The sequence below is a fragment of the Malaya genurostris genome, chromosome 3 (assembly GCF_030247185.1).
Source record: "Malaya genurostris strain Urasoe2022 chromosome 3, Malgen_1.1, whole genome shotgun sequence".
Taxonomy (NCBI): Eukaryota; Metazoa; Arthropoda; class Insecta; order Diptera; family Culicidae; genus Malaya; species Malaya genurostris.
In genome coordinates this window covers 187798292-188759299 of record NC_080572.1, presented here as the reverse complement: position 1 = coordinate 188759299, position 961008 = coordinate 187798292, and the positions used below count along the sequence as shown (strand labels likewise).

The following is a 961008-nucleotide window of genomic DNA, read 5'->3' as shown; positions in this document are numbered from 1 at the left end:
ACTACATCTTCTACTGACTTTCTTACTCGTTTACTAATTTACTCATGAAATTACTGATTAGTTTAATCTCCCAATTTATTTTCTCCCACACTAGCTTACTTATTCGTTTACTTATCAACTAATTTACTTACTAACTCATTTGTTCACTTAGGGCATATTCAGTAGTGTTCTAGTTCTAGATGCATAATTTATGTCAGTTACTAAATTTTAATCTGAATTTTATAACAAGAAAAATTGGCAGCCCCAGCTGTGTTTTTCTCGTATTTCAAATATACAAAAAATAAAACGGCATGGTAGACCAGTTTTAAATTTGACAGAAGAGCTGGTCGAATTAAATAAAACTAGAACGGCTTGATGGGGAATGTTTGTTCCAGTTTCTGCTCTTTTACAGATCTTCCATATAGAACATCTAGCTGTTGAATTTGCTCTTAAAGTTTTACATACTTACTCATTCACCCACGTACAAATTTACTGACGTACAAATGATTATCATACTCACTTACCGAATGATTTACTTACTTAGTAGTTTATTTATTCACTTATATATTTACTTAACAATTTACAGACTTACACATTTGCTTACTTATCCACTAGCTTACACGTTCCTTTATCTACTTTCTCATTTGATTATTTTCCCATCTACTTACCCACTTACTTACTCATCTACTTACTAACTCATAAACTCGTTTACTCAATGACTTACTTACTCACTCACCTACTTCTTTACTTACTCACATCTGGGGTAGGCGGTTCAAAGTCTAGAGCGCTTACAAGTCAGTTATCACATGTTCAAGCCTTGATAAGGATTTAGTATAGATATAACCCAAAAATGGTCAATTGCATAGCGTGTTGAAACAGAATGGTCCAATTCCTCGAAAGGATTGTAATACTTTGGTTAGCTCATTAACCTACTTACTCATTCACTCATTTACTTACATATTTACTGATTTACTCATTTAGTTAGTTGATTATTTTCCTTCCTACCGTTTTACTTACTTAATTTTTTACTTAATTTTTTTTTACTTTATTTACTATGTTATGCATCGCTAAGCAAAGCCTTGGTATTACATTCCTGTAGTGGAATTTGACCTTCTGTTTCAACAGACTTCGTAGCGGATTCGGAGTGTACATAACCATTGCATGGCTGGTGCTACGATCCTACTGACACTACGAATCCTTCCAGATCGGATCTCGAACAAGTTATTCATATCAAATAGTTAATTGCTTATTCAATAACTAACTCATTTACTAGCTCACTTACTTACCTACTTGCTCGCACGTTCACTTTTGTACTAATTTACTTAATATCTCATTTATTCTCATACTCATTTACTAAATGTTTACTCATTTACACATTTACTAATTTACTTTATTACTCATCTACGTTATTACTCATTTGTTTTCTAATTAACTCATCTACTTTCTTACTAATTTAAATTCCAACGCTTTTACTCTTTTATTATTTTATTGTCTTATTCATTTACTGCTTTTTTTATTTACCTTAATACAAATTTACCATTTTGCTTACAGGTTGGTTTCTTTTTTACTTATTTATTTTCTTGCTCTTTCATCTGCGTTTATTCTCCTAATCGTTTAGTTTCATGCTTATTTACATTTTTATTTACTCAATGTTCTGTGCTTTAAATTTCTTACTCATTTGCATTCTTACTCGTTCATTTTCATTCTCAAACATTTATTGCTTTTATACTTTCTACTCGTTCATTGTCCCTCACTTTTTCACTCGTTTTCTGACTTTAACGTATACTTTCTTGCCTTTAAATATTGTTATTCAATCACTACCGTTTTCATTACTCTTCTTATGTAATTACTTGCTTACTCATCTACTTTCTAACCTTTTTTCTTGTGAATTCATTTGAATAAACTTCTGTACTAATTCTCTGTCTTACTCATTCATTTTCTCACTCCAAATTTTTTCAAATACATTAAGGCATTCCTACTCACTTACTTTTTTCGCATTTACTCGTTACCATTACTCACTTACTTACTCTTTTCATTAATTTAGTTAGTTGCTTACTTGCTTATTACAAAAAAATTGAATCATCAAGAGAAAATTAATGTTTCTGTACTCACGGTACAGCTTTCTGGTGCGGGATTTGGCCACCGTAGTATTTTTAAAGACTGTCCCAGAAAGTAAGGACGCAACCAAAAACCGCTGCCATTTCGCAATGGTTCAGAATCTGTCAATTTTTATGGCTGCGTCCTGTTGTTTACACTCTTCTCCTACCACTTGTGCAGTTGTTTATTCGTTTTCATAAGTTTGTTTCGAAATGCGTAGACTTTTAGGAGAACAACGTCGAAAAATTGTGTACAAATGGTGCACAGAACGCGGACTGTTACTGAGAAACATAACAAAAATGGAAGGAGTAAGTGAAAAAGCCGTGCGAAATGCAATCAGGAAGTTCGGTGAGGATAACACCTTTGAGGATAAACCGAAAACGGGTCGAAAAAAAGGTCCTGCTAACCCTCAGTTGGATAAACGTATACTAAAGGCGATCGAGCAAAAGAAGGAAGTTTCAGTTCGGGATGTGGCCAAAAAAGTGGGCACTTCGAAGTCAAATGTTCTTCGTGCTAAAGAACGTTTGAATCTTCGAACCCTATAAGAAGCAGAAACAACCGAAACGTAGTCCGAAACAAGAAGCATCGATCAGGCCGAGGGTTCGAAAGCTGTACAATACGATTCTTGCTGGAAATTTGAACTGCATAATCATGGAGGACGAAACGTACGTGAAACTCGATTACAAATCCTTGCCGGGACCACAATATTATACGCTGCGAGAAGGGCAAGTGTTAAACCAGTCCGAGACATCGATTGAAGTCGAAAAATTTGGTAAGAAAGCTATGGTCTGGCAAGCAATTTGTAGCTGCGGTAAGATTTCGAAACCCTTCATCACCACTGCTTCAATGAACAGCGAAATATACATCAAGGAATGTTTACAAAAACGACTTCCACCCATGATTCGAAGCCACAAGGATCCTGTTGTCTTCTGGCCAGATCTTGCTTCTTGCACTACTCGAAATCAACGGTAGAATGGTATACTACCAACAATGTCACATTCGTCCCAAAAGACATGAATCCACCAAATTGCCCACAACTTCGACCAAGCCGAACTCATTCAACAGTGCGAAAAAGATTGGAAAAAAGTGTCAAAACTTGTCGCCAAGAAGTCTGTACGGAATTTAATGAGGAACGTTCGCAAGAAGGTGCGCCAGCTAGTCTACAATGGCTAAGTAGCAAATGTTGAGAATAATATTCTGTTGTTGTAGTCTAATATTATCAGTATATCGAATAAAATTTGTATATCTAACACTTGTGAATTATTTACAGAGGAATCAAATTGCGTTCATACTTTCTGGGACAGTCTTTATTGAATCGATTATACACCTTCCTCACCTTGAAGACATGAAATCCTGCTCGCTTCGTTGTCTACCAGACGGAATAATTATCGTTTTTGGCCACGTCCAGAATCGAAAGGATCGGGATTGCATTCCTTCGCTTTGCTACTTTAGTGTGTGGAATATTATTGTGATACGTCGGCTTACGCATTGTTTTCGTGTATTTTGATTTACTTGTGAAATCAACAAAAAAAACCCATAATTTGATACGCTTCACAATTAGTTTCCCTAGCAGAATGAATGAGGTTTCTCATCAACTCTTTTGGATGTGCAATACGTCTATAAGTATTATGGGAAAGGACCGTTTTCGCAATACTGTGACATCGGTAGATGCAGGAAATCAACAAATTATTCACAAAGACTTCACAGACGATTGAAATCTGAAAATTTGAACGAATTTTAAAACTTTGGTTGATTCCGTCCCGAAAACTCCACTTACTCTACCGACACAATTTTCAATCAAATCTGCAAAAAGAAAAAGAAACAGAGACAATGAGAGATGAACCGTTACAGCCATCCAAATTCGTACGCGGAACAGGTACTTTTGATTCGTCGGCATCAGGCTCTACCGTTCTGTATTTCTTCAACAAATTTATGCGATTTATTTCAATTTTTCGAAAGCATTTGATAAAGTGCCTCATAAACTACAGCAATTTGGGTTTCTCCCATGGCTAACCAGATGGTTACAACCATATATCTCTGGGCGTGCCACATTCGTCAGAATTGATAAGACTCACTCAAATCTACTCGAAATGCCAACCGGTGTTCCTCAAAGAAGTCACCCGGAACCGCTAATATTTGTTTTGTTTATCAACTACTTCTGCACTCGCATAGAATCTGGAAAACTACTTTATGCTGATGATCTAAAAATCTACCGCTCCATTACTTCTAGTTTCAATTTTTCAGTGTTTCAAGAAGACATAATTAGTATTGAGCAATGGTGTTCATTTGATGGTATGAAGAGCAAATGTAAAATGATAAGCTTCAGGAGATCGCATGTTCTGCGTTGTTTTGAAATAAATCTTTAGAAGCCAAATCGTTGAAATTCCATTCGTGATTTAGTTGTATTATTTGACGGAAAACTCACCATTTTAGATCATATACCCGCACTAACGGGAAGGACATTTGCAATGCCGGGTTTTATAAAACGTAATAGTGCTGAGTTCAACGATTGGTGCTCTGGAAACCAATATTCAATGTGCCATTGCTTGAATACGCCACTAAATGCTTGAAAAAGTGGTCGAAAATTTGACGATTGTGAACATAGGCGTGGCGGCCATATTCCGAAATCATATTGAAATGTTAAATGCCAAAAACATTGACCATATCATAATTTGGCATGTGTTTTATTTAAATTTCGAATCAGTAAGCTCCTAAAAAAACCCTTTATAAGGAATCGTCCTTTTTTCCGATACCAAACAAAATAACCCGGTGGATAGATGCTGTAGAAAATTTAACGAAACTATCTTTTTGATTTTCATTTCACTAAATCTAGTTATAAGTTGTGCAATGCATGCCGAAGATTGAAGAAGTAAATAGCAAAATAAGATTCTTCTTTTCCAATTTCATTGTTTTCCGGCATTGGATATGTTAAGATGTACAAGCTTCGCTAGAGCAAAAAAGCACTGCATAGTCAGGTCAACTGGTAACCCAAATAATTGTTATGGTTGAAAATATGGGATTCACGAATGAGACCACAGAACAAACTCTCTAAATACAGTACAAAGTGCAAACGTCATCATGATACAAATTGTGTTTTATATCACATTATTATTTTGCCATGCAATCTTCCCGCCTGTCATCTCGAGTGGTTCTCCCGACAACGATACGTGCAATAAAAATACAATCTTGCAACTGCATGATGCAACGGGCCGTGTGAAATAAACAAATTGAATGCATCTCCTTCTTCTCTTTGATATGCATGGGAATCCTTAGAGCACAAACACATCCAGTCGGTCACTGCTTACGAGGGACGATTTTCCCAAGCTCGAAACAACCTAAAGTGCAGAATACTATTAATTCTATCATATTGACATATAGCAAAGTGGAATTCTAACACCAAAAATGTCATACTTTTCGAGTATATAAAACAAATTAATGTTAAAACAACGTATCTTGCTCAACTTCAGTCTGCCTCCTACTTGCGGAGAATTTCTTTTTTTTTCGCTTTGCTCAGCATATTCGCCAACGATGCAGAACTACGGTCAGATAGACAACGTACTCCCACCGACCCAGTCCTGGAACCGTACGTTCTTCACTGTTGACGCGTGATAGTTTTATTGCATCCCGGGCAGGGATGACACACAAAGAAATATTATCTATTCATTTGATCGGTCCGAGCACGGAAAGGACGCAAGCAAAACTTGTACACACTCGTAGAGAAAAGAATGGATCAGATGCAACTACGGTGGTGGTCAAGCTGAAATAACAGAAAGCCATTTAAATAGAAACTGACTTCTATTTTACTTCCCCCCAACCCCTCGTGCCGAAGTGAGAGGGGTAGTTCCAGTTCGCAGGGTACCCGAGTACAGTCTAACATCATAATGGGAACAAATTGAAATCTGATTATGATAGCAACATCAGATTGAAATCCTAATATGATATCGACTCATCAAATTTTCAATTAATATCACATTATGTTATCATTTTGCTGTTAAAAAACAAAAGTTTTGTGAACCTCAAAAAATGAAAATATTAAAATCAACAACTTAGTGAATCCATTGAAATTGAGCAAATTTCAAATGGCAACACAAAAATACAAAGTTAAATTTCAATGGAAGAATTATTCCTTCAATCCTATGTTGCCTATTAGAAAAATGCTTTGACATCCTGCCGAGATCCTGCAGTTGACCGCAACCATAACCGCGAAGAAACGATTTTTTCAACATTTTTTCAATTTTTACGCAAATAATGCTCCTTCTTTTTAACCACGAGAATATTGGTGTCAAACCACACGGCTGGGAGGCATTAGATAAATTGGCGATCATTGGTACCACGTTTATCTGAAGCAGGTCAATCTGAATAGTGGCTTTGGCATTCCCATCTCGCTGATCGTCTGCCGTAGAAGGAGCTTATTTCAGAATTTGATATGATAAATATATTTGACGTCATCGATTTCCTTCTAGATACGTTAAGTTTTCGGTCCTGTAACAATTTTTGCGTTCAGTTTAAAGAAATGTTTCGACATTTGTAGTCATATGACGTCGCGAAGTCCAATTCCAACGCTCTTTGACCATTATTTTCAGTGCATCCAGAAATCGGGGACCTGGATGGCAAAAATAATCTACTCGCCAAGCTCGTTCTGAAAATACCCATAACTTTTTATCCAACAGTATGAAAAAATCCATTGTTTACGAAGTTCGAACAACGAACATTGAATGTCCCAGATTTCAGAACCTAGAGCTAATTCTTACTAAAACTTTAGTGGCTTAGAGGAGTCACCAAGAAAATATATGTTTAATTTGTATATTCCTAAGTAGTCCACAAACTGTGTCGAAGACACTCTTCAAAACAATTCTCATTCCTAGTTAAAAATGCTTATAACTTCACATACTCACTAACGCTAGATACTATGAGAAGTATTTTATCAATCATCTAATAGATCTTGGAACTTTAATACACTTTTCCAAAGAAACTGTCTAAGTAAATCTTCATAATTTTGAGTCACAGGACTAATTCTGCATAAAATGATTGTAAATTATAAGTCTACACAAGAACTAAAAATTTACTTTAATCATTATGGTTCTATCTGTGATCAGAAGCTAGATAGGGGAAAGTGTTATAAAGCGTCGCTGCTGGCCAAAACGCCCCTCTTCCTTTTTTAAGTATTCGAGACTTTTCAAAACAAAAGTTTTATCTCTAATGTTATCTTTTCGTAAGACCTTTCTGGTATGCAAGTTTGCTGGAAAATATGAAAAAACTGAAAATATCATTAGGTAGCTTATCGATGTAAGGTTTTGCTTCGACTAAACAAGCATTTTAATCGTGTAAAACGTCTAATGATCGGTTGCAACTTAGTAGTTAACTTTCAGCAGTGCTAATGTCTCTATTTACAGTATAAATATCTAGAGAAACATTTCTTTGATATACGAATTTTCTCATAACAATCACTCTATGGACATTATACCCCACCTTCGATTCAACCGTATGCTTCGAGTTAAAATATTGTTTTAAAGATTTATAACGGTTATTAAAACAAAAAGTAGCGATGGGAGGATGAGAAATGTTGGTTTCCAATTGTAATTAATTGATTATACAATTGATTTCTGATGCAAAGAATATCTTCTTTATCTGCTTTTCTTCTATACCGACATTTCAAGGGGCATATTGCATCATTGTTGTGGGGCATACCACTGATTTGTTATGAGGCATATTATACGGTTGCTGGGGCATTATGCCAACTACAAGCGAAAAAATTGAGAATGTGGTCGTTTTGGAAAATGTGTTTGTATCAATTAATTCTCATCACTTCTTCCAAAATCATGGAAAATTATGTTCCTCAGACGTATTGCAATGAAATACATACATTCTCGATGAAATTATATCAGTACATTTAGAAATATATCAATGTTTTCTTAAGGGGGCCATATTATAACACTTTACCCTAATCGTTCATTGTCCCAAATAGTCGAAAAAACAAATGATCCGGGATACCTTATTGTCGGATTCCTAATTCACGTTCCCTGTGTTGTAGAAGACGTCACTGCAAAACGTTCGGTCTTCAGAGCCTCTAAATTCGTATTTCAAAGTGATTACATGTACGAGTTGTGTGTGATCAAATAGATAACTCAATTTAATGTTATAATGTTTGAATGCTACAGCTTTGGATATGAGAAGCACAAAGAGAACATTTTTATACTGAGCTCAAATAGCCACACTGCTATTCACTGTGGATGCGGGATGGAAGCGACGCAACGAGTGTGCATTGACATAAACTACCTGCATACAACTTTGTGAAATAACACTGCTTATCATATAACCGAACATTTTCCATCTCCTTATAGCTAACACTTACAGTCCAAAGCAATCGCAAAAAGTTCGCATTCCGAATCACTTAAGTTCGAAACCGGATTCTCTCCGCGGTAGTGTGGACATTGCATATATCTTTTTTTCTTGCTTGTGACTAATATGGAGACTGCATAAAATCTTTTTTCTTGCTTGCGAGTAATATCGCCTAAATGTATACTATCCCGGACCTGTTTTGGCTGTTCTATTTTTAGCTTATGCTCGTGACGTGTCATTTCGAGAAAATCTACTACATTTTTTTTTTTTTATTCAAGAATATAATGTTTAAGGCACACTGCTTAAGCTCTAAGATGCCAAGGGCTTTTACTAATTTTAATTTACGACTAACTTAAAACTAGGGTTGTATCATTGAGTAATGTCATATTTGGGTCGCAATGGTTGACTTTGGCAGATCCAGCCTTCAGCTGGTGATCGGCAGTGGCCGGTGAATTGAATATTTCATGAGAGTCTTCCATATGGCGTTGGTGAATGTTCATGTTGGCCGCATTCTTCGGTCCGTGTGGGTCCGCGGGAAACACCCCCAGGTTACGAATACCCGGCGGGTGGCCCGCATGCTGTTGGTAAGTTTCCGTGGGCGATGATGGTGTTGTTACAGAAAAAAATGAGAAAAAAAAATAGCGAAGTAAATATTGCGGAAAACGGAGTAAAAAGGGGATATGGGAATGAATTGACTAAAACGACAGAGATCTAATTAGTTGACATCGAGATGGTGAAGAGACGGGGAGGGGGGAAGCGAAAAGGTTAGTGACAGCACAAAGATCTTGTTAGTTCCGATGAAGATGGTGGACAGATGAGGAATCGGGATAATCGGCGGAAGTTAGTGTCGAACCTGCAGGTGAAGATTATTCTTAGCCACAGTTGAAACAACGTCGATAAATAGGAGGAACTTTCTAAGCCAGATGTAACAGATTACACTTGTATATAAATGTGTTTGAGAAACTCGTATATCAGAAGCATATATGAGCTATCCCGACTCGCCAACACATCCCGAACCGGAACTTCAGGCGGTCTACCTCGGGCCCTGAGGGATTCCAGTAGCTTCGACCTGGCGTCGCGATACTCTACGCACGACCACACGACATGCTCGATGTCCTGATAACCGTCGCCACAGGTGCAGAGCCCGTTCTCCACGATCCCGATACGCCGGAGATGTGCGTTGAATGTATAGTGATTTGACATGAGCCGAGACATAACGCGAATGAAATCACGACTCACGTTCATCCCCTTGAACCACGGTTTCGTTGATACCTTAGGAATAATGGAGTGTAGCCATCGTCCCAGTTCGTCATTCGTCCATGAAGTTTGCCAACTTTCGAGAGTTTTCTGACGAGAAATACTGAAAAATTCATTGAAGCAGATTGGTCTTTCATAAATATCACCTTCTAATGCGCCCACCTTAGCCAATGAGTCTGCCTTTTCATTTCCCGGAATGGAACAATGCGAAGGGACCCAGACTAACGATATTGAATAAGACCGTTCAGATAAAGTTCTCAAGTGTTCCCGTATTTTCCCCAGAAAATAAGGGGGGTACTTTCCTGGCTTCATTGCCCGGAGAGCTTCTATTGAGCTTAGACTGTCCGTGACAATGAAGTAATGGTCTTTGGGCGAGGTTTCAATGATCTCGAGGGTGTACTGAATAGCAGCTAATTCTGCGACGTAAACTGAAGCCGGATCACTGAGTTTGTACGAAGCGGTGATGTTTTGATTGAAGATACCGAAGCCTGTGGACTCGTTGATGTTTGATCCGTCAGTGTAAAACACCTTTTCACAGTTGACTGTTCTAAATTTATTATAAAAAATATTTGGGGCCACTTGAGGGCGCACGTGATCCGGAATTCCACGAATCTCTTCTCTCATGGAAGTATCGAAAAACACAGTAGAATCAGAAGTATCCAAGAAATGAGCACGGTTGGAAACAAACGAAGAAGGATTAATATTCTGAGCCATGTAATCAAAATACAAGGACATAAAACGGGTTTGAGAATTGAGCTCAACTAACCTTTCGAGATTTTCAATCACCAGAGGATTCAAAATGTCGCATCGAATGAGTAAACGATATGAGAGATCCCAGAACCGGTTTTTCAATGGAAGAACGCCCGCCAGCACTTCGAGGCTCATCGTATGAGTCGATTGCATGCAACCCAAGGCAATACGCAAACAACGATACTGAATTCTTTCCAGCTTGATGAAATGAGTGTTCGCCGCGGATCGGAAGCAAAAGCATCCGTATTCCATCACGGACAATATCGTTGTTTGGTACAGCCTGATCAGGTCTCCTGGATGGGCACCCCACCACGATCCGGTTATTGTACGAAGAAAGTTGATTCTTTGTTGGCATTTTCGTTTCATATACCTAATGTGACATCCCCATGTGCCTTTGGAGTCGAACCAGACCCCGAGATATTTAAATGTGAAGACCTGAGCTATGTTTTCACCCCCTAGTTGAAGCTGTAGTTGTGCTGGTTCTCGCTTCCTTGAAAATACAACCAGCTCAGTTTTCTCCGTAGAGAACTCGATACCCATTTGAAGAGCCCATGTGGATAAGTTGGCAAGAGTATCTTGTAACGGCCCTTGCCACAAACTGTGTCGAAGACACTCTTCAAAACAATTCTCATTCCTAGTTAAAAATGCTTATAACTTCACATACTCACTAACGCTAGATACTATGAGAAGTATTTTATCAATCATCTAATAGATCTTGGAACTTTAATACACTTTTCCAAAGAAACTGTCTAAGTAAATCTTCATAATTTTGAGTCACAGGACTAATTCTGCATAAAATGATTGTAAATTATAAGTCTACACAAGAACTAAAAATTTACTTTAATCATTATGGTTCTATCTGTGATCAGAAGCTAGATAGGGGAAAGTGTTATAAAGCGTCGCTGCTGGCCAAAACGCCCCTCTTCCTTTTTTAAGTATTCGAGACTTTTCAAAACAAAAGTTTTATCTCTAATGTTATCTTTTCGTAAGACCTTTCTGGTATGCAAGTTTGCTGGAAAATATGAAAAAACTGAAAATATCATTAGGTAGCTTATCGATGTAAGGTTTTGCTTCGACTAAACAAGCATTTTAATCGTGTAAAACGTCTAATGATCAGTTGCAACTTAGTAGTTAACTTTCAGCAGTGCTAATGTCTCTATTTACAGTATAAATATCTAGAGAAACATTTCTTTGATATACGAATTTTCTCATAACAATCACTCTATGGACATTATACCCCACCTTCGATTCAACCGTATGCTTCGAGTTAAAATATTGTTTTAAAGATTTATAACGGTTATTAAAACAAAAAGTAGCGATGGGAGGATGAGAAATGTTGGTTTCCAATTGTAATTAATTGATTACACAATTGATTTCTGATGCAAAGAATATCTTCTTTATCTGCTTTTCTTCTATACCGACATTTCAAGGGGCATATTGCATCATTGTTGTGGGGCATACCACTGATTTGTTATGAGGCATATTATACGGTTGCTGGGGCATTATGCCAACTACAAGCGAAAAAATTGAATGAAAAATATCTTTTTTTCTTGCTTGTGACTAATATGGAGACTGCATAAAATCTTTTTTCTTGCTTGCGAGTAATATCGCCTAAATGTATACTATCCCGGACCTGTTTTGGCTGTTCTATTTTTAGCTTATGCTCGTGACGTGTCATTTCGAGAAAATCTACTACATTTTTTTTTTTTTATTCAAGAATATAATGTTTAAGGCACACTGCTTAAGCTCTAAGATGCCAAGGGCTTTTACTAATTTTAATTTACGACTAACTTAAAACTAGGGTTGTATCATTGAGTAATGTCATATTTGGGTCGCAATGGTTGACTTTGGCAGATCCAGCCTTCAGCTGGTGATCGGCAGTGGCCGGTGAATTGAATATTTCATGAGAGTCTTCCATATGGCGTTGGTGAATGTTCATGTTGGCCGCATTCTTCGGTCCGTGTGGGTCCGCGGGAAACACCCCCAGATTACGAATACCCGGCGGGTGGCCCGCATGCTGTTGGTAAGTTTCCGTGGGCGATGATGGTGTTGTTACAGAAAAAAATGAGAAAAAAAAATAGCGAAGTAAATATTGCGGAAAACGGAGTAAAAAGGGGATATGGGAATGAATTGACTAAAACGACAGAGATCTAATTAGTTGACATCGAGATGGTGAAGAGACGGGGAGGGGGGAAGCGAAAAGGTTAGTGACAGCACAAAGATCTTGTTAGTTCCGATGAAGATGGTGGACAGATGAGGAATCGGGATAATCGGCGGAAGTTAGTGTCGAACCTGCAGGTGAAGATTATTCTTAGCCACAGTTGAAACAACGTCGATAAATAGGAGGAACTTTCTAAGCCAGATGTAACAGATTACACTTGTATATAAATGTGTTTGAGAAACTCGTATATCAGAAGCATATATGAGCTATCCCGACTCGCCAACACATCCCGAACCGGAACTTCAGGCGGTCTACCTCGGGCCCTGAGGGATTCCAGTAGCTTCGACCTGGCGTCGCGATACTCTACGCACGACCACACGACATGCTCGATGTCCTGATAACCGTCGCCACAGGTGCAGAGCCCGTTCTCCACGATCCCGATACGCCGGAGATGTGCGTTGAATGTATAGTGATTTGACATGAGCCGAGACATAACGCGAATGAAATCACGACTCACGTTCATCCCCTTGAACCACGGTTTCGTTGATACCTTAGGAATAATGGAGTGTAGCCATCGTCCCAGTTCGTCATTCGTCCATGAAGTTTGCCAACTTTCGAGAGTTTTCTGACGAGAAATACTGAAAAATTCATTGAAGCAGATTGGTCTTTCATAAATATCACCTTCTAATGCGCCCACCTTAGCCAATGAGTCTGCCTTTTCATTTCCCGGAATGGAACAATGCGAAGGGACCCAGACTAACGATATTGAATAAGACCGTTCAGATAAAGTTCTCAAGTGTTCCCGTATTTTCCCCAGAAAATAAGGGGGGTACTTTCCTGGCTTCATTGCCCGGAGAGCTTCTATTGAGCTTAGACTGTCCGTGACAATGAAGTAATGGTCTTTGGGCGAGGTTTCAATGATCTCGAGGGTGTACTGAATAGCAGCTAATTCTGCGACGTAAACTGAAGCCGGATCACTGAGTTTGTACGAAGCGGTGATGTTTTGATTGAAGATACCGAAGCCTGTGGACTCGTTGATGTTTGATCCGTCAGTGTAAAACACCTTTTCACAGTTGACTGTTCTAAATTTATTATAAAAAATATTTGGGGCCACTTGAGGGCGCACGTGATCCGGAATTCCACGAATCTCTTCTCTCATGGAAGTATCGAAAAACACAGTAGAATCAGAAGTATCCAAGAAATGAGCACGGTTGGAAACAAACGAAGAAGGATTAATATTCTGAGCCATGTAATCAAAATACAAGGACATAAAACGGGTTTGAGAATTGAGCTCAACTAACCTTTCGAGATTTTCAATCACCAGAGGATTCAAAATGTCGCATCGAATGAGTAAACGATATGAGAGATCCCAGAACCGGTTTTTCAATGGAAGAACGCCCGCCAGCACTTCGAGGCTCATCGTATGAGTCGATTGCATGCAACCCAAGGCAATACGCAAACAACGATACTGAATTCTTTCCAGCTTGATGAAATGAGTGTTCGCCGCGGATCGGAAGCAAAAGCATCCGTATTCCATCACGGACAATATCGTTGTTTGGTACAGCCTGATCAGGTCTCCTGGATGGGCACCCCACCACGATCCGGTTATTGTACGAAGAAAGTTGATTCTTTGTTGGCATTTTCGTTTCATATACCTAATGTGACATCCCCATGTGCCTTTGGAGTCGAACCAGACCCCGATATATTTAAATGTGAAGACCTGAGCTATGTTTTCACCCCCTAGTTGAAGCTGTAGTTGTGCTGGTTCTCGCTTCCTTGAAAATACAACCAGCTCAGTTTTCTCCGTAGAGAACTCGATACCCATTTGAAGAGCCCATGTGGATAAGTTGGCAAGAGTATCTTGTAACGGCCCTTGCAGATCGCCAGCTTTGGGTCCTATAATAGACACAACGCTGTCATCGGCAAGTTGTCTTAGCGTGCAAGATGTGTTGATACATTTATCGATGTCGTTTACGTAAAAATTGTATAAAAGGGGGCTTAAGCATGAGCCCTGAGGAAGACCCATGTAACTGAATCGTATTGTCGACAAATCACCATGCGCGAAATACATATGTTTCTCAGACAATAGATTATGTAAAAAGTTGTTCAAAACTGGCGAAAGACCATGCTGATGCAGCTTCTCAGATAGGATGTTTATGGAAACTGAGTCAAAAGCCCCCTTGATGTCTAGGAAAACTGACGCCATTTGTTCCTTACGAGCAAATGCCATTTGAATTTCGGTTGAGAGCAACGCCAAACAATCGTTCGTTCCTTTGCCTCTGCGGAAACCAAATTGTGTATCTGAAAGTAAGCCATTAGTTTCGACCCAATTGTCTAGACGGAAGAGAATCATTTTTTCGAACAATTTCCGGATACAGGAAAGCATAGCAATCGGCCGATACGAATTGTGATCGGTGGCTGATTTTCCTGGTTTTTGAATGGCGATCACTTTCACTTGTCTCCAGTCATGTGGAACAATGTTGCCCTCAAGGAACTTATTGAATAAACTCAACAAGCGCCTTTTGGCGGGGTCAGGCAGATTTTTCAACAAGTTGAATTTTATTCTGTCTAATCCCGGGGCTTTATTGTTACATGACAAGAGTGCAAGTGAGAGCTCTACCATCGAAAACGGTGTTTCGTTTGTGTTTGGTGTCGCGGCGCGGGTGATCTTCTGTTCCGGTACAGAGTCTGGGCATACTTTTTTAGCGAAATCGAATATCCAGCGGTTGGAATACTCCTCGCTTTCATTCGTGGTGTTATGATTGCGCATTCGTCGGGCTGTGTTCCAAAGAGTGCTCATAGATGTTTCTTTCGTTAAGCCGTCTATAAACCGACGCCAGTAACCGCGTTTCTTGGCTCTAATCAAGTTCTTAGTTTTAACGTCTAACGCCGCGTAATTCCGGTAATTATCAGGTGTTCCATTTTTTCTGAATATTTTATACGCGGAGGCTCTCTCCGCGTTTAAATTTGTGCACTCTTTGTCCCACCACGGGTTGGGAGGACGGATGTTAGTTTTCGCGCCGGGTACACGTTTCGTCTGAGCTTGAGTCGCGGTGTCGAGAATCAAGCCAGCCAAAAACGTGTACTCTTCCTCCGGAGGAAGTTGTTGAGTTCTTTCAAGTTTCTCAGATATCGAGGTCGCATAGCTATTCCAATCAATATTTCGTGTGAGGTCGTACGAAACATTGATTGTCTTCGATGGTTTTGAGCCGCTGGTGATTGATATTACGATCGGTAGGTGATCGCTACCGTGGGGATCAGGAATTACCTCCCACGTGCAATCCAACCGTAGCGATGTCGAGCAAAGGGATAAATCCAGCGCACTTGGTCTTGCTGGTGGTGCAGGAATCCGTGTCATTTCTCCCGTATTCAATATTGTCATATTGAAGTTATCGCAGATATCATGGATCATAGCTGATCTGTTATCATCGTGAAGACAGCCCCATCCCGTACCGTGTGAGTTAAAGTCTCCCAAAACCAACGTCGGTGCGGGAAGGAGCTCAATGATATCACTGAGTCGCCGATGCCCAACCGAGGCTCTTGGGGGAATGTAGATGGAAGCAATACAAAGGTCCTTACCTTTGATTGTAACATGACATGCGACAACTTCAATACCTGGTATCGAGGGGAGGTTAATTCGATAAAAAGAATAGCACTTTTTGATCCCTAAAAGTACTCCTCCGTAGGGATCATCTCGATCCAGGCGAATAATGTTAAAATCGTGGGAGTTTAAGGGTATTTCAGAAGTTAACCAAGTTTCGCACAATGCAAATGCGTCACATTTCAGATTATTTACTAGAAATTTAAATGAATCTATTTTTGGGATAATACTTCTACAATTCCACTGTAAAACAGTGATTAGATCCGTGACCTCGGTGGATGATTTAGCCATCGAAAGATACAATCGCTGAAAGAAGGGGCCAATTTGCAGTCAACTGCTTCAAATATGTTTTTACTGTAGGCATGAAAGCAATTAAAATGCTTCTAAGAGGGTCTGAAATATTGAAAGTTGTAAAAATCCAGTCCACAACATCAGAAAACTTGATAAGTCCAGCACCTAGTTGGTTCTCTGGTGGATTTTTAGGGACGCTTGGGGATTTTGTAGTCCCTGGAAGTGGTGGGAATTCCATCTCGGAATTGAGTTTTCCGAGACCAGGAGCTTTTTGCTTCGGTGATTTTTCCCGATTCCCGTTAGCTGTAACTTTTCGAAGCCCTTCGGAAGACACCTTCGAACCCTTACTAGGTAGCTTATGAGAAGATTTATTCATTCTTTTCCTACAGCTATGAGGGACCGCTGAAGATGGACCTTCCAAAGGGTCGTCAGAATCGCTCTCGTCAGTCGACAAGCAGGCATATGGATTCGTTGTCTGTTTAGGAGGGGTGGCACTTTTAAGCATCTCTGCGAAGGAACGCTTGGAGTGCTCCTTTAGGGAACGCTTCATTCGATCACCTCGCAGTTTGTAAGCGGGACAATCAGAGAGGTCATGTGGACCCTCCTTACAGTAGAGACACTTTTCAGCATCCTTACCGCAAGAGCCGTCCGCATGAGCTTCCCCACAGTTAGCACAACGTGGCTTATTGCTGCAATGGGTAGCTGTATGCCCCAGTTGTTTGCAATTGGTACAATTCATTATCCGGGGTACAAATAAACGAACAGGCAAACGAACCCGGTCCAAGAGGATGTAGTTGGGCAAAGCAGTGCCGGCGAAGGTCACACGATAAGAGTCTGATTGGGGATAAGACTTTGTTCCATCCCCTGCGATCGATACTGAATGCAATCGCTTGCAATCCAGTATCTTGACATTCTTAAGTGAGGGGTCTTTAAAACAACCCGCCCCGTACTTAAGAATATCCTCGCAAGTCAAACTCGCATCGGTGACCACACCGTCGATTTCTACTTCGCGAGCGGGCACGTAGACGCGGTACTCCTGCGTAAAGGGATCCTTTTGAACAAGCTCATTAGCCTGTTTAGAGCTGGTAAACAGGACCCTGAGCTTGTCTGGCCGTATTCTATCAATACTTTTTATAGTATTATATCGCGAAAACAGGTCTCGCGATATTTTTAAAATATTTAAATTTTTTTCTCTTGATTTGGTCCGGAAATAGACCGCGTAAGGCCCGGCCGGTAGTGCGAGCCCATCAGGATAGCTCTTTATGCGGGACATTTTACAGACAAGGGAAGTCTCCATTTGAACATCGGGAGCGGGGGGGCCAGGACTTAAATTAGACATGTCGCGGAACTACTTCCGCGCAGAAACAAGTAATTCGGGGGGAAATATAATGGTCAAAAACGAATAATCGAAGTAACGGTACTTAACTTAAGATCCAACGGGGGACACCAAGCTGGTCTTCGTCGGTCGGCGTATCGCCGCTTTGATGATGTGCAAAAAACCTCCGAGAGGAAAAAGCACACTTATTTATAATCCTCACACAATGGCCGCTTGTTTATAATCCGCACACTTGGCCTTGATCGCCGAAACAATAACCGGCTAACGGTACCGTTTCGATCCACCGCTCACAATAAGGCACTGTTCTATTATATAATGCGAAAAAAACCTCTCAGAGGAAAAAGCACTATTGTCTATCACACAATATCGTTTCGATCGTCCGACCACTTTATCACACACACACAACTGGTTTTCAATGCTTTCGCAGTAAATCCAAATCACGTCCGTTCGCTCGGAAGGTTGAAACGGCAATGAAAATCTACTACATATTAAGTTTTCAATGTGTGACGCATTTGCTTTCGATTTTGATCTTTTAACTGTTAAAACGACCAAAACGATAGCAAATTAAGTAATCGATATATACGAAGAGCACAACATCAAAATGAGTTTTCTTTTTGATCTCACACTCTACTCGGGTGGCGTGCACAGTACCAAACAGCACAAACGGAATGCTATCTCATGAAATAGTGCCGACCAGGTTCAGCATTCTGTTCCCATCCCTCCATTCCACGTTGACTGTTTAGTGCGATACATTTTTAATGAGATTCTCCAGTTCAAGAAAACTGACACACCTTCACATTCCACACGCTTTCCTTTTTTTTTACACCGAAGCCTCTTCTCTTGTCGGTGCATACTTAGAACACTCTAAACAAAAATAAAAGAACTCGAAAGTGGTTGCGGCGATGTGGAACGATGAGTTCGTTATGACGCTTCACACACAGCCTGCTTTGCCACAGGCTGTTTCCAACGGAGACGCTTCTGTTTGGCTGTTTTGATTGGCCAAACCGGCACCGGTCAATTTATTACCTATGATATTAGTTTAATATGCCGGCATGAAAATACTTGCCGAGCCAACAATAAATTGGATTAGGAAGCAACCCCATTTGTTATGTGATTTATTACACGATGTTAGTAGCATCCTTTTCTTGCGGAACCGGCGTATCTCGGATCCAGCATCGCAGCATAGCATAGCCATTGTCTAGTTAGACCGTAGAGTGCGATACAAACTGATTCAAAAAAATAGTCATTAAATACTTCAGAATACGGCTTGAAACCGGCACACGTACATAGAAGAACATATTGCAATTACACAAATTTTATGATGCTGTCCAACGGAAATAGAACATATGTTGCTGCTCGCCTCTGATGGACATCTAGCAGCAGAGAAAGAACTCATTCATTGAATTTTTCCTCTTTCAAGTTGTTTAAACTTTTTAATGGTACACATAAAACACAGCCGAACGCTTGCTTCTTTGAAGAGTTTAGTTTTTTTTTCTTCTTAAACTTGGAGTAATTTACCAGTTTTACTTCCAACACATGCAAGTTTTTGCCAGAATCTAAAATTTGATTGAAAAACTTTTAACCGTTAGTTATTTGATCCCATTACATAGTTTCACATTCGGTCGCTTCCGTATCCAATGAACTTACTGCTCAATATGAGGTTATAAACAGAACTTTCGGAATTCCAGCAAAGTCGAACATTCACCTGATATGTGATATTAGGTACATCAAGCGGAACACTTTATATGTGAAACAGTTGCGAACATTTCCTACAACGCTTGAAAACACAACCGGTCAATCATCGTTGGTGCTACAGTTTTTTTTGTGACAAACCCCACACACACACCGATTTAATCTTGTTTCCTGTTCATTATATAATGGAAAGCTACTTTGGAATGAATACTATTTCAACTAAAACTGAACATTTCTACAGCATGAAAGTGATCATTATCGATTGAAAACAGGATACATATAGGACTTTTCGATAGTTCTCCCACTTAACAGAAGGACAACGACTCAATGAATTATCCACAAAATCTATGATTTTGGCAGGCACAATGACTGATATTCGGTCTATGAAAACGATGCCGCCAATTGAAATCATCAGCAGCACACTTCCATAAAGTACATAAGCATTCAATCGTTATAAATGAAACTCGGGCCAGCCGCCTACCAAGAGTGGACAATTAGGTTTCCATACAAAAGCAATGTATGCAACTCTGAACGGCCAACGCAGTGTCCTGTTGAATACCTTTCAACTCAACTCAGGTGGGCCAATTAAAGAGGAAGTATTTGTTTCTGAACGAAATATGTGAAAAAAAAAAACCTTTTTATGTATTTTCATTTCGATTATAATTTATTTTGGATCATGGAGATATGTTAACACATGGATCAATAAGTCCCGAGACTAACAATGGAAACAACATTTTTTTTGCAAAATTTTTCTTATTCATCAACATAATCACCTTTTAGGGTGATACAATGGTTCCAAAGTTTTTCCAATTTTTCAATACCATGTTTATAAAAATATTTATCTTTCGCTTCAAAAAAAGCTTCAGTTTCAGCGATGACCTCCTCATTTGAGCCAAATCTTTTTCCCTGGAGCATTTTTTTAATATCAGCAAAGAGCCAGTAGTCACTGGGGGCTAAATCTGGCGTGTATGGGGGGTGGGGAAGCAGATCAAAGCCCAATTCGTTCAATTTCGCCATCATCGACTCGTTGCTGTTTTTGTTCCATCGAAAGCAATCGCGGCCCACTTGGAAAAAACCTTTTTCATGTTCAATTTTTCATGAAGGATAGTAAATACACTTCCATATGATATCTGTGTCATCTCAGCAATCTCACGGAGCTTCACTTTACGATCTTTCATTATAAGTTTTGTCACTTCACTCACATTTTCCGGTGTAACGGCTTCCACAGGTCTACCCGAGCGTTCCGCGTCATTTGTGTCGGTACGACCACGTTTAAACTCGGCGAACCACCGACAAATCGTTGCTTTTGATGGAAAAGAGTCCGGATAACATTTTTCAATCCATTGTTTCTCTTGCACGGTGTTTTTATCCATTCAAAAACAATGTTTTATCAAAACACGAAACTCGGGTTTTTTCATTTTTTAAACAAACTACAAAACGACTTTACTCCAACCTCGATAACTCAGCTGTTTCTGGTCGGATCGACTTAAAATTTTGACCCGTTTCAAGCAAAGGTTAGTACTTTAGAAAGACGTGGTTACTGGTTTACTACGAGCGCCATCTCTGCTATAGCCTCGGGACTTATTGATCCATGTGTTACAACTTCACTTTTTGAAAATGATAGTGCGTAAATGGCCACCTTTGGCCTTGAGTACAAAATGTGCCCTTTTTCGGCGTTTTGTCATCGTTTTGGCGAATGTATCAGTCGATATGATGACGAATCCACGTCGTATGCTGTCTTTGAGTTGAGCTATGGTTCTTGGCTTATCAGTGTTTACGTTGGATTTCTAATATTCTGGTGGCGTCCAATCGCGTGATATTGGGTACCGAGATTCGATATGACTCGTCCGGGAAATAATGGTCGTAACAAATCGATTGTTAGTCGAGCTGTATGGCATGTTGCACCGTCTTGTTGTATCCAGTAGCCATTCAAACCATCTTCACGCATCACAAAATCATTCTTCAGGGCTCGATAACAATCGCCATTAACAGTTTTCGTTGCTGCATCATCGTCTTGGAAAAAATATCAATCAATCACCCTATCCGCACAAGCACCACACCAAACGGTAACTTTTTGATCGTATAGAGGCTGTTCCTCACACAGTTCGAAAAATGGATCTTATAAGATGCTCATAAATGGAGCGTCATATTTCACACAAATTAATATTCAACAACACGTAAAATTGTGTGATTGGAAAATTACATGGCTTGAAATCGAATGAAATAGAAAACAAAATATCGATAGCAACAGCGCGACTTGAAGAACCGAGAAACATTAGATAACAAAGCACTCCAGTTAATCGACTGAGCCACAGAAGCACATATCTGCTTAAAGAATAATTGATACATATAAATCCACGAAGCGGCACTTGGTATCCGTGCAAATAACACTTGAAGCCTGTGTATTTTTTAAGAAAATGGAATATTGTGTCATTTGGTAGTTATGAATTGTATCGTAGAGTAGACGTAAAACTTACACCAGCGTGTATCACTCTAGTAAAATGCCATCACTGCCCTGAATATGGGTGCACCATCACATGCTCAATTGTCTCGAAGATGGCTGAACCAATTTTAACAATCTAAGGCTGATTTATAAACTATTATTGGAGCATTTATCAAATTTGCAGATCAACCAGAGTACCAGAGTACTCCAGTACCAAAGATATAATCGTAAAAGTTACGTAACCGACAAAGCACAGTTTTTATCTATACACCCAATATTCTCAGAGAATACTGAACCGACTTCGATAGACTTAAGTTTATTTGGAAGCTAGAATACGGACACAGTTCAATGTCGAATGAATTATAGAGAGCACTTCCGGTTGTGGATATATAATTGTATAAGTGACGTAACCAACAAAACACAGCCATCATATTTCTGTCTCAAGTTCAAATAAAATTAACAAAAGTTTCTTTCTTATCTTTTGTTTCGATTAAAAAGCTTTTAAACTTGAGATCAATCGCTTCTTCGGACCAGAAAAACTTTCTGACCCTATGTGCGGGGTTGGGAATCGAACCTTGCCGAGCTGTGTGAAAAATATCGACTACATCCAACCCGCACTCAAGTTTCTTTCCTTCCCTTCTCCTTCGATTAAGTCATCTTGGTCACTTTCCTCGTTGCAGAACGCATGGCATGAACTGCATCTCGCTGACTTTTTTGTCATATTAAGTTTCCACTTGTCGATGGCCCAACATCTTTTTTTTTGCACGGAACTTTAGCGTGTTGAGGAGTTGTGGGTGTTCGTTTGCTTGCGTATCATTAGAACATTGTTCGCGGCGTGTATCATTAGAACACTGGTACGATGCCAAAACTGACCAAAACAAAACGGAATTTTAGTAAAGTTAACCGTCGTTTTTTCAGACATTCCTGGTCGCGTGACTAACTAAGAATAACACTTTTTTTCGCCAAAAATAGAATTTTTTCCTCATAAAAATTGATTTTATTTCCTTCAAAAGCAATATGATCATTCAAACGCATCTCTAACTTATCGATACCGTGCCTTGAATTAGACTTCACATTCAGCAATTGGTTCTTTATTTGAGTTGATTTTTTTACCGGCGAGCATTATTCTGAGATCAGCGAACAGCCAGTAGTCACTGAGAACCAGATCTGGACTATACCGAGGAGGAAAAAAAAAGTAAAAGTGTAATATATTCATTTTAACCATCATTGCCATGGACTTGTGGATCGGTACATTGTCTAGGTGAAACAATGTACCGACATATCTCTATAGAATGGTAATAGAATTGCTGCAAAAACCGACTTTCTAACTGAGCATCGGAGACCCATAATATCAATGGACTAAGCACGATGAGATCAGAAAATGTCTGCGTGTGTCTTTCAACGAATTTTTTTCACGCTTCATTTTCTCATATATGCCTGAGCCGAGTTCACAAAACTTAGGTTCGTTTGAAAGCTACTATTGAATCATTAATTATGTTCGAATATAAAATGGTTGTGATTTCTGGCTCTGAAGATATAATGGTATTTATAACGTTTCCGGCATACCGGTATAAGTGACGTAACCGACAAAACGCGTTGTTTTATTACTGTTCGATTTTCTCGTGATAACTGAACCGATTTCAACAAAGTTAGGATCCTTTGGAAACTACTATTGGTTCATTGAACATGTTTGACAAGTTATACCGTTTTTGATTGAAAAACACTGGTGGCGTGGACTACATTGGTTTTGCACTTTCGAACAGAAATGCAACATTCTGACAGTGTGCCATTGACATTTCTGCTCGAAAGGTCAAAACCAGAGCAATCAACGCCATCAGTGTTTTTCAATGAAAAACGCCATTACGGTTCTGGTGATACAATGGCATAAGTGACGTAACCGTCAAAACTCATTACCACTCAACTTTCCTGCATATGGATGAACAGATTTCATTAATTTTAGGCTCGTTCCGGATTTAAAATTTCGGAGATATTATCGTACAAGTAATCGTAATCGAAAAAGCAATTTTTATTCTTTGCCCACAATTATTTCAGAAAGTAACCAATGAACAAGTTCAAATGTATTATTACTGATGCGCTTGGTCCGAGAAATGTGTCGATGAAACTGAAATCCACGATGCAGATTAGGAATAGATTTTTTCTTCGACATATGTTTCCACTTGGTTTTTGCATTCATACGATCGAACAACCCTATGAAGTATTCCCTATTTATTATTTTTCCTTTCTCAAGCCAGTCGATGAAGATTACACCATGTGCATCCCAAAATACTGAAGCCAGAACCTTCCCAGCTGATCGTTGTGCCTTTGAACGCTTCCGGTGTGGTCCACCTGGAGCACTCTACTTAAATGGTGATCGTTTTGATTTCGGAGTAGAATGATGGATCCATGTTTCATCCATTGTCACATATCGACGCAAAAAATCTGATTTATTTCTTGCACACTGCTCTGAATCACCAACACGTTGTTCAATGATTTGTGCTTTAGTCTTTGTTAAGACGTAGAGCCATCTTAGTCTAAGATTAGTTTTAAATATGATCAGTATCAAACGGGGAAAACAGATTGGAAAATTGATATGCGTGTGCTAAAATGTAATGAGATGAGAACATGAAAATGTTACCGCAGAGACGCTATCAGCTATCTTACACAATTGCAATTTTTTGTGAAGTTTTTCTTTTTGAATAACCTCAATTGGACGACCAGAACTTTTTTTTTCTCCTTCATTGGGTATGATGTTTGAGTTCAGCAAACCAGTAACAAATGGACTTTTTCGATTGAGTTCGAAAAGCACTTGCTGAACTTGCACACAGTTCTCCTCAAGAAATAATGTAATTCATAAACATGTCGCATCTGAACTATTTTTCTTTTTGATACTTGTAAAAAAATTTGCTGTTAGAACGTTTTACGAGACCAGATTAATATCATTACTAGCTTTATGTTATAAAATTGTTGAAGATGAATAATCGGGAAAACACGAAATACACAGTTCGTGGTCGCATCTCATCCGACACTGTCGAAAATTGCTTACGGTCGAGACGATAGAAACAAAGACAATACAGTGTAGTGAACAATAGAGTGTACGAAATGGGCAAATACGATTTAACAAAGCCTGAAACTTGGCCTACAAGACCAAATTCAATTTGTATTGATTTCAAGCGCTGCAAAGTTAGACCAGCAGCAACCGAAATTGAAATCTTGCTTAAGGAACGAATCTAAACGTTAATGATGTAAGTAAGATTCAATTCAACAGGGGGTCTAGCTGTGTGTACATTATGTTCAAACGTGAAAAAGATGCAATTGCATTTGCTTCGGTTAATAACGGGGTGCACAGTGTTGATCATGATAATGTTAAATATAAAATCCCTGTGTAGTTGGTGGACAATGCCATAGAAGTACGCGTGCATGACCTTCCCCCGCAGACCAGCGATCAGTTTGTTCGGGAAAGTATGGCGCAGTACGGTGAAGTTCTTTCCATCGAAAGGGAAGTATGGCGGATTTTTTTTCCGGGTATTCGGAATGGCGTGCGAGTGGTACGTATGCAACTACGTAAAGCAATTCCATCTTACATCATTTGTGATCAAGACGGGGTACATCCGTGTAAATCGCTGATTACGTATGAAAATCAACTGGTTACATGTCAGTTTTGTAAAAAAAACCAGCAAACTACGGCTAACCTTGCACTGAAACTGCGAAAAGGACATCTTCAAACAAGAACAAGCGCCCAACAACGGAAATTAGTGAGCGCAGTACTCCTGTTGCACCATCAAACCAACCAACAACTGCAATTAATGCACAACAAGGCGCGTCTACAGCAACTAAAAAAGAAACCGAAGACTGCGAATTACAATGAAAACGAAGAAAAAACGGAAACCAACAACTATACCATCGATGCGGCAATGGAGGACGAGACGAGCCACCAACAAAGTGCCCCTCAATCATCGCAAGATAAAAATGAAAGCTCCTCTCCCCCTAGAAAAAGGGTGACAACGAGATCCAACGGTAAAAAAATGTTTTATCTAATAAAAACATGGCTCAATCGGCCACGTAAAGCTTGTACGCGAATTGGCCTGAATGAAAAATTTTTTATAAAAAAAACACACTAAATTGTTTTGAATTCATGGCATTGAAAATGACAAAAGTAGCTTCACTTGTATGGCTGTCATTTTTTTCTGACTAATCATAATATTATGAAATTTCACGCATAGTTTTGAAAGTTGGTACTTCATAAACGTCATGTGGATTTGTAAATGAGAGCGCCATCTGTGTGTCAGACATATGACTTATTGAGTGATGTTCTATGAATATCCTGTTTGATGTTTCCGGTTGAGATAAAAATGACGTCACAGAAATAGATGACTTAACATATGAGAGATATCCGGTCTTGACGACTTGTTTTCCACACAGAATAACATCGATTTCTTTCCGGAACACAGTACAGTATCCACCTAGTGAATGAGATTGTTCTAATCTCATTTCACTACAGTAGACACCAGCACCAATAGCGACCCGTTCGTAAAACAAACTATATGTTAATCAAGTTGTCGATCCAAAAACCACTACTGACGGAATCTCACGGCTAATGAAATTCTATAATAATTCTTTTCAGTTCGCCACGTTCATACCATTTATTAAATTGAAACAATTCCAAATCTCACTAATATATTGACATGAACACGCTCAGCAAACAAAAGGCTGCGTCCCATCTCGATTTACAACAACATTCATCAACCGGTCAACAAATCCGAACTCTGAATCGAAACTTCTTCCAGTACATTACTTATTCAACCGCCATCCCGTTACATACTTTATGGCCGGGCGTCCTGCTTAAATGCAGTTTGTTGACTGTTATTTATTCTACCTTCTATCTACGACAGTAAAATAAGAAATATGCGAAAAATTCTTCCCTCTTTCGAGCAAAAGGGAGAAAAACTATGGCACTGATAGAAGCACGGAACAAACACCGACATTTTAAACAAACTTTAACTACCGTCCTAGAGTCGCCTTTATGGGGGACGGCAGAAACAGCAGCAGCATCCCGATGTCGCTCACCCAGACAAGCAGTTTAGATTCGATCCCTAGCCGCCGCAACACTCAGCACACAGAAGTCGGCTCCGGCTGGATTCGGGATTTGGGGCTCCGCTGATATGCGGTACCATACCATATAGCAAAGCAGTACTCTAAGTGGGTGGCCGTTTCCTGCTTCTGTTCTGTTGCAATGAAGTGCGCTGGAAAGACATGGAAAACTGAACAAACATCATCTCGTATTCAATTCCTGCCATAGCAATACACGGAGCAGCAGAAGCGGTACTAAAACCAACCGAACATTGTGCTTCCAGGCTACAAATATTTGTGCTACTTGACAATCTTCAATCCGTTCAGCCGTATCGCCCACCACCACCACCACCACCACCCGCGGCCGAGTCGAAACCCATTCCGAGACGAGAGTTCGTTTCCTTCCTGTATTTGCGTTAGCTTTCGATCTCGATTGGTAGTATCTTCCGGTTCAGTGCACTCTTCTTGGGACTCGGCGGTCGTCCAGATGCATTTCTGTCAAACTAAGACGAAGGTGTAGTTGCCAAATTGTACCGGTACGTGTTTGTCCAATCCTGCTCCCACGGTTGTTCTGTTTGGGTTGACATTTGAAATCATTTATGGACCGAACACAATTTGACAACACTGGCAACACTCTGACGAGAAGAGTTTGTCGTTTCGAATATCCGAAACCAATTTCTCATTTGTGTGCCGGGGCGGAGACGGAAAACGGATTTTCTTTTTTTTTCTCTTTCTCTCTGCACGCTATGGAAACGGAAGCGATGAGTCTTCTCGATTCCGCTTTGAAGTTGTAATAATGAAGGTTTTTGCACTCCTTCACGTTCAAATTACAACAGTAATTTGGCTGGCATCCTCATTATGCCGTCATTACTACCTCTGCCGCGAGTGGTGTTCACATGAGCGACAGACGAGAACTGACGGATTGATCTGCGTCGATCGATTAAGAGAACGGGTAACCTTTCATCTTCCCCTTGAATTTCTCGAATAGGCGTTACGTGAAACCACTTTCGGTTCTGGGAACGTTTTGGTTGTTTTTTTAGCTAAATCGAATCACTAATCTTATAACAAGGAACTCAATCATAAAAGTTACTGAACCGAATTTAGGGCACAAAGAAGTCGGTATTTCCAAAATTAAGATTATGGCCGACAATGGAATTTTCTGCTTCATTGCTCAAATGACTATCGATCCATTCCCTATCTTTCCAGATTAGACCACACGCAAAAGTCGTATGAGCAAAGGCATTTAAAAAGTGTTTTTTTTTTCAGAACACTAATGTCGTTTTCGTTTTTAAATTGCACTACACCGGTGTAGCGAAAGCTGCACTGAAACCGTCCGTTTTTGCCAATTGCACTACACCAGTGCTACACTTTTTCTGCCCCGATACCACTGGTGTAGCACTCATCAAAAGTTTGGTGTAGCTCTGTGCAATGGAATCGTTCATTGTAGTCAATGGTTACTGTTTATGTTTTCGTCATTTTTGTTCGTTTATTCATGCCTCAGTGTAGCACTGCACCGGTGTAGTGCAAATCAAAAACGAAAACGCCATAAGAAGTGATTTTTTTATAGCCTGCTATGTTTTTGTTGTTTGTGCTGAATTTATATAAGTATTTTATAGTGTTTAAGTATTTTCTTTGACTCTTGAGTGTACAGCATTTTGTTATGGGTGTTAAAGAGTTTTAGTATCAAAAATATTCCTCGAATTGAAACGCATGAAATTCATTGTACAAATGTGATGTGCTAATTAAAAAAATTATAATTTAAGTGTAGATTATGTTGATTTTATTCAAACATTTCCGTGCCACCAAAATAAATACTCCATTTCATCAGTACACTGTAATAATAACTAAAAACTAAATGTGACAGAATTTCCAAATTTGTTTTGAACTTAGTTTTCGCTTGCCCCTTTCATATGGTTAGCTTGGGCGACTGTATGGATTAATGGTTTTATCGAACGTTTTTTTGTGATCCAATGAATCTCGGATCAAATCAAAGTCATTACCTGCCAAGTCTTAGCAAAGGTATTAGTTGAATTTGCGAAAAGCACCTAATTTTCAGGGAAACCCGAAACTTTTTAATCAAAATATTCAAAAAAAATTTTTCATTTTTCTTCTCACGAGTATTGTTTCGGCTTCTTCTAAACTAGCAAAGCGATACTCTGCAAGTGGGTGTTCCATCAATTGAAAAAGGTAATAGTCGAACAGGGCCAGGTCTGGAGAGTATGGCCGGTGCGATTAAGTCGATTGACCCCAACTAGCGAAAGACTTTTTGTCGTGAATACGACTTACTTTACTATGACGTGCCTTTTCAAAATTTACCCTCTGAGAGTGTGATAAGTTTTGGATCGAGAATATCTCTTGTTGTGTCTAACGAATCAACATAATTTTTGCTACATGTCATCGGAAATATGATCACAATTTTATGATAAAATATTCAGTTGTGTGACATAATCTCAAGTAATTCAAAATGAAATTTTCTGAAATGTTCTTTATAAAGGATCTATATAATCTACCTAGCAATAGAATCGAAATTTTTCAACTTAAGCGTGTATAGAAAAAGCATTGAAGTATTTCAATAGTACACTATTGAAAAATCTGTCTCATTTGACCCCTGTCAACACCAGCCAATCAGAACGCGTTCTGAAGAAGAGAACAAGGTATCTGCTGCTGTACAACAGATCATTCGAGAAAATGTTCCGAACAGTGTTTAATATCGTAGTGAGTTCCACAATTTGGTCCTTCTGAAACGCAGGAATGAATTTCGTACAGCATCCGGATAGTTTCTTTCAATAAAATGCAAATCCGAAATGAAATAATCGAAATTAAAATACTATATGCTGCTATTTTCATAGCCGTTAGGACCGCCCATTAGTGAAAAGGCTACAAACGAAATCACGTAAAAAGAAACCTCTTAACAAATATTGGATCAGTTTGGATTATGTCGCCACTGCGAGCAGATGTATTTTGTGTCGTTTGCACAGCTAGTTTCGCTTTCGGCAAGAGCGATTACGTCACAGCTGCCAGTCATTTGCATTGGTGAAAAAACAACGGTGGAGAGCATTACACGAAATCAGCCGTTCTAATGGCTCTGATAGTTTTCTAAAGAACTATTAGGATTTGTTGTTCGCAAATCGAAGGTAAATATCCTCAGTTTAGTGCAAATCTAGAACAGTTTGGTTTGATTTGTGCACTTTTCGCTGTTTGAAATTCACAGTAATCGAGATCAAGTGAAACCTTCTTTGTTTTTGCGAAAAATGTGGAAAAGGGGAATGCTTGCCTAATTCATACAATTGATCAACTAATTGGTATTCGGAAGTGTTAAGGAACATTTCCGATGTTTTCGTATTCACGACATCCAGTTATGTCTCTGACATTACCCACCCGACTTTTTGCTTCAGACTCTAACAATAAATCCACTTTCCGTTCTCTGTGACAATTTGATGTAGAAAAAAAATTATCTTGAACCGATAAAGCAACATTTCACTTTCCATTAGGTTTTCTTCAATTTTCTCATAGCTTTAAAATGGTTCCGAATTGCTCTTCAGGTCACATTCAGTATCTTGTGATTGTAATTAAAACTTGTAATTTCTCGTCTTTGCAATCAACTCAATCTCTTCTTTTGAGTTTAAATAATTTCTCACATACTTCAATCACTGGATCTTGTAGACTCAATGAACTTCGGTTGCTTTTGTTATATGCGATTTATTTGGAACGAAACGGACGGTTCTTTGTTGAATGGTCGTGCTGGTGCTGGTGTCTACTGTCGTGAAATGAGGCTAGAGCAGTCTCATTCACTTGGTACTGAACTGTGTTCCAAGCAGAAATCTACGGGATTCTGTGTGGAATACAATCGGCAATTCAGCAGAGAATCTTTGATAAACGAATTTATTTTTGTTTCGACAGTCAGGTAGCCTTGAAAGCATTCAGTTCGAATCTACCACATGGCTACTATTCAACGTGCTGAGTATTATTCGTGTGATTTGTGTGAATATGATTATGGTATTTCATATCATCTGATATGTAACTGTCCCGCATTGATGCAACTACGTATCCAGGTTTTTGGTTCTCCATACATGGTTGAGTCTATATATACGGAGCTAAGATTAAAGGATATTCTATCGTTTCTCACCCAATGTGGTAAGGAGCTATGGTCAGAAGGGTTCATCGTTCTTCCTGGAGTGAATGAATCCTTTCTGTATTGACCTTAAAAAGGTTTTAGCAGGTTGATATCCTTTATGGGGTGCCGAATTTACTTCTGCTCGTACATACTGCGAATCGTTCTGCATTCTAACGGGAAAGCTACGGCAAGGCACAAATCTCCAAATAACTAGGGAAACGTGCCACTTGAGCCAATTAGTTCTGATTCCTGATAAATGCGATTTACATAGAACGAAACTCAACATGTTCCCCTATGATGCCATTATTTTGACGGAATGTGACTTGTGAACTTTTAAAAATTAATGTGACCCAGCAAACTTTTATTAATTTCTATGGTGCTGTCTAGCTCTTTAAAACTAATCTAGGATTTTTTGAAACACCTTTATCGTAGCGAAAATACACGAGCAATTATTTCTTTAATAGTAAAGAGTAAAGAGTAAAGAGTAAAGAGTAAAGAGTAAAGAGTAAAGAGTAAAGAGTAAAGAGTAAAGAGTAAAGAGTAAAGAGTAAAGAGTAAAGAGTAAAGAGTAAAGAGTAAAGAGTAAAGAGTAAAGAGTAAAGAGTAAAGAGTAAAGAGTAAAGAGTAAAGAGTAAAGAGTAAAGAGTAAAGAGTAAAGAGTAAAGAGTAAAGAGTAAAGAGTAAAGAGTAAAGAGTAAAGAGTAAAGAGTAAAGAGTAAAGAGTAAAGAGTAAAGAGTAAAGAGTAAAGAGTAAAGAGTAAAGAGTAAAGAGTAAAGAGTAAAGAGTAAAGAGTAAAGAGTAAAGAGTAAAGAGTAAAGAGTAAAGAGTAAAGAGTAAAGAGTAAAGAGTAAAGAGTAAAGAGTAAAGAGTAAAGAGTAAAGAGTAAAGAGTAAAGAGTAAAGAGTAAAGAGTAAAGAGTAAAGAGTAAAGAGTAAAGAGTAAAGAGTAAAGAGTAAAGAGTAAAGAGTAAAGAGTAAAGAGTAAAGAGTAAAGAGTAAAGAGTAAAGAGTAAAGAGTAAAGAGTAAAGAGTAAAGAGTAAAGAGTAAAGAGTAAAGAGTAAAGAGTAAAGAGTAAAGAGTAAAGAGTAAAGAGTAAAGAGTAAAGAGTAAAGAGTAAAGAGTAAAGAGTAAAGAGTAAAGAGTAAAGAGTAAAGAGTAAAGAGTAAAGAGTAAAGAGTAAAGAGTAAAGAGTAAAGAGTAAAGAGTAAAGAGTAAAGAGTAAAGAGTAAAGAGTAAAGAGTAAAGAGTAAAGAGTAAAGAGTAAAGAGTAAAGAGTAAAGAGTAAAGAGTAAAGAGTAAAGAGTAAAGAGTAAAGAGTAAAGAGTAAAGAGTAAAGAGTAAAGAGTAAAGAGTAAAGAGTAAAGAGTAAAGAGTAAAGAGTAAAGAGTAAAGAGTAAAGAGTAAAGAGTAAAGAGTAAAGAGTAAAGAGTAAAGAGTAAAGAGTAAAGAGTAAAGAGTAAAGAGTAAAGAGTAAAGAGTAAAGAGTAAAGAGTAAAGAGTAAAGAGTAAAGAGTAAAGAGTAAAGAGTAAAGAGTAAAGAGTAAAGAGTAAAGAGTAAAGAGTAAAGAGTAAAGAGTAAAGAGTAAAGAGTAAAGAGTAAAGAGTAAAGAGTAAAGAGTAAAGAGTAAAGAGTAAAGAGTAAAGAGTAAAGAGTAAAGAGTAAAGAGTAAAGAGTAAAGAGTAAAGAGTAAAGAGTAAAGAGTAAAGAGTAAAGAGTAAAGAGTAAAGAGTAAAGAGTAAAGAGTAAAGAGTAAAGAGTAAAGAGTAAAGAGTAAAGAGTAAAGAGTAAAGAGTAAAGAGTAAAGAGTAAAGAGTAAAGAGTAAAGAGAAAATTATTATTTTGAAATACCATAGGAGCAATAGGAATTGTCCACTAAATTAAATGTGACTAATAGGGATATTATTTTTCATCTTCCGATTTTATCAATGTTCAGCCCACGCTAAGCTTGTACTACAAATATTCAACCGAATTGACAACTTTGTGACACTACACAGTAGACATTATCTGACGACGCAGCCCTTTAAAATAACGTTACGCGGGCACCATTGCGTACAAAGCATAATAGGTTCAAAACCGCATGTTAGCATGCGCTCAATGTTCTGTGATTTTGGGATCAAATTCGGCCATATCTTGACATTCTGGCTCCCATCGGGAAGGTATATTCACCTTTTATCCGTAGACAAACCCTTTTTTAAGAATTGTAAAACGATATGTTTGCAAGACATGAACAATTGATTTGAAGAAGCGACAGGGTTTGGTATGTTAAACAATAATGTTTCGACCTCATTCAAGCTTCAAAACCTGCATCTGTTTATATAGCAGAGTTAGCAGCAGTTCATTATAGCTTGAATGTAATCGTCACATTATCTCCAAACCATTATTTCCTCTTCGCAGATAGTCTGAGTGCAATTGAAGCCATTCGCTCAAACATGACTGGCAAGAATGAGCCGTTTTTCTTGAGCAAAATAAAACAGTGCCTGAACAATAATTATCTAATCACTATAGTCTGGGTCCCGGCTCATTGCTCCATTCCAGGCAAAGAAAAAGCCAATAGTTTAGCCAAACGTGGTGCTATTGACGGAGAAATTTATGAGAGACCGATTGCTTTCAACGAATTCTATAGCGCGCCTCGCCAAAGAACACTCGCCAGCTGGCAATAAAGATGATCTGGGTCGGTGGATGCACTCAATTATTCCTAAAATATCGACAAAAGCATGGTTCAGGGGGCTGGATGTGAGTAGGTATTTCATTCGTATGATGTCCAGACTCATGTCCAATCACTACACGTTAGACGCACATCTCCTTCGAATTGGGCTCTCCGAGACTGATCATTGTGCCAGTGGCGAAGGTTATCGGGATATTGATCATGTCGTTTGGACATGCGTGGAGTATCGTGATGTCAGATCTCAACTAATAAATTCTTTGCGTATTCAAGGTAGACTATCCAATGTCCCAGTTCGAGACATTCTTGCTTGTCGTGACCTTCCATACATGAAATTTCTTTATCATTTCATAAAGAAAATTGGAGTTTCAATTTAATAAAGGACCCTTTTAAGACTTAGTTCTGATTCCAGCTGCGACCATGAGTTCAACCAATAGCTAAATTAGAATTGAAATTATGTAATGATACAAACAAACTCGAAATACTTTATGAAATTATCAACAAAGTGTCTGAAAATAACAGCTTATTTTATAGTTCATAGAAGTTAATCGTTTGGTTCAAATAATATTTCCCAGTAGATTTCATAATAAATGGCGAATTACTTAAGATCAGGCCCGTACCCAGGATTTCGTTTCGGGAGGGGCCCAAGGTAAAAGAATAATGTTACTGAAGACTGCTTATGTACCTAATTCTCGGTGTGCCTTTTACGGGTGTTTTTAACAGACACTTTAAACTTTTCCACTGGATCTGTTATTATATTACATTTCTTTACGTTTACTGTCATGTTATTTCTGCAACACATACCTTAGACCTTGTAAATAATTATATATCTGTTCTTGATTTCGGGAGGGGCCCGGGCCCCTCGGGCCCCCCCTCTGGGTACGTGACTGCTTAAGATGATATTTAAGTAATAAGAGGAATATGTTTTAATAAATTTAAATCGCTGTGACTATTTTTCAATTATATTAGGATAAGAATTTTATGTAAAAGTGATGCTACGACGAGGAAAAACTTATGTAAACTGCCTTAAGAAATAAACGTATTTATGGAAAAAATGAACAATTGATTTCGCGAAACTTTATTATGTAAATTATTGATCTTTTAGACTTTACGGATGCTCTTAAAAATATCTTTTAAATTAGTCACACAAATTGTGAGTTCCATCGCATTAGAAATGTAAGGATCTTTCCAGTAATTTAAATGAGAAAAAAATACAAAACAATATGTTTGCTGCTTTGATACATGAGTATCAGTTTAAACACAAAGTTTGATCTTCCAGAATCAAATTCATTTAGTGTTTGTACTTTAGATAATCAACCACTGATTTTCCGGACTGCGACAGTCTTCTGTTTATGCAATTGATTTATTCGTTTAACAAACACTCAATCTAATATAACTAAGGTACGTTTCTAATTTTGTTGAGAGCACTGCTCGAACTACAATCTCACCGCTAGCTGATTGCAAAACGAACAACAACGTACCACCTAAAACGCATACCGAACCCAATCACATTTAGCTACGTGAAAGATAACTGAAAAAAAACTAGGTCGCAAGTTCCGGAAAACCAGTGACTAGAATTCCAACGAGCAAATCAAAAGTACACTTCTGATATCAGCAGCGTGGAGCGCTCGGAGTTGCGGAATCGGACATGTTTCACGGCAAACGCCTGCCTGCTCTTGCAGATCCGGAAACATCCCGGAACGGACCCCGGTAGCTGGCGGACGGAAACGAACACGAGATTCTGTCGTCATCAGATAGGAGCAGAAAGTATTTCCGTAAGAGAAAGTATTTCTAATTGCCACTAAGAGCAATGAATATTCACGACTCGCGCAGAAATAAAACAGTTTGAAGCTGGTATACAAAAGCGAGATGCGGCGGAGTGTTTGTATTTTTTGTGAACACTGAAAATGATAAAACCAGAATGCTGAACAGTGAAATCCCATTTTTTTTTGTTGAGAACAAACAGTACGACCGTATGATTCAAGTAGACATTAGTTCTAAACGAGTAAATAAAATAATTTTATAACTTGTATGCCTCCACGAGTTCAACCGTTTTCCGAGAGTCAATTGTATAAAAGTATACAACATTCGACGACTTTTGTTCTTTATCTTTTGCGCCCGCAAATATTATCACGCAATCAACTGCAAATGAGATCTAGGTCACAAAAACACTAGTGATCCCTAGAAACACTTAACACCAAACTGTGCACCTCTAGTAGAAAAATTGAAACCGTGAAGTTATGAAATCATTAAAAGGAGTACCGTTTTCGTATACGAGGATGAGAAGAAAATCCCCGATTATAGCCACAAGCAATCCACCTTTCTTTCGATTCCGGTAGTTATTCTGGTCCGGTAGAATCAATCGTTTTACGAGCGTCACGTGATAAAACATTCCTCGAAGCCGAAGCCAACAGTTTTTTTTGTATGCCCAGTACCGAGTGCCACCATCCAAAGGGAGGAGGGCTGCCATCGAAGTGCAGCAAAGTGGGTGCAATCGAGTGTGCAGCGTTATATTGTCATATGAAAGATTATTGCTGATTCGTGACAAATCAATGAGTGCTGGTTGCGATAACATGTGATGGCAATGTTCGTGTCCCTACCGTCGTCATGGGAGATGAATTCGATGCCAGGTATCGATTTTTCGCAAAAAAAACATGTATGCCAGCTACCAACCTGTTTTGCCATGAATTCGCAACTCTGTTTATGCTACGTTTAGTGGGGAAAACTCCTTCCGGCGCCATCTCCACCACTGGCACTGGAACTGATTTTAGATTTCATTAGCGTCGTTCAACCAGCAGCCTAGAGGGCTCTGGCTCTTCTGAAATCCTATTCATTTCGTTGAAGTAGTTCCTATTGTACAAATAACACCGATTTTCTCTGTTGTTATTCACTTGCAGATATCCGACGATGACCGCATGAGCTTGACGACGGCCGTGTCAGATGAGGACGACGGGGAAAGTGTGATGGCTTCACCGTACAAAGCGAAAGCAACTGGCACTGCCGCAGCGTCATTCAACTGTACCGGAGCGGTTCGGAAAGCAGGGTAAGTTCTCTCTTCATTACACCGCACGATGTTCGTCCAACGTTGCTGGCTATTATCATATACGGCATCAGTTTCATTTGCAATGTTGCGGTCTCGAGGCTAGCTCCGAATTTAGGTCGATTGAAGATACACAGTAGATCACCATCGCACGAAGTGTGGTTTTTAGATGATGTAATTTAATTAGTAATTTAGTTCTACGAAGATATTCAATTCGTTGTTGCTCAAAAATAACTCGCATGCTGATGGGAGATTGATTGTGTTTATTTTAAAATATAAACACTCGTTGGGTTTGATGATAAATTTACCCATAATATACACGGAAGTCTTTGACGTGAATACGTCTCACTTTACTATAGGGCGCCTTTTTAAAATCTACCCTTTGAGATAGTGATAAGTTTTTGATCGTGAATATCTCTTGTTGTATCTATCAGGAATCAGAACAAATTGGCTCAAATGGCACGTTCCCCGTTGTTGTATCTAACGTATCATCATAATATTTGCTACATGCCATCGGAAATATGACAGCATTCAATAATAATATTTCCAGTTGTATGCCATAACCACAAATATTTCAAAATTAAAATTTTCTGAAATATATGGTATCAGCGAGTAACAATGAGCAAATCTCATGACACTTTTTTGTCTTTTTCGTACTTGGGACGACGGGTTTGAGGAGGTAAGCGACATTTCATTTCTGCCTCATCTACTGGGTAGGTACAAAAGGTTAACAATTGATATACAGTGAGGTCATGGTATTTAGTTCTGTATGTGATATGTATGACTTTAGAACTAAATACCATGCGTCTCCATCTGATGATAATTTGATGGAGACGCAAGGTTTTTCGATTGATTTATTTTGTAAAAGTCTGATATTATACCCATCTACACTTTTTTTAAATCTGAGAAAATAGAATTTAAAAAACCTGTTTTAATTCTGGAATATATGACCACTATTTCCGGTACTTCCGGAACCGGAGACCGGGAACCAGGATAGCCGAAATCGGTTTGTTTAGTTGCCTACTGATAATGGCTATCGATTTGTGCAGTTTTGAAATCAGTTTAGAAAATTTTGAAGTTTTTTGTTTCGCCGGTTTAAGTGACGGTGTACAATATTGAACACACTTTACCCTATAAATCCGAAACCAGAAATCGGATCCGGATAAAATTGAGGAATTCCGTATAGGACCGTAAGACCTTTCATTTGAATCATTCACACACACACACACACACACACACACACACACACACACACACACACACACACACACATGGTATATGACACTTGGCACTGACACATTTCAAGTGTTTTAACCTTTCTATATGAGGAAGGCAAAAATTTGAAAAATTTTTAGCATGTTTTTTCACATGATATACGTTTTGAAAAATACTAACAAAATCAGAAAGGTTTCCCATAATTTCTAAAATATTCCTGATTTTGCTCAATTCATTTTGCTAAAAAGATTTTTAAGAATTGTAAATAAAATGAAAATCAGAAGAACCACCCTAAATTCACAAATAGGGCAGTTGGAATTTATAACAGTTATATCGATTTTTTATGTTTGGTGGCAGTTTTTATATGCAAACCCGGCTACACTTTTTTTAAGTCAACTCCCTGACACTTAGAAAGCTTTCGACATGTTTGACATGCTGTTTTCACATTCGATAATAATTCGTACTAGTTGATTGATTGTGTGAAATTCGTAAACTTTCAATGCGTCACTCGCATAATTGTAACGTTTTAGCCATTTAAAGGATTTCTAAATCTAAGTTGGGAGTTAATAGTATTTTGATTTTAACAATTTACTTGACAAATGCGTCTCGAAAATACACATTGTATAGCGATTTGAAAGAATATCCACAAACTGAATTTAAGAATTGAACAATATAAATAATTGATATTCACTCGCCAAGCGTGGACAAAAAGTATGTACGATTTCATCAAAAATTCATGAGAAATGGTAAAATATTATTCACTTCTATGCTGATGTGGTAAGCACTTCACACACTGGATATTTTTAGTGAACATCTCACAAGCCAGTTGTAATTTCATATAAAAACATCTCGCTTGAATACTATTCAGTTCTTTTAGAAAATGATACATAGCTGGAATAAGCTAGGTGAAGTATTGTGATCATGCCAAACCTGTGAAAAAGAATGAACAGTTTCGCCATATGCGAGATAATACGAGCATTTTGGTTAAAAATTGAATGCCTAATTGACCCGTCTTAAACAACATGTACAAATGTGTCTCCCTCTCTGTCGTCAGTTAAAAATATTCGTGGTTAATAAGCTTATACAGTTAGTGTATGTTTCACTAAGTTTAAGAAAAAAACGGATAAAATTATTCGTCACGGTTTCGAAGGAATTCTCGAATTTTTCCTGTAACACGGCTCATTAGGCGGTGCACACCTTCTTCATCCATCGTTTTAGATATCTTATTCCACCAGGTCGTCATCTGATTGATGTCTTTGACAACCATTCCCTTTGCCTTGAGTCTCCTCTTCATGATTGCCCAGTATTTCTCAATAGGGCGGAACTGGGGGCTGTTGGGTGGGTTAAGGTTTTTCGGAACAAACTGGACCCCTTTCTCTGCATACCATTCTTGAACGACTTTGCTATAATGACAGCTTGCCAAATCTGGCCAAAACATTACGGGATGGTCGTGAGATCGAATGAACGGCAAAATTCGTTTTTGGAGACACTCTTTTTGGTATAGTTCCGATGTCATTGTCTAATTTGTAACGAAAACGTTCGTTAAATTTTCTTGCAAGTTTGTCGGCAAAAACAAATGTAAAATTTGGCAGTAACATCCCCACGAGCCGTTGCCAAGTAAAATTTTTGACCTAAGATTTGCCCGAAGTCAGCCTTGACATAGGTTTCATCGTCCACCAGAAGACACCCGTCGAACTTGGTCAGCACCTGGTCATATAGTTTCCAAGCACGAATTTTGACCATACTATTCTGTTTTATGGTCCGATTTGGCTGTTTGCTAGCTCGATACAACTTGATTCCTTCCCGGAGTCGATTTCTCCTCACGGTACTATGGGCAGCACCGAATTTGCTGGCCAAACCACGGCCCGACAGATTAGGATTCCTCTTAATCGTCTTCAAAATCTTACCACGCATTCTCCGGTCGACAGTTCCACTCCGACGATTGGCTTGAGGCTTCCAAATCGTCGTCAATGTTTCCTTATGCCGTTTGATAACGCGCCATACGGCATTTCTATACAATTTCAGCTGTTTAGCTAGCCTAGATGCAGACCCCAATGGATTTTCCAAATAACGGTGTCCAATTTTTTCCCTTCTTTCGGCTTCCATGTTGATTGTTTACAAAGTACAGTCGATTGGCGGAATGTAAAAATCATACGTGAAGCTGACAAAATTCCCGACACGTGGGCGCCAAGAACTTCCAAATCCGTCCACCAGGAGCGCCACAATATGAGCAAAAGTTTGTTCCAATTCTAAATGAAGCAAGCTTTAGCATTTTGATACTTTATTCATTGTAGCCTGCGTAGTTGACTCGTTTAGTTCAGACCAGTATTCAGATCCAAAACTCAGTTCTAGGGATCGGTTTTGGAATTCAGTTCGTCGTCCAAAATCCAATGTAAGAATGGGTACCAGAATTCTGGAACTGAAACCGAATTTCTGAACTTGATACCAAACCGGGATTTTGGAACCGAATGCTGGATCTGATAAAAAAAACTGAAATTAAGGTTCAGACCAGAATTCAATTCCAAAATATCTGACCTGAATTAAAATTTAGAATAGAGTTTCAGGATTCATATTCGGAACTCTGAACCAAAACTCAGATCGTAAATTTCCAATTGTATTTCCAGAATTCAGTTCGAAACTGCATTTTAGAGGCCAGATTTCAGAGTTCTAGACAAAACGGCAAATCTGGAACTTCGTTCCAAAATTCAAACAGTTCTAGAATTGTAGCTGAACACAATTTCTTAGCTGAATTTTGAATTCGAATCACGGATGCGGATCACAATCTCGGTCCAGAGTTCAGTGCTAGGATTCATATTCAGAGTTCAGTGCCGATCCAAAATCATAGTCTTGAATTCAGTTTCAGCTTCAGTTATCAGTTTAACAATCGTTCTTCCAAATTGAAATTGCTTTTTTAGGCCGTGCAATCCACTTCCCACACATTCGATCAGCTAGATCATACTCACCATACATTTTCACCAAAATACAATGACTTTCGGCGGCTGTTCTCTTCATATTGAAATAATGAAGAAGACCTCCTCGCAAAAACACTGCATTAATCACAAAATTCGACATTTTCATAGTAATAAAAAGCAATGGTGTTCACGCTTTAGCTAAGTGAAACATACTAATTCTGAAACTGTATAACAGTAGGCTTCCAATGCACATTTGAAAATATAAATCACTGGAATAAAAATCAAGTTACGAAAATATTATTGTGTAAAAAAGATTATGTTTCATATCCAGAGTTTCAAATGGGCCACTAGTAGTTGATTTTGTAGCATTTTTCTGTCATTTTTTAAAATCTATTTGCCACTCTACGCATTTCTTCACCTTAGAAGTTTTTCTCTATTGTTCGTAAGGTCGAAGGTTTCAAATTAGGTTAATAAATTTAAAATATAGAATGAAAGAATTTGAGCAATTTCGATCGAACAAAACAGCTTTAGTCTAAAATAGGTTGTAGTCATTCACGAATTCCTGACCCCTGGTCATGTGTGCCGGTTTGTGCTAAAGTGCACATGACTATTTTTAACTGTTTTACGTTTCGCATTAGCAGATTATGTTGAACTACTAATGCTACTTCGCGGATCATAATAATACGCTTTGAACCGAAGTTCAATGTCTATCCTCTACACTGTAGCACTCGCTAATGCACTGATGAGCTGACTGCGAAACGTAAAAAGTGGGTGGTTAATGTCACAAACATAACTGGACAACGTGAATACAAATAAAATTGACATACTTCTATTCATACTTCCAAATATAGATAATCGTTCGTATTGATTGTTAACAACAATGTTATTTTTTTGTGTACTTACGAACTTTGTAGAGGATAATATCGCGTCATCCTTTGGAAATATTTTAATGGTTCTAAAAAGAACTAATTCATGGAATTTATCCGATGATTACAACTGTTCAGTACTTTTTGCCATCTCCTATTTATCTACATCAGAAAGAAAGGAACTGAATTCAGTTCCAAAATCTAGTTCAGGAATTCATGTTCCGAATTCTGTTCCAGGCATAAAATCCTGAACTGAATTTAGGAATGAAGTTATGAAACTGAATTCATTAATTAAATTCTAGTTCAGTTCTCTGAAGTTGAAATCCTAAATCATTGTTCTTGATTCGAATTTCGAACATAAATTAAGGAACCAATGGACAACAAACAACCAGAAGTAGAAGAAGAGTGCAAAAATGACTCGGGATATGACAGAAATGAAACGAAATGGCCTCCCTGAGTAGCCAACAGTACTACATGGAATGGAAAGTCTCGGGCCTCTTACAGAAAAGACTCACAGAAAAGACGCGAATAGTTTCAAACCGTGTATATTTTTGTTAAGAACAAGCCTCTAGATGGCTAAATACCAAATTTCATGATTATCTATTCACAAGTGTTTGAATATCAGTTGATCGTGTCAGACGAGTTCTATGAAATTAAATGATTTGCGGTACGGATTGGTCCACCATCCCCCGTATCCTCCAGACCTGGCCCCCAGTGACAATTATCTATTTCTCCAGGACAAGAAATTTTCGTCGGATTCTGAGGTCATTGCAGAAACGGAAGCCTATTTTGAAGGCCATGACAAATTCTTTATTTTGTAAACGGCATCAAAATGTTGGAGGACCGATGGATCAAGGGTATCGTTCTAGATGGAGATCTACATTTCTATCGAATAATAATAAATGAAATTGAAATTTATGGCCGTTAGCTGTCAGCATATCCCTTCTCATTAATTTTACTTTTGTTGCCGAAGCTCCCAGAGTTCATCATCAATTGAATAACCGTACGTAGTCACTTGAAGTTTTGCTAGCTCAGCTTGTAGTGCCAAGTAGTCTACCTATTTCATTGTCTTCACTGTGGGTAGTGAGCAGGTGCGAATGAATAGGCATAAACATCAACTGGATAACCAAACTCTCTGCGACCATAATGATAAATAGAGGGAGGTGAAGGACAGGATGATGCCCATTCGGTGCGACAGCGAAGGATGTGTGTTAGAATGTGAAGTTTACTGCAGTAGAGAGATCGTCAGTGTGTGCACACATACGATTTCAATTGAGTTGAATGAAGATTAACAGCACTGATGATGAGCAGTACACGAAGAAAAGTTCAAGATTTCATTATATCCAAATCGGTACAACTTTTTTCTTTAAAGCACAACGAATGATCTTTATTTCTAGTACTCAACATTGTTATTTCATAAATATGATTCCTATATGAATCGTTTTTATTGCGTCCAGATATAAAATGACTCTTTCTTTGGAAAATTTTAAATTTACCATATCCCAGCGAATCCTGAACTATCATTCCTGCTCTTTTACTTACAGATTCCTCTCGGTCAAGAAATGGCTACTACGCAAGAAGCACCAGATCGAGCTGGCCCGCAAGCGTGGTTGGAAGGGCTACTGGGTCTGTCTGAAAGGTACCACCTTGTTGTTCTATCCGTGCGATTCGCGCGAAGGCCGCTCGGTCGAGGCAGCCCCCAAGCACCTGATTATCGTGGACGGTGCAATCATGCAGCCGATACCGGAACATCCGAAGCGGGACTACATCTTCTGTCTGAGCACGGCCTTCGGCGATGCCGGCCTTCGGCGATGCGTACCTGTTCCAGGCGCCCTGTCAGGTCGAGCTGGAGAACTGGGTCAACAGTATACATAGTGCCTGTGCTGCAGCGTTTGCAAGACATCGTGGTAAGACTGGTACACTACACTTATTACAAGAGGAGATTTTCCGTTTAGAAAAAGCAATAGAATCGGTAAGTCGGTAATGAACCATAGATACCAACGATGTTGATTAAGCGTAACCAATCTACAATTGCTAGGATCACAAACTGAAACATATGGCCGATCTACAGCAAAGCGTCGTCACCGATACGGACACCCGACACCAGATCCAACAACAGATTCTACAATGGGAGGAGAATCTGGAACGACTTCATTGTGAGCAGTTCCGTCTGCGGTGCTACATGGCCTCGCTTCAGAACGGAGAGCTTCCAAATCCTAAGGTTAGTTAGTAAACAATCTTTGCGGTCAACATCAACTACACCGTATCCTTCCACACTCCATACAGTCTCTTCTAACGCACGTGTCACGCCCCACGAAGAACACTCTGAATAAACTGGGCGTCTTCACGGTATCTTCGTTCCACGCGTTTATCTGCGCTCGGTCTCCCTCCCTGTTGAACAATTTACTGGCCGGACGTGGAGCTACCAAACGGCGTCCACCGATCCTGTCCCGTTCGAACAGTGGCTCTAGCCGACGATCGATGCAGATGAGCACCCGTGACGAGACGGAGAAATCCTACAAGGTTGCCCTGCCGGAGAACACCTTCGGCACGGTATATCTGCGGGACGGAATGTCCGTGGAGGAGTTCCTTGCAAGCGCCTGCCAACGCAAGAATCTTAACCCGATGGAACACTTTGTGCGGGTTAAAAAACGTCGCGATATGGAAGATCACAACTACTTTGTTCCTCATCGAAATGATCTGATCGAAACATATGTAAGTTCGAGCGCTTTGTCGGTACAATCCATTGATCATCCAATGTTAATATGGTCGTTTTTTCATTTTTTGGTTCTATTCTACAGCTACACACTCATGAAATGGTTGAAGTTTGCGCTAAAATTTTGTACCAAGTAGAATTACAACGAACAACACTGGAGCAGATGTGGGGCTTTTCGGTTGAAGCTGAACTGATCGAAAACGCGGACCGACAGGACGAACTCTGCTGCTACGTAAGCCGCGTAGAGGACAAGAGCTTGGCTATGCAGAATGGTAAGCAAACAAATTCCTAACCTAGCCGTGCGGTTAATTCAAATTTTTACGAACTACCATAGGAGTTATCAAAGGCGATGAAATAATTGTGATAAACGGCGCTATCGTCTCCGACCTGGACATGATGTACTTGGAGAGTGTTCTCCAGGAAGAACAAGCCTTATGCATGATGATGAGGTTCGTTGGGCATTGATCACCGAAATTTGTTTATCTAGTAAGGAAATTTTCATTCTCACCCGATCAGATCATCACGTACTGAACCACCAGATCTAGTTGGAATACTGCGTTCTACAGATGACATTATTGAGTCGCTGGTATGTCCTCCTCCGCCTTCCGATCCACCGGTCATTAGTGAGGAAATGATTTCGGGATTGATTGTTCCTGCACCTGGCTGGCGTAAGTTCAACCGTTTATAGATTATTTTAAAATGATCTTCTTCTCTCTCCAAGTAACTCTTTGATCTAACTGGAGAGCTACTATCTCCTAGAAAGCTCTTGGCTGTTTGCAATTTTGAAATACCTCACACGTTTATCACCCCCATCGTTGCCTGTTCTTCTGCAAATGAAGGACGTTCGTGTTTTTCAGGTAAGGAAGTATACTCCCCGGAGATCGAAAGCTCTCCCGCTCCGTCGGCTAACGATCCGCACATGGACCGCTCGAAGCAATCGTCGCGTACCAGCAGCTTCGAGATCGAAAATCTGCTCAAATCGGCCGAACAGGTAACCGGATTCTGCCGTTCGCCGCAGGAAACTCGCAAATCTAGCCCTACGGGATCGGTTGCTTCTTCGGTGTCGAACGCCATGCTAACACCCTCACGACAGCTAAGCGATGCCGAAAAACTTCGGAAGGTCATTCTCGAGCTTGTTGATACCGAGAAGGCCTACGTTAAGGTGAGCACTGGAAAATGTTGTTCTTGTATATCAATTCATATCATACATTTACCTAATAGCATCTGAACAATTTGTTGGAGTACTATTTGGAACCACTGAAGCGTGAAACATTCCTATCGAATGCAGAGATAACGGCTCTGTTCGGCAACATCCAGGAGATTGTCACATTCCAACGGCAATTCCTGAACAACTTGGAGGAAGCTCTTGATCTCGAACCGGACTTCCACCAATTGGAGCATCCTAGTCAATTTAAGGTAAATGGTTAAAATGATAAACGATTTCAACCGGACTACAACGTCTCACATATCTAGAACGTACTATTCGCAATCGGATCGGCCTTCCTGTACTACGTGAACCACTTCAAGCTGTATTCTTCCTTCTGTGCCAGTCATAGTAAAGCTCAAAAGGTGCTACATCCAAGTAAGACAACACACCAATCGTTACGCCTGTGTTACGATTCTAATGAATCTCTTTTCTCAGACGAAGGCAATCAGGCACTGCAGGAATTCCTGGTTGCCCGAAACCCGAAGCAACAGCACAGCAGTACCTTGGAGTCGTTCCTCATCAAACCGATTCAACGCATCCTCAAGTATCCGCTGTTGCTCCAGCAGTTACGCAATCTGACCGATCCGAATGCGGCCGAACATCTGCATCTCGTCGAAGCACTCAAGGGCATGGAAAAGGTAGCGGAACACATCAACGAAATGCAACGAATCCACGAGGAATACGGTGCCATCTTCGATCATCTGTTCCGCCAGCATCAGAAGGCCTGTAAACAACCGATTGATCTCAGTCCTGGTAGGTTTGAATAATTCTTAGTATTATCGATGAAGTTCGTACTATAACTAGACTGTTCTGAATTGTTCTGTTCCCGCTCAAACGATGTAGGTGATTTGCTATACTACGGAGGCGTTGAATGGTTGAACATCTCCGACTTTTTGGGCAAGATAAAGAAAGGCCTTGAGCTGCACGCTATGTGTTTCGTATTTAAGTCTGCTGTTGTGTTTCTGTGCAAGGAACGATTACGCCAAAAGAAGAAGCTAATGGTAAACTGAAATTGAGTTCACCTCCCGGGATTGTGTTTGCAGTCGATTTTTTTTTCATTTCCATTTCTCAGGGTGTTTCGAGTAAAAATGCCACCAACGAGGTGGAAATAATTCGCTACCAGGTTCTGATTCCGGTGACCGAGGTACAAGTGCGCGCTTCATCCGCCAAGGACATGGACTCCCATTTCCTCTGGGAACTGATTCATCTTAGATCGCAATTACAACGAAGATCGGAAAAAGTTTACGTGTTATCAAACAGGTAAGTTGTTTACCTACGAATCCTGGATCGAAGCAAAAAAGAAACCCATCAACCCTCCGTTCTTTAATGGATTCCCTGATGGATTACAGTTTGATTTTTTTCTCATGTCCGATGGGGAAACGATTTAAAAGAAATCTATTAATTTAAATCGGATTACTGTGAGCGATTATAGCAGAACGGCTTGGCACGGATGCCATTGACTCTATAACGGAACAGAAAACGTAAAGGGGGGAAACCTGATCGTTTCAGTTCGAAAGTAGTTTTGATTGTGTGCAAAATCGCCTACGGCGAAAAATATTTTTCTAGTGTTACTAATTCCACACCCCACAAGAATCGCAGCATCAGATGATTATTTATATAGAGGAAAAGTTGTACATTGTTTTCCGGAAACCATCACCTAACTGTCATGGAAGTAAACACTTGCCAATTTAAAAATAACTGATGCCAATGTGCAGCCTGTATTAAAACTGACTATTGAAGAAGTGAAACGAGGCTTTTGATATTTTAACGAAGTGCACATGACCAACAAAATCTAGATATAAACGGATTTGAAAAAAGGCTCAAACATTTCAGATTTAATTGCAGTATCTATAACATAATCTGATAAATTTGATTAATATTCAGAGGAACAAAGTGTGTTCAATACCATACATCAGAAACCAAGATGTGCTCTCATAATTCACAAGTGATCAATGGCTTATAAATCGGTTGAAAATGAATCTATTTATAAACACAATCATCTGACGAACGAGAAAGAAACAACCTGCTATAAAGGTCAAATAAATAAGCACCATGTAAACATTGAAACATTAAAGCATTAAAACATTAAAACATTAAAACATTAAAACATTAAAACATTAAAACATTAAAACATTAAAACATTAAAACATTAAAACATTAAAACATTAAAACATTAAAACATTAAAACATTAAAACATTAAAACATTAAAACATTAAAACATTAAAACATTAAAACATTAAAACATTAAAACATTAAAACATTAAAACATTAAAACATTAAAACATTAAAACATTAAAACATTAAAACATTAAAACATTAAAACATTAAAACATTAAAACATTAAAACATTAAAACATTAAAACATTAAAACATTAAAACATTAAAACATTAAAACATTAAAACATTAAAACATTAAAACATTAAAACATTAAAACATTAAAACATTAAAACATTAAAACATTAAAACATTAAAACATTAAAACATTAAAACATTAAAACATTAAAACATTAAAACATTAAAACATTAAAACATTAAAACATTAAAACATTAAAACATTAAAACATTAAAACATTAAAACATTAAAACATTAAAACATTAAAACATTAAAACATTAAAACATTAAAACATTAAAACATTAAAACATTAAAACATTAAAACATTAAAACATTAAAACATTAAAACATTAAAACATTAAAACATTAAAACATTAAAACATTAAAACATTAAAACATTAAAACATTAAAACATTAAAACATTAAAACATTAAAACATTAAAACATTAAAACATTAAAACATTAAAACATTAAAACATTAAAACATTAAAACATTAAAACATTAAAACATTAAAACATTAAAACATTAAAACATTAAAACATTAAAACATTAAAACATTAAAACATTAAAACATTAAAACATTAAAACATTAAAACATTAAAACATTAAAACATTAAAACATTAAAACATTAAAACATTAAAACATTAAAACATTAAAACATTAAAACATTAAAACATTAAAACATTAAAACATTAAAACATTAAAACATTAAAACATTAAAACATTAAAACATTAAAACATTAAACCATTAAAACATTAAAACATTAAAACATTAAAACATTAAAACATTAAAACATTAAAACATTAAAACATTAAAACATTAAAACATTAAAACATTAAAACATTAAAACATTAAAACATTAAAACATTAAAACATTAAAACATTAAAACATTAAAACATTAAAACATTAAAACATTAAAACATTAAAACATTAAAACATTAAAACATTAAAATGCTAGAATACTAAAATACTACAATACTAAAATACTAAAATACTAAAATACTAAAATACTAAAATACTAAAATACTAAAATACTAAAATACTAAAATACTAAAATACTAAAATACTAAAATACTAAAATACTAAAATACTAAAATACTAAAATACTAAAATACTAAAATACTAAAATACTAAAATACTAAAATACTAAAATACTAAAATAACAAAACACTAAAATACTAAAATACTAAAATACTAAAATACTAAAATACTAAAATACTAAAATACTAAAATACTAAAATACTAAAATACTAAAATACTAAAATACTAAAATACTAAAATACTAAAATACTAAAATACTAAAATACTAAAATACTAAAATACTAAAATACTAAAATACTAAAATACTAAAATACTAAAATACTAAAATACTAAAATACTAAAATACTAAAATACTAAAATACTAAAATACTAAAATACTAAAATACTAAAATACTAAAATACTAAAATACTAAAATACTAAAATACTAAAATACTAAAATACTAAAATACTAAAATACTAAAATACTAAAATACTAAAATACTAAAATACTAAAATACTAAAATACTAAAATACTAAAATACTAAAATACTAAAATACTAAAATACTAAAATACTAAAATACTAAAATATTAAAATACTAAAATACTAAAATACTAAAATACTAAAATACTAAAATACTAAAATACTAAAATACTAAAATACTAAAATACTAAAATACTAAAATACTAAAATACTAAAATACTAAAATACTAAAATACTAAAATACTAAAATACTAAAATACTAAAATACTAAAATACTAAAATACTAAAATACTAAAATACTAAAATACTAAAATACTAAAATACTAAAATACTAAAATACTAAAATACTAAAATACTAAAATACTAAAATACTAAAATACTAAAATACTAAAATACTAAAATACTAAAATACTAAAATACTAAAATACTAAAATACTAAAATACTAAAATACTAAAATACTAAAATACTAAAATACTAAAATACTAAAATACTAAAATACTAAAATACTAAAATACTAAAATACTAAAATACTAAAATACTAAAATATTAAAATACTAAAATACTAAAATACTACAATACTAAAATACTAAAATACTAAAATACTAAAATACTAAAATACTAAAATACTAAAATACTAAAATACTAAAATACTAAAATACTAAAATACTAAAATACTAAAATACTAAAATACTAAAATACTAAAATACTAAAATACTAAAATACTAAAATACTAAAATACTAAAATACTAAAATACTAAAATACTAAAATACTAAAATGCTAAAATACTAAAATACTAAAATACTAAAATACTAAAATACTAAAATACTAAAATACTAAAATACTAAAATACTAAAATACTAAAATACTAAAATACTAAAATACTAAAATACTAAAATACTAAAATACTGAAATACTAAAATACTAAAATACTAAAATACTAAAATACTAAAATACTAAAATACTAAAATACTAAAATACTAAAATACTAAAATACTAAAATACTAAAATACTAAAATACTAAAATACTAAAATACTAAAATACTAAAATACTAAAATACTAAAATACTAAAATACTAAAATACTAAAATACTAAAATACTAAAATACTAAAATACTAAAATACTAAAATACTAAAATACTAAAATACTAAAATACTAAAATACTAAAATACTAAAATACTAAAATACTAAAATACTAAAATACTAAAATTTTGTCAACATTGAAATTAAACCATGAAAGTATTGTTCTGATACGATCTTCAACACTAGGCTTAATAAGACGTTTACAAAACCATCTCGATTGCAACACGTTATTTAAAAGCGATGGATAGTTTTCGTAGTTTTTCAAAAAAAGCAAACTTTGGCTGAGTCCCGTCATATTAATGCTCAATGAATCGAATTTCTGCTTCCATTTTAGCACTGGAGAATTCCGTAATGCATTCCTGAAAACAATCCGACAAATTATACGCGAGAGCGTCCGCAACATGTCGATCCCATCGTTGAAGAGCATGGGCGGTAGCATGAGCTCCGTGACCGGCATTGGCAGTTCGTCTGGAAATTCGCAAACTCTCGAGCGTCCCAAGCAGCAGGTTAGTGTCCCGTGAAAAAAGGTTGCATCTAAACAAATCAGGATACTGAACTTCCATTTCCTCCTTCCTCAGCCGGTGATTATGCAAGGCTCGCAAACACTGGGCAAGCCGAAAAAGTCCAAGATGAACCAACGACATTCGTCTGGTAATATAGACTACGACAACACGACCTCCGGCAGTCAGGAAGCCGACGATCCTCCCGTCCCGCAATACAGCGGTCAATTCCGTATGCGCAGTAAAACTGTCGGGGATGTTGGAGGTAAATATATTTTGGAAACAAACTAAATTATAAATTTCATCGATATTTTTTTCATAGAACAAGTAGCCGCCTGCCGAAGAAATCTCAGTGAACGCGAACCGGAAAAAGCCGATCCAGGAACGAAGTCTGAAGGTGAAGATGACTCTCAACATGGTTCAGTAAAACCTAAATCGTCTCTGGGCAAAACACCCAACCATCTTACTCTGAGGTGAGTATCTAACAGGAGAAATTCTTGCTCTAGTAATCAGTGTCATCTTGTTGCACACACACAGTACTACGTCAACATTGTCCGTCGGTAGCAACGGTAGTCAAGCCCGCCTAATTCAATCGTCGCATCCGCCAGCCACGTACCATCCGGTGCTAATGAAGGATCTAGGTAAGCGAATTTCTCCTAGTAGTGAAAAAAACGTCCTAGAAATATTCGACTCAAAGGTCCATGAGCCGAAACAGACCGACACCGATAGCGCGATGGATAAACATTTGAAAAATCTTAACTTAGACAGCCTTATCGAGACCGATATAGTACAGTACATGGAAGATCTGAGGGAAAAGCACCTCGAAAGTGAACAGGAAAAACAACAGACAACGACTTCGACATTGACCACTACAATGACGAACTCGACTTCTGTCTCACATCACACAGTTACCACAATTTACTCGCAATCACAGTCTAACGGATCCTGCTCATCCGTTTCCGTCGAGTTCGCCGGAGAAATTAGAGACGGTAGTGATTCCCCCGGAGCGGATTCCAAGCAGTCATCCCCGGAGGAGCTACCATCGCCTCCTCCTCCGGAACCTAGCTCTACTTCGAAACAAGAAGCTGTAGCAATCGATCCTCGGAACACGTTAAGCACTTCTTCGGCAAACTCATCACCCGAAACAACAACCAGTCCTAATATTGAGAAAGCTAAATCTCCGAAACGGGGGAAATCCGTCGAACGTGAAAAAAGTCCTATTAAAATAATCAAAATAAAATCACCTAGAAACAGCATAGACATCGAACGAAACGTTAGAATTGAGAAGAGTCCAGATCGGGCTAGACGATCCTCTAGTCCAAATCCGAATAAAAAAGCTGGCGAAAGTATCCTGAAGAAAAAAGCTATTGCGAATGGAGGCGTTGTCAGTGGGATTCTGAAGCGCCCCAGTAGTCCCAGTATTGGTAAACCATCTGAGAGTTCGGACAGTAACGCATCCAAAACTGATCCGAACCTTTCCTCGGATTACGAACAATACCACGCATCTAACCGTTGCTTTTTGTCCCTGTCTAGCGAGTATCTGGGAGTTGAAAAGGACTACCCTCATATTTATCAAAATGTCAAGGAAGAAAAGCATCGGCGAGCCAAACGTAGTGCCTCGGTTGGCAGTACGGAACGCAAGAGACCATCTGAAGGATACGACGCATATGGCTACTCTCCCAATACCAGCTTCGAAACGTCTTCCATAGAGAGTAGAAAACGGTACAGCCTTTCCTCAGAACGAAGCAAGAGCATCAGCCGTAGCAACTCCCCAGCAAACATGTACAGTCGTGATCCGTCTCCGAATCGATACTACGCACGTGGACTATCCCCTCAAACTTCCCTAACCCGTGGTCTTTCTCTTTCGCCACAATCTTCATTCAAAGGAGTCTCTCCTCAAAGTTCCTTCAGTCGTGGGCCTTCCCCACAACGCAACTACAGTCGAGGCACATCACCACAGGGCACTAATTACAGTCGGGGAACTTCTCCACAACGAAACTACAGTCGCGGTCCATCACCTCAGCGGGGCTATTACAGAACGCAATCCCCCCAACAGTACTACGCTCGCGGTCTTTCTCCTCAAGAAAGCTACAGTAGGGGTCCCTCTCCTCAGCGATACGCCCGTGGTTTATCTCCTCAACAGCGCAGCAGTAGATATTACTCTCCTCCAAGGCACAGTCGAGACAGAGTTTCACCTCAACGTTTCTATAGTCGAATTCCTTCTCCCGAGAGACAATACCAACGAGGACCGATTCCAACTCCAAGAAGCTACAGTCGTAGCTCTTCGCCTCAACGAATGTATCGACTGACCTCGTCACACTCGGTTGACAGTTCTAGTTTTCTAGATCACAACCGAAATCCGAACCTTCACTATGCTCGTATTGACCATGAACAACAGCACCTACAGCATCAGAAGGCTCAACCTCCGCCTGTAGAGTCACAACATCAACCGATCTATGCTTCTTGTATGGAGTGTATCATGCAAGACATGAAACCTCCATAACAAAAAGCCCGTGCACGACAAAGTCGTGCGCGGAAGAAATCTTCGAATCGGGCCAAGTTGTACCACCAAGCAAGTTTCGACAAGCAAAGCTCATTCGATCACGATGAAATTCATGTCTAGACTAGAATCTCGGTACTATTCTGTGTTGTTCTTGGTTACATCAGTTCCGATTGTCTCCGATGCGTTTTCTTTCGAGTTTATACGAAAAGCAATATTCAGGTGACTGCGTGCTCTCCGCAAACGTACACACGACTGGTTGATTCAACTTTGTTTTTCAAATTGATCGTTGTTAAATGCGTTTCGATTCGTTTATAATCAAACCTAGCTTTTTTCACAGTCGACGTTGAGCAGAAATAAACGGATAACCAAACCCAAAACACTAACAACTCAAAAACCATACAGACTAACCATTTCAAAACAATCGATAGATGTCATAGCAGGAAGATGTTTAACAATTCTACAAATAGTTACCTACAAGAACAGTAAAGTAATAGGTGGTTAAAACACAGTTCAATAATCAAAAATAAATAGATCATGTAAGGATAAATCAAAACCAAACGGCCAACTACAGATGAAAATAGCAGGCTTAGTAGCAACAAAATCAAAAGTAAGCTTAATCTAAAACACTACTGTTGGTGCTGGACCAAGCAGGTGGAAACCGGTGGGGTGGTTGCTAATTTTCGTCATATTTAATTACCATTGAATCAAAGCCTTACGAAAAACACTTCACTATATTTTGCTTACCCATACCAGCAAGCCATGAGCTTTGCTCCATCTGTTTCTACTTCATTGGTACAGAACCGGTAGTTCGTTGTGTAGTTCTAAATCGAACTAGAGAAAATCCATCAGCAGTGTTACACTGGTGTTACAGTTTTGAACTGATTTTCGCAGCTATGGTCCAGATTATTATATTTATTTAACAAATCTATACTTAACCCTATTCCGGAAGAACTTTGTCACACTTCTCACGATTACAAGGAATCCTCGTAATTAGACCATATTTGAGTTATGCTGAACTTTTTAAGTTCATCTAAATTGAACAATTAGGTTTTGAACGAAAATGACATAACCTCACGAAATGAGCTAGCTGAACATTGTTTGACAGTTATCAGCTAGGTTTGTAAACATGTTCATTCCGTGTCATTCCATTGTGTTCATTAGGTTTTGCACGAACATAACATAACCTCACAAAAATGAACAAAATGAATCAATTTTGACAGCTATCAGTGGTTTGTTTATGTGTTCATTGCCTTCATTCTAATTTGAATGCGTGTTAATAGATATGTAAACAAACCACTGATAGCTGTCCAAAGATTTGATTCATCGACAGTTCATTTGTGTCGTCATCGTGCAATACCTAATTGATAGCAATCAAGCACGAACTTCATTTATCACCAGTTCAATCGTGATGCCATTATCTCGGTACGCCACTGCGAAAACGATGTTGAGAAAATCAGTTCAAATCTGTGTATTCGTTAATCAAACAATCTATAATCAAATTATGATAACATTTTCAGTTGTTCAGTTGAATATTGGTAGTTGCAAACTCACCGTTATTGATATTTATCCAAAGAGGACATTCGAACCAGAATTAAATATACCTCAATTGAGACAACCGCCCACATTGTCTCCCAAGCGGTCTACCGAATTCTTACTCGATTGTTCGTATTTGATTACTCGGTTAGCAATAACATTATGAATGTCATTGAATTTTCTCTCTTGTTACACTTAAGTTAGAGGAATGGTTTCTTAAAAATTTCACCAGTTTGTGTTGGAATTTGAGGAAGAACTGACCATTAACTAGTTCTATCTATCCGAAGAACTAAGATTCAGATTACCAATTTTATATATCTAAAGTTTCCTAATGAGATGAAATAAAAAATCAGCACGTACCCAACCAGTCCCACGTTCTCGCAACAACGGACTGAGTAATGAATTATTACTCTAATGCTCGTTTTTGAGTGCTCGATTAACCCGATTAGGCTTTCTGACAGCTCACTTACAACCACAAATGCAAATGAGATTGATTTGTTTTTATCAGGAAAGTATTGGCCAGCCATTTTTCACTAGGGTCGCCGGTCATTTTTCACCGGGCATAGAAACCACAATTGGCACAATGACGCTTAAATGAAATGTAGAGGCGCTGCTTGTTTGGCGATGATACTTTCAGCAAGATAACGGTTTCGTATGAAAACGGGCAAATCCTTTCGAAAAATCATAGTAGAAGTGGAAGAAAAAGTTTTTACTCTGAAGTGGTCATGTTGATTTTAATTTATTGTGCGAAAACTAACGTTTATTTAGAATACTGTGTCGGAAAATAACCATCGATCTGTCAAAAATAACCATACTTGTGAGCAGGGTTATTTTTGACAACATCAAAATAACCGCTCGAGTGTCAGATTTCAACCAAAAGTAAAAATTAACCGCGTAATGGTTCACAGCTTTAATATAAAAGTCAGGCGACTTACGCTATGGAAGAATCCAATCAGAGTGATCACCACGAGATAGCGTTATGGGGATTCTTTCGACATATCCCATGTATTTAGCATAGTTTTTAAACAAGTTTTTCAATTTACTTGAGTTTGAACGAATGCAGATGGAAAAACCTTACAAATATGAGTAAAAAATGATTATCAAACATAAGATTTAAAATTATCCTATTGAACAATCCAATCAGCGTGGTCACCCCGAGATAGCGTTATGGTGATTGTTTTGACATATCCCATGTATTTAGAAAAATTTTTGACGAATTTTTCAATTTACTTGAGTTTAAAAGAATGCAGATTGCAAAACCTTACAAATATGGGTAAGAAAAACGATTATTCACGTGTTGTCATCAAACATATGATTTCAAATTGTCCGATACTCTTGACAATCTTGGATGAAATTTGAAATTTTCAGTTCACATACAGATTTGATTTCGATTATAAAACATGAGTAAATAGACTAATTATAAAACTTTGGATAATAATTTATCAATTAATCTCAGAATCCAACCCAAAAAAAACAAAGAATATCCCAAATATGAAAACAGTACCCAACCTCACTTCTTCGAATTTTGTATTTCATGTTACGATATCTCCATAAATATCAATCAAACATACCACGGAAAGTTACTGAATCATTAATGATCGATTTTTTAACCAAATTTTCACACGTTTTTATATGTTACTATTCGATTCATAAGAAATAAAACCCTGCATTTTGTTCGATTCTTCAAGCAAAATCTTAAAATTATCACCATCGCTTAGTTCAAAGCTCGCCACTCGGGCAGCGCAGCGATCGCAAAAGAGTTGGTTGGATTCTTCAATACACTTGAAAACCTCGGATGAAATTTAAAATTTTTAGTTCACATACAGATTTGATTTAGATGATAAAACATGAGTAAATAGACAAGTAAAACAACTTTTGATCGTAATTTATCAATTGATCTCAAACTCCAACCATAAAAACAAAGAATTTCCCAGATATGAAAACAGTACCCAACCTCACTTCTTCGAATTTGATATTTCATCTTACGATTTCTCCATAAATATCAATCAAACATACCACGGAAAGTTACTGAATCATTATTGATCGATTGTTTTACCAAATTTTCACACGCTTTTTTTTGTTAGTATTCGAGTCATAAGAAAAAAAACCTGGCATTTTTTTTTTAATCTTCAAGCAAAATCTGAAAACTAACACCATCGCTTAGTTCAAAGCTCACCAGTTGAGCAGCGCAGCGATCGCAAAAGAGTTGGTTGGATTCGGGAGTTTCTCTTTGTTTACTTTCTATTTAGATTCCCTCTCAGCAGGCCGTTCAATTTTGTTGATTTTTGAGCACTTGTTGAACGATATATTGCACGAAATATTCGTTCAATTTGCTGGAACGGTTTGTTGTTGTTTTTTCTCTTGTAAAAATAGTGTGAAAATTAAGTGTTACCGTTCCATAGAAAGAAAATTTGTTGTTATTCTACGTGAAGAAGAAGTATTGTGCAGGTATGTATTGTTAGTTTAAACAAATAAGTTGAAAAAACTTCAGAAATTCTGCAGTAAAACTAGTCCAACGGGGCTCCAACTCCTCATGTTAAAAATGGCTCAACAATGGACCTCTGTCTGCCGGGTTTGTTGAACGAAAAAAATGGCATTCGGTTCAACGGTCTGTTTCAAAATCGGCAAACGAAGGTCCCGTGTTGGCCTCCCGTTGAACGATTGATTGGACTTTCATTGGACCAATGATCCAACGTATTGGACCAATGAAGGACCACCGTTGAACGTTTTTTTCTAAGTGGGTTATTACGGTCCACTCGGTAATCCCTCTCTCTAATTCTTTACATACTGAACCCATCGAATTTCGATCTGTAGTTAAGAAATTGTTGGAAAATACAGGAATAAGTCGTAATAACTGAAAGAGTAAATAAACAAAGAGAATCGGTCAGTTGCACTTGGGACCTTTTCTAATGTTCATCGAGAAGTGTGAACACAGATTGAGAATTGTGATGTCGATAATGTAAATGATGTAAAATCGATAGATTAGTCGAGCAATCGATTGATAGCCAAGATAATCGACTAATTGAAACTAATATTCTATTTTTGAACTAATCGAATAATTTAAAAAATTCAATTGAAATAATCGAATAATTAACTGAATAATCGATTAATAACCAAGATAATAGATTAAAATTTAATCGAATAGTTTTAAAATTATATTCGATCATTGAATAATCGAGTTACTCGAAAAATCCGACATCCCTACAATGTAAAATTGAGAAAAGACCTTTATTAGTCACTGGTCGACTGTGGTTTCTAAATAGCTGTCCGGTTCTGGATGCTATAGTAACCGAACAATATCCTTCGCTTGCTACACATAACTGTTCATTCAGTTAGTGGGCGGATCCAGTCAAATCCATATTTGGCCAAATTGTTACCGAAAAATTTATATTCCTTTTACATAAATCAATTGAACGCAATTTTCATTGTTACCTTCTGTACTAATTCGAAGGATGAAAGTTTCAAAATAAAGTTTGCAACTACGATAAGCTATGAACCAATGACACAGGCTTTATTTAAAACAAAATCATACACTCATAGAACAGTAATAATAAACATAACATCTAACATAACGAAAACAAATAACCAACAAACACAAAGTCAACATATATTAATGTCTTATATGAACATTTTAGATGTAGCAGATAGACAGATAGTCAATGAAATATACATTCAACAGAAAATACAAACCAGTACTCAGAAAATAGACAGTATACAACATTTATACAGATCGAAAAATATACTCCCAAAATCCGAAAAATAAAATAAAGCTAATTCCCGTATAATCATGCTAAGTAATTAAAACCAAAACATACAAGCAAAATTAACAAACGATACAGGTGAGTTTATCCTAGAATTGTACGTTAACCCAAGTACTCAGATAGTTACTTACAACACAGAGGACACGGTCCGAAAGTCCAGACTTACTACCTACTGTTACTTGTACTTACCTTACTAATAGCTCTGCACTGTTACCACTAAATACAACTAACTGGTGAGACACATAATTTTTCGTTTGCACCGAGTTTACAACCGGACGCCGCCCGGAGAAACTAACAAACCGACAACCCGACCCAACCCGGACTGAGTAACTTTTTCATAACCTTCCGAACACTAACTACTAAGCTACGAAACTGTACCATATGTTGAGTTTTCGGTCGTCCGAAGTGCGAAAGAGAGAAGAGAAAATATATATAATACAAAATAAAAAACAATATTTTATATAAAAGTTGTGATTTTGTGCCAATTATCTTGTAAGCAACGTACTTATATTACTAGTATATTATTACCGATTTTAACTTTAAAAAAAAACAACTGATTATAGATAAAAATTGAATTTATTAAGCAGAAGGAAATCGATATCATAAGCAAAAGTTCGTTGTTTATACCATATTAAGATTTAGAAAAATTGAACAGATAATTCAAACTTCAGCTATAAACAATCCTTGATTTGGTGATATTAGTAAAGAGATCAAAGTGTTATTTTTAACGATGGATGCCGTTTAGCAGAAAAAACGTAATTTTTCTACTCTCTTACACAGAAGTTATATTTAATAAAAAATACAGAACTAAAATCGATGAAGAGAGAACGTAACGCTAGCAGAACTAATCTTTGAGCTATTTTTTTTCAAAGAAATTCTTCCATTTTTAAAAGAAAAGCGGGTAAAAAAAATTAAAATGATAACGCAAGAATGTACACCTTTTTGAACTTAGTCGTGATTTTTTCATACTTTTCTACTTGGTAATCGATCCTATTGTACTGCACACTGTATACCATTTCCGAATAATTCGTGTAGAATAAATGATGAATTTAACCTTAAATAGTAAATTAATGTATGGTAACGGTATGGTATTGGTACAACTTCTTTTCGAACGTTCTGTTATACAAAACTTACCGTCAACTGCTTTCCATCATTTCAAAACAAATGAACCATTATTTGCTCTCTTTCCAACTAATATCACTTAAAGCGATAAGCGTTCCAGTCGAAACCTCGAAGTGGGCTTACCCGGTAAAGCGAAAAGTGTCGAATGGTTAACACACCTTTTTTGGTTTAGTTTTCCGATATATATAGAGTACGTAGCCATCCGTATGAAAACAAACAAAACCAGTTTTGGTTGCTCCTGCCCCCCCCCCTTTACTCTGCTTGACAAAATTTTACCCTCTCGCACAGTATTCTAACCATACATTTTCCGGTTTGTCTGTTTTTGGTTTAGTGTGTATTTTTTTGCCTTTAGTAATCGTGTTTTGAATTCCGATTTCGATGTAGATTTACTAAATTTGGTAACTTTGTATCTGTTTTATTGAATTCTTTTGTTTTGTAGTTGTGTGAAAACGTGCTTTTTTACAAAACTGAAATAAATCATGTTAACTGTAAGAAAAATATCCTGAAAAATTGCATGCAGCTACGAGTGCAGCAAGTCGTTCTGTACAGTAATGAAGTGTTGATATTTTCCAAGGCGTATTGTCTGTAATAAGATTTAGGTAAACATTCACTATTGTGAATCGAGAGTTCGATATTGCGATAGCATACTAACCACCACTTAGAATTAACAGTAAGTTCCCAAGTTTTTAACACATACAACCTAACCCAAGTGCCCTTGTCTAAGATCAAATTTTCGAGCATTTTGAATAATTTTCATTCGATACATGCAAACATGTTTCTAACTGGAACTATTTCTTTTTATTTGTTTTGCAAAGTGGTCATTTCTTCATCAATAATTGTTTTTTTTTACTTGATATTTTGGTAATTGTTATCTACCAAAAGGTAAAATTTAACTTGAATGACGGCATATTTCAGAACTTAACAGATATGGTCAATAACAGTAATTTGTTTTTTTTTTGTGACTGTAAAAATAAGAAAACACATACTTGCTCTTTTTTTTGCGTGGCGTGTCATCGACAAATCACGCTAAAAAAAAATATATGAACGCTAAATTCTCGGTTAATTTTTCAAAAGGGGGCAAGTGACAGTTTCTCTTAAATCACTCTCTCTTTCGATTATTGTGATGTGATTAAAAAGATTTTCTTTGATATCACTATTCTGTTTGAAAGTCTAAAGTTTCGGGTATCATTTCATGCAAAGAGTTGAGTGATAAACGTGGAAACCGCTTGGTAATTAATAGAAGAGAAAGTAAAAAAAGAGAAACTGTCACTTGCTTATACGCTCTTTTAAAAAATTAACCGAGAATTGTGAAATCAAGAGATCCGGAAAAATACACTCTTACCAGCCGCTACCTAGTTTTGGGTCAAAACCTACCCAAAATCAACTAAAGTGCATCTTAGATGCATTTTAGGTAACGAGTGATGACTTCAAAATTTAGATAAATGTACCCAAAGTGTTATGCCATTGCAAAGCACGCTACCGATTTTTTAAAGGAAGAATTGTGATATTCTCTTTGCTGGACATGTCTATCAATCTAGCCAATTCTGCCGGCTCCCTGAATTTTTCACAAGCGACTTTGGTTCAGTATTCGTGTTTAGCTTCCATTTGCTAACCGCCTAGACGTGGCAGCCCTCAGGGGCGGAGTAGACAGAATTCCCCCCAAACGCCTCGCAGTGTCTGACAGAAATTGCTTGGGTACAGCCGTTTCTATTTCATACTGTTTATATTGTCATTCATGTTTTAGGATGAATAAAACAAAACCTACATGCTGGGAATACGTTTGTTACAGTTTCAGTTCTGTTGTCGATCTCTTATATAAAATTTCCAACAGCTGACTTGCTCTCAGGGCATGTTCAGGAATGTTCCAGTTCTAGATGCATAAATTATGTCAGTTTTAAAATTTGAATCTGAAAATTATAACAAGAAAAACTGGCTGCCCAAGCATCGTGTTTCAAAATTACAAAAAAAAAAAACGACAGTGTATACCAGTTTTAAATTTGACTGTAGAGGTGTTCGAATAAATAAAACTAGAACGGCTGGATGGGGATACGTTTGTTTCAGTTTTAGTTCTGTTATACCGATCACCCATATAAAACTTCCAGCTGCTGAAGTTTTAGATGCTTTTATGACAGTTTCTGTTGTCATAAAAATGAGTCTGAAAATTACGACAACAAAAATCGGCAATTCCGGAAGCACTTTACTCGTATTTCAAATATTGAAAAAAAAAAATAACAATAGTTTTAGAGCGAACTCAGCAGTTGGATGTTTTATATGAGCGATCTATAAGAGGAAATTCAGCCGCTAGTAGTTTTATATGGAAGATCTATAATAGAACTGAAACTGGAACAAATGTATCCCCAGTCAGCCATACTAGTTTTATTTATTCGAACAGTTCTTCTGTCAAATTTAAAACTGGCATACGATGCCGTTCCATTTTTTCTATATTTGAAACACGAGTAAAAACCTGCTGCCAGTTTTTCTTGTTATAAAATCCAGATTTAAATTCAAAAACTGACATAAATTAGGGCATGTTCAGGAGTGTTCTATTCCAGATGCATAATTTATGGCAGTTTTCAAGTGTTTTATCTTTGTTGCAAATATCGAAAAAAATAGAACGACAGCGTATGCCAGTTTTAAATTTGACAGTAGAACTGTTTGAATAAATAAATATCAAATGGCTTGCTGGGGATACGTTTGTTTCAGTTATATTATAGACCACCCATATGAATCTTGCAGCTGCTGAATTTGCTCTTATGCATCTAGGACTAGAACACTACTTAAAATGCCCTAATAGAACTAAAACTGAAACAATCGTATCCCCACCCACTTAGAAAAAAACGTTCAACGGTGGTCCTTCATTGGTCCAATACGTTGGATCATTGGTCCAATGAAAGTCCAATCAATCGTTCAACGGGAGGCCAACACGGGACCTTCGTTTGCCGATTTTGAAACAGACCGTTGAACCGAAATTGAAAAAACTTCAGAAATTCTGCAGTAAAACTAGTCCAACGGGGCTCCAACTCCTCATGTTAAAAATGGCTCAACAATGGACCTCTGTCTGCCGGGTTTGTTGAACGAAAAAAATGGCATTCGGTTCAACGGTCTGTTTCAAAATCGGCAAACGAAGGTCCCGTGTTGGCCTCCCGTTGAACGATTGATTGGACTTTCATTGGACCAATGATCCAACGTATTGGACCAATGAAGGACCACCGTTGAACGTTTTTTTCTAAGTGGGTAGTTTTACTGCAGAATTTCTGAAGTTTTTCAACTTATTTGTTTAAACTAACAATACATACCTGCACAATACTTCTACTTCACGTAGAATAACAACAAATTTTCTTTCTATGGAAAGGTAACGCTTAATTTTCGCACTATTTTTGCAAGAGAAAAAACAACAAACCGTTCCAGCAAATTGAACGAATATTTCGTGCAAAATATCGTTCAACAAACGCTCAAAAATCAACAAAATTGAACGGCCTGCTGAGAGGACAGTTAGCCGCTCGAGTTTTATTTATTCCAACAGTTCTACTGTCAATACGAATGAAACGCTGCTGGGGCTGCCAGTTTCTTTTGTTATTACTTCCGGATTTAAATTTTGAATGACATAAATTAGGCATCTAGAACTAGAACACTCCTGAACATACCCTTACAGTTGACCCTATAACTGTTCGAATAAATGAAACACAACCGACTTGTTGGGAATACCCTTGTTTCAGTTTCAGTTTCAGTTCTGTAGAATTCTGAGCTCTTCAGAAATTTTAACTTGCAACATGTTAGTCAAAGTATCGAATCGAAAAAAAGAAAAAAATAGTAAAAAAATTATTCACAATAATTCAATAAGCCGTGCTGATTTCTAGCGGAAAATCTCAAGTCACAAAACAAAATGCTCGAAAATTTCAAAGAAACTCCATATTTTTTAATTGGGTCATTAAACTTTAGTTTTCTTTATGCTAAATTTCAGTTGGTAAAATAGGTGCTATCTGACACATAATTAAACAAAATATATGTATTACCATCAAGGTACAAGTGTTACCTAAAAGTAACGGAAAAAGTATCAGTTAAAACCTGTTTTTAACCAAAAAATTAAGAATTAATCAGTGGCGTTGCAATTAGCAAGCTACGTGATTTATGTATGGAGTCTAGGAAACACTTTTTGTAGAATTTAATGACCCAACTGTCATCGTATTGTTATGTTTTGAACCGAAAAATCCCTGATAGCCTTTAGAGAATATACCGGATAATGGGTATTCGTAGCATAGTCTTTCGAAAAAAAATAAAGAAAATTTAGTAGATAGATTGCTCGTAGTTTTTAAACTTAACCATGTAGTGTTCGTTATTATTTCTAGTATTATTCGAAATCCTCTTCAGGAAATTTTATCGTTACTTTTGAGTTCTTAGTAGAACGTGTGTTTAACCGTTTGATCAACTTAAAAAAAAATGGAATAATGAGGTTATAAAGGCGCATCGTACTTGAGCGACTAGAATGTAGATGCCAATTGTTATGCATTCGAAACACGAAATCTAATCTTACAAGAACTTTGATCTTTTTGAGCAATATCGATTGGAAATACTTATTGGCAACTGATATTAAATCGGCAATCAATATTAAGATAAGCACAATTTCATAATTTTCATTTTTAACCTAACACTAAGTTTATTTATTGACTCAAAATGGTTTTCTTCTTATACCCATGAATTCAAACTACAGTACCTTATCTTCGCACCAGCAATTATTATTTTCAAGCAATCGATACATTGATTGTTTTACTGTTTTGTTTTCCGACTATTGGTGTTTTGGCTCGTTTTGTTCTATTCTTAGTGTCACGACATTTTTTTTGTTGACCTTTTTACGTTACCATTCACCCATCCAATTGGACTTTTCCACAGAGCAAATTGATTAAATCTGGCCATTTTTACTTTTTCTTGTTTAATTATAGGATCCCCGGTGTGGAAGCCTAGAGACATGATTAGTTTAGGTGATGCCCAGTCTTCTTCGACAGCACGTAGAGATGATTCTAGCAAGTAAACAGATTAAAAACGAACATTAATATGGTTCAATCATAAACCAAACCTACTAAGTAGGCAGAGAAAAGATTCCATAACGTGCCAAAACGCCGACACAAACTGGCATCACTGTGCAAAATTAACGGAAAATCGTGGCATGCCACAAATGGAAATGGAAGCACTTTTTTCTGACTACCGAGTGGAATTTGCTAGCTAAAATATCCGGCGGAGTTGTGTAGGGTTGCAAAAATCTTTCGTTAGTTTATGTTCTTGAGCATTTTACCGCAAACCAAGCTGACGGCGACAAAGTGAGAACGTAATGAATGATAATTGTTATGTGAAAAAATGTTCGCATCCAATGACTGAACGCGACAAGGCAAAGCAAAGGGTGTACAGCACTCATCCTTAGTAGGAAAATAACCCAAATTATCTAGTAAAGTGAATTTTTATGAGAAAAAGAGCAAAACTTAGTGATAATTTCTTATTAAAAGACGTAGTTAAGTCTGTGCAAGTTTATAATTATTATCAAAATAACACAGAAAATAAAAGAATATAAGTAATATCCACACTGACCCACTACACACAATGACAAAAAATCGTAGTACCATTGGGGAAAAATGAATGTCATGTTAGAAAATGAAGTTTCAAAGCAGACAGACTAAAAACAGTTATTTATTTTACTATGTATTTCAGATACTTTTAAATCTCGAAAAGTAAAAGAAGTACTTGCAGCTATATTAGCAGTAACAAAACTTTTACCGCTAATATTGAAAGCAATCGGTAGACAAGACCTAACATGATACTATTTGATTGTGAATTCCTATACTTTTAAGTTCGATAGTCTGTGAAATTGTTAGCAAAAATGAAAGTTTGAAAATACCATATTCAACACACAAGAAAGGGAATTGAATTTTATACGTCATAAAATATTTGATTGGTCGCATTCAAGCCCATTAGACACGTTTAACCATCTCCTAAAGATGTCGCAGCCATTTGTGTTGAACTAAATGGTAAACGAAAAAGTTATTTCTGTTGTCATCCTTGTTCTAGTGGATGTGGCGTACAGAAAATTCGATAATCACTATCAAATAATGTAGTTAATTAATGATTCTTCCTATATTGGTTCACGGATTTTTCTATATATCTAGTGATTTTAGATACAATGAGAGTAAAACAATAAACGCAAATTACAAATAAAAACCAACACGTATATCTTGAACGAAAATGAGCTAGAGTTCTCTCTGACAGAAGGCTAAAATTTCAAAATCTTGTTTGAAATTTTTAACCACATCTCCTCTCTATTGATGAAATCGTACTACTTTTCAATCGCAAGAAATTTATGGGGGACAGCACTTGGCTAAGAAATAAACAAGTAAACACGAAACTTAAAATTAACCATTTAGGCAAAAATCCTGCAGAAAACCAGTCGTACTATATAGTAAGACACGTATGTTTCCTTTTATATTAAAAAGCAAACAACAGACAACTGCACGCGTTCTTTCCTTCACAGAAGTATTTATAAATCATATACATACAAAACAAACATTATTGAAATTTAATGAAGCAGAAACTGAAGATCGATCAAATTTTAAAAAGAACAATGCATAGCGTACCAAACCGAAATATGCATCAGTAACAGATCCTTTCATTCTACTTAGCTTCATTTAGTTTACTAAACATCTCTTCCGAATTGCATCACAAAATACATAGTCTTTTATTTTCAATACTTTCGATACTGCCAAAATGTCAGTATAAGATAAATATATGGGAATTCACAAATATCAACTTAAAACTGAGTTTACCGTATTTGAGTTATTCTTAGGTGAAGAAAGCTACTAGGAAAAATCCAGTTATGTTAAGGCAGAACGAGATTTTTTTTTCGATTCGATATATGTGAAGGATCATCTCTCCTTTGCCAATAGTAGAATAATCACACGATTTCCAAAACATTATGAACGGACGCGAAGATTGTCGAGCAGTGATTGCATTAGGAATACACTTAACAAAATTCTTATAAGAAAACAAAGAAAAACAAATTACCGCAAAAAAATTGTTACTCAATCAATAATCTATGGTTATCATACACAGAAAAAAATTTATAAACAACCCGAGGTAACTACAGTTTAGTGGATCTTTATATGAAGAAACCCAAACGAAAAAGCAAAATAGGAATCTTCATTCAATCACCAAAATTCTTCTTTTCCACAAATAAAAACATGAAAGAAAAAAAAAGACACAAACACCTAAACAGATGAATGGGTAAAAAAAAACTAACTGATACAAAAACTATTACACTACCTAACACAATTAACCACACTACTTGATAGAACACTAATGATGCAAAATCAACAACCAGAACACAGCAAAAAAAATTCGACACCCTCTCTTGGTTAAATTAACCGTTAAAAGTTTGTACACTTACGGAAGTGGAAAAGAAAGAAGAAATTGTGCCAATTAATTGAGGAGAGCAGAAACAAACAACCGCATATGGGATGACGTTTAGCATGAAGGAATAGCATTAAAAATATACGCAGAAAGTGTGACCGTTCGATTGTTAGTAATCCAATATCGCAGTAAGCGGAGAAAAACATCGACGAAGAGAAACGTGTTGTGTTGTTAGATACCATATTCAATGTAAAACTACCCTTACGTTATGGGTTGACGATATGAGATAGTAAAATCATAACCGTGGTAACATCAGTTCTGTAGCAGTGAAGCGGGCGGAAAATGAATCGAAACATGCTGACGCTTGGTGCAATGTAACGCAGTTGAAAATGAAGGTGAAGCAGAATAGACACGATACTGATGATGAAGATGATAATGATGCGAGAAACTGATTCTTGTTTATTTGTTTTGTAACTTTTTGAGATGTCTAAGTATTCAATAAATAAAAATAATTATACACAAACACTAAACGATTTTTTTATCTTCCTATGCTAGAGTGTTCAAAACGAACACAATGGATGCAATCAATGGAGCAACATTGTGTATTACAACTTATGTTATTTGCAATATATTTGTCTCCTTCCCATAGAAAGGCCATACCATCACATGTGAAAATCGACTTTTCAACCGGGACTTGAAGGTATGATCTGCATATTTTATTTGACACAGTTCGTTGAGACAGCAAAATGCCTGCCTGTATACGTGTGTCTGTCTGTGTTTTTGTGGATATGTGCGTTTGTATGTGTATATGCGTGGAAAATATGTTCCAGGATATCTGCACTGATTTTCACAAATTTAAATTCAAATAAGAAGTGTTATGGTCTCATCACATGTTATTGAGTTTTATATGGATCCGGCTCCGGTTTCGTGTTTACAAGATTATGAGCGTTGAAAATTTTAAACAGTTATATAAAAGAAAACGTAGAACTTGTACATTTTCTCTTTCAAACGTTCGACTTTCAAACAAGAAAAACTTTATAATCACGTCACAACAATCGAAAGAGAAAGTCAACAAAGAGAAACTTTAACTTGCTCTTACGTCCTTTTGAAAAATCAACCGAGAATTCTCATTTTCATCAATTTATTGTCGTTGCAGCACTAATCTGCAATTCGCTGGACAGCCGCAACGACGTTGCCGAGCGACGTCAGTAAAGTTGTCATTGCTTTTTTTGACGTTTTGGTTTTAGAAAAATATAAGAACATGTGTTTTCCATTCACTTGAAATAATATTAAAAAGTTAAATAAATTTAGTGTCACACTTGATATTCCAAATGGGCAATGTAATCATTCATGTTGTACAAAAACAACATGCACTACCAAACACTGTGTATCATGCTCTTTACGCGCATTACTATTTAGAAACGGCTAAAAATTATGTTGCTACAATGTATGGCAAGAATTTATCTACAATATACGTACGGATTCGAAAATTTGAAAATGAAGGTGCCTACCAAAGAAAAAGTACGGGTGTGTAATGTCAGAGACATAACTGGATGTCGTGGATACGAATAAAACTGACACGATTTCTTTATATTTTGGAATTCGAATTCATAGCTGATCGATTGTGTGAATTGTGAAACTTTTGACGTCGATTATCTCATTTCGGATTTGCATATTTCATTGGAAGAATCTATCAAGAAGCTGTACTGGATTCATTTCTACCTTTTAGAAGGACCAAATTGTGGAATTCTCTACGATATTTAGCACAGTTTGGAACATTTTTCTCGAACGATTTTCGCACAGCAAAAAGTGCACGAAGCAAATCAAATTATTTTGGGTTTTCACTAAACTGATGATTTTTACCTTCGATTTGCAAAGAAGTAATCTTAATAGTTCTTTAGATAATATTTAGAGCCATTAGAAAGGCTGATTTTATATAATGTTGTCCACTTTTCGTTTTTTGTTTTCTTTCTCTCCAATGCAAACGACCAGAAGCTCTGTTATATGATGCAAACGCTCTTGTTTGAGTGGAAACTAGCTTTGCGGACGAACCGCAACACATCCGCTCGCAGTGCCAAATGATGCGAAACTGGTTTAATGCGTCTTCTCGCCTTGACGACCGGAAGGCAAATGAGAACTACGACCTGAGCATTTGAGGTTTTTAACCACGTAGAAAGTGCGCTCTCCGATGCCGATGTTTGAATGCGTCTTCTCGCCCCGACGTCTGCTTCCATCCAACGCACAAGATGAAATGATCGATTTTCGACCACACTCTTCTATAACGTTCAGTTGAAGATATGTGCCTGACTACCTCAAAATCGTCGTCCTTGCGCGAAAATCCCAAGCGAAAGTAAAGAGTTCTCCGCGTTGTTTTCAAATTTTGAGAAAACTTAATTTTTGAGTTGTTTGTGGTTATCTCACACTGTTCAAAATATTATCCTAAATTCCTGATCATATTTTTGATGAAATAGTGAAAGAATTATGTTGCTGCCATTAATACAAGACGAGATACTCACGATTAAGTTCTGCCCATTCTTACATATGGTCAATTTTGAAAAGGCCCCATAGTAAAGTAAAGTCTTGGCCTTACATTCTTTATGTGGAATTTGGCCTTTCTGTTTCAACACACTTCGCAGCCGATTCTTAGCGTACAGAATCATTGCATGGCTAGTACTATGGCTTCCTACTGACACTAAGAGTCCTTCCAGGTCGGGGCTCGAACATACGACAACTGGTTTGTAAGACCAGCGTCCTATGCATTGAACCGCCAACCCGGGGTAAAGTAAGTCGTATTCACGATAAAAAGCGGACACAGGTTTTTAATAAATTTCAAGTGGAAATGAGATTAGGGCTAATGCAATTGCAATTGATTCTTCATGAAGCTGAATTATCTTGGAAGACGATTGAAAGAAGGGCAATTCAAATACGGGAAAAAGAGATAGTGAAATTTATGCGAGAGCTTCTGGCGATTCCGTAGAACATTTATAACTTGGAGTTCTTAGATGAATCGTTGGGTTCGTACTTGATACCGCTGGAGTTTCTGGAGAAGATGTAATCTACGTAGATGACACTGTAACTATCTGGCTCCGCTGACTCTCATTCGCTTTTCGTACGTCGTGGCGAGCAAAAACATACTATCTGCGTACCTCATTTGGATTCTGGAACTGAATTCAGAACTTGAATTCTGGTGCACCTGAGCTCTAAACTTAATTTAAGGATTAGGATTTAGTTCCAGAATACAGGCTGAAAAGTTAAACTAAAACTCTATAATGTAATCCTAATTCTAGAATCTGGAACTAGATGTTAGGAACTGAATTCTAAATCTGGATTCTGTAACAAAAGTTTTAGATCTGAACTCCGAACCTGAATTTTGAAACAGACTTCTGAACCAAATTTAAACCCTGAATTCAGTTTTAGAATTTATTTTCTGTATTCAGAACCTGCATGCAAGAATTGAATGCGGAACGTAAGTTCTAGAACAAGTTCGGAAAACAAGTAAAAAGTTCAGTTCTAGAATTAAATTCGGAACCTGGAGTATGGAAATAACTTCTAGAATTCTAGAACTAAATTCATGAACTGCACTCTTGATCTGTATTCCGGACCTGAGTTACGCAACTCAATTTGGAGCCAGTCTCCGGTTCCCAATTTAGTTCTTGAGCTAAATTCCAGTTCCTGAAGGTCCAGAATCCAGGTCTGGTGTAGATGAACAAATGATGGTAAAAAGTACTCAACAGTTCCAAACATCGAATAGATTTCACCAACCGGTTCTTTGAAATATTTCCAAAGGATGTTGCGAAATTTTCTTCAACTCAGTATGTAAATCTAAAAACAAAACACTATAACATTGTTTGTTGTATTGTTTTACTCTCATTTGCTCAGCGTTATTTGTGTGATAGAATATGTTTGTCGTCAATAAGTCATACTAGAGTGTAGATGCGTCCCGGTTTGGCGGTTCAATGGTCTTTACAAGCCAGTTGTCGTATCTTCGAGCCCCGACCTAGAAGGATTCACAGTGTTTCGTACTAGCCATGCAATGATTTTGTACGATAAGAATCGGTTGCGAAGTCTGTTGAAACCGAAAGTCAAATTCCACAAACGAATGTGGAAGCATGTTAGCATTATTCGTATTCACATCCTCTCTGACATTACCCACCCGCCTCTTTTTTCTTTCTTTACTTTCTATTGACACAGATCAAGTCGACGTTTTTTTTCTTCATGAAACAACATACTGTAATAAAATTAGCATAATGACATTATCTGCAAAGCACATAAACTATAACCTCATGTAGAACTCACAAAATTCATGGAAATTCCATTGGCCTCAGAAAATAAATGTTAAGACTGCAAACTCTTAATGAAACTCACATTCACATATTCACATGAATATTTTCCACCCTACTTTTCACGTAGGTTTTAATGGACTGGCATTTAAAAGCTGTTCAGTGCATAATCCAGTAAGAGTTACATGTTTCATAGGTAAAATGTAATGTACTGTTCATATCACATTTACCTATCAGTTCATATCATATTTAGATACCAGAGAATTAATATTTAATACTGGTTGAAGTCTAAAGGAATATATTTCAGATTTTTATATAAATCTATAAAAGAAAAATACTATGAAAAAAAATTATTTCAGAAAATTAGCATGGAATTGCAATGGCTGAAAATAAAAAGCAACTGATAACGTCGTGGGATCTCGAATCGACAATCCGCCAGAACTCGTTTTTGTTGTCACTGCCATCCAACCGAAATCGAAGTCGAGATCCGAGAACTCCCACAGTTACATGAGTCCAGTGTCTCTAGTTTCCTACCGATTTTGAACCCGTGTTTCGGTGGACCAACGGCCTGTTTGAAGCATTCGGCAGGAGCACACTTCCGGGCTCACGCAGGCACTGGGTCCAGTCGAACAAATGGAAACTTTTATACTGGAATGGTCCGGTCGATGTAGTAAAAAATTGTAATTAAATAACATTTCTCGCAAATATTTACACTACTTACACTTTGTAGGGCACTGTTCGCCATTTTCAAAATCGAGTTTTTCACACCGGAAATTCACGTAGATTGTGTGACGGTTGGTCAATTCACGTAAACCTTAGGGCATATTCAGTAGTGTTCTAGTTCTAGATGCATAATTCATGCCAGTTACAAAATTTAAATCTGAATTTTATAACAAGAAAAACTGGCAGCCCCAGCAGTGTTTTACTCATGTTTCAAATATACAAGAAATAGAACGGCATCGTAGACCAGTTTTAAATTTGAAACTAGAACGGCTTGCTGGGGATACGTTTGTTCCAGTTTCTGCTCTATTATAGATCTTCCATATAGAACTTCTAGCTGCTGAATTTGCTCTTATGTGATGATGCACCCTATGCATTTTAGGGGGTGTCCGTATAACATTCATTTTCGTCACGTAAAATATTCAATTTGACATTTGAAACCATTTTACGTGATTTTTTCAAATAAATCGAACGTAGATTTTTATTTGAGTGTATGTACCCTTAAATGAATCATGATTTAAATTACGCATAAACGAATACCATAAACTAACTATCGACTAGATATCGTTAAACGTCCAAGAATATGGTTTGGATTATACACGAAATAGTTTATTACGATAGTCAAATGGTACATTTACTTGCGGGATCTGAACACACTTACACTTTAAGAACTCACTGTTCATCATTTTCAAAGAGGAATTTTTCACACTGGAAATTCACGTAGATTGCTTGACGTTTGATTAAATCACATATCCATTTCAAGGAATGTTCGTATAGACACGTAAAAAATTCAATTTGACGTTTGAAACTATTTTACGTGATTGTTTAAGTAACTCTAGCGTGAATATTTGTTTAAGTGTAAATTTTATATTCATTTAAATTGTATCACGACAGACTAAATCAAGTGTTTCCATACACCATCATAATACATTAATTTATGCTTGAAAATGATGCGTTAGACACACGTAGAACTGTTCAATAACAAATCTATCATATCTGACCAAAAAAAAATTTACTAAGTTTGGAGAAAATGTACATGTAAGGAATTACATTAATTCCTTTATGTAATCTAGAAAGAAATCGTCAGTATTTTTATTCCTATGAAAAAGCACATCAAAGGAATAGTTCACTTCACAAGATTTGGCTGTTTCAATCTTTCTCAGTGTATGATTTTGACATCATTCTTATTTTCAATAATCTACCACAAGGGTAAAGAAGCCTAATTGGGTAAAAACATCAATGATGATGAAATTTTTCGATACCGTGCATGATTATTATTTACATCAAGCTTCCATCAATCAGCTGTGATCTGGTCCCATCTGTCTTCGTTCTGATAGTGGTTTTTGTGAATATTACGCGATATATTTGGAATACTGTTTGATGTGTGTTATGATCAAATTCCGAGTCATGACCGAACAATAAGTCACAAGCATTAGCAGTACAATGTTTGATATAGTTGTATTTTTGAAAAACTTTATTTACAATATGCTGGCGATATTTTCATTCGGTCGCAAAAAACTGTCCAACACGCTTAGTATCTATGTCAAAACCAACACCGGAAATACTTTGAGCGTGGATTTGGAACCACATATGGATATCAAAGATGTCAAAGAGATCGTTGCCCCACAACTGGGCTTAACACCGGGTGATTTAAAAATTATTTTCGCCGGAAAGGAACTATCGGATACGATTACTATTAGCGTGAGTATTTTTGCAGGACGACCAGTTGCATCATAGAATCTATTGTTAGAAATATTTTCAGGAGTGTGATCTAGGACAACAATCGATTATTCATGCCGTCAAGGCTAGACCTAATCCGAAGAAAACAAACGACAACAAAATACTACTGAACAGCGCTATATCAGAGGAAAACCCGGATGAAACTATTTCTACAAAACCACTATGTGAAACGATGACCGACCTGCAGCTGACGGAGCCTAACGACCAGGAGAAAATCTCTAGAAATAACAGAAGAAAAGCACATTTTTTTGTGTTTTGCTCTCAATGCGAAAAGATTTGTACCGGTAAACTGAGAGTGCGCTGTGGAATCTGTAAAAGTGGTGCTTTCACTGTTCATAGAGATCCGGCCTGTTGGGACGATGTGCTGAAGAAGAAACGAATTACTGGACACTGCGAAAACTACGATGTTCCCTGTGTGGTAAACACGTTTTTTATAAGTGTTAATCGATTACAGACCCCTGAGCGTTATTTTATAGGAAAACGAACTTGGTGATCCTCCCTTCACGGAGTTTTACTTTAAATGTTCCGAGCACTCCTCCGGTGGTGAAAAGGATTTTGCTGCTCCGCTTAATCTAATAAAAACTAATCACAAAGATGTGCCCTGCATCGCATGCACTGATATCAGGTGAGTTATTGGATTGGGCTCTGAATAGGCTGCTCAATAACTATTGCTATTATTAAAATCGGTTTTAGTGACACAGTACTGGTCTTTCCGTGTGAATCTGGTCACGTCGCATGTTTGGATTGTTTCCGACAGTATTGTGTTACACGCTTACTGGAACGGCAATTCCTAGAACATCCAACCGGCGGATATACTCTTCAATGCCCTGTGGGCTGTGAAAGTTCCTATATCGAAGATGTTCATCACTTCAAGTTACTGTCGAAGGAACAGGTGCGAAGCATTGAAATTCCTTAACGAAAAGCATCTCAAAAATTAAATTTTATTTTGCAGTATGACAGATATCAGAGATTTGCCACTGAAGAATACGTACTTCGACATGGTGGTGTTTTATGTCCCCAACCGGGCTGTGGAATGGGTCTTTTGATAGATCCAGAATGCAAGCGGGTGCAATGCGTAAATGGTTGTGGTGTGAGTAATACTGGAATCTTGCTTCTAGTCGTAAATAAAACATGTGATTGCAGTTCGTGTTCTGCCGAGACTGTCTGCAAGGCTATCATATTGGAGATTGTTTGGAAACACCGCAGCCAAACTCAGAAGCCATCCAGGGATATACAATAGACCCTTTGCGGGCATCTGAGGCACGATGGGATGAAGCATCGAAAATTGCCATAAAAGTTACGACCAAACCGTGTCCACAATGCCGTACCGCGACGGAGCGAGATGGGGGTTGCATGCATATGGTTTGCACACGATCCGGCTGTGGATACGAGTGGTGCTGGGTTTGTCAAACCGCTTGGACCAGAGATTGCATGTCGGCGCACTGGTTTGGTTGAGTATAACAATTCAGTAGTACTTACCCTGCCCAGATGAAGTTTCCTTACAGTATGAGATAATTAAAAATAACTAAATTATACAGTTGTTACATTATATTTTGTGAATAGATTATATTTTGTTATTATTTAACCTTTTGTTTTGAATAATTGGTGATAATAGCTAGGATTAATGATTATTAATGTTGTATCCGGAAACTCCCGGAATGAAACTTCGGATTGAATACTTCTAGCTGTTACTTTATTGGAAGTCAATCAAAGAATGAATGAATAAAATGAGATTCATGTCAGCTGTTATATGATCGTTGGTTGCTATGATCCAACATTTCCCCCTTCAAGGTTTCATCATCCAGTAGGGCTTGAACCGGGCTGGAAGTTGAATCATTCGTCGACCTCTCTCTAGGATTGGTGTTGATGATTGTACAGGTACGGATTCTTCATTTCCCACAACTTCATCTTCTGAAGAATCATTTGTCAGGCTAGCTTCATTGGACTCATCCAACACGGGTTCTTCTAACAACTGGGGGTCTGGGTTGTCAACAGGAACATTGAGAGCTTTTGGAGCCGTTAATCCGAAACCATCGAAAAATACTGAAAGCGGTGTTGGGTTACCTACTGTACTAGGTTCAGGAACTCGAGCGTTGAGTTGGTTTGCATGTGACCGTATCAGGCGATGTTGATCCTCCAGGAAGACATTGTAGTTCACGGTTCCGATTTTCTCGATCACAGTTGCTGGTTGCCACTGCCATGAATTCGCTCGATGTACCTTTACGTAGACGGTATCTCCGTGCTGAAATGCCCTTTTGACTGCGCCGTGCTTTTTGTTGAATGAGTTGTTCTGATTCTTTCTGTTTCTGAATGTGGAGTCAGTGGAACGTTCAGTCGGTTTGAGCAATGACGATATGGTACGTATTGGTCTGCCGAACATCAATTCAGCGGGAGCTTTGCCGTTCAAGTCACTGGTTGGAGTAGAGCGGTAAACATTCAAGAAGGTGTACAGTGCTTCTTCGAGTGATTCTCCTCCCGTGCGCATTTTTCGAAGGCTTCTCTTCAAAGTATCGACGAATCTTTCGGCTAAACCGTTGGATTGCGGATGGTACGGAGCGATACGAATATGACGTATTCCTTGAGCTGTACAAAAATCTTGAAATTCGTGGCTGGAAAATTGAGTTCCATTGTCGGACACTATTACTTCTGGATTGCCGAATGTTGCAAAAGTTTGAATCAGTAGTTTGATGGTGGTTTTTGTTGTCGTGGATTTTGTTGGATGTATTTCAGGCCACTTAGAGAAGGGATCTACTATTATTAGAAAATAGACACCATCTACGGGACCTGCGTAATCGATATGTATTCTGGACCAGGGTTTGGCAGGAATCGGCCACGACTCTAATGTCGTCTTTGTAGGAGTCTTGGCTGCTAATAAACATGGCGTGCAGTGTTTGACGAAGTCTTCAATGTCATTGTCGATACCGGGCCAAAAAACAAAGCTTCTAGCTATTGCCTTCATGCGTACCATTCCGGAATGACCTCGATGAAACTGTTGCAGAATCCTTCGTCGGAACATCTCAGGAACTATGACTCTGTCGCCAAACATTACACAACCGTCAACTAGGCTGAGCGATTCTCGTCTGTTGTAATATGGTTGAGCAGCAGTGGAAAGATTCTTGGAGCAGGAAGGCCATCCGTCACGAATGTGCTTGATAACAGTTTGAAGTGTGACATTTGTTGATGTTGCTTTCTGCAATGCTGCAAATGAAACCGGAACCTTTTCTGTAGCATCGGAAAGAATACTGGATAAGTCTTCCTCTAGAGTGAGTGCTGCGATGACATATTCTTCTTCTGGTTGGTTGGTTCGGTTAATCAGCCTGGACAAGATATCTGCGCAACCAAAATCGCTCGTGGATACATGTTGAATCTCAAAATCGTAATTTAGCATCGTAAGTGCCCAACGTTGCAGTCTGTTTGCCGTGTGCATTGGTATGCCTTTCTTGGAACCGAAAATAGACAGTAGCGGCTTGTGGTCAGTCAGCAATGTGAAATGACGTCCTAGCAAAAACTTGTGGAACTTTGTTACTGCATAGACTAACGCGAGTGCTTCTTTTTCAGGTTGCCCATAGTTCCTCTCTGCGGGGGCGAGCGTTCTTGAAGCATGTTGAACGGCCTTCATTTTTCCATCGGAAAACTGATGAAAAATTACTGCACCGATTCCAGTATTTGATGCGTCTGCTGCTACGATGATGGGTAGCTTAGGATCGTAGTGAGTTAGCAGCAAATTTGACTGAAGTGCTGTCTTGAATTGATTAAAAGCGCGTTGACACTCTGGAGTCCATTGCCACTTTGTTTCCTTCTTCAGCAGCTGGTCCATTGGATGACGTAACTCGTGCATGTTGCGAACGAATCTTGCATAGAAGTTGACCGCTCCTAGGTATGACCGTAATTCGGGAACGTTTGTCGGGGCAGGAAGTTCAGCAATGCTCTTCAACTTCTCGGGATTAGGACGAATGCCTTCTTTATCTACGATGTGTCCCAAATAGGCAAGTTGTGTTTGAAAGAGATGGCACTTCTCAGCTTTGACGTGGAAACCATACTCCTTCAGTCGCTGGAACAGTAAATTGAGTGATACTAGATGCGACTTCATGTCCTTTGAGAATACGATAACATCGTCGATGAAAGAGCGGACACCAGGAATATCTGAAATCATTCCATCCACCAAACGCTGGAAAGCTCCTGGAGCGGACTTTACTCCTGGAGCAAGGCGATTAAATTGATACAGATCACGATGCGTGTTGATGGTGAGTAACTTCTTGGAACTATCATCAACTTCGAGTTGTAGATACGCATCGGACAGATCAATGATGCTGAACACTGTGCTACCATTGAGTTGAGCAAAAATTTCGTCAGGAGTTGGAAGCGGATAGTGGTTTGCCTCCAATGCTTCGTTAAGTCCCGTCGAGTAGTCCGCACAAATGCGAACCCGTCCGTTTGGCTTGCGTACTGCCACAATAGGAGCAGCCCATTCGGAAAAGTCGACTGGCTGTATTATACCAGAAGTTTCCAACCGTGTTAGTTCGGCGTCCACCAATGAAATGGTATTAAAGGGAACCGGTCGCTTGGGACAGAAAATCGGTTTGGAATTTGGTTTCAAAAAGAGCTTTACCTTCGTTTTCCTGCAATGTCCCAAGGAATCGTTGAACACTTCTGCGTGCTGCGTTTTGAATTTACAAATTCGCTGCTCTACCGATTCTGTTTTTACTTGATTGCAGACCGAATCGATGGGAACTGACCACAACTTGAAAAGTTCGATCCAATCGATACCAAGGATATTGAGATTGATAGACGTTGTGACGAAACATCTTCATTTTCTTGTGTTACCGTTGATGGTGACGTCGCAATGAAACTCACCAAACAAATGAAGCGGCTTTCCCGATGCGTTCATGGCTTGAATCGTTGGTTTCTTGATAGAAGGTTTACCTAGCGAGTTCCAGGTTCGCTTAGATATCACTGTGATGTCGCTTGCTGTGTCTAACTGCAGCTTGACTTCCACGCCGTTAATGATGGTAGTCACGTACTTTCGCTTGCTTGAGTGTTGAGCGATGTGGTTCACAATAAAGATTCTTCGGGATTTGGCTTTACCAGATTTTCTTGGTCTGTTCGGTAACTTCTTCTCTTCACCAGAAGAAACTGATTTCATCTTGGAAAAACAATTACAGTATCCTTCCTTGTGACCACTGCGGTTGCACTGTTTGCATTGGTGGTTCGAGAAAGGACAATCTCGAACGAAGTGCATTTGGCCGCATTGCCAACAAGGTTTGCGAGGTGTTTTACCTTCCGATTTTGAAGACTGCTGCTGATGAGTATTTCCCTTCTCCTGGACAGCGTGCACAGTTGGTTTCGAGCATGATTGACGCTCGATCATGGATGTGTCCGCCTTGAGATTGTCGAGCCGTTGATAGTCGTCGATCAGATTTTGGAGTGTAACGGGAGCTTCTGCTGTTTCAGACTCAATGCGAGAAAGTAACCTGGCTCGTATGTCTGTGTAGCAGTGCGCTTTAAGGCCACAGACAAAAACCAAGCACTTGAACTGGTCAATTTTCATGTTCTTGAAATCGAAATCTTCGCATGCACGGTTTACCTTTCCGCCGTAACTGATAATGTCTTCGACTTCTGATTTCATCAACTGCAGACACTGGTAGCGCTTGTTGAAGACAGACGTTTGCGATCCGAAAATCTTCTTGATGATTTCGACGGTGTCAGTAAAGTTGATATCTTTGGGAAGCTTTGGCAGAATGTAGTTGGTATACCGTGTATGTGATGGTGTATCCAACTTCCTCAGCAGCAAACGAACTTTTGCGGCATCTTCCAGATTCTTGGCGTCCGAATCGAAAAGGTCCGCGTATCGGCTGTACCATTTTTCGAAAGTAACTCCATTTTCTGGATCGAAAGAAAATTCGCTGATGTTGGTTGCTAAGGCCTCAAGTGTTTGCTCTGCGTTGTTAGGCGTTGGAGTGGGTTGTGCTAACTTCTGCAGGAGAGTCGCCATCTGGAGAATTGCTTCTTCGAGGTCCGCCATTGCTTCAGGTTTTTAATCCTCGTCGCCAATTGTTGTATCCGGAAACTCCCGGAATGAAACTTCGGATTGAATACTTCTAGCTGTTACTTTATTGGAAGTCAATCAAAGAATGAATGAATAAAATGAGATTCATGTCAGCTGTTATATGATCGTTGGTTGCTATGATCCAACAATTAATATTGGTAAACTATTTCGATTATGGCAGAGCTACATAAAAAGAACATTCTGAGTCATCTTTCGAAAATCTTCAACTTCTAGTTGCATCATCTCACTTGATGCCGACACTGGATTACTTGCGAAAAAATCCCTGTGTTGCACCGTCGAGTCGCCAAATTACGAATGAAAATTCTTGAATTGATGTTGAGTATAACCTTGAGCTTTCTGCATTAGTTTATTCAGTAAGGACTTATGTAGAACCCAAAAAGAGAGAAGAGAATTGATTTTTTCTTTGAAGCTTAAAAAAAAGTGTATGTGCGTATGGCTTTATGTAACGTTTTTTTGCACTAACTTTTCTCGAAGATGGGGGAACCGATTTTCATAAAATTAGATTCAAATGAAAGGTCTTGTGGTCCCATACAAAATTCCTGAGTTTCATTTGGAACTGACTTCCGATTCTGGAGTTACACGGTAAAATGCACAAAAAAATGAAAATATGTGTTCTAACTTTTCTCATAGATGGAGGGACCGATTTTCACACATTTAGGTTCAAATGAAAGGTTCTGTGGTCCCATTCGGAATTCCTGAATTTCATCCGAATCCGACTTCCGGATTTGGAAATTTAGGGTAAAGTGTGTTAAAAATTTTATACCATCACTGAAAAGGGCGAAAAACCGTTTTTTCTAAATCGACCTCAAATCTTCTCCAATTGATAGTTTTTATCAGTAGACGGTCAAACAATCCGATTTCGGTTATTCTTTCAAGAATCGCAGAGAATTATTTTGAAGAACACCACAGTATTATATATGATGGTATGATTGATATGAGAAAGGCATCGTTACACCACTAGGTGGATTAAAACATGTTTTTTTTCATTTACTTCATTCCAGTTCTGAACAGAGTCTCAAAATAGTTTCACGGGAGTATCTCTTTTTATATAAGTTTATGTTGATAGACGTAGGTTTCCAAAAATTTTCCTTGTAACGACTTCAAAAATTTCCAAAGATTGTAAAAATGTATTCAAAAGAGATATGAAATACAACATTCGAGTCAGTTACGAACCTGATTCTTACATTGGATTTTATCTTAGTTTCGTGAGAAGTGTTTGTTTGAGGAAACTACCCTGAGTCGGTTTTTTAGTTTTTTCAAACGAAAACGACATTTAAATAGGTATAGGGATGCCTTTTTCATATATCTTATTTTTGCATAATGATTACTAAAGTATTCTTATAAAAATTTTTTTTTTGAATCTTGAATAAGAACAATAAATTTTGTTTCAGTATACCCTAGCATAACCTTTTCAATTTATAAAAAGTTTTGAGCCAAGTTCAGAGGAATTCTTCGTTTTCTTTTTCATTTTCCCTCTACATGACAGAAAAATTTTATACACACTTCTCTTTGTTGTTCCGGAACCGGGAATCGCATTTGAACACTAGTCAATAGTAGCCTTCGAGACCGTAGAACCTCTCGTTTGAGTCTGTGAAAATCAACTCAGCCGTCTCAGAGAAAATGAAGAGAGTTCCGTTCTTGAGTTTTTTTCCACTATTTTCGGACTTCCGGGACCGCGAACTAGCTGAAATCGATTCGTTTGACTAACTAACACAAGGTTCAAATTGAAATAATCTTGAGTCAAATTTAGTAGAATTTTCCATTGTTTTGTATCGCTCTATAAAATGGGTTGCAATTTCAGACACACCTAACCCAATAATTCCGAAACCGGAACTCGGATCTTGTCAAAATTATGCACTTACTTATGGGAACATAATACCTTTCATTGGACCATCGGTCCAGCCGATTCTAAGAAGGTGGAGTGATGTCCGGTTTGGAGTGCACGATCACTAATTTCCTTCAAATCAGTGTATTTAGTCATAAACTAAGTCATAAACCTGTTCAGTTGAAGAATTATATGGCTAGTTGAAAGTATTTTGCTCGATTTTTCAGTGTAATGTAAAAAACAAGCTCTTGAAAATGAATTTTCTATACCTATCAGCCTGTATTTCCGGAACCGGAGGTCGTATCAGGATGACATTTGGTAGTATTATATGTGGTTGTAAGACCTTTCATTTGAACTTGAGCTCGTGAAAATATGATGAGCGGTTTTTGAGATCGTTACTCCGGAACCAGAAGTCGGATCCATATGAAATCCTATAGCAGGCTATGGGATTATAAGAATTTGAAGAAAATCGGTTGAGCGGCTCTATCGGAAGTTCGATTCATGTAAATTTCAATAGCAGCCTTTGGGACCAAGGGACTTTCATTTGAATCTGTAGCATCCTGTTCCTGCATCCTGTTTCAAACAATGAAAATTTTATGTTCCGATTTCAGCATATTAGAAAATGTCATGTTGATCATTTCCAAATGGTTTCATTCATTGCGTAAATTTTTAAATGTCACTAGAAGGACAAACATCAAACATTAAGGAGTGTATCGAAAATAAGCTATCCACAATTTTTTTTTTCAAATTATGATAAAAAACGATATTTAAACTAAAAATTGTTCCTTTATTGTACGAGGCTAAACTTGAGTATAAAGAAAACCGGATGATTTAAGTTATTACTTCACGAGTTTTCGAACTTTTGATCGAACGCTCTTCATCAAGTTCCGGACAAGTGTTGCATCGCATTTTTTGGACGCTTGAGCCCGAATTTTTTGAACTCCTGCATGTTCCCAGCTGCCTAACCAGTCTTCTTGAAGACCCTCTACACGATTGCCCAGTAACATTCGATGGGTCGAAGCTGTGGCCAATTTGGTGGATTGATATTCTATATTGATAATTGAAAGTGGTTTTGGCATAGTGAGCCGACGCTAAATCCGGCCAAAACAGTGGAGGTTTACTATGCTTCTTACATAAAGGCAGCAATCTCTTCTGGAGACACTCAGATCGATAGATTTCTGCATTTATAGTTCCCGTAGTATAAAAAATGGTTGACTTCAAACCACAGGAACATATTGCTTGCCATACCAGTACCTTTCGACCGAATTTCTCCACTTGAATCGACCTGTCCGCATCGCTCACATCCTCCCCAACGACGACAGTAAAGTATTGTGGGCCTGGAAGGGTTTTAGAGTCCTCCTTTACATAAGTCTCATCGTCCATCAAAACGCATGCATCTGGACACTGCAAAAGACGTGAATACAACTTCCGGGCAATTGTTGCTGCTCGCTTCTTCTGTTCTACACTTTGTTTCGAGATTTTCTGCTTCTTGTAGGTCTTCAGGTGATTTCGCCTCTTGATACGCTAGATCAATCCGACACTCGTTCCTGCTTTTTTTTGCCAAATCACGAATTGACATTGATTTGTTCTTCTTGATTAGAGATACCATTTTCTGGTCCAGTTACGGGTTGGAAGAACCGGATTTTCTGCATCTTCCTGGTAGTTCATCCAAAGAATAATGTTCCCCAAACTTATTAATTATGTTTTCAACACTGGCATGATGAAATCCAAACCGCTTCGCCAATTTTCGCATAGTGATACCCTTCTCACTTAGCCATGTGTCAAGAACTTTAATTTCCACTTCCTTTTCAATACGCGTCATTTTAAAAACGCAGAATTTCAACCGCATAAACAAGTAAAGAATCAAAAGCTGACAGCCAAACGCACAGCATGCTGCGATCTGAGCATAAAAAACCATCACAAATACATACGTACAACACAAATGTATGTGGATAGCTTATTTTCGATACACTCCTTATTACACGAAACAAAAGAAAACAAATTTTCTGGCATTTTCAGACCAACAGTTTTTGTAACAGATCCAGACATTCTACAAAACTATTAAAATTGAAGGTTCCCTATAGCAGCCTGTGTAAAATTCAATCGTCATCCTAAAAAAAGTTTTTAGTAATAAAACTTAGATGGCGCGTTAGGTAAAATTAGTTAAATCGCCAATACGATTAAATAGCGCCTCTGATCTCATTTCGCATGCAAATTCCAAAATGTCGTCTGTATCACTAATCAGATAAAATATTTTTGGGAGCTATGTTAGCATCAACTGAAAATAAATAGTACGATTTACAAATTCTTTGAAGGGGAAAAAACTTTTAAATTTAATTAAATTTAATTAAGTTATATACTTCGAAACAAAGTTTTGAAATATGCATTCCCAAGTTGACATATGCATTATATCACTGTACTTTTACAACTCTATTTTGACATTGATAATGTATGATTAATTTAATGTAATTTGTATTAAATTTCCATTCAAAATGTAACTGAGAATTATCTTACAACAACCTTCCGCCATGCTATATATCGACATTCAATTCTATATTTTGAAGCAACGAAACTTTAATAATAACAGTGCAAGGAAGTTGAATAGCTGCATTAAATCAATGGCTTCCCGTAAAAAAATAAACCATTGATTTTACAGCATAAACAATTGATTCGCAATTAGATATATGGGTTACAATACATTTTATTGTATCTTGAAAAGATTATTTTCATTTCCAACGATTCAATGTATTGTTCCTACGATTCTACAATTGAATTTATTGTACACGTGATGTTTTAAGCAATATGGAAACTGTACATTTTATTGTTTTCCAAGAAAACATGTATGAGAAAACTTCATGATTTGAATTGTTACGATACTTAACAACCTATACATTCTATTGTAAAAAGCATTTCCACAATTGATTGAATAGTGTATAACAATACATTAAAATATTTTTCAATGGTCAAAGCAAAATTGTGGCAGGTTTTGTAACAGCAAATCATATTGTTTTTCAACAATATTTTTTATTCGGGTTGGTATTGATAAATAGCGGAGTAGTTCTATGATTTAAAGCTAGTCTAAGTTTACCTTTATTTAACAATATGTGTCGGTAATACAGAAGTAAAATAGATTACCGAGGGAAATTTGCTTTTACTTACATCGAAAAATTAAAAAACAACACTGTTAACATTGTGCAGCGTTATCCATTGGTAACTGTGAAAACTGCCTAAGAAAATCATCCAGCACAGCGTGATTAATCGTGATCTACGCTCATACCTACCTCTCCGAAGGACTGCTTAGTGAAGAATGGCCGAAGAGCGCGCCGCTCGTGTAGCTGTGTTAGGAAACGCGCGAAAGCGAGGCGTTGCCAACATTACGTGGCAGTGCTACCAACATTGCATTATAGTATTGAAATACTTGAGGGATATGACTGTCAGTAAATAAGCACATACCTCACATTCTCCTTCTTCTCTATAAAAATGAGAAAAAGAAAAAAAAATAGAGATCCAAATTTGCAGAGAAAAAACTTTTCTACTCAATTTTGGGTAACTTATTTACCACTTAACACCTCTCTCAATTCATTGACTTTCTAAGAATAGTTTCATCAGCCGCATCTCTCATCGTTTCCATTGACTTTATGGTAAACAGAGATGCCAGATCTGCAGATTTGTCCGTAAAGCTGCAGATTTCGTGCATAGTGCTGCAGATATTTTCTGTTGTGCAGACTTTTGAAAATCGAGTTTTTTACAGACTTTCGTTAAAATTACCAGATTTTGAAAATGTCGCGACCTTTTTTCCCGCCAAGTCAGTTTAGCATATCATACTTTATAGAAATTTTGTTTCGGATGTACAGACTTTTGCAATCCAATCTGAGATTTTTGAAATTTTTACCTGGCATCTCTGATGGTAAACAAACATTCTGACTGTTCATTCAATTACACGCTCGTTCAATGTTACTCTAAAGTGAGTACAATTTCACTCACTTTCGTTAAAAGTGGAACTACTCTATAGTGAGCAAAGCTTGTTTACTCACTTTTGAGTAAATATGGTATTTGTCAAATTCTGAGTAACATTTACTCAGTGCTACAAATGGTAAAATTAGCTCGAGTGAGTAAATATTACTCAATATCAAGCGAATTGAATAAGGGATTCGAATAAGGAATTCTTTGCTGACTTACTTCCAACGAATGAAGGAAGCCGTTACCTGTTCATCGGTCATTGGAAAGGATCCGTCTGCCTTCCTCCGTTCCACCTCCGACAGAGGGAGAAGTTCCGCCTCCGACAAAGGGAAAAGTTCAGTGCACGTAGATTTTCACACAACGTTTTCAAAGCTCTGTGAGTAAAACTTGTTGTCAATTTAGAAACTGAGTCGAAGTTACTCATTCTTCTAAATCAATATTACTCACTTTTGACTTTTGAACCAAATAAGCAAAAGTGAGTACAAATGACTCACTTGAGAGTAACATTGAATGAGCGTGTACGACATTCGACATCCCCAATAAGCGAGTTATGTTAATTAAGTCCGAATTGGAGATGTTACAGAGGTAAGTATGCATTGGTGGTATAATTAAATTTTTATATATTTTAGTTTAGTTTATTTTGGATTCAACACAAGAACGCGAGATCATCAAACATGCATCGATGGATCGTGCTTATTAATTTGTCTAACGTAGTTCTTCAAGTGTACTGGAGCTCTTGTCTCTCTATGTGGACGATTTGCCGTAGCTTCCTCTGAAGGCTTCTCGTTAGTCCCTGACGTTTGGTTTCTCCATTGGTAAACCTTTTTAGTCTGCGAGACATGACGACGAACATAACGACCGGAATCGTCACATAAAAGAAGACTTCCATCATTTTCCTGAATCACCGTGTACCGTTTTTTGTCGAATCTGGTTTCGCCTTTCGCCTTCGATTGTCGTTCTAAGATGACAACATCTCCTGGACAAACTTTGCACGAGCTTGCTCCACGACGAGCATCTTCTCGAGCTTTGGAATAAGTTTTAGCGTCAGCATCTCTAGCTTCCAACAACTGCTCATCGATTTCAGCCTTGCCACGGTTCAGAAGTGGCAAACCTCGCCGAATTTTTCTACCGTACATTACTTCTTCTGGGGACATCTTTGTAACTGAGTGAGCCGCTGCATTGTGTGCCATAACGGCTGCTTGCAGTTCGTCATTGTAATTTTTATTTGAAGATGATGCAGTGCACATAGCCTTGTTAATTATTTTCATAAAATTCTCCACTAGCCCATTTTGCTGAGGAAAGAATGGAGTAGAAAACACTGCCCGTATTCCTCTTTCATTGCAGTAATTTCTATAGTCTTCGCTGTTGAATGGTGGTCCGTTGTCCGACTTTATAACCTCAGGATACCCTTCTCTGATGAATACTTCATCAAGAATTTTCCTCGTATTTTCGAAGCTGGTCGATTTAACAGGTTTAGCAATCACGTATCTTGACCTATAATCAATTATTACTAATACTAATATGCCTCCAAACATTGAATAAGGACCATTGAAATCAATTGCTATTGTCTCCCAAACCGGTTTTGGGACAAGTATGCGACGCATTGGAATTGTTTTTTCTGGTCTACCATTCACGGCGCATGTCTCACATGATTTGACCCATTTTTCGGCGTCGATGGTCATTCCGGGCCACCATACACGTTCTCGCAGAATGCTTTTCAGTTTCGCAGACATGGGGTGACCAACATGTGCAACTTCTAGGGTCTTCTGACGGAGTGCATCTGGAATCACTGCACATCCTAGCTTTGTTAATACCCCATTTTTAAGAAGTAGATCAGAGGACACGGCTTTGTACCTGTTTAAGTGTTTGGGCCAATTTCCCGAGTCTAGAGCCTTTAACACTTGCTGAAGCGTTTCGTCTCGTTCAGTAATTTTTCTGACTTCATCCTCAGTTATAAATCCAACTGTGTTAGCTTCTATATGACCAATTTCCCATGGACTCGATTCTTCATCAAAGGGTTCGTCATTGCCTTGGTACAATCGTGATGGTGGATCCGCTATGTTGTCCGTCCCTTTGATATACTCTATAGTGTAGCTGTATGGGCTAAGTCTTAGCGCCCATCCATCTGCTCTAGTTAGTGCTCTTTTAGACGATTCCCGTGAACGGTTGAAAATGAATGATACTCCTTTTGCATCAGTACGTAAGGTGAAATGGCGACCCAGCAGGAAATACGAAAAGTGCTCCACTGCCCAAACTGCAGCAAGAGCCTCTCGTTGATTTTGAGCGTACTTTCTTTCCGTCTCAGTAAGGGCTTTCGAGGCAAAACTAATTATCCGATGATTCTTTCTGGCATCTTCTTGTACTAGTATCGCACCTAACGCATTAGGAGAAGCATCTGTGAATAAAATCGTATTTCCTTGTTCTGAGAAATAACCCTGTGCTACTGTGCAGTGTATTATTTTTTGCTTCAGTTCATTGAAGGCTTTTTCTTGCTGTTCACCCCAGCTCCACGTTTTTGAACTCACGACGGACCAAAGTGGATTTGATACAGAAGCAAAATTTTGTATATATGGACTGACAAAAGAAGCCAGACCAAGAAAGCTTCGCAATTCTGATGAAGTACTAGGGCGCCTGAATTTTTCAACTGCTTTAATTTTCGATTCCTCAATGTGGAATCCACTCTCATCCAATTTGTGTCCAAGAAAGGTGATTTCAGTTTTGTCATATTCGCATTTAGTAGTATTTAGGGACAAATTATTGTCCTGAAGGATTTTTAGTGTTACCGTGACAATTTTGTGCAACTCTTCCAAGGTCTTTGCAAACAGTAGAATATCATCAATATAGATAATTTTATTCTCCACTACTTCTAATATTCGAGTCATTTCACGTTGAAATATTTCCGGAGCGCAGTTAACCCCGAACATAAGCCGCGCGAATCTGAACATGCCATTTTCAGACAAGAATGTTGTCAAATCTCGTGACTCGTCGCACAGTTCCAAGTGATAGTAGGCACTTTTAAGGTCTAGTTTTGTGAAGAAACGTGCTCCATGTAATTTTATCTTCATCTCATCTAAAGTTGGTAAACGGAAGTACTCCCTCTTGATTGCCCTGTTTGGTGCTCTCATGTTAACAACTAATCGAAAGTCGTCCTTTCCCTTTGATACTGCCGATAAACCGCTTATCCATTCCGGAGCTGTCGTTACCCTTTCAATTATGCCACTTGCTTCCATTTCCATCAAGCGTTGCCTTGCACCACCGCGGTATGCAGCAGGTATATTATAGTATGCGTTCCTTACAGGTGGGATAGTTCTGTCTACACTAAACTTGATCTTCACTCCAGGCATTTTTGGAAATATTGTTTGCTTATCCATTTCACAATTATTCACAAGTGGGCCAACATACAATAACTTTAAGTCACTTGCTGTTGATCTACCCAGAAGGGAACGCTTCCCTTGATTTACTACTAAAAAATCTGCTAATACCGTGTTCGGCGATCGAACCAATCCTATGTTGGCTTTGAAAGCGAAATCTACTTGCATCGGTTCACAAGATGCATAAGCTCGTAACGTTCTACTGTGATCAATTTTTGCTGGTTCAAGACTAGCTAATCCTGATTCATACTCTTTTTTTTAGGTTTTGCCAATCGTTTTTTTTTTTTTTTGTTTCAATTATAGAGGCTTTAACATCTTAGGTCATTCGCCTCTTCGGACCAGAAAATTTTTCTAACCCTATGTGCGGGGTTGGGAATCGAACCCAGGCGGGCTGCGTGAAAGGTATCGACTATCCCATCACGCTATACCCGTCCCCCTTTGCCAATCGTTGCCTCCGATAACATTAGCATCTGCCCCCGTATCAATGAGAAACCTGATTGGTGTAGACGAACCTAGACGACAATCAACCAAAACATCTTCGAGAGAAAGTAAATTAAGCTGTAGAAAGGAAAGAGAAGAAAAAAAAGACAAACTATCTTCAGTGGAACAGGGGAACTATATTTTCAAGGTCAATGTATTTGAGTCAAGTTTTCTTTACCTCCTCTTCTTTGCTTTCAGATTTTAAATCCTGTGGTATGTCGGAATCTTGAACCATATGAATCCGTTTGGTTTTGCATACGACAGCGAAATGACCAAATTTACCGCACGTATTGCACATCATTTTAAGTGCCGGACAAGGGCGATTCCTATGCATCCATTTATTACATCTTGAGCACCGTTCCTGACGATTATAAGCTTGACCTTCAGTTGGGCGAAAATTCTTGCTACGAGACCCTCCAAATCCATCTCTGGCTTCACGTTTATAAGAGGTTTTGACTCCTCGACCTCGCACTTGATTAATAGTTTCATCATCTATTCTCAGTGTCTGTGTTAACTCTCCTTGGTAAGCTTCATCACGTGTCGCAGCTTGCACTATATAGTTGGTTTCGTGACCAAACGTTCGGGCAATCTTAGCCAATTCGCGATTTGACATTCCCTTCAAAAACTGAGCACGAACGAAACGCTGTTGGTCTTCTGCGCTGTAACGACACATACGTACCTTCTCCATGAGCCTAGCATGGAAGTTCATTGCGGATTCTCCTATACTTTGCTGCATGCGTGAGAATGCTTCGTGTTCTGCAGCGGTATCAGTCATGGACCGCAAATGAATTTCAATATTATTGACAAACGTGGTGTAACAATTACTCTCGTATAAGTTGGGTCGAAGCTTTGCCGCTCGTACGATGCCCTGTAACTGCTCACCCATTGATAAGAATAATAGCTGTGTCCGCTGGGCTGGATCTGTGGCGTTCGATAAAGAAGCAGCTATCTCGAAATTTTCTATATATTTCATCCACTCTTCCCACATTTTATTAGCTGGCACGTTTTTTGCAAATGGTTTAATTTGGTCCCATCTGATACTTGAAATGTTTCCTGAGGACGATGGCATTGCACGAAAATTGCTCCAACTTTCTTCGGCATCATTGCGTCCGATATTGGGTTCTTCTTGACTCTTGTTCCTCGATGATAATTCCGCAATTACTTTCTGCATATCCGCGAGTTGTTGTTTCAGCATGTAGTTTTCCCGACTTTGGTCGGTTGCATCGAGTTGGTAGTGCTCGTACGGATCTGTTTCGCCTTCTGAAGTGACGGTTGGGGCTCGAACGTATCTTCCAACATCTTTTTGATTCAATGCATCTATTTCGCGATCTGAAGAGTCGGAATTATCTTCGTTAATTTGACGGATGAGAACGTATTTTCCCTCAGATGCCATTTTGAATACAACCAACGATGATTACTTGCTGTAAAGTATAAAAGTAAACATCACTTATGACAATATCAATGCTTGACTGTCCACAGCCATTTTGTTATATGGATTTAATTACGCACATAGATTTTCACAATTTTCCCAAGGTGGTTTCCATTACACACCTTGACACATTAAACGGTTTTTTTAACATAAACCATGATAGGTTTTCTTTACCCATCTTTCCGAGGGTTTTCATTACCCTTAAATTATGTGGCTGTTTCAGCCCGCCATATTGTTTGGTGGTTTTCATTACACACCAGTGGTTTTAATAACACTTTTTCAAGGTGGTTTCCATTACACACCTTTGCACATTTGACGATTTCTAGAAAAGTTAATCTTGATAGGTTTTCTTTACCAATCTTTCGAGGGTTTTCATTACCCTTACATTATATAGCTATTCCAGTACGTCTTTTTGATGATTTTGTCTAAATCTCTGTATACTCCTGGCAGGATCGCCACTGTGAAAACTGCCTAAGAAAATCATCCAGCACAGCGTGATTAATCGTGATCTACGCTCATACCTACCTCTCCGAAGGACTGCTTAGTGAAGAATGGCCGAAGAGCGCGCCGCTCGTGTAGCTGTGTTAGGAAACGCGCGAAAGCGAGGCGTTGCCAACATTACGTGGCAGTGCTACCAACATTGCATTATAGTATTGAAATACTTGAGGGATATGACTGTCAGTAAATAAGCACATACCTCACAGTAACATATATAAATGTTATGTGAAATTGTGAAAAGACTATAATGCTAAGGTGCTAATTACGAAACCAGAGAGCCACGGTTTATGGGTTCAAATTCAAATAAAAATAAAAATAATACGCCATAAAAACATGAATAGTGATCTTCATTTATTTATGTTGAATATAATCTACAGTTGAAATTGTTACCATTGATAAAGTAGATATTTGCATTGTAGCTACTTTAATAATGTGCAATTTCTGCTTCACCTGTCAGATCCTATAAGAGAGTCTAATAATCGCCCTTTTCAGCTTTATAATAGCAATGTAAAAACATGTGTAACTTCGCTACATTTAATCAATTCCTTTACGCGAATGTTTAAAGCTGAAATAATGTAAAGTTACATTGCCGTTTCAACCTTCCGAGCGAACAGACGTGCTTTTGTTAACTGCGAAACGCTGAAAACCAGTGCCGTGTGTGATAAAGCGATCGGACAATCGACATTGTACCGTTATTGTATAATAGACAATGGTGCTCGTTCCGCTGAGAGGTTTTCATACATAATACAATAGTGCAGTGTATAGACTTTGAATAGTGAACATTTGGAGTAGTGTCGTGACCCGGTGCTGTGTGCTTTTTTTCCTCTTAGAGGTTTTTTGCACACAGATACAACAACAATTCAACCAACGCGTGGCCCCGGCGGCCGAGTTTTGTAGCACACCGATTAGCCAAGGCCAGGCATTGGTGGCTATTCATTATTAAGCTAAGTATCATTCTCTTTCCCTTTTTTTTCTGTCCTTGAAATTATCTGGTGGTATCCCAGATTTCTAACCCGTGCGGATACAATTCCGTGCCATGACAAACCCTGTGAAACAAAACCCTGACCCACCAGATGATAAAATGGAGACAACTGTCGATAGCAAAACTCGCATTAAGAGCTATCCCGACGGACTTGCACTCCCGGCCGGACCGTACACGGTTTATTTCCGGCCCAAATTAAATGGAAAAAAATTAAATTGTCTCCATATATCGCGAGAGCTGACGAAGCGATACTCTACTATCAAGAGTATTGACAAAGTACGCCCGGACAAGCTTAGGGTCTCGTTAACCAGCTCAAAACAGGCTAACGAGATCGTTCAGGGTGAGCTTTTTACGCGGGAATACCGTGTGTACATCCCAGCTCGTGAAGTCGAAATTGACGGCGTTGTCACCGATGCCAGTTTGACTTGCGATGACGTTCTTAAGTACGGGATGGGTTGCTTTAAAAACCCCCTACTTAAGAACGTAAAGATACTGGATTGCAAGCGATTGCATTCAGTGTCGATCGCGGGGGATGGTACCAAATCATACCCCCAATCAGACTCGTATCGGGTGACATTCGCTGGCTCGGCTTTACCTAACTACGTCCTCCTGGACCGAGTTCGCCTCCCTGTTCGTCTCTATGTTCCACGTATCATGAACTGCACCAACTGCAAGCAACTGGGACACACAGCGTCCCATTGCAGCAATAAGCCCCGTTGTGCTAATTGTGGGGAGGCTCCTGCGGTAAGGGTACTGCAAAGTGTCTTTACTGTAAGGAGGGTTCGCATGACCTGATGGCATGTCCCGCGTACAAAGTGCGCAAGGATGGTTTGAAACGTTCCCTGAAGGAACACTCCAAGCGTTCCTTTGCTGACATGCTCAAGAGTGCCACCCCCCCTAAGCAATCAACGAACATCTATACCTGCTTGTCAACTGACGAGAGCGAGTTTGACGACCCATTAGAAGGTACATCTTCAGCGGCCCCTCATAGTTATAGGAAAAGAGTAAACAAATCCTCTCCTAAGCTCCCTAGTAAGGGTACGAAGTTGTCTTCTGTTGGGCCTCCAACATTTATGTTTAGAAGTAGTGGAGACAAAGCTCCGAAGCAAACAGTTCCTGGTCTCGGAAAACTCAATTCTGAGAAGGAATTCCCACCACTTCCCGGGACACCAAAATCCCCAAGTGCCTCTGAAAACCCAACAGAGAACCAGCTGGGTGCTGGGCTCATAAAATTCTCTGATGTTGTGGACTGGATTTTTAACACCTTCAATATTTCTGATCCTCTTAAAAGCCTGTTTATGGCTTTGATACCTACAGTTAGAACTTTTTTGAAGCAGTTGACTGCAAAATGGCCCCTTCTTTCAGCGATCGTATCCTTCGATGGCTAACTCATCCACCGAGGTCACGGATTCAATCACTGTTTTACAGTGGAATTGTAGAAGTATCATCCCAAAAATAGATTCTTTTAAAATTCTTGTGAATAATCTGAAATGTGACGCATTTGCATTGTGCGAAACTTGGCTAACTTCTGATGTTTCCCTGAACTTCCACGATTTTAACATTATTCGCCTGGATCGAGACGATCCCTACGGAGGAGTACTTTTGGGGATCAAAAAGTGCTATTCCTTCTATCGAATTAACCTCCCATCGATACCAGGTATTGAAGTTGTCGCATGTCATGTCACAATGAAAGGCAAGGACCTTTGCATTGCTTCCATCTACATTCCCCCTAGAGCCTCAGTTGGGTACCACTGGCTCAGCAGTATCATGCAACTTCTTCCCGCACCGACGTTAGTTTTAGGAGACTTTAACTCTCACGGTGCGGGATGGGGTTGTCTTCATGATGACAACAGAACAACCGCGATCTATGATCTTTGCGATAACTTCAATATGACTATTTTGAATACCGGAGAAATGACACGGATTCCCGCACCACCAGCAAGACCAAGCGCGCTGGATTTATCCTTATGCTCGACCTCGCTACGGTTGGATTGCACGTGGAAGGTGATCCCCGATCCCCACGGTAGCGACCATCTACCTATCGTAATTTCAATCACCTACGGATTAAGACCATCGGAGACAATCAATGTTTCGTATGACCTCACACGAAATATTGATTGGAAATACTACGCAAATTCGATATCTGAGAAACTAGAATCAACACAAGAACTTCCTCCGGAGGAAGAGTACACGTTGTTGGCTGGCTTGATTCTCGACACCGCGACTCAAGCTCAGACGAAACGTGTACCTGGCGCGAAAACCAACATCCGTCCTCCTAACCTGGGGTGGGACAAAGAGTGCTCATCACTCAACGCGGAAAGATCTTTAGCGTTCAAAAAGTTCAGAAAAAATGGAACACCCGATAATTATCGGAATTACGCGGCGTTAGACAAGCAAATGAAGAACTTAGTCAAAGCAAAGAAACTTGGTTATTGGCGACGGTTTGTTGAAGGATTATCAAAAGAAACATCGATGAGCACTCTTTGGAACACAGCCCGACGAATGCGCAACCAAAACGCCACGAATGAAAGCGAGGAATATTCCAACCGCTGGATATTCGATTTCGCTAAAAAAGTATGCCCAGACTCTGTTCCGGAACAGAAGACCACCCGCGCCGCGACATCAAATACAAACGAAACACCGTTTTCGATGGTAGAGTTCTCACTCGCACTCTTGTCGTGTAACAATAAAGCCCCGGGGCTAGACAGAATTAAATTCAACTTGTTGAAAAATCTCCCTGACCCTGCGAAAAGGCGCTTGTTGAATTTATTTAACAAGTTTCTTACGGGTAATATTGTCCCACACGACTGGAGACAAGTGCGAGTGATCGCCATCCAAAAACCAGCCTCCGATCACAATTCGTATCGGCCGATTGCTATGCTTTCCTGCATCCGGAAATTGATCGAAAAAATGATTCTCTTTCGTCTTGACAATTGGGTGGAGACTAATGGCTTGCTTTCAGATACACAATTTGGTTTCCGCAGGGGCAAAGGAACGAACGATTGTCTTGCGTTGCTCTCAACAGAAATTCAAATGGCATTTGCTCGTAAAGAACAAATGGCGTCAGTTTTCCTCGACATCAAGGGGGCCTTTGACTCAGTTTCCATAAACATCCTATCTGAGAAGTTGCATCAGCATGGTCTTTCACCAGTTTTGAACAACTTTTTATATAATCTATTGTCCGAGAAACACATGTATTTCGCGCATGGTGATTTGTCGACAATACGATTCAGTTACATGGGGCTCATGTTTAAGCCCCCTTTTATACAATTTTTACGTAAGCAATATTGATGAATGTATCAACACATCTTGCACGCTAAGACAACTTGCCGACGACAGCGTTGTGTCTATTATAGGACCCAAAGCTGCCGATCTCCAAGGACCATTACAAGATACCCTCGACAACTTGTCGACATGGGCTCTTCAAATGGGTATCGAGTTCTCTACGGAGAAAACTGAGCTAGTTGTATTTTCAAGGAAGCGAGAACCAGCACAATTACAGCTTCAACTAGGGGGTGAAACCATAGCTCAGGTCTTCACATTTAAATATCTCGGGGTCTGGTTCGACTCCAAAGGCACCTGGGGATGTCACATTAGATATCTGAAACAAAAATGCCAACGGAGAATCAACTTTCTTCGTACGATAACCGGATCGTGGTGGGGTGCCCATCCAGGAGACCTGATCAGGATGTACCAAACAACGATATTGTCCGTTATGGAATATGGATGCTTTTGCTTCCGATCCGCGGCGAACACTCATTTCATCAAGCTGGAAAGAATCCAGTATCGTTGCTTGCGTATTTCCTTAGGTTGCATGCAGTCAACTCATACGATGAGTCTCGAAGTGTTGGCGGGCGTCTTACCGTTGAAAAACCGATTCTGGGATCTCTCATATCGATTGCTAATCCGATGCGAAATCTTGAATCCGAAGGTGATTGAAAACTTCGAAAGGCTTGTCGAGCTCAATTCTCAGACCCGTTTTATGTCCTTGTATTTTGATTACATGGCTCAGAATATTAACCCTTCTTCGTTTGTGCCCAACCGTGTCCTATTCTTGGATACTTCTGATTCCACTGTATTTTTCGACACATCCATGAGAGAAGAGATTCGTGGAATTCCGGATCACGTACGCCCTCAAGTGGCCCCCAATATTTTTTATAACAAATTCAGAACAGTCAACTGTGAAAAGATATTCTACACTGACGGATCATACATCAACGAGTCCACAGGCTTCGGCATCTTCAATCAAAACATCACCGCTTCTTACAAACTCAGTGATCCAGCTTCAGTTTACGTCGCAGAACTAGCTGCCATTCAGTACACTCTTGAGATCATTGAAACCTTGCCCAAAGATCATTACTTCATTGTCACGGACAGTCTAAGTTCAATAGAAGCTCTCCGGGCAATGAAGCCAGGAAAGTATCCCCCCTATTTTCTGGGGAAAATATGGGAACACTTGAGAGCTTTATCTGGACGGTCTTATTTAATATCCTTAGTCTGGGTCCCATCGCATTGTTCCATTCCAGGCAATGAACAGGCAGACTCATTGGCTAAAGTGGGCGCATTAGAAGGTGATATTCATGAAAGACCAATTTGCTTCAATGAATTTTTCAGAATCTCTCGTCAGAAAACTCTCGAAAGTTGGCAAACTTCATGGAGCAATGACGAACTGGGACGATGGCTACACTCCATTATCCCTAAGGTATCGACGAAACCTTGGTTCAGGGGGATGAACGTGAGTCGCGATTTCATTCGTGTTATGTCGCGGCTCATGTCAAATCACTACACCTTCAACGCACATCTCCGGCGTATTGGGCTCGCGGAGAGCGGTCTCTGCACCTGTGGCGACGGTTATCAGGACATCGAGCATGTCGTGTGGTCGTGCGTAGAGTATCGCGACGTCAGGTCGGAGCTACTGGAATCCCTTAGGGCCCGAGGTAGACCGTCCAATGTTCCGGTTCGGGATGTGTTGGCGAGTCGGGATAGTTTATATATGCTTCTCATATACCAGTACCTTAAACACATTAATATACAAGTGTAATCCGTAGTTTCCTCTCTCTTGTCGAGGCTAAAAATAATCTTCACCTACAGGTTCGAGACTAACATTCGCCCGATTCTCCAAATCCCTCGCCTGTCCACCATCTCTGTATAAAATAACAAGATCTTTTTGTTGTCACTAACTTCTTCGTTCCCCCTTTCTCCGTTTCTCCACCATCTCGATGTCAACTAATTAGATCTTTATCGTTTTTGGTCATTCGTTCTCATACCCCCTTTTTCATCCCGTTTTCCACAAAATTACTTCTCTATACTTCTTTCATTCTCTTAGGCAAAGGCATCGCCCACGGGAAAACTGCTTCAATCGATGAACAACATGCGGGCCACCCGCTGGGTCTCTGTGACCTGGGGGTGTTTCCCGCGGACCCATTGAAACGTATAATCGTCATCTGGAAGAAACTAATGCCATATTTAATCCACCGACCATTGCCGATCGCCAGCTGCAGACTGAATCTGCAGAATCGACCATTGCGACCGGAATTCGCCACTACCCTAATGATAATACCCTAGTTTTAAGTTAGTTTTAATTTAAAATAAGAAAATGCCCTTGGCATCTAAGAGCTTAAGCAGTGTGCCTTCAAATATGTTACTATTGAATAAAAAAAAAAAATGTAAAGTTACAATGCGTCGTGGTTACTTGGGTTACCATGAAAAAGTTTGGATCCGTTTGGATAAAATATGTTTAAAGTTTCATAAGTATCTAATAAGAATAACAGATTGGAAAAATGACATGCGAATGCAACTATGTAATGAGAACCGCGAAAATGTTAACACAGAGACAGGACTCGAACCCGTAGCTAGCTTCTATCCCGGGAATTTGTTTTATCAAATCAACTACCCTACATAAGAAAACACAGAAGAGACAGCCTAATTGAGTAGAAGAATCGAGCCTTCTTCGCTTTACTCGTAATATAGTTGCATTCGCATGTAGATATTCCAATATGTTTTCCTTAATCGATACAGATCAAACTTAAAACTAACTCAAGACGGAACAACGTCTTAACAAGACTAAAAAACAAATCATTAAAAAAAACCAAATGATTTATCTTTCTCTACAGAAAGATAATAGAATTGCTGGAAGATAATAAAATTGCTGGTACTTTTGATCTGAGCTCCAGAGGTGTTTGAGAGTGTACCTTTCAAAGATTTTTTTCGCATGATTTTCTCAAAGATGGCAGAACCAATTTTAACAAGCTTAGGCTAGCTTGAAAGCTACTCTTGGGATGTGATTCAAGTTTGAAGATCAACCCTCCTACCCCCCGCTGACCTAGAAGGATTATGGAGTGTTGAATAATATTAAATTTATGTCACGTAAGTAAATTTTAGTTCTTATTTGAAAGAATTGTCCCAAAATGTATATGATTTCAGTCCAGTCTATAATCAATAATATTTCTGTTTTGTCAACTTCTTATAAATCTTCTGGTATAGTACAGACACAGACACGGGTAGTAATTTTATTTCACATCTCATTTATTGTACCGCTCCGTTTAGCTGTGCAATCCGGATTATGGAAGTAATGCGAATAAAAAGTCATCATATTGTAGAAACGGAGAAATTTTATTGCTCGATTCACGTTTAGCTCTAAATTAAAAGCACGCAGTCACACTTCGTTCGATTCAAACTTGTAAGGCGATTAATTTTAGTCGAAATTTTTTCAATATCGGGCTACAAAATAAAAATCCCGACAACTCTAGTTCTAACACGTTTGTTGATGCTGATCCTCATCCTCATAAATGTAAATAATCGGTGTATTTTCCACCTTCAGTATGTCCTTTTCTAACTCTTTCAGATTTTTTTCAAGTTTAGCTTTCCGTATCATTTTCGGTACCGTATCGATCAGCAACGGGAGACTTTGGTATTCTTGCTGAAGAATTTCCCAATTTGACTTCAAACCCTAAAAATCAACGAATTCATTATTCTGCCTCTTGAAAATTGAAAAAACTTGCTCCAACCTTCAACAGCTCCAACCGTTCATCTGCTGGAACAGCTACACAGGTCGGAGTTTTATCGACCAATTTCTCATATATGCGCTGTTTCTCGGTTTCCAGATCTTTCTTTCGACGTTGAAGGTACTTTGGAACCTTACCGTATTTTGGTTGACACTTGTATACTGGCATTAGGCCGGATTTTTCCAGATCGTGAAAGTCCCCTTTTCGCGTATCGGCGTAGCGTGGCCTTACCTTTTTTGGACTTGAGGTGACCACTTTCTTAATGTTTTCGACCTTGAAATCGACATTTTTCATTACCTGCTGGTTGGTTGCCGCCAGCTCGTCCTTTTTCGGTACCGGAGGTTTATGGCTGGCGCACAGGCGAACCGGTGCCGACTTGGTGGCCCGAAAACGCACACCACAGTTTTTCTTAAGAAACTCATTCGGTTTTTGTAGGGGAATTTTGGCGAAGCCCATCGTCCGGTGAGCGTCTTTGCAGGATTTCGTTTCCCGGCGAACCTGGTGCTCGAAGCGCGAATGATACAAGGGTGGTTTTGGCGGCCGTTCCGGTGGTTTCTTCTCAACGTTGTAAATGTTCTCGTTGTGGTAGTAGATTTTCACTATGGACATGGTTCTGAACGGATTTTATAAGTTCTAAAAAAATATTTTTAGTGAGCAGATCAAATCTCTGCCCTAGAAAATGAGTGGAATTTTGGTTCCTTCTATAAACAAAGGGATGACGTAGCAAACCATAGCAACCGATAGCCACAAAAACAATCGTATTATGGCAACGGTTTTGGACATTCGTATTTGTTGAGATTTGAGAACGCCTGCGCAATTTTATGATTAGATGTTTCTCGTTGGTGAGTTCACCTAAATATCGATTGCATTTTGTCTTGAGTACCCGAAAGTATCCTGAAATATGTAGCCCCTCGACTTGCTCAGTGGGTGTTGGGAGGGAACAAATATGTTGTGGTATGCTAGATACAGAGATGCCAGGTAAAAATTTCAAATGTCTGCAGACAGGGTCTGTAAATCTGAAAAAAAATCTGCAGTCAGCAAGTATGGCTTGCTGGCAGCAATTTCTCTATAAAGTATGACATGCAAAACTGACTTGGCGAGCAAAACAAAAAAAAAAAGGTCGCGGAAATTTCAAATTTTTCTGTAAATATAGATGAAAGTCAGCGAGAATTTCAAAAGTCTGTAAAAATCTGCGAGAATTTCAAAAGTCTGCAAAAGTCTGCACAACAAAAAATGTCTGCAGCACTATACCCCAAATCTGCAGATTTACAGACAAATCTGCAGACCTGGCATCTCTGGCTAGATAGGTATCTGTATCTCATGCTACACGTATACTCACCAGAGAACTCATTCTACAGCCGGAACGGGTGAAAATCGATCCATCAACTGACAGTTTATCCGGGGGGAGAATTATTGCCAAGCTATGTTTCATACACCGAGAGAAATGCTCAAAGACTTTACTGATCGATCCGTTTCTTCGTAACCATCTAATGACGAGGCCTGAAACTCATTTGTGTGTACGATAGGCGGAAAATAAATGTGTGGAATTACTAAAAGGACTCGTTATTGTATAGATATATGTTACATAGTTACATAGGATACATTTTACAATTTTATTATAATTATTATTATAGCTTAGTTTAGTGACGTCACATGCTTATACTTGCTGTTAACAGCTTCCATGATGGTGGCACCGAGTACTCGGAGAGATGAATGGTGATTACGGCTATCGAAGGTATCATTAGAGCAAACTGGAACTAATGGTTGTAAACTGTACGGCAACTGGCATAGGCCTTCATAACGGCCAGGTCTGTAATAAACGGCTTCTTTCTGACGGTGGTAATTGATAAAACTTCTGATGACCGGTGGAGGTTTGGTTCTTCTACGGTCTTCGTAATGTGGACATAGCCGTCGTATGATATGGCCCACTCCGATTTCAAAATGGCGGTGTTAATTCCTAAAGGGCTCACGGACGCCGCCTGAGCGTTAACAAAGGCGACCTGAAGGAAAACGACCCGAAACGTATTTCGGTCCCAAACAGAAAAAGGTCCTTTGACAGACCTGTCCAACGGAATTAGTATCCGTGCCGCCAGTCTTATACTTATCACAAATTACAAAACCTTGCATACAATTACCTTTCTCTTACAATTGCTTTCACACACTTTTCGCGTATTTCTTCTCTTTTTCCTGCTCAAATCTACTGGCTTTGCTTGTACTTCAAATACTTCTACTGTACTCCTACTGCTATAACCTATAACGAGACGCAACTTTAATAACTACACACGTTTCACCCTAAACTGGAATATTACTTCTAACGACACGACGCGCACTTCCACTTCGTTAGATGGTTGAGCACCGAAAGAGAGCGATCAAGAGCTTCGTCGAGCTATTTGTACAATCAACATTATGATCCTAAGTATTGTGACATAAATGAGGTTGGCAGCCCTTCTCCCGATGGTGTTGACAGTTGACGATATGTTGCGCGACATTCAAACAGCTGTGAACGGTCTCCCTCAGCAGATACATGCGAGCATTTCAGTGTGAGTGACCCCTCCGTCCCAGACATATAATGACCGACGTGGAGGGATATCACTCACTCATTTGATACAATACCCAGGGTAGTACTAAGATGGGATAATAATCATTGAACAAGCCGTTACTCATTTAATTGTCGGCAGAGCCGATTACATTATTTTGTAACCAACGGTTACAATGCCCCCTCATTACCCTTCAAAATGGAAACTTTTCATTTTGAGGTGGCGACATATTTTATTTACCGATTACGAAAAGATAGTCTGATAATTAATTTATTTTTCCATTAAATCATTTCAGTCTAAGGTTTCTTTTGTCTTTTTTCTAAAATATTCCTGTTTCACTCTTCACTCACGGAAGAGGAACAGAACTCATTATACAAACACAGCTATCGTGTTGAGAACTGTCAACTATAGTATATCAACCTGGATGTTTACTTTCGACACGAGCTAAATCTAAATCAGTATTCATTGTATCTTTTGCCAGAATTTTTCCGCGGTATTTAACTCAGAACGATTCGCGAAGTTCATTTACCGGTTTTTCTGTCACTCGACGTTTTGGTGCTAATCCTCTGAAAGGAAATATTCTCTCAAAAAAAAACAATATAACTCATCTAGCAAATAAGTAAGTCGAGTAAACCTAGTGATCGATCGATGCTGTTGATGTTATTTTCGATTACAGAAGAATGGATCGGTACAAATGAAGACAAACTTGAGAAAAGGTCCTAAGTGCAAATGACAGTTTCTCTTTGTTTACTTTCTCTTTCGAGTATAACGGTCCAATCAGCAATCTTTCCATCTAACACTTCACATAGGATTATAGCAAAAACCATCAACTTTCGATATGCACTGTAGAATTTGTTGGAAATTACTGGAATTTGCCGTAATAAATGAAAGAGAACGTAAACCAAGAGAAACTGTCACTTGCACTTGGGACCTTTTCTAATGTTCATCGAGAAATACCTTGATGTCCGGACTCATCAATTGCTTGGCAGTATTATTCAAAACTATCGTTTTGAAGACTCTTTATTTCAACATTCGGGTTTTAGATCTGCGGTGGAAAAGATTCCTATGGACTTTCCAGAATCATCGGCCAACTCATATGAGCTGGTTCCTACTCGGGCGAGAATGTAACATGGGACGTATAGTGCATCCAGTTTTGCATTATATGCATCAACAGCGGAAGACTGGCGGAAATTTCTTCTGAAAACGCGCTGACCGACGGTGTAAATTGGTGCAACGGATTTCGATCTAAGGTGGTAGTTGGCAACATTTTTATCGTGTGCTTTCTTTAAATTTTTAATTACTATGGAATAAATAGTTTTATCAATTTCCCTTTTCCTTTCCAATCTTTCCTCTTCTAACATATCCCGCTCGTCCCTATCCATTCTATGCTCTTCTCCTTTCCCGATTATTTCGTGGCCAAAAAGAATCCGGTACGGCGAAAAACCTGTCGAGGTATGCGGGGTGTTGTTAAGGCAATACTCGATTTCCGAAACCCTGGTGTCCCACAGTGTTTGATCTTGCTTGACATATGAACGTATGCATGCATTTATTGTGCGATTCAAGCGTTCGACGGGGTTTGCTTGACTGTGGTGACGGGGATTGGTCCAATGCTGTACACCATATTTACTCAGAAGGGATTTAAATTCTTTCGAAAGAAATGTCGTAGCATTGTCTGAGATAATGAATTCTGGAACCGAATATCTTCGAAACCAGGCTTCCTCTAAAATTTTTGTTACCTGTGGAGCGGAGATACGCTTGAAAGGTACCATGAGACTCCACTTCGAAAATAGGTCCATAATTACAAAGAGATGTGCGTGCCCGTTTTTACTGCGGGGGAGGGATTGTATAAAATCCACCGCAATGATTTGAAATGGTTTCGTCGTGAGTCTAGGCTTGCCAGGCTCGGGAATTTGGGAACGATTTGCGGGTTTGTTTTGTTTACATACTGAACACCTGCGAACATAATCACGAATATCCTCAGCCATCTTCGGCCAGAAATATTTTTTTCTTATTTTGGCTAATGTTTTCTCGCTTCCGAGATGCAGGCTATCATCATGTTCTTCAACTAGAATTCTTTCACGTAACGACTCCGGTATGCAAGTCTTCCAGGTAAATCGATAATCTAGAAGATCTCCTGGGGTTGAAACGAGTTTCTTTAGGGTACCATTTTCAATCTTGAAATCTCTATATTTTTCTGATTCGTTTTTAACTTTTTTCAGCATGTTGGCGTACCACCCTTGAACAACATCGACTTCTTCTACGGACCGGGATAAGGCATCGGCAACGTAGTTATCTTTACCTTTGCGGTGTATTATTATCATATCATGCCGCTGAAGATCAATACTCCATCGACACAAACGTGACGATGTTCGCCAACTACTGCGCATGATATAGGTCAAGGCTGAGGCATCCGTATAGACAGTAAACCTGATCCCTTCAATGTAACACCGGAATTTTTCAATTGACTTAAGAACGGCTAAGCCTTCTTTTTCAGTCGCACAATATCTCTGTTGAGTGGTCGTCAACTTCTGTGAAAAATAAGCTATTGGTTTTTCAATTTCTTCGTGCGTTTGCGTAAGGATACCCGCTATTGCGGTATCACTAGCATCGCAATGAATCGCGAATGGTTTAGAGAAATCCGGATTTGTGAGAATCGGAGCACGAATTAGAAGCTCTTTGATTTTTACAAATGCATTCTCTGCGTTATCATTCCAGTGTACCGCTTTGGGTTTGTTTCTTAGAAGCTCTGTAAGGGAGTGTGTAACTTCACTATAGTTAGTCAAAAACCTTCTATAGTAGTTACACATTCCCAAGAATCTTCTAAGAGCCCTAAGTGAAGCCGGTCGTTCATAATTTACGATAGCAGTAACTCTATCCGGATTTGGTCTCAGACCGCCCTGACCTAATATATATCCAAGGTAAGGTACTTCTGGAACGCAAAAGCGTGATTTATTCAAATTGATGGACAAATTTGCTGCTCGTAGCCGCGATGCAACTTCGGTAAGTAGGGTCAGGTGCTCCTCAAACGTCTCGCTTACGATGATAATATCATCTAAGTAAACGAAAACGTTTGGTTCCGGCTCACCCCCGCCCAAGACTCGGTCCATCAGTCTCGAAAGTGTGGCTGGACTGTTAACCAAGCCGAATGGCATTCTAGTGAACTGGAACAGTCCTCGGCCCAACACGGAGAATGCCGTATATTTTCTTGATCTAGGGTGCAGAGGGATTTGAAGAAAAGCTTTTGAAAGATCGATCGTGGATATAAACTCGGCTGATCCAAGTCGGCTCAATATACGGTCTGCGTGCGGGAGAGGATAGGAGTCCCTGACGGTGCGTTCATTTAATTTTCGTGCATCTAAACAAAGACGTACAGTTCCGTCTGGCTTATCTACAGGTACTAAGCGTAACGCCCAATCGCTGTATGATTTTTCAATGATGTTTGCCTTTAACATTTCATTTAACTCGGCATTTATTTGCTCTTGCCTTTTGGGTGAAGTTGGAAAGGGATTAATACGAGCTGGTGGTAGCTTTTTTGCCTCCTCTGAAAGTTCGATTCTGTGACTTATACAGTCGGTTGTATCCAGTACGCCGTCGCTGGCTACTTTGAACTTTAATTTAATATGTTCTAATTGGTATCTTTGATTTTTATCTAATTTATCTTGTGATAAACTGGTACTTTTACTATCGTCAGGGTCTTCCCCGCATGCTTCTAGATTCTCTACAGTAGCTTGATCTATCAGTGGTCGGATATTGAAAGCATTCCAAAAATTCATGCCCAAAAGGAACTACAAGAGTTTCAATAATTTTCATTTCATTGTTGAAAATAACAGGCAGATTCACTGAACCCGTTACTTTTAATTCTTCCCCACTAGCAGATTTCAAGCAAACTTCTGAAGGAAATATATTTAATTTACATTTTCTAATTAGTTCTAACGATCCGATCCCCAAAATACTCAAATGAGACCCACTGTCTAGTAGGCCCACCAACGAATTTCCGAATACTGAAATTTCAACAAAGGGTCTACAGTCATTTTCTAAGTTTAATATTGCTTCATTAAATTCATATTGCGAAGAGTAGACATAATCGGTAGGTGATACTTGTGCATATCCCAAGAATTGAAGTGTTGAAATTTGTTCACACGTTGAGAGGGGCTTTGCGAACGCTAGACTTGTCGGCCCTCGGGGACAGTCTTTGACGCGTTTTTTTCACAGAATGGACAGGTTATTGTGTCCACGTTGTGAAAACCGCATTTTTGGCAGTACTTATGTTTCGGTCTATTGCACTCACGAGCATGATGCCCTTTTAAGCGACAATTAAAGCAAATTCCATCTTTAGGAGGTTCATAGTTTTCCAGTAGAATGGTGAGTCCCTTCTGTGGATCCTGAGCCTGATATTTCTCACCGGTTTTACGTATATTTTGCTTGTCTTCGTCGGACGCAGTATTTCGAGATTTTGAACTATAGAAATTTCGCGATTTGTATTGATCATTATTCGATTTGAACTTTGGTTTCGCGCCGGTTTCTAGTTCGTTGACCTGAACGTTTTTACCCCGGTTGTTGAGTTCGTTTGCGGGCGTTTGGTACTTATACCAATACGTTGCATCTAAGCGTCTACCGAATTTCTTAAGATCCGCTAAATTGTCTATTTCCGACGACACCACGTGACCTTTGTAATCCGCGCGCATGTTTCGAAAAACGATCTCAAATTTTTTTCGCTCCGTCATCGGTTTAGTGAGCGAGTTAAATATTTTTTGCATTTCAAGAAAATAATCTTGAAATCTTTCACGCGGACCTTGTTTTCTAGAAATCGCGCGTATCTCGCTTGTATGGTCATGGTCCGGACTTAAAAATTCGCGTTTTAACTCTTCTTTCAACTCTTCCCAAGAAGTGAAATCCTCGTTTTCAAATCCCGACATATACCACGTTTTCGCGGAACCGCTAAATAGATGAATTGCTGACCGAAACAATTCTCTATTCGACATTTTTTCCGATTTCGCGAAGAACTCTACTTCTTTGAGGAATTTCATCAAAGATTGCCCGTTATCTGACCCGTCGTATCTAAGTTTCCAATCCGAAACTGGTCTGCGTTTTTCGTGTTGACGTTCTCGGATTCTCTCTTTCGACCCGCGACGCGATTTCTTTGACGAACCACTGGATTCCGAACCAGAAGACTCGCTTGAGCTTTTCGACTCACGAGGGTGCCGTTTTGATTTGGAGGATGATCGTTTTTTTGGTTTCCTAACTCTGTTTTTATTTAGACCTACAGGATCACTCATGGACTCTTTTTTACTGGGTGAATTATCAATCGAACTGAATTGAAGCATTTTCTTTGCCCACATTTGCATTTGAGGAGGTCCGAAAATCCAAGGAAATGCACCTGATTGCATAAAAAAAGGATGTAAATTATTCTGTAATGTTGCGTTGGGAGGATTTTCTATCGATTGCAAAGTTCGTTTCAAGTGTTTACCCGGCGTAACAAATGCGTTATCATCTTCTTGGCTAGATGACGATTTGTCCGCGTTGTTAGAATTCAAATTTTCGAGTGATAAATTCATCAATGATTGGTTAATTTGATTGACTATCTCTTGTTGAACTACCGGCGAAAAACACGAATAATATTGGTTGTATGTACCGCGAATGCATGACACAAGCATATCGATATCGGTAAGATCTCCGTCATCTTCCGTATTTTCTGTAAGTCGTTTTACGCGCGCAAATAAATGAACTAATCTCGTTTTTAAACATTCGCGTAATCCCTCATATTTCTTCTTGCCTGATAGGAAATCTTTAATTTCCTTCAGTTTTATATCTAACGTTTTAATTTCCGCGTCGACGTCAATATTCAAACGGAGAAAATCTAAATCCGCGTTATTATCTTCTCTTTCTGTTTTAACACAATCTCTCAACCGTCTTGTAAGGGCTGCTCGTGTTTCTGTTTTTGTATATTCCATACCCCGAATTGCGAGCTCATGTTCAATCTCGTCTCTTTCTAAATGATGAATTAATAAATTTTTATAGAGTAATTCGAATTCAACATCCATTTTGAAATCAAATTTTAATTTCTATTCCGGGAAAAAAACAAATACTTCGTTTGGAGGACGAAGTTGAATCTATTCAGAGTACTGAATTGTACCTTCCCCTTACGGGGTAGAGAAAAAATTTAAATGTAAATTTGTGAGTTTTTGAGGTTGGGCGCCAATTTGTAGCCCCTCGACTTGCTCAGTGGGTGTTGGGAGGGAACAAATATGTCGTGGTATGCTAGATAGGTATCTGTATCTCATGCTACACGTATACTCACCAGAGAACTCATTCTACAGCCGGAACGGGTGAAAATCGATCCATCAACTGACAGTTTATCCGGGGGGAGAATTATTGCCAAGCTATGTTTCATACACCGAGAGAAATGCTCAAAGACTTTACTGATCGATCCGTTTCTTCGTAACCATCTAATGACGAGGCCTGAAACTCATTTGTGTGTACGATAGGCGGAAAATAAATGTGTGGAATTACTAAAAGGACTCGTTATTGTATAGATATATGTTACAACAATGGATAGGATACATTTTACAATTTTATTATAATTATTATTATAGCTTAGTTTAGTGACGTCACATGCTTATACTTGCTGTTAACAGCTTCCATGATGGTGGCACCGAGTACTCGGAGAGATGAATGGTGATTACGGCTATCGAAGGTATCATTAGAGCAAACTGGAACTAATGGTTGTAAACTGTACGGCAACTGGCATAGGCCTTCATAACGGCCAGGTCTGTAATAAACGGCTTCTTTCTGACGGTGGTAATTGATAAAACTTCTGATGACCGGTGGAGATTTGGTTCTTCTACGGTCTTCGTAATGTGGACATAGCCGTCGTATGATATGGCCCACTCCGATTTCAAAATGGCGGTGTTAATTCCTAAAGGGCTCACGGACGCCGCCTGAGCGTTAACAATGGCGACCTGAAGGAAAACGACCCGAAACGTATTTCGGTCCCAAACAGAAAAAGGTCCTTTGACAGACCTGTCCAACGGAATTAGTATCCGTGCCGCCAGTCTTATACTTATCACAAATTACAAAACCTTGCATACAATTACCTTTCTCTTACAATTGCTTTCACACACTTTTCGCGTATTTCTTCTCTTTTTCCTGCTCAAATCTACTGGCTTTGCTTGTACTTCAAATACTTCTACTGTACTCCTACTGCTATAACCTATAACGAGACGCAACTTTAATAACTACACACGTTTCACCCTAAACTGGAATATTACTTCTAACGACACGACGCGCACTTCCACTTCGTTAGATGGTTGAGCACCGAAAGAGAGCGATCAAGAGCTTCGTCGAGCTATTTGTACAATCAACATTATGATCCTAAGTATTGTGACATAAATGAGGTTGGCAGCCCTTCTCCCGATGGTGTTGACAGTTGACGATATGTTGCGCGACATTCAAACAGCTGTGAACGGTCTCCCTCAGCAGATACATGCGAGCATTTCAGTGTGAGTGACCCCTCCGTCCCAGACATATAATGACCGACGTGGAGGGATATCACTCACTCATTTGATACAATACCCAGGGTAGTACTAAGGATGGGATAATAATCATTGAACAAGCCGTTACTCATTTAATTGTCGGCAGAGCCGATTACATTATTTTGTAACCAACGGTTACAAATAGTAAACTCTATTTTTATTGATGATAATAATTTTACTAGCAAAGTTTTGCAGTTTGAAGACGAAGAATAAGTACATTTCCACAAGTCCAGTTTTATCGAGAAGATATTTTTTTTGTTTCCTATTTCATATCTATTTATATCTATTTTTTGATCCGATAAAACTAATTGATGTAGTCGCCATTAAAAACAATTGAAATATTTATTCAGTTTTACCTCTCTCGTACGAGAAAAAAAGGAAGCCGGAAGAGCCGAGTGTCATATACCATTCGACTCAGCTTGTTCTGTTGACCAGACTATCTCTCTGCCTTCCATCGGTTGCAATTATTTTCACTGGATGATCTGTAAAATTACGGGAAATAACCTTTTCTATTACTGACATGATCTGTAAACTTTGGAATTTTTCCCATTTTTTTCCAATTAAGTAAAAGTTTAACAAATTTTCAGTGAATCAACCGATGATAATGAAAATTTTCAGTATCTTGAGAACCGTATTTGTCAAATTGATTTATTTTCGGTGTGAACTAAGTCTCGCTTCGAGAAAGCCATACATAAAATGCTCAATTCGTTATAGTTCCTATAATTTCCTGATGGTAAGCATGTTTTACAGTGCATATATTTTTAATGCAGCCTACACATTTAAATTTCAATGCTGAATCTCGGCGAAATAATTACCGAGATTTGCACAGCCGAGGGTAACCGTCTCGGCAAAATGTATAATTACTGAGAATTTCGGCAATCCTGAACTGTCAATTATTGCCAAACTTGTCAGCAGCAAATTTGCTGTTAGTTCGGCAAAGGCGATCGGGATCGAATCATGGATTACCCAGTCATCAGTAATCGAGTGTATAAAGGATTTGGCTTTATTATTGCACGGAAAACTTATCACGAAAGCCTAATCCCGAAAAGAAATATCACAGCTAAAACATTTGTTTCTAATGCTTGCCCTACTCGGAAAAACAAATATTCAAAAGTATATATAAAAACAACATTTTGATTCCACTTAGCTTTTCACGTAATACTGAAATCTCTTTCATTCGCCAAATTCGTAAATATTTATCAGCTCCATGAGAAATGGCGACGTCCGGTGCTGTACAACAATTCTTAAGCTCGGTAGAGAAAAGTGCCGATACAGATCGGCAACACACAATTTTCCTGATTGCTCAGTAATCAATATTATGTTTTCCGAGATTCGTTTAGTATAGATTTACTGATATTTCGGCAAAGTACATCTTTTTGCCGAGGTTTAGCAAAATTTTCTGCTGAGCTAAGCGGTGATTAACAATTATCCCGAGGTCAACAAATGCGTTTGCCGAAATTTTGTAATATGTGTTAGCTTTTGCCGAAATTCGACCAGACATCTATCATTTACGTTTTACATTTTCGCTTGGAACTACGCAGTTATTTTCTGACAAAATATTTCGGAGAAAACTCCCGGTGGCCATTAAATAAAAAATGTAATTTGTCCAAAAGGAAGACGGGTGAATCTACGATCTATTCAGTAATGTAACTACAAATTATTGTTGATTATATATAAAAAGCTTCCATCCTTTCTTTCACACTGAAAATAATTTGCACGCTATCGTTATGTAAGATACGCTCAGAGACAGGACTCGAACCTGCGTTTTTATGCAGATCCTACTTTCTTTGTCGGAAAGTCATTATAAGTTATGTCGAAGAACTCCAACGATGTGTCAATGTGTTTTTTGTATGTTTATACTAAAATAAAATGAAATCTTGATCCTCAATTGAATGTTTACAATTAAAAAAAACGTATTCTTTGTTTAATTTCAATTGCTGAAAACTCAACAATTATTTTCCGGAAATTCAGCGAAAAAAAGTGTGTAGTAATTAACAATAAATCAAACCCTGTCAGCTTGGAGCGAAATCAATCTTCAGTTCAGCAACGCCATCGCACGGCATCACATTCAACAATTGTATGGGTGTGCAGTGCTGCTATTTTGGCGCGCACGAATTTGACATTTCTCTCCCCTACTGCTGTGTACTAGATTCGATGCGGACTCGCCTGAGGGCACCATGCTCGCAAAAATGAATGTTGCTAATGATTTGTTCGGGAAATGTGAGAGCTGGCTATCTTGTTAATATGGTGTCTTTGCAATAAATTACCTTCACTCAAAATAATAATCATATTATAGTTACGTGAAAAGTTATGTGAATATTTTCCACCCTACTTTTCACGTAGGTTTTAATGGACTGGCATTTAAAAGCTGTTTAATGCATAATCCAGTAAAAGTTACGTGTTCCATAGGTAAAATGTAATGTACTGTTCATATCACATTTATCTATCAGTTCATATCAAATTTAGATACCAGAAATTACTATTTTATATATTGGTTGCAGTCAAAAGGAAGATTTCAGATTTTGATATATATATATATCTGTGAAATGAAAAATGCCATGAAATATAAAACATTTATTTCATAAAATTGTCATATAATTCCAATGGCTTAAAAAGCAACTAATAACGTCGTGGTATCTCAAATCGACAAGCCTCCAGAAATCGTTTTTGTTGTCACTGCCATCCAACCGAAGCTGAAGTCGAGATCCAAGAACTCCCACAACACTATCGATGCAGGTTGAAGTCGCATTACATGGTTCCAGTGTCTCTAGCTTCATACCGACGGCCTGTTTGAAGCATTCGGCAGGAGCGGGTAAACTTCCGGACTCACGCAGGCACTCGGTCCAGTTGATGGAGTAAAAAATTTCAATTAAATAACTTTTCTCGCAAATATTTACACTACTTACACCACAGACTAACAGACATGACAGTATGAGTAAATTCTTATAAAAATAATTTTTCGTGATGCACTAGTTCCACCTATATTGTACTGCGCGAACTATTTACTATCGGTACACCCCTTGTGTTACGCAAAAGTCTTTTTACTAGTTGGTTTCCCCTCGTTTGTCAACACCGATCAGCTGATTGCAGGGATGGCTGATTTCATCAAAATTTTTGAAAATGAATCGTCACAATAAGTTTTTGGATCACGTTTATATTTAACTTTTCCGCGATGTTGGAAGGTAACCATTTATTTGACTCAACGTTGTTCATCTAGACTATTTTTTATTGTGTTGGTAGTTTTCACCCGAAATGAAGTGGCGGCAGACCAGAAGCAAGTAAATATTGTAACAAAACGGGTTCGATTTTGTATTGCGTTGGAGGATGAGAAGTAGGCATAATTCTGTATATAGTTTTGGCAATATGTATTAAATTTGTATCCTGCATGAAATTCGCATGGACGTATACAAATCAATACATTACAGGTAATTCTGCATGCATGACAACTCTGTTGGTAAATGAAAAAATAAACACAGTATAGATGACAGACAGGATGTTTTTGATAGGGTAACGTGGCGCCATCATGACACATGTGAGTACTGTCATAAATAAAGGAATTTTCGAAATGACCGTTAAAATGATTGAAGAATCTAATTTGAGTGTCCTGTCTGTTAGTCTGTGCTTACACTTCGAGGGCCACTGCTCGCCATTTTCAAAATCGAGTTTTTCACACTGAAAATTCACGTAGATTGTTTGACGTTTGGACAATTCACGTAAATCTTATGTGATGACTCTATTCATTTTAGGGGATGTTCATATAACATTCATTTTCGTCACGTAAAATATTCAATTTGACATTTGAAACCATTCTACGTGATTTTTCAAGTGATTCGAACGTGAATTTTTATTTGAGTGTTGTAAGACGAAAAGTGGTGAAATGATGCTTGTCTCATACTACTCACATTTTAAAACATATCGATAGAGGATGCTTCCAAAAATATTTATTCGAAACTTGAATAAAAACTAGAAAGTTTATTTGGGAATAAACTAACATATTCTTTTCAATTTGTAAACAGTTACCCGCATAACGTTTTGGCTACCTGTGCAGCCATGGCCACCAGGCGGCTACCAAAATTGATTCAGTGACTGTTGTCAAATCCAACGGTTTCTCTGGAGCGGTCATTTGAGATTGCTGAATAGCCAGAAGTCACACGGAGCTAAATAAGTCGAATACGGTGGTTGTGGAACGATATTGGTAGAATTGACGAAAAAATCACGAAGAATCAATGCCAAAATAATAAAATATTTTTAAGCATCGTTTAGAACAATCTGATATAAATCACAAAAGTGCAGAGCAATAATTGCAAAACACAAACTGATTGTACTAAAGCTGATTAAATTCGTTAAGACTGTGACTAGCAAGTATATATTTCCAATCAGGTCACAACCGCGTCCATCCAAATTGTTACAGTAATAAGAAGCCATTTGACAGAACCAGAAAACTAAAAATTTACATTCACGCTGGTAAACAGTGGATACTGTCAACTTGTACCCCAGTCGGCTTGATCCCAATTTGTATCAAAAACTATTCAAGGGAGTTTGATTGATTCAAAAGGACTGTGTGAGATTGCTTGAGATTGGTTCGGAATAAAATGAGTTTTAAACTAAAGATCAAAGTTGTTTACCCAATTGTCGCTCAATAAATTTGTCGCTCAGCTAACGGGCATGTAAAATTCAGTTTTCAATGTATTTAACAAATTCAACTCTAATTCTGATTTCAAATAGCTTATAATAATTCATACAGGCAAAACTAAATGCAACGGGGATTTAAACTAATGTTTAATTATATTTAGAAAAACGAATTACATGGACTGTAAATATTGTAAATTTGCTTTAAACCTGTTAATACTACATGTCTTTTCTTTCATACATATTTCGAACTCATAGAATAGAATTAAAAATACTTATTTTATTAACATACTGATTACTCAACTGTTTGTGATCTTTGGAATCAATTTGCCATAAAGAAATTAAAATATCCATGCTATCGATTTAATTTCATATGTTCGTCAAATTGAACCAAAGTGTGCTGTAATTGCTTCTAATAAGCCCAATAAAATATATGCAAACTATCCGCCAATCATGCGTTATCAGCAAACTCGAGCATCAATCGTACCATAAACTGATAAGACAGGGAAAATTAGATTAGATGGAAAATACATTAGCGTGGAAAACCATACCACTAATTAATCACTTCTATTTTATCGGCGACAAACAGCGGAAGTAATGAGAACCCCGGTAGCTAAAGTTAATCTGAAGAAACGCTGCGGTGTATCAGCTGGCAGTGCGATTAACAAACGGATCAAAGCGAACCAACGCGAACGGAACCGAATGCATGGTCTAAACGATGCACTGGACCGGCTGCGATGCTGTGTTCCTCTACCCCAGCAGTTCACCGTTACTAGATGTAACCACACGACACCGCAGAGATTGTCGAAAATCGAAACTTTACGATTGGCAAAGAACTACATTTTTGCTTTGGCAGAAAGTTTGCGTCTGAACCGACGCCTGACCTACGATGAACTGTTGCATATTTTATCCTATCAGTTAAGCCAAAATACGTGCAATTTGCTTAGAAATCGACTTCAGGTGGATGATGAACTAAGAGCAGAGCTGGTGGAACCATACTACGGAAGAAATTTATGTTGCTGTCCGTGCTCTACAATCTATAAACCAATACCAGTGCGGAAATTCGACTGTTTGATGAGCGGAACCGGATTGTCCAGTGAGGCTTTTATGCTACAAGACGGTGGTGAAGAAGACTGCTGTGCGTGTGCTGGCAAAGAAATCAAGTTTTATTAGTGTTGAACTATTATACCCATATTTTCAATGCAGTTATATTTGTAACCATACTTGAAAATTCAAACAGTTTCTGAATCATATAATAAATAACATTAAACCACAGACAACAGATATACAGGCTCACATATGAATTGTGTGTAAAATTTGCTCAATCAGCGTGGCGAACACTTACAGATGTCACCACGATCGACACGGCGATTTGGGTGCCACTTCCACATGAGCCACAATTTTAGGTGCAACATTCACTTCACGCTAGATTTTTGTTTTCCTGTTGAGTGCAATGATAAGTTTATTTTTGTTTTATTCTGATCGAATTCTCGTGTAATTTATGCTACATGGGAATAAAGTTGTCTTTATCACTTAGTGAAATCGTGTGATAAGTGTTAAAATTGTTTCAGCTGGGAAATTTATATAGCAGGCAGGGGGATTTTGTTATCGTTCCAGAGTGTAGTGGAACGTTTTGAAAGATCGCAACGAACAGTCGAGTAGGTGGCAGTAGTGTTTCCAACGTATAGCAAATTTGAAATTTACACAGGATTTTGAGGAATTTGTTCGAGCCTGCATATCTGTTACCTGTGATTAAACAGACTTTTAGACGATCATATCTTACTAAATCGTGTACATCCTCGTCTTTTATAATCTAGTTACCAATCCAATATCAATATTAAAAAGTATACATGAGATTCTATAACCTCGCCTTAGCAAAGCAAGGTCTTGGTATAACATACATTCCTTTTGTGAAATTTGACCTTCTGTTTCAAAAGACATCGAAACCGGTTCTTAAGCGTACAGAACCGGTGCATGGCCAGAGCTACGATCCTACTGACACTAAGAATCCTTCCGGGTCAGGGCTCGAGAACATACGACAATCGGTTTGTAAGTCCAGCGCCCTACGTATTGAACAGCCAACCCGGGGCGAGCGACTTGAGCCTGTCATCGGATAAACAAGAACTCAGATTAGTGTTGGCCCCATTCTCGTTATCTAATACTTCGCTAACAACCTAACGATCACCTAACGTTCGTTAGTAAGAATTATTACGTTCACAGACTAACAGTCAGGACACTCAAATTAGATTCTTCAATCATTTTAACGGTCATTTCGAATATTCCTTTAGTTGGGACAGTATACGCATATGTCATGATGTCGCCACGTTACCCTATCAAATACATCCTGTCTGTCATCTAGACTGTGTTTATTTTTTTCATTTACCAACAGAGTTGCTATTCATACAGAATTACCTGTAATGTATTGATTTGTATACGTCCATGCGAATTTCATGCAGGATACAGATTTAATACATATTGCCAAAACTATATACATAATTGTGCCTACTTCTCATCCTCCAACGCAATACAAAATCGAACCCGGTTTGTTACAATATTTACTTGCTTCTGGTCTGCCGCCACTTAAATTCGGGTGAAAACTACCAACACAATAAAAAATAATCTAGATGAGCAACGTTGAGTCAAATAAATGGTTACCTTCCAACATCGCGAAAAAGTTAAATATATTATCAAAGCAATCCAATAATTTATTGTGACGATTCAATATGAATATTCGAAATGACCGTTGAAATGATTGAAGAATCTAATTTGAGTGTCCTGTTTGTTAGTCTGTGGTATATCTACTACATTTTAGAATTATTCGCATGATTTTATTTTGCAGTCGCTGTAACCTCAAGATTTGTGTGTTATTAGCAAGAAACAGAATGGATGGGTAAAAGTCAATGTGTGGTGAAATGAATGTTTTATACAAAAGAATCTTACTATGGATCGATAGGTCATTTCTCAAACGACACAATATACCGTACTATTTGGCAATCTTCTTGATGACGTTATTAATATTAGAATTAAATGTCAACTTTCCATCAATTATGACTCCAAGATACTTCATTTCTCTAACGCGATCAATAGATTCATCATCAATTTTCACATTGGCGTCATAACCGGTGCTAACAGAAGAAATAACCATATAGTTTTCGCGATATTTAGTTTCAGTTGCTTGAATTTCAACCATCGAACCAGCGAACTTAGATCCTCTTTTAAATGCGCAACAGCTTCATTGAAATCTTTATCAGTAATGAACAGAACAGTATCATCAGCAAACAAATTTATATCACAGAAACGTAAGACTCGCTTTATATCATTAATATACATAATAAATAGAATAGGACCTAACACACTTCCCTGAGGCACACCAAGTGAATTACCGAGCGAACTAGACACTACATCGTTAAAAACAGTTTTTTGAGATCTACCACATAAATAGTTTTCAAGCCATTCATGTGCCATTCCCCCGATGCCAAAACGACGCAATGTCTGCAACAATAAAGGTCTACAAATTGTTTCAAAGGCTCTCTTCAGATCCAAGAACACAGCAAAAATACTCTCTTTGGCTTCGATTTTCTCCTTCCATTTTGCCAATACTAGGTTCAAAGCGGTTTCACAAGAGTGACCTTATGATATCCCGATTGTTCCGGTATTAGCAAACTGTTAGAGTTCAAATAGTTAATCAGCTGATCTTTAAAAAGTTCCAGAATTTTTTCCAGTGTATGCAACATGTTAATGATACGGTACTCCTCGGCTTTATCCGTTCCAGTAACCTTGGGGATAGGAACCACCAGAGATTCTTTCCACACTTTTGGCACGTGTCCCGTGTACAACGATTCATTTACCAAATCCAGTAGATCGTGTCCGATTTAATTATCCTGTATCACTTTTGAGTTTACATTGTCAATACCAGTCGATTTTCCCAAATTAAAACAAATATTTTTCAATTGTTCAAAAGTTGAAATCCATCAAGTCTACAATAGTTATTCATCGGCTGTGCTATTTCAACAGGTTTACCTACCGATTCAATACTTTGATTGATCTGTTGAACACTATGAAATAACTGTTTAACTTTTCTGATATGATTTGTCTGTATGTTCTTCTATACCGTTAAAAGTTATACTTTTCAATGCACTATGTTTAGGCTTGATAAGCTGTTTGAGAATTTTCCATAACTCTCTGCTGTTTTGTTGATTTTGATCGATCTTCCTCTTTATGTATTCATATCTAGTATTTTCAGGGTCCGTGAATAAATATTTCGTGCTTGTGTATATCAACTCCAGTGACTATCATTGTTAGTTCTCCAGAACTTCTTGTACTGTTTATCCCTCTCCCGTTTTAACCGTAAGAGGTTTATTGAGTATCAACTTTTTGAGCTGTTCTAACCAACGTACTTTCCGTTATTAAGTTGTTCTAAGGAATCTTGATGTAATATGAAAGTATTAGTAATATGTGAGAGGCATGATAACACCACTAGGTGGATTCAAACAAGATTTTTCCATGCTGCCCTGTCTCACCCTAATGAACAGTCGATTCCCATTTAACTGACCAATGAGAGTTTTGCTTGTTTACAGAGGAATGAGGTTTATAGTTTTTCCAAGCCATTCGTAGAATACAGCCCCAATCATTTCACGCAAGTTTCTCAACATTCTACACGGATTTCAAGACGAAAAGCATTTCGTTCTATACTCATTCTGTATTTTATTCGCCTATATTATTCAGCAGTAAGTGACAGATTGTTTATGTGCTAAAAAATATCGCGCTCGCCTCATCGTCACGCGAACAGATGTGTGGATTAATACAACTGTTTTCAACGATTTCAAAATATAAATTCGTTTGTCCCGAATTGCAAACGTATGAGATGCTGCATTTCTGCATAAGAGTTATGAGTTTTGTTCTGTGCGGACCAGTCAGTTCGCTTTCGGATAAATTACAGTTCGTTGCCGCGTCAGCACCGGGAGAGATCGGTCGCGTTGTAGTCCCCGTGGAAGCCGTCGGTTTACATGTAGATAAAGTTGAACCTGTTCGGAAACGAACGGCACAGGATTAGGGAGTGGTGTCGAACAAGAAAACGTAACGAAAATCTTACCGACACAACGCCTGCGGAAGCGATGATATGATCGGTCCGTATCCTTGAGAGTTATCGTATAGCTCGAACAGTGGGGCCGCTACTAGCTTGTAGTTCTTTGGTACGGCAAAAAGGGCTGTGGAAATCGGAAGGGCAACGTGAGTTAGTCAGTGTGAGCATGATCAAGGTTTCAAACAAAAGAACCTTACAGCTAAAGGATTTTTTCTCTTCGGTATTGTTTTCTGTTTATTTTGGTTTTGATTACATCGTAACTATTTGGTATAACATTGATCTGTGGTTTACACGTACCAGCAAATAGCTGTCGTTGCGGGACATGATTATGATGTATATCGTCATATCGATAGAAGTATATTTTACATAAAGTCCAACCAAGTGTTCGTGATACATTACAAGGTCCTCCTAATAGATATAACAACTAACAAGTTCGAGTAGTGATATGCTTAAAATTTCACCTAAATACCTTCACGATAATTGCGTTTAATACACAATGAAATTTAGTTGATAACTGAGTAAAGCTATCTTATTCGATACAAAATTATGGGAACAGTAATAACATTGTTTCGGGTCTAAGCTGAACATGCTCGGGTACATAAAATTTTACTGCTAGTCGCAGTTTGCTCAAACTGATCGATTAGAGAGAGAGAAAAAAAAACTGTCTTATGAACCAAAGCAACTGCTTTAATAATTATTTAAGATGGAAACATAGATGGAAATGTTTTCGATATTAAACCTGAACTGTGTTAAAATTGTTCATTTGTTTTGAAATAACATAACGCATGTGGAGGTTAACATTAAACAATTACTATGGGAAGCAGTTTAACAAATGTCTTGTTTTGAGAACCGACGATAATAACGGCAGAAAAACAAATTTGTACGCTCTGAAACAATTCTAAACAATCTTGTAAAACGTCTAGTGCAACTCAACCCACTGGGAAAAATATAAATCCTCTATAATATACCTCTCGCTAGAAATGTTTCTTGCTATCAACAAAGTTAATAATATTTTACAACAAGAAACGGAGTAACAATTAACAGAAAGAAACCATTCTTCAGTTTTCGGTTTAAAACTATCCTCTTACTTAGTTGTATAACAGTTTCCCAACCATTTGTCAAGTGCAAATTCCAACTGTTATAATCGAAAGCGCTAACTCTACTGACATCGCAATGTGTCTTCGCTAAACAACAGGAGAACCGTTGACTTGGTAACGGCTCTTCGGGTGTAGGAAACTGTCACACAACCAGCCTATCTAAATGCAAAAGTATACACACAAACACACGCGCTGCTGGCTTTGTGGGAAGAAAGTTTAATTTTACAAAAGTAGAATTTATTCTCAACATTACCCTTCTCGTGCAGCTGTACCAAAAACAGGCGCTTGTGTTCCTTCGGTTTCGTGATGTGCGGCGGAATGTACGGATACTGCGGTGGCTCGAAGTTCGGCCGCCACCAGTTGCCAATCGTGTCCTCGACGATCCAGTCCTGCTTGACGCCATCCTGCCGGCCTAGAGTCTATTCGATACATACATAACACACACATAATACGTAATGCGAAATTGGTGAAGATTGTAACAAATTGGTCGCGTTGTGTGCGGTTCCGGTTTTTGTGCAGACACATTGTTTCAAGTTTTTTGATTTTTTTTTGTTTTCGAAAATGCATCACGCGGGAAGTTACAATATTTATTGCATTTTGTTTTTTGCAGAAATATAAACGATAGGATAAAATAGAAAACGAAAACATTAACAAACTTACATACAATCAATATTCCAATAGAAAACATCTTTTCGCTGCAAATTAAGTGACGGAATTGTTAACAATTTCAGAACAGTTTAGCTAGGGTGTTCACTTTCGGCTAAATATAATTCCTTTCTAGCAAACTGGATTATACAGTAATTGGGTCTACAGAAAACATTTTTCAATGCTTTTACAATCCTCTGTATAATCAATTCGGTTTTTTGATTACTTAAACATAGTTTACAATTTTCTCGCAATGTTACAAAACATATTGCAAATTACAGGTGTTCATTTAATCGATCAATAGTCAATACAATCTTCCCTTAGATTAAATACTTTCTGAAGCTACGGGAGAAAGGAAAGTAAAACCCCGGTTCACCGGTTATCACCTACCTCCGTGAGTAATCGTTTTAAGCCTTCAACTTCATCCTCGCCGGCACTCAATTCGCCACCGGGCAGTTTGAAGAATGTGGTACCAAGTTGCAGGAGAAGCACGTGTGGAAGACCATGTTCGTGAACCTGTCGCGCGTTTTGGAGGAATAATTAGCAACAATGTCCAAACATCGCGAAAAACTTCGAATTACAAACCAGCAAAACTCCTTCTACTGAGCGGCGCATTCCGATTTTGTCGAATTCATCTCGCATTCTTTGAAACCGTGCCGGAACAGATGGATCCTTTTCGAAGAGTGGCTCCTTGGTTCCGAATGTGTAATTCGTCAGCGGATAACTGTAAATGGGTAATTTAACAATTATTGTTAACGGATCACTGTTTATCTCGCGACACGAAACGAAGCTTACAGATTGATAGTCCGATTTAAAGTCATTGATTGATTGGCCTGATGTTTGCTGATGTCGTTCATTGTTCCTTGGCTTGTTCGCCTTGGCCAACCGGAGCCAGTCTTATTTATGGATTGGGCTGCCATCTTAATTTTTCTACTCGCCTAATAATGCGGCTTCCTGGTAAAAAACTGTTTTGAACCTTTCGAATCGTGAAATAAATCAACCCTTTCCACGATGTTTTATACCTGCAAGTAAAACTTTACTTTCGTTTCCGTTCGCAATTGTTTTCAACCGATAAAAACGCGAAAATATAAGATGCTTCAACACTTTTGCCAATACGGCTTGGATTTTTATTGTTCTCGACTGAAAAAGGTGTTAGTGTTTGACACACAGCTATGCTGTCGATAAAGAAGAAATCCTGAAGCCGAAAACATGCACGGCTAAAATTTAACACCTAATCCAACGTACACTGAAAATAACTTGCACGCTAGCATCATGTGCAGAGCATTTGAACTTTCACTACTAGGCTTTTTGATCGCTCACTTACAACCACAAATGCAAACGAGATTGGTTTGTTTTCATCAGGAAACGCATGCCTTAAACACGATTTAGTCAATCTTTCAACTTCGGTCGACGTAAAGATTAATTTATTTATTTTATTAAATCGAATATTGCACACGTACCCGACGTTAATATGTTCCGTGAACTTGACGTAGTGTCCCTTCATATGAATTGCTTACAATTAATATTGTTGCTCCGTGACCGTTCCATGCCTGTGATAGTCGCCTGATGCTACGTGTGAATCGCTCTCACATATTGTTTTGCTTTCATCAGGGAACGTTTTGGCCTCCCATTCTTCACTAGGACCGCCGTTCATTTTTCATCGGGCGTAGAAACCTCAATTATGCATGCAGGAAAAAATTGGAAGCGATTTCTCTCTCGCCTGATTATGTTGATCCAGCGAAGTTAACTGTGCATCAATGGTATGTAGACTGTCATGCGATATATTAATCACTCATAATTGTACGAAAATTCATTCCCTTGTAACGTTCAGCGTCAAACCCCTTCATTCCTAAACATACATTATCAACTTAAAGCCCATACAGAAAGTGATGTTCCATCGTTATGTGCTTCGATAGTGGAGGCAAGATAATGTATTCATTTATATTGAAGCACGTGGTTCATAAACAAGACAACAAAATATGTATAAAGTAACATGATTCTAGCACTTGATGTACAGGAAATGGCAGTTCAACTGACGGCGCTCGGCAACGTCGCTGCGCTGAACTGTCCAGCGAATTGCAGATTATTACTGCAGCGACAATACTTGAGCGACAACACATGAAATTCATGAAAATATGCAATCAACTCCTAAAATTAGTATAAAAACTGTTGATGTTTAGTGAAAATCATGCTACGTTCATCTGAAATGCACATCAAAACGATAAGATACATCGTTACCTCTAAATTCTATATAAATTTCATATGACTGTCACATTTTTCCACATGGATTTCAATTGAAACACAGTTGACCGAATCACATTGAATGACAAGTTTTAATTAGAATACTTAGGAGACGCGTTGTCTGAAAGACAAATTAGTCTAAATGGCTCATGTCATTTGTATGTATAATACATTACGAATTTTCATAAGAACGGTCATACGTTGGTACAAATTAGAACCACATAAAACAGACATCCAAGTAGAGATTTCAATTTGTGTAAGAAATTTTACAGTTGTCTTAAAAAGCAATCACCATGTAGCAACTCTTCTGTAGAGGCGCTTCGAGCAGCTCAAGCATCCCTTATGGGCTCTTTAGCGGCCCTTACACGAGAATTATTTTATTTTAATGATGACTAAGTAATGATGTATTTTAATTTTGATAGAAAACTCGTCATTACTGCACCATACACGTTCATTAAAATGATATTATTTTTTAGTAAAGAAATTTTTAATGACTCGTGTAAGGGCCGCTTTTCATACAATAGTAATTCATGCGTTCAAAGTCGTACGCAACGGTGATTTTTAACGGATTTTTACTTGTATGCTTTACACGACTTTTTTGAAAAATTTTGTACTAGCTTGAATGTCTGTTCTCTGTGTTAGAACGTTCGACTAAAGAAGTGCTGGTAACACCACCCAACACTTTCACTACAAATAAAGCTTGAGAAAAAGTTCTTTTCAATTGCGAAGGTGCGAAGTATAGTAAACACTAACGATCTTAATAGTCATTTTTAACTAAACTGAGTGGGAAGACATGGGTATTTAATAAATATCTATTAACGCAGCGACAGAATTGAAGAAGGAGAATCCATAGAGATGAATACGAATCAAATCAGAATAGGTATTACTATGTGTCATGCTGAAACAGCTAATTTTATCGGCGTAAATCATAATACTGCTAGAGCTATACCACTCAAAGTAGTATAAAATACTATACTACTCGATATGATGAAAAGTTGAAGAGATTAGTAAATCCGACTAGTTCTTCAACTCTACGCAATTCTCGATGATATCAATGACAATATATCATACACCACAACTGAGCGAAGGAGACGTTGTCGTGTAATTTTCGACAGGGATTGAAGATCTGAAGACTGATTCATCACTTTATGGAACGACAGTCACTGCTCCCGTGACTTTTGTTAACGTTCAAAATTCAAATTAGCTCTCATAATCGTTTTCTTACAGACAACCTGTTCCATTTTTCAAAAATTTTCTTAAACAAAATGACAATTGCAAACAAATTGCGAGAACCGCGTAAATAAAAACCGTATGAATTTCGGAATCCATATAAAAATAGTTGTGTTTTAAAAAGCCGTGCAAAGAAAAACCGTGTAAAATAAGACCTTAGTGTATACCCAATTGACCACAACACATTATATACCTACATTAACTCCACCTTATATCAATTCAGTGTGATTCTCTTTAAATGCCATAAAACTTTAAGAATTATTATAATGTTAATATAAAGTGGAAATGGGAGATTACACGACTAATAAAAGAGTATCTGTGTATAACTTATTAGTTGTGAGAAAATATGTGATACGAATTTTAAATAAATTGAACAGCACATATTTTTCCTTTCATTACAATTGTGAAGGATGTTTTCGGATCGAACCTTTAACTTTGTACATTTTTTCAGTATATACTCATTTTCTGGATGACGCTAACATAAATTTGTAGTCTGGTTGAACTTCTGGCTAGTTTCTAAAATAGATGTTTAAACTGACGAAACCAAACCACTGCATTTCATCTATTCGTCTCTAAACAAGAGCGGGTCTTTTCATTCATACGAACGATGTTCGAATACACATACCGTTCGAAACTAAAATGATATACATTTTATCGTATCACATACGGATAATCACAAAAATTCGAATTCTTCATTGTCTGGCACTTGTTTGAGGAAGCTTTCGAATTCATTCAAGTGACAACGAGAATCGTTAATTCGTATTCATTCAAAAGTATGTGTTCGTGTTCGTGTGTGTGTGTGTGTGCGTGTGTGTGATTAATTTTAAATATAATCGCAATTTTTTTTGTTTTGTGTTGAAAAATTGTAACTTGAAAAAAATCTCGCAACTACTTACACTCTAAGGACCCACCATTTTCAAAATCGAAGTTTTCTCACCGGAAATTATTTGATGTTTGGTCAATTCACGTAAACCTTGTGATGATTTTATTCATTTTAGGGGATCTTCGCATAACATTTATTTGCGTCTCGTAAAATATTCAATTTGACATTTTACGTGAAGTTTCAAGTAAACCGAACGTGAATTTTTATTTGAGTGTATAGGTATATGAAGCTGAATAATTTCATCTACAGGGTAATCATCAGTCTTCTTTACCGGCATGAAAACAACATTAGCTTCAATATGTCTGTAACTAATGTTAATAACAAAGTGAGAGTAATCTGGACATATTATTTTAATCAGTTAATGCCATTATCCAAGAATATGTCTAGACCATGTGCTATCCAGCGGCAGGCAAGTACACGCAGTAACATAAAATCACAGACTAGATTTGCTTTCCTCTTACATTCAGATCGAAAATTCGAATGACACGATATCAAATCTTCGGGAACGAATTCGTAAAATGGAACGACAGTTAGACGACCCAGAAATACCGGAAGAACGCCGGGAAACGGTGAGATTAGAAATAAGCGAAATCAAAAAATTACTGCAAACAAACGAAGAAATGCTATATCAATTGCACAAGGAAAATTCAAAATCATACGCAATCGCGGCTTGTTTATTTTTTGTGTGCTTCCTAGTTTATGGAATCTACGTACTTCTGAATGGCGTATAAATTTCTTTCATATAATGTACAAAATAAACAATTTTTTTTATACCACCTGGTTTATAGTTCATATTTATTCCGGATCCAAGTAATGCGACAGCAAAATTCCAATCCGCCTGTTCGTGAAATATTTAAGCCTAGAGTTGAGAAAATGAAATGTAGCAACGCCCAATCGTGCAGAAGATACACAAGTATTTCGCCCATTTAACGTCTTCCACGACCTCGAGGACCACCACGTCCTCCTCGGGGACCGCCACCACGTCCACCTCCTGAAAAATAAAAAAAAAACCTATAGATTGTTTTTATAAGAAAAATCCAAAAACTAGCCTCGAGTTCCTCTGCCTCGTCCACGCTGTCCGCCACGGTTCGCTTCTCGTTTCTTAGCCCTGGTCTTGGGGGCATCGTCAATCAATAGAGTCTCTAGTGGCAAACTGTCTGGCAGAATATAGTAGCGAATATTGTTTCCTCTAATACTGAGTGAATCAAGCTGAACTGGATCGCGATTTTTTATTGTCATTTTGACTGCCTTGAGATGAGTGTTCATCGCCACATCAACACCGGTAATCGTTCCGTGAACCTGGGTACCATTTTTCAGCTCGATTGTTACCGTCTCGTGACTTAATTTCATAAGAAATCTAAAAGGTGAAAAGTGGAACCGGTAAACGATCGACCAAGCCTTTGGTTTTGAGGTTAGAAGCTAATTCTGAAGCGTCTTTTATTCTATATTCCAAAAACAAATAATCTGGTTATCACATTACCTTACTAATTTCATTGTGACGGGATAGATCACTCAGAACAAACTGATAGCAATTCTTTTTTTGAGAAATAAAGACAATATGCAAGCAAATATATTACTTTTCTTGATGAAACCTTTGCTTACTCCGCTATATACAAACACAGTTTTCCTGAAGCGTTTGACGAACGTCGCATTTTGACATTTGCTGTTACACCGATATTAATCACACCGGTTGTTCATTGGAACTTATCAACACTGAGAAAAAGGCAATTTAGATATTCAAAGGACTCGGACTCACGATGTAGAATTAGCACTGCCCGCATTGGCTTGGCTGCCAGCGGGCACAACATGGCTGGCAGCCATTCTGGTGTTCGGATGCCTCGCCGTTACCAGACATACACCTTAAACGATACAACCGTATCCACCAGGATTTCTGAGGTAGACGTGACTACCAGCCGTTTGTCATACCGATGTAAGTCTGACATTTTCAGCAAAGGTGAAAAGATGAAAACGCTCGGCTAACTAAGATACAGGCGACTATGTTTTGCCAAATTGGATTTGACAGCCGTCACTGAAACAATTTTGGTAGCCGTCTGGTGCCCATGGCTGCCCAGGTTAGGTCGTGCGGGTGGTGGTGAGATAGGGCAGTTCTGGCTGTGTTAGTAATTTTCTTACGAAATTAAATATGGTGCCCGAATTCACGCAAGTAAACATCGGTAGGAAATGTGGCTCAAAATTCTATTTCAGAGCTAATATCGGGTATGTAGTTTAATTTCTCCAAGTTATCAGGTATTCATTCTCGGTTCCAGCAACTGGACGTGTTTCGACGGATGATCCTGAAACGCTCGATTCTTCTCAATATCTTTTTGTTTTTTTTTCAAAAATCAATTAACAACTAAACTCACACATAGAAAAATATCGCAACCTGTCCATTTACCATCGCGACTCGGATACATAAACCAAGTACACGGAAAGGACTTGGCCTAGTTTAAAACAACCTGGCAGCCTGGCGAACACTCGCCGATGTCGCTGCATTTGCCAGTATTTTGAGTGCTGTATTCCCATCACGTCAATATGTTGTATTAATGTAGTTTAAAATCACAAGTTAGTTTTTGTTGATTAACTCACTTGTGATTTAAACGACATGGGAATAACAGAAGCAGAAATAATTGAGATTCGCTAGGTTGTAATTTGATAAAAACATTTTTATTTTCGACGGTATCGCATATTCCTGTGGAAATTACGACGTGTGTATGTTATTTGTGGCATAATCAATAGAACGCATTTTTTAAAGTCGCTTGTATATTACAGACATAACCTAAAAATCCAGTTCATTATCGATATTCCATTCTGATATAACAAATCAATTCATTTTCTATAACCTGGTAATTTCAAAAAGTTATGCAATAATATTGTGTCTATTTAATTGCTGAATGTGTAGTACGATCGATGCAAGAATTTTTGTAAGAGTTGAACCGACGACACGACCTGCCACTCGCTGTTAAAACTGTATCGTAAATTTATCTACCCCTCAGTAACTCGTAATGTCAAAATGAAATCCTTAGAAATATATTTGCAACTGGCAACCCAGGTTGATAAACTGTTGTTTTTAGAAAACGGTCACCATATCCTTGGTTACGTTTGTTGTTCAACTGAAAAATGTAAATAGAACAAAACCAACCAATATGTAATAAGTATTTCACAACGGTTCCAACGATTTTTTAAAGGCTTCAAAATTATGTGCAATTGCTGATCATTTTTATTATGAATTAAGACGTATTTATTTATTTAGGTTTTGCCCCCAGATGTTGCTGAGATTGTCGCTGACTCTAATACAAATGCTGGAGAATCTAAGTGAGTGATAAACCAGTGAACGGCCTTTAAGATAGAAAAATCAACACAAGGAGATTCGTACCACTGGCAAATTTTGATCAAGTAATGAAAAATGCGGATCGATTGAACAGAAAATGTATATAAAAAAATGTTGATGCCTTCCGAAATCAGCCATTGAGATCACAAAACCCGAAATTAATAAATTTGATATTAAAATCTCGTACGAGAAAAATAAGAGGAAAAACAAAAACGATTAAGGCGACTTAGGTAAACTTCACTATGATAGATTCTTAGTGAAGAAGTATTGTTGATATAATAAGGTCTTTCTTAAGTCATATATATATTTCTGCAAATTAATATCATACTCCTTCTTGTATTCGTATAATAACTTCACAACGGTATAGAAGTTTCGCGAGTCATACTCCGTATTTTAATACATTTACATTCAGAGCATTCAGGAACAGGATGTCAAGCGAAATATCCTATCGATGGCGATTGCTGCAATTATTATTTTTTCATTGATATAGAAATGAAACGGGCATTGTACCGCGGTCACTCGAACCATGGTAGGATCGGAATTTACCTTATGGACAGATAAAATTTTGGTTGATCTACTGGCCATATTCCTGGGCTGTTCTACCACACTTTTCTCATTTCTCACCAGGAAACAATTAGTCGGTAACTTTGTCAAGTTTTCGAATAGATTGGTAGTAAAGATTGCAATCATATTTTATGTAGAGTTCCATAGTCAAACCTGCCATACAAACAGCTAGGTTTCGTACCAATTCCTGGATAATAAAATTTGAAAGCTTACCAAATTAAAGAACTCCGAAACATATGTTGTTACTCACCATAAAATATGCTAGATGCAGAGAATTATAAGTCTATAATCCTTTAAACTCCCCAGAAGTAATCTAGAGATAGACAAACTATCTCAATTTGTTTGTTTATTTATATCTCTATGGTACCTCGGTAACTATTTAGTAGCAACCAAAACAGTGTTGCTTAGGAATTTTATTTTTATCATTAACAAGGGGTCGCTATATTTGTGGTAACTGACGGTAAATCGCTCACGGACACTTTTTATTCCGATTTTACTTTGGAGTGCCTGGTCGTGTCGTCGGTTGAACCATTGTTTTGCAATGCATCTGCTTGAGATTTCTCAATTGATTCTTTATGCTTTTATGTAACTATTAACATCGTTTTTGTGGATATATAAGAAAATTTCACAACTCATTATTTTTGAAGTTCATACGAACGTTTGTAAAACATATATGCTTTCGTTTAACTTAAGGTGCTGCATGTTTAATTTCTCTGGAGCGTATATAAGATCAACTGAGCGACATGAAAAAATTGTTGCTATTACTTTGAATAAAAATTTCCCAAAAAATGCTTTATGAGTGATTCATCTCCAATCAATTTTAAGAAAATAGTTCATGAGAACAACTGTTTTCTGAAGATCTTGATTTGATTTGAAAAGTTATCAATCGATAAATTATCAATTGTTGAATTAAATATCGAGAAGCACTAGACGCATTGATTTTGGTGATTGTAAATCGTAGAAGTATTCAATATCAAACGCAGTATTTTTCCTGGTTTAGAGATATTTATACATCTTTTCAACATATCTCACAATACTCAAAAAGAAAACAAAAATTTCAGAGTAGTAAATCGAAATCGCTGGGTTAACAATCAAATTATTATTTGTGAGCATTTCTAGTAACAGTTTGCTGCAAAAAAATGCTAGTTCACGAGCTAAAGAGTATGAAATCAAACTTTGAATACCGCCTTATTTAAAATCAATACTATTGATTCTTGTGTATAAAAATGCTTTAATGTTCCAAACAAAATTATTTTTGAAAAGCATATTTTATAACTAATAGTACTGTTGTTGTACCGTTGAATTCCACTATGTTATATCACGTCATTACACTCTCACAAAGTTACTATTTTCACAGTCACTATTTTTCCGAAAGTGTATCAAACGTTATAATACAGATACGTATTTCGGAATGCTATTTGCATCCTTCTTCAGTGTATCGGTTTTATAAGTTTATTGAAAGAATGCTGCAATGAAGTTCCTTTTATACAAACTTAAGTAGGTAGAAACGTAAGTAGGTAAACCACAAAATGAAAGGTAAAAACAGGTAACAGAAAACTGGAAGAGTTAAGTGTTTTCTATGTTTGTTTTTATCTTGGATATGGGTAGTAACTGGAAAAGCCAAGAAGATCTATTCCCTTAGTCTCGGTTTAATAAAGAGATGGAGTTATTTTTGAAAATTTCTAAACTTTCTGCTGAATCTAATTTCCATGGATTGGAAATTTGTCTTAAGATTTTTATGTCATTAGTAGAGAGTTCATGATCTTCAAAAAAGGCATGTTCTGCTACTTTTGACTTGAAGTGATGTGGTAGTCCCTTTTCCAATTCTTTGGATGCTTTCGCTATTTCTGAGATATGTTCCTTGAAACGAATGTCCAGTGTTCTCTTTGTTTGTCCGATGTATATTTGATCGCAATGAGGACACGAGATTTTGTATACCCCAGACTTTTTCAAATTCTCTGTAGGATCTTTTGTAGAACCTAGTAGAGTTTTCAATTGGTAGTTCAAATTCTCAGAAATAGCGAAAGCATCCAAAGAATTGGAAAAGGGACTACCACATCACTTCAAGTCAAAAGTAGCAGAACATGCCTTTTTTGAAGATCATGAACTCTCTACTAATGACATAAAAATCTTAAGACAAATTTCCAATCCATGGAAATTAGATTCAGCAGAAAGTTTAGAAATTTTCAAAAATAACTCCATCTCTTTATTAAACCGAGACCAAGGGAATAGATCTTCTTGGCTTTTCCAGTTACTACCAATATCCAAGATAAAAACAAACATAGAAAACACTTAACTCTTCCAGTTTTCTGTTACCTGTTTTTACCTTTCATTTTGTGGTTTACCTACTTACGTTTCTACCTACTTAAGTTTGTATAAAAGGAACTTCATTGCAGCATTCTTTCAATAAACTTATAAAACCGATACACTGTAGAAGGATGCAAATAGCATTCCGAAATACGTATCTGTATTATAACGTTTGATACACTTTCGGAAAAATAGTGACTGTGAAAATAGTGACTTTGTGAGAGTGTAATGACGTGATATAACATAGTGGAATTCAACGGTACAACAACAGTACTATTAGTGACAACATTCTACTAACAGCTCAAACAGAAATTTAGTGACAATGGTTACCAAGCCAAGTGAGCCTAATAGGTTTATTAAGTTAAGAAAGAAAATTGTGGGAATATCGAGAGACATTGCATTTTTGAAAAAATGCAGTAGATTTGGATTAACTCCCACATGCTGCAAGGTAAAGGGTGGGAGATCTTTTTCTAAAAATATTCAAAATAAAATTCAACACGAAATTCTGAAAGAGAAAACTAAAAAATTGTTTAGCATTCTGAACGTGAAAACTTTGGAATGTTATAATCTTCATTTAAAATTAGCGAAACAATATCCCCAAGGTTTCGAAATTTTCCTAAGCAAAGTTAAATTTGCAGAACACTGCGAATCTGAGCGAAAACGAATTCTCCTTCACAAGAAATTCGAAAATTTACGTTTCAAAAATTCCGCACGCCGCCCCCCAAAACCTCCAATACAGTTTTCAGAAGACTTCCTAATCAATCGGTCATCTCAGAATTTTACCAACGAACAAACAAAACTTCTCAATCTTGGTTTAAATTATGCAATTTCTTCTAAAGTAAATCTCGAACAAGTTATTATAGACGTAGAAACAGGCCTAAATAACTGTAATCTTTCTTTTTCTCAAATTAATGATGCCAGAACTATTGTAGCTGATATCATTAAAAATACCTCACTGAAAAATCAACAAAATATGGGTGATAAAGAAATAGTGAAACAATTGCGGGAAAAGCCTGTATTTTATGTTAAGGCTGATAAGGGAAACAAAGTGGTAATTATGGACAAAGAAGATTATGATAATCTGATAATTAAAAAAATCAATGACGGCCCTTATAGGAAACAAAGAGCCGACCCCCTTCCAGATATTATTAAAAAAGTAGATAAAACTCTTCATGAATGCAACCCAAACTTCGATATCAATCTCAGTAGTCTCAAAGTTTCTAACCCTTCTTTATCCAAAATAAAAGGACTACCAAAGGTTCATAAACCTGGTAACGAAAAAAGGGAAATCATTTCTTCAGTAGGGGCCCCAACTCAAAAAATATCCAAATGGCTAGTAAAAGAATTCCAATCTATGCCAAAAAAATTCTTCAGTAAATCAGTTCCTAACACACAGACATTCGTTACTCAACTTCAGAATTCAGGCGATATCAAAGATGACGAAATGATGGTATCTTTCGATGTAACCGCCTTATTCCCAAGTGTCCCAGTGAAGGACTCAATCAATCTGTTGGAAGATTGGTTACTTCAACAAAATAGTAGTAGTTTATGGAAATGCAAAGTACGGTCTTATCTTACTCTAACCCGGCTTTGTATGGATGTAAATTATTTCAAATTCAGAGGGGAATTTTATAAACAATTACAAGGGGCACCAATGGGCAATCCACTCTCCCCGTTTTTATGGGATTTATTCATGGCAAACCTTGAAGAACTTCTAAATAAGCAGGGATTATTACCTAATCGCTGGTGGCGATACGTAGATGATATATTTTGCATCATCAAACGCAACGATTTATCGAACTTTTTAGAAATAATTAATAATTTACATAAAAATATTAAATTCACCTATGAGGAAGAGAAAGACAACAGTTTACCTTTCTTGGATATTCTTATTGTCCGGGAGGCAAAATCCTTAACTTTCGAAATATATAGGAAGCCAACCAATACGGACCGTGTCATACCAAATACTTCTAATCATCCCCATCAACACAAAATGGCAGCATTCCACCATATGATTCACAGAATGCTATCCTTGCCCCTTAGAAAAGATGCTGCGATAAAAGAGAAAAACTTTATTTTCGAAATTGGAAAGTTCAATGGATATCCAGAGCATACAATTCAAACCATCTTCGATAAAAAATTAAGACTGTTGAAAAAACAATCACTTACAACTTTGACCCCCCCTTCTGAAAATTTTAAAAGAATATCAGTGGACTTCAATCAAAACATTTCACACCCACTGAAATCAAAACTAAGAAAATTTGGTTTAGATTTAGTGTTCAGCAGTATGAACTACCAATTGAAAACTCTACTAGGTTCTACAAACGAGAATTTGAAAAAGTCTGGGGTATACAAAATCTCGTGTCCTCATTGCGATAAAATATACATCGGACAAACAAAGAGAACACTGGACATTCGTTTCAAGGAACATATCTCAGAAATAGCGAAAGCATCCAAAGAATTGGAAAAGGGACTACCACATCACTTCAAGTCAAAAGTAGCAGAACATGCCTTTTTTGAAGATCATGAACTCTCTACTAATGACATAAAAATCTTAAGACAAATTTATTGATGGAAATTCGGTCAGTAGCATCTACGAAAACTATGGTGTAGCAAAAGTTTTTAGGAATTTAGTATCCACTGGAATGATTACAATACTATGACAATTACTTACTACATGCAGAGAAACGCAGCTTGATTTAAAAAAAGCAAAACAGTCAGTAGATTTTGAATATAATTTTCTGTTAATTTCAAGCTAAAATATGATTGTTTTGAACCAACTTTTGCCTTCTACGCCAACAATTATATCTGTTTGATTTGAAGCAAAATTCTGATCCTGACTAACGAAAAAATAATTTGTTTCGGCTGATTTTATGGTTGAAATAAATCAACCATTTATTACATGTCAACAAAAGTTGAGTTGATGTTATTGGCAACGTATTTGTTGATTTAATCATGTTTTACATTTATATCAAGAAAAAATTGATTCATTTTATCTCTGATCTCATTTGTGTAATGATACAGCTAAGTTTATTGAATAAAAAACCGTATAATTTTTTTTAAACCAGAAAATTTTTCACTTCCGTGTATAATTGAAACGCGTTTTTTTTTTTCTGGAGGTAAATTTATGTGCTTCATTTGTTTTCTTTGGGCTTTCCAACAATTCAAGTGTATGTATGGATGATTCAAAATATTACTAAACCTGCATAGCATTGAATAACACAGGTTTTTACAAAAAATATTTGACGCAGAATCTCTATCTTGACCGGACTGATGGAGTACCGAATCATTTCGACAGTCCCACGACAAAAGGGCCTAACTGCAAATGAGAGCCTCTCTTTGTTTATTTTCTCTTTTGATTATTACGGAGCCATTACTGCCATTTTTTTTTAAAGTTTCCAATATAAATCGAAAGCTTGTAGTTTTAACTTGAAAATTTTGCGAAGAGTAAGACGTCACAAATTAAATCAATCCGGAAAATCGTGAAGGAAAAAGTAAACAAAGAGAAACTGTCATTTGCAGTTAGGCCCTTTTGTCGTAGGACTGTCGATTTGATACAATAAACATTAACATATCATGAGCTTGATTGTGGCATGTGAAAAAATCGATCGTTCCACGAAAAAAGGTCCAGTTGCTGTAGAAAGTGTTTAACTATTTAAAAATGAATAGAGATTGAAAAAAATTAGTTTAAAATATAACCTTGAATATTAGCTTGAAAGAAAACTTTTTTTAAGAATAATGACAAAAAAATGTATGATTTGAACAAACAAAAGCGTATGTTGGAATACTAATCATTTTAGGTTTACATCTTATAATTTATTTCAACTGCCAAGTTTATAAATTCAAAGCTCGATAATATTACCTTTATATTTTAGTTTTTTAAACTGATTTTGTAAGTTAAATAAACTATGAAATTGTTTATCAAGAGATTGACAGGAACGCACAAGTCGAACATTTATTGAAACAAACTAATCCTCTGAGAAAAATCAATTATCAAGTTTTGTAGTTTGAAGCAACAACTATATTAAACCAAATTTTCTTTTGTCACTATTTTAATAAAATAAATGGTGAAACCAAAATTTAGGTAATTTTGCAATATTTTTCTCCACGTGTATCCCTAGGATTTCTCATATCGTTTTCTATTGAAAAAACTGAAACTGACCCAAAGTAGCAGCGCTGCCAACTATACCGATTTCTCGGTATGGGTTTATACCGATTTCTCGGTATAGGTTTATACCGATTTTTGAACTCGATACAGGAATACAGATATGCTCTCTCAAAATACCGATATTTCAATTTTCATACAGATAAATATCGATTTTCAGTTTATGTGTTGGATTCCATCGAGCGACCTTTTTTTTGGTCGCAAAATCAGTTTCCGCACTAAATCGATGTTTGATTTTTCGAGAAAGATATTGTACAGATAGATTTTTCCGCCAAATACAGATTTTTGAAAAAAAAACAGTTGACAGCAATGCAAATTAGTTTCATCAAGCAAACACTTTTCACGAAACTGAGTTGGGTTCACACTTAGCAACGGAGATGTGAGCAAACCCGATATCAGAATCAGGTTCGAAACTGACTCGATTCTCAGTTCAATGACGTTGAAACCTAGGTTCGACATTAATAAGCGATTAGGTTTATCGTCACAGCTAATCTCTATGTTTTTGACAATGCAGTAGAACTGTTTACATTCTCGTGAGGCAGTTTTGTTCAACAGTAGGCATAATAAGTTAGTCAGTTTGTGAGGTCAGAATAAAAAACCTTGTTCCGTATGTTTATTGCAAAAAAAAACATTACATAGCAGTCAGTCTTGATAATTGTAATTATTATCGAAAACAGCAACCCACTTGTACTCGGCGGGCAGATTTCCCCCCAGACGGTTGGCTATGTCTGCCAGCCAAAAGTCTGGCAACAATGCAACAATCGTTTCCGGCAGAGAATATCGCCTAGCGGTTATTAACGGTTCTGTTTCTGCCAGATGCTTGCCATACAAGATTGTCAGAGCCGTTTTGAATCGGTGCTACATATTTAGCGTCTTGGTTTCATTTTTTCATTAAAAAGTACATATGAAAGGCAATAAATTATTGCCCTTCATACATACTAATTATGAAAATGTTATTGCCAATAACAGTGCTTTCTCACTACCAAACATACACATATTTCAATCTCACTTAACTCGTCTCAAGTTTCGTTTTTTGTATGTACATGTGGGATTGACAAACATCAAATGAAGTCGAATAAAAAAAAGAAAAAAGAAGGAAGAGAGAATATAAACAAGACACATACGGCGAGATAATGACGCAATTTCGCCTGAACAATTTTAACAGCAGCCGGAATGCAGCCAGTCTTCTGACGGTTGCCAGAATTCCTCACAAGCAGGAATCTGCATTTTTATTACATTGTTAAACTCATGCACTTAACATAAAATAAAGCACGTTAACCCATCGTGTATTTTCTATAAAATTTTATGCGTAAAAACTTGGAATCGTGCGAATTTTTTAAGTCTCGCCAGGAAAAAAACAAACTTTCTACAATACTTGCTATGTCTCCTAAATGTTTTATTCAAATACTTTCTCTTTGTTTACTTTCTCTTTCACTTATTACGGGATACTCCTGTATTTTCCAACAAATTATTAAGAGCAGATCGAAAGTTGATAGTTTCATTCATTATTCTATATAAAGTGTTAGAGAGAGGGATTACCAATAGGACCGTAATAATCGAATGAGAAAGTAAATAAAGAGTGTTTGTCATATTCTATTGTATTGTCTAGTCTAGTGTCATTTGATTGTAAATTACTTTTACATTAGAAAAAATAGTTGCAGAAATTATCAATACAAAAATGGGAGATTCGAAACTAAAATGGCATACATTTTAGCGTATCGCATACGGCTAATCACATAAATTTTAGTTATTTCTTCATGGCTTAGCATTTATTGGAAAATGTTTAAATATTTTGTGGCAAACGAGTCGTTTTCGAATTCATTCGAGTGAAAACAAGAATGATTTATTTGTATTCGTTCGAAAATGTGCGTTCGTCGAATGGTCAATACGGACGTAAACAAGAATGAGGATAAATGTCTACCGGGTTTTATACTATTTTTCGTCTTACCAACATATCTGAACCGCTTTTTCAACCATACCTTTAGTGTCTGTCAACGAACGGAACCTTGGCCATGTTTTTGAAGTGTTTGGTGAATGAGAAAATGAAACAGAAATATAACAATAATTATCGTTCGCGCGTGTTCGTTCTATACCTTGTTATGACGGTGTAGGAGGAAAACACACCGCATGTCACGGGTTATATCTTTCCCAATAAGAACGAACGGGATAGCGAGTACCCTGAGAAATCTAGCAGACAGGCGAGACCGAAAAAAGGCAAAAGGAAAAATAACTTTTCAGCAGCTCGTTCTCGTTGTCGTCGTCGTCGTGGTCGCGTTTTCCACACATAGCCGTGCGTGTTCTTTGGCAGGGTTCCGATTTTTCTTCTCTGCCTACAACAAACTGCTCTAATCCTGTTCGAGTTGTGTGCAAAGCAGACCGTATTCTAATAAGAAAGTAGATTGAAAACAATTCGGTCTTGGACTACGGTGCCCATATCAGCCACAGCGTAGAACAATATTTTTGTCCCTATTGGTTACCAGTGTCGTGTGTACTTGACTTTGCATACTGCACGCTTGTGGTGATTCGGTCGCGATTACTAGTGACACTTTCCCTAGATTCGTCAAATTCGGTCATGTCCTTTGGCTGGTGGCTCGGAGCTCTCCCGTAGGATCAAAGTGAAAAGTTGCATTGAAAGTCACCGATTTCGGTCCAAGTGTCAGTAAATGTTACTAAGAATAAAAAGAAAGCATTAAAATATTGCTGGAAGAAAAAATTTACTTGCACCGTAGAGACAGGTTCCAATCGGATTCTCGGTGTTTTATCAGCTTTGAAGTGAGGTGTTTCGTGTGTGAAAAAAGGTGAAAGCAGACGCAAAAACGAGTTCCAATTGGATCTCGCCTACTAGCTGGCATATAGAATATTGTGATTAATTGGGTGAGAATACAGTGCAGAATGTAAGCAGCTGGATTCAAGACAAATACGGCTGGGCTTCGTCGGAGGGCTGCTGACTGGGCCAAAAAAAATCTTTCTTTCGTCGGAAGGGATTACCGAATATCATAAGTTTTTTTTTTTATAAACCGTATCGAGAGAAGAAGCATTCATTTAAGGAAGTCGATGTTTAAATTTGTAATTTTTAGCACGGATGATATGCCTTCGGAATTCAGCAAAAAAAACTGCAAAAAACGAGTGAGCGAGAGAGTGTGCTGCTGGATGCCCCGAGATTGCTGCTGTTGCTGTTGGTGCGGTATTCCGGCGAGAAGTGCTGCCAGCGACATTTTCAATTGTGAATTGTTTACTACTTTGTTCAGCTATTTGAATTGTTTACTGTGAAACAATTCGAGATATTCTCTCCAAATTAAGCGTAAATTAGAGTTTCGAGAACGCACTGTTGGGTGAATGCTATATAAAGCAAAAATATTGATCATAATTAGTCTGTCTGAACTTATCCATCTCAGCACACATTATCAATATTCCAACAAAAGGTCAAGCGTTTGTAGTACTTAGAAACGAAATTTCTTCTCAAATTTTGCTTACAATTTATTGTAAATTTTATTCAAATCATCTATATGAAAATGGGACGGGTATAGCGTGTTGTGTTCAATTCCCAAGCACTCACAAAAGCACAAGAAAGCTTTTCGGAACAGAGACGCAAATCAAATTAAATCTCTAAAATGAAAAAAAGTGTGACATTGCCAAAGCTTTCGAAAGTTATTGATTTGATTATTTGAATTGGATGTATATTTACTAAATTACCATTTTTTCGTAAGCTGTAAAGCGAAAATCGGAAAATTGATCAGAATTGAAAATAGTGAAACATGTGCTTAATGTGCAAATGCTCGAGCATAACGTTTAATCCACACTTCCTTATAATACCAAGCTTTTATGGCTGATGTTAATATTCAAAACATATCGAATACGTCAACCAAGTACATTGAATCTATTCTTCTTATTTTATATTTGGTGTGTATCGAACGAAATTGTATCAATGACCCTAATATATGTGCTTTCATTCATAGGATTAGCTGTCACTTGCCTAAAGTGTACGGTATCTCACTTTTAATTACCGGTCCGCCAAGTTTGCGACCTAGAACGGTAATAAATCGTGGTTGCGTTATAGTTTTATTAGTCTGCAAAATCAAAAATTGTGTTTAACAATCAAGGTTTCAGATTTTCAGAGCTAATTTAAACAACTTGGCACAGGTTCGCTGAGAAGCATTGATAGCAAACTTTGAAATTGTAGTCTTTTGCCACACACGTGCATTGAATTCGATCAAGCGTATTGCATTTTTTTAAAGTCTTATCCATGTTGCCTTTGCTGCGCATTGATGAAGTGTTAGTGTTTTGAAAACACTTTTTCAACTAACTATACTTTGTGCATCTTCAAAACATTTTAGTGTCAAGTGCTCTGTCAGAAAATGAGCTTTTTTTAGTTGTTTGATCATTGTGCAGTAGTACTTATCCAGTCCAACGAGTTTGTTTATGCTCTTAAGTTATAACTCCTTATTGTTGAATTGTAAAGTTGAAGAAAGTTTCACAATATTTTGACTTTTTATTCATCTTGCTAATTATTGATGAGTTCAGCATTGCTCTTGACTGATTGAAAAAAGAGCAAAAGTTCGAAAGCAAATTAAGTTTTGAGATTTGTTCCGAAAGCGAAAGCTCGAAAGCATTTGGCTTGAAACAAAACAAAAAATTGCATGAAAATTTTTGTTCAGCAAAAATCTTGATCTAAGTGATACAAAATAAAGGGCTATCATTCCACTTGATTTTCTTAGTTTCGCCCTTCATGTTCCATGCCAATCAACAAAGCGATATTGAAGAATTACTTAGTAAAAAGGACGAAATAATACATTTTTCGTAGCTTCAGATGTTGTCCGTATATTTAACCACTGGAAATAGGAAATGCGACGATCAAATTGCGCTCTGATTTGAATTAATAGCGGCCCTTACACCAGTCAAAGCAAAGCAAAGTCTTGGCATTACATTCCTTTCGTGGAATTTGGCCTCTCTGTTTCAACAGACTTCGCAGTCGATTCTTAGTGTACAGACACTAAGAATCCTTCCAGCAGGCATGGCAAAAACACGGATCCGTTCTGCACGGTACTCACCTTCACTCGTGAGCACACCACCAGGCGTATTGAATGCTACGCTTCGTGCCCGTGTTGAAAAACAAACACCGAACGCAGTAGAAAAAGCACCCGTAGCGGTGGTCGTGTAATTGCCAAACACCGGTGCTTGGATTTTCGGGCAGCACTGAAGTCGAGTGTTCCTGACTTCGGCAAACACCGAAACCGAGTGTTTCCGATTTTGCCATATACGTTGCTTGTACTATAAGCGTCTATAGCGCCACGGTATGATGAAAAATGCGTTTGAATGATTAATTCTTTTTGCATCAATACGCGTCTGATTGAATTCAATTGATTGACAATATAATCAACGCATGGTTGCTCTTCGGTGCCTTCGCGAAATTGAAAACACTCGGCTCCGGTGTTTAACGAAACTGGAAACACGCGGTCTCGGTGTATGCCGAAGCTTGAAACACCAGTGCTGAAAATAAAACAGCGCCACGAGCACCGTGGCTTCGGATATTGCGTTTCGTGTTTCTCTTTGTGCTCTGGTACGCAATGGCATTCTCGATACACGCGGTGGCGGTGGTTATATGAAGCACGCAGTGTTTGGACATGCCTGCCTTCCAGGTCGGGGCTCGTATATACGACAACTGGCTTGTAAGTTCAGCGTCCTATGCATTGAACCGCCAACCCCGAACACCACCCTTACACCAGTCAATACCATGTTAATACAATTACTATTGACAATAGTTTTCATCGTGTAGGAGAAACTTCACCGGATATTGTCAAAATATCAAAACTTTTCATGTCACATTGCCAATCTAATGTTTCGTCAATACAGCAACACGAAACCAATCGGTAAGGAAACAATATTTCGCATAGAAAATAAAACAAACGTTTGGAGCATCTAATTTTTTAACTGGTGCTTGAACACATTGAGAGAGGAGTTAAATGCCCATTTTGTACAGTTTACGCGAGGTAATTTTATACGCCTTTACGCGAGGCAATATTATAGTCAATATTCAGTATTATCGATTCTTCATCAATACATCAATTCCACTTTAATAAACATATTCAAAATTTAGAGGTTTTTGGTTTGTGCAAAAAGTTCAATTTTTAGGTCGATTTCTGTATGTTTCGCCTTTGGTTCATCATTCATTTTCCATTACACTATCAAAAGAATTGTAAAAAATATCAAATCGTGTAAGAATCGCCATCAATCAATCCGAGAAGAGCTCCAGGAGGGGAATTAAAAGGTTATTATTTTTATGGTACATTTTTGGCAACACTGTTTCTGACAGATCACGCGTGAATCGTGTCTTGTGTCAATGTCAAACTTGTTCAGTTTGGTCTATAATTCAATCATGAATCGTCGTTTGGTCTATAATTTAATCGTGAATAGGCGCTGGCAAGCTTGGAGAAAGATTCACTTTTTTATCGAAAAATTGTGTTCAGCGATGAAGCTCATTTGTGGTTGAATGAATACGTCAACTAGCAAAATTGTCGCATTTGGAGTAAAGACCAGAAGCATTGCAAGAGCTACAAATGCATTTCAAAAAATTTACTGTTGCGTGTGGATTATATGCCGATTTTTTTCGCCTAAAATGGAAGAATTGTACATGCCTGACATGTGCTTTCAACAAGACGGTGCCACATACCACACAGCACGCGAAACAATTGCCAACTTGAGAGCCGCCTTCGGTGAACAGTTTATCTCACGTTTTGGGCTCGTCAATTGTCTACCTAGGTCGTGTGATTTAATGCCTTCGGATTATTTTTGTAGGGCCATGTCGAAGCTCATGTCTACAAGGATAAACCAGCAACGATTGACGCACTAAAAGCCAATAATGAAACAATAATTCGTGAGATACCGGCCGATATGTTGGAGAGAGTGTGCTAAAATTAAACCTTGCGCATGGGCCATCTAAAGCGGAGACGCGGCCAATATTGGCATGAAATCATCTTCAAAGATTAAATTTTTCATTTTTTTGTGTATTTTGTAAATCAAATATACATAATATGTGCTTTTAACTCTTCTCTCAATATTTTCAAGTACCAGTTGCAATATTAAATGCTCTTAACATTGGTATTTTTTTAATTCGAAATATAGGTAATATGGCCATTGGATTGATGTATTGAAGGTCACTGGGTATCGCTCTTGTTTTGTTGATTGGTTCAGTGGGAATCGAAGACAGTGGAAAAATTTACAATCGTTATAAAATTTAACTAACAATTCATGGATTCATCAAATATCGATCGGCAAATGTACGATTATTTCTAAATCTGAATTGAATCCAAATTTATTTTCCTTTCTTTGTTGTATAGACCAAATTGGTTTACTTGGCGTGAAAGTTTTCCTCATAAGGCGTCTAGAATAATTGCCACGATCTAATTTTGTGTTGTTGGATAACGGCTCCAGTAGTCATCTCCAGTATACGACAACTATTAGAGAAAGATCTGCTGTCTCTGTTCGATAGATTGACGAAAAGGATAAAATGAAACTAGGTGCATTCGCTTCGAGGTTTCACGTCGCTATAACAATTTTCGAATGATTTTTTTTTGCGATATTTTTAAAGTCGAAGCAAAGATAATGTATCCGATTGTTTCGATATTGCGACTGTAGTCCTATTTTATGAAGTTTTCCGTAACTCATTTTTGACTAATCGTTTTAGAATACTTTGACATCTCAGTATCGAATGGTCTTCGGCATGAAATAATAGGTCCAAATTAAAAACGACAGGAAAAATTATTACTTTTGTTCTTTTCCAAGTATATTTTGACAGTCGACTTTAAAATTCAAGAGTTTTAGTAATAATTGAATTTACTTTAAATCGTCCAATCGCAAAATACCTCGACGCATCTGGCAGCACGGCCAAAGATCGACCACCGAAAGAAGTATGCGCACGAAAGAGACGGCCAATAAACACTGCTGGAGCTCGGTGTGGGTTGCGACAACCGACTGAAGAATCAAACGCGCTTCGGGTCGACCCGTAGTAAATCATTCTACCTCCGCTGGACCCACCGAACCGCAGCAGCCACTTGCACCGCGTGACAAGACGGCAGCAACCTTTACCTTCCCGTTCGCCCCGTAACATTCGACCGTCACATCACCCCCGTGATGCATATGTGGGTACTCGCCAAAATATCAGAATGTCACAGCACCAGCACAAAAAACTAAGGGACACCGCCGCGGTAGCAACAGCAGCAGCAAAAGCGGTGTAATGCTGGCTCAGTTCTATAATTATCAAAAAATTCGTGTTTTCTTCGGCGTTGATGCCTTTTTCCTGTTTGCCGGTTTCCCTGAATTCGGCTGAATGGTGCTGAACAGTGACGACCCTTTTTCGAAATTTTCGCGTGACCGCCGTTTTGCTATCATTTGCCGCAAGCATGGTAAGCATGGGCGGGATCATGTGAGACAAGTGCAGTAATAAAAAAAAGAAGATGCACGCGGAACTCGGGGCACAGCAGGCCCCCCTAGGAAATCCTAAAATTACCGAGAACAGAAATGGTAGAGACTTTCTTCCTCGCAATCTGGGGGATAAATGGTTGCCTTTCGGCGGCGTATTTCCCTGTTAGTAGGTCACGGCAAATGGGTAATGAACTCGCGAAAGATGGCAGGCTGGCTTTGAGCGTGGATGCGTTGCGGGGGAGGGTTTCATTATTGTCCATGGAAGAAGGATCTTGAAGATAAATTGTCGCTGCTGGCGAAGGGATTCTTTCGTTGAGCCGCTTGCAGACTATTAAGAAAATGTTTTTTTTTTCCTAATCTTTCCTAGTGTGGTAAAAAATCAATTTCAATAACTGAGCTAATTGGAAAGAAAAGCACGTGACAGAGAATGCTAAATAGACAGCTCTTTGCGTCACCTGTATCGGTTTTCGGATTCCAACAGTCAAGGGTGAGAAGGATGCTTTGGAACGCTGTAAGACGATGTTAATGTCGACCACAAATCAAAACAAGTACCATGTACACGTTTTTCAATTTCTCCCCACTCGCACTTTCCTGCTTTAGATCACAGACACACACACACACACACAGTAACCAGACCGGCATCGATTAGGCATTGATCCGCTTCTAAAAGTGGCAAATTTACACTTGGTACACTTCAAAGCCGAAGCAAGAGCTTCCACCAATTTCCTTGCTGACGACCAGCGTGTTTCCCGGATTCGCATCCCATCGCATAATCGCATATAATCATCTGCTCGATGGTGTCGATTGGCGAACTGCCAGGACCAGTCAGTACACAGTATCAGCTAAATCTTTCCCTTTCTCTCTCTCTCTGCGTTACAAAAATACCCATCCACCGTCAAAACACCGTCCACGATTTCCAATCCTCAACCACTCGCCTGGTGTTGGTGTTGCTTCGCTCGCCAGAGGATTATAAATTGAACATACCATTGGGCGAATAGGAAGCGAACGGGAGATGGAAATCGGTTAAAAATTGTCGCATTTTCTTTCTACAACATCTCCGTTTTCCGGCCGTCTCCGGTCGTCATTCTCTCCGTGTTATTTTTCCCCGCTTACTCTAATCTGTTCTAAATGTAAATCACATTGACTTTGCTGCTGCTGCCAAGTGTGACAAGAGCCGCCAACGGTACTGGCTAACCGGCAGCGAGCGACAAATCTTCGCTTACAGACACCAAAATGGGCAGGATGCTGAATGCACCAATTAAAATTCCTGCCGACGATGTTTGGTTGGAGCGGGGGATTTTTCCTTAATTTCCATTGATTTTGCCATTGTCGACTGATTTCTGCGTCTAAGAATCTTGAGAATAATGAACTCGTGTTTTAATTGGATTCAACGGAGAAGAAGAAGAAGAAGAAGAAGAAGAAGTACGCAATCGTACTCTCTCCAGTGTGTTAGTGTGCCAAAGTATGTCATGAAAAAAAAATCACCTGGTTTAGGCTAGTTGTTAGTTAGGATAAGCAAAGCTTAAGGACAACCGAAAATCCAAGCGCCGCCGCCTCGACAGCTGCTCCTCTTCCAACGAACAGCCCTGCAACAGTCAACGATGGCCCTGCATTATTCACGTTCCGGTAGTTTTCGCGCGCTTCTCCTCCGCCTCCTCCTCCTCCGTGTGTGTGCGCCCTTGGCCGTTTGACAATGAAAACAGCGGTAACCTTACGCCTGACAGGACAGCCCAGCACAAACGACAAAGGTGAGTAAACGACATAAACCAATTGATGAAGAGTAGAGAAAATCCCCATTTTCATGGTTATTGAACATTGCGGACTTGTTTCGTGCGTTTTCCATGTTTTCATTTCTTTTTCAGCCGGGGGTTCGCGCAGAATTACTGGGCGGGAGGGCTGGTGCAGGTCAAAGCTTATTCCGTTCATCGCGACCAGAGATGCCAGGTAAAAGTTTTAAATATCTGTAGACAGGGTTGCAAAAGTCTGTATATCCGAAAAAAAATCTGCAGCTAGCAAGTATGTCTTTATTTCTGTAGAAAGTATGATACGCTAAACTGACTTGGCGACCAAAAAAAAAGGTCACGGTAATTTCAAAAGTCTGTAAATGTTGACGAAAGTCTGCGAAAAACTAGATTGTCAAAAGTCTGCTGCACTATGTACGAAAACTGCAGATTTACAGACAAATCTGCAGATCTGGCATCTCTGGTCGCGACTGGCGGCAGTGCGCCCAATATTTGTGGAATTTTTTGTGTGATTGAAAGCTCGATCCGAAATTTTGACGTTGGATGACGTCGAAATTGTCAAAGTGTAACGTTATTATTTTACTCTCAATTTATTTTTTCTGTCAATTTTGTGTAATTGCGTTATTCATACACATACACATACCAAATTTAGTATCATTTGATGTTTGACTGCGATGTAATTTCCAACTGTATTCTGTATCAGGGGCAAAAACTGATTTCGACTCGGAATAGTTTATGACGCCAGGTTCCGAATCAAATTTTAATGAATTCAGAATTCCTGATCGAAAGTGTGAAGTACCTCTGTACATCATCCAGCTCGGTTTACAATTATTGATGGCCCTTTCCAGGGTCATACAACTTCATAAAGAATATTTTGGATTTTACTTAAATTGGCTCGTCGCAGTTACATTGTGACAATTGTGAACTTAAAGGGTAATATTGTCGTTAGTGTTGAACTGCAACATTATTTCAACAGTTTTCACTGCGGTCTTATTTCAACAGTCTTCACTTCACACGAACCTGAATTGGATGACCCTCCGTCGCTGTATTTACATCGTGTCCTATGTAAAGCTTGCTTCAGATAGAACTGGAACAAAGATAATTGCCTGTATTCTAATTATTTATTATTGAATTCAAGATATTTTTTATACAAATGTAGCGTTTTCTTCATACTTTTAAGAAAAAATACGGATAAAATTATTCGTCACGGTTTCGAAGGAATTCTCGAATTTTTCCAGTAACACGGCTCATTAGGCGGCGCACACCTTCTTCGTCCATCGTTTTAGCTATCTTATTCCACCAGGTCGTCATCTGATTGATGTCTTTGACAACCTTTCCCTTTGCCTTGAGTCTTCTCTTCATGATTGCCCAGTATTTCTCAATAGGGGCAGTTGGGTGGGTTAAGGTTTTCCGGAACAAACTGGACCCCTTTCTCTGCATACCATTCTTGAACGACTTTGTTGTAATGACAGCTTGCCAAATCTGGCCAAAACATTACGGGATGGTCGTGGAACGGCAAAATTCGTTTTGGGGGACACTCTTTTTGGTATAGTTCCGATGTCATTGTCTTATTTGTAACGAAAACTTTCGTTTTTTTGCCACAGCTGCAAATGCCATGCCAAATCAAAAATTTTCTTGCGAATTTGTCGGCAAAAACAAATTTAAATTTGGCTAGAACATCCCTCCGAGCCGTTGCCAAGGAAAATTTTTGACCTGGGATTTCTGGGCAATTTCAGCTGTTTAGCTAGTCTAGATGCAGACCACAATGGATTTTCCAAATAATTGTGTACAATTTTTTCCCTTCTTTCGGCGTCCATCGATTCGCGGAATGTCAAAAATCATACGTGAAGCTGACAAAATACCCGACACGTGGGCGCCAAGAACTTCCAAATCCGTCCACCAGGAGCGCCACAATATGGGCAAAAGTTTGTTCCAATTCTAAATGAAGCAAGCTTTAGATGTCAGTGCTGAAAAGTCCCGGGCTTAAGGTTATCTCCATCAAGAGCAACGCAAACATTCCAGCGCCGCTCTAACATTTCAATACCAGTTTTGTAGAACGATTTTTATTTTGCCTCAAAATAGGCCTCAGTTTCAGCTATAACCTGTTCATTCGTGCGAAATTTCTTACCGGCGGGCTGTTTTTCCGGTCTGCGAACTGCCAATAGTCGCTGGGAGCCAAATCTTTCGAATACGGTGGATGTGGGAGCAATCCGAAGTTCAATTCATGTAGTTTTGCCATTGTTTTGATTGACTTGTGACACGGTGCGTTGTCTTGATGAAACAATTTGTTTTCTTTGCCATATGCGGTTGCAATTTCAGCTCCAATAACGCTATATAATATTCACTGTTAATAGTATTTCATTTCTCAAGATAGTCGATAAATATTACACCAGGCACATCCCAAAATACTGATTGTTGTGCTTTCGGGTGCTTTGGACGAGGTTCTCCAGTTACTGTCCGCTCAGATGACGATCGTTTTGATTCCGGAGTGATGTGATGAATCCATGTTTCATCCATTGTCACATATCGACGCAAAAATTCCGGTTTGTTTCGTTTAAACATGGCCAAAAACTGCTCAGAATCATCAACAGGCTCTCGTTTTTGGTCAACAGCAGGACCCACTTTGAACAAAGCTTTCTCATAGTCAAATGCTAGATAGCAAAATATAGAGTAGAAAAGAAAGAAGTTTAAAATAGGCCCGTGGTCGATGTATGTGTTTCTGTTGAAATTGTTTCCGTAGATATAGGACTGTAAAGTGAAATCCGTGGCAACCAAATACAGCGAAGCATGCTTGGTTTCGTCTAGTCAATTGGACTTTCTCTTCATGGCTCGAGTCCCGTCATTGCGATAACATTTTCGCGGTTTTGATTACATAATGGCATTCACATGTTAATTTTTTAATCGGGCAATTTCAGCTTTTCTCCGTTAGATACTGATCGTATTTAGGATTCAAAAAAGTACGGGTGTGTAATGTCAGAGACATAACTGGATGTCGTGAATACGAATGAAAACTGACCCGATTTCTTTATACTTTCGAATTCGAATTGATAGCTGATCGATTGTGTGAATTGTGAAACTTTTGACGTCGATTATCTCATTTCGGATTTGCATATTTCGTTGAAAGAATCTATCAAGACACAAGATTCATTTCTACCTTTTAGAAGCACCAAATTGTGGAATTCTCTACGATATTTAGCACAGTTCGGAACATTTTTCTCGAACGATTTTCGCACAGCGAAAGGTGCACGTAGCTAATCCAATTATTTTGGATTTTTACTAAACTGTTGATTTTTACCTTCGATTTGCAAAGAAGTAATCTTAATAGTTCTTTAGAGAACATTTAGAGCCATAAGAACGGTTGATTTTATATAATGTTGTCCACTTTTCGTTTTTCGTTTTCTTTCTCTCCAATGCAAACGACCAGAAGCTCTGTTGCATGATGCAATCGCTCTTATTTGAGTTGGAACTAGCTTTGCGTACAAACCGCAACACATCCGCTCGCAGTGCCAAATTATGCGAAACTGGTTTAATGCGTCTTTTTGCCTTGACTACCGAAAGGCAAATGAAATGAGTGCACTCTCCGATGCCGCTGGTTGAATGCGTCTTCTCGCACCGACGTCTGCTTCCATCTAACGCACAAGAAGAAATGATCGATTTTCGACTACGGTTCCTTTTTTATAACGCTCAGTGGAAGATATGTGCCTGACTACCTCAAAATCGTCGTCCTTGCGCGAAAAACCCCAGCGAAAGTAAAGAGTTTTTCGCGTTGTTTTTGAAATTTCGAGAAAATTTAATTTTTGAGTTGTTTGTGGTTATCTCACACTGTTCAAAATATTATCCTAAATTCTGGATCATATTTTTGATGAAATAGTGAAAGAATTATGTTACTGCCATTAATACAAGTCGAGATATTTACGATTAATTTCTACCCGTTCTTCCATATGGCTAATTTTGAAAAGGTGCCCCATAGTAAAGAAAGTCGTATTCACGACAAAAGGTTCAAAATATTTATGTAAGACAAAAACAACCGCGGATAAAAAGACCACGCTGAAAATGCCCGCTAAAGCAGGGTTGAATAATGTCATGTTGACCGATGCATTTTTTTCACTCAATTTTCTCAGAGGCGGCTGAATCGTTTTCCGCGAGCTTCTGTAAAAGCTACTCTTGTACTTTGAATCAAATTCGAAAATAAATTGACTGTCGCTTCCGGTTCCGGAGAAAAAATGGCATATGTGACGTAACTTACAAAATGTTTTTTTTCCGATTTCTACAAACTTAGACTCTTAGACAAAAATAATCTTGGGTTGTGGATCGAGTTCGAAAATCAAATGGCTGTCATTCCTAGTTCAGGAGACAAAATGATTTTCACGTACTTAGACCCGTTTGGAAGCTAATTTTGAGATGTGAATTACGTTCGAAGATCAACACTGTTCGAATAAATCCTGTGATTTTATATCTTATAAGAGCGTCGCGTTTCACACAGATTTTTATTCAAGAACATCTGAAACATGTTCTTCAGGGCGACTTGAACCAAGAAACATTAGATTACGAAGCACATCGGTTAATCGACTGAACCACAGAAGCATATGTCTGTTTAATGAACAATTGATACATGAAAACCCATACAGCGGCACTTGGTAGCCAAGAGCAAATTACAACTCGAAGCGCGCAAAATTCTGTGCGATAATTGTTTGTAGAATTACGTCACCTGTAAAATTTATATGTTTTTTTTTCTATGAACTGACCGTCACTTTTGGTTTCAGAGATATAATGATATAAGTGACGCAACCGACAAAACACAATTGGTTTCCCTCCGCTCAATTTCCTGAGAGATGGCTCATCCGATTTCAACAACCCTAGTCTCGTTGGAAAGCTACTTTTGGATCATGGATCAAGTTCGATGCTCAAATTCCGGTTTCGAAGGTATTTCTTTCCGCACAATTTTTTCTCAGAAAACGACCCATCATCAAGTTCAAACTGATACTTTCGGTTTTGAGAATGTTGTTCGAATGACAAGATCAATCCACTAGGTAAATTAAGATGAGTTTTTTCATCAATTCATTTATTTGTTTGTATAATGATGCTTTCACACGAAACAAAATTGCGATGAACATTTGAATTTCTCCAAATGATTCATTTGAAGTAATTGTCGATAAAGAAGATCTGCATAAATGGCTTTAAGTTGTTTTAATTGTAACTTCTTGCTTGAAAAGACACTAATCGCATGATTTCGATTTCGGGATGCTCGGAAGAGTTCGTTGAACCCTGTGGACCCGAAGTATGTTGTACCTCCAATTTGGGAGCAACGGGGTAAAAAATACATAAAAAATGAAGAAAAAGTCCACTCGATTATCTCAGAGACCGCTCAATCTAAAGGTTAAAGGTCGTATAGTCCCATAGGTTCCTGTAGAATTTCACCTAGATCCGAGTTCCGGTACCGGACTTACGTGCTGATAAGTATAAAGATTTCATTTTCTGCAGCGTATTTTTACACACGAAAAAATCAAGCCAAATACATTCAAATAGCCGTATGATTATTCAATTAGGCAGGTATGGTTAGTTGATTTTGTGTATAGCGGATCATTGTTCCTGGTTCCGTAACCGGAAATCACGGCCAGACGGATTTTCGCAAACTCAGATTCAATTGCAAAGTATTATGTTTTCATTAGGTGATGCAGAGTTCCGGTTCCGCAAATACAGGGTAGTGTGTATGAAATTGCAATGAAATAAAAATTCTTCCAAATTTGGTTGAAAACTGTTTCAATTTATAGGTTATGCTAGATGCTGGTCAAACCAATCAATTTCCGCTAAACCGATTTCTAGCTCCCGGTTCCGTAAGTACCGGAAATGGTGGTCGAAAACTCAAAACCGGAACTCACTTCATTTTCTCAGATACAGCTGAGTCGATTTTCACAAGCTTAGACTCAAATAAAAGGGTCAACGTCTATAAAAATATAAGTTTTTTAAGAATCCCTCAGTAATATTAATGCAAACATTAGTTACATGAGAAAGGCATTGTAACACCGCTAGGTGGATTAAAAGAGATTAACAGTACTTCAATTGTAAGATGCTTTCACAAGAAACAACATTACTTTCTACTTCAGTATTGGTGTCATTTCACCACACGATGACCATGAGGAATTTTTTCTAAACGTCTCTTATGGAGCTATTGTCGGTAAAGAAGATTCAAATGAATGCCTTTAAATTGTTTCAATTGCAAAAGCGATTTCCGAAAAACACCATTTTTAATCTTGATGACATTTTGTCCCAAGAAAGTTTATTATGTTCCCTGCCAACTTTTAAATAAGTTTTTTTAACAAAATCTTATTCTTGTCCAAACTTAATTTTTTTATCGAAACTGAAAACAAGTCGAAAGTCATAATGATGTACTTTTATCGCAAGTACTTTTATCCGTTCAATTTTCTCGGAGATGTCTTGGCAGGTTTCAACAATCTTACAATCGTTCGGATGCAAATTACACTATTGTTTCTATCCGCATGATAACTCTCTTGGATAACTCACCGATTCAGGCTCGTTGGAAAGTTATAATATGGTCACTGGCCTCTTATTTTTCCGGAGAAATAATCGTAGAAGTTACGTAACCGACATAGCGCTTTTTTCTCTATTCGCACGATTTTCTCGATGATGGCGCAAACGGTTTCGATAATCATGTGTAAATAAATCGTGTTTGACACTTCCGGATTATAGTGTGTAGCAAAATGTAGAGTTTAGGGGGGTCGTCTAGTGTGACGGTCGTTTTCTAATGATATTTCGGTGAATTATTTGTTTCCAAATGTATTGAATCAAAGTAATAACTACTTCGTTTCTTTTTTGAATACATTTAAATAAGCTTTGTTTAAAAAAGTGGTCCTGTCTTCCTAAAGTGGTCGTCGGGAATATATCGAATATTTCAGATAGTTTACTACGATAATTGGATCCTTTCTATCGACCAGTAGAAAATCTCACAAATCCTGGAGAAATCACCTTTAAATCTAGTTTCATCGCTTCCCACCCTTTAAACCGACCGAAGAGCGATTAAATCAAGCGGAGAAAAGACTCGGGCCGACGCAATCCTCTTCGGTTAGGTCGTTTATCGTTGGGCAGCACGACATTCATTATAACATCGTCCTAACAGGGTTGATTTGTGCAATACTTGCACTGTTTTGCTGTTGGTTCTCCACGGTGGCATGCAGCCGCAACGATGCAGTTCCTGTAGCTTCTATAGCCTATAGGTATTTTCTAATTCCCAGCAAAGCTGATTATGTCCAGTAGAGTTAGTGTTTTTAATCGTTTTGTTGTGTGATTGAGCAAGAGGATTGGTTGTTTGAACCTTTTTCCAACCCGTTTTGGCCGTTTGAACGTTCTAACCGGTGGATATTTAACTTGGATATCAGATTTGGTTTTTGTTTCGAATTTGTTCTTTTCTGTTATTTTAAATTCGAGAACATTTAATGGAACATACGTTATCCGCAAGTTTTATATTGATGGTTAATTATAGGACGTTATTATTATTATTTTATACGGTACTTCTTATCCTTAAACTAGCTAAAACTAAGAAACGTACTTATCCTTAGACCGAAATCTGATAATTAGAATAATTTCACACAACGAAAACGCTTGAAACATTCGGGTCTTGTTATAGGATCAATTGTTTTGGATTATAACATTTTCCTGAGCCTAGATTTGTAATGAAAAGGCTGGTTGTAGACCGAGTTGTTCACAGGAAATTTAGGTAATAATGATAAAATGGTTATAGAACGTATATTCTGATCAAAAAACGTTGATTCCTCTGGGAGACACTGTTTTGCCGTTGTGTGCTGTCTGTGAACTGTCGAGTGTCGTTAGCAGTTACAAAACAAACTGCTAATGCACTAATTAGACGAAGACGAAACGTAAAACCCCATTACGTAAAAGTAGTTTCTCTTGTTTCTGTTGAGAGAAAATTCAAATAAATATTAGTTTATTTAATACATTTTGTATTTTCCATTAATGTCTTTAAGATTGCAAAATTCACCTCCGAATGTCCCAAAATCGTGCTACAAGTTTCCAGCCATCGTGAAAGGTTAACACCAGTTTTCGCTCACTTAAATTATCTAAGCACTAAGACACAAAAAATCTCAAATGTCTTTACCGGGTGAACGATAGAAAAGAAAACAGATCGATGGTGTAAGGCTTTTGGATGGTTTGTTGCAATCGTGGGTTGCGAATAAAAGTACTTCTGTGCTTTTGTACTTTTGTACTTTTGTACTTTTGTACTTTTGTACTTTTGTACTTTTGTACTTTTGTACTTTTGTACTTTTGTACTTTTGTACTTTTGTACTTTTGTACTTTTGTACTTTTGTACTTTTGTACTTTTGTACTTTTGTACTTTTGTACTTTTGTACTTTTGTACTTTTGTACTTTTGTACTTTTGTACTTTTGTACTTTTGTACTTTTGTACTTTTGTACTTTTGTACTTTTGTACTTTTGTACTTTTGTACTTTTGTACTTTTGTACTTTTGTACTTTTGTACTTTTGTACTTTTGTACTTTTGTACTTTTGTACTTTTGTACTTTTGTACTTTTGTACTTTTGTACTTTTGTACTTTTGTACTTTTGTACTTTTGTACTTTTGTACTTTTGTACTTTTGTACTTTTGTACTTTTGTACTTTTGTACTTTTGTACTTTTGTACTTTTGTACTTTTGTACTTTTGTACTTTTGTACTTTTGTACTTTTGTACTTTTGTACTTTTGTACTTTTGTACTTTTGTACTTTTGTATTTTTGTACTTTTGTACTTTTGTACTTTTGTACTTTTGTACTTTTGTACTTTTGTACTTTTGTACTTTTGTACTTTTGTACTTTTGTACTTTTGTACTTTTGTACTTTTGTACTTTTGTTCTTTTGTACTTTTGTACTTTTGTACTTTTGTACTTTTGTACTTTTGTACTTTTGTACTTTTGTACTTTTGTACTTTTGTACTTTTGTACTTTTGTACTTTTATACTTTGTTGTGATACGAGCATCTGGAACTTTCCCACGAGGCGCCAAAAATTCATTCCCAAGGACATTTTCTTAAGACTCAGGAAAGGATCATTTGTTTTAAAACGACATACTATTTCAGTAAACACAAAGTTAAGCTTTAGCCATTATAGCATACGTTACTTTATGTACTTTGTAGTTTATATTTTGTACTTTCTACTTTTTTCTTCCTTTTTCTTTTACTTTCTACTTTCTATTATCTACTTTCAACATTCTAATTAATACTTGCTACTTACTATTTACTTTTATTACTTATTTTACTTACTTTTGTTTTCTTCTTTCTCTTTTTTAATTTCTTCATTCTTCTATATTTTATCTTTTTTCTTCTTTTTACTTTCTACTTCCTAGTTTTTCCCTCTTCTTTATTTTTTCTGCCTTCTGTTTTTTACTTTCTACTTCATACTTTATACATTCTACTTTTTACTCTACTTTCTACTTTCTACATTCTTCTTTCTACTTTCTACTCCCTACTTTATACTTTATATTTTCTACTTTCTAATTTCTGCTTCCTACTTTTTACTTTCTTCTTTCTACTTTCTATTTTCTACTGTCTACCTTTAACTCTGCATTTTACTTTCTACTTTCTATTTCGTACTTTCTACTTTCTAGTTTCTTCTTTTCATTTTCTGCTCTCTACTTTCTGCTTTCTTTTTTCTACTTTCTAATTTCTGCTTCCTACTTTTCACTTTTTTTTCATTTTCTTTTTTCTATCTATCTCTTTTTTTTCTATAATTTTACTGTTTTCTACATTTTACTTGCTACTTTCTAGTTTTTTACTCGTCTTTATTTTTTCTGCTCTCTATTTTTTTACTTTCTACTTCATACTTTCTACTTTCTGCTTTCTACTTTCTACTTTCTTTTTTCCTCCTTCTTCTTTCTTCTTTTTTCTTTCTTCTTTCTTCTTTCTACTTTCTACTTTCTACTCTCTACTTTGTACTTTCTAATTTCTGCTTCCTACTTTTTACTTTCTGCTTTCTACTTTCTTTTTTCTACTGTCTACCTTCAACTCTACATTGTAATTTCTGCGTTCTACTTCTTACTTTTTTTTTCTGCTATCTACTTATTGCTTTCTACTATCTTTTTTCTACTTCTTTTTAGTTTCTGTTTTCTACTGTCTACCCTCAACTCTTATTCTTTCTTTTATCTTTTTTCTTTCTTTTATAATTTTTCTGTTTTTGACTTTTCTCTTGCTACTTTATAGTTTTTTCCACGTCTTTATTTTTTCTAGTTTCTATTTTTTACTTTCTACTTCATACTCTATACTTTCTACATTCTTCTGTTTACTTTCTACTTTCTACTCTCTACTTTATACTTTGTACTTTCTAATTTCTGCTTCCTACCTTTTACATTCTTCTTTCTACTTTCTATTTTCTACTGTCTACCTTGAATTCTGCATTTACTTTCTACTTTCTAATTCATACTTTCTGCTTTCTAGTTTCTTCCTCTCCTTTCGTTTTTCTGCTTTAAACTTTCTTTTTTCTACTTCCTGCTTTCTATGTTTCACTTTCTTTTTTTTATTTTCTTTTTTCTAACTCTTTATCTCTATTCTTTCTCTAATAATTTTTCTGTTTTCTACTTTTTACTTGCTACTTTCTAGTTTTTTCCTCGTCTTAATTTTTTCTGCTATTTATTTTTTTACTTTCTACTCCATACTTTCTACTTCCTACTTCCTACTTTCTGCTTTCTACTTTCTACTTTCTATTTCCTACATTCTTCTTTTTTCTTTCTACTTTCTACTCTCTACTTTGTGCTTTGTACTTTCTACTTTCTAATTTCTGCTTCCTTTTTTTTACTTTCTGCTTTCTACTTTCTTTTTTCTACTGTCTACCTTCAACTCTACATTTTAATTTCTGCTTCTTACTTTCTTTCTTTTTTCTGCTATGTACTTTTTGGTTTCTACTATCTTTTTTCTACTTTCTTTTATCTGCTTTCTACTTTCAACTTTCTCATTTCTACTTTTACTTTCTATTTCTACTTTCTAATTTCTATTTTCTACTTTCTATTTCTGCATTCTACTTTCTACTTTTTAATTTCAAATTTCCACTTCCTACTTTTTACTTTCTACTTTCCAATTTTTACTTTCTACCTTCTATTCTCTACATTTTACTTTCTACTCCTTTTTTCTACTTTCCAGTTTCTTCTTTCTTTTTCTGCTTTCTATTTTCTTCTTTCTACATTATAGTTTCTTTTTTCTTCTTTCTATCTTCTACTTTCTACTTTCTTCTTTCTACTTTCTACTTTTTAGTTTCTACTTTCTACTTCCTACTTTCTATTTTCGACTTGTCTCTTTCTACTTTTTGCTTTCCACTTTCTACTTTTTACTTTCTAGTATCTACTCTCTACTTTCTACTTTCTACTTTCTTCTTTCTACTTTCTACTTTCTGTTTTGTACTTTCTATTTTCTACTTTAATTTTTGTGCTTTCTACTTTTTACTTTTTTTTTCTACTTCCTACTTTCTAATTTCTGCTTCATACTTTCTACTTTCTACTTTCTGAATTCTACTTTCTAATTTGTTCTTTTTTCCGCTTTCTGCTGTCTACTTTCTACTTTCTTCTTTCTACTTTCTACCTTCTACTTTCTACTTTCTACTTTTTACTTTCTACTTTCTACTTTCTACTTTCCACTTTCTGCTTTCTACTTTCTACTTTCTACTTTCTTCTTTCTACTTTCTACTTTCTACTTTCTACTTTCTACTTTCTACTTTCTACTTTCTACTTTCTACTTTCTACTTTCTACTTTCTACTTTCTACTTTCTACTTTCTACTTTCTACTTTCTACTTTCTACTTTCTACTTTCTACTTTCTACTTTCTACTTCCTACTTTCTACTTTCTGCTTTCTACTTTCTACTTTCTACTTCTACTTTCTACTTTCTACTGTCTATTTTCTACCTTCTACTTTCTACTTTCTGCTTTCTACTTTCTACTTTCTACTTTCTACTTTCTACTTTCTACTTTCTACTTTCTACTTTCTACTTTCTACTTTCTACTTCTACTTTCTACTTTCTACCTTCTACTTTCTACTTTCTACCTTCTACTTTCTGCTTTCTACTTTCTACTTTCTACTTTCTACTTCTACTTCCTACTTTCTACCTTCTACTTTCTACTTTCTACCTTCTACTTTCTACTTTCTACTTTCTACTTTCTACTTTCTACTTTCTACTTTCTACTCTCTACTTTCTACTTTCTACTTTCTACTTTCTACTTTCTACTTTCTACTTTCTACTTTCTTCTTTCTGCTTTCTATTTTCTACTTTCTACTTTCTACTTTCTTCTTTCTACTCTATACTTTCTATGTTCTACTGTGTACTTTGTATCTATGGATGGAGACATCGACTGGGCGTTTTTCTGTCTTATTATTTATTTTCCAAAAAGTTTCAAATGTTCTTCGTTAGTTGAAGTAGGTGTTGCTTGTCCATTGATTGCTAGTGATGATTTCGTTGATGGGAGTGTTCTTACTGTTTCCATGTTCTGTCTCAGAAGGACGGGGGATATTTGATACCAGTAAAATAGTACCTTGATGTTCTGCTGGTCCAGTTCCACAGAAGGACTTTCCGTAGTAAACGGCTTTCTGGCACAATTGACATGTAGCCAGCTGATTGTCATAGATGACCAGAGATTTGTATGGGAGTCTTGTGCCCTGACCGAAGAACATATTAGAAGGCATTCCTAGGAAAATTTTGCACTCAGAGCAAAATAAGATTTGCTGCCCTCTGCGTTGGTTCACTATACTATAAGAATGATTTACTCTCTAGTCAAGGAGATGGTAATGAACTAAAGTTTTTACTATCTACCGGAAAAGTTATCCTACATCAAGTCACAGTGCATCCCAACTGGCTTCCAACTAAATAATGTCTCACTCGGCCGGAGAAAAGACTCGGTAATCTCATTCCGTCGCGTTTCGACCATATGTTTTTTTTTGTGTTGCCATATTGTCGTTACTCATAATCACAATTTCGAAGGCAACATAATAAAGTAAGCGCCGTCATAACTTTATTTGCTGCCACCGACGGCCAGACTGAGGAAACCGGTTCCGAAAGAAAGCAAAAAAGAAAAAAACAACAACAACAGCCATTAACCCCAGGCCCGGCTTGTCCATTAGCGTCAGGCGGGTCTCCGGCAGTTGGCCGAAAGACGCCTTGTTGCGAGCATAACTATGTTAGTTGTTGTCCTTCGCTTCATTACGGCCCGTAGCATTTTGCCATTTTACGAAATGCGTGTAGGCTGGGTGAACCGAAGAAAGGATAATGTCAACCAACTAGTCATTTGATATATGGATTTGTGAAGAAGGGTCGGTAGTCAAACCGGGCGCTATGTCTTTGGTTTTCCAGTAAATCACTTTGTTTGCCGAGGAAATATATTGTTCGTGTGAAAGCGCGTGGGCGGTTCCTTAAGCTACGTGTAAGCAGGGCTCGTCTTCAAATTGTTGTTCGAAGTAGGTACCATGCGCTTCCATGCGGCAACAGATTAATGTACTTGCCTGGTCGTTAGTTTGGATTTTCCTGTTCCTGATCGTGAATAATTTTTGTTTTACTGTTCCATGCCCATAAAATCATAACGAATGTGATTATTTCTCTTCAGCTCAAGGGGATCAGTTTTGGTTATTTTTCTAGATTGTTTAGAATAGTCAGTTATGTTCTGACGGATGTTGCGAACCTCAGAATGCTTTATCATTTAAACTTAGAAAGTGTCATGAGAAAAATAACAAACAGATCATAAACTGTAACCGAAGAAATAAATCCCATAGACAGCCCGTGTTCAATTTTCTCGAAATCAATAATTTTAGTCTGAAAGTTGATGTTACTCCTGTCGATCCTGCCTTCGCATATACACAACCCCTCGAAGGCAGAAGCGAAATTGCGTGCACGTTATCGCAAGTTGAAACTATTCTTTATGCTGCAGAACTTTCACATGTTTTTGTTCAGTTACTTCTGAGTGATAAATTGCTTCCGTGGGTGTCTAAGCTTCTACCGGTTTTTACTGTACTTCTACTGTACGTTTCGTATAGCAGATATTTTTTTTCAAACAGAACACTTTACTAGAGAAAAAATTGAACACATGCAATCTATCAATGTGAGTTAGATCTATGCACCTCCCATCGCTCCCATTGAGAAAGGTGGTAATTGAATGATTTTGTACCGGTAGCTCGCGTATTTCTGCATCACGTAGGGCTTCGCCGACTGTACTGAGCCACCCCCTCAGGTGCTTTGCAAGGAATGCGAAGTCTGCTGGGGTCTGCTAGTCCTGAATTTTTTCTATTCATAATCATTCGCAGTGCTCGACAAAAAATCGGCCTTTGTGTTGATGGGTTTCAATCAGTTTGACGATGTAAATTTGAGACAGTGATGGGGTTTCGATTTACAGCAACAGATTTAGGTGGTGTGCAATCGTCAAAGCGTGAATCGTTTTGTATGATTGCACGGACCAACTCAACGAAATTGTTATTATTTCCCTCTTCGATTGCTAAATTTAGAAAGCACGTTATTTTTGTTGAAATGTTTTACACCGTTGAAACTGAACCCCTTACATCACGTGGACCTCTCGAGACTACTTTCTACTGAGTACCGCCAGTGGAAACTGTGTCCAACCGATCGTATCTGGTTTTCTTGTTTTCATCGTACTATATTCTGACGGAATATTTCGATTTTTCCGCCAGATAGTAATCGCGAGTTACGCTCGTAACTGTAGCTTATTGATGCAATTTTCGGCGCAAAATGAAAGCAGGCAAATGAAATTGGTAGAAAGCGGAAATTGAAGGGCAGATGAACGGAAATGGTAGACGAGGAAAAATCATCTCTCACTTCGACCGGGTCGATTTCCGGAGAGGCAATATGCATAGCCGTTTGGATTTAAAGTGAGTCTGGAATTCGGGTTGACCTTTTTTGATCAACTTTATATTAACTATCACTGTCCTGCAGTGGAATTGTCGAAGCATCATGCCAAAACTTGATTCATTTAAAATTTTGCTGCAGAGTAAAAAATGTGATGTATTTGCTTTGCGGAAACATGGCTTACTTCAAACATAGCATTAAATTCTAATGATTTTAACATTATACGTCTCGATAGAGACTCTCCGTATGGTGGAGTGCTTTTAGGAATTAAGAAATGTTATTCCTTTTATAGATTAAACATTCCTTCGACTTCTAGTATAGGTGTTGTTGTTTGTCAAATAAACATTAAAGGAAAGGACATTCGCATTGCTTCGGTATATATTCCTCCAAGAGCTCAAGTTGGACAACGACAGCTTAATGAAATGGTCGAAGCCCTCCCTGCTTGATACTGGGAGATTTTAATTCGCACAGAATTATGTGGGGTTCCATTTACAATGATAACAGATCTTCCTTAACATATAATATTTGCGACAATTTCAACATGACAGTATTGAATATGGGTAGCTTGACACGGATTCCAAGACCTCCTGCACGTCCAAGTGCATTAGATTTTTCTCTTTGCTCGACTTCAATTCGACTAGATTGCACCTGGAAAGTATTTCCTGATTTACACGGTAGCGATTATTTACCAATCATCATCTCTATTAGCAGTAACAAATGCATTGATAATTCAGTTTATATTCCATAGGATTTGACAAAAAATGGTGACTGGATTAAATACCAAAGTAATATGTCAAGTGTCTAAAATTCAATGGAAGAGCTCTCCCCACTTGAAGAATATGACTTCCTCGTTTGTTCGATTCTGGAGGCCGCAGAACAAGCCCAAACTAAACTATTTCTGGGTCCATCGTCTAACAGAAGGCCTCCAAACCCTTGGTGGGACAAAGAGTGCTCAGATGCTAAACACGCCAAACAAAATGTTTTCAAGACGTTTTCAAAACGAGGAGGAGAAATTCCTCAGAATTTTGAAAAAAATCTTGACTTTAGAAACCTTACACTTGGTTACTTCGGGCCAAGAAATGCAGCTATTGAAGGCATTTTGTCGAAGGTTTGTCGAAGTCGAAGAGAAACCTCAATGAGCACTCTTTGGAATACGGCCAGACGAATGAGGAATCGTAACGTAGGAAATGAGAGTGAGGAATACTCGAACCGATGGATATTTGATTTTGCGAGGAAAGTTTGTCCAGATTCTGTTCCTACGTATAGCATTATTAGGGAGTCTTTTCCAAATGATGAATCCATTGATAGTTCCTTTTCAATGATGGAATTTCCCATAGCACTCATGTCTTGTAACAATAACGCTCCTGGGTTGGACAGAATTAAATTCAACTTGGTGAAGAATCTTCCCGACCTTGAAAAAAGACGTTGGTTGGAATTGTTTAACAATTTTCTTGAGCAAAATATTGTCCCACCTGACTGGAGGCAAGTGAAAGTTATCGCCATTCAAGAGCCGGGGAAACCAGCTTCCAATCACAACTCATATACTGCCCATACTTGCATATCAGTCCCATATGGAAAATCGGCATGTCGAGAAAAAGACGATCAAAATTTTATATCCGAATTTTTTGATTTATTGTACTACCTAATGCTAAATCATGGTATTATTACATGAAATATCGGTAATACACCTTTGCTATTCCAATATTGCAACAAATGAAATTGTTGAAATTTGCACTGAATGGGACTGATATGCTGGTACTTTTCATATGGGACAGACATGAATTGATATTTTTTTCACATTTTACTGAACAAACCCTCAACTTTTATTGCAATTTCTGAGAGTATATTGAGGATAGATTTCATTCCTCAAGCTAACTCAAAATTGGCGAAAATCGATATGGGACAGATATGCGAGTATGGGCAGTATAGACCCATTGCAATGTTGTTCTGCATCAGAAAATTGTTCGAAAATTTTTTTCTTCGACGTCTCGACACGGTTTGTTTCCAGATACTCAGTTTGCCTTCCATATAAATAAAGGGATGAATTGCCTTGCATTTCTTTCGTCTGACATCTGAATTGCCTTCGCTCAAAAACGACAAATGGCATCTGTATTTTTTGACATTAAAGGAGCATTTGATTCAGTTTCCATTGATGTTCTTTCTGACAAGCTCCACTAACATGGACTTCCAGCGGTTATAAATAATTATTTGTCAGAGAAATGCATGTATTTTCCACATGGCGATTTGGCAACAATCAGAATTAGCTACATGGGTCTCCCGTAAAGGCTCATGCCTAAGTCCGGCTCTGTATAATTTCTATGTAAACGACATTGACAGCTGTCTAGTAACCCCATGTACACTAAGACAATTGGTAGATGATGGCGTGGTTTCAGTTACTGGACTCAAAGCTATTGATCTTCAAAAACCATTGCAAGATACCTTAGATAACTTGTCCGTTTGGGCTGTTCATCTGGGTATCGAATTCTCTGCGGAGAAAACAGAGCTGGTCGTCTCTTCAAGAAAGCATGATCCCGCGCAGCTTCAGCTACATATGATGGAAAGAATGATCCAGCAGGTTTTGACTTCCAAATACCTCAGAGTGTGGTTTGATTCCAAATGCACGTTGGGAGGACACATTAGGTATCTGCACGGAACGACCGAAATTAGCTCTGCGCCTAATTCGTATTACTGTTTTTGAATTAGTTTATTTTAACAACAAAATTTCCAAAATAACTATAAAATTAGTTAAAATTTAGAATTTACTGTGCTGAAAAAAACTCTTATTTTTAGAGAATGTGTTTAGTTGACGAATATTCTGGACACAAACCAGCAATAATTCAATCCAACACGAAATTCTCATTGACAACTAATTTCGTTATTAAAATCAGAAACTTTGATTCTATTTATCTATCACCGTCATTACTGAAGGACAGCAGTGCCAAAGCAAAACAATCCATTAAAAAGCTAAAAGGGACAGTCTTGTTGAAACTGCTCGCAAATTGTTTAGTTGTTTTTCGAATGTGTTACGATATATCCCTATATAAATTTCTAAACCGATATGTAAAAATGACGTAAACTGTTAGTGGAAAGTGTATTTATTCAGAATTTGTGCGCAGTTGAAGCGGTTGTGGGTAATAATGTTTTTACGCGAAACAGTGAAGTGAGTTTCGAATGTTGCACTCTAATTGTACACGTCAAATGATGTTTTTTTGTATCTTCTCATTCCGGGCTACGTCTTCCGGTGTACTACTTGTATTCGGTTTTTGTTTTCCGAGTGCTCAAAGTTTTCAGTGAGAGAGTCGATTTCGCGAAGTCGAATGAAGAAAACAGCGACTTAGAAGTAAAATTTTCAAAAAGAAGTTTATGTTTCGCTTATGTCTTTTTCTCCAATACAACATCGTATTTATACCTGCAAATATAGAAAATATAACCGCGACTGAAATTTTTTTCGGTAGTAGTGTGCCATCTAGTGGCTAGTAGTCAATACGGTGTTAACGAGCGCCATATAGCTGCTAATTGCAGAAACCAATTCAACCATTTATGTTGGTTGAAAACAACATTTTATTTCTGTAATTCAACTAAAAAATTAGTTGAATGGAAATGAAGCGTGCCTTAGCTAAGAAATGACAGCACGTTTAATTGGTGAATTCAACTAAAAAAAATAGCCATTTCAACAAATATTTTATTATTATTAAGAGAATTAGAATTAAAAAATCTAAATTAGCAAAAGTAAGATTTTTTTAGTTGTCTCAAAAAATAACTAACTAAAATCAGAAAATCAACTAATTTTTTCGCCAAAATGCTAATTTCGGTCTTTCCGTGGAACAAAATGCCAACAAAGAGTAAATTTTCTTCGAACAATAACAGGATCTTGGTGGGGTGCTCATCCGGAAGATCTAATAAATTGTATCATACAACGATACTTCTAATGATGAAATATGGATGCGTTTGCTTTCGTTCCGCTGCAAACTCTCATATTATCAAACTTGAGCGAATTCGGTATCGTTATTTGCGAATTGCTTTAGGCTGCATGCATTCGACACATACAACCATGCAGCGCGAAGTGTGTGGAATCCCGGAATACCTACGCTCCATGAAAATCCCAAAAATATTTACAAGTAAGTTCAGGCATATTGACTCTGAGAAAATATTTTACACGGACGGATCACGAATTGAAGAGGCTACTGGGTTTGGTATATTCAACAGGCTTCAAGAACCTGCATTTGTTTATATAACAGAGTTAGCAGTAGTTCATTATATTTCGAGTTTGATCGTCACATTATCTCCACACCATTATTTTCTCTTCACAGATAGTCTGGGTGCAATTGAAGCCATTCCCTCAAACGCTGCTGCCAAAAAAGAACCGTTTTTCTTGGGCCAAATGAAACAATACCTCATTGCTCCATTCCAGGCAATGAAAGAGCCGATATTTTAGCCAAACGTGGTGCTATTGAGGGTGAAATTTATGAGAGACCGATTGCTTTCAACGAATTCTATAGCGCGTCCCGCCAAAGAACACTTGCCAGCTCAACTAAAGCTTCTTGGGAAAAAGATGATCTGGGTCGGTGGATGCGCTCAATTATTCCTAAAATATCGACCAAGACATGGTTCAGGGGACTGGATGTGAGTAGGGACTTCAATCGTGTGTTGTCCAGACTCATGTCCAATCACTACACGTTAGATGCCCATCATCTTCGAATTGGACTTTCCGAGACTAATCATTGTGCTTGTGGCGAAGGTTATCGCGATATTGATCATGTCGTTTCGACATGCGTGGAGTATCGTGTAGTTCAGGGTGATATGCACCAAAAATGTGAAAATAATGCATTAAAAATGTGAAAATAATGTCACTCACTTTTCTCAGATGGCTGAACCGATTTTCACAAACATAGATTCAAATGAAAGGTCTCATAGTCCCATACAAAGTTCCTAAATATCATTAGGGATTCGAACCCCCTTCCCGCCGACACTCAAGACTTTATTAGGGGAGACAGGGGCTAGATCAAACACCTATTTTAATCGGACAGCTTAAACATTTTATAAACCTGCAATTATTTCGATTCATGAATCGACTTTGTAAATGCGCTTAGAGATGACGCGATAGAGATGTCTTGGGTATAAACCCAGTTTTAATGGATGTTGTTTATTTTCAATTTCCAAAAAGTGTCCGATTTAGCCCCGGTCTCCCCTATATTATGAAAACCACTCCGAATTTTTTTTCTGAGTACGTGCCTGTTTTACACCCTCATGCCATTCTAATCAGTTCGTTGAAATCCATTTGCTGTGTGCGACAAATAATTTCACTCAATTTCCTTGGAGATGGCTTGAACGATTTCTAAAAAAAAAATTCATATTGAAAGTCCCATGCTCCCATACAAGATGTCTGAATTTCGTTTGATTCCGACTTCTGGTTCCGGAACAATTGGATGATATGCGTAAGGAAATTAAAATAATGTCACTCAATTTTGTCGTAGATGACTAAACCGATTGCCTCCAGCTTAGATTCAAACAGAAAGTCTTAAGATGCCATAAAAGATTCTTTTTTTTTTATTCAGATCCGACTTCCGGTTCTGGAGATACAGAGTAAATACTTATATTAACCCCACCGTTGGACAAAAATTTCTATTTCTTCGGTCTGACTGATGGGTCAAGCCAGACCTCTATACATGTCCGTGTATTTTTAAACATTTTGGTGTAAATTAGCGGTGTATTCAATTTCATTTCTTACAAAGCAGGAATATATTTTCTGCATAGATAGCCAATAAAAAGCTGCATGGAATCTCAAATCGGTAGATAAATTGATAATATGTTAAATTAAGGATTAGAACGAAATAGTTCTGGTTGAATCCAGCAGTAAAATTCATTCCAAAATATGTCTACAATTTTTTCAACTATATTTAACTACAATTTTTATTGGACATAATTTTTATTTTTAAAACAATTTAAAAACTAACAGCACCGAATGTATCATCAAAATATCGACGAGAATAATTGCCTTCCGTGTGAATAGCGTACAAAGCAGAAAAAAGGCCACCTTGCAATCCAATCCAATCTTATTGGTATTTATTGCAAATCGGTTCAAAGCTTATCCTGGTTGCGTGAAATTGCTTTGTTTAAATATTAGTACTACTGTTCCCTGTCTTGAAAAAAGGCGGGGCTAACGCGATAAAAAATATAACAACAAAAGTTTCTGGATTTACTGCGAATATTTGAAGCAAGTGTCGTATTTTGTTTTTTAGAATCGATGTGTTATCGGTTCAGAAAAAATATATCTGATTTAATGTTCAAGGTTCGGAATCGCGACGGAAAATCACATCTCTCCACGAGCATTCTCTTCAATGTTACTGTATGTAGCTTAAATTACAAAACTCTTACATAAACTAGCAATCTTCGATGACCTTTCACTGTATCGTACAGGAAATGAGATTGTCGTCAGCCTTTGCATTTTACACTTAGTTAATGAATCTTGGACATGAAAATAGGGCTTACATGCGAAAAAAAAAAAGAAATGGAAAAATGAACGCCAAACTGGCCTTAGATTCAATCTAGAAGCTGTTGGTGAATAAAGGCGTTTCTGGATTTCCATCGCGAGACTAAAAATGGTGTAATTTTCTAAATTATTACGACCATTAATTTCTAGGCATATACTTACTGTTGGCAACCGAGACACCATCTCGAAGCCTTACCCCATCGGTAAGCGAACTTTTGCTGGCACAGTAGCAGCTATGTATTTTGATTGATTTTTGACATTTATTACCATATGATGAATGGTGCTCAAGATGGCAGTATTGCGCGAAAAATGTACGCCTTTCAAAAATTTAAACTGACTGGAACAACTTTGGAACGAATACAAAAAATGATGATGAAAACTGAACACTTTGATATTGAGGAAGCGTTTAAATTTTCAAGACAATGATCTTATTAACGTCCAATCGGGCTTTCGCCTACGACTCTCGAGTACACAGCAGTTCAATAGTTTAACAGCCGTGAAGCGGATGATTGAATTTGAAAATCTTCTTAACAGGTAAAATGTCAACTATTGCGTAATTGACGTTGATGACAGACGGTATTGATGTCGCTTGAATGACAACGGACAAATCAATTCTTCTCGTTGCTATCCTAACTGCATGTTTCCGAAGCAATTTAGAATGGAAGTACGACAATTGGGATCAAATTCTTGTCCGACTCTCCTGCCCGACGAGACGAGTTGTTGTTTGCAGGCAGGCACGGCCCGGTAAAAACATATCGACATTTCGTTATCGACTTCAATACACTAGTTACAATCGTCAGTAGACGCAAACTCGTAATCAAATTTCTAGTCAAACCACAAAATGGAACTGGGTGGGGGGCAGAAGATGCGACAAGTTGATAACAGCCTCGGTCGGCTCAACGTGTTTTGCTATTTCGGCAAAGCATCCGTGTCGGGAAAATTCAATGAACGGACTGTTCTCCGGTGTGTTTACGATTCGGCTTGTGGTTAAATTTGGGAATGAAATTTAGTTTTCGGATTGAACTAGGAATGAATGTTTTGCGAAGAGGGTGAAAGTGGCGGCCTGAAAACATTGCAAGTTCTGATTGAATTTTGCACCCACCTGACTCTGTTTTAACCACCAGGTGGGTCAACTCGTAAGCAGTTATGGAAAATTGGTTCGATTCTCAATAATTAGAGAAGATTTTTATTGTCGGTGAAAAATAGTTCTATCATGAACAGAATTGTTCTGAGACGCTGAACACTGGAAATATAACAAAAAGATTGATTTACAGGTACGAAAAAAATATCAAACTGATGCTAGCACTTCTTTGTCATCTGGGCTATGATACTTATGATTCATACAAACTAATTAACTGAGACTGAGCTTAGACAAGTGATAGATTGATCTCAAAAAATTAAAAAAATTAATTAAAAAATGATCATTAGTTTAAGAATGTGTCATCTATAATTCATCTTAGTCGAACACTGAGGACAAACTTTGTTATAAGGCTTGTTCACGACAAAATGAACAAAGTTGCTGTTAAGAGTGTTTTTTATTTATTTGATTGTATATGATTAGTCATATTAAAGACTGTCCCAAAAATTTTGGCGCAACCAAAAACCGCTGCCATTTCTCTTCTCTAATCACTGTGCATTTTCTCTTCTCTAACCACTTGTGCAATTGTCAACGTCAAAAAATTGTGTACAAATGGTGCACAGAACGCGGACTGTCACTGAGAAAGATAGCAAAAATGGAAGGAGTAAGTGAAAAAGCCGTGCGAAATGCAATCAGGAATTTGGGGAGGATACCAGCTTTCAGGATAAACCGAAAACGGGTCGAAAAAAAGTCCTGCTAACCCTCAGTTGAATAAACGTATACTGAAGGCGTTCGAGCAAAAGAAGGAGGTTTCAATTCGGGATGTGGCCAAAAAGTGGGCACTTCGAAGTCAAATGTTCTTCGTGCTAAAGAACGTTTGAATCTTCGAACCTATAAGAAGCAGAAACAACCAAAACGTAGTCCGAAACAAGAAGCATCGATCAGGCCGAGGGTTCGAAAGCTGGAAATTTGAACTGCATAATCATGGACGACGAAACCTACGTGAAACTCGATTACAAATCCTTGCCGGGACCACAGTAAACGGTGCAAGTGTTAAAACAGTCCGAGACATCGATTGAAGTCGAAAAATTTGGTAAGAAAGCTATGGTCTGGCAAGCAATTTGTAGCTGCGGTAAGATTTCGAAACCCTTCATTACCACTGCTTCAATGAACAGCGAAATATACATCAAGGAATGTTTTCAAAAACGACTTCTACTCATGATTCGAAGCCACAAGGATCCTGTTGTCTTCTGGCCAGATCTTGCTTCTTGTCACTACTCGAAATCAACGGTAGAATGGTATACTACCAAAAATGTCACTTTCGTCCCAAAAGACATGAATCCACCAAATTGCCCACAACCTCGACCAAGGCACATCTTAGGAAACATGTATCGGCAGCCGAAACCATTCAACAGTTCGAAAAAGATTAAAAAAAGTATCAAAACTTGTCGTCAAGAAGTCTGTACGGAATTTAATGAGAAACGTTCGCAAGAAGGCGCGCCAGCTAGTCTACAATGGCTAAGTAGCAAATGTTGAGAATAATATTCTGTTGTTGTAGTCTAATATTATCAGTATATCGAATAAAATTTGAATATCTAATACTTGTGAATTATTTACAGCAAAATCAAAGTGCATCTATACTTTCTGGGACAGTCTTTAAAACTAATTACAATTACTTAATTAGACTGCATGAAGAAACTACGAACTTTTGAATGGATTTGTCTCTTTTGGTACAACATGAACACCACTCACCTCATACCATTCTAAAACATCTTTGGCGTAGTGACACGATGCCAAATCAGACCAGAATTGCGAGGGAGTGCCATGGTATATTTTCTTGTTTACCGTTCCGGTAGAGAATGAACCTTTCGGTTTGTTCGACCACAGCTGCATATTGCCGGCTAAACCAAATATTTGTTGGCCTTTTTCTTCGTCCTGAAATGCTCTCCTACGCCGTTCCATTGCCCAGCAGTATGAAAAGATCGTATAGTAGTATAAAGTTTCATCGTCGCGCTCGGGTTTTAGCCGTCAAATTCTTTTTATCATTTCGGTTCGGTACAGTTTTCAGCTTGAACGACTTCATATCTTGCCGGTGTTTGGAAGTATTCACGAAAGTTGGAGACATTTTTATTTCGCTAGCCACACTACGTACCGAAAGATCTTCTCTCTTCTGCAATATTTGCTTCAGCTTCGCGTTCCACTGGTGATTCCTGAGATCCGTTTTTGTTCTGCTCCCAGCCTCCATAGCTGTTGTCAATCGTATATCGAACGATTTAAGAACGTTATAGACAGGGCTTGCAGGAAAACCAAGCTTTTTTGCAGGTTTGCTTACTGACAAATTCGGATTTTTTTGCGACCGCTCTCAATTGTTTTACACACTTGATCTTCTTTCGACGCCATCTTGTAGTATCACCAAACATTGATTCTACACAATGTACACACATACGTTTATCAGTCTGCGGAATATTTCACGCGTTGATGAACTATTCCCATGATTATACGTATTTAAGGCTGTACTGATTTTGTATTGCAGTAACTGGTATGATGATCGTTTTGGTTTCTGTAGAACATATTTTACTGTGATAATTAAAATTTGATCGAATAAATTGTTTTGTTGTTATTTTCTTTGAATCAGTTATAACAAAAAAAGTAATGGCCCAGCACACAAGCCAGTTCTCATACAGCCCGTGTGCTGTGCGTTTTCAAAAACAAGCACTCGAAGTTTGAAGCACACGTTCGTGTGCCGTGTGGCTACTAGATCGAGAGTCGTATGCTTCGGAGAACCAGCTCGCGATTCAACTGGTGTGCTGGTTCATGTTCTGGAATGGGGAGCTAGCTCATGAGCTGACTCATGTGCTGGCTCATGTGCTGACTTGATTGTCCGTTCATTTTTTTTATTTTTTTTATAATATAATATAATTTTTAAGCACGTAGTGTCCGCTCTTGTATTGTTTCTTGTCAGTAGGTGGACTACGCAAATAGCACACGATCATGAGTCTGGTTTGAAAAGCACAGCACACAAGCGCCTATTAAGCCACACTGTGCTGAGCTCGGACATCACTGATAAAAAAAACCCTTTTCTATTGGGCAATTGTGTGGCAAAACTTTGTTTTCAATTGTACTCTGGTATGAATGTCTCTAAGACTATAGAAAATTATCAAAATACATTAAATACTACTATTGCCTCTAACGCGAAGTCTGCTTAGCGAACTATGTTTATCCGCGTGATGGCATAAGTAGTTCAACATAAACTGCTAATGCACTGATGAGCTGAATGCGAAACTTAAATAATTAAAATTAGTCATGTGCACTTTAGCACAAACCGGAACCCAAGAGGTTCCAAACCTCCAAATGACTTTTCTCTAATATTAAATCAAAAATGCCTGAAATTGTTTTAATAATTGTGCAAGTATTTGGAGTACAAACTAATTCGGTCTGTTGTTTTAAGGGTCAAAAATGTGCTTATTTCAAAATAAAAAGAATTTTAAGATTAAGCAAAGTATCGTCCATCGCTAGTTACTACTTTTTCCCACTTCTCAAACAATTTTTATTTTCCATCCCGAAATAATGTCTCGTCTTTTGAGGTGATCCAAGTTTGAAGCCAATTTTCGATTTCTGCAAAAGAAGTTAACCGATGACCTGCCAGATCGTGCTGCAGCCGTCGGAACAACCAGTAATCAGAAGGAGCAAAGTTAGGAAAATATGACGGTTGTAGCAAAATGTCCCACTTGAATGTTTCCAAATATTTTTCCACGACTTTTGCGACATGAGGCCGAGCGTTGTCATGCAGGAGAATAACTCTATCATATCGATACTCAGTGCTTGAGCGAAAAATAGGTATAGAGCGAGAAGACGAGTGTTTGATGAATAGAGAAGATGTTTGGATGTATGGTACCGGTCATGAGACGGCTAGGATATAGACCATATTCGATGTACGCTTTATCATGCCTAGTCGTGTTTTAGAGCTGTGTCTATCACAAGGATTAGGGTGGCGAAATGGTAGCCCGTATGTATGGAATGCATAAGAACGCAGGTTCGAGTCCTGTCACTGAGTGTATCTTTTTCCAAAAAATCATATTGTTGCTTGTATTCCGCCCGTTCTTCTCGTAATGCACGGCTCAAACGCATCAATTGCAGCCTATACCGATCGCCCGTTATAGTATCGTCCGGTTGTAGCAGTTCATAAAACACAACACCCTTTTGGTCCCACTGGAGAAACATAACATGACTTTCGAACCATGAATATTCGGCTTTGGTGTTGATGTTGAGGTAGATGACAACAATTGACCGGGCATAGCGTAGTATTTTTTCTTCTTGGGGTTATCATAGAATATTCATTTTTCATCCCCAGTAACAATTCGATGTAAAAAATCCTTTCTTTGTTGCCTTTGAATCAGCTGTTCGCAAGTGAAAAATCGCCTTTCAATGTGTCACGGTTTTAGTTCCTAAGGCACCAACCTACCTTGCTTTGGAATCATTCCTATGGATTTTAATCGTACAGAAACTGCTTGTTGAGTCACTTCCAATGATTCTGTAAGCTCCTCCTGCGTTTGACTCAGATCTTCAGCGATTAAAGTCTCCAACTGTTTGTCTTCGAATTGTTTTGGTTGTCCAGAGTGAGGCCTGTCTTCAACGCAGAAATCTCCATTCTTGAAACGTCGAAATCATTCCCTTCATGATTTATCAGTTGGAGCATTATTACCATGAACATCCACAACCATTTGATGCGCTTCAGCTACACTTTTCTTCCTATTAAAACTAAACAATTAAACCCGCAAATGCTACTTAGTTGAATCAAAATCACTCATATTCAACACAGTGAAAAACATGGGTTTTACTGAAAATTCGAAGCAATATGAACTGAACATTAATGACAAATGTCTAATCTCTTGAAACTATCGACATCAGCTGTTACTGTTCAATATTCATAACAGCCAGAGCCATCTTTTAAAAACGGATCGAACTAATTTGTATTCCCAATATTTAAATGTTTGCTAATTGCTGATGACAACACAACGAATTGATGTAACACGTTTTGATACTCTTCATGCTTAACACTTTTATTGATATCTCTACTCATGTGCTTTTCCGTAAATCCTCAGCCCAAACCAAATTCTGAGAACGAGAAAATACGTTCGCGTAACGAATCGCAGGTAGTAAGATAACGGGAAAAGAAAACGGGTGATGAATTTTCACTTCTTTGTTAGACAGCTTAACGCAGCAGCTTATGGGATAATCTGTCTTCGGTGCCACATTCGTCTTACTGTCGAATTACTGTTCGCAACCATACTGCCGTGAGATGGTTGTCCAATTTATGTCTTGGACTAACTGACGTGGAGAATGCCTCCCATGAAACGCCAATGCAAACTGTGACTGGAGACCATTCGCGATATGGCTGCATGTTTACGTAAAGACTGTACCAATTGCGTACTGCTGATCGAGAACTGCCTCCCAGGAAAGATCATTGAACATGAAATGCGGACTTACTTCACTATGTAGAGAAAATAAGCTTTTCAAAAACAATATCATATGCAATGTATCCAGCGACCAAAGTCAATCGCCATTCGATTTTAGGCGCTACCAAGTTCGACCTACAATCAATGAAATTGACATTGCGCGAAAAAGCAATAGCTTCTTAATGAAAAAAAGAAACTGCTAGAAATCCAATTGAACAAAACTAATATAGTGCAATCTACCTAAGGTTCCTTTCCCATCCTACCTTAACGGAGAATCGAGCAAGAGAAATGAGGAAAAAGGCTGTTTATTTTAAGTATTTTACATCAATATTTAAAAAGCAAGAAATTGAGTTTTCAAAGGAATTTGTTGATGGGGGTCTGAGGCCTAAGTTAATTTTAGTAAAGGGGTCCATGGCCCAAACTAGTTTGGGAAGCCCTGGTCTATATGAATCCGACGAGCATTGAAAGAAAAACGGCCAACATGCAAGACTTACTACGAATCTGTAATGTATCATCACGGTAACACTTGGCGACGACTTAAAACTTTTTTGGATCGTTTTTGTCTAACCGGCTTTCATAATCTAGACTTGGTGCTCTTTGTTTCATTCTTTCCAAGATCTCTCAAAATCAAAGGAAAGGAGTGTTTTTTAGTTTACTTCCGTAAGCTTCCACTGGAAAGTTTGAAAAGTTTTGTACCCATATTTCTTATAGCCTTTCTCTTGAATAAACTATAATAGTATATAACTTTAACTATAAAACCCGACTTTTGGACCTTTCATTTGAATCTAAGTTTGTGAAAATCGGTCACGTCATCACTGAGAAAATCGATTGACATTATTTGTCACATACACACACAGACATTTGCTCAGTTCGTCAAGCTGAGTCGAATGGTATATGACATTCGGCTCTACGGGCTTCGGTTCAAAAGTGATTGCATAGCTTTTCTTCTTATTTGGATCCGACTGCTGGTTCAGGAATTATGGGGTAAAATGTGCAAAAAATTGTGAAAATAAGTGCAAATTTAAATTCAAATAAAAGGTCTTGTGGTAACATACAAAATTCCTGAATATTATTTTGATCCGACTTTCGGTTCCGGAGTTATGCTTCTTACTTACTGTTCTTACTTTTCTCATAGATGGCGCGACCGGTTTTTACAAACTTAAGATCAAATGAAAGGTCCTGTGGTTCCATACGTAATTCCTGAATTTCATCCGGATACGGAAATATAGGTTAAAGTGTGTTAAAAATTTTATACCATCACTGAAAAGGGCGAAAAACCGTTAAAAGTTTTCTAAATCGACCTCAAATCTTCTCCAATTGATAGTTTTTATCAGTGGACGGTCTAACAAACCGATTCGGATGCGGTTATTTTTTTAAGAATCGAAGAAAATAATTTTGAAGAATACCACAGTATTATATACGATAGTATGATTGATATGAGAAAGGTATCATTACAACACTAGGTGGATTGAAACAGGTAGCGACGGGAACAGATTTCAACTAAAAAAATGGTTGATTTTCCATTGCGATTATTGTTTTGCTTCCAGCTGGCATTTGACAGCATTCAAAACAACACATTTTCAAGTATTTGAATATATGCAAATTAAAAACCATACTGGTTGAATTGAAAAGAAATTAGTTGAATTAACTATCGCAAAAATCAAAAACTGATATATCGCCATATTATGATCGGAGGGTTCTCCGTGTGTATTCCAAAATGAATCTCAGTCACTTCTCTCAGCGATGATTTGACCAATTTCCACAAACTTAGATTCAAATGAATGGTCTTACGGTCCCATACGGAATTCCTGGATTTTATTTGGATCCGACGTCCGGTTCCGGAGTTATAAGATAATGTGTGTTAAATATTGAATACCGTCACTGAACCCGGCGAAACAATAACCGTAAAAAAATTTCTAAACTGGACTCAAAACCGATATTCCCAATCTTAGGGTCAAATGAAAGGTCCTACCAAAAATTATTGAATATTATCAAATATAACAAAAATTTGAATCGTCGTTTAGAGTTCGATGGCAAAATCGTATAAAATCTTCAAAATTTGAATAAAAACTACTAGAGTTTGTTTCACTCATTGCGAGATCGTTCTATTGTTCACTACACAATACTGTACTTGATTTCTTCTGTCCCGAACGTGAGCGGTTTTGGCTTATCCACTGACTTGGTTGAGATGTACGAGCGAACTGATTCTATGCCAAATGATTTATGCTAAAATAAACTTTATTCCAAATGACCATATGCCAAATACTGCTTATACCAAATGCCTCTATTTCAAATGACCTTTATGCCTAGCGATCGTATGCCTGATGACCGGCTAAGTATTGAAATTTATTTGTGCATAAAAACGTAGCAAAATATTCGAAATTGAGTCCAAAACAGTTCCAATTTGTATGTTTTGTTAGTGGATGGCAACACAAACCGATTTCGGTTATGCCAATTTCTGGTTCGCGGTTCCGAGAGTACCGGGAGTGAAATTTAAAAATGGAGCTTGCATCGATTTTTCATATAAAAGGTAAAAAAAAGAAAAAATCATTACACCACCAGGTGGATTAAAACAAATTTTCTTCTAAACCGTTTTTGGAAGAAAATAAAAGTTCCCTTTCACGACCATAAGATGTCCAGGACGAAATATGTCAGTACAACACAATATTTTAGCTATTGTGGGTGTAAAGTAAGAGAATATCACCAGAAAAAAAACATAGCAGGGGGTGCATAAGTTTTTCATGGGAAATATTTTTCCATATGATGATCAGAAATACATAAACGTCGAGTTCGGTTTATTTTATTGTAATTTAATTTATTGCTTTAATTGCTTTAATTATCAATATACCAAAATAAAGTGGACGTTGCACATAACACATTTATTATGTGTCCTATTTTCTATACGTTGTTTTGCACAAACTTTTTTAGTTAAAAAAAACGTGCTTAATCCACCTAGCAGTGAGATGATACCTTTTTTTATCAATCCGCATGTGTTTTTTGCATGAATTGCGGTGTTTCAGTTTTCATGACATTATTCTAATGTCCGTCGTTTTAAGTGGCAATTGAGATTTTAATCACTCATTACTCTGTAATGTCGAAACTGAAAATCGGATCGAATTTGAATTCAAAAATGTAACAATCGATTAAACATTTCATGATATGACGAAGTAATTCTCAATTCACAGTTTAGGGTAATTTAAGGTACTTTTAGAGCCGGTATTCAGGAACCAGCATAACCCAAACCGATTCGTATGGCCATATGACGAATAAATTGCAATAGTTTTGAGTCTAACTTTATAGCTTTTTGGGATTGTTATCTTCTATATCGCTTGGAATTTTAAAAATTCGTCATCCCAGAATTACATAATCGGAAGTCAGAATTGGATATAATTGGAATTATTTTAATTTGAACTTTTGTTTCTGAAATTCGATTTGGCTTTTTCTGAGAAAACGATTGAGCTTTGAGAAACGATTCGATACTGGAGCCGGAATTAAAAATTCGGTGTAGCCGAGGTCAGACAAATTCACCTGAGTAGCTGTATAGTTTACATTTGTTTCAAAATGTTTGTAAATCAATGTAGACATCTTTGAGGAATCGTAGTGCGAATTTAATTTGTGGGTGCCTTCCGAAACGAAAACTGAATACAACTAAAAATAAAATAAGTTTATTTGGTTATTCACTATCCAAATCTGCTAACCCGATAAACCTGAATAATTTATGTGAAATAGACATTTTTATACTAATCACTAAACCGGAATTTGGATCTGACTGAAAAACAAGATGTTTCATAGAATCTTAAAACTTTTCATTTGAATCTTAGATCGGTTCAGCCATCTACGAGAAAAATGAGTTACACAGTTTTAATTTCGTTTCACATATCATCCTGTAGTTCCAGAACCAGAGATCGGAACCAAACATAATTCAGGAACCTTGTTTGGGAGTATACCACTTCTCATATGAATCCGAGTTTGTAGAAAATGGTTGAGTCATCTCCGAAAAAACTTGAGTGAAATTATTTGTCACACACGCATTTGCTGATCTCGACGAACTGATTCGAATGGTATATGGCTGTTATGTTATCTTCCAGCATTTATTGCTGTAAGTAGTTTAAATCAATATAATTACGGAATTGCTTTCAACTCGAAAATTCTGCCATCATCTGGCTTACATTTGGCATGTTCGAACGATTATGTTGCCAAAAACGAACCGTGCTTAAATCGGTCCGAGGCAAAATATCATGCTGTACACAGTCTTTTGGGTACTTAGAAACAAATGTATGTACGCGTACAACGATAAGGTGACAGACATGTTTTGTGACAGACGATTTGTCGGTGGTTCGCCGAGTTTAAACGTGGTCGTACCGACGCAAATGACGCGGAACGCTCAGGTAGACCTGTGGAAGCCGTTGCACCGGAAAATGTGAGTGAAGTGACAAAAATTATAATGAAAGATCGTAAAGTGAAGCTCTGTGAGATTGCTGAGATGACACAGATATCATATGGAAGTGTATTTACTATCCTTCATGAAAAATTGAGCATGAAAAAGGTTTTTTCCAAGTGGGTGCCGCGATTGCTTTCGATGAAACAAAAACACCCTGCCACAAGTCGATGAAAACAATGGCGAAATTGAACGAATTGGGCTTTGATTTGCTTCCCCACCCCCATACTCGCCAGATTTAGCCCCCAGTGACTACTGGCTCTTTGCTGATCTTAAAAAAATGCTCCAGGGAAAAAAATTTGGCTCAAATGAGGAGTTCATCGCTGAAACTTATTTTGAAGCGAAAGATAATTTTTTTTATAAACATGGTATTGAAAAATTGGAAAAACGTTGGAACCATTTTATCACCCTAAAAGGTGATTATGTTGATGAATAAAAAATAATTTTGCAAAAAAAGTGTTGTTTTCATTGTTAGTCTCGGGACTTATTGATCCATGTGTTATGAAAGACTCTTAGAACTAATTTTCGGAATACTAGCACTATTTTGTATGCAACGAAGCTGATTTCTACCAAAAAGGTGATGAATCACCAAAATTTGTTTGTAAATCATGCCGACTTTGCAAAATCCGCAAAAAATTCAAGTTGTTCAGTAATAATTCCTTTTTTACCCGCATATTCACAATAAAAATAAGAGCTCATAAACTTTTAACATCGAGCCTCAAAATGGTAAATAAATCTAAGATATTCTTAGTATGTAACCAATGAAAACGGCATGGCACACACATATTTCAAAAAAATGCTTTCAACGAAACAGTTTATTCATTACTAAATTTTTATAAAAAGGATTATGTTTATCATAAAGCTGATTTTAAAACCTTCTTGAATTTGAAATCATTCCGAAATAGATTTGACATAGGTTTGATGCTTCATTTTGTTTCATAATGCTTATGAAAAATTGTCTACTAGGCTGGAATATAATCTCATAATGGTTTTATTTGCATTTTGGGGAGTTTAAAGTTGTGACTACACAATTAGTTTATCGATGTATTGGATATTTATCGTGTTCTAAATCCATTTCAACAATAAATTTACTTGTTATTGAATAGAAAACAATAATTCAATAGTGCTGTATTTAAAAACTTCACCAAATTAATGATCATTTCCTGGTTTCACTGCTTTTTGAAAATAAGCTGCAACGTTGATAAAGTGTATAAGCTTTATACTGCTGGTTAAAATTTTTCGTAGATTTTTTTCAAAATAAAACAAAGGTTGTTTATTATTTGATACTCAGAAGAAGGAAATATTGTTTCGTGAGTTCACCATCGCTCGTCAATGGCGCTGGTAGCAGTAAACAGTGATGTGATTTTGCACAGTACAACGATAAATGACCGTAGTACGGATATCACCGTTGTATCATGATGCTCGCGTGATACCACCGTGATTTAGGGTGACAGACATGTGATTTCACGGTGTACAGTGATACCGATATCACATGTCTGTCATAAGCATAACAGTATAAAAATCGTGTTTTACGTTGCTCCCAAGCATTTCTTTGCCATATAGCGCTCAAAACTCCTACTGCTGGAATAGGGGAAAAAGTCACTTACACAAAAATTTCGATATATCCGTTAAAAATGGACGGATTTTAACAATCTATGGCTCGTTGGATAGCTATTACCGTGCGGAATCTAAGTCTGAAAACATATTCTGTTTTCAAGGTCAATTGTGACAGATACTGTCAAAAAACTGAAAATTTTGACAAAAAACTTCGTATAACTCAAAAAGTAAACATTCGATCTCAAAACCATTCAATAGCGTTCAGGGTGACGGGGAGACCTTTCATTTGCGACTAGTTTGATGAAAATCGGTGCAGCCATCTTTGAGATCTCGACCTCTTATTTGAAAACACACATACAGCTACACACACATACACACATACATACACACACGGACATTTGCTCAATTCGTCGAGCTGAATCGATTGGTATATGACATTCGGCCCTCCGGGCCTCGGAAAATTTTTCTAAAGTTTGAGCGAATTCTATACCTATTTTTTATATTAATAAAAAAAGGTAAAAAATGACAGTTCTTTCTTTTTTAATCGTTCAGAAACACATTTGTCACCTTGGAAATAAGTTTTTTATATCATTCAGTGAAAAAACACATCGATTTAATAATAATTGAAAAATCGATAACGATTTTCATAGAAGCAGGGCTCCCCATGAACGTTAAGGGGTTGAATTGCACTATCTTCAGAGAATCAGCGGCTCGTGCTATTTGAGCCTTTCTGTTCTTATGGCTGGGTATCGAACCCAGTTAAACTGCGTTTAAGCTGATCTCATTTACGCTAAGCTAGGTTTTCATAGCACGAAATCAGTAAAGGCAATGCGATTCGGCTCAAATGGAAAAAATTGATTACCTATGTACGTGTGTTCTACGTCCGCCTAGCAATTTATATTGAACTGCTAAGTGACGCGACAGTTCAATATAAACTGTCATGCACAAGTGAGTTGAAGACGAAACATAAAGTATAAAATGAAATGGTTATGTGCCATAAGCACCACCAAATAAAAAGACTATTCAATAACAAATGCTAAATATAATGTCGAAAAACTTTTTTTCTTTGTTTTCAAGGTCAATCTTTCTTTACCATTTAGTGTATAATACAAGTCAAAACTGTGCAACATCTGCTCCCATAGTCTGATAACAGTTTTTTTGCGATAACGCCCAAGTAGCAGCAACGTTGAGTCGATGTTAATTTACCCATTCCATCATAGATGCATAATTATTCACGGCACGGTTATTGATGAACGACACGCTCTTCCTTATGATTTCTATCAACGAAGGAACCAAACGGATTGTAACAGTCCGGGAGTAAGGTCGTATAAAATAATCAATTCTTAATTACACCTCCAGTGAAACCTGAACCGTGGTACGATTATCAAACTGGTCACGGCAGGATCACGTATTTAGGTTGACGAATTTTGAAAGTTCGTTCCGTTTTTTATAATGATGCTGGTTAGTCAGTTGAATTTTTTTTTTCACCTCAAGATACGACTTAGACGACCAGGTACTACTAGCAATCGAAGTACCAAACTATGCCATAGTGTGGAAGCGAAAATAAACGCATCACGCAGAAAACAGGAAGCTCCTAGGAACGGTGAGAGGGGCTGTTCACAGAATAATTTTGTGGGTTCTCTCCAGGGGATGGGTGAATTTAGCACATTGCTAGGGCGAGCTATTTAGCCAGGTATGTGCTGTAACATTCTACGAATAGTTTGGTAATGCCGGTGGAACAGGTGGCGTTAGTCCTAATTGTTGCGTCGTGACGACTACTTGTAGTAGCTTTTTCGGTGAACGATAAGGTACATAATGTCTTCAGATTCTGGGACCCACACCCAAACCGTTGCTGGTGTAGTTATTGTTTATTCACCTGACTGTTGAATTCGAACACTTTGGCACCATAGTGGTACTGATTAAAGTAGCTCGACCAAACCAGGAAAATTTGTTTTAATGGTATTAGGTTTGTTGACCTAGTCACGTAATTGTTTTGCACGTGGCCGAGTCGGAATGGAAGGTCAAGTTTCGTGTGCTTCTTGTCGCGAATTGCTAGCTAAATTCGAGTCTCTGCCCCACACTCTCATCCGGTTCGGTGTGGGGAGCTGGGAAGGAGCTATAAAACTATGTAACTCGTTCGTTCCGGCAACGAAGCCAACCTAACCAACCAACTCTCTTAAAAGTTCCACTTTCCGGGCACGCCACCGGGTAATCAATCACCGTGTAGAAACTCGACAAAGCACCATTAAAGTGTGCTTTTACTTGGAATTTTAAGGGGTTCCAATTTCACCTCTCCAACGGTGGAGCGGGGTGTGGAGCCAGGTTGAACAAAAAATAGGAACCATTGTGTGCTTCGTGCGGTAAGAGGCGGTCCTGGCTATACCGAAGCTTTAAGATTTGTTCTGATTAATTTTAATTTAGGGTCGTTAGGTAAAACTTTTTTACAGCTCGAAACTGGTACACTTGTGCTTTATTTTCTACGTGAGCTTGAATGTTGCTCGGATTGCCTGTTCCCTTTTCGTACGTAGGAACCCTTTTTATGCCCGCCGGCAGCTTCAGACGGTCGTATGTATTAATAAAAAATACCAACCACACGAAGCTTGGTAGGCTGCATGCAGAGTATTTTTTTTTCTCGTTGTGTTTCCCTGCACGTGCATTTCAAAGTTGACCGGATGAGCGCGTTCATAACTCCGAAAATAGAGGAGATCGTTTCAGCTATCTTTGACTAGAAAAAATATAAGCTTCTCTACGGACAGTAATTTTCGAAGTCAGCATTCAGGGATAAACGAAATCAAAGAAACTTTTTCTACTAATGGTCGTCAAGGCTGATTTGTTTTTCACTGTTTCGCACTCCGCAACCTGTAGCTTGGGACGATATATTTTATTTTGGTCACAGAATCCGTTTTTACAAAAAATTTTTACCCAAAAATTACAAAAAAAAAGTTAAAAAGGTACATCCTAAATTAAAATATATATTTTTTAAAACAACACAAAATGAGGCTTTATAAGGTTATAATTTGTGAGAAGATAAGAATTTTTTTTTGAGATTCCCTCTCCATACAAAAAGCGGCGGGACAGACCCAGAGAGTAGTAAAACCTTTCTCTTGTCATTTAAACAGTATCATTGTAACATACTTTTTTCCTATAAGATAATTTCTGATATGTATTTGGGCTGAGTTTTGGCACATACACAGCGGGTTTTAGCACTTACGTTGCATGTCCGCAAAAACACATATGAACTTGATTCTGAAAAATATGCAGACAAGAAAAAAAAACGCGTTTCGTCGGTAACGTCACTTATACCATCATATCTCCGAAAACGAAGCCTACAATTGCGAAGATCGGTTCAGTCATTTGCGAGAAGATTGAGCGGAGAGAAAAAATGAGTTTTTTCAGTTACGTCACTTATACCAGAATATCTCTGAAACCGAAAGTGACAGTGAATTGATCTTCGAACTTGATTCACGATCCAATAGTAGCTTTTGAACGATGCTAAGATTAGCAAAAACGGTTCAGCTATCTGCGAGAAAATTAAGCATAGAGAAAAATATGGTGAGAGATGCTCTGAAAAAATACACGCACACGCATAAACATTTTCCTATCGACGAGAGTTTGACGACTGAGTCGAAAGGTGGTCCGGAACTCCGTTAAAAAGTCAATCTTCCAGTAATTTTATTACCTTTCGATAGCGAGAGGCAAAACGAATTTCGTGAACACTGGGGTCTCTATTTACGCTGTTTTTTTTATGCGGTTTCTTTTTACGCGGATTTCCAAAGTTACGCGGTTTTTTACGCGGATTTCCAAAGTTACGCGTTTTTTTTTCGGTATCAAAAAACATTTTCGATTTTAGAAGTCTCAAAATTTTTCTATGTACCAATAGCGAGAGGCAAAACGAATTTCGTGTACACTGGGGTCTCTTTTTACGCGGTTTTTGATGCGGTTTCGTTTTACGCGGATTTCCGAAGTTACGCGGTTTTTTGTCGGTATCAAAAAACATTTTCGATTTTGGAAGTCTCAAATTTTTTCTATGTCCCAAAGTCGATATTCACAATTAAAAATTTTTTTGAGATTACACCAGATGTGGAAGTTCCATGCATTTCTAAGATATTTGGCATCAAAATTTATCCGTGGTACGTATCCGCCGACGTAAAAAGAGACCTCAGTGTATTGACAAAGCATTGCTTTTCGAAATTATTGCTCACAATTGAACACTAGCAACAACGTATTAGGATCCAGAGATAAACGTAGTTGGCACTGCTTAGTCGCAATGAATAGGTATGTGACAGTTGACGTCGGTATGTAACACTAGATGAAACATGGATCCTCCATTTTATTCCGGAGTTGAATCGACAGTTAGCTGAGTGGCATGCAGCAGTGGAAAGCCGTCCGAGGCAGCTGTTGGGCTTCGATCTGCTTCCTCCACATTCTTCAGATCTAGCCCTCCAGTGACTACTGGATCTTTGCTGATCTCAAAAACGATGATACAGAGCAAAAGAATTGACTGGAATGAGCAAGGTATCGTTGAAACTGAAGCCTATTTTGAGAAATCATTCTTCAAGCATGACATCGAATAGTTTGAAAAGCGCTGAAACGAACGTACGATTGTAGCACTTGAATGTAGTGACCCGCATGTTGGTCATCGACTGGAGCTGTCTTCCGTGGGCAGTGATGGTGATGTTACGAAAGAGAATGAAAGAGAAGTAAATATTATGGAAAACGTGGTAAAAAGGGGGTTGTGGGAACAAGATGTCTAAAAACGACAGAGATCTAATTAGTTGCATCGAGATGGTGAAAAGACGGGGGAAGGGGGAACAAGAAAGTTAGTGACAAAAAAGATCTTGTTAGTTCCAATGAAGATGGTACAAGAAATTTTGTTTTCCTAGTTAGTCCTGTGACTTTTTAAACGATATGTTATTTTCAGTAGTGAAATCAAGTGTTTCAATAAAATACTTTATTTTGAAACACTCCAGATTTTCGATTTAATATGATCCCAAGAATTTCGATTTAATATGATATTAGCATGGCATAGCATTAGACTTTTTTATCTTATAAGATGCACATAAACGGAGTGTCATATTCCACACAAACTTATATTCAAGAGCATGTAAAATTGTGTGATTTGAATATTACATGACTTGAAATTGAGTGAAATAAAAAAACACAAAAGATCGATGCAACAGCACGACTTAAACCGGGAAACATTAGATTACAAAGCACGCCGTTAATCGACTGAGCCACAGAAGCACTTACTTGCTTAGGGAATAATTGGTACATATAAATATTGCAAATTACACTCGGAATCAGTAAAATTCTGTGCGAATTGAATATTGCGTCACCTGACAAGTTAAGTATTATTATTATTATTAATATCATTTATTTTACCCCGGCTTTAACCTTTTGGTCGTTCACCGGGGACAGCTTAAGTAGTTATGAATTGTATCGTTCGTAGAGTTATGTTACCTGTCTCTGTGTAGTTATTTGCGGTAAGGTATTTAAAGTTGTAATCATGTATACTCCATTTTCTTTATTTTATTGCACAGAAACAGGAAAATTACTTTTATATCATCTGTAGACTGAGTTTGAGAATAAGCAAAACAAAACGTTTTCGTACGGTATGTTAGTAAAGGCACTTCGGTGCAAAGCAAAAAAGTGTTTTGCAAATAGCATTAACCTTACGTCTGCTTAACAGTTTATGTTAGAGTTCTATTTTTTCTATAAATAGGTTTATTTCATAGGCTATATACATAAGTATTTTTTTCCGTGGCGAAATCCATAATACATAGTTCTTCAAACCAAATACATTTCGAATATCATATTAGTATGTTGTTTCATTAGTTAATCTAAACACTGTTTTCATCAAGTGATTTGCTATTATAAATTACATTAAATAAAATACATTTATTTTGTACATGATCATATAACTATTTAGGTTTGTTTGTATCAGTTCATCACTTTTATTCATTTAATATAACTGGCTATTGGTTGAACTCATGGAAGAGAAAGGGGTCTAACATAAAATAAAATTTAAATTGGAACTCAAATGGATATGTAATGAATGATGAAGTTTAATGTAAGAAAGGTCACGACAAGCAAGAATGTCGCGAACTGGGACATTGGATAGTCTACCTTGGGTACGCAAGAAATTTCTTAATTGAGATCTGAAATCACGACACTCCATGCATGTCCAAACGACATGACCAATATCGCGATAACCTTCGCCACATGCACAAAGATTAGTCCAATTCAAAGGAGATGTGCATCTAACGTGTAGTGACTGGACATGAGTCTGGACATCACACGAATGAAACCCCTACTCACATCCAGTCCCCTGAACCATGCCTTTGTTGATGTTTTAGGAATAATTGAGTGCATCCACCGACCCAGATCATCTTTATCCCAAGAAGCTTGCCAGCTGGCAAGTGTTTTTTTGGCGAGACGCGCTAGAGAATTCGTTGAAAGCAATCGGTCTCTCATAAATTTCACCCTCAATAGCACCTCGTTTGGTTAAAATATCGGCTCTTTCATTGCCTGGAATATATAAATGAGCCGGGACCCAAACTATTGTGATTTGATAATTATTATTCAATATGTCGTCCAGACACTGTTTTATTTCGTCCAAGAAAAACGGTTCATTTTTGCCAGCAGCGCTTGAGCGAATGGTTTCAATTGCAATGTTAGACTTCTAGGTGGCATAACAGTTTAACATAAACAGTTATGCACGACTCTTGAGTCTAAGACGAAACGTAAAGAAAAGTAAGAAAAACAAGTTAATAATAAATGGTGGACATATTGAGTATCGTCCAGAAGATGGTTTAAGAAAAGCCATGTTCCCATTCACACGATATTGTCCGAAGTTGAACTCTGATTCATCCAAGTGATATAGTGATTCGTGTCGATTGGTTCTACTACATGGAATGAAAAGTCCCGGGTCTCTCATATTTTTGTTGAGAACAAGCCTCTAGATAGCCCAATACCAAATTTTATTACCATCTATCCACTAGTGTTGAATATTTGAATAATAGCTAATCGTGTCAGACGAGTTTTCATCAAGCTATGGAAAAAGACACCTGCATATTCATGCATAAAAGCAACGGTGAAATTGAATGATTTGCAGTACGGATTGGTCCACCATCCCCCGTTTTCTCCAGACCTGACCCCCAGTTGCTATTATCTATTTCCAAACCTTAAAAGGTTTCTCCAGAGAAAGAAACTTTCGTCGAATGCTGAGGTCCTGTTTTAAAGGCCTTGACAAATGTTTTTTATTCAATGGGCATCAAAATGTTGCAGGACCGATGAGTCAAGTATATCGCTCTAGATGAACAAATTTGATTTTTTCTTTGTTAGCCCCGGGACTTCTCATTTCATGTAGTATATCTTCAAAAGCATACGAAGTTCGTCCTTGAAATTTGGCAATTAATAATATATCTATCGATTGAAGTAATAAATAAAAAATCGAGAGCATCTCTTAATACAGATAGAAATATTATTGTCCTTTCTATTTCTATCTATAAACGTGATTCGAACGCGAACTTATTTCTTTCTTCTGCGGTTACAGCTTTTTTGCCAGATCAGAAAGTTTTTGCTGAGACAATAAAGTTGAGCTATAATAGAAGTTTGATCTGGAAGAAGATGTAATACAATCTAACTTTTTGTATGCAACATTAGTGTTAATGTCTTTCACTATGTAAGCTAACATTCTTATAAAAAATTGTAATGCAATCCTTAAGTATGCTACCAGATTCTATTTCAGTTTTCCCATTCGATTGTTTATTAACACGATAGGTACGATAAATTATAACCTATATGTTATGGTTATTGTAATAGCAGTATTTCGAGAGGACATCTCGGCTTTGATTTTTTCAGAAAATGGTACCCCCAACTACAGGTTTCAGCACGGATGTGAATCGCCGTGTGAGATAATTTATTCCCGGAAACGTTTCATGCAAATTTAGATTTTTTTTCTTCTTGAAATTGCATAGTTGTATTTATACCAACTAAAATGAGCCAAATAAGTGTTCATGCTCATGCGAATACAATTTGAATCAGTTGTGGAATTACCAGACTTAACCCAGGTTTACCAGAATCTGTCGATTCTCTATGCAATTCTGTAATTTATTCCTAGCAGTAGCGGAGTAGCAACCAGAGTCATAGGTTTTCAACCGAAAAACCAACGCAATTTGTCGATATATATTTCTAATCCTACACACAACACAAAAATGATGAAAATATCATTCATCAGTTTGTTTTTGGTCTATTTCCTCATTGAGTACTGATTGAAATTAAATTAAATTTTTCTTTGACCGGTAGAATCCTTAATCGACATTTGCATTTCTATAATGGTTCACTCGGAATGGGCAGTTTATGAATAATAAATTGACAATTTGGAATAAATAAAATTACCAGTTGTAAATAATTCCATTTCTTATTCCGGCTTTAGTCAAACTGATGTAACTTTTATATTCGACTGGGGTGCAAACTATTTATTTGATGTTTTACTAATGCAAATCGTTTTCTCTTTGATTATTTCCAGGTCAGTACGCTCGAACATCGAACACTGATATCTCCACGTTAACAAGCAAGTATTTAATAACTACAATTATTGAATTAAATTTCAACTGTAGAACCGATTATGGCGCTATGCCTAGTTTGCCGACCATCAATTGTACATCAATAATCATTCAATTAATTCTTCCCGCAGCATCGGAATATGTAATTACTGGCAGTGTTTTCCCTTCAACCGCATCGGGAAGGGATTTCGTTGCATTTATATAGCATAATTTGCAACACTAATTGGAACCTTCGGACAGTAATGGGGCGGGGAAGCGTTGGTGCTGACGGCCAACGTACACTTGAATTCGTCAATTTGCTTGTGCAGTGTTTCATCGTGTTTCTACTTGTTCTTACAAAAGCGCCGTGCATCTGATGTTTCATAAATTCACCGGCATGATAACGGTTGCAATTAGTTTCTTGCAGTTTGTTCCACACTTTCTGGGACGTGATCTATTTTTAGGTGCAGTCTTTTCTTTCCACTGAAGATGCAGATGATAAGTTTTCCTCCGCAGTGTGGGGTTAAAATCACATCTAGGGTTTTTAGTTGTTGATTAGTTTAATGGCGAAAATTATGTTAATGGATGTATTTTGGTATTTCGAACATTTAGATGTGTAGAATGCTAGTGTGATATAGAAATGACCAAAGTTGTAGCAATTTTCGATAAATTATCCTTTTTCAATTTGTTTCTTCCTGGAATTTAGTTTCATATTCAAATTGATCTTCGAATCAAAGATGGAGGTTATAACATAGGAACAACTCACGGGATGCAGGAATCAAACAGACGATAGCTCAATCGGTTCGAGTGGCGCTTTCTAGCGAACATTTTCTGAGATTTGGAACTATTTAGTTCCGACCACACCATATACAAAAATTATCTTTTTGTTTCATGTAAAAAACGCTGTGCGAAAACTGTATTTCTTAGGCTAACATTAATCTTTAAGCTACCATTGACTTAAACTTGATCCCACCTGAAAAGTAATTTTCCGGAAGATCTGCAAATGCTCCTTTCTGTTGTCGATGAGCTTCAGATGCGAGCCAATTTTTCTGTTTAAAAGCCTCTTTTTCACGTTTAGGTAAGTATATTAGCCCTGGAGAGTTTTTTCCCTACTTAGCGGTTCAAATAGAATGCACAGATGAATAGAAGACGAAATGCGAAGAAATCGAAACGAAATGTGTACTTTATGTACAAACCAAAAACTCCAAAATGTTCAAACTTTAGAGAGCCAAATTGAGCGAAGAAAGTGGATGGAGAAGCAAATGGAACTCTAAATAGTTGAGTTTTGAATACCTTGTAAAGTAATTTTCAGCTAGAGCGATTAGTAGTATTTCCAACTACACCTTTTAGTTACCATTTAATTATAGTATTCTACGGTCAAGTCCCGTTGCACGTCTGTGTGCGTATGTATGTATGTATGTATGTAACAAAAATATTCACTCCATTTTCTTAGTTGAGCCGATTTTTACAAATTTAGATTCAAATGAAAGGTCTCTTGGTCCCAAGGCCTGCTATTGAATTTCATGCGGATCGAATTTCCGGTTCTTAAGTAACAGGGTAAAATGCACGGAAAAATGAAAAAAAAAGTTCACTCGATTTTCTAAGAGACCGCTTTACAGACTTTCTTCGACTTACATTCGAATGAGAGGCCCTAAATTCCCATCGCTTGCTATTAAATTTCATCCGCATCCGACTTTCTGTTCCAGTCGATTCAAGTGGTGAAATTCGGTCGAAAGGTACTGGTATGGCAAGCAATATGTTCCTGTGGTTTGAAGTCAACCATTTTTTACACTACCGGAACTATAAATGCAGAAATCTATCGATCTGAGTGTCTCCAGAAGAGATTGCTGCCTTTATATAAGAAGCATAGTACACCTCCACTGTTCTGGCCGGATTTAGCGTCGTCTCACTATGCCAAAACCGCTCTCAATTAGCTTGCCCATCGAACGTTACTGGGCAATCGTGAAAAGGGTCTTCAAGAAGACTGGTAAGGCAGCTGGGAACATGCGGGAGTTCAAAAAATTTGGGCTCAAGCGCCCAAAAAATGCGATGCAACGCTTGTCCGGAACTTGATGAAGAGCGTTCTATCAAACGTGCGAAAATTCGTGAAGGAATAAATTAAATTTCATCCGATTTCCATTATGCTAAAGTTCAACCTCGTACAATAAAGGATAAATTTTTAGTTTGAATAAAATGTCGTTTTTTATCATAAGTTGAAAGAAAAATTTGTGGATAGCTTATTTTCGATACACTCCTTAGGCAAGTCTTGTTAGTTGATGACCAAATACATTAATTTTTGGTATATCGGCATAGAATTTTGCCTAATTCCGGCTTCCGATTCCGAAAATACAGGGTGAAATGTGTTCGAAATTGTAACCCGTCATGGAGATCAATAATGCAAACATCAGATTTTTTTTCTAAACTTGGTTCATAACTATATCAATTCATAGATATGTTAGGTGCTGGCCTAAAGAACCATTTTTAGTTATACTACTATACTATACTAGCTATTAGTTCTCGGTTCCGGAAGTACCGGAAATAATGGTCAACATCTCACTACAGTAACTTTCTTCATTTTCTCAGTGAGTCAATTTAAACTCAAATGAAAGGTCTTCTAGTCCTGCAGATTGCTTTTGACTTTTGCTTGGTTCCGACTTCCGGTTCCAGAACAACAGAGTGACGTGTGTCTAAAATTACAAACCGCCACTACAAACGCGATGCAAAAACAAAAACGAATTATTCCACTAAACTTGGCTCAAAACTGTTTACAGATTGAAAATGTTATGTAAATTTATGCCCAAACAAACTGTTTTGTTCTTATCTTAAGTGTTTTGAAAAATCCATTTGTAATATTTATGAAAACAAGAGCTCTATGAGCAAAGTATCATTACACCACTAGGTGGATTTTAACAAGGTTTTTAACAATAAAGCGATTTACAATAACCTAACCTAACCTTAAATAACTCTGAAAATTCGCATACAAAGAGACTTGAGTGTATTTAAAGATTTCCTAAAAACATATTAAAGTTACTATATATTTTTTCTGAAGTCTTTAAACACACTCAAGTCTCTTTTAATGCGAATTTTCAAAGTTATGAGTTGTTTTTTATTCGAATTTCCAAAGTTATGCTGTTCTTAACGCGAAATTTCAACGTTTAGCAGTTTTTACCTTTTTTTTATAAATATAAAAAATAGGTATAGAATTCGCTCAAACTTTCGAAAAATTTTCCGAGGCCCGGAGGGCCGAATGTCATATACCAATCGATTCAGCTCGACGAACTGAGCAAATGTCTGTGTGTGTGTGTGTATGTGTGTGTGTCTGTATGTGTGTTGTCAACTAAGAGGTCGAGATCTCAGAGATGGCTGGACCGATTTTGATCAAACTAGTCGCAAATGAAAGGTCTCCCCGTCACCCAGAACGCTATTGAATGGTTTTGAGATCGGATGTTTACTTTTTGAGTTATACGAAGTTTTATGTCAAAATTTTCAGTTTTTTTACAGTACCTCTCACAATTGACATTGAAAACAGAATATATTTTTAGACTTAGATTCCGCACGGTAATACCTATCCAACAAGCCGTAGATTGTTAAAATCCGTTCATTTTCAACGGAGATATCGAAATTCTTGTGTAAGCGACTTTTCCCCCTATTCCAGCAGTAGAAGTTTTGAGCGCTGTCTGGCAAAGTAATACTTGGAAGCAACATAAAACACGATTTATTATACTGTTACATACATATGTTTCTAAATACCCAAAAGACTGTGTAGAGCATGATATTTTGCCTCGGACCGATTTTAGCACGGTTCGTTTTTGGCAACATAATCGTTCGAATATGCCATATGTAAATCAAATGATGGCAGAATTTTCGAGTTGAAAGCAATTCCATAATTATATTGATTTAAACTACTTACAGCAATAAATGCTGGAAGAACATAACAGCCATATACCATTCGAATCAGTTCGTCGAGATCAGCAAATGCGTGTGTGACAAATAATTTCATTCCATTTTTTTCGGAGATGACTCAACCGTTTTCTACAAACTCAGATTCATATAAAAAGTCGTATACTCCCTAACAATGTTGCTGAATTATGTTTGGCTCCGACCTCTGATTCCGGAACTACAGGATGATATGTGAAACGAAATTAAAACTGTGTAGCTCATTTTTCTCGTATATAGCTGAACCGATCTAAGATTCAAATGAAATCTAAGAATCATCTTAGATTCAAATGAAAAGTTTTAAGATTCTATAAAACATCTTGTTTTTTAGAGTCAGATCCAACTTCCGGTTTCGGAGATACAGGGTGATTAGTATAAAATTGTCTATTTCACATAAATTAATCAGGTTTATCGGGTTAGCAGATTTGGATAGTCGATGACCAAATAAACTTATTTCATTTTTGGTTGTATTGGCACTTAAAAAATTACTTATAATTACGATTCCTCAAAGATGTCTACATTGATTTTCAAACATTATGAAACAAATGTAAACTATACAGCTACTCAGGTGAATTTGTCTGACTTCGGCTACACCGAATTTCGAAATCCGGTTCCAGTTTCGAATCGTTTCTCAAAGCTCAATCGTTTTCTCAAAAAAAGCCAAATCGAATTTCAGCGGTATAGAAGATGACTATTAAAGTTGGACTCAAAAATATTGCAATTTATTCGTCATATACGAATCGGTTTGGGTTATGCTGGTTCCTGAATACCGGCTCTGGAAGTACCTTAAATTACCTTAAACTCTCAAGTGGAACTTACTTCGACATATCATGGAATGTTTAATCGATTGTTACACTTTTAGAATCAAATTCGATCCGATTTGCAGTTTCGACATTACAGAGTAATGAGTGATTAAAATCTCAAAATGCCAATTAAAACGACGGACATTAGAATAATGTCATGAAAACTGAAACACCCAAGAATATTCATGCAAAAAACACATGCGGATTGATAAAAAAAGGTATCATCTCACTGCTAGGTGGATTAATCACGTTTTTTTTAAAGAAAACTTGCAATGTTATGCGGTTTTTAATTTAAAAGTTTTTCGATTTTTTATGCGGTTTTTCAAAGTTACGCAATTTTATGCTCTTTTTTATGCAGTGCGTATTCCCCGCATCAAAAAGACTTGAATGTATTTGGAAAGATTGCTACGATCAAAAGTTGGTTAACTTCAACTAGACGTATTTTTTTATCTTGCGATAAAAAAATCGCACACATTCTAGCTTCACATCTTCAATTTTGCATGTGCTCCACTGATGTAGACATTGCATCGAATCAAGAGAAACAACTAGTCAAAATTTTGCTCGCATATCTTGAAAATTCACTCTAATCGCACGTTAACTTTGGAAAATTGTTGATACAACAATTGTCACCAACGAAATAAAAGTATTTGAAGAACATTTGTCGACGGCCAGGTTTACTGGATCGAGGGAAAATCGAATGCCGCAAGCTGAAAAAATGTTCGAAAGAGTGACCAACTAAGTCAAGCGAAACTTCAACTTCTTCATCCGAAACATTGTAAACAAGCTGGTGGTGCCGTCTACAATCCAGTTGCATCCAGCTTCAAAACGAGGTGGACTGTTGACTTACAACAGGGTGGTGACCAGTGTTGGGGATAAATCAAGATTTAGAAAATCGCGAAAAAATTTGAAATTTTTCACAAGTGATTTTCAAACAAAAAACCTGTTTAAATCGACCTAGTGGTTTAATGATGCCTTTCTAATATCAATCACACTATCATATATAATACTGTGGTATTCTTTAAAATGATTTTCTTCGATTCTTGAAAAAATAACCGAAATCGGTTTGCTTGACTGTCTATGGATAAAAACTATCAATTGGAGAATATTTGAGGTCGATTTTACCACATAATTCCAGAACCGCAGGTCAGATCAAAATGAAATTCTGGAATTTAGTATGGGACCTAAAGAGCTTTCATTTGAATATAAGTTTCTGAAAATCGGTTCAGCCATATCCGAAAAAAGTTGGTGCACTTATTTTCACAATTTTTTGCACATTGTACCCCATAATTCCGGAACCGCAAGTCGGATTCAAATAATATTCAAGAATTTTGTATGGGACCACAAGACCTTTCATTTGAATCTAAATTTGTGAAAATCGGTTCAGCCATCTCCGAGAAAAGTTAGTGCAAAAAACGTTACATACACACATACACACAGACATTTTGCGTACTCGACGAACTGAGTCGAATGGTATATGACACTCGGCCCTCCGGGCCTCCGTTTAAAAGTCGATTTTCACAGTAATTGCATAACCTTTCTATATGAGAAAGGTAAAAAAAATCATCGATCAGAAAACTTACTGCAGAAAAATTCAGTCCTGATGTATTTCAACGCGATTCTCACTGAAACTGATTTCACATGGCAAAAAATCAGTTGTGGAATGATACGCGAACAGAAGATGAATTTTCATAGCCGCTATATTTCAACCCTTTGCAGAATACATGACGAATAAAGTGGTAGAGTAATATCATCAATAGAAGCAGCAAATGCTTTGGTTAATAATAGTTATAATGATAATCCAAACATTAATCAAAAACCAATCACAAAGCATGTTATGCAACTAATTAAAAAATAAGCTAGCCAAACAGCCAACTTAGCTTCAATATCATACGTCGAAGTAACAGGAGCGCAGGCTATCGCTACGCCAATTCAAACGCTGCGGATGCTGTATGTTTGAGACATGTACAATGCTGCACTCCTGTTATAAATCAAATTCATGCTAAATTGGTTTTTTTGGGTAAATATGTGGTGTAGTCAACCAGCAGAAATTAAAACAGTCTTTCGTCATGTTTCGTGTTGTTCAAATAGACACGCATCGAAAATATCGCAGTCGCATTATTTCTCAATTTCAATTTAGTTGAAAACTTATTCAATTTTATTTTATTGATGAAATAATAATAATTAAATCTTGCACGAATCACTTCGGTATCGAAGCGTGGTGGAAATTCAGCCTCGAAATATCATCGGAGACTCTTCTCCCTTTCGATTATCTCTTGAGTGATATTTCTGTGAGTGAAAATTCGTCATCAAGTTTCGCTGGCACAAAAACGTTCAGAGTTTTGTGCATGCTTGTTTCATAAATGAAAATCTCGGAAGTGATTTTTTCTGTCACTGAGCTCTTTTAGAAAATCTCTTGAACTTATTTTTGACACGAGTGATAATGAAATGAATTTACTCTGATCATGATTTTCCCAACACTGGTGGTGACTACAAATCGTGCGAAATCGAGCAGAGAATGATCACGGCAGCCGTACATGCGGTCGAAGTGTAATTGCGTGGTACATGCTGATGAAAACTATTTAAAGAAAAAATTTAAACAGCTTCCTAAACATGAATCTCGTAGTACAAAACAATATTCCAATTGCGGCCGAAATTTCTGAACACATTAAACTTTCCAAGCACGTCAAGAAATATCGTGTGTGGCCGGCCTTCTGTACTTGTGGGTTAAGTGACAATTACATCGCAATCGGGATCAACAGCCATCAGTGTATAAACTGAGATGCCAGGAAAACTGTTTATTGCCATTCCTCAGGCGACACAATTGTTCTATTTTTGGTTGAATTTAGCACCGTGTCACTACGGAAAAAAGGCAATGAAGGCGTGAGCGACAGTTGTTAGCGAGATACAGTGTCCAAGGTGATTGTGCGAAACTTGATGGAAGGAATCAAGCAAAAGGTCCGGTGATACGTACTCTCTTAAGAGTAAGCTGAATATTTTTTTTTGATTACTTATGAATGGAACTTGAAAATGATACATGATTTGATTTCATAAAACAATTATTCAAATCTTTACACACATTCTTGTTTATTCAGATTTTTTTAGTGTAGATCACTTTATTTTCGAACAGTCTACTACCGCGATACTATTTTGAAGGATTATTTGCTAGGTCGGCCGTCCAATATTCCGTTCACTTTACAAATGTAAAAAAAATGAAACTGTTTTATATTAAAACATTCGAATAATACCGAAAGGCTCTCACCATGAACTTAAACCAACTTAAACTGTTCGTAAAATCGCGTGTAATACAGATTGAGCTCGAAATTTTTGAGCACTGTTTTTAATTCATCACATGACGATCAAAAGCTTAGTACAACATGAAACAACGAACTGCCTGCGATTAGGCTAAAGCAAAAATCACGGCTAACTGCCGCAAATACCTACCGGCGTAGCATCCTTCAATTCCTGTTTCGTCCAATGCGAATATAATACAGTCGCAATCGCAAATGTTTGCTCATGCTACGGAACTACGCCTCCAAAGTGCTACCGGGTGAGAAAAATTAATTATTCATGGAATACTTTTTTTTTTGTTATCTTGCTTTCATTCCATCGCATGCCGGCATTTCTTTGTTTCAGCGGTAGTGGCAGTGTAGTCGTAGTAGTCCTAAGATTGCTGCCAGGTTAGCGTCAGTCTCTGTCCACAGGGATTGTTAGAAAGCAAACAACGGAGTGAACTTGCTTAAAGTACTGGTAACAGTTTCTAATGTTGAAAAGGCGTTACGGTTTGGTTCCGCTGTGTTTGATTAGGCTTGATAATGCACTACGGGGTCGTTAATGCCCTTGCGGATGCTATTGACAAAACAAGTAAACTACCAAGCCCGTCAAGTCAGTTTGTTTAACATGTTTAACATGTTTAACGTGACAATCGGTTTTAATTTTCTGATTCGAAAAAGGTGCTTTAAATGTAGAAGGGATCGAGATGAATTCGTCTGCATTTTGGAATTTTTCTCAACAGAACGGTGATGATTCTCGAATAACAACGTATGTCACGCGCAATTGCCTGTCATAAGGAATAAAACTCCTATCATCATTTTAACAGATCTATAACAATAGTCTTTTAAATTGATGTTTTTTTCGTAGAGCTAATTTTCGACACAAATTCATATTGATTCGGGTAGTTCACGGAAGCGTACATCAAAGTCTATTCGTAAACATGCCTGGCAACGACAGTGACAGTACTCGTATTTACTTTCAAAAATGCTTAAGTGTGTCGAAATCCGTTGAGTCATCTCCGAGAAAATCGAGCGAATTGTGAAAATTTGCGATTTGTTGGTAACGTCACTTCTAGGTTCATATCTTCTGAACCGGAAGGGTCAGTCGTTGGCAATTGAAACTACATTCTTTTTCGAACGAGCCTAAACTTGTTCGAATCGATTCAGTCATCTCTAAGAAATTGAGAAAAAAGTGCGGTTTGTCGGTTATGTCACTTCTACGGTTTTACATCCGGAAGTGTCAGTCATTTGATTTTCTATTTGATCTTCGAGCTCGATAACCCAATAGCAGATTTCAAACAAGCCTAAAGGTGCAGAAATCGGTTCATATATCTCTGAGAAAATTAGCGTATAGAAAAAAGTCCTCTTAGCCACTTATTCCGTTACAAAATCCAGGTTCAGAATCCAGTTCTGAAATTTATTTTCAGAATTTGGGAACTTGATTCTGGCCTTGGATTTTGGACGAAGATCTTATTTTTAGATCCGGATTTTTGAAATGAAATAGAAAATTTGGTTCTTGATCTAGAAACTGATTTTTCGAACCGAGCTCTAGAATTGTATTTTTGACCTGAATTCTGGTCTAAAATGAACGAGTCATCTACGCAGGCTAGAGTCAATGAAGCATCAAATTTTTACCTTTTTACTTATCAAACAGAAAAATTTTCATTCAAGTTAATATCGAAAATCCGGTTTGAAGTTTATTTTGAAAACTATTTCCGGTACTTTTAAAACTGGGATCCGGTTACCGATACAGCCGAAGTTGATTCGTATAATCAGCAACCTACAAATAAGAGCAACTTTGAACCCTATTTCGATTTTGTACGTTGCTTGCATCGCTGCTCTTAATGACAGTGTGAAGTTTGGGAGAATCATCACCCAGTACCTCCTAGAACCTAAATTAGAATTCGGATAAAGTTCAGCAATTTTGTTTTCGACAACAAGACCATTCATTTGAATCTGGGTGTGTGGAAAACGGTCAACTTTCGATATCGTGGTGAGTTCTTATTTTTTGAGATTTCGACCACTTTTTTCGGTACACCCGGGACAAGAATCCGAAGACCGGCATAACCGAATTCAGCTTATTTGGTCGGTAACTAACATGACAGGCAAATTGGAACAGTTTTGATGTTTTTTACGCCTTCGCTCAAGATGAAGTTTCGAATTCATTTTGATCACTAACACATGGACTCAAAAATCCGAAAACCTTTGGTTTGCTGACTTCAAACGTGGTCGTAGAGACACCGATGATGCAGAACGCAGTGGACGTCCAAATGAGGCGGTAACATTAGAAAACATTTAAAAAATCCGCAAAATCGTTTTGAATGATCGAAAAGTGAAGTTGCGTTAGTTAGCTGCCATCGTGAAGATATCAAAAGAACGTGTTGGCTTTATATTGCATGAGCATTCTACTATGAGAAAGCTCTGTTCAAAGTGGGTGCCGCCTTTGCTTACTGTTGACCAAAAACGAGAACCTGTTGATGATTCTGAGCAGTGTTTGGCCATGCTTAAACGTAACAAACCGGAGTTTTTGCGTCAATACATGACAATGGATGAAACATGGATTCACCACTTCACTTCGGAATCAAAACGATCGTCATCTGAGTGACCCTCGTTCAAAGCGCCCGATATCACAACAATCGACTGGAAAGGTTATGGCCTCGGTATTTTGGGATATACTTGGTGTAACATTTATCGACTATTTTGAGAAAGGAAATACCACTATAGTGAATATTGTATAGCATTATTGGAGCGTTTGAAGTCCAACATTGCAAAGAAACGACCGCTTATGGCAAAGAAAAAAATTTGTTACATCAAGACAACGCACAGTGTCACAAGTCAATCTAAACAATGGCAAAACTACATAAACGGAACTTCCAATTGTTCCCACATCCACCGTATTCTCCAGATTTGGCTCCCAGCGACTACTGGCGGTTCGCAGACCTAAAAAAATGCTCGCCGGTAAGAAATTTCGCACGAATGAAGAGGTTATCGCTGAAACTGAGACCTATTTTGAGGTAAAAGATAAATCTTACTACACAAGTGCTCTTGATGGAGATTACGTTGATGAATAAAGGTAACATTAAACCAAAAAAAACGTGTTATCTTTGCTAGGCCCGGGACGTTTCAGCCCATGGGTTGGCTTAGCCAATTTGCATACACTTAGATTAAAATGAAAGGTGTTCTGGTTGCATATAAAGTTGCTGAATTTGATCCGGAACCAGGAGAATAAGTCTTCAAAATTTCACTCTGTCATTAAGGTAATCGAAACAGTTGAAGAAGAATTGTTTCGTTCAAAGGAAAATGAGATGAAGTTTTATGCCACGGTTCCTTTACGTAATATTGAACCGGATCACAAAGGGGACTTCAGACGTGAGCCGGAATTCTAACATCAAGCTATTTTATGATCGCATGGATACAAATCATGAGCAATAAGTCTTCTCATATGAAAATTTATCAAGGTAAAAAAATGTGTTACTTGGGGAATGTATTTCATTCAAAAACTCCAAAACGATAAACGAAGTTAAACATATAATAAGCGTAGGTGAAAAGCAATATACATCTAAAACTTCACTCGAGTTTTCATTCGAACCGTTGAACGCTTTAGAGTAGATCCTCGTGCGCAAACTTGACACTTAAACATATGTTCAAACTTAAGCTCAAGCACTTGTGTACAGTTTCTGTGCAAAGCAAAGCCTTGGTATTACATTCCTGTAGTGGAATTTGACCTTCTGTTTCAACAGACTTCTCAGCCGATTCAATATGTACAGAACCATTGCATGGCTGGTGCTACGATTCTACTGACACTACGAATACTTCCAGGTCGGGGCTCGAACATACGACAACTGGTTTATAAGACCAGTGCCCTATGCATTGAACCGCCAACCCGGGGCACAGTTTCTGTGCACGATGTTCAAATTTGTAGCAAACCTGGGTACAAATCCGTGTACAAGTCTAAAATGAACTCGCGCACGTAAAATTGTACTCAAGTTCAACGCGGTGCACGTTTTGTTGAAGACTACGATTGAGTCTTCTTCGAGAAAATTGATTGTATAAAAAGTGCGTTTGTCAGTTCAAAAATCAAATTTGAAATTTCAAAATTGAGCGGATAGGCAGGCGTGTTCCAAAGTTGTCGATCAGAGTCGAATAGTATGTAACACTACGGTCCTCCGAGACACCGATAAAAAAGCAAAGTACATGTTTGAGCAAGCTGATTTTCCACGAATGATAATTCATACTAGCAATTATATGTATTTCCTTGCTGCGTAATCCGAAAGCCACAGAAATAAATCAACCCTATATTTTGCATAATTTTCTGAGTCGAAAAGTCCTTCGACATTTTTTACGAAACTTAAAATCAAACAATAAATATATTACTTGAAATTTCCGATATCGAAAAAAAAAGGTTTGATGTCAAAAGTCTCAGAATTGCATGAAACGTCGAGATTTAGTGTCATCTCGAAAACATTTTTGTTAAATTGACTTTCTGGGACTTAGTGCTGTGGTGTTTTTTCAAAATCGTTAATTTTCAAACCTTAACCGCCGGGCAGCACCCCGTACCCATGTCCGATTTTGCTCAAATTTTGCATGAGTACTTTTTTCGAGATGCTTAAACTTTTGAGTACTAGCGGTTTACGAAACTTGAGGTGATCCCAAAATATTGACACCCTTATATATACAAGAGTTATGTCACTTATACCATCATATCTCCGGAAACATAAGTCGCAGTCATTTGATCTTCGAACTTGATCAATGGCCTAACAATAGCTTTCAAACGGGCCTAGACTTGTTAAAATCGGTTCAGCCATATTCAAGAAACTTGCGCGGTAAAAAAACAACACGTTTTGTCTGTTACGTCACTTATACCATTATATCTCCGGAACCAGAATTCACAGCCATTTGATCTTCGAACTTGATCAATGGCCCGACAGTAGCTCTCTGAGAAAATTGAGCGGTAAAAATATCTTCGAAAAGAGCACTCACACACGCACACACACAGACATTTTCCGATCTCGTCAAACTGAGTCGAATGGTATATAACACTATGGGTCTCCGAGGCTCCGTTCAAAAGTCGGTTTTTCCAGGAATTCTAATACCTTTCTATAAGGAAAGGCAAAAATTGAACAAGTGTTTTTATCTCAAATATTTAGTTCGAAATTTTAGTAGAAAGTATTCTTAATTACACTTGTTTTTAGTCACCTATTAACTCTACTATTAACTTAATTTTGAGTTCTGTGCAAAATGGCAAAAAATGATCAATTTCGGAAAAATGTAGAAAAGAAAAAAAAATTCGTTCGGGTTTGGTTCGTGGCTTTCAGATCACCATAAAAATAAGGGGCGGGTATAGTGTGATGGGTAAGTCGATGTCATTCGCGCAGCCCTCCTGAGTTCGATTCCCAATCTCGCACATAGGGTCGGAAAGTTTTTCTGGCCCGAAGAGGCGAATGACCTTAAGGTTAAAACCTCTATAATCGAAACAAAAAAAAAACATAAAAATAAAGCTGGTCAATTATCTGAACCATCCTGTATATTGAGTAAAAATATATCTTGAACACGCTGTATTGTGAAACAAAACTATCAACTGTAATCTTGGATTAGGATCATTTCGCCGAATGTTCGTTTACCGGACGCCATTTCGTCGAAAGGGTCATTTCGCCGAATTCTGCGTTATTAGAATTGATTTGAAATAAAGACAAATGAAAACTGATAATGCTTACTTCCGTTTTGTTAAACTGCAATCAACAATAATCCAGAAAGACTTGAATGATTTTTTTATTTTATTATTTATTTATTTTCATTTCATAATCTTCAGAACGGGAATCCCTTGAAAACTTGATTAGAGTATCCACCAGGCAAATGTTTGCAGTATTTACCGATAACTGAGTTCAAATGAAGAAAAAAACGAATGCTTTGCTCTTTTTGCTCGTGTGCTGTCAGACCGCGCAGCCGCTCGTTCGGACCTAACTGATGTAAAGAAACCTACTTGTGAATAGACCGGGAAAATGAGGCGGTTACAGGTTTATATGCAAGAGGCCGCCGTTTCCGACGGCTTTCGGTGAAATGATCTCTTCGGTGAAAGAACTTTCGGCGAAATGACCCATTCGATATGATTTGTATTTGGTGGGACCAGCTCGGTGTGATTTACTACGAGCTCTTAAAACCGGGTGAAACCAACACAGGAGATCGCTACCGAACGCAACTGATGCGCCTTAGTCGCGCGCTAAAAGAAAAGCAGCCACAATATCAAGAGCGACATGACAAAGTCATCCTCCAACACGACAATGCTCGGCCTCACGTCGCAAAAGTGGTCAAAAAGTACCTGGAAACGCGGAATTCTTGCCCCACCCGCCGTATTCCCCAGATGTCGCCCCTTTTGACTTCCACCTATTCCGTTCGATGGCACACGGCCTGGCAGATCAACATTTTCAATCCTTCGAAGAGTTCGAAAAATGGACTGCTTCATGGATAGCGTCAAAAGAGGACTTCTTTTTTCGAGCCGGGATCCGAAAATTGCCGGAAACCATATCGTTTTTGAGAATCTTCCTTGTTTTCCGGAGCATATCTTCAATATCGCCCATAATTTTTCTATTGGGGAAAGTTATCACAAGTTTGCAGGTTTTCAACAGGAACAACATTTTTGGCCTCGTACTACTCCATCATCGGTTTCGCGTCATGGCACGATGCTAGATCCCACCAAAACAGACTTTCACCTTCGTGGGACTAGAGGAAATGGAAGCAGGCGCTTCTGGATGCATTTTTATTTTTATATTTGAGCAATGATAATGATGGTGCCGATCATTTTGTACCGTTTCCTGAGTTCGCCGCACCTACAGATTTCTTGCAGGTTCAAGTACTTGAAAATAATTATTTTTATTAAACAGCAAAGATAAAAGTGCAAAGAGCCGAAACACTTGTATTGTAAAGCATTGATGTAACACACAAATATAAGATTAATAAACAGATATTTATGAAAAAAAAATAAAACATAAACGATATAAAAAAAATAAACGATATATGAAAAAAAACAAGTACTTTCTGGTGAATTTCTCGACCTTCTTCGACCGACGATGTATTTCGGGTGCACCAACTAACCGTGGTGCAGCTTCTTAGCAATTAGTTTGGTTGTAAATGAAGTAATCCCTTCCCTACCTTGCATTCACAGGATTGCATTTCTACGCTTTTGTTCCGCTGCCAGCTTGCTGCTGAGTCTTTTTGAACAATTTTATCACTCGGGACAAAGTCGAATTGTCGATTCTCAACTGATTCGCGCCCCGCTTCCTAACCCTAGATTTATCGAGTCATTTCTTGCTTAAAAACGTGTTTAATCCACCTAGCAGTGAGATGATACCTATTTTCATCAATCCGCATGTGTTTTTTGCATGAATATTCTTCGGTGTTTAAGTTTTCATGACATTATTTTAATGACCCTCGTTTTAAGCGACAATTTGAGATTTTAATCACTCATTACTCTGTAATGTCGAAACTGCAAATCGGATCGAATTTGAATCTAGAAGTGTGATAATCGATTAAACATGCCATGATATGTAAGTTCCACTCTAGAGTTTACGGTAATTTAAGGTACTTCCAGAGCCGGTATTCAGGAACCAGCATAACCCAAACCGATTCGTATGGCCATATGACGAATAAATTACAACAGTTTTGAGTTCAACTTTGAAGCTTTTCGGGATTGTCATCTTCTATATCGGTTTGAATTTTAAAAATTCATCATCATGTAATTCGAGAACCGGAAGTCATAATTGGATAAAATAATTAATTTTTGTATATAAGTTTGTTTTAATTAAAATTTTTGTTTCTGAAATTTGATTAGGCTTTTTTTGAGAAAACGATTGAGCTTTGAGAAACGATTTTATACTGGAACCGGAATTCTAAAAGCGGTATGGCCGAAGTCAGATAAATTCACCTGAGTAGCTGTACACTTTACATTTGCTTCAAAACATTTGAAAATCAGTTAAGACATCTTTGAGAGATCATAGCACGAATTAAATTTTTAGGTGCCTTCTGATCGACAACTGAATACCACTAAAACTGAAAAAAGTTAATTTTTTTATCGACTATCCAAATCTGCTAACCCAATAAACCTGATTAAATTATGTGGAATAGACATTTTTATACAATCCCCGAAACCGGAAGTTGGATCTGACTGAAAAGCAAGATGTTTTATAGAACTTTGAAACTTTTCATTTGAATCTTAGATGATTCTTAGATTTCATTTGCATCTTAGATCGGTTCAGCCATCTTCAAGAAAAATGAGTTACACAATTTTGATTTCGTTTCACATATCATCCTGTAGTTCCGAAACCAGAGGTCGGAACCAAACATAATGCAGGAACTTTGTTTGGGAGCATACGACTTTTCGTATGAATCTGAATTTGTAGAAAAGAAATTTTCCGAGAAAATTAATTGAAGTTATTTGTCACACACGCATTTGCTGATCTCGACGAACTGATTCGAATGGTATATGGATGTTGTGTTGTTCCAGCATTTATTGCTGTAAGTAGTTTAAAACAAAATAATTAAAAAAAATTCTGCCATCATCTGGTTTATATATGTCATATTCGAACGATTATGTTGCCAAAAACGAGCCGTGCCAAAATCGGTCCGAGGCTAAATGTCATGAAAAAGAATGCTGTACACAATCCTTTTGGTTCTTAGAAACAATTGTATGTAACAGTATAAAAAATCGTGTTTTCCGTTGCTCCCAAGCATTTCTTTGTCATACAGCGCTCAAAACTCCTACTGCTGGAATAGGGGGAAAAGTCGCTTACAGAAAAATTTCGATATCTCCGTTAAAAATGGACGGATTTTAACAATCTATGGCTTGTTGGATAGGTATTACCGTGCGGAATCTAAGTCTGAGAACATATTCTGTTTTCAAGGTCAATTGTGACAGATACTGTCAAAAAACTGAAAATTTTGACATAAAACTTTGTATAACTCAAAAAGTAAACATCCGATCTCAAAACCATTCAATAGCGTTTTGGGTGACGGGGAGACCTTTCATTTGCGACTAGTTTGATGAAAATCGGTCCAGCCATCTCTGAGATCTCGACCTCTTAGTTGACAACACACATACGGACACACACACATACACACACACACACAGACATTTGCTCAGTTCGTCGAGCTGAATCGATTGGTATATGTCATTCGGCCCTCCGGGCCTCGGAAAAATTTTCGAAAGTTTGAGCGAATTCTATACCTATTTTTTATATATATAAAAATAGGTAAAACCGTCTCGATAACCACTAGACAGAATATTACGAAATTTAGAACATGTAAACATCGCTCTCTAAGCTAGTTTTACTCAAAATTTCCTCAATTTTTACTCAAGCAATGAAAGCGCTGCATTTTTCTCGAGTCTTCCTTACCTTATTCATGATTTTAGAATTCAAAATCATCACTTTGACCTAGCTGTATCGTGTCTCCAAGTTGACTCAGTATTTAGTCATGCCACAAAGCAAACGATATGCTAACGTCTAACAGAATTGTTATTCAATTAGCCTTTGCAGTGATAGCTATTAGCACGAAAATGCAATCAAAACGTCTAATTAATGCAATTCTGCTGCTCGATGACCGACTAAGATTATCTGGATGCAATACGTTTTCCCCGATGAGAGATGCACGTCCTGCTGATCCCAATTTTGGCCTCATTCCAACTAGTTTACATCGAAACATGACTTCGTTTGACAATCGCAGAATTTTGCTGCATAATACAGACATTCAGATTCGTTTAAATAACCGGTCTACCGATTCAAGTCGTCATTAGCGGTCACTTGCACCGATTCAAAAACACGATCCGTCACCCTACTGTTATTAGTTGTTAGTACTACTACGTATCTAATCATCATAAATTTTTACTGCTTGTCAGTTTCTCCCATCGGTTGTAGTTATCTGGTTAAGGGGTTTAGTTCGCACTGTTATTTGGTTCACATCATTCATCCGTCTGGTGAATCATTCACCTAGCAGTATTTTTGCCCTTGTCAAGCAATAAACTCGAACGATTGTCGAACCTCACTGGATCAATTTATCATCTCGATTGACCTTCACTTGAACTCTAGGTGAAGTCGATACTAGATCTCCTAGATGAGAATGTCATGAAGTTGGCATATAACATTCTCCTAGTAGTACGAATTTAGGTACGGTAAAGATTGTTTCCCAAGCCTACGACAACGATTCGTGCTGGAGCCTGAAAAGGGCAGCGGTACATGCACTTCTATGCGGTACGATTCAGTTTCTAGCGAACTCACTTTCGATGACTCCGATGGAGGTCGCCTTTGCCGATTATTATCTAATAGCAATAAGCAACACGCGTAAACGACGATCAATTTCAGTGGAATTCTAAAATAGATTCTACCCTACCTGTGCGGGTCGGGTCGGATGTTTGTTGGTATGCTGGAAAAAGTTCAATCTGTGGGAAAGGTAGCAAACAAAACAAAAAAAAAACGCACGTAGTTTAACTTCAGTCAGTTCTGTTTCGTTTCATCAGGTGCTCGTTACCTGTTTCGTTATTGTTTGTAGTTTTTTCTTCGGGCCGGACCTAAATTACCGACTATCGATTCAATTCTCTTGTAGAAAAAAAAAAGTGTGACTCGTGGGGTGGTGTTAATTATCCGAACGTTTTTCATTTCGGAAAATGCCCGTTGTTTATTCCGGTGTTGATTGGATCTATGGCTAAACATTGACCGACCATCAACAGACGAGTCAGAGTTTTTTTCAGCGGATTCAGATTTTGATTTTTGATACGATTCTCCGTGCCTCTATGTTTGAACGGGTTTCCGAACCATCGTTACGATTATTTGTAGTGTTGTTGGGCAGTTCGGATATTCTGCATTTTCATCCGCGAGCAGTAGGTCTTCTTCATGAGTTGTGATTGTAAACAGGTTTGTTAAATTTTTGTTGAATATATCTCGTATGTTCATGGCTACAAAATTAATCGCAGAGAAAATAATAGTGAACATTTGAAAAAGCTGTTTTTAATTTTTCAATGTCATTGCAATTATCATACTGTTGTGTTGTTGTTTTAATCTATTTAGAGCATCGACATGTAAATTGAAATTCCGTGCGTATTTTGTTTTGCACCGGTATTTCAAATGTCGGTTAAAAATAACAATACTCCTAATCCTGTATTTCCGGAAGTGAGTTGAAGTGCAAATGAAATTCATTCGGAATCGATCATAAAAGCCTTCATTCAATTTTTGGTTTGCGAATATCGGTTTGACAATCTCTGAGAAATCGACCGGAATCACATGTTGGAGTTTTTTTTCTACTACTCTTCTGGTGCATCCGGAACCGGTACAATCGAAGTGAGTTTTCATGGCCTTCAATTGCAATACCAACGAATTGAAAAAGTGTTGATTTTTGCAGATTTAGTACTAATGTAGGTTTGAAGCTTACATCACTTATCCGGAACCGGTAGTCGGGCCCAGATAATATTCCATCGTGGCCGATGCATCCGTAAAACCGTTCATTTGAATTTTTGTGTTGGGAAACATGATCAAGACATATCTGAAAAAGTGATACAGGTTTCTTTTTGGAGTTTTGAACATTATTTCCGGAACTTTAGGAACTGGTAACCGGTATAGCCAAACAAGGTTTGTATGGACATCAATTAGCCGGACTTTCAAATTCGAGTAGTTTCCGTCGGCCGTCACTATAAATGACGGTCCCCGAAAACCCAGAACTGGAAATCAGACCCAGATCAAATTTAGAAGGAAATTATACGACTATTGGTTTCTACAATGAAGTTCAGCTTTGTGAAGATGGTTTCAATCTTATGAGTTTTAAATAGACCCGAGATTCATTTTGTGAGTTTTTACCTTTTTACCTTTTTTACCTATTTTTATATATATAAAAAATAGGTATAGAATTCGCTCAAACTTTCGAAAATTTTTCCGAGGCCCGGAGGGCCGAATGACATATACCAATCGATTCAGCTCGACGAACTGAGCAAATGTCTGTGTGTGTGTGTGTGTGTATGTGTGTGTCCGTATGTGTGTTGTCAACTAAGAGGTCGAGATCTCAGAGATGGCTGGACCGATTTTCATCAAACTAGTCGCAAATGAAAGGTCTCCCCGTCACCCAAAACGCTATTGAATGGTTTTGAGATCGGATGTTTACTTTTTGAGTTATACAAAGTTTTATGTCAAAATTTTCAGTTTTTTGACAGTATCTGTCACAATTGACCTTGAAAACAGAATATGTTTTCAGACTTAGATTCCGCACGGTAATACCTATCCAACAAGCCATAGATTGTTAAAATCCGTCCATTTTTAACGGAGATATCGAAATTTTTCTGTAAGCGACTTTTCCCCCTATTCCAGCAGTAGAAGTTTTGAGCGCTGTATGACAAAGAAATGCTTGGGAGCAACGGAAAACACGATTTTTTATACTGTTACATACAATTGTTTCTAAGAACCAAAAGGATTGTGTACAGCATTCTTTTTCATGACATTTAGCCTCGGACCGATTTTGGCACGGCTCGTTTTTGGCAACATAATCGTTCGAATATGACATATATAAACCAGATGATGGCAGAATTTTTTTTAATTATTTTGTTTTAAACTACTTACAGCAATAAATGCTGGAACAACACAACATCCATATACCATTCGAATCAGTTCGTCGAGATCAGCAAATGCGTGTGTGACAAATAACTTCAATTAATTTTCTCGGAAAATTTCTTTTCTACAAATTCAGATTCATACGAAAAGTCGTATGCTCCCAAACAAAGTTCCTGCATTATGTTTGGTTCCGACCTCTGGTTTCGGAACTACAGGATGATATGTGAAACGAAATCAAAATTGTGTAACTCATTTTTCTTGAAGATGGCTGAACCGATCTAAGATGCAAATGAAATCTAAGAATCATCTAAGATTCAAATGAAAAGTTTCAAAGTTCTATAAAACATCTTGCTTTTCAGTCAGATCCAACTTCCGGTTTCGGGGATTGTATAAAAATGTCTATTCCACATAATTTAATCAGGTTTATCGGGTTAGCAGATTTGGATAGTCGATAAAAAAATTAACTTTTTTCAGTTTTAGTGGTATTCAGTTGTCGATCAGAAGGCACCTAAAAATTTAATTCGTGCTATGATCTCTCAAAGATGTCTTAACTGATTTTCAAATGTTTTGAAACAAATGTAAAGTGTACAGCTACTCAGGTGAATTTATCTGACTTCGGCCATACCGATTTTAGAATTCCGGTTCCAGTATAAAATCGTTTCTCAAAGCTCAATCGTTTTCTCAAAAAAAGCCTAATCAAATTTCAGAAACAAAAATTTTAATTAAAACAAACTTATATACAAAAATTAATTATTTTATCCAATTATGACTTCCGGTTCTCGAATTACATGATGATGAATTTTTAAAATTCAAACCGATATAGAAGATGACAATCCCGAAAAGCTTCAAAGTTGAACTCAAAACTGTTGTAATTTATTCGTCATATGGCCATACGAATCGGTTTGGGTTATGCTGGTTCCTGAATACCGGCTCTGGAAGTACCTTAAATTACCGTAAACTCTAGAGTGGAACTTACATATCATGGCATGTTTAATCGATTATCACACTTCTAGATTCAAATTCGATCCGATTTGCAGTTTCGACATTACAGAGTAATGAGTGATTAAAATCTCAAATTGTCGCTTAAAACGAGGGTCATTAAAATAATGTCATGAAAACTTAAACACCGAAGAATATTCATGCAAAAAACACATGCGGATTGATAAAAATAGGTATCATCTCACTGCTAGGTGGATTAAACACGTTTTTATATATATAAAAAATAGGTATAGAATTCGCTCAAACTTTCGAAAAATTTTCCGAGGCCCGGAGAGCCGAATGACATATACCAATCGATTCAGTTCGACGAACTGAGCAAATGTCTGTGTGTGTGTGTGTATGTGTGTGTGTCTGTATGTGTGTTGTCAACTAAGAGGTCGAGATCTCAGAGATGGCTGGACCGATTTTGATCAAACTAGTCGCAAATGAAAGGTCTCCCCGTCACCCAAAACGCTATTGAATGGTTTTGAGATCGGATGTTTACTTTTTGAGTTATTCGAAGTTTTATGTCAAAATTTTCACAATTGACCTTGAAAACAGAATATGTTTTTAGACTTAGATTCCGCACGATAATACCTATTCAACAAGCCATAGATTGTTAAAATCCGTCCATTTTTAACGGAGATATCGAAATTTTTGTGTAAACGACTTTTCCCCCTATTCCAGCAGTAGGAGTTTTGAGCGCTGTATGACAAAGCAGTGCTTGGGAGCAACGGAAAACATGATTTTCTATTCTGTTACATACAATTGTTTCTAAGTACCAAAAAGACTGTGTACAGCATCCTTTTCCATGACAATTTGCCTCGGACCGATTTTAGCATGGCTCGTTTTTGGCAACATAATCGTTCGAATATGACATATATAAACCAGATGATGGCAGATTTTTTTTTAATTATATTGTTTTAAACTACTTACAGCAATAAATGCTGGAAGAACATAACATCCATATACCATTCGAATCAGTTCGTCGAGATCAGCAAATGCGTGTGTGACAAATAATTTCACTCAATTTTCTCTGAAAATTTCTTTTCTACAAATTCAGATTCATACGAAAAATGCTCCCAAACAAAGTTCCTGAATTATGTTTGGTTCCGACCTCTGGTTCCGGAACTACAGGATGATATATGAAACGAAATCAAAATGGTGTAACTCATTCTTCTCGTAGATGGCTGAACCGATCTAAGATTCAAATGAAATCTAAGAATCATCTAAGATGCAAATGAAAAGTTTCAAGATTCTTCAAAACATCTTGCTCTTCAGTCAGATCCAACTTCCGGTTTTCGGGATACAGGGTGATTAGTATAAAAATGTTTATTCCACATAAATTAATCAGGTTTATCGGGTTAGCAGATTTGGATAGTCGATAAAAAAAATTAACTTTTTTCAGTTTTAGTGGTATTCAGTTGTCGATTCAGAAGGCACCTAAAAATTTAATTCATGCTATGATTTCTCAAAGATGTCTTCACTGATTTTCAAATATTTTGAAACAAATGTAAACTATACAGCTATTCAGGTGAATTTATCTGACTTCGGCCATACCGATTTTAGAATTCCGGTTCCAGTATAAAATCGTTTCTCAAAGCTCAATCGTTTTCTCAAAAAAGCCAAATCGAATTTCAGAAACAAAAGTTCAAATGAAAATAAATCCAATTTTATCCAATTCTGACTTCCGATTCTGGAATTGTAGGATGATGAATTTTTAAAATTCAAAGCGATATAGAAGATGACAATCCCGAAAAGCTTTAAAGTTGGACTCAAAAATATTGCAACTTATTTGTCATATGGCCAAACGAATCGGTTTGGGTTATGCTGGTTCCTGAATACCGGCTCTGGAAGTACCTTAAATTACCGTAAACTCTAAAGTGGAACTTACATATCATGGCATGTTCAATCGATTATCACACTTCTAGATTTAAATTCGATTGTATTTGCAGTTTCGACATTACAGAGTAATGAGTGATTACAATCTCAAATTGTCGCTTAAAACGACGGTCATTAAAATAATGTAATGAAAACTTAAACACCGAAGAATATTCATGCAAAAAACACATGCGAATTGATAAAAAAAGGTATCATCTCACTGCTAGGTGGATTAATCACGTTTTTATATTTATAAAAAATAGGTATAAAATTCGCTCGAACATTCGAAAAATTTTCCGAGGCCGAATGTCATATACCAGTCGATTCAGCTGTGTGTGTGTGTGTGTGTGTGTGTGTGTGTGTGTGTGTGTGTGTGTGTGTGTGTGTGTGTGTGTGTGTGTGTGTGTGTGTGTGTGTGTGTGTGTGTGTGTGTGTGTGTGTGTGTGTGTGTGTGTGTGTGTGTGTGTGTGTGTGTGTGTGTGTGTGTGTGTGTGTGTGTGTGTGTGTGTGTGTGTGTGTGTGTGTGTGTGTGTGTGTGTGTGTGTGTGTGTGTGTGTGTGTGTGTGTGTGTGTGTGTGTGTGTGTGTGTGTGTGTGTGTGTGTGTGTGTGTGTGTGTGTGTGTGTGTGTGTGTGTGTGTGTGTGTGTGTGTGTGTGTGTGTGTGTGTGTGTGTGTGTGTGTGTGTGTGTGTGTGTGTGTGTGTGTGTGTGTGTGTGTGTGTGTGTGTGTGTGTGTGTGTGTCTGTGTGTTGTCAAGAGGTCGAGATCTCAGAGATGGCTGGGCCGATTTTGATCAAACTAGTCGCAAATGAACGGTCTTCCCATCACCCAGAACGCTGTTAAATGGTTTCGAGATTGGATGTTTACTTTTTGAGTTATACAAAGTTTTATGACAAAATTTTCAGTTTTTTGATAGTATCTGTCACATTTGACCTTGAAAATAGAATATGTTTTCAGACTTAGATTCCGCACGGTAATAGCCATCCAGCAAGCCATAGATTGTTAAAATCCGTCCATTTTTAACGGAGATATCGAAATTTTTGTGTAAGCGACTTTTCCCCCTATTCCAGTAGTAGAAGTTTTGAGCGCTGTATGGCAAATAAATGCTAACACGATTTTTATACTGTTACATACAATTGTTTCTAAGTACCAAAAAGACTGTGTGCAGCATCCTTTTTCATGACATTTTACCTCGGACCGATTTTAGCACGGTTCGTTTTTGGCAACATAATCGTTCGAATATGACATATATAAATCAGATGATGGCATCATTTTCGAGTTGGAAGCAATTTCATAATTATATTGTTTTAAACTACTTAGAGCAATAAATGCTGGATGAACATAACACCCATATATCGAATCAGTTCGTCGAGATCAGCTAATGCGTGTGTGATAATAATTTCAAAATAAATAATTTCACTCATTTTTTTTCGGAGATGACTCAACATATCCATATGAAAAGTAGTATGCTTCCAAACAAGGTCCCTGAATTATGTTTGGTTCCAACCTCTGGTTCCGAAACTACAGGATGATATGTGAAACGAAATTAAAATTGTGTAACTAATTTTTCTTGTAGAACCGATCTAAGATTCAAATGAAATCTAAGAATCATCTAAGATTTAAATGAAAAGTTTTAATATTCTATGAAACATCTTGCTTTTCAGTCAGATCCAACTTCCGGTTTCGGGAATACAGGGTAATTAGTATAAAAATGTCTATTTCACATAAATTAATCAGGTTTATCGGGTTAGCAGATTTGGATAGTCGATAACCAAATAAACTTATTTCAGTTTTAGTGGTATTCAGTTTTTGATTAGGAAGGCACCCAAAAATTTAATTCGTACTACGATTTCTCAAAGATGTTTACACTGATTTTTAAACATTTTGAAACAAATGTAAACTATACAGCTACTCATGTGAATTTATCTGACTTTGGCTACACCGATTTTCGAATTCCGGTTTCAGTATCGAATCGTTTCTCAAAGTTCAATCGTTTTCTCAAAAAAGCCAAATCGAATTTCAGAAACAAAAATTAAATATTGAATAAACTTATGGTCCCATACAAAATTAATGAGTTTTATCAAATTCTGACTTCCGATTCTGGAATTACAGGATGATGAATTTTTAAAATTCAAACCGATATGGAAGATGACAATCCCGAAAAGCTTGAAAGTTGGACTCAAAACTATTGCAATTCATTCGTCAAGTCAATTCATGGCCATACGAATCGGTTGTTGTTCGATTGATGGTGTTCGAGTGGTATCTTGCCAGCAATACGGCTGTCTATTAAAAAGCAGAATATAATGAAGTAAATAACGGGTGTACAACTTTGCTTCCGCCGTTTTCCGATAGGTGGCTGTACCGGCTGAGGCTGGTTAAAATACGTAGATGATAATGCCTTTAAAGTGAGTGTGTACAGTGCCTAACGAATTGTCATCGCCGTTTCAGTTACAGTTGTTCTTGTTTTCGTATTATTCACGCTCTAAAATGTCTGTTTATGTGCCCAATTCTCGCCATTTGCGGGAAGATTTACTTTTCTGTTACAATTCGAAAAAAATGCAACTGAAGCGCATCGAATGCTTTCAGAAACTTACGGTGATGCTGCTCTGAGTAAAAGAACGTGTCGGGAGTGGTTTCAACGTTTTAAAAATGGTGATTTCGATGTCGAAGACAAACATGATGGTGGAAGAGAAAAAACCTTCAAAGATGAATAACAATTTACTACGATCGCTTAAAACCGGGTGAAACCACCACAGGAAATCACTACCGAACGCAACTGATGCGCCTCAGCCGTGCGCTAAAAGAAAAGCGGCCACAGTATCATGAGCGACATGGCAAAGTCATCCTCCAACACGACAATGCTCGGCCTCACGTCGCAAAAATGGTCAAAAAGTATCTGGAAACGCTGAAATGGGAAGTCTTGCCCCACCCGCCGTATTTCCCAGATGTCGCCCCTTCTGACTTCCACCTATTCCGTTCGATGGCACACGACCTGGCAGATCAACATTTTCAATCCTTCGAAGAGTTGGAAAAATGGATTGCTTCATGGATAGCGTCAAAGGAGGACTCCGTTTGTCAAGCCGGGATCCGAAAACTGCCGGAAAGATGGGACAATACTTTGAATAATACATCTGTAAGCACTTTTTCGCAATAAAGCTTTAAAATTTGAAAAAAAAAAACGGCGGAAGCAAAGTTGTACACCTAATATATGAATTGATAGCAAACCTCCCGACAGCCGGCTGTTCGGAGTTTAACGATTTTCGGAAGAAATTTCGTATTTCAGGTCGAAGCACATATTAATACAAAACGCAATAAAATTGCAACATATTCTCGGTAGCCGGCTGCCCAGTGTAATAAACATATGATAATACTATTCTAAAATTTACTAACAAACAGCCACTTCCGGTGATGCTTGTGGAGATGCAGAAGATTCCTCGGTTTCTAGTATGATAGTAACATGCTGTGAACTATCAATCCTTCCTTCTCAAGTAGATCTGCATTCGAACGCGGTCGGCGTCGGTATTGATCAGCATGCAGGGATCAATGCAGTTAACACAATGTCTTCTGTTCAAGAGTCATTGAATTGCCTTTCTTTATACGAGTCTGAAAAAAAATTTTTTTTTTGTTCAACTGCTTTGATTGATTTGTTTCCTAGATATAACAACACAAGTTTGATTCTTCTAAAGATTTTCAATAAGACGATTTTGCAAACGATATTTTGAAAAAAAAATGAAAGGAAAAATCAATTGGCGGTGTTTGTAAGAACTCGGCATAGAGTTTCTTTTTAAGAGTTTTGAATCACACCTGGTTTTTCATGCAGTTCGTACAAGTGTTTAAATTCTGAAACACAAAATCAAAATTGGAGCAATGAGCGCAAGTAACCACGTTGTTTTAGGCGTTATCGTTTTTCAAAAACATAATATTTCAATTGTTAATGATTCAGAAATTCGTCTCACTTTTCACTGTTTTCGAATATACATCATTTGAAACATTAGTTGAAATTGGGTAAAAAATACCTTTCCATTTACTACATATTTCAAAGTTTTATATTTTAAACCATAACACCTGAATTTATGTTGAAAAAATTACCATCGTAGCAGAAAAACACTTGAAGTTATACCCAATAACGCCAAGTTTATTACGCTTAAATTTTAACGAAATGGATTTTCGGAAATTACCACAACATGAAAATATACTATTTTCCCTAAATCATGACTCATTTTACTTATCTCGAAAATCGGAATTTTGCCCGTGTAGAATAAATAAAAACACTTTGATGAACGAAAAGAGAAACTCCTGCAATTGTATTGTGGCCCTTTACGCCATCGAAGTAGGATCCCAGGGGATCTACTCTTGGTTACATATTTTTTTTCCGTCGGATTCCACACGGCCTCTAGACTGTTTCCTGTCCGAAGAAAGATCTCAATTTCGTATGAAAATTCGTATGCTCCTAAACAAGGTTCCTGAATTATGTTTGGATCCGACTTCTGGTTCCGGAACTACAGGATGATATGTGAAACGAAATTAAAATTGTGTAACTTATTTTCCTCGTAGATGGCTGAACCGATCTAAGATTCAAATGATATCTAAGAATCATCTAAGATTTGCTGATTTGAATAGTCGACAACCAAATAAACTTATTTCAGTTTTAGTGGTATTCAGTTTTCGATTCGGAAGGCACCCAACAATTTAACTCGTACTACGATTTCTCAAAGATGTCTATACTGATTTTTAAACATATTGAAACAAATGTAAACTAATCAGGTGAATTTGTCTGACTTCGGCTACACCGATTTTCGAATTCCGGCTCCAGTATCGAATCGTTTCTCAAAGCTCAATCGTTTTCTCAAATAAAGCCAAATCGAATTTCAGAAAAAATTCAAATTAAAATAAACTTATAGTCCCAAACAAAATTAATTAATTTTATTCAATGCTGACTTCCGATTCTGGAATTACAGGAGGATGAATTTTTAAAATTCAAACCGATATAGAAGATGATAATCCCGAAAAGCTTGAAAGTTGGACTCAAAACTATTGCAATTTATTCGTCAAGTCAATTCATGGCCATACGAATCGGTTTGGTTTATGCTGGTTCCTGAATACCGGCTCTGAAAGTACCTTCAATTACCGTAAATTCTAAAGTGGAACTCACTTCGACATATCATGAAAAGTTTAATCGATTGTAACCTTTTTAGATAGAGTAATGAGTGATTAAAATGTCAAATTGCAGCCTAAAACGACGGTCATTAAAATAATGTCATGAAAACCGAAGAATATTCATGAAAAAAACACATGCGGATTGATAAAAAAGGTATCATCTCACTGATAGGTGGATTAAGCACGTTTTATGCATAATTTTCACAATTTTGGTGCATATCACCCTGTAACTCCGGAACCGGAAGTCCGATTCAAATGAAATTTAGGAATTTTGAAATCGGTTGAGCCATTCCCGAGAAAAGTGAGTCACAATATTTGTCACACACGCAGACATTTGCTTAGCTCGTCGAGCTGATTCGAATGGTATATGATAATCCGGCCCTCCGGCCTCGGTTCAAAAGTCGGTTTTTGCAGTGATTGTATAGCCTTTCTATATGAGAACGGTAAAAAGATTGTTTGAAAATCAATCGTGTAAACCACTTTTTTTTGTACAACTATTTTTTGGAATATGAGTTAAAATTAAATTATTAAGATTTAAATTGGGTGTTCAGCCACAAGTGGTGACTTTTCAGCCCTATTATATACATGATTTGGTTATTACCATGAGGACATCATTTGCTTCCGCAATTCTGAGATTTTCGTGTAGGGAAAATTCTAAACCTACTTGTATTGTGTAATGGGGAAAAGGAACTTACATGCTAACTTACTAACTAATACAGAGAGCGAATCTATTCAATTGAAGATTGCATCGATTTTTGTCGGAATTTGCTTATAATATTATGTGACATTAAATCTAAGGGTTCTATATTTGTGAGTCTGTGTAACTCATTTGTACTAAACTAGGGAGGACGCTTCAAAATCATTTTCAAAATTTTATTCTGAATCATTTGAAGCGTTTTCTTCCTGGTGGAACAACAACTTGACCAAATTGGTACTGCATAAAGTATGACTGGTCTGAACATTTGTTCATTAATTAACCATTTGTTTTTTAGACAGAGCTTAGAATTTCTGTTTATAAGAGGATATAAACATTTATTATATTTATTACATTTTGCCTGGATTCCTTCTATGTGATCCTTGAAAGTGAGTTTTGTGAAAAACCACTTTGATGAACTGGTTGCACTGCATATATGAACACATAGACCAATGACATACGTACCAAATAAAATGTACGTAATACACAAATTACCAACACAAGTTAACTTGGTTTAATCTTGATGCTTAAGGTCCTGTTTCCGGAGGTAGGGTGCTTTGTGTAAAAATGTCAGTTTCAAGAATATATTTTTTTCAAAAGCTACCTCTTTATATTTGCTAGTTTACTTCTTTAGTCTTGCGGACGATGAGAGTCTGTAACCAAATAAACCATTGATAATCTCATAAAAGGTCTGCTGATTTTTTTTCAAGTCCGACTACCGGTACATTTTTTATCCAAAATACAAATTTTCATAGAGAATCGTAAATAAACTTGTAGGTCATATTAGTGTATGGTTGAATGAACCGAAGTCACTATGCCGATATACATCTTTTGGTTGCAATTAAATGTAATGAAATGTAGCTCACTTCACTTTCTCACATATGATCGAATAGATTTTCACTAACTTAAATCAATGTAAAGGGTGATTTTTTAAGAGCTTGAGAACTTTTTTAAACAATAAAACGCATAAATTTGCAAAATCTCATCGGTTCTTTATTTTAAACGTTAGATTGGTACATGACATTTACTTTTTGAAGATAATTTCATTTAAATGTTGACCGCGGCTGCGTCTTAGGTGGTCCATTCGGAAAGTCCAATTTTGGGCAACTTTTTCGAGCATTTCGGCCGGAATAGCCCGAATTTCTTCGGAAATGTTGTCTTCCAAAGCTGGAATAGTTACTGGCTTATTTCTGTAGACTTTAGACTTGACGTAGCCCCACAAAAAATAGTCTAAAGGCGTCAAATCGCATGATCTTGGTGGCCAACTTACCGGTCCATTTCTTGAGATGAATTGTTCTCCGAAGTTTTCCCTCAAAATGGCCATAGAATCGCGAGCTGTGTGGCATGTAGCGCCATCTTGTTGAAACCACATGTCAACCAAGTTCAGTTCTTCCATTTTTGGCAACAAAAAGTTTGTTAGCATCGAACGATAGCGATCGCCATTCACTGTAACGTTGCGTCCAACAGCATCTTTGAAAAAATACGGTCCAATGATTCCACCAGCGTACAAACCACACCAAACAGTGCATTTTTCGGGATGCATGGGCAGTTCTTGAACGGCTTCTGGTTGCTCTTCACTCCAAATGCGGCAATTTTGCTTATTTACGTAGCCATTCAACCAGAAATGAGCCTCATCGCTGAACAAAATTTGTCGATAAAAAAGCGGATTTCCCGAATGGACCACCTAAGACGCAGCCGCGGTCAACATTTAAATGAAATTATCTTCAAAAAGTAAATGTCATGTACCAATCTAACGTTTAAAATAAAGAACCGATGAGATTTTGCAAATTTTATGCGTTTTATTGTTTAAAAAAGTTCTCAAGCTCTTAAAAAATCACCCTTTAGTAGTATTATGCAACAGAAATCTTCGAAACTATTTCCTAAACTTTTTTAAATTGTTGTATTCCGGGGAATTTCTGCTGTAATATGCAGGAGAAAATGAAAATGAGAAAGGCATTATTACACCACTAGGTAAATTAAAACAGGTTTTTGCTTTAGATTTAGAATTTTACAACTATTAAAGCGACTTTCGACTGTGTCGGATGAGAAGCTTAGAAATGCTTGTCGTATCTTGAAGACAGATAGTCACATGTTCAATAAATCATTCCCTGATCTATGATTTTCGTAGCGATTCAATGTAACCAAATTCGTTCCTCGGATACCATGATGCGAACAAATGAACTTATTCTGATTAGGTCCTGTCATGCAACGTAACATCTTGTCTCCAATTAACTCAACGCTTGTTCGTCACTTACAAACTTACTCAAGTCATACCTCACTTCTCGGTTAAAAAAAATCAAAATTCTACGCCTCATTTCAATTTGATTTAAAGTTCAGTCGTCCTACGCCAGGTCTGCTATATTAGCAACCATTATGACAGGAGCGCAAATATCACGATCCCTATACGGCCGCTTAATTAAAGATGACCCTTCTGTCGGTAATGCATCGACCGACAGCCAACATGACATCCTCAAACCCTCAGCTCAGCCCGTTCCCTGATGCCACCAGCTGTACAGTCGACTAATCAAAGCGTCCGGTTTTATAGTTGCTTACCGATCTACGTATGAAATAACGAGTATCGACACTGACGTAACATATAGATATTTACTGTTTGGGATTGGGATCTGTTTCTGCTAGCTGGATTCCCGTCATGCACGTTGATTGAACTCCACGTCGCACCGACGCTGTTCGACAGCGTTCGAATACCGATTGCCTGTCACGAAACAATAGCCAATAACTAACTTATAATTATCGGATCGATTATCATTTTGACTGATTTCAATGCGTTACTGCTGCTCCGAGCCAGGTTGAACGGGATAAGTGAGGAGGTGCAGTAATTTATATCCGTTTAACTAATGCTTTGCTATCACGACGGGGACGAGGTTTGTTGATAGGGTTTACCAAACTGGGTACGGTATCGCCAGAAAGGACAAATTATGAAGTCATCTTTCAAACCGTTCTAGCCTGTCACGGTTGGACGGTTGAAAAGAGCGCAACAATTGGTTGTGACAGTATGTTCGTTCACTCCTGCCAAGGATATGACATGCGATACCGTTTCCAGTCATGCAGTGTCGGACTGAAGCTGGTGCCAAAAATTATGTTCAGCACGAACACATTTTTAGGATAAACATCCTGTATCCCGAACGCCCGAACAGTCACAACACTGTTTGCGTGCTAACGGCACATCCGTTGGGGAATCGTAAATTTGCACAGTTCTTGACATGACGATTTGCTCTCAAATTGAATTTATCATCGTTTGTAATTGTATATCCAGCTTGTTTTCGAGTGGTCACGACATACTGGTTGGGTGCTAATCTAATTAGCGACTGTGGTCATGATTTATGCGTCATTGATTGTCGTTAAGGGACTGTTCGTGAGGTTCAACGGCTAACTTTTCATATGATTGATTCAACCATACTTTAATAGCAGATGATGAAGAAACGAAAAAAGAAGAAACTCATTAAGGACGAGTTACAAGGTCGTCGTCGGGGTTGGGTTCGCATATTCTGAACCGTTTTGAAAAGGAGCTCTTTGAGTTTTAATTACTGTCGGTTATACTTGATCTTAAAAACTTCAAACTTCGAATGGCGATGTATAGAATGTACTCTATCCATATTTTGTTATTAGTAGTCTTAAATTCTCCAGTTTGAATATTTCGGACAAGCACGAACGGAGTTATGCTTTAAACGTTGCTAGTATAACGGTTATCAACTAGCATGGCATTCTGATTCCATGAATTCGGGGGGGAGCCTGAATAGCAGTTAAACTTATATCACTTTCATACAATTTCACTTCATTAAAGTGTCATAAATTAATAGAAATCGTCAGAAACTTTAAAAAAACTTTGTGCTCGGGATCATTTACAAATAGCTCAAAAACTCAATTAAATTGTTTCCTCTGAGAGCAACAGAATGTTGACTACTCGCTGATATCGTAGTTGCGCTAAATACCGCGATCAGTATTAGTCATTAGTAGCTACAGCCGAGTGTACGGCAATTAGTAGCGAAAATGGAATTTATCGTCATAAATTGGTTGCAGTTATGAATGTACTTTGCACGTCAGTCATGTAAATAGACAGAAAAAATAAAACCTGCTTTATTACATTGTTTCGTTAGTTACACTCGTCGGGGCTCTCGGATTCGTTGACAAAGAATAAGTTGAGAAAGATATTTCGTTCATACAAAATTGTTTATTACTTGGAAGTTATCCAAAATATAGTATGCTTTCAGTTTAAGTTGAACCGCGAGGTGGCATAAACAGCTTGACTACTCTGCGTCGCGCAATCTGAGCTAACGTTCCCACGCATCAAAGACCACCCTTATCGAAACACTTAAAAAACCTTCAGAACTATACCCGCTCATCGAAATTAAACAGACAACCTAAAGCGCTGACACTTTTCAAACATCCATGTAAGCATGTATAACTTACTACTTGTAAACAACCTTTTTGACATCATAAAATAAATACGGACATGAAGCAGATCAACCAAACACGCTATTTTTTTTTTTGTAAAATATTGTTTCAATTTGAACTGCTCTGCACTGATGAGTCAAAGACGAAACGTAAAAAATAAGAAAAACGGTTATGTACCCTAGCACAAAATTTGGCTAACCCCTAAATGACCATACCTGCATCGGCCAGAAATAGTCGAAAACACGTTTTCGTTCGGCACGTCAGAAAAGACATTGCACTTCGTTACAAAACAAAAAGTGTTCTGTAAGTAGCAGAAACTTTACGTCTGCTTAGCGGTTCAAATTAAACTGCCGAGTTTAGCACAAAGCAGTTCAATTTGAACTGCTCTGCACTGATGAGTCAAAGACGAAACGTAAAAAATAATAAAAACGGTTATGTGCCCTAGCACAAAATTTGGCTAACATATAAAAAATACTTCATGAAATCTAATTGTGTGAATGTTTGATGTAACTTGTCCATATTTTAGTGTAGGTGCATCGCTTCAAATTCTAGTAGTGAAAAAGAGGATTGCTTGTACAATTCACACAATCGATCAACTAACTGATATTCGGAAGCGTGTCAAATTTATTCGTATTCACGACATCCAGTTATGTTTCTGACATTACCCTCCGGTACTTTTTTACATTATAACAACTCCAACGGCCGGTTGTCTTGATTCTAATTTTATCTACAATCTTGATTTTATCTACAATCAAGGATGGTTTTTATCGTATCAAAGAACGTTCACTAGCAACTCTTCGCACGATTGAATCAGTGGCATCAAAGAGAGACGGATATCAACGCAACAACAAAAACCCGGCATGGCTCATACAACATAGAATAGACACCAGTGCGAGAGCAACAACGGTCGCTCATTCTCGTTTCGCGATCCGATTCTATACAGGCAGTTGATTGCGATAGAATCATTTTACTATTGCCGCTTATTCTAACTATGTGCATATAACCTTTGTATAAGTTGTGTCTATGAAAATATCTGTGGACGCTCCACACAAGGGTTTTGAAATATGGCAACCTAGTATGAGAATCATCAAGTTGAATCATCGATTCGATTTTCTGCGATAATTGTTCTTGCGATTCTCTCTTGGGAAATTCCACACAGCAACGATCATTATCAGACTGTAATTATTTTTAACGGCCATGAAATACTCAGAGTATGAAGTAGACCGAAAAAATGTAGCAAAATTCTCTCGCGGTTCATGCATGGAGAGACTCGAGTTCTTGTAGCATTTTCTATCGAATTGAAAATGTTGTATACAATATAGATAGCAATATAGCAGCTTCTGTCAAATTTTCGCCAATCACCAACACTGTCTACAATAACTGTTTCTTTACGACTGTAAGTAAAACCAATGCCAAGCGAGAACTGTTTCTACCTACAATTTATAGCAAATCTCATTTGGCATTGGTTGATTTACAGAGAGACTAAGTTCAGAAAATTGGGGCTCGAGGAATCTCACCAGCGTAATTCCCTACTTGTATCAGAGTTCCTCGATGGTGGATTTATATTTTACCCTATTGATAATTTTTTTTTTTTATTCAAGAATATAATGTTTAAGGCACACTGCTTAAGCTCTAAGATGCCAAGGGCTTTTACTAATTTTAATTTACGACTAACTTAAAACTAGGGTTGTATCATTGAGTAATGTCATATTTGGGTCGCAATGGTTGACTTTGGCAGATCCAGCCTTCAGCTGGTGATCGGCAGTGGCCGGTGAATTGAATATTTCATGAGAGTCTTCCATATGGCGTTGGTGAATGTTCATGTTGGCCGCATTCTTCGGTCCGTGTGGGTCCGCGGGAAACACCCCCAGGTTACGAATACCCGGCGGGTGGCCCGCATGCTGTTGGTAAGTTTCCGTGGGCGATGATGGTGTTGTTACAGAAGAAAATGAGAAAAAAAAAATAGCGAAGTAAATATTGCGGAAAACGGAGTAAAAGGGGATATGGGAATGAATTGACTAAAACGACAGAGATCTAATTAGTTGACATCGAGATGGTGAAGAGACGGGGAGGGGGGAAGCGAAAAGGTTAGTGACAGCACAAAGATCTTGTTAGTTCCGATGAAGATGGTGGACAGATGAGGAATCGGGATAATCGGCGGAAGTTAGTGTCGAACCTGCAGGTGAAGATTATTCTTAGCCACAGTTGAAACAACGTCGATAAATAGGAGGAACTTTCTAAGCCAGATGTAACAGATTACACTTGTATATTAATGTGTTTGAGAAACTCGTATATCAGAAGCATATATGAGCTATCCCGACTCGCCAACACATCACGAACCGGAACTTCAGGCGGTCTACCTCGGGCCCTGAGGGATTCCAGTAGCTTCGACCTGGCGTCGCGATACTCTACGCACGACCACACGACATGCTCGATGTCCTGATAACCGTCGCCACAGGTGCAGAGCCCGTTCTCCACGATCCCGATACGCCGGAGATGTGCGTTGAATGTATAGTGATTTGACATGAGCCGTGACATAACGCGAATGAAATCACGACTCACGTTCATCCCCTTGAACCACGGTTTCGTTGATACCTTAGGAATAATGGAGTGTAGCCATCGTCCCAGTTCGTCATTCGTCCATGAAGTTTGCCAACTTTCGAGAGTTTTCTGACGAGAAATACTGAAAAATTCATTGAAGCAGATTGGTCTTTCATAAATATCACCTTCTAATGCGCCCACCTTAGCCAATGAGTCTGCCTTTTCATTTCCCGGAATGGAACAATGCGAAGGGACCCAGACTAACGATATTGAATAAGACCGTTCAGATAAAGTTCTCAAGTGTTCCCGTATTTTCCCCAGAAAATAAGGGGGGTACTTTCCTGGCTTCATTGCCCGGAGAGCTTCTATTGAGCTTAGACTGTCCGTGACAATGAAGTAATGGTCTTTGGGCGAGGTTTCAATGATCTCGAGGGTGTACTGAATAGCAGCTAATTCTGCGACGTAAACTGAAGCCGGATCACTGAGTTTGTACGAAGCGGTGATGTTTTGATTGAAGATACCGAAGCCTGTGGACTCGTTGATGTTTGATCCGTCAGTGTAAAACACCTTTTCACAGTTGACTGTTCTAAATTTATTATAAAAAATATTTGGGGCCACTTGAGGGCGCACGTGATCCGGAATTCCACGAATCTCTTCTCTCATGGAAGTATCGAAAAACACAGTAGAATCAGAAGTATCCAAGAAATGAGCACGGTTGGAAACAAACGAAGAAGGATTAATATTCTGAGCCATGTAATCAAAATACAAGGACATAAAACGGGTTTGAGAATTGAGCTCAACTAACCTTTCGAAATTTTCAATCACCAGAGGATTCAAAATGTCGCATCGAATGAGTAAACGATATGAGAGATCCCAGAACCGGTTTTTCAATGGGAGAACGCCCGCCAGCACTTCGAGGCTCATCGTATGAGTCGATTGCATGCAACCCAAGGCAATACGCAAACAACGATACTGAATTCTTTCCAGCTTGATGAAATGAGTGTTCGCCGCGGATCGGAAGCAAAAGCATCCGTATTCCATCACGGACAATATCGTTGTTTGGTACAGCCTGATCAGGTCTCCTGGATGGGCACCCCACCACGATCCGGTTATTGTACGAAGAAAGTTGATTCTTTGTTGGCATTTTCGTTTCATATACCTAATGTGACATCCCCATGTGCCTTTGGAGTCGAACCAGACCCCGAGATATTTAAATGTGAAGACCTGAGCTATGTTTTCACCCCCTAGTTGAAGCTGTAGTTGTGCTGGTTCTCGCTTCCTTGAAAATACAACCAGCTCAGTTTTCTCCGTAGAGAACTCGATACCCATTTGAAGAGCCCATGTGGATAAGTTGGCAAGAGTATCTTGTAACGGCCCTTGCAGATCGCCAGCTTTGGGTCCTATAATAGACACAACGCTGTCATCGGCAAGTTGTCTTAGCGTGCAAGATGTGTTGATACATTTATCGATGTCGTTTACGTAAAAATTGTATAAAAGGGGGCTTAAGCATGAGCCCTGAGGAAGACCCATGTAACTGAATCGTATTGTCGACAAATCACCATGCGCGAAATACATATGTTTCTCAGACAATAGATTATGTAAAAAGTTGTTCAAAACTGGCGAAAGACCATGCTGATGCAGCTTCTCAGATAGGATGTTTATGGAAACTGAGTCAAAAGCCCCCTTGATGTCTAGGAAAACTGACGCCATTTGTTCCTTACGAGCAAATGCCATTTGAATTTCGGTTGAGAGCAACGCCAAACAATCGTTCGTTCCTTTGCCTCTGCGGAAACCAAATTGTGTATCTGAAAGTAAGCCATTAGTTTCGACCCAATTGTCTAGACGGAAGAGAATCATTTTTTCGAACAATTTCCGGATACAGGAAAGCATAGCAATCGGCCGATACGAATTGTGATCGGTGGCTGATTTTCCTGGTTTTTGAATGGCGATCACTTTCACTTGTCTCCAGTCATGTGGAACAATGTTGCCCTCAAGGAACTTATTGAATAAACTCAACAAGCGCTTTTTGGCGGGGTCAGGGTCAGATTTTTCAACAAGTTGAATTTTATTCTGTCTAATCCCGGGGCTTTATTGTTACATGACAAGAGTGCAAGTGAGAGCTCTACCATCGAAAACGGTGTTTCGTTTGTGTTTGGTGTCGCGGCGCGGATGATCTTCTGTTCCGGTACAGAGTCTGGGCATACTTTTTTAGCGAAATCGAATATCCAGCGGTTGGAATATTCCTCGCTTTCATTCGTGGTGTTATGATTGCGCATTCGTCGGGCTGTGTTCCAAAGAGTGCTCATAGATGTTTCTTTCGTTAAGCCGTCTATAAACCGACGCCAGTAACCGCGTTTCTTGGCTCTAATCAAGTTCTTAGTTTTAACGTCTAACGCCGCGTAATTCCGGTAATTATCAGGTGTTCCATTTTTTCTGAATATTTTATACGCGGAGGCTCTCTCCGCGTTTAAATTTGTGCACTCTTTGTCTCACCACGGGTTGGGAGGACGGATGTTAGTTTTCGCGCCGGGTACACGTTTCGTCTGAGCTTGAGTCGCGGTGTCGAGAATCAAGCCAGCCAAAAACGTGTACTCTTCCTCCGGAGGAAGTTGTTGAGTTCTTTCAAGTTTCTCAGATATCGAGGTCGAATAGCTATTCCAATCAATATTTCGTGTGAGGTCGTACGAAACATTGATTGGCTTCGATGGTTTTGAGCCGCTGGTGATTGATATTACGATCGGTAGGTGATCGCTACCGTGGGGATCAGGAATTACCTCCCACGTGCAATCCAACCGTAGCGATGTCGAGCAAAGGGATAAATCCAGCGCACTTGGTCTTGCTGGTGGTGCAGGAATCCGTGTCATTTCTCCCGTATTCAATATTGTCATATTGAAGTTATCGCAGATATCATGGATCATAGCTGATCTGTTATCATCGTGAAGACAGCCCCATCCCGTACCGTGTGAGTTAAAGTCTCCCAAAACCAACGTCGGTGCGGGAAGGAGCTCAATGATATCACTGAGTCGCCGATGCCCAACCGAGGCTCTTGGGGGAATGTAGATGGAAGCAATGCAAAGGTCCTTACCTTTGATTGTAACATGACATGCGACAACTTCAATACCTGGTATCGAGGGGAGGTTAATTCGATAAAAAGAATAGCACTTTTTGATCCCTAAAAGTACTCCTCCGTAGGGATCATCTCGATCCAGGCGAATAATGTTAAAATCGTGGGAGTTTAAGGGTATTTCAGAAGTTAACCAAGTTTCGCACAATGCAAATGCGTCACATTTCAGATTATTTACTTGAAATTTAAATGAATCTATTTTTGGGATAATACTTCTACAATTCCACTGTAAAACAGTGATTAGATCCGTGACCTTGGTGGATGATTTAGCCATCGAAAGATACAATCGCTGAAAGAAGGGGCCAATTTGCAGTCAACTGCTTCAAATATGTTTTTACTGTAGGCATGAAAGCAATTAAAATGCTTCTAAGAGGGTCTGAAATATTGAAAGTTGTAAAAATCCAGTCCACAACATCAGAAAACTTGATAAGTCCAGCACCTAGTTGGTTCTCTGGTGGATTTTTAGGGACGCTTGGGGATTTTGTAGTCCCTGGAAGTGGTGGGAATTCCATCTCGGAATTGAGTTTTCCGAGACCAGGAGCTTTTTGCTTCGGTGATTTTTCCCGATTCCCGTTAGCTGTAACTTTTCGAAGCCTTTCGGAAGACACCTTCGAACCCTTACTAGGTAGCTTATGAGAAGATTTATTCATTCTTTTCCTACAGCTATGAGGGACCGCTGAAGATGGACCTTCCAAAGGGTCGTCAGAATCGCTCTCGTCAGTCGACAAGCAGGCATATGGATTCGTTGTCTGTTTAGGAGGGGTGGCACTTTTAAGCATCTCTGCGAAGGAACGCTTGGAGTGCTCCTTTAGGGAACGCTTCATTCGATCACCTCGCAGTTTGTAAGCGGGACAATCAGAGAGGTCATGTGGACCCTCCTTACAGTAGAGACACTTTTCAGCATCCTTACCGCAAGAGCCGTCCGCATGAGCTTCCCCACAGTTAGCACAACGTGGCTTATTGCTGCAATGGGTAGCTGTATGCCCCAGTTGTTTGCAATTGGTACAATTCATTTTCCGGGGTACAAATAAACGAACAGGCAAACGAACCCGGTCCAAGAGGATGTAGTTGGGCAAAGCAGTGCCGGCGAAGGTCACACGATAAGAGTCTGATTGGGGATAAGACTTTGTTCCATCCCCGGCGATCGATACTGAATGCAATCGCTTGCAATCCAGTATCTTGACATTCTTAAGTGAGGGGTCTTTAAAACAACCCGCCCCGTACTTAAGAATATCCTCGCAAGTCAAACTCGCATCGGTGACCACACCGTCGATTTCTACTTCGCGAGCGGGCACGTAGACGCGGTACTCCTGCGTAAAGGGATCCTTTTGAACAAGCTCATTAGCCTGTTTAGAGCTGGTAAACAGGACCCTGAGCTTGTCTGGCCGTATTCTATCAATACTTTTTATAGTATTATATCGCGAAAACAGGTCTCGCGATATTTTTAAAATATTTAAATTTTTTTCTCTTGATTTGGTCCGGAAATAGACCGCGTAAGGCCCGGCCGGTAGTGCGAGCCCATCAGGATAGCTCTTTATGCGGGACATAATATAATGGTCAAAAACGAATAATCGAAGTAACGGTACTTAACTTAAGATCCAACGGGGGACACCAAGCTGGTCCTCTTCGGTCGGCGTATCGCCGCTTTGATGATGTGCAAAAAACCTCCGAGAGGAAAAAGCACACTTATTTATAATCCTCACACAATGGCCGCTTGTTTATAATCCGCACACTTGGCCTTGATCGCCGAAACAATAACCGGCTAACGGTACCGTTTCGATCCACCGCTCACAATAAGGCACTGTTCTATTATATAATGCGAAAAAACCTCTCAGAGGAAAAAGCACTATTGTCTATCACACAATATCGTTTCGATCGTCCGACCACTTTATCACACACACAACTGGTTTTCAATGCTTTCGCAGTAAATCCAAATCACGTCCGTTCGCTCGGAAGGTTGAAACGGCAATGATTTTTGATATTGATAATTGGAAGAACGTAGGTTCGAATCTTACTCGAGCAATGTTCCTAAAGTGGTACTTTTGTAGAGTAAACTTTGTGTCTGTTTAGTGGTTGAAATTGAACTTCATGTTTGAATTCAATTAAGAGAGTGTTTTGGCACCTCTTGAGTTAACAGTTTGAGCAAAGTGCACATGTTTGGGATTTCGCTTTGGGAAGTCAAGCTACGTTTTATACCTAACCTCTCTTCTCCTATTCTTGCTTATTCTCTAGTTTACATATTCATATGGCGGTAGGGGAAGTAACAGTACATAAGCGTTAGCCAATCACGTTGCTCGCGAGACCATGTTTGATGACGCGAGAATCAGAAATGAATATTTTTACGTGCGTTTAATTTGTTCTAAAGAGCGAGTGAGTTTGAACTGCTCTGCACTGATGAGTCAAAGACAAAACGTAAAAATAAAGTAGGTATAGCGTTTACAACCGATTATAATCTTCCAATGAAGAAAACATTAACTCGTTGGGTTAATCAATGATACAATAGGCCTGTGATATGAAAAATATATGAAGCTCACAAAGCCTGTGAGCGAACCACGACACATCCGCTCGTAGTGCCGATTGATGCCAAACTTAATCAATTTAGCCTAAGAGATTTCTTTTTACATGATTTCGTTTGTAGCTTTTTCACAAATGGGCGGTTCCACCGACCACACAAATAGTCTTCTATAGAATTTTGATGTCGATTATTTCATTTCGGATTTGCATATTGCATTGAAAGAAACTATCAGGATGCTGTATGGGATTCATTCCTGCCTTTCCGAAGGACCAAATTGTGGAAGTCTCTACGATATTAAGCACTGTTCGGAACATTTTTCTCGAACGATTTGTTGTACAGCAGCAGATATTTTATTCTCTTCCTCAGAACGCGTTCTGATTGGCTGGTGCTGACATGGATCAAATCAAACAGGTTTTTCAATAGTGTACTATTGAAATACTTCAATGTTGTTGCTATACACGTTCCAGTTGAAAAATTTAGAATCGAGTGGTAGCTAGATTATATAAATACTTCTGTAGATCATTAAGCTACTAGCTTCCAAAATACGAGAAAGGCAAACATGTGTCACGTGTTTTCCTCTTAGATATTCGTTGATAGCAAACATTTAAGAAAAATTTAATTTTGAATTATTTGAGATTATTCCCTGCAACTGAAAATTTTATGTTGATTCGTTAGATACAAGAAATATTCACGATAAAAAATACATATTAATCTGTATATGTGGCAACTCTGTTTCGCATGGCATATTTATAAACGACACCCACACTAGTGTAAAGATGTGTTCTACATCAATACTTTCATTTTCGCATTGCTGTTCGTAATTGAATGTGTTAGTGACGGTGCAAACTATTTCAACTTCCATTTTGATTAATCCTTTGGTAGGAAATATCGAAAGTTCAATTAACTCTTAATGATAATCTGTGGCACTAAAAAGTGCCTTGAATTGTCACAATCAACATGATCTGCATTTAGATCTGAGATGGTTCTTGGGGTGTATACTGATGGCTTCAGCTGGCAGGCTTCTGGTGTGGTTTCGTTTACGGCGTGGTGTTTATATGGATGCACTTGTACAGAAGCAGATATCTCGCGTTCTCATTGGTCGGTTCTATCATGGGTCGAACTAGACAGGGTTTTCAATAGTATACTTGAGCTTGAGCGACCACCCCTGGTTGCCACTCCGTTACTGATCGGGATTAGCTGAAATTGTACAGGGAGTTTCTAGATGATCCATCCTGGGACTGGTAAATCATCCTTCAATGTACATCTTCTGGTAATCCCAGAATTCATTGATCAGTACCGGCGCCGGCCAGGCCCGAACGTAGTTCGTCTAAGGAATGCGGAGGGATGTTAGTCCAACACTTGTTGTTACTAGAGGCCGTATATACTACTGCGCACTCTACAAGTGTCACGGGAGAAGGACATTTGTTAGTAAAAATTTCAGTATTGGTATTATTCGCGCGCGACTCAATATGTTTCGGTTTCAAGATGCTCGGATGCACCACTAAACTCACTGACTTTCCGAGAGAACGTCTCAACCATCCTATATTGAAGTCCCGGGAAGTCTTGATTCACAGCTCTTATTTGAGGAAACTGAAGAAAAATTTGCAATACTATCGCGTAAAGAATAAAAACTTAGCTATTTTTTATAAATGGAATTACGTGTTACAAAATAAACGAGTGAATGGATTTAGACAAAATAGTTGATTCACTGCATTGACATATTCTAATCAGTTGTTATAAAATCATTATTTATTATTCTTTATTATTTCCGCTTTATTATTTTAATTACTTATTAAAATGATTAATTGGTTATATTGGTTGATCTGGACAGCCGGCTACCGAGAAAAATCTTAATTTATTGTTTGAAATATTAATATCAAGTGCAGTGCGGTAAAATTTCATTTTCAATCGAATAAAATAAGATGAAAATGAAATTTATGGCCGCTGACAGTCAGCATATCCCTACTAATTCATTTGACTTTTGCTGCCATATTCAAGTGAAGCTCCCAGAATTCATCGTCAGTTGAATAATCGTATCCAGTCATTTGAAGTTTTGCTTCCTCAGTTTCGAGTGCCAAGTAGTCTACCTGCTTCAATGCCTTCGCTCTTGGTAGTAAGCAAATTCGAACGAATAGAATTATAAATGGAATAAAGTGTTAAAAATGATAACTGAAGGAGGAAACAATTAATTTATGTGTATTCTGTGATTGATATTTCAGCTATCTGGTTTGTCTTTCATCTATTTTCTTGAACCAATTCGAATGTTTACATGAACCTCATTTGAAGGCCGCCCTCACACTATTGAAAGAGATATTTTGTCATTTCAAGAGATCAACTGACGGTGGTTAAACTGAGCCTCGATTGAAGAGAAACGAGTGATGAATTGAATGCTGCCCGTTCGGGCCGTCAGCAAACATTGTGTGTGTCAGAGAGTGAAGTTTACTGCATTAGAGAGATCGTCAATGTGTTCCACATTCAGTTTCAATTGAATTGAATGAAGTTTTACAGCACTGATCAAGTGTTTTTTTACTATGTATTCAATAAATCGATATATGTTATCTCTGTTATTAATTTTGTAATATCAACGGATTTGCGCAATAGTTTTAGATTATTTATTTTTTTATCATTCAATTTATATTCCTGACAGACAATCAATAACATGGAAGAAGAAAACATTCCAAATAAAACTTTTTTCGAAGTTAGACGGAAATTGACAGGTTGAATGAAGAGATAATTTAGTAAAATAGAGTAATCAGAAGTGAAACTTTGAAAATATCTGATAACTGAAAGGAAAAAGAAACTCCTGCAATTGTCGCCTTTTACGACATGGAAGCAGGAACCCAGTGGATCTATTCTTGGTTCATTTTTTTCCGCCGGATTCCACACGGCATCTAGGCTGGTACTGTCCGGAGAGAGATAATAGGTACTATCAATCTCCTAGGGGACCCCAGCCCCTTAGACAGGGTTTTCAATAGTATACTATTGAAAAACTTCAATGTTGTTGCAATGCACGTTTAAATTGAAATAATTCGATTCTATTGGTAGTTAGATTACATAAATCCTTCCACAGATCATTGAACTATGAGCTTTCGAAATACGAGAAAGGCAAACGCGCCTTATGAATTATCCTCTTTGATACTCGTTTATACCGAACATTTTAGAAAAGTTTAATTTTGAATTATTTGAGATTATGTAATATAACTCAAAATTTTATAAAATTGTGATCATATTTCCAATGGCATGTCGCAAAAATTATGTTGATTCTTTAGATACAACAAGAGATATTCACGATCAAAAACTTATCACTCTCTCAGAGGGTAAATTTTGAAAAGACGCCCCATCGCAAAATAAGTCGTTTTAAGTCACGACAAAACAAATGGAAATGTATCTCGATGTGAAAAAGGTACAAGGTATTCAGTTGAATAAAGTCATCAGTGCATTATACATACAGTTCTTTGTCTGGTACAAAGCAGACACAATTTGGGTATTAAAACATCATTTTTCAATCCCATTCTAAGATTGGTCACATGGAAATATTGCCAACAACGCAGTAAACTTCGTGCGACATCTCATAAAAGGACATATGAAATCCTGAAATTATTCTACATCTGTTTCAAGTAAAGTCATTGTTCATTCCGATAAACAGCCTGAGTTGTAGCATCACAGAATTGTAGCCAATATTAACAGCAATAAGAGCATATCCATGCTTGAATGCGCGAACGACCATCAACATCTAGCTGCATCTAGAGTAGTTGTGTTTTATTCAACCCACAGAAATTGGAACAGCAGAACAAACTGATTGAGATTGATTATCGACACCATCTGGGAGCAGGATTCTCCAGAATAGATCGCCGTTACCCCTATGCCACATTACCACAATAATTGAAATTATACTAGTTTTAAGTAAATAGTTATTAAGCAGTGTGCCTTTAGAGAAATTTTATATTATTAAATAAAAAAAAGTTATAATAAAAAAATCCCTGTTCATTTTGAAATATTTCTTTACACTTCGAGATTTACGTAAAAAATGACGTTATGTTATACATCAACTATTTATTCAATGAAATTTTTACTGGGCCGCATTGGTTAGAGTACTTTGTATTACGATAATTTAAGTCTTAACGCGATCGCTGATCGCAATATAATACAAATGTTATCCAAACTATCGTTTGTATTGCTTCCAAACAAATTCTGAACTGAAAACGCGGGTAGAAGCGCGTTTGTTGTTCATTAACACTCATCATTTGTATTGACATGTCGTCTCATTGGATTTGTCATTGCATTTTGGAAACCCTCGGATGACCGACAACATGCACTGAATGCGTAAATGTAATATATGCCCGTCATAACACATTAACCGTTTGCTGATTGCTGATCACAATCGCGCTTCAATAGCTATTGCGACCTACCAGCAGTGCCATGTTGGACGGCGCCAGGGACCTTCGTTTGGGGGAAACGTCGGCTACCGCCAGTGCGGTAAGTGTAATAACTGAATAAGTCATAGTGTCAAGCACGGTTCTCGACGTGCGTCATCACACTGCAGCAATGTTTCGGTTCCAAATCCGAACTTGAAGCGGCGCCGGTTATGCGTTCAATTATTTACGCAAATGGCACCCGGTGTCATCACGTACGCCATGGTGCAATAGCACAAAAGCGATTGTCTAGTGCAGTTCGCAACAGCATCGGGCTATGCAGACGTGAGTCCTGGTTGAGATAGGATGCTATCTGGCACTGTGGAAATGCATAGGTGGAAAACAAAAAGATGGCAACGAGTTCTCGTCTTGGCACGCAGCGAACCTACGTTTTGTATTATTTACTCACAGCTGTTTTTTATGTGGTCAGAAAATGTAAAAGATCATGTCTTGATTAAAGTATACAAATATTTTCATTGATCTTCGTATTCTAAGTTGTTTCAGCTTTTTCGTTCTTGTTTAATTGGCAGCTGTCAGTTCGTATAAGTCCGATTATGTATTCTCTAGTCTACTAGTCTGATTATATTATTTTTGTTATTCATTTTAGTTTTATGCAAGTTTTTTTTTGAACCACCCAATCTATGTTTATTAAAAACAACCTCAGTTAAAATAAATAAATTCACATTCGTTTGAATCGTGAAATGTTATCCAAACCATATACTGTGAATGATATTAAAATGCATTACCGGAATCCAGAGTGAACTCTTCATTGAACAAAGCGGAAGAAAAACATGCAACGAAGACACTGAACGGCGTTTATTGCCATTCATAAACTGTATCCTTTTTTGAATGAACTTGAAAAATCGGAATGGTCTACTTCAAGTGCATGCTGTTTTTGCGACGGCACTCTGCTGTCGTCGTTGCGTCGGGAAGCTTGACAGCAAAGTGGTCGCATAACCGTGGCACCTCTTGTGCATTTTGTCAAGTGTATTGCTGCTGCATCGTTTATGTTTCGCCGAGGTTTGCCGCATGGGAGCGCGACTGAATCCACTTGACTTCCAGGCGTCGGGTAGTCGGCATACAAACCATCTCGTTTGACGCCATTGAAATGGAAATTTGCGCAGGGTGTCCCAGAGCTTCTGAGCACTGGTGAATTGTTTTATAAAGATGAATTTAGATTTCTAATGAATTACGCCGTTTCAACAAGCCTGCAGATTCAATAAAGTAATATAAATAAGCTCTAGAGTGCGTCTCGTATTTACAGAAATGATGATAACTTGATATCGTATTAATCGTCAATCTTCTCTAACACAGAAAAAGTATTCACTTGCTGAAAGATAAATCGTAAAATGAAATACGTGTTTTGGAGAGTTATCATTTTCGTGGACTATATCACCCGAATTTTGCACACCTAGTATTTCGTATGCATGATAAATGTAGTTCTCTTTTTAATGTGTATTTCCGAAAAATCGGATAGCTTGTTTTAACACTCGTTAAACTTATTTATGTACGGTAGCGGCTCCAGTAACCATCTCAGTTCCAATAGTCATCTCATATACAAAAACTATTAGGTAGAGTAAAATTTGCTGTCTCCGCTCGATAGGTGAGATGAAAATAGGTTCATTCGCTTTGACTTTTTGGCGTCGCTATAACAGCAGTATTGAACCTTTTTCGAACATTCCGATTCGCGACACTAAAAAATATTAAAGCTACGAAAACTGTGAATTTACCGCCCAAAATTAAACGCCGTCAACTGATCGAAGCGCCATCTGCATATCATTGTCAGTGTTATCAAATTTATATGCAATGTGTGAAAATCTACAAGTTAATCGTGTTATAAAAGCTAAAAATCTAAAACCATTTGGTATTTTATTATTTTGATTAGGGAGTAGATATTGCTAGTATTACAGTTGTCTATTGAAAGAAAAAACAATGCACCATGAATTAAATGTATGTATTGATAGAAATCTCACAACAGCCGGCTGTCCAGAGTTTTGCGAGTTTCTGAGAGAATCTCGTATTTTAGTAGGAAGAACATATTAATACAAAACACGATAACATTCCAACGTATTCTCGGTTGCCGGCTACCCAGAGCAATATTTTTATTATCGTTTTTTTATACCCGGCTTTAACCTAGTTGCGGTCGTTCGCCGGCTATCCAGAGCAATTAACACATGAGTAACTAGTAGCAACTATGTCGTATGGAGTAGCAACACACGGGCGGTCTCCAATGCTTATGCTGGACTTTCGAAGCTACGCAAAAAACCGCGTAGCTCCAATGCTTATGCGTTTTTTCAAAGTTATGTGGTTTTGTCTTAGAAATGTACGAAACGTCAAGGTCCCAAAATTTTGTTTAAGTCAACTCTCTGACACCAAATTTTCGGTTTTTTATAAAAAAAAATTATTGAGATTACTCCAGATTCCGACGTTTTATGCCTTCCTAAGACATTTGCAATAATTTTTTTTCATATTCTGAAGTCAAAAATCCGATTTTTTTAGAACAAATTTTTGTTGAGATCACACCAGATCTCGATGTTTCTTGAATTTTTGAAGACATTTGGCAACAACAATTTTTTTCTATAGTTTTTACGCGGATTTCCAAAGATACCAATATCGGTTTATGTTATGCATAAGCAATTTAGTTCTCATAACAAGAAAACTGAATCTTAGTTTACAATATGTACATGTACATGTACATAAATGGAACATCGTACAATGTACATAAATGGAACATCGCAGTTGACGTACATCTACATTCAAACATATTTAAAATTTTACGGTTTTGAAAATTACAAGATATGTGAATAAATTAATTTAAAAAAACGAGCTTAATACACCTACCAGTGAGATAACTTTTTTTAGAAATCAGCATTTGTTTTTCGCGTGAAAATTCTTCGTTTTGTGTAGTTTAAAATTTTGGAACTGCAAGACGATTTGAAGATAGAAATTGGTTTAAACCTTGAAATTATTCCTTTCAATCTAAACGTGTGACAATCGATTAAACATTCCATGAGATGTAGAAGAGAGTTCCTCTTTAAAGTTATTGTCATTTTTAGGGTACCTCTAGAAGCGGTATTCAGAGACCGGCATAACCAAACATAGTTCGTATGTCCATGAATTAATATGACGAATAAATTGAAATAGTTTTGAGCCCAACTTTGAACATTTTTTGGTATCGTCATCTTCTATGACGGTTTGAATCTATGGCTTGTTGGACAGCTATCTTGCGGAATCTATGTCTGAAAACATATTCTGTTTGTGGCAGATATTGTCAAAAAACCTTGACTTAAAACTTCGTATAACTCAACCTTTCATTTGCTACTACACTGAGGTCTTTTTTTATGCGGTCTTTTATATGCGGTTTTTTATGCGACTTTTTTATGCGAATTTTCAGAGTTATGCGGTTTTTTTATGCGAAGTTTTAGAGTTATGCGATTTTTTTATGCGAATTCTCAGAGTTATGCGGTTTCCTTTCTGTGGTTTTTTTATGCGAAATTTCAGAGTTATGCGGTTTTGTATGCAAATTTTCAGAGTTATGCGGTTTTTTATGCCGTACGTAAACTCGCATAAAAAAAGACTTCAGTGTAGTTTGATCAAAATCGGTCCAGCCATCTCTGAGATCCCGACCTCTTTGTTGACAACACACATACAGACACACACACACGGACATTTGTTCAGTTCGTCGAGCTGAACCGATTGGTATACGATACTTAGCCCTCTTAAGTTTGAGCAAATTTTATACCTATTTTTTATATTTATAAAAAAAGGTAAACAAACAACAAAAACATCTGCATGTCACGGGGACTTGAATCAGATGCCTGTCCGTCAATCAACTAGGTCGTAAAAATACTTCTGTTTGCCAGAAAATTGTACAAGTAAACTTATATAACGCGGCACGTGATAGCTGGGTGCAAATTACAGTCGTAGCCCGTAAATTTCATTCAAATGCATTTTTTCTGACATAAAATAATCACGAATGGAATATTCTCCCATATACCTTAGATTGAAAGAAAATCATGTCATTTGATGAGTCAGGTCACATGTGGAATTCATATTTTCTTTCTGTGTTCCTATAGAATTGCGGTATTTGTGAATAGGATAATTTCAAACTAGCTTTTATAATGCTTGTTTTCAAAAACTGCCGTTCTCAATAATCATTATGAAAACTTCTAATAAATTCTTAAAATCATTTTCTCTTTATTTCAGGTGAGTTGCAATAATTTTGACAAATCTATTGAAGCGGTAAGTAATATTTTAGTCTATATGATTTTCATTTAATTGATTGAAGTTATTTGGAAATTTGTGCCTTGCCGTAGCTTCTCATCAATTTCCCGATGGGAAGGGAAGGATAAAAGGAACATTGAAGGGAATTGGAAAGTGGGTGAGGTTTGAAAACAACACAAAACAAAAGGAAAAAAATCGTTCTGCATCCCCGGAAGAATGTTGAACGATCTGCAGGTGCCAAAATGCACGGTTAATAAAACCTCCAACCTCCGAGAGGATTTATAGATTCTACAAAAGCCATTCTGTATTCCCGGAAGAATGCAGAACTATTCGCAGTATGTACGAGCAGAAGTAAATTCGGCACTCAATGAAGGATGCCAAACAATCTGCTAAAACCTATTTAAGGTTAATGCGAGAAGAATTCATTCTCTCCAGGAAGAACGATGAACCCTTCTAACTATAGCTCCTTGCCACATTGGGTGAGAAACGAGAGAATATCCTTTAATGTTTAGCTCCGCATTAACAGACTCAACCGTGTATGGAGAACCAAAAACCCGGATACGAAGCTGCGTCAATGCGGGACAGTTACATATCAGATGATATGAAGTACCATAATCGCATTTACACAAATCACACGAATAATACTCAGCACGTTGAATAGTATGTGATAATTGAGTTTGCAATGTCCAGTCAGAGCTCTGACCAGAATACTTAAATGATACTTGAAGAAATGCAGTAGACACTTTGACATTTTTAGATTTAAATCTGGTAGAAATGCTTTTGTCTGAGCGCAAGTTTGCAAGCTGCGCCAGTAGCTGGCATGTTTGGATGCAGCCCAAGAACGAATTTTGTGCTTTATCCAACTAGTTGAAAGTGGTAAAGCTGGTTCAGGACCAACGAAATCATTCGTTGCACCAGCTCTAGCCAACTCATCAGCCCATTCATTTCCAGTAATACCAGAATGGCCGGGTACCCATAAGAAGTAAACAGCATTTGAAATGCTGAGGTCTTCAATTTGAGTTCGACATGCGATCACTAGATTCGACCGTGAGTCATTCGAACTGAGTGCTTTCAAGGCTGCCTGATTGTCGGGACAAAAATAAATTCGTTTACCAGTGATTCTCTGCTGAAGTGCCGATTGTGTTCCACACAGAATCGCGTAGATTTCTGCTTGGAACACAGTACAGTATCTACCAAGTGAATGAGACTGATCTAGTCTCATTTCACGATAGTAGACACCAGCACTCTTCAAAACATATTTGCAATGTTCATACCCTTTCTGCAGTAATACTGGGAAAACTCCATCCTTTCCAGGAAACTTGTATGAAGCATAACTATCAACTGCCCGTCTGACCGATTCAATCGTCACAGCGCTTCGAGCAAGGGTCCAAGAATCGTAACTACCAGAAAAAGTCTCAGAAAACAGCTGTCGGTGATGGCTCCATACATCCTGGAAAGTGAGTGTTAAAAAATAATGAAGAACATCATCTTCATCAGACAAGTACTCACCATCTGAAGTTCTTAAGAAACCGACATTAAAGTCTTTCGATTTCGAAAGTAACTTATTTAATCTGCTAGTCTCGTTGAGACTAGAGACATTTGTGCAAACGCTTTTCCAACCACTTCGCTCAGACGATCGAAGAGCATTTTTGTAAGCCCTTCGAGTCGACACAAATGCCTCCGACTCATCTCTTCTGCATAGTTTCCTTAGTCTAGTAAGTTCAGCATTCCACCAAGGAGTTCCTCTAGTAGCTCGCACAATCCGATCCGAAGTGGACAAGCCTCTCCATATGCTGCAACTATGAGTGAATTTGTCTCGTCGATAACATTTTTCAAATCAATTGAGAAGAGGAGAGTTGGCATCAGTGGTAGTACGGTGCGGTGTCTAAGTGTTGCTTACAAAAAAGTCTAATTTCAATGTGTTGTATGATACGTATAGTAAAAATTTGGTTGAAACAGTTATTTTGAGTAATAATACAGGTATGTCAAGTGTGTTAGTAGTTAGAGTGCTATTTACTGAATGATGTTGATTCGCAAAACTAAAAAATGATCAAGCGGCGGAGACTGAGAATTTACCGCCCCAAAATTCAACGATATTAACCGATCGAAGCGCCGTCTGCATATCACTGTCGGTGGCATCCAATTCTTATGGAATGTGTGAAAATCTACAAGTCATTCTTGTTATTCAAGCAGAGAATCTAAAATTGGTATGCAGCAAACCCATTCGCTAGTGTTTATTTTATTTTATTTTTTCAGTAGTCATGTTTCATCTCGCGTTGTTAACAGAAATGCGAATAGGAGAAAAAGGATACTGGTGAGATCGTTGCTTAGAGATATTTTATATTTTTCTGCCTTATTATGTTTCTTCTGGGTGTCGAAAATCAGATTTTGTTGAGATCATATTGTTTACCAAAACATTTTCGGTTCTGTTTTCCTCCCTACTAACACATCTCCTATCCCGTGATGCTCGTGGATATACAGCGATACCCGCGGTCTATAGAAACAACGAGTATCGGACCTTTGGTCGTGGTCGGCGTCGTTATGGATCATTTAATGAAAAGTTAGGAGTGAGTGGGTATGTACAGTGAAAATGATTTGCTTCTCCCAAGCTTAATTTTTTTCTCATTTGGTAAATCACAATATGTAACTACGGGCGATCTACTTCAGCTCAGCTCTCGACAACATTTTCCAAATCAATTGGGGTTTCAATTGTTGGTTGGTACCCGTAAAACCTGGTCACCAAGTTTTCTTCATAGAGGTCCCAGTTTGTTGATTTGGGGATACGATATGTGACAATTTAAATTTAACGTTTAAATGATCAAAAAAAGATGTAACACTCATGATCAGATAACGAAGGTTCGAGCTAATAAGCGATTTCCTGCATTGATTATGTGCAGGTTTGTTCTGCTCACAAATTTCATCCTATCAGAGCCTCTTAAATTTATATCTGTGCTGTCCCAAATGATATGGTGAGCATTCATGTCACTGCCAGTAAATCACTTTTGCTGCAGTATGATACAACCTTATTGAAGTCATCGCTTGGCGAAGGTTGGTTATGCGATAAATATGCCGAACAATAGCCATATTTCCTGTCTATGCCATACCAATTGTCATACCAACTGTGACAGCACAAATATCCCGAGTTGTGAGCTCCGATATGAGAGAAATATCGAGAGCACTATTTGCAAGTATGTATGCTCGAGGCATTTCACGTGGATTAATCATACCGTTCTTGTTGCAGACAACGAAAACTGAGTTTAACAACTTTCCAACGTAGATGTTTATCTTTTAGAAATAGAGTTCTTGAACCAAAGCTATAGAAGCTTTGCCTTCTTGCAGAAGGCTGGATTGATTCATAGTTACTGTACGTTTATGCTAGAGATTGATTTGTGCTACTCTAACCATTATCAATTAAAGTAATAAACACAGTAAGGGCAAAACCCAAGATATTCCGTTCACGACTGCATTGTTTAACCTCCTGTAGCCATTCAGTCATCGGCACGGAAATACACTTTGAATTAGGAGTTCCTATTTTTGTGGCCTTTTACGAAATGGAACAGGAAACCAGTGGATCAATTCTTGGTAGAAAATAATTCCGCCGGGTGCCACACGGCTTACCTGTTTAGTGGACTTATACAACCAGTACAGGTGGACCGTAGCGTTATTCTTAGCCAGTTGGGAAGCCGCGACACACACTACACGACTATCTAGGCTGCTCAGTAGGTAGTGAAAAATAATACACCTTCCACTCAAACAGACATCATTTTTGTGACAAACTGATGATGATCCTAATGGATTAATCTCACCTACGTCGTTCCACCGGTTTCTCTACTACTGTTATTACCATCGTTTAGTTTCAAACAAAACTCTGAATGGTTATCAGAACATGTGCAGGAGTTTTTTAAATATAGAAAAAAAAAAGAATAGCAGCGTGTACTAGTTCGTTCGAATTAATAGAACTTAAACCGCTTTGTTGATTTTGTTTCAGTTTCCAACCTAAAGACTGTCCCAGAAAGTATGGACGCACTTTGATTTCGCTGTAAATAATTCACAAGTGTTAGATATTCAAATTTTATTCGATATACTGATAATATTAGACTACAACAACAGAATATTATTCTCAACGTTTGCTACGTAGCCATTGTAGACTAGCTGGCGCACCTTCATGCGAACGTTCTTTTTTTTTTATATCGTTTATTTATACCCGGCTTTAACCTAATTTTGGTCGTTCGCCGGGTTACACCGAACGTTCCTCATTAAATTCCGTACAGACTTCTTGGGGACAAGTTTTGACACTTTTTTCCAATCTTATTCAAACTGTTGGATGGTTTCGGCAGCCGATACATGTTTCCTAAGATGTGCCTTCGTTAATGCCCAAAATTCTTCAATTGGTCGGAGTTGTGTGCAATTTTGTGGATTCATGTCTTTTGGGACGAAAGTGACATTTTTGTTAGTATACCATTCTACCGTTGATTTCGAGTAGTGGCAAGAAGCAAGATCTGGCCAGAAGACAACAGGCTCCTTGTGGCTTCGAATCATGGGTAGAAGTCGTTTTTGTAAACATTGCTTGATGTATATTTCGCTGTTCATTGAAGCAGTGATGATGAGTGTCTCGGACTGTTTTAACACTTGCTCTTCTCGCACCGTATAATGTTGTGGTCCCGGCAAGGATTTGTAATCGAGTTTCACGTAGGTTTCGTCATCCATGATTATGCAGTTCAAATTTCCAGCAAGAATCGTATTGTACAACTTTCGAACCCTCGGCCTGATCGATGCTTCTTGTTTCGGACTACGTTTTGGTTGTTTCTGCTTCTTATTGGTTCGAAGATTCAAACGTTCTTTAGCACAAAGAACATTTGACTTGGAAGTGCACACTTTTTTGGCCACATCCCGAACCGAAACCTCCTTCTTTTGCTCGAACGCCTCCAGTATACATTTATCCAACTGAGGGTTAGCAGGACCTTTTTTTCGACCCGTTTTCGGTTTATCCTCAAAGGTGTTACCCTCTCCGAACTTCCTGATTGCATTTCGCACGGCTTTTTCACTTACTCCTTCCATTTTCGCTATCTTTCTCAGTGACAGTCCGCGTTCTGTGCACTATTTGTACACAATTTTTCGACGTTATTCTGCTGAAAGTCCACGCATTTCGAAACAAACTAATGAAAACGAATAAACAACTGCACAAGTGGTTAGAGAAGAGTGTAAACAACAGGACGCAGCCATAAAAATTGACAGATTCTGAACCATTGCGAAATGGCAGCGGTTTTTATTTGTGTCCATACTTTCTGGGACAGTCTTTATTATCCATCTTCCATCTAAAGTTCCGAGTTGCTGAATATTCCCCTAAGATTACCCATTTGTACTTTCTATTAACTCTTCTGAAGAAACTTCAAAAACTACCAAAATACGTATCTGTATCCGTTTCGTGTTTTGTTAATGCTTTATCTAATGTTTACTACAAGGCTTTTTGTTCAATATTTTTACCGCATTTCAGTCCCGCATATGAAAATCGACATGTCGAGTAAAAGACAATTCAAAGTCATTTCATTTACAAAAAAAAAATAATTGATTCTGTTGGACCTAGTATTTTGAACAATGCAATGACATTTGCAATGAAAGAAACTGATAAACGAGTACTTCTCGTCTGAGACAGACAGGAGAAGACCTTTTCATATTATACTAAATAAGACCATAATTATTTATTATTATGGCAATTCCTGACGGTATATATATTACTTCATTAATACGTTTATTTCTTAGGGCAATATAAATTACTTTTTCTTCGCCTTAGCATCCACCAAATTCCTGACGGTATGGTAAAAATGAATTTGATCCGTTAATTTAATCCAGCAAGAGCATAATGTCAAACAATTGCGAGTGTCTATACCGAAATGGTACGTTTATTAGTATATGAAACATGATCGTCTTTTACTCAATTGCCATTTTTGGCATCATCGAATCGAACGTTCTAATCGCGTCTAGGTAAAGCAAGCCCAATCCTTCTCAAAAGGCATCGGGATATGCGAACATGCAAATATGTTCATGTGTGTGTATATGTTGGTAGTCAAATGTTAACAAGTTGGCTGATGTCATGTTTGCGGAATGAGAAGTCGCCAAAGATTCGCTCGTACATTTTGATACCCGTAATGTATTTCTGTGCAGCTGATTCTTAGACTACAGAATACGTCAATTATTAACATCTTCGAATTTGTTCGATTAATTTAGCTTTGTTTGTACAATTGGACTCTGATTGGTTAAAACTGGCTAATTGATGCAATTGGGAGAGTATTATTTGAAATTATTTCACCTCGTGACGCCCATTTAGGTGTCGTAGGTTGAGGAAAATATAGAACTGATTGTTTTCATTCGAAAACCTAATAACAGTCGACACAGATAATAAAGTGAAACACAAAGTAAACTGCTGACGATCATTCCAGCAGAAACCTACTGTTTTGATGCGAACAGCGAAACTTAATTGAATAATGGATTTGATTGAATAATGGATTATAATGAATTTCGAATGCAGAGGAGCAATACTTTTGAAATAAATCATTGGAAAAGCTCACCGTAATGATACGATCGGAGAGTTAACACAGTTTATTTTGCCTACGGTGGGTGAGACTTCGTTGCACAGAATTTTTATTTAACTCAAAATTTTTCCTAACCTATAAATATGGGATTATTATCTGCCTTTCTGTCCGTTCATTTTTCATTATGAAGAATCCCTACTGTAAAAAGTTAAATAAATGCAACGGCAAAGTGTACAATACAAATGGCGAACAGCAGACACCATGAGCCAACGATATAATTGACAATAATGGAGTTTCATGAATGCAGTTTCAAAACGCTACTGGAAACAGATTACTTCTGATGAGTTATTAATTTTCGACTCGGATGATACTGGCGGTGACAAATGCATTTTTCGGTATGCTGAAATATACAAATGTACAAAGCCACAGCACTTCGCTTAACTCATTTCATTGCCATAAAATGCATATATATTATAGCGCTAAGCCACGAAGGCAAATCCGCTGTCTCATTACGATTCTTGGCATGAAATCAGTCACAATTATTGTTACGACAAAACAAGAAACGTTTCATTTTTGTTTCGGTGGTTTCTCAAAATACATTCAGTCGACACAGATAATAAAGTGAAACACAAAGTAAACTGCTGACGATCATTCCAGCAGAAACCTACTGTTTTGATGCGAACAGCGAAACTTAATTGAATAATGGATTTGATTGATTTGCGGTTGCAATGCGGCAGACGGACAGTTTGTTGGTTGATTACTACTTCAAATAAATATTGCAATCTTTCGACTAGGGCATAGTATCGTTGAAATAGATGAATTATGGAAATTTCTGCATATGATTATCATGAACAATCAAAAACTTATGAATTTTTGTATTGTTGAGTTTTCTTTTGCATATAGTAAGCTCTGATCTAATCATGATCGTTTTTATGATTTTCTATTGTTATTATTAGCAATTCCGTCTTACTAATCTGTATATCAATTACCTTACTCTGATCTGTGAAGCAATGCCGGAAGGTTAAGGAATTGTGACAGTATGTGTTTTCTTCATATTAAATTGAAACTTCAATTGTCTTTATGAAATGATAGAGAAGTTTCATGTAAGAAAGGTCACGACAAGCAAGAATGTCTCGAACTGGGACATTGAATGGTCTACCTTGGGTACGCAAAGAATTTATTAGTTGAGATCTGACATCACGATACTCCACGCATGTCCAAACGACATGATCAATATCGCAATAGCCTTCGCCACAAGCGCAATGATTAGTCTCGGAAAGTCCAATCCGAAAGAGATGTGCATCTAACGTGTAGTGATTGGACCTGAGTCTGGACATCACACGAATGAAATTTCTACTCACATCCAGTTTTTCCTGAACCATGCCTTTGTCGATATTTTAGAATAAATTGAGTGCATCCGTCGACCCAGATCATCTCTATCCAAGAAGCTTGCCAGCTGGCAAGTGTTCTTTGGCGAGACGCGCTATAGATTTCGTTGAAAGCAATCGGTTTCTCATAATTTTCACCTTCAATAGCACCACGTTTGGCTAATATATCAACTCTTTCATTGCTTGGAATGTAACAATAAGCCTGGACCCAAACTATTGTGATTTGATAATTATTATTCAATATGACATTTGGGCACTATTTTATTTTGCCAGAGAAAAACGGTTCATTTTTGCCAGCAGCGTTCAATGGCTTCAATTTGCATTCAGACTATCTGTGAAGAGAAAATAATGGTTTGGAGATAATGTGACGTTTCCCCTTAAACTGTAATGAACTGCTGCTAACTCTGCTATATAAACAGATGCAGGTTCTTGAAGCATAAATGAAGCCGAAACAGTATTGTTGAATATTCCAAACCCAGTAGCCTCTTCAATTCGTGATCCGTCCGTGTAAAATATTTTCTCAGAGTCAATATGCCTGAAATTACTTGTAAATATTTTTGGGATTTCTATAGAGCGTAGGTGTTTCGCGTTTCCACGCACTTCGCGCTGCATGGATGTGTCGAAAAATAAAGTTGAGTCAGGAACATTTAGGAGGCTGACACGGATAGGAATATATCTTGAAAGGTTGATTTCCTGTGACATATGGTTAAAATATGCTGTCATAAATCTTGTTTAAGATTGAAGCTTGACTAGTTTTTCGAAGTTACTAATAACCAGGGGATTTAGTACCTCACATCTAATTAGCAGTCTCGATGAAAGCTCCCAAAAGCGATCTTTCAATGGAAGAACTCCCGCTAGAACTTCAAGACTCATTGTATGCGTCGAATGCATGCAGCCTAAAGCAATTCGCAAATAACGATACTGAATTCGCTCAAGTTTGATAATATGAGAGTTTGCAGCGGAACGAAAGCAAACGCATCCATATTTTATCATAAAAAGTATCGTTGTCTGATACAATTTATTAGATCTTCCGGATGAGCACCCCACCAAGATCCTGTTATTGTTCGAAGAAAATTTACTCTTTGTTGGCATTTTGTTACCAGATACCTAATGTGTCCTCCCCACGTGCATTTGGAATCAAACCACACCCCGAGGTATTTGAAAGTCAAAACCTGTTGGATCATTCTTCCCATCATATGAAGCTGAAGTTGCGCGGGATCATGCTTTCTTGAAAAGACGACCAGCTCTGTTTTCTCCGCAGAGAATTCGATACCCAGATGAACAGCAGAAACGGACAATTTATCTAAGGTGTCTTGCAATGGTTTTTGCAGATCAATAGCTTTGGGTGCAGTAACTGAAACCACAGTATCATCTGCCAATTGTCTTAGTGTACATGGGGTTACTAGACAGCTGTCAATGTCGTTTAGATAGAAATTATACAGGAGCGAACTGAGGCATGACCCTTGCGGGAGATCCATGTAGCGAATTCTGATTATTGCCAAATCGGCATGTGAAAAATACATGCTCTTCTCTGACAAAAGGTTGTGCAAATAATTATTTATAATCGCTGGAAGTCCATGTTGGTGGAGCTTGTCTGAAAGAACATCAATGGAACCTGAATCAAATGCTCCTTTAATGTCTAAAAATACATAGGCCATTTGTTGTTTTTGAGCGAAGGCAATTTGGATGTCAGACGAAAGTAATACAAGGCAATCATTCGTCCCTTTATTTCTACGGAAGCCAAACTGAGTATCTGACAACAAACCGTTCGTCGAAGAAATTTTTTTTCGAACATTGAAATGGGTCTATATGAGTTGTGATTGGAAGCTGGTTTCCCCGGCTTTTGAATGGCGATAACTTTCACTTGCCTCCAGTCAGGTGGAACAATATTTTGCTCAAGAAACTTGTTGAACAATTCCAACAAACGTCTTTTTGCGAGGTCGGGCAGATTTTTCACCAAGTTGAATTTAATTCTGTCTAACCCTGGAGCGTTATTGTTACAAAACATGAGTGCTATGGAAAATTCCATCATTGAAAAGGGCCTATCAATGGAACCATTATTTGAAGAAGACTCCCTAATAATGCTATGCGTAGGAACAGAATCTGGACAAACTTTCCTCGCAAAATCAAATATCCATCGGTTCGAGTATTCCTCACTCTCATTTCCTACGTTACGATTCCTCATTCGTATGGCCGTATTCCTAAGAGTGCTCTTTGAGGTTTCTCTTGACAAACCTTCGACAAAATGTCTTCAATAGCTGCATTTCTTGGCCCGAAGTATGTTCTTGTACTTGATATCTAAATTCAAGAATTTTTCAAAGTTCTGAGGAGTTCCTCCTCCTCGTTTTAAAAACGTCTTGAAAGCATTTTGTTTCGCGTGTTTAGCCTCTGAGCACTCTTTGTCTCACCAGGGGTTAGGAGTCTTTCTGTTAGTCGTTGGTCCAGAAAAGCGTTTAGTTTGGGATTGTTCTGCGGCCTCCAGAATCTCTTCCATTGAATTCAAGACACTTGAAAAATTACTTATGTATTTAATCCAGTCAATTTTTTTTGTCAAGTCATATGGAATATTAACTGAATTAGCAATACATTTGTTACTGCTAATTGAGATGATGATTGGTAAATGATGGCTACAGTGTAAATCAGGAAATACTTTCCAGGTGCAATCTAATCGATTTGAAGTCGAGCAAAGAGATAAATCTAATGCACTTGGACATGCAGGAGGTCTTGGAATACGTGTCATGGTACCCAAATTCAGTCACGTTGAAATTGTCGCAAATATTATATATTAAGGATGATCTGTTATCATTGTTAACGGAACCCCACATAATTCCGTGCGAATTGAAATATCCCAGAATCAATCGTGGAGCAGGGAGGGCTTCAACCATTTCATTAAGCTGTCGCTGTCCAACTTGAGCTCTTGGAGGAATATATACCGAAGCAATGCAAATGTTCTTTCCTGTAATGTTTATTTGACAAGCAACCACTTCTATGCTAGAAGTCGAAGGAATATTTAATCTAAGAAAGGAATAGCTTTTTTTAATTCCTAAAAGCACTCCACCATACGGAGAGTCTTTATCGAGATGTATAATGTTAAAGTCATTAGAATTTAAAGCTATGTTTGAAGTAAGCCATGTTTCACTCGAAGCAAATACATCTCATTTTTGACTAGGCAATAAAACTTTAAATGAATTTAAAGTTTTGGCATGATGCTTCGGCAATTCCACTGCATGACAGTGATTGAATTGTTGACCTTGGACCGTTTATAATTGTATTCTATCTCAACGATCTTAAATTTTCGATCAAGGGTATGAAACTATCGTTCACCGATGATTGTGAAATATTTCATATAATCAAATCTGCAGCTGACTCAGAGTTCCTACAAGAACAGTTGGATAATTTAACTAATTGGTGTAACATCAATAAAAAGATTTTGAAAGCCACAAAATGCTCTGTCATCTCTTTTAGTCGCAAAAAGTCTTGTATTTAAGTTCGACTATAATATTTCACAAACTGTGCTCGAATACGTGTCGACTGTTAAGGGCCTGGGTGTTCTTCTGGATTCTAAGTTAAATTTTAAGGAGCACATAGAGTTTACTTTCTCCAAAGCCTCTAAACTATTAGGATTTATTTTCCGCGTTACTAAAAAAAAATCTCTGATGTTGTTCTTATTGCTTGCAAGCTCTGTAGTTCGTTCAACTCTCGAATATGCTGCTGTTTGTTACCAAAATGATATCCAATGTATTGAAGCGACTCAACGTAAATTTTTTCGATTCGCTCTCCGACGTATTCCATGGAGATATCCTTTAAACTTACAGAGTTGCCATGACCGCTGCAAACTGATCGGTCTCAATTTATTATTTGTCCGTCGCGATGTTTCTAAGGCTAGTTTTGCAGACTAGCAGACCTTCTTCAGGCGCGTATCGATTGCTCTGAGCTATTGCAGCTATTGATTCCCTATGTTAGAACTAGTTATGGATATAACGAGCCCATTGCAAGCATGTACCGCATATTTACCAAATGTTTTAATTCTTCCGACATTCTTTTATCACGTAATGTTATTAAGAAATCGTACCTCAAGTTATTGTCTCATTAGATTTACTATTAGACTAACTCCAGTGGACTTTACCCTGCTCCAAATAAAAGAATAAAAGATGAGGAGGAAAAGAAAGTCATTCAGAGTAAAATCCGACAACAGGAGAGTCTCAGGAAACGGAAGCTTAAAAGGAGGCAATTAATAATTGAAACTGAAATTAAAAAGAGTAAATCAGATCATACTGATGTGATCTACCTTAAAAATTTTTATACCGAAAAGAAAAAGCTTACCAAGCAAGAAGATGTTGAAGCAAAAAAAAATTGATTTTGAAATTTTTCGTAACAACCCTGAATGTGTCTAACCAAAGGTATTCCTCAGATGCGACTAACTCCAGTGAATGGGTTGTTTTAGCGGTACTATTTTACCCCAAATCATCTTCCTAAATATTTTTCAAATAAAAACTTACGGCCGTGTATTCTATTTGCTTATTTGCCCACCTAAGTTAGTTTCTGTCAAACTTGCTCTCCAACAGGCATAAAACATCATCTTTTGCATCATCAGATTACAATCATCCAAATGACACATTTTCTTATACTCAATTCGATATTATTGATACTTATTAAACTAAAATTATATTAAAACTGATTAGACTAATACTAACTTATTCTAATTGGACAGCAATCCGAGGAATAGTTTCTTAATAACATGTCGTGATAGATGGAAGTTAAAAGTACTGAAACAGTGATTGAACACGATTGAAAACATTGATTCAATTAGTTCTAGCGCGGGGAATCCGAAGAAAGGAATAGGTGCGAAGATTACGACGATGAGAATCTAGTTGTAACAACTGTAAGAGTTCAGAGCAATCGATTCGTGACTGAAGAAGATCTGCTACAAAAACTGCCTTTTAAACATCGCGGCGGACAGATAATAAGTCGTGAGATCAATCAGTTTACATCTGGCACCCAGATCTTTTACCGACGATCTACGTTCGAGAATAGTTTGAGGAGACTGTTTACGACTAAAAGAAATGACGGAACATTTAGAGACATTCAAACCCATTATGTTGATATAACATCAATTTGTCAACCTATTCAATTATGATTCCTGTGAGAACTCTGAATCAGTTGTTGGTTTAAAAATATGAAAAAGTTTGAAGTCATCAACAAAAGATAATTTCATGCACTGGATCGAAAAATTTGAATCGTTGAGATAAAGTAAAAATGTAAACGGTCCAAGATGACTTCCTTGAGGAACTCCAGAGGTAATGCGGAAAGGTGTATAACTTTTTGAACAATTCCAACAAACGTCTTTTTACGAGGTCGGGCAGATAGTCTCCTATTTTCATTATCGTTTCGCGGTCAGATAGATATAGTTCAAATCAATTCAAAAATGAGCCGCTGTATCTCAGCTTACTCAATTTAGAAGCTGTTATGTTATTTTTAAGGCTTTTTTACGTCATAGTACGCTGTGGTCTTTTTTTATGCGGTTTTTTTATGCGACTTTTTTATGCGAATTTTCAGAGTTATGCGTTTTTTTATGCAAAGTTTCAGAGTTATGCGGTTTTTTTTCATGCGAATTTTCAGAGTTATGCGATTTTTTCTGCGTTTTTTTATGCGAAGTTTCAAAGTTATGCGGTTTTTTGTGCGAATTTTCAGAGTTATGCGTTTTTTTTATGCAGTACATGAACTCGCATAAAAAAGATTTCAGTGTAATAAATTTTAGTCGTCTGCAATCAGCCTCCTTTCGGAATGTGCCGGAATGTTTATCTGAAGATTCGAATAATGAAAAGAGTTGGGGTTAAGAGGTCTAGTGCTGTCATACCTACTGTATGTACTTGGATCACAGCATCACGTAATATGGACTAATATTGATAGGTGGTTTTTGACCCGTTTCAGTAGTTTATAAAAAATTCAAGTTAAATATTAAGGATTGTACTCGAAAAAAAGTCGGATAGTTTTTCAACTCTCAGGGAATAAATAAACGCATATTACTGCTGCTACCACACATCAGCTAAGATCATTATGAAGATGTATAAAGCTGTCGTGTACCCCAAACAACAAAGACTAAAACACAAATCGTTGACATAAAGACTGTCCCAGAAAGTATGGACGCACTTTGATTTCGCTGTAAATAATTCACAAGTGTTAGATATTCATATTTTATTCGATATACTGATAATATTAGACTACAACAACAGAATATTATTCTCAACATTTACTACTTAGCCATTGTAGACTAGCTGGCGCACCTTCTTGCGAACGTTCCTCATTAAATTCCGTACAGACTTCTTGGCGACAAGTTTTGACACTTTTTTCCAATCTTTTTCGAACTGTTGAATGGTTTCGGATGTTTCCTAAGATGTGGCTTCGTTTTTGTGATAAAAAATTTCGAAATCTTACAGCAGCTACAAATTGCTTGCCAGACCATAGTTTTCTTACCAAATTTTTCGACTTCAATCGATGTCTCGGACTGGTTTAACACTTGACCTTCTCGCACCGTATAATGTTGTGGTCCCGGCAAGGATTTGTAATTGAGTTTCACGTAGGTTTCGTCGTCCATGATTATGCAGTTCAAATTTTCAGCAAGAATCGTATTGTACAGCTTTCGAACCCTCGGCCTAATCGATGCTTCTTGTTTCGGACTACGTTTTGGTTGTTTCTGCTTCTAATAGGTTCGAAGATTCAAACGTTCTTTAGCACGAAGAACATTTGACTTCAAAGTGCCCACTTTTTTGGCCACATCCCGAACGGAAACCTCCTTCTTTTGCTCGAACGCCTCCAGTATACGTTTATCCAACTGAGGATTATCAGGACCTTTTTTTCGACCCGTTTTCGGTTTATCCGCAAAGGTGTTATCATAACCGAACTTCCTGATTGCATTTCGCACGGCTTTTTCACTTACTCCTTCCATTTTTGCTATCTTTCTCAGTGACAGTCCGCGTTCTGTGCACCATTTGCACACAATTTTTCGACGTTGTTCTTCTGAAAGTTCACGCATTTCGGAACAAACTAATGAAAACGAATAAACGACTGCACAAATGGTTAGAGAAGTGTGTAAACAACAGGACGCAGCCATAAAAATTGACAGACTCTGAACCATTGCGAAATAGCAGCGGTTTTTGGTTGGGTTCATAATTCTGGGATAGTCTTTATTAGCTATGTTTTTGCGAAGTTGGGTTATTCAATCTCTTCACCTAAGGAAATTGCTCGCTCCTTATACTGAATACTACCCATCAAATTCTGTGCAGCACTTGCATCATTTTTCTTACACATTTTTATTCACTTTTTTTTCAAAATCTTTTCGTTTTTAAAGACCTACCCTGATTTCCGACGCTTTTCCATCATAATCATCCAGATTTTCCGTATTGGGCAAAGTTCTGGCGAGTTTGGTAGATTGGTGAACGTTGACTTCGTACCACTACATCGTCGGTTTCGTGTAATGGGACAATGCAAGTTCCGGCTGAAACAGAGTTTCACTTTCAGTGTGGGACCGGAGAAAGGGCAATGGATGCTTCTGGAGGGATTCTTATTTAGAAATTTGGTCGTTGATGTTGTCGGTCGTTATTTACGGCTTGCTGAGTTTGCTGCATCCACAGATCTGTGGCAGGCGATCTTGTACTGAGTACTTCTTGGCAAATTATTTGAGTTTCTTCTTTCGATACTTCTTTGGAACATCCAGAGAGGAGAAAAATTCATTGCCAGGGATTCTGTTGGTGTTTTTTTGTTGAAGAACTTCTTGCTTAGAAGACATCTCGATAATCACTTCACGGATTCAAGTTGTAAAAATTACACTCTAAATTATTGTTGCATTTTTTTTCGAATACAGTCATTATAACAAAAGAAAAAATGGGGCAAAAACTGTACAACGAGTTTAAAACTAACAGTTCGGCTGAAAAGTTCGTATCGTTTAATAGAAACACACATTTTTTTTGCCAAAATTCGTTTTTATTATTCAACCTAATTGCCATCAGAGGCGATACAGCGATTATAGCGATCTTCCAACTTTTCGATACCATTTTTGTAGTACGATTTGTCCTTTGCCTCAAAATAGGCCTCAGTTTCAGCGATTACCTCTTCATTGCTTCTAAATTTTTTACCAGCGAGCATTCTCTTGAGGTCTGAGAGCAGGAAAAAGTCACTAGGGCCCAAATCTGGAGAATACGGTGGATGAGGGAGCAATTCGAAGCCCAATTCGTTCAATTTCAGCATGGTTTTCATCGACTTGTGACACGGTGCATTGTCTTGATGAAACAAAACTTTTTTCTTCTTCAAATGAGGCCGTTTTTTTTTTTTAATTTCGTCCTTCAAACGCTCTAATAAAGCTATATAATAGTTACTGTTGATGCTTTTTCCCTTTTCAAGATAGTCGATGAAAATTATACCATGCGAATCCCAAAATACAGACACCATAACCTTACCGGCCGATTGTTGAGTCTTTCCACGCTTTGGGTTCGGTTCATCGCGTGCAGTCCATTCAGCTGACTGCGATTGGACTCCGGAGTGAAGTGATGGAGCCATGTTTCGTCCATTGTTATATATCGACGAACAAATTGGTTTTATTTCGATATAACAGCTCCAAACACTGCTCAGAATCATCAATTCGTTGTTGTTTTTGATCGATTGTGAGCTCACGCGGCACCCATTTTGCACAAAGCTTTCTCATATCCAAATATTCGTGAATAATATGTCGAACACGTTCCTTTGATATCTTTAGGGTGTCAGCTATCTCGATCAACTTCACTTTACGGTCATTGAAAATCATTTTGTGGATTTTTTTCACGTTTTCATCGGTAACAGCCTCTTTTGGACGTCCACTGCGTTCATCGTCTTCGGTGCTCATATGACCAGTACGAAATTTTGCAAACCACTTACGAATTGTTGCTTCGCCCGGTGCAGAGACTGGATAACACTCATCAAGCCATTTTTTGGTATCGGCGGCACTTATTTTCATCAAAAAGTAGTGTTTCATCAACACACGAAATTCCTTTTTTTCCATTTTTTTCACAATAACAAAAGTAGCTTCACTCAAAATGCAATATCTCACAAACTAATAATCAGACAGCTGTCAAATTTATACACGTATCTTTTGAAGGTTGGTACTAACTGAAAATGGTATGGATTCAATTCTAGTGGCGCCCTCTCATAGAAACGATACGAACTTTTCAGCCGATCTGTTATTGGCGATCGAATTGTTTTACGTTTCGCCTTCCGCTCATCAGTTCATGAGCAAATCTCTAAATGATTTTATGTAATCAATTTGCTTTTGTTCAGGAAGCTCATCAACATTTGAAGTCTCTTTGCAAATTTCCATTCATTGCTCAAAACGATCTTGTTCGATTTTTTAAATTATTTCTGCTGTTACCGAATACGATAATCTGCGGCCTTTTGCATGAATGAAATGTGTTACAAAGTTTGAACAAAAGTTCTCATTTTGTAACTATGCCACATCAGAATAATATTCGCCGTCTAACAAAATTTTCATAACACTGTTAGTCGGAATTCTTTCGGAAGCGGATAGCTACCTTCGTTCCATCTCCTCAATGCATGATAATCTAATTCGCGCAGATCGTTGCGTCAATCTTCCACCCAGAGAGGCAAACACATTTTGCTGCACATTTCATCAGCGATAAAATCCAAACAATTATTTCCCTTTAGCTTGGCATATCCTTTGGCTTGGCGCTGGTCCGGCGCGGTCGATAAGGTGATTGCGGAAAACGGTCCAATTTTGCACTAGTCGCTGACTGACATGGTTTCCCATGCCCTTCGGGCAGTGGTACGAATCTGGTTTCGTTCCGAGATTTGTGGTTGCTGTCTAGCAGAAATAGCAGCAGCAGCAGCAAGCCATTGCAGCATCGGAAAACTTTCCAAGTAAGTGCGAATCGTGCCAAGAGCATCGTATCCTGTTATCACTTTCGCTGTGTGAAAGTTGCCGGAATCCTTTAAACACTCACACACACACACACACACACATCCAATCCAATGGGTTCTTATACTGCCATTGGCGGCACCTGGGGAATGCTGATTGGACTAGTTTTAATATTCGGATAGGATCGACCTACGGCTTTGTAGGCTTGTGTGTATCACGGAAAGCCGTGGAATCGAAGTTTTTTTCTCGTGTATTAAAACATCAATGACTTGGACGGTTACTGATAGTAGAAAATCCTCATACGGAAGCTGTAGTGAGGCATTACCGGAAATCCACAAAGAGCGCAAGGATTTTTACCAATGGTACAGATAAACATCCGCTTTGATTCGATTTGTTTGTTTGCCTTGAACCACTATTGTCCCTTACGAACTTATAGAGTTCTCTGCGAATGGTTAGCATTCCGTTTAATTTATTTCCATGTTCATCAGCCAGGGTCTTCCTGTGGGACGACTCTCTACGGTTTGGTTTGAGAATTTAAATTAACTCAAACCGCCAATAGGAAAACTACTGACGTGACTGGATTTTCCAACGGCAGCATATGCAATGATGATTTCGCTTGGATTTTATGGCATACCTTAGCATACTGTATTAGCATAGTTATAGTTTACGGTTGGCTTTGGCTTCGTCTTTCGTTTATTTCAATTCACGTTCTTCATTTTGATTACCTTACCATCCCCATCACGGAAGAAGTTAGAGAGTGTTAGAAACACTCGTTGAACACGTGGTTAATTTACATAACTAATACTAAAATGGCGATGGTGAAGGAGTTTTCTTTTAACAAAATATACTGTCGGATTGTTCTTCGAATAGTAGTAGCGTTCGTAGCATTGAAATTGTTAACATTTATTCAAAATGCTTGAATTTATTTCTTTACTCTGCAGATACACAATCTAGAATGAATGATTTATTAGAAAAGAAATAGTTACAACCTATAGTCCTACTGGTTTTTTCCATGAAGCACATATAATTCCGACAATATTTATCCAACTTTTTTTCGTTTTCCTTCGTTGTTTTGCTTCTCAAGAAAATGTTTTTAGAAAAAACAAACAAAAGGGTTTTTAATTAAGTTACATAATATGTATAAAAATGTAAGTGTGCATCAGAACAAACTGTTGATGGTCTCAACACAACATACGCAGGTATCCTACACACAGTAATAATAGCAAACATACGACGAAATATAGCTACTGTAGCACACACCAACAATATCAATTTCGTTGGCAATCTGAAATTGTACCCACAGCAAATTCATACCCACACGGAACCACCCCCGATCCCATTTCAACCAGAATATTAGTTGATTTTCTGAATTCGATTGGTTAAAATTTGGTACAACTAATCGATTGTTGTTTTAGCTAAACTGTCATTTTTGTTTTTCGATTAGCAGAAACGATGGTTGAAACAACTAATTTAACTGTTTGAAAAAAAAAATGCTGTCAATTAGTGAGGACACATACTTTAGTTGAAATAACTGGTGTTGTTATTGCAACAAAATTCTGTTAGTTGAAAAATAAATCGGTTTTATTTGTTTTAGACATTGCAAATACTTCAATCAACTCGAACAATGTTATTGATTTGCGAAAATTTTAGTCAATTTCTATGAGCTTGGGTGCATCAACCGTGGGAATTGTAATTTTGCGACGGCAATTCAAACGCGCCATTCAATCGCAGCGCGTTCTGTGTGTTTGAAACCCTTCGCTCCTGTTACATTCATAAATTAAATTCATGTCAAAAAGCGTTTTATTGCTAATGCATGAACATCATCATCGGTATCAAACAGCTGGAAGTAAAACAGTTTGCTGGAAGTAAATCAATGATCGAATTTAAAGCATAAAATTTTTACGCATACCTGAAAGATTACGAGATGATCATTCATTAACATTTTTTAATTTGTCACCAAATCTGTTTCATCTTAAACAAGTTTAACTTTATCACAACACCGCTGTTTGACACGAATGCCACAAAGATGGTAAAGTGTCATTAATATTAAAAAAAAACAACACCACTGTTAGATAAACACTTGTTATCATAAATTTCTCAAATCAAATGAACACAATTTCACCAAACGCTTTAACCATCGATGTTGTTTTCAATGACATTTTGAAGCGACGCGAACAGATTTCAACTAAAACAGTTGTGGATTTTGCATTGCAATTATTGTTTTGCTTTCAACTGTCTCCGGCATTTGACAGCATTCAAAACAACATATTTTTCAACTACTTTAGTATATGCAAATCAAAAACCATATTGGTTGAATCAAAAAGAAATTAGTTAAATCAACTATCGCAAAAATCAAAAACTGCGACATCGCAATTTTAAGATCGAAGGGTTCTCCGTGCACCATTTGCAAATACCAGTTAGCAGTGCGTGCAGATAAATGAGTATTTTAGAAAATTTAATGCCGCTGATACAAAATCCGTTCCATTATTTTGACAAATCTGACTACAATCAACTTCTTACCGTTTGCAGTGAGTTCCCATAATGCATTTTTTTATTGTAAAAACGTGTCTTCTCTTACAACTACATCTTGAATAAATTTTACCTCCGAAGTTTTCCCTTGGAAAAAGGCCAAAACGTCGGGCAAATCTAAAAACAAATCGTCTACCTCACTTTTTAGTCTGAGAAAAGCTGTTCATTGCAATATAACGGTTGAACCTATTTTCACAAACTTAGGCTCAAAAAAAAAGGTCTTATGGTCACATATGTAGCTGTAAATTTGCATCCGGATCCGATTTTCGGTTCCAAAGTTCCAAATGGTAAAGTGTGTTAAAAATTCGAATTCGTCTTTTCGAGAGACGATGGTAGGGATAAAATTCTTCTAAATTTGGCTCGATACAATTTCAACTTGTAGGTTACGCTCGTTTGCTGGGTACAGGAAACTTCAGCTATTTCGGTTCCCATATCCCAGTTTCGAAAGTATCGGGAATAGTGGTCAAAACTCGAAAACGGAACTCACTTTATTTTCTCAGAGATGACGAAACCGATTTGCACAAATTTGGGCTCAAATGAAATGTCTTATGCGGTTCCAAAGGTTGCTATTGAATTTCATCCGGCTCCGACTTTTATTTCCAGAGCAACAGAATGAAGTGTGTTAAAAATTGGAATTCGTCTTTTAGAGCAACAATGCAAAAACGGAAAATTTTACTAAATTTGCCTTTAAACTGTTTACAAATTAAAAACTAACTAACTAACATTATCTGGTTTCTTCCTATCCTATCCTATCTTCAAGTTTCAATTGAAACAACCCCTTTTTTTGGAAGAATCTTCTACGAAAATATGAGTAATATGAGAAAGGTATCATTATACCTTTGGATTAAAACAGATTTTTTCATTTCATGATTGGTATTGCTTAATAATCCAATTAATTGTTCTGAACGATGAAAAAATGTTGGTTTTTTCTTATTGAGCAATTCCAGAAATAAACAACAGAAAAGATGGCAATCTCAAGATAGATCCGAAGTAATAACTTTGGTTTTAGTGATCTTTGTCCAAGAATTAATCGTTCTTGAGATATTTAGTCATGAAACTCGTAGAACTGTAGGTACTACGAGTTTGTTAAGTTTTAACAAGTTTTGAGTAATTGTAGAGGAAGTAACCCTTTTCAAGTATATTTACATCAAACATTATTCAAATATTTCTGATTTTCAATTCTTTGAAACACAAAGAATCGAAGTAAGGAGAGTTTGAACAAAAACGTGTTAATGAATAATTTATAATTTAGCAATCGAAACCGTTTTGTCCCCTAGGTAGAAAAATCTTTAAGTTTTTTACATCATCGTCTTAAGTAGCTTAGTTTGAAACTCAAACACTATGTAATTAAGGAACCGGAGGTAAGATCGAAATACAAAATTGAAAATTTCATTTTTTCTATGACATTTTTTCCATCACTTTTGGTCATATTCTATGAAATAGAATGATTTTAGAAAGATGGCAGAACTCAGAATATATTTATAGTTAGAGCGATTCTAACTGCTTACATCAATAATTGCTAGAAGAACAGAGTTTCTTACATTCAATTCTGTATTCATACAAATTTTGTTGCACGCTTTATACCTTTCTTAGATAAAAAAATATGCTATCACTTTGTGAACCGATTTTTAAACCGAGGGCCGAGTGCCATATATAATTTTTCCCATCTTAGATGCAAAGTTTTAAGATCCCATACAAAGTTTCAGATTTTTAATCAGATCCGATTTGTGGATGCAGGGTGATATGTGTTAAAAAATAAAAATATAAAATAATATTAACAGACGTACTTTGTGATCCAATGATTCTCGGTTCAAGTCTCGCGGCGTTCGCAATCAGTATTCATTTTTTTATTTCAATGAATTTCATGTCATGGAATTTAAGACACAATATTGAATGTACTTCGAAGTGTGCACGTGTATGGAAAATGGTTAAGCATTTTGAAACCCGAGTCCGGAAATCGCTGTAGCCAAAGACAGTAAAAATTAACAGTCACCAAAAGAGTTATAACACCTTTTGCTGGGTTCTAAATTTCTGTGTAGCCTTGAGAATCTTGAGAATCGGAGATTGTTCGAATTTAAAGCTCTATATTCACTATTTTTGGAACTGCTGGGACCGAAAATCGAGTATCGGTGTAGCTGAAATAAGTTTAGTTGGTCATAGACTATCAAGGTTTGCAAACCAGAAAAATTCGATATTGACCTTTTTACACCAATCATCTAATATATCCGTGTAGCGGAGATTCAGAGTCTGATTTAAAATCAGGAGCATCTTATGAGGTCTTAAGATTTGAATCTGAGATGGTAGAAATATTAGAGAAAAGTGAGTTACTCTATTTTTATTTGTTAATACATCACCCATATAGGATCTGATTAACAACTTTGTATAGAAACTTAAGGCATTTCGCTTGAATTTAAGATGGGGAAAATTCTTTACGGCACTCGGCCATTGGTTCAAAAGTCCAACAACGCCGTAAACGAGCTGTGCGCAAAGCGAAACGTTGAAAAATGTCATGAAAAAGGCGTTGTACTTAGTTTTTTAAGTGCTTCAAAATTATTTATTTAACTTATTTCGTATCATCGATACAATACAAGAATTCGGCGTAAGGAGTGTATCGAAAAGTAGTTAGCAACATTGATTATTGAATAAAAAAGAGAAAAAAAATCATATTTTGACATCAGTTTTCGATATATTGTCGAAAAATTACATTTTTATGCATTTCACTGATTATATTGAAGAAAATCCTAGTTTCTGTGAAACGCTTGCACTTTGAATTCTGCACAGTTACTTTTGTGACTTTCCTGGTGGCAGCTGTTCAGTTTTTTGTGAACTCCTGCATGTTTTGGGACACTGTACCTTCCTTCCGAAAGTGCCGCTTGACAATTGCCAATACCTTTCAATTGGCCGAAGATCCGGGCAGTTCGGTGGGTTGATGTCCTTTTCCACGAATTGTACATTATTTTTTGACAACCACAGTAGAACGGAGTTGGCGTAGTGGGCTGAAGCCAAATCCGGCCAGAAGAGAGGAGGAGCCTTATGCTTTCTGTACAGTGGCAGCATTCTCTTCTTCAAACATTATTCCTCGTACACCTTGGCGTTAATTGTGCCCTTCGTGAAGAAAATCGACGACCGCAAACCACAGGTACAAATTGCTTGCCAGAGCAACACCTTCTGCCCAAACTTTTCCATCGCCACCGCGGTGTCGGCGTCGTCCAGGTCCTGGTACACCGATTTCGTATAATATTGCGGTCCGGGCAGCGCTCGAGAGTCTTCCTTGGCGTAGGTTTCGTCGTCGATCAGGATGCATTAATTCGACTCATCATTGAAACGATAAACCGTACCGAAACCAATCGATTGCGCAGCTGTTATTGACAAGTAAACAAACATGTCACCGTAAAACACGCTGCAGTAAATTAAACCATTTCAGAGTAATAACTGTTTGAATGTTGCTAACTACTTATCGATACACTCCTTACCACAGTATTACATACGACAGTATGATTGATATGGGAAAGGCATCATTACACCACTAGGTGGATTAAAACTTTTTTTTTATTTTCCAATAATAAAACATTTCAAGAATATTTTGTCAAATTTTCAAGCCTATCGGAGCAAAACTCTGGAAGTTATGGACCTTTTTACCCTTGCTTATCTCATACTGCGAAGAAATAAGAGCTCGGTGCACAGGTCCAAGAGTTATACCTGCGACTTACTTGAAAATTTTACAAAACATTCTTAAAATGTTTTTTTTTTATAACCAAATACAAAAGAAAAATATGATTTTACGAAAGTGTTAGACCCTGCGCGCCCCCTAGAAGAATTAATTGTTTCCATTGATTTTATAGACAATAATCTTTGAACGCGTTTCTCTCGAAAGCGGGTTTTGGAAGTCCATGTCCATCATCATTCGAAAACTACTTCACCAATTTTTTACAAATTCGTTCACTTTTTACATGTAAATTAATATACCCCAATATTCTCTTTTTTGTTGTTTTTTACTTGGGAAAGGTCTTACCGCTACAAAAAGATTTTTCCATGAAATTTACCCATTTTGAATATTATTTACCAATTTTGATTATTTAGGAAGTTTGCGCTTAAACCGTTTTTACATTTGACACATAACCGTTTTTACGATTCTTCACGTCTACTTAGCGGTTCAAATTGAACTGTTTAAGTCTGATAGAAAAAAAATCAAACAGAAACGTTGGGGTCTAGAAAAACATCGACTGTAATTATGCTGCTTTGATTTGTTAACTTCTGATAAGTCTGCGCTGAGATACAGTGGATACCGCAAATCATGATTTTTAAGAAGCGTCCTCAAAAATATTTCTTCAGTGATTTATTTCTCAATAATTTTTCACGAAAAAATCACAAAATGTTGTTCGAATGATGCTTTGTATTAGGCGCAACATTTGAATTTATTTCGTTGAACGAAAGTTCTAACAAAAACTCATAAAAATGATATATTTTTTCATCCATAAGACCTAAACCGTTCGCCCCTTAGTTTAATGTTTTTGAATAATTTTCTAATTCTCGAAAAAGCAATTTTTTCGGTTTGGAAATGTATAAGTCCTTCAGAGTTTATAGAATTAACAGTTACCTAGTTACGATGCACAATGGGAAAAAATCTATGAAAACCCGCAAAGAATTCTGTAACTCATGAATTAATTGAGATAGGTCAACAAACTAAAGCGTTTCTTATGTAAAAATATCCAAGGAATTCAATGTAATGGTTTGGGGTTTCCTATAACATTCGCTCTGTAACTTGAAAAGAAGTCGAGTGCGGTATTCTGGAATAGCCTACTTTCATGTAAAAAAGTCTGGAGAATCGATTAGAAGAACCCACACTGGCCGCACGAACTTCTTGCAAGTTTGTTAAATCTAGCTTATCTTATGTAAAAAAATTCTGTGGAATCGTATGCCAGAACCTACACTGGCCGCACGAAACGTTCTGGTGACTATTTTACCCCAATTCCTATATTTCATGATATCTTATTGTAAATCGTCCTTAAATCTCGGTAAACCTTTTTGGAAGTTTACTAAATCTAGCTTATCTTATGTAAAAAAGTCTGTACAATGGAATGGAAGAACCTACCCTGGCCGCACAAAACATTTTGATGACTATTTTACCCCATTTCCTCCATTTTATGGTATCTTATTGTAAATCGGTCTTAAATCATGGTAAAACTTATTGGAAGTTTACTAAATCTAGCTTATCTTATGTAAAAAGGTCTGTAGAATCGAATGTCAGAACTTATACTGGCCGCACGAAACGTTCTGGTGACTATTTTACCCCATTTCTTCATTTCATGATAGCTTATTGAAAATCGTCGTTAAATCTCGGTAAAACTTATTGGAAGTTTACTAAATCCAGCTTATCTTATGTAAAAAAGTTTGTAGAACCGAATGGAAGACCCTACACTGGCCGCTCGATACGTTTTGATGGCTATTTTACCGAGATTTAAGGACGATTTACAATAAGATATCATGAAATTAAGAAAGTTAAGGGTCTTCCATTCGATTCTACAGACTGTTTTACATAAGATAAGCTAGATTTAGTAAACTTCCAATAAGTTTTACCGAGATTTAAGAACAATTTACAATAAAATATCATGAAATGGAGGAATTGGAGTAAAATAGTCACCTGAACGTTTCGTGCGGCCAGTGTAGGTTCTTCCATTCGATTCCCCAGACTTTTTTACATAATATAAGATAGTTTTCGTTTGCTTTCAACGTGGTTCGCTTAAGACTTAAGGATGATTTAGATGAAAATTTCACACATTGGAGGAATGGGGGTAAAATAGCCAGCAAAACGTTTCGTGCGGCCAGTATAAGTTCTGGCATTCGATTCTACAGACTTTTTTACATACGATAAGCTAGATTCAGTAAACTTCCAATAAGTTTTACCGAGATTTAAGGACGATTTACAATTAGTTATCATTTAATGGAAGAAATGGGGTAAAATAGCCACCAAAACGTTTCGTGCGGCCAGTGTAGGTTCTTCCATTCGATTCTCCAGACATTTCTATATAAAATCAAGCTATTTCAGTAGATTGCTCTCGATTTCTTTTCAAGTTACAGAACAAATGCTACAGAAAACCCTAACACTGCTGGGCTCTTGGGGTAAAACGAGCAGGATGGCGATTCGTGGGGCCATTAAAAACCATTTCATTGAATTTCTTGGATTTTTAAAAAAATAAGAAACACTCTTGTTTGTTGCCTTTTTCCATGGTTCCCGATTTCTTTGCGGGTTTCCTGGTTTTTTTTCCCACTGTGCGACGCTTTGATGAAACTTGGTGGACGACCGTAAACAGGTTAAAGCCGTTTATACTGATGTGAAAAAAGATTTGAAGAAGGTGGATGCAAAATTGTATTCTACTCTCTGGAGCCATATTAACCCTTCCATTTGTGCAAAAATAAATGGTTTGCCATATGTTATTGAAGGCGCATGTAAAGTTTTTTTTTCCAAACTAGAGTCTGATAACTTGTTGTTCATTTTTGTCTTTGCTCTATTCTTTTTATCAAATTCCAAAAATATGCAAAAACTCTAGCTTAATGTGGTATATTATTTATAAAACAGGTTTCAAATATAATGTAAAAGGAATAATGATTTAATTGTTCGAAGCAGTTTGGTGCAATGTGTCGAATATCTCCGGTGTTTTTGGCCGCCGAGCAAAGCAAAGTCTTGGTATTACACACCTTTGTGTGAGAACTTCACTATTCTGTTTCGACAGACTTGGCCACGCAGCCGTCTAGTGTCGTACGGAACCAGTTGCATGACTATTTACGTCAAAAATCCTACCAGGTCGGGGCTCGAACATATGACAACTTGCTCCGGGTTATTTTTTTCATGCAACACCTTCAAAAATCAACTTCGAACAACCACGCGACCCCATTATTTCAAACATGCATTTTCCAATCATCATCGCCGTTACTTTTCCGGTGAGCCCGAAAGCTTTTTCCGTTAGCTTTCCAACGCGAAACTTTGAAAAGGCCTTTGTTGCCTCCCCTGCGCCCAGAATTATTTGGCGTTTTCCACGCTTTTGTTCGATTGGACCAAGCTGCTTCTGTTGCTGCCCGAAAGCACATGTCGTATTGCGCATTCTCCACCTCGTATCATATCCTCTCTCTTTATCCTCCTATCTATCTCATATTCTCTCTCATGCTAGATGGAATTTCAGAGCTTTGGGGCTAATGTTTTGCTGTATTCGGGCACGCACAGCACACCTACACAAACGGGAGCTTTGCAGGACTACCGAATCGGGCTGAGTAGAGCAGCTTCCGTTTTTTCTCCGTTGTGTGACGTTTTGCTTTCAGCAAGCAGGTTGATACGGTTTGTGCTCCCGGTTTTGACGCAAGTTGTGGTAGTTTTGATAAGTTGATTAACGACGTGCATTAGCTATCAGAAGCTGGTGAATATCGGTGAAGTCAGAAAGTACGCGTAGAACGCCGAAGGATCGTTTCCTACTGGGCGGAAATTCTTTGTGTTTCAGTGCATCAATAGTGGTACAAAAATCGACAAGGTTCGTTTTTAATGAGTGTGTGTGTGTGTGGATGTGGATGTGAGCGTATTTGTTGGTTGTCCAGATCCCAAGCTAGGGTGAAACAAGTACGAGCATATGAATAACGGAGTGAACTTTCCGAGTAAGCTTGCACAGTTCGCTGCTCGCTCTTTTCACTCTCCCTCTCTCTCCAACCTTCTCTACGGGGCGGCGGTATCAATGGCAGGTTGTTGCGATAGCACCGCGTATCGAGGGACAGGACAGTGGCGAGCTGCGTGTTCCGATGCTGATATGTAGCGTAAGGGTCACCAAACGTACAAACACGGTGAACACGCGGGAACTTCGTTGACTCTCCAGCAGGCGCAAAAGTGAAGTTCACTCTCGCTCTTTCGCATCTCGCATCTCCAGCTGCTATTATCAGAGCAACAAACGGGTAGGCCTGGCTGCCTGATTGAATTGAATGTTCTTTATTTTTAGTTGTTGAGTTGAATTCGTATCGTTCGGTACCGGTCGTTCCGCCAAAGCCAGTATGGTGATAGTGTGAAAGATTCCTACAGTAGGTATTCTGTACTTGACAGTGAAAAAATTAAACCCTCCCCCCAATCTCAGCTCAGAAACGTGTTATCTATCGCATGCGGTGTTTGTTTTTCGTCCTGAATGGACGGAATCACTACGGGAGTGACCCAAAGCGTTTGCGATAGTCGTTTATTTACCTTCGTGCCCGGAAAGTGTGTGGTGACGGTCAGCGTCGCGAAAAGGCAATCCGGACAGCGTTCGGTGGATGGAAAACTAGCAGCTAGCCTGTTCGCCCACGGTTGGTTTTGCGGGGGGAGGGGGTGTCGCGAGAGTGCATAAATCCTGCTGCTGCCGGGTGAATGTATTACATTATCTCACCTGTAGCAGCTAGAAGATTTTTTTTATGTGTTTGAGTGTGTATGTGCTGCTGCTGATCCATATCAACTCGCGAGTGACGTAGCTATGCCCTAGGCAGTGAAGTTCGTATTTTTTTCTTCTGTTGAGTCGATACTCTGCCAATAAAATCAGTACACTTTCAGTGAGTTGTTGTGGGTGGAATAACGAAAGCAGTGGTGATTTCTCAGCACAAGAAACACGCAACCTCGGCGCCACGACGGATTCATTGATTAATCGGGAAACGAAAAAAATAAGTGCTGAATTCGAGTTCCATGCCTTGTACCACCAATCCAGACATTGAGTCGAGGAATCGATAGCGGTGACATCGTGCACCGCTCAGCGGAAGGTCGCCCTGAACCTGGCATGAACGCCAAAAACAGCCGATGAGTGATGATCAATCATGAATAGGGAAACTTATGGGAGGATAACGTTATATTTATGATTATTGTTTAATCGATGAGATCACGGAACTGCTAGCGAGCGGTGCACTGTGTTGAACTCTGTATGCGTGATAGTAAATTATGAACCGCTGGAGAGCGTTTCAAAGGCGAAAGATAATTGAACACGCTAGGATTGCCGCTTTGTGGATCTTGAACGAAGTGTAAAATTGGAATTTGAAAAAGAATGGACCGGTTTGGCGTTGTGGAAAAAAAATGACTTAGAAGCAATTGATGTTCCGATTCTATCTCGGTTATATCATAAAATATCTTCAAAGATTCGTGGTTTTTTAATCTCTATGTTAGATTATTTTAACAGTTCATCGAAATAATTACAGTCAGACCACGTTGAAACTTCAAACATGTCTTACTTCCGTAAATCAGGGTGGCAAGTCACCGGGAAAATCGAGAAAAAGTCGGGAATTTCGTTTCACCGGGAAAAACCGGGAAAAAGTCGAAAATTTTAGTGCAAATCCGGGAAAAAATTTATTAGCCCTAATCTTAGTAAAGATTTCCAGCATTGATTTTGAGGGATCGAATTACGAACCATTTTGCATCCCCATAAAGTGTTGAGTAGAGGGTGGTACTGGAAAACCCACACGCGAAGACGGAACAACGTCCCGACAGGCTGGGGTAATAAAGAAAAATTTGCCACTATCAATTCCCAAAGGGGTATCAATGATTTTCTTGATTGAACAAATGAAAAGATGAAAGCCATACTCCATTTTGTGTTTGAGTGATAAGTTCAGTAAAAGTTTTGAAACATTGTATTGTCCCACACAGGTTTTATGGTACACAATCCATTGGAGATGGAGCCAACATCCCATGTTTCGATCGACAATTTTTGTAAGGGTTTGGCAGCAATTTTTAATGGATCAGAAAGCATCAAAGCTTTCTTGGTTGTTATCAACAACAGCACATCGAACGGATGCTTTTGCTGAATTTCTATTAAATTTCGGAATAAGTTTGCGACATATGATTGCAAAAGAAATGTCAGGTAACATGTTTAATAAAATTATGAAGAATTCTTAGGAGCCTTCATGTTTTTGAGTGGGTTAATTATTGTCCTAATTTCATCACATTTTTTGTCTCAGTAAAGACTGTCCCAGAAAGTATGGACGCACTTTGATTTCGCTGTAAATAATTCACAATTGTTAGATATTTAAATTTTATTCGATATACTGATAATATTAGACTACAACAACAAAGTATCATTCTCAACATTTGCTGCTTAGCCATTGTAGACTAGCTGGCGCACCTTCTTGCGAACGTTCCTCATTGAATTCCGTACAGACTTCTTGGCGACAAGTTTTGACACTTTTTCCAATCTTTTTCGAGCTGTTGAATGGTTTCGGCTGCCGAGACAGATTTCCTAAGATGTACCTTCGGTAATGCCCAAAATTCCTCAATTGGTCGAAGTTGTGGGAAATTTGGTGGATTCATGTCTTTTAGGACGAAAGTGACATTTTTGGTAGCATACCATAATTTCGAGTAGTGGCAAGAAGCAAGATCTTGCCAGAAAACAACAGGATCCTTGTGGCTTCGAATCATGGGTAAAAGTCGTTTTTGTAAACATTCCTTGATGTGTATTTCGATTTAAATTGACGCAATGTGTTCATTGGAGCAGTGGTGATGAAGAGTTTCGAAATTTTACCGCTGCTACAGATTGCTTGCCAGACCATAGCTTTCTTACCAAATTTTTCGACTTCAATCGATGTATCGGACTGGTGTAGTACTTGCCCTTCTCGCACCGTATAATATTGTGGTCCCGGCAAGGATTTGTAATCGAGTTTCACGTAGGTTTCGTCGTCCATGATTATGCAGTTCAAATTTCCAGCAAAAATCGTATTGTACAGCTTTCGAACCCTCGGCCTGATCGATGCTTCTTGTTTCGGACTACGTTTTGGTTGCTTCTGCTTCTTATAGGTTCGAAGATTCAAACGTTCTTTAGCACGAAGAACATTTGACTTTGAAGTGCCCACTTTTTTGGACACATCCCGAACTGAAACCTTCTTCTTTTGCTCGAACGCCTCCAGTATACGTTTATCCAACTGAGGATTATCAGGACCGTTTTTTCGACCCGTTTTCGGTTTATCCGCAAAGGTGTTATCCAAACCGAACTTCCTGATTGTATTTCGTACGGTTTTTTCACTTACTCCTTCCATTTTTGCTATCTTTCTCAGTGACAGTCCGCGTTCTGTGCACCATTTGTACACAGTTTTTCGACGTTATTCTGCTGAAAGTTCACGCATTTCGGAACAAACTAATGAAAACGCACAAGTGGTTAGAGAAGAGTGTAAACAACAGGACGCAGCCATAAAAATTGACAGATTCTGAACCATCGCGAAATGGCAGCGGTTTTTGGTTGCGTTCATACTTTCTGGGACAGCCTTTACGCAGTAAATATATTTTTAAGCAAGTTCTACAATTTACCAGAAATCGACATTTCAATTATTAACGATAGCTTTTTTATTCCTTGAAAAACGTCTACACCAAAGGCCGAAACGTCAGACAGTAAACATTCGTTTATATTATAAGCCTGAGACAGCCGCGTTTCCTGTTTCCGTTGTTTTTTGGCTTATTATTTCAACAGGACGGTGTCACGTGCAGTGCGGAAAAACTTGATTTCAATGGAATATTATCAGATGAAAATGAAATTTATGGCTAAATATATTTTTAGGCAAGTTCTACAATTTACCAGAAATCGTCATTTCAATTATTAACGATAGCCTTTTTATTCCTTGAAAAACGTCTACACCAAAGGCCGAAACGTTAGACAGTAAACATTCGTTTCTATTATAAACCTGAGACAGCCGCGTTTTCTGTTTTCGCATTTCTGATAAAATTTCGGACAATTAAAATAAGTACAACTCCGTTTCGACTCAAATTGGCGAAAAGCTGCCCGTAAAACGGAATATGTTTGGGGACCTTTATCGAGTTGACACGGTCAACGGAGAAAGATATCGTTCAATGATAGTTGTCAGACTTTGTTTTTGTTCAAAATTGATAAATTGCACTCGGTTGACTTATCATTCCAACAGAACGGTGTCACGTGCAGTGCGGAAAAACTTGATTTCAATCGAATATTATCAGTTGAAAATGAAATTTATGGCCGTTGACTGTCAGCGTATCCCTTTTCATTCATTTTACTTCTGTTACCGAAACTCTCAGAATTCATCTTCAATCGAACAACCGTACCTAGTCACTTGAAGTTTGGCCTTGCTCAGTTTGTAGTGCCAAGTAGTCTACCTGTTTCATTGTCTTCCTTGTATTCACTGTGGGTAGTGAGCAAGTGTGAATGAATAGGCATAAACAACAACTCGATAACACAGAACTCCCTCCGACCGTAATGATAAAAAGAGTGTAGTGGTTCTCATTCGAGTTTTCAATTATCACCAGCAATCGATAATTTCGACTGTTTGAAATGTATTGAGATGTGTTATCATTTATCGTGACTGGTTTACCTTTTATCCATTATCTTGAACCAATTCGAATGTATACATGAACCTCACTGCAACCTTATGCGAAGCCGCATGCTGCAGTAAAGTCAAGTGGTCTTCAGAAAAGTTTATTGTGGGAATTTTTTGAACGATTGAATTTCGAGTATAGTCAAGTGGTCTTCATAAAAGTTTATTGTAGGGATTAATTTAACGATTGAACTTCGATATTGCTTTTGTGTTGTATTTGGAGGCACTTTCTATATGATCTTAAAATTTTCGTGTTGTACATTACAACTGTACGATGGTTTTCGATCTATTTGTCTTTCCATCGGTCTATTTCTCGTTGAAACTGATGGGAATTTTCTTTTGCGTCCCTGATCAACGTTTCGAAGGTGTATTTTGTCATCTTAATGAAAACTACATATGAATTTTCATGCATGAATTGTTAAAAAAAATCACAAAACATAATGCTTTTACCATTTGTACCTGTTTTCAGATAAAATATCTATTTAGGGGTTTTGGCACCGCATCTCGTGCTAAGTGTACATAACTATTTTCTAGTTCTATGCTTCGCCTTCGGTTTTTTTATTTTAATTTTTCAGAATCAAACTAATAAAATTTCACTTGTTACAATTATAACAAAAAGGATTGTTCTGGTTCTTTTCCAATATCTGGAATTTCTGTGCTAATTATGCCAACATTTATATTATGGAAGAAATGCTAACATGTTTTCTGGTTACATGTTTTCCCAAGAATCATTCGCCAATGCCCAATGCCTTGAATAACCCCAATTTATCGGCTTACAGTGAACCGTCTTCTATTTCGTCTAAGAACCGGCATAGCGATTCGGCGTTATTGTTAACCAATGATATTTAAACAGAGTAAATGTAACGTCTGCTTAGTGCTTCACATTGAATTGCTAAGTTTGCTTATGGGGTTCATTTTGAACTGCTCTGCACTGACGAGTTTAAGACGAAACGTAACAAGAAGATAGAAGAATAGTTGTTCTGTAATCTGAATAACATGTGCTTGATAAGACTGCATAGTTTACCAAAAACTGGCATTTTCATAATCTCATTTCTAAATGCTGTGAACCTTTTCGCGAATTATTTTTTTGGTTAAAAGCTGACAGTCGAGTAATTATTCAATCCATTGTCGCACGAGATGGTCGAGAGCAGGGTTATTTTTTGTCAGATCGATAGTTATTTTCCGATACCAAAAAAATATATATATATATTTATATATCTTGCAAAAAATGTAAGTTTCAGATTTCTATTAGAATTATCCCAATATCAAGTTTGAATTTATTTTCGAGCATAGTAAGTGTTCAACGTTGTTCTTCTTTCGTTCCTTTATATCAGTTATTGGTTATCATGTTATTTTCAGTGCAAATCTAACTCAATAGAAAATAATTATCGAAATGTCAAATTTCAACCAAAAGTTCGCAGCTCAAATATCTCAAAAAAGAGTACGCTCAGTACCTAAATTGTCTATGCGTGTATCGGAGTTGGTTAAACGGATTTTCATGAACTTCAAATGAAAGGTCTTGTAACCTCATACAAAGTTTCTGAATTTTTTTCGAATCCGACTTTCGGTTCCGGAATTACAGGGTGGTATGGGCAAAAAAATATAAATAAGTGCACTAACTTTCCTTCAGAGAAAGCAGAACCGATTCTCACAAATTTTGATGCAAAAGAAAGATATAATTGCTCCATACAAAGTTCCTGAATTTTGCTTAGATTAAATTTCTGTTTGAAATTAAACTTATAAAACCGATACACTGAAGAAGGATATAAATAACATTCCGAAATACGTATCTGTGTTATAACGTTTGATACACTTTTGTGAAAATAGTGACGGTGAAAATAGTGACTTTGTGAGAGTGTAATGACGTGACATAGTGGAATTAAACGGTACGTCAACAGTACTATTAGTTTTATTCAGATCCGACTTCCGGTTCCGGGATTACAGGGTGATTAGTTAAAAAAATTCTTCAAAGGTAATATTTCAAATTACATCCTCAATTTTCTCAGAGATGGCGTGACCGATTTTACCAATCTTACATTCAAATGAAAGGTCTCATAGTTCCAAACTATACTATCAAATTTCATCAGGACCTGACTTTCGGTTCCGGAATTATAGGATAAAATGTGTTAAAACTTTGATATCGTCACTTAAAGCGGCGAAAAAAAACTAAATCTATTTCTAATTTGGCCTCAAAATTACTCCACTTGGTAGCTATTATCAGTGTACATCCTAACAAGTCGATTTCGGCTATCCTGGCTCCAGTTTTCCAATTCCTGAAACACCGAAAATAGTGGTTTCCGAATAATACTTACCCGTCCATCTCTAGTACATAACTCAAAGTGCAATTTTTTGGCGGCCGATTGTTTCACCTGTAGATCACAGTTTTTCAAACAGTTTCTAACTATATTTGAGGGTGCTGAACACGAATGTAATGGTACTATTTATGTATTTGTACGCATATTGTATGTGTTTGTTGCCATCATTGCCGGAAAAGTGGCGTGGGATAAATTGGTAACAAAATGGTGAGGTAAATTGGTACACACTCATGGATACTATCGTTGAGATAATGAGAATATTACGAATATAAGAGATTTTAGTCATTTAACTTATGGAAAAATTCTAAAATCACACACTTAAAAAATATCCTGTGATTTTACATCTTAATAGATGCACATAAATGAAGCGTCGCAGCTCACGCAAATTTACGTGGAAGAACATTTAATATTGTGTCTAAAACTCCATGACATGAAATTCATTGAAATAAAAAAAAAATAGAATACTGATAGCAACCGCCGCGACTTGAACCAAGAATCATTGGATCGCAAATACGTCTGTTAATCGACTGAGCCACAGAAGCATGCATCTGCATGGCTGGTAAAAGGTGCATTTAAATTCATACAATCGCACCTGCTAGCAGAACGCAAGTTACAGTTGAAACCAGTAAAATGCAAGCTCATCTAACATATTAAGTCATTACAAATAAAATTTTTCGTCATTTGACAAATTAAGTCTTTATGAATTACATCGTATGACGGATTAAGTCACCTGTAAAATTCAAATTTTTTTGGAGTGCACTAAAAATAATTTTTTTACATATCTTGCACAAAAATTATCTGTGATTTATTAAAAGATGGCTTTTTGGTCAAGTGTTTCTTTACAAAATATTTATTTTGCCTTAGAAGCCGACGCACAGTGGTTCGAATCAATAAAAACGTGGACATAAATCAGTAGCTGCCAAACCGTTCTTTTAATGCATATAGTTGCTTTTAGGAATTTTTTTACAAAAAATATAACCATTTTTTTTCTAAAGAGATAGAATTTTTTTTCTTCTACAAAGTTTTAGATTTATTGAAAATAATTTACTTTGTCAAATATACCAAAAGTCTAGGTCGCACCGTTTCGGATATACAAAGCGTTTTCATGGCAACCCCTCAGTTTTTTTTATTGATAACTTGTTTCGAGTTACTTTTTATGCATACTTTGTTTGGAATAATTGAAGGAAATAAAAAATCCCATATTTTTGTTGAGGGTAGTGCATAGGTTTGGTAGTGGGTAGGTCCTGGCAAAGTTATATATCATTTTACCTTTTTTTACTTATAATAAAACCTTACACCGAAGCGAAATATGCAACTTTATGCAGCTGATTTTCACAAAATTTATAGGAAAAGCTCAATACTATTAAAAAATCTAAGTGGAACTCGATGGAACTTTTTTTAGGCCTTTTAAAAGTTAGTTTTAGTTATTGAACTTTGACAACCCCCTTAAAACTAGTTTTCTAATCATAACTTGTTTCAAGTGAGTTTTTTGTACATACTTTATTTGGAATAATTGTAGAAAATATAAAATCCCATAATTTTGAAGAAGTTAATGTATAGGTTTATACTTTTCTGAAAAATTTATACATAATTTTACCTTTTTTACCTAGGAAATCACAGATTTTTGAAAATGGTCACAGACTTACTCAGATTCTGAAATTGATTTTTGAAATTGATCACAGTTTAGCACCAAAAATTATAGAGCGGTAGGAAATAGCGAGACTTTTTTTTTGCTTACCAAAATGATTCCAATATTATGGAAACGGGGAAAGGTGCACAGATTTTGCCCAGACAGGTTTTTAGTTTGATCACAGATTTTTGAAAAAATGATCTGGCATCCCTGCTGGTAAGGTGGAAACAAGCTACGAGCTGAACGGATCTTCGGCTCTTGAAGAGCGAGTTATAAATGAGAAGAAATGTGTGCATGAGCTTTTGTTCGTTCATGCAAATGTGCATCTATCCTTCTTTAACAGATTGAATGAGCCACTGTCAATAACAAATCTTACCTCCTCTCACTCAGTAGGCTAAGGTACATTGTCGGTTCGGAGCTGCTCACCGGTATGAGCTGCATCGCACATCCCTGAGTGAGCGTCGCACGATCAACATATCGTCTTAAAAAACGTGTTGCTGCGCGATAACTCAATTTATTTACACGTTTAAAAATGAAATTTATTTGTAAAGGTTTGTGCTTTTACAATACTTTTTTTTTTTTTTCCAAATAAAATTTTTATTAGGCTCATTTGCTTTAGCTTAACGTGGCCGATTGTCTTGTTGTTAGGGAGAGAGAAAGGGATGCCGTATTACGGGGCGGCATACTCCCCAGTTAGTAAGGGGACATAGGGAGGGTGGGACCTACACAGTATTGAATTGAAATTTGAATACATCATTGGTTTGTGGCATACATCTTTTAGACACATTTTGAGTTCGATGAATCTTCATGTTTTTCAGCTTGTAGCAATGAAGAGATTATTCTGGATTGGGATGCTTCGTTGGTGTGTTCTGACCAGGCTTCCCAAATGTACCGCCGCGCGACATTATTATTGAGGATGTCATGCTACTCTTTCCATGACAGCCTTGTGATAGGTTTCATCACGACAGCCCTTAGACAAATAGTTCTGTACAGCCAACGTTGCCGTCATTCACTTCGTTCGACAGTTCATTCCATCGTAAGACATTTTGTCATGGTCCACGACAGCCGAAGAAGCATGAAGTTCTCGCTGTTGCGACAGTAAGCTTCGGGTATCAGTCACTGCGTTGTTTCTGTCGAGAGCAAAATATTACTCTCCCTTGACCAGGTCTGCGACAGTAACCGGTGCGGTTCAAATTTGTTGCTCTTGGTTTGCTATGAAGATTCGAGGCAAGCATGTGGGTTTTAGTTTTGCCTTTGGTGATTGCTTTGCGCAGCGGTTGATCATTGCGCATAGCAATCACCGTTGGTAGGGCATTGATAACAATATAATTGATAATTAATAATATACGAAACTCCTAATACGAAACGGATTGAAGAACGGACTTTGGTTTTAATGAAAGTTAATTTTTATATTTTGGTCGATCTTCTATGAATTGATAGATCGATTAATTAAAGAGCAATGTTTTTTAATAGCTGAGTCAGTTCGGCGTGCTCCTTTCAGGCAGTTTGCGGTCGGTTTGTGGGCTGTAACATTCATAGTGTATGCGCGTACTGATGTGCGTGGAGCATTATTTTCATCCTCTTTATCTCTTCCTTCAGGATAGTAAAGGCGCAATCGTTCCTTATATAAGAGTGTAAAAGCCAATTGAATCAGATTTTAGATTTATATGTTAACGGTAAATAAATGTTCGTAGCGAAAGATATGTTCAAATCAAAGATTCCGTATTCGATACTCGTTAGCGTTAGCTTTGCAGTCGACTTGTAAGTCTACGGGATTTTTGCATGGCCAGTGCTGCAATACTACGGACACTAAGAATTCTTTCAAGTCAGGAATGAAACATACAAAACCTGGCTCGTTAAGTTCGTTATACGTTGAACCACCAATCGAATAAAAACCTTGAGTGAAAAATTTGGAGTCGGAATTTGCAAGGCAAAAATCATCCAGAAACATCTTATTTTCAGGTACCGTACAACAAAGCTTTGAATGCAAAAACTGAATGAAAAATTCCGGTTCTTCAAAAAAATATGTTTCCAAGCGTGGAATGCAGCATGGTTGCCCGTAACAGATTCGAATGTTTATTTTGTTTTATTTAGAAAAAAAGTTTTAATTCCCCAAGTTATGTAATAATGTCTTTCTTGAGTAATGTGGTCTCAAGCTTTCCATACATATCAAGTTCTCTTCTATATATGAATAGTATGGTGTTTCTATTACCCTGGAATATATTCCAAAAAAAAATCGGATATAGTACGGTTACTTATATGATATAGGGTTGTGCTGATAATCTGCTGAATCATTTTCTTCCTGTTATGCATAGAATTATCTTATTTCCAGAAACAGCATATTAACTATTACATTATTTTGGTCATAGCTACCAGAAGTTCGCGACTTTTACACACGTTGAAACTGTCACTTTACATTGTAAAATTTAAAACTCGGTTAAAGCGTATCTTTCATCAAGTAGAAGCTTGTGTCAGTATATTTTGAAATCTTTAACTTAATGTCGTTGTTTACCACAAAACTTGCTATAAAAGTAACTGAGGCCCAAATTTATATCTACAGTTAAAAGGACAATTTCATGTAAACTTCTAGAAGTATCTCAATCATTTCCTTTATGTGCTTTTACGCTCAATCCAATTTTGGAAATGTAGATGTTGCAATCACGAGCCGCACGCAGAAGAAGATGCGGTGCATTGAAATTTCAAACTGCACATCCAGTTTATATGCGCTCGCTACAATTCTCGTACACATTTTTCGTTTTCTGTTTGAGTCGACTCTCACGCCCTCACGGAAAAGGAAAGTTATTCGTGAATAGCAAAGCGAACTATTGAATTTAATTCGGATCCGACTTCCGCAGTTAAAAGTCTAATAATGTCGAAAATTTTCTAAAATCTAATTGCCTTAGTAGCTTGTGTCTGCATTTAAAAAAATCAAACGTTTGGAACTATAAATATTGTAACTAAATAGTCAAACTTTCTGAGAGCCGAGTTCTTTGCACATATTTAACAGTTTTCTTTCTAAAAAGAAATTATGTTCTGAAAAATGTAGGTGTAAATCCCCGGTGAACAATTAAGTTTGAAACCGGGAATAAATAAAAGATATAATGAAAATAATAATAATAATAATAATAATAATAATAATAATAATAATAATAATAATAATAATAATAATAATAATAATAATAATAATAATAATAATAATGATGATAATAATAATAATATTGTAGCAGTCATTTCCGACCCTAAGAAACTCATTGTTTTAGTTATCCTAGGAGAAACAGAATTTAAGAGCTGTATATGACACGAATTTGTCTTTCATTTATTTAAAATTCAAAAATTAAATTTTTAAATTCCCAGTTTTGGTACTGATCATCCCTTAATTTCGAAACAAGAAGTCGAATATGGATGAAACTAAATGGAAGGCTTTTAATTAAATGATTTGCGATGATTAAATGATTTGCGATGAAAATTTCTTCTTAACTTTTCTTCACATAAACAACCATCTGTTGAACTACTTTTTATCTGCGAGCTCCCCCAATCAACTTCATGGTTGCGGACCCTGTATTTGTGTAGATGGTACTAAAAGATCTACCACCTCAACGAAAAAGAGCTCAATTACAAGGTCCGGGGAGTACTTAGAAACTTGCAATGAGAGCAAAGGGAAAGTCAATTTAAGCCGCAATGAAGCTATATTAATAGGCACTGAATTCCATAAAAAAACTTATAAACTTATTTTTCTAGTTTTGTGATATTTATGAAAACAAAAGAGGTTTATTGAAGATCTGTTCTCAAAGGTAGTAACAAATTAAGAACTCAACGTTTTTTATATTCTCATTCCTTCAACTGCTGGCAAAACCTATGTGAATGTTAAATGAACAACTAAATTTAAGCTATTTTAAATAAATTTAAGCTATTAGTTGATTGATTCCTATGTGGAAAAGAACAATTGAGAATACTAAATTTGTAACAAAGTTTGGGGTAAACCAAAAAATTTGATGCTTTTGGGAAAAATAATGGTTTCATTATATTTTTCTTTTTAAAACACTTTTAGCGAAAATCTGAAAGCACATGTTCACATATAAACATAAAAGTTGCCCATTCAATTTTATGGTCGAAAACTATTCAAAGTGCACCAAACATCTTATTTGGGTTCAGAGTATCATATTCTATAGTTTCAACGAAATCGGTGAGGCACGGGTACCAAAGTGTGCCGACTATTGGTGGAGTAACGTTAAATACACTACATAATTAATTAGTTGTGAAAAGTAGCTACGATTCGATCCAAAAATCAAACGTCATTATTCAGAATAAGGGTGCATAAGACATTTTCGGAGTATTGTTAATGAATGGAAGTGTATCTGTTTCTTTAGGAATAAGAAGGAAGCAGTAAGGATCAATACTTTAGAAATTCATATATACATATGAGCCGTTACACAAAACTCAGTGTTTATCTTTTAATATTCGTTAGTTATTAAAATTCATTGCCTTCGCCGACAGTATATATAAATCTAAAACAATTTCTTTATTTCACAATGGTATTGTAATGAAACGTTACTAAAGTTTCCTGCAAAGGTAATCCCAACAACGCAATCGTATGTACTAGTACCATTTCATTGAGGCAGCCGAAATAGTGCGAGCGCACTATGACCCACGGCTCGTCTCCAGAAACAGCCGGTTCATTGCTTCAAGAGACATTGATGAGACAGCCGGCTTGCGACAGCCCTTCGTAACAGTAATGCCCTTAAAATCAAAGGATGTCTTCGATTTTCAAAGGCTGTCTCCGTAACATTTTATGCGAATGAGCGAACAGAAAGAAACAGGATACAAACAGCCCGTTCGGTTTGACTACTCTCCGGATAGAATACTCTCATCAATCTGGCGAGTACAAACTGTCTCAGTGACAGCATTCATTTAGGCATGCGAGCGCTGTTGCCATTACAGTTCGGCGTATGCTTCACACATATTGTAGACTGGGCTTTCGACTTTGCGCTCCGACAGTTCATGCTATCTCGTGGCGGATGTCATTGAAAAGCAGTACTGCTGGGAAGCCTGGTTCTGACGTTGATGTGACGTTTTTGGGTAGCTTCCAGCAACTCAGTCAGTTCAAGGCAGGTGCATGCTCCGAAGCATCGTTTACACAGGCCATACTTCCAGCAACGTAAAGAAGAGTGCGGTAGAGCTGTAGACGAGAAAGAGATAGGGAGAGCACTAAATTTGAGCATTGATAGTTTTCAAGAAGTTATAGATGAGAGTCATATAAGGAAGATTTCGAGTTGCCAAGACGTCGCGGACTGGTACGAAGGGTGGTATACCTCGGGCCCGAAGGGAACCTATGAGTTGGGACCTGGCATCACAATACTCGACACATGTCCAAACAACATGTTCGATGTCATGATAACCCTCACCGCAAACGCAGACACCACTCTCAGCGAGCCCCACACGACGGAGATGCGCGCTGAACATATAATGATTAGACATGAGCCTTGACATTACACGAATAAAGTCTCGGCTCACGTCTAACCCCCGGAACCAAGCTTTCGTCGATACCTGTGGGATTATTGAGTGTAACCATCGTCCCAGAGTTCCACTATTCCATGTATTCTGCCAGCTAGCTAGAGTTTTCTGACGACAGCAACTGAAAAATTCATTGAAGCAGATTGGTCTTTCATAGATATCACCTTCTAGTGCGCCCACCTTGGCTAACGAGTCCGCCCTCTCATTGCCCCGTATGGAACAATGTGAGGGGACCCAAACCAAGGTAATCTGGTATGATTTTGCAGATAAAGCACTCAATTGTTCCCGTATTTTCCCCAGGAAATACGGTGAGTGCTTTCCAGGCTTCACTGAACGGAGAGCCTCAATGGAACTGAGACTGTCCGATACAATGAAGTAGTGATCTGTGGGCAGAGTGTCAATGATCTCAAGGGTATACTGAATTGCAGCTAGTTCTGCGACGTAAACTGAAGCTGGATCACTGAGTTTATAGGAAGCGGTGAAATTTACATTGAATATACCGAAGCCAGTGGACCCGTCTAGATATGATCCGTCAGTGTAAAACATTTTATTACAGTCGACTTCTTTAAATTTATTATTAAAAATTTTTGGGATCTCTTGAGGGCGTACAGGATCCGGGATTCCACGAATTTCTTCTTTCATGGATGTGTCGAAAAACACAGTAGAATTAGAAGTATCCACAAAATGAACACGATTGGGAACAAACGAAGAAGGATTTATATTCTGAGCCATGTAGTCAAAATACAAGGACATAAAACGGGTTTGTGAATTAAGCTCGACGAGCTTTTCAAAGTTTTCTATCACCATCGGATTCAAAATGTCGCATCGGATTAGCAGTCGATATGAGAGATCCCAGAACCTGTTTTTCAACGGTAAGACGCCCGCCAGCACTTCAAGACTCATCGTATGGGTTGATTGCATGCAACCCAAGGCAATACGTAAACAACGATACTGAATTCTTTCTAGTTTAATGAAATGAATATTCGTAGCGGAGCGGAAACAGAAACATCCATATTCCATTACTGACAATATCGTCGTTTTGTACAACCTGATCAGGTCTCCTGGGTGAGAGCCCCACCAAGTTCCGGTTATTGTACGAAGGAAATTGATTCTCTGTAGGCATTTTCGTTTCAAATACCTAATGTGACATCCCCAGGTACCTTTGGAATCGAACCAGACCCCGAGATATTTAAATGTGAAAACCTGAGCTATGGTTTCACCCCCTAGTTGAAGCTGTAATTGCGCAGGTTCTCGCTTCCTTGAAAATACAACCAGCTCAGTTTTCTCCGTAGAGAACTCGATACCCATTTGAAAAGCCCATGTCGACAAGTTGTCGAGGGTATCTTGCAATGGTCCTTGGAGATCGGCAGCTTTGGGTCCTATAATAGACACAACACTGTCGTCGGCAAGTTGTCTTAGCGTGCATAATGTGTTGATACATTCATCAATGTTATTTACGTAAAAGTTGTATAAAAGGGGGCTTAAGCATGAGCCCTGAGGAAGACCCATGTAACTGAATCGCTTTGTCGTCAAATCACCATGCTCAAAATGCATGTGTTTCTCGGACAATAGATTATATAAAAAGTTGTTCAAAACTGGTGAAAGACCATGCTGATGCAACTTCTCAGATAGAACGTTAATGGAAACTGAATCGAATGCCCCCTTGATGTCGAGGAAAACTGATGCCATTTGTTCTTTACGAGCATATGCCATTTGAATTTCTGTTGAGAGCAACGCTAGACAATCGTTCGTTCCTTTGCCCCTGCGGAACCCAAATTGTGCACCTGAAAGCAATCCATTTGTTTCGACCCAATTGTCTAGACGGAAGAGAATCATTTTCTCCAACAATTTCCGAATACAGGAAAGCATAGCAATCGGCCGATACGAATTGTGATCGGAGGCTGGTTTTCCAGGTTTTTGAATAGTAATAACTCTCACTTCTCTCCATTCGTGTGGGACAATATTACCCTCGAGGAGCTTGTTGAATAAATTCAACAAGCGCCTTTTGGCAGAGTCGGGCAGATTTTTCAACAAGTTGAATTTAATTCTGTCTAACCCCGGGGCTCTATTGTTACACGACAAGAGCGCAAGTGAGAACTCTACCATCGAAAACGGTGTTTCGTTTGTATTCAATGTCGCGACGCGGGATATCTTCCGTTCCGGAACAGAATCAGGACATACTTTCTTAGCGAAATCAAATATCCAGCGGTTAGAATATTCCTCGCTTTCGTTCGCGTGATTTCGATTGCGCATGCGACGGGCCGTATTCCAAAGAGTGCTCATTGCTGTTTCTCTCGTTAATCCGTCAACAAACCTTCGCCAGTAACCGCGTTTCTTAGCTTTAATCAGACTTTTCATTTGAAATTCTAACGCCGCGTATTTCCGATAATTATCTGGAGTTCCGTTCCTTCTAAACGAGATGAAGGCTGAAGCTTTTTTCGTTTTCAGCTCTGAGCACTCTTTGTCCCACCATGGGTTGGGAGAACGCATACTAGTTTGCGCGCTAGGTACTCGTTTCGTCTGAGCTTGAATTGCGGTGTCAAGAATCAAGCCAGCCAAAAATGTATACTCTTCCTCCGGAGGAAGCTCCTGTGATGTTTCTAGTTTCTCAGATATCGAGCTCGCGTAACGTTTCCAATCAATGTTTCGTGTGAAATCGTACGAAACATTGATTGTTTCCGATGGTCTTCCACGGTTGGTGATAGAAACTATGATCGGCAAGTGATCGCTACCGTGAGGATCACAGATTACCTTCCACTTGCAATCTAACTGTAGCGAAGTCGAGCAAAGGGATAAATCCAGCGCACTTGGTTGTGCTGGCGGTCTAGGGTTCCGTGTCATTTCTCCCGTGTTTAGAATTGTCAAATTGAAGTTGTCACACAGATCTTGGATTAACGAAGAACGATTATCATCATATAAGCAGCCCCATCCTGTACCATGCGAGTTAAAGTCCCCTAAAACCAGCCGCGGTGAAGGAAGAAGTTCTATGATGTCTGCAAGCCGACGATGCCCTATCGAGACTCTGGGAGGAATGTAGATAGAAGCTATACATAGATCTTTGCCTTTAATATTAATTTGGCAAGCAACAACTTCAATTCCCGGTGTCGAGGGGAGGTTAATACGATAAAATGAATAGCACTTTTTAATCCCTAAAAGTACCCCTCCATAAGAGTCTTCTCGGTCCAGGCGGATTATGTTAAAATTATGGAAGTCGAGGTTGATGTTAGAAGTAAGCCAAGTTTCACTCAAGGAGAATACATCGCAATTATGAGTATGTATTAAGTGTTTGAAAGAATCAAGTTTTGGGATGATACTTCTGCAATTCCACTGAAGCACAATGATCATATCTTCGATTCTCAGTGGTAAATTATCCATCAAAAGATACGATCGCTGCAAGGAGGGGCCATTGTTCAGTCAACTGTTTTAAAAATGTCCTTACTGTTGGCAGTAGAGCAGTTAGGAAGCTTTTCAGAGGATCAGTAATATTGAAGGCTGTTAATATCCAGTCCACGATATCAAAAAATTTCAATAATCCAGCGTTTGTTGGATTTTCTGGTTGTGCTTTGGGGTCATTCGGGTTTTTTGATGCCCCAGGAAGTGCTGGGTACTCCTTATCATCCCTAAGTTTTTTGAATCCAGGAGGTGTTTGCTTCGGTTTTGAGTCAGTACTTTTTGTTTCCGTTTGGTTCTTTTGTGACGAAGAGGACAGTCTGAGGCCTTTACGAGGAAGCTTGGGAGAAGCCAGATTTTGTCTTTTCCTGCTTCCTTCAACCTGTGTGTAGGAAGGTCCTTCGCCTGGGTCGTCAGAGGTATCCTCTTCAACTGGCAAGATTGCAAACGGGTTCTCAGGGGTCGATGGAGTGGTTCTTTTTAAGATTTCCGCATAAGAACGTTTGGAACGTTCTTTCACGGATCGCTTCAATTTCTCCGCACGCTGTATGTACGTAGGGCACACCGAAAGATCATGAGGATTCTCCCCGCAGTAGCAACACTTTTCCACTGCTCTTCTGCAGAGATCGTCCTCATGGGCCTCTCCGCATTTGCCGCATCGCAGTTTGTTGCAACAATAGGTTGCCGTATGACCTAGCTGTTTGCAGCTTGTACAATGCATTACCCGCGGTACATACAGCCGAACAGGTAGACGAACTCCACTCACTACCAAATAATTTGGAAGTGCAGATCCGGCAAAAGTCACGCGAAATGAGTCCGATTGGTAAAATTTACCATCTATCGATTTGGAGTGCAATTGCTTGCACTCCAAAATTTTCACTGGTTGAAGGTCGGGGTTTTTGAAACGGCCTACCCCGTCCTTCATCAGATCTTCGATTGTCAGACTTTCGTCACGGACCACACCGTCGATCTCCACCACATGAGACGGGACGTACACGCGGTACTCCTTCGTGAACAACTCGCTGGTAGCAATCCCGTTTGCTTGCTTCAGGTCGGACACAACAACGCGTAACTTGTTTGGCGAAACCTTATCTATTGTTTTTATTGCCGAGTAATGTTTTTCCAGGTCCCGAGCAATATTTAAAACTCTGAGAGACTTTAATTTGGGCCGGAAGTATACCACCCACGGACCCCCCGAGCCATCGTCTTGGTAAACTTTTTGGCGAGCAGGCAATATCTTAGAGGGAGATGGAGGCATCGGAGAGGGAGATGGCATCGGAGAGGGAGATGGTATCGAAGGGGGAGATGGTATCGGAGGGGTAGATGGCATCTCGGAAGCAAACTCAGCCTCTAAATGTTCTTCGTTCATTCGTTCAGCTTCGCCCTCCTCCGAGACACCCCCACTGTCATCAATATTCATATTTAAAGTGCGGGAGTAAAGAAGTCTCCCGCACTTGAAATGAGAAAGAAAGAAATAAAATGAAAAGAAAATATATGAATAGTAAAAGTTGAAAGAAAAAGTTTGAGAAAATACTTAACAGTATGTCACGGTAAGCTGTTAGGTGAGTTGCTCCTTCACTCCTTCGTTGTGCTTCAGCGTGACCTTGACTCAGGATTTGGCTGCTGCGATGCGGGTAGCAAACAATAGAAATAACTGCTGCCCGAGGATAGCACAATAGCGTCTACTGTCGATACCGATACAAAACCGGTGCACAGACAGAACTCACTTGCGGGGATGCTACTTTTTATCACTTTTATTTAATGCCTATACTACAGCCTCTGCTGTGATAGGCACCTTCGTCTTACCGATGTCGATTGTTAAAAAAACGCGTGTGCTCACTTTGAACATTCGGTTACGAATGATTTACAATACTTTTTCATATTTTGTTTGGAAAACATTTTTCCATTTTTTTAATATGTGTTGAACTTTTGATAATTTGTCGGATTTTCAATATTTAAAACTAACTTTGAAAAGGCCTAAAAAATTGCATCGAGTTCCACTTAGATTTTTTCTAATATTGTTAATTGTCAAAAAGTAAACAAAATAATAATCACAACAATTTGCTTAAGCTGCGCGTGCAAGCATGAGCTTGTTTATGCGTGTTTACGCGCATTTTGTAGTAGATACTTAGGTAATAGAGGTAGATTCTACGTTTATCTACCAAAAAAAATGTTTTTAAAATAAAGTGAATATATCTCAAAAAATATTTTTTTACATTATTTATATCTTCAGCAAAAATACTTCAAATTTTTTTTCTTCAAAATGAGATAGAAATAAAATTTTTTTTTGTAAAAAAAAAAATATTTTTTTTCGGAAGTGGTACTACCCCCTTAACAAAAATTAAGGTGCCACTTTCAAAAGAAGCGTAATATAATCTTCTTCGAAGACGCGTTACCTCTTAAAAATCAGTGAAAGTCAGTACAGACTTTAGACCATTTTTTTCCAGTTTTGGACCACTATGCGACGTTTCGAAAGGATATCCCTTCATATTCAGGGCAAAAACGACAACAAATAATTTTCGTCTAGTGGATCGACGAAAAATATTTGTTGTCGTTTTTGCCCTGAAGATAAGGGGATATTGCTTCGAAACGTCTTCACAATATTATCCGTGAATACATACAAAAAAGGACCCCATAGAAAATTGCAATGGATTTCACCATTGAGGCACCAAAGTTGTTCTGGAAAGTAGCAGACTTAATTTTCCACCCACTTACAACTTTACCCCACGGTGGGGTAAAATAGTATAAAATTGCATTTCGGGAAGAGGCCATAACATGATTGTATCGAGATATAATCCCAAAATATTATTAACAATTCTAGAGAAGAGATGAAGTATAATTATATGTATGTGTGTGACAGTGCATACAAAAAATTAAACTCTGAAAATTGACCTACGTTCTGAACGTTGATGATTCCTAGAACAAATAAGGATTTATTTTATTGTTTTGTTCAGTTATCTCATTCTACTGTAAATTTTGTTATATTATTGCTAAATATTTTGCTATGGATATTCATGTTTTACATCCGGTGAAAGAATTACTTCTATCAAAAAAATAAAAATCAATAACAAGTCTTGAAAGGAACAATCATAAAACGGTCATAGATTGTTAGTTGGAAGCGATTATATGCGATCTTGAATGTCATCTTAAATTAATGCCATTGGGTAACGAAACTCGAACGCTGGAACCAAAAAATTCAAAGCATAATTTTTCATTTTGAATTTTTTCCGAGGTCGTGTCAATCAAATTCCATGACCTGTTATTGAAGCCCGTATTTATCCAGCCCTCGATAGAAATCGTGTGCCCAAATCTTCCGTTCGAAGCACCATCCAATTTTGGCTCGGTTCATGCAATTAGCAGCGAACGAAATTGCGTTGCCACATTTCCCCGCATTCGGTCTCGTCCCAGCCGTAATTAAATCAAACCATCCGACAGGCATTAATCACATTCAGAAGTGAAAAAAAACAAACCCATCTTGATTAGTAACGGGTTCGCAACCGGTTCACTGAATGCAGATGCCCTCTTCCCGGTGCCCTCTCGCCCTGTGGATGGGTCGTTTGTCGTTTTCGGGAGGGGGAAATTCATCTGCTGGGCTAGGGCCAGGGGCCGGATGTAGTACAACTGCAATAAACAACTCTGGGCTCTCTGCACACGAATAAACAATTCCGGGTGAAACAATTTCCAATTTAGCCTGCACCGTTCGGCTGCTCTTGACAGTGTCGGATGGAATCCTGGCGGATCCCTGGCATCTGGAGTACGTTTGTATTCGGTACACAAAGTGCCAAACCGTTTGCTAGATAAAATACACAACCTTGTTTTGTTTGAGTTCCTTGGGGTATAACTTGTGCTAGCGCTTTTGGTATTCAGCGCCAATCGGGATCTGAAATCGGGTTTGAGAATAGCGAAACAAATTTTGCACTCTAACAGCCTGTAGCCTTTAGGTGTCGAAAACTTTCGAACATAGGTCTGGTGTTTTCCGTTTTTAATTGGTGTGAAGATACCTCCGAAATATCTAATGGTTACACTCGGTACATTGTTCATATACTCGTTAGTCGTTCGGAATGAAAGGGCTTTTCCTTCTTCGAAAATTCCATTTCAGGACGATTTCTAAATCGACTGAAACGAACGAACGGCTCTGCCAAAAACTCGAACAATGACATTCACACTCCATGACCATTCAATGTTCGTTCGTTCTCAAGTGCTCCCGTAAAAACTCCGACTGCCTGACTTCGGTTCGCCCCGAGTTCCGTCCGATGAGAATCCTCTTGCGCAAACATGGGGGTAAACTCGTACGTATATGGTTTTACGATCAGTAAAATGATAGATTTGACCAAGCATCATTGCTTATTGAAGGTTTTTTTTCCTCTCGTTTGTAGGAGTGAATGATATGGAGATTTCCCAAAATAGAACTGTAAAATAGCTTTTATCCGCCCACAGCTCGTTCTCAAAAAGCAAAGCATTAAAACCTCCAACGAGCTCCGACGAATTTGTTTATTGCTAGGTCTTGCCTTTCTTTTTTTTCTCGTTCAGCCATTCAAGTGCGATGACGACGACGGTAGAGTCCCTCGGGCGGATAAACCGAACTACTGATAACCATCAACCGAAATAAAGAGCATATTTTCCAGCGATTGGGATCTTCTTGTGTGCGGGTCTGTTTTGCAACTGTCCGTTGGTGGGTCGGGAGGCTGACGGGGGAGGGAGGAGTACCGGGCACACCATCCAACATCTCTAGCACATCTCGCTCACGCCGAAGCTCGACACGACTTTGCTTGCATGTTCGCATCTCGTTGTCTGGAGAATTGTTCTCGTTTACGGTTCACTCGTAACCACCGATGCCGAGCATGGAAATCGGTGCCGTGTTCAGTGCATTCGGAAGGAGATGCGAAAATATGCTACTCGACCTACTCAGTTACCTACTGAACCGGCGATAGTTTGCCGGTTGACTCAGTCCCTGGTAAGGAATGTGATTTTTTTTTCTGTTAGAGTACTGGGTATCATCACTGGTATGAGCTATACGTGATCGTATTCTTGTGTACGGTTATTTTTTTGTTGTTGCTTTGTTGGAACCAAGATTTAATTTAGAAATTCACTACTGTGTGGATTCCTGAATGATATATTAAAATATTTGGTAGTAAACATGCCTTGATGTACCGCTCTTATGACAGATATTTCCATCTTGCATGATTTCGTACGCTATGGAATGATGTACAGATTTGGAGGATATGAAATATGCACCGGAGGAACGGAAATGTATAACTCCACTAGGAAGAGATAACAAACTACGGTCGAATTGAAATTCTTAAACCTTTCTTTTTGGCATAGTATTCCGATTTATTTACCGCTAATATACTAATACACACTTTTGTGAGACAGACAAGACCCCCAGACAAGATTGCCAGTGAATAATGCGGGATTATTTAAATGAAAATACACGTTGTTTGTATGTAATTGGTTTCCAAATACTTTATTCGAAGCAGTTTCCTTCGAAAGCTATGCATATTTTTGTCTTTACCCAAATTCACGAATCCAAGTCGAAAAACCTATTCATCTTTTGAAACGATTCAATCGTGAAGTCATTTAACCACAACTTCATCTCTAATAAAGTGGTTAGCAAGTGCGTGAGTCATGATAGTCGGAAGGGGCCAAGTCTGGGATGTGTGCCGGGTTCGTTCCGAAGCGATTAGGTTGATGTCGATGGTTGACCAGGGTTGACCCATATTTTTTTTCGGAATTCTCATAATAAATTCTGTAGAAAACGAAATTTCGCTCATTGTTTCTCGCTTTCTTAAACTATTATATAACCCGTCTTCCCTTCTGAATTTTATCCATGAAGTGTAACCGATCAGAAGTGGCTAGGCGACTAACGTTTCTTTTTGCCTTTCTCATCTATAAAGGCTATACAATCACTGTTGAAACCGACTTTTGAATCGAGGCCCGGAGGGCCGAATGTCATATACCATTCTACTCAGCTCGAAGAACTGAGCACATGTCTCCGTGTGTGCGTATGTGTGTATTTATGTAACAAAACTATGCACTCACTTTTCTCAGATATGGCTGAACTGATTTTCACAAAATAAGATTCAAATGAAAGGTCTCATGGTCCCATAGCCGGCCATTGAATTTCATCCCGATCCGACCTCCGGTTCCGGAGATATAGGATGATACGTAAAAAATGGAAATAATATGCACTCACTTTTTTCATAGATGGCTGAACCGATTTTCACAAACTAAGATTCAAATAAAAGGTCTTATGATCTTATAGTCCGCTATTGAATTTCATTTGGATCCGACTTCCGGTTCTGGAGTTACATGGTAATATTTGAAAATTACAGAAAAAGTGCGCACTCAATTTTCTCTGAAACGGGTCAACTGATTTTCACAAAATTAAGATTCAAATGAAAGGTCTTATAGTTTCCTACAAATATGTAAAATATTTCATTCGGACCCGACGTCCGGTTCCGGAACTAAAGCGTGATAAGTGGAAAATTACTAATTTCATTAGTATTTTTCCACGAACGATGGTGAAAAACAGGTACAAATCTCATGAAATTCTTCTAGTTTGTAGAGCTTGTGTGTTTGTGGGCATAAAAACTTAATTCGGCACTACTGGTTCCCCCTTTTCCAGTTCTGGAAGCACCGAAAGTGGTGGGGAGAAACTCTAAAAATAGAATGTTCTTTGATTTATCTGCGATGCTTGAACCGATTTTCACGAATCTTGATTTGAATTAAAGCTCATATTATCGTTAAAGCTATTGTGAAATTTCATCCGGATCCGACCTCCTGTTCCGCAGGGCGGTGTGTGTCAAAGGTTTCAAATCGCCATATAAAATGACAATATGTACAATACCGGTACGTGGTGGTACGATGGAAGAAGAAAACACAAAACGAACGAATGCTTTGTTATATTTCGTATACGCTATAAAGAAAACAAAACGGTTACGGATGTCTGCTACCAGTGTGTGATATTGGTAAAAAAATATCCTGCGGTTGATAAAAACTTTGGCTATTTTATAAGTGCGACCGAGAGAATAAAAGAGTTTAAAGCCGGATTAAAATAAATGATATTTAAAAAATAAATGTCAATTAAATGAAGTTTCTTAGAAAAACTACGCAATTTTCACAGGCGGTCAATAATAATAATAATAATTCTACTGCTTGTTTTATGTTGCTGATTCATGCTGTTTAACTTGACTTACATATCCAGAAGTAAGAGAAACGCAGGTTCGTTCGTTTAATTGGTTTTATCGAAATAGAGCATGAGATAGTAAGTCTAGGTTTGACTAGGTTCGAAACTGTTTCAATTTTGAGGTCATATTTGTTGCTGACAAACAAACCAACTTCGGCTATTCCGGTCATCTGACTCCGGTTTCGGAAAAAATAGAAATAGTGATCCAAAACTGCAAAAAGATTATCACAAACTTATAGGTTCAAAGCAAAAGTCTTACAGTTTCATACGGAATTCCTAAATTTGTTGTGGATACTCCTTCCGGTTCCGGAACTACAGAGTAAACAGGATTTGTAGAGTTTGCTAGATTAAGTCCGAACAAACTTTGCAATGACCAGTTGTTTTTGCGAATTCCTCAGTAATATTTACGATGTTATGCAGTGGCGTATCGAGAAAATTTGGCGTCCGGGGTAAAATAAGATTGGCCGCCCCATCGTTGGTTTAGTGAGCAAAAAAATGTTGAACTCCATCTCCGGAAAGATGACTTGGACGAGCAAGAAAAAAGTCCGTGTCCATTGTCATTCGAAAACTACCACATCACTTTGGGGAGGTTTTACAGTTACAAAATTGTGGATTTTTATGTGAAAAATCTTAGTTTTGACTTTAAACAACCACAAAAAATTAAAAAAATCAAACAAAAATGTTGGGGTTGAGAAAAACATCTACTGAAAGTATTCTGCTTTGATTTGTTCATTTTGATCAGTGGACACCGCAAATCATGATTTCTAAATAGCGTCCTCGGAATTACTTCTTTACCGCCTTATTTCTCTATATTTTTCCACGAAGAAATTACTAAACGTTGTTCGAATGATGCATTTGGTTATGCAAAACATTTGAATTTATTTTCTGAAACGATAGCTTCAAAAAAAAAATCGCAAAAGTAGTGTTATTTTTCATCCGTTAGACCCTACCCCCCCTTAAGATAGTCGATGAAGATTACGTCATGTGCATCCCAAAATAATGAAGCTATAACCTAACCGGCTAACTTGTGTGCCTTTGATGCCGTTTCGGAAGTGGTTCGCCGTTTGCAGTCCACTCAGATGATGATCGATGAGTGAAGCGATACATCCATGTTTCATCCATTGTCACATATCGACGCAAAAAATCAGATTTATTGCTTGTTAACATGGCCAAACATTGCTCTGCATTATCAACACATTATTGTTTTTGATCGACTGTGAGTAAACGTGGCACCCACTTTGGCAAGAGTTTTCTCATGTTCGAATTCTCATGCACAATTGTAAACACGTTGCCTTCTGGTAACTTCACCAATTTGTGAATTTTTTTAATGTTTGCTGGAGTCACCATCTCGTTTGGACGACCAGAACATTCAGTATCATCGGTGTCTGTGAGACCATGTTAAAATTCAGCAAACCAATAACAAATGGTTCGATGGAGATCAGAGTCCGGATAACACTTTTGAAGCTATTGCTGATCTTATATAGTTTTTTTTTCATCAAGTAACAATGAAAATTTAAAAAAAAAACGAAATAGTTCTGAATCCATTGTTTTGAAAATGACTAAACTAGTTTCAATTGAAAGGCTAAAAGGAATTATTTGAGGATGAAATGAAAAGTGCTAATTAATGGGTAATGCAAAGAATTTTACAGGCAGTTTTTGTTTTAAAACAAGTTGACTAAAAGACGTCAATTTAAAACCACTTTAAAGGACTTAGAACTGGTACACTGATGAAGGTTGCAAACACCGAACTACTAGTATCTGTGTCTGTTGCTATTTCTTGACATTAGCTGCGAAATAGTGAAGGTTTTCTAGTGGAGTTAAGTGGAATTATTTCATTTAAAAACATTGTATACAAAATCGTCAATCTGCGGTAGATGATGCTACAAGAACTCGCTGCCTCTCAATGCATGAACCGTGAGAGAATTTTGCTACATTTCTTCGCTCCACCTCATACTCTGAGTATTCACGACCTTTACCAAAATAGATACAGTTTTGCAATGATCGGCGCTGTGTGGAATGTACCAAGAGAGAATCGCAAGTTGACAATTATCGCAGAAAATCGGATCGATGATTCGACTTGATGATTCTTATACTAGGTTACACTATTTCAAAACCCTTGTGTGGACACAACTTATACAAAGGTTATATGCACATAGTTAGAATAAGCGGCAATAGTAAAATAATTCCATCGCAATTATCCACTGCCCGTATAGAATCGGATTGCATAGCGAGAATGAGCGACCGTTTGTTGCTTCAGAGCGGACCCCACAGCAGCGTGCTAATCCGTGATGTTCAGACGGGTCAATGAGAGAAATTCGCTCTCGCATTGGTGTCCATTTTATGTTAAAAGAACCATGCCGGTTTTTTGTTGCTGAGATGATATCCGTCTCTCTTTGATGGCACTGATCGAATCGTGTGAAGAGTTGCTAGTTGCTTCTTTTAAGCGTTACAAGCCATTCTAGATTTATTATAATTATCGCATTTCGAAGGAGTTATTACATACGAACCAACTCGCACCCTCTCATTCTGCTACTAACGCAGATGGCAATAGGGCGCAATAGTCTACGTCGTTCTCTTGATAAAATGTCGTCATAGACACACGGAGAGACATGAGATAGGAATTTGTGAGCAACTAGTTATTTCACCTTTTGACGACCACTTTTTTCTGATTTATCAAAATGTCATGAAATTTCACGTATTCCACAAAAGGGGTGTATTACCAAGACTAGTTCCCTGTACCTAAATCGTTCTAGCATCGCTAAAGGTGACATCGACTAAGTATGAAAAAATGAAGGAAGAAGTTCTTGTAACCCAAAACAAAACATGATGTTTTTTCACTTTTTTTATCAATATCGAAAAAGATACAGACTGAAAAAAGATTGATTGGATAGTCGATATTAGTTTAATTAAACTGGAATAAAATAGTCGATTTGAGAGAAATGCGACAAAAACTAGTTCATATATATTTTTTGTGCTGTTAGTATGTAGAATTTGATATTAAAACGTTGATATAATTAGAATCGAACACAGTTCAAAAGTGGCTTTCTTCCTATGTTGATACCAATGCGGAACACAAACACACAAAAACTCATTATCCTGTTTCTTCCGTCTGCTTGGTGGTTTCAAGCATAACCTAACTTCTTTGTTCTCGATTTAATAATTATAATGTTTCGCAATTCATTCAACAGTGGAAATACACCGTAGGATTATGCCGTGAGTGAGTCTTTGCACAACCGAGAAACAACTTATTCGGGGCTTCGTACAATTCCCAGTAGAGAGAGGTTAGTTTGGCATACCGGGAACCACTCAAAAGTCTACCGGTTTTAGGACCGCTATTTTAGAGAGCACTTTGAAGTTGTCCATTCGTAGCCAGCGAGATCCGCTTTGCCATATTGCATTATTTAACAATTATACTCCGACTATGCGATTCGTCACTAACGCTAGCCGCCAGTTGGCTACTGTTTTATGAAAATCCTTGTAGCGCATGGTACCGGGAAGCACTCAAAACTATTTCACTTTTGCGGTGTGACGACGAGTAGAACAATTGCACTGTTAGCGAAGCTATTCGACCGAATGAAACCCCTGACAAGTGCAGTCTCTTGCCGTTTGGTTCCATTGCCAATACATACGAGAGCACATACGGATCCCGTATAGTAGGAAATAATAAACCACTAGCAAAGTATGTATTGTTTCTTGTCATTTCAACTAAAAGACATGGTTCTATAATCGTGATTTGATGTCATGATTTTAGGATTCTTTATTAATTGAACTTGATGTTACCACTCAAACTTCTCTGATGTTGCCTTATATTTTGGACACAGTTCTATTACTGTAAAATATATTCCCAACTTAGGGAGATACTACCAACAGAATAATTTCGTTACTTTAATAGAATTTAAAAGACTACTCGACTCGAAATCTAATGAGATAGACTGATGAAGCTGTATACTTTTTAATTCTTGACTCTTTTGTAAGCAAAGTGATTTTAATTTTCTATTTAAATGATGTACGTTGATTCCTGTTGCAGTAAAGGTTTTGTGTTTTGGTGCATTGTGATTTAGCTTAGAGCTTAGAATATAAATTGATTTCAAATAAATCGATCTCTGCTCGGGTTATCACCAACAGATCATTTTAGAAGTACTATCATGGCACTGGAAATATGTCAATCGAACCATTTTTTTCAAGCTCTATCCGAGCCAAATGGTGCCCCGTACAAAGCTACCGATTTGGAATACGATTTAAGCACGAGCGATTCGGAATGAAATGTAAACGAGCACGCACCGTTGAAAGTGCATTCTGCACTAGGCAACTGGGATTTATGAAAGGAAAATATTGCTCATCGATTTTGAACTAATGAAAGTTCATTGGAAATACTGCATCGATTCACTTGTCTGGTCCCTGGGGTTTCGTTAGTCGTATTTGCACGTCGTGTTTGAAATATTTTTTTTTATTTTATTCCAGAGCTGTGCATCCTCAGAATCAATAGTAGATGTATGAAACAACCATCAGCGCTTTGTACATATAGGATTAAAAACTTCTTGACGAATTAAAAAAAAGTTGTATCGTTAAACTTGTATATTGAATAGGTTGAGCTTATATTTGAATATGATAAAAACTTTTTAGCTGAACTACAGCTTCGAAAATTTCGTTCTAATCATCTGTGTCGTAAATTTTACGACAATTAGAGTTTTTACCAACATAAATTACGTCCTGCGAAAAACTATGGTTGATTAACCTCTCATGCACTCTTTCGATTGAGTCAATTTAACAAAAATGAAACCAAGTGAAAACCTGTGCTCATGTTACTGCTGTATAAGCAATTCATCTTAAATAGGTAATAATAATACTTTTGAAGCAGCATAATGAAACATGCCTTATGTTGGGGTTTTTTGTTGTTGTGATTTTTAATTTAATTATTTGTAATCATAACCGATTAACTCGGTTGTGTTTTGAAAACGTAGTAAGTTTTCGGTAGTGCGGTAGTGTTTTCTTTTTTTGTACCAGCACGTACCGATGCGTACCGGTTTTGCATCGTTCTTTTGTATGACGGTATGAAATTGCACAGCATCTTTTAAAATAATGAGAGCTTTAATTTGATTCAAGATTTGTGAAAATCGTTTCATCCGTTGCTGAGAAATCGAATCGAGTTCCGTTTTTGGGAGTTTTTATTCATCATTAACGGTGCTTTCGGAACCGGAAACCGGGGAATAGTAGTCCCAAAGTGGTTTTATGTATCCACCAACTCACTAGATCTGTTAACTAGAATTTTTTAGAACCGGAAATTTTTTCACCTATCTCGCTGTAATGCCGGTGCCGAAAGCCGGATCCACTTTTCGTGGACTTTTTCAAAGAATTTCGAAACTTTTTATTTACATCTTAGTTTGTGAAAATAGGTTTAGCAATTTCCGAAAATTGCTAAACCAGCAACGATTGATGCATTGGAAACCTATATTCAACGTTTCATCGCTGAAATACGCCCTCAAATGCTTGAAAACGTGGTCGATAATTGGACCTCCAGAATGACCTTTGTGGAAAATAGTCGTTGCGGTCATATGCCCGAAATCATATTTAAATATTAAATGCCAAGAAATTATCTAGCAAATAGAAAATAAAGTAGGTCATTTCATAATTTGGCATGTGTTTTATTTAAATTTCAAATTAGCAAGCTCTTAAAAGAAACAACTTTTACAAGGTCTTAGATTCAGCATAGATAGAGTAGAAGTTTTTCTAGACCCCAACGTTTCTTCTTGATTTTTTTTAATTTTTTTGAATTGTTGGTGGTTGTTCAAAGTGAAAACTACGATTTTTCACGAAAAAAAATCGCCATTTTGTAGCTGTAAAACCTCCCCAAAGTAACAAACAAGGAAAAGGAAAACGTTGGGGTCTGGTTTTTATATGTAGAAAGTGTGTGCAAAATTTGAAAAAAATGGGTTCAATTGTTTTTGAATGACGATGTACACGGACTTTCAAAACCTGCTTTCGAGAAAAACGCGTTCAAAGTTTTTTGTCTATAAAATCAATGGAAATGATTTATTACTCAAGGGAGCCCGTAGGGTCTAACATTTTCACAAAATCATATTTTTTCTTTTGTATTCTTTTATAATGAAACATTTCAAGAATGTTTTGTCAATTTTTTAAGTCGATCGAAGCAGAAATCTTGGACCTGTGTGCCGAGCTCTTATCTCTTCGCAGTATGAGATAAGCAAAGATAAAGGCCATAACTTGCCGAGTTTTTCTCCGATGGGCATGAAAATTTCACAGAAGATTCTTGAAATGTTTTATTATGAGAAAATACAAAGAAAATAATAAATGATTTTTCAAAAGTGTTAGACTCTACCCCCTTAAGTGACTTATGTTTAAAATTCAACCTTCGGAAATTCCAGGAAAGTTGAAAATGATGAAAGTAGGAAATTTCTGTCCCCCGGTTTAGTGATCGCAGTTCCAAAGTTGTTTTGTGCCGAAGCGCAATGTCTAAACTGACGTGTCAAACGAGAACATTTTTTTGTAAGATTTGGTAGGCTGTTACTACACCGAGGAATGCTATAGTGGTACCGCCGCAACAGATGTGGATTAATTAAACTAAAATAAGATACTTCATCTTTATTTTGACCTAATTAAAGTTGCGTGTAATTTTATTTCTAATACCCATCTCGTTTGATGTGTCCGGATTCGAATTTGACCAGATTTTAGATTTTATGAAACCGATTCTTACAAATTTGGATTCAAATTAAAGGTATAATAATCCTATATAAAGCTCCTGAATTTTATTTCGATCCGACTTCTAGTTCTTGAACTACAGGTGATTGGTATAAAAATTACTTCCTCACTTTGCTCAGAAATGACGTGGCCGAGGTTCAAATAAAAAGTCTCATGGTTCCATTCAAAACATCCAAATTTCATCCGGATCCAACTTACGGTTCTTGAATTATAGGGTAATGTGTGTTAAAAATTTGACACCCTCACTGAAAGCGGCGGAACATTAAAAGCAAAAATAAAAACCAGAACTGGCTTCTAAGCTACTCCAATTTGTATCCGGTATCAATGGACAACCAAACAAACCGATTCCGGCTTTTATGGTTTCCGATTTCGGAAGCACCGGAAATAGTGGTCATATATTCCTAAATGGATCTAACTCACTTTTCTGAGAGGTGGCTTGACCGATTTTCACAAACTTAGGTTTAAATGAAAAGTCCCATATGAAATTCCTGAATTTCATCCAGATCTGACATCCGGTTCCGGAATTACAGGGTGAAGATTGTTCAAATATTTATACCGTCACTAAAATCGGCGAAGTAAAAACATAAAAATAATTTCTAAACTTGCCTCAAAACTTTTCCAGTCGGTAGTCATTGTCAGTAGACGGCCAAACAAATGTATTTCGGCTTTTCTGGCTGCCGATTTCGAATAACGCCCGGAGATCGTAAGGACTACCCTAGAAAGTATGGACGCATTTTTATTTCGCTGTAAATAATTCATAAGTGTTAGAAATTCAAATTTTATTCGATATACTGATAATATTAGACTACAACAACAGAAGATTATTCTCAACATTTGCTACTTAGCCATTGTAGACTAGCTGGCGCACCTTCTTGCGAACGTTCCTCATTAAATTCCGTACAGACTGCTTGGCGACAAGTTTTGACACATTTTTTCCAATCTTTTTCGAAGTGTTGAATGGTTTCGGCTGCCGAGACATGTTTCCTAAGATGTGCCTTCGTTTATGCCCAAAATTCCTCAATTGGTCGAAGTTGTGGGCAATTTGGTGGATTCATGTCTTTTGGGACGAAAGTGACATTTTTGGTAGTATACCATTCTACCGTTGATTTCGAGTAGTGGCAAGAAGCAAGATCTGGCCAGAAAACAACAGGATCCTTGTAGTTTCGAATCATGGGTAGAAATCGTTTTTGTAAACATTCCTTGATGTATATTTCGCTGTTCAGTGAAGCAGTGGTGATGAAGGGTTTCGAAATCTTACCGCAGCTACAAATTGCTTGCCAGACCATAACTTTCCTACCAAATTTTTCGACTTCAATCGATGTCTCGGACTGGTTTAACACTTGCCCTTCTCACACTGTATAATATTGTGGTCACGGGAAGGATTTGTAATCGAGTTTCACGAAGGTTTCGTCGTCCATGATTATGCAGTTCAAATTTCCAGCAAAAATCGTATTGTACAGCTTTCGAACCCTCGGCCTAATCGATGCTTCTTGTTTCGGACTACGTTTTGGTTGTTTCTGCTTCTTATAGGTTCAAACGTTCTTTAGCCCGAAGAACATTTGACTTCGAAGTGCCCACTTTTTTAGCCACATCCCGAACTGAAACCTCCTTCTTTTGCTCGAACGCCTTCAGTATACGTTTATCCAATTGAGGGTTCGCAGGACCTTTTTTTCGACTCGTTTTCGGTTTATCCTCAAAGGTGTTATCCTCACCGAACTTCCTGATTGCATTTCGCACGGCTTTTTCTCTTACTCCTTCCATTTTTGCTATCTTTCTCAGTGACAATCCGCGTTCTGTGCACCATTTGTTAACAATTTTTCGACGTTGTTCTGCTGAATGTTCACGCATTTCGAAACAAGCTAATGAAAACGAATAAACAACTGCACAAGTGGTTAGAAAAGAGTGTAACTAACAGGACGCAGCCATAAAAATTGACAGATTCTGAACCATTGAGAAATGGCAGCGGTTTTTGGTTGCGTCCATACTTTCTGGGACAGTTTTTAGCCTCGAAACTGGATCCCAGTCATTTTTCTCGAACCGACTTCAAAGTACCTGCAACAGTAGAATTCATTTCGTTTTCTCAGAAATTCTCAGCCTAACCGATCTGAGAACTGTTTCATTCTGTAGGTTATACTAGCTTATGCACAATTTTTTTTCTGATTTTCAATAATCAAAGAAATTACATTGGAGAATACCACTCATTTATATATGAGAATATGAGAGATAACAGAAAGGCATCATTACACCACTAGGTGGATTAAAACAGGGTTCTCTTAGCTAATCTACTTCTAATCACCCAAAAATTTTCTATTCACTTTTTTAGCCACATCCCGAACTGAAACCTCCTTCTTTTGCTCGAACGCCTTCAGTATACGTTTATCCAATTGAGGGTTCGCAGGACCTTTTTTTCGACTCGTTTTCGGTTTATCCTCAAAGGTGTTATCCTCACCGAACTTCCTGATTGCATTTCGCACGTCTTTTTCTCTTACTCCTTTCATTTTTGCTATCTTTCTCAGTGACAATCCGCGTTCTGTGCACCATTTGTTAACAATTTTTCGACGTTGTTCTGCTGAATGTTCACGCATTTCGAAACAAGCTAATGAAAACGAATAAACAACTGCACAAGTGGTTAGAGAAGAGTGTAACTAACAGGACGCAGCCATAAAAATTGACAGATTCTGAACCATTGAGAAATGGCAGCGGTTTTTGGTTGCGTCCGTACTTTCTGGGACAGTTTTTAGCCTCGAAACTGGATTCCAGTCATTTTTCTCGAACCGACTTCAAAGTACCTGCAACAGTAGAATTCATTTCGTTTTCTCAGAAATTCTCAGCCTAACCGATCTGAGAACTGTTTCATTCTGTAGGTTATACTAGCTTATGCACAATTTTTTTTTCTGATTTTCAATAATCAAAGAAATTACATTGGAGAATACCACTCATTTATATATGAGAATATGAGAGATAACAGAAAGGCATCATTACACCACTAGGTGGATTAAAACAGGGTTCTCTTAGCTAATCTACTTCTAATCACCCAAAAATTTTCTATTCGTCGAAGTTCTTTCGACTAAAAAAATAACATCGTTGGCTTTGTACCACTCCATCACTGTTTTGTTTTTGTAATGGCACGATGCCAAACCCGACCAAAATAGATTGTCACCTTCGTTGGACCGGTGCAAGGTAAGCAGGTTCTTCTGGACGATTACATTTCGACGACTCCATCACTTGAAGTTCGATCCACTTGTTCCGTTTGTTGAAAGAACCAGACGAAAGAATTGAACTTCTTGGCAACGTCCCAAATCGAATGGTTTAGAATATGATAAAAGTATGTAGTCTCACACCAGCCTTGCGTTAACGAGGTCCACCAGTGGAACTGATCTGGATTTGGACTTCGCCCATAATATTTTGTCGGAGCACTCCTTGCTTGGAAATTATCTCTATAAACACTTGACAGCTTGTGACGAAATCGTTCACATGTAAATACTAGACTCTAAACTAGTTTAACCCAAAAATTTTATTTTACCCATACAATAGAAAATTTTACACAATGGCAGCACGATGCAATCGATTTGTTTTGCTGCTAAAGTAACGTGTCAGAGATGCAACATCTTCGTTCGACAGCTCTCGACTTCTACTCAGTGTAGATTTGTTCTTGAAATGGAGTCAAATAGTTTCTTTAAAAGTCAGTCAGGGTCAGTGCAGCAAATTCCGCGGTAGATTTTTTAGCTCATTTTAGTGTTATTTCAAGTTAGTAAAACTTCAATACTTGTACCAACTTGGTACACGTTAATAAACCGTGAAATACATTCGTGTAAATACCAAGCAGCAGTAATAAACAAAAACAATAAACTATTCATAGTTATTATTACTATTCGCTTGTGTTCGTATTCCACTGTGCCTTCCCATCATAGTTGTGTGATAAAGTAACGATGATACCTAACATTGCGTCGTCAAACGAAACTCTAAGCGAAACTCTTCTTTGCGATTTTATTCTACAAATTACTTGAGCTGCTCGGGGCATTATTTGAGAAAAATTGATATTGAATTTTGATTAGAAAAAATGTATTCCTTGATGTGCTTTACCGAAAAAAAATGAACATTTAATTTTGTTTGTGGTTGAAAGCATACCAAGAACAAGAGCCTCGGAGAGATTTATTTCGAATATTCGGAACGTAGAAAAGATGAATACAAATGGCCGGTCATTTATGTGTATATTCATTTACAAAACGCTTTTGTAGTTTTATTCCCAAACCGCAAAATATGTCCGTTCCAGTTATGCGGGTGGCGGGAAACCAGTACTTGCTTCTACCTACGGGAAAACGAACCGAAAGGAAGAATTCGCAGCAGCCATACTGTTGCACAAAACAGAAAACGTGTTGATAGACGGTTCCGGAATAGAGACAATCAGTGAGGATGTGTGTGTGTTTCCGAAAGTGGTTGTCATGTTTTGAATTAATCGGAAATAGATGATGACTTGGACTAGTTTGTGGCTAGTACAATGCCATTTCGATGAAAGACATTTACATTCACAGTCCAGCTGGATTGCATGGGTGACTTCTGTGTACTTGTACAGGTTTTTAGCATAAACTATTGCTGCAATGGGTTGAATGTTGAGTAAGATGCAGTGAGCTAAATGTTTTAATAAATTATCGTCAAACGTACTACTTGAGGAATGACAGATCAGTTTTCAGTTATATTCGGCTCCAATATTCAGAATCATGTTTACTCGATTTATCTAACCAAACACATATACATTGGGGGAACTGATGATGGTCGTTTAAAATTTAAAAGGTTATCACGAGCCATATCATAGTCGTGTATATGTTTCGGCCAACCGGACGAAATATATTTAATCCCTGAGCTCAGTTCCTCTTAGAATCCCGAATAACGTCGAATGAGTTTAGCGCCGTACCGATGGAATATCTATCTAATGAAATTCTGAAAACATGGAACCTGCGACCTTTTCAAGATTGAAAACAAATAAACCGAACGGTCGACCTTGTCTGCTTTATCCCCCCCCCCCCTCCATAACAATTCATCCCACTTGGCAGTTTTGTTAGCGAAGATTTGACTTTCACGACCTCTGCTTCGCAGCCTCAACTTGGCTGCGTTATCGATCATGATTCAAGACATATTTATGAATCCCCAAATCTCCCGGAGTTTTCCATCTCGCGATACCAAATGCCTCTAACGGTACTGCGCCCGTCTTATCCCTTATCAACACAAAAGCGAAAACTTCGTCCCGTTGCTGCGATGATGAGACAGGTACCTACCTACGTGGAACATTTTCCCATCCGACGGGAACACAAAGGGAAAGAGCTTCTTTTTAGCAGTAAGCCGGGCTGCCAGGCATCCCAGTCGTTGTGGGAGTTAGTTGGATGGGAAAAAAGAAGAAGAAAAAAAACACTCGCAAATTCCCTCGGGCGGTCCTTTAACAAACGGCGAAATACACACAACCAGCCACGGCCGAACTGCTTTCGCCGCTTGCTTATACCGATCGCGTTACTGCAACGATGTGAGAACGATGGTGCCGGAATCGTCTGAAGAGGAGGAGGGGTAGCGCATCAGAATGAAATGACTTTTCTCGACGCCCCTACCCCCGCTGACGCTTCCGCCGTACTTTGGCCCGTAGTAAGTTTTATCAACCAGGGCTTTTCTACACCTGACTGAAGGCAGTGTGGCACCTGGGCGACATGGAAAATAAATTTCCCGGCACCAACCAAAGCTGGCAGCAGGACTGTGTCGTGTGATGTATGCAAATGGGCGCTGGTATGCTGCGGCTGGTATGTGTGCACGGCAGTGTATGTTCGTAACATGTGCTTCGTAAAATCCTTCAATCTAGAATGGAATTTTTTCGGGCTGCCCGAGGCTTAGAATGAGTATCTCGTCGTCTTTTCATCGGGATTTGATGTTCCTTGCCGGTAAATAGAATGTCTTTTGAAGGTTCTCTTCAGCTGACCTACAAATGTGAACATATGTGGGTATTGGGAACGGCGAACGAAGGACAGCCGGGACCAAAATTGCTCACATCCTACTGATTGATGTTTCGATTTTTGAATATTAGCATTAGCTTTTTCAAAAGTAGACTTCAGGAGTTTCATCGTTTGATTCATTGAATTTCAATTCAAAACACATTTTCCCCGGTAGTGTTCAAAGGTTGGCAAGATTTTCCGAAATGGAACTTTTTGCAACCGTCGTAATTATCAAATGCACTACTTCCTTACAAAGTTCAAACAAGGTTAGATTTTTTTTCTGTGTGCTTGGTCAAACCTGTCTCATTCCTGGCTATAGAGTTGCATAAAAACATAGGTTGGCATGGCGCCATTTCGTCGAGCCCTCTAATTGATGTGAAAGGAAGCACATCGTAGGATGCTAGTTATGTTTCTGTATCGATGTTCTGTAGTCGTTCTTGCAATTTCGTTTTAGATTGTTTTTCCAAAATAACACATAATGTGTAATGGGGTTTGGATCAATAGTGCATATAAGAAAGCTGGTTAGGAAAACCAGCCCTGCAATTGTCCTGCGCAATAACAATCGGTAGCAAAGCCTGCTCAAACAGATCTCGTTTTCGCCCGACCAACCTGAAAGCAGAGTCGCCAGATCATTTTCCCAAAAATCTGTATTTGACTATAAATAAGTATAAATACCTGGATCTGACCCAGAGTAGTTTCATCAAACGAACAATTTTCACGAAACTGTGTTCTGGCGTCGCTTTAAGTAACGGGGATGTGATGAAGTCCAATTTAACAAATAGTTTCGGATCTGACTCGAACTTCAGTTCAATAGCGTTGAAGCTAGATTCGAAACTGGTTTCGAACAGTAGTTAGGGTGGAAACCGGGTTAGATTTCGCGTCAGGTGAAAGCGACAAGTATTTTCCAACGAAATGTAGTTTGCCATATAATTTCAAACTGCTGCAGATTTTATTTTCTTTTCGATTATATAGCTGTTAGCTTTCATCAATCAGAAAAAATTTTTAACCCTAAGTGCGGTATAGAAAATTGAACCTAGTGAGGTCCTTGGGGCAGTTTGATATAAATCAATCTATGCTGGCGTGACTTTGTTGCCTTTGGCACCTGCTTATCTGTGATCAATTCATATTAAGGTCAAACTCTTTAAGGAGTTTCGTTATTTGCTTTGTTTTGCGAAATTTCTGGAGAGTACGAATGTGGTAACGGGTGCTTGAATTCTGTCGTTAGATTTAATTTTGCCATGAATAGTAATCCCATGTTTTTTTTTATTCAATATTACAATATATTTTCAGGCAGCTCTAAGATGCCAAGGTTATTTTCTAATCTTAATTAACGACTAACTTAAAACTAGAATAGTATCATTAGAATATGTGATCTTAGCTTCTCGAAAATCGAGCGTTCAGCTGGCGATCGGCAGTGGTCGATGTATTCAATATTGCACGAGTCTTCCAGATGGCGTTGGTTAAGTAATCCCATGTTGATGTGCTGAGAAAAACACTAACGGCCCTTTTCAGGGCCATTATGGTTTGAAAAATTCGAATTGCCTGGTTTTACGTTTGACTTCTACTATCAAATTTGCACTGCCTCGCTGTTCTCATCCCTCCCCGCCTGCTTGCCTGGAACTGCTTCTCACTGACAACTGCTTTTCTCGACTTCTTGGAGTCCTGCTTGACGATGACCTACTGTTTGAAACTCTAGCGTGCTTTTGAGCACCATCTGTACATTGTTTACGGCATACTACGCCTTGATATTTTTTTTTGCTGTAGTGGCAAGATGCCAAATCCCATCACAAAAGAACGGGAAAATGTTGCTACCTTAGGAAGGGACACAGGCGATTTTGTAGGTACTTCCGCACGCAGTGCTGGGAAAATCATAATCAAAAAATCTGTTTTAATCCACCTAGTGGTGTAATGTGCCTTTTTCCGAAACCGGATTCAGATGTCCGGAATAGCCAAAGTTAGTTCGTTTGCCAGCAACAAATATGACCTAAAAATTGGAACAGTTTTAAACCTAGTTAAACCTAGACTTAGTATCTCATGCTCTATTTCGATTAAATCAATTAAACGATATCTGCGTTTCTGTAACTTCTGCATATGTAAGTCAAGCTAAACAGCATGAATCAGCAGCATAAAACATGTAGTCGAATGATTACTTTTACTATTATTATTATTTTTATTTATTTTTTTTTTTTTTTATTTTTTTTTTTTTTAAATAACTATTTATTGGAATATGAGTTAAAATTAAATTATTAAGATTTAAATTGGGTGTTCAGCCACAAGTGGTGACTTTTCAGCCCTGTTATATATATATATATATATATATATATATATATATATATATATATATATATATATATATATATATATATATATATATATATATATATATATATATATATATATATATATATATATATATATATGATTTGGTTATTACCATGAAGACATCATTTGCTTCCGCAATTCTGAGATTTTTGTGTAGGGAAAATTCTAAACCTACTTGTATTGTGTAATGGGGAAAAGGAACTTATATACTAACTTACTAACTAATACAGAGAGCGAATCGATTCAATTGAAGATTGCATCGATTTTTGTCGGAATTTGCTTATAATATTATGTGACATTACATCTAATGGTTCTATATTTGTGAGTCTGTGTAACTCATTTGTACTAAACCAGGGAGGACGCTTCAGAATCATTTTCAGAATTTTATTCTGAATCCTTTGAAGCGTTTTCTTCCTGGTGGAACAACAGCTTGACCAAATTGGTACCGCATAAAGCATGGCTGGTCTGAAAATTTGTTTATAAATTAACAATTTGTTTTTTAGACAGAGCTTAGAATTTCTGTTTATAAGAGGATATAAACATTTAATATATTTATTACACTTTGCCTGGATTCCTTCAATGTGATCCTTGAAAGTGAGTTTGCACTATTATTATTGATTGTTGATTGATCACTACACCACCGGTACGGTATTACTGCACTACCGGATGTGAAAATTTCATATTTTATCAAATAAATTTGAATTCATTGACATTCGTGTATTATTTCGATAGTACTGATCATAAAATAGCTATAATTTTCATCAACCGCAGCACCGTCTTTTACTAATATTACTCACTAGTAGCAGACATCCGTAACCGTTTCGATTTATTCATAGCGTGTACGAAATAGAACAAAGCATGCATCGTTTGTGTTGTGTTTTCTTCTTCTTTCGGTGTTGTACATATTGTCACTCTATATGGCGATTTGAAAACTTTGACACTCATTGCCCTGTAACTGCGGAACCGGCAGTCAGATCTGGATGAATTTTTACAGTAGCTTTAAAAATAATATGAACTTTAATTCAAATCAAAATTTGTGAAAATCGGTTCAAGCATCACAGATAAATCGAAGTGAGTTCTATTTTTTAAGTTTTTCTGCACCTCTTTTGGTGCTTCCGGAACAGGAAAAGGGGGGACCAGTAGGACCTAATTAAGCTTTTATACCCACAAACACACAAGCTCTGCAAACTAGAAGAATTTATCAGACAGTTTTATGGGATTTGTACCTGTTTTTGACTATCGTTTGTGAAAAATACTGATGAAATCGGTAATTTTCCACTTATCACGCTTTAGTTCCGGAATCTGAAGTCGGATTCGAATTAAATGTTCTAGAAATTTTTAGGAAACTATAAGACCTTTCATTTGAATCTTAGTTTGATAAAAATCGGTTGAGCTGTTTCAAAGAAAATTGGATGCACACTTTTTCTCTAATTTTCGCAAATTACCATGTAACTCCGGAACCGGAAGTCAGATCCAAAAGAAAAACCTTTTATTTGAGCTAAGCTTGTGAAAATCGGTTCAGCTATCTCCGAGAAAAGAGAGTGCATAATTTTGTTACATACATACACACACACACACATACAAACATTTGCTCAGTTTGTCGAGCTGAGTCGAATGGTACATGACATTCAGCCCTCCGGGCCTCGGTTAAAAAGTCGGTTTTCACAGTGATTGCATAGCCTTTCTATATGAGAAAGGCAAAAGCTCATTTCGGTATCACTTGTGAAAAAATCAGTTCAACGTAGTTTTCTAAAAAAAACTTAGTGACTGAAAAAATCACTTCCGATATTTTCATCCATGAAACAAGCATCCACAAAACTCAGAATCTCTAAGTTGACAAGTAATTTTTTGTGTCAGCAAAACTTGATAACGAATTTTCACTCACAGAATTATCTTTAAAGAGATAATCTAAAAGTAGAAGAGCCTATGGCAATATTCCGAGACTGAGTTTCCACCACGCCTCAGTTCGACACCGAAGTGATTCGTGCAAGATTTAATTATTATATTTTCTTCAATTACAAAAATTTCTGCTGAATAAATTCGCGACTGAATCGCAACTGAGAAATAATGACTGCAATATATCCAATGCACGTAGGATGGTAAATATGAACAACAACATTTTTTCCAAATAGTGAAGGTTGACGGTAGGCTGTTTTAATTCCAATTGGCTGATTACACAGCATTACTTAGATTAAACACAATAAAACGCTATTTAGCATGAATTTGAATTATAGAAGTAACCGGAGTGCAACATTGTGCATGTTTCAAACACACAACAGGGGCAGTGTTTAAATTGATATAGCGATAACCTGCGCTCCTGTTACTTTTGAGTACAATATTCATGTTCAATTGGGTTATACTTTTAATCAGTTGCATAACATGCTTTGTAAATGGTTTTTAATAATGCTTTTACTATCATTATAACTACTATTACTCACAGCACTTTTATTTATGATATTACTCTTCCACCACGGTTTTGCCGAATAAATTACGAATACATCATTACTATTGATTCAACTATCAACCATTCTACGCGCACTGAACATTTATAGTTTTTTTTCATCGGCGAGTTCATTTATCATGTATTCTGCAAAGGGTTGAGATATAACGACTATGAAAACTTATTTCCCGAAAATCTTCTGTTCGAAAACCATATCAGTTATATTCAATTTGCGATTTTTTTTTCCTTAAATATAATAGACGAGATTGTTCGCTAGTGAACTTTTCACAACTGATTTTTTGCCATGTGAAATCAGTTTCAGTGAGAATCGTGTTTGCAAAAAATCTGTACTCAACTTTTCTAAGTGAGATTTTATTGTCTGAAAATCACTTCTGTCGTCTGCCAGTCGCGAATTTCGATTTTTTTTTCTCAACACTGTCACTGTCATAAGCTTAAATCTGTGACACCTATCTTCTCCGTTTTGCCATTTGATATTCCAGGCCAAAAAGCTGCTTAAAGTCTGTCTTGATGGAGTTTTCACCGTCCTGTGCCACGTCGATAAAACTTCAACCGGTTATCGTTCCGATTTGGAATCACAACCTTCTTGTAAGTCGACAGTCTGGCTTGCTTCCAAGCCTCGGACAACGAGGTTGGATTACCGGCAACTGGTCAAGCGGTTTGTCGTCTACATGACTTTAGGGTCCAGTTTTCCTGGCTATAGTTAACAGTTATAGAAACCCTTTTTTTAACAGGTTGTTCAAATTTGACTCCCATGTCCAACTTTGCATTTTCTTAGCAGTTTTAATGGAACTGTGTGGTGGACGTGGAAGCTCAACAATTTGAATTGCCAAAACACTAATGAGCCTAATCGTGAAGAAAACAAGATCAACTATGTGGATTTTTGTACAAAACAAATAAAAAATCTTAGTTGCTTACATTCAATAATCCTATCGAACAATTTTGTGTTCGAGTAGTTTGAATTTTCACGATGCACGAGCAAAATTTTTACGCATTTCCTTTCTTACGGTATCCAAGTAAGTAATTTTTTCAACTGAAAGGTGAATATCAAAATCAAACTGTAGACATGCTGCTACACACACATACACATATCATTTAAATTATGCAGGTTTTTGAATGCATTACGGAAAAAATGCGTCATGTTGATGTAAATAAACTTTTGGTGTTATCTTCACTGTTCGTTCACGAATTAAGTACACTGAGGTCTTTTTTCACGCGTATCAAGATAGAAATCCGCCCAAAATAACGCGTTACTTGTTTGATGCCAAATGAGAAAAAAATTTGAAAAAAAAATCGACTTAGAACTTTTTTTTTGGTGCCAATTGTCTTTGAAAAGCATGAAACGTCGAGATATGGTGCAATAAAAAAAAATTGTGAAATAATCAACTTTGGGACTTTAGATGTTTCCAAAATCGAAAATTATTAATCCCCGTAAAAAATCGAGTAATAGAACCGCATAAAAACGTGTAAAAAATACCTCATTTTAACATATTCTAGTTTATATTTATCATAAATTTTCCTAATTCGGATGAAAATCTCTATACGCTCAGTGCGTAATCCATTCATTAGTGTATTGCAACTCAAATTCAATTGGGTAGAACCGCCTAGAAAAAAAAAGCTTTTTATATTTTTGTTGAAGTTTGGATAGTTTGGTTCTATTTGACCATTAAAATGATTTTCCGACATCTGTTTTCTAAATATTATTGTCTATCACAGATAGTACATTGAACTTAAACTTATTGTTCATAAAAATTACGAAAATTTTTTTTTCAAAATTCTTCAATACAATTTTTGAAAGTTGTTGATTTCTTCGAATGTTCTAGACGTTTATCTTTGAACAATTTGGGAATAAATATCATAATACAATAAAACATCATAGAATCAGCTGAAAAGTCAGTAATAATTTTGTAACTTATGAAAACTAAAATATGTCAACGTGCATTGGAAAATTCCATGAGCATATAGAACCAAATTATCAACACTTGAACAAAATATATAAATAGCAATTTTTTTTTCTGGGCGATTTTACGAATTTTGCCTCAATCACTATTTCTGGCTAACGTCAAACTAGCTGATTTCCTTTGATAATTTTGTCCATAGTTTCTTCAAAAGCCAGCACGTCGGCCCATACCTTATATGTTTTATTAGGGCTGGCTTTCATGATGGCTAGATTATTCATTAATCAGTTAAGTCCCGAAGAGCTCCACTGGTTGACATATGTTGATACTAAAATAATATTCTTGGTTCTGTTTCGTAGTCGTAGTGCGAGATCCGCCCTAAAAATGTTCCACCTTCGCGAGACAACATGATCCTAGGGTGCTTTCGACAGTTCATTATATTCGTATTAATACACGCTTGTCTTATTTTGCCGCAACTACAGGTGACCTGCTAAACCAAACATTCTTATTTGTCGAATTTGTTCAGCTTCTTCCGTCGGTACGTTTTATCATGCTTTGCACGAACCTAATGGAAACATTCGGCTTCATCTTACTGGCCAGTTGGTCATCATTTAGGGGTTATCCTATGTTTGTGCTTAGGGCACATAACCGTTTTTACTTTTCTTTACGTTTCGTCTTAGACTCGTCAGTGCAGAGCAGTTCAAATTGAACTGCTTATTGCAAACTTAAACAGTTCAACTTGAACCGCTAAGCAGACGTAAAGTTAATGCTATTTGCAAAACACTTATATACTTGGTACCGAAGTACCACGTCTTTCCTGACGTGCCGAACGAAAACGTTGTTTTCGGCTTATTCTGGCCGATGCAGGTATGGTCATTTAGGGGTTATCCTATGTTTGTGCTTAGGGCACATAACCGTTTTTACTTTTCTTTACGTTTCGTCTTAGACTCGTCAGTGCAGAGCAGTTCAAATTGAACTGCTTATTGCAAACTTAAACAGTTCAACTTGAACCGCTAAGCAGACGTAAAGTTAATGCTATTTGCAAAACACTTATATACTTGGTACCGAAGTACCACGTCTTTCCTGACGTGCCGAACGAAAACGTTGTTTTCGGCTTATTCTGGCCGATGCAGGTATGGTCATTTAGGGGTTATCCTATGTTTGTGCTTAGGGCACATAACCGTTTTTACTTTTCTTTACGTTTCGTCTTAGACTCGTCAGTGCAGAGCAGTTCAAATTGAACTGCTTATTGCAAACTTAAACAGTTCAACTTGAACCGCTAAGCAGACGTAAAGTTAATGCTATTTGCAAAACACTTATATACTTGGTACCGAAGTACCACGTCTTTCCTGACGTGCCGAACGAAAACGTTGTTTTCGGCTTATTCTGGCCGATGCAGGTATGGTCATTTAGGGGTTATCCTATGTTTGTGCTTAGGGCACATAACCGTTTTTACTTTTCTTTACGTTTCGTCTTAGACTCGTCAGTGCAGAGCAGTTCAAATTGAACTGCTTATTGCAAACTTAAACAGTTCAACTTGAACCGCTAAGCAGACGTAAAGTTAATGCTATTTGCAAAACACTTATATACTTGGTACCGAAGTACCACGTCTTTCCTGACGTGCCGAACGAAAACGTTGTTTTCGGCTTATTCTGGCCGATGCAGGTATGGTCATTTAGGGGTTATCCTATGTTTGTGCTTAGGGCACATAACCGTTTTTACTTTTCTTTATGTTTCGTCTTAGACTCGTCAGTGCAGAGCAGTTCAAATTGAACTGCTTATTGCAAACTTAAACAGTTCAACTTGAACCGCTTAGCAGACGTAAAGTTAATGCTATTTGCAAAACACTTATATACTTGGTACCGAAGTACCACGTCTTTCCTGACGTGCCGAACGAAAACGTTGTTTTCGGCTTATTCTGGCCGATGCAGGTATGGTCATTTAGGGGTTATCCTATGTTTGTGCTTAGGGCACATAACCGTTTTTACTTTTCTTTACGTTTCGTCTTAGACTCGTCAGTGCAGAGCAGTTCAAATTGAACTGCTTATTGCAAACTTAAACAGTTCAACTTGAACCGCTAAGCAGACGTAAAGTTAATGCTATTTGCAAAACACTTATATACTTGGTACCGAATTACCACGTCTTTCCTGACGTGCCGAACGAAAACGTTGTTTTCGGCTTATTCTGGCCGATGCAGGTATGGTCATTTAGGGGTTATCCTATGTTTGTGCTTAGGGCACATAACCGTTTTTACTTTTCTTTACGTTTCGTCTTAGACTCGTCAGTGCAGAGCAGTTCAAATTGAACTGCTTATTGCAAACTTAAACAGTTCAACTTGAACCGCTAAGCAGACGTAAAGTTAATGCTATTTGCAAAACACTTATATACTTGGTACCGAAGTACCACGTCTTTCCTGACGTGCCGAACGAAAACGTTGTTTTCGGCTTATTCTGGCCGATGCAGGTATGGTCATTTAGGGGTTATCCTATGTTTGTGCTTAGGGCACATAACCGTTTTTACTTTTCTTTACGTTTCGTCTTAGACTCGTCAGTGCAGAGCAGTTCAAATTGAACTGCTTATTGCAAACTTAAACAGTTCAACTTGAACCGCTAAGCAGACGTAAAGTTAATGCTATTTGCAAAACACTTATATACTTGGTACCGAATTACCACGTCTTTCCTGACGTGCCGAACGAAAACGTTGTTTTCGGCTTATTCTGGCCGATGCAGGTATGGTCATTTAGGGGTTATCCTATGTTTGTGCTTAGGGCACATAACCGTTTTTACTTTTCTTTACGTTTCGTCTTAGACTCGTCAGTGCAGAGCAGTTCAAATTGAACTGCTTATTGCAAACTTAAACAGTTCAACTTGAACCGCTAAGCAGACGTAAAGTTAATGCTATTTGCAAAACACTTATATACTTGGTACCGAAGTACCACGTCTTTCCTGACGTGCCGAACGAAAACGTTGTTTTCGGCTTATTCTGGCCGATGCAGGTATGGTCATTTAGGGGTTATCCTATGTTTGTGCTTAGGGCACATAACCGTTTTTACTTTTCTTTACGTTTCGTCTTAGACTCGTCAGTGCAGAGCAGTTCAAATTGAACTGCTTATTGCAAACTTAAACAGTTCAACTTGAACCGCTAAGCAGACGTAAAGTTAATGCTATTTGCAAAACACTTATATACTTGGTACCGAAGTACCACGTCTTTCCTGACGTGCCGAACGAAAACGTTGTTTTCGGCTTATTCTGGCCGATGCAGGTATGGTCATTTAGGGGTTATCCTATGTTTGTGCTTAGGGCACATAACCGTTTTTACTTTTCTTTACGTTTCGTCTTAGACTCGTCAGTGCAGAGCAGTTCAAATTGAACTGCTTATTGCAAACTTAAACAGTTCAACTTGAACCGCTAAGCAGACGTAAAGTTAATGCTATTTGCAAAACACTTATATACTTGGTACCGAAGTACCACGTCTTTCCTGACGTGCCGAACGAAAACGTTGTTTTCGGCTTATTCTGGCCGATGCAGGTATGGTCATTTAGGGGTTATCCTATGTTTGTGCTTAGGGCACATAACCGTTTTTACTTTTCTTTACGTTTCGTCTTAGACTCGTCAGTGCAGAGCAGTTCAAATTGAACTGCTTATTGCAAACTTAAACAGTTCAACTTGAACCGCTAAGCAGACGTAAAGTTAATGCTATTTGCAAAACACTTATATACTTGGTACCGAATTACCACGTCTTTCCTGACGTGCCGAACGAAAACGTTGTTTTCGGCTTATTCTGGCCGATGCAGGTATGGTCATTTAGGGGTTATCCTATGTTTGTGCTTAGGGCACATAACCGTTTTTACTTTTCTTTACGTTTCGTCTTAGACTCGTCAGTGCAGAGCAGTTCAAATTGAACTGCTTATTGCAAACTTAAACAGTTCAACTTGAACCGCTAAGCAGACGTAAAGTTAATGCTATTTGCAAAACACTTATATACTTGGTACCGAAGTACCACGTCTTTCCTGACGTGCCGAACGAAAACGTTGTTTTCGGCTTATTCTGGCCGATGCAGGTATGGTCATTTAGGGGTTATCCTATGTTTGTGCTTAGGGCACATAACCGTTTTTACTTTTCTTTACGTTTCGTCTTAGACTCGTCAGTGCAGAGCAGTTCAAATTGAACTGCTTATTGCAAACTTAAACAGTTCAACTTGAACCGCTAAGCAGACGTAAAGTTAATGCTATTTGCAAAACACTTATATACTTGGTACCGAATTACCACGTCTTTCCTGACGTGCCGAACGAAAACGTTGTTTTCGGCTTATTCTGGCCGATGCAGGTATGGTCATTTAGGGGTTATCCTATGTTTGTGCTTAGGGCACATAACCGTTTTTACTTTTCTTTACGTTTCGTCTTAGACTCGTCAGTGCAGAGCAGTTCAAATTGAACTGCTTATTGCAAACTTAAACAGTTCAACTTGAACCGCTAAGCAGACGTAAAGTTAATGCTATTTGCAAAACACTTATATACTTGGTACCGAAGTACCACGTCTTTCCTGACGTGCCGAACGAAAACGTTGTTTTCGGCTTATTCTGGCCGATGCAGGTATGGTCATTTAGGGGTTATCCTATGTTTGTGCTTAGGGCACATAACCGTTTTTACTTTTCTTTACGTTTCGTCTTAGACTCGTCAGTGCAGAGCAGTTCAAATTGAACTGCTTATTGCAAACTTAAACAGTTCAACTTGAACCGCTAAGCAGACGTAAAGTTAATGCTATTTGCAAAACACTTATATACTTGGTACCGAAGTACCACGTCTTCGTTCGGCACGTCAGGAAAGACGTGGTACTTCGGTACAAAGTATATAAGTGTTTTGCAAATAGCATTAACTTTACGTCTGCTTAGCGGTTCAAGTTGAACTGTTTAAGTTTGCAATAAGCAGTTCAATTTGAACTGCTCTGCACTGACGAGTCTAAGACGAAACGTAAAGAAAAGTAAAAACGGTTATGTACCCTAAGCACAAACATAGGATAACCCCTAAATGACCATACCTGCATCGGCCAGAATAAGCCGAAAACAACGTTTTCGTTCGGCACGTCAGGAAAGACGTGGTACTTCGGTACAAAGTATATAAGTGTTTTGCAAATAGCATTAACTTTACGTCTGCTTAGCGGTTCAAGTTGAACTGTTTAAGTTTGCAATAAGCAGTTCAATTTGAACTGCTCTGCACTGACGAGTCTAAGACGAAACGTAAAGAAAAGTAAAAACGGTTATGTGCCCTAAGCACAAACATAGGATAACCCCTAAATGACCATACCTGCATCGGCCAGAATAAGCCGAAAACAACGTTTTCGTTCGGCACGTCAGGAAAGACGTGGTACTTCGGTACCAAGTATATAAGTGTTTTGCAAATAGCATTAACTTTACGTCTGCTTAGCGGTTCAAGTTGAACTGTTTAAGTTTGCAATAAGCAGTTCAATTTGAACTGCTCTGCACTGACGAGTCTAAGACGAAACGTAAAGAAAAGTAAAAACGGTTATGTGCCCTAAGCACAAACATAGGATAACCCCTAAATGACCATACCTGCATCGGCCAGAATAAGCCGAAAACAACGTTTTCGTTCGGCACGTCAGGAAAGACGTGGTACTTCGGTACCAAGTATATAAGTGTTTTGCAAATAGCATTAACTTTACGTCTGCTTAGCGGTTCAAGTTGAACTGTTTAAGTTTGCAATAAGCAGTTCAATTTGAACTGCTCTGCACTGACGAGTCTAAGACGAAACGTAAAGAAAAGTAAAAACAGTTGGTCATGTTTGGAACACTAAGAAAGTTCTGCTTTTAGCATTGGTGTCATTTCGACATCGTTTTTTTTCTGGGCGATTTTAGGACTTCCGACTCCGCGCTATGGATGGTATTTCATACAGATATTTTTTTTTTAGTTCACACAGTAAAGCGTGTTTTTATCTGGCCTCTTTTGAGATGTGGGTTTCCCACATCTTCAGGATAGCCAAATGGCAGAGCTGTTCTACAGGTTGGATTAAGCCCAGCATGTAAGGAATACAAAATTAACTATTGCTTTCGCGAATTCATTCATTTATCGTTGCCAATTACTCTCAAAATTGCTGCAATATAACGTTAGTAATGAACGAATACACGCATGGAAAAACGTCTATCAGGGAAAATTTTGTGCATCAGCATAATTTATCCTATGGTGCTCTTTTCGTTGTAAAAGATGTTATCCGCTGAAATGTTACAGAATTAGTTGTCCAATCACTAGAACCTAGCAATGTGAAAGCATTCATCGTTTGGCGGAAATTCCGGCTATTTTCCGCACTATTAGCATGACCGTATATCCCGATGGGAAGAGCCACCTCAATTTGTTTTCCTATGCTAGATCTCGATGATTTGCAAACATCCTGGTCCAGTTTCCTCAAAGCCCCCTTCCCCTGTCTGAGAGATTATTGCAGATGGCACACAGTAGCAATCCGGAGCACACGTTTCGTTCATCGACAATATGTTCGACTACAATAACAACCCCAACCGATGCCAAAAGCAATTACATTGATATGTGATATAGGATTCGTGTTGGTATCATCTTTCGACCGGTCAGTTAATCCCTATTTCATTGATCACAACCCTGCCCCGACCTGGTCGTTAACCGGATGGATTTCCTGACCAAGATTGGATTGGTGATAAGCTACGGTGCCATTACTGAAATTTCAGCTTTTGTCTGCGGACTTGGACCGGGGCCATAAATATTGAATGATAAACAATAACACCAACAACATCCGAAGAAATCAGGATGCGATTTTCAGATCGCAACGCGTTCCTCTGCTTACACAAGCCATCTTTGCTTGGGTCGAAGATGCTGGAACTTCAACATTTTGGGTTTTTATTTGACATCTAATACACATGCGAGATCGGTAAAGGATATAAGGATTATGAGGGACGGGTTATCATTGGCCGGAATATAGTCTGACTGCAGTTTCATCGAAATATTGTTCGTTTTGTTGTAGATACAATACAAGTGTTCCAGTAGCAGCAAATTCCGATGACCGGAAGTGGAAAGGTGGAAAATTAATCAATCAAGTGATTGGATCAACAGTACCTGAGGACTGCACGAAAGCGGATAGCAACAATAGAACGTATACAGGCTTACTCTAATGTAGCAAGCAAAGTGTTCGATAGTGCAAAGCAGGTGAAAACGCTAAAAAATAAGAAAATTTAGTAGTGGTTGGAGGAAAAGTGCTCAAACCGGGTTCTGTGATCAAAAGGGGAATATCCTGATAACGTCGAGGACTGCTAGTGTAGACAGTTTGTGTCACCGTCGGGCTGTGCCTGTTGAAGCTAAGTCGTGTGGAAGAAAACCCACGACCGAGTAGTGTGTGTGTGCGCGCCCCGTCGTAGTTGGTGCATTAGAGTTGTCACTGGCAAACAGGGGGAGCCGAAGTCTCCAACGAAAAAAAATAACAGGTTTGAAGAGGAAGATAAGTAGCAGCTGGCAGCAACTTTTGCAGTTTCGTTCCAAGAGACAAGCGACAGACGCTTTTAATTTACGGTAAATATAGCTTCAATTGTGCTTTTGATGTTATAGTTTTTTCGAAGTTTTGATTCGATCCCGGGCTGAAATCGGGTGAATTGAATTTTCTTATCGATTGTTTTAAGTTTCGCCATTAAAAGTTTTCTGTTTTTGATGCGAGTGAACGTAATTGCTGTGAATAATGCATTCGAATTGCGATCAAAATGATGTTTGCACGAAGTTTGAAGATTAAGCCAGTCAATATTATTACACGGATAGTTAGGAAAAAAGTGCTTAACAACTTTGTTTCAGGAAACTTGTATTACAAGAGCAATTGTTCGAATTCTTTTTATTTGCTTGGGCAATGTTTGCTCAGAAAATGCATTATTCTAGCTCAGAATTGTTATGTTTCTAGTAGCTTTTTTAACAAGGTTTGAAAAAATCGTTTTTTTAAGGTTTCGAACAAAAAATTTGATGCTAAAAGTCTTAGAATTGCATGAAACGTCGAGAATTAGTGTGATCTAGAAACATTTTTTTTTAAATCGACTTTCTGGGATTTATAAGTCTAAGGAAGTCCCAGAAAGTAGATATTTAAAAAAAATTTGTTTTCGAGATAACATTAAATCTTGATGTTTTCCAATTTTATTACCATCAGCATAAAAAAATGCTTTTAAACGATCCTAAAAAAATCGGTTCAGCCATCTTTGAGAAAACTGAGCGGTAAAAATATCTTCGAAAAGTTCACACACACACACACACACACACACACACACACACACACACACACACACACACACACACACACACACACATACACACACAAACACGCGCGCACACTCACACGCACACACACATACATTTTCCGATCTCGTTGAACTGAGTCGAATATTATAGAATACTATGGCTCCGTTCGAAAGTCGGTTTTTTCAGCAATTCTAATACTTTTTCTTATGAAATATCAATTTTCTCGATTTAGTTCCTCATACATCTCGAAAACGACTGCATTTAGGAAGTAGCTTCCTATGAGCTTTTTTATTGAATGCAGCTTAGAGTATAACATTGCTCATTTACATTTATACCTGATGAAAAAAACATCGTTTTTCGAAAATTGTTAAATTGTTAAAAAGTGTTTCTTCGGGAAATTTTTTGATTTATCATCTCTCCAACTTTCATTAATTTTATTGTAACTTGACGTTTTTTGTGATATAAAAATATAAAAAAACCTTCCGATAAAATAATTGGAAATTTTGAAAAATAGATTTTATTTGCGATCTCTCGAAAAATAAGATTATTTTCAGTGTATATTTTTTTAGAAAGTTCAATTGATTACCTACAACTACTTTGCAGACATATTCTTTGTAGAAGCTATAGATTTCTAGTTATAATTATTTCAAAATAATGTGGCTTTAAACACATACGCGCCATTTTCAAAAATTAGTCTTGAGTGAAAAAAAAAATCTCTGGATCAGTGAGAATTATTTTATTTGCTATAACTAACCCACATGCAAAGTTTCCTGCTAATCGAAAGGGGTCGTGCAGCCAGCCATATTTTTGTTGAAGATCGATGTACATTTTCCTTCCAAATGTATACAACCATTTAACCTTTTTGCTTTTCTCATATAGAAAGGCTATGCAATCGCCCGGAGAGCCGAATGTCATATACCATTCGACCCGGCTCGACGAACTGAACAAATGTCTGTCTGTATGTGTGTGTGCGCGTGTGTGTATGTATGAGAGAGAGAGTGTATGTGTGTGTTTGTATGTGTGTGTATGTGTGTTTGTGTGAGAGAGAGAGTGTGTGTGTGTGTTTGTGTGAGATAGTGTGTGTGTGAGAGTGTGTGTGGGTGTTTGTGTGTGTGGGTGTTTGTGTGTGTATGTGTGTATGTATGTAACAAAAATCTGCACGCACTTTTTCAGGGATGGCTCTACCGATTTTCACAAAATGAGATTCAAATGAAAAGTCTTATAGTTTTCTAAAAAAATTTAAAACATTTTATCCAGATCCTACTAAAGCGTGATAAGTGGAAAATTACCAGTTTCATTAGTATTTTTTCACAAACGATGATCAAAACCAGATACAAATCCCATAAAACTGACTGGTAAATTCTTCTAGTTTGCAGAGCTTGCTAGCTTGTGGGCATAAAAGCTTAATTCGGCACTACTGGTCCCCCCTATTCCTGTTCCGGAAGCACAGAAAGAGGTGCAGAAAAACTTATAAAATAGAACTCACTTCGATTTCTCTGTGATGCTTGAACCGATTTTCACAAATTTTGATTTGAATTAAAGCTCATATTATCTTTAAAGCTACTGTGAAATTTCATCCGGATCCGACTTTCTGTTCCGCAGTTACAGTGCGATGAGTGTCAAAGTTTTCAGGTCGCCATATAGAATGACAATATGTACCACACCGAAAGAAGAAGAAAACGCAAAACAAACGATGCGTGCTTTGTTCTATTTCGTACACGCTATGAAGAAATCGAAACGGATGCGGATGCCTGCTACCAGTGTGTAATATTGGTAAAAGACGGTGCTGCGGTTGATAAAAATTATAGCTATTTTATGATCAGTACGACCGAGAGAATAAACGGAAGTCAATGAATTCAAATTTATTTGAAAAAAATATGAAATTTTCACATCCGGTAGTGCAGTAATGTGGTGTAATGATGTCAATAATTATAATAATAAAAATAATAATGTTTTATGCTGCTGATTCATGCTGTTTAGCTTGACTTACATATGCAGAAGTAACAGAAACGCAGGTTCACTTTGTTTGTTAGATTCCGTCTAATTGGTTTAATCGAAATAAAGCATGAGATAGTAAGTTTAGGTTTAGCCAAAGCCTTGGTATTACATTCCTGTAGTGAAATTTGGTCTTCTGTTTCAACAGACTTCGCAGCCGATTCAGAGTGTACAGAACCATTGCATGGCTGGTGCTATGATCCTACGGACACTACGAATCCTTCCAGGTCGAGGCTCGAACATACGACAACTGGTTTGTTAGACCAGTGCCCTACGCATTGAACCGCCAACCCGGGACAAAGTCTAGGTTTAACAAGGTTCAAAACTATTCCGATTTGTAGGTCATATTTGTTGCCGGCAAACAAACCAACTTCGACTATTCCGGTCATCTGAATCCGATTTCGGAAGAATTGGAAATGGTGATTAAAAACTGCAAAAGGGTCTAACTCACTTTCCTTCAAGATGGCCAAATGGGGAAAGTCTTATAGTTTCATACGGAATTCCTAAATTTGTTGTGGATTCTCCCTCCGGTCCAGGAACTACAGAGTAAACAGGATTTGTAGAGTTCGCTAGATTAAGTCCGAACAAACTTTCCTATTCCTATTCAATGACCAGTTGTTTTTTGCGAATTTCTCAGTAATATTTACGATGATTGCTTCCACCGTTTTTTTTCTAAAATTTAAAGCTTTATTGCGAAAAAGTTCTTACAGGTGTATTATTCAAAGTATTGTCCGTCGCTAGCGACAACTTTCTCCCATCTTTCCGAAAATTTTCGGATCCCGGCTCGACAAAAGGAGTCCTTTTTTGACGCTATCCATTTTTCCAACTCTTCGAAGGATTGAAAATGTTGATTTGCCAGGCCGTGTGCCATCGAACGGAATAGGTGGAAGTCAGAAGGGGCGACATCTGGGGAATACGGCGGGTGGGGCAAGACTTCCCATTTCAGCGTTTCCAGGTACTTTTTGACCACAGAGACGAACCAGCCACTGGCTGAAAGTCTCTTTAATAAAAAAAAACTAACTAACTACTTTTTGACCACTTTTGCGACGTGAGGCCGAGCATTGTCGTGTTGGAGGATGACTTTGCCATGTCGCTCTTGATACTGTGGCTGCTTTTCTTTTAGTGCGCGACTAAGGCGCATCAGTTGCGTTCAGTAGCGATCTCCTGTGTTGGTTTCACCCGGTTTTAAGAGCTCGTAGTAAACTTCATCTTCGAAGGTTTTTTCTCTTCCACCATCATGTTTGTCTTCGACATCGGAATCATCATTTATAAAACGTTGAAACCACTCCCGACGGATTCTTTTACTCAGAGCAGCATCACCGTAAGTTTCTGAAAGCATTCGATGCGCTTCAGTTGCATTTTTTTCAAATTGCAACAGAAAAATAAAACTTCCCGCAAATGGCGAGAATTGGGCACATAAACAGACATTTTCGAGCGTGAATAATACGAAAACAAGAACAACTGTCACTGAAACGGCGATGACAATTCGTTAGGAACTGTAAACACTCACTTTAAAGGCATTATCATCTTTGTATTTTAACCAGCCTCAGCCAGTACAGCCACCTATCGGAAAACGGCGGAAGCAAAGTTGTACACCTGATAATATGAGAAAGGCATCATTACACCACTAGGTGGATTAAAACAGGTTTTTACTCTAACTTTGAATACTTATAGAAGGCAGAGTCGCAGGTCAAAATGCAAGTTCGAATACTTTTTTAAAAGTTCCACTCAAGTTGTATAAAGTAACGAAGCATGTAGCATGACTTTTTGATGCTGTGTCAATGGTACATCCAAACGTTATGTGTGTTTTGAATTATTTACTTATTTAAATAAAACTATTTGTGCCAATGAACTTTTTATCTTTAACTCAAATATATATTAAATACTGTTTATCCATAGAAATTTTTTGGTGGCTTTTGTGGGAAGATGCGTGAACTATGAGTGAAATCGTAATTTGATTGATTCCTCAGAAAAATATTCAGTACTAACTTTTGTCTCATTATTCGATCGAGTATGCAATGAACTGCTAGTTATTATGTCATATAGCTGGAATTATAGTTTGTTTGTGACACTGCGGTTAACAACTCTCAAGGATTATTGAGTGTTTTTTAAGGAAAAGTTTCGTGTCACACTAGCCGGAATGTCTGCTAATGACGCTATTTGAGGAATAATAACATTTGAATTTCCTGCCAGCAGAAATCCAATTGAATCGAAATAAATTTTCGAGAGATTTGCTATTTTGCTGTTCAAAGACGTACCATTTGATTTTACCATTTTAGTTGAAAAAAGTCCAAAAAAAGGATCCCTCAAAAAATGTCATTCATATTTAATATCTTAATAGTTAATTTTATATTTTAATATTTGTAAACTTAACACCTGAGTTTATGAAGTAAAAATTATCATCGTGGCAGCAGTTTTTCAAGCTGGTAATAAATGCTGAATACAGAAAATTGCAAACAAAATATTTCACTTCTTACCTTTTTATAAATATGAAAAATAGATATAGAATTGCTCAAACTTTTGAAAATTTTTCCGAGGCCCGTAGAGTCGAGTGTCATATACCAATCGATTCAGCTCGACGTACTGAGCAAATGTCCGTGTGTGTATGTGTATGTGTCGAGACTTCAGAGATGACTGGACCGATTTTGATCATACTAGTCGCAAATGAGAGGTCTTCCCGTCACCGTGAACACCATTCGATGATTTTGAGATCGGATGTTTACTTTTTGAGTTATACGAAGTTTTCTGTCAAAATTTTCTGTTTTTTGACAATATCTGTCACAATTAACCTTGAAGCAGAATATGTTTTGGACTTAGATTTCGCACGGTAATAACTATCCAACAAGCCATAAAATTTAAAAATACGTCTATTTTTAACGGAGATATCGATACTTTTGTGTTAGCAACTTTTCGCCTTATTCCAGTAGTAGGAGTTTTACGCGCTTGATGATAAAGCGATGTTTCGGAGCAAAGTGAAATACGATTTCCAATACTGTTTTATGTAATTGTTTCTTAGTACCTAAAGGACTGTGCACAGCACCCTTTTTTATGACGTATCGATTTTAGCACGGTTCGTTTTTGGCAACATACCCGTTTGAACATGACATATGTATTAGAAGGATGGCAGTATTTTCAAATTAGATTTCATATTTATATAGATTTATACTGCTTGCAATAATAATTGCTGGAAGAACACAACTTCTTACACCCTTATACCATTCGAAGAAGTTCGTCGAAATAAGTAAATTTGTGTGAGAAAAATAATTTTACTATTTTGCTCGCAGATAGCTTAACTGCTCTGTACAAACTTAGACTCATATGAACAGTCCTATGCTCCCATATATGGTTTCTGAATTTCATTTGGATTCGACTTCTAGTTCCAGAAATACAGGATGTTATATGTGATGGAATTAAAGTAATGTCACTCATTTTGCTCGTAGATGGCTAAACCGATTTCGTCCATCCAATATTCAAATGACAGGTCTTAGGGTCCCATAAAAACTGCTTGTTTTTTTTTAAACAGATCCGACTTCCGGTTCAGGAGATACAGGGTGATAAGTGTAAAAATTTCACATAAATTTATCGGGTTTATCGGATTTTAGTTTAACGGGTATTCAATTTTCGATCCCGGAAGGTGACCAAAAATGTTATGTGAAACGCACTACAATTTCTCTAAGATGGGCACACTGATTTTCAAAAATGTCGAATCTAATGAAATGGTTAACAATCCATTAGGCGAATGTAACTGACTTCGGCTTCATCGATTTCCGAATTCCGATTGTATCGGGAATAGAGAAGCTAAAAGAAAGTCAAAACATCCAAAGAGTACTCCAAAACAAACGAAAAACATATAATATTCTTTGTCCCAGAATCAACTTCTGTGCAACAATTTAATATTTTAAATTATAGAATGATAGTACTCAAGGAAGAGCAAGGATGTGAATATATAGAACGGAATGGTGAGACGTGACAAAAGGGTCATTTAAGCAAGCAGAAATCTTCTAGCAACTGAACTTTTACCTTCTACCAGAGCCCGATTCCTCTTGTAGAAGGTAAAATTTGAGTTGCTAGAAGATTTCTGCTTGCTTAAATGACCCTCTGTCACGTCTCACCTTTCCGTTCTATATATTCACATCCTTGGGTACTATCATTCTACAATTTTCATTTCATGTTTATGCAAAACGTGCTCTGGTTAGGTGAATATCGCAATAAGAAAAAAAAATAAAAATCGAACGTTAGGAATCTCATTGTTTTTTTTTCAATCTACGCTCGAAATGAAGGAACGAAAACCCTCGTTTACAGGAGATAATAGGCTTTCCCTCAAGTTAATGGGCTTTCGGTGAAACAGTTTTCGATCAAATGATTCACTCCCATCATTAGCGACTACCTTAGAAATGAGTTCGATGTATATTCCATTGGTCATATTGTTTAGTTGAATCTCTCGCACTTTCCTTAGATCAAGGTGCAATAATTACTTTCAAGTTAAACTTCTATTTTATCTACTGAAGGTCGAATTCTGCAACGCTTGAAGTCAATAATGATTGACCTTAGTGCCGGAGTTCTGGCAACGGTGGCTTTTGTTTGCCAGGTACTATATTGTTTATCGTTTCTGTCATCAAGATCGTAAGTGGTTTATGATATGTAACGAGACATGAAAGCGAACGGGCTTGTGAGTCCTGCCTGAGTTGCTTCAGTTCGCAGTTGGTGTATTATATCAATCGGAGAAATATCTAACCTAATTAATCACTAAAAATGATTGCAGCAGTATTATCAACTCATTAGTTATCGAAACTATTTAATAATTGAGCATCGTCGTCAGGTGAAGGGGGTTTTGTTAAATTGGTATTCCGAATAGCAGGCAAAGGCTTTTGCTTTATTCTATTTGCCCGACCAATTCAGTCCTTAATTGGGTTACGTCACGCTAAGTGTACTGGCTCGACAGAGTTGTCTTTGGATTTTTTTTCCATCATCTCAATATCGGCAAGCTAGCTGAGTACGGTACACGAACTTCATTACTCGAAGCTGTGATGGGCTTTCACTAGGAGCAGCAGCTTGTTCAGGAAAATTTGTGGAAACGAAAATAAGACGTAAAAACTGTTTACCACTTAGCTAAAGTGCCCAAAAATGAATCTTTTACTGAATCTCTTTTCATCTAGCGTCAGGTTGGAAATTGAAATAGAATAATTTATTTTGGATAAGCATTCAGAAAGCCGTTAACGAAAACCTACTGCATAGAAATAATTTTAACTCGTTTAAACCATTCATTCAAACTGCTCATAGTACATGTCACGGTACTTTCTATTTGGATTACTGTTTCTCTTACCCAGTTTACCATTCACAAAAATGCGGCCGGAAATTTTCCACCGTCGTCACCATTTTCCGTCAAGCGCCGCTAGCTCTGAAGAGGAGAAAAAAACACCGTAATTTGAACCTGTCCTTGACTGACGATCAAGCCGGGCCATCAGTACTAAGTTCACTTTTCATCCCCGTAAGGTCCTTAAAACCATGACGCTTTCCGGTGCAGTATTCAGCACCTTTGCTCTAGCGTTCCAGCTGATGCCGAGGCTGCACTGGGATTATCACGCCTTTTTCATTCGCTGCGCGCTGCTTGGTTTCAAGCTGCTACTTTGCAAGTGGATCACACTAGAAAGTGTTCTCCCCTAATGACTTCCTATTAAAGGCGGTGACAATAATGCTCCTCGCGTTGCTCCTTTCTCTCTCTACATCTATCTTTCTCGCTCTGGTGTGGTTTACGGTTTCACGTGAAGTACTGCTGCAATCGTCTGAATTTAGTTGCGTTTCCGGCTTACGCTGCTAGAATTGTTTTATAACAGAGGGGAACTTCAATTTCTTCTAGCAGAGGAACTGTGGCAATTAAAAATAAAATACTCATAAAATGCTCTCGAGATGTATGATTAAACGGACAATACATTGTATTGTAAACTGTGCCGTCGTTGAAGCCAGTAGAGCTCAACATTATTCACTCATAATAAAACAACTGTTCAGAAATATGTTCTTTCTAGATCTTCGTTTCATCCTACTTATTTGAGAGGAATTGAAACGATTGATCTAAATTTTGGAAGTGGTATAACATAAGTTCGTCGAGTTGAGCAATGTGTGTCAAACAATCCCATTAGCTTTTCTCGGTGATAACTTCATCGATGTTCATATATTGAGGTTCAAATTAGAAGTCTTATGGTCCTATATGGCGTCCTGAATTTCATCCGGATCCGGAATTACCAGGTGAAAAGTGTTTGATACCGTCACTTAAAGCGACGAAGCCAAAAAATTACAAAATTTCAAAACTAATCTGAAAACTATTCCAATCGGTAGTCATCGTCAACAGCAGTGCAGTAAAACTTCATTCAATTCAATTGATACATACTGATGATCACTCTACTGCAGTGAATTTCACACTGTAACACACAGCCTTCGCTGACGTTCCGAACGGGCAACATTCGGCTTTTCATTCGTTTATCTATCAATCGAAGCTCAGTTTAATCACCGTCAATTGATCTCTTGAAATAGCAAAATCTCTCTTTCAATTGAATGAGAGAGCGCCCTTCTAATGAGGCTCGTGAAAACATTCGAATTGGTTCAAAATAATATATGGAATGTATACCAGTAATGACAGCTGAAATATCAATTACAGAATAAGCTTAAATGAAATGTTTCCTCTTTCAGTTTTCATTTTTAATACTTTGGAACGCATCTCAATACTTTTCTAACAGTCGAAAATTATTGATTCCAACTTGCTGGTGATAATCGAAAACTCAAATAAGAACCGCCATCCTCTATATATTATTCTGGATGGATAGAATTCTGGTTATCGAGTTGATGTTCATGCCTTTTCATTCGAACTTGCTCACCACCAACAGCGAAGACAATGAAGCAGGTACACTACTTTGCACTTGAAACTGAGCAAACAAAACTTCATATGACTAGGTACGATTATTCAATTGACAATTGACGGTGAATGATCACAAATTTCATTTTCATCTAATATTCGATTGAATGTGGAATTGGTCAAGCAAACCAATTCCAGCTATACTGGTTTCCGATAGCGGACACATCGGAAACAGTTGTCACATACTCCAAAAAGGATCTCACCTCATTTGTTCAGAGATAGGTGATTCGATTTTTTCAATCTTAAGCTCAAATAAAAGGTCTTCTGGTCCCAGAGGTTTCGATTGTATTCTATCCGGATCCGACTTCCGGTTCCGGTGTTACAAGGTTAAATTTGCAGCTTATGATAGTTGCTGACCACATGAACTGACTTAGCCAAACCGGATTCTCTGTTCCGGGGTATCGAGAATTATGGTTTAAAAATCCAAAACGGAACTCACTTTATTTGCTTAGAGACGGCTAACCGATTTGTGCCTAATTATTTCACATAAAACCTAATTTAATGGGTAAATATTCTTTTTTCAAAAATGGGTACACCCAAACCTCCGTTTACAACACTCTTTTTACGAACCAAATCCTAAATAACGTAAACTTCTTCTGCGAAAAGGATATCCAGCTCATTTATATGGAAACTATTACAATATGGGTATTTTCAGAATGGGTTTAAGAAGTATATTTCGAAAAATGATGTTTGAGGTATTTTGGAAATCTAAGATGGCGACTTCCGGTTTATTAATATTATATAAGAATCCTTACAATATGGGTATTTTTGGAACGGGTGTGATGAGTAAATGTCGGAATACGATGTTTGAGGTGGTTCTAAAATCCAAGACGGCAACTTCCGGTTCATTTATAATTCTTGAATGTCATTTCAATATGGGTATTATCGGAACGGATTTGGAGAGTAGATGTCAGAAAACGATGTTTGAGGTGGCTCTGAATTCCAAGATGGCGATTTCCGGTTTTTTTTATGTTCCTCAAAACCCTTACAATAGAGGTATTTCCGGATCGGATTTGATAATTAGATACCGGAAAATGCTGTTTCAGTGCGTTTTTCAAAAATCAATATTGCGAGTTTTGTTATATACCTTGACCTTGAAGACCATTACGACATGATTATATGCCATTTGAACAGTAGATGCTTTCCAGCGGTTTTTGCCATCAGCTTTTTACTCTAGATTGAGACCACCAGTTCTTCGATATTGTTTAAATAATGCACTTTATGAATACTTTCGAAAAAAACATAATAAGTAGACGTCTAAAAGCTTGTTCGTGGAGAAACGGGTATAGCGTGATGGGTAAGCCGATGCCTTTCACGCTGCCCACCTGGGTTCGATTCCCAACCCCCGCACATAGGGTCAGAAAACTTTTCTAACCCGAAAAGCAGAATGACCACAATGTTAAAACCTCTATTATCAAAACAAAAAAAAGCTTGTTCGAGTGCCTTGCATTATAATATTATATTGTTACAGTCGTATTGTATGATTTCGATATTTTATTGAAGAATTCAAAGTCTTAATCTAATATTTAAAAACGACCTCGAACATAAATCTTTTTCTTCAAGCCAATGTGTGTCAAATGTTGTTAAATTATTTTTATTTTCAGTGTTACACAAATCTAAGTTTTTTTTATGTACGTTATAAAAGCTAAAAAAGTATTGTTACTCTCATCACCACATATTCGTTATCGGTTCCAGATTTTCAGCATCTACTCAATAAACCCGTTCCGAAAATACCCATATCGTAAGGGTTTTTAAGGAATACTAATGAACCGGAAGTCACCAAGCGGCTGAGGTCTACTAGGAGATTGATAGTACCTTTTTGCTCTCTCCGGACAGTACCAGCCTAGCTGCCGTGTGGAATCCGGCGGAAAAAAATGAACCAAGAATAGATCCACTGGGTTCCTGCTTCCATGTCGTAAAAGGCGATAATTGCAAGAGTTTCTTTTTCCTTTCAGTTATCCGATATTTTCATGTTTCATGCCTGATTACTCTATTTTACTAAATTATCTCTTCATTCAACTTATCGATTTATTTGGAATGTTTTCTTCTTCCATGTTATTGATTGTCTTTCAGGATTATAAACTGAATGATAAAAATCAACTATTGCGCAAATCCGTTGATATTACAAAGTTAATAACAGAGATAACATATATCGGTATATTGAATACATAGTAAGTTTCTATACTTTGCTTCATTTAATATTAATATTCAAAAAAAAAATATTTTTCTCGATAACCGGCTGCCCAGATCAACCAATATAACCAATTAATAATTTTAATAGATAATTAAAATAATAAAGCGGGAATAATAAAGAATCAAGACGCGCGTGGAATCTGTTGACCTTTAATTGATGATTAAAAAAATGATTTTATAACAACTGTTTAGAATATGTCAATGAAATGAAACAACTATTTTGTCTGAATCCTATTCACTCGTTTATTTTGTATCACGTAATTTCATTTATAAAAAATAGGGAAGTTTTAATTCTTTACGCGATAGTATTGCAAATTTTTTTTCAGTTTCCTAGAAAAAGAGCTGTGAATCAAGACTTCCCGGGACTTCAATATAGGATATTGTTGAAACGTTCACTCGGAAAGTCAGTGAGTTTAGTGGTGCACCCGAGCATCTTGAAACCGGAACATACTGAGTCGCGCACGAATAATACTTGGACTTGGATAAATTTCTGCAAATCATTTATAAGACTATTTAGTTACAGACTGTCATGTCTTCAAACTAGAGAAATTCACTAGCTAACATAAAGAGGAAGCTTATGGAAAAATATTCTTGAAATTTACATTTTTACACTAAACACTCTACCTCCGGAACGAGGGGTTTGATCTGAATGAACATTGGGATATTTTTATGGCATCTTAAGATCTTTAAGTTGAATCTCAGATGGTGAAAATTGGTTCAGCCATCACCGAGAAAAGTGAGTGACAATATTTTCACTTTTTTGTGCATATCACCCTGTAATTCTGGAACCGGAATTTCTTCGAAAACGCAAACTGCTTCCAATTGCGAAATGAAGAGATGGTGGAACAAAGTGTCCAAAATATGATGGGAAGAAATTCATCAGAACCATTCGCATTTGATGATATTTCATGTAAACCAAACCGGAATAACTCATATCAGTTTTTTCTTTAAAATGAAATAATGGTCTCAATTTGAGTACTAAACATTGAAATTTCATTAATATAATTCCGAGATAAATCGTGTTTTGGTGTTCAGATATTCAAGCTTTACGATAAAAATATATCGGCGATGACGGAACGTTTGCCGTTATGCTAGATTATGTTTTACTTTTGTTTCAATTATAGAGGTCATTCGTCTCTCGGGTCAGACCCTATGTGCGGAATTGGGAATCGAACCCAGGTGGGCTACATGAAAGGCATCGACTTGATCACGATCACGCTATACCCATGCCCAATAATTGAGTTAAACCAGTTGAATAAAGAGTTGAGGAATCAAACAAATCCAATATAACTTGTTCAAGTATTTCTGTTCACAATCGAAAATGGTGTTCAGCTCAGTCCTATGGGTAACAATCACAAGCAGTATAAGCGCAGACTAGATAAAGCTTTGGGAACTGTAGATATAATTTTCTTTACTGAAACAGAGAGCATAATTAAAATGAATCGTCCCAAGGCAACGATTCAAAAAGTTGAGAAAGCCACCGTACAAAATCGGAAGAAGTCTTGAAGTGATTAATTATCGGTACAGTTAAATCTAGCAAAACATTGAAAACCAAGAATAATTAATAGCTGTTTCGTAGCAACGGAGCAGCACTGTAGCATTTCAAAGTATATCGTCCATGAATCCTGTCTACTATAACAAGTCAAATTTCGGTAGTGGAACGCAAGAACTTAGCTACGACAGCGAATAATGAATTGAGTTATAGTCTGAGTGAAATGAAGTGATATTTTGCCATCAGAACGCTGAATTGAAGTGATTCGTTTCAGTACGATACCAACTACTCGTTATTTATTATTTCATAGCAGACAGAATTGTAAGACAGAATTGAATGGAGATAATATTCGAGATCTTTCTGGTGGCTAGCATATTATGAAAGACTAGTGTGCGCTACTTTTCCTAACAGTATTTCAATTTGAAGTTGATGTAAAACATCAAACAGATTTTGCAGTTGCATTGGAAGTGTAAACGTCCCTACCGGACGTGAAGGCCAGTATAGAAGCGATATGTCACACATTATTCGGTCAGACGATATGGAGATGGAGAACGAGGAACATTGTTCCGATAAAAAAAATCAGGCTTCCACGCATTCAAACCGATTCAGGATAAGACGGTTTCCCGGAATTTCCCGAAATATTTAATTTATATTTGTGTGTATATTTAAAATTCTAAAGCAAAGCCTTGGTATTACATTTCGCTTGTGGAATTCGACCTTTTGTTTCAACAGACTTTGCAACCGATTCATAGCGTACAGAACCATACTGATACTAAGAATATTTTCAGGTTGGAGTTCGAACATACGACAGCTGGCTTTTAAGACCTGCGCCCAATGCATTGAACGGCAACCAGTCTTGAAAAATACCTGGATGTTTTTGAAGTGATATGTTTTGCATCCATTACAACATAACGATACTTCGTGATTTATAACTTAGTTAAACTTACGTTAGAGTATTTTAATGCTTAAATCAACAGTTGATGTTGCGGGAATTCGGTATCATCCATTTTCTTGATTACTTTGTAAATTGAAAGATCATCAGCAAATGAAAGCCTTTGTCCTATCAGAGTAAAATCAACGTCATTAAAGTACAGTGGTCCTATATGCCTTCCTCGTGGGATACCTCGATCACCAATTTTGACGGCAAGACGTCGATCGTTTAGATTTGGCTGAATCTGGAACTGAATTTAGAACGTTTGATCAAAAATCACACTTGTCCAAATTTGCAATAGCTATAGCGTGATTATGATACGGATATGTTTTAACTTCAAATGATCTCAACACAACTTGAAAACCTGTTTAAAATTTGAAACCTATTGAAAATAGAAAAATAAAACATGTTGAATATTTACTTAACCCTTTCGTTTCACAGTAAGATAATGTTTATATTGTTGAATCTATTGGTACAAAAGAAGAGAAGGTTTTATGCCTGTTGGAGAAGGAGAAATAGAATCCTCAGCTTCACTCTCTTGCTCCTAAATAAATAAATAAATCTCTGAATGTTAATTTGGAAATTGTATTAAATTTTCAATTCGGATCATGTAATTGTTATTTTTCGTATGCTTGCTCATGAAAGATATACTTGATTTTTTTTTTCATAAATACGTTTATTTCATAGGCAATATACATAAGTTTTTCTTCGCCGTGGCATCCACAGTACATAGTAGTTTAAACCTAATACATTTCGAATATCATATTAGTATGTTGGTACTCATTAGTTAATCTAAACACTGTTTTTATCAAGCGAGTTGCTATTTTAAATTACATTAAATAAAATACATTTATTTTGTACATGATCTTATAACTATTTCAGGTTTGTTTGTATCAGTTCACCACTTATATTCAATATCCTATAGTTGGCTATTGGTTGAACTCATGGAAGAGAAAACAGTCTAACATAAAATAAAATTTAAATTGGAACTCCAATGGATTTAATGAAATGATAAAGAAGTTTCATGTATGGAAGGTCACGACAAGCAAGAATGTCGCGAACTGGGACATTGGATAGTCTACCTTGGGTACGCAAGGAATTTATTAGTTGAGATCTGACATCACGAAACTCCACGCATGTCCAAACACAATGATTAGTCTCGGAAAGTCCGCAAGCACAATGATTAGTCTCGGAAAGTCCAATTCGAAGGAGATGTGCATCTAACGTGTAGTGATTGGACATGAGTCTGGACATCACACGAATGAAATCTCTACTCACATCCAGTCCCCTGAACCATGCCTTTGTCGATATTTTAGGAATAATTGAGTGCATCCACCGACCCAGATGATCTTTATCCCAAGAAGTTTGCCAGCTGGCAAGTGTTCTTTGGCGAGACGCGCTATAGAATTCGTTGAAAGCAATCGGTCTCTCATAAATCTCACCCTCAATAGCACCACGTTTGGCTAAACTATCGGCTCTTTCATTGCCTGGAATGGAGCAATGAGCCGGAACCCAAACTATTGTGATTTGATAATTATTATTCAATATGACGTTCAGGCACTGTTTTATTTTGCCCAAGGAAAACAGTTCATTTTGGCAAGCAGCGTTTGAGCGAATAGCTTCAATTGCACTCAGACTATCTGTGAAAAGAAAATAATGGTTTGGAGATAATGTGACGATTACACTCAAACTATAATGAACTGCTGCTAACGCTGCTATATAAACAGATGCAGGTTCTTGAAGCTTAAATGAGACCGAAACATTATTGTTGAATATACCAAACCCAGTAGCCGCTTCAATTCGTGATCCGTCCGTGTAAAATATTTTCTCAGAGTCAATATGCCTGAACTTACTTGTAAATATTTTTGGGATTTCCATCGAGCGTAGGTGTTCCGGGATTCCACGCACTTCGCGCTGCATGGATGTGTCGAAAAATAAAGTTGAGTCAGGGACATTTAGGAGGCTGACACGGATAGGAATATATCTTGAAGGGTTGATTTCCTGTGACATATGGTTAAAATATACTGTCATGAATCTTGTTTGAGATTGAAGCTCAACTAGCCTTTCGAAGTTATTAATAACCAGGGGATTCAGTACCTCACATCTTATTAGCAGTCGCGATGAAAGCTCCCAAAAATGATTTTTCAATGGAAGAACTCCCGCCAGAACTTCAAGACTCATTGTATGTGTCGAATGCATGCAGCCTAGCCAGCCTTTTGATTGTGAAGTGAAGTCAGATCAAAGTTTTATATTGTTCTTGATAAAACGAAGCATTTTTTTGATGGTTAAATCTCAAATAACTTTCTCATGAATTTCAAAACTAACTACTATAAAATTGTTTCCAAAGTGTTATCATGAGCTACCCTTCGCTAAAAATTCTGTATCATCAATTAAGGTCAATATTTCGAATGTAAATGATTTAGTGATAAATTTTCCCTATTTTTGGCTGGTTTTCTTTGGAAGTAGATGGACTGTAACATTTTTAGTATTAGTCATACGAATGTCTTTTATCTAATCTAAATCTTTTTTGTCTTTTATCTAATAAAGGTTACAGCCGGGTATCCGATCAGGAATCCCTTATCAAAATTATATTAAAATTGTTGCTCATTTTGGTATTTATACCAATAAAGACAAATAATTTGGATCAATCATTCCGCTCAGCTATCGATAACGAATTTGAATCAAATTTAGATAGGATTTATGTTATTTATAATATCAATATTTGATACAGTTTTGTTAATCACATCTGATCAGGTAAGCATGTGACATCTTCCACCAAAGGGAATTCCTATCGTTATACCACATTCGAAAGGGTTTGGCCTGCAGACAATTTTCCCAAAATTTCAACTCTTTACCTACCATCAGTGCGGTAAAATTTCATTTTCAATCGAATGATATCAAATGAAAATGAAATTTATGACCACTGACCGTCAGCATATCGATACAAATTCATATGACTTTTGCTGCCATTTTCAAGTGAAGCTCCCAGAATTCATTGTCAGTTGAATAATCACACCTAGTCATTTGAAGTTTTGCTTGCTCGGTTTCAAGTTCCAGGGAGTTTAATTGCTACATTGCCTGTTGGTGGTGAGCAAGTTCGAATGAATGGAATTACAGGGTGGCAAGTGACCGGGAAAATCGGGAAAACCGGGAAAAACTCGGAAATTTCGTTTCGCCGGGAAAAACCGGGAAAAAGTCGGGAATTTTAGTGCAAATCCGGGAAAAAAATTACTAGCCCTAATCTTAGTAAATCATAATTTTCCTGTTAAACAAATGAAAAGTTGAAGGTAATACTCCATTTTGCGTTTAAGTGAGAAGTTTTGAAATATCGTATTGTCCCACACAGGTTTTATGGTACACAATTCATTGGAGATGGGCCCAACATCCCATGTTTCGTTCTACAATTGTAAGGGTTTGGCAGCAATTTCTAATGGATCTTAGTTGTTATCAACAACAGCACATCGAACGGATGCTTTTGCTGGATTTCGTTTAAATTTCAGAATAAGTTTACAAAATATGATTGCAAAAGAAATATCAGGTAACATGTTTAATAAAATTATGAAAAAATCTTTGGAGCCTTCATGTTTTTGAGTGGGTTGATGATTGTCATAATTTCATCATAATTTGTCTCAGTAATGTCATCTTGAGACAATCCTTGTGTTGTAATCTTGGTATTGATTTCAATAGGATTGACAAAATTTAAAAAGCTGTCGACTTTGACCTTGTTCACCGTTTGCAATGAGTATTTGATTTCCTTATTTGAGAGCTGAAATTGGTTTCTGAGAGTTTGTGAAAAACTTTAGAAAGGTTTAGAAAATGGTTTGATTTGTAATTTATATTAAACATCATTACCTATGGATTTCATAGTAGGATTCACAAGAATGCGGGTGTTGATGTCGACGAAGAATCAAACTTAGATCATCTCTCACTAGAGGCATGGATTGTTGTTGTTTTCCCAGAGCGACAAGAGTCCATTTCAAGAATTTTAGAAGGATTTTGTTCTGTTTCACCAAAATTCAATTTTGAAAGGATATCGTATATGTTGTTAGATAGAATCGGAAGGAGAATTGTTCCTTGTCTACTTTTAACCTCAGGTATACTTTTTTTAAACTATACTAGGCTAATATAGTATTCGAACACAGAGATGGGAAATCCGTTTACGAACACTACAACGAGTTATTTCTCCTCGAAGATTGAGTGAATTTGAGTTCTTTATTTAAGAATGATAGTTCTCTATAAAGAAATAAAAAAATCGAATTCTTTGGAGATGTTAGTTGCGTTTTTCGGAATGTTTGCTGGTTTGAGTAATCTGCTAGAAGTTACTCTCATATTATTTTCGAAGAAACATACAAAGTTTCAGAAGAACGAAACCAAAAATTCAATAGAACTAATTCTTTCTGTAGAACTGTTAGGTTTTGAGCGATTCTTTGTAATGAACGGTTTTGCCCATCTTTAGAATACACTCCTAGTTTGAATCCTAAAAGTCTTAAGAACTGCTGAGTTTGCAGAAAGCCTTAACAAGGCTTATTTATTGACAGTCTTACAAAAGAGCTAGTACATACGAATAACATTAGTAGCAAAGTAACAGACAAAATACGCTGGTCTTACAAGCCAGTTGTCGTATGTTCGAACCCCGACCTGGAAGGATTCTTAGCGTCAGTAGGATCCATAGTACTAGCCATGCAATGATTCTGTACGCTATATGAATCGGCTGCGAAGTCTGTTGAGACAGAAAGGCCAAATTCCACAAAAGGAATGTAATGCCAAGACTTTGCTTTGCTTAACAGACAAAAAGAGAGATGGAATACATTGAGTTGGGTGGTACTGTTGGTTCTAAAGATGAATATTTGGACAAATTGTGGACGAGGTTATTAAACGTCGTTCCAAGGATTAATTAAATCTTAAATCTTCTATTAAGCAAATCCTCATACTTAAACAATAACGTTTTGAAAGTCTTGTGGTTTCGTTGATAATGCTTTATTGAATGCTGGGAGCGTAATTAACAAAACAGCACTCAAAATCATATAATCGATACAAGGAGGCTGTCGAACCGAAGAAACAGTTTCTGATCAAGATTAAAGCTTATATTTTCACTCTACAGATCTCAATCTGTTCACCCTTTTCACAACCGGAAGTCGGATCCGGATTTAATTCGTATGGGACCACAAGAAAATCGGGTGAGCCATCTCTGAGAAAATTGATCGCTCAAAAACGTTACATAGATACATATATACACAATTTCTGATCTTTTCGAATGGTATATGACACTCAGCCCTCCGGGCCTTGGTTCCAAGATCGGTTTTCGCAGTGATTGCATAACTTATCTATATGAGAAAGCCAAGAACGATTTCTTCCCATTGTTATGTGTACTTGGCATAATGAATATTTCCTATTTCTAAATCGAGATACCCAAAAAATACTTAGAAAGGGATTTTTTCTTTGTCGTTCACTTTTTAAAAAGCACTTTTATTACACACTCACTATATTGCCACAGCAACAGCTATATTGAGAAAGAGGTAGAGCGCGTGTACTCTACCGTTTTATGCATCATTTCTGCTGTTTATGCTGTTTTATGCATATTATTACAAAAAGATATAGCCTGGCTGCTATTGGTGCAGAGCGCTCAGAGTATGGTAAACAAACATTCGAGCATTTCAAATTGAATAAAATCTTAATTGCCTTATCGTAGTGATGATATTCTGATCGATAATTTGTGGGGAAGTGCGGTAAAGGGTACTGACTAACCAAGAAGTTTGTAATATCCAATTTTTTGTTAGCCATATTTCTTCATTGGTTTGGTTTTTGCAGAATGATGCTGGCCACAGTTTCATGACGTCATAGCAGGAAGCTGGTGCTAAGCGTGGCGTGATGCGCTGTGTTTTCGCGCTAACCTGACTATTTTCCCTGATTGGCCTATCTGAGCTTTACGGTTTCCCTGACGCTTTATTTCTCAACTCTCGTTGTTCTTTTGAATATGGGATGTCTAGAAATATTCGAAAAAAATACTGAACATAGGCAATTTGAGCCTGTTCTAAAAACCGGGAATTTTTTGTCTCGCGCACCGGGAAAACCGGGAAAAAACCGGGAAATTGAAATCGGCAATTCACTTGCCACCCTGGAATTATGAATGGAGCAACGTATTAAAAATGAAAACTGAAAAAGGAAACTTTTAATTTATGTATATTCTGTAATTGATATTTCAGCTATCTGGTTTGTCTTTCATCTTTATCATCAATTCGAATGTTTACATAAACCTCTTTGAAGGCCGCTCCCACACTATTGAAAGAGATATTTTGTTACTTCAAGAGATCATCAACTGACGTTTACTTCAAGAGATCAACTGAGTTTTGATTTGAAGAGAATCGATTGAAGAACTGAATGCTGCCCGTTCGGTACGTCAGCGAACGTTGTGTGTATCAGAGTGTGAAGTTTACTGCATAGAGAGATCGTCAGTGTGTTTCACATTCAGTTTCAATTGAAACTTCATTCATCACTGCACTGCCTACCATATTGATGGAGCTGGAGCGGTTCTATTGGTTTTTAATTCATTTGATTTTTGAAGCAACCGCTCCAACGGAGAATTTGAAAAAAATCAGTTATGTTTTAGGCATTACCGGGAAGATTTCCATTTCTGTCTTTCTCATATAGAAAGGCTAAATCACCGTGAAAACCGACTTTTGAACCGAGTCCCGGAGGGCCGAATGTCATATACCATTCGACGAACTGAGCAAATTTCTGTGTGTGTGACAAATAATGTCACTCGATTTTCTCAGAGATGGCTGAACCGATTTTCACGAACTCAGATTCAAATGAGAGGTCTTATGATCCCATAGATCGCTTGTGAATTTTATTCCGATCCGACTTTCGGTTCCGGAATTACATGGTGATATGCACTAAAAAAATTAAAATAAATGTCTCTCACTTTTCTCAGAGATGGCTTGATCGATTTCCACAAACTCAGATACAAACGGAAGGTCGCATAGATCGCTATTGAATTTTATCTTTATTCGACTTCCGGTTCCGGAATTACTAGGCAATAAGTGAAAATCTATGAGAAAATGCGCATTTAATTTTCTCGGAAATTTCTTAACCGATTTTTACAAACTAGAATGCAAACGAAAGGTCTTGAAATTCCTCAAAATGTCCTCTAAAAGTGAATCCAGATCCGACTTCCGGTTCCGGTATTACAGTGAGCTTATTAAAAAAATTGAATTTCGTGAGGATTTTTTCACAAGCGATGACGAATCGAGGTGCAAATTTGGATAAAATTTATTGGTAAATTCATCTTGTTGGCAGACCTTGTTAGTTGGTGGATATATAAATCTACTTTGGGACTACTAGTGCCCGGTTTCCACTTCCGAACGCACCGGTAATAGTGATGAGAAGCTTTAAAAATGGATCACTTCGATTTCTTAGCAACGGTTAAACCGATTTTCACAAATCATGATTCAAATTAATATTCTCATTGTCTTAAAAGATACTGTGTAATTTCATCCAGACCCGATTTTCGGTTCCGAAATTATAGGGCAATGAGTATCAAAACTTTCAAACTGTCATACAAAATGATGCAAAATCGGCACGCATCGGTACGTGCTGGTACGGAAGAAGAAGAAAACGCACCCGCGTAGCACACAGCGTGCTTTGTTCAATTTTGTATAGCGTGCAGGGTTGCCACATTTAAATCTTTATAAACTTTACATAACTGTTTACCAATTAAAAAGGTGATGGTAGATAATACCGAAGAACGTTTTTGATTTTATTCAAATTTCAAAAAAAGAAACTTGATAGAATCCTCTAGTGATGTTTTTGAAAATATAAATAATATGAGAAAGACATCATTACACCACTACGTGGATTGAAAAAAGTTTTTATTCTTGCATTGAAAAATTTGAATCATAGTTTTACAAACTATGAATTGAAAAATTGCATTTAAAAATTTGAATCATAGGTTTGGTACCACTCTGGATTTTTAGTAATAACACATGAGCTGAAAAGTCCTGCGCTTAACAAAGAGAACGTGATTTTTTGGTTCAAAATTAACTTTCTTCATCAAAGTAATCTCCATCAAGAGCAACGCAACGACCAGCGCTGCTCTTACATTTCAATTGTACTTTTGTAGAACGATTCATCTTTTGTTTCAGCGATAACCTTTTCGTTCGTGCAAAATTTCTTACCGGCGAGCATTTTTATTCAAGTCTGCGAACAGCTAGTAGTCGCTGGGAGCCAAATCAAGCGAATACGGTGAATGTGGGAGCAATTCGAAGTTCAATTATTGTAGTTTTGCCATTGTTTTGATTGACTTGTAGCACTGTCTTGATGAAATTTTTTTTCTTTGGCCTTCAATCGCTATATAACATTCACTGTTAATGGTATTTCCTTTCTCAAGATAGTCGATAAATATTACATCCCGCACATCCCAAAATACCGATGGCATAACCCGCCATATCCAGCCAATTGTTGTGCTTTCGGTCGCTTTGGACGAGGTTCACCAGTTGCTGTCCACTCAGATGACGATCGTTTTGATTCCGAAGTGAAGTGATAAATCCATGTTTCATACGTTGTCACATATCGTACGTTTAAACATGGACAAACACTGCTCAGAATCATCAACACGTTTTCGGTTTTGGTCAACAGTGAACAAATGCGCCACCCACCTTGAACAGAGCTTCCTCATAGTCAAATGCTTATGTAATATAAAGCCAACACGTTTTTTTGATATCTTTACGATGCCAGCTAACTCACACAACTTCAATTTTCGATAATTCAAATCGATTTTGTGGATTTTGTTTTATGTTTTATGGTGTAATCGCCTCATTTGGATGCCCACTGCGTTCTGCATCATCATACAATAAAACTAGCGCCATATTTGTGTTAGGCCCGGGACTTTTCAGCCCATGTATTAAATAAATATTAAAAGCTTCGGTTTCAATTTTTTTTAAATGTGTCAACATTAAAAAATAAGTTTAAACCGAAATGCTAGATTTTTTTCTAAACAAAAAATCACAATCAACACTGCGTGAAAAATTGAAGCTCTATTAGAAGGAAACGCATGGTGCTAAGTTCTAGTACTTATGCACCATGAGATTCCTTTTAGTAGAGCTGTAATGGAGACACATGGTTATTGTTTTAGGGAAATACTCCAATATTGGGGTTTTCCACATTTAAAAAAAAATATCCAGATCCAATCCAGATATTTTACTCGAATCTGAAAAATTTTATTACCTCAAATCCAGTAAATATATTTATTTCTGCCTTTCTCTGCAGGTAGGACATAGAATTGCTCGTTAACCCGACTTTTGATTGGAGCATTCGAGAACCTTAGTGTTTCAGTCTGTTACACTGTTAGCGGGGTTACTGTTGTGAGAAAGTGAAAAGATTTAACACGAAAATACTTTTGAACATAGTTTTATTTCATCAAAAACTTGCATGCAAATACATTAATAGCAAGTGCGATCCTCTTCAGCGTTAATAATGGCTTGACTCCTTCGAGGCATACTTCGAGTGAGATTTTACGCGTAGTCTTCCGAAAACGACCTGCAAATTTGTGAATTCGGCGGTTTCAAATTGTGTGGTCGGTTTTTCCCAAGCTTCATCTTCATTTAAGACCAAACGTTCTCAATAGAATTGGCATCGGGCGACTTTGAGAGCCAATCCAAGGTCACGACACCATTTTGCTCTTTTGCCCATTAAAGACGTTTTTGGACATGTTTTTCACTCAACATCGGTTTTTGCAAAGTACTTCGGAATTTCTAATTATCTGCGATCAAATGTCTGCGAACAGTTCCGAACAATATATTTAAATCTTTTTTGGTCAATTTTGAAGCACCTTCGCGTTAAGTTAATGTCGGATCCTTCAAAAACAGCTCCCAAATAACTTTTTCGTCTTTTTACCTTTTCTGACAATACATCGACAGAGCCGCGATTTGGAAAGTCGTCGGCATTTTTCACCTCTTTAAAATGATTCACCCACTTACTCACAAACTGTTTCGACTTTTGCATGTATTTCGTCGCGGCAGCTTGGGTCATTTTGGGACCTTTCGGGTGCGAGCACAAAAAAAACTTCTTCGAAGCGCGTAGCGTACGCGGTACTCATTTTGGAACAATGCTCAAATCGAATTGTAAACAATTACTCAGCTGATTTATTCTCGCATTGCGTCAAGGACAGTACTGTTCTCTGTGTTAAACAAAAAAAATATCACACCATTCCACTTTACCGATCGCGAGTAATCGTGACCACGCTCTTATGTAACAGACTGTATATACTATTCGACTCAGCTCAACGAGATTGGAAAATGTATGTGCACTTTTCAAGGATTTTTCTATCCGCAAAATTTTCTCGGAATTGTCCAAACCGATTTCAACAAGCTGAGGTTCATCTGAAGGCTACTATTGAGTGGCGAATCAAGTTCGCAGGTCAGGAGGCTGTCACTTCCAGTTCCGGAGATATGCTGGTATAAGTTACATAACTGACAAAACGATTTTTTTTTCTCCACTCAATTTTCCTGGAAAAAGTTGATCCGATTTCAAAAAGCTTTTCTAGGTTTATTTGGAAGGTTCTATTAATTCATTTGTTAAATTTATCAGATCAAATGACTGTCATTTCCAGAGATATACCGATATGAGTGACACAACTAATAAAATGCTTTTTTTTCTCTCCACTCATTTTTCTTGGAGACGAATGAACCGATTTCCACAAGCTTAAGCCTGTTTGAAGAAGCATGAGGGAGACATCATAAAATCACTAGGTGGATTATGAAGTGGTTTTTCATTCTTTCCAAATGCTATTGCGAAATTTTTAAGTCTGAAGGATACAACTGGTTCACTAATCGCGTTTTCATCCATTAGTTTGTAGTACCAATTGTCATCAGTAATGTCATCTCTTTTAGCTTTTATTATTTTCCTAAATGTTGATGTTGATATTGAAAGGTTACTAGCTACATGGTTAGTTCAAATCCTTTCCGAAAACCACATAAGAGAGAAACCGTTTTCTTTAAGCACGCACAAACACAACGTTTGTCAAGCTGTAGGGATAATTTCCAGTACTATTGTCATTTTATAAAACGTCTCCAATTGTATCATTTATCAGCACTCAAATAACAATCATTTGTTCCGTTATGTCATTATGGCACCGGTATGACACTCGGTCCCTGGCGCGCTTGATGCGTGAAAGTATCACTTTTACGCCTCATCTAACACGTTGTAATATTTAATGAACTTGTCTGTTTTCACGTGTTTCGTGTTGAGTTGATGACAGCTCTGTACGTGGAACGAACGTCAGTCGTAGTTAACTGCTGATAGTGACTCTTAATTTAAGGCGTCATCATAGAATATATTTCACCCATAGTTCTTTAATTTCGGAAGGAAGGAACTGAACGGTGCCCATATGAAAAGGGCTTCGAGTGATGTCCTAGGAAACTAGGTAGTCGCTTTCAGCGAATTCCTCTCATCAAGCTGCTTTCCTTTGGAATTGTTTTCTTTTTGTTCCACTCAGATGATGCGGCAAAAAACGAGAGAAAACAAACTCCAGTCGAGAATGACTCGTTGCTTGCGCTATTTTTGAACAAGTGCCTCATTTAAAATTAATTATCCTCTGCTTATCTAGTGAGGTGCAGCCTTTTCGGGCTGACGGAAGTTTGAAACAATGGCAACCACCGAACAGCCGAACCGAAACCGAATGGTTTTGTAATATTATGAACCAATAAGCGGTATTTCGGGTTCGTCGGAAGGACGGTGGCGCCTCGAGTGTGTTAGGCTCGGTTGTGTCACTGCGACCAAACTGTTTGCTTATGCAAATGCTGTCTGTTCTGCGCTACTGAGTACACCACCCAGTCACCGAGGTTATGAACCTGCTCGACTGTTGCGAGGAATTATTGGGCTACCACTTTCCCTTGTGAAGCGTGCTCGTGTTGTTTGTGGAATAGTGTACTACAATATTTTTTTTTGCTCTAGAGGATGTAACACTTGGACAGGTAGGAAGCAGAGGTGCTGTTTTTTTTTTATTCTAGCCCGTGTAAGGCTGTAAGTTTCTGCGGAAGGAAATGACTTTATTGTCATGTTGTGTTGTGTCTTTAGTGTTGGCTTCTGTTACAAAATTTACAGTGACTGATAAAGTTTAGTTTTATGACATTGTTTCGCCAACTTACAGTTTTCTTTTCCTTTATCTACTTACAGGTATGTTCCAGTCAGCTCACCATTATAAGCTGTATTAAGTTTGGGCGAACTTTTTATTTATCCGTTCCTTTTAGCCAGTGGAAAAGGTAACTCTTTATTCTTTTGTGATTATTTTCGGTTGACATGAGTCAGGTCTGTATAGAACATGTATGTGTTTTTGATCGTTAAACTAGGTTCGTTGTGTTCGAATCAGCTCTTACCCTTGGAATAATACTTTATTCCAGACCATACCGTTCTAGTCAATCTAATAACAACATCATGCTCACAATTTGATGATAAAGGATTGGAACACAATAAAATAGGATAAATTTTATTACCAATAATAAACCACTGTCGTATTTTGGTGTAGTTCAAGTACACTGGACTCTTGTCTTGTGATGCGAACGACATAAAAATAAGTGCATGACTGCGTCGGCGGCGTACGAGGAACCGAACCTTATTTAGAGCATCAAAAGTCTGTACTGCCTTTCAGTGATGTTCATGAACTTAGATGTCTTAAGAGACACTTACATAACCGGGTTATGTTGCGCTTCTGTTGGAAGAGACACTTTAATTTTTATTATAAAGTTAGTAACATTTTGCATACAAAGTCTTTCGAGTTTCAATTTATTTTCTATTGGAAAAAAGTACGGGTGTGTAATGTCAGAGACATAACTGGATGTCGTCGATACGAATAAAACTGACACCATTTCTTTATACTTTCGAATTCGAATTGATAGTTGATCGATTGTGTGGATTGTGAAACTTTCCCCCTTTTCACTACGAGAATTCTAAACGATTTTTGACGTCGATTATCTCATTTCGGATTTGCACATTTCATTGAAAGAAAATGTTGCATGATGCAATCGCTCTTGTTTGAGTTATGCGTACAAACCGCAAAACATCCGCTCGCAGTGCCAAAGGATGCCAAACTGAATCAATTTTTCTCAAGAGGTTTCTTTTTACGTGATTTCGTTTGTAGCTTTTTCACAAATGGGCGGTTCCAACGGCCACACCTATAGGCACTTATAGAATTTTGACGTCGATTATTTCATTTCGGATTTGCATATTTCATTGAAAGAAACTATCAAGATGTTGTACAGGATGCATTTCTGCCATTTAGAAGAACCAAATTGTGGAATTCTTTACGATATTTAGCACAGCTCGGAACATTTTTCTCGAACGATTTTCGCACAGCAAAAAGTGCACGAAGCAAATCAAATTATTTTGGGTTTTCACTAAACTGATGATTTTTTCCTTCGATTTGCAAAGAAGTAATCTTAATAGTTCTTTAGATAACATTTAGAGCCATTAGAACGGCTGATTTTATATAATGTTGTCCACTTTTCGTTCTTCGTTTTTATTTCTCTCCAATGCAAACGACCAGAAGCTCTGTTGCATGATGCAATCGCTCTTGTTTGAGTTGAAACTAGCTTTGCGTACAAACCATCCGCTCGCAGGGCCAAATGATGCGAAACTGGTTTAATGTGTCTTCTCGCCTTGATGACCGGGAGGCAAATGAGAACTACGACCTGAGCGTTTGAGGTTTTCTACCCACGCAGAAGGTGCGCTCTCCGATGCCGCTGTTTGAATGCGTCTTCTTGCCCCGACGTCTGCCTTTATCCAACGCACAATGAGAAATGATCTATTTTCGTCCACGATTCCCCTTTTATAACGTTCAGTTGAAGATATATGCCTGACTACCTCGAAATCGTCGTCCTTGCGCGAAAAAACCCAAGCGAAAGTTTTCCGCGTTGTTTTCAAATTGGGAGAAAACTTTATTTTTGAGTTGTTTGTGGTTATCTCACACTGTACAAAACATTGTCCTAAATTCCTGATCATATTTTTGATGAAACAGTGAAAGAATTAGGTTGCTGCCATTAATACAAGTCGAGATATTCTCATATATGGACTATCCCGACTCACCAACTCATCCCGAACCGGAACCTCAGGCGGTCTACCTCGGGCCCTAAGGGATTCCAGTAGCTTCGACCTGGCGTCACGATACTCTACGCACGACCACACGACATGCTCGATGTCTTGATAACCGTCGCCACAGGTGCAGAGACCGCTCTCCGCGAGCCCAACACGCCGGAGATGTGCGTTGAAAGTGTAGTGATTTGACATTAGCCGCGACATAACACGAACGAAATCGCGACTCACGTTCATCCCCCTGAACCAAGGTTTCGTCGATACCCTAGGGATAATGGAGTGTAGCCATCGTCCCAGTTCGCCATTGGTCCGTGAAGCTTGCCAACTTTCGAGAGTTTTCTGACGAGAAATACTGAAAATTGAAGCAGATTGGTCTTTCATAAATGTCACCTAATGCGCCCACTTTAGCCAGCGAGTCAGCCTTTTCATTGCCCGGAATGGAACAATGCGAAGGGACCCAGACTAACGATATTAAATAAGACCGTTCAGATAAAGTTCTCAAATGTTCCCGTATTTTCCTCAGGAAATATGGGGGATACTTTCCTGGCTTCATTGCCCGGAGAGCTTCTATTGAGCTTACACTGTCCGTGACAATGAAGTAATGGTCTTTGGGCAAGGTTTCAATGATCTCGAGGGTGTACTGAATAGCAGCTAATTCTGCGACGTAAACTGAAGCCGGATCACTGAGTTTGTAAGAAGCGGTGAATGTTTTGATTGAAGATGCCGAAGCCTGTGGACTCGTTGATGTTTGATCCGTCAGTGTAAAACACCTTTTCACAGTTGACTGTTCTAAATTTATTATAAAAAATATTTGGGGTCACTTAAGGGTACACGTGATCCGGAATTCCACGAATTTCTTTTCTCATGGATGTGTCGAAAAACACAGTAGAATCAGAAGTATCCAAGAAATGAGCACGGTTGGAAACAAACGAAGAAGGATTAATATTCTGAGCCATGTAATCAAAATACAAGGACATAAAACGGGTCTGAGAATTGAGCTCGACAAACCTTTCGAAGTTTTCAATCACCATCGGATTCAAGATATCACATCGGATTAGCAATCGATATGAGAGATCCCAAAATCGATTTTTCAACGGTAAGACGCCCGCGAGCACTTCGAGACTCATCGTGTGAGTCGACTGCATGCAACCTAAGGCAATACGCAAACAACGATACTGAACTCTTTCCAGTTTAATGAAATGGGTGTTCGCGGCGGATCGGAAGCAGAAGCATTCATATTCCATTACGGACAATATCGTTGTTTGGTACAGCCTGATCAGGTCTCCTGGGTGGGCACCCCACCAAGTTCCGGTTATTGTACGAAGAAAATTGATTCTCGGCTGGCATTTTTGTTTCAGATACCTAATGTGACATCCCCAGGTGCCTTTGGAGTCGAACCAGACCCCGAGATATTTAAATGTGAAGACCTGAGCTATGGTTTCACCCCCTAGTTGAAGCTGTAGTTGTGCTGGTTCTCGTTTCCTTGAAAATACAACCAGCTCAGTTTTCTCCGTAGAGAACTCGATACCCATTTGAAGAGCCCATGTCGACAAGTTGTTGAGGGTATCTTGCAGTGGTCCTTGGAGATCGACAGCTTTGGGTCCTATAATAGACACAACGCTGTCGTCGGCAAGTTGTCTTAGCGTGCAAGATGTGTTGATACATTCATCAATGTTGTTTACGTAAAAGTGTATAAAAGGGGGCTTAAGCATGAGCCCTGAGGAAGACCCATGTAACTGAATCGTATTGTCGACAAATCACCATGTGCGAATTACATGTATTTCTCGGACAACAGATTATACAAAAAGTTATTCATAATTGGTGAAAGACCATGCTGATGCAACTTCTCGGATAAGATGTTTATGGAAACTGAATCAAAAGCCCCCTTGATGTCTAGGAGAACTGACGCCATTTGTTGTTTACGAGCAAATGCCATTTGAATTACGGTTGAGAGCAACGCAAGACAATCGTTCGTTCCTTTGCCCCTGCGGAAGCCGAATTGTGTATCTGAAAGTAAGCCATTAGTCTCGACCCAATTGTCTAGACGAAACAGAATCATTTTTTCGAGCAATTTCCGGATACAGGAAAGTATAGCAATCGGCCGATACGAATTGTGATCGGAAGCTGGTTTCCCTGGTGTTTGAATGCCAATAACTCTTACTTGTCTCCAGTCGTGTGGGACAATATTATTCTCAAGAAGCTTATTAAATAAATTCAATAAACGTCTTTTGGCTGAGTCAGGCAGTTTTTTCAACAAGTTGAATTTGATTTTGTCTAATCCCGGAGCTTTATTGTTACACGATAAGAGCGCAAGTGAGAACTCTACCATCGAAAACGGTGTTTCGTTTGTATTTGACGTCACGGCGCGGGAGATCCTCTGGTCCGGAGCAGAGTCTGGGCATATTTTTTTAGCGAAATCGAATATCCAACGGTTAGAATATTCCTCGCTTTCGTTTGTGGAATGCGCAACAAGCGCATTCATCGGGCTGTGTTCCAAAGAGTGCTCATTGATGTTTCTCTCGATAATCCGTCTACGAATCGACGCCAATATCCACTTTTCTTCGCCTTAATCAAGCTTTTCATTTTAGCGTCTAATGCCGCGTAGTTTCTAAAATTATCAGGTGTTCCGTTTTTCCTAAACTCGACAAATGATGAAGTTCTCTTCGCGTTTAATTCTGAGCACTCTTTGTCCCACCACGGGTTTTGGGGACGGATGTTAGTTTTCGCGCCGGGTACACGTTTCGTCTGAGCTTGAGTCGCGGTGTCGAGAATCAAGCCAGCCAAAAACGTGTACTCTTCCTCCGGAGGAAGTTCTTGTGTTGTTTTTAGTTTCTCAGATATCAAATTTGCGTAGCATTTCCAATCAATATTTCATGTGAGGTCATACGAAACATTGATTGTCTCCGATGGTCTTAATCCGTAGGCGATTGAAATCACGATAGGTAGATGATCGCTACCGTGGAGATCAGGGATCACCTTCCACGTGCAGTCCAACCGTAGCGATGTCGAGCAAAGGGATAAATCCAGCGCACTTCATCTTGCTGGTGGTTCGTGTCATTTCTCCCGTATTCAAGATTGTCATATTGAAGTTGTCGCAGATATCATGGATCATAGCTGATCTATTATCGTCGTGAAGACAGCCCCATCCCGTACCGTGTGAGTTAAAGTCTCCTAAAACCAACGTCGGTGCGGGAAGGAACTCAATGATATCACTGAGCCGCTGATACCCAACCGAGGCTCTTGGAGGAATGTAGATGGAAGCAATGCAAAGGTCCTTGCCTTTGATTGTAACATGACATGCGACAACTTCAATACCTGGTATCGAGGGGAGGTTAATGCGATAGAAAGAATAGCACTTTTTGATCCCCAATAGTACTCCTCCATAGGGATCATCTCGATCCAGACGAATAATGTTAAAATCGTGGAAGTTTAAGGGTATTTCAGAAGTTAGCCAAGTTTCGCACAATGCAAATGCGTCACATTTCAGATTATTTACTAGAAATTTGAAAGGATCTATTTCTGGGATGATACTTCTACAATTCCACTGTATAACAGTGATTGTATCCGTGACCTCGGTGGGTGACTTAGCCATCGAAGGATACAATCGCTGAAAGAAGGGGCCATTTTGCAGTCAACTGCTTCAAGAATGTTTTAACTGTAGGAAAAAAGCCGTTATCAGGCTTTTAAGAGGTTCAGAAATATTGAAAGTAGACATGATCCAGTCTACAATATCAGAGAATTTAACAAACCCAGTACCTGGTAAATTCTCTGACTGATCTTTAGGGACTTTCGGAGGTTTTGAAGTCCCAGGAAGTGATGGAAATTCTTGCTCGGAATTTAATTTTCCAAGGCCTGGAGCATTTTTCTCTGGTTTTTTGTCATCACTATCAGTTGTTGTAATTTTTCGAGACCCATCAGAGGACATCTTCGAACCCTTACTAGGGAGCTTTTGAGAAGATTTATTTCCTCTCTTTCTGATTGATGAGCTATGAGGGACAGCCGAAGATGTACCTTCGAGGGGGTCATCATATTCGCTCTCGTCAGTTGACAGGTAAGCGTAAGGATTTTCGCTAGGTGGCGTAGCACATTTCAACATTTCCACAAATGAGCGTTTGGAATGTTGCTTGAGTGAACGCTCCATTTTATACTTACGCAATTTGTACACGGGACAATTAGAGAGGTCATGCGGCCCCTCCTTACAGTAGAGACACTTTTCATTGTTTCCACTGCAAGAGTTATCCGCATGACTCCCTCCCCACTTTATACACCTGGATTTTTTGCAACAATGGAATGCTGTATGTCCCAATTGTTTGCAATTGGTGCAATTCATGACCCGCGGCACAAAAAGACGAACCGGTAAACGGACTCGGTCCAGGAGGACGTAATTAGGCAAAGCCGAGCCAGCGAAAGTCACCCGATACGAGTCTGATGGGATATAGGACTTAGTCCCATCCTCAGCGGTCGATACTGAACGCAATTGCTTGCAGTCCAGTATCTTAACGTTATTGAGTAGGGGGTTTTTAAAACCGCCTGCCACATGCTTAAGAACGTCCTCGCAAGTCAGACTCGGATCGGTGATCACGCCGTCTATCTCGACTTCGCGAGCTGGTACGTATACGCGATACTCCCGCGTGAAGAGCTCACATTGAACGATATCGTTAGCCTGTTTTGCACTGGCTAACAAGACCCTAAGCTTGTGCGGGCGTACTTTTTCAATTTTTTGTACAGTATTGTATCGCGAGGACAGGTCTTTTGAAAGTCTTAGAGGGTTCCATTTTTTACCATTGGCTTTGGTCCGGATGTAAACCGGTGTGTGTGTGTGTGTGTGTGTGTGTGTGTGTGTGTGTGTGTGTGTGTGTGTGTGTGTGTGTGTGTGTGTGTGTGTGTGTGTCTGTGTGTGTATGTGTGTATGTGTGCTTCAGGGTCAATTAAACATTTTCAGCAGGTCTTGCTTTTCAATGTCCGCTTTTTGCTTCGCCATTAATCTATTAATCTATCACATCACTTGAGGCAGAAGGTTCAAAGTGTACGAGCTTTGGAAGAAATGCATTCTTCAAGTAACGCATTTTCGAATCATGATTAATTTTCATGGGAGAAGAGTTATTGCTCATGATTTCATGATAAGTAAAAATGGTCGTCAAATGGTGAGATAACTAAGTCCTCACAAGTCCCTATCTCATGCCTCCCCGAGCGTCTATGATGACATTTGATCAATAGAACGGCGTCGACTGGGTGCTATCGCCTTCTGCGTTAGTAGCAGAATGAGAGGGTGCGAAATGGCTTGTAGGTTGAAGCCCATCCTAAAGTGCAGTGTTTATCATAGTATATTACAACATATAATTCTGTTGTTTATTACATCATGTATTATTATTATTATTATTATTATTATTGTTATTATTATTATTATTATTATTATTATTATTATTAGAAGAGCGTAACTTACACTGCGACATTAACTGTTATATTGTATCATAGCATATAATTTCACATATTATCGGCTTACACTATTTTATGTTATTATATACTATGTTGTATGGTATTATACTGCATTGCATTATATCATATTATATGGTATTATATTATAATATATTATATTATATTGTATTCTATTATATTATGTTATATTGTATTGCATTATGTTGTATTATATTATATTATATTATATTATATTATATTATATTATATTATATTATATTATATTATATTATATTATATTATATTATATTATATTATATTATAGGGTTTATTATGAGTAGTACTACGTACCTCTGCGCAAAATATAAATTTGTTTTCCTTATAAGTTATCATTTTTAAAGTAAATTTTAACTAAAGATCAAGGTCATCACAAGGTGAGCTTGGTCCTCACTGGTTCCTGTTGTGTTTTATTCATTCTATTATTTATTATATAATTCATTGTACTGTTGTTTTTTTTATTATTTTCATTATTATATTTATTGTTAGTATTATTAATTTGTCATCAATAATAATAACACATATTATTTTTATAGATGTGGATATTATTATTCTTATTAGAAGAGAAATATTCTACTTCCTGCAGTACTGCGAAGATAGAAGAGCATAACTGACACTCTACAGTAACTGTTATTTTATATATTGATTTATAATATATTATATTGTATGACATTGTATTATATTATATTAAATTAAAATATATTTTACTATATTATGTTATATTATATTATTTTGTAGTATATAAGTATTATTATTATTATTATTATTATTATTATTAGTATTATTATTATTATTATTATTATTATTAATGTTATTATTATTATTATTATTATTATTATTATTATTATTATTATTATTATTATTATTAGTATTATTATTATTATTATTATTATTATTATTATTATTATTATTATTATTATTATTATTATTATTATTATTATTATTATTATTATTATTTTTATTACTATTATTATTATTATTACTATTGTTACCATTATTATAATCTTTATCATTATCAGCTACATTTTCATTTCCATACTAAACATTTCACTTTACACATATATTATTAAATTGTATCATATTATATTACGTCATATTTTGTGGTATTATATTATATTACATTGTACTGTATTATACTATATTATGGTACAATGTTTGGTATTGTTTTATATAGTATTGTAATGCATTTTTTAATACACAATTATAAGTGTATTATATTGCATTGTGATGTATTACATTTTTATATTTTATGCATAATAATATTTTATTATATTCAGTGTCGTATAGTGACCAAACTATATTATAATATATTATGGTATATTTTACTATATTATGTCACATAACATTATGATACTATTATATTCATCATAAAATATTATAGTAGACTATAATACACTGTACCATACGATTTTGCACCGTTTTATACTATATTGTGTTTTATTGTATTATACTGCCGGAAATTATATTAAAGTGTATTATGTTACATTATATAATACTATGCTCAAGTACATTGTAAGGGAAGAGGGATGGGAGTGCATCAGGGTATCTTACAAGTGAATGACTGGATGAAGGAGTGAAATGTCAACCCGATTCACAGGGGAAAGCTGTGTGTTTTCCCCAGAAGGTCTGAAATGAGTAAGACGCACCCTTCTAACAAACAAACCATCAGGCAGGTTTAAGCTGGTACAGCGAATTCTTTTATTATATGGCCGGATGTTATTGCTGGAAGGCGCCGGGTCCTCAAAGTCCATTTTGGCCTTCTTAACAGCAGTAATATGAAAGTTATCTGATAATCAAATTCGGATCTACTGTAAGTCTACCTGCATCCACTGGTAATGCCTTGAACTGATGGTGGCTTCACACATACATACATACATGTGTGTGTGTGTGTGTGTGTGTGTGTGAGTGTGTGTGTGTGTATGTATGTAACAAAAATATGCACTCACTTTTCTCAGAGATGGCTGAACCGATTTTCACAAACAAAGATTCAAATGAAAGGTGTCATAGCCCCATAGCCTGCTATTGAATTTCATTCCGATCCGACTTCCGGTTCCGGAGATATAGGATGATATGTACCAAAAAAGTAAAAAAAAATATGAACTCACTTTTTTCAGAGATGGCTGAACCGTTTTTCACAAACTAAGATTCAAATAAAAGGTATTATAGTCCCATAGCTTGCTATTGAATTTCATTTGAATGTGACTTCCGGTTCCGGAGTTATATGGTAATATGTGAAAATTTGAGAAAAAGTTTACACTCAATTATCTCTGGAACGACTCAACCGATTTTTGCAAGCTAAGATACAAATGAAAGGTCTTATAATATCCTAAAAAATTGTGGAACATTTTATCAGGATCCGACTTCCGGTTTCGGAACAAAAGCGTGAGATAAGTGGAAAATTACCAATTTTATTAGTATTTTTCCACAAACGATGGTTAAAACTGGTACAAATCCCATAAAACTGTCTGATAAATTCTTCTAGTTGGCAGAGCTTGTTAGTTTGTGGGCATGAAAAGTTAATTCGGCACTACTGGTCCCCTCTTTTTCTGTTCCGAGAGCACCGAAAGTAGAAGAAAAACTCCTAAAACTAAATTCACTTCGATTTCTCTGCGATGCTTGAACCGATTTTCACAAATCTTGATTTGAATTAAAGTTCATACTGTCTTTAAACCTAGTGAGAAATTTCATCCGGATCGGACTTCCGGTTCCGCAGTTGCAGGGCGATGAGTGTAAAAATTTTCAAATCGCCATATATGTAGAGTGACAATATGTACAACACAGAAAGAAGAAGAAAACACAAAACGAACAAGGCGTGCTTTGTTCTATTTCGTACACGTTGTGTAGTGATGTCAATAATAATAATAATAATGATAATAATAATAATAATAATAATAATAATAATAATAATAATAATAATAATAATAATAATAATAATAATAATAATAATAAAAATAATAATAATAATAATGATAATAATAATAATAATAATAATAATAATAGTAATAATAATAATAATAATAATAATAATAATAATAATAATAATAATAATCCTATTACATGTTTTATGCTGCTTAGCTTGACTTACATATGCAGAAGTAACAAAAACGCAGGTTCGTTTCGTTTGTTAGATTTCGTTTAATTGGTTTAATCGAAATAGAGCATGAGATAGTAAGTATAGGTTTAACTACGTTCAAAACTGTTTCAATTTGTAGGTCATATTTGTTGGTAGTAAACGAACCAACTTCGGCTATTCCGTTTATCTGAATCTGGTTTCGGAAGTATTGGAAATAGTGATCAAAAACTGCAAAAAGAATCTCACTTACTTTTCTTGAAGATGGCCAAATCGATTTTCACAAACTTATAGGTTCAAAAGAAAAGTCTTACAGTTTCATACGGAATTCCTTAATTTGTTGTGGATACTACTTTCGGTTCCGGAACTACAGAGTAAACAGGTTTTATAGAGTTATTAAGATTAGATCCGAACAAATTATCCTATTTCTATTCAATAAACAGTTGATTTTGCGAATTTCGCGGTTATATTTACGATGTAATGAGTAATGTGAGAAAGGCATCATTGCACCACTAGGTTTTTTCTAAGAGTTATTGTAAAATTTAATGTTTCGTCACTTTTTGAACAAAATCATACAATTCTTCAATAAATAAACATATTTGAATGAAACTTTCACATATCATAGAAAATACAATACAATTAAACTTATCGTATAAAAGTCAAACTTTTTTCTCATGATTATTTAATACAATTTTTGATTAACTTATTTTTTATGTTTTGGACATTAAAACATCTGGATAAAATATCATAATACAATAAAACATCGTAAAATCTAAATCCGATGGAAATTTTGTAGGCCAGCAATTATTTTGAAAGTTATAAGATATACTCTTCGTCGCAACCATTTTTAAGATTTCACGGTGTTTTATTGTATGTTTTTCCCGATTTTTTAAAGATCCTGAATTTCCTGCCCAAGCAGCAGTTTCCTAACGGGCCTAAAATTGCTTCCATTTCCGAGAATTTTGAGCGATTACAAACCCACACAGACATTTCTCCATATCGTTGAACTGAGTCAAATGGTACATCAAAATAGGGATCTACGCTCTGATAAAAATCCAATTTTCCCTGCAACATAGATCCTTCATTAAGAGAAAGGCAAAACGGGAGAATCGATTTTATATACCAAATGCACTCATGAGGAATTAGGAACAAAAAATGGTACGGAAGTAATCAAATTAAAGTAAGGAAAGATGAATGAAAAAATCGAATTTGGCTTTTCCTGAGCAAATTTCGTTCGAAACTTTCTTCAGTCCGTTATTGCAGACCAAATGTGTGCGCTTATCCGGTTTTCCCTCTGATCACACAGTAGAAAATATTTGATAGCCTATGAATCGAAACCAAAAGGTCGAGAGCTTCAATCATACAAAATTCGTATCGCGACTCAGACAAAATATTCAGATTGATTGAATTTTTCCTAGTCTAAATCGATGAGCGAAAGAACTCGACACCGAAAAGCACACACCACCGAACCAACGCCGGTACCGGCATAGAGAAATCAACATCGCATGACAGCTGCTAGAGCCCTACTCGGTCACTTAGCGATTCAATTTGAATATTACACCTTCACTGGCAGAGGTCAACCACCAGCGGCCAACACTGCTCGGCCTTTTGGTTCGATTGCCGATCGGACGAACATTTCGTATTCAGCTCACGCGGTTGGGTAACTGCGGGAGGTGTCGTCGTGACGTAGAATAGAATAGGTGGTCCAGCGTGTTCAAATAATAAAGGTCTAGGTGAAACGGACAATCACTTTCCAATTCCATTGGTCACCGGCTGTCGACAGCAATGGAACGTGCCTTCGTTTGTGAATTTGTTGTTCAATTCAGTCGATTGGTAGTCGGAAGGAACTCACGCACTATCGCGTAATGTTTCTTTGCTCGACGGTGCGGCATCTCCTTGTGTGTCGTCGTCATTGAACCTTAGAAGTCGTAATAGTTTATTTGGTTTCCTTTGGTAAATGGTGCGATTTTTTTGACTAAAAATAAAAAAACGGACACCGGCGATCGTACGCACGCACGCACGCAACCTCATGCTTCGGGGATAGGTACGTTTCTTGGCACCGGTCATAATTACACGTGAGCTCGGTTCGTTTTGCATATTCGCTCGGTCGCTTCGTTGCCTGCCGTGTGCCGGTGCCGCATGGTCTTTTATCAGCACAAATTATTAGCTTATAAACAATAGCCCACCCCGATCAGATAGGGGAAAAGCTAATTTGAGCAGCTTGTTTATTTTCCCCGGATGCATTGAAGCGGGTGAGGGCAAAGAACTGACTAGCTGGTGAAAAAAATATCGATCCTCGCTCGTCGCTGCTGGTTGCTTGCCGTACTTTCGGAATTGATTTCGTTTACCCGTTGTTCACTTGTGTGGTTTTGAGTTATAGTTTTTACGTTTTGTTTGTGGTTTCGGTCGCGGCGAGATAAGGCATGTGTTTACGGGTAAACTAATATTTATTTTTATTAGAAATCTGAACTGTTTTGCTTGGATACATCATTTGGCATTAGCACACTACTAAGGGATTCGATCTAGTCTTACGTTCGGAAATGTAGAAGCAAATACCTGGTACCACATTCCGATACGGAAATTGGCCTTTTTCTCCTTCAATGCTTGTTCACTCTCTCGACTAGTATTACGATCCAACTGGTTCTAAGAATTTTTTCTAGTTAGAATTCAATCACTCGACGACTCTTTTACCTTCTGACACATCATGTCATGGAATATATGTATGTAAAGCAAAGCCAACATTTTCCCATGGGCTACTGAGCGACTGTCAAAAATATCAACACTCACCAGATTCCAGAGCTTTATTTTTACCGTTGTCGATAGACACTATTCGATTGCTTCCGTTTGATAAAATAAAACTGTTAAAGTCAGTTTCTATCTAGCAGCACCATTCAATGGTTAGGTTTTGGGAATCTTCTGTGGAATTGACAAGAAAAAATCGGATTCGAACAGGTGTGACATAGTGACGGTGACGGTTACAGTAAACTGAACTTTTCTCGTCTTCTGGAAGAGTGTGTGACCATCTCGTATAGGATGCCAGGGTTGTCAGCAAAACATATCGGCTTATCACCCACGACCGAAAAGCTTTCATCCGAATTGTAATTTACATTCAGCTAGGTGCTTCTCTGTGGGGCGAATACATCGACTTACATTCTCACGTTTGATTGGTTTTTTGTGCTTACAATGAAGTGCTTGTTCGGCTTTTTGTTGTGGATGCTGTGGAAGCATATTCAGATTGCAATCTCAGTAAATTGGAAATCCCGATGTACACAACCACCCAGCCGGGGTGAGGTCTTCATTTGGTTTTGTACGACAAAAAATGTTAAAATTCAAATTTACATAACCACATACCAACCCACTACATCCGGGTTTTGCCAGGTGACAAATGGAACGAGAATGCTAAAGGGTGATTTTTTAAGAGCTTGAGAACTTTTTTAAACAATAAAACGCATAAAATTTGCAAAATCTCATCGGTTCTTTATTTTAAACGTTAGATTGGTACATGACATTTACTTTTTGAAGATAATTTCATTTAAATGTTGACCGCGGCTGCGTCTTAGGTGGTCCATTCGGAAAATCCGCTTTTTTATCGACAAATTTTGTTCAGCGATGAGGCTCATTTCTGGTTGAATGGCTACGTAAATAAGCAAAATTGCCGCATTTGGAGTGAAGAGCAACCCGAAGCCGTTCAAGAACTGCCCATGCATCCCGAAAAATGCACTGTTTGGTGTGGTTTGTACGCTGGTGGAATCATTGGACCGTATTTTTTCAAAGATGCTGTTGGACGCAACGTTACAGTGAATGGCGATCGCTATCGTTCGATGCTAACAAACTTTTTGTTGCCAAAAATGGAAGAACTGAACTTGGTTGACATGTGGTTTCAACAAGATGGCGCTACATGCCACACAGCTCGCGATTCTATGGCCATTTTGAGGGAAAACTTCGGAGAACAATTCATCTCAAGAAATGGACCGGTAAGTTGGCCACCAAGATCATGCGATTTGACGCCTTTAGACTATTTTTTGTGGGGCTACGTCAAGTCTAAAGTCTACAGAAATAAGCCAGTAACTATTCCAGCTTTGGAAGACAACATTTCCGAAGAAATTCGGGCTATTCCGGCCGAAATGCTCGAAAAAGTTGCCCAAAATTGGACTTTCCGAATGGACCACCTAAGACGCAGCCGCGGTCAACATTTAAATGAAATTATCTTCAAAAAGTAAATGTCATGCACCAATCTAACGTTTAAAATAAAGAACCGATGAGATTTTGCAAATTTTATGCGTTTTATTGTTTAAAAAAGTTCTCAAGCTCTTAAAAAATCACCCTTTAGAATAACTACCACGGTTTGCCGTTAGAGTGTTTCATGTTCATGAAAAAAAAAAACGAAATGAAAGAACATTTTTCTAGTGTGCAGAAGATGTATATCGAGCTGTTGAGAAAATGTGCCTACCTGTTTCTTGTTAAAGGGAACAAAGGTGCTCATGAAAGGCGGAACACTAAATGCTTTTATGTAAAGGATCGTAAGCCCGTACCATTTGTTATTTTAACATTGGTCGATGTAGTCACATTTTTCATGCACTCACTGCAAATTCCGAATGTTCTTTTGCAACAGTTGCACGCAGTCATGGAGAACACGAGCTCAGTACGCAAATGAAGTTTTGTGTGTGAAATAGAGATTTACTGAATAGAGTTGGTCTTCCCGTCAACCAAAACACTATTGAATGGTTTTAAGATCGAATGCTTACTGCTTTCATTATTGGAAGTTTAATGGCAGAATTTTTAGCTTTTGACAATATCTGTCATAGTTGACCTTGAAAACTAAATATATTCCAAAGTTAGTTATCTCATATTGGGAGTACAAATAAATTCGGGCCGTTTTTTGAGGTAAAAATCGCATTTATTTTAAATTAAAAACCTTTTTTAATCCACCTAGTGGTGTAATGATGCCTTCCTAATTTTTATTTTCAGAAATTTTTACAACAGTAATTCCCCGAAATACTATTATTTAAAATAGTTCAAAAAATTGTTTTGAAAATTTCTGTTGCATAATACTACTACATTGATACACTACATTTGAATTTAGTGAAAATCTGTTCAATCATAAGTGAGAAAGTGAAGTGACCTCCATTTTATCATATTTGATTATTATTACCGGTACTTCGGAACCGAAAGCTGGATATCCAAATGAAATTCCGGAACTTTGTATGGGACCATAAGATCTCTTATATGAATCTAAGTTTATGAAAATTGGTTCAGCCATCTCCGAGAAAAGAGAGTGACATTATATTCACATTTTTAATGCACAATTTCCATTTTTTTGGTGCATATCACCATATCAAGTTGGATATATATGAAATTCCGGAACTAAGTTTGAAACCATGAGACATTTAATTTGAATCTAAGTTTGTAAAACTCGGTCCAACCATCTTCGAGGAAATTAAGTGATATTAATTTCACATTTTTGGTTCATATCATCCTGTAATTCTGGAACCAGAATTCGGATCTAAATGATAGTCAGGAACTTTGTATGGGGCCATGCGACCATTTTTTTTTAAATGATATTTTATTCAGCTTTACGTGGCCGATTTAGCTGAGTTTTAACATATTTTTTTTTTGTATTGGATCTCGTTGTTACCCTTTTTCTAGGGGGAGAGGAACTTCCATTTTCCTCCTGCGAGGATTGAGGGGCAGTTTGTACGCGATTCGTCTCGTCATTCACTGTTGTTGGTGACTGTCACAAGTGTACTGGGGTTGCTTGGGGTTGGTGTGAAGGAAGCACCGTTGTTCTTTGGTGTAGTTGTCTCCTTGTCCAGTTTATCGCATGGCTTACCGCAGTGAACAGCTTTTTGGCAATATTGACATGTGGCCATCTGATTGTCATAGGTAACAAGTGATTTGCACGGGATTCTTGTATCCTGACCGAATGTCACATAAGAAGGTATAGGCCTTTTCAAGCGCATGCGTAACAAACGTACGCCATTTAGAATACCGGGGTAAAAATTTTTCCACTTTTCTTTTTCGCTAGAGAGAATCTCTCCGTATTGGGACATAGTTTTGCGAATAAAAGGGTCGATGACGCTTGAGGGAAGATCATGCACACGCACTTCTATAGCACTATCTTCCATATATACTGGAATGTTGTACTTGATACAGGGTGGCAAGTGACCGGGAAAATCGGGAAAACCGGAAAAAAGTCGGGAATTTGATTTCACCGGGAAAAACCAGGAAAAATTCGGGAATTTCAGTGAAAAACCGGGAAAAATATTACTAGCTCACCTATGAGTAACAGTTGTTAGCATAATGATTTTTTTTTTCAACAATCGAAGAGTAAGAGACAATACCCAATTTTGCATTCGAGTGAAATGTTCAGTACAAGTGTTCAAATAACTTATTGTCCATTGAAAATTGGGCCAACACCCTATAGCTTTTATTTCTGTGAGATGTCAAAACGACTCGCAAAATTGGAAGAGTTGAAACTGGTTTCTGAGAACCAGTATAGAATCTTAGAAAGATTCAGAACATTAATTGATTTGTTCAGTGAATCTATGTTTAATTGTTATTCCATAGTAGGATCACAAGAACGTTGATATTGATGTAGATGAAGGTGAATTGAATTTAGTTTGAGCTTTTGGAACTTCAATAAAGTAATGATTTAAATTATATACGGCTATATCTTTATTTACCAAAACAATTTCAGGATTTACATTCGATAGTATTCTAGTCGATTAGTTCTAAACTGGTAGAATATATAACTAATTGATCTAATCATTGCTTAATTTGAAACCCTGAATGTTATTGATTGATCTGCTAGAATCAGATCAATTGTAGGAAGATTTCTCATAGAAGATAAATTAGTTAAGCTATTGGAAATAAAACTGGTTTAAAACCAGCGGAGAGTTCATCATGAAGAACTCGTACTTTCTGGTTACTCTACGAGCGTTTAGAATCCTATTAGGATTAGATCGATATATTGTGCATTTTAAAAGTTCTCATTTGATTAATTTGCCCATCAACGCATTGAAATCGTAAACATTGTTTATTGACTAACAGATATATTAGAAAAAAATGGTGTTTTAAAAGAACAAGTCAACAATTTGGCGAAATCTTAGATATACATCCATCTAATGATTTTAAATTCAATTCTATTACATGAAAATTTTAAATTTTTGGACTGACATGACTTTGTTAATAATTGATTTTATGGTATTCATCACAATCATAGCATGATAATTCATCTGAGGGTATCGTTCATTGAACAGATGTGCTTGCAAGCGACATAATTTAAACAGTGTATGTCCATATAACAATTTATTGTACCATGGCCGAAGCCAGTGACGATATTATGTTAGATTCGCTGTGCCATGATCAGTGTTTGTGATTGCCGATAATTTGGCAGAAAGCGTCTCGATATTTTTCTACATTCTATACAAAATTTTCAATCTGGTAGAAGATGCTAAAAGAACTCGCTGTTTCTCGATGCATGAACCGTGAGAGAATTTTTCTACATTTCTTCGCTCCACTTCATACTCTGAGTATTTCACAGTCCTTAACAAAATATATACAGTCCGGCAATGATCCAAGAGAGAATCGCAAGTTGATAATTATCGCAGATAATTCGACTTGATGATTCTCATACTAGGTTACAATATACAATATTTCAAAACCCTGGTCTGGAGCATTCACAGACATTTTCATAGACACCACAAAGGTTAATTGCACATAGTTAGAATAAGCGGCAATAGTACAATGATTCTATCGCAACTATCCACTCCCGTATAGAATCGGATCGCAAAACGAGAATAAGCGACCGTTTGTTATTTCAGAGAGAATGCCCACAACAGCGTGCTAACCCGTGATGCTCAGGCAGCTCATCGAGAGAAATTCGCTCTCGCACTGGTGTCTATTCTATGTTATATGAACCATGACGGTGTTTTGTTGCTAAGATGATATCCGTCTCTCTTTGATGGCCATGATTGAATATTGTGAAGAGTTGGTAGAGAGCGTCCCGGGTTGGCGGTTCAATGCATAGAGCGCTGGTCTCACAAACCAGTTGTCGTATGTTCAAGCCCCGACCTGGAAGGATTCATAGTGTCAGTAGAATCGTACCACCAGCCATGCACTGGTTCTGTACACTCTGAATTGGCTGCGAAGTCTGTTGAAACAGAAGGTCAAATTCCACTACAGGAATGCAATACCAAGGCTTTGCTTTGGTAGAGAGCGTTCTTTGGTACGATAAAAGCCATCCTTGGCCATTATGCCGTTTATAATTTTCCCGCCGATCTGAGATTTCCACTTTTACTTCCGGAAGGAGCGAAGAAAGCTCTGTACAAAATGATTTGAAGTTGCAAGCATAGATTGTTGTTTTTTTTTCTAGTGGCAAGCTTCCGTTTTTAGGATTGTTATTCCTTATTGATTTATTTTCAATCATGTGTATACCGAAAAAATAATAAAAACAGTCATGTGCACTCGGAAGAAATCGGTTACGTGTAACCAAAAGCCCTGAATGACTTGGAAAAGGCTTTATGCTTTTCTTATACGCACATGTTATAATTAATATTGTTTTATTTATTCATCGAAATGTCTGGAAAGTAATTGAATCCTCAATTAGCGGGCCTATTATAACGATTCCTTTTGGACATGGGATAGCTGTTTAAAGTTTAAATTAAAAATTAAAAGAAAAACTAAACAGGGGCGATTTGAGCCTATTCCAAAAACCGGGAATTTTTATCTCAAAAAACCGGGAAAACCGGGAAAAGACCGGGAAATTGAAATCGGCAATTCACTTGCCACCCTGTTGATATTTTCATGCTCCACATACTGCACATTATTAATGCTAGCTAATTGAATTGCATCCAACTCTTTATAGAACTGGATGTAAACGACATTATTGGTCTTATTTCATTGAAGTACATGCACACGTTTAATATCAAGATGCATTTGCTCCTTAAGCAAACCTTCAAGTTCTCGTATCGAAGGTCGAATTTTGCACTGCCTGAAGTCAACAATAATTGTATTCTTTCGTGTCGGCGGTAGCTTTTGTTCGTTTGGTTCACTCATTTCGAGGTCGTTCTATTGTTCACTAAACAATACTGTACTTGGTTTCTTCTGTCCCGAACGTAAGCGGTTTTGTTTTATCGACTGACTTGTATAAGATGAGAAGCGAACTGACCATACGACCTCTGAGAAAATTATGTGACATTATTTTTACATGTTTCATGAATTATTTTCACATTTTTGGTGCATATCACCCTGTAATTCCGGAACCGGAAGTCGGATCCGAATAAAATTCAGGAATTTTTTATAGGGCCATAAGATCTTTCATTTGAATCTAAGTTTGTGAAAATAGGTTTAGCCATCTCCGAGAAAAGTGAGTGACAATATTTGTTACACACACACATACACACACACACACACACACACAGACATTTGGTCAGCTCATCGAACTTAGTCGAATGGTATATGCTAATCGGCCCTCCGGGCCTCGGTCCAAAAGTCGGTTTTTGCAGTGATTGTATAGCCTTTCTATATGAGAAAGGTAAAAAGGATTCAAAGATTAATCAAAGTATCGTTCATCGCTAGTTATTAGTTTTTCCCACCTCTCAGGCAATTGTCGAGTTTCATCTTGGAAAAATGTCAAGTCTTTTGAGGTGAACCAAGCCAATTTTCGATATCCGCGAAAGAAGTAAACCGATGACCTGCTAGATCGTGCTGCATTCCTCAGAACAACCAGTAAACAGAAGGAGCAATGTCAGGAGAATACGGCGGGTGCGGTAAAATGTCCCACTTGAACGTTTCTAAATGTTTTTTCACGCCTTTAGCGACATGAGACCGAGCGTTGCCATGCAGGAGAATAACTTTATCATGTCTTAGCCTGTATTCCGACCGTTCTTCTCGTAATGCACGGTTCTAACGCATCAATTGCTGCCCATACCGATCACCCGTCATAGTTGCGCCTGGTTGTAGCAGCTCATATCCCCTCCAGCTGCACAACATGACTTTCGAACTATGAATATTCGGCTTTGGTGGTAATGTTGAAGTCGATGGCAACAATTGACCGAGCATAGCGTAGAATTTTTTCTTCTTGGTGTTATCATAGAATATCCATTTTTGATGTGGAACACCTCTTCATTTTCTATATAGTACTGCAAATCAGAAACTCAAGAAAAACTACACGTAGAAATGTGGTCAGGTTTTAAACACTTACAGCTCAGTCTATTTTGTATCAACTATTAATATTATTACATCATTTGATAGGAAATATTTCTACCTTTCGATTTGAATGTATCAAGCCACGTATTTTCAATTATATTTGATTGAAATTTTGATTAGTAGCAAAGTAGCAAAGTCTTGGCATTACATATTCCTGTGGTGGAATTTGGCCTTTCTTTTTCAACAGACTTCGCAGCCGATTCTTAGAGTACAGAATCATTGCATGGCTAGTACTATGGATCCTACTGACACTAAGAATCCTTGCAGGTCGGGGCTCGAACAGAAGACAGCTGGCTTGTAAGACCAGCGTCCTATGCATGCTATGCTATGATATGATTAGTAGCAAGCAGTGTCCTATTTGGCTGCTAAAAATCTTTGGCATACCGCATTTCCCTGCCATAGACGACGGTTTTGAAGGAGTAAGCGATGTATCAAAGAGAGAGCATCGCTCTGATTGGTCAATCGATGCAAAAGCGAAGCTGTTGGAAGCACGCGAATCTATAAATAGAAGCGAAATTAAAGCTAACGTTTCAGTCCTACTCGTAGCATGCTAGAGGTAGGTTGTTGCTAGAGTGCAAGACAAAAACATGTCATAAAACGATTTGAAGCTTTAAGGGCTGAGACCAGTTGTTAGCGTGAAACCGTGTTGCTCGCTGTGCGTATTATATTTCTCTCCATGCTCTCTCGTAAATGTGTAAAATGACTCTCGATGTGGCCGGGTGGCCAAGAAAGTTTTGATATTTTCGGTTATAAGTTTGACTACATCACATGAAATCCAATAAAGCTACCGCTTGTTTAGCAGCCTTGCTGAGCTGATTTTATTTCTCTCTCATGTTTCGTTACGTTACCAGGATACAAGAGCAGAAAAAAATTGTGCCGCCATAGAAATGGACTTACCATTACAAAAATAACATTCACTTAATTTTTATCGCGAAAACATATATGTTTTTATGCACTAATCGCATCCAAACTAAATTATCTAGTCATAGTCAGGATAGATTTTTGATCCATGCTTTTGAAGGAGAGATATTCAATGAACAAGTTGAAAGTTTCCGTTTTCAGCTATGCAATTCTTCCTTCAGAAAAAAGACTTTCCCGACCGCTAAAGTCAAACAATCATTCTTAAATTTTCACAGAATAATCTAAACTAATTTTCTAAGAGATTGTCAGTTGGGTTTTTTGATACTCGTCACCGTTTCTGAGAAAATCAGATTTGAAGCGTGAAAATAGACCTTTAAAACGTCCTAAAACACACTGGCCTCAGCCCTTAATTGGTATGCTCTGATCGTGTGTCATGCAAGCTCGGAATTCCATGTTAAGTCGTTTCCCCATGAGAAATTGACAACTACCCCTGGATAAATTTTGAGTGCTTGAGATTAATTTCTAATTTATATTAGATAAACTCGATTGATAATGAGAAATAATTTATCGCTTCAACCGAAATCGCAGAATGGTAGAGAAACTTAACGCTAAAAAAAACTGCTTGCATAAAAAACTTGAACACAAGCTTGGCGAAGAGAAGCTTAATTATCGAAATCGCCAGTATGTACAAAGATATAATTGCATACATTTGGGATAATGGTGCAATTTCGTCGGTTATAAAACAAATGCAAATCAAGACAAATCTCGATGAACATTAGAAAAGGTCCCAAGTGCAAGTGACAGTTTCTCTTGGTTTACTTTCTCTTTCAATTATTACGGCAAATTCCAGTAATTTCCAACAAATTCTACAGTGCATATCGAAAGTTGGTTTTTGCTATAATCCTATGTGAAGTGTTAGATGGAAAAATTGCTGATTGGACCGTAATACTCGAAAGAGAAAGTAAACAAAGAGAAACTGTCATTTGCACTTAAAACCTTTTCTAGTGTTTGTCTTCAAATGATGTGTTGGTGTTGGTTCGGATTGATTGAACTTTTTTTATTGTAGACCATTAGAAATTTTGGTTGCCTTGTTCCACATCAATGGCTCGAACAGCCCCATGGGGCTGATCCTTGTAGTTTTCATACTCAGTAATAATTCGGTGTGAAAAATACTTTCTTTGTTACCTTTCAATCAGCTTTTTCACAAGTGCAGAATCGCCTTTGAATATCTCTCGGCTCCCAATTGCCTTACTTTTGAATCATTCCGATGAATTTTAATCGTACAGAAACTGCTTATTGAGACATTTCCAACAATCCTGCAAGCTCCTCTTGCATTTAACTCGGATCTTCATCGAGTAATGCCTCCAACTGTTTGTCCTCGAATTTTTGTTGTTGTCCAGAGCGAAGCCTGTCGTTGAAATCTGTATTCTTGAAATGTCGAAGCCTTTCTCTACATGATTTACCAGTTGAAGCATTATTACCATAAACATTCACAAACATTTAATGCGCTTTAGTTAACACATAATTGCTCATAATAAACACAGAGAAAAAAGGTTTTTTAAAAAAACCTCAAAGCAATATGAATTGAGTATTCATGACGATGGCTAACCTCTTGAAACTATCGACATCAGCTGTTATTGTTCAATATTCATAACAGTCAGAGCCATCTTATGAAAACGGACCGGACTAATTTGTATTACAAATACTAATACCTATTCAACATGCCATAGATTTAAATTTGATCATTACCAAATGAAATCAGATTATCAGATTGGAAAAATGACATGTGACATGTGCAACTAAGTGATGGAAACCACGAGAATATTACCACAGAGACGGGACTCGAACCCGGGGCTAGCTTCTAACCGGGGTGATTGTTTTGTCAATTACACTACTCTGAAGAGAGAGCCTAATTGAGTAGAAGAACCGAGTATGCTTCGCTTTGTTTGGTTGCAACAGCATTCAATTATTGTCCTATCTCTATGGAAACACATCCAATAGAAATACAACACACACCGCGTTACAAGTCTTTCACTTCACAATATAAATACAACACACACAGCGTTACTTATTTCTTCACTTTCTGCTTTGCCGCCAGACACTGATTTAAGATTTTGATTTTGTCTCTTTTGCTGCCCATGGGATACAAATTGATTGGCAAAAAAAAATCTCTGGTTGGGAGCTAGCTACGGGTTCGAGTCCCGTCTCTGCGGTAACAATGATTGGTGGATTATGTGAGCAGTCGTATTAGTACATTATATTAACAATCATTGTTTAACCAGATTTCCAAAAAGTTATATAAAATTTACGAATATGATAACGTTACCGATTATTTTTGTTTAAAATATGTAAGACAAAATGCGTATAAATGTCTGACTTAGCTTGACTGTTTGCTATTCCTTAGTATAAATTATTTCTTCCAGAATATTTCGTCAAAATACATGATTTCATTCTAGGGTTTATTTTGCTGAGTCAGTAGGTTCAGAGAATCACACAAAACTTAAACTGGTAGGAGAAGGTTTTACGCAATTTAGCATTTTTTGTTGTATCATTTTTCTATCTTCGTCATAACACTTTGCGAACCGCGTAAATTAAAAACTGTCCCAGAATGTATGGACGCACTTTGATTTCGCTGTAAATAATTCACAAGTGTTAGATATTCAAATTGTGTTCGATATACTGATAATGTTAGACTACAACAACAGAATATTATTCTCAACATTTGCTACTTAGCCATTGTAGACTAGCTAGCGCACCTTCTTGTGAACGTTCTTCATTAAATTCCGACTTCTTGGCGACAAGTTTTGACACTTTTTCCAATCTTATTCGAACTGTTGAATGGTTTCGGCTGCCGAGACATGTTTCCTAAGATGTGCCATCATTAATGCCCGAAATTCCTCAATAGGTCAAAGTTGTGGGCAATTTGGTGGATTCATGTCTTTTGGGACGAAAGTGCCATTTTTGGTAGTATACCATTCTACCGTTGATTTCGAGTAGTGGCAAGAAGCAAGATCGGCCCAGAAGACAACAGGATCCTTGTGGCTTCGAATCATGGGTAGAAGTCGTTTTTGTAAACATTCCTTGATGTATATTTCGCTGTTCATTGAACACCACTGCTTAGGTTTCGAAATCTTACCGCAGCTACAAATTGCTTGCCAGACCATGGCTTTCCTACCAAATTTTCCTTTTTTTTAATTTGGGGGTTTGGAACTTCTTGGGTTTCGGTTTGAGCTACTTTTTATGAAGCTCCAGCATAATTTCGGAATCGACTACAACCGCGTCATTCAACGTCTCTTGGGTGGTGAACCCTAATATGAAAATTTCCGAAACGAATGTGAAAGGTAAGTCAAAGAAAATAATGTTTGGGATTGTTATGAAATCCATGATGGCGACTTCTGGGACTTTATTAATATTCCTCAAACCCCCTTACAATACGGATATTTTCGGAACGGTTTTCATGAATAGATGCTAGAAAACAATGTTTCAGCTAGTTCTAGAATCCAAGATGACGACTTCCGGTTTATTGAAATTCCTTAATAATCTTTACAATATGGGTATATTTGGAACTGATTGAATGAAAAGATGCTGGAAAATGATATTCGAGGGGGTTATTAAACCCAAGATTACGACTTCCGGTCTATTAATATTCCTTGAAAACTCTTAAAATATGGATATACTGCTTTGATAAGAAGATGCCGAAAAACGATGTTTGAGGAGGTTTTGAAATCCAAGATGGCAACTTTTGGTTTATTGAAATTCTTTAAAAACCATAACAATATGGGTATTTTCGGAATGGATTTGATGAACGGATGCCAGAAAACGATGTTCGAAATGGTTCTGAAGCCTTAGATCGCAACTTGAGGAATTTGTGTATTCCTTAAAACCAGGGTTTTCGGGAAATTTCCGCTCATTAACTCATTAATCGAACGATGGGGACGGCATATCTTATTTTTCGGTACGCCGCTATTTGAGATGGTTCTGAAATTCAAATTAGTGACATCCGGTTAGATAATATTTCCTTGAAACAAATATCGTTTTCAAACGACCTACACATTAAATCCGTTCCGAAAATACTCATATTGTAAAGGTTTTAAACGAATAACGAAAGTTTGGATGTACACAGATTTTGGAAACTGGCTGCAGAATTAATTAGTTAAGGGCGTAATAGATGATTGTGTGAGTTACAATTAGTGTATGAGGTGAGAGATAACATTATTAACAGCAGAAAAGATGGATTCTGGATGATTCGACTTTTCTGATTTGAATAAAACTTTGCATACATCTTCAGTATGACAAAATACTTGTTTTGCACGGAAAGAGACAAATTTGACGGATTTGTATCAAGAGTGAATTTATATTTGATGGAAATTTTCATTAAATCGTTGTAATTCTGACACTGTTATTGGTAGAAAAAAATGGGTCGAAAAGAAGTGGTAGGAAATCGATTGGGCGCTCTAGTAAATTTATTTTTAAAGTGCTCAGTCAATTTCCTACATCTGCTTTTTGGACATTATTGCATACGGAAATCTATTTGCCTCTTTTGAAAGTTAGTCTTTAGTTAAAATGGGATCAGGAACATTTCGCCGAAACCCATTTCGCGTAATGACATTTCGTCGATTCCTGCAATTGTCTTAATATTATAATTGGAATTGATTTAAAATAAACATAAATGAACGATAATACGTTAACGCCCGTTTTGTTGACCTATAATTGTACTTCTTGAATAAAGATTGATTCTTGTACTCTTGAGATTGATTCATGAACCTCAGAACGAAGTTCCCAAGGAAACTTGTTGACTATTAGCTACTAATCATCAAAACAATCGCATAGGTGTATCTACCAAGCAAATGTATGTGATATTTTCCGTTTACGGAATTTTCGACGTAAAAAAGGTTTACGTTATTTGGAATTTTCGACGTAAAAAAAGTTTTCCTTATGTATATGTATTGTTAAATATGTATAATATATTGGATAGTTATGGAACGAAAATTATGAGTATTTACAGGAAAAGGATGTTCTAAGCAGCATCAATTTCCAAGATGGCGACTTCCGGTTTATTGATATTCCTTGAAAACTCTTACAATATGGGTATTTTCGGAACGGGTTTGATGAGTAGATGTCGGAAAATGATGTTTGAGGTGGTTCTGAATTCCAAGATGGCGACTTCCGGTTTATCAATATTCCTTGAAAACCCTTACAATATGGGTATTTTCGGAACGGGATTGATGAGTAGATGTCGGAAAGCGATGTTTTAGGTGGTTCTGAATTCCAAGATGGCGACTTCCGGTTTATTAATATTCCTTGAAAACCTTTACAATATGGGTATTTTCGGAACGGGATTGATGAGTAGATGTCGGTAAGTGATGTTTGAGGTGGTTCTGAATTCCAAGATGGCGACTTCCGGTTTATTGATATTCCTTGAAAACCCTAACAATATGAGTATTTTCGGAACGGGATTGATGAGTAGATGTCGGAAAATGATGTTTGAGGTGGTTCTGAATTCCAAAATGGCGACTTCCGGTTTATCAATATTCCTTGAAAACCCTTACAATATGGGTATTTTTGGAACGGGATTGATGAGTAGATGTCGGAAAATGATGTTTGAGGTGGTTCTGAATTCCAAAATGGCGACTTCCGGTTTATCAATATTCCTTGAAAACCCTTACAATATGGGTATTTTCGGAACGGGATTGATGAGTAGATGTCGGTAAGTGATGTTTGAGGTGGTTCTGAATTCCAAGATGGCGACTTCCGGTTTATTGATATTCCTTGAAAACCCTAACAATATGAGTATTTTCGGAACGGGATTGATGAGTAGATGTCGGAAAATGATGTTTGAGGTGGTTCTGAATTCCAAAATGGCGACTTCCGGTTTATCAATATTCCTTGAAAACCCTTACAATATGGGTATTTTTGGAACGGGATTGATGAGTAGATGTCGGAAAACGATGTTTGAGGTGGTTCTAAATTCCAAGATGGTGACTTCCGGTTTATTGGTATTCCTTGAAAACCCTTACAATATGGGTATTTTTACGGATTTTATAGTGTTGAGTCATGTAAATTCCATTATGTTTGAATTTCTCTATAGAAAGAATATAGATTTGAATGAAAATAAAACTTTGTTCAAAGCTCAGAGACACTTATCGTTATATATAATTCAACTCAGCTCGATGAATGATGAACTAAGACATTTTAGTTTTATTTTTAAATAACCATTTTATTTTTAAATTTTCCATCCAAAAGCATTCAGTATATGTTTGAAACGTCGACGACCGTATTAAAGAGTATACACAATAATCAAATTAATTTTGGCATAAACTCATTGAGGATGATTTTCGGACCTACCTTCCTGTACAAATTTTGGCTATATCAAAGGTTTACTATCACCTCCTTTCGGGTGTAACACCTATTACCAGTCACCATGTGTTACATATATAGATAGTGGAAGGTATCAATGGAGGACTATGACTTAAACAATGAAAACCTTAGTTACTCAATAAATAGAGAATTAAAATAAATAATATTTGCAAAATATAGTCAATATAATTTTACATTACATAAAACATTGGATGGATTACAATAAATTTTTTATTCATCAAGTGTGAAAGTACTGGAGTACAGAGCGAAACACTTGGACTCACAGTATATCATGTGATTTTTAGAGGCACAACATAGTTTGTTATAAGCGACTCTTCCCATTTCGAAAATATTAATACAATATAGGATACGATCAGCAATCCCCTAGTATTCAAACATTATTTTCTACGCAATATGCACTAAACCAGCTCCGAAAATACCCATATTGTAAGCGGATTCAAGGAATATCAATAAACCGGAAGTCGCCGTCTTGGAAATCAGAACCACCTTAAACATCATTTTCCGACATCTACTCATCAAACCCGTTCCGAAAATACTCATATTGTAAAGGTTTTCAAGGAATATCAATAAACCGGAAGTCGTCATCTTGGAATTCAGAACCACCTCAAACATCGTTTTTCGACATCTTCTCATCAAACCCGTTCCTAAAATACCCATATTGTACTAATTTCCATGGAATATAAATGAGCCGGAAATGATTTTCATTATATGCGAAAACCCCTTTTTACGAAGTATTTTCAACGTAAAAAAAGATTACGTTATTTGGGATTTTTGTCGTAAAAAGAGTTACGTAAAAAGAGGTAACGTACAAAAAGTTTACGTAAACGAAGGTTTGGGTGTAATATGATGTATTCGAAATTTTCCTTTCGGCGAAATGACCCTTTCGGCGAAAGAACTTCCGGCGAAATGACCTATTCGGCTTTCGACTTTCGGCGAAATTGCATTCGATGAAACGACTTTCGGCGAAATGACTCGGTCCCTTAAAATGGTCTCTCCATCCTTCGAAAGCAAATGGTTTGTCGTATTGAAGATGCAAAGTTTCGTCTAACTATGAGTGTGTGAAATCTGATGAACTACTACACTTTTCTGGAATTGATTGGGTCATTCAAATGCTTTTGGAATGATTTTGCAATTCTGGTTAAACTTTGATTTTTCAGATAAAGAATCATTCTCGAGGGGCTTCCTGTTATTTTTTTGTGTTCAAATTCTAAATCGACCGCGCTTGGCACCGTCATTAATTAGCAGATAAACGAAAGCATGACCATATGTGTCCTGTGACACCGTAAATTTTTCTACCCTCTTGCTTCTCGGACAAATAATGATTACAATCAACCCGTAGACCAGTACGTGTCGTCTTTACAATAAGTTTCTTAATTTTGCTTCACCTGCAAAGTTCCCAATACGAACTAAACTTTTGTCCGTGCACAGTAAAATAAGCACTATTTGTCTTTTATTCGAAAGTTGCTAGACTTTTTGTATCCTGCAACTAGTTTCGTTTGTTCGTAGTATTAGTGGATCTGTCGACAATCGAGGAATTAAATAAATCAGTCGTGTCAGCACGAGGAAAAATAGAGAAAGAAAAATGTTTTCCGGAGGTATTGTTTATCCAGCTGAAAACCCCATTCATTTACAACGTTTATAACGATAATTGAAAATGGCAACGGCGTCTATTACCAGTGTGTCACCTTTCATCGAGTTAATCATAGGTCTAGCCCATTAATTACCCAATTGCCTGTGTAAATTTAACTAGCTGAGATTGATTGTTGGTCCTTGATTGAGAGACGCAAATTGAAATTACACATTTCTGATAGCAGCCAATCATACAGAAAAAAGTGCACGTCACCGCAAACGCAAAATTTGCCCTGTCTAATTGAATTGGATCGATTTTTCCGATCCACAAAAAAATCTGTTCCAAAAAAAGAAATAGAAAAATTTCCGGCATTCACAATTACCGTTTTATTCCGACAGCATCTGCCACCCACGCATTGTGTTGGAATCGTTAAAAAAAACAGTACGTTCACCATACGAAAAATTCCTGCCCTTCCTGAACCACAAACAAATATTACCATCGTTCACCAGGGATTCAAGTTCGCTGCTCTTGTTGTAATAAAAAGCCCAAGTACATTTCCGTTCTGTTCGTTATTAGAGTGATATTCAATGCACGTGGCAAAGACTCGTTTGCAAGAACTTCAACATCGGGGAAAAAAATACTGGCTAGCCATAAAAACACTTGGTGAATGGCAATCACAGTGACGGAAGTGGTGGTGCTGCTGCTGCTGCTGGTACGAGAACTCTGGATGGCGATGAAAGGCGACTGTCTGGCTCGCCGAACCTTATTGCGGTAATATTTGTGCACATCGTAAAATTTCAAGCTTCACTTCACAGTAGAAGACAAAAAACCGAATTTCCATAAAATGTAGCTCAGCACCACCACCACCACCGCCGTCTGTGATTGTAGCGTCGTTCGAGTACCGACGGCTTGCGCCAGGCCAAAAATATACCGACGCGGTACTTGCGCGCGGCGCCCATCCGAAGACGAAGTGAGTACGCTCCTGGTCCCGAAGTTCGAAGAAAGGATCCGCGTCGGTCGGTACGTGAGATGCATCGTGAAAGTTGCGGTTGGCTGAATCATCTTTTGGCTGGGACCCATCTTCGCCAAAAGTTCGCCGACTTAATGTTTTATTATGGCACACGCTTCGAAGACGGGGTCGCTCTCTCTCTCTCTCTCTCTCTCTCTCTCGCTCTTGAGGAACCGAAAATATTGGTTCGACTAGGGAAAGCTACTTTTCTATTTTATTGGTCATGTGAAGAAAGAGGTGATGTGCCATTTGAAGATAACGAAAAATGGTGGTTTGATTTGCGAAGGGAATTCTATACCTCCCGCGGGCTACATCATAAACTCGAACCGACAATGGCGCAAAGATAAGAAGTTTGGTCCCATCGACGGTGCTGTTCTAGCAGGAACTTGGTAAACTGGATTTCAATCTAACCGACGGTTTGTTTGCACAGTTCTGTTGGCTGAGTAGCACTTGTTTTACTTTTCAAGTTGGTTGAAGGAGTTCGTATTGATTTTAATTTTGTTTGTTTATTTTTTGCAATAATGCAGTTTCAGCTAATTTCGAATGCTTTATTACAAACAGGGTGAAGACTGTACTCGAATGAAATAAGACACTTTCATTCGTTTGGGACTGAAATTTCTCCTGAAACTACACTCCAAAAAAATTTGAATTTTACAAGTGACTTAATCCCTCATACGATGTAATTCTTAGAGACTTAATTTGTCAAATGACGGAAAATTTTATTTGGAATGACTTAATGTTAAATGAGCTTGAATTTTACTGGTTTCGACTGTAACTTGCGTTCTGCTAGCAGGTGTGACTGTATGAATTTAAATGCACCTTTTACCACCCAAGCAGATGCATGCTTCTGTGGCTCAGTCGATTAACAGACGTACTAGCGATCCGATGATTCTCGGTTCAAGTCGCGGCTGTTGCTATCAGTATTCTTTTTTAATTTCAATGAATTTCATGTTATGGAGTTTTAGACACAATATTGAATGTTCTTCCACGTAAATTTGCGTGAACTGCGACGCTCCATTTATGTGCACCTAATAAGATGTAAAATCACAGGTTTTTTTTAAAGTGTGTAACTGTCAGTGCAATGTTTACCATTTTCATCACAATCGATGAAGTGGTTCTGGTTATATTGCCAAAACGACCAGAATAGATGCTCAAAATTTTTTTGACATAGGACTACATCTTTGTTTTCTATAAAGAATGGTAAATTCAAAATAAGGAAAATTAAACCGCACCAATAGTGGACAGGATTTAGACGTCTTCAGCTCGACTAATTTTAAACAGATTTTTGATCATTTACGTTTTGGTACCTCATGAGTACCGGTTTAGTGCTAAAGTGCACATAAGACGCACAACAATTACAAACAGTTATGGACCGGCTACTCAGCTACCAATGGAAATTGTTCTTCAATGTCAACTTCTCTTTCTGAGCAGCCTAAATAGCGGTGTAGTGTCGGCAGCGGTTCTCAACTGGCAGAGAATAAAACTACGGTCCACCTGCCCCAATGCACAGTGGTTTGAATCGACAAAAACGTGAACTTAATTCTCTAGCTGCTAAACCGTTGATCCGATATACAAAGTTCCTTTGGAGAACTCATTCACAAAAATATACCTCGCGATTTGATCACAATAAAAAATGTGCAAAGCCTACTACGATAAAAGTTCTTTTTTTTTGCTTTTTGACCATTTTCTTAGCAAAAACATTTACTAAAACGACTATTTGTGGTTTATTAAAAAGAGCTTTGTAGGTGGTTGGTTTGTAGCTTTGGTGCAATGGTGTAATGATTGAATATAATTTGATATCTTACACCATTACCAGTACACCCAAAAACATAGGTTAAATTTAAGTCTTCTGAGATTAATTTTTATGTGTAGCCTGCTTGAAAGGCTGAATCCTTTTTGTAAAATCGTGTCATTCTACGAAATACGTTCTTTAAGCCATACACTGAAAAAAATAATGAAATTCACACGATCTCTGAATAAATAGCACTATGAAATGAACATCAGTTGAATAAAAAATTCGATTCAAAACCATCTTCGATGTAAAACTAAGATGGAATACGTTAATTTCAATAAATATGACCGTTTATTCATATTGACGATTGGTTTTACTTTTAAAGTATATTGAAAAATGAAGCACAGTGAAGTAACTTTATACTAAATTTCCTGCTCCAAATATGCACTGTTGGTGTTGGTGAGAGCAGCGCTGAGTATTATTTTTAAGATCACAAAAGAGTTAGTTACTCGGTACTCGCTGAGAGTAAGTCATACTAGTAAGCTACAGTGAAAAGTTTTCTCTTTCGTCTGGTGTTAAAACTAATGCTCTATTTTTTATACTTCGACTGCAATTTCTTGCAAAAGTTGTTGCCTAAAGGTAACTTATCGATCGATATCACAAAAAACGCGTGAAATGAAGATAAACAATTTTATTAATGTACGTTTTTCCTAAGAAAATGGTCAAAAAAGCACTCTATATTTTGGAAATAATTACGAAAAAAGTTATGCACAAAAAATTGATTTTAAGTGGTTTCAAACGAAAATGCTTCATATAACAGAAACTATATGCGTTAGACCTTTAGCTTCTTCGGCAAAGTTTTTTCTCGTTAGAAGCTCTAAAACTTTGTAGAAGACATCGTTTCTCTATCTGTAAAAGGAAAAAAGTTGTTGAAATGAACTTTTATCGTAGTAGGCTTTGCACATTTTTTATTGTGATCAAATCACGAGGTATGTTTTTGTGAATGAGTTCTCCAAAGGAACTATGTAGATTGGATCAACGGTTTAGCAGCTAGAGAATTAAGTTCATGTTTTTGTCGATTCAAACCACTGTGCAATGGTATAAGTCCACCAAAAAGGTAAGCCATGTAGCATCCGGCAGTATTATTTCAACCAAGAATTGATCCACTGGTTTCCTGCCCATGTCGTAAAAGGCCACTAAAACGGGAGCTCGCAAGTCAAAGTGTATTTCCGTGCCGATGACTGAATGACTGTAGGAGCCTGAAAAGGCAGTCGTAAATGGAACGTTTGTGGGTTTTGCCTCGCGGAGCTCAAAACTCCGTGTCACAGCTAGACTGACTAATTGAAGGCATAGACAGAGAATATTTTTCCATTTTCCGGCATATTTGCCATGTAACCGGTCTTCGCCGAGCGATGGCTTCATATTCTTCATATTATATGAATTCCAGTAGAGATAAAGCTATCAAGAGCAAGTTCATTTCTATTTATTTGCTCTCATACAATAGTTAGTTATTTATAGTGGCGTCTCGTGACAAAATTTACGGGTTGTGCACTGCATCTATGGTATGGTATCAGACAGCAATTTGTTTTCAACTGCCATAAGCATAAGCCACTGAAGCCTCTTCTGAATTTGTGCATACATGTTCTCACAGATCCTATTTCACCAGTTGTGCAGTGCACGAGGTGCACATGAGGACGAGACGCCACTGTGCAATGCAAAAAGTTTTTGGTAAGGCTTGTTGAGATGGCTACGTAATTCACTCAAGTATCTGAGTTTCAAATGCTGGATGATGTAACTATTGCATTTTCATCCTACGATGACAGTACCTAATAAGATGGATGATCACCCTCCGTTGAAAACTCGGATGCTGGAAATTGTCAGTGACGATTTGGTTAGAGCTGGTACCACGAATGAATGATCCAGCTTTGTCACTGTCAACTAGTTGGATAAAGTACAGCATTCGTTCTAGGGTTGCTTCCAAACATGCCAGCTACTGATATAGCTAGGAAATTTGTACTCAGACAACAGCATTTTACCAGATTTGAATCTGCAGGATTCTGGTCAGAGCTCTGACTGGACATTGCAAACTCAACCATCGCATGGCTACTATTCAGCGTAAGCAAAGCCTTGGTATCACATTCCTGTAGTGGAATTTGACCTTCTGTTTCAACAGATTTCGCAGCCGATTCAGAGTGTACCGAACCAGTGCATGGCTGGTGCTACGATTCTACTGACACTACGAATCCTTCCAGGTCGGGGCTCGAACATACGACAACTGGTTTGTAAGACCAGTGCCCTATGCATTGAACCGCCAACCCGGGACGTGATACTTCCGCGTGCTGAGTATTATTTTTGTGATTTGTGTATGTTCGATTGTGTACTTAATAGCATCTAATATGTAACTGTCCCGCATTGACGCCAGTGATTATCCGGGTTTTTGGTTCTTCATGCATGGTTAAGTCTGTGTATGCGGAGCTAAAATTAAAGGATATTCTATCGTTTCTCACTCAATATGGTAAGGAGCTGTAGTCAGAGAGGTTCATCGTTTTTTCTGTGGTGAATGAATCCCTGCTGCTTCTACCCTAAAAAGTTTTAGCAGATTGTTTGACATACCTTATGTCGCTTTTGTAAAATCTCGAAATCCTCTCGTGGGTTCGAGATATTATTAAATGTGCATTTTGGTACTTGCAGATCGTTCAGCATCCTTTCGTAGATGCAGAACGATTTATTTCTTTTTGTTTAGAGCTGTTTTCTCACCTCACCAACCTCACATTTCCCTTCCATGTTTCTTTAATCGTTTCGTTCCCAACAGAGAAATGATGAGAAAACACGGCAACGCACAAATCTCCAAATAACTAGGGGAACGTGCCACTTGAGCCAATTAGTTCTGATTCCTGATACGGGTACCTTAGCACAAACCGGTACCCAGGAGGTAAATGACTGAGACGTCAGGATAGATGCAAAATTAGTGAGATGCAAATAGTTGGTATGTTGATCCACAAGGTGGCATTAGCAGTCCTATATTATCTGTTAATACACTGATAAGTCGGAGGCGAAACGTCAAATAATTAAAAAAATTGATATCCTACTGCTTGAAAATATATCTACGCATCGATTTGAGTTTTTAAAACTACAGTAGCGCTCAAAAGTCTTTTGTAGGTGGTATTTATCAACAAAGGAGTGCATCAAAGTCTATCGACAAAATATGTTAAAACAAACCTGAATAAACAATCTTTAGTGAAAACATCGTGAGACAAATGATAAGGCTTGGAAAAGATAAACATTTAAACGGCTTAAAACAGGTGGGTCATAAGTTTTATGTAGTTTTTTTCAAGTTGTCACTTGTTCTTGCTGAACGACAACAGCGTTGTTTACAATTCAGGTTAATCGTACTGTAATACCGGTACCGGAAGTCGGATCTGGATCAACTTGCCGGGGACTTTCTGAAGAATTTCAAGACATTTTATTTGCTCCTTAGGTCGAGAAAATCGGCTAAGAAATTTCCGAGAAAATTGAGTGCGCTATTTTCACAAATTTTTCACATATTTCCTTGTAATTCCGGAACCAGAAGTCGGATTCAAATGAAACTCAGGAAAATTGTGTGAGGCCATAAGACCTTTCATTTGAATCTAAGTTTGTGAAAATCGGTTCTGTAATCTCTGAGAAAATTGAGTGACATTATTTGTCACATACATACACACACAGACAATTTGTGATCTCGACGAACTGAGTTGGTTTTTACAGAGATTGCGGATCTCAACATTCCATGCATTTCTAAGACAAAACAAGAAAATCGACAACGCGTAACTTTGAAAACCTTTATAAAATAAACCCCGTAAAAAAAGACCTCAGTGTATTTACAGCTTTGCAAAATAAATGGTTCACAATTCCTAAAAAATGGCTTGAAATAATCTTCTCATCAAAGCCGAAAAGGTGTGCTGCAGTTATTAAATCAAAAGGCTACACTACAAAGTATTGATGTTTTATTAATTTTACTTTTTGATGATAATATTCAAACCGTGTCTCTGATTTTTGTTAGTAGCAATTTCACCTATGAACTTTAATTTAGAAAGATAATAAGATTACATGAAAATGTAAATAAGGACATTTGTACTGTTATCGGCCTTCTAATATAGTAGATGACCATATAATCTAACCATGAGTGATAAAACTTTGTATATTAAGGTTCTCATATACTTTATACCTTCCCCGAAAGGTAAGAAAACGAGTTAGGGCGACATTTCCCAGAAAATGCACAAAATGAAGCACCTAAAAAAGACTTTTGAGCGCCACTGTGTATCTTTCTATAACTAGTGGTACAAGCTTCAATTGATAACGAACAATGTCTAATTTTCCCTGTTTTTAAGCCTGTATCGTGGTTTCCTTCAGACAGAGGTGACTATAAGTTCATTTTCCATATCACATTGCATAGATGCGCTACTATTTAAGGGTTCATATACAAAATTGAGACGAAAAAGTGAGCTGTGCTTACTAATTTTTTAGGGGTTTTGTGGAAATTTTATTTGAATAATCATAAGACAATTCGTTAGTAGTACTATCGAAGAAAGCGTTGAGTTAAAAAAATACAAATATTGTAATATTTATGGACTCTCTTCACAGCGTGATTTTTTCACAGAGGCTTGCGTTGAACGCTCTTCAAGGCGAAACCCTACACAGAAATCAAACAAGTACGATTGATCTGGAAGCAAACTGTATTTTTAGCTACTTGAATGGTTGAGTTTTCCAAAAAAAATCCTATAAAAAAGTTATTTGTTGCATTCTTCGCAAGGCGCCTCGCCAATTCACCAGCGGCGGAAAAACGCAAACTGTCAATTAGCAAGAGGAAATGGTGAATAAGAAGGTGGCAGAATATTGCACAATATCTTTCTAATTGATTGCTCTTTATTATCCAGATGAATTGTAATGGGTCAGGATCATTTCGCCGGAAGCCATTTCGTCGAAAGGGCCATTTTGCCGATTGGAATTTCGCCGAAAGGGTGATTACGGCGAATGCTGCAATTGTCCTTATATCGTAATTGGAATTGATTTAAAACGAAGATAAATGGATCCAGCTGAAGCGAAGAAGTCAAGCTTTCAGTAGACCGGGCAAACCGGGCGGACAGGTTTGTATGCGACAGACCGTCGTTTCCGACTGCTGGCGTCGCCTCAGCGGTTTTATGCCGCCAAGCCATCTTGGCTTCGGTTATGTGGTTGCGCCACATGATAATTGATGGGGCGGAGACATAAAAACAAAGAAAATAATATGAGGTATTTAAAATTACCCTTTCGACGAAATGAGCCATTCGGCGATATGACCCTTTCGGCAAAAAAAACGTAAACTTTTGTTTACCTATCTGCTTCGCAAAAAGAAAAAAAAAATGAAAATATGTGCTGTGACAACAATCGAATGTTGTATTTCGTTATCTGATTTGACGAATAGCTACTGGTAAACAATGTTTTTACTCGATTCAGAATCCAAGATGGCGACATCCGGTTTATCGATATTCCTACCATTACACTATCTGTATTTGATGAACAAATTTAATGAATACATGCCGAAAAACGATGTTTGACTCGTTCCTAAACCTAAGGTGACGGTCTTCGGTTTATTGATTTTTCTTGGAAACCCTCGCAATATTCTCGGAACGGATTGCATGACTAGATGCAGAAAATTTCAATAAAGCGGAAGTTGCCATCATAAATTTCAGAACCACTTCAGACTTTGTTTTCCGGCATCTAAGCATCAAATTCGTTCCGAAAATAGATGAAGTGTCGGCTTTCGGCATTTATGCATCGAACCTGTTCCGAAAATACTCTTGCAACATGGTTATTCTCGTAACGGATTTGATGACAAGGAATATCAATAAACCGGAAGTGGCCATCTTGGATTTTGAAATGATCCCAAATGTTCCGAAATTTCTATATGATTGGGGTTTACCGCATTCATTACACAAAGCATTTTTTGGGAAGTAAATACCAAATAAAGTAATCGTTTTTTACGAAATTGATTCCAAATTTTTTTCTGACAAACTAAATCGATTTACGAACCCCCGCTTAAGGTGAAATGTAGTGGATTGCACGCGTTGCGTTTTTGATCAATTATTTTCGAAAAACCAAAAACAATTGAATTTATCACTACTAAGTTTTCTGAGAACTTTTAAATTGTGCTTTGCGGAGCCGTAATGCATTCGGCGCTATTGTTACAAGCCAGTTGTCATATGTTCGAGCCCCGACCTGGAAGGATTCATAGTGTCAGTAGAATCGTAGTACTAGCCATGCAATGATTCTGTACGCTGAGAATCGGCTGTGAAGTCTTGAATAAGAAAAGCCAAATTCCACAAAACGAATGCAATGCCAAGATTTTGCTTTGAGCCGTAATTGGTTTTGTGAAATGTATAACCGAAATTTGAAGAAGTTTACATAAACTTTACAGAATTTTCTGTATTGCTTCCGCGTTACTCTTTCACATTGTGGTGGTGTGAGCAATGTTCGGTTGGTTCGGTAGCTTTATTTTGTGAGGAAAATTTTTTTTGATATTTAATTTTTAATAATAATGAAACGAAATTATGCAACATTGGGTTTTGTGATAAAATAGCAACGAGTTGAATACAATGAAATGGGTAGTATAAGAAATCGTACATTTTTTAAGTAAATATAGTCTATAATGCTAGTAATGGAGTTGAGCTCCATAGCTATTTGGCAATATTGACATGTGGTCATCTGATTGTCATAGGTAACAAGTGATTTGCACATGATTCTTGTATCCTGACCGAAAGTCACATAAGAAGGTATAGGCCTCTTCAAGCGCATGCGTTACAAACGTACGCCATTTGGAATACCAGGGAAAAAGTTCTTCCACTTTTATTTTTCAATAGAGAGAATCTCTGCGTATTGGGACATAGTTTTGCGAATATAAGGATCGATAACGCTTGAGGGAAGTTCATGCACACGCACTTCTATAGCACTATCATCCATATATACTATATATTGTCTTTTGTGATTTGAATTTCATCCAACTCTTTATAAAACTGGATGTAAACGACATTATTTGTCTTATTTCATTGAAGTAAATGTACACGTTTACTGTCAAGATGCATTTGCTCCTTAAGCAAACCTTCAAGTTCTCGTATCGAACGCCGAATTTTGCACTGCCTGAAGTCAACAATAATTGTGTTCTTTCGTACCGGCGGTAGCTTTTGTTTGTTTGGTTCACTCATTTCGAGATCGTTCTATTGTTCACTACACAATACTGTATCCATCTCGTACATAAGCGGTTTTGTGTTATCGACTGAAATGGATGATATGTGAAAGTGAACTGGTTGGCTTCTTTTGTCAAAGCCTCTGGTGTAGATTATGCACTAGTCTTAGTAGCTGAATAAAATGGATTATTGTACGTTGCCAGCGACTTACAAAAATAATGTCCATCGTTATTCAGTACGACATATGAAGGAATGGGTTTGGTGGAGTGCTGCGTTCTCCGTTCCTTATAACGGAGAAAAAATCTTTCTGGGGAAGTTGAGGAAGGAAATTTCTCTCTGATCTTTTTTTTGCGAGTACAACATTCGAAGAAAGGCCATGCGCGCACACCACAAACAATAACGAAATTTTTTCAGCATCGTGCTCCAGTTTGAATTGTATAATAATTCACAAACGTCCACAAATTGATTCACATCGAGATCCTAATGTGCAAATCATTATCGTTTGTGAGACAATGGTTTCGTTTATTGCTCCGAAAACTATTCTGAAACATGAAAACTAACTGATAAATCCTTTCAAATCAGTGTTGAAGGATAAAGTAATCCCGTTTAGTGACATCGTGCACTTCAATACAATGATTCTAATCAGGACTACTTAATTAGTTTCGATTTCGCTTGTCACTCATTGTGACAAATCATCCATTATATTAGAAAAAAACGTTTCGAATGAATAAAGATTTTTGTGACTACGAATCCATTCCCAACAACAGTCAATTCTACGGGGCAGTAACAGCGGGAGGTTTTGTTTTCAGTTTACTGATGGCACCGATTCAGTCGTCTGTATTGATTGAAATAAATTGAGTTTTTATCAAGCACTTTGAATCGGGTGTTATAACATTGGATGAGTACTTTTACAATGGCTATTGATTTCGTACGTTTGGAGCGTGTTCAGTATTTGTCACGTGTATGAGCATACAGCACTGATAGCAGAAATGTTGCAATGCTATTGAAATTTTTCGGTGAAGTCCAAAACTGCAACCAACCAATGGATGCCTCGGTGGCGTCGAAATGTCTGCAGCCCTTTCAGTATCAGAAGCATACGCGCTGCGAGAGTAAAATTTTTATAGTGTCTTAATCCTCTTGATCCAACAAACTCGGAAAAGATGAAAGGAAATACATTCATTTTACTATTTGTTTACCAAACGGCCGTCCTACTTCCAGTTTGCGTCTACTCGATGAAGTGTTTGTGTGAAAGGCCGTCAATATTTGCCAACGGGTGGGATACGGATTCCTATCCGTTGCCTTTCCGTTGGTGGATCGATTGTGCGGGCTTCGGTGCTCTCGAGATCTCGAGTTGGGTCCAGTAAACGAATGCGAAATTATAAATAAATTGTTTCATTGACTCCTCACATATGTGCTAGTTAAGGTGGAACATTTGGTTAGTCCAACCCACGGCCCACCGGTGATACTCAGCAAACTTCAGCAAAGCTCTCCACAATCCCAACCGGATATCGATCGAACTTCGAGTGTATGTGGAGATAGCTGGGCTGAGCTGAGTTGAGTCGAGATTGGATAATGCCTGGCAGGTAAAAGCAGAACCCTCAACGACTCTTCGGGGGATTATAGATAAAGAGAGTGTGCGGTTGGGTAGTTCACGTGAATACAGAAAACTTTTCCCTTAAATGGACTCATCAGTGAAGCCGGTGGAAAAAGCTACGTAATGTGAGTTGTTCGGCAGAGAGGTTTCCAGCAATGAATAGCACGATGTTTCCCAATTGGAAAGTTGGCTCAGTGTGAATATTTTTTTGATATCATTTCTGGCTTGAGCAAAAAATTAAACACTGTTTTTGATGTGTGCTGCTCTCTGTAAAATGGGACGGTTATTCCAGTATTGAAAGCTTCATACCAGAAATAATAAATGTTGTATTCCGCATTCAAGCTGGTTGTGTATGAGGCTTTGGAAAAGAAGCCGAAAATATAGAAGGTTAGTTTTTTAGCACAATTACATTTTGCCTTGTAATTTAACACCCAAACGCTCGGGTAGGGATTTTCAACGAATTTATTTTTTCAAAAAATCATAACTCTTGATACCGTTGATCAATTTCGATGCGTCCAGTGTCAAAAAAAAACCAGATTTTCTTCTAGTCCATGCTGACTCATACGGAACCGCAGCGATCCAAAAACACCGGAGTTATTCCAGATCGCGTTGGGGTATGTCTGTTCTGCCGTTAGAAGTTTTTGATACATATTTCATATAAGTATGGGATTAATACGGAAATTGTATAAAATGTGAAGGACTTACTAGAATGTCCAATTCCGGTAAATCCGGATGGTGGTCCCATAGAATTGTGCCCATAGAATTTGACATGGCATTTCATCTCAGGACTTCTCAAGTTGTTGGAAGGCTTTCAAAACTAATTTGGGAACTCCAGTTTAGTATTTGTTAGCTGATCTGCAGATTTTCGAGATTTTGATGTAAATTCAAAGTTCTTTCCACTTAGAGCTGTTTGATCAACTACTTTTAGCCACCTTCATAACGTACTTTTAACGGCAGAACAGACATACCCCAACCCGAAAGAATTTGTGAAAGATTTGTCCCGGTCCGGTAGGGAGCCAATCTGGTCAGAACTTCGAAGCAACATCGGGATGATTCATCGGATCAAAGCTTTCGGAACTCATTGAAAACGTGCAGAAAAATGAAGGTTCCGGAAAAGGAAAGATTCCCGAGCACTGCTCGGACCGTAGCGTTATACGGAATGGATAGATCAGGACCTGGACAACGTTGACACCACGGTGGCAATGAAAAAGTTTGGTCAGAAGGTTTTGGTCTGGCAAGCGGTTTGTATTTCTGGTTTGCGGTCGTCAATATTTTACTTATGAATATAAAAAAACCTGTTTTAATCCACCCAGTGGTGTAATGATGCCTTTCTCATATTACTCATAACATAAAAAATATTACTGTGGAATTCGCTAAAACAACTGTTCATTCAATAGAAATAGGAAAGTTTGTTCGGACCTAATCTAACAAACTCTATAAATCCTGTTTACCATGTAGTTCCGAAACCGAAAGTAGTATCCACAACAAATTTAGGAATTCCGTATGAAACTGTAAGTCTTTTCCTTTGAACCTATAAGTATGTGAAATTCGATTTGGCCATCTTGAAGGAGAGTGAGTGAGATCCTTTTGAAGTTTTTAATCACCATTACTAATTCTTCCGAAACCGGTTTTAAGATGACCGGTATAGCCAAAGTTGATTTGTTTGCCAGCAATTAATATGATCTTAAAAATGGAAAAGTTCTGAACCTAGTTTAACCTTGACTTACTATCTCATGCTCTATTTCGATTAAACGAATTAAACGAACCTAAAACGAACAGAACCTGCGTTTCTGTTACTTCTGCATATGTAAGTCAAGCTAAACAGCATGAATCAGCAGCATAAAACATGTAGTAGGATTATTATTTTGACTATTATTATTTGAATCACTTCATCACCGGCACCGCATTACTGCACTACCGGATGTAACAATTTCATATTTTTCAAAATAAATTTGAATTTATTGACATTCGTTTATTCTTTCGGTCGTACTGATCATAAAACAGCTATAATTTTTATCAACAGCAGCACCGTCTTTTACCAATATTACACAATAATAGCAATAATAAATCAAAGTGAGTTCTTTTTTTTATGTTTTTCTGCACCACTTTAGGTGCTTCTGGAACAGGAAAGGGGGGGACCAGTAGTGCCTATAAGCTTTTATGCCCACAAACTAGAAGAATTTATCAAACAGTTTTATGGGATTTGTATCTGTTTTTGATCATCGTTTGTGAAAAAATACTAATGAAACAGGTAATTTTCACTTATCACACTTTAGTTCCGAACCGGAAGTCGGATCTGGATAAAATGTTCTCGAAATTTTAAGGAAACTATGAGACCTTTCATTTGAATCTAAGTTTGTGAAAATCGGTTGAGCTGTTTCAGATAAAATTGAATGCACACTTTTTCTCTAATTTTCACATATTACCAAGTAGCTCCGGAACCGGAAGTTAGATCCAAATGAAATTCAATAGCAGGCTATGGGGCCGTAAGAACATATATGAATCTTAGTTTGTGAAATTCGGTTCAGCCATCTCTGAAAAAAAATGAGTGCATATTTTTATATTTCTTTGGTGCATATCATCCTATATCTCCGGAACCAGAAGTCGGATCGGGATGAAATTTAATAGCAGGCTATGGGACCATGAGACCTTTCACTTGAAAATCGGTTCAGCCATCTCCGAGAAAAGTGAGTGCACACACACAGAGACATTTGCTTAGTTCGTAAGCTGAGTTGAATGGTATATGACATTCGGCCCTCCGGGCCTCGGTTAAAAAGTCGGTTTTCACAGTGATTGCATAGCCTTTCTATATGAGAAAGGTAAAAAAGGGTAGAATTCGCTCAATTTTCCGAGACCCGCTGAGCTAAGTCTCATTTACCAATCGATTCAGCTCGACGAACTGAGTGATGACTGGACCGATTTTGATCGGACTAGTAGTAAATGAAAGGTTTCATCGTCAGCCTGAACGCTGTTTAATGTTTTTGAGATCGGATTTTTGTGTGACGATTTTCCTGTCCATCTGAGATTCAAATGAATGGTCTTAAGATGCCAGAAAAACTGTGTTTTTTAATTAGATCCGAGTTCCTGTTCAGGAGGTACAGGGTGATTAGTGTAAGAATGTCAATTTCACATAAATTTATCGAGAAAAACTTAACAGTAGTAGTGAACGCCAAATCACAAGCGTAACTGTGCAGTATTTAATGAGTATTGTCAAAATCAAAGTGCAAGCGTTCCTAGTGAAGATTTACATTCATATGAATGAAAGGGAACAAAAAGTTTATTCTGAATAAATCGAAAACGATATTCAAAATGTTTTTCTTCACTCTTTAATTCGAAACTCGGTGTTGCTAATTAATTTTTGATACAGCCTTCAGTACTAAACCCTACTACTGTTTTATTTCTTCATTCTTTGCTTTTCTAAAGATATTAAACAAACTCTAAAATTTGTGGAAAATACACTCTAGTCTCTTTTAGGACGGTTTTTTTTCTATACGGACTTATTTTTGAGAATTTTTAAAGTTATGCGATTTTTTATGAGAATTTATAAATCTATGTGGGGTATTAATACGATTATTTGGATTTTTTTTGCGAATTTACAAAGTTGATGCTTGTCACCTAGGAGAATCAAGTTATTATTGTTATTGTTATTCATAATTTATTGTTATTATTATTATTATTATAATTATTATTATTATTAATAATAATAATATTATTATTATTATTATTATTATTATTATTACTTGGAAAAGAAGGAAGAAGAAGAAAAGAAGGAAAACGATGATAACGCAAGAGTATAGATAAGTATGTAAAAAAATACATCAAGTACCCAACAGGTAAACCCATTTAAAAGATTATTATTATTGTTATTACTATTACCATGATTACATTATTACATTACTATTACTATTATTACCACTACATTCCATACAGACCATTACAAGAACCACATACCACAATTTACATTATCACAAAACCAGATCTACGACCATTGTCATTACAAAAACAACAACTGAACTATTAAACACAACCACACATTATAAAGACAATTTTATACAATTTATTTGAATCAGCACAAAAAACAGTGACCAAGTGGGCACCATAGCCTAGGAACGTCTGTGTGTTGATTTAAAATAGAAGCTCATAGAAGCAAATCTTATCAAAAGTCCAGTGTAGAACCGAAGCAAAGACCTGCTGCCACTGTGACTACTTACAAAAAAATATTATTATTATTATTATTATTATTATTATTATTATTATTATTATTATTATTATTATTATTATTATTATTATTATTATTATTATTATTATTATTATTATTATTATTATTATTATTATTATTATTATCAATTATTTTTCGCATATTCCATTTTCGCTATTTCATTTACCCTTAAACGAAACTGAGTACACCTTTACCTCATTACGAACGAAAATGATTAGATCAGTATCGATTGAGGATTGAAAACAATTTCGAAAATTGTGAAAAACTATCATTGGATGCATTGCTCAGGTTAGGATTACTTAGGATGTCGTCTACAAGCATGAACTTTTTTCAATACTTTTTCAAAAGGAAAAAATATGTTCTTATTATCTATGGCTTTAGGAGTGTTTTAAGTTTCCTGTGTTATAATTTTTTTTAAATATCATTACAAACATGAGCTTTGTGTTGTATACCATTCGGCTTAGTTAGATAAGTTCGGAAAATACTTACGTATACGTATGTATGTGTACCTTAGGGTGCCAATATTTGGCGTCCGGCACCCAGTGGTGCCGCCCAGCGATCAAAGTTTAACTAATTTCGTTCTTGAAAAATCATCCTAGATTTCTGGATATTTTTTTAGATCTCGATGTTCAGGCAATTCTAATACAGTTTGCATTTTTTTTTATTCAATAATATAATATAATATTGAGGCACACTGCTTAAGCTCTAAGATGCCAAGGGTATTTACTAATCTTAATTATCGTCTAACTTAAAACTAGAGTAGTATCATTATGTAATATAGTATCTGGCGATCGGTAGTGGCCGGTGAATTGAATTTAGGATGAGATGATTCCAGATGGCGATGGTAATTTTCTATGTTGGCCGCATTCTTCGGTCCGTGAGGGTCCGCGGGAAACACCCCCAGGCTACGAAGGCCCGGCGGGTGGCCCGCATGCTGGTCATTGACTGGAGCGGTCTTCCGGTGATGGTGATGTTACGGAAGAGAATGAAAAAAAGAAGTAAATATTGTGGGAAACGGGGTAAAAAAGGGGTGTGGGAACAAAATGTTTGAAAACGACAGAGATCTAATTAGTTGCCATCGAGATGGTGAAAAAACAGGGAAAGGGGAACGAAAAAGTTAGTGACAAAAAAAAAAGATCTTGTTAATTCCAATGAAGATGGTGAACAGGGACGGGGATCGAGAGAATCGGGCGGATGTTAGTGTCGAACCTGTAGGTGGAGATTATATTTTCTGAGCGAGGAATAACACATTACACTTGTATATCAATGTGTTTAAGGTACTGGTCTAAATTTATTATAAAAAATATTTGGGGCCACTTGAGGGCGCACGTGATCCGGAATTCCACGAATTTCTTCTCTCATGGATGTGTCGAAAAACACAGTAGAATCAGAAGTATCCAAGAAATGAGCACGGTTGGAAACAAACGAAGAAGGATTAATATTCTGAGCCATGTAATCAAAATACAAGGACATAAAACGGGTTTGAGAGTTAAGCTCAACTAACCTTTCGAAGTTTTCAATCACCTGAGGATTCAAAATGTCGCATCGAATGAGCAAACGATATGAGAGATCCCAGAACCGGTTTTTCAGTGGAAGAACGCCCGCCAGCACTTCGAGGCTCATCGTATGAGTCGATTGCATGCAACCCAAGGCAATACGCAAACAACGATACTGAATTCTTTCCAGCTTGATGAAATGAGTGTTCGCCACTGATCGGAAGCAGAAACATCCGTATTCCATCACGGACAATATCGTTGTTTGATACAACCTGATCAGGTCTTCGGGTGGGCACCCCACCATGATCCGGTTATTGTACGAAGAAAGTTGATTCTCTGCTGGCATTTTTGTTTCAGATACCTAATGTGACATCCCCAGGTGCCTTTGGAGTCGAACCAGACCCCGAGATATTTAAATGTGAAGGCCTGAGCTATGGTTTCACCCCCTAGTTGAAGCTGTAATTGTGCTGGTTCTCGCTTCCTCGAAAATACAATCAGCTCAGTTTTCTCCGTAGAGAACTCGATACCCATTTGAAGAGCCCATGATGATAAGTTGTCGAGAGTATCTTGTAATGGTCCTTGGAGATCGGCAGCTTTGGGTCCTATAATAGACACAACGCTGTCGTCGGCAAGTTGTCTTAGCGTGCAAGATGTGTTGATACATTCATCGATATTACTTACGTAAAAATTGTATAAAAGGGGGCTTAAGCATGAGCCCTGAGGAAGACCCATGTAGCTGAATCGTATTGTCGACAAATCACCATGCGCAAAGTACATGTGTTTCTCAGACAATAGATTATGTAAAAAGTTGTTCAAAACTGGCGAAAGACCATGCTGATGCAACTTCTCAGATAGGATGTTTATGGAAACTGAGTCAAAGGCCCCCTTGATGTCGAGGAAAACTGACGCCATTTGTTCTTTACGAGCAAATGCCATTTGAATTTCTGTTGAGAGCAACGCAAGACAATCGTTCGTTCCTTTGCCCCTGCGGAAACCAAATTGTGTATCTGAAAGCAAACCATTAGTTTCGACCCAAATGTCTAGACGAAACAGAATCATTTTTTCGAACAATTTCCGGATACAGGAAAGCATAGCAATCGGCCGATACGAATTGTGATCGGAGGCTGGTTTCCCTGGTTTTCGAATGTCGATAACTCTGACTTGTCTCCAGTCGTGTGGGACAATATTACCCGTGAGGAACTTGTTTAATAAATTCAGCAAGCGCCTTTTGGCGGGGTCAGGCAGATTTTTCAACAAGTTGAATTTTATTCTGTCTAGTCCCGGGGCTTTATTGTTACATGACAAAAGTGCAAGTGAAAGCTCTACCATCGAAAACGGTGATTCGTTTGTATTTGGTGTCGCGGCGCGGGTGATCTTCTGTTCCGGAACAGAGTCTGGGCATACTTTTTTAGCGAAATCGAATATCCAGCGGTTGGAGTATTCCTCGCTTTCATTCGTGGTGTTATGATTGCGCATTCGTCGGGCTGTGTTCCAAAGAGTGCTCATAGATGTTTCTTTCGTTAAGCCGTCTATAAACCGACGCCAGTAACCGGGTTTCTTGGCTCTAATCAAGTTCTTAGTTTTAACGTCTAACGCCGCGTAATTCCGGTAATTATCAGGTGTTCCATTTTTTCTGAATTTTTTATACGCGGAGGCTCTCTCCGCGTTTAAATTTGTGCACTCTTTGTCCCACCACGGGTTGGGAGGACGGATGTTAGTTTTTGCGCCGGGTACACGTTTCGTCTGAGCTTGAATCGCAGTATCGAGAATCAAGCCAGCCAAAAACGTGTACTCTTCCTCCGGAGGAAGTTGTTGAGTTCTTTCAAGTTTCTCAGATATCGAGGTCGCATAGCTATTCCAATCAATATTTCTTGTGAGGTCATACGGAACATTGATTGTCTTCGACGGTTTTAAGCCGCTGGTGATTGATATTACGATCGGTAGATGATCGCTACCGTGGGGATCAGGAATTACCTCCCACGTGCAATCCAACCGTAGCGATGTCGAGCAAATGGATAAATCCAGCGCACTTGGTCTTGCTGGTGGTGCAGGAATCCGTGTCATTTCTCCCGTATTCAAGATTGTCATATTGAAGTTTTTTGTTTTATTTATTTTTTTATTTTGTTTTTTTATTTTGTTAAATTTCGTCCATCTGACCAACATGGTCTTAATGGAACTGTCTAATTCTAAAAACGAACAAATAACAAGAATAAATACATAGTGGTTAAGTAATAAAATAAAATTACGGACGGACTGATAGTAAACGCCGACGGAAGCTATTAGAAGTGCGATTGAAGTCGAAGTGCTCGGAGACCTCGTTGAAGTGACGAATTGAAGCAGCTAGAGAGCTATTTGCAGCGTAGTTCGTGAACTGTGGGGTCTCAAACAGTAGAGTTCTCGGTCGAAGTGAGCGGGCAGGAGCATATAGGTTGATTCGAGCCAGCAAGTCTGGCACATCGTACTCAGCAAGCAAGATTTTGGCAACAAAGGTAGCATTTGATGCATTCCTTCTATCAGTTAGGGTGTCGAGACCCAGCAAACGACAGCGGTCGGCGTACGGTGGCAGGTTACGTGGGTCACTCCATGGCAGGTATCGCAGTGCATACCTGACGAATCTGCGCTGCACAGCTTCGAAACGTGCACTCCACACTTCCTGATAGGGACTCCAGACAACAGAAGCAAATTCAAGCAACGAGCGAACCAAGGAACAATACAAGGCCTTGAAACATAGCGGATCACGGAACTCACTCGATATCTTGAACATGAATCCAAGTTGACGATTCGCTTTGTCGATCGTAGTTGAGAAGTGCCGAACGTATGTAAGCCTTTCATCCAAGACGACACCAAGGTCCTTGACGTGGTCGATACGTTGAAGCGGGGTCCCAGCGATGTTATAATCAAACGGAACTGCAGTCCTGGTCCTTCGAAAGCTAATTACAGAACATTTGGCGACACACAAGACCATCATATTACGTTCGCACCAGTCGTTGAAGATGCACAGGAGGTTCTGCAGTTCTCGGCAATCAGCTTGGTTACGAACTACGTGATAAATTTTGACATCATCAGCGAAAAACAATTTTCCTCCACGCTGTAGGACAAAAGCTGCATCATTGACGAATAGTGAGAAGAGTAATGGACCCAGTGTGCTGCCCTGCGGAACTCCTGAACAGTTGGAAAAGCAGTCAGAAGAACTATTTCCAATGCAGACAGATAATTCTCGTTGCACCAGGTATGATCTTAGCCAATCGCAGAATCCAGACGAGCATCCCATTTTTTCAAGTTTAGCTAGCAGAATGTCATGGTTGACTTTGTCGAATGCAGCTTTTAGATCCGTGTAGATCACATCCACTTGCAGTTTGTTGCATATTTGCTCCATGCAGAACGATGTAAAGCTAATGAGATTAGTCTCAACAGAGCGACCCGGAAAGAATCCATGCTGGTAGGGACTAATGTATTGCTTGCAAGATGCAAAGAGTTTTTCGTAAATCAGCGTCTCAAACACCTTGGATTCCACTCCCAGCGAGGTAATGCCACGGTAGTTCACTATATTGCATTTATCCCCTTTCTTAAACACGGGGAACATCGTAGAGCGTTTCCATTCCGATGGAAATTTGTGCAGACGAAGCGACAAGTTGAATAATGCAGAAAGCGGAGCAGCTAAAATGTCGGAGCATTTTTTCAGAACAGCTGAGGGAATTATACTCGGGCCGGGTGAATATGACGACTTGATTTTGCTTATAGCCGTGATAACCATTTGGACATCCACTGCAAACACGTCCATGTCGATGACATTAGCAGGTACATCACGGACTGCTCTGCCTATCTCAGCTTGCGTTGGTGAGTCGTTCGAGAAAACACTCGAGAAGTGTTTCGCAAAAAGACTGCACTTATCAGCAGGGGACACAGCAATGTCATTGTCGAGATGCAGCCTTGACGGGAGACCATTTTCTTTCCTCTTTGTATTGACGAACGACCAGAATCCCTTCGGGTTGCGGCACAGATTCTGTTGAGTGCGATTGACATACCGCTTGTAAAGGAACTTATTGTAGCTGCGATAGTTGTTGCTGGCAACTGAGAAGTTCTGTTTGGTAAGGGGGGATCGTCGGCTACAGAATGCACGAAGAGATTTAGCACGTGCACGCTTCAGTTTCCGCAGAGTGGCGTTTGTCCATGGTGGCTTCCTCGGAGGTTGGGACCTCGGTACAGAGGCAGAGATACAATCTAGGAGAAGGCAATTGAAGCGTGCGACGGCTGAATCGATGTCGGTGTAGTTCAACTCTGCGTTCCAATCGATACGATTTAAGGAACGACGCAGCAGAGCAAGGTCGGTCTTACGAAAATTTAGCCTATCAGCGCCCGAAGTTTCGTCGTAGTGTTGCACAATATCATTTGAGATAGATATATCAAGAGCGGGATGAAAGTTGTCAAGAGCGACGACAACATCAGCAGCTTCATTAACGGCACAATCTAGAAGCGAGTTCGCGCTTGCAAACACCAAGTCCAAAAAGTGAGATTGAAAGTTGGAAACATGGCTTATCTGGCTCAGACCAAGAAAGGCAGCTCCATCGACAAGCAAGCGGCTGGCAGGAGTAGTTGTCGATGCTATCGGATCGGGAAACGCATATCCATGACGAGTGGGTGACCAAACAAGCCCCGGCTGATTAAAATCCCCAAGCATTAAGAGCACATCAGATGGATCAGCTATCGTTGCAGCATATTTAGCAGCATCCAGGTGAAGCTGCATGGTACTGCAGTCATGTCGTCGTTCAGGTGGAATGTACACAGCTCCGACAAATACGTTTCGAGAGAGAAGTTTAATCTTAACCCATATCGTTTCGATCGAAGTGAACCGATCGTCCATGATCAAACCGGAGTACAACGTGTTAGACACCGCGATTAACACTCCTCCGCCACGTGTTCGAATGCTATTAGCTATGCTGCGGTCGCATCTGTAGACGTTGAAACGGTCACCAAATAGTTGAACAGAATTGATTTGCTCGTCCAACCACGTCTCTGAGAACACATAAACATCATAATCGCTATCCAGTGCAGCCAGGTAGACATCGTCCAGTTTTGTCCTCAGTCCCCGAGTATTTTGATAATAAACACGGAGACCGCGTGCGGAGGCAGAGTGAGTTGTACCAATTCGACAAGTTGGGCTGGAAATCGGAAAAGCGTGGGCTTGATGTACAGAAAAAATGCTAGGGTACTCGCCTGAGGGTGGCGGCTGGAGGTCTCTTTCACCGCTCCCGATCGCAGTACCGAGACGGCTCTGATGGCTGGAATCGAGGTCGTCAAGTGCTGATGATGAAGAAATTCTGGTAGGAGACAGAACCGGGTTGGGTGGCTTAGAGACCTCCAACAGGCTTCGTGTCGTGCGTCTCGGTGTCAAGTCCATCGGTGGATGAGAGTTTACTCCATTGGTGAGCCCAGCATCTCTGGAGTTACCAACGGTTGTAACAAGGTTTCGATTCGTGGGACCTTCAGAGCTCTTGGCTTCCAAAAATCCTCCGTGTTTCTCCGATCATCGAATTCTCGGAAGAAGATACCGTTCGGCCAAATGGATGGATCCAAGGCATTGTCCTTAAGTTCACGATCCACTCCGACCTTGAAGGACACGAAGGCCAACGAGGAAAGATCGGCATCTTTTTTGACCAGCTTCTTGACAACAGGATCCGAGCCGGTGACACACTCCTTAACCATAGCAGCGACGTCCTCCTCGGTCACATGTGGAGCAATTCGGGAAAGGTACAGCCAGAATTTGTCCACTGGCTTCGGTACGGTATCCACCGCTTTGACAGCGTCACTGACTTTGCATGTTCCACTTAGTAAAGCTGACGTAGGCCTTCCACTAGGAGTAGCCTTGTAGCCAGTATCGCGTGGACGTTTACCAGTGAGCCGATTTGACGCTGACTTTGCAGCCGAAGAAGTGTTGAACTGGTCAGACAACGCCTGTAATGCACAATTAGTCTTGTCCAGCTCAAGTTTAAACTCCTTCAGACAGTCGTTGACACAATCCGAGACCGTGGAAACAAGATTCACCGTGGTTAAAGATGAATTCCGTGATTTCAGTTGGTCCAGTGTTGAAATGCAGTCGTTGCAGATCCACAAAAGGTTTGGCGACTGGTTGTTGACAAAATCGAGGTTCGATCTGGTCCATCCGATGCATTTAGTTGTCGCAAATATCATGGATCATAGCTGATCTGTTATCGTCGTGAAGGCAGCCCCATCCCATACCGTGTGAGTTAAAGTCTCCTACAGTTGGCATTAAAAGAAACTCAATATCAGAGATTCCATGTGCCTTCATGATGATTTTTCAAGATCGAAAATTTTCGAACTTTGTCCTCCGGGCGGCACCACTTACCCATATCCGATTTAGCTCAAATTTTGCATAGGGACTTTTTTTTACTTTTTTAAACTGACCCTAGTGTACTTTTTTATGCTTTTTCTATCCGCTAGATTTTTCGAAGTTGGCTGACCGGTTTCAGTAATCTTAGGCTCATTTTAAAGTTATGTTTAGGTCATTGATCAAGTTCGTAGGTGAAGATGGACACTTTCGGTTTCCGAGATATAATCGTATAAGTGACGCATTCGATAGTGCCCTTTTTTTCTATCCGTTTACTTTCAACAGGGATTTTTTAGTGATAAATAAATAATTTTTAGACACGTTGAAGTGCTTCAGTTCCATATTTTCTAAAATCTGAACGACAACACGACTACTAAAAAATAACATTCAACCCTTGCATCTCAATAACAGTCGTATTAGTGGGAAATGTATGATGTTTAAACTACTAGAACTATGCACCATGCGTTTCCTTCCAATAGAAATTTAATGGAAACGCATGGTTGATTGTTATTTTTTGTTACAAAAATTAAATATTGTGGTCGTCGCGTTTTAAATGTTTTGTTTTCGAATCATGAGTAAAAGTCAAGAGTAGGAAAAGTGCATACATTATCAAACCGAAACATGCTCAGTAAAAGCATTGCTGGCCAGCCGCCATAAAAATTGATGACAAGGGACGCGGATGAATTGAGCACACCATCACCTTTACAACGACTTGAGTCGAATAGATCTCTCTATCCGTATCTCTCAATCGCTCAATATTTTTTTAAACGTATTTGCAGTAGTGTCAACAACTGTTCCAATGTTTACGACTCGAAATATAATTTAACGATTGTTTCATAGTCACTTGTCAGATTAGCCTTAGGATCAGTACTTGTTTGTACTCGTTAATGTATTTTCTTTCAACCTCCACTCCGTCTTTCTACCATCTCCATTGGAAACTAACTTGATTCGCTTGCCGAAATTAACCCGGTCGTTCCTTCCTCTTTTTTTTCTGTCTTCCACCATCCTCGCTTACAAGGTGTCTTGCTCCTTACGCAAGAGCACTGCTACTGCCCTTTTATGCTTGGTGTCATCAGCTAGTTGTAAGGTTATAGATCTAGTTTTAATTGTTAGTGTTAAGTCTCAAATGCATCTGTTGGATCATTGTAATCTGTTGAAACAAATGATGAGGAGATTTTATGCCTGCTGGAGGGAGAGTTTGCCAAATTTTATTTCCATCGGGCTTTTTCCTGCTACTAAATAAATAAAAAATTAAACAAATAATAATGTATTAAATATCGTATCAAAATTATATGGCATAGTTTTTCGTATAGTACATAGTTTGAAAAAATCTTGTTATTTTACATCTTAGAAGATGCACATAAATGGAACGTTTACTCAAATTCAGATTCAATAACTTGTTCAATTGTGAGATTTAAAAACTGCATGGCGTGTAATCCGCTGAAATAAAATACGAAAAATCACCAGCAACTGCAATTTTAACCTAGAATTAATGATGATCACAAAGTTCGTCCGTTAACCGATTGAACCACAGAAGCACATATCTACATGACAGATAATTTTTTTTGTTGCTTTCGGTGTTGTATGACATAAGTCCGCGCTAGCCCATCTCGCCGGTATGACAGATAATTATCAAATGTTCACTTGACGGTTCAACTTGAACTGTTAAGCTAGCAGTATCATTTCAATTCGAAATGCTTTAGAATCGAAGAGGAAACACTAAGCAAATGAATTTTTTTAAAAAGCTACAAAGATTTCAATCCAAGCTTCTGCGGTATTGAACTCGCAATCGATCGCTCCAATATTCAATTTAAAATACTTTTGTTTAAGTGTAAAATTTTTTTAATTCACAAATATTTTTTTTAGAATCTAGTTCTGATTCTCCAAACTCTATGTTTGACTTGACTTTAGTGATGAGATTGCCGTGGAACCGTTTCGATACTAGCAGGTACTTCAACTGAAAATGGAAATCAACTCAGGAACTGAACTGAACAACTTTACATAATTTAGTTGTTGTGGGTAATCTGTTATTTATATTTCCTGCATGCTACCGATTTGATAGTGGCAGACCGAACTACAATCCTACGTAGCAAATTTACCAAATAACCCTAACTACAGTCAATTGTCGTGGCTGACTTCCATTAGGTATGCCGGTAAAAAAAAAACAGCAAAACTTTTTCGTTCATCCGCCGGCCACAGATAGATTGTAGGCGGTCTAGAGGTGAGTGTCGTTTTCTGCTGATGGTCCCATCCGTTATCCTTCCCAACAGCATGATTTAGGATGACAACGGCTTGGGAAAAGTTTTACGCAACGGTCTCCCATCAGCCTTTCTTTCGAGAACCGACGCCGTTCAACCTTTCTGCAGTGTAGTGCGGCCGACTAAAATATGTAAAGCTGACAACAATTTAATGTCAGGCTCAGTGGTTTGCCGCGAGCGGAATTCCGAGATGATATTTAAAGGTTAACGATGTCAGGCAGGACCCCTTCTAGCGACGGTGTACCATTCCACCGCATCGTGTTACAACTCTCCCGGGGCAGGGGAGGGAACGCTCCGGTGTGTTTATGTGTTTTTGTTGTGAACGAAAGTTCAAATTCGCTTGTTTTATTTTTTGAAAACTTTTCGCATTTAGGACCTCTCCAGAAGCGTTGAAGCATAAAGTACGGGAGTGATGCGAATGTTGTATAGGATGGGGCAAGGTTTGTTCTTTCGAGTGAAAAATATGTTACTTCTCGCTGTGAAAGAGTGTACCAGCATGTGTATATCAGGTTTCAAATATTTTAGTTTGAAAATGTGAGAACCGTTTCATTCTTTCCGGTAACAATATTATTTTAATCGTTTTGGACCTGACTGATGAAGTTCAAAAATTGTTACAAACGTAATAATTCACACCAAGCCATTAGCAGTTGGGCTGAAAATGAAACCTAATAGCTTGGGGGAATTAAAAATTACATTTGTAGGTCACACAAATTAAATAAAAATTTCATTTAGCATCACTACAATCTCTAGGTCCTTTCCGAAAGATTCACGTTATTTTGGGCATGGTGGAAAAATTTATAATCACATCTAATAAGCGAGTGATTGCGGGTAAAACGTACAACGGAACACTTAGGAAAGTGTATGTGTCACCTATCCAAAGTCCCACTGTCAGGCATTTCAGAAAAATACGTTCTGTTCCCACATGTAAATAAGTTTACCCCTCGGACTCGGGTAGGTGTTAGTTCAATCGAATTCCTATGACCTATTTTGTGTATAGAGCAAATCATGTTCTGGGATCATCATTCAATGGATTCAAACAATACAGAGAGATTTTCAGTATCATATATTAACAACGATTTCAGGTCCTAGCGATCTTCCAGTTTGTATTCAGTGTCCTGAATTTAATCAAACGTATCCAAGCCGGGCGGTCTACACAATCAGATAAATAGAAATTCTGGATATAGTATCTATCGGCCAGAAATAGTCGAAAAAACGTTTTCGTTCGGCACGTCAGAAAAGACATTGCACTTCGTTGCAAAACAAAAAGTGTTCTGTAAGTAGCAGAAACTTTACCTCTGCTAAGCGGTTCAAATTGAACTGCCGAGTTTAGCACTAAGCAGTTCAATTTGAACTGCTCTGCACTGATGAGTCAAAGACGAAACGTAAAAATAATAAAAACGGATATAGTATGTTATTGCAAACTTACGACACCCACCAGATACCATTCTGTTGACCAAATGAACGGACTAACTGGAAACGAGGACTTTTTCTTAAATTTGTTTTTTTTTTGTATATATGATTTCGCTTAAATTGCTATGCATTAACATTCTCTATGTCCGAAAAAGGTAATTTTCCGTTTGCCATTTTAACTCTACACAGTAAAAGTACCTGAAAATTACATATAACAGAATTAGTATGCTAACATATCATTTCATATCAATATTAAGTTTGTTTGCGAGGGTACTCTCAAAACAATATAATTTTACAAATTAGAAGAAAAAGATTTGCTCAAAATGACCTTTCTTCTGGATTTGTACACCACATTAACCCTCCTCCTGATTCGAGCAAAGACTATAGCAGGATAAGCAAGTGAAATCTGCCCCCAAAGGAAATTCATATTGTTATACCACATTCGAGAGGTCATACACTGGAAACAATTTTCTCAAAGTTTCAACCCTTTAACTGCCATATTGACGGAGCTAGGGTGGTTCTATTGATTTTTATTTTATTTGAATTTTGAAGAAACCGCTCCTCCGAAAAATTTGAAAAAATCAGGTATATTTAAGGCATTATGGGGAAGATTTACAATTTTTTCAAAATTTTTGAAGATGCATTTCTTCCATTAAAAAAATACTTGAAAATTTTGAAACATATTTTTTTCCTCTTCCAATTTTTGCACCACCCTGGATTTTTTAGTGATAAATAAAAACAATTTGGACCTGTTAAAGCGGTATGTTTTCATATTTTTGAAAAATGTGGACGACCACAATATTTGATTTTTTCTAAAAAATAAATAACAGTCGACCATGCGTCCCCATCAAGTTCTGTTACAAGGAAACGCATGGTGCTTTGTTCTAGTAGTCTATGCAACTCAAGCGCAGGGCTTAAAAATCGAAGTGCTGTTGTTTCAACTCGATATGCATTTAGTGAAATGTACAGAGCTGACAAAAAGGAAACCGCGTTGTACGAGACCACCCACTGCAAAGCGATTTAACCATTTCATGAAACACTATCGAATTATCGAAATATATACAGTCACTTTTGAAACAGTAACGAATATTTCATTCTTTCTTTCATTATTCTTTCATTACACCATCAGCAACACGTGAAAAACTGACACCCGCTCTAGTTCTTGACTGCCGTAACCGAATTTCATATGTGTGATACTCGCGACGTTCATATATTACTACCATTTATATATGAACCACATAGCAGTAAGTTCTCGCTTTGTAGCATTCTAGGTTGTACCCGAAGTATGATCGTGTATGTATTATGCAAAGGTTGAAACTCATTTCCTCCTTTTCGTTACTTCGATTTTTAAGCCCTGCGCTTGAGTTGCATAAACTACTAGAACAAAGTACCATGCGTTTCCTTGTAACAGAACTTGATGGGGACGCATGGTCGACTATTATTTATTATAAAAATATGAAGACATACTGCTTTAACAGGTCCAAAAATTTTTTATTCATCACTAAAAAATCCAGGGTGGTGCAAAAATTGGAAGAGGGAAAAAATATATTTCAAAATTTTCAAGTATTTTTCAATGGAAGAAGTACCCTCGCTCCGTCAATATGGCAGTTAAAGGGTTGAAACTTTGAGAAAATTGTTTCCAGACTATTTTTTTTTGTAATGAAATTTCTTTTCTGGCCTTTTTGCGTAAAAGCTTTACGTGGCCGATTGGCTTACATTTTGGTTACTTAAAATTTTTTTTTGCTATTAGATCTCGTTGTCACCCTTTTTCTAGGAGGAGATGAGTTTCCATTTCCATCCAACGAGGATCGGGGGTCACTTCGTCCACGGCTTATCTCATCATCCATTGCTTCATCGTCTTGGGCTCATTGAGAGTTGCTGTAGATGCGCCTTGTTTCCAGACTATGATCTTTCGAATATGGTATAACAATATGAATTTCCTTTGAGGGGCAGATTTCACATGCTTATCCTGCTATAGCCGTTGCAAATGTTGGTAAATTGTTTTAGCTCCGATATTTTTCTATTCGCACTAACTAAATTTGAACCAAAATGTAAGCTTTATATCAAGGTTTAAAATGAAATATTTTGAAAAATATTGAAGAGACATGTTTTTATAAATTTTAGTTTTTCGGTTGGTTTTCGAAGTTTTGTAAAATGATTAAAAATTTTTCCCAGTGTATGTTTTTAAAAAATGCCTAATTGATTTCCTACACTATCTACTTGGACACAATTTTTGTACAATTTACAGTTTTCGAGATATCACGATTTGTAGAAAGTGCATGCAAAAATACATACGTCCTTTTCAAAAATCAGTCTAGAGTTGAATCGGTCTCTCCATCGGTCTGCGAAACAAATGGTTTGCCGTTCTTAACATGTGTACCAAGTTTCGATTAAACTGAAAAAAGGGAAACGGGTTAAAGTGAGCAAAAAATAAAATGAAAAATCACTCACTTTTTAAATTATGGATGAAAAAATTAAATATGTGCCCAAAAGGTGTATCTTCATGACAGAGAAAAATGTTTATGAAAAAGTTTAACCCGAAAGAGTACATAAATTCTGAAAGCAAAACTCGGTCAACCAGCCCTGGTCTCCCCTATTCTACAATAGACTGAGATATAACGGGTACGAAAATTCATTTCCCAAAAATCTTCTGTTCGAGAACCATATCAAATATATTTAATGTGCGAACTTTTTTCTTAAACACATCGAAACCTCCATTTACGAACTAAACGAGGGTTCGTAAAAAGAGGTAGTTCGTAAAAAAACTTTTGTGTAATGAATGTGGAAACCGCGCATCATGTGGCTATTTTCGAAACGGATGTGAAGAGTAAGTGCAAGAAAATGATGTTTGGGCTCGTTTCAAAATCCAATATGGCGGCTTCCGGTTTATTGAGATTGCCTAAAACCCCTAACAATATGGGTATCTTCGGAACGGAATTGATGAGTAGATGTCGGATAACGACTGATAATGGATTTATTCCGTGTACAATTGTATGTATGTATGTGTATGTATGTGTGAAGCCACCATCAGTTCAAGGCATTACCAGTGTATGCGGGTAGACTTACAGTAGATTCGAATTTGATTATCAGATAACTTTCATATAATTGCTGTTAAGAAGGCCAAAATGTGTTTTGAGGACCCGGGGCCTTCCAGCAAAAACATCCGGCCGTATAATAAAGAATTTCGCTGTACCAGCTTAAACCCGCCTGATGGTTTGTTTGTTAGAAGGGTGCGTCTTTCTTATTGCAGACCTTTAGGGAGAAACACAAAGCTTACCCCGCGTGACTCAGGTTGGCAATCCACTCCATCATCCAGTCATTCACTTGTAAGATACCCTGATGCACAACCTGCCCCTCTCCGTTGTCGATATACTTGAGCATAATACAATATAATACAATATTAAGTAATATAATACAATATAATAAATCTTAATATAGAAAAATATAATACAATACAACACAATATAACATAATATAATATAATTACAGAGAACAGACATCCAAGCTAGTACAAACTTCTTTGAAAAGCTGTGTAAAGCATACAAGTGAAAATCCGTTTAAAATCACCGTTGCACACGACTTTACACGTATGAATGTCTGTTGGATATCTTTTCTCTGTGATATAACATAATATAAAATAATATAGCACAATATAATATACCATTACACAATATATTCTAACAATATACTATAACATAATGTAATATAATATAATATAATATAATATAATATAATATAATATAATATAATATAATATAATATAATATAATGTAATATAATATAATATAATATAATATATATTATAATATAATATAATACAATATAATATGCTATGATACAATGTATAACAGTTGATGTCGCAGTGTAAGTTATGCTCTTCTCTCGTCGCAGTACTGCCGAAAATTTAATATTTCATTTTATATAATAATAATAATAATAATAATAATAATAATAATAACAATAATAATAATAATAATAATAATAATATTAATAATAATAACAATAATAATGATTATAATAATAATAACAACAATATATAATACAATGTAATATAATTCAATTCAATATATAACAAATAATGCAACAAACAACAGAACCACATGTTGCAATATACTATGATAAATATTGCACTTTAGGATGTGCTTCAAACTACAAGCCTTTTCGCACCCTCTCATTCTGCTACTAACGCAGAAGGCGATAGCACCCAGTCGACGCCGTTCTATTGACCAAATGTCATCACATAGACGCTCGGGGAGGCATGAGATAGGAACTTGTGAGGACTTAGTTATCTCACCATTTGACGACCTGGATTTATTCCGTGTACAATTGTCGATAAACTAATATGACCTGCAACATTTTTTTACGATGTTCTATGACGTTTTGAATTTTGAAAAAAAATGCACCGGCAGTCGGACTTTGATAAAATTCAGCAAATCATTTATGGGACTACCAATGGTTCATTTGGTTACAGACTGTCATGGTTGGTGAACTAGGGAAATTCATAAGCCAATATGAAGAAGTACATAAAAAAATCTTTGAAATTGATATTTTTACATTTAGTACCCTATCTTCGGAACCAAGGGTTTCATGCAAATGAAAATTAGGATATTCTTATGGCGTTCCAGATGAATCCATGATTGTGAAAATCGGTTCAGTCATCTCCGAGAAAAAGGACATTATTTTCACAGTTTGGATTTTATCCGTATATATTATTCGTCGATATAACATTCGGTGACATGACCTTTTCGGTGAGATGGGATTCGATGGAATGCCACTTTCGGAGAAATAGCTTTCGCAAAACCACTTACGGTGAAATTACCCTGACGCGTTTTCTTGCCATTTTTAATTTAGAAAGGTATATGCTATCAGGTGAAAAATCAACTAGTGAAATTAGTCCGAAAGACCAAGTGTCATATACCATTCGACTCAGCTCGTCGAGCTAAACAATGTCTGTGTCAAATAATCTCACTAGGTTTGCTCGGAGATGGCTGAACCGATTTTCACAAACTTAGATTCAAATGCAGGGTCTTGTGGTCTCTTACGGAATTGCTGAATTTCTTCCGGATCCGACTTCCGGTTTCGGAATTACTTTGTACCGTCTTTTAAAGGGATGTACCTCCTGACATGTTAAAATTTTTTTAAGATGGCCCCAAAATTAGTGCAATCGATAGCCATTATCAATAAACAACTAAAAAACGGATTTCGACTATCCTGCTTTCCGGTTTCCGATTCCGGAAGCACCGGAAACAGTGGTCATATATTCAAAAATAGGTCTCACTTATTTTTCTTAGCGATAACTTGGCCGATTTTCATAAACTTAGATTTAAATGAAAGGTATTGCGGTGCCATACAGAATTACTTAATTTTATACGGAACCGACTGCCGGTTCCGGAATTATAGGGTAAAGTGTAATTGTACCGTCACTTAAAAATTTTATACCGCCACTTAAAGCGGGGAAACAAAAAACGTAAAAATAATTCTAAATTGGACTCAAAAACTACCAAACAAATCTAAGTTGGACTCAAAAACGAATTCCGGTTATCCTGGTCTCGGTTTCCGGAAGCACCGGAATAGTAGTCATTGGTTATACTGTACGTTATACTAGTTGATGCACAAACAATCTCTTAGGTTTCTATCAAGAATCGATAATTATTTGGAAGAATACCTCAGTGTATATGAGAATATGATTGATATGAGAAAGGCATCATTATCATTGGATTAAAACGAGCTTTTTGAGCATTGTCACATAGCACATAGAACCAAAATTTCCTGAAAGAGTAGCCAAATTTAATCTATAATGCTGTGATATTTATTTCGTGGCTCCCAAGCGATCGAAAATAGCAGGTTATGACACAACATTTGATGCTTCAATGAATTGTTTTCGTCTTGAAGTATTATCTTCGTTCCAAACTGCCTGCAATTCGGTTTCTTAATTTTTTTCTCCGGTATTACACTCAAATTTATGTTCAAGAAAATGTAAAATGCATTTTTGTGATTGCCGAAAATTTGACAGAATCTTCTGTATTGCTATTTATATTGTATACAACATTTTCAATCTGGTAGAAGATGCTACAAGAACTCGAGTTTCTCAATGCATGAATTTTGTTACATTTCTCCGCTCCACTTCATACTCTGAGTATTTCACGCCCTTAAAAAAATTAACAGTCTGATAATGATCGTTGCTGTGTGGAATTTCCCAAGAGAGAATTGCAAGTTGACAATTATCGCAGAAAATCGAATCGATGATTCAATTTGATGATTCTCATACTAGGTTGCCATATTTCAAAACCCTTGTGTGGAGCATTCACAGACATTTTCATAGACACAACTTATACAAAGGTTATATGCACATAGTTAGAATAAGCGGCAATAGTAAAATGATTCTATCGCAATTGTCAACTACCTGTATAGAATCGGATCGCGAAACGAGAATAAGCGACCGTTTGTTGCTTCAGAGAGGATCCCCACAGCAGCGTGCTAACCTTCAATTCTCAGAAATGTCATCGAGAGAAATTCGCTCTCGCGCACTGGTGTCTATTCTATGTTAAATGAGCCACGCCGGGTTTTTGTTGTTGCGATGATATCCGTCTTTCTTTGATGGTACTGATTCAATCGTGTGAAGAGTTACCAGTGAGCGTTCTTTGATACGATAAAAGCCATCCTTGGTAAAATGTGTGATTTTAAAATTACATGGCTTGAAATCGACAGCAAAACAACGCGACTTGAACCAAGAACCATCAGATCACAAAGCACGTCAGTTAACGGACTGAATCGCAGAAGCTCATATATGCTTGATGGACAATTGATACATATAAATTCAGACAGCGGCGCTTGGTAGTCTAGTTCAAATTGTATTCGGAGCCTGTAAAAGAGCCGATTTAAATTTGGAATCACTGAAATCCTCGGCTCGACGTTTCGGAATTGTTTGCCGAGTGAAACGTAGAGTGAGTAAAATCAAACTAAGAGATTGGATGTGTCAAAAAAACCAATCTCACCTGCTCTCGAATCTATTCCCTATCCAAATCCAAATATCAATGGGGACGAATTCAGACAGACGCTTTCACGCAGCCTAATGTAGTACGCTAAGTTTTTCTGACCCGAAACAAAACGAAAAAATAACAAACAAGGAGCCAGAAAAGTTTCCAACAACTCTACAACCCTTCTAAAATAGGATAAGAGCTCTCAAAATTCATGGATACCAGATCAGTACCCAAATGCAAGCACATCCCATTTTCCAAAGACACATTCGCTCGGTTGCTTGTCGTTTCTCTGTGTCCACAAAACGAAACATTACCAACCATGACAAGTCTGACTCGAATCGAAAATGAGGAAAAATTTCCATAAATCAGTTATTTGTTACCTCAACTCCGGAGCTATTCAATCGATTGCAATGAAAAACTTCCCAAGGAGATGTCGGGTAAAAGTTGGGCAAGCCCAAAGATGAAACTTTGCGCATTGATTTCCATTCTCGGATACAGCTTACTTCTTGCTGTCTTGTGCAGGAATACGAAAAACTTTAACTACATTGGGAGGCACAATCGCATGCAAAATGAATGCAGCTGCCGATTACCCGATCCGCCATTGCCGTCGTCGTCGTCGTCGTCCTTCTTCCATCCACAGTGACGGGTTTGATGATGGAGAGATAGAGAGAGAGGATTACAAAAAGTTTTGCCTGTCGCTCCGGGGAAAATTTCCTATCTGCCGGTGGCTGCTCCCACAGCGATTGTTGAGAAACTGTTGAACTTGCACTCGTTCAGTTGTCGAACTGCAAATTGAATTTACCCTCACGAGCGACCTGTGGAAGATCACCACGCCCGCAAGCATCCATCCTCTCGAAGGATGGGCAAACTTTTGATGTATTCGATTGAATCCGTTATGTAGAGTGCATTCTTTCGCTACAGCCAAGCTACGCTTGGTAGTCAAGGGGGTGGGGGACTTATTTGCAAATTTTTTTTAATCTTCTGAACATTATTCATTTTTGTGTTGCTCCGGTGATAGAAGTGACAGTGACAGCTGGTAGGAATTATTTTCCATGGCTTTGTGTTTTTCTTTGCGGTTTGAACTTTCATAAAGCGATGGAACAATTGTTGTTAACGCAATACCTTTAGTAATGCTCTTATTTTTCATCTGTTTATTTGAATGTTGCTAAATCGAGACAATTCATATTAGTATTCAAAATTCTTCTACCATCACCATGTACTTTCTTGTTCCATTTCAGGCATTTAGTTCACATTCACACTGTCTGTTCCATTCGGCACTGCATCCGCTGCTGTCGACACTGCTCATAGCTAGCACACACTCGCACGCACGTACGCACCCACACAAACACATCCACGCTTCCGTTTCCCGCACCAGAGCGTTTCCGTTCGTTCGTTCGTTCGTGTTGCAAACACATTTCGTATGGCACTCAATCTCGGTTCCGGCAAATTAAGTCATCAACGATGGGTGCTTTTGATTGTTCTAGTTGCGGTGCCGGGGCTGACCCGCGGGGATAAGATTCTGGAGCAATTTATGAGTGCTCGGGACGATGATATGTTGCTTTGTGTTAAGGTGATGGAAACTCTTCTTCTGGTTTTGACTTACTATTGACATTCGTGCTTGTTGAGTTGTTAGCTCGCTTGGCTTGTTTTGAAATGAAAAAAAAAATGTACCGCATGCCCGCTCAATTCCCGTTACTGCGATGAAGAGTGAAAGTTCTCACGCAAAAAGTTCCTTTCTCAGTTATACAGAAGCCGTCAAAGATGAACTGATTATTTGAACCTAACGTCAATGGAATCCGAATCGGAAGATTCTAGAAGCATATGCATGCCAAATAACATTTTTCATCACCCTCTTATTCATAGCTCCCAAACATAGACGGACACTGTGGGTCACCCAACGCGCGAAAAATATCACTCCGAGTTCACGTTCCGAGGCTCACAGTTTCGTACATACCCGGCGGGGCGAACTGGTCCCATTATCAAGTTCCAATATTTGTCAAACACCAAAAGTAGGCGAAGAAGAAAATTGATCCAATTCCCAAGGCAACCGACCGAATGCCTGTCGCGTCTTCGGATGGAAGGACACCAGACAGCGCGCGCGAGAGATAGAGGAAGATAGCGAAAGTACTCGCCGAGAAGATGATGATTTGCTTTCGTTTCACGTGTTTGGCTCTGCCATTACACAGTCATCGCATTTCCGGCGCCTCCGTTTCTTGGTCGACAAAATGAAAAGGCCAAAAATCAAACAGCAGTTAAGTGTGCTTGCAGAAACGATATATCTTCGTTTCCGGGAAAATGTTATGAGCTCGGATCGCTGGGCTGGAATTAATAAACCTTTCGTTTCCTTCCGTTGAACCTCTTACATTCGTTCCAATTTTGGTTTAAATATGTCCCATTGCAAGAAACGTGGATCCTTAGGAGGCGATAGGCGATATACGATGGCATGTTGCTTTGAATTTATTTGCATCTTGTTAAACTTTTATCTGATCAATCCTCAGGTATATTTTTGGATATCAATTTAAATAATGTTTTTCGTTTTTTTTTCTCATTTTCTAGGACATGGGCTGTTTAGGTAGTAAGGATCGCCTCTCCAAAGAGGATATGGATTTCCTCAAATCACACACCCGGTACGATGAATCCACCATCAAAGAGTGGTACAAAGGGTTCAAGGTAAGTGTACTATCCAAGGAAACCTTTTCTATTTTGGACATGCTGACTGCTATGTGTGAATCAGAATTCTACTTGTTTTTAGAATTCATTAATGTCGTTTTCGCTTCGGAGGCCTGAAACTGATCCGGGGTAGTTTCATCAAACAAACAATCTTCACACAGTTGAGTTGGGTTCGCGCTTAGCAACGGGGCTGTGTTCAAACTCGAGATCAGAATCAGGTTCGAAACTGACTCGACATTCAGTTCAATGGTGTTGAAACTAGGCTTGAAACTGGTTTCAAACAAACCAGCCAGGACGAAGTTAGCGTCATTTCCGATGAGGCTTTGTCTGTGTCAATCTGAATGCAATTAGGTGATTCGTTCGCATTAAAAGTTAATTTTCTTAAATTCTGCAATGAAGCATTTTAACTATTTCGTTATAATACTAACGTAATAGTGACAGACAGATACTAGTATTTAGAATATTATTATTGTACTCATCCTCAGTGTTATCGGGTGTAAAACTTTGCTTCCGCCGCTTTATTGCGAAAAAGTGCTTACTGATGTATTATTCAAAGTATTGTCCGTCGCGACAACTTTTTCCTATCTTTCCCGCAATTTTCGGATCCCGGCTCGAAAAAAGGAGTCCTCTTTTGACGCTATCCATAAAGCAATCTATTATTCCTACTCTTCGAAGGATAGAAAATGTTGATCGAACGGAATAGGTGGAAGTTAGAAGGGGCGACATCTGGGGAATACGGCGGTTCGGGCAAGACTTCTCATTTCAACGTTTCCATGTACTTTTTGACCACTTTTGCGACGTGACACCGAGCATTGTCGTGTTGGAGGATGACTTTGTCATGTCACTCTTGATACTGTGGCTGCTTTTCTTTTAGCGCGCGATTAAGGCGAATCAATTGCGTTCGGTAGCGATCTCCTGTGATGGTTTCACCCGGTTTTAAGAGCTCGTACTAAATCACACCGAGCTGATCCCACCCAATACAAATCATAACCTTGGCGCCATGAATATTCGGTTTTGCCTTCGACGAAGTAGCATGCCCGGGCTTTGCCCATGATTTTCTGCGTTAAGGATTATCGTATCGAACTCACTTTTCATCACCGGTTACGATTCGATGTAAAAACCCCTTACGATTTTGTCTTTGAAGTAGTTGCTCCCATACAAATAGACGGCGCTCGATGTCCCTCGGTTTCAACTCGTACGGCACCCAATTTCCTTCTTTCTGAATCATGCTCAGGGCCTTGAGACGTTTTGAAATGGCTTATTGACTCACTCCCAACGATTCGGCAAGCTCTTCTTGGGTTTGGCACGAATCTTCATCAAGTAATGCTTCTAGTTGTTCATCTTTGAAGGTTTTTTCTCTTCCACCACCATGTTTGTCTTCGACATCGAAATCACCATTTTAAAAAGTTGAAACCTCTCCCGACACGTTCTTTTACTCAGAGCAGCATTACCATAGGTTCCTGAGAGCATTCGATGCGCTTCAGCTGCATTTTTTTTCGAATTGTAACAGAAAAGTAATACTTCCCGCAAATGGCGAGAATTGGGCACATAAACAGACATTTTCGAGCGTGAATAATACGAAAACAAAAACAACTGTCACTGAAACTCACTTTAAAGGCATTATCATCTATGTATTTTGACCAGCCTCAGCCGGTACAGCCACCTATCGGAAAACGACGGAAGCAAAGTTGTACACCTTATAGAAGGCTGTTTTTCGGAAATACTAGTATCTGTCTGTCACTATTACGTTAGTATTATAACGAAACAGTTAAGTTTTTTTGCAACGACTGAGTGGAAACATATGTTGGTGAAGTCAAATGAATGAAAAACTAACAGAAAAGATGATTTATTGTAAAACAGATACCCTCAGAGACAGGACTCGAACCTACGTTCTTATGCATTCCGTGCATACGCGCTACCATTTCGCCGCTCTGAACTTTGTTATTTGACACTCTAACACGCAGTCAGACATAGTAGAACGTACATCAAACATGGTCTACATCCTGGCCGTCACCCGTCCGATACCATACATCCAAACATTTTTTCTGTCTATCAAACATTAGTCTTCTCGCTTTATACCTATTCTTCCGCTCAAACACTGAGAAGGAGAGTGTATTTATAATCGCTTGTCACCTTCACTGGTGCCAGTCTCTGGCTGGACATAAAACTGGGACTCAATCGGATACATGATACAGGAGTTACCGATAATTCACCGCTTTGCTCCGCATTCTCCTTAAGGACTGCTCATACTTGCATATCTGTCCCATATGGAACGTCGGCATGTCGAGAAAAAGACGATCAAAATTTTATTTCCCATTTTTTTTTATTTACTGTCTCCTAATTCCAAATCATGCTGATTACATGGAATACCGGTATTACACCATTGCTATTCCAATATTACAACAAATGAAATTATTGAAATTTGCACTGAATGGGACTGATATGCGGGTACTTTGCATATGGGACAGACATGAGTTGATATTTTTTTCACATCCCATTGAACAAACCCTCAACTTTGATTGCAATTTCTGAGAGTATATTGAGGATAGATTTCATTCCTCAAGCGAAATCAAAATTGGCAAAAATCGATATGGGACTGATATGCGAGTATGGGCAGTATAACCTTTTCGTCTTTTTATGCTTTAGTGCAATAAACTTTATCGGTTGTCAGTCACAACACATAAACCCGGCGACAACCAAAATTAGGTTAAAGCCGGGTATAAATAAACGATATAAAAAAATACAAAAAATAAACAAATTTAAAAACAATACCTAAATCATGATTTTTTGCTGGTATCTTTTTGACAGTACTGTTTTTGACAGATCACGCGTGAGTCGTGTCTTGTGTCATTGTCAAACTTGTTCAGTTTGGTGTATAATTCAATCATTTATCGTCGTTTAGTCTATAATTTAATCATGAATGAGCGCTGGCAAAGTTTGAGAAAGATCCACTTTTTTATCGAAAAATTATGTTCAGCGCCGTGCTCATTTCTGGTTGAATGGATACGTCATAAAGCAAAATTGTCGCATCTGGAGTGACGACCAGCCAGAAGCTATTAATGCATCCTAAAAAGTCACTGTTTGTTGTGGATTATGTGCCGGTGGCATTATTCGTGAAATACCAGCCGATATGTTGAAGAGAGTGTGCCAAAATGGGACTTTGCGCATGTAAAGCGGAGTCGTGGTCAGCATATAGAGGATACCGGGGCTAGTTGGCTGAACGGCCGTTTGGCAGAGCAGCTTTTCTGAAAACACAGAAAGAAAGTATGAAACTTACACGACATGTAAACCAATAGTACTATTAAACAGACGTCAGTTGAAACGAAAATCTGATTTAAAACCATGATTGATGTAAAATTACATTGAAATGCATTTACTTTTTCATTAAACAAGGCTATATATTTACAAATCGCTTAGTTTTGTAATGTAACTTTCCATTCAATTACCTGCTCCAAATATGTGCATGAAAATAAATGTAAATTCACAAAATATTTTTATCTGTGAAGGCTATTGTTCCCAGTGGCGACTTCTATAATGATTTTGGTGGAACACTAGGTCACCCATGTATCGACGTAATTTTAGGTGTTTCTGTGTGTCGTTTGTGCAGGAGCACGTTTTTTTCTTTCTTCGGCACTGGTGAGAAAATTTCTGTTTTTGTAAAGTAATACGTGTAACGTGGATCAATTTATATTTGAATTACAAAAACATGGTACCATTGGGAAGGGTATTCAAAACTTTACAAAATGGCATATTGGTTTTCAGTATAACCTTACTTTTATTTTTGTTAATCGTGATTGTTCTCGAAAACATTCATTGGGGCAGGTAAATAAATTAAAATTTTTGACAAATAGAAATAAGAGAATCATTAAAAGTTGGAAATTGTCGATAGAAAATATGATTCCATTATTGTATGCATCAAATGCCATCAAACCTTCTAGCATTTAGAGTTCCTGACAGGATTTCTCGCAGATTGGCCCATCCCCGAACAAAACTCGTCCATTAGTATAGAATCTGTTGCAGATGTAAGCCATCCTGAAACTAACAAACCTTTCCCCAAGGCTGATTCGGAGGAGCGTCAAGGTCGTGGATCCCGAAGTAATCCAAAATTTTAACAATTCTCTAATGAAAGCAGTAATGGAGGAGTAAAAAATGAAACTAAGCCTAAGTGCAAACGCTGGTGGAGGAAAAGGTAGAAAGGAAACTGAAAAAGTTCACTAATGCGGTCGAGACTAATTCCAGAACAGGTAAAAAGACTCCAAAACCAAAAAGAGGAGTTTTTTCACGTACTTACATAATAAAAATGATGCACACAGACTGTTTTAACTAATGAAAACGTTCATTCGTACAATTGATGTGTTTCACATATTTTTTAAAACTCGGCCAACCTACCCCGGCTCTGGGGTTGGTCGGCCGATTTTTTTCTCCGCATTTGATTCTTAATAACTATATTCCTGATTTTCATACAGGAATGAAAAAAATCACACATATGCTCAAAAGAGGTATCTTCATGACAGAGCAAAGCGTTTATCAAAATGTCTAACCAGAAAGCGTACAGAAATTTCGAAAGCGAAACTCGGCCAACTAGCCCCGGTCTCCCCTACATGAAATCATCTTCAAACATTAAATTATATTGATCCTTTTTTTTTTTTAATAGAATAGATAATAAAATTCCATCAATTTCCTCAAATTTGTTGCTAATTTTTTTGGAAATCAAATCCTATATCCCTTTAGTTTGAGAAAATTGATTTTCCGAACATAATTTCACAGTATACACTTTCCCAATATAGTCTCAATAGTTACCTAAAACTAAAGTAAGGCTACGGTTAAAATGGTAAACTTATGATGCAAATTGTACTTTTAGTTTACGATGAATACTTATGCAAAATATCAGCCAAATCGAAAAATTCAGAACTTAATCGACAATCGATTTCATATGGAATTGCCCTAAAATAGAAATAAATAAAAAACTCTTCTTAAAAGAAAAAGTAATTTTACACCTAGTTGTGTGAAAATTACTTTCTCTTGTTATTCAAATATTCACATTGAAACACATATTCGACAACATTCTCGAAACCAAATATATCAGCAATAAAATATGTGAACTTCATAATTGGTTGTTTTCTGGAAAAAGGTGCGACTAGAAAAAAACGCGTTTTATCGGTTACGTCACTTATACCAATATATCTCCGGTGCCATAAGTAACAGACACTTGATCATGATTCACAACCCAATAGTAGCTTTCAATTGATCCTAAGTTTGTTACAATGGGTCCAGACATCTCCGAGAAAATTGTGCTAACACAAAAATTGTTCGATGTCGTTGAGCTGATTCGAATGGTACATAACATTAGGAGTCTCCTAGGCTCCGACCAAAAGTCGGTTTCTCCAGCATTTCTATTTCCTTTCTGTTAAGAAAGGCAACAATATATCGAAATTTCTATGCCTACTTAGTTTCAAGTTTTTTGTTTTTTATCGGGCATTGCATTGATCGGATTTGGGTTTGATAATTTGCATTCCCAACGACACTTACTGTCCAGTCGATATGTGCTTAAGTTGCTCAATCGATAAGAATGCGTACTTTGTAGCATGTGATCTGGGGAGTCTTGATTTAAGATCCATTCGCTACTAATGATGAATTCCTTTTTGCCTTTCTCATATAGATAGGTTAGGTTATCACTGTGAAAACCGACTACTATTCGACTCAGCTCGTCGAGTACGCAAAATGTCTATATGTGTCTGTAAGTATGTATAACACTTTTTTACACTCACTATGCTCGGAGATGGCTTAACCGATTTACATGAACTTGGATTCAAATGAAAGGTCTTGTAATCCCATACAAAGTTTCTGAATTTTATTCGAATCTGACTTCTGGTTTCGGAATTAAAGGGATATGCACAAAAACAATAACACGACCTTTTCCCAGCGACGGCTGAGCCGATTCTCACAAACTAAGGCTCAAATGAAAGATATAATTGTCTCATAGAAAGTTCCTGAATTTTTTTTCAAGCTGACTTCCAGTTCCGGAATTACAAGGTAATATGTGTAAATTTATGATGAAAATGCGTACTCAATTTTCTCGGAAATTTCTTAATGGATTTTCGGAAACTAAACTGTGGATAAAAGATCTTAAAATTCTTTTGAAAGTCCCCGAAAAGTCGATTCGGTTTCGACTTCCGGTTCTGGTATTACAGCGCAGTAAGCGAAAAATATTTAATTTCATGAGTATTTTTTCACAATTGATGGCGAAACGAGATGCAAATTTTTATAAAACTGACTCGTAAATTCTTCTAGTTGGCAGATTGTGCTACTTTGGGACTACTAGTTCCCGCTTCCGGAAGCACCGATAATAGTGGAGAATAGCTCCAAAAACGGAACTCTCCTCGATTGCTTAGCAACAGATAAACCGGTTCTCACAAATTTTGATTCAAATTAAATCTCTCATTGTTTTGAAAGATACTGTGCATTTTCATCCAGATTCGACGTCTGATTTCGAAATTGTATGGCGAGGAGTATCAAAACTTTCAAACCGTCATACAAAATGACGATGCAAAACGGCTACGTGCTGGTACGGAAGAAGTAAACACCACCGCCTTTGCGAGCGTAGCACATAGCGTGCTTTATTCAATTCCGTACAGCGTGTACGAGAGAACGAAAAGAAACTTGTAACGTTTTTTTAGTTTCGATTATAGAGGTGTTAACCTTAAGGCCAGGAAATCTCTCTCACCCCATTTGTGTGGTTGGGGAATCGAACCCAGGTGGGTTGTGTGAAAGGTATCGACTTACCCATTATGCTATACCCGTCTCTATGGCATCTTGCAACGTTTTCAAAACACAATCAAATTCAATCAATGGAAAGAGAGCATGAAAGGTGAATCAACCAGCATTAATTCAAATAAAGTATTTGTCTTTATAATTAACATTTGAATTGAATAGATTTTTCGCTGAATTTATTATGAAGACTGTCCCAGAAAGTATGGACGCACTTTGATTTCGCTGTAAATAATTCACAAGTGTTAGATATTCAAATTTTGTTCGATATACTGATAATATCAAACTACAACAACAGAATATTATTCTCAACATTTGCTACTTAGCCATTGTAGAGTAGCTGGCGCACTTTCTTGCGAACGTTCCTCACTAAATTCCGTACAGACTTCTTGGCGACAAGTTTTGACACTTTTTTCTAACGTTGATTTCGAGTAGTGGCAAGAAGTAAGATCTGGTTAGAAGACAACAGGATCCTTGTGACTTCGAATCATGGATAGAAGTCGTTTTTGTAAACATTCCTTGATGTATATTTCGCTTTTCATTACTGCTTCAATGAAAAGCGAAATATACATCAAGGAATGTTTACAAAAACGACTTCTACCCATGACTCGAAGCCACAAGGATCCTGTTGTCTTCTAACCAGATCTTACTTCTTGCCACTACTCGAAGGGTTTTGAGATCTTACCGCAGCTACAAATTGCTTGCCAGACCATAGCTTTCTTACCAAATTTTCCAACTTCAATCGATGTCTCGGACTGGTTTAACACTTGCCCTTCTCGCAACCGTATAATATTGTGGTCCCGGCAAGGATTTGTAATCGAGTTTCACGTAGGATTCGTCGTCCATGATTATGCAGTTCAAATTTCCAGCAAGAATCGTATTGTACAGCTTTCGAACCCTCGGCCTGATCGATGCTTCTTGTTTCGGACTACGTTTTGGTTGTTTCTGCTTCTTATAGGTTCGAAGATTCAAACGTTCTTTAGCACGAAGAACATTTGACTTCGAAGTGCCCACTTTTTTGGCCACATCCCGAACTGAAAAGTCCTTCTTTTGCTCGAACGCCTTCAGTATACGTTTATCCAACTGAGGGCTAGCAGGACCTCTTTTTCGACACGTTTCCGGTTTATCCTCAAAGGTTTTATCCTCACCGAACTTCCTGATTGCATTTCGCACGGCTTTTTCACTTACTCCTTCCATATTTGCTATCTTTCTCAGTGACAGTTCGCGTTCTGTGCACCATTTGTACACAATTTTTCTACGTTGTTCTGCTGAAAGTTCACGCATTTCGAAACAAACTAATGAAAACGAATAAACAACTGCACAAGTGGTTAGAGAAGAGTGTAAACAACAGGACGCAGCCTTAAAAATTGACAAATTTCTGAACCATTGCGAAATGGCAGCGGTTTTTGGTTGCGTCCATATATTCTGGGACAGTCTTTATTTGTTTATTTGTTTATTTGGAGTAGGGAAAAGCCCACTGGAGCTGAGCATCACCAAATTTTAGCTCTCTCTCCAGTAGGCATAAAACCTCTCATCTTTTGTACCAACAGATTACAATTATCCAAAAAGATATGTTGTTCAACATTTCTTATCATCATAAAATAGTAATACTCACAGATAAGTACGAAATTTTTAAAGCAGATAATATAACTTTTGGAACTTGTAGGCCTGGCTAGTGAATGGTCGCAAAAATTTTTTACGACCGTGACGGTCTCCGAGTTCCATCTCTGGAAATAAATTGTCAAAAACTTCATCGGAACTTGCTTCTTCGGTGTTGTGTATTTCTTCTGTTGTTCGATATTTGAAATGATATAGTGATTGGTAAATAAAACATATAATAAAACTGATTTTCTACACCTAATTTTTAAAATTTGCTTTTGATAAAATTTTCGCATTTGAGTTGCAGTTTTGCTGAGGTTCTTATGTCTCCGATGCAGAAAAAAATTTATGGGTAGAAAGGTAAAACTAAAACCCCGGACAACAATAATATTCGATAGCGTAGTTCCTTACATTGGATATAGAAATCAATTTTACTACAGCTATTTTCGGACACAAACTGAGTTTGAAAATGTTGTGTTCGTAAGTCATAGCCATTCTTTTTTTAAGCAAGTTTAAATTCTGAGCAAATTATTCTGAAATAGTACCGAACAAACACAGTAGTGAAATAAAACAGCTAAATTCAAAACTCTGCTAAACGTTCGGACAATACACAGCCAGCAGTTCCCAGCAGTGCTGTTTGGACAGCGACCGCAGTCCGAACCGATGTGCTACTGGGAAATCAGAAAACAAAATGAATAACATGTCCTAATTCACCTGTTGACAGTCGCCGCACAATCTGCCCGGCGGCACACAGCTCTCTGTCTTCTGCGTCCTGCATTTCCTCGGCTCAGCTTCACTTTCTCCCATTATTCACTACCCCGAAGGATTTGTGTGGGATATCGATTTACCCACCGCGGGAGGTTAACCTTAAGGTAGTATCGCCTTCCGAACCGTTCCTTTGTGGTCCTGTTGCTCTGTCGTTGACAAGTTTTCACTAGTTCTGTGTTACGACCTGGGGTGTTGGTAGGCCGATGATTGAAAAGATATTTGTGCCAACTGCTGGCAACAACGGATCGAGTTTCTCCGGTGTCCTTAGCCTTTCGGCTTTCGTCGGCCTCCCTCCGGTCGAGCTAATTGACGTTCGATGAAGCAATATTGTAATCCGATTAAAAGGGTAATGGGTGCCTAAATTAGATATTTCGCACTGGAATTGGCCGTTTGTCGTTGCCGATGAGCTCCGAGACCGAAGAGAGGACAGAGAGCGACAGCGATGACGATGTTTGATAAGTAAATTGATATTGATCAAACTGTGCTTTTGAGACAGATTGGCAGGTTTGCTGACAGAGGGTTGTAGAGTATGAATAGAGTCATTATTGAGTATTTTAATAAATTAATCAACAGTTTAGATTTTTTGCGGCCTTGGGATCAACCATGGGCTTGCAAAAATCGTGATACGACTAAAATCTTCATATCTCTGTATCTTATCTTGTTCGCTGTACGAATAAGCATACCATGTAATCGGTTAGTCCTGAAATTGGGTGGTCCCGGGCATTGTAAAAATTTCTTCGAAAACTTATTCCTCGACACGGTAAGCAATCTGCGAAAAATCACGTCTCGTAATTTGTTTCATTTCGAAACAACTCGATCATTTTAATGATAGTACAAACTTGTGCTGACTGGTCTGGGTGACCTTTTCCGTTGGCTGTTATTAGTCCAATTTGAAGTATGCTTGCTCCGGTCCGGTTCTTCCTTAGACTGAGAAATAAAATTGAAACCCCGTTTACGCGCAGAGGCCGATTTGTGCTGAGGGTCGGTACGAATATTTGTTCGGTCAAAGGGACGGAAGAGGGAATGTTTGGAGTATCCAGTAAACATTTCATTGCTAATCACGAACAAACTTTTCTTTAGAATAAAGTGGCACAGGCACGATATAATACGTCGTGATCCACTGACATATGTTATGCTAGTAGCAACAAGAAACCAGTCCGTAATTGCTTTAATATGTACTTAGCCTTGTTATTTGATTGAACCAACACATTCTGGAAACATTTTGTATTTTGAAATCATATTAGATTGATATGAACAAAGTTATATTTCTTTTATCCTAACTTGTTAAATTAAAGTTTAACTCATTTGAACAATCATACGAAATTTGCATTACACAACAATTAACTTTTGAATTTTTATTAATGTGAGATTATGAGTAATATCTAAAGCTTGTGGAAACAATTAGCAGCATGGTGAAAGTACTGAATTGATAATCAAATTCGTGTCTCGAGTTTGCATTAATTTAGCATGGATGACAGTTTTGAGGTAGCTAGAAACATTTCAATTATGCTTCGATTTATTTACTGGTATAAAAGATCAAAATTCATTGCACAGTTTGCTTTAATAACTCGTCCAAGACAGTCACAAAATAAAACGGTTGACAGCCGGAACGACAGTAACAAAGAACAGTATAGTGTGTGAACGATGCACCGATCTCGAGATGAGTAAACCTAACGAACAAAGGATACCAACGGCAACAGAAGAAAACATCCACTTCGAACGAGCTCGTTTTCAACCTTCCGGTACTAGAAATTTAAATTTGGATGAACGAGTAAATGCACTCTCCGATCTAAACAAGGTTTGTTTGCTTCAACTGAATAAAACGTATAGTGTCATCTACATTCGATTCTATAAAAAGTGCGACGCTACCGAATCGGCTAAATACAAAAACAAAATGTACTATGCAGAATAGGGAAACGTTAAGTTAAGGCTTGCAAATTGTAGCAACAAACATGAGCAACCTCAGTGCTATTCACACACATTCGTACGTCGACCAAAATTTACAGAGAAACCAAAACAAAGCGTTTGTTTATGACGACTATACTTCATAAAATTAGCATTTGATAAATGGTTCTCATATTGAAGATGCCCATGAGAAAACCAGACTCATAACTTTTAGTTCTGATAAATATTAATTTCGAAAACATTGTTTCTTGGAGTTTCTAGTTTATATACACAGTAAAAACTCACTACAAACAAATTAATTGTTTCGAAAATGGGCTCCAATACAAAAAATTATGATTTTCGATGTTTGAAATATTTAAAAAAATGTGATCTTTTTAAAAATGAAATTTGGTCTTGGAGTGCGTATTTTAGTTTCAAATATGATTTCCATAATCTTACATTTAAAAAACCATCGTAATCATTGACTGTATGGCCTTGCTTCGCTTCTGCTACCACGCAGTTGGTTATCTCTATCTTTCCTAAACTCATTGAAGAGCCTAAATACATCCAGGAGAAAACATCCCGGTCGAAAAAAAAAGTTCACAGAAAAAAATTATAATTTAACTGGTGACATAATTCTGAAAACGATACAATTTATAACTACTCAACTTCTCAAATGACGCAATATTCCATTCGTACAGAAATTTGCTGGTTTCGAGTGTAATTTGCACTCGGCTAGCAAGTGAGATTGTATGAATTTATATGCACGATTTACCAGCCAAACAGGTATGTGCTTCTGTGGCTCAGTCGACTAACTGGTGTGCTTTGTGATCTAATGTTTTTCGGTTCAAGTCGCGTTGTTGCCGTCGATGGTTTGATTTTCATTCCATTCCTATTAAAGCCATGTAATTTTCAAATCACACAATTTTACATGTTCTTGAATATAAACTTGTGTGAAATATGACGCTCCATTTATGTGCATCTGATAAGATGTAAAATCACAAGAATTTTTCGAACTGTGTTTCATTATTTTTATTGAAGAAAGTATAAAAAATTATCATAAATGGAATTTAAGTGTAATTTTAGCTCATCATCTACGACCATTATCAGACTACATATGAATTTTTCAAAAAATCTGTCACTACGGTTTGGCTGGCGATAAACTGGACAATTAGTCATTGACATCCAGGGACAACGGTACTTTTTTCTACACTGGCCTGAAGCAACTCCTGCACTTCTGAGACTGAGTTCAACATTGTTCCCTCCTGAGAATGCCTCTCCCTCGAAGAAAATGATTCTGCTTCAAAAAAAAATTCCTTGTATAAGCACCAGGGTTTACAAGCCAGTTGTTGTATGTTCGAGTCCCGATCTGGAAGAATTTCCAATATCAGTAATAAGTATGGTAAAATTTTACTAAAGGAATGTAATACCAAGACTATGCTTTTTGACAATTTTCATAATCATTTGAGGATTTTGGAACTCCGTGGGTATTAGTTTGTGCAAAAGTGCACATGACATTTCGTTTCTTCCGGCACGTCAAAATAGACATTCCATTTCGATGTAAATATAAGTGTGTTGCAAATAGCAATAATTTACGTTAGCTTAGCGAATTATGTTGATCTGTGAGGTGGCATTAGCAGTACAACTTAATCTGCTAATGTACTGACGAGTGGAAGACGAAGCGTAGTTTGCTTTTAGCATATAATTGGTTTGTTTCTTAATTTTGGAAAATTTTTGTCGAAGTCATTTTAAATAGGTAATATTTGTTCAAAAGACCTGTTTTAATCCACCTAGTGGTGTAATAATGCCTTTCTCATATCAATCATACTATCATGTATAGTACTGTGGTATTCTTCAAAATAATTTTCTTCGATTCTTGAAAGAATAACCGAAATCGGTTTGTTTGACCGTGTACTCATAGAACCTATCAATTGGAGAAGATTTGAGGTCGATTTAGAAATTTTTCTATGGTTTTCCGCCGTTTTCAGTGATGGTATAAAATTTGTAACACATTTAACTCTATATTTCCGGATCCGAAAGTCGGATCCGGATGAAATTCGTGAATTCCGTATGGGACCGCAGGACCTTTCATTTGAACCTAAGTTCGTGAAAATCGGTCGCGCCATCTATGAGAAAAGTTAGAAATCATGTTTTCAATTTTTTGCGCATTTTAGCCCATAACTCCGGAACTGAAAATCAGATCTAAATGAAATTTAGGATTTTAGTATGGGACCTAAAGAGCTTTCATTTGCATCTAAGTTTATGAAAATCGGTTCTGCCATCTCCGAAAGAAGTTGGTGCACTTATTTTCAAATTTTTTTTCACATCTCACTCTATAATTCCGGAACCGGAAGTCGGATAAACAGGAATTTTGTATGGTACCACAAGACCTTTTGTTTGAATCTTAGTTTGTGGAAAATGGTTCAGCCATCTCCGAGAAAAGTTAGTGCAAAAAAAAACGTAACATACACACATACGCACATACACGCACACACACGCACACACACACACACACACACACACACACACACACACACACACACACACACACATACACAGTAAAAATGTAAAAATTTCCAAAGCCACCTAAGCTCTTGAACATCATTGCAAGCCAGTACAGATTTTTGACTATTTTACGTTTCTATATAGAATTACTATTGAAGGGGTAGAGTAACGTCAAATTATTCGATCTACGTAAATTTGAGTGGATTAAGCTGGAGTAGGTTTTTAGTTCCGGTCAAATGTGCGACGGGTGACTAAGATTTTCAAAATGCATCTCCGATTCCAATTCCGATTCAATAATCCATGAGTGCCAGAAACTGTAAAATCTTTCTCAAAGAGAATTCATATTGTTATACCACATTTTGAAGAGCTTGAACTGGTGACAATTGTTCCAAAATTCCAACCCTTCTTCATGTTGTCGGAGCAAGGGCGGTTCTTTTGAGATTTATTTCATTTGAATTTTAAAGTAACCGCTCCACCGAAAATTTTGAAAAAAAAATCAGGAATGTTTTGAGGTTTATAATTTTTTCATATTTTCTAGACGTATTCCTTGCATTAGAAAAAAACTTGAAAGTTTTGAAATTTCAGTTCGTATCGCTCTTCATTTATTAGTCTAAAATAAATAATTGTTTATGGCAACTTTATGCTGTGTTGTTGCTTGTTCAAATGCTTCAGTTTCATTTATTTTTAAAATTTTAGATGGAGCTGTTGCTTTACAAATCAAATAAAATGAAAATCAATAGAACTATCCTAGCTCCGTCAATATGGCAGTTAATTTTCTTTAGGGCAGATTTCACATGCTTGAATGGCGTGAAATTTGTGAGAACCAGTTGAAAAGTCTTTAATATCAGAACCATATTTCGGGTATGTGTTTATTATTTCACATATTTTTTATTGCAATTTTCCGCACTGAAGTGCAGAAAGTGAAGCGGCTTTTAAAAAATCGTACACTTTGAATGTTCGATCAAATTAATAATCAGAAAGGACATTTAATTCACCGAAGCATTCGTTAGAGTTTACAGAGTTTACAGAACTGCTAGGTATATTTTTGAAAGATTGACAAAAATATTATTACCAAACGCTTTGTAATCAATTCAATTTTCGAACTGATGAACGAGCGGTAAGCTGTTGAAAAATTCCATGAATATTTGCCGAATTATGTTTAATTTACCAAGTAAGTAAAAGTTTTGCTACTATTCGTCATTCTTTAATTTAGAGTGGTAAATACATATTTCATTCAGAAATGTCTTTCTTTCTTTTTTCTGGGACAGGGAAAAGCCCACTGGAGATAAGTTATTGTCATTCTATCACCATGGCTCCAGTAGGCATAAAACCTCCTCATCTTTTGTACCAACAGATTACAGAATATCCAATCGATACATTTCATGTTATTGAGTGTTATAACGATATGACTAACAATAAACGTTTAAAGAGATTTTCGAGAAAACGATTTCTTGATAGTATCACGAGTTAGAGGAAAGTCGAACTGATTTGAACAGCGACCCTAAGCCATAGATTCCCATCCTAAGAGCCGATTTAAACTTGTGTTTTACATTTGAAATTCGATTTCTAACTTCTGTCTTATCTTATTTCAATATTTTTTATACCTCAGAGAGTTGGTAATTTTCAAAGTTATCGGGTTCAGAAATTTTACTTATTTCTTTTATGGCGATTTTTTTATTTGATAATCTGCAAACTTTTTTTACCTTTCCCCTAAACCCTTCCTTGAACAATTTCGCTTTTACCATTGAAAAATATTTTAATGTATTGTTATACACTATTCAATTAATTGTGAACATTCTTTTTACAATAGAATGTATAGTTTTTTTTTTTTTATTCAATAGTATAATATAATATTAAGGCACACTGCTTAAGCTTTAAGATGCCAAGGGTATTTACTAATCTTAATTATCGTCTAACTTAAAACTAGAGTAGTATCATTATGTAATATAGTATCTGGCGATCGGTAGTGGCCGGTGAATTGAATTTAGGATGAGATGATTCCAGATGGCGATGGTAATTTTCTATGTTGGCCGCATTCTTCGGTCCGTGAGGGTCCGCGGGAAACACCCCCAGGCTACGAAGGCCCGGCGGGTGGCCCGCATGCTGGTCATTGACTGGAGCGGTCTTCCGGTGATGGTGATGTTACGGAAGAGAATGAAAAAAAGAAGTAAATATTGTGGGAAACGGGGTAAAAAAGGGGTGTGGGAACAAAATGTTTGAAAACGACGGAGATCTAATTAGTTGCCATCGAGATGGTGAAAAAACAGGGAAAGGGGAACGAAAAAGTTAGTGACAAAAAAAAGATCTTGTTAATTCCAATGAAGATGGTGAACAGGGACGGGGATCGAGAGAATCGGGCGGATGTTAGTGTCGAACCTGTAGGTGGAGATTATATTTTCTGAGCGAGGAATAACACATTACACTTGTATGTCAATGTGTTTAAGGTACTGGTATATGAGAAGCATATATGAACTATCCCGACTCGCCAACACATCCCGAACCGGCACCTCAGGCGGTCTACCTCGGGCCCTGAGGGATTCCAGTAGCTTCGACCTGGCGTCACGATACTCTACGCACGACCACACGACATGCTCGATGTCCTGATAACCGTCGCCACAGGTGCAGAGCCCGTTCTCCACGATCCCGATACGCCGGAGATGTGCGTTGAATGTATAGTGATTTGACATGAGCCGTGACATAACGCGAATGAAATCACGACTCATGTTCATCCCCTTGAACCAAGGTTTCGTCGATACCTTAGGGATAATGGAGTGTAGCCATCGTCCCAGTTCGTCATTCGTCCATGAAGTTTGCCAACTTTCGAGAGTTTTCTGACGAGAAATACTGAAAAATTCATTGAAGCAGATTGGTCTTTCATAAATATCACCTTCCAATGCGCCCACTTTAGCCAATAAGTCTGCCTTTTCATTGCCCGGAATGGAACAATGCGAAGGGACCCAGACTAACGATATTAAATAAGACCGTTCAGATAAAGTTCTCAAATGTTCCCGTATTTTCCCCAGGAAATATGGGGGATACTTTCCTGGCTTCATTGCTTGGAGAGCTTCTATTGAGCTTAGACTGTCCGTGACAATGAAGTAATGGTCTTTGGGCAAGGTTTCAATGATCTCGAGGGTGTACTGAATAGCAGCTAATTCTGCGACGTAAACTGAAGCCGGATCACTGAGTTTGTAAGAAGCGGTGATGTTTTGATTGAAGATGCCGAAGCCTGTGGACTCGTTGATGTTTGATCCGTCAGTGTAGAACACCTTTTCACAGTTGACTGTTCTAAATTTATTATAAAAAATATTTGGGACCACTTGAGGGCGCACGTGATCCGGAATTCCACGAATTTCTTCTCTCATGGATGTGTCGAAAAACACAGTAGAATCAGAAGTATCCAAGAAATGAGCACGGTTGGAAACAAACGAAGAAGGATTAATATTCTGAGCCATGTAATAAAAATACAAGGACATAAAACGGGTTTGAGAGTTAAGCTCAACTAACCTTTCGAAGTTTTCAATCACTAGAGGATTCAAAATGTCGCATCGAATGAGCAAACGATATGAGAGATCCCAGAACCGGTTTTTCAGTGGAAGAACGCCCGCCAGCACTTCGAGGCTCATCGTATGAGTCGATTGCATGCAACCCAAGGCAATACGCAAACAACGATACTGAATTCTTTCCAGCTTGATGAAATGAGTGTTCGCCACTGATCGGAAGCAGAAGCATCCGTATTCCATCACGGACAATATCGTTGTTTGATACAACCTGATCAGGTCTCCTGGGTGGGCACCCCACCATGATCCGGTTATTGTACGAAGAAAGTTGATTCTCTGCTGGCATTTTTGTTTCAGATACCTAATGTGACATCCCCAGGTGCCTTTGGAGTCGAACCAGACCCCGAGATATTTAAATGTGAAGGCCTGAGCTATGGTTTCACCCCCTAGTTGAAGCTGTAATTGTGCTGGTTCTCGCTTCCTCGAAAATACAACCAGCTCAGTTTTCTCCGTAGAGAACTCGATACCCATTTGAAGAGCCCATGATGATAAGTTGTCGAGAGTATCTTGTAATGATCCTTGGAGATCGGCAGCTTTGGGTCCTATAATAGACACAACGCTGTCGTCGGCAAGTTGTCTTAGCGTGCAAGATGTGTTGATACATTCATCGATATTACTTACGTAAAAATTGTATAAAAGGGGGCTTAAGAGAATGTATAGTTTGTTAAATATCGTAGCAATTCAACTCATAAAATGTTCTCATACATGTTTTCTTGGAAAACAATCAAATGTACAGTTTGCATATTGTTTGAAACACTACATGTACAATAAATTGTTGTTGTTGAATCGTAGAAACAATATATTGAATCGTTGGAAATGAACAAAAATCTCGTCAAGATACAATAAAATGTATCGTAAGCCATAGATCTAGTTGTGAATCAATTGTTTTTGCTGTAAAATCAATGGTTTATTTTATTCTTTTTCGTTTTTAAACATCGTTGGTCGGTTTTGCCCTTATACGATTAGGTATCCGAAAACAGATCCACGACATGATATTGGCTATTGTACAGACAAATGACAGAAAAATTCCTTTTGTGATGATTTAATGTTAGATTATAATGAGTTTAAAAAAAATTATGCGCACCAGTGTGCTTATGCGACTCAGTCGATTAACGGACGAACTTTGTGATCCATTGATTCTCGGTTCAAGTCGTCGCAATCAATTTTTTCATATTTAATTGAATTTCATTCCTTGAAATTTTCAAATCACACAATATTACAGCTTTTTATATGTAAAGTTGGGTGAACTGCTACTCTCCACTTTACGTGCACCTTAAAAGATGTAGAATCACAAATGTTTTTGAAATTGTTTACGTGTCTAATATTGTAGCAATCGGCTTTATAATTTCCTGGAAAGCTGTAGTGTGTTGAAAAAGTTAATTGGTCGGTTACGCCACTCATGACATCACACTTCTGGAACCCGAAGTGATTGCCATTTGATCTTCTAACTTGAACAATGGTCCAATAGTAGCTACCAAACAAGTCTAAGATCGGCCCCGTCATCTCAGAGAAAATTGAGCGGGTAGGAAAACAGTGCAGTTTGTCAGTTACGTCACTTTTATCATTATATCTCCAGAATCGGAAGTGTTAGTCGTTTGTTTTCCAATCATTGATTATTGACCCAATAGTAGCAATAAGTCTAAGGTTGCTGAAATCCTGTCTGCCATCACCAAGAAATTTGAGTGGTTAGAAAAAATGCGGTTTGGTGGTTGAGTTAAATATACCATTACGTCTCCGGAACCGAAAGTGTGGGCAATTTGATCTTTAAACTTGATCAATTCCCTAGTAATAAACTGATTAAGCTTATATTTGCTGTCTCCGAGAAAACTGTAACGGATAGAAAATTTCGGTTTGTCGGTTACGCCACTTTTAACATAGCATCTTTTATCTCTGCAACCGGTCATTTGATCTTCGAACATGATCAATGATCTAGTAGTATCTGTCAAACGAGTGAAATGTTGTACAAATCGAATCAGGCATCTCCGAGAAAATTTAGTGGGTAAAAAAATTGAAGTTTGTCAGTTACGTCACTTATGCTAATATTTCAATATTTCACTATACTACGTTATTGAAAATGGGTTTTATTGAACACACCCACAACTTTTATAGTAATTTCGGAAAGGATAGACTTAATCCATCAAAACAACTCAAAAATAGCGAAAATCCATATGAGACTGATTTGCGAGTATAGGCAGTATACTATTATAACGGAGAAAATTGGCTCCTATGTGAGTTTCCCAGAAACTCTAGATGTTTTCTATTGACATTTTTTCTGATTGAAATGATTAAATAGCAGGTGTACAACTTTGCTTCCGCTGTTTTTTTTTCTCAAAATTAAAAACTTTATTGTGAAAAAGTGCTTACAGATGTATTATTCAAAGTATTGTCCGTCGATAGCGACAACTTTCTCCCATCTTTCCGGCAATTTTCGGATCCCGGCTCGAAAAAAGCAGTCCTCTTTTGACGCTATCCATGAAGCAATCCATTGTTCCAACTCTTCGAAGAATTGAAAATGTTGATCTGCCAGGTCGTGTGCCATCGAACGGAACAGGTGGAAATCAGAAAGGGCGACATCTGGGGAATACTGGGCTGGGGCAAGACTTTCCATTTCAGCGTTTCCAGGTACTTTTTGACCACTTTTTCGACGTGAGGCCGAGCATTGTCGTGTTGGAGGATGACTTTGTCATGTCGCTCTTGATACTGTGGCCGCTTTTCTTTTAGCGCGCGACTAAGGTGCATCAGTTGCGTTCAGTAGCGATCTCCTGTGATGGTTTCACCCGGTTTTAAGAGCTCGTAGTTCATCTTTGAAGGTTTTTTCTCTTCCACCACCATGTTTGTCTTCGACATCGAAATCACCATTTTAAAAACGTTGAAACCACTCCCGACACGTTCTTTTACTCAGAGCAGCATCACCGTAAGTTTCTGAAAGCATTCGATGCGCTTCAGTTGCATTTTTTTCGAATTGTAACAGAAAAGTAAATCTTCCCGCAAATGGCGAGAATTGGGCACATAAACAGACATTTTAGAGCGTGAATAATACGAAAACAAGAACAACTGTAACTGAAACGGCGATGACAATTCGTTAGGCACTGTACACACTCACTTTAAAGGCATTATCATCTATGTATTTTGACCAGCCTCAGCCGGTACAGCCACCTATCGGAAAACGGCGACTTCATATTAAATACGAATATTCGTCAAAGTCACTTTTTCCAATGCTATCTAGAACTTTGTAGGAGATATTTGTATGTTTCAGACTACTAAGAGAACCTTAAAAAACTTTTTGTTGCTATCGAAACCCATATTAGGTTTACTTCTACGTTTCGGAGTTAATGTTGAAACACGGTTCCACAGAATCCACTAAGCAGACGTAAGGTTATTACTATTCGCACCACACTTATCATTTGTACTGAAATGCAATGTCTTCCCTGACGTGCCGGAAGAACGAAACCAATTGACGGCTTTCTGGTCGCCGAAAGATAGAGGCCATTTAGGGATTTTGGTACCTGGTGATTATTTGCTTAATTTTACGTCTCGTCTTGGACTTTTCAGTGCATTAGCAGTTTATGTTGAAACACTGCCGTCAATTGGTTTTGTTTGTTGTGCTTGTTCTATGAATAATGGGATATTATAACATTTATGCTTACTTTCAAGGTAATCTTTGACTATTTCAAATATTTTTTCCTGTTGTTTAGTTATGCAATTGTGTGGTGATTCATCTCGGTAGTACGTAGTAAAGGCTGGCAATATCTCATGCGCGAAATCGCTCTAAATAACTGTGATAATATTTCAATTCGAGTAAAATTCAACATTTTATGAACATTACTTGAGGCGCACAATTTTCGTGATATTTGTTTCCGAACAGTACGAATCTCAGCGGGCTCCAGTCTCATTAGTCATTGGAAAGCACCGAGTTTTTTTTCCTCCACTTTTTACACCGTACAAGTAGGTATTTTCTTGCTTTGTTCCTCTTGTTTGTGAACAAAATCAACACACCAGACACAACGGATTGTTTAATAATTCATTCCCTTTTTTTGGAAACTCGCCAAAAAAACTTGCTTCCGAAGCGACCAGCAAAGCAATCATTTGCTTAGGACAGAAAGAGTAAACCCAAAGAATCCCGCATTCGCTGTTTTATTTGCCGACACGAAATCCCACCTGAATCCCTGGACGTCGGCAACCGAACATCGACCAGTTTCGATAAGACAACAAAGGACCCCCACAGAGGACCGAGGCCTTACCGTGGAACGCGTTTCATCATTTTGCTCGTAATCGATTTTCCATCCTTCCGTAATGTAAATATGGGAATACATTAATATCGAATCACCCTGACTAGGAAAGTGACTGCTGTTTACAGCCGAGCATGATACCAGGGACGGAAGATTAACCGGTTCTAGCTCTCGGTAAGGATCTTATTCCGTTTCGGTAAACTGTGGAATAATGCGTAGCAGTGGTGGTTCAACGGTTGAAGATTACCCGAACAGGATGTTGTAAAAATCTTTACAATGTTTGAATACTATTTCTTACGAACGTTGGTTGGCGTAATAAATTTGTCACTGATTTCTGCTCGGGTATGTTTCTCAGAAGTGAAGGAGGCGGATTTCGCGGCGGGTGGTGTGTTGTGACCCGGTAGGGATCTTTATTGTCATCAGCACACATCAGTCGGTTGCAAGATTCTTGCGACGGAATTCTTATCCTTTGTGTACGTACAATGGCAATCGTGAATTATACTGTTACTTCTAACAACTCATACCATAACCGTTTTGTAAACCTAATCCAAGGGCACTAACAAAAGAGGAGAGAAGGATAAGTTCACTGAATAATTATTTTAGCGATGTGCGGAATGTGTAAAACAATATTTACTGGATAAATATTAGACAAATGATTTCATTTTTTCCGTAAACCGTGCTTAAATGCGAATTGAATTGAGCTCCTTTTTTCTATTTTAAATTGAAGAACCTCTACTTGGGGTTAGTATTGACTAACATTCAATGTCTCTGAAGTGAAGCAGTTGATGAAGAAATATGTGTTTACAATATTTTCAATGTATTTCAATAATTCGAAATCCTTAGAAGAAGATAATAGAGTATAATAAATACGTCATTGAAATACGGAAGGAAAATTAGATTACCGAGGTGGCTACCTTGTGGAATTTCAGAGATGGCTAAGAGCTCTGGGATTTATCATCATCTAATTTATACTCTAGTTGTCGACAGCAGGTAAACGATTGAATCCAACGTAGAATACTGGAACCGAAGTGCAGGCTTTCTAACTTGATGATTACGCTAACGTAATAAAACCATCAATCCGAGAAGAATGCGTCCGTTGAAGAAAAGTTTTACAAGGCTTGTGCTATAGAATTCAGTTGAAGTTGACCGCCCATAATTGCACTTCGTGATAGTCCTAGTAAGTGAAAATGCAAACAAAAATTATGCTCTGTAGTCATTATCACTGTGCATACCCATTCAATCAAAACCTTTCATTTAATGGTCAATAACGATGCCGGCCACGGCCAGAAGCTGTGCTGCTGAGGAAGGAAAAGAAATTTTAGTCCGACACTCGTTGTTTCTGGAGACCGCGGGTACCACTGCATCTGCACAAATATCACAGGATAGGTAATGTATTTTGAGCGATTGGACAAGATTTGGGATATGTCTTGGTAAACAATGCGATCTCAACATAAAGTACGAAGCACGAAATAAACTTCCGAAATTCTATTCTTTACGTTTCGTCTTCGATTCGTCAGTACAGAGCAGTTCAAATTGAACTGCTTAGTGCAAGGTTAAACGGCTCAATTTGAACCGCTAAGCAGACTTACGTAAAGTTAACGTGAGGTAAAGGCGACTAAACTGGAAAAGCAAAGCCTTGGTATTACATTCCTGTAGTGGAATTTGACCTTCTATTTCAACAGACTTCGCAGCCGATTTAGAGTGTACAGAACCATTGTATGGCTGGTGCTACGACTCTACTGACACTACGAATCCTTCCAGGTCGGGGCTCGAACATACGACAACTGGATTGCAATGTTTTGTCAGTTTTTTAAAGGTATTTTTAAAACTAATTCAAATAAGTCAACAAAACACGCTTCCAATTTTAATATTGTCTATATTGTCTTTATTGTCTTCGATTAGAGTTAACCTTTCGCACAGACTTTGGCTGTATAACTTAACACTAATGGTAACTTAATAATATTTTTGATTTAAACATGTCTTTGCTAATATTAAAATCAAACAGATGATACACGCTGTTGAAACGATGGCAACAAACATCCATTGGATTATTCTGACCATACTGTGTGCGATGAAATGAGCGTCTAAGAAAATCCGTTCTTCGCAATGATCTTCCTGGAACGTTAAAGTGAATTCTTTCGAGTAGCACGGGGCAATCGATGTTATCAGTCAGTAGATCAAAAACGAAGATCCTTTGTAGATGTACTCGTCTATTTTGCAGAGTCGGTAGGTTCATGAGAGCACAGCGATTCTCGTAACGTGGCAATTGAAGATGATTCTGCCAAGGTAGTCGTCGAAGAGCAAATCGGATGAAACACTTTTGGACCCTTTCGATCCGGTCGATGTGAACATTATGATGCGGAGCCCAAATTATAACTCCATATTCCAAAATACTTCGTACTAAGGCGATGTAAATTGTTTTTAGACAATACACATCGTTGAAATCTTGCGTGTTGCGTTTAATGAGTCCCAAAACTGCAAAGGCTTTCGCAGTAACAAAGGCAAACTGTTCGATGAAGCGGAGCTTGCGATCGAGAATGATGCCTAAGTCTTTAACAGATGAAACTCGCCTAATTGTAGCCGCCATTATGGAGTAATCGAATAAAATCGGTGAATGTGCTCGTGAGAAGGTTATTGAATTACATTTCTTGATGTTCACTGTCATGCCGTTTCTATCACACCAGCCTAAAACCCTCTTAATGTCCATTTGTAGAGCACAGCAATCTAAAAGACTTGTGATGATGCGATAGAGTTTGAGATCATCAGCATACATAATTCTGAATGACGACAATACACAGCAAAGATCGTTAACGAATAGAACGAAGAGGAGTGGGCCGAGATGACTCCCTTGTGGAACACCCGATGTAACATTGAAGGATTCAGAGAGTACGGTTCCGACTCGTACGGTAGCACTTCGATCAGTGAGATACGACATAAACCAATTAGTTATCCAATCAGGAAATCCGTTTCGTCTCAATTTTTCCACTGCGAGCTGATGAGGAACACGATCGAAAGCTTTTGAAAAATCAAAGTAAATCGCGTCGACTTGTTGCCGTTTTTCAAGTTTGTCGATCAATATTGAAACGTAGCTCATTAGGTTTGTAGTAGTAGACCGCTTTCTGACAAACCCGTGCTGATCAGTGGATATGATATGTTTTACTGAGGGGTAAATAAGATCTAACAGCATACGCTCGAATACTTTAGGTAAGCAGCTCAGAATTGAGATGCCTCTGTAGTTTGTGACGTCGTGTACGTTGCCGGTTTTGTGAACTGGAACTATCAAAGCTTTTTTCCACTTCGCTGGGAAATATTGTTCAGCAAGAGAGCGGTTGAAAAGCAGAGATACAGGTAAAGCCAAAGCAGAAGAGCACTCCATCACGAAAGACGGTGGTAGCCCGTCCGATCCTGGCCCTTTGGATCCATCGACTTGTCGTAGATTATTGTGTACTTCGCGTTCAAAGCCGTAGCAGGTAAGTTCAGTAAATACATCGGTAGACTACTCAGGTACGATTCTGACAAAGGCGGTGAGTTATTACTTAGCACACTTTGAAAGAATGACGAGAATAGGTTAGCAGAACCTGGAACTGTCGATGAAGATTGGTCGCGATAGTGGACATTAACTGGAATTCCACGGGAGGACGTTTTAGTCCGCAAATAAGACCAAAATTGCTTCGGGTCGTCCTTCAAATAGGTCTCCATCCGAGAAACGTACAACCGAAAACACGATGCGTTCAATGATTCAAATTGCAGTTCCAAACTCCGTACGAGTAGTTTATCGTCTGCATTTTTTGTCCGAAAAAATCGTTTGCGAGCCTTCCTAAGGCGATTCCGCAGATTGCGCAGTTCTTCATTCCACCAAGGTCGTCTGTTGTTAAAATTTCGCTTGCGCCTTCTTCGAGGAACGAAATGTTGAAAAATCGAATCTAATTCACAATAAAACTTTTCTGTTGCTTCATCCAAATTGCCCTGCGTGAGTAATTCAACCCAATTTACACGTGAAATTTGATCATTTAATTCTTGATAATTGCATTGATTGAAATCGAAGAACATGTCCGCATCGTCATTCGAAGGCAACGAGTGTGAAACTTCAAATTTTAAAACGAAAGGGTAGTGATGGTGGTCGAGCTTCATCAGAGGCGAGGGTGGTGCGAATATTTCGCAATCATTGGCATAACTAACGAATGCTAAATCGAGTAGGTTTCCATATTGGTTCGTCAAGAAGTTTATTTGTTGTAAACCAGAGGCAATCATGGTTTCAACTAATAGAAGTTCATGTTCTGATGACGCATTGTTTGGCAGTAGACACCCTATATCCTCATCCAGGTTCCAGCGTAATAACGGTAGATTGTAGTCGCCTAAAACTACAATCCTACCACGATCACCAAATTTATTGTAAAGCTCATTCACACAAAAGGCATGTTGCTCATATAGAGAAAGATCGGAGCTCGGCGGTAAATAGATAACACAAATAACGAAAGAAGTGCTATCGCATGCGACACGGACTGCTATCTGCTCAAGACGGTCCGCTGCATGAACGTAAACAGTATTGCTCTGGATAACTTTTTTGATTCCAATCAAGACACCGCCACCACGGAGATACTGGCTATTCTGAATGTTACGATCACACCGATATATATTATACTGGTCGGTAAGCTCTGCGTCGAGTATGTTGTCATTAAGCCAGGTTTCTGTGAGCACTACCACGTCGTAATCAGAGGCAGAAAGGGACGAAAAAAGTGCGTTGGTTTTCGTGCGTAAACCACGGACGTTTTGGTAATAAATTGTTATTGATCGGTTCGAGTGACGATTAGGTTTGGTTAAAGTTGAGTTATTGGATATCGATGCAGAATGTACGGTGGAATTTGAGCAAACAATGGGTGACGTTGTAGGGATAAGAGTAGACTTGACACCTGCCGTTACATTATTGATATTGAGCTTGTTGTGATTGAAATTGAAATGTCGGTCGTGGTTGGAAATTAAATTCCCGAAAAATGATTCCTTTTTGCCATGTAGACTGCAATAATGAAATAGATTTAAACTGCAGACCAACTCCGACTTTGAAAGACACAAAGGATAGTTCATCAAGATTTTTACCTTTAGGAACTAACTTGTGTACTTCAACAGTCTCATCAGTATTCAGGTTATGCTGTACTAATTCCCGTATATTCTCATCGGTGGCTTTAGGGTCGAAGCCGGACAAGTATAGCCAAAATATATCTTCAGTTGACTTACGTGATGCTAATGGGAGCAAAGCGTTAGGATCGACATCTTTCGTGCCTTCTGATAAATTCGAAGTTGAATTATCTGCATCATCATCTGTCCGGGGGCGTTTACGGGAATGTTTTGATGTTTCACCTTTACTACCGGACTCCTGAAGTGCGGCTGGAATATGCTGTAGAATTTTGTTTATTTTCTGACTGTTTCGCTCCATTTCTTGTCTTAGTTCCAGCAGCGCTCTGTTATACTCCTCACTTATGGCGGTTATCGCATTGTTTGTTGATGAGATTGTTTGCCGAAAAGTAGCATTTGCCATCATTTTTGTACAGGCGTTGCACATCCAAAAAAGATTCGAACAATTTGCAATTAGATCGCGGGTCTCGCAGGATTGATTCACGCACTTGTGATGGAATGACGATCTACAAAATCCGCTGCAAACAATTTCTTCGGCTTTGTTCAGCTCACAAGCACAGGCACAACAAACTGAGACGGAATCCATTGTTTGATTGCAAATGGATATTAAGTTTCAGATACTTCTCCGGATCAAAGTTACAGACGCTAGAAACGGGTGTACTCCAATTATACCGAATGAAGCAGGAATCGTTGTATAGTATAAAATCGTTGAAAGTAGTAAAACGGGTATGAAAATACAGAAAAACACTGATTAAAAATCGAGAACGTTACAAAAGCAACAAGACAAAAGCAACAAGACCTCACACACACGCTTCCAATTTTCCCTTAAATTTTTACTTATATTATGACCTTTCAGGAACCGCATAAGATACATTTTTATCGATCTGGCATTTAATGAATATTGATATTTGAAGCTTGACTAGTTTTTGATGAAAAAACAATCATAACTTTTTACTCATATGAAAAAGCTTGGTTGAGCAAAATTATGCGCAATGATTAGTTCAATAACTCTTCTGAAGACAACTTCTCCGTAAAACGTTTCACAAAAAAGTTAGAACAAAAATAGTGATTTTTCCGGAGCCACTTTAGTTTTACTCGGGAAAATTTATGTAACTCGATCAAATGAAGAGCTAAAAGAGTTGCTTTTTTCAACAAAGTTGTTCAAAATAAAATTTCCTACAACTTTATTGTACAACAAAATCATTTTTGAGTTCAATTAAGAAAGTTAAATTTCAAATTTCAATTTAAATGAGGACCACCCTAGTAATTGTTTTATCAAAAGGAGCGCCATTTGATTACAAACAACTTTTGTGAAGACACCAACTACAAAAAACTAATATTTAATAGTGAAAATATTTTTGTCACGCTAATTACCCGTTTCGGATCATAGTGCACTGCGAAAATTGACTTTTGAACCGAGTGTCGTATACCATTCGACTCATTTCTGTGTGTGCATATAGAAATTCCATGAGAAACTGATATACGATATCTCAGAATTTCGTAATATTTGGCAGAATCGTTCTCCATCGAAAAATATTAGACCCGTATTTATTTGTTTTGTCATTAAGGGTGCCCATTTCCTTGTTAGGGTGGATAAAAAAATCGATTATTTTCGATTTTCGTCAGAAAAATGCATTTTTTTTAAATCATAACTTTTGAATTACTCGGCCGATTCTGTTAATTGTTCGATATGTTGTCAATAAATGCCTATAGTTTCAAGGAAAAGTATGCGAATATTGTAAAATTGAAAGTATGTTTTTTTGTTTTTGAGTTATAATTTATTGAAAATTTCAAGTTTTTGTAGTTTCCGTGTTTTTTAGATTTTCTTTAAAAAAGATGTTATTGGCAAATTTATAACTTTTGAACCAGTCGATCGCTCCCAATAATTTTTCTATATTTTAAGTAACATTTCAAGGCTTTTGAAGAAAAATATAAAATGACGTAGTGCCCATCGGTCCACCTACCATGAAAACCCATAAAAGTGGACACAAATAACGTTCTAAAGCACAAAACTCCAATTTTGTAATATTCACATATTTTTTCCCAAAAACTGCTGATATTTCTTGACAAAATAGCCACAAATTAGCAAAATCGGTCGATTAGTTCAAAAGTTATAAATTAATCAACAATATCTTTCCTAATGAAAATTGAAAAAAAAAACACGGAAACTACGAAAATATGAAATTTAAAAAAAATATAACTAAATAACAAAAAAAAACATACATCGCCAATTTTTAGTTATTGTTATGTAAAAAAAAATTCTGAAAAAATACAAAATGACATAGTGCCCACTGGTCGCAAACCATGAAAACCGTTAAAAAGTTGTACAATTGACTTTTTCAAACACAAAACTTCAACTCTACAATATTCGCATATTTTTCCAAAAATCTATAAACATGTTTTGACAACGTATCCAAAAATTAATGAAATCGACCGAGTGACAGAAACCACGGAAATTTGAAAGTGGTGATTCAAAAGTTCAAAAAGATTTGTAAATAAATGTATTTTTGAAGAAAAACGTGAAATAATCGTTTTTTTATTCATCCTAACAAGGGAATGGCCACCCTAATGACACAATAAAAAACTTGTTTTAATCCACCTAGTGGTGTAATGATGCCTTTCTCATATTACTCATAACATCAAACATATTACTGTGGAATTCGCAAAAACAACTGTTCATTGAATAGAAATAGAAAACTTTATTCGGACTTAATCTAACAAACTCTACAAATCCTGTTTACCCTGTAGTTCCGGAATCGATCCACCGTATTCCGTATTCCGAATTCCGAATTCCGTATGAAACTGTAAGACATCTTGAAGGAAAGTGAGTGAGACCCTTTTGCAGTTTTTAATCACCATTTCCAATTCTCCCGAAACCGGATTCTGATGTCCGGTATATCCGAAGTTGGTTTGTTTGCCAGCAACAAATATGACTTGGAGCAGTTTTGAACCTAGTTAAACCTAGACTTACTATCTCATGCTCTATTTCGATTAAATCAATTAAACGAAATCTAACAAACGAAGCAAACCTGCGTTTCTGTTACTTCTGCATATGTACTGCTCATACTCGCATATCAGTCCCATATTGATTTTCGCCAATTTTGAGTTAGCTAGAGAAATGGAATCTATCCTCAATATACTATCAGAAATTGCAATAAAAGTTGAGGGTTTGTTCAGTAAAATGTGAAAAAAATGTCAACTCATGTCTGTCACATATGCAAAGTACCCGCATGTCAGTCCCATTAAGTGTAAATTTTAATAATTTCTTTTGTTGGAATATTGGAATAGCAAAGGTGTATTACCGATATTTCATGTAATAAAACCATGATTTTGCATTAGGTAACATAGAACAATAAATCAAAAAATTCGGATATGAAATTTTGATCGTCATTTTCTCGACATGCCGATTTTCCATATGAGACAGTAAATCATGTATGTGCAGTGTAGGTCAAGCTAAACAGCATGAATCAGCAGCATAAAACATGTGGTAGGATTATTACTTTTATTATTATTATTGACATCATTACACCACCGGCACGGTATTACTGCACTACCGGATGTGAAAATTTCATATTTTTACCTTTTTTTATATGTATAAAAAATAGGTATAGAATTCGCTCAAACTTTAGAAAAAATTTTCGAGGCCCGGAGGGCCGAATGTCATATACCAATCGATTCAGCTCGACGAACTGAACAAATGTCCGTGTGTGTATGTGTGTGTGTGTGTGTCTGTATGTGTGTTGTCAACTAAGAGGTCGAGATCTCAGAGATGGCTTGACCGATTTTGATCAAACTAGTCGCAAATGAAAGGTCTCCCCGTCACCCAGAACGCTATTGAATGGTTTTGAGATAGGATATTTACTGTTTGAGTTATACGAATTTTTATGTCAAAATTTTTAGTTTTTTAACAGTATCTGTCACACTTGACCTTGAAAACAGAATATGTTTCTATACTTAGATTTCACACGGTAATAGCTGTCCAACAAGCCATAGATTGTTAAAATCCGTCCATTTTCAACGGAGATATCGACATTTTTGTGTAAGCGGCTTTTCCCCCGATTCCAGCAGTAGGAATTTTGAGCGTTGTATGAAAAAGCAATGCTTGGGAGCAACGTGAAACACGATTTTTTATACTGTAACATACAATTGTTTCTAAGTGCCAAAAAGACTGTGTACAGCATCCTTTTTCATGACAATTTGCCTCGGACCGATTTTAGCACGGTTCGTTTTTGGCAACATAATCGTTCGAATATGACATATGAAAACCAGATGATATCAGCATTTTCGAGTTGAAAGTAATTCCATAATTATATTGATTTAAACTACTTACAGCAATAAATGCTGGAAGAACATAACTTCCATATACCATACGACTCAGTTCGTCGAGATCAGCAAATGCGTGTGTGACAAATAATTTCACTCAATTTTCTCGGAGATGGCTAAACCGTTTTCTACAAACTCAAATTCATATGAAAAGTAGTATACTCCCAAACAAGTTTCCTGAGTTACGGATCCGACTTCTGATTGCGGAACCACAGGATGATATGTGAAACGAAATTGAAATATTCATTTTTCTTCGAGATGGCTGAACCGATCTAAGATTGAAATGAAATCTAAGAAAACATCTTACTTTTTAGTCAGATCCGACTTCTGGTTTAGGAGATACAGGGTGATTAGTATAAAAATGTCCATTTCACATAAATTAATCAGGTTTATCGGGTTTGAAGATTTGGATAGTCGATTACCAAATAAATTTATTTCAGTTTAAGCGGTATTCGTTTTTGGATTCGGAATGTACCCCCAAATTTTAATTCGCACTACAATTTCTCAAAGATGTCCACAGACTTCTCAGGTAAATTTAGCTGATTTCGGCTACACCGATTTTGAAGTTCCGGTTCCAGTATCGAATCGTTTCTCAAAACTCAATCATTTTCTCAAAAAGGCCAAATCGAACTTCAAAAACAAAAATTCAAATTAAAGGACTTAAGGTCCCATACAAAATTGGTGAATTTTATCCGATTCTGGAATTACAGATGATGAGTTTTCAAAATTCATACCGATATAGAAGATGTAAATTGTTTGGCGTATTAATTTATGGCCATTTGAATCATTTTGGGTTATGCTAGTTCCTGAATACCGGCTCTGGAAGTACCATAAATAATGACGAAAAACTCTAAAGTGGAACTTACTTCGACATTTCATGGAATGTTCAATCGATTGTCACACGTTAAGATTGAAATTCGATACGATTAGCAGTTTCGACATTACAGGGTAATGAGTGATTAAAATCTCAATTCGCCGTTTGAAACGACGACAATTAAAATAATGTCATGAGAACTAAAACACCGAAGAATATTCATGCAAAACACATACGGATTGATAAAAAAAGGTATCATCTAGGTGCTATTAAGCCCGTTTTTTCAAATAAATTTGAATTCATTGACACTCTTTTATTTTTTCGGTCATACTGATCATAAATTTTTTATCAACCATAGCACTATAGGTTTTTTACCAATATTATATATTACATTGTAGTACATATGAAAACTGTAACTGCGGAACCGGAAGTCGGATCCGCATGAAATTTCATAGTAGCTTTAAAGATAATATGAGCTTTAATTCAAATCAAGATATATGAAAATCGGTTCAAGTATCGCAAAGAAATCGTAGTGAGTTCTATTTTTTAAGTTTTTCTGCACGACTTTCGGTGCTACCGGAACAGGAGGAGAGACCAGTAGTTCCGAATTAAGCTTTTATGCTCACAAACTAAAAAGCTCGGCAATGTAACGTCGTAACTTTCTCTCGTTTGCGTTCTTCGATTGCTTTCGACTATAAAATCTCATCTCTGACCATCGAACGAGTTTCCGTTATAAAGGATCTCGGCGTTTATTTGGATAGCAAATTGAGATTTTCGGAGCACGTTGCACTAACCGCCTCTAAGGCTTTCTCGATACTGGGTTTTATTCGTCGAAATACACACGCCTTCGAAGATGTGTACTGTCTAAAAACTCTGTATTGTTCAGTCGTCCGCAGCATCTTAGAATATGCCGCACCAGTATGGTCACCGTATCACAGCGTACATATCAAGAGAATTGAAAGAGTGCAAAGGTGTTTTATACGCTACGCTTTACGTCTGTTACCTTGGACCGATCCAGTTCATCTTCCTTCCTACGAAGATCGTTGTCGACTTATCCAACTGCCAACACTGGAAAGCAGAAGAAAAACCTTGCAGCGTCTTCTAATTTTCGACATATTAGGCAAAACCATTGACTGCGCAGAACTGCTGGAGAAATTACAATTTCATGCTCCACTGAGACGAACCCGTCGTACGGAACTCTTTCGATTTACAACTCACCGTACCCAATATGGACAAAACAACCCACTGGATGTTTGTTGCCGTTTATTCAATGATGTTTATGACAATTTTGATTTTATTGTGTCTAAAAATGTGTTTAGATTAAGAATTAGTACGTAAGAGTCTGTGCGATGTAACTTATCGAAGACCATATATAAATATAATAGTTGCAAATTAGAAGAGTTTATCAGACAGTTTTATGGGATTTGTACCTGTTTTTTAACCATCGTTTATGAAAGAATACTAATGAAATTGGTAATTTTTCACTTATCACGCTTTAGTTCCGGAAACGGAAGTCGAATCTTTATAAAATGTTCCAGAAATTTTTAGGAAACTATAAGACCTTTCATATGAATCTTAGTTTGTGAAAATCGGTTGAGCTGTTTCAGAGGAAATTGAATTGACGCTTCTAATTTTCACATATTACCATGTAATTCCGGAACCGGAAGTCAGATCCAAATGAAATTCAATAGCAGGCTATAGGACCAGAAGACCTTTTTTTTTGAATCTTAGTTTGTGAAAATCGGTTTGACCATTTCTGAAAAAAGTGAGTGCATATTTTTTCCATTTTTTGGTGCATATCATCCTATATCCCCGGAACCGGGAGTCGGACTCTCACTCACACACACACACACTCACACACACTCACACACACACACACACACACACACACACACACACACACACACACACACACACACACACACACACACACACACACACACACACACACACACACACACACACACACACACACTTGCTCAGTTCGTCGAGCTGAGTCGAAAGGTGTATGATATTCGGCCCTCCGGGCCTCGGTTAAAAAGTCGTTTTTCACAGTGATTGCATAGCCTTTTTATATGAGAAAGGCAAAAATACGGGTCTAATATTTTTGGATGGAGAACAATTCTTCCAAATATTACCAAATTCTGAGAGATCGTATATCAGTTTCTCCTGGAATTGCGGTATATGAGTATGTAACATTTTTGTGCACACATCTTTCTCGGAAATGGCTGAATCGATTTCCACAAACTTAGATTCAAATAAATATTAAAATTCCTGAATTTCATGTTGATCCGACTTTCGGTCCCGAAATTACAGGGTGATTTCAACTTATTTGCTTACTTTTCTCAGAGATGGGTTGACAGAGTTTCACAAACTTAGGTTTAACTGAAAGGTCTCATGGTCCCATACCCAATTTCTAAATTTCGGTTCCGAAATTACCGAGTAAACATGGTCGACCCTTAGGTTCATTTGCTTCGAGGTTTTCGCGTCGCTATAACAGTAGTATTGAACAATTTTGGAACTATTTTTCTGCGGTATAGCATCTGGGAGTCGACGCAAAGATATTGTATCCGATTTTATCACAATTGGTTGATTGAATGTATAGTATTCGGTAAAATAATATGGCGACATTACAAATGTGATAACTGTTGGTACAAAAGCACAATATAAAATTAAAATTTGTTCGCCATTTGAAGAAGTAACCCTCGTAAGTAGCGCCGAGGTATGGTACGCCATTAAAATCTCACCTGGTAGTGTAATAATGTCATTTAAATAGCTACAATAAAACATTTGTAAGATTCGATCCCCGGCCATTAATATTGCGAGCCTATAAAAATAAACTAGTAGTATTTCGAAATCGATTCTTCTATCTCCGAGAAATTTTGTTGCATTGAAAACCACTGGGATTTGTCGGTTACGTCACATATAACATTACATCTCACGAAACGGACATGTTCGCCATAAACCTTTCAAATTGTGTTGACATTGTTAGCTCTCAAAAACACCTAAATCGATAGAAATTTGTTGAGTCATCTTAGAGAAAATTCAGCCGATGAAAACTGTGCGGTTGGTCGTTTACGTCACTTATACCATCATATGTCCAGAACCCGACGTGACAGCCTTATGATCTTAGAACTTTGATCCACAATTCAACAGAAGCTTTCAAATGACCCTAGACTTGTAGAAAACGACTCAGTCATCTCTGGGAAAATTTAACGGTAAATAAACAATGCATTTTGCGATTACTCACAACAACCATGAAAGATGCGAACGGAGAACCAATCGATCCGCAACCATTGTTGAACGCTAGAATTGCAACGAGATCTAGCGAAATTATTTAAAACTCTTGAGAGTGAACTAAGAACAATGTAATTATACCATACCAGGCGTAATAATTGTGAAGCCAATAAAATAAGCGAAATTCCGTCAACAAAAGTCATTATTCGTAATGGAATTTTACTTCGTTCTCATTGGAATGATTTCTGGCGATTCCGTGAAGTGACATAAAACCCCCGCAGTGAAATTCAACCGACAACTGGTTTAGCCAACTTTGTCTTGAAACCAGTAGAGACGATGGATGAAAAGTTTGCTTCACCAAGCTTTGCTAACACTGTTAGAGCAATCACAAAATGATTGGCACTTGTTACATTTTCATTTAGTTCCACTCCTCCCAAAAGAATGGCGTTTCGCAACTGAATGCTTTTACGTTCGGAGACGGCATACCTTCGTGATGAATTATTCTAGCTTTTTGTCGCATTTCCACGGACGAAAAGCACTCGGAAAAAATGCGAAGCTGTGAGATGTCCGCAGCAGAAAAATTCGTTATTCACCTCAATTCTCCTCAATGGCGGATTACTACCTCGGCACACCATATCTTGATGGTACGAGACGATATATACGAGCGTTGGTTCACCAGTTCCAAGCTCACCGATGCTTGCTGCTAGGCTCGACTCTTGCACATGGCGAAGATATGGACCTCAGACTATAACTTGATTTACGAGTTCAATTATGTACTATCTCTATCGGGGAAAGATTATTTATGGATCGGTAAGTACCTCGATACCAGGAATTAATTATACACTCTATACCCCGGGAGTGATATCCTCCTTCTATATGTGCAATGCACCGAAGGATGGCATCGTCATCAACGCCGTCGTCATCATCATCGCCCATGCTGCGAACTTTTCGAAAGTAATCAAGGCAAAGTGGAATCGGCAGCAGACAACTGCTCTGTTTCGGTAGAGCGGCTGGAAGCCCGGATGTCACCTAGATGTGCACTAATGTGTTTAATTACGAATGTTGTGGTGACACAGATGCTGACGCTTTACCGAGTTGGCACGCAGCAGGTGCTCGCGGGCGTCAACAGTAGGAACCCGAAACCCACAATGCATAACTCACCACTGGTTGCTAACGCTAGTAAAGTGTTATTAGATAAGTTGCACCGTGGCAAGGCAGTTGCATGAATTGTTGATTCTGTAATTTATTTTGTCCTAGCGAATTGGAATTCGATTTCGTATTTTACTGTTTGAACAATAGTGTAAATAAGAGCCATCTACTCTGAACAAACTGTCACAAACCGTACTCGTTGGTTAAAAATTTATTAAAATATCTAGTTTTCATGACGGCACAATTTCAAAATAATTGATTATTGGAACTGTTGTTTGTTTCCGGCTTTACCAGGATAGCTGCGATTTGTTCCAGTCTATCCACACACAAGCTTCACAGTCTAAAATAATTCCAAAACGCTTTCATGTCTGATTGACAATTAACTATTGTAAACATCAGCGGAAACGTGATCACATTTTTCACTTTACTTAGTAAGCTGTGAGTAATCTTTTGTATGATAAGTGCAGCTGATTATTGGGAAATGTTAACAAAACGTTATGTTTTACTTTAAACAATTAATTTATTATACATGTTATAGATGAAAAAAAACGTCCTCGGTCTGACAAAGGAAAAACCTGTTTTAAACCACCTTGTGGTGTAATGATGTCTTTCTCAATGACATCTCATTAGAAATCTATGCAAGTTCCAGAGGAATTTTTGACATTCTATTTCCAGAGCCTGGACTCGGAGACCGCCACAGTCGTAAAAAGTTTTTTCGGCCATCAAATAGCCAGGCCTACCAGTTCAAATATTTATAAGATCTGCTTTGAAAATTTCGTTCTTCTCTGTGTCGTAAATTTCATGGCGACTAAACATTTCGACCAACATATAATACGATCAGCGAAAAAACTATTCCATTCGAATTTTGTTTATAGAGACAAAGACTGTTTGAATTGAAGCTGGTAGATTCACCTTACATGCACTCTTTCGATTGAGTCAATTGAACGAAAATGAAACCAAACGAAAATCTGTGCTCCTGTTACTACTGTATAAAAGATTCACGGTAAATTGGTAGTAAGGGAGTAAGGGATAATTTGAATAAAATAAAAAACTTTTTTTTTGTATTTTTTTACGGAGCTTAAGGAAATTTATTCAAACTTTTTTTACATTATAAAGCATCGTTTAAAGAATATTTAGTGAATTTCCGTATATTAATGTTGAAAAATAAGGCGGTAGCAGAGCATTCCCCAAAACCTCTTTCGAGAATCACCTACTCGGCGTAGAATTATCTGGAATCAAACATGTTCTTGAATTCACTTGAAGTACGAATTATTTTTCCCCTCTCCGTCGTTATCAAATTATTATTTTGATTTTTCAACAGTTCGTGGCATATTTAAGCAAAAACGCAATCTTACGCTAAATTTTCCGCCAATCTTGAGGTTAAAAAGGTGTTCAGGATCGTTCAGTTTCTTTGATGTTAAAGATTCTGAATTCTTTAACTGGAATTCAGGAACCGATTTTTTTTATCTGAATACTAGAATAGAATTCTCAAAAAAAGAAACCAAATTTCAATGCTAGATTCGGGAATTGAATTCTGAACTTGAACTCGATAACTGAATTCTGAATAATTAAACTCATCACTGAACCTGTGTTGTGGAACTGAATTCGAGATTAGGATTCTTTTCCGGCTCTGAATTCTGAACCTGAATCCTAGCACTGAACTCTGGACTTGGATTCTGATCCACAGCTAAATTTTAGTTACAGAATTTTTTTCAAACTTGGTTCCAGAGTTCAGCTCAGAAAATCCAGAACTTTGTTCAAAGATCTTCCGAATGTAGTTCCTAAGTTCAGTTAATTTTCTAGAATTGTAGAACTGAACTTTAGAACCAAATTTTAGTAGAATAATATTTTAACACCATTCAATACTACTATAGGTACATAGTAGAAATGAATGGTGTTAATATATTATTCCAGTGAAATTATTCTACTACACGCTTAAGTGACAAACTAGACTTGCATTCTGGTCTAGAACTCTCAACCTGGACTCTGGAATGCAGTGTAGAGCTCAATTAATGAAATACAACTTAATTTTGGATCTGAGTTCTGTTCCTGGATTTCGGTCTGAAGATCCAGATTTCTGAACCTGAATTCTGAAACTATTTTCTGAATCTTAAATCCGGCCAGGAGTTTCTGAACTGAGTTCTGATCTGAACCACTATTCCAAAATTCAGTTTCAAAAGTCAGATCCAAAGTCCAGGTCTCGAATCAATCCTGACCTTATACCCAGATTTCGGTTCCAAAATCCCGGTTTAGAATCAAGTTCTTAAATTCGGTTTCAGTTCCAAAATTATGGTACTTCATTCTGGCTTTGGATTCTGGGCGAGGAACCAAATTTTAAATCTGGGTTCTGGGAATGAAAAAATTATCAGATATTGAATTTTGAAACTGAATTTCAGAACTAAACCCTAGAAATGGATTCTGATCTGGACTGAACGAGTCAACTGCGTAGGCAAGAATAAATGAAGCATCAATTAGTAGGGTTGATTTTGTATAATGTTCCCCATTATGCTGCAATGCAAACGACCAGCAGCTGGATGACGCAATCGCAATGATGCACTTGCTTTACTTCCTGCTCGTGTATTTGACTTTGTATTTGTAGATTAGAATAAACGAAATATATCTAGTGCTAACCTTTTTTTATATTATTTATTTTACCAGTTAACCTTTTAAACCTACCCAGGTACGAGAAAGGCGTCATTCTTTCATAATCGTTGATACCAAACATTTTAGAAAACTTTAATTTTGGATTATTTATGATTATGTCATTCAACTCAAAATGTTATCATTAATTACTGATCATATTCCCGATAGCGTGTAGCAAAAATTATGTTGATACGTTAGATACAACAAGAGATATTCACGATCAAAAACTTTTTACTCTCTCAGAGGGTAAATTTTGAAAAGGCGCCCCATAGTACAGTATGTCGTATTCACGACAAAACTACCATAATATGAAAATGGAAAAATTTCAAAAACGTAGGAGGGAGGCATTTTATACCAAGAAAGTATGTTCCAAGTATGAAAAGAATCGGTTCAATAGATTTTGCAGGATCGTGTTCACGGACTTCGAAAAATTGGTTTTCAGAAAAACGCGTTTGATTTTTTTTCTCAAAAAGTGAGCAAAAAATATTTTCTGTAATTTACACTGAATATTTTTACAATATTTTTGAAATGTTAAACTACAAGAAAATGTAAAAAAACGAACTTCCGAATCTGTTTATACCCTTACCCCACCCCCTCGTTTTAAAGCAGTATAATGAAATATGCTCTGTGATTGGATTTTTATATTTGTTATTAGCATTATTGTATGTAATCATGTGTAATCACAGCCGATGAATTCGGTTGTATTTGAAAACGTTGTAAATTTTCGTTTTTTTTTCCATCTCCTGTATACGCTTTACGAAATTGAACAAAGCACGTAGAGATCTTCGTTCGCAAAGGCGGTGGTGTTTTCTACTTCCGTACCAGCACGTACCGATGCGTACCGGTTTTGCATCGTCATTTTGTAAGTTTTGACACTCATCGACTTGTTGGACTCTGGATAAAATCACACAGTATCTTTTGAAACAGTGAGAGCTCTAATTTAAATCAAGATTTGTGAAAATCGGTTTGTCCGTTGCTGAGAAATCGATGGAAGCTCCGTTTTCGGAATTTTTCTTCACTATTATCAGTGCTCTCGGAACCGGAAATCGGGGACCGAAGCGTCCCGAAGTAGATTTTTATATTCACCAACTAACAAGATCTGCCAACTAGAAGAGTTTACCAGTCAGTTTTGCACCTTGTTTCGCCGTCACTTGTGGAAAGAATACTCATGAAATTGAATGAATTTTTCATGATTCGTGCAGTTATATCGCAACCGGAAGTCTGATTTCAGAGAAAATTGACTTCGCATTTTCTTATAAATTTGCACATATTACCCTGTAATTCCGGAGCCAGAAGTCGGATTAGAATAAAATTTAGGAACTGCTTATGGGATTACAAGACCTTTCATTTGAATTCAAATCAATGAAGAGCCATCTACGAGAAAAGTTAGTATAAAAAGTGTTACAGACAGTTTCTTTATGAAAAAGGCTTTCTTTATGAAAAAGTCAAAACACTTTTTCCCCTTTTTACACATTACAAATAGGTGTACACTTTTCCGTTAAAAACACTGAATTGTGGAAGCAAGTCATGTTCTAATGGCAACAAGATTAAATCTTAACAATTTAAATTTAATTTATGTTGCAATAAAATGTACATAAAAACGCATTTTTCGATCAATACAATTGTTCTTACATTGCTGCTCCAATTTTATACAAATATGTCTCTTTAGTCTCAAAAAACGATTTTCAATCTGAAAACTGGAAAAAGTCGCTGGGTGCTAAATCCGGTGAATATGATGGGACGGGTAGAAATTTGAATTTCAATTCATAGAATCTACGCATTGTAACGATAAGTTGTCACAAGATCAACTGTTAGAAAATGCGGGATCCACTTAGCATCCACTTTTTTCAATTTCCAGTTCTCATGCAAAATTATGAATACACTTGCTTTGGATATCGTAGGGATTTGGCTATTTCTTGAAGTTGCAAGATTTTCGATATTTCATTACGTCGGAATGAACTTTTGAACTATCTCATTTGGACAACCAGAGCGTGGTACATAATCGAAGTTTTCACTAACACGTTCAAATTATATATATTATGAGTATTTTTAATTGGCTAATATGAGGTAGTCACATTTGTGCATGTTGTTTAAGACGGTCAGTTTAGTCATTCAATTTGGTTTCATGAAAGTCTACGTTTGTCTACGAGGGAGGAAGGGGGATTTAGTGCAATGTTTACGTAGTCTCATTTTTTATTCACAAAATACGGAAATCTGTCAACCAAGCCAGAATTATGTTTCATTCAGTCAGATTCAAAATAAAGAAACTATACCATTGCTGAAGTGGGAATTTCGAACAAATTTCTCTTTTCTATCGTTCATCCGGTAAAGACGTTCGAGAATCATTGAATCTCATTGCCGCTTGTGTATTTGTAATAACTGAGAATTGATAACACCTCCCGGTGGACAATTCAAAGTTGAAGATATAATTAAACTAACTTTCAACAGAAATGGTACATTCCTGCGCTTACTTTGGAGTAGTTAGCAGTTTGTCGTTATGCAGTTTGTCGTTGTGGAAAATAACCCTGCTCCAGAGCATGATTATTTTTGACAGTTCTATAATTATTTTCCTACAATGTAAAACAATCTTGCAAAATAATCATAAGTTTAGATCCTGAGTAAAATTTACTCCCTTGTAATTTTTTTTTATTCTTACAGTAAAAGAAAGTACTCCAATATGAAATTTAATTACATTGTCAAACGAAGTAAGTTCTTACCTTCTCAGATACCACTTGTTATCGTTTCATTTTCAGTGCAAAATAAATCCAAATAACTTTCCATTCGTCGAACTTTGAACTGGACCGTAGTTTTACTAAACATTACTTTTCGGTGAAAAATTATTCGATAGTTATTATGTTAGTATACAAAAGTCTAGGAGAGAGGAAGAGAGGGTTCAATAGTTCCAAATTTCGGTCTACGGGGTTTATGAACGGTCCCGATGTAAGTTATTTAAATTAATAAAATACATCAATTCCTAACCTAAATTTCCAAATCCTAGATTGAACGGTTTATTGTTTATCAAATTTTCAATTTTTGAATGAATTTGATAGCTGTACCGTATTATGCAATTGAAGAATTGAAAGTTTTTCACACCATTCACACAATCAACTAGTAAGTGCGATTATCAATACTTGGATGTGTGAAAAAAAGCATATCAGTTTTATTCGCATTCACCTCATCCAGTTGAATCACTAGAATGGTAATGTGCAATAATCTCTAAAATTACACACTAGAAAATAATTCATTTCAAACGACACTCGCACTCAGGCCCGTACCCAGGATTTCGTTTTGGGAGGGGCCCTCAGATAAAAAAAATTATGTTGCTGAAGATTACTTATGTACCTAACTCTCAGTGTGCCTTTTACCGTCGTTTTTAACAGACACTTTTAACTTTTCCACTGTAACTGTCATTATGGAGTAATCAAATAAGATTTGTGACTGTGCACGAGAGAAGATTATTGTATTACATTTCTTTACGTTTTCGTAACACCTGTAACTTTCTGTAACGCTTCGAAACGACTGTAACTTGCAAACGACTATAATTTCCAAAAGTTACAAGCGTTACTATGCTTTACTTTTTAGTAAGTTTTAACCGTTATGAAACGTTACGCTTATTAAACTTATTCAATTTACATAAAAGTAACGCATGTAACGCTTCGTAACGTCTATAACTTACAAAAAAGTAACGCATGGAACACTTCATAAAGACTGTAACCAACTAAAAAGTAACCCAAGTAACGTTTATGACTTACAAAATGTTACGCATGTAACGCGCCTATAACTTACAAAAAAAGTAATGCATGTAACTATTCGTAACGCTTATAACTTACAAAAAAGTAACACATGCAATGTTTCGTAACGCCTATATCTTACATAAAAGTTACGCATGTAACGCTTCGTAACGTTTATAACATACAAAAAAATAACCCATGTAACGCTTATGACTTACAAAATGTTACGCATGTAACGCTTTGTGACACCTATAACTTACAAAAAACTAATGCATGTAACTCTTCGTAACGCCTATACCTTGCATAAAAGTAACGCATGTAACGCTTCGTAAAGTCTATAACCAACTAAAAAGTAACGCATACAACACTTCGTAACACTTTTGACTTACAAAATGTTACGCATATAACGCTTCGTAACGCCTATAGCTTATAAAAAAAATATTGCACGTATTGCATGTAACGCTTAAAACTTACAAAAAAGTAACGCATGCAACGATTCGTAAAGTCTATAACCAACTAAAAAGTAACGCATGCAACACTTCGTAACGCCTATAACTTACATAAAAGTAACGCATGTAACGCTTCGTAATGCCTATACACTGAAGTCTTTTTTTATGCGAGTTTACGAACCGCATTAAAAAAACCGCATAACTCTGAAAATTCGCATAAAAAAACCGCATAACTTTGAAACTTCGCATAAAAAAAACCGTATAACTCTGAAACTTCACTTAAAAAACCACATAACTCTGAAAATTTGCATTAAAAAAAATGCATAACTTTGAAACTTCGCCTAACAAAACCGTATAACTCTGGAACTTCGCATAAAAAACCGCAGAAAGGAAACCGCATAACTCTGAAACTTCGCCTAAAAAAACCGTATAACTCTGAAAATTCGCATAAAAAAGTCGCATAAAAAAGACCGCATAAAAAAGACCTTAGTGTAACTTGTATAAAAATAACGCATGTAACGCTTCGTAATACCTACAATTTACAAAAAAGAACGGCAAGTGACGCTTCGTAACGCCTATATCTTACAAGAAAGTAACGTATGCAACGCTTCGTAACCCAAGTAACAATTAGAATACCTTATGGTTTTGATTATAATTTATAGGAGTTTTGTAATTGATTGTTCAGTCACTACTTGTTTTATAACAACTATAATAAGTGTCGCTTTTGACTAGTAATATAATAGTTTTTAAAGCTTCTATAAAACCTTTTACCTAGACTAACAACTGGACTAAAAATAAATCAATTTGTACTAGAATAAAACTGTCACAAAAACCGTATTTATTTCAAGGCGATTAGTTATAATTCTTATTTTTATCCATACATTCACGATAAAAATAAAAGCGCATGAAGTTTTTACGTTCGAAAAAAAACCTCAAACTTGTAAATAAAATCTAATATATTCTTACTGGTTGCATTCAAAGCAGACATGACACACATATAGTCAAGAAAAATATTATCAAAACGACAGTTTATTCAAAGCGGAATTCATTCCATCCAAATAAATTTAATGTTGATCGTAAAGCTGGTTTCAAAATTTTCTTGAATTTGAAGTTTTAACGCAGCTTTATGCTGATTCTTCAGTTTGCTTTAAAAACCTTATGAAGAATGGTCCACTTGGCAGGAACATGCTCTTATAGAGGTTTTCAGTAGGCTTTCGTGGAGTTTAAAGTTTTAATGCAAGATTTATTATGTAGCATTGCAGATAGCTACAAGTATTTATTAATATTAAAAATGTTACTTGGGAATGCCTATAACTTACATAAAAGTAACGCATGCAAAGCTTCGTAAAGTCTGTATCCAACTAAAAAGTAACATACAAAAAAGTAACGCATGTAACGCTTCGTAACGCCTATAATTTACAAAAAAGTAACGCTTCGTAACGCCTATAATTTACAAGAAGTAAAACATGCAACCTTTCGTAATGCCTATAATTCACAAAAAAGTAAAGCATGCAAAGCTTCGTAAAGTCTGTAACCAACTAAAAAGTAACGTATTTTACGTTTCGTAACGTCTACAACTTACAAAAAAGTAACATATGCAACGCTTTGTAACACCTATAACTCACAAAAAAGTAAAGCATGTAACACTTCGTATTTCTATAACCTTAAAACAAGTAACGCTTCGTAACACATATAACTAACAAAGAAGCGACGTATATAACACTTCGTAACACCTATAACTTCCTTAAAATTAACGCATCGTAATTCGTTCACCGCTAGATTTGAACCCTTAGGGCATATTCAGTAGTGTTCTAGTTCTAGGTGCATAATTTATGTCAGTTACAAAATTTGAATCTAGATTTTATAACAGGAAAACTGGCAAAAAATAGAACACCATCGTAGACCAGTTTTAAATTTGACAGAAGAACTGGTCGAATAAATTGTTCCAGTTTCTGTTCTTTTATAGATCTTCCATATAGAACTCCTAGCTGCTGAATTTGTTCTTATAATGGTTTTTAACAAACTACTATTTTATGTATTATTATTATTATTATCATTCATTTTAACCAGGTTTCATCCTTCATTTTATGTGATTTTGACTTTGTTCTGCTTCGTAGGACCTACCGCTGCGTGCTTTATCGGCAGTGGAGTTTTTACCACCACGTAACTTTCAAAACCTCCATCGCACGGTGTAATCTACAGGACAAAAAGTCCCTTTAATATTTTTCAATCATTTTTTTCCTTTTTTGTTTCTGATTTCGGGTCTTCCCTCTGGGTAGGTGACTGATCGCACTACAGATTTCGAAATTACCCTCGAAATAGACCTAAAGCGGATATATAATTGGTTAGTAAATAAATCATAAGCTCTAGTGACATGTTATGACCGTACTATTCCGAGATTTTTCCAAAAAAAATGCTAGCAATAGTGCTCTCAAAAATTCGGGTTATTTCTGCTGTGCAAAAAATCCGAAACTGAACTCCATTGAATGGTGCCAGCTAAAGAATCCATGCATCCCGTAACCGAATCTATTCATTCAAATTGATTCCATTTCCACCATTCATTGCTTTCAACAAAAGAAAAAAAATAAACCGGCATACGGTACTACAGAGTAGACAACTGCAAAGCCAAGGCGATGATAATCATAAACGCTTCGTCCAAGTGCCAACCGGTCATGGTCCATTATCCCGAAGTGGGTTCGTTGTATCACACCATCCGAAAACCTCACTCGGTACTGCAATGACGTTTCAATGGAACGGGTTTGGCCGGGTCGAATCGTTGGTGAACGGAAGACAATTACATTTCGAAATGTGGACTGACTACTGCCTGAATGAACTTCACAAAAAATGCACTTCGTTGTGATTGCCGAACGAGGTCATCTCCAGCTTCATCACCATCACCATTTTGTGTCACCATCAGTGCCATCACCACCATCAGCATCAGCATCTTCATCATCATCATCATCGTCATCCTCACAAAGTTTACGTTTTTATGAGGTTGTTAAGCGGCATGTCCACCGAGATAGTGGCTTGGAACAACAGAAACATGCCGGAAATGTACAATCATACAGAAAAAAAAACACACACACACACACACACACACACACACACACACACACACACACTCGCTTTACATGGTTGTCGTCCTCTGCTGGGAGCAGCGGAACTGGTTGACAGCAGCATACATTTTCGACACGTTCGGTAGGGATGAACAGCGAAGCGAACTATGAGCGGCGGGCTGTGGTTTGTTCGGTGGTTGTTGGGGTTTGAGTCACCTGCCGGAAAATCACCGAGAAAACAACAAATATTCCACACAAACACACACACACACCCACACGTGAAACTAGTCTCGAGCCTGATACGGGAATGGTTTTTTTTATTAGTGAAAATTTATTTGCGAATAAAATTTTCCCTTTCAGTCGAGACACGACTGGAAAAGTTATGACGTACATCTATTATTTATGTGATAACATTATTTTAAACCAGCTGCTCCATACATCAGGTATGCGTTCGAGGTTGGACCGAGTTCGGTGTAAATTTGTGCACTTTGAGACCAAACTTTATCAGCTCACTAACAGGTTGTACGGTGGCGTTGGAGTTGCTACACTTAAGCGTGGTTGTTGTTGCCAGTTACGAGGACGGCACGGAGGACCATCAGTCGGACCTGATGAGTCCGAATTGTATCGTGCAACCTGGCCGGATAACATGGGACATAGTTCAACTTTGCTGAATCGAGTTGTTCAAACTGCGCAGTAAGCTTTTGTTGCCTTCGTCAGCCGAGAACAGTTTCGGAGAGTTGTTGCATGCCAATTTACATAATTCACCTCGACATAAAACAGTTCAGTTAACAAACGGTCGTTCGGGAATCCGAAGTAGTATTGCGCTTTCTGGCGTACCAAAACATTTCTGCTGCCCGGTAACGACTGGCAACTGTCGAATAAAACTGAAAAGCTGTTGTTGAACGTTGAACGTACGTTAATCGTTTTATGGCTCCGCTCGGGTGAGTTCTGTGCTGTAGTAAACGAGATTTGGCTCGAGAAGCTGGTCTGTATGTGAATTTGTTGGAAAGTTCTCCATATGATGGTTATCCCGGTATAAATATTTTAGTTTGATAAACGTTCTGGGCGTGAAACGATTTAAAACTTTCAAGAAATGTAAGCAGATGACAAAACAAAAAACCTCTCCTTTATACACCTAGTGGTGAGCTAGTGCCTTTCGCTTGTCATATTTACACAGTCTTATTGAAACATATTTTTTTAATACAATAACTTCTAACACGAATTTGGGCTAATTTTTGACACAAATTCATTCAGATTAATGCGGGTCGTTCACATGAGCGGGATATAGCACTTTCGTTTTGCTAACATTCTCGAAACCAAAAGTGTCAGTTTGAACATGATCATTACTCAAGTAGCAATCTGAAACTAGTTTTGATACCACTAAGTCAACGTTATATTGCAACAATAGCAAAAAACGTCCCTATTCTTTACGTTTCGTTTTCGACTCGTCTGTGCAGTTCAAATTGAACTGATTGCTGCAAAAACTTCAACAGTCAATTTGAACTGCTGTGCACTGACGAGTCGAAGACGAAACGTACAGAATAGTGAAATGGGTTATGTACCCAAAGTTCCAAAACGGCTTTTAGCCAAACCCCAAAATAAGCAAGACCAATAAGCATGAACTTAGCGAGGCACCTCTTGCCGATGATTACGCATATAGGTGAATAATTTGTTGCTAATTAGTTACGGTAATTTTGAATTCTTTGCTCAATTTTTTAAAAGTTTTTTTTTGAGTACTTCGTTAAGTTCATATGAAGTTAGCGAAGCCCCCCTTGCAAATATGCTTCAAACAAAACGAAGCCCAGTGAATAATTTGTTGCTGATTAATTACGGTAATTTTGAATTTGTTGTTAAATTTTTTTAAAGTTTTTTTGAGTACTTCGCTAAGTTCATATGAAGTTAGCGAAGCCCCCATTCCAAATATGTTTCAAAATAAATCAAGGCTCAATGAATTATTCTTTTGCTTATTAGTTACGGCAATTTTGAATTTGTTGCTCAATCTTTAATTTATTTTTTTGAATACTTCGCTAAGTTTATATGAAGTTAGCGAAACCCCCCTTTCAAATATGCTTCAAAACAAATCAAAGCCAAGTAAATAAAAAAATATGAGTAACAAATCACTTTTACAAGCTTAGGCATGTTAGAAAACTGGCAGTCACTTCCGGTTCCGGAAATGAAATGGCACAGGGAACGACCGAATTTAGCTCTGCACCTAATTCGTATTACTGTTTTTGAATTAGTTAATTTTAACAACAAAACTTCCAAAATAACTATGAAATTAGTTAAAATTGATAATTTATTTTGCTGAAAAAAAAACTTATTTTTAGAGAATGTGTTTAGTTAGCGAAAATTCTGGACCAGCAATATGTCAATCCAACACAAAATTATCATTGACAAATAATTTTGTTTTCACCATCTATGACCATCATTGCTGAAGGACAGCACAAAGAAAACAAAAACTGGTTTTTAACAAGTTTATTAGCCAAAAACTCATGAGAAGGATCAAAGAAAAACAATCCGTTAAAAAGCTAAAAAGGACAGTCTTGTTGAAACTGCTTTCAAATTGTTTTGATGTTTTTCGCATGTGTTTCGATATATCCATATACACTGAAGTCTTTTTTTAAGCGAATTTACGTACCGCATAAAAAAAACCGCATAACTCTGAAACTTCGCATAAAAAAAAACGCATAACTCTGAAACTTCGCATAAAAAAAGACCGCAGAAGGGTAAACCGCATAACTCTGAGAATTTGCATAAATAAACCGCATACTCTGAAACTTCGCATAAAAAAACCGAATACCTCTGAAAATTCGCATAAAAAAGTCGCATAAAAAAAGACCGCATAAAAAAAGACCTCAGTGTATATATATTTCTAAATCGATATGTAAAAATGACGTAAACTCTTAGTGGAAAGTGTGTTCATAATTTGTGCGCATTTGAAGCGATTGTGCGTAATAATGTTTTTACGCGGAACAGTGAAGTGAGTTTCGAATGTTGCTTTCTCTAATTGTTGTTTCTCTTCTTTCTCTTCTTTCTGTTGCCTCTCTAATTCAACTATAAAATTAGTTGAATGGATATGAAGTGTGCCTTAGCTAAGAAATGACAGCGCGTGAATTCAACAAAAAAATAGCCATTTCAACAAATATTTAATTATTATTAGAGGAATGGAAATTAAAAAATCTAAATTAGCAAAAGTAAGATTTTTTTAGTTGTCTCAAAAAATAACTAACTAAAATCAAAAAATCAACTAATTTTATCGTCAAAATGCTGATTTCGAAGTCTTTCCGTGATAGAAGATAGGTAACCGGTAAAAGCATTTTTTCTGCTAAAGCTTCTCGAAAATAGCTGAACCGAGCTGATTTCTGCAAGCATAAGTTCGTCTGAAAGCTACTATTGGTTCTGAAAGCTACTACTAGTTCGAAAATCAATTAGCTGTCACTTTCGGTTCCGGAGATATTAAGGCATGAGTGACGTAACCGACAAAACACATTTATTTCCCCTCTGTTCCATTTTCTCCGAGATGGTTTAACCGATTATAACGAACTTAGGCTTGTTTACAAGCTACTATTGGGTTGCGAATCAAGTTTGAGGATCAATTGGTTGTCACTTTCGGTTCCGAAGATATAATGGTATTAGTGACATACCCGTCAAAACTCATCCATACTTTTTTTGCAGAAAGTAATTAACTGTCAAATTCAAATGTAATATCACGAGAATATTGTCGAACATAGGACGTAAGCGTTGAGTTACACGTTGACACGTGAAAGGCATTATCACACCACTTAGTGGATTGAGTAGAGGTTTTCTTTAAACGGTTCTAGTATTAATTTTCGTTACGTTACGATACGGTTCTGGTATTAATTTTCGTTACGTAAATATTCGGATAGTATTTTATTGTAATGCATTATAAAATTTAAGTTTTTTGAATTACATGAAACTTAAAAAAAACACTGTTTCTGTAACAAAATAAAGGAAAAACTGAAATATATGAATTTTTTTTTCAATTATAGAGGTTTTAATCCTAAGATCATTCGCCTCTTTGGGCCAGAAAAGCTTTTTGACCTTATGTACCCGCCCACAAATTTATTTAATAAATTGTTTCGGCACTTTCTAAATTGATTGCACTTAAACCGTCTCACGTTTTTTCTTTGTGTAAAATATATCATAATCAGCAAAATCAATGCTTCCTCAAACATATTTCGTCGTTGGTTTTGTTTTGTAGGCGACACAATGAAAAATCACTATTTTGGCTGAGTTTGGCTCTCTTCAGCTATTCTGACGTTTCATACATTTCTAAGACATTTGGCATCAAAAACAAATGCTTTAGCGCTACGCGGATTTTCGAAGTTACGCGGTCTCAAAGTACCTTAGTCCCAATGTCGTAATTTTTCAATTTTTTTAAAAGTACACAATATCTCGATGTTTCATGCATTTCTAAGACATTTGGTATACAATTTTTTTTTAGTTTTACGGTTCGTTACGCGGATTTTCGAAGTTACGAAGTTTTTTATGCGGATTTCGGAAGTTAGCGTTTTTTTAACGCGGATCGACGAAGAAAGCGGTTTTTTCTGATCGGTTTTTTTGCGGGTATATACGTATTCCTCGCGTAAAAAACACCTCAGTGTACTTACAATCTTAGAAAAACATTTTGGTACAACTAATTGATTGCTTTTTTAAGTAATCTGTCATTTTTCATTTATCGTGCTGGCAGTTTAGCTATGACACCCAGCAAAGACACGCACCACAAACGTACAGAGGGGTCTCGTATAACGCGGTACACCGGGGGCGTGAAAAGCGAATCCGCGATAAACGGGACCCAGAGCATATGGGATTCCGACTGATTGGGGCTGTGAACGATTATTTCGCTTCGGTGGACAGATAGAGCTATACAATCTTCGGCAAACTTGTTGTAGATACTTAGACCAACAATTTAGTGTAGTTTGACCGACAATTTGTTGAGAACTGCTCCGCCAGTGGCGCTTTCAAAAGAGCATGAAATAATTCATATGTTCACAATAGAAAAACAGTTTGAACATGAAATATCGCGAATATTTCACTTTCGGTGGTGTCGGTGTTTTTGGAAAGAATGCTCCGGAGGTCAAAACAGATCAAATGGTGTAAACAGTAATTAAAATTTCTGGCTGACTCTAGTGTTCAATTCAGCGTTCGAAATTCCTGCAACTCAAAATCATGTTGACTTATTAAGATGGTTTCTTCGAGAAGATGTTTTAAGGTTCCAATACCTATTGAATGATTGATGAAACAGTTCTTACTGGATTTACAATGTGATCTTCTCTAACTGAATACCATACTTGTTTATGAGAGTGATCTTATCGAATATGTTGATGAAGGAGAGGAAAGATTTTAAACTGTTTTTCTAGAAAGCGTTAGTAAGTTACTAAAGTATTAAGATGAATAAGCTATCGACATCTGAAATCTAAGGAACTTGATAGAGTGAAAACTCGAATTTTATACTAATTGTTTTGATTATTTATACAATTATATATAATGTTAAATACATAAAATGTGACATATATTGCTCATATAATTTCATTTTATTTTTTATTTGAATTAAACCTTTTTATTGAACAGGAGAAAGCCCAATGGAGCTAAAATTTCATTGTCACACTCTTCATCAGGCAGTAAATCACTAAATTCAGTTTTTGTAACAAGTGCGGATAACCAATTTGAGATTGTAACAATTTGTAGAATTTTTTTATGCATACAAAACCATTCTATTAAGACCGCACCAATTGAAGGAAAATCGAACTGTTTCTGCGGGAATTTGGTATTACCCCGATCTTTGAATGGATTAATTAATTTAAAATCATTGGCTAAGTTTTAGGAATTGTTGTGGAAGGTTGAATTTATTTAAATAACAAATAGTATCAAAAATAGTCGAAAATGAGGATATTATTCAAATTATTAATCGTAAAGTAAGTTATATTTGTGGTTAGTTTTGTTCACTCTGATCGTTGTTCCATTCAATCAATAAGTTCTTTAGTTGTGTATTAGATTGTCTAAGATGTGTTGCATTTGTTCTCGTCGTTCGATGTTGATATCCAAAGAACAAAAGTTCTCCAATTCGTTGAGTAGCAAAATTTTTGAGTTGATTTCTTCAGCGCTTGATTGTGGAATAATAATATCGTCTATATCATCTATATCTGAATCAACATCAGTGACAATTTCTTCTGCCGTAATCAATTTATCAGCGATGATGTCATCAATTTCCTCACGAGAAAGATTGAACATCCATCTTTTCACCGAAATCCCTAATTTCAGAAATTATTCTTTCGTTCTTAATATCTGTTAATATTTGTGTACCAGGCTAAAAAAAAAAGATGGAAGTAGTTTTTCCAGCAATTTTTCAAAGTTGATGACTTAATTTGAACTAAAACTGATTGAATGCAATCAAAGCAATTCCGATGTTGCGATTCAAGCGAAATTGGTCTAACTCGGGAATGAAACAGTTTTGCATCCAATCTTGGAAAATTTCTCGAGTCATGCAGCTTTTTGCCTTTCTCATATAGAAAGGTTATGCAATCACTGTGAAAACCGACTTTTGAAACGAGGCCCGGAGGGCCGAGTGTCATATACCATTCGACTCAGTTCGTCGAGTACGCAAAATGTCTGTGTGTGTGTGTATGTGTGTGTGTATGTGCGTATGTGTGTATGTAACGTTTTTTTGCATTAACTTTTCTCGGAGAAGGCTGAACCGATTTTCACAAACTTAGATTCAAATGAAAGGTCTTGTGATCCCATAAAAAATTCCTGAATATTATTTGGATCCGACTTCCGGTTCCGGAATTATGGGGTAAAATGTGCAAAAAATTGTGAAAATAAGTGCACTAACTTTTCTCAGAGATGGCGCGACCGATTTTCACAAACTTAGATTCAAATGAAAGGTCCTGTGGTCCCATGCGTAATTCCTTAATTTCATGCGAATCTGACTTCCGGATCCGGAATGATGGGGTAAAATGTGCAAAAAGTTGTGAAAATAAGTACACTATTTTTTCCTCAGAGATGGCTGAACCGATTTTCACAAACTTAGGTTCAAATGAAATGTCTTGAGGTGCCATAAAAAATTCCTGATAATTATTTGGATCCGACTTCCGGTTCGGAAGTTATGGGGTAAAATGTGCAAAAAAAAAAGAAAATATGTGTTCTAATTTTTCTCATAGATGGCGCGACCGATTTTCACAAACTTAGATTCAAATTAAAGGTCCTGTGGTCCCATGCGTAATTCCGTAATTCATGCGGATCCGACTTCCGGATCCGGAAATATAGGGTGAAGTGTGTTAAAAATTGTATACCATCACTGAAAATGGGGAAAAATCTTTAAAAAAATTCTAAATCGACCTCAAATCTTTTCCAATTGATTGTTTTTATCAGTAGACGGTCAAACAAACCGATTTCGGTTATTCTTTCAAGAATCGCAGAGAATTTTTTTGAAGAATACCACAGTATTATATATGATAGTATGATTGATATGAGAAAGGCATCATTACACCACTAGGTGGATTAAAACAGGTTTTTTATTGCTCCGTTACTGGGAGATTCGAACGCTGCATTTTTTTAAAGCACGTGTATTAGCTACATTATTAACACTCCAAATACCAGGCCTGAAAAAAAAATTCGAACGATAACTCCGAGCTGTCATAGCTCAGCTGTTTTTCAACGAATCTCAATAAATTTTACACCCTCGAATTTTGTGAAGTATTCAAAAACTTTGTAGCAGACGATTGGTAAAGAGAAACCAATGAAAATTTGATTTTTCCTATTCCAGGTTTTTTTTTCACGCGCCCAAAATGCCCTATCTGCTTAATTTCTACTGGATGATCAGAAAGTTAGCTACAACGTATTTATAAGAATCAATTATATATTCACGACTCTAACACAACCAAATGAAACGAAAGAAAGAATCTATGATCGTTCTCTCTGTTGCACTGTAATTGTTTTTATATCCTAGCTCTCAACGCGTCTCAACTAGTATATGGTAGTATGTATGCGAGAAAGTAATTCTGCAGAAATACACTAACACAATTACGATAGCGTCGCGTAGGATGTATGCTTAGTAGATTTGTTAGAGAATCGCATAACACAAAATCATTTCATGACGGTGGGAAGCACATGAGTTCGCATTATTTTGCGAATAACAGCTATTTTGGCAAACCAAAGAATTCAGAAAACTATATAGAAACCGCATATTACGAAACTTGAGAAATCCCATAAAAGAAATCATATTTCTTATCAAGTTCGTCCGCGACCAGATAGCTATTAATTCCTTCACAAGCATTGTAGAAGAAATCTATACCGTCAACAAGTATAAATCACGAAACAAACAAATATGATTTTCCCAAAAAATAGCTTTCTAAGTCATCATGATCGCAATAGCGCAGCCTTTTTTTATCGAATACTGAACTACTGTTCACCAACTGAGAAACATTTTTACAACTGTTCACACTATTTAATCTGTTTTTATCTCCTCTACTTTTTTTCCGAAAACACCGCCAATCTATATCATCAGGTTTTAGAGATATCACATAATAAATTTTATATTATAAGATTGTGATCACACTAGCGCTGTTCTGTGGGAAAGTTCTGTGGGAAAGTACTAATATAGTTTTCATAATGTAAACTATAACATTGCCAACAACTTTCCAACAAACAAAACCGCTCTTTATCTTTTAGTTTTTTTATAAGAACATAACTCTGATAATTGATATTTGTATTCAAGCACATCTGATAGAGTAAGTCCGAGTTAATACTTTTGCTGTTTGACAAACTCCCGAATTCCCGCATTCTTCAAAATACTATAATTTGCGAGTTACTTGAAGCTCAAATCGTTTTGTTTGTATTAATCGAATGATTTATATCATGCATTTTTCAAAGCTCCCCTAGCGGGGCAGTTCTCAACTAATTGTCTGTCAAACTACACTAAATTATTGGTCTAAGTATCTACAACAAGTTTGCCGGAGATTGTGTGGCTCTATCTGTCGAACGAAGCGAGATAACCGTTCACAGCCCCAATCAGTCGAAATCCCATATGTTCTGGGTCCCGTTTATCGCGGTTATCCGGCAATAACGAATCCGGCAACAACGAATACCGGCAAAACCGAATCCGCGTTGTACGAGACCCCACTGTATAATGAAACTTTACAGTCGAGCAATGACATACACCCTAAGCGGAAAATGAAATTCAATTATTCAGTTATTTGAACTTAGGACGCCTATTGCCATAAATATTTTTTACTGTTAGTCCCTTCGGGGCCAGCTAATCGTTCACCGCTTGAACAACGAAATTTTGCTTAAGTTGCTGCGTATAGCTTTTACACTAAACTCACAGATGATATAGAAATGCAACAAAAGATTAAAATTCCCAAGAGGGGAATTCACCAGCAAAACGTTCATATGGCATTAAAACAATTTTACTCCACGTGCAGAATGGCTCACAGGAAAAGCTTTTTTGAATCTGTTTTCAAGAATGTTGCTGATAAGCTTATATGTTACAGATGAACTTCCAAGAAAATACAAATAGTACCACTTCACTTAGGCAGCAAATTTTTAAGCGTTAAGCGTTTTTAATTACATTGACATGAACTGTCCGAAAATACATTACTCACAGATGAAATTAAAACATTTATACTGTAGGAATATTTATTTAATACATGGAAAACTTGTTTTACAATTACTTTTTATATTGTTCTAAATACTTTCACTTACATCGAACGGCCACTACGTAACTTGCACACGGAACGACCGAAATTAGCTCTGCACCTAAAGCAAATTTGCATGTTCAAAGCATCTTGAAATTAGCCTTCAGATAAAAGTATTGTTTATTTTCGAAATTTGCACTTGTGTTTTTTTTTTGTTGCTGCGTGCTGTGAATTTTGCTTTAGTTGCCATCCAAAACTAACGAGACAAAATTCAACACAATACAATACACCATGTTTTAATGCAGCAATGTTTGAAGTGTGCTCAAAAAAAATTTCGTCCGATAACTTCCGAATTCTGTTTCCAAAGACTATAAGCTAACATTTTCACTGCGAAGAAGAAGAAGAAGAAGAAGAAGAAGAAGTCAGTCCAACCGACTGCGCAACCTATATCAATTTGTTTATCCAATTCGAACAGTTTTCTTTACTCTCCGGGGTATGTTTTCTCACTACAAACATAACATGGTTGCTCTAGTGCAGAGGCTGCTTGACCTTGTGATTGTAAGACATTTGCATTTGCTCATAATTTTCCTTAAGCAAACCAATACGAAAGGTTTTGTTGTACTATGCTAGCTGAATGATGCATGTCGTCAACCCGTAAGAGTACGATAAGATGACGATGAGATGGTAAACATTTCGAACCTCATGACAAACGGGGTGTTTCAGTGCCATAATGTGATTAGATGTGTTTACCATTGAAAATGGTTCTGTTGTGGGGAAAATAGCAGTTGAGCTAATTTATGGACATTTTGCATCCGAGTGAATGCGATTACTAAAGCGTTGGTCTAGCTTTAAACAATACTGAACGAAAAAGTCGAATTATTTCAAAAATTTGATATCCTCTCGAACTACATAGGATTTCTTATGATTTTTCTTATTATTGGGGTATGTTACATATTTGCTGTTTAAGTAAGTCACAAATCGTAATAATCATATTAGTCTCATCCATAGTGCATTTGCTAAAGATGATGACGTTTCCGGAAAGCTAAACGACGAAGAAACATTTTCCGTTTTCGTACTCAATTTATAATACCGTGCCTTTTCTCCTTTCTCCTCTTACAGCAAGATTGTCCAAACGGGAAACTGACGCCGGCGAAATTCGTAGATATGTACAAAATGTTCTTCCCATCGGGCAACGCCGAAGAATTCTGCGATCACGTTTTCCGGACGTTCGATATGGACAAAAATGGCTACATTGATTTCAAGGTAAGTACTTCCGGCCGATCTGTTTGGTGGAAATTTAGGTAGACACGAAGAAAAATGACACTGCAAATCAGTATCCAAGTGAAAAAAATCGTTGTCTATTTGTACTGGATTTTACACTCAGTACCTTTCCGGTTAACGAAAGCGTTAGACGAGATGGAAAATAGTACGATTCTAAGTTTCCCATTGCTGTTTTCATGTTCATTCTCATTACTTCGCATTTTATAAAGGCTTATCTTTCTTAGATAAAGATGATTTAGCAAGCTTCCATTCCAGAAAAGATAATGTTGCTCACTGCCAACGTTGAAATACTCACATTTAGTCAAAGAACGGTACTCTGTAGCTGGCAAGCCATTAATGTTTGACTTGGGACTACATTTTTGTTTTTTCTTATATAGAGGTATAAATTCAAAATATGAAAATACGGAATAAACCGTGATCTGGTTTTGACCACCTTCTGTTCAGTTAGCTTTGAACAGTTTTTTGACATCATTATACTTACTGTTAGTAAAAAAATCTACGCTTGGATTTAATTATTTCAGATAATTCCTAGTCGACAAACAATGTATGATTTTCCCTGTTCTCCTAGCCTTTCCTTAACAGAGATCCTAATTTCGTATTCATAAAAAAGTATAAAAAAGGTTAGAGAAATGTGATCATCATAGTGAATCTTCGAAAAAAATTGTTCTACGAACATGCAAAATATTCCCCAAGAAGTAATTAGTTTATTAGGGTTCGATTAAGAGGCTGAGAGCACATAACCGTTTTGAGTTTTTTTCTTTACGTTTCGTTTTTGACTTGTCAGTGCAAAGCAGTTCTAATTGAAAAATCGAAGAAGAAACGAAACTATGATCTACAAGTAAGTAAATCTAGCTTTTAGTACGATCAGTATCTAACGGGGAAAACAGATTGGAAAATTGACATGTGAAAACTGCGAAAATGTTATCGTAGAGATGGAACTCGAACCCGTAACCTAGCTTCTAACCGGAGAACTTGTTTTACCAATTAAACCACCTATAAAAAGAAAGTCCAATTGACTAGGCGAAACCAAGCATACTTCATTGTAATTGGTCACCACGGCATTAACTTTACAGTCCGGAAACAAATTTAACAGAGACAGATTTTTTCCATTCTACTGAGCCGCCGACACTGATGCGAGATTTTGTTTTCGTCTATTTTTGCTATCTGCGGAAGTACACGACAAATTTATCCATCTTCATAATGATCTCAACTGATGTGTGGTAGCAGCAGTGACGATTGTGATCTCGAACACAATATATTGAAGGTCAAACCTTCGATTGACTTTCTGCGATTGGTATTCTAGTCGGCTTAGACAGCTCTAGACGGCTTAACAAAGACTGAAACACAATTCGTTGAAAGTCAATCGAAGGTTTGATCATCTTCAATATAGTGTGTTAGAGATCACAATCGTCACTGCTGCTACCACACATCAGTTGAGATCATTATGAAGATGTATAGTGCTGGTTTTGATCCCGATAGGTAGCGAAATAGATAAAAACAAAATCTCAAATCAGTGTCGGCGGCAAGGTAGAAAGGGGAAAAATAGACTTGTGATCAGTGTGTGTGTGTACTATTGAATTTGTTTCCATAGATACAGAACTACAAGATGACCAAGCACAGCGAAGTTCTCCTGATTAATTGGGTTATTTCTTCGTGTGTTTTCAAATGCATGGTAGTTTAATTGGCAAAACAATTTCCCCGGTAACATTTTCGCGGTTTTCATTACATAATTGCATCTACATGTCAATTTTACAATCTACTGTTAGATACTGATCATATTGAAAACTAGCTCAAGACTCTACGTCTTAACAAAGACTGAAACACAAATCTTTGAAAGTAAATCTTATTATTATAATTTACAAGCAAGTAAATCTTATTTCGTAGAAAGCATTGTGATAATCTAATATATTGTCAGAACTTTTCACATTAGCAGTATCTTCTATAAATGTTATTTTTAATTTCTTTTCAAAAAAAAAAAGAAATCATACACGGATAAAAATCTATAGCCGGAACCATGATTCAAAATCATGAAATCATGAATCATGTCTATCATGAATATAAAGTTATGATTTCATGATCAAAACGATTGATATCATGAACAATAACACATCTTCCATAGACATTTTCATGATATCAATTATTATGCTCATGAAATTTCATGAGAAGATATGGTACATGATTTCATGATTACTAAATCATGGTACCGACAATAGATTTTTACCAGTGTTGCCCTCTGATTTTGGTAGGTAACGAAAATGTAGGTTTTGTTTTGACATGATGCAATTTCTGTGTGTTCACCGAAGTGAATAGATGCTTATATCAACTGTAATCATCGAGTTTGACAATCGACAAAGAAGTTATTTCTGATCTGTTTTTAAAGTGCTATTTTTTCAAGTAAATCGATTGTAAATGGTGACTATAATGCATAAGCGTTCGGTATTTTTGTTACATCTCTCAAAAAATTAGTCATAAAAGTTTTCTTGTTCGTCAAAGCAGTGTGCTGTTTTCGGATAAAAGATGCGTATTTTAATTATCTTTTCAAATGTGTATATAACACAATTGATTTGAAACTAGTTATTTATTAAGAAAGGAAACAGGAACTTGTCATTTTCGTTGGCAAAATAAAAATCGTGTTGCAAGCCCACTGCACTGAATCACTGAAAATATTTTCAGTTAATAAAGCTTGCTTCAGATAGAATTGGAACAAAGGCAATTGCCTGTATTTCAGTTATTTATTATTGAATTCAAGATATTTTTTTATACAAATGTAGCGTTTTCTTCATACTTTTAAGAAAAAATACGGATAAAATTATTCGTCACGGTTTCGAAGGAATTCTCGATTTTTTCCTGTAACACGGCTCATTAGGCGGCGCACACTTTCTTCGTCCATCGTTTTAGCTATATTATTCCACCAGGTTGTCATCTGATTGATGTCTTTGACAACCTTTCCCTTTGCCTTGAGTCTCCTCTTCATGATTGCCTAGTATTTCTCAATAGAGCAGAACTGGGGGCAGTTGGGTGGGTTAAGGTTTTTCAGAACAAACTGGACCCCTTTCTCTACTTCGCTGAAAGACTTTGCTGTAATGTCAGCTTGCCAAATCTGGCCAAAACATTAGCGAATGGTCGTGGGATCGAATGAACTGCAAAATTCGTTTTTGGAGACACTCTTTTTGGTATAGTTCCGATGTCATTGTCTTAATTGTAACGAAAACTTTCGTTTTTTTGCCACAGCTGCAAATGCCCTGACAAATCATAAATTTTCTTGTAAATTTGTCGGCAAAAACAAATTTAAATTTGGCTGGAACATCTCCCCGAGCCGTTGCCAAGTAAAATTTTTGACCTGGGATTTTCCCGAAGTCAGTCTTGACATAGGTTTCATCGTCCATCAGAAGACACCCGTCGAACTTGGTCAGCATCTGGTCATATAGTTTCCGAGCACGAATTTTGACCACACTATTCTGTTTTATGGTCCGATTTGGCTGTTTGCTAGCTCGATACGACTTGATTCCTTCCTGGAGTCGTGTTCTTCTCACGGTACTATGGGCAGCACCGAATTTTCTGGACAAATCACGGTCCGACAGATTAGGATTCGTCTTAATCGTCTTCAAAATCTTACCACGCAGTTTCCGGTCGACAGTTCCACTCCGACGATTGGCTTGAGGCTTCCGAATCGTCGTCAATGTTTCCTTATACCGTTTGATAACGCGCCGTACGGTATTTCTGGGTAATTTCAGCTGTTCAGCTAGTCTAGATGCAGACCACAATGGATTTTCCAAATAACTGTGCACATTTTTTCCCTTCTTTCGGCTTCCATGTTGATTGTTTACAAAGTACAGTCGATTTGCGGAATGTCAAAAATCATACGTGAAGCTGACAAAATTCCCGACACGTGGGCGACAAGAACTTCCAAATCCGTCCACCAAGATCGCCACAATTTGAGCAAAAGTTTGTTCCAATTCTAAATGAAGCAAGCTTTATATATCTCGGTTTTCCATGATATGTGCTTTGTGTAAGGATTTTGTTCAACTTAAGCACTAAAAGTTTTCGCGCATTATTTGGAAGTGAATAATTATTTAGCAGTACACTCGAGTCTCTTTTTATACGGTGTTTTATACGTTATTATGCGAATTTTCCAAGTCATGCGGTTTTCTTTTGCGAATTTGTTTCGTTTTCGCAATGCACGAAACGTTGAGATTTAGTGTTGTCTCAAATCAAATTTTTAAGTGTATTCACTGGGACTGTGGAAACTTTTTTTCGTTAATATTTTAAAGAACGCTTTTAGGAATACCTTAGATCTCGAAGTCTCATACTTTTCTAGAACATATGGCATCTTAAATTTGGATGTGGAAATTTTTAAGTTTTGTTTTTAAGAAACACGAACGATGTTTCATGAATTTTTTAAGCATCAGACAAAAAAATTTCCTTAGTTTTACGTTTTTGCGAATTTTAAAAGTTGTGCGGTCTTTTTCATATACATAGAAAGGCTTTGCAATCACTGTTAAAACCGACAGGAGGGCCATGTGTCGTATAGCATTCGACTCAGTTCGTCGAGGTCACAAAAATGTCAGTTGCATACTTAATGCAAAAATGTCAGTTTCAAGATTTTTTTTTTCACATGTTACCAATTTCTTAAATTGACTAGTAAATTTCTCTAGTTTGCAGCTCATAGTCATAGAGAACCATAGAAAAATTTGTAGGTAATATTAGTTTATGGTTGAATGAACCGATTGTCACTATGCCGATATCCAGTTTTCGGTTCCAGAAGTACCGAGTAGTAGTAATCAAATGTGATAAAATTGAGCTCGCTTCACTTTCTCACATATGATTGAAGCGATTTTCACTAACTTATATTGAAATGTGCTATATCAATGTAGTACATACAACAGGAATCTTCGAAACTCTTTTCTAAACTTTTTTAAACTGTCGTATTTTTATGATCATTTAGGGGTAAGCCTAATTTTGTGCTTAGGGCACATAACCGTTTTGAATTTTGTTTACGTTTCGTCTTGGACTCATCAGTGCATAGCAGTTCAAATTGAACTGCTTAATGAAAAATCGGCAGTTCAATTTGAACCGCTAAGCAGACGTTTCAGTTTCTGCTATTTGCAGAACACTTTTAATGTGGAACACATTTTTGTTTTCTATATAGCGGTGCAAACTAGAAACTCAAGAAAAATACACGTAGAAATGTGGTCAGGTTTTGAACAATTACAGCTCAGTCAATTTTGTATCAATTATTAATATTTTGGTTCTATTTTGGCTGCAAAAAACCTCCAGCATACAGGATTTCCCTGCCATAGTCGACGGTTTTGAAGGAGTAAGCGATATATCAAAGGGAAAGCAGCGCTCTGATTGGTCAATCGAAGCAAAAGCAAAGCTGTTGGAAGCATGCGAATCTACAAATAGAAGAGAAATTATAGCTAACGTTTCAGTGCTACGCGTAGCTTGCCAGAGGTAGGTTGTTGCTACACAGCAAGACAATAAGTGCCATAAACGATTTGAAGCTTTTATTGGTATGCTCTGATCTTGTGTCATGCAAGATTGGATGAAATCCCATGTTATGCCGTTTCGCCTGAGAAATGGACAACTACCCCAGGGTAAATTTTGAGTGCATAAGACTAATATCTAATTTATATAAGATGAATTCGGTTGATAATGATAAATATTTTATCGCTTCAACCGAAATCGCAAAATGGTAGCAATGGTAGAGAAACGCTATAAAAATAACTTGAACCTTGAACACAAGCTTGGTGAAGAGAAGCTTAAATATCGATATCCGTATCGCAAGCATGTACAAACATTTAAATGTATACATTTGGGCTATTGATGTAATTTCGTCGGCTACGAAACAAATACAAATCACGATAAATAGAGTCTATATTCTGGGTTCGCGTGTTGATTCCTAATATAGGATCTATGGAAAAAATATTACTTCCGCAAATTCCGGAAATTTTTTTCCAAAAGCAAATTATTCTTCAAAGTACTTGTGATTTTGTGAGCTGTTTTTGTTCGATTAGTTTCAAAATTTGAGATATAAATCTGCCAAACTTGAAAGAAATATTTCGTTTACCTAATAATACTTCACGAAATACTCGTTGTTTAAAGAAACAAATGAATGAAAGCGCTGATTTTTCGAATAAGTCTACGAAAGAAGACGAAATTTGAGAGTTTCGATTTACATGGTTTTTGAGAAGAACGCCGTTTCAGTGGTATTTTCAATTTACTGATTCATGTGCTCAATATTTTGGATACAAGGGTTTCGAAAGATGACGAAAACAAATTTCTTCTGCATCCGCCACGAGATATCGTAATTCGATATGGATAATATTTAACTGTGTTCAGGATTATTTGTGCTATTGTTATGAACCAGAGCCAGTTTGTGGGACTCTCTTTAACACAATAAATTAGGCCCAACATAAGCATTAGCATTGGAGGTCTCCCGTGTGTTGCTACTTCGCAATCGATCGGGATTAATTTAGGTGGCAAAATCTTCTGTTGAAGCAACGCGCCTGGGAATAAAACGTAATTTCGCATTGTGCAAACTGCATTGATCCTTTCATGCAGTTCAATACCGACACCGGCTACTTCCGAATGCAGATCCACTTGAGCAGGGAAGGATTGTTTGTTCGATGCTTGTTGCTAGTAGAAACCGAGGTCTCCTTTGCATTCCCTCATGCATCACAGCAAGAGATAATTATGCTAGTGAATGTTCCAATCAGGCCCGTACCCAGGATTTCATTTCGGGAGGGGCTCAAAGGTTGAATTCTTACTGGTGATGGAAAGTGGGGTCTATTACGATGATTCATCATCGACGGTTGTACAGAATATTCAGCGCCTGAAGGTTATGCTCTGTATATGGTGGAACCAGCTGAGTATGATATATTATGAACTACTGCAATCGAGCGAAAGAATCACGACGCAGTTTGAGCTGTGCATTGCAAGCAAATCAGCCGTAATACATCGTTAAAACAACAAAGTAATTTTGCTCGTCCACATGTTGCACAGTTGTTAAAAACATATTTAGAAAAGCTCAAACGGGAAGTTCTACCTCACCCGCCGTATAGCCAAGATATTGCTCCTTTCGATTACTGTTTGCTCCGGTTGATGCAGCATGGCCCGATCAACCAGCAATTCTCGAATTGCGCTAATCTGGTCAAATTTTTCATGAAGGGTTTCCGGCGAGTTGCCCGAAAGATGGAAAACGTAATGGTCGACAATACTTTGAATATTGTTTTCGTAAACATTTTCCGTCAATAAAGTTTCAAAATTCTAAAAACTGATATGAACTTATTTACACTCCTAATAAAAGGTGTTTTGTCGAGAATACGACAGAGCTCAGTTCCAGTTTCAAGAAATCAGTTCAATGTTGAATCAATTGCAGGACGTACGCAGTGCCAGCTTCCCTTAAAAAATGTTGATTGCGTCATCCTACTGCTGGTCATTGGAGCAAAATGGTTCGAAATGTTATTTAAAGAACTATTAGAATAACTTTCAACTTTGTTGAAATATACAAATCGGAAGTAAATATAAACAGTTTAGTGAAGGTTTACAGTCTAATAGATTCTAATATGAAAATTTTCGCGTTTTTTCTCGGCTCTTTTTTAATAGGATTTTGTATATACTGGCTTGAATGCGTTTTGTTGACTACAGAGTGTGCTAGTGGTGTCAGATATTTTTCTTCACTGGAAGATTATGATCGGTGGTAAACGCTATACTTACGCCAACCATATCAGTATCGCATCCACGAACAACAGGTCAGTCTAGGAATAGATGACAGAAGTCAGCGGCATCCAACGGAATTCGGATCCAACTCGTCATTCTCCAACACCAACCCCTTCTTAAAAGGTTCTTTTCAGAAGCACCATTATTTTATCATAAAGAACAATACAAATTATTTCGTAATATTCAATAGTGTGTCAGAATGTTTGATGTAACTAATCCGTACTTTAGTGTAGGTGCATCGTTTCAAATTCTAGTAGTGAAAGAAAGCAGAAGCTTGAACAATTAACACAATCGAACTGATATTCGGAAGTGTGAAGTACACAGCAAAAAAATAATTGTAACAATCTCGATGTGATTATCTATCGATGTGAGAAAAAAATAGACGTACTTATCATCAAATGCAATTATTTTCTGTTTTCAAGAAATATTGAAGATAAATCACACGTTATTACATTGAAGCAACGTATTGAGTAGATTACATCAGCTTGACTGAATACTTGAACGATTCTGATAGGCAATTATACATCTTTTCGTGTGATATTACAACCTTTAGAACGATACCATCACATTTGTGATATTACATCAAAATTGTTGCACATCACTACTCACTACTGATGTGCAGCGATTACGATATACTATCACAACAATCTTGGTGTCGTTCTAAAGGTTGTAATATCACACGAAAAGATGCATAATTTCTTATCAAAATCATTTAAATATTCAGTCAAGTTGTAGTAATCTACTCAATACGTTGGTTCGATGTAATAACGTGTGATTTATCTGCAATATTTCTTGAAAATGAAAAATTATTGCATTTGATGGTCAGTACGTCAAATATTTTCTCAAATCGATTGATAATCACATCGAGATTGTTACAATTCCTTTTTTGCTGTGTAAGCGTGTCAGTTTTATTCGAATTCCCGTCGTCCAGTTATGTCTCTGACATTACCCACCCGCTTTTTCTAGGAGGTTTGTTTCTTCAATAGGAATTACTCTATTACCTGAAAGTTGTTTTGACAGACGTCTCTACTCAGTAGAGTTTAGCAAATCATCATGAATAGGCTGACTCCAGAACAACGCTTCTAAATCGTGGAAATTTATTTTCAAAATCAGTGCTCAATTAAAACTGTTTATAGGCAAAATATTGAATCAAGATATGGATGTGGACGAAATGTGATTTCAACAGAATGGTGCCACCTGTCATACTGCGGCCGAAACAATCGACTTGAAACATTATTTCGAGTAATAGACCGGTGAGTTGGCCTCCGCATTCGTGTGATTTGACGCCACTCGATTATTTTTTTGTTGGGATACGTGAAGTCATTGGTTTATGTGGATAAACCAGCAAAGATTGATGCTTTGGAAACCAATATTCAACGTGTCATTGCTGAAATACGCCCTCAAATACTTAAAAAGGTTGACGAAAATTGTATCCCTGGAATAACATTTGTGAAAAGTAGTCGTGGTGGTCATATGAAGAGATGCCAGTTCTGCAAATTTGTCTGTAAATCTGCAGATTTCGCACATAGTGCTGCAGACATTTTTTGTTTGTGCAGACATTTGCAGACTTGTGAAAATCGAGTTTTTCGCAGACTTTCGTCCAAATTTACAGACTTTTGAAATTGTCGCGACCTTTTTACCTTTTTTTATATATATAAAAAATAGGTATAGAATTCGCTCAAACTTTCGAAAATTTTTCCGAGGCCCGGAGGGCCGAATGACATATACCAATCGATTCAGCTCGACGAACTGAGCAAATGTCTGTGTGTGTGTGTGTATGTGTGTGTGTCTGTATGTGTGTTGTCAACTAAGAGGTCGAGATCTCAGAGATGGCTGGGCCGATTTTGATCAAACTAGTTGCAAATGAAAGGTCTCCCCGTCACCCAAAACGCTATTGAATAGTTTTGAGATCGGATGTTTACTTTTTAAGTTATACGAAGTTTTATGTCAAAATTTTCAGTTTTTTGACAGTATCTGTAACAATTGACCTTGAAAACAGAATATGTTTTCAGACTTAGATTCCGCACGATAATACCTATCCAATAAGCCATAGATTGTTAATATCCGTCCATTTTTAACGGCGATATCGAAATTTTTGTGTAAACGACTTTTCCCCCTATTCCAGCAGAAGGAGTTCTGAGCGCTGTATGACAAAGCAATGCTTGGGAGCAACGGAAAACACGATATTTTATTCTGTTACATACAATTGTTTCTAAGTACCAAAAAGACTGTGTACAGCATCCTTTTCCATGACATTTAGCCTCGGACCGATTTTAGCACGGCTCGTTTTTGGCAACATAATCGTTCGAATATGACATATAAATATAAACCAGATGATGGCAGATTTTTTTTTAATTATATTGTTTTAAACTACTTACAGCAATAAATGCTGGAAGAACATAACATCCATATACCATTCGAATCAGTTCGTCGAGATCAGCAAATGCGTGTGTGACAAATAATTTCACTCAATTTTCTCGGAAAATTTCTTTTCTACAAATTCAGATTCATACGAAAAGTCGTATGCTCCCAAACAAAGTTCCTGAATTATGTTTGGTTCCGACCTCTGGTTCAGGAACTACAGGATGATATATAAAACGAAATCAAAATTGTGTAACTCATTCTACTCGTAGATGGCTGAACCGATCTAAGATTCAAATGAAATCTAAGAATCATCTAAGATTCAAATGAAAAGTTTCAAGATTTTATAAAACATTTGCTCTTCAGCCAGATCCAACATCCGGTTTCGGGGATACAGGGTGATTGGTATAAAAATGTCTATTCCACATAAATTAATCAGGTTTATCGGGTTAGCAGATTTGGATAGCCGATAAAAAAAATTAACTTTTTGTCGATTCAGAAGGCACCTAAAAATTTAATTCGTGCTATGATTTCTCAAAGATGTCTTCACTGATTTTCACATCTTTTGAAACAAATGTAAACTATACAGCTGCTCAGGTGAATTTATCTGACTTCGGCCATACCGATTTTAGAATTCCAGTTCCTGTATAAAATCGATTCTCAAAGCTCAATCGTTTTCTCAAAAAAAGCCTAATCAAATATCAGAAACAAAAATTCAAATTAAAATAAACTTATATACAAAATTAATTAATTTTATCCAATTATGACTTCCGGTTCTCGAATTACATGATGATGAATTTTTAAAATTCAAACCGATATAGAAGATAGGATTGAGCTTCAAAGTTGGACTCAAAACTGTTGTAATTTATTCGTCATATGGCCATACGAATCGGTTTGGGTTATGCTGGTTCCTGAATACCGGCTCTGGAAGTACCTTAAATTACCGTAAACTCTAAAGTGGAACTTACATATCATGGCATCTTTAATCGATAATCACACTTCTAGATTTAAATTCGATCCGATTTGCAGTTTCGACATTACAGAGTAATGAGTGATTAAAATCTCAAATTGTCGCTTAAAACGACGGTCATTAAAATAATGTCATGAAAACTTAAACACCGAAGAATATTCATGCAAAAAACACATGCAGATTGGTAAAAAAAGGTATCATCTCACTGCTAGGTGGATTAAACACGTTTTTTTTGCTCGTAAATACTTTGTAGAGAAATTGCTGCCACCAAGACATATTTGCTGGCTGAAGATTTTTTTTCAGATTTTCAGATTTTTGGAACCCTGTCTGCAGATATTTGAAATTTTTACCTGGCATCTCTGGTCATATGCCCGAAATCATGTGCAATCACGTGTTTGTATACTATTTGTTAATTTGTGTGTTCTATCACTTTTGTTCCCAAGTGACAATAAAAAAACAAACACAATATAAATCTCACATAGCCCAGTAGAGAAGTTCAAGGGAAAATTAGAATTACGGCGAACTTGAGGTTGAACCCCGTTGACCGTGCGTAGTTTGAACATGTACGAAGTATTGTTCAATCGGGTTGCCTTCCAAGTTGTGTTTCACCACATCCACAGTAGTTTAATTGGCAGGATGATTCTCTGATCGTAAGCGGTATGCAGACTTGAGTTTTGTCTTTGGGTATTTTTTTTCGCAAGTTTTCAGTCATTTCTAAGCTACGCCAGATAGTTCAGTTAGTTACTAAATGTGAACCTGAAATCGGGTGTAAAAAGAAATACTCGATTTTCTACTACACAAGCATGTCGTTTTCTCAAGTAAGCTTGACAATCACCGACAGAACCCGTCCGTGAAAGCTGAAAATAATGTGTCACTCCGTGTTAGTGTAACACCTGCTACACTAGAAGAGCTGGAACAAGATTTAGTTGGCTGTTCATATATTCGTTCCAAAGTGATAACATGTTTTCCCAGTGAAAGCACAGAATCTAACCAACTGAATCGCAAACCTTATATGTAGCGGGTTTCCGTTGGCTCACCAGCATTGTCGGTGCTTTGCCGTCAGCTCTTTTTCATCCCGAGCTCAGGGATGTTCAGCCGAAAAATAAAAAAAAAACAACAAACAACAACTCTTTCCAAAAACAATCCGTCTGGCACGAGCACATTTGTTGTGCCATGATTTCTTTTCCATCGGTCCTACTGACAGAAGGTTTGGGTCCAGGCTCCATTCATTGCTCAACCTGCCATCGCAAATATTCGACGAAGTATGAATCTTCTCCAGGTGTGTTTTCTTACCCAGCAGCGTATGGAACGCATCGTGACCTTTGCAAAATAACATTCCCCTCGGATTCAACGATGAGCGAAAGCCGAGGAACAGTTGTGTTTTCGTTTGTACGGTTCCATTATTTGAGGCGGTATATAAAACGATATTGCTTCGCGAATAAACGTGTATTATTTCATTATTCTTTGTGTACATTCCACTCACACACCTAGAGAAAAGTGTAATCCCAACCGGTTGCACACGTGGGTGTATATTTTCTGATGGAACAGTTACCTTTTTCAATTCCCTACAGGTTTCATTGAACCATCAGGCACTTAACCGCGAACGTAATGTGCTGCGATTTTGTCGTGATAGGATGAGATTGAAATCAGGAGGCGTACGAAATACGTTTTAATGCTTGAATTGATGTTTTATAATGAACTCATTGTTTGTATGCGAAAGGTAGAAATCAATTTCAATACAAATCAAAATGTAAAATTAAATTGATATATCGTTTTGAAAATTGCCATGGTTTCTATAGTCATCCCACATGAGTAATCGATATCCTCGATCTCTTATGCTCAGGAGTAAAGATAGAAACTGTGAAAATGGCTCTCTTATACAATTGTCAGTCAGTGTATTGCTAGGCAATAACTTTTGGAGTCTTGGCAAATGACACTGGAGTGATTACTGGAATAGTTGAAAAAAAAATGCAAATGTGCCATTCTTGAAAACGATTTTTGAAATGTAGGAAAAACAGGAAATCCCCCAAGCAGAAAATCCGAACACATCCACACGCACCTTAACTCACTGCCAATGATTTTTTTTTTTCCTCGGTGAGAGTGCATATCCATAGAACTGCACCAACCGATATGGACTAGTGAAGCGTCAAATTCGATCCGGACCTTCACTACTCGATGCAAGTAGTTTCGATTGGCTGGCTGCTTGTTGTGTCCTGGACAGCGTAACCTCATTCTTTGCTAAGCAGATAAGTGTTTGATTGACGATCAAATGATTTTCTATCGCATTTGGGTGCTATTCAGATGAATGAAGTGTGGAAAATCGGTGCACTGTGGACTGAGTGGTGACAGTGGATGCGCTGAATGTCGTCACATTCGGCCGAAGAGTGGCCTTCGGCTTTTGAGTGAATTGGCGAAACCATTGATGATGATCTGTGAAATTGTAGTGCGCATAATAGTGAATTAGTTCCATTTGATCTGACAGGTACAAAGCAATTTTATGTTCTTCTTTCAAACACCGTGAAAGGCATAAATCCATAAACAGTTATGGAAACGTTCTACTGGAGCTAACTTGCGTTAAAAAATTAGAGCAATTTAGTGTTTGACCCCTTTTGACCCAATCGTTTAAAGAGGGATATGTAAATTACCTCATCGGATTACTCTCTTAATAATTCTTCATAGGGCGATTCTTTATTGTGAAATGTGCTCTAACTAGGACACCATTTTATGAAGTCATCATCATAGAAACTCGTGAGTGCCCTATACAGAACAGACTTGAAACAAATTGATGGATGATGAAATAGCAGATATGAATTTGCGAAAGAGAAAATTGGCGTGTAGGTCATGCAGAGATATAACTGGATGACGTGAATACGAACCAATATGACAAGCTTCCTTCACACTGCTAAATATCTTTTTTTTTCTATTTATGACCTGGATTCGGGAACTGAATTTTGCATCTGAGTTCTGGATCTGAATTCTAATTCTGAGTTCTGGACCGGAACTGACCGAAATGAGGTGTTCGTATCTAAAACGTCTAGCTCAGCAAACTGCGCAAACAACAACGAATGAAATGTATCGCCGTTCACTACATCAAAGCCGACGACCGAACACAAGAAATGTAAACATGCGTCACTTTGATGCTCATTGATTTTTTTTACGACTTGACTATTTATTTCATAGGCAATATACATAAGTTTTTCTTCGCCGTGGCATCCACAATACATAGTAGTTTAAACCTAATACATTTCGAATATCATATTAGTATGTTGGTACTCATTAGTTAATCTAAACACTGTTTTTATCAAGCGAGTTGCTATTTTAAATTACATTAAATAAAATACATTTATTTTGTACATGATCTTATAACTATTTCAGGATTGTTTGTATCAGTTCACCACTTATATTCAATATCCTATAGTTGGCTATTGGTTGAACTCATGAAAGAGAAAACAGTTTAACATAAAATAAAATTTAAATTGGAACTCCAATGGATTTAATGAAATGATAAAGAAGTTTCATGTATGGAAGGTCACGACAAGCAAGAATGTCGCGAACTGGGACATTGGATAGTCTACCTTGGGTACGCAAGGAATTTATTAGTTGAGATCTGACATCACGAAACTCCACGCATGTCCAAACAACATGGTCAATATCGCGGTAACCTTCGCCGCAAGCACAATGATTAGTCTCGGAAAGTCCAATTCGAAATGATGCTCATTGATGTTAAACATTAAATTCATTTTGAAATACTTATTGTTATGTCATTCTATTTGGAGCCAGAGATTGAATATAAAGTTACATTCTAATATATTTATGTTAGTTTGAATGTTTCCAAATAGATTGGTAATCAAATTTATAAAGTTGCAAGAAATCTGCTAACATTTACCTCAGCAGTGTATTGCTAGCATGGAAGCTAAAGCTCAGATGGATGTCGTTTACACGGATCTAAAAGCTGCTTTCGACAAAATGGACCACACAATACTTCTCAGCAAATTATCTCGTCTCGGATTATCCACCCATCTTGTGTCCTGATTGAGCTCATATCTCTCCGGGAGAGTTTTACGAGTAAAATTGAGCAACAGCTCATCATCACTATTCTCTAACAAATCACGAGGTCCCCAAGGCAGTAATTTAGGACCTTTGCTTTCGTGTTATTTTTCAATGATGTCTCATTTGCTATGGGAACTGGTTGCAAACTGACATATGCAGACGACCTGAAATTGTACCTCGGTATTCGCACTGTGGGCAGTTGTTGGCGGTTGCAAAATGCACTTGAATCGTTCGTAGATTGGTGTAGTCGAAACAAACTGATGATTAACGTCGAAAAATATCAGGTGATCACATTTCACCATACTCTGAGGCCTGTTAAATTTGACTATCACATCGAAGATTCAGTTCTGACTAGAGCTAGATTTGCTAGATGGAAAATGATCATTTGATTTACAACGATCACAGATCATCTCAAAAGCATCAGTTTATCTGTAAAATTGCTAAGGATTTTAGAGATCCTCTCTGTTTCAAAGCTTTGCATTGTTCACTTGTTCGGCCTATTCTAGAGAATGCTTCAGTAGTTTGGATTCATCCTTATGAACTTTCGTGGAGCATACGTATTGAAAGAGTTCAAAAATAATTCGTTCGTCTGGCATTACGAAACGTACCTTGAAAAATCCTGCAAATCTGACACTATATCAGGACAGATGTCAACTATTAGGAATCGATACGCTCCATCGGCGAAGAAAAATCTAACAAGCATTATTAATTGCAAAACTAGTCAATGTGGAAATTGATGATCCTGAATTATGCTCTGAAGTAAAATTTCGGATACCGAATAGGACACTGCGGAATACAACACTGCTTCAGCAGAGATTTCATAGAACTCGTTTTGGCTGTCGTAATGAACCGATTACTGCTTCCATTCGAACTTTCACCGCTGTTGAGGATCTTTTCGAGTTTCATATTATTTTATTAGTGACATTTGTGATACTAGCTTTAAGTTTCATTGTAATTTATTACTTTCGTTAATGTTTTTGAAAAGATAGTGGTTTTTGTGTCCGTTTGAGAATGACAAACGAACAGTTCAGCTCAAATGAGCTTTCCCCACTTTAATTGTCCATTTAGATCTTGTATCTGATAGACACATTAGTTTTGTTGAATCGTTCTTTCGTTCTTTTGAAGTTTTGTATGTTCCTCCGAATAAAATATGATAGGCAAAAATTACATTTTGTAATAAACAAATTCAAAAAAAGTAAGTACTTTTTGGCATATATTTGTACCAAAAATAATATTGTTTTGTGTACTTCTATGAAGATCGCAAATGCAGTGGCGTCTCGTCCTCATGTGCATCTCGTGCACTGCACAACCGGTCCAATTCATTGAAATTATTTTTTAGGTTCTCAATTTATTCGATGAAAGCAGATCGTATGGTACCGAATATAAAATAATGAGCGATTTTGTCCACAGGAATTCCACAAAATTTACTGTGTTAGCTCCTCTCCCATGCACATGAGTTATTGCACAGATTCAAGAAACGAATGAATTACTCAGCTCAGCTCTAAGATTTGTTGTTCCCTCAGTCACGCTTAGCTCTGTGAGAGCTTGTATGCATACGTTCAGGAGGGGCTTCAGTGGCTCGTGATTATGGCAGTTGAAAACATATTGCTGTCTCAACGCCAAAACGGTTTTATTAATGGAGTTTTTGACAGATTTTCTCGATGTACTGAACGCCAAATGCTTGAACTTTATCGAAGATACGACATAAGTTTTATAAAAAAAATCCCATTCAAAAGTATGTCAATATTTCATTGTAATGAAAAACTCAAGCGTATATACATTTCGTTATCTTTCGATTCGAAAAAATGAGTCAGATCGTGCTGCATTCGTTGGAACAACCAGTAATCAGAAGGAGCAATGTCAGAAGAATACGGCGGGTGCGGCAAAATGTCCCACTTGAGCGTTTCCAAATATTTTTCACAGACTTTTGGGATATGAAGCCGACCTGTTTGTTTTCGATTTTTTTGTTTTGTTCAGAGCGAGGCATGTCTTCAATTAGAAAACTCCATTCTTGAAACGTCGAATCCATTCCCTACATTATTTATCAGTTGAAGCATTATCTCCATAAACATCTACAATTATTTGATGCGCTTCAGTTGCACTTTTCTTCCAATTAAAATAGAAAACTAAAACTTCCCGCAAATGTTGCTTAGTTAATACAAAATTGCTCATAATTAACACTGTGAAAAACAATTAGTTTTAAACTCGAAGCAATATGAACTGAATATTATTAACAGATGTCTATCGATGTTCAATATTCATAACAGCCAGAGTCATCTTTTGGAAAAGGATTGAACTAATTTGTTCTCCCAATAGAACAAGAGATATTCACGATTAAGCTCTACCCATTCTTGTGCATAGTAAATATCAAAAAAGAACCCCATGTTAAAGTGGCTACATCAAATGGTTTGTTTATTTCAGATGAACAGAACTGCCGAAATCATGGTAGATGTGGAGTACCTTTTTTGTCCTTCTCTATAGACAGGTATTAGAATTGCTGGAAAAACCGACTTTTGAACGGAGCCTCGGAGACCTATAGTGTTATATACAGACATGACACGAAATCTCGACGTTTCATGCAATTCTAAGACTTTTGGCATCAAAAATTGTTTTTCGATTTCGAAAATTTCATGTGGCGATTTTTTTTCGAAAATTCGTTTTCGAGATTTCCGATTTCGGAAAATAATATCTAATAATGGATCAGGGTCATTTCGCCGAAAGCCGTTTCGCCGAAAGCCATTTCGCCGAAAGTCGTTTCGCCGAGAGCCATTTCGCCGAAAGGGTTATTTCGCCGAGTGACATTTCGCCGAAAGAGTCATTTCGCCGAATTCTGAAATCGTCTTAAAATCGTAATTGGAATTGATTTAAAATAAAGACAAATGAAAGAAAGCGTTAACCCTCGTTTTGTTGACCTACAATTGTACTTCTTGAATGAAAATTGATTCTTGTACTCTTGAATAAAGATTGATTCATGAGCTTCAGAACGGAGTTCCCAAGATAACTTGTTGACTATTAGCTACTAAGCATCAAAGCAATTGCATAGGTGTATCTACCAGGCTAATGTATGCGGTATTTTCATTTTATTAAGTGAAAATGAAAAAAAAACATATGATGCGGCTACGCCACATCGTTTCGGTTCATGTGCTGTCAGACCTCGTTACCGCTCGTTCGGACCTAACAAAAGCAAAGAAACCTAGCTTTGAGTAGACCGGGCAAACGAGGCGGTTACAGGTTTGTTTGCAAGAGGCCGCCGCTTCCGACGGCGGGTCAGCGGTCAACTCAGCTGGCGTCGCCTCGACGGCTTTGTGCCGCCGAGCCATCTGGGCTTCGGTTATGTGGCTGCGCCACATCAGTTATACAGCAGACATAACATACAGGAGACATGACCCTTTCGGCGAAATGACCTTTTCGGCGAAATGACCTTTTCGGCGAAATGACCTATTCGGCGAAATTATCCTTTCGGCGAAATGTCATTCGGCGATACGACTTTCGGCGACATGGCTTTCGGCGAAATGACCCGCTCCCCTAATAATAGCCCTACAGCAAGTCTAACACTTTCGAAATCGATTTCATCTCCGAGGAATTTCGTCGGTTACGTTACATATAACATTACATATCTCGAGCCGGAAATACTCACCATAAGCGTTTCAAATTTGATGGGAATTACTAGCTTTCAAATAAGGCAAAGTCATTGTTCGAAAAAATTCAGCCGATGAAAATTGTGCGGTTAGTCGGTGAAGTCCCTTTTTTTTATTTTCGAACTTCATCCAAAACTCCATAGTAACTTTCGAATGAGTTAGACTTTTAGAAACTGGCTTTGCCATCTTTAAAAAAATTGAGCAGTGAAAACCAACGCATTTATCGATTACGTCACTCATACATATTACGTCACTTGCACTTATTACCAGAACCAGAAGTGACAGCCATTTGATCTTCGAACTTGGTCAGTGGTTCAATAGAAAGCTTTCAACCGAACCTAAGCTTGTAGAAATCGGTTCAGCAATCTCCGAGAAAAATGAGCGGTAAAAAAATCGCATACATTTTCCGATCTTTTCGAGTTGAGTCGAATGGTATATAACACTATGGGTCTCCGAGGCTCCCTTCGAAATTCGGTTTTACAGTAATTCTATTACCTTCCTGTAGAGAAAGGCATACGTTGGTAAAAAAGTTTCTGTGATCAGGAATCAGAGCCAATTGATTCAAGTGCCATAATTTTTCATCTGGAATGCAGAACGATTCGCAATTTGTATGAAAAGAACTAAATCCGGCACCCCATAAGGAATGTCAAGCAACTCCTTCGCTCCAAGAAGATTGGGTGAGAAACAATAGAATATTCTTCAATTTTAGTTCGTCATACACATTTTAGTTCGCCATACATGTCATGGTTGGAGAACCAAAAACCCAGATATGTAGTTGTAATCATTCGGGACAGTTACTTATCAGATGATATGAAGTAGCGTTATCGTAATCCCACTAATCGCACGAAAAACACTCAGCGTGCTGAACAGTTGCCATGTGATAATTGAGTTTTCAATGATACTTAGACATTTTAACATTTTCAAATTTTGGCAATGCTTTTGATTTGGTTTATATCTCACGCCACTTCCTTTTTTAATCCACAATGTTAAAAAAAACATCATTCCATGTCTACACTAATCCTGCCAATGACACCTATAAACAATCCGACATAAATTACGCCTAAAAATAATTTCGTTTGATTGAATTCATGTCAACCTTGCACCAAACGACACTGCATACATCTGTTTTTGATACCAGCAAGCATCAAAGATTGCAAATTGATTTTTAGTTCAACTATTGCACATACTCCATATGTATCCATGTGCATATTCTGAAACATATTGCAGTGGCAGCCGGTAGATGAAAATTAATTAATATACTTCTGAATGAGGAGATGGTGATGGTGGAACGTCAATCTCTGAAGCACTTTTGACTTTTTTTTGTGAATGTGGTGTTTTGAGTTGTGTTATATTAGTTTGAAACAGAATTCATTCTGCACCATTCAGTAGAAATTTAGTTTCTTGATTAAGATACCATTTCATCGTTCGTTTTCCGAGTGAGTTTATGGAAATCCCTTTCCTACACAGCCTTCTGATAGCCAACAGCTGAAAAGGAGCCATTAGTAGATGGTACTGGGAATGTTTTACTATGTCGTTTTTCTCTGATTCGTTTGTGTGTTTTTGTTTATAGCTATTTATGAAAAGTACAATCTTTATTCAAATGTTTGACGGGTGGAAATATCGCACAAAATGAACAGTAGTGTAATCGAATGAAACAAGCAGTGGGTTGGTTATGGTAGTTTTCTGTTTTACTTACATGTTTTTCTCAATAAATGTGAAAGAGTTTAGGCTTATGCATCAAAATGTATTATTTTGTAACATGTTGAGAGAGCCTCATATCATTTATGATAAAAAGGGATAACATAAAAATTGTCAATGCACCCGTGAAACCTCTCCAGTATTTTGGCGTATGTATGTATGCGAGTGTTATTTCCGTTTTAAGATCACATTGAAAGCAAGATTAAAACGGAATCTCAGTAACGGTGTACTTGGTTCATATTTCTACTTCCATTGGCTTTCGGAGGTGTTGTTCGTCAAATGTTAAAGGTAGCTCAATGGAAGAGCAGCTCCACGGCATCGAGAAATTATTTTTTTCTCATTTTAATTTTTTTAAACACTATTCATTTCCATATATTTTTCATTAGAAGTGGACAGGAAGCTAAATCATTACCGATAATAATCGCTGCAGTCCAAATTTTCGTTTTACCAGTAACTAACATGACCTACAAGCAAGGATGGCTTTTATCGTATCAAAGAACGCTTCACACGATTGAATCAGTGCCATTAAAGAGAGATGGATATCATCGCAACAACAAAAGCCCGGCATGGCTCATTTAACATAGAATCGACACCAGTGCGAGAGCGGATTTCTCTCGATGACATTTCTGAGAATCAAAGGTTAGCACGCTGCTGTGGGGATCCTCTCTGAAGCAACAAACGGTCGCTTATTCTCGTTTCGCGATCCGATTCTATACAGGCAGTTGATAATTGCGATATAATAATTTTACTATTGCTGCTTATTCTAACTATATGCATATAACCTTTGTATAAGTTGTGTCTATGAAAATGTCTGTGAATGCTCTATATAAGGGTTTTGAAATATTACAACCTAGTATGAGAATCATCAAGTTGAATCATCGACTCGATTTTCTGCGGTAATTGTCAACTTGCGATTCTCTCTTGGGAAATTCCACACAGCAACGATCATTATCAGACTGTAAATTTTTTTAAAGGGCGTGAAATACTCAGGGTATGAAGTGGAGCGAAGAAATGTAGCGAAATTCTCTCACGGTTCATGCATTGAGAGACTCGAGTTCTTGTAGCATCTTCTACCGGATTGAAAATGTTGTATACAATATAGATAGCAAATAAAGCAGCTTCTGTCAAATTTTCGGCAATCACCAACACTGCCTACAAGTTGAACCAGCTTTGACCGAAATTCAGAAGAATTTTTCAGTTTTCTGCAGCGTCACTCAAAACGGCAGTTTAAAATTTTTAACACACTTCAATGGAACTGGAAGTGAAATACGGACAAAATTCAAAAGCAATTAAAAGTTTCTGAACATCGATTCAGCCGTCTCTGGGAAACACAGTTTTGTTTTTGACCCCTATTTCCGGTAGTTTCGGAACCGGAAACTGGGAACCGGTAGAACTGAAGTAAGATTATTTTGTCATCTGCTAACAAGATTCACAAACTAAAGAAATTTATGAATAACTTCCAAAAAACTTGCAGTTCTTAAATTTTTGAAAAAAGATACTTGAAATCGAACTTTTTACCCTAATTACCCTGTAATTCCGGCCCTAGGAGTCGGAATGGGTGGATTAAAACCTTTCATGTTAATCTTAGCTCAGTCGGCGTTGTCATCTGTGAGAAAAGTGTTTGCCCGTGTTGTAATTTTTCGTGTACATATCGCCCTGTAATTTGGAAAGCGGTAGTCAAATTCAAATAAAATTCAAAAATTTTGTTTGGGACTACAAGACCATTCATTTGATTATGAGCTCTTAAAAATCGGTTCACCCAACTCCGATCAAAATTAGTACAAAAGATGTTACATAGACATACACACATACAGACATTTTGCGTACTCGACGAACTGAATCGAATGGTACATGACACTCGGCTTCACAGGGCTCGATTCAAAAGTCGGTTTTCACAGTGATTGCATAACCTTACTCTACGAGGAAGGTGAAAGGGCGTTTCGTCGGTTACGTCACTTATAACTTTATATCTTCGGAATCAGAAGTGACAGCCATTTAATCTTCGAACTTGAACAGTAGCTTTCATAACTTAAATGTATTGAAATCTATAAATTTCCGAGCAAATTGAACGGTGAAACAAAAAAAAAAGATCGCTTGGTTGGTTACGTCACTTATACCATTATATCTTCGGAATCAGTAATGATAGCGATTTGAACTCCCAACTTATCGGACGACTCAATAGTAGCTTGCAAATGAATCTAAACTTATTGAAATCGGTATCTCCGAGAAAATTATGTGGTAAGAAATAAAGTGCGTTTTGTCGGTTCCGTTACTTATACTTTGATATCTCCACACCCAGAAGTGACAGCCATTTGAGATGCGGCCTTGATCAATAGTAGCTTTTACAAGAGCCAATGCATGTTAAAATCGATTCAATTATCTTTGAGAAAATCGAGCGATGCCACTAGGCTCTCCAGGGCTCAATTTAAAAGTCGTTTTTCACAGTGATTGCATAACATTTCCCTATGCGAAAGGCGAAAGAACGTTTTGTCGGTTACGTCACTCATATCCATTATATCATCGGAACCAGAGCTAATAGTCATTTGATCTTCGTGCTTGATCAATGGTCCAATAGTAGCTTTCAAAAGTGGATTGAAACGAGTTTTTTTTAGCTTTTATGTTATTGAAAATGGATCATATTTTCTGAAGTTTACAAAGAAAAGCTTATTTTTTTAAATTCTCAATACATTTTAGTTCCGTGAAGAGTTCCAAGTATGTTTCGCCTTCGGTTTATCATTGCTTTAGCAGTTTAAACTGAGCTGCCATTGCCACCTAGCAGTTCAACTTGAACCGCTAAGCAGGTGGAATATCTAAACATACATAAGTAGTGTAAACTTTGCGCTTGCTTAGCAGTTCAAATTGAAATTCTAAGTGTGGCAATGGCAGTTCAATATGATCTGCTAAAACACTGGTGACAATAAATGAGTTCTTTTTGCACAAGCCACTTACTCTGTAATAAAAAAACTAAATGTACGCGTGTATGTTCCTGTTTGTGTTTGATGCTTGGTTACCACAATTTTCCAATTATATCTTATAGATATACTGTTATCAACTTCTTCATATATTTGTAGTTTATGTATAGGCTTGTCAATTTTATATAGTGAAGAACTTCTACATTTTCTCTTCTCCCAACGTTTCGGTCCTTGTTGGACATTTTTCAAGGAATTTACTTTGATGAAGTGTCAGATAGTAGTAATTTTTGAGAAAAACAAGCGGTGCAATCAAAATCAAGAATCTTATTTTGATGCGTTTTGGTGTTTACATTCCACTACATCGGTGCTACTCTTTCCCGGTATCGAAACCGCAGGTGTAGGGGAGACCGGGGCTAAACTGTTCGGTTTTTACCTTTTTTTATATATATAAAAAATAGGTATAGAATTCGTTCAAACTTTGGAAAAATTTTCCGAGCCCGGAGGGCCGAATGTCATATACCAATCGATTCAGCTCGACGAACTGAGCAAATGTCTGTGTGTGTGTGTTTGTGTGTGTGTGTGTGTGTGTGTGTGTGTGTGTGTGTGTATGTGTGTGTGTTGTCAACTAAGAGGTCGAGATCTCAGAGATGGCTGGACCGATTTTGATCAAACTAGTCGCAAATGAAAGGTCTCCACGTCACCCAAAACGCTATTGAATGGTTTTGAGATAGGATGTTTACTTTTTAAGTTATACGGAGTTTTATGTCAAAATTTTCAGTTTTTTGACAGTATCTGTCACAATTGACCTTGAAAACAGAATATGTTTTTAGACTTAGATTCCGCACGGTAATAGCTATCCAACAAGCCATAGTTTGTTAGAATCCGTCCATTTTTAACGGAGATATCAATATTTTTGTGTAAACGACTTTTCCCCTTATTCCAGCAGTAGAAGTTTTGAGCACTGTATGACAAAGAAATGCTTGGAAGCAACGGAAAACACGATTTTTATACTGTGACATACAATTGTTTCTAAGTGCCCAAAAGACTGTGTACAGCATCCTTTTTCATGACAATTTGCCTTGGACCGATTTTAGCTCGGTTCGTTTTTGGCAACATAATCGTTCGAATATGGCATTTATAAACCAGATGATATCAGCATTTTCGAGTTGAAAGTAATTCCATAATTATATTGATTTAAACTACTTACAGCAATAAAAGCTGGAAGAACATAACTTCCATATACCATACGACTCAGTTCGTCGAGATCAGCAAATGCGTGTGTGACAAATAATTTCACTCAATTTTTTTTTTGGCTAAACCGTTTTCTACAAACTCAGATTCATATGAAAACTAGTATACTTCCAAATTTGGATCCGACTTCTGATTTCGGAACCACAGGATGACATGTGAAACGAAATTAAAATAATGCAATTCATTTTCCTCGTAGATGGCTGAACCGATCTAAGATTCAAATGGAATCTAAGAATCATCTATGATTCAAATGAGAGGTCTTAAAATCCTATAAAAATTAGTCAGATCCGATTTCTGGTTTAGGAGATAGGATAGATAGGTCAGATCCGATTTCTGGTTTAGGATTAGTAGAAAAATGTCCATTTCACATAAATTAATCAGGTTTATCGGGTTTGCAAATTTGGATAGTCGATTACCAAATAAATTTATTTCAGTTTAAGCGGTATTCTTTTTTGGATTCGGAATGTACCCCCAAATTTTAATTCGCACTACAATTTCTCAAAGATGTCTACACACTCCTCAGGTGAATTTATCTGATTTCGGCTACACCGATCTTAGAACTCCGGATCCAGTTTCGAATCGTTTCTCAAAGTTTAATCATTTTTTCAAAAAGGCCAAATCGAACTTCAAAAACAAAAATTCAAATTGAAGGACTTAAGGTACCATACAAAATTGGTGAATTTTATCCGATTCTGGAATTACAGATGATGAATTTTTAAAATTCATACCGATATAGAAGATGTAAATTGTTTGGCGTATAAATTTATGGCCATTCGAATCATTTTGGGTTATGCTAGTTCCTGAATACCAGCTCTGGAAGTACCATAAATAATGACGAAAGACTCTAAAGTGGAACTTACTTCGACATCTCATGGAATGTTCAATCGAATGTCACACGTTAAGATTGAAATTCGATACGATTTGCAGATTCGAAATTACAGGGTAATGAGTGATTAAAATCTCAATTTGCCGTTTGAAACGACGATAATTAAAATAATGTCATGAGAACTAAAACACCTAAGAATATCTATGCAAAAAAACACATGCGGATTGATAAAAAATGGTTACATCTCACTGCTAGGTGGATTAATCACGTTTTTATTATTTCAATCCGTGAATTGACAATTATTTCAATCCGTGGATTGACAATTCTACAAGATTAAAATGAAATGATAATGATCCAGCAAATATTGGGATAGCAAAATAGACGACAATAGAGATACAACAAAATCAAACATAGTATTGCCCAGTCGGATAATTAAAGAGTAGTTCGATTGGTATGAAATGGATGGGTTTCATAAGTGCTTGCGCACGGTATTAGATCACCGTTTTAAGATTAATACTGGAACCATATCGGACACGCACTGTCAGATGATATGATGTTTTTTTTTCTACCGGGAAGTCTTCTAAGTTATGTTTCTTCAATTCCAGAGTAGTTCAATTGACAGAACGATTTCCTCGGATTGAGAATATATGACGCCAGGTTTCGTATTTCGTTATTTTGATTTTACCAGCAATTTGTTCAGTTTGTTTTTTCGTGTGATAATGCATTATTGGGTGTTTTGTTTAGCAAAGTACGGCTTAGGTATAAGTGCCCAAAATTGTGTATTTTTCCTAGGTTTCTAAAAATCTGATATAATATAGAGATATAAATAGCGAACAGTTTCATACAACCCGATAATTCCACATCATTCGAAAAAAAATAGCAACCGTCCGTAATTTAGATTTACAAATTATCACAATCGGTTCGGACAGTAAATGGCAAACGACCTTTGCCTTTACTTTCTGACATATCAGAGACTCGAATAACTCGTATCGCTAAGATGCCTAAGTTCGACTCCTCTGGTAGAAGGTAAAAGTTTAGATACGAGAAGCCTTCTGCTTACTTAAATGACCCTTGTCACGTCTCACTTGTCCGCACTTTATTCTTCACATCCTAGCTCTTCCTTGAGTACTATGGCTCTATGATTTCATATTCTTTCTCCGCTTATAATCTCTAGTTAGTTTGATATCGTTAAAAAACCTAAAAAAGTAAAAAATACTGACTGACCAGAAGTCATAAAAAAAATTATAAAATAAAGTTTTTCTATGAGAATTCTAAATTTAAGCAGTATTCCTGCATCTTGAGCCTGTCGTTGGGTGAGATACGGAAATTGGGTAAGCTTCCGACATCCCATATTGCATTTAAACATCAAAAGTTTGCATGTGGAGCTCAAAAGTTTTTGTCTCATTTAAATTGATCGCGTTGCAAATGTAAGCTGACTTACCTACTTACTGACGTTATGTTGCTTTCGTCCTCATAGAAACATAATGCCTACTACCTTATTTTAATGTTTGCTTCTTAGTTGTTAAAATGGCATCGAAGCAAGAGTAGCAACGTGTAAAAATTTTGCTCGTACATCGTGAAATTCCAAACTATTCTCACGCAAAGTGGTCGTAGTAGATTTCGTAAGCAAGCTGTAAATGTCGTCTACAACGAGCATGACTGTCGACTTACAACAATAATAAATCGTGCGATAATCAAATCAAGTCCGAAGGTCGTGCTGGTGAAGTTTGTTCACAGGGTATAGGATGATGAAACATACAGCAAGATTTTGAGATTCTGAGCTTCCTAAACACGAATATTCTACGGCTACTGGAAAAGAGTAATTCAAATATTTTGAACAATTGAAGTTCGCCAAAAAAAATTTCGTGTGACGAACCATCTGTTTCCATGGCTCAAAGAGCGATATTTAAATCACGAACGGAATCATCAACCCAGAAAAAGTATGTACCGGAGCGTCTGGACAAACTTTTGTTATCTTTCCACAAGTAGTATGAGTGCTCTCTACTGTTTGACTGGATTTCTCATCTCGGCATCAAGGAATTCCAAGAATTCCACGAACAACGTTCTGCTCAAGGATATGGAGACACCAGAGCTACGCCCAATAGAACAATATTGGGACTTTGTCAAACGCAAACTTAAAGAAAAACGATGGGCAGTTGTCAGTGAGAAGCAGTTTATGGCAAACGGACAAGATGCAGTTCTTTTGGTGAGGAAAGTTATCAGGGAGGCAGTACAAAACTTGATGAAATGAGTCAAACGAAAGGCCCGAATAGTCGCGTTTGCTAAAAAGAAAGCATGAATGAATAAAAATATCAAAATCGGTTATGTGCCCTAGCACAAAATTTGGCTAACCCCTGAATGACCAAACCTGCATCGGCCAGAAAAAGTCGAAAACACGTTTTCGTTCGGCACGTCAGTATAGACATTGCATTTCGATGCAAAGAAAACAAGTGTTCTGTAAATAGCAGAAACTTTACGTCTGCTTAGCGGTTCAAATTGATCTGCCGAGTTTTGCATAAAGCAGTTCAATTTGAACTGCTATGCACTGATGAGTCAAAGACGAAACGTAAAAATATCAAAATCGGTTATGTGCCCTAGAACAAAATTTGGCTAACCCCTGAATGATGAATGAATAATTATACTCTGTATGAATTGTACTAGGAATATAGATATGATTTGAATTTTAATTGAAAGTTTGACCTTCTTACAGTCATTCTTGTATGACCAATTTTCGACGATAACATCTTTGAAGTTTTTAAATGCTCAATTTTAATGTCTTTCTTATGAATCTCACGAGAATTGAATACTTCGCTACTCACGTTAAATTTGCAATATGTGGCTTGGTCCTGGACGGGATTTGGCAATGATTTCTTGAAAATATTTCGACATTTCTATATAAACTGAACGTGAATACGTCTACTTCGACTTTTTCTCAGAAAGATTTTTTAAATGGGAAAACCCACTATTTAAGACTTACCACCTGTTGACCACTTGAAGTTTTTTTACCCACTAAAAATAAGCTAGCGCCCACAGGTGGGCAGTAGGGACCAATTTGGGAATCACTGATTTAAGAGTCAGTTTCAGCATCAATTATTTGGTACAGCGGGGCCTCAAGTTTCGAAACAAGACCAGGGTTGTTACGGTCTCGCGGGTTTCGCGGTTTTCGAGGATTTCGCGATTCTCGCGGATTTAGCGCGATTTCTGCTAAGATTTTGATGCTATGGCGCGGATTTCGCGCGAATTCCAAAAAACATCATTCCACAAAATTCTTCGCAAATTTTTGAAGCGTGTGAGTGACATCCTAAAAAATTAAAAATGGGCGAACGTTTCAGCAATTGGTCGAGCTGGCAGAATTGGTGAATTTCCACCTTGATAAAACTAAAATTTACTAAAAAAAACTATTTTACAAGGTGGTTCTAGCTAATGTTTTCTTCAGTGGACAAATTTTCGATTTTATGCTTTTCGATCTCGAGTGATACAAGTTGCTATTTCAACAGAACTGTTACCAGGAATTACAAAAACTTTTCGATATATGTGATTGCGTTTTCCCATTCCAATGCGGAAATCGAAAGAAGATTTTTGCACTCAAGGATATTGTTGTCAGATGGAAGATATCTCTGTGAGAATACATTCAATAATGCAAAGAACGCAATGAATGGAATGCGATTCTTCAATAATATTTCTTAAAGCAAAATCTGCACGACATGCTTACGAAGCGAAGTCTGACAATAAGAGAAACGAAGAAGTTCTGGGATTCCATCCGTGGTGATAAGAAAGTGTTCTATTAGTTTGTTGGTTCCACTATCCAACATTTTCAATTGTTCTTTGCGTTCTGGAATTTTTCCTGAAATATGGAAGAAATCCTATGTGAACAAGGGTATAGTATCCAACTACCGTAGAATTGTTGCTTTGTGCGCTGTATCGAAGCTGTTTGAAATTATAGTTCTAGATTTTATAATACATAGTTGCTCTGACTGCATATCTGAGGCTCAGCATAGATCCATGCCAAAGCTTTCAACTTTCTCTGCTTCGTTCGACGAAATCACATAACGATCTCCAAACTAAGTAGACTGGGATTAAACGGATCATTTTTTAATTGGCTTCGATCATATCTAACTGGTCATGAAATGATAGTGAAAATAGGAGCCTGTACAACCTGCCCATCTGGTGTTCCTCAAGTCACCTTGGACCGTTCATAATTTTGTTGTATCTCAACGATCTAAATTTTTCGATCAAGTGTATGAAACTATCGTTCGCTGATGACTTTTATATTTCAAAATGGTTTAAATCAGGGGTGTAAATAAGCAAATTTTTTTATTCACAGTAAATGAAAATATTCAGTATTTTCTCATTTGAGGGTTTGGAACCTCTTGGGTTCCAGTTTGTGCTAAAGTGCACATGACTAAATTGAATTATTTACGTTTCGCATTCAGCTCATCAGTGCATTAGAAGATTATGTTGATCTACTAATGCCAAGCCCAAGAGGTTCCAAACCCCCAAATGACTACTATCTGTTGGCGGCCAGCATTGCCGTCAATTGGTTTCGTTACTTTCGGCACGTCAGAATAGACATTGCACAATTAGTGTAAAATAAGTGCGTTTGTAAGTAGCAACGACTTTACGTCTGCTTAGCGGATTATGTTGATCCGCGAGGTGGCATTAGTAGATCAACATAATCTGCTAATGCACTGATGAGCTAAATGCGAAACGTAAATAATTCAGTATTATCTTTTCATATCACATATTTATTGTAGATGTTATAATGAATTTGGAAACGAATGATTTTTGATAAGATACATTTTTGGTTTTACTTAGAATTTGAAGAGGTCTTCAATTTCATTTCCTACAATTCAAAACACAATCGCAAATTTAGTTTTAATACCCAATTTTTTAATTCACGGTGTTCTGTTTTTTGATTCACAATCGGAAATCTTGATTCACATTTTCATGCGCAAAATGGGCTTATTTCCACCTCTTGTTTAAATGCCACTAAATGTTCCGTCATCTTTTCTAGTAGCAAAAAGTCTGTATTCAAGTTCGACTATAATATTCCACAAACTTTCTCGAACGCGCATCGTCTGTTAAGGACCTGGGCGTTCTGTAAACCAAATTGAATTTTAAAGAGCACATAAAGCTTTCAATTGTTACAACTTGACATTCGACGTCGTAGTTATCCTATTTTTTTCTTCGGATTCCCTGTGTTAGAACTAATTATGGATATAACGAGGCCATTGCTATATTTAACAAATGTTTCAATTTTTTCGGTTTTCATTTATCACGTAATGTTATCAAGAAATCGTTTCGTATGTTACTTTCTCATTAGATTTAGTTACTATAGAAGCACTAGATTCAAGGAAATGTATTATTTGGATGATTTTGATCTGTTGATGCAGAAGATGAAGAAGTTTTATGCCTGCTGGAGAACAAGTTTGACAGAAACTAATTCTGGGCTTTTTTCTAATCCAAATAAAAGATGAGGAGGAAAACAAAGGCATTCAGGGTAAAATCTGACAACAGAAGAAAGCGCTATTATAATTGAAACTGAAATTAAAAAGAGTGAATCAGATCATCCTGATGTGGTCTACCTTAAAATTCGTCTTACCAAGAAGGAGATGTTTGACGAGCAAAAAGATGTCGTAGCAAAAAAAAATCTTCGGTGAAATCTGTTTAGTTTCTTTCAAAATCACAATTTTATTTTTACTCTAACATTTTTCCGTACATCAGAGAGTATAAAATTAAGGATCAAGAGTAAACCAAGTTGAATTGTGTTGGTAATTTGTATATTAAGTACATTTTATTTGGTACGTTTGTCATAGATCTATTTATTCATATATGCAGTGCAACGAGTCTATCAAAGTGACTTGCAGAATTGAGTTTCAAACAATCTTTTTAACAATAATTTATTCTCAAATGAATTTTGAGCCTGACATTTTGTATGAAATATCAGTTTTGAACAATTTTTCACCAACGTTCGATGGAAAATTGTTTACATTTTATGAATATAGATTTTATTTCTCTAATAAAAAAGTTAGCAACACTGCTTCAATGCATTTGTATTAGATTGCGCTACACAAAATAAGCAAAACTAAATCTTTTCTGTTACAAAAGCAGTTTTCCGGAAAAATAAATAGTTTTACGATAACCTTCCATATCCATTGCCTTTCGAGTGTTAAATTAAAGGTACCTATTTTGCGGGTTTACTTATAGAATGTACGTAAATCTTTATATCGCAATAATTTCTGCAAGAGGAAATCCATATAGAAATATGTTTGTTGCTAATCAAATGTGTTAGTTGATGTAAGCTGAAACTGAAATAATTTTTCTCGAGCAGTTTTAGAGAAAACTGAGGAGTTTTAGACTAAGACACTTTTCTTGAATTGCAACTTTAAGTAGAATGAACTAGGGGCTGGGGTCCACTAGGAGATTGATAGTACCTATTAGCTCTCTCCGGACAGTACCAGCCTAGATGCCGTGTGGAATCCGGCGGAAAAAAATGAACCAAGAATAGATCCACTGGGTTCCTGCTTCCATGTCGTAAAAGGCGACAATTGCAGGAGTTTCTTTTTCCTTTCAGTTATCAGATATTTTCAATGTTTCACTTCTGATTACTCTATTTCACTAAATTATCTCTTCATTCAACCTATCAATTTCCGTCTAGCTTCGAAGAAAAGTTTTATTTGGAATGTTTTCTTCTTCCATGTTATTGATTGTCTTTCATGATTATAAATTGAATGATAAAAATCAACTTCTGCCAACTCCGTTAATATTACAAAGTTAATAACATAGATAACATATATCGGTATATTGAATACATAATAAAAACACATGATATCAATATTTTTCTCGGTAGCCGGCAACCCAGATCAACCAATATAACCAATTAATAATTTTAATAAATAATTGAAATAATAAAGTGGAAATAATAAAGAATCTTGACGCGCGTGAAATCTGTTGACCTTTATTTGGTGATTTAAAATGATTTCATATTAACTGTTTAGAATATGTCAATGCAATGAATCAACTATTTTATCTAAATCCTATTCACTCGTTTATTTTGTATCACGTAATTTCATTTATAAAAAGCTGTGAAATTTCGAAAGCGAGCTGTGAATCAAGACTTGCCGGGACTTCAATATAGGATGTTGTTGAAACGAGCATCTTGAAACCGGAACATACTGAGTCGCGCGCAAATAATGCCAATACTGAAATTTTTACTAACAAATATCCTTCTCCCGTGACACTTGTGGAGTGCGCAGTAGTATATACGGCCTCTAGTAACAACAAGTGTTGGACTAACATCCCTCTCCATTCCTTAGACGATCTACGTTCGGGCCTGGCCGGCGCCGGTACTGATCAATGAATTCTGGGATTACCAGAAGATGTACATTGATTTACCAGTTCCAGGTCGGATCATCTAGAAATTCCCTGTACAATTTCAGCTAATCCCGATTAGTAACGGAGTAGCAACCAGGGGTGGTCGCTCAAGCTCAAGCTCAAGCTTGCAACTTTAAGCAGAATGAACTGATTGTTTATTTTTCAACCATATGGACGATTTTTTTTATTGAAATCAGGAAAAGAAGCGCCGGAATTTGTTCTTGCGCACACATTGTTGACATTACTCATGCGCTTGCAAAGAGTCATGTCCCTTAACTAAGGACATCGAAAAAGATGGAGAATAAAAATGAAATCGTTTTCATATGGGGTTTCTCGAAGTGACGTGTTGTATGCGGACTTATTTATTGTGTTCATATGACAAACTTATGCAGATTTTTAAATTATATTTAAGTGAATTTTCAGGTACTGCGAAAAGTATTACCGGCATAAAAATAGTTGTCTAACGCTTCGCTCGAATATCGCGCGTTTTAGTTTTCAACTTCGCGCGGATTTCGCGCGTTCTAGTTTTTGACATCGCGCGGATTTCGCGCGTTTTGATTTTAAAATTTTTCGTAACAACCCTGAAGACCTACATTTTTGGTGAATAGGATTATGTCTCACAAAAGATTGAATCGAACAAATAATGCATTCGAACATGATTTCGATTTTTTTCCGTTCATTAAAGTATCTTGAGATTAGGAGTCTTACTTGGTTAAAATTTAATGGATATTTTTCTATATCATAAATTGGAAACCGAAGGTGATGGTTGAAGCTACACAACGCTATAAATAACTTGGGTGAAAATAATGTGTATTTTTTAACAATTTTCTAGAAATTTCCGGTTTAGCCCCGGTCTCTCCTATCTAAAGTTCAGTGTACCACTGCAATTAGTTTACATACAGTTTACATCGTTTTAGCTCAATTTGTTATGCCTTTGTGTTGCACTGCACCGATGTAGCGCAATTTGGAAACGAAAACGTCATTTCGCATCAGTTCTGTGCGGTTAAATCATTATTGCTTTAGGCAATTGGTCAAGCGTGTTGAGAGTAAAACTGCTGGAAAATTTCAAAAAGTTATTAAACAGAATCGAGTTAACTTTCAAACTTTTTTTTAGTAGTCTGCTATATGAAACGCATATTCCGGGGGCTGAACAGTCCGAACGGTGAATTTTCGATGAGCCGAAGTTTGTCTCACTCGGTAAATCCTTACTTGAAACTGTCAGCCTGTATCACGTCAAATGTCAACTTTATTTTTATTTACCATGACATCCGGAACGTGGGGCGTTTTTTGTTGGGGAACGTTCGTGGATTCTGTCGCTCTTAGTTATGTTGAGTAAATAAATTTCTCTGTAAACACCAGCGTTTAACGTTTCGAACGAACCCATGGAAATAACATGTCACGTTCTCGAGTAACACACGCACGACCAGCGGAATTAAGGAGCCACGGTCACACACCTACACGGTGCTGCTGCAGTGATGTCTATCCTGGTTAATCTTGGCCTCGGCCTTGGCTTCGGATTGCTAGGACGTTTGTAGGTCTTTTTTGTTATTTTTATTCAATAGAATTTTTATTCGCGCACTTCAAAATTCGGTTGCCCTCACGTTTTGATCATTCACAATCCAAGAGGAAATTTCTAACAGCCTGTGCACTTCACTATTCATTTCATTCGTTATTTTCCATGCAAATTTATTCATATCGATATTTTCACGTGTTGTACTTTGCATAACTTTTGACCGCACCGTACTTACACTGAAGTTACTTGGTGGCAGGTGTACCAAGCCCCACATATGGTGCCAATGCTTCTGCTTGCCGTGATCCATAAATCAGATTCCACCGGAAAATTTATGAATACTGAAGCGGTGTGTTATATGATATTAAATGGTGCTATACGATAGGATGTTAATCGTACAGGATCAGAGATATATCTTTTTTAATGATTATATCAATTAATGAGTTTCAGTAGGAGGCAGGTGAGGTGCAATTCTCACTAAATCAGTTGCCGTGTTCGTAGGATCATGGCTCACTAGAGCTATGCAATTATCCTACGAAACCCTTTCTTACACGGCAGCAGAATTTAGAGCCAAGGTTTCGTTTTCAATCATTATCATTATTAAACTACATCTATCAATGTGATTGACGGTAGCGCTTGGTAAGCTTGAAAACTGAATAATAAATTTTCGTTACCTGTGAAAATATTCGACGTTCAACATATGCAAACTTTTCTCAGGTACGGCAATCATCCAGTTTCGTTCACTCACCACGAAATTTACTTATTTAAATATGTGTATAGTTCAGTAAAAAATAGTCAAATGACTTAACCAACATAGATAACTTTGGAGTAAGAAATACGTTACGGTATTTTTCCCGAAGGTACCTGGAAAGTGCTCGATTGCTTCAAACTGGACATCACTCAAATTTCGCACCAACGGTCAGACCGATATTCGCAAACTCAGATTTAAATGAAAAGTATTATGTTTTCATAAATTGATGTAGTATTTTATCCAGATCTGGCTTCCGGTTCCGGAAATACAGGGTAGTGTGTATGTCATATAGTTCGAAAATGCAAAAAACGTAAAAATTCTCGAAAATTTGGTTCAAAGCTGTTTTAATGTATAGGTTATGCTAGTTGCTGACGAAATGAACCGATTCCCAGATTTGGTTCCGGAAGTACCGAAAATAGTGATCAAAAACTCAAAAATGAAACTCTCTTCATTTTCTCAGAAACAGCTGGGTCGATTTATACAAATTCAGACTCAAATAAAAGGGTCAACGTCTTTAAAAATTACCGGGGTTGTCGGTTCGAAGCATAGAGCGCTGATCTTACAAACCAGTTGTCGTATGTTCGAGCCCCGACCTGGAAAGATTCAGTAGGATCGAATGAAACAAATTCTACAATAGGAATGTATTGCCAAGACTTTGATTTTGTCTTTAAAAATAGACTGCTTTTGACATTCGTTCGAATCTCACTTCCGGTTCCAGAACAACAAGGTGAGATGTGTTTAACATTTTTTAAACCGTAATTCAGAGCGAAAAAAAACCACCTAGTTGCGTAATGATGACTTTCACATATTACTTATATTTTCAAAAACATCACTAGAAGATTTTGTCAAGAATTTTTCCCAGACTTGAATAAAATCAAAAACTTTCTTTGGTATAAACTATGGTTTTCAATTTGTAAACAGTTGTGTTGAGTTAATATAGATTTAAATGTGGCAACCCTGCACGCTATACAAAATTGAACAAAGCACGCTGTGTGCTAGGCAGGTGCGTTTTCTCCTTCTTCCGCATCGGTGCGTAACGATTTTGCATCATTTTGTATGACAGTTTGAAAGTTTTGATATTCATTGACCTAAAATTTCGGAACCGGAAGTCGGATCTGGATGAAATTGCACAGTATATTTTAAGACAATGAGAGCTTCAATCTGAAAATCGGTTTAACCGTTGCTGAGAAATCGAAGTGAGTTCCGTTTTTTGGAGCTTTTCTTCTTTATTACCATTGCGTTTGGATGCGGAAACCGGACACTAGTAGTCCCAAAGTAGATTTATATATCCACTAACAAGGTCTGCCAACTATAGTAATTTACCAGTAAAATTCATAAAAATGTGCACCTCGTATCGCCATCGCTTGTGAAAAAATACTCATGAAATTGAAAATTTTCATTAATCGCACTGCAATACCGGAACCGGAAGTCGAATTTGGATAAACTTTTCGGGGACTATTTAAAGAATATAAAGACCTTTTATTTGCATCTTAGTTTGTTAAAATCGGTTGAGGCATTTCCGAGAAAACTGACTGCGCATTTTTTCATAGATTTGCACATATTGCCTCGTAATTCCGGAATCGGAAGTCGGATAAAAATAAAATTCAAAAGCAATCTATGAGACCATAAGACCTTTCGTTTGAATCTAAGGTTGTAAAAATCGATCACGCCATCTCTGAGAAAAGTGAGTGACAGTGACACAGGTTTTTCTCATTTAGGGGCTAATCTTAGTTTGTGCTTAGGGCACTTAACCGTTATTACTTTTCTTTACGTTTCGTCTTAGACTGGTCAGTGCAGAGCAGTTCAAATTGAACTGCTTAGTGCTTAGAGAAAACTTAAACAGTTCAACTTGATCCGCCAATCCGTCCTGGGTTGGCGGTTCAATGCATAGGGCACTGGTCTTACAAACCAGTTGTCGTATGTCTGAGCCCCGACCTGGAAGGATTCGTAGTGTCAGTAGAATCGTAGCACTAGCCATGCAATGGTTCTGCACACTCTGAATCGGCTGCGAAGTCTGTTGAAACAGAAGGTCAAATTCCACTACAGGAATGTAATACCAATGCTTTGCTTTTTTGATCCGCTAAGCAGACGTAATCTGACCATCATCTGACCCAAGATATCCCAATGTTGTAAGAATTTGTAAATTGACCGTTTTCGTTGTAGTTCTTTCATCTTTTAGAGAGATTGCATTAAGGGGTTGGTCGAATAAGTGAATAAACTTTTCAATAAAACATTTAGACATTCGGAATAGCTTCTCAAAATTGACATCCGGAATTCTGGACGGATTGATAATATCCTTCGAAAATTAATGGGGGCGATGCAGCTTAATTTTTTTTCGCAGATGGTACCACTTTTTGACGTGGGACCACGTTTTTCTTTACTATGCTCACCTGGGTACATTTTCAAAATTTCATTACACAGAAGTGTACCGAAATTACACCAGATTTGATTTCTTAATAACTTTTTCCCTGTTTGAATATTTTCTTTAATTCTTTCAACGAAATGAATGAAAGTTGATGTAAGACTGTTTGTCAATACATTGTTAGCGATATAAGCAAAATTTAGTGGTTGACTTTTTCTGCTTATGTTCGATTGTTTAGATTTATTCACCACTTATTTTCATTAGTATTTTTCTAAGAAAGCATCAATTTCTATATTCTTGTTCTATATAATTTATTGTCCAATTTGTGGACAGTACAAAACGTTTGATTCAAAAATTGCATGTGTATATCCATATGTAAAAACTTCGAATATAACTATTGTTTTCCAGATAAGTTGATTATTGCGTAAACTTTTTTTAAATAAGACTGTCCCAGAAAGTATGGACGCACTTTGATTTCGCTGTAAATAATTCACAAGTGTTAGATATTCATATTTTATTCGATATACTGATAATATTAGACTACAACAACAGAATATTATTCTCAACATTTGCTACTTAGCCATTGTAGACTAGCTGGCGCACCTTCTTGCGAACGTTCCTCATTAAATTCCGTACAGATTTCTTGGCGACAAGTTTTGACACTTTTTTCCAATCTTTTTCGAACTGTTGAATGGTTTCGGCTGCCGAGGCATGTTTCCTAATGTCGTTTTCGTTTTTAAATTGCACTACACTGGTGTAGCGAAAGCTGCACTGAAACCGTTCGTTTTTGCCAATTGCACTACACCAGTGCTACACTTTTTCTGCACCGATACCACTAGTGTAGCACTCATCAAAAGTTTGGTGTAGCTCTGTGCAATGGAATCGTTAATTGTAGTTATGGTTACTGTTTATGTTTTCGTCATTTTTGTTCGTTTATTCATGCCTCAGTGTAGCACTGCACCGGTGTAGTGCAAATTAAAAACGAAAACGCCATAAGATGTGCCTTCTCATAATTCCTCAATTAGTCGATGTTGTGGGCAATTTGGTGGATTCATGTCTTTTGGGACGAAAGTGACATTTTTGGTAGTATACCATTCTACCGTTGATTTCGAGTAGTGGCAATAAGCAAGATCTGGCCAGAAGACAACAGGATCCTTGTGGCTTCGAATCATGGGTAGAAGTCGTTTTTGTAAACATTCCTTGATGTGTATTTCGCTATTCTTGAAGCAGTGGTGACGAGTGTTTCGAAATCTTACCGCAGCTACAAATTGCTTGCCAAACCATTGCTGTCTTACCAATTTTTTAGACTTCAATCGATGTCTCGCACTTGTTTAACATTTGCCCTTCTCGCACCGTATAATATTGTGGTCCCGGCAACGATTTGTAACCGATTTTCACGTAGTTTTCGTCGTCCATGATTATGCAGTTCAAATTCCCAGCAAGAATCGTATTGTACAATATTGCTTTTGAACCCTCGGCCTGATCGATGCTTCTTGTTTCGGATTACGTTTTGGTTGTTTCTGCTTCTTATAGGTTCGAAGATTCAAACGTTCTTTAGCACGAAGAACATTTGACTTCGAAGTGCCCACTTTTTTGGCCACATCCCGAACTGAAACGCCCTTCTTTTGCTCGAACGCCTTCAGTATACGTTTATCCAACTGAGGGTTAGCAGGACCTTTTTTTCGATCCGTTTTCGGTTTATCCTCAAAGGTGTTATCCTCACCAAACTTCCTGATTGCAGTTCGCACGGCTTTTTCACTTACTCCTTCCATTTTTGCTATCTTTCTCAGTGACAGTCCGCGTTCTGTGCACCATTTGTACACAATTTTTCGACGTTGTTTTGCTGAAAGTCCACGCATTTCGACACAAACTAATGAAAACGAATAAATTGCAACTGCACAAGTGGTTAGAGAAGAGTGTAAACAACAGGACGTAGCCATAAAAATTGACAGATTCTGAACCATTGCGAAATGGCAGCGGTTTTTGGTTGCGTCCATACTTTCTGGGACAGTCTTTAGATGGAATAGAAATGGTTGGTGGCTGATTAGAATTCGGTAAAATCATTTTGACGTTTCTAACTGTTTTCAGTGTCTTCACATAGAATGAAGAAAAGAGGTAATTGGATTTCCTCAAATACATTAATCAGATTTCATAAAATCGATTTTCAATCAGAAGAAGTGTCATCACTACTGCATACAACGACGAACTTCATGGGTGCCGCACAGATAGAAACAATGAAATTTACACGAGATGTAAATCAATAGTAACATGGAATAGACATGAGTTGAATCGAAATTTTGATTGAAAACCTTCATCGCTGCAAAACTAAATTGGATTGCATTGAATTTTCAATTAATATAACTGTATCTTTCAATTAACGCTTATTTTGCGATTAAATTATATTGAAACGTACAGAATTGTAAAGTAATTATATGTTTAATTACCTGCTCCAAATATGTGCATGAATATAGATGTAAATTCACAAAATATTTTTATCTGTGCGGGACTCGGCACAGAACGTTAGTGCTGTAATGTACGGAAGGGCATACAAGCAAGTGACAGATTTACTTTGTGCGCCGTTCGCCAAACGAGTAAACTGTGAACTGTGTTGAAAGTTGGATAAATGGTAATAGTTGGTTATTTTCAGAATCCATAGTATTTTACAAAGAACTAATGAGATTTTACTTGAAATGGATGATTTATTAGTAGAACAATGTTCCAAAATAAATGTGCATTTGTAATGTGATGTGCCTCTTGTCGATAGCAGTTCTACGTCAATCTCGCGGTTATGTCTCTAACATTACCTACTACAAGTTTTTTGCAGATAATGGGCCGTATGAATAACATGTAGTAAAGTCTGTTGTTTGTAGTATCTTCTCAAAAACAAAGTCCACAGAGTATAACGCGGTTTGGTATGAATAAAAAAACAAGTTCGAACATGTAGTTAATGCTACTTCCGAATTTAAGCATTTACTGCATACCGTATCGACACAGAGTCGGGAAAGCTGGTATAAGCATGCACAAAGTAAGAAACGTACTTACGTCTGTAAAAATGCCACTTTTTTAATTTCTGTACTTCACTTTATCAGCAAACACCCGAGTAGCAACCTCTAGAGCTACCTACCGAAAACTTGTAGTAAATACTACAGTTTGTAGCATGTTTTGACAGGAACGTGATCCACACGTAGCATTATCTACCGAAATTCAAGCATGCTACGTTTTATTCATACGGCCCAATATTACACAAGTAATACTTCCATTAGCAAAATCAAGCAAAGTCTTGGCATTACATTCCTTTTGTGGAATTTGGCCTTTCTGTTTCAACAAACTTCGCAGCCGATTCTTAGTGTACAGAATCATAGCATGGCTAGTACTCTGGATCCTACTGACACTAAGAATCCTTCCAGGTTGGGGCTCGAACATACGACCACTGGCTTGTAAGACTAGCGTCCTATGCATTCGCAAAACACTACAATATTCGATTTTCGTTTTCAAGTGTCAATAAATTCATTCTTAAACCTTACACCATTTACGAAAGTGGCAATATCTCGCAGCTAATTTCTGTTCTTTTAAGAAATTTTGTAACTGAAGCTTTAAGATATTCTAGATCAATTCCTTCTGTCATTCGGGCTGCTGGACTGAATTCGGCTGTGTTTTCTGACATAACTTTGAAATGGCTACGGTTTAAAGGTCGCGGATAGAGATATTACTTCCGCTTTTAGAAAACGCCGTTGAACAGTGTTAGAATTCATGCATATTATTAAAAAGGCTTAACCAGTTGAACTTTTGGTCTCCTTCATGTTGAAAGAGGGGGTACAGCTTCAGAACGCATCGCGTGCTTAACACTCGTTTCGGCATAAATTAACACACTTCGATCTCTTGAGACTCTGAAAAGCATAAAATCGCATAAACTTTATGCCGACACAGAATGAGTGATGCGATGAATTTTTAATCGATTTGGCGAATCCAACGGTCACGACAAGCCATAGTGTCCAGAATCAGAACAGCTTGGATTTACGAGAAGGGCACTTAGTGATACCTAACATTACCAAAAACAGTACACCTACCAACGACGAGATCAATATCTTTGTAATTTTTACCACAGTTAAGCACAGTGATTACCATGATATCTGATGTGACAGTTTGGATATTATGTTATTATGTGAAGTTTGGTACCAATAAATGCCCTGGGTAGAGTAGGCTATCAAGATTGTTCTGAAAAGTGGTCGTGTGTTGAATGAAATTGGACTTTTTAGCATGACAAAATAAAAAAAATGTGGAAAGAAGAGATCGAAGTGTCAGTGTTGTTCATGATAAACTTTCACATTCTATGTCAAGCAGAACTTAACGAAGTTAGAATTTAAAAAAATTTGTCGGTTTCCTAGAGAACCCAAATTTAATTCTGAACATGGCTTCTAGTCTGCATCTCTAATTAGTACAACATTTAGTTCAATTTTGCGCACGATTTATTTTTCTTTCCATTCCTCTTTGTACACAATAGAAGAAATGGATGTACACCTTGAAGAACGATACCAGATTCCAACTCTTTGTTTAGGTTTTAGTGCTATCGTTGGCAATGTATCCGTAATTAAGTGTTTTGTTTTCCTTACCTGAAAAGGAAACAACCGAACACCAACAATATTAGAAGCCCAGCCCGTAGTTTTAACATTTGTGTATAAATTGTCGTGCCGCTGCTTGTTAACGGGAAGGCTTTGTGTCGTTGCTCCTGTCCACCCCTGAAGCTATTCAAGCTTGTCCTAATTCGGGACAACGTGTAGGTTTTCTTTTTCGCGTGCTGCAAACAATGGGCTTTTGTGTTGGTTTTTTTTCTTTTAAAAAATTTCTTAGAGTTTATTTCACCGTTTGCATGGTAAGGCTACTGTGCAGATTCCAATAAATGGCTTCCTCGTGCATTTTACTTAATTTTGACGAGCTACGATGCGAATCAAGAGTTGAATGAAACGGAGTCCCGGAACCAGCTAATGGAGTTGGCAGGTTTTGGTTCACATAAAATAAAGAAAAAAAAGTGCATAATTTTTTATTCTGAATAAATTACGGTTCCATCTTCATTATCGTCCTACGTTGAATTAATTCGCTCCATGACATTCCCCAGCGATTTATTCCGTTCAACTTTCTGCTTTTATTAAACATCAATTGAGAAAATTTCTTTGCTCTCATGCGATATGATAGTTAGTTCGGTGTGGACTCGTGAAAAATCGATGATGTGCCAAGGTTGCATCATCAATATTTATAACTTCAGGAAATCATTGAGCTCAGATAATTCATGATATCCACCAACCGATTTAAGGTGAGAATTCCAAGTGCTGCCAATAGGAATAGGATTTCATTTTCGACCGCAAACATCCAATGAAAATGAAATCGCATGCTTTTCAGTTCACTTCAGTTGTCATATTCACTTTATCCGTGTAGAATTTAAACTACCGGTTAAAAATGTTGCAGAAGTGTTATGGGGAGTCTACTCTATCGAGAACGCAAGTAGTTGAGTGGCTTAGAACATTCAGTGAGGGTCGTGAGATCGTAGAAAATTTGCCTTATACTGCTCGCCCGTTCACCTCTGTTAACGACGATAACATCGAAAAAGTGAACTAAATTGTGCTCGAAAATCGTCGTGTTAGCATTAGAGAGATAGCAGAGCATCTTGGCATCTCTTATGGATCGACTCAGCACATTTTGTTTAATGTTTTGGGTATGAAACTCGTCGATGCCAAGTTCGTACCAAGAGCGCCGTCACATTCCAGCATGATTGTGACTGAATTTTTGGCCAAACACGAAACGACAGTCATCGCTCAGCCACCGTATTCACAAGATTTGGCCCCCAATTATTTTTTTTATATTTCTAAAACTAATAAATTCACTCTCATAAAAGTAATTCGCTGAAGGAATTGAAGGCCATCCTGGCCGAGGCCTTTGGCAAAGGTATAGAAAAAGGGATTGCCGCTGGAATGCCTGTATTGATTCGAAAAGGGCCTTTTTCAAGTCGATAGTGGAGAAATGTATTAGAATCTAAAAAAAAGTATTCCAGTAGTTTTTGGATATGTTGTCAATAAATGTCAATGCCTATAAAATATGCGAATATTGTAAAGTTGAGGTTTTGTGTTTGAAAAGTCATTTGTATAACTTTTTATCGATTTTCCTGGTTTGCGACCAATAGGTGCTATGTCATTTTATTTTTTTAGAAAACTGAAACAGCTTAGCATAACATATACAAAAATTAGCGATGTGTTATTTTTTGTTTTTGAGTTTTTTTTTTTAATTTTCAAGTCTTTGTTGTTTGCGACCATGCGCCTCCATTTATTTATGATGATTATAATATGAACACATGCTAACCTCTTTTAGATTGAAAACCAGGCTATTTAAAATAAACCTCGATTGTTTGTTATTTTTCGGTAGTGTACTCTGTACTGATAGTACTAGGTGTCATATCACATTCCACAAATTCCGAAACGGGAAATTAGCGTGACAAAAATATTTTCACTACTAAATATTAGCTTTTTTGTAGTTGGTGTCTTCACAAAAGTTGTTTGTAATCAAATGGCGCTCCTTTTGATTAAAAATATTACTAGGGTGGATCTCATTTAGATTGAAATCTGAAATCTAATTTCTTAATTGAACTCAAAAATGATTTTGTTGTACAATAACGTTGTAGGAAATTTTATTTTGAGCAACTTTCCTGAAAAAAGCACCTCTCTAGCTTTTCATTTGATCGAGTTACATCAATTTTCCCGAATAAAAGTAGGGTGGCTCCTGAAAATTCACTTTTTTTGTTCCAACATTTTTGTGAAACTTTCTACAGACAAGTTGTCCTCAGAAGAGCTGTTTTACTAATCATTGCGCACAATTTTGCTCAAACAAGGTTTTTCATATGAGCTACCAGTAAAAAGTTATGATTATGTTTTCATCAAAAACTAGTGAAGCTTCAAATATCAATATTCATTAGATGCCAGATCAATAAAAATGTATCCTATGCGATTCCTGAAAGGTCATAATATAAGTAAAAATTTAAGAGAGAATTGGAAGGGTGTTATTTTTTTAACTTATTTAAATTAGTTTTAAAAATACCTTAACTCAAAAACATTGCATAACTCTTGAACGCCTTAACGTATCAACATACTTCATTCGGCAAAATGATAGTATCAAATTAGTTCTACAAGTGTTTCATACATTGTCCATTCGAGAAATGAGACACACAAAAACTACAGCCGAAAATAGATTTGTTGTAAGTCAAAACATTTCCTGAAATCCAAAAAAAAAACATTAGTTTGTTAAAATGAGTAGAATGTATTTATTCGAAGCAAAACTCATTGTACGTCGTTTTCCGGTTTTTACATTTTTTTCGGTACACAAGTGGATGAAAAAGAAGGGGCCAGTGTCATAGCCGTCACGGCACGATGTGGATAAAAATATTTGCATTTTACTAACTTGCACCAACTTGTTAGAATGGTTGTTGAGATTATGAAAATTTCTGTTCATAGATTCATCATGGCCAACTAGTTCGAAATAACCATATTACACAGTATCTCTAATCCCCAGTTGCTCAAACTCAATTGACTTAGCTATTTTGGTAATAAATAATTTTTTTTTTCACTTTTTGCCTTTCTCATATAGAAAGGTTATGCAATCACTGTGAAAACCGACTTTTGAACCGAGGCCCGGAGGGCCGAGTGTCATATACCATTCGACTCAGTTCGTCGAGTACGCAAAATGTCTGTGTGTGTGTGTGTGTGTGTGTGTGTGTGTGTGTGTGTATGTGTGTGTGTGTGTGTGTATGTGCGTATGTGTGTATGTATCTACATCATCTTTCGTTAAGTTGAAGTTATTACACCTCTGTTGTGTGTCGAAATTTTTCGAAAATTCGTGTTGCAAACGTATCTTTTACCAACCGATCGTTAGCAATTTAATGTTGGTGAACCTTCAAGAAGTTCTTCGACGTGAAAGATCAACCGATTGTGTTTTATCGAGAAAGAAAATCAGCGTCGCTTTTATCAAATTCGTTCGGATCTGTGCTTGCTCCCGCGCTCAAGTAGCTTATACGTCATCACCATAAACAACGCTTTCGTTAAGTTTCTGTTTGTCACGAATCTGGTGTGAAGCGCAATGGCTAAAAAACAATGCGGCGAATGCAGAGAGGATGTCAACGATATTGAACCGATGCGTTGTGGTTTTTGCGAATCCTTCTTACATATCAGCCAAACTTGTTGCGGTATAAACGCTAGAGGTTTGAGAGATTATTTTAATCTCGGAAAGCTATTACTTATATGTACACCATGCAGAGAAGAGTTAAAAGGCCGAAGCATTCGCAAGTATATTGCTGAGAACCAACAACCTCTACCGCCCGTCTCGATTAGTGATATTGATCTACCAGCGCAAGTCCAGGAGTTATCTAAAGCGGTTGTTGCTCTCAATAATAAAATAGACAATATGTCGGCTCAAAGACAGCGTATATGGCCAGCACCGACGGATACACCTAGGGGAACGAAACGTCGCCGAATGGATGATGATAAAACGACTATTCAAGCTCCTACTGAACGCGGCATAAACGAAATTGATTTCAGTGACCTGTCGGTTCGTTCTATTTTCACTAACGAAGAGAAGTTCTGGCTTTATCTTTCGGGGTTCAATCCGTTAATCACCGACGGTGATGTTCAAAAAATCTTATCCCGTTGTTTGAATATAGCGGAACCAACAGATTTCGTACGACTCGTACCGAAAGGAAAAGACGTCACTGGTATGTAATATGGGTCCCCTTTTGTTTGCACTATTTTTCAACGATGCCGCTTTGCTGCTTGGTTATGGATGCAAGCTGATCTACGCTGACGATTTGAAGCTGTACTTAGTAATTCGTAATTATGAGGACTGCGTCCATCTTCAAGAACTGCTAGATGAATTTGTCGCATGGTGTCGACGAAACCATCTTGTGATCAGCATTGCCAAATGTCAAGTAATTACATTTCACCGAATACTTCGTCCATTAATCTTCGACTACGAAATTGATGGACAAACACTTACAAGAGTTGACCGTGTTAATGACCTTGGTGTTGTATTGGATGCAAAACTCACATTTAATCAGCATCGCTCTGCTTTAATATCTAAGGCAACGAAACAACTCGGATTCGTAGCTAAAATCAGCAGAGATTTTAAGGACCCACATTGTTTGAAGGCGTTATACTGTTCCTTAGTGCGACCATTGCTGGAAAATGCCAGTTTGGTATGGAGTCCATATCAACTCGTTTGGAACTTGCGGATTGAGCGTGTTCAGAAAAGATTTATTCGGCTTGCGCTAAGAGACCTTCCCTGGCGAAATCCCTTGGATCTGCCACCGTACCCTGATCGATGTCGCCTGTTAGGTCTTGACACACTGGAACGACGAAGGAAGATTCAACAAGCTGCGTTTGTGGCGAAGATTATCAACGGCGAAATCGACTCTCCAAAAATCCTGTCTCTCATCGACTTCCGGGTTTCACAACGAACTCTACGATCAACAGGTTTGCTACAACGAAGATTCCATCGGACATCGTTTGGAGCCAACGAACCTATTGCAGCGTGTGTTCGAACTTTCTCCCAAGTTGAAAATTTATTCGATTTTGGTGAATCATCGCATAAGTTTGTTCAGAAAGTGTCGCAATCCTCGATTTTATAACTTAACTTTATATTCATTAAGACTTTTATTGTCAGATGGAACAAGCAAACAAATAAACAAATGTAACGTTTTTTTGCACTAACTTTTCTCGGAGATGGCTGAACCGATTTTCACAAACTTAGATTCAAATGAAAGGTCTTGTGGTCCCATACAAAATTCCTGAACATTATTTGGATCCGACTTCCGGTTCCGGAATTATGGGGTAAAATGTGCAAAAAATTATGAAAATAAGTGCACTAACTTTTCTCAGAGATGGCTGAATCGATTTTCACAAACTTAGATTCAAATGAAAGGTCTTGAGGTCCCATACAAAATTCCTGAATATTATTTGGATCCGACTTCCGGTTCGAGAGTTATGGGGTAAAATGTGCAAAAAAAAGAAAAAATATGTTTTTTAACTTTTCTCATAGATGACGCGACCGATTTTCACAAACTTAGGTTCAAATGAAAGGTCCTGTGGTCCCATACGTTATTCCTGAATTTCATGCGGATCCGACTTCCGGATCCGGAAATATAGGGTAAAGTGTGTTAAAAATTGTACACCATCACTGAAAATGGGGAAAAACCTTGAAAAATTTTCTAAATCGACCTCAAATCTTTTCCAATTTGATGGTTTTTATCAGTAGACGGCCAAACAAACCGATTTCGGTTATTCTTTTAAGAATCGAAGAAATTTATTTTTTTGCCTTTCTCATATAGAAAGGTTATGCAATCACTGTGAAAACCGACGTTTGAACCGAGGCCCGGAGGGCCGAGTGTCATATACCATTCGACTCAGTTCGTCGAGTACGCAAAATGTCTGTGTGTGTATGTGTGTGTGTGTATGTGTGTGTGTGTGTGTGTATGTGCGTATGTGTGTATGTAATGTTTATTGCACTAACTTTATGGGGTAAAATGTGCAAAAAAAATGAAAATATGTGTTCTAACTTTTCTCATAGATGGCGCGACCGATTTTCACAAACTTAGGTTCAAATGAAAGGTCCTATGGTCCCATACGTAATTCCTTAATTTCATCAGGATCCGACTTCCGGATCCGGAAATATAGGGTAAATTGTGTTAAAAATTTTATACCATCACTGAAAAAAGCGACAAACCGTAAAAAGTTTTCTAAATCGACCTCAAATCTTTTCCAATTGACATTTTTTATCAGTTGACGGTCAAACAAATCTATTTCGATTATTCTTTTAAGAATCGAAGAAAAATATTTTGAAGAATACCACAGTATTATATATGATAGTTTCATTGATATGAGAAAGGCATCATTACACCAATAGGTGGATTAAAACAGGTTTTTTTTTATTTTTATTTATGACTTCTGGTCAGTCAGTAATTTTTTACTTTTTTCGGTTTTTTAACGATATCAAACTAACTGGAGATTATAAGAGGAGAAAGAATATGAAATCATAGAGCCATAGTACTCAAGGAAGAGCAAGGATGTGAAGAATAAAGTGCGGAAAAGTGAGACGTGACAAGGGTCATTTAAGTAAGCAGAAGGCTTCTCGTATCTAAACTTTTACCTTCTACCAGAGGAGTCGAACTTAGGCATCTTAAAGATACGAGTCATCCGAGTCTCTGATATGTCAGAAAGTAAAGGCAAAGGTCATTTGCCATTTACTGTCCGAACCGGCAAAAGTAAAGTTACGAGAAGTTGTCGCATTCTGCTTACGACGGTTTCTCACACAATGTGTTTTCATTGTGTTGATATTTTCTCATACAGTTAGTTATAACACCGGAATGGAAGATTTGTCCGAAACTTATTGCTTGAGTGCCTGGAGTTGTAGCGTATGGCTATGCGTCCCAGGGTGCAAGCGGCGCACGGACAGCGCTCCACTCATCGCTGTGTGTGATGGAATCCCATCAAATCTTTTTACTTTTTACTTTTTTTTTTATTTATGACTTCTGGTCTGTCAGTAATTTTGTACTTTTTTCGGTTTTTTAACGATATCAAACTAACTGGCAGAATGTGACAACTTCTCGTAACTTTACTTTTGCCGGTTCGGACAGTAAATGGCAAATGACCTTTGCCTTTACTTTCTGACATATCAGAGGCTCGGATAACTCGTATCGCTAAGATGCCTAAGTTCGACTCCTCTGGTAGAAGGTAAAAGTTTAGATACGAGAAGCCTTCTGCTTACTTAAATGACCCTTGTCACGTCTCACTTTTCCGCACTTTATTCTTCACATCCTTGCTCTTCCTTGAGTACTATGGCTCTATGATTTCATATTCTTTCTCCTCTTATAATCTCCAGTTAGTTTGATATCGTTAAAAAACCGAAAAAAGTAATAAATAATTAAAATTGTTCTGCAATCTATTTTCGGCTGTAGTTTTTGTGTGTCTCATTTTTCGGAAGGACAATTTATGGAACACTTGTAGAACTAATTTGATACTATTATTCTGCCGAATGAAGTATGTTGATACGTTAAGGCGTTTAAGAGTTATGCAATGTTTTTGAGTTTTTTTAAAGGTATTTTTAAAACTAATTTAAATAAGTTTAAAAAAACACCCTCCCAATTTCTCTTGAATTTTTACTTATATTACATTACATTACATTTTTATCGATCTGGCATCTAATGAATATTGATATTTGAAGCTTGACTAGTTTTTGATGAAAAAATAATCATAACTTTTTACTGGTAGCTCATATGAAAAACCTTGGTTGAGCAAAATTGTGCGCAATGATTAGTACAACAACTCTTCTGAGGACAACTTTTTTGTAGAAAGTTTCACAAAAATGTTAGAACAAAAAAAAGTGAATTTTCAGGAGCCACCATACTTTTATTCGGGAAAATTTATGTAACTCGATCAAATGAGAAGCTAGAGAGGTGATTTTTTCAGCAAAGTTGCTCAAATATTTCCTACTACGTTATTGTACAACAAAATCATTTTTGAGTTCAATTAAGAAAGTTAGATTTCAGATTTCAATCTAAATGAGGACCACCCTAGTAACATTTTTTATCAAAAGGAGTGCCATTTGATTACAAGCAACTTTTGTGAAGACACCAACTACAAAAAAGCTAATATTTAGTAGTGAAAATATTTTTGTCACGCTAATTTCCCGTTTCGGACCATAGTGCATTCGCAGCTATACCTACCAATAACACCGGCGATCTATAAAGTGGATGCTGCTACATTTAAAGTACAGACAGAGAGTCATTCCGTGTGTGCTAGTTAATTTTCATGTAAACAAGCCCATTTACTTCACATATTTAATTTCTTTCCCTGAAGAAACCTTTTCTGGTTTGGAAATAGATAACAGTCGCTGGGGGCCAGATCTGGAGAATACGGGGGATGGAGGACCAATCCGCAAATCATTCGATTTCACCGTTGCTTTCATGCATGAATGCGCTGATGCGTCCTTTTCCAGTCCTGATGAAAATTAGAACTCGTCTTACATTATCAGCAGTTATTCAAACACTAGTAGATGGATTGTCATGGAAAATATAATTTCAAATGAACTGCACAAAATATTTATTTTGTTCGACGAAACTCGAAGAATTTTTTTCGATTTTAGAAGTTTTAACTTATTAGGTTGGGAAAATTTTCTGACCCTACTTCCATCTTCTAATGAAGAATTTTCGTTTAAGCCGCAGATCTACAAAACACATTTTTAGGATTGTTAATCGAAGTTCTAATCAAAATCAATCTAAGCCTTGGTATACATCATTTTTCTGTAATCTGGTTTTTTTACATGCGACAACTAGTTTGTAAGTGTTTCTAACCCGAGAGGCGAATGACCATAAGATTAAAACCTTAATAATCGTGAAAAAAGGTTTGTATTTGTATGTTGCTTTACGACATGAGGCTATACAACAGGCGAAATTAAAATAGAACTTGACTAACTAGGCATAGAGTACACATGTATGGTGCACTGTTTTATTGAGCTTCCTCGGAGACGTGATTATTCCAGATTCCCAGTGTAGCTCAATGATAGAGCTGATTCATAGATTCTCTGGGGAAGACTTTTTCCGAATAGCCTTTCAGATTTCACATGATCAAATTTTTATTTGTATATAATAGTAAATATACACAAAAATAGAACACTAAAGTGAATGAATATACCTTTATAGCGATTTCATTCGAATGTTGGACGCTAATATTCTATACAAAATCCCAAAAATGAGGTCAAACTAAAATTATTTAAAACCATTGTATTGTATTATGTAATAGACCGGTAAACTTGATGAAAACCATATTTCTTCTTAGCAAAACAAAGCAAAGTCAGGGCACTAAATTCTGATGAGGAACTTGACATTCTGTTTCAACAGACTGCGCAGCTTACTCGTAGTAAACGTACTATTCCATGACCAGTGCTACGATCCTACAGAGTCGATAAATCTTTCCAAGTCAGTACTCGAACATAAGACATCTGGCTTGTTAGACAACCGCCTTCTGCTCTGAACCGGCGACCTGTGAGCTTACTTCTTCTTACACATCATTTTTCCTAAAAACAAGTATGCTTGCCGGGTGAGACATGCGTTCTCATTCGACAGTCGAATCTACAATCTACAAACATACCCAACATATCTGTCATCGCATTTCTATCTAAGTTTCATTCAGTATAGTGACATCGATTTACACCTGCCATTCACGAACCGATATCAAATGACTATCATTGAGCCAACTGAGTACGGCATAAACCGTTAGCTACTAATTTGATGCCTAATAATTTCATAAATTGAACTACGCCAAGTTATGAACTTCTCGTTGAAAGGAAAATGATCTTCCTAATTATTCTCTTTGCAAAAGATTTGTCTGGTATACAGTGTTACTTGCTCATACATCCAAACCACGCCAGATGTTGATGAGATGAAAGTTTATTGCATGACTGTTCTTCGAGAGAGCGGTACTAATTATATACGTCAATTTCGATTAGAATGGCTCGACTCAGCAGACATTAATTACCGAGAAAGCTTGTGTCGATGTCAATTTCAAACCAACGAGGAGATCGTGCTGAAAATAAATTGAAAGCACGGAAACGTTATTAGGAATGAAACTGGTGATTACCTTAATCATTGATGTTTCACTGGTCTCGTTTCAGTCATTCATTCAAATAGTGTAGTGAATTCTGTTATCGAATAAACAATCGATTAGAAAGAAAGGGCATAACTAAAATTAGGCAATGGATCTAGACTAGCTGAACAAAAAACGGATCGACAGTTTAAAAACAGCTAGGAACAGATGAGTTGAAAACGAAATGAAAAGAAAATAAAAAAAAACGGATGGCTCAGGTCTGCGTCATAACCAGAATACAATAGGAAACGGCTCATTTACCAGCTATTGGAAATCTAATTTTATCAATATTTTCTCCTAAAAAGAGTACCAAAGATAACATAGTTCGTTTCACCGTAACAAGACGAAAGTTTTAGGTCTGTAGAAGAATTTATAAAATTATACGATCGGATGGGCTTTCATAAATCACCTGGTGAGAGGGTTATAGGTGTTTGTTCGCGAATATTTTTACTTGTACCGAAGAAATTATACACAATTAGTCACTAGTAAGAGTAGCAGCATCCCGGGTTGGTGGTTCAATGCATAGGACGCTGGTCTTACAAGCCAGTTGTCGTATGTTCGAGCCCCGACCTGGAAGGATTCTTAGTGTCAGTAGGATCCATCGTACTAGGCATGCAATGATTCTGTACACTAAGAATCGGTTACGAAGTCTTTTGAAACAGAAAGGCCAAATTCCACAAAAGGAATGTAATGCCAGGACTTTGCTTTTAAGAGTAGCAGCATTATTATCCGCCAAGGACAGTCATACTGTTGGTAAAATAGTGCTACATTAGAGTTCATGGCGCAGTTAAAAAAATTCGCAATGATATAAACTGCACGCGATTTGTTTGTAAAGGCCGATTTTCTTCTAAGATATCATAATTGATTCCAAAGATCTGTTTGATGTTTTCATCCAATGAAATGCTCATAAATTTAGATTCAAATGAAAGGTCTGATAAACCTAGAGAAAATAATTGATTTTCGGTCGGATTGGATTTACAGTTCCGAAATTACCAATCAGGCTGTAATTTTGAAACCGGAAATTGAATCGAACGAAAATAATTATTTTTAGTGTGTAAACATTTTAATTTTAAATTGTTTTTTTTTTTTACAAACCTGCGTAAAGCTAAATTTATAAAATTGTGTAATCAATTTATCCTCAGATCAGATCTACGTGATCCAGTTTTATGAATGTGAATTATTTTTGATGATGATTTGATTTTATTAAAATTTATGCATTTGGTAATTTGTTCGGCTCTGGCTGTCGTTTAAAAAATAGCTGATTTTGCTCGACTTTTCGATAGCTACACAGCAAAAAAACCGGAAATCTACATGCACATTAAGAAAACAAATTCGGAAAATTTACGTCGCGATAGATGCACATCAATACAGCGTCAAATTTCACTTAAATTTACATCCAACAGCATGTGAATTTTAATAGTAAGCTTATTCAACTGAATTTGACAGCGAAATAGTCACAAAACTAAAATTTACTTGTGAATTGATGTAATATTCTATTATTACTCAAGACAACGCGGCAAGCTGGAATTTACGTCATGTGTAATTTTCAGTTTTTTCTTAGAGTGTATGACTTAATTCAATAGTACGTAATGCGCAGATTAACGTAGATTAACTGTAAGAATAAGACTTTTCTGATGCTCGAATATGTCGGTCTCAGAAGAGGTAAATTTACACGAAAAATTTCAATTTTATGGGTAATTTTGTAGACATGGCGAGGTAAATAGGGCTAAAGTCTCTTTAGCAACACTCTTCGAAAAAACGAAATTTACACTCTTAGAAAAAATTAAATTTACGCTTGATGTAAATTCAAGCATACCGCAGTTTCTTCGTTGATTACACAACATTACAGCTATTAACATGTAAAAATAAATTTTGCGTGTATATCGATGTAAGCTTCAGCTAAATGAACTGTGAAGTTAATGATATGACTTATCTTTACATGCTTTGAATTGTGACGCTCCTTTTATGCGCATCTATGAAGATGTAAATTTTTCTAAGTGTGTAGAAATATAATTCTGGTATTGTGCACATTTTGTTTGTTAATCACCAACCAATTTGGTTTCCGACATTTCAATTCCCAGTACCAGTAATTACCGGGAGTGCCGAAAATAGTGGTCAAAAATTCTAAAACGGAACTCACTTTATTGTTTCAAAGATTCCTAACTCGATTTCCACAGACTTACGCTGAAATGAAAGGTCTTACGGTATCGTATATTTCTGTTGCAGTTCATCCGGACTTGAACTCCGGATTTGGAATTACAGGGTGAAGTGTATATAAAATCTTATACCGTCATTTAGAACGACAATGCCAAATACGCAAAAAATCTTCTAAATTTGGATCAAAGCGTGTGTAATTGTTGACCAAACGACCCGACATCTGTTCCTAGTTCCGGAAGTACCGGGAATGATGACCAACAACTAAAAAATTAAAGGTTACAATTACATTAAAAATGAAACAATTCTTAGGTTCCCATAATAAATACAGAAATAAAGATGATAATCGATACAATAAACTGAAATCTTATCCAAGTGACTAATTACAAACTTTCTCTAGTTTAAGTTCTTAGATTGTTTGCGAATGACAAAATTGACAATTACAATCTTTCAGGATAATTGGTTCTATTCTGTTTTGATCTCTTCTCACAAATTTTTACATTGTTAAGTTTTTCAATAACGTCCTTTAACTGGAAGTCAAATATGATGATTTCAAAGTTACTCGAGAGCTCAATTCTGTATACAAATACAACCTCAAATTTTAAACCTGGATAAATTTTTTTATAAACAGTGGACGATTTTTTTATAAACAGTGAATCGATTCAAAAGCAGTTTTATATATTTTTAACGAAAAATATTGTAGCAGTAAACTCAGTAATAGTGTAACTTTATTAATCCATCAACGTGAACACACAGCACTGTGCCCGTTTCCAATCAACACACACCACACATACAAAGCGACTGTCCAGCGAGCGAATGGATGTATTTTTCATTTTTGTCATCCACTCACCAGCTGAACTACTTGCCTTGCTGACAGCCAAGCGTGCATATATTTACTGATTCCTTCATGTGCGATAGTTCGTAGTGCAAATCGAACGAGACGATGACATCATTTTGGTAGGTTATGATTGGCTCGTGAAAATATAAGTCAAATTTAAACCGATTTTTCAATGGTATGCTATTGAAATGCTTAAATGACGTTACCTCGAAAGTTTAAGTTACATGTTTCCGAATCGATTGATAGTTAAATTATATAAAACCTTCAACAAATGACTGAGTTATAGGCGTTCAAAATTATGACAGAAAAATGTTACGCGGAGAGCTTTGATTTTTTTTATCAGGTGTAACTTTGCTTCCGCCGTTTTCCGATAGGTGGCTGAGACTGGTCAAAATACATAGATGATAATGCCTTTAAAGTGAGTGTGTACAGTGCCTAACGAATTGTCATCGCCGTTTTAGTGACAGTTGTTCTTGTTTTCGTATTAGTCACGCTCGAAAATGTCTGTTTATGTGCCCAATTCTCGCCATTTGCGGGAAGTTTTACTTTTCTGTTACAATTCGAAAAAAAAAAAATGCAGCTGAAGCGCATCGAATGCTCTCAGAAACTTACGGTGATGCTGCTCTGAGTGAAAGAACGTATCGGGAGTGGTTTCAACGGTGGATGAGAAAAACCCTTCAAAGATGAACAAGTAGAAGCATTGCTTGATGAAGATTCGTGCCAATCCCAAGAAGAATCGTTGGGAATGAGTCAGCAAGCCATTTCAAAACGACTCAAGGCCCTGGGCATGATTCAGAAAGAAGGAAACTGGGTGCCGTACGTGTTGAAACCGAGGGACATCGAGCGCCGTCGATTTGTATATGAGAAACTGCTTCAAAGACAAAATCGTAAGGGGTTTTTACATCGAATCATAACCGGTGATGAAAAGTGGGTTCGATACGATAATCCTAAACGCAGAAAATCATGGGTAAAGCCCGGGCATGCTACTTCGTCGAAGGCAAAACCGAATATTCACGGCGCAAAGGTTATGATTTGTGAAAGATGATTAGTACGACCGTACAAATATTTTGCATTAATGTGGTTTCGGCTTTAGCGGTATGTGAAATAAGAACGGCTGTTATATACTGCCCGACGTTTCGACCACTGGTTATGGTCTTTTTCAAGGTTATGATTTGTATTTGGTGGGATCAGCTCGTTGTGATTTACTACGAGCTCTTAAAACCGCGTGAAACCATCACAGGAGATCGCTACCGAACGCAACTGATGCGCCTTAGTCGCGCGCTAAAAGAAAAGCGGCCACAATATCAAGAGCGACATGACAAAGTCACCCTCCAACACGCCAATGCTCGGCCGCACGTCGCAAAAGTGGTCAAAAAGTACCTGGAAACGCTGAAATGAGAAGTCTTGCCCCACCTTCCCCAGATGTCGAACCTTCTGGCTTCCACCTATTCCGTTCGATGGCACACGGCCTGGCAGATCAACATTTTCAATCCTTCGAAGAGTTGGAAAAATGAATTGCTTCATGGATTGCGTCAAAAGAGGACTCCCTCTTTCGAGCCGGGATCCGAAAATTGCCGGAAAGATGGGAGAAAGTTGTCGCTATCGACGGACAATACTTTGAATAATATATCTGTAAGCACTTTTTCGCAATAAAGCTTTAAATTTTGAAAAAAAAAACGGCGGAAGCAAAGTTGTACACCTGATAAATTGACACGCAACCCCGTACATTGAAGAGTAAGGCATTTTTAATGCCAGAAACAAAACGGAACTCACTTCTTTTTCTCAGAGACACCTAAGCCGATTTTCGCCAACATAGATTTCGAATAAAAGGTCATACGGTCCAATAAGTTATTATTCAATCTTATTCGGATCACGTTTCCGGTTTGGTGTTTGGCACAAAGGTTTAATAGCAAAAATGTCTGATTTCCAGTTTCCTATTTATTTGATCAAAATTATTTAATTATTCGTACTTTTCAGGTTAGCTATCAGAATTGTAAATCTAAATTGCTACCCGTACGAGCCGGTGTTCCGCAGGGTTCGAGCGTAGCTCCAATCTTGTATAATATTTTCACTTCTGATCTTCCAAATCTACCCGTTGGTTGACAGAAATTCTGTGACGACACAAGTCTGTTAGCCACAGGTAGAAATCTAAGAGTGATTTGCAGTCGCCTACAAAGAAGTTTAAATATTTTCAGTGATTATCTGTCAAAATGGAAAATTAAACCAAATGCTTCAAAAACGCAATTAATTATCTTTCCTCATAAACCAAGAGCTTCTTTTCTTAAACCAAACAATAATCACATTCTCAAATTGGATGGCTTGGAATTGACATGGTCACATCAAGCAAAATACTAACGTATGACAAAAAACTCTCTTTCAAGGATCACATTGAAGGAATCCAGGCAAAGTGTAATAAATATATTAAATGTTTATATCCTCTTATAAACAGAAATTCTAAGCTCTGTCTAAAAAACAAATTGTTAATTTCAGACCAGCCATGCTTTAAGCAGTACCAATTTGATCAAGTTGTTGTTCCACCAGGAAGAAAACGCTTCAAAGGATTCAGAATAAAATTCTGAAAATAATTTTGAAGCGTCCTCCCTGGTTTAGTACAAATGAGTTACACAGACTCACAAATATAAAGGCATTAGATGTAATGTCACATAATATTATAAGCAAATTCCGACAAAAATCGATTCATGAAAATATGAGTAACATGAGAAAGGCATCGTCACATTTTTTTTATTTCAAAAGACCCCACTTTGCATGAATGCGCGGTGGAATTAAATAGAAGAATCTCAACTCGTATTTAGCTTGTTATTCTAACCATAAAGCGTACTTAGCTCGTTATAAAACTGACAATTGGCAAACAAGAGATCGAGTTATCGTGAAAAAAAAATAGAAACGTTCCGGGGCACCACCAACAAATGCAAACAGTGGAAAAGCACCACAAGCATTAGCAAAAACGACCCACTCGTTTAAACGATGCAAATCAAATGAGAACAGATTTTATTTTATCGTCGAGCCAAGAATAATTAGAGCCAACCGGAAGCTAAGTGTATTCCGTGCCATTGGGATTCGGTGGTTTGCCGAAATCTTGCGGCGTCTGTTTGCCACACAAGGAGGCCCCCCACTAGCGTGTAGCCCCTCGATCAGAGCATACAAATCTAATTCCTGGGGTGGTTTACCCGCGCCAAGGCAGTCGAACGTGGCGCCGGTCGTGCGCGTTCCAAACCTAAATGAAATAGTTTCCTAAGCCGGCCGCAAAATAAATTAAACTTTGTCGTACGACTTTGCTGTTCGGGGACAGAGGATAACTTCAGGGCAAGTTGAAGCGCGCATAATTATTCTCAGATTCAGCCCCCGGGGGGTGAAGACAGTCTTTCAGTCACTCTCGGTGCTGACGGGCGGAAAGCTTATGGTTGGTATTATTTTCTCACTAACCGTTTATTTTTTTGGTGTATGTCAATTAAACAAGCCTTGGGATTTATTTCCTTGTTTCATGGCTGGCATCTTCAATGAAAAGGGACGTCATCCTGATGGCATATGGGATTCTAAATAAAGAATGTTTTGATACTCAAAGAAATCTCGAACATTCAAAGTTCACAGTTTAACCAATACGAGTTGAACAGCTTCCTGTATCCGGGGCAAAAAGAAGAAAAAAAAAGATGGAATATCCTGTTCTCAGTTATCTTTCACCGGTTCTCGCACTGTCGTACGTGTCGACTGACAGTTGGCAGTACGTTTTTCACGGTATGAATTCGTTCAACTTTTATCGTGCATTTTCACAGGGTTCCGGTTGCGGTGTCATCGCCCGTCCTTGGCTATCACATATCCGCCCCACCCGCCCGCTCCGTGTGTAAGTAAGCACATTGTTCTAGTGTTTCTTGTCTCCACCTTTTCTTATTACGAAGCACACGTTGCTCGTTGGGTCGTTAATTGTCGTCACGTTGCCTTCATCTGGATTTCCTTAGTGCCATTATGGTTGATGTGAGTGAGTGAAGCAATCGTGTCTAATAGTATCTCTATTTTCTTCATTTGCAGGAATTCCTGTTAGCCATCGATGTTACATCCAGCGGCACACCGGAGGAGAAGCTAAAGTGGGCATTCAGAATGTACGACGTGGACGGAAACGGTGTCATAGACATACAAGAAATGACCAAAATAGTTCAGGTGAGTACTTTGCTTACGTTACGGTTTCCAAGAGGCACCAAAGATAGTACCGATGGAATGCGTACATCGCGCTGGACATCCATTTGCCTGATTATATTAGCGGTAACTGCTTGGTCAAAGTACCCGCAAAATGGAGACGCTGTCCGCAAAAAAAGTCCTACTCTTTTCCTTGCATCGCATGTACTATCGGTGGTTTGCCCTGGAAAAACTTCTGTACGTCACTGCCATGATCCAAGTGTTCCGTTGGTTTCTCTAGGGGGTTGGGTTTAGGATTACTTACCTTTTTGTGCTGGATTATTGCTCAGAGGAGGGACATTCGTGCAAGGGCTTTCGTGTTTTGGTATGATAATTTGCGAAATAGACTGCCACAGCTGCAAAAACAAGTCGGTGGAACGAAGCATGAAGCTTCTTAACTTTGCGGTTGACATGTGACTTTTTTTTTCTTCTTTTTCTTCGTTTAGAGCTGTGAAAGGTGACACGATCATGTGACTTTCTATTGTGAATTAATCGTGCAACTGTTACCGGACTTTGCCTTGATGCGGGGGTTTGTGAAAGTGACTGGTTTCGATGGAATGACAACGTTGTGAAAAGATGCTGATCGATTCTTCTTCTTCAGTTTTGAAATTTTTACCCTAGGAGGGAATATTGTTGAGGTTTGAGTTTTCCTTAAGCAACTTTTCTTTAAATTTTGAAAAAGAACAAGATTGTTTATTTGGGCATGCATTGGAATAAATTTTTCAATTTGTGAAAAGTTTTGAGCCATGTTTGAAAGTGCTTGGACTGGAGACAATTTTTCAATCCTTTAACTGTCATATTAACGGAGTTAGGGTAGTCAGTTTTATTTTCATTTTATTTGATTCTAAAAGTAACCGCAACTTCGAAAATTTTGACGTTGTCAAGAAGGTATACAACATTTTTGCAATTTTTTTGAAGATGTAGGGGAGACTTGAGCCGGCGTTATGCCTTGGGTCACTTGTGTTTTATCGAATAGCATTGTAAGAATTTTATTGAATTTTTGATTGTAAGTGAAGTGAGTAATTTCTGTGACCTTCATCCAAGTTTCATCAAAAATATTTGAGTACTTCAAAAGAAAAATCTCATTTTCGCGACGACAGTGTAATTTTTTTGTGTTAAGAGTTATTATCATTAAATTGATAGAATGTATGTTTTGCCTTTCTCATACAGAAAGGCTATGCAATCGCTGCGGGAACCGACTTTACAACCGAGGCCCGGAGGGCCGAATGTCATATACCATTCGACTCAGTTCGTCGAGATCACAAAATGTCTGTCTGTGTGTATGTTTGTGTGTGTATGTGTGTGTATGTTACAAATAATGTCACTCAATTTTCACAGAGATGGCTGAACCGATTTTCACGAACTTGGATTCAAATGAACGGTCTTATGACATCATACTATTTTCCTGAGTTTTATTTGGACTTCCGGTTTCGGAACTACAAGGCAATATGTGAAAATTTATGAGAAAATGCGCAATAAATTTTCTCGGATATTTCCGAACCAATTTTCACAAACTAAGAAGCAGGTCTTAAAATTCTTTAAAAAGTCCCCGAAAAGTTTATTCAGATCCGACGTCCGGTTCTGGTATTACACGGCGATTAGCGAAAATTTTCAATTTCATGAGAATTTTTTCACAAGCGATGGCGAAACGAGGTGCACATCTTTATAAAACTTACTGCTAAATTGATCTAGTTGACAGATCTTGTTAGACAGCGAAAATATAAAACTACTTTGGGACTACTAGCCCCCGATGAAGAAAATCTCCAAAAACGGATTTATCACCAACGGTTAACCCGTTCTTCACGATTCGTGATTCAAATTAAAGCTCTCATTGTCATTAAATATACTCTGCAATTTCATGTTTTGATGAGTGTCAAAACATTCAAATTCAAAATGATGATACAAAACTGGTACGCGTCGGTACGCTCAGCTTTGCGCCGTTCGCAGCGTGCTTTGTCCAATTTCGTATGTGTGTATGTCACAATAGAATTTATATTTTTTAGGTGAAAAATATGTAGATTTCTAATTCTTTTTATCAATTTGTACCTATTGGTTAGTGTTATTACAAGATCATGATAACGATGCTTTTCTATAAAAGTACATTTATTGCCTTTCTCAAATAGAAAATTTATAGAATCACTTGAAAAATTGACTAGTGGAAATTGGCCAGAAGGGCTAAGTGTTCTATATCAGTCGACACAGTTCATCAAGCTGAGCAATGTTTGTGTCTGTGTGTGAGTGTGTGTCAAATAGTGTCACGCATAAAATACAAATTGATTCAATATTAGTTTACTAATATATTAGTTACTTACTAAAGGAACCGACTTTGGCTATAGTGGTTCCATGTTCCCGGTTCCAGAAGTAACAGAAGTAGAGGTCAAAAAGTTTAAAACGAGACTCACTCAATTTTCTCAGAGATGATTTGATCGATTTCCACAAATAGGCTCAAATAAAAGTTCCTATAGTCTCATAGGCTGCTATTTAATCTCATCCGAGTCCGATTTCGGGTCCAGAACTATAGGGTAAAGTGTATTTAATCATTTAGTGCGACGATGCAAAATAAAGAAACATTCTTATTAACTTGACATAACTGTTTACAATTTGAAAATGTTATGTTAGTTTATACCCAAAGATATTCTGGTGATATTTTTGAAAATATAATTAATACGAGAAGGGCATCATTACACTACTAGGTGGATTAAAAAAGGTTTTTTCTTCAGTTTTGCAGAGTTACGAAATTAAATATCAAAGAATATGATTTTATAGGGAGCGTCCCATTCGGCATAATGCCATTTGTCATAACAATCATTGGTCTCGCAATATTTTGATCTAATGTAAAATTTCATTTGTTTTTCGATCGAGTGATGTTTTGCAAGGAAAACTTGACCAAAAATATGTGAATTTTATATTCGATACAAATATTTCGATGTTAGGTGAAATAGCATTATTTTGTTTTTGGAAATTCTATAGTAAATAGCACACTATCATTTTATATAAGCAACTCACTCAGTGCTTGCACAATATTCGTTCGTTAGATAATTCAAGTCGAGACGAATACGTCAGCGACCCATAAATTTTATGCCAAATGACTGTTGTAACCAAATGCCAAATATCCATTTGCCAAATAAATATTATGCCAAATGGCTTTATGCCAAATGGCGTATTATGCCAAACAACCTTATACCAAACGAGGTAACCCCAATGTTATAGACTCCATTACAATTTGAATATTTTTAAAAACACAGATCTTGGAATGCACAATCGGATGCTATGAGCCACTGCTCATGAACAGAGACATAATCAGTAACGACCCTGAAATATGCCATTTCGAACAAACAACGTAAGAAGTCCTCAACACCAGAGATGTCTATCTCCTCTGTGTGACGAAGAGCAAGCAAAATTTCTCCCCTCGCACTGACAACTTCAACGAGAGCTCTTCTCTTTCACATTTATACACCACTGTTGTGTAAGTGTGCACGCATCATGAGTGCGTTTGTTTGTTTCCTTTTACCTCCTCCACTGAATCGCACCAAAGTGCTAGAGCAGAGCTAATAAATTCTCTGAGGTGGATGCAGATACTTTCACAGAGGTGTACACGCCGGTGAGCACTTTGGTGTATGGTTTGCGTAGAAGAAGCGTGGGGCACGCAAAATCAGCAAAATAAAACAATTTATCGTTAAATTTTCAGTTTTCATTGCAAATTTTTAATAGCGAGACCAGATCTACTCTCTATCAATTGAAGTTCACAGAAGTGTTCGCTCACCATCACGCGCCGGTGATCACTTGGGTGTATTTAGGCGAGAGCACGTGAGAGTGATTCGTGTGAAGAGAATGCTATTTTCTCGCACCAGCTTCTTTCAACACAAGCACGCACTCAAAGTCTGTCTGTCTGGACACTGAGAAGAAGTGCGCTTTCCTCTTTGTGCGGTGCTTCGTTTTTTTCATCCTCGGTGTGGCAGAAATCTGACTCTAGCGTTTATTACTCTGGTGAAATGCCATCTCTGCTCAACACCTTGAAAATCAGTAAAAAGAAAACGTTAAAAGAATGTATTACGTCAAGTGTAAAAATCAATTTCGCTTCAAATAAAAAAATCTTCATTTCTACTTGTTCGATATTATAAGTCACAATTTACGATATTACTTCAGGTAACAATATAAATTTGTGAGCAAATATCACCTTAATCATTATTTAAGTATTATTCATAGTTTCTTCGATTAAAACAATTATAAATTCAATTATGATAGCTGATGGTAGTTGTGATCACCCTCCATGGCCAAATTTCAATAAACTTTTAAGCTCAATTTATATGTATGAATTACAAAAGAATTTGTTTACAAAGAATGTACTATAAAATCATCGAGACGAGCCATAGTGCGGAATTTCTAAATACCTTTCAATTACAGTTATACAAAAATTTCAAATGGCCCAAGACTGCCGACCCCATTTTCGTTTAGCTCTAAAACTTCGCATAAAAAAACGCATAACTCTGAGAATTCGCATAAAAAACGCATGAAAAAAGACCTTAGTGTATATTTAAGATTTCACATCAGCAAGCTCTTAAAAAACACCCTTTACTGTACTTGAACACCAAGCGTTTCCTTCTAATAGAGCTTCAAAGGTCGTCCGATAACTTATTTTTAGAAAATGAAATCGGATTACTTTGTTGCGTTTAAAAATTATTTCTTTATTACTAAAAAATCCAGAGTGGTGTGTGAAAAAATACTTCAAAATTTTTAAGTATTTTTAATGCAAGAAATCTATCTCTAAACAAAATTAATTCGAAACCTTCTGAACAATGTCTAAAACATCTCTGATATTTAAAAAGAATCGCAGAAGGTGAAAATAAATAGAATCACCCTAGCTTCGACAATAAGGCTGTTGAAGGGTTTAATTCTTGAGCTAATTGTTTCTAGTCCAAGCAAATGTGGTATAATAATATTTATTTTTGTTTAGAGGCAGATTTCACATGCTTACCCGGTTATAGGCTTTGGATCTAAACTATTCCAACTTGTTGGTTATGTTAGTTGCTGGTTAAACGAATCGATTTCGGTCATACCAGCTCCCAGTTTTTTTTTATTCTACGCATTGTCGATATAAATAACGGGTTGCTATTTCAAACACACTGCAACATGTATTTCCGTAACCGGAAGCCGAATTCACACAGAATTAAACATGGGACTATAATACCTTTCATTTGAATCTAAGTTTGTGAAAATCGGTTCAGTCGTTTCGGAGAAATTGGAGTGATTCCAGGTTTGGAGTATACAATCATTGTAACCAGTTTGCAACCAGAAATTTGAGCTATTGTTACTAACATCTATCCAATTGTGTGACTCAAAAAGCGCAGTTTTTACTAGTTGCTAAGTCGGCTAAAAATAAGTTGTCGTTACGTTGTAATACCATGCTGAAAAAACTTATCTTTCCATAACTTGAAAGTAACTTGTTCTCAAGTAAACTATTTAAAACTTAGTCACTATCGACATTATTAACATTGAGTGAATCGAGAATACTTTTCTATCAGCAATAAAAAGCAAGTAGAGAACTTGAGATTACAAACTTAAAGACTGTCTCAGAAACTCTGGACGCAACCAAAAACCGCTGCCATTTCGCAATGGTTCAGAATCTGTCAATTTTTATGGCTGCGTCCTGTTGTTTACACTCTTCTCTAACCACTTGTGCAGTTGTTTATTCGTTTTCATTAGTTTGTTCCGAAATGCGTGGACTTTCAGCAGAACAACGTCGAAAAATTTTGTAGAAATGGTGCACAGAACGCGGACTGTCACTGAGAAAGATAGCAAAAATGGAAGGAGTAAGTGAAACAGCCGTGCGAAGAGCAATCAGGAAGTTCGATGAGGATAACACCTTTGAGGATAAACCGAAAACGGGTCGAAAAAGAGGTCCTGCTAACCCTCAGTTGGATAAACGTATACTGAAGGCGTTCGAGCAAAAGAAGGAGGTTTCAGTTCGGGATGTGACCAAAAAAGTGGGCACTTCGAAGTCAAATGTTCTTCGTGCTAAAGAACGTTTGAATCTTCGAACCTATAAGAAGCAGAAACAACCAAAACGTAGTCCGAAAAAAGAAGCATCGATCAGGCCGAGGGTTCGAAAGCTGTACAATACGATTTTTGCTGGAAATTTGAACTGCATAATCATGGACGACGAAACCTACGTAAAACTGGATTACAAATCCTTGCCGGGACCACAATATTATACGGTGCGAGAAGGGCAAGTGTTAAACCAGTCCGAGACATCGATTGAAGTCGAAAAATTTGGTAAGAAAGCTATGGTCTGGCAAGCAATTAGTAGCTGTGGTAAGATTTCGAAACCCTGCATCACCACTGCTTCAATGAACAGCGAAATATACATCAAGGAATGTTTACAAAAACGACTTCTACCCATGATTCGAAGCCACAAGGATCCTGTTGTCTTCTGGCCAGATCTTGCTTCTTGCCACTACTCGAAACCAACGGTAGAATGGTATACTACCAAAAATGTTACCTTCGTCCCAAAAGGCATGAATCCACCAAATTGCCCACAACTTCGACCACTTGAGGAATTTTGGGTATTAACGAATGCACATCTTAGGAAACATGTATCGGCAGCCGAAACAGTTCGGAAAGATTGGAAAAAGTATCAAAACTTGTCGCCAAGAAGTCTGTACGGAATTTAATGAAGAACGTTCGCAAGAAGGTGCGCCAGCTAGTCTAAAATGGCTAAGTAGCAAATGTTGAGAATAATATTCTGTTGTTGTAGTCTAATATTATCAGTATATCGAGTAAAATTTGAATATCTAACACTTGTGAATTATTTACAGCGAAATCAAAGTGCGTCCATACTTTCTGGAACAGTCTTCAATACAAAGTACAAATTTCACAACGATTTTCAAATCAAAATCTGTTTATTAAGATATGAAAAATAATCAAGGAATTAACCCTGTTCAGAATGTTAAAAATTAACCGAAGTAGAGTGATTTCTCATTATTTTAAATTCATATATCATGAGAAAAAAGACAAACCCCAAAAAGATGTGGTGATTGGAAACCTTAATAACTATTTCATAACTAGTTATGTTATGAAGAAACATTGCTGTCACCTTGTTTTAACCAGTATAACATAAAAAAACATATTCGTGCTCTTGTTGCAACATAGTTTGGACTTAGTCGTATCAGAACTAGTTACGCATTGATACTTGGGACGGAACTACGATTAATAAAGGACTCAAAGGACCAAAAAACTGCTTATATTCCTCCTCATATTGCAATGATTATGACACAACGGATACTGCCCACTAATCTGTGGCTGAAATGAAACATACTAACCTCCCATGATTGGTGGTATGTACGTGTGCATAGATTGCAATGTGTATTAACTCAATATTTATGTTTCTCCTGTCCTTTGGCTCAGAAAGGCTAATGGAATCATGTCCCCTTTGTCACCCCTGGGAGCCGCAAACAGCGTAGACAACTTCGTCCAACGTCTGCACACCTAGTAGTTTGATTGCATGTTAAATGTAATTCTCTTTTAAATTGCGTTGAAGTATGCTTAGTACTTTCTCTGACATTCGTTACTTCCACTCAATTCCTCACTAATGCTACACTCACTCATCAATCATCATTTATATCCCACTATGCAGATGCAAAAAAAAATACAAAAAAAACATCGGCAAAGATAGAAACAATCAGAGCCGATTAGTAAAGTTAGTGCTAGTAGACCAATCATTTCGATATCGTTTCTAGATAATTAAAGTAATAATCGTATATACCACTTCAGAAATAACAAAAACTATATGGGAAAGCAGGGCTAAGACCGAAGCGGACACAACACCAAATTCTCCAAAGTATCATCTTAAAAATACAAAAGCAGTTGGTAGGATGGTAAAATACCGACACGATACAGACGCACGACTCAATGAGGTACTGGTTACCGGGTGAAGCACATTTCCTGCCCAAATGACAAATTCTTCGGCGAACTTCCAATTGAAGATATTCGTATCTTTCGTTGCAAATTGGTTACCGCAAAGGAATCTGTTGCTTGGGTTAGCGGCTTAAGGGTTTCCTCCTTCGTTACAAGTGTTCATTTGAGCATCATAGCCTAGTTCGTCCGATATGGAAAGGGTTTAGCCTTATAACGCCTACCCTCGACCAGAGTAGCCCATAAAGGGTTAAAAAATATCGAACATTCACTAAACATTTGGAAAATGTAAATAGTCTCTATTCTCTATCTTTCTCTTCGTTTGGCGTCTTACCCTGAGGTGTAGCGTTTTACCCGGATTTGCAGGTTTTTTTTTCAATCATAAACATTGCTAAAAAAATTGTTTCTTTTATTCGTCTACTCGTCTACTCATCACGTTCCCATATAATAAGCGCATTCAAACAATATAGATGCATCTAAAGTCGCCATCTTAAACGTTGAAAGGACCTCAAATATCATTTTCTGGCATCTACTCATCAAATCCGTTCCAAAGATGTACATATTGTGAGTGTTTTCAAGGCACATTGTTAAGCCAAGGAACGGTCATCCTGGATTTTGGAACGACCAATAACATAGTTTTCCGGCTTCTACCCATCAAACTCGATCTGAAAATTCGCATAATTTTTCATGGAATACCAGTAAACCATAAGACGTCATTCCGGAACGACCTCAACCATCGTTTTAGAACATAAATTCACAAATTCATTTCAGAAAATACCCAGATTTTTAATGTGGAACACATTTCTGTTTTCTATATAGGGGTGCAAATTAGAAACTCAAGAAAAATACACGTATAAATGTGGTCAGGTTTTGAACAATTACAGCTCAGTCAATATTGTATCAATTATTAATATCATGTCACCATTTGTTTGGAAATATTTCTACGCATTGATTTGAATGTTCATAGCCATGTATTTTTAATTGTATATCATTGAAATGTTGATTAATAGCTAGCAGTGTCCTAATTTGTCTGCAAAAAATCTCCGGCATACCGGATTTCCCTGCCATAGACGACGCTTTTGAAGGAGTAAGCGATATATCAAAGGGAAAGCATCGCTCTGATTGGTCAATCGATGCGAAAGCGAAGCTGTCGGAAGCACGCGAATCTATAAATAGAAGCGAAGTTATAGCTAACGTTTCAGTCCTACGCGTAGCATGCTAGAGGTAGGTTGTTACTAGACAGCAAGACAAAAAGTGCCATAAAACATGTTGAAGCTTTAATTGGTATGATATGATCTTGTGTCATGCAAGTTAGGTTGAAATTCCATGTTATGTCGTTTTGTCTGAGAAATTGACAACTACCCCAGAGTAAATTTGGAGTGCGTAAGATTATTTTCCAATTTTTATTAGATGAACTCAATTGATAATGAGAAAAAGTGTATCGCTTTAACCGAAATCGCAGAATGGTAGAGAAACGCTACAAAAATAACTGCTTGTATACAAAACTTGAACACAAGCTTGGCGAAAAAAAGCTTAAATATCGATATCCGTATCTCAAGCGTGTACGAACATATAATTGCATACATTTGGGCTATTGATGTAATTTCGTCGGCTACAAAACAAATACAAATCACGACAAATAGAGTCTATATTCTGGGTGCGTGTGTTCGGTTTCGGTTCCTAATAAAGATCAATCTTAGCAGTCTCTGGTGCATTTGCGAATTCAAGTGTGACGATTGATTGAACTGTTTGATTGTAGATCATTAGAAATTTTGGTTGCCTTGTTCCACATCAATGGCACGAATAACCCCATGGGGTTGATCCTTGTAGTTTTTTTTTAATGATCTCTAACATCGTTTTTCGGTATCTACTAATTTAATACGCTTAGAAAATACGCATATTCTAAAGGTTTTTATGTTGTAGATAGATGTCCAAGTTTCCAATGTGACACATGAAATCCGACATTCATGTTCGAATTGCTGACTAGCTGGCTGACTTAAAGAAGCTTTAATTGGAAACCGAATGAAGAGTTCGTTGATTTTGTATTGGGAAAGTATTCCGTGGACATTTATTAATTTTATTTTAATGATTGAAATAAAATGTTGCCGTTGACGTACAAGATGAAAATCAAAGAACCTAAATATGAGCCCTGTGTAATACCTGCGGTAACAGATTCGCTCTACTTGTAACTGATGGATGTCATAGTTTTCTTTTGAATTTTACTGTGATGTGAAGGATTTGGTGTGTCATGTAAATTTTAATTACAAGGAAAAAAAGGAAAAGAATTTACGACCAATTCAATATTTTCCGCTATATGGACGATAGGTTCATTTCACGACAGAATGCAACAGCAGCTATCGCACGATTTTATTCATTGAATAATAGATGTGTCAGGAAAACTTTGCAATTCTATTCGTAGTGGTACGAGTACACTGAATAAATCATTTTATTCAATCAACTCCATTGCTCCGACAATAAATGCCGTTATTGATTTTGTCGATAAAATCTTTTTCGTCATAAATGCTGATTGCATTGTAACAGCTCGAAAAACAACCAAACGTTCAACCCACTCTCCGCGGTGGAAATAAACGAACCTCGATTGCAAATTGAATCAGCGGTTGGATAAACTTACCGCATATTATTCTTCACCTTCAGTAGTGCATCTTCAGTTCGTCGTATCCCGTTCCATCCCGGAAGGGGTTCAACGGTTTTACAGTTTTCTCTGCCGCGATAACCGAGGTCTCCAGCGAAGCGAAGAAGGAGCGTTTTGTAAACTTAATAACACTCCGATGACACGAAACATTCTCCGGATTTCCTTGTTTTTTTTGCTGCGACCACCAACGATGGAAAATATGGCGCTTCACTTGGCAAAATACCACCGAAGAGTTAGTGTAGATTTGAACCATTTTTCATCCATCGACCGCTGCAGAAGTGGCTACATACTTTATTCGTTGTCGCAAAATTTCCCGATTAGCTCTCGTCCCCCGCCGTGCTCGAATTAGGTCACTTCACGGGGCTCTTTCTCTCTTTCTGCCGCCAATAGATTGATCACGGTACGTACGAATAATCGAAAAGCAAAATGTCAGCAAAGGATGGCATTTTCCTGTCTGATCTTTTATTCAACGGTGCTCTGTTTTAATGAGATCGGAGAAGAAAAAGGTTTCATCAAATATTGATCATGTGAGGGCGTTTTATAAGCAACACTTCACAGTGAAGATGTGTTTTTGAAGTTCGATTATATTCGTCAAAGTTGTTCCATTCTTCGTTTCAGTTTCAAGTCTGGCACATTTTCACGAGATTGTGAAAGCGAAAAGGGAAGGGTTGGAACAAATCGTGAGACCGGGCGTCCACACGCAATACGGCTTTCACATGTTCATTTGAACTCATTCATGGCAAGGTTGAGTGAAATCACACTTTGTGACGTGTTGGGTAGATGGCTAAGGCTGAATGTTTTGAAAAAAAAGGATGAATTATGCTTGTGTGTTCTTGTGAAGGAGCTAAACTAGTAATTTTGTTTTTTCATTCCTAAGACCGAGGGCATAAGTATACGTCTTTGTACTCATCAAATCGAATCAAATTTTTAACGGAGCTTGAATTCGAATTTGTCACGGCATCCGACGGCACTCATTCATCCCCGACAGAAGGAAAGTTGAAATTTCATACTTTCTTCTCGCTATAATTCAAATTTTATTTTCCATGTAAATTAATGTACCGAGAAGAGGGAGATTATTCCGAACATTTCTTCCGTTCCATGCACCATTGTTTCTTCGAGTCAGAACTCGGTATCTGTGGTGCGAGGTTTTCGTCCATATGTTAGGAAAGCACGGATAACATACTGCACAGGGAGCAAACTAAAATCGACATCTCGGAATTTGGAATGGTCCAACATGCAGCAGGCGGAGTAGGAATTATGCCATAGCAAAGCTGTGTATTGCGAAACACCAACTACACACCTGCTGCCAGTGAACCAGAATCAGGTTGCAAATGTGGGTTGCAGTAAAAATCGGTGAAGGTTTTCCAGCCATGGAATGGTTTTTGCATCGATGAGCGGATGAAAAAAGCCATTTATGATGGCTGTAACAAATATTATCCCTTCAGGGCTTTTTTCCGTGCCATGCTGGGAAGCAATCTGTTTCAGTACATAAAGTCGATTGAATGTTGCAGTTGAACGTATCTTCGATTATTATTTTACGGCATGAAGGATTCTCGTTGCTAGCGCATAGATGCTTTTATGTATTCATCGGACTGAAAGCTGCATTTCAGTTTTGGTTCAATTGCATTCCAGCATTTACATAAAGAACTCCACACCCAATACAAACCCATTCATAAATGCAATGGCATCAAATCCGGCCTTAAAAATTGTTTGGAATAAAATCCTGGATCGAATGGTTCACCTGTTTTTTTTTGCTTAGGACACATAACCGCGTTTGTTTTTGTTGGCGATTGACTTCGGATCTATCAGTATTTCTTTTATTTTTCGGTAATTTTCTCGTCGATGGCTGAACGGATTGTTTCCATCTAAGATTCAAATAGAAGGTCTTAAGATGCCATAAAAACTTCTTGTTCTTTATTCAGATACCAGCTGAATTACCCGGCGTTACTCGGAAATGTTTTGTGAAGGCAAGCCCGAAAAAAATTGTAGAAATTGTCCTGCCCATTGAAATAATCTGATTGTAATGAAACACAAGTTAGACGGAAACGCGATTGAACAATACTCCGTTCAGATGTTCAGATGGCGAATGATCAGTGTCCCATCTCAGATCTCACATTTAAAACACCTTTTTCTCTATAAATACCTTCTTAGTAACCTCTGAGTTCCACAAAGTATATGTGTTTGTAGCGTACTTGAATTACGTTCCACGTTACATCCGAACTACAATAGCTGAGGCTTCCATGGTTATAAACACTTGCTACTTCCTTTTCGTTATAGAAATTCTCATGACATCATTATCGTTATGACATTCACGTAATCGCTTAAAATTTTCCATCTGATAATGATTATTTTATAACGAAAGGCAGTTTATCACCCTAACTACATTCGTACTATAGAATACCTTTTTTTATATCACTTATTTCACCCCATTTTTAACCACTTTGGTCGTTCCCCTGGGAGAAGAACGAATAGAATAACGATTCAGTTAATACAAATGTTGTTGTAAACTTATTTCCATAACCTTGATTCGACAGTTTTCTCAATTCACATAAAAATGCTCCTTGATTGTATGATTTCGTCAATTCAGATCAATGTTGAGAATGTTTATTCCCCCTCCCTCTTGTGAATATTTTTGTGAACTTCTCTTAGTTGCTAGAAATATGCTGTATTCGTAAAGAAGTACCAATTTTTCGCAAAACCCGATCAATTTTCCCTTCCATTTTCCATGTTCGGGAAACTTACTACACTCACTCATCCTCAAAATAACCTTATAATAATCTATTTTGATTTAACTTCCTTTTTGTCAGTGAAGTCAGATCTCCTCCATGATTACTCGTGATAGAAGTGTATAAAGTATCTGTGCTTTTTAAAAAATATTAATTACCACCTTTGGTACATGTGCCAAACTTTGAGGCGATTCGTTTAGTTGTTTCGTAGTTATTCTGAGACTTAAATACATTCGCGTTCATAGGCACATAAAGATTATTTTCCCTTAGTTCTTTGAATTTCCCGGCAAAATGGAACCAGATCCTTTGAAATTATTTAAAGAATTAAAATTAAAATTTAAAGAATTAACAACAGCAATACTATCTACTACGACCTTGAAATTCTTGCCACTCTCTTGCTTTACAAAAAATGGGAGATAAAAATTTATTTTCAAGAACCTCTCCTAGTCTAAATGTCGATTCTCTTCAAATTATATAAATTTCGTCATTGAACCTCTCCCCCCATGTTAAGGACACTTGCTACACACTCTCCCCCTGAAAATGATCTCTGAAGAGAAGGAAGAATCTGTGCCAAATTTGATAGCAATCCGTTCAGTAGTTCCGGAGTTATGCCGTTACAAACATTACACTCCCCTTTTTAGAGGCTCTTACTATACCCTACCCCCACTGAATATCCTTACAATCATACCTAAGTTGCGCTCCCTTCTCCCATACAAAAATTTCTTATAACCATCTCTGAAGAGCAAGAAGTATCAGTGCCAAGTTTGATAACAATCCGTTCAGTAGTAACGGAGTTATGTTGTTACAAACATTACACCCCCCTGTTTAAAGGCACTTGCTACATCCACCCCGCATATAATCATATCTAATATATGCAAAATATTTAATATTTCTATTGCCTTAAAAAGTATCGATTCTTGTATAATTAAACAAATTTGTTCATGACCTCCTCCCCCCCCCTTTCTGTTAGGGACACTTACTACGCTCCCTCTCCCATTAAAATACTCTTATGACCATCTCAGAAGAGCAAGAAGCATCTGTGGTAATTTTGGTGGCAATCCGTTCAGTAGCTTCGGAGTTATGCCGTTTTAAACATCGCACACCCCCCCCCCCCCTTTTTATAAGCATTTGCTACATTTTTTTTGTTGATCAGCGAATATACAGTAGTCCTTGGGGTCCAGATTTGCACTATACATTAAGGAAACATATTTAAGTAGAATTCGTTCAATTGAACCATCTTTGTCAACTTCTTATGAATCGGCGCATTGTCTTGGTGAAACAGAGGTTTCTTTCTTCGACATGTAAAGTCGTTTTGTCGTGAATACGATTTACTTTACTATGGGGCGCTTTTTCAAAATTTACCCTGTACAAGAATGGGTAGAACTCAATAGTGTAAATCTCAAGAAATAAATCAAAATTAAAGTTTTCTGAAATGTTTGGTATCAACGATTGAAATCGATTATGTCATCCTGCTGCTGGTCGTTTGCATTGGAGCAAAATACAACGAAAAGTGGACAGTGATGGGAAAAATTATGCAAAATCAGCCCTTTTAATGGACAACGAAGAGGAACATTATGCAAAATCAGCCCTTCTAATAGCTTCTAATACTAATCTAAAGAACTATACAGATCGCTTCTTTGCAAATCGGAGAAAAAAAAACCATCAGTGTCGTGCAAATCTAGCATAATTTGATTAATTTAGAATTGGAACAAACTTTTGCTCATATTGTGGTGGACGGATTCGGAAGTTCTTGGCTCCCACGTGTCGGGAATTTTGTCAGCTTCACGTATGATTTTTGACATTCCGCAAAACGACTTTGTAAACAATCAACATGGAAGCCGAAAAAAGGGAAAAAATTGTGCACAGTTATTTGGAAAATCCATTGTGGTCTACATCTAGACTAGCTGAACAGCTGAAATTACCCAGAAATACCGTATGGCGCGTTATCAAATGGTATAAGGAAACATTGACGACGATTCGGAAGCCTCAATCCAACCATAGGAGTGAAACTGTCGACCGGAAACTGCGTGGTAAGATTTTGAAAACGATTAAGAGGAATCCTAATCAGGCGGACCGTGATTTGGCCAGAAATTTCGATGCTGCCCATAGTACCGTGAGGAGAACTCGACTCCGGGAAGGAATCAAGTCGTATCGAGCTAGCAAACAGCCAAATCGGACCATAAAACAGAATAGTGTGGTCAAAATTCTTGCTCGGAAACTATATGACCAGGTGCTGACCAAGTTCGACGGGTGTCTTCTGATGGACGATGAAACCTATGTCAAGGCTGACTTCGGGCAAATCCCTGGTCAAAATTTTTACTTGGCAACGGCTCGGGAGGATGTTCCAGCCAAATTTAAATTTGTTTTTGCCGACAAATTTGCAAGAAAATTTATGATTTGGCAGGGCGTTTGCAGCTGTGGCAAAAAAACGAAAGTTTTCGTTACAAGATTTGGCAAGCTGTCATTACAGCAAAGTCTTTCAAGAATGGTATGCAGAGAAAGGGTTGAAGTTTGTTCCGAAAAACCTCAACCTCTCAACCCAACAGCCCTCAGTTCCGCAAAGCAAAGTCCTGGCATTACATTCCTTTTGTGGAATTTGGCCTTTCTGTTTCAACAGACTTCGCAGCCGATTCTTAGTGTACAGAATCATTGCATGGCTAGTACTATGGATCCTACTGACACTAAGAATCCTTCCAGGTCAGGGCTCGAACATACGACAACTGGCTTGTAAGACCAGCGCCCTATGCATTGAACCACCAACCCGGCCCTCAGTTCCGCCCTATTGAGAAATACTGGGCAATCATGAGACTTAAGGCAAAGGGAAGGTTGTCAAAGACATCAATCAGATGAGGACCTGGTGGAATAAGATAGCTAAAGGACGATGGACGAAGTAGGTGTACGTCGCCTAATGAGCCTAATTTTATCCGTATTTTTTCTTAAAAGTATGAAGAAAACGCTACATTTGTATAAAAAAAAGATCTTGAATTCAATAATAAATAACTGAAATACAGGCAATTGTGTTTGTTCCAATTCTATCTGAAGCAAGCTTTAGCTTTGTGCACTTGTCGCAGTGCGAAATTCGCCCCATACGAGTGCAAATAAAGTCTGTATTTGACTGACTGGCGTCCGAGAAAAATGCTCTGAACAGTGTATGCAATATCGTAGATAATTCCTCAAATGCTAGAAATGATCCCGAATAGCATTTTTAAAATTTCTTTCATTGAAATATCGACATCAAAATTCTGTATGTTGAAATTTTTTCACTCTTATTTGTTCTGCGTTACTTAATTGTGTGGTAGAAAATATTTGTCACCAATAAGTCAATGCTTAGTATAAATGCTCCGTTATAACTTAGCGAATCAGTAAAAGTTGCGTAATTCACACAATCAAATAATACGAACGATTATCATTTTTATTCGTACTCACGTTCTCCAGTTATGTCTGTAACACTACTCACCCGCTTTTTGCCTTTCTCTACATTGCCCATACTTGCATATCAGTCCGATATGGAAAATCGGCGTGTCGAGAAGAAGACGAATAAAATTTTTATTTCGAATTTGTTGATTTAATGTGCTACCTAATGCTAAATCATGATATTATTATATGAAATATCGGTAATACACCTTTGCTATTCTAATATTGCAATAAATGAAATTATTGAAATTTGCACTGAATGGGACTGGCATGCGGGTACTTTGCGTATGAGACAGACATGAGTTGATATTTTTTTCACATTTCACTGAACAAACCCTCAACTTTGCAGTTCGCTTTCACATCTCATCTAAGTCAGTCGATAAAACAAAACCGCTTACGTTCGGAACAGAAGAAACCAAGAACAGTATTGTGTAGTGAACAATAAACCTCGAAAATGAGTGAACCAAACGAACAAAAGCTACCGTCGGAACGAAAGAATACAATTATTGTTGACTTTAGACAGTGCAAAATTCGACCTTCGATACGAGAACTTGAAGGTTTGCTTAAGGAGCAAATGCATCTTGACAATAAACGTGTGCATTTATTTCAATGCAATAAGACAAATAATGTTGTTTACATCCAGTTTTATAAAGAGTTGATGCAATTCAATTCGCAAAAGACAATAATAATGTGCACTATGTGGAGCACGAGAACAGTGCGGGTGCATGATCTTCCCTCAAGCGTCATCGATTCTTATACTCGTAAAACTATGTCCCAGCACGGAGAGATTCTCTCTATCGAAAAAGAAAAGTGGAAGAACTTTTTCCCCGGTATTCTAAATGGCGTACGTTTGTTACGCATGCGCTTGAAAAGGCCTATACCTTCTTATGTAACTTTCGGTCAGGATACTAGAATCTCGTGCAAATCACTTGTTACCTATGACAATCAGATGGCCACATGTCAATATTGCCAAAAAGCTGTTCATTATGGCAAGCCATGTGATAAACTGGACAAGGAGACAACCACACCAAAGGACCACGGTGTTTCCTTCACACCAAACCCAAGCAACCGCAGTACACCTGTGACAGTCACCAACAACAGTAAAGTATCCCCTTCAACGAAACCATCCAACGTAACCCCTATAGAACAAAGTACACCAGCTGTAGTTAACAGCTTACCATCCAACAAATCAGCAACTGCAAACAATGTACAACAAGGCGCATCTACAGCAACTAGCAACGAAATCAACAACAATACCACGGCAATGGATGACGAGACGAACCACGAACAATCTGCCCCTCAATCCTCGCAGGAGGGAAATGGAAGCTCCTCTCTTCCTAGAAAAAGGGTGACAACGAGATCCAATACAAAAAAAATTTTAGCTAAAAACTCAGCTCAATCGGCCACGTAAAGATTGTACGCAAATAGGCCTGAATAAAAATATCTTTTATAAAAAAACCATCAACTTTAATTGCAATTTCTGAGAGTATATTGACGATAGATTGCATTCCTCAAGCTAACTCAATATTGGCAAAAATCGATATGGGACTGATATGCGAGTATGGGCAGTATAGAAAGGTATTAGAATTCCTGGAAAAACCGACTTTCGATTGGAGCCTCGGAGACCCATAGTGTTATATACCATTCGACTCAGTTCGACGAGATCGGAAAATGTCTGTGTGTGCACTTTTCGAAGATATTTTTACCGCTCAATTTTCTCAGAGATGGCTGAACCGACAAAACGCGTTGATTTTTTAACGCGCAAATTTTTCGGAGATGGCTGAACCTATTTTAACAAGCTTAGACTCGTTTGAAAGTTTGAAAGTTCGAATATCAAATGATTGTGAGTTTTGGTTCTGGAGATATAATGGTATAAGTGCCGTAACAGGCATCGGTGGCTCAGTGATATCGTAGAGCTCCTTCCTGCACCGACGTTGGTTTTAGGAGACTTTAACTCACACGGTACGGGATGGGGCTGTCTTCACGATGATAACAGATCAACTATGATCCATGATATCTGCGACAACTTCAATATGACAATCTTGAATACGGGAGAAATGACACGGATTCCTGCACCACCAGCAAGACCAAGTGCGCTGGATTTATCCCTTTGCTCGACATCGCTACGGTTGGATTGCACGTGGGAGGTAATTCCTGATCCCCACGGTAGCGATCATCTACCGATCGTAATATCAATCACCAGCGGCTCAAAACCATCGAAGGCAATCAATGTTTCGTATGACCTCACACGAAATATTGATTGGAATAGCTATGCGACCTCGATGTCTGAGAAACTTGAAAGAACTCAACAACTTCCTCCGGAGGAAGAGTACACGTTTTTGGCTGGCTTGATTCTCGACACCGCGACTCAAGCTCAGACGAAACGTGTACCCGGCGCGAAAACTAACATCCGTCCTCCCAACCCGTGGTGGGACAAAGAGTGCACAAATTTAAACGCGGAGAGAGCCTCCGCGTACAAAATATTCAGAAAAAATGGAACACCTGATAATTACCGGAATTACGCGGCGTTAGACGTTAAAATTAAAAACTTGATTAGAGCTAAGAAACGCGGTTACTGGCGTCGGTTTATAGACGGCTTAACGAAAGAAACATCTATGAGTACTCTTTGGAACACAGCCCGACGAATGCGCAATCATAACACCACGAATGAAAGCGAGGAATATTCCAACCGCTGGATATTCGATTTCGCTAAAAAAGTATGCCCAGACTCTGTTCCGGAACAGAAGATCACCCGCGCCGCGACACCAAATACAAACGAAACACCGTTTTCGATGGTAGAGCTCTCACTTGCACTCTTGTCATGTAACAATAAAGCCCCGGGATTAGACAGAATAAAATTCAACTTGTTGAAAAATCTGCCAGACCCCGCCAAAAGGCGCTTGTTGAGTTTATTCAATAAGTTCCTTGAGGACAACATTGTTCCACATGACTGGAGACAAGTGAAAGTGATCGCCATTCAAAAACCAGGAAAATCAGCCTCCGATCACAATTCGTATCGGCCGATTGCTATGCTTTCCTGTATCCGGAAATTGTTCGAAAAAATGATTCTCTTCCGTCTAGACAATTGGGTCGAAACTAATGGCTTACTTTCAGATACACAATTTGGTTTCCGCAGGGGTAAAGGAACGAACGATTGTCTTGCGTTGCTCTCAACAGAAATTCAAATGGCATTTGCTCGTAAGGAACAAATGGCGTCAGTTTTCCTTGACATTAAGGGGGCTTTTGACTCAGTTTCTATAAATATCCTATCTGAGAAGCTGCATCAGCATGGTCTTTCGCCAGTTTTGAACAACTTTTTACATAATCTATTGTCTGAGAAACACATGTATTTCGCGCATGGTGATTTGTCGACAATACGATTCAGTTACATGGGTCTTCCTCAGGGCTCATGCTTAAGCCCCCTTCTATACAATTTTTACGTAAACGACATCGATAAATGTATCAACACATCTTGCACGCTAAGACAACTTGCCGACGACAGCGTTGTGTCTATTATAGGACCCAAAGCTGGCGATCTGCAAGGGCCGTTACAAGATACTCTTGTCAACTTATCCACATGGGCTCTTCAAATGGGTATCGAATTCTCTACGGAGAAAACTGAGCTGGTTGTATTTTCGAGAAAGCGAGAACCAGCACAATTACAGCTTCAACTAGGGGGTGAAACCATAGCTCAGGTCTTCACATTTAAATATCTCGGGGTCTGGTTCGACTCCAAAGGCACCTGGGGATGTCACATTAGGTATCTGAAAAGAAAATGCCAACAAAGAATCAACTTTCTTCGTACAATAACCGGGTCGTGGTGGGGTGCCCATCCAGGAGACCTGATCAGGCTGTACCAAACAACGATATTGTCCGTGATGGAATACGGATGCTTTTGCTTCCGATCCGCGGCGAACACTCATTTCATCATGCTGGAAAGAATTCAGTATCGTTGTTTGCGTATTGCCTTGGGTTGCATGCAATCGACTCATACGATGAGCCTCGAAGTGCTGGCGGGTGTTCTCCCATTGAAAAACCGGTTCTGGGATCTCTCATATCGTTTGCTCATTCGATGCGACATTTTGAATCCTCTGGTGATTGAAAATTTCGAAAGGTTAGTTGAGCTTAATTCTCAAACCCGTTTTATGTCCTTGTATTTTGATTACATGGCTCAGAATATTAATCCTTCTTTGTTTGTTTCCAACCGTGCTCATTTCTTGGATACTTCTGATTCTACTGTGTTTTTCGACACATCCATTAGAGAAGAAATTCGTGGAATTCCGGCTCACGTGCGCCCTCAAGTGGCCCCAAATATTTTTTATAATAAATTTAGAACAGTCAACTGTGAAAAGGTGTTTTACACTGACGGATCAAACATCAACGAGTCCACAGGCTTCGGCCTCTTCAATCAAAACATCACCGCTTCTTACAAACTCAGTGATCCGGCTTCAGTTTACGTCGCAGAATTAGCTGCTATTCAGTACACCCTCGAGATCATTGAAACGTTGCCCAAAGACCATTACTTCATTGTCACGGACAGTCTAAGCTCAATAGAAGCTCTCCGGGCAATGAAGCCAGGAAAGTATCCCCCATATTTCCTGGGGAAAATACGGGAACATTTGAGTACTTTATCTGAACGGTCTTATTTAATATCGTTAGTCTGGGTCCCTTCGCATTGTTCCATTCCGGGCAATGAAAAGGCAGACTCATTGGCTAAAGTGGGCGCATTAGAAGGTGATATTTATGAAAGACCAATCTGCTTCAATGAATTTTTCAGTATTTCTCGTCAGAAAACTCTCGAAAGTTGGCAAACTTCATGGACGAATGACGAACTGGGACGATGGCTACACTCCATTATTCCTAAGGTATCAACGAAACCGTGGTTCAAGGGGATGAACGTGAGTCGTGATTTCATTCGCGTTATGTCACGACTCATGTCAAATCACTATACATTCAACGCACATCTCCGGCGTATCGGGATCGTGGAGAACGGGCTCTGCACCTGTGGCGACGGTTATCAGGACATCGAGCATGTCGTGTGGTCGTGCGTAGAGTATCGCGACGCCAGGTCGAAGCTACTGGAATCCCTCAGGGCCCGAGGTAGACCGCCTGAGGTTCCGGTTCGGGATGTGTTGGCGAGTCGGGATAGTTCATATATGCTTCTCATATACCAGTTTCTCAAACACATTAATATACAAGTGTAATCTGTTACATCTGGCTTAGAAAGTTCCTCCTGTTTATCGACGTTGTTTCAACTGTGGCTAAGAATTATTTCTCAACTGCAGGTTCGACACTAACTTCCGCCGATTATCCCGATTCCTCATCTGTCCACCATCTTCATCGGAACTAACAAGATCTTTTTGCTGTCACTAACCTTCGCTTCCCCCCTCCCCGTCTCTTCACCATCTCGATGTCAACTAATTAGATCTCTGTCGTTTTAGTCATTTCATTCCCATATCCCCTTTTTACTCCGTTTTCCGCAATATTTACTTCGCTATATTTTTTTTTTCATTTTTTTCTGTAACAACACCATCATCGCCCACGGAAACTTATCAACAGCATGCGGGCCACCCGCCGGGTATTCGTAACCTGGGGGTGTTTCCCGCGGACCCACACGGACCGAAGAATGCGGCCAACATGAATATTCACCAACGCCATATGGAAGACTCTCATGAAATATTCAATTCACCGGCCGATCACCACATGAAGGCTGGATCTGCCAAAGTCAACCACTGCGACCCAAATATGATATTACTTAATGATACAACCCTAGTTTTAAGTTAGTCGTAAATTTTAAATTAGTAAAAGCCCTTGGCATCTTAGAGCTTAAGCAGTGTGCCTTAAACATTATATTCTTGAATAAAAAAAAAAAGTGCCGTAACAGACAAAACACGTTGTTTTTTATCACTTTAATGTATATTTTGGGATCACCTCTAATTTCGTTAAGCGCTGTTGTTCAAAAGTTAAAGCACCTCGAAAAAGTCCCCATGCAAAATTTGAACTTAATCGAACATAGGTAAGGGGTGTTACCCGGCGGTTAAGATTTGAAAATTTTCGATCTTGAAAAATTACCATAGATTACAATTACATGAGATTTCCGGAATTGAACATTTCTTTTATGTTAAACGTCTTAGAATTGCATGAAACGTCGAGATTTAGTGTCATATCAAAAAATTTTTTTTTCTAAATCGACTTTCTGGGACTTTTGAGAACCCAGAAAGTGGATTTTTCGAAAATAATTTGTTTTCAAGATGACACTAAATTTCGACGTTTCATGCAATTCTAAGACTTTTGGCATCAAAAATTTTTTTCGATTTCGGAAATTTCATCTTTGGATAAATGTTAATATTTGTTTCTGATTTGATCATAGAGGTTTTAACCTTAAGGTCATTCACCACTTTGGGCCAGAAAAACTTTCTGACCCTATTTTCGGGGTTGGGAATCGAACCCAGGTGGACTGCATGATGGGCATTGACTAATCCATCTTGCTACACCCATCCCAATTAAAAAAAATTGATAAATAAATTTACCGTTGTGAGGAGTAACGTTCGGTGAGAGTACTAAAAAATAAATTAGCTCAAATGTCGCAGTGACTGCATTCGATAGCTCAATATCTGACGGTTTTCCACGTTTAATGTATCAGATGTTTGTTAATTTTTACAAAATTTAAACGTGTAGAACAGAGTACATGTAACATCTCCCAAATAGGAAATATCCTAAGCTTAAATAATTTCTTTCCGCCTGCACACCCTGTACAAACAAACTGAGATGCAACCAGGATGAAAATGATAAGAGACTTGCTACAAAAGAATCCACAGTACAAATAAAAAAGAAATTCACCGAAGCAGCTAAGAGTGAAGCCAAAGTGCTCAGCAAAGTTTCAACTGGCAGCACATGTATTCGCTCCAGATCGTCGGATATCTAGAGACAAACAATTCTCGTTGTCCGCTCAGATCCCTTTTCTTCGTTAAACTATTGCGAACAACATCAGAACCAGATTACAAACTTTTATGAATCCCTACCTTTTCTTTATCTATCTTCTGGTGGCTGTGGTAGGAAGAAAAAATGTTATCACAAGTCCGGACAGTCATTTCGCTGGTGCGGAACGGTTTCTAGAACAGAGCTAGCTGCTCACCGTTAGGACAAAGACAACACCAGGGACAACCAACCACCGGTACCGGTGGCAACTGGCGGTTCGGCTCTTAATAGATAGGACATGGCATTCTCGACAACGTTGGTGCTCGGTACAATGAAAATCGATAATCTTTTTCGCGCGGAGTTTCTTACAAAAAGGCTCCAACCGCAATCTACAAAAGACTTCCGTAAGTAGGGATACGGATTGTGTTGTTAAAGCTAAACATCTATTTCCTGCTGTGGGCGACTATCGGTGGTATCGGACTACTTTCCAGATGAATGGACATTTTTCGAAAGCCATCCAGTGGCTTCGGCTGTTGGTGAAATGACAGGACAGCTTTTGGCAGTTTGCTTCGACTTCAGTATGTGAGCAATCCGCTGTGAATAGTTTTTATCCCCGGTTTCGGTGGATGCTATTTTCGTTCCGTCAAGTTCAAAGGTTTTCCGTTTATATAGTCGGGCCGTTTGTTGCTTGGCGTAATCGAATAAGTGGCTTATAAGCAAGCGATCTTTTTTGAATTACGGTACATTCACTCTTGCGATTGAAGCAATTCTATTTATGTACACAAATGAAAGATATAAATCTCACTTACTGCGAGCCAATTTTAATCACTGCAACTTTTACCCTCCCGTCACGAGATAGTACATGTACGGATCCGTCGCAGTTCAGCTCGTGAGTGATTTATTTTTATGTTGCACCTGTCTAGTCCTCACCGGTTCACTTGAGTCCCACATGGAGTCGGATGGGTGCGGTATTAGAGCAAGGGTAACAACCCTATTTTAATTTGTGTCAAGTGTCAACAGTTACGTGACATCGTCGATGCAATGAAGAAGGAAGGGGTAAAGTTTTCACTGGTTGTTGTGGAACGTAGGAAGAAGCAGCATGAACAGCGGAAAGCCACCATCGCCCGACAGGAGAGACAGGAACGCTAAAACAGACTTCCAATGGAAAGGACAGGTCCGCTTTATTGAAAGCTATTTTTAGTCGATTAAAACTAAGCAAGTCTAGTAGTCGTTGCTGGCTCGTTCGACATTCATGTTCTGAAAATAATCGCAATTCGAGCATTACCTTCAATGATTCCTGTACAACATTACCTGCACCGCTCGGTTCGATTGGACCATTCGGAACCTGAGATTGCAATGTTGTTATCGTAACTGTCTGGTTGCTATTGGGTCGGTGCGGGGGTGTGGCTCGACAACGCTGAGTGACAGTACTAGAACAATTGTTGAGCTTGTTTCAATTTATTTCAAGCTGTTCGGTAGCAATATCCGATAATTGGAGGAAGGGCCAAATAGCTTGAGGCACTGGTGTCATTAGCCGGCGAATTCAACCTTGATGGATTACTCGTAACAGGGCATGACGGGATAAAACCGATCGTTCATAAATAATGAAGTTCAAGTCAGTCTTTAGTAACGGTACTGTTACGGTAGTTGACTCTGTTATGCTTTAATATTCATAAAGCTATTTAAAAGAAATTTTAAGCATTTTTGAAATCTCTCATTCATTTGGGAAAGAAAAAAACCAGAACGGGTAAAAATTCTACAAGGATCAGCCCCATGTTGATTAAGAACCAACACCGAACATTGTTTGTTCTATAGCCGACGAAATTACACCAATATCCCAAATGTATGCATTTATATCTTTGTACATACCTGCGATACGATTTCGATATTAAAGCTTCTCTTCGCCAAGCTTGTGTTCAAGTTTGGTATGCAAGAAGTTATTTTTATAACGTTAAGTTTCTCTACCATTCTGCGATTTCGGTTGAAGCGATAAACTTTTTCTCATTATCAATCGAGTTCATCTTATACAAATTATAAATTAATCTCAAGCACTCAAAATTTTCCCTGGCGAAACGACATTACATGGAATTTCACCCGAGCTTGCATGACACAAGATCAGAGCATACCAATTAAAGCTCCAAATCGTTTTATACATTCATACATTCAGATCGAATCGTAGAAATATTTCCAATCAAATAATGAAATAATATTAATAATTGATACAAAATATACTGAGCTGTGAGTGTTTGAAACCTGACCACATTTCTACGTGTATTTTTCCTTGAATTTCTAATTTGCACCCCTATACAGAAAATAAAGATGTGTTCCACATCAAAAAACTTGCCATGATGTGATACGAAAAGTATATATGTACAGTCTATAAAATCATTACATTTTACTGAAATGGATCAATGGATGAATGGATCACACGTTTTTTATTTGGTTTCATTATTATTAGGTATGATGTTAAATCTAACTCCGACAAAACGAATAAACCTAAACATATGTGGTTTTTAAAGGGCGTGGTCGAATAAAATGGTTCACGGATCATCTTCTGTAACTTTTGAACCGTACATACCTGAAAACGTTAGCAAATCTTATTCGTTCACACCAAATTTTTTTTTAATGGATTTCGGTAAAGTTTTTCTGACTTTTAAACAGCAACATTCAGTAATCAGTTCACTTAAAGTTTCATTTGCTGATTGATCGATAGATAAATACGAAATTTACAAAATGATCCTCAAAAATATGAGCGTCGTAATGTGCAAAGTATCACTGTTTTTTGGTAAATTTCAGTGAAGATCTGTAAAAGGGAGAAGCGTTTTTGCCTTTATCATGAAGAAAGGTTATGCGTTCAATTGAAAAACCGATTAGCAAAAATTGGCCCGGAGGGCCAAGTGTCATATACAGGGTGGCAAGCGACCGGGAAAATCGGGCAAACCGGTAAAAAGTCGGGAATTTGATTTCAGTGGGAAAAAACGGGAACAAGTCGGGATTTGTAGTGAAAAACTGGGAAAAATATTACTAGCTCACCTATGAGTAACAGTTGTTAGCATAATTATATTTTTTTCAACAATTGAAAAGTAGGAAACAAAACCGAATTTTGCGTTTGATTTAAATGTGCAGTACAAGTGTTGAAACAACTTATTGGCCATTGGAAATTGGGCCAACACCCCATGTCTCGTCCAACGATTTTTAGAGGTTTGCAGGCAGTTTTAAATCAAACAGGAAGCATCAGAGTTTTTTTAGATGTTATCAATAACAGCATAATGAAAGCTCATTTTGAACAATAAGGATAATTTGGATGCTTCTGTTGGATTTTTATTAAATTTTTGAATAAGTATTCAACACATCTGCAAAATCTCAAGGTAACATAGGGAAAATATTTAATAAAATTATTGACACTGCTTTCTGAGGACCTGTATCGAATCTTAGAAAGATTTAGAAAATGGATTGATTTGTTCAGTGATTGTGCATTTTAACAGCTATCATTTGGTTTATTTGCCCATCAACGCATTGAAATCGTAAACATTGTTTATTGACTAACAAATACATTAGAAATAAATTGGTATTCTAAAAGAGCAAGTCGTGGCAGCCGAACGGTTTTGCGAAATCTTAGGTATACGTACATCTAATAATTTTAAATTCAATTCTATTACATGAAAATTTCAAATTTTTGGTCTGACAGGACTTTGGTAATAATAGGTTTAATGATTTTCATCACAATCTCAGCATGATAATTCATCTGAGGGTATCGTTCAGTGAACAGATGTGCTTGCAAGCGACATAATTTAAACAGTATATGTCCATATAACAATTTATTGTACCCTGGCCGAAGCCCTGGCAATGACGATATTATGTTAGATTCGCTGTGCTATCATCAGTGTTGGTGATTGCCGATAATTTGGCAGAAAGCGGCTCGAAATTTCTCTACATTGTATAAAACATTTTTAATCTGGTTGAAGATGCTACAAGAACTCGCTGTCTCTCAATGCATGAACCGTTAGAGAATTTTTCTACATTTCTTCCCTCCTTTTAATACTCTGAGTATTTTACAGCCCTTAACAAAATATATACAGTCCGGCAATGATCGGCGCTGTGAGGAATTTACCAAGAGAGAATCGCAAGTTGATAATTATCGCAGATAATTCGACTTGATGATTTTCATCCTAGGTTACAATACACAATATTTCAAAACCCTTGTCTGGAGAATTCACAGCTATTTTCATAGACATAACTTACACAAAGGTTATATGCACATAGTTAGAATAAGCGGCAATAGTAAAATGATTATATCGCAATTATCCACTGCCCGTATAGAATCGAATAACAAAATGAGAATAAGCGACCGTTTGTTACTTCAGAGAGAATCCCCACAGCGGCGTGCTAACCCGTGATGCTCAGACAGATCATCGAGAGAAATTCGCTTTCGCACTGGTGTCCATTCTATGTTATATGAACCATGACGGTGTTTTGTTGTTGAGATGATATCCGTCTCTCTTTGATGGCACTGATTGAATCGTGCGAAGAGTTGATAGAAGGCGTTCTTTGACAAAAGCGATAAAAGCCATCCTTGACCGTCATGCCGTTTATAATTTTCCCGCCGAACTGAGATTTCCACTTTCACTTCCGGAAGGAGCGAAAAAAGCTCTGTGCAAAATGATTTGAAGTTGCAAGCATAGATTGTTGTTGTTTTTTCCGAGTGGCAAGCTTCCTTTTTTGGGATTGTTGTTCCTTATTGATTTATTTTCAATCATGTGTATACCAAAAAAATAATAAAAACAGTCATGTGCACTCGGAAGAAATCGGAAGGCTTTATGCTCTGCTTATATGCACATGTTATAATGAATATTTTCTATTTATACATCAAAATGCCTGGAAAGTATTTGAATTCTCAATTAGCGGGCCTATTACAATGATCCTTTTAGACATGGGTGTTTAAAGTTTGAATTAAAAAATGTTTTTAAAAAACTAAACAGGGGCGATTTGAGCCTATTCCAAAAACCGGGAATTTTTATATAAAAAAACCGGGAAAAACCGGGGAATTAAAATCGGCAATTCACTTGCCACCCTGCATATACCATCGAACTCAGTTTATTGAGCTGTGCAATGTCTGGGTGTGTATGTGTCAAATAATCTCACTAGGTTTTGTTGGAGATGGCTGAACCGATTTCGACAAACTTAGATTCAAATGAAAGGTCTCACGGTCCTCTACGGAATTCCTGAAATTTCATCCGGATCCGACTTCTGATTCCGGAGTTATAAGGTAAAGTGTGTTCAATATTGTACATCGTCACTTAAACCGGTGAAACAAAAAACGTTACAAAAAATCTAAACTGTTCTCAAAACTACACAAATCGATAGTCATTATCAGTAGGCAACTAAACAAACCGATTCCGGCTATCCTGGTTCCCGGTCTCCGGTTCCAGAAGCACCGAAAATAGTGGTTATATAGTGAAAAACCGATCTCACTCACTTTTATCAGCGATGGTTTGATCAATTTCCACAAACTTAGATTCAAATGAAAAGCCTCACGGTCTCTCCCATACGTAATTTCTGAATTTTATTTGGATCCGACTTCCGGTTCCGGAGTTATAGGGAAAAGTTTGTTAAACATTTTCCACCGTCATTTAAACCGGCAAAACAAAAACCGTGAAAAAAATTTCTAAACTGGACTCAAAACCGATATTCCCAATCTTAGGGTCAAACGAAAGGTCTAATGGTCCTACCAAAATTTACTGCATATTTTCGGATACAACAAAAATTTAAATCATCGTTTAAAGTACGATGGCAAAATCGTATAAAATCTTTAAAATTTAAATCAAAACTAGTAGAGTTTGTACGTCATGTTAGTTGGTGGCCGTACGAAACGACTTCGATTATACCGGTTCTCGGGGTCCGGTGCTGGTACCTATAATAGTGAACCCACTTCGTTTTCTTAAGGATGGCCTCCGGGAGCAAAGCACTGTTTCATTATGTATGTTATATTTGTTAATGCACAAACAATCCTTTGGTTTTCTGTTAATTAATGATCAAAAAAGCATAGCTTCCATTCCCTGAAGTACCGGAAATAGTGGTCAAAAACGTCGAAAACGGAACTCACTTCACAAAGCCGATTTTTTCAAACTTAGGCTCAAATAAAAGGTCTTACTGTCCAATAAGATGTTATTGAATTCTATTCGGGATCGATGTCCGATTCCGGAATTGCAGGGTAAAGCGTATTCGAAGTTTCGGGAAACCTCTTATAAAATTTGTTTTAAATTGTAGTTAGTTAGTTGCCGGCCAATTGAAGCTATTTCTGTTATGTCTCGGTTCCCAGTCAGAAGTCAGAAACTCCTACAACGGAACTGATTTCACTCTTGTTTTTATCCATGATTCAATGAGAAGTTTTTCGAAGAATTCTTTGGTAATATTTATGAAAATATGAGTAACATAAGAATGGTATCATAAAACCACTAAGTGGATTGGAACATTTATTTTGATGTTGTTTCTGATTGAATTCTGACCAGGATTCAGCAACCCTACTGTTGAGCTAGAAATCGAACAACATTTCAAATCTATCACGGTTTAAATTCGATTGGTGACGTTTTAAATAGACGATTTGTCGTTAGATGCGTTCAAACTAGCCGCCTTATGACTGGAATTTAGGTAACCAGCTCGAATTGATGAACACATTCGTTCTGAACTTATTGAATTTATTATTTTTTCGTTTCGTCTTTGACTCATCAGTGCAGAGCAGTTCAAATTGAACTGCTTAGTGCTAAACTCGGCAGTTCAATTTGATCCGCTAAGCAGTCGTAAAGTTTTTGCCACTTACCGAACACTTTTTGTTTTGCAACGGAGTGCAATGTCTTTTCTGGCGTGCCGAACAAAAACGTGTTTTCGACTGTTTCTGGCCAATGCAGGTTTGGTCTTTTAGGGGTTCGCCAAATTTTGTGCTAGGGCACATTTTATTATTTTTACGTTTCGTCTTTGGCTCATCAGTGCAGAGCAGTTCAAATTGAACTGCTTAGTGCTTTTGTTCAAATAGAATGCTTATAATTATTAGAAAAAAAGGTAAATTGATTTCACATAAACCGATCATTTCATCTGTGATCGTATTTCAATACAAATGCAAAAGGACCCTATAATGTGACATCGTTTCTTGCTATTTGAAAGTTTTTTTTTACTTTTACGTTTTATCTTCAACTCATCAGTGCATTAGCAGTTCATGTTAAACTGCTAACGCCACCTAATGGTTTCGCATAAAAGACAAACAAATACAATAACATTCCATCAATAAGTAAAGGAAAATAGTATGGAAAACAAACATTATTACCAAAACCAACATAATTACCAAAATGAAATTCTTTTCGTATACATTTCGACTTTTCTGCTCCAGATTGCATTTGACAGGAATAAAAGTATTTGTGTTAATTGTATGTCGATGAATAATAACCCCAAAATACCAATAGCACGCATGTTTTTAATAAGTACAATAATAAACTGCACCATAAATATCGAGTAGCACATAGTTTTTGAGTTGATATAGTGGATTGAAACTTTATATTTCAGTTTAGATTATCGGATATTAATCTCTGATCATAACTATTAAATGGAACAAACTTCCACAAATTGTAACATGACACAAACGCAACACACGCTCACTGGATCAAATCAAATATTCATTACTGAAAACTTGTTTGGCAACTCTCGGTTAGTCGCACAAGTTCCACCTCTTACGCTTGTCACTCTACTGTCTTCAACTTGTTCCATGAATTTGTTCCATATAAGTAACTGTCATTGAAGTGTAATAACGTGTGCTACTTGGGGAATGAAACTTAATAGCGTGGAGGCTTTGGAGATAGTAAATTTAATATGTTCCTCAAAATTCAACTTAGAGTTTAGGCAGACACTCAAACCATCTACGGATGATCTGCGTTCGAGAATAGTTTGTGAAATATTATAGTCAAACTTGAAGTCGAAAACTGTTTGCGACTAAAAGAGATGAACATTTGAAAGTATTCAAAATCATTCTATTGATATAACCCCAAATTGTTAAATTATCCAATTGTTATTATAAGAACTGTGTATCAGTTGTAGATTTGACAGCATGAAATAATCATCCGGAGAAGGTAGTTTCAAACACTTAATCGAAAAATTGGAATCGTTGAGTGAAGGTAAAAATATGAACGGTCCTAGATGACTTCCTTGAGACACTCCGAATAGAACAACGAACGCGAGTACAGTCTCCTATTTCGCTCAATACGCGGCCAGATAGATAAGATTGGAGCAAACTCAAGATTGTGTCCCAGCTGAATACCAGCTCACCCAACTTAAAAACTGTTATGTGATGATTGATATATGAATTTTTTCCCCGGTATTCTAAATGGCGTACGTTTGTTACGCATGCGCCTGAGGAGGCCTATACCTTCTTATGTGACATTCGGTCAGGATACAAGAATCCTATGCACATCACTTGTTACCTATGACAATCAGATGGCCACATGTCAATATTGCCAAAAAGCTGTTCACTACGGTAAGCCATGTGATTAACTGGACAAGGAGACAACTACACCAAAGGACAACGGTGCTTCCTTCACACCAACCCCAAGCAACCCCAGTACACCTGTGACAGTCACCAACAACAGTGAAGCATCCCCTTCAACGAAACCATCCAACGTATCCCCTATAGAACGCAAACAAACTGCCTCTCAATTCTCGCAGGAGGAAAATGGAAGCTCCTCTTCCCCTAGAAAAAGGGTGGCAACGAGATCCAATTCAAAAAAAAATTATTTAAAAACTCAGCTAAATCGGCCACGTAAAGCTTGTACGCAAATAGGCCTGAATAAAATATCTTTTAAATAAAAAAAAACTCTGTGGGTTATAAAATTCAGAGCAATTATATCAAACAGCAGCGATACAGCGCATAAAGCAGCTATTCCACGGTAGTTGGATACTGTACACTTGTTTCCCTTTTTATAAACCGGAAACATATTTCCATAATGTCTGAATGTGAAGACCAGTTAAATATATGGATAGTGGAACCAACGGACTTTTTAGAGCAATGTTATCCCATCAGGGTCAGCACTTGACGAACGTTGCAACTTTGCACAAACTGGGCTCAAATTAATTCTTCTCCATGACCGTGCAAGATCCTATGTTTCAACAGTCGTAAAAACCTATTTTGAAAATGTTGATATGAGATATGAAAGTTTTACCCCGCCCGCCATATTCACCGGACATTGCTCCATCCGTTTATCATTTGTTCCGGTTTGGCGAGCATGGCTTGTAGGATCAGCTTTTCGGAAAATAAAGAATTTTTCGAGCGGTATCCGAGCTTCATCAGAAAGATGGCACTAGTAGTACTAAATAACGATATTCTTTGCATACCGGTACTGTAATGATACTCTCATAACTCTACTAATTAATTCCAACACCTAATAACGTCCATCATGGTCGACTCAAAATGACGATAAAAAGTTCAAGTTGTTAATTTCAATACAGAAAACCTTGAAGCGTACAGTGTGAAATTTTCTTAAGCTTTACGTTTTGCCTTCGACTTATCAGTGTATTGACAGTTCATGTTAAACTGCTAACAAACAGGAGGCGCTCATCACAAACCGCTAAGCAACCGTAAAGTTAATGCTGTTTGTTAACTTCTTTTTGAACCGAAATGACATGTTTTCACTGAAATGTTGAAAGAGCGAATCTTAGTGACAGCTTTTTGGTCGCCAACAGATAGTACAGAGTAAAAATAAGAAGAAAAAGGAGTTTTTAAACTGTTATCCAATCTAAAACAATATGATAGTGAAATGTTGCCTCAAGGGTGAAAAGTTTGATTCTTGTCTGGCGATAAGAGGTTTTCACTGCACTGTTCTTAGGTGACTCAATGGTAGAGCAGTTCCACGGATAGATAACGGTTTTCGGACTGTGAACGTCACTGTCAATTTTTGTTTGGCATTAAATGGCATTCTTAGATTAGTATTTCTTTTGGAACTGAAGAAAAATTAAAAATGTCTCAGTTGTTAACGGATTCTTGTCATAATAAAAATGGATTCTTCGAATCTATACGGGCTAAGATGTCGTTTTGCACACTATAAAAAGCGATGCGGAAGGCTAACAAAATTAAAATGTATAAAATGCGACACCGTCTTTACCTTACACATTCTTTTCTGAACTGGACCGCAATTAAGTCTGTCGAAATAATGGATCATAATTTGAAAAAAAACGGTTCAGTTTCATTCAATTAATGAACCCAATTTCATTTCAACCCCGAATCAACAGAACGGCACAGCTTGTTTGTTAACCCGGACGAGTTAGGTTCAAACCCAAGCCCCACATAATTCCATCAGGTTTATCGGATTCGTGAGACCAATGGCCACTGCGTTTCAAACTCTCATAATTGAACATAACAAATCAAGCTGCTCCTGGGGCAGTGCAGTGGCGTAAACGACGAAGATGCCTGGCGCAGTGTTTGCGAACTCACGATACGTAATCAAGTTTACTTTGCAACGTGCACATTTCTAGTCATTAAACCATAATCAGTTTATAACCTGAGCCAAGCTGTAATCCTTTCAGCCCACGCCAGTTTCTTCTTGCCGTCTTGAGTCTCAAGTCCCAGTCGGCGGATGCTCAACCCGGATACTAATCGACTAATTCTAACATAATTTCGCAAATGAGTTCATCCTCATCAGCAGTTGTACTTATAATAGGACTACCTACGTTATATACCTACTTGATAGTTGAACAACTCAGAGCGACCGTCTACCACGGTTCGCTCTTTGAACTTTGCAACCCAAAACGGCATCGTCGTTTATTTACAGCACTTTTCTTGCTGTCAGTGCGCACGCAGAGCTCACTGACAAGAAAAGGATGTGAAACGTTCAACATCAAGGAATATCAAAGTCTGTCACGTGTACCGGAATGATCAAACGCCTGGGCATGTCCAAACCCAGTGGCTGTTTTTTTACCGTTTATTTTGTAATTAAATATTACTTGTGAGCAAGATACTGGACAGGTGCGGTTGACGTTGTCAGGTGGACTGATTACTACAATGATACAACACCGGTTGGGTTGTTTTTTTAACTGAAATTGTTGAATCGAAGTGGCAAATGTTATGTAACATTAAATTTATGTATTCAATTTTATTATATTCCAATGAAGTTCGTTAAGTTTCACACATTTTGTTCTATATCTATGCAAAATATAATATCCTTTTAGTTTGTTATGAAAAATGCTGATTAAGATCATTCAGTACTCAGCGGTATTCATATTGTCTGTAGCTGTGAGTTCGAGTAAATGATTAAACATATTCGGCACATAATACTGTTTGCGGGAAAAGGCTCCGTTTGAGTATGAACATTACTGCACACTACCCCGGATAAAGGCGGGGCTAATGCGAGAAAAATATAACGAACACTGTTTCTTGATGGGATGTTTACCATTGCTAATTTATTCATTTCAATTAAAGGAAATTTCCTAGCTGTTTGTTTGTTCTGGAAAGAATCAAAAATTTTTCACACAATATATACAAACGCACATATCGGTTCAATACTAATGCTGGTTGGATGGAAGTGTTCGGATTCAAGATTAGCATCTAAACTATTAGGATTACTACTTGTCCTCATCCGTCTGGCAATTCACAAATACCTTTTTTAAAAATTGGATCGATTTTTTTTTTGACTTGCTCATAATTGACGAAGTCCGACCGGAACAAAAAGTAATCCGAAGGAGTAACGTCTGGGCTATGTCCGTTGGAGCGTTTATAAGTTAGTTTTTACTGGCTGTGCAATATGAGGACGCATCAATTGTCATCGGTAGACTTCCTCCTTGCACTCGGTTGCCGCAGCTTATAATTCACCACACCTAGCTGGATCATTCAAATTGCTTTTAAAAGTTGGCAAATGGCTTGCTAAGTAACTCCGAATGATTTTGCAAGTTCTTGCATTTACGACGAGTCTCGATCGAACAATTCTTCTAATACTTCACAAAAAAAAATTCATAACAACTTAATTTGCCAAATGACGGAAAACTCCATGCGTGCAAAATTTTACAGGCTCCTTAGTAACCTGTAATTTGCGCTTGTCTACCAAGTGCCGCTGTATGGGTTTATGCGTACGTATCAATTATTAATTAAGTAGATATGTGCTTCTGTGGCTCAGTCGATTAACGGATGTGCTTTGTGATCTAATGTTTCTCGGTTCAAGTCGCACTGTTGCTACCTATCTTTCGTATTTTTTTTATTTCATTCGATTCCCCATTCGAAAGCCATTTCGCCGAAAGAGTTATTTCGCCGAATGGGTCATTTCGCCGAATGCCATTTCGCCGAAAGGGTCATTTCGCCGAATCCTGAAATCGTCTTAAAATCGTAATTAGAATTGATTTAAAATAAAGACAAATGAAAGATGATAGCGTTAACGCCCGTTTTGTTGACCTACAATTGTACTTCTTGAATGAAGATTGATTCATGAACCTCAGAACGGAGTTCCCAAGAAAGCTTGTTGACGATTAGCTACTAAGCATCAAAGCAATTGCATGTGGTATTTTCCGTTTATTAAGTGAAAATAAAAAATATATCTAATGCGGCTACGCCACATCGTTTCGATTCATGTGTTGTCCGATCTCGCTACCGTTCGTTCGGACCTAACAAAAGCAAATAAACCTAGCTTTGAGTAGACCGGGCAAACGAGGCGGTTACCGGTTTGTATGCAAGAGGTCGCCGCGGCTTTGTGCCGCCGAGCCATCTTGGCTTCGGTTATCAGTTATACATGAGACATAACATACAGGAGACATGACCCTTTCGGCGAAATGACTTATACACCTTCAAATTAATCGCTATTAATTGAAATATTCAATCATTCATCTAAACGATATACTTCAATATGCGGCCATTGTAAACCATTCCATTGAATACCTTGGACATTTTAATGTAAGAAACGCTGTCCACGTCAATTATTTATCTGTGTTTACACGTCGGCCAAAAAGTCCCCGGTAATACAGAGAGAATTAAACTTTCGATTTTATTCATCAATGTATTCTCCTTGAAAAGTAATATAATTGTTTGATTTTTCTACACTACTTTTATACCACGATTTCATGTTAGCCTCCAAAAACGCTTCAGTCTCAACGATGGCCGCATTATTCAAGGCAAATTTTTTTTCTTAAATCTGAGAACTGAAAATAGTCGTCGGGGGCTATATTTGGCGAATATGGTGTATGGTGTAATTCATGGAATTTAGTCATCGTAACAATAAATTATTTTTTGATTCACTGTGACGAAGTGCGGCTCTCACTTTGCAAAAAATTCATTCATATTCAAGTACACACGCAAAATAGGGAAGACACATATTCTTTGTACCTGTACTTATGAGACGATTTTCGGAACAACAACTTCATTCGAACGAACAAATCGCAATAAAACACACACACTATGAATCTAATGACATGGAAATGACTAAAGATAACTGACGGATGTCTCTGATGAACGCTAGAGAAATATTTAAGCAGTGACGTCATCTGTCTGTCAGATCGGGAACTTAATGACCGACGTGTTTCATGATTTTTTGATGGTATGCATCGATTTTTCTCCAATAAGCGATGATGAACCGAGCTCCTTAATCAATTCAAATGACTTTTCATCAAATTTCACAACATTTCATGCGGGCAATAATTCGCATACCTATTCGAATCCTTTCTAACGGCTACCTCTGTAGAAGGTCATATAACCCATTCGACGCCGTTTGAATTGTCGAATATCGTCGATGGAGGCATGAGATAGAAGCTTAGCAAACGATGCGATGCAATTGATTCACATTCTTTTATCCTTTCGGTCGCACTGATCATAAAATAGCTAAAATTTTTATCAACTGCAGCACCGTCTTTTATCAATATCACACACCAGTAGCACACATCCGTAACCTTTTCGTCTTCTTCTTCTTCTTCTTCTTTTGGTTGGCGTCACTTCACATGAAATGACACCAATTGATGGGCTATATTGTCAGGGGAGCGGGTCATATGGCCGAAAGCCATTTCGCCGAAAGCCATTTCGCTGAAAGTCGTTTCGCCGAATGCCATTTCACCGAAAGTCATTTCGCCGAATAGTTTATTTCGCCGAAAGTCGTTTCACCGAAAGGGTCATTTCGCCGAAAGGGTCACTTTGCCGAAAGGGTAATTTCGCCGAAAGGGTCATATCTCCTTCATGTCTCCTGTATAACTGATGTGGCGTAGCCACATAACCGAAGCCAAGATGGCTCGGCGGCATAAAGGCGCCGAGCCGACGCCAGCTGAGTCGGCCGCCGACCCGCCGTCGGAAGCGGCGGCCTCTTGCATACAAACCTGTAATCGCCTCGTTTGCCCGGTCTACTCAAAGCTAGGTTTCTTTGCTTTAGTTAGGTCCGAACGAGCGGTAGCGAGGTCGGACAGCACAGGAACCAAAACGATGTGGCGTAGCCGCATTAGATATTTTTTCATTTTCACTTAAACGGAAAATACCGCCTACATTTGTCTGGTAGATACACCTATGCAATTGCTTTGATGCTTAGTAGCTAATAGTCAACAAGTTTTCACGGGAACTACTTTCTGAGGTCCATGAATCAATCTTTATTCAAAAAGTACAAAGGTAGGTCAAAAAAACGGGTGTTAACGCTATCATCTTTCGTTTGTCTTTAATTTAAATCAATTCTAATTACGATTTCAAGACGATTTCAGGATTCGGCGAAATGACCCTTTCGGCGAAATGGCATTCTGCAAAGTGACCCATTCGGCGAAATGTAATAACCCTTTCGGCGAAATGGCTTTCGGCGAAACGGCTTTCGGCGAAATGACCCTGATCCATTGTCAGTTGATTTTCTTGTATCGTCCAATGGATGGTCTTTCCACTGGACTACAAGTGAAAATCTCGCTACGTGACATCGTCGAGTCGCCAAAGTACGGATAAAAATCCTTTCTTTCTCGCAAAATACTCAAATTTTCACCGCACTAACACGATACAACGTGTTCACTCGTCGACAGTTTCACCGGAAAAGTATCGTTTTCTTTATAGCATATACGAAACAGAACAAAGCACGCTTCTTCTGTGTTGTGTTTTCTTCTTCCACGTTGCACGAACCGGTGTTGTATATATTGCCAATCTATATGGCGGTTTGAAAGCTTCAATAATTTGTGAAAATCGATTCCAACATTGCGGAGAAATCGAAGTGAGTTCTTTTTTTGGAGCTTTTCTTCACTACTTTCGATGCTTCCGGAACAGGTAAGAGAGGGACCAGTAGTGCCGAATTAAGTTTATACGCCCACAAACTAACAATCTTAGTTTGTGAAAATTGGTTAAGCCGTTTCCGAGAAAATTGAGTACACATTTATTTTCTAATTTTCACATATTACCCTGTAGCTCCGGAACTGGAAGTCGAATCCAAATAAAATTCAATAGCAGGTTATGGAACTATAAACCTTTCATTTGAACTCAAATTTGTAAAAATTAGTTTAGTTATCTCTGAAAAAAGTGAGTGCATATTTGTATAACATACATTTGACCAATTCGTTGAGTCGAATGGTATATGACATTCGGCTCTCCGGTCTTCGGTTTAAAAGTTGGTTTTTGCAGTGATTGCATAGCCTTTCTATATGAGAAAAGCAAAAAGGTGGATGAGTGTTACAGACGTAACTGAAGGATGATAATACGAATAAAAATGATAATCGTTCGTATTAGTTGAGTGTGTGAATTTCACAAGTTTTACTGCTTCACCTTTCAGAATTATAACATTTATATTAAAGATTGACTTATTGGTGACAAATACAGAATTTTGATGTCGATTATTACATTTCGTATTTGCATATAAGTGTCAAAGAAACTTTAAAAATGCTATAAGGGATTAATTTCTAGTATTTAGAAGGGCGAAATTGAGGAATTCTCTACGACATTAAACACTGTTTGGAGCACTTTTCTCGAACGCGAAGCAGTCAAATGCTAGCTTCATTAGCACTCGTTTGGTTCAAGCTGCAATTGCAAATATATCCTGTGTTAACCTTTTATACCTACCCAGGTACGAGGAAGGTGTTATTTAATTTCGATTTTTTTCTTTGCGTTTCACTTTCAGCTCATCAGTGCTTAAAGCAGTTTAAATTGAACCTCCATCTCCGTCTAACAGTTCAATGTAAACCGCTAAGCAGACGCAAAGTTCGCATAATTTATGTGACCCTTCAAGGTTATTACACTGAGTGTTATATCCTACCTATCGTATCGGTCGAAAATCGGTGACGACCGAATACTGGTCACCGAAGAAATAGAAACGAAATATGCACTTTTAGAACGAACCAAAAACCCCTAATTGTTTTATTGGGAATTGGGAATTATTTGTGGTTATGTCATCAGGAATCAGGAATCAGAACAAATTGGCTCAAATGGCACGTTCCCCTTGATATTTGGAGATTTGTGCCTTGCCATCAATTTGTTTTTAGCATCATTTTCCCGATATATAAGAGGGAAGGATTGAAAGGAAATGGTAAGGGTTGGACTAGGAGGATGGGAAAAATTGACGACACAAAAACACATAAAAGCAGAAGTAAATTCTGCACCCCTAAGGGATGCTGAACAATCTGCAGAGGATCACATTTAGTGGAAGCAGAAGGAAATTATGAACCTCTACGAGGTCCCGAACAGTCTGCTGTTAATAAAACCTCCAACTCCCGAGAGGATTTAGAGATCTTACAAAAGCGACACCATTCTGCACTCCCGGAAGAATGCAGAACGACTCGCAGTATGTACGAGCAGAAGTAAATGCGGTACCCCCCAGAGGATGCCAAACAATCTGCCAAACCCTATTTAAGGTGAATACAGAAGGGATTCATTCACTCCAGGAAGAACGATGAACCCTTCTGACTATAGCTCCTTACCACATTGGGTGAGAAACGAGAGAATATCCTTCAATTTTAGCTCCGCATACACAGACTCAACCATGTATGGAGAACCAAAAACCCGGATACGTAGCTGCGTCAATGCGGGACAGTTACATATCAGATGATATGAAGTACCATAATCGCATTCACACAAATCACACGAATAATACTCAGCACGTTGAATAGTAGCCATGTGATAATTGAGTTTGCAATGTCCAGTCAGAGCTCTGACCAGAATACTTCAATGATACTTGGAGAAATGCAGTAGACACTTTGACATTTTCAGATTTAAATCTGGTAGAAATGCTTTTGTCTGAGCGCAAGTTTGCAAGCTGCGCCAGTAGCTGGCATGTTTGGATGCAGCCCAAGAACGTATCTTGTGCTTTATCCAACTAGTTGAAAGTGGTAAAGCTGGTTCAGGACCAACGAAATCATTCGTTGCACCAGCTCTAGCCAACTCATCAGCCCATTCATTTCCAGTAATACCAGAATGGCCGGGTACCCATATGAAGTAAACAGCATTTGAAATGCTGAGGTCTTCAATTTGAGTTCGACATGCGATCACTAGATTCGACCGTGAGTCATTCGAACTGAGTGCTTTTAAGGCTGCCTGACTGTCGGAACAAAAATAAATACGTTTACCACAGATCCTCTGCTGAAGTGCCGATTGCTTGGAACACAGTACAGTATCTACCAAGTGAATGAGACTGCTCCAGCCTATTTCACGACAGTAGATACCAGCACCAGCACGACCATTCAACAGAGAACCGTCCGTAAAACAAACTATGTGTTCATCAAGTTGTCGTTCCAGACAACCAGACAACCACTCTTAACGAAGAGGATAGCTCACATTGAATGTTTTAAAAGGAAAACTGCATGTGAGAGTTAGGTCACTAGGAGCGAGTAAATACTCATCCCACGGAACCATTTGAGACCACAAGCGAGTGTGACTGGTAGCATATTCTAATGGGTTACTGTTCCAAAGCCCTGTAACCCTAAGACGGTATGCACAAGATAATGCTTCTTGTTCTAGGAACACATGTAGTGGTTTAATGCACAGTAGCGCCTCTAGAGCAGCAGTAGGAGTTGTCGTGAATGCTCCTGTCATCGCCATTAGGACCATCCTTTGGAGATGATTTAGCTTTGACTGAACTGTCGCGACTTCTCCTTTCTGCCACCATACAAGACATCCATATGCTAAAATTGGTCTAACGATAGTTGTGTAGATCCAATGAATATATCTGGGTTTGAGTCCCCATGATTTTCCAAAAGCTCGTCTGCATTGGCCGAAAGCCATGCAAGCTCTTTTAATCCTGAAATCAATGTGAGCAGACCAATTCAGTTTTGAGTCAAGAATAACCCCGACGTATTTAACTTGATCGACCACAGTGACCCCTGAACCAAAGAACTGCAACGGACGAGCTCCTGTAATTATCCTACGATGAGTGAAAAGCACCATTGATGTTTTGCCCGGATTTACAGATAATCCAAACCTGACAACACCATTGTTCAACAGATCGCAGGGCTTGCTGCATTAAATCAAAGAGAGTGTTAATGCTTATACCGGTCATCAATATATGATAATCGTCGGCAAAACCATAAGTCGGAAATCCAAGGTTATTAAGTTTCCTTAACAAACTATCAGCGACTAGGTTCCATAAAAGTGGGGATAGTACACCACCTTGAGGACACCCACAGACACTCAGCTTTCTAATCTCTGGCCTGCCGAAGCGATGATCAAAGAAGTTGATTGCTAAGCATTGCGTGTATCCAGTAAGGGAAAAACCCAAGATATTCCGTTCACGACTGCAATGTTTAACCTCCTGCAGCCATTCAGCCATCGGCACGGAAATACACCTTGACTTAGGAGTTCCTATTTTTGTGGCCTTTTACGACATGGAATAGGAAACCAGTGGATCAATTCTTGGTAAAAAATAATTCCGCCGGATGCCACACGGCTTACCTGTTTGGTGGACTTATACCACCGGTACAGGTGGACCGTAGCGTTATTCTTAGCAGTTGGGAAACCGCTACCGACACTACACGGCTATCTATGCTGCTCAGAGAGGGAAGTTAACATTGATGGTCAACTTCCATGGATGGCCGAGCAGCCGGAATGTCATACAACTGAAAATGTTATCATAAATTGACGGTAATATTTTCGATGGCATGTAGCAAATATTATGTTGATACGTTAGATAGATTAAAAAAGAGGGTAAATTTAGGATTTTTTTTTGTATATTTACATAATAGGAAGATTTTGTATAGTTCTTTGGGAATATATTGATAGTTCTAAAAAGAACCGATTTGTAGAATTCAGAAACTGGACCTGAGTCCAAGAGCTAAACAAGCTCAAAATGTAGTTGTAATTTAGTTCTAGGACTGAGTTCTGAATTTGAATTACGAAACTGAATATAGCTCGAAAATCCAATTCCAGCATGCAGGCGAGTTCTGGAACTAAATACTGAAACAGAATTTTGAAACTAAATTCTAAACTTTAAATTAAGTTCAGGATTCAGGTGAACCAGATAGGATTCGGAGTTCAATTTTAGAATTCATTCACATTCAATCCAAAGTTCAGCTCCCGAATCCAGATCCAGTATTAAGCAGCTGAATGTGATTTGCGTCCAAATGAGAGCACAACCTGAGCGTTTGACGTTTTATACCAGGTTTGTTGTTACTGATGTTGGTAGAAGAACCTCAACACGACATCCAGTCGTTGGACCGCACTCTAGAAGATATGAGAGATTTTCGATCAAAGTTTACCTTTTATAGGGAAACAGAGGTATTTTGGCCCACTTTGGATTGATTTTATTTTGGCCCACTTTGTAAAAATATCCACCAAATGTTGTAACATCTTTGAAAACCCCTTCCGCAATAGGTATTTTAATGCGACTAGTTTCAAATGGATGCAACATGGGTAACTCAACATCGATATCCATAAAGTTTGTTAGGACGGCCAAAATATATGAAGTGGTCCAAATACCTCTGTTACCCTACTCGTCCAGTAGATCATCTCAACTGATATGTGCCTAAAAACCGTCGTCCGGGTGCGAAAAAGGCAAGGAAGCGTGATGAGTTTTTCTCATTGTTTTCAAAGGTTATTTTTGAGTTATTTATAGTTTATAGAAAAAAAAAACAGGAAACCCGCAAAGAAATCGGGAATCATGGAAAAAGGCAACAAACAAGATCGTTTCTTATATAAAAAATCCAAGAAATTCAATGGAATGGTGTTTAATGGCCGCACGAATCGCCATCCTGCTCGTTTTACCCCAAATGCCCAGCAGTTTTAGGGTTTTCTGTAATATTTGTTCTGTAACTTGAAAAGAAATCGAGTGCGGTCTACTGAAATAGCTTGATTTTATGCAAAAATGTCTGGAGAATTGAATGGAAGAATGTACACTTGCCGCACGAAACGTTTTGGTGGCTATTTCACCCCATTTCCTCCATTTCATGATATCGTATTGTAAATCGTCCTTAAATCTCGGTAAAATAGTCATCAAAACGTTTCGTGCGGCCGGTATAGGTTCTTCCATTCGATTCTCCAGACTTTTTTTACATAAGATAAGCTAGATTTAGCAAACTTGCAAGAAGTTTTACCAAGATTTAAGGACGATTTAAAGTAAGGATCTCATGAGATGGAAGAATTGGAATAAAATAGCCACCAAAACGTTCTTCGTGCGGCCAGTGTGGGTTCTTCTAATCGATTCTCCAGAAAAAAAACATGAAAGTAGGCTAATCCAGAATACCGCACTCGACTTCTTTTCAAATTACAGAGCAAATGTTATAGGAAATCCCAAAACTGCTGTACATTTGGGGTAAAACGAGTAGGATTGTGATTAGTGCGGCCATTGTAAACCATTCCATTGAATTCCTTGGACATTTTTACATAAAAACGCTTTAGTTTGTTGACCTATCTCAATTAGTTCAAGAGTTACAGAATTCTTTGCGGGTTTTAATAGATTTTTTCCCACAGTGCGTTTGTTCAATTTTGTTTTATGTTATGTTGTTCAAATGGAATATGACTTGAAATTAAATAAGCATGATAGCATTTTGTTCGTTCTAGCTAAAATAAATTAGTTATGGGGTTATACACTTTAGAGCAAATGGAAACGCATTGTGAACAAATATAAAAAAGAGGTTATCATTTCTAACGATTTTCATTTTGCTAGCTAGGCCCGGTATCATTACCTCACCATTCGATCTGTGACGTATAAAGTCAAATGAATCAGACATACTGAACTTTTTCGTTGTCCTTTGTCCAAGACATTACAAACAGAAACTCGGAGTTTAGTTTGCATCTTTGTTTTTTTCGAATAATTCTATCATCGACTGTACTACACTTCTGTTTTTACCGGATTTGCCGGGCACCAGATCTTTATCGTTAATGTCAACTTTAAACTTTACTTTATCCAACATGGGCAACTGCCGCACCCAGTGCCTGCGTGCAGCATACTCTGGCCGTTTCATTGCTGAAGAGTCGTTTTTTGTTCTTGCCACACGGAGACGTATGAATTATTTCACATTCGAATAAAAGGACTGCAAGTTTTTCCATTGCCTGCCAACCTGCATCCAGTAATTCGTAATGTTCGCAGCCAGACTGAGTGTCGCCTGGTATAGCCTGGCCGTGGTCCGTGGCCGGTCGTCCGACCGTCCGTGGTTTCGCATACGATGATGAGGATCATGATGCCATTACACGAATTCTATTAAATCCAGTCGCTGCTGTCGCTGCATGTGGTTCGATTCAGTACGCAACCGGGGCCACAAATTTAAATTTTGCTTCGAATGTGACCCCTGTAGGAAACCCTCCAACTGCCGACGGGCTGACAGCAGCCTAGCTGGCGGGTAGTGAGCGTGAAAATTGCGTGTGTTTTTCTCAACAGGGCGTTTCAGGGATTGTGCCAAAAAAAAAATGTGTACTGCAAATAGTCATAGTGCAGTTTTAACGATGGCCGGATTTTTTTTGGAAACGGACGAGGTTTGATCCTATAACTGTGAAAATCAAGGTTACTGGCATCAGCTGTTCAGTTGAATTTTCGAATACGGATGAGCATACGTCAGTAGTTTTTACTCATATAACTAAAACTGCATAGTTTTATCCTTCTTCCCTGCAGTAGAATTAATAACCTTGAGCTATGAAACTATACGGGAATGAAAAACATTTTTCTTGTAGTAAATGCGAAGACAAGAAACTGCGCTATTTATCTCATATGGAAATGATAAATGTGTACTCGATACTTAGCGAACAAGAATGGCGCTGCCCGGTCCAATTGACCATTCCATCCCGACTTGGTGAAAAGCGGTTGCCGTTGATTTATTATCGTTGTTTATCTTAATTATACACGTTGGTTTGTCCGTTATTATGAAGTTACGACAGAAAAAAAGTGCGGTTCCGCAATAAATTTTCATCGTTGCTGAATATTTTTTAGAAGACACCCCAAATGATCGATTTTCCGTGGAAGAGCCCCATCTATAGAGACTAGCAGTTGTAGAAGTGGTCCTCTATTTCTGGTTAATAAATTGTAGGTTTTAAGGGTCGTTAGTTGCGTTAGTTTCATTTCTGCTTGTGGCGTATCCGTAATGTAGAACAATGACCATCTCTTCTGTAATGTTATTATTACTTCGAGAAAAAGAAAATGATTCCTATCTTTGTTTAACTTTTTCTGTGTGTTTTGAATAATAAATTGAACATTATTAAACACCGAAACAAGGACGTTGTCGATACCGTTTACCAAAACTTCTGCAATCAAGTTTACACAATTGGAATTGAAGTCGGCTTGTTTTTCGGTCGATTGATTTTCGTTAAGTGCTTTTCATAATTTTCGAAAGACAGTTTGCAAAGTACAAATTCTAACAAAACAAATTTCTTAAAGCCACAGTTTGCTTCGAGTTGGTGAGCTGACCAATGATTGCTCCAATCCGACCGAAAACTGCACCAAAGCGTCTCGTTTCATGGCAATAACTTTGTCTGGAATTTGTCCTGTCGACGCACGGACGAATCAAATTAGTAGATGAATGTGCAAATAAATATCCAATCGTCGAGTCGTGCCACGCACTGGTTCCGTTGGACTGTCGAATGCTGGCACCGCCCGTACTTGGGTACGTGACCGTTTCACATTAGGTTTAATTAGGACAGACATTAGAAATGTGTCGTGTGGCGCCGGTAACGAAGTGCTGCGGCTTTCGTTAGTTATGGCAAGTTGGCAAGCTGAGTAGTTTAATTGGATATATGGCGTGTTAAACAATGAATCAATACAGAATGCGAAACGTGAAATAAAGAAGAAATGCGAAACGTGAACAAAATAAGCAAAAGAGTAAAGAAGTAAAGAAGTAAAGAAGTAAAGAAGTAAAGAAGTAAAGAAGTAAAGAAGTAAAGAAGTAAAGAAGTAAAGAAGTAAAGAAGTAAAGAAGTAAAGAAGTAAAGAAGTAAAGAAGTAAAGAAGAAAAGAAGTAAAGAAGAAAAGAAGTAAAGAAGAAAAGAAGTAAAGAAGTAAAGAAGTAAAGAAGTAAAGAAGTAAAGAAGTAAAGAAGTAAAGAAGTAAAGAAGTAAAGAAGTAAAGAAGTAAAGAAGTAAAGAAGTAAAGAAGTAAAGAAGTAAAGAAGTAAAGAAGTAAAGAAGTAAAGAAGTGAAGAAGTAAAGAAGTAAAGAAGTAAAGCAGTAAAGAAGTAAAGAAGTAAAGAAGTAAAGAAGTAAAGAAGTAAAGAAGTAAAGAAGTAAAGAAGTAAAGAAGTAAAGAAGTAAAGAAGTAAAGAAGTAAAGAAGTAAAGAAGTAAAGAAGTAAAGAAGTAAAGAAGTAAAGAAGTAAAGAAGTAAAGAAGTAAAGAAGTAAAGAAGTAAAGAAGTAAAGAAGTAAAGAAGTAAAGAAGAATGCAACTAAACAACTAAACAACTTAACAACTAAACAACTAAACAACTAAACAACTAAACAACTAAACAACTAAACAACTAAACAACTAAACAACTAAACAACTAAACAACTAAACAACTAAACAACTAAACAACTAAACAACTAAACAACTAAACAACTAAACAACTAAACAACTAAACAACTAAACAACTAAACAACTAAACAACTAAACAACTAAACAACTAAACAACTAAACAACTAAACAACTAAACAACTAAACAACTAAACAACTAAACAACTAAACAACTAAACAACTAAACAACTAAACAACTAAACAACTAAACAACTAAACAACTAAACAACTAAACAATTAAACAACTAAACAACTAAACAATTAAACAACTAAACAACTAAACAACTAAACAACTAAACAACTAAACAACTAAACAACTAAACAACTAAACAACTAAACAACTAAACAACTAAACAACTAAACAACTAAACAACTAAACAACTAAACAACTAAACAACTAAACAACTAAACAACTAAACAACTAAACAACTAAACAACTAAACAACTAAACAACTAAACAACTAAACAACTAAACAACTAAACAACTAAACAACTAAACAACTAAACAACTAAACAACTAAACAACTAAACAACTAAACAACTAAACAACTAAACAACTAAACAACTAAACAACTAAACAATTAAACAACTAAACAACTAAACAATTAAACAACTAAACAACTAAACAACTAAACAACTAAACAACTAAACAACTAAACAACTAAACAACTAAACAACTAAACAACTAAACAACTAAACAACTAAACAACTAAACAACTAAACAACTAAACAACTAAACAACTAAACAACTAAACAACTAAACAACTAAACAACTAAACAACTAAACAACTAAACAACTAAACAACTAAACAACTAAACAACTAAACAACTAAACAACTAAACAACTAAACAACTAAACAACTAAACAACTAAACAACTAAACAACTAAACAACTAAACAACTAAACAACTAAACAATTAAACAACTAAACAACTAAACAACTAAACAATTAAACAACTAAACAACTAAACAACTAAACAACTAAACAACTAAACAACTAAACAACTAAACAACTAAACAACTAAACAACTAAACAACTAAACAACTAAACAACTAAACAACTAAACAACTAAACAACTAAACAACTAAACAACTAAACAACTAAACAACTAAACAACTAAACAACTAAACAACTAAACAACTAAACAACTAAACAACTAAACAACTAAACAACTAAACAACTAAACAACTAAACAACTAAACAACTAAACAACTAAACAACTAAACAACTAAACAACTAAACAACTAAACAACTAAACAACTAAACAACTAAACAACTAAACAACTAAACAACTAAACAACTAAACAACTAAACAACTAAACAACTAAACAACTAAACAACTAAACAACTAAACAACTAAACAACTAAACAACTAAACAACTAAACAACTAAACAACTAAACAACTAAACAACTAAACAACTAAACAACTAAACAACTAAACAACTAAACAACTAAACAACTAAACAACTAAACAACTAAACAACTAAACAACTAAACAACTAAACAACTAAACAACTAAACAACTAAACAACTAAACAACTAAACAACTAAACAACTAAACAACTAAACAACTAAACAACTAAACAACTAAACAACTAAACAACTAAACAACTAAACAACTAAACAACTAAACAACTAAACAACTAAACAACTAAACAACTAAACAACTAAACAACTAAACAACTAAACAACTAAACAACTAAACAACTAAACAACTAAACAACTAAACAACTAAACAACTAAACAACTAAACAACTAAACAACTAAACAACTAAACAACTAAACAACTAAACAACTAAACAACTAAACAACTAAACAACTAAACAACTAAACAACTAAACAATTAAACAACTAAACAACTAAACAATTAAACAACTAAACAACTAAACAACTAAACAACTAAACAACTAAACAACTAAACAACTAAACAACTAAACAACTAAACAACTAAACAACTAAACAACTAAACAACTAAACAACTAAACAACTAAACAACTAAACAACTAAACAACTAAACAACTAAACAACTAAACAACTAAACAACTAAACAATTAAACAACTAAACAACTAAACAATTAAACAACTAAACAACTAAACAACTAAACAACTAAACAACTAAACAACTAAACAACTAAACAACTAAACAACTAAACAACTAAACAACTAAACAACTAAACAACTAAACAACTAAACAACTAAACAACTAAACAACTAAACAACTAAACAACTAAACAACTAAACAACTAAACAACTAAACAACTAAACAACTAAACAACTAAACAACTAAACAACTAAACAACTAAACAACTAAACAACTAAACAACTAAACAACTAAACAACTAAACAACTAAACAACTAAACAACTAAACAACTAAACAACTAAACAACTAAACAATTAAACAACTAAACAACTAAACAATTAAACAACTAAACAACTAAACAACTAAACAACTAAACAACTAAACAACTAAACAACTAAACAACTAAACAACTAAACAACTAAACAACTAAACAACTAAACAACTAAACAACTAAACAACTAAACAACTAAACAACTAAACAACTAAACAACTAAACAACTAAACAACTAAACAACTAAACAACTAAACAACTAAACAACTAAACAACTAAACAACTAAACAACTAAACAACTAAACAACTAAACAACTAAACAACTAAACAACTAAACAACTAAACAACTAAACAACTAAACAACTAAACAACTAAACAACTAAACAACTAAACAACTAAACAACTAAACAACTAAACAACTAAACAACTAAACAACTAAACAACTAAACAACTAAACAACTAAACAACTAAACAACTAAACAACTAAACAACTAAACAACTAAACAACTAAACAACTAAACAACTAAACAACTAAACAACTAAACAACTAAACAACTAAACAACTAAACAACTAAACAACTAAACAACTAAACAACTAAACAACTAAACAACTAAAACAACTAAACAACTAAACTACTGAATAACTAAACAACTAAATAACTAAACAATTAAACAACTGAACAACTAAACAACTATACAATTTAACAACTAAACAACCAATTAAAAAAAATCAAGTCAATGTCAGAAAACTATATTGCTAAAGAACTGACTAGCAAATAGAAGTTCCAAATTTCGGAAGAAAAATGAATACTTCAAAACACAAAACAATTCAGTATGTACGAAAAGCATAAAAACTCAAATGAATCGTAAAAATTAAATGCAACCCATGATGATATAATTAGAAAAGCAGACGTTAAAATATTTGAAGCGCTACAGTAATGAAATCAATAAATCGGAGAAGTCAGAGATTAGCCAATTGAATTGTTAATTCTGCAAACCAGACCCAAGGCCACAAAAAATCAGAAGTCTAACAAAGAAGAGAAACAAACAATTTTTTTTTTCGAGACAGGTTTGAAAGTAAGTGATAGATAAAAAGTTGCTGAGTAATGTCGGAGACATAACTGGTTGACGTGAATACGAAAAAAAAAAATCGATATGCATCTTTCATACTTCCAAATATCGATGATCGTTAGTATTAGTTAATTGATTGTGTGAATGCGGAAATTTTCACTCTTTCACTTTCAGAATTGTAACGATGTATCTATACTAATATCGACAAAAAATAAGGGTTGTGCACGTGACACCATCGATTCAAAATGCAATCTTAAAATCCATTTACAGATTCATTTGAATTTAAATACACAGCAATTCGCTTATCACTATATAGGATTTCTAAATCAATGTTTGGAATTGATATCGTATTGATTTCAAAAATGCACTTGTCGAACCCGTCCCGAAAATACAAATTATATAGTGATTGGAAAGAACATTATCCCATGTAAGGATAGTAAAAATATGCTTCTAATTAATAGTGAACTGCTGTGCAGTAAACACCCACACAAACGAACACGGTGTACAGCAAAAAGGAACATTTTCGACCTATTTGGCATACCCAAACATCACTCGGCATATACCGAGCATTTGACAATTCATCGAGCAGATTACAAAACGAATATTCTACTCATTCGCTCTGTATGAAGGCAGGCGTTGACTGAGCAGAAAAAATGTGACAGAGCATATATTTATAGATTCAGTTTTGTGAAAATGTACTTACTGCACAGAGCAGTGGGGCATTTTTTATGCATAACTCAACGTCTCCCTATACCGACCGAAGCAGAACAAAAGGATGACATCACTAGGACATGCTGTGATTGGCTCTTCAAAACATAGGTCGATTGAAACAGATGTTTTTCCGATAGGGTACTAATCAAATACTAAAAGGACGTTCCAGTATGTGTTTAAGATGAATATTTCTGAATCGATTGTTAGTTACATCATATAAATTTATCAACAAATAAACAGGAAGAAAATGCTTCAAAGGATTCAGAATAAATTTCTGAAAATGATTTTGAAGCATCCTCTCTGGTTTAGTACAAATGACACAGACTCACAAATATAGAACCATTAGATGTAATGTCACATAATATTATAAGCAAATTCCTACAAAAATCGATGGAATCCTCATTTGACTCGATTCGTGTTTTGTATTAGTTAATAAGTTAGTATATGAGATCTTTTTCCCCATTACACAATACAAGTAGGTTTACAATTTTTCCTACAAAAAATAACATAATTGCGGAAGAAAATGATAACTTAATGGTGATAACCAAATCATGTATATAAAAGAGCTGAAAAGTCACCACTTGTGGCTGAACACCCAACTTAAATCTTAATAAGTTAAATATTTATTTTAAAAAAATCAACAATTATAACTGATTTTGAAAATATAACAACAAATATACTGTCTGTTTATTCTGATAGACATCTACAATCAAATTTATTTTAAAATAGTACCTTTCTAATAAAGCAATTGTTCCCTGAAAGTCCTGCGAAAGAAAATGATTAAATTGTGAACATTTAAACTGAATAACTAACAGTCATATATTATTAAGATTAAGAATGAATCATTTATTTTATCGTTTTCCTAATTTATACTCTATTCTTTCCTGATCTAGCTAGTTAATTCTATTTACTTTTACAATTGGTGAGAATCTAGGTGGGAGGAGTTAGAACGCGCATTGTAAGTCAGGTTTAGCCAATGGGATCAGTTGTATCACGTCGGCCATTGGATACTTTGTGAGTAAGAGAGGAAATAAGCTTCTTGATGAGAGTGAGCGGGTGTGATACGGAGAGGAGAGGGCGCTAGCAGGTTGAGTTATTCTCGTGAGTGTCGGCTTGGGTTAGTGTGTGTTCATGTGTTACTTGTCGTTCTAGTTCTTGCCGGTTGGTATTCAATTGTGGGCATGAGGGGTGTCAAGGTCAGGTCTGTTTATTTTCAATGCAACTTAATGCTTCCTCATTTCGGTCGTCGAAATTTATGTCTACGTAGCTCCTTTCTTTGGGTCAGCGTAAAGTGCCTTCATGTAGGTTGCCTTCATGTAGGTAATGTATTTGTTTTATGTAGGTTTTTGGATTTTCGTGGAATGGTGTCGAGTGGAATTGTGCATGTTTATGGAAATTTGTCAAGTGCGTGTGATCTGGGGTGTGAGAAAGATTTAGTCTTGAATATTTTACATGGTCTGAAATGTGTGAGGAGATTTAGTGTTAAATGTTCATATTACAGAACAAAATTATTATTTATAAAAAAATGTTTTAGAAGAGGTATTATGTCTATGGGAGAAAGAGATGTACTGTAGTACCACAGGCTTTTCACAGCTAAAAAAAGAAATAAAAAATAAACAATAAACAACACAATTCAGATCCGATATAACTGAACTTAGTATACATTCAGTATAAGGCGTTTCATCACCAATTTAATTTCTCTTCTATACTCCGCTCTATATGTGAGATTTTATCGTGTCTTTTGTTTCATTGTCTTGGATACGGAGGAACAACTAGTATTGGAGAGTCAGAGAATTTAGTACCAAAAAGAGGTTTATCAGAAAACAAGATCATCAGAAAACCAGAAAACTAAATAGTATGAAGACATGAAGAAAACAATTTGGAAGCGAAAAATTTGTAAATTTGTCTTTTATGCTAAGATCCGAATTTTAGAAAACGAGAAATTTTGTCAACTTAGAATAATGAAAGTGCAGGTTCTCATTCAACTAAGAACTGAAAAAACCAGTAGGTTAAAGATATGTGCCTTAAAAAACAAGGAACTCAAAACGTGAAGAAAAAAAAACATGTGATCGAAAAATCGGAAATCCACCAGACTACAAACTCCACCAATACGTGGAGAATACCGCTCATTTCCGACCCAGAATTGTTCATCCAATCAATTTTATAGGCGTTAACCCTACCATTTGCTACTCGTGGATAAAAGATAACGGCATCCATTTGGTTGATTTATTATCATCGAAAGCTATTCTATCATTCGAATTGCAAACAGCTGTTGCACGTATTGTTCGTGAATTCGTGTTTCGCCACACAAACACACATTCACACAAGGGCTTTATCGTCCGGCGCGTATTCCAATCCCGTCACTTATCAATCGATAATAGTAAAATAAAGGCCATCGAATCGCCAAAACGGCCACTCAAGTGGAAGTGGTTTCCATTGTCGGCGTCTCACGATAAAGAAAGGGTCTCTTTCAAGCATTTTCCTGACACCGGAAAACAAGTTCTTCGTTGTTCTTTTGCTGGTCCATACGAGCCCAGGAACCTGGCAAACGACATATCCTTATGGCTCTATCGGGAGAGATTGTTGAAACGAAAGCAATCTTCTTTTGTCGGTAGATTTGAATCTGAAAGCGAAAACGGAACAAAGATTGTCGTAAGTAATCTTAGCAGTTTGTTTGATTGTATTGTTCGAGTTGTATATTGTGTGAAATGTTTTCTAAATAGTCTAAATAGAAATAGAAACTTAATTGCTTCAGGATTCGTTTGAAAAACAATAGAAATATGATTGCCATTCTAAAATCGTTAAATACTCGTTAGCGTCGTAATGAGTGTAAAATCGTAGTTTTCCTCGATTCCGAAGTAATCAATAGCTCTTATGCGGCACAAACGGAACAGTTACTGAGCAATTCCAGGAATTAACAGCAGAAAAAGTGACGAAATCAGAATCGGGTTTTTATCAATTTGATCGAAACTTAGCACACGTTTTCAGATTGACAAACCATTTATTTCGCACGGATGGAGAGACCCTCCATCCTACCACCTCTTTTTGGACACCATTCACAGTTTCCGAGTTATCATGACTTGACGAAAGTGCATGCAGAAATACATACGCTCTTTATAAAAAAAAATCAGGGTTGAATCGAATTGTTCTATGGATCCGTGCAGCACAAATGTTTTGTCATACTGAAAACGTGTAAAAACTTTTTTCCGAATCGGAGGATGTGAATACTGGTGACGACTTGCTAAGCATTTCTGGAATTACTCTGTTTGCTCCTGATTGCCTCTGAGTATAGAAAGTTGTTTTCATAATGGTTCGATGCATTTTTTTCATAGAAAAAACCTGTCAATAATTGAGCTAACATATTCTGCTATCATCCAGCTATTCTGTTATAGATCGATATAATACTCACCTTATCTCAGAGGCCGACATACTTCTTTTTCCTTATCCTGTTCGTTTTTCGTATGAATTTCTCGTTTCGGAAGATTTCCATAAAACATCATTCAACCTCACAGTCCGGTTGATCAATTATTGTTTGCGGAACCGAGTGGTTTTAAGTGAGGGTGATTCGTACTACTACCGAGATTGGTTGTTCTTTGTGCATGTCTAAATTGCACTACCAATGAGTGCGTATTCTCGAATGAATGAATGAATGAATCATGAGCTGTTCCTGATCGGACAATTTTACAACTACTGTACCGTAGATAGCAACCACCCGTTAAAGCTTGTTTGAATTTATAATGAGTTTTATCAAACCGTTCTAGTGATGCTCAATTTTCAATAACAATAATATGATCCAACAAACAACTTTAGTATGTTCTTTTTTTCAACATCAAAAACGAAAAAAAAAAACATTTGACACTTGAAAAAGAAAAAGAAAATAATTTTCTCTTCACCATTTTTGCTAAGCAAATACAGAAATAAAATCTCTTAGAGATAAAATTCAGTAAAACTATTGATAATATGTAACGTAGGAGCAATAGTGCTATACTTGGTTCATTTTTATTAGCAAAAGAAAGAGTGGTACCGCCGACAAGAAAAAATTAAGCAGCCTCGCCACCGTAAATTTTTGAAGGATATAAGAAATCCGTTCGAAAACCGGGTGGCAGCTTTGAAAAGCTATATCGAATGTCTAAATGTTTGGCTGAAAAGTTTATTATCAGCCTCGTAATACGAGTCCTCTGTGCTCCGGTCTACCAACAACTAAGTGCATTTTCCTCAGTTTGGACACATTCATCCTAGGCCAGAACGAGCGTCAGCGAGATTTGGGAAAGTCTCATCAAGCATATTTTTCAAGCACTCAGCTTGGGTAATTTTGTGAATTTACATCTATTTTAATGCACATATTTGGAGCAGGAAATTAAACATAAAGTTATTTTGCAGTTCTGTACGATTCGATATAATATGGACGCAAAACTAAGCGTTTATTGAAAGATACAGTTATATTGATTGAAAAACCAATGCAATCCAATTTAATTTTGCATCGATGATTGTTTCCAATCAAACTTTCGATTCAATTGATGTCTATTTCATATTACTATAGATTTAAATGTAGTGTAACTTTCATCATTTCTTTCTGTGTAGTGGTATAATGATGCCTTTCTCATATTACTTATATTTTCAAAAATATCACCAGAAGATTTTGCGAAGAAATTTTTTTTTGCAATCTTGAATAAAATAAGAAACTTTCTTTGGGTATAAACTAACATAACCTTTTCAAATTGTAAACAGTTATGTCAAGTTATTAAAAATGTTTCTTTATTTGCATCGTCACACTAAATGATTAAACACTCTTTACCCTATGGTTCTGGAACCGGAAATCGGACCCGGATGAAATTAAACAGCAACCTATAAGACTGTAGGAATCAAATCAATTCTGTGAAAATCGTTTTAAACTTTTTGACCACTACTTCTGGTACTTCTGGAAGCAGGAAGAATTTTATCCTTCGTCGCTCTAAATGACGGTATGAGAATCAATAGCAACCTACAGGACTACGAGATTTTTTTTATGAGTGACATTATTTGACACATACTCACACACAGCCACATTGCTCAGCTTGATGAACTGTGTCAAATTATATAAGAACATATTGTATAAACTTTCTATATACACTTTTCGGGTTTTTTTTAAAGAATTTCCAGACCTTTTATTTGTTTGTGAAAATCGGTTAGGAAATTTCCGAGAAAATTGCATATTTTTCATAAATTTTCGCATATTTCCTTGTAATTCCGGAACCGGAAGTCGGATCCAAATGAAACTCAGGAAAATTGTATAAGGTCATAAAACCTTTCATTTGAATCTAAGTTTGTGAGAATCGGTTCAGCCATCTTTGAGAAACGTGTGTGACTATTTTTTTCCTGTTTTTGGTGCATATCACCCTGTAATTCCGGAACCGGAAGTCGGATCCATAAGAAGCTCAGGAACTTTGTATGGGACCTCAAGACCTTTCATTTGATTCCAAGTTTGTGAAAATCGGTTCTCTGAGAAAATCGAGTGACACACACAGAGAGAGAGAGAGAGAGAGAAAGAGAAAGAGAGAGAGAGAGAGAAAGATTTTGTAATCTCGACGAACTGAGTTGAATGGTATATGACACTCGGTTCACCGGGCCTCGGTTCAAAAGTCGGTTTTCACAGTGATTGCATAACCTTTCCATATGAGAAAGGCAAAAACTGGGACTCGATGGACTACATTTTGATTACAGCCAGGCCAAAATATATTAGAGCGGCCAAAATACCTCAGTTACCCTAATGGATAAGAACCCAAACTTTATTTGTAATGCTTTTGTTGTGGATCATAGGATGTTTTATTCCGTTCACCGAGAGGAAACATTCAAAACCATCGAGCGGAGAATCATTGATCTACATTTTCTCTTAGCAATTAATTTTATCTCTTTCTCGTCGATTGTTCGGAATTCGTCGGGAAGAAAAGACTATTTTGTAAAGAGTAAAGAGTAATTAAATTAGTTCGTATTTGTAAACAATCTCTATTTCGAATACGGTAGTCAACCCAGGAAAGGATAAATCAACAGGAAAGATGAGGCTCAGAACAGGAACACATTTACAAATACTCCCAACTGATACTTATCTGTTGCAATAATTACTTGCCCGACTGTGACTTGATGAGAACCTATAATATTTTTTTGTATATAGTAGGCACATTTACTATATTTTTTGTGGAAACTACAGTCAATTATTCTACAACATTACCTAAGCCAGTTCGGTTTCACATCTCAACCAAGTCAGTCGATAAAACAAAACCGCTTACGTTCGGGACAGAAGAAACCAAGTACAGTATTGTGTAGTGAACAATAGAACGACCTCGAAATGAGTGAACCAAACGAACAAAAGCTACCGCCGACACGAAAGAATACAATTATTGTTGACTTCAGGCAGTGCAAAATTCGACCTTCGATACGAGAACTTGAAGGTTTGCTTAAGGAGCAAATGCATCTTGACATCAAACGTGTGCATTTACTTCAATGCAATAAGACCAATAATGTTGTTTACATCCAGTTTTATAAAGAGTTGAATGCAATTCAATTCACAAAAGACAACAGAAAAATGGTGACAACGAGATCCAACTAAAAAAAAAAAAATATTTAAAAAATCGGTTCAATCGGTCACGTAAAGCTTGTACGCAAATAGGCCTGAATAAAAAATATCTTTTAAATAAAAAAAAAACATTACCTAAGCCAGAATATCTCAACGTTGCAAGGAACTTGTAAATTGAACGGTTTTGTTATAGTACATCCATCTTTTAGAGGAATCGTGTTTAGGTGTTTAATATCCTTAAAAATCGACGGTGGCGAAGCAGCATAATTTTTTATTGCCAGGAGTATCACTCTTTCTTATGCAAACACTATTGCACAAAGAATACCTTCATTGCTCCTACGTAATAAATGTTTCAATGGTTTTACTGAATTTAATGTCTAAACGAAAAGAAATGTCTTTCGGAATTTCTTTCACAAAAATGTTGTCGAGAAAATTATTTTCTTTTTCTTTTGCAAGTGTCAAAAAATTTCTTCTTGAACTTGACCGAAATTCCAAATTAGGAAAATAGGCAAAATGTCATTGCAATTTTCTTTTATTTTAAGAAATAAACAGTTACCCGGAATCCGACCCGAATTTATACCCGAAACCCGACCCGAACCCGAATCCGAACCCGATGGTTATTGGTCGGGTTCGGGTACAGAAAAAGATACGGGTACGAGTGCTGATTTTTTCATTTCCAACGGGTACTGGTCAAAAAAATTGGTCGGGTTTCGGGACATTTTTCGGGTACGGAAAAATATTTTTATTTTTTTATCGGGTTTGGAAGAAAATTAATCTCGGGTTCGGGTCGGGTACAGGTGAAAGTTTTTTTTTTCGTCGGGTACGGGTTTGAAAAAATGCTTACCGACCATTTCTAGTAAAAACATTTTTTTCATTTCCAACGGGTACTGGTCAAAAAAATTGGTCGGGTTTCGGGACATTTTTCGGGTACGGAAAAATATTTTTATTTTTTTATCGGGTTTGGAAGAAAATTAATCTCGGGTTCGGGTCGGGTACAGGTGAAAGTTTTTTTTTTCGTCGGGTACGGGTTTGAAAAAATGCTTACCGACCATTTCTAGTAAAAACAACACCAGCTGCGATCTTGAATCAATGAACGATGGAGTGAGTAGTGAACCAATAGATCCCCAAACCTTATTGGGTGGTAATGGAATATCAACGAGATTGTAAAAAACTATTTACACAAAAACAAGATAAGCTTTTAACTTTCCCAAGCCGTGGAATAAAAAAATCTGTAGTCAAATAACAGTTGCTCTAGTGGCTCAATTTGAGCTGGTATGTATCGGGGAGTCAAAAACGAAACGTGACGAGAACTAAACCTGTTTATGTTACCGAAGTACGAAATAGATGGACCCTTCAATAACCATATATACAGTATGCTTCAGAAAATTTTCTTAGGATTCTTAGTCTCAGTAGGATCTATAGTACTAACCATGCAATGATTCTGTACACTAAGAATCGGCTGCAAAGTCTGTTGAAACAGAAAGGCCAAATTCCACAAAAGGAATGTAATGCAAAGACTTTACTCTTTCAAAAAAGTTTGAGACTCTCACTAATACTACCTTACCACTAGTGTCACTCAACCACAAGCTTTGCAAAATTTTGCTCCAGATGTCTGTTGTTGTTTACAAACAGATTGGTGTATTTAAGTTTGTTTTTATAAGGGAGGTTTTTTTTAAAGGACGACAAGGATGACATCCTTAGATTACTTCACGTCCAAAAGTCAGTTTCAGATATCATGGCTCTTGTAAAATGGTCAAGGGCTGCTGCATTTCGTTTCAAGGCGTCAGTTGGACTCCCAATAGTACCAAGAAAACTTGGAAGTGGTCGGAAGCGATCTGAGAGAACGCCAGAGCTGATACAATCCTTTAAGATGAAAGTAACTCGTAATCCCGTTCGGAACATGATAAAAATGGCAAAGCAGGATCATGTATCAGAAGCAACGGTAAGAAGAGTTGTGAAATATGATTTAAAAGGAAAATCTAGAGCTCGAGTTAAAAGATATTTGATTACTGACCGAATTAAAGCAGCTAGAATGGAGCGAAGCATGAAACTGAAGAAGAGGTCCACCGTCATTCTCTTTACGGATGAGGAGCTGTTCACTGTCGACCAAGCATCCAGCAGGGGTGATGGTGTTTGGATTGGTTGTATCCGATGTCCAAAAAATGGACCCCGTTTTTATCCAAGAAGGCCTGAAAGTGAACACAGGTGTGTAGTTAGGAATTCTTTAGGATCATGTTTTGCCTACCTACGGCAAGGATGCAAATATTGTGTTCCAGCAAGACTCGCTTCACTCTGCTTTCACATCGAAGAAAACAGATGTGTGGTTGGGAGTCAACATGCTAAAGCTTCAGGCGTCGTCTAGAAGCGGTCATAAATGCAAATGACGGACATATTAGGTGAAGAGGAAGCTTAATCTTCTACGAACATTTTATGTAAATACAGGTTATGTTTAAAGTCGATAACGATAACGATCCAATTATAACTCCATCAACTTGACCATTAGGGTGCCAAAAAATTATCGTCTCTAATTTTGTAATGCGTTAGTGTCACTACAAATGCTTCTGCACCTCAATCACCTAAAAAAAAGGGGAGAGTACGTAAAAAATTCGGAAAACGATTTTGTTTAAGCCAGATGTCTTAGATTATCTGAAAAATCTGACCCACTGTGATGTGATGTGATGTGATGTGAAGTGAAGCTACATCAGTTCAAGGACTTGCCAGTGGATGCGGGTAGACTTACAGTAGCCCCGATATGACTCATCCATTCACCTTCTTACTATACTGCCCATACTCGCATATCAGTCCCATATCGATTTTCACCAATTTTGAGTTAGCTTGAGGAATGAAATCTATCTTCAATATACTTTCAGGAAATGCAAAAAAAGTTGAAGGTTTTTTCAGTAAAATGTGAAAAAAATATCAACTCATGCCTGTCCCATATGCAAAGTACCCGCATGTCAGTCCCATTCAATGCAAATTTCAATAATTTCATTTGTTGCAATATTGGAATAGCAAAGGTGTATTACTGATATTTCATGTAATAATACCGTGATTTAGCAATAGGTATCACAATAAATCAAAAAATTTGGAAATAAAATTTTGATCGTCTTTTTCTCGACATGCCGATTTTCCATATGGGACTGATATGCAAATATGGGCAGTATAGCTGTTACCGAAAAGCGAACAAAAAGGGCTGGGCGGATATGTAAGTAGAGTCACTTACTCGTATTCCGCGGGAATAAAAGATGCTCTTCCAACCATAATATCCAGTGCAAAGATGAAGCATATCGCTATACATGCTTGAACCCGCCTGATGGTTTGTTTGAGAAGGGCGCGTGAGACTCATTTCAAACCTTCAGAAGGAAACAAGTTTCCTTCAAGTGACTTGGGCTGGCTATCCACAATCCCTCGTCCAATCATCAATTCGTCCGATGCCCTGATGCTCCCTCCCCTTTACGCCCCCGTGCAAAATGTTTTATATTGATAAATACAATGAAACATAGTGTAATGAAATTAATATAACATAAAATGATATAATAGATTACAAAATAATATAACATAACATAATATAATATATTTTAATATAATATAATATAATATAATATAATATAATATAATACAATGTCATACAATATAATATAATATATTATAAAATAATATATAAAATAACAGTTGATCTAGAGTGTCAGTTATGCTCTTCTATCTTCGAAATAGTGCAGGAAGTAGAATATTTCTCTTTTAATAACAATAATAATATACACATCTATAAAAATAATATATGTTATTATTATTGATGACAAATTAATAATAATAACAATAAATATAATAATGAAAATAATAATAAAAAAACAATATAATATAGTACAATGAAATATATAATAAATAATAGAATGAATAAAATGATATGTTGCTATATGCTATGATATTATATTACTTGAAATTGTATGTCATTTCTCATCCTCTCATTCTGCTATCAACGCATTCCATCGACCAATTGTCACCACAGACACACGTGTAGGCATGAAACAGGAACCAGTGAGGACCAAGCTCACCTTGTGACGACCTTGATAGTTAGTTAAAAGATTACTTTAAAAATGATAACTTATAAGGAAAACAAATTTATATTTTGCGCAGAGGTACGTAGTACTGCTCATAATAAACCCTATAATATGATGTAATACAACATAATGCAATACAATATAACATAATAGAATAGAATACAATATAGTATAATATAATATAATAAAATATAATATAATATAATACAATATAATATGATATAATGCAATGCAGTATAATACCATACAACATAGTATATAACATAAAATAGTGTAAGACGATAATATATGAAACAATATGCTATGATACAGTATAACAGTTAATGTCGCAGTGTAAGTTACGCTCTTCTAATAATAATAATAATAATAATAATAATAATAATGATAATAATAATAATAATAATAATATTAATAATAATAATAATAATAATAATAATAATAATAATAATAATAATAATAATAATAATAATAATAATAATAATAATAATAATAATAAAAATAATAATAAAAATACATGATGTAATAAACAACAGAATTATATGTTGTAATGTACTATGATAAACATTGCACTTTAGGATGGGCTTCAACCTACAAGCCATTTCGCACCCTTTAATTCTGCTACTAACGCAGAAGGCGATAGCACCCAGTCGACGCCGTTCTATTGACCAAATGTCATCATAGACGCTCGGGAAGGCATGAGATAGGGACTTGTGAGGACTTAGTTATCTCACCATTTGACGACCAGAAAAATCTGACCCACTGTGACTTAGAAAATATTTGAATTGGGATCAGACCAAGGATAGCTTTTATCGTATCAAAGAACGTTCACTGGCAACTCTTCACACGATTCAATCAGTGCCATCAAAGAGAAACGGAAATCATCGCAACAACAAAAACCCGGCATGGCTCATTTAACATAGAATCGACACCAGTGCGAGAGCGAATTTCTCTTGATGATATTTCTGACAATCAAAGGTTAGCACGCTGCTGTGGGGATCCTCTCTGAAGCAACAAACGGTCGCTTATTCTCGTTTCGTGATCCGATTCTATACAGGCAGTTGATAATTGCGATAGAATCATTTTACTATTGCCGCTTATTCTAACTATGTGCATATAACCTTTGTATAAGTTGTATCTATGAAAATGTCTGTGAATGCTCCACACAAGGGTTTTGAATTTTTGCAACCTAGTATGAGAATCATCAAGTTGAATCATCGATTCGATTTTCTGCGATAATTGTCAACTTGCGATTCTCTCTTGGGAAATTCCACACAGCAACGATCATTATCAGACTGTAAATTTTTTTTTTAAGGGCGTGAAATACTCAGAGTATGAAGTGGAGCGAAGAAATGTAGCAAAATTCTCTCACGGTTCATGCATTGAGAGACTCGAGTTCTTGTAGCATCTTCTACCGGATTGAAAATGTTGTATACAATATAGATAGCAATATAGCAGCTTCTGTCAAATTTTCGGCAATCACCAACACTGGATGAGACTGAAATTCGAAACAAAATATCACAATAGTGTTTAAGCATGGTTTAAGAGGACATTAGAGACGTTTGAATGTTATTGGGAACGGCTATCTTGCAAATGCATTTGAAGCTGTAGTTTCTAACTCCGGTCTCATCCAAATTCAAAAATTCGAAATAACTCTGAATCTCGACGATTCAAGCATTTGTAAGACATCTGGCATCAAAATAAATTATCAGAAATTTTGGTGATTTTTTACATTGAAAATCCTTAAACTTTTACAGTCAGCTAAATCTTTTAACTACTGCCGCGTTGTGAAATTCGATGGTAGCCCATTTCCCTTACGTTCCATTGGTACCCTTTTGAACTTGAACCAAATTAGTTAATAGCAAAATTGTTTGAAAACAATTCGGATTTGAACATTTCCGAGCACCATGATCATTTATTCGTGCTTGCGACAAATCCGGCAATGCTGATTTTGGTTAGCACCAAGTGTGAAATTTTATTGACACGATTAGTATTCTACTAGTACTTACATTGACCTTTGAAATGAGTTTTTAATATGCCAGGGAAATCATGTGCACTGTACATGTATAGTTAATGTATCGAACGCACGAAAACACATACACAATAGGTGGCCATGAATTCGGCCGAAGTTTTACGGCCTACTCATTATGGTGCTGCACTAATGCCATTAAAATTACTCTATACAGGAAAAAGGCCAGCACCAGCTGAGTTTATTGCGAAATTGATGATTATTAGCTTATAATTTTTTTTTTTTATTTAAAAGATGTTTTTTATTCAGGCCTATTTGCGTACAAGCTTTACGTGGCCGAATTAGCCGATTTTTTAAATAAACAATGTTTTGAAGTGGATCTCGTTGTCACTCTTTTTCTAGGAGGAGAAGAGCTTCCATTTCCCTCCTGCGAGGGTTGAGGGGCACTTTGTTCGTGGCTCGTCTCGTCCTCCATTGCCGCATCGGTGGTTTTGTTGTTGATTTCCGTCTTCTTTTCGTTTTCCTTGTTGTTCGCAGTCTTGAGCTCGTTGCTAGTTGCTGTAGGAGCGCCTTGTTGTACATTGGTTGCAGTTGTTGGTTGGTTTGATGGAGAAACAGGAGTACTACGCTCACTAGTTTTCGTTGTTGAACGGTTGACCTTGTCTTTGGTTGAAGATGTTCTTTTCGCAGTTTCAGTGCAAGGTTTACCGTAGTGTGCAGGTTGTTCACAAAACTGACATGTAACCAGCTGATTTTCATAGGTAATCAGCGTTTTACACGGATGTGTCCCACCTTGACCACAAATGATGTATGATGGAATTGCCTTACGTAGTTGCATACGTACCACTCGCACGCCATTCCGGATGCCGGGGAAAAAATTCCGCCATACTTCTCTTTCGATGGAAAGAACTTCACCGTATTGCGACATAATTCCCCGAACGCACTGATCGCTGGACTGCGGGGGAAGGTCATGCACGCGTACTTGTATGGCGTTGTCCACCATGTGCACAGGAATTTTGTATTTAATGTTGTCACACTCAACGCTGTGCACCTCGTTGTTAACCGAAGCGAATGCAATTGCATCGCTTTCACGTTTAAACATAATGTACACACAGTTAGACGCCTTGTTGAATTGAATCTCAGTTACATTATTAGCGTCTAGATGCATTCGTTCTTTAAGTAAGATTTCAATTTCATTTGCTGCTGGTCTAACTTTGCAACGCTTGAAATCTATACAAATTGAATTTGGCCTTGTTGGCCAAGTTTCAGGCTTTGTTAAATCGTATTTGACCATTCCGTACACTCTATTGTTCACTGCACTGTATTGTCTTTGTTTCTTTTGCTTCGACCGCAAACGATTTTCGACTTTGTTGGCTGAGATGCGAGCACGAACTGGCTTAGCTTATAATTCATACCCGCTCTGTAGTAAATTCAATCCTGCCACAATCGAGTCTGCCTAGCGGAAGCCTTTACTCGACCGCTGAAGGTATGCGAGCTAACTTCGCCATGCACAAAAAGCCTGGAACAAGCTTGCAAAACAATTATGGTTTGACACTGTGCTAAAATAATTGCTGCATGTTTATAAAAGTAGTACGGTGTGAATGAGGAACAACTCCTGTTGTATGTGGAAACTATAAAACACAAAGCATTACTAGTTGTTAGAATAACTATACTACTGTAAAATCCATGAATTCCGCGCCTAAAAATGTCTTGGCTTATTAACATTGTTAGTTATGAATTGATGTTTCAATCACCCATAATCACAAATATATAGTTTTATTTACTCTAATCTATGCGACCTGACCACTGTTTGCACGGTTTTAGTTTCCGTATTTCGAATTTGAACTCCTGTATAGAAAACAAAGACGTAGTCCTACGTCAAAATGGGCGATATAAGTTCAGTGAATAGTAGTACGAAAATCTACGCACATGCACATTTGATCAAATTTGGAGTTTCGGAAATAGCAATCCCTCTCAAAGAGATTTTTTTCATGCCAAAAGGCCTGGAATTTCATGAAACGTCGAGATTTAGTGTTATCTTCAAATATTTTCGACTTTTTGGGATTTTGAGATTTCCTAAATTCTCGAAAAAAAATTCATGCAATTATATGACATCCGACAACAAAAAACGAAATTCGATTTCTGAAAAATCTAAAAATTCGATTTCTGAAAAATTCTTAAAGTCCTAGAGACGAAATCAAAAGTCTCGATTTCGGAAATTTCAAAATCCTGGGTAGTCAATTTCTTCAGAATGCAAATTTCTTTCGAGATAACTCTAAATCTTGACGTTTTATGCAATGCTAAGCCTTTTAAATAAACTATTTCTATTGATTTTATAGACAATAAACTTTAAACACCTTTTTCTCGAAAGCATGTTTTGAAAGTCCGTGTCCATCGTCATTCGAAAACTACTTCACCATTTTTGTCAAATTTTGCACACATTTTCTACATGAAAAATGCCAGACCCCAACGTTAAGGGGCTGGGGTCCACTAGGAGATTGATAGTACCTATTAGCTCTCTCCGGACTGTACCAGCCTAGATGCCGTGTGGAATCCGACGGAAAAAATGAACCAAGAATAGATCCACTGGATTCCTGCTTCCCTGTCGTAAAAGGCGCCAAATGCAGTAGTTTCTTTTTCCTTTCAGTTATCAGATATTTTCAAAGTTTCACTTCTGATTACTCTATTTTACTGAATTATCTCTTCATTTAACCTATCAATTTCCGTCTAGCTTCGGAGAAAAGTTTTATTTGGATTTTTTCTTTTTCCAGGTTATTGATTGTCTTTCAGGATTATAACTTGAATAATAAAAATCAACTATTTGCGCAAATCCGTTGATATTGCAAAGTTAAAAACAGAGATAACATATATCGGTATATTGAAAACATAGTAAAAAACACTTGATATTAATATTTCAAAAAATAAATTAATATTTTTCTCGGTAGCCGGCTGACCAGATCAACCAATATAACCAATCAATAATTTTAATAAATAACTATAATAATAAAGCGGAAATAATAAAGAATCAAGACGCGCGTGAAATCTGTTGACCTTTATTTGGTGATTTAAAATGATTTTATAACATTTGTTTATAATATGTCAATGCAACACGGAAATACCGAAATCAGCATTTTGGCGAAAAAATTAGTTGATTTTCTGATTTTTGTTAGTTATTTTTTGAGACAACTAAAACTATTGCTAATTTAAATTTTTTAATTCTAATTTCCTTAATAATAATAAAATATTTGTTGAAATGGCTATTTTTTAGTTGAATTCACCAATTAAACGTGCTGTCATTTCATAGCTAAGGCACACTTCATTTCCATTCAACTAATTATTTAGTTGAATTAGAGAAATAAACCGTTGTTTTCAACCAACATGAATGGTTGAATTGGCTTCTGCAATTTGCGTTCTGTCACCGAGAAAATGTTAACACCGTAATGACTACTAGCCACTAGATGGCACACTACTACCGAAAAAAATTCAGTCGCGGTTGTCTTTTCTATATTGGCAGGTATAACTACGATGTTGTATTTGAGAAAAAGACATAAACGAAACATAAACTTCTTTTTGAAAATTTTTCTCCTAATTCGCTGTTTTCTTCGACTTTGCGAAATTGACTCTCTCACTGAAAACTTTGAGCATTCGGAAAACAAAAACCGAATAAAAGTAGCCCGGAAGATTGGAAGATAGAAAAAACATCATTTGACATATACAATTAGAGTGCAACATTTGAAACTACCTTCACTGTTCCACATAAAAACATTATTACGCACATTTGCTTCAAATGTGCACAAATTCTGAATAAATACACTTTCCACTAACAGTTTACGGTATTTTTACATATCAGTTGAAAAATTTAAACATGGAGATATCGTAACACATGCGAAAACATCTAAACAATTTGCAAGCAGTTTCAATAAGACTGTCCTTTTTAGCTTTTTAATGGATTGTTTTGCTTTGACACTTCTCATGAGTTTTTGGCTAATAAACTTGTTAATAAAACCAATCTCATTTTTGTTTTCTTTGTGTTGTCCTTCATCAATGATGGCGATAGATAAATAGAGTCATATTTTCTGTTTTTAATAACAAAATTAGTTGTCAATGAGAATTTCGTGTTGGATTGAAATATTGCTGGTTTGTGTCCAGGATATTCGCCAACTAAACACATTCTCTAAAAATTAGAGTTTTTTTCAGCAAAGTAAATTCTCAATTTTAACTAATTTTATAGTTATTTTGGAAATTTTGTTGTTAAAATCAACTAATTCAAAAACAGTAATACGAATTAGGCGCAGAGCTAATTTCGGTCGTTCCGTTAATGAATCAACTATTTTGTTTAAATCCTATTCACTCGTTTATTTAGTATCACGTAATTTCATTTATAAAAAAACAAGGAAGTTTTTATTCTTTACGCGATAGTATTGCAAATTTTTCTTCAGTTTCCTCGAATAAGAGCTGTGAATCAAAACTTCCCGGGACTTTAATATAGGATATTGTTGAAACGTTCACTCGGGAAGACAGTGAGTTTATTGATGCATCCGAGCATCTTGAAACCGGAACATACTGCGTCGCGAGCGAATAATACCAATACTGAAATGTTTACTAACAAATATCTTTCTCCCGTGGCACTTGTGGAGTGTGCAGTAGTATATACGGCCTCTAGTAACAACATATGTTGGACTAACATCCCTTCCCATTCCTTAGACGATCTACGTTCGGGCCTGGCCGGCGCCGGTACTGATCAATGAATTCTGGGATTACCAGAAGATGTACATTGAAGGATGATTTACCAGTCCCAGGTCGGATGATCTAGAAACTCCCTGTACAATTTCAGCTAATCCCGATCAGTAACGGAGTAGCAACCAGGGGTGGTCGCTGAAGCTCAAGCTCAAGCTCAAGCTCAAGTAAAATACCAGACCCCAACGTTTTCCTTTTAACTTTTTGTTACTTTGGGGAGGTTTTACAGCTACAAAATGGCGGATTTTTTTTGAAAAATCGTTTAAACAACCATAAAAAATTTAAAAAAAATCAAGCAAAAACGTTGGGGTCTAGAAAAACATCTACTATAACTATTCTGCTTTGATTTGTTAACTTCTGATTACTCTGCGCTGAGATATAGTGGACACCACAAATCATGATTTCCGAGAAGCGTTCTTAAAAATATTCCTTCACAAAAAACATTGGAACAAACAAACAGATTGGAAAATAAACATGTGAACACAATGATGTTATGATGTAAACCGGGAAAATGTTACCGCAGAGATGGGACTCGAGTCCGTAGCTTACTCCTAACCGGGGAAATTGTTTTACTAATTAAACTACCCTGAATATGAAAACACATGAAGTGAAAGTCCAATTGACTAAGCGAAACATAAGTATGCTTCGCCACCACGGTATTCATTCACAGTCCCGACAGTATCGACGGCTCGACTCTAGACAAAAAACAATCCCTATTGTGTTGCATTCAAGAAGGATGCAACGAGTTCTTCCCAAGCCTTGGTGTTCCCTACTTTTTCTTCTCAATGATAAACTAACGCCTTTCGTACCGTTTAAACTACTCCCGGTAAATTTTTGAAAGCAAAAGAAAAAACTCAACCGAGCTTTTTTTTATGTGGAACTCATCGTTAATTTGTATATAGGGGTGCAAATTAGAAACTTAAGGAAAAATACACGTAGAAATATGGTCAGGTTTTAAACACTTACAGCACAGTATATTTTGCATCAATTATTAATATTATTTCATTATTTGATTGGAAATATTTCTACGATTCGATTTGATTGTATCAAGCCACGTATTTTCAATTATAAATGATTGAAATTTTGATTAGTAGTGAGAAGTGTCCTATTTTGTCTGCTAAAAATCTCCGGCATATCGGATTTCCCTGCCATAGACGACGATTTTCAAGGAGTAAGCAACATATCAAGGGAAAAGCATCGCTCTGATTGGTCAATCGATGCAAAAGCTAAGCTGTATGATGCGTAGCATGCTAGAGGTAGGTTGTTGCTAGACAGCAAGACAAAAGTGCCATAAAACGATTTGAAGCTTTAATTGGTATGCTCTGATCTTGTGTCATGCAAGCTCGGATGAAATTCCATGTTATGTCGTTTCGCCTGAGAAATTGACAACTACCCCAGGGTAAATGTTGAGTGCGTAAGATTAATTTCTAGTTAATGAGAAAAAGTTTATCGCTTCAACCGAAATCGCAGAATGGTAGAGAAATTTAACGCTATAAAAATCCCTGCTTGCATACAAAACTTGAACACAAGCTTGACGAAAAGAAGCTTTTATATAAAAATTCGTATCGCAAGTATGTACAAAGATATAATTGCATACATTTGGGATATTGGTGTAATTTCGTCGGCTATAAAACAAACAATGTTCGGTGTTGGTTCCTAATCAAGATCAATCTAGGCAGACTCTCGTGCAATTGCGGATTCAATCAATCGTCATTGAACTGTTTGATTGTAGATCATTAGAAATTTTGGTTGCCTTGTTCCACATCAATGGCTCGAACCAACCACATGGGGCTGATGCTTGTAGTTATTTTCTTCATGAAATAGCAGCACATCAGGCAAATGGCGCCTACATGATTCAAAACTTGGAAACCCGAGATATCCATACAAAAGTACGGTACTGCTATGAAAATGCCTAAATATAATAATGCAGTTTTGTTGACAGATATCCAAACTGTTAATGTGAAGTCTGACATTCCTGCTCTGAATTGACTGGTGGGGGAATCTTTTGTGAAACGTTTGAAATTTATTTGTGCATGCAATAGCAAAATTTGCATTTTGTCTCACACAAACCTGTTCGACAAACAGATGACTAAATGTCAAGATCGATTTTAATTTTGCTCAGGCACATTTAACTTCCAATTTTACCAATTTCTTCTCTTCCTCTCTCTCTTCCAGGCGATATACGACATGCTGGGAGCGTGCTCATCGAACAAACCGGCGGATTCGGCGGAGGAGCGCGCGAAAAACATTTTCGCCAAGATGGACGAGAATAACGATGGCCAATTGACGCAGGACGAGTTCCTCAAGGGCTGTCTGCAGGATGAGGAGCTGTCGAAAATGTTGGCACCTTAAGCTTAAAACCATACATTAAAACAAAAAAAACAGTAGCTACGCTAGATATTCGTAAGATTTAAGTAAAAACCAGAGCAAAATTTAACGCGGAGCCAGAAGGTAAATGTGGAGAGAGAAAAAATGAGAAAAAAAACAAAAATTGCAGTTGTTTGTGGGATGGCTCAGGCTCAGAGTATTAACTAAGCGAACCGCACGCCTACGCAGAGAGTATTCGGAACGGAAGCTGGAAAACATAAACATTGTCAGGAACAAATGCACGGTAAATCATATTCAAATCGGGAAAAGAAAAAAAAACACAAGGATCAGAGCAAAACCAACCATTAGGGAATTTTCGCGTTAAGTAAGTTAATAACAACTTTCGTAAGAAGACAAAAAAAAACAAACCAAACATGTAGCCGAGAGCAGCTAGCTGTCAGGCATAAACGAAACCATTTGTACGGAGGGAACTTTGCTAGTCCGAGAGACCAGATGCAGGAAAGACGAGTACTCATAATTAAGCGAAAATTTGATGATATTGATATTAAATAATCGTAACTTTTCCATCAACACACCGAGTAATGCACAGAACAAAGCAGGCAAACAAACAGATTGTAATGAAAACAAATACTAGGTAATTCATTGTTTATTATTTTGTTACCGATGCATCACAGAACCAGCAACAGATTAAACGTCGTTATTAGCATTACGTATCCGCATTGTGCAGCCAGAAAACGAAAGCAGGATGACACAAACCAGAAATAAATATGATAATCATTCGATTAGTTAAGCAAAAAAGCGAACCGTTAAGAAACCTCTTTTTTCACTGTTCATGATTAGCGGCAAATAGAATTGCTAGTTTTGAATCTAACAGAAATCAACAGCCATCACTATTGCTTTCATTCGCCACGTGATCATCACCTTGGCAGTCACGGTGGAAAGCGTCAATGGCAATTTTGGTAACACACACACAGAGAGAGAAAGAGAAGAAAAATAATACTACATATATATATATTCCAACCCTGACAGGCAAACAGAAAGGTGGAAGTTTGGTAAGTAACAGAAAACTTTTTTCACATTCGAAGCGCATTTACGCCAGAGCTATACTTCTTCGACCTGACTTCCTACACCCTCTCCCCCAAAGTTTTCCTCACACAACAGAAAAGTATTAGTGTAGTGAAAAGTAAGGTATGAAATAACGACTTGATTCCATATTTTTGCGCCATACACAAACAAACCAACCAACCAACCAACCTACCAAAATCGTTCAAATCGAAGGCATAGATAGAATTTTATCGATATATTTTTCTATATGTGTCGTATGTATGTACGTAGGAAAGTTTCATGCGAGTGTACTTGGTCCTCGGTATAATGGCCATTCATATCCTTCCTTCGAGTGGGGGTCCTTCTGCGGATTGATGTAAGTTTAGCAGTGAGGGGTGGTGCGAATTCAAGCTTAATTTATTCGGTATTTTACAATTGAAACATCAATTCTTTGCGCATTTGAATCTCCAACGACGCTTTAGGGATATCGAGCTGTCGATTTGATACATCCTGTCAGATTGATCCCGAAGCGTTGGATTGATTAATCGTAGTTTTTTTTTTTTTCATTCAAACAATCAAGGCACAATCCGCTTGTCTGTCAAGTATTAATCCTCGTGAGAAGTTGGAGCCCTCTCGGTCCAGAAATCGATCGTTTTTCATCGGAGGTTTAAACTGTCATCATTTCCTGGTTGAAGAGAACGAAGGTGCCGTAAATCAACGATTGATTTATTTTCCGGTTGAAGTCTTTTCTTTTTTTTTATTTGTCTGGAAGTTGAGTTGGGTCGACAAGGAAAACGGAACGGAAAAGGACTTACGTTTCTTTTATTTTGGATAATACGCGTGAGACAGAGATTTGTGTTCTACTTGAATGATCCGACGGGTCATCGGAAAGATACGTCTAAATCAGCGCACGTCAAAGAATAAAATTTTAAAAACTGCACTGGGCAAAATTGTTTTGGAAACAAATCTTTTTATCCTTGAAAAATTGATATATTTCGAGCATCAAGAAGTTGATAGTATTGTATTTACGGAACCGACTGCAAAAAGTGACGTTTTGAACGAAAAGATAGCGTTTATCGTTTATAAAAAGTGGGTGAGTAATGTCAGAGACATAACTGGATGACGTGAATACAAATAAAACTAACACGTATCTTTACCTCGTTTTCATAAGTCGATATATTGTGTGAATTGGTCAAAGTTTTATTTCTTCACTTCCATAATTGTAACCGGTCACCTATACTAAAGTTAGACCAATTCACGACTCAATTATTTTCACACACTAATCAACAAAACGGGGCGAAAGAGAGAAAAAATGTCTAGAATGGCTAGAAACGTGTCAAATTTTTACATTGCATACCTACCTAGTTGGTTACGCGAGAATGCAATGTCGCTCTCTGCCTCATAACCATCGTCCCAGCACGAGAAAGACAAACAAGCGTCGTGAGATTTTCTATTTAGTGCTTGTTGATACCAAACATTTTAGAATAGTATGATTTTGAGTTATTCATTGTTATGTCATACTACTGAAAATTCTATCATAAATTGCTGATCATATTTCGGATAGCATGGAGAAAAAATGGCGGGTGGGTAATATCATATACATAACTGGTGGTCGTGAATACGAATAAAACTGACATGTCTCTTTCACATTTCCGATTATCGACAATCGATTGGATGTGTTTTCATTGATTGTTTGATTTTCGTAACGTTTTCTGTTTCCCCTTTTCCAGAATTGTATCGTGCATCTAAACTAAAGATTGACTTGTTTTTGTTTATTCAATAACAACATATTTAAAGACACACTTCCAAAGCTCTAAGATGCCAGAAAGATTGACTTGTTGACAACAAACATATTCTACCACACAACTAAACAATGCACAAACGAACAAATGGGAGTAAGAAAAAAATACTACAATCAATGTTTAGTTGTTCGTTTTTGTAAATTTTCGTACTCTGATGAAGAAATTTTCGCATAGTTCTGTAGGAATATTTGAATGGTTCTGAAAAGAACCAATTGGTGGAATTTAAAAATTTTCTAGTCATGGGAGAGGAATTCTTCATTCGACATTTTAACGAAACATTCGCAGAATTTACAGAACAGATTTCAATGAATTGTTGTCGTACTTGATTATACTTTCGACCAAGCTTTAGTGTTAGTATTTTTGGGCTCTTAGAGAACTTCAGGAATGACTATCTGCTACACGGGCAGAATTCCGATTAAACAAATCAGCAAAATAGGTCATGATTTGAGGAAAAGAGTGCATTTTCATATTATCATAATACACCATGATAAAAAGCTCTCGAATCATAGATTTACATTCATTGGTATAACTTTAGGCATATTTCTGCTACGATGGTCGTTAGCATAAATGGGCTTTATATCTAGAAACATGGTTTATGAATGAAGCGCAACAACATAATTCTTTCTTCATGTCGTCAGAAATATGATCAGCAATATTTGGTTAAATTTTCAACAGTGAGGGATAACTTAAACTTTTGGAAATAATGAGAAAAACTCATCACGCTTGCTTGCCTTTTTCGCACTCGGACCACGGCTCAGACCCTGGATTCTGCTTCACTTGGATTCTTAACTTAATTTAAGGTTTAGAATTTCGTTTCAGAATTTAGTGTCATAAGATAGGTTCAAAAATTAAAATAAATACTATGGAACTGAATCCTTATTTTAGATTCTGGAACTGGTTTCTTGACTAGATTTTGGAACTGAAATTAATTTCTAATTTCGAAATTCGTATCCAGAATTCAGATTCAAGAATTTATCTTCTGAATTCTGGAACAAAATTGAAGATACGAATTCTAGATCTGGATTCTGAACCAAAATTTTACATTTGAACTTCGAACCAGAATTTTGGAACTGCCTTCAGAACCAAGAATTTTATTCCAGAATTCAGTTTCAGAATTTCATCGGTGGATTCAATTCCGGAATTCATTTTCAGAATTCAGAACCTTCATGCTGGGTTTGAATTCGGAACTTGGGTTCTGTTCCCTAATTTAGGTTCGGAGATCAGTTCTAGAATTGAAACAAACAAAGGCATTTTTGTGTTTCATCACCAGTGAGTTAAACTCAGCTGCTAATCGGTTTCACTGAGCGATTTAAATAACTGGGTAACGATCTGGATAGATAAAACATCGTAGTGTCAAACAATTAGCAGATTAGAGGTGAGCGCACGTCAAATATTAGAACCCACTGAGAGACGAATTGTTAGTTGTGATTTGATGTGTTTGTACAGCAGCACATTGCATCAGATTCTTTTGCCACTGTCTCGCTTGTATTCCTATCCGCCAGATTTGCCATGGGCGGCCGATGTTCGAATCTTTGGCATTTCAATCCAACTCTCAACACATATTCTCGTATGCTGCACATCGCGTTCGGGTCTGTAGCCAGTTGTGTTCCGCGATTTCGTAATATCGATTGATTAATTGAGTAATCGAATAATCAAAAACCAAATAATCAACTAATATTTAATCGATTAGTTTAAAACTAATATTCGATTATTTAGCAAATCGAAAATTTCGAAAAATCCTTTAACAATAATCGAATAATCGGTTAGATTGAAAATTATACTCAATTGTTGAATAATCGAGTAATTTAAAAAATCCGACATCCCTAATTATGTTTAGCTAGAAATTCAATCGTGTACTGTATACATCACACTAAACTTCGGGTTTTTGTTTTCGTACATCAATGCTCGTGCTCGTTTTGAGTGTCAGCAACAATAAAACCGAAAATCTTGGTTGTGTTGGCAACTCTGTAGTGCAAACATACACTCACCAGCGTAGCTCAGTACGGTGATGCTCATCTCAGTAATCACTTTCTAAAAGTCGGAATGATAGAATCTAAACTGGGAACCACCAATACCATCACAAGTTGGTCTCAATGATGTTCTGAATAGGTGAGTTTATCTGTTTAGATCAGCGATGAGTTTCATCTTTACCATCGTTTTACAGATTACATCCTAAATCATGAGGTGAGCTGATGAATAGAAGAAAATGAGCGAGTTTTTGTCACCCTTGTTCCTAGAATGAGTTCTTTTCCAGAGTTTCCGTCAGAGAATTATTCAAGTTCATAAATTAAAACGATATGTCAAAATTTGAGTACTTTGGGCAAGGATTCGTAGTGTCAGTAGGATCGTAGCACCAGCCACGCAATGTACACTCTGAATCGGCTGCGAAGTCTGTTGAAACAGAAGGTCAAATTCCATTACAAGAATGTAATACCAAGGCTTTGCTTTGGGCAAGTTTTTTCATTCTTGGAATATTTTCATTTCGAACATAAGAATCCAAGAATATATCGTTTCCTTTTGCAGTTTGCCGATCCTTGTTTTAAGGTTATCATCAATCAATCAGTGATGATTTCAAAAGAAATTTAAATTCAAGCAAATTTCTGGTTTCAATTATGACAATCGATAAATCGGACATGGGTGTTCAAAATCATTCAAATTTGACAGGTTTGTGAGGGGAACCAAAATTGAACTGTTTTCAATTGCTTTTATGGTATTCCTATTAAGAAAAAATAATTCAAATTATGAATTTCATTTATTGAAATATAAATGAGTAAGCGATTTTTTATTTTGAATGGAAAGAATTCAAATTTTGAGTTAAATTCAAATTTTGATAAAATAAACTTTAAGTAGAATTACTCTAATTTTGAAAGCTTTGTTCCTTGTCAAAAAATGAGAAAATAAATGGAAACTCAAATTTTTACCTTGTGCACTTTTTTGGAAATTGAGTGTTGTGTCACTCATTTTGGCGTTCAAAGAGCGCGTAGAACCAAATACATGAACTGAATTCTTGATCTGGATTCCGAACCTAAATTTTGCAACTTAATTCTGAACCGAATTCAGTTCTTTAATTCAGTTCCAGTTCATGATGGTCCAGAATTAAGGTTCTGGTGTAGATAAATAAATGGTGACAAAAAAGTACTTAACAGTTGTTATTGATATTCGGATGTGTGAAAAAAGCATGCCAGTCTGATTCCAGTTATGTCTCTGACATTACCCACCCGCTTTTAGACTTCGTTGAGTAAATCGTTACTTACTACTTATTACCTTATTTTGCATAGAGACAGGGGTATTTGCTAGGTTGATTCCGTAACTGCCAGGCGTGCGAATGCTCGGTGGTTTGGATTTTCTAAATCAGAGTGTTTACTTCCAACTGTCAGAATGTACGGAAATGCATGCTCAAGAAATGGCACACAAAACCAATATGTTGAGATTTGTTATTCTTTTAACAACTTGGTCCGTAAAAAAGATCCATCCTGGTGCGCGATTCAACGAACCAGAACGGTGAAAGTAGCCTCCCTCTCGGTCACAAGCAATTTTCCATCAATCAAAAATATTGCATTTTCCATCAATTAAATTGAAAGCTGTTGCTGTGGGCACAGCTTCGTCCGTAAGGTTTTATTTCAGCAAATTTCATGATGCTGCATAAATATTGTAATTCGATGAGGGCGAAGCTTAAAATGACAGTGGTTTGGTTCGAACCGAAAGCTAGATCGATCGCTTGTTCCCCCCCCCCCTTCCTGGCATAGAAGCAGGCGATACAATTTCAATCCAATCACAACTGGTTGGTGAGTTTTCTATTCCCCCGACCGCCAACCGCAGTTTTATCGCTGACTACCGTCTGCCAATTCATTCCATGGTATCCCGGAATAGAACTAGAATGAAACAATCATCGAAATTATCGGATTCCATCAGAAAATATGCCGAATTACGACGCAGACAGTGCTTTGGGTTTCACGCGACTGGGGATATAAAAGTGGATACCTCGCTTTGTTCTCTTGTTGCTGCTGCTGCTGCTATTTTGTTACAATTTTCATCAAAGAGATGATAATCCTATTATCGTTCCTGTGAGGTTCTCATTTTTTCTGAATTCATCCGGACGTTGCTACGAAACGAAATGGGTGGAACCGGACCCAGAACAAAAAAAAACCGCCTTCCTTGCGTACTTACATCATTCCGCAGATGCCTCGAATTATCGATTTTTAGTTGATTTCTACTTCAAACATTCGTAGTCGTGTTTTTTTTATCGTTTTTGTTTCGCTACTAAGTATATATTTTTAGCTGCAAGGAGATGTATCTTTGTAAATATTTTTATACCTGTAAACATTCAATTTACTACCATCGTGAAGCGTGTACAATTTTTCATAGTTTAGCCAGTTTTCGGATTCAGTTCGTTTTTGGACACTTTTTCTTGCGACAGAGGCAAGATCACTTTTCTACCAAAATCTCGAACTACAGATATTAATTTAGGCAAAGGATAACCAGGTTTATGGCAAATCTCACACTGTTCATATATTTAGAAACAAGAAAAAAAAATACCACAAACTTACTAAATGTGAAACACAAATCCATTTTTGCACAAAACAAACTTTAACATGTGTTAGCACAACCATAAAAAAATGAAAAGAAAGGAAAGTTTAATATTTAAGAATTTATAGAAAACTCTAAGCAAGCTAACTAGATCGCAAACTAGCAAACTAAACTGCTGTCAAACACACAGGAAAGAACTTCATTTAGCGAGCATCACCTGTAACTCTTTCTCTATTTTCAAGAAAGTGAATGTTAATATAGCCTACATACTACTAGACTAGCTAAGAACGAGAAGAGAACCTTAAACATATAAAACAAAAAATATTCCTTCCTTTAGTTTTTCAATTATTTCTCAGAGAACAATCGCAAAACAATGATAACGAATTTTTGAAAATCCCGCGCTTTATAACCATACTAAAAATGAGGAGAAAACACCAAAAAAAAAAATCAACATACCTTTGAAGAAATGAAAAAAAAACAACACACGTGAAAATCAAATTAATGTTAAAACCAAGTCCTTTGAGAACAAAAAAAAATACAATTCTGGCTGTTTATGGCTTACGAACAAAAAACCAAAAATACATGTAGTCAATACAAAGTGACAAGGAAAATGATAACCGCTGACAAGTTTGCTTTCTTCTGATGTCACCGACCTGCCCCTGCTTCGCCAACCTTTCGGATCGGCTGTCGTTCGGTTGTTTAGACTGTCCATTTGAGCCTGGTTGTCTGTCGGCTGGGCTGTCAAGCACGTGCACCTCTCGTCAATTCAACGACGACGACGACGACGGCGGAGAAAAACCAAGGATCCATCATGGTTTAACGGGTGTTGTTGACGGCAGGCACGAGACAGTTGTTCACGCGTTTTGAATTGATTAGACATGCAAACCGACTGCCGCACGGATCGTGAAACGATCTGCCCTGGAAACGGTGTTGAGAAACTGGTGCTCGACAGTGGCTGGTGAATTCGTGTCAACAATACTGTCGTGTTGAAGGGTTTTCGCGCGGTTTTACCTTTTTTTCAACTTTAACTTTAACTTTTACCGCGAAATGTTTTTCTCTAGCAAATGGTGGGTTTAATTCTGTTTGGGAGCGGTGATAGAAAAGAAAAGAAATTTTCAATGTAATCCAACAATCTGAACTGAATATGTTCGATTGAAACAACGTTTCTCATTTCTCTCGTTTGAATCGATCAACGTCCGAAAAAAATGAGAAAAGTAGCTCCCAGCTTTCATCAATTTTTCTTTATAACGGTTCTCTAATCCATTTTGCAATCTTTTCTCTAACGTTATGAAAAACTATTTGAAGCCCAGAAAAACACAACTTTGCTATGATTGGTCATCAGTAACCTGCAAACCAGAAGCGGGATTCGATTCAGTCGCAGTTAGTTCGACGCTTTCGATGGTAAAACCATTTCATCATTTCATAATCAGTACCTACTTCTTCTTGCTTCTATTTGGCCTAATCTGACAAAAGCTGATGCCCGGTTGATGGCACAGTTAGTACAGGGTGGGCAATTTAAAGTGGAAGCATCGGGCAATCCAATAACTTTTGACAGAGTTGTCAGATCGACCAATGACATAACGCGTTGGAAGCGTAATTCCAAGACAATTTTACCTCCAAAAGACCGCTCCAGTTGGATCATCGAAATTGTCGAGAATAAGGTACATTTCACGTTAAATGAATGCAAAATTGTCGGTTTTATGCCAATGAAAACCCTTAAATAATTGATAAACGGCCTCTACACGATCAAAAAGTTACAGTTTGGTGTGGTGTTTGTGCGGATATGGAGATTGGTCCCTATTTTTAATGTGGAACACATTTTCGTTTTCTATATAGGGGTGTAAATTAGAAACTCAAAAAATACACTCAAAAACGTGGTCAGGTTTTTAACAATTACAGCTCGGTCAATTTTGTATGTTATCAATTATTAATATTATGTCACCATTTGATTGGAAATATTTCTGCGTATTGATTTGAATGTTCTTTAATTGAATGAATTTTTAATTGTGTATCATTGAAATGTTGATTAATAGCTAGCAGTGTCCTATTTTGTCTGCAAAAAATCTCCGGCATACCGGATTTCCCTGCCATAGTCGACGGTTTTGAAGGAGTAAGCGATATATCAAAGGGAAAGCATCGCTTTGATTGGTCAATCGATACAAAAGCGAAGCTGTTGGAAGCACGCGAATCTATAAATAGAAGCAAAATTATAGCTAACGTTTCAGTCCTACGCATAGCATGCTAGAGGTAGGTTGTTGCTAGACAGCAAGACAGAAAGTGCCATAAAAGGATTTGAAGCTATAATTGGTATGATCTGATCTTGTGTCATGCAAGATTGGATGAAATCCCATGTTTTGTCGGTTCACCTGAAAAAGTGACAACTACCTCAGGGTAAATTTTGAGTGCGTAAGATTAATTTCTAATTTATATAAGATGAACTCAATTGATAATGAGAAATAGTTTATCGCTTCAACCGAAATCGCAGAATGGTAGTAAAGGTACAGCAACGCTATAAAAATAACTGATTGCATACAAAACTTGAACACAAGTTTGGCGAAGAGAAGCTTCAATATCGATATCCGTATCGCAAGCATGTACAAACATATAATTGCATACATTTGGGCTATTGATGGTTTTAATGGCTACTGTTTTTAACAAAACGGTGCAGCATGCCATACAGCACGACAACAATCGATTTATTACGATCACCATCGTTCCCCGGACGAGTGATATCGAAAATCAGTGAATTTAGACAAGCCCCCGAGATCACCCAATTGTACACCACAAAACTTTTTTTCGGGGGGCTATTAGAAGAAAACGATGGATAGGCTTAGGGCCAAAGTTGGCCATTTACGCGATATAATTCTCAAAAAATAGCTGTAACCTTTCTCCCTGAAAAAAAATATAATTAAAGTGAAAACAAAAAAAAAGTTTTTTCATACATTTTGTTCAGACACAAATGCTTCCACTCTAAATGGACCACACTGTATCAAATGTATCGGTTCAGAAAGCTGGCCAAACATTTCTATAATGAGGTGAGTGTTTTCGCCTTTCTCATATAGAAAGACTGTGCAATCACTGTGAAAACCGACTTTACAGCCGAAGCCCGGAGAACCGAGTGTCATATACCATTCGATTCAGTCCTTCGAGATCACAAAATGTCTGGGTGTGTATGTGTGTGTATGTATGTCTCAGTGTGTTTGACAAACGATGTCATTAAATTTTCTCAGATTTACAAACATAGATTCAAATGACAGATTTTATGGTACCATAGGCTGCTATTGGATTTTATATAGATTTCGGTTCCGGAGTTACATGGTGATATGTGCAAATTTTTGAGAAAATTTACACTAAATTTTTTCGGAAATTTCTTAAGCGACTTTCAAAAACTACGATGCATATAAAAAGTGCAAATTGGTATAAAACTGATAAATTCATGTAGTTATCTTGTTAGTTGATAGATGTATAAACCTACTTTGGGTTTCAAACCACCGAAAATAGTGAAGAAAAGCTCCAAAAGCAGAACTCATTTCGCATGATAATAGCTTGAAAAACAGGAAAAATTAGATATTGTTAGTTACTAATTAAAGTTTCGTTGATTCTAGTTAAAGATTCGTTGCAGGAGAATTCTCAACCTGACCATATCGATTTATATAGTTTTACTAATAGACAATGTTAGCAATATTCAATGTTCAATGTAACAAAGTTGATTCAAGCCTAAATGGTAATGAATCATAATATATAAAGTTTCGAGTTTTTGTAGATTTTTGCTGAAACTGCATATTGTGGAAAGCGATCATAAGTATGTAATTTACTTCTAATTTTACGACAAAAATTTAAGCGAACAGAAAAAATGTATAAAATATATTGATTTTGGAAAAATTTCGGGAGAATTTCGAATCACACGTTCATTATGACTTATAACTCACCCGAAATACATAGTATTCCAAAATTGTAGAAATAAAGATTAAACTACATGCCTAGCCTTCCGTTATAGTGATTTTTAAATTTCGATTTTTTTTCAAAGTTATAATGATTATAAAAAATTATTCAATTTTATCAACTTTACAACTACACTAAGCTCTTTTTTACGCGTTTTCCATGCGGATTTTTACGCAATTTTTTAACACGGATTTTTTTACGAGTATTTCCGAAGTTAAACGGGTTTCTTTATGTGAATTTTCAAAGTTATGCGGTTTTCTTAGTTTGTATAAAAATGCATGAAACTTCGAGACCTGGTGTTATCCTGAATTTTTTTAAGTAAAAAAATATTGATCTCGACGTTTCATGCATGATATCAGAAATCTCATTTTTTTAAATCCTAAAGAATTTTTAACAAAAAAAACATGTTTCGAGATGACACTAGATCTTGACGTTTAGACGATTTTAAGACATTTGGCATCAGTTTTTTGGTCTTTTTTCAAAAAAATGTTTTCCGAGAATACACCAGATCTTGTTGACGTTCCATGCATTTCTAAGACGTTTGGCACAAAAAAAATATCTGCAGTTTTGCTTTTTTTTACGTGAATTCCTGAATTTCTTCCGAATCCGACTTCCGGTTCCGGAGTTATAGGGTAAAGTGTGTTCAATATTGTACACCATCACTTAAACCGGCGGAACAAAAACCGTGAAAAATGTTATAGACTGGACTCTAAACCGTTATTCCCAATCTTGGGGTCAATTGAAAGGTCTTATGGTCCTACCAAAAATTACTGCTTATTTTCGGATGCAACAAACATTTAAATCGTAATTAAGAGTGCGTACTAGTAGAGTTTGTACGTCATGTTAGTTGGTGGCCGTACGAATCGACTTTGATTATACCGGTTCTCGGGTTCCGGTGCCGGAAGTGCATATAATAGTGAACCCACTTCGTTTTCTTAAGGATGACCTACGCAATCAAAGCACTGTTTTATTCTGTATGTTATACTAGTTAATGCACAAACAATCTCTTGGTTTCTTTCAATAATCGAAGAGAAAAATTTTGAATAGAATACCACAATGAGAAAGGCATCATTACATCACTAGGTGGATTAAAACAGGTTTTTTGAATGTTTTTTACGTGGTTTAGACCCTTATTATCGTTCTCACTTCCTTATCCACTTTTACTTCACTTGATTTTACCTATTACCAGTATCACCCATAGTGAAGTGATCACTGTAGAGGGAAAAACTCATTTTTTAAACAAAATATTGGTGGTGTGATGTTCATAATGACATCATGGTCGTCCAAGTAATTACTTTTTTCTCTGAAGCGACTTTCGTAAGAAGAACCTAAATTCACTTCACTCGATTATCACCGTGAAGTGATACCGGTAATAAGGGCCTTAGTGATTATTTTTACTTTTTAATGAGATATTTATCCTGTATAAAAATTTGCATTGTCTTTAGTAACTAATAACCCTACTAAAAACTATTTTCATTTCAAATATTGGTTACGTTAGGAAGAAAGTGTTCATAATGATCTAAAAAAATGTTTGTCTCCATGTAGGGGGCAAAACGGGTACTTTAAAAAAAAACTCACGATAATGCCGTTTACATTAACAACAAATATTTATGAATATTAAAAAAAAACAATGTTCCGTCAACAATTGATGGTTAGAAAATAATTTATTTCATTTTTACAAAAACTGTTCAATTTTACGTCTAGTAGAAAATTACCTTTTGCATACAATTCTGTCGAAAAAAAAAATTAAAAAAATTATTACAATGAATATAAAGTAGATTAAATTCTTTTTTGCGCCTTGAAATTGTATCAGTATGATTTACCAGAGTTTGCACCCGCTCGGGCAAAGTAAGGTTACACGTCGCTGAGTGCTGTGCAATACCACGTTTTGCATACCCCGCTTTGTCACGAGAAAATGTTTTTCTTCCCGACTCTCAGCAAACACAAAACTGCTCGGAAACAAAAAACATAATACGTTATTGATGCGCTCAAAGAGTGCACTAAGAAATACTACGAAACTTTGTTTTCAATATGGATTGCCATAAATATAATACTTCTACACCCAAACCTCCGTTTACGTAATTTTTTTTACGTTACCTCTTTTTACGAACAAAATCCCAAATAACGTAAACTTTTTTCACGAACCTATTTCGTAAAAAGAGGTTTTTGCATACAATGAAAATCGTTTCCGGCTCATTAATATTCCATGGAAATTACTACAATGTAGGTATTTCCGGAAATGGTTTGATGAGTAGATGTTGGAAAATGATGTTTGATGTGGTTCTGAATTCCAAGATGGCGACTTCCGGTTTATTGACATTCTGTGAAAACCCTTATAATATGAGTATTTTTGAAACGGGTTTGATGAGTGGATGTTGGAAAACGATGTTTGAAATGTACCTGAATTCCAGGGTTGTTACGGTCGCGTGGATTTCGCGATTTTCGCGGATTTGGCGCGGTTTCTGCTAAGGTTATGATGCTATGGCGCGGATTTCGCGCGAATTTCAAAAACTATCATTCCACATTTGTGAAATATTTGTTCGAATAATAAAAGCTTGTGAGTTTTATGAAACCCTAAAAAATTAAAGATGGGCGAACGTTTCAGCAATTGGTCGAGCTGGCCGAATTGGTGAATTTTCACCTTGATAAAACCAAAATTTACTAGAAGGCGGTTCTAGTAAATGTTTTCTTTAGTGGACAAAATTTCGATTTTATGCTCTTCGATCTCGAGTGGTAAAAATTGCTATTTCAACAGAGATGTTACCAGCAATTACAAAAACTTTTAGATATATGTGATTGCGTTTCCCTATTCCAATGCGGAAATAGAAAGAATATTTTCGCATTCAAAGATATTGATGTCTGATGGAAGATATCGTCTCAATGAAAACACATTCAATAATGCAAATAACGTAATACATGGAATACTATTTTCAATAATATGGTCACCAAATTTGTGTATGAAAACAATCTCATTCTTAAAGCAAAATTTGCATGACAGCCCGATCAACAAGGGATAACAAAATTGTATCTGGGGTTGATTCGATTTTTCTATCTAAGTTAGTCATAATCTTGGCCTCGTTAATAGTTAAAATAGCAAAAATTATAACTCAATTTAACCTAGGTGATAACAAAATTGTTACAAACCTTGATATGTAAATATCAATATTATATCTAAATTTGTTACAAATTTAGTACGACTTTTCAGCTGTTATTACCCATTTTTTGGGGGGAAAGGCTTTATTGTGCATACCTTTAGGCGATTTGATTTGCGATAAAAAAGGAACATTTAAGCGACTGGTTTCGAACCGGGAAGTTTTGAGTTGCCAACATACGCTACGATTGCATCGGAGCATGAGAACCAACTGAGGTTGGGAGGATATATTGTCATCATATAATAACTAGTGTAAGTCCATATTGCTACAAAAATAATCTATCGCTCTCCATCTCTTTCGTCGTTTCCTTCCAACCGGCATAGGAATGACAAAGGGGCTATTTTAGAACTATGAGCAAGCTTTTTTTGGTACTGAAGAATAGTTATAAATTAACGGAAATGATTAAATTCAGTGAAACAAAACTACCTTATAGAATTTGAGGAAATTAACTAATGAATGATAGTTTTTCAGTTTTTTCTTCTTCGTACCAAGAGGGCCGACTTTCAATTCGAATCAGTTCGCTCGTTCAATTGAAGTAGTGAATTGTCTGTACGTGTATGTGTGTCGATTGGTGGGAATATTTGATTAAAATGTGCACTTAATTTTCTCGAAGATGGCTGAATCGATTTTCGTAAATTTAGATTAGAATGAAATTTCGTTTGAAAGACAGTGAAATATCAGAAGAAGGGTATATAACATCGATTCGTATAGCAAGTTTTAATGATTGATGATCAACCAATTGCCTATTAGTCACATTAGTTTGCGATATCCGGAGCCAGAAGCCTCGCAAGTAATATTCAAAAACCATCTAAATTAAACCTTTATTCCGGTTTGATTGTTTGATATATACCTAGATTGACTCACAGAAAAACTATTCAAATGGAAAGTCTCATATTGTGAGTTGTTTGCTTTAAACTCCACATTACAAATTTCGAATCCCAGCTCATGGTTCCAGATTGGAAGTAATCAAAATACTACGAAATGCGACTATCATAAATTTATCAGATATGGATAGATTGAACTTTTCAAATCGAAGGTGTAAGGTGTAGGTGTCGTTTTTGTCTGATTCATGAATTTCAAAATGTTCATTCAATGATATAGATGACAACGGGCAAAATTCGATATCTGCAATTCGTAGTTCTTATGAATTGATGACCTAACCAACTCATTTCAATTTTGCTGATTTTTGATCCAAAAATTGTGAAAGTGATTCGATATTACTTTAGTTTGCGTTAGGCCATGATGATATCATCAGCGCCACTAGTGAGCATTTTTCAATGTAATATTAACAAAGTGTTTTATTTAGAACTACGTAAAAAATCATTTATCAACATAGTATAAAGTACAGCAAGAACTAAACATAAATCGATACGAATTTTTTAATATTTTTTTTTCTCTATTTTCAGTACATCCGGGGTCCGTTAAACTAAAGTCGCTGTTTTCAATCTGCAACTAAAAGACCTATAAATCGAGAAAGTATTGAGCTGAGTTTAGATTTTGTTTTTGAGCCCAGTTTAGATTTTGTTTTCCGTTTATTGCAGCGTCACTTTTGAAGAAGTTATGAAATTTTTAACACTTATCACTCTGTGTTTTCGGAAACAAAAATCGGCCACCGATAATATTGATGAATTTAAGCATTCATTTTACTCCAAGCTTGTGAAAATTATCTCTTAGGAAACATTGCGGATTCAATTAACTGAGTCAAATGCTATATCACTATTTCCAATATTTATTAGTCGAGTTTTAAAGCTTTTGCCTTACCTTTCTTTGTTCATAAAAGAAAAAGCGCAAAATCATCTTGAAAAATATTTATTTTCAATATGAAATTAATATTTGAACAAAAATTTTGCACGATTCAAGTAGGAATTACTACGTTATCAAATTTAAAATTAAGCCCGTCATTTCAACATCAAATATCAAATTATTGTTTTCAAAATCATCTTCAGGTATGTGAAATTGGAAAAAAATGTTTGTTACTGTTCTTCATTGAAGCATAGCATTTTTCGGGTTCAAGTCAAAAATATGATCAACAAAAGTGTTTGAACTCATTTTTTTTAAATTCTCTAGTATAGTTTTACCTGAAATATAACGGCCCTTAATATAATATCTATACTTGCTATAATCTTAATAAAATCTGAATGATAGTTTCTGATTTGGAATCATATTTATAACATAATGAGATATAAATATTAAGATCACATATAATTTTGGTAGAATCCTGTTATGCTCTGTTGATCGGGAGGCTTACGAAGCGAAGTTGGACAACAAAAGAAACGAAGAAGTTCTGGGATTCCATCCGTAATGATAGGAAATTGTTTTAATAGTTTGTTAGGTCCTCTATCCAACGTTTTCAATTGTTCTAGGGGTTCTGGAATTTTTTCCTGAAATATGGAAGAAATCCTATGTGAACAAGGGTATAGTGTCCAACTACCGTGTAATAGCTGCTTTGTGCGCTGTATCGAAGCTGTTTCAAATTATAGTTCTGGATTTTATAACACATAGTTGCTCTGACTACATATCCGAGACTCAGCATGGATTCATGGCAAAGCCTTCAACTTCCCCAAATTTAGTAACCTACACTTCCATAATCATACGTTCTTTACAAGCACGACTACAAGTAGATTCTATATACACCGATTTTGCTGCTGCGTTCGACAAAATTGATTATCACATAACGATCTTCAAATTAAGTAGACTGGGATTAAACGGACCATTTTTAAATTGGCTTCGATCATATCTAACTGGTCATGAAATGATTGTGAAAATAGGAGACTCTACAACCTCACCATTTGCTGTTACCTCTGGAGTTCCTCAAGGAAGTCACCTTGGACCGTTTATAATTTTATTGTATCTCAACGGTCTAATTTTTCGATCCAGTGTATGAAGCCATCGTTCGTCGATGAGTTTCATATTTCATATTTCAAAATGGGTTTAAATGCCACTCAATTCTCCGTCATCTCTTTTAGTAGCAAAAAGTCTGTATTCAAGTTCGACTATAATATTCCACAAACTGTTCTCGAACGCGCATCGTCTGTTAAGGACCTGCGTGTTCTTCTGGAATCCCAAGTTAAATTTTAAAGAGCACATAGAGCTAAGCTATTAGGATTTATTTTCTGCCTTACTAGAAAATTCTCTGATGTAGATTGCTTGTAAGCTCTGTATAGCGCTTCAGTTCGCTCAAAGCTCGATTATGCTGCTGTTATCTGGTCACCTTATTACCAAAACGAAATCCAACGCATTGAAGCAATTCAACGCTAATTTCTCCGATTCGCTCTCCGATGTCTTCCATGGAGATATCCTTTAAACTTACCATATTACCATGACCGCTGCAAACTGATTGCTCTCGATTTATTATCTGTCCGTCGCGATGTTTGTAACGCTAGTTTAGTGTCAGACATACTTCAGTCGCAGATCGATAGCTCCGAGCAATTGCAATTGTTACAATTTGACATTCGACATCAAGAAATCTTTTTTTATGTTACTGTCTCATTAGATTTAGCTGCTATAGAAGGAAATGTATCATTTGAATGGTTTTAATTTATTTATACAAAAGGTGAGGAGGTTTTATGCCTGCTGGAGAACAAGTTTGACAGAAACTAACTCCAGTGGATATTAAGAGTAAAATCGGACAACAGGAGAAGGCGCTATTATAATTGAAACTGATATTAAAAAGAGTAAATCAGATCATCCTGATGTGGTCTACCTTATAATCTTCTTACAAAGAAGGAAATGCTTGCCGAGCAAGAAGATGTTGAAGCAAAAAAAATGTCTTCGCTGAAATCTGAACTTCTTTCATAATCTCAATTACTGTAACATTTTCCGTACATCAGAGAGTATTAATTAACTAAGGACATCGCAAAAGGTGGAAAATAAAAATGAAATCATTTTCATGGGGTTCCTCAAAGTGACGTGTTGTATGCAAACTTATTTATTGTGTTTATATAAAAAATTTATGCAGATTTTCAAATTATATTTAAGTGAGTTTTCAAATTCTGCGCAAAGTATCACCTGCATTAACATAGTGGTGTAATGCTTCGCTCGAATATCGCGCGTTTTAGTTTCCAACTTCGCGCGTTTTAGTTTTTGGCTTCGCGCGGATTTCGCGCGTTTTGATTTTGAAATTTTTCGTAACAACCCTGGATTTCCAAGATGACGACTTCCTGTATATTGGCATTCCTCAAAACCCCTACAATAACGGATTTGATGAGAAAATTTTGGAAGCGATGTTTGAGGTGGTTCTGAGTTCTGCTTTAGTTCCTAATATGTAAAATTTTGCTTTATTTGGGGCACTTGTTCAGCAATTTCAACAGTCTTGATTATCTGATTTGACTGGTATTTTAGTAGTTTTTTTTACTAAATCCAGCTATGATTTAGATCTGCCGCAGATATTATACTACTGATTTAATAATGTACTCATGAAAACCGTTCCGAAAATACGCATATTGTGAAGGTATTCGAGCAGTTCGAGTAATATCGACACATATTGTAAGGGTTTTCAAGGAATATCAATAAACCGGAAATCGCCATCTTGGAATTCAGAATCACCTCAAACATCGTTTTCCAACATGTACTCACCCGTTCCAAAAATACCCATATTCTGATGGTTTGTAACGAATATCGATGAACCGGGAGTCGCCATCTTGGAAATTGAAGAGGTAGCCTTTTCCTGCAAATACTAATAATTTTTGTTCCATAGTTATCCAATATATTATACATATCGAATAATATACATACATAGGGATAACTTTTTTGACGTTGGAAATTCCAAATAACGTAAACTTTTTTTACGTCATAATTCGATTTACGAAGTCCCGATTATTACGTAAATGGAGGTTTGAGTGCACAAGAAAATTTACGAAAACGCATGGTAAAGTTCGAGGGTGTATTAAAACAAAACTCCAATTTTTTCGGTAGCTGGCACTATAAACCAGAAGAAATATCAAGGAAACCCCGCTATGCCACCCTTTCCTCTACATATTCCAAGCGTTTTAAAAAAACCTCAGTGTACCCACACGCAGTGCACTAAAATGTTCTGCCGGATTTACTCCTAAATCTACCCGTTGGTTGTGATTAATCTCTATTCTGCGAAGATGAAACCCAAGTAACCATCAAATCCCATGTTCGCTTTATATACAAATTTAAGGCAGATATAAGACACTGTTGTCTCATATCTGCTTTATATGTACGCATATAAAAAACCTAAGACTTGTTGGTTACTTGGGAAGTCTGTTGGCCTGAGGCAGAAATGTTGGAGGTGATCTGCAGTGGTCTAAGAAGAAGCCTTTCTGCTAAAGTTTCTTCGTTGATTACAGTTAAAGATGAAGGTTTTAATGTTATTGTTATCATATATTCGAACAGCGTAGAGTAATTTGCTAGTGTTGGATATATGTAAGTGACTTTAATATAGTAGATTCAAACATTAAACTTCTTCGGAACAGTAACGCTGACTAATCGGATTGAAATGGAGGGTAGAAAAAAAGCAAACACCGACGCATTTGAAAACGAACCTTTTTTCGATTGATGTTTCAAAAAGCAACCATTCAACTGTTTGGAAGAATTTCGCTGAATGCTTGGAACACAATTTTCTTTTGAAGTAGCGTATGTTGCACGAACTACGCAAAACGGGTTGTTCGTTTTTAATAGCAGAAAATAAGCAACACTGTACTATTTTCCATACGAACAGGTACTTAGCGAAAGAGTGAAAAGTCATTTCTGCGTTAAGTGCTCTACCTGCTGCGGAAGCACATCGCTAAAGCTTCCACACAAAGGACATACCGGCTCTGTAATGATGATGATGATGATGAAGAAAGGGTGGAGGGGGACTCACTTTCCAAAGTCATTAGGAACTTTGCGTTGCACATGTCTAGTTATACCACTGCAACACTATCGGAACTCATCCGAAATTGCAATTTGATGACAGAGAGTTCACACGTTCACAATAGAGCGATAATTTCGTAATGCTATCACTGAGCCAGATAGTTGAATTCAATCATACTGCTGGAAAGACGTACACCAGCCTGCGTACGTCGACGAGATACACCCTTAATTAAATGACGGTTGGCCTTTTTCATCATGAGTTAATTGAATCTGATGATTTCTCCTGGCCGGAGCGAACGGAAGCCCCTCCCGAGAGGTAGTAGTACTCTGTAAGCTGATTCAATTTCACAACATTGATAGCTTGGGGTGCGGTTGACCTCCCAGTGATGAGTCCCATCAGCGGATTGTTCGGTTGTGACCCGCTCCCCGAGAGAGAGAGAGAGAGAGTCATTGGTTACCAAGGGAAAGGGAATTAGCTACGACCTTTTTACTGCTGGATTTGAGCTTAGAGGATGAATCGTGGTTTTGAAGCTTGCACGATAATAGAAGGGGGTACGTTCCAAAAATGTGTCACCAGCATTATTGTCGACTATTTATTACGAAAATTGAATTTTATCTATGCCATAAAAATGTCTAGTCTCAAAAAAAATGTGATTTCAGATTCCAATCCAATGATAGTAACCCTCACATTCTACTGCTATCCAATAATGCTACCGGAGTCAAAAATACGATGTTTGTCAATTTATGCAGCAGTTTTTTTCTGTTTTCATTGCACTTTATGATCGTATTCTTTGCATCCTGAGCATCCTTTTGCGGTGCGCGGTGATGCATCTCCGCTGTTATTCAATCTTTGTGGAAACGCAATTCTCCGGTCCTTCGTGGTCCCTTCGTTCGTAGCAACGATAGCAAAGTTGCTATCTGCCTACCCCAGTAGGATCGCCACAGGAAACAGGACACTCCGCAGTGCAGTGACTATAGCCGAAGTAGTGCTTTCATCAAGCTGAATGCAATGTTTCTAAAGCCTTGCTAGGCTCGAGTAGGAACAATGGGTGGGTGGGTGTGAATACATTGAAAAATAAACTGAAACAAATAGTAGTTTTATAACGTGAGAACTACCGGTTTTTTATATTCAATTTTCCTCCGTATTCCGGTTCAAACGACAGTCAGGTGCATCTAACTTTAGTATAGATGGAGGAAAGGAAATTCAATTACCAGCGCCAAGGTTACTTGTATTGTTTTCTGTCGGTTACACTTTTATATCTTAGAATATATTTTTTTTTTCACCCTTTATCTTACCGCTGTAAAGTCCGGCCAACGACCGTACTCTGTACAGTGGTATATTTGCAGTCAATCCCTCTAAAAATAATCTAGATTTGACGCCAAGTTATATTCCTAGTGATCCCTAATTTCATAGTCTTAAGATTTATTTACTCATCACACCCCTGAACAGTGGACCGAATCTGAAAGTAGTATCTTAATGATCGTAGTGAAATGATGATGCCATCCTCATATTACAAATATCCTTATAAATATTAACGTGGAATTAAAAAAAAAACTGTTCATTGAATAGAAACAGGAAAGTTTGTTCGGGCGTAAACTAGCATAAATAGATAGCCAAATTTTAAGGGTTTTTTTTTCAGATTTTTGCATAGTCGTTCTAAATGACGGTATGAAATATTAAATACACTTTACTCTGTACTACTCGGTACCGGGAATCGGACCGGGTAAAGTTCAGTACCAGCATGTAGCGCAACAATACCATTCACTTTGACGTGAAATTGGTTCAGGCATCTTAGAGAAAATGAAGTTAGTTTCTTTTGTGAGCTTTTGCCAACTATTTCCGGTACTTTCTGAACGAACAACCAGGAACCGGTAATGCTGAAGTCGATTCGTATGTCCAGCAACTAACATGACCTACAAATTTAGAGGAATTGTACGACCAATTTAAAGTAATCGTCGCTCTAAACGAAGACTTTAAGGGCTGAGGACAGTACCGTAAAGTGGTAGGTTTTTTGCTATTTTCCCGTTTCAAATAAAATTTTCTTGGAAACGGTGCAGAATATAGAAAAACCCACCTGACAATGTCTTCGAAATTTAGTTGAGAATATTCTGTGAAATTTTCAGAATGATTCATTGAGTTTAGCGGTCGTGTTGTATTTTTTTCTGACTGAAGAACTGCTGAAAATTGGAACGCTCGGAAATGCATACCTCTACTTGTTCATCGAATATCTCGGCTTTGAAGGCTTGTATCATAAATCTACCGTGACAAAGTCTAGATAATTTAGTTTAGATGCGATTAGTACATAAAAACATATATGTTATCGCGATAAACATAATTTTCTGTGAAACAAAGTCAGTTTCAATGCATCCGCCATTTTTTTAGCTTTGGTTTACCGATAGCATTCTGAAAAAGGAGAGAGAAGTAAAATTGGCTCGACAAGACTGCCAAACACACAGACATTCAATCTTTGTGAAAGTTGAATATTTTTTCATTGTTCATTGGACTTCATGTAATGTCCAACCCATACGATAGATTAATGTGATAAAACTTCTCATCAAAATAATAAAATGTATGCTGGCAACCCGGTATAGTTTGCTCATATACGAGAGAGTACAATAGAAATACGATGTACAGAAGGAATTAGGCGAGCCACGCGGTCGATTTAAAACTCAACACGCGACCCTCTATCCTCAGACCTTAAAGCTAAAACACACATCGTCATGTAATTCAGAAACCGGGAGTCGTATCCGGACGAAATTCAGGCATTCCGTATGTGATATCAAGCTGGTCATTTGAACCTAAGTTTGTGCAAATACATAGTACTTTAAACCTAATACTTCTCGAATATCATATTAGTATGTTGGTATTCATTAGTTATTCTAAATACTGTTTTTATCAAGCGATTTACTATTACAAATTACCTTAAATAAAATACATTTATTTTGTACATGTCTTATAACTATTTCAGGTTTGTTTGTATCACTTCATCACTTTTATTCACTCATGGAAGAGAAAGAAGTCTAACAGAAAACAAAATTTAAATTGAAACTCCAATGGACTTAATGAAATGATAAAGAAGTTTCATGTAAGAAAGGTCACGACAAGCAAAATTGTCGCGAACTGGGACAATGCATAGTCTACCTTGGGTACGCAAGGAATTTATTAGTTAAGATCTGACATCACGATACTCCACGCATGTCCAAACGCATGATCAATATCGCGATAACCTTCGCCACAAGCACAATGATTAGTCACGGAAAGTCCAATTCGAAGGAGATGTGCATCTAACGTGTAGTGATTGGACATGAGTCTGGACATCACACGAATGAAGTCCCTACTTGCATCCAGTCCCCTAAACCATGCCTTTGTCGATATTTTAGGAATAATCAAATGCATCCACCGATCCAGATCATCTTTACCCCAAGAAGCTTGCCAGTTGGCAAGTGTTCTTTGGCGGGACGCGCTATAGAATTCGTTGAAAGCAATCGGTCTCTCAAGAATTTCACCCTCAATAGCACCACGTTTGGCTAAAATATCGGCTCTTTTATTGCCTGGAATGGAGCAATGAGCCGGGACCCAAACTATTGTGATTTGATAATTGTTATTCAATACGTCGTTCAGATACTGTTTCATTTTACCCAAGAAAAACGGTTCATTTTTGCCAGCGGCTTTTGAGCGAATGGCTTCTATTGCACTCAGACTATCTCAAGCTATAATGAACTGCTGCTAACTCTGCTAGATAAACAGATGCGGGGTCTTGAAGCCTAAATGAGACCGAAACATTATTATTGAACTTACCAAACCCAGCAGTCTCTTCAATTCGTGATCCGTCCGCTTGCTCAACCTTGACGAACTGGAGGCAATACCCAATTTTTCGTTTGAGTGAGAAGTTGTCGAAAAAAGTGTCGAAACAACTTATTGTCCCATACAGGTTCTATGTTGAACAATCCATTGGAAATTGGGCCAACACCTCAAATCTCGTCCCGCTATTTTTTGTAAGGGTTTAACTGCAGTTTTAAATCAATCAGAAAGCATCAGAACTTTTCTTTAACTTTGCTAACAATTTCATCCTAATTTGTTTCAGTAATGTCATTTTGAGACATTATTTGTGTTTTACTCATATTTGTGTGAGGTATTGATTTCAACAGGATTCACAAAATTGAAAAAAAAATTGTCGACTTTTGACATTATCCATCGTTTGCAGAAAGTATCCAATTTTCTTCTTTGTGAGCTGAAAAGAACGGTCGAATTTGTTTAGGATATGGTTTGATTTGCTCAGTGAATCTATGTTTAATTTTCGTTTGAATTTGCTCCACTATGGATTCCATAGTAGGACCACAAAATATTGATGATAACGAATGAGCAGTTGATGAAAGGAAAATTGAATTGAAGTTTGAGCTTTTGGATTTGCGAGATTCCTAACTTCAATCATGTAATGATTTAAACAATCTATTAGCCGAATTTCCCAAAACAATTTCCGGATTCACATTGTTTTCGATAAGAGATTTGTATCTAAGACGATTATTTCTAAGGTGGTAAAATATAGAACTAATTGAATTAATCATTACTTTATTTGAAATCCTGAATATTATTGGAAAATGATTAGAATCATAGTCTGTTTGAGCAATCAGTTCATTCACAAAAGTTACATTAATCTGCTAGTTCCAGATCAATTGTAGATGGATTTGTCATAGATGATAAACTAGTTGGGCTATTTGGAAATAAAACTGGTCAGAAATCAGCGAAGAGTTCAATATGAAGAACTCTTCTGATCCTTTGTTTGGTTATTGCACGAAAGATGCTATTAAGAAAAAAATATATCGATACTTTGTGCGTTTTTGCAAATCTCATTTGATTCATTTGCTCATCAACGTACTGAAATTGTAAACATGTCGCATATTAAAAATTGGGTGACATGACGGATGTACCAATCGTATATTGACTAACAGGTACTTTAGGATTTCGACAATCAATCCCACCGATCCCACCGTCGCACAGCTATATAAACAACGAAATAGACTGTCCCTGCACTCCTGAGAGAGATTTTTTTTGTCGGACATGACATTGTCAATAATTGAATCTATGGTTTCTATCACAATCAGCGCATGAAAATTCTTTTGAGGGTTTCGTTCATTGAACAAACGTGTTTGCAAACGAATTACCGTAGGCGATTTGGGCCTATTATAAAAAAAACCGGAAATTTTTATCTTGCAAACCGGGAAAAACACGGGAGATTGAAATCGAAAATTCCACAGAAAAAAATTATGAATTTTATAGGTGACAGAATTCTACAAACGATACAATCCACAACTACTTAATGTTTCAAATGATGCAATATTCCACTCGCACAGAATTTTACATGCACTTGGCTACCAAGTGCTGCTGTATATATTTATATGTATCAATTATTCAGCAAGCAGATATGTGCTTCTGTGGTTCAGTCGATGAATCGATTTACTTTGTGATCTAATGTTTCTCGGTTCAAGTCCCGCTGTTGCTCTCGATCTTCTGTTTTTTTATTTCATTCGAGTTCAAGCCATGTAGTTTTCAAATCACACAGTTTTATATGTTCTTGAAGATAAGTTTGTATGAAATACGACGCTCCACACGGAGAACCCTTCGATCATAAAATTGCGATATCCCAGTTTTTGATTTTTGCGATAGTTGATTTAACTAATTTATTTTTGATTCAACCAATATGGTTTTTGATTTGCATATATTCAACTAGTTGAAAAATATGTTGTTTTGAATGCTGTCAAATGCCGGAGACAGTTGAAAGCAGAACAATAATTGCAATGCAAAATAAACAAGTTTTTTAGTTGAAATCTGTTCGCATCGCTTCAAAATGTCAATGAAAACAACATCGATGGTTAAAGCGTTTGGTGAAATTGTGTTCATTTGATTTGAAAAATTTATGATTCCATAACAAGTGTTTATCTAACAGAGGTGTTGTGATAAAGTTAACCTTGTTTAAGATGAAAAAGATTTGGTGACAAATTAGAAAATGTTAATGAATGACCATCTCGTAATCTTTCAGGTATGCGCCAAAATTTTATGCTTCAAATTCGATCATTGATTTACTTCCAGCAGACTGTTTTACTTCCAGCTGTTTGATACCGATGATGATGTTCATGCATTAGCAATAAAACGCTTTTTGACATGAACTTAATTTATGAAAGTAACAGGAGCGAAGGGTTTCAAACACACAGAACGCGCTGCGATTGAATGGCGCGTTTGAATTGCCGTCACAAAATTCCAATTCCCAGCGGTTGATGCACCCAAGCTCATATAAATTGACTAAAATTTTCGAAAATCAATATTGTTCGAATTGATTCAACTATTTGCAATGTCTAAAACAAATAAAACCGATTTATTTTTCAACTAACAGAATTTTGTTTCAATAACAACACCAGCTATTTCAACTAAAATAATTGTTGAAATTGAAAGGTATGTGTCCTCACTAATTGACAGCACTTTTTTTTCAAACAGTTAAATTAGTTGTTTCAACCATCGTTTCTGCTAATCGAAAAACAAAAATGACAGTTTAGTTAAAACAACAATCGATTAGTTGTACCAAATTTTAACCAATCGAACTCAGAAAATCAACTAATATTCTGGTTGAAATGGGATCGCGAGTGGTTCCGTGCATTTATGTGCATCGTATAAGATGTAAAATCACAAGATTTTTTCGAACTATGTCGCTCATCACTCTGTTCATGACACTGGGTCAAATCTTATTAAACGATTTATACTGATTACTTATTTATTCTATATGAGAAAAGTAAAATATGGTTGAAAATCTATACTGCTTTTCAGTGTCGTCAAAGAACTCAAATATCTTTAGAAAAGTTTCTTTTAATTTTTAGGAAATTTTAATTTTTGTTAAGGGGGTAATACTAATTTCGAGTAATATTTTTTTTTTGAGAAATTAGTTCTTATTGAAATACAAAAAATACATTTCAGAAATCATAATCTATGTACAGTACCAATTTTTCGGGATACATAATTTCTATAGAAAAAAAAGCTGTTTCAATCCACCTAGTGGTGTAATGATGCCTTTCTCATATCAAACAAACTATCATATAGAATGCTGTGGTATTCTTCAAAACAATTTTTTTCCGATTCTTGAAATATTAACTAGAATCGGTTTAGTTGACCGTTTACTGATAATGACTACCGATTTAGCATTTTTTCACGTTTTCGCCTCTTTAAATCATGGTATACAATTTTTAACACCCTTTACCCTATACAGCCGGAACCAGATTTCGGTTCCGGATGAAATTCAGGAATTCCTTACAAGACCACAGGACCTTCCATTGAAACCTAAGTGACTGGGAACCAGGATAGCCGAAATCAGTTTGTTTAGCCGTCTACCGATAATGACTATCGAATGAAGTAGTTTTGAGGTTAGTTTAAAATTTTTTCTTCGCTTTTTGTTTTGCCCCTCTAAGTGATGGTATAAAAGTTTTTACACACTTTACCCTATAATTCCGGAACCGAAAATCGGATCCAAATGAAATTTAGAAGTTTACTAAGATTATTCATTTCCATCAAACTTTGCTAAAATCGGCCACGCCATCTCTGAGAATAGTGAGTAAGTAATTTTAAACTGTAATTTTTGCACTAATCACCTTATAATTCCGGAACCGGCAGTCACATACAGATGGAATTCAGAAGTTTCGTGAAGGAATATGAGACCAGTCATTTGAATCTAAGTTTGTGAAAATCGGTCACGCCATCTCTGAGAAATATTAATTTACATATTATGATTTTTTTGCACATTTTACCCCATGACTCCGAAACCGGAAGTCAGATCGAAACAAACCTCAAGAGTTTTGTATGGAACCATAAGAGCTTTCATTTGAATCTAAGTTTGTAAAAATCGGTTAAAGCGTCTTCGAAAAAAGTTGGTGCATTTATTTTCACAATTTTTGCACATTTTATTTCATAATACCGGATCCGGAAATCGGATCTAAATAATATTCAGGAATTTTGTATGGGACCACAAGACCTTTCATTTAATTTCATTTAAGTTTGTGAAAATTGGTCTTGCCATCTCCGAGAAAAGTTAGTACAAAATAAACGTTACATACACACATACGAACATACACACACAGACATTTTGCGTACTCGACGAACTGAGTCGAATGGTATATGATACACGGCTCTCCGGTGCTCGGTTCAAAAGTCGGATTTTCACAGTGATTGCATATCCTTTCTATATGAGAAAGGCGAAACTGGTTTTGGAATTTCTCTGCGCCTCTCTAGATAATTTTTCCGAAGATGTATACACTGAAGTCTTTATTTATGCGAGTTTACGTACCGCATAAAAAACCGCATAACTCTGAAACTTCGCATAAAAAAACCGCATAACTCTGAAATTTCGCATAAAAAAGACCTTAGTGTATTTGATGTCGTATGTTTGATGACGTCGAAAATGTTATTATTCATTTTAATTTTTCTTTCGAAATTTTGACACTTTCATTAACTAAATACAAAAATATACATCGGGCCAACAAATGTAGTGTAGCTTTCTTGTCTTTCTTATATATAAATATTATGAAATCGTTGTGAAAACCAACATTTGTACCGACCATATACCATATACCATTCGACTCAGTTCGTCGAGTACATGAAATGTTTTCGCACTAACTTTGGCTGAACCGATTTTCACAAAATTAGATTCAAATGAAAAATCGAATGATCCCATAGACAATTCCTAAATTTCAATTCGATCCGGCTTCCGGATCCGGAGTTACGGGATAAAGAGAGTTGAACATTTCAAGCAGTTATACAGAGCAGTGAAAAAAAGGATTGCTGGGGATTCAAATCAGATCGAATCGATAGACCTTGTCAGTTGACGGTCATTCGTATCCATTTCGGCTATACCAGTCACCGGTCTCCGGTTCCGGAAGCACCGAAAATAGTGGTCTCAAATTCTAAAATTGAACGAACTCACTTCTCTCAGCGATTGATTATGGTCTTATGATTCTTCACATAACTCCTGAATTTCAACCGGATCTGACTTCCGGTTCCGGTATTACAAGGTTATGAATGTTGATAATTGCAAATCGTTTTATAAAGCTCACTAGTACGTACATTCCTTTCTCATTAATATTTCACGAGAAGTCGATGAAGTTTCATATTGGACATTTTAAATAACTGAGACCGGAACTGGAATCGGAAGACTGTCGAAGTTGCAGCAAGTTTTCAGGGGCCATTAAACAGTCAGACCGACGGATTCGAAGAGTTCCACAATCTGTTTCGAAAATTTCGTATTTTTTGTGTGGTCAAGCTGAGACATTTTTATCTTTTATCTTCCAGTCTTTACCTCAGCACCGTATTCAACAAAAATCAAACACCGGTATCATACATTCCTGCCTGCATCGTGATTCTGACTTCTTCAAAACGAGATCTTATTGATTGATGAAAATAGATTCTGTGAATAGAAATTCGAAAACCTGTTTTTCAGTAAATCTCGAAAAATTAATTTTGCACATAAATTAGGACTTTTGAAAAAAATAATCCCAATTTGCATTTCTATAATAATCAAAGCAAATTCCTTCTTTCTTTGAATAAAAATATTTATTTTATTCGAAATTAAGGTGTCATCTCCTACCGAAACGTTATGTAATCCTGAGAAACGTTTCTCAAGACACCTAAGCTCTTGAGCATTACGAAAAAGACAGCACTGACTTTTGGCTATCTTTATTTCCAGTTTCAGTCCACTGTGCACTGTGCGCTGACACTTCTGGAAAGTTTTTATGTACTCTTTGTTCGTCTTCCAGCGTGCATCGTTTCAGTTCCAATATTGTCTCCGAAATTTCAAATTAAATTGAAAATAAAACTTCTCCTTAGATCTGGGGTAGGAAAAGACTGGCACACATCAATCAGCACTACCAGTGAGGACACTTCAGCTGGGTTTAATACTATTTCAGCTACTTTTCTTTTATTCTGTAGAATGTGAAGTGCGATGATGTCTGCAAAAGTGCTCCTTGAATAGCAATAGATGCTAATCTAAATTGTCTAACAAACTCATTTCTTCTATGGAATGTCAAACGGCGACTGCGGCTGCGGCCCCAAAGGAATATAATTCTTCATCCATTTGCAACATTTCAGCAAATAAGCGCTAGACCAATTTGAGGAAAAAGTTTATTTCTAATTGCTCTCTTTTTTTTTTGTTGAAACAATGATGAAACTTGCTTATATCTAACCTTCTCTCGCCTAGCTTGAAGCAGCTAAACGAAGCACTCAGTCTCGAGAATCATCATTCGGTTTAAGTGCAGTGTCTTGAATCCAGCCTTCCGGTGCACATCCAAATGCAAGTGCAGTGCACACCTGGGAATTCGATTAAATCCGAGCATTTGAAATGAAATTGGCTTTCTGTTTTCTCATCCCGTTTTCCTTTTTTTTTCCTTTTCGTAGACTGCTAGAATAGATTGGATCATCGTCAAGGAAAAAGTTGGCGGGCAGCCCGGTAGCCGAGTTCCTTAAAACTACTATCAAGTGTAGCCAGTTACGGTTCCGCGTAACGCCTGGCCTGGCTGGCAGAGAAAGCAACTAACGCAGCACACCGGCTGCGAACTGGTGGCTGGCTGTGGTGGAGTCGTCAAGCAGAAGTATTATTGTGCGGGTTTAATTAAGACATCCCTGAAGCAGGCGATAAACCGCTGTGAAGAAAACAAAAAAAAAATAAAACAACACATTGTGGGTTTCTCATTTATTAACATTGCTCACGAAAACCGCAGCGTCGTCGATTGTCAATAGTTTAACCGATAACACGTAGCAATAACCATCGACTAGGAGCGTTTATAGGTTAAATTGTCCTTACTAGGGTTAACAACCGGCACTCACACACACACACAACACACAAGGGTCGACCCATTAACCACAATGGGAAAGCAGAACAGCAAACTGAAACCGGAGGTACTGGAGGATCTGAAGCAGAACACAGAATTTTCAGGTGAGTGTATGGATATGTTGAAACAACGAAATCTGATTTCAGGTCTTATTATTTTGGATAAATTCTGGTCCTAATTTTAAATCTACTCAAGATTAATTGCAAAGAAGAGCGGCTGTTTTGTTACAAGCACTTCATTCAAATTTTTGTAACTCAGAAATAATGTTTTGTATATCAAGTTTGAATATCTCGAGAAAGATGTTAGCAAATTCATTGCTTCTTCAATTTGAGGAAACAACTATTTCTTAAAACGAAGTCATTGTTAAGTATGTATTTTTTCACAGAGTGGATTTGTTATACTTTTACAGAATTACTACGATTCTATGAAAGTCCATTGAAAAAATTCGTTCACCCTTATCAAAAACCAATTTTTGTGTCGAATTGGTCTCTCAATTCGTACAAAACTAATAGTTTGTTGTATTGTACATGGTGGCCCGTTTTAATAACCTGATAGCTGCTTTTATATGCGTCTGAGATTTTTAAAATCTATGCAGACATCTTCGAGAAATTTATGCTTTTTGAAAAAAAAACTGTGATTCATACTATGCCATAAGATTACCACGGTAAAGCTGTAAAAGTGCGTTCTGTCGGTTAAGCCACTTATATAGTTATATTCTCGGAACCGAGAGTGAGAGTCATTTTTTTTTCTATTATTGCATTCGAAATATTTTTCATCGCTTTCTTCATTTTTTGTCATCATTCTGACAACCTTGCCAGAAGAATGGACTGCCTTTGATGTTGAACCACAGGGGGGGAAAATGGACCAAAAATGCAACGTTTTTTCGGAGGCATGATACATCTTAACACAGGCAGCTCACTTTTTTTACTTCTACGTAGTATCAATCAATTTTAAATTAGCGCAACCAGACTCTCTTTGGAATACAAATGGAAGTTTAACAGAAGATTCAAATTATGAAATAAATTGGGGTAAAACGGGTTAAATGGGTTAGTACTGTCATCCCTACTGTGCACGGAAAGACCGAAATCAGCATTTTGGCGAAAATATTAATTAATTTTCTGATTTTACTTTTGCTAATATAGATTTTTAATTCTCATTCCCTTAATAATAATAAAATATTTGTTAAAATGCCTATTTTTTAGTTGAAATCACCAATTAAACGTGCTGTCATTTCTTAGTTAAGGCACACTTCATTTCCATTCAACTAATTTTTTAGTTGAATGAGAGAAATAAAACGTTGTTTTCAACCAACATGAATGGTTGAATTGGCTGCTGCAATTTGCAGCTACATGGCGCACTGTCACCAAAAAAAAACGTTAATACGGTAATAACTACTAGCCACTAGATGACACACTACCACAGAAAAAAATCAGTCGCGGTTGTCTTTTCTATATTGGCAGGTATAGATACGATGTTGTATTGGAGAAAAAGAAATAAACGAAACATAAACTTCTTGTTGAAATTTTTTTAACTGAATCGCTGTTTTCTTCGACTTCGCCAAATTTCTCACTAAAAACTTTGAGCACTCGGAAAACAGAAACCGAATACAAGTAGTACATCGGACGGCGTAGCATCACTTGACATATACAATTTGAGTGCAGCATTCGAAACTCACTTCACTGTTCCGCGTAAAAACATTATTACGCACAATCGCTTCGAATGCGCACAAATTCTGAATAAATACACTTTCCACTAAGAGTGTAGGTCATTTTTACAGATCGGTTTAGAAATTTATATATATGCATATATCGTAACACATGCGAAAAACATCTAAACAATTTGCAAACAGTTTCAACAAGACTGTCGTTTTTAGCTTTATAATGGATTGTTTTGCTTTGACACTTCTCATGAATTTTTGGCTTATAAAACCAATTTCATTTTTGTTTTCTTTGTGCTGTCCTTCAGCAATGTTGGTGATAGATAAATAGAAACAAATTTTCTGATTTTAATAACAAAATTAGTTGTCAATGAGAACTTCGTGTTGGATTGAAATATTGCTGGTTTGAGTCCAGGATATTCGCCAACTAAACACATTCTCTAAAAATAAGAGTTTTTTTTCAGCATAGTAAATTCTTAATTTAAACTAATTTCATAGTTATTTTGGAAATTTTGTTGTTAAAATCAACTAATTCAAAAACAGTAATGCGAATTAGGCGCAGAGTTAATTTCGGTCGTTCCGTGTCTGTATTTAGATCACTGAAGCATTCTGTGTAATTTGGACCAATATTGATAGGTCGTATTTTCATCTGCTTCTGGGTTGTTAATCAGAATTAGTTGTCAATGAGAAAATTTCGGTAAAACGATATTGCATGATTCATGTGATCAAAGAAACTATCAGTTAACTAATTTTTGGAGACCTGGATCTGTCGTGGTTAGCCATAATTGGCCCAAACACCGATCTATAGAACTTTTTTTTCTGTATATTTAGGGAAGAAGAAGATTTGGGGTAAACCACAATACACTGAGGTCTTTTTTTATGCGGTCTTTTTTTATGCGGTTTTTTTTACGCGACTTTTTTTATGCGAATTTTCAGAGTTATGCGGTTTTTTTTTATGCGAAGTTTCAGAGTTATGCGGTTTTTTTTTATGCGAATTTTCAGAGTTATGCGGTTTGCCCTTCTGCGGTCTTTTTTTATGCGAAGTTTCAGAGTTATGCGGTTTTTTTTTATGCGAATTTTCAGAGTTATGCGGTTTTTTTTTATGCGAATTTTCAGAGTTATGCGGTTTTTTTTTATGCGTTTTTTTTATGCGGTACGTAAATTCGCATAAAAAAGACTTCAGTGTATAGTTATTTGCGGTCTTTCTGATTAACAGAAATCCATTTACAGAACTTATGAACATGTCAAGAGTACATTTTGATTAGTCGAATTCATTTCCTCAGAGTTTTACAGTCAGTCTTTGAAGTAAAGTCAGTAAAAAAAGAAATACCGCACGGAACTCCTCGCGATCGTAAAACAACCAAAATATTAGTTGTTTTTCTGAATTTGATTGGTTAAAATTTGGTACAACCAATCGATTGTTGTTTTTTTTAACTTGTCATTTTTGTTTTTCGATCAACAGAAACGATGGTTGAAATAACAAAATTTTTGGTTGAAAAAAAGATGCTGTCAGTTAGTCAAGACACACACCTTTCAATTTCAATAAAGATTTTAGTTACAACAACCGACCTTGTTTTTGATTTAACAGTTATGTGAGTTGAAAAACAAATCGGTTTTAGTTGTTTTAGATATTACAATTTTTAAAATGGAAATTCGGTACGTTAAGATATATAAAAAAATATGTAATATTTAATATAAATAATATACCGCCTTTTAGTAGTGCTAGTGTCAACGAAACTTTCTAATTGTGACCACTATATTACTTACGAACAAAAAGTCGAACCGAATGCACTGATTTTTATGTTTTGAGCCATTGCAACTTACAGTTTCAACAGATTTCATGAATGAATATTAAACATTTTCAATTTAATCACTTTGTTCATACAATTTTTGTACATGACTTGAGGATAACATGATGCTTATTCATTAACATGCATTTCACGATGGAGAATTAAGTTGGTTTTAAGGCCAAAATTCAAACGCATACAATTGGGTTCTAGTTTTGGTTAAACACGTTTTGTTAATTGCAATATCTCTAACGGCTATCAGTTCTGTGCATAGCACTTTTATATCAATCGTTTCTTCTTGCAACATCATAGCAGTAAAGATGTAGATAATTTATCATCACATTAATATTCTGACAACTAGTGTTATGATAAACATTAATTTACTATCATTCAAACGTACAAGGAAAGACCGAAATCAGCATTTTGGCGAGAAAATTAGTTCATTTTCTGATTTTAGTTAGTTATTTTTTGAGACAACTAACAAAATCTTACTTTTGCTAATTTAGATTTTTTAATACTCATTCCATTAATAATAATAAAATATTTGTTGAAATGGATATTTTTTTAGTTGAATTCACCAATTAAACGGGCTGTCATTTCTTAGCTAGGGCACACTTCATATCCATTCAACTAATTTTTTAGTTGAATTAGAGAAATAAAACGTTGTTTTCAACCAACGTAAATGGTTGAATTGGTTTCTGCAATTTGCAGCTATATGGCGTTCTGTCACCGAATAAAACATTAACACCGTGATGACTACTAGCCACTAGATGGCACTACTACTGAAAAAAATTTCAGTCGCGGTTGTCTTTTATATATTGGCAGATATAATTACGATGTTGTTTTGGAGAAAAAGACATAAACGAAACATAAACTTCTTTTTACAAATTTTTCTACTAAATCGCAATACAAGTAGTACCCCTACAGAAACCGAATACAAGTAGTACCCCGGACGGCGTAGCCCGGAAGGTTGGAAGATACAAAAAACATCACTTGACATATACAATTAGTGTGCAACATTCGAAACTCACTTCACTGTTCCACGTAAAAACATTATTACGCACAATCGCTTCAAATGCGCACAAATTCTGAACTAATGCAATTTCCACTAACAGTTTACGTCATTTTTACATATCGGTTTAGAAATTTATATATGGATATGTCCTAACACATGCGAAAAACATCTAAACAATTTGAAAGCAGTTTCAATAAGACTGTCCTTCTTAGCTTTTTAATGGATTGTTTTGCTTTGACACTTCTCATGAGTTTTTGGCTAATAAACTTGGTTATAAAACCCATTTCATTTCTGTTCTCTTTGTGCTGTCCTTCAGTAATGATGGTGATATATAAATAAAAACAATTTTTTTGATTTTAATAACAAAATTAGTTGTCAATGAGAATTTCGTGTTGGATTGAAATATTGCAGGTTTGTGTCCAGGATATTCGCCAACTAAACACATTCTCTGAAAATGAGTGTTTTTTCAGCAAAGTAAACTCTCAATTTTAACTAATTTTATAGTTATTTTGGAAATTTTGTTGTTAAAATCAACTAATACAAAAACAGTAATGCGAATTAGGCGCAGAGCTAATTTCGGTCGTTCCGTGATAATAAGCGAATTTCGTTTGCATGAAAATGTTTAGGAAACGCTTTTGGATTTCAACTAAAGTAATGGTTGCTTTGTGCTGTTTTTGACATAGACAGCATTGAAAACAACATATTTTTCAACTACTTCAATACGTGCAAATCAAATAGCAAATTGAACATAGCAAATTGGTTGAATAAACTAATTATTAAACAACAACAAAAATAAAAAATCGCGAGATCGTAATTTTTTGATTTGAGGGTTTTCCGTGCGACTTTAAAGATGTTTACTTAGAATTGTGTGAAATTATTAGATAAAGTGTCATTTTTTATCCTATCCTTTTTTCTCTACTGTGCACTGCACGAGCCATTTCCGCAAATTTCCAAAAGAATCAAAATCCCGCTCAAAAAGTGCGTTACCCAACAAGGCAAAGCGGTGGTAGTCGGATGGAGCCAGATCTAGTGAGTAAGCCGCACGGCTAAGCACTTCCCAGCGTGTTGCTAACTCCTTTTGACTTGAACGATGGTGCATTGTCGTAGAGTAAAGTCACCTTTTTCTGTCTATCTATAATCTGGTCGATTTTCTGCAATTGCTTGGCTTGAATCGTTCATTTGTTGTTGGCAGTGTCAGCAGGTAGTAGATTAGAAAAAATGGTCAAAACAAAAAACATACAGATCTTAGAAAAACTTTTATCAATCTGCAGGGCGAGAAAGGCTGAAAAATTCGCCGGGTTTTCCGAGTATTATCAAAAATAGCTCTGAAAAATGCATGGTAAAAAATGCATTGTTATCTTTCACAATTATTTTCAAAAATAATGCGAAGACAGAATATGTTTTCTTCAAATAAACTCATTTTCATCTACGGAGGGTTTATTCAGATACAATATTGTCAAAAATCTCATTACTTTTTAGGAAAATTTAACAATTTCCATCTAACAGACTTCGTTATACTGCGACAATTTGAAAGCCCTTCAATGATACGGAAAGTATAATTGCGAAGTTGTAAATTTGTTTTTTCAGTTTTTCATGAAATACAGTCAGTTTAAAAAAATATATAAAGTCCAAACCGTTTTGAATTTGTTTCGTGTGAGGCAAAATGACCAGCTTACTAGCTCTGTTCAATTCTTGGATTCAAAATTGCGTTGATGGTTGCAGTATTCTAGGTTTCAAGAGTATTGAGTTCAAGACGTAATTTAGATTACTATAATATTGATGCTTTACTATAACTTAATGTTTGCAACTCATCGAATATCCATTTGAAATATTACTTAGAAATTATCGCTTACTTGCTTGCTCTAGTTTAGTACTTCCTAGCAGAACTTGCAGTGAAACACCGTCCGAAGTGAAAAACCAGAACAATGCAAAACAGAGTTTTTTAATAAAAAATTTTATATATGAGCTTAAAACCTGATAAATTCATCAGGTTTGAAGCAATAGAATGATGGTTTGTAGTTTTGTTGATTATAAAAAGAAACATTTTACTGCTACATTATTCAACTTATAGTGTTTCAACAGTGCATGTTTTTCTAACATAGTGTATATAATCTCATATGTGAAATAACAAAACTATAATAAATATAACTTTTCAAAAAAGCTTATAATCGATAAACAACGTGTGACGTGAATTTGATTTCAATATACTTGGACCCTGGAGCGCTGTAACCAACGAAGCAATTTTTAATCCAAGACTTGCATGGAATTAGCATGCTTCTCGCTTTTGCTTGCGGATTTTCTTCGGGTTATTGGAAAATTTATCTTATTCTGCGGAAAACTAGCTTTATTTCGTTTGTGAATTGAATTAGCATCGTTTCAAAATAATTTCTAATTTATTTAGTGCGGTAAAAGACAACGAAATCGGTTATATAAAATTCGTTGAATTTTCATGAAAAACGTGGAAAGCTTTCCCAAAAAGGTGTCTGAATGTTATCCTTGCACCCCAAATAAGTTTTATTCGAAAAAAATTTCAAATCTAATTATTTTTTTTCAGTAAAGATATTCCATCTGATGCTAACTTCAATCGATTAGTGAAAAAGTAAAGCTTAGATAGTCGCTTTGAATTCCTTGTAGAGTGTCAAACATATAATATTTAAATATTTCTGTGCAGATTTTTAAATTTTTTGTGCTTTGAAACTAGTATAATATAAATCAATATCAATATAAATCAATAAAAGTACTAAAGTACCTAGCTATTTACTTAACATTCCTCAAAAAGTACCCCCTAGCAACTATTCTCGAAGTCATTTGTTTAACTGGTGTACCGGCCCTACCTACTGCATTGTATTTGTAGAATTTTTATATCGTTGAAGCATATCACCGCTGGAAGTAACAAAAAAAAAATGCAATTTCACATGTAATTCGAACTGAAACATGTCTTACGACATTTCCGAAAAAAAGACTTCCAACGCATATCCGAAACAAAGTCGCTCGTTAGGTCATAAAAGCAGGAAATTGCGAGAAACACCATCTGTCGGCACCGGTCCGCACTTGCAATGGCAGATGTGCCGAAAAGCATGGAGGATAACTTTCAGCATCGTGGGCAACATTAGCATCTCCCGGTTTTTTTGTGTCCTTGTTACCGTCGTCATCATCATCATCATCGTCGTAGTCGTCGTCGTTGACGTCGTGCCTGCGAAACAACGGTGGACCAGCATTTGCCATCCTTGTGATTCGCTCTCGGCAAAATAAACACTTCATGATAGCAATTTGGGACGAGTGTACGCTTTACACACTCCAGGATAGAGAAATGAGCCTGTTATATAAATAGAGAAATAAAACTCGACAATTTGATTTCCGAGTGTAGTTTCACTGTTGGTGATATTTGCGTTGTATTCCGTTTTTAAGAAGTCCGTTGTCGCGCTCAGATAACGTGAAATGATTTCTGTTTTCATGAACAGGTAGATACGGAAACTCGAACCAAATTTATCTTGAGTCCGGTGTTTCAATTATTTAAATTTCATTCTCTGTGAATAGAAAAATACATTGAAACATGTTTTTTCTCGTGCTGTTATCTTTTCATGTTTTTCCTTAACATAATGGCTTGGGTAGAAAAATTTAATGCATGTGGTTTTGGGTGACCACGTTTGCAGCTGATTGGCTAATGAGAGTTGGTTAGAGAATTTTTTAAGACTGTCCCAGAAAGTATGGAAGCGGAAGAAGGACGTTTCAGTGCGGGATGTGACCAGAACACTTCGAAGTCAAATGTTTTTCATGCTTAACGCTCCTATATATTTTTTATTTTGCGTAAAAATACTTGTATGCCACGAACCTGAGCAACATCTCCCAACCGATTGTACATCAGGAACTTAGCTCGGACCACTATCCGGTGGTGGCTGAAGTCTGTGGACTGAGGAGCAGACTTCAGCCACCACCGGATAGTGGTCCGAGCTGAGTTCCTGATGTACAATCGGTTGGGAGATGTTGCTCAGGTTCGTGGCATACAAGTATTTTTACGCAAAATAAAAAATATATAGGAGCGTTAAGTACATCGACTTTAAAAAAATAGTACATTTTTAGTACGCATTTTATCTAACAATAGTGAATACAAATCACAAGCAAATTATTATTAGATGATTTTCTAATTCAATAAAAACTAAAAAAAATGCATGAAGTGATCATCAAACATTTATTGCACAAAACTGCTCAATTTTTTTCTGATAAACGAATATTTTTGATGATAATTTTAATATAGTGTATTCTTACTTTTTGGTGGGGATATTGTCACTGTTCTTTCTGTCGTTTTATATTGCGGCAATTCGAAATTCGTTGAGTTAACGATTTAAAATCTGGGTTTTTTTAGTTGTGGAAAATACAGTACATTCCTATTGTAAAATACAATACAAATTAATACATACAGTCAGTGTTGGGAAAATCATGATCAGAAAAAGTTCATTATACTAGCACTCGTGAAAAAATAAGATTTTCTAAAAAAAAACTCAGTGACTGACTCATTCCACAAAACTCTGAACCTCGAAGTTCACAAGTGATTTTTAGCGTCAGCGGGACTTGATAACGAATTTTCACCCACAGAAACGTCGCTAAAGAGATAATCGATAGGGAGGAGAGTCTCGGATGATATTTCGATGCAGAATTTCCACTAGCTCCAGTTCAGCACCGAAGTGATTCGTACAAGACTTCATAATAAGATAATTTACTTCTAATAGATGTATAAACAAATAATGTGGAGACGGTACGACCACTTTGTTGTAATTTATTGAAAGATGGCTTTTTGGTCAAGTGTTGCTTTACAAAATATTTATTTTGCGTTAAAAGCCGACGTTTCGAAGGAATATCCCTTCATCTTCAGGGCAACTATAAGGTTAACATACATGATTAGTCACAGTTTTCACATTGTACAATTTCATAACAAATTGTTTACTCACAAACGACAACAAATATTTTTCGTCAAGTGGATTGAAACATTTAAAATGATCAAAAACGGGAACGGCTACTCTACACTAAAAGCACAAACGGTGTGAAAACATTAATTTTAAACGAACTACGATTTGAATTTGTATGCTTGTTTTAACTTACACAGTCACTTCCCCCGCACATCAAACCAGATTAAACATTGAAATATTTCTCAGTCATGGCTGATAATAGGGTAAAAATCAGAAAGAGATAGATGAGCAGCAATAGACAGCGAAAATGAGGAGATGTACACGTAGAAAAAGAGAGATACTGTTGTTATTGTGAGAGAGAGTACAACAAACCAGAGTATGCTGCATTTAAATTATGTGTATTGTTTCTAAAGTTAATGGTGGAACCATCTGTGAAAATGTGACACATTTCTAAAATTTGCAGTGCATTGATCCTATTATCTTGATCTAGAATCTTTGCACTGTCCAAATCAAAACTGTGTTCAGATTCAATCATGTGCACCATTAACGCTGTCTTTTTATATTCATCCGCTTTGCTCTCACTCTGATCGGTGCCCGACGAGTTCAATGCTTAATCTGGTTTGATGTGCGGGGGAAGTGACTGTGTAAGTTAAAACAAGCATACAAATTTAAATCGTAGTTCGTTTAAAATTAATGTTTTCACATCGTTTGTGCTTTTAGTGTAGAGTAACCGTTCCCGTTTTTGATCATTTTAAATGTTTCAATCCACTTGACGAAAAATATTTTTTGTCGTTTGTGAGTAAACAATTTGTTATGAAATTGTACAATGTGTAAACTGTGACTAATCATGTATGTTAACCTTATAGTTGCCCTGAAGATGAAGGGTTATTCCTTCGAAACGTCGGCTTTTAACGCAAAATAAATATTTTGTAAAGCAACACTTGACCAAAAAGCCATCTTTCAATAAATTAAACAAATAATATAATAATATCTAATAAAAATTAAAGATGTAAAACTTTCGCATTATTTCCTCTTGAAACGATGTCATTTCGCCTAAAGTAATTTCGCCGAAAGTCATATCGTCGTAAGGCGTTTTACCAAAGAATTCTTTTTGCCGAAAGGGTAATTTCGCCGAAAGTTAATTTCGAATACATCACGTAGGGTAACGGCTCCCTATTTCATCTGAGCTTCTATTTCCATCTCATCCCTTCACCTCATTACTTTGAACATGAATAATATTTTAAAACCTACCTGAACCAAACTGTGAAATGTTTTAAAATGATTATAAAAGCTATCGTCACACTTTCCTATTGAAAGAAATGGTTTTAAGTTCTTCGGTTATCGTTGTTTTCATTTCAAATAAATTCATTTTTCAATTTAGGACACATTTTCGTCTCAAGATTTACAGTTCGTCATGTTTCTGATTATCTACTAATCAATTCGTCTCAAAACATGATCACTTTTTCGCACAATTACACTACCATTGAATGCTAGATGACTTCATAATTAGTAATGTTCACTTGCTACTTGTTTAATTAACGATTTAATACTTCAAAAACTACTCGACAAACAATGAAAGTCTTTAAAAATATGAGATGAAAGTTTTTCACTTAGTTCACTTGATTGCGCTTTGTTTTCATCTCATTTGGTTTCGCAAAGTTGCCAAGTTATCTCATAATGTTACAAAACAAAAATTATTTTTCTTCTTCAAAATCTCATCAAAAAGTATGTTTTTTGGTATCCGTGACATTAGTTTAATTGTATTATTGATATTAATATTTCAATAAAACTGTTTTGGCTTCGAATATTACCAGGAAGAGCATGTTAAATACTAATGAAATAACCATTGTGGCAAATCTAGTAGCACTGGTTTCATTCCGCTATACGTCAACATAACGCTGTGAAGTGTGTGTGTTTCATCGGCTGTGCACAGAGATGCCAGATATTTTCATAGAAAATATGTATTACGTTGCATAGAAACTCTATATCTGGTCTATTTGTTTTCACTAATAAAATCTGTTAACATCATTTTATTAGTGAAAACAGATAGACCAGATATAGACTTTCTATGCAACGTAATACATATTCTATGAAAATATCTGGCTTCAAATAGTTCAAATTGGTTCCAAATTTTAATATAAATGTTTGTCAGTGTTCATAATCAATTATCTACATAAAAGATTTCCACTTTAACATGTGATTTGTCCGTTGATTAATAAACTTTTAAAGAATCACTGCAATCAAATACTAATAGATACTCAGAGAGAAAAGTCTAATTTTTTACTTCTTTCTTTATATGAACCTGTACAAATCTGTATTAAATTTAGGAAATCTTTCAAAATCGGTACTTTGATTTAAACCAGTATGCGAACGCAAAAATCTATACAATACATATAAATCTGTATAAATGGCATCTCTGGCTCTACACTTTGTTTTAAGAAGGGCTAATGAATAAATAGTAACAATCACAGTTTTGTTTTTATTTAAAGTTCACCAAATTAACTTTTCAGTAAAATTTTAAATTTAAAGCGAGGGGTAACGGAAACGACTGAAAAATTTTTAATCGTTTAAATGATTTCAAACTGGTTCTAAAAATATCGTATATTGTCTCATAGTTGGCATTAGGCCGTTTTTAAGAAGAATTCTGACATTTTGAACCTGAGAGTGTAATAGTGGAATATTTCGTTTTGATTGCTGTCGCCATTGCTAATTTATAGGATCAATAAAGGATCAACGATAGGATGGATTAAAATCCATTGAGATGAAATTAGGAGCAGAGTAGTGAACATTTCATAAGTGTTTTTTGCTGTTTTATGAACATTATTTTAATTTCCAAGGAATGTGAATCAAATCTCTATGTGGAGCAAGGCGAATGAAGCAGTAATATGAAATAGTTATGGTGATTTTAGTGGCTAAATCGAGGTTTGAAGGCGACGTCCTTACAAATGAGATGAAATAGGGAGCCCTTACCCTAATTAATTAAAAAACTGCAAACTCTGGTTATTCATTAAAATGTGTTTTTGTGTTTCCTAGATAATTGATGTGGTGCGGCCTCATAACCGAAGCCTAGATAGCGACGCCAACTGAGTTGACCGCCGACCCGTCGTCGGAAGCGGCGATCTCTCGCATACAAACCTGTAACCGTCTTGTTTGCCCAATCTACTCAAAACTAGGTTTCATTTCTTAAGCTAGGTCCGTAAGTGCGGTATGGAGGTGGGTTATCACACGAACAAAGTGATGTGGCGAAGTTGTAACGGGTGGCAACTACAATTTTGGAATTTTTTTCTCAAGCTGTCAAAAAAAGACAAACATATTTAAAGAAGATCTGATTTATTGAAAGCGTTGTACGGCCTTCATGTCAATTTTGTGAATGCATCTCTTGATTCTACCAATCAACTGATTGCAATTCGTGGCTCTCCAGTTATTTTTGTACACCAAGAAGCTCAAAACTCCGAAGAAATCTTCGATTGAGCGACACTGAGGCAGATTTGTCGTGTTGTGGTTTTTGTGTACAAATGGGATCGAATGGGTATTCAGTAACGATTGTGTTTTTTTTGGCGTAATGCGATGATGTTTTATCCGGCCAAAACACGTATTGTCCATCAGCATGATGTTTTTGAAGAAACGGGATCCAAGTTTCCTTCAAACATTCGTTGTGGTACACATCTTGATTGATTGCAAACCAGAAGGCTTGAACCATGGCTTAGAAATACCTTTCTCGGAAATGGCAATATACAGCATCACCTTCTGTTCGAACTTCTGTTTAAACTTATATTTTAAGTTCGGAGGTGCAATAGAACTATCCATTGAATAGTATCAATCGTTTCCGGGAATCTACGTCTTCGAAAGAGGGAAATAACTTTCGTCGTCCAAAACAAAACTTTTTCCGGAATAATTTTTGATCAACAAGCGGCATTGGGACTTAAGCGTTGAAATCTATGCGTCAGTATATTCCGGGGCTCGTGTCTTCTTTCGGCACTTTATTCCGACTCTTTTCAATGTTTTGCAGATGTACTGGTGAGAACAGTTGAATTTTTTTGAGGCATCCCGTTGCCTCAGTGAATGCTTGTTGTTGAAGGCACGAGAAAGAGAACGAAGTCCTTTTGCGTCCATAATTTGGCTGGTCTTCCACTAACTTTCTTGCGAGCAGTTATTGGGGATCTTAGGATATGGTAAAGAGTCAAAGCCGCAACATTTTCGCTTTTAAAATGTTGTACCGTATACTTTTTGCCGAGATTTCTGTGCAGTTCGTAGAACTGTACAACGCGCTCGCGAAATACTTTTTGTTTCGACGGCATTTTGAGCAAAACTGAGCACGCATAAACAAAACAGAAAATACTAGCAGAAAGAGGAGAGAGAGAGAGAGAGAGAGAGAGAGAGAGAGAGAGAGAGAGAGAGAGAGAGAGAGAGAGCTAACAAATACACACTCTTCTTTCTCTCTGAGCTCGTTTGTTGTTGAGCATACAGGCCTCGAAAAAATTGCAAAATTTTAGTTGCCACCTGTTATTAGATATATTTGCACTCAGTTCTCGGAAAATACCACAAACAATCGCCTGGATTTTTTCAGACGTACGATTGTCAACAAAATGGGAGTAAATATTATAATTTTTCTTTTGTATTTATTTTAAATAATTTCCAATCACGATACTAAGACTATTACAGGATTCGGCGAAATGACCCTTTCGACGAAATAAGCGAAAGGACTGGCTTTCAGCGAAACAGCTTTCAGCGAAATGGCTTTCGGCGAAATGGTTTTCGGTGAAGTAGCCCTGATCCGTTCCCTTACTTTCTGGTATAGTCTTTATTTTGAGACATTTCTGCAGCATAATAGGGACCATTGCCGTTCATTTTATTCGTCATCGTTCATAGGACAGTAGGACGAAAAAGAAAGAAATGAAACAATGATGGTTGGCTCTCTTAACAGAAGGACGATGACTCATTATTCCACGGATGCCGTGAAGTTGACGCTTATGATGGATAAAATATCTCGGATAAACTTTTAGCATGTAGCGAGTCCAAATAATTTGATGTCGAATGTTTGTTTGAAAAATATCTTTACTTGAACGAAAATAAACGATCTTCAGCAACCGACGGCCGAGCGTGGATAGAAATGACTGGCTCTAATCGGATCAGATGATTAATCTCATTCGAATGGAGCCACTCATTTCTGGAAGTCTATCTGTTTAACGTTCAAGGAAAAATATTTTTAAATCTTTTTTTTTCACTTTACGTTTCGTCTTGGACTTGTCAGTACACTACAGTTTATACTGAAACTGTGATGCCACCTAGCAGTTCAACATAAACCGCTAAGCAGTCGATTGCAAAACATGTTGATGCGATTTGCTAAACACTATTTGTGTTGCACCAAAGTGCAACGTCTTCGTACCAAACGAAAACGTAGTGCAGATAGTGGTCATTTAGGGGTGATCTAATGTTCGTTCTAAGGTCACATAACATAACATAATTTTTTTTCTTTACGTATTCATAATGCATAATGCATAATAGGGACTGACGAGTCTAAGACGAACGGTTTCAAATCATCAATTCAAATATTTGAAATTGGCTTGCACAGTCTCATTTCTTAATAATCTGTCTCACTTGGTGAGTCCTTGAATAGTCGCCAAGGCTTTGTAAACAATATCCACCGACAGTAGGATTTATCCAATTCCAGCAAGAGCTACATCAAAACACATTTACCAAATATTTCAACATTCAGCCAGCTACAAATCCATGCTTACTCTTATTTGCCGAGAATTTAATCTCAAATCCGTTTCATCTTTTCCCAATTTAGACGCAGAGATACAAGAATGGTACAAAGGTTTCCTGAAAGACTGCCCGAGCGGCCACTTATCGGTGGAGGAGTTCAAGAAAATTTACGGCAACTTCTTTCCTTACGGAGATGCGAGTAAGGTAAGTACTTCCCGGCAGCAGTATCCCCGTACTGTTTCCTTTTCATGTTGATGCTTTTTGATTAAATATGGCGCCTTCTGTCCTGTGTCTTTCGGATACCGGATGGATGGCTGTGTTTTCGGCCATTTTGTTTTGCTCGGATTCCTACATTATTCATGCTTCATAAATCAACCTTCGAAATTTCATTCTTCGTCACTTTTGCTGAAATTTATAGGGAATTAAATTACCACTCGGAGACATTGTAGCTCTCGACATTACGCAGCTAATGAACTTCGCTTCATCGCGGTGAAGAGGAGGGAAGTGGGTAACTTAAATCACGTTAAAATGGCCAGGCGATAAAATTTTCAACTTCTCAGCATTATTTTTTTCGAAGACGTAGCAAACGTGGCATGTTTATCAGCTTAAAATTCAGTGTGAAAATGTTGTTCTTTTAGCTTTTGCTTCGGTCGTTTGTAGCTTTTTTTTCCTCTCGAGGAAATTGTAACGTCAACTAACGATGGAGCTAAGGATTATCTTCAGGATGGGTTTCTTTTTTCCTGGAACATCTTCGCATCAGCAAGTCGGAAGGTCTGGAAAAGGGGCGATTAAAACGTTACCGGCAGCAGTTTGAAATTGAGTTCTGCGCTTTGCTCGCTTCGTGATGGTTGTAAATTATTTGCCGAAGTACGGATGACATCGATTGTACAAAAATTGCTTTCGAAGATTCGGATGCTAATTGTACGCCGGTCGGTTGAAAAAGCATTTGAGTCCATTTATAAGATTTACATTTGAAATTTGGTTCAACTGAAAGGTTTTCATTTCGTGTTAACATTTACAATGAATGGTTCGGGTTTTTTCTTTCGTCTGAAGTAACCTTTTCAGATACATACCTTAATTTAGGACTGAATATCAGCGAAAAGTTTCCGATATTTGCACATTCAAGTGATGAAGATGTGTATCTAAGTCTCTGAGCTTTTGTCAATATTTTAGGAATAATAGATTACAATTACCAGCCCAGATCTTTTTCATTCCATCTAATTCTCCAACTAGCAAGTGTCTTTTGGCGAGACGAGTGAATGTTCAAACAATTGGTCTTTCATAAATTTTACCCTCGAGAGCACCACAATTGGTCAAATTGTCATCTTTCTCATTGCCCGGAATAGAGCAATGTGCTGGGAGCCAGCCTATTGTGATTTACTAAAGAGCCCCTATTGGATAATTACCGCATCCGTTTTTTGGCGCTGTAAACTGGATTCTTCACCTAGTTGAATTTTATTATTCTCACCGGAGTATCACTGAAATCACTATCAATATTATCATCGCAGGGCATGGCGCAGATTATTCGCAGTCAGTAAGTTATAGGGCATATACCTTGTGTTTTTCTTCGTACTCCTCTATCATCGAGAATCGCTTGATACCTCCGATGCAAACTTTTGATCAGATTTTTGGAGTATTCATGCGGAAAAGTCCTTCTAATTTTCCGAATATTTTTTTTCATAATTACGTTTATTTCATAGGCAATATACATAAGTTTTTCTTCGCCGTGGCATCCACAATACATAGTACTTTAACCCTAATACATTTCGAATATCATATTAGTATGTTGGTATTCATTAGTTAATCTTAACACTGTTTTTATCAAGCGATTTGCTATTATAAATTACATTAAATAAAATACATTCATTTTGTACATGATATTATAACTATTTCAGGTTTGTTTGTATCAGTTCATCACTTTTATTCAATATAAGATAGCTGGCTATTGGTTGAACTCATGGTAGAGAAAGGGGTCTAACATAAAAAAAATTAAATTGGAACTCCAATGGGCTTAATGAAACGAAAAAGAAGTTTCATGTAAGAAAGGTCACGACAAACAAGAATGTCGCGAACTGGGACATTGGATAGTCTACCTTGGGTACGCAAGGAATTTATTAGTTGAGACCTGACATCACGATGCTCCACGCATGTTCGCCACGGGCACAATGATTAGTCTCGGAAAGTCCAATTCGAAGGAGATGTGCATCTAACGTGTAGTGATTGGACATGAGTCTGAACATCACACGAATGAAATCGCTACTAACATCCAGTCCCCTGAACAACGCCTTTGTCGATATTTTAGGAATAATTGAGTGCATCCACTATAGAATTCGTTGAAAACAATCGGTCTCTCATAAATTTCACCCTCAATATCACCACGTTTGGCTAAAATATCGGCTGGTTAAAATATACTGTTATGAATCTTGTTTGAGATCGAAGCTCGACTAGTCGTTCGAAATTATTAATTACCATGGGATTCAGCACCTCACATCTTATTAGCAGGCGTGATGAAAGCTCCCAAAATCGATCTTTTAATGGAAGAACTCCCGCCAGAACTTCAAGACTCATTGTATGTGTCGAATGCATGCACCCTAAAGCAATTCGCAAACAACGATACTGAATTCGCTCCAGTTTGATAATATGAGAGTTTGCAGCGGAACGAAAGCAAACGCATCCATATTCCATCACTGAAAGTATCGTTGTCTGATAGAATTTTATTAGATCTTCCGGATGAGCACCCCACCAAAATCCTGTTATTGTTCGAAGAAAATTGACTCTTTGTTGGCATTTTGTTATCAGAAACCTAATGTGTCCTCCCCACGTGCATTTGGAATCAAACCACACCCCAAGGTATTTGAAAGTCAAAATCTGTTGGATCATTCTTTCCATTATATGAAGCTGAAGCTGCGCGGGATCATGCTTTCTTGAAAAGACGACCAGCTCTGTTTTCTCCGCAGAGATTTCGATACCCAGATGAACTGCCCAAACGGACAAGTAATCTAAGGTATCTTGCAATGGTTTTTGCAAATCAACAGCTTTGGGCCCAGTAACTGAAACCACGCCATCATCTGCCAATTGTCTTAGTGTGCAGAGGGTTACTAGACAGCTGTCAATGTCATTCACGTAAAAATTATAGAGGAGCGGACTGTGGCATGCGCCTTGCGGGAGACCCATGTAGCTAATTCTGAATGTTGCCAAATCGCCATGTGAAAAATGCATGCGTTTCTCTGACAAAAGGTTGTGCAAATAATTATTTATAACCGCTGGGAGTCCATGTGGATGGAGCTTGTCTGAAAGAACATCAATGGAAACTGAATCAAATGCTCCTGTAATGTCTAAAAATACTTATGCTATTTGTTGTTTTTGAGCGAAGGCAATTTGGATGTCAGACGAAAGTAATGCAAGGCAATTATTTGTCCTTTTATTTCTACGGAAGGCAAACTGAGTATCTTGCAACAAACCGTGTCGAGACGTCGAAGAATAATTCGTCGAACAATTTTCTGATGCAGGACAACGTTGCAATGGGTCTATGTGAGTTGTGATTGGAAGCTGGTTTCCCCGGCTTTTGAATGGCGATAACTTGCACTTGCCTCCAGTCAGGTGGAACAATATTTTGCTCAAGAAACTTGTTGAACAATCCCATCTTTTTGCAAGATCGGGCAGATTCTTCCTTAAGTTAAATTTAATTTAATTCTGTCCAACCCAGGAGCGTTATTGTTACAAGACATGAGTGCTATGGAAAATGCCATAATTGAGAAGGGGCTATCAATGGAACCATTTTTTGGAGAAGACTCCCTAATAATGCTATACGTTGGAACAGAATCTGGGCAAACTTTCCTCGCAAAATCACATCGTTTCGAGTATTCTTCACTCTCATTTTCTACGTTACGATTTCTCATTCGTCTGGCCTTATTCCAAAGAGTGCTCATTGAGGTTCCTCTTGACAAACCTTCCACAAAATGTCTCCAATAGCTGCATTTCTTGACCCGAAGTATGTTCTTGTACTTGGTTTCTAACGTCAAGAATTTTTCAAAATTCTGAGAAGTTCCTCTTCCTCGTTTTAAAAACGTTTTGAAAGCATTTTGTTTCGCGTGTTTGGAGGGCTTCTGTTAGACGATGAATCAAGAAATCGTTTGGTTTGTGCTTGTTCTGCGGCCTCCAGAATCGAACAAATGAGGAAGTCGTATTCTTCTAGTAAGGGGAGCTCTTCCATTGAATTTAAGACACTTGACATATTACTTTGATATTTAATCCAATCAATATTTTTTGTCAAATCATATGGAATATTAGCTGAATTATCAATGCATTTGTTACTGCTAATTGAGATGATGATTGATAAATCACTACCGTGTAAATCAGGAAATACTTTCCAGGTGCAATCTAGTGGAATCAAAGTCGAGCAAAGAGATAAATCTAATGCACTCGGACGTGCAGGACGTCTTGGGATCCGTGTCATGCTACCCATATTTAGTACGGTCATGCTAAAATTGTCGCAAATATTATATATTAAAGATGATCTGCTATCATTGTAAAACCCCACATCATTCCGTGCGAATTGAAATCTCCTAAAATCGAACGTGTATCCGGAAGGGTTTCGACAATTTCATTAAGCTGTCGTTGTTCAACTTGACCTCTTGGAGGAATATACATCGAAGCAATGCAAATGTCCTTTCCTTCAATGTTTATTTGACAAGCAACAACTTCTATACTAGAAGTCGAAGGAATGTTTAATCTATAAAAGTAATAACATTTCTTAATTTCTAAAAGCCCTCCACCATACGGAGAGTCTCTATCGAGACGTATAATGTTAAAGTCATTATAATTTAAGGCTATGTTTGATGTAAGCCATGTTTCGCACAAAGCAAATACATCAAATTTTTGACTATGCACCAAAACTTTAAATGAATCAAGTTTTGGCATGATGCTTCGACAATTCCACTGCAGGGCAGTGATTGAATCATTTGCGGCGGTTTATAAATTATCCATCAAATGATACAAAACATGAGAGAACTGACCATTGAGCTAATAACTGTTTCAAAAAAGTTCTAGCTATTGGAAGGAATGCCGTTATGATGGTATTTAGAGGATCAGCAATATTGAATGCCGCGAAAATCCATTCTACAATTTCTGAAAACTTCAGTACTCCTGTTGGTGAATGTGAAACGGAGCCCACTGGATTATTGTCTTTTCTTGTGCTAGTTTCTGGATTGGTTTGTGAATTTGAAAAACCAGAAGGCACAGTTTTTGGTTTTAAATTTGGCTATCTAGATTTAACACGGGGATCTTGTTTTGAAGGTGTTATTTTAGGTGCCTTGTTTGGTAAATTGTGGTTTGGTAATCTCCTCTTAACAGAATCTTAAGGAGTGACAAACGAGGTATCTTCACTATTTCCGTCAGAACCAAATTCCTCTTCTGGCTCCGCAAGACTTGAAAAACCGTTTTCGGTTTCCAAAGGTGGGACATAAGTTATCGTTTTAAACATTTCTGCATATGTGCGCTTAGACCGTGCTTTTAAAGAAAGCTTCATTTTATCTTTACGCAACTTAAATGCAGCGCATACTGAAAGATCATCATGAGGACTTTCCCCACAATAACACATTTTTCAATATCTTTATCGCAAAGATTATCCTTATGAGGCCCTTGACATTTTATACATTTACATTTATTACTACAATAAGTAGCTGTACGTCCGAAGTTTTTACAGTTCGTGCAATTCATAACATGCGGTACGAAAAGCTGAACAAAAAGACGAATTTTATCGATATAGACATGGCTAGGCAACGCAGATACGGCAAAAGTTACTCGAAACGAATCTGAGGGACGATAAGACTTTTTTCCATCGAGAATAGATGCTGAGTACAATTGCTTGCACTCGAGTATCTTAACTCCCTCAAGCATGGAGTTTTTAAAACGACCAACTCCATTTCGCAGCGTGCAAATTCTGGTACCTGGTAGATCAGCACTGGGTTGCTTCAGCACCGCTGTGCCTTTGCACCCCTTCGTCTTCGCACCTTTATGCGATGGCACCTCTGTGACTCGTCACTTCTATGCTCTCTACACCTCTGTGCGTATGAACGGTATGACCTTTGTTGCTAGCTTTCCAGTCGGGAAACGTCCCGAATATGGCCTTGGCTATTAGCACCAGCAGTTTTAACTAACTGCAGCCGTTAACTTACGAGCAGTATAATCGAAACACAATCTCTTCGCTTGAATGGTTTTAACTGAATGAGAAAAAGAAATATTATTTGCATCAGAAATTTATTTATTCTTTTGGGAGAAGGGAAAAGTCCGATGGAGATGAAATTTGGTAATCTCTCTCTCCAGCAGGCATAAAACCTTCTCATCATTTGTATCAACAGATTACAATGATCCAACAGATACATTTGGACTTAACACTAACAATTAAAACTAAATCTATAACCCTATAACTAGTTGATTACACCAAGCATTACATGGCAGTAATAGTACTCTTGCTTAAAAGGTGAGAGAGAAGAACAGAGTGGGAATGGAATACAAGGGTTGGTGGAGAACAGAGATGGCATTTCACAAGAGTGATACACCAGGGTGTAAGTTCCAATTATACACTGTGGATACATTTGCTGCGCTCCACGCAAAGAGGAAAGTGCACTTCTTCTCAGTGTCCAGTGCGAGAGAATAACATTCTCTTCGTACGAATCGCTCTCACGTGCTCTCGCCTAAACACGCCCAAGTGATCACTGGCGCGTGATGGTGAGCGAACACTTCTGTGAACTTCAGTTAATAGAGAGTAGATCTGGCCTTGCTATGAAAAATTTGCAATGAAAACCGAAAATTTAACGATAAATTGTTTTATTTTGCTGATTTTACGTGCCCCACGCTTCTTATACGCAAACCATAGACCAGAGTGCTCACCGGCGTGTACACCTCTGTAAAAGTATCAGCATCCACCTCAGAGAATTTATTAGCTCTCCTCTAGCACTTTGGTGCGAGTCAGTGGAGGAGGTAAAAGGAAATAAACAAACGCACTCATGATGCGTGCACACTTTATACAACAGTGGTGTATGTATGTGAAAGTGAAGAGCTCTCGTTGAAGTTCTTAGTGCGAGGGGAGAAATTTTGCTTGCTCTTCGTCACACAGAGGAGATGGACATCTCTGGTGCAGAAGGTGGTAAACGAGCGTGGGCTAACAACGGTGTTAGAATCGGCATGTAGATCCAATTAGTGATCGAAGAATGCATGGTGGAAGACAGAGAGAAAGAAAGAGAGACGACCGGGTTAATTTCGGCGAGCGAAACTAATTAATTTTTTAATGGAGATGGTGGAGAGACGGAGTAGGGGTTGAACGAAAATACAATATTGTATGTATGTATGTATGTATGTATTTATGTATGTATGTGAAGAAGGGAAAAGCCCGCTGGAGCTGAGAATTTTTAAATCTCTGCCTCCAGCAGGTATAAAACCTCCTAATCTTTGTATCAATCTTTGGTTCTAAAAACTAACATGATAATTGATTAAGAAACAATCGTTTGATTACATTTCGAAATACATGAAAATCGAAGACATTATATAAGTTATCGTATAGACGACACATACTAGTAAATGGTTCATTGAATCCAGAGTTTGTTCTGGTGGAAGGTAATCTCCAAAATGTGTGATAACGCAGACTAAGACGATGAATGTCGAAATTAATTAATTGTAAGAGTTCGGGACAATCGATACGTCATCGATTGTAACAAATCGACTATGAAAACTGCTTTTGAGATATTCCTAAGAACAGATAATAGATCCAAGCCTATAAGTTTACAGCAATCTTGGTAACTAGGTAGATTAGCAGGGTCGTTCCATGGTAGATTGCGTAGAGCAAGCAAACCGAACAAATTTTTGCTGGATAGCTTCGACGCGCTCATCGTCGATTTGATAGTAAGGTGACCAAATAATAGCACCATATTCAAGTGTCGAACGGACTAATGCACAATATAATGCCTTAAGGCAGTGTACATTGAAAAAGTTTTTGGTTACGTGAAAAATAAATCCTAAAAGCTTGGAAGCCTTGGAAATTCTTTAATTAATGTGGTTTTTGAAGTTTAACTTGGCATCAAGAACAATTCTTAAGTCCTTTACGAACGATTCGTGTTTCAGTACTTTTCCCGTCATGTTGTACTCCTATCTTATAAACGAGTGTTGGCGAGAGAAGGAAATAACAGAGTATTTTGAGGCGTTTAATGCCATTCTGTTGATTTGACTCCAATTGGCGAATGAATCAAGCTGTGATTGTAGAAATATTGTGTCTTCTTGAGATTTAACCTGGTGATATAGCTTGAAATAATCAGCAAAAGACAGCTTACCGTATTTCAGCAAAAAAAAATTGAGATCATTAAGGTACAGTAAAAGTACAAATGGTTTCAAATGACTGCCCTGAGGTACTCCAGCGCTAACGGCGAAGGGTGTCGTCGAGCAGGTTCCAATTTTTACAGACATTTTGCGACCAGTTAAATATGAATGGAGCCAGTTCAGAAAGGATCCATTGAAACCAAGCCTATCGAGCTTAGCTACTGTTATTTGACGATTTATCTCGTCGAAGGCTGCGAAGAAATCTGTATAGATTGCGTCAACTTGCAGACGTGCTTCAAGAGAACGGATGATAAAAGTTGTGTAGGAGAGTAAATTCGTTAAAGTTGAACGCTTGGGCATCAAACCATACTGAGTTTCGGGGATGTAGGTACTGCAATTGAGAGTGATAAAATCCAGCACAATAATTTCGAGACTAAAGCTTGCTTCAGATAGAATTGGAACAAAGACAATTGCCTATATTTCAGTTATTTATTGTTGAATCCAAGATCTTTTGTATACAAATGTAGCGTTTTCTTCATACTTTTAAGAAAAAATACGGATAAAATTATTCGTCACGGTTTCGAAGGAATTCTCGATTTTTTTCTGTAACACGGCTCATTAGGCGGCGCACACCTTCTTCGTCCATCGTTTTAGCTATCTTATTCCACCATTTCGTCGTCTGATTGATGTCTTTGACAACCTTTCCCTTTGCCTTGAGTCTCCTCTTCATGATTGCCTAGTATTTCTCAATAGGGCGGAACTGGGGGTAGTTGAGTGGGTTCTTGAACGACTTTGCTGTAATGTCAGCTCTGGCCAAAACATTACGGGATGGGCGTGGGATCGAATGAACGGCAAAATTCGTTTTTGGAGACACTCTGCACTCACACTATCACACTCACAGCTGCAAATGCCCTACCAAATCATAAATTTTCTTGCAAATTTGTCGCCAAAACCAATTTAAATTTGGCTGGAACATCCCTCCGAGCCGTTGCCAAGTAAAATTTTTGACCTGGGATTTTCTCGAAGTCAGCCTTGACATAGGTTTCATCGTCCATCACACGGAAAAGCCAGCGATCGCAAAACAACTAAAATATTGATTTTGATTGGTTAAAATTTGGTACAACTAATCGACTGTTGTTTTAACTAATCTGTCATTTTTGATTTATCGTGCTGGCAGCTTAGCAACGACACCCAACAAAGACACGCACCACAAACAAGTAATGAAATGTTTCAGTTGAGCAATGCCAAACACACTGAGCGAATAATGAAACTTTTTAATGAGATGTCACTCGTGCAATTGAGCAAAGACACAATCCCAGCAAAGTTACTTGTATGCATGAAAGCAAAAAAATGTCTCAGTTGTTTCAACCAATTATTCAGTTTTTTTATAATAAAATTTTTATTGGGCTCATTTGCGTTAGCTTAACGTGGCCGATTATCTTGTTGTTAGGTGGATAAGAGTGGAAGCCGTATTATGGGGCGACCTGCTCCCCTAGAGTTAGTAAAGGAGTGTCAGGAGGGTGGGACCTATACTGTATTGATTTTGAACATATTTTGATATTACAAATCATTCATTAATAGCTTGCATCTTCTAAACACACTTTCCATTTCCGGGTTCTCAACGTTCTCCAGATTGTAACGAGGAAGAGACTATACTAAACTCGGATGCTTTGTTGGTGTACTTTGATGTTGGTGTGTCATTTATGGATGGTTTCCAGCAATTCAGCTTGACCAGTGTTTAGTACGTTTGGGGTAGGACCACTGTAGAAGAAAGAAAGAGAAAGAGAGGGCACTAGATTTGCACGTTTATAGCTTTGAGGAAGTTATAGAGGTAGGTCATGTAAAGGAGATCTCGGGTTGCCAAAACGTCACGGACTGGAACATAAGGTGGTCTACCTCGGGCCCGAAGGGAATCAATTAGCAGGAGTCTGACGTCGCAATACTCGAAGCACACCCAAACAACATGCTCGATGTCATGATAACCGTCTTCGCAAACGAATTATTCAGTTATTTGAACTTAAGACGCCAATTGCAACAAATATTTTTTACTGTTAGCCTCTTCAGGGGCAGCTAATCGTTCACTGCTAGAACAACGAAATTTTACCTAATTAACTGCTTATATTTTTATCACTAAACTCACAAAGGATATGGAAATGAACCAAAAGATTACAATTCTCAAAAGGGAACTCACCAGAAAAATGGTCACAGGGAATTAGGAAATTTTTCCTTCACTTGCAGAATGGCTCGCTGGTAAACCTAATACTACAGATACACTTTCAAGAAAACACAAATAGTACCATTTCATTTTAGCAGCAAATTTTAAAACGTTAAGCGGTTTTAATAACATTGACATAAACTGTCCTAGAATACATTACTCTCAGATGAAATTAAAACATTTTTGGCCGGTTTAAGGCAGAAATTTGGTTTAAGACTAAAATTTATTCTTAACAACTGGGGGTATTTATACAACTTCAGAAGGTGCCTTATCATGTGGCGCTTAGAAACTATAAGAATAATGTTATAAAGGGTTATTGTTTAAATTCAATATAATTCGTTTTGCGTGAGCTAAACTTTTCTGCAGAGATCAGCAGAAACAATCGTAGAGACACAAAAGCAAAAGAAGTACGTTTTGTGAAGCGATTGCGGATTGTCTCTCTGACAATAAAAACTACCGCGTGCTTGTTGCTTGTAGCGTTGGCGCGCGGTGATAGACAGCGTTCAGATGATGCTACATTACTCCCCTCTTAGACGAGGCGTCGATCTAGCTGAAGCGTTGTGGGATGACGACTCGTCGACCAAATCGGGTCACCTTCACTGGTCGACGTTCAACATTTGTGGTAGCTGGGGGATCAACACTACTGTGTAGCTGCTGCTGCTCATCAGTTGAATATGCTGGTTTCAACCGATCGATGGAAACGTTTACCATTCTATTCTTTACTCTAATTTTGAAGAATTTTTTATTTCGACGTAACACCTCAAATGGACCATCATATGGGGGCGATAGCGACGGTCTCACGGAGTCATTGCGAATGAAGACGTGCTTGCAACTATGAAGATCATGATGCACAAAAACGCTTTGTTTACCATGCCATGCCGTTGCCATAGGTTTCAAATTTTGCATGGTCGCTCGAAGCTTGATAACGAAATCAGTTTCGTTTTTCTGGCTGGTGTTCTCGATGAAAAATTCAGATGGTATACGGAGGGTCGAACCGTACACCATCTCAGCAGGAGATGCTCCAATGTCTTCTTTGTGAGTTGTCCGTAAGCCAAGCAAGATCATTGGCAAGTAATCCGACCAGTGGTCCGGGTTGTGACAAAGGATAGCTGCTTTAAGTGTCCGATGCCATCGTTCGATGATTCCATTCGCTTGGGGGTGGTACGGTGTCGTTCGCAGGTGGCTGATGCCCATTAATCGAACCAACTCAGCAAATAGAGATGATTCAAATTGACGTCCTTGGTCGGTGGTGATGTACGCAGGTACACCGAATCGAGCTATCCATCCAGTGACAAGTGCTTGAGCGATTGTTGTGGAAGTCATGTCAGGAACAGGGATGGCTTCCGGCCATCGAGAGAACCGGTCGATGATTGTCAAGCAGTAACGGTTGCCATTGCTTGGTGGAAACGGTCCCACAATGTCAATATTGATGTGCGAAAAACGATCGTCTGGTGCGGAGTAACGGGTAACGGGTGATTGAGTGTAGCGTGTTACCTTAGACCGTTGACACTGTAGACAATTTTTGGCGAAAGCGATGCTGTCTCTCCTGATGTTCGGCCAAACGAATCGTTGAGTCATCAATTTGGCTGTAGCACGTGTACCGGGGTGAGAGAGATTGTGCGTCGCTTGTAGTATATCCTTGCGAAATGGTTTTGTGATAAACGGTCGAATCTGTTGACCAGAGCAATCACAATACACTTGCTTTGAACTGCCTGGAATAGTATAAAGTAACATCTTCAACGAAGTTTTTGATTTACCATTAATAATGTTTTGTAGCTCCTCATCGGTTTGCTGATTGTTAGCAAGTGCGTCGTAATCAATGGTTGGGATGGCACGGACTGCAGTGATTCGGGATAATAAATCTGCTACGATGTTCTCCTTGCCATTAATGTGACGAATATCTGTTGTTATTTGACCGATGTAGTCCAGTTGGCGTGCTTGACGATTAGATGCTTTGTCGAGCTTCTGATGAAAGGCGTATATGATCGGCTTGTGATCTGTATAGATATGGCAACAGCGTCCTTCTATCATATACTTAAAATGTCGCACCGCAAGGTAAATCGCGGTTAGCTCACGATCGTAGGTACTGTACCGTAGTTGTGCTGCGTCAAATTTCTTTGAGAAGAATCCTAGTGGCTGAATATTTCCGTAAACAATTTGATGTAGTACTGCTCCGGCTGCTTTGTCAGATGCATCCACCCAAAGAGAAAGCTCAGCCGATTTTGCTGGATGTGCTAGCAAAACTGCGCTCGCCAGTTGTTGTTTGCATCGTTCAAATGCTGCTGTGGTGTCGTCAGTCCAGGTCAGAGCGGTTCGATCGTTGCGTTTGTTACCCGGAGTCATCGCTAATAAGGGTATTTGGGATTCAATAGCATTTGGCACGAATCTTCGATAAAAGTTTATCATTGCCAAAAAACTTTTTAGCTCCTTAACTGTTGATGGTTTCGAAAATTTTTCGATCGCTTTAACTCGTTCGGGTAGAGGACGGATTCCATCAGCGTTGACGGAATGACTCAGAAAGACAATTTCTGCTCGGCCAAATTCACACTTTGCAACATTGATTGCTAAATTGTGCTGCTGTAACCGCTCAAACAGCTGACGCAAATGGTCGCGATGTTCTTCAGGTGATGACGAGGCGATGAATAAATCGTCAATGTAAGGAAAGACGAAATCCAATCCGCGGACGACCTCATGAATCAGCCTTTGAAACGTCTGAGCCGCGTTTCGTAAACCAAACGTCATGTATGAAAATTCAAAAAGTCCGAATGGCGTCGTAATAGCCGTCTTGGGGATGTCTTCAGGATGGATCGGCACTTGGTGAAACGCCTTTTGCAAATCGACCTTCGAAAAAATAGTTTTACCTTGCAAATTCATTGTGAAATCCTGAAGGTACGGTAGTGGATATCGATCCGGAATGGTCTGAGCATTTAGAGCACGATAGTCTCCACACGGACGCCAAGAACCGTCGGCTTTCTTGACCATGTGAAGCGGGCTGGCCCAGTTGCTACTAGACGGTCTGCAGATGCCAAGCTTCATCAGGTGCTCAAATTCACTGCGAGCTGCGTCGAGCTTGTCTGGTGGTAATCGTCTCGGTCTAGCGTAAACGGGTTGGCCAGTTGTTTCGATTCGGTGGACGACTGATGATTTGCTTGCAGTACCTGGCAGAGTTAACCGCGTTATGTTGGGAAATTCGGCTAGCAACTCAGCATACGGTGAAACTGCACTGAATGTTTTTACGGAATATTCACTGACACGTGTAAGCTGTCCTGTCGATTCGAGTAATGTGACATTGTCTATGAGGCGATTTCGTTTAAGATCAATTAATAAATCGAAATGGCTTATAAAATCGGCACCAATAATTCCAGTTGTGACCTCAGCGATTAGAAAAGACCACAAAAATTCACGGCGAAGACCAAGGTTAACTTTTAGAAGAGCCTCTCCGTACACATTGATGGGTGTTCCATTGGCGGCGAACAGTTTCAATGCGGTTGGTTTCATCCTACTTGAACTGGAACCTCTCGGAATCACGGACACGTCGGCTCCAGTGTCGATCAAAAATTTCATGTTTGTGTTAGTGTCCGAGATTCTTAGGCGAAAGATTGTGTTTGCATTAGAAGGTTCGCCGGCTTCTTTTGCAAGTTCAAGCGGATAATTTCATTGTTTGTTCGACTGACTGAACGAACACGGCATTCGACATCGGTGCGCTTCATTTCCAAAAACACGATGATACCAACATTGTTCGTCTTGCGGTGTTTTGTCACGGTACGTCCATCCCCTCTTACCGTTGCGCGAGTGGGAGCGCGCACGACCACGAAAAGTGTTATCGCAACGCGATGAGAGTACCTTCTCTAGCTTGCTTGATAGTTGCGCGATTTCTCGTTGGAGGCTTTCTATGCTGCATAGGGATGATTTTTCAGGAACGGATTGTGATGTAGACGGCTCAGTTTGCAGAACTGAATCCAAGGTGCTGATATTACGAAGACTCATTGATTCGACGATAGCATCGGCGATTGTCGTTCTTTCAGCAGCATCTCCTTTTGATGCGATCACAGCTGCTTGGGCATAAGGGGGTAGTCTTGATGCCCACAAGTCGAGTAACACATTTTCACCAAGTGAATCACCAGCAACACGTCTCATATCATTGAATAGTTTGCTGGGTTTCATGTCTCCGAGCGGCATATCTGACAAAACAAGCTGCAAACGGCGCTGCTGACTGTCAGCGAAATGATCAATGAGTTTTCTTTTTACGTACGTGTATTTTTCACTGGTCGGCACACCGTCAATAATCGATCTCAATTCTGTCAGCTTGCTCGGGGGAACCTGTGCCATCACAATGTTAAATTTTCGTGTATCATGAACGGCGCCACCGATGCCAGTTGCAGCGAACCAGAACTCCAGCGACATAAAGTATGATTCAATATTAGATTCGCTCATATTCGGCGGGGGGAGACGTGGTGAACTAATTGATTCCAGCTGCATGCCACCAGCGGGTTTCGATTCGTCCTTATTAGAATCAGGCATTTCACTACAGCTTCAACGACCGTTTTTACTTCGAACGCGTTCCAGCAGAATACGAAACTTCTAAAAACTTTTTTCTAACGATCACGTCGGGGTCACCACTTTGGCCGGTTTAAGGCAGAAATGAGTTATCTTCAGGTTTGGTTTAAGACTAAAATTTATTCTTAACAACTGGGGGTATTTATACAACTTCAGAAGGTGCCTTATCATGTGGCGCTTAGAAACTATAAGAATAATGTTATAAAGGGTTATTGTTTAAATTCAATATAATTCGTTTTGCGTGAGCTAAACTTTTCTGCAGAGATCAGCAGAAACAATCGTAGAGACACAAAAGCAAAAGAAGTACGTTTTGTGAAGCGATTGCGGATTGTCTCTCTGACAATAAAAACTACCGCGTGCTTGTTGCTTGTAGCGTTGGCGCGCGGTGATAGACAGCGTTCAGATGATGCTACACATTTATACAGTAGAAATATCTAACACATGGAAAACTTGTTTTACAATCCACTGTTATTTTCTTCCGCATACTTTCACTTACATAAAACGACCACTACGTAACTAACATAAATGACGTTCATTTACAATTGAAAATTTTCAATATGAAACGCTTCTGGTGAAATGAAGAGGTTTTTTGCTCTGCGTTTTGCTGTCTTCGTTCTCCGCCAAGTGACAGCATTTGAATACAACAATTTCGGTTACCTGAATGGTTATGTCAAAATCAACAGATATGTTAGTTAAATCAACAACATTTTAGTTGAAACAACCAGGGCGTGGAACAACAATTGCAATATTGAAATTTTGTGATCTGCGGGTTCTCCGTGCAGAAGGCACCCGTCGAACTTCGTCAGCACCTGGTCATATAATTTCCAAGCACATATTTTGACCACACTATTCTGTTTTATGGTCCGATTTGGCTGTTTGTTAGCTCGATATGACTTGATTCCTTCCCGGAGTCGAGTTCTCCTCACGGTACGATGGGCAGCACCGAATTTTCTGGCCAAATCACGTTCCGACAGATTAGGATTCCTCTCAATCGTCTTCAAAATCTTACCACGCAGTTTCCGGTCGACAGTTCCACTCTGACGATTGGCTTGAGGCTTCCGATTCGTCGTCAATGTTTCCTTAAACCGTTTGATAACGCGCCATACGGTATTTCTGGGCAATTTCAGCTGTTTAGCTAGTGTAGATGCGGACCACAATGGATTTTCCAAATAACCGTGCACAATTTTTTCCCTTCTTTCGGATTCCATGTTGATTGTTTACAAAGTACAGTCAATTTGCGGAATGTCAAAAATCATACGTGAAGTTGACAAAATTTCCGACACGTGGGCGCCAAGAACTTCCAAATCCGTCCACCATGAGCGCCACAATATGAGCAAAAGTTTGTTCCAATTTTTAATGAAGCAAGCTTTACACTTTCATCCGTTGCACCGTCAATTGAAACTCAGTTAAACCGTTGTCAGTTTCTCCCTTGAAATGACAAACATCTCTTTCAAATAACTGAGAAAGCGTCTATCAAATGAGCTCCTAGTGAATATTCAGTTCGTTAAAGATATCTGATATCTGAAATGCCAATCACAGAATATATTTCAATTTATTGCTTTCTCTTCCAATCTTCGTTTTGAATACGCTAAGGTTTCTTTTTACACGGGGGTTACGTACCGTGTTAAAGAAATCCGTGTAAAATAAAACCGTGTTAATTACGGAAACCGTGCAAAAAAACCGCGTGACTTAATAATTCCAAAAACCGTAGATTTGATTATTTGTTTGTTTTGTTTCTGATAAAATGTAACTGTTTTTCACCATAAAAACGGAAACCTAAAAACCAGCCTGAAATTACGAGAAGGGTCTAGTCTAGTAAACACTAACGATCTTACTAGTCATTTTTAACTGACCTGTGTGGGAAGACATGTGTATTGAATGAAGATCTACGCACGCAGCGACAGAATTAAAGGGGATGAATTCATAGAGATGAATATGGATCAAATTAGAAAAGGTATTACTGCTGAAGCAACTCATTTCATCGGCGTAATTCATAATACTACTAGAGTTATATCATTCAAATGGGTATAAAATACTGTACTGCTCGATATGATGAAGAGTTGAAGAGATTAATAAATCCGACTATTTCTTCAACGCTACGAAACTCTCGATGATATCAATGACGATGCTGACATCATACACCACAACTGAGCAGAAGAGACGTTGTCGTGTAATTTACAACAGGGATTGAAGATCTGAAGACTGATTAATCATTTTATAGAACGACAGTAAATGATCTCGTGAATTGTTGAATGAAAGATTTTAGTTAACTTGCAAACTTTAAATTAACTCTCATACTCGCAGACAGACAACCTGTTCCCTTTTTTGAAATTTTTCTCAAAAAACATATGACAGTGCTTTTTAAACTCTCATCAGAAACCGTGTTAATTGCGAAAACCGCGTAAATAAAAGCCGTGTTATTTCCGGAATCCGTGTAAAAAAAAACCGTGTATAAAAAAACCGTGCGAAAAGAAACCGTGTAAAAAGAGACCTTAGTGTACTTTGGAACGCGTCGCAATGCATACCAAAAATTTGAAAATTATCTATTCGCACTTGCAGGCGATAATTGGAAACTCTAATGGGAACCGCCACCGTTTGTTTGTCATTTTACCGCAACCACAAACCTCCAAATGATGGTATCATTGGTATCATTGTTGGCAATCTACAGAGAGCGAAATATACAAATTTATCAACTCAAAATCATCGAAGCAAAGTCTTGGCATTACACATTCCTTTTGTGGAATTTGGCCTTTCTGTTTCAACAGACTTCGTAGCCAATTCTTAGTGTACAGAATCATTGCAAGGCTAGTACTATGGATCCTACTGACACTAAGAATCCCTCCAGGTCGGGGCTCGAACATACGACAACTGGCTTGTAAGACCAGCGTCCTATGCATTGAACCGCCAACCCGGGACAAAAATCAAAATCATCGGCGTCTATCAATATTCATGGTGGGCGCCGTAAAGTTTCTTCTTTAGAGCCCCTTCCTCTCATGTATTTTGTTCTCGACACAATTATAACCAGTCCGATCCGTCTAGCTTCGGCTTTCAGTCCGATGTATGTTTCCATCATCTTCTCAAAGTTTCGCGCCACAATATCGACGTCGTCAGCGAAGAGAAAAAGCTGTACGGACTTTCGTAAGATCGTACCACTTGTGTGGATCTTCGATTTTCGAATCACACTTTTCACTGTAATCACTTGATTGATTTTTTAAACAGTTGACTGGCTTCAGTTTAAATGTCCATCAAACGTTTAAATTTAAAGAACAAGGGTCCAAATTTCCGGAATCATTTTGCAATTTAATTAATTTATTAATTTTTCTACAGTTCGCAGAGCACGTGTTCCGGACTTTCGACGCCAACGGCGACGGTACGATCGACTTTCGGGAATTCCTGTGCGCCTTGAGTGTCACTTCTCGGGGCAAACTGGAGCAGAAGTTGAAGTGGGCTTTCTCGATGTACGATCTGGACGGTAATGGATATATCTCTCGGCAAGAGATGCTGGAGATTGTCACTGTGAGTTCTGACCAAATTTGCTAAATGCAATCCTTTATGGTAACCTAAACTGACGGGATTCTATTTCCAACTATACAGGCAATCTACAAAATGGTCGGCTCGGTGATGAAGATGCCGGAAGATGAGAGCACACCGGAAAAGCGAACGGACAAAATCTTCCGCCAGATGGACCGCAACAAGGATGGCAAGTTGAGCCTCGAAGAGTTCATCGAGGGTGCGAAAAGTGATCCGTCGATCGTACGGCTATTGCAATGTGATCCGCAGGCGCAGTGAGCAATTCCAAACACACTTCTTCGTCGCCGTCGCCGTCGTCAGCGTTGGCGATGGCGGCGGCGGCGTCGAACCGCTACTACTGCTACTATTACTATTGTTACAATGAGAGATGAAGATGATAATGATGATGATGATGATGATGATAATGATCATGATGATGGTGATGATTTGCTAACAACCACGGTTGGAAAAGCGAGTTCAAACAGCGAAAAATGCCACCGCGTAAGCAAAACAACCAACAAAAACAAAACTCTGCAACACGCTAATAGTAACTCCGATAACATGAAATCTAATAATTATAAAATTTTACTATTATATAACAATATTTATTACAAATTACAGTTTATAATTTACAAATTGAGAAAAAAAAATTTAAAAAAATTAAAAGAAAACACTTACAAATAAGTATCACAAAACTTTAAACACAAACGTAAATTAAATTAAGAAATCGTTGAATCAGCTGCAGATTTTTTAGATAAATATATGAGCGAGTTTAAATGTAAATATTTTTTAAATTGATATTTCTTTTCATCGCTTTTTGCGGAGGATTTCCGCCTAGTGTCACCCCATCAAGTATGATTTGTCACCTTCACCGTGATACTAGATTTCGTTTGCTATATTTTTTTGTTTGTAGTCAACTATATCATGGTAATGATTTCATTAATGTATAGGAAATTCGCGATTGTATGCTGTACCATCCCTAGTTGCTGTTAAATTGCTTTCCTTGATGTTCATTAACCCACCCCTTCACTCTGCAGCCTGAAAGTGATTATTATATATTAAATAAAAAAAAAAGATTCCCCGTCTTTTCCTCTGTATTGGATTTTTTAGGAATGTTGAAAATAGTGTGATACTACCCTCTAGCTATTGAATCTATACTCAAACGAAAGGAATATCAATGAAAAATATTGACCGAAATGCTTCCCGGTAACATCGAGCCGCGAGCCCCATAAGAGAAGAGGCTCTCAATCGAAGTGGATCACGTTTCGGACTTGGCAATCTCCACTGAAAAAAATGTTCCGCGTGAAATGAGACGACCATTCCCATATACTAGGGGGAGAGGTCATCATTGTGCCATCTGTAGTTTTTTTTTTTACGCGGACAATTGATTTTGGTGTAGGTTGGTAAGTTGTGTGCCACTTCCTAAAACCGAAACTGTGCGATGTTAGCGAGGAAGCTGTTCTCCGCCCACATTCGCTTGCTGACCACCTAAACACAAATGAACGGAATTAATAAAATCAATTCGGGGCCTAATATTGTGAACACGAACAACATCAACAACAACAATATATAACAAACAAACAAACAAATAAAGATAAAATGAATTCTTCGCTGCCTCCGCGAATTCACATTAGCACATCTGCCTAAGCGATTACGACTGCGAACAAAACAAAACCAAGAAACAAATAAAAAAAATGCAACAGACAAAGAGTTATACAAAAAAACACACACGCGAGAATGAAGGAATTGAGCGAAAGGAAAGCTTCCTGAATTTTCACGGTGGTACCAATAAACAGAAGAAGAAGAAGAAGAAGAAAAAAAAGAAAACATAGAAGGCAAAATGACAACACAGTTGTAAGAACGAAAAGTTTAAAGTTGTTATCTTTTGAAATTTAGTGAGTGTGCTAACCTTTAATCATTAGATATTTGAATGACAAACAAAAAAAATAAAAAAAAAACAAAACAAGGAAGAGAAGGTAGTCTGGAGTCCATGAAAAAAAGTAAGCAAACTGAGTTACGGTAGGATTAAAATTTCTTCAAAGTATTGGTCCTATTTAAATGTACGAAATAAAATTATAAATGTTTTCCCCCTATTTATTAAATATATTTTTTGTCGTCTATTTTACCTAACAAAAACTACACGAAATGTTGTTCTTTGAGATCAATTTGTGAATTTTGCAACTTCTAACCAACGATTTTACTACTAAGTTTTGAGTTTACTATTAACTACTGCAGTACACGCTACTATTTCGGTTACCATACCAGTTTCGTTGTCCCTGATCTACTACCGTATAGTGCATATCCCGATACTGTTTTATTTTCTTGTTTGTTTTAAACCATAAGCTAAAGACAATTTCATTTAGTACATACACGTTTCTCATTATATCGGTTATTTTTAGCAACAAGTCGGTACGACTAGCAGGATCCATTTATGCTAGACACATTTTTGTACAGTTTTCGAAATAAAAAATCAATATTTTGTCTCATTTTATTTATTACATTTTTGGGTTTGTGTTTTCGTTATTGGTTTTAAGTTTTTGAAAGAAAATTCTCAGTTGTTTGAATTCATCACTTTTTCTATGTTTTATTTGTTCGATATGCCGGTTCGGAGGCCAACTAGTTGAAATATTGGTTACCCTATTCAAAAGATAACTTAATCGTTAATCCATAGTTTTTACAAAGCTGTGAACTTAAGTGGCATAAACATTCAGGTAGAGTACTATTGGAAATTGGAAATGAAATTACAACATATCGAACAGATGCGAGTGCTCAGTTAAATTCAATCCGAGTTTCTTAATTTCTTCGTTTTCTTCGTGACACATCATTATTGATTTGTTCTGACAAAGGGAAAGGAGGCATATTGAAACGGTTTCCGAATGAAGACCGTAACTGGAATGGCTTGGGAAAACTGTTATTAATTTTTCGAAAACCAGTTGAAATATCGATACCATCGATAATCGACTGGTATTTTCGATACCTTCGATCACTGAACGGCTGAATGCAAAACTCGGATATTAGATTTAAAAACTCGTTTAAATATTTTTGATTGCAAAAATCGGATAAAAACATTGTGTGAAAAAACAGGGCACGGATGGCACAATGTAAAATTCGTCTAAAAATATATTATTTTGCAAGAACCGAACAGAAAAACTGCAGAATGCAAAAATCAGATTATAACTTATGTGGCTCTTCCAAAACAAATTTTGTTTGTAATTAGCGGCCTGATCTGTGGTAGCTATCATTCGACAAAAAAACTTTGAATGCAGGAATCGGATAAAAACCCATTATTGTACAGGGTAAATTTCGAAAAAGCGCCCCAAGTAAGTCGTATTCACGACAATAACTTTCGTTGCAAAACCAGAATGAAAACTTAAACGGTTCTTAGTTTAAGTTTTCATTCTGGTTTTGCAACGAAAGTTTTTGTCGTGAATACGACTTACTTGGGGCGCTTTTTCGAAATTTATCCTGTACAATAATGGGTGGAACTTAATCGTGAATATCTCTTGTTGTGTTCAACCCTTTCACGACCATAAGATATGCCAGTACAAGACAATATTTTAGCTATTGGGGGTGTAAATTAAGAGAATATCACCAGAAAAACATAGCAGGGTGCATAAGTTTCCTATAATAGTTGGGTTTATTAAATCGTAATTTAATTTATTGCTTTAATTGCTTTAATTATCAGAACAGTAAAATAAATAGTTAGTTATGGCATTCTACGAAACGATTTCATGTACTTGTGGACGTTGCACATAACACATTTATTATGTGTTCTATTTTCTATACGTCATTTTGCACAAACTTTTTTAGTTCAACAAAGATTGATAGTTCCTTTTACTTATTCGTTCAGAAACACGCCTTGGAAAAGAGTTTTCTTTAACATTTAGTAAATAAAAACATCGATTTAATAGAAATTGGAGAATCTACATAGATAAAAATATTTTGTGAATTTACATTTATTTTCATGCACATATTTGGAGCAGGTAATTGAATGAAAAGTTACATTACAAAACTAAGCGATTTGTAAAAATACAGCTTTGTGCAATGAAAAAGTAAATGCATTTCAATGTAATTTTACATCAATCATGGTTTTAAATCAGATTTTCGTTTCAACTGATGTCTGTTTAATAGTACTATTGGTTCACATGTCATGTAATTTTCATCTTTTCTTTCTGTGTATAACGATTTTTATAGAAGGGAAACATGTTGAGCGTTAAGGGGGTTAAGGCAGCAACATGTTTTCTTCTTCATACCATCGAAAATATGTTCAGCAATTTATTCACCCCTATTCTGTACGCCGATCGATTCGAAATATTCCGATCGAATGTGCAATTTCCATTCTGCATTCCGTTCGAGTTGGGTTTGAACTCGAATATCATTCGTTCGAGTTGTTCAATTTTCGAACATTACTCGATCGACTTGCTTACGCATTACTTCTGTTCGGTTTAGAACCGTTCTAATTTGTTTATACAAGTGTGACGGTATCGTTTACTTAGAAATGAATAATATAAAAAGAAAAAAAATGTGTAAGTAGTGTTGACTGACAGCTTTGATGGTTACTGTTCGAAATTTCAAGTGTTCCCGAACGAGAGTCGATCGAATCATACAAGTCGAACGGAATATAGAATGCAAAATTCGAGCTCAAACAAAAGTGTAGATTCGTTCGTATCACAAATCCGTCGGATTGCAGAATCGGGGTGATTATAAAATTTTCAGTAGTATGAGATAACCACAAATAACTAAAAATTGAAGTTTTCTAAAATGTATGGTATGAACAAGCGTTAAGGTGAAATTCAATGCCAAAGCGCAAAATTGAATGAATCATCGCACAAAGCGTATCGTGCAAAACGGACACATAGAAATACGAAATATTTTCAGTGGTTGAGTGTAGTGGACTTACGATATATGTTTTTCGCTAGACACTATGTTCAGTTTATAACAAAAATGCTGTTTTAATTGATTTTCTCGCCTATCTAGCTGATTCTAACTACGTATCATTTTATAAAAGATCAAACAAGGTTTTTTTTAAATGGAATTACAACTGATTTGCAAGATGTTCATCAAAAATATCTAGTTCTTTAAGTGCATATCACCAAAAGTGATTTACAATTTACCATATAAATTACAGATACTTTTTCTCCACGCTTGGCAAGTGGATATCAATAATTTTTTATAAGAATTCTTAAATTCGATTTGACGATATTCTTTCAAATCAATATACAATTTACGGGTTTGACAAGTAAGATATTGAAATTAATTAGTTTATATTAAATCCAAACGTAAAGTTAGAAATCCTAGATAGCTAAAAACGATTTGTTGTTGATTTTTCAATTTATAAATTAATATGAACATTGCATTTTTTTTTTATTCGATCGATTTTGTCCCGTAATTTTGTTTCTTTCGTGTGTTCTGCTTTATAATTGTTCTGTTACAATTATGCAAGTGTCGCATTGAAAGTTTACCAAATTCACACAATCAATCAACTAGCACGTGTTGAAAAAACCTGTCAGTTTTATTCGGATTCACGTCATCCAGTTGTGTCTCTGACATTACCCTTCCGCCTGTTTTTTATCCGGTTTGTCGTTTATCCGGTTTTTAATTTTTGTCATTGCAAATTTCGCGACCGGTTTTTGCACTCAATATTCTTATCTGGTTTTTGCAATCAAAACTACCTAAACGGGTTTTTAAAATAACTTACATTTATTCGATTTTTGCAGTCAACCGTTCATTTGAAACAAAATATGTCAGTATGAGTGAATTCCTTTTTTTGTATATTTTCAGAGAAATCTGAAATAAACAGCGGACATGTTTTTGTTGCAGAGTTTTTTAAATCATGATTTTTTCAGACATTTGTCCAAATCTACAGACTTCGCAACCTTTTCGTTTTATTCGCTAGACCAGAGATACCATTTATACAGATTTCCTAAACTTAATACAGATTTCACAAAAAGTAAGAAAGAAAAAAATCAAACTTTTCCATCTAAGCTATCTATTAGTATCCACTGCAATAGTGATAAGGTAAAAGTTTATTAATCAATGAAAAATTCACAAATTAAAAAGGACATATTTTGTGAGAACATTTGATGATGAACCATGCAATGAACACTGAAATACATTTATATTATAATTTTATCTGATATTCAAGGGAGTCATGGCATCATGAAACATTATTGTCAGACTGAGAGTTGAATGATCTGACTTTTTTTTCTCATAAATACGTTTATTTCATAGGCAGTATACATAAGTTTTTCTTCGCCGTGGCATCCACAATATATAGTACTTTAAACCTAATACATTTCGAATATCATATTAGTATGTTGGTATTCATTAGTTAATCTAAACACTGTTTTTATCAAGCGAGTTGCTATTTTAAATTACATTATTTAAAATACATTTATTTTGTACATGATCTTATAGGTTTGTTTGTATCATTTTATCACTTTTATTCATATAATATAGTTGGCTATTGGTTGAACTCATGGAAGAGAAAGGGGTCTAACATAAAATAAAATTTAAATTGGAACTTCAATGGACTTAATGAAATTAAAAAGAAGTTTCATGTCACGACAAGCAAGAATGTCGCGAACTGGGACATTGGATAGTCTACCTTGGGTACGCAAGGAATTTATTAGTTGAGATCTGACATCACGATATTCCACGCATGTCCAAACGACATGATCAATATCGCGATAACCTTCGCCACGAGCACAATGATTAGTCTCGGAAAGTCCAATTCGAAGGAGATGTGCATCTAATACCGTTGACAGACATGTGATTTCCGTATAATGATTTCTGTACAACGCTGTACGTGTACAACGATGAAGTGACAGACATTTTTTGCGCACAGAAAGAATATACAGTGAAACGAAACAACTCAAAACGTAGCTTGATTTCCCGGCTCCGATGATCAATAATATAGAAACAAAAAATTTGCGGTTTTAAGTGTATTCTTAGTAACTGATTTATCACAGATATAATCAATGCCTCTCTGAATTATTAAACTAGTTTTGTGTTCATCGGATGACAGTTTCATTCATATCAAATTGTATGGTTTTAAAGTACAGTGAAGTCTTTTTTTATGCGAATTTACGTACCGCATAAAAAAAAACCGCATAAAAAAAACCGCATAACTCTGAAAATTCGCATAAAAAAAACCGCATAACTCTGAAAATTCGCATAAAAAAAACCGCATAACTCTGAAACTTCGCATAAAAAAAGACCGCAGAAGGGCAAACCGCATAACTCTGAAAATTCGCATAAAAAAAAACCGCGTAACTCTGAAACTTCGCATAAAAAAAAACCGCATAACTCTGAAAATTCGCATAAAAAAAGTCGCGTAAAAAAAACCGCATAAAAAAAGACCGCATAAAAAAAGACCTCAGTGTACATTTATGACACGTTTGTCCTGAGATACAGGATTTTTTCTATCATTATTTAAATGTAATTTGCATTAGGTAAAATTTAATGTCCATAATTTTGATGTTCTCCTGAACATTCACTGACATCAAATTTTTCGGAACACTGGCGTTATTTTTTATGCAACGAAGCTGATTTCTACCAAAAAGGTGATGAATCACCAAACTTTGTTTGTAAATCATGCCGACTTTTGCAAAATCTGCATGATTTCAAGGTTCCTTTTTCACCCGCATATTCACGATAAAAATAAGAGCGCATAAAATTTTAACATTGAGTCTCAAAATAGTAAATAAATCTAAGATATTTTTAGTATGCAACCATCAAAAACGGCATGTCACACACATATTCCTGGAAAATGCCATCAACGTAACAGATTATTTATTACGAAATCTTCATGAAAAGGATTATGTTTTTCATAAAGCTGATTTTAAAACCTTCTTGAATTTTAAATGATTCCGAAATAGATTTAATATAGGTTTGATACTTCATTCTGCTTCATAAATCTTATGAAAAATAATCTATTAGGCTGAAATATAATCTCATAAGGGTTTTATTAGAATCTTGAGGAGCTTAAAGTTGTTATGCTAGGTTTATGAAGTAACACTGAAAACTACTACAAGTATTTATTGAATTGAATATGTTACTTGGTACGTGTTCTGATTCAATTTACCCACACTGAAAGACATGATTTTCGGTTTTCTATTCATACCCAAAGTAAGACTCTTTCTAAACACTTTAAACAAAAGTTTTCTTTTTTATCAAACGGCAGCCTGATGATATAAGACAAACTAATTAGAAAATTTAGAGTTTCTAGAAATGAATATAAGGAACCAATATGATAAATGGAATTTTTATTGGTTATCAATAAACAGAATGCTAACACAATTGGTTTATTTATGTAAAGGATATTTATCGTTTATTATCACCCCATGTACATTCAAAATATGTTCGTTTTCCTTATTTGTATTTCAAAACTTCTTGGTTTGATTGCTTCTTGAAAATATGCTACAACGTTGATAAAGCATATAAGTTTTATGCTGCTTGTTAGCATTTTACCCAGATTTTTTTCAAAATAAAACGATGGTTGTTTATTATTTGATGCTCAGAAGGAAATATTGTTTCATGAGTTCACCATCGCTCGCCAATGGCGCTGGTAGCAGTAAACAGTGATGTGATTTGGCACAGTACAACGAAAAATGACCGTAGTACGGAAACCACCGTTGTATCATGATGCTCGCGTGATACCACCGTGATTTAGGGTGACAGACAAGTGATTTCATAGAGTACAGTGATTCCGATATCACATGTCTGTCATAAGCATAACGTGTAGTGATTGGACGTGAGTCTGGACATCACACGAATGATAATGATCTGACTTGACGTTGCATATTGGACGTTGGAATTCCATGTCAATGTATGAAGCTAACATTTTCAAACATTACAAATCAGTTGTTGTTAATAGAAAAACTATTACATTTCGACGTTAAATATTCCTGTGAGCGCGACAATGACTCACGAAGACATAAAGAATAAATTCTCATTGAATCTACCATTCTATGACCATAACCTATTGGAATCTTTATCATTTTATTGTATAAATTTCATATCATTAATGAATACAGATAAATACAGATTTTTATCCTGAGAAATACAGATTTTCTATGAAAATATATGACATCTTTGCGCTAGACCAATTTCATGCTCTATTCTTTATAGAGAACTCGAGTCCGCAGATTTGTTTTTCGAGTTTACAGAATTTTTCGACCCTGCTTGAAAATATTTGAAAATTTTACCTGGAATCTCTGCTCCAACTATTGTAAGTTTGAGTAATTTCCACTTGAAATAGGAAAAAAATTCGTCAAAATTTGAGTGATTGCAATTCCTTACTTCCTAACAAAAGTGATTCACATTCATTGAATTTAGGTCTCACACAGCTCCCGTAAGAGGTTGAATAAGGAATGGGTGATAAGGTGTGCGAAACAGATCAGATTGGTGAGCAGCTCTGAACCGATCAGTTCACGAAAGTGAATCGAATTTAGATTGAAATGAAGGCCGTATTTTTTTCATATGCATATCCATTGATTTGCACAAAAAACAATTTTTATTTGATGTGATAATAATTGACTAAATTGTATAAAATTATCATACTAGGGTAACGGCTCCCTATTTCATCTTATCCCTTCACCTCATTACTTTGAACATGAATAATATCTTACAACGTACATGAATCAAGCTGTGGAATGTTTTAATATGATTATTCAAGCTATTGTCACACTTTCTCATTGGAAGAAATGGTTTTCAATTCTATATTTACAGTTCGTCATGTTTCTTAATATCTACTAATCGATTCGTCTCAAAACAGGATCACTATTTCACACAATTACACTACTATTGAATGCTGGATGACTTCATAATTGGTAATATTCACTCGCCACTTGTTTAATTAACGATTAAAAACTTCAAAAATTACCCGACAAGCAATAAAAGTTTTCAAATATATGAGTTTTTCACTTAGTTCACTTCACGCGTTTTTTTTTAGAACGGCTAATAAGTGTAATTTCGAATGACTCGGCACTAGCTGAGAGTAAGTCATAATAATGAACAGCAGAGAAAAGTTTTCCCTTTCGTCTGGTGTTAAATTTAATACACTATCTTTCATAGCTCGCTTGCAATTTCTTTCAAAAGTTGACAGGTGGCTTATTGGCCGTTCTCAAAAAATACGCGTGACTTGATTGCGCTTTGTTTTCATCTCATTTGGTTTCGCAAAGTTGCCAAGTTTTCTCATAATGTTACAAAAAAAATATTTTTCTTCTTCAAATTATCATCAACAAGTATTTTTTTTGGTATCCGTGACATTAGTTTAATTATATTGTTGATATTTATATTTCAATAAGACGAAACAGTCTTCGAATATTACCAGAAAGAGCGTGTTAAATTCTAATGAAATAACCATTGTGGCAAATCTAGGAGCACTGGTTTCTTTCCGCTATATGTCAACATAACGCTGTTAAGTGTGTGTGCTTCATCGGCTGTGCACAGAGATGCCAGATATTTTCATAGAATATATGTATCTGCCCTATCGGTTTTCACTAATAAAATAAATCGGTTAAAATTGGTTTAAAATTGCAATATATATGTTTATCAGTGTTCATCATCAAATATTTGCACAAAGATGTTCATTTTATCATGTGGTTTGTCCATTGATTAAAAAACTTTTAAAGAGGGAAAAGTCAAACGTTTTACTTCTAACTTTTTATGGACCTTTACAAATCTGTATTAAATTTAGAAAATTTGTATAAAATCTGTACTCTGATTTAAATCAGTGTGCGAACGCAAAAATCTATACAACACAGATAAATCTGTATAACTGGCATCTCCGGTTCTGCATTTTGTTTTCAGAAGAGCTAATGCCTAAATAGTAACAATTCCTTTTTTTGTTTTTTTTTAATTCTCCAAATTAACTGCACAGTCAAATTTTAAATTTCAAACGAAAGGTTACGACAACGATCCAAAAAATTTTAAACGTCGAAATGATTCCAAACTGTTTCTAAAAATATCGCGTGTTTTCTCATAGTTGACATTAGGCCCTTTTTAAGAAGAATTCTGACATTTTGAACCTGACACGCTTACTTGTGGCTACCCAAAATTGAGTCAAAAGTCACCCAATTTCGCCAAAACCATACCTACCCAAAATTGAGTAGAACGGGAACTACGCAATTTTGGGTATACATATATGCTTTTCGCAAAATTTGAATAGAACTTACTTTCTTTTGTTGACATTTTTAAATGAGTATCCGGAACAGTCTTGCATCTTTTAGTATTACCATCAGGCAACACCGCACGGGACATTGGAAATCTATTCACAATGTACTTATATTTCACAATGTAAACATGCATAAACATAATGTGTTTTACTTACCAACTAGAGCCTGACACGATTCGCTGTCCACACAACTTTTTATTTTCTCCATCCTAAAAACACTTGAAAATTTCACACATGAAAATGTCGGTCGGCGCGATTAGGAAATGTTGCCTCAGTGATAGTTTTAAATTCTACTCATTTTTTGACGTCTGTTCATAGCTGCCGAAAAAGAGTACTTCTGATTCACTCACTGAGTAGCCAAAAGTAAGCGTGAAGAGTGCAATAGTGCAACATTTTGGTTTTGATTGCTGTCGCCATTGCTAATTTATGGAATGAATAAAGGACCAACGATAGGATGAATAAAAAACCTTTGAGATGAAATTAGGAGCACAGTAGTGAACATATCAGAAGTGTTTTAGCTAATTTTTAAATATTATATTAATTTCCAAGGAATGTGAATCAATTCCCATTGTGGAGCAAGGCGAATTAAGCAGAAATATGAAAAAACGTAGTGATTTTAGTGGCTAAATCAGGTTGTTAAGGTAACGTCCTTACAAATGAGATGAAATAGGGAGCCCTTACCCTATCACAAATCTGCGACACAAGATTTTATTTTGCATTTCATACTTGATTAGACTCCTGCGAAATAAATATTTGCACAATCCGCTTCCCGCAGTACACACATACAAATAAGTCCAGTATATGAAAACTTATGCAGATTTATACCTGAATTTACAGATTTCTGATTGACGCCGTAGATATTCAAGGATTGTACTCATTATCAAATGTTAAATGGTTTTCCAATTGTCATTGCAACAATTTAATAGCACATACTTTTTAAAACCTGCTAAAGAATTTAACCTGGCATCCCTGATGTGCACGGCATATTGCATTTCTTGATAAACATTAGAAAAGGTCCCAAGTGCAAATGACAGTTTCTCTTTCTTTACTTTAATTTCTCTTTCAATTACTGATTATTACTTGTATTTTTCAACAAATTCGTAAGTGCAGATCAAAAGTTGATGGTTAAGTCATCATTCTAAGTGTTAGAGAGAGGGATTGCCGATAGATATTAATCAAATTAGAGAGAGTAAACAAAGAGAAACTGTCATTTGCACTTAGAACCTTTTCTAGTGTATGTCTTCATTTGTACTAATATTAGTGTGTGAGCAAAAAATTCCTGGCAGAATTTAACATTGGCAATATCACATTTGTTGATTATCCGCAAAAGTGGCATCTCTGACTACAGCACGGTAACTCAGCATACTGAGCGAGAGGTAAGATTTCTTACAACGTCTCATTTAATCCGTTAAAGAAGGATAGCTGCACGTTTGAAAGAATACAGCCGAAGTTTCGTTCAGCTCGTAGCTTGTTCATACCTTCACAATGCGGTGAACTGGGTGGCAAATGAGTGAGCTGAAGCGCTGCGGTTCTTTTGAAAAGAGCTGTGAGTTGTCAGCTCACTTTTAAAATTCGAATCATTGGATCAGCTCAGGAGCGAAATGCTCATCTCTAGTGTGAACGGGAAAACGATTTTTTCAAAACCAGGCCTATCATTATGCATCTCGAATCGAGTTTCTCGAAACGATTATTTTTTAAGTGGATTCGACTGATCTGTGGCATTACGTAACGCTTTCAACCACGAGTTCGAGATCCTAACAATGTGGTACTAGATTTCGACGGGTGCGTTTCGAAGTGTCAACTGAAAGTGAACAAACCCATATACATTTTAATCATGAAAATAATGAAACTGTCAGTTGTTGTTTGGATATTTTCGATTACATTTATTTGGTTCAAGTACTGAAAAGAAGGAAACTGTGTGTAATACTGCGGTTGTAAGTTGTCATGAAATTTTGTTTGGAATGATACGACCACCTTTCTGAAATTGGAATTTAAATTATTTAATAAACCGATCTGTTTTCATTATGTTTGAAATAGTACAGAAATTTTTCAGTGTGTGCTTGTACACAATATAGCACTGTCAAGCACGATTGAAATAACGAATTCGTTTAATTTATTCTCTAAATTATTCAACATTAATTTAGGCAATCTTTTCATCGTGGCTAAGTATAAACCGGATCTCGGTAATCTGATAAAAATTGATTTAAAAAAAAATTCAATTCAATATTTCTGCGATCATAACAAGTCGATTAACCTCATGAATTTCTTATATAAAAGCGACTCATAGCTTTAATGTTTCGATTGTTTTTTTTTGTGTTAAGTCATGCCCCATGAAATTTGTTTTTTAACCGATAAAGATTTCATTTACATATCGTTGTATTGAACACTGAACCATGATTTGATTAATTTATTTAAAATAAAAGCTTTTGAGGTATTATTTAACATATTTTTCCAGTATGGGTTCAATTTAAATTTACTCCAAATAATTGAAATAACAATGTTTCCCTAGTTTAATCTCCGAAAAAAATCAAAATCCAACTGAGTCACATATCAAATTATCAACAAAAAAAAAGTACATCTCTCTTCGGTGTAGAATAATTGATATGTCATAATCCTGTCCTGCAGTGTGAGTGCTAGCATTTATTATTCAATTTCGAAATGAAAAATCATAATCAGACGGCATACAATGTTCAGGCACATATTTTTTATTACAGTGATAAACTCTCAATGGTTACCTTAATTTCGTCAAATATCTAATGTCAGATGTGACCAATTTTTAAAAACTCAATGAAAAGTTATTAAAGTTATAAAGTAGTTTACTGAAAATTTCCAGACAGATGCAATTGCAAACTGTGTTATGATAGTACTTAGTGAAATTTGTTCTTCGAAGATTTAGCGTGAGAAATCCACCTGAATAATTTGTTGCATTTGAATTACGGTAAAAAACCTGCATCGAACTCCTAATAAATGTTCACGTTTGTGACTGAAATGCGTGTCAAAATTTTAATGTCAATCTTAATCTTTTCCGGATGCCTTATGAACAATCTTAATATTTCATTCTAGATTAATTTTAAAAATGAAATTTAAGAATAACAACTACTTTTAAACAGATATTTTAGTTTTTGCAATGACTGAGTGGAAACATATATTGGAGAAGCCAAATGAATGAAAAACTTAACAGAAAAGATGTTTTTTCTTGGGAAAAGATACGCTCAGAGACAGGACTCGAATCTGCGTTCTTATGCAGTCCGTGCATACGCGCTACCATTTTGCCACCCGGAACCTTTTGATAGACACAGCTCTAAAACACGGGCAGGCATGATAGACGGTACATGGAACTTAATCTTTTCTGTTAAGCTTTTTAGTCATTTGGCTTCTCCAATTTCCCAAGAAGGGCGAATCTTACAAAAGTAAACAATTCGAGTTTCTTTCTCTACTTCCAAATCTTGCAATATTGCCTTAAAACTCGGATTCTACAAAAAATCGCAATCTTAGTAATACAAAGAACTATGAAGGGCGAAACTGTCATTCCATTTGTTTACGTAAGTTTCACCCTCCGTATTCCATGCCAACAAACAGGGCGATACTTCAATTGCCGGTAAGAAATGGCGAAACTATTTATTTTCTTTGTTTTAGATGGTTTCCGAACCTTTTACTACTGGAAATAGTAAATGAGATGATAAAATTACCCGCAGGTTTGGCTTAGTCGGCGTAACTTCATAATTCATACAAGAAGCAAATCGAAAAGTGGCAAAACTCTTTTTATGTTGATTTATACTGTGGAAAGTGGTAAAATTTAATCGACTAATCAAAAATTAATCTAAGAATATTCGATAATTTCTAATTAGGATTTGAAACCAAAGTCGAAACATTCTTCGATGTTTTCGCCATTTGCTGTCAATGCTAGATTCTTTCCTTCTTTGATAAACGGCTGAAATAGTTATTTGAACAGTAGAATAATGGTCACATGATTAGGTGCACTGAACACCATTCAACAAAAATAAACGCTCGATGAGTTTCACTTCCATAACAGATCAATTCTGCGAAATGTCACATAGAGCCAATTTAATTCGCTTCAGCCGTAAAATCATACTCTAGTATTTAAATGGCCATTTTTCATCAAAAACGTAAAGTTACACCAGTACTTTTGAATTGGTTTAAATCTAACTTTACAGTTAATGAAAATCAAATCATGAAAATATTGCCAAAAATAAAAATAAACTTAAGAGACAAATGTTTTTCAATGCGATTTTTTCCGAATAATTCATCAATTTCTGAAAAAGCATTCACTTTTATTTGAAGTACTGAATTGAGTTTCTACAATTTCGCTTTTTTCATAAGTTCATAGTTTATGAGTTACAACGATTTGGAAAAAGTTCAAGCAAATAATTCATTCGCCCTTTGTAAAGACTAATCCCGTGCCGGGTTGGTCATCCCATTAGTGCAAAGTAAACGATTTGCTATACTGAAGTGCGAAGTTTTATCCAAATTGGATCAACTCGATCCTGATTCTATCAGCCTTCCTGCTCTTAATGTCAGAAATCTTTCAAATATGTTATGAAATAAATTATTCTCTTTTTTTCTTATTTTGATGAATTTTTCAAACTTAATTAAAAATATTTTTTGAGCAAACAAGTTTATTAAAGCCGTATAAGTTCATTGAAACACACCTATAGCTTGTCATAAAAACCATGAGAATTGTCTAATTGCGATTTTTTTGATTGAATTGTGTGATTTTTCCTTAATTAGATAATTTAGAAAGCGATTCATAGTTATGTCAAATAGTGTATACGATAGGAAATTCATTTTAATTTCGACAGCTTTCAGTCGATTTTTGATCAATGTGTCTAATGTCAGTAGACCTCAGTATCGCTTGAGAGTACCCGTTGAGAGTTCATCCCGATAAATTCGATCCTCAATCAGCCGAATACGCATACGCACACTACCGATTCAAATGCCCGACCTAAGATGATTTTTATTAACTCAGTTTCGATACCGAAATTCCAACCTACGGTAAATTGCTACCGAGCCCTTCCTGGATCAGAAAAAAGTGAAAAACAAAACTAGGGCACACAAACAAACAAACAACCAAACAAACAAAACAACAATCAAAATGCGAATACAACTGAACACAATAGATTCCATTCATCTAACAATGAAACGAAACACAGCGGCGACTGAACCCTGTTCGCGCCCACTAGCGGGCGCGAATCGTGCACGTGAAGCTCGAAGCACACCTGAGTCCGAACTGTGCGCCGCACACTAGGAACAAACTCAAAGAACAATACGAAAACATACAAACTTTATCGTTGATCACTTTATTGGTAGTTTGTAATGCAGGAATGTTTCGTCTAGCATCCCGGTAACTGGATAAAAAAAAAACAAGACAAAGTTGCTCTTAGAGTGGAGTGAAAATGTAGATAATTACTAATTGAAAATTTCCTCTCCAATTTCTTAAACTTCTTCGAAACAACAACCAAACAAACAAACAAAAGTATAAGAGAAAAAAAATGAGTAAATACAAATTTAAAATGAATGTACCGTGGAAAAATTGAAATCCCTAATTGATCACAGCAACGCATTCAATTGGACGCTAGCTGAATGAACAAAAGCAGAAAATCCTGAAAATTGATGAGAAAAAAATAATAAAACCGATATGAAAATGCTGTTTTCGAAAAACTCATTGTTCGAAAGAAACTGGTCCACTGCTACCGAAAAATAGCGTAAAATCTCTTAACAATCATTGGTACTATTGTCCGTCACTTTTATTTAAAATAAATACTATTACTATATAATTAAGGTATCCTCTAATAGAACGAATTTACTTAGAGTAAAATAGTACACAAGAGCATCGCGTAAATGGTAAACGACTGGACAATGCTCAATTCAATCCCCAGTGTGGCTCTTATCCTCTTGTCCAGTAACTCCTATCCATACCTCCCCGCGGTGCCGGCTGGGGTACGAGCAACCATAGGAAAGATCGGGTAACCAATCCCGGTGGGACCTTGGTCGTATGCTGACAGGGAAAGGGGCCTTTTTTAGAGGATATCGGAGCGTCCGTACTCCATGTTAGGAGCGGCTTCAAACGGCGTCTGTTCTGGTATCCAGCGGCTGAGTATGAAATGCTGCATCCCGTCCAACTAAATCCAAGGTGGCAACCCCACCAACGGGATCGTCCTAGTGCTAGTTGGACGTTAAACAGAGAAAGCACGATGATCCTCCGGCGAGACAGGGGGTTGGCGTAGGCCTAATAAGCCGCCCATAAAACATTTATTACGAATAATACAGGAGAGAATACGAACCGGAACAATCGGCATAGACCCACGCAACGAAATAAGGACTACGATTGGAAACTTGGAACATGGAACTGCAAGTCGCTAAGTTTCGCAGGCTGCGACAGGATAATATACGACGAACTAAATCCTCGCAACTTCAACATCGTAGCGCTGCAGGAGCTTTGTTGGATGGGACAGAAGGTGTGGAAAAGCGGACATCGAGCGGCTACCTTCTACCCAAGCTGTGGCGGTTGAAAAATCAGCTATGGAAAATCATGCACGACTACGGGTTCCTGGACAAACTGATACGATTGGTCAAGGCTACGATGGATCGAGTGATGTGCGTTGTTCTAGTATCGGGGATAAACTCGAGTCCCTTCGAAACTCGCAGAGGGCTACGGCAAGGTGAGGCCTTTCGTGTCTGCTATTCAACATTGCTTTGGAGGGTGTGATAAGAAGAGCGAGGATAGACACGAGTGGCACGATTTTCCGAAAGTCCGTCCAGTTACTTGGTTTCGCTGATGATATTAATATTATAGCACGCAACTTTGAGAACATGGAAGATACGTACATCGGACTAAAAGCTGAGGCCAAGCGGATCGGACTAGACATCAATGTGTCAAAGACAAAGTACATGAAGGCAGGGGCTCGAGAGAAGATAATGACAGCCACCCATTACGAGTTCTGATTGGCGGTGATGAAATCGAAATGGTCGACGAGTTCGTGTACTTGGGCTCACTGGTGACTGCCGATAATGACACCAGCAGAGAAATTCAGAGACGCATATTGTCAGGAAATCGTGCTTACTTTGGACTGCGCAGGACGCTTCGATCGAGCAAAATTCGGCGTCATACGAAGTTAACTATCTACAAAACGCTGATTAGACCGGTTATCCTATACGGGCACGAGTCCTGGACAATGCTTGCGGAGGATCAACGCGCACTAGGCGTTTTTAGACGAATCTTTCTGTTTTTCTCGATTCAAAACAAGAGAGCCACGTAAGACCACTCCTTTTCATGCTTTTCGTGAATGATCTAAACATCTTTGCACACGTTCGATTTGATCGTTGTGGTAGGGTGCCCAGATTGTAACTCCACACTCCAAAATACTGCGTATTAAAGCCACAGACTAACAGACATGACAGTATGAGTAAATTCTTATAAAAAATAATTTTTCGTGATGCACTAGTTCCACCTATATTGCACTGCGCGAACTATTTACTATCTGTAACCCCTTGTGTTATGTACAGGGTCCGGCACTCGAAGTGTAACCAATTAAAAAGGCCATAAATTCAGTTTGGAAAATTACTTTTACTTAATTCAAAGTACAAAATGTGTAAAAATAATACAAAATTCAGAATCAATTCACTTTTGCTCGATATGACCACCTTTTGCCTTGACTTGATGACTTGAGAGATCGAAGGAGTTGCTTCGTTTGGCCGAATGTGACTTGCAGGTATTTTGGCCCACTCGCGGACAATAACTTTTTTCAGCGCCTCGAGACTGGTGTATCTTTTAGTTCGGACTTTGCTCTCCAAAATGGCCCAAAGAGAATAATCCATTGGATTCGCATCTGGTGAATTCGAGAGCCATTGTGTGGACGTGATGAAGTTCGGAACGTTGTTTTTCAGCCATTCTTGGTTCACTCGAGCTTTGTGAGACGGTGCCGAGTCCTGCTAAAACGTCCATGGTCTGCCACCGAAATGTTTGTCTGCCCAGGGCTTCAAAGCAACCTCCAGAATACTTTCCCGATAATATGTCGCATTTACCTTGACGCCAGGCTCGATGAAAACGATTGGAGAGCGCCCATCTGCGGTTACAGCGGCCCAAACCATTATCTGTTGCGGGTGCTGCCTCCTGGTGGCCAATCGATGACTCAAATTCTCATATGAACGGTCGGTCAAGTAAACCCTATCGTTTTGAGAGTTTACGAATTGTTCAATTGGAAAAATTTTCTCGTCAGAAAATACAATGTTCGGAAATTGACCGCTTTCGGCAAAACGAAGCAATTCCTTCGCTCTCTCAAGTCATCAAGTCAAGGCAAAAGGTGGTCATATTGAGCAAAAGTGAATTGATTCTGAATTTTGTATTATTTTTACACATTTTGTACTTTGAATTAAGTAGAAGTAATTTTCCAAACTGAATTTATGGCCTTTTTAATTGGTTACACTTCGAGTGCCGAACCCTGTACAAGTTTTTTTACTAGTTGGATTCCCGTCGTTTGTCAACACCGATCAGCTGCTTGCAGGGATGCCTGATTTCATCAAAATATTTTAAAAATGAATCGTCACAATACATTATTGGATTACGTTGATAATATATTTAACTTTTTCGCGATATTGGAACCATTTATTTGACTCAACGTTGTTCATCTAGACTATTTTTTATTGTGTTGGTAGTTTTCACCCGAAATTAAGTGGCGGCAGACGAGAAGCAAGTAAATATTGTTACAAAACGGGTTCGATTTTGTATTGCGTTGTAGGATGAGAAGTAGGCACAATTCTGTATATAGTTTTGGCAATATGTAATTAATCTGTATCCTGCATGAAATTCACATGGAGGTAGACAAATCAATACATTACAGGTAATTTTGTATGAATGGCAACTCGGTTGGTAAATGAAAAAAATAAACACAGTCTAGATGACAGACAGGATGTATTTGATAGGGTAACGTGGCGCCATCATGACATATGTGAGTACTGTCCCAAATAAAGGAATATTCGAAATGACCGTTAAAATGATTGAAGAATCTGATTTGAGTGTCCTGTCTGTTAGTCTGTGTTAAAGCGACGTAAACTGTTTTTGGGCAATACACACCATCAAAGTGTTGCGTTTGATAAGTCCCAAAACTGCGTGAAACGAAGCTTCCGATCAAGGACGATGCTCAAATCTTTAACAACAGAAACGCGTTGAACTTGAGCAGCTATCATAGAGGGGATTGCGATCGTGAGAAAGTAATTGCACTGCATTTCTTAAAACCGTTTCTGTCATAATCTTAGTGATCTCGAAGAAATCCTAACAACATTGTAAACTAGTCATGCTTCCTGAAAAAGTTTTCGAAGTATTTTATCTCCCTTATATTCTCACTTATAAAAACACACTCTTGACATTGGAGCATTTGACATTTATCACTCTGTAATTTTGAAACCTGAAGTCAAACCCGGACTATGAGACTACATAATATGAGTAAGGGAAATTGATCTCTTCCATTTAACACATATTTTTTGCTTCAAAATCCTATCCAAATCCCTCAATCCTGTCCAAATTTAAATTGTTAATTCAGAATCAGGGCACGTTTCCCTAGTTATTTGGAGATTTGTGCCTTGCCGTGGCTTCGCATCAATTTTCTGATGGGAAGGGAATTTAAGGGTGAGTGAGATGGGAAAACAGCACCAAACATAAAGAAACAAATCGTTCTGCATCTCCGAAAGGATACTGAACGATCTGGATGCCAAAACGCACAGTTAATAAAGCCTTCAACCCGAGAGGATTTAGAGATTTTACAAAAGCGACACCATTCTGCATTTTCGGAAGAATGCAGAACTACTCGCAGTATGTACGAGCAGAAGTAAATTCGGCACCCCATAAGAGATGCCAAACTATCTGTCAAAACCTATTTAAGGTCAATACAGAAAGGATTCATTCACTCCAGGAAGAACGATGAACCCCTCTAACTAAAGCTCCTTATCACATTGGGTGAGAAACGATAGAATATCCTTTAATTTTAGCTCCGCATACACAGACTCAACCATGTGTGGAGAACCGAAAACCCAGATACGTAGTTGCATCAATGCGGGACATCAGATGACATCAAATGATATAAAATCGCATCCACGCCATGTGATAATTGAGTTTGCAATGTCCAGTCGGTGCTCTGACCAGAATACTGCAATGAAAGCATCAGACATTTTGACATTTTCGAATTCAAATCTGGTAAAAATGTGCAGCGCCCTTAGCAAATTTTCCTTCGAATTTGCTAATATTGTAGAAAAAGTAGGAAATTGTGAAGGAAACTCTCATATCAGCGTAGCTGCAACCTTCAAGTATAAAATTAGCATCGCAACGAGCATTAGTCATCGCAACGATGTTTAAGAAACTTTGTTATAAAACCATAGACAGTTCCGAGCATTAGTCAGCGCAGCAATGTTGTAAAAACAAAATTATATTTTTTTACGGACACTGCCTCTGGCCTAGCGACAGTGGTTTCGGCTTTCGGTAGAACTTCGGGAGAAAGTCGGATGAACTTTCTACTTGAAATCACAAGCTCGGCTTGTACTAAAATCTTCGGGCTTCACCCGAAAGTAAATGTTAGGAGCTTAAAAACCCCTAGTTGGGAAGAGTTAGAGAGCAGTTCAGTTTCACAGAGTGCGGTAGCTAGGCGCGAGTCTCGGGAGTCGACCCGTAGACAGATTAAGTAGTTTTTGCTTCGAGTATTCGGGTTAGTTCAGTTCGGAGTGTAATACAGTAGCCGTAGGAATATGCGTGCATGGTGAGGTTTGAGTATCAAGTGACCTCAAAATCAAGTAAGAAATATTGTTTATAATGGGATATAATAGATTTCGGAAGGCATCTAAAGAATTGAGTGAAAGATTGCTGTAATGAGTGAAGATTTAACAGTTTCATGTGCAGTGTTTGATACACATATGCGAGAAGAACAAAATAGTTAGACACAACCATTGCTCGTGTCAGGGTAGTGTTGATAATATACGACAACAAAAGTATGTGTGGAAGAATAACTTCTTTTATTAATATAAGCAAGTAAATGTTGAGACATATATTCGACGAGATCACCATGAAGTGTTGTGAATAGATTTACAAACTCGTGGAGTATGCACTAGACTGTACTGTAGTAGGACATACGTTCATATGTGCCTAAACCTAATGATATGCCGAGCTTAGTGAGACTGCGTGAAGTGTTAGCCTTATTAACAATCGTTAGTGACTTTTGTTAGATTGTGGGAAAGAACTCCTAAAACAGCCCAATCCTTCACTATTGAGAATAAGTAGCTGTCAAGTGAAAAGCACAAAAAAAAAATTTGAAACTCAGAAAAGGTGAAATTCGTGATATTAAACTCAAGTACATGGGTGAATCAATACAATGACATAAAAGAGAAACAGAATTGAAGAGTATTACTCCGTATAGAACTGAAAGAAACATCCTCTTCGTTATTCCTCTTCCGCCACCGCTCGGCCGGGAGCTTGCAAATGCTTTTGTCGGAGCGCAAGTTTGCCACCTGCGCCAGTTGCTGGCATGTTTGGATGCAGCCCAAGAAAAATCTCGTGCAATATTCAACTAATTGACAGTTGAATCATTCGTTGCATCTGCTCTAGCCAACTCATCAGCCCAATCATTTCCAGTATTACCAGAACGGTCGGGTCGGGTCTTCAATTTGAGTTCGACATGCGATCTCTAGATTCGACCGTGAATCATTCGGACTGAGTGCTTTTGAAGCTGCCTGACTGTCGGAACAAAAATAAATTCGTTTAACACAGATTCTCTGCTGAAGTGCCGATTGTATTCCACACAGAATCGCGTGGATTTCTGCTTGGAACACAGTACAGCATCTACCAAGTGAATGAGACTGCTCTAACCTTATTTCACGACACTAGACACCAGCAACAGCACGACCATTCAACAGAGAAACGTTCGTATAGAAAAATATGTTCCAATTAACCAGACAACCACTGCTCACGAAGAGGATAGCTCACATTTAATGTTTTGAAGGAAAACTTCAAGTGAAAGTTGGGTCACTAGGAGCGACTAAATATTCATCCCAGGTAACCATTTGAGACCACAAGCGAGTGTGGCTAGTAGTATAGTCTGTAGGATTACTGTTCCAAAGCGCTGTAACCTTAAGACGGTATGCACAAGATAATGCTTCTTGTTTTAGGAACACGTGTAGTTGTTTAATGCACAGTAGCGCCTCTAGAGCAGCAGTAGGAGTTGTCGTGAATGCTCCTGTAATCGCCATTAGGACCATCCTTTGGAGATGATTTAGCTTTGACTGAACTGTCGCGACTTCTCCTTTCTGCCACCATACAAGACATCCATATGCTAAAATTGGTCTAACAATAGTTGTGTAGATCCAATGAATGTATCTGGGTTTGAGTCCCCATGATTTTCCAAAAGCTCGTCTGCATTGGCCGAAAGCCATGCAAGCTCTTTTAATCCTGAAGTCAATGTGAGCAGACCAATTCAGTATTTAACTTGATCGACCACAGTGAACCGAAGAATTGTAACGGACGAGCTCCAGTGATTATCCTACGATGAGTGAAAAGCGCCATTGATGTTTCGCCCGGATTTACAGATAATCCAACCTGACAACACCATTGCTCAACAGATCGCAGGGCTTGCTGCATTAAATCAAAGAGAGTGATAATGCTTATACCGGTCAGCAATACACATGGATCAATAAGTCCCGAGACTAACAATGGAAACAACATTTTTTTTGCAAAATGTTTTTTATTCATCAACATAATCACCTTTTAGGATGATACAAAGGTTCCAAAGTTTTTCCAATTTTTCAATACCAGGTTTATAAAAAAATTTATCTTTCGCTTCAAAATAAGCTTCAGTTTCAGCGATGACCTCCTCATTTGAGCCAAATCTTTTTCCCTGGAGCATTTTTTTAAGATCAGCAAAGAGCCAGTAGTCACTGGGGCTAAATCTGGCGAGTATGGGGGGTGGGGAAGCAGATCAAAGCCTAATTCGTTCAATTTCGCCATTGTTTTCATCGACTTGTGGCAGGGTTCATTGGCTTAATGAAAAAGGATTTTTTTTCTCTGCATGTGCGGTCGTTTTTTTGCGATTTCCTCCTTCAAACGCACCAGTAAGTCAATATAATAATCACTGTTGATCGATTTACCTTTTTCGAGGTAGTCAATGAAAATCACGCCATGCGTATCCCAAAAAACTGACGCAATGACTGCTGCGTTTTCGGACGCTTCGGACGACTTTCGCCAGCTGTGCGCCACTCAGATGACTGCCGCTTCGACTCTGGAGTGTAGTGATGTATCCATGTTTCGTCCATGGTCACGTAACGACGCAAAAAATCTTTTTTGTTGCGAGTAAATAGCGATAAACTGCTTTCTGAATCATCGACTCGTTGCTGCTTTTGTTCCATCGAAAGCAATCGCGGCACCCACTTGGAAAAAACCTTTTTCATGCTCAATTTTTCATGAGGGATAGTAAATACACTTCCATATGATATCTGTGTCATCTCAGCAATCTCACGGAGCTTCACTTTACGATCTTTCATTATAATTTTTGTCACTTCACTCACATTTTCCAGTGTAACGGCTTCCACAGGTCTACCCGAGCGTTCCGCGTCATTTGTGTCGGTACGACCACGTTTAAACTCGGCGAACCACCGACAAATCGTTGCTTTTGATGGACAAGAGTCCGGATAACATTTTTCAATCCATTGTTTCGCTTGCACGGTGTTTTACCCATTAAAATACAATGTTTTATCGAAACACGAAACTCGGTTTTTTTCCATTTTTTAAAAAAACTACAAAACGACATTACTCCAACCTCGATAACTCAGCTGTTTCTGGTCGGATCGACTTAAAATTTTGACCCGTTTCAAGCAAAGGTTAGTACTCTAGAAAGACGTGGTTACTGGTTCACTACGAGCGCCATCTCTGCTTTAGTCTCGGGACTTAATGATCCATGTGTTATATGATAATCGTCGGCAAAACCATAAGTCGGAAATCCAAGGTTATTTAGTTTCCTTAACAAACCATCAGCGACTAGGTTCCATAAAAGTGGGGAGAGTACACCACCTTGAGGACACCCACAGACACTCAGCTTTCTAATCTCTGCTTGCCAAGCGATGAACAAAGAAGTCAATTGCGTGTATCCAATTTGTGATAATTGAAGGTATGCTGTGACCACTGGTTGCTTCCAGAATTTAATTGAAACACACGTTATCAAAGGCACCTTCAATATCTAGGAAAACTCCCAAGCAAGATTGCTTTTCTGAGAAAGATTTTTCAATGCTGTACACAACAGCGTGTAACAGGGTTGTAGTGGACTTTCCACGCTGGTAAGCATGTTGCATTCCATGTAGCGGATGCACGCCCAAACTGACATTCCTGATATAGTGATCTACTATACGTTCCACTGTTTTAAGAAGAAATGAGCTAAGACTGATAGGCCTGAAACTCTTCGCTTTCTCATAAGTGTCGCGACCGCCTTTGGGAATAAATTTGACAAATATTTCCTGTCAAGCTCATGGAATATATCCTGTCGCAAGACTAAAAGTAAGTATTTGCTTGGAAACATGTTTGAAATGTTCATACCCTTTCTGCAGTAACACTGGGAAAACTCCATCCTTTCCAGGAGACTTGTACGAAGCAAAACTCTCAACTGCCCATTTGACCGATTCAATCGTCACAACGCTTCGAGCAAGGGCCCAAGAATCGTAACTACCTGAAAAAATCTCGGGAAGAGCTGTCGGTGATGGATCCATACATCCTGGAAAGTGAGAGTTAAAAAGATAGTGAAGTACATCACCTTCATCAGACAAGTGCTCACCATCTGAAGTTCTTAAGAAACTGACATTAAAGTCCTTAGACTTCGAAAGTAACTTATTTAATCTGCTAGCCTCGTTGAGACTAGAGACATTTGTGCAAAGGCTTTTCCAACCACTTCGCTCAGACGATCGAAGAGCATTTTTGTAAGCCCTTCGAGTCGACACAAATGCCTCCGACTCATCTCTTCTGCATAGTTTCCTTAGTCTAGCAAGTTCAGCATTCCACCAAGGAGTTCCTCTAGTAGCTCGCACAATCCGATCCGAAGTGGACAAGCCTCTTCATATGCTGCAACTATGAGTGAATTTGTCTCGTCAACAACATTTTTCAAATCAATTGGGAAGAGGAGAGTTGGCATCACTGGTAGTACGGTGCGGTGTCTAGGTGTTGCTTACAAAAAAGTCTAATTTCAATGTGTTGTATGATACGTATAGTAAAAATTTGGTCGAAACAGTTATTTTGAGTAATAATACAGATATGTCAAGTGTGTTAGTAGTTAGAGTGCTATTTACTGAATGATGTTGATTCGCAAAACTAAAAAATGATCAAGCGGCGGAGACTGAGAATTTACCGCCCCAAAATTCAACGATATTAACCGATCGAAGCGCCGTCTGCATATCACTGTCGGTGGCATCCAATTCTTATGGAATGTGTGAAAATCTACAAGTCATTCTTGTTATTCAAGCAGAGAATCTAAAATTGGTATGCAGCAAACCCATTCGCTAGTGTTTATTTTATTTTTTTTTTTTTTCAGTAGTCATGTTTCATCTCGCGTTGTTAACAGAAATGCGAATAGGAGAAAAAGGATACTGGTGAGATCGTTGCTTAGAGATATTTTATATTTTTCTGCCTTATTATGTTTCTTCTGGGTGTCGAAAATCAGATTTTGTTGAGATCATATTGTTTACCAAAACATTTCGAGGATTTTTTTCCCTCCCTACTAACACATCTCCTATTCCGTGATGCTCATGGATATACAGCGATACCCGCGGTCTATAGAAACAACAAGTATCGGACCTTTGGTCGTGGTCGGCGTCGTTATGGATCATTTAATGAAAAGTTAGGAGTGAGTGGGTATGTACAGTGAAAATGATTTGCTTCTCCCAAACTTCATTTTCTTCTCATTTGGTAAATCACAATATGTAACTACGGGCGATCTACTTCAGCTCAGCTCTCGACAACATTTTCCAAATCAATTGGGGTTTCAATTGTTGGTTGGTACCCGTAAAACCTGGTCCCCAAGTTTTCTTCATAAAGGTCCCAGTTTGTTGATTTGGGGATACGATATGTGACAATTTAAATTTAACGTTTAAATGATCAAAAAAAGATGTAACACTCATGATCAGATAACGAAGGCTCGAGCTAATAAACGATTTCCTGCATTGATTATGTGCAGGTTTGTACTGCTCACAAATTTCATCCTATCAGAGCCTCTTAAATTTATATCTGTGCTGTCCCAAATGATATGGTGAGCATTCATGTCACTGCCAGTAAATCACTTTTGCTGCAGTATGATACAACCTTTTTGAAGTCATCGCTTGACGAAGGTTGGTTACGCGGCAGATATGCCGAACAATAGACATATTTCCTGTCTATGCCATCAATAGTCAACTGTGACAGCACAAATATCCCGAGTTGTGAGCTCCGATATGAGAGAAACATCGAGAGCACTATTTGCATGTATGCATGCTCGAGGAATTTCACGTGGATTAGTAATACCGTTCTTGTTGAAGGCAACGAAGACTGGGTTTAACAACTTTCCAGAGATTTATCAGTGCTACTCAAACCATTATCAATCAAAGAAATGCACATTCCATCTCCAGCACTTATCGTGCAACAACTAGAAGCAACCAAATAGTTTGGCTAATAATCACCTATAGCGAACCATGGAAGGAATTTTCTCAAATGTTTTAATCATTTTAATCCTACGAGTTGTGAAGAATGAAATCGTCCATTGTGCCAGAGCTTCGCTTAACACAGTAAGGGCAAAACCCAAGATATTCCGTTCACGACTGCATTATTTAACCTCCTGCAGCCATTCAGTCATCGGTACGGAAATACACCTTGACTTAGGAGTTCCTATTTTTGTGGCCTTTTACAACATGGAACAGGAAACCAGTGGATCAATTCTTGGTAGAACATAATTTCGCCGGAAGCCACACAGCTAACCTGTTTGGTGGACCTACCACCGATGCAGGTGGACCGTAGCCAGTTGGGAAACCGCTACCGACACTACACGACTATCTAGGCTGCTCAGAAAAGGAAGTTGACATTTATGGTCAACTTCCATGGGTGGCCGAGCAGCCGACCATAAATTAGTTTCATTGCTAACTCGGCAATTGTTTCCAATTGACATGCACCCACGCTTCCCAGAAGTATAAGATGCTAAAGACGTACTTAGGGCTAGATACATAAAGAATCATCAGTTAGATGTTTATTTTTTATTGTATGTTGTACATAAATTTGTTTCACCATTAGGTCTTTCGTCGAGGCCTTTATTTTTTATCTGTGGGCCCCTCCCGAAACAAAATGCTGGGTACGGGCCTGTGGCCAATGTCCAAATAGAAGCTTTCAAACGAGCCTTAGATTGTAGAAATCGGTTAAGCCATCTCCAAAAACAAAATTGAGCAAATAGAGCAATCGCTGGAAGGTGCACAAACATTTTCCGATCGCATCGAACTGAGGCGAATGATAGATGACAATAAGGGTCTTCGGGGCTTCGATGGAAAGCCGGTTTTCTTTCCAGCAATTCTATATTCTTTCTATAGAGAAACTCAGTTGGGCAATGGTGTGATCTGCGAACCGGTTGCCCCTCAACTCTATTTGGATAATCAGGGAATGGCTCTCATCTAAGAAAAAAAAGCTGAAAACCACAAGATCCGGGGATGGAAAACAGTAGTTTGATTTTATTGACATAAAATGTTAAACGATAAATCGGTTCTGATGGGACCTTCAGCGATGCCAAATAAATAAATAAATAAATCGTGTCTGTTTGTCACTTGTGAAGTTTCCGTAAAAAGTATAAGTATGCGAATTTTAAATTTTTGAAACATTGCACGCCAAATATTTGAACAGTACTGTTCAGAATAGCAAACATTTGTTATAATGTTTGCATCCTAACTGACTGGGTAGAAATAGACCCTATTAGCGAGGTTTGTAGAATCGAAACACTAGCCATGTTATGTGCGAAAAAAGTTTATTTAAAACAGAAAAAAAAATTGCAGTTCAAAATGTCTAATCTGCGTTATCCAATAATGCCATCCCCGACATTGGTGAAACAATTTTTTTTAATATGTACCAAAATGCTTGAAAAAATTGTATAAACTGTTCGACAAACGCAATTATTTATTAGGGCGGTAATATTTTATCATCTCACTAAGCCCCAACTTTACAGTAATGTCAATAAGAAATTGTAATAACAAATGACAAATCAAACGAATTAGATCTTTCTTCATCGGTTTCTGTATTTCTGGTTTTCTTAAGAATCTTGCGCATTGAGTACATTTTAAGAGTTGTTGTGCTTCAATAAAAAAAAGTAATGTTCATGATAAATAAAATATTTCAACAATAGAATGAAAAATCGTTAAGTAATGTTGCATGTAATATAAACTAAGAGATAGTTGTTGAATGTGATAACTAAATATATAAATAAATGAATAAAGTAAAGTAATAAATTAATCATTGCCCGCGATCTTTGGGCTTTGGACTTCCTATCCAAGTTGCTGGTGGATGTAGTCTAGATTCACGTTGTATTGAAACTGTTGGCATGGTCTGATCGTTCGTAAGTAACAATGACAATTTAAGCTGGTGTAGTTCTTAGATGTTGTTCGTTGTGTTTTTTTTTCAAACGTTTACGGTGCGGATGATGGGTTGCAAACGCCAGTGGATGACCACAATGTGCTGTCGGATGTTGGTGAGAATTGATTGACGCATTTTTTTTTGCTTTGTTTTGTTTTGTTTTGCAGCAAACTGTGTCCACTTTTGAACATTTCACCAGATTCGATAGATACTATAGGAATTCACGGTTGGACTCCTTCCTATAAGATTAAAATATGGTTTCTTACAATAAAAACGCCTGACGGATCGAATTTTAGATTGCGAAAAAAAAATCAACACACTAAACAAAAGCCACTAAGCTAACAAGTTATTTGATTAAGTATAATAGTTGAAATATTGTGGATAGATTTATAAGATTGATAAGCATTAATGTGTGCATTTTCTAATAAAAAAAATTAGTTAAGCAAGCTTTGCTTAAATATATGTATTTAGTATATCTGTTTTAGGCGAGGCCTACTTGTAAGTTATAGCAAGAATAGGTAAAACCACTTTACTCAAACAATCAGTAACTGGTTGTCTTCTGTCTGATTGTTCGAGTAAGCGATTTTTTCAAAAAAGTCGATTGCATGTTTTCGTTAAATATTAAATATTGTAGTCTCTTTGTTAGTTTGTTTTGTTGTTGTTGTAGTAAAATTCTTGGAGTTAGTGGTTGAAAGTTCTTGTAGTAAAAACTGCTTCATTCAGGATAGCACAAAGAAGGGTTTAGTAATATTTTTTTTTATCAAAGCGGTATTCTGAAGCTGCCCAAAGCGATGGGCAGTTCCATTTTGCTATTTTTTTTATCGTCTGCAGGCAGTTTCGGGGGCGCTGGTTGCTGCGTAAGGAGCAATCCTGACAGAGGAACGGCTTGCGGGTCCCGTTTAGCCACCGTGTGCCAACTCCGATCTGCCTTCGCGGTTTGTTTTTAATCAATGTCAGTTTTTCAAAGCAAAGGTTTATCCCCGGTTGTACAAGAGTTCCTTAGGTTAGTATAGCGTTTACAAAATCCGAGCGTATTTGCTGTTAAGGTAGCGTTTGGAGTGGAAATTGTACGACTTGATCTGATTACTTAGAGTGTAGTTCAGTTTTCGCTCATCTCGCTTCAAGCCAATGTTGGTGTAGTTGTACATCTCGTCAATGCTCTTCGGAGTCCTGGCGAAAGAAGGCGGGGAATCATCATCAAGTTTACGATTTCGTGATATAGTTTGACACTTACTTTCTCTCAGTCCGTAGCACCCGTTCGGCCCAGTACTGAGGACGAGGGATTTCTCCGGGCATTCCACGGGCACGCCGATCGAGATAATCGATGAGGTCATCGTAGTAGTTGTGGCGATAGTTGTACATGTAGTTGTACTGCAGAAATCTTGGACTGAAACGAACGTGCAGGTGTAGGTTTTTAGTTGGCGAGCCAAATTACTAGTTCATCAAGCCTTACTCACCGAACCCAGTGCTTGTAGAGTTGAACTTTGCGCCTCTGGAAGTCATCCACGATGGCCAGTGGCTCAGCCCCACGGGTGTCCTTCACGATGACATTGGCAGATGCATTTTCATCCTCCATGGTTCGAGCGCTGCCCTCGTCACTAAGCAACTATCTGAAACAAACAAAAAAACAAATACTCATAATCCATCTATCGATCGACAGGGAAAATTCTGGCAAGAACATAACAATTCCGAATACCCTTTCAACACGACCCGCTCGTTAACACCGTACACCTTTCCGGCCAAAAATAAATCAATCGACAGAGATAAATTCGCTTCGCCGTCGGTGACTATAAAATGTGACAACGATGCGATCTAGAAAATACTTCCACATTAAATTTAGACTTTCAAAGAGGACATGTTTCGCGGTCTCTTGTTTTCATCTCATGCATCAAATCACACTTGCAGCTGGCCGTAGTTGGGTGATTTATCTTGCACCACTCATCCGGGTCCTATGCTGGTAGTTTGGCTCCAATGTGACCGCGATGCGTTTTGGGCAATGGTTCAAGAAACAAAAAATAAAAAAAAGAATCCGCGAATTGGCGCGCAGAACAATCGAGACCGAATCGAGCAGTTGATTCACGCGCTTTATTTGGTAACTGATCGGATATTCACGTGACCTCCTCACGATTGTTTTATTTCTCGGACGAACTATCGAAGCCGCGTGGTGTAGCAAGTTTACACGGTTTAAACAATTTCTGCAAGCGCTAAGACTAGAATAGAACTTACACTTGCTGACGCATGCTGCAATCGAAAGAAGAAAAGTGTTCAATCGGAATGACACAAAACGGTTAAAACGTCCTTGCTCATGTACAGGGTCCGGCACTCGAAGTGTAACCAATTGAAAAGGCCATAAATTCAGTTTGGAAGATTACTTTTACTTAATTCAAAGTACAAAATGTGTAAAAATAATACAAAATTCAGAATCAATTCACTTTTGCTCGATATGACCACCTTTTGCCTTGACTTGATGACTTGAGAGAGCGAAGGAATTGCTTCGGCCAAACGAAGCAACTCCTTCGCTCTCTCAAGTCATTAAGTCAAGGCAAAAGGTGGTCATATCGAGCAAAAGTGAATTGATTCTGAATTTTGTATTACTTTTACACATTTTGTACTTTGAATTAAGTAAAAGTAATTTTCCAAACTGAATTTATGGCCTTTTTAATTGGTTACACTTCGAGTGTCGGACCCTGTACATGGAGTCCACCAGCAATTGCAGTACAACTAAAAGTCTGAATTTTATTGGTTTCTGATCGGTTTTCTGATTTGTTTTATTTTTTTTGACGTTAATACGTCTTACTGTACTAAAGGGCGAATTTGCCAAATTCGCCCTTTGAACGAATGGGTACAACTTAATCGTGAAAATCTCGACTTTTACTAAAAGCAACAACATAACTGGTTCTCCATACCACCAGAAATATGATCAGCAATTTATGATAAAAATTTTCAACAGTGTGAGATAACCACCGTACATAACTTAAGATTTTCCAAATGAATTCGACTTCATCACTTTTTGAAGCATTTCAAGTTGCAGTGGCAAGTAGCAGTTTTCTAATAATAAATTTAAATTTCTTTAAAAGTGATTAGCAAAAACTCACAAGATATCGACCTATATTTTTCGTGGTAGAGTACTTAAACGCAAAGTATTTCCAATGGAATGGTAGGCAAAATAACAGTTATGGAAAAATACTTTTTTCTTAAAATAACTATTTATTGAAATATCAGTTAAAATTAAATTATTAAGATTTAAATTGGGTGTTCAGCCACAAGTGGTGACTTTTCAGCCCTATTATATATATGATTTGGTTGTTACCATGAGGACATCATTTGCTTCCGCAATTCTGAGATTTTTGTGTAAGGAAAATTCTAAACCTACTTGTATTGTGTAATGGGGAAAAGGAACTTATATACTAACTTACTAACTAATAAAGAGAGCGAATCGATTCAATTGAAGATTACATCGATTTTTGTCGGAATTTGCTTATAATATTATGTGACATTACATCTAATGGCTCTATATTTGTGAGTCTGTGTAACTCATTTGTATTAAACCAGGGAGGACGCTTCAAAATCATTTTCAGAATTTTATTCTGAATCCTTTGAAGCGTTTTCTTCCTGGTGGAACAACAGCTTGACCAAATTGGTACTGCATAAAGCATGGCTGGTCTGAAAATTTGTTTATAAATTAATTGTTTGTTTTTTTTTTAGACAGAGCTTAGAATTTCTGTTTATAAGAGCATATAAACATTTAATATATATATTACACTTTGCCTGGATTCCTTCAATGTGATCCTTGAAAGTGAGTTTTTTGTCATATGTTAAACCTAAGTATTTAGCTTGATCAGAGCATGTCAATTCCAAGCCATTCAAATTGAGAATGTGATTATTGTTTGGTTTAAGAAAAGAACCTCTTGACTTATGAGGAAAGATAATTAATTGCGTTTTTGCTGCATTTGGTTTAATTTTCCATTTTGACAGGTAATCACTGAAAATATTTAAACTTCTTTGTAGGCGACTGCAGATCACTCATAGATTTCTACCTGTGGCTAACAGACTTGTGTCGTCACAGAATAGCGATTTCTGACAACCAACGGGTAGATTTGGAAGATCAGAAGTGAAAATGTTATACAAGATTGGAGCTACGCTCGAACCCTGCGGAACACCGGCTCGTACGGGTAGCAATTCAGATTTACAATTCTGATAGCTAACCTGAAGAGTACGATCAGTTATATAATTTTGAATTATTTTGATCAAATAAATCAGACATTTTTGCTATTAAACCTTTGTGCCAAACACTGTCGAATGCTTTTTATATGTCTAGAAGAGCAACTCCAGTGGATAACCCAGAAGATTAATTTGATTTTATCATGTTCGTTACTCTGACAAGTTGATGAGTAGTTAAATGTTCATTACGAAATCCAAACTGCTCTGGTAAAAAAATTAAATTCTCATTTATATGAGACATCATTCTCAACAAGATATTTTTTTCAAAAAGTTTACTGATAGAAGAAAGTAAGCTAATTGGTTGATAACTTGAAGTTTCTGATGGTTTTTTATCAGGTTTGAGGATAGGAATTACTTTAGCGCTTTCCATCTTTTTGGGAAGTAAGCTAGTGAAAAACACTTGTTGAAAATTTTAACCAGGAGTCTCAAGGCAGCATCGGGAAAATTTTCAATAAGAATATTAAAAATTCCATCATTACCAGGAGCCTTCATGTTTTTAAGTTTCCTAACAATTGATTTAATTTCATCGAAATTCGTGTCAATAATGTCATCTTGTAATAACACTTTAGTTGAATTATGATCATATTTCAGTGAGACTTCACTTTTAATAGGACTCACAACGTTCAAATTAAAATTGTGTACACTCTCGAACTGCTGAGCAAGTTTTTGAGCTTATTCACCATTTGAAACAAGTATTTCATTTCCTTCCTTTAGAGCAGGAATTGGTTTCTGGAGGCTTCTTAAGAACCTTAGAAAGTTTCCAGAAAGGTTTAGAATATGGTTTAATTTGTTCAACTTCTTTAGCGAAATTTTTATTTCGCAAAAGAGTAAATCTATGTTTAATTTCTAGTTGTAAATCCTTAACTATGTTTTTCATACCAGGATCACGAGAACGTTGATATTGTCGTCGACGAACATTCTTCAACCGAATGAGCAGTTGAAGATTGTCATCGATGATAGGAGAATTTAATTTAGTTTGAGCTTTGGGAACTGGAAAATTTCTAGCTTCGATAATGTAATGATTCAAATTATCAATTGCTGTGTCGATGTCCGCAGAATTTTCTAAAATAGTTTCATGATCCACATGATTTTCAATGTGAGATCCGTAATCCAACCAATTAGCTCTATGATAGTTGAAAATAGAACTAATTGGATTAATTAAAGCTTCGTTGGAAAGCTTGAATGTTACAGGAAGATGATCTGAGTCAAAGCCAGCTTGTGTAATCGGTTCACTACAAATGTGACTTTGATCTGTTAGAACCAGATCAATTGTAGAGGGATTTTTCACCGAAGAGAAGCAAGTCGGATTACTGGGATGAAGAACTGTGAAGTAACCAGCTGAGAGTTGATTATGAAGTATTTTACCATTACAGTTATTACGCAAAATTTTGATCGATACCTTGTGAGTTTTTGCAAATCGCCTTTAAAGAAATTTAATTGTTCGGCGGTGCATTGGAATGGCAAATATGCTCCAGCGATGAAATAAATTCCATGAATGGTTTCAACTTCGATTCCCAAGCTTTCAATAACTTTAGTATTGAAAGAAGGTAAAATTCCACCACCCATTCCAGTAAACCTGTCAAATCGATGAACCACATAATGTGGATTACTTTTCAATTTGACATTTGGTTTAAGAAAAGTTTCTGTCACAATGGCAATATGAATTTTGTTAACTTTGAGAAAAAATTATAAAATTCATCTTCACTCGATTTCAAAGATCGAGCATTCCAATTAAAAATATTCAAATAATTATTTAACATCACTGTTAAATTTTAAATTCATTATAATACTATTTGCGAATTGTCATCCGATTTGAAATGCTTCAAAAAGTGATGAAGTCGAATTCATTCGGATAATCATTTGAAAAAGTGGATCTTGTAGGTAGATCATTTTATTTTCAGTTATATCGCCTAAATCAACTTCATTTAAAGAAGCGAATGGCATTGAAGGAATATTTGTAGGTAGACTGCCATTAGAAGAAGATGATATGGCCGATCTACCTATTAATAAATTGTTTTCCTTAGAAGATTAACTGCAAGGCGGTACTGTGTTTTGATTATTTACATTAGAAGAATGAAGTGGTAGATTTCTTCCTGTTATACTAGCATAACTGACATTGAAAGAAGATGATGAGGAGGTCGATCTACCTGTCAATAAATTGTTTTCGTTAGAAGACGAATTGGCAGGCGTACCTGGTTCTTTTAAATTCGTAGAAATGTATGGAAGCATTTGACGTGTAGCTGGAACGAATCTACGACAGCAGTCCACGGCGGGATGTAAAACTCGTCACCGGCGACACGAAAGCTCAGGTAGGCCGGGAGGCAATGTACAGGCCCGTTATCGGGCTGGAGAGCCTGCACGCGATAACAAACAAAAACGGTCAACGATACGTTAACTTTTCAGTTTCCCGAGGAATGTTAGTTCAAAGCAACTTCTTCCCCCGCAAAGATATCCACAAAGCCACTTGGAGATCACCTGATCAACATACGAAAAATCAAATCGATCACGTTCTCATCGACGGGCGATTCTTCTCCGACGTCATCAATGTCCGCACTTACTGCAGTGCCAACATTTATTTTGACCACTACCCTGTCGCGGTTTGTATGCGTTCGAAACTATCGACGGCGCACAACACTCGTCGCACACGAACGCCGGGACTCAATCTCGAGCAGCTACGTAGCGTTCGTACTACAGAGGAATACGCGCAGCAACTAGAGCTAGTGCTACCAACGGAAGAGTAGCTTGGCGCGGCGACTCTTGAAGACATTTGGAGAAACATAATGTCCGCCGTGAGTAGAACTGCTGCAACCATACTAGGTACGAGGTTATCGAATCGAGGAAATGACTGGTTTGACGGCGAATGTCAGCAGTTGGTCGAAGAGAAGAATGCAGCAAGGGCGAGGATGCTGCAACACCGCACGAAGGGCAAACGAGAAACGATACAGACAGGCGGGGAACAGACAGAACACGGTTTTCCGGAGGAAAAAGCGCCATCAGGAAGTCCAAGATTGCGAAGCGATGTAACAGCTGTACCGCGCAAATGACACACGGAAGTTCTATGAGAAGGTAAACCGCTCACGTAGAGGCTACACGCCACAGGCCGAAATGTGCCAGTGGTAACCATCTCACGAACAAACGTGATCGACGGGTAGAAGCAGTACTATGACGAGCATCTGAATGGCGAAGCACAAGATACAGAGAAGGGTACAGGAATCAATCTGGGTGCACGCTCAGCCGACGACGGATTCGCAGCACCTGATCTGTCGAAGATAAGTGAGAAGATCGGCAAGCTGAGAAACAAAAAAGCCGCGGGCAATGACCAGTTACCAGGCGAGCTGCTCAAACATGAAGGAGAGGCACTGCTTAGAGCGCTACACTTGATATTTTCTAAGATTTGGGAGGAGGAGATTCTACCGCAGGAATGGATGGATAGAGTGGTATGTCCCGTCTACAAAAAGGGCGATAAGCTAGACTGTTGCAATTACCGCACAATCACATTGCTGAACGCTACCTACAAGGTGCTCTCCCAAATCCTTTGCCGTCGTCTATCACCAATAGCTAAGGAATTCGTTGGGCCGTACCAAGCGGGATTTACTGGAACCCGCTCCACTACGGATCACATATTCGCGATAAGACAAGTACTCCAGAAGTGTCGTGAATACAACGTACCCACGCATCACCTATTCATTGACTTCAAAGCGGCATACGACACAATCGATCAAGAACAGCTATGGCAGATAATGCACGAATACGGTTTCCCGGATAATCTGACGCGATTGGTCAAAGCAACGATGGATAGAGTGATCCCTTCGAATCTCGGAGAGGGCTACGGCAAGGTGATGGACTCTTTTGTATCTTGTTCAATATTGCCTTAGAAGGTGTGAATCGAAGAGCGAGGATCGACACGAGCGGCACGATCTTCCGAAAGTCCGTACAACTTTTTGGCTTCGCTGACGATATTGATATTGTGACACGTAACCTTCAGAAGATGGCAGAAACCTACATCGGACTGAATGCTAAAACTACTCGTATCGGACTGGCCATAAATGCGTCAAAAACAAAATACATGAAAGGAAGAGGCTCTAGAGAAGAAACACTACGCCTCCCACCACGAATATTGATAGACGGTGACGATATCGAGGTGGTTGACGAGTTTTCGAAAGAAAGGCACTGAGGACCATCTATGGCGGAGTGCAGATGGAAGACGGAACTTGGAGACGGCGTATGAATCACGAATTGCAACAGCTGCTAGGAGAACCTCTCATAGTACGGACAGCTAAAATCGGACGTCTACGATGGGCTGGGCGGTCATAAGGATGTCGGATGACAGCCCAGTGAAAATGGTTCATGAATCTAATCCGACTGGTACGAGAAGAAGAGGAGCGCAGCGAGCAAGGTGGTTCGATCAAGTGGAGGATGATCTGCGAAGCATCCGTGCCTTGAGTGGCTAGCGACGAGCAGCCATGGACCGAGTTATGTGGAGACGTATGCTTGATACAGCAAAGGACACCCCAGGACTATAGCTATTAGATCTGATCTGATCTTCAATTGAATCGATTCGCTCTCAGTATTGGTAATCTAGCAAATAAGTTCCTTTTTCCCCATTACATAAATTAAGTTTGGGCGTAGAACGGGTCGCTCCGAAATTCGTACCAAAACTGCTCAATTTCGATTAAAAACAGCATTGCATCAACATTGCTAGGGACGCTGTTGGATTTTGTCCGTAACGATCCAAAATTGTTCCAGTATTAACTGGTGACAAATCACGGGTTTTTGGTTATGACGTAAGGAAACCAAAGCTCAATCTTCACAATGGAGGCTGCCATCCAATCTTGTCTTTGGGTCGGACGAAAATCGAAGATGAGCAAAAAAAACACGTCCACGCACAATAGTTGTCAAAAGCTGTCTGGATATTCAAATTAGCCGAGATTGTCAACATTAGTGAACATACGAACCCACGTGCCTTTCATGTAGCCCTCCGGGATTCAATTCCCAACCCCAAACGAAGAGTCAGAAAGTTTTGCTGACCATAAGAGACGAATAACCTCCAGGTTGAAACCTCGATTATAAAAACAGAAACTAACTTCAACTGTGACAAATGAACGGCTGAATTTAATAATCAGATAAGAGTAACTTAGTTTGGAAACCCTTTAGTTTGCATTTTGAAACGCAAAAACCGGATGCAAACACCGGACACAGATTTGGCAAAGCAAAAATCGTTTAAAAAACATCATTTTTGCCAGAACCGGACAAAAAACTTTGCCTACAAAACCAAAACGGAAAACTAAGTCGGTTCTTCCAAAAATTAACAAATTAACAGCAAAAGTTATTTGAAGATAATTGTAGGAGACGATTTATTATAATTTAATCCTTTCGGTTGTTTTCTGATTCTTAAATAAGTGTACGATTTTTTTTCAGTGTATATTGTTTTAGTGTGCTTAATCGATTTCCATGAATTGTTTCTTTGACATGTTTTATGTTTATATTGATTTATTTAAACCCGGCTCTAACCAAGTTACGGTCTTTAACCAGGTGTTTCTTTGACATATTTTTTTCTCTCTGCAGTTAACGGTTTCCGAACTACATGTATAATTTTTTTGAACTCACTTGTAGGTGGAACAATGACAACTTTGATTATATTGAAAGAAGCGGACTATTTCGAACAAAAATTCTTCTGAAGATATGAAAGCTCTAACATTAACCCCTGAAGCACAAATAAAAAAACGCGTGTTTCGACATGATTGGGACTACTGTGCATCGATACTAATGATAATGATATTTTCTATCGGCTCGATAAATCTGGCGATGTGAAAAAAAAATAAGGTAATACATCACTCAATAATGCATGTGACTGATACACAGATGACGCTATCATTTTCTACTACTTCTGTCATTTTAGAACAATTGATTCAAAACAATTTCATGTGTTAGTTTATCATTCCTTCTCGAAAAGAAAAATTAGTTATATCTAATCGTAAAATAAAATTGCGTGATATAGATGAGACCGTAAAGATATCAGACCAATTGGACCATGAAAAAACTATTTTCAAAGTGGGTGCCACGTTTATTCACAGTAAATCAAAAACAACAACGTGTTGATGATTCAGAGTAGGTTATGTTTACAAATAAGAAATCGGATTTTTGGCATCGATATGTGGCAATGGATGAAACATGAATCCATTACTTCACTTCGGAATCAAAACGATCATCACTTGAGTGGACTGTAGCCGGTTAACAAAGCTCAAAGCGTCCAATGGCACAAGAGGCAGTTGGGATAATTAAAGCTTCATTATTTCGGGATGCACATGGTATAATCTTCATCGAATATCAAGAAAAACTTCAATAGCGAATACTACATAGCGTTGTTAGCTCGTTTGAAAGCAAAAAGCAACTTCATATGTCGAAGAAAAAACCTCTGTTTTTACAAGGGAATGCACCGATTTACAAGTGGTTAAATTGAACTAATTATGCTTCGAATTTCTTCTTCATCCACCGTATAGTCCAGATCTTGCCCTCAGTGACTACTGGCCACTCGGTAATCTAAAAAAAATTTCACCGATAAGAAATTCTACTCAAATGAAGAAGCAATTTCTGAATGTGAAACCTGATTTGATGCAAAAGACAAATCCATAAATAATCCATCCATAAATTACATGAAATGTTTGAAAACGAAAAAAAAAACTTTTAATGCCAAATATCTCAGAATCGCGTGACTCAGAAACGTCGAGATCTGGTGTTTTGTCGAAAAAAAATTTAAAACTTCGAATCTCTGTGACTTTTTAGAAGTAAAATGAAACTGGAATTTTTAAAGAACATATCACATTCCAAGTATAAATCATGATTTTGGAGACGTTTGACAACTATTGGAAACCAAAAATTTAGCGGTTTATCTAAGTTTTTAATCTAAGTTTCTGAATATCACTACTGATGAGCAACAGACAGAGAGAAAAGTTGAAAATGTATGAAATAGCGAGAATTGAAAGTTTTTAAAAAAGTATCGCACAGAGGAAGGATTCGAACTTTCTCCCAGAAAGTCGATTTTTTCAAAAATAATTGTTTTCGAGATGACACTAAATCTCGACGTTTCATGCAATTTGTAAACTTTTGGCATATACATTTTTTTTTCGATTTCGAAAATTTCAAGTACCCCCCCAAACGCCCAAACGCAAATGTCAAGCGCTTGGTTGAAAAAATGATGCCTACTATGTGACAAAACACTGAAGCATGCTTTTGTGAACTACTCGATTCAAGCTGAGTCAATTTGTGTCAAAAATGAGCCCAAATTAGTGTCACAAATTATTTAATAAAAAGAAAAAAAAAATTCGAGAAATTGTTTTGATTAAGGTGGATTAGGAAGTTTTTTTTTGTTTTGAAAGGCTGTCATCAAGGATATCTCATTTAAAAGAGTTTGGACTGGAGATAATTTTCCCAAAATTTCAACCCATTACCGAGCATAGTGATGGAACTAGGGCGTTTCTAATAATTTTTCATTATATTCGGTGCTTTTTTCATTTTTGGAGAACCAAAATATTTCAGTTCTTCTGGGAAAAATCTATAATCAATAATGCGTTTTCATTGAAGCTTTATTAAAAAAAACCTTTTTTAATCCACCTAGTGGTGTAATGATGCCTTTCTCATATTACCTATATTTTCGAAAACATCACTAGAAGACTCTGTCAAGATTTTTATCAAACTTAAATAAAATTAAATCTCTGGCATGAGCTACCATCACCTTTTCAATTTGGGAATAGTTATGTCAAGTTAATATAGATTTAAATTGATTACAAAATTGAACTAAGCAAGCTGTGTGCTAGGCGGTGGCGTTTTCTTCTTCTTTACCAGCACGTACCGATGCGTACCGATGTTGCATCATTTTGTATGCCAGTTTCAAAATTTGATACTCATTGCCCCACAATTTCGAATCCGGAAGTCGGATCTGGATGTAATTGGAATCATCGTTTTTGAAAATCGGTTTAATCGTTGCTGAGAAATCGAAGTGAGTTCCGATTTTGGAGCTTTTCTTCACTATTATCGATGCTTCCGGAAGCAGAAACCGAAGACTATTAGTCCCAAAGTAGATGTATATATCCGCTGACTATCAAATCTGCCAAGTAGATGAATTTAGTAGTAAGTTTTATAAAAATGTGCACCTCGTTTTGCCATCGCTTGTGGAAAAATACTCATGAAATTGAAAATTTTCACTAATCGCTCTGTAATTCCGGAACCGGAAGTTGGATCGGGATAAAATTCAATAGCGATCTATGGGACCGTTAGACCTTTCATTCCAAGTAACAATTTTTGTTACGCTAGCTTGTTTGTGACTAGTTTGCAACCAGATATTTGAGTGATTGTTACTAAAATCTAACCAGTTGCATGACTCAAAAAGCGCAGTTTCTACTAGTTTTTAAATCGGCTAAAAATAAGTTGTCGTTACGTTGTAATGCCATACTGAAATAACTTATCTTTTCATAACTTGAAAATAACTTGTTTTCAAGTAAACTAGTTGAAACTTAGTCACCAGCGACATTATGAACATTGAATAAATCCAGAATACTTTTCTATCATCAATGAAAAAGCCGAAGAGTACTTTTAATCACAAGCTTTATACAAGGTACAAATTCAACAACGATTTTAAAACAGTCGAGCGGAATTCAATTTTACTCAACTGTTTTTATGCGCCTTCAATCAAAATCTGTTTATAAAGATATAAAAAATAAACAACAAAATAACGCTATGTTCAGAATGCTCAAAATTATTCCAAGTAGAGTGATTTCTCATCATTTTAAATTCATATATCATGAGAATTATACAATTATCACAATCGATGTTCAATCTCTATATTATTTTCTTCGTGTTTATGACAGTGCATAGAACAAAAATGACTAATCCGTCTTTCACAATTTTCGGCAAAAAGTTGTTTTGAAAAAAGTAATATCCTAGTTTTATTTATGTTTCATACACTTCTTGAGAATCCATATTGTGTTCGCCATATTCAAGCCAACAAAGGTTGTTTTGTTTGCTTTTTCGTTATCTTAACGTTGGGAAAACCTACCGATAACTATCTGAATCAATGAAGAAATTATATGTTATAATCTTATAATATCTAAGTTATTACTACATCAATTCACAGTAACGATTTACATATACGCTTACGTATTTATAATGGTTCCGCAACGGAAAATAAACCTTTTTTCAACTAGCATAACAGTGTAACATAAAAAAACATGTTCGTGCTCTTGTCGCAACACAGTTGGGTTAAGCGATATCAAATCTAGTTACGGGTTGCTACTATTGAAGTCAAACAAACTTATTTTCAACTAGTAGCTAGAAGCATTGTTGTGATTAAAGATATGTTTGAATTAAGTAACGATAGCTTATAAATTATATTTAATTCAATATGACACAAAGGTGTTATTATTGGAAACCTAAATAACTATTTCGTAACTAGTTATGTTATGATGAAACATTGCTGTGACCATGTTTTAACCAGTATAACATAAAAAACATATTCGTGCTCTTGTTGCAACATAGTTTGGACATTGTCGTATCAGAACTAGTTGCGGATTGCTACTTGGGTTTGAATATGAGTTCGTGAAAATCGGCTCAGCTATCTCTGAGAAAATCGTGTGACATACACACACAGACATTTGCTCAGTTCGTCGAGCTGAGTCGAATGGTATATGACATTTGGCCCTCCAGGCCTCGGTTCTAAAGTCGGTTTTCACAGTGATTGCATAACCTTTCTATATGAGAAAGCAAAAATGAATGGTGCACATACTTCTGGAGCTAAGAAACTCTTCATGAGTATTCCTAAAACATCCTTGATTTTTTTAAATTTGCATTAGCGGACCAACAATCTTAGAGTATTTAAAGATCTCTGCAAGACTTTTGTGAGACAGAGACCCTTGGATTAGCGATGGAAGAGAAATGGATGGGTACACGGAAGTGCAGTAGATGAAACTAAAAAAATATCGAAAGATAACAGCTGGTAAACCTTCCCTCTACAAATGAAGTGTATGGGTGTGGGTGGGCCATCCAAAAAAAAAAAAAAAAAAAAAAAAAAAAAAAAAAAAAAAAAAAATCAAATTTAATGAAAATTAAATTAAAATCCTTGAATATGGCAATAAAAATGTTGAAATTTTTGCAAAATTGTTTTCAGTCCAAGTTCTTTCAAATGTTTCAAATTCTCTTTGGGGGCAGATTTCACATGGTTACCCGGCTATAGCCTTCCATGTACCCCTTCGATGATATTTTAAAATCGAAAATTTGCAAATTTGGACCGTCGGGCTGACCTATGTCCAGTTCCGCTAGAATTTTGCATAAGGAGTTTTTCAAGGTTCCTTATAATTTGGACACTAACACTTTACGAAAGTTAGAAATGATCTTTCTTCGAATACCGATTAATGATGAATTCGAGCATTTTTCTTAGTTTTTATCGAACTAAAATTTTTTATTTCGATTGTGAAATAAAAAGAACTATTGAGAAGATGAAATAAATCATCTAAAAATTATTTTCTTTTGCTTTCATTCCCTATTTTTAAATTCGAAGCGTTATGCGTAAACACAGATAGAAAAAAACCTTACTAAAAATGTGAGAAAACGAAAGGTGAAAATTATTTGAAGAAAATTCAAATCTGAATCAGTCACGACGAAAATCTAGTTGGTGTTCAAAAAAATGTGTCTTAATTTTAATGTAAGTTCGACAAAGAAAATTATTTGTAAACAAATCTAATATTTGGGGACGGGTATGCCGTGATAGGTTAGTCGATGTTTTTCATGCAGCCCCCCTGGGTTCAATTCCCAACCTCGCACATAGGGGGCAAATGACTTAAAGATTAGAACCTCTATAATCGGAACAAAAAAAGATCTTATATTGATATGTGAGTAATAATTCGAAAATTTACGTTGCATTGAATGGACAATAAAGACTTATTAAGGTTTACATTTTCACTATTGAAATCAACGTAGAAATGCCTGTATGTTCACAGTGCAATGTAATAAAATTTTAGAAAATTGTATCTCCACTCTTGTTATTACATTGACTGGTGTCGTGAGCAAATGATGAAATCTTTGGTTCGAATATTGCGACCGGTAACATCTGCTGTATTCTGTTACCGTTGAACGACATGTTTGAGTTTCCTGTCTCGCATGGTAGAATTTCGGAAGAATAATATATGGTATTTTTCAGCATATTTTTAACCGGCTTAACAGTTCAGCTTCAACAACAGTCAGAAATTGTTTCACTTCACCATCGTATGATGTTGGTCTATTACGTAACCGTTTTTGTTTTCTGCGTGGTGCACCAAAATCCTCATTCGAAAATTAACCCAAATATTGAACGGGTAACAATTTCCAAAAGAAAGCACTAAAAGAAACAGTCCATCAATTATTGAATTCCTTCCGTTGCCAGATTAAGCAGGGTAGGTCCAGGGTAGTCACAAATCACTCTGACCGCACAAATCATCTAATCGAGCTAATTTTAAACCGTCAAACTATTTACCGATCACTCAAATTGCACCGCTGCAGCCGTACCTGTGAGGACTCACTTGTTAATCCGGTGGAATGAACAAAGAGACTGACTTGGTTCCTACCGATTCATTATTAAATTGGCACCGGCATGGTGAGCGGGCCAACGAAAACCTGCCCGGTACATTTCACCTACCGCGGAATTTCCTCGACGCCGTTGGTATGGCATGGCATGGCATGGCAGGGCAGGGCAGGGAGGATCCTTTCTACGTGAAGCACCACTACCGACACAGCAGCATACACTAATCAGCTAGAGTTCGGTCGGACTCGATCAGCAGTGATTAGTTTTTTTTTTCGACTCCCGTGCGGATGCGAATTTATGTGTCTTCGTCGATATGTTCGTTTGCTCGGAGAAAATCCAACACGGACTTCACGCATGGCGCGGCTATCGTCTTTGGCGCGGTTGGTTGATTGAAGCTACCATCTGCAGCACGGTGGATGAAATCGGAGCTCTGGTGGAATCCCGGGTGAATAACTCATGACGGGTTATGAAAACATGTGCATAATTATACATTCTGCACTCAATAGGAATCCTGAGGGTTGATATTTGCTTTCAAAATCAATGCACTTTAAATTATTGTTACGTGTTGAACATCCAATCAAATGAGTTTGAGTTTGACCGAACTGCTTAATAGGCTAGTTGACATTTTTGAGTACAAAATAATTACCGCTGATTGGATGCGGAAGACACAAATCAAATTAATACAAAATTTCAATTGCAATAAATATAGATATTTTCTTGATTATATTTGCGGAATACGAAAATTTCGTTTTTTTGGTGATCACAGTTGAAGACAGTTGTAATCGAGTTAGTTTTAAATATCTATGGGCTTGTCACCTTGAATTAAAAGATAATGTCGAATTTCCAATATAAGATTAAACATGAGTTCAAGTTCATGAGATGTATCGTGTATGTCACTTATACCATTCAAACACCGGAACCTTAAGTGACAGCCATTTGAGCTTCAAAACTGTATAATGAAGCAATAGTAGCTGCCAAACATCTCCGAGAAAATATTTCAAATGTTCACTCACATACACACTTACACAGATATTCTCCGATCTCGTCGAGCTGAGTTGAATGCTATATAACAATATGGGTTTCCTAGGCTCCATTCGAATGTCAGTTTTGCCTGTAATTTTATTACCTTTCTATAGAGAAAGATAAAAGATAAGCCCCATACAAACTTCCTTGAATTTCATTCAAATCCGACTTCTGGTTCTGGAACTATAGAGTCATATGTGCAACAAAAAATGATAATAAACACACTAACTTTACAAAGTTCCTGAATTTTATTCCAATCTGATTTCCGGTTCCTGAATTACAGGGTGATTTGTGTAAAAGTTTCTATTTCAAATTACTTCTTCACTTTTCTCGGAGATTTCGTGACCGATTTTAATTATTCTAGATTCAGATGATAGATCATATGGTCCATATAAAACATCCAAATTTAATCCAGATCCGACTTCCGGTTCCGGAGGAGCACCAAGCCCGAAAAAAAGTTGGAGCGGTAATTTTGAGCTATCATAGCTCAGTTATTACTTGACCAATTTCGATAAATTTTACATCCTTGAATTTGGTGAACTTTGTAGATTATTTCAAGTATAATTTTTTATTGGCGATCGTTTAGGAAACACTAATAAAAATCTGATTTTTCCCGTTCCAAGTATTTTTTTCAAGCACAAAATAAGCCCTCTCTACATTCATGCGGCACGTGCATCGCGAATCGGATAGTGAGAATCTTTGTTGCTAATCAACCTATTTTAGAAATTTGTTCACCATTGGAAAGGTACTACTTACAGAAATAAAATGCACTGAAACAAAACGGAAAATAGGGTTGCCAACCCAAAGTTATAAAGAAAACTGTAGATAAATGACATTAGAAAAGGTGAGACTTTTTACAATGTTCATAAATATCTCGAAATTCAAAGCGATGACCTATATATTTTTACACATCATTCGATTGCTGGTGATTCCAGCTACAATTTTTGTCCAACTACCATTCTTGCACTATCAAAAGAAACCCGTAAAAAATCGATGAATTTATAAATATATATAAATTTTTCATTTTTTTCACATGTTTGTATATAACTCAAAAATTAAAGCGATGACATGAACATTTTTTTTTATTCAAAATATTGGAATCATTACCAGAAACAATTTATTGAAGAACAAAATCATATATCCGTTCAAAGAATCTCAAGAAATTTGATACAAATACAGAAAATTTCTATTATTGGGAAAATTTTGCCAAACAAAATCAAATCAAAACTTTTAAATTTTATGACATGTTTTTATGTTTTTTTTGTTTTATGTTTTTGCCTTTCTCTATAGAAAGGTATTAGAATTGCTGGAAAACCGACTTTCGAACGGAGCCTCGGAGACCCATAGTGTTATATACCATTCGACTCAGATCGACGAGATCGGAAAATGTCTGTGTGTGTGTGTGTGTGCACTTTTCGAAGATATTTGAACATGCTCATTTTTCTCAGAGATGGCTGAACCGATTTTAACAAACTTGGGCTCGTTTGAAAGCTACTGTCGGGCCATTGATCAAGTTCGAAGATCAAATGGCTGTGACTTTTGGTTCCGGAGATATGATGGTATATGTGAAGTAACCGACAAAACACGTTGATTTTTACCGCTCTTATATATATATATATATATATATATATATATATATATATATATATATATATATATATATATATATATATATATATATATATATATATATATATATATATATATATATATATACATAAGGCTGCCAAAATTTTGGGATCACCTCTATTTTCGTTAAGCTCTAGTGCTCAAAAGTTCAAGCACCTCGTAAAAAGCCTTCATGCAAAATTTGAGCCAAATCGGACATGCGTAAGGGGTGCTGCCCGGTGGTAAAGGTTTGACAATTTTCGATCTTGAAAAACCACCATATACTTCCCTAAAAATTGAAATTTCCAAAATCGAACATTTTTTTTGATGCCGAAACTCTTAAAACTGCATGAAACTTCGAAGTTTAATGTCATCTCAAAAACAAAATTTTTTGAAAAAATCAACTTTCTGGGACTGGGAAAATTTTGAGTCCCAAAAAGTCGATTTTTTCAAAAAATTTTTTTTTTGAGATGACACTAAATCTCGACATTTCATGCAATTCTAAGCCTTTTGGCATCAACATTTTTTTTCGATTTCGAAAATTTCATGTACTCCCCCCTATGGTGATTTTTCAAGATATATGAAAATTCCACTAAGTGGATTGAGAAGGCTTTTTTTTAGATTAGCATCACTGTTCTAATACGAACAGGCAACGCAAATGTCAAACACTAGTTTGGAAAAATGATGCTGACTGTGTGACATAAACACTAAAGCATGCTTTTGTGAACTACTCGAATCAATCTGCATCAATTGGTGTCAAAATTGGCACCCGAAATTATTTAATAAAAGTATGAAATATATTTTCATGAGACTTTTATGAAAAAAGAGGAAGGCATTATCACACCACTAGGTGGATTAAGAAGGTTTTTTTTTTTATTTTAGTTGGAAATTTATTATGAACAAAATTTACAAAATAACTGAAACTTGAATTTCACTGATAACCTTAAAAATTTCAGTAAATATACCTAAACTCAAAAAAATAATTATATTTTTGTATTGGACAAAAGATCTAAACAATGTTTATGCACAACCCAAACGCAATAGATAACTACTAAAATTCTGATTTTGTTTGCCGTAGAATCTCAAAAAATCGGTAGAAGATCGGAAATTTTAAAGTTTTTCGAGTTATATTGCATTGCACAGTGGTCCGGATCCACAATTTAGGGGGTCAAAAATATTTGTGGTTTAACCTTATACTTTAGAGTTATGATGTATTCAAAACAAATGATCAGTGAAAAATAAGATATATTTTAATGTACATGGTATTAGGGTGGCTCTTATTATTAAGGTGATCCAAAAAAAAATTTCCGGATGTGTTGAGATAGAGGACTGCATCCTTAAGCAAAACTGTAGATAAACTTATATCGAGCAGCTTTGCTGAAGACACCATTGTGGTATCTCTAACGGTTTTAGTGTTACAGCTATTTTCAAAGATCAACTTAGGGTGTTCCTCAAAAATCAGATTTTTTGCTCTAGCATTTTTATTTTTCACTTTTCGTATTAGGTATCTTTGAACATCTTTCAGCGTTTTCTGAACCGAAGTTATGAGCAAAACTAGTTCAAAACAGGTTATTTTTAAACTGCTATATCTAACATGGAGGGAAATGAAAAAAAAAAATTGAAAAAAATCCATTTCTTGCATTTAACAGAAAATACTTTCGAACATGTTTATAAAAAAAGGCGGAGGAGATGTTTTTTTAAACATTTTTAAATTGTGTTCAAACATTGGGTTTTTTGATTGAAAAATACTCTATCATTTAGGGCATTTAATAGCTATATATGAAAATAAGACAATTTTTTCCTCTATAGTGTTAAACCTAATTCAGGTGCATATTCGGGAAGATAAAGTTCACTCACGTTGGTTGTTACTCTATTTGATAATGTTATTACAGAAATTATCTGACTTTAAAAGCAATTGTTTGAACACCTCCTCCAGATTCACTAAACGATTGAATTTTCCTATACTTGTGTATTGATTAATTTCGACTTTCTTGTGCTTCCTCACCGAACGTCGAGATCATGAGTCATCTAGAATCTTTTCTTTGAAATATTTCGACTCTCTGGGACTTTGAATTTTAAGATTTCCGATATCGGACGTCGAGATCTGGTGTTATCTCGACGTTTCAGGCAGTTATAAGATATTTGACATAAAAAATAAATTTCCGATTTCGGTGATTTTTTTATCAATTTTGTTTAGATCACACTAGATCTTAACGTTTCAGCCAATTTTAAGATGTTTGGAATTGAAAAAAAATGGAAAATTATCAAACTTTCACCATTATCTTTACGTTTCGTCTTAGACTCGTCAGTGCATAGCAGTTTATGTTGAACTGTTATGCCACCTGCAGTTCAACATAAACCGCCGAGGTTAAAACGAAGCGTGAATATAATGAAATTGGTTATGAGCCCTGACACAAACAAGGTTAATTCCTAAATAACTTCCAATGACGGCCGGCACCATCCACCCACCTACCGCTTTACGAAATTAAAGATGATTCCAAATTATTGGCACCCTACTGTTTAATTATAACGGTAGTAGTAATGACAAAAGTCCAATCACAAAAAATATTTTATGTTTTTGGTTAAAAATATTACCTTATGTAGGGGCTGGGGTCCACTAGGAGATTGATAGTACCTATTAGCTCTCTCCAGACAGTACCAGCCTAGATGCCGTGTGGAATCCGGCGGAAAAAAATGAACCAAGAATAGATCCACTGGGTTCCTGCTTCCATGTCGTAAAAGGCGACAATTGCAGGAGTTTCTTTTTGCTTTCAGTTATCAGGTATTTTCAATGTTTTACTTCTGATTACTCTCTTTTACTAAATCATCTCTTTATTCAACCTATCAATTTCCGTCTAGCTTCGGAGAAAAGTTTTATTAGGAATGATTTATTCTTCCATGTTATTGATTGTCTTTCAGGATTATAAAATGAATGATAAAAATCAACCGTTGCGCAAATCCGTTTATATTACAAAGTTAATAACAAAGATAACATATATCGGTATATTGAATACATAGTAAAAAACACTTGATATTAATATTTCAAACAGTAAATTAATATTTTTCTCGGTAGCCGGCTGCCCAGATCAACTAATATAACCAATTAATAATTTTAATAAATAATTAAAATAATAAAGCGGAAATAATAAAAAATCAAGACGCGTGTGAAATCTGTTGACCTTGTTTGGTGATTTAAAATGATTTTATAATAACTGTTTAGAATATTTCAATGCAATGAATCAACTTTTTTGTCTAAATCCTATTCGCTCGTTTATTTTGTATCACGTAGTTTCATTTATAAAAACGTGCTTGATCCACCTAGCAGTGGGATGGTGCCTTTTTTATCAATCCGCATGTGCTTTTTTTGCATGACTAAAAAAACGCGAAAGGTAGATGCATAAACGAGTGACTGCATACTCGACAGCCGGCTGTCCGGAGTTTTGTCAATTTCGGAGATTGACTGTTTCGTGCATTATATTGCCAGCACAAAGTAACACATAAAACGATAATACTTTAAAACATTCTTGGTAGCCGGCTACCCAGAGCAATAAACACATGATAACATTATTAAAACATTTACTAACAAAGTATCCTCTCCTGTGATGCATGTGGGAATGCAGAGGATTCCTCGGTTCTTAGTAGCAACATGCATCGAACTAACAATCCTTTCCCTCCCAAGTAGATCTGCATTCGGACGTGGCCGGCGTCGGTATTGATCAGCATGCATGGTTCAATACAGTTTGCACAGTGTGAAACAATGTGTTATTCCCAAACATGTTACTTCAAAAAATCATTTTGCAATCTCAATTGGTCCAGATCAATAACGGAGTAGCAACACACGGGCGGTCTCTAATGCTAATGCTAATGCTAATGCTAAAAATATTACCTTATGTAGTATGAATTTCATATAGAAAAGTAACATTCATTCAGTAAAAAGCATTCAAACCAAGAGGTTGTTTTTCGAGATGAAGACAACTGTAAGCTACAGGTAGATTGGTTGTTTGGTGCTAATCGCAAAGCCTGCTTCAAAGCCAATATTCGAGTGGATTCCAGTTTCATAAGTACCTGGAATAGTGGAACTCACTTCACTGAGAAAGATGGCCTAACCGATCTGAGAACTGTTTCATTCTGTAGGTTACACTAGTTCATGCACTAGCTTTCATGTTTTTCAACAATCAAACAGAATTGTTTGAAGAATACTTTTTTTATATGAGAATAAGAGAGGTATGAGAAAGGCATCATTACACAATTAGGTGGATAAAAACAGGTTTTACTTAATTTCGAGAGATTTTTTGGCATTAAAAATTCCTTACTCTTCACTATACAGGGTCGGGGGTAAATTAAAAGTTTCAAAAATAGCCGCGTAACATTTTTCCGTCATCATTTTGAACGTTAATACCTCAGTCATTTGTTGATGAATTGATATAATTTAACAACCAATCGATTCGGAAACTTTTAACTTAAACATGTATGGCAACTTTCAGTATTTCAATAGCATACTATTGAAAAAATGGTTAGAATTGACCTATGTTTTCATCCACCAATCCCAGCTGACCAAATTGACATTATTTTCTTGTACGGCACACGGAGGCTTTGCGTACTGCATAAATGAAAAATTGCATACCGCATCATTCTGCGTAGTTCGAAGAGGAGTCTATAAATATATACTGCAAATCATTTCTTGATTTCAGTTGATGCTTGACTGCGATTGAAACAAGTAGCTTGTCAAGTGAGGTGATGACTAGATTGTATATGCGTTAGCTCGTTGGATTGTCGCTTTTGCTAACTCTTCACTGTACGAGGCTGGGTGTCAGTTTAAAAAAATGCAAAACTAACCGCGTAACCTTTTCCTGTCATAATTTTGAACGCTTAGAACTCAGTCATTTGTTGATGAATTTATATAATTTAACTATTAATCGATTCGAAAACATTTAACTTAAACTTATGCGGTAACGTCATTTGAGTATTTCAATTGCATACCATTGAAAAATTGGATTGAGTTGACCTATGTTTTCACGAGCCAATGACAGTCGCAGTGAATGATGTCAAACTCTCGTCCAATTTGCGCAGTATGAACTATAGCACAAAAGGGAATCTATAAATATATGCCCGAATACATTTCTGCTTTAGTTTACCCATGGCTTATCTTGATTCTGCGGTGACTAGCAGGCCAATTTAGAACTATCGGCGATAGATTTTTCGAACCTAATTTGAAGCCCTTGTATCTCTGTGATTTATTGATAAATTTTCCTCATTTAACTTGATTCGAAAAAGTTTAAAAACATTTGCATACTGAAATCTCCATTTACATACGAACCACGCGTGCAAATAAATAAATAATCATAATCATAAATAATTATTTTTCATTAAATGTGGCTAAATACAAAGAGCTAATTCCTCAGATCCTATTATTCAACCAAACAATAATCGTGTAACCTAATTGAAGTATAAAGCATAATATTTTGGTCAATTCTTGCTTCCAAGAATCTTATAGAAGGGATCCAGGCTAAGTGTAGCAAAACAATGCAATTATTTAAATTGTTACTAAACTCGGGTCACCGCCAGTTTCAGTTAAATTATCATTTACATCAAAACAACAAGTGTCTTATCACTACATGCATTGTAACAATGATTATGTTCGTTCATGTATTAATAAAATCAAGTTACAATTTGATCAAAATTAAAGAATTTGGTTGCGTATGCATTGGTTCCTTAATATGCAAAAGTAAAAATCAATTAAAGTAACAAAATATGTTCTGCGGACTGTGTCACATATTTTCTTTCTTGTATTGCTGCTATTGTATTTTCAGACACTTTCCGAAGTTTATCGACGCTTTTCAACAAAGGATAATTAAAATTACACCATTACTGAGTTTATTGGTTTAGGGTTATTCAAATTTTTCGATCAAAATATTTAAAATCTTCTCTAATCGCTGTTTATAAAATGATTAAGTTTGTACGTTCTGTGTCTTGAAGATTATTATGATATAAAATCGTTTTATTTGTCCGGATTTATATCTTGAGGTTGTTTGTATACAAAATTGATCTTAGAAATAACTTTGGAATCATCATAATTGACTTTCATTTAAAGAATATTTTCCAAAAATTTTCAAATGTGAAAATTTGTTGAATGCATAAAATAGAGAAAAATCAATTGTTCTGAAAGAATCTAACATTCGCCAAAAATGTAAACACTAAAAATAAAGCAAGTTTGTAATTTGTGACTTTTAGTGCACCCATCATCATCTTTATTTTTGTATTTATTACGCATACCTTCGAATTATTTCATTTTTAATGTAATCGTGATCGGTCGTGTCTTGCATACAACCCTCTAATTTTTTTGTGCTAAATACGTAATCCTCCTTTTTCTGAATTGGTAAACAAGTATATTATAGATTTTCGAGTGGAATTTACTAATAAAAAATTCAAATAAATTTCGAATTCTATACATTTCGCAATAATTCTAAGTTTATGACATTTAAATTTTAATTTTCTACCGATTATAATTGATGTCGTTTAGGATAGCGGACAATTTAAGATATGTATATGATTTTGTTTTTAATTGCTTGTAAAATGAAAATCAAGCAATAAATTATTTTTTAATTGTAGTTGGTTTCTTTTGCCATGGATTAGTATATAAAATTCATATAATTTTACGTTCTATTTCTTATTGTACAAAGCCATTGAATTATTAAAAATTTTTGTGTAGTCATAAAATATATTTTTTTTAGTAATATTCAAATTCTACGTCTCTATGAAACAGTTGAAATCAACATGGATTGCAATATATTCACTTTGATTAGCAGAAACGATGGAACGTAATATATATAGCGAATTTAGAAATTTCCGATCTTCTACCGATATTTTTTGAGATTTCACGAAAAACCTAAAACGAAATCAGAATTTTAGTAGTTATCAATTGCGTTTGGGTTGTGCATATATTATTTTTTTAATCTTTTGTCCAATACAAAAATATCATAATTTTTTGAGTTTAGATATATTTACCGAAATTTTTAAGATTATCAGTGAAATCCAAGTTTCAGTTATTTTGTAAATTTTGTTCATAATAAATTTCCAACTAAAATAATAAAAAAATACATGTCATAGAATTTAAAAGTTTTGATTTGATTTTGTTTCGTAAAATTTTCCCAATGATAGAATTTTCCCAATGATAGCATTTGTATGAAATTTCTTGAGATTCTTTGAACGGATATATAATTTTGTTCATCAATACATTGTTTCTGGTAATGATTCCAATATTTTGGAGCAGAAAAATATACATATCATCGCTTTAATTTTTGAGTTATACACAAACATGTGAAAAAAATGAAAAATTCGTATATATTTATAAATTCATCGATTTTTTAAGTTTTTTTTTTGATAGTGCAAGAATGGGAGTTGGACAAAAATTGTAGCTGATATCACTGGCAATCAAACGATGTTTGAAAATATATAGGTCATCGCTTTGAATTTCGAGATATTTATGAACATTGTAAAAAATCTCACCTTTTCTGAGGTCATCTATTACAGTTTTCATTATAACTTTGGGTAGACAACCCTATCGACTCCTACAAAGTTATTGAATCAATCTACGAACTTCACAAAATTCGAGGGTATAAAATTTATTAAGATTCATTGAAAAACAGCTGAGCTATGACAACTCGAAGTTACCGGTACAACTTTTTTCAGGCTTGGTGTTTGGAGTGTTAAAGCAGCGAAACAAAAAAACGTGAAACAATTTCTAAACTGGATTCAGTAAAAACCATTCAAGCGAAGAGGTTGTGTTTCGATTGTACTGGCTCGTGAGTTAACGGCTGCTACCGAGACAATTCTAAGCTTCAGGTAGTTAAACTGCCCATAGCAAACGCAATATTCGGGGCGTTTCCCGACTGGAAAGCTAGCAACGAAGGCCATCCCGTTCATACGCACAGAGGTGTAGAGACACAGAGGTGCGAGAGCATAGAAGTGACGAGTCACAGAGGTGCCATCGCATAAAGGTGCGAAGACGAAGGGGTGCAAAGGCACAGAGGTGCTAAAGCAACCCAGTGCTGATCTACCAGGTACCAGAATTTGTACGCTGCGTAGGATCAAAAGAGACGGCATATATCGCGAGGTGCTACACTGCAAGCATCGCATTTGATCGCCACCAAGAGCAAAAGCACTGTACCTGGGGTCAGGTACAGCAAGTGCAGTGGTGTTCACAACGACGGCAGAGCAACTGAGATAGCAGTAAACGACAGAAGACTGCCAATTGGAAACAGCAAAAGACTGCCAATTGGAAATCGTTGGAAGAGCTTCACGTCGTTCTTCACGATAAAGGAACAGAGACATCAGCTACAAGGTAGATTTAATTTAATTTATTTTTTATTTCTTATATCTGAAATTTTACTAAACATAAGTTTTTATTTTGGTATTATTAATTTACAAAAAAAATTTAATGTAATGGATGATCTCATGGAAGATCATCCGAATCCGATTCCGGATACTAGTAAAAGTTTAAATACTCCGAGGGCTAAACATTATCCACAGGGTACCACTGGGCCATGGATAGTCTATCTTCGAAAAAAAGAAAAGATTTTAAACTTGATGCAAATTACAAAGGATTTGACATCACATTTCTCTGAAGTTAAAGAAATCTGTAAGGTTAATAGAGATAAAATTCGAGTTGTAGTTAACGACTTGAAACAGGCAAACGATATTGTAACCTGTAAATTATTTGCTATTGAATATCGAGTTTACATTCCATCGAAGGAGGTAGAAATTGACGGTGTTGTGACTGAAGCAAGTCTGACAGCAGATGATTTACTTAAAAATGGAGTTGGCCGTTTTAAAAACTCCATGCTTGAGGGAGTTAAGATACTCGAGTGCAAACAATTGTACTCAGCATCTATTGTCGATGGAAAAAAGTCTTATCGTCCCTCAGATTCGTTTCGCGTAACATTTGCCGGATCTGCATTGCCTAGCCATGTCTATATCGATAAAATTCGTCTTCCTGTTCGGCTTTTCGTACCGCATGTTATGAATTGCACGAACTGTAAAAAATTCGGACATACAGCTACTTACTGTAGTAATAAGTCCAAATGTATCAAATGTCAAGGGCCTCATAAGGATAATCTTTGCGATAAAGATGTTGAAAAATGTGTTTATTGTGGGGAAAGCCCTCATGATGATCTTTCAGTGTGCGCTGCATTTAAGCTGCGTAAAGACAAAATGAAGCTTTCTTTAAAAGCACGGTCTAAGCGCACATATGCAGAAATGCTCAAAACGGTCATACATGTCTCCCCTTTGGAAACCGAAAACGGTTTTTCAAATCTTGCGGAGCCAGAGGAATCTGACTCTGACGGAAATAGTGAAGATACCTCGTTTGTCACTCCTCAAGGGTCTGTTAAGAGGAGATTAACAAACCACAAAATACCAAAAAAGACACCTAAAATTATACCTTCAAAAAAAGATCCCCGTGTTAAAGCTAAAAAGCCAAATTTAAAACCAAAAACTGTGCCTCCTGGTTTGTCAAATTCACAAACCAATCCAGGAACTAGCTCAAGAAAAGACAATAATCCAGTGGGCTCCATTTCACATTCACCAACAGGATTACTGAAATTTTCGGAAATTGTAGAATGGATTTTCGCTGCATTCAATATTTCTGAACCTCTAAAGACCATCATAACAGCATTCCTTCCAATAGCTAGAACTTTTTTGAAACAGTTATCAGCTCAATGGCCAGCTCTTTCAGGTTTTGTATCATTTGATGGATAATTTATCATCCGCCGCAAATGATTCAATCACTGTCCTGCAGTGGAATTGTCGAAGCATCATGCCAAAACTTGATTCATTTAAAGTTTTGTTGCATAGTCAAAAATGTGATGTATTTGCTTTGTGCGAAACATGGCTTACATCAAACATAGCCTTAAATTTTAATGACTTTAACATTATACGTCTCGACAGAGACTCCCCGTATGGTGGAGTGCTTTTAGGAATTAAGAAATGTTATTCCTTTTATAGATTAAACATTCCTTCGACTTCTAGTATAGAAGTTGTTGCTTGTCAAATAAACATTAAAGGAAAGGACATTTGCATTGCTTCGGTATATATTCCTCCAAGAGCTCAAGTTGGACAACGACAGCTTAATGAAATTGTCGAAGCCCTTCCTGCTCCACGTTTGATTTTAGGAGATTTCAATTCGCACGGAATGATGTGGGGTTCCGTTTACAATGATAGCAGATCATCTCTAATATATAATATTTGCGACAATTTTAGCATGACGGTACTAAATATGGGTAGCATGACACGGATCCCAAGACCTCCTGCACGTCCAAGTGCATTAGATTTATCTCTTTGTTCGACTTCAATTCGACTAGATTGCACCTGGAAAGTATTTCCTGATTTACATGGTAGCGATCATTTACCAATCATCATCTCAATTAGCAGTAACAAAGGCATTGCTAATTCAGTTAATATTCCATATGATTTGACAAAAAATATTGACTGGATTAAATACCAAAGTAATATTTCAAGTGTCTTAACTTCAATGGAAGAGCTTTCCCCACTTGAAGAATATGACTTCCTCGTTTGTTCGATTCTGGAGGCCGCAGAACAAGCCCAAACCAAACGATTTCTTGGTCCATCGTCTAACAGAAGACCTCCAAATCCTTGGTGGGACAAAGAGTGCTCAGATGCTAAACACGCGAAACAAAATGCTTTCAAGACGTTTTTAAAACGAGGAGGAGGAACTCCTCAGAATTTTGAAAAATTCTTGGTTTTAGAAACCAAGTACAAGAACATACTTCGGGTTAAGAAATGCAGCTATTGGAGACATTTTGTGGAAGGTTTGTCAAGAGAAACCTCAATGAGCACTCTTTGGAATACGGCCAGACGAATGAGGAATCGTAACGTAGGAAATGAGAGTGAGGAGTACTCGAATCGATGGATATTTGATTTTGCGAGGAAAGTTTGTCCAGATTCCGTTCCTACGCATAGCATTGTTAGGGAGTCTTCTTCAAATGATGATTCCATTGATAGCCCCTTTTCAATGATGGAATTTTCCATAGCACTCATGTCTTGTAACAATAACGCTCCTGGATTGGACAGAATTAAATTCAACTTGGTGAAGAATCTGCCCGACCTCGCAAAAAGACGTTTGTTGGAATTGTTCAACAAGTTTCTTGAGCAAAATATTGTTCCACCTGACTGGAGACAAGTGAAAGTTATCGCCATTCAAAAGCCGGGGAAACCAGCTTCCAATCACAACTCATATAGACCCATTGCGATGTTGTCCTGCATCAGAAAATTGTTCGAAAAAATTATTCTACGACGTCTCGACACTTGGGTCGAGACGAACGGTTTGTTGTCAGATACTCAGTTTGGCTTCCGTAGAAATAAAGGGACGAATGATTGCCTTGCATTACTTTCGTCTGACATCCAAATTGCCTTCGCTCAAAAGCAACAAATGGCATCTGTATTTTTAGACATTAAAGGAGCATTTGATTCAGTTTCCATTGATGTTCTTTCAGACAAGCTCCACCAACATGGACTCCCAGCGGTTATAAATAATTATTTGCACAACCTTTTGTCAGAGAAACGCATGCATTTTTCACATGGCGATTTGGCAACAATCAGAATTAGCTACATGGGTCTCCCGCAAGGCTCATGCCTCAGTCCGCTCCTCTATAATTTTTACGTGAATGACATTGACAGCTGTCTAGTAACCCCATGTACACTAAGACAATTGGCAGATGATGGCGTGGTTTCAGTTACTGGATCCAAAGCTATTGATCTGCAAAAACCATTGCAAGATACCTTAGATAAATTGTCCGTTTGGGCTGTTCATCTTGGTATCGAATTCTCTGCGGAGAAAACAGAGCTGGTCGTCTTTTCAAAAAAGCATGATCCCGCGCAACTTCAGCTTCATATGATGGGAAGAATAATCGAACAGGTTTTGACTTTCAAATACCTCGGGGTGTGGTTTGATTCCAAATGCACGTGGGGAGGACACATTAGGTATCTGATAACGAAATGCCAACAAAGAGTAAATTTTCTTCGAACAATAACAGGGTCTTGGTGGGGTGCTCATCCGCAAGATCTAATAAAATTGTATCAGACAACGATACTTTCAGTGATGGAATATGGATGCGTTTGTTTTCGTTCCGCTGCAAATTCTCTTATTATCAAACTTGAGCGAATTCAGTACCGTTGTTTGCGAATTGCTTTAGGCTGCATGCATTCGACACATACAATGAGTCTTGAAGTTCTGGCGGGAGTTCTTCCATTAAAAGATCGATTTTGGGAGCTTTCATCACGCCTGCTAATAAGATGTGATGTGCTGAATCCCATGGTAATTAATAATTTCGAACGACTAGTCGAGCTTCGATCTCAAACAAAATTCATGACAGTATATTTTAACCATATGTCACAGGAAATCAACCCTTCAAGATATATTCCTATCCGTGTCAGCCTCCTAAATGTACCTGACTCAACTTTATTTTTCGACACATCCATGCAGCGCGAAGTGCGTGGAATCCCGGACCACCTACGCTCTATGGAAATCCCAAAAATATTTTCAAGTAAGTTCAGGCATATTAACTCTGAGAAAATGTTTTACACGGACGGATCGCGAATGGAAGAAGCGACAGGGTTTGGTATGTTCAACAATAATGTTTCGGCCTCATTCAAGCTTCAAGAACCTGCATCTGTTTATATAGCAGAGTTAGCAGCAGTTCATTATAGCTTGAATGTAATCGTCACATTATCTCCAAACCATTATTTCCTCTTCACAGATAGTCTGAGTGCAATTGAAGCCATTCGCTCAAACGCTGCTGGCAAAAATGAACCGTTTTTCTTGGGTAAAATAAAACAGTGTCTGAACGACATATTGAATAATAATTATCTAATCACAATAGTTTGGGTTCCGGCTCATTGCTCCATTCCAGGCAATGAAAGAGCCGATATTTTAGCCAAACGTGGTGCTATTGAGGGTGAAATTTATGAGAGACCGATTGCTTTCAACGAATTCTATAGCGCGTCTCGCCAAAGAACACTTGCCAGCTGGCAAGCTTCTTGGGATAAAGATGATCTGGGTCGGTGGATGCACTCAATTATTCCTAAAATATCGACAAAGGCATGGTTCAGGGGACTGGATGTGAGTAGAGATTTCATTCGTGTGATGTCCAGACTCATGTCCAATCACTACACGTTAGATGCACATCTCCTTCGAATTGGACTTTCCGAGACTAATCATTGTGCTTGCGGCGAAGGTTACCGCGATATTGACCATGTTGTTTGGACATGCGTGGAGTTTCGTGATGTCAGATCTCAACTAATAAATTCCTTGCGTACCCAAGGTAGACTATCCAATGTCCCAGTTCGCGACATTCTTGCTTGTCGTGACCTTCCATACATGAAACTTCTTTATCATTTCATTAAATCCATTGGAGTTCCAATTTAAATTTTATTTTATGTTAAACTGTTTTCTCTTCCATGAGTTCAACCAATAGCCAACTATAGGATATTGAATATAAGTGGTGAACTGATACAAACAATCCTGAAATAGTTATAAGATCATGTACAAAATAAATGTATTTTATTTAATGTAATTAAAATAGCAACTCGCTTGATAAAAACAGTGTTTAGATTAACTAATGAGTACCAACATACTAATATGATATTCGAAATGTATTAGGTTTAAACTACTATGTATTGTGGATGCCACGGCGAAGAAAAACTTATGTATATTGCCTATGAAATAAACGTATTTATGAAAAAAAAAAAAAAAAATTTCTAAACTGGCCTCGAAACTACTCCAATCGGTAGCCATTATCTGTAGACAACCAAACAAATCAATTCCGGCTATCCTCTGACTTTGTTTTCTCAGAGTTATCCTAACCGATCTGAGTACTGTTTCACTCTGTAATTTATACTAGTTTATGGACAAACCTTTTTGTTTTTCAAGAATCAAGAAGATAGTTTCATGCAAATGTTGGCCGCAGCTCCGCTTTAAATGGCTCATCCGCAAGATAACACACTCTCTCCAACATATCTGCCGGCATTTCCCGAATAATGCCACCGGCCCATAATCCACACCAAACAGTAACTTTGTTGGGATACATTGGTAGCTCTTCCAATGCTTCTGGCTGTCTTCGCAATTTAGCTTGCTGACGTATCCATTCAACCAGGAATGAGCTTCGTCGCCGAACATAATTTTTCGATAAAAAAAGTGGATCTTCCTTCAACTTTGCCAGTGTCCATTAATGATTAAATTATAGACCAAACGACGATTTATGACTGAATTATAGACCAAACTGAACAAGCTTGGCAATGAATAAAGGCACGATTCACGCGTGATCTGTCAAAAACAGTAGTACCAAAAAGATACCAGCAAAAAAATCACCCTTTATTAGAAATAAATAAAAAAACATTTTTCAAAAATTTATATTATTTTGAAAATGTGTAACTTTTTCAAGTATTATTTCTCCATTTTAGAAAATCGACACTATTTTACTTTGGACAACATATAAATAAAAACAAAAGTTTCATTTTTTATATATTTGAATTTTAAATGTTATTTTTAAAATAAAAATCAAAAGAAAATTTTTTTCAACTGTACTGATTTTGTTACATAGTCTTTATGATTACCTGAAACATTGTAGAAAACAACAAATCGATCGGACCCGCCGTTTCTGAAACATATATTATTGACAATTTTCAAGGAATTTTTGCTTAGTCATAAGTAAGGCTAGAGTAAAAATGGCAAACTGATGATCGAAATTGTCTCATTTGATCATAAAGAATGCAATTGCAATATTTATGTCAAATCAAAAAAAAATACAAGAAAACATCGACCTTCGATTTCGACCCTGCTATGCTAGTGTGGTAGCTATAAAATATCAAAGAATTGGAAAAACCATTTAGTAGCTTTTCGTGGCAATTCTGATGACCTAGATGAAAGTATCAAATTCTCAAAAGACCAATATAATTTTTTACTTATGTCAGTATTCGAGTGGAATAAAACATTGTGTGCGATTCACATGCGTAAAAGTAAGTACCTATGCCAGTGAGAAATTCCTTTCCTTCAGTCGGCTTAACTTGGTAGACACAGCCACGATCGGCAGAACCACAGCGAACGGCAAAATCCACTACGATTCTTAGCAATGTATTTCGTTTTTTTTTTCACGACACCATTAGGACCGCATCGTTTCGCCATGATCTACAAAGTGAGGATTTGGCAAGTAACTCTGTACATTCTGAACGAATCACTTCGTCAAATTAGTTGTTGAGGTAGGGCGATTCGTTTTTGTTTTTCTCACCGAAGATTTCAACAATTCTCGGTTGGGTTGAATGAATGTTTACTTATTGTTCCCAGCATTGCCCAAAGGTGTGATAAAAATGGCAATTTAGAGGTGAATTTCCGTCATTTGTTGTTTTCATTCGTTGAATAATAATGTTTTTGCGACAAATTTTTAAAATTACACGGGTTCAAGGGATTTTTGCTAAACATTCTGTCAATCGACCGAAGCAATGCTACAATTTGTTTGCTACGATCGACCGAGGACTCAATGACATAAGTCGTAGAACAATTCAAACAATTTACCCACAGACCGCCAGCGTCCCAAAAACACACTTCCACATCGTCAAGGATCGAATTAACCAGAATTAACTTTCATCAATGCCCAGTCAATCGAAAACGAGTTTGCATCGAGGTGTTGGTCTCTGATCTACGCAGACGAGGTTCTTCGGTGCGATCGATCGATCGTGACTGTTGTCTACATCGACAGCCTCTCGTCGAACATGGTTGGAGCGGTGCCAACCACCGAGTGGCTCCATCGCAATCGATAGTCAAAGACGGAGGGAGCGAGTTAAATGAAATGTAAAGGCATTCGTTGTTTTTTTTTTCATTTCTTAACTGGGAGCAGTATCTCATAATAATTAGTCAACACTCTCGGTATAATGCGGCAAACTGCATGGCCCCTGTTTGGCAAAAGATAGATGTTACTCGACAGGGTGATTGCGCGCAGCAGATGCATCGGGCAGATTTGAAAAATGGTTTAGAATTCCCGTACAGCGAATATCCCGTAATTGTCGGAAGAAATTGCATTCAAATGTCAAACAGTTCCACCATCTTGCGAGAAGCATATAGATGAACTTTGATAATCGCATCATTTCCCTTAACGATTTCATGGCATGCTGCGCTTTGATAAATTGCTCTGAACTCCTCGAATCTGGCGATTGGATGCATAATTGGACGATGATTATGTAGCGTTTACACTTCTGCTGGCTGCCAGCATGCTAGTGTCAGTGTACTGCCCTCTTAGGAAAAAAACGTTCAATGGTGGTCCTTCGTTGGTCTAATACGTTCAATCATTGGACCACCGTTGAACGTTTTTTCCTAAGAGGGCAGTACACTGACACCAGCATGCTGGCAACCAGCAGAAGTGTAATCGGGCCATTAACACTCTTTCAGGAGTGTTCTAGTTCTAGATCCATAATTTATGTCAGTTTTAAAATTCAAATCTAGAAATTATAACAAAATAAACTGGCAGCCTCAGCAGCGTTGTATCTGTGTTTCAAATATAGAAAAAATAGAACGGCAATGTATACCAGTTTTAAATTTGACAGTAGAACTGGTCGAATAAATAAAACAAAAACGGATTGCTGGGGATACGTTTGTTTCAGTTTCATTTACATTATAGACCACCCATATGAATCTTGCAGCTGCTGAATTTGCTCTTATTACAGTAAATTGGGAAAACATTTTCCAATAATACTTCACTGGATTTGTACACCCAAATCTCCGTTTACGTAAAAATTTTTTAAGTTACCTCTTTTTACGTAACTCTTTTTACGAACAAAATCCCAAATAACGTAAACTTTTTTTTACAAACCTACTTCGTAAAAAGAGGTTTTTGCATACAAGGAAAATCATTTCCGGCTCATTTACATTCCATGGAAATTACTACAAAATGTGTATTTTCGGAACGGATTTGATGAGTACATGTTGAAAAACCATGTTCAAGGTGGTTCTGAATTCTAAGATGGCGACTTCCGGTTTATTGATATTTCTTGAAAACCCTTACAATATGAATATTTTTGGAACGGGTTTGATGTGTAGATGTCGGAAAACGATGTTTGAAGTGGTTCTGAATTCTGCTTTAGTTCCTTATATTTCACTTTATATATGGCACTTGTTCAGCAGTTTCAACAGTCTCTATAATCTGATTTGACTGGTATTTTAGCCTTTTCAGGCTTCAGGCAATTTCCGGCTATAAATAAGATCTGCCGCAGATATTATACTACTGCTTCACAAATGTAATTGTCTACTCATGAAAACCGTTCCGAAAATATGCATATTGTGAAGGTTTTCGAGCAGTTCGAGTATTATCGACACATATTGTAAGGGTTTTCATGGAATATCAATAAACCGGAAGTCACTATCTTGCAAATCAAAGCCACCTCAAACATCATTTTATAACATGTACTGATCAATCCCGTTCCGAAAATACCCATATTCTGATGGTTTGTAACGAATATCGATGAACCGGAAGTCCCCATCTTGAAAATTGATGCGACTTAGAACATCTTTTTCCTGCAAATACTAATAATTTTTGTTCCATAGTTATACATTATATCATACATATCCAATAATATACATACATAAGGAAAATTTTTTATACGTTGAAAATTCCAAATAACGTAATTTTTTTTTACGTCATGATTCGATTTACGAAGTCCCGATTATTACGTAAATGAAGGTTTGGGTGTATATATATAGTTATTTGTAGAACGGCCGTGTTGTGAGCTTACCAAATAGCGTTCAAACGTTCAAAATTAAAATCGGTTCAGAAAACTCCGAAGGGTAAAATATTCGTTGAAAAATGCACACACAGATATTTCCAGAACTTTGCTATAGAGAAAGCCACAAAGACGTAGTCCTATGTCTGAAATTTCTAAACTTCATTCAAATTAAACTTCCGGTTCCGGAAATTCAGATAAATAAGTGCGAAAAATCTTTTTCAGGAGTGTGTTTTATAAGTAAACTATGCAAAAAGAAGTGGATACTTCTGAACTGGTTTGCAAAATATTCTAAATGGGAAAATTACAGATTATTATATACTCATTTCGGTTATACCGGAAATCTATACTCGTATATGAAATGTAAGTTTGTATGTTTGTAACGCCATAACTTCGGAACTACTGAACGGATTACCACCAAACTTGGCACAGATACTTCTTGCATTTCAGAGATGGTCATAGTGGTATTTTAATGTGGGGAGGGAGCGTAGTAAGTGTCCTGAACAGGAGTAGGGTCATGAAAAAATTCATATAATTAGACGAGAATCGATACTTTTTGAAGACCATAGAAACATTTTGCATATATTAGATATGATTATATGGAGGGTGGATGTAGAAAGTGCCTTTAAAAAGGGGAGGGGGGGGGTGTAATGTTTGGAGTGGTATAACTTCGAAACTACTTAACGGATTGTTATCGAACTTGGCACCTGTATTTCTTGCTCTTCAGAAATGGTTATAAGAATATTTTTATGGGGGGAGCAAGTGTCCGTAACAGAGCCGCCAAAAAAGAGAGTTTAATGTTTGTAGCGGCATAACTCCGGAACTACCTCGCGAATTGCTATAAAATTTTGCACAGGTATTTCTTGCTCTTTAGAAATAGTCATAAAGGTATTTTTATAGGGGAGGAAGCGTAGCAAGTGTAATTAATAGCGGGGTCATCAAAAAATTCATAAAATTTGACAAGAATCGTTAATTTTTTAAGACCATGCAAACATTTTCCATACCTTAGATATGATATATATATATATATATATATATATATATATATATATATATATATATATATATATATATATATATATATATATATATATATATATATATATATATATATATATATATATATATATATATATATATATATATATATATATATATATATATATATATATATATATATATATATATATATATATATCTATATATATATATATATATATGGGGGTGGTTGTAGCCAGTGCCTTTAAAAAGAGGGATGTTACGGCCGAGATACTTCTTGCTCTTCAGAGATGATCATTAGGGAATTTTCAGGGGGGAAGTGTGTAGCAAGCGTGTGCGACCTAGAACATCCTTTTTATTTGCAGGAAAAGGATGTTCTAGGTCGCATCATTTTCCAAGATGGCGACTTCCGGTTCATCGATATTCGTGACAAACCATCAGAATAAGGGTATTACCGGAACGGGTTTGAAGAGTACAGGTGTTTGAGGTGGTTCTGAATAAAAAGATGGCGACTTCCGGTTTATTGATATTCCTTGAAAACCCTTACAATATGCGTATTCTCGAAACGGGTTTGATGAGTAGATGTTTGAGGTCATCGTTTTCTGATATATACTCATCAAACCCGTTCCGAAAATACCCATATTGTAGTAATTTCCATGGATTATAAATGAGCCGGAAATGATTTTCATTGTATGCAAAAACCTCTTTTTACGAAGTAGGTTCGTTAAAAAAGTTTACGTTATTTGGGATTTTATCATAAAAAGAGTTATGTAAAAAGAGGTAAAGTAAAAAAAAGTTTACATAAACGGAGGTTTGGGTGTAGTAAGTTCACTTACAAAAGGGGAGTCAATGTAAAATTTCTTCGATGAGAAACGATACTTCTTGACTAATACAGATACTACTTTCACATCGAAATAAATTATAAGGTTATTTTGAGGGAGAGGAAGTGTAGCAAATGTCCCGAACATGGAAAGTGTAAGGGAAAATTGATCGGGTTTTACGAAAACTTGGTACTTCTTTACGAATACAGCATATTTCTAGCAACTAAGTGAAGTTCATTCACAAGAGGGAGGGGGAATAAGTATTCTCAACATTGATCTGAATTGACGAAATCATACAATCAATATGCATTTTTTATATAAATTGAGAAAACAGTCGAGTTATTCTATAGTACGAATGAAGTTATGGTATTAAACAGTCAATTACGTGGAATAACGTGAAAATGATGATGTCATAAAAACCATGGAAACTAAAGGTATTGTAGATTAAATGTGACGAAGAAGTACGGAAGTACGTTATAAGCACATATACATATGAAACTCGGAGATTACTAAGAAGGTAGCAAGAAAGGTGTTTTAAATGTTTCTAACAAAAGGGTTCAAATATAAAACTGACCCAATTTGTCGAGAATGCCATGAATATTATGATTATTGTGAGATCTAAGATGGGACACTGATCATTTGCAATCTGAACATGAACGGATTATTGTTCGGATTTCGGGTTGTCGTCTAAGTTGTGTTTCATTACAATCAGAGTATCAATGGGGAGGACAATTTCTAGAATTTTTTTCGGCCTTGCCTTCACGAAACATTTCCGAGCAACACAGGGTTAATCAGCTAGTAGTAAACCCGAAAATGGAACTTACTTTGTCGGAGACGCTTAGAAAAAATCTCCAGCAAAACTGTTCGGAGAACAGTTCCAATATATATGTAGGTCTTGTTAGTCGTCTTGTTTGATTTGAGTTTTCCTGCTTCAGATACTTCCTAAACCGAAATCCAAGGTTTGGTCAAACCGAAATTATTTCAAAAGACCAGCTAACATGATTCATAAATTGAGCAAGCTTTGAGCTCAATTTAGAATTTACATTAGAATATATCGTTGAATTTGATCTACAGGTTAGAGAAATTTTCAGACCAAGCTTAAGGTCACTTCCTAAAATAAACTCATCTAATTGAATTTTTCTCCAACTCACCCTTTAATTTCGAAAAAACAGAAAATTGGATCAAGATGAAACTCAGGAAATTTCTATGCAGTCTTAAGCCATCTCTGAGTGTAAAACAATATTGCACACACAGACATTTGCGTTCTCGGCGAACTAATGCGAATGTTATACGACACCCCTGTAGGTCATTGCCCTCGTCATATTAAAACCAGTGTGCCTTATTGAATATATCGCTAACAAGTATTTAAGCGAGATACAGTTTTGATAGCATTTTGTTATGATCAACTGATCGAGTATGGCTAGATGTATCAGTGAATATATGTAAGTTGACAAATCCAGACGACTGCTACGATTTAATTGCCCTCACGAAGCAAGCCGTGACTGGAGTAAACAACTCTCACAGCTCAAATGTTTTATTCAAATTATGGCGTTTTCCGTACCAAAAGCAGGTTATGAAATATTCACAAGTGTATAGGAGTCTATGTTCCTGTAGCTGTTCATCGACGATTATCAGCGCAATTAATTCATACGATGTCTGATTCCTACGTGGAACAGGTGAGGTCTACTTCCTGCCTAATCTACTTGCGATCTGAGTTTGAATTGAAGCACACACGAGCTCATTGGAAGAGATTTCTTCTAGAGATATCATGCATGTCGGAGAAATTTTATTTGTTGGAAATTTAAATGACCCGAATATAGACCCGGTCTGACAGACATATGGGTAATTAAAAATACCTCTACCGTTCAATAGATCATCTTTCAGATGGTATCTGCCAAGAGCTCCGGACATTCGGTTCACTAGTGTGTTTGATATTGTGCTTTCAGTGACGCTACTTTTGGAAAATTAGGAAAAATGAAGGAAAAAGAATATCGCAGTTTCATCAAACGCTGTTTTTTAAGGGGCGGGTAGGTTCATTATCATTTATTTTTCTTATAGTAAAACATTTCGAGAATCTGTTTTTTCAATTACTAAGTACATATATTGAAGGAGCCAAACGAATGAAAAACTTAACAAAAGAGATGATTTTTTGGAAAAAGATACGCTCAGAGACAGGACTCGAACCTGCGTTCTTATGCATTCCGTGCATACGCACTACCATTTCGCCCCCCTGAAACTTGTAATAGATACAACTCTAAAACACGGTTTGGCATGATAGAACGTACATCGAACATGGTCCACATCTTGGCCGTCACCCGACCGGTACCATTCATCCATACATCTTCTCTGTTCATCAAACACTAGTCTTCTCGCTCTATACCTATTTTCCGCTCAAGCACTGAGTAGGAGAGTGTATTTATAATCGTTGGTCACCTTATCTACTTGTGACTGGAAATCGTTAGCGACAGATCCTATGAAGGTTGTATTGATAGTCTCAATAAAAAACGTAGGATTCTAGAAAAACCCCTACTACAACTATTTGCTTTAATTTTTTTGATTGCTGATAACTCTGCGCTGAGATACAGCGGACAACGCAAACTAATGTTTTTTAAAACACGTCCTCGAAAATACTTCTTCACCGAATTATTTTTCAATATTTTTCCACGAATGAAATACGAAATGCTGTATTATGAAAAAAAATTGAATTTATTATTTTTACGATAGCTGGCCCGATTTTCACAAACTGAGATTCAAATAAAGGTCTTATACTTTGCTAGCCTGCTTGAAAATTTGGAATTCCTGAGAGTTAGAGATGGGCAAAACAGTTCATTTCAAAGAACCGTTCAGTGATGAAGAGTTCTTTTAAAAGAAATAGTTCTCGAAAGCCGTTCGTTCGTTCTTTTCATAGTTAGTTGGCTTGTTGAATGACTAACCGAGATCCCAATTAGGAGGTTTTGTAGTTTTCTGATTAAACTGTCCACGGCTTTGAACTGAAGAACTACCGTTCTCTAAAAAAGAACTATTGGTCATTCATTCTTTCAACAGAACTAGTTCTTTTGAACCGTTTGCGAACGAATTGCTCATCTCTACTGAGAGTAAATGGAAGATTGGAACCAGTGCGGCAAATCTTAATTTCAATCGAATATTATTGGATGAAAATTAAATTGACTGTCAGAATATCCATTTGAATTTTGTTGCCATACTCAAATGAAACTTCCAGAATTCTTCGTCAATTGTGGGTTAGAATGGATAGGCATTCATATCAACTGGACAACCAAAACTCTCTCCGGCCACAATTATAAGTAGCGGGTGGCGGTTCTCATTTGAGTTTTCGATTATCACCAGAGGTTTGAATCGATAATTTTCGACAGATTAAAATCTATTGAAATGTGTTTCAAAGTATTAAAAATGAAAACTGAAAGAGGGAACAATTAATTTATGTATATTTGGTAATTAATATTTCAGTTATCATGACCTTTCATCCATTATCTTGAACAAATTTGAATATTTACATTAACCTCATTCAATTGTGAGAGTTATTTTATATCTCTTGATCAACTGACAGTGGTGTTTAAACTGAGCTTCGATTGTAAGAGAAACGAATGAAGAACTGAATGCTACCCGTCAGCGAAGGACATCCTTGTGTTAGAGTGTAAAATTCACTGCAGTAGAGTGATCGTTAATGTGTGCCACATTTGGTTTCAATTGAATTAAATGTAGTTTTACAGCACTAATTGGGACATATATTCAGTTGGTTGTTTTGCTCATATTGGAGGCGACGAGCTGTCATTCTAAAGAGTTCCGCACGGCAAGTTCGTCTCAATGGAGCATGTAATTGTAATTTCTCTTGCAATTCAGCACAGTCAATGATTTTGCTGAATATGTCGAAAATTAGAAAACGCTACAAGGTAAGTTAACAGCGATCCGCGTCAAAAGGACAAAAGTAACAGAAAAAGAGAATGAAGATTGTGAAATACCGTTGAATGCTTTCAATTCTTCTGATATGTACGCATCATTAATTTGAGAAAAAGAAAGATTACAGTTATTTAGGCCTGTTTCTACGTCTATAATAACTTGTTCGAGATTTACTTTAGAAGAAATTGCATAATTTAACCCAAGATTGAGAAGTTTTGTTTGTTCGTTGGTAAAATTCTGAGATGACCAATTGATTAGGAAGTCTTCTGAAAACTGTATTGGAGGTTTTGGGGGGCGGCGTGCGGAATTTTTGAAACGTAAATTTTCGAATTTCTTGTGAAGAAGAATTCGTTTTCGCTCAGATTCGCAGTGTTCTGCAAATTTAACTTTGCTTAGGAAAATTTCGAAACCTTGGAGATATTGTTTCGCTAATTTTAAATGAAGATTATAACATTCCAAAGTTTTCACGTTCAGAATGCTAAACAATTTTTTAGTTTTCTCTTTCAGAATTTCGTGTTGAATTTTATTTTGAATATTTTTAGAAAAAGATCTCCCACCCTTTACCTTGCAGCATGTGGGAGTTAATCCAAATCTACTGCATTTTTTCAAAAATGCAATGTCTCTCGATATTCCCACAATTTTCTTTCTTAACTTAATAAACCTATTAGGCTCACTTGGCTTGGTAACCATTGTCACTAAATTTCTGTTTGAGCTGTTAGTAGAATGTTCTCACTAATAGTACTGTTGTTGTGCCGTTGACATAGTGGAATTCAACTTCTCAATCTTGGGTTAAATTATGCAATTTCTTCTAAAGTAAATCTCGAACAAGTTATTATAGACGTAGAAACAGGCCTAAATAACTGTAATCTTTCTTTTTCTCAAATTAATGATGCCAGAACTATTGTAGCTGATATCATTAAAAATACCTCACTGAAAAATCAACAAAATATGGGTGATAAAAAAATAGTGAAACAATTGCGGGAAAAGCCTGTATTTTATGTTAAGGCTGATAAGGGAAACAAAGTGGTAATTATGGACAAAGAAGATTATGATAATCTGATAATTAAAAAAATCAATGACGGCCCTTATAGGAAACAAAGAGCCGACCCCCTTCCAGATATTATTAAAAAAGTAGATAAAACTCTTCATGAATGCAACCCAAACTTCGATATCAATCTCAGTAGTCTCAAAGTTTCTAACCCCTCTTTATCCAAAATAAAAGGACTACCAAAGGTTCATAAACCTGGTAACGAAATAAGGGAAATCATTTCTTCAGTAGGGGCCCCAACTCAAAAAATATCCAAATGGCTAGTAAAAGAATTCCAATCTATGCCAAAAAAATTCTTCAGTAAATCAGTTCCTAACACACAGGCATTCGTTACTCAACTTCAGAATTCAGGCGAAATCGAAGATGACGAAATGATGGTATCTTTTGATGTAACCGCCTTATTCCCAAGTGTCCCAGTGAAGGACTCAATCAATCTGTTAGAAGATTGGTTACTTCAACAAAATAGTAGTAGTTTATGGAAATGCAAAGTACGGTCTTATCTTACTCTAACTCGGCTTTGCATGGATGTAAATTATTTCAAATTCAGAGGGGAATTTTATAAACAATTACAAGGGGCACCAATGGGCAATCCACTCTCCCCGTTTTTATGTGAATTATTCATGGCAAACCTTGAAGAACTTTTAAATAAGCAGGGATTATTACCTAATCGCTGGTGGAGATACGTAGATGATATATTTTGCATCATCAAACGCAACGATTTATCGAACTTCTTAGAAATAATTAATAATTTACATAAAAATATTAAATTCACCTATGAGGAAGAGAAAGACAACAGTTTACCTTTCTTGGACATTCTTATTGTCCGGGAGGCAAAATCCTTAACTTTCGAAATATATAGGAAGCCAACCAATACGGACCGTGTCATACCAAATACTTCTAATCATTCCCATCAACACAAAATGGCAGCAACACAAAATGGCAGCATATGGCACCATATGATTCACAGAATGCTATCCTTGCCCCTTAGAAAAGATGCTGCGATAAAAGAGAAAAACTTTATTTTCGAAATTGGAAAGTTCAATGGATATCCAGAGCATACAATTCAAACCATCTTCGATAAAAAATTAAGACTGTTGAAAAAACAATCACTTACAACTTTGACCCCCACTTCTGAAAATTTTAAAAGAATATCAGTGGACTTCAATCAAAACATTTCACACCCACTAAAATCAAAACTAAGAAAATTTGGTTTAGATTTAGTGTTCAGCAGTATGAACTACCAATTGAAAACTCTACTAGGTTCTACAAAAGATCCTACAGAGAATTTGAAAAAGTCTGGGGTATACAAAATCTCGTGTCCTCATTGCGATAAAATATACATCGGACAAACAAAGAGAACACTGGACATTCGCTTCAAGGAACATATCTCAGAAATAGCGAAAGCATCCAAAGAATTGGAAAAGGGACTACCACATCACTTCAAGTCAAAAGTAGCAGAACATGCCTTTTTTGAAGATCATGAACTCACTACTAATGACATAAAAATCTTAAGACAAATTTCCAATCCATGGAAATTAGATTCAGCAGAAAGTTTAGAAATATTCAAAAACAACTCCATCTCTTTATTAAACCGAGACCAAGGGAATAGATCTTCTTGGCTTTTCCAGTTACTACCCATATCCAAGATAAAAACAAACATAGAAAACACTTAACTCTTTCAGTTTTCTGTTACCTGTTTTTACCTTTCATTTTTTGTTCCTTTTTTGGTTTACCTACTTACGTTTCTACCTACTTACGTTTGTATAAAAGGAACTTCACTGCAGCATTCTTTCAATAAACTTATAAAACCGATACAATGAAGAAGGATGCAAATAGCATTCCGAAATACGTATCTGTATTATAACGTTTGAAACACTTTCGGAAAAATAGTGACTGTGAAAATAGTGACTTTGTGAGAGTGTAATGACGTGATATAACATAGTGGAATTCAACGACACAACAACAGTACTATCAGTTTCTAGTGCTGTAATGATTCCTTTCTCATATTACTTATATTTTCAAAAATATCATTAGAAGATTCGGTGAAGAATTTATTTTCAATCTTGATAATAAAATAAAAAACTTTCTACCCTATAGATCTGGAAACTAAAGTTGGACCCGAATGAAATTGCAAAGTATATTTAAAGACAATTAGAGCTTTAATTTAAATCATGATTCGTGAAAATCGGCTTAACCGTTGCTGAGAAATCGAAGTGAGTTCCGTTTTTGGAGATTTTTTTTCACTATTATTGGTGCTTTCGGAAGCGGAAACCAGAGACTAGTAGTCCGGAGTAGTTTTATATATTCACTAACTAACAAGAAATATGTGCTTTTTGCACAAACCAACAAAACCCCTAAATGTTCACATTCTGGGACGGCCAGTAATAAGCCGTCACTCGTTTACGCATGAGACGTCAGAAATAATATAGCACTTGTGAAATGTTGTTTGAGGGTTGCATAAGTAGTGCAAACTTTGCGTCTGCTTAGCGGTTTAAGTTGAACTGCTAGGCACGAGATGGCAGTTCAATTTGAACTGCTTTAAGCACTGACGAGCCGAAGGCGAAACGCAAAGAAATAGAAACAAAATATGTGCTTTTTGCACAAACCAACAAAACCCCTAAATGTTAACAAGAACTGCCAACTAGATGAATTTAGCTGTAAACTTTATAATAATGTGCATCTTGCTTCGCCATCGCTTGTGAAAAAATACTCATGAAATTGAGAATTTTAACTAATCGCACTGTAATACCGAAACCGGAAGTCGGATCTCGATTAACTTTTCGGGGACTTTTAAGACCTTTTATTTGATTCTTAATTTGTGAAAATCGGTTCAGAAATTTCCGGGAAAATTGAGTGCGCAGTTTTTTTTATAAATTTTCACATATTTCCTTGTAATTCCGGAACCGGAAGTCGGATCCAAAAGAAATTCAAGAAAATAAAATGATAGTTTTGATTTGAATCTAAGTTTGTGAAAATCGGCTAAGCCAATTCTAAGAAAATAGAGTGACATTGTTTGTCACACAGATACACATAAAGACAGACATTTTGTGATCTCGACGAACTGAGTGGAATGGTATATGACACTCGGCCCTCCGGGCCACGGTTGTATAGTCGGTTTTCATGGCGAGTGCATAGCCTTTCTATATAAGAACGACAAAAAGAATGCATTCACGAAACTCTGATTAAAGCCATTCACACTTAGTTTTGAAGCAAAGATTGTTCATCTTCCTTACCCAGTTACGAAGAATTTGAAAATCAGCGATCAGCCAGGAATGATTGTATTTCTTTTGACGAGATCGTCGCTTCATTGGCATATAATGGAATAATCTTAATCAAAGATTTGTGTTTTAGCCTTTGTTAAGACGTAGATCCGTCTTGAGCTAGTTTAAAATATGAGCAGTATCTAACGGGGAAGCAGATTGAAACATTGACATACGAATGCTATTATGTAATGAAAACCGCGAAAATGTTACCGCAGAGACGGAACTCGAACCCGTAACTAACTCCAAATCCGGGGAAATTGTTTTATCAATTGCACTACTTTGTTTTAACAAAGATTAAAACGCAAATCGTTGAAAGTCAATCAAAGGTTTGGTCATCTTCAATACACTGTGTTCGAAATCACAATCGTCACCGTAAGACTGTAAGTTGAATGCCGTAGTGATCAGGTACATCGAAGCATGTCTGGGTTCCGTCTAGTCAATTGGAATTTTTCTTCATGTGTTTTCATATGCATGGTAGTTTAATCGATAAAACAATTTCCCCGGTTAAGAGTGAGCTACGGGTTCGAGTCCCGAAACATTTTCTCGGTTTTCATTACATAATTGCATTTGCATGTCATTTTCCAATTTGCTTCCGCGTTAGATACTGATCATATTTAATCATAAACAGTTTTCCGTAGAAAGAATAAGCAGCGTCATCGATTGAATGACCGTGTATAACTTCGGTCCATTCTATAGATATCAGCTCATTCAACTCGATTGAAATCAAACGTCCTTTTAATCATGTCTGATGCACGAGTTTCTATGGTTTTCAAATGAAGCACAAAAGGAATGTGGTGACGGTCCACTTTCATGAGCATGGTTGGATCAAGTAAATAAAAAAACAGGCCATCTATAAGAAAGGTTCTGGAAAATGGTACAATATAAAAAAAAAACTAAAACCAGAAATAAAGGTTAGGATATTTTCCCAGTTTCAAGTTTATTTCTGTGTCAACTTGGTCCATGCATGATTGATGAAATATCTCGATCAAATAACAATCATGTCATCGCTATTTTGACAGCTATCGGAATCTAGCCAGTCGGCTATTGCATGGATCAACGCTAATGGTCAACTTCCATAAAAGTCGGTGCAACAATCGGTCAACTGATCGGTATGCCAATTGTACCGACGAAATCCTATCAAGTCGATAAGACAATCGGTAGGTTTTTCTACGGGGATGTTTCTATCGGCTGCCAAAATTCCGTTCAAGCGAGTAGCGTAAACGTGGCTGCATATTCTGATGGCTGTAAAGCTGCAAAAAAATGGCTAGCAGCCATTCTGTAACTCGATAGTTTTACCCTTTTGAAACATGCACCTCCGTCGGGAAAATAATAATTTTCGTTGATTGGTGTGACCGTTTTAGCAATTTTTTTTTAGCGTTCGTAAGGTTTGAATTCACATTAAGCAGCTGTTGAACATTTTTGTTTTATATATTTATTCTACACCTGACAGTTGACTAATGTATTGTAACTTATGTTGAGAAATAATTGCGCCAATAGCGAACATCATCCTTTGCAGTGAAAAGAATCTGCAGAAAAAAGCGCGGTTAACTAGACGGTAGGTGAATGTCGTATGTTACTTTGACAACCATCAATCAAACAGTCCTGGCAACCAACAGACCATGGTGCACGTGTCTACCGAGTTAGAAAAAAAAATATAGCGGTTCATGCTCGCAAAACAGTATGTAAAGCACCTATAGCTTTCTATGTCCGGGGATAAAACAACGATGTCCCTATTGAAAAATAGTGTGAAAATTATTTTTAGAAGAAATCCAAACCGTATTAAGAAAATGCGAAATTAAATGTTTGCACTACATTTAAAACCGTTTCTTCCATTTTAATGGTAATAAGTTATATAATTCGTCTAGGATTTTTAAACTACAGGATTCTCCAGTAGCTGAAAAAAACGCTTTGAGGAGAAACTAAGAATGACTGTTTCCTTTGAATATGAAAACGTCTTACTTCACTATTGGATGCCTTTACAAAATTACCAAAACGGTTGAGGGGAAAAGGGGAATTGTATTGAAGAAAGTGACATCATTTTTTCTCCGTGTCATCGCAAAATTTTCAGATATTTTCAGCTGTATAACACAATCATAAATATTCCAACAATGACATTATCTCAAACTTTTCGAATCATTAACGATTAAGAAGATGAAAACTTGCATATTTCTTACTGGAAAGAAAATTTCAATGTAGTCAGATACAGATCGATTCAGCAGTTCAACTGGACGAGTGTAAAAGAAAAATCATGCTAAAAACTCAATCATTTCTTATGCGTTAGAAAACAATCCAGACTGAACTTAGAGTTTGAAAGTAACGGGGTAACATAAGGATTCTCTCAAACTTAGATTTAGATGAAAGGTCTTATTGGTCCGTGGTCAGCTATTGAATTTATCCGGATCCAACTTCCGGTTCCAGAGTAATAAGGTAAATATGCAAAAGAATGATAAATAGTGCACGCTTTTTTCTCCGAAGCTAAGGTTTCAAAAATGTATTTGGTGTAGTAGAAGGTTAAAATTTTAATTTTCAACAAATGTTCAGGTAATTTCCGGAATGTCTTGCAAACATTTTTCTGTTAGTCCATCTCATCTCTCGTATATTTTTTGCCTTTCTCATAAAGAGAGGTTGTGCAATTATTTGAAAATAGTAGTCGTGTACACTAAAGTCTTTTTTTAGGCAGGAAATACGTACCGTGTAGAAAAACTACGCAAAAAAAACCGCGGAACTTCGGGAATCCGCTTAGAAAAAAGCCGTATAACTAAAGAAATTTTTGTATGCCAAATATCTAAGAAATGCATGAAACGTCCAGATCTGGTGCAATCTCAAAATAAATTTTGACATTGGGACTTGAACAAATTTATTGGGGCCTTTGATTCTGTAGATTACACCGTGAGATAGAGGTTTTACGAGTTACGTGATGGTCAAAACTGCACTAATGAACATAAAATAAAACACGCAGCGGCAGGCCCTACGAAACAGAACACAGTAAAACGGAGGACGAAATCGGATTAAAATAAATGACAATAATAATAATAGTATATTAAATAGTAGTTTAGTTTTTGAAGCTATATAAGTTACGAAGTTTTTTGAGGCCCTTTTTTTCTTCCGATTATAGAGGTTTTAACCTCAAGGTCATGTGTCTCTTCGGGCTAGAAACACTTTCTGACTCTATGTGCCCAGGCGGGTTGCATGAAACCCATCCCCAAAGTGGAAAAATATTTCATTTGACGAAGCGTTTCACTTGATATTGTCGTGAGATGGGAAGCGTTACGTTAAGTTAAAGAAGCTAGAAAGCGTTGCATACGATAATTTTCTTAAGTTGAGCGTCATATGAATTGTTTTGTGGACATTATGTGTTTAAAACGGTTATAAGGGTTAGATTCTTGCGGAAAACGAGTTACGATGCGTTACTTTTAAGGAAGTTATAGGTGTTACGAAGTGTTACATCTATTACCTTTTTGCATGTTACTGATAGTGTTAGTGTGATAGTGATACAAAGCGTTGCATATGTTACTTTTTTGAAAGTATATGCATTACGAAGCGTTACATTTGAGTGAGTTATGAAAGATACGAAGCGTTACAAATGTTACTGTTTTGTAAGTTATAGGCGTTACGAAGCGTTACAAAGCGTTGCATGCGTTACTTTTTTTGTGAGTCATGGTATGGTGAGTCAGTTAGTAAGCGTTACATGCGTTGCTTTTATGTATGTTATAGACGTTTCGAAGCGTTACATACGTTACTTTTTGTGAGTCATAGGTGTTACGAGGCGTTACATTCGTTACTTTTTGTAAGTAAAAGACGTTACGAACCGTTGAATATGTCACTTTTTATTAAGTTAGATGCGTAAAGAAGTGTTACATATGTTACTATTTTGTGAGTCATAGGTGTTTCGAAGCATTACATGCGTTACTTTTTTATGAATCATAGGTGTTACGAATCGTTACAAGCGTTACTTTTTAGTAAGTTATAGACCTTACCGAGCGTTAGGAAGCGTTACTTTTTTGAAGGTTGGAGAAGTTACGAAGCGTTAAATTCGTTACTTTAAATAAATTTTTGGTGCTACGGAGCATTACATGCGTTCCTTTTTGTAAGTTACAGGCGTTACAAAGCGTTACATGCCTTACTTTATTGTGAGTCATAGGCGTTACGAAACGTTACATGCGTTACTTTTTTGTAAGTAATAGACGTTACGAAGCATTATATGCGTTACATGCGTTAATTTTTTTGTGAGTCATTATAGTTACGAAGCGTTACATGCGTTACTTTTTATCAAGTTGGATGCGTTACGAGGCGTTACATATGTTACTAGTTTGTGAATCATAGGTGTTACGAAGCGTTACATGCGTTACTTTAAATAAATTTTTGGATTTACGAAGCATTGCATGCGTTCCATTTTGTGAATTATAGACGTTACGAAGCATTACAAAGCGTTAATTTTTGTAAGTTATAGACGTTACGAAGCATTATATGCGTTACATGTGTTATTTTTTTGTGAGTCATAGGTGTTACGAAGCGTTACATGGGTTACTATTTTGAGAATCATAGGTGTTACGAAGCGTTACATGAGTAACTTTTTAGTAAGCTGTAGACCTTACCGAGCGTTACGACGCGTCACGAAGCGTTGCGAAGCGTTACAATCGTTACTTTAAAAAAATTGGCGTTACGGAGCATTACATGCGTTCAATTTTGTGAGTTATAGACGTTACGAAGCGTTACATGCGTTATTTTTTTGTGAATCACAGGTGTTACAAAGCGTTACATATGTTACTTTTTTATGAGTAATAGGCGTTACGAAGCGTTACATATGTTACTATTTTGGGTTATAGGCGTTACGAAGCGTTATGTATGTTCCTTTTTGTGAATTATAGGTGTTAAGAAGCATTACATGCGTTATTTTTAGTAGGTTATTGGACTTACTGAGCGTTACGAATTTTTGGCTTTACGGAGCATTACATGCGTTCCTTTTTGTAAGTTACAGGCGTTACGAAACGTTACATGCATTACTTTTTTTGTGAGCTATAGGCGTTACGAAGCGTTACATGCGTTACTTTCCTGTGAATCATGGGTGTTTTGAAATGTTGCATGTGTTACTTTTTTGAGTATCACAAGTGCTACGAAGCGTTACATGCGTTACTTTTTTATAGATTAGAGATGTTACGAAGCGTTACATTCGTTACTTTAAATAAATTATTTGCGTTACGGAGCATTACATGCGTTATTCTTTTGTAAGTTATAAGCGTTACAAATCGTTACATACGTATCTTTGTTGTAAGTTTTGGATGTAACAAAACGTTACATGTGTTACATTTTTAAATGGTATAAGCGTTACGAGGCGTTACATTCGTTGCTCTTTTGTAAGTTTTGTGTGCTACGAATCGTTCTATGTGTTACTTTTTGTAAGTGATATATGTTAAAAAGCATTACAAGAGTTTTGGCATCCCAATTTTAACATATTGAAGGGTCACTTGTTTGAAAAATCTACTGGAAATGTCAAAATTGTGAAATGATTAGGGGCAACCCTTCCGAAACCAGAAACAGAAACGAAAAAAAAAGTTTGATGAATATTATGGGGCTGTTTATCCTGTAGATTTCACCGTGAATTACAGGTTTTGAGAGTTACGTGGTGGTCAAAACTCCACTGGCGATAAAGCACGTAGTGGCAGGCCCTACGAAGCAGAACAGAGTCAAAACCACATAAAATGGAAGATGAAACCGGGGTAAAATGAATGACAATAATAATTATACATAAAATTGTACTCTGAAAGACCGCAAAGAGAAAGTTCGCGAGCAAGATTCTGCAAATGAGAAACATAACTTACCGCTGGATCCCGCTTATTTAGGGCTAGAAAGACGGACGCCAGCGCTCTTTGAGTACATGTTTGGCTGAATCCATTATTATGTGTCAGAGAACAGAATGATTACCCGACAATAGACTGAAGTCAGCACGAGTGTTTCGAAGTGCACGAGTGCCTCGAAGGGCGTCTCGATGGGACGGAAGGATTATAATGTCGGTTTTTTGGGATCGGCATAGTAGGACTTTTGGAGGACTACCTCAAATCAGAGCTAAAGCCAGTGAGCCACGTTTTCATCGCACTCCTTTTGGGTATTTCGAATCAATAACTGCAATGTTTCGAACCTTAACGACTGTCGAGGAGAGTCATGAGTTTGAAGAACCATCCACCCGGTTTATTTCACGAATCAAGTCACACATTTAGTTAACTCTTTTAGTGTTCAGTTTTAAGTTTTTATTTCATGTAGACAACAGTCAGTTAGAGCTAATAATAATAATAATAATAATAATAATAATAATAATAATAATAATAATAATAATAATAATAATAATAATAATAATAATAATAATATTAATAATAATAATAATAACAATAATAATAATAATAATAATAATAATAATAATAATAATAATAATAATAATAATAATAACAATAATAATAATAATAATAATAATAATAATAATAATAATAATAATAATAATAATAATAATAATAAATAAATAAATAAATAAATAAATAAATAAATCAGTTCGTTCGTACATCTCAACCAAGCCAGTCGATAAACCAAAACCGCTTACGTTCGAGACAGAAGAAATTAAGTACAGTATTGTGTAGTGAACAATGGAAAGATCTTGAAATGAGTGAACCAAACGAACAAAAGCTACCGCCGGTACGAAAGAATACAATTATTGTTGACTTCAGACAGTGCAAAATTCGACCTTCGATACGAGAACTTGAAGGTTTGCTTAAGGAGCAAATGCTACTTGACATTAAACGTGTGCATTTACTTTAATGCAATAAGACCAATAATGTTGTTTATATCCAGTTCTATAAAGAGTTGGATGCAATTCAATTCGCAAAAGACAATAATAATGTGCACTATGTGGAGCATGAAAATATCAAATACAACATTCCATTATATATGGAAGATAGTGCTATAGAAGTGTGTGTGCCTGATCTACCCTCATGCGTCCCCGATCCTTATATTCGCGCAACTATGTCCCAATACGGAGAGATTCTCTCTATCGATAAAGAAAAGTGGAAGAATTTTTTCCCCGGTATTCTTAATGGCGTACGTTTGTTACGCATGTGCTTGAGGAGGCCTATACCTTCTTATGTGACATTCGGCCAGGATACAAGAATACCGTGCAAATCACTTGTTACCTACGACAATCAGATGGCCACATGTCAATATTGCCAAAAAGGAGACAACTACACCAAAGGACAACGGTGCTTCCTTTACACCAACCCCACGCAACCCCAGTACACCTGTGACAGTCACCAACAACAGGGAAGTATCCCCTTCAACGAAACCATCCAACGTAACCCCTATAGAACAAAGTACACCAGCTGCAGTTAACAAATTACCATCCAACCAACCAGCAACTGCAAACAATGTACAACAAAGCGCATCTCCAGCAACTAGCAACGAAATCAACAACAATACCACCGATGCGGCAATGGATGACGAGACGAACCACGAACAAACTGCCTCTCAATCCTCGCAAGAGGAAAATGGAAGCTCCTCTCCCCCTAGAAAAAGGGTGACAACGAGATCCAATACAAAAAAAAAATTATCTAAAAACTCATCTAAATCGGCCACGTGAAGCTTGTACGCAAATAGGCCTGAATAAAATATCTTTTAAATAAATAAATAAATCAGCGTGCATTAATGAAGCGATTGAAGATCGGTTTAGGTTTCAACTACTTGAGCATTACTCTCGTTCACCTGATTTAGCTTCCTCTTACTATTATCTGTGCTCAAACATTGATCTATATCTGAGAAATTTAAGTGAGTTTCATCTTAATCCGAAAACAGTTAGGCCAAAGTGAATTTGTATGACCATCTATTCATGACTTATAAATTCAGAAGATGTTCTACGTTCTCCACGAATTGGCTGTACTACTATATACAGTGAATTGTCGTTATTGAAAGTAGTAGTAAATGAAAACTCAGAATATATGGAATCATGACAAGTCTTGTGGATTGTTGTACTATATAAAACTTTTGGAGATCTTAGACGTGTGTTATAGAAATTACATGACAGTAAACGTAAAGAAATGTAAATTTTATTTCAATACTCTATAATGACAGTTCCAGTGAAAAAAGTGTCTATTGAAAACGCCGGTAATAGGCGCACCGAGAATTAGGTACATGAGTAGTCTTCAGTAACATTTTTTTATCTAAGGACCCCTCCCGAAACGAAATCCTGGGTACAGGCCTGCACGCGTATTTCACTGTGGTTCCATTCACTTCCGCTAACTCCCAAGAACTAACTATGAATATTAGTAGAGTGCCTATAACCAGAGTGACGACAAACAGCTCTTCGTTTTGGAATGACAGATCAATTCCAAACGAGCAAAAGACCTGTCAACCTGTAAAGCTGACAAAACTGCCAACATATCGGATTAAATGTTTCGAATTACGGATAAGATGTCACCGACGACACGACCAGACACTCCATAGAAAAATCGGAATAAAAAGTGATCGTTAACGATTTACCACAATTTTAGTGACCCCTTGTTATTAATAAAAATAATGCTCGTGAGCAACACTGTTTTAGTTGCTACGAACTAGTTTCCAAGGAACCCCAGCATAAATAAACAGACAGTTTCTAAAAAATACGGAAAACAAAAATATCCTCGAAAATGAAAGTAGTGCATCAAAATCTAAAAGCAAACGTGAATTCAGGACTTCTTAGTTCTATAAATCCCAAAACTCAAGCATTAGAGACGCCGCAACGTGAAAAACAACAAGAAAAGCACAAAAACACATATTTTTTAAAACAGTTCTCTTTCGAGTGTTTAGAAAAAATGAACTTTCTGAAGTTCACTTCTAATAAAGGAAATCGCAAGATAAGTGCAAATAAAAATAAGGGATCAATGATTCGCATTAGAGGTCGTCGTAAGTAATATTTCAATTCAAATGTCGTCAATAATTTCACCAATGTGATTAATCACTACAGGGACATGAAAGCTGAAGAGAAAGTGAGGTGACAGGATGCAGATTGAACAACTACATAACTTTTGGCACAACGGAACAGGTTTAAGATAGCGAAAAAAGGAATATTAGTGAAAAATTATATTGATATATTTCATAAGTTTGGTTGCTTATAATGTAACCATATTTATTAGAATAATTTAGTTTCTCCAGCTATTAGTACGCTGAACTAAAAATGTTATTTAGTTATTTTAAAAATAAGATTTTCCGAATACATTCACGAGAATGTGTAATATGTTCTTCAAATAAATACTATCTTCTTAATGTACCACTCATATACTATTATGATATAATTTATAGTTTTCGTGCACAAGATAAAAACAAAACTTCGCTTGCATATGAAGATTGAAGATAAAACTATAAAGCTACAAAATAATAAAATTTAGACAGGTATTAACAAAAGACATTAATATAATAATAAAATTGAAACAATAAATTGTTTTGCGGATAATATCAATGTTTGAGTTCAAATTTTCGCTTTATTTCTGTCGTATATACTCAGCTTATGCACTAGCATTCCAACAATCAATCTTTAAACTCCGATACTTTTCTCGATATCTCCGTCATTGGAACTGAATTACAGGTGTTCCATGATTTAAAACATTTAGGATGGAATTGATTAATCTATGTATCTTACATTTCGCCTCAATTTGTTTTGTTGATATTTTTCAATTGTACCAAGTAACCAAGGTGATGGTTACTATTATTTCAAAAATAACAGTTTATTGCTCCAAGTTGCCAGTTTCAGAAAAAAATGAAGTGAACTCATTTTGACATTACGAGTTACTGAGGGGTACTTAAATTTACGATACAGTTTCGATAGACGAGTTACAGGTCGTGTCGTCGATGTCACTCTGGTTATAGGCACTCTGGATAGCAGTTTTCTTTTTTTTTGCAAACTGCTAACGAGAAAAACCAATTTGTTTGTTTATGTCGCAGTGATTTCTTGCTTCGTAGTAATCAGAACAGTGTTGCTGGCGAAGATTGTTTTTATAATTAACAAGGAGTCTCATTTTTGTTATGGTAACTGGTGTTGAATCGCTAGCGAACACTTTTTATTCCGATATCTTTTTGGAGTGCCTGGTCGTGTCGTCGGAACAGTCCAAGAGGGCTGTCTCTTGTAGTTTTATCGAAAGCGCTGAATCAATTTTTCTAATTAAATTTTCCATTCTTAAATATACACTTTTAGTTAAAAATCTGGTACCTCCGACCTGAACCAACACTGTCGATCTTTGCACTAAGCTCAAAATAGCTTAATAAGATAACTTTTTTGCACTCAATGCAAATGCAATGCCGGTCAGTAGTTAATTTCCACCAGCTGTTTGTCAACTGACCAACCTGATGTTACACTGTAAAGGGCATTGACAGGAACGGACTTACCCTACAGCGGATGATATTCCATAAATTCAATCTACTTACGGCATATCTCTTTTATACGCGCGTCTGAAAACGAAAACATTCAAAAACCAATTAAGGATGGAAAACTGACCGAACCGAGCAGATATGACGGACAGTTGTCGTAACTAAATCACCGACTGACATCCGACCTGACGGGCCCGCCCGGAGGAAGTCCGTCAAAGTGTGGTATCGACTTCACCGATATTATCCCGCTTCTCGAAAAGTAACCGTGGCGCAAAATACTAAAAATAAATCCTTTGCTGTTAGGTTGTCATGGAGTCGTTTAGTATCTTCCGATTTTAAAAATAAACACGACCAGAATGATAATAACTCATTTGCGGCTTTTGTTTCTTCCCCTATTTTTGTGCCAGTTGGAATCGGCGAGGAAGATCAGAACGTCGGTCGTCCCGTTGACCGCGAGAGCGATATTTCAACGTAGTAAAACAAATTAGTCTGCATTAGAGTGGGTGTTTACAGGTGAGACGTTTTGCAAAACGAACACTAGACCATTATTTTAAAAGATGCTAGCAGAATGTAGTGTAAAATATTTGACACTGCGTGCGCTGTTCATTCCCGTTTTGTTTGTGTGTTCCGTTCGCCATTTATCCGTTTCTATCTCGTAAATCACTTTAGGTGCGCTCGAGAAACAGAACAAAATTTAAATTTCTCATGAATGACGCAGGAGATGCTGGCATTGTAAACGCGAAACATCCGTACAGGTGAAGAATGTTGAGTAATATGTTTGTTTTGAGATATGCAATACATTCGAAGAACATTTGGCCAAAAAATAATGCACGTTCAAATATATTTTATACGAAGGGTTTTCTCGGGAATGTAAATGAGACACTTTGACGTATAACGTTTGCATAAAATATGGACTTTTTTTTCGGATGGTGATAAAAAAGTTAAGATAGATAATTGCTTTTGATAAATTTCCCACAAAACGTAATTATTTAAGCTTACTTGCAAAAAAATTCTACGTTCTTGCGAGCGGCCTTCCGGCAGTTAACCGTAATATTCGCCATGACGGACGAAGACAAGTTTTTGAGTTCTTTCTTCGTTTTATCTATCAACTCCTCCTTAGTTTTCGCGACAACATTGTTGGAGTAGATCTTATGAGAGAGAGTTGGCTCTGCTCTCGAAAAAGTATAATTTCAATGTGTTGTTTGATGCGTATGGGCTAACTGCATATCTCGAAATAGTGATTAAAGCGACACCTTGTGAGGGCTGGCGTCGTCAGCGTGGTACTCTGTTATATCCTTAACCATGGTTTTACAAGCTAAACTCGACTATTTTCATTAATAATATTTGCATAATCAGATCAAGTATGAGCACGGTTATTGAAAATCTCTTTCAAACCGTAAAATTCCTTAGTAAATCGTTGAGGAAAGGAATAAAATAAGGAAGAGCGAAATTACAATGGGTTTCTCCAGGGAACTGTTTTGCGCACCAATAGCTCGCTAAGACGCGAAAATTTGTGTTATCCCGTTTTTTAGGTATCTTTACTTCGTGTCGATTCCCTTAATCGAGGGTAGGGTCTAACACTTTTTAAAAACCATTTATTATTTTCTTTATATTTTCTTATAGTAACACATTTTAAGAATATTCTGTGAAATTTTCAAGGCCTATTGGAACGAAACCCTAGAAGCTATGGACCTTTATCTATGGCTCTCATTCTGCAAAGAAACAAGAGCTCGGCGCACAGACAATAGATTTCTACTTCGATTGACTTTAAAACTTGACAAAACATTCTGGAAATGTTTCATTATAATAAATCATAGAAGAAAAAATATGATTTTTTGAAAGTGTTAGGTCTTACGGGCTCCCTGAAGTAATAAATTGTTTCCTATGATTTTATAGACAAAAAAATTGAAACGCCTTTTTCTCGAAAGCAGGTTTTGAAGGTCCGTGTCCATCCTCATTCAAAAACTACTGCACCAATCTTTTTCAAATTTTGCACACGCTTTCTACATATAAAAAATAGACCCCAACGTTTTCCTTTTCGTTGTTTGTTACTTTGGAGAGGTTTTACAGCTACAAAATGGCGGATTTTTTTTTGTGAAAAATCGTAGTTTTCGCTTTGAACAACACCAAAAATTAAAAAAAAATCAAACAGAAACATTGTGGTCTACAAAAATTTCTACTCTAACTATACTGCGTCCATTTGTTCACTTCTGATTAGTCTGCGCAGAGATACAGTAGACACCGCAAATCATGATTTGTAAGAAGCGTCTTTAAAAATACCTCTTCACCGACTTGTTTCTCAATATTTTTTCACGAAAAAATTACTAAACGTTGTTCGAATGATGCTTTTTATCATGCAAAAAATTTGAACGAAAATTCTGGAAAACAATCGCAAAAATGATGATTTTTTTCATCGTTTTGACCCTTAAGCCTTAAGGAAACTCGCGTACAAAAACGATTAACCACACCTAATCTCACTACATACATTTGAATACTCTTGCATCAATGTTTCAGCCTTCTTCTTTAGAGGGTAATATAATTACAGGAAAAAAACGACTTTTGATCGAGCTCGATCTGACGACAAGCTCGACGAGATCGGAAAACGTTTCTCAGTGCTTGTGTGGGTTGAAGGCTGAACCAATTAAAATAAGATTCGTTAAATCTTAGATTCGTTTGAAAGCTACTATTGAGTTATTGGTGAAGTTTGAAGATCAAATGGCTATCCTTACCAGTCCCAGAGAAATGATGATATAAGTGACGTAAACGACAAGTCAGTTTTTATCTACCAGTAATTGTTTTATTTTAGACTCGTTCGTTATCATTTGTTTCAGATAGAAACAATGAAGGAACATTTTTACACCTCCCAAGAGGTTTTGGAAACAACTAAGGAAAAACTAACGCATATTAGAGTGGTACGTTTAGTAACGAATCTTAAGACACTCATTTCTAGAAGTGTATTTTCATATTTATTTAAGGCCTGATCACAGTGAGTCGCGTGAAAATTGTGAATCCACCACGTGATTACCTCAATTCCCTTTTTCGTCTGTTTGTTTAAGAAAGTTATGATGGAAAAACTACATTTTGGGAGCCTCATATCAATTATGCTCCTTATATCGACACCGATGCATTTTAAAGGGCCCATGTGTTCGAACAATTTTCTTGTAGTAACATGTTTTATAATTCTTCCAAAGGCTTGAATTCACTACCAATGTATGCAAAATAAAACTTATAACTCACTTCTAAGTGGATTAATGACAACTTTGATTTTATTCAAAGAAGAAGACAGTTCCAAACAAAAGTTTTCCTGAATGCAATGAAGTCCCAAAATCAACCTCTTAAACTCAAACAGAAAACGTATTTTGATGTGGTTGGGACCACTGAGCACTCTGTTAAAAGTGAATGGATTTTTGGTTTCGAAACTATGCAATCCAATTATTGCAATTACAAAAAACTGAACATTTTGACATCTAACTATGTATAACTTAAAAAATAAACATCAAATCGCAAAACCAATCTGTTGCATATTGGCTGACGAGAAGACCTTTCATTTGCGACTAGTCTCGGCATCTCTGAGATCTTGACCTCTTTGTGAACAACACACACACACGATCATTTGCTGAGTTCGTCGAGCTGAACCGGTTGGCCCTCCGGGCATCGGGTAATTTTCCCAAAATTCGTGCGAATCCTATTCTTAATTTTTTATATTTACAAAAATATTGTGAAAACTCATAAAAAAAATCTGGTTTTTGCAGATAATACGGTGCGCTTCCGGAGCTGCGCAGGTAGCCTATAGTAAAAAAATTGGTTGAAATAGTAATTTTGAGTGATAGTGCAGGTGTGACAAGTGTGTGTGTTAGTAGTGAGAGAGCTATTTATTGAATAATATTTATCCGTGAAACTAAAGATGCTCAAGTGGCGAAAACTAAGAATTTACCGCCCCAAAATTCAACGATGTAAACTTGTTAACCATTCGAAGCGCCGTCTGCATGTCATTTTCGGTGTTGTAGGATTTCTATAGAATGTGTGAAAGTTTACAAGTCGATCGTGTCATTCAGACTGGTGGTCTAAGGTTGATCTGCAGCGGACTCATTCGCGAGTGTCTTGATGAACGACGAAACTTCCGGCAGACATTTCCTACTGTAAATTTCCCCCTTCACGGCCAGTCCGGGGTGAAAGAAGGGCGGCTTTCATATTTCCTTCGTAAAAGTAATTTGTAAAACAAATTTCGTTCTCGCTGATTGTCAACTACAGCAGCACTTTCTTGGGGAACTTGATGTGTGAAATGAGCTTCACCACCGCCACGTCGCGATTCGCTGGGAAAATCGAGTTGACCATCTGATTCAGCCGCTGTCGCTGCATCATTGCCTGCAGCTTCGAAACCAGTGGACGCGACTTCCGCTTCCTGACATGTATGTTCATGTTCGCCAAGTACTTTTTCACCGACCTCCCGATGCAGCCACTTTACCCTCAGTTTTCCGCTTTACCTTTCTTTGAAGCTTATTGTCGTTCAGGTTTGTCGGCCGTCCGAAACCGGGCTTTCTTCCGATGCTCTGATTGTTGTCTAATAATGCCAAGATGGTATAGATACTAGATCTGGAGCGTATCCGACGTACACAAATGGCCGCACGATGTCCGTTTTCGACGCGACAGGGTGCCGTTCTTTGAATGCGCGCACTTCTGAACGGAGTTGCTTCACTGTTATTACCATCACGGTTAGAGTTCAACTGTCAGCTGTCAAATTTTGTCTCTTGACTCATGGGTTACTATGATTGATGCTGCATGGGTAGTTTCGTCAGTGCGGGTAAAACGAAACCCATGAAAAATTTGCAATTTTTGTTTATTTTTATCGTGAATACAACTTACTTTACTATAAGGCGTCGTTTCAAAAGTGACCCTCTGAGAGAGTGATAAGTTTTTGTTCGTGAATATCTCTTTTTTCCATAAATATGTTTATTTCATAGGCAATATACATAAGTTTTTCTTTACCGTGGCATCCACAAAACATAGTACTTTAAACCTAATACATTTCGAATATAAATTTAGTATTTTGGTGTTCATTAGTTAATCTAAACGCTGTTATTATCAAGCGATTTGCTATAATAAATTACATTAAATAAAATACATTCACTTTGCACATGATCTTATAACTATTTCACGTTTGTTTGTATCAGTTCATCACTTTTGTTCAATATAAGATAGCTGGCTATTGGTTGAACTCATGGATGAGAAAACAGTCTAACATAAAATAAAATTTAAATTGGAACCCCAATGGACTTACTGAAATGATAAAGAAGTTTCATGAAAGGAAGGTCACGACAAGCAAAAATGTCGCGAACTGAGACATTGGATAGTCTACCTTGGGTACGCAAGGAATTTATTAGTTGAGATATGACATCACGATAATCCACGCATGTCCAAACGACATGATCAATATCGCGATAACCTTCGCCACAAGCACAATGATTAGTCTCGGAAAGTCTAATTCGAAGGAGATGTGCATCTAACGTGTAGTGATTGGACATAAGTCTGGACATCACACGAATGAAGTCCCTGCTCACATCCAGTCCCCTGAACCATGCCTTTGTCGATATTTTAGGAATAGTTGAGTGCATCCACCGTCCCAGATCATCTCTATCCCAAGAAGCTTGCCAGCTGGCAAGTGTTCTTTAGCGGGACGCGCTATAAAATTCGTTGAAAGCAATCGGTCTCTCATAAATTTTACCCTCAATAGCACCACGTTTGGCTAAACTATCGGCTCTTTCATTGTCTGGAATAGAGCAACGAGCCGGGACCCAAACTATTGTGATTTGATAATTATTATTCAATATGACGTTCAGGCACTGTTTTATGTTGCCCAAGAAAAACGGTTCATTTTTGCCAGCAACGTTTGAGCGAATGGCTTCAATTGCACTCAGACTATCTGTGAAGAGAAAATAATGGTTTGGAGATAATGTGACGATTATACCCAAACTATAATGAACTGCTGCTAACTCTGCTATATAAACAGATGCAGGTTCTTGAAGCTTAAATGAGGCCGAAACATTATTGTTTTTTTTTTTTTTTTTAATAGAGGCTTTAACTTTAATGTCATTCGCCTCTTCGGGCCAGAAAAACTTTCTGACACTATGTGCGGGGTTGGGAATCGAACCCAGGCGGGCGGCGTGAAAGGCATCGACTTACCCATCACGCTGTACCCGTCCCCAAAACATTATTGTTGAATATACCAAATCTAGTGAATATCTCTTGTTGTATCTAACGTATCAACATATTTTTCACTATATGTCATTGGAACGAAAAGTGGACAACGATGGGAAACATTATGCAAAATCGGTCGTTCCAATGGCTTCAAATGCTATCTAAAGAACTATAAAGATTGCTTCTTTGCAAATCGAAGACAAAAATAATCAATTTAGTACAACAGTACGTTGAACAGTGTTTATTATCGTAAAGAATTTCACAATTTGACCAGTCTTAATGCCAGAAGTGAGTCCCGCACAGCATTTCGATAGTTTTTTTTTCACTGAAATATGCAAACCTGAAATGAAATAATCGACATAAAAAATTTTGTATGGTGCTATTTCTGTAACCTTTGGGACCGCCCATTTGTGAAAAAGCTACAAACAAAATCTTGCAAAAAGAAAGTTCTCAACCAAAATTGGTTCAGTATGGAATCAATCGGAACTGTGAGCAGCTCTGTTGCGGGACGTTCGCAGAGCCAGTTTCTCTTCAAACAATGGCGATTGCGTCATCCTGCTGCTGGTCGTTTGCATTAGAGAAACATAAAATGAAAAGTAGACAACGATGGGGAACATTATGCAAAATCAGCTCTTCTAACGGCTCCAAATGTTATCTAAAGAACTGTTACAAATAACTTAACATTGTAACACATAAATTGAAAGAGAATATAATCGGTTTAGTGAAGGTTTAACATTTATTTTATTGTTTTATTTGAATTTTGTTTGTATTACTTGTCTGTGATGGAAAACGGCAGGAGGAAATAGTCGGGTTTACGTTTACGGAAGAAAGGTTGGAAATTATCATTTTTGTCGACTAGAAACACTTCGCCGTACAGCATTCAGTGAATAAGCAGCGCGGCAGTATTTGGATACCCGAAACACCACGAACCTATGCCAACTTGAAAAAGGCTACCAAGCAACAGAATCGGCGATGCTTTGGACCGCATCGCACATCCGTGATCGCCGAATTCCGCTGGTTTTTGTCCCTGACAAATTGAAGATCTGCCAAAACGCATATCGGAAACTAGTACTAAAAACGTCATCTAAAATTATTAAGTACAATGGGAACAATTCTTCCATCACTGCTTAATAAATATGATCTATGATCCTACTTCAAGTATATGGTTTAAACGTAATGTTAGGGGACAATACGACATATATTTCGAATTAGTGTTGATTACGCATCAGTTCAGTGCTACCGCTTAATGCTTATGGTTACTTGGGTGGGAAGTAATGATTAAAGAGTGCTTTCGACAAGATTTTGTTAACTATTTTGACCCGAAATTACGACAGTTATGACATGGTGCTCGGCGAAAAGCTAGTTTAAATGGATGAAATTTGTAAATGGTTCTAAATTCTCGTTCACGATTTTCAAGTACTGCTTTCATGAAATAAATCAAATTTGCACCGTCTTATAATATGACAAATCTCGTATGTTCGTCAATCAGCGATACATGTTAGAGTGAAATTAAATATGGATCTACATGAATTATGTTTAAATGTATATGTTTTCCGAACGATCTTATGAACTTGTAAAATCAATTGTGAAACTATTTGATATAATAACAAAAAAACAAAGTTACGTTTAGAGTTATATGACCGTATAAAGGATCGATTGTGAAATTCATTTAAGGGGCGGGTAGGGTCTAACACTTTTTAAAAATCATTACTTTTTTTCTTTGTATGTTCTTATATATATCCAATGAAATTTTTCAAGACTATCGGAACAAAACTGGGCAAGTTATGGGCCTTTATCTTTGCTTATCTCATACTGCAATGAAATAACGGCTCGGAGCACAGGCCCAAGATTTCTGTTTCGATGGTCTTGAGAACTTGACAAAGCATTCTTGGAATGTATCATTATAACAAATCAAAAAGAAAAAATATGGTTTCTTATGAATGTTAGAGCCTACGGGTTTCCTAGAGTAATAAATTGTTTCCTTCGATTTTATAGACAAAACACTTTAAACGCGTTTTTCTCGAAAGCATTTTTCTGTGTCCATCGTGTCCATTTGTTGTTTGTTACTTTGGGGAGGTTTTACAGCTTCAAAATGGCGGATTTTTTTGTGAAAAATCATACTTTTGATTTTAAACATCCGCCAAAATTTCCAAAAACCTGTTTTAATCCACCTAGAGGGTGTAATGATGCCTTTCTCATTTTCATTTTATCCTGTATACTACAGCAGAAATTCCCCGAAATACTACAATTTAAAAAAGCTTAGAAAATAGTTTTGAAGATTTCTGTTGTATATGACCTACAAACTTAATTACGATTCTCTATGAAGATTTTAATTTTGGAAAAAAATCTACCGGTAGTCGGACTTGAATAAAATTCAGCAGATCTTTTATGGGATTATCAAATTATCAGACTCTCATGGTCGCAAACTAGAAAAATCAACTGGCAAGCAAGAGATAGCTTATGAAAAAAAAATTCTTGAATCTAACATTTTTACACTAAGCCGAATGAAAATTGGAAATTCTTATGGTATCTTAGGACCTTTCATTTGAATCTAAGTTTGTCAAAATCGGTTTAGTCATTTTCAAGAAAAGTGAATGATATTATTTTCATATATTTGATGCATATCACCCTGTAATTCCGGAACCAGAAATCGAATTAAAATGAAAGTCTGTAACTTTGTATGGGTAAGTAAGGACCTTCATTTGAATGTAAATTTGTGAGAATCGGTTTAGCCATCTCCGAAAAAAGTGAGTGACATTATTTTCACATTTTTAATGCATTATTTTAACATTTTTGGTGCATATCACCCTGTAATTCTGGAAGCGGAAGTCGGATCCAAACGATATTCAGAAATTTTATATGGGACAATGAGAACTTTCTTTTGAATCTAAGCTTGTGAAAATCGGTTCAGCCATCTCAGAGAAAAGTGAGTCACATTATTTTCACAATTTTAGTGCATATCACCCTGTAGTTCGGGAACCGGAAGTCGGATCCAAATGAAATTGAGGAAGTTTATATGAGGCCATGAGACCTTCACTTAAATCTAAGTTTGTGCAAATCGGTTTTGCCATCTCCGAGAAAAGTGAGTAACATTTTTTCACATTTTTAATGCATTATTTCCATATTTTTGGTGCATATCACCCTATCAAGTTGGATACATATGAAATTCGGGAACTTTGCTTGAAACTACGAGACATTTAATTTGAATCTAAGTTTGTGAAACTCGGTCCAACCATCTTCGAGGATATTAAGGGATATTAATTTCACATTTTTGGTGCATATCATCCTGTAATTCTGTAATCAGAATTCAGATCTAAATGATATTCAGGAACTTTGTATGGGACCATAAGACGTTTCATTTGAATATAAGTTTGAGAAAATCTGTTAAGCCATCTCAGAGAAAACTGAGTGACATTATTTTCGCAATTTTGGTGCATATCACCCCGTAGTTCCGGAGCCGGAAGTGGGATCCAAAAGAAACTTCTTATATGGGGCCATAGGACCTTTCATTTGAATCTAAATTTGTGAAAATCGGTTTAGTCATCTCCAAGAAAAGAGAGTACACACACACACACACACACACACATTTCCTCAGTTCGTCGAGCTGAGTCGAATGGTATATGACATTCGGCCCTCCGGGCCTCGGTTCCAAAGTCGGTTTATGCAGTGATTGTATAGGCTTTCTATATGAGAAAGGAAAAATAAAAACAAATCAAACAGAAACATTAGGGTCTAGAAAAACATCTACAAATCTTCGATTTGTTGATCATATTTTTAAAAAGCGTTCTCAAAAATACTTCTCCACCGACTTATTTCTCAACATTTTTACCTTTTTTTATAAATATAAAAAAATAGGTATAGAATTCGCTCAAACTTTAGAAAAATTTTCCGAGGCCGAATGTCATATACCAATCGATTAAGCTCGACGAACTGAGCAAATGACCGTGTGAGTGTATGTGTGTGTGTCTGTATGTATGTTGTCAACTAAGAGGTCGAGATCTCAGAGATGGCTGGACCGATTTTGATCAAACCAGTCGCAAATGAAAGGTCTCCCCGTCACCCAGAACTCTATTGAATGGTTTTGAGATCGGATGTTTACTTTTTGAGTTATACGAAGTTTTATGTCAAAATTTTCAGTTTTTTGACAAAATCTGTCACAATTGACCTTGAAAACAGAAAATGTTTTCAGACTTAGATTCCGCACGATAATACCTATCCAACAAGCCATAGATTGATAAAATCCGTCCATTTTAACGGAAATATCGATATTTTTGTGTAAGCGACTTTTCTCTCCTGTTCCAGCAGTAGGAGTTTTGAGCGCTGTATGACAAAGCAATGCTTGGAAGCAACGTGAAACACGATTTTTTATAATGTAACATACAATTGTTTCTGAGTACCAAAAAGACTGTGCACAGCATCTTTTTTCATGACTTTTTGCCTCGGACCGATTTTAGCATGGTTCATTTTTGGCAACATAATCGTTCGAATATGGCATATGAAAACCAGATGATATCAGCATTTTCGAGTTGAAAGTAATTCCATATTTATATTTATTTCAACTACTTACAGCAATAAATGCTGGAAGAACATAACACCTATATACCATTCGAATCAGTTCGTCAAGATCAGCAAATACGTGTGTGACAAATAATTTCACTCAATTTTTTTCGGAGATGACTCAACCGTTTTCTTCAAACTCAGATTCATATAAAAAGTCGTATACCCCCAAACAAGGTTCCTGAATTACGTTAGGATCCGACTTCTGATAGCGGAACCACAGGATGATATGCGAAACAAAATTAAAATAGTGTAACTTATTTTTCTCGTAGATAGCTGAACCGATCTAAGATTCAAATGATGTCTGAAGATCCTATAAAACATCTTGCTTTTCAGTCAGATACAACTTCCGGTTTATTAGATATAGGGAGATTAGTATAAAAAGGTCCATTTCACATAAATTAATCAGGTTTGTCGGGTTGGCAGATTTGGATAGTGGATTACTAAATAAATTTATTTCAGTTTAAGCGGTATTCAGTTTTCGATTCGGGAGGTACCCAAGAATTTAATTCGCACTACAATTTCTCAAAGATGTCTACACACTCCTCAGGTGATTTTAACTGATTTCTGCTACATCGATTTTAGAACTCCGGTTACAGTATCGAATCGTTTCTCAAAGCATAATCATTTTCTCAAAAAGGCCAAAACGAGCTTCAAAAACAAAAATTTAAATTAAAGGACTTAAGGTCCCATACAAAATTGGTGAATTTTATCCGATTCTGGAATTACAGGATGATGAGTTTTTAAAATTTATACAGATATAGAAGATGTAAATTGTTTGGCGTATTAGTGTATGGCCATACGAATCAGTACTCTGGGTGTACCGTAAATAATGACGAAAAACAATCATCAATCAAATTTGATCCGATTTACGATTGACATTTCAAATTGCCGCCTTAAACGACGGTCATTAAAATAATGTCATGAGAACTAAATCACATGCGGATTGATAAAAAAAAGGTATCATCTCACTGCTAGGTGGATTAATTGTGTTTTTCACGGAAAAATTACAAATGGTGCATGTGCAGCTCAGCCATAGCACATAATGATTTCTTACCTCAACTGACTTTAATGCTTCATGGGATAAGGCAATAACAAACTAAATAAATTCTAGGTAATGGTTATAAGTAGCTTTTACTTTTCTATTGTAAGAATCGCAGGATATGAAATAAAATTACTTAATATCGTTCATACCGTAACTTGATATTTTTCCAAATAATGACAATGATTGTTTATGTCATAGTTACGACGATCAGACGCTTATTGTTTTGCTTCAAAAGACTGAAACTGACAGTGAACCGAGCCCATCGAGGGGTCCTATTCAAATGATACATAAGAAATCGCAGACTATCTTGAGTTCATCTTTGATCATATTATTGTTTCATAGGGCCAAAGTGAAGATATTGTCTCCTATCTCACTGCAATCCGTTGATTGTATGTGTAGTAATTATGAAAATCTCGATGAACATTAGAAAAGGTCCCAAGTGTAGCCAACAGATTCTCTTTGTGAAATTACTGTTTCAGTTATTACGGCATATCCCTGTATTTTCCAACAATTTCTTCACTACATATCGAAAGTCGATGGGTTCAGTCGTTATTCCATGTAAAGAGTTAGAGAGAGGGATTACCGATAGCACTGTAATAATCGAAAGAGAAAGTATACAAAGATAAACTCTCATTTGTACTTAGGACATTTTCTCGTGTTTGTCTTCAAATAATGCGCAGTAGCGAAGACTTGTGTCTGTTATGGCATAGCGTGCTGACGTTTTCAAGAATAACGCCAAGTAATAGGCAACATTAGCATAACATTTTCAGTCGGTGTTGAACAGTCGTTCGCACCGCACGCGTATAGCTCTTGGCTCCTGGAATTTTTTTTCTGGCTACCTAGAGTTTCATTGATTCAAGGCTTCAGTCTTTTTCAAGGCTACCTGAATCACTAACTAAGTGACTAAGTGATACAAAGAGTGATATTAGAGTGACTAAGTGATACAAAGAGTGATATTAGAGTGACTAAGAAATTAATCAGCCTTTTTTAAGGCTAGCTAGGAGTCTAATCGAAGACTAATTTAGCCTAGTTAATTTAATTTAAAATTTCATTAATTTCAAAAATGCCTGCGTCCAACCGGAAAGGCAACAAGCCTAAGGCTAAAAATAATTCAATACGGAATAAATCACAATCCGTTATTCAACATTTTTCTAATAGCATTCACGATCTTATAGAATCTGAATGTAAAAATAAAAGACAACGGACGGATTTCCCTTCCGTTGATCCTATGCCGTCTAACAATATTTACGAGATTCTTCCTGAATCCGATTGTAGCGACATAGAAGAAAATTCTTCAAAAATTCCCAAAATGGACGCTTGTCGTTCTGGGAAGAAACATCAATCTATGCCACCAGTGACGGTGATGATTTCCGACTTCAAAGCATTCCGTACTGAGCTTTCTACTTTTCTCCCGGAAGTAAAAGTCTCATTTCAAATCGGACGAAGAGGAGAATGTCGAGTCTTGGTGGATGGATTGGAAGATTATGAACGTCTTATTCGATATTTGTCCGAGAAACTTCATAAATTTTATTCATATGATATAAAATCAGACAGACCCTTCAAGGCTGTCTTGAAAGGATTATCAAATGATCAAAGTATTGATGAAATTAAAAATGAACTAAAAGAATTGCTTGGTTTTGCCCCTTCCCAAGTAATACTTATGAAAAAAAGAGCGAATGGTACTTCTAAACCACGCTCTGGAATTTCCCATGAACTTTACCTAATACACTTCAATCGAAGTGATGTAAACAATTTGAAAACTTTAGAAAAAGTACGTTTCATTTCCCACATTAAAATTCATTGGGAACATTATAAACGGCATAATCGTATTGCAAACTTAACGCAATGTCGTCGTTGCCAAGGCTTCGGTCATGGAACCAAAAATTGTCATATGGATATACGGTGTTTGAATTGTGGTAAATCGCATTCGAAAGACGCTTGTCCAATGAATGAAACCACTGATAAATTTTCATGTTCAAATTGCAATGGAAATCATAAATCCAATTATTTGAAATGTCCTGTCAGGGAAAAAATTTTAAACGCTCGTTCGCTTAGACAACAAGTCAAATCAACGACCTTAAATTTACAGAACATACCTGAAAATTCTTCTAAGGCACCTGCCAATTCGTCTTCTTACGAAAACAATTTATTGACAGGTAGATCGACCTCGTCATCATCTTCTTCTAATGTCAGTTATGCTGGTATATTAGGTAGAAATCTATCTCCTATTTCTTCTAATGTAAATAATCAAAACACAGGACCGCCTTGCAGTTCTTCTTCTAACGAAAACAATTTATTAATAGGTAGACCGGCCAAATCATCTTCTTCTAATGGCAGTCTACCTACAAATATTCCTTCAATGCCATTCGCTTCTTTAAATGAAGTCGATTTAGGCGATATAACTGAAAATAAAATGATCTACCTACAAGATCAACTTTTTCAAATGATCATCCAAATGAATTCGACTTCATCACTTTTTGAAGCATTTCAAATCGGATGGAAATTTGCAAATAATATTATAATGAATTTAAAATTTAACAGTGATGTTAAATAATTATTTGAATATTTTAAATTGGAATGCTCGATCTTTGAAATCGAGTGAAGATGAATTTTATAATTTTCTCAAAGTTCACAAAATTCATATTGCCATTGTGACAGAAACTTTTCTTAAACCAAATGTAAAATTGAAAAGTAATCCACATTATGTGGTTCATCGATTTGACAGGTTTACTGGAATTGGTGGTGGAGTTGCCATTTTTGTCCAACCGCAAATTAAACATCGAATTTTACCTTCTTTCAATACTAAAGTTATTGAAAGCTTGGGAATCGAAGTTGAAACCATTCATGGAATTTATTTCATCGCTGGAGCATATTTGCCATTCCAATGCACCGGCGAACAATTAAATTTCTTTAAAGGCGATTTGCAAAAACTTACAAGATATCGATCGAAATTTTTCGTAATAGGGGACTTAAATGCTAAGCATGTCCAGTGGAATTGTAGGCAAAATAACAGTAATGGTAAAATACTTCATAATCAACTCTCAGCTGGTTACTTTACAGTTCTTCATCCCAGTAATCCTACTTGTTTCTCTTCCGTGAAAAACCCGTCTACAATTGATCTGGTTCTAACAGATCAAAGTCACATTTGTAGTGAACCGATTACTCATGCTGATTTTGACTCAGATCATCTTCCTGTAACATTCAGACTTTCCAACGAAGCTATAATTAATCCAATTAGTTCTATTTTCAACTATCATAGAGCAAATTGGTTGGATTACAGATCTCACATTGAAAATCATGTGGATCATGAAACTATTTTAGAAAATTCTGCGGATATCGACACAGCAATTGATAATTTGAATCATTATATTATCGAAGCTAGAAATCTTTCAGTTCCCAAAGCTCAAACTAAATTAAATTCTCCTATCATCGATGACAATCTTCAACTGCTCATTCGGTTGAAGAATGTTCGTCGACGACAATATCAACGTTCTCGTGATCCTGCTATGAAAAACATAGTTAAGGATTTACAAAAAGAAATTAAACATAGATTTACTCTTTTGCGAAATGAAAATTTCGCTAAAGAAGTTGAACAAATTAAACCATATTCTAAACCTTTCTGGAAACTTTCTAAGGTTCTTAAGAAACCTCAGAAACCTATTCCTGCTCTCAAGGAAGGAAATCAAATACTTCTTACAAATGGCGAAAAAGCTCAAAAACTTGCTCAGCAGTTCGAGAGTGTCCACAATTTTAATTTGAACGTTGTGAGTCCTATTGAAAATGAAGTCTCACTGAAATATGATCATATTTCAACCCAAGTGTTATCACACGATGACATTATTGAGACGAATTTTGATGAAATTAAATCAATTATTAGAAAACTTAAAAACATGAAGGCTCCTGGTAATGATGGAATTTTTAATATTCTTATTAAAAATCTTCCCGATGTTGCCTTGAGACTCCTGGTTAAAATTTTCAACAAGTGTTTTTCATTAGCTTACTTCCCAAAAAGATGGAAAAACGCTAAAGTAATTCCTATCCTAAAACCTGATAAAAACCCAGCAGAAACATCAAGTTATCGCCCAATTAGCTTACTTTCTTCTATCAGTAAACTTTTTGAAAAAATTATCTTGTTAAGAATGATGACTCATATAAATGCGAATTCAATTTTTTTACCAGAGCAGTTTGGATTTCGTCATGAACATTCAACTACTCATCAACTTGTCAGAGTAACGAACATGATAAAATCAAATAAATCTTCTGGGTTATCCACTGGAGTTGCTCTTCTAGACATAGAAAAAGCATTCGACAGTGTTTGGCACAAAGGTTTAATAGCAAAAATGTCTGATTTCCAGTTTCCTATTTATTTGATCAAAATGATTCAAAATTATTTAACTGATCGTACTCTTCAGGTTAGCTATCAGAATTGTAAATCTGAATTGCTACCCGTACGTGCCGGTGTTCCGCAGGGTTCGAGTGTAGCTCCAATCTTGTATAATATTTTCACTTCTGATCTTCCAAATCTACCCGTTGGTTGTCAGAAATCGCTATTCTGTGACGACACAAGTCTGTTAGCCACAGGTAGAAATCTAAGAGTGATCTGCAGTCGCCTACAAAGAAGTTTAAATATTTTCAGTGATTATCTGTCAAAATGGAAAATTAAACCAAATGCAGCAAAAACGCAATTAATTATCTTTCCTCACAAGCCAAGAGCTTCTTTTCTTAAACCAAACAATAATCACATTCTCAAATTGAATGGCTTGGAATTGACATGGTCTGATCAAGCTAAATACTTAGGTTTAACGTATGAAAAAAAACTCACTTTCAAGGATCACATTGAAGGAATCCAGGCAAAGTGTAATAAATATATTAAATGTTTATATCCTCTTATAAACAGAAATTCTAAGCTCTGTCTAAAAAACAAATTGTTAATTTATAAACAAATTTTCAGACCAGCCATGCTTTATGCGGTACCAATTTGGTCAAGCTGTTGTTCCACCAGGAAGAAAACGCTTCAAAGGATTCAGAATAAAATTCTGAAAATGATTCTGAAGCGTCCTCCCTGGTTTAGTACAAATGAGTTACACAGACTCACAAATATAGAACCATTAGATGTAATGTCACATAATATTATAAGCAAATTCCGACAAAAATCGATGCAATCTTCAATTGAATCGATTCGCTCTCTGTATTAGTTAGTAAGTTAGTATATAAGTTCCTTTTCCCCATTACACAATACAAGTAGGTTTAGAATTTTCCCTACACAAAAATCTCAGAATTGCGGAAGCAAATGATGTCTTCATGGTAATAACCAAATCATATATATATATAACAGGGCTGAAAAGTCACCACTTGTGGCTGAACACCCAATTTAAATCTTAATAATTTAATTTTAACTCATATTCCAATAAATAGTTATTTAAAAAAAAAAAAAAAAAAAAAAAAAAAGCATAACATTTTCAGTCACATTTTGTTTTCCATAAAGGCTGTGATTTTATTGCGTATCCTAGAAGAGAATAATTGGGTGAAAAAAAGGTAACAGTAATCCAGTTTCCGTATCGTCATCAATCCTAAGCCCCTTAGATAAAGTTTAAAAACGCTTTTGCTATTTTTAATCCAACCTGAGGCAAGCTTTGAGTAGAAAAAACAGAGTCGCTATCTGATTGTGAGAATGTTGAAGGATGTCGTCCGGAAGATTACAGAGAGGTGTAAAGAATTACATTACTAATCAAACTGTGATCAATAATTTCTAAGAAGAAGAATATTATTATTTAATTATTGAATTGCTGCAGGTCGATCTTCGCATTCAAGGAATTCGGAAGGCAATGTAATAAATTTTACATAAACTTTACATTACATTTACATTTAAATTAGCATTTGCTCGTTGTAAAACAAAAAAGTAAAAAATGTGAATTTCAGCTAGTTCATCGTTTAGATACGTGTGATTCGAAAGAAAAATCACGAAACTTATGCTGTATTCAAACATAATGACTCATAAAGTCTCTTCATCATTACCAATCTTCTGTACTACTGTGGGCAAAAAATATTAATACATTGTTCCTAATTTCAAAATTTTTTTAGCTATTCATCCAAATCTATTTCATCCCCCTCAAAGTAATCCAAAGTAATGGCGTAATCAATGAGTAATTTTGGAACCCAATTGATCTTTCAAAATGGTTTTTACTGATCATTCCAATTCTCCAATGATCCCAGTAAGGTCTTTGACTGTTAATCGTCGATTCTCGAGCACCAATTCCTTGATTTTATTGATGTGTTTATTATCAGTCGGTGAGATTGTTCTAATTTTCATTTTTTTGCCCTTCATAATGAAAACCAACTTCTCATTTCTGGTTCCACTTAATATCATGAAATTCTATTTGTTACTACCATTACTTTGTTTTGAAAAAAAGGTTCTGCTGAAAACAATCGAACTTTTGTTAAAGCCTACAAGAAATATAGGCTAACTGCATATCTCGAAATAGCGATTAAAGCGACACCTTGTGAGGGCTGGCGTCGTCAGCGTGGTACTCTGTTATATCCTTAGCCATGGTTTTACAAGCTAAACTCGACTATTTTCATTAATAATATTTGCATAATCAGATGAAGTATGAGCACGGTAAAATTCCTTAGTAAATTGTTGAGGAAAGAAATTAAATAAGGAAGAGCGAAATTACAATGGGTTTCTCCAGGGAACTGTTTTGCGCATCAATAGCTCGCTAAGACGCGAAAATTTGTGTTATCCCGTTTTTTAGGTATCTTTACTTCGTGTCGATTCCCTTAATCGAGGGTAGGGTCTAACACTTTTGAAAAATCATTTATTATTTTCTTTATATTTTCTTATAGTAACACATTTTAAGAATATTCTGTGAAATTTTCAAGCCTATTGGATCGAAACCCTAGAAGTTATGGACCTTTATCTATGGCTCTCATTCTGCAAAGAAACAAGAGCTCGGCGCACAGACAATAGATTTCTACTTCGATTGACTTTGACACTTGACAAAACATTCTGAAAATGTTTCATTATAATAAATCATAAAAGAAAAAATATGATTTTTTGAAAGTGTTAGGTCTTACGGGCTCCCTGAAGTAATAAATTGCTTCCGTTGATTTTATAGACAAAAAAAAAATTTAAACGCCTTTTTCTCCAAAGCAGGTTTTGAAAGTCCGTGTCCATCGTCATTCAAAAACTACTGCACCAATCTTTTTCAAATTTTGCACACACTTTCTACATATTAAAAATAGACCCCAACGTTTTCCTTTTCGTTGTTTGTTACTTTGGAGAGGTTTTACAGCTACAAAATAGCGGATTTTTTTGTGAAAAATCGTAGTTTTCGCTTTGAACAACCACAAAAAATTTAAAAAAAATCAAACAGAAACATTGTGGTCTAGAAAAACTTCTACTCTAACTATACTGCGTTTATTTGTTCACTTCTGATTAGTCTGCGCTGAGATACAGTGGACACCGCAAATCATGATTTGTAAGAAGCGTCTTTAAAAATACCTCTTCACCGACTTATTTCTCAATATTTTTTCACGAAAAAATTACTAAACGTTGTTCGAATGATGCTTTTTATCATGCAAAAAATTTGAACGAAAATTCTGGAAAACAATCGCAAAAATGATGATTTTTTTCATCGTTTTGACCCTTAACCCTTAAGGAAACTCGCGTACAAAAACGATTAACCACACCTAATCTCACTACATACATTTGAATACTCTTGCATCAATGTTTCAGCCTTCTTCTATAGAGGGTAATAGCATTACAGAAAAAAATGACTTTTGATCGAGCTCGATCAGAGGACAAGCTCGACGAGATCGGAAAACGTTTCTCAGTGTTTGTGTGTGTTGAAGGCTGAACCAATTAAAATAATCTTAGATTCGTTTGAAAGCTACTATTGAGTTATTGGTGAAGTTTGAAGATCAAATGGCTATCCTTACCGGTCCCAGAGAAATGATGATATAAGTGACGTAAACGACAAGTCAGTTTTTATCTACCAGTAATTGTTTTATTTTAGACTCGTTCGTTATCATTTGTTTCAGATAGAAATAACGAAGGAACATTTTTACACCTCCCAAGAGGTTTTGGGAACAACTAAGGAAAAACTAACGCATATTAGAGTGATACGTTTAGTAACGAATCTTAAGATACTCATTTCTAGAAGTGTATTTTCATATTTATTTAAGGCCTGATCACAGTGAGTCGCGTGAAAATTGTGAATACACCACGTGATTACCTCAATTCCCTTTTTCGTCTGTTTGTTTAAGAAAGTTATGATGGAAAAACTACATTTTGGGAGCCTCATATCAATTATGTTCCTTATATCGACATCGATGCATTTTAAAGGGCCCATGTGTTCGACATATTTTCTTGTAATAACATGTTCTGTAATTCTTCAAAAGGCTTGAATTCACTACCAATGTATGCAAATTAAAACTTATAACTCACTTCTAAGTCGATTAATGACAACTTCGATTTTATTCAAAGAAGAAGACAGTTCCAAAGAAGAAGACAGTTTTTCTGAATGCAATGAAGTCCCAAAATCAACCTCTGAAACTCAAACAGAAAACGTATTTTGATGAGGTTGGGACCACTGAGCACTCTGTTAAAAGTGAATGGATTTTTGGTTTTGAAACTATGCAATCCAATTATTGCAATTACAAAAAACTGAGCATTTTGACATCTAACTATGTATAACTTAAAAAATAAACATCAAATCGCAAAACCAATCTGTTGCGTATTGGCTGACGAGAAGACCTTTCATTGGCGATTAGTCTCGGCATCTCTGAGATCTTGACCTCTTTGTGAACAACACACACACACGATCATTTGCTGAGTTCGTCGAGCTGAACCGGTTGGCCCTCCGGGCATCGGGTATTTTCCCAAAATTCGTGCGAATCCTATTCTTAATTTTTTATATTTACAAAAATATTGTGAAAACTCATTAAAAAAATCTGGTTTTTGCGGATAATACGAACAGAAGCGTTTAAAATTCCAGTTGCGTGTATGTAAATGAAGAAAATAGAGACCATTGTAAACTTTGAAAGCTATCACACTTAGTTGGTCATTTCATAAACTCGATGCAGCGCACCGCGCTGGAGACGCTATGCGCCACTTAGTGGCGCTTCCGGAGCTGCGCAGGTAGCCTATACTCTATCGAGCGCGACATGTAAACATTGGTTTAAACTTATATAAAAATGCAAGTGATTTGAAAAATAGTTCCGAATAGAGCTTTATATTTCTTTATATAGTCAACCATCTCCTAACAATCGCACTCATATTCATCTCCTCTAATTCGCTGAATTCGAAATCATTTGCTATCTCTATTCACGTTGGCTTTAATGGATCACATAAACATCAAGATTGCAGATCGAAAAATAATAAAATAGATAAATTCTCATGTGTGAATCAATATTAAAATTAATAATATGTTTATAACGTCCTCCTGCACGTCCAAGTGCATTAGATTTATCTCTTTGGACGACTTCAATTCGACTAGATTGCTCCCAGAAAGTATTTCCTGATTCACACGGTAGCGATCATTTACCAATCATCATCTCTATTAGCAGTAACAAAGGCATTGATAATTCAGTTAATATTCCATATGATTTGACAAAAAATGTTGACTGGATTAAATACCAAAGTAGTATCTCAAGTACTTTGAACTCAATGGAAGAGCTCCCCTCACTTGAAGAATATGACTTCCTCGTTTGTTCGACTCTGGAGTCCGCAGAACAAGCCCAAACCAAACGATTTCTTGGACTATCGTCTAACAGAAGCCCTTCAAATCTTTGGTGGGACAAAGCTGCTAAACACGCGAAACAAAATGCTTTCAAGACGCTTTTAAAACGAGGAGAAGTAACTCCGTAGAATTTTGAAAAATTCTTGATTTTAGAAACCAAGTATAAGAGCATACTTCGGGCCAGGAAATGTAGCTATTGGAGACATTTTGTCGAAGATTTGTCAAGAGAAACCTCAATGAGCACTCTTTGGAATACGGCCAGACGAATGAGGAATCGTAACGTAGGAAATGAGAGTGAGGAATACTCAAACCGATGGATATTTGATTTTTCGAGGAAAGTTTGTCCAGATTCTGTTCCTACGCATAGCATTATTAACGAGCCTTCTCCAAATAATGGCTCCATTAATAGCCCCTTTCCAATGATGACATTTTCCATAGCACTCATGTCTTGTAATAGTAACGCTCCTTGGATGGACAGAATTAAATTCAACTTGGTGAAGAATCTGCCCGACCTCGCAAAAAGACATTTGTAGGAATTGTTCAACAAATTTCTTGAGCAAAATATTGTTGACTGGAGGCAAATGAAAGTTATCGCCATTCAAAAGTCGGGGAAACCAGCTTCTATTCACGACTTATATAGAAACATTGCAATGTTGTCCTGCATCAGAAAATTGTGAGAAAAAATTATTCTTCGAACAGTTTGTTGTCAGATACTCAGTTTGGCTTCCGTAGAAATAAAGGGACGAATGAATGGCTTACATTGACATCCAAATTGCCTTCGCTCAAAAACAACAAATGGCATCTGTCTTTTTAGACATTAAAGGAGCAATCGATTCAGTTTCCATTGATGTTCTTTCAGACAAGCTCCATCAACATGGACTTCCAGCGATTATAACAAAATATTTGCACAACCTTTTGTCAGAGAAATGCTTGTATTTTTCACATGACGATTTGGCAACATTCAGAATTAGCTACATGGGTCTCCCGCAAGGCTCATGCCTCAGTCCGTTCCACTATATTTTTTACGCACGTTGACATTGACAGCTGTCTAGTAACCCCATGTACACTAAGAGAATTATCAGATGATGACGTGGTTTCAGTTACTGGACCCAAAGCTATTGATCTGAAAAAACCATTGCAAGATACCTTGGGCTGTTCATCTTGGATCGAATTCTCTGCGGAGAAAACAGAGCTGGTCGTCTTTTCAAGAAAGCATGATCCCGCGCAGCTTCAGCTTCATATGATGGGAAGAATCATCCAACAGGTTTTGACTTTCAAATACCTCGGGGTGTGGTTTGATTCCAAATGCACGTGTGGAGGACACATTAGGTTTCTGATAACAAAATGCAAACAAAGAGTAAATTTTTTTCGAACAATAATAGGATCTTGGTGGGGTGCTCCTCCAGAAGATCTAATAAAATTGTATCAGACAGCGATACTTTCAGTGATGGAATATGGATGCGTTTGCTTTCGTTCCGCTGCAAACTCTCATATTATCAAACTTGAGCGAAATCAATATCGTTGTTTGCGAATTGCATTAGGCTGCATGCATTCGACACATACAATGAGTCTTGAAGTTTTGGCGGGAGTTCTTCCATTGAAGGATCGCTTTTGGGAGCTTTCATCGTCGTGCTAATAAGATGTGAGGTACTGAATCCTCTGGTTATTAATTACTTCGAAAGGCTAGTTGAGCTTCAATCTCAAACAAGATTCATGACAGTATATTTTAACCATATGTCACAGGAAATCAAACCTTCAAGATATATTCCTATCCGTGACAGCCTCCTAAACGTCTCTGACTCAACTTTATTTTTCAACACATCTATGCAGCGCGAAGTGCGTGAGTTCCGGAACACCTACGCTCGATGGAAATCCCAAAAATATTTACAAGTAAGTTCAGGCATATTGACTCTGCGAAAATATTTTACACGGACGGATCACGAATTGAAGAGGCTACTGGGTTTGGTATGTTCAAAATAATGTTTCGGCTTCATTTGAGTTTGAGTGTAATCGTCACATTATCTCCAAACCATTTTTTTTCTCTTCACAGATAGTCTGAGTGCAATTGAAGCCATTCGTTTAAACACTGCTGGCAAAAATGAATCGTTTTTCTTGGGCAAAATAAATCAGTGCTTGAACGTCATATTGAACAATAATTATCAAATCACGATGGTTTCGGTCCCGGCTCATTGCTCCATTCCAGGCAATGAAAGAGCCGATAGTTTAGCCAAACGTGGTGCTATTGAGAGTGAAATTTATGAGAGACCGATTGTTTTCAACGAATTCTATAGCGCGTCTCGCCAAAGAACACTTGCCAGCTGGCAAGCTTCTTGTGATAAAGATGATCTGGGTCGGTGGATGCACTCAATTGTTCCTAAAATATCGACAAAGGCATGGTTCAGGGGACTGGATGCGAGTAGGGACTTCATTCGTGTGATGTCCAGACTCATGTCCAATCACTACACGTTAGATGCACATCTCCTTCGAATTGGACTTTCTGAGACTAATCATTGTGCTTGTTAAATTTTCTTTTATGTCAAACTATTTTCCCTTCCATAGTTCATCCAATGGCTATCTTAAATTAAATAAAAGTGATGAACTGATACAAACAAACCTGAAATAGTTATAAATTCATGTACAAAATAAATGTATTTTATTTAATGTAATTTATAATAGGAAATCGTTTTTATGTGTGAATTAACTAATGAATACCAAAATATTAATATGATATTCGAAATGTATTTGATTTAAAGTACTATGTATTGTGGATACCACGGCGAAGAAAAACTTATGAGAAAAGCTTGCTTCATTTAGAATTGGAACAAACTTTTGCTCATATTGTGGCGCTCCTGGTGGACGGATTGGAAAGTTCTTGGCGCTCACGTGTCGGGAATTTTGTCAGCCTCACGTATGATTGTTGACATTCCGCAAATCGACTGTACTTTGTAAACAATCAAAATGGAAGCCGAAAAAAGGGAAAAAATTGTCTGCATCTAAGCTAGCTGAACAGCTGAAATTGCCCAGAAATACCATATAGCGCGTTGTCAAACGGTATAAGGAAACATTGACGACGATTCGGAGGCCTCAAGCCAATCGTCGGAGTGGAACTGTCGACCGGAAACTGCGTGGTAAAATTTTGAAGACGATTAAGAGGAATCCTAATCTGTCGAATTGATTTGGCCAGAAAATTCGGTGCTGCCCGTAGTACCGTGAGGAGAACTCGACACCGGGAAGGAATCAAGTCATATCGAGCTAGCAAACAGCCAAATCGGACCATAAAACAGAAGTGTGGTCAAAATTCGTGCTAGGAAACTATATGACCAGGTGCTGACCAAGTTCGACGGGTGTCTTCTAATGGACGATGAAACCCAGGTCAAAAATTTTATTTGGCAACGGCTCGGGGGGATGTTCCAGCCAAATTTAAATTTGTCTTTGCCGACAAATTTGCAAGAAAATATATGATTTGGCAAGACATTTGCAGCTGTGGAAAAAAACGAAAGTTTTCGTTACAAATAAGACAATGACACCGGAACGATACCAAAAAGAGTGTCTCCAAAAACGAATTTTGCCATTCTTTCGATCCCACGACCATCCCGTAATGTTTTGGCCAGATTTGGCAAGCTGTCATTATAGCAAAGTCGTTCAAGAATGGTATGCAGAGAAAGGGGTCCAGTTTGTTCCGGAAAACCTTAACCCATCAAACTGCCCCTATTGATAAATACTGGGCAATCATGAAGAGGAGACTCAAGGCAATGGGAAATGTTTTCAAAGACATCAATTAGATGACGACCTGGTGGAATAAAATAGCTAAAACGATGGACGAAGATGGTGTGCGCCGCCTAATGAGCCGTGTTACAGGAAAAATTCTAGAATTCCTTCGAAACCGTGACGAATAATTTTATCCGTATGTTTTCTTAAAAGTATAAAGAAAACGCTACCTTTGTATTGAAAAAGATCTTTAATTCAATAATAAATAACTGAAATACAGGCAATTGTCTTTGTTCCAATTCTATCTTTATTACCTAGCTTTATTACCTATGAAATAAACGTATTTATGGAAAAAACGTTTAAAATTGATTACGCCGAATCGCGCCGCCTCCGATATTTTCAGGAAATGGCGTCACGCCGATTCGCCGCCGCCGCTGGTCAAAAAGACGCTTTAGTCACCGATGTTGACAAATTTGATCGGGGCACAGGTCTATTCACAGCCTCTGTCAGTCAAAATCACATATGCTCTGGGTCTCGTATATCGCGGATTCGTTTTTCACGCCCCCGGTGAACCGCGTTATACGAAACCCTACTGTACAATTCCGGAGCTGGAAATGACAACCATTTGATTTTCGTACTTGATCCACAATCCACTAGTAGCTTATAAACGAGACAAGATTTGATGAAATCAGCTCAACTATCTCTGAGAAAATTGAGCGGTAAAAAACGACGCGTTTTGTCGGTTGTGTCATTTATACCGTTATATCTCCAGAACTGGAATTGCTGACTATTCTACTCTTTGACCTTGATCAATTGTCTAATAGTAGATAGATATTTTCCGATCTCGTCGAACTGATTCGAATGGTATATAACACTATCGGTCTCCGAGGCTTTGTTGAAAGTCGGTTTTTCCAGCAATTCTATAACCTTTTGATAGAGAAAGAAACAAATGCTACAGTATGTTTACTTATATGTGAACCATAACATAAGGGTAATTTAAAAGGCGGGTGGGTAATGTCAGAGACATAACTGGATGTCGTGAATACGAAAAAACTGGCACGCTCCCATCACTTTTCCGAATATCAGTTAGTTGATTGATTGTATGAATTGTGCAAGTTTTCCTCTTTTTCACTAATAGAGTTTGAAGCGATGCACCTACATTAAAGTACAGAGTAGTTACATTAAACAGCCACTATTCTACAACTATATATTCCAAACTTGAAACAATTCCTTTTTATTTTGCTAATATAGGAGGCTAGGTACGACAAATTTGTAGTTTATTTTTATTGAAGCTATGAAGTTCGAAGATATCTGATTCTTCTCGAAATTTCAGTACGAGATAGTTGCAATGGTAATTTTAATAATAATGCATTGTCGTTCGTAATTGAATGTGTTAGTGACGGTGCAAATTATGAATCTTTTGGTAGGAAATATTGAAAGTTTAATTAATTCTTAATGGTTATCTGTGGCACCAAAAAGTGCATTGAATCGTCACAATCAACAAGATCTTCATAAAGATCTGAGATGGTTCTCGTGTGTGTCTTTTTTCGGCAACAGTTGCTCAGAAAATGATAGGAAAGCGACAAAATTCAACTAGTTCTTTAGGATGATCTTTAGCACTGAAAAGTGCTTTGAATGGGCCTTGCTGGATTTTTTGGCTGCCTTTCTACCGGTTTTCGGTGCCATCGTGCTGACGGTGTCTCGTACGTTCAGAGTAGCTGCTTTGACTTGAATGACGCTATTTCTCACATCACATTTCATTTTATACCTGCAACGGGTAGCGGTGTACGGACAGCCCCTTTGCCAAAATTCCTTTTCTTGTTCGCAGAACGGGAAACAGTGAGACGACAGGTCCTCGATGTTGCTCTCGTGTGTCTTGTTTCGGGAATAGTTGTTCAGCAAATGGTAGGAAAAATGAGCCACTCAACTTCTATATGGATGCTCTTGTATAGATGCAGACATCTCGCGTTCTGATTGGCTGGTTCTGTCATAGGTTAAATCAAACAGGTTTTTCAATAGTGTACTATTGAAAAACTTCAATGTTGTTGAAATACACTTTCAAGTTGAAATTTTTTTATTCTATTGATAGTTAGATTATAAAAATCCTTCCACAGATCACTGAGCTAACATATGAGCTTTCAAAATACTAGAAAGGCAAACGCGCCTTATGAATTATCCTCTTTGATACTCGTTCATACCAAACATTTCAGAAAAGTTTAATTTTGAACTATTTGAGATTATTTCACACAATTGAAAATTTTATCATAAAATTGTGATCATATTTCCGATGGCATGTAGTAAGAATTATGTTGATTAATTAGATATAACAGGAGATATTCATGATCAAAAACTTATCACTCTCTCAGAGGGTAAATTTTGAAAAGGCGCCCCATAGTGAAGTAAATCGTATTCACGACAAAAAATTCGAGGAGAGAACTTTACTTTGAAATATCAGTGTATAATGTTTAATCTTCTGGATTAGCGTTGTCTATGAGTCGTGGCTTACAAGTTCAGTTTTGAGATAAAAGTGATATTATTTCTAGTTAAACTTGAACTGTTAACTCACTGATGTTCCTGAGAAGAAACGTTGCCGAAGTCGCAAAACTTCAATGAATAATATCAAAATTGATGCAATGTGATTTCTTGATGTATCATTCTTCTTCAACGGAATTCTCTCTGACTTAACGCCTCCCAATTCAAGGTGAAACAAACTATTCATCGTGAATAATGTATTCTATAGCTTATAGCGGTATAAAACCGTCAAAATCATCTCTGTTTTAGCTTTATTACTTTCAGTAATTTTACAATTTTAGCTTACCTGTTTGTATAAATCAGTGTCGTCCATTCAGCTTACCCGATCGTCAAGTTCAAAATCACACGTCAAGCGAAACAAAAAACAAACACGGAATTTATAATATTTGTTTATTTAAAAGTCATCTTACATAAGTAGTTGAAGCATGATACAAAATGTTGAAAGTTACTACTGGCTAGTTGTATCTAGATTTCTAAAATTATAACCAAGAAAAAAGTATCTCTCAGGCGACAGTCCGCTAATCGCTAAGGTCTCCGATTTTGTTGATTCTGTTGTGCAATCGGTCTCGTAGGAAAATCTACCTCATTTTTCTTTACCTGACAGAACACGAGCAAAAACAATATAATCTAAGAGTTGAAATCAGAGAGGCCAAAATTGTCATGTGCGGAAACTTTGCACACGGGTCTTTTCGATGATCGAGCATGACAACTCGGTGCCTCGGAAAACAATTTCTGTGAATCATTGTCTCAAGGAACGTGCTGGCTATTTCTATTATTCTATTTTTATTTGTTATCTGTGACTTAACAATAGTAATATTTATTCATACTCTCTAGCGAATGCGAGACAACCGAGGTTCGTGGGGGAGGGGAAAAGCAATAACAATTCATACCGAGTGGTGCCGAACGTCTTACGGGCCAGACTAAAAAAAATTGTAACATTTCGTATCAGAATTTTATACATTTAATATACACGAAGGCATAACCGATTGAAAAATTTCTAACTCTACCGGTGACTGTCTTCAGAACGAAACAACCTTCTTCTGCGCTTTGAATCGCACCATTCCGGTGGTGACCTTGGTTCCCGCCTGTTCGGTGGTCGTGGCCGGAATCAGTTCATCGCAGGCCACCTCCGCCAGCACTTTCTTGAGATGAGCCGAACGGCGAGCTCGGGCGGCTTGTTTCTCCTCGAACTCCTGCATCTCCTGATCGAGATCCTGGAGGCGAGCCTTGGTGGCACTGGCACGCTTGGCAGCGAACGTTTCCGCCGTTTCATCTTTCCACTTGAGGGCACTCCGGGCGTTATCGGCGGATGCTCTAATCTACACGGGATGTGGTCATGTTCGGGTGGACGGATTTTTGTTTTTTTTTTTGGGGGGGGGGGAAAAGGATAGGTAAATTATGCAGTTAGATAACAACGAAAGAGAGCCTTAGTAAATTTCCGAACTTCGCAGTCCATGTAGAACTGACCGATACTTGTTCTAGTAGAAAGCATAAGTGGGAGAATCGTTTCAAGAACAGGAAGTGAAAGCAGAAGAAATAAGCAAATGTAGATTAGTGGCGTTAGGCGGCTCAAAGACTGAACATTAGTTGGGCATGTTGGATTAGTTTCTGGCGAAGCTATACTTTACCTTCAGAGTTTTCCTCACAGACTTTTCCGTGCCGTCAGCAAAATCATCAATGTCATCTAGGCTGGATAGTTTTTCCGCCAATTTTCTGCTAGTTTGTTCACTCAACTTGGACCGGGTTTCCGAACGGACCTGTTCCAAAGCATCTTCGGACTGAAGCTGACTCAAGAAATTTTTATTTGCACGAATCCGATTGAGAGTTGCTTGAACCTGCAATTGGTAGAATAGAAACAAACAAGAGAAAAAAATAGTGCAATGAGTCGATTTACTAGCAAGTGCGTGAATCAGCTGTGATTTAAAAATAATACGCTTTTACTTGCTTGGTTCGTACATCATTTCTCGGCCGGCGAAAGTGACTGAACTCGATTAAATGTCTTCCTTGTCTGTTTGTTTCGCCAAGTCGGTCGTGAGTCAAGAATCGAAATGTGTAACAAATATGCTGAGAATGAAAGTGATGTGCTTTGATGTTCCGAAAATGAGTGTTAATGTTAAGCGATTGAACAATGCTATCCTACGTTTGATGTTTCATGCACAAAACAGCACAACAGAAAATATATACGTCATCTCTCTCAACACTACCTTGATCAAAAAGTTCCCTAAATCGCCAACGTGTGGCGCTCTCAGTCACCCGATTAGATTTTTTTAGGTTGCCATATCTGTCGTTGATATTCTATCTATTTTTCAGCTTGATACCTGGATATTTGTAAAAGTTACGCTATATTGAGTGCATCCGCGATTGTGCGTGTTCTCGATTTCGTACAATTTTCAAAATGGAATTGAATTTGCAGTAACGAAAATTTTGTGGTTTCAATGGTGCGACGACATTGCAAATGTTAGAATAGTGTTTCGGCAACGATACTCCGAACAAAACAGTCGTTTTTCAGTGGCACGAACGTTTCGGAAGTGGCCGTAAGTCTGTGAATGATGATGAGAGAAGCGGTAGGCCATCGACATCGAAAACCGACGAAAATGTTAACGTAATCAAAGAATGGATGACCGTACACCGCAAATTGACTATTAGAGAGATGGTAGAGGAGTTGGATATTTCTTTGAGAATTGGGAAGTTTATATTCGTTACGCGATAGTATTTCGAGTTTTCCTTCAGTTTCCCCGAATAAGAAATATGAATCACCACTTTCCGGGACATCAGTTTCGGATATTGTTGAAATATTCACTCGGGAAGTCTGTGAGTTTAGTGGTGCATTCGAGCATCTTGAAACCGGACTTGTGACTTTTTCCTATTCGGTCGACTCAAGAACGCGCTTCAGCACCCGAAATGACATTATGGAAAAATCGCAGATGGCTCTGATGGCCATACCGAAAACTGAATGTGAAAAATGTTTCGAGGATTGAATCAAGCGCTGGTATAAGCGTGTTGCAGTCGATGGGGAGTACTTTTAAGGGGACAATATCGATGTTGATGAATAATCTTGTGATTTAAATTTTCTGAATAAATTCCGGAAACTTTTTGATCAAGGTAGTATGATCAGATTCGTTAAGTACAATGTAAAATTATTGCGATATCTCAAAGACACGACTTTTATTTTCTACGATCGCTCGCTTAAGACATTTAACAAAACAAAATTAACAATTTTGATTTCGTGTTTGTATGTTAGAATCATACTACAAAGATTGGTGCATCCAACCGAATTTTGTTTACTGCAAAACAATCGCTGCTTAACCTCACTTTAAGTGATTTCGCTGTTGAGAAATAAAATACGTCATTCAGTAATATAATTTTGAATAAATGATGAAACTTGATAAAATACCGCCCGATTGAACTGCGGATTTTGCATCCAGGCTCTTCCTTGATAGCTGCTGATAACAAGAATACCATATCTCTTTCAAGTAAGAAGGTAGGGTTTGGAATATTCATTCACCGGTCAATGAACATATAGTTTTCATTGCATTGTGAGCAAACAATTCCACCGCTCACGAAGAGGATGCCTTACCAGCCAAAAAAAACACATACACACACACAAACAAAACGATAGTGGAAGCAATTATATACCACATATACACAGATTGCACAATGTGCTAGAATTAGACTCTTCATGGAACACAGAAGCCGTTAATATAATTTTCTTTCTCGTGATCTGAGCGTCGTTCCTCTAAACAAACTACAAGGGTCAGCTCCATGGGGTTGTTCGAGCCAATGATGTGGAACAAGGCAACCAAAAGTTCTAATGACCTACAATCAAACAGTTCAATGACGATTGATTGAATCCGCAATTGCACGAGAGTCTGCCTATATTGATCTTGATTAGGAACCAACACCGAACATTGTTTGTTTTATAGCCGACGAAATTACACCAATATCCCAAATGTATGCAATTATATCTTTGTACATACCTGCGATACGATTTTGATATTAAAGCTTCTCTTCGCCAAGCTTGTGTTCAAGTTTTGTATGCAAGACATTATTTTTATAGCGTTAAGTTTCTCTACCATTTCGGTTGAAGCGATAAACTTTTTCTCATTATCAATCGAGTTCATCTTATATAAATTCGAAATTAATCTTAAGCACTCAAAATTTACCCTGGGTCGCATGACACAAGATCAGAGCATACCAATTAAAGCTTCAAATCGTTTTATGGCACTTTTTGTCATGCTGTCTAGCAACAACCTACCTCTAATTATAATTTTGCTTCTATTTATAGATTCGCGTGCTTCCAACAGCTTCGCTTTTGCATCCATTGACCAATCAGAGCTATGTTTCCCTTTGATATATCGCTTACTCCTTCAAAACAGTCGTCTATGGCAGGGAAATCCGATATGCCGGAGATTTTTAGCAGACAAAATAGAACACTGCTCGCTACTAATCAAAATTTCAAATCGAATCGTAGAAATATTTCCAATCAAATAATGAAATAATATTAATAATTGATACAAAATGAGCTGTGAGTGTTTAAAACCTGACCACATTTCTACGTGTATTTTTCCTTGAGTTTCTAATTTGCACCCCTATATAGAAAATAAAGATGTGTTTCACATCAAAATAATTCATAGCAAATATCTTCACAGGGCTGGATAGTGCTGAAGATTATATTTTCAATTTTCGTCTACAGACTGATGTTTCTGCGAGCTCCGGACGCGAACTGCTGTCTTTATGCCAAGAAAACTTGAAGTTATACTTGAATATTATAAACAGCAGGAGCGCAGGATTTGCGATGGCGATCTGGGCAAATACTGCGAATAAACAAGCTCTTCGTTTGCAGGCTGCTCGAGAGAAACTTACTCATGCACTTCTATAAACCAAATTCCTGCTAAATAGCGTTTAATGGGTTTAATAATTTTCAATGCTTATTACTATCACTTGTTGAGAGCTGTAAGAAGCACATGTCCTCATTCGACAGTTAAGAGCCAGTCTCTCAGTTCGTGCTCGCACCTCATCCAACACAGTCGAAAATTACTTACGGTCGAGACGATAGAAACAAAGACAATACAGTGCAGTGAACAATAGAGTGTACGAAATGGTCAAATACGATTTAGCAAAGCCTGAAACTTGGCCTACAAGATAAAATTCAATTTGTATTGATTTCATGCGCTGCAAAGTTAGACCAGCAGCAACCGAAATCGAAATCTTGCTTAAGGAACGAATGCATCTAAACGTTAATTATGTAAGTGAGATTCAATTCAACAAGACGTCTAACTGGGTGTACGTTATGTTCAAACCTGAAAGAGATGCAATTGCATTTGCTTCGATTAATAACGGGGTGCACAGTGTTGATCATGGCTGGGATGTTGGGATGGCTGGGCATGTTGCAAGAATGCCGGACAACAACCTTGGTGTTCGCGTTAAATACGGTTGGAACAGGAAGCCGAGGAGCGCAGTGTAATTTCAGGTGTCTGTGTGTTGTCGTTTGAACGGGAGCACGTTTGTTCTTTTTTGGCGGTGGTGAGGAAATTTTTATTTTTGTAAAGTAAATGTGTAACACGAATCATTTTGTATCCGATTTCCAAAAACATGGTACGGTTCCTAGTATGACCTTACTTGATCAACCATTAACATTTAAAATTCCTGACAGGATTTGTCACAGACTTCTAATAAAACTCTTCCCTCAGCACGGAATCTACTGCGGATGTAGGCCTTCCTGAAGACGTCAGACCTCTCCCCAAGACGTGTGCGCGAAATGATTCGTGAGTCCAGGTCGTAAACGTCGATTGATCCAAATTTTGACCAAAGGAATCGGAATAAAAGCAGTATTGATAGAGGAGAAAAATAAAACTAAGCGTAAGTGCGCACGCTAGCGGAGGAAAAGATAGCAGCAAAAGCTGTAAAATCAGTGGCGTTTCGAGGAAATTGAGCGCCCACGACAAAATATGGTTAGTGCCGTCACCATCGTTGGTTTAGTGAGCAAAAAAAAGACTACTCCATGTCCGGAGCGATCGCTTGGCCGAGCAAAAAAGTCCAAGGATTGGTTTGTGTTTGTGTTCCATCGATAGTTCGAACAACCGCATCCCAGCTAACCCAAACGTAGGACGTGCACGAAAGCTTTTGATTGCGTTTCGAGCCAGATTAAAGCTTTCATTGTGTATCGCCAGAACAAAAGAGAACAAAATCAGAAACACAGTAGGTCTACCTTTTTTGAATAGAAAATTTTTTATTAACATTTTTGATTTGTACAAGTTGAGACAAATAAAATTGAACCTCTCGAAATCAAGAAACTTCTTTCAATCGTGAAAGAACATTGGTCCTTCTCATTCCGGCAGGTGAGTCTCGACCACGGAAGAGACCTGAAACTGAACTGAATTAACAAATATATACGAAAGCAGGAAGCGCGATGAATGCCTGATACTCAGGGGACAGGAATATCTGGGTTAGATTCCCAACCCCAAACATAGGGTCCCAATTTTACAGGCCCTAAGAGGCGAATGACCTTGAAGTCAAAGCCTCTATGATCGAAACAAGGAAAATGTCCGACACTCTTTCCGCTCTATCGGGGAAATGTCAGCTCAAAAGTTTCTTGTTTCGTATCTCTTCTGTCTTTTTAGATCTAGCGATAGATAATGAAAGCGTAAAGCTTCTTCAAGTTGATGCGGTTGATGCAAATGGTGTAGAATTGTCCGAAAATGGACCGATTGAATCGCTACGATCTGGCAGGTCATCGTGCTCAATCGGACCGATGTGGGTCGACATAATCCTCAGGGATAGGACTGTTCCACGATGTAGAATTACCACTGGTGGCGAGATAGGACGGTTTTGGCTGTGTTTATAATTTTTTCGCGAAATTAAGTATGGCACATATAAACATCGGAACAAAACATGGCTCAAAGTTCAATTTTAGAGCTAATATGTGGTGTTCTAGGGTATGTAGTTTATTTTCTCCAAGTTATCCAGTATTCCCGTCTTGGTAGATATGAAATAAAACTTTGTTCTCGGTTATAATAACTGCACGTGATTCGACGGATGATCTTGAAACGCTCGATTTTTACACTCTTCTCCCCATATCTTCTTGTTTTAAAAAAAATAACAAATGCATCTTGACATTAAACGTGTGCATTTACTTCAATGCAATAAGACAAATAATGTTTTTTACGTCCAGTTTTATAAAGAGTTGGATGCAATTCAATTCGCAAAAGACAATAACAATGTGCACTATGTGGAGCACGAGAACATTAAGTACAACATTCCAGTATATATGGAAGACAGTGCTATAGAAATGCGTGTGCATGATCTTCCCTCAAGCGTCACCGATTCTTATATTCGCGAAACTATGTTCCAATACGGAGAGATTCTCTCTATCGAAAAAGAAAAGTGGAAGAATTTTTTCCCCGGTATTCTAAATGGCGTACGTTTGTTACGCATGCGCTTGAAGAGGCCTATACCGTCTTATGTGATTTTCGGTCAAGATACAAGAATTCCGTGCAAATCACTTGTTACATATGACAATCAGAGACAACTACACCAAAGGACAACGGTGCTTCCTTCACATCAACTCCAAGCAACATCACCAACAACAATGAAGCATCCCCTTCAACGGAACCATCAGTATCCCCTATAGAACAAAGTACACATGCTGCAGTTGATAACTTACCCTCCAACCAACCAGCAACTGCAACCAATGTACAACAAGGCTCATCTACAGCAACTCTCAACGAGCCCAAGATTACGATCAACAAGGAAAACGAAAAGAAAATCACACACAACACCGACGATGAAGCAATGGATGATGAGATAAGCCGCGGACAAAGTGACCCCCGATCTTCGTTGGATGGAAATGGAAACTCATCTCCCCATAGAAAAAGGGTGACAGCTTGATCCACTAGTAAAAAAAAATTTCAAGTAACAAAAATGTAAGCCAATCGGCCACGTAAAGCTTTTACGCAAAAAGGCCAGAATAAAAATTTTATTATAAAAAAACACATTCACGCATAGAAAAATCTCGCCAATCTGTCCATTTACTTTCGTAAGACTGCAAGCTTTGTTAAAGACGTGTGTAAACCATACAACTGAAAATCAATTAAAGCCACCGTTGTGTACGATTTTGCACGCAAGAATTACTACTGTATGCAATTCGAGCACGATAGTCTATAAGCAATTGCTGAGCTGCCTGAAGCGCCTGTACAGGCGAATTGCTATTTGGTGATCTTTTTACCAAACAACCGTTAAATTTTTTACACAAATTGAAATCACTACATGGATGTCTGTTCTCTGTGGTTTTATGTTAGATAAGTGGTTGATAATCTGGTGAATTGGCGATACAGAGCACCATCGAAACAAGTTAATTTGCTAAATTTCTGTTTGAGCTGTTAGTAGAATGTTCTCACTAATAGTACTGTTGTTGTACCGTTGAATTCCACTATGTTATATCACGTCATTACACTCTCACAAAGTCACTATTTTCACAGTCACTATTTTTCCGAAAGTGTTTCAAACGTTATAATACAGATACGTATTTCGGAATGCTATTTGCATCCTTCTTCAGTGTATCGGTTTTATAAGTTAATTTGGTTCTTGAAACTTCAAAGCCTTAAGAACGATCCCCGAATCTCCGACGATTAAAATTCATGGTCTGAGTACTAATGGAAGAAATTTTTAAGTTCGCTTCTATCAATCAAAGACAAAGATAAAATCTTTTATGATAAATTTTTGAGTTTGTGTTAGGTAGGGTTACGAACTCGGATGCCTCAATCGCATCCGACAATTATTCGATTTGGAGAAAAAGATCTTTTATTTGGCTTTCCAAATCATATAAATTGTGTTAGTTTTTTCCTTATTTTTCTCCCTTTGTTTGGAGTGTTTAGAACTAACTATGGATCTAATTACCGAAAGCTCGACTAAACGTGAGATATGCGCATTGTTTTGTCTAAGTGAGCTGAGTAAACACATTCCTCGACGCTATCTTTTGTGCTTAGGTTTGTAGAAACTTCACAGTTCGACTCCTGATTCTGGGGAATGCTTTCTGACTAACTTTGTTTTGATTTTGCAATGACTGAGCGGAACAGACAGATTGAGAAGTTAAACGAATGATTTTTTGGCTATTCCAGACATTTTACGGTTTTCTCCAGATCTGTTTTTCGTTGAGTAGAGTTAAACATAGAATCCTATGAATTAAGTTAAAAAACAAGCATTTTATGATATGAATGTACGAGAAAATTTGTGCGAAACGCGAATATTTTTTATTAATAAATAATGATATGTTAATTGCTGGAAGCATTTCTACTGAAAGCATGACAAACAAAAAACTAAAGCTAAGAAAACCAATCGGATTTTGATTTAATATGTTTCCAGAGTTTGCCAACAAAAATGATATGCCAAAAACCGCTTGTGCTTAATGAAAATGTGCGTATGAATAACATGCACAGAGATTGACAACAATTAAACACATTTATTCTGAGACTTTCTAGAATTATCACATTTTATTATCATCATTTTTGTTTATAATATGTTTGACATTATATTACATCTAAGGCTTGTATATATAAGTCATTACGTGTAAACATGTTCGTGCATTTGAATACAAATAATTAGCTCTTGAAAAAAACAGGGTTCAAAGCAACAGCTGCTAAAATTCATCGAAATATATCGGTCGTTCGAGTTTTTGATCTTAAGAGATATTCAATAAATACGTCTACAATACAGGCAAATATAAAACATGGCAGTAACAAGCGCTTGCTACTTTGAATAACTTGGCACAAAATACAAAATATTGTTCGTTTAGATTTCTATCGCTTAGGGAATTAAATAGATAATTGTACAAAGAAAACCGAAACAAAAATCAACATTCCTACGCACTGCTACATTTACGCTGAACGGTGTTTTATGACATTAACATGCAAATTAGAAACTGTCATTCACTGAGCAATCGAAGGCTCGCGTGATCTCGATGTTGATCTTGGAAACATATTGTAATCATTGTTGTTGTTGTTGTTGTTGTTTGGGTCTGATTAGTAATATGGTAGGAGTGTTACAAAATAAATAGATTTTAAACGAGACTGTTGTAGAAATTGTAGTAATCATTGTAGTAATCGAAATAGGATCGTGGGAAGTAGTGCGAATCACTCGGCAAGGGGATAACGTAGATGACGCTGTTGCCGCGGTTCACGCTGGAGCGTTTCAGCAGAAAGCGTCTGAGTCTCACCTGATCGTCGAATTCACTCTCCAGTAGGGCGCTGCTCACCGGGGTCACCGGGGCCAAGCTGTGACTGCGCAGCTGATCCGAGCGTGAATCGATGATGGACTTTTCATGGATTACCCGGGAAGCACGGGAACGGGCCGCCTGCAGATCCTCGTCGAATTCGGCACCATTGAAATCGAATGCTGGCCGGGTGGGGAAGGGCGACAAACGGCCGCTGGCTTCGCGATCGGCTGACCTGAAATGTTGAGGAAAAGAATTCAATGGCTTCATCAGTGAAAGGTAATCACAATACTTTTACACTAGGGACAAAGTTTTTCGCTGGTCCAAAACAGAACAGAACGTCCTGTTTCTGATCGTATATTTTTTCAAAAAATTTTCTTTACTGTACGTTTTTCATTCATTTGGCTTCTCCTATACATGTTTCCACTTTACATTTCATCTTAGACTCATCAGTGCGTAACAATTTATGTTGATCTGCTATCGTGGCTTGACGGCCAACCGAAGCTAAACTGACGTCTCCAAGTTTTTTGCAAAAAGCATTAGTCTGCCTAGCGTTTTATGTTGAACCGTCAGGTCGCGGTTGCATTTCAACATAAACTGTTACACACAGATGAGTCTAAGACGAAAAGTAAAATCGAAGTATCATTCTGGTTTTTTCAGTAATAAATGAATAATTTTTGAACGCATTAAAATGCTTCGGTTACATATTTTTTTAAATGTTTAATTTTTTCTAAAAAAAATAAATTAACAATCAACCCTGCGATTCCTTTGAACGAATTGTATGGTGCTTAGTTCTAGTAGTTATGCACATGCGTTTTCTACTAGCAGCTCTTCAAGCGAGACGCATGGTTGATGGTTATGTTTTTAAAGCTCAAATATTGAGCTTTTCCACATTTCAAAAAATAATGAAACCGAAACACTTGCGCGTGTCCAAAAAATTTTAATTTATTACTAAAATATACAGCGTGGTACCAAAATCAGAAGCGTAACAAGGTATGTTCAAATTTGTACCTAATAAATCAAATAAAATGAAAATAAATTAGTATGTACGTATTTACGTCATTCTGTAAATTCCAGAAGACAGTTCAATTGAGCTTTACAGTACATTCAACCGAAATCGACCAATGTTATGATTCGAGCAGTTATACCAGTGGTAGACAGAATTATAACTATGATACATACTTTGCTTTCTGCTAGAGACAGATTGTATTTTTATAACAATATTCGTACACTATAATAGCGTGGTGTAGATCAGACCAGTCACCAGTTTTCACGTTCATAAGTTGAAGCTCTAAAGTTTGTTGTAATCATGCCTTGTTAGTCAGTCCAAGTTTTTGTGGTAGTTGTCCCAATAAATACAGTTAGCGTTAAATAGTATCCGCGAGATCAAATTCTAACATTCCGAACAATGTCCGGAAAACTGTTGGAAATTCGGTGAACATTGGCCGAATTCTGTAAAAAATTTGCAACCGTTCGCCATTCTCTAATTCAGAGTGGTTAAAACTTTTTTATTGTGAAATTGTGGAAATTTCATTCGAGTACAAAGCAAAACGTTCCAACACCAGTGAAGTGTATTTAAAATTTCAAATCGTCATTTGGAGCAACAATGCAACTACGGTAATAATTTATCTTAACTTGGCTCAAAATAGTTTCAATTTATAGTTTCTGTTAGTTGCAGGCCAAACAAACTAATTTCGGCTATATCTGTTCCTAGTTCCCGGTTCTGGGGGTAGTGGAAGTCTCTAGTGGAAGAATAATATATGAGCGGAATGATATGAACCTTGTTGTAAAGAGTATTTTTCTACTTGAACCTTGTTGTAAAGAGTATTTTTCTACTTAGTTTTGGCCACCTCATTTTTAGGTCAGTGTGTGCGTGTCATTTGGTCATTTCGAAAAAAATACATTGAATTCCACATTTGCAAAATTAAATAAGTTATGCAAGATTTATCTGTTTGATATTAGCACAAAATTTACAGACATGAGATAATTATCATAAAAAGTTTAAAAAATACATTATATACGCAATGAAAACAAAACTCAATCAGAAATCTTGTATATGGTTTGCATCTCTTCGAAATAATGAGCAAACCTTACATCACTTTGAAAAATATTAAACGAAAAGTTAAGTTTATCAAAGCAACTTTTGTAGGCCTATATTACCGCTTGTGTGGCATGCTTCAACGCCAGTGTACTGGGAGCTTAACCCAATTTCTGTTGTGAGCGTAGCGTTCGGCAGCACTGCCAAAAGCGCCATTTTTGGAGGAACAAGAATCTGTCGAGCTCAGTTCACTTCGCGCCCCAGACCGCATAACAGGTAAGAAGCTTCATCCGGTCCAGAACTCAAACAGGACACAAAATGGAGGTTTCATCTACAAACCGAAATAAACTCGGTTTTGCACACCGCTTAAGGGACGGGTTATTATTTTCTGTATATTTTCTTATAGTAAAACATTTCAAGAATATTCTGTGAAGTTTACAAGTCTATTGGAATGAAATTCTTATGGGCTTTTATCTATGCTTATCTCATTCTGCGAAAAAGTAAAAGTTCGGTGCATAGGCCCAGGATTTCTACTACGATTGGCTTGACAAAACTTGACAAAACATTCTTGAAATGAATGAATATGTGATATGATTTTTTTGAAAATGGTAATCCCTACGGGTCCCCTAGAACAATAAATGGTTTCTTTAGGTTTTATAGACAATGAACTCCATTTCGTTTTATGTTACTGTAAGAAGGTAACCTACAAAATGGCGGATTTTCAAGTGAAATATCGTAGGTTTGACATCAAACAACCATCAACAATTCAAATCAATTGAAAAATCAAACAAAAACGTTGGGGTCTACGAAAAACATCTACCACAACTATTCGGTTTGATTTGTTCACTTCTGATTAGTCTCCGTTGAGATACAGAGGACACCGTAAATCATGATTTCTGAGAATCGTCCTCAAAAATACTCTTTCGCTGGCAGAGATGTCCATCTCCTCTTTGTGACGAAGAGCAAATGTTATTTTCTCCCCTTGCACTGACGAAATCAACGAGAGTTCTTCACATGAAGGCTCCTGGTAATGATGGAATTTTTAATATTCTTATTAAAAATCTTCCCGAAGTTGCCTTGAGACTCCTGGTTAAAATTTTCAACAAGTGCTTTTCATTAGCTTACTTCCCAAAAAGATGGAAAAACGCTAAAGTAATTCCTATCCTGAAACCTGATAAAAATCCAGCAGAAACATCAAGTTATCGACCAATTAGCTTACTTTCTTCTATCAGTAAACTTTTTGAAAAAATTATCTTGTTGAGAATGATGTCTCATATAAATGAAAATTCAATTTTTCTACCAGAGCAGTTTGGATTTCGTCATGAACATTCAACTACTCATCAACTTGTAAGAGTTACGAACATGATAAAAGCAAATAAATCTTCTGGGTTATCCACTGGAGTTGCTCTTCTAGACATAGAAAAAGCATTCGACAGTGTTTGGCACAAAGGTTTAATAGCAAAAATGTCTGATTTCCAGTTTCCTATTTATTTGATCAAAATGATTCAAAATTATTTAACTGATCGTACTCTTCAGGTTAGCTATCAGAATTGTAAATCTGAATTGCTACCCGTGCGAGCCGGTGTTCCGCAGGGTTCGAGCGTAGCTCCAATCTTGTATAACATTTTCACTTCTGATCTTCCAAATCTACCCGTTGGTTGTCAGAAATCGCTATTCTGTGACGACACAAGTCTGTTTAAATATTTTCAAGAAGTTTAAATATTTTCAGTGATTATCTGTCAAAATGGAAAATTAAACCAAATGCAGCAAAAACGCAATTAATTATCTTTCCTCATGAGCCAAAAGCAGCTTTTCTTAAACCAAACAATAATCACATTCTCAAATTGAATGGCTTGGAATTGACATGGTCTGATCAAGCTAAATACTTAGGTTTAACGTATGACAAAAAACTCACTTTCAAGGATCACATTGAAGGAATCCAGGCAAAGTGTAATGAATATATTAAATGTTTATATCCTCTTATAAACAGAAATTCCAAGCTCTGTTTAAAAAACAAGTTGTTAATTTATAAACAAATTTTCAGACCAGCCATGCTTTATGCTGTACCAATTTGGTCAAGTTGTTGTACCACCAGGAAGAAAACGCTTCAAAGGATTCAGAATAAAATTCTGAAAATGATTTTTAAGCGTCCTTCCTGGTTTAGTACACAGTTTAGTTACACAGACTCACAAATATAGAACCGTTAGATGTAATGTCACATAATATTATAAGCAAATTCCGACAAAAATCGATGCAATCTTCAATTGAATCGATTCGCTCTCTGTATTAGCTAGTAAGTTAGTATATAAGTTCCTTTTCCCCATGACACAATACAAGTAGGTTTAGAATTTTCCCTACAAAAAAATCTCAGAATTGCGGAAGTAAATGATGTCCCCATGGTAACAACCAAATTATATACATTATATTATATATATATATATATATATATATATATATATATATATATATATATATATATATATATATATATATATATATATATATATATATATATATATATATAAAATAGGGCTGAAAAGTCACCACTTGTGGCTGAACACCCAATTTAAAGCTCAATAATTTAATTTTAACTCATATTCCAATAAATAGTTATTTAAAAAAACGAGAGCTCTTCTCTTTCACACATATACACCACAGTTATATAAAGTGTACTCGCATCATGGGATCGCTTGTTTTTTTCTTTCGCCTCTAGAACTGGATCGAACCAACGACGCAGATATTTTCACCGAAGTGTACATGCCGGTGAGCACTCTAATGTACGATTCGCATAAGAGAAGCGTGGGGCACGCATATCCAGTAAAAATACAATTTATCGTTAAAATTTAGTCATTCCTTGCTGCGAAAAAGATTGTCATAGCAAGACCTATTTCTATAAATGTAAAAATTAAATCACAGAAGTGAAGCTCACTAGCACGCACCAGTGGTCATTTGGGTGTATTTAGGTGAGAGCGATTCATGCGAAGAGAAAGTGTTTCATTCGCACCAGCTTTTTCAACCACAAACTCAGGCTCAAATTCTATCTATTCGACACTGAGAAGAAGTGCGCTTTCCTTTTTGTGCGATGTTCGTCGGCGGCATCTCCAGTGTTGAAATGAAACTTACTCGATGGTGTATCACTCTAGTGAAATGCCATCACTGTTCGTCGACTTATTTTTTAATATTTTATCACGAACAAATTCCTAAATGTTATTCGAATAATGTTTTTTATTAGGCAAAACATTTGAATTTATTTTTTGGAACGATAGCTCAATAAAAAATCGCAAAAATAGTGTTATTTTCATCCGTTACACCCTACCCCCTCTTTAGGCAACTTGTTCGTAAAACTCATGCACATGGGCTGACCTACAGTGCGTATCACCAAAGTAGGACCCGCTAAGATGAATAAATATACTGCATTATAGTTTAGGTTAAAAAGTTTGACAAAAAAATATACAAAACGTAAAGCATTTCTTACTGCGAATGTCATTTTCCTTAAATATTACCAAATTTATGTTTCCTGATTAGATAATCACCCTCATTCTTGTTTACGGCCGTATGCGATACGTTCGAAAGTATATCAAATTCGTATTTCCGTTTACGTTCGAATCAATCACTTTTTTAAACATCGTACATGCATAAAAACAACGCCCATCCAACTTTAAACTATCAGTTCTGGTACAGATTTGAGTTGTAATTAAAAATCTTTGATATCAACGCATGCTTTTCGAACGAATGCGAGCGTCATTCTTGTTTTCACTCGAAAAAATCCTGTGCAAAAGACTCCTGTGCGGCAGCGCAGGTAGTTTTTTTAGGTTTTTTCCAAGCATCAAGGAAGTGGCTAATGCTACATAAGAAATAAATATCGTACTCAGGACCAATTTTATTCATGTCGGTAAATGAAATTTTCAAATTAAACTTCATGCAAAGTAAAAAAAGCTTTTAAAATAGCAGTCCAATCAGTAGTATCGGCGAAAAATATGTTGCATTTTTCTTGCAATTTTGTCATGTTTTCGATAGTTTCCATATTTATTACATCGGTAAAATCATGCATTTAATATAAAACACGGTATGTTTACCCATGGCGTATTTTCCATAAAGTATCTAATAGATGTAAAATTTGATGCGTTAAAACTTGAAACCGAGCATATATTTGAAGGCTCGCCAGAGAAAAATAGCATTTTACTATACTGCTATGCTTTCTAAATGTTCTATGCAAAACACAAATTTATGATTTGATTATAAATCACCTTTAGATTCGAAAATAAATTTGTCCGGAATCGGTTAAACTACCGCCGATTTGGCATCCTTTTTGAGCCGATTTCATTTGTTTCTCATGTTTCGTTACGTTACCAGGGAACTAAAATGGCGCCGTCATAAAAATCGTCTTACCTTCACAAAAGTAACATTCACTTCATTTGTATTGCGACAACATATATATTTTTTTCACTAATCGCATCTAAATTAAATTATCTAGACATTGTCAGGATAGATTTTCGATCCATGCTTTTGAAGGCGAGATATTCAATGAACAAGTTGAAATACGGCGTTCTCAGCTATGCAATTCTTCCCTCAGAAAAAAGACTTTCCCGACCGCTGAAGTCTATGAATTATTCTGAAATTTTCACAGAATAATCTAAACTAATTTTCTAAGAGGTTGTCAGTTGGTTTTTTTTTTTCATATTCGACACCGTTTCTGAGAAAATCAGATTTGAAGCGTGAAATTAGCCCTCTAATACACCCTAAAACACACTGGCCTCAGCCCTTAAGGTCTGAGGACAGAGGGTCGCGTGTTGAGTTTTAAATCGACCACGTGGCTCGCTCAATTCCCGTTGCGCATCGTATTTCTCTTGTACTCTCTCGTATATGAGCAAACTGTACCGGGTTGCCAGCATACATTTTATTATTTTGATGAGAAGTTTTATCACATTAATCTATCGTATGGGTTGGACATTACATGGATTCCAATGAACAATGGAAAAATATTCAACTTTCACAAAGATTGAATATCTGTGTGTTTGGCGCCCTTGTCGAGCCAATTTTATTTCTCTCTCCTTTTTCAGAATGCTATCAGGAAACCAAAGCGAAAAAATGGCGGATGCATTAAAACTGACTTTGTTTCACAGAAAAATACAAGACTTGATTTTAATCGCGATATCATAAATGTTTTACGTACTAATCGCATCTAAACTAAATTATCTAGACTTTGTCACGGTAGATTTATGATACAAGCCTTCGAAGCCGAGATATTCGATGAACAAGTAGAGGTATGCATTTCCGAGCGTTCCAATTTTCAGCAGTTCTTCAGTCAGAAAAAAATACAACACGACCGCTAAACTCAATGAATCATTCTGAAAATTTCACAGAATATTCTCAACTAAATTTCGAAGACATTGTCAGGTGGGTTTTTCTACATTCTGCACCGTTTCCAAGAAAATTTAATTTGAAACTAGAAAATAGCAGAAAACCTAAGTTTTTTAAAGAATCCTTTAGTAATATTTATGAAAATATGAGTAATGTGAGAAAGACAACATTACCCCTCAAGTTGGATTAAAACAGTTCGGTCAGCCCAGTGATGCATAGTAAAAAGTTTTTGAAATCTTGAGTTTTATGTTATTGAATCGAGTCGTTAATAAATCCCTCACAGATTTATCCCCAAAAATTAGTTCATCTGCTTGTTGAAATTAGTGTGCGAACAGATTATGAAGGCCAGCTCGAATGATCCGTCCCCGTAAAGTGAACCTTGAATATTATAAATACGAAGCAATAACCCATAGCCCAGTAACATCTGTTCAATGTTTACCTATTTTTTGACACTGATGATCAGCCGACTCGATCGAGGGAATAAACTTTTTTTTTATGAATCGGCAAATCTCTTTTCTCGCAAGCGACCGAAATGCCGCCTCAATGTCAGAGTCGGGTTTGGTTTGACCCAAACAAATGGGATTTGTTTAGCTAAACAGTCAGGTTATTTTGCGTTAACGAGGAATTTTTATTCCTGCATCATTTGTAGTTGCTAATTGGAGAGAAGTTACTTACGCGGGTCGGCGGCTTTTCTCGAGTCTGGCCATGGCTTCCTTGTAGTTGTTTTCCACCACACCAAGGTTGGAGGCGTATACGCGGGTGCGTAATCCAGGACGACGACTCATGATGGCTAGTTGGATTGGGTGCTTGTTGTCTCTTGAAGGTTAGTTTGAAGCAGAAGAAGGGTTAGTTAGCTGAAATGAAACAAAAATTTGGCAATGGTTTTAAAACTATAAAATTAAATCGAAAAATGCAAGTATGTTTCTTTCATGAATCAATTTGACCTAAGACAGTCCCATCCATTTGCAACTGAAATGGGGCAGACCACATCATTCACCTGCATTTGGCATGATCGCTAGTTCTAACAGTGTGGCATTTGAACTCTAATAATAGCTACCCTCAGCCGGTTTCTAAAACCGACCACGGAACAACCTCAATATGGTACCCGTTGAGTGCCGCCTTCCGATCCGTGCACCGTTGAAGTGTGTTTGTTACACAATGCAGCATTCCTTCCCCAGCCAAACCCATCGAACTAGACAAAACTTTCGAACGGATGCCGCCTTTCTAGTGAATATAGTTTTCCGTTCAAAGTAAATCTTGGTTCCACCCTCGGTCGTTGCTTGGCGCGGCAAGAGCTGATCTATTTTCGACGTGGGACTAGAATACCGTCACAGAATTAGAGTACGAAAACGTGACAAGATTTCAAGATGGCACTCGTGAGCTCTGATTTCAGGTCATATTTTCTCGTTTTAATGACACCGTCATCAGTCTCATTTGAAGTAAGTCAAGGTTCGCATGGAAACGAAATTAGTCAGAAACTCGGGGCAGGAAACAGTGTTGCTAGAAGTGGGTAGAGTCTTGGGCACAATATTAAACTTAGTAGGTATTTAATTGAATTCTGTAGATTGTAAACCTAATTTCGAAGTGATTGAGGAATGGTCGAATTTTCGGACGCTGAATTGAGCGAAAAGTTGTCCACCAAAAATTAGCCTGTGTGGACCTAATGTTCGGAACCAACCGCCAACTCTGCCGTCGATCATGATGCAGAGCACATTCAGCGATTGAATCTTCGCGTCATCTTCTTCCCAACATCCACTGTGCAACGCTGACAGCACAAAAATATTATGACTGCAGGCCAAAAATTCCGCACCGGTAAATGTCTGCTCGAGAACGCATTCCCGAATGGTGTCAGTTGCACTGATTTGGACCGTACGAATAAGTCAGGTCAGTCGGTTTTATTTTAATATCTTTGCTCTCTCTATTTCTCTCTCTCTCTGTTTCGCTATGACTCGATCTTGTATTTGCATAACCGCCGAATGCAGCACACCGAGTGCAATGATATAATTAATTAAGCAGTGAATGAATGACAGGTTTATTGAAGTCGCATCTTGCATACGACGTCAACCGTGAATCACTCTCGAAAGGTGTAAACAGTGGTTTTTATTCGACTAGACAGGAATTTGGGATCTGATGAAAAATCCCTGCCCTGAAGCAATACAAAATGTGCAGAAAATGCTTTTTTTTGTATTCTTTAATGCAGTAAACAATTCAACGTTGATTTCTTTTTTATGGCAGGTATTTTTTTACGGCAAATGGCGTTCAATTTTAGACTACTGTATAGTTTTCAATTAGCGAAGGTATGACCGTTTTCATAAAATTCAACTGCAAAAATGTTATGGCGTTTTCGTTTTTAATTTGCACTACACCGGTTCAGTACTACACGGAGGCATGAATAAACGAACAAAAATGACGAAAACATAAACAGTAACCATTGACTACCATAAACGATTCCATTGCACAGAGCTACACCAAACTTTTGATGAGTGCTACACCAGTGATATCGGTGTAGAAAAAGTGTAGCACTGGTGTTGTGCAATTGCAAAAACGAAAACGACATTAGATGCTAAACAAATCAACATACATTTTTCACAAAATCTGTTTATTGTTTGTAGAATTAATGTTATTGCAATTTTGTCGTGACTTACTTTACTATGGAGTGCCTTTTGAAAATTTACTGTGTATAAGAATGGATAGAATTTAATCGCGAATATTTCTTGTTGTATTTAACGCAGCGACACAATTTTTACTACATGCCATCGGAAATATGGTCAGCAATTTATGATAAAATTTTCAGTAGTATGAGAGAATCATAAATACCCTAAAATTGAAATTTTATTAAATGTTGGGTATCAACAAACATTGAGGTAAAATTCAGTGCCAATGAAGGTACGCGAAATTTAAGTCACATGAATTGACCGAATCATCGCACAAAGCGTATCCTGCAAAACTGACTCATAGAAATACGGAATATTTTCAGTGGTTGAGTGTAGTAGGCTTACGACATGTTTTGTTCGCTAGTAAACCAGACACTGACTATGTATTGTTATAAATTATGCGTATTTTTGATGAACTAATACTATGTTCACACTATGAGTTAAAACATGTTATAACTCCGATTTCATGTTTTTTTTTATTTTACTTTTGCGTTATTTCATATTCATAAACTTCACATTAAAACATGTTTTCCCGAAATAACATGATATAATTGTCAGTAAAGCACAACCCTGCTAGCATTTTCTTTCACTTTTCGACTAAGTCAATTGATAAGCTGTTCAACAACAGCAGTTTTCCATCAAAGTAGCCATGTAATAATAATAAAACAAAACTGAAAACTGGTACCAACGTTGCCAGCCCGATCAGAAGGGAATAGCAACCCAGTATCATAAGAACAGCACAATTTGTTATCATAGCATAATGAACTATTATATTGGTATTCATATATTTTGATTGAATTGCTATTAATAGTAAACCAATTGCTCGATCTGGTATAAGAGCTCGTTTAGTTCTTCTTTTGTTATTATCTAATCAAAAAGTATGAGTACGATCAATTCAAAAGATTCTATTCGATTTAATGCGTTTTTACGCGGGATTATTAAACGGATAAAGATTAGATGAAATAAAAGCTTCACAGCATAGGATTCGGTTTGGGGCATATAATAACGGCCTTTAATTGGCTAGTAATACATGTAAACATATTTGGGTTTCGAATTATTTTGTATTGTTATTTTCATTTGATGTAACCTGCAGGAACACAAGGCATTTCATTTCAATCTAACTTTTTAACATGAATAGCATTTGAAGAATGATACATTATTTATTAAAAGTTCTTTTTAATCAACTTGTGTTTGCTTTTTGCATATCGAAATGAATCTCATGTATTCACCGTTAATTTCAACTTTCATACTAATACATTGCTTTAAAGAATCCGTAACTTTCATAATTCTAACTTCATCCGCGAAAGTATAGGAATACATATTAGGAAACAAACTAATAGTATCCAAATTTGGGCCAAGTATATAAATTATATTTGCTTGATCGCATAGAATAGCATGAATACGAAAAAAAATACTGTTGATCCAAATCCATGAATCATCATATTTGAGATCTGAGCAAGCAGCTTCTGTGCACAAATTTAAGCGATTGTAGTACAGTCTAGAATGATAGCTGAAATGACGTTGTGTTACATCATTATCGAAGAAGGTAGAATTATTCACAGTATATATTTTTTGAGGATTATACTGAACTATAGAATGTTTCTTGAACCATATAGACTGAACCCACTGCTTAATGACCGAATCTTGAGGCACCCTGCTGTTTTGACAAAGTTTATTCAAGTAATATTTTTTTTTCGATTTGAAGAACAGGTTTGTTGTTGCCACTGCAAAATTTTAATAGCATTCCGTTTCCTGAAAATGTTAAACAAAGATGGTTAATATTTAGTTACTGATGTTACATGTCTGTGTTACCTGATTCATAAGGAAACAATGATGAGTTATACAATGCAGTTTCAGCTAAATGAGACATCAAATGAACGTTGTAAGTCATTCGTCCTATTCCATAAATAGCCTCAAATTGGCAACCAAAAAGTTTAAGCTTTTTATCGCACCAATTAATCATTTCCTCAGACAAATTTGGATCCAATAATAAAAATATTGTAGATGATAAAAGCATAATATGGTTCAATAAATGGTCAGGAAGAATTTTATATAAACTAGGATATATATAATGTAATAACATGGCTTCCCATTCGTTTGCTTTGAATTTTTTTACTTGATTCAATGAACGTGGATACCTCGGGAATGAGCTTGGAGGTCGGAAGGAGAGAAAACGTTTCTCAATATCTTTCATACGAAGTCCTACGTAAAATGGAGCTTTATGATTTTCACTTTCAGTTAGACTTGCCCATAACTGTTTCATAACCCCCAGAAGAACTGCGTGCATATAATCTGGAGGGTGACTTATAATGATATTGAATTCAGGCAGAACCACGAAAACTGATTTATCTAATATTCCATGCACTTCTTGACCTGTAAATTGAACTTCATCCATCATTTTTCTAGTGGTCGCATCGTCACGTTTGGGATACCGTTGACTTGGATAATATCTTATTGGGCTTGCATCAGTAGCTTTTCCGGGATGCAGACACATTGTACATCCGTAGTCTCCATTATATTGCTTCATACACAAAACTTTACATCTTGCCACAGGATCCACGCAATTTTGTAGAAGACTAACTGTATAGTTTTGATTACCGATCGAGATACCTTTCTTGAGTATTCTTAATTCTATGCAAAAATATTTGTAGAGTAAATTAAGGTTGGGTTCTTCCTTTGATAACCAAAGTGCAGCAATTAAAAGGTTGTGTTTGTTGAATCTAAGTACTGGCGGGAGATTGTTAAGTGTAACGAAAACCGGATAAAGTGTTTTTTTGTTTTTGACAGAATGTACAAAAAAAAACACGTTTGGCATCATATGGGTTATTACGTAACTGAGACGCGAATGTTTCAAAATTTTCAGGGAAGCATTTTGTTCCACTAATAACATTTAGCATTTTCAATAAATCTTCTAGTGCATCTTGTGACAAGTTATGACGAACGTAGTAGTTCACAACCAAGAACAAAATTTCGGCTATAATTATATCCGGATTTACTCGAAATTGTGAATGATTCTTCTTCGAAAACACCTAAAAAAATAATCAAATTACCGAAAGTACTTTGAGCATACCATATTGACAAACATTTAAAAAATCATTCCAATCGTTAATGTTGCCTGATTCATCGATATTTTCGCCATTGTGTTGTATTCCATTGGGTATTTCACTGTCAACTGTACTGTTTAACTCATCAGCATTTTGTGTCTCTATTCTCACAAATTGATTAAAAAGTTGAAATGAATCGTGGTTTAAATTATCTTCATCTTGCCGAATATTGGGATTCAACGATTGGTTGGCTGTTTCATTTGTCGACGCAAAAACAAATGAATTCCTACAGCTCCTTGGCACTGCTGTCAGTTCTGGAGAGATTCGGTCTTCAAATTCGTTCAAATATACCTGTTCTTTACCTAAATTGCCTTGTGACCGACGTGCCGGTTTTTTAGGCTGAAAAATTTTAGTAAACTTATCATTCCGATTCTGTATTTCGATCGATTCTGTATATTTCGATCAAATGTAAAATTTCCATTCTGTATTTCGCTCGAGTTCCTTATAAAAACAACATTAGAAGAACGAATTGCTGAATGCAAATTTCGCATTCGATCGAAATAATATGAACTCGATCGGAATGCAAAATAATGGTGCAGGTACATGAATCTGTATTCTGTTTACCTTTGTTTCGTACTTCTTTCCAAGCATAGAAACCGACAAATAATCATAACGTCTTCTTCGAGACATCATATAATAAACAAATCAAATGTGAGCTACAAAAATTGTCCACTTTACAAAAACTTGTCTTCAAATCCCATACTTCATTTATTCAAAAAAAAAAAAAAAAAGAATTGTGCCTATGCATGGTATTTAACCCACGAAGTAGAATGTACTGGTGATCACATAAGTCTTTTCTGAATGCGTTTTCAATTTTCTCACGAAATTAAATATGGCTCGGAATAAAATGTGGCTCAGAGCTTTATTGCTGAGTTACAAAGTGGTGTTTTCTGGTATGAAGTTTTCATTTATGTGTTCAAATATTTCCAACATGATAGAAATGAAATAAAAACTGTTATTGTATCTAGACGATGAGCCTGCAACGGCAGATGTTTACGCACTAACACAAAAATGTTATCACCAGTTCATTCTACACCGTGTATTTAACCTGCATCCAAAACCTACACTGAAATGAAAATCTTATTTATAATCATTAGATTTGTCATATGAATCATATGCAGAATATAATTTATAGAAGTTATATGCAAACTTATAATCTTTATTTAAAGTGTACGTTAAACCTAAATAGACGTTACCATAATGAAAGTTATAAGAATATCTCATATAATGTATATAAAAATCCGATGAAACTTAACTCGTTACATAATTTATATTCATTGGATATGTCTTATGAATCGTACGCAGATGGTATTTCACAAAAGACATATTATGACAACTTATGACTTATGAATCTAAATGATGTTCAATAAATTTTGTATCTTCACAATCTTTATGATATTGATAAAAATACCATATACAAGTTATGCGAAAAGTCAATGAAACTTAAACCAATATAATTTAATATTTCATTCAATTTCGTTCAAGGATATGCCCTAACGGATTATGAAATAAATACCCGGTACGTCTCATCACTCTGTCTGTCCAGTAAGAGGATTTAAATTATTTAATTATAGTTTCGGGATCCTACTTCTCCTTCGCAAATATCAGGAGGTGTTCCCTTACAAAACTAACGACTAGTATAGCTCAAATCCTCGATAAAAGTAGTAGTTTCCGATTCGTTGTGCATCTGATTCGTCTGGTAACAGTGAATATCCGATGAAATCAGCCAGTTACAAAGAAGTAAGTGTAGTTGAAATATAACAATAAATTTTCATTATGAAACTCTTTACATGCGAAAAATATAACAAGTGTTTGATAAGACAATTATTTTTATTGTTTTTGATTCCCTTAAGCACCATTATCCCAGCATTTTTATTAATTTGAATATTATATGTATAACTTATTCAATAAAATAGCAAGCATTTGATCTATTTAACTGATATATAGAACTGGGATGACCTCCACCAAAAGTTATATATAAATGTTATGAAACTAGTCATATGGTATAGATACCTGTCTATATTAATTCGAAGTGAATATAATATGCGCTTCATCAATTGTTTCAATTGATGTTGTGTGGATATCTAGTAATGGTTAAAGGGCGCGCCAATAAATTTGACTCAGACTGGAAACTTCATTCGTTATATGAAAATCTTGTAAAAATAACGTTACGAAGAGTTTCATGTTTCATAAGATTATCTTGTATATTTGACATGATGTTGAATACACTTTGTAGCTATCAATTGAAATGCTAATAGTAAAAAATCATTAGAATATAATATAATGTGAAAATGAGAATTTAGCTCAGTGTATACCCATACAGTAAGGGTTGCCAGTCATGGTAATAAAAAAAATTGGAAATCATGAATTGACTTTGGAATATAGTTTATAATTAAACGCTGGAGAAAGTTTTGGAAAAAGATGAGTTTGGAAAAAATGCTTCTGCAAATTATTCAATTTTTCATTCTAGCTATGAAACAAGTTATTTTAAGCTATGTATACCATGAAGGGGTAGTACCAATATATTTAATTTTATTTCATATCAGCTTGAAATAATCTCATAAAATGAGTTGGAAAGTCATCATTTGACAGCCATCACTAATTTACTGGCATGCTCATTCTTATTTGAAATCATTAATGTGAAAAACTACCAAGTTTTGAAAATTTTTAATAGCGATATCAACCTATAGAACCTAACTAGGTTGATGATGGATTGAATATTTCCTGTCTTTAAGCCCAGTTTTAACTATTACAGTCGTTCACTGTAGGGAAAAGTTTTCTAGGTCCTTTACTGTGACATGGCAGATGACATAATGAGCTGGTTGTCAAAATTCACATTTATTAGAGATTTTCATATGGATTATTTGTAAGAACGTACTACAATATTTAAAAAATCACAAATGCTCTATCTTTAGAATGTTGTCAACAAATGAGTAATACTCAATGTATGCCTCGCAAAATTCATAATTAAATTTTGAAAATTTTTCGAATTTCCTGGAACCAAAAGCAGTCTTCAAGTTCTTATAGCAACCCTTTTTCAATTACACCAGAGATGCCAGATATTTTCATAGAAAATCTGTATTACCCAAAATGAAAAATATGTATTTATCTGTATCCACTATAGAATCGAAATATTTATAATAAAAATTTGTTGAGGTAACGTTATTCCTAAAATTTATGGTTTTATAATGAGAAATTGAATGAGTGCTCAATATTCATATCATTCTACAACGACGACATTAAATGCTTTCAAATTTTCATCACCAATCGGAATCAACAAAACATAATTTCAATTTCGTATACTTTCAAAATATTGGCTTGATGAGTTGATGTAGGATCTCAGCGCTCAACATAAACTATCAACACCATTTAAAGATTTTTAGATCAATTTGTGATTCGTCGATTGATTACAAAACTCTCATCTCGTCACTACTACCAAAGAGAGGTCAGACGAACGAAATTATTTTATTCTTTCCTTTTTTTTGTTGAAAAATCTGTATGAATCTGTATTAAGTTTAAAAAACCTGTACAAAATCTGTATTCTGTATGAAATCTGTATGTGCATGTAAAAATCTGTATAATACAGATAAATCTGTATAAATGGCATCTCTGCTTGCGGGTGGCAACCCTTTTTCTAAATAATCAAGACAACAAATCAGCGCTGCCAACTATACCGATTTCTCGGTATTTATACCGATTTTTGGACTCGATACAGGAATACAGATATGCTCTCTCAAAATACCGATATTTCAATTTTCATACAGATAAATACCGATTTTCAGTTTTTGTGTTGGATTCCATAGGGCGAAACCAGGTCGAGCGACCTTTTTTTTTTTTTGGGCGCAAAATCAGTTTTCGCACTAAAACGATGTTTGATTTTTAGAGAAAGATATTGTACAGATAAATTTTTCCGCCAAATACAGATTTTTGGAAAAAACAGTTGACAGCACTGCAACAAATGTACATAGGTGAAAAGTATAAAAAAATAATTGTTTGTTTATTTCGTTTTCTTTTCTATAATCAATATTATCATTATTGCTATTACTATCATTGTCATTATCATTATCAGTATTATTACTATTTCCATTGTTATTTTTTTTTAAATTCCCTTGTCACAAAAATACCACGAAAAGTGAAAAAGAGTATACTGTCAAACGTAATAGAAATTGTAACTGTACACATATCTGTATAAAATGTTCGAAACGACGTATGTAACATTGAGAGATTCTCTTTGTTCACTTTCTCTTTTGATTATTGCAAAAGATTCCTGCTTTTTTCGGTAATTTCTCCAGAGCAGATTAAAAGATGATAGCTTTAGTAATTATTATCGGTAAATAATTGGAGAGAAGGATTGCTAAGAGTGCCGTAATAATCAAAAGAGAAAGTAAACAAAGAGAATCTCTCATTGTTACATACGTCGTTTTGAACATTTTATACAGATATTTAAATAATTCGCGAGATTGTTTATAGCTTTACAAATGACAAATGTGTCCACCTCTACTAAATATTTTGAGCTAGCAAGTCCAAATCAGTATCACTCAGATGTAAAAAAAGAACTGGCATTCCTGATTACATAAAAACTGTTGTTCCAGCCTTATGGCGTGCGCCTTTTTCCTTTTGTGACTCAATTTGTGGTGAAAATGGGGAAAACACGGAAAACCAATTCCCAAAAGTTGATGCTGAGAATGGCCAACACTGTGAATATGGGATTTATGAAAGAAAATGTAAGTATTTAAGGAAATTTGATGGATTATATTCACATATCATGCAACATAACCTAACAAAAGTTTTCTTTCTCCTAGGTTACGGTGAACAAGCCAGAAGAAAATAAAACATTGGGTATGAAGCGTACGAGACATCCACTGCGAAAGGTAACACGAAATACAAAAATATTGAAGACGACCATGCATGAAGAAATTAAAAACATTGGTTCTGATTCGGAAGAAGAATGCGTCCAGGAGATCGCTGTGGACAACACTAGACAGGATTTGGAGAAACAAGATGAGCTAATTCAATTAGCGGACTCCAGTGAAGCTGAAAAAGGTCAATCGAGTGCAGTGTCCGATGTAAATCCTACCGCAGCAATCATCCCAAATTTTTTGGCAAAATCACGAACCTTGAGGACGATAACCTGAAGTTGCGGAATCTAAACATGAAGCTGCAAACAGCATTAATTGACAAACCCGGAGAAGTTTCTTTTAAAGAGTTTCCGGAAAGAAATCGAATAATCCAAGCGGAAAGCGTAAACCGAGTTTGAATGAAGCTTCTCAAGTCAATGAAGCGTGTAATCCGGAGAAACTGGATCTGGAAAAGGTTGAGTACATAAAAGGTAAATAATTATTTATATTTTGATTTTTTTTTCTCACATAAATTGTATTTGCAGATCGACTTTTCGAACGCAGCACTTTTTTAAAAGATTCTCCAGGAACAGCTATCAAAGTTGCAAGAAAAGTGGCAAAGTTCATAGCGATTGTGGTGGCCAACAATCCAAATCTTCGGCGGGCTACTTGATTATTGATCTGTTGTTTTCTTAACCTTGAGGTATTTCGACTAGATGGTGAAAATTAAAATGGTGGGTATATATTTTTTAATAATCCTTTTCTCTTTGTTTAAATTTCATGTTTGTTTTTTCAGGTATGCTCTTTCAATTGGGTTTCTGGATTTATTTATGTGATCATTTATTATTAAAAATCAACCGACACAGTATGTCCTAATGATTTTTTTGAGTGTAAAGAAATTTTGAAGAATAATGACTGCATTCTTGTTAAAAGTTAAAAAAAGATAAATAAAGCTTTTTTAAAAACCATGCAATTTGACTATAAATTTGGAAGAAATGAAAGAGAATATCCAAATTTGCTATTCAGCTATAGAATACCTAATTCGGCTATTTAATCCAAAAGCAAATTAAATGCTTATTTTGCCATTCCACCGCAAAATTTCATTTGGTGTTACTTTGCTATTTTAAATAACTGAATCAGATATTGTTTTACTCTTGGGCGGCTTTATTTTTGGTATTTTGTTTTGCCATTTTAGCTCCTAATTCAACCTAACGAATATCAAATACAGCTATTCTGGTATTCCAAAAAAGAATAGCCGAAATTGGTATTCATTAACTCTTCTCTTGTGATCGGGAGGTATACCGATTTCTCGGTATTTATATTATGTTCTCCCAAAATACTGATAATTCACGGATCACACAGATAAGTACCGTTTTTGGTTTTTAGCTTGAATAGACATGAGATAAGGTTGTCGTGGAACCTTTTTTTCGCTCACCTTTTCTACTACTTATGTAGAAGAGATATTGATACCGATATGATACAAATAGATTTTTGCGCCGACTACATATTTTTGGAAAAATGACCTGGCAACGCAGATAGGTACAACCATTTTTCTTAGTGTGAACAGTGCGGTTTTAACTTTATATTAATATCGTTGAAACATGTTATTTTCGGCCAGTGTGAACATAGTATAATATATGGGAGACACATTTGTGCATACTGTTTAAGACGATCAAAATCAAAATGCTCTTAAAATTGATTCTCTCGCTTAATGCGAAATTGTTCATAAACAATTTCGTGTTTTAATTTTTCACTGCTTTTTGATGGAAAAAATACCATTCGAGATGGAGATGTTATGGAGACTCCGCTCCATCAGAAACAACAATAAAACGTTTGTTTGCTAACTTCAAACATGGTCGTAGCGACACTCAACGCAGCGGACGTCCAAAAGAGGCGGTAACACCAGAAAATATAAAAAAATCTACAAAATCGATTGAATGATCGAAAAGTGAAGTTTTGTGAACTAGCTGACGTCGTAAAAATATCAAAAGAACGTGTTGGCTTTATATTACTATGAGCATTTGACTATGAGAAAGCTCTGTTCAAACTGGGCGTCGCGTTTGATTACTGTTGACCAGAAACGAGCACGTGTTAATCATGTTTAAACGTAACAAACCGGAATTTTTGCGTCGATATGTGACAATGGATGAAACATGGATTCATCACTTCATTCCGGAACCAAAACGATCGTCATCTGAGTGGACAGCAACTGGTGATCCTCGTCCAAAGCGCCCAGAAGCACAACAATCGGTTTGAAATACCAGTATCAATGCACAACTCTATATTGGAGCGTTTGAACGCTGAAATTGCAAAGAAACGACCGCATATGGCAAAGAAAAAAAAATTGTTTCATTAAGACAATGCACCGTGTCACAAGTCAATCAAAACACTGGCAAAACTACATGAATTGAACTTCGAATGGCTCCCACTTCCACCGTATTTGCCAGATTTTTCTCCCAGCGACTGTTGGCTGTTCGCAGACCTAAGAAAATGCTCACCAGTAAGAAATCTCACACGAATGAAGAGGTTATCGGTGAAACTGAGCCCTGTTCTAAGGCAAAAGATAAATCGTTTTACAAAAGTTATGTTAGAGCGGCGCTGGAATGATTGCGTTGCTCTCGATGGAGATTTCATGGACGAATAAAGTTAATTTTGAACCAAAAAAATCGTGCTATCTCTGCTAGGCCCGGGACTTTTCAGCTCATGTGTTTTGTATCTTTATATTAAAGAACTGAATAATATGCAAACAAGACCTTTCTTATATGGAATTACAACTGGGCCAGTTGAACTGGCTTGTAAGATGTTCACTAAAAATATCTAATTTGTGAAGTTCATACCATAGTAGTATATAACAGTTCGGCTGAAAAGTTCGTATCGTTTAATAGAAACACACATTTTTCTGCCAAAATTCGTTTTTATTATTCAACATAATTGCCATCAGAGGCGATACAGCGATTATAGCGATCTTCCAACTTTTCGACACCATTTTTGTAGTACGATTTGTCCTGTGCCTCAAAATAGGCCTCAGTTTTAGCGATTGCCTATTCATTGCTTCTAAATTTTTTACCAGCGAGCATTCTCTTGAGGTCTGAGAACAGGAAAAAGTCATTGGGGGCCAAATCTGGAGAATACGGTGGATGAGGGAGCAATTCGAAGCCCAATTCGTTCAATTTCAGCATGATTTTCATCGACTTGTGACACGGTGCATTGTCTTGATGAAACAAAACTTTTTTCTTCTTCAAATGAGGCCGTTTTTTTTTAAATTTCGTTCTTCAAACGCTCTAATAACTCTATATAATAATGGTTTTTCCCTTTTCAAGGTAGTCGATGAAAATTATACCATGCGAATCTCTGACTGTCGATTGGACTCCGGAGTGAAGTGACGGAGTCATATTTCGTCCACTGTTGTATATCGACGAAAAAATCGGTTTTATTTCGATATAACAGCTCCAAACACTGCTCAGAATCATCAATTCGTTGTTGTTTTTGATCGATTGTGAGCTCACGCGGCACCCATTTTGCACAAAGCTTTCTCATATCCAAATATTCGTGAATAATATGTCCAACACGTTCTTTTGATATCTTTAGGGTGTCAGCTATCTCGATCAACTTCACTTTACGGTCATTGAAAATCATTTTGTGGATTTTTTTTCACGTTTTCATCGGTAACAGCCTCTTTTGGACGTCCACTGCGTTCATCGTCTTCGGTGCTCATATGACCAGTACGAAATTTTGCAAACCACTTACGAATTGTTGCTTCGCCCGGTGCAGAGTCTGGATAACACTCATCAAGCCATTTTTTGGTATCGGCGACACTTTTTTTCATCAAAAAGTAGTGTTTCATCAACACACGAAATTCCTTTTTTTCCATTTTATTCACAATATCAAAAGTAGCTTCATTCAAAATGCAATATCTCACAAACTAATAATCAGACAGCTGTCAAATTTATACACGTATCTTTTGAAGGTTGGTACTAACTGAACTACTAACTTCAGCCGATCTGTTAAGTGAATACTATTTTATCATTTCTCATGATTTTAGAAACAATGTTTGATACTTTTTGTCCACGCTTGGCGAGTGGTTATCAATAATTTATATGTTAGATTTCTTAAATTCGGTTTAATGTTATTTTTCCAAATTGATATACTAGTTGTATTTTCGAAACGAATTCGACAAGTTAATTATTTAAATTCCCAACTTAAATTAAGAAATCCTAAAAACAAGTTGCGGAATTGTCAATTTATGAATATTGCATTTTTTATTTATAAGTCTTATCCTCTACACAATCTCGTGCTCTCGTGTGTTCAGCTTTATAATTGTATCGTTGCAATTATGCAAGTGATAATTTTAAAGTTTTCAAAATACGTGCGATTGTCGGTATTCGAATATGGGGAAAAAAACTGGAGACATAACTGGATGTCGTGAATACGAAAACAACTGACATGTTCCTTAACACTTCCGATATCAATTAGTTGATCAATTGTATGAATTATGCAAGCATTCCTCTTTTTCACATATTTCGCAAAAACAAAGAAGACTTCACCTGATCTCGATTACTTTCAAACAGCGAATAGTGCACAAATCTAATCAAACAGTTCTAGATTTGCACTAAACTGAGGATGTTTACCTAATAGTTCTTTAGAAAACTTTTAGAGCCATTAAAACGGTTGATTTTGTGTGATGCTATCCACCGTTGTCCTATTTTCGTTGCTTTTTTCACCAATGCAAACGACTAGCACCTGTGACGTAATCGCTCTTGTCGGAAGCGAAACTAACTTTGCAAACGACACACAATACATCTGCTCGCAGTGGCGATAGAATCCAAACTGATTCAATTTTTGCTAAGAGGTTTCTTTTTACGTGATTTCGTTTGCAGCTTTTCCACTAATGGGTGGGCCTGACGGCTATAAAAAAGCAGCATATAGAATTTTAATATCGATTATTTCATTTCGGATTTGCCCTTCATTGAAAGAAACTGTCAGGATGCTGTACGGGATTCATTCCTGCCTTTCAGAAGGACCAAATTGTGGAACTCACTACGATATTAAGCACTGTTCGGAACATTTTTCTTGAACGATTTGTTGTACAGCAGCAGATATTATGTTCTCTTCCTCAGAACGCGTTCTGATTGGCTGGTGTTGACATGGGTCAAATGAGACAGGTTTTTCAATAGTGTACTATTGAAATACTTCAATGCTGTTGCTATACACGTTGAAGTTGAAAAATTTCGATTCTATTGCTAGTTAGATTATATAAATCCTTCCACAGATCACTGAGCTATGAGCTTTCAAAATACAAGAAAGGCAAACGCGCCTTATGAATTGTCCTCTTATATATTCGTTTATACCAAACATTTCAGATAAGTTTAATTTTGAATTATTTGAGATTATGTCATATAACTGAAAATGTTATCTTAAATTGATGATCATATTTCCGATGGCATGTAGCGAAAATTATGTTGATTCGTTAGATACAACAAGAGATATTCACGATCAAAAACTTATCACTCTCTCAGTGGGTACATTTTGAAAAGGCGCCCCAGGTTGTATCTTTCAGTAGTCTTTTTCGACACCAGCAGTTAATATATCTTCGCTACCATCTCGCCTATGTGATTTCTATTAGAGGAGTTGCCAACCGTGCCAGCTTTTACTTGACTTTGCTATGGAGTGATGAGTTTTTGGTCGTGAATATCTTTCGTTGTATCCAACGGATCACCATAATTTTCGCTACATGCCATCGGAAATATGATCATCAATTTAAGATAACATTTTCAGTTATATGACATAATCACAAATAATTCAAAATTAAAGTTTTCTGAAATGTTTGGTATCAACGAGTATCAAAGCGACTCATGACGCACGACATTTCATTTCCGCATTAGATTTTCAGTCATTGTTTTGAAAGCTTACAGCACAATGATCTGTGAGAAGATTTATATGATCTAGTTACTAATAAGTTCGGAATTTTTCAACTTAAAAATGTATTGCAACAACATTATAGACAATAGCACACTATTGAAATCTCTGTCTGATTTGACCTATGTCAGCACCAACCAATCAGAACCAATCGTTCTGAGGAAGAGAACAAACTATCAGTGCTTCCCCAATGGAATGGTTCCCGACTTCGAAACATCTACCACAGGCAGTATCAACGAACTGATAAAGCTTGCTTCAGATAGAATTGGAACAAAGACTGTTGCGTGTATTTCAGTTATTTATTATTGAATTCAAGATCTTTTTTTATACAAATGTAGCGTTTTCTTCATATTTTTAGGAAAAAATGTGGATAATATTATTCGTCACGGTTTCGAAGGAATTCTCGAATTTTTTCTGTAACACGGCTCATTAGGCGCCGCACACCTTCTCACATCTTATTCCACCAGGTCGTCATCTGATTGATGTCTTTGACAACCTTTCCCTTTGCCTTGGGTCTCCTCTTCATGATTGCCCAGTATTTCTCTATAGGACGGAACTGGGGCCAGTTGGGTGGGTTAAGGTTTTTCGGAACAAACTGGACCCCTTTCTCTGTATACCATTCTTGAACGATTTTGCTGTAATGACAGCTTGCCAAATCTGGCCAAAACATTACAGGATGGTCGTGGGATCGAATGAACGGCAGAATTCGTTTATGGAGACACTCTTTTTGGTATAGTTCCGATGTCATTGTCTTATTTGTAACGAAAACTTTCGTTTTTTTTTGCCACAGCTGCAAATATCCTGCCAAATCATAAATTTTCTTGCAAATTTGCAAATTTAAATTTGGCTGGAATATCCCCCCGAGCCGTTGCCAAGTAAAATTTTTGACCTGGGATTTGCCGAAGTCAGCCTTGACATAGGTTTCATCGTCCATCACAAGACACCCGTCTAACTTGGTCAGCACCTGGTCATATAGTTTCCGAGCACGAATTTTGACCACACTATTCTGTTTTATGGTCCGATTAGGCTGTCAGCTAGCTCGATACGACTTGATTCCTTTCCGGAGTTGAGTTCTCCTCACGGTACTGTGGGCAGCACCGAATTTTCAGGCCAAATCACGGTCCGACAGATTAGAATTCCTCTTAATCGTCTTCAAAATCTTACCACGCAGTTTCCGGTCGACAGTTCCACTCCGACGATTGGCTTGAGGCTGCCGAATCGTCGTCAATGTTTCCTTATACCGTTTAATAACGCGCCATACGCTATTTCTGGGCAATTTCAGCTGTTTAGCTAGCTTAGATACAGACCAGAATGGATTTTCCAAATAACTGTGCACAATTTTTTCCCTTCTTTTGGCTTTCATGTTGATTGTTTACAAAGTACAGTCGATTTACGGAATGTCAAAAATCATACGTGAAGCTGACGAAATTCCCGACACGTGGGCACCAAGAACTTCCAAGTCCGTACACCAGGAGCGCCACAATATGAGCAAAAGTTTGTTCCAATCTAAATGAAACAAGCTTCATTCTAGATAAGAAGAAAACGACTGAAGTCGTCACAAGTGCTTTCAACCGGCACGGGCACCTAAAAGGAGACTCAGACCCAGCTTGTTCATCTGATTTGGCTTCCTCGAACTATTATCTGTTCTCAAACCTCAAATCATCTCTGAGAAATCGATGTCAGTTTCGTTTTGGAATTTTAGACCATTACTTTCGCAACCTGACTCCGGAACTAGTATAGCCAAAGTAAGTTTGTATGGTCATCAACTTAGAAGATGTTTTCCGGTCTCCACAAATCAGAGAATATACTCAGCCCACAGTATGCTTGAATACGGAGTTACAATTTCAGTTCATGTTTACATCGGCCTTAGCTCAATCGTCTTCAACTACCACGTAACGAGAATCGTTGTGCTCTCATTAATCTACCGTACTTTTTTAAACTTTAATAGAAGTTGATGATGAAACTGTTTGAGATTTTGAGCACTCGATATTCGGTATGTCTGGAACCAGAAGCCGGATTCGAATGAAATCTTTCATTTGAATCCATTCCCTCTATGTGAAATTGAGTTCCGGAATCGAAAACCTCGAATCTTTTTCTGATATTGTTATATTTGCTACTTTAATGTATTTGTTTGGTACACTTAGGCATATGTACTAGAAATTTAGAGTGACCTAAACTGTGTATATTTTTGAATACTCTGCTCTAATGATTCCAGGAGCACGTAAATCTTTTATTATTCAAAACCTAACTCTGTATTGAGTTTTCCCAATAACCAACGTCACTTTTACTGGCCCAATGGTATGTGATTGAGTTCCATCAAAGTTTGCAATGTATAAATTATCTTTATAGTAAATTTCATCTTCTTCTATTTTCGTTATGGTATCCCATTTTATCGAATTATAAAATGCTCCAGTACAATCGATTTTCAACATTTCGTGTGGTTGTTGATAATAGGTAATCCTATTATCCCGCTATCAAGTATTTATTGTAGGTTATCAACGTTTTTCGGCGAAGAAGAAATCGAAAAACAAACATTAATTCCAGTTTGTCCGGACGTTTCGAACTACTTCCGGCTTACACTCATCTTCCGCTAAAATTTGTATATTTTAATTATTTAATTAATTTCATCAAATGTTAAAACTTATTTTTTGTCTTACAATATTCGGTTGATTTCCCCATACACTTACTTCTTTTGTTTACAGTTGGATTCAAAATATCTGTCTGTCATTCCAGTTTCCTAATAAAAGAGTTGTATATTGTTCCGAAGATTATATAATCACGCTCAGTGGCGTACCGAGGAAATTTGGCGCCCGGGGCAAAATAATCTCCGGAAAGATGGCTTAGGCGAGAAAAAAAAAAAAGGTCCCAAGGATTGATTTGCCGCCTCCCTAAACCGTTGCGCCAGGGGCAAGTGCCCCCTTCGTCCCCCCTAGGTACGCCAGTGATCACGCCGTATGTTTGTTATATTTTCGTCTCCTATTATTTTTATGTGAAAAGTTTCTGCTTTCAGTCTTGTGTTACTGTTTGTAATTTTTTCTAGGAATTTTGTTTTATCTAATTTAAAAATATGACCATGACACACGTCTATAATTTACGGAACACTTGAAACTTTCAAAACAATTTAAAAAACCATAACTAGCCAAAGTGGATAGTAGAAAATGTAATACGAGAGAGAACACATAAACGTACAATAATAATAATAATTAAAATATATAAATTTTAGTGTACGCAGAAACTGAGTGAAAGACAGAAGAAGCTTGAAACGTCCGGATAAACTGGTATTAGTGTTTGTTTTCTATTTATTATTGGCCGAAAAACGTCGATAGCCTACAAAAAATAAAAAAAATCGTGTGGTTTCATACTTCTTTGCAATTGCCCCGTGCAACCTTTTTTTTTTTGTTTTTTTTTTTTTAATGACTATTTATTGGAATATGAGTTAAAATTAAATTATTAAGATTTAAATTGGGTGTTCAGCCACAAGTGGTGACTTTTCAGCCCTATTATATATATATATATATATATATATATATATATATATATATATATATATATATATATATATATATATATATATATATATATATATATATATATATATATATAATATAATATATATAATTTGGTTGTCACCATGGGGACATTATTTGCTTCCGCAATTCTGAGATTTTTGTGTAGGGAAAATTCTAAACCTACTTGTATTGTGTAATGGGGAAAAGGAACTTATATACTAACTTACTAACTAATACAGAGAGCGAATCGATTCAATTGAAGATTGCATCGATTTTTGTCGGAATTTGCTAATAATATTATGTGACATTACATCTAATGGTTCTATATTTGTGAGTCTGTGTAACTCATTTGTACTAAACCAGGGAGGACGCTTCAAAATCATTTTCAGAATTTTATTCTGTATCCTTTGAAGCATTTTCTTCCTGGTGGAACAACAACTTGACCAAATTGGAACTGCATAAAGCATGGCTGGTCTGAAAATTTGTTTAAAAATTAACAATTTGTTTTTTTTTGACAGAGCTTAGAATTTCTGTTTATAAGAGGATATAAACATTTAATATATTTATTACACTTTGCCTGGATTCCTTCAATGTGATCCTTGAAAGTGAGTTTTGCCCCGTGCAACCTATTTTCGTGGAGTAAGCTTGGTTTGATCATCGACTGGATATTCTTCCTGTATCTTGGCATTGTTACCTGCCCTATATGTCGCGATTCTGTTCTCCTCTTTATGATGAGCTTCGTACGATTCCGTTTTCGGTTCATAAAGTTATTTAGCAAAATACCCTATGATGTCAGATTTTATACTACTCGGAAAATCCTTCCTGCTATTATGAAATTCACTTCTACGGTACCTGATGTCTCCCCGATAGTACCTGTTATCGTCTATTTATTATATTTTAATCAACAGAAAAACTAAAATCCTAATGATTATTTTGCGACAGATTGGACGAAACAACTTCGGAAACGTACGCTAAAATTGTTAAAGTCCATGGTGATAGTACTATTTGTCATGCGAAGGTGTTTTAATGAAATGAGAAGTTTATAGAGAGATGTTATAGCATAGAAGGCAAGTTGCGGTACGAGAGACCAGTCGAGATGCGAGCTGACTGAAGTTCCATCGGGTGAATCACGACTGCTTTATTTATTTATTTGGGAGCAGGGAAAAGCCCGGTGGAGATGAAATTTGGCAATCTCTCTCTCCAGCAGGCATAAAACCTCGTCATTATTTGTATCAACAGATTACAATGATCCCACAGATACATTTAGGCTTAACACTAGAATTAAAACTAACAGTTGAAACAAAATGTATAACACTACAACTAGTTGTTGAAAACACCACACATAACAGATTAGTAATAGTGCTCTTGCTAAAAAGGTGAAAGAGACGAGAAAAGTGGATAGATAAATGGTATACAAGGGTTGGCGGAGGGGGTGCTAAACGAGCGCAAACGAACAACTGCTTTTGCCAAGTACTTGAAACATTGCGGAAACGCGTCTACAGGGTACTCTCAAATATCGTATCCATCTACGTGTCCCAGTACTTAGTGTCTAAAGGGATCGCCGTACTACAACAACCGCCTCGTTCGCATGATCTGTCTCCATGGGACTTTTTTTGTTCCCTAGAACAAAATCACTGGTCAAAGTGGTTAAATTATTTCTATTCTGAAATAAATACATTTGTAACCCCAAAAAAACGGACCGAATTAATTTGTACTCTTAATACAAAAACAAATTTAAGAATTCTACTGCTTGATAAATTACAATCATATCTAAATATAGTTGGTACGTCGAGCAGATACTGGAAGAAGAGCATTGTAGCAAAAAGTACGGGGTCGAACACTGATAGTAACTTCACGTAAAAAAGCCGGGCAATCAATCTTACTGATCAAAGCATCTGCTATCAACAAAGCGCGCGAAACTTCCCGTCGAACTTGTTCAGCTTTACATTCCAAATAACTTTCTAATTGTGAAAACCATTATCATGTCAGACATTAAATAGGTACTTTAACAAGCAAAATGGTTGGTTCTATGCCACTGAAAGTTACAGTTTGGTATGGTGTTTGTGCGGATATGGTGATTGGTTCCTATTTTTTCCTAGACGATGATGGAGCAACGAAAACTGTTAATGGCGATCGTTATGATGTTCATTGTTCGTGAAAATGGTTTGAATGGCTACTGGCTTCAACAGGACGGTGCAACATGCCATACAGCTTAACAGATTAACAATCGATTTGTTACCACCATTGTTCCCCGGGCGAATCATATCGAAAAACGGTGTTTTTTACCGGTCCTCGAGCTCACCCAGACTCAACCGATTTCTACAATAAAACAGTTAGATCACACCCATGTAATAATCTGAAACAGTTTTAGCACCTTGAACAACATGTCACAGGAGTTTGTTTTTTTTTTTTGTCTCTGAGCCGATAAGGCATATCCTTAAAATTTACTCTGACAGACAGCAGTGCATGACGTACAAAGACACACGCCTACCTTCGGAGCAATCCGCCCGAATTTGACAGGTTGAACAAGGCATCTGCCCAGGTGTATCATGTGGGTGACAAGTTTAAGGTGGGGTAAAAAAAATGTTCCGCAACAGCGGGATGGGATGAAAATTAATTTTACACTATTATCTCATCGATGTTGGAAGTGCTGTGCGTCAGAACAAAAAAGTTTACATTTGCATCCATTCACACCGTAACATTCACAGAAATCTTCCACACCCACTGGCACTGATTTATTTATTACAGCAAAAACGATTTACTACGAGTTTTCTCGATCTTAATTTGAATTTCTTCGTGGATTCGTGCCATTTGAATATTTTCATCGATTAGCGTAAAATATTGACATCCCGGGTCGGTAGTTCGACGATGGTCGCATATCTTCCCAAGAAGAGGTTTCAGCTGTTAGTTTTTGTTTATTTTAAACTCACGAATGGGTTTTTTTCCGAATGATGTATTGACTTGAAAAGTGCGCTTAACATAGAACAGGTAATACAGACTTGTCCGCTTATATAAACTCACTATCTTAATCGCTTAAATAATTTTGAATGTTGTTCAATCAAATTTCAATCCTTCATGAGCAGTGAGATTTAAACGGCTAGCACGTACAGTCCAAATTTTGAACACACATTTTCACACAAAACACTCGCTTGGTCTAATCGTAATCCAAAATGAAGCTACTCAATCTGAGTTAATCGATTGAATCAATCCCCTTCAATTGAAACCTACCTAGTTTTAACACGAACCGTGCACAAATGCGACGCAAAATGCAAAAGTTCAACAGACTCCGAAGAAGAAACCTGGATGCTCTCGTGGCTGAATGTGGATCGGAACCCGAGAAGAGAGCACTGAAGGCTTTTCTGTCCGTAGTTTTTCACTTTCACTGCTGTGGCGCGTCTACCAAATGGTTTACCGGACGAGTCGTTCACTACTGAATGTGAATTTTCCGCAACGAGACAATTTTATGAATCAAGTAGTTTGCACTGGTTTTCCCGCAACAGACTCACGGTTGGTTCACGCACACACACACACGCACAGTTCAACACGATAAAGATGTGCGCGCCGGAATTTGTCGCACTCTGACTCTGGTGCGCCCGATGGATTTGCGCAACTCCCGAACGGCGCGGTACCGTGAGGCCAAAATACAGCCGGGAATTGCTTAGTGTGTAAAAATGAAGGGAATGACTGTTCGCCGCCAAAATATGTCACGTGAATCAATCGAACCATGAACCGAATGGGAATGTGTCTTCGCAAAACAATGATCTTTCGTGCATTAAACTTCCGTGTTTCGGCTGTACTGTCTGTGAAAAATTACAAATAGAATTTTAACAAGACACTGTTAGCAGCAATCCACTTGTGATTCAATGTGTACATTGACGAGTATGCTGGGATTCTAAGGATAGCTTCGAGTTAGTTGGAAATTCTTGCTATGATTATGAAGATTTTTATTTTTGTAAATGATTGTACTCGAAATGAATTTAATCTTAGGTAATATTTCAATGGCATATGTACGAACGTCATTTATTTCAAATAGCATTCAAGCAACGTCTCCAAATTATTAATGGATTTTTGGAGTTGCACGAAATTTTGATTATTTTTACAAAACATTAAAAAACTTTGCCACAAAACTCGTTAATTATACAATATTTATCAAGACTTAAAGTCTTTTTTTATGTAACTTTCATCACTGAGTTCCCAGGCATTGTGCGTAAATGTTACATTAGAGAAAAAGTTTCGTTTTAATAGTCCCCAATCTGACTAAGAAAACAACACTTGTTTTTTCAAATTTCGATTTTATTCATCGAAGCATTCCCCTTGAAGGAAAATAAAATTATTCTAACGGCGTTCCAACACATTTATACCACGATTAGCTTCAGAAAAACCCTATTAGTGTAATAATGCCTTTCTCTTGCCATGTAAATAGTCTTGTAAGATTCTATCCTCGGCCATTAATATTTTGTGCCTATCAAATATCCTTTGTTCCATTGAAAAACACTGGATTCTGTCGGTTACGTCAAATATAACGTCACATCTCTCGAGCAGAAATGTTCGCCATAACTCTTCAAAATTTGATTCACATTGTTAGCTTTCAAATAAACCTAAGTTTATCGAAACTCATTTAGTCATCCTCTAGGAAATTCTGCCGATGAAAAATGAACGGTTAGACATTTACGTCACTTTGACTTTGACACTTCAGAACCGGAAGTGACACAATTTAATCATCGAACTTGATCTACAATTTAACAGTAGCTTTCAAACGAGTCTGGGCCTGTTAAAAACGACTCAGCCTGAAGAAATTGAGCGGTAAAAAAACAACGCGTTTTGTCGCTTACGACACTTATACCATTATATCTTCGGAACTATAAATGACAGCCATTTCATCTTCGAACTTAATTCACAATTTAATAGCAGCTTTCAAATAAACCTAGACGTGTTGGCTTAGTCATCCCTGAGAAAATTGATAGGAAACATTTCATATCTCCGGAACTAGAAGTCACAGCCATTTGATCTTCGAAATTGATCCATAACTCTAAGCGAGTCTAGACGCGTTAAATTCGTGTAAGCAGTCTCTGAGAAAATTGAGCGGTAAAAAAGTACGGGTTTGTAATGTCACAGACATAACTGAATGTCGTGAATACGAATATAACTGAAACGCTTTCTTGTTAGTTTCGAATATCAATTAGTTGATCACTTTTATTAATTATGCCAGCTTTCCCCTTTTTTCACTACTAGAATTTGAAACGATGCACCTAAACTGAGTCGGTTCTATGCATTTTATAAATCAAATTAATACAAAGTTCCTACAACAACTACGAACTCCAACTGATTGAAAAAAGGACCGTATATAGTACAGTAGAGTAAAATTTCGCATAGTTCTTTAGTTATGTTAATGGTTCTAAAAAGAACCGACTCGAAGAATTCAGGAATTAGAACAGGCTCAGAATTCAATTGCAATTTAGTTTTTGAACTAGTTTCGAAACAGAATTCAGTTCCGGAATCCAGTTCCAACATGCAGGGTCTTAATCCTTAACCTGTATACTGGAACTAAGTTCCTGAAACATAATTTTGAAACTAAATTCATCTCCCGACGATTGAAGTCCAAATAAAAGCACGACCTGAGCGTTTCGCGCTTTATAGTTGGTTTGTTCTTACTGATGTTGGTTTCATCTCGACATCCAGTTCCGTCTGAAGCACTAGAAGAAATGAACGATTTTCCAATAGTTTCAGAAAACTTTATTTTTCAATTATCTATGGTTTTTTCACGCTGTTGAAAATTTATTCGCGAATTTCTGATCATATTTCCTATAGATTGTAGAAAAAATTGTGTTGTTGGGTTGAGTCCATCAAGAGATATTCGCGATAAAGCTCTGACCATTCTTGTACAGGGTAAAGTTTGAAAAGGCGCCCCATAGTAAAGTAAGTCATATTCACGACAAAAAAATCAACGCGTTTTGTCAATTACATCACTTATACCATCATATCTATGAAACTAGAAGTAACAACTATTTAATCTTCGAACATGATACACAATTTAATAGTTGCTCTCAAACGAATCTAGACTTATTGAAATCGGCTCAGTCATCTCTGAGCGCGTTTAGCGTTTAACTGTGGAAGAACAATGCGTTTTGTCGCGTACGTCACTTATACCATTATACCTTCAGAACAATAAGTGACAGTCCTTTCATCTTCGAACTTGATTCACAATTCAATAGCCGAGTTTAGCACTAAGCAGTTCAATTTGAACTGCTCTGCACTGATGAGTCAAAGACGAAACGTAAAAATAATAAAAACGATTATGTGCCCAGAGAAACTGCTTCTCCGAAAAATTTGAAAAAAATCAGGCATGTTTAAGGCATTATGGGGATGCTTTACAATTTTTTTCAAAATTTTTGAAGATGTATTTCTTTTATTAAAAAATACTAGAAAATTTTGAAACATATTTTTTCCCTTTTCCAATTTTTGCACCACCCTGGATTTTTTAGTGATAAATAAAGAATTTTTGGACATGTTAAAATGGTATGTTTTCATATTTTTTAAAAATGTGGACGACCAAAATATTTAATTTTTTCTCAAAAATCAATAACAGTCGACCATGCGTTCCCATCAAATTCTGAGAGAAGGAAACGCATGGTGCTTTATCTTAGCAGTTTCTAGTAGTAGTCGACCATGCGTTCCCATAAAGTTCTCTTAAAACGGAAACGCATGGTGCTTTGTTCTAGTAGTTTATGATGCAACTCAAGCGCACGGCTTAGAAATCAAAGTAACGAAAAGAAGGAAATGAGTATCAACCTTTGCATAATACATACACGATCATACTTCAGGTACAACCTAGAAAGCTACAAAGCGAGAACTTACTGGTATGTGGTTCATATATGAATGGTAGTAATACATGAACGTCGCGAGTATCACACATATGAAATTCGGTTATGGCAGTCAAGAACTAGAGCGAGTGTCAGTTTTTTACGTGTTGCTGATGGATGTAAAGAAATAATAATGAAAGAAAGAATGAAAATTTCATTACAGTGTCAAAAGTTATCATAAAGATATGTTTTCGAGGGATGTGTACAGTTTTCTGGAAAAATGTATAATAAAGATAAAGTTGGAGTTTTGTGTTTGAAAACTTCAATCGAATATTTTTATGATGGTTTTCATGGTTTGTAGACTGAGAGCGCTGTATATTTTTTTTATTTATTCTAAAATTTGAAACAACAACAGATATAAAAAAATAGTGATGCGTTATTTTTCATTTTTGAGTTATAACCTTTGCATAATTTCAAATCAAGCATTTATCGACCATGTCTATTAAAAAACTTGATTCGCTGAATCGATCTCTTTAATTTTTGGGTATATTGTGTAGAAAGCTCCATATTTTCCAGAAAATATCTGAGAATACATAATTAACTCAGTAAGTGATTTTCACTCTCAGAGGAACGCTTCCAGGTTTTTACAGGTTTAATATGGTCAAATATCATTGAGCTTCGTGATATTCTGGTGTAAATGAGAAAGATTTATTCGTATTTTTGTTCAAATTGCGAACGGAAAGTTCTAATAAGATAATATTATCAATCCTTGGATTGGAACGAGTGCAACAAGTATCGGAATATAGTAGCTCTGGAACAGAAGCTTTTGAAAAGGATGTTCAGCCAAGTAATTTTGGATTTAAAGTTTTATCACAAGATGACCCAATTGAGACACACAGATCACAAAAAAACTATTCGGGCCGGTAATAAGCATCATTTTTAAAAGCTTACAAGTACTATATCGAGTACACTACAAGTTCGACTGGATATTTGGGAATCCAGCGCCGTTGCTGTGAATGCGTTATTGCCAATAGAACTGTTGGTTGCTGTTCACACGAGGCCGCCATTATTCACTACCTTTCCTTATGCTCGGTTTTTATCCACAATTGTGAGACCGGCGGAAATATTGTCAGAAATGCTTAAATCAGAACAGCTACCAAGTGACGATGATAATTCTATAGAATAAACGAAAAGAATCATAGAGAAAATGTCATTGCCGTTTCAACCTTCCGAGCGAACGGACGTGCTTTGTGTTTACTGCGAAAAAAACCAGTGCCGTGTGTGATAACGTGACCGGACGATCAAAACTAGATTATATCGCTATTGTGTAATAGACAATAGTGCTTTTTTCTGTGAGAGGTTTTTTGTACATTATACACTTAAGCAGTGCATTGTTGTGAGCGGACGATCGAAACAGTACCGTTAGCCGGTGATTGTTTGATCGATCAAGGCCAGATTTCAGTGGCCATTGTGATTATACTGTGCGGATTATAAGTGAGTGTGCTTTTTCCTCTCGGAGGTTTTTTGCACACCCTCGAAGCGGCGATACGCCGATCGACGAGGGCTTGGCCTTGGTGGCCCCCGTTGGATTAAAAGTTAAGTACTATTATTTTGTATATTTTTTTTTCTTCTTCATTCGACCGTTCATTACCCCCCCCCCCCTTCGAATCATTTATTTCTGCGCGGAGGTAGCTCCGCGACATGTCAAATTTGACTCCCGACCCCTCCGTTCTCGATGATCAGATGGAGACTTCTGTTGGCAGCAATAAGTCTCGCATAAAGAGTTATCCCGATGGGCTTGCACTCTCGGCCGGGCCTTACTCGGTTTATTTCCGGACCAAGGCTAAAGAAAAAAAATTGAATGTTTTGAAAATATCGCGGGATCTGTCCTCGCGATACAATACTATAAAAAGTATTGATAAAATACGACCAGATAAGCTCAGGGTTCTGTTCACCAGCTCAAAGCAGGCAAATGAGCTCGTTCAAAATGACCATTTTACGCGGGAGTACCGCGTCTACGTGCCAGCTCGCGAAGTAGAAATCGACGGTGTGGTCACCGATTCGAGTTTGACTTGCGAGGACGTTCTTAAGTACGGAGAGGGCTGTTTTAAGGACCCCTCACTTAAGAACGTCAAGATACTGGACTGCAAGCGATTGCATTCAGTATCGATCGCCGGGGATGGAACAAAGTCTTATCCCCAATCTGACTCTTATCGTGTGACCTTCGCCGGCTCTGCTTTGCCCAACAACATCCTCTTGGACCGGGTTCGTCTGCCTGTTCGTCTTTTTGTACCTCGAGTAATGAATTGTACCAATTGCAAACAATTGGGGCATACAGCTTCTCATTGCTGCAATAAGCCCCGGTGTGCTAACTGTGGGGAGGCTCATGCGGATGGCTCTTGCGGTAAGGATGCTGAAAAGTGTCTCTACTGCAAGGAGGGTCCGCATGACCTAATGGCATGTCCTGCGTATAAGCTGCGAGGAGATCGGATGAAGCGTTCCCTGAAGGAACACTCCAAGCGTTCCTTTGCCGAGATGCTTAAGAGTGCCACCCCTCCTAAACTGACAACGAACCCATATGCCTGCTTGTCAACTGACGAGAGCGATTCTGACGACCCTTTGGAAGGTCCATCATCGGCGGTCCCTCATAGCTGTAGGAAAAGAATGAATAAATCCTCTCATAAGCTACCTAGTAAGGGCTCGAAGGTGTCTTCCGAAGGGCTTCGAAAAGTTACAGCTAACGGGAATCGGGACAAACCACCGAAGCAAAAGGCTCCTGGTCTCGGAAAACTCAGTTCCGAGATGGAATTCCCACCACTTCCCGGGACAACAAAATCCCCAAACGTCCCTGAAAATCTATCAGAGAACCAACTAGGTGCTGGACTTATCAAGTTCTCTGATGTTGTGGACTGGATTTTTACAACTTTTAATATTTCTGACCCTCTTAAAAGCATTTTAATTGCTTTCATGCCAACAGTAAAAACATATTTAAAGCAGTTGACTGCAAATTGGCCCCTTCTCTCAGCGATTGTATCCTTCGATGGCTAAATCATCCATCGAGGTCACGGATCTAATCACTGTTTTACAGTGGAATTGCAGAAGTATTATCCCAAAAATAGATTCCCTTAAATTTCTAGTAAATAATCTGAAATGTGACGCATTTGCATTGTGCGAAACTTGGCTAACTTCTGAAATATCCTTAAACTTCCACGATTTTAACATTATTCGCCTGGATCGAGATGATCCCTACGGAGGAGTACTTTTGGGGATCAAAAAGTGCTATTCTTTTTATCGAATTAACCTCCCCTCGATATCAGGTATTGAAACTGTCGCATGTCATGTTACAATCAAAGGCAAGGATCTTTGCATTGCTTCAATCTATATTCCCCCAAGAGCCTCGGTTGGGCATCGGTGGCTCAGTGATATCATTGAGCTCCTTCCCGCACCGACGTTGGTTTTAGGAGACTTTAACTCACACGGTACGGGATGGGGCTGTCTTCACGACGATAACAGATCAACTATGATCCATGATATCTGCGACAACTTCAATATGACAATCTTGAATACGGGAGAAATGACACGGATTCCTGCACCACCAGCAAGACCAAGTGCGCTGGATTTATCACTTTGCTCGACATCGCTACGGTTGGATTGCACGTGGGAGGTAATTCCTGATCCCCACGGTAGCGATCATCTACCGATCGTAATATCAATCACCAGCGGCTCAAAACCATCGAAGACAATCAATGTTTCCTATGACCTCACACGAAATATTGATTGGAATAGCTATGCGACCGCGATATCTGAGAAACTTGAAAGAACACAACAACTTCCTCCGGAGGAAGAGTACACGTTTTTGGCTGGCTTGATTCTCGACACCGCGACTCAAGCTCAGACGAAACGTGTACCCGGCGCAAAAACTAACATCCGTCCTCCCAACCCGTGGTGGGACAAAGAGTGCACAAATTTAAACGCGGAGAGAGCCTCCGCGTATAAAATATTCAGAAAAAATGGAACACCTGATAATTACCGGAATTACGCGGCGTTAGACGTTAAAATTAAGAACTTGATTAGAGCTAAGAAACGCGGTTACTGGCGTCGGTTCGTAGACGGCCTAACAAAAGAAACATCTATGAGCACTCTTTGGAACACAGCCCGACGAATGCGCAATCATAACACAACGAATGAAAGCGAGGAATATTCTAACCGCTGGATATTCGATTTCGCTAAAAAAGTATGTCCAGACTCTGTTCCGGAACAGAAGATCACCCGCGCCGCGACACCAAATACAAACGAAACACCGTTTTCGATGGTAGAGCTCTCACTTGCGCTCTTGTCATGTAACAATAAAGCCCCGGGATTAGACAGAATAAAATTCAATTTGTTGAAAAATCTGCCTGACCCCGCCAAAAGGCGCTTGCTGAGTTTATTCAATAAGTTCCTTGAGGACAACATTGTTCCACATGACTGGAGACAAGTGAAAGTGATATCCATTCAAAAACCAGGAAAACCAGCCTCCGATCACAATTCGTATCGGCCGATTGCTATGCTTTCCTGTATCCGGAAATTGTTCGAAAAAATGATTCTGTTTCGTCTAGACAATTGGGTCGAGACTAATGGCTTACTTTCAGATACACAATTTGGTTTCCGCAGGGGCAAAGGAACGAACGATTGTCTTGCGTTGCTCTCAACCGAAATTCAAATGGCATTTGCTCGTAAAGAACAAATGGCGTCAGTTTTCCTAGACATCAAGGGGGCTTTTGATTCAGTTTCCATAAACATCCTATCTGAGAAGTTGCATCAGCATGGTCTTTCACCAATTTTGAATAACTTTTTGTATAATCTGTTGTCCGAGAAATACATGTATTTCGCGCATGGTGATTTGTCGACAATACGATTCAGTTACATGGGTCTTCCTCAGGGCTCATGCTTAAGCCCCCTTTTATACAATTTTTACGTAAACGACATCGATAAATGTATCAACACATCTTGCACGCTGAGACAACTTGCCGACGACAGCGTTGTGTCCATTATAGGACCCAAAGCTGGCGATCTGCAAGGGCCGTTACAAGATACTCTTGCCAACTTATCCACATGGGCTCTTCAAATGGGTATCGAGTTCTCTACGGAGAAAACTGAGCTGGTTGTATTTTCAAGGAAGCGAGAACCAGCACAACTACAGCTTCAACTAGGGGGTGAAAACATAGCTCAGGTCTTCACATTCAAATATCTCGGGGTCTGGTTCGACTCCAAAGGCACCTGGGGATGTCACATTAGGTATCTGAAACAAAAATGCCAGCAGAGAATCAATTTTCTTCGTACAATAACCGGAACTTTGTGGGGTGCCCACCCAGGAGACCTGATCAGATTGTACCAAACAACGATATTGTCCGTTATGGAATATGGATGCTTCTGCTTCCGATCCGCCGCGAACACCCATTTCATTAAGCTGGAAAGAATTCAGTATCGTTGTTTGCGTATTGCCTTGGGTTGCATGCAATCAACTCATACGATGAGTCTTGAAGTGTTGACGGGCGTCTTACCGTTGAAAAACCGGTTCTGGGATCTCTCATATCGGTTGCTCATTCGATGCGACATTTTGAATCCTCTGGTGATTGAAAACTTCGAAAGGTTAGTTGAGCTTAATTCTCAAACCCGTTTTATGTCCTTGTATTTTGATTACATGGCTCAGAATATTAATCCTTCTTCGTTTGCTCCCAACCGTGCTCATTTCTTGGATACTTCTGATTCTACTGTGTTTTTCGACACATCCATGAGAGAAGAGATTCGTGGAATTCCGGAACACGTACGCCCTCGAGTGGCCCCTAATATATTTTATAATAAATTTAGAACAGTCAACTGTGAAAAGGTGTTTTACACTGATGGATCAAACATCGACAGGTCCACAGGCTTCGGCATCTTCAATCAAAACATCACCGCTTCTTACAAACTCAGTGATCCGGCTTCAGTTTACGTCGCAGAATTAGCTGCTATTCAGTACACCCTCGAGATCATTGAAACATTGCCCAAAGACCATTACGTCATTGTCACGGACAGTCTAAGTTCAATAGAAGCTCTCCGGGCAATGAAGCCAGGAAAGTATCCCCCATATTTCCTGGGGAAAATACGGGAACAACTTTATCTGAACGGTCTTATTCAATATCGTTAGTCTGGGTCCCTTCGCATTGTTCCATTCCGGGCAATGAAAAGGCAGACTCATTGGCTAAGGTGGGCGCATTACAAGGTGACATTTATGAAAGACCAATCTGCTTCAATGAATTTTTCAGTATTTCTCGTCAGAAAACTCTCGAAAGTTGGCAAACTTCATGGACGAATGACGAACTGGGACGATGGCTACACTCCATTATCCCTAAGGTATCGACGAAACCTTGGTTCAAGGGGATGAACGTGAGTCGTGATTTCATTCGCGTTATGTCACGACTCATGTCAAATCACTATACATTCAACGCACATCTCCGGCGTATCGGGATCGTGGAGAACGGGCTCTGCACCTGTGGCGACGGTTATCAGGACATCGAGCATGTCGTGTGGTCGTGCGTAGAGTATCGCGACGCCAGATCGGAGCTATTGGAATCCCTCAGGGCCCGAGGTAGACCGACTGAGGTTCCGGTTCGGGATGTGTTGGCGAGTCGGGATAGTTCATATATGCTTCTGATATACCAGTTCCTCAAACACATTAATATACAAGTGTAATCTGTTACATCTTGCTTAGAAAGTTCCTCCTATTTATCGACGTTATTTCAACTGTGGCTAAGAATTATTTTCACCTGCAGGCTCGACACTAACTTCCGCCGATTATCCCGATTCCTCATCTGTCCACCATCTTCATCGGAACTAACAAGATCTTTTTGCTGTCACTAACCTTTTCGCTTCCCCCCTCCCCGTCTCTTCTCCATCTCGATGTCAACTAATTAGATCTCTGTCGTTCTTAGTCATTTCGTTCCCATATCCCCATTTTACTTCGTTTTCCGCAATATTTACTTCTCTATATTTTTTCGTTATATTTACATCACCATCATCGCCCACGGAAGGTCGCTCTAGTCATGCGGGCCACCCGCCGGGTATTCGTAGCCTGGGGGTGTTTCCCGCGGACCCACACAGACCGAGGGATGCGGCCAACGTCATCTGGAAGACTCATGATATATTCCACCCACCGGCCGGTGCCGATCGCCAGCTGAAGGTTGGATCTGCCAAAGTCGACCACTGCGACCCCAATACAACATTATCCAATCATACTATCCTAGTTTTAAGTTAGTCGTTAATAAAATTAGAAAAAGTCCTTGGCACCTTAGAGCTAAAGCAGTGTGCCTAAAAAATAGTTATATTATTGAATAAAAAATAGAGAAAATGTGTGCATTGAAACAGCAATGTATTTTTATAACATTTTTATCCCATTTCCTATTTAAATGAAAAATACAGTCAATAATTTTCAGAAATTTTTTCGTGACCTTTCTTACATGAAACTTCTTAATCATTTCATAAAGACAATTGAAGTTTCAATTTAATAATTGACTCTTTTGAGTCTTAGTTCTGACTCCTACTGCGTCCATTAGTTCATCCAATAGCAAAATTTTATTAAAAATGATGTGCTGATAAAAAAAAACTCCAAGTGGGTTATGAAATCAACCACAAAATGTATAAAAATTTCAGCTTATTTTAAAATTTATAGCAGTTCATCGTTTGGTTTAAATAATATGATATTTAAAAAATAAGAGAAATATGCTTTATTAAACTCAAATTGATGTGACTATATTAGTATTATATTAGGATAAGAATTCTATGTAAAAGTGATGCTACGGCGAAGAACAACTTATGTAAATTGCCTTAAGAAATAAACGTATTTATGGAAAAACAATTCTAAGAAATCGATTCCAATCTTCATCAGTGGCCACTTTTGTTTGACACCAATATAAAAAAGAAAAAATTAAATTCACTACTGTTTAAACTCGCTATGTATTTAGTGAAATGTACAGAGCTGGCAAAAAGAAAACCGCGTTGTACGAGACCCAACAGTGCAAAACGATTTGACCATTTCATGAAACACTATCGAATCATCGAATTATATACAGTCACTCGCTCTAGTTCTTGACTGCCGTAACCGAACTGCATATGTGTGATACTCGCAACGTTCATATATTACTACCATTCATATATGAACCACATACCAGTAAGTTCTCGCTTTGTAGCTTTCTAGGTTGTACCCGAAGTATGATCGTGTATGTATTATGCAAAGGTTGATACTCATTTCCTTCTTTTCGTTACTTTGATTTCTAAGCCCTGCGCTTGAGTTGCATCATAAACTACTAGAACAAAGCACCATGCGTTTCCGTTTTAAGAGAACTTTATGCGAACGCATGGTCGACTACTACTAGAAACTGCTAAGATAAAGCACCATGCGTTTCCTTCTCTCAGAATTTGATGGGAACGCATGGTCGACTGTTATTGATTTTTTAGAAAAAATTAAATATTTTGGTCGTCCACATTTTTAAAAAATATGAAAACATACCATTTTAACATGTCCAAAAATTCTTTATTTATCACTAAAAAAATCCAGGGTGGTGCAAAAATTGGAAGAGGGAAAAAATATGTTTCAAAATTTTCTAGTATTTTTTAATAAAAGAAATACATCTTCAAAAATTTTGAAAAAAATTGTAAAGCATCCCCATAATGCCTTAAACATGCCTGATTTTTTTCAAATTTTTCGGAAAAGCAGTTTCTTCAAAAATCAAATAAAATAAAAATCAATAGAACCACCCTAGTTCCGTCAATATGGCAGTTAAAGGGTTGAAACTTTGAGAAAATAGTTTACAGTCTATGACCTTTCGAATGTGGTATAACAATATGAATTCCCTTTGGGGGCAGATTTTACATGCTTATCCTGCTATAGCCTTTGGCTGACCCCTAAATGAATTTAATAGTAGCTTTCAGTCGAGCCTAAACGTGTTAAAATCGGCTGAGCCATCCCTGAGAAAATTGAGTTGTAAAAAATCAACGTGCTTTGACGGTCACTTATACCATCATATCTCCGGAACCAGAAGTCACAGCCATTCAATCTCCAATATGATCCACAATTTGATAGTAGCTTTCAAACAAGCCTAGACTTATTGAAATCTCTATTGGTAACTAATCAGATTCGTTAACCAAAACTAACCCACTCGCCCTTCCCTCTTTTTCTCGGTCTTCCACCATCTTTTCAATCTCTAATTAGATCTGCATGCCGTCGTTCGCCTACGCTTACTTACGACCTCCTCCACCAATCTTCATCTTCCATTTGCCTATCCACTTTTCTCTTCTCTCTATCTGGCCTTTGAGGCAAAAACACTAATCCTGCCCTGTAATGCTTGGTGCCATCAACTAGTTATAGGTTTAGTTTTAATTGTTAGTGTTAAACCGTATTATATCTGTTAGATCATTATAATCGGTTGATACAAAAGATAAGGAGGTTTTATGCCTGCTGGAGTGATAACCCAAAATAAACAACAAAAAAACAAAAAAAAATCTGAAAAAATTGGGCGGTGGAAAAACAAAGCATTTTATCGCCTAACTCGCCATCTCCTAGAAAACTTAGCTGTAAAAATAATAATCGAAAAGTGCCCATACATACACTCTCACAGACTTTCCCGATCTCTCTGAATCGAATGGTATATAACACTATGGGTCTCCGAGCCTCCGTTCGAATGTCGGTTTTTCCAGCAATTCTATTACATTTCTATAGAGCGAGAGTTTCAGTTTCATTCGGATGCTATTTTCGATTCCGGAAATACAGGGTGGAATATGTTTCAATAAACTCAAATCGTTGTGAATATATTGAATTATATTAGGTTAAGAGTTCTATATAAAATTGATGTTACGGCGAAGAAAAACTTATGAAAACTGCCTTGAAAAATAAACGCGTTAATGAACAAAAACAAACTTTGCTTAAGAAACCATTTTTCTAGCTCTTCATTTTTTCGAGTTTCATCAATTTTTATAAGTAAAAAACGGTTTTGAATTTTTGAACGAAACTAAACATTGTTTCCCGGCACCTATTCATCAAATCCGTTCGGGACATATGCATATTGCGAGGGTTTCCAAGGAATATCAATAAACCGGGAGTCGCCATCTTAGAATTCCAATATTCCTCAAACAACCGTTCGATTCTCCGCAGTCTACACTTCAAAGCCCTTTAAAAAATATTTTAGTAGTTTCCATGGAATGAAAATGAGCCCAAAATCATTTTTATTGTATGCAAAAACTTCTTTTTACGAAGTAGGTTCGTAAAACTTACTTACCTCACCTAACAGCTATAGTCCTGGGGTGTCCTTTGCTGTATCAAGCATACGTCTCCACATTACTCGGTCCATGGCTGCACGTCGCCAGCCACTCAAGGCACGGATGCTTCTGAGATCACCCTCCACTTGATCGATCCACCTTGCTCGCTGCTCTCCTCTTCTTCTTGTACCTGTCGGAATAGATTCAAGAACCATTATCACTGGGCTGTCGTCCGACATCCTTATGACATGCCCAGTCCGTCGTAGACGTCCGATTTTAGCTGTCCGAACGATGAGTGGTTCTCCTAGCAGCTGTTGCAATTCGTGATTCATACGCCGTCTCCACGTTCCGTCTTCCATCTGCACTCTGCCATAGATGGTCCTCAGTACCTTTATTTCGAAAACACTGAGGGCGCGATGGTCCTCTGCCAACATAGTCCAGGTCTCGTGGCCATAGAGAACAACCGGTCTAATGAGCGTTTTGTAGATGGTCAATTTTGTGCGGTGGCGTACTTTTCTCGATCGAAGGGTTTTTCTGAGTCCTCTGAATTTCTCTGCTGTTGTCATTATCGGCGGTCACCAGTGAGCCCAAATACACGAACTCGTCAACAACCTCGATATCGTCACCGTCTTTCAATATTCGTGGTGGGAGACGTAGTGTTTCTTCTCTAGAGCCTCTTCCTCTCATATATTTTGTTTTTGACGCATTAGTGGCCAGTCCGATACGCCTAGCTTCAGCTTTCAGACCGATGTAAGTTTCCGTCATCTTCTCAAGGCTACGTGTTACAATATCAATATCGTCAGCGAAGCCAAAATGTTGTACGGACTTTCAGAAGATCGTGCCACTCGTGTCGATTCTCGCTCTTCCAATCACACCTTCCAAGGCAATATTGAACAAGATACAAAAAAGTCCATCACCTTGACGTAGCCCTCTCCGAGATTCGAAGGGATTCGAGAGCGTCCCAAATACTCGGACGTAGCACAAAACTCTATCTATCGTTGCTTTGACCAATCGCGTCAGTTTATCCGGGAAACCGTATCCGTGCATGATCTGCCATAGCTGTTCTCGATCGATTGTGTCGTATGCCGCTTTGAAGTCAATGAATAGGTGATGCGTGGGTACGTTGTATTCACGACACTTCGGGAGTACTTGTCTTATCGCGAATATGTGATCTGTAGTGGCGCGAGCTCCATTAAATCCTGCTTTGTACGGTCCTAAGAATTCCTTAGCTATTGATGATAGACGACGGCGAAGGATTTGGGAGAGTACCTTGTAGACGGCGTTCAGCAATGTGATTGCGCGGTAATTGCAACAGTCTATCTTATCGCCCTTTTTGTAAACGGGACGTACCACTCCATCCATCCATTCCTGCGGTAGAATCTCCTCCTCTCAAATCTTAGAAATCATCCAGTGCAACGCTCTAGCTAATGCCTGTCCTCCATGTTTGAGCAGCTCGCCTGGTAACTGGTCATTGCCCGCGGCTTTGTTGTTCCTCAGCTTGCCGATCTCCTCAATTATCTCCGACAGATCAGGAGCTGGGAATCTGTCGTCGGCAGAGCGTGCACCCAGATTGATTCCTGTGCCGTTCTCTGTATCTCTGTATCTTGAGACGGTTACCACTGGTATCTCTGCACATTTCGGCCTGTGGCGTGTAGCCTCTACGTGAGCGATTCACCTTCTTATAGAACTTCCGTGTGTCATTTGCGCGGTACAACTGTTCCATCGCTTCGCGATCTTGGTCTTCCTGGTGGCGCCTTTTCTTCCGAAAAACCGTGTCTGTCTATTACACGCCTATCTGTATCGTTTCTCGTTCACTCTCGTGCGGTGTTGCTCTTCCTCGCCCTTGCTGCATTCTTCTCTTAGACCATCTGCTGACATTTGCCGTCAAACCAATCATTTCCTCGATTCGATAACCTCGTACCTAGAACGGTTGCAGCAGTGCTACCCTCGGCGGACATTATGTTCCTCCAACCGTCTTCAAGAGTCGCCGCGCCAAGATGCTCGTTAAACAGTTCACGTTATTTGGGATTTGGTTCGTAAGAAGAGTTACGTAACTTACGTAGTGGTAACGTAAAAATAGTGTTCGTAAACGGAGGTTTTGTTGTACTGAATAATGAGAAGAAAGTCATAAGTGAAGGCTGCTAACGAATGTTTTTGATAGATGTCTATATCCCGGGAATGGAGAATAGCACAAGGATTAGGACACAGGTAGTTCATAGCATCGACTGCTAACTGGATGAACAAAGTCAGAAATTGTTTGCCTGTTTTCGTGAGATATTTTTGCAGATGGTCCCCGGAAGGTCAACGACCGTGGAGCTCAGAACGCGTGGTAAAGAAGAGAGATACACTAACTGGATAAATCAATTCGAACATATTGAACATAAAAAATACACATAGCTTTTCACTTCAACATTTAAAAAGAAATTTGTATTCCTTTAGCATCTTCAGGTCGTTTCTACGCGATCAACTCAGGCTAAATTTGAATCCTCACAAACGACCTGCGGAATGCATTGCAAATTTGATATCATCTCTCCTGTTGGTGTCACACCGCGAATGAATCTATTTTTGCGAAATCATTAAACATTGCAACATTTTCAATTTATTTTCAGGTGTGGATCTATTGAAGTGGCACCGCAAAAATGTTCTCGAAACAAACAAACAAACAAACGTAGCGGCCAGCACGCAGAGGCTATCTGAAACGACCGTGTCAATGCCATCCATACGAACACGTAAAATTCTTCATCTAGCGAGACATCGGTTTCAAGGCTGGGTCCACTTATCTACTCTACTGGGGATATCTACTCTAGTCCCCGAGCAAATACAGAGAATACGGTTTGGATGCCTAAAAGAAGAAATCGCACGATTTCACATTTGCTCAGCCATATTTTCAAGTGCCGGGTAACGCGGTGGCAACGGTACCGTCGGGTCAGACGACTCCCCGCAGCGACAAGGCCAACCGAGTATTATCGGTCGCACTCGAAATAGTGTATACGGGAAAAATGTTTTCCATTTGCGGTCCACGTACTTCCATTGCCATTCGCGGGTCGGGACGTGTTCCCGTATGACGAGCACCAGCATCGATTCGACTACCGCCGGGGATTATTCATGGTTTTTATTTTCGTTTTTCAAAAAAAAATATATCCCCGCTGCCGTGCACGCGCACACCTCGCCACCCGTCATCGAGGAGGAGGAGGAGGCGGATAGAGGAAATAATTTCACACCGACGGTAAAAATAATTAACCGCGGTTATTCACTGGCATTAGTCCGGCTCTGTTGACTTTTGCAAAGGGCATATGGCAATCATAAGTGTTGTAAAAAAGTTTTAAACAAATCTATTGTAACTTTTATTCATTACCAAACGATGCATAGTCTTGACTTTTATTAATCTCATATCTATTAGTATTTGATTGAAGTGATTTTTTAAAAGTTCAATATCAAAAAATCACACGTTAAAATGGAAATCTTTTGTGCAGATATTTGATAATGAACACTCGGTTGATTTTTCAGAAGGCCGTAAGAGCAAGTGACAGTTTCTCTTTGTTTACTTTCTCTTTTATTAATTACCAAGCGGTTTACACTAGAGGTGGGCAATTCGTTCGCGAACGGTTCAAAAGATCTAGTTCTTTTGAAAGAATGAATGACCAATAGTTTTTTTTCTTTTTTTTGAGAACGGTAATTCTTCAAAGTCTCAAAATCGTGGAGTCAAAGTTCAAAGTCGTGGACCGTTTGTTTTTTGTTCGCTCAATTTGGGATCAGTTCTTTGAAATGAACTGTGTTGCCCATCTCTAGTAGAGAATGAACGAAGAGAAACTGTCACTTGCTTCTGAAAAATCAACCGAGACTTAACAGCGTTATGATGATATATAGCGGAAAGAAACTAGTGCTACTAGATTTGCCACAATGGTTATTTCATTAGTACCTATTTAACACGCTCTTTCTGGTAATATTCGAAGCCGAAGCAGTTTTATAGAAATATAAATATCAATAATATAATTAAACTAACGTCGCGGATACCTAACAAATACTCATTGATGATAATTTGAAGAAGAAAAACAATTTTTTGTATCATTATGAGAAAACTTGGCAACTTTGCGAAATCAAATGAGATGAAAATAAAGCGCAATCAAGTGAACTAAGTGAAAAAATTTCATCTCACATTTTTAAAGACTTTTATCGCTTGTCGGGTAATTTTTGAAGTTTTTAATCAATCATTAAATAAGTGGCAAGTGAACATTACTAGTTATGAAGTCATCCAGCATTCAATAGTAGTGTAATTGTGCGAAATAGTGATCATGTTTTGAGACGAATCGATTAGTAGATATTCAGAAACATGACGAACTGTAAATCTTGAAACGAAAATTTGTCCTAAATTGAAAAGTGAGTTTGTTTCAATTGAAAAAACTATCACCGAAGTATTTAAAACCATTTCTTCAAATGGGAAATGTGACAATAGTTTATAGAATCATTTTAAAATATTTCACAGTTTGTTTCAGGTACGTTGTAAGATATTATTCATGTTCAAAGTCATGAGGTGAAAGGATGAGATGGAAATAGGAGCTCAGATGACACAGGGAGCCGTTACCCTATATCGCTATTTTTCACTCTTGGAAGAACGCAAAACAGTTTGAGCATCAACTAGCATAACCGACAAATCCGACAATGGCATGACATTTTAAACAAAATACCTCCACTAATTTCGCATGTGGATAAAATTCAATGAAACAATAAGAGCTTCCATTTGAATCTAAGGGAGAGAAAATCGGTCCCGCCATCTCGAAGAAAAGTGAGTAAGCTCCATTTTGAAGTCGGATAATTATCCTCTTAGGAAAAAATGTTCAACGGTGGTTTTTCGTTGGTCCGATTAACATCCAGTTAATCGTTCAACAGGAGGCCAACATGGGACCTTCTCTCTCTTTTGGCTCAGAACTATCGGTCCATAAAGCTAACATAGGACCTTCGTTCGCCGATTATGAAACAAACCGTTGAACCGAGTGTCATTTTCTTCGTTCAACAAACCCGGCAGACAGAGGTCCCATTATTGAGCCATTTTCAATGTGAGGAGTTAGCACCCCGTTGGACTAGTTTTATTGGAGAATTTCCGAAGACCTGCACAATACTTTTATTTCACGTAGAATAACAACAAATTTAATTGGATTTATATATTTACACAGCAAAAAATTATGAAATTTACAGGTGGCGCAAATCCACATATGGCACAATTCATAAGAACGTAATCCGTGAAACGACTGAATTTTACAAGAATGATATAAATATACATCAAACATACCTCGCTTTTCAAACAAACGTGTAAATTTACATGTCATAGCACTTAAACATACGTAAGAATGTATTAAATATAAATTGAATTTACTTTAAAATTGAGTCAGTTTTGACGCCACATATGTTGGTCTCAGAAGACGTAAATTTTAGGTGTGTACACTCCAAAAAAAATGAAATTTCCAGGTGACATATTCCTTCATACGATGTAATTAATAAAGAAATAATTTGTCAAATGACGGAAGTTTTTATTTGACTTAATGTTAGATGAGCCTGAATTTTACTGGTTTCGACTGTAACTTGCGTTCTGCTAGCAGGTGCGACTGTATGAGTTTAAATGCACCTTTTACCAGCCAAGCAGATGCATGCTTCTGCACAGATAAAAATATTTTGTGAATTTACATTTATTTTCATGCACATATTTGGAACAGGTAATTGAATGGAACGTTACATTACAAAATTAGGCGATTTGTAAATATACAGCCTTGTTCAATGGAAAAGTAAATGCTTTTCAATGTAATTTTACATCAATCATGGTTTAAAATCAGATTCTCGTTTCAATCGATGTCTGTTTAATAGTACTATTGGTTTACATGTCGTGTAAGTTTCATCTTTTCTTTCTGTGTGTGGCTCAGTCGATTAACAGACGTACTTGCAATCCAATGATTCTCGGTTCATGTCGCGGCGGGTTGCTATCAGCGAAGAGGGTCATTCGCCCCGGGCGCAACATTGGAAGGAGGCGGCAAAGTCATCTTTGGGACCTTTTGCGGATTTCCGGATTTTTGTTTTTTGCTCACTAATCCAACGATGGAGGCGGCAAAACTATCATTTTGCCCCGGGCGAAAAATTTCGTCGGTATGCCACTGCACACACAGATATTTGGCGATCTCGACGAATCAATTCGATTGGTAGGCTCTCCGGATCTTCTTTCAAATACTAGCTTTATAAGTGATCGCATAGCCATTCTTCATGAGAAAGGCATAAAGCTATAGTATTCCGTTTTCGTAATATCGGATGGTTTTTCGATTTTTTTTAAATTCACGCGCAGTTGTTTCTTAACTGCGAAAACCAACGAAAAATGCGTCTTCACTTCATAATTTGTGTAAATAGCAAAAAAGAAAAATCGACAGATGGTGAAACTTTTTTTTTTTTTGTTTCGATTATAGAGGTTTTAACCTTAAGGTCATTCGCCTCTTCGGGCCAGAAAAATTTTCTGACCCTATGTGCGGAGTTGGGAATCGAACCCAGGTGGGCTGCGTGAGAGGGCATCGACTTACCCATCACGCTATACCCGTCCCCCAGATGGTGAAACTTAAATTGTTTGAGTAGAACTTAAAACATTTGAGGGATGAAAGACTGTTCTGGTTACATTGGCCGTTATAAACGTTCTCACTTCCACTTTCACATTCACTTCGTAAGTTCAAAACCAGGATAAGGACAAGTAATATGGCCCAAGCCCAAGACCTGATTCTAAACTAGTTTCCTGGATAGTCTAGGTTCTGGCCCTGATTCATGGATGAGTTCGAAACCAAAACATGTATTCGGCACCGAAATTCTACAAATATATTTTAGAATTGAATTCTGGTTCAAGATTATTGTCTAAAAAATTAATAGACCCTGGCCAACCATCGACGACAACTGCAAAACACAATCGCTTCGGAAAGAATAAGATTTGCATTTTTTCCATTAATACATTTATTTCATAGGCAATATACATAAGTTTTTCTTTGCCGTGGCATCCACAATACACAGTACTTTAAACCTAATACATTTTGAATATCATATTAGTATTTTGGTATTCATTAGTTAATCTAAACACTTCATCTTGTACATGATCTTATAAATATTTCAAGTTTGTTTGTATCAGATCATCACTTTTATTCAATATAGTATAGCTGGCTATTGGTTGAACTCATGGAAGAGAAAGGAGTCTAACATAAAATAAAATTTAAATTGGGACTCCACTGGACTGAATGAAATGATAAAGAAGTTTCATGAAAGGAAGGTCACGACAAGCAAGAATGTCGCGAACTGGGACATTGCATAGTCTACCTTGGGTACGCAAAGCAATTCATTAGTTGAGATCTGATATCATGATACTCTACGCATGTTCAAACAACATGATCAATATCGCGATAACCTTCGCCACAAGCACAATGATTAGTCTCGGAAAGTCCAATTCGAAGAAGATGTGCATCTAACGTGTAGTGATTGGACATGAGTCTGGTCATCACACGAATTAAGTCCCTACTCACTTTCAGTCCCCTGAACCATGCCTTTGTCGATATTTTAGGAATAATTGAGTGCATCCACCGACCCAGATCATCTTTATCCCAAGAAGCTTGCCAGCTGGCAAGTGTTCTTTGGCGAGACGCGCTATAGAATTCGTTGAAAGCGATTGATCCTGCATAAATTTCACCCTCAATAGCATCACGTTTGGCTAAAATATCGGCTCTTTCATTGCCTGGAATGAAGCATTTAGCCGGGACCCAAACTATTGTGATTTGATAATTGCAATTGCACTCAGGCTATCTGTGAAGAGAAAATAATGGTTTGGAGATAATGTGACGCTTACACTCAAACTATAATGAACTGCTGCTGACTCTGCTATATAAACAGATGCAGGTTCTTGAAGCCTAAATGAGGCCGAAACATTATTGTTGAATATACCAAACCCAGTAGCCTCTTCAATTCGCGATCCGTCCGTGTAAAACATTTTCTCAGAGTCAATATGCCTGAACTTACTTGTAAATATTTTTGAGATTTCCATCGAGCGAAGGTGTTCCGGGATTCCACGCACTTCGTGCTGCATGGATGTGTCGAAAAATTTGAGTCAGGGACATTTAGAAGACTGTCACGGATAGGAATATATCTCGAAGGGTTTATTTCCTGTAACATATGGTTAAAATATACTGTCATGAATCTTGTATGAGATTGAAGCTCAACTAGCCTTTCGAAGTTGTTAATAACCAGGGGATTCAGTACCTCTCATCTTATTAGCAGTCGCGATGAAAGATCCCAAAAACGATCTTTCAAGGGAAGAAGTCCCGGCAGAACTTCAAGACTCATTGTATGTGTCGAATACATGCAGCCTAAAGCAATTCGCAAACAACGATACTGAATTCGCTCCAGTTTGATAATATGAGAGTTTGCAGCGGAAAAAAAGCAAACGCATCCATATTCCATCACTGAAAGTATCGTTGTCTGATACAATTTTATTAGATATTCCGGATGATCACCCCACCAAGATCCTGTTATTGTTCGAAAAAAAATTACTCTTTGTTGGCATTTTGTTATCAGATACCTAATGTGTCCTCCCCACGTGCATTTGGAATCAAACCACACCCCGAGGTATTTGAAAGTCAAAACCTGTTGGATCATTATTAGTACATAAACATATTGTTGCCTGTAGTCCTTTGCTGATCAGCGTGTTGAAATCAGAGCGTAGAGTCGGTGGGAAGCCCTACAGGTAGAACGGTGGCATTTTTTCCCTCTTCTGCAAGTTCCTCTTCGACATCAACTGGCCGATCAGCCTATTAGTTGTTACTCAGCCAACGGTCGTTTACCTGTACATCACTTGGCTTCAGACGCTTAGCATCCTTTGGATCCTTCTCGGATCTATGGCGCGTTTTACCTATAGCGCCGGTAATTAGTCGCAGCAGGTTATCCGTCAATCCACATCGAGTGTTAGATGACGAATGGATAGTAATGGAAAAAGGTGCAATTTGTGAAAAGAAGGTCTAAATATGCGTTTTGTGGATTTTTTACGGAGTTTACTTGATGTAGGCCAAAATTAGAAATTTTGTCGAAAAAGTAATGCAATGTTGGGTTTTCTCCTACGACTGGAAGTAAGATTGATTCATTTTCAATGTCAGAAATGAAGTCCGCATTACGTTGATTGAAGTCGCCAAAAATATGAAGCTTTACTTCAGGTTCCATATTCGAAATAATTGTGTCTAAAGATTGAAAGAATAATTCAAAAGAGAATTTGTTCGCATTTTCGGGTGGGAAGTAGACAGAGCAGTAAATATGTTCTTCTCCCAATATTGAGACTTTGGCCCATACATGCTCAAATTCTTTATATTTAGGAGTAATAATTTCTTCAGAAGTAAAGCAAGAGTTTATGGCTATGAGGACTCCACCTCCAGATTTTTTCTGACAGAGAGATAAATTTCGGTCGTGCCGGAATACGTTAAAATTATTTCCAAATACTTCTTCGCTTCTAACACTTTCATCCCAGCTGCTTTCAGTTCCAAGGATTACGTCGAAAGAGGAGGTTATTAAATTTTGATGAATTTCTTTCATTTTGGCCGGGCTTTTCATGCGGTTGAAATTTTGGCAATAGACCAAAATTTCAGTCACATTTTGTCTATGAAGCGAAGAAGTTTTTGAGAATTCTGGAATACTTACATTACTAATTTCGGTGTCTATTCCTTCGTCAAAGGGCGTCGTTATTTCCGAAAATTCGGCCTTGTAAAATTGTGTTCGGCTTCCCGGATTAGTTGGAGTCGGCGGATGTGTTCACTTGTCAAAAATTTCCCATAAGAGTCCAGATCGGCCTGCGCTTCCTTAGGTTTCATTCCATATTCCTGATGCACTTCGATGAAGATTCGTAGAAGGTGGTCAGGTGTTGTTGGAAGGCCTTCTGATGCTAATAGCATTTTTATACTAGTTGGTGTCATACCCTCGATGCATACTGTAGGTTGTTGATTTTTCATGTATGACAAATACAGACGGACGACGTGCATTATTTTCGGGTCACGAAGTCTTGCTTTCAAGAAGCGTTCGTCGCCATTTGCAGATTGTGAAGTAAGACGTACAATTGGAGGACGCATTGGATCAATTTCGAATTGGCTGTCTGTATTTATGTCCTGTGATATTGCAGACGTATTTATGTTCTGTGATATTGCAGATGTGGGTGGGGCAGCTTTGATGTCATTACTTCCTAAGACCGGAGTAGTGTTGTTTTGAATACTTCTTGTTCCTTTGTAAGGGTTGATTGTTTCACCTTTTTGAAAATTTATGAATTTTGAGGCAATATCTGCACCTGGATTCCCGGAGAATTGAACCCGTGCAGCTGCTAGTAAGTCTTTGTCCAAGGGTAAGGTATATTGTAATGACACATTATTGTTATTGTTGTGGCAGGTATTGTTACTGTTAGTGTTCAAGTTGCTGTTGTAGTGCACATTATTGTCGTTGTTGTTGTTGTTGCTGCTGTTGTTGTTGTTGTTGTTGCTGCTGCTGCTGTTGTTGTTGCTGTTGTTGTTGTTGTTGTCGTGTTTGCTGTTGTTGGTGTAGTTGTTGTTTTTACTGCGTATACTGTAATTTGTATTATTTTGTTGTTTCCGCTTCCGTTGTTTTCGTCTGAGGTTTGCTTTTTCTGCTTGTTTTTCTTGCAGCCGTCGAGTGCGCTGTTTTTTATCATACACACTCCAGTCTCGTTTCCAGATTTTTTTACTTCCAATGAAGCGCCAGCCACTGTCGCATGTTTGATTTTCCTTCTCTTTGAGTTCTTCAGCTAGAGACTTAGGTTTGGTATTTTGGTCTTTGGTTCCGATACTGGAGATTGAAGTCGATATTGCTTTGACTTCATCTCTCAATTCTTCCAGAATAGTGTTAGGTATTATTGCAGGGACTTCAGATTTGGTAGGTCGTAAGAATTTTTCTTCGAGGCGAAGAAGCCGTTCGCTCATTTCCTGGATGTGCTGGTCATTTACTTTACTAAAATCGCTAACGTTTTTTATGGCACTGTGTAACGAGGCCTCGAATGACTGCATGCGCTGACCTACTTTACCGCAAATGTTGTGGTCGTTTCTGCTGATACTGGACAATGACTGCTTCACGTCGATGAGCAAGCGCTCGACACTGTCGAATATTTCCAGGTAATGGGTTTTCATGTCTGCAGTGGTCCGGTGATACGTTTCCGTTTGATTTTTTGTGTACTTAAGAAGTTGCTCCTGTTGATGAAGTAGCTTTAGAGTTTCAGCTCCTGTCCTTATTAAATGTTGACAGTCGGCACACACTGGTACCATAAATGCCAGAATAAAATTTTCTTGATGCCGCTGCACGCCGATGCAGGCTGAATGGTACGATTTTTCATAGAATTCGCATTTCCAAAGGAAGCGATCGTCAATATTAACACACGATTTTACACCGCACTTCATTATTCTAGATAGAATTTGTCCGAAAGGCTATAAAAAAAAGCCCGCGCGCGACGTAGACTACGCGTCAAAAAATAAATAAATATAAATTACTTGCGGAGCGCTCGAAAAAGCGAACCGCGCCCGATGACTGTTCGAGGCGAAAAAAATCAAGGATGGCTTTTATCGTATCAACGAACGCTCACCAGCAACTCTTCACACGATTGAATCAGTGCCATCAAAGAGAGACGGATATCATCGCAACAACAAAAACCCGGCATGGCTCATTTAACATAGAATAGACACCAGTGCGAGAGCGAATTTCTTTCGATGACATTTCTGAGAATCAAAGATTAGCACGCTGCTGTGGGGATCCTCTCTGAAGCCACAAACAGTCGCTTATTTTCGTTTCGCGATCCGATTCTATACAGGCAGTTGATAATTGCGATAGAATCATTTCTAACTATGTGCATATAACCTTTGTATAAGTTGTGTCTATGAAAATGTCTGTGAATGGTCTACATAAGGGTTGTGAAATATTGCAACCTAGTACGAGAATCATCAAGTTGAATCATCGATTCGATTTTCTGCGATAATTGTCAACTTGCGATTCTCTCTTGGGAAATTTCACACAGCAACGATCATTATCAGACTGTAAATTTTTTTAAGGGCGTGAAATACTCAGAGTATGAAGTGGAGCGAAGAAATGTAGAAAAACTCTCTCGCGGCTCATGCATTGAGAGACTTGAGTTCTTGTAGCATCTTCTACAGGATTGAAAATGTTGTATACAATATAGATAGCAATATAGCAGCTTCTGTCAAATTTTCGGCAATCACCAACACTGGTTTCAATGCATGTTTATGTTTTAAAATTTTAAATTTGTTGGTAGTTAGATAGTAATATAACAATTTATCCCATCCTAGCATGATCCATTCTAATTACATTTTACATTCAATCCCAAACCAAATGCGACATTTCCACGTATTTGGATATCCCGGTCATAAACCTTACAGAATTGCGCATATCGCATTTACCTCGACCTAAGTCCATCGCGTAGGCAGTTAGCAGTTTGTTAGTTTCAAAACTATGACTGAAAATCTAACGCGAGCATGCGTAATGAGTTTTCCTCTTTGATACTCGTTGACACCAAACGTTTCGGAATCCTCTAAATTTGAATCATTCGTGATTAAATAATACATCTGATAATTTTATCATAAATTGATGATCATATTTTCGATGGCATGTAGCAAAAATCATGTTGATACGATAGATACAACAAGAGATATTCACGATCAAATACGTATCACTCTTTCAGAGGGTAAATTTTAAAAAGGCGCCCCATAGTAAAGTAAAATCTATTAAAATAAGCCAATCACAATATAAATTTTTGCATTTTTTCACGGAACATACTGTAGAAAAGTTGCAATCGTGAATGAAATATTGAACAGATGTGAGCTGCTATTTACTCATAAAATACGTACCAAACAACAGCTGTTTTTTTATTGTATTGTAGAGTGCATGCATATTAGGCAATGCACAGTGGGAAAAGAAATCAAAAACGCGAATTTGCTCAATAATTTTACAAAAACCTAAGCAAATATTTTCAAAGTTAGAATTTTTCCGTAGAATCGATTTATGGTAGTTAGAAGATCCGCAAAATTCACTATCATGCCCTTTTTGCTACATTTTTTTCTTTTTTTTCTGACTTTACTTTGAAAACTAACTGTGAAACTCTGGAAAAAATTGAATTCGACCAATCGGAAGGTACTCCTGACACGTTCATAAGTAGAATAAATGGATTGGTTTTAATAAGATTGATCGCAAATAACTGTATTTTGTTTTACCCCCAGTCATTTTTCTGTCATGAATTCAAAAGAAAGAAGTTCTATTGATCGGTGTTTGGACCAATCATGGTTAAACAAGACAGTTTTATGTTTCGCATATAACCTCAAAAAATAATCAACAGATAGTCTCCATGATCGCATGCTCCGCGCTACATCGTTGTACCCCAGTTTTCCCACAAATATAATATTTTATGTTGAATTCAGGTTTACAATCCCGAAGCAGATCCAATATGACCTACCAATATTGGTTCATATTACGTAGAAAACTTCAGTGATCCAAGTACACATAAGGAGAATGACAGTACTAGTCCGTTTAACCCCCTTTACTTTTTTTTTAATATAACCGTCATATTTTTTTAATTTAGCCTTTTGATCTACCATTCGGAAGCAGATCCAATACAAACTGTCAATATTGGTCCATATTGCGTAAAAAACTTCAATGATCCAAATATATTTTATACTTTATAACTGTCATTGAAGGTTTTATAACTGTTTTGAAGTAAAATTTTCCTGAATCCTGAAAAGATTCTGTCGAATCGATTATTGATAAATCAGATTAGTTTTATTATACTAACATTTTGTAGAAAATACGCTCTTTGAGTATTATCGCAGTAACATGATCAAATTAAGGTGACCGTGGACAGAAGCCAAGGAGAATAAATGTAAAAGTATTGGTGAAACAATACTTTTTCTTTTAGTAATAGTATTTGTGAGTAGAGAGGAATGAAATAATAATATTTGTGTGCTGAAAGAAATACAGTTGCCAGAACAAAATTTAAACATTGAAACTATTTAAATCACAACAGAACAGAGTGGACTTATCTCATCTTCATGTTAATTCTGAAGTTAACAAATAGCAATCATGCGACCAAAAGAATAATATGCCAAAGAAGATAGTTTACTGTTTGCCTTCGCTTGGTTCTTGGCATTTTCCTTACATTACAAAGTAAAAAGGAAGCTGTTACATTGAGGAATTAAGAATAGTACCACGAAATCGGAACAAACTCTGCTGCAATGGCTTTTTATATTAATTTTAATTTTTGAATATGAAGCTCCCATGTTCAAAAAATACAAACCAACAAATTCTACATTTTCCATTTTGTCGACAACATCATCGTTTACGGATAGGAAAGCAACCTCACCTAGAGAACAGTCAAGTGGCACTTGACGAAAGGGCTTGATGACAAATCGGCTATTTGCTCTGAAAGATTTATCATGCAAATTTGAAGATATAATTTCATATATCGACGAAAATATTTTAAAACTTTACCTATTGATACCAAATTATTAGATCCAGTACAGTTTCTAAATTCCGTGGTATTGTTTTGAACCGTCACTTCTGGCAGTTCTTCCACTGTTTGAACTGATGAGTCCCGCACATACTCACTACCCAAAACACACTCTATCAACGTATTCTACCTATTTTTCTAATGATTTTCGCGAATGAGCGCTCCTCTTCGTAGATGGACGAGGCTTTTTGAAAAGATTGGAATACTTGAACTGCTTGTTTATTTTTTTGCATTCCATAGCGACGGTGAATAAGACAACAGGGTTGCGGATAACTTGGAGGGGAAGCAATGTTTGAAATGGAAATAAGAGAAATATTATCGTTTTAAAAAAAAAGTTGAAATTTTAGATGGTGACGTACACAGAAAGAAATGGTGAAAGTTACACGACATTCAAATGTATAGTAATATGAAATAGGCATCAATTGAATCGAAAGTTTGATTGGAAACAATCATCGATGCAAAATTAAATTGGATTTCATTGGTTTTTCAATCAATATAACTGTATCTTTCAATTAACGCTTAGTTTTGCGTTCATATTATATCAAAACGTACAGAACTGCAAAGTAACTTTATGTTAAATTTCCTACTCCAAATATGTGCATTAAAATAGATGTAAATTCACAAAATATTTTTATCTGTGTACGAAAGTAGTTTTGATCCGAAATTATAACTATATCAATGTGCGACTAAAGAAAATAATGCAATTTTTAGTGCATTGCAAGGTTTTTTTTTCTCTAATTATGTATGGCATCACTGCCAATATAAAAGGGTGGTATTACCAATACTAAAGCAGGCCGGCAAACTTTTTATCGTGGATTTTTGGAAAACTTTAAAACCAGAAGAGTGAATTATTCAAAGGTTTTATAATTAAATGTTTAGATCAGAGGATAAGTTTATCGGTGAAGAACAACTCAAAAGTGTTTCATAAAGCTTACTTATGTCACAGAGCTATAAACAGCAGTTGAAATCTTGAGGTGAGTGAAAAATAATAACATTCTAAGAAGAAACCTTCTAATTAAGGTCCGAAAAAGTTTTGCACATATCATTCTTCATAGTTGATAGTTTATCGTAAACATAACACATGGATCAATAAGTCCCGAGACTAAAGCAGAGATGGCGCTCGTAGTAAACCAGTAACCACGTCTTTCTAGAGTACTAACCTTTGTTTGAAACGGGTCAAAATTTTAAGTCGATCCGACCAGAAACAGCTGAGTTATCGAGGTTGGAGTAAAGTCGTTTTGAAGTTTCTTTAAAAAATGGAAAAAAACGAGTTTCGTGTTTTGATAAAACATTGTTTTTTAATGGAAAAAACCACCGTGCAAGCGAAACAATGAATTGAAAAATGTTATTCGGACTCTTGTCCATCAAAAGCAACGATTTGTCGGTGGTTCGCCGAGTTTAAACGTGGTCGTACCGACACAAATGACGCGGAACGCTCGGGTAGACCTGTGGAAGCCGTTACACCGGAAAATGTGAGTGAAGTGACAAAAATTATAATGTAAGATCGTAAAGTGAAGCTCCGTGAGATTGCTGAGATGACACAGATATCATATGGAAGTGTATTTACTATCCTTCATAAAAAATTGAGCATGAAAAAGGTTTTTTCCAAGTGGGTGCCGCGATTGCTTTCGATGGAACAAAAACAGCAACGAGTCGATGATTCAGAAGTCGATGAAAACAATGGCGAAATTGAATGAATTGGGCTTTAATCTGTTTCCCCACCCCCCATACTCGCCAGATTTAGCCCCCAGTGACTACTGGCTCTTTGCTGATCTTAAAAAAATGCTCCAGGGAAAAAGATTTGGCTCAAATGAGGAGGTCATCGCTGAAACTGAATCTTATTTTGAAGCGAAAGATAAATTTTTTTATGAACATGGTATTGAAAAATTGGAAAAACGTTGGAACCATTGTATCACCCTAAAAGGTGATTATGTTGATGAATAAAAAAAAATTTTGCAAAAAAAATGTTGTTTCCATTGTTAGTCTCGGGACTTATTGATCCATGTGTTATATCAATACGATGAGTGATTATGTCACCAAATTGCAGTAGCAATTCTACGCAACAACCTCCGGAAAGAGTGGGAGGGTAGGTGGTTTCTTGGTTGCCAATCGTGGCTCGCTTCCATGGTTTCACACAAATATGTTTTCATTCTTTCGTTTTTTTGCACAGATAATTATTTCTCTATTTTCTCATCACCACTCATCAGTATCGTCAGTGTCTTCTGCTGACAGTGATTCGTCTACGACAGATTGGCAAGACTTGAAATAAATTGGGGTAAAACGGCACAACAAGATTCGTGCGTTCATTGAATCCATTTGTAATCTTACTTTTAGGTCTTTCTCCGTAATATCAATCGATTTTCATCAACCGCAATCAGCCTGCTTTCGGTATGCGAAAGAAAGTTTACCCAGAATTACGACTTTTGATATAAATTGGTGTAAAACGGGTTAAACAGGCTAGTATTGTCATTCCCTTTGTGTTTGATTGGATCACAGATGTTTTGTACGTAATATATTTCAACGGAATATTATAACTAGAAAAAATGGGGTAAAACGGTACAACGAGTTTGCTGCTGTCATTAAAACTATATGCGATCGATTTGTTGGACTTTTTTACATCAGAAAAAATCTATTCGCTCTTCTGCAAGTTACAAAGCAGTATAAAAAGGAAACTTGGGGTAAAATGAACATGATAGCGTTTCGTGCGGTCCTTCTAAATTCATGGAATCGATTTTACTGATCATTTTACACCAAAAAAGTGCTTTGTCGTCAGCTGTATCATGTATCCAAAAAATCGTCGCGTTTTTGGTACATTTTTCCCCACTGTGCAATAGTTGACTCCGTACACTATTCCATCCAGCCGACCGAGCAGCCATCGTCTTATTTCACTGACAGCTGTGCCAGAAAATGCATTTTTAGAATAAAAACTAAACTAACTAGGCAACGATTCGAAATGTCTTTGTAACAGTCCATGGCAGCTCTCAAATCGAAATATTTTCCGATTTTTTGTTTGCCACCGGCAGTGTGACTAACACCGGTTGCATCTTAGGTTTGGCTGCATTCGGGGATTTGAGGGACTGCTTTGGATTATCGCTGTCGTCATTCCTAACAGCCGCGGCGAGATAAGCAAATGCCGAACCGGAGTGTAAATGTCATTGCTAAGTTAGCAATGTTCCAGTTCAGCAAACTTTGCTAAACCATACGGTGTGTCGTTGGTCAAGCGTGTGTGTTGTCCACAAACGTGTAATCTTCCGTTAATCTGCGCCCATTGTGATGCTAGAGGTGGAGCGATTCCGAATAGTAGGCTATGTTTATGCCGTCGGTTGTATGGTATATTCGGTTATAGAAATTGTAGCGGCTGTAAACACATTGATGGGTGAGTGACAATAGTGATGACGTATGCCGGGGGTGTAAAATAATTACCATTGTTTCATTCGACAGGAGATGAATGTGACAAAGATGCGTTCATCAAGCTGATGATGGCCACACTGTTTCTTACCTTCAACATATTCTTGCTAATTGGAATCAGCACGGTAAAAACACGGGAACATAATACCAACATCACGTGCTTACCAAAATCTATTTTGTTTGCAGGCGAACATGGCAAATGTGCATGCTAATGCTATCTTTACGATTATTTTTGATCTAATAGTTATCATCAACGTGCTCACGAGCTTATCGATCCGGATGTTCAATGGAGAATCGTTTGATCGTAAAAGTGAAGGCGTAGTTACTTTGGTTTTAGTGACGCTATTTTTAGGTAAGCTGTCTGATTGACTGGAACGGATTATATATAATTACTTTAATTGAATTGTAGCTCTTTCGATTGGCCAGATTTGGATACTGACCGGAGTGAGACGCTACGTGAAAACGCGACAAAGGGCTACATAGCCAATTATTAAGGATTATTTATGTAAGACCAAATTCAACAGCTTGAAATTCTATATGGAAGATGGATAGCAGAACTGAAACTCCCACAAACGTATCCCAAACAAGCCGTTTTAGTTTTATTTATTCGAACATATAACTTTAAAGTGTTTTACGCTGATGTTCTATATTTTTCTGCACGTAAAATGTTGCTGAGGTTTCAATTTTTTTTTGTTTCAATTTTCAGATTAAAGTTTGAAAGCTGACATAAATTATGCATCTGGAACTAGAACACTCCTGAACATGACCTAGGGTTTCTACAACCCAACGATTTTCGTCTGTCTGAATTAGTGATTTAAAACTAGAGCACGTAATTTCCGAATCACACACTAAAAGAGAAAATTATATTTGAAAAACAGATCTTCGATTTCTTTTAAAATGCGACCTTAATACCGATAGAAAATAACGAGCTCCTGTACGGGCAATATTCCGATTCTAGAAATGACCAAAACGAGTCATGATTTGGAGAAAATATTATTTTTCATGTTATGATAATACAGCAGAAAATCTACGTAGACTTTTCTTTGTCACAAAACAATTTTTTTAATCATTTTTTTAGTGAAAGGTTACTACGTCTTCAATCACTGATAGATTTTTATAGTTTACATTCTGTAATAAGATTAAATAAAATCTGATCCAGTACAGTTGTCATAAAGTCTTAGTTAGTCAAGATATTCAAGAGGTAAGGATATACAATATATCTCAAACAGCTTCTCTGGATGAACGATAAGAAAGCAAATGTGATTAAAATCACATATTATGTAAACAGCCGTTCGTGGGCATACGTTTTTTAGACGAGGAACGATAAGATAGTGAGTTGACACACAGTTTTAATGTTTTTGTAATATATTTCATAATCAATAAACTTACAGTTTCCCTTGAAAAAGACCATAACCAGTGGTCGAAACGTCGGGCAGTATAAAACGGCCGTTCTTATTTAACAAACCGGTAAACCCGAAACCATAATTATTGCAAATTAAAATCAACAATTTTATGGGTGGAAATAGTTGGTTGGTTCGATTTCAACCTCTGGGATGTATTTTTGGGCAAATGGTTACTTTCGCAGTTCCAATCGTTTTGATTTTTCAAATCTGTTTTTGGTTGGAAGAAACCACACTGACAACTACCTCACGTCAGAACAAAAACATGAATAACTTCTTAGACTTTCTTGCGATTTGGTATATTCATAATTAATTTCTTTTTTCTTATCCGTGATCGGCTATAGATGAGTGATAAAGCCTATAGCAGGATAAGCATGTGAAATCAGCCCCCAAAGGGAACTCATATTGTTATACCACATTCGAAAGGTCATAGACTGGAAACAATTTCCTCAATTTTTCCACCCTTCAACTGCCATATTGACGGAACTAGGGTGATTCTATTAATTTTCATTTAATTTGATTTTTGAAGAAACTGCTTCTCCGAAAATTTGAAAAAATTCAAGTATGTTTAAGGCATTATGGGGAAGGTTTACAATTTTTTTCAAAATTTTTGAGTATGTATTTCTTCCATTAAAAAATACTAGAAAATTTTGAAAGATTTTTAGTGATAAATAAAAATGTTTGGACATGTTAAAGTGGTATATTTTCATATTTAAAAAAAAATGTGGACGACCAAGATATTTAATTTTTTCTAAAAACTAAATAACAGTCGACCAAGCGTCCCCATAAAGTTCTGTTATAAGGAAACATATGGTCCTTTGTTCAGTAAGTAATTTTCACTCTCAGAGGAACGCTATATTAGTATTATATTAGGATAAGAATTCTATGTGAAGGTGATGCTAAGGCGAAGAAAAACTTATGTAAATATCCTCAAAAAATAAACGTATTTATGGAAAAAAAAATTCTAAGAAATCGATTCCAACCTTCATCAATGGCCACTTCTGTTTGACACGAATATAAAAAAAAATCAATTCACTGCTGTTTTAACTCGCTATGTATTTAGTGAAATGTACAGAGCTGGCAAAAAAGAAACCGCGTTGTACGAGACCCCACAGTGCAAAACGATTTGACCATTTCATGAAACACTATCGAATTATATAAAGTCACCCGCTTTAGTTCTTGACTGCCGTAACCGAATTTCATATGTGGGATACTCGCGACGTTCATATACTACTACCATTCATATATGAACCACATACCAGTAAGTTCTTGCTTTGTAACTTTCTCGGTTGTACCTGAAGTATGATCGTGTATGTATTATGCAAAGGTTTAAACTCATTTCCTTCTTTTCGTTACTTTGATTTCTAAGCCCTGCGCTTGAGTTGCATAAACTGCTAGAACAAAACACCATGTGTTTCCTTCGCTCAGAATTTGATGGGGACGCATGGTCGACTGTAATTTATTTTTTAGAAAAAATCAAATATTTTGGTCGTTCACATTTTTTAAAAATATGAAAACATACCACTTCAACATGTCCAAAAATTTTTATTTATCACTAAAAAATCCAGGGTGGTGCAAAAATTAGAAGAGGGAAAAAATATCTTTCAAAATTTTCTAGTATTTTTTAATGGAAGAAAAAATTTTAAACCTTCCCCATAATGCCTTAAACATGTTTGAATTTTTTCAAATTTTTCGGAGAAGCAGTTTCTTCAAAAATCAAATAAAATGGAAATCAATAGAACCATTCTAGCTCCGTCAATATGGTAGTTAAAAGGTTGAAAGATTGAGAAAATTGTTTCCAGTCTATGACCTTTCGAATGTGGTATAACAATATGAATTCCTAAAACCGCGTGACTTCAGAATTCCGCGTAAAAAAACCGAAAAACTAAAGAAAAAAAATTTTTGATGCCAAATATCTTAGAAATGTTTGAAACGTCCAGATCTGGTGTAATCTCAAAGAGATTTTTTTTGTGAAAACCGACTTTGGGACATAGAAAAAATTTTTTGATGCCGAAAAAACCGCGTAACTTTGGAAATCCGTATAAAAAAGCCGCGTAAAAAGAGACTCCAGTGTATGACGATTTCAAATATGAATTAAATGGAAAGGTGTGAGTACATATTTTTATGCGATTTTAACTAATGTCTCAAATGATATACATTTGAATAGCAAAACAGTGAAAAGCACAACGAATTTCTTTTAATCTGAATCATTAACAATTAAAACATGCTTTTGATAATCTACGATGCTTACAGTAACGTGTTTACTTGCGTTCATTGCTCCAGTTTTGATTTTGTGTTTCAGAACTTAAACGCTTAAACGAACTGCATGGAAAAATACGTGTGAATTAAACCTAGTGAAAGCAAACTCTAGGTCGAACTATTGCAAATACCGCCGAATGATTTTTCCTTAGTTTTTTCAAAAAATAGTTTGCAAATCGTCTTATTTAAAATATTTAGGTGAATCAATATAGCTTGTGTAGTTATTTCTATAAAAACAAATTAATCAAAGTGGTTGAACAAAAATATTTTCTAATTTTTGGTAAGATGGTGTTCAAAATTCAAAGTCGAATGTATTTTTGGGTTTATGCTAGCTCTCGTAATATTATTCTAAAAACTAGTCACATCAAATATATAAGAACACATTCAGATATATTTATACAAAATGTAACGTTGATGTTTGCAAAATGAAAAGCATAGCCGTGGTTAGTCTCTTATGATGTCAATTTTCGGTTCATTATATTTATATTGTCAATTCTCTGTCAGCTGTTGGGTAAAACAACACAATTCTCGGTTAATTTTTCAAAAGGGCGTATAAGCAAGTGACAGTTTCTCTTTGTTTACTTTCTCTACTAATAATTACCAAGCAGTTTCCACGTTTATCACTCAACTCTTTGCATGAAATGATACCTGAAACTTTATACTTTCAAACAGAATATTGGTATCAAAGAAAATCTTTTTAATCACATCACAATAATGGAAAGAGAGAGTGATTAAAGAAAAACTGTCACTTGCTTATACGCCCTAATGAAAAATCAACCGAGAATTATGAAATGAATATGCCTCAGGATCAAGTAAACATTTTCAGTAGTTCGTGCTTTTCAATGTCTGCTTTTTGCTTTACAATTAATCCATAAAGCAATTCATCACATCACTTGAAGCAGAGGGTTCAAAGTGATTTCCGTGTAGAAAATTGGAGCTACGGATTGCCGTTTCAACCTTTCGAGTGAACGGACGTGCTTTGTGTTTACTGCGGAAGCCTTGAAAACCAGTGCCGACTGCCGTGTGTGATAAAGTGACCAGACGATCAAAATTAGATCGCTATTGTGTAATAGACAATAGTGCTTTTTCCTGTGAGATTTTTTTGCACATTATACACTGAAGCAGTGCATTGTTGTGAGCGGACGATCGAAACAGTACCGTTAGCCGGTAATTGTTTGATCGATAATCCCTACGGAGGAGTACTTTTGGGGATCAAAATGTGCTATTCTTTTAATTAAACTAACCTCCCCTCGATACCAGGTATTGAAGTTGTCGCATGTCATGTTACAATCAAAGGTAAGGACCTTTGTATTGCTTCCATCTACATTCCCCCTAGAGCCTTGGTTGAGCATCGGCGGCTCAGTAATATCATAGAGTTCCTTCCCGCACCGACGTTAATTTTAGGAGACTTTAACTCACACGGTACGGGATGGGGCTGTCTTCACGACGCTAACAGATCAGCTATGCTCCATGATATCTGCGACAACTTCAATATGAAAATCTTGAATACGGGAGAAATGACACGGATCCCTGCACCACCAGCAAGACCAAGTGCGCTGTTGGATTGCAAGTGGAAGGTAATCCCGGATCCCCACGGTAGCAATCATCGATGTCTGAGAAACTGGAAAGAACTCAACAACTTCCTCCGTAGGAAGAGTACACGCTTTTGGCTGGCTTGATTCTCGATACTGCGATTCAAGCTCAGACGAAACGTGTACCCGGCTCAAAAACTAACATCCGTCCTCCCAACTCGTGGTGGGACAAAGAGTGCACAAATTTAAACGCGGAGAGAGCCTCCGCATATAAAATATTCGGAAAAAATGGAACACCTGATAATTACCGGAATTAAGCGGCGTTAGACATTAAAACTAAGAACTTGATTAGAGGCAAGAAACGCGGTTACTGGCGTCGGTTTATAGACGGCTTAACGAAAGAAACATCTATGAGCACTCTTTGGAACACAGCCCGATGAATGCGCAATCATAACACCACGAATGAAAGCGAGGAATATTCCAACCGCTGGATATTCGATTTCGCTAAAAAAGTATGCCCAGACTCTGTTCCGGAACAGAAGATCACTCGCGCCGCGACACCATATACAAACGAAACACCGTTTTCGATGGTAGAGCTCTCACTTGCACTCTTGCCATGTAACAATAAAGCCCCGGGGCTAGACAGAATAAAATTCAACCCACACGACTGGAGACAAGTGCAAGTGATCGCCATCCAAAAACCAGGAAAACCAGCCTCCGATCACAATTCGTATCGGCCGTATCGACAACTTGTCGACATGGGCTCTTCAAATGGGTATCGAGTTCTCTACGGAGAAAACTGAGCTGGTTGTATTTTCAAGGAAGCGAGAACCAGCACAACTACAGCTTCAACTAAGGGGTGAAACTATAGCTCAGGTCTTCACATTTAAATATCTCGGGGTCTGGTTCGACTCCAAAGGCACCTGGGGATGTCACATTAGGTATCTGAAACAAAAATGCCAGCAGAGAATTAATTTTCTTCGCACAATAACCGGAACTTGGTGGGGTGCCCACCCAGGAGACCTGATCATGTTGTATCAAACAACGATACTGTCCGTGATGGAATACGGATGCTTTTGCTTCCGATCCGTGGTGAACACCCATTTCATTAAAATGGAAAGAATTCGGTAGCGTTGTTTGCGTATTGCCTTAGGTTGCATGCAATCGACTCATACGATGAGTCTCGAAGTGCTCGCGGGCGTCTTACCGTTAAAAAACCGATTCTGGGACCTCTCATATCGATTGCTAATCCAATGCGACATCTTGAATCCGATGGTTATTGAAAACTTCGAAAGGCTTGTCGAGCTCAATTCTCAGACCCGTTTTATGTCCTTGTATTTTGATTACATGGCTCAGAATATTAATCCTTCTTCGTTTGTTTCCAGCCGTGCTCATTTCTCGTATACTTCTGATTCTACTGTGTTTTTCGATACATCCATGAGAGAAGAGATTCATGGAATTCCGGATCATGTGCGCCCTCAAGTGGCCCCAAATATTTTTTATAATAAATTTAGAACAGTCAACTGTGAAAAGGTGTTTTACACTGACGGTTCAAACATCAACAAGTCCACAGGCTTCGGTATCTTCAATCAGAACATCACCGCTTCGTACAAACTCAGTGATCCGGCTTCAGTTTACGTCGCAGAATTAGCTGCTATTCAGTACACCCTCGAGATCATTGAAACCTTGCCCAAAGACCATTACTTCATTGTCACGGACAGTCTAAGCTCAATAGAAGCTCTCCGGGCAATGAAGCCAGGAAAGTATCCCCCATATTTCCTGGGGAAAATACGGGAACACTTGCGAACTTTATCTGAACGGTCTTATTTAATATCGTTAGTCTGGGTCCCTTCGCATTGTTCCATTCCGGGCAATGAAAAGGCAGACTCGTTGGCTAAGGTGGGCGCATTAGAAGGTGAAATTTATGAAAGACCAATCTGCTTCAATGAACTTTTTAGTATCTCTCGTCAGAAAACTCTCGAAAGTTGGCAAACTTCATGGACGAATGACGAACTGGGACGATGGCTACACTCCATTACCCCTAAGGTATCGACGAAACCTTGGTTCAGGGGGATGAACGTGAGTCGCGATTTCATTCGTGTTATGTCACGGCTCATGTCAAATCACTACACTTTCAACGCACATCTTCGGCGTATCGGGATCGTGGATAGCGGGCTCTGCACCTGTGGCGACGGTTATCAGGACATCGAGCATGTCGTGTGGTCGTGCGTAGAGTATCGTGACGCCAGGTCGAAGCTACTGGAATCCCTCAGGGCCCGAGGTAGACCGCCTGAGGTGCCGGTTCGGGATGTGTTGGCGAGTCGGGATAGTTCATATATGCTTCTCATATATCATTACCTCAAACACATTGATATACAAGTGTAATGTGTTATTCCTCGCCCAGAAAGTATAATCTCCATCTACAGGTTCGACACTAACATCCGCCCGATTCTCTCGATCACCGTCCCTGTTCACCATCTTCATTGGAACTAACAAGATCTGTTTTTTTGTCACTAACTTTTTCGTTCCCCCTTCCCTGTTTCTTCACCATCTCGATGGCAACTAATTAGATCTCTGTCGTTTTCAAACATTTTGTTCTCACACCCCCTTTTTACCCCGTTTCCCACAATATTTACTTTTTTTCATTCTCTTCCGTAACATCACCATCACCACCCACGGAAGACCGCTCCTGTCGATGACCAGCATGCGGGCCACCCACCGGGCCTACGTAGCCTGGGGGTGTTTCTCGCGGACCCACACGGACCGAAGAATGCGGCCAACATAGATAATTACCAACGCCATCTGGAAGACTCTCATGCTAAATTCAACTCACCGACCACTAGCGATCGCCAGCTGAAAGCTGGATTCTCGAGAATACGCGACTCCGATACTACATTATATAATGATACTATTCTAGTTTTAAGTTAGGCGAAAATACCCTTGGCATCTTAGAGCTTAAGCAGTGTGCCTTAATATTATATGTTAATATATTATTGAATAAAGAAATTGGAGCTACGAGCTTTGAAAGAAATACATTCCTCAAGTAACGCATTTTCGAACCATGATTAATTTTCATGGGAGAAGAATTACTGCTCATGGTTCATGAGAAGTTAAAATGATTGGTTTCATGATTTTCTAATCATGACAGCACTAACGGCTTTCTTTCCGTGTAGAATCAATTCAGTCTTTAATATTTCTACGAACATTAAACTAAGTAGTTAGGTGAGGACATTTTTATGTCTTTTATTAGTAGAAATTCGCCAATGAATGAAGCACCAGTTGCATGGGGTGCAGGGTAGTTGCACTGTCTTGAGGTTGATAGTGGTCTGTGGTCTTTCGACGTGTCTTCGTTCATGGAATATCATAGACTAAGGCTGGCAAACGTGCAACAGTGTCTATAACACATGGATCAATAGGTCCCGAGACTAACAATGGAAACAACATTTTTTTTGCAAATTTTTTTTTATTCATCAACATAATCACCTTTTAGGATGATACAATGGTTCCAACGTTTTTCTTTTTTTTTCGATAAACTGCTTTCTGAATCATCGACTCGTTGCTGTTTTTGTTCCATCGAAAGCAATCGCGGCACCCACTTGGAAAAAACCTTTTTCATGCTCAATTTTTCATTAAGGATAGTAAATACACTTCCATATGATATCTGTGTCATCTCAGCAATCTCACGGAGCTTCACTTTACGATCTTTCATTATAATTTTTGTCACTTCACTCACATTTTCCGGTGTAACGGCTTCCATAGGTCTACGTAATAAACGTAACATTACCAACAAGCTTTCGAGAAAGAATTTTAGAAAATACTCGAACAGGAAAAAAGTTATTTAGGAATCAAATCTGGAGTAGTTTCGTTACACTTTCGTGTTGCAAAATTTTGAAAATGCACCCAGGTGAGTATAGTTAAGAAAGACGTAGTCCTACGTCAAACTGCACCATTTGACGCTGTCAGAGGACGTGAATTAACACGTATCATCCATGCCAACGAAAAGAAACCACTCGATTAGAAATTCAGTTCATAACTAATGTGAATTCAAATCATAAATAAAAACAAACCTCACTCCCCTGAGAGGCACGCTCTTTTTTATGATGGATTCATAGAATTATTACCCACCGCAGCTGGTTGCATCGCTTACAAAAGAAAATCATTCATTCCTTGGTTCGAGTAAACAGATCCACCCACACACCGCATCGCGTCATGATGATAAATTTGAGTGGTTGGTGGAGTGCTTGAATGGCGATGATGGCCCCGATAAACAAAGTGATTTGCGCGCAGTTTCTTACAACTTGTTGTAAAGAGAGATTAGTAGTAATAATATTTACAGTGTTCACCCAAGACATGGTGAAACCTACCACCTATCGAGTGATGGGTTACATTTTCGCAAACGTTTGCATAATCCTTTCGATGCTGGAAGTTGCCAAGTGTTTGACAAAGATAGGTACTACGTTTTTTTGGTTGTTCAAGTAAAAGTTTTATAGCTATTCCATGCTAGGAAACGGATATGATTTGGTTCCCTCGGTCGAGATACTGCTGGCGATGTTGAGCATAGTGTTCAGCTTAGTTCTGATGATAGGAATCCGATGGGTATAGGAAAAAAATACAACCATTAATTATGGTTCCTTTCGGTGATTATCGAATTCCGTAGGCAAATATATCCTGTGTGAAGTCAACCAGAGCATTTCTGATCTTCCTCAATACGATAGCTATAGCATTCACGGTGGTGGAATATGTTTACAACATGATAGTATACCGCAGGATCGATAAAGGATGGGTCACTTTAGTCATTGCAGTTGCGTTGTTAGTAGGTAAAATGGTGAATCTATCTGGCTTCAACAGATTATCAGTGATAAGTCCCATTGTTTTTCAGTGATATTTTTGCTGGAACTCTGGATATTGAAAGGTGTTTTGCGGTACGTGGAAAGCACTCGACAAAGTGGTAATGTACCGATCATGTTATCTACGAGTGAGAAAGAAAATAAGATCGAAGTCAAGGAAGGAATATAAAAAATAACCTGCGGAAAGCAAAGTTAGAGGTATCGAATGGTGTAAAGCATTCGTGTTTTAGAAAAAAATAGTTTAAATTGAATATTACAAAACTCTAAGTTCTTCAACTGTCAGTATAATTTTTTAATAGTTACTAACCGCAAAAACGTCAAATGTTATTTCTGATAATAATTTTAAAATAAACATTTTTTGAAGAAAAATTTGAGAGAAAAATCTTTTTGTCTTTTCCTATAAAATAAATGTAGAATTGCTGGACTAACCAACTTTTTTTTATCACAGCCCCGGCGACTCTTAGTGTTATATACCATTCAGTTCGTCGAGATTGGCAAATATCTGTGTGTATTTGTATGCTTTAGGATTGGATAAGGCGCTTGTTCACAATGTATAGATATACTTTTGAAGCGACCAAAAAAAATTTAAAATCTTCAATTTACTTGAGTTTGAACGATTGTTTATGGTGTAACCTTAAGTAAAATACAAAAAATAATTATTCACGTATGTATGTATGTATGGATGTGTGAAGCCACCATTAGTTCAAGGCATTACCAGTGTATGCGGGTAGAAGAAGGCCAGTGTATGCTGTTAAGAAGGCCAAAATGGATTTTGAGGACCAGGCGCCTTCCAGCAAGAACATCCGGCCATATAATAAAAAATTTCGCTGTACCAGCTTAAACCCGCCTGGTGGTTTGTTTATTAGAAGGGTGTGTCTTACTCATTTCAGACCTTCATGGAAAAACACAAAGCTTCCCCCACGTGACTCAGGTTGGCAATCCACTCCATCATCCAGTCATTCACTATAATTCAATATAATATAATATAATATAATATAATATGATATAATATAATATAATATAATACAATATAATATAAAATAATATAATATAATATAATATAATATAACATAACATAAATTAATATAACATAATATAATCCAATATAACATGATATAACATAATATAACTACAGAGAACAGACATCCAAGCTAGTACAAACCTTTTTAAAAAGCTGTGTAAAGCATACAAGTGAAAATCCGTTAAAAATCACAGTTGCACACGGCTTTGCACGTATGAATGTCTGTTGGATATCTTTTCTCTGTGATATAACATAATATAAAATAATATAACACAGTATAATATAATATAATATAATATAGCACAATATAATAAATATAAATATAGCACAATATAATATAAACCGAGATCCGAATTCCGGTTCCGGTATTACATGCGATTAGTGAAAATTTTCGATTTCGTGAGTATTTTTTCACAAGCGATGGCGAAACGAGGTGCAAGCTTTTATAAAACTTACTGCTAAATTCATCTAGATGCAGGTCTTGTTAGTTAATGAATGTATAAATTTACTTTGGGACTACGAGTCCTCGGTTGACGAAGGATGCGGCCAGCATAGATATTTACCAATGCCATCTGGAAGACTCGTGCAATACTCAATTCATCGACCACTGCCGATCGCCAGCTGAAAGCTGGATTTAAGAGGACCCGAGATGACATAGTCTAATGATACTATTCTAGTTTGAAGTTAGTCGTTAATTAAGATTAGAAAATACTCTAGGCAGCTTATTGCATTACATTATTGAATAAAAACAATATAGTTCTCGGTTTCCGCTTCTGAAAGCACCGATAATGATGAAAAAAATCTCCTAAAACTGAACTCACTTCGATTTCTAAGCAACGGTTAAAGTAACATTCACGAATTATGATTCAAATTAAAGCTCTCATTGTCTTAAAATATACTGTGCAATTTCATCCAGATCCGACTTTCGGTTCCGAAATAATAGAGTGATGAGTGAACATTTAAATCGTCATTTAAAATGACGATGCGAAACTGGTACGCGTCGGTACGTGCAGCTTTGTTTCGTTCGCAGCGTGCTTTGTTTAATTTCGTATAGCATGCAGGGTTGCTACATTTAAATCTATACTTTTCAGGTGAAAAATATGTGAATCTTTTATCAAATTTGTACCTACTAGTTAGTATTATCACAAAATCATGATAACGATGCTTTTCTTTAAAAGTACACTTATTGTCTATCTCATAGATAAAGTTTAAACAATCACTTGAAAAATTGACTAGTGAAAATTAGCCCGGAGGGTTAAATGTTCTATATCATTCGACACAGTTTATCGAGCTGAATTGCACACCATCATTTAAAGCGACGATGCAAAAAAGGGTAAAACTCTACTAGATTTGGCTCAAAACTGATTTAACTTGTAGGTTATATTAGTTACATACTAAACAAACCGACTTCGACTATACTGGTTCCTAGTTCCCGATTCCAGAAGTACCGGAAATAATGATCAAACACTCTGAAACGAGACTCACTCAATTTTCTCAGAGATGATTTGATCGATTTCCACAAACTTAGGCTCAAATAAAAGTTCCTATAATCATAGGTTACTGTTTAACTTCATCCGGGTTCGACTTCCGGTTCAAGAACTATAAGTTAAAGTTTGTTTAATCATATAGTGCGACGATGCAAAATAAAAAAATTCTTAATAACTTGACATAATTGTTAACAAATTTACAAATAAAATTTTTGACAGAATCTTCTAGTGATATTTTTGGAAATAGAAGTAATATGAGAAAGGCACCATCACATCACTAGGTGGATAAAAAAAGGTTTTTCTTTTCTTCTTGTGTAAGATTGGTTACAGGTGCATAAATTCTATTTGATTCCATAATAGACTGAGGGCAGTAAATGAACCAAATTCGTTAATGTCATAAACATGCAATATTTTATGCCTTTCTCTATAGAAATGTATTAAAATTGCTGGAAAAGCCGACTTTTGAACGAAGCCTCGGAAACCCACAGTGTTATATACCATTCAACTCAGTTCGACGAGATCGGAAAATGTCTGTGTGTGTGCACTTTTCGAAGATATAACGCGCTGAATTTTCTCAGAGATGGCTGAACCGATTTTAACAAACTTATGCTCGTTTGAAAGCTCAGGCCATTGATCAAGTTCAAATATGAAATGGCTGTGACTTTCGATTCCGGAGATATGATTGTATAAGTGACGTAACCGACAAAACACGTTGTTTTTATCGCTCTAATGTATATAAGGGTGCCTATATTTTGGGATCACCTCTAATTTCGTTAAGCGCTATTGTTAAAAAGTTTAAGCACCTCGGAAAAAGTCCCCATGCAAAATTTGAGCTAAATCGGACATAGGTAAGGGGTGCTACCCGACGGTTAAAGTTTGAAAATTTTCGATCTTGAAAAATTACCATAGGGGGGGAGTACTGAGATTTCCGAAATTGAAGATTTTTTTATGTCAAACGTCTTAGAATTGTATGAAACGTCGAGATTTTGTGTCATCTAAAAAGGCGGGTGGGTAATGTCAGAGACATAACTGGATGTCGTGAATACGGAAACAAATGACATGTTCCTTAACACTTCCGAATATCAATTAGTTGATCAATTGTATGAATTATGCAAGCACATTTTGCACTAAACTGAGGATATTTTCTTTCGATTTGCGAACAGCACATCCTAATAGTTCTTCAGAAAACTTTTAGAGCCATTAGAACGGCTGATTTTTTATAATGCTCTCCAACGTTGCTTTTTCATCCATCGAAATGACTGGCAGCTGTGACGTAATCGCTCTTGTCGAAAGCGAAACTAGCTGTGCAGACGACACAAAACACATCTGCTCGCAGTGGCGATAGAATCCAAACTGATTCAATTTTTGTTAAGAGATTTCCTTTTATGCGATTTCGTTTGTTGCTTTTTCACTAATGGGCGGTCCTAACGGCTATAAAAATAGCCGCATATAGAATTTTAATGTCGATTATTTCATTTCGGATTTGCATAATTTATTGAAAGAAACTATCAATATGCTGTAGGGATTCGTTTCTAGCATTCAGAAGGACCAAACTGAGGAACTCACTATGATATTCACCACTTTTCGGAACATTTTTCTTGAACGATTTGTTGTACAGCAGCAGATATTTTGTTCTCTTCCTCAGAACGCGTTCTGATTGGCTGGTGTTGACATGGGTCAAATGAGATAGGTTTTTCAATAGTGTACTATTGAAATACTTCAATGCTTTTGCTATACACGTTTAAGTTGAAAAATTTCGATTCTATTGGTAGTTAGATTATATAAATGCTTCCACAGATCTCTGAGCTATGAGCTTTCAAAATACGAGAAAGGCAAACGCGCCATTTGAATTATCCTCTTTGATACTCGTTTATACTAAACATTTCAGAAAAGTTTAATTTTGAACTATTTGAGATTATGTCACACAACTGAAAATTTTATCATAAAATTTTGATCATATTTCCGATGGCATGTAGCAAAAATTATGTTGATTCGTTAGATACAACAAGAGATATTCACGATAAAAAACTTATCACTCTCTCAGAGGGTAAATTTTGAAAAGGCACCCCATAGTAAAGTAAGTAAATTTTTTTTGAAAAAATCGACTTTCTGGGATTCCCAGAAAGTCCCAGAAAGTCGATTTTTTGAATTTGTTTTTTCATTCTGGCAAAAAAATTCAAATTTTTCGACGTTCATGCAATTCTAAGACTTTTGGCATCAACAAAAAATTTTACGATTTCGGAAATTTCATGTACCTCCCTCTGGTGATTTTTCAACATCTATGAAAATTCCATTATTTATTTATTTGTCGTCAATCAAAAGTAGACCATAAGGATAGTGGTCTAAGAAGGGTTTTCTAGATTAGCATCACTCTTCTCAAAGTCAAAAATCAAAAATGAGCTGAAATTAGTGGCAGAAATTATTTTATAAAATGATAAAAAAACCATGAGAATATTTTGAAGAAAGAGAAAGGCATTATCACACCACTAGGTGGATTAAGAAGGGTTTTTAGTAATGAAAATGCCTTACTCTTCATTTTACGTGGCCGGGTGTAAATTGAAAATTAGAAATTTTTAATTTTTTTTTGTCTTAATTTTGAACTCTGAAATTTTGAACTCTGTGATCTGTGGATGGATTTATATAATTTAACTACCAATCGATTCGAAAACTTTTAACTTAAACTTGTATGGTAACTTGATTTTAGTATTTTAATAGTACACCATTGAAAAATTGGATTGACTTGACCTATGTTTTCATTAGCCAATCACAGCGGACCAAAATGATGTCACTTCTTGATTTTTCGTGCACGGCCGACGATTTCGATCGTTGGGCTACACCTAGAATTTCATATAGTTGCTTATGATTCGTCTGCTATAGGAAGGCTTCGTGTCATGCATAAAAATATCGCATCATTCTGCGTAGTATGAAATTTGACGCAAAGAGGAATCTATAAATATATGCCATTTTAGCTTCGCTTGATAGTTGCGTTTGTGTGTGTTGGAATTCGCAAAAGAGGTGGTAATTTGACAATTTAAAGACTGTCCCAGAAAGTATGGACGCAACCAAAAACCGCTGCCATTTTGCAATGGTTCAGAATCTGTAAATTTTTATAGCTGCTAACCTTGTGCAGTTGCTAATTCGTTTTCATTAGTTTATTTCGAAATGCGTGAACTTTCAGCAGAACAACGTCAAAAAATTGTGTACAAATGGTGCACAGAACGCGGAATGTCACTGAGAAAGATAGCAAAAATGGAAGGAGTAAGTGAAAAAGCCGTGCGGAATTCAATCAGGAAGTTCGGTGAGGATAAACCGAAAACGGGTCGAAAAAAAGGTCTTGCTAACCCTCAGTTGGATAAACGTGTGCTGAAGGCGTTCGAGCGAAGGAAGGAGGTTTCAGTTCGGAATGTGGCCAAAAAAGTGGGCTTTTCGAAGTAAAATGTTCTACGTGCTAAAGAACGTTTGAATCTTCGAACCTGTAAGAAGCAGAAACAACCAAAACGTAGTCCGAAACAAGAAGCATCGATCTGGCCGAGGGTTCGAAAGCTGTACAATGCGATTCTTGCTGGAAATTTAAACTGCATAATCATGGACGACGAAACCTACGTGAAACTCGATTACAAATCATTGCCAGGACCACAATGTTATACGGTGCGAGTGTTAAACCAGTCCGAGACATCGATTGAAGTCGAAAAAATTGGTAAGAAAGCTGTGGTCTGGCAAGCAATTTGTAGCTGCGGTAAGATTTCAAAACCCTTCATCACCACTGCTTCAATGAACAGCGAAATATACATCAAGGAATGTTTACAAAAACGACTTCTACTCATGATTCGAAGCCACAAGGATCCTGTTGTCTTCTGGCCAGATCTTGCTTCTTACCACTACTCGAAATCAACGGTAGAATGGTATACTACCAAAAATGTCACTTTCGTCCCAGAAGACATGAATCCACCAAATTGCCCCCAACTTCGACCAATTGAGGAATTTTGAACATTAACGAAGGCACATCTTAGGAAACATGTCTCGGCAGCCGAAACCATTCAACAGTTCGAAAAAGATTGGAAAAAAGTGTCAAAACTTGTCGCCAAGAAGTCTGTACAAAATTTAATGAGGAACATTCGCAAGAAGGTGCGCCAGCTAGTCTACAATGGCTAAGTAGCAAATGTTGAGAATAATATTCGTTTGTTGTAGTCTAATGTTATCAGTATATCGAATAAAATTTGAATATCTAACATTTGTGAATTATTTACAGCGAAATCAAAGTGCGTCCATACTTTCAGGGACAGTCTTTAAATTACTGACGGTTAGATGATTTTTCAGATGATGTGGAATTAGATAGGAAAACTAATAAATTGTATGAAACTCTCTGTTATTTTTGTCTCAGTTATATATCAAATTATTAGAATCTATGAAACCTGGTGACACAAATTCTCAAAGACAGTTCTCAATTCGCAAACTTCTTCGATTCGGAGGAATCGTTCTGTCACTTGAGATATTCTGGATGTTATGAAACACAGATCAGAAGACTTTCCGGTAAAGGAGAGTATAGTGTATCATCTTACCCAATGTTTGCTCCATAGTAGCTTGAATTAACTTATTTTATCCTTGTGGGAATGGAGAGAAACTGACCTTTTCGTTATTTGTTTCTATTTTACATTTAAAACTCAATCAATTCAAAATTAAATAAAAATAATACATAAAATAATAAAGGGTTATTTTTTAAGAGCTTGAGAACTTTTTTAAACAATAAAACGCATAAAATTTGCAAAATCTCATCGGTTCTTTATTTTAAACGTTAGATTGGTACATGACATTTACTTTTTGAAGATAATTTCATTTAAATGTTGACCGCGGCTGCGTCTTAGGTGGTCCATTCGGAAAATCCGCTTTTTTATCGACAAATTTTGTTCAGCGATGAGGCTCATTTCTGGTTGAATGGCTACGTAAATAAGCAAAATTGCCGCATTTGGAGTGAAGAGCAACCAGAAGCCGTTCAAGAACTGCCCATGCATCCCGAAAAATGCACTGTTTGGTGTGGTTTGTACGCTGGTGGAATCATTGGACCGTATTTTTTCAAAGATGCTGTTGGACGCAACGTTACAGTGAATGGCGATCGCTATCGTTCGATGCTAACAAACTTTTTGTTTCCAAAAATGGAAGAACTGAACTTGGTTGACATGTGGTTTCAACAAGATGGCGCTACATGCCACACAGCTCGCGATTCTATGACCATTTTGAGGGAAAACTTCGGAGAACAATTCATCTCAAGAAATGGACCGGTAAGTTGGCCACCAAGATCATGCGATTTGACGCCTTTAGACTATTTTTTGTGGGGCTACGTCAAGTCTAAAGTCTACAGAAATAAGCCAGTAACTATTCCAGCTTTGGAAGACAACATTTCCGAAGAAATTCGGGCTATTCCGGCCGAAATGCTCGAAAAAGTTGCCCAAAATTGGACTTTCCGAATGGACCACCTAAGACGCAGCCGCGGTCAACATTTAAATGAAATTATCTTCAAAAAGTAAATGTCATGTACCAATCTAACGTTTAAAATAAAGAACCGATGAGATTTTGCAAATTTTATGCGTTTTATTGTTTAAAAAAGTTCTCAAGCTCTTAAAAAATCACCCTATACATATAATTGAAATAAAAACCGGTTATCATTATTTATTTCTTTGTTTCTTCATTTATTTCTGGAGCAGGGAAAAGCCCACTGGAGATAGATTCGTATCAATCTATCACTATGTCTCCAGTAGGCATAAAACCTCCTCATCTTTTGTACCAACAGATTACAGAATATTCAAATGATACACTTCATGTTATTAACTATTATAACTACATAACTAAATTCTTAAAACTAACAATAATTTTTTTTTAAGAGATAGTGTTCGAGAAAACATTTTCCTGGTAGTATCACGGATTAGATGGAAGTCGATCTGACATGAACTCGTTGCTTCTAGCGGAAGGAATGGAGTAGGAAAGGATGAACTCGAAGATAACGACGGAGTATATCAAAATCTAACAAAATCCATGAACTGGCAACGATCTTGGTAACTCGAAAGATTCAGGGGGTCTCTCCATGGTAGTTGGCGAAGCGCAAACCGAATAAATTTATGTTGAATAGCTTCTATGCGTTGACTGTCGTGCTGATTTAGTAGGGTGACCAAACAACAGCTGCATATTATAGTGTAGAATAGCTTCGAGGCTTCCTTAATAGTATATTCAATGTGCTTTTTGTAGTTCATTTTCGAATCCAAGATTACTCTCATGTCTTTAATATACGATTCTCGTTTAAGAACGGTTTGTATGATCGTGTAGTCGAATCCAATCATAGAACGTTTGCGAGTTAATGAAATAACAGAACAGTTTGAAGAAGTTTGAAGGTTTACTCTACACCAGTTGGTAAAAATGTCCAGTCGCGACAGTAAGAATCTGACGTCTTCGAAGGTTTTGATAAGGTGAAAGAGATCTGCATACTATAATTTCATGCATTTTAGCAAAATTTTACACTCGTTACGATAAAGTAGAAATATGAATGGTCCAAGATGACTACCTTGAGGAACTCCGGAGCTGACAGTAAATGGAGCTGTACTGCAATCTCCTATTTTCATTGACATGTCGCGATCAGTTAAATATGAGCACAGCAAATTAAAAAAATGTCTATTGAATCCAAGTCTACTTATTTTGGAAACTGTGGTCCGATAATTGACCGGAAAATGACCTGTTTTCAACGAATTCTTAAAACACTGCTAAAGTGCTTACCGAAAAGGTCACAGATATCGAGGAATGTTGATGCTTAAAATCCATCAAGTGACATTCAAGTTGAAACGTTCGTTTCCTTACGTTGTTCGTTGACGTAGCTCCAGAAGCTTTTCGGGTTCGTTCCGAGACTTCTCTGAATCCCCTGTTGGTAGTTATGGTACAGAATCTTATTTAGATGTTTATAACGGTAATTTAGATGCGAATAGTGGAGTCTGAGGTGTAGTGTTAGATATTTGGACAACTTTTTTAAAGCGGATCGCTTAGCGCTTTTCAAGTTCTTTAAGATGGAATAAGACCATGGTGAGTGGATTGTTTTCCTGGGTGTCTTTTTTGGTATGAACTGATCCATGGCGTATAACACTATATGAGTTCAAGTTACTGCAGCTGATTTGCATTCATTGAATAACGAAGAGTTCCAATCTAAAGATGAGAAGAAATTACTCGCAGCAGTATAGTCTTCTTTTTTAAAGTCGTAGTATGTTGATTGAGCGATGTTTTTGAAGATGATAGATGGTTGGTCATGGTTATATATTTGAAGCGGTGGATGATGGTTACAAATTTTCACAAGTATTGTTGCAGCTTCCATTAGTGTAATCGAGACAGAAAATTGTTGACTGACGAAGTAAAGGTCTAGCTGGCGTCCATTGCTCTTATAAACGTCATTTAATTGGTGTATTGTAGTCATCCAAAAATTTGGAAGCTGTAGTAGAAACAGAGTACAAGTATTTAGAGGAACAGTGAGGATATTTGCTCCGAGAAGAGATTTTCAGTGTTGGTCGATCAGAACCAGGGTCATTTGATTTGGTCCTATTGTTTGATTTGAGCGATGTGACTGTCGAGTATGATTGCTTGTTCAGATGGTGCAGGTTGCTCGGACGAATTGATCGAGATGCTACTGTGGACTGTCGTGGCGTTTAAGAAATCGAGCTGGTTCTGTAAACATTCCAAACCAGTGAGGGCTGGTTTGACCGACGGATCTGCGGATAAGTTGGTTATTTTCCGAGTTCTACTGGTGCATGGGGAACGAAGTATCCCATTTTCCGATCCCACGTTGAGTAATCATCTCGGTTGAGTGTCATTCGCTTGAATGAGTTTGAAAGGAGCAATTGTAGTCCCAGTTGAAACAAGCATTCCAGATGACAGCTGTTGAGGCATGTGATCATCAATTGATTCACCGGTGACGGAGGTGGTAACAGACAGGTGTGGTTAGATGTGGTTTCACCTAAAATGGTAAGAGCTCTAAAATGCGTCGTGATAGGATTGGTTACTGGAACGTCGACTTTCGGTGTCTTGTCGGGCTGCGTTAGAAATGGTCTGCTAGTACGGAAACGCTTATGTGTTGCATCAACGATTGAAGCGAATAGAATGCTCATATCGAAGTGTAATTCATCAATACGGTCCTTGAGGGGACCAGCACATCATTGTTTTGAAATAGCGAGCAATTTGGTCGAGAGAAGTACAATGAATACATTAACCAGCCAGGCCAGCCACGAAGCGAGTTAACTGCTGAATTGCTAAGATTTACGCACTTGTGGTGAAACCATTAAGCACAGAGTTCACACCAAATATTTTGACTGCGAGAGCCGAGGGAACCCTGACAAGAGTCAGAGTCGCACTTACTATTTTTGACATCGTCACAGAAAGGAATTACCATTGCATGGGTAGCCACCGATTTGCAAGTCTCGAGGTCAACGATGAATATAAAATCGCAAGGATTTTTTTAATTCCATTCGATTTTAGTGTGAATTATACAAAAAAAAAATCTAACTACGCTCATACACAAAAGCTTCTAGGACCATCTCAGTATATTCTGAGACTACGAAAATACGTAGGAGATATTCCAAGAACCAAGAACTACTTGGAATATTATCCTTAGAACTACAATGGCTCATATCTATATTTTGTTTGCTGTTCATATTTTTAGAGCTACATATTGCTCACTTGTCTATTTATAGTTGTTCCAGGTATGTTCTCAGTAATCCAAGAACTTCAGTGAAAACCGGTCTTAGGATCTACACAAACAATCCGCAGTTTATGTAGAATTTTTCAAGGCTGCTCATAGTTATGGAGCTACATATTGCTTACTTGTCTATTCTGATCTGTTTCAGAAATATTTTCAGTCATCCAAGGACTTCAGTGAATCGCGAGTATGGAATGTGAAGATTCAGTTTTTTAACGCACTTTGTTATTTTGGTGGATCTGGTGGGTCTGGACTGCAGGAAGTTTATAAATGGCGTAGTTCATTCACAATAGTCCGATTAATTGCATGTGGTATCACGAGTATGGGTTCATGACCGCAGTTCCTCGTGCTGGTAGATCTTAAAGCCTGAGCTCCAGGAAGTTTTTGTGTGATCCAGAGCATCTACAATAGGGGACGGCTATAGCGTGATGGGTAAGCCGATACCTTTCACGCGACACGCCTGGGTTCGATTCCCGACCTCACACATAGGGTCAGAAAGTTTTTCTAGTTCGAAGAGGCGAATGGCCTTAATGTTAAAACCTCTATAATCGGAACAAAAAACAGCATCTACAATAAACATCCTAATTGTAAGTGGAATCACGAGTATAGACCATATTCAATATGTTCGTTATTGAAGTTTGTTATGACCTGAACTCCAGATAGTTTTTAGATGACCTAGAATATTCACAATAGGCAAATGATCTGTGTGTGGTATCACGAACTTAAACCGTATACTAGGATTTTGATAGTTCAATTTGTTTCGTTGGTAGATCTCAAGGCCTACATTCCAAGGAGGTTTTGGATGGACAAAAACTTCCACAGACATTACCGCAGTATGTCAATTTGCCGGATACTGTACTACGAGAACGTACCGCACTCAAAAGTAAAAATCCGTTAAAAAGCATGAATTACCATTGTATGGATGCTCGAACGCAAAAGCCCATAAGGGATTACTGGGCTGCTCGAAGCGCCTCTACAGGAGAATAGCAATTTGGTGATTGCTTTTCAAAACCAAAATAAAATAAAATTTAAAATTTAAATTTCCTACAGAAATTGAAATCTCTACTTGGATGTCTGTTCTCGTTTGTGTACCGTTGATTATTGCATGCTGTTTTAAATGCAAGAGTACGATAAAGTAGTCCCGGGTTGGCGGTTCAATGCATAGGGCACTGGTCTTACAAACCAGTTGTCGTATGTTCGAGCCCCGACCTGGAAGGATTCGTAGTGTCAGTAGAATCGTAGCACTAGCCATGCAATGGTTCTGTACACTCTGAATCGGCTGCGAAGTCTGTTGAAACAGAAGGTCAAATTCCACTACAGGAATGTAATACCAAGACTTTGGCTTTACGATAAAGTATTCAACTTCAACCAACTATTTCAGAACTCGGTTTAATTTTTATTTCGTGAACGAATAGAGATATGTTTGAAATATCAATAATCAATAATAATAATGTCTAGAAATAGTCAAACTCAGACCTGCTTTCAAACGGCACAAAATATGCATGAACAGTAAAATTAATACTAAAATCTTTGTTTTGCAATTACACATGTACGGCGTACAATGTAGGGATAATGGCATAGGAACAAATCTCTTCAGTGGGCAATCTAATTCCGCTACGGCTAACACCAACACACCAGAGAATTAAAATTGTCCGTACAGTTCGAACCGGTGTCCACAACAGATTACCTTGGGTAGGGTCTGATTGAGGATCGGATCGATAGACAAATTTTTGTGGTTCTCTCGGCGGTGCTCCAGAACGGATGGACGAAGTTCGATAGCGACTCGGAGCGCTGAAACGAACTATACTCGATGGCGACAGGCTCAAAACCAGCAGCAATCGGAATTCTCACTCAAGCAGCGGATACCAAACCTCAAATGGTGTTCTTTCGGTGGCAGAAAAGAAATTCCAGGTTTAACTCTTTAATTTTATTTCGCGATGTTTACTGTACAATGGTTACAACAATAATGAATTTTAGTGCGTGAAACGATTTCTTATATACTATTTTTCAGTTCGGCGTGTGCATTCATTCAGCAAGGATTAAGCCCCACCCTCTTTCAATACAACAACACGAATTGCGTGTTAGCAGAGAATGCTTGTATGGGGAGACTTTCCTGTGCGGACATGAATGGACATGATCAATGCGTGTGAATTTTAGGGATCAGATACAAGCTATTGGATTAAATTTGAGTTCAGTGGGGAATATGGGAACGGGAATGTATGACAAAACAATCATTTTGGGAAAAGACAAGACATGAGTGATTTTTTCCCTGCATTATGCGTTCGGTATCGAACATTCACCCGCCGTGCTACGATGTGGATCTGTAGATGCGAGTGCTTGATCATTCTCTTCAAATGGCAGAGGTGCGAGTTTGGATACTGAACGACGGTATACCCCAGTCGATGTTTGTACGTCTACTACTCTAACTATAGAATCATTGCCAGGATACACATTTAAAATTTTGCCCAATTTCCATGACTGGGAAGGAAGGTTGTCTTCCTTTATTGAAACAATGAGCCCAGGCACCACGTTGGGGGAACCTTTTATCCACTTAGAACGAGCCTGTAGTGTATTGAGATACTCGTTTGACCAACGTTTCCAAAACTGTTCTTTAAGAGACTGCAAATAGTTCCATCGGGATAAATAATTAACAGGTATATCTTTAGTACTGGGTTCAGGGATAGCAACTAGTTCTCTGCCAATCAGAAAATGTCCCGGAGTCAAGGCACAAGGTTCATGTGTGTCCGATGATATTGCAATGAGTGGGCGCGAATTTAGGACCGCTTCAATTTGCGTGAGAACAGTATAGAATTCTTCAAACGTGAGGCAAGCATTGGACAGAATTTTACGCAAATGAGTTTTTGTACTTTTCACACCAGCCTCCCACAATCCACCAAAATTAGGAGATCGTGGCGGAATGAATTTCCATACAATTTCTCTTGCGGAACAAAACTGGTCTATTTTTCCCTTGGCCTGATCGTCGCGAAACATCAAATAAAGTTCATGGAGATCTGATCTGGCACCAACGAAATTTGAGCCGTGATCGGAGTGTATTTCTTCTACTCATCCTCTACGACTAACAAATCGGTGCAAAGCAGCTATAAATGCCGCTGACGACAAGTCAGAAACCAATTCTAGGTGAATAGCTTTGGTAGCAAGGCATATGAATATACAAATGTAAGCCTTTACTCGAACGAATTTTCGGAGACCAGTCCTCACAAATATCGGTCCGGCAAAATCTACACCTGTCTTGGAAAATGGATCAGATGGAACAACACGGGCTGCTGGTAAATTACCCATCATGGGTTGAAGACATTGTGGACCGTTCCACCATAAATTATTGTTCGAAAGAGCCTGCGGGAGTTGCCCTCGGGACACAATATCGGCTGGATTATCCTCTGAACGTACGTAAGACCAATAGAAGCTTTCGGTGATGGTGTTTATCTCTGTCACACGATTGCGAACAAAAACTTCAAGCTGAGTGGGAGACTTCTTTAACCAAGCTAGAACAATACGACTGTCGGACCATAGACAGACGCGCCTGGTATCTAATTTTAACGATGATATACATTTCTGAACTAGCCTCGAAAGTAACAAGGCGGCACATAATTCCATTTTAGGAATTGTTAATGGTTTTAATGGAACAATTCTTGACTTACTACAAAGCAAAGAAATTTTAACATCGGTATAAGAAACAGCTCTTAAATAAATGACAGCTCCTTAAGCGCGATTGGAGGCATCTGCAAAACCGTGCACTTCAAAATATTCTATGCATTCTAGTCCAACGAAACGTGGAATTTTAATTTGGTTTACATAACTCAATGATTCTCTGAATAAAAGCCAAGACTGCAATATATCGTTTTCTAATGGATCATCCCATCCTAATCCATCTTTCCATAAACGCTGCATAATTTCCTTCGCCAGAACTATTACCGGGGCCACCAACCCTAAAGGGTCGAACAGACGGGAGATCTCAGAAAGAACAATACGTTTGGTTGGTATAGACGAAATTGGTTTCAAATCACAATGGAAACGAAAAATATCGTTTTCAGGGTCCCACAGTAGCCCTAGAGTTTTGATAACCTTGTTTATATCAGAAGATTCGAATTCAAGAAACTTTTCGCGATCTTCTTCAGGAACAGTATCAAGAATAGTGGAATCACTCGCACACCATTTATGCACTGGGAAGCCACCGGAATCAAACAAGTTTGTTAAATCACAACGAAGTTTAATGGCCTTTTCAATGGTATCTGCTCCAGATACCACGTCATCTACGTAGCAATCTTCTTCAATTGCCTTAGATGCTAATGGTAAACGGTGATATTCATCTCTAGCTAATTGTAATAATGTTCGGGTGACCAAAAATGGGGCGCTAAATGTTCCATAGGTAACGGTTGTCAATTCAAGGATTTGTAAGGAGTCATCGGGACTATCCCTCCAGAAAATTCGCTGTAAGCTGGAATGATTTTCATTAACACGGATTCTTCGGTACATTTTAGAAATATCAGCTGTTATTGCGAAACGATGTTTTCTAAATCTGAGAATTATGGAGAAAAGATCATCTTGAACTGTGGGTCCAATCATCATAACGTCATTTAGTGATGGACCAGTTGCTCGAGCCGAAGCATCAAAAACAACTCTCAAACGTGTGGTGGAACTGCTTGGTTTCAGAATTGCGTGGTGTGGCAAATAATGAATAAGTTTTCCAGGGAGATCGTCGGATTCGAGAACTTGTTTGCAATGGGATAACAATTTGTATTCATTAATGAAATCAGTATAAGCCTTTTTCAAATCGGGATTTTTCTTGAAACGATGCTCAAGAATGTGGAAACGTTTAAGAGCTAATGAGCGACTATTTTGTAATTCGCTAACGGCTTCCTTAAGTGGCAGATGAACAGTATAGGTGCCATCGTGGTTACGAATTGTGGTTGAACGGAAAATTTGCTCACATTCTTGCTCTTCTTTGGACACAGCATCAACAAGTTCGACCGATTCAACATTCCAAAAATCCCAAACGGGTTTCCTTAAGGATTGGTAAATTTTTACCGAGTGTAATCTGCCCGGGGAGCATTAAATGGAAAAACAACTTAATTCCAATTAATAGGCTAACTTCTCCTGGGGAATGGAAAGCAGGATCGGCAAGAGATAAACCGGAGGGAATATTCCAAGACCGATAGTCTAATTTTTGTCCTGGAAGGGGACCAGTCACCACATCGGTGACCAAACATTCTATTTGAGCATGATAATCAGTACAACGGGAATGGAACCTAAGTGTTGCCTTTTTGTTCAACACCGATCTTTTACCGGTGGCACCAAATACTTCAACATGAGTTGGTATCTGTTCTATTTCCAAGTACTCAACAAGGGAACGGGAAACTAAATTTGGTTGGGAACCACAATCGAGGAAAGCACGGCAGGGATGGGGATTTCCATGGCTGTCCAAGACGTCAACCATGGCCGTTAGTAGAATAGTGCTATCCGATCGACGAACCTTGTGAATTGAATTGGAAAAAGACGATTCATCTACGGGTTGGGGAGATGATTGAGAACTAATGACCACTTGACAATCTCCTGATTTTGGTTTTGGATTATCAGATTTCAAGTTATCAGTAACAGATTTTGGATCGTTTACGGCGGGATTTATATTGGTCTTTGTTATCTTGGGCTTATGTAACAATGTGTTGTGTCTATTTTGACACTCCTGGCAAGTTCTGTTGGACGTACATTTCGAGGAAATATGGCCTTTCCTCAAACAATTAAAACATAGATTCATTTCTCTTACCTTAACTCTACGTTGGGGTACCGTTAAAGCAAGAAATTTATCGCACTTATAATTGGGATGGCTCGCACTACAAATCTCACAAATAGCACTACTATTAGAAACGGGTGCAATCGTAGCAAAAGATTTCGCTGGGGGTAGTTTTGAAGTAATTTTCTGACTAATATTCTTGGTTGATGTTGACTTAGGATGACTGGATTCGCAACGTTCAAGCAAAGAACATCGCTCCTTCAAAAATTGAATGGTGTCTTCATACTTGGGAATCTGCTTATGAGGAATGGTTGCTTCCCACTGTTTCCTTGTCTCAGTGTCGAAAGCATCAGATAGAACGACGACGACAAAACGTTCAGAAACGCCTTGTAGATCCTGTTTCAGCAGCCTCAAACCTTCGACGTGACGAGTTGTTTCGTTCAAAAGCTCCCTCATTTGCTTGGAGCATTCCTTATGCATGCGTTTAAGGCTCAGCAATCCATGGATGTGAGAGTCCACTGCTTTCCTTTCATCTTCGTATACGTCCAGCAGTAGCTCCCAAGCGTGGGCGAAATTTCCTTCTCTAAGCGTTTTTGGATCGATGAGTTTGGCAGCGGAACCGCCAGAAATTGCCCTCTCGAGGTGATGCAATTTGACGGCATCAGAGTCTCTGGATTTTGATATGATGTCCGAGAACACCTGCTGAAATCTCGGCCAATTTTCCGGTTTCCCATCGAACGAAGGAATGGGAATCGGAAGCGGTTGCTGTTGGACTACAATCTGCGGTAGATACACACTTGAAGGAAGAACTGCTGATCCTGTTGGCAAGATGGGTTGCGGGCTCGACGATTGAATGAGTGCTTCCACCATAGTTGCAGTTTCAGTATGCAGTGATTCAAATTGGAGATACGTGGCATCATTATCATCTAACTTTTCAGGCGGTGACAGTCCAATAATTTGATGGTGTAAATTTAGATACTCTTGATAATGGGCTTCTAAATTTCTTAAATACACTTTTAACTGAGCTAGTGTGAACTGCACAGCGCCAGCACCCGACACTTCTTCGACGGTTTTACGGATTCTGGTCACTTTTGCCTTAGTTTGACCACGAAGATGCACGAGTGTTTTTAACTCGACCATTTTATCACTTTTTTGCGGTGTGTACATTAACGACATCAGTTCAACTCAAACAATCACTTATTTAGTTCAATCAAGCACAAACACTATTATCTTAAATGTTCAATCACTTGGGTGTTCAACATTAACTGTCCTGCCGAAACTTGTTCGGACGTGTTTCCACTTGTTCACTAGTCTCTCGCGCGGACTATACTTTCGAGCGCGAACGACTCAAATCTGGTCAAAATGTTTACGGATTTCACTTCTCCACCAGAGCAGGATAAAACTACTCCCGCTGCAATCGCAAGCTACCGATGCTGCTATCCGGCTCGAAGGACCAAAACAATGTACGGCGTACAATGTAGGGATAATGGCATAGGAACAAATCTCTTCAGTGGGCAATCTAATTCCGCTACGGCTAACACCAACACACCAGAGAATTAAAATTGTCCGTACAGTTCGAACCGGTGTCCACAACAGATTACCTTGGGTAGGGTCTGATTGAGGATCGGATCGATAGACAAATTTTTGTGGTTCTCTCGGCGGTGCTCCAGAACGGATGGACGAAGTTCGATAGCGACTCGGAGCGCTGAAACGAACTATACTCGATGGCGACAGGCTCAAAACCAGCAGCAATCGGAATTCTCACTCAAGCAGCGGATACCAAACCTCAAATGGTGTTCTTTCGGTGGCAGAAAAGAAATTCCAGGTTTAACTCTTTAATTTTATTTCGCGATGTTTACTGTACAATGGTTACAACAATAATGAATTTTAGTGCGTGAAACGATTTCTTATATACTATTTTTCAGTTCGGCGTGTGCATTCATTCAGCAAGGATTAAGCCCCACCCTCTTTCAATACAACAACACGAATTGCGTGTTAGCAGAGAATGCTTGTATGGGGAGACTTTCCTGTGCGGACATGAATGGACATGATCAATGCGTGTGAATTTTAGGGATCAGATACAAGCTATTGGATTAAATTTGAGTTCAGTGGGGAATATGGGAACGGGAATGTATGACAAAACAATCATTTTGGGAAAAGACAAGACATGAGTGATTTTTTCCCTGCATTATGCGTTCGGTATCGAACAACACATGAACTAAATAATATTGCGCACGTGTTTCTAAGGCGGGACCAAGGGTGCGAAAATTTGACATATTTTTAAACCGTCGCCAAGCATAAGACAGTCACTGCCAACGATACGCGTAGCTGCTACGTTCAACAGTAGCCAACATGCAATGACACGCGAGTTTGGCGCAATCATGAGAGCCACGACACACGACAGCAATATTGAGAGCAGTTTATCTTGTTGCACTCTCTCACAGTAGTCAAAGCCACAGCGTTCGCTTTGTGGTAGTGTACATACATACTGGATAAGTGGCTGCTATGTTCATTTTCAGTCACGGGTTTCGAGAATGTCAAGAGCCCAAAATATTATGACATTTTCATAACTGGACTGTCATATCCGCTGTGACCGATCTGTGGTGATAAATTGAGTGCGAACGGCGTTGTTTTCATTACCGGTTCAGTTTCAGTTTTGAAAAAAATCAATCACAAAGCTTGTTGGTGCAGATGTTTCATGAATATTACAACTATTTACTGAACATTCATACACGAAGTATCAGAAGCGCAGCTTTTGCCTTTTTAGTATTACGCAAAGGCAAGAAATCTTACAGCAGGGACAATACATTTTGCGTTCTTGTTACTTCTACACGGAACGACCGAAATTAGCTCTGCGCCTAATTCGTATTACTGTTTTTGAGTTAGTCGATTTTAACAACAAAATAAATATGAAATTAGTTAAAATTGAGAATTTATTTTGCTGAAAAAAACTATTATTTTTAGAGAATGTGTTTAGTTGGCGAATATTCTGGACACAAACCAGTAATATTTCAATCCAACACGAAATTCTCATTGACAACTAATTTTGTTATTAAAATCAGAAAATTTGTTTCTATTTATCTATCACCATCGTTGCTGAAGGAAAGCACAGAGAAAACAGAAATGAAATTGATTTTATTAACAAGTTCTTTAGCCAAAAACTCATGAGAAGTGTTAAAGCAAACTAATTCATTAAAAGGCTTAAAAGGACAGTCTTATTGAAACAAATAAGACTGTCCTTTTGCAAATTGTTTTGATGTTTTTCGCATGTGTTACGATATATCCATATTTAAATTTCTAAATCGATAGGTAACAATGACGTAACTCTTAGTGGAATATGCATTTATTAAGAATTTGTGCGCGATTGTGCATAATAATGTTTTGCGTAGAACAGTCGAATGAAGAAAACAGCGATTTATAAGACAAATTTTCAAAAAGAAGTTTATGTTTCGTTTATGTCTTTTTCTCCAATACAACATCGTATTCATACCTGCCAGTGACTAGTGTGCCATCTAGTGACTAGTAGTAATTACGATGACAGTGCGCCACATAGCTGCAAATTGCAGAAACCAATTCAACCATTTATGTTGGTTGAAAACAACGTTTTATTTCTCACAATTCAACTAAAAAATTAGTTGAATGGAAGTGAAGTGTGCCTTAGCTAAGAAATGACAGAACGTTTAATTGGTGAATTCAACCACAAAAATAGCTATTTCAACAAATATTTTATTATTATTACGGGAATGAGAATTAGAAAATCTAAATTAGCAAAAATAAGATTTTTTTAGTTGTCTCAAAAAATAACTAACTAAAATCAGAAAATCAACTAATTTTTTCGCCAAAATGCTGATTTCGGTCTTTCCGTGTACAATTCTGGTTCAAGCTAAACGGGGTTTAATTGTTTGATCGAAAAAGTGCATTGGAGTAAATCAACCAACTGGAAATAAATCAAAATCACCCGAACTGCCAAAACGAACCCACCATCCAAGTTCTGTAAGCCAAAGCATTTACTTTGCTTTTCTCACTGAGCCGCTTCCTTCCAACGGGAGTGCAGAGAAACAAAACACGTAAGGATACAGAAAAAAAACCGTCTGCATTGGGAAGAAAGATTTTCTTGTGCATGTCCCCCTGCACCTTATGAGAATCGACATAAAACGAATTTCAAAGTTGAGCCTTGTTGGCGACTGTCTCTCGAAAGTTGTTGAATTTGGAAGGAGCTACTGTTTATTGTGGCTAGCCATTCTCAGAATGAAAAGAGCAAAACAGCAATCGATGAGAGCAAACGGCGACACTCACGAGAGAAAATGTCATGAGACTTATGACATTTTCCATCTGCTGTCATTTCTGCGGTTTGACTGTCTGCTGTTTCGTGTCATTTTTCAGTACACACTTAAAAAAATCTCTGTGATTTTACATCTTATTAGATGCACATAAATGGAGCGTTACAGTTCACGCAAATTCACGTGGAAGAACATTTAATATTGTGTCTAAAACTCCATGACATGAAATTCGTTGAAATAAAAAAAAGAATATTGATAGCAACCCGCCGCGACTTGAACCGAGAATCGTTGGTTCACATGTACGTCTGTTAATCGACCGAGCCACAGAAGCATACATCTGCTTGGTTGGTAAAAGGTGCATTTAAATTCATACAGTCGCACGTCCTAGCATAATGCAAGTTACAGTCGAAACCAGTAAAATTCAAGCTCATCTAACATTATGTCAATACAAATGAAATTTTCCGTCATTTGTCGAACTAGGTCTTTATGAATTACATCGCATGAGGAATTAAGTCACCTGTATTTTTCAGATTTTTTTGGTGTGTACCGTTCGCAACCCTGGGCGGAACTATCAACAACATCATCATCCAAATCAAAATTATGGTAAAAGACACAAACGAATTGAGCTCACCACACCAAAAAGTGTAGTTTGTATATTTTTTCCAAATATAGGATTGGGAGTACAAAACTATCTTTTTTAATTTCTTCAAATTTGTTACCATTTACTCCACATTAGTAAATAGTGTGAAAATTACTCCGATTAAAACAACCTCATGTGCATCTCTTGTTAGAGATATGAGTCATCTTCGTCCGCAAAAATTATAAGTTGATCTTGCCCAATAATTATAAGTTGCTTTACATTCGCACCATTGTTCAGTAGAATTTCAACCACTTCTGTATGACCATTGTGTGCGGCCAGGTGCAAAGGTACAAAATCATTATTATCAGTTGCATCTACTTTCGCTCCTTCAATTAGTAACATTTCTACCACTTCTTTATGGCCATTTTCTGCTGCCAAGTGCAATGGCAAACAACCACCATTATTTGTTGCATCTACTTCTGCTCCTTTATTTAGTAACATTTTTACCACTTCTTTATGACCATTTTTTGCTGCCAGAAGCAATGGTACCAAACCATTATTATCAGTTGCTTTTACTTTCGCTCCTTCAATTAGTAACATTTCTACCACTTCTTTATGACCATAATATGCAGCCAAGTGCAATGGTTCTCTGCCATAATTATCAGTAGTATCTACTTTCGCTCTTTTAATTAGTACCATTTCTTATTTTTCTTCTTATTTTATAACTTCTTTATGGCCATTTTCTGCTGCCAAGTGCAATGGCACACAACCACCATTATCAGTTGCATATACTTTCGCTCCTTTATTTAGTAACATTTCTACCACTTCTTTATGGCCATGATATACAGCAAAGTGCAATGGTTCCCTACCATAATTATCAGTTGCATCTACTTTCGCTCCTTCAATTAGTAACATTTCTACCACTTCTTTGCGGCCATTTTCTGCTGCCAGATGCAATGGTACCCAATCACCATCGGCAGGTGCATCTACTTTCGCTCCTTTAATTAGTAGCATTTCAACCACTTCTTTATGGCCATGATATGCAGCAAAGTGCAATGGTTCCCTACCATAATTATCAGTTGCATCTACTTTCGCTCCTTCAATTAGTAACATTTCTACCACTTCTTTGTGGCCATTTTCTGTTGCCAAGTGCAATGGTGAACAACCATCATTATTTGCTGCATTTACTTTCGCTCCTTTATTTAGTAACATTTCTACCACTTCTTTATGACCATTTTCTGCTGCCAAGTGCAATGACACACAAGCACCATTATTTGCTGCATTTACTTTCGCTCCTTTATTTAGTAACATTTCTACCACTTCTTCATGGCCATTTTCTGCTGCCAGATGCAATGGTACCCAATCACCATCGGCAGGTGCATCTACTTTCGTTCCTTTAATTAGTAGCATTTCAACCACTTCTTTATGGCCATGATATGCAGCAAAGTGCAATGGTTCCCTATCATAATTATCAGTTGCATCTACTTTCGCTCCTTCAATTAGTAACATTTCTACCACTTCTTTGTGGCCATTTTCTGCTGCCAAGTGCAATGGTGAACAACCATCATTATTTGCCGCAGTTACTTTCGCTTCTTTATTTAGTAACATTTCTACCACTTCTTTGTGACCGTTTAATGAGGCCAAGTGCAATGATACCAAACCACCATTATCAGTTGCATCTATTTTCGCTCCTTCATTTAGTAACATTTCTACCACTTCTTTATGACCATTTTCTGCTGCCAAGTGCAATGACACACAACCACCGTTATTTGCTGCATCTACTTTCGCTCCTTTATTTAGTAACATTTCTATCACTTCTTTATGGCCATTTTGTGCTGCCAAGTGCAATGGTTCCCAACCACCATTATTACTTACATCTACTTTCGCTCCTTTAATTAGTAACATTTATACTACTTCTTTATGACGAATTTGTACTGCAAAGTGCAATGATACATAACCATGGTTATCCGTTGCATCTACTTTCGCTTCTTTACTTAGTAACATTTCTACGACTTCTTTGTGACCATTTATTGCGGCCAAGTGTAATGGTACCAAACCACCATTATCAGTTGCATCTACTTTCGCTCCTTCATTTAGTAACATTTCTACCACTTCTTTATGACCATTTTCTGCTGCCAAGTGCAATGGTACCCTACCAACATTAACAGTTGCATTTACTTTCGCTCCTTTAATTAGTAACATTTCCACCACTTCTTTATGACCTTGCAGTGCTGCAAGGTGCAATGGTGTCCGACGTTCTTCACAGGCAGCATCTATATTCGCACCTTTGGTCAGTAAAATATTAACTAGCTCTGTATGGCCATAGAGTGCTGCTAAGTGCATTGGTGTCAGACCGACTTTTGAAGTAGCATCTATATTCACGAATTGGGCTAATAAAATGTTAACCACTTCTGTATGACCGATCAGTGCCGCAAAATGCAGTAGTGTAAACCCGTTGTTATCAGAGACGTGTACATTCGCACCCTTTGCCAGTAAAATGTTAACTACTTCTGAGTGACCGTTTTGGACTGCAAAGTGCAATGGAGTAGAACAGTTATTATCCTTAGCATCTACATTTGCACCTTCATTTAGTAAAATTTCTACCACTTCTGCACGACCATTCTTCGCTGCCATGTGCAAAAGTGTCCAATTGTTAATAGTAATTTCTTTATTTGCTCCATTGTTTAGTAAGACATTGATTACATGTGCATGACCATTCTGTACTGCTAAGTGCAATGGTGTTATAACGGTGTTCGTCGTAGTGTCTACTTTCGCCCCTACTTGTGTATGACCATTCTGCGCTGCAAAGTGCAATGGTGTTACACCGCAATAGTTATTCGAATCTACTTTTCCACCTTTGGTTAGTAGAAGTTTGACTACTTTCGTGTGACCATTTTGGGCAGCAACGTGCAATGGAGACGCTCTATCCTTTCGATTTATATTGATCAAATTATATTCTCGGAATTTATTATCTTGTATCAAAAGATTAACAACCTCAAAATGACCTTATAGAGCCCCAATGTGGATCGGTTGGTTTCCATCTGTGTCTTCAGAAAGGAGCCTAGCTTCATTTTCAAATTTAGTGAAAATTTTTGTGCTATTTCCCTTAGCAGCATAGTGAAACATGTTCCATTCTCTAAAATCTTTCGCATCTTCATCCGCTCCCTGTTTTATGCAATTGAACACTTCTTCAACATTGTTGCTCTCAGCAGCAGCAAACATCTTCCGTTGAGTGATCAGAGATTGGATATTTTTGTTGACATTTTGCTCACAGTTGAAAAAAGTTGTACCAGTTTGAGCAATTCTACAGTCACGCGAATTTAATAACATTTGTTGATTGTTCAAAATTTCACGAATATTGTTCAAAACTGCAATCGACGGGTTGGAAGGTAGAATATTCAGCAAGGCATTCCCGTGGGCCAAATAATTCCGTATCTGCTTCCCGGTCAGAACGGGGATGTTTTTGTCCAGACAGGCCGTTGTACTTCGTGCTCCTTTATCGAAAAGAGACAGTATTTCTTCCAAATATGCTAGAATATCAATCAAAACGGTTTCGAGTGCTGAATTCTTAAGGTTTTCATGACCTTGAACATTGGTAACCAATTTCTGTAATAATTCAAGTCGGTTCTCAAAATGCTTTTTTTTCTCGTTTTCATCTTCATTTCTGATTAGCTCCAAGGCTTTTTGGATCTTTTCCAGCATTTGGTTCATTTGCTTAGATTTTCGTTCTTTTGCAAACAACTTGTATATGATGTTGTGTAACATTTCTGAGTCTGAATTTTCTATAGCTTTCCGTGCTGCTTTCAATAAGTCTCCTTCTTTAGATCGTCTACCAGAATCTTTTACGAGGATTGCATTCAATTCATCAACTCTTTCAGTAAATTCTCTCATTTCCCCAACTTCGAAACTGGCGAACTGTTTAATTTCTTCGTAGGTTGAATTTAGCCTATCTTCATAGAAAGCTTCACTAGTTTCTCCATTAAAATAGCTTTTATATATTTCTATACTTTGCAGTGTATAATTTTTAAGGTATGCAATATTTGTCAATTCCAGATAATTTAGCTGTAATTTTTTTTTGACGGATTCAGAATCGATTCTGCTAAACAGGGCATCTATGGCAACAAATAATTTAGTATAACAACTGGATATTATATCTTTTCTAATGGGCTTCAACCCATATTTTGAAATATGAAACATTGACTGGGCTATTGTGGCCCTTAGCAGACTAATTCCCATAACATAATTTAAATGGGTTTCCAAAGTTCTGATTGCTTCTAAATCTAAATTACTTTGTATATCACTTATTAGTTTTTCCTGAATATCTGTTAATTTTGGTAAGTGTTTTTTCACCATATCAATAAAATTGTTTGCTAGTTTGCCTACTCGTGAACTAAAATAATCGAAATTAAAATTTTGCAAATCCACGTTTTCGAAAATTCTGTCTATCTCCGCCTGCTTCGATGAACATTGCTCAACGCTAGACAGATTATCTAGTATCAAAGTAAGCATTTGATATTTTCTGTTAGAAATTATTCCTTCGATAACTTCAATCAGTTGCTCCAAGTCCTCACTGAAATCTACTTTTCTTCGACGAGCCTCCGCACGTTTTTCGAATATGTAATTATCACCCAGCGTTGCATGCGATAATGCGTTACGCATATTTATGATTCTTTGCTTCTGTTCTTTACGGAAGCAAGCAAATATCAAACCGCTCACGTCCTCCGAAAGATGAGGGGATTTTGGAGAATCGTTCACATATTCGCCGATAACCTGCAAGGCCCTGTCGACAGCAAGGCTGCGTACTTCGTCGTCTGCTTCAAACAGAGCTTCCGTTATATAATGTTTCATGCGCTCCAGTGAGTAAATGTCTTTTATTTGACGATAATCAGAAAACAGGCTTTCGAAATCCGGACTTATTTTTAGAATGTCCTGGATGTTTTCAGAAGGAGTACCTCTGTTTTTGTTTTTGTCAGATCCAGTGTGAGAAGAGAGATTTTCCATGCCGTGTTGGAAGTTTTTCAAATGTTTCAATAATCTTTGTTTGTTGAGAGTTGCATTGTAAAAAAAATTTATTTCTTCCTTTTTGGTATGAGAAGACACAAACGCATACAAGCAAAATTCCATTCCCTCCCACGGCAGGATGTCGTAAGCATGTCGTTGCTTTAGTATGTGAAGGTTCTGTGCAATAATTCTGCACATGTATAGAAATTTGTCATCCACTTTCGCATTCTCCGGAGAATATTCATTATTTAAAAGTTTCAGTTTTTCAATAACCCAAAACTTTCGGGAATCTTCCCAATCATCAGCATCACTAATTTTAGACTTATCAACGAAGAAACGCAAATTTATCAGTTTCGTTTGTAAAAAATTCTCAATGTCTTCGTTCAGCTTCAGGTTTTTTAACTTCAACTCTTCGTATGCAGCCGAAAGCAGATTATCCAACCGTTGCAGACGATCTGGATTGTTGGAATCATAAACGGACCACTTTTCAATGAGGATTTCTAGTAGTTCAACACTTCCCGATCGTATGGCATAGTAGAAAGCGTTGTGAGTCTTCTCGTCAGTCTCGGACAGATCGAGGTTTTGCCATCTCTTCGATCCTCGCAGACATCTCAGCAACGGAATATCGTTGTCCTCAAAGGCTGAAATCATTCGTCGTACGTCTAGGGCTCCAATTGGTTTGCTCAGTGCCATATTGCACACGTCAAACGCCGGTGATTTAGCTTTGCCGTCTGCAGTTTGCGTTTACCTGCAAGGAATATTTTCTGTTAAAAGTTGATTGATTAACGAAAGTCAGAGTTGCTTTGGAATTTGTATATTTGTATATTTTATATAAATCGAACTCTTACCCTACAAATATTATTAGAGAAATGCTCATTTGGGGATCCGGCATATCGAGTCATAGTATAATTATGATTTAATACCCAATGCTGAAGTCCCCGGTCTGACAAGGAAAGTTCAGACTCACGGAGATATCGATATTTTTGTGTAGGGAGTGGGTACGATGAAATGACACTTGGAATCAAAATTAGACACAATTTTCAATACGATCATTTCTGCGTGATGATCTGTGATATTTTAAACCCTATATTGGACATTCGGCATTATCTTCGAATTGAAAGTGATAACCCGTACATTTTTTTTTATTAAATCATAGCACTCAAATATATTCAAGAAAATATGTATAATTATTGAAATTGTCCCCATAATTAAAAAAAAAATTGCCTTGTTATTTTTATAAAACAATCCAGGGGACGGGTATAGCGTGATGGGTAAGTCGATGCCTTTCATGCAACCCACCTGGGTTCGATTCCCAACTACGCACATTACATTTTTTGATAATTCAAAATAGAACTGTTGATAAGTGATCAGACTTTAAATTGATTTTCTACTTCAAAATTCACAAAACTACATTACACAGATTTCATAATTTATCTCAATTTCATTCTATTAGAAATTTCCCATGGTAAAATGAAATGAAGTTTCCGAAATAAAAATTGTTTGATGCCAAAGCTGTTAGAATTGCATGAAACGTCAGAAATTCGTTGTTCTCGAAAACAATTTTCTGATGAAAAAACGTGATTAATTCATCTAGCAGTGAGATGATACCTTTTTTTATCAATCCGCATGTGTTTTTTTGCACGGATATTCTTAGGTGTTTTAGTTCTCATGACATTATTTTAATTATCGTCGTTTCAAACGGCAAATTGAGATTTTAATCACTCATTACCCTGTAATTTCGAATCTGCAAATCGTATCGAATTTCAATCTTAACGCGTGACATTCGATTGAACATTCCATGAGATGTCGAAGTAAGTTCCACTTTAGAGTTTTTCGTCATTATTTATGGTACTTCCAGAGCCGGTATTCAGGAACTAGCATAACCCAAAATGATTCGAATGGCCATAAATTAATACGCCAAACAATTTACATCTTCTATATCGGTATGAATTTTAAAAATTCATCATCTGTAATTCCAGAATCGGATAAAATTCACCAATTTTGTATGGGACCTTAAGTCCTTTAATTTGAATTTTTGTTTTTGAAGTTCGATTTGGCCTTTTTGAAAAAATGATTAAACTTTGAGAAACGATTCGAAACTGGATCCGGAGTTCTAAGATCGGTGTAGCCGAAATCAGATAAATTCACCTGAGGAGTGTGTAGACATCTTTGAGAAATTGTAGTGCGAATTAAAATTTGGGGATACATTCCGAATCCAAAAAAGAATACCGCTTAAACTGAAATAAATTTATTTGGTAATCGACTATCCAAATTTGCAAACCCGATAAACCTGATTAATTTATGTGAAATGGACATTTTTATACTAATCACCCTGTATCTCCTAAACCAGAAATCGGATCTGACTAATTTTTATAGGATTTTAAGACCTCTCATTTGAATCATAGATGATTCTCAGATTTCATTTGAATCTTAGATCGGTTCAGCCATCTACGAGAAAAATGAATTGCATTATTTTAATTTCGTTTCACATGTCATCCTGTGGTTCCGAAATCAGAAGTCGGATCCAAATTTGGAAGCATACTAGTTTTCATATGAATCTGAGTTTGTAGAAAACGGTTTAGCCATCTCCGAAAAAATTTAGTGAAATTATTTGTCACACACGCATTTGCTGATCTCGACGAACTGAGTCGTATGGTATATGGAAGTTATGTTCTTCCAGCTTTCATTGCTGTATGTAGTTTAAATCAACATAATTATGGAATTACTTTTAACTCGAAAATGCTGCTATCATCTGGTTTATAAATGCCATATTCGAACGATTATGTTGCCAAAAACGAACCGTGCTAAAATCGGTCCAAGGCAAATTGTCATGAAAAAGGATGCTGTACACAGTCTTTTGGGCACTTAGAAACAATTGTATGTCACAGTATAAAAAATCGTGTTTTCCGTTGCTCCCAAGCATTTCTTTGTCATACAGCGCTCAAAACTTCTACTGCTGGAATAAGGGGAAAAGTCGTTTACACAAAAATATTGATATCTCCGTTAAAAATGGACGCCTCCGGGCCTCGGAAAATTTTTCGAAAGTTTGAGCGAATTCTATACCTATTTTTCATATATATAAAAAAAAGGTAAAACAATCGACTCTGGGGACTCGATCTAGAAAATTGCGCCAGATGTCTCAGAAATCCATGGAATGTCGAGATGTGGTGTTATCCCGAGGAAATAAAATTGAAAATAATCGATTCTTCGGGACTAATAATTTCTCAATTGACATGAGACATGAGAGTTTGATATAAAATAATTAGTGTGAACGATTATTCTAAGGAAGTTTGAGTTCCAATCATCCAGAAATTTCACTCAAAGCAGTAATACAAACCTCAGTCTCATCTCAGTTCGAAAATCTCCAGAAAAAATCTTCTTCGAGATTACACCAGATCTTGACGTTTCATGCAATTCTAAAGCATTCGGTATCAACTTTTTCTTAAATTCGAAAACGAAGATAAGTGAGATAGTTTATCCATTATGTCATAGTGAATGATTTGAAATAAAAACCCTTCTTAATCCGATAGATGGACATATCGGCTCATCCCCAACGTGTCCACGTGGCTAGAGAGAAAACATGGAAAGTTCAACTTCCACCTGACACAGTTCCTATCTGGTCACGGAGGTTTCAGGAAGTACCTGCATAGATTTGGGCACGCAGAGTCACCGCTTTGCCCGAGCTGTGCAAACGTCGAAAAGACACCGGAACATGTGATCTTTGATTGTCCCCGATTTATGGAAGAGCTAAATGAAATGCGTCTAGTAGTCGAAGAGAACATTTGCGACGACAACATAGTGGAAAGAATGTGCGGCAACGAAGAGATGTGGAAGACGGTCAACAGAGGGGTGTTGCATATAATGTCATGGCTTCAACGGAAATGGCGAGAAGAGCAACGAAACGGTCAAGAATGAGGAACGAGAGCCCGAATAAGGATAAACAGTGGATATCACTGAGCAAAAATGTGAGCTAGAGTAGATGCGCAAGATCGCAGCCCCCTCCCGAAGTAATACTATATGGTGGTCCCGGGAGGATAAGGGCATGGAGAAAAGGGGGTGTTTTAGTGGGTTCGACTCCCACATACCGAGCTATCCTGTCTACATACAGAGCTATGTGGAGATAGCTTGATGATCCGGCGATTTCACCTCCTATTACAAAAAAAACACACTCACACACACTCACTCACACACACAGAGAGAGAGAGAGAGAGAGAGAGAGAGAGAGAGAGAGAAAGAGAGAAAGAGAGTTTCCGATCTTGTCGAACTGAGTCAAATGGTATATAACACTATGGGTCTCCGATGCTCCGTTCGAAAGTCGGTTTTTCCAGCTATTCTAATATCTTTCTATAGAGAAACGCAAAAATCTCGGTCATTAGTATTGTGAGATTACCATGAAACCTATTAGTAGGTTTCAAACGAGTCTAATTCTTTCGAATATGACTTTTCATTTCTTAAAAAAAATTTGCATTGTAAAACACCGGGATTTCGGTTACGTCACTTATATCATTATATATCCAGAACAGGAAGTAACTTGATAATATAGTCTAATAGTAACGTTCAAACGAGCCTAAGCTTAATAAAATCGTTTGAGACATCCCTGCGAAAATTGAGCGGTGAAAACACAACGTCTTTTGTCGGCTACGTCACATATACCATCATATCTCCGGAATAGGAAGTAGAAGTCGTTTGATCTTCGAATTTGATCAATGGCCCAATATTTTACTTCCAAACGAGCCTAAGCTTGTTGGAATCGGTACAGCCATCTCATAGAAAATTGCGCGGAAAAAACTCGTTGAAAGTTTCACGTATACACACACATAGGCACACACATTTTCCGATCTCGTTCAGCTGTGTCGATTGTTATACAACACTATAGGTCTCCGAGGCTCCGCACGAAAGTTGGTTTTTCCAGTAATTCTGTTACCTTTCTATGAAGAAAGGCAAAAAACAGGAGAGTAGTGTCAGGGACATAACTGGATGACGTGAATTCGAATAAAACTGACATGTCTCTACATACATCATTGATTGATTGTGTAAGTTTTTCAAACTGTAACTGCTGTTACAATTATAAGGCGGAACACACGAGAGCAAAGAATTACGGGGTTGTGTAGGGTACGAGACCAATTAAATAAACAATTCAATGTTCAAATTTATTCATAAATTGGAAAACCCACAACAAATCGTTTATGAAGAATAGTAAAATGTTATTCAGTTATATACTGATATGATAAGCACTTCACAAACTAGATATTTCTAGTGATCATCTTAGAAGCCAGTTGTAATTCCATACAAAAAAGATCTTGTTTGAGTATTATTCAATCTTTTTATAAAATGGTTCATGGGTTGAATTAGCTGGGTGAAGTATTGTCTTAATGTCAAAGGTTTTAATCTGTAGCAAAGAATGAACAATTTTGCAATAGACGAGAGAACCAATTATAAAAGCATTTTAAATTAGTATCATAAATTGAATGACTAAATATACCATCTTAGACAACATGCACAAATGTGGCTTCCTCATATTAATCAAATAAAAATACTCATGGTTTATTTATTTATTTATTTATTTTATTCATTTATTTATTTATCATCATCGGATATTACAGTCTGATTGATATGCATGAAAAAAAAGCATTAACTTGATCATCAAGCAGTAACAAGTTTATAACAAAAAGTTTTTTTTCGTTGCAAGTACTGATATAAGTTTGGTTTCGTTAGTAGTTAAAATATCAAAATTTTCTAACAATTATCAAAAAGAGAAATAGTTTAGATACGATATATTGATCGGGTTATGAGAATACATAGTTAGTATCAACATTATCAGCTTTCAAAAAGCTTTAGTTTGTCGAAATTCGTTGAGTCATCTTCGAAAAAATTCAGCCGGTGAAAACTGTGCGGTTATGTCACTTATACTATTGAGCGTCACTTATACTTTTGAGCGTTATATACCTAAGACTCAGGTGGGCAAACTGAACAAATGTGTGTATGTATGTGTGTATGTGACGTAAATGTGCACTCGATTTTTTCGGAGATGGAGATGGATCGCTTCTCATAAACTTAGATTCAAACGAAAGGTCTCTTGGTCCCATATTGAATTGCTATTGAATTTTTCCCGAATCGAACTTCCGGTTCGGGAGTAACGGGGTAAAATGAGCAAAACAATAAAAAAATAGTTCACTCGATTTTCTCAGACATCGCTCCACCGATTTTTTTTCAAATTAGATTCAAATTAAAGGCCTTGTAGTTCCATAGCATGTCATTAAATTTCATCTGGATCCGACTTCCGGTTCTTGAGTTACGAGGTAAAATGTAGGTAAAAGTACACTTGATTATCTCAGAGACCGCTCATTCAATTTTCAATTTAGGTTCAAATGAAAGGTCTTACTACCTTATAGAACACTACCAGATTTCATCCGAATACGACTTCCAATTCCGGAACTACAGGCTGGTAAGTATAAAAATTCCATTTACAGGAGCGTTTTTTATACATGACACAGAAAAATCACTCCAATGATCAATCATTTATGACCAAATACGTTGACTTTGAGTATACCGGATCATCGATCTTCGCAAACTCACATTTAAATGAAAAGTATTATGTTTCCATAAGTTAATGTAGATTTTTATCCAGATCCCGCTTCCGGTTACGGATATGCAGCGATCAGAGATGGCATTTCACCAGAGTTATACACGCTAGAGTTTTGCCGCGCTCTCGTCTAAATACACCCAAGTGACCACTGACGCGTGAGGATGAGCGAACACTTCTGTGAACTTCAATTAATAGAGAGTAGATCTGGCCTTGCTATGAAAAATTTGCAAGGAAAACCGAAAATTTTACGATAAATTGTTTCATTTTGCTGATTTTGCGTGTCCACGCTTCATCTACGAAAACCATACAGCAGAGTGCTCACCGGCGTGTACACCTCTGTGAAAGTATCTGCATCCACCTCAGAGAATTTATTAGCTAATTCTCTAGCACTTTGGTGCGATTCAGTGGAAGAGGTAAAAGGAAATAAACAAACGCACTCATGATGCGTGCACACTTACACAACAGTGGTGTATAAATGTGAAAGAGAAGAGCTCTCGTTGAAGTTGTCAGTGCGAGGGGAGAAATTTTGCTTGCTCTTCGTCACACAGAGGAGATAGACATCTCTGGCAGCGATAATGCAAAAAACGTAAAAATTCTACTAAATTTGACTCAAAACATTTTCAATTTATAGGTTATGCCAGTTGCTGGTAAAACGAATCGATTTCGGCTATGCCAGCTCACAGTTCTCGGTTCCGGAAATACCGGAAATAGTAGTCGAAAGCTCAAAAACGAATTTCTTCATTTTCTCACACACAGTTACGTCAATTTTCACTAACTTAGACTCGAATAAAAGGTTCAACGTATATAAAAAAAGACTGCTTTTGACCATTGTTCGGATCTCATTTCCGGAACAACAGGGTGGAATGTGTTTGAAATTTGAATTTAAATCAGTTTAAAATTGTTCGAGCTGTACATATTTCAAATCTAGCCACAGTTAGTATGGTTTTATTTTCTCGGTTTCGGTAACTAATTATGGGCTCAGTCGTGGAAAGTCAAGGCCAATCTTAACAGTCCCACGAAAGTGACACTGTGTTTTGGCTAGTTCTGGCATCGTGCCACTAAGCGAAGTCGAACTTGATCCGAACATCGCTCAGTAGAAAAATTTTGGGTGTTTATGAAGGAAAATCTTCGGCAAACAGAGAAGGTTTTTATAAAAAGCAATGACAATTTTTTTTCCATAAATACGTTTATTTCATAGGCAATATACATAAGTTTTTCTTCGCCGTGGCATCTACAATACATAGTACTTTAAACCTAATACATTTCGAATATCCTATTAGTATGTTGGTATTCATTAGTTAATCTAAACACTGTTTTTATCAAGCGAGTTGCTATTATAAATTACATTAAATGAAATACATTTATTTTGTACATGATCTTATAACTATTTCAGGTTTGTTTGTATCCGTTCATCACTTTTATTCAATATAAGATAGCTGGCTATTGGTTGAACTCATGGAAGAGAAAACAATCTAACATAAAACAAAATTTAAATTGGAACTCCAATGGACTTAATGAAATAATAAAGAAGTTTCATGTAAGGAACGTCACGACAAGCAAGAATGTCGCGAACTGGGACATTGGATAGTCTACCTTGGGTACGCAAGGAATTTATTAGTTGAGATCTGACATCACGAAACTCCACGCATGTCCAAACAACATGGTCAATATCGCGGTAACCTTCGCCGCAAGCACAATGATTAGTCTCGGAAAGTCCAATTCGAAGGAGATGTGCATCTAACGTGTAGTGATTGGACATGAGTCTGGACATCACACGAATGAAATCTCTACTCACATCCAATCCCCTGAACCATGCCTTTGTCGATATTTTAGGAATAATTGAGTGCATCCACCGACCCAGATCATCTTTATCCCAAGAAGCTTGCCAGCTGGCAAGTGTTCTTTGGCGAGACGCGCTATAGAATTCATTGAAAGCAATTGGTCTCTCATAAATTTCACCCTCAATAGCACCACGTTTGGCTAAAATATCGGCTCTTTCATTGCCTGGAATGGAGCAATGAGCCGGGACCCAAACTATTGTGATTTGATAATTATTATTCAATATGACGTTCAGGCACTGTTTTATTTTGCCCAAGAAAAAAGGTTCATTTTTGCCAGCAGCCTTTGAGCGAATGGCTTCAATTGCACTCAGACTATCTGTGAAAAGAAAATAATGGTTTGGAGATAATGTGACGATTATACTCAAACTATAATGAACTGCTGCTAACTCTGCTATATAAACAGATGCAGGTTCTTGAAGCCTAAAGGAGACCGAAACATTATTGTTGAACATACCAAACCCTGTCGCTTCTTCAATTCGCGATCCGTCCGTGTAAAACATTTTCTCAGAGTCGATATGCCTGAACTTACTTGTAAATATTTTTGGGATTTCCAACGAGCGTAGGTGTTCCGGAATTCCACGCACTTCGCGCTGCATGGATGTGTCGAACAATAAAGTTGAGTCAGGGACATTTAGGAGGCTGACACGGATAGGAATATATCTTGAAGGGTTGATTTCCTGTGACATATGGTTAAAATATACAGTCATGAATCTTGTTTGAGATTGAAGCTCAACTAGCCTTTCGAAGTTATTAATAACTAGAGGATTCAGTACCTCGCATCTTATTAGCAGTCGCGACGAAAGCTCCCAAAAACGATCCTTCAATGGAAGAACTCCCGCCAGAACTTCAAGACTCATTGTATGTGTCGAATGCATGCAGCCTAAAGCAATTCGCAAACAACGATATTGAATTCGCTCTAATTTGATAATATGAGAGTTTGCAGCGGAACGAAAGCAAACGCATCCATATTCCATCACTGAAAGTATCGTTGTCTGATACAATTTTATTAGATCTTCCGGATGAGCACCCCACCAAGATCCGGTTATTGTTCGAAGAAAATTTACTCTTTGTTGGCATTTTGTTATCAGAAACCTAATGTGTCCTCCCCACGTGCATTTGGAATCAAACCACACCCCGAGGTATTTGAAAGTCAAAACCTGTTGGATCATTCTTCCCATCATATGAAGCTGAAGCTGCGCGGGATCATGCTTTCTTGAAAAGACGACCAGCTCTGTTTTCTCCGCAGAGAATTCAATACCCAGATGGACAGCCCAAACGGACAAGTTATCTAAGGTATCTTGCAATGGTTTTTGCAGATCAATAGCTTTGGGTCCAGTAACTGAAACTACGCCATCATCTGCCAATTGTCTTAGTGTACATGGGGATACTAGACAGCTGTCAATGTCATTCACGTAAAAATTATAGAGGAGCGGACTGAGGCAAGAGCCTGAGCAATGACAATGATGAAAGTGTGTAAGAAAGATGGCTCAAGTGTTGCACAGAATTTGAAGCGTAGTATTAAACCCAAGGTGCTGGTATTAAGCTTAGAAAAGATGGTTGCATAAACCAATTTTACAAAAACTGTACGAATATGTTTATGTATTTATCCTCTGGGAGGTTCAACAATATCCGCCTTCAAATGAACTTTTGGTGAATGAACAAACTATGGTTGTACATAAAATCAGTATATTTTTCTGAAGCATGAACCGAAGATTACTAGCATAAGACGGTTATTTGAAATGGTTTCTTCATTTTTGTACACGGATAAACATCCATTTCCGGTACTAAGATTAAGAAATCATGAATCAGTTCGTACCGAACACTCGAGCGCTTCGGTCCGTTCACTCGTTAGCTCTGCTAGTGAAATTTTTCGTAAGCGTCTGCGACAACCACAAGTTTTTTTCCGATACCGTTTAACTTTCTCAGTGCGGACTAGCCGGCGTTTAGTCAGACACGATAATATCCCGCGAAATTCAGTGCTTATAAGTTTTTATTTCCTCTGTTAGTGTAGAAGCACAGTGAAACTCCACGTGCTCTGGGCAGCCATTCTGCGCTGACTCCGGGGCACGGGCTCTGCCATCCGGCGAGGCCATTGCTAACGAAACCGCATGGACGGTAACAAATCGTAAAGTCAGCCATTACAAAAATACCGTACGAACGGTACTCATACAGGAAAGTGAAGTGCAGTAGTGATCGTGCATTATCCCGACCGTGTGGATATAGTTCGTTGTAGGTGTGAAGTGTCCCGACCGCGTGGATAAAGGTCGTAGAACTGGTGCATCAACCCGATCACGTGGATACAGGTCGTTGAATCGGCGGCCAACCTTCGGTACGCATCCACCGCCCGCGAAACCGATCAACTTTCTGCCGGAATAATCCGGTTTTTGCCGAAAGGATAAGAAGAAAACCCCGACCCTACCGGACATCTAGGGTAAGCACCCAATCTTCACCTTAATTTAACTGTAGTAAATATAATATACACCCCATATCCGAACCCCCAACAACTCACCTTTCCCCTCTCCTCATGATAGGGCCCGCCCCCCCCTGATGGGGCAACAGCCTCTTCATCAAAGGCTGGAACCCCCCCCCCCCCCACCTCAATAGTTTACAATTTCCACCCCTTGCACCTACCACTCGTCTCCCGTCTTTCTTGAACTCGGGTGATGAGATTGATAGGCAAACTCTCTTACTCCGTGCTGTTAACCAAGAAGGAGAGACGGAGGCGCGTCTACCAACAAACCCATTTGTGATATCAAAATCCGTTCAGAAAGTCCTCGGTTTTGACCCGACCCGAACGATAACCGCCCGTAAAGAGGCCCGTGGCACACGATACGTACTCCGTACTACGTCAAAAAAAACCGTAGAGGCCCTGCTCGGAATGAAAGAACTAATCAACGGCCAGAAAATTGAAGTTATCCCTCATCCGACGCTCAATTTTGTCCAAGGTGTCATTTGGGACCGGGACACAGTTGACAACGACGAGGAGACCCTCCTGCGAGACCTTCAACCACAAGGAGTATGTGCTGTCCGAAGGATCAACTCTAAGAAAAACGGAGTCCTAACAAAAACCCCACTCCTGGTCCTGTCCTTCCATGGGTCTTCCCGTCCCGATTATATCTATAGCGGTCTAGTCCGAATTCCCACCCGAGCGTATTACCCTTCTCCAATGTTGTGCTATAAGTGCGGAAGGTTCGGGCACGGAACCCGTACCTGCCCCAACCAGGATATTTGTTTGCAATGCGGTCAAGGACACGAAGTCACCGAAGAGACCCCATGCCCGAACCCTCCTAAATGTGTTAACTGCAGCGGAAACCATTCGGCCCGCTTTAACAAATGCACTAAATATTTGGAAGAAGTGGAAATAATCAAGCTCAAGACCGACAGGGGACTTTCCTTCCCGGAAGCCCGAGCATTGATACGTGGTAGTAAACCAGAGTCCACCTTCGCCAACAAGGTCCAAGACCGTCTGACCTCTGGGGGCGACGAGAAGGATCGTACAATTGCACTACTAAAATCGGAAATACTTCTTCTCCGTTCCCAGAAACAGACCCAAGCTCAGGACTCTGAGATCGTCCAACTTCGTGCGGCGCTCGAAGAGGCTGGAAAACAGATGGAAAAAATGCGTTTACAAATCGAGCAGCTAACCAAAAACCAGCAATCAAAGACCACTACCCAGAAGGAGGTTTCCCTGTCGGTCACTAAACTCAAACCAACTTCCCCCAACAACCAAAACCCCTCTCCTAACACCTCTAACGTTCATATTAAAAACATCATTACCAACACCAAAAATAATACCAACACCAACATCGACAACACCAACATCGACAACACCACCGCAAAATCAACAAGAAAAGGCAGATCCCTCGAGAGAGTCGACTCGGGGTCGACCGAAGAGAGGGATAAAAAGAAAAAAAAGAAAAAGAACACCAACATCTCACCACCTAAAACCAAAAACCCACCCCACCCGGACCAGATCATGGTAGAACTGCCTGACATCTCTTCCTCACCCAGCTCTGATCACACCACCTATATCTCGAGTCGCGAAGTATCACCCGCCAATTCCACTGAAAGCATGATTTTTGAATAAATCCAATTTAATTTATTAAACCTTTACAGCCACCATTTATATTCCGTACGGGGACTAACCCCCTCTACATCATCACAGAAGGCATTATCAATCCCCCAAAGAAAAAGGAGAACGTCGAATCGGCCTGGGTCCTTTCCGGCCGCTCCCCGGCGTCCTCCGCTCTCACTACCACCTTTTCCAATACACCAAGCAGAAATACAGTCCCCCCTACCAACGATCCACATCCAATAATCGAAACCACCCCAAACCAGATACATAACCCATCCACAACCCTACCGGGTGCCCAGTGGTCTTCCCACGAGCATTCCCATGACGGCCGGGAAGAAGCGGGTGCGGGTCGTCCGTCTTGTTTCCGAAAACCCGTCAGCAAGTTTACACATGAAGAAGAAAATACCACCCAGAATGACCGCCTCCCTGCGCCTGCCCCCCACCAGTTTCGGTGGGCTATCGGGTCCAGGACGGAGTGACGGAACCACACAACAGCGCCGACATCGCCGAGTACCGCACACGGGACCGCGGAGTGTGTTCGAGTCCCATTCCCGGATGCTCTTGGCACATCACGGCTTGCTGTAGAAGGCATGCGACTCAAGCGTCCCGTCTTTCGGACGGTCCGCCCCGATCACCATTGGACACCAATAATACCTCCTCCATGTCTTCTTCTTATAGTCCTTTCCTATCCTCTTCTTCTGCTTCCCTCGCCAGAAAGAGTTTGTCCTCTTCAGAGTCAGATAACTTGTCGAGCGGGACCACGTTGGCCATCTCAGTCCCGCACTAGGTGACCTCCAGCATCTCATAGCCACTCATAATCCAATGGTCATAGCTCTCCAGGAAACGCACCTTCGCCAAAGTGCCAACCCAACTTCGTGGCTAAATCACCGCTACTCCTGGAGTGCCGATACTGGTAAAAACTTGCACCAATCGATCGGCATGGCGGTCAGGGCAGATATACCTTCTCTCCCCTGCCCTATTACAACCGACCTTATTGCCATCGCAACCAGGTTGCAATTACCAACCCCGTGCACTGTGGTATGCGTTTACATCCCAGCAGAAGTCAGAGAGGTAGGTAAGAAGTTGAAAAAACTTCTTCATCAGCTTCGACCTCCTTTCCTTGTTCTGGGTGACTTCAACGCTCACCACTGTGCTTGGGGCTCAAGGAAAAACAGCCGCCGCGGAAGTGAAATTCTTCATGCGGTCGAGGAGTGTGGAGCAGTCGTGCTGAACGACGGCAGCCCCACCTTTTTCAGGGAGGAATACCAGTCGTCCATCGATCTGTCTATAGCATCACGAGACATGGTCGGCTCCTGCGGTTGGTCCACCTGGTCCGACACTGGCAGCAGCGACCACGTACTATGAGGGGCTATGAGACCTCCATAGAAGGTAAGATCCGAAATGATCCTAACTTTTCCCTGGAGGAACTGGAGGACATAATCATCGGAGCAGCCCACGATAGTATTCCAAGATCCAGCGGAAAACCCCCCAAGCGAGCGGTCCACTGGTGGTGCCCAGAAGTGGCCGATGCTATCAAAGCCCGTAGGAAGGCTCTCCGAACACTTAAGAAAACTCCCATAGATCACCCCTCTAGAGAAACGAAGGCGCAAGAATTTCGTCGCCACAGAAACCTATCGAGAGTAGCTATTTCCAAGGCGAAAGGAGACAGCTGGAATAGTTTCCTCGGTGGTATCTCCGCAGACTCCTCCACAGCCGAACTGTGGAGAAGAATAAACGCCCTCAGAGGAAAACGCAGATACAAGGGCTTCACCCTGAAAATAAACGATAACTTCACATCCAACCCGGTCATCATAGCAGACCATCTCGGCCAATATTTCAAATCTTTATCCGATGACACAGCACTACCAGAGGCATTCCTAAATTCACTTCGAAACGCCCCGTGCCCACCTGTGTCGATTCAACCCGAATCCAACGAAAATTGGAATAATCTTTTTTCTGCGGATGAACTAAACTTCGCCTTGAACTCCGCAAAAGGTAAATCTACCGGTCCGGACAATATCAGCTACGATATGCTCCGGCATCTTCCGCCAACCGGTCGCAGAGCCCTTCTAAACCTTTTCAATGAAATTTGGTTGTCCGGCATTATTCCAGCAAACTGGAAAACTGCCCACATAGTTCCTATACCCAAGGGTTGCGCGGATTTACACTCCGCTAAAAACTTCAGACCCATAAGCCTCCTCTCGTGCGTTGGCAAAACGCTCGAGAGGCTAGTTAACCGGCGCCTCGTCACACTTCTCGAAGAGCGCGGTTTACTAGATCACAGGCAATTTGAGTTCCGCCAAGGAAAGGGAACTGGAACCCATCTCGCATCGCTGAGCAACACCATACACGAAGCGATCAACGAAGGGTTACACGCGGACGCCTTATCGATCGATTTGGCCAAGGCCTATAACACAGTTAACCGGCAAGGGGTCCTACGACAACTGGTTAACTGGGCATAAAAGGGCGAATGGGTGCCTACATACAGGACTTCCTGGCTAACAGGAACTTCCAAGTCCGTATAGGTGATTCCCTATCTCAGACATTCGCCGAACAGAATGGCGTCCCACAGGGTTCGGTACTAGCCGTTACCCTATTTCTTGTAGGAATTAATTCCATTTTCAAACACCTTCCCGAAGGAGTGCGGATTTATATGTATGCCGATGACATTATCATCCTTGTCACCGGCAAATCCAGAAAAAGAATCCGAAATAAAATCCAACAGACGGCGAACGCTATCTGCAAATGGGCAGAAAGCGTAGGCTTCAATATCGCCCCTAATAAATGTACCCTCTCTCATTTCTGTTTGGAAAAACATCTGGACACAGACCACCCCGTCACGATCCGACAATTTACACTACCGTTCAAGAAGTCCCCCAAAATTATCGGCGTTATCTTCGATCGTAAATTAAACTTCTCGAACCACTTTGCTCAAGTAAAGAAAGATTGCGAGTCCAGATTGAACCTCATCCGGTCCATCTGCTCCGGTCACCCTAAATGGAATCGTCACCAAGGGATCAACACTGCCAAGGCTCTAATATGGAGCCGGATATTTTACGGCATAGAGGCAACGGCCATAGGTAGAACTAGCCTTGCTAAACTTCTCGGTCCTACCTACAACAGGGCCGTTAGACTAACCTCAAACCTCCTCCCTAGTACCCCAGCAATGGCGGCGTGCGAAGAGTCAGGCCAACTACCTTTCAGATGGCACTTGGCCTGGACAATCGTACGCAGGTCTTTGAGTTACCTAGAGAGAACATCGGGAAACCACTGCACATTACTGGAAATAGCGAAATCTTTGTACCAAGAATTCACCGGACAAAGACTTCCTAAACTGGCCCGCCTATACCGAGTCTGGAAGAAACCCTGGTATCAACAGGATCTCCCCAGAATCGACATTTCACTGGCACCCTCCCTAGGAGCCAAGCCGATACCAGCAGTTGCAATACGATGCTTCAACAAAATCACCTCCGACAAGTTCAAAGGTTCAGCCTTGTTCTATACTGACGGCTCACGGACAAACTCTGGCACCGGGCTCGGTGTTTGGGGACCTAACACCTCCATTCACCGCAGCCTAAACCCCATTTGCTCGGTATTCTCGGCGAAAACTGCCGCCATTCTAGCGTGCATAAAAATCATAACCCCGGGGTCCGATGCCGTGATCTTCTCGGACTCCCTAGCGGTAATTACCGCTCTGGAGACGGGAGGATCTGGACACCCCTTTGTCCAGGCGATTGAAACATACTGTGGCAGCAATGTCACAGTTTGCTATATCCCTGGACACAGCGGGATCCCGGGCAACGAAAACGCAGACACACTAGCGGCTATGGGCAGGAAAGTCGCCGGATTGCATCAGAGGTCCCTGCAGCCGACATATTGACGGATCTCAGGGCCAAACTCACCAACAATTTTGTTAAACATTGGAGAGCATCCGGCGGCCTACTGCCCAAGATAAAGGGCGATCTGATGAAATGGACAGACCGCCCTGACCACCGGGAACAGCGAGTACTGTCTCGGCTACGGACGGGTCATACCCGCCTCACCCACATTCATTACTTAACGAGGCAGCCACCACCAATGTGCTCCTCCTGTAATATCCCGCTTACAGTGGAGCACATTTTAGCCAACTGTCCGGAGCTTCATAACCTCCGAGAACATTACAACATAGGCATCTCCATCAGAAACATCCTTTCAAATGAACCCGTAGCCGAGATAACTTTAATCCTCCTCCTCAAAGATGGAAAAATTTTTGACTCCATATAACCCTCCATACAAACCCCTTCCATAACTCTCCCACGATGCTCACAAACACCAGCTCAACAAGATAGCAGCCTGAACTCCCAGCCGACAGATCTTCCCCTAACACGCATTACTTCTCGTCCCACACACCCACTGCAATAAACCACAACCCTACTCCAACCACCTAACCAAACCCGTCATTACCACATCCCAAACAATCTCTCCTTCACCACCAAAACACTAATGACTCCCGTTCTAAATTCGGCCGCCAACGGACAGCGCCTCCGTTTCTCCTATTTTCCGCTTGACTTCTAACATTCGCCCGGTCTTTAAAGTACGGCTCCACCATCTATGACGCAGAACTAACAAGATTTTGACAAAGAACAGCGTACTAACATCAGCCGAAGGAAACCCCCTCCCCTCATACACCCCCTAATACAACCATTTATCAACCCTCCCATTTTTCTAACTAACCATCTTATTTTGTTTTCTTTTCTTTTACACGCACAACGCCAAAACCAGAAAGCGGCCATCCGCCGGGGGCGGGCCCCCGGGGATGTTGTCCGCGGCCGACAGTTGGAACAACCCGTTGAAACAAGCCATACCAATCCAAAGGATGTTCGGAATAACACAGCGAACTAGATCTGGACGGACTTAGCCTGCGGCCATCCACGAGGATGTTCCTCCGCGGCCATCAACACTCTAGAACCTTTGATAAATATTAATTGTAAAATAACACATTGTAATTTACAAATACCTTCTCTCCCCCTCTCCCCATGTTTTCATTCCCCCCCCCCCCCCTCTCTTTTGGATACAAACCCGGCGAACGACCGAAATTACCAAAGCCGGGTATAAATAAACGATATAAAACAAAAAAAAAAGAAATGAAAATCATGTACCTCAAATGCCTTTTCATGAGATCATACCGTATTAATAATACGGTATGAGCAAAATGATTTACATCATGAAAATTTTTACGGGAGCTGAGAACCCTTTTGCTCATAAAATCATCGGTGATAGGCATGATCTCATGAGAAGACACGTTTCAAAATATTCATGATTTCTAACAAAAAGTGTTATGGCTTTCTAAGGGTTTCCCGTTTTTGTGATTATAGATATTATACAATTGAAACCATCACTATTTCGCCTAAAACTTCGGCATAACACTTTTGACTAACAATATTACTAATTGTAACCGATAACTTAAGCTGAATATAATACACTTGTTCAGCGTTTAGCTTAGTCGTTCTAAATGAATAAAAAGCTAAAAAAAATTGTATTCACTCACAATAATTTGTAGAATGTTGAGGAATTAAATAATCACAGGCACCCAAATATATTCAATATCTTCTTCGCTCACTGATGTAGTGGGATTCACTATTCACTATTAAGTTGTTTTCGATTCAACTATTCAAAGGTAACTGATATCGAATCAAACCTTTCCTGAAACTTTATACCTCGAATTTTATGGGATATATTGATAACACTAGATCTAAGTATTATTATCGTTCCTGGAATAATGAGTCATCGGTTGTATTAGGGTATGTGCACAGCAAAATCTAGCCACAAGCTACCTCTTTTTATTTTGTTTGGCAATTTAAATCTGTAACTAACATCGCTAATGCATTGTCAGTGTGTGGATAATTTGACATATTACAAGCATCGAAAGAGGAAGATATAGGATAACTGTAAAGCGAAACATTGAGAAACCAGGAAATTAGAGAAACAATGAGAAAGATGTTGCTAAAAATGGGCAGAGCTTGATGGATGAAATAAATCGTAAAGTCAAGTGTAAATAATACTATTTTGATGTAAATTCAACAAACAACAAACTGTTTCTTATGATGATCTTTTTCGGATTAAGAAATAAACGAAAGTGGTGATGAACTGCGCTTTTTTCTTGGACTATATTTTGCTGTGTGCATACCACATAACAGACATCAATTGTTCGTGTTTAACTTTAAAGTATCTTAAATAAACACACCAAGCAAACTGATAGTGTTCTACTGTGAGTGAGTAGATTTGAGTAGACTTATGGATTGAAAAACAAACAAATATCTTCGTTATTTTGTACCGCAATAACAGTAAATTCGGACCTGATTGAAAAAAATTTCCATTGTGGAACCTCACAGACACGACAGCATATTTGAGTTAGGAAAATATACTTCTTTCTTCATAATTTTCATTTTTCAGAAAATGATATTTCCCGCAGAAAATTGGTTGCCTAACGCACATTTTCACGATGAACGATGAAAAAAAATCATCATTTTTACGATTTTTTTCCAGAATTGTCGTTCAACAAAAAAAAACTCAAATGTTTTGCATGATAAAACGCATCATTCGAACAACATTTTGTAATTCCTTCGTGAAAAAATACTGAGAAATAAGTCGGTGAGGAGGTATTTTTGAGGACGCTTCTTAAAAATCATGATTTGCGGTGTCCACTGTATCTCAGCAGACTAATCAGAAGTGAAGAAATCAAAGCAGCATCGTTAGAGAAGAAATTTTTCTAGACCCCAACGTTTCTGTTTGATGTTTTATTTAATTTTTTTTGTGGTTGTTCAAAGTGCAAACTACGATTTTGCACTGTGAAATTTCCCCAAAGTAGCAAACAACGAAAACTTTGGGGTCTAGTTTTTTATATGTAGAAAGTGCAAAATTTAAACAAAATTGGATACGATGGATACGGACTTTCAAAACCTGCTTTCGAGAAAATCGCGTGTGTGTGGTTTTTTCTGGTTTCTATATATCTTCATCTAAGGATAAATGCCATAGTTCGGTGGAAGTTCAATCAATTATGATAACCACCCTACTGAAGCAACAAATAGATAACGCCTGCGCAATAGATGATGAGGGTAAGTAGGGGCAAAGCGCAATTGTACTATAAAATTGACATGTAAGTTTTGTTTCATTCGAATGTTCAAGTATGTAGATATATTTTACTGTTTTCCTCTTAAAAGTATACACAAAAACTACGTTTCTAGTTTTTGGTATAACACGTCTTTCCATAATTCCTTCTTCTCTAATACCCAACTACAACATTAAATTATAGAAAAAAATTTACACCAAAACTGGGAATGTTCTTAATGGAAGAAACTCTGCTGCACACGCAGCAGAGTACTGTAAACAACAATCTTCATCGTAGTCCAATTTTCCACCAAACGCACTCACGCGCATCAAAGTGGCCATTTCCAACCACTTAACTGCTCGCTAGCCCGCTAACCCACACTCACCAACACCCCTTTTTCTGGTGAATTTTCTTCTCCCACCGAACGCTCCGAGCAAATGCCGCCCGAGTGCTGATCGGGTGCTGTGCGATGCTGTCAGTTTGTGTTTCCGCGTTTCGTAGCGTTCACAGGATCTAGCGTGAGTGTTTGGTGTACGTTTTTTTTCTTCCTTTGACCAGGCCGCCCTACCGTAATGCCGCAGATCAAAACCTTCCGGATCGTGGGTCACATCTACGCGACATTCATGATTGTCATCGCAATGACGCTGGCCATCCGATCTCTCGGTTCGTTTGGAAGTGGTAACTGTGTTTCGATAGCCGTCCGAAAGTTCAGCTGGTTGATTTGTGGTTTTTCTTTTTTCGTTTTCGTCTCGTTCTAGAGGAGGAAAATAGCACGGTGCTGGCACTTAAGTCGATATTTTCGCTGTACTGCTTTTCGTTCGCCGTTATGCTTGTGATTGGCATCGAGATGGTATTAGTGCAGCCGATTTTAACTTGCATTCAAGAAGGAAAATATCGCTTTGGTTTCCTTTCAGGAGAAAATTGAATACGTTATTGTTTACAGGATATTTGTGATATCACGAAGTATCTGTGGTTTGGTTTACATGGTAATCAACTCTTTGATCATCATTGTGGATCATGCTAATGAAGCTTCCACTGCGAGGACGATTTTTGGAATTTTTCTGTTGATTGTGGCGATGATTATCTTTTTCGGTGAGTATTGGATTCAGCCATTCGATTTACGATAACAAACAGTTTTGTTTTCTAGCTGTTATTGCTTTCGAACTGTTACTTGTGGAAGGAATCAAGCGGTATACTGAACGATCGATAGAGATAATTAAAATTCCGTCCGTGACTGCTGTGTAGCGAAAAGATGGGCGTGGAATTACTTATTTTTATAATATTTCTTTAAATTCATTAACAATCTTTCTTCTGTAAAAATTGTCGATCCTTAAAATTGACTTTTACTAACCTAAAGCATAAAAATGACTATGAGTAAATCCAGTCAAATTATCTAATGCAGATTTAAGCACAAACACGTTATAATTCATAATTGTATTCAAGTTTGCACGCAACTGCCCACCATCGATTGAGTAAATAAAGAAAAAAAAACTCAAAATCTGTTATCATTCAGTAAAAACCATTCAAGCGAGGGGTTGTGTTTCGATTATACTGCACGTGAGTTAACAGTTGCTGGTAGTTAAAACTGCTGGTGCTAATAGCCAAGGCAATATTCGAGGCGTTTCCCGACTGGAAAGCTAGCAACGAAGGCCATCCCGTTCATACGCACAGAGGTGTAGAGACACAGAGGTGCGAGTGCATAGAAGGGACGAGGCACAGAGGTGCCATCGCATAAAGGTGCGAAGACGAAGGGGTGCAAAGGCACAGATACAGAGGTCCTTAAGCAACCCAGTGCTTATCTACCAGGTACCAGAATTTGACGCTGCGTTTTTCTTAAAACTGTAATTTTACTAGACATAAGTTTTCATTTTGATATTATTAGTTTACAAAAAAAAGTTAATGTAATGGATGATCTCATGGAAGATCATCCTAATCCGATTCGGGAGACTAGTAAGATCTTAAATACTCCAAGGGCTAAACATTATCCAGAGGGTTCTGGGCCATGGATAGTCTATTTTCGAAAAAAGAAAAGGAACTAAATTTTTTGCGAATTACAAAGGAATTGACATCACAGTAGAGTTGTAAAGATTTGAAACAGGCAAACGATATTGTAACCTGTAAATTATTTGCTGTTGAATATAGAGTTTACATCGAAGGAGGTGGAAATTGACGGTGTTGTGACTGAAGCAAGTCTAACAGCCGATGATTTACTTAAAAATGGAGTTGGTCGTTTTGAAAACTCCATGCTTGAGAGAGTTAAGATACTCCAGTGCAAGTAATTGTACTCAGCATCTATTGACAATGGAATAAAGTCTTATCGGCCCGTTAGTTTCGAGTAACATTTGCCGGATCTGCGTTGCCTAGCCATGTCTATATCGATAAAATTCGCCTTCCTGTTCGGCTTTTCGTACCGCATGTTATGAATTGCACGAACTGTAAAATGTTCGGGCATACAGCTACTTACTGTAGTAATAAATCTAAATGCATAAAATGTCAAGGGCCTCATACGGATGATCTTTACGATAAAGATATTGAAAAATGTGTTTATTGTGGGGAGAGTCCTCATGATGATCTTTCAGTATGCGCTGCATTTAAGTTGCGTAAGGACAAAATGAAGCTTTCTTTAAAAGCACGGTCTAAGCGCACATATGCAGAACTGCTTAAAACGATCATTGATGTTCCAGCTTTGGAAACCGAAAACAGTTTTTCAAGTCTTGCGGAGCCAGAGGAATCTGACTCTGATGGAAATAGTGAAGATACCTCGTTTGTCACTCCTCAAGGGTCTGTTAAGAGGAGAAACCACAAAATACCAAAAAGACACCTAAAATTGTACCTTCAAAAAAAGATCCTCGTGTTAAAGCTGAAAAGTCAAATTTAAAACCAAAAACTGTGCCTCCTGGTTTGTCAAATTCATAAACCAATCCAGGAACTAGCACAAGAAAAGACAGTAATCCAGTGGGCTCCGTTTCACATTCACCAACAGGATTACTGAAGTTTTCGAAAATTGTAGAATTTCTGAACCTCTAAAGACTATCATAACGACTTCCTTCCAATAGCTAGAACTTTTTTGAAACAGTTATCAGATCAATGGCCAGTTCTTTCAGGTTTTATATCATTTGATGGATAATTTATCATCCGCCGCAAATGATTCAATCACTGTTCTGCAGTGGAATTGTCGGAGCATCATGCCAAAACTTGATTCATTTAAAGTTTTGGTGCATAGTCAAAAATGTGATGTATTTGCTTCGTACGAAACATGGCTTACATCAAACATAGCCTTAAATTTTGATGACTTCAATATTATACGTCTCGATAGAGACTCCCCGTATGGTGGAGTGCTTTTTGGAATTAAGAAAAGCTATTCGTTTTATAGATTAAATATGCTTCGACTTCTAGTATAGAAGTTGTTGCTTGTTAAATAAACATTACAGGTAAGGACATTTGCATTGCTTCGGAATATATTATTCCAAGAGCTCAAGTTGGACAGCGACAGCTCAATGAAATTGTCGAAGCCTTTCCTGCTCCACTTTTAATTTTAGGAGATTTCAATTCGCACGGAATGATGTGGGGTTCCGTTTACAATGATAACAGATCATCTTTACTACAAAACATTTGTGACAATTTTAGTATGACGGTATTAAATATGGGTAGCATGACACGGATTCCAAGACCTCCTGCATGACCAAGTGCATAAGATTTTTCTTTTTGCTCGACTTTAGTTCGACTGGATTGCACCTGGAAAGTATTTCCTGATTTACACGGTAGCGATCATTTACCAATCATAATCTCAATTAGCAGTAGCAATTGCATTGCTACTTCAGCTAGTATTCCATATGATTTGACAAAAATATCGACTGGATTAAATACCAAAGTAGTATCTCTAGTATTTTGAATTCAATGGAAGAGCTCCCTTCACTTGAAGAATATGACTTCCTCGTTTGTTCGATTCTGGAGGCCGCAGAACAAGCTCAAACCAAACTATTTCTTGGTCCATCGTCTAACAGAATGCATCCAAACCCTTGGTGGGACAAAGAGTGCTCAGATGCTAATCACGCGAAACAAAATACTTTCAAGACGTTTTTAAAACGAGGAGAAGGAACTTCTCAGAGTTTAGAAAAATTCTTGACTTTAGAAACCAAATACAAGAACATAATTCGGGTCAAGAAATGCAGCTATTGAAGACATTTTGTGGAAGGTTTGTCAATATAAACCTCAATGAGCACTCTTTGGAATACGGCCAGACGAATGAGGAATTGTAACGTAGGAAATGAGAGTGAGGAATACTCGAATCGATGGATATTTGATTTTGCGAGGAAAGTTTGTCCAGATTCTGTTCCTACGCATAGCATTATTAGGGAGTCTTCTCCAAATAATGGTTCCATTGATAGCCCCTTTTCAATGATGGAATTTTCCATAGCACTCATGTCTTGTAATAATAACGCTCCTGGGTTGGACACATTTAAATTCAACTTGGTGAAGAATCTGCCCGAGCTTGCAAAAAGACGTTTGTTGTTTGTTCAACAAGTTTCTCGAGCAAAATATTGTCCCACCTGACTGGAGGCAAGTGGAAGATATCGCCATTCAAAAGCCGGGGAAACCATAGACCCATTGCAGTGTTGTCCTGCACGTGGGGAGGACACATTAGCTATCTGATAACAAAATGCCAACAAAGAGTAAATTTTCTTCGAACAATAACAGGATCTTGGTGGGGTGCTCATCAGGAAGATCTAATAAAATTGTATCAGACAACGATACTTTCAGTGATGGAATATGGATGCGTTTGCTTTCGTTCCGCTGCAAACTCTCATATTATCAAACTGGAGCGAATTCAGTATCGTTGCGAATTGCTTTAGGCTGCATGCAATCGACACATACAATGAGTCTTGAAGTTCTGGCGGGAGTTCTTCCATTGAAGGATCGTTTTTGGGAGCTTTCGTCGCGACTGCTAATAAGATTCGAGATACTGAATCCCCTAGTTATTAATAACTTCGAAAGGCTAGTTGAGCTTCAATCTCAAACAAGATTCATGACAGTATATTTTAACCATATGTCACAGGAAATCAAACCTTCAAGATATATTCCTGTCAGTGACAGCCTCCATTATTTTCTCTTCACAGATAGTCTGAGTGCAATTGAAGTAAACCGTTTTTCTTAGGCAAAATAAAACAGTGCCTGAACGACATATTGAACAATAATTATCAAATCTCAATAGTTTGGGTCCCGGCTCATTGCTCCATTCCAGGCAACGAAAGAGCCGATATTTTAGCCAAACGTGGTGCTATTGAGGGTGAAATTTATGAGAGACCGATTGCTTTCAACGAATTCTAAAGCGCGTCTCGCCAAAGAACACTTGCCAGCTGGCAAGCTTTTTGGGATAAAGATGATCTGGGTCGGTGGATGCACTCAATTATTCCTAAAATATCGACTAAGGCATGGTTCAAGAGACTGGATGTGAGTAGGGACTTCATTCGTGTGATGTCCAGACTCATGTCCAATCACTACACGTTAGATGCACATCTCCTTCGAAATGCTCTTTCCGAAACTAATCATTGTGTTTGTGGCGAAGGTTATCGCGATATTGATCATGTCGTTTGGACATGCGTGGAGTATCGTGATGTCAGATCTCAACTAATAAATTCCTTGCGTACACAAGCTAGACTATCCAATGTCCCAGTTCGCGACATTCTTGCTTGTCGTGACCTTCCATACATGAAACTTCTTTATCATTTCATTAAATCCATTGGAGTTCCAATTTGAATTTTATTTTATGTTAGACTGTTTTCTCTTCCATGAGTTCAACCAATAACCAACTATAGGATATTGAATATAAGTGGTGAACTGATACAAACAAACCTGAAATAGTTATAAGATCATGTACAAAAAAAATGTATTTTATTTAATGTTATTTGAAATAGCAAATAGCTTGATAAAAACAGTGTTTAGATTAACTAATGAATACTAACATACTAATATGATATTCGAAATGTATTAAATTTAAAGTACTATGTATTGTGGATGTCACGGCGAAGAAAAACTTATGTATATTGCCTATGAAATAAACGTATTTATGAGAAAAACCTGTTTTAATCCTCCTAGTCGTGTAATGATGCCTTAATCATGTTTCATATTATGGTATTCTATTCAAAATTTTTCTCTTCGATTTTTGAAAGAAACCAAGAGTGTTTGTGCATAACATACAGAATAAAACAGTGCTTTGATTCCGCAGGTCATCCAACGTAGTAGATTCGCTGTTATATGCACTTTCGGCACCGGAACGCGATGTACAATATTGAACACACATTACAATATAACTCCGGAACCGGAAGTTGGATCCGAATGAAATTCAGGAATTCCGTATGGGACCGAAAGACCTTTCATTTGAATCTAAGTTTGTGGAAATCGGTCAAACCATCGCTGAGAAAAGTGAGTGAGATCCATTTTGGTATATATGACCACTATTTCCGGAACTTCCGGAACCGGATACCGGGAACCAGGATAGCCGGAATCGGTTTGTTTAGTTGCCTACTGATAATGACTATCGATTCCATTTTTTCTGGTATATGTGTGTGCCATGCCGTTTTTGATGGTTACATACTAAGAATATCTCAGATTTATTTATTATTTTGAGGCTCAATGTTAATAATTTATACTGAACACCTTGTTATTTATGCGGATTTTGCAAAAGTCGGCAAAATTTACAAAAAAAGATAGTGATTCATTACCTTTTTGGGTAGAAATCAGCTTCGCTGCAAAGATAATAGTGCTAGTGTTCCGAAATTTAGTTCTCCATTTTCTAGAACATCAAATTTATGGACTTCAAATTTTCCCTAATGCTTATTACATTTAAACAATGAAGGAAAAAATCCCGTATCCCAGAACAAACGTGTCATAAATGTACCTCGACACCTTAAAATTTGATATGAGTGAAATTGTCATCCGATGAACACTCACACGTGATTATATCTGTCATTAATCAGGTACTAGGAATACACTTCAAACCGCAAAAATTTTTGGTTTATATATTATCAATCATCGGAGCTGAGAAATGCTCAGTTTTGAGTTGTTTCGTTTCACTCTACATTTATTCAGTACGCAAAACATGTCTGTCGCCTCATCGTGGTACGCATACAGCGCTGTACAGAAATCATTGTACGGAAATCACATGTCTGTCAGCGGTATTAATGAATGGCTTTGCTTTGACACTTCCCATGAGTTTTTGGTTAATAAACTTGTTAATAAAACCGTGATCGTCAAATGGTGAGATAACTAAGTCTTTACAAGTTCTTATCTCATGCCTCCCCGAGCGTCTATGATGACATTTGGTCAATAGAACGGTTGAAGCCCAACCTAAAGTGCAATATTTATCATAAGATATTGAAACGTGTGGTTCTGTTGTTTGTTGCATTATTTGTTATATATTGAATTGAATTATATGTTATTATTATTATTATTATTATTATTATTATTATTATTGTTATTATTATTATTATTATTATTATTATTATTATTATTATTATTATTATTATTAATATTATTATTATTATTATTATTATTATTATTATTATTATTATTATTATTATTATTATTATTAAAAACGAAATTTAAAAAAATATGCAGTACTGCGACGATAGAAGAGTATAACTTACACTGCGACATCAACAGTTACACAAAGCCGCCGAGCCGACGCCAGCTGAGTCGGCCGCCGACCCGCCGTCGGAAGCGGCGTCCTCTTGCATAGAAACCTGTAACCGCCTCGTTTGCCCGGTCTACTCAAAGCTAGGTTTCTTTGCTTTAGTTAGGTTCGAACGCACATGAACCAAAACGATGTGGCGTAGCCGCATTCGATATTTTTTCATTTTCACTTAATAAACGGAAAATACCACATACATTTGCTTGGTAGATACACCTATGCAATTGCTTTAATGCTTAGTACCTAATAGTCAACTAGTTTTCTTAGGAACTCCGTTCTGAGGTTCAATCAATCTTTATTCAAGAAGTACAATTGTAGGTCAGCAAAACGGGCGTTAACGCTATCATCTTTCATTGTCTTTATTTTAAATCAATTCTAATTACGATTTTAAACGATTTCAGGTTTCGGTGAAATAACCCTTTCGGCGAAATGACTTTCGGCGAAACGGCTTTCGACGAAATGACCCTGATCCGTTCCACACATACATACATACAATAAACTTGTTAATAAAACCAATTTCATATTTGTGTTGTTTGTTCTGTCGTTCAGTTGTGATGGTGACAGATCGACAGAGTCAAACTATCTGATTTTAATCACAAAATTAGTTGCCAATGAGAATTTCATGTTGTGTTGAAATTTTTCTTGTGGTTTGTATTCAGGATATTCGCCATCTAAACAAATTCTCTAAACACAAGAGTTTTTTTCAGCAAAGTAGATTCTGAATTTACACAAATTTAATAGTTATTTTGTTGTGAAAATCAACTAATTCAAAAACATTCATACGAACTTGGCGCAAAGCTAATTTCGGTCTTTCCGTGATGTGTGATATTAAAAAAAGATTGGGATTATAAAATATACAAACTTAGCAATTCTTCGTTTCTTCATTCATTTGCTATGCATCAACAATAGGAATATAAATTTCGAAACCGTCAATCGTGTTCCCTCAAAGAAAATTGAAATACATTTCAAGTTTAGTCATTGTATTTTTTGTCTCTTCTGATCATAAAGAATGCAGATGCAAAATTTGAGACAAATAAAACTACAAAGATCAGCCCCATAAGCCATTGATGTGGAACAAGGCAACCAAAATTTCTAATGATCTACAATCAAACAGTTCAATCAATCGTCACACTTTTGAATCCACAATTGCACGAGAGTCTGCTTAGATTGATCTTGATGCGGAACCAACACCGAACATTGTTTGTTTTATAACCGACGAAATTACAACAATATCCCAAATGTATGCAATTGTACAAAGGTACATGCTTGTGAAACGATTTTGATATTAAAGCTTCTCTTCGCCAAGCTTGTGTTCAAGTTTTGTATGCTTGTTATTTTTATAGCGTTAAGTTTCTCTACCATTCTGCGATTTCGGTTGATGCGATAAACTTTTTCTCATTATCAATCGAGTTCATCTTATATAAGTTAGAAATTAATCGCACTCAAAATTACACAAGATCAGAGCATACCAATTAAAGCTTCAAATCGTTTTATGGCACTTTTTGTCTTACTGTCTAGCAACAACATACATCTACGCGTAGGACTGAAACGTTAGCTTTAATTTCGCTTCTATTTACAGATTCGCGTGCTTTGAACAGCTTCGCTTCTGCATCGATTGACCAATCAGAGCGATGCTTTCCATTTGATATATCGCTTACCCCTTCAAAACCGTCGTCTATGGCAGGGAAATCCGGTATGCCGGAGAATTTTAACAGACAAGTAGGGCACTGCTCGCTACTAATCGAAATTTCAGCCATATATTATTGAAAATACGTGGTTTGACACATTCAAATCGAAACTTAAAAATATTTCCAATCAAATGATGAAATAATATTAATAATTGATACAAAATATACTGAGCTGTAAGTGTTTAAAACCTGACCACATTTCTACGTGTGTTTTTCCTCGAGTTTCTGATTTGCACCCCTATATAGAAAATCAAGATGCTTTCCACATAAAAAATACAAGAAAAAATCTACCTTCGATTTCCTATGGAATTGCTCTCGTGAAATACGTCGAATAGTCTATTGCAAGTTTGAAATCAATCCTAAGATCGAATCTTCCAACAAGTCAGCAGAAACGAATCGAAATTCCAAATACCTCGTAGTTTCATCATATCTCATAAAACCCCAACAGATCAAAGCTAGCTACTGAGTGCTCCCATCCAAGATTGCTAACCAGCGGCACCCGCGGCAACTGAGTCAGGTTTTTCCGCTGCAAGTTGCATCATATTAATTCACTTGCATCGGGTTTAAAACAGTATGCGCGACACGTTCACGGGCAGCTTCATTTATCTCGTGCTGCTGGACCAGTTCATTTCGGACACGAGCATTCACGGTGTTTTGGGACTTGGGGACGTATTTTGGGAGGAGCTTTCTATCGTTGCTTGTTCGGGCCATGGAGGTGAGATTGTTTCGACGCGTTGGGTTCATTTATGCCGTTCTATGCTTCATCGGATCGGCCGCCGGTGTTATCATTTTCTTCAAACAGCTCGTCGATGGTGGCCGCTATTGTGACGGATTCGACTGTGGCGACGATGGTGAGACTATTTTGAGAGGTTGGGTGCTTATTTTAACACAACAATGATTTTGTTTCAGGTAGCGAATATATAGTCTATGCGGCACTTCAAATGATCATGTGCTCACTATCGGCAGTGACTTGTGCTTTTCTCAAAGTAGGAATCGATGAGGTATGTTCTAAAACAATCGGAGCAATAGAAGTGATATTCTAATATATTTGTTTCCTGTTTTTATAAACGATCATCAGACGGAGCCAAAATATATCTGCATCTACAAGGCGTTTATGGTTACTAGAAATTTCATTCTGATTGTTCGATGGACTTTCGAAAGTGTCACTTTAGGTGTAATACAAATCAGTGGAATTGATTCTCCGATTGTTCAGGAAAAACAAAACTTGGCATCAGCGTTGCTTGTCGCGATCTCAGGCAAGATATTTATTAATCAATCGAAATTTTCATAAACGCACTCACTGTTAATCCATTCATACCCGGTGTTGTCATTTGACATCATCGTACCTCGACTGTAATTAAAGTACAATCTTGCTTTCCTTTTTAGCCCTGTTCGGGTTGGAAATGTGGATTATCGACGGTATTCAGCGCTATGTGGAAGGAGAATACATCAATGAGGAAAACGTTGAAATATTGTGATCAGCCGTTTTGGCAATGGTTGTATTTACGAAGTGTATTCACAGTAGCACGACTTTGTGATTATGACGTCAAAGCGGATAATTTTACTTTATCCAACGCCAAAACCAAGCTGCTACATGCTGCCATACAGATCTCAGGACACTTGTTCGTTTGTAGCTGTTAATCGATGTCTATTCCTTCATTAATTATAAAATAAACGATTCTTGAAATGAATAGATTCTATTTTTTTCATGAAATTTTTTGTTTTGACTCATATGCACTTTAAGCTTAGTTGAACACTAATAAAAAAAATATATTTGTTCTTAAGGCTGGATCTAGTTGTTATCTTTTTTTTCTAGGAGGAGAGGCGTTTTCATAGATATCCAGCAATTTAAGAGGTAACAGTGGTTCGCTATTCTCGCTCCCATCCATTGGGTCGGTGTCACTGTTGTTGATGGAATCATCGTTGTTACTTTTATTTGCCCACGTGTTGGATGCGTTGATAGCTACAGCTGGTGTACCTTGTTATACATGAGTTGCGACTATAGGTTTCGTTGAGGAGGATGCTTCATTTTTGTTGATGGTCGTCCACCTTGTTGTCCAGTTTTTCACATGGCTTACCATAGTAAACAGCTTTTTGGCAATATTGATATGTGGCCATCTGATTGTCATAGGTAACAAGCGATTTGCACGGAACCCTTGTATCTTAACCGAAAATCACATAAGAAGATAACTTCAAACGCATGTGTATCAAACGTACGCCATTTAGAATACCGGAAAAAAAGTTCTTCCACTTTTCTTTTTCGATGGAAAGAATCTCTCCATACTGGGACCTAGTTTTGCGAATATAAGGATCACAGATGCTTGAGGGTAGATCATGTACACGCACGTCTATAGCACTATCTTCCATATATACTGGTATGTTGTACTTGATATTTTCATGCTCCACATAGTGCACATCGTTATTGTCTTTAGCGAATTCAATTGCATGCAACTCTTTATAGAACTGGATAAAACTAAAAAATAAAACTGGATCGTACTATTGTTCACTACACAATACTGTACTTGGTTTCTTCCGTCCCGAACGTAAGCGGATTTGTTTTATCGACTGACTTGGATGAGATGTGAAAGAGAACTGAAAAGATTCTATAATAATCAATATATAGACAGAATAAACTCAGCCGAATTGATAGGTCAAATTAAAATGAAATAGGATTTCAGTGTTCAATTCCCATTTTGGTCATCTTTGAATCATTCTTCTAATTTAAAGTTGAACTCTAGTCATGCATGGGAAATGTGCTGGATTGCATGGTTCCTGATAAAAATGCTTCACAAATTATTATGGTTGGAAGAGCTTCTAGTAATGGAAAAAAATACTGTAACAGAGTTAGGAAGATGCAGGCAGAATCCAGTTGAATTTCGAACCATGGTTCAACGTAATTATTCGTCATCGATCAGCATCTCAAACAAATGTTATCACATATCTCTAAAAAGGTCGATTTCATGAAAAAGGCGAATAAAAAAATTATTACGAAAACCTTCTCACTAACGTACCTCATTCGAAATTTTGGACAAATCTTAAATCTACGTTCGGACTAACAAAAGAAAAGGATAAGATACACTTGATCAATAGGGGCAACAACATTAATGACAACAAGGAAGTTTGTGATATTTTTAACAAATTATTTTCAAATATCGGTAACGAATTAGCTAAATCTATTCCTGTAAACTCATCTTTTTTGTCCAATAAGTAATGTTCGTCGTGTTTGTGATTCTATTTTTTACGTCCTTCATTTATAAATGAAGTGATACTGTTAATACAAGGTTTGGATAATAAGAAGAGTAACGGTTCTGATAACGTCTCTGTCAGTGTACTAAAACATAATTCATATGCATTCGCTAAAATACTCTCTCAGTGCTTTAACGTAATTATTCAGACCGGTTACTACCCTGATTGCCTCAAGGTGGCTAAAGTCATTTCTGTGTTCAAATCGGGTGACCGTTGTGATTGTAATAATTACCGTCCTATATCTACATTATCCGTATTTAACAAAATATTTGAAAAACTTCTAGTCACTAGACTTATCGAATTCCTAAGTAAGCATAATATCCTCTTTAAACGCCAATATGGGATCAGGGGCATTGCTAATTCAATTATCCGTAGTTACTTGACTAATAGAAAACAATTTGTATCCATAGAAAGTGACAGCAGCTACCTTGCTCCAATAAACATTGATGTTCCACAGAGAAGCATTATTCGACCACTATTGTTTCTTTTATATAATAATGACATAGGTAATTTACATCTTAAAGGAACTCTGTTCTATCCTGACAGTGACATCAATGCTATTATTAACTCAATGGAAAGTGATTTAAGAATTCTTGATCAATATTTTAATGCGAACTTATTATCATTAAATGCCACAAAAACCAAGTATATGATTTTCCGTTCCATAAGGAAAACCATACTAACGCATAATCATCCCCAGCTCGGACACAATATTATTGAAAAAGTTGACTATTTCAAATATCTGGGTATATATTTCGACCCCACATTAACCTGGGCTCACCACATAAAGTTTGTTGCCAAGCACGGGGCGTCGTACTGCGGTATTATTTTATGGAGAGTCAAGTCCTTTGTTTCCCAGCGTGTTCTGTAAAATTTTTATTTTGCTTACATCCATTCACAGCTCAACTACTTGGTATCGGCGTGGGGGCGAGCCGCTAGTTCTTATCTGAAGAAACTCCAAACTCTACAAAACATTTTCAATAAATCATTTTCAATAAATCCTTACTATTCTCGAGTCTGTTGTTATACACTGAGGTCTTTTTCATGCGGTCTTTTTTATGCGTTTTTTATGCAACTTTTTTATGCGAATTTTTAGAGTTATGCGGTTTTTTTCATGCGGTTTTTTTATGCGGTACGTAAACTCGCATAAAAAAGACTTCAGTGTACTTTGACAGAAACCATAAAGTTTTACCAATGACATACTTATGTGATGACCAAATGTTGCTATTCATCCATGATAATTTGCATAACTCCACAGATATTCAGTTAATGTAGTTTTTTGATTTATAATGTATTTATCGTCAACAGTTTTTCATATTAATAACTAATTTCCTAATATATTTGTACTTTCTTTACAACATAGCGTAGTAATTAAATTGTGGATCCCTTAAAAGGAAATCTTTTCCACTGGGACTCCACTTTATGTTAATAATAAATTGCACATCAAACCATGAATAAATAGAATCTCAGCGGACTTTGTATCAAAATTAAATTTGTATTTCTAGTATTATTATTGCCAGTGTTTATTTGTTTCTTGTTTTCCGCTGAGACTAGTTGCGTCCACTACCAGGGGGCTCCAAATTGAAACTTTTTGGTGTGTGTGTGTGTGTGTGAAGGGGGGGGGGGGTGTAGTGGCAAAACAACGAAATTGCTGTACTCAAATGTTGCCACTTGAAGGAAAACGAAGACAGAAAAACGCAAAACAAAAATCCTCTTTCACCAGAAGCGTTTCATATTGAAAATTTTCAATGCCACATGAACGTCATTTATGTCAGTTACGTAGTGGCCGTTTTATGAAAGTAAAAGTATACAGAAGAACATTAGAGTTAATTGAAAAACAAGGTTCCATGTACTGAATAGGTATTCCTAGAGTATAAATGTTCTAATTTCATCTGCGAGTAATGTATATTCGGACAGTTCATGTCAATGTAATTAAAAATGCTTAACACTTAAAAATTTGCTGCTAAAGTGAAGTGGTACTATTTGTATTTTCTTGAAAGTGCACATGTGGCATTAGGCTTAACAGCAACATTCTTGAAAACGAAATCCAAATAGCTTTTCCAGTAAACCATACTGCAAGTGGAGGAGAAAGAATAAGAAAGTTACAGTAACACAAATCAATCTCCAGCATAAACGTACAGCCACTGTGAATTTATCCAGACTTCTGCTTTCTGAATTTGATTGGGTAAAATTTGGTACAACTAATCGATTGTTGTTTTAACTAAACTATCATTTTTGATATAGCGTTTTGGCAGTTTAGCAATGACACCCAGCAAAGACACGCACCACAAACGAGTAATGCAAGGTTATGCTTATGACAGACATGTGATATCGGTATCACTGTACACCATGAAATCACATGTCTGTCACCCTGAATCACGGTGGTATCACGCGAGCATCATGATACAACGGTGATTTCCGTACTACGGTCATTCATCGTTGTACAGCGCAAAATCACATCACTGTTTACTGCTACCAGCGCCATTGGCGAGCGATGGTGAACTCATGAAACAGTATTTCCTTCTTCTGAGCATCAAATAATAAACAATCATCGTCATATTTTGAAAAAAAAAATCTCGGTAAAATGCTAACAAGCAGTATAAAACTTATAAACTTTGTAGCGTATTTTCAAAAAGCAGTCAAGCCAAGAAATATTCATTAATTAGGTGAAGTTTTGAAATACAACTAGAGAAAACAATTTATTTATATTTGTACAAAAAATCAGCACTATTGAGTAATTGTTTTCTATTCAATAACAAGTAAGATTATTGTTGAAATGGGCTTAAAAACATAATGATTCATATTTTGAATGCACATGTGGTAATAATAAACGATAAATATCCAATACATGAATAAACCAATTGTGTAATCATCCTGTTTCTTGATGACCTATCGAAATTCCATTTATAACATTGGTCCCCTATATTCACTTCTGGAAACTCTAAATCTTCTTATTACTTCGTCTTGTGTCATCGGGTTGAATGCCGTTCGATGGAAAGAAAACTTGTTTTTAAATTGTTTAGAAAGAGTCTTATTTTGGGGTATGAATAGAGAGAACATCGAATCATGTTTTTCAGTGTGAGTAATTTGAAGCAGAAAACATACCAAGTTACATATTCAATTTAAGAAATACTTGTAATAGTTTTCAGTATTACTTCATAAATATAGCATAACAACTTTAAACTTCTCAAAATCCTAATAAAACCATTATCAGATTATATTCCAGTGTAGTAGACCGTTTTTCATAAGATTTCTGTAGCACTTTGCTTATATATAATAGCATCAAACCTATGTCAAATCTATTTCGGAATGATTTAAAATTCGAGAAGGTTTTAAATTCAGTTTTATGATGAACATAATCCTTTTTATGAAAATTTCGTGATGAATAAACTGTTACGTTGACAGAATTTTTCTGAAATATGTGTGTGCCATGCCGTTTCTGATGGTTACATAATATCTTAGATTTATTTACTATTTTGAGACTCAATCTTAATAGTTTATGCGCTCTTATTTTTATCCTGAATATGCGGGTGAAAAAGGAATTATGACTGAACACCTTGAAATTCATTCGGATTTGGCAAAAGTCGGTAAGATTTACAAATAAAATTTAGTGATTCATCACCATTTTGGTAGAAATCAGCGTCGTTGCAAAAAAATAGTGCTCGTGTACCGAAAATTAGTTCTAAAAGCCTTTCATATTTCCTCCATTCTATATTTATATTTGTTTTTTATTTTTATCAGTGAATGTTACGGTAGAACATCAAAATTATGAACATCTAATTTTCTCTAATACTAATTACATTTAAACAATGATATGAGTGATACTGTCATCCAATGAACACTCACACACAAATAGTTTAATAGCTAAGACAGAGAGACAAGATTATATCGGTCATAAATTAGTTGCTAGTAATAATCTTCAAACCACAAAAATTTTCGGTTTCAATATTATCGATCATCGGAGCTGGGAAATTAAGCTAAATTTTGAGTTTTTTCGTTTCACACTACATTCATTCTGTGCGCAAAACATGTCTGTCACCTCATCGTTGTACGCGTACAACGTTGTACAGAAATCATTGTACGGAAATCACATGTCTGTCAGCGGTATTACAGTTGAGCAATAACATGCACCCTTATCGGAAAATGGAACGTTTCAATGAGGTTTCACTCGTGCAACTGAGCAATGGCATGAAAGCAAAAAATGTCTCAGTTGTTTTACCCAATTATTCAGTTATTTTAACTTACGACGCCTATCGGAATGAATATATTATAGCTGCTTATAGTTTTTTCGCTAAACTTACAGATGATATAGAAATGCAAAAAAGATTAGAATTCCCCAGGAGAGAATTCTCCAGCAAAATGTTGTTTGGAATTTCGTTTGCCTGAAGGGTTATGACAAAATCAACAGATATATTAGTTAAATTAACAACATTTTAGTTGAAACAACTGGAGCGTGAAACAACAATTGCAATATTGTAGTTTTGTGATCTGCGGGTTCTCTGTGCATATTTCCAAAATGGAAACTTCTACGTTGGAAAGTTTTTAAACCCAGTCTTCGTTGCCTTCAACAAGAACGGTATGACTAATCCACGTGAAATGCTTTGAGCATGCTGAATTTCAAATAGTGCTCTTGATGTATCTGAACTCACAACTCCGGATATCTGTGATGTCACAGTTGGTATGAGTATTGATGACATAGAGAGGAAATATGTCTATTGTTCGGCATATTTGCCGCATAACCAACCTTCGCCAAGCGATGACTTTAAAAAGGTTGTATCATACTGCTGCAAAAGTACTTTACTTTTTTATTTGGGGTAGCCCAGATATGTCTGCACATAGTCAATGCAGGGAATCGTCAAACTTTTGCGAGATCTGGAAGAGAGGAGGTTTTGGACGTAACTCTTTGTTTTGATAGAATTGCGCATGAGTTGGTAAATTGGCTCGTCTCCGATGAGCTCGAACCTTCGTTATCTGATCGTAAGTACTTTTTTGATCATTCAAACGATAAATTCGATATTGTCACGTAATCGTAATCCTAAATCTAAAAACTTGGACCTCTATGAAGAGGGCTTGGCGACTAGATTTTACGGGTACCAACCAACAATTGAAACCTCAATTGATTTGGAAAACGTTGTCGACGAGCCAAACTCACTCATAGTTGTAGCATATGAAGAGGCTTGTCCACTTCGGATAATGCGAGCTACTAGAGGAACTCCTTGATGGAATGCTGAACTTAATAGACAAAGGAAACTTTGCAGAAGAGCTTGGAACCACCGACGCAGAGAGATGAGTCGGAAGCATTCGTGTCGGCTCGAAGGGCTTACAAAATGCTCTTCGATGGTCTGAGCGAAGTGGTTGGAAAAGCCTTTGCACAAATGTCTCTAGTCTCAACGAGGCTAGCAGATTTAATAAGTTACTTTCGAAATCTACAGACTTTAATGTCTGTTTCTTAAGAACTTCAGATGGTGTACTTCACTATCTTTTTAACAGTCACTTTCCAGGATGTATGGAACCATCACCGACAGCTGTTCCTGAGACCTGTTCGGGTAATTACTATTCTTGGGCCCTTGCTCGAAGAATTGTGACGATTCAATCGGTCAAATGAGCAGTTGAGAGTTCCATACAAGTCTCCTGGAAATGATGGAGTTTTCCCAGTGTTACTGCAGAAAGGGTATGAACATTTTAAACATGCTTTGAAGCAAATACCTACTTTCAGTCTTGCGAAAGGATATATTCCAAGAGCTTGGCAGGAAATAATTCGATCGTCCCACGACAAAAGGGCCTAACTGCAAATGACAGTTTCTCTTCGTTTACTTTTTCTTTCGCGATTTACCGAACTGATTTTATATTTGACGCTTCACTCTTCGCAAAACTTTCAAGGTAAAACTACAAGCTTTTGATTTATATCGGAAACTTTAGAGAATTTGCAATAATGGCTCCGTAATAATCAAAAGAGAAAGTAAACAAAGAGAGGCTCTCATTTGCAGTTAGGCCCTTTTGTCGTGGGACGGTCGAATTGTCAAATTTATTGTCCCGCATTGATGCAACTACGTATCCGGGTTTTTGGTTCTCCATACATGGTTGAATCTATGTATGGGGAGCTAAATTTTAGGGATATTCTATAGTTTCTTTCTCAATGTGGTAAGGAAGTCTAGAGTCAGCGGGGTTGATTGTTCTTCCTGGAATGAATGAAACCTGTTTCTATCTTAAAAGGTTTTAGCAGATTGTTTGGCATCACTTCTGGTGTGCCGTGGAAATCTTTTATGTAGATAATTGATTATGAACACTGACAAACAGTTATATTAAAATTTGGAACCAATTTGAACTATTTGAAGCCAGATATTTTCATAGAATATAAAATGATGTTAACAGATTTTATTAGTGAAAACAGATTTAACATTATTTTATTAGTGAAAACAGATAGACCAGATATAGAGTTTCTATGCAACGTAATACATATTTTCTATGAAAATATCTGGCATCTCTGTGCACAGCCGATGAAACACACACACTTCACATCGTTATGTTAACGTATAGCGGAATGAAACCAGTGCTACTAGATTTGCCACAATGGTTATTTCAATAGTATTTAACATGCTCTTCCTGGTAATATTCGAAGCCACAACAGTTTTATTGAAATATTAATATCAATAATATAATTAAACTAATGTCACGGATACCAAAAAACATACTTTTTGATGAGATTTCGAAGAAGAAAAACAATTTTTGTTTTGTAACATTATGAGATAACTTGGCAACTTTGCGAAACCAAATGAGATGAAAACAAAGCGCAATCAAGTGAGCTAAGTGAAAAACTTTCATCTCATATTTTTAAAGACTTTTATTGTTTGTCGGGTAGTTTTTGAAGTATTAAATCGTTAATTAAACAAGTAGCAAGTGAACATTACTAATTATGAAGTCATCCAGCATTCAATGGTAGTGTAATTGTGCGAAAAAGTGATCATGTTTTGAGACGAATCGATTAGTAGATTATCAGAAACATGAACTGTAAATCTTGAGACGAAAATGTGTCCTAAATTGAAAAGTGAGTTTATTTTAAATGAAAAAAAAACGATAACCGAAGAACATAAAACCATTTCTTTCAATAGGAAAGTGTGACAATAGCTTTTATAATCATTTTAAAACATTTCACAGTTTGGTTCAGGTAGGTTTTAAAATATTATTCATGTTCAAAGTAATGAGGTGACGGGATGAGATGGAAATAGGAGCTCAGATGAAATAGGGAGCCGTTACCCTACTTGAAAACGTTCCGTGAAGGTGATGTTGTGTATGAATGTGGGAGCAAGTGGCGGTAACAAAATATGTCGGACTGCTTTAGTCTTGTGTCTTGGCTTACGGATAAGTACCCTACATTTTAGATGATTTTTTTTTTCTTTTTGGGCTACTCTGTCCGACAGTGGGGGTTACAACCCACTAAGAAAAAAACGTTCAACGGTGGTCCTTCATTGGTCCAATACGTTGAATCATTGGTCCAATGAAAGTCCAATCAATCGTTCAACGGGAGGCCAACACGGGACCTTCGTTTGCCGATTTTGAAACAGACCGTTGAACCGAATGCCATTTTCTTCGTTCAACAAACCCGGCAGACAGAGGTCCATTGTTGAGCCATTTTTAATATGAGGTGAGAAGCCCCGTTGGACTAGTTTTACTGGACAATTTCCGAAGTTCTTTCCACTTATTTTTTTTAAACTAACACTACATACCTGTACAATACTTCTACTTCACGTAGAATAACAACAAATCTTCTTTCTATATGTAGGTAACACCAAGATTTCACACTATTTTTGCAAGAGAAAAAAACAACAACAAACCGTTCCAGCTAATTGAATTTGCCAAAAAGAACACTAGTAACGAAGGAGGAAGCTCGAGGGAGTCTACTGTATATACGTTTACTTGCGAATTATTCGTGTAAATAACAGGCTTTCAAATAACATTGATACAGCTAGCTTGTTGTGGAAAAATTATACTCGAAGCTCAATTCAAGTGAGTTTATGTTGCACAAATCTGCATTCAACTGAAAGGTCTCGAAGTTTCATAGCCTACTACTAAAATTTATCCGAATCCGATTATTGGTTTCGGAGTAACGAGATAAAATGTGCTAAAAAATGAAAAAAAGTGCAAACTCTATTTTCTCGTAGACCGCTCAACACATTCCAATAAACCTAGCTATGAATGCATAGCCTTACAGGCTGCCATGACATTTTATCCGGGTATAATCCAAGCGACAGGTTTCTTTACGGTAACCAATTTACAACGAAAGATACGAGTTTCTTCTATTGCTAATTCACCAGAGAATTTGTATTTGTTTTCGATGTCTTCGTTAGTGAAACTTCGGAGGATTTTGTATTGTATCCGCCTCGGATTTGGCTTTGTTTTCCTGTAAAGTCTTTTATGGCTGAAGCGGTACAAAGCAAAGCAAAGCCTTGGCATTACATTCCTTTTGTTGAATTCTTCCAGGTCGGGGCTCGAATATACGACAGATGGCTTGTAAGATGAGTGTCCTATGCATTGAACCGCCAACTCGGGCAACGGTACAAACGATATCGAAATATTTGGTCTACTAACACTAAATTTTCCCATCTGCTCTGTTTCTATCTTTGTTGATGTTGCGCATGAGAATAAATCATAAAATGTATAAACAGGATTTAAACAAATGCACTCAATCTAGAATCTTTAAAGTGAAAATAAATGTATTTTTTGCACCACAGATCGCTTTTCTACCATCCATCAAAGTGTGGTTTTTGTTTTAGCATGGACAATGTCTGTCAAGTTTAACATATTCATAATAAGAGAAACATATCCCTGTTTGTGTATTGTTGTCTCCTTTTGTCAAACATCACCCATGCCACCATTGGTGTGCATCCTTCTACATTGACTAGCCCTGAGAATTCCCCTCCAGTTAACTAAATTATAATGACATAAATAACCACAAAATGACGTGCGTCAACCTACTGCCAAGCACTAGCAAGCAGCGCCATCTATTCGTCAGATTGCCTTAGATCCAATAGCTCTAACGACCCTTCTGTACATTTCTCTCCCGTGTTACGTACGTGTCTTACGTATGTTGCGTACTTGTTTGCTCTTTTCCACCAGCATAAGCTACTCGGCAGTAATCACAGTGCTCATACAATCTTATATACGACTATCTGGTTTTGTACGCGTATGGCGGGCGGTGAGGGACCAATACAAACACATTGACTCACGGCATGCAAGGGTTTCGTATTAGTTGCTATATTGCACCGTTTCGTACTCATAGCCGCATTAATAAGTTCACATTTGAAGTGATCGCATGAATCGCTTATTCCGTACTCTGCTTGTGTGCTGCTAGTCTAAGCTTATTTTAATTTCTGCTTTCGTTTCTAATTGTTAATTGTTATCGAAACTCAACTCATAGATAACTGTGAAAATGGCTGGTTTATCTCAGGTAGGTAGGCAATATTTGGCGACAACAAAAAAAAAGGAAAGATATGATGGCGAAATCTGCCAACACGACTAAGTGAGACTGCAGTGGACTTTGGACATTGTATTCTTCGTTCGATCTTGATGCTGATTACGAAACGCAATGATTGTAAACATCTTTGTTTGCGAAGAGTTCTAAGCGTTAAGTACGGACCGAACGGCGTAACAAATCCTTGATTTGTCGTCAAAGCAAATACTTATCGCGTTATCAAATGTATAGTCTAATTATCTCCTTTTTTGGTAATTGATTGTCGAGTCGGTGGGTGCCATGTTCTTATCAATGATTGGCACTCTAGGATTTTGTGCGGCTAACAAAATGATGATAAGGCAGAAAACTGTTTCCATTGTATTCACCGTTTCATAACTTGTTCCGCATCGTCGATCGATTAAATTTGTTTTCATTTCCTTAATCGCACCAATCTAAACCATCTAAACACTTTTGCATATTGTTCCCATTTCAGCTAATCAAAACAGCGATCCGGCCGGCATGCCGTGCTCTGTCTTCCAAAGCCGCTCCCGCTGCGGAAGCTTCCTCACTCGGTCCCAGCTTTGGGCTGTCCGACGAACAGGCCGAAATCGTGGACATGACGAAGAAATTCGTGCGGGAAGAAATCATTCCGGTGGCCGCTGGATACGACAAATCAGGAGATTATCCGTGGCCGATCGTTAAGCGAGCCTGGGAGCTGGGGCTGATGAATAATCATATCCCTGCCGAACTCGGTGAGTTTGTTGATTTATATATTTTAGAGTACAATCGGACCTATCGACGTGAAAATTTCATAAGGGCACATAAACCAATGAGAGATTCTCTTTGTTTACTTTCTCTTCTGTTAATAACACCTAAATTTTCACGTTCACTTATCAAATTTACATATAGAATGAAAGAAAATATCTCCAGCTTTGTAATAGCATCATACATGTAACGAACAATTGCGTAATAACGCGGATATAATTGAAAGAGAAAGTAAACAAAGAGAATCTGTCAATTGTTTTAATGCCCTTTTGAAATGTTCACGTCGCTATCTCGAATTCTTCTCTCGTGCGCTCTATAGTTTTTTTACGCAGACGGACGAAAGATCCGATCCGGAATGTTCTGTCTACGGCTTCTGAAATTGATTTCCAAACGTTACCGCTAAATTCTGATACATCAGAATAGACATAACGCCTTGGGCGTACGAACTCAACTTTGCGCCTACTTAAAAACTCAAATTGAACTGTTGAGTGGTAACATTAGTTCAATTTGAACTGCTGTCCACCAATGAAACGAAGGCGATACGTGATGGGAAATGAAATTATATCGAAACTCCCCATAATTGGAAATACTATGTGCGTCGTCCTTCAATTTTGTTGTTTTCTCGAAGATGCTATTAATAGTTTCTTTTGAATACTTTCGGTTTTTCGACCTAGAAGTGAACTCAAGAAAAACACTTCTGAATGATACTAAACAACGTTAAATAGCAGTTTGTGAACGGAAACAAAAGAGTTCTTTTGAAGTCAATACTTTAAATGAATTGTATTTTCACAATTATCTACCTTACGTAAAAGTGTCGAATTGAATTCCATTCGTTACTGTAGGTTAGTTTATTTGCAGATGCTTTGAAATTTAAACTAAATTGAAAATATTTTCAAATCAATCAAAGCGATTCGTGTAAACAAAGCTATACAAAGTAACACATAGTTTTCTTCCTGTATTCGACCAAAGTAAACATAAGTCAATATAATGAAGGACAAACCAATCGATGTATCTGTTGTCAGTTTCCCTTTAGTAATAAGGTGGTTGAATCCATATTTCCAATTTAATTGGACGTCGACGGCTCACAAGCACCGAACTTCAACGAAGTTTCAATTGATATCATCATATTTGCTTCTTAAATACAATATAACTGGTGTAAAAATGAAAAACGTTCGTTTTACAGCGAAACACAAAATTGAAACAAACACCGATTTTTTACTATCGTTTAGCCATCGAACAGAGACGGAAAATCTTATTCTGAATAATAGCTTTTTTTATTTGCTTTGAAGATCTGAGATGAATGTGAAAACAGCAACACTGATGGAAATGCAGAATATTCAAATCCTGTCAGCTGGGGGCGCAATCAATCTTCAGTTCAGCAACGCCATCGCACGGCATCACATTGCACATATCATGTCAATTCCCTCTCAGCAGGCGGCTCTATTTTGTTGGTCGTTGAGAGCTTGTTGAACGACATACTGCACTAAATATTCGTTCAGTTTGCTGGAACGGTTTGTTGTTGTTTTTTCTCTTGCTAAAAAATATTGTTAAAATTAGGTATTACCTTCATAAAGAAAGAAGAGTTGTTGTTATTCTACGTGAAATAGAAGTATTGTACAGGTACGTAGTGTTAGTTGAAAAAAATAAGTGGAAAAAACTTCGGAAATTGTCCAGTAAAACTAGTCCAACGGGGCTCAACTCCTCAAATTAAAAATGACTTAACAATGGACCTCTGTCTGCCGGGATTGTTGAACGAAAAAAATGGCATTCGGTTCAACGGTCTGTTTCAAATTCGCAAACGAGGGTCCCGTGTTGGCCTCCCGTTGAACGATTGATTGGACTTTCATTGGACCAATGATCCAACGTATTGGACCAATGAAGGACCACCGTTGAACGTTTTTTTCTAAGAGGGTTGTATAGGTGCGCAGTGTTGCTATTTTCTCGCGCACCAATTTGACATTTCTCTCACCTACTTGTGTGTACGAGATGCGATGCGGACTCGCCTACAATATTCTAATTGTAAGGACTGTACTAAAAAAAGGCGGGTGGGTAATGTCAGAGACATAACTGGATGTCGTGAATACGAAAACAACTGACGTGTTCCTTAACACTTCCAAATATCAATCAGTTGATCAATTGTATGAATTATGCAAGCATTCCCCTTTTTCACATTTTTCGCAAAAACAAAAAAAGCTTCACTTGATCTCGATTACTGTGAATTTCACACAGCGAAAAGTGCACAAATCTAATCAAACTGTTCTAGATTTGCACTAAACTGAGGTTTTTTACCTTCGATTTGCGAGCAAGAAATCCTAATAGTTCTTTAGAAAACTTTTAGAGCCATTAGAACGGCTGATTTTGTGTGATGCTCCCCAACGTTGTCCTCTTTACTTTGTTTTTTCACCAATGCAAACGACAAGCAGCTGTGACGTAATCGCTCTTGTCGGAAGCGAAACTAGCTTTGCAAACGACACACAATACATCTGCTCTCAGTGGCGATAGAATCCAAACTGATCCAATTTTTGTTAAGAGATTTCTTTTTACGTGATTTCGTTTGTAGCTTTTTCACTAATGGGCGGTCCTAACGGCAATAAAAATAGCCGCATACAGAATTTTAATGTTGATTATTTCATTTCGGATTTGCATAATTAATTGAAAGAAACTATCAGTATGCTGTACGGGATTCCTTCTTGCCTTTCAAAAGGACCAAATTGTGAAACTCACTACGATATTAAGCACTGTTCGGAACATTTTTCTCGAACGATTTGTTGTACAGCAGCAGATATTTTGTTCTCTTTCTCAGAACGCGTTCTGATTGGCTGGTGTTGACATGGGTCAAATGAGACAGGTTTTTCAATAGTGTACTATTGAAATACTTCAATGCTGTTGATATACACGATTAAGTTGAAAAATGTCGATTCTATTGGTAGTTAGATTATATAAATCCTTTCACAGATCACTGAGCTATGAGCTTTAAAAATACGAGAAAGGCAAACGCGCCTTATGAATTATGCTTTTTGATACTCGTTTACGCCAAACATTTCAGAATAGTTTAATTATGAATTATTTGAGATTATGTCATACAACTGAAAATTTTATCATAAAATTGTGATCATATTTCCGATGGCATGTAGCAAGAATTATGTTGATTCGTTAGATACAACAAAAGATTCACGATCAAAAACTTATCACTCTCTCAGAGGGTACGTTTTGAAAAGGCGCCCCATAGTAAAGTAAGTCGTATTCACGACAAAAACAGAAAAGGTATAAAAAAAATTGGCGTAAATCCGATTTGCTTCGAGTTTTCTGAGAATGCAGTACATTGAGATTATGTTTCAACTTGACCTAAACCACAGAAAGAAAGGTGACTTTAAAGTTCACCAGTTTTTTAATATTTTAGGTTCCAGTCTGCATGTCTGTTACCTGTGGTTGAAGCTTTTCTCCGTAACCGCATCTTGTCCTGTTATTGTTGATTTAATTTCGGGAATGGGAGAAGCTTATTGTTTCGGCAGGATCCACTATTCGTTCGATGTGAAATACTGGACGGAAAAAATCGAGCATTTGGGCTGAAAACGCATTGTATGCTACATTATTCTTACTTTGAAAGACATATTTTTGACATATATAGGAAAGTTTTACTATTTAGTATTTGGTAGACTAAATAAAAAGACCTGTACGTAAATCGCTCAAAGGTTTCCTTTCTGTCACATTTTTTTAACCAGAAAACTGATATTGTTGCATGAACAAAATAAATCATTCACTTCGAAAATCGGATTGCTGGATGATATTTTGGCCGCACTGAATTATTTGACAGTTGGTATTGACATATTGTCGCAAAACTGAAATGTAGAGGTGTTGCTTGTTTAGAGATGATACTTTCAGCAAGAGCTGTCGAATCGGTAGGAAAATTTTTACTTTATCCCTCTTTTCAACGATTTCTTATGAAAACGTGCAAATTCGTTTGAAAAATCATAGTAGAAGTTGAAGAAAAAGTTTCTACTCTGAGGTGGTAGTGTTGATCTTAATTCATTGTCCGAAATCTACCGTTTATTCAGAATAGAGCATTAAACTTTGTTAGATACCATTTTTCAAATGTCTGGAAATAACAAATAAAGTAACCAAAATAAATAGTACACGGTCGCTATACATTCTAGTACTCGAGAAATCAACATTGCAATGGTTTTTGTTTAAAAAAATGTTTATCCGAAAAAATCTAACCTCACCCAATTTCACACATTTCTGAAGATTTTCCATGTGTAATCGTAGTTTACACTAAAAAAAAGTAGTAGTAATCACTTTGAAATCGATTTTCTTCTACTCCGAGTGTACTTTTATTGCTGATATCTATTTGTACTATTGAATAAACGATAAAAATGTTGCAAATCACTACTGCCGATATGAAAATTTCCGAAAGAATCCTCCTTTTCTTGGTTCCATTTTTCATTGGCAGGTGTCGCTACCGGTAAATCAGCTTTGCAACAATGTGCCAATCACAGCGCAGATATCTCGGTTAATTTTTCAAAAGGGCGTATAAGCAAGCAACAATTTCTCTTTGTTTGTTTACTCTTCTATTAATTACCAAGCGGTTTTCACGTTCATCACTCAACTCTTTGCATGAAATGATACCCGAAACTTTCGACTTTCAAACAGAATAGTGATATCAAAGAAAATCTTTTTAATCACATCACAATAATCGAAAGAGAGAGTGATTAAAGAGAAACTGTCACTTGCTTATACACCCTAATGAAAAATCAACCGATGTATGAACTATTATTCAATGTAGGGCGAAACTAACAGGTGACAGCAAATAGAGAAAAAAATCGATCAATGCTTCGACTTTGGTTTCAATTCCAATTTAGGAATTACCATATATTCTCAGATCAAGTTTTGATAAGCCGATGAACTGTAGGTTTTTCTTTAAAAGGTGTGCAATTCTTTTCCGCTTTTCTTCTATATCCACTGAAAAAATCAACACAAAAAGAGTTTCGCCCTTTTTCGGTAATGTTTACTTCTATGCTCCCTGTGGGAATAATAAAGTTATTCCTTCGAGCATTTTTCGTGAAATTAACTGGTTTTCGCTACTGAGACAAATTTACGGGTAATTTTATTGTTTCATTTACATTTTCCAGTAGTACAAAGATCAGAAACCATCTAAAATAACAAGAATAAACGAAGGCGTAACTTACGTGAAAAAATGGAATGACAGTTTCGTCCTTTACAGTTCTTTGTATTACTAAGATTGAGATTTTTGTAGAATCCGAATTTTTAGGCAAAATTGAAGGATTTTGAAGCATTTATTAGCAGGGAATAGAAACTCGATTTGTTTAGTTTTGTAAGATTAGCCATCTTTAAAAAAACAGCTGATATTTTATTTTTCCACCGAAGTTGTGAAACACTGAACAACAGGTTTAGCTTGATGTTAGAAGATTGGTGTATCGCGATCGTAGAAACGGCTAAAAAAATATTTATTGCAAGATATTTTTTGCTTTCATGCATACAGGTAACTTTGTTAAGATTGTGTCTTATCTCAGTTGCACGAGTGAAACCTCATTGATACGTTTCATTTTCGATAAAGGTGCATGTCATTGCTCAACTGTAGCGTTTCATTACTCGTTTGTGGTGCGTGTCTTTGCTGGGTGTCATCAAAAATGGCAGTTTAGTTAAAACAAGAATCGATTAATTGTACCAAACTATAACCAATCAAATTCAGAAAAACAAGTTGTTATGTGTTGGTTTTGCGTGTGCATAGCTAAAGACTGTCCCAGAAAGTATGGACGCAACCAAAAGCCGCTGGCATTTCGCAATGGTTCAGAATCTGTCAATTATTATGGCTACGTCCTGTTGTTTACCTTCTTCTCTAACCACTTGTGCAGTTGTTTAATCGTTTTCATTAGTTCGTTTCGAAATGCATGGACTTTCAGTAGAACAACGTCGAAAAATGGTGCACAGAACGCGGACTGTCACTGAGAAAGATAGCAAAATTGGAAAGAGTAAGTGAAAAAGCCGTGCGAAACGCAATCAGGAAGTTCGGTGAAGATAACACCTTTGAGGATAAACCGAAAACGAGTCGAAAAAAGGTCCTGCTAACCAAGGTCCGTTATCCAACTGAAAACGTATACTGAAGGCGTTCGAGCAAAAGAAGGAGGTTTCAGTTCGGGATGTGGCAAAAAAAGTGGGCACTTTGAAGTCAAATGTTGTAAAAATTTGTAGCTGCGTAAGATTTCGAAACCCTTCATCACCACTGCTTCAATGAACAGCGAAATATACATCAAGGAATGTTTACAAAAACAACTTCAACCCATGGTTCGAAGCCACAAGGAACCTGCTGTCTTCTGGCTAGATCTTGCTTCTTGCCACTACTCGAAATCAACGGTAGAATAGTATACTACCAAAAATGTCACTTTCGTCCCAAAATACATGAATCCACCAAATTGACCACAACTTCGACCAATTGAGGAATTTTGGGCATTAACGAAGGCACATCTTAGGAAACATGTCTCGGTAGCCGAAACCATTCAACAGTTCGAAAAAGATTGGAAAAAGTGTCAAAAAACTTGTCGCCAAGAAGTCTGTACGGAATTGAAAGAGGAACGTTCGCAAGAAAGTGCGCTAGCTAGTCTACAATGGCTAAGTAGCAAATGTTGAGAATAACCAAAAAGCAACGCAAGTATCACTCCGTAACACCTATAACTTGCCAAAAAGTAACGCTTTGTAACACTCACAACTTATGAAAATGTAACGCTTTGTTGCACTTGTAATTCCAAAAAATGCAACACTTCGTAACACCTATAACTCAAAAAATTAACCCATGTAATGTTCGTAACACCTACAACCTACAACAAAAAGTAACGCATGTAACTCTTCGTTACATCTTTATCTCAGAAAAAGGTTACGCATGTAACACACTGTAACACCTGGAACTTACAACAATGTAACACATGTAACGCTTCATAATACCTACAATTTACAAAAAATGTTACGAACGTAACGCTTCGTAACACTTACGACTTACAAAAAAGTAACACTTCGTAACATCTTTAACTCAGAAAAATATATCGCATGTAACGCTTTGTAACCAGAATTGCAAGTAGTCAGTCACGTCGAATGACCTTGACAGACTGACTAACATCATCGTCAACTGTACTGCGAAAGTGACTGTCAAATGAGATACTCGATAGTTCTATGACCAAGTAGAAGTATACTTAGTCAAAGCCAGGCGACTCTTTTTGTTTTCTCCCTCGTTCTCCTATTCCTTGTTGAAGTAAAAAAAGAATACTAACATAAACATAAATCGATAAAGTTCATAATTCTTTGCAAAAAGTCATCGGACTTGAAGATTATTAAAGTTAAGGAATATATTTCGATATTTATGCTGTTCGATTATTATTTAGTCATATCGTAATCAAGCAGTGACAGGAGAAATGAAGATAATATCAATTGACAATCAATGAGCGTACTGACGAGTGAAATATCGAGAGAATTTTATGTTTGACATACCGGGTCTCAGACGCTCAATACATGGTTGGCAACTGTCCAATGACATAAGTTATCTCATTTTTATCGTACAATGTTGCTAGCTGATAGTGACAGATACTAGTTCTGTTTGTAACACCTGAAGCTATCAACAATGTAACGCATGTAACATTTCGTAACACTGAAACCTTACAAATAGTAACGCTTTATAACATCTATAAATCATCAAAATGTAACGCATGTTACGCTTCGTAACACTTATAAGTCAAAAATGTAACGTCGTATGTTCGAGCCCCGACTTGGATGGATTCGTAGAGTCAGTAGAATCGTAGCATGCAATGGTTCTGTACACTCTGAATTGGCTTCGAAGTCTGTTTAAACAGAAGGTCAAACTCCACTGCAGGAATGTGTAATACCCAAAGCTTTGTAACGCATGTAACGCAACTTAAAAAAAAGTAACGCATATATTGCTAACACGTATAACATACTAAAATCAACAACAATAACTGACAAAAATGTGAAGGTCCGTAGCACCTACAATTTACAGAAAAAGTAACGCATGTAAGGCTTCGTAACACCTATAACTCACAAAAAAGTAACGCATATAACGATTCATAATAAGTGTATTATACTAAAAAGTAAAACAAGTAACGCCTCGTGACATATATAACTCTCAAAAGAGTAACAGTTCGAAATATTTATAACTTGTATGTTACACTTAGTGTAACACTTGGTTACATCTAAAGCTTGTAAAAAAGTAACGTATATCCTTATAAGTTACAAAAATGTAACACAAGTAACGCGTATAAAGTTTCGTGACACAGAACATAAAAATAACGATAGTTACGCTTCATAACTTCTACAGTCTGTTACATAAAAACGTTGTCACTGTTGTGAGGAAATGAAAAGACTCAACACGAAAATACTTTTGAATATTGTTATATTAAATCAAAAACTTAAAGATTACACCTATATATAACAAAAGAATAACGCATCCTACCTACTTTAACGCAAAAAATTAACCCAGATAGCGTTCCTTAGCATAATTTTTGAAAAATATCGCATTGCAGATGTCATCACGATCGACACTTTTTGGGTGCTTCATTCACTCCACAAAAAATTTTGTTTTGCTGTTACTTAAAATGACTAGTTTATTCTTTATTTGTTCCGATTGAATTTACGTGTTATTCAAACGACACCGGAAATACAATACAATAATAGAGACGATCTACAGAATGACTCTTATTGGAAGTAGCACTGAAAGCTATAGAAAATTCAAACTACAAGTTACACAACAGCATATACAAGTTGTTTGCAAAAGAACGAAAATCTGAGCAAAAGAACCAAATTCAGGAAAAGATCCAAAAAGCCTTGGAACTAATCAGAAATGAAGATGAAAACAAGAAAAAAGGATTTTGAGTCTTTTACACCTTGGGAAATCGTTCGAGAAGTGTTCAAATTTTTGATTGAGTTCCCTACTCAGTGTTGGTGATTGTCGAAAATTTGACAGAAGCTGTTCGATATTTATCAATATTGTATACAACATTTTCAATCCGATCGAAGATGCTGCAAGAACTCGAGTCTCTCAATGCATGAACCGCGAGAGAATTTGTCTACATTTCTTCGCTCCACTTCATACTCCGAGTATTTCATGGCCCTTGAAAAAAATTTCAGTCTGATAATGATCGCCGCTGTGTGGAATTTACCAAGAGAGAATCGCAAGTTGACAATTATCGCGGAAAATCGAATCGATGATTCGACTTGATGATTCTCATACTAGGTTGCAATATTTCAAAGCCTTTGTGTGGAGAATTCACATACATTTTCTTAGACACAACTTATACAAAGGTTATATGCACATAGTTAAAATAAGCGGCAATAGTAAAATGATTCTATCGCAATAATTCACTGCCCATACAGAATCGGATCGCAAAACGAGAATAAGCGACCGTTTGTTGCTTCAGAGAAAATCCCCACAGCAGCGAGCTAACCTTTGATTCTCAGACAGGTCATCGAGAGGAATTCGCTCTCGCACTGGTGTCTATTCTATGTTAAATGAACCATGCCGGTTTTTTGTTGCTGCGATGATATCCGTCTCTCTTTGATGGCGCTGATTGAAACGTGTGAAGAGTTGCTTGTGAGCGTTCTTTGATACGATAAAAGCCATCCTTGTCCCTACCAAACGACATTGCATACATTGCAAGATGAGCACATTCAGAGTATTTTATCCAGTGTCCTTTTATTAAAAACTAAACTAAACGGACAGTCATAATCATAATCATCCAAGATTTCAATGAATCACAATTTGTGAGAAAATTTCATCGAATACCCTGTTGTTAGTTGCCTGATATTTAACAATGTTATTGTTGTAAAAAATTGTTTACCTTCAAAACGAACATCTTAGAATACATGGAAGGTTGGCAGGGAACGTAATAATCTATTTTGAAACAAAATTTCATTCAGATAAAGACTGTCCCAGAAAGTATGGACGCAACCAAAAACCGCTGCCATTTCGCAATGGTTCAGAATCTGTAAATTTTTTGGACTGCGTCCTATTGTTTACACTCTTCTCTAACCACTTGTGCAGTTGTTTATTCGTTTTCATTAGTTTGTTTCGAAATGCGTGGACTTTCAGCAGAACAACGTCGAAAAATTGTGTACAAATGGTGCACAGAACACGGACTATCACTGAAAAAGATAGCAGAAGTAGAAGGAGTAAGTGAAAGTGTTAAAACAGTCCGAGACATCGATTGAAGTCGAAAAATTAGGTAAGAAAGCTATGATCTGGCAAGCAATCTGTAGCTGCGTTAAGATTTCGAAACCCTTCATCACCATTGCTTCAAGGAACAGCGAAATATACATCAAGGAATGTTTACAAAAACGACTTCTACCCATGATTCGAAGCCACAAGGATCCTGTTGTTTTCTGGCGAGATCTTGCTTCTTGCCACTACTCGAAATCAACGGTAGAATGGTATACTACCAAAAATGACACTTTCGTTCCAAAAGACATGAATCCACCAAATTGCCCACAACTTCGACCAATTGAGGAATTTTGGGCATTAACGAAGGCACATCTTTGGAAACATGTCTCGGCAGCCGAAGCCGAAACAGTTCGAAAAAGATTGGGAAAAAGTGTCAAAACTTGTCGCCAAGAAGTCTGTACGGAATTGAAAGAGAAACGTTCGCAAGAAGGTCCGCCAGCTAGTCTACAATGGCTAAGTAGCAAATGTTGAGAATAATATTCTGTTGTTGTAGTCTAATATTATCAGTATATCGAATAAAATTTGAATATCTAACACTTGTGAACTATTTACAGCGAAATCAAAGTGCGTCCATACTTTCTGGGACAGTCTTTAGAGAAAGGCGTTTTTTTTTTGTAATTTGATTTCAAATTTTTAAGATCGATTGTTGCAGTGTAAAATTCGATTAATTATTTTTTCAGTATTCGAATTCGAAAATTAGACTTATTTTGAGAACATCACCAGCACAACAATTTTTTGTAGGATTTGTCATTTTTCTACTCTTATTAATTGCATATTATGGTACAATATGACATGCAATTTTGCGCCAAATTCGTCTATTCGAATACTACACTGAAAAATAAATCGGGTTTCAAAATTTAATGTCAATTTACAAAAAAAAAAGAAGTTGTTCTCTTCCAACCGTCCATGTATTGTAAAGCGGGTAGTTTGAGGAAAATAAAAGTGTTTCTAACTAAAACTTTTTTTGTCCATTACTGATACTTTTTGCAAATTGAGATTCGTTAAATTCTTGGATGATAATGACTTTTAGCTCAGTTAAGTTCTCGATTAAAAGACACTGTTAAAATCTTTCTACAAAAAAAAACGTTTAGTTTGTTTAAATTGATATAAAATTTTTAGTCAATTGTTTTTCAGTTTATTTATTGGAAAAATTGACTAATTTTGTGAAAATCAACAGTATAGGATTGTAGGATTTGTCAGTTTTCATCAAATATTTGAATAAAAATATGTTAAAATGTTTTTCCCTTTTTAAAAGGCAGTCTAGATCTATTTCCAAAAAAAAACAATGTAGGGGAAGATGTTCGGTTGCCGGTAACCCACCGTAACTTTTGACAGTAAGCAGATAGCGCCATTCCGACAAATGTGTAATAGCAGCACGTTCTTTTTGTGCCGAATACCAAAGCAAACACACGCTTGTACTTTTTACTGCGCTTAAAACAAATTTTAATTGCGTGAAAATCAACAAAAAAGTTTTTCATTACTTTTTATAGTATCATAAATTGAAAAGCATCAATTGAAAAGGTGAGTGGATTGAATATTTATGAGGTGAAGTCGGTCTATTTCTTGATTTAATACCAGATGCTATCAAAATTTTCGCAACCAAAGTTTTGTTTCGTCATTTTTAAAATGTCTACCGATTTCGGTTACCGGCATCCCATTTTTCATTGCCTATTGTCAGTGATATGCAGAAATGCCAAGTCTGCAAATTTGTTTGTAAATTATCAAATTTCTTAGTTAACATGTAAACCTTTTTTCGTCTAAAGATTTTTTACAGACTTTTCAAACTACTATTGTTTGACTTTTTAAAATTTGCGTGATCTTTTCTTTTTGCTATTATTATTATATTACTATTATTTGCTATTCGTATTATATTACCTGGCATCACTGGCGATATGCAACACGTGGACAACTTGACGGCTTCAATACATCCGTTATATAAGTAAAACCTTCAATGCACTGTTCAATGCCATTAAACGTCGCTTAGTGGATAAGAAGCCAATAAATTCGACTGCACCAACGTATTCAATCCCACGAAGCCGGTGGAATCCGGTCAAATCAACACCAAAGGCGCCACCATCCAAATCATCGGTCGATGAAGACTTTTGTCCTAAACGCCTCCGAAAAAAATAAATTCCATTTTTTATTTGAATAATTGCAGTCTTTACTTATATTTTTCCATTTTTACCTAAATTTCTTGGGGCCTTTTTTGAAATGGCCAAAAATTTATCACTATTTTTACTAAATCGATAATTTTTTTTTTTTCAATCGATTGAATCAACTGAGTTTCTTGCTCAGTTGTTAGCTAGGGACTTTAGCTTTCCTTTGATGTATATATGTCCGCATAATGTGCACTTAGTCAGAAGTTATAAGCATGAAGAAAAGGGTGCCAGTAACCGAACACTCTCCTCTATGCAATGTGACATTTTAAAACAAAGTCTGCATGTTCAGATAGTTTCATTCAAATCTGAGAAAATTTACCAACTGCGAATGTGATTGAACGCAAAATTCGTCATATCTGGACTAGTTCAGACAAATAAACTCATTTAATCCGAAATAATCCCACCTAATCCCGCACGGTCCCTCTTGAACTTGTTTACTGATCAAATTCTAGATCAAATGGATAAATAATGTTTTCGGTGCTCCAGCTATTCATGGGAGCTATTCGAAAGAACTTCATATAAAAATTTGTAACATTTTCATATTTTGCAGGTGGTACCGAAATGTCTATCATGACTAGCTGTCTGATTGCAGAACAACTAGCGTACGGTTGCACCGGTATTATGACTGCACTGGAAGCCAGCGGTTTGGGTGTAAGTTTACCCTAGCATAATTAATCGATAAATTTCCAATAATTTTTGTAACATCCGCCCAATTATCCATTACAGCAAACTCCAGTCATTCTGGCCGGTAATGCCGAGCAGAAAAAGAAATACCTTGGCCGGTTGATCGAGGAACCGCTGGTGGCAGCGTACTGCGTTACGGAACCCGGTGCAGGCTCGGATGTCAATGGTGTCCGCACGCGGGCCGAGAAGAAGGGTGATGAATGGGTAATCAACGGTCAGAAAATGTGGATCACAAATGGCGGTGTGGCAAACTGGTACTTCGTGTTGGCCCGAACCAACCCGGATCCTAAGTGTCCGGCATCGAAGGCATTCACCGGGTTTATTGTTGAACGGGAAACTCCCGGACTGACCCCGGGTCGCAAGGAGCAGAACATGGGTCAGCGTGCGTCCGATACGCGCGGCATCACATTCGAGGACGTTCGTGTTCCCAAGGAAAACGTACTGATCGGCGAAGGAGCTGGATTCAAGATCGCCATGGGTACGTTTGATAAGACCCGACCACCGGTAGCGGCCGGTGCCGTAGGACTGGCCCAACGCTGCCTTGACGAGGCAATGAAATACTCACTGGAACGAAAGACGTTCGGTGTTCCGATTGCGGCCCATCAGGCCGTGTCGTTCATGCTAGCCGACATGGCCATCGGAGTGGAAACCGCACGACTAATTACGATGAAATCCGCTTGGGAGGTCGATCAGGGCCGAAGGAACAGCTACTATGCTTCGATTGCCAAGTGCTACGCAGCGGACATGGCAAACAAGGTGGCCTCGGATGCGGTGCAAGTGTTCGGTGGTAACGGATTCAACACCGAATATCCGGTGGAGAAGCTTATGCGCGATGCTAAGATTTATCAGATTTACGAAGGAACATCGCAGATTCAGAGATTAATCATTTCCAGAAACATGATTGAGGCGGCTAAGGGAGGAAGTCTGTGAGATTGACGGCAATGGTTTGGAATATGTTTTTGTTTGGTAGCTTAAGCGTAAGATTTTACTTTAAATAAATTTTGAAAGATGATGATCACAATATTAGCCACTGAATAAAATGCTGTACTATGATTCTGTATATCGTGTAAATGCAATAAATATATGTCGTTTTCGTTTTTAAATTGCACTACACCGGTGTAGCGAAAGCTGCACTGAAACCGTTCGTTTTTACCAATTGCACTACACCAGTGCTACACTTTTTCTGCGCCGATACCACTGGTGTAGCACTCATCAAAAGTTTGGTGTAGCTCTGTGCAATGGAATCGTTAATTGTAGTCAATGGTTACTGTTTATGTTTTCGTCATTTTTGTTCGTTTATTCATGCCTCAGTGTAGCACTGCACCGGTGTAGTGCAAATTAAAAACGAAAACGCCAATAGATGAACGTGTCAGTTTTTGAATTAATCGTTCTTTTCCAATTGTACGAAAGCTCGTATAAGATTTAGTCTACATCCAGGGGTTTTGTCTTACTGAAAGAGTTATCGATTCACGATGAGAGAATATTTCGATGAGATCTACTACTGCTGACAGGAGAGCGTGCCATCAGTTTTAGTATTAAAAGTTTTTGAAATATTCCCAAACTACTTACCCACATGACATCAATTATCTGCACTTCCTCGAAGCCTCTTTGAATGGTTTATGATCAATGTTATTTTTATAATTTTCTACCCCCCTACGAGTGACGCTAATTTTGCATTCGTATCTCAGAATTCTCTATATTTATCTTCGACCCAGCTTGTTTGTAGATTGTGGTGTCTTAGAAGTACTTGCATTCAGAAGTGCAAATGACATCTCACATTGTTTGCAGCTGTCACGTCACGAGCTCCGGAGTTTGCTCGTAAAATTTTTCCAAACTAACAGAGCTGCTCTTTCGTAAGATATAATAGTTATAACAAATAAGGAAGAGATACCCTTGGTAAACGACCATAATTAGGTTAAAGCTACGGCTAAATAAATAGATATAAAAATGAGGAGATCGCATTTTTTCATACCTAATACAATAGAGACTGTGCAAGTCCTGGGCTACCAGTTCGATGTCTATAGGGTGGTGTTGCAAGCCAGTTGTCGTATGTTCGAGCCCGGATGTGAATGGATACTATAGTATTAATAGGATAGCAGTACTAGCCATGCAATGGTACTGTACACACTGAGAATCGACCGTGAAGTATATCGAAAAAGAATGATAAAATTGCACAAATGGAATGTAATTCCAAAACTATGCTTGTTTTGAGCAAATCCTAGATCTTGTACCCGAGAACTCCATGACGCTTATGGAAGATCTTGATGAGTCAGTGCCCGTCTGTTAAGTAGTACATTCGCTCTTTCTTATCACAAAATCGACACTTTTTCAAAATGTGTTTCTATAAATACATTTCAAGTCCCAGACTCACTTCTTTTACCATTTTTTTTAACTAAACATGAAACCATAAACTATCGGTTGGAACTTGAACTCGACGAAGAAAATAAACTAAGAGAAACCGTCATTTGCAGATGTGCCTTTTAAAAGTTTACCACACTGCTAAAAATCAACACCTATTATCTAATTGATGACATTTCAATACGAAGATGTATTCTACATGGTAATTAAGTTTAATACCTATTGAAATCCAAGTATTTTCATACATTAAAACGCATTTTTACAACTGTTAAATTGCAAGTGTCAAGCAATTTGATTATTAAGTGTAATTCATTTTAACGAGAGCGGGTCATTTCGCCGAATGCCACTTCCCCGAAAGTCGTTTCAACGAATGGGTCATTTCGCCGAAAGGGCCATTTCGCCAGAAAGTCATTTCGCCGAAAGGGTCATTTTTTTAGGGTAAAAAATATTTTTATGGGACCACAAGACCTTTCATTTGAATCTAAGTTTGTGAAAATCGGTTCAGCCATCTCCGAGAGAAGTTAGTGCAAAAAAACGTTACATACACACACACACACACACACACACACACACACACACACACACACACACACACACACACACACACACACACACACACAGACATTTTCCTATCTCGTCGAACTGAGTCGAATGGTATATAACACTATGGGTCTCCGAGGCTGCGTTCGAAAGTCGGTTTTTCCAGCAATTCTAATACCTTTCTATAGAGAAAGGCAAAACTTACTTCATTTGTTTCCATTGCTTTATTTTTAAGAAAACGGATTACCTATTTGTATTTATATGATATTTGAGATATTTGTACGATTTGTTGGAGGTATCATAAGCTCATTTGATAGTGTTTCTAATGTTTAATAAGTTTTGGAGGTATTCATACTTATACTTTTCTAAGTTAGCGTTCTACTCCATATTCAGGTGCTCGTCAAATCTTAAAGGGTCCCTATCCTTATCACTATTTTTTGCAGCCATGTTTTTGAATATTCCACATTTCGAAGATATGACAAAATGGATTTGATTTGCTGATGGCAAGAGATTTTCGAAAGACTTCGTCTAATCATAAAATTTTGATTCTCGAGTTTATCGGTTAGCGATATGCTTTGGAAAAAAATACTACTCTATTATCCCACCGTATGATATATCATACGTTAAAATGTTAACAACATTTTTCTACTGTTTAACATATTTTTCTGGAATTTTACTTCTGAAATAACTAATTTGAATCTTTGGCAATGGTATTAACTATGGTTTCAAACATAAGATTCACACGAATATGTCGCTTACTTCTGTTTGGTGATTTGTGTGAACTTTGCAAGGTTATAATACAAATAAAACATTGACACTTGAAAACAATTTTAATATACAAAAAAATTAGAATAATAAACTATCAACTAGTGCTCTAGTAAAGCTGTTAGGTATTAAACTTATAAAGTAAACATGCATTAAAATATAGGAAATTTTGCGTATGATATATCATACGCTAGGATATAATGGGTTAAGAATCTAATATCTAAATGAAGGCATTTCAATTTCAAATTGTTAAAACACCTCCTACGAAAATACATTCTACATGAGAATTAGGTATAAATCTGTTGAAAAATAAGCTTTTAAATCAGTTTAGTCGAAAGTTTTACTAAAGTCGGCGTAAAGAGTTTCTACGTAGTTGCCAGCGTTCATTGCGTTCAGAGTGGATGTCACAAATTCTAGGAGATTTGTTGTAGTTGAGTGGCCTTCGGAAAAGCCATGCTGTTAACTTGTTAACTAACTATTACATTCTTCAGTTAGTGAAAAAGCTTTTCGTCTACAACATTTTTTTAAATAATGATGGAATGCAAGAGATAATGGCTATTCCACGGTAGTTCCGAACGTGAAAGATCAAGATTCAACTAAGATTCAACTCTAAACTGTTTTGGAAATGGACGAATTCATTTTTTGCACTCACTTTCTTTAAATCGTTGTACCTCGAAAACTGTTACTTGTACCCACAAAAATGTGTGTCCAAGAAAATTTTTTAGAAAATTAATTGGACTCTCTAAACGAATCATGCACTAAAAACCTGTTCTAATCCACCTAGTGGTGTAATGATGCCTTTCTCATATTCCTCATTACATCATAAATATTTACCGTGAAATTCGCAAAAACAACTGTTCATTGAGTAGAAATAGGAAAATTTGTTCGGACCTAATCTCACAAAGTCTACAAATCCTGTTTACCCTGTAGTTCCAGAAATAGCATCCACAACAAATTTAGGAATTCCGTATGAAACTGTAAGATTTTTCTTTTGAGCATTTAAGTTGGTGGAAATCGATTTAGCCATCTTGAAGTAAGTTTGGTGATTTGCAGTTTTCAATCACCATTTCAAATTCTTCCGAAACCGGATTCAGAATAGCCGAAGTTGGTTTGTTTGCCAGTAACAAATATGACCTAAACATTGGAACAGATTTTAACCTAGACTTACTATCTCATGCTTAAAACAATTGAACGAAATTTAAAAAATGAAACAAACCTGCGTTTCTGTTACTTCTGCATAAGTAAGACTAGCTAAACAGCATGAATAAGCAGCATAAAACATGTAGTAGGTTTATTATTATTATTATTACTAAGTATTATTATTATTATTATTATTATTATTATTATTATTATTATTATTATTATTATTATTATTATTATTATTATTATTATTATTATTATTATTATTATTATCAGTGTTGGTGATTGCCGAAAATTTGACAGCAGCTGCTATATTGCTATCTATATTGTATACAACATTTTCAATCCGGTAGAAGATGCTACAAGAATTCGAGTCTCTCAATGCATGATTCGCGAGAGAATTTTTCATCATTTCTTCGCTCCACTTCATACTCTGAGTATTTCACGGCCTTTAAAAAATTTACATTCTGATATTGATCGTTGCTGTGTGGAATTTCCCAAGAGAGAATCGCAAGTTGACAATTATCGCAGAAAATCGAGTCGATGATTCAACTTGATGATTCTCATACTAGGTTGCAATATTTCAAAACATACATTTTCATAGACACAACTGATACAAAGATTATATGCACATAGTTAGAATAAGCGGCAATAGTAAAATGATTCTATCGCAATTATCAACTGCCTGTATAGAATTGGATCGCGAAACGAGAATAAGCGACCGTTTGTTGCTTCAGAGAGGATCCCCACAGCAGCGTGCTAACCTTTGATTCTCAGAAATGTCAGAAATTCGCTTTCGCGTTCTAAATAAACTTCAATTCATTGACATTCTAATATTTTTGCCTTTATCTATGAAATGTATTAGAATTTCTGGAAAAATCGACTTTCGAACGAAGCCTCGAAGACCCATAGTGTTATATAACATTCGACTCAGTTCGACGAGATCGGAAAATGTCTCTGAGTGTGTGTGCACTTTTCGAAGATATTTGAACGCGCTCAATTTTCTCAGAAATGGCTGAACCGATTTTAACAAACTTAGGCTCGTTTGAAAGCCACTATCGGGCCATTGATCAAGTTCAAAGATCAAATGACTGTGACTTTTGGTTCCGGAGATATGATTTTATAAGTGACGTAACCGACAAAACACGTTGATTTTTACCGCTCTTATATATAAGGGTGCCAATATTTTGGGATCACCTCTAATTTCGTAAAGCGCTAGTGCTCAAAAGTGTAAGCACCTCGAAAAATGTCCTAATTCAAAATTTGAGCTAAATCGGACATGCGTAAGGATTGCTGCCCGGCGGTAAAGGTTTGAAAATTTTCGACCTTGAAAAAGCACCATAGGGGGGAGTACCTAAAATTTCCAAAATCTGGAACTGGCTTCTGGAACTGTATTCCGGAACTGATTTGAGTTTCGAAATTGTAGAATTGATTGGTCTTGAACTCAGGATCCAGTTCTTTATTCCAGACTTCTTCTATTCGGTTCTTTTTAGAACCATAATAATACTCCTAAAGAATTATGCGGAATTTTACTTTACTGTACTCTATACAACCCATTTTGGTAGTCATGGCGAAAAATCGTCTTCAAGTTTCAGAGATTAGTTCCGGAATATGGGTTTAGAATTCAGAGTCTGCGTGCTGAACTGGATTCTGGAAAATAATTCCGGAACTGATTTCAGTATCAAAATTGTAGTTCTAGAACTAAAATCCAACTGAATTCTGAGTCCGTTCTAAGTTCTGAATTTAGTACTTGAACTCAGATCCAGTTCCTAATTTCAGAATTCTTCAAATCGGTTCTTTTTAGAATCATAATAATCCCTTCAAAGAATTATGCGAAATTTTGCTTTGCTGTACTCTATACGGCCAATTTTCATATCACAGGCCTATTGTATCATTGATCAATCCAGCAATTTGAAGTTTCCATTACGGAAAGATTGTAATCGGTTGTGAACGCTATACCTACACAAACCATATCAGTATCGCATCCACGGACAACAGCATGGTCAGCCTGGAAACAGATGAAGGAAGTCAGCGGTATCCATCGGAGCTCGAACTCAACTCGTCACTCTCCATCACGAACGCTTTCATAAAAGGTTCTTTTCAGAGCGACCATTATTTTATTATAAACAACTATACTGCTTATTTGATAATATTTAATTACGTTTCAGAATGTTTAATGTAACTAATCTGTAATTTAATCTAAGTGCATCGTTTAAAAGTCTAGCAATAAAAAGAGGAAAGTTGCACAATTCAAATAACCGATCAACTACCAATTCGAATTCGGAAGTATAAATAAATGTAATGTCTCTGACATTACACACCCGTACTTTTTCTTTAATGAGAAGAGATACAGGGTAATTAGTGTAAAAATGTCAATGATCGGGTTTGTATATTTTTATAGTCGATAAATAAACCAATTTCAGTTTTCTCGGAATTCGATTTTCGATCCTGGGAGAAACTCAACATTTTAATTTGGAACTCACTACGATTTCTCTAAGATGGCTTCACAGAATTTCAAAAATTTCATATCAAATGGAATGGTTCACAATCTCTTAGAAGAATTCAACTGACTAGTTCCGGTATCGGAAGTAGAGGAGCTTAATCGTTTTCTCAAAGAAGGCCAAATCAAATTTCACAAACAAAAATTTAAATTAAAAGACTTACGAAATTGGTGAATTTTATCCGATTTCAACTTCCGGTTAAGAGTGAAGTGTTTTTAATTTTTTTATGGAAGATAAAAATACCCAGAAAAATTTCAAAGTTGGGCTCAAAATTATTCAAATTTATTCGTCATAAAAATTCACCACCATTCAAAGAGTTTTTAGTTGAGTTAGTCTTTGAATACCAGTTCTGGAGATACTGTAAATAATGACTGAAAACTATAATGTGGAACTCGCTTCGACATTTTATGAAGTGCTCAATCGATTATCAAACGTTTACATTCAAAGGCAAAATTTTAAAATTTATCTTTTCGATCCAACTTGCAGTGCCAAAACTTATACTTTATACTGTTTATACTGCCATTCATAACGACGGTCAATAAAATAACTTTATGAAAACTAAAAATACCAAAGAATAGTTATGCAAAATGACATATGGACTGATAAAAAAAAGGTACCATCTCACTGCTAGGTGGATTAAGCACGTTTTTGAACTATTATTTCAATAGGAAAGTGTGATAAAAGCTTAAATAAACATTTTAAAGCTTTTCACAGCTTAGTTCAGGTACGTTGAACGATATGATTCATGTTCAAAGTTATGAGAAGAAGGGATGAGATGGAAATAGGAGCATCATTACACCGATAGGTGGCATAAAACAGATTTTTGACATTCTCATATAGAAAGGTTGTGCAATCGCTGTGAAAACCGACTTTACAGCCGAGGCCCGGAAGGCCGAGTGTCATATACCATTCGACTTAGTTCTTCGAGATCACAAAATCTCTGTGTGTGTATGTATGTATGTGTGTATGTGACAAATAATGTCACTCAATTTTCTCAGAGATGGCTGAACCGATTTTCACAAATTCAGATTCAAATGAAAGGTATTAAGGTCCTATACAGCCGATTTTCACGAAACTTGATTCTAATTAAAGCTCTCATTGTTTCTAAATATGCTGTGCAATTTCGTCCTGATTCAACTTTCGGTTCCGAAATTATACGGCGATGAGTGTCAAAACATTCAAATCGCCATGACGATGCAAAACTAGTACGTGCGTGCTTGCTCCGTTCGCAGCGTGCTTTGTTCAATTTCGTATTTCGTAAATTTTTCACTTGAATAATACTTGAATTTATATTTTTCAGGTGAAAAAAATGTAAATTTTGTAAATCTTTTATTCAATTTGTACCTACTTGTTAGTGTTATAACGATGCTTTTCTATAAAAGTACATTTATTGCCTTTCTTATATAGAAAGTTTATGCAATCTCTTGAAAAATTGACTAGTGAGAAGAGGCCCAAAGGGTTAAGTTTTCTATATCATTCGACACAGTTCATCAATGTATGAATGTATGTGTCTGTGCGTGTGTTTGTGTGTGAGTATGTGTCAAATAAGATCACTCATAAAATAAAAAATGTCATAGTCCCAAAGGTAGCTATTGAATTTCATGATGCTTTCATATGGTAAAGTGTGTTTAAAATTCTGATTCAATTTGTAGGCTATATTAGTTACTTACTAAACGAACTGCTATACTGGTTGCAGGTAATGGAAATAGTTGTCGAAAACTCTAGAACGAGATTTACTCAATTTTCTCAGAGATGATTTGATCGATTCCCACAAACTTAGGCCCAAATAAAAGTTCCTATAGTCTCATAGGTTATTTTTTATGTTGTGGATCTGACAATCTGCAATTCTGACAATAAAAACCCCAGTGAGAATACAAGTAAACTTTTATAAAAACACAATAAACAACAACAACAAAGTTAACAGAATCAGCACTGAGTTTATGCCGATTATATAACCTGTTTTTCGAATCCCCCAGAAAAAAAAGTAACAAACATGTTACTCAGCTGATGCAGTACTTCGCTAAATGCGTCTTTTATAAAGTCAGCGTAAAATTGGTGCTACTTTGAAGTATTTGTGTCACTACTAAAACCGAGTATCATTCACAATTCGCTCCCCGCAGCAAAAAAAAAAGCGCGCCATCATATTCGTATTCCTCCCTGCGTCAACATCAGAAAAGAAAATTCGCAATAACACATCGCTTACGAAATCGCCACATTCCCATTCACTCTCTTTTATTTATATTCTTTATTCCTTCTCGCCGGCATCGCCACATTGCGCCCCTTCCCGTTTTGGTTGCACTCACACAACACATGAGGAATCGGCAGTCAGCAGCGATCCCGAACGAATAGGGAACCGAAAAGGGGGAACCCGATTCAGCCGCTGCCTGCACATTGTTGTATATTCTAGAATCGCGAATGTCAGCGGCTAAACTTTCGGATTCGCACAATCTGAATCTGTGTCAGTGTGTTTTCGCGATAGAACCATCTTTGCCCCTGTTTCTTCTCTTCCCTTGGTCCTACGGGCACTTGATTTAGGAATATTTTTTTTTGTTCATCTTAGTCTGCTGGAAACATTGAATAGAAAATTCACGTTTGTTGGTAGAATTTTCTAGATACAACATTTGCACAGCCTCGTCCAGTAACCACCACACGTCATTCAGCTTGATACAAATAATCACGGAATATCCATTCTTTGAATACCTTATTTGCACCGATCCGACATTCCGGATTATGATCAGCACCAGCAGCAGCTTGTCGGAAGTGTTCCATAAAAAAAAAAGATACACGAGACAAAGGTTCAAGTGCAGTCGTCGCACCGAAAAGCCGCCGCCAATGATTCGTAAATACGTAAATCACCAGCGCATCTGCGGGCACCCAGAGCCTACAGTAGAAAACAGCAAAACCGGAACGCGCATGGTGGCATGGAGCATCGGCAGTACGAATTTTGAATTGCGCAAAAGACAAAACGCCGCACGCTGCTCACTTACTTCCCGTCGCTACTTCGCTCTACGTCACAGCCGTGCTGACTAAATATTCCCATTGCGAATGGATGAATGTTCTCGAGGTGGTGGTGAATCGATCGACGCAATACAAACAAACCGGCGCGGCGGCTAGAGCCGAGAAACGCGGAAATAACTCGCAAATGAACGGCCGTGACAAAGCCCCCTCGGGGGTAGCAGCAGCATCGAGTGAAGAAGACAGCGAGCGGCAGCCGTTCAACACCAACGGTAGCATGCATACGAACCGTGGGGTGGGGTGGGGAACTTCGGCTAGGTAAATTGCGATAGGGTAGGAAAATGTTAACCGGTCTACAAGATGCTATAACGAAAAAGGATTGATGACAATTGTTAGGATTGTGAACGGTAGAAAAGATTTATTTAAAGGCCGTAAACCATCTCGCGAGTTATTCCAACTTTTAGTTAAAATTTGACAGTCGAGCAGTTATTTTTTGTCGATTAGTTAAATTTAACTAAAACTACGGCTCCTTTCAAAGTTTGACGGATGGAATGTTCATTTAGGGGTTAGCCAAATTTTGTGCTAGGGCACATAACCGGAATGTTATTTTGCACTGAAAATAAAATGATATCAAGTGATATAATAATGTCAATACAGAGAACGTAAGAAGAACTTCGAGAAAAACTTACATCGTTTGACCGTTTGACAATGTATTGAAACTTTCCATTGGGGCGTTTTTGACTGAAAGTAAAAGAAATTACACAGAAGCATTTTTTTTTTAATCTGATATTAGAGAATTTTTTGCCTGATATCTTTCAGTGTCGGAAAATAACCTTCGAACTGTCAAAAATAACCATGCTCTTAAGCGAGGTTATTTCTGACAACGACGAAATAACTGCTCGACTGTCAAAGTTTAACTAAAAGTTAAAATAATTCACCATATGGTCCACAGCCTAAGGTTGTTGGGGAGGATAACACTTTTGAGGATAAACCGAAAACGCATCGAAAAAAGGTCCTACTAAGCCTCAGTTGGATAAACGTATACTGAAGGCATTCGAGTAAAAGAAGGAGGTTTCAGTTCGGGATGTGTTCAAAAAAGTGGGCTCTTCGAAGTCAAATGTTCTTCGTGCTAAAGAACGTTTGAATCTTCGAACCTATAAGAAGCAGAAACAACCAAAACGTAGTCCGAAACAAGAGGCATCGATAAGGCCGAGGGTCCGAAAGCTGTACAATACGATTCTTGCTTGAAATTTGAACTGCATAATCATGGACGACGAAACCTGCGTGAAACTCGATTACAAATCCTTGTCGGGACCACAATATTATACGGTGCGAGAAGGACAAGTGTTAAACCAGTCCGATTGAAGTCGAAAAATTTGGTAAGAAAGCTATGGTCTGACAAGCAATTTGTAGCTGAGGTAAGGCTTCGAAACCCTTCATCACCACTGCTTCAATGAACAGCGAAATATACATCAATGAATGTTTACAAAAACGACTTCTACCCATGATTCGAAGCTACAGGGATCCTGTTGTCTTCTGGCCAGATCTTGCTTTTTGCCACTACTCGAAATGAACGGTAGAATGTTATACTACCAAAAATGTCACTTGCGTCCCAAAAGACATGAATCCACCAAATTGCCCATAACTTCGACCAATTGAGGAATTTTGAACATTAACGAAGGCACATATTAGGAAACATGTCTCGGCAGCCGAAACCATTCAACAGTTCGAAAAAGATTGGAAAAAAGTGTCAAAACTTGTCGCCAAGAAGTCTGTACGGAATTTAATGTGGAACGTTCGCAAAAAGGTGCGCCAGCTAGTCTACAATGGCTAAGTAGCAAATGTTGAGAATAATATTCTGTTGTTGTAGTCTAATATTATCAGTGTATCGAATAAAATTTGAATATCTAACACTTGTGAATTATTTACAGCGAAATCAAAGTGCGTCCATACTTTCTGGGACAGTCTTTGGAATACTGAGTTGTCAAAAAACCACATGCATGCTTTCGAGCAGGATTATTTTTGACAATGACAAAATAACTGTACGACTATCAAGTTTTTACTAAATGACTAAAATTAAAATAATCTCAAGATAATCCACAACCTCGCGAATTATTCATAATTTTAGTTAAAATTTGACAGTGGAGCAGTTATTTCCTATCGAGTAATTAAATTTAACTAGAACTGTGGCCCATTTCAAAGTTTGATAGTTGGAAAGTTGTTTGGGTTTATTTTGTACTGAAAATAAAATGATATCAAGTGGTTTATCAATTGCAATACTGCGAACGCAAAAAGAACATTGAGATAAACTTACACACCAAGATTTTATTTCGCTGTTCGGTAATTTCTTTGACGAAAACTTTCGGTAAACATCAGAAATAATCGAATTTCCGGTATACGAATTTTAGTTAACAAAAATTATGCAAATTTTTACAGTACTGTTAGAATTCTGTTAAATAAAGCACAATTGATACGGTAAATATGGATACTCACCGAGTACGGTAAAAAACATACCGTCCGGACTGTAAAATAATTTTCGATTACCGAACTTCGGTAAATATAAAAACCAACGAAATCTAACTGTACAAACAGTAACCATTTTGAGAATTTTAAACGCGTAGAATTGAAATCATTCTAAAAAATTGATTTATCGAGTGAAGATGGTTCCAGCTTCAGGTAATCCAGCGGTTACAGGAGGAAAACGGAAGCCTTATTTAAATTTTCAGTTAGTATTCTTTAATTTGCCAATATTTAAATTTTTCAGGTAATAATATGTTTTTACTGCCGGGAGCATATCCCCGGGTATGTGTCTGAATTACATCGACACCTAAATAACGACATGAAAAAAGGACACTTCTCTGCGTCTAACGCACTTTTTGGAAATGTAATGCGCGCTATGCTAATTTTTATTCCTTGAAGTGACATATAATTGAAAAACATCCGACTGAAATGTCCACTTTTGCAGAAACAGTGAACGGTTTCTCACCTACAGATGAGCAGTATGAAACTTCAAACTTCGACACTGAAATCAATGGCGAAGAAAATAATACGCTGGATTAACTCAAATACATTTTAGGTTTGGGTATTTGCCAAATGACGACTGGAGCTAAATTTTTTCACACTTAGCAGTGAAAAATCAAGGAATAAACCTTTCCAATATAGAAAAGCGTAATCAATGAATGGAAAGTTTAATTTCTTTGGAAAATCCGAAAACCATTTAAATTGATTTTTAATTTTAATTTCAACCAAAACAAACGAAAAATTACCGAACCGTCCGTTAGTTGGCACCACTGAATTTACTGAATGTTCGGTAGTTGTTTGACAGGTCAACAAAATGTCCATTGCCGAACGCTCAGCAATCAATTGAATTACCAAACTGATTATCAAACGGTCAGCTGTTGAAAATTCGGTAAAATATTACCGACTTTTGCGAAATTTTGTACTGTGTGTACCTCGTTTGAAAATGTATTGAAATTTTTATAGGGACTTTTTCGTTGACTGAAAGTATAAAGAGATATAACACACAAAAAAATTTTACTAAAGTCTGAAATTAGAATTTTTCTTCAAGATTTTTTTCAGTGTCGGAAAATAACCATCGATCTGTCAAAAATAACCATGCTTTCCAGCAGGGTTATTTTTGACAACATCCAAATAACCGCTCGAGTGTCAAATAAAAAAAGTTCACGAGATGGTCCAAGCCTAAATTGGAAATACTGCGCTACATTCGCTGTAAATGGCGGTATAAAATTTCAAAGAAAAACACGCTTTTATACTTTTAGCCTGTGTTTCCGGAATTGGAAGTCGTACCTGGATGAAATTGGATGGGATTTTATGGGATTGTAAGACCTTTCATTTGAACCTACGCTTGTGAAAATTGGATGTGCGGTATTTGAGAAAATCGAGTGCACTTTTTTAATCCATTTTACAATTTTACCCAATAACTCCAGAACCGGAAGTCGGATTCAGTTGAAATTCAGGGTAAGATACAGGTTGCTCATTTAATGGGATTGATGCTACTTATCATAAAAACAGGTATATTGTCAGAAAACGTTTAATTTATTGGTAATGAGAATCTTCTCGAGAAAAAGGAACCGATTAATTTGGCCGAATTTTAGGCTATGGAGTGTTGCTCGAATCTGATGGCACGGTATGTATTCAGCATCTTTTAAGTAATAATGAAATGTGCATATTTGTGTAAGTATACCTCACTTTACCAATTACAGGGGTTTCCGTTTACAATGCACCGATTGACATTGTGAAGAATCTGTCGTTGGCGCATGAATCGTGTTTGGAACAAATGACCAATTCCCTAAATTGTCAAGTTTTCCGCTTCAAAAATCGCGAGCTGTTCTCGATTTGTGAATTCACTTGATTCAATTATTGGTCACTTTTTAGATATAAAAATGTAATTTAACTCTACTTCTGAAATTCTCGAGAGCCAGAGATTATAATAACCTCCACCACAATCAAAAGAAAAAGGTTAATAACAAGCACTTCAGATGAACTTCAGCTGGTCCATCGGTAGAACCGACGAGCGGATTCTTCGATGAAAAAAAAGACAAAGAAGCCGTGAGGACGAATTTTTGGATCTTTATATAGAAAAATGCGAAGCACGCGAAAAAGGGGAGAAATCACACAAAAAAATATACGAGAACAAACATCGGGAACGCATGGAGCCCGTGCAGGAACTTACAAAGACATTAATATGAATGGTTCAAAACATTAAAGAATAATAAAAAAAAAACAAAGAAAGAAAAGAACATGTTTGCTTCCAAGCATCAATGCGATCTCTTGTAATAAATGTTTTCATAATATGTCAGATATAGGATGTTTACTTTTTGAATTATATGAAATTGCATGTCAAATTTTCAATTTAATAACATCTCTCACAGTTGACCTTGAAAACAGAATATATTTCTAGAATTAGATTCTGCACGGTGAATAGCTATTCAACTAGCTCTCGATTGTTAAAATCCATTCTATTTTAATACACAGATATCGATATTTTGGTGCAGCACAGCACCTTTTTGATGACGATTCAATTTTAGCACGGTTCGCATTTGGCAACATAATCGTTCGAAAATGACATATGTAATAGAAAGATGGCAGTATTTTCAAATTCAAAACAATTTCATATTTTTATTGATGCATTACTGCTTGCAGCAATACTTGCTGAAAGAACACAACTTCTTACACCCTTATACCATTCGAAGAAGTTTGTCAAGATAAGCAAATTTGTGTGTGAAAAGAGACGGCCTAACTGATATCTATCAACTTAGACTAATATGAACAGTCCTATGCTCCCATATAATGATTCTGAATTTCATTTGTATCCGATGAATGAAATTAAAATAGTGTCACTCATTTTGCTCGTAGGCTGAGGCGATTTCGCCCATCTAATATTCAAATGAAAGGTCTTAATGTTCCATAAAAACTACATGTTTTTTAATCAGATCCAATTTCCGGTTCAGGAGATACAGGCTGATCGGGTTCACAGATTTTGAGAGTAGACGACCAAATAAACTTATTTCAGTTTTACCGGTGTTCGGTTTTCGATCCCGGAAAGTACCCACAAATTTTATGTGGAACGCAGTACGATTTCACTAAGATTTTAAAAAATTTTGAATCTAATGAAATGGTTCACTATCCATTGGTCAACTGACTTCGGCTACAACGATTTCCGTAGGTATCGGGAATAGAGAAGCTGAAAGAAGGCCAAAACGAATTTAATAAACAAAAATTCGAATTAAAATAAACTTTTTAACCCATACAAAATTGATGAATTTTATACGATTCCGACTTCCGATTTTGAAATTACAGGATGATGAGTTTTCTAAAATTCAAACCGTCATAGAAGATGATGATACCGTAGAATCTTCAAAGTTGGGCTCTAAACTATTTCAATTTATTCGTCATACCAATTCATGGACATACGAACTATGTTCGGGTATGCTGGTCTCTGAATACCGTTTCTGGAAGTACCATAAATAATGCAAAAACTTCTTCTACATCTCATGGAATGCTCAATCGATTGTCAAACATTAAGGTTAAAAGGAATAATTTTAAGGTTTCATACAATTTCTATCTTCGATTTGCCTTGCAGCTCTGAAACTACAAGAAAATGAGTGACTTTCAAACTGTCATTAAAAACGACGGTCATTAACATAATTTCATAAAAACTGAAATCATTGAAGAATATTCACACTAAAACATATGCTGATTTATTAAAAGAAACGTGATTAATCCACCTAGCAGTGAGATGATACCTTTATCAATCCGCATGTGTTTTTTGCATAGATATTCTTAGGTGTTTTAGTTTTCATGACATTATTTTAATTATCGTCGTTTTAAACGGCAAATTGAGATTTTAATCACTCATTACCCTGTATTCTCCAAACTGCAAATCGTATCGAATTTCAATCTTAACGTGTGACAATCGGTTAAACATTCCATGAGATGTCGAAGTAAGTTCCACTTTAGAGTTTTTCGTCATTATTTATGGTACTTCCAGAGCCGGTATTGAGGAACTAGCATAACCCAAAATAATTCGAATGGCCATAAATTAATACGCCAAACAATTTACATCTTCTATATCGGTATGAATTTTAAAAACTCATCACCTGTAATTCCAGAATCGGATAAAAATCACTAATTTTGTATGAGACCTTAAGTCCTTTAATTTGAATTTTGGTTTTTGAAGTTCCTTTTGGCCTTTTTGAGAAAATGATTAAGCTTTGAGAAACGATTCGATACAGAGACCGGAATTCTAAAATCGGTGTAGCCGGAATCAGTTAAATTCACCTGAGGAGTGTGTAGACATCTTTGAGAAATTGTAGTTCGAATTAAAATTTGGGGGTACATTCCGAATCCAAAAACTAAGCGGTATTCGTTTTGGATTCGGAATGTACCCCCAAATTTTAATTCGAACTACAATTTCTCAAAGATGTCTACGCACTCCTCAGGTGAATTTAATAAAGTAACTGAAATAAATTTATTTGGTAATCGACTATCCAAATCTGCAGGCCCGATAAACCTGATTGATTTATGTGAAAAAGACATTTTTATACTAATCATCCTGTATCTCCTAAACCAGAAGTCCGATCTGACTAAAAAGTAAGATGTTTTATAGGATTTCAAGGCCTCTCATTTGAATCATAAATGATTCTTAGATTTCATTTGAATCTTAGATCGGTTCAGCCATCTACGAGAGAAATGAATTGCATTATTTTAATTTCGTTTCACATATCATCCTGTGGTTCCGCAATCAGAAGTCGGATCCAAACGTAATTCAGGACCTTCTTTGGGAGTATATTACTTTTCATATGAATCTGAGTTTGTTGAAAACGGTTTAGCCATTTCCGAGAAAATTTAGTGAAATTATTTGTCACACACTTTTGCATTTGCTTCAAGGTCAAGTGTGACAGATACTGACAAAAAACTGAAAATTTTGACATAAAACTTCGTATAATTCGAAAAGTAAACATCCGATCTCAAAACCATTAAATAGCGTTCAGGGTGACGGGGAGACCTTTCATTTGCGACTAGTTTGATCAAAATTGGTTCAGCCATCTCTGAGATCTCGACCTCTTAGTTGACAACACACATACAGACACACACACACACACACACACACACACACACACACACACACACACACACACACACACACACACACACACACACACACACACACACACACGTACATTTGCTCAGTTCGTCGAGCTGAATCGATTGGTATATGACATTCGGCCCTCCGGGCCTCGGAAAATTTTTCTAAAGTTTGAGCGAATTCTATACCTATTTTTTATATATATAAAAAAAGGTAAAAAGTAGTATACATCATTTATTTTACCCCGGTGTTGACCTTTTTTGCGAAATT

At 37.3% G+C, this 961008-nt stretch overlaps 20 protein-coding genes across 31 annotated transcripts in view; 9 read left to right on the top strand and 11 right to left on the bottom strand.

The window, feature by feature from the left end:
• LOC131437784 (protein still life, isoform SIF type 1) overlaps positions 1 to 68010 on the top strand; it is a 416149-nt gene extending 348139 nt beyond the window's left edge. The window contains 19 exon segments of the mRNA XM_058607355.1: positions 36689 to 36834; positions 43369 to 43624; positions 43626 to 43796; positions 43863 to 44045; positions 44111 to 44539; positions 44626 to 44812; positions 44875 to 44989; positions 45057 to 45208; positions 45398 to 45702; positions 45762 to 45956; positions 46014 to 46122; positions 46183 to 46500; positions 46591 to 46748; positions 46820 to 47007; positions 51007 to 51178; positions 51251 to 51437; positions 51495 to 51645; positions 51710 to 51813; positions 65029 to 68010. Of these exon segments, the coding sequence (XP_058463338.1) occupies positions 36689 to 36834; positions 43369 to 43624; positions 43626 to 43796; positions 43863 to 44045; positions 44111 to 44539; positions 44626 to 44812; positions 44875 to 44989; positions 45057 to 45208; positions 45398 to 45702; positions 45762 to 45956; positions 46014 to 46122; positions 46183 to 46500; positions 46591 to 46748; positions 46820 to 47007; positions 51007 to 51178; positions 51251 to 51437; positions 51495 to 51645; positions 51710 to 51813; positions 65029 to 65117 (3615 nt within the window). The 3' untranslated portion in view covers positions 65118 to 68010.
• A 5768-nt stretch (positions 68011 to 73778) lies between these two features.
• LOC131438339 (E3 ubiquitin-protein ligase parkin) lies at positions 73779 to 75969 on the top strand. The gene is made up of 6 exons (XM_058608291.1): positions 73779 to 74181; positions 74243 to 74638; positions 74697 to 74845; positions 74914 to 75112; positions 75173 to 75310; positions 75364 to 75969. The coding sequence occupies exons 1-6, from the start codon at positions 73924 to 73926 to the stop codon at positions 75673 to 75675; spliced, it is 1452 nt and encodes a 483-aa protein (XP_058464274.1). The 5' UTR covers positions 73779 to 73923; the 3' UTR covers positions 75676 to 75969.
• Positions 75970 to 76006: 37 nt separating this feature from the next.
• Positions 76007 to 77343, bottom strand: LOC131434148 (uncharacterized protein K02A2.6-like). Its single transcript, XM_058600796.1, has one exon. The coding sequence runs from the start codon at positions 77264 to 77266 to the stop codon at positions 76007 to 76009; it is 1260 nt and encodes a 419-aa protein (XP_058456779.1). The 5' UTR covers positions 77267 to 77343.
• A 411-nt stretch (positions 77344 to 77754) lies between these two features.
• LOC131434147 (uncharacterized protein K02A2.6-like) lies at positions 77755 to 80242 on the bottom strand. Its single transcript, XM_058600794.1, has 4 exons — positions 79075 to 80242; positions 78830 to 78915; positions 77870 to 78781; positions 77755 to 77796 (listed from the first exon to the last, which is right to left on the bottom strand). Exons 1-4 carry the CDS (start codon positions 80240 to 80242, stop codon positions 77755 to 77757), a joined length of 2208 nt encoding a protein of 735 aa, XP_058456777.1.
• Positions 80243 to 99420: 19178 nt separating this feature from the next.
• On the bottom strand, positions 99421 to 100603 carry LOC131436012 (enkurin). The gene is made up of 2 exons (XM_058604423.1): positions 99840 to 100603; positions 99421 to 99781 (listed from the first exon to the last, which is right to left on the bottom strand). The coding sequence occupies exons 1-2, from the start codon at positions 100443 to 100445 to the stop codon at positions 99584 to 99586; spliced, it is 804 nt and encodes a 267-aa protein (XP_058460406.1). The 5' UTR covers positions 100446 to 100603; the 3' UTR covers positions 99421 to 99583.
• An 18610-nt stretch (positions 100604 to 119213) lies between these two features.
• Positions 119214 to 122531, bottom strand: LOC131436979 (cleavage and polyadenylation specificity factor subunit 5). Of its 2 annotated transcripts, none has more exons than XM_058605997.1 (7): positions 122382 to 122531; positions 122155 to 122324; positions 121945 to 122083; positions 121750 to 121875; positions 120968 to 121133; positions 119627 to 119741; positions 119214 to 119558 (listed from the first exon to the last, which is right to left on the bottom strand). In XM_058605997.1, the coding sequence occupies exons 2-7, from the start codon at positions 122277 to 122279 to the stop codon at positions 119537 to 119539; spliced, it is 693 nt and encodes a 230-aa protein (XP_058461980.1). In that variant the 5' UTR covers positions 122280 to 122324; positions 122382 to 122531; the 3' UTR covers positions 119214 to 119536. The 2 variants fall into 2 exon arrangements, with proteins under 2 accessions (XP_058461980.1, XP_058461979.1); XM_058605996.1 differs by having other exon boundaries at positions 122155 to 122313.
• Positions 122532 to 126266: 3735 nt separating this feature from the next.
• LOC131438423 (small nuclear ribonucleoprotein Sm D1) lies at positions 126267 to 127358 on the bottom strand. The gene is made up of 3 exons (XM_058608437.1): positions 127194 to 127358; positions 126763 to 127070; positions 126267 to 126704 (listed from the first exon to the last, which is right to left on the bottom strand). The coding sequence occupies exons 1-3, from the start codon at positions 127205 to 127207 to the stop codon at positions 126640 to 126642; spliced, it is 387 nt and encodes a 128-aa protein (XP_058464420.1). The 5' UTR covers positions 127208 to 127358; the 3' UTR covers positions 126267 to 126639.
• A 10938-nt stretch (positions 127359 to 138296) lies between these two features.
• On the top strand, positions 138297 to 666167 carry LOC131438782 (neurocalcin homolog). 2 transcript variants are annotated; one of them, XM_058609044.1, is made up of 5 exons: positions 138297 to 138875; positions 629573 to 630110; positions 645161 to 645279; positions 663485 to 663673; positions 663752 to 666167. In XM_058609044.1, the coding sequence occupies exons 2-5, from the start codon at positions 630041 to 630043 to the stop codon at positions 663944 to 663946; spliced, it is 573 nt and encodes a 190-aa protein (XP_058465027.1). In that variant the 5' UTR covers positions 138297 to 138875; positions 629573 to 630040; the 3' UTR covers positions 663947 to 666167. The 2 variants fall into 2 exon arrangements, with proteins under 2 accessions (XP_058465027.1, XP_058465026.1); XM_058609043.1 differs by having other exon boundaries at positions 138297 to 138951.
• Positions 145467 to 606852, top strand: LOC131438780 (neuronal calcium sensor 2). 6 transcript variants are annotated; one of them, XM_058609038.1, is made up of 6 exons: positions 266813 to 267042; positions 318237 to 318778; positions 411443 to 411556; positions 468177 to 468320; positions 527469 to 527597; positions 598710 to 606852. In XM_058609038.1, exons 3-6 carry the CDS (start codon positions 411446 to 411448, stop codon positions 598884 to 598886), a joined length of 561 nt encoding a protein of 186 aa, XP_058465021.1. In that variant the 5' UTR covers positions 266813 to 267042; positions 318237 to 318778; positions 411443 to 411445; the 3' UTR covers positions 598887 to 606852. The 6 variants fall into 6 exon arrangements, with proteins under 6 accessions (XP_058465025.1, XP_058465023.1, XP_058465021.1 ...); XM_058609037.1 differs by lacking the exon at positions 266813 to 267042 and adding an exon at positions 267499 to 267577; XM_058609039.1 differs by lacking the exons at positions 266813 to 267042; positions 318237 to 318778 and adding exons at positions 267531 to 267577; positions 345173 to 345258.
• A 26927-nt stretch (positions 666168 to 693094) lies between the features above and the next one.
• On the bottom strand, positions 693095 to 709332 carry LOC131435307 (flightin). 4 transcript variants are annotated; one of them, XM_058603019.1, is made up of 5 exons: positions 709175 to 709330; positions 694911 to 695063; positions 694688 to 694840; positions 694541 to 694623; positions 693095 to 693692 (listed from the first exon to the last, which is right to left on the bottom strand). In XM_058603019.1, exons 2-5 carry the CDS (start codon positions 695027 to 695029, stop codon positions 693646 to 693648), a joined length of 402 nt encoding a protein of 133 aa, XP_058459002.1. In that variant the 5' UTR covers positions 695030 to 695063; positions 709175 to 709330; the 3' UTR covers positions 693095 to 693645. The 4 variants fall into 4 exon arrangements, with proteins under 4 accessions (XP_058459002.1, XP_058459000.1, XP_058458999.1 ...); XM_058603017.1 differs by having other exon boundaries at positions 693095 to 694623; positions 709207 to 709332; XM_058603016.1 differs by having other exon boundaries at positions 693095 to 694623.
• Positions 709333 to 778204: 68872 nt separating this feature from the next.
• LOC131434459 (uncharacterized) lies at positions 778205 to 818922 on the bottom strand. Its single transcript, XM_058601181.1, has 5 exons — positions 818687 to 818922; positions 796113 to 796291; positions 788042 to 788273; positions 779460 to 779666; positions 778205 to 779150 (listed from the first exon to the last, which is right to left on the bottom strand). Exons 2-5 carry the CDS (start codon positions 796220 to 796222, stop codon positions 778851 to 778853), a joined length of 849 nt encoding a protein of 282 aa, XP_058457164.1. The 5' UTR covers positions 796223 to 796291; positions 818687 to 818922; the 3' UTR covers positions 778205 to 778850.
• Positions 799076 to 801947, bottom strand: LOC131434458 (uncharacterized). The gene is made up of 4 exons (XM_058601180.1): positions 801760 to 801947; positions 801175 to 801534; positions 799904 to 801120; positions 799076 to 799843 (listed from the first exon to the last, which is right to left on the bottom strand). The coding sequence occupies exons 3-4, from the start codon at positions 800979 to 800981 to the stop codon at positions 799764 to 799766; spliced, it is 1158 nt and encodes a 385-aa protein (XP_058457163.1). The 5' UTR covers positions 800982 to 801120; positions 801175 to 801534; positions 801760 to 801947; the 3' UTR covers positions 799076 to 799763.
• On the top strand, positions 805532 to 806511 carry LOC131434461 (uncharacterized). Its single transcript, XM_058601182.1, has 2 exons — positions 805532 to 805919; positions 805998 to 806511. Exons 1-2 carry the CDS (start codon positions 805836 to 805838, stop codon positions 806328 to 806330), a joined length of 417 nt encoding a protein of 138 aa, XP_058457165.1. The 5' UTR covers positions 805532 to 805835; the 3' UTR covers positions 806331 to 806511.
• A 31197-nt stretch (positions 818923 to 850119) lies between the features above and the next one.
• LOC131438651 (uncharacterized) lies at positions 850120 to 851917 on the top strand. Of its 2 annotated transcripts, XM_058608805.1 has the most exons (5): positions 850120 to 850457; positions 850523 to 850614; positions 850676 to 850841; positions 850899 to 850994; positions 851196 to 851917. In XM_058608805.1, exons 1-4 carry the CDS (start codon positions 850355 to 850357, stop codon positions 850970 to 850972), a joined length of 435 nt encoding a protein of 144 aa, XP_058464788.1. In that variant the 5' UTR covers positions 850120 to 850354; the 3' UTR covers positions 850973 to 850994; positions 851196 to 851917. The 2 variants fall into 2 exon arrangements, with proteins under 2 accessions (XP_058464788.1, XP_058464787.1); XM_058608804.1 differs by lacking the exon at positions 851196 to 851917 and having other exon boundaries at positions 850899 to 851092.
• Positions 851918 to 875474: 23557 nt separating this feature from the next.
• Positions 875475 to 878373, bottom strand: LOC131434146 (uncharacterized). Its single transcript, XM_058600793.1, has 3 exons — positions 877537 to 878373; positions 877022 to 877245; positions 875475 to 876810 (listed from the first exon to the last, which is right to left on the bottom strand). The coding sequence occupies exons 1-3, from the start codon at positions 878371 to 878373 to the stop codon at positions 875475 to 875477; spliced, it is 2397 nt and encodes a 798-aa protein (XP_058456776.1).
• A 2370-nt stretch (positions 878374 to 880743) lies between these two features.
• LOC131436202 (ankyrin-3-like) lies at positions 880744 to 885363 on the bottom strand (the record flags this gene model as incomplete). Its single annotated transcript, XM_058604795.1, is given in 1 exon segment — positions 880744 to 885363. A coding segment is annotated over 1 exon segment (2286 nt), but the record flags the coding sequence as incomplete, so codon positions are not given.
• LOC131436201 (uncharacterized) lies at positions 885363 to 905531 on the bottom strand. The gene is made up of 2 exons (XM_058604794.1): positions 905394 to 905531; positions 885363 to 888112 (listed from the first exon to the last, which is right to left on the bottom strand). Exon 2 carries the CDS (start codon positions 888055 to 888057, stop codon positions 885370 to 885372), a length of 2688 nt encoding a protein of 895 aa, XP_058460777.1. The 5' UTR covers positions 888058 to 888112; positions 905394 to 905531; the 3' UTR covers positions 885363 to 885369.
• Positions 905532 to 907405: 1874 nt separating this feature from the next.
• LOC131437830 (uncharacterized) lies at positions 907406 to 908273 on the top strand. Its single transcript, XM_058607442.1, has 4 exons — positions 907406 to 907631; positions 907712 to 907803; positions 907868 to 908045; positions 908101 to 908273. The coding sequence occupies exons 1-4, from the start codon at positions 907526 to 907528 to the stop codon at positions 908196 to 908198; spliced, it is 474 nt and encodes a 157-aa protein (XP_058463425.1). The 5' UTR covers positions 907406 to 907525; the 3' UTR covers positions 908199 to 908273.
• Positions 908274 to 916966: 8693 nt separating this feature from the next.
• LOC131437664 (uncharacterized) lies at positions 916967 to 918122 on the top strand. Its single transcript, XM_058607158.1, has 4 exons — positions 916967 to 917182; positions 917241 to 917332; positions 917410 to 917587; positions 917718 to 918122. Exons 1-4 carry the CDS (start codon positions 917041 to 917043, stop codon positions 917807 to 917809), a joined length of 504 nt encoding a protein of 167 aa, XP_058463141.1. The 5' UTR covers positions 916967 to 917040; the 3' UTR covers positions 917810 to 918122.
• A 10716-nt stretch (positions 918123 to 928838) lies between these two features.
• Positions 928839 to 944251, top strand: LOC131435430 (medium-chain specific acyl-CoA dehydrogenase, mitochondrial). Its single transcript, XM_058603304.1, has 4 exons — positions 928839 to 929022; positions 929519 to 929777; positions 942737 to 942837; positions 942913 to 944251. Exons 1-4 carry the CDS (start codon positions 929005 to 929007, stop codon positions 943798 to 943800), a joined length of 1266 nt encoding a protein of 421 aa, XP_058459287.1. The 5' UTR covers positions 928839 to 929004; the 3' UTR covers positions 943801 to 944251.
• Positions 944252 to 961008: the final 16757 nt, after the last annotated feature.

What these genes read in the sequence shown, in the direction of transcription:
- LOC131436012 (XM_058604423.1), bottom strand. Translation starts at nt 100,445, where the DNA reads ATGTCCATAGTGAAAATCTACTACCACAACGAGAACATTTACAACGTT. An exon ending in AACGGTTGGAGCTGTTGAAG is followed by an intron (nt 99,782 to 99,839) that starts GTTGGAGCAAGT and finishes GTTGATTTTTAG; the next exon opens with GGTTTGAAGTCAAATTGGGA.
- LOC131436201 (XM_058604794.1), bottom strand. Translation starts at nt 888,057, where the DNA reads ATGGCACTGAGCAAACCAATTGGAGCCCTAGACGTACGACGAATGATT.
- LOC131434148 (XM_058600796.1), bottom strand. Translation starts at nt 77,266, where the DNA reads ATGTTTGGCGACAGAGTCATAGTTCCTGAGATGTTCCGACGAAGGATT.
- LOC131435430 (XM_058603304.1), top strand. An exon ending in TCATATCCCTGCCGAACTCG is followed by an intron (nt 929,778 to 942,736) that starts GTGAGTTTGTTG and finishes CATATTTTGCAG; the next exon opens with GTGGTACCGAAATGTCTATC. An exon ending in TGGAAGCCAGCGGTTTGGGT is followed by an intron (nt 942,838 to 942,912) that starts GTAAGTTTACCC and finishes TATCCATTACAG; the next exon opens with CAAACTCCAGTCATTCTGGC.
- LOC131437830 (XM_058607442.1), top strand. Translation starts at nt 907,526, where the DNA reads ATGCCGCAGATCAAAACCTTCCGGATCGTGGGTCACATCTACGCGACA. An exon ending in TCTCGGTTCGTTTGGAAGTG is followed by an intron (nt 907,632 to 907,711) that starts GTAACTGTGTTT and finishes GTCTCGTTCTAG; the next exon opens with AGGAGGAAAATAGCACGGTG. An exon ending in GGCGATGATTATCTTTTTCG is followed by an intron (nt 908,046 to 908,100) that starts GTGAGTATTGGA and finishes TTTGTTTTCTAG; the next exon opens with CTGTTATTGCTTTCGAACTG.
- LOC131437664 (XM_058607158.1), top strand. Translation starts at nt 917,041, where the DNA reads ATGGAGGTGAGATTGTTTCGACGCGTTGGGTTCATTTATGCCGTTCTA. An exon ending in TCAAAGTAGGAATCGATGAG is followed by an intron (nt 917,333 to 917,409) that starts GTATGTTCTAAA and finishes AACGATCATCAG; the next exon opens with ACGGAGCCAAAATATATCTG. An exon ending in GTTGCTTGTCGCGATCTCAG is followed by an intron (nt 917,588 to 917,717) that starts GCAAGATATTTA and finishes TTTCCTTTTTAG; the next exon opens with CCCTGTTCGGGTTGGAAATG.
- LOC131435307 (XM_058603017.1), bottom strand. Translation starts at nt 695,029, where the DNA reads ATGGAGGATGAAAATGCATCTGCCAATGTCATCGTGAAGGACACCCGT. An exon ending in CTCTACAAGCACTGGGTTCG is followed by an intron (nt 694,841 to 694,910) that starts GTGAGTAAGGCT and finishes CGTTCGTTTCAG; the next exon opens with TCCAAGATTTCTGCAGTACA. An exon ending in GTGCTACGGACTGAGAGAAA is followed by an intron (nt 694,624 to 694,687) that starts GTAAGTGTCAAA and finishes TTCTTTCGCCAG; the next exon opens with GACTCCGAAGAGCATTGACG.
- LOC131434459 (XM_058601181.1), bottom strand. Translation starts at nt 796,222, where the DNA reads ATGAGTCGTCGTCCTGGATTACGCACCCGCGTATACGCCTCCAACCTT. An exon ending in GAGAAAAGCCGCCGACCCGC is followed by an intron (nt 788,274 to 796,112) that starts GTAAGTAACTTC and finishes TCAACATTTCAG; the next exon opens with GTCAGCCGATCGCGAAGCCA. An exon ending in CTGTGAGGAAAACTCTGAAG is followed by an intron (nt 779,151 to 779,459) that starts GTAAAGTATAGC and finishes CATCCCGTGTAG; the next exon opens with ATTAGAGCATCCGCCGATAA.
- LOC131438780 (XM_058609036.1), top strand. An exon ending in AGTGGTACAAAGGGTTCAAG is followed by an intron (nt 411,557 to 468,176) that starts GTAAGTGTACTA and finishes CTCCTCTTACAG; the next exon opens with CAAGATTGTCCAAACGGGAA. An exon ending in AAATGACCAAAATAGTTCAG is followed by an intron (nt 527,598 to 598,709) that starts GTGAGTACTTTG and finishes TCTCTCTTCCAG; the next exon opens with GCGATATACGACATGCTGGG.
- LOC131438423 (XM_058608437.1), bottom strand. An exon ending in ACGAGGCAGAGGAACTCGAG is followed by an intron (nt 126,705 to 126,762) that starts GCTAGTTTTTGG and finishes TTTATTTTTCAG; the next exon opens with GAGGTGGACGTGGTGGCGGT.
- LOC131436979 (XM_058605997.1), bottom strand. Translation starts at nt 122,279, where the DNA reads ATGGCAGCCCAATCCATAAATAAGACTGGCTCCGGTTGGCCAAGGCGA. An exon ending in TTAAATCGGACTATCAATCT is followed by an intron (nt 122,084 to 122,154) that starts GTAAGCTTCGTT and finishes ACCCATTTACAG; the next exon opens with TTATCCGCTGACGAATTACA. An exon ending in CTTCCGCAGGCGTTGTGTCG is followed by an intron (nt 119,559 to 119,626) that starts GTAAGATTTTCG and finishes GTTTCCGAACAG; the next exon opens with GTTCAACTTTATCTACATGT.
- LOC131434146 (XM_058600793.1), bottom strand. Translation starts at nt 878,373, where the DNA reads ATGGTGGAAGCACTCATTCAATCGTCGAGCCCGCAACCCATCTTGCCA. An exon ending in TACCCCAACGTAGAGTTAAG is followed by an intron (nt 877,246 to 877,536) that starts GTAAGAGAAATG and finishes TCAATTCACAAG; the next exon opens with GTTCGTCGATCGGATAGCAC. An exon ending in AACAAAAAGGCAACACTTAG is followed by an intron (nt 876,811 to 877,021) that starts GTTCCATTCCCG and finishes CTCCCCGGGCAG; the next exon opens with ATTACACTCGGTAAAAATTT.
- LOC131434461 (XM_058601182.1), top strand. Translation starts at nt 805,836, where the DNA reads ATGGGGAAAACACGGAAAACCAATTCCCAAAAGTTGATGCTGAGAATG. An exon ending in TGGGATTTATGAAAGAAAAT is followed by an intron (nt 805,920 to 805,997) that starts GTAAGTATTTAA and finishes TCTTTCTCCTAG; the next exon opens with GTTACGGTGAACAAGCCAGA.
- LOC131434458 (XM_058601180.1), bottom strand. Translation starts at nt 800,981, where the DNA reads ATGTTATTAGTGGAACAAAATGCTTCCCTGAAAATTTTGAAACATTCG. An exon ending in ATTGTTTCCTTATGAATCAG is followed by an intron (nt 799,844 to 799,903) that starts GTAACACAGACA and finishes TAACATTTTCAG; the next exon opens with GAAACGGAATGCTATTAAAA.
- LOC131434147 (XM_058600794.1), bottom strand. Translation starts at nt 80,242, where the DNA reads ATGGCGGACCTCGAAGAAGCAATTCTCCAGATGGCGACTCTCCTGCAG. An exon ending in AAAGCCGCTTCATTTGTTTG is followed by an intron (nt 78,916 to 79,074) that starts GTGAGTTTCATT and finishes AAGTAAAAACAG; the next exon opens with AATCGGTAGAGCAGCGAATT. An exon ending in CAAATACTGGAATCGGTGCA is followed by an intron (nt 77,797 to 77,869) that starts GTAATTTTTCAT and finishes TCGCCCCCGCAG; the next exon opens with AGAGGAACTATGGGCAACCT.
- LOC131438782 (XM_058609044.1), top strand. Translation starts at nt 630,041, where the DNA reads ATGGGAAAGCAGAACAGCAAACTGAAACCGGAGGTACTGGAGGATCTG. An exon ending in GCAGAACACAGAATTTTCAG is followed by an intron (nt 630,111 to 645,160) that starts GTGAGTGTATGG and finishes TTCCCAATTTAG; the next exon opens with ACGCAGAGATACAAGAATGG. An exon ending in AGATGCTGGAGATTGTCACT is followed by an intron (nt 663,674 to 663,751) that starts GTGAGTTCTGAC and finishes CCAACTATACAG; the next exon opens with GCAATCTACAAAATGGTCGG.
- LOC131438651 (XM_058608805.1), top strand. Translation starts at nt 850,355, where the DNA reads ATGCTAGAGGTGGAGCGATTCCGAATAGTAGGCTATGTTTATGCCGTC. An exon ending in GGCTGTAAACACATTGATGG is followed by an intron (nt 850,458 to 850,522) that starts GTGAGTGACAAT and finishes TTCATTCGACAG; the next exon opens with GAGATGAATGTGACAAAGAT. An exon ending in TGCTAATTGGAATCAGCACG is followed by an intron (nt 850,615 to 850,675) that starts GTAAAAACACGG and finishes TTTTGTTTGCAG; the next exon opens with GCGAACATGGCAAATGTGCA.
- LOC131438339 (XM_058608291.1), top strand. Translation starts at nt 73,924, where the DNA reads ATGTTTGATATAGTTGTATTTTTGAAAAACTTTATTTACAATATGCTG. An exon ending in ATCGCATGCACTGATATCAG is followed by an intron (nt 74,846 to 74,913) that starts GTGAGTTATTGG and finishes AATCGGTTTTAG; the next exon opens with TGACACAGTACTGGTCTTTC. An exon ending in AATGCGTAAATGGTTGTGGT is followed by an intron (nt 75,311 to 75,363) that starts GTGAGTAATACT and finishes ATGTGATTGCAG; the next exon opens with TTCGTGTTCTGCCGAGACTG.